We start from the raw sequence: 1,153,433 nt of genomic DNA on the forward strand, positions 1-1,153,433 counted from the left end.
TCTTTTTTGAAAGTATGTATTACATTACTACGATATTTACTAACCACTGCGTTACAAACCAACTTGATACCCTCCAGAAAGTGCTTCAACTAACAACCAACTTGATACCCTCCAGAAAGTGCTTCAACTAACAACCAACTTGATACCCTCCAGAAAGTGGTTCAGCGCCTCGTCGCAGGCAGTAACCACTATATGAATGTGATTACAATTAAGTTTGAGTTTTTTATTAACATGCATATGAATTGCTCCTTTATAGGGAATATATGATTTAGGCATTCACCATAAGTAATCCTCTGTAGCAATGGAGCATTTGTGGGTGAACAGGAAGTATGTGTGGCAGACCATGTGGCTGCTCAGCAGATCTCAATAGTACCCGGATGCCTCCAGTAGGCCCCCGCCCCGACACCCGCCAAACGAAGACCGACAGAGTCTGATTGTTTTTGGCATTAGAATAATTTTATTTACAAATGACAATTACTTAAAATCACAAATCATAAAAAACATTTCCTGTAAATCAAAATTCAATCCTGTCATAAATCACGATAACGACACATCCAAGGATCCTCCTGCGTCCCGAACACCGTTGGACCACACATGTGAACGGTACTTCACCTGTATCCTTGGGGGGGGCGGTTCCCAACACCTCAACGTCCCTTGTCCTCGTGCTCCGGGTTCCGCCCCCACCCCAACACCAAGCTGCCGTGGGGGTGCAACAGGGTGGCCAGGAGCGGGAGCCCCGTGCCCACCCCAGCGATCTGGGCACCCTAACCCCCAAGCTGGTGTGTACATCCACCGGTTGATTCAGGACTGCAGGATCCTACCTTCGGTGTTATCCAGGGTACCCTGCCTTGGGTACCCCTCTGTTGCTTAGGGTGAATGTATTATCTCATTTCCCGCCTACTATTCCCCCTCACACCTTACCCTAAATCTCATGTCTAAAGGGATGGGAGGGTGGGTAACGCCGTTCACTGGCCGTGCCGCCCACGCCGTCTCCACTAAAAAGGCTGAGGCCTGATCTGGGGGGCACTTTAATACCCTCCAATGGAGAGGGCGGCGCAGGCGGCCGGAAGTTACACGTGCGGCCTCCGGAAGTGCCAAGGCCAGAAAACGTAAGACTAGCGTACAGGGCTCGGGCCACGGCGGCCCCGGGCACTAAGCGCCGCACCCCCCCAATTGGGGAGGCGCTCTGTCAGAGTACCCGGATGCCTCCAGTAGGCCCCCACACCCGACAGCGTTAGATCCCCAAAGTGGCTCGCGATCTGTTGGAAGGGGGTGTGCTCACCTGACAGGTGAGGGTCAGGCAGGAGCACACCTCAGGGTGCAGGGAGGGGGTATCTTGAGAACAGGGCACACCTTACCTGCAGCTAGGGCACCACACCCTGCCCCAGTGGGATGGCCATCACCGCTGCCACCTGGGCACAGCGTGGGCATGGTTCAGAGGGGTGATCTTGGTGAACCAGAGGCCAACCTCCCAGCACATTCTTTGTGTTACTGGGAGCTGTCTGGCTTCCAGTCCAATAACACCCCAATGTCACTGTCAACTTTATTGTTCAGATAATTAAAACCATTACAAAAAGACTCAATAATTAATATTTGAATTAAAATGTGGTCACATTAAAATATCATTTTATCAGTAAGTACAGAAAAAAGCTTGTGCAAATAATAATGAACTGCACTTTGTCTATGACTCAGTTTTCATCAAAAGGAGCTTAGACTTACGTTGATCATTCGTGCCCCATGCTGGCCGCCCCCACTGACTGGGACAGCAGCCGCCTGAGTGTTGTAACATATTTTGCGCATCTAACCAAGGCCCAGGCCGCCGAGTGAGAGAAGCAGATGTTAGATGTCTCCATACAAGTACGCGCCCTCAAGGCCAAAGTTACTGGTATTATGAACTGTCCCCTGTGAGCGGTTAAAGATGGGGCCAGCAGCAAACAAGGTCTAGCCAACTTTCGTGCTGATAGGAGCAGTGTCTGCAGGCTCTTTCATCCCTGTGTGCGGGCCACGAGGGGTTAAAGTCCTTGATTGGCAAGGCTATTGCTCACATATGAAGGATCTGCCCTCGAGTTCCCACATTTGTTTTTAAAAGATATGGCTAAGGAGCCCTGATCAAGTAAGAGTCGTTCAACACTGGCACTGCTGATGGTGATTTGACTGACAGTAGGTCTTGCTCCCTTGAGATTTCCTTTATTCTTCTGTTAATTGTTTTTTTCCAAGCAGTGAATGCCACGGTGTCTGCCAACTAGAAGGAGTCGCCCATTACTATGGCCTTCGGTGCTCTGCTTAGCTGCGTGTTCCAGGGATTGCCAGGAGTTTCGAAGATGATTCTCAAGTAGTGTTTTAGTGACAGGGTGTTGGCCTTCTTGAGCCTGGTGTAGTATTTCAGGACGGCTGCTTGGCAGTCTAACTTCTGCGACACGAGGCCCAGTTCCAATCTGAGCCTAGAGTGAAGGGTGTTCTATCGTGGCTTCTAAAGATCCAGGAAATGCCAGGTTACCATACTGCAGGGCGGGAAGTCGAGTCACCTTTGTTATCCTCAGTATTGGGGTTGCAGACGCGCTTCTTAGTTGATTACTCAGTTGGGAGACCCCTATGTGATTGCAGTGGCTTTGTTTATGATAGCGCTTTTCTGTCTCCCTGCCAAGTTATTTTCGGTGAACCACACGCCAGGTCTCACTTCCGAGCTGCCAGGTTGTAATCTTTTTGTTTTTGTACCTTGGGATATGAGGACTTTTCTTTTATCCTAGTTTACTTGAACCTGGTTGGCTATGTTGAAAGTATTCAGCGCGGTAAAGCCCACTGTAGACCGGTTTTTGTGCAGCCCATTATCACGTCATCAGCGTATTGAATGTTTTGGAGTTTTGTGGGGCTGATCTTTGGGGGAACCATACTGCTAGCCTGCAGGTGTGTCCCCAAGTCTGCTGTGTACAAATTAAACAGCAGTGGGGCCAGGACGCAACCCTGCTTTAGGCCTCCGTTGGTTTCTATTTTCCGAGACATTGCCGCTGAACCAGTTGTAATTCAAACCCATGTGTGATTATACAGTGAACTGATAGCTCTTAAGAGTTGTGTGGGAATACCCCTATGCTGACAGCTTCTTCCATAGGGTTTCACAATCCATCTTATCGACAGCCGCACTGTAATCCACGAAGCAGCAGAATAACGGCAGGTGATTGATTTTAGCCGTTTGCTGCTACAAGCATGAGAGCGCCACAGTGTTGTCCACTGTTGAAGCCCCAGGCCTGAAGCCAGATTGAAAAAACTGCAGGATTTGACACTCCTGGACCCATGCTTCCAGTTGGGCCACCAATAAGCGGGCATACATTTTCGCCTCCACATCCAGGAGAGCAATAAGGCGATAGCTTGATGCTACTGTGCGATCTCCCTTTGTGTAGATTGTGCAGAGTATGGACCCTCTCCAGAGGTCCGGGACTGTGGCCAGCTGAAATGCGCTATTAAAGAGCTGGGACAGCCTCTCTGCCCAGTCCAAAGGAGAGCATTTGAACAGGGAAGCTGGTAGACCTTTGGCCCTAGGGCACCATCCTTCCTTATGCTCTTTATAGCGTTTTCTATCATGCTAACGGAGAAGTGATTCGGTTCCACGCCTTTTGCCTCGTCGGGGGCAACTGGCGGATCAGCTTTGATCTTTGGGCTTTCATCTGCTGTCCAGGAGAGCGTGTCACAGTGGGGGGAGGATTTGTGCTGGGTCTTCTCAAGTCCAGGTCCAGTTGGGTGGCCATATACAAGTTTGTAACGTGAGTGACCCATGTGGCCTCTGCAACACCATTCTCCCTAGAAACATAGACACTTGGTTTACGTGCTCCCAGAAACGGGCGTGATTTGAGCCCTTTAGTAGCGGAAATAGGGTTTCCCATTCTTTTTGATCTTTTGCCACCTTGCAATCCCATATTTGTTTAAGAGATCTTCTATTATTTGCTACCTGAGCCGCTGTGTCATTTGTAGGCTTTTGTTTGTGCTTGCGCTGAGCTCTGCGAAGCACCCGTCTGACCTTGAGCACAGCTTTATCTAGTTGTGGTGCCGCACTTCTCAAGGCAGGATGAGATGGATAAGAGGTTGGAGGCTTGCTGTGCAGCAAAGAGGTCAGATTGACCACTGACTTCTCCCATCATTCGAGGTTCAAATGAGGCTCCAGGGGCTAAGTTTCTAACCATGAAGCTACTTTGGTTGAATGCTCTGGTCTCCATTTGATTCTTCTTACCAAGTGTGCCCTCTCTGTGCCCGCTGATGCCCCTACCACGGTGATCATTTCTGGTGCCTGAACTTGTAGGTCTATGATATACTTTAGCGGGTTATGGTCGCTCTCTGCCCTTTTGGTGATTTCAAAGTGGCTAAGCCGCCGAGTAAGCTTTTCTGAGAGAAACACGTAGTCAATAGTTGAGCCTCTCTTGAAAGTGATTGACAACGCCTTTTTTTTTGTTTTGGAGCATTTATGTAGCAGATGACCAGTGTCAGGTCTACTTTCTCCCGGTTGATGTTCACATCACTAATGGAAATTACTTGGGCCATTTTAATGTTGATTGGAAGTTCAGTGGCCGCCAGGCAGTCTGTGTGCCTGGTAAAGGTGGATAAGCCGCCAGAGGGACGTCCAAAGATACTTGGGCGAGTAGCTGGCAGGAAGATCTTGTAGTAGCCTGACAAGAGGGATGGGGCGCATTCCCAGGTTTCTTGCATGCAGATGATGTCGTTAGAGTTTAAACAGGACCATGCTTCGCTTGACCTGGCGATGCTCCTGAGACCTCCCATGTTCCATGACAAGATTGACAGGAATTTAAGTGATCGCGGAGGGTAGTGCTCTATGCACTGTGTTGTGCTAGGACCTATGCCTCGGTCCTTCCAAGTCCCTCCACATGCTTTGTGAGTGAATATATGGCCGGGAGCATCTCTCTTCTGTTCAGCGAGAAAACTATAGTTAGGGCCCGCGGGGCCTCCATTGTGGGGGACCAGCGATTCCTCCCCCTACTGAAGCCTCTTAAGATGGTTTTTGGCATATCCCTGTGGCCAGTGTTTAATAAAACAAATGGGTATTTGACAGGCAGGGAGATATATAGGTCGATGCCCCATTCTGCAAAAGACTCTCTTACGGCCCATACTGCAGCCCTCTGAGCTATGCTTTTTCCAAGTTGTTTTTGTGACCCCTCTGCTGGCGTTTAGGGAGGGTGGCTCGACCCTGGCCCAGTCCATGTCCTCTGAGGTGATGTGTCTGAGAGCTGCCACTTGAGTGAAGAGACGTAGTAGGTTCCCCCTGTTTAAGATGTCTATAGGACCTTTTGAGGTGCAGCAAGGGATAAAAGTAAGTTCCAGAGAGTCCGGTACTGCTGGTTCAGGTGTAGTGTGTCTGACAGGCAGTGGAGCCTGTCTAGGCCCCAGCCAGGTGCTGGAAGCTCTATACTATGGGGAGGCGTCCACACCGGAAGGGACATGGTGAGTTGTATTTGCCACCGAGCAGTGGGCCAACTTGCTGCCGCTCATGTTGCTGGACAAACCTGCAGACTCTGTGAGCTGTAGATATTCCTCGCTTCTTGAGACTGCTTGCGGAGAAAGATGATTTTCCTGTGCGCTGTGTAGGCTGCAGTGCTCCCTTGAGCCCATCTCGCTAAGGGGAGCTGTTATCATCCTTACTGGATTTACTTTTAGACGAGCCCCTATACCTTGGATGCCCTGATCCGTTTTCTGGTCGCCCGGGCTCCCGGGTATCTCTGCTGGTCCTCTGTTGGCGATTTCGGATGATGGGGTAAGGCCAGTGACTTCCTCTGCCTCTAGCCCCCAGGAGGGGGCCATCTGTGTCACTGCTGCATATTCTTGAGATTGAGCCGGCTGAGATGTCCTGACTGTATCTGATAGTGGGATTTGCTCGGTGAGTATGGGTTCCCCAACCCTCCTGGGGAGTGGGGGGGGGGGGCTGGCAGGGACTTTGCCGCTTGTTCTTGTAACCGACCTTTTTGTGTTGTTTGTGGCAGGAAGACTGGGAACAGCTTTGCTGAGCCACTGCCTTCCTGGGCTTGGGTGCAGTATTTGTTTTGTGTCTTATGACCATTCTGCTTTGGCATCTTTGTTTCTGAGCTTGCTTTTTTAACGTTTTCTTGGCTCTCCCGAGAGGGCATTGGTCGATACGTGAGGGAGCTTAGCAGGGAAATTGCTAGTTTGTGTTATGTTTCCTTGGTAAGTGGAAGATACTTCAGTGCTTGATTCCAAGTTTTCATTCTTAAAGGTTTCGGTTTTCCCGCGTTGTATTGTTACAGGGGAAACTCTAACACCTTCCCTATCTCGGGATTGCCCTTGTCCCGGCCGGTTTCGCTGTAGCATGCAGGCCATGACGGGGAGGATTTCTGGGGTAAGCATTTAGCCTCGGAAGGTAGATGAGGAGGGTTACCTGGTGTTACCACTGATTCTGCGGTGTCTGAGTCTTGGTCTACCTGAGATGTTTGGAGGGAAGATGTTGCTACTGCGGTCTCATCTCTCCTTACCGGTGCCTTGGCCGCTCCAACTAGTTCACTCAGTATCTTGGGTAGGGAACTTATCTGTCAATAATTGGGGAGCAAGAGCATTGAGGTCCCTTCTTTGTCGCAATGAAGTTACTCTCCAGAAGTGTTACCTTTGCTCCGATATCGAGTAGGTGCGTTGCCAGGGACTGAATCAGGTCAAGTTGTAACGCCATCTTTCTCGACTGCCAGAGGAGGGCTCTTGCCATGGTGTCCTGCGAGGCTCTGATCGCCGCCAGCTCTTGTGTTTCTGTGGAGCACCTAGATGTTAATCTGTCTCCATCCCCTCCCGGGGGCCTCATCGCTGTTGAAGTGTGACTGAGTGTTTTGTCAATCTTCTCCTCTATGTTGTTGAGGAAGTGTTCAGACAACACCCCCAGTTCCTGGTCTGTGAAATTCGCACTTTCCAGGTTGGTAGGCAACGTTTTTGTTCCTTCCTCATGACTGTATGATGTCTCCAAGTGGTTGGTTACTGATGCTGATTGCCCTTGTGCAGGAGACCACTCAAACTCACGAACAACTTGGGCAATGGTCGTCTGGTGTGTTTGATTTCCGACCCCCAATATAGTGGAGAAGTGTGGCACAATGGTTAGAGAGGCAGACCCTGATGCAGAGATTTATCCCGGGACCAGGGTTCAATTCCCACCTTGGTGGTTCTTCGGCTCAATTTCCCTGGACAGGATATTTCTCACCTCGGTGCCTAATCTAATTCATGGGTCCCACTCTGTAACTCTGGGCAATAGCTTGCTTAATCTCCACAACGGCCCCACAGCGCTGGGATGCCTGGCTTCACCTTGGGGGTTGCCCAGGAGTGGGCTCCTCACAGGGAAAAGCCAGGAGGGGTTCCACAGCGGTATGCGTTCAGCACCTCGATACCTTAGGGTCGGAGTGCGCCTTACAAGTACGAATTTACATTACATTACAATATGTGGGAGCAGGCCAAGTGTGAGTTTGATCGCTGGGTGACTTTATCTTCAGTTATGCTGGTCACACTGCTCTGAAGTAGTGATGTTGCAGACCACGCTTGGAATGAAGATTTGCAGGTAACAGAGGGATCCTGGTGGACAGCTGTAAGTGCGGGCATGAAATGGATCTTGGCACTTTGGGGCCCCCCGAGGGTGCCTCTGCTGGGGCAGTGACTTTTGCTTGGCTTAGCACCAGATTTTTGGATTGGTTGTCTTGAGCCCCAGTTACGCGTGACCCTTTGTGCTCTGATCCCTCTGCTGTTGATTTGCAGGGGTATCGGATTATAGAGTCCTTTCCTTCTGGGCGGATCTGCGTGGCTGCATGGTCTTGGTGGTCTCCTCTTTTGCCTTCAAGCACCCTGGCTGGTGGGGGGGAAGGTTGGAAAGTCTCCCATCCCTTGCCGGCGCGTGTTGTATTTCCTTTTTGGCATTCCTTGCCAAGAAAAAGCTACGAAGGTTCTAGGTTCCTCACTTGTCTCTCAGTGTTTGCGTCTTGATTACGTTGCTTCCCGCTGCTCCCGTGGTATGTGCTCTACGCTCTGAATGCCTAGTCCTGGCGATTGGCTGCGCCATCACGCCTCCAGGAAAACCTCTACGCCCTTCCATTGCCCCAGTTTGGTACTGTGACAATCCAGCTGCTAGAAAGCCCGGGAAATGGAACCCAACAACAAGATCTCCAAAGGTTGGGGGTGGGGAAGAGATGGAGGGGGGGGGAGGAGTTGATGCACACGACTCCAGCCTTAAGTAGTGAGGAGGAGCATGACTGTGCCCCTTACTTCTATTTATGCTCGTAAGTGGGGATACCCCAAGCGCCAGGGCACTGCTAGGAGGTTCATTAGTACAGGGACACCAGTGGCCTAGCAAGGGTCCCATGGGTCCTAGTGCCCGCTATAAATATGACACCCTCAGCTGTGATTGGGTAGTAAAATACAGCAATAATCAGAGCTCAGTGGGTCCAACCGGCCTCTGGGCCCGGGACATTGCACCTGCTGCACAATTGATACCTATGCATGTGTGATACACTTTTGAGACCTAAGTGAGGTGTGCAGTAGGTTTGGTAAGAGCTTTGTGTGTCCTGGGAACAACCAGGGACCTAAGCGTGGACTCTTTGTGGGCACAGCCTGGGGCTCAGTTGCACAACAGCACAAAAGGGTCTGGGCACTAGGGTGAGTGACACTGTGTATGTATCCTGTGACCTGGGATGGTACTACACAGCCACTGGCATAGCCAGGGCAGGCTTTAGCGCTGGTGCCTGTGCCTGTCTGCCTGTCTAGACCAGTGGTGCCCAACCTTTTGACTTCTGTGGACCCCTACTTTATCGTTACTGGGACCCCCACTGAATCATTATTGGAATTCGGGGACCCCCTACTGAGTCATTACTGAAAGCTGCAGACCTAATCTGTTAATATTATTTAATTTTCTAAGCAATCGCGGACCCCCAAACTCCCCGGACCACAAGTTGGGAACCACTATTCTAGACCATAGTTAGTTAGGCCGTGGCTGTTCTGTTCCAAATAAAAATGGCCCACCAGGCAGCACCTACTTCTCAATAAGTAGAAATCAAGGAATCTGCACAATCTCTGCTAATCTGGAAATGGCACAAACTTTTACCTGACTTCAGTTTCCCAACTAAATATCCATGTTTCATCTTGAAGTCATCATTGCGTTGAGTAAAGTCTACACTCTTGCACAGGACTTTTTTTTCAGACCGTGTTAGGATGGCCTGCCCGACGGTACTGTCAAACTGTGGCACACTGCTTTGTTTTCACCAGTGTCATTTTTAAAAAGCCATCCATGAGTGTGTGTCTGTGTAAGACAGAGTGAAAAAGTGAAAGTGCTTGTAAGAAAACAGAGCTGAGAATCTTATCAAGCGAATGCTTGCCGTAAGGGAGTTTCAGATTGTGAGCAGGGGGCGCAGCTTCAAAGGGGGTGCTTGGGGTGTTACACCCCCAATAAATGTATTTTGTAATAAATAGTTGGGTACAGGTGCTTTCCGCCAGATATGGTGAATTTTTACATACACACAGACAGAAAAAAAACACACACTCTTTCTCTCTCTCTGTTTGAAAACACTTCAAAAATGTTGTCTATTTCACAAAATAGTGTGTTTTTTCTCACTTAGTATCATTACCAATCCGCATTCCTCTCCCTTTGAACTGACTGACCTAGCTACGTCCCTGTGTGTGAGAAGGTGTAAGTGGGGTTTATGGAAAGTTTGAAAAAGCTAATAGTGCGCATATCTTTGTAAGAGGAGGATTTAACTGAGGGGGGAGGGTGTGAATGCATCTGAAAGAAAATAGGGCGTAAGAGGGATGTGTGGTTCACAAAACAGGGTCTTTGAGATAAGGGAAAAAGTAGAAGATATGTGAAGGGAACATGTCAGAAAACAGTGAGATAACTGTCAGGAAGAGGAGTGTGCGTGGTGAGCATGAGAACCGATGAGGACGTAAGGTAGATTTGTAGAGCGCTGCTTGTCACTCGTAAGGGTATCCGGGCGCTAGACACTTAAAAGAGAGCAGTCTATCAGATGATGAAGAAAAACTGGAGTGTGAATGAAAAGCCTGACCGTGGATGGTGTGTGAGACTGAGAAAGGGAGATGGAGTGTTGAGAAGAGAAATTGTGGGGCTCATGCTTTTAGGAAAAGGAAGGAGATGGATGTTAAAAAAAGGTTAAGAGAGCTGCTGTGAGATTAGAAAACAGTGTGAGATACATAAGCGAAGGGGCTCTTTTAGGGGACGAGAACAGTAGGCTAATGCCTAGGCTGCCAACATTTCAATTGCAAGCAGCAAATGTGGCTAGAGTGGGTGGCACACAGTGAACCTTGACATAGGGATGGCAACAATTCCTTCTGCTGACCCCAGGTGGGGCAAGCGGAGACAAAAGTAGGAGAGACAAGTAAGAGAGACAGGGTTGCCAGTTTTGGAAAAATGAGATCTGTGTAATAGAGGGACATATAGTGGATTAAATAGGCACAGAAGACACCAAGGTGGGGCAGGTGTGAAAACTGTGTGGACACCAAGGGCAAAAGAACAGAGTGAAAAACTAAATGAAGGTGAAACGAGGAAATGAGAAGAGACTAGGAAGAGACAGAAATGTACGTCAAAAAAGGGTGCGCATGAGAGAGAGGGAAGGAGAGAGAATGAGGAAGATGGGAAAGACACGAAAGGAGAGAAAGGAAAATGAAAGCGGGCAAGGAGGAGGAAACAAAGCTGTGAATGGAGAAGCATTTACAGTGCTTAGACTGTGTGCAGTCATTCCTCTGTTCATCATCATTTGTGTGACTGATGTAACACCCTAAGTGGCTATGTGTATGCCAAGACCTGAGCCCCTTGCTCACTGTGCAACAGGATCCAAGGCACACCTTACCGACGAGGCCCAGCAAGGCCTCAACCGGGCTGGGGTTGCTTTCATTTCCTTCTGGGGGAGTCTTACTTGGCAGTTCGGGGTGGACTCAGTCACGGCTGGCAGCGGGGCAAAGTGGCGGGTGGAGGGTGAACAAAACAAAATAAAGAAAAAAACAAACTTACTTTGAACCCACTGCACCGTCACGCCTTGGGTCTCTGCTTGACTGCAGGCCCCCAGGCACAGACTCCCAGCCTGCCCTGCGGCCAATCCTACCGCTGCTCCCATGCATGCATTAGGATTGGCCTGAGCGCCCTGACCTTGGCTTTGCACTCCCAGGCAGGCTGGGAGCATGGCCCTGCTGCCTCCAACCCCGCAGCACAGTGCTGGATTGGAGAGAGCTCAGTGCGCATGTGTGTTTGGCCGTTGTGAGCCGGCCAAACACACAAGCGTACTGAGGGGAGTGCACACCCCCCTGTCATCCCCCATTGCCCCGCTCCTTTAAAAATAAAACTATAATAAATATTGGTTATTATTGTTTTATTTTAAAAGTTTTGCAGCTGCTGCTGGTGGGGGTAACGCTCCGCCATAGCGGAGGAGCTGCTCCTGGGTGGACACTTCCAATGAGGAACTGGGTCAGTTCCGATTTGCATAAGGTGGGCCTTTGTCTAGAGTGGCAGAGTGGGTGAAAAATGATGGACTAGAATGCTACCCTGAGCATTTGCCAGTGGTTAGACTATTTGCAAGCATTCCTTCCATCACCTTTTGTGTGAGTGAACGGAGAAGAACAGAAGTCCTGAGGGTGGTGGACGAAGAAAGACTAAAGCGAGAGTGACATTGAGAGGCAAGACAAGAGACTTTTCACCAGCCAGTGTTTTATTGCGTGCTCTCAGTAAACACAAGTGAACAACAACTGATCTACAGTCAAAGGTGGTGCAGATCGCTTAAGAAATTTACAAGTACTTGGTTTTGTTATTCAGAAGGTGAAAATACACATTTACTTTTGTTCAAACTGGGAAGCCTCTTGTGGTGGAGATGCAAGATCTGTGACTCGTATGGCCTTGGGTAATGTGTAGTGACTGTCGATCAGAGGTTTCTGTACAAAAATCTGTTTTCCGACAGCATGCAAGCACCAACCACGATGAGACTTCAGTACAAAAAAATTAACCCTAAACGCAACCTTTACGTATAAATCAGATTAAATTCTGAATTTGTTTATTCTTTACCCACCTCCCCCCAAAAAAACCAATATAACCATATAAGAAAATATTACACACAATGCTACAAAGCTTTGTGACAAAGCCCTAGGCTAGAACAGATTCAACATTCGCATCATCATCATAAAAAAAACAAAGAAAAAATCCCCGTTAACAAGGGGAAAAAATATGTTCAAGTTATGTTATCAAATTTATTAAAGAAAATGACAACTTTGTGTCACAAATCGTTTGGAGGGGAAAAAAATAAAACAAAAAAAAACTAAAAAATAACATTAAAAAATCAAAAGAAGGGCTCTGGATGCACTTAGTGAGGGTGCTCGCGCAGGTCCAGCTTGCCTATCATTCGTTTCCTATGTGGCGTATCTCTTGGTCCATTGCCTGGCCAGTCGGTCATGCTCGGCTCTGTTGGTCGTGTACTGGGTGGCGATGCTTCCAACCAGCGGGTCCGCTGCACAGAAGAAAGGGACAAGAATTATGATGAGCACTGAAAATCTGGACTTTACTCCCAAGGTTTTGTAGAGGGTGAAACAACCCCAACCCGAAGCAAGAGTACTGTGCATCGATAGATACCTATACATTATTAATGTTATTGGATGAATATGCGATAATCAAAGTTAATCAATGATACCGTGAGACAGATTAATTGATTATACAGATATATATATATATATATATTATATATATATATTAATTACATGGAAAGTGACATCACAAGAAATTACACAGTGCCCTTATAATAATCATCATCACTGAAATGTTTAAGGACCTATTTTACAACAGAAACAAATGAACAATCACAAAGAACATTTTTGGTTTTACTTTACTTTTAAAACCCATCTATTTTTTCCACATATTAATGTGTAACTAAGCTTGAAAATGTCTAAAAGTGGCTATATTTTTTAAGAGACGTGTAACTTGATAACTATATATTTCTTATATTTTTAAGCTGCTTTTAGTAAGCAAGTGAAATGTGCTGGGTGTTTTTTTTAAAAAATAAGCAGAAGATTTATAAATATTTCACAAATGTGATGGGTGGAAGGGAAAGAGCAGACATGCATTATGCAGTATGAGGTGCTTCTGCTCTCGCCTGTGTGCTGCCTAGCGCTGATGCAGGTACCCTCGAGCCATGCTGCAAGGGTTCAGAGGTTACAGGAAGGATTTTTATTTTGCAGGAAGGAACACCTTCCTGCACAAAGACAATCCTTAGAGGCATATTTCTCTTCCTATGTGTGCTGCAGGATGCAGCCTACATGTAAAGAGGAAGTACACATGTAAAGAGGAAACTACACATGTTAAGAGGAACTAACAAAGAGAAATCAGCATATTTCCCCTTGTTACACCTGTGTCAGGTAGGCGCACCATTTTGGTGCAAACCCAGGTTTACAAGTGTTTGTAAATCTGGGTTTGCTTCGAAATTCATGGGAGGATGTACAGGAAATCCCATACTCCACAAATGTAATGGCTCCCCGACGCAAACTAACGAAAGGCAGAGGTATGTGCTGCCTTGCGTGACTTTGTATCTACTAAAACAGACAGAGCCACACAAATCGACTTTTTATCTACTAAAACACACAAAGCCACACAAATCACCTTTGTATCTACTAAAACACACAATGCCACACAAATCGAATTTGCATGGATTAGTAAATGTCAAAATACACTTTGCGCCAAGCCTACACTAGAAAAGTGATGACACCCTGACACAAAATCTTGAAAAATCTGGGCCTAAAATTTCTGTTAATTTTTGTTTTGTTTCCTGGTGGTGTTTTTTGCCCAGCTTCAAAGCAAAACATGTTCTTCAGATTTGCAGTTTGTTAAGCAACAGAACTGTTCATACTCTGAAGTTGTCTGTTCCTCAGATACCAGGTGAAAACATAACCCCATTCTCCAACTACTCTCACAAATTAAGGAGATTCCACCAGTCGGTGGAGGTTTACAAATATCCTGAGGACTTACACTCATTCAGTGTTAAAAAGTGCAAGCAGCTGGGGAGCTGAGGCACAAGGTCACACCTCTCAGCCCGGTGCTAAGGAAAGGGGTTCCCATTTCTAAACAAGCTTTGGCAAAGTCAATATGCCTTGCCTAAGTGAGATATATTGGCTTTGTCAGTGTTTTTTTTTAGCTACGTTGTGCAGCATGGCTAAAAGCAAAGAGGGAGGCAGGATACTGGATGCAAAGGGAAAGAGGGCTATGGCGCTACAGGCAGAGCTGCCGTCCTCAGAACCAGGTTCGAGTCTCCGCGTTGGCTCCATATCGGTGATTCTGGGAAAATCACGTAATCTCCCTTCCCTGTACTACATGTAGAACTTTGCTTTGTGAAAAGAGCAAATCCCAAAAATGGCAGATGACATTTCCAGTAGTGCACCCAGAAACCTGCAAATGTCCGAGCTTTCTAAGCGCACTGGTTGCCACCCTTGTGAATAAGGCACCACAGTAAATCTGCCCCCGCCCGTAGTGAGTCACCTCTGTTCTTGTGACTCGGGTCCTACAAGTGAATCGAGCAGTACAACTGGGAGGTGTGTCAGAACCACCAGGCAGCCACTCAACAGGAATGGCCCTGTCTGGACAAAAAGTGCATTTTAGGGAGACCCTGTGATTCAAACCACGACATCTGAGGAGCCCTCGGAGTCATGGAGGTAATGTCATTTGACAAAGGTTAGAACAGTGGTTCCCAACCTTTTGACTTCTCTGGACCCCTATTTTATCAATACTGGAGCCCGGGGACCCCCACTGAATTATTATTGGAACCTGGGGACCCCCACTGAGTCATTACTGGTAGCTGGGACCTAATATTATTAAATTCTTTAAGCACTCGCGGACACCCTGAGGAGGCTTTGCGGACCCCCAGGGGTCCCAGGCCCACAGGTTGGGAACCACTGGGTTAGAAGAAGCATATCCTGGCACTCAGAGGGGGCAGCCATTGATCCCTGCACTTCGACCCATGACACCCTGCCTACGTCACTGGCTGCAAGCCATGTAATGCCAACTGTGCCCATGCTATGCACAGATCACGCGCCGTAGGGCCTTTTGAGGCGATCTCTCGTCACTCCCAGCGCGCACGGTTCGATTTGTGTCCCACCTGGGCCTGCTCCGGTTCCCGTTTCTGCTTCATCCACACTCACCCCCATCACTGGGACACATCTGATACCGTGGCGGCTCCTCCTTATGGGCTCGAGGGCTAGGGTGACCAGATCTTGAGGAGCAAAAACCGGGTCAGGTCAGACATAAAAGAAGGACTAAAGACATTACTGTCACTTTTATATCTGGCCTGTCCTGTTTTTTTTGCGTAGCTTTGTGAAAGCTTGCCCATACATGTGTGTTTATATATATATATATATATATATATATATATATATATATATATATATATATATATATATATATATAATAACACACACACACATTTACAAGACTACATATATAAAATTAACTATGGCTTGACCTCCCATCCTGCACCCCCAACCCGCCCCCACCCACCTCTCTCTGCTCCCCACTCCATCTCTCTGCTGGGAGAAGACAGGGGACTGTGTTGCCTGACAGTTAGAGATAAATTAATTATTTCATACTTTACTTATGCTTCCCTAGATGATCTGACCTTTGTCCCAAAAACCGGAACATTTGTTTAAAATTAAGAGAAGCATGGGGACGGGACACTCCTCTAAAAACCGGGACTGTCTGGAGAAATCCGGAACGTCTGGTCACCCTATCAAGGGCTATACTCTCATTTTTAATAATCTATTATTCACTCTTGCTATAGTAAAAAAAAGAATGACGACCTACCTCGGGTCCAGCAACAGCTTGAGGCAGCTCGTGACACTGATGGCCGGCACGGGACCGCCTGCAGCAGCCATCAGAGGGAATATCATGAACTGGTGAAATCCCAGCCGGCCTCAGGCCCGGGCACAATCAGTACCTCCCCCAGCTTTGAGGCGCTAACGCGTCACTGGAGGTAGCTGCAATACCTGCCAATCAGCCCGTCATCCTCCCCTTCCTTACCCATCACACATTTGGGAAAGGGGGTTGAGAGAGCGGAACTCCAACCTGATGCCTGCAAATGCTCTGCTTTTCGGTTTCACATTCATGCGCCAGGAAGGAGCTGCGCAGGCAGCAAGGTAAGAGCTTAAATGTTGTGAGAGGCTCACTCACTCGCTGGAATGTGAGCCAAGGAGTGCGCCCCACAACTTTTAAAGGTCACCAGATGCCGCTGCCTCACCACGAGCCGCACACGGCCGCTCAGGGTGTTAAATGGGTCTGTGCTGAACCCCGAAATGTATCCGCGCCGGCTCTATATCCAGGGTCTTTACTTTGCAGGCAAAATCACTGATCGATTTCTGAACAGCGACTGTAAACACCTTTCGGGTGTCCCATGTCAGCGATGCAGCCCAGTTTACATTTCACACCGTATTCTTCATCTTGCATCCTCCAGGAGTACTTCCTTTTTTGGGCCGGCATGCACATCCAATACTGGGCCTCTCTGCAAAGCAACACTATCCAAACTAGAACTGTTCATCCTTTACCTGATACAGTTTACAACTACTGCCAAATCCAATAGTTCTGGCTGGTTTAGGTATCTGGGTCTGTAGTTGTGTGACTGGATGAAATAACAGAAAACTCACGGAAAGCCATCCGCATACTAGGTCAGCTGGCAGGCTGCATGAAGCACAGGATTTTAGTTCACATGTTTTAAGACACACCCTTAATTACGTGGGCAGCAACTCTTAAAAAAGATTCCTATTTATGCATCTTTGGCCACGCCTCTTTGAGAGACACGCCCACCTTTGTTTAAAGACCACATTCACCTAGGAGTTGGGTACATTTAGGTAGGTTTACTCCCTAGGCACCAAGGATCTAAATTTGTCAGTAACTGAGCAGCTGTACAGAATGTCCAAGGAGGTAGGGGCTTCCTGATTCTATTCAAGTCAGACCACTCGACATGACCACAAGCATACATACAATGGGTTGTTAAGCAAGGAAGCCCGCAACTTGTCTCAATAAGCAACGATTTTACACCTCTTACCCAGAGGCAGCTTCTCTGTTTGGGCAGAGGAGCGTCGCCCCCCGCCAGCAGCAGCAACTGCCAAACTTCTACAATACAACAATAATAAATTGTATTGTGGAAGGGGCGGGGCCACAGTCCGTGACAAGCACAGAGGGAGTGCTCAGCACTCCCTCTCAGTACACATGTATGTTTGGCCGGCCTTCCGAGGCCGGCCAAACATACATGCGCACTAAGCTCTGTCCAACCCGGCAATGCAGTGCCGTATTGGAGAGGGCAGGCAGACTCTCCGAGTCTGCATAGGAGCGCCCTGGCTGGGCGCTCCGACCAATCCGAACGCTGCTGCCTGTGGCAAAGGAAAGGAGTCCAGAGTGGAGTGAGCTTGGGGGTGAGTAGAGCGCCCGCACTCTGCATGTCCGCAGATAAAGGGGGGGGAGGAGAAGGCAGTGTTTGCTGATTGCTGTCTGCATTCTACCATCCTCGCGCCAACCCCCACCTGCCGCTTTGAAGACAAACTCTGCAGGGCAACGAGGAATATCTAAAGAGCGAACAGAGTCCCACTCAGTGTGATGCCTGAAGGCTAAAACAAACATTGGCAAAGTCAAAAGGACTCACCTATGCAACAGTTACTGGCAATGTCTTTGAGCCACGTTGTACACCGGCGTGGCTGCTGTTCAGCATGGCTAAAGTTTAGGCCAGTGGGGAGGGGTAGATTGGAATGGAGTAGATTAGGGTAGATTGCAATGGGGTAGAGTGGGGTAGAGTAGGGTTGAATGGAGTGGGGTGGGTTGGAGAGGGGGAGTTGGGTAGAACAGTGTAGTAGATTGGAATTGGGTAGATTGAATTGAGGTAGATTGGAGTGGGGCAGATAGGACTAAGGTAGATTGGGGTAGAATTGAGTGGGATATATTGGGTAGAGTAGAGTGGGGTAGATTGCGGAAGATTGTGGTGGACTGGGGTAAACTGCAGTGAAGAGAGGTAGACTGGAGTGGGGTAGATTGAGTGCAGTAGATTGGGTGGATTACAGTAAGGTAAAATGGAATGGAGTGGGTTAGATTGGGTTAGTTTGAAGTTGGGTAGTAGATTGAGGTGCTGCGGAATGGGGTAGATTGGATGGGGTGAGGTAGATTGGGGTAGTGTTGGGTAGAATGGAGGAGAGTGGATTGGAGTGCAGTAGAGTTGGGTAGATTGGAGTGGAGGAGTGGGGTAGACTGGGGTAGATTGGTAGATTTGAGTGTGGTAGATTGGGGTAAAGTGGAGTGGGATATTTTGGGGTAGATTGGAGTGGGGTAGACTGGGAAAGAAAGTAGTGTAGTGGATTGGGGTAGAAGATGGAGTGGGATAGGGTAGATTAGATCGGAGTGGGCAAAAGTAGAGTGAAGTGGATTGGAGAGGGGTAATATGCAGTGGCGGCTCGCTGGGGTTACAGGGGGCGGGGCGCGAGGGTGAGTAAAGGAATTTTAATAAAAAATAAACTTACCTCCGTGCCGCTCCTCTCTCCCGCGTCGACACTGCACACAGGCACAGGCTCCCAGCCTGCTCTGCGGCCAATCCTGACGCTGCTCAGGGCAACGTCAGGATTGGCTGGGAGCGCCCACCCAGTGTTTCCCCAGGCAGCCTGTGCAGGCTCTCTCTCCAGCCCGGCAACTGTAGCCTACTGCACATGTATGTTTGGCCGGCCAGAGATGGCCGGCCAAACATACATGCGCAGTAATGGGAGTGCACTGTGCACTCCCCTCACTGCTAGTCACCCCACTGCCCCGCACCTTTCACAAGGAAGCAACAATAAACATAGTTTATTGTCCCTTCCTTGTGAAAGGTTAGCTGCTTCTGCTGCTGGTGGGGGGGCGACGCTCCTCTGCTCTAGCGGAGGAGCTGCCACTGGTATTATGGAGTGTGGTAGATTAAAGTGGAGTGGGGCAGATTGAAGAGGGGTATGTTGGAGTGGAGTTCATTCAGTGGTGTGAGGTAGATTCAGATAGGGTGGATTGGAGTAGACTTGGATAGATTGGAATGGGGTAGACTGGAGAAGGGTAATTTGGGGGGGAGTAGGGTAGATTGGATTGGGATTGGATTGGGGTTGAGTGGGGTGGAGTGGGGTGGATTGGACTGGAGTGGGGATGATTTGAGTGTCGTGGCAGATTGGGCTGAAGTGGAGTGAGGTAGGTTTGGTAGAGTGGAATGGAGTTTGGTGGAGTGGGGTAGATTGGGTACAGTGAATTGGGGCATAATTAGAGTGGAGTTTGGTGGAGTGGAATTGGACAAATTGGAATGGAGTCAAGAGTGGAGTGAGACTGGGGATGAGTAGAGTGGAGTGGGGTAGATTGTAGTGTAGTGGGGTAGATTAGGGTGGAGTGGGGGTGAACTGTATGGATTAGAGTAGGGTAGATTGAAATGGAGAGGTGGTGTTTGGAGTGGGGTAGCTCGGAATGAAGTAGATTGGAGTGGTGTGGGTAGAGTGGGTGGACTGGATTGGGGTGGAGTGGGGTGGTTAGGTTGCAGTGGGGTGGAGTGAAGTGGGGTAGACGACAGTAGCTTAGAGTAAGGTAAAGTGGTGTGGATTGGAGTGGGGAACATTGGGGTGAAGTGGATTGGGAAGGGGTAGAGTGGAGTGGGGTAGATTAGAGTGGGGTATAATGGGGTAGATTTGGGTAGAGTGGAGAGGAGGTGGATAGATTGCGTACTGTGGAGTATGCGTGGTGTGGTGGAGCACTACCATTATGGGGAACACATTCTCAATTGAAATGACCATTACATTTGCACCGAAATACAGTTTTACTGCACACAAAAGACAATGTGTTTAAAATTCATCACCAAGTGTACTGATTTGTTTTGACTGTATTCAAATATGTTTCCACTTCAGAATTACAAAAAAACGTGCTTCGGTTGTACTAATTCTGATATATTCTGAAACATCATCACACTCCCTTTTTAGGGTCGAACTCGCAAGCGCTCTGTCCCTGTTGTAATCTCTCTGTGGGCTTTTAACCAAGCCCATGTCACGCCCCTCACTTTCATTGGTTCGTGGGCTTGCCTTTTAAAATTTGCTTGATTTCATTAGTGAAAGGAATGCATACGTCATGCCTTCTCCGGTGTTTAGCCCTCCTCGAGATCACCGGCCAACTACTGAAAACATACGAGGCTCCATGTTTTCCGTATAGTTTCTGGACTACTTTTTTCTCTTTATTTCATAGGCAGATCTCACTGGGCAGTAATCGGGCACTTTTCATGACTACCAGTTTAATTCTATTGTTTATCCTAGTGCTCCTTCGCAAATTCAAGGTTTTAAACAGCGCAATCGTGCTTGTTTTTTTGTTTTATTACTATGCAAAGGCGAAACTGGACTGGTCTTTTTGTTCTGATTAGTCACTTTCATGCTCATGGCGTGGCGCTTTAAATTGGCTCCCTTATGTGAAATTGTATTACTTTTCATTTTCAGTTTATGTGGCAAGAAAAGTCCGGATAGGAGTTTACAATGCTAATAGCTCTAACTCGAGCAAACACGAGCCCCATTGCATTGCAAATGCTTATTTTTGTTGTGTGTTAGGAAAAAAACATCCCACCCTCTCTTCTTACATGGGTTCTCAGCAGGATTTTCACATACATTCTCTCACTTTGTAGTCAGAGAAAGAAAAATGAACACCAAGCTCCTTGGAAAAGGGAGCCTGACATTTGACCTCTGTCTTTGAATGCACGGCAAATGTGACAATATAAAAACGAGAATACAGTAAACAAGGTTTAGGCAATGGGAGGGATGAACTGAGCTGGAGAGCCTAAAGCAAATAAATCCAGCATATATAAAGCCAGAAAATGTAAGTTTCAAACCATAAAGCCAATGGTAGGCAACGAGCGGAATTAATTCCTAGGTCAGACGTCTGAATGCCTTCAAGATGTCTTTAGCAAACCAGACAGCTGTCTGGTAAGCATCAACCTAAAAAGTAGGCTCAGTGAAATACAGTATTTGCATAGAATCACACGATTTGGTGAAACAGGGAAGCTGAGATTGAGCCAGATGTTTCCGTTTCACACTGCACAATCCAGCTTCTAGAAGGTTATCCGTTTTTTTTATATCTACGCCTAATGCATTTTTTACAATACAACATTAATGAACGGTTAGAATACAACGTGGGAGATAGGGAGAAGTCAAGTTTTATTTTGGGCAGTTGAGCATAGTGTTATTTTTTATGTGGTGGTTTGCATTACATACTTGAGCATATCGAAGTATATTATGATCTTTTCTGCTTTTAATATTTTCAGTTGACTTGTATGGTAATTTGATTAGTTTTTAAGTTTTATAAATAGAGACAGAAAAAAAACCAATCGACAAATAGAAAAAGAATAACAGTTACATGCCAGGGTACACTGATGCTAGTCGAGCATGGTGGCATCATCTATATACTGTTTGTTACAAGGCATCTACATACATTTCACGTTTCAGGGAAATTCAGTGACTGCAATCCATGCCCATAAGAGCGAGTGCTCAGCAGCGTGGAATAAAAAGTTACAAAGTGGGATTCAGATATCCTTGGGTCTCAAAGAAGAGGGTTGTAATTCTGCATATTTTCAGCTTCTTGTGTTACAGAGGACAAGGTCTTTTAATGAATCTTCTGACTTGTATCATAACTGATTCATCATGAACAGGAAATCAATGAATATTCCATTTCACACAGCGCCCTTCCATGTGATGTATCAGAGGCGAACGGCACACAGGCCCGGGAAATGGGATATGGAGGTTCAGTGTGCAGGTTCACCCAGCTTTGCATGAGGTTATAACTTTCAATACACAGTTCTTAATATAGACTGGAATGCTAGAGCTTCGTCAGTGTAAATGCTCCCAATTTTGACTTCTGTGGAGCTGAGCTGCCCAAGATCACACAGAGGAGTAGAACTGTGGTCACAGAGCACAGTTTACCTTTTCTCTCTCTTCTGACATCTCCAGTGTGGTTTCAATTTGCTTGACGAGAGGGGTGTGATCGGCACAGGGGGTCTGATGAGGGAGGGATGATGTGTCCTGGACACAGTGGATCTGAAGAGAGGAGGGTGACCAGTGTTGGGCACAGAGGGTCTAAGAGAAGGGACATGATCTTTTCTGAGCACAGAGGAGTTGGGGGGGGGGGGGTCAGGGATTGTTTATTAAATCAAACACAAGACGTTTTTGTACCGCACACATCCTAAACTCACAAATTTGAAGGAGCTAAGTGATAATGGAGAAAAAAAGAGGCACTGTGAAATAAAATTTGCTTGAGATCAAACAGATTGGTCTAGTGGGGAAGCTGAGATTAAACTCAGGTTTCGTGGCTTTAAACTGTGCAATTCAGCCACTAGATGGTACCTCTCTTCTTTTATACATCAAGGTTAATGCAGTGTCTTGTAATTCGTGGGAGCTGAGACTAGAGCCACAATAAGGATCCGCTCACTTTGGGCTCGAGGTTCCTAGAGGAGCTCGAGCCAAGTTAGAGCCAGACTATAAAGTTTTGCCATATTGCTAAAAGGCTACGGGGTGAAGTTCACTTTTATTTCCAGAAGTTGTCACACAACCCCGCCCCTTCCTAGCACATGCAGAGGAAAGCAAAACACGCGCACACGGTCTGGTCCACATGTGACTGAATTATAGCTCCCAGAAGTTGTCGTAGACTGGCTCAAGAACCGCAAACAATGAGAGACCTCAGATGTCAGTCGCCCTGCTTGGCACTAGGTCGGCAACATCAGGGACCCCTCACAACAGAATCCTCAGTATATAAACAAAGCACAGTCATTGCAGCAGCATGCAGGATAGACGGGCTTTATCTGTGTCCGGCATTTGTATCCAGTCCAAAAGATGGTACATATATTTTTGACCTGTTCTGAGACTTATTGACACGCAGAATTCCAGCTTAAAGTTTTCTGATATAATTGTTTGAGCTTTCTTTTACACAAAGAAAACTGAAAGTGACGAAATAAACATAACCTGGTTCTTATAAGGAATTTTTACCCAAATACCTTAATAATAATATGGTTTATATTGAGCCACCACACTCAGTTGAACTTGAATGGGTGACAGGCCTAAAACGTAGAGGTAAAGCCAGGAAAACTTTCAAAGTGGTATTTTATGCACAGGACATGTTCCTCCCATATGATGTGGCACCGATACAGGCTTGAGAGCACAATGTCGGTGTTAGGCAGAGGAAACCAGTGGGAGACAGCTATCTCCTCTAATCCCCCATCACTCGACAGGGACCATGAGAAGGTCCATGTACCTCCCCTCCCCCCAGCATAGCTTTCTCCACAACCAGAGATGGAGATTTGCTGTCCTTTGCAGGCCCCATTCGTTCATACTCAGCCAATCAGAGGATCCCAAATTGTGCCTTTTCATTCATTTTCTTTGGGCAAAGCTTTTTACGATCCCCTGAGAGTCGATAATTTGTGATGTGACCTATTAATATGTCACACTGCAAATACCACACCCATTTTAAAACCAGTCAGTGTGCAAACTGCACATTCTGCGAATGACTGTCAGTGTGGCTGGTGCTTTATCTGAGCTTGAAAGCAGAGACCAGTGTTCAGGTTGCCAACTAAAGCAAAACACTCTTCCTTGCCCGCAGGCTAGAGGTCAAGATTTGGAAAGAAGCCATCACTTGACTGGAGCTGCATTTGGCTTCAAACATGACCTGCAAGACTTGTTCTGTTCTGAGTACCAAATACTGCATTTATCCCACCCCCCTCTCTGAAATGCATTTTTGTGTTTTATTTGCTCTGCTTCTCATGCGTATAATACTGTAATCCTGCAATACTGTTCTGGCTCTGACTGCTAAATTAGCCAGACGTCTTGATAAAAATTATATAATTTCTTTCCGATTGTTAGCAATTCTGACTGTATGGAAGACAACAGATTAAATATCCACGCTAAACCCACTTTTTATTCACTACTGCCATGTGAAAATACCTCGTTACTCACCAACCTCCCGGCGCTATATAAATAGCACCAATAAAATAACCAAATGCAAATGTAGTTTTACGGAATAGTGCTGCACCTTTATAAGGACGTGGTGCCCATCACCCTCCAACTGTGCCACTCAGCTCCTCATAGCCTTTTCTCACATGTTTTTTTATAGCGCTGCTCATCCTAGTATAGGGTGTCAGAGTGCTTTACATCAGACGCACATTAAAGAGAGTCAATGAATCATGCAAGAGGGTAAATCAATGTACGGGAAAAGCCACAGAAGACAAGTTTCAAGTTTCTTTATTTTTGCACAATTAATCAAAATCATTGTAAATGTTTAAAACAAGCATAAGATCATTACCGATTAAAAACAGTGCAAATACAGTACGATGTAAAAAGTATATTTTTACAGAGGTAAGCAAAATCATTGCAATTTTTTAAAAGAACACACAATAGTGTCAATTAAAAACAGTGGGAGCGCAATAAGCTATAAAAAAAGTATGGGAAATGCCACAGAAGAGAATACTCCTTACAGAGTGTAGGAGTCACATATAATCCAAACTGGTGAGCATTATGCATCAAGAGTAATTATTCTGGAGAAAGGCAAACTCAGGACTTAAAATGTAACACACTGGCTAGGACCATTACTACCCAAAGAAAGCCTTTTTAGCAACTTTAGCGTAACAAAGAATTGAGAAAAAACTGTTCTAAACCTACGCATTGTACTTTGCATGCAGCTCTTTTGTAGCCGGTGCATAGCTCGCTCTGAGAATGATCGTCACTTAAACTGCAAAGAACAAAAGAACATCTGTGCAAAAGCAGTAACCCACTGAGCTATCTACATACAATACAAATCTATGATCTGCATGTCAGACAATGTGCTTCGCAGCAGGCACGTTAACCTTCTACGCTACTTTATCAGTCACAACTGATACTAGGTAAAACTCTGATCTCTCCTGCAAGTACTTTAATCACCAGAGTTACCTTGTCATTCTATTACTGGGTGAAAATTGCTGGCCACATAGAGAACTCCGCTGCAGGTACCTTTAACCTCATACATTTTGAACAGTAGCACACCCCACTCCTGATGCCAGGCGCACCACCCTACAGCTGGCACCAGGCACATACTTTTTGCTCTGGCTGATAGACATTTCACAAAATAGCAGACAGGAAGAGGGTGGCATCTGATCAGCTTGTCCGTGTCTTGTGTCATATGGCAGCACTACCTGCAAGTGTGTACTGTTCACACCTTTGGCTTCTCGTGTTTACATGCATCCTGTGTGTCATGCTTACATTTACGAGCATCACAAATTGTAATGAGCGTTCTATATAACATGCTGTTCGTTATGTGAGATTCCCACTATGACCTTTTTGTGCATCCCACACAATGCTCATATATGACCTTCCACTCGCTATATTCACTTGTGAGCTTCACACACAAACATAACTTTGTAGTATGTAAAGCTATCAGTCAGCCCCTTGTATATGTGCTTGTCATTAACACATCACCTCTGAACTTCGCCCACACACCTCGTTCTGCACGTGTCTATACCTATCTTCAGTGAGTGTTTCACACGTCATGTCTTGCGTTTATTAGCATCCTGCATGCGCACCAGATTTCTCATTTCAGCAAACACTTCTTTCTTATGTCTTGAACAGCGCACTTTGTCTCATTTTAAGCATTTTGTGAATCTCATGTTTGTAAGCATCTCCAACATGAGGCTTATTCTTATGATAATGTGTCTCGTGGGGCTTCTCATGTTTGTGTGCATGATATGCGGTGTGAGTGCACTCTACACGTCATCCATCTACAATACCTCTTCCCATACAATACACAATAAAAGTTTGAGCTTTTTGCATTGAAGGCCCTGCAAATGTGTTGAAAATAAGGCCATTGTGTCCAACGTGCTGAGCGGTCGGTGTAAAAGCTGTACAAAAGTAATGGATAACTACAAACCTATTCTGGAAACCCTAGAACGAATATCAGCTTCCAAGATATGTCTTCTTGTGCTCACGATTCGCTGGCACTAGTTTAGAAGGAACAACCTTTCTAGCCCATCTGATTGCCCTCCACATACTGAAGCTTGCAGAATGTTTGCATACTGTCAGGCTGGGACGCCCGCAACCTATATCAGGCCGACCTGCCGCCTTGAATGTAGCACAAAGTGCAATACTGAAGCTCGCACTGATGGATCTTTTCACAGCCTACACAACTCCGAGAACCAGTCTAATGATTATACTGCTGAGTACCGTCTTAATGCCATTGAACTGCCATGACTGGTGATAGAAAATAGGGGAGCAGACATTTTTCATCCTGAAACTGTCGGGATTACTATCATCCCCCAGTATTTGAAAAAAAATCTTAAACAGCTGCTTTCAATCAATAGGCAATGGCATTGACACTAGTATGTATAAACCGACTGCTACTTTCAGCTCAATAAGCTACACTATCAAGTATATATCAGTCCTGGAACTGGCAGACATACTCCGATAAATGCTTCCAAAAGAAACTACTTTCTTTACTTGGGTTGATAAGGTACTAAAGATTCTTTCAGTTACTCAAGTATTGGCTTGTGAGGCTGAAAGAAACTTCGGTGGTCTCCGCTGACTGGAAACTTGGCTACGATCAACTATCTCCCGGAAAAGACTGAGGGCTTGATTTAGAATTTGGCAGACGGGTTACTCCACCACGAACGTGAGGGATAACCCGTCCGCTGTCCTGCGATTTCCATAGGATATAATGGGGTCGTAATACGGCGCAACCCCATCCACCGAACTCTAAATCACGCCGCCAGGTGCAACGTACATAAAGAGATGGTAAACTCCCTTAAGATACGGCAACAGCAAAATAATTTGTCCTCCGCATCGAACGGCGCAAGAAAATATTTGATTCTTTTAATTAATGTCCATGATTTAATTGTAGATGCCTGCAGCAAGAAAGAATGGTTTCTAACTCCCCCGGTTGCATGTTGAGGTTTGGGAATGTCACTACCAACCTTTGGTTTGCTGTCCTCTGCCCCCTCCACCTCTGTTTACTCGGTGCAGGAAGGGACATTGTTCAACAGTGTTTCTTCACATTTGGTTTAATTACTTTGCAAATGTAAATAATAAAACACATCTTCGAACTGTGAGAAGGTGGAAACCTTCCTTCCTATTTTACTTCTAAACCATATGATTATGCATGTGATTGGAGCCTGCGGTTTGCACAAAAAAAATAGGCAATTTGTATCGGGTCACAGGAAGTTCCCCAAGGCTGTCTCCGCACCCCCACCCCTACACACAAAGAAATGTATTGGCTCCTACGTCCATGGGCATAACCAGAATCAGTGCTTACCAAAACTGACATCTTCTTACGCGCCCCCCCCCCCCCAAAAAAAAGATGTATGGAGGTTTGACCGGGAAATGTATCAGGGGGAAACAGAAGGTGTGACAATTGTATTACACACCTACTGGTAATGTTGATCCCTGCACAAACATCTGGGCGCACAGTGATTCTAATGTAACCCTTCATCTGTAACTAAGGCTGAGCCATTAAGAAGCAGGGGAAACGGCCTCGGGAAGTCCTCGTGAGAGCAAACCCCGTCTCTGCCCTCACAAGGCGCCCGGAAGCAGCCGGAGAGGCGCTATGAATTATAGATGACTCCTGCCCCTGAACGCAGCTGGGGCCCGGGGGGCGTAAAGTGGGCGGCGGAGAGGGTCAGAGGCGGAAGAGGGCCTCCTTCTGCGCCGTGCAAAGCACGAAGGAGCAGTGTTCACCAGGCGCTGTGATGCCAGTGTTGTGGGGCGCTCCACACACCGGCGGTCATACTTTTTTTTCTGTGTTTATTTTATTTATTTATTTTTTAAATAGCGCTTGCTGCCGGTCAGCAGCTTCAAGGCGTTTTCAATGGTAAACCTCAGTTACTGCACAACTCTGGGTGCAAGCTGAACTCTCTCTAGTGGTTGTGAGTTAACCCAGATGGTTAATGCACCACCTTCTGCACTGACCCGTGCGTGCCCTGCATGCCACAGGGTGGTTGCACCTCCACTGAGGTGGCTCGGAGGTAACTCACCTGCTACAGACCTGTGTGCCTCGTACCGCTTCTCCTCCGTGGTGAGGTAACTTATTTTACAATAAATGCATTTATATAGAGCTTAACTACCCGAAAAGCGCTTCGACGCCTCGTCAAGGGTAGTACGCGCTATATAAATACTATTACAATACAATACCCTCGATAGTGCTTGAAGCGCTTTACGCTAAGTACCACGCTACTCGTAAGCCCAGGGTTAGTGGTTAAATCCAGCGGGTAACTGGTTATTAGGTTAAGCCTTGTGCTTCGAGGGAAATCATTCCACGCTTTTGCTTCAGTTTCCCCTGTGGTAAATGTAATTAACATTTCTATGACAACATTAGTGGGGACTTGTTGCCCCCAATGGAACTGGTTAGAGGGGTGAAGAGAGGGCTGGAATAGATTAAGTATTATTGGGTTAAGGAACAAGAGGGTGTGATTTATGAAAACAGGTGGAGGAAATTTGTAAAGCTACATAATGGAAAAAGAAAAGAAAACCGCAGCATCTAAGTTGGAGAAGCGCGTGCAGAGGGGGAGCGGGGTGCGCAGAGGACGGCAAAGGGCAGGGGAGGAAGAGGGGGTACATTTGATGGTTGTAAACCAAGGTCCATTTGCAGGCAAAATCAGCGATTACAATCCCAATTACATTGGCGTACATGCAGGGCCACTGAAACTATGCAATTCTGCGGCGAATTTCGCATAATTATGGTTTTGCTATAATTGCCACTAAATCCATCACCTGCTGCATTATCTGCGCTTTTAACAACAACAAAAAAATGGTTTCTAGCTCAAACGGATCAAAAGTTGCAAAAAATATATCGACTCGGGTTCCTGCGCACCAGAACGCTTCTCACAAAGTTTGAGTGTTCATCTTCCAAATGCTGATTGCTGTATTTGGGTGTTAATTTGGTACTAGTTAAAGTGAACTCTGATCTCAGATACTCTTATCCAGAGCTTATTTTGTAAATATAATCGTGCTTGTGCCCAAAGGTCTCCTCCTTCACACGTGCCTGCTGCAATTAAATGTGCGAGCACGGAATACTGAGGTAGCCTAATCCTGAAGCCATCTCGGGCCTCTTCAATCCTTTTACAGCCACTCCCTGCCCCTTCAGCTCTCTCTTGCAGCTTTCTGCTTTCTCCCATTGTGACGCTTTTTCGCTTTTCTCTTTGTCCATCTTTCCCATATGTGTCTTTTGCTCGCAGGAAATGTTTGAGGCAGAAGAATAAGCCCCGGCCCTCAAAAATAAGTGCCGTGCTCAGCACCGGAAACAACAAGCACAAATTAAGCACTGCTCTTACCGGGTGTAAAAATTACAATAATTGCGGTAATACTATGACAACATGTTCCGCATAATTTGCCGTTTCTTGCTGCATAATTTAATGAACTCTGCCGCATAATTCCAGTGGCCTTGCTTATAGGGTGAGTGCACGCGCTGCTGAAATGTATTGTGGAGATCAGAGCTTCGTATGCAGGATGTATAATTGAAACTTTCTTACTCGGAGAGAGGGCAGAGCTGCTGTAGGATTAACTGTGAGACCCACCGCCCCCCCTTTCAGTACCTTGTAAAAACAAGTTATTGTGGTACGTTTTTCCAAGACAGGTGCCTATTGCCTTTCTCTGGTTCTGTGGCAATGTACACCCCTCATACCCTCCGTTCACCCCAATCTCCACCACAGTACAGCATGCTTCCAGGATGAGAGGAGACAGACATCTGGAAGTGAGAGAAGGGAATAGCCCTGAATTCCAAAATAAAGTACAAAGCGCAGAGTTCATATATAACCTTAAAGTGAGTTAAACAAGCACAACACACACACTAGAAATCTGAAAACCTGATCTGCCTCCACTAGGGAGGGACGTCGGAGAATCCGGACCCCTGAGTTCCCATCAAAAATAAACAAGCCTTGGCAAAGCCACTAGGTCTGACCTAGACAAGCATGCCGGGTTTTAGCAACTTTATTAAATATTTAGTTAAACTTACGATAACGGGGGCTAACAAGGCCACGAAAGACACGAACTAAAATATAAGAAATGAAGTGAGGAGAAAAGAGGGCGAAGGAGGCATCACAGCAGTATTTGAGGATAAGAGGGTGGTTACCGACAGATGGTCAGAGGCGTCGGAAACGGAAAGAAGCAGCCAGGAGTGTCCATACTAGAAAGACAAAGCCAATGGGTCGGGTAAATACAAGGTAATGCCAAGATTGTGTCAGGAGTTTTCAGCAGACAGAGCGATGCCTGGTTGGTACTGACCCGACCCTCTTCCATGCAGGTAACTATTAACAAAACTTTGAAAAAGTTCGTTTTATTTTGTCAACTTGCTGTGATCTAGAGCAGATTTCTCAATTGTGTTTAAGTGGCACATTTTAGGCCACCACAGAGATATCAGATATTGCTGGTGGGAGACAGCGGTGGAGAGTCTCCCTCATCCCCTGAATAACTAAAAAGCAACATTAAGGGGGCAAGCATGAAAGTCAAGCCAGATGTACCTCCTATGAGCTCCAGTAGTCCATTACTAACTGGTAGAGGCGTGAGACCACCACACGTGTGCAAGCGGACCCTTTTCACCACATGCCACTCAGAGACCATGCGCCAGGTACTGTATATGTACTGTGTGCCCATCCATGTGCTGGCTGTGTCCAGATGATGGACCACAGACAACTCCATTTCGCCCTAAATTTATAGGTACAATGCAAGACTATTGAAGAAAATCCTTTGTCGTTTTGGAGAACCAGCTTTTTCAATTCCTTGGTGAAAAAGTTCTTTGATAAAAGTTAAAACTCTTGAAACTCATATTTTAAGCGCTAGGGGTAATGCTCAAAATCATAAGTGGGATAAACCAAAATCATCTCTGGGGGTGAGTGGAAAAGTTTATGCATGACGCCTGATCTCGTCATACGTCTGACATACAAATCTTTTACCACTGATGTTTTCTCTTTTCTTCTGAGGGCTGAACCTCTTGTTTTGTGTGTCTGGAAGGATGTCTGTTGTATAGGGCAGGACTCATGGAGAGATCACTAGCGCGCTTGTTCCAGAGATATCCGGTGCCAATGATCCAAGAGAATTGATGCTGTGTACAATGCGGTCCTCATCTGTTCCTTGTATTTGTCAGGAGACTAAAGGGTTTGTTGAAGGGGGACACTGAAATACTCATGGTCTAGCTTTGGTCATGGTTTGGTCAGAAGCTGAGTAGACCACTCCAGACGTGAGTGGATTTTTACTGCTTGAACATTATTTTCAATATGCGGGAAGTCCAGTACTAAATACCAATATCCCGGTACACTGTTGACCTCCTGACCCTCGGTACCATCCACGCAGAAATGAAGACCTTGAACCACAGCAGGGGCACCGTACAGAAACTGGCCCCAGACAGGCAGAAGTTGAGGTCCTTTGTTGCTCCCCTGCATTCCAGTCGGCAACACAGGCACGAAGTATCTTCCACTCTCCAAAACTTCTCAAGTTTCTGACCTAAGAGTTTTTGTGCGTTTTGTGGAAACCGAATAGGGAGTGACGACGCCCATAGAGAACTGTAGGGAAGAACTCCATTTTCAGACAAGCAATTCTGCCAAACCAGGAATCCTCAAGGAGGCCCCTCACTTAAAGGTATTTCAAAAGCATATCCAACATATTCGGAAATTAGAATTTCAAATGGCTTTGGTTTTCTTGGGGAGATTAATGCTAATGTATTGTATTGCGTCTTCAGGCGAAAGCAAGCCAAGGCGTTGACATAAATGTTAGCAGGCCCATTTATATACATTAGGATAGATCCCTACAGATTTTGTACAGTTAAATGTAATTCCTGACACTTCGGAAAAGGAAATCTAAGCAAAGCCGGGGTTGAGCCATCTAGATTCGATAAGAAAGATGATTAAAAAAAGCACCCTGTGTTGTCACGATCCTGGTACTGTGCCCTTGAAATAATGTGCTTCTGCTTTCGTGGATTATGGGTTCCAGCGGAAGAGAAAATGCTAGAGTTGAGACTGGACAACCCCGTCTAGTGCCACGAGTCAAGAATATTGGTGTTGGATATATATTTTGAGGTTGTTCTTCGACACATTACCTAATATCTTGAACAACGGCTCCATTCCATTCTATCAAATGCCTTTCCGGCACTAAAACAGCGCGTAACAGAGTCTATCATGCTAAGCAGTGCTTATTACATTTACTGCCAATCTGACATTATCAAATGTACTTCTTTTTCTAATGAAACCCAATTAGAATGTGTCGATGAAGCAATGCCAGCCTGTATCTAATATGGCTGTGTACAAATCTTCACATTACAAAAGAGAAAAGCGGTCAGCCTCGTCTAGAGTTTCTATCTTTTCTGGATCCAGTTTGGGGGACATGAACTCTGCTGAAAATGTGTCGTTTTCAATTAATGTGTTCTCTGGTGAACTACAGAGAGGACATTAAAATGCTTAAAAGATTTTAGTTATGCTGTCAGTATTCAGCAGCATCTCTTTCATGCTGGTTGTGATGTTTAGTTTGCCACCTGCAAATCTTGGAAGTCATTAATGTATCTACTTTTTTGCCTCTCATAATGATGTTGTTGGGTGTAAAGAAATGTATATGTTGGCTCTCTCATCAATCATGCCTCTGGTTTGCCTCTCGCTGTGTATAACACGGCTTCACATGAACAGTCATTCGGCTCTAACTCAGAACTCTGCTTCTCAAAATCAATTTTTATCAGTTGTGAGCAAGTGAGCCGAGTGATTCGAGCGAGAAGTTCGCCCTGGAGTACTGCATTTGCAACATCCCAGGCTGGGTCCATCACTGCACGACAGTCGGCATTTCCCACAATGCCCGACAGCATCTCCTATGCACTCCTATATATGTGTATATATATGTGTATATATATATATAATCATGGAATCTGATTTCATTTTTGATACGTATGCTTGTTCGAGGAGGAATCACTGAGGTGTGATACATTTTGATTGTCACTGGAGCATGGTGAAGTAACACCTGCCCACAAATACCAGTCGCTATGACTATGGGAAGGGCCACCGTTGGTTTAATTTAAAAAAAGGTCTATTCTACAGTGAGATCCATTTAGATTTGAAAATAATATGTAAATCCCGTCCACCGTCATACTGAGATCACCATATATCATTGAAGCCTTATCCCTTAACCCCATGTCCAAAGCAGGTTAGGGGGCGATCATGAAGGGGATTCAGCGATGAGTCACCGCCAATGATTAACTCTGAACTCAGAAAACTGGCAACTTTCAAGAACAATTCCGTAAAAAATGTTTCCCTATTATCACTGGGTCCACAGATTGGAAGTAAGCGACAGGAGGTGGCCCTGTAATTTGTCCCCTAGTTCAGCATCCTGCCTTTCTTATCAATACATAGTGTTTCCGGGATGGATGCTAAATCTCGGTGCATACATATGGCCAAGCCGATGGTGGTGTTGGAGCACTGCTGTGGGGCTCTAGGGGAAGCCAGTAAGACTTTAACCAGGGCTGGTCCATATTTAACATGAGTCTCCTATATTAAGACTATGGACCTGATTTAGAGTTTGGGGACAAGTTACTCCATCACAAACATGATGGATGTCCCGTACGCCATATTATGATTCCCATAGGATATAATGGGATCGTAATAACGACGGAGTAACCCCATCTGCCAAACTCTAAATCAGGCCCCATGTGGTGTTGATACATGCGTCACCACTTTAGTAACGCCCTTAGCTTCATTGGTGAATTGAGCACGGACAATTTAAAGACATCATTTTAAGTGATTCCCCCCCATTGACAATCAATAATTCATATACGTTTGGTTGGAGTGGACATCATCATATGAAGCACATTTCATCTTCAACAAGTTCAGCATCCCATAATGAAGGCGTTTAAATTGAGGGTCATTTTTCATCCCTACTCCCTCTAAGACGATAATTAATATGTTAAAACTGTTGGGGTGAAAATATTGTTTCTACTTCTTCAAAAAGGATGGGGGATGTTTCAATAATATTGACCAAGTTTTATTTTAGCTGGGTCACATTAAAAGACAGAAAAAAGAAGAAAAGTAAAGAAAGGGAAATTAAAAACATCTTGAATATTGAGTAACATATCTCTAAATGGGGACGCCTTAAAGCACTACCGGCAGAAAGAGGTGGAAATGAGGGCAGCTATAAGGACATGGGCAAGCCTAGCCCTCCCATATCTCTATTTGTTAGGGGCTACGGATCTCATTATTTAAACTCCGTCCAAAGCCTAAACTTAACTATCACTGCTAATGTTTTTAACTTTTTGCAAATACTAAACAAAATCAAATTTGCAAAAAACGTTTATGCTATACTATAGATACAATTACAGTTCTATACAGGCACTTGTAAAGGCAATAAGTCTGGTGTTGACCTCCAGCATTTTGGCTTTGTCAATGTTTGTTTTGCTTTGCCATGGTTTTCACAAAACGTTATTAAGCTACCTGACATTGTCAATCTAAAAAAACAGTGGTTAAAGCAAATCTATTTTTAGTCCTATAACACCCACTGCCACAGCAGAGCCTGGCACTGGAGGGAACTACTTTGTGCGTGGAAGTGCTCCTTGTGAAAGGGCAGAATGTATTCACTCACAGTGAAGTTAGCCAATGGCTGAAGTGGGTGGATCCACTGCCCTATGCTGCAGTGGATAAAGGAAGGAAGAATAATATGAAAGACACAATAACATGCCAAGTGATGAAGAGGGCTTGCTGGACGCCCATTAAGTTATCAGAGTATAGCTATAATTTAGTAAAATCAAGAGGTCTTGGCTAACACCAGACATAAAAAGGATAAAGCAATGTCATCCCAAAAGCGACCAAGTAGAAAGCACAGCAGTTTTCAGAATGAGGGTGCGGTACTGTCACCCCTCATCAAAGGACTCCTCTAGTAAAGTCTTATCAGGCTTTTTTTGGGGATGCAGAGCCGCAGGGCGACTCCTTGACAACCTCTGCATCCGCCACTCGCAGCGGTTTAAATGCTGCAGGGTTGCTGGTTCTTCTGTTGTCCTAGTGGGGTTTTAGATCCAGGATCTTTGCAGCCTTATCTAACAAACATACTGTTGCTTTCTCTTAAATATGAATAACAATTTAAAGAGGAAGCCCCAGCTATGAGATGGTCTCTGAAAGTAGAACAGTGGAAGCTGGAATTATTCCCCTTAGCTAGACGATGATGACGGAAACATCCTGGAAAAAAGTAATTTTGTCATTTCAGAATAAAATGTCCTTTGACTTCCAGGTTGCCTGGGAGATACGTTCTTGAAATTGAAAGTAGGGTCTTGTGTAAGAATGTCGGGCCACATTTTTATTGATATAGAAGAATGAGCTGAAAAGATTTGTTCTGTCCAATACACCTTCATGGTCCTTTGAGGCCTTCAGCAGATAGCAAAACAAAACTTGTACCTGACTCTCTAAACTGGAACTGGGCATTTCTTTATTAACAAACACACACGTTGTTCCACCTAGAGTGGTATTCCATATCTTCACCCTTGGGTAGCACTGTCTTCTGCTGCTGCCCCAGGACAGCCCCTCTTGTTACTAGATCATCAAGTTCATGGGATTGCTCTACAAGACTTGTTTCTACAGGTTCAAGCCTGTTTTCTGCCCTCTGCAAAGAGTGGTTGTGGTCGGTCAGGGATCTAGTAGAATCTTGTCTTATGAAATTCCAAGCTCATGAGTTGGACATCACCGTTGGTTGCTGGTGACGACAAGCCCATAAGATTCTTCTACTGGCATGATGGATACCTGTGTGGCATTAGCTAGTCCAGCACACTGGCAGCTTGTAACTTGATGTGAGGACTGAAGCATGTCTTCAATAAATAGGGTCTTCACCCATTGGGCTTTTGATGCTGTCAATAGTGCTAGAAGCAGGAAAGTGATTCTTGCATGCAGTATGTTCAAGTCGCTAGAGTATTAATGAAGGCTATCGCAGGGTCGATGAAGGAAACTGGTGTGAAAAAACAGGCCAGCACCCTGGTAGACTGAGCAGTCGCATCCGGCCCACCTCAAATCAAAAGTAGTTCTGCAGATCCAGCATAACTATTCCAAAAAAAGAGAGTGTTATACAGAGGTATCTGCTCCAGCCCATTTCACAGTGTGAGCCACTCAGCACATTTTCACTCGCTATGCAATTAATATTCCTTTCCGCAATAAAGTACTGTTAACACATGGAAACAGCACAGAAGGGAGGAGGGTAGTGCTTCATCAGCATCAAGTCCTGCAAAGCATCAGCGCCTCACTGAGGTATCAGTTAGACATTGCAGCTGGTAAAAGGCCCCCAAGTGCCAGAGGACGAAAGGCGGCTGAAGCTACCTATGCCCAGAGTGTGCCTCACCGGGGCATCTCTCTGGCACAGTACGCTATCAGTCATGTCTTAACAATGGCAGCTTCCCCAGACCTCTTCCCTCTTGCCTGCAATCTGTGGTTTGGCCTGGGCAGAGGCAGCCAGAAGGCCTTTGCAATGAGACTGAAGGCCAGGAGGACTGATGATGGTGAAGGGAGAGATTACTGAAGCTGCTCTCTCCATGGTACAGCTAACAATGGCACTGATAGGAAGTAGAACGTTGAGGTTTTGTTTACCTTTCATGAATAGATTGTTGATTAAAAAAAATGGACAGTTGTCCAAGCCAGTGTAAATATGTAAACCTATGGCTGTGGCGTTTACAGCATAGTTATGAATTTTAACACATTTAATTTGCAGATTTCAACCAAAAACATTTTGAGAGCTTAAAATGAGGAAAACAGTTCTGCCAGAGGATGCGTTCCATAATGTGCCATGACGTGCTGCATGTGACACAATCTTGACCCAAGATTTGGTTCAACATTACTGCAAACTCCAAGCGGCCGAGACAGCAGCAAAGCTCTGTATGTGGTTTGGGGGTGTCTGAGTGATGATGAAACCCATATTTCACAAGGACCCATGAAACAGTTTCCATATTTCACAGGCTCATGTAAAAAATGTGGTTTTATAACGCTGCAGTTCGTGCAATAGAAGCATTTAAACCTAGAGTACATGCATTTATAGATTTATGAAGTGGCTGTGAAAATAAATGTAGACCAACAGTGGTATTGAGAGTAACTGTACTAATAAACGCATATTCACATTTTGCCAGTGGTGTTTGTGTTGAAGGGAAAGAGGGGTCGCATCCTGTCCCACAATTCATAGCCAATGACAATCTCACCAAAATGTGAAGTGTAAACTCATATAATACACTTAAATATAACTCTGTCCAGTGTTTTTACAATGTATTGTTAGTTCTTCATTACAGTTATTCACGAGAGTGTGATGGCTTCTACTTTGTATGTATAAATGATTAAATTTATATATATATATATATATATATATATATGTATTCAAGAAAACTGGTGCATTATAATCGCACACCAAGGGCTGCACATCATCCAAAATGAGCTCGTAAAATAGTAGAGTCAAAAACCACTTATGAATAATTTCATCGGCTGCTATTTATTGAAAAAGGTTTAAATGCAGGTAAATTCGACCCGCATAAAATGATAAAAAAGCACAAAAAGGAAATCAATAATGTGCCCACCATGAACAAACACACGCTGTCCCAACCAGATGTCAACGCGTTTTGGCAGAAGCCTTCAACACATATATATATATATATATATATATACACAAACATATTTCACCTTTTATACATAGAAATCCAATATGTGAGTGTGTGTGTGTGTATATATATATATATATATATATATATATATATATATATAAAAATTACCAAAGGTGCCGGTATTCACTGGGGCTATAAATGCAGTGATTCGAGCAAGGCTCCGACTGCCCTCACAATAAACACAACTTCCAAAGGAAAGAATTCTCGAATCTCCTGGGCGTGCAAAAGTTTAGTTTATTCCAGGCCTCTCCTTATATACACACACAGCTAGAACTTTATTTTCAGCTGAAGAGCCATAAAAGTGTTACATCACAATAAAACTATACATTTAATAGTGAGATAAAACAAGAATAAAATAGACATAGGCCTAAACATCATCACACAAGAGGCAGGGTGTTGACATTTGTTGGTAAAGTGCATTATCACATGGCAATGAATAATCCCACATAATACATAAATCGATATTTCCCAAGCAGCAGCGGTTGATGAGTAGGAGCTGCACACGGTGACAGGGATTGTGTCTTAAAGACCCACAGTGGCTAGCTAGAACTTCATGCGTAGGCTCCTACTAAGCACTGGCAGTAACAAGGAGCTGGACAGACAGTTCCTTCGCCCTTCCATGCCCACATCAGGAATCGAGAGACAGCGAACACCAACCTGTTCATTCGCATCGCTTTCCAAGACCCTGAGTGTTTCCCAATTGTTTCTAACACCGAGCAACTTGCATAATGCAATAATCCACTTTGAGTGGAGCGTTCAACATTTGGGCCAAAAAAACAGAAAAAATAGTGCGCATCCGTCTCACTTTGCGATGGACAATGTGGGCAGTATGTCGGCATGTTTTTTTTTTTTGCCCATTTTGCAGTAACACAATTTAATGGCAGAGTGCCTAGCCTGCATTTTACATATAGATGTTTAGCCCGGGGCAGATAAATTCTGTGCAGCTATTGCTCAAAGTTAGGGAAGCACTTATGGTTAAGAAATAGTCCCGTTTTGGTTTCCTCTCCCTGCTCTTTTCAGATCTGCATTAGCACAAATTCCCAGTATGGTTACATGAACATATGTTGTATCTATATATCTATATACACACACAAGCAGGCGCACATAGTGGTCTTCACAAAATATGTCAATAAGCTAATGTGGGAGTAACAAGTCTAGCATCACAGAGTATGGTAAGAAAGTGAGCACGTACAAGTTTAAAGGGCATACTATATGGACAGAGTCATTCCCACTATGGAAAAGTACACACGTGCACTGGCACAGATCCTAGAACAAAGACTATGCTCTGATGCACCGCACAAGCTATTGCCACTGCAGCCTGAAACTCTAAAGTCCTTGAACCTGGGACACTTGCTCTGATCGCCACTAAACGCCTTTTCCTGGAGAAGCTGAAACCAGCGAAAAGCTTCCTAAAGAAGACTTTGTACCAGGGATAATGGCTCATTGACTGATGGCTTGAAAGTCAGCTACTCACAGGAGGCAGCTACTTGCGTATGTTTGCCTGCAGTGGGATGGCCAAGGACCAGGTGAAAATGGCCCGCAGCAGCGGCGTCTGGCTGCTGAGTTAAGCAGCACATTGGCTTATACATATGCAGACTTCAGGGAAACACGGCACATGCTTTGCGTTTGCAGCTCAGATTCACATTTCAAGTGTACTGCAAAGTCCAGGCACAGCCAAACCGGGCTTTCAACCTTGGGGTCTGAAATCAGTGCCCAACTGGTGATCTATAAGTCTGCACAACATCTAGTGGGTGTGTATCAATCAATCAATCACGGTCTTGTATAGCGCACTACTCACCCACAGGGTCTCAAGGCACTGAGGAGTGACCCCACAGATCAGCCAAAGAGCCATGTCTTGAGGTCCTTCCTGAACTCAGGCAGCGATGGTGACTGTGCGAGGTGCGGTGGAAAGGTGTTCCAGCTCTTTGCTGCCAGGTATGAAAACGATCTCCCTCCAGGCAAGGACTTCTTTATTCGGGTTACACTGGCGAGTGACAGTTGGGACGAGCGGAAGGGTCTTCAAGGGGAGTACCAGTTGATGCGGATGTTGAGGTAGTTGGGTCGTGGAGGGCTCTGTAGGCGTGTATGAGGAGTTTGAAGTTGATTCTCTTCTCCACGGAGAGTCAGTGGAGGTGAAGAACCTTATCAGCCACTCCACTCCCTTACAAGGTTTTTGTTGTATTTGTGTTGTGGGCAATCCAGTCCCCAATCCAAGATGCACTCTAATTAGCGATAAAACGCTAATAACGTTAATCACTACTGGATTAAAAAGTATTCACTATGCTTATTTCACCACTAGGGTCCTGAATTTCACCACCACCCTGTTCACGTCATATGTCCGTTCATGCCCAGTCCGTGTCACAGCATCCACACCTCCACCAGAAGCAGGCGATAGCCCTTCTCTACTGCATAGTTAGTTTTATATGTTGCCTTCGGTACCTGGTCATGCCATGGCAGGAAGAACCAGATGCTGGCCAAGTGCAACCTTTAGTAACACAGCGTGGAGCAGCGCTCACCAGCATTCTTTTAGACTCAGGAGCCAATTTTTAGAACAACAAACACTTGCGCTCCACCTAGCTTTAATGGACATGCGGCGGGCGATTTTTTAAATGTAACTAAAGCATCGTCTGGTAGTCCAGTGCTATTTACAGACAACACATTATCCATTGAAACGGCCACTAAATCTGCAGATGTCCAGTTTTACTGATCAAACTAAATTGCCCACAAATGATAATGGGCGGATGTCTGATTTCAGTGAATATTTATCATTGTGCATCACCATGTAAAGCAACTCGACTTGTTCTTATCCTATTAAAACTTTGTATCTAACACACTTCAATTTTAAAAAAGTGCTTCATTTTTGCTTTCTTTACTGCTAGTTAGGTACAGTTCCTTTATACAGGGGAGGCTCCTTTGCAAGTGCGGAGGAGCGTCGCCCCACCTGGCTAAGAGCCACGAGCTGTAAAATAAAATAATATTTAATTATCGTTTTATTTTACAGCTGCTGGCCCAGCCAGCAGCAAGGGGAGGGAGGGAGGGGGGGCGGTGCTGGGCTCTGGGAGGTGGTAGGGGTGTGTGGAGTCTATGCATTTCAAGTACGCATGTGTGTTTGGCCGGCGGTCTTAGGCTGGCCAAACACACATGCGCACTTAGGTTTCTCCAACCCGGCTGTGTTGAACAGCCAGGCTAGAGAAACTGCACAGACCCCAGGGCAGGTCCTTTCACACTTTTTGTACCGCAGCAATATTGTCACATAATTTACTTTGTATTTCTTTCTCTGACTACAAAGTGAGAGGGACTTTGTAAACACCAATCCCCATGTTAAGAAACATAAGCAACCACAGCCTGACATTTGACCTCCTGACATTTGATGTCTGACTTTGAAGCATAACAAATGTGACAAGGTAAATATAGAATTTAAAGGCATCTTTATTCATTGCTTGGACTTTCATTAGCCCCCAAAAAACAACCCATAACAGACCCGCATTTTGGGAAACAATGGCTAAAGGATTCCTACATCTGCTGCAGAGATCGTGCGTTACTGGGAAGTTAGCTCAGGTTGTTAATGCGCATGCCACAGAGACCTGTGTGTAAACTACTAGCCACCAGACTGATAATCATAAAATAGCTTGGAAGGTCCCTGTGTCTGCTCCAGACCACTGCCTTTGACTTGCAGGTAGCATGCTCAGATCCTGATATAAGGCAGCAGTTTCCAGCTTTTTCTGAGGGCAAATGTCCTACAACTTGCAGTTTGGATGACCCGATGAAATCCCTACTACGTGGATGCAGCCAGGGGGTGCGCAGGCACACTGGAAGGACGGGAACGACGTACCGAGGAGGCTTGTCAATGACACCTGCACTGCACACAGGAATGCCAAGTCTGTCTAGCAGTCCCCTTAAGACCTTAATTGTGTAGCTGCCTATCAAAGTATCAAGTCTGGGGTCATTCAAGCCTCAATGGAAACAGGTGTCGGAGAGTCTAATCCTCACACCCAGACACCAAAAAAACAAAATGAGTGAATATCAGACAATAATGCGCACAATGGGCATATTTATGACCCGGTTGCGCTTGCACCACGCAACGTGGGGCAAGAAGGACCCAAACCTTAAGTGAGATTCATAAAGCTTCACAAGGCCACCTTATGTGAGCGTGAGTGACATCACAAAGCTCCAGTGATGTAACACTGCACGGACTGCAGTGTCATTACTTTGCGCCAGGGAGGCATTCCGGTGGGAGCTGCCTGGGTGTTCCCGCACAACATCCATGGATTTTTGATGCATTGCCAGATTTAAAGAACTTTTAAACCTGGAAATGCTCCCAAATCCTACGTCTCACCCAGGTGGGGCATAATGAGGAGACATTTCTTTACTTCTCCTCGTTTTTTTCTCGTTCTATGTGTGCTGCATCGTGCAGCACACACAAAAAGAGGAAAACACCTCTCAGGATTGTTTTTGTGCAGGAAGGTCCCCGTTCCTGCACAAAAACAATCTTGCTGCAAAGCTGGCACTCTTGCACCAGTGGGAAAGTACAGGAATGCACTGTACTGGATAAATACGGTGCATTCCTGCCTTTTCACAGTGACTCGCTGAGCTGCCCTGTGTCACAAAGCCTATAAATCTGGGCCTAGGTTTCCAGTTGTAACATCTTAATTAAACATGATAACTGAATTTTCTTGCCAGGATTATAGGTATCTCGGGTTGAAGCAAGAAGAAATCATTTATTTTGAGATCTCGCCCACAGACCGCTTTACGACTACAATAAAATCCTACAAAAATGGGCTTTGGCTCAGCTCCTTGCTCGTGATTGGATGACTTTCTTCTCCATCTCATTTCCCTGCTCCTTATTGGCTGGATTTCCTACCTATTATATTATTTGTCCCAACCGAGGAGCATTTCTTCTTTATCAGGCTTCTGGCTCTACGAGTTGTAGCCTGACATCGGAGAACTCATTTCTTCATTTATGTTTCACATTCCATGGGATTGCATTCCTTCCCCTTCTCTGTCCCTAATTCCATCCATCCTCCTCACATCCCAAACTCAAACACTCTCTTGAAGTTCCCCACCCCATTCGCAAGGAACCCGCAGCTGCATGCTGGTACTGAACCATTTGTTTCCTATTCTTTAAGGAGCATTGCATGCATGCATTTTTTTTTACTTACTGGTCAAAATGGCTGTCGACAACCTGGAGCGGTAAATTAAAATATACAAGAAAATGCTAGCGTGGTCACCGGTGCCTCTTAACCCATGTGCATGCTTTGATTTTCATCTTAGATTTTTTTTAAACAGAAAAAGCACTTCCAGATAGCTGCCCACACGTGCACATGCAAAAACAACAAGTTGATAGATTTAATGCTTGAATTAATCTCAGCCACTGCCAATCGCTCAGGGCCGCATCAATATCCATGGTTCTTTTGCTCACCAGGCCACTTCAGTTCGGACCCAGCCATATGGAAATCAGTCTTGACCCTGCTCCTCATGGGAAGAGCGCAGCCTGAACCGCCTGGCCAGGTCTTCTCTGAACCGGAACACAAGCAACCTTTGACCGGTTTTGCCCTAGTTAAGGCTCTTCAGCCATTTATAGCTTGGTTTCAGTGGCACAGTGAGCCCGGGACCCACATCTGGGCATACCCAGCACACTTAGGGCAGGAGATGCACAAACAAGTTGATGGATGGAATGCTTGAATTCATCTCATCCATTGGCAAACGCTTGGGGTCACATCCAATCTGTTGTGCACATGCGTCATGAGGCTCTGGTGTCCACCTCGTAACAAATTTTCTCATAAAGACAAAACATTCCAAGTTGGATGTCCATGTGCCACGACGCACCGGCAGCCATTCTGGGTCTTTTTTTACTTTTTGCTAATGTCAATGGAAACAAGCATTTGCAAAGCCAATAGCTTGGGAATCACCTTCTATAGATGAGATTGATTGGCAGAACGTGTACCCATGTTGATTACCTGTAGCTCTGATCACGAGACAGCATCAGCAAGAAGGGAGCTGCAGGGATGGTCAACTGGTTGATCCTAAATGTCTCCCCCACTTGACCACGTAATGTGATCCTGAGGAAACGAATATGCCCCAGTGCTTTAGTTGCCTTATTTGCCAGATTTCAGAGGCTTTGAGCTCTCTCACAATCTGACCACTGAGTACTTTAGGCCTCAGTTCTTTATTTAAATCACAATGATTTTTGTTGAAAGAACTGAGCAGAATTCAACCTACAGGAAACAATGAAAAGATTAAGATCTTGTGTTTCTTCAAAATACGTCAGTACCGCCTTGAAGTCCATCTACAGGTCTTTGTGCCTACACACGGCAACATTTTGCAACTGGAAAGTGGGAGATTCTGAAAAAAAAATCGGGGGAATGTATTTTCTCTATTTATATGGAACCAAAGGGGATTTCAGGCACTAGAGAGCTAAAATAAATCCATTTTTGGCTTTGTCCCATTGGTGTACAGGATGTGACGTTGTGTAGGCGTGGCATCAGTAATGTCCGCCATCTCACTGGCTGCCAGGCTGTGTCCCATGTCTCGGATGCGGATGTGATGGGGACACAATCTCTCCTCTTACTGCCCAGGTCAACACATCTTCACTGCTCCACACAAGATGCAAGGATGTGTGCAAACTTTTTGTCCCAGCAAACCATTTGTACCCCCACCCCAAAAAAAAAACATTACGTTTATAAGCTTCACGATGGATGCCAATTAAAAAAAATATATATTGCTTACGCTCTGAACCTTCCTTCAAGCAAGGCCTAACTAGGAAACTTTCCAGAAACATATCAAGGCTTGACTGTTTTTCTTAAGTCCTGTTCTGTGTCCAGGTTTATCCCTCAGAGTCAGGACTCCCTCCCGGGGTATCAGTCACACGTTATAAATTTAAATTAAACTTTTAAAAAATCTACTATAGAATGTTTTCAGAAAAAACATGTATTGAAAAAGTAAATTTTTATGGAAAATGCTGACATAAAATAAAAGTTTTCTGCAGAAAATGCTTTAACAAAACCTTCGCACCCAAGAAAACATCCTTGCTTCTAAACTTAATTATGCCTGCTACTACGAATGATCACTATGACATGTGGACTGAGTGCCCGGCGAAGAAATATGTCTATAATTTGCAGGTCATCGGTCCAAATCGAGGTACGGTTGATTCAGGGATTCATGCTGCTGATGCTGATAAAGCGAGAACAGCTGCGTGTGGCGAAACACCAGCTATCGACCCACCAAGAGACCATGCAGTTTTTGGATATGATCCATGATAAATGTCAATACTAAACTTTTAAGAGTACTGGGGTGTACACGGGCCAATAAATACCTGGCAGTCTGCCTTGATTTGAGTTTCTCCACAGCATTTACCTGGAAGCTCCTTTCTCTGTGACTGCTTTTCCTTCAGCACTTTGCACAGGGGGACTTTACATAGTGTGTGGACCCTGCACACCCCAGTATACCAAGTGTTGTTGGCGAAATAGCCAGACGTGCATGGATTTGCTTCTGGTGAGATGTGACTAGTTTCCAGATCCAACCCTGGGTTTCTCTTCAAAGAACTTACCTAAGCTACAATATATTCTGAAACTCAACTTTCAAAGCATTCAACTCATGGTAATTTATTTCTTGCTACAGAAAAACTCGGTTTCAAAGTCAAGGGCAGTGGAAAAATAAGGGAAAAAATCTGAAATGTAATGTACACACTGGAAAAAATACTGGGAGAGTGCAGGCACTGCTGTTCGCCAGCACGATTCACAGTGGCGATGCATCTTCCCAGCCATCGCCAAAATTATATTTTGCCATTTCAGAACCTTCCTCAACTCTCCACATCTTTCCTCCTCCCATAAAAATCATTTTTTCTTTGGGCGTTTACTGCAATGTGCTACCCCCTTGTGGCTATTTGTAGTAGCACCGTAAGTCAGGTGGCTGCATTGGCCTTAAGTGTAATACCAGTCCTAAATCTGTGAAAAAATCACTGGCCAACACAGGTGTAAATGACCTTACGGATATTTATTTTCTGCTGCACTGGAAATAGCTCAGTAGCTTTCTTGTAAACCCCACATTCCTTGCTGAGTCAGCAAAGCTCTGTGACTTGAGTGCATTGAAAAGTCAAAACTATGTATTATTCAGAGTGACAATATTCCTCCGTAAAGCCACAGGAAAACATAGGAGTCTGGCACTCTAATGTGAGACACTTCCTTATTGGTTTATATATTCTTAGGGCAGGCCTCTACTGTACACAGCAGCGTGATGCTGCCGGGGGCAAGGAGATACAGGGTGTGGCGCTCTGGTGGGCTGTGCAGGGAGTGAGCACGACAACAAATGGGCGCAGCCGCAGGAGGCGTGCTGTCTCACTAGAAGCATCTTCGCTCGTACAATACGTCAGTGGCGGCGCCTCCGTTATGGCAGAAGAGTGTCGTCACACTGCAGGGAGCCAGGAGATGAAAAATAAAATGATAATAAAACAATGTTATTATCATTTTCTTTTTCACTGACTGGAGGTGGGCCGACTCTAGGGCGGGGCTATTCTCTATGGAGGAGGAATGGTGGACACTGTAAGTGCGCATGTCGGTTTGGCCAGCCTGTCTGAGCACGGCCAAACTGACATGCGCACTTGCATCTCTCCAACCCGAGCTGTGTTGTACAGCCGGGCTGAGAAGAGGCACAGGCTCCCTTGTACCTACGTGAGTTGCAAAATAGCCCGCTCAGACCAATCCCGGCACTTCTCTCATGGTGGATAATAACATTACCAGCAGGAGAGCAGCGTCTGGATTTGGTGGGGAGTTTATGCAAGGGGGCCCATAGACTGCCAGGAGCAGAGGAGCACCAAGGCGGCGAGCAGCATTAAGGGCCATATGCACGAACACATTTTCCCATAGACACAGAATGGGCAAAACTGTTTGGTACATCTGGCCCCAAGTTCTTTATTATTTTTATAATGTTGCCCCACGCTGCCCCACCACTTTGTACTGGCGGCAGCCGCCACTGCAGAACATCTTTGTTCTCACCTCCACACTGTCTGCCGATGGCTAGCTGTGTCTTCAGCGTTCCTCAGCACATCCCATCCTCGTCGCCATGCCAAGAGGTGGACACAGGTGAGACCTGTGATTTGTAAATTGAGAGGCGCTCGCCCAGGGCGTTTCTATGGCGATGATATGATCGTTCAGAAAGGCTCTCTGCTGGCAGTTACCGCATGTGCCAAGAATCCAATGGGCCCTCGCCACATTTTTAATTATGCCACTGTTTTCACTGTAATTGCTCTGTAAAGCACCATGTAGGCCGACTTCAGGCAAGTTCAAAGAACGGATGCAGCACAATATGGGTGGTCTGCCGCAGAAAAAAAATTAAAATTTCAGCAAGAAAGTTTGTCCACAGGCAAACTTGTTAGAACTTTTCACGATAGCAACTTCACAGATTTCTCATAAATGAATTGGTGGAATTATTTTCCACACACCCTGAAATATAAGGTATATGCTGGCACTAACCATCATTCGGGGACAAGTCGAGGAGTTGGGCGAGCAGCCAAACCAAGCCCTTCTATGAGCTCTCTGATACAGGAAGTGGTGCTCTGGTTCTAGAAATTCATGAGAGGTAAGCAGCACCCACCTACCTGCTTCCCTAAAAACAAAGATTTAGGAAGGTTAGGGTAGCTACCAAACTCTGTGTCATCACTGACACAGCTTCCAGTTCTGGGCTTTCATGTGACACCCTACTGCACTCTGAGTAGTGTAGTTTTGGGTTGCATCCACTCACAGTGAACGACACACCTGATAGCAACTACTCACAGGAGATAAGTCCAGGGCTTGGACCAGCGGCCTTGTCCTGGAAAGCCATGAGCGCAGTGCAAGTCTTTGCACTGTACTTTATTCCATAGGGAGTATGTATAGTGCCCATAGAGTAAACACAGCAGGTCTGTAATTCGATTTGGGTTTAGGATGCACATTGGTCAGAGCTCTATTTAGAGCTCAATACACATGAAATGTTATTTTTTCTCCTTCTATCCCCTTTGCACAAAGTGAAAATAAGTCCAGAAGATTTCAGTCATTCTAAAAGGGGCGGCCCATCCGCTATGGCGGAAGAGCGTCGCCCTCCTGCTGAAAGGAGGAAGCAGAAAAATAAAATGATCATAAAATCAATAACAGCATGAAAGAGGTGTCTGGATTGGGGGGTGGGGGAGAAGCACTGAGGCAGTGGGTGCGGATGAGGCAAGGCGGCGCGGCGGGTAAGGTTCTTTTTCTATCCACCCCTGCCCCTCGCTGCCCCACCAGCTCTTCCTGCCAGCAGCTGCCCCTGTATTTTTAACCTTCATTGCCAGTCTGCTTACCCTAAAAACAAGCTCCATGACCCATTATTTATTTAATGCCTCTATTAATGTGTGGGTGTCTTTAACAAAAAAATAGTTTTGAGTGTTAAAAAGGGACAGACAGTGATATTTATATAATCAGTGTCCAAGAAATTCCTTACAAATAAATGTGTACATGGAGAACAGACAGATTTTTTTTTTTTTAATTAATTGAGTTTTTTCTGGAGTGCATAGTATATGGTATAAAGTATCCCCTGCTATACATTCTAAGGATACTTTAGGTCACCAGGGCACTCCGTGATTATTTAGAGAAACAAGGTCTAAAGCCGACTTCCTTTTTAAGGTAATGGAACTCCAAGCTGACTTGCAATATCCTTATAATGTATTGCAGAGGGTACGTTATTTCTTATAATACACTGTCACACCATCACCCTTCCTACACCACTTAAATTCTTGGTGTGTTGTTCGTTCACATGAAACGGTTTAATGTTAAACATGTTTGTAAAGATGAAGAATAAAATTAGAATTGCTAGTGTAAAATTAAACCCACCAAAAAAGCAATTAGGTATTTGTTGCAAAAAGACATTAGATTCAGTTTTAAAAAATGTTCAGATTGTGTAGAAACATACAGAGGGATTACACCTTTCCTAGAATTACGTAAAGCATGGACACAATGAAGATGTTGCCTTAAATATCTCCTTTTAGCTGTTCACTCTTTAGCTAGAAAAAAAGAGCAGAAGAAAGAAGTGTCATTTTTCATTTTCAGGTCAAGCGTGCAAGCGCTTTGACCTGTTGTAAGAATTGCGGGCTTTTAACCACGCCCACCACACGCCCATCACTATCACTCGTTCATAGGCTTGCCTTCAAAAATCCTTTGTTATCATTGGTAAACGCTTTACATTTGTCCCTCCTTGGGGCGGTTATGTTACTGCCCTCAGACTGCCCCTGTTCCATGGATAATTGCACGATTGCCGATACGTTTGACTGCGAGCGAACTTCTTTTTCATTTTGTGTCTCTCCTTCATGCTCATGCTGATGGTGGCAGCAGCGCTTTCATTTGGCTTGCTTATGTCAACTGTTTTACTTTTTATTTTCAATTTATGTGGCAAAAAAAGTAAAGTTGGGACTTTACAACGCTAATAGCTTTAACTCGAGCAAACATGAGACCCATTGCATTGCAAACGCTTGTTTAAAGTGCAGCTTTATTCTGCGTGTCCTGCTTTTTCCCTTGGCTGCTGCTCCAGCAGCAGGCACTGTGACATCAGGACTCAACTGTAATAAGTGTTTACAGTTGAGGAGCTACATCATTTCTTTATTCAAAGTGACTAGGGGCATCACAAGTTGCTTATAATAAAGAAACTAAATACAGGCTTCTATACAAGAACTGTAGGCTCCAGCTGGGATAAGAAACCCCCAGCCATACATTATAAGTATATTGCATGTCACTGACAAGCACAATGACACAGACTCGGTGACTCTATAAGGCCAGAACTCTGAGGTGACTTGTAATGCCATTTTATTTACAGTTAGGGGTATTTTATTCCTTATAATATATGACCCTCTGGCCTTTCTTACAGCCCTTTTAACACCAATAGCTCTATTACTGCAACAGTTCAAAGTGGACACACATCATACTTGAACTTTGAGCCACATCTGACTTTTAACTAAGACCAATTTGTAGGATGGGATTCTTTTACCATAAATCAATATTCTTAAAAACTAAACTAACAGCTCCAGAATGTAATGCTGCTGCTAAAACAATATTTAATGGTGGACTCTGCACCTGATGAAGAGTGTTGGCAAAAGCAAGTACATAGGATGTTGCCTGCTAACCTTTCGGCTTTGTCAGTGCTTCTTTTGTTTGTGAGTGCTTTCAGTATGGAGTCATGTGGGGCACAAGCAGCTTGTTGGTAGTGTAGGGGGAGCTATTGGGCCCTGTACTAAGTAAAACAAGCATTGTCCAATAGTTTTGTGAATGTAAAAGCACTCATCGCACAAGGAGTCCCTGACGCTGAAGGGAACTATTTACTGTGCGCATGTGCACACTGAGCAAGAGTAGAATGCTGTCACTCCCAGTCAAGGCAGCCAGTGGCTGAAGGGGGCTGACCCCTTGTCAGATTTGGGTGGGGTAGGAGGGCGGTGGCAGAAGAAGATAAAAAATACCATCAAACAATACAAACAAGCATTTGCAATGCAATGGGTCTTGTGTTTGCTCAAGTTAGAGCTTTTAGTGTTCTAAGTTCCTAACTGGACTTTTCTTGCCACATAAGCTGGATATGAAAAGTAAAACAGTTGACATAAGTGAGGTGATTCAAAGCGCCACGGCCTCCATGAGTGCGAAGGAGAGACACAAAAGGAAAAAGAAGTTTGCTGCAGTCAAACATAACAGCAAACGTGCAATTATCCATGTAACGGGGCATCAGTGATAGTGATGGGGGTGCCGTAGGCGTGGTTAATAGCTCACAGATAGATTACAACAGGCCACAGGCCACAGTGCTTGTGCATTCGACCTAAAAAGAGCGTCAGAAAATGTGTTCAAACATAGCTTTCTTTGGACCTAAGTAAGTCACAGAGAGACGGCCACAGGAAGCTCCAACGCCCCTCAGAGGGTCGGCGCCCTGTGCATGAGCCCAGCTCGCACATGCTAACAACCGGCCCTGACTTCTGTCTCTACCTGCTGTGAAGACTGACACCGAGAGCTAAGGCACCACCCCTCCCCCACTAAGAGGGTAGATAGGCATAGGTTTATACTCTACCCCGGAGTCTGTTCAGGTGGCTGGGCCTATCCGAGGAGGGGCATGCCAGGAAGGGCTGTGTGCTGCCTTCAAGGGCGGAGCATTGTTATGTCACTTCTCGCTTGTAATACACTATTACTGAATTCAGTATATACAGAAATTACATCCTTCCAAATATGCGAGTTTAGCAGGAACTCGTTTAACATTTAATTACTTCCACAGTATCTCATATATAATTATTTTTCAGTGTCAGGTACACTTGCATGATTGATATATAATTTTCCAGTCAGTTTTACTGAAAATTTAGAACACAGTTACTCGTCTACACAAAATTGCAGAAAGCATTTCCTTTAGTGCAGAAAAACACAGGAAAGTTCATTTTTCTGCCTAAATTGCAGATTTTATGACTAAAAGACCGGATGCAATAGTTACCCAAACTGTCAGGGGCTAAGCTGCCAATAGTGGGGTGGCACTGAGGCCCTCTTAACTCCATTTAGGACATTTTACCCAGCAAGGGGAAACAGGGGGGGGGGGGGGGGGTCGATTTCCCTACTTTGCACGCGAGACTATGGCTCCCCTGATACACCGCTGCCAAACGTGTGATCTTGGACAAACCTCTTTAACCAGCTACACCTTACAGTCCTTAGCGCTAAGACTCGTAGGGGGCCACACTCGGCGCTAAGACTCGTAGGGGCCCACACTCGGTAGCGAGTCGCTCCTACCTATGAATGTGGCGTCTGTCCCACCTCCGGGGCAGTTCTTCCGCCCTGATCTCTCTGCAGTCCGCTCTTTTTGCGGCTGTCTTGGCGAGGTGACCATGGAACGCGTTTCTTTTCACCGCACAATAGGTTGGAAGTTCTTCTGTCGATATAACACCAGGACTGCACAATACTAGATTCCCTCAAGCTTCCCTTCTCTCAAATAATGCTCAGCTACAGTGGAAGAGCCCCAAACAGGTAAGATAGAGATTGTTAAACATCTCTGAGAGATATGTGTCTCTTTCGTAAACTTCTGCTTAGACTAAGGGCCAGATGTATCAAGAAATTTTCATGCGCAAACGGTGCGAATCACAAAATTCGGCCGTTTGCGAATGGAAAGATGCCTTTCAAGATGTATGAAAGGCATTCGCTGTGCAATTTTAAGGATCACTAAAATAATGATTCTCTAAATAGGAAATCACAAATAGGGAATTCCTATTTGTGATTTCCAAAGCACATGTATCAAGCATTTCCTAAATGCAAATTGGACATTTAGGAAATGCAATTACCACCAAATCCCATTTGGTTGTAAGCATGTGCAATTTTTAAAAATCCATTATAAATGCATTTTTAAAAATGACATGTAGAGTGTCTGCAAATATATTTTTGGGGTGCATCAGAGGGGGCCTAAGGGCCCCAGCACCCTGGGGTTTCACTACCTAATTTGTGAATTCCTAACTGGAATTTGCAAATTGGGAAGTGCAAAACCATTCGCACCTATGGAATGGAGTCGCATTCTCTAACTGCGATTTGGTACTGGCGATTGCAAATTTTAAGAAATCGCTATTACTGCATCACAAATTTCATACATCCCATTTTGCATTTCTTAAATAGCGATTTCTTAAAATTCGCTATTTAAGAAATTCAAAACTGATCTTTGATGCATTTGGCCCCAGATGGTGTTGGACAGCGCAGAGCTCTTTCGTGTAACCTTTGAAGTTACCACACAGTTCCTTGTGGACTTGTGCATCTCCTGGTTGGGCCACTGTTCGGACCTGAGAGGGGGCGCTCACTGGTGAGTAAAGGATCACGTTGGATAGTTTCCTTCACTCTTCTGGTGTAGCAGGAACTATACAAACTGCAGCACACATCTGGAAGGAGATGCACGCGTTACATGTCCTTGCTTTGCCAGAGCAGTGCCTCCATTGCTCTGCAGGGATGCTGACCTGTTCGCTCAATGAATTACTTCAACCTAGTGCTTGGAGGACACCGCTCCCTGAGATGCAGCGCCTCGACCTCTCACCTCTTGTTTGGAGCTCTAGCAGGCCAGTTCTTGGGGCCTCTGTGACTGGAGGGCAGTTGGCACCCCCTGTAAGGAGTACGGCTGCTGTCCCCGGAGACACAGGAAGCATGAAATACTGTGACCTCCCCAATCTCACAACTGTTTCCGGGGAGCGAAGTCGGGGGTTCCAGACTTACTCTCGGAGGGTCGGCAGAACGAAGATGTGTCACATGCAATAAAGTATAATGTCTTGAAGTGGTGCTATTCTTTTATTTAAAAATATACCTTTTTAGTGTTATCAAGGCGCTACTCTGCGACTCTAAGAAGTTAAATCCCAGGAATGCCAAGAAGCTAGAGTTACAGAGACACTCCCCTCAGGGGTAGATGTTCTGCAGGGGAACAAAGGCTTTAGAGCCCCTGCAGAGACAAGTACCCCACTCGTGTGACTCCCATCCAGAGACATGATTCACCCCAGGGAGTCTCAGAGGACAGCACCCCAAGCCCTGCCATTGTCTGCCATCAAAGGCGCCCCATCCCTCGGCTTCAGGGCACAAGGACACATAGAGCTGGCGGCGTGGTGAGGAGTCCCCACCAGTCTCTTCGGAGATTACTTTCATACTAAGAGGGTAGAAGGATACCCCCCTACACTCGCCCGCTCGTGCACGAAGAATAGGCCCTCCTGGCAGCTGAGCTTCACAGCCACAAAGGCCCCAGGGAGTCATTATCTGCCATTCATGCGGCTATTTGCATTTTACCAATGCACATTTACATACGTGTAGGCCTTGCAGAGGAACCGTGACCTGAATTCCAAGCTGGAGGGAGACAGATGCAGGCCTCGCACAGTAACCGAGGCCTGATTTCCAGTCTAGAGAGAGAGGTCGAGAGAGAGACATCGAGATACACACACACACACACGCACACCCCCCCCCCACCTCGCGGAGTAACTGTGACCTGATTTCTAATTTGGAAAGAGAGAGATGCAGGCCTCGTGGAGTAACTGCGGCCTGATTTCCAGTCTGAAGGGAGAGAGATGAGACATGCGGGCCTCGCAGAGTAATCGCAGCCTGATTTCCAGTTTGGAGGGAGAGACATGCAGGCCTCGCAGAGTAATCGCAGCCTGATTTCCAGTCTGGAGGGAGAGACATGCAGGCCTCGCAGAGTAATCGCAGCCTGATTTCCAGTTTGGAGGGAGAGAGATACAGGCCATGCAGAGTAATCAAGGCCTGATTTCCAGTTTGGAGGGATATACGGGCCTCGCAGAGTAACCCAGGCCTGATTTCTAGTGTGGAGGGTGAGAGGACAAGGACTCGCTTCTTGTGTGACTGTGTATGTGGTATTTACATACCTGGGAAACATTTACGTACATAGGCAGCAGGGGAGCCTCAGATTACAGAAATGTTTCTGCACCCCTGCGTCTCTGCACCTCTGTGCAGGGCTAGCAGTCGTGGCAGGGGGCACTGGGAACACAAAACTACTACACACTGACAGTTTCACAATAGTTGCACACTGTTTTTGCAAAAACAATAAAACTGTATGCAAATGTAAAGTCACTGGAAACCGTCACTGCCTCCTAACTATGTTTAATGTGCCTGCAATATTCTATCCTCCACCCCTCCACTGGTGTTGCCAAGCCTGGAACCTCTGAGAAAGGCCACACTGGCACTGCACATGGTGACAAATCAGAGAATCCAGAACTTAGAGGCCAGGCTGGGCCTGAACCGAGGATGCACAACACCCGGGCCCTGAAACAGCTCCACAGGCTCCCAGTGGAACAAAGAAATACAAACTTCTCTGCACAGCTTACAAAGCATCTGGTGGTAAATGCCTGAACATCTGATAGTGAGGTAGCTTGGCGTTAGAATCGTGTAAATTGTGATACCAACATGAAACTTTGCACATGGCTTAATAAATAAGGTAAAAATGAGTGATGATACAGATCCCAAAAATCGTATGGCTACTTTGCTCGTATAACGTCAGAAAATAAAATGGCCGCCGATATTATTTGTATAGCGATTATGAGTCTAATGTTAGGCATCCATAACATCATTTTACACGTTTTTCAGTTCAGGAATGCCAAAAGTGGTACAAATTCTGCATTTTAATTGACCCCTGACGAAGTATGAGAAATTTTTAATGGATTCAGTAAGTAAATACCTTATAATGTAAATAAAAAAGTATGCTGTATTGCCTTGTAAACTAACATTATTTTTTTGTTGCAGGTTTCTAAAATTGTGAAAAGACTATTCACTGTCAATGAGTAAAAATGTGTACCAAAAGAAGATGTGAATTTATAAATATTAATGAAGAGTTTATATCTAATACACAAAAGTTTGGAACTGAGATTGATTGGGATCTGTGTGTATTGTGTCAACAAGATTTACCAGAAATTTTAGTGTGCCCAGCTAATAGTAAACGTTCTGATAAAGGAATTGGGTAAAAAAGTTTGCTTGAAGATCTACTAGCTTTTGACGAAATGAAAGGACTTCCATCAATCTTCAAGACAAAATTGTAAAAAAAAACAAAAAAACATCATTTAGTCGAACAATTGTTAAATGAAAACTGTGGAAAATTCCATAAGCCGTGTAGAAACAAATTTGACAAACACAAACCTGCAAAGTTATTAAAAAAAAAAAAAAAACTAAACTAGTTCAAGACAGTGTTCAAGAAAGTACTTCAAGGTGTACACGTGCTTCATTTATAGTCGGTGAATTGAAAGATAGATGTTTCTTCTGTGACGAAGAGTCAGGGGCAGAGCTTATAAATGTGTGAACACTAGAATTGAGTAACTGAGTATCAGATGCTGCAGTTGCATTAAGTGACTCAAATGTACTCGCCAAGTTAAGTGGTGGTCATATGGTTGCGACCAAAGCGAAGTACCATAAGAAGTGTCTTGTTAGTTTTTATGTAGCCGGCTTCGGCACATACAGAACAAAGAAAAAAGTTAAATCAACAAAAATCTATGGCATGGTATTAGGTGAAATTGTAAACTATCTCAAAGATACACCTCAAAATTCTGAAGTATTGCCAGAATTTACTTTATCTAACATCAAATCACTCGTAGTTCGTCGTATGACAGAATTAGGTGTCGAAAATTCAGACAAATAAGGACATAGCACGTTCATACCAGAACTTATAGCTGAACCAAAAGGTACAGATATTTTTCTAATAGGCAAAAACGATATAGGAGAAAATATATATTCAGTATCTGTAAACAAAATGCTCTTCAGGATGGCGTTTGTCTGGCAAATGCAGCTGCTATTAATCGAAAAGAAATGTTTCAACTTGAAGTAGAGGGATTCAGTGGGCAGTTTGAGCAAAATTCCCAAGAAAAGTCAGTAGGGATTGCTATGCTAAATCTAAAATGAATGATTTTGGACTGTGCTGTCATTTCAAATGACAGGAGAGTAAATGATAAGAGGAGTGCGGCTTTGTCAGTCTCACAGCTTGTTCGCTATCATACCAGTATGTGTAAGAAGACAAATCCTAAAGGAAACATCTGAAGATAATGAAACTCCATTGGATTAATTGTGCATACTAAAACTCGAAAACGGGAACTGGTTGAAAAACTGCACAAATTGGGCATATGTGCGTCATATAAGCGTGTTCGCGAAATGTCAGCAACAATAACTAACAAACAATGTAAGCAATTCTGCAATGACAGGGTTAAGTGTCCAACAGGCCTTCAACTCTCCACTTTCACTTGTGCTGCGATAGACAATATTGATCACAATCCCCGTCAACTTCATCCACTCAGTCTTTCAACGAAACAGCCACATCTCTGATACAAAGAAAATCAGATGCACAGGGTTTATCATCCTTCTTAAAAATTGAAGAAATTAGTGGACCAAGAAATTTACTTCATCCCTGCCAGAGTGGTACTTGCAGTTACTATGTAAAACGACAAAAAAAGGCAAATGTATCTGTAAGAAATATCAATGCATTCCAGCCTCCTCCAATTCATAACGAACCTACGTCAGAAGAACGGTAACCAATGTAAGCCACACCAGTTGGGCAGCTTTCCACTCCAACAAAACTGGTTCTGCCACAAAAAGCCATAGTGTATTGCTCACTAAAATCAGACAGCGGGTCAGTTGGTATTCTTGATAATCCTACTGTATTGATGACATGGATGGTGTCTGGACCTGTAACTGCCAACTTACTGGGACAATTCGATGAAGCAATGGGATTCAGTAAAAACAAAAATAACTCTGTTCACCATGAAGACAACATCTCTTGCAACACTCGATTTTTAAATGATGTTTTGCCCATGAGAATCTTGATTATCCCCATCACTTTCTGAGGGAGGATTGCTAAGAAAAGGGGAAAAGTCTGACATCTCTTATTTGGAAAAGCCTAATGGTGCTGTAGATAACATGAATAACATTCCACACACTGCAAGTTGTGATATTATGGAAGGATCAGCAATAATCCATTTTTTAAAACCCGTCAATGTATGCACATTTCAAGACTACAACAGCCTTATATAATGAACATACTTAACAAATCCAAACGAGTAGACATAGTATATGACCGTTACTTAGAGGGGTGTCTGAAAAGGGAAGAAAGAAATAGGCGAGGTTTTGGTCCGTGCTACTGTGTAAAAGGTTCAACAAAACATACCAAAAAACTGGGCGACTTTTCTACAAAATGAAGATAACAAAAATGATTTGTTCCAATTCTTTGCTTCTAACTTTTTGAGTCTTGAGAAACCTGAGGGTAGAATCGTAGTACTGACAAAGGATGGTGACCTGGTGACAAATCTACAAACTCTGAATGTATCTGAACTCAGACATGTTATCAAGGAGAAGCTGATCCCAGAGTACTATTACATGCCAAACCTTTTGAGTGCAAGTGGGCAGACGTCTATACCTACACGTGCTGTTGATTCCGATTTAGCAGCTATTGCTCTTTATGCATTTAGCAGCTTAAATCTTTCAAATTAGTTGATTGATTTTGGTATTGGGAAACATTAAAGGCTACTGCGTAGCCACGAGTATGCCAATAAACTTGGAAAAAGTGTTTGTGATGGTATTTTATTTTGACATGCATTTACAGGTTGCGACACTGTATCAGCATTTGCAGGTTGTGGCAAGAAAACATGTTGGGAAATGTGGCAAGCTTTTCAGGCTGTCACAGAAACATTTATTGAGCTCTCTCATTGCCCAACAGATATTTCAAATAACAGTTTCAGTCAACTTCAGCAATTTGTAATTAGATTATACGATAAGAACATTAAAACAGATTCTGTTAACGAGTGTCGAAAAATGATGGTAACCGAACTTAATCACTCTCTAGAAGATGTGCCACCAAGTGATGCTGCTCTTTCCCAGCAAAGCAAGAGAGCCATTTCCCAAGCGGGTTATGGTCCCAGTGGTGGAATGGGTATCCTGACATACCTGATCCAGCTCAGTGGGGATGGCAGAGGGAAGATTCTGGATACAAACCTCTGTGGTCTCTCTCACCTGGTGCTTCAAAATACTGCAAGGAACTTGTTAAGTGTGAATGTAAAACATTGTGTACCCGTGCTGGTAAATGTAAACAACTCTCTCTTCCATGTACTAGTCTTTGTATTTGTGCTGGACAATGCAACCAGGAGGACATGTTTTAGATTACTGACCAAACTTACCAAATTGTAACCTGTTGACTAAAATAGCAATAACCATAATAACAATATAATTTGTATCTTCATTCTTTTTCAATAAAAAAAAGCTTTAATGTTTAAATGTTACAAAATCTGTTTTTATATTATAAAACAATATAGCAAAAATATGCAGGATGTCATTTAAATTTTTTTAATAGACTTTTGGTACACCCTGTGTATGTGGGCCAAGTGCCCCTAAAATAGTGAAAACATAAACTAGACATTCTTTGATGAACCATGATTTCTGTTTGAAATGTCTATTTTTAGCTGTTCAAAAGTTAAGGGGGGTGAGCAAGTTATGAGGAACACCCTGAATATCTACCATATATCTGCATACTTCTTGTGTAGTATGAGAAAAATTAAATTTCAACATTTTTGAAATCCTTGGCTAAAAAACATTACAATTATGTGCTGCAAGGCTAATATTACATGTATGATAATTTACTGGCCCTTGTGGCAGCCATTTTGTATTATGACATCACACGCCTAAAATGGGGTGGGGGGCAGATTTTTGGAGGTATATATCAAAAAGCAATGCTCATATGACTACCTAACACTGTGCCAAGTGCTGCATTAGTATAACATATTACACAATTCTGATATTTTTTTACTCTAAGCTACCTCACTATGAGGAAACTGCCCCACTCTACAACTTCACACCAGAATCTGCCATCTAAGGGCGCACAGTCAATCAGCCAGTACCAACTGAAAGAAGCAGCAACTACACAGAGGTAAGGTAATGGGACCTCTTCTTGGGGGCTTGGCCCTGCCCAGCGGCCTTCAAGAGAGTACTGGAAATCACTCTCTTGAATCAGAGAATCTCTACCAGGTCAGCCCACTCTCCCTTACACAATCAACAGAGGGACAGAGCTCCTCCACCCAGCCTCACGGGCCACACTGCACCTGTCCAGGACTGAGGTGGTCTCACCTGTACATGTGAGCATGCAACGCACTTGTCTACATGTGAGACCCAAATGAATCAACATATATAACAGGCTTCTCCAATGAGTAGCTTGCAAGCTACTGGTATCTCTGCATCTACCTGCAAGCAGCTCTCCTGTGAGCATCCCCGTCTAATAAATTACAAGTGTTTTCTTGGTTGAATTAATAAATGTATAATAAAACTCAAAAGTGTGCATTTGAGACGCAAATGTGTGTATTTCATGACTTATTAGCTAATGTTTGGAGAAAAATGGTTGCATTTCCAATTGGATTCTCAGTTGAATTTCCGGTTCAACTATTCCAGCCAATGACTTGTTTAAAATTCTTCAAGACACACTTCCAGGTGAATGCGTGCTTTATAAATATACGTTATGCTATGTTATATCAAAAGCTGATCTTTGAGCGATAAATCCTGCAGTATCGCATAGACATTATTATTTTCGTGCATTGCAGCTGTTTTGTATCCCTCATCTATAGGCATTCCCAATTAATAAAGCCTTTTTTACGTTACTGCTGGCAGCCTTGCCTAATGCACTCGGGTGATCCCTGTTTGGTAATCTTGAATATGGCGGCCACTGATGTAATCTTGTCTGACGTGGTGACTCTTGAAAACTAATAATATTAGACGCTCGGGATCCTTTTCAATGAACATAAGTAGCTCTTCATACAGAAAAGGATGGACTGCCAAGATCTAAAGCTACAAGGTGGAACCCGACAGTGGCGTAGTGTGGGTTGTCAGCACCCGGGGCAAGGCAAGTAATTTGCGCCCCCTAACCCGGGGCAAGGCAAGTAATTTGCGCCCCCTAACCCGTGGATTTAGTCTCTTCCAAGATGTTGCGCCCGGTGCGGCCGGCCCCCACTGCTCCCCCCACGCTACACCACTGGAACCCGATATACTTAGTAGTTTTCTCAATACACCAGGATTTACACATTCTATAAATTCGCCAGAATGCACACATACCTTAAGGTTCTTGGATAAAACTCTTAAGGGCAGAAACAGGAGAGTAAGTTAGATGTTACCACAACACTTTCTCACAACCAGCGCGGTGCCCAAGGCCACGCATCTGGGAGCGTTTGTCTGTGGTTGTGCACAACACCCAGTATATGGCAAAGAGTAATCCACTCTGGCAACAGTCTAGGAGCGGAGACACCAAAGAACGGACCTAAAAGTGGCCCCTCCGTGGGAAGGCACAGTGATACCTGTGGCTCCTCCACCAGATCTCAGTCCTTAAATGTACAGCATTGGCCTGTCTCGGCCTTTAAAAGGATGGTTACACTCCTGTCACCATCTAGACTGCAGTGATTATGCTCCCTCCCTCCCACAGGGATTGCACCCTAAACAAGGCCACTGAAATTATGCAGCAGGGAAGAACCAAATTATGCATCCAGATTGACTAAATTATGCAGCACGAAAAGGCAAATTATGTGGCATAATGTGGCACAATTAGTGTGTTACCTGATTTTTTTGACACTATACATGTGTTAACACTATGCGGGCAAGGGTTTCACCTCATTAGTACAACTTTGACAGCCAAATGCAGAAATAAGCAGCAGAAAGGTGACCACTCAGCCTTTGTGAAATGCCTTCCACTTAGCGACAACCGTGTCTCCACACAAATAGTAACTTTTGATCCGTTTTAGCTAAAATCTGTTTTTTCAAATTGAAATGTGCATATTATGCAGCATATAATGGATTATGTGGCAAATGCGGCACATTCGTGACTATGCAGAATACAGAGTGACCTCAAAATTGCATAATTCCAGTGGCCCTGACTATATGAATACCAAGCAACTGCCACTAAACAATAATGAGTGCTGCAACGGACGTGGCAAGAAAAAACACAGCTTTAGAAATGCATCTAAAGACACTGACGTAGGACGCAAAAACACAGCTCTAGAGATGCACTTAAAGACACTGATGTAAGATGCAAAAAACACAGCTGTGGACATGAATCTAAAGACACTGATGCAAGATGCAAAAACATAGCTGTAGAAATGCATCTAATGACTGACGTAAGACACAAAAACACAGCTCTAGAGATGCACTTAAAGACACTGAGGTAAGATGCAAAAAACACAGCTGTAGACATGAATCTAAAGACACTGATGCAAGATGCTAAAACATAGCTGTAGAAATGCATCTAAAGACACTGACGTAAGACACAAAAAAACAGCTCTAGAGATGCACTTAAAGACACTGAGGTAAGATGCAAGAAACGCAGCTTTGGACATGAATCTAAAGACACTGATGCAAGATGCAAAAACATAGCTGTAGAAATGCATCTAAAGACTGACGTAAGACGCAAAAACACAGCTCTAGAGATGCACTTAAAGACACTGAGGTAAGATGCAAGAAACGCAGCTGTGGACATGAATCTAAAGACACTGATGCAAGATGCAAAAACATAGCTGTAGAAATGCATCTAAAGACTGACGTAAGACACAAAAACACAGCTCTAGAGATGCACTTAAAGACACTGAGGTAAGATGCAAAAAACACAGCTGTAGACATGAATCTAAAGACACTGATGCAAGATGCAAAAACATAGCTGTAGAAATGCATCTAAAGACTGACGTAAGACGCAAAAACACAGCTCTAGAGATGCACTTAAAGACACTGATGTAAGATGGAAGAAACGCAGCTGTGGACATGAATCTAAAGACACTGATGCAAGATGCAAAAACATAGCTGTAGAAATGCATCTAAAGACTGACGTAAGACGCAAAAACACAGCTCTAGAGATGCACTTAAAGACACTGAGGTAAGATGCAAGAAACGCAGCTGTGGACATGAATCTAAAGACACTGATGCAAGACGCTAAAACACAGCTATAGATGCATCTAAAGACACTGACGTGAGATGCAAAAAAGACAGCTGGAGACGCATCTAAATACACTGCTGCAAGATGCAGAAACACAGCTGTAGTGATGCGTCTAAAAACACTGACGAAAGACACAAACAGCTGTAGATGCATCTAAAGACACTGACGCAAGATGCAAAAAAGACAGATGGAAATGTATCTAAATAGACTTCTGCAGGTGCAAGGTGCAAAAAAGAATCTGCAGAGATGCATCTAAAGACATTGATCCAAGATGTAAAAACACAGCTGTAGAGATGTATCAGAAAACACTGATGCAAGACACAAAAACACAGCGGTAATGATGCATCTAAAAACACTGATGCAAGACACAAAAACACAGCAGTAGATAACATGTACAGACACTGATGCAAGACAGAAAAATAGCTGTAGATGCATCCAAAGACACTGATGCAAAAAACAGTTGTAGTTGCATGTACAGACACTGACGCAATAAGCAGAATCACTGCTGTTGATGCATCTAAAGACACTAATGCATGACACAAAAACACTGATGTAAATGCATCTAAAAATACTGATGCAAGACACAAAAACGCTGCTGTAGATTCATCTAAAGATACTAATACAGGACACAAAAGCACTGCTGTATATGCATCTAAAAACACTGATGCAAGACACAAAAACGCTGCTGTAGATTCATCTGAAGAAACTGATAAAAACACAGGTGTAGAGATGCATCTAAAGACATTGATGCAAGATGCAAAAAAAAACAGCTGTAGAGATGCATCTAAAGACTGATGCAAGATGTAAAAAAAAACAGCTGTAGAGATGCATCCCAAGACACTGATGTAAGATGCAAAAACACAGCTGTAGACAAGTATTTAAAATATTGATGCAAGACGCAAAAACAGCTGCAGAGATGTATCTAGAGACACGTACGTAAGATGCTAAAATAGCTGTAAAGATGCATCTAAAGACACTGAGGTAAGATGCAAAAAACACTTGTAGAGGTGCATCTAAAGACACTGACGTCAGATGCAAAAAACATAACTGTAGAAGCATCTAAAGACACTGACATCAGATGCAAAAAACATAACTGTAGAAGCATCTAAAGACACTGACGCCAGACACAAAAACAGCTGTAGAGATGCATCTGAAGACATTGATGCAAGATGCAAAAAGAGCTGTAGAGATGCATTTCAAGACACTGATGTAAGACGCAAAAACACAGCTGTAGACAAGTATTTAAAATACTGATGTAATACGCAAAAACATAGCTGCAGAGATGTATCTAAAGACATGTACGTAAGATGCAAAAAATGGCTGTAGAGATGCATCTCAAGACACTGATGTAAGACGCAAAAACACAGCTGTAGACAAGTATTTAAAATACTGATGTAAGACGCAAAAACATAGCTGCAGACATGTATCTAAAGACACGTACGTAAGATGCACAAAATGGCTGTAGAGATGCATCTCAAGACACTGAGGTAAGATGCAAAAAACACCTGTAGAGGTGCATCTAAAGACACTGACGCAAGAAGCAAAAAGCACAGCTGTAGAGATGCATCTAAAGACACTGACGCAAGAAGCAAAAAGCACAGCTGTAGAGATGCATCTCAAGACAATGTCAGATGCAAAAAACATAATTGTAGAAGCATCTAAAGACACTGACGCAAAAACACAGCTGTAGAAGCATCTAAAGACACTGATGCAAGACGCAAGAACACAGCTGCAGAAGCATCTGAAGACACTGACTCACAACCACCCTAGCGAGGAAGGGCTTACAGATGCCGTGTTGCTATACATGACAGAACACCACATAATACTCAGGCTGCGACTAAGAGTCCACATGGAATGGGATACATCAACCAACCCAAAGCGCTACCCAGTGCACACCAATGGCAGATGCATGCTATGGAAGAACCCGTCAACATAATATGGTGCACGCTCTAAATTAGATATGTAGATAGTAAGACATGTACACGGATGGGAAATAAACTCATGGGTTGCTACAAATGTGCAATTGTGTATGCTGTAAATATGTCAATGACACAATTGTGACTTTTTACAACTATGATCATTCAAAAATATTGCAGATTAAGTAAGAACTTCATTACTTGTAATGCAACCTATTGTACTTACACGGTGATGTGTTTGCTCTATGCAATATACTGGATCCACTATCAGACCGCTCGAACAAAGATGGGAAGAACATTTGAATACCGTACGAAACTGTAATAGTAAGTCCCCCTTAGCGGTGCACTTTATGGAGAAACCCTCCTGGGGGAACAGGGGGGACATCTCATTGGTAGGTTCAGACCATGTAAACAGACACCACAGCGGAGGAGACGAGAACAAAGTCTAGGCCGCAAGGAAACCTGGTGGGTCGATAAGTTACAAACGGTTTAGTATGGGCTCAATATTGATCAGGAATTATGCATGATCTTATAACGCATTAATTCCATATGGTCATTTTAGACTTGATCAGTACTGTCTGGGAATAAGGGGTTATGTCTATACCCATTCTATATAATAACTCACGATACACTGGACAGTTAACTTAAAACTTGTTATGCTGAGGTTTTTATTTGAACATAGTACTAAAAACTGCTGAGCAGGTGTATTGATTGGAAGTGTTTTTTTCACTGGATGTATGCACGAAGCCCAATAATGTAAAGCCACACAACATTATTTGTTTAAAATTAAAACTGTTATATTTTTCATGACTTCTGTTTCATGTAATTTCTCTGAGATTTGACAGGGTTTGGAAGTGGTATCTGTGATGGCCCAATGGATCTGTATGCGAATAAGGGTGTAAGAAATGCCCGGTCCAAAACTATTATGATGCGGTTAAGTGTGATGCACAAAGAATTTGGATGCATGTTCATTTGTGTTTGTCTTGTTTGCTGGACATCAAAGTCCAACCGTTATACTATTATGTTGCTTTTAGGAAAGAGAGATGCTTAGGGGCTTTTGCACATTCAAGGACACCTTTTCCATACTGCATGTTTCAACTTCTTTTTTCTCTGCTTTTTGGGTCTCTAACCCAATAAATGTCAGTGGAGTCTATATTCAGATCCTGTGTCCTATATAATTGTCAACAGGACAGGACTATATGCTATGGTCAGCTCATTTGTGTTGACTTAAGCCGTCTCTCTCTTGTTTTTGCTGAGAAACATCATTTTAATAGACACTGTTTTGGACGAGACAAATTAACTTAGCTGGTAGCCCAATGGACACCTTGTAACTACTTTGCGCTGTAAAATGTAGGGTCCGAAAACAATTCAGCTTTGGCGTAGTATGGTATGCTTTCCTCTGTTCAGGCTGCATGTTTTTTCTTCTTCATTTTTTGTATAATTAGATTCAAGTGATATAACATTCAGTTATTGTGTTTTGTCTGTAATTGCGTCGTTAACTGCATTTTTTGTGACTAATCATGTTTGAATGCAATGATCCCTTCTATGTAAATTTCGTCTGTGTTTATTAATTAAAGCTTTGAAGTTTGACGGGTTGATTCGTTTTTTTAAATATCATTTAGAGTAGCAGGAAGTGATGTCAGACGTTGTGTCTGGGCATGCGTATTTAAAACTTGTGCTTCCGGTAAGTTGAGGGAGATGCTGTAAGAAGCTTATCCTATGGTCTTTTGTAATTGTGCAATGTTTAGACAATATATACATACTTTTAATTTGTACTTAGAGAACGGAAGTTTATGGTGCTCTACAGAAAGTGTTTATTACAGTGACTTACAGACTTTTGGTAAATTACATTGAGTGTGGGATTGTTTTACACAAAATCATCCTGGTGATACCGAGTTTATTTGTATTAGACAGTGGGAATCCCATACCGTTTTGCTGGTTTAACATACGCTATATTTTAAAGTTTGGACAATTTCGATTTCTATCATCTCTCACTAGCGATTGGTTAATACCCCTCTCAGCCACATCGTGCAAAGATTCCATCTAACTGGAGTTTTTTAGAAGCACTGAAGAAGAGTTGTATATTCACATTTCCTGCCAGGAACATGGATATTTAAAGATGCATTATGTTTGGTAAGTCTAAGGACCTGATTTAGAGTTTGCCGGAGGGGTTACTCTATCATAACCATGACGGATATCCTGTCCGCCCTATTAGGATGTCAATAGGATATAATGGGATCGCAATGCCCCATCCGTGAAACTCTAAATCAGGCTCTAAATTATTTATATAATTTCCTTGTGGCTTTGGTCTTTCCTTGACAAGCAATAGCTAGGTATCCTTTGAGCTCAACCTTTTATGGCTGTTTGCTTATAGAACCTGCAGACGATCCTACTCAATATTGTACATTATACTATCTACTTCAGATGTCATGAACTCACACAGGGTGGTTTCTTGAGAATGAACCGCCACATCTTTTTACTTAGATGGATTAGATGTGACTTGGTAAGTTCAGTTGTACATTTTGGGATGAAACAGTGATATAGGGCCAGATGTAGGGAAATCTAGTTTTGCGACTTGCAAATTGCGAATCTGACCGACTCGCAATTTGCAAGTCGCAAAATTGGATGCAGAATGGCGTCTCAGACACCTTCTGCGACTCGCTACGGGGTCGCAAAGACCCACCTCATCAATATTCATGAGGTGGGTCGCATTTTGCGACCCCATAGCGAGTCCCTGCACTCACAGGGATGGTGGCCTGCTGTAGTCATCAGACCTCCATGTCTGTGACTGCTTTGTCAATAAAGCAGTTTTTTTTTTTTCATTTTGCAGCCCGTTTTCCTTAAAGGAAAACGAGTTGCAAAATGATAAGTAAACCGAAACCATTTTTCCTGCTCTGAAAAAAATCTTTTTTTGACATTCACAAAGGGGAAGGGATCCCATGGGGACCCCTTCCCTTTTGTGAATGAGTTACCACCAGTGTGACACTGGAGGTAACTGCGAGTTGGTTTGCGACCACATTTGCGGTCACAAAGCAACTCTGAATTGCGATGTGGTCGCAAATAGGAAGGGAACACCCCTTCCTATTTACGAGTCGTATTCCCAAATTGCGAGTCGGTACCGACTCGCAATTTGGGAATGAGCATCGCGTTCGGCCGTTTGCATGCCGCAAACTGCGATTTTTGCAGTTTGCGTCATGCAACTGGCTTACTACATCTGGCCCATAGAGTGATGATGAGGTCTATTAATCATACACAGCATGAGTGTGTTATCAATATCACCAATAGAGTTTTTGATTTTATTGATACTTTGGTCCCTGGGTATTCCAGTTTCGTCTCATCATTTTTGATCTTCGAGTTACATTTAGTTCATCTTCTCGTTTTCTTTTGGGTGATCTGAGCTGAGTGTTGCTTGTCTCAGATGGTAATACTAATTTATACTAATAATGTTTAACATTTAATTTGTTTTTCGTAGCCTTGTTAGATACGTTATGTATTTGACATATTTATAAATATATGTAGTTGCTACATCACTAAGCAGTTTAAATAAGTGTTTGATAATTCTTGTATGTATATTTGATACAACAGTTTAACATGTATGTTGAGTGTAAATCCATACACTGCAGCCTTGAGGAAGTGGAAAACAACCGTGAAACACATGCAAACACTCTGCAAAAACCCCGACGCGCACGGCACGGGTTTATTCGCTCCACAAATACTTGAGGCTTATCATGGCCATCATTTGCCTATACTATTTGATTTCTCCCAAGGACTCATGACTACCAGCAGCTTGATCTATGTACCTTTCGTGTTTACATATAATGTTTTATATACATCTGAAGCCTTGACAAAGTCTTGAAGACGAAACACGTGTTGGCTGTTTTGCTGTTTGAACTTATTGTTACATTCGAACATCCTATTGTAACTTTGACCATTTATCACCATCTGGCTGCTCTGGACACATGGTCATTTTGTACAACACAGTCTTTTGATTGAGATTTCTACTTTCTACCTGCACTTATAATAAATATCTACACATCATCTTCCAAGAATGAACTTTCTACTTATTCTTGAACATTATCAGGATCAGGATTCATGCTATTGGTGTGCCCTGGCCACTCTTCTTTCAACCGTGAAACACATGTTGGGACACGCAGGATTGATCTGAGCCTGGTGATCTCTGGACTTGATACCAAGAATTGGAACAGATTTAGTTTTCATATTTTAAATTGGTCTTTGTGACTTTATGTGATGACTGATATTGACTCACAATATACGAGGATTGGATTTATAGTAACAGCAAGCAGTAAATTGATTGAATCTTCAAAATGTGATTGGTTTTCTTTTTGTTCCTAATTTGAATAATTTGGGATGTTTTCTCACCTCCCCACGCCCTGTGGGTATGCTAGTGTAATTTGTCTATCATTTGGATAACTGGTCGTGTAGGTTGAGAGCGCAGGGCCCTTCAGCTTTGTTATCCATGGATTTGCTGCTGTGAATAAATTAGAAGGGATGCTTGCACATTGATTATTTAATTTGTGTACATACCATAAGAAATAAAACATTTGCCTACAACACTATCAGCCACTCCACATGCAATCAATCAATCAATCAATCAATCAGGAATTTGTAAAGCGCACTACTCACCCGTGAGGGTCTCAAGGTGCTGGGGGTGAGGTGAGGAGATGGGTAGGGGGGGTGAGGTGCTGCTACTGCTCGAACAGCCAGGTCTTCAGAAGTTTCCTGAAGGTAAGGAGGTTTTTGGTCTGGCGCAGGTGGGTGGGAAGAGTGTCCCACATTTTGGCAGTGAGGTGCAAGAATGATCTACCGCCAGTTGTAGTTCTGCGGACGCGTGGGACGGTTGCGAGGGTGAGGTCACATACAACACAAACACCATGATTGATAACCAGGACGCTTACACTCCATCCACCAGCCATGAGGTGTGAACACCATGGACTGATGAACCAGGCATGCACACTCCAAGTGGCCAGTTTGTGTACCTTCCATGCCCCTGCCAGGAGAGGAGAACACAGTGACTTAGCCGGAACTGTGTATTAACACAAACTGTCTGGGAACTGGATAGCAAGAACTATCCAACCCATCATGCATTCACAGACATACGTGCATGACATGAGCAAGCCAAGAAATGCGAGCACTGCCAAGAATGAACCAGGATTTGTGAGTGCAGTACGACAAGAAGTGCACATAGCATGACTTAGCCAGGATTGGTGAAAAGCATTATTTAGTTAGGATGTAGGCACAGCAGCCATGATGAGTACATAGCATTAACTATGAAGGATATAGTATATGCTGAACACAATGAACAGTCACAGTTAAGCAGGAAAAGTTCATACCTTGAGATGGCAAGGGCTGCTGTACCATGGAGTATGTGGGAAGTTGCATACACTATGAGTTAGGAAGTGCACAAGCGCAGGACAAATGCACGGATGCGAAAAGAAGCAGCCAGAATGTAGTTGTGCATGACCTGGGGACAGCTATGCACCTAATGAATCTCTACACCTTGACCCAGCCAAGATGTGTGCACAGCAAGAGTGAGCCAAAGCCTGTTTATATTTATCTACTTATGTAATGTGCTGGCTTTCCACTTGGTGACACTGTTTGCAGTCATGGCAGCTCTCCGTGGGCGACCTAAAGCATTGCCAGGGTGATACATAGACCGAAGCAATGGATACTAAGTGCGATATGAAATCTGGTCTCTGGCGGAGTCAAACTGCACTCTGTGGGTGCTGTCCCTTGTTAGTAAGGGGGTTTGGAGCATACGAAGTGTAGAAGGCACAAAGGTTCTCCTATGAGCAGAAGGTGAACCACAGCAGAAGGGAACGGGAGCGTCTCAGGGATGGGGGGGGGGGGGGTGTGCATGTGTGTGTGTGAGGTGTATGCGCGTGGTGTGTTTGTGCATGTGGTGCAGGTTGCAATCCCAGCACAGAAATAGATCTGTGGTTGAAGATGCCATAAGCCGGAAAGGTGGGCAATGGGGCACCGTGGACAAGATGCAGGGGAAACACCTAATAGTTTCATTACCAGTGGGGTATTTGGGGCAAATCCTGCTCGCCTTCCGTGCAGCTGGGCTCTGCGCTGTTAGCGGGCTCTGGCCATAGCTGCAGGAATAGGCATGAGCGCGCATGTTGATATACAACCAATGGCACTTACTTTCTGGATCCTGATAACATACTGAAAAACACGCCCTCTGCGGGGAAAAATCAAAACAATAAACGGTTGCTACTTGTGTACATTGCATCTACGAGAAAAATAATTTAGTGTAGTTTTGAAATGTGAAATAGTCCCTAATGCATTGTAATGCAAGCACATCAAAGGAGCTGGAATGATACACCAAACAGCCAATAGGAGCTGGAATGATACACCAAACAGCCAATAGGAGCTCCTAAGATACACCAAACAACCAATAGCGTGACGTGAGAGAGTTTTGCTCCTCCAATAGATATAACAAACGCATGCTGTGTCAAGCCACTGCTAAAATATGCCTCATAAAGCTTGCTGAGTAAACAAAGGCTTCAGCGCCTGAGTGCTGTGATATTTCACGGGAGCTGAGGCCAAAAAGAATTACTCAGCATCCGTGAGATACTAGAACTGTTTGAATTATTACCAGGCTGACAAGCGTGCAACGGTCGAGGACTGGACCTCAGGTCCTTTGTTGCTTCGGCATCATCAGTCCTGCCAGGATCCCGCCCACGCAATCAGGGATGCAGATAGAGGAATTTATGAGGAGGGGACCAAGAGCCCCCTCAGCCCATCCATCACTGGCATTCACTGTTCTCTCCCTGTGGACACAATGGTACAGTCTCCCTGTGGACACAATGGTACAGTCTCCCTGTGGACACAATGGTACAGGATAAAGGCACCCAGGGCTTGTCTGAGGGGATGGAGGGTGAGGGCCAAAGTCAAGCAAGGACTTGGAAGGTGGACAAAAAGTTGGCGAAGAACGGGTCTGAGCTGCAGAGTTTACCCAGAGGAGGGGAGGTTATATTCTCCAACTGGTCCAACACCCCATTATCCAAACTACATTCGAAATACATTTCAGTGAAAAACGAAAGAAGAAAAATTAAGACCCTATGCATCAGAAAAACACTGAGAACCCACACAGCCTAAGCCAACAGCCCAATCCAGAGGGCACAGTTCCCAGGGCACACATAAGAAGTCCTCTCTTCTTACTAACAAGGTCCCCCCAGGCTCCCACTCAGTGGGTTACTGCACTCGTACTGCAAGCCATATGTATCACAGAAAAGGCAGCAGTTTCACTAGGATGAAACACTCTTGAATTATCCTCCTTATTTCGTGAAATGACAATCTTTCTGTGAATTTTCTTTTTTTCCAATGAGAGGACGTTTCGTTCGCATTTGCTCCTCACCAGTGAATTTCTCTCTGACCTGACAATACATTTAGACAATTGAAGAAACAAAACAAGTTAAACCTCGGAAACAGCACCTTCTAAAACTTTACTGCTGAACAGAGTGTGCTTCTGAGAGCAGCAAAATATGCTTTCACTAAAACTCCACCTTCTGAACAACATAATTTCTGTTCTTATTTCTACATGCAGACAAAAAGTATAGTCTGGTGTTTATTCGTATATTCAAAAATATATTTTGCTTTGTGCAAAATTGATTTTCATACAAACTGAACCAATGAAAAACAGGCAAAAAGGTACAGAAAACATCATATGTTAATTATAGCCTAACACTACCATCTTGGAGTTATGGTAATATTAATAATTGACTCCCACCCCTCATTTTCGTGACTTACTATGTCAACACAACTGAATTAAGTCATTACTGCGCAAGAATACATCAGTATTGGTTGTGTGTTCTACATATGTACAGTAATACCCATTATGTATCACACATGCTCACATTCACACACAACCGAAACACACCATCCACCCCCCCAGAAATACCTACACCTGGAAGGTGCTCTCGAGACCTATCTCCTGTCCCCATCAGCTTTTTTTAAAGTATTTTCGACCAAGAAGCCCCCTTTTCAAGGGCAGACAAAGGGGGTAATGATGCAGGGGACCCCGGGTCGCAGGTGAGCATCTACTATAAACACCTGTCACACCCTGTTAGAGGCAGAAGAACCTCCTGGTTGCTGCGGGTCAGATTTTCCTGCACAGGATCCACAATTTCCTATTTGACTTGTGTTGCTCGGTGAGTTGTAGGTGTTTGAATGAGTCAATGACCTCTGCTCCTCCTGTTGTACTCAGGACAACCCCAAAACACTGACAGCCCCCTTGGGGGATCCGACATGCCCTAACAAAAATCTACAATGTAAACCTGAGGTTCCACTGAAGTGCTCCAAGCCACAGGCTCCAGGGAGAAGTACTCACTTTCACCCCCCCACCACTGAAGTATGCGCATTCCTCCCACCATCTTCACCAACAAGCACCGTAGTATCAACATCCATCCTTTCTGACCGACAAACCCTCACCTCCATCTTCCCGCGCAGTCTAAGGCATGCACTTCCATCTTTCTACCCAGACTGACAAAGACAGAGGCATTGACCTCCCTCCCCCCGTACAAGAGAAAGAAGCGAGCTCCTGCCTACCTTGGAGAGCGGAGCAGGCACTTTCACAGCAGCCCAACCTGTCCGGCATACACAGATGTAGCGCTCTCATCCTCGAAATTAAATAAACACAACGTAAGCATGCACCGCCAACCTCCTATCCAGCTGGACAAACACAAACATGCAGCGCCCCAGCAACAGAAAGCAGAATTGCCCACCCCTCCCCACACAAGAGCCATGCAGCTCCATCTTCAAAGGCCGCCAACCTTGTACTTTCGTCTTCTGACCCGGTAGGGTAAAGCAAACACGCACCTCCCTGAAACAGAAGGAAGCATGCACACGAATCCTCCCCGCACAACGATGCGCCACCATTCATCCGTACAACGGAAGTGGTGTGCACCAGCATCCTTACAACAGAAGCAGCGTGCACTACTATCCTTATAACAGAAGCAGTGTGCACCGCCATCCTTATTAGAGAAGCAGCGTGCACCGCCATCCTTATAACAGAAGCAGCGTGCACCGCCATCCTTATAACAGAAGCAGCGTGCACCAGCATCCTTATAACAGAAGCAGCGTGCACTACTATCCTTATAACAGAAGCAGCGTGCACCGCCATCCTTATAACAGAAGCAGCGTGCACTACTATCCTTATAACAGAACCAGCGTGCACCACCATCCTTATTAGAGAAGCAGCGTGCACCGCCATCCTTATAACAGAAGCAGCGTGCACCACCATCCTTACATCAGAAGCAGCGTGCACCAGCATCCTTATAACAGAAGGAAGCATGCACACGAATCCTCCCCGCCCGATTCTTCCATGCAACGGAAGTGGTGTGCACCAGCATCTTTACATCAGAAGCAGCGTGCACCGCCATCCTTATAACAGAAGCAGCGTGCACCGCCATCCTTATAACAGAAGCAGCGTGCACCGCCATCCTTACAACAGAAGCAGCGTGCACCGCCATCCTTACAACAGAAGCAGCGTGCACCGCCATCCTTACATCAGAAGCAGCGTGCACCGCCATCCTTACATCAGAAGCAGCGTGCACCGCCATCCTTATAACAGAAGCAGCGTGCACCGCCATCCTTACAACAGAAGCAGCGTGCACCGCCATCCTTATAACAGAAGCAGCGTGCACCGCCATCCTTACAACAGAAGCAGCGTGCACCGCCATCCTTACAACAGAAGCAGCGTGCACCGCCATCCTTACATCAGAAGCAGCGTGCACCGCCATCCTTACATCAGAAGCAGCGTGCACCGCCATCCTTATAACAGAAGCAGCGTGCCCCGCCACCCTTACAACAGAAGCTGCGTGCACTGCCATCCTTACAACAGAAGCAGCGTGCACCACCATCCTTATAACAGAAGCAGCGTGCACCGCCATCCTCCCTTACTACAGAAGCAGCGTGCACCACCATCCTTATAACAGAAGCAGCGTGCACCGCAGTCCTCCATTACTACAGAAGCAGCGTGCACCACCATCCTTATAACAGAAGCAGTGTGCACCGCCATCCTCCCTTACTACAGAAGCAGCGTGCACCTCCATTCTCCCTTACAAACAGAACCAATGTGCACCTTCATCTCTCCTTTACTACAGAAGCAGTGTGCACCACCATTCTCCCTTACAACAGAAGCAGTGTGCACCACCATCCTCCCTTACAACAGAAGCAGCGTGCACCGCCATCCTTACAACAGAAGCAGCGTGCACCGCCATCCTTATAACAGAAGCAGCGTGCACCGCCATCCTTACAACAGAAGCAGCGTACACCGCCATCCTTACAACAGAAGCAGCGTGCACCGCCATCCTTACATCAGAAGCAGCGTGCACCGCCATCCTTACATCAGAAGCAGCGTGCACCGCCATCCTTATAACAGAAGCAGCGTGCACCGCCACCCTTACAACAGAAGCTGCGTGCACTGCCATCCTTACAACAGAAGCAGCGTGCACCACCATCCTTATAACAGAAGCAGCGTGCACCGCCATCCTCCCTTACTACAGAAGCAGCGTGCACCACCATCCTTATAACAGAAGCAGCGTGCACCGCCTTCCTCCATTACTACAGAAGCAGCGTGCACCACCATCCTTATAACAGAAGCAGTGTGCACCGCCATCCTCCCTTGCTACAGAAGCAGCGTGCACCTCCATCCTCCCTTACAAACAGAACCAATGTGCACCTTCATCTCTCCTTTACTACAGAAGCAGTGTGCACCACCATCCTCCCTTACAACAGAAGCAGTGTGCACCACCATCCTCCCTTACAACAGAAGCAGCGTGCACCTCCATCCTTAGACCAGAAGCAGCGTGCACCACCATCCTTAGAAGAGAAGCAGCGTGCACCACCATCCTTATAACAGAACCAGCGTGCACCACCATCCTTATAACAGAAGCAGCCTGCACCGCCATCCTTATAACAGAAGCAGCGTGCACCGCCATCCTTACTTTAGAAGTAGCGTGCACCTCCATCCTCCCTTACTACAGAAGCAGCGTGCACCACCATCCTTATAACAGAAGCAGTGTGCACCGCCATCCTCCCTTACTACAGAAGCAGCGTGCACCTCCATCCTCTCTTACAACAGAACCAGTGTGCACCTTTATCTCTCCTTTACTACAAAAGCAGTGTGCACCACCATCCTCCCTTACAACAGAAGCAGCGTGCACTGCCGTCCTCCCTTACAACAGAAGCAGTGTGCACCTTCATCTCTCCCTTACTACAGAAGCAGCGTGCACCACCATCCTCCCTTACAACAGATGCAGCGTGCACCGCCATCCTTATAACAGAAGCAGCATGCACCACCATCCTTATAACAGAAGCAGCATGCACCACCATCCTTATAACAGAAGCAGCGTGCACCACCATCCTTATAACAGAAGCAGCCTGCATCACCATCTTTATAAGAGAAGCAGTGTGCACCACCATCCTCCCTTACAACAGAAGCAGCGTGCACCGCCATCCTTATAACAGAAGCAGCATGCACCACCATCCTTATAACAGAAGCAGCATGCACCACCATCCTTATAACAGAAGCAGCGTGCACCACCATCCTTATAACAGAAGCAGCGTGCACCGCCATCCTTATAACAGAAGCAGCATGCACCACCATCCTTATAACAGAAGCAGAGTGCACCACCATCCTTATAACAGAAGCAGCGTGCACCACCATCCTTATAACAGAAGCAGCGTGCACCACCATCCTTATAACAGAACCAGCGTGCACCACCATCCTTATAACAGAACCAGCCTGCCCCGCCATCCTTATAACAGAAGCAGCGTGCACCGCAATCCTTACTTTAGAAGTAGCGTGCACCTCCATCCTCCCTTACTACAGAAGCAGCGTGCACCACCATCCTTATAAGAGAAGCAGTGTGCACCGCCATCCTCCCTTACTACAGAACCAGTGTGCACCTTCATCTCTCCTTTACTACAGAAGCAGTGTGCACCACCATCCTCCCTTACAACAGAAGCAGTGTGCACCACCATCCTCCCTTACAACAGAAGCAGCGTGCACCTCCATCCTCCCTTACAACAGATGCAGCGTGCACCACCATCCTCCCTTACAACAGAAGCAGCATCAACTGCCATCCTCCCTTACAACAGATGCAGCGTGCACCACCATCCTCCCTTACAACAGAAGCAGCGTGCACCTCCATCCTCCCTTACAACAGAAGCAGTGTGCACCTTCATCTCTCCCTTACCACAGAACCAGTGTGCACCTCCATCCTCCCTTACAACAGAAGCAGCGTGCACCGCCATTCTCCCTTACAACAGAAGCAGCGTGCACCGCCGTCCTTCCATAGAACAGAAGCAGCGTGCACCGCCGTCCTCCCTCACAACAGAAGCAGCGTGCACCGCCGTCCTCCCTTACAACAGAAGCAGCGTGGATCGCCGTCCTCCCTTAGAACAGAAGCAGCGTGCACCGCCGTCCTTCCTTAGAACAGAAGCAGCGTGCACCGCCGTCCTCCCTTACAACAGAAGCAGCGTGCACCGCCGTCCTCCCTTACAACAGAAGCAGCGTGGATCGCCGTCCTCCCTTAGAACAGAAGCAGCGTGCACCACCATCCTTATAACAGAAGCAGCGTGCACCGCCATCCTTATAACAGAAGCAGCGTGCACCACCATCCTTATAACAGAAGCAGCGTGCACCACCATCCTTATAACAGAAGCAGCGTGCACCACCATCCTTATAACAGAAGCAGCGTGCACCGCCATCCTCCCTTACTACAGAAGCAGCGTGCACCACCATCCTTATAACAGAAGCAGTGTGCACCACCATCCTCCCTTACTACAGAAGCAGCGTGCACCTCCATCCTCCCTTACAAACAGAACCAATGCGCACCTTCATCTCTCCTTTACTAAAGAAGCAGTGTGCACCACCATCCTCCCTTACAACAGAAGCAGTGTGCACCACCATCCTCCCTTACAACAGAAGCAGCGTGCACCACCATCCTTATAACAGAAGCAGCGTGCACCTCCATCCTTAGAACAGAAGCAGCGTGCACCACCATCCTTATAACAGAAGCAGTGTGCACCGCCATCCTTATAACAGAAGCAGTATGCACCACCATCCTTATAACAGAAGCAGCGTGCAACGCCATCCTTACTTTAGAAGTAGCGTGCACCTCCATCCTCCCTTACTACAGAAGCAGCGTGCACCATCATCCTTATAACAGAAGCAGTGTGCACCGCCATCCTCCCTTACTACAGAAGCAGCGTGCACCTCCATCCTCTCTTACAACAGAACCAGTGTGCACCTTCATCTCTCCTTTACTACAGAAGCAGTGTGCACCACCATCCTCCCTTACAACAGAAACAGCGTGCACTGCCGTCCTCCCTTACAACAGAAGCAGTGTGCACCTTCATTTCTCCCTTACTACAGAAGCAGCGTGCACCACCATCCTCCCTTACAACAGATGCAGCGTGCACCGCCATCCTTATAACAGAAGCAGCATGCACCACCATCCTTATAACAGAAGCAGCATGCACCACCATCCTTATAACAGAAGCAGCATTCACCGCCATCTTTATAAGAGAAGCAGTGTGCACCACCATCCTCCCTTACAACAGAAGCAGCGTGCACCGCCATCCTTATAACAGAAGCAGCATGCACCACCATCCTTATAACAGAAGCAGCGTGCACCGCCATCCTTATAACAGAACCAGCCTGCTCCGCCATCCTTATAACAGAAGCAGCGTGCACCGCCATCCTTACTTTAGAAGTAGCGTGCACCTCCATCCTCCCTTACTACAGAAGCAGCGTGCACCACCATCCTTATAAGAGAAGCAGTGTGCACCTTCATCTCTCCCTTACTACAGAAGCAGTGTGCACCACCATCCTCCCTTACAACAGAAGCAGTGTGCACCACCATCCTCCCTTGCAACAGAAGCAGCATCAACTGCCATCCTCCCTTACAACAGAAGCAGCGTGCACCACCATCCTCCCTTACAACAGAAGCAGCGTGCACCTTCATCCTCCCTTACAACAGAAGCAGCATCAACTGCCATCCTCCCTTACAACAGAAGCAGCGTGCACCACCATCCTCCCTTACAACAGAAGCAGCGTGCACCTCCATCCTCCCTTACAACAGAAGCAGCGTGCACCTTCATCTCTCCCTTACTACAGAAGCAGCGTGCACCTCTATCCTCCCTTACAACAGAAGCAGCGTGCACCTCCATCCTCCCTTACAACAGAAGCAGCGTGCACCTTCATCCTCCCTTAGAACAGAAGCAGCGTGCACCGCCGTCCTTCCTTAGAACAGAAGCAGCGTGCACCGCCGTCCTTCCTTAGAACAGAAGCAGCGTGGATCGCCGTCCTCCCTTAGAACAGAAGCAACGTGCACCACCATCCTCCCTTACAACAGAAGCAGCGTGCACCTTCATCTCTCCCTTACTACAGAAGCAGCGTGCACCTCCATCCTCCCTTACAACAGAAGCAGCGTGCACCTTCATCCTCCCTTACAACAGAAGCAGCATCAACTGCCATCCTCCCTTACAACAGAAGCAGCGTGCACCACCATCCTCCCTTACAACAGAAGCAGCGTGCACCTCCATCCTCCCTTACAACAGAAGCAGCGTGCACCTTCATCTCTCCCTTACTACAGAAGCAGCGTGCACCTCTATCCTCCCTTACAACAGAAGCAGCGTGCACCTCTATCCTCCCTTACAACAGAAGCAGCGTGCACCTTCATCCTCCCTTAGAACAGAAGCAGCGTGCACCGCCGTCCTTCCTTAGAACAGAAGCAGCGTGGATCGCCGTCCTCCCTTAGAACAGAAGCAACGTGCACCACCATCCTTATAACAGAAGCAGTGTGCACCGCCGTCCTCCCTTAGAACAGAAGCAGCGTGCACCGCCATCCTTATAACAGAAGCAGCGTGTATCTTCATCTCTCCCTTACTACAGAAGCAGCGTGCACCGCCGTCCTTCCTTACAACAGAAGCAGCGTGCACCACCATCCTCCCTTACAACAGAAGCAGCGTGCACCACCATCCTTATAACAGAAGCAGCGTGCACCTTCATCTCTCCCACCCTGACTGGCCTAATGAGAGAAATGCACCTCCATCAGCAGACGCATGCACCATCATTCTCATGATGGGAGTCACTTGATGCCACTGGCAGATAGGGGATAGTTCTTGCTACCAACTAAAAGATGCAAATTGTACAGACCTCATAAGGAGGAACTACTGAGTGAACCCACCAAACAGGGCCTGTCACCATGAGGTCTGTACAAAATCTGACTTATCTGCACGGCCTCTCAAGATTTGTTTCCTTTTGGTGGGTCCTGTTTTTGCTGGTTTTACAGCTTTGTGCACCTTAACCCTGCTAACCAGCAGTAAAGTACCTGTGCTCCCCCTTAAAATATGGCTTGATTGGCTTGTTCCTAATTGGGACCTTTAACGGTCCTTTAAGTCCCTATTATATGGCATAGAAAGGGCACCCAGGGCCCGGAAGTTCAAAGGCCAATTGTGGGACTCAGAGCCCCCCGCCGTCGGGGTGTCGGATGGCTGGAGTAAGCCCTGCAGGAGCGAGATGGAGGGTGGGGGGGGGCGTGGGGTTGGGACTTCTATGATAGAGCCTATCCAAGCATTTACGCACTGCTGATGGGGGCAGGAGGGGCAGTGATTGCACCCTAAGGGTACACCGCAATGCTGGATAACTAACTCATATTTGTTTTCATTGTTTCCGGTGATGTCGTCCGTGGAGGAGGTCCGTCAGTCTCTGCAAATCTTACCTGCTCCTTTATCGGTTTTCTTTTCTTCTACCTCCACTGAGTTTCATTTGGGTGACAGATACTTCAGGGGTGAGAGTATGGGGAGGAGGGAGTTGCAGGGCATGGGGGTAAATGGGAATGTTTTATTATATCGGTCTATGTTTTGTCTACGTTCCATCCACTGACATGTCTTTTTACGCCCGCACTGCACCCCACGAGTAGCTCACCTGCATCCCCTTTCCACTGTCCTCCCCCTCCCCCTCGTGCCCCCTGCCGGACCATGACTTGCTGCTGCTTTGCAATCGAGATGACTGAATTTAAACTAATGTCCTGGAACGTGAATAGCCTCCTGGGCCGCGTTAAACACACTGCAGATGCTTCCAGCGCTGTTCCCGTGCTGCAGAGACTCACTTGCTGTGAACCCAAAGCCCTTTCCTCTGGCGCTACGGTTACAATAGGGCCTTTCACTCAGGGATCACTCGGGACTCCAGCAGGGTGGCCATTCTGTCACATAAAGGATTTCCCCTGGTGGCCACTGACACACACAGACCCTCAGGGGAGGTATGTGTGGATAGAGGGCCTCCTCGGGGCCAACCAAATAACGTCCTCTCGGTTTACCTACCTAACCAAGCACCCGCCTCTGCAATCTCCTCACTGGCTTCCTTGCTCGCCAATCTGCAAATGGGCATATCCATCCGTGGTGGAGTTATTACCGCAGTGCTCCACCCAGAACTGGATGCAACTGGACCCTCCACCCAGGGGCGCATCTCCTGCGCATGCCAACTTATGGTGTGGATGGACGCACTGGAGCTCTGTGACGTGTGGCGAGTCTGGCACCCCAAGAGCGCGTTTATACACACACTTCAGCGGTGCACAAAACAGAGTCTCGGATCGACCTGTTCTTGCTACCAGCCATGGATGTGTGCTAGGTGACGCGCATGACCATCCTTCTGAGGGGGGATCTCCAGCTATGCTCCACTCACCATGGTGATTGGCTCTCTCGACTGGACTCGGAGACCCGTTTGGCGTCTCAATGCTTGGACTCTTACTGACCCCCACTTCCGGTTTTACCTGGAACCCGAGAGACACTCATATTTCAACATTAGTCAAGGGTCAGTAAATTCAGCAGGTACTCTTTGGGAGGCCCGCAAGGTGGTAATTAGGGGCCTGGCAAAGGGGTTTATCCGTAAGAGTGAGAAGGAGAAGTTGGTGCAGATTACTACCCTAGAGTACCAGATTCATGCTCTGGAGCATCAGGCCCCTGAATGCGGCGCCCGACCATGAACGCCAGCTCTCGCTAGCTAGAGGCCAACTGCATCAGCTTGCCCTCGAGGAGGCCAGCCAATGCTGATGGCCAAGAATGAGGAATATATAGGAACACGGAGACAAATCAGGGAAGCTTCTTTATTGGCTCGCCACCCAAGATACGGTCTCAAGGATTGTACCCCCAACTGGCGGACACAGACGGCGAGTGCCTGGACACTGCCCGACATCCTACAGGCCTTCGCCGCCCTTTAAGAAGAACTTTACCCATGCAGACCCCACCCCCTCAAGAGATAGAGCATCCGCTCTTGTGTGATATCCCGCTGGCTACAATCTCCGCCTCGCTGCCCTCGGAATTAGATCAACCTGTTGCGGGGGACAAAATTGATTCTGCCTTGCCCGAACTGTCATCAGGCCCAGCCCGGTGGCTTCCCAATTGATTACTACTGTCAGTTCTGCACTGAATTGAGTCTGTTTGTGCTCAAGCTTAACACTGAAGCGGCTGAGCGGGGACCATTCACACCTTGGGTCGATCTGGTCTCCATTGTGGTCGTTCACAGGCCAGATCTCCCTCTGAAAAATGCTCTTTATACAGATCCATCTCATTGATCAATATGGAAAGCAAACTCTTCGGCAAGATCCTGGCCAACCCACTGCAATACGCATTCCCCTATCTAATTTATCCAGATCAATGTGGATTTATGCCTGGGTGTAGTATGAGACACTGTATTAGAAAAGTCCAGGTGGCGCATTCACGGATGAACACCCTCACCCCCAGTGGCACTTCTTCTCATAGACTTTGAGAAAGCATTTGACACAGTGGACTGGTCCTTCCTTCGGTCTGTTCTTAATTGTGCCGGATTGGGGAGGTACTTGAGGTGCCTTATTGGCACCCTTTACCACCAACCATTCGCACAGGTCCGGGTTAACGTTTCACTTTCTGACCGCTTCCCTATTAGCAACGGTATACCCCAGGACTGCCACCTAAGCCCCTTACTGTTTGCCCTCACAATTGAGCCTGTGGAACAGATTATTAACAGCAATGGTCAACTTAGAGGGTGGTCTTGCAATCGAGGCCCAGAGGAAAGGATCGCTCTCCACGTGGATGATGGTCTTCTGTTCTTAGCCAACCCACAGACCATGGGTCCTGATGTCTTGAACTCCTTGTCTTATTCAGAGAAGCCTCCAGTCTCCAGGTGAACAAATCTAAGTTTATATTGGTCCCTGTCCAGGGTGATGTGGGCACACATGCCTGGCAATCTAGCATTCCGGTGAGAAGCCTCGCCTTTGATTCATATTTCCCTACTCCTGGAACTCACGAGACACCTCAACCTGAATCCCCTGGTATCTGATGGGCCATATAGCCCTCTTTAAGATGATGATCCTTCCTCACTTTTTGCACATATTTCAGTATTTCCCACTCCTGATGCCCCACACTGGTTCCAAACAGTTAACTCCACTCTCCGAGCCTTCCTCTTGTCTGGCAGATGATCACGTATTACGTTCCTCAACAGCAGGCAATCTCCGTACAATGGTGGGCTAGGGATGGTGAACCTTCACTGCTACTACAGGGCCTCACAACTGATTGTCTTTAATGACTAGCTGAATGGTGGATGGGACGACCCAACCTATTGGGGGAACTTTCTCTGCAAGGACTTGATCACATCATGGATCTTTTATATGGTGTGTAAATACCTCGTACCTTCCCCAAAGTCATTTGAGTTGCTTTCCTAAGCAGGAGATCATCCCTGCGATTCTTGGGATAGAGCAGATGGCTGACTGGAATGACCCCCTCCTCTGGAGAGTGAGATGGCTTCATCACACAGCTGGTTTGGAGGGGTTCCACAAGTTTGACACCATAGGAATCACAGTCCTTGGAGATGTATGGGAGGGAAATCATATCTTGTCCTTTTGAGACTTGGAAGACCACTACCACCTTAATCAGACACAATCCCATAAATATTTACAATTACACCACACCCTCACTGCCAAAATCTGCTCAGATACTGACATCCCAGAATTTAGCCACCTCAAAGCCAGACTACTATTGGGGTGTATTTGCAAAGGTGCCATATCACAAATATACCGTTCACTCATTTTTAATGCCCCACATGGATTTGATACACTCAGACACTGCTGGGATGGCTGGATTGGCAAGCTTGACGCGGACTGGAGGGAGGCCAGGCTGGCTCCACATGTGCTAGCCATTCCCACGCGCCTCTGTCTGATGCAGTTAAACTATTTCCATATGACATATTTAGCCCCCGATACGTTTACACCATGCCAGAAAAATCCCTCAACCCGTGTGTTTTCAATGCTATGCTATACCAGCTGACTTTTAAAATACGGTCTCGGCCTGCCCGGACCTCTCACATTACTGGAAGCGGATACAGCACAAACTCTCGAATGTCTTGGGGCGAGCCCTTCAGCTGACCCCCAGAGTGGCCCTACTGGGCATGGTTGATGAGCTTGGTGCCCCCAGGCGGACCGTACATTTATAGGTATTGCCTTATTGGTTGCTAAGCGAGACACTGCCTGAAGGTGGAACTCACCGAAACTCCGCCCTCACTGACAGAAAGGAGGGCGGGAATGGAATGGTGTCCCCTATAGGAAAAGCCCATATATTCATATAACAAGGTTACCCACAAAAAACGATAAGATATGGGAGCTTACTATGGACTGGGGATGTGATTTATCTTTCTGATATTTGTAACTTGATGGAGCTGTGCAGATGTAGATGAGCTTTTCATGGTGGATTCCAAAACGTAATAAATGTTGTCATCAGAAAAAAATGCCACTTGCGGACTGCAGCATCTGTTGCGCCAACCACTACAGAGGCAGTGCAAACCTGTTTTCAGGCCTACCTGGCACACCCTGACTGCTGCAGTGTAAGCCTGTGGTACAACCTAATAAAATAACACCTACTGACAGGTAAAAACTTAATAGTAAGTCACCCCATGTAAACTTTGTAGCCCATAGGGAGGATGCGTGGTATTTAAAAGTGAGACATACAGAAAATTAACATCACTTTGCCCGTACAGTGACAAGGCCCGAAATGCTATTTCCACAGAGGCAGGCCAGGCCTAACTGTCCTACGGAGAATACCAGAGGACAGTTAGGCTGTTTAAATACCAATACTGTATCTCAGGAACGGAACCAGCTAGAACAAGAATTAAACTATTTTTCATAGTTATTAAAGACAATTCAATGATGAAGTCAGATTTTTAATAAATATTAAGGAAATTAGCTTTTAGAAACTACATATTCCCTGCCTGAAGTTCATTTGCATTAGCTCTCCAGTTTCTCACAGCCAGTAATTAGCCTTGATTAGGTGTGAAAGAGGTGTAAATGGCAGAATGGGCAGAGATAACGTCTCTGAACTAAAGAGAACTTGCAGGATGGGGTCTGTGGGTCTCTTTTTGCTAGTACAGTGTCAAATCCAGCTTGACAGGTTTGCGGAGCCACATGTAACACTTTTGCCGCGCATAAAAATCTAAAAAACAGGATGCCAAGACAATGCTTGTGGATCCCCTATCCGGTTACTGACGGACAGACATTGCTTTTGCCCTAACAAACTTCTGTCTCCGGGTTTACTGTGGATACAGTGACTGCTTCAAACTAGATTTTAGATGTTGGAGGACACTCAGATCACCATAGTTCACATACCCCCAGCCCTCGGAACCACGTTCAGTGTAGTAGAAGACTTTCACCATCTTGGATTTGCCCTGATGCATTGCACTGTGATCCTAGTTGCACTAAGGCAAACATAAACTACTGCAAATGTTGGTAGGTCAGCCCCTGGGAACTTTTTCCTCAGTGGTGCGGAGCAGTTTGGGGTCACCCCCACCCACTGGCTAGTGCCAGGAATAAATATGGCATCTCCAGGCATCCTCTTCAGAACAACTTATTGATCTGCTGAAGATCAGAAGAGGACTGGTCCTGCTGTCTGTGACCTGACAGGAGCTCCAAAGAACTGGACCTGATCACTCTTGCAACCACGACAAAGATAATGACTGCAGAGGTTGGTTGGATGACTTCCCGTACAGCTACTGGAAGACACGCTTTTCCTGGAAGTACTCAACTGACCAGTGGCACTGGACCTGAAATGGATACTATTGGCCTCTGCCTGACACCCTGTGAATCTCTAGATATCTCCACTGAGGGCCTTAGAAGTGTACTCTCGCGGTTTGTCGGTACTTTAGACTAAGGGTCTGATTTGCAGTTCAGCAGACGGGTTATTCCGTCAAAATGTGAGGGATATCTCATCTGCCGTATTACAAGTGCCACTGGATATTATGCACTTCTAATACAGTGGACGGGATAGACGCCATGTTTGTGAGGGTGTAATTCATCCACTGAACTCTAAATCAGGCCCTAAGTCATAAGGTAAAATCTTTGTGCAGGAAGAACCTGATTGGGGTAGCCGACCCACGCTCCTTCGCGGTCAGTCACAAACCGCACCTAAGCCACAGTCTACGGCGGCCACTGACTAGTGTTAGCGCTTTGTGCTTTTTCTAGCTAGCTCTACTTAAATTTTAAAATGTCATAACTCTGATTACCCTTAGTGGATTTCTGTTGGGTTTGTGTCATTTTGTGTATTAAATGTTGCACTGTTTTTCTACTTTGGTTAGGGATTTTCATATTTTGATCTTTTGACTTTATTTCTGTTTAGGTACCACATGCTTCACACATTGCACTATGTTAAAGCTGTTTGCTCTGTGCCATAGCTGTCAGGCGGTGGAGCACAGGTTTATATAGTTAATTTGAGGGTTCACCCTGACAAGACTTGTGATTATGACATGAGGTGAGCAGTTGCCCACCCCAAGTAATAATACAATATCTTACAAGATTAAACACACATTCCTACAATCGGCATCGGTCTGCTCTGATGCAAGTCCTGGCATAGAAACAACTCTGCAACTTAAAAGAATAAGCTGTATTTGTATTTATAAAGTGCATTAAACCACAAAAGGCATCAAAGCGCTGAAACTGGTGTGCAGAAAAGCAGAAGACAACCACATGAAGGCGCACTGAAGCCGGGGACCGTCAAAAGCCCATTATGCTACCAAGAACAGCAATGTTTTCACCAACCTCCGAAACATCACATATGAGTCCGTCCCTCCAATATCGTCAGGCAACTTGGCCCAAAGCCTGGCCACCACCACTGAGAAGGCTTTTTCGCCCCCATCTAGCCTTTCGAAACCTTGGTCAATCAACCATCTTCTGACCAGCAGCTGGGGACGTACTAGGTGAAAGCAGACCCTGAGGAACTTTGGGACTAGCTTTGGACCTTAAACGCCAAGCACTGGCAAAGCCAATAAGCCTGGCTTGCATTTTGAGTCCTGATTTAAACACTGACAAAGAATGCTGCAGAGATACCAAAAATTACTTTGTGTATAGAGTGCACTTGTAAGATAAAGAATGTGTGATATTCAGAAGTAAGATAGTCCCTCGTGTATTCTGATGCAAGCACCCCATAGGAGACAGAATGATGCACCACACAGCCAATAGTATGAAGTGAGAGAGAAATATTCTTCTGAGAGCAGCCTACGCCCCCTCAATGTATATTGTGAAATACTGGTCACAATAGGTCAGTGCAGACTATTGTATTTAATTTCATTTTGTCATGAGAGCCCTGTCGCCACGTTTGAGAAGAAACTGAGATAGATCAAGAAAGGCACATGAAAGACCTATGCTCCCCTTAGACACTGAAGTGCGTGGGAACTACATGAAATTCTGCACATATATTTCGTTTTTAGGTTGAGCCTACTAGAGAGCACCAGTTGCCAAAGACCTACTGTGGGGTCAAGAACCTACAGGGGCTTACAGCACGTTCTTGCTTAACTAGGGTTTGCTTTATCATCACACTTGTTTGTTTGTTTGTAATGTTTTCGATTTCCTCGTCCCAGCTTTGCCATCTTGTGTTTGTTCTTCCCCTGGAGCACAGCCTGCTTTCCATCTCTGATTGGCTGGCTTCAATCCTTCCACTGCTCACTTTTAGGGAACATGTTTTTTCTTTTTGCTTAGGCACTGTTTTATCCAGCTCTCTCCCTTGTGTGCTTCTTCCACGCCAAACACCTGCTCCCCTCATGCTCCACTTGCTGTCTACGTCAGTTTACAGACTCTCTCCCGTGTGCTGCGCCTCCTGACAAAACCCCTACCCCACCGCCTTGTGTTGCTTTCTCACTTGTGTTTGTCCCCCACCCGTGGTTCTCTCCCTCATGTGCTGATTTTCCCCTGCCCTGGCTCTCTCCCTGTTGCCCCTCTTTGCCCACTCTTCTGCTGACCACCCAAGCCCAATGTCTTTTTTAAACTTTTTTTTTAAAGTTACTTTTAATTTATTTTGTTTTTTGGGGGGGGGAGAACCAGACACCAAATTGGTGCCACCCACTCTGCTTTTAAAAAGGTTTTTTTTGTGTTACTTCTTTTTTATTTTTTTACAGCTCCATCTTGGATTGGACATTTTTTTTAAAGTGGCACTGCCTCATTTTTTAGGCATGCGCATGTGTAGTGACTGTTGCGGATGCATGACTTTGCCTTTTTTTTTTGCTCTTGTTTTGCTTAGGCCATGCTGCACAGCCAAAAGGCACTGTCAAAGCAAATAAGCCCCAAAGGTGAAAGCTACTGGCTTTGTCAAGGAGCGTTTAAAGGAGAAAAGTTCCTCTCATTCCTCACATTTAAAGATGCCTTCCGAGATGGATGTGTGCAGAAGTGGTCTTCAAACTGCGGGCGGCCACCCTGTGGATGAGTGAAAAGCTCTGGATGGGGCAGAGGGTATAAAGCTCTGGTAAAGTGGAGCACCTAGCCGGTCCCTCTGGAGCAGGGATCTTCAAACTAGAGGGCAGCACCCCCCCTAGTGGGGCCTCAAGTGATCCCGGGGGGGGGGGGGGGGGGGGGGCGGCATTGACAAGTTTGAAAACCACTGCTCTAGAGCAGTGGTTCCCAACCTTTTGACTTCTGTGGACCCCCATTTTATCAGTACTGGAGCCCGGGGACCCCCACTGAATCATTATTGGAACCCGAGGACCCCCACTGAGTCATTTCTGATAGCTGGGACCTAATATATTTTTTAAGCAGTCGCGGACCCCCTGAGGAGGCTTCGCGGATCCCCATGGGTCCCCGGCCCACAGGTTGGGAACCACTGCTCTACAGTATAGACAAACATCACACAATACAGTGATGCTGTGAAAAAACCCAGAGAGCCACTCTGCAATAGACAGTCAGCAGTACTTAATCTGTGCTTGTTGTTTCTGGTGCTGAGCACCGGCACTTATTTTTGAGGGCCGGGGCTTATTCTTCTGCCTCAAGCATTTGCTGTGAGCAAAAGACACATACGGGAAAGACGGAGGAAGGGAAAAACAAAAAAGCGTCACAATGGGAGAAAGTAGAAAGCTGCAAGAGTAAGCTGAAGGGGCAGGGAGTGGCTTTATATGGATTAAAGAGGCCTCGGGTAACCACCCATCCGTACATTTCATGGACTGCCCGTAATTTCGCCCTGCCGTCTGCTGTCCGTGATGAAAGGCTTAATGGACGGCATTTGTCTGTAATTTCAGCCTTTCACCTAAAGGACAACGGCCGGCAGGGCAAAATTACGGGCAGATTTGTTTCCCCAGCTGGGTTGAAGGGCAGGGAGTCTCCTGTGCTCTGAGGGAGGAAGGGAGGGCAGACAGATCAAGAAACAAACCTTCTTGCCAGGGGGTCTCCTTCCCTAAAGAAATGCAAATGTGTGCAACTGGTAAATCTGCAAATGCTGAGGGGCTTGGAAACCTGCAATGACTTTAACCAAAGGAGTCACTTGAAGCTTTCTGATGACAAAGATATTTTCTTTTAGAGAGGTACTGTAACGGTGTTCCAAGGTGAGCTGTGGAGTGTGTGGTTTTAATGGACTGTTAGTACTAGGTATAAACTGTATATTATTCAAATCCGTATTTTAGAAGGACTTTTTTTTATTTAACCGAAATGTATTTGCTCATTTTGTAGCAGCCTATATTATGATGTAATTGTTTTTATATAGCGCTTACTACTCCTGATGAGGCGTCAAATTAATGTTTAAAATAAGGACTTACACATTCACAGTTCTTTCAGGGACCTCGGTACCTCATAGTACTAACAAGCATCGGCAAAGCCAATAGGACTCGTCTAACCAAGAGTTATTGGCTTTGCCAATGTGTTTTAGCCATGTTATACACCAGAGTGGCTGCTGTTCAGCATGGCTAAAGTTAGTGGCATAGTGGTGTGGAGTGGAGTAGAGTGGCATAGGAGCAGTGGCGTAGAGCCCAGTGGTGCAGAGTAGAGTGCAGTGGGGTACAGTACAGTTGTTTAGAGTGCGTTGGCGTAGAGTGCAGTGGCATGGAGTGGCATTGGGCTGAGTAGAGTGGCAGAGAGTGCAGTAGTGCAGAGTGGTGGAGTGGCATTGAGTGCACAGTAGGCTCGCATGGCATAGAGTGCAGTGGCATAGAGTGGTGCAGAGTGGAGATATGTAGAGTGGTGCAGTGCAGTGTAGAGTATAGTGCTGTAGAGTGCAGTGGCATGGAGTGGCATGGGCAGAGTAAAGTGGCATAGAGTGCAGTGGAGTAAAGTGGCATACAATAGAGTGCAGTAGTGTAGAGTGGTGCAGTGGCATAGAGTGCAGAGTAGACTCACTTGGCAGACAGTGTAGTGGCGTAGAGTGGAGTAGTGTAGAGTGGTGCAGAGTAGAGCATAGTGCTGTAGAGTGCAGTTGCGGAGAGTGGAGTGATGCACAGTGCAGTGGCATAGAGTGAAGTGGCACAGAATGCAGTGGCACAGAATGCATTGGTGTAGAGTAGATTGTTTCACAGTAGAGTGAAGTGGCTTATAGTGGTGAGATGCAGGGTAGAGTGGAGTTGCGTAGAGTGGCATAGAGTGTGATGGCATAGAGTAAAGTGGTGTAGAGTGCCGAGGCATAGAGTGCAGAGGTGCAGAGTACATTAGAGTGATGTACATATGTTAAAGAAACACTAAGTACATTTTAAAAATTTTACATTTTGTTTGTGCAATTTACATCCCAAATATTTTGAAGATTCTATGTGTACTTGACACTTAGGGATAACCCAAATCACTAGTTTGGCTTTTGCTCAATTTCAAAACCATTTAAAGACATGGACAAAGCGGGCAATTGCCTTGCACAACCTTGCAAGGGGTCTGGCCCCTGCTCACCCTTCAGAAGCACGAACAATGGACCATTGCACCAGAAGAGTTTGCCAAGGTGGATGGGTGTTGCTTGTTCAACCACTTGACAGTGCCTCTTCTGTTTCTCTCCTGTGTGCAGAGACAACTCCCCAGCTACCCAATACCTTCCGATAGCCTTGGTGGACCCATCTTGTCTGATTTTAGGAATTGTCCCACCTTGTTCTTCTCTTCCTTATTTATCCAGTTCTGAGCAACAACTCTTTGAATCACTTGCTGTGGATCTCCCATTTTATCTCGATTTCATCCTCCTCTTTTATTACCTTTAATTGGTAGTCCGGGCTCCCATTTCTGAGATAAATGTAGAGTCCCAGACATACACTCTAGTGCTGTGAGACTGCAGACAAGTTGTGGGTACCTCACATCCTGACATTAGGTGTGAGAGTGTCACCCACACCATCTGCCCTGCCTCTCTACATTTTTTTCAGGTTGAAAGTCCATGGGCGGTTGGGGTGAGCCAGATGTTTTTGTTCAATTTGTTTAAACTAGCATAAGGTTAGTTACCTTAATGTTTCCCAAACTGTTTGCCAGGGGCTTTAAAATGTTCACAAACATAATTAAAATGTTGCTGTTACTTTTTCTTCAAGAAAGATTGGTTAGATTTGGGTAGGGGTGATGGCCTTGACACAGTGCTGAAGGGCATTAATTTACAACTGAACAAGGACGTAATGTGACACCTGAATGCAGCAAGCCAAGAGGCGATCACAAAAAGACCACAGTGAATAAATAGTGCTATGTTAAAAAAGAGTAAATAAATGCACTGACAACATGGCCTCTCTTTGTATGTAAAACTGATGTTTGATCTTGAATTTTTGTCCTGAATTTTGACCCTTTGTTCTGAATTTTTGTCCTGAATTTTGACCCTTTGTCCTGAATTTTTTACAGTCCTGTCCAGAATGTGCCTCAATGCCAGGTGGTCACCCTAAAGAGGCCCGAGATGGCTTCCGGATTGGGCCGCCTCAGTAATCCGTGTTCCCACATTTAATTGCAGCAGCTTCCTGTTTAAAAGGAGAGCTTTGGGCACCGGCACGTTTTTATTTACAAATTAAGCACTGACAGCCAGTAACGTTTTGGCTCCTCATGCCTTGGCTAAGAACAGAGGGCAAAGGATGGCCTCCAAATTATTCCAAATTCCTCCCCTCGTCAATCCTGATAATCAATCACACAGGGGCCATTCCTAGCTCTGCCACTGGTATGTTGGCAGTCGTGTGCTTGAGTGTGCTTTTAAAAGGGCTTAACTGAACATAACCGGAAAGTTCAAAATACTAAACATTTTTAGAGTTGCCAATTGGCTCATGTTCCATACAAGACATTACTGACGGTTCAGGTACTATAGCAAACAGAACGCTGCATTTCACAACTTGTATTTTAGGTACGGCCTGGAACCTTCCACCCTCACGGTGCTTTTGGCTAAAAGCCATGACTGGCTGAAGGTGGCAGAGCCAACGGTGTGCCACTGCCAGCTTGGCATAATGTAGAAATAAAACGCAAAAAGGAACATCAATTCATGACAAAAGTGTACTGCCTGTCCTCTAAATTCCCTCTGGAATGGTAGCTCTCGCGGACGATTTATTTTTAATATGCTATGTGGGATTTATTGCAAGAAAAAGTAACACAAGACTGCTTTTGGAGTATTTTTTTAAATGCCCCCTCGCCCAGCGACCCCACATGAAATGTTGGCCTGCTCGCTTTGTTTTCCAGTGCATACTTTTGTTGTGGGAACCTAAAAGGCAGCATTGCAAACCATTTTTTGGCGGGTGTTCCCTCAAGCCCCACAATTTCTTCAGACTGCTGACAGTGTTCAACATTTTATTCAATACATGTGAGAAAATCTATTTTTCCATGTTGGGTGGCTTTGATGAAACTTTTACATGGGGAGAGGGTTTTGTTAAAGTTTAGACCGGTCTTCAGACGTGTAGGTGCAGTCAGGAGGCTCGAGGGAGCTACAGGTTTTTAGGGTCGAGCCTGCGTTGCATGCGCTCGCGCATGCGTATCGCAGCGAGACGCTTTAGTGTTTAGAAAAGGGCTCGGAGCCCTGTCGACATCACAACAGTGTTTTTCATTGGTTCGTGGGCTGGCTTAATAAAATCTGCTTGCTTTCATTAGTTGAAGGCATGCATACGTCATGCCTTTTCCAGTGGCTAGCCCTCCTCCAGCGCATCGACCAAGTACAGAAAACATGCGAGGCTCGCTGTTTTCTGTCCGGCTCGTGGCCTACTTTTTCTCTCATTTACTAGCGCGATTTCGCTTAGCAGAACTCGAGTGCTTTACATAGTTAATTGCACTTTTTCGGGTTATGTACATAAATGCACTTTTGCCGATAGGTGAAAACTCGGGTTAGGAGTTTACAACGATATCAGCTCTAACATGAGCAAACGCGAGACCCGTTGCATTGCAAATGCTTGTTCTGACCTGCAGCAGAGCCCAGTGCTTTGCATGGCATGGTCCACAACGCCAAAGATGTGGATGGCAGGTGACTGTTACCCACCAACACAGCAGGTCACCCACCGTGGTACAGGACACACTGACTGACGTATCGCATCACAAAGTGATTAAAAGACAGAAACATTCTTTGCCAGACTCACCAAGATCTCAACAAGCCTCCCAAAGTAAAAGTGCTCAGAGTTCTACCAGAAAAGAATCTTTGAATCCTGCTGGTGGCTTTGTTTGTTCTCACAGAGATGAGAAACAACTGAAGGCATACTGAAAAGACATTAAATAAGCAATGAGAAAAATAGCTGCAAGACCTGGCCTTGCAATCAGGCCTGCAGAACTCTGTGCTTCTGTGCTAAGATGGCTTCCTGTGTTAAAGTTATCTCTGGAAAGAGCCTGCAGTAACCTAAGTCACAGGATGGAATTACAGTGGGGCTGACTCGGCACTTCAACTTTCTGAGGTGGCTAAAAGTACTTCTGGGAGCAACATAAAAGCGAGAAGGAGTGGAAAATGGTGGGTGAAACTGAAATACGTCGGAAGGTAGGCCACAATGATAGGTTAACACTCTCACTGCACATTCTATGTTTAAGGGTGGTATTGAAATGTTCTACCGGGACAAATTCTGCCTCTGCTCCATTAGGAGTGGGCATGGTCTGCCGCCAAGCTATTTCCCCTGTTGTAGCACTTCAACTGCAACCGCAGCACCCGGATAGGTCATTGTTCTACAGTGCTTAATTTGTGCTGGTGTTTGCCGGTCTTAGGCACTGGCACTTATTTTTTTAATTCTGGCAAATAATTATAAGTCCACCATATGGTGGACCTGTGTGTCTTTTTTAGGGGTGAGCGCAAAGCGCTCCGTCCCTCTTCCAGTCTCAGATTTTAACCACGCCCATGTTACGTCAGTCACTTTTATTGGCTCATGGCCTTGCCTATTAAAATCCGCTTGTTTTTATTAGTGAAAGGCATGCATACGTGATGCCTTTTCTGGTGTCTAGCCCCCCTCGAGCGCACCGGTAAACTACTGGAACCATACAAGGCTCCATGTTTTCCGTATGGTTCCTGGACTACTTTTTCCCTTTATTTCGCAGAGCGTTCACGCTATGTTTTACACAGCGCGATCGTGCTCATTTTTTTTTCATTTAATGTGGTTAGAAAAGTCCGGTTAGGAGTTTACAGCGCTAACAGCTCTAACTTGACGTAATGCGAGACCCACTGCATTGCAAATGCTTGTTTGTTTTGTTTTTTGGCAGAGTTCCCCAGTAGAATGTTTAACTATTGATTATATACTTTTTAAATTATTATAAAGCTGCCACATAGGTAGTGCTGGCTCTGGTGGCATTCAGCGGCAGGCAGGAGCTGCGGTTCCGGATTTAAAGTTTGGCGGACAGGCGCTCCGTCCCCAGTTTGATGGATACCCTGTCTGCCGTATTCCAAGTGCCACAGCAGATAACACACCGGTAGGGAGGGGGTAGGACACCTATCACATTTGCGACAGAGCAACCCGTCTGACAAACTCCAAATCAGGCTTTTATTTATTGTGAACTAAGCACTGGTTCTAATACTACTTTTACGATCACTAGCAGTACAGAGATTATATGCCTCCTACTCTGAGTACTGGCAGCACAGAGTCTACACCTCATCACTAACCACTGGCAGAATACTAAAGTCTATGCTTCTTACCAGTCTCTGGCGGTACAGAATCTACACCCTTTACCGTGACCACTGGCAGGACAGAGAATCTACACCCCTTACCCTGACCACTGGCAGTACAGAATCTACACCTCTTACCCGGACCATTGGCAGTACAGAGAATCTACACCCCTTACACTGACCACTGGCAGTACAGAGAATCTACACCCCTTACCCTGACAGTACAGAATCTACACCTCTTACCCGGACCATTGGCAGTACAGAGAATCTACACCCCTTACACTGACCACTGGCAGTACAGAATCTACACCTCTTACCCGGACCATTGGCAGTACAGAGAATCTACACCCCTTACCCTGACCACTGGCAGTACACAATCTACACCCCCTACACTGACCACTGGCAGTACAGAGAATCTACACTGCTTACCCTTACCAGTGGCAGTACAGAGAATCTACTCCCCCTACCACAACCACTGGCAGTACAGAGAATCTACATCTTTTACCCTGACCACTGGCAGCACAGAGCATCTACCCCCTTACCCTGACCACTGGCAGTACAGAGAATCTACATCTTTTACCCTGACCACTGGCAGTACAGAGAATCTACCCCCTTACCACTGGCAGTTCAGAATCTACGCCTCTTACCCTTACCACTATAGGTACAGAATCAACACCCCTTACTCAAACCACTGGAAGTACAGAGAATCTATGCCCCTTACCCAGACCACTGGCAGTACTGAGAATCTACATCCCTTATCCAGACCACTGGTAGTACAGAGAATCTACACCTCTTACCCAGGCCACTGGCAGTACAGAGAATCTAGACCCCTTACCCAGACCACTGGCAGAACAGAAGAAATACACCCCATACCAAGACCACTGGCAGTACAGAATCTACACCCCTTACCCTGACCACTGCAGTACAGAATCTAAACCCATTACCCTGACCACTGCAGTACAGTATCTACACCCATTACCCAGACCACTGACAATACAGAGAATCTACCCCCTTACCATTACAACTGGCAGTACAGAATCTACACCCCTTACCCTGACTTTTGGCAGTACAGAGAATCTACACCCCTTACCCTAACCACTGGCAGTACAAAATCTACACCCCTTACCCTGACCACTTGCAGTACAGAGAATTTACCCCCCTTACAACTGGCAGTACAAAATCTACACCCCTCACCCTTACCACTGGCAGTACAGAGAATCTACACCCCTTACCCTTACCACTGGCAGTACAAAATCTACATCCCTTACCAGACCACTGGTAGTACAGAGAATCTACACCCCTTACCCAGACCACTGGCACTACAGAGAATCTATACCCCTTACCTAGACCAGTGACAGTACAGAAAATCCACGCCTCTTGCCCAGACCACTGGCAGTACAGAGGAACTACACCCCATACCCAGATCACTGGCGGTTCAGAGAGTCTACGCTTCTTACTGCAACCAAGGGCAAAACACAAAGTCTATTCGTCTTAAACAGACTACTAGCAGTATACAATTTGCACACTTCGTAAACTGACCACTACCAATTCACAGCATCTATACCTCACTTGTAAAAATAATAGCAGTACTCTACGTATACACTTCACACGTCAACCACCGACGGGACACAGTCTGACCACAACAGACCATGTCCAGACCACAGAGGTACACTCAATCTACGCCTCTTACCCGGACCCCTGGAAGTTTAGTGAGTCCATGTGTCTGAGCACTGGCACGGACATGCCTTACATCACTGGCAGTACAGAGAATCTACACCTCTTACCCCATCCACTGGCAGTACAGAGAATCTACACCTCTTACCCCATCCACTGGCAGTACAGAGAATCTACACCTCTTACCCCGATCACTGGCAGCACAGAGAATCTACACCTCTTACCCCAATCACTGGCAGCACAGAGAATCCACATCTTTTACCCAGACCAGTGGCAGCACAGAGAATCTACACCGCTTACCCTGACCACTGGCAGTACAGAGAACTTACACATCTTACCCTGACCACTAGCAGGACAGAGAATCTACCCCTCTTAGCCCGCCCACTGGCAGTTCAGAGAATCTACGTCTCTTACCCCGACCAGTGGCAGCACAGAGAATCTACAAATCTTACACCGACCAATGGCAGTACAGAGAACCTACACCTCTTATTCTCAACCACTGGAAGTTCAGTGAGTCTGTGCCTCAGGACTGACCACTGGCAGTACAATGCATATACACCTCACGCTTAACCATTGGCAGCCACTAGCAGTACACAGAGTCCACACCTCGAGTCCCAACTACTAGCATTACAGAGAGTTTACGTATCGTATCCAGACTATTGGCAGTACACATAGTCCAAGCCTCACGCCTGACCACTGGCAGCACAGCCTATGCTTTGTGCTTGACCAGCAGACGTATGCAGAGAATATGCTTACTGCCGGACTGGCAGTACACAGATAATATGCCTTGCACCTGATCACTAGCAGTACACAGAGTCTATGCCTCGCACCCTGACCACTAGCAGTAGATATAATATACCACTGGCAGTACCTTATGCCCGATCACTAGCAGTACACAGACTCCACTCCCCGTACCTGACCACTGTCAGTATACACAGAACATTTCTGGGAACCAAACCGCTAGCAGATCACACATACATCTTATGTCCAACCACTAACAGTGCACGGGGTCCGCTCCTCGTGCCTTGACCACTCGCAGTATACAGAGTCTATGCGTCATGCCTGGCTGCTAGCAGTACAGAGAATAAACCTTGTGTACAACCACTAACAGTACACAGACTTCACTCCTCGCGCCCTGACCACTAGCAGTATACAGGTTCTGTGCATCATGCCTGACCGCTAGCAGTAGAGAGAATAAACCTTGTGCCCGACCACTAGCAGTACACAGACTCCACTCCTCGCGCCCTGACCACTAGCAGTATACAGAGTCTATGCATCATGCCTGACTGCTAGCAATTCAGAGAATAAACCTTGTGTCCAACCACTAGCAGTACACAGACTCCACTCCTCGCGCCCTGACCACTCGCAGTATACAGAGTCTATGCATCATGCCTGACTGCTAGCAATTCAGAGAATAAACCTTGTGTCCAACCACTAGCAGTACACAGACTCCACTCCTCGCGCCCTACCACTAGCAGTATACAGAGTCTATGCATCAAGCCTGACTGCTAGCAATTCAGGGAATAAACCTTGTGCCCGACCACTAGCAGTATACAGACTCCACTCCTCACGCCCTACCACTAGCAGTACACAGACTCCACTCCTCGCGCCCTGACCACTAGCAGTATACAGGTTCTATGCCTCATGCTGGACCACTAGCAGCACAGGGAATATACCTCATGCCGGACGACTAGCAGTGCACACAGCGTACCGCTGGTGGCGCCCTTCTCATGCGGCCTCTCACCTGGGTTGCAGTCTGTGAGCAGCGAGCAGATGGAGAGCAGGACCTTGGAGATGGTCAGGGCCGGGCTCCAGTTGTCCTTCAGGATGTCCAGGCAGATCACCCCCTGGCTGTTGATGTTACAGTGGTAGATCCGCGTCCGGAACGTGACCTGTGCGTGGAAAAGAAAGTGTCACTGACTTCAAATCTTTCAAATAAGCAGTACACAGGATGGCGGCTTTTACGGCCAGGCCCAGGCAGGTGACATATGTACCCACCAATGAGGTTCATGAAAGGAGAGACTATTTCAACAGAAAAACGAATACTGACACTTTGTTTTGAAAGATGCTCAAATACAAATACTTGTAAAGCACAGTTAAAAAAAAACGTACCCTTACAACAAAAAGTCTGGTTCGATTACTCCGCGGTGCAAAGCTTTCTTTCATTTGTGCGATGTATATAACAGCGTTGCAAGCAAGATACCAGTAAGGACTGTACTATATTTAGGCCCAGCTTAACCTATTGTTACCAATTCTTAAAATACATATAGAGAGTGGACTTTAGTTCCACCCACAGGAGTATTTCTCTCTAACCCAGTGGTCTCCAAACTTCTCAATGCCGCCCCCCAACCCCCCAGTCGACACATAAAAATCTATGCCCCCCCTCAGAATTGTTCACGAATATTTTATAAAGATGGCAATGTTTAAATATGTCTAGGCCTATTTAAACATTGCAGTTAGGCACTGTCACCTTTAAAAAAAATTAATAACATGCTTTTGCTTAAAACAAAGGCCTGTAATCTCTAAACTGCTTCTTTTGGCCAGAGTCTGGCGCCCCCCCTGGGACTACTTGATGCCCCCCCTAGGGGGGCCCGCCCCCCAGTTTGAAGACCTCTGCTCTAACCTCATGCTACTGGCTTTGGGTGTATCAATTCACCACCTATGGAGTGCCTCCACATGAATGGATGGGTGACTATTTGACATCTCAAAAGTACACAGAATATTGACAAACTAAATTGCTTGCCTCATAGATGCATTATAATCAGAAAGCAATCGTTTTAATGTTTTGGTTTACTGCAGCAGACTTTTTCTTTAATATTTGAGCCTAGACTCAAAATGCGAGACAGACCAATTGGCTTTGGCAGTGTTTCCTTAGCAAATCTTGTAAATTTAACCCGAGTAGCCAGTGCCAAGTCAATAGTAATTATATTTATTAATATAATACATATCAACTAATTAACCACTGACTTCTGAAAATATTCCAACTCTCCTGTACACTGGTAAAGATCAATTCCCTCGCTTTAGCACTCACTGACAGCTGTGACCCCAGTTAAATCAATAGCAGCGTTAGGGAATGGAATACCATAAACAGAGGAATAGATTTACATTTCTTGTGCAAGCCTTGAAGAGCCCAGTAACACACTTTTTGTTAAATAGGGAGTCAATGTATTATGTCAGTCTTTGCAGGAATACATGAGTTTTGTGAATAAAATATGAATATCCTGAATTGTTCCATAATAATAATTTTAAAGACATGCAACATAATACACAAATCATATAACTTAACATTTGTGTCTTATCTTCAGACTAGCTAGGGATAAATAATAACATCTCTTGAACTGACGAAATTCGAATTTGCAACATAGCAGAATGCATTCTGAACTTAAAAAAATAAAAGTGGCAACATGGACCTCTGGCACATCTATGACCCGACCAATGATAACTGTAACATGCCCCCCTGCCCAGCACCCTTGAACTTTCTATAAAAGCTGTAAATATCCGACATAATCGAGACATTATCTCAGTCAGTCTAGATGTGAAGTTAGTGAAATGCGACAATCCCTTTGTTCACATTACATACTGCTTCAACTCTAATGTATTGAAATGTGATACTTGTGGCTTGCCAAATATACCACACCTGACTACAAGATGCCACACATTCTCACCATCAAGGCACAGCTAGCATTATGACAGGGTGAGCACAATCGTGCGATGAATGCTGACAAAATGTGATAAATGACACCACAATTATACCAGCATTACAGCAGGTAAGGGGGGTGAATGCCCACAACATGTCAGGAGCCCCCACCACTGTGCAATGGGTGACCACAATATGATAAGAATGACCATGTACTGAGTCTGAGTGAGGGCAACAAGCTGAAAAGATACTCACACAACCGACCCCATAAACCACTGCAGTGTTTCACTGACTAACACTGCTTAAAGTTAATGACTCCCCCATCACATAATGCTGCTATTTATACCAACTGATGCTTGAAATTGTGGATGTTTCTGGCTATGAATAACTTTGGACATCAACAGCCATCCATAGTATGTATTCTATTTTGTCTAAGAAGCCTCAATAAATAAATTCAATTAAATAATATTACATTGTGATGTTATCTTCATGGAAGAGATAGGATTCAATTTGAAAGAGTTAAATCCATTTATCCTTTGTACTTCATGATGATATATTTAAGATCTCAGCGCTATACTAGACTTGGTAATAATTGCCATTGTGCCCTCAGAACCATCAGTGCGAGACTGATGCTCACAATGTATCAGGAATGACCATCAGTTTGCCAGGATGAACATGATGCCAGAGCTGGGTACCAGTGTGCAATAGAAGCCCACAGTAGGCCACGAAGTACCACTATCCTACAGGAATGCATTATGCCACGAGTGGGCCATGAATGTTCCCAGTGTCTTAAAAATGACCACCACCTGCCAGTACTGTCACGTTACTACCAAGAGATGGACACCATCAAAAGATATGAAAGTCATTATCGTCATTATACCAGAGCCAGCATTTTACTAGAGGGGGGAATCATGCCATGGATGCCCAAAACAGATATGCCGACTCACATGGTGACACTGTGGTTCACATGGCATCAGCTCTCTCCACACAGTCTTGTAGTGAAGAGCGGACATCACAAGGTGGAACAGAAAGTGAGATGGAAACCACTGCGGCGTGGGTTTATAGCTCATAGTTGGAGTCTATGCACAGGTGACGTCCATCATCTACCCAAGACATGGGCGGCGGGGTCCGACTCCATTTTTAGTGTGTTTGGAGGAGGGTCTCCTCGGGCAGTGCTGGGCTCTAAGTCCAACCCTTCATGGCTGGCCAGGGGGGGGGGGAGTCAAAGTCCCGCCTTCATTAATGCCCTCCACCGCTTCTTACATAGTGAAAATATTTTCTAGATTGGCAGGTCTGCTACATCTTGCAAAGAATTACCACCATTGTGCAAGGCCTGTATGTTACCAGAGCAGGCAGTGGATATAATGCTGATGTGCAGACACACTCATGCTCACTCACACACAAGCTTTTCTTAATACTTACATGGGCCGAGTTCCATCGCTGCATCTCGAAACAAGGGTGGGCCCAAGCGGGGTGAGCGTCCTGGAGCGAGCTCTAACGAAGCGGGAGACCGTCGGGTGGGAGTGGGTCACGGGTCTTGCTTGAGCAGCCAGGAGGAGGGAGCTGAGAGGGCCTTCAAGCAGTTATGGACACTTTGGGGTTGGATTTTGGGGAGGGGGTTATGCAGCATACTTCCCGTCAGTAGGGCACCTCCTCTTCTGCCAACAGCTTTTCCTCCAGCAAAGAGATTCCCCCTTTTTTAGGGTTGAGCGCACATGCCCTCTGGCCTGTTGTAATCTCTCTGTGGGCTTTTAATCACGCCCACTTTTGCTAGTCATTCTTTGTTGTGCTTGTCTTAAATGCTTAATTTTTATTTGTGCATTTTGTGAAATGTTCCTCTTTTGTGTGCTGAGTTCCCTCCCAGGCGATTTCACTAAATGAACATTTTGGTTGGCCATCTCACTACGTCACGCTTCCTCCTGTTACAGTGTGTGATGGCCCCTCCTCTGGTTTAGGTTTGCCTTTCATCCCAGCTGCGATCCTTTCTAGATATTCACACGGGGTGCCAATAACTCTTGAGCTCACTCTCTTGGCGGCCGTGGCGCTTTGAATCAGCTCGCTTATGTCAACTGTTTTACTTTTCATTTTCAATTTATGTGGCAAGAAAAGTCCTGTTAGGAATTTACAACGCTAATAGCTCTAAGTCGAGCAAACACGAGACACACTACATTGCATTGCATATGCTTTTGTTCTCTTTCTAGAACAGCTAGCTGACAGACTCGTTTTTCTTTTTACCTTTTGCTATGCAGAGGGAAGGATTATCCCCCCTGCATACCAACAAAGTACTAATGTACTGTGTTTTCCATGCCAACGTGCCATGGTTCTTCTCTAGAAATTACTACATAACGCTTCGCCTCAAGGCACTGCTGCAGGGTGCCACTGAGGTGAAACCTACAAACAAGTTAGCATACTAAATAGGGTTTGACTGCAGATATTAACTGTCCTTGCCTGCTTTCGACACTTGGCTTTACTTTCCAATCAAGGTTTAATTTATTTATTTTATATTTATACATCTCTTACACCAGTTTACAAAACTTTCAGGTGACGCGGGTTCACCAAACTAGCCGCCTTTTTGGTGTCAGTTGTTAAAGCTTTACGCAGCGCTTTATGTGGTATGAAAAAGCGGCAACGGGCCAAATAGAGACACGGCCAAAAAGTTTAACTGCGAGTCAGGACAAGAGGGTTGGCCTATGCTAGCGCTTCTTAAACGGTTTAGAACCACGGCCCACGTTTTATTGTGACAAACTCTTGTGACTCACCTGGCTTTAATGGACATGAGGCGGGCGATATTTTAATGTAACTAAAGCCTCATGTGGTAGCACTCTGCCATTTACAGACCGCACATTTGCCAATGAAATGGCCACTAAATTTGCACAGACACTTTTACTGACTGAACTATACTACACATCAATGAAAATGTGTGAAAATTGTATTTCAGTGAATATTTATCATGTGCACATCACCAAATAAAGGGGGTCATTCTGACCCCGGCGGTCTAAGACCGCCGGGGCCAGGGTCGGCGGGAGCACCGCCGACAGTGCCCCGCAGGGCATTCTGACCGCGGCGGTTCGGCCGCGGTCAGAAGAGGCAAACCGGCGGTCTCCCGCCGGTTTACCGCTGCCCTTAGAATCCCCCATGGCGGCGCAGCTTGCTGCGCCGCCATGGGGGATTCTGACACCCCCTACCGCCATCCTGTTCCTGGCGGTTCGCCCGCCAGGAACAGGATGGCGGTAGGGGGTGCCGCGGGGCCCCTGGGGGCCCCTGCCGTGCCCATGCCACTGGCATGGGCACGGCAGGGGCCCCCGTAAGAGGGCCCCACAAAGTATTTCAGTGTCTGCCTAGCAGACACTGAAATACGCGACGGGTGCAACTGCACCCGTCGCACCTTCCCACTCCGCCGGCTCAATTCTGAGCCGGCATCCTAGTGGGAAGGTTGATTTGCCCTGGGCTGGCGGGCGGCCTTTTGGCGGCCGCCCGCCAGCCCAGGGCAAATCTCAGAATCACCGCCGCGGTCTTTTGACCGCGGTGCGGTGTTCTGACGGCGGAACCTTGGCGGAAGGCCTCCGCCGTCCGCCAAGGTTAGAATCAGCCCCAAAGTATCTTGATTTGTTTTGATCCTATTAAAATCTTTGATTCCATCACAAAAAAAAAAGTTCCTTCATTTTGCTTAACTGCGGCATGTGTAGAGTTCATTTACAAGTCTTTACATTTTGTTGTGTTACAAAAAATGAAATGCTACAGACTTTCATTTCACACACTCTGTACCCCAGCAAGATTGTCACATAATTAACTTTACTTTTTTTTGTCAGACTGTAACGTGGGAATAGTTTGTAAACACCAATCCCCAAATTAAAAAAAAACATAAGCAGCACTTTGTCAGAAGACAGCCTGACATTTGACCTCTGTCTTTGAAGTATAGGAAATGTGACAAGAGAAATACGGAATTTAAAAGCATCTTTATTTAATACTTCGAGTTTCACAACCTACCATAGATTGTCTGGTGACCCCCAGTTTGGGAACAGGTCCATGCAGTAAAGCATGTGTCCTGAAACATGTGACTTAGGATCCCGTGCTAGACACAGCCTGCCACGTGACCAGAATTTGAGCTACTCTAGTTGTGTTCTTCAACCATTTCAACAAAGAAAAAACATACAAATGCTCACCTAAAACAAGCAAGATCTACTGGCTTTAGCAAAGATTGTTAGCACTGATTTTATTCAATAGTAACAATGATGATTTGATTTGAAATTGGAAGTGTTTGTATACTGAAACTACGTGATTCTGAAAAGTGTTGAAAATACCAGACAGTGACTGAAACATTACAAAGATGCGTGAGAGTGCACTGCTCAGCATCTCAGCCACTTCCGTTCTTCTCACATCACTTTCCCTTCAAACTCTCTCTGCATTAGTCACTTCGACTTACTCCGTTTTCTTCCCACCTCTCTCTTTCTCAAGTCCCACCTTCACCAACTTCATCGATATGTGTCACTTCCTCCTTCTGTACATGCTTTCTGTCTTCCCCTCTGCTTCACCATCCAGCCCTGTCAAGTACCACGCATCTGGGGTCATTATACCGCATGTTAATGCTAGTGTCCGCAACACTGCATTAAAATGCAGTCACGCAAACAGTACAAAGCCCCCTTGCTTCGCTGCCCCGGGCAGAGATGTGGGAGTTTAACCCGAGCCCGGGTGGAGGAGGGGTGAGTGGTTGCCAAGGATACCACATCCTGGCCTGGGCCCGGTTGCTTTGCTTCGTCTCGTGCACAGGTGCTATATTCACAGTAACAGAGGAAAGGAGATGCCTCCGGCACCCTCCACACGTGGAATCCTGATCCGGGCCGAGAAGAGACAATGAACCACAAGAAGCGTGTGAGGTGTGGGAGACCATGAGACCAGGCCTCACTACACATGTCCGAATCCATGGGATCACTTGAAAGGTCACAAGGCAGGTTATGAAGCACTTTGCTGGTCACTGAGAGCGGACTGAGAGTGCTTCAGCCATACCAATGCACTTCATCTCCCAGAAGGCACTGCAGCTCCTGTCATGGACAATGCAAGAGGACTAGACCAAGAGGAGTTCCTTAGTTCTGGAAGGGAGACAGCCTTTTCCATGGCGGCCGAACCACGAGCTGCAGTTACGTGACCGTTGCAACGAATGCGTCTTTACCATGCCTGCCGTTGCAACTACATGCCTTAGGGAAAGCGGTGTTGGACTTTACAGTCCAACGGTTTCTCTACTGTTGCGCAGACTGGAGTTGGAATAGTAAATTATACCATTTCAAAGTCCATCGCTTTCCCCAGAGCATGTTATTGTAACGTTACGTGTGCCAAAAGGAATGCGTGATAAAGATCCATTCACTGTAAAGACTGCAGAGTAACGCATGCGTGTTAAAGGCATGGGTTGTTCCGACATGCAACCGTCTTGCAACAAAAGTTTGTCTCTTCCTGGTGCCCTGCCCAGACGGCTATCACCGCGCCACCCTGGCATCATCGTGCAGTCCAGTGCCAGTTGCGTGAGTACACCTGCAGAGCGCAGCCAGGCGGTGGAAAAGGTAAGTTTTACTTCCTGGTAGTCTCGCTTGGGCCACACAGTGTGGTCGGTCGTCACCACCCACCTCCTAGTTCCAGACTCAGGACAGATGTAGTCACAGTCTCTCCCACTACACTTGTACCTTTCAGTGTGCATGCAGCTCTTAGAGGCCAGTTCAATACCCGTAAACCACATCTCAAGTATTAGAACTTGTGACTTGCAGGTATCACATCAATCTCTGCAGCCAGCAAAAGCAGTAACCCCTTGAGCTGTCTGCATAAAATACAAATCTGTGAACTGCTGTGCTCTGCAACAGGCACATTTACCCTCTGTGCTATTTTATGTGTCAAACCAGTGAAGAGACTGCACACAGATTTCTCCAGCAATTACAGGAACCAGCAATTAAGTTACAAACCTTCTATTCCCAGAAGTTTGCATCATCGTCAAGGCTCTCTTACAGATTCTCATTACTCAAAAAGGGCCATTTCTGATAATTAGGTCTTTGCATAGACTTCGTGGCTAGATTTTGCTCGCAAGAAAGCCTCACTCGAAATCTCTCGCATTTGGCACTTGACTATCACTCATATGTAGACTGAAACCATAGAAATGTCACACACTGGCAATCTGAAAACTTGGCCACTGCCATCATCATATATGGTACAGCAGAAGAAACGCTCTGCGGCCCAGCGCTCTGGGGGCTCACGGCACCATGATTATGGGTGTCTCTGACTACCCCCCACTGACAGCCAGGGGTAATTTTCTTGTTTCCAATAAGTGCCATGGAAACCATGCTATGCCACTGCTCGGGCACACACACAGAAAACACCAAACTCACAGCCCCTCCACAGGTGCATTTTCTTTTGCTGTAGTAATGTCTTTATTTGACAGGTGGTTGGGCGATACATGGCAATCGCTCAGTGTGACCTGCAGAGAGGCCAAGGACCGGATGTGCATGTAGGCTGTATACTTCTATGAACCAGTGACAGGTGCAATGCCTTCAGACTGCGCTCCAGAGCTCGCAACCTTGCACCACCAGAGCACTAATGCATAGTGTGACTTATACAGACGAGGGGAAACGTCCAGAACAATGAGTCGGGAACAACGCTGTCGTTTACAACGCAAGCGTCACCACGCTTGCCGGAACAACAACTCCCTTTTTCTCTGCTTTAACCACGCATGTGCTGAACAACTCACATGCATGGTTAAGGCAGAGAAAAAGGGAGAGTGCATCGAGAGAGGACGTAGTCAGGTAAGTGGGGCTGGGGCAGGGTTGGAGGGCAGTTTTTAGGGTTGAGTGAGGGGAGGTAGAGTAATTGTTTTTTAAGGGGCGGGGTGGCGGGTCGGGTTAGTTATGTTTTTAGAGCGGGCGGGGAGGTCGGGGTAGTTATGTTTTTAGGGCGGGCGTGGAGGTTGGGGTAGTAGCGTTTTAAGGGCGTGTGGGGAGGGGTCTGGGATAATAGTGTTTTTAGGGGAGGGGGTGGGAAGTCGGGGTACTTGTGTTTTTAGGGGGGTGGTAGAGGGTCAGTGTACTTGTGTTTTTAGGGCAGGTGGCGGGGTAGAGCAGGCGGGGGGTCGGGGTAGTTATGTTTCTAGGGCGGGTGGTGGGGGTCGTGGTACTTGTGTTTTTTAGGGGGGTGGTAGGGGGTCGGGGGTACTTGTGTTTTTAGGGCAGGTGGCGGGGTAGAGCAGGCGGGGGGTCGGGTTAGTTATGTTTCTAGGGCGGGTGGTGGGGGTCGTGGTACTTGTGTTTTTTAGGGGGGTGGTAGGGGGTCGGGGTACTTGTGTTTTTAGGACAGGTGGGGGGTGGGGTAGGGTGGTGGAGTCTGGATAGTTATGTTTTTAGGGCGGGTGGCGGTGGTAGTGTTTTTAGGGCTGGTGGTGGGGGTTGGGATACTTGTGTTTTTAGGGTAGTGAGGGGTTGGGGTAGTTATGTTTTTACAGCAGGTGGGGGGTCGGGGTACTTGTGTTTTATGGGTGGGTAGGGGGGCGGGGTAGTTTGTTTTTAGGGCGGGTAGTGAGGGTTGGGTAGTAGTGTTTTTAGGGCAGGGTAGATATGTTTTTAGGCCAGGGTATATATGTTTTTGGGGCAGGTGGGGGTGTCGGGGTAGTTATGTTTTTATGGTGGGCGGGGGTTTGGGTAGTTATGTTTTTAGGATGGGGTCGAGGTAGTTGTGTTTTATGGGTGGGGGGGCGGGTAGTATGTTTTTAGGGCGGGTAGTGAGGGTTGGGTAGTAGTGTTTTTAGGGCAGGGTAGATATGTTTTTAGGGCAGGTGGGGGAGGGGTAGATATGTTTTTGGGGCAGGTGGGGGTGTCGGGTAGTTATGTTTTTAGGGTGGTTGGGGGGTTGGGTAGTTATGTTTTTAGGATGGGGGTCGGGTAGTTGGGTTTTGAGGGCGGGGTTGGGTAGTTATGTTTTTAGGGCAGGTGGGGGGTGGCATGCTAGAACCACGCATGCCGTTACCACACGTCTTTACTAGGCATGCTTTTAGAACGAAAATTCGTTGTAAAGGCATGCGTGGTAAAGGCATTTGTGGTAATCACGCAGTCATTATTACGCCTGCGTTGTTGAGGCATGCGTGGTTCGCACGTCCGTTGTTCCATCATACAACCTCCAGACACCAGCAGGTGACTCAGTTCGCAATACCGCCATACAAGACTTATACGCTGCATGAAAACTATAGAAACACAACATCTGGGAAGAGGAAATACTCTAAGGGAGTGAAGACACAGGTCCATGGCATATAAACTAAAACATGTGAAATGTAAATAAACTGCCTGGCTGGGTCACCTTCAGGGTTCTTACACTTGGGAGTCCAGAAAGAGATCGGTCTTGAAAAACTGCACTTCAAAGTTCTTTCCATTTCTACCTATTTCGAACCTGAACCGCCTCAAGTAGCTTGCTGTGACTTTGCGCCAGTTCTTTGGTTACTTGGGGTGGGGAGTTGGTTACTTGCCATGGGATGTAGGTAGAGAAGCCTAAGTGATTTCATAAGCTATTTGCAAATAAACAAGGTTACTAGTTTTCTAGAATATGCTCAGTTCAACGCCCATGGCATTATAAAACATTAATCATAAAAAAATACACCACCAATAAATCCTGCGCATCAAGTGCACAGCAGTGTAATCGCTACTTGTAAAGTTAAAAACATATCTTTTAGGGCTGTTCGGGGGCCGCTTTCAATGTCTACTTTTAGGTCTCACAAAAGACATTTTGCGGACTTACCAAGTCAACCGTGGGCTTACAGCCCGCCCCTTGCTTACAATTAAATCAATCAACCAGGATCTGTAAAGCGCAGGCAATCACCCATGAGGGTCTCAGAGGCGCTAGAATAGCTGGCTGCTCTGCCGCCCTCCGTTCACTTGAATAGCCCAGTCTTGAGACCTTTTCTGAATTTGTGGAGCGATGAGGCAGTCGTAAGATGCGGGGGAAGGCTGTCCCAGGCTTTTTGCACCAGGTGAGAGAAGGAGCGTCCTCCGCTGTTGGCTCGGCGGATCCAGGGGGAGTCTGCGAGGAAGAGGGGAGGCGGGTCGCAGTCGTCTGGTCGGTTTGTGGAAAGTCATTTGTTTGCTGATGTATCCCAGTCCTTAGCTGTGCGGGGCCTTGTATGCGCGGGCCAGCATCTTGAACTGCATCTCTTCTGAATCGGGAGCCAGTGTAGTTCCTTGTGGTGCGCGGTGATGCGAGTCCGTCGAGGGATGTCGAGCTGTGTTTTGCACTGCCTGTAATCTCTTCGGGCAGCGTGCAGTTATTCCTACGGTTGGCGTCAGTGTCAATCTCACTGCTTCTGATCTGATGGCTTGCCTTCCTCTTCTGGTGTTTCTCCCTTTCTGGCTGACTTGAATCCTCCCACTGCTCACTTTTCAGGAACTACACTTTAGTTTTTAGTTAAGCATTCAATCAGAAAGAATGTTTTATTCTAGCTTTCTCTCCTGTGCGCTTCTCCCCGCCACACATCCCTGTGCTATATTTCACGCTCCCTAGTATCCTGCTAACTCTCTCTCTTGTGTTCTTCCACCCTCATACCCCATACAGTTTTATTTTGTATTTCACTTCACTCACACCCAGTTGCATACCCCGAACATAGTGAGGGAGGTTTTTATTCATATATATTTATATTTTTTTTACGAGAGCCAGTCAGCAAATTGCTGCCAGCCCATCCACCTTCAAAAAACGCTTTGACGCTAGAGAAATCTCATAATTTGTCATTTACCAAACCATCTTGGATCAGTAATTATTTCACAGAAATGCGGTTGCTTGATGACACATATTCAGATGTGCGCATGACTACGGAATGATGTGGTCGGCGGCTGCAATGTCCGCATCCAGGCACCTATGAGATGCTGCAGCAGTGCCCAGACCATCGAACTTTTTTTTTACGTTGGCAGATGATGTCAGCATTGCAAAAAAGTTTATTCCTGAAAGTGCACAGCATCAGAAAGCAACATTGGCAAAGCCAACAGGTCCAAAAGGTGAGACCTGATGGCTTTGCCAATGCTTATTTATTCCTGAGGGCTGACAGGGGCGTATCTCCGGGTTGGAGGGGGATACGGGGTGGAACATCCACCTAATAATTCCTCAGAGTCGTCTCGTGTGGACCCACCACGGCCTCTCAATGATCAAGTCCGTTTTTATTAATTCCGCGAAGGAAGTATTGGGGGGCCACCCAGACAAAAACACACACTATTGTTCAGGTGGCATGTTGTGTGGAGCACAGGACTTTCGTTCTTCTTTGCATGTGTTCTTGTCACAAAGCCCCTAACACTTAAAGCATCTGCTCCAAGGTGCGGAGATGGCACAGTGCCCGGGGTTCCTCTGGCCCTCCCAGTGTCACACACTCGCCCCTGCCTGCGCTGTGCGCGCGGTGGTGCGCCGGCCCGGATGATGTTGGCCCATCACAGACCACTGAGCATCCTCGCCCCATCTACACAAAGGTACATTCTTAGCCAGAGGACGCTGGGCCAGGTCTAGTCTCTATAGAAGCCGTTCCTGCTGCAGTGTAATTCTGAATCATTGAGAATAATGTTTGCTCGGAGGACGGGCTGGAATTAGAGGCCACTGTGTGTACAGAGGCTTAAATCCTCACACAATCCCCATTAAATAGATGCTTTAATATGCCTGCTGCAAACCGTGCCTTGTGGCGCGAGCCAATGAGCTGGAGTACGAATGAGTGGGTGAGTGCTTTTGTTGCACACATCCCTGAGGGTGACAGGTTACAGTCCTGATAGGACAACTCGCTGAGTTACACCCACCGCACACGGCTGCATTTCAGGGACATGCAAAGCAGACATGCAAACCCTTGCAGGCTTTCCTCCAATCCTTTATTCTTAATGGTTCAGTGGCTGTAATAAACGCCATTACGGCAGACACTGCGAGTGCCCCTGTAATCACGATGCCACTGGTGATGGGACGGATCCTGGGTGCTCCGGTATCCCCTATATCGGTAACTCCGGGGCGAGTGAGAAGTAGCGGCCGTTTCGCTGGTCACTCATAATCAGGGAATTAGGCGGCAGCACAGGTCCAAATTATGTGGCAAAGTAGAGTAAATTATGTGGGGAAAACATCAAATTGTGCGACACATTTTGTAACACTGTTATTTTATTATTTTGTCATTGTCAGCCTGGTAACACTGTCTGGGCATTGTTTCCACGTCATCAGTACCAGTTTACCACCCAAACAGGGCGACAAGCAACAACAGAAAGGTGGCCAGACCAGTTTTGAAAAGAGCATTCCACTGCGTGCAAAAATGTCGCTCGCTTTTTTTTTATTTATTTTTTTTAAACTTTTGAACCGTTTGAGGTAGAAACAACTTTTTTCTTAAAATCTTCTGATTATGTTGCCGAGGATGTATTATGTGGCAAATGCGGTAAATATATATGCAAAAACTGCCACACCATCGCATAATTCCAGTGGCCCTGCTCAGAATAAACACCCAAGCTGCTAAAGCAGTAACACGGGTACTTCCAGTGGTGCCACCGTCTGTGCTGTGGCTCCTGCCGTGGGGCCTGTGCTGTGGATCCGGCGGTGGGGCCTGCTCTGCTCCCAAGGAGGATGCTGGAGGATGTTTGACCGTGCAGCCATGAAGACCTGAGGGCACGCCTACCCCTTGTTCAGCCAATCCTAGCTCACATGCTCCACCAGCACGGTGGGGATTGGTGGGCTCATAGTTATCAGATATTTTATCCAGCTGGAGTGGGAGTGAAGGAGAGGTACTTCCGCCACGCGCTGCAGATTGAACAGGAAACCCCTGCCTGAGGTTCAGACATCTCCCTGCACCAGCCCCCCCTCCCCTGTCCACCCAAGGATCTCTTATCATCTGCTTCTGCAGAGGGTGGTCAGGGCACGAGTGCTTGGCTTGGACTCAACATTTCCTAGCTTCTTGCCTCAGTCTGATTTCACTAACACTTTAATTATCTTTTTTCAATATAAGGTCATATTGGTATCAAATGGAGACTTTCTGTCACCTGCCTGTTCCACTGCAAGAAGGCGAGGAACTGGCGAATATTAAATCTTGCATGGCTGCTTTGGGTGTGGAGGTGAGAGTGTCTGTGCTCAGGAGAGAATGGGGGGGGGGGGGGGGGGGGGGGGGGGGAGAGAGAGAGAGAGTTAGTTAGTTTCCGTGCGTCCTAAAGGAGGTTGAATCTCTTTTTCAACTTTATAAAACATCCTTGTGCCAAATATGTCTGACCCCCCCCGCTTGCTGCCAGTAGGTATCTGCCAAGTGCCCCCCAATGTTATTGATTACACATTCGACCAACTCTCGCATTTTAGAATTTTATTTTGACTTTCCCCAGAATCTGTTGCGTTCTCTTCCTATGATGTGACCTGGAATTGTTGGGACCCAGAGAGCTAGCGGCTTAAAAGCATTCCACTGCATTTCTATTTTTACTATTTAAAATTATGGGCTTAAAAATGGCAGCAGCATGCATAATGTTTTTGTCTGAAAGGTCAGCACTGCTCTTGGCTGTCAGACATGACCTTGGGCATTTGGCAGCCAGGTCTATTTGCATAAATGCCTGTTTCAGCAATCCCTGGCACCGCAGTGAATCAATCCGCTGAGCTGGCAGGGCATGCAAAGGCACAGTGGAGCTGAGAAATACACCCAAGGACTTAGTATAATGCACTTTTCAAATATACAATCCACAATCTACGCCCAGTACTAACGCCTCTAAACAAATATTAATGCTACCAAGAATGCCCTTACCTTTTAAATAAACCAGGTTCACCAGTAGTGGGACAGGTTTCAAGGTTTCTGCAAAGTTTGATTTTAGTTTCCAGTCGGGGTCCTGGCTTTCATGGGTGGAGTCAGTCCATGGAGGTCAGAAGACTGAGCGGAACCTCAGAAAGGCGGGATCTGGCCTGAGCGCGCGAGCATACGTTCCAGAAGGTGGAGCCTCGTGGGGGCAGGGCTCCCTGACCAAACTATATGCACCGAGCCAGCTGGATGCCTAGCGTCAGATCGTAGACGCCAACTTTATGGCACCACAATGAATATTCATGAGATAAATTTGCATAATATGGATTAAAATAAGTTAATTCACATTCATCAGTTATGCAGAAAATATAACGCACTGCACACTGCTAGCAAGCGACTGCTGATTCATCAGCCACTCATATCACGCATTCCTCATCAAAGCCAATGTAACAATTTTCTTTTAAATGTTTTTACTGGTATTTTATTTTAATAAAACAACACAAACAATGTGCCATGTATTTCAAGACAGTCCTCTGCTGCGCCTCTTTTATTTATAAATTCTTTGTTACACCTTTTTTTAATAAAAAAAAATCAGTCAATTTCGTTCTTCCCATCCAGGATCGAGCACACCAGACCCCTTCTCTGCTGGATGCGCACAAGGCTTTCATGTTTGTAAATTAGTCCACAGTAGCTCCTTCCAGGGGCACCAATAGGCAGAAACCAGGAACCCTGGTTGGCAGAGATGCCAGACGTGGCACAGAGAGCTCCCCTCTGGCCTACAGAGTAGAGATCCTTAACACGAGGGCTCTGGGCAGAGGGAGGCTACACTGATCTCGAGGGGTGTCATGTATTGACCATGTCAAGATGTGTTTTTGGTGATAAGAAGCAGACTGGCAGTGATCCACTTTGCCAGGGGCCATCAGTAATGCTTTTTGGCACACAAGTCATGGCTGGGTATAAGCTTTAAAGATTCCAAATAATCCTCAAAGTCTTTCCTGCCCATCTCCCATATTTGTAGTACAGTTGTGAAAAATCAAGGTTGCCATTCTGGTGGGGCCTTGAATTATTTTTTAAGCAGGGCGGTGGTGGCGGGAGGAGATGCAGGAATGCGCAGCATTAAAACACCTGAAGATGTACTCTGCGGGGCAGTCTACAGGACTGGTAAAACTGTGGATGGAGAGTGCGTATCTTTGATCCTGGACCGGACACAATACATCAGACGTGGCATCAACACATGGTAAATACTTCCACCACTTCCAACTCCACACCATACAATCACCCAAAGGTCTTCTGTTGACTTAGCTCACCATGCCCATGAATCAGCGACAGAGTGTGGCGACCGCAGAGGTCCAACCGAACACTGTATGCATGTGACTTCCCATGAATAAGAACCCTGTGCTTGGTAGTGGTAAGAAGGCCAGTGCAGGGAGTACATCCCACAGCCCGTGGAACCAGAGTCACTTTTCACTCTTCTCCACAAACGCTTGGCACATTGTCTCAGGGACCGCTAAGAATAGTGGTCCCAGCACAGACTGCAGGGTGCTGGAGGAACCCAGAGGCTTTTACCCAACTGCAGCAAACAGTGATGGGAATCTGCAGCCTCACACCAGTTAGTTGAAGACTTCCATCAACTCGACTTGTTGTATTTCCTGGTTAACGAGATGTGTATAGTGGTTATTTATTTTATTTTTTTAAAATGCCTAGACCCAAAGTTTTGTTTAGAAGACTGAGGGCAGTGTAACCAAATGTCAGGTGGGCTGTATACCTGGATGCAAAGCCTTGATTCCACCTCATGCCGCTCTCATCAATCTCTGCTGAGGTCAAATAAGTACATGATGCCAGAAAACGAGGGACGGTGGGACCCACCTGCAATCACCGGCTCAAATTAAGCACTGGCTATACGCCTACACTTAGGTTCAACCAAGCCAGGAGATCTGCAAGTAGCCCTGGTCTCTGCTGGTCTTGGTATTTTTAGCTTATTTGTTATATTTGGAAAAACAAAAGACAAAACAGGCAACAGCTCCCAATAGATATAATAAGTACAATTCACATTTAAATACATAACATTTCTAAAAAATTATCAAACTTAAAGAAAATCTGAAAAATCTCATGCGTTTGATCCACATTGGTAGACATTGAAGCCTAAATATGTGAATTTCTGTTGCATCCCGTCCCCTTCGGAAGTCTAACAACCTCCTTCTTGAAACCCAGATCTCAAGAATTTACAAACAACCCTTCGTTGCTGTAATTCATCATCAAATTCTTTATTGTTTAGTCAATTAAAACCATAACAATGTTACTCATGTACATACAAACATTAACATCCATAGAACATATAATACTGATATGTTTTGCCAAGGGAACAAACAGCACAAATTCTTACCTACAATAGTTAATTCGGCAAATGTGATAAAAGCAATATAAAAATCACAAACAATTGGTAATTACATCACTTCCCACTCTTTGTTAAATGGTGTCTGCCCTAATAGAGATAACACCATTAATAAAATGAAAAGTACAAAATAAAACCAACGTGACAGCCAGCGGGAAGAGGGCAACAAATGGTATACCATCGACCCAACGGAGCCGGGCTCGCTGTAGCCCCCCCTAGCGGTAACTGGTCATTACTTGTTCATATATCAATAAATATTTCATCAGTTTAGTGTTCAGATGGGGATCAGATGGCTTGGGAGTTTTTATTATTGCGGCCCTACATGTGCGGATACCTCAACGGTAAAGTTTTTTTTTTTTTTTTAACTAGCTAACACGCGCCCTATGTGGGTGGGGACAAGCGCATATCAGATGTATAAAGTCCCCTTTCTTATAACCACAGTCTGCACGATGTTACGCTACTAAATTTCCAAGACGGTTGGTCGGCAAGAGTTGGGAGCCAACCAAAACGAACTGCCATCAATTTTCTTTTTATATTCACCAGGAAAGTGAGACTTAAGTAAGGCACTAGCTTCAGACTTTCATAATATTTAAGCCCCATCCATGCATGAAATCGCTGGCTACAACTGTGCTTATGGACCAGAAAAGGGTGATATTTTGCAACTTTGTTTATTAATTGACGGAATAGTGCAAAATGTAAATTCTTATTCCAAAGCTCTTCTGTGCTCGTCTGAATTAGGGCCTTCAAAAGGTATTTATTATATGTCGACTGAGGGTCACTTTCTAGCGCCGTCCATAATGCACTTAGTGGGGAGTGGTGTCTGCTTAATTTGATCTCGTACCAAATTTGTATGGACCTGTAAATCCTCCTCAATGCCTCGTTGATAATCCCAAATTCAGGCACATCAGCGCCGATGAAGCATTTTGAGGGAGTTGAAACACCCGCTGAAAGGCGGTTACCTGCAATTTGTTCGGAAGGTACCAGTCTTTTCCATGCAACGCAACCCTTGCATTTGCCACCCTCAGGAGCATGTTTGCTGCCATTACTGATGACAGGGACTTAAATGAGGGGTCCCCCAGTTTCTTAGCGGGTGCACAAAATTCAAATACCAGGGCATTTCCTTTTTTTTTTATCCTCTATTGCCTCTGCTCCTGGAGATTGAATCCGTTGTCAATGTATGCACCCAAGTACTTGTAACCACTTACCTCCTCCAACTGGACACCGTCCAGCCATATTCTAAGTGGGGTGCCGGAAAGAAGCCTAATTAACACTGTTTTACTTTTAGCTGTATTGATTTCCAATTTATTGGTAAAAACATAATTTCTCAGTTCGATCACAGATCTTTGCAGTCCAACTTTTGTTAAACTCATTAAAAGCACATCATCTGCATAACAGAGGTGAGACGGATGCAGAGAGCCCACGCGCGGTGGATGTGAGTGGACATTATCAAGCTGTGGTGTTACGTCCGCCATGAACAAGTTGAAGAGGTGTGGAGCCAAACAACACCCCTGTTTCAGACATTTGTGGCAATCTTTCTTGAAATCCTGGAGCCATCCCCCTTTTGACACAAATCCAGGTTTGTGTGTCGAGTTGTTCTATTTCTTGCAGTACTCTTTCAGGAGTGTTCCAAACTCATGATTTCCTCCACAATGTGCCTCGATCAACACGATCCAAAGCCGATTTTAGGTCCATGAAATGCAGATGTAGTTTTTTGCTGTTTACGTTGCATTGATCCGCTATTAGGGAGACTGCTAAGATGTTTGTAACTGTGCCAAGCCCTCTTCGGAATCCAGTCTGGTTAAGTGGGATTAGGTTCTTCTTGTCAGACCACTCTCTGAGGTCCTCTAGGACCAGTGATGCATCAGTGACGCATACTGCAATCTCCACCTTTAAAGGCGGGGCTAATAAGGGAGCCACGCCTGCCCGATGGAATACTGCTGGTTGACTCCACCTCTCTATACAAGGTTGACAGCGGACTTGCCCAGTATTCCGGGTCCCATTTAAAGATGGCCGGTGGGATACCATTAGGTCCTGGCGCTCTGTCTCTTCTGCCTTTGATCACTGTTTTTTTTTACTATGTCATGTGAGTAGGGCGGATGAATTTGATTATCCGAGCTTCTGTTTACTTCCTTTGTTGTGTTCCATTCCCCATGTAGGGAACCATTAATGCCCCATCCGTTAATTGGCCAAGTTGAGCCTACCCTTACGGCTGATGATTCAGATGTGGGATCCCCCACACACACAAAAATTCTGGCCAAATACTCGACCCAGACGGCTTCCTGGACATTTGAGGTATTTATTCCCTTTACTGGCCTGTCTAAGGTATTCACAATCTACCAGAATGTCCCAGAGTTTAACTGTTTGGCACTAAAGATTAACTTTGTCCATAAAGTTTTATTCTTTGTGTTCCTATCTTCCTATACCTGTTTTTTTATATTCTATCCTCAGTCGCTGTACTTTTTCCCATGAGCCGAGATAGACGTCTGTAGTTTTCAATTTTCTGACGGCCTATTTTAACTCCCTTTTCAAGAGTTGGCTTTTTCTCGAGAGTCCTGTGCGCCCACTGCTTACTACACACTTGTTTCTGGTCATTGATGGGGCATGTAATGTCAATTTTGAGATGAAGTTTATCCAGGAGTCTATTGGATTGTTTGCTGTGAATCTTTTGGCCTCCGCTAGTTCTTCTGCCTTGTCATGCAGGTCCGTAGGGTGGCATGTGACAATCTCAAGCGCGTTAGGTTTATAGATTTTGAGAACCCAGGATCTGCAGCAGTGGTAATATGTTTGCAGGGCTTATCCCACATTTTATCCTTTGTAGGCAATGGCCACTAACAGTGGTGAATTCGATTGAATACTCCACTAGATACAGGATTAACGATAGAGATACAATTGTGCAGTCGAGTATAGATCTGTTTTTGTACCATAATAAGTGAATTTTGGAGCAATGAAGTGAATCATTGCTCGTTCTACCATTACTAACCCTCATACCTAAGTACTCTAAAGCTATTACCACTTTTTGACCGAGGCGATCGGTTCAATGTGATGGCAGGTTGAACTGTGGCTACTGTTCCAAAAAATATTATCTAATGTGGATTTTTAAAGTAGCTCTGGAGTGTAGATTAAATTGGAATTGAAATCTCCTGTTAGAATTATATCCCAGGTGGGATAAGCAAGTATTAATTCAGTTACAGTTGAAATTATCAGTGCACTGAGTGTTCCTTTTTCTTCCATTTTGGGTGCACACAGATATTAAGCATCAGTACTGGGCTTAGTTTGTTTTTTCGCCATTGGCTAAACTTAATAATTTGTAGTCCGGGATCTGGGAAAGTCAATTGCTCCATTTTGTTATTCAAAGCTAGTGATACGTAGACTGCCAGGCCACCCTTTGGCCTCCCGTAATGCTCAGTTTTTTCCGCCTTTCCATAGTGGTGAGTGTAGCCATCCATCGGAATTGCTTCCCTCGTCCATGTCTCTTGGAGAGCAATGACATCACACATCTCCCAATTCCGTGGTGGTGTACCCTCTTGAAGCTGCGATTTGGCCCCTGCAATATTCTATGAGAGGATGTGCAGTTTGTCCCCCCCCCCCGAGCACTCGCAATGGCCGATGCTAAGGTCAGTCACTTTTAGGAGCGTTTGGGTAGCAGGTAGCCAGCTACACCGCTTCAGGCTAGTGCCACTGGTCAAGATCGGGCTCAGTGGGACCATCCTTTACCTCCTACCACGAGCTCTCTTCAGGACCGAGTAAACCGGATCATTTTTCCAAGTCAGTCTTGATGGTAATTTTGGTAACAAAGGTTGAGGGTATCATGACTTTCCTTTTTTTGATAATTTTATGCCCCATGTATCATGTTGTTGCTTGAAGCTCCAGATAAGGTGGGCAGTTTCTTCTGATTCCCATGTGGTTAAGGTTCTGAGGTCCCTCTTCTGGTTTCCCTCTTTCTGTCCGGGCGGCTGCCTTATCCTCCCGGATCCCATTTCCTCGATGATTCTTGATGAAGTTGGTGCTCTGGGTTCTTGGTCGTGCTTCGTTTTCTAATGACAGCACTAGTAGCAAAACCCAAACCTCAACACCTCAGCGCGCAATCCCTGCGCTCGCAACTTTAAGGGGCGTCTTCAAGAAATAAAGGGTGGTTACTGATCAAGCTATTAGTGCTGTTGGCGAGGAGAGATGGGGGAGCTCGCACCAGCAAAACAAACAGCACCGCAGCCCAGTGGGGCCTTCTCTGTACCGCCGGACTCAACCCAATGTGGCTGCACCACCCACCAGGACTGCAGGACTAATAATTATTCTGCTCCGTTTTGCTTGTTGCTTGATTATTGGTTAATTAGTGAGTCCCAGAAACAGACCGGGTTATTGTTGAGCAGGTTTATGAGATGGGTTTTTAAAACCATAGGAGGAATGGCAGCATCTAGATACTCCAGACTACTCCGTACTACGCCAGTATGAGTCCAATTGGCGCAGCCACACCCCTTGTGCCATCCTCTGGTTGTGTGGCCTAGAGGGGCACGAACTCACCCAACCTGGTGGTCCTTAATGCCTTCGTGACTTGTTGGGGGAGGGGGGGGTGAATTCGTATGAGGGCTCTTAATAGCCGTGAGGTTCTTGGGGAGGGTTGTAGAACTAGTGGATCTTTGAGATCCTACGGCTCAAAACATCCTCGATTGAAGTTTGCCAGAGTTGCCATAGTCACACCAAACCAGTGCACCACAGACGTGTCACAGATGTCACTCAGATATCGGCTGGGGTAGAGGGGGTGTGGTGGGCCTGCTGAGGGGCGCAAGCTGCACCGGCCTACTGTCAACCACTTCCACTCCGGGCAGAGTTCACGGCTCCGATCCTACCTTCCTACCCTCCCAGCCCGCCCTGCTGCTCTCACCGCGCTCCGTGTGGTCCTGAGTCCTCTCACGGACCTCTTGCTGCCAACAGTAGATAAACCGCTGCAGCGTCACGTTCACCACTGCTCCAGGACTTCCATGATTCCTGCTGGCAGGTACTGGTTGTGGGCGTCGAATGGGCCGCCCCGCGGAATGCTGTGCGGCGACAACGGGGGACTCTTCCAAGGCCTTCCGAGCCTATGGGAGCCCTGACCTGCTGCCGGTGCTCGACCGCCTCCGCCGATAGTAGCAGTAATTGTAAAGGCGGTGGCAGCGGGAGGGTTCCCCGCGTCTCTCCGTGTCACTCTGCATCTCACTCGCAGGCCCTCGCGTCTCTCTTGGAGGCGTGTGACGTCATTGCTGTAATTACTACTAGCTACAGCAATATATTACTGGTCCACAAAATTCCAAATAAATACTAAAAAACACACAACAGCCATCCCATACTACTCATACCATAACCGGAGAGCCTCGCCAGACCCCCAGCTATTAACAAAAATGTTTAAAAACTCAAGCACAATTAAAAGACGACTTCCCACTGGTAGCTATTTCGTATCAACTTCAGGGAAGATATATTTGCTTCCAAATCAGGACCAATGATGGAAGTTTCAAGTTAAATCTTGGTGGGTTTCTAAGTATTTTTTTTCTGAGGCCACTTCCCTTTGCGATCACCCGGGAATATACCGGGGCCCTCATGATGTGAGCAAAGGCCTTCGCCAATCTTCGGTCTGGTTTGGATGCTGAAAGAGTGCTCCCAACACTGCAGGCGACACAGAGGACCAGCGACAGGCCATCACATGTGACCTCCAAATAGTTCACCCCTCCCCCCCACTTCCTTGTACTGCTTCTGTTCTCTCATAGGTGTTTCAAGACATTGTTATCTTTCTTGTCAAAATGCTTCTTTAGGCAGCCCCCTCCCAAAAGAAACTGGTTCTAATAACCCAATGCTCCTGAATCGTGACTCCCCCAGTTCTGGAACAAAACCTTGGCCCAGTTAAGGGTAGGAACAAAAATCTTCCAGTGCTCCCCTTGGTATTTAGCAGAAAGTGCTCATAAAGCATGGAGAGAGATAAAAACTTTTTTTGAGTTCCAAGCACATTCTGAAGCCCCAGTGGGTTAAAGAAAGGGTCTAGGCGCAGGTATCCCATAGCCAGGTGTACACATATCCAAACTGGATTACACAGAGTACCTGCATGCAACAAAAAAGTCCACAAGCAAAATGACTGAGACCACAGCAGTTTTGTTTGAAGAAAGTTATGTTGCAGATTTAATTAGAAAGGCAACAAGTGATCCAAGGGCAACCCGTGATATCACATCACCTCAGCCGGCTGCCCACCTGATTAGCCAGTGATGACCAGGAATACGCAACATCTGATGGTGAACCCTTGAGGGTTCACCCCACATCTGGACGCCATAGTCCAAGAAAAGATCACACACACAAAGGCGGAACGTTACCAGGCATGCGTCCAGTTGCTGAGGCTTCCAACTGCCCGAGGGCATAATGGGGCGTTATAGAGGATCGCCCAAAGAGGATGCCCATCAACCCATGGAGTATTTATAGAAATACCCACACCCTGGAAGTTGCATGATTTGATGGGTGTAGCCTTGCCCTCCCACACACATCACGCTATAAGGGGGATGAAGCAAATTGTGAAGGTGTCCAGCCTGGCAGGGGAATGCCGCACTAGGCTGCTGCCTGCCCATGTTGTCGCCCTGCGAGCGACGCAGACAGACACATTTAAAAGGGGAAGCAACATTCCATTAGCGGGTGACCCTACAGCAACTACTAAAAACTTCCCACGCATCCCTATTCCCACTATTACTCCAAGCTGATACAGTTTTTGGGGTGCCCAAATTCTACCACCATGCTTTAGGAGTTTGAGACAAAGACTTTGAGGGGCAACTTCAGTGCTGAGGCATTCTCCAGCGAGCGCCAGCTCCACTCACTCTAAACCAGTCCAGCCCAGTCCAATTCAAAGGAACTCGAGCACATTATGTCAACCCTATCCCAGGAGCACCCACTAGCCACAGGAAGCCTTGGATAACCTGGGGACCTCTTTCTGAAAATAGGTGTGAGCTACTCTACGGGTAACTAATGCCCAAGCGGGCACAACCTCTCCCCCTCTTCCTAGCCAATGTGTGTGATCCCTTTCAGCTTTGGATACAGGTGTCTTACCTCTGCCAGGTATGAACTCAAAATATGTTACATGTTTCAAAATCTGCCCAGATTTAAGGGACTCTATATTATGATATTTTAATTCAATTATTATTCATTTTAATACTAACACACACAACGAATTAATTCAATGTATTATGAAGCCTCCTTGTGAGCACGTTTTTTTCAAGTGTTTAATATTTTATGAGGTTTTTTAGAATACTTTAAAACATCCATATGAGTCTATATTGGATTCTTTTCTTTCTGAAGTATAAATGGACTTTTAAAATATATTTTTACTTGTTTAATACACTTAAATAATGTTATATTGCTAACCTCAGTCTATGTCTAAATCAATTATAAATAGACTTGAAACGGATGTCTTTCAGGAAGGCTGTTAATATGTGTGAGGTAAAAAGGGCTCTCCTATGTAAGTATCTGGTGGCCTCAGATCATCTCCTTCAGCCAATGTAGGCATTCCTGCACACATTTCCCCTCGTCTCAAAAGCCATAAAAATAAAAAAAACAGCTCAAATCCAGTTAAAGATGTGAGTGTTTCAGGATGAATTATTTGTTACCATGTACTTTAGGCGGTGACTGAATTTATCAATTTTGAGATCCAGAATAATAGGGGAGTGACATTTTTGATTAAGGGGAAGGGGTCTGCAGCAAACACAGGCAGGGCCTCTGTGGAGCCTGCGGGCTGACTGGAAGAGGAAACCGGGGGGATGAATCATGCCTGGTATTTGTCATAACTGCCCCCCTGGCAGCAGGGCAGTCTGCCCTACAATAACAGTGATGACTTATCATTTTTCTGGTTCATATTTTCACAGGATTCAACCACACTCTATTACCGTGACAGGAGTCGAGAAACACCTACCGTAGGACCCGTGCCAAAGGGACAAAAGCCTTCTATTTTCATAGAAGATATCTGGATAGAAATGCTTAGCACATTTAAAAAACAGAGTTCAAAATTACAGGAAAAAAAGCAAACATTCAAAGTAGATGGCTTTACTCACACCCCTAGGTTTGTAAAATGAGATAAAAAGGCACTTTTTGGTGAAAAACACGAATTCTTATTTATAGTTGCACTATATTTAGAAAACACCTGATTTTCAAAAAATATTTTTTTTTGTGGTACATTTCTTTGAATATAATTCATTCAAACAAAAATCATTTTGTATCTAAAGCCATTTTTTTCAGAGAAGTTAGGAACAATCGAAGAGCGCCATCTGTGGCGCAGTATTCCTAATGTGTTTGCCCTGAGCTGCAACCTTGGGACAGCACTTTCTGCTATTCAAAATTACTATGCTTCAACCATTTCTGAAAATACTTGGGGAATTTATAACTTGCCGCAAAATATTCCAGGACTGAAGTTGTAATACTAAATAAGCTTCCTAGATTATTTCGGGGAAAATTGCTCTTTTCTCAGATATTCGAGGACTGGAGTTAGAATAATAATTTTGACCGTCCAGTGTCCGCCACGCCCACTGAAGCCCTGAATGCGCAGTTCAGGGCACGAAACACGAGCGAGCGTGCGCCGCTGCTCGTGCCACTGTTCTAAACACATTATGAGAGCGAGTGCGCAAAGGTAGAAGGCCCCCGGTCCCCCAACGCAAAATATGCAGTGCTTTAAATGGGATGAAAACGTTGGATGGGTATGGGGTGCAAAAGGGGCGTGGCCAAAGAAGCATACCTAGGAATCCTTTCAAAGAGGTATGGCCTATGTAATTAAGGGAGGGATGGCTTGTCACATGAGAATTAAAATGATATGCTTGACACAGTGTTCCATCTGACCAGTATATGGGTGGCTCCCTGTGAATTTTCTGTGATTGCATCCACGCAACAATAAACATATGCAAAAAACTAGACCGACCTATTGCATTTGTCAATGCTTGTTAGCAGTATTACATTTTTTTTAAAAAACTAGTATTTTGTTGCAAATAAGAAGATACAATTAGAATATAAAATGTTTCAATTCTGATCATATGAGACTATGTAATAAACATTACTAAGGTCTGTGGTAGGGGTGTTCCGAATGTCTCAATCATTCCCAGTCTCCCCTTCACATCTCTGTCTCGGAGTCCGCAAGATATTTTTTTCCCTTTTTCTGTGAACGCCTATCGGAAATCATCCATCCGCATACTTCACACATCTCCTCACTATATTTTGACTGTGTCCTTCTAGATGCTAGTTGTTCTCTTTCCCTCCGTCTCCTTGCCTGCAAATGCAGCATTTTATTTTCCTTTGGTGCTGTCAATATTTCAACAGCTGTGTATACCGCCTTCACACTTTACGTAAAATGGTAATTACAGCTGCCACATGTGAACACCGCACAGATGCTGAAGATTGTGTGAGCACCTTGTCTACACACTTATATGAATAAGGCTCACAGTTTTACCCTCTTACTGATTTTTACAAATAGATACAGACAGAAAACAATGATTCCTGTCTGTATTTATTTTTCAAAGCAGAAAAATACTAAAAATTGTGCTTCCTGTGAGTGACTCTCCATGCTGTCTTTCGTGAGTTCTAGGACAACAGCTGAGCAGGCAGACAGCATAGGAAGTTAAACACAGGATGAGAATTCCATAAATACAGGCATATGTTAACATACATGTGTAGTATAATGCTGGCATTTACCTAGCGGCTTGCTATATTTGGTTGCTTAATTTGCTAAAACGCGACAGGCATCAACGTATGTGTGCACGTTCATCAGTTAAATAAATGTGGAAATATACAATTTTTGACTCCATTTATTCTCACAAAATAAATACGAATAAATACCAATAAGGAGGCCAAAAAAATAAATATGATAATGCAGACAAATGATAAAAAACATGAAAAAATAAAACCGGGAGCTCTATTTATCACCCACTGACAGGCACAATGAGTAACTTGCACCTGCCTCAACTCCAGAAGTCTCAATCATGCCCCATAATGAACACCCAAACACAACCTGGATTCAATCAGACACCTAGAGGTGCTAAGAAGTTTCAATCGTGCCCCATGGTGAACACCCAAACACAACCTGATTTCACCCGGACACCTAGAGGTGCACAGACATCTCAATTGTGTCGTGTAGCGAACACCCAAACACAACTCGAACTCACCCAGTCACCTAGAGATTTAATCATGGCCCATGGTGAACACCCAACACAACCTGAATTCACCCAGACACCTAGAGATTCAATCATGGCCCATGGTGAACTCCCAAACACAACCTGAACTCACACAGACACCTAGAGATTCAACCGTGCCCCACTGTGAACACCTGAACATGGCCTGAACTCACCCAGACACTTAGAGATTCACCTATGCCTCATGTGAACACCGAAACATAGCATGAATTCACCCAGACACCTGGAGATTTAACCATGGCCCATGGTGAACACCCAAACACAACCTGAACTCACCCAGACACCTAGCGGTTCAACAGTGTCCCATTGTGAACACCCAAACACGACCTGAATTCACCCAAACACCTAGAGATTCAACTGTGCCCCATGGTGAACACCCAAACACAACCTGGATTCACCCAGACACCTAGAGATTCAACCGTGTCCCATGGTGAACACCCAAACACAACCTGAATTCACCCAGCCACCTAGAGATTTAACCGTGGCCCATAGTGAACACCCGAACACAACCTGAACTCACCCAGACACCTAGAGATTCAGCCGTGCCCCATGGTGAACACCCAAACACAACCTGATTTCACCCGGACACCTAGAGGTGCACAGACATCTCAATTGTGTCGTGTAGCGAACACCCAAACACAACTCGAACTCACCCAGTCACCTAGAGATTTAATCAGGGCCCATGGTGAACACCCAACACAACCTGAATTCACCCAGACACCTAGAGATTCAATCATGGCCCATGGTGAACTCCCAAACACAACCTGAACTCACACAGACACCTAGAGATTCAACCGTGCCCCACTGTGAACACCTGAACATGGCCTGAACTCACCCAGACACTTAGAGATTCACCTATGCCTCATGTGAACACCGAAACATAGCATGAATTCACCCAGACACCTGGAGATTTAACCATGGCCCATGGTGAACACCCAAACACAACCTGAACTCACCCAGACACCTAGCGGTTCAACAGTGTCCCATTGTGAACACCCAAACACGACCTGAATTCATCCAAACACCTAGAGATTCAGCCGTGCCCCATGGTGAACACCCAAACACAACCTGGATTCACCCAGACACCTAGAGATTCAACTGTGCCCCATGGTGAACACCCAAACGCAACCTGGATTCACCCAGACACCTAGAGATTCAACCGTGTCCCATGGTGAACACCCAAACACAACCTGAATTCACCCAGCCACCTAGAGATTTAACCGTGGCCCATAGTGAACACCCGAACACAACCTGAACTCCCCCAGACACCTAGAGATTCAGCCGTGCCCCATGGTGAACACCCAAACACAACCTGGATTCACCCAGACACCTGCCTGTTTACTGTATATACCTTTGTTAGACGGTTGATATCTCCTAGCCCAGTGGTTGCCAACCTTTTGACTTCTGTGAACCCCCACTTTATCATTCCTGGAACCCAGGGACCCCCACTAAATCCTTATTGGAATCAAGGGGACCCCCCCCACTGAGTCATTACTGAAAGCTGGGGACCTAGTCTGTTCATATTATTTAATTTTCGAAGCAGTCACAGACCCCCTGAGGAGGCTTTGCGGACCCCCAGGGGTTCCAGGACCACTGTCATAAGACATGAGTTCCAATCGCAGCTTCCCACTTCATGAACTTGTGTGATCCTGGGCAAACACCTTTATCTCTAGTGCTTCTGCTTCCTTGTTTACTAAACGATAAAGTATTTACAAGCACCACAGCTAAATGGTCACATCACTACAAATATAACAAATCAATCAGAATGGGGAGATAACACAGGCAGAGGATTAACTCCTTAACTGCTGAGTCTCTCCCCCAAAACTTTTTTTTCACATAAGGTATCCAGGTCAAGTTTGTGTTCTTTATTTCCAACATCTTTGGGATTCTAAAGGTACCCTGTGTTTGTGGATTCCTCTGGAGGGGACCAAGAAAATAGCCAAAATATAGGTACATTTTGATTTTTATTTTTAGAAAAATAGGAAACGATTGCTCCACAAAAAAGTGTTTTTTTTTCTTCTTAAAAACGGCATCAACAAAATCTTTGCAGTGCTAAAGTCACCATCTTCTGGGAACATGCAGAGCTAAATCAAATAAACCTATGGGTTTTTTTTTAACCACAGTATTGGACTTTTTCACAGAGGCAGTCCTTTTTTGTTATTTTTGTTTGCTTTCAATCTACTTCCAGTTTGTGGTGGAAACCAGTATGAAACCCGTGGCTGATCCAGGACAGCTACAGATTTCTGAAAAGTAGACAACATTCTGAATTTAGCAGGGGGTCATGTATGTAGGTCCCTCAAGGTTCCCCAAATAAATTAATTGTTGAAATAAAGAAATACTGAAAATGAGCAGGAAAATAACATCCACTTGTGACAATGTTTTCATCTGTAAGTTTTTATCACAATGGCAGATTTATAAAAGCAGCAGACCAATTCATATAATAAAATATTAAGAATCAAAAAGGAGTATCAAGAAAAGCTATGTGTTCCTGAAACAGGCACCAGATATTAATTTGTCGGTGCCCATATTATCATGTCTTTCAGAGGACATTTTTTCAAAATGTCTTGTTTCTTACACACTGGCCTTCATTTGGAAGGCACAAATGCATAGAAATCGAATTAGTCATAATAAATGTTCTACAATTCTATGTTCCCACACGTCTTCCGATGAAAATGGTCCCTCACCTGTGTTGGTAGGCCAAGTGCCTCCAACAGGATAGGGCCCAAAACGCAACGCAGAAATATCAAATTTTTAGATTGAAAAGTGACCTTTTTTTTTGCAATGTCGGTAGATGTGGATTTTGGGGCCTATTCAGCCAGCACCTCGGGATACCTAGCACACCTGAACATTTTTGAAAACTAGACACCTAGGAAATACCAGGGAGAAGTGACTGGTGTGGCTCTCACCAGCTTTTCTTACTCATAAGCCTTTGCAAACCTCAAACTTCAACTAAAAACACACATTTTCCGCACATTTCTGTGAGGAAGTCATCTGGAATCTGTGGATTGGGGTGAATACCCCAATTCAATCCCCGGGGGAGGGGGTGGGTGGCGAGAGTCAATTGTACTCAGAGGCAGAGGGGTGGAAGCATGGTCCATAACGAGGAAACCGCTCCCCCAAAACATATACCTAATAAGTGCAGTCTATGGTGTCCAGTGGGTATTCTGGCCCCAGCGGGGTCAGACTGGAGGTGAATACCCCTATCCACTTCGTAGGGGGTGGAGGGGACCTAGACAGCCCCAGGGCTTGGGCACAGCTTATGCCCAGAGGGGCCTCTCCCTCCATTACATACTGCATACACGCAGTCCCTGGTGTCTAGTGTGCCTTGTGCCCCTTGGACACAGACTGAGGTTGAAAACGCTTATTCACTCACTAGTGGGGCAGAAAGTCTATTGGGACTGGGGGGGGGGGAGGGAAGGGGGTTGGAGGAGCTCAGGGGGGCTGCTCCCCTTAAACAAATACTGAATATATGCAGTCCCTGGTGTCTCGTGGACTTTCTGCCCCCTTTGTGGGGCAGATTGGAGGTAAATATCTCTATCCACTCGATGGAGAGAGGGAGTGGGGTGGATGCATACGCCCATGCCCAGGAGGGACACTCTGCCCCAAAGCTGGTATCTAGTGGGCTTTCTTCTCCGGGCGGGCGGGGGAAGATTGGGGATGAATACCCTATTCACTTCGGGGGGATGGGGGCACAAAGTCTAATATGGGGGGTGGGGGGGAGCACAGGCCGGTGCTCATGGGGGCACTTCTCTGTAAACAAATACTACATACATGCAGTCCCTGGTGTCTAGTGGGCGTACTGCTCCCCAAGGGGGGCATACTGGAGGTGAATACCCCTATCCACTTCGTAGGGGGTGGAGGGGACCTAGACAGCCCCAGGGCTTGGGCACAGCTTATGCCCAGAGGGGCCTCTCCCTCCATTACATACTGCATACACGCAGTCCCTGGTGTCTAGTGTGCCTTGTGCCCCTTGGACACAGACTGAGGTTGAAAACGCTTATTCACTCACTAGTGGGGCAGAAAGTCTATTGGGACTTGGGGGGGGGGGGGGGGGGGAAGGGGGTTGGAGGAGCTCAGGGGGGCTGCTCCCCTTAAACAAATACTGAATATATGCAGTCCCTGGTGTCTCGTGGACTTTCTGCCCCCTTTGTGGGGCAGATTGGAGGTAAATATCTCTATCCACTCGATGGAGAGAGTGAGTGGGGTGGATGCATACGCCCATGCCCAGGAGGGCCACTCTGCCCCAAAGCTGGTATCTAGTGGGCTTTCTTCTCCGGGCGGGCGGGGGAAGATTGGGGATGAATACCCTATTCACTTCGGGGGGATGGGGGCACAAAGTCTAATATGGGGGGTGGGGGGGGAGCACAGGCCGGTGCTCATGGGGGCACTTCTCTGTAAACAAATACTGCATACATGCAGTCCCTGGTGTCTAGTGGGCGTACTGCTCCCCAAGGGGGGCATATTGGAGGTGAATACCCCTATCCACCCCATGGAGAGAGGGGCAAAACGTCTATTGGGCCCTTGTTAGGGGGGAGCATGGGCCCATACCAAGGGTTTGCCCCGGCCACCCCCAAAACTATACTGCATGAAGTCCCTGGTGTCTCGTGGCCTTTCTGGGTCCTCCCAGGGGCTGCAGATTGAGGGAGAATACCACCATCCATCTACCTCCCGGGGTGTGGTAGAAAGTCTATTGGGCCAGTGTGGAGAGGAAGCCGTGGGGGCTGCTCCTCCCCAATAAATACTCCATATATATATATATTCCCTCTTGTCTAGTGGACTTCCTGCCCCCAGCGGGGTGTGCAGATTAGGGGTCATTGTTCCCATCAGCAAGTCTTTTTGCACAGCAGGAATACAATACCATTATGTTTTACAAAAAAATATCCCTAGTGTCTAATGGACTTTCTGCCTCCTGAACTTGAGGGTAATTGCCCCCATGCACTGGCTCCTGGGGGCAGAAAGAGTGTTGAGACCTTTTCTGTGGTGGGGGCATGGTCATGGCTGTGGTGGGCAGCCCCTACACCAATGTTTCTGTTTTTTATACCTCTCCCTGGTGTCTAGTGGGCTTTCTATCCCCTCCATGAGGGGCAGATTGGTGATAACTGCTCCCAGGCACCGGGGGGAGAATGTGGGTGGGGAGGGGGGGAAGGAGGGAAGACTGTCAGCGCCTTTTGTGGCATGGCGTGCAGCCCCCACCCCTACATTTGTTTTCTAAAATGTCCCTGGTGTCTAGTGAGCTTTCTGGCAGTAACACACCAACACACCCATCAGCCCCCCTTGGGGATTGGGGGGGTGCAGAAAGACTTACATTTTGGGGGGATGGGGTGGGGAGAATTAGCCCTTGCTTAAGGGGCTGGTCCCTGGTTGCTCGTGGGTGGATCCCTGCTTTGTGGTACATGTTGGTGATCCCTTAGCACTGATAGCGTTGAAAAGGGGAGATAAGATTTAACGCTTAGCAGGGTTGTTTCTCCTTGGTAGCTGCCTTAATCAATATTGTAACCTAACCCCATAGCCCCTCCTGAAGTCATACATTGCCAAGGATCCGCTGCTGGCATCTGCAATACCCTCCTGGAGCATCCAAGTGAAGTTCTATTTTTAATTCTAAGAGTATTGTTTTAAGGAATATGTTTCATATTAATGACACTTGCACAATATTTTGGATCAATTAATTTATTTTTGGTACTGCCTACGTATATGGCAATGAAAGTCCCCCTAAGAGAGTGCATGTGCTGCTGCTTGCAAAATTCTGTGTTTTAACAGCGGACTTAGACGCCGCCATTGATTACCTTTAGTTACTTTCATTATCACTCTCATGTGCTTGCTTCTTATTGGTCAGCTGCCACAGGCTTCCTTCCTCTTCGTGTGTTAGTACCGCCCCTGAAACATGGATGAATTACTTGTGTCTTTCCACTGCTCATTTTGTTAGGGGCTACTTTTTTTGTTTATGTTTAAGCATATCACCAGAGCGCGTCTTTTTCAGCTGTCTCCATCACGTACTTCTACCCCCTCTGATCCTCCCGCCCTCCATCCTTCCCTCGTCTGTGTTGTTGCCTCTTGCACTCACCCGCCGTCCCTCCTGTTGCCATGTTCTTTCTTCTTGTCCCCACCCGCCGTCCATCCTGTTGTGCTTGTTGTTTCTTGCCCCGTTTGCTGTCCTTCTTGCTGTGTGTTGTTGCTTCTTGCCCCGTCCGCCGTCCCTCCTACTGTGTGTTGTTGCTTTTTGCCAACCTCACTGTCCCCGCTCGTTGTGTGTATTGTTGCTTCCTGCACCCACCTGCCATTGTATGCCTAATTCCTTCTTGTCACCACCTGCCCTCCGGGAGTGCATGATGTTGTTTCCTGCCACACCCGCTCTCCTCCCATTGTTTGTGTTTGTTTTATTTGTGCAGGGTGAACAAGCGGTGCAGGCAGTAGGTATCTGGCTAGCCGTAACTTCATGATATGGAATGTTTTAGCAGCATTCATCGAATAACTCAATATTTATATCTAAACAGTCAACGCCCACTGTATTTATGGGTTATGCTAAATGGAGCTTTTTACCTGACGATCAAGGACACATTCATGAAACAGGTTGCAAGTACTGTCCCAGATGGTTAACGAATCATATATGTACCTGATGTTGACTCCCGTGCGTTTATGAAACCTCTGACGACAGAACACCAAGTGCTGGTGCTTTCCCACAACTACATATAAAAGTTGGCATATGATGGGGCAAAGAGGGAGCCTAAAACATGCCTTGCATCTGAAGCATTGCGAGGAAAGTATCATCATCTATCAAATGGTAACTATATTTACAAAGTTAGCTGTTTCCTTATTAAGAGTTTCTACACCTATGTCATATTTAGAAAGTGCATCACCACCTCTGGAGCATTTACAAGTTCAGTTTAAAGCTATTATTCAGCATTATGTTGACTGCTAGTAATCCTGCATGAACCCCGATTCTGCTCTTGCAGAGTAATCTGAATTCTGCAACGAATCTCTGTGGAGTCTCATCTCCCAGAGATCACAAAGGCCACAGATGTAGACATGCAATCACTTTCATATACCGAGAGAGGCTGTGTGGGTAACCACGGATGGCCAACATGGGTCTCCATGGAAGGTTTTGCGTGGATTTGTGCACTCTGGTGACCTCGGATATTCATGACTCTTCTCCAAGATCAAATCTGAATCGAACCACAATTAAATTTTAATATTCACATTGTCCTTGAAAACAAAGGTGGGATCCAAATGTAAGCTTCTGCAACTCTGAACGTCCAAAAGATGATGATGGTGCGACCCAGGAGACATATCACCTCAAAATTCTAATGCGTTGATCTCATAGCAGCAAGAGTCGGGGTACCAGCAGTTACTACTGAAAAACGTATGACCTCAGGCAGCTAGATAAAGGTTAGAAGGTGATATGCAGTAATGTACAGCAACGCTTTAAACCCAACCGTGCAGATGAAAGAGAAATACTTTCAAGCTGTCTCCATCTATGCACCGTGAATAATACAACAGCACCGCGCCTCCACTTCTGCCATACAGACAGTAATTAAAGATCCTCATCAAGGTTGCCTTTTCCATCACTAACAAGGACCACACCTCGACATCAAACTCCTCCATCTTCTATTCCCACATCAGGATTCCTGCTTCGCCTCACACTGTACACAATTTGAAATTACCACTCTCCTCCTTTGGCACAGTTTGTACATTCCTGCTGACCTACGCTGCTTGGATGCTCCCTAGTTTATTTGCAATTTCAGAAAAAAACAATATGTGCATGCATTTCTCTGTAATACTGGTCATTACATGCATTTCTCCATAATATTGCTCATTACCAAACAAATTTTCCACCCTTGTTGGGAGGTTTGATCACAATTGATGGAACCTACTGTAGCACAATCATTACAATTTAATGCAATTACTCTTACAATATATCATATTTGCTTTAACAGAGCAAAGGTGTTTCAGAAATGATTTACAGAACATTTTCGGAGCATCCTTTTCATCAAACCTTGGCGAGAAGATAGCGTTCTGCTGCAGGCCAATGTTAACAGCAGGACTGGGATTGATGTCGGAGTCTCTCATCTCATTACATCCATTAACAAGGCCCATTTGTCTTCATTCAAAAGATCATTCGGAGTCCACAGGGCTTCCATCTCCTGAATAAAGCACACACTACCGCAGAGCCTGGCTTCAAAGTACCATTGAAGCCAAAGCAAATTCAGGGAAAATATTCTTCTGTCTCATTCCATGAGTAAATTTGATTAGATCCATTTTAGAATGATCACTAGCAATGCTTTTATTATGGAAAATGCTGGACCGACTGCACCCCTAAATGCTCACTTCATCGGGATAATGGTACTCCCAGTGGTATCTGACCCCAGAACAGGAAACTCTATTTTTGTTCAACATGCAAAAGATTTTTTGAGCACTTGCTGCTAGAAAACCCTGTCATCCACAGGTTTGAATCCCAACAGGGCAAACTCAGCTAATCATCCTTTCGAGGCTAATGACATGGAAATCACAGATTTAGAAGTCACCCTTCCGCACCTTATAAATTGTACACTTTGCTGTTGGTTGTGAACACTGGTGTGGTCGAGCACAGGGCTCACTGGAAACACAGGGAGTGCTGACCATTAATGATCATATTACTAACAGTTAGAGCCGGTGTATATCTGTGGATAATGCTCAGCGTGCTGTCTGAAACTAGACTCTGCTTCTCAGTTATACCTCTGTTAGATTCATGCTATGTATGTATGTCTGCTATGTAAATATCTGCATAAAACATTAGTGCAGTATACATTTTGTTTACTTCTGACTTGTCAGGAACTGAGTAAAAGGAAAAAGCATGGGATAGTTGCATAAAGAAAGCTACTTACTTTGATACTTTGACCTGAAGAAGGCTTTGCATAGTCATTGTCAGTCGAAACATTATCTAGCACATTTCTTTAAGCCTGTACGCAAAGGACCTTAAACATTGCTAGACTGCCATTTTATTTAATACAATAAATGTTGAGCTCGCAAAATGGACCAATTCCAGTATACTGTGAGACAAAAAGTTTGTATAATCAGGTATGTCATTCATATTAGATGGGCAGCGTGCTATGTCATCTATAGTAAGCATAGATGTGCAATACCTATCTGTAAATGTTGAACCAATACATTTGTCATGAATTTGTGATTTACAGAGAGCCCTGCCCTTACCGACCAACAGAAGGTCATGCCCCCTTTCCAAAGTAAAATTAATAACTCAATTTTACTATCTTTCAACATATTTATCCTGCAGCATGAAACTATTATCTTTGGTAACTTTCACTGATTTTAACTGCAATTCAGTTCTGCATCCAAAGGTTCAAGAAATCGCCCTTGTCACCGAAGAATCAGGGCAGGATTACAGACCAGGAGCGAATAACTCCTCTTGTTACAGAAGAGGAAAGAACACTTCCAGAGGTAAAATCCACCCGGCTACAGGTTACTGCTACTGGTGGAATGATTGCCAGGTTTAAAAGGCTCGCCAGCAGTGGTAATCACATTACCACTGAACTTAATCTATAACTGCAGAAAGGCCACAGAGAAATTATGGTAATTATGATCTAACTAAGATTGCTGAAACTCCCAGCTGAACCACTTGACGTAGCAATTAGCAATGATAATCTACCACGTAGGGCTTGATAGACAAATAGTCCCTACCACAGGGGACGTGTCACTGCCTGTGAAAACCACACAATTTCTGACATTAAATATTTACTATCCACCCACACCCTGGCAGCTGGAACTGGTAAGTGCCATCAAATGATAAGTGCTGCTCGTGTCAATTACAAGTAGTTATTGATAACAGTAATGCCATACCACCAGCAGTACACGCCTATATCCTGACCCACCGCCTGAAGTGTAAAATTACACTCAGTGGTATTTCTTCCACACACTGAAGCCCCTGGGTTCCGACACTGGTTTCCCCCTGTGGTAGATGGTGTGATCTTCTGCAAATCTGTATCCCGAGTGCCTTGGGGTCCTAAACAGACGGAGTTAGCAGCATTTGGAAACAGGCTACTTTTACACTCCCCCCCCCCTTCCCTGACTTAAAACTAATTACAGCACTTCTGTAATATGATTATTTGAGGTTTAAAGGACAAATCTGCCAAGCTCATGAAACGATGAAGGTAAATGTTGCGAATGGACGCAAAAGCTGAGCTTTCGCACAAACATGCTGGTGTTCAGATTTTCACTTTGGATGGTGAATTCCCTCGGTATCTCTCATAAAAGAGCTGGTATTACAACCACGCCTCTATCACACCTGGTCTGGACACCTTTCTGTGCCTCCAAGTGTTTGTTTCTCGCTTACATGTAAAGTGACATTATGCTCTTCGACCATGCCAGAGATATACTGCAATAACTATGTGATAATACACATCCTCACTCAAGCTATTAGAAACAAACGAAGGACTAAAGGTCTGATGTCCGACTGTGCTGGTGCAGCAGTGGAGGACACGCCCACAGGGTGCCCAAAGCAAGACAGAAATCAGTACCTGGACTGCCGTTGTCCGTGGATGGGAGAGGACAGGACTGCTAAATGTCTGGGAAATAAAGTTTTGCATGCTTACAGAAATATTTGAGGCAATTATAGAAATAACTGAGGCAATTTCTAAATTACAATGAAACACCATATAAGGGGTGAGGAAGCACACTACCTCTAATCCGGGCACATTTCACCCTATTGAATTCAGGTAAATGCAGTACACTCAGTGCTTAATTTGAGCCAGTGGTTTCCAGTGTGGAGTACCAGCACTTGTTTTTGAGGGCCGGCACTTAGTTTTCTGCATCAGGCATTAACTGTGAGCAAACAACAAATACGGGAAAGGCAGAGGAAGAGAAAAACAAAAAGGCGTCACAAAGGGAGAAAGCAGAAGGCTGCAAGGGTGAGCTGAAGGGCAGGGGGTGACTGTAAATGGATTAAGGAGGCCCGAGATGGCTTTAGGATTAGGCTGCCTCAGTATCCTGTGCCCGCACAGTTGAATTCAAGAGCCGCATGTTTCAAAGGAGAGCTTTGGGCACCGGCACCTTTTTATTTACAAATTAAGCACTGAGTACAATTACTTCAAAGTTGCTGTAGTTTTTCACCAAAGTTGGTGCAGGTAGCGCTGGTATCTCTAGACACGTGTTTCTCGGTTTAGACTTTCATCAGTAGAGAGCAGAAGAAGTAGAGAGCCAAGAGATGTCATCTGGGTTGCTAAAATGCTGCCCCTTTCTGTTTAAAAGGCTCCCTTGAGCCAGCAATCTGAGGAGCTTTGGAGATGCACTTGTGCGCCTGTGAGTGGTACTGTGACCTATGAAGACTTTGGCAGCATTTCCAGCAACCCCAGATGAAAGTTTGCTGATCTCTACTGATGAAGAACGAAATCCAGAAGCATATGCATGTGTCTAGAGATATTCAGTACTATCCGCACCAACTTTGGTGAAAATCTACAGCCAAATTTGAAATAAGCGTTAATAGTATATTGCATTTAACATAGTGCAAAGGGGTGAACTGTGCTAAGGTGTGAGACATTTTACTCCCAACCCCCTTCTAATGAAATCACATATCACATTTTTCTACAAGTGAGTGCCTCTCCCAGTCCTAATATTTTCTTAGAGTTTTGCAATTTTAAAGAAAACATAGGATTGGAGGCACTCCCATAATCTGCTGTCAACTTTCCCAATCCAGTAAATATTGGTGATTGATCGTGAATATTCTGCAGGCTTTTTTACAAGTGGTCTTAATTTTGCACAACCACAAACATTATCTGTATATGCCCTGATCCGTCCCCCAGGCATCATTCTCGAGCACAAGGCCAGGATAGCAACTGTTTTACCACTTTACAGCCCATTAATTCATTGTTGAACCCATTTCCGGTGCCCACTGACCTTTGGAGGCTTGAAAGGGTAGTCTGGGGAGAAGGCGATGTCGAGGAAGAAGACCCCTCCCTCGTAGACGGATCCTGGGGGTCCCAGGATAGTGGAGCGCCATTCATAGATGTTATCTCCCTTGGGCCCAGCACTGCGGAGACAGAGAAGAAGGACAACGTCAGAGCAAAGAATCTTACAGGCCTGTCTGCACCATGTCGCCCAATCACCACTCTGGGTTTAGAAAAGAAAGATTCTGATTGGTCACCTTTAGCGAAGAGCAAAACAACTCCTTTGCAATTGCATTTATTTATAAAGGACTGAACATAACATATCAATAGTTTTAAGTTATCCTCTGGACGCGTATTCAGGGAAAAAAAAGTATTCAAGAAGTGCTTGGCTTAACAAACGCACACTACCAATAGGAAACTGGGAGCTTCATACCAATAGATTTATGAAAAAATAACTTATTTTTGTATAATTATTCAAGGAGGGTCTGGTTTGACAAAAGCACACTTCCAATAGGAAACTGGCAGCTTCATACCAATAGATTTATGAAAAAAATAACTTATCTTTTAATGTCACATATTTCCGTAAACTTGTACCATTTTGGAGTTACAAATGGTGTTAATGTTACTAAAAGTTTGACACTCATTCCATTAACCTGGGTTGGATGTGAGCTCCCCACCTGCAGGAGCGGCGTTTAGATGTTTATGTTTCCTAAACCAGGACTGCCAGTCTCAAATTACATTGCATCAAGCTGCCCTAATCAATGGTTCATTTGCACAAAAAAAAAAAAAAAAAGTGATAGAAGAATATTAAGAGCAATAATAATATCAACAAGCATTTGCAATGCAACGGGTCTCGCGTTTGCTCTTGTTAGAGCTAATAGCATTGTAAACTCCTAACCGGATTTTTCACTCGTAATGAAACCTATCGGCAAAAGTGCAATTATGTACGTAACTGGAAAAAGTGCAATTAACTGTGTAACAGGGTCGATATTATGCAAAGCGCTCGACTTCTGCCAAGCGCGATCACGCTGCGAAAATAGAGAAAAAGTAGCCCACGAACCGGATGGAAAACAGCGAAGCCTTGTATGTTTTCTGTACTTGGTCGATGCGCTCGAGGAGGGCTAACCACCGGAAAAAGCACGACATATGCATGCCTTCCACTAATGAAATCAAGCAGATTCTAACAGGCAAGCACACGAACCAATGAAAGACACTGACGTGACATGGACGGGGCTCCGAGCCCATTTTAATTCCTAAAGCGTCTCGCTTAGCGAAACGCATGCGCAAGCGCATGCGACGCAGGCTCGACCCTAAAAATCATGATAGGAGTATCAATAACAAAAGGAATCAATATCCCAACAATATAAAGATAAAGACTATAACAACTGGGCTAATAGCAAAATAAAAGCAACAAGACTGGTCCCCAGGTTGCCTTTTTTGGTATTTTAGGGTGCTGAAGCTCCACGGCAGAGCCTGACTTGAAGCAGATGTGCACCACTGTCTGTAACTACAGCCACATCCTGACATCCATGTTCACTATCAGGATCTGTGTTGGAATGAATAATACTTAACAGGTCTCCAGGTGCTTTTATGGTATTTATTTTTTTAACAATTCCGTCTGTATTTATAGATATTTATTTTCGGCCATCTTACTGGAATTAAACCATATTTATTTTGTGTTTTGAGAATAAATTGAATCATAAAATTGTATATTTCCATATTTATTTAACTGATGACATGCAGTCATAGTTTGATGCCCGCCTCGTTTTACACATTAAGGAACCAAATATAACAAAACTTTATACCCACAGGTAAATATTGTCATTATAATTCATATATACGTTAACATATGCTTATATTTAAGGATTTCTCATCCTGTTTTTAACTCCCCATGCGGTTCAACTGTGAAGCTGTTGGCCTGGAATTCACGAAAGACAGCAGGACAGAAGAAGCATATTTTTCAGTATTTTTCTATCTTTAAAAATAAATACAGACTGGAAACACATTGTTTTCTGTCTCTATCTGTAAAAATCAGTAAAAGCAGAAAACTGGGTCCCATATTTATAAAGCATGCTAGCCCGAGGATTCGACTACAAAGGACTGTCAAAATAAAATTTACACTGACATCTGAGGGGTCCCCCTGGTTTTACGTCGCATTGCTTTGTTGAGGATAGCGAAAATACATATTTAATTGTAATTTGTCTCATTACACTGGCCTAAGAATACCATTCATCACAGATAAAACACAGAGAGAGCGCACTATCAGATGCTTGCTTTTCAACTTTTTTTCTCTGAAAAGATGAAAAACAAAGACAACTGCTCCATGTGGAATCAAACACACAAAATCCTACAATCTGGCAGGATGCTGTGATCAGCGACCCAGGCTGCAGCGCTTGGGAAACCGCTGCTGTTCACGCATCCTTGATAAAGAGGCCGGGCCGCAGGGCGTTTCTGAAGAAAGACGCCAACACTCCCACAGCCTACACTGCACCAATAAAAACCAAGGTGCAGGAAATCCAAGAAGCGGGGTTAGGTCGTTTCCTTGCACGTACAGAATATTTTTATGGTCTTGCTGGACAGCGCAGCTCTCGCCAGACAGTTATGTGAATATCACCAAGAAAGGGGCTTTGGCTCCTCCCAGATGTTGGGTGCCACGAGTACATGTTTTGACTAGGCAGACGTTGTGTGCTTCCACAAAGAAGTACATGCACTCTACACAGTTGTGATCATTTTGTTTATTTATCTAGCTGGCTGACATTGAGCTTTCAGGGGCACACACGTGTCTTTCATTAACTAGATAATTTATGGCGTTTTTTTCTGGCAGCAGCACAGATGGAAAGAGGCCAGTAATTAAGGTATATGGATTTTCATGTCTGGCTTAATGGTGCATTCATAAGCCAGGCCTATTGGCATTGCCAGTGCTTGCTATCTTTGGCACAGCTACTATGACCACCTCCGTCCAGGCAGGGGCGGCCTTTGCTCAAATATCCCCCTGGGTAAAACCAAATTTGGCACCCCTTCTAATCCTTCCCCCTCTACTCTCTTTTACACTTCCACCATTTCTAAGCGCTATATAGTATAGCTGTTACTATGGCCCACCTTAATAGAGCTGCTTGTGTGCTGTGCTTTCTGCCAGACTGAGCAAAGTTTGCTCTGCCATATGACACCATTGTATGTTGTGCCCATTACACATTTATAGCGCCAGGACACCCCCCTGTGGGTAACTGTGTGCTTTATAAATATCACTCACTCATTAATTCATCAGAAATATACTCTCTGCTGCTGTTCAAGTTGTAACCACTATCTTTATCAGAACATCTCCAATAATGGCATGTTGTGGAGCATGCATGGTGGGGGGGGGGGGGGCACAGGGGAAGGCTGGGAGGTATGGAAGGTCTGTGCCACCTTCACTGTGATGATTTGGTGTTCCCAGACCAGTCAGGTCTTAGCAGGTTACCTGAGCACTGAGCAGCCAGAGAACATAAATTCCCAGCTGCTGCCCCATCACCCAATCATCTATTGAGATGCTAAACTAGAGGTGAGATGGGGGATGGGCAAAGTGAAAGGGAGTGAGAGACATACAGAAAATGGGGAGATAGTACGGGCCTCTAAACCTAGGTGCCCTGGACCTTGAGTCCATCTCACCAATACCACAGCCTGCCCGTGCCTCCAGGTCATTATGGGCTCTGTTTCCAGTCCTGGAATTCTGTGTGATGAGCAAGGGCACTCTGGGTGTTGTAGTCTTGTTGGGTTCCCAGTGAACTAGTCAATCCTGAAATCAGTGACTTGTAGGTGAAAGGTTCAGGCCTGGGCCCAGTGTCTGTAATGATCTGGAGTGAGGTGGTCACCCTAGGTATGGCGGGTCTGATGGTTACATTTTACTTACGTTTTCGGAGGCTGGTGTTCCACTGAAGGCCCGAGCCCGATGACCACCTCTGGCTCTCCAGATGGAGATGCTTTTGGACTCTAAAGCCAAAAATGAGCTGAGCTTTCATGTGCGAGTGCTGTCCTGGAATGGAGTGAGTGCTGTTGCTGAAGAGAGTGAATGCTGTCCTAGGGAGGAACGAACACGGCCCTAGAGGAGAGCAAGTGACGTACCGCAGGAGGACCAGTGTTGGCGGAAGGAGAGTGAGTGAGGTCAGAGGGCAGTGAGTGCTGTCACGCTGGAGAGTGAGTGCCGCTCTGGAAGAGAGCGAGCGCTGTCCAAGAGAAGAGTGAGCGCTGTTGTGGAGGAGAGCGAGTGCTATCCCAGAGGAGGCCGGGTGCTGCCCTGGAAGAACGAGTGCTATCCTGGATGAGAGTGAGTGCTAGCACAGAGCAGAGTGAATGCAGTTACAGAGGTGGAAGCAAAAGAGTGATGCACAGCATGAGAGCGAGTGCTGCCTTGGTGGAGAGTGAGTTCTCTACCTCAGGAAAGCAGGTGCTGTTGCGCAGGAGTGAGTGCGGTCCGGAAGGAGAGTGAGTGAAATCCTGGAAGAAAGTGAGTGCTGCCCCAGAAGAGAGGGCATGATGTTCCAAAAGAGAGCGAGTGCTGCCCCGGAAGAGAGCGAGTGCTGCTTGCGAAGAGAGGGTGTGATGTTCCGAAGCAGAATGAGTGCTGCTCTGGTGAAGGGTGAGTGCTGTCACGAAGTAGCACCCCGGATTTCTCCGGACAGTCCCGGTTTTTAGAAGACTGTCCCGGTATCACAACACTTTTCTTAGATTTAAATACATGTCCTGGTTTTTGGGACAACAGTCTAGTCATTCTGCAAAGCAGAATTGAAAGGTTTTCTCTAACAGGAGCCTCTGAAGTCTGACATAATTAAAGTAATTTATCAGTGTCTGTCAAGCAGCACACAAGGAGGTCCACTGCAGGCTCCCAGCAGAGGCAGAGAGTGTGGGGAGGGGGGGGCAGGATGGAGGCCTTGCCATAACCAGTGTTACATAAGGTATTATATACACACACACACACAAAGCTATGCAAAAAAATGGGACAGGCCACATACAGAAGCCTAAAGGCTTTAAACCTGCTACTATATCTGGCCGGTCCTGCTTTTTGCTTCTCAAAATGTGCTCACCCGATTACAAAGGAGAGTGAGCGCTGCCACGAGGCAGAGTGAGTGCTGTTGTGTAGGTGAGCAGGAGCTGCCGTGCATGTGGGCAGGTGCACTGGCAGAGATGAGTGCTTGCTCTGGGACAGAGGGGCACGGGGGTGTTGTGAAGCACACTCAGCGCGGGTTAGGCACGAGCGAGAACAGCAGTGGGGGTGATGAGTGCTTTCGTGAAGGAGAGTAGTGCCTTGAGGATGGGAGAGTGATACTCTGGAGGTGAGTGCCTCCTGCCGTTGAGGTGAGTGCGCGCTGCCATGAATGTACATCCACGTTATTGCAGGTGGACCAGAGCTTCCAAAGGGGTGACCTCGTAAAGGTGATGGTGTCTCGTCTGAGAGGTGCGTCTTGTACCTGGAAGCAGCACACGGAACCCAGCTGATCGGGAGAACTGTAAACCCACAACTAACTGGACTCTAACTAAACAACTGAACAAGAAATATCCTGATACACCCCATTCACCAGCCTGTGAGCAGCTGGCACTGTGCCCTTTCACAAGTGAGGTTTCCTAAAACACGAGGCTAGGATAGCAAGCCCAGCAGGCACTGCTTAATTTGAGCTGGTGGCTTCCGGTGCTCAGCACTAAATTGTCAACACTGGCGCTTGTGACAGTCTGCCACATGGTGGCGCTCTGTATCTGATTAGAGCTGAACATAACAGCAGTTGTTTATTAGTTCTAAGTATATTAAAAGTTAGTTATACATGCCACCCAAGCCATTCTTACAGCTCTGGGGCCTGAAATAACCTGAATTGTCACAATTGTGTGGTGGTTAGTAGTTGTGTAGTTAATATCATTGGTAGCGCTGGCAGGGGCAATGTGTGGTGCAAGCTGCAGGGACGAGAGCCCTGGCACTCATGATTTTTTTTTCTTTTTGACAAATTAAGCACTGGCAGCGAGACGCCATGGACAGGACCAGGTGTCCTCTGGGGCACCTTGGGACACGCACTCCAATGCCACAGGGGTGAATGTGCCTGGCGGCTTCACGGGTCGAGGAAGCGGACACGGAGGGCACGGTCGCCATAGCGAGCAGGGATGGCAATGGACGAATTCATTAGACAGGAATAATTTTATCACAACCCCTGTATTAACTCTGCCATCAGGTGCCTCCTTGCCAATGTACTCAGAGCCCACTTGTAATAACAGCAGCCCACCCGGCTCCAATTAAAATAACCCGCCGAGTTAATACCATTTTCTCAGAGATTATCCACTGGAGGGTCACGGAGGCTGGAAATTAAAAAAATAAAAGGATTTTATAAGGCAATTAGGTGCCGCCTGATGGTTCATTCTAAGCAGAGCAAATATTATGAAATACGTCTTTGAACATAAGATGGCTGTCAGGAGAGACCAGAGATCTAGGAAGTCCCGGGCGAAGGTGATTTAATAGGGACTCTCCACTGCAGGAATCTCCAGCCTTTTCTGTTATAAGAGCTACTTATGTTCAATGAAAATTACCCTGTTCTACTAATATCATTAGTGATGTAATAGAGACCACATCAGAAAAAAAATACATTAGTGCTTACCATAAGAGGATTACCAGCTGTGATCACCTTCGTGCATCAGACGGGGTTGCCAGCAGTAAAGTAATAAGGCTTTGTCAGTTTTGAATCCCTTTACATATGTACTGCACAACAACCATCACTGAAATGCTCCTGACACCAAGAAAATGCTAGTAATAAGTCTCCCCAGCACCACATGATTTATCACTCAAATATCATCTGAAAAATATTTTTCAAAATTCACCCATTTTTTTCCATACATCATCTTATGAGTTCAGGAAATCCACATATTTTCATCTCCAAGGCACACTTTTCAATTTTGGTATACAAATATTATTTAATTCAGCTTATCAAAAGCCTTCTAATGCAGTAGGCTGGGCTGCACACAGGCGAGCTACTTACAGGTAGCTGGAGAGCTACCAGTAGCTCACAAGCTACTTGCTGGAGAAGCCTGTTCTACTGCCATCCCATGCCACGAATCTACACTACTGAAAACAAATAGTTACATACACCTATGTAAATTGAGCTATGTAAACAAATCTATATGTATGCGTTCAAGTGGCTAAATTTATAAAGACACACAGATTCACACAAAGATTAGGTAATACATATATATACATTTATGACAAGACCTGTCCTTACATCAGAAACAGTTCACAAAGTCGATTTCAAAGAATATCTGCTCAGTGCAAACGTCTTAAAAATGTCTCTCTGCTACACGGTATGCTCAGCTGGAACCGTAATGGGCACTGGTGCAGCTGGCACAGACCAGGTCTAGGGGGCGCTCAGTGGTACAGGGTACGTCTGCTGAGGATCCACTGGTTCGTTAACAGCGGTACTTCAGCTCGTCACATACAAGTAACTGCTGTACCATAGGTGTCCCTAGTATGTGTATGTGTAGTAGCAGCGGCTTTACACAATGATGACATCAGAAATGACGATGATTACATCACTTGTGATATCGCTTCTTTACTGACACTGACATCACATCCCTTATGAGACAAAAAAATCCTATTTCCATCTCTCTTAGCTGACAATGCACCTACATCTTTGCTTCCAGATATTCACTGTGGCGCCATCTATATGTTGAAAGTGGTAGTTCAGCCCTTCAAATGCCATCAATGCAAAAGGCGATATTTAACTCTAAACAGGGTGACCACCCGTCTGTAATTTTCACAGACTGTCCGTAAATTAACTTTAATGTCCGTTGTCACAATGTTAATTCTGACAGTTGAGATGGCTCAGCTGCAGGGGAAGGGAGGGAGTCTCCTGTGCCATGATCCCGAGGGAGGGGTGCACAGCTAAACAAGAAACAAGCCTTCTTGCCAGGGTGCCTGAATGAAATGTAAATCCGAGCAATTTGTTAATCCGCAAATGTAAAGACAGCTTGGATTCCCCTTAAGCTTCCTGATGACATACATTTATTATTTTTCTAAGGTATAGTAAGGGTGTTCCTACTGAATCTATGGAGTGCATGCTTTTAATAAAACTGTATGCACTTAGTACAATTTGCGCATTATTAAAATCTACACTTTGGAAACACTTTTTTTGCCTTTTCATTTTCGCATTGTGTGGCAGCCCGGCCTATACTGCGTGCAATGCAAATTTAAAAGAATGACTTAAGCATACACAACGCTTTCTGTGACAAGCAGGGAACTCCTCCCACTAACAATACAAAAGCCACTTTCCCTACTGGATCTAACACGGTTCAATTCTGTGCGCCTCTTATTACACACACACATACATCTGTAGTGATCACATTAACCCACAGAGGTTTTGCAACATAAAATAGAGCATTTCCCGCTGATTAAAATGTGTAATAGAAGTAAAACCAATTTACCTCATATGTCTAATTTACTTGATAGTGACATTTGGGAGCACTTTCAAGTAAACCAGTTCACAGTGGATCCTATACAAAAATCTCACTAGTAAATGCTTTAATAGCCTGCAGTGTTCCATCACCCGTAAAAATAATATTGGCAATGATGCACCAAACAACTGGTTCACTTTGTTCTCTCAAGGCTTTGTCCGGAGGGAGGGATTGCAATTGTTTTATAGTTCATGTTTAGAAACTTTCACTTCAAATAAATGTCAATGTCATGTTGTGATCTAATTTACTAAAATTAAACACTTTCTATAAAGTCTTTATCAAGTTCTTATACTGTCTTTCTTGTGCAGCTTGCATCCCAAATAGTTTGAAGGTTCTGCATGTACTTTGGCACTTTAGGGTTGAGCCAGAACATTGGTTCAGCCTTGGCTCGACTGCAGAACCATTTTAGGACATGGACAGCATGGGCAATTGTCCATGGCCCCGCCTTCCAAGGGGTCCGGGCCGCTGACGTCCCTCGACAAGCACTATGATTGGACCACTGCACAGGCAGAGTTTGCAAGGGTGGGTGGGTGCTGCTTATGAACCACTTAACAGTGCCCCTTCTGATCTTGCCTCTCAGCTAGATTACCCTCCAGGTACACAATATTTTCTGATACTCAGGGGGCCCATCTTGCTAATTTTAGGAATTGTTCCACCTTATTCTTCTCTTCCACATTCATAGAATCAGTTGCTACAGATGTTCTATCTGATCTCGTCTTCATCCTTCTCTTTATTCTCTCTCTGCTGGTCCGGGCTACTGGGTTGGGCCTTCTTGGTGCTGTGAGCCCACAGACAAGGAGTGGGTATCCTGGCATCAGGTGTGAGACTGACGCCCACACCTTCTGCTGTGCCTCAATATTTCTTTTTTAGTTTTGACTTCCAGTTGTGGATCAGGTGAGCCAGATGTTTTTGTTCAACTTGTCTAAACTAGTAGAAGGTGAAAAGGTCACCAAACTTAACATTTCCTGCTTACCCTGGATTTAAAACCTTTACAAATATAATCACAAATTACTCAGCGGCTTTCTGTCCAAGAAACATTAGTTTAAATTGGGTATGGGTGATGCCTTTAACAGTGTGCTCAAGAGCCTCTATTTACTACAGAACAAGGACATAGCGCGCTATCTGAATGTAGCATACCTAGAGGCAATCTCACAGAGAGCACAGTGAATAAATAGTGCAATATAAAAAAAAAGTAAATAAATGTACTGATAAAGTAGCCATTAATTACCATAGTTTTATCTCTGCTGGATCACCAGCATTGATATGGCTCTGAGTGTTCTCTGTTATTTATGCTGCTTGAAATGTGATTTTCTGCACATTGATTGTTGTTCTCTATGAATGATTAAGACAGTTCGGAGTATAGATATATTTTAATTAGTTCATTAGCACTGATATGAGACTAACCGTTCTTGATTATTTTCGCTGTTTGTTGTATGAATGATCTTAATGGATGACTTATCTTTTCTTTTGGGTTTATAAATGTATATATATATATATATATATATATATATAAGTTTTGTTTTTAACTATTTTTATTGATTCTATTTTTATTGTACGACGATGACATTTTATATTTCGATATGTCAATAACATTTGAAATTTGTATTGATAAAGTAGAGGGATACAGACACCCCTCGGATGAGTCTGTAAAGCTGACCTTTTGTCCTGAAATTTGACCTTTTGTCCTGAATTATTACAGTCCTGCATTTGCCTCCGAGCCAGGTGGGCACCTTATCTCTAAAGAGGGCAAATACATGAGTTTTTCTTCTTCAAATATTCTTTGGGAGGACAGCTAACTCCACCCTGATAACATTGTTTGAAGTAGTGAAAGTGATTGGTGACGTCACGCCTGAAACAAGAAGCAGCAGACCGCTGTGTTGTGGGGGCAACTGTTCACCAACGTGGACAACATTCATTGCTTTTTAGGTTTTTAATCATAATCATTCGGTCCCTGTAATGCACATTTTTATTAATGTTAGCTTGGTACTGGCAAACAAATACATGTTTTCATTTGAAAATCATTTTGTCAGTTCTTTTTTAGGATTCTGAGATAACATCCTTGGATTTGTGCCAGCAATATATTTGTAACTCTGCCCTCTCTGCTAGCTGGGCAGGGTCAGGCATTGTGCCCAGTAGGCATATACTTTACCGGTGCCTAGGTGCCATGTCCTTTCACTAAGTTACACAAAGCTCCAGCTTGATGCCTTGTTTGGTGTAATTCTGTTTAGCAGCACCACAAGGCTCCCACCTCGCCCGGCTTGCACTGAGAGAAACCAAACTCATAATTCTGAGCTACAGAAACACCTTCTTTGATACATTTTGTGCTAATCCACAAAGACCTCCACCCAGATGGCAGAGAGTGCAGTGTCACGCTTTCTGCGTGCCCAGGGCCTTCAGGACATGCTCTTAGCAGAATCCTGCCCAGCCGTGAGGACAGGGGATATGTCCCTCGCTGTCTATGGGTTCACTTCAAGTCCCAGACACTGGCCCGTGGCTCCCAGCGAGGGGCATCGAATTCAGCCAAGCTTGACTCTCATTTTCTTTCAGGAGAACGAAAGGGGATGCCCAGTTTTTGAAATAGGATTTCCAGGATCCGCCCTTGGCTCTAAATTTAATATTAACACTTCTCTCGGCAGAAATAACATTTGCACTTGGCCAGTAATAATTTATGAAACTTGCCTTGATGAATGTTAATCGTGCTTCACAAATTTTTAGTGGGTTTTTATAATTGTCATTTAACAAAGTGCCAGACGTTTGATGAGATTCTCCTAGTAGTACAAAGCCTGTTTTTAGAACTGTTCCTTGTTTCATCCCACCAGCCAACTAGCTATTACTCTTTACAGTACTTTAACAGGTTGTTCGTACGTTTTTGCTACTTTCCTGTTCTAAAATTACTGAAACACAATTACACTATTGGCTGTATGTAATCATGCAAGGCGATTGCTGATTTGTACTGTGGCTGGCAAGTATTTTTTATTTTTTTGGTTGAAACGGGTTATGGTTTTGAAATATGGTGTGTGTGTGTATATATATATAAATATATATATATATATATATATATATATATATATATACACACATATACACACACCCCATACACATATATTCACTTAAAAAAACACTGGTTACAGGGACACTGTAGTTAGGTTCTGAATTTTCTCGCACAGACCATAGAAATTCAGCAGTTATATTTAGAGTTATTTCTAGTAAGTATAACTCACGCACCCGCCATGCAGTTTTTTCTTCAATAATTTGACTTCTAATGTTTTACTGATAATTTTATTGACGTTATAAAAGTTGTCATGAATGCTGTAATATCTGGGGTAATTAGCAGAGCACGGTGAGGGTGAGAGTTATCGTTACCTTAGGGCACAAGTTATAGTTACTTGAGATAACTCTAAATATAACAGGTGAATTTCTATGGTTTTGTACTTTTAAAATGTGAGCCTCACTATAACGTCCCTGTAACCTTTGTTTTTTTAAGTGAGTTTCTATGTTTTTTAAAATTCTATTTCCTAACTATAACGTCCCTGTAACCTTTGGATTAATTTATAGTAATTAAAATAGTTTTACGTAAAAAAAATTAAAAAAATTCACTGAAAAAAAAATCAACCACTGAAAATGCATGCCCTTCGGCCAACACCTATAACCACTCAACCCTGCGCAGGAGTTGGCCTCTCTGGGAGTGAGAGGGTGTCTCTGGGTGTGATAGTCTCTGTCTGGGTATGGGAGGGTCTATGTGGGTGTGAGAGTGGTTGTTAGAGTGTGTCTGTGTGGGTGTGTAAGTGTCTGTGGGCGTGTGAGAGTGAGTCTGCCTGTAAGTGGGTGCATGAGTCTGTGATAAGTGCGTAAGTCTCTGAATGGGTCTGAGTGTGTGTGAGTGGGTGGGTGCCCGAGTGAGTCTGTGAGTGGATGCTTGAGTGTCCAAGTGGGTCTTTGAGTGGCTGCATGAGTGTCTGAGTAGGTCTGTGAGTGGGTACTAAAAGTTTCTGAGTGGGTCTGTGAGTGAGTGCATGAGACTCTAAGTGGGCCTGTGAGTGGGTGTGTGAGCCTGAGAGGGTCTGTGAGTGGGTGCATAAATGCCTGAGAGGGTCTGTGAGTGGGTGCATGAGCCTCTGAGGGGGCCTGCAAGTGGGTGTGTGAGTCTGAGTGGGTGCGTGAGTGTCTGAGTAGGTCTGTGAGTGAGTGCATGAGTCTCTAAGTGGGTCTGTGAGTGGGTGTGACAGCCTGAGTGGGTGCGTGAGTGTATGAGTGCCACTGTGAGTGGGTGTGTGTGAGTGACTGGGCTACAAAGAAACCTCACCTGCTCTTTTATCCAAAAGAATCCACAGCTTTGCACAGACCATCTACCCAAGTGAAGTTCTTTCTGTCTCCTTGGGTAAATGTATCGTGCATGTCCTACACTACAGCTGTGTAATAAAGCACAAGGAATTGTCACCAGTGACCTTGTATGCATTTTGGCAACATGATTGTTTCTGTTGCGTCTTCCTCTAGAATTCTGTGATAACATGAATCTTCCTATAGAGAGGTCAACAAGACTATAAAGAAGTAAATCTCCACCAAACCAGGGTCTTTCTTCTTATCTATATGATGTAAGTGTAGATGTCCTCGTATTTCTCGGCCTCAGGAACATACCACCAAAAGTTGTGGGAAATGCACTGGAGGCCCTTTGGTAAGCTGCCTATCAACCTGGCAAAAGTACGGGAAGACATATGCATACTACTAAGGTGGCCAAGGGGACGCAGCTTCCAGGTGAGCTGCACATGTGTATACTCACAGCAATTTAAAAGGAGAACCGTGGATTCTAGAGGGAGGGGGCGTGTGGCGCCCCTCCTGGTCCGATTTTGGCCCCAGATACATCATCCTAACGGGCCCAGCCTTCATTCAATAGGGGAGGGAGAACCACACGGCCCCCCTCCCCGGGACGATTTTGGCCCTGGGGACTTTATCCCCCAGGGCCCGGCCATGTCCCCTGGGATCCCCCAAGGTGGAGCCTCAAGGACCCCACAGTCCCAGCCGGTTCCCACCCTTTTGCGGGAGCCAGCATTGTTATTACACACAGGGAGCTGCAATACATGCAGCTCCCTGTGTGCAAGGGTAATCATTCGATCTCTTTCCCTGACCGCATCATTCGATCTCTTTCCCTGACCGCATGTCTGCAGGAAGAGAAAGAGATGAAACCTCTGTTTCCAGGGTACAGAAGCACTTAAGACAGCTCTTGTCCGTCCGCTGGAAGCAAAGTATTTGCTCTGACTTGGTGGGAGCTGTCAAATGGGGTCTCAAAGGCTAATATAAGACCGGGAAGGGGGAGGAGCACATGCACCCCCTCCTTTTTTAAGCCCACCCAAGGGAGAGGGGGAACGGGGGGGAGGGCAAAATTAAAGAAAAGGGCAGGAGACCTCCCTTTTTTTAATCTTGGAAAAGTCTGTGGATCCATCCGAGGATTTTTCAAAGATTAAAAAAAATATGCATTTTAGCAGTGGCGGGGTCCGTGGGGCACCCCAAGACCATGGCTAGGGCCTCAGGTTGAACCTACCATGGCCCCTTTTGTTGTTTTTTTAAATCCTTTTTTGTGGGACAGTTGGATCCGCGTTCCTAGATATCTGTATTTTTACAATGGATCGGGCTGTACTCATGTTCAAATTCCCTACGGGAAATGCATGGGGAAAAACATGTTTTGGGGCCCTCGCTTCACGGATCACCTCAAAACTTTCCAGACAGCAACTAAATCGACTGTCATGTTAGTTTTTTTAAATGTTGTGAAGATACATCAAGTGGAGGCAAAGTTATGGCAAAACAAAAACACTCTTCCTATGGAAACTAACTTTAACTACCTACTGGAAACTGCCCCATTGGGTAAAAAATAAAACTATTTGGGGAGAGGGCGGGGTGGAGGGGAAGAGAGAGAGAGAGAGAGAAAGAGAGAGAGAGAGAGACTCTCTCCTTGTGGCCCAAGAGGCTGACTTCTTCCTACAGACTTACCTCATTTGCATAACTAACTACAGTACAACAGACACTCCCACGCCACCTGTCACTTACTTTCCGCATCCTTTACCGTCTTAGCTGCTCAGGAAGCAACAGAAACAGATAAAGAAAAAATCAACTTTCTGATGACTGTAAGTTTTACAGCAAGCGCTGTTTTCGGTTATCAACCATGGTGATAAATATTGCCACCTACTGGTGGAACTAGAAACTGCTTCTATAGCTCCTGATCTGAGCTTTGTGCATTCAGGCGTTCAAGAGTACATCCTGCTGAGGCACAGCCCTTCGCAGTGTGCACGTGCACACTCACCAACTCTCTTCCCAAACAACCATTGGCAAAGTCAAGAGGTTTGAAATTCGCACTCATGGGCAGACAAAAAGAATTCAAATGCCTGCCGCCGTGCAAAACAATTTAAATAAAAGAACCATTTGCATTTTTATTGCTTTTGCCTGAAATCATTACCCACAAATATAAAAACGCTGGGTTTAATGTGATCACAAATGTAAAAAAAACCTCTCAAATGCTGTTTACAAGTTGCACACTCTGCAGTAACATCTTCCTTATTTGTTTAGCCAATGTAGAGGGACAAGTAGAAAAAAAGAGTTATCTTCTGCATGGAATGCATGTAGGAGATAAAGAATTGACTGGGACAAACAGCGTGATGACTGCATGTACTTCTCTGAGCCTCATTCATTCCAAAGAAAAGGAAACAAGAAATGGCAAAGCCAATAGGTCTCGCCTATACAAGAGCTATTGGCTTGACAATGTGTTTTTGCTATGTTGTACACCAGTTTGGCTGCTGTTCAGCAAGGCTAAACGTTAGTGGTGTGGAGTGTAATAGAGTGGAGTGGGGGAGTAGAGTGTTGTACAGTGAAGTAGGGGGGAGTAGCGTGTTGTAGAGTTGAGGGGAGGGAAGTAGAGTTCAGTGGCAGAGTGTCGTAGAGTGGAGTTGGGTGGAATACTGTGGAGTGGGATGCCGTGGACTGAGGTAGTGGGGTGAATTGGACTGGAGTAGAGTGGGGTCGACTGGACGTGGACAGGGCGGGGTGGATTGTGGTAGAGTGCGATGGATGGGGTATAGTGTAGTGGATGGATTAGAGTGGGGTGGACTGGAGTATGGTGGATCGGAATGTGGTGGATTCGAGTGGGATGGATTGCAATGGTGTGAGGTGGATTGCACTGAGTAGGGGTGAATTGGATTGGCGTGGGGTGAACTGGATTGAGTGCGGCAGATTGGAGTGGCGTGGGTTGGATGGATCGGATTTGGGTGGGGTGGACTGAACTGGGGTGGACTGGATTGGGGTGAGGTGGACTGGAGTTGGGTGAATTGGATTGGTGTGGGGAAGACTGGCATGGGCTGGGGTGGATGGAATGGTTTGGAGTGGGTGGAATGAACTGGGGTGGGGTTAAATAAACTGGGATGGGGTGTACTGAACTGGGGTAAAGTGGAGTAGAGTGGGGTGGATTGAGGTGTGGTGGGCTTGAGTGAGATGCATTGGAATGGGGTGGGGTGGGTTGGATTGGGGTGAGGTGGGGAGGACTGCGCTGGGGTGGATTGGGATGGGTGGATTGTGGGGATTGGACAGGAGTGTGGTGAATTGGATTGGATTAGATTGGAGTGGGGTGAACCGGATTGGTTTGTAGATTGATTTGTGTGGAGTGGACTGATTGGAGTGTGGTGGATTGGATTGGAGGGGGGATTAAGGTGGACTGGAGTGGGGTGGGTTAAGGTGGATTGTATTGAAGTAGGATGGACTGTGGTGGTGTGGGTGTATTGGATTGAGGTGGATTAGGTTGTGGTGGGTTTGACTGGAGTGGGGTAGATTGGATTTGAGTGGGGTGGATTGGATTTGAGCGGGGTGGAATTGATTTGAGCGTGCAGATTATATTGGAGTGAGGTGGGGTGGGTTGGACTGGAGTGGGGTGGGTTGGACTGGAATGGGCTGGACTGAACTGGGCTGGACTGAACTGGAGTGGGCTGGATTGAAGGGGAGCTGGGTGGACTACAGTGGAGCGGGTGGACTAGAAAGGTGTGGGGTGGATTGGGGTGGGATGGATTGGACTGGGTTAGACTGGAACTGGGTGGATTGGATTGGTGTGGGTGGACTGGATTGGAGTGGTGTGAACTAGAGTGTGAATTGGAGTGGGGCGATTTGGAGTGGGTGGTTTGGGATTGGAGTGGGCAGATTGGTTTGGACTGGAGTGAGGCAGAATGGAAATGGATTGGAGCAGATTGTTTTGGATTGAAGTGGACAAACAAGTGGGGCAGATTGTTTTGGACTGGAATGAAGCAGATTGCTTTGGATTGGCACAGGGCTTATTGTTTTGGATTGGAGTGAGGAGGAGTAAAGTGGTGCAGATTGTTTTGGATTGGAGTGGGGGAGGCCAGAGTGGGGTGGATTGGAATGGGGCAGATTAGATTGGGGTGGTTGGAGTGGATTGGATAGGGGTGAGTGGTTTGGATTGGAGTGGCTGGATTGGATTGAACGGGGTGGATTGATGTGTGGTGGGGTAGATTGGTGCGGATTGTTGTAGGATGGAATGATTTCAGAAATTACACATGAGAAAGAAACAATGTTGCTTTGCAATATTTAGAACAAGATAATTACACATGAGAAAGAAACAATGTTGCTTTGCAATATTTAGAACAAGATAATTACACATGAGAAAGAAACAATGTTGCTTTGCAATATTCAGAACAAGATAATCGTCATCTTTTAAGAACAGCGCCCAGGAGCAAAAATAAAAGAAAACACGAGTGAAAGTGTGAAAATACGGCTTGACAAAATAATAGAGAATTACCTGTAGAAAATAAAACTTTGCAATCCTCTTTGTCCTGCTGGGCACGTTTGTGCTAGTCACACGCCTTCTGTTTGCAGGGCACTAGAAGTTAAAAACAACAAAATAGTACCTCAATCACATCAGGAGCAGTGGATGGGCACTGATTAAGTTGAATCAATCAGTGCTTGGTCCCTGCTCCAGAGAGAGGAAAGTAAATAAAGCCAGGCCTGAAGTGACCAATTACGAGGTTGTAAAGAAGAGTGCCATGCAAGCCAACAAATGGTGAGTAAGAGATGGGCTCCAAGCCCTTTACTGTAAACAAGAGAGTCTCACAAGCCACACGCATGTTCTAGTGCATGCCCTTGCAGACTCAACCCTAATAAGGAAAACATTCCACCGGACCATGGCAGCCAAGTGTATACAATAAACTGTTAAGATAAAAGAAAACTGCTCATAGGTTTAATAGAACAGTACAGTGTTTTACAAGCAGGCAGGTGTACCCAGAACAGGTAGAGAAACCCCTTTTAATGCCCATCACTAGAAAATATTATTCTTACTTGATGCAAACATATAGGTGCTACTGCCTTTGAACTATTGTACCCTGAAGGAGTAGTTGAACACACAAGGATGACTGCAGGAATAAAAAGCTGAAGAAAGAAAAAAGCATTGGCAAGGCAAAGGATTGTCCCACCAAGCAGGTACTGAAGTGCACTTCTTTTTTTAAGTGGATGTGCACATAATCAGGGAAATGCATCTCTCACAGTGCAAGAGAGCCGAAGGCTGAATCGAGCTGACCACAGTGACTGGAGAGATGTTTTTTATGTATTCATATTTGGGAATACACAAGACTAATGACACTGATAAAGCTGTCTCTAAGCCAGACCCGACAAGGATTGGATTGTGTATGGAGAGCATGGATGAGTAGAGAATGTGGGCTAATCCAAGATGTCATTGACATTATCCAAGACAATTGTAAAGTTTCCTAAGCCACAGGACCAAAGCCCCTTGAAGTATGCATCAAATACAGACATTTCACCACGAATGGAGCGAGCTCGGTTATACGTGAATCTCAAACAATCAGGGTTTTGTTTTCCGTCAAAGGCAGAGGAGTAAGAACTGTGAAAGAGGTTATGGCTTCAGGGCAGCAGCATCACCAGGTAGCTAAGTATCCCACACCCACAGCCTGGCTCTCTCCCATTGTCCAACTGGGGGTGGATTTCAACACACGAAATGAGAAGGCGGAAGAACACGAAGCAAAGGTACCTTTGGTCCAACCAAAAAAGAAACAAAAAACTTTCACGTCAAACTACTTTGCTTCAGGAAGAGGCCTCGGGACGACAAAACCTGCAAACTTAGCATAAGTTAGTCCACTTCGCTGCCCTACATGTCCCTTGACCGGTGATGGCTGGAGAGTGACACCGGAGCTTGCTGGCTTGGACCTGGTGGGGTGTACCCCGACACCAGCTGGAAGGGATGTCCTATGCAGATTACAACAGAGGGGGCTTCAGGATGTAGCCATCACTTCATGGTGTCACATCAGGAGACCATGGGGTGTCTGAGCAGAGGAAAGAGCACCCTGGTCAGGCCTGAAGGCTTCATAGGTACAGCATATTGCTGGAGAACCCAATGGCTAACAGGTAGGTCTTCGTGTCTGGCTATTTGGGCCTTATTCAGCAGAGTGTCTAACAAAAGGCATGACATCCACCAAAGGCACTGATATTCTTTGGCAATTGCATAACCTTACCACTTGTTCATGTGTCGAGATCAGGTGAACATTTCCTAGCAGCAGCCAGATGTGGAATGTCTCTCAAGGCCAGGATCTTGAGACACAGATGATGCTCAAGTAGAGTGACGGAAGGGTCCGAAGAAGGAATTATTTTCCCAAGTCCCATCCGGGCTCCATGGGCAGGAGGTCCCCCTGCGAAGTAGGGGCGTATGTCCTCTAAGGGTGGTGTAGTAGGGTGGTAAAGCCCTAAGAAAGTTACAAGGACTTTGTACCTCTGATGATCCTTCTATCAGTGCATGGGTTTACTCTTTCCCTGAAGAACTGTCTTGGAATCTGAGACCCAGTCTCCCAGAGGCATGGGAGGACAACAGGCTTTGACCTTAACCGATTGACAGGCCTTTGCTCTCTAGTATGAATACTGAGGTCTGACTGGAATGCTTGAAAGGCACACATTCATCTGGTAGTGAAGATGTCAATTTTCTATTGCTGCAGGACTTTCAGCTGAAGGTTGGAAAGGTTACTCTCTCCAAATGAGCATAAGTTGAACATTTTCTGGCTTTTAAATTAACTCTCACCTTCTTTGTGATACAGTGTTTATTGCAATCACAGTCAATCTGGGTCTCAAATTAGAAAACTTAACTCTCACCTTCTTTGTGATACGGTGTTCATGGCAATCACAGCCAATGTGCTCCCGAGACATCAGCAGTTTTGGATTAGCCAGGTGTCTGTTCAAGGGAAGAGTAAGTCCATGTCTAGCATGGCAGCTTTGCTGTTACACCCAGTGTCAGCAGGAGACTCCGTGACATGTGTTTATCTTCTTGCCTCAGGGCTCCAGGAAGGTTGTCACTCTGTCCATGTGGTCGCACAACATCTTGCCTTCAAGGTATCTTCCGTCAGCACAATCTACTGAGCTAGAGGTTCTCAGAAACCAAGGTGGGGCAATGTGTGTGTGCCTGGCCTCACCTCCAGATATTTGAGCCTGAATTGCTTTCCGTGATGATCATGGTGGCCAACAGTGCCTAGATGTCCTCATTTTCAGATGGGGTCACTTGTTTTTCGATGGACTGAGCTTTCTGGGTCTTGGCTAGCAAAGACTATTTTGCTTGGTTAGGTGTTGATCCTTGTGTGTACTTGCCTAAGTGTCATGGTCGAGGGACAAAAACCATAGCTTCTTGTGGATCGAACGAGGTTGGGGGGTAAGCAAGGAAGGAGACAGGGGGTGAATCAACTGGAGCTGTCACAAATTATTCTGCGGGGACAGCTGGACCGGCTTAAATTGTGCTGAAACATGCAAAACAGAAGTTCTGATTGGTGCCAGGAGGTCCACAGGGGCACATGGGATTGGGAGGAGCCAGTCTGTGAGAAACAGGAAAAGTTTCCCTTACTTTTAGCTTGTCACTGAAGAGATTCAGGAACAATCCTGAACTTAGCAGAGCCCTCAGCACCTTGAGTGGTTCTGAGCTTGCCAGCTTAGAGTAGCAGAGGAGACCGACCCGCATCAATGACGGCAAAAAGGGAATACGGGTGGGTTCGAATCCAGGTGGGAAGGAGTAGTGTCCACATACGACATACAAACCGCATGTGTGGCACCAGCCTAGATTAAACAGGCATAGAAGTACTTTTTGGTCCGACTATGAGGGGTCCTCGTACTGGAGGTGATGTCAGAGTATGACGGCCGAGGGGCAACAATGACTCCTATTTACAGAAGTAAAGTGGATAAAAGGGGGGATGAAGGAGAAGCCACTAAATTGCTTCTAGGCACATGGGCAAGACATGGGATATCTATTTAATGTTTCAATGAGTTGGTTTGGCTACAAGGCAAGTGGCACAGACTACATATTTCAGTGTCAATCGACAAATTTCATATACAAAGTTTAAAGGGTTAAGGTTGGAAAGTACATAGGTTTCAAAGCTGTTCCATGTTTTGGGGATTGACAAGTCATGGCTTGGCAGCTGAGGACACAAACACTGAGTCCTGTAGGTAAAATCGAAGTCTAAAGAAATTACAGCAAAGTGGGCAACATTAGAATAGGTGATCTGTGGCATACAACGGCGTCATCGCATCTATCAGATATTAAAAGCGCACCACATCACCCGTGAGGGCTTCAAGGCACTGAGGTTGCTGCTAGGTTCGTAGTGATCTGCTCATTTGAACAGCCAGATCTTGAGTCATTTCCTGAATTTCTGGATCGATGCTGTCAAACTGAGAGCAAAATTAAGAAGGGGAAATGGAGGGGGGGGGTTGCTATGGTGAGGGTGACCGTAACGTATGGTCTGACCGGTATCAGTGACCGAGAGTGGGGGAATAGTCTGGGAAGGTTTTTCCAGAGGAGGGGGGATGCCATTTAGAAGCACTGGTCTCTTATCTTTTGTTTTTTAGGGGGTGGGGGGGCAAGAAAACCACCTTCTATTAAGCATAGATTGCATGTAGCGAGTTACTGAGCAAGCTATTGCAGCAGTGGAGAGGCTGGGCCTTCATTGCATTTGTAAGTGGGTTCGGACTCTTCAATGTGATTCTCTCAGCTTTTGGGATCCTGTGCAAGCTGCTCAGGTGATCTGCTAGAGATCCACAAGCTTCTGGCCCAAAATCAGTCTCTCAGCTGCGTTTCGCACCGTCTGCACTCCTTTGATTGGACAGCCTGCCCTCACTAAGGTCCTTTCCATACTCCGGCCTTGAGCTGGCCAGTGCCCCACCACCATGGGAGGGCATCACAAACTATTCATGCGAGGTGCATGGATGCACCATACTCCGAAAATAACACCCACAACTGGTGCACAAGACAAACCGCTTTTAACCCAGAAGGCACCACACAGAGAGATAAAAATGTGACAATCATTTAGAAAGAATGCAGTGCTTCCTGTGCCTATTTACTCAATCAATAGATCTTATTTGTTCATCGATTACTGCCACTGGCATTAACTATTGGCCAGCTGCTGACGGATAACATAAAACCAAAGGACAATACTCTGTAGATGATTATGGGGCAAACAGCTTAAGAAAACATCTGAAGGGAAGACAAGTCAATGCCCTGGGGGTCGGGATATTTTTCTAAGTCTTGTATTCCATGCATAAGCGATTTCACCATAAAAGTATTTAAACTATTAAATAAGCAGTATATTCTCCACTCCTTTTTAGGTCCAGCATAGCAGTGTGCAAGCGCTGCTTTTCTGTGTTGGTATGAATCTGGGCTTTTAACCACGCCCACCACACGCCCATCACTACCACTCCTTAGTGGGCTTGCCTTTCAAAAATCCTTTCTCTTCCTTGGTAACTGCTTTACGTTTGTCCCTCTTAAGGGCCGCTTGGTTACCCTCGGGGACCAACCCTGTTGCATGGATAATTGCACATGTTCTGATAACTTAAACTGTGAGCGAACTTCTTTTTCCTTTTGTGTTTCTCCTTCACGCTCATGGCGGCCGTGGCGCTTTGAATCGTCTCGCTTATGTCAACTGTTTTACTTTTCATTTTCAATTTAAGTGGCAAGAACCGTCCAGTTAGGAATTTACGACGCTAATAGCTCTAACTCGAGCAAACCCCGGACCCATTGCAATGCTAATGCTTGTTTTTTCCTGCTCTGGCAGCACAGGTAGGACATTAAGCGTTTAAATGGCAGCCTTCTTGTGAATGAACGCCTCCTCGGCACTTAGCAGCTCCGATTATTTAATTACAGCCAGGGGTCTGCTGCGCTGTGACATATTTCTACAATCCTATAAAAGGATTAGCAGAAAAGGGGAAATGGTAATACGACCTTTGCCAGCAAGTGTTATGGTTTGTGCGAGAGCGGGTTTTACGATTATGTTTCCAGGCTGCCCGGCCAGCAAAAGGCATTAAATTGAAATACACCCTCGGCTGCAGGAAAAAGGAGAAAACTGTTTAATAAAGCGATGGCGGGGACAGGTGACCTGCCCTCCGCGCGCGGCGCTTGCGCTGACAGAGGTTAAAACAAATCTTCCCAGGGTGGTCACCCAGCAACCGAGGCGCACAAATAACCCATTTTTTCTGTTTAGGGAAGTGACGTGTTGTGCAGTCAAAATCGATGAATCACAGCAGCAGATTTCTTTAATCCCGACTTTCTCACTTAAGCAAATTGTGTGATCTTGGCTGAATCGTGTACATCAATTCCTTTATCTGTCACAAGTCTCTCGTTATAATCTAGCTAAATGCCAGGAATAAACTGTGCATACCACATTAGGCAGTCCTGTTTGCATATTAACAGCATCTTTCACAGCTGATTATCAGAAGATGAAATGAACCCGAGGTGTGGGGGGGGGGTTGGGCACTGACACGACTCCTCAAACAGGCCTTTAATGCAGGGAGACGGTGCCTGCCATACAGATTTCATTCACCCCCTTTTCCGTTTGCATTAACCTTTAAATAACAAAACGCAGCTGAGGCTCGTGCGAGGGGCGACCCAGGCGCATGAATAATGCAAACCTCCTCTGCAGCTTTTGGAAAAAGCCAGGCTGGGAACAAAAGGGGTGGTTTAATTGGGCACAGGCCTCGGCAATCGGAGATGCCAAGTGTGACATAAAAAATGAAACCGAGTATTAAAAAAACACAACTGCAACGTGACGAAGCCATGTGATCTCTGTCTCAGTAACCAAGTGGAAAAAATGCAACACGGCAATACACAAAGCATTAGAGCCACTTGCAACCTATGTACATTCTGCACAGCTGTAATGCGAGAGCAGTGCTGAGAAGTCATGTCAGGAACAGCAAGGAATGACATCCTTAAGGAAACACGTTGAAGGCGCTGGTGAGTTCGGCTGGTACACTTAGAGTAGGGCCACTAGAATTATGCGGCAAAAAGGACCAAATTATATGGCAAGAAAAGCCAAATTATGTGACACTATGTGGCACTTTTTCTGTTATTATTACTTCATTATTTTGTCATACTTTTCTTTTTGTGGTTTCTTTTTACTCGTTTATTACCTATTTCAAACTTTTTGCAGCCTAATACCCTCCTGGCTCTGCACGCCTGCTTTCCTTCATCTCCTGGAACCTTTTATGTCTCCCTCGTTGTCTCCGATACTGTTTTCTATTACATTTCCTTTGCTCTTCACCGCCTCCTTTTAAGGTGTCGCCCGAGGTAGAGTATGCGCCGCCGCTGGCAAGATCTATGTGTTAACTTAAAGAAAAGTAAAAAGGGCTTAGAGCCCGGCCATTACTTGACATTGGTTGGCTTTATTGTCACTCTTGTTTCCTTGCTTCGCATTGGGGTGTGCCTCCCAGTTCTACCTTCTGTTTGTGTGTTAGGCCCTTCCGTGGAGCACGGACCAAGTACTGCTTCCTTTCAGCCCCAAGTGTCCTTCCACTGGTTGTATACTTTCTGAGTTTTTTTTATTTTTTTTATTTTCCTTGTAGCACTCCACTAGGGTGCTTGTGTTTGCAGGCTGTCTCCCACCGTCCCCAATCAGCGCTGTTGCTTGTCACATTCTCTGCCCGTCCTCCCACTGTCTCATCTTGCTTGCTCCTCCTGCTCATTCCAGCACCCCTCCCACCCTCACCCACACCTGCCATAACAAAAAAGAAATGCTATAACAAGGTCATAGCTGGCCACTTCCAACTTTTTTTTTTTTTAATTGACTGTGGTAATAGGGCCTTCCTTTCCCAAACCCACAGCGCTGGGCTTTTTATCAGTCTCCATGCTGACTCCCTGCTTATTCCTTCAAGAGGTTTGTTGTTCTTCTTAAGAAACAATGTCGGTCTGGTTTGTAGGATGATGTATTGCATTAAACTCCCAAAACCGTGCTGTGTGAGTCATAGTCCCCCAAAGTGTCCTATGTGTCAGCCCTCAGTGAAGTGATGGTGTAAGGCTGACCACCCTAGGGAGGTAATAAAAGCACAAGAAGGTCCGGTCAAGGTTTCTGTGCAAAGGATTCGGAGAAGATGCAATGAGAGCTGAAGTTAGAAACCAGAGGGTTAGGACTGAGGGGAGAAAAGAGATGGTGAAGGTCTGAGAGAAATGGTAGAAGGAATTCTGAATGGCAGGAAATGAGTAAAATTCTGAGTGGAGAATAAGAAGGCGGAGGCAGGAACTGGGGAAATGAAGGGAGAAGAACAAAGGGGGAAAAACGAGAAACAAAGGCTGGAGGTGAGGAAAGGGGGGGGGGGGGGGGGTAAGAGGTGAGCATGAATGGATGGGCCGAGGCAAGGAAATGTATTTGTGAAGCCACGAGCGGAAGAAAACACAGGCTGGGCGGGAGGAAAAGGTGCAGGAGACGAGATGAGGGGGGGGGGGGGGGGGTTTGGGGTTAGGGGACAAGGAGAAGTGCTCAGAAATTAAAAGAAGGTTTGAAGAGCAAGGGAAGGAGACAGAGGCTGAGTGGAAGATATGAGGGAAGGTAAAGCAATGAAAAGAGCTGAGTGGAGAGGTTGGGGTGAACTCATTTTACCACATATTTTGCCACACTCCAAGTTCTAACCAAGCAATGGTTGGGAAAAGGGTGGGAAGATGCCTAAAGTATATGGGAGTGTGTGGCTAGACATCGCCTGTCTTTACATGGTTCCAGTGGCGTAGCGTGGGGGGTGCAGGGGGGGCCGGCCGCACCGGGCGCAACATCTTGGAAGAGACTAAATCCACGGGTTAGGGGGCGCAAATTACTTGCCTTGCCCCGGGTGCTGACAACCCACGCTACGCCACTGCATGGTTCTCAAGGGAACGCGCAGAGCATGATTCCTGCAGAGGTTTTCATAACTCCAGGCAAAATGCAATTTTATATCATGGAGTGCTAACCCATACACCAAACAAGCACTGTCAAATCCCACAGGTTTGAGTTTAATGGACTAATGCACATACTTTTAGCATATTAGAAGAAAACACAGAGGATGGAGCCAGCTGGAGCAGACAGTGAGGGCTACGGTTGTAAAGTGGCCCCTCAACTGAAGTACTCGAGTGGAGGCAAAAGAGTCCACTCACATAGTCCGTAGCGTCAGGTGAAGGAACAAATAGTGCACTGGGAGTAGCCAGAACGTGATTGACAAAGTCCCAATCCAATGGCTGAAGGCGGCTGATCAAAGAAAGGCAGGGACTGCATGCCCACTCCATGTAAATGTAAGCAACAGATCATTTTCACCAGGGGGCGGCTCCTCCCCAATGTCAGAGGAGCATCCCCCCCCCCCCGGCTAAGAGCCAGCACCAGAAAAATAAAAGAATATCTTAATATCTTTTTTTTCCTGCTGCTGGCTCAGCCAGCAGGGAGGGGCGGGGCCAAGGGAGGTGGGAGGAGAGGAGTGCGCTAGGTGCGCATGTGTATTTGGTCAGACGGGTTGGAGAAACTGCACAGACCCCAGGGCAGCGCCTGACAGTCAGTCCAAGGCGCTCAGACTAATTCTGATGCTGCTCTCATGCTAGGCTTAGCATGAGAGCAAAGCCAGGATTGCATGAGGAGCCAGTGCTGATGTCCCAATTAGAAGTGCTGGGACACAATTAGAAGAGGAGCGAGGCGGCGGGAGGCAGCAGCGGGAACGGTAAGTGTTTTTGGTTTTCTTTTTCCCTTGTTTCCATCGTCGCCCCAACCCACCTGACATCTGCAGCGGCCACAGCTGATTTTGACAGCTGCTCTGTCAAAAGCCAGCCCCACACCACTTATCTGGTATAGGCCCTAATTATGTGGCAGAGGGATGGGTGGGAGGTGGGTGCTGAATATTGCATCACGAAGCTAAATGTTTCTGAAAACCATTTATCTCTTTGTCTCATCAACAAACGTGTTTCAAACCTCTGGCTCCAAGTGACACCAAGGACAACCCCACTTAGATCACGGTCTGCACAATGATGCTTTACCAATACCCACTCATCTATAGTTCTATAGATCATCACGTCTGCTGCATGAATAGGAACACGAGGGCTTTGTGGCTCACATGGTGGTGCAGGAGGTATTTCTGCCGTGTGGCTCGTTAGTGGTCTTGACTCAGGTGCTCAACCTCCCATGATAATGTAGAGAAGCAGAAGGCAGGTGGAGCTGAAACCTTATGAGTCCTCAGTGCAAGACTGAGCATGCATCACTGACTCACCGCTGCGAAGAACCTACATCCGAAGACTGCAGGCGCAGAAGCACTCGAAACCATGCGTCCTCGGGGTTCAACCCTCACAGCGGGGGACCCCCGCCCCCACTCCTCTGTAGGCCCTGCTGTGGAACGCCAGCATCTCTCACTGACAGCCTGTGTGGCTCTTACAGACATGGTTTTCACAGCAGATGGGTTTTTGGTCTCCATGGCTGCAGGGGTCACGGGAGAGCTGAATTGCCGGACACAGAGTATTTCCAAGTGTTGGTGACAGGACGCCTTTGAACACCAGAGCGCTCACACCTCCCACGGCCCATGCCGGATAGCTCGTCCAGTCCGGGATTTTTGCTTTGCCTTCTGGTGCTTGTATAGTCTTATTCACCCCATTATAAGATCATGGCCACGGACTCTGCAAAGAAAAAACTTGGATTGGAAAAGTTCTTCAAGCCTGCACCGTGGAAACTTGAGTGAAGCTGGTGGGGGCTTCACTGCCACTTACTGTGAAGCCCCTCCCGCCACGACTGGAAAATCTGCTTCCGCTGCTGAAATATCTGCACCAGGAGCGCGAGCAATAAGGACATGCTCCGCCGCATCCCCAAAGCCACACGGTGACGTCACAGCGTGAGCATCCGCGACGGGGGGTCCTGATTTACTCACATTAGCACTCACAAGAGGCAGCCGAAGCTGCCTGTAGCCAGACCTGTAGCCTGGACAGGTGGCAAAGAAGTAGAACTTGGAGGAGTAAATAGTGCGTAATCGTCTCCTAACCGCTGGAGGAAGAAACTTGTGATGTCTTTTATTTGTTTTCGAAAAGCTCGTTTACACTTCTTTTCCCAAAACATACTCGCCTTCTGGCCTATCAGAGCAGAAATGGACTGGGCTGGCGCAGATTCCATTCCCAACCCGTGCCAAGTCGGAACCTCGCCGGGCTCGATGCCAGCATGTTCATGTCCAACCTCCCTGCAGGTCACGCGCACTGGCGATGCCCTCGGAGTGGTATCACTTGCCTGGAAAGTTCCTCTACATCTGCCAGTCACCCGCTTCTCTAAATGTAGTCCGAGCGCCCCGAAGGGGTCTTTGAGCCGCTGTACGCGAGTACATCACTAAACAGTGGCTTTGCCATGAGCCCCTGGGGCACGTATTTACTAGGGAGGGCTGATGTGGCATGCAGTGCTGACCCAAGGGGTGCCTGTTGGCCTTTGCTCTGCCCCTCCACCACGAACCCCTCCAATAACAGGCTGTGGCCCTGGGGTTAAGGTGCCCACAAAGAAAGCAGGGTGACGATCCCCGCTCCACCAGTTCAACCAACTGCGTCGTCTTAAACAAGCCCATACTTTATTGGAACAGCATTGCATTTGTGAATGCTAAACATCGGGTGAGAGTTTGTTACCAGCTGGGCCCGGTCCATGTGGCGCTTCCGGGGTGCTCCTGCAAAAACAAGGTCACTGATCTCAAGGCGTCTGAAAGGTTGGGTCAATTTATTCTGGACCTCAGGGTTCTGGGCAGTCCTATTGGACCATCTCATGCCCAAAGCTTCTCTTCTCAGGGGCTCTGGGCAGGTGATCCATTGGCGAGACTTCAATTACTGGCGGCAAAATATTCCACTCTGTCCGCGGAATTCTGGCCACTCTACGTTACTCTTGTAATGTCAAGTTACGGCCAAATGCCACTACTCACCGCGTAGGGGGATTTTTTCTTGCGTGCGGCTCCCAATGTTGCATTGGAGAGAGCGAGCGACATGTGGCCTCCGCTCGCACAATTTCTGGTTGCCAAGAGGTCCTCCAGAGAGATTTTTCCCAGTCGCAACTGGTCACAAGGCTGCGACTGGAGTAGAAAATCTACTTGAGCAGCAGCAAGATCAGCTCGAGCGGCTGTGCCTTGTAGCGCACCGCGTGGTGCAGTTCGTGCTGAGCTTTCAGCGTGCAATGCGCCGCCACTGAATCACAGCGCAAGCAGCCGATGTGCCTATTCCCGCCCTTTGCTTGAACTCCGCGAAATCTCGCAGACTTTTTTTTATCACTCCGCGGAAATCTGCGGAGTTAAATTCCACAAGTTCCACCCACGCCTAGTCTTCATACCACCACAAAACTCTTTATCCACTACACACACTTCCTGTCTCCTCATCTCACTGTTGCAGATGGTTTTCTATCCATGAACTCTCCCTTTTTCACTGTTTTCTTATCTATCTATTTCTCCTCCTTTCTGGAACTTTCCGCTTTTCACCTCCGGAAAGGCTTGGTGATGAATAATATGTTCTTGTCCACCACAAATAAGTTCCAGACACCGGCAAGCACTGGCACAAGTTAAGGAATGAACACCAGAAATGTCACTGAATTCAGTTCTTGCAGCTCTGTGACCTCCACACAGTTTGAGATGTGTGATCATGCCAGACAACACCCGCTCCCACACGTGTCACACCAACTTAGGCTCCGGAACAGCCGTACATCCAAAACCACACACCTAACCGGTCACCAGGGCACCATCACCCTCTGGTGACCTTTAAAGAGACAGGTAGAAGTAATAGCCATAACCCCAGCACCCTTTGAGGGACCAGTTGGCCAATAATGTTTTTTGAAGAGTAAAAACTTAGGGGACACACACTTTATTTGGAGGCCTCTGACACAGCACCGAGCCTGGGCAGAACCTACTCACTGCTGTGAAAGCCCATATGAACAACAGATACACAACACAAAGATGCCCCAATGTTCGCACAACCCGATGTGAAGGACAATTAGGGCAAACAAGGTCTGGCCACATACAAAACAGTTCTAAGCGAAGGCAGTCCCTGAAGGTGGTGGTCACTTGGTACCAACATCCAACCACCAGGGTGAGAAAGTCCCTCCCGGGACAAAATACCAGTTCCGTTGAACCAGTCAAAGAGGTACCCAAGCACTCAAGGAAGTCCTTTTGTTGTTCAGAGGATATACCGGCAGAACTGTGTATTTTACCAGGATAGCTCTGAGTTACTGCTTTTCTCACACAGCTGAGGTCTGTTTTACTTGTGGAACTTGTGTCGCACCCGGAACCTGGCGCTCATGCGAGGGGTGGAGGGCGCTTTGTTAAAATACCATGGGTTTGAAACCAACTGGCAGTGGGGCTGAATTATTTGTGTGTCCAGGAGTTGTCAGGCAACAATAAAAATGTCAAGTCAACTCTGGTGAATAATGCAGTGCTGGAGCAAGACCAGCGCTTTGTCTAGTGACAGTTTTCACAAAAGAACATGAACCACGAATAGTTCGCAAACCTGTATTTTATGAGGGTTCGCTCTGCGTTACTGCTTTTTACTACGTTAGTGCCCTTCTATGTCTGGTGCTTTGCAGTAGTTTTAAGATCTTCTCAGAGTTTCTCATTGCTCGAGGGTGTAATTTCTGATATTTATATTTCCCTCGTCTTCATTGCTTGATTTTGCTCGCAAGAAAGTGTCAGTCGTTGAATGTCACTCATAATTAGACTGAAATTATGAAAATGTCACATAAGCAATCTGAGACCTTGTCAGCTATGCACCGCATGAAGGTGCCTCCCCTTGCAATCTGGAGATTAGGAGAATCCCTCAGCTCACCTGAGACACGGCAGACAGTCTGCCACTCATCCATCCTCCCCATTAATGAAGCACAGACCTCACTCAGTTAATGGGTTAAGCAGTTCAGTCATAACAAACTCCATCCAGATTGTTCAAGAAATTCTTCCATTAATCCAGACACACACATGAAAAGGCGTAGAGTTGAGTCTTCCAAAACCTTTATTGTTCACACAATAGATACATCCAGCCCAGCCGGGAAGAATGTCTTGGCCCATCTAGATGGAGTTTGTTATGACTGAACTGACTTCTTGTTCTTAACATGGATATTATCAGAATGCTCCAGTAATTATTTTTGGTAGCGCTCCCCATTTTCGTCTTTTCTTGTACATTGCATGGCTTGTGAGCAGTGTGGTCTTTGTTAAGGTGCAGCGCTGAATAGGAAATTCTGAGTATTAATACTTGTGCAGGCAAAGACGGCCTAGAACTGCTCTGTTTGTATTGTGTGACATTCCTAGCACTGAATGGCTGTCCTGTGGGATGAGCCCAAATGTAAACATCCCTTCCAACAAATTGATGGCTGAAGAGGGCCGTCCAACAGCCTAGCACTGGCTTAGTTTTTACATCACTGCGTGAGCTCTGGCAAAGCAGATAAAGCTGTATGAAAGCTAGAGCTAACAAGCATTTGCAATGCAACGGGTCTCGCGTTTGCTAGAGCAATTAGCATTGTAAACTCCTAACGGACTTTTCTTGATGCATAAATTGAAAATGAAAATAAAACAGTTACACACAACTAACTGGACTTTTCTTGTCATATAAACTGAAAAGTAAAAGTTTCACATAAGCGAGCTGACGGCTGCCATCAGTGCAAAGCAGACACACAAAGGGAAATAACAGTTCACTCGTAGTGAAACCTATCAGCAAAAGTGCAATTATCCATTTAACCGGGAAAAGTGCAATTATCTATGTAACTAGCAAAAGTGCAATTAACTACGTAACAGGGTCGATGTCATGCAAAGCGTTCGACTTCTGCCCGGCGAGATCGCGCTGCGGAAAAAGAGAAAAAGTAGTCCAGAAACCGAATGGAAAACGTGGAGCCTCGTATGTTTTCATAGTTGGTCAGTTCGCTCGAGGAGGGCTAAACACCGGAAAAGGCATGACTTATGCATGCCTTCCACTGATGAAAGCCAGCAGATTAAAAAAGGCAAGCCCACGAACCACTGAAAGTGACTGACGTGACATGGGCATGGTTAGAAGCCCAAAGGGAGATTACAAAACGGGACGGAGCGCTTACGCTCGCCCCTAAAATAGGAGTGGGGTAGCAGCCCTAAATCCTAATCTCGGTTCAGTGGAAGTGTGCAAAGTGCTGCAGAACCAATTCTGTCTTTATTCTCAATAGGGGGCTCATTTTGTGGCGGGGTGGAGGGGTTGGGAAGGGGGCAAGTTTATTGTGTGATGTGGTCTGCATTCAACTGTAGCAATATTTCCAAATTTGCAAAGCACTTGAAAAGCATGGAAATGCACAAGGGGTAGTAGCTGTACATTTTACAGACATTCTTGCACAGTAATCACGAGGGTGACCTACACTGCAACATAGGAGAGGTTCAATCCTATAACAAGCCTATATTCAGTCTCAATATATCTCTGATAGGTTTTCTATCAATGGGAATTTAACCTGCAAAGAAAAAAGAGGGTTTACTAGAGAGGTGGGACGTTTAAAACGCTTGCCTTGACCAAGGTTTACTTATTAAGGGACTTGTAGACCCCCAAAATAGTGGAAAAATTGCAACCGTGTGCAGGTTTTATTGGAAAAATAGAACTAATGTTAAAGGGTGAGGTTTTTCTTTCACTTAGCTTGACACTGAATCCTAAGTAAATCAGACAGTTTTGCTTCATGTAAACATTTCACACATTTAAAAGTAAAATATATTTTAAACTTCCAAATTAAAGTGTGTACATATGTAAAATAAAAAAGTGTCTGTTTCCTTTCCCAACCAATGCTTGAAATAGTTCCAGTTCTCTGAAAATAGTCCAAGTTATTCCATATTTGCTGGAGGTTTTGATGTGAAATGAGCACCTGAACACCTAATAATTAGTACTCACTAAGAGATGCTCAGTGGCTCTGTAAAATACTGAACATGTCAGATGTGCAGTGGGGTAGATGGTGTATTCAAACAATAAAAAAAGAAATCCTTTGCTTGAGAATTGTGAAATGGAAGCTCAGTACTCAAGTATATTTTGTTTTTTTAGACTTACTAGGTTTTTATTCTTAAGAAAAGGTGATTTGAGGCAACTGAATGCCTAGGAGCCTGTCTTTGCACAATGGAAGATCATTACACCGCATTTTAGTCCCTCGCTATGGTAGGCTGCCTATAACAGGCCCCTGGGAAATGTAAAGGAAAAACAAACACTCATAAAGCAGTGATAATATGTATTCGTTTTGTAAATTATTCCATATCTGCCTCTTCACTGATAGCTTTTGCAGCAAATTTCGTTTTTTAAAGAAATTACATTCAAATAGATTCCCACATCTCTTGTTGATGTGCCTATGTACTTAGGCACTTCTGAACAGATTTAAAATAACACAAATATTTACTTGGTGCTTCGAAATACAAGCAGGGGAGGGGGGCTATCAATGGGTGTGAGTGTGTCGGCCACTGGGAACTCATGCCATTCAAGCGCCAAGAAACAAGTCGGTTTGTGGACTGCGCTATACAAGCCATCAATGTGACATATTATTGAATCTGTGCTCCCAGCTGTACTGTATTTGTTTTGCATTTCCAGCTACATTTATTTCTTCGCATATAGTTTTGCGTAGTTTGTGTTTATTCACATTTGTTGTGTGTTCTGCAAAATCTAAACTTGCATCTCGTATGTTTCACATTCACTTGACCAATAAACAGAGACCAAATCTGGGCTGCATATTGTATTTTACTACACGAAGCCCCATATACAACACAAGTGCACATCTACAGTGTGCAAGCCTCACTGGGAAATCACACCTCTCTCTGTAACTCGTGTAGGAGCGGTCTCTCTCTCCATGGCCATCGTCCTTACAGCGAGGACAGGCAGTATCAACCCACTCAAATGCAGACCTACTGTTAGTTCTTCAATTTGTAAAAGTAAATACAAGCAGGAAAACACATTTGTTGTTTTATTTGTAAAAACAAACATCTAAATTGGGAAACCGGGAGCGTTAAGTATAATCTTTCTACTCGTCAATGCTTTCGAAATCGTCACCCACCCAAAAATCTCCTTAAATCTGAGGTCCCACTGGCAGTCACAAAAGCAATATGTGGAAGTTCTTAGAGCCAGAACCAGGTCCTGGAGGGCGTCAAGGAGCTATGAGAGGGACTGAGGTGAGAAGCAGCATCACAGCAATATTTTCTACCAATAACTAATGAAACAAGCCTCCGGCCCCAACCTGGATTTGGGGGGGGGGGGGGGGGGAGGGGGGACAGAACGTAGTTGAGCACAACAAGGCAGTTTTCTAGGACAAGAGATGCTGTTTATTCTGAAAACATGAAACACAAGGTCCAGCGGAGGCTGGTCCCAAGCACTGGTCGCATCTTCATCCTCAGGAGACCACGTGGTGGCTGTTCACGGTGAGGTAGGAAGGAATCTCTCAACTCAGAAGTCTCCCTCAGTGCCACTGGAATTATGCGGCACGAAAAGCCCACATTATTCGGCAGGGTTGAATAAGTTATGCGTCAAGAAAAGGCAAAATATGCATAATGCAGCACGTTTTGTAACATTATTACTGCATTATTTTGCCATTTTAAAACTTGGTAACACTGTCGGGGCGTTGGATGCACCTCATTAGGACCAGTTTAACACCCATCTATAACAATAAACAACACAAAGGTGACCAGTCCAGCTTTGCAGAGGGGGGCCTTCCACTGTGCTGTAACACCTGTTGCTGCACTTTTAGGAACTTTTGAACCATTTGAGTTAGTAATCATTTTTTTTGTGTTAAAATCTGCAGATTGTGCGGCAGAAGATTGATTATGTGGCAAATGTGTCAAATCTATAATTCTGCAAAAGTCGCCGTAGTCACACAATCACTTAATCCTAGTGGACCTGTACTTTCCTCCTTGCCATAGATTTGAGGTAGATGTTCTGTGTTCAATGTTGTCTCCAGTCTCCCTGGAGTGAGTAGGACAGAGCGGGGAAATGATACTTCTACTTGCAGAGTAGTGACATGGGGTCCATGAGTGCTGAGTAGCTCAGTAAGCATCAGGCAGGTGTATATTCAGTTATTTACGTTAAAGGGTGCAGGCAAACATGTAGCAGACTAAAGTCTTACAAAAGCAAAAGCAAGAGATGTTGATAATGGTTCTAAGTGATTTCGATTTAGTGGAATACCATTACTTAGAAATCATTTCATCTAAATTGTTTAATGGATATTTTCATAATGGATGGCATTACCATTTCATAGAAACCAATTCATAGAACGTCTTTTTGTTTGAAATCAGCTTTTTCATGCCTACTTTTTAAGGTGTAAATACAATGGTTCCTGGTCTTACTTTCAGAAACAGCTGCGTTGGAGGTATTTATTTCTCTGCTTTACTTCGGGGGACTTCAGTTCAGATCTATATTTTTACACTGTAAAACAATTACTTTGCATGCTTTTAATTCGCTGACCCCTCGCCTCCCCTAAGCACCATCCATCCCTGCCCTCTAATCCCCCGTCGAATGCTAAACTACACCCGTCCCTGAAGCCTAAAAGCCTTTTCTACCCGTAAACTCTACCCTGCGGCAAACTCCCACTACATCTAAAGTACATCCATCCCGGACCCCCAACGCTACACCCATCCTTGAACCCTAAAAGCCCTTTGTACACCTACACTCCACCCATCCCTGAACCCTAAGACCCCTCACTACCTCTATACTCCACCCATTTCTAAATCCTAAAAAAACCCTTCCTGCGCCGAATCCCCTCCCATCCCTGACCCTTTAAATCTCTTCACCACACTCAAATGCCGCCCCATCCCTGAACCATGAAAACCCTCACTGCCCTTAAACACCAGCCAACCATGACCCATAAAAATCAATCACCCCTAAACTCTACCCATCTCTGTACCCTAAAAACCCTTTCTACATCCAAGCTCCACCCACCCCTGAATCCTCAAAAAACCCTCAGCACCCTAAACGCCACCCCAATCCTAGACCCTAAAAACCCTCACCACCCTAAACTCCACCCAATCCTTGAACCCTAAAAACCCTCACCACCCTAAACTCCAACCAATCCTAAATCCTAAAAACTCACCACCCTAAACTCCACCCAATCCTAAACCCTAAAAACCCTCACCACCCTAAACTCCAACCAATCCTAAACCCTAAAAACTCTTCACCACCCTAAACTCCACCCAATCCTAAACCCTAAAAACCCTCACCACCCTAAACTCCAACCAATCCTAAACCCTAAAAACTCTTCACCACCCTAAACTCCACCCAATCCTAAACCCTAAAAACTCTTCACCACACTAAACTCCACCCAATCCAAAACCCTAAAAACCCTCACCACCCGTAACTTTACCACAATCCTAGACCCTAAAAACTCTTCACCACCCCTAACCTTTACCACTGAAACTTAAAAACAATCACACGGCCCTAAACTCCCATCCATGAACCCTAAACCCCTCAACACTTCTACAGTCCACCCATTCCTGAACCCTAAAAACACCTCACTCAAATGTGAACCCTAAAAACCCCTCACCACCCCCATACTCCACTCATTCCCGATACCATACCTAAAAAACCCTTACGACCCTAAACTCCACTCATCCCAAAACCCTTTCTATGCATGAACTCCACCCATTACTGGCTCCTAAAAACTCATCGCCCCTAAACATTACCCATCACTGGACCCAAAGACCCCATAACTAGTCCTGAACCCCATCCAAGTTTAATGCAATTTTTTATTTTTTCTTACAAATATTTTCTTTCAAATGTTGCCTTTACTTTTCAATTTATTTGTATTTCGTGACAATTTGTTTCCTGAAAATTGGATTTCCATGCTTTGGCTTCCTCCATTGTGGTTTCTCAATTCTCGTTTTTCCAACAATTCCCAAACATCAGTTGATAATGGGGGCAGGGTCTAGCCTGGAGCAGGTGTGGGTGACGTAGGGCCCCTGCAGAAACAAGTGGAGTGAACTCTGAGGAGCCTCCTTCGCTCATGGCTCATTGATCACGTCACACGTCATCTGTGTGGACGGCTAGGCCTCGAGGATGAGAGCAACCTCACACCTGGGGAAGCACCGAAGAGAGGTGTCCAATGCTTCACAAAGAAGGTATTGGATGGAGCAAGGAGCAGCTCCTCCACGTTTTCATGGTATTAGCCTGAGCTTGAAGCACCTTGAAGAGGCTTTTCCAAGCGCAGCTCCTTCTTGCTTCGCAGCACCTGAGATACTCCTAATGCGCAGTTTCACTGGACACATTGACATGGACAGCTCTGTAGGTAATGCGTGTTGTTTTGAAAATACTTTGGGTTTCTTAGTGGGACGGGAAATGGTGTTCGAAGCATCATAGGCCTTAGATCGGTCTGCTTTACCGCTTGTAGCCGGGGTTGAGTGTTCTTTGAGGACACCACTGGGAGGGAGGGCGCTACCCTACTCCAACCCCTGCTGTGACGGCGCTGTACAGGGACACACTTCCTTGTGTTACTCAGGAGTCTCAAACAAGAAGATGTTCTTTTCACACAGATTTCAATATCTAGACTAAGAAAAGCTTGCTGTCTAGGATGAAAGTCAACCATTTTGTGATTTTGTTAAGAAAGTCTTGATGCCACCTGGCCCTGGGAGTGTGGACAGGAGGGATAACGAGGTTCTGTGGTCAGTGGACTGAGTTTCACATAGTGTGACAACATCTGGTTCTAAATTAATACAGGCAGCTGACTAGGTCAACACCTTTCCCAATGTAACTATGAAACGCAGACTCCGATTACTGGTGTCTGGTAATGTTCAGTAATGGACACGACGCAAATACTGGACACGGTTTGGGAGATTTGTAGAAACATTGGTTGTGCTGGTACCTTCAACAGGAAGCAACCTGAGTCCATCAATGCATTATGGGCCATCACAAGAAATCAGTTATGTGGTTCATGCACATTTCTGCAGCCCTACAGAGCGACTAACCCTGCGGGTGGGAAAAGAGAAAAGTTAAATTATGCGATGTTTACAAGGGTCAAAAGACCAAAACCTTTATATGGAAAATGCAACAAGCACTGGAAAAGCCAAAACGTTTTGTCTATTAGACCTATGAGCTTTGGCACTGCTTTCTGCCAAAGCTATGCAGCCTTGGCAAAAAGAAGTTCTTTTTACCAATGCTGCACAGCAATGATGTGCCTGTGTAAATGCGTGCATGTGTGTCAAGACGCGATGGGGGTCATTTTTTTTATTTTTTTTATTTACCTGTTCCAAGACAGTAGACACAACTTTGAATGTCAAATAAAGCGGAAAGAGATGGGAGAGAAGTAATTGTGGGTGGGGGTAGCCACAGAGAATAAGCCAGAGAAAAACTGATGCAAAGGAAAGAAAAAGAAAAAACAAAAAACAACCTAAAAAGCTGAGTTTATAAAAGTATATGATGAGCTGGGTCAGGGGGCAGAACTTTGTGGAAGAAACAGCACCCAAAGAAGCAAACAAGAAAACACAATCACTCTCTTGGACTGCTGAAAGAAAAACAAAAAGTTCCTTGACTGAGCAGTGAAAGGATAAAAGCCGTCCAAACAAAAGGATGGCAAAGAAGCCCTGGGGAGGGTTAAACATAAGAACAGGAAGCACGGCCACTGAAGAGGAAGCAAGCAAATAAAAGTGACAAGAAAGACATCCAATGATCAGCAGAGGGCGGGATGTACATTTTGGCATGGTCCACAAAAGGTCTTTTGACCACAGAAAGCTGAAAAGCTCTCTGGGGGCAAGACCTTAAAAATAAAAAAATTAAAAAATCAAACAAAACACAATCAATGTTACTTTTTTGATTTTCTAAATATTTCAAATTACTTATTTGGAACGTTCGGGAAAGTAATGGTCGACTGAGCTATTCCAGTAGAAAGAGATTTTGAACATAAAAAAGTGTTATTTATGTACATATCTACTATGGGCCTCATTACAACCCCAGCGGTCTTTGACCGCCAGGGCAAAAGTGGCGTTAGTACCGCTAACAGGCTGGCAGTACTAAAGCCCATATTATGACGGTGGTGGTCTCGCCACGGTCATACCGCCAGGCTACTGCCATGGCGATCCCGGCGGTTGTAATCCGCCAGCCGTTCCATGGCGGTAAATACTGCCATGGAACAGCTGGCGGAATGGGTGACTCAGGGGGCCCCTGGGGGCATGGGCAGTGCAGGGGCCCCCAAGCACATCCCCATCGCGCATTTCACTGCCTGAATTTCAGGCAGTGAAATGCGCGACGGGTGCTGCTGCACCCGCTGCACATCAACATCTATTATGAGCCGGCTGCAATGTTGATGTGACTTTTCCGCTGGGTCAGCAGACGGAAATGCTGTTTACGTCCGCTGACCCAGCGGAAAAGTCATAATAGGGAGCCACATATACCGCCAGCACTGGCGGTATAGTGGCTCCGCGGCTTCGGCCGTCTTTTTAGCCCTATATCACGAACAGCCCTACCCAAAAAGGATTCTGAATTGCATAAATAAGAACTTTGCATCACGTTAGGCCTGCTGCCAGATAGACAGGTCGCCACTGTAATATCTTTTTCAAAACATCTCTGCAAGTGTCCGCCTCATTTAAGGGGGCCTTTCTCTCTCAACTGAAGCCTCTCATGATAACAGCATCTTTAACAACAGGACAAGTGTCCAATAATGGCACCGAGGCCGCTGCACACCTGTACAACAGGCCACCGTTAATTGGATGTTACATTAAACTGTAATCATTTTCCGTTTCATGCATTTCCTTAAAGGGCACTGGTGGTGCGACACTGGCCCCGTGCACGTCAGAAAGTGCACTCCAGGAATAAGAAATGAAATACAGCATTTTGCCTCTCTGAGACCTGAGGAAATGTGGCAGCCTGCCTCCTGCATCCCAGAGATGTGTGTCCTCTTTGGGTTCAGGAGGTCTGGGTTACAATCTCAGCGTCCCACTTCACCACACTGTGATCTGGATACAATCTCAGCGTCCCACTTCACCACACTGTGATCTGGATACAATCTCGGCGTCTCCACTTCACCACACTGTGATCTGGATACAATCTCAGCGTCCCACTTCACCACACTGTGATCTGGATACAATCTCGGCGTCCCACTTCACCACACTGTGATCTGGATACAATCTCGGCGTCTCCACTTCACCACACTGTGATCTGGATACAATCTCAGCGTCCCACTTCACCACACTGTGATCTGGATACAATCTCGGCGTCTCCACTTCACCACACTGTGATCTGGATACAATCTCGGCGTCTCCACTTCACCACACTGTGATCTGGATACAATCTCGGCGTCCCACTTCACCACACTGTGATCTGGATACAATCTCGGCGTCTCCACTTCACCACACTGTGATCTGGATACAATCTCGGCGTCTCCACTTCACCACACTGTGATCTGGATACAATCTCGGCGTCTCCACTTCACCACACTGTGATCTGGATACAATCTCGGCGTCTCCACTTCACCACACTGTGATCTGGATACAATCTCGGCGTCCCCACTTCACCACACTGTGATCTGGATACAATCTCGGCGTCCCCACTTCACCACACTGTGATCTGATACAATCTCAGCGTCCCCACTTCACCACACTGTGATCTGGATACAATCTCAGCGTCTCCACTTCACCACACTGTGATCTGATACAATCTCAGCGTCTCCACTTCACCACACTGTGATCTGGATAAAATCCTATCGTGCCTTAGTTCCCTCATTTGCAAACCCCCAGTGTTGTGCAATGTTTACATTTTATAACTACAGGCACTGAAACACATTTCGCATTTGAATATTGTTATTAAGATACATATGTGTGTTTAATATTTGCTAGGTCGGCAATTGCGTGGAGTTTCTAATTGAGCGTGATAAACGTTTTGCAATCTCTTAAATTAGGAACTTAAAACCAAACCGAGGAAGCGAGGTTAGAAAATTGAGGCTCTTTAAAAAGCCAACAAATGCAGTCTACAAACACCGAGTCACACGGACAGCTTTAAGAGTCTGTGGAATTTGTTTGCTCCTGTAAAAAGGAAGCTTCGATTTCCAAAAGAAATGAAGGCAAAAACAAACAGCCAAACCTGTACTTCATACAAGGAACAGGTCGGAACTTAAAAGCAACACAAAAGTGTTGGTAAAATGAAAGCTCAAACTACAAAACAAAGTAATGAACTGGTTCAACAGTCGCGACATTTGCTTGTTGAAAAACCAAGCAACATAAGTTGAAAGTAAGGCTCCCGGTTTTATTTTTTTAACATTTCCTCTGTATTTATCCATATTTATTTTTTAGCTATTTTATTGGTATTTATTTATATTTATTTTATGTTTTGAGAATACATTTAGACGTAAAATTGAATATTGACACATTTATTTAACTGGTAAACAAACATTCATACTTTGATGCCTGTTGCGTTTTAGAAAATTAAGCAGCCAAGTGTAACAAAAGCTACAATGACAGGTAAATAATAGGATTATTTACAAATATATGTTGACATGCCTGTATGTAAGGGAATCTCATCTTGTTTTTAAATCCCCATCCTGTCTTTCTGCTTAACAGTTTTGCCTGGAATTCATACAAGGAGTGTCACTCAAACTACTTTAAGAGTCTGCAGCATTTCCTTATTGCTGTAAAAATAATTGCTAAATTACAAAAAAAAAAAAAAAAAAATACAAACTGTAGAAAAAAAATGCTAGTCAGAAAAAAATGGGAAAAAGGTACCGGAATCAAAGCACGAGCAGCAAATGGAAGGCGGAAGGATACAAATATGACAGAATCAATGAGTACTTAGTCTATTCTCCAGAGAAATGAAAGGAATTGACATGAGGTGTATGATGGCCAATTAGAAGGCAGCTAAAAAGAATGACAATTAAGCCAGCAAATGATAAGTAATGGGTGGGCTCCCAGCCTTTTACTGTACACAACAGCCCTCGCAGCGCTGTTAGGCAAGACCTAAAGAAGGAAAATAAATCCCCATCCAAATAGGTACCCAAAGTGCAGGCAAAAAAAATTGCCTGTATTTAAAGTTAAAATAAAAATAATAAATAAAATAAAGTATACAATGAAACAAGCTTCGTCACTGGAGAGACTATTTTTGAGGTGGATGTGAGGTCTGTGCACAGTCAGAGCCAATAGTGGGCTGTTCATTGCAGCATGCAGTGGCAATGACTTTAGCCCCCCCTAGGTGTCTTTGACCCCCCAAGAGAAACTCTGGTGGGGACTCTGCCTCCTTTGGAAGAGGAAGGAGACCTGCAGGCCAACTCTGCCCTTTGTTTTCTGCACACCTGCAGAAAGCAACAATAAATGATGTACTATCTGCGTGTGGAGAAAAAACACAACACCAAGACGTGTTTTTTCTCACCCTCCTCCACAGCTCTGCCCAGGAGACATGAGACCCCACAACCACTGAAGATGCAAGTAGAGTTAATAGATTTTCAAAACAGAGTTGGCTATGTAGACAAGAATTGCCCCAGGCGAGCAGTCTGAAGTGATCAAAAGGGCCAAGAAACATGAACTAAACATGTTATGTGCTAAACATTTCTCTTAGCAGTTAAATGTGTATGTCTGTAAGGCTTTTCATAAAAAAACAAGCAGGAAACCACGCCCAGCACTTATGGGCATAACCAGGGCTTTAAGTGGGGATTAAAAAACTAGGGGGGGTGGGGTGTCAGGTCTCCTAAAGGGGCATGGCCAAGGTAATTAGGGCGTGGTTTAAAACGTGTATGCTAAATATCAGTGCTTAGCACAGAGTGCCACCCGACTGTTTTTTGCTGTTTCTGTCACTGAATCCAGATCATTAACACAACAAGTAACACTGAAATTCTCACTCTCTAAAGTGGCCACCTGGCAACAAGCTCTGGTGCTTTAAATGCCCAAAATAAAAGCTCTGCGTCTTTTAAATGTAAGAAATAAATGAATACCATGCCAGAGTGCATCAGGAGGTTACACCCGAAATACAGCTTGGAGCTACGCCAAGAAAAGTTGCTCGTGATGTAATATTATCATTTTCATTCATTTCCTTTTGTGTCAATTCTATTCTTCTGTACTGATGGTCACAAATATTCACATATATTTCTCAGTTATTAGTCGTTATCTTTTTTAATTGTTCCACGCACGCGCAGCCTTGCTCCCCTCCCTTCTCTATCCACGTACAAAGTGAGTTTCAGTACTTCCACGAGCAAAAACTATTTCGCAGCCCATTTTCTTGTCAGCTGAATTAACTATGTTGCGTCTTGTAAAAATGTCATTTAAATTTGTATAACTATGCAAACGCTCTTTTCGTTTACATTTATTACCCAATCATTTCACAATTTACACAAATGAGTTCTCCGCTGTTGCAACTAAAATCAACCTCTCGTCACTACAAACAAGTATTTTGAATCGCTGCCTTTCTCTGCTCTCATGTTGATGTCAGGAGGCAGAGGGCAGACCTTCAGACGGACACTGTCACCTTTTTATATTAAGAACCCTGAGGGTGAGGGCAAGAATGGAGAGCCCGGTAGGGACCCGTCTCAGCTCCTGCTTTTTAGAACTGTCAATGCTGAGCACCGGCAGGACCCGGCCCACTTAAAGCCCTGGGCATAACACCCATCCACCCACCCACAACCTCGCTCCCCAACGTCCAATTCCACAAAGGCAGTATGCCAACCTACCTGATGGATATAAACCAGAGAGCAGGACCTTGTTGTTTCTGGTTCTGAGATCCAGCCATCTTCAGACCACACTTATTAGTTTAAGAAAGACATGACGGTGAACATGTCATATGACATCAGGGTAACATTCAGTACCAAAACGCATGACAGCAATGTGCTGACCGGCGGAACTATAACCCCACCTATTGCGAATACATGTAATCTCTTATCTCATTCTCCGGAGGAGTCCTGGTTGACCTCCCCGCAGGCCCTTGGCATTCCAACTTGCATGGGGATACTGTGAACAAAAATCCCATAACCTGCAGCTTACAGGAAAACTCACCTGCCCCATCAAGATGGAGGGAGCGTAGGCCAGCATGAAATCTGACCCCCCTACTATTGTACCAGAGTCAACCAAACTAGGATGCCCTTGGCACCTAATTGGAGACAGCGCTGGGCAACCGGGCCACACTTTGGTCCCCTAGCACAGCCAACATCCCCCCTGAAGCCCTGGGAAAGTGTACTCGAGTAACATAGAGGGCGATGGACATTTGCAGTAGCGGGCGTCCGTGTCCCCACACTAGATCAAGTAATGCTCCTGCCCCCAAATGGGCTAAACCCCACAAACCAATTCCATCCTTAATTTGCCTGTGCTTGTCTTCCTACTGCCCGAAGCCAGGAGGAGCCTGTGGTTATCAGGGAAGCAGCCAGGTAACCAGATGGAGATAAACAGCACTGCCTTGCTTTTTAACCCATCATGGCTGCCACAGCTGACCCCCTGGGGAACACCACAGGGCTTTTCTCAGCCAACAGGCAGGCCAAGACAGCGAAAGTTCAACATTTTGGAGACTAACCTTTGAGTCGCACCCACCCAAGGGTTGGTCCGATACGGCCCATGCCTGTCTCCTGGCCTCACAATCGAGTTGCTATTGCCCTTGATTCAGGACTGTGGCCAGAAGAAAGATTACACCTTTCAGTCTTTAAGCAACATTTAAATTAGTGATTAATGTCAGCAGATGGTCGACGGAGGGGGCCTTCAGCCCTCATTTTTGAGGAACTGTACTTATTTTTCCTCACAAGAGTTTCACCAAAAGCAAGAGACACACACACACACACACACACAAAGGAAAAAGAAAATGGATGAGACAGACAAAAAAAAGTGATACAGGGAGAAAGCAGGGATGAAAAAGAACCTTTAAGAGTGAGATAATTAGGCAGGGAGATGCTGGTGTTGGATGAAAGAGGCACGAGGTGGAATAAGACTAGGAACCCTTGATATTCAGCACTCTTTAAATTTTTAGCTTTGGGCACCAGCTTCAGAGGAAAACTTTGGGCCTCGGCACTTATTATTATACAAATTAAGCACTGATCTCAATATCTGGATCTCAGTCAGCAACTTTAAATGTAAATGTGAGCACCGGTTTTAAGATGGGAGAGGTTTGAAGAGCTGGGAGAAAGAAATTGCTTTGCCACTTTAATCTTGTTTTTCGTATCTGAAAGTAATGGAGGTTAACCACCCCTTCTCAGGCCACGTGGATTATCACACTGACGCTAGTCCTGTCCCCAAGGCACCATTTACTCATACCTATCCTAAAGTAGCACCAAAAATAATAACCTGTTTAGGTGGAGGGCACAAGCGCTTAGACCTGTTGTAAATATTATAGGGTTTTAACCACGCCCACTGTACTACCCATCAGTTTCACTCGTTCGATGACTTGCCTTTCAAAAATCACTTATCATTGGTAAATGCTTTACGTTTGTCCCTCCTTGCAGACTGCCCCGGTTAAATGGATAATTGCAAGATTGCTAATTCGTTTGACTGCAAACTAACTTCTTTTTCTTTTTGTGTCTCTCCTGTGCACTCATGTTCATGGCGGCCCTGGCGCTTTGAATCAGCTCGCTTATGTCAACTGTTTTACTTTTCATTTTCAATTTAAGTGGAAAGGAAAGTCCAGGTAGGAATTTACAACGTTAATAACCATACCTCAAGCAAACGCGAGACCCACTGCAGTGCAAACGCTTGTTTTGTCTAGTCATTTGTGCTGCACTGCCCACATTTCTATATGATATATCTTCCTGACACCTATGTTAACGGTACTCACTTAACTGATCTTAGAAGGATAGAGGCGGCGTTTCCGAGATGCACCCATGTGACATGCAGATCACAGCAGATGGGAGTGGCGAGTGTGAACTCACTGAGCCATCTTGTTGGCTTATATAAAAGCTTTCCACACTTACAATGGAGCTCATATTCATGAAGAGAGTAGGGGACTGAAGAACAAGGGAACATAGAGACATTAAAAAGATTATAAAAGAGGATGAAAACAAGAAAAGAGCATTGTGATGAAAAAAAGTGAAAGGAAATATAAAAGAGTGGGAGCTGAATGGTCATGGGGGAGATGAGAGCCAAATCAGCAAGGAATAGTGATAAAGCAGATGGGTCATGGAGAGAGTTAAAATGAATCAAATGCGGAAAAAGGGAGAGAGAGATGGAGTAAGGAGATGCTTTGAGAGCCAACAGGCAGTGAAGGTCGTTGGTAAGTATTCAGTTGTGCTTCTTTTCTGCCTTCCGGATCACTTTTTCTGAGTTAAGCACTAGGCTGAGCTCATCTCAGCCAAAAGACTCTGGAATTCACAAAGGGTAATCTACATGCGGTGATTTCCACATACATTCATTTCCACCATTGCCTGGACTTATATCTCTGCCCAGATGTTATTTACTAATTCTAGGCAGAGCTCGCTGCCCCCTAAGGAAGTGAAAATAATTTGGGAGTGCGTAAACTAGTAGTATTGGAGTATCACATTACATATTCAAGAGTGGTCTTGAGAATATGCTCCAGTTGTTAGTATGAATAACTAAGTAGGGTTGCGGGTACTTCTGGTCTATCAGCCAATCTATCAGTCAACTTGTAGAGCGCAACTTGTCACCTGTGAGGGAATCCAGGTGCTGCGTAACGCTTGAGGTCTTCAAACACTCTTTTGCCGTTTGTGCAATGGTTTTCTCAGTGATAGGTACATAAGTCCTTCTGTGGGTGCCACGTTCGCTAATGTAATATATTTTAAGTTTGTGTCTTTCGGCTAGAGAAATTAGGAAGTCAGTTCCTCTGGCCACATGCAATGAGCTGTAAGTAGGCCGAAGTAAAATGTGAATGACAGTTTAACAGACCAATGTGTGTAGTCCATTGAAGGAAACCTGCTTTTTGTGTGAACATTATGCATGCTTTTTTTTGGGGGGAGAAATAGTCTGTTGAAAAAGCGTTTGAGCTGTATCAAAAGCCAGACCTAAACACAGGGAAAGGCAGCTATGGAGGTTCAGCGGGGAAGATATGGGAAGCTCAGAACTACTGGCCTTAGATGGGAATCACAGTGACCCCTTCTTGCAGTAATGAAGCCGCCATGAAGCTTTTATCTATTTGCTAACTAAGCGTACGCTGGATCGGGGCTCTATCAATAAGGCTGTTTGTAGCCACTAGAGATGCCAGGCTCGGCTGCCAGGGCCTCTACTTGCCTCTTCGTCCTTGGCATGAGATTAATTAGCCGTAGTCTCAATCACCGCTCTCAGGCACGGCTTCATGGGTGCGTTCACTGCCAGTGGCGGCTTCTCTGCTCTGGTGGAGGAGCGTCGCCCCCCGCCAGCAGCAGAATCTGCAAACCTTTCACAACGAAGGGATAATAATCTGTGTTTACTATCCTTCATTGTGAAAGGGGCGGGGCCATGGGGGTCACGAGGACTGAGGGGGAGTGTACAGCACTCCCACTCAATGCATATATATGTTTGGACGGCCGTCCCGGGCCGGCCAAACACACATGTGCACTGTGCTCTCTCCAGCCCGGCATTGTGTTGAGGGGCCGGCAGGCACAGGCTCCCAGTCTGCCTGGGAGCACCCAGCCAGACAGCCAGGGACAATCCTAGTGCTGCTCTGAGTAGCGTCAGGATTGGCCGCAGGGCAAGCTGGGAGCCTGTGCCTGGTTCCAGTGAACAGCAAGAAGGAGTTGCTGCGCGGCGAGAACCGGAGCGAAGGTAAATTATTTTTTTTCATTTTTTTATGTTTAATATAATTCCCCCCTTTCCTCCCCATGCCACCCTGCCCCTGTAATTCCAACAAGCTGTGACTGTTCCCTGCTAGAAGCCTGCATATATGGCTTCTAAGCGCTGGTGTTGTACCTCCCTCACCACCCAGGCATGAACTTAAATGAAATATATTTTTACAAACTTGGCCGGAGGCAGGCTCAAATTAAAGATTGGAAACCTTTCACAACTTTGAATTTGAGTGTCAAGATACAGTATTGTGATTCTAATATTTTCTTCAAGGTTTACAAAGTGACTCTGGGCATGATTTAAACCTTGGCAGATGGGATTACTCCATCACGAACATGACAGCTCCCCCGTTGGCCGTATTACGATTCCACTATATTCTATGGGAATTGTAATACAGCAGATGGGATTTCCGCCACTAACCCGTCGGACAAACTCTAAATCAGGCCGTCTGTCCTAAGAGCATGAGAAACGAGGTGCATTTTGGGAGACTATAGCAGGGACCCTACAGTGGGGTCCAAGAACTGGAGGCTGGGCCAAGAAGAAACCCTGAGGAAGCGGTACCCAACAGGAGAAGGGATGCAGGGTCATTGTTAGAAATGTGGTATCTGGCACACGCGACTCGCCATGGCAAAAGTGGGAATGGACACAAAAATTGGCAATACAGCATTTAGCTGTTTCTTAGAAACATGCTGCAATTCATTGCTGACTAGGCCACCTCTGACAACTCTCCCCATCCCTCTTCGCCCCTCTCCATCGCTTCATCCTGACCTCGTTTGTACATCTCCACCATTTGCTCAACAACACTCCAACTCTTTCCTCGCCACCAAGCTGACCTGGGGACCACTTCCTCGAAAGAGGCAGGTCTATCTTTCATCATACATCACAGGTACCCTGACAAAGGTATCACCGCTGAAGGCTCTTTTGTGAATTCTGACTTAAAAAAAAATATATATATATGTATATATTTAAGCGTTTAAATTATTTATCTTGATTAGCCCGCTCACTCCATCGTGGTGTTCTACAAAGTTCAGTTCTTGACACCTTCTTAATCTCCATCTATGTAACTTCTCTTGCTTCTGTCATCTCCTCTTTTACTCTAGAATCCCACTTTAAGAATCCAGATTTACACTTTTTTAGTTCATCTCCTTCCTCTAATTCTTCTGGTGTAACATGTCTATGGTACCTTCCTCTGTAGTCTCCTAGGTAGGTCCTCGCGCTCTATTTTAATTCTACAACAACACAAATCTTGATCTTTTCTTCACATGCTTAAGACCTTTTCCACCATCTGCTATATTCTTCCCTCCTCTGTAGTAGCCATACAGTCAGTCTTTTACAATTCCATACCACCAGAACCTTGTGCGTTTGCATCCTTATCTTCATATGTCGTAATTGTTTCTATGAGTAATTTTAGTGTTACATTTCTAGTTCTGGATTCCGCATAATCTTTAAATGTTGCTGTCGCACTGCCCACCTTGTATCTTCTCAGTTCTTCGAGTTTTGACTAAGACAATGCATATTGTTGTGAGACATATTGTTATCGTACAGTGGGCTTAGAGCCCACCCACTGCTTACCAATGGTTGGCTTCATTGTCGCCCTCATATAATTGCTTCTTATTTGTTAGCTATGTGGGCTTTCCTACTTCTTCATGTGTTTGTACAGACCCTGGAGCATGGACACATTACTATGTCCTTCCACTGCTCACCTCTTACAGGAGCTATTTTCTTTTTGTTTTAGCACCCTAAGAGACTGCTTATGTTTTCCAAAAATCTACCTCATGTGCACCTCTCCCTCTTTTTCTGCAGTCCTCATGCCCATGTGGCTCTCCCTTGATCCCCCTGTTACCTTCTTGCCCATGTGCTTTCTCCCACCAGCCCTACTTTGCTGTCCTTCAGCCGTTTGATGCCCCCGCACATCCCGTGTTTCTTCTATGTGTCCATTTGCTTCCGCTCCCATGTTGCTTCATCCACCACTTGTGCCCAATGATGCTTTCTCCCATGTTGCTTACCCCGCACGCTGTCAAAGGAAAAAAATACACTTTCACACTTATTTCTTTTTTTAATTTTTTAAAAATTTGTATTAATGATTCAACTTGGATTGCAACTAAAAAGACGCAAAGGTGGCCATTTCATTTTCGAGAAGTGTGCATGGTGGGAACACCTACAAAACAACACTGCCAGACACACTGAACTTTTTTAGGGTTGAGCCTGCGAGTGCATCCGTCTCATATGCGAGACTCTGTTGTGTTCAGTAAAGGGCTTGGAGCCCGCCTGTCGCTCACCATTTGTTGGTTTCCGTGGCACTCTTCTTTACAGCCTCGTGATTCGTCAAGGCTCACCTGGCATCACTTCCCTTCCTCTGTGTGGAGCAGGGATCAAGCACTAATCGATGCAACTTAATTAGTGCCCCTCAGCTGCTCCCGACGTGATTTGAAGGTTTGTGATTGGCAAAAATGTACCCAACAGGCACAAAATTGCAAAGTTTTATTTTTTTAAGCTAACTTTATTTTATTTTCCCAAGTCGTCTTTCCTCAGTTTCTTGTCTTGTTTTCTTTTGTTTTTGCTCGTGGGTGCTGTTTTCGAAAGATGACAATTAACTTGTTCGAAAAATACGAGACCAATTACATTACAAATGCTTGTTTTTATTTTTAATTCTTTAGCCACGCAGCAAGACTTTGGCAAACCTATTAGGCCCTAAAAGGCGCTACCTACTGGTTTTTCCAATGTTTGTTTCACACTTCTTCCTGCGGTCACCATCCTAGCGTTCGATTCCTATCCCATGTCCTCACTTAAAATCCTGACCAGAATGTTTTTCACTTAACAATTCTCCTGAATGCTGCAATTCTCCTCACTGGCTGTCCTGTCAGCTCCTTCATTTACACACTTTCACATTCGTGTCATGATCGATTTGTGTTTGAACATTGTGTACAGTGCCTTGGCGAAAGTGCTATAAAATTACTTTCTCGAAGCAAAATTCCCGCCGAAATCTAGTTTGCATTCAACTTGCTAAGGCATTTCACTGTGTGTGACATCTTTATTAAAAAAATAAATTACAAAAATATATACAATTCCTCCTTATTGTACACTGGCAACCTTCACACAAAATTCCCTTTATGGACCAGGGAGATTACGTTCACATACAGGGGAAATTAAGTTACAGAGCTGGGAGATTACCTCAGGGAGGTTACCTCTTAGAACGCAGACAGTACCCTGACAGACTTGGGAGATCACCTTCACAGATATGGCAGATTACCTTCACAAATCTGGAAGATTACCTCACGGAGAATACCTTCACAGACCTGGGAAATTACCACAGGAATATTACCTCATAGAACACATAGAACAGGGAGATTACCTTTGCATACTGGGGAAGGTTACATTACAGAGCTGGGAAGATTACCTCACAGACCTGGGAGATTACATCACAGTATAGGGTGATAACCTTCACAGACTGGGGTGATTACGTTTATGGACTGGGGTGATTACGTTCATGGACCGGGGAGATTACCTTCACAGGCCTGGGATATTACTTCAGGGAAACTGCCTCATAGAACAGGGAGATTACCTTCACAGATTTGGGAGATTACCTTCACAAACCTGGGAGATTACCTCCTACAACAGGGAGTTTCCCTAATAGATCAGGGAGATTAGTTTGGGGAGATTACATCATAGAACAGGGAGATTACCTATTAGACCTGTGAGATTACCTCGGGGAGATCACCTTATAGAACAGGGAGATTACCTAATAGATCAGGGAGATTACCTTCACAAACCTGGGAGATTACCTTCGCAGACCGTGGAGATTAACTCCTACAACAGGGAGTTTCCTTAATAGATCAGGGAGATTACCTTGGGGAGATTACATCATAGAACATGGAGATTACCTATTAGACCTGTGAGATTACCTCGGGGAGATTACCTCATAGAATAGGGAGATTACCTAATAGTTCAGGGAGATTACCTTAGCAGACCGGGGAAATTACCTTCACAGAGCGGAGAGATTAGGATTAGACACACAGGAAGGGCCCCTGAGACACTGAAGAAACAAACGAGAGAGAACAGTAGCAGAAGGAACTCAGGAACCTGGAGTACACACCTAACTCGCTCCGACAGAAAGAACGTGTTTAACAGCACAAGGCATTTGTTTAAAAATATATATCTAAAGCGCCCTAATGTCCCGGCGCTATAGTGAAAGGAATCCCACTGAAAAGGCCAACTCTACGTGGTAATGACCGCTCGGAGCTTGCTGTGGTGCTGCAGTCCTGTTTGTCAACAGGAATCCCGCCCTGTGGTACATGGTTCGAGCGAAAGTATACAAGAGATGGTAGGTCATGATGTCACTGGTGACGAAAGCGGGATATGCACGTCACAGTACCACAGGGAGGGAGATTACACCATCTATAGGTGGGTGGACATCACCAGGTCATGGATTGGGGTGTCACTGTGGAGGGAGGGACATCACGGTGCAATTTTAATGGGAAGGAGATGCTGTGTTTGTAAAGGGAGCCCTGGATGGCAGTACCGAGGGAGACCCATATTAGGGATGAAACTGTGTGTCCAGGATGTGGTTAGTGGGGCACAGGGGGAGTTTAGGGTGACCTCCATAGAGGCCTTCTATAACTGGTTGTGGGGTTGAGGCGTGGTGGGTGGCATAGGTTGGATGGCGAGAAGAGAATTAGGGCAAATTGTTTGAAGGATCCACTTTTACGATAACCTGATCCCTGTCGGCAAATAGGCCTGGTTGGTGTGCATGGTCACTGCTACACCAGGTAGGTTTCCAAGGGCACTTGGATTTAGAGAACCCACCCACATCTGATCCCACATTTTTCTGTGCTTAACTCATCCTCCCAGCGATGAAAGTTAAAAATGCCCTGGTCACGTCAGGAGTGGTAGTTGGGGAGCACACACCTTTTAAGACTACATTTCTGGATCTGAGCAGGCCTGCTAGTGGGCGAGTAGTCCTGAAGAGTACATGAAACCTTCTGAAGGAGACAAGAATTAAGAGTGTCCCAGGTTACCTCCTTAAGACTTGCTGCTCCTACGCAGAAAGAACAGTCTCCATGTTCTGCCGCCGAGCACAGACAACCAATGTTCACATCACAGATCCAGTCCAGTGGTCCACCTAAAATACTACCTTCAGGAATTTGAGTAAGGGATACTTTGCAAATCTCTTGAAATTTGCAACCATAATGAAATAAAAATGTAAATTGTCTATGTTCATCTTCCAATATACCTCGCACACTGTTCAAGATTGTATGAGAGATTATTCCATCAGATGCAACACCTCCCTCCATGACTGAAACTTAGGAACTTTCCCCAAGTGTTCCATCAACTTTCCCTAATAAATGGACAACGTTCACAAAGATAAGGAGTTCAACTCTTCCATCTGCTGGGATAGCTTCAAACAGCCTTGCAGACCACGAGTCGCCTTGTGTGCCCTTCCTCACTCTCAGTCTTCAAATCCCATGTCAAGTAATAAATTAACATGTGCTCCCCATCACTCAGGACCTCAGCTGGTGACTTCCTCGCCCATTGATGCAGAGAGTGGTCATAGTGCCAGTTGTAAGAACATTACTGAACTGTCGCTGTGGGACCCCACAAGCTTCCAGACCATGTCTCTGCTCCCCTCTCCGGAGAACGTTCTAGAACATGCATGTAAGCAGAACAATGTGCTATGATTTACCTGCGTCAGATGGAATTCCAACCTTGAGTGGGTCCTGGAGCTCTTGGCGATGGATGCCCTGTTCATGTAAGAGGACGGTGACGTGTCTGGTACTAGTCTCTTTAAATCTACCGGCGGCCTTTGAGGCCACCCATCACTCCAACAGCCCCCGGGCTCTCGGCAGAGGGACAGGGTGCAATGCTGGATCAATTTTCTTCCTGACCGGTACCAGGCAGAGGTCATTCTGCCACTCACGATCAACACCCACGCCCATCAGATGGAGATTGGTGGAGGGGAAGCCATCGCTCTACCTTCTACCATTTTGTAATTCAGAGTAAAATTCTGGCCTCTTCCTTCAACACAAATTTCAGTTGAAGAGGTGTGCATTTTAGATTTAGACAACCAGACACAGCCTAGCCCAGTGGGCTTCAATTTTTGTAATCTAAGGTTGTTACCCCCCTCCTCAGTGGAAAAACAATTGGGGGGAGGGGCTCCAAATATAATGAACTGGCCATGTTTAAATATGACTACACTTATTTAAACATTGCATTAAAGTTCTGTTACTGTTTAAAAAAATAAAATCGAATACATGATTCCAAACATACAATTGTGGTCAGGCAGGCCTTACTAAGGTGTAAAAGTGTCCACAGTGTGATTATCAGAAGTGGGGTTGGGTTTTGAAGACTAAGTGGAGACCCTTCCCTTTTGACACCTACTCCCAGCTTGAATATAAATGACAAAACATGTTAGTGATGGGCCATTACAGAGCGGTTCACTGCTGCTTACGTTTTCATCTTAAAACAAAACGCTGTTACCAGCCTAATACTATACTTGGCCAGAGCCTGGCATCCCTCCTGGGATCATCTGAGCCCCCCTTAGGGCCTCCCACCCCCACAGTTTGAAGACCCCTGGTCTAGCCTTTGCTTGCCACGTCTCCCCTGGACTCAGCAGCCAATGAGCATGTGGGATCTCATGTGAGATAAGGAAACAGTATCTGAAACACACACACTACCCCCCCTCTGTCTTCTCCATGCCCAAAATACTACGGCACAGCCCCCACGCTTCAACCCCCCATCCCCAAGACACCCCCAAAGAGAGCAGATACTGTGGTTCGTGCGTGTCAGGGAGGCCTCAGTGTTACATATACAAGGGCCCGCTCTGCCATCCCACCTAACACTGGGGCGCCCTCCTGAGCCCCCCCCCCCATCTAAGGATGCGCCCGCCCCCCTCAAATGAGCCACAAACTGCAAGCCTGTCACGCCCCCCACCCTGCAGTGTACCTGCCTCCCTCTGCAGGGGGGACCCCCCCACCCCTCGAGCCCCCTGGTGTGATCACAGCGGCCCCATCATCTGTCAAAGAGAACACGGCTCCTCGCCGGCGCCGCTCGGATAACCATCCCCACTGACAGCGCTAAAAGCGCTCGGTGGGTTGAACCGGCGAAGCCGCAAACTGTTTCACAGCTCCTAACTGCTGGTTAAATAACAGCACGTCACAGAGAGGGGGGTCACAAGCTGCTGCAATACAGCAGAATTATCTAAAAAAGCCCCTCGTCCTGTCGGGTTCCCAGGCAGTGCCAACACGCTTCCTCCGGTGACTGACAGCTCCTCCAACCCTGGAGGCAATATTTATATTTATTATGTCACCGTCATTAGTAAATAGTGTTACTATAATTATTTTAAGTGAAATTAAAAAGTGATAACTTTCAACAGCAGCGATGCAGTATTTCCATAGCTCTTAGCACCACGGGGGTGTTCTTTCGAAGCGCTTTGAATAACAAGTCTTTCCACCTCCTACAAAACCTAAACACACAAACTGCTTTCAAAATGATAAACGAGCATTTGCAATGCAAAGGGTCTCGCGTTTGCTTGAGTTAGAGCTATTAGCGTTGTAAATTCCTAACTGGACTTTTTTTTGCCACAAAAATTGAAAATGGAAAGTAAAACAGTTGACATAAGCGAGCAAGAGCCACGGCCACCATGAGCACGAAGGAGACACACAAAAGGAAAAAGAAGTTCACTCACAGTCAAACGTATCAGCAAAAGTGCAATTATCCAGGTAACAGAGTCAGTGTCCAGGGTGGTAACAAAACTGCCCAAAGGAGGGACAAATGTAAAGCATTTACCAATGAGAACAAAGGAATTTGAAAGGCAAGCACATGAACTAGTGAAAGTGATGGGCGTGCAGTGGGTGTGGTTAAAAACCCAGACACGCCACAGTGCTAGTGCGCTCGACCTAAAATGTAGGTGGAGGAGACAGAAGAGAACAACTCAGAATCTGGTAACGTAGTCTACAGGGTTCAGCTCTGTCTACGAAGACCTGAGTGAATCCTTCATACTTTAAACCACGCAAGGCAGGCTCAGCCTTTTATCATACTTGCATCAATAAACTGAGTACCTCAGATTGGAATAATATTACCCTCCCGTGAGAAGGGTAATAAAGTTGCAAAACTGTGACAAAGCCCCCAGTACAGCTCAAAACTGTATATTTGTTTTGCAAATTTTAATTCCACGCTTCTCGTTTTATACTTTGGTATTTTTTTTGTGCTGCCTCCAATTCTCGAGGATTCAACTCTATTTCTATTCTCCTTCTGGATTCCCAGCACCTCACCCATGCTGGGGTCGTTTTGGGAGCATGGTTCCTTCAATCCCCACACAGCACCTGCAGGTCACTTCAGGGTCACTGTGCCCAGAGCCCAATCAATCAACCAACCAGTAGATTTGTAGAGCGCTTCTTGTCACCCGTGAGGGTATCCAGGCGCTGGCAGGGTACAGTTGATTAGCCAAATAGACAGGTATTCAGGGACTTTCAGAACTCTGGAAGAGATGGGCAGGTCCGGACATGAAAAGGTAGCTTGTTCCATTTCTTTGCTGTGGTGGGAGAAGGAACGACCTCCGCGTCTGCTACGGCGGATGCTGAGGGTGAGGGTTAGAGAAAGGGAAATGGAACAGAGGTGTGTGGTGGGCTGATGGAAGTTCAGATGGTGGTTCAAGTAGGCGGGTCTGCAGTTGTGTAGGGCCTTGTATGTGTGGGGCGGGGCTTGAACTGGCATCTTTTCTGCACAGGGAGCCAGTGAAGTTCCCTGAGGAAGGGGGTGATGAGTTTGTCTAGGGAGATCCACGACGAGTCTGACTGCAGCGTTCTGCATGGTCTGTAGTCATCGGAGGAGAGGAGTTGCAATCCCTGCGTAGAGAGCTTTGCAGTAGTCCAGTCAGCTGGAGAGGAGGACCTGTGTGATGGTGTGTCTTGATCTGTGGGGTATCCATTTGAATATCTTATGAAGCAGGTGGAGGACGAAGAAGCAGGGGGAGGAGACTGAGTTAACCCAAGTCGTCATGGTTAGCTTGTTGTCCAGAATGATGCCTAGGTTCCTGGCAAGGTCAGTGGGGATAGGAGAGGTTCAGAGTTCCGAAGGCCAGTAGGATGCAGCCCATAGGGAGCTTTTGTTTTGAAGATCATTACTTCTTTCTTGTCCATCTTCAGCCAGCTGTCCTTCATCCAGCTGGTGACATCTCTCATGCAGTTGTGGAAGTTGGTCAGGGAGGGAGAGGAGGAGTTGTGTGTTGTTGGCGTAGGATATAATGTTGAGTCCGTGGGTTTTGACACTCCTGGCCACAGGTGTCATAGAATTGCTGAAGAGGGTGCAGCTGAGTGAGGATCTTTGGGGTACTCCATAGGTGATTTGCTTGGGTTCGGAGGTAAAGGGGGGAAGGCAGACTTTTTGCATTCTTCCGGTGTGAAAAGAGGTGATTCATCTGATGGCGGCCCCTTGGATGTCTATGTTGTGCAGCCTTGTGATAAGTGTGTGGTGGGAGACCATATCCAAGGCTGACGAGAGGTCTGAGAGGATCAGAGCCGCAGTCCCTCCTCAGTCGAGTAGTGTTTGGATGTTGTCGATAGATACAATGAAGGCCGTCTTGGTGCTTTGGTTCCTGCCGAATACAGATTGGGAAGAGCAAGTAGAAGGTTCTGTTCTAGATGAGAAGAGATTTATTTGATTCCTTTTTCTAATACTCTGGCCAGGAACGAGAGCAGAGAGCTCGATGGGGAAATGGTGTTTCTGGTAAAATCTGCCTGGAGCGGGGATGCTTCTGGGGCACTCTGCCAGGAGTTGGAGACCGTATGTGGTGTCAGCAGGCCACTGCAGCTAGCATCACCCATTGCCCCTGATAGCACTGCCAGGGACAGTACCAACACAGCTGCTTGCCATCACGTTCCCACAAGTGTGACAGTGCAGACTGTTACAGGCACACAAAGCTATAAGAACGGCTTGGGTACCAGATACTAGCCATTTCTAATGTATATCGAAATAACAAATACCTGTTGTTGTGCTCATCTCTAAATAAGACACACAGCACCACCATGTGGAAGAAGATCATAAGTGCAGGTGTTGACAATTAACCCACCGAAACCACGGGCTCAAATTAAGCACTGCCTGGGCCCAGAGCCATAGGCTGAATCTGGTGTTCGGGGCACAGAGCCAGAGGCTATGTCTGGCACACTAGGCACAGAGCCAGAGGCCACATCTGGCACACTAGGCACAGATCCAGAGGCCACATCTGGCACACTAGGCACAGGGCCAGAGGCCACATCTGGCACACTAGGCACAGAGCCAGAGGCCACGTCTGGTGCACTAGGCACAGATCCAGAGGCCACGTCTGGCACACTAGACACAGGGCCAGAGGCCACATCTGGCACACTAGGCACAGAGCCAGAGGCTACTTCTGGCACACTAGGCACAGAGCCAGAGGCTACGTCTGGCACACTAGGCACAGATCCAGAGGCCACATCTGGCACACTAGGTACAGAGCCAGAGGCTACTTCTGGCACACTAGGCACAGAGCCAGAGGCTACGTCTGGCACACTAGGCACAGAGCCAGAGGCCACGTCTGGTGCACTAGGCACAGATCCAGAGGCCACGTCTGGCACACTAGACACAGGGCCAGAGGCCACATCTGGCACACTAGGCACAGAGCCAGAGGCTACTTCTGGCACACTAGGCACAGAGCCAGAGGCTACTTCTGGCACACTAGGCACAGAGCCAGAGGCCACATCTGGCACACTAGGCACAGAGCCAGAGGCCACGTCTGGTGCACTAGGCACAGATCCAGAGGCCACGTCTGGCACACTAGACACAGGGCCAGAGGCCACATCTGGCACACTAGGCACAGAGCCAGAGGCTACTTCTGGCACACTAGGCACAGAGCCAGAGGCTACGTCTGGCACACTAGGCACAGATCCAGAGGCCACATCTGGCACACTAGGTACAGAGCCAGAGGCTACTTCTGGCACACTAGGCACAGAGCCAGAGGCCACGTCTGGTGCACGGGTCCAGAGCTGCAGGCCGCATCTGTCACAGTAGGCACGTGGCGCCAGGCTGCTTCTGGAGCACTGGGGCCAGAGAAAGAGGCTGCTTCCGATGCACGGCTCCCAAAGCTGGAGGCAGCTGCCGGCGTACTGGGTACATAACTGGAGGGTACATTTTGAGCCCGGAACCAGCTGTATGAAGAAATATTGGTGAGAAAAATACCGCCAAAAAACTGTCAAGGGCACACATTTTGCCTTTACACTTTCCATGTAAAGTCAAAAATACTTACTACAAAAATATAGAAGAATACAATGTAGTCATAAAACTGGTAAGTATGTCTAATTTTAGCTATTTTAGCTAATTTTAGCTATTTAACATTACATTAACTTTAAAATATATATTAACTTTAACACAAAGTAAAAGGACATACATTAAAATAACCACAAAATAAACATTTAAAAAACATTATTTAAATATACATAAGATAAATATTAATAGTAATTATATTGATAAACACTAGATGGTAAACAATTGTTTTTATACAATAACATTAAAATTAAAATAAATCAACAAAAATAATAATATGAACGTGTAATAAAACTAACTTACATTAAACTTGTAAAATGAAATCAAAAACAAAATTAGAACAATCTTAACAATCACAAAAATATTGATTTGAAGGGTTCAAATTCACTACTCTCACTCCAATCTGACCAATAGTACAGTACGTGTTCGACTTTGGATGGGTCTTATATACTATTCTCACTGCAACATAAGCAACAATAGGGAAAGAGTTGGACTTTGGAGGAGTCAGAGTTACTAATCACACTCCAACATAAGCAATTGTACTGAAAGCGTTGGCCCTTGGATGGGTTAAACTAACTATTTCCACTTCAACGTAAGCCACAGTAAAATTATCTGTTAAAAAGTTAAAATATAAGTTACATAATTAATTCATCAAATTTAGAAAGTAAAACGTATAAAATAAACATATAATCAATTATATAAATATTTTTTTAAAAACTCCCAACTCAACAATAAGCCAAAAAAAATGAAATAAAATAAACGTCTTAATATATTACCAAACAAAAACTAAAAAAACTAAATACCGAAACACACTTAAGATTAAAATAATAACAACTTCTGACACAAACGAAAAACAACTCAACAAAATAATTAAAAATATGATATTGTGTACAGCTATATATTTTTTTTAAATCTAAAGTTAAAAAAAAAACAATATTCCTACAATGAATAAGCTGCTTCTGTCACATGGGGACTTACAGTCAGTCTGCTTTCGGTGCACTGGGCCCAAAGCAGGTCACCCCGGTGCACTGCCGGGCCTAGATCCAGCGGTCACTTCTGAAGCACTGAGCCCAGCGCCAGAGGCCACCTTCTGCGGCAATGGACAAGGAGCCGGAGGCTGCTTCTGGCACACAGGACCCAGAACCAGGGACAGCTTCAAGCGCACTGGGCCCAGCCAGGGGCAGTTTCTGAGCGCTACTGGGCTTAGATCCGCAGTCCACTCATGGAGCTTTGAACCAAGTGCCAAAGGCTGTTTCGAGCACACAGGACCGGGAGCTGGGGGCCGCTTCTTGCACACAGGACCCAGAGTTGGGGGGCACATCCTGGCACACAGGACCCAGAACTGGGCGCTACTTTTTTTTTGCAGTTTTATATAGCGCAAACTTGACCCGAAGGTATTGGAGTGCTTTCCATGACACCAGTTACGTTACACGAGGATACATTCATTGTTTTGGTAGGCACAGGGAGATTAAGGGATTTGCCCAGGATCACAAGGTATTGAGCCGATGCCGAGACTCAATCCTAGTTCCCTAGCTCCAAAGTCCGCAACTCTGGCCGTTACGCCACATCCTCTCCCATTACAGCTTATGGCACACATGACCCTAGGGGCGTAGCTTTGGGGGCAGTGTGGGGTGTTTCACCCTCCTAATAAATGTATTTTATGATAAATAGTTGAGTGCAGGTGCTTTCAGTCGGGTATGGTAAGCTGTCTACCAGATTCCAAGAAGAAATGTACACACACAAACAAAAACGCACGCACACACTCTTTCCCCCTCTGTTTGGAAAGACTTTAAACATGTTGGTTATTTCATAAAATAATGTGTTTTCTCTCACTTAGTACCCCTGCTCATTGTATTTCTCTCCTTTTCCACTGCCCCTTAAGCCCCTTAAGCCCCCCTCATGCACCCTCAGAGGTGGCTCCTCCGCAAGGGCAAAGGAGTGTCACTCCACTGGCTAATGTTTCATGTTTTATTTTTCTGCTGCTGGCTCAGCCAGCAGGGAGGGGTGGGGTTGGGCCACGGGAGGTGGGAGGAGGAGAGAGTGCACCTAAGTGCGCATGTGTGTTTGGCCAACCGTCTCAGGCCGGCCAAACACATGCGCACTTAGGTTTCTCCAACACAGCTGGGCCGGAGAAACTGCACAGACCCCAGTGCACTGTCTGAGTGTGAGAACAAGCCTCTGTGCATCCTGCTTATCAAATAATGCATTTTAGCATTACGTGACAGTGTGATTGTTGAGAAATTTGGAGTTCAGCCCCCCCCTTCTCCCCCTCCCCCACATCTTACTGACCACGCAATGCCCCTGCAGGACCCAGAGAGGAGGCCAGCTTGTGGCGCACTGGGCCCAGAGCCGGAGGCAGTTTCTGGTACCTTCTGCACAGTGCACCAGTGTGTTTTTGGCAGAAGTGCAATTTCTACATTCAGTTTTTAAAACAAAATTACAAAATCGAGGTGGGCGGGATCTACTGGGAATGACATCCCCAAGCTTTAAGTAACAGTGGTTGCCTCCGGCTGAAAAGGAGGCGGGGTCTCCGGTGCTGTGAAGGGAGAGGAGGAACCGACAACTAAAGAAAACAGAAATCACCTCTCTGGGTGCTTCATGCAACATCTGAAGGCTTCTGGGGGGCAGTATTGGTTTTGATGAGAGTTATTTGAAACTTTATGCTGACAGAGTTTATCTTTTACTGGAAAGATGCCTCCAGCTCCGTGAGGTATCTTTAATGACAACATATTTAAAACAAGTTTGTACTGTGCACAGTTTGAAGCTAAAGGTATAACTCTTGAAAGTACGGTTTGAAGGTAATCATGTTGCACAGTTTGCAGTAATTTATGGTGTATTATGTGCAGGCTGTCTCACAAAGTGTCTTTTTTTTTTTTTTAGAACGACTAAGATTCACAGTCCTTTCTGTCACAGACTGAGCTCTGAGACAACCAGACTCAGTTACACTGGACCCACCTGAAGTGACTGCACTCACCAAACGAGCTTCCCTAGCAGAACATTGAATTACCCCAGCGTTAGTTTAATTTGCACTGATTTCTTAATTTAAGGTGTAAGTATCCTGTTTTATGTGCAATTACCTGTAGGTGAAAAGTCGGCCAAATACTTCCCTAATATTGTGCTCTTTTTATCAACATGTCTGACCCATTGCACTCTGGATCACAGCTCCAATAACTTTCTATGCCCTTCAAGCGCCGTATAAACATGTAATATCACCGCTTTCTTGTAATAATAAGGGCAATGTTGTCACAATACAGACTAATTGCCTCTTAGCTTTTCAAATAACAGGCATTACTACAAAGCAACTCAAGGGGGAGTCACGCCGATCCGGATTTCAAACCCATAAACCTGACCACCTTTTTTCTCTGCAGCAGGCGCTGAACCCACATTTTACGCCCACTTGCAACATGAAAGCGGCGCCGGGTCCTGTTTGCTCCCACCGGCTACATTTTGGGCCCGAGTATGTAAATAACAGTTTTCACTAAAGGTTTATGTAGCGCCGTAAAGATTACAGCTCGCGAGCTGCTGGGACATTACACGGCGATGAAAGGTACAGCAGAAGCCGGCTGGGAGTCTCCTCTTAATAGGAACCACTTAAATCTTACAGCCGCCCTCAAAAGGCTTCAGTGTGATATAACTCCGCTGCCTGGTTTATTAAAACCGCACAGGCCTTTCCGGGGGGGGGGGAGGGGGGGGAAATGTGGGGTGGTTTAACACCCCTGTGGTCATATGACTATTTCCCCACAAATGCAATGTTGGATATTACACAGACAGGCGGTCTCAGAAATAAACTATAAGGGTGATTTCATGTCAAGACTGGAAGCTAACATTATGCATAAGTCTTTTATTGGCACTCCTATGTGCATAAACTATATGGGCTGATTCTCCCCCCCTCACTTTGAGTCTCTCACCATCTGGGTTTTCCGCTGATACATGTCCCTCCCCCCTGGGATATCATCCGCCGACATCTGCATCCCCCCTAGGCACTGAAATGCAGAGATACCCACGGTCCACCCACCTTTCGGTCTGAGTGTGATCTCTCTCAATGTTAGCCGTTTCCAGGGCCGGGCTGGCCCTACTGGGCATTGGGCATTTCACCGGGAGGCTGGAAGATGTGGGTGCCAGTTTTGTTGCCGGGGTGACTGTTTTTTCAACAGTACTGCAATATCGGCCCCCAGTAACAAAAGCAGCAATGCAGCATAATCCACTCGATCTCGCTTCGAGCCTCAGTGTGGGGGCTGCTCTGACACCAGCAGTGAGAACAGACCCTCTGCCTGCTGAGCCGACCTATGCATCTGAGATGGACGACTCAGGAGACGTCTGAGAACAGCACGCCTGCATCATTTGGACATTCCCTCTGGTGTGGCGTGTTGCTTGCTTTGTACAAGCTGCTGCGTACTGTCTATACCCTGACTTCCCTCCCATCCCTCCCTACCCTTCCCTGAAGTTCTCACCGTGTTGATGTCAAAATGGCAATTAAAAAAAAAAAAAAAACAAGACACGCCAAGACCTGCAAAGATGGATGGAATTAAACCTTTCCCTCTGGGGCAAAGTGCAGATAATCAAAATGAACGTTGCACTCAGGATCAACTATCTTTGTGCTGTGTTTCCCATGCACTAATCAGTCCTCATATCTCTTTCTCACATGATCAAACTTTCTTGCTGGGGGGGGGGTTGAATCCCTGGCTGAAACTGAACAAACTCTACGCTACCACTTCATTTGCAAGGTGCAGAGCCCACAGCTTACTAAAAGTACAAAAAAACTGCACCCAGGGGCATCTGTGTGGGGCAACGGCAAAGTTCAAATAGATTTCTGAGAACTGATGTGGACTGACTTTAGTACAAGGGGGATACACCAACGCCACATTAATCAATTCCTACAAGATGCAAGTCTACTGTCATTCGAGGAAGCCTGCCCTCTTACAACATTTTGGTAGGCCAGTCTTGGAGATATCATCATCTGTCCCACTCCTTACATGCATCGCTAGAAGGCCCATCCATTACCCTAGCGACATCTCTCATACGATCCTACATCTAACTGTGGGGGGCTGCAAGGGAGGGGTATACGGCCTTCCCGTCAACTCACTTTTCTCCACCACAGTCTGGAATCAGCTCAGAGTGTTGGTCTGTAGACTTCCAGGACCTACACAGATGAAGATTGGTCTGACCACCTCATGCAACATGACAAATATTTGCAAGAGGCCACAATAAATTTGGCATATTTTAAGATCTTGCACAGGTACTACTGGTCCCCACACAGGCTGCACAATGTGAGGGCCTTTACGGCTCCCTCCTGTTGGAGACACAAGGCAGGGGACGGCGACAACGAGCACGCAATCTGGGAGTGCCCATCACTGGGTGGCATACTCAAAGGATATTTAGGTTGCGCTTGGCACATACGCAAGGATTATGTGGACTCTAAATCGTGCGTCTGTACTACTTTATGTAAATATTTTTTTTATTTTCACTATCAATAAAAACCACTGCAATCAGCTACAAAAAAAAGAGTTAAAAATTAAGCACAGCCAATTCATGGATACGATGGACACCAGGAGAGTAAAAAGACAATGGTACAAAAGTGCAAGATAAAAGGTTTAAAGAACCCAAAGGTAGACTAAAAGGCTGCGCACTATCCAACCAGATAAGTGCAAATGTTGCAATGTTTGTTGTTGCGGGGGTTCAAGGGATGGAGGGAGAATGGGCACCCACAAAACCTCGCCGCGCCGATAGTTCTGCGTTGTACGGGCAGCTCACTGTTTTATTATATTAGCTCAAGAGCCTGGCGGCAAAAGGAATATAGAGTCGGTGGAGAGTTAAAGTGCAGTGCAGATTGCCACAGGGCATGGGAATAAACCAGAAGGAAGGAGTCAGACATGTTGCAGAAGGTGTTGATCAGTGGCATTCAAACGTCCTTCTTGTTTGTGACCCGCTGAAGCAGAGGGTCCGCTTTCACTATACATTTTGCAAAGCGGGCCATATATTGAGGTGTGCCCCTTTAGACAGAAGAGAGTTGCATGGCGGCAGGTCCTAATGCCGTCGGCGTTTAAGATGTTTCTAAGGTAGATTTTACACCAAGGAACCAGAGCTGGCCATATGCAAAGGATTTGTAGAAAGTCCTCACGGGGGTGTGAACAGAGCCCGCATCCCTCACAGTTTGAGGGTAGAACCCATTTTGGAACAGCGTCGAGTGAAGGGAGCAGACCATGTCCAGGGTGGAGTACTTTTATTTTAAGTGTTTTTTTAATAAGGTTGCCATGTACGGCTGGGCAGCTAGAACCTTGTAAGTACTGATAATCATCCGTGCTTGAGAACACAGTCTAAACGTAACTTTGTCATTGATCCAGGCGAGCTGCTTAATTTGTTTGTTCAACAATTGCTTGAAGACTTTATGTGGTAAGTTTTTTTTGCCAAAGACTGTTCATGCAATTCTCTCTGACCACAAGTTTGGATTCTGGGGCGTGTTAAGTCCAATTTCTTGCCATATCAGAGCCTTCAGAGAGTTTGGCATTGGTCCTGAGTGGGAATTCCAGCCTCATTTGTGCCAGAGAAGTACCCTGTGGCAGTAGAAAGATGAGGCAGAAGGCTTCGCTCTGTGCGGCGTTCAATAAGTTAGCAATCTTGCCAGGGAACATTTCCAAGCCATATGACAACATAGGAAGAAACGTTGCCTTCATCATGGTAAGCAGTGGACGCCAAGTTGTGCTTTGCAATTTGGTTGACAGGACTTGTAAGGCTGCAATCTGAGACCCCATCCTTGCTTTCAGGGTGTTTAAATGCAGACGGTGAGACCAGGGATCCTGTAGCCAAACGCCAAGATATTTATAACTTCCACTTCTGCCCAGAAGAGGTTCCCTGCAAAGCCATAGCTTTTTCTTAATTACTCGCTTTCCAAAGATGACTACCTTGGTGTTCCCCAGGTTCTCCAGTTTTCAGAATATAAGACCTATATTCCTTTTAACAAATTTGACAGAATATTCCAGTCCTATAGAACTTTCTCCATAGCCGGTGCCTGTCAACCGAGTCACATGCTTTGGATAAGTCCACAAAGCAAGTGTGTAGAGATAGTTTCTTTCTTGTGTATTTTTCAGCTAAACTAGCCAAGGCTGCAAGGTTGTCAGGGGCAGTCGATGATGGACGGAAGCCGGTTAGATTTAGGGGTATTAGGTTAAATTGGTGGCCCAGGCGTCCAAGACCTCTAGCAGAAGGCCCGCAAATATTTTTCAGCCGATATCAAGCAACGTGTTCACACGGTAACTGACTAGGTTCCCATAGGGGCCCTTTTTGTAGATAGGGTGTAAAAGGGCCCCTTTCCATGAGTCTGGTACCTTATTTTCCTTAACTTAGGCGTTGTACATTTTGCATAATTGACTGCTCCAGAAAGGAAGGCCATTTGGGTCAGGGGCCTCGCTGCTTCTACAGAGCCGTAGTCTCCCTTTTATTTTTTTCTCCTCAAAGTTTAAGGGGGGATGACTCGCTGTGTTTGCTTGATGATTATTCAGCCACCTTCTAATTTTGGTATAGTTTGATAGATATGCTCTACCCTCTCCACCCGCAATTACTGAATCCTTATTCATATGTATGAAACTCAACGAGTTTCATTTTGCATTTCCTAATGGGTCGCAAAGCGATCTATCTCATTATTATTCAGGAGGTTGGTCGCAATTTGCGAACCATTTGGAAACGCTAAAGTCACAAGTATGGTGGCCTGCTGGGCTCAGCACACCACCATGTCTGTGATTGCTTTTAAATAACGCAATTTTTTTTTTTTTTTAATTGAGCCGGTTTTTTTAAAGGAAAACGGGATGCATTTAAAAAAGAAAAATGAAACGTTTTCTTTTCATTTCTTAAGAGTAAGCAGTGGTCCGTGTAACCACTGCCTGCTCTTAAAAAACATTTTCACATGCATTCACAAAGGGGAAGGGGTCCCTTGGGGGGTCCCTTTGTGAATCAGTTGTGAATGGGTTACCACTCTACTTGAAGTAGGAGGTAAAATGCAAATGTTTTGCGACCACATTTCAGCCACAAAACACTCCTACATACTGCTGCGATTCAGTATTAGGAAGGGACACCCTTGACACGCCCCTTCCTAATACCGAATCGGTATGTAGTCGCAATTCCAATTTGCGACTTGCTAACAAGTTACTGAATCATAAATTGGGATTGATTCAGACCAAAATGCATTTTTGCAGTCGCAAACTGCCCAACTGCGACGTTTCCGACCGCAAAAATGCATGATACATCTGGCCCTTCATCTCTCCGTGAGTGCTAATATAAAATGAATGTGTCCTTGTGTAATGTAACTGGTGCTCCAATAGCATTGGGTCGTGTTCGCGCAATATAAAACTTCAAAACAAAACCTCCCTTCCTACAACTGACGCCTTTCTCAAGGAAATGACCCTCGCTGCATCTTATGAACAAATGATATATAAATTAGAGCCTCCCCCTCTGGGATAGGTATTGGGGGAACTTTCTATGCCCTAGAAGCTGAACACTGACAGTTGTAAGAGTGAGAACAGCCATGCCCCTCCTTCCCTGAGAGGACTGACCATGTACCCGCCCCCCCCTTCCCCAGTGTGGACAGATAGGGTTTCGTTTCATCTTATATATTCATGACATTAGCTTGTTCCTCTCCACTGAACAAGGAGGGAACGGAGGGGGGAGGGGGGGGGGGGGAGGGGTTGGGTGAGGGATGGCAGGGATCCGAGGGATGTAGTTTCATGAGTCTTAGCACACTCTGGGGGTTATTCTAACTTTGGAGGAGTGTTAATCCGTCCCAAAAGTGACGGTAAAGTGACGGAAATACCACCAGCCGTATTACGAGTTCCATAGGATATAATGGACTCGTAATACGGCTGGTGGTAAATCCGTCACTTTTCCGTCACTTTTGGGACGGATTAACACCTCCTCCAAAGTTAGAATAACCCCCTCTATGTTTGAAGGATTGCCTCTTTGGTTATTATTATCGCTATAGTTACACCTCTGAATCTTCAAAGCAGAATCTTTGGCTTGTTTTTAGTTTCACTAGTTAAGATACCTGTCATCGTGGAATGTTTGACTTCCAAGGAAGTGTTGACTTACACATGTCAGCTATTCCATGACCTTACTGTGTTTATAACATCTGCTCTGTATCATCAAACGGATTCATCTCACTTTCTCAAAATGAATTAAAGTGCCTAGACAATAACACAATTACAAACTCTGAGTGGCGTGCGACAAGAGAACTGTAAAATGGAAAAGGTATTAAAAGGATGTGTGAAAATTGCATTGCACGTGTAAGTAAGAGCGACTGACAACGTAAGAACAAGCAGTACACAGAGTTTGTAAACAAGAGATTCACAGGCGAAGTAATTTTATTCATATTACATAAGGCAAAAAATGAGTTTTATATGACTACTCGCCGGCTTTCATTCAACTCAGAGGTGTTTTTTTTTCTTTTTTCGACTTGAGAAGGATGAAAGGCTGGGCCCTCCTGGATTCACCGCGTGGCTTGCAGATCCCTGGGTACTCTCACTCGGCCCTGAGCTACTAAACCTCCTCTCTGAGTAAGTGCATTCCTAGGCGGTAAAGCAGGCTGTTGAAAAGCACTGTTCTAGGCTGAAAATCTGGCTGGTTAAAGTGTTTCCGGTCCCAAACACTGAGGGCTTCATTACGAGTCTGGCGGTCAGTAGACCGCCAGACTCGCGGATGGTGGTCGGGCCGCCGCCAATGCGGCGGTCCGACCGCCAATATACAACCCTGGTAGTCAGGCTGCCAGGGAACCGCCAGCCCTGCCAGGATCGGTGATCCCGGCGGTCTTGCGGTGGTCCTAATATGCCAGGGCAGCGCTGTCGGAGGAAATTCTGGCGGAGAATGGGTGCATGGGGCCCCACTCGGCATGGGTGGTGCAGGCGCCCCCCTGCCCAGCACCCTCGCAATGTTCACTGTCTACTTTGCAGACAGTGAACATTGCGAGGGTGATGGTGCACCCTGCGCTCTACAGCATTGCCGCTGGCTCGATTACGAGCGAAGACAATGCTGTAGGCTGTTTCTCGCTAGGCCAGCGGGAGGAAACTCAGGTTTCCGCCTGCTGACCTAGTGGGAAACTCTTAATAGGGCAGGTGAGGAGGTAGCTACTATGGCAGCAACCTCCCCATCGGAAGTTCGGCAGACGGTCTAAACTGTCTCTCGAACTCATAATCAGCCCTGAGTCCTGTTGTACCACTCTCTGAGCAGGAGCTGCTGCACCTCTCACCTGCAGGCACCAGAGGGCAGACAGCTGCAGAATGCCTGAATTCCAGGATACTCACTCACTTGTCTTGGTCCCTCTTAAGTGGTTAATATAGCAGTTTTGTGTGGCGCTACAATGCTACCGTGGCTATAAGCAGAATCTGGAGTTTAACATTTTCCTACAGGAAAGTGACAAGTCTCTTTCAATCTGCCTTCTCACTCTTTTTTTAACAAAAGTAGGGGCACACAAAGACTTCTACTTCTGATTTTAAATAACAATGTTAGTAGAAGTTATCATTACTGAGCTCAGCATTGTTTATTTTATTCACCCTTAAAGAATTTAAGGCTGAGTTTACCCCATGAAATTTCACACCAGTCATCTTCAGGTTATCACGTGTTAAGCACAGCAGGAACATTGACCACCGAGGAGTCTTACTAGCCAGATCTGCTGGCCAGTTGTTTCTAAAAGGTAGATCTCCTGGACCAGGGGGTCTTCAACCTTTTCTTTAGTGAGAGCTACTTCTGATCAGTGAAAAGCATCATGAGCTACTGAAGGCTAAATAACTTGCACATTATGACCAGGCACCCCCACATCCTGCTTCCCTGACTTTAAGCCTAATGTCCATAGAGCAGATACTATGGTTTGAACAAAATACTTTGACTGGGGGCACTTTGACAGGGCTACCGTGTGCATCAGTGAGAACGTGGTCTTTGGGGGATGTTTGAACATGTGTGTATATGAATATGATATATGTGCAAGTGTAACTGAGAGTCTGTGTTGTATGTACTTGTGGCACAGGACATGCCTTTCACCATAAGTAGCTCAGTTACGTGTATAATACAAACATACAACCATTTTTTTTAAATGGGAGAAATTTAAAGTGCAGAAAAATTTCAGCAAAAATGTTCAAAATATGGAACTTTTTTTCTGCACTTGACTATTTTTCACTTAGACATATGGAACAGTGGCTACTGGCTACTGGGGGCAAGAGGCTTTCTGTCTGTAAAGGTGACACTTTGAAATGGGAAAAAAATTAAAATGTAGAGTTAAGGTAACTTTCATTTGAATTTTCTCCTACATAACAGTATTCGGAAACATAATTTTGTTCTCACACTCTAATATCAAGTTGAGAAGGACTTTTATTTAAGAGTTAAATACCTCAGTGCATCAGTTCTTCACCTCTGTGCCCCAGTCTGGGTTATAAACCTGACAGATAACTGCTCATTATCAGGCCCTGCTATCTGCAGCCGGATGATAATAATCTAAAATAAACACAGCCTTACCTTAACTTTAAAAGGAAAACATGACCCTCTGCTAAGATAAAAACTAAACTCAAGACTGCAGTGACTCTGAAGGTGTCTGGTAGCTACTGGTAGCACCTGCCCCAGGGGGTGTAGGCACTTCCTAAAGTGATCTGTGTGAATCTAGCATCCCCAAAGCACTGGTGAGAGAGCCCAGGCTCTTACATACTTACTACAGAGACCTGTGCTTAATCTACCCCTTCAAATAGTCATAAAATATCTCAGAGGGTTGAGGTGCCTGCTGCAAACAATGAGAGTAATCTATAGATCTCATGTTCAAATCCAATTAATATAGCATAATGGGTTTAAGTAGCGTATGCAACCTGAAGGTATACATTTCTATCACTGCAGGGCTGGCTCAAAGAGTCGCTGTTCTGTGGCTGAAGAAATGAGTACCATTGGGTGTGAGGTATTAACAGTGCATTTCGGACACTTCTAAGCACTCTCACTATTACCTCTTTACTTGCAGCCAATGTAGAGACCTTGGATGGATGAAAGGCTATGTCAGTCTTACCAGGAGTCAAAGAGCATTCAACTCTCTGAGCTATCCTCCCGCCTGCATAAGACGCTACATTGCATTATATTCAAAGTTTGGTCAGTAGGCATGTTTTGATGGTAACCCAGATTTACAAAGACTTGTAAACCTGTATTTGCTCCAAAATGGTGTGCCTACCTTATCAATGCATAACAAGGTTAGTTTCCCGCTAGGATGATGGGCGGAAACAGACGTTTCTGCCTGTCAGCCTAGCTGGAAACTGGTGGCGGCAGTGTGTCTCCGGCTTGAAATAGAGCAGGCAGCAATGCTGTCGCCTGCAGGGTGTACAAGCACCCTTGCAATGTTCACTGTCTGCATAGCAGACAGTGAACACTGCGAGGCTGCTGGTCAGGGAGACCTCTGCATCGTCCATGCCAACTGCATGGGCAGAGCAGGGGCCCCCTGTACATGTTCGCTGCCAGCCTTTTCATGGTGGTAAAACCGCCATGAAAAGGCTGGCAGAGAACAAGGTCGTGATCAGCAGGGCGACGCTGCATGCAGCACCGACCTGGCTGATTGCGACCTCCACCCGCCGTCAACCCGTTGGAATCACCGATCCCCACGGAGACAGTGGAACTCTGGAGGTCTGCCCACCAGGGTCTTAATGTGCCAGTCGGACCGCCAGCGCGAGGGTGGCAGGTCTCAAGACTGCCAGCCTGGTAATGAGGCCCTATGTGTCTGATACAAGATAGCAACACATGAATCTCTGCCTGAACCACAAGCTGGCCAGTTACACTATAGCAGGCAACAACATGAAACAAACTGGAACAGGCAGTGTCAGAGAGAGTGGAGAAACAACATCAGCTAATAAAGGGCACGGGCCATTAATATATTTGGTTTTAGACATTACAGTTTGTGTAGTATGAGTTACAACTGAATTTGACAGCACTGGTCATACCAATCTGTAATCTTGAATTCCTGATTTTCTATACTGTTCCAAAGTGTCCTCTAACTTTGCCCTTTACTAGTCAATACTGAACTGACAGGTGTCTAGCACTCCTCTTTTGGGGATGATGGGGATGTAATGCCAACAAAACCTTACATTGAAGTCAAAATGCCTACCTTTAAATAACAAAAAAACAACAGTGGTTACTGTAATAAATACAAAATATGACCCAGACACCTTCAAATAAATGGACCTCTAAACACCAGTAATGCAAGTGAGCACTGGTCGTGTTGCCACCTACTGGCAAGAAAAACTGCAGCATGGAGTCTGAAAGGAAAACGCAGAGAAACAGGACTACAACAGCTAAAATGAATGTAAGAGGTACGCATATAAAAATAAATGTAAATTAATATTGTTATGTAAATCTCGGCTGGTGACCCGAAACTAACCACGGCTCAGTCCCAGGGCTATCAAACTACAACTAACTTCCTGCCAACATAAAGTCATAATTAAAGTTTACAATTTGTATATTTTTACGTCTCGCATTAGCCAAGACCTTTTGATTTTACTAAAATTATAGATATAATATTCTTAGAGGGGTTTCTAGCCAGCCCTCTTCATTCATTGGTAAGATGTTGTGAAGTTTCCTTTTTCCCCAGCCACTACAGCATACACCAGGGTGCAGTAGGTCCGCCCACTTCAGTCATTGGCTAACATCACTGTGAGTGACAGCAGTCTAGTCTTTTACAAAAAGCATCGCTGCCCACAAAGAAGTTCCCTTATGTGCCATAAACCACACGGCAATGTGTGCTTTTTGAGACCAAAATATATTTTTGTTTTTAACTAAGACTTTTTTTTTTTTTTTTTAATAGGTGATGGCTTGGCTGGCCCCCAACAAAAACAATTTACAAAAAGAATGATAAAACAAACAAGCATCGGTAAAGTCAAGAGGTTGACATCCAGTGTCAGACTAATTGGCTTTGCCCATGCTTGTTGTAAATTTGTGCTTGCACTGCTTCTGAATTATCAATTATGACTCCCTATTCTACACATACATAGAAATGTTCCATCATTTTCAGTATGAAAAAAATGATTTAAACACTAATTTATATGAATGAGGACTTGCTAGTGCAGAGGTGCTGAATTCCTATAGACTGACGCACAGGACATGCTGTTTGGGGTCGAGGAAAACATGTTTTCATGCTTATTCTGTCCTTGGGACAAGTAGACCCAATCCACGGCATCATTAATGCAAAGCCTTTATTATTAGGTTGAGCTCGCAAAATAAATGTTGTAAGGTCACACTACACTACTGACAGTGATTCCAGTAAAAAAACATTTGTACACACGTTTGAAAAGTTTACCAATATGAGGCTACGTATAACGCTCCCAGAATGCTCTCTGATTAGATGCAAATGTTTGCAGAAGCGTGTAAGCAAGATTGATGATTCTTTGCTTTCAAAATAAAATGTTCAGAAAAAAAAGCAAGTAGGAAAAAAAACATTTGGCTTAAATTACTGTGAATTTTTTTGAAGCATTGTTTACTAAACTGTGTTGATTCATGCTAGTATTTCCAAAAATGATTCATAATGGAAAATCAGTGTAACCATTTTCAACAAGATTATATGAAACATGAAAATAAACCAGCACTGGCAAAGCCAAACGATCAGACATTGGTGGTCAATTTTTTGGTTCTGTCAGTGCGTGTCTTGTTTTGACATGGCTTTTGTAACACTTTATTGGTATGAAAGCTGCCAGGCTCTCACCACTGTAAAAAAACATTGGCAAAAAGCAAAAAAAATATTTTTGGTCTCAAAAAGCACACATTGCCACTATAGTTCTTGGCACTGAACAAAACTACTTTGTTTGTCAATATGCTCCTTGTGGAAGAGAAGAATGCTGTTACTCACAGAAAAGCCAGATGATAGATGTATATAGAGAGAAACAGAATTTTAATAAAAACAAAATGTCTTGGTTAACGCCAGCCCTAATTGGGGGCCCAATTCCTAAAGTCACAAATGTGCACCCATGGTATGTCTGTGCATTAGTGGCTATCATGAATTCTCAAGAATTTACAGAAAGAGACCAGGAAATCATACTCCTATAAGGTATTTGTGAACTATATTTTAGCACAAGCAAATATGGATGTGTGGATTTGCTCATGTAAAAATCTATGGAGCGTTTTCAAGTTCACTTTCCCTCCGACCACTTTTTTCACAACCCTGGAAGAACTTCCACTTCTGCCCTTGCCAGGAGTACATTTCCAACCATAGTCAGTATGTGAAAGCTGGTGGAAATCCTTAAAACATTTTAGTAGGTGTAGGAAGTTGGCTTTGTAAATACTATCTCAAAGTAAGAGATAGTGTGCACAGAGTCCAAGGGTTCCCCTTAGAGGTAAGATAGTGGCACAATTAGATAATTCTAATGCTCTATTTTGTGGTAGTGTGGTCGAGCAGTAGACTTATCAGAGGGCAGTGTTAAGCATTTGTTGCACACACACAGGCAATAAATGAGGAACACACACTCAAAGACTTAACTCCAGGCCAATAGTTTTTATATAGAAAAACATATTTTCTTAATTTATTTTAGAACCACAAGATTCAAGATTTGAAGTAAATACATAAAATGCAAGGTACTCCACACAGGTAAGTTAGGAACTTTGAATTTGACTGTCCTTCTTAGAGCAGCCTCCTTGGATATAAAGGAATCTGACGTGGGTGTGCATCCTCTGGGTTATTTTTATCGACACTTAGCCAGTACATCAGAACCTTCTAAAAAACACAGACCCTTGACTATTAGAAGAAACACTAGCTCTTATACCCCAACTGGAAATACCTTCTCGGTACTGAGCACTTTGGACGAAAACGATTGACTCCCACGAGCAGGGGATCCCATCACAGAAACGTTAGTATACACCCAGACGTGGGAACAAAAACAGAGTATAGAAGATCTTGAACCGGAATTTATAGTACCCTCGAGTCCCAGAAATACAAAGACAGTTAAATTGGTAGGCAACGTTAAATCCCCTTATTCTATTTTAAGTAAGACAACTAGTTCGGGTGTACCGGATAAGTGCCTCTCAGTGACCATGGAGGGTAAAGACACTAGTAAAGACACTAGTAAAAACTACAACCAAGATAAAGAGCCAAACCCCTTAGTTGAGCTGGAGGATGTTACAGAAAAAGACAACCTACTTACAGTATTAGATCCTCCCTGTGTAAAAGGAAAATCAAGTATTAGATTGATATCATGGAACATAGCTGGCTTAGCAAGGAACCTTGAGGATGTGGTATGGTGCTCCTATATTGAGAACTACGACATCATACTCCTACAAGAAACTTGGATTGTAGAAACCCCCCATAGGCTGGGGTATAAAACCTTTTGTTCCCATGCCATTCCATCAACTAGAGGGAGAGCCTCAGGAGGACTGGTCATCTGGGTTAAAGTGACCCTAGAAATAGATGTCACCCCGCTACCCATCCCCTCCCCGGACCTACTAGGCCTTAAAATCAAAACAAGAGGGAAAGAAACTATACATCTAATAAATATATATAACAGACCGTTCCCTTCTAACAAGGAATCAGAGGTAGTAGAACTCTTGGACTCCGTTCTAGACTCATTAGGAGATAATGCAAAGGTGTTAGTTGGTGGAGATTTTAACTGTAAATATGAGCCTATCCCGGGGTTGGAAAAATTATTTGACGATCAAGATGCTGCTAATGACATCCTGCCCTTAAAATCCGTAAGTGCAGCTAAAGGCACAAAAGCCGCCTTACAGATTTTACAGTTGACTGTGGCGCATGACCTAAGGGCCTGTAATGGTCGATTTCGCTCAGACAGACCAGCAGCCCCAACCTATTTTAAGAGAAATTTCAGATCCCATATAGATTTTGTAATGGCTACCCGGAATATATGGGACCAAATAACCGATTTCAAGATAGACCTTAGGACGGAGAGTGATCATTTTCCCCTCCTACTATGGCTGGATTCTCAATCATTCATTATTAAATCCAAAGAAGAGACCCTATTAAATACCACGGTCGCGGAACTAGAGGTAACTAATAACAGGCGTGCCCTAAGATGGCCCTATATCTTGGGAACTGAAATAACGCTGATAAATATATACAATGTATTTACTGACACGGTAGGAGGCCTTCAGACAGCATTAGTGGGAACACAAGGTGTGCTTGACATACATCTTAAGCTGGTAGACGCATTAACCCCACTATTGAGCAAAATCTATAAAAAAAATGGTAATAGGAAACGGAATGATCTTGAGGCAGCGAACCCATGGTATAATAAAGACTGTCGTATAGCAAAATCAAGACTAATCCAGGCAGTAAAATCCGGGAACAGCTTGGATATAAAAAACAATAGACTAGCCCACAAAAAAATGCTGGCCCAAGCTAAAAAAACATGGGATGAAAACTTCTGGGAGGATCTCTTGAATGCAGCTAAGCTACGGGATCAGAGTATGTTCTGGAACTTAATCGCTAATGGAAATAAGCAGGGCAGATCAACAAAGGATATTTTCCTAGATGAAAATACTTGGTGCGACCACTTCACTAAGCTCTATGCTAACAAACAGGAGAATTTGCCCTTTGAGTACCATGAGACAAATTCAGAGATAAGTGTTGCTCCATTAACCTTTAGTTTAGAAGAAACTAATAAGGTTTTATTAGCTGTGAAATTGGGCAAAGCCCCAGGCCCTGATAAAATCCCCGGAGATCTTCTAAAATATGATGTGGATGTGTGGGGGCCTTACATAAATTACTTGAGTAATTCCATTGTGGCAGGCACACCAATCCCCGATTCCTGGAAAGGGGCAGAAATTATGACAATTTTTAAAAAAGGTGATCGCTATGATCCAAGTAATTACCGCCCAATAAGTTTGATAGACTCATTTCAAAAGATATATGCCAGACATATTTTAAACAGGCTTTTAGATTGGATTGAAGAGACTAAAATATTAACCAAATATCAGGCTGGCTTTAGAATAAAAGTAAGTACGGTTGACCAGGTGTTTAGGTTCATGTGCATCTGTTGGAAGTATATAAACATAAGGAAGGGTAGCCTCCATGTGGCATTCATGGATCTAAGGGCCGCCTTTGACCTTGTTCCTCGCAATTTGTTGTGGTCTACATTAAGAAACATGGCGGTCCCTGGGGAACTACTTAAAGAACTTATCAAGCTTCACACAGGGAACTATGCAAAAATTAGGTGGGGTAAAGAAGGTGAGACCTCAAGGGCCATACCTGTAGACCGTGGTGTGCGCCAAGGCTGCGTGTTAGCTCCTACACTTTTCTCACTATATGTTAATGATATTCCAATCTATTTAAGGGATTGTGTACATGACTCACCGAAGCTAGGTGGCGAGCTGGTTACGGCACTACTATTTGCCGATGACACCATCCTCATTTCTCAAACTCCGAGAGGTTTACAGAATTTGGTGGATTCTTTCCAGAAGTATTGCGTGGGGAAGGGGCTAGAAATAAATCCTACCAAAACAAAGTATATGTCAATAAACTCCAAGAAATCCCTCAGGAATAATCTGTCCTTGGATAACCAAAAACTGGAACAGGTAGGGAGTTTCAATTATCTGGGGATGATGCTGGATAGTAACCTGTCCTGGAAAGGGCAGATGGATAAAAGCATCCTAGCCCTTAAACAAAACTCAATGCCTATTTTAAAAATACACGGAGCCAGTTACTCTAAAGCAATCTCACCAGCACTGGAAGTATATAAAGCAAAGGCCCAATCGACCGCCCTTTATGGCGCTGAACTCTGGGGATTCCATTGCAATAACAACTTTGGAAAAACGGAAAAACATTTTGTACGAAGGCTACTTAAAATACCGACAAGAACCCCCTTAGTCCCTGTTTTCCTTGATACTAATCTTAAAAGAGCAGACTATCAAGCATTATTAAGACCATTGCTGTATTGGGTCAGGCTATGGGTAACCCCGGAGTTGAGTGATTACAAGAACGGACTGACTGAACTAACTCAGATAGATGGACATATGAATACCCCTTGGTTAAAATATGTATCTAAGTGGTACGAGAGATTAGGTTTATCACACCTATGGGAAGCTCCACAGAACATGACAACATGTACCAGGAAAAATGTAAAGGACACTTTTTGGTCTTATGTCAACGGAGAGCTATTGCATAGTTCATCGATTGGTACTCTGACTTTGAATTTTTTAAACATAAAAGATACACCTAAATTCGAACAATTTTTGGATGAGGTCGGCCCTCCTCTGGCAAAAACACTTTATTTACAGTTTAGGTACGGGGTCTTACAGATTAATGCTTACACATGCAATTGGGGAGGGGTAAAAGGATGTGAACTCTGCACTCTCTGTACCTTAGGGGCTAAAGAAGACGTTGTTCATTTACTCTTCTTTTGCCCAGTATACAAGAAACCAAGGGATCGGTGGATCAAACCCGTTTGTAAATATGTGGGGGTCAGATCCTATAAAGAAGCAGTGCGCATATTTCAGTCCAATACTTCACAACTAGTGGTGTTTGGCACAAGCAGATTCCTATATAATGTGTACCTTATCAGGAATCGACTTGGTCACAAATTGTAACGCTTTGTCAGGTGGCCCGCTCATCCCCCTCCTTGCAAAGGTATATGATGCACTGTTTTATCGACAAGTTGAATTTTTTTTTTTTTTTTTTTTTTTTTTTTCTTTCCTCTTAGTTCTGGTTTTTAATTATTTTATAAATTGTTATTTATATTTTTATACACTTAATGATACTGCTTAATCATGGGGACATCCATATACTTCTTGCCAACTGTATGTATTGTATCTTATATTTTATTGTATAATGTATTTATGTATGTCGTATTTATTTCCTGTCCTGACTTTTATGGCAATATTTGCCGAAATAAAGTAACGAACGAACGAACGAATTAGAGTAGTAAAATACACAGTGTTAGCTAAAATGGCAATAAGCTATTTTAAAAGTGGACACAGTGCAAAAATCAACAGGTCCTGAGGTGGTAAGTAATGGTTAGTTTTTCAGGTAAGTAAGGCACTTACAAGTTCAAGATCCTGACCATGTGGCGACTCTCTGCCTAGCCCAGTTGGTGGCTGGCCCGAGAAGCCCCCCTGTGCCCTGCCTGCACCGCTAGAGTGACCCCCGGGTCCCTCCATTGATTTCTATTACAAACCCGACGCCTGCTTTGCACACTGCACCCGTCCGCCCCTTTGCCGCTGAGGGTGTGTTTTGTGTGCCTACTTGTGTCCCCCCCCCAGTGCTCTACAACACCACCCCCCCCGGTCTGCCCTCCGAAGACGCGGGTACTTACCTGTTGGCAGAATGGAACCGGAACACCCCTGTTCTTCATAGGCGCCTATGGGTTTTGGGCCCTCCTTTGACCTCTGCACCTGACCGGCCCTGTGTTGCTGGTGCAGTGACTTTTGGGTTGCCTGGAACCCCCAACGGTGGGCTGCCTATGCCCAGCCATATTAGAGAAAACGCTGCCTAGGATGCTGTGATCGGCAAACCTCTCTTTCTGTCCTGTTTATGTAGTGATCAGAATTAAAATGCTTAGTGTCTGCCTCACGAAGGGATACACAAAAAGTACTTCTGGAAAGCGTAAATGGATTTACTACTGCAGATTTCTCTGCCCTGCGTGCTGCGCTATCCTGCAGTATAAATTCAGCTTTCATGCATCAGTGGGGTTCCCAAACTTGGATAAGAACTTTTCCTGCCCTGGAAATATTAAGTTACCCCACTCAGGGGTAACCCACATTCCGGAATAGAAAGATTTGCAGGTTTGAGTGGAGGTTGGCAGAGAAAACGCTTTCCCTCCAGAGAAAATAAAAAGAAATACATGTGCTTTTGCACATTCACTTTTCCATGAATTGGGACGAGGTAGGGGTCCTGCGCAGGTTCATTTGTCCAGAAGCTATTTAAGACCACTAAACTCAACTGGTTGTCTCCCAGTGCACAACAATATAGCCACGGGCCTGCACAGCTATTTAACTGGGTTTTACATATAATTCTTTCAAATGTGATACAAAGCACAAGTAATGGTTGATTTTCAATGGCAAGTTTTTTTAATTGATTTTTTATCCACATCAGGTGTCAATTAAAATTCCACTTTATAATTGTACACACTAGAATTTCATTAGGTCACAGTGCCTTCTGGATTAAATTACTCCCTCTGGATTGTGTCTCATCCCCCCTGCAGTTGGGGATGAGGCCAGTTTTCAGTCATCAGCAGCGCTCGGTGCGCGCGCAGAAGAGACCGCTTCAGTCACTGGCTGGTTTTGCACCTTTAAAAGTATAAAATGTGCTGTGGATGGACCCATCCCGGATTTTCAAGAAAATAAAAAAACTAGGAAAACCTTTCAGAATGAATCACTCCAGAGAGCAGCTCTGGGCTGGACATGTGCAGCCATTACCACTGCCAAGGTGAAATAGAACAAAACACTTTAATCCATTAAAGCCCTCTTGGTGATTTGGACCCAATTACAAACCACTTTCATCTTATGGTGTCATTTCGTACTAGACATAACCTCTGTGCCTAGTACAGTCAGATACGAGCTATGATGTACGAGGTAAAGATATGAATTTGCCCACGGTCACACAGGGCGAGCGGTCAGAGAGAAGAAGGGATTCAGGCCCCAGACCCCATCACTTCACCTGCAGCCCACGCTCCGTCTGTGCTCCTTTGCACTCAGTGTGCCGTTTGCTGTAACCCCTAAAAAAACACACCAGTCGCAAGTTTGCACAGCTTGCCGAACGAGCAGCAAATCATTTCTTCCAATAAAAAAAACACACCCTACGAATCAGCGGTATAATATATATCACCGCCAGCGAGACTGCGCATGCGCAGTCTGTATCCATGACAGGCCCCTCTCAATCCACAGGCTATCACTAGTCAGATCCTGAGGCCCAGGGATGCAGGACAAAGTTCAGCCTCCAGAAGCAGTAATGCCAGTGAGTGTGGGCGGCCAAGGAAGTGTCTGCTTAACTCCCTTGCTTGTCTACAAGAGAGGGAATCTTGGAAACTTCTCACTGAGCCCAGAGACTGTAAAGTGCATCCAGACTTAACGTCAAGAGAACTAACAACACGACTACTGAGCCGCAGGTTTATAGAAAACACACACGTGAAACACTTTGCACGGGCCTACCCTACACCTCCTGAAATAGGCGTGCACGCTGAGGAGGCGCTGTCCAACCTGGGCCCAGGAGGGCCAAATCCCTCTCAAATATTCAGGATAGACAGTGAATATGGAAATGAGTTCTGTTTAGATTTATTGTGTAAATCTATGATTTGTAACCTGCAAAACTCTGCAAGATGCAATAACCATCAAATACACAAAAAACGGAAAACAGAAAAGGAAAATGTAATGTAACAGAAAAGAAAACTTAGGGTTGAAGCCTAAAAACACAATCAACCAAGAAAATAAGAGGGCTAAATTCGATGTCAAATACGTACAAGATGAAACTGAAACTTACTATTATACTTATAGTCATATCAACGTAAAAGGGCTGGCGTCGGGTGTACCAAATGTAGATAGGGGGCGGGAGTTGGCTCTTTGGCACAGAATACTTTGGTTCTGAGTGTAGTGCTCACTTCCTAGCCTGAGGTCTTTCAGGAGCTGGGTCCAACGTTTTGCCCCACCCCCTTCAGTGCTCTGCCTCAATATTGGACCAGACACCATTTTGGAACAGGGATGTTTTGATGCTGCCAGGGCGCAGGAACCTGTCCTGTTGATGGGGGTGGAAGAGATCTGTCAGGTACTCTGAAGGTTTTCCCTTGGCTGCTTCCAGACCAAGCCCTGAGCTATAATCTTAACTCTAGACTTAAAGTGCTGACTCACCAAGAGATCTACTGTGGTAAAAACAGAAAACAAAAAATACATTATAGTATGGAAGCGCTATATAAGGGTGCTTTATGCCCCAGGATAAGTTTCACGCTATGTAACACTGCCTAAAATAAAATGTGGATTCTGTCTGTCAGCCGCCTATAATCTCATCCTCCAAGAATTAAAGACAAGACATTAACCTTTGATGTGGAAAGTGGCTATGTTGGCTGAATTGCACTGTATGAAAGGAGAAAACCAGAGATCAATCCCGGCTTCCCTGCTTGATCAAACTGTGTGAATCTTAGCAAATATGATATTTCACTGAGCCCCATCAATAAGAATATATGCAACATATAAGGTGCACGTGACGACTGACTGGCCTTTTAGTTCACTGACAGCACCGTCACTGCAGAGGGAAAGGGAATGTCTCAGTGCAGGTTAAAAAAACTCTTACTTGTAATAATACTGCTCGTTGCAGAGATACAATCTGACGTGAAAAGTTTATACGTGTTAAACAAATACACTGTCCAACAGACCATAGCATAACCTAGCAAAATACTTGTTGCAGGATTTACATGCCACATATTTTCCGGGCTCGGCTCGTGCGCGGGCTCTTAGTGCCAGAGCCGACCCTTGGCTCGGCTCTTGCTGGACTCTCCCTGTTAATATGTTGGCTCGTGCACATCTATACAACGCTACATGCCATGCACTTGACAAACATGCCTTTTCTATGCTACTCTACGTCATAACCTTACAAAGCTCTTCGGAGAGAGGGTCTCTTCTGCATACCACCAATATTTCAATAAATAGTTCAGATAAATTTTATGTTCAGTTTTGGGACGTGAAATACAGCCAGGTTTGCGCATCAGATTAATTGGTTCCTCGACCATTAATTTGCCAAGAACTCTGAGAGCTGGAGGGCGCCGTGGTGAGAACGTGAAGCACGTCAGCACCGAGAAGATCTGCTTCTATGCGCTATTAATGCACAAGGCGGCGGGGCAGGTGGCAGCGGGAGATCACTAGCGCCTCCTGGCTCGGCGCCCACTGTATGTGACAGCTAAAGCCTCCCCCTCTCAGTGAGACGACGACGCCAAACAAATCCTGGTGTCTTCGGCTTGTTTTAGCACAAGGGTAGCTCAGTGAGTTAATGCACCTGCTGCGGAGACACACATTTGAACTACCGGCCTAATCCATCTTCATCACAAATTATTTCAGGGCTGCTTCAACCAGGGACAAAATAGGGACCTAATAGAAAAAAAAGTTATTTTGTTACTAGGAGACGGGTCTGGTCCTCTCATCACCATTCTCCAAACATGTGTCGTCCTAGGCATATCATATGTCTGTAAAGCTCGCTTTGGCCTTTTCAGTCAAAACACCCAGTACTTAGAATTGGTTTAAAGGCAGGGCTGGTGGAATTATGCGATTCTGCAGCTGTGGCGTTCTTCGCATAATTATGGATTTCCAGCATTTGCCACATAATCTATCATCTGCTGTATATTCTGCAGATTTTAACAAAAAATGCCTAGCTCAAACGAATCAATATGTCCTAAAAACGCAGGAACACGTTTGGTCTTGGCACTAGAAGGTTAACAAACGCTGGCTGGTCACATTTCACGTGTTTATTGATGTGTGTTGGTGTCAAATTGGTATTAATAAAGTGAAAACTGTACCCATACAGTGTTAACATGAATAAAAATAAACTGAAAGAAGACAAACTATCACAAAATGTGCTGCATTAATGCCACATAATCTGCCTTCCCTTGCCGCATAATCTAGTTACCACTGCCATATAATTTATCCGTCCTCTGCCGCACAATTCCAGTGGCCCTGGTTATAAATGTGCAAAAAGTGATAAACCAGAACCCGGGGCATTTTTTAACATTAGCGCCTTCTTTCTCACGCTGCCTTTCTCACAGTCAGCTTGGCAGCGCGCAGAGGCAACGCCATGCACAGTAGAATATTCCACGGAGGCGTTGCCGCGTGCCTGGACTAACAGATATCGCCCCAGGGGAACTCGCAAAAACTCCCCTCAACTCCAAAACCGGTCCTTCCCTGTTCCAAAACAGAGCGGCTGGGAGAGTGGCCTGGAGTGATCCGGAGACGTCCCCCTGGGTCACTCGTGGCCCAGATGCGCCCTCTGCTTCCTTGAAGCCTCCATTATTAATGACAAACCTCTCCAGGGCAGCCTAGAAACCTTGCAGCGCTAGACAGAGTGCTTAATCTGAACTGCAACCAAGGACCGCGAGTTTCTGCAAACTCACGCCCCCTCCCCCAACGCGCTCATACATGCAGTCCTGAGACATCATACGTGCAGTCCTGAGACATCATACGTGCAGTCTTGAGATGTGCATGGGTGCATCCGTTCTCATGTATTTTGGAACAGCCCATACCGAGTGGAACAGGGGGCAGGGAACCATAATTTCTGCAATTGTATATCTTCACTCGAGACTCTGCCTGAAGCAATGCTGGGTGCAGTGAACACACAGGACAGGAGGCCCCGTCAGTGCACAGAAGGTGAGCACTGGCCCTGGGATGTGACTTCAGAGCGAGGGTGGGAGGGGAGACTTCTAGGGAGCCAGTGATGGAGAAAAACCCATAAAGTATTTCAGAAAGGCCTGGGCTGGACACAGAGAAGGCCCCACCCAGCTAGCAAACTACAGCCCGACCTCCCTACTACCAGGGGCATAACAAAACTTCAGGGGCCCCCCTGCAAAGTACATGGAGGGAGGCCCCCACCCAGCCAAGAGCTCTCAGGACAAGGGCCTGTCGCCATGCGCAGTTAACTGAGCTCTGGGAACCCCGCTGCAGCTCTGCCCCCCCCCACCGCACAGCAGGGGCTGCGGGGGGCTACCGACACGCCACTGCTTACCACCGTACTCAGCCAAGGCTATGGAATAAGCAATCAGCAAGCGACTTGCAGACCACCTGAACCTGCACCAGCTCCTGGACACCACTCGCTCAGGTTTCAGGCCAAACCACAGCAGCGAGACAGCCCTCATCGCAGCAACCGCTGACATCAAGAACATCCTGGACCGACGGAGAAGACCGAGGGGGAAACGGCGGCCCTCATCCTGCTCGACCTCTCAGCGGCCTTCGACATAGTCTTCCACTCCATGTGATCGATACACTTCGCAAGACAGGCATCCAAGGATACATCCTCGACTAGATCTGCTCCTTCCGCACTGGAAGAACACCGAACGTCAGCATCCCACCCTACAAGTTGTAGACAGGAACCTCATCTGTGAAGTACCGCAAAGATCGCCCCTCAGCAAGACCCTAATCAACTTCTTCATGACTGCACTACATAACATTGTCAGGTCTCCCGGCATGAACATTCACACCAATGCAGACAACACACAACTGATACACTCCCTGACGGACAAGGCACCAGTGACATGAACCAACTTCCCCACTTGCATGACCGAAGTGGTCACCTGGATGAGATTCAACTGCTTCAAGCTCAACTCGGACAAGATCGGAACTGTGATTTTCAGAAAGAAGACCCGCTCCATTGGAACTCCACCTGGTGGACAGAAGACCGACCTACGCCCCACCCACAACTCCCACGTCAGAAACCTATAAATAATTTTAGATGACACCGCAACACGACTGCCCATGTCAACTCAGTGACCTCCACCTGCTTCCACACACTGAGGATGCTGCACACACCTATCAAGTGGCTACCAGAGAACACCAGGAAAGCAGCCACACTGACACTCATAACCAGCACACTCGACTAAGGAAACACACTCTACGCTGGAATCACCCAACAGCTGCTGAACAGACTCCGAGCCACCCAGAACGCAGTAGCAAGACCTGTCCTCAACCTACCCAGACCCTCCCAGATCCCGCCACACCTCAGAGAACTCAACAGGCTCACAGTACATAAGTGCACCCACATCGAAACTCCTCACACACACGTACAACGCACTACACTACATCGGCCCCATATGCCCTAACAGCCCCATACATTTCCACCTACCCTCCAGCCATCTTCGCTCATCCGGAGTCTCACTTGCACACGTACCCCACATATACAGAAGCAGAGCAGAAGGTGGAACCCTTTCTTTATCGTCCCCAAAGCATGGGATGTCCTCCCACAGCACATCAGGGCCTACTCATCGCTTCTTGAGTTCTGCAAGAAGCTGAAGAACTGGCTTTTCGAATAATCTCCAAGGAGGCCTCATTCTACCCTCTTGCTAAGCACCTGGACACCCTTACCGGAGATATAGTCCGCTATGACAGGAGTTATCCTAGCCGGATGCCACACAGATTTTCACCCCATTCTTTTTGTAAAATGAGTGGGGTATACAGCGCACCGCTTCAATAGGGCTGCTCTAGGCTGCTTCAAGTCAGACTCCATCATTCTGGAGATGCAGCTTCACGCCTGGGCACACTGTTCGAAAGCAAGGACAGGGACAGTAGGAACCAGACTGATCCTATTCTAATTGGACGTAAGACAGCAGCCATAAGGTTCCCACCAAGTGATGCTGACAAATTACTGCAAGAAGGCCACAAATTGCCTTTCTCCATGTATGGAGGAATGGTTCAGCCATCAAAACTGTACATTACTAGGAGAACTCACACAAACAGAAAATAAACCAGCACTTTGGACTCTGTGTCCTAACATCTGGTAGCTTTCAGACACTAAGTGAGAGGCAACCGTGAGCAAAACCGTAATATGGACAAATATGGACAGAACTGTCTAGAAAATAAATGGCATAAAAGTGTGAGACCCCTTTTTTGTATTTTTCACACTTTATCTTTCCCCACACCCTTTCACTTTTGTTTTTCATCAGAGATTTACTGGGTCCTACAGTTCAACCTACAGCAGGCGAACGTATATGGAAACACACCGATCTGAAACAAGCATTTGCAATGCAGTGGGTCTCGTGTTTGCTCGAGTTAGAGCTGTTAACATTGTAAATTCCTAACTGGACTTTTCTTGCCACTTAAATTGAAAATGAAAAGTAAAACAGTTCACATAAGCGAGCCGATTTAAAGCGCCATGGCCGCCATGAGCATGAGCGCGAAGGAGAGACACAAAAGGAAAAAGACGTTCGCTCGCAGTCAAACGTATCGGCAAGTGTGCAATTATCTATGTAACATGGTCGGTGTCCAAGGTGGTAACAAAATTGCCCCAAAGAGGGACAAACATAAAGCATTTACCAATAATAACAAAGGATTTTTGAAAGGCAATCCCAAGAACTAGTGATAGTGATGGGCGTGAGGTGGGCGTGGTTAAAAGCCCACAGACAGATTACAACAGGTCACAGCGCTTGCACACTCAACCTAAAAAGCCAAATGATGCCAGATCTGTACACATCAACTTAACCAAAAGAAGAAAGGGACCTCATAGCCTCTAATGCAAGATAAAAACCTTCCTTTCATCAAAAGATATTCTTCTCTCCAGAATACTTGTATTTAGATTTTATAGCCCTTGTATCCCAAGTACTGTGTATATGACATCATGACGTACAGAAGAACACAACTGTACGTCACTGTAACAGGAAGAAGTGAAATGAGGTTGCATTAGTAGTACACATGTTACAGTACATCAGTGGTTCTTAGCCTCTCGTCCAGGGACCCCTGGGATTCTGCGACATACCGGATGGGGGGTGGGGGAGAGGTCTGTGACTCCGTAGAAAATTAAATGATTTTAGCAGATCAATAAGGTATATACGCACAAAAAAGCAAAACATAATACGGAAAACTTTTAAAAGGCTTTGCAAATGTGAAGGAATTAAAAATTGGAAGCTAAAAATTAAGTTGGTATCCCGAGCTTGATTGACAGGAGAATTTCAAGGGAAGCAAAGAGTAGTGTGGATGACTGGCAGTCTCAACTGGAGCACAGGTATGCACCAACAAAAAGTGAAGTTGCATCAGGGACAAAAAAGATAAAACAATATGCTAGAGTCCAGCTTATTTCTTTCTCTTCGACAAATAAAACCACATTTTGAAAAGCTCCAATCTTCCCGTTCAAATTGAAATTTACATTTTTTGTTTGTAAATTAAGGAAATTCTTTTTTTAGAATATATATATTTGTTTTATGAATGCGTGTTTCTGTAGTTATGTGTATTTTGTTTTAGGTTCAAATGGTGGAAATTGCTTAGGATGGAGTCCCCGGCTTCCATTAGTGATTCAGTGGCGGTCCACAGAAGTAAAAAAAAAAAAAAGTTAAGAACCGCTTAAATAGATGAGGTACACTGGTAAATTTATAGGAATGCAAACAGGTAGAGTAAAGTAACACATGAAGGGTGAAAAGATGTTGCTCAGAGACTGCAGGTGAAAGGCGGGAGATGGAGGTAGGTGGTTTTTTGTGCTTGAGAGATTTTCAGAAGAAAGATTTTTCTTTGAACTCTTGTAGAGAAGGCTTTGGGCCTGATTTACAGTTTGGCAGACAAGTTACTCCATCACAAACGTGATGGGTATCCCGTCCACCGTATTACGATTTCCGTAGGATAAAATGGAATCGTAATAGGGCAGATGGACTCTCCGGCACGTTTGTGACAGAGTAAACCCATCCGCCAATCTCTAAATCAGGCTCTTAGTTCTTAAGTGGGGAGGTACTGCATTTGATTGTAAAACTTATATAGTGCTTACTCCTGCTATGTAGTCCCACACGTCCGCAGAACTACAACCAGTAGTAGATCATTCTCGCACCTCACCGCCAAGACGTGGACCACTCTTCCCACCCACCTGCGCCAGACCAAAGACCTCCTTACCTTCACGAAGCTTTTCAAGACCTGGCTGTTCGAGCAGTAGCAGCACCTCCCCCCCCTCCCCACTTCTCCCTCTGCCTCCTCAGCGCCTTGAGACCCTCACGGGTGAGTAGTGCGCTTTACAAATTCCTGACTGATTGATTGATTTGAAGCACTTGCCACATGGAGTGTATGATAAGCAGTGTGTTGTCTTCATCCTGTGTGGAAAGTGTTTGCATGCCTTGTGTGATGACCACCCAGATGTGGGTATTGTGTTATGGGATGCAGCGTAGAACGTTCCAGAGGAGAGAACCAGACACCAAGGCAATCTGTACTTTGAGGGATGAGAAGGGGCTCAGGTTCAGGAGGTGGGTTTTAGCTGAAAGGAGGAAGTGGAATGAAGTGTGACGTGGATGAGGTGGGAATGGCACAGAGGAGACGTCTCATGAACACATTTGCGAACCTGTGCTTGGCAGATAGCCGGCATGGCCTGTGCCAAGTGACAGCAGTGGGCAACCAGCTAGGGGTGAGGGGGGCGTGACCCGTGTCAGTTGACAGCAGTGGGTGACCAGCTAGGGGTCGGGGTGTGCGGCCCATGTCACTTCACAACGGTGGGTGACTAGCTAGGGGTCAGGGGTGTGCGACCCATGTCAGTTCACAGCGGTGGGTGACCAGCTAGGGGTGAGGGGAGTGTGACCCGTGTTGGTTTATAGCAGTGGGTGAACAGATACGGGTGAGGGGAGTGTGACCTGTGTCAGTTTATAGCAGTGGGCAACCAGCTAAGGGTGATGGGGGCATGACCAGTGTCAGTTCACAGCGATGGGTGACCAGCTAGGGGTGAGTGACCCGTGTCGGTTTATAGCAGTGGGCAACCAGCTAGGGGTGATGTGGGCATGACCCGTGTCTGTTCACAGCAGTGGGTGACCAGCCAGGGGTGAGGGGTGTGTGACCCATGTCGGTTTATAGCAGTGGGCGACCAGCTAGGGGTGATGTGGGCATGACCCGTGTCAGTTCAAAGTGGTGGGTGACCAGGTAGGGGTGAGGGGAGTGTGACCTGTGTCGGTTTATAGCGGTGGGTGACCAGATAGGGGTGAGGGGAGTGTGACCTGTGTCAGTGTATAGCAGTGGGTGACCAGCTAGGGGTGATGGGGGCATGACCTGTGTCAGTTCACAGTGGTGGGTGACCAGCTAGGGGTGATTGACCAGTGTCGGTTTATAGCAGTGGCCGACCAGCTAGGGGTGATGTGGGCATGACCCGTGTCAGTTCACAGCAGTGGGTGACCAGCCAGGGGTGAGGGGGGTGTGACCCATGTCGGTTTATAGTGGTGGGCGACCAGCTAGGGGTGATTGGGGCATGACCCGTGTCAGTTCACAGCAGTGGGTGACCAGCTAGGGGTGAGCGGGGTGTGACTAGTGTCAGTTTATAGCGGTGGGCAACCAGTTAGGGTGAGGGATGTGTGACCCGTGTCAGTTCATAGTGGTGGGTGACCAGATAGGGGTGAGGGGAGTGTGACCCGTGTCAGTTTATAGCGGTGGGCGACCACCTAGGGGTGATGGGGGCGTGATCCATGTCAGTTCATAGCGTAGGCGACCGGCTAGGGTTGATGGGGGCATGACCCGTGTTGGTTTATAGCAGTGGGTGACCAGCTAGGGGTGAGGGGAGTGTGACCCGTGTCGGTTTATAGAGGTGGGTGACCAGCTAGGGGTGATGGAGACATGACCCATGTCAGTTCATAGGGGTGGGCAACCAGCTGGGGGCATAGGGCAGTTCTAGCGGCCCCTTGTGTCCAAGAGAAACCATGCAGATTGGAGGAGTGCCGCTGATAACCTTTTGTACAGATAAGTGTCTAACCATCATGCTGATCAAAAGCGACCTGTCAACAAAGGGATGGAAGGTGTGTTTTTGGAGGTGTTTGCAGAAACAGCTGTTCTGCACGGTCATCTCATACCAGAAATTAACAAACATCTGGGCTGCCACAGGGGGAGGAGGGGACAGGTTTTCCCAGGGGTAATGGGGGACCAGGACAAGACTGCCTAGGGATCCTTTGAGGCTGCAAGTAGGAGGAACTATGGGGGCAGCGGCACCCAGTGTCGGGGTCGCACTGAGTCAGTCAGACCTTAGTTTGGAGGAGTCAAAGTGTGTCAAGGGGACCTTGGTTTCATTGGCATCTGATGATACAGGAACCCAAAGCAGTGAAGAACGGGGCAAAGGGAGGGGTTTGTGGAGGGAAGTGGGAGAGGTCCTTGGGCTACACCAGCAACCAAGCTAAGGAGAGGTGGTGATGGATCAAGTTAAGCACAGGTGTTAATGGACCAAGTTAAGCACAGGTGTTAACGGACCAAGCTAAGGACAGGTGTTAATGGACCAAGTTAAGCACAGGTGTTAATAGACCAAGCTAAGGACAGGTTTTAATGGACAAAGTTAAGCACAGGTGTTAATGGACCAGGGCAGGTGTTAATGGACCAAGTTAATGACAGGTGGTAATGGACCATGTTAAGGACAGGAGTTAATGGACCAAGCTAAGGACAGGTGTTAATGGACCAGGGCAGGTGTTAATGGACCAAGCTAAGGACAGGTGTTAATGGACCAAGCTAAGGACAGGTGTTAACGGACCAAGCTAAGGACAGATGTTAACGGACCAAACTAAGGACAGGTGTTAACGGACCAAGCTAAGGGCAGGTGTTAACGGACCAAGCTAAGGACAGGTGTTAACGGACCAAGATAACGGCTGGTGTTAACGGACCAAGTTAAGGACAGGTGTTAACGGGCCAAGCTAAGGACAGGTGTTAACCGACCAAGTAAAGGACAGGTGTTAATGAATCAAACTAAGAACAGGTGTTAACGGGCCAAACTAAGGACAGGTTAATGGACCAAGTTAAGCACAGGTGTTAATGGACCAAGCTAAGGACATGTGTTAATGGACCAAGCTAAGGACAGGTGTTAACGGACTAAGCTAAGGGCAGGTGTTAATGGACCAAGTTAAGGACAGGTTAATGGACCAAGTTAAGCACAGGTGTTAATGGACCAGGGCAGGTGTTAATGGACCAAGCTAAGGACATGTGTTAATGGACCAAGCTAAGGACAGGTGTTAATGGACCAAGCTAAGGGCAGGTGTTAATGGACCAAGTTAAGGGCAGGTGTTAATGGACCAGGGCAGGTGTTAATGGACCAAGCTAAGGACATGTGTTAATGGACCAAGCTAAGGACAGGTGTTAACGGACTAAGCTAAGGGCAGGTGTTAATGGACCAAGTTAAGGACAGGTTAATGGACCAAGTTAAGCACAGGTGTTAATGGACCAGGGCAGGTGTTAACGGACCAAGTTAAGGACAGGTGTTAACGGACCAAGCTAAGGACAGATGTTAACGGACCAAGTTAAGGACAGGTGTTAACGGACCAAGCTAAGGGCAGGTGTTAACGGACTAAGCTAAGGGCAGGTGTTAACGGACCAAGTTAAGGACAGGTGTTAACGGACCAAGCTAAGGACAGGTGTTAACGGACCAAGCTAAGGGTAGGTGTTAACGGACCAAGTTAAGGACAGGTGTTAACGGACCAAGCTAAGGACAGGTTAATGGACCAAGCTAAGGACAGGTGTTAACGGACCAAGCTAAGGACAGGTGTTAACGGACCAAGCTAAGGACAGGTGTTAACGGACCAAGCTAAGGGCAGGTGTTAACGGACCAAGTTAAGGACAGGTGTTAACGGACCAAGCTAAGGACAGGTTAATGGACCAAGCTAAGGACAGGTGTTAACGGACCAAGCTAAGGACAGGTGTTAACGGACCAAGCTAAGGACAGGTGTTAACGGACCAAGCTAACTGCTGGTGTTAACGGACCAAGTTAAGGACAGGTGTTAACGGACCAAGTTAAGGACAGGTGTTAACGGGCCAAGCTAAGGACAGGTTAATGGACCAAGTTAAGCACAGGTGTTAATGGACCAAGCTAAGGACATGTGTTAATGGACCAAGCTAAGGACAGGTGCTAACGGATCAAGCTAACTGCTGGTGTTAATGGACCAAGCTAAGGACAGGTTAATGGACCAAGCTAAGGACAGGTGTTAACGGACCAAGCTAAGGACAGGTGTTAACAGACCAAGCTAACTGCTGGTGTTAACGGACCAAGTTAAGGACAGGTGTTAACGGACCAAGTTAAGGACAGGTGTTAACGGGCCAAGCTAAGGACAGGTTAATGGACCAAGTTAAGCACAGGTGTTAATGGATCAAGCTAAGGACATGTGTTAATGGACCAAGCTAAGGACAGGTGTTAACGGATCAAGCTAACTGCTGGTGTTAATGGACCAAGCTAAGGACAGGTTAATGGACCAAGCTAAGGACAGGTGTTAATGGACCAAGTTAAGCGCAGGTGTTAACGGAGCAAGTTAAGGACCGGTGTTAATGGACGAAGCTAAGGACAGGTATTAATGGACCAAGTTAAGGACAAGTGTTAATGGACCAAGCTAAGGACAGGTGTTAACGGACCAAGCTAACGGCTGGTGCTAACGGACCAAGCTAACGGCTGGTGCTAACGGACCAAGCTAACGGCTGGTGTTAATGGACCAAGTTAAGGACAGGTGTTAACGGACTAAGTTAAGGACAGGTGTTAACGGGCCAAGCTAAGGACAGGTGTTAAAAGACCAAGCTAAGGACAGGTGTTAACGGACCAAGTTAAGGGCAGGTGTTAATGGATCAAACTAAGAACAGGTGTTAACGGACCAAGTTAAGGACAGGTGTTAATGGATCAACCTAAGAACAGGTGTTAACGGGCCAAGCTAAGGACAGGTTAATGGACCAAGTTAAGCACAGGTGTTAATGGACCAAGCTAAGGACATGTGTTAATGGACCAAGCTAAGGACAGGTGTTAAAGGACTAAGCTAAGGGCAGGTGTTAATGGACCAAGTTAAGCACAGGTGTTAATGGACCAGGGCAGGTGTTAATGGACGAAGTTAAGGACAGGTGTTAATGGACGAAGTTAAGGACAGGTGTTAACGGACGAAGTTAAGGACAGGTGTTAACGGACCAAGTTAAGGACAGGTGTTAACGGACCAAGTTAAGGACAGGTGTTAATGGACTAAGCTAAGGACAGGTGTTAACGGACTAAGTTAAGGACAGGTGTTAACGGACCAAGCTAAGGACAGGTGTTAACGGACCAAGCTAAGGACAGGTGTTAACGGACCAAGCTAAGGACAGGTGTTAACAGACCAAGCTAAGGACAGGTGTTAACAGACCAAGCTAAGGACAGGTGTTAACAGACCAAGCTAAGGACAGGTGTTAACAGACCAAGCTAAGGACAGGTGTTAACGGACCAAGTTAAGGACAGGTGTTAACGGACCAAGTTAAGGGCAGGTGTTAACGGACCAAGTTAAGGGCAGGTGTTAACGGACCAAGCTAAGGGCAGGTGTTAACGGACCAAGCTAAGGGCAGGTGTTAACGGACCAAGCTAAGGGCAGGTGTTAACGGACCAAGCTAAGGGCAGGTGTTAACGGACCAAGCTAAGGGCAGGTGTTAACGGACCAAGCTAAGGGCAGGTGTTAACGGACCAAGCTAAGGGCAGGTGTTAACGGACCAAGTTAAGGACAGGTGTTAACGGATCAAACTAAGAACAGGTGTTAATGGACCAAGCTAAGGACAGGTGTTAACGGACCAAGCTAACTGCTGCTGTTAATGGACCAAGTTAAGGACAGGTGTTAACGGACCAAGCTAAGGACAGGTGTTAACGGACCAAGCTAAGGACAGGTGTTAACGGACCAAGCTAAGGACAGGTGTTAATGGACGAAGCTAAGGACAGGTGTTAACGGACGAAGCTAAGGACAAGTGTTAACGGACCAAGCTAAGGACAGGTGTTAATGGACCAAGTTAAGGAGAGGTGTTAATGGACCAAGCTAAGGAGAGGTGTTAACGCACCAAGTTAAGGAGAGGTGTTAATGGACCAAGCTAAGGACAGGTTAATGGACCAAGCTAAGGACAGGTGTTAATGAACCAAGTTAAGGACAGGTGTTAACGGAGCAAGTTAAGGACAGGTGTTAATGGACCAAGCTAAGGACAGGTATTAATGGACCAAGTTAAGGACAAGTATTATTGGACCAACCTAAGGACAGGTGTTAATGGACCAAGTTAAGGACAGGTGTTAATGGACCAAGCTAAGGACAGGTTTTAATATAGCAAGGGCCATTTTGACTTAAGGGTAGAAACTCATTTGAATCAGGGACAATAAATGTTACCGAAAGCATGTTGAGTGAGGGATAGTTTGAACCCAATCAGAATGGGATGGAGGACTTTGGGTTGGACTAACTGATGTATCAAGGACTGAGGCACGAGCCCTTTGCATATAATACGGACAGAATGTGAATAGGATGTTATGGTACGTCTATTTTTGAGGCACACTATCGTCCGTAAAGTTATCCTTGTAATACGAAGGTGTGTGAGGGTATCCTGGAGGGGACAACTCAAAGAGCCTGGTCTTCAGTTTCTTGCAGAAGTCAAGAAAAAAGGAGGGCGGGGTGTTTGACCCAGACCTCAAAAGGAGAGCTGATCTATGCAAACACCTACAATCGTATTGTATTCCTTAAATGTAATTAAACAGAATGAACAAACGTCCTCAGGCTCATCATCCACGATCCCGCTGCAAAGTTCACCGTTGCTCCGACCCTCAGCAGTGAACCCGTGCAGATGGTGCACACATGAAGCAGATGGGTGAGGCGGATCTACGATGGAAACAGGTTCATCTGGAATGTATTTACACGTTGTACAGAGCGCTGCTGATCTCTTTATCTGGAACTGATTTGGAAACTACTAAATGGAGATCTGTATTAAATAAGAGCTAACTGCATGACAACTTCGGTGTGTATCTCTCTTAAAAAACCTTTGGTGCAGTTCAGGTTTTCATAAATTCTAACCTACACTAAGGGCCAGATGTAGCAAAGGTTTTTACCCATTCTGTGTCTATGGGAAAAAGTGTTCGTACATATGGCCCTAAATGTCTTAGCTAGGTGCTAAGATCGACAACTTCTTTATAGTATAAAAATGTGTTACAAGACTTACGATTTGAAGGAGTCTAATTAAAAAAATACATAAATAAACTCTGACATTCCCTAGTTACGTGGGCCCGATGAACAACATCCTCCACGCACTGTGTGACTTCACACGTGACATAAGTGATGCAATCACTGGTTGCATCATATATGATGTGACAATAACAACATACGTAAAATGACCAAGTTTCTATTGTATATGAACTGAAGCTGGAGGGCTGTAGTACCACTGGTCAACACTAGGTGTCCTCACAGCAACTGCAAGAGAGAGCAAACTGCTCTGCCACTGACAGGACGGTCAACACCCATCAGTTATTAGATGCCGGAAAAAGACAGTACAGTTATTAGTTACCTTTATAATTATAAACATAATTATCAAAACAGGGCTGCTTAGTTATTTAAAATTGCATGGCACCATCGTTTTGTGCCAATGTTAAGGAGCAGAACAGCACACCGCAGGGATGGGACACAGCCAGACATAACAACATGGCCTTTGGTTAAGCATTAAAGTCGGTGAAGCCATCTTGGAACAGTTACTGATTCTGGATCATGTTTTCTTTATATAAAACATATGCAGGAATATCTAATTGTGACAAGCCTTACTGCAGACTTTCTTCACTCGAAAAGTTTTGCGAAGACACCTAGGTGGTCATTATGAAGTTGGCGGTGTGGCCCGCCATGCCGCCGCTGGCGGGAAAACCCACCAGCGGGCATGGCAGGCCACACCGCCACATAAAGAACACCATGAGGGCCGCCATCGGCAGCCCTTACTCACTGCCAGGCTGCCTCCGTCAGGCAGCCTGGCGGCGGTCGGAATCATTATCCGACAGGACAGCGGTGCTGCCCCTCGGATAATGATCCCTCAGCCTCCAGCCTTTCCCTGGTGGGTTTCCCTGCCAGGGAAAGGCTGGCCGAAGGGGTGCACCGGGGCACCCCTGGGGGCCCCTGCACTGCCCATGCACTTGGCTTGGGCAGTGATGGGGCCCCTGTGCAGTGCCCCATCGCACAGGTCACTGCCCGATTTTCGGGCAGTCATCTGCACGACGGGTGCAGCTGCACCCGCCGCACAGAGGCATTGGCAGCGGCTCCAATGTCCCAGCCAGGCATTCCTGTGGGCTGGCAGCAGAAACAATGTTACCGCCCGCCGGCCCCCAGGAATGTTCATAATACGCCCGGCGGGGATCCGGGGACACTGGCAGTCAGTGTTTTGACCGCCGGCATGAAAACGGCGGTTTCGACCGCCGTGTTCATTATGACCACCACAATTGTTGTTGCATGACCACTTGCATGTGTGGGGCTAGCTTTTGTCAGGGCAGATACAGACTACTGTTTCCCCCCTAAATTATATCTGTTTTGGGTGATGATTTTAGAACGGAGCATCAGTGCCCCTCAGAGTCTAAATAACATCAAGTACAGAAAAGGCTGGAGAAGTGACGTCATTGACTTGCAATAGATGCTGTGCTGCCCTCTTCATCTGCTCATCAAGCTGACGTAGGGGTTTCTGGTTACATTGAGTTTGTTCAGACAGGAATATTTGTATATAGGTACCCGCGATAGGTTAATCCGAATGGATGCAGCAAAGCTCTGATGAATGTCAGACACCGGAAACATCTCTACCCTCTCCAACCTTCCTCCAGCGGGCTGCACCCCAAGATTCAGCCCCGGGGTAGCTTCTTTTGCTGCTTCGCACCTCCCCACCGGCTGTTATGACCCCCTACTTATGGAGCCACCTTTAGGCTGACAATACACAAATCATCTCAGTCAGGTGGTCACCCTCACAGCGTACCCTCACAGCGTACCCTCACAGCATGTCCTCAGAGCACACCATCACAAAATACTCTCACAGAATACCTTCACAATATACTCTCACAGAATACCTTCACAATATACTCTCGCAGCATACCTGCACAATATACCCTCACAGCACACCGTCACAGCATACCCTCACACCATACCTTCACAATATCCTCTCGCAGCATACCCATACAGCATACCTTCACAATATACCCTCACAGCATACCTTCACAACGTACCCTCACAGCATACCTTCACAATATACACTCACAACATAGCCTTGCAGAATACCCTAACAGCATACCTATACAGAAAACCCTGACAGCATACATTACCAACATTCCCTCACATCATAACTTCAACATACCATCACAACATACCTTCTCAGTGTACCCTCACAGAGTACCCTCACAGCATGTCCTCAGAGCACACCATCACAATATACTCTCACAGAATACCTTCACAATATACTCTCACAGCATACCTGCACAATATACCCTCACAGCACACCGTCACAGCATACCCTCACACCATACCTTCACAATATCCTCTCGCAGCATACCCATACAGCATACCTTCACAATATACCCTCACAGCATACCTTCACAACGTACCCTCACAGCATACCTTCACAATATACACTCACAGCACACCTTCACAATATACCCTCACAGCACACCGTCACAGCATACCCTCACACCATACCTTCACAATATCCTCTCGCAGCATACCCATACAGCATACCTTCACAACGTACCGTCACAGCATACCTTCACAATATACACTCACAACATAGCCTTGCAGCATACCCTAACAGCATACCTACACAGCAAACCCTGACAGCATACATTACCAACATTCCCTCACATCATAACTTCAACATACCATCACAACATACCTTCTCAGTGTACCCTCACAGAGTACCTTTATAGCGCACCCTCAGTGTACCCTCACAGCATGCCTTCTCAACATACCTTCATAGCATACCTTCATAACATACCCTCACAGCATACCCTTACAGCATACCTTCACAATATACCCTCACAGCATACCTCCACAATATACCCTCACAACATACTCTCAAATTATACACTCACAGCATACCTTCACAACATACCATCACAGCATACCTTCTCAGTGTACCCTCACAGAGTACATTTACAGCGCACCCTCAGTGTACCCTCACAGCATACCCTTACAGCATACTGTCACAATATACCCTCACAGCATACTTTCACAATATACCCTCACAGCATACTCTCAAATTATACACTCACAGCATACCTTCACAGCACACCCTCACAACATTCCTCGAAAGCATACACTCACAGCATACTCTCACACTATGCTTTCAAGGCATACCCTCACAGAATACCCTCACAGCATACCCTTATGGCACAACATACCATCACAATATACCATCACAGTATGCCTTCACAGCATAACCTCAGTGTACCTTCACAACATACTCTCACAGTATACCTCGACAGCATACTCTCACAGTATGCCTTCACAACACACCGTCATCGGAATACCCTCACAGCATACCTTTACAGCATACCTTCACAACACACCCTCACAGTATACTTTTACAGCATAACCTCACAGTATACACTCACAACATACTCACAGCCTTGCCTCTCAGTTTACCCTCACAGCATACCCTCACGCAGGCAGCTAACAGCCTGTGGCGTTTTTACAGGGTGAACCTAGAAGAAAGGCTACTGAGCTCTCTACAGGGAGGAGTGAGTGAGGCATGGCCAAGTTCGTGGAGTGGGCGGTTACTGCATCGTGGTCCCTGCTTCCATCTACCGTCTACAGTGGCTGAGCTCAGGAACAAGCAACCAGAAGCCCTTTGCTAACAAGCTCTTCACTGAGTGTCGAGGGTAGCCCCGTCTCCTTCCCCTTCGGCTACAGTGTCTGGCCCTCCAGCTCCAGGGATGCATCAATACATTGGTACTGCATGTGAAGGCTGTATCCATCCACCATCTCTTGCATCCTAAAGTGAGGGCTAGACAAAGTCATCTCGCCGGTGGCAGGACTCACATTGTCACTACACAGAGTCCCACTTCTGCACTCCTGAATACACGTCCAGTACACATACACACACACGGAATGTAGGCCCCATGGGCTGGGATTCACACTAGGTTGGACTTGACATGAGTGGGGTCCGTAGCCCGCACTCTCCGAGAAAGGGGAATAAAATCTGGTCACACCATGGATTCACAAAAACTAAGGGCGTAATTTAGATTTCGCCGGAGGGGTTACTCCCGTCCTCCGAAATCTAAATCCTGTAGGAAACAATGGGATTTGGATTTTGTGACAGAGTAAACCCTCCGCTGAAATCTTAAATCAGGCCCTTAGTATGCGGTCCGCATTGCTTTATGTGACTAACCCGGGGCCAGGGCAGTATGCTCACGCCAGCTATGTGGACATGCGTGGTGCGCCCCTCCAGGACACAGAACAAGTTCTGAACTTTGCATTACCATGGACAGGCCCAGGCCCCTCTGGTCGCGCTGGGTTTGTGTGGCTAAAGGGCGAGGCAAAAAGTCACAATAACAGTTTCACATGCAGTCGGGCACTCAGAACAGGGGAGCACACCTTTGTATTATGAAGGGGATATTCCTCACCCAGCACATGTACACGAAACCAACTTCAAGCTCCTTCCACACTGGATGGTCTGGACGTGGTACCCACTGATGCATCTTCCTTACAGCATGTGGCGAGTTGTCGCCAGGATGGGAATTCCCTAGTCCAACATCATTCTACTGAAAACCTCTGATTACCCTCCCAGCCTTTGCATTGTTTCACTTTTCTTACCTTTCTGCAGGCTTGTGATTTCATTCTCTTGCATCTGATCTTGATATATGTTTTCAGAGAAGCGCAATCAAGATAATAAAATTAGGGCTCCCGGTTTTATGGTAATTATTGTTTTGAGATTTCCGTCTCTATTTATCCATATCTATTTTTTCCTAATTTGTATCTGTATTTATCCATATTTATTTTGGGTTTTGCGAAAAAATGAAGCCGAAACGAATGTATTTCCACATTGCTATAACCGATAAATATATGCTTTTAATTTAATGTCTGAAGGTTTCAATGACATGAACAACCACAAATGATAAAGCAATACTCTTAATGAACACATGAACATTTTAGTGTCAACCTGATGAATATCTGCTATTTAAACCACATGACTAAAATTCCCCTATTTTTTTTTATCCCCTTACCTGTCAATCCCCACAGCCATTGGCCTCGAAGTCATTTAGAATCACTCAAAAATAACAACCTAATTTACGTTTTTATTGACTTTTAAAAATATATACAGACGGGAAAATAAATGGTTTTGTGTTTGTATTTATCTGCAAAAAAAAAAAAAAAATCAGTGAAAACGGGAACCAGGGTGCCTTAAATAAAATACATGAAATACCAGGGGTATATTTTTGCTCACCACAGTAAGTAGAAAATCACTAACAATCTTATGGCCATTAGCAGTGCTTAAAATTACCATTTTTCTTTGTTTCACTTCAAACGCAATTAAACATCCACCATGTTTTGAACTGAAAATCTATGAACTGAAATCATCATCTAAATGCCTAAACACAGGAACCTAAAACATTCTGACAAAGAAGCCCCCTGCTGTTGTGAGAAGAGAAGTGCAGCAGTTATAATTTCTGCAGCGCTCTGTCCCTGATGCTGCAATCTGTGGTCATTAGCAATGTGTGCACCAGTGGGCAGTATCATATCAAAATAATGACTCCAGTTAAATGGGGAACGGCCTCTAGTGAAATCTCCCCCTACACAGTAGTAATTACGGATGTGATATTACACTTGCCACTTATGAGAGTATTTTATGTCTCTCTATTCAGTCTCAGAGCTGCCAACTTAAACAAAAATCACATCGTGTGAGGAGAGGGTGGGGTGTTGGAAGGGGTGGGGCCTTGTGCCAGAAGCACCTAAGAGGCACTTTTTGCCCCGAGCCCTCAAGCCCCCTCCTCTATTAAAAAACAAAAAACCTTGCTGAGGCTTTCGCTAATGTCCTAGAATGTTTTCACGCCCATTAATGGGTGTCGGCAGCTGAAGGCCTCCGAAAATTAGCGGAAAAACACTGCTGATGTGGTTTTCAGCTCGTTTTCCCTGCTACCGTGTGATGTGGGTTCCCCGCCAGGTGACCGTGTGATGGAAGCCGATACTGTGTGTCACACGGCAGCACGGTGTGAGTTGGCAGGTCTGCAGTCTGCTTACCCTGGCTGTCTTCTTGAGTCTGCAACTGCTCTCACGCTGGGTACTTATGTCTGGATCAATCATTTCCTCTCAACATCGGTTTCCATTTCATCGAATTCTCTTTCCGCCGGCCCTCCCGCCACACCCTATTTTTTAACCTCTCTCTCACTCTTGCTTCCTCTTTTTTGCTCCCTCCCTTCACTCTTAGACCTTCTGCTATTGCTCTACTGTTTTCTTTTTAAATCGCACCTTTTCTCGCTTTTGGTTCTTCTCTCATTTTGGGGTCAAATTTTGGAAAGTACTCCCGGGCGTAACAAGCATGTGCCCAATTTTTGTGCACTCAATATTTGCACCCGAGGACACTTTGGTACCACAGAAGGGGCTGCAGACCCTCGCATAGCCAGTTACGTAATACTGGTTGCCCCGACGCACTGGAAGCGCAGGCGTAATCCAAGGGGTGTGGCCCCATGCAAATGAGGGAACACTTTGTGTGCCTACCATATTACAGATGTGGGTCACAGACAAAGGAGATGTCAGGGGTGCACTGATTGGGCAGCACATATGAGGTGGTGCACAGTCACTGCGCCCCTTGAAAGATGGGTGGGGATCCCCAAAGGCCCCTCTGACATCCTCTTCCAACAGGTTCACTCAGGCAGCGCACCCACCTGCAGGGGGATCTCTGCTCCATTTTGAGTTGCAGGCCATGCGGCCGCCTGCCAAGTGGGCGATCGACCAGCTGCTTCAAACCGCTGGCTGGACTTTCACTAATGTGCCCCCCCACGTGAAGCGCTGGTTTGCGGCAGCCCTGGGGGCTGCACTATCATTGTAATAGGGCACAATGAGCAGGTCTTCACCTGGCACACCCAGTTAAAGGTGCGCAGTGGCACATAACAGGGCAAAATACAGGTCCTGGTAATTATTACTTTTCACTCACCTCCGCTCTCCTACCACCCCCTCTGTCCACTAATTTCCCGCCCCCTCCTTCTATCATTACAACTTCTGCTGCTCGTCCCATCTATCCATCTGCTCCGCTTCTCCACCCTTCTCTCTCATCACACGCCATTCACCTGGTTTCGCCCTCTTTCCCTTCCCTCATCTCTCCTGCTCTCCCATCTCCCCTCTCCATCTCCTCCTCCTCTCCTGACAGTACCCCCACTACCCCATCTTCAGCCCTCCTCTGCCCATCGCAAGCCCTTCACCAGCCACATGGCTACTTCAGATACCAGGTGAGGACATGAGGGCACCACTGAGTGCTGACACAGCCAACGGTGCCTTTAGTTGGTACTCAAACCCCATTCATAGCTCTCAAACAACCCCACTTCAAGGAGCTAATGATACATTTGGAGAAAGACACCATGGTATTAGATCAGACACGTAAACTATGAAGTCCTACACACATGAATGTGCATAGCTTGGATTTTTTGGGTATGTACATACACTCCCCAGACAATTACACATTAAGTAAAGGTTCCAACATACATTTATTATCTAACAGGGTTCAACTAGCTTACTGATTTAGGCCTATTTTCAGTAGTGTACTCTTGAGTATGGCTATTTTAATTGGCCAAATGTGAGTAAGGAGGAATAAACCTGAAAGTTGTGAATATAACTAGTAGTTACTTTAACATTTTCAATGAATCAAGGGGACACTTTCTTACTAAATCTTCGGGCAGGCCAACACATTTTAATGTTACTGATGCCGAGCGTCTGTTTCCCCACTTGTCCAATAACACACCCTAGGACCTGATTCTTAAACCTACAGATTTAGAAGGTGGTAACCAAACTGACATTAAAAAAAATTATCATACACTAGGTGCCAGTGTCTAATTAAGGGTTTATAATCCTTTACAATGAGATCTTCTTCTAGCTGACTATTTTGCCAAATAAACTTGTAAATTTAAGTCTGAGGCTAAAAGTCTGGGTAAAATCTCTCATGTCTTCTTTTACAAAAAATTATTTTCTTTCTGAGCACGTCCCATAGATATCATAAACAAGCATTTGCAATGCAATGGGTCTCACGCTTGCTCGAGTTAGAGCTATTAGCATTGTAAGTCCCTACCTGGACTTTTCTTGGCACATAAATTGAAAATAAAAAGTAAAACAGTTGACATAGGCGAGCCGATTCAAAGCGTCACAGCCACCATGAGCATGAGCGTGAAGGAGAGACACAAAAGGAAAAAGAAGTTCGCTCGCAGTCAAACGTATCGGCAAACGTGCAATAATCCTTGTAACAGGGTCGATGGCCAAGGAGGGACAAACAAAGCATCTCCCAATGATAAAGGATTTTTGAAAGGCAACCCATGAACGAGTGATAGTGATGGGCATGCGGTGGGCGTGGTTAAAAGCCCATAGATAGATTACAACAGGCCAGATCACTTGTGTGCTCGTCCTAAAAACCTGAGAGCACATCTAGTTTATCTTTCCTTTTCACAAACACAAAGTGAGAGTGTGACAGAATGTCACAAAAGGGAGGAATGTTATATAATGATTATGTATTCAACATTATGTAAACTTTTTCTTTTAGCCTTGAAAAAGCCCCGGCCATACGGGCTTTGCATGTGTTGAAACTTATGCTGGCTAATGAATCTCTATGTTGATAGTTTGGAAACCACAACTTAATACAAAACTATCTGTGGAAAATTGTGTCACAAGACTAAAGAATATTGAAGATCTACGTTCTGAAAAGTGTAAACTACAAAGAAGATATCTCTGGCAAATCATAGGAAAACACAATAAAGAACCAAATACACAACAATTGTTTTTGAATTTCTTGAACCGGGATAACAGCAGAACAGAAGCTCAGCATCACTAGTGTGATTATATGAGGAGGAGTTGGCCCAAGCCCTAAGGAGTGTCATAGTGCCTCCAAATAAATACAAAAAGAAAAACAACTGCTTCAATAAAATAGGCATATTGGGAAGACCTTGGTGAAGGTCAGGCCTACAACCTGCAGAACACAATACATTTTAATGTAACTTCCAAACTGGGCTTGTATGTCATCTTCAGGAGTCGCACACAAAGGTTGACAGCACAGATTGGCCAAACCTAGATCTGGCTATAAAACATCTATAGGCCCAACACAAGGTATCCCTGCACTCACCCAAACAAGTTTCACTATGTAAAAGGTCAAACCTTTGGCTTTGTCAATACTTGTTTAGAGAGCTCCCAATTCCAGGAGCTAAAGATACATTTGGAGAAAGACACCAGGGTCTTAGATCAGACACGTAAATTATGAAGCCCTACACACATGAATGTGCATAGCTTGGATTTTTGGGGTATGTACACACACTCCCCAGACTATTACACATGAAGTAAAGGTTCCAACATACATTTATAAGCTCACAGGGCTCAAATAGCTTGTGATTTAGGCCTATTTTCTGTAGTGTACTCTTGAGTATGCTTATGTTAACTGGCCAATTGTGAGTAAGGAAGAATAAACCTGAAAGTTGTGTATGCAATTAGTAGTCACTCACCCATAACAAGGGCTAGCAATAATTATCACTGCTACTACTTATCTGTTTGTCAAGTGTTGGAAACATTCTACCAAAGAGGAGGAAAAGCACTAGGACAAAGCATTTATTTAAAAATGTAGGAATAATTGATGGATCATGGATACGAAGAGCATAAGATGGGCAATCCTGGATCCTCACATCTTCCAAACAGGCAAAGATTATCCCCGACTCAGAGATCTGTACAACAGATGGGAGTCTTACCTCAACACTCGAAAATGCCCATCTCGTGGCTCAATCCAGACTACTCAAAACTGTGCCAACAGATGGGGTTCTATTCCTCAATACTCAAACCTGCCAAACCCGGGATGAAACCTGGATACTCAGACCTTCACTAACTGATGGCAGCCAGTCCGTCATACTCATGCTTACGCAACTTGTGCACAGAGACTCAAACCAACAAACGGAGGACATTTCTCAATACTCAAACCTGCGCAGTTCAGCAATTAATTGTGGGTACTCAAACCTATGCAAAGAGGCAGCAGACAATCCTCAATACTCAAACTAAAATCTCTTTCCTGGAGAAATCCTGGAGTATGAGCCCTATACTACAAACTGCAGAAAATTCTCAGGACAGATCCCTGCAAACCTCTTGGATCAATCCTAGACACCCAGGGCTATACCAACAGGTGGCACCCAACCCTCAGTACTAATACCTACAAACCTCCTGGGTCAATCCTGGACACCCAGGGCTATACCAACAGGTGGCACCCAACCCTCAGTACTCAACCCTGCAAACCTCCTGGGTCAATCCTGGACACCCAGAGCTACACTAACAGATGGCACCCAACCCTCAGTACTCAACCCTGCAAACCTCCTGCATCAATCCTGGACACCCAGAGCTATGCCAACAGGTGGCACCCAACCCTTAGTACTCATACCTACAAACCTCCTGGATCAATCCTGGACACCCAGAGCTATGCCAACAGGTGGCAGCCAACCCTTAGTACGCAAACCTGCAAACCTCCTGCATCAATCCTGGACACACAGAGCGATACCAACAGGTGGCACCCAACCCTTAGTACCCATACCTGCAAACCTTATGCATCAATCCTGGACGCCCAGAGCTCCAACGAGAGGTGGCACTCAACCCTGCAAACCTCCAGGATCAATCCTAGACACACAGAGCTACACCAACAGGTGGCGCCCAACCCTCAGTACTCATACCTACAAACCTCCTGGATCAATCCTGGACACACAGAGCGATACCAACAGGTGGCACCCAACCCTCAGTACTCAACCCTGCAAACCTCCTGGATCAATCCTGGACACCCAGAGCGATACCAACAGGTGGCACCCAACCTTCAGTACTCAACCCTGCAAACCTTCTGGATCAATCCTGAACACACAGAGCTACACCAACAGGTTGCATCCAAACCTTAGTACTCAAACCTGCATCCTAGATACCAAGAGCTATACTGACAGGTGGCACCCAATCCTTAGTACTCATACCTGCAAACCTCCTGGATCAATCCTGGACACCCAGAGCTATACTGACAGGTGGCATCCAATCCTTAGTACTCATACCTGCAAACCTCCTGGATCAATCCTGGATACCCGGAGCTACATAAACAGGTGGCACCCAACCCTCAGCACTCAACCCTGCAAACCTCCTGGATCAATCCTGGACACACAGAGCTACACAAACAGGTGCCACCGAACCCTCAGCACTCAACCCTGCAAACCTCCTGCATCAATCCTGGACACCCGGAGCGATACCAACAGGTGGCACCCAAACTTCAGTACACAACCCTGCAAACCTGATGCATCAATCCTGGACACCCAGAGCAATACAAACAGGTGGCACCCAACCTTCAGTACTCATACCTGCAAACCTTATGCATCAATCCTGGATGTCTAGAGCTATGCCAACAGGTGGCATCAACCCTCAGTACTCACACCTGGGCATCTCTTTTAGAAAAATCCTGAACTTTCCGATCCGTACAGCAGACAAGGAACACCTCTGAGGCCCAGATATGGGGTGTAAGTTAACAAGTATGTGCTTTCCCTGCATAAAATGACTAATTCTCGGATGTGCACTGATAACAGAGGGAACAGGCCAGAATCTTACGTTTTGGAAGAAATTTGGACCTAAAAATATCTGGCTAATCAGAGAAACTAGTTGACACGATATACGTGTGCAACAGCCTCATTAAACTGGTCAAACTGAAAATATTAAGCTAGGACGAAAGTTTAGACTTCAAAAGAGCAAGAACTGGCGAGAACACTTGGGCTTTAAAGATGAGCATCACTCAAGGATAGATCTGAAATCCGAGGTGTAGGCAAGAGACCTCAGCCGTGAGTCCAGTTAATTGGGGATAAAGTTGAATCCTGGTCAGCGGTACCAAGTGATACATAACACACTTATGTAAGGAACAAGTTACTTTCCTTGGGTAACGCCTAGGTGGTGCCTTTAAAGGCAACCATGACATCACAGATGGCTCCGACGCCGACGCCAAGCGGATCCGAACGATGCCACCCGACGGCGCGCACAAGGGTATTGCTCTGCAAAGGTTCTGGATTCCAAGCTGACGCCACAAAATTTTAAAGGTAAGGAATATGAAGGTATAAGTCTCTATCAGATAGAAATACTGGAACCTCCGATCCTGGAAACAACTACATTTGAAATCTAGAGGCTTCACCAGTCTCTGCTGCAGCGCCAAGTGTGAAACAGCACAGCAGCAGCCTCGAAGCGCTAAAAATCAACACACGGAAGCAATGCTCTAGCCTTAAATCCAGCGCAAATAAGATAAGAGTCATCTGTCAGAGAGAAAATCTCAACCATGCCTGCCGCCCTGAAGGAGCGCATTTGCAAAGATGATGTTTTCAGGGCTGAGCCCACGGCTTGCGTTCAAAGATGATTCCTGCTGTGATCACATGGCTTCAGATCTTAGCGCCTGGTTGGTAAACAGACAGGACACAGATCTAATCACTTATTCTGCCCCTGGGGCATGCGCACTGCATACCAATGACCAGCAGCCCAGGCCCCTGGGGAAGGGAGGCTGAGATCTGCCTGATAATAGCTGATGGCTGTTATTTCCTCACTGGGGCTCCTGACGGGTTGGGGGTGCGGATCAGAGACGTTTTAAGGCACGGCAAAGTGGGCTCTGGCCCAGGGCTCCAATCTTTCAACGGGCCCTCTGCAGCTCTCTTCTGCAAAGTCTTGTCCTGATGAAGAATTCTTAAACAGATCATTTTAAATCCCGTTTCCTTTAATCTATTTTTATGTGAGTGATGTGTGAGAGTCTATTAGTGACATTTTGCAGAGAAATGTTGTGTTTCTGTTTCCTGCAGCATCCATAAAAAGTTTCTTCTTATCAAAACAGGACCTCACATGTGAGAATGGGCGGGTATCACAGGGATTATTTGCAGTAAAATTAGTCAACTGCTGCTGAGTTACAAAATTGGAAACAGACCTCACTATCCCTGAATCTTAGATGGAAACACATTTAGATCTTGGAGGAGTGTGCCTGTGCAGAGACCTGGCCAAAGAGGCCACGAACCGGCTGAAATTGGATAATAAATCCAAAGCTGCTACGAGCAGGGACACCCAAAATACATTTGGCACAGGGCCGCCAAAATCCTTAAGAAGTCCCTGGGGCAGATTGCTATTAATGTGAAAATAGCGTCGAGGCGCACGTTTGTTGCTGAGGGGAAGAGGTTAGGAGGGGTGGTGCCAGGTGGCACCAGGTGCCCCCCCCCCCCCACTCTCTAATTTTCATGGCTCAACCCGTCCTCGTGACCCACCACTGGCCACAAATGCAGCCAGCAAAAACAAACACTGCCTTCTGGCCCTAGTACCGGCGTTTTGTTCCTGTTTGGTGTTCACGTTACTTCCTCTTGCAGACCTCAAGAGTATTTGGTTTTTTAGGATTGCGTTTCTGTAGTTGTTTCAATGCAACGTTTTATTCGTATATAGCGCGTGCTGTGGAAAGAGTCACCGCGATATGGCTGTGTGAGGTCAGCTTGTGGGTGTTCAGAGAGGGCACATCTGAGAGCTGTGGAGCTCGGCCTGAAGGCAGTAGAATTGTTTTACAGAGTGCATCAGTGGATCTCAAAGGGGCTCAGGATCCACGCCCATCCAGTCCTTGGCCTCTCTGCAGAGCGCGGGTCACGTGAGCCAACTGAACTGTGATTGTACAGGGAGTGCAGAATTATTAGGCAAGTTGTATTTTTGAGGATTAATTTTATTATTGAACAACAACCATGTTCTCAATGAACCCAAAAAACTCATAAATATCAAAGCTGAATATTTTTGGAAGTAGTTTTTAGTTTATTTTTAGTTTTAGCTATGTTAGGGGGATATCTGTGTGTGCAGGTGACTATTACTGTGCATAATTATTAGGCAACTTAACAAAAAACAAATATATACCCATTTCAATTATTTATTATTACCAGTGAAACCAATATAACATCTCAACATTCACAAATATACATTTCTGACATTCAAAAACAAAACAAAAACAAATCAGTGACCAATATAGCCGCCTTTCTTTGCAAGGACACTCAAAAGCCTGCCATCCATGGATTCTGTCAGTGTTTTGATCTGTTCACCATCAACATTGCGTGCAGCAGCAACCACAGCCTCCCAGACACTGTTCAGAGAGGTGTACTGTTTTCCCTCCTTGTAAATCTCACATTTGATGATGGACCACAGGTTCTCAATGGGGTTCAGATCAGGTGAACAAGGAGGCCATGTCATTAGATTTCCTTCTTTTATACCCTTTCTTTCCAGCCACGCTGTGGAGTACTTGGACGCGTGTGATGGAGCATTGTCCTGCATGAAAATCATGTTTTTCTTGAAGGATGCAGACTTCTTCCTGTATCACTGCTTGAAGAAGGTGTCTTCCAGGAACTGGCAGTAGGACTGGGAGTTGAGCTTGACTCCATCCTCAACCCGAAAAGGCCCCACAAGCTCATCTTTGATGATACCAGCCCAAACCAGTACTCCACCTCCACCTTGCTGGCGTCTGAGTCGGACTGGAGCTCTCTGCCCTTTACCAATCCAGCCACGGGCCCATCCATCTTGCCCATCAAGACTCACTCTCATTTCATCTGTCCATAAAACCTTAGAAAAATCAGTCTTGAGATATTTTTTGGCCCAGTCTTGACGTTTCAGCTTGTGTGTCTTGTTCAGTGGTGGTCGTCTTTCAGCCTTTCTTACCTTGGCCATGTCTCTGAGTATTGCACACCTTGTGCTTTTGGGCACTCCAGTGATGTTGCAGCTCTGAAATATGGCCAAACTGGTGGCAAGTGGCATCGTGGCAGCTGCACGCTTGACTTTTCTCAGTTCATGGGCAGTTATTTTGCGCCTTGGTTTTTCCACACGCTTCTTGCGACCCTGTTGACTATTTTGAATGAAACGCTTGATTGTTCGATGATCACGCTTCAGAAGCTTTGCAATTTTAAGAGTGCTGCATCCCTCTGCAAGATATCTCACTATTTTTGACTTTTCTGAGCCTGTCAAGTCCTTCTTTTGACCCATTTTGCCAAAGGAAAGGAAGTTGCCTAATAATTATGCACACCTGATATAGGGTGTTGATGTCATTAGACCACACCCCTTCTCATTACAGAGATGCACATCACCTAATATGCTTAATTGGTAGTAGGCTTTCGAGCCTATACAGCTTGGAGTAAGACAACATGCATGAAGAGGATGATGTGGTCAAAATACTCATTTGCCTAATAATTCTGCACTCCCTGTATAGACAGAGTAGCCTGGGAGTGTGAGAGAGGAAGCCTGGATGGTTACTTCACTGCACCGAGTGCACAAGCGCACTGGCCCCTCTTGTGCAATCCTTCTTTCCTCAGCCCACTCTGTGCCAGCCCAGGGCTCTCCTCACATCCCAGAGACCCTTGCTGCTTCAAGTGTGCACGAGGAGGCAAGCCCCTGGTCTTCCAGCATTTCCTCCCAGAATAACCTCAATATTCATCCCTAGTAGTGAAAGGCCTTCCGAAGAGACAGTGGCATCCCCCCCCCACATAGTTCTCTACACAGTCTTACACAGTCTTACACATAGTCTTACACAGTCTTACACATAGTCTTACACATACTTACACATAGTCTTACACATAGTCTTACACATACTTACACAGTCTTACACATAGTCTTACACATAGTCTTACACATAGTCTTACACATAGTCTTACACATAGTCTTACACATAGTCTTACACAGTCTTACACAGTCTTACACATAGTCTTACATAGTCTTACACAGTCTTACACACAGTCTTACACAGTCTTACACAGTCTTACACATAGTCTTACACATAGTCTTACACAGTCTTACACATAGTCTTACACATAGTCTTACAAAGTCTTACACATAGTCTTACACATAGTCTTACACATAGTCTTACACAGTCTTACACATAGTCTTACACAGAGTCTTACACAGTCTTACACATAGTCTTACACATAGTCTTACACAGTCCCTTCTCTGGCTGGTGAGGATTGCGAAACACGGTATTTATATCCCTCTCCACGAGTTAACATTCAATATGCCCTTCTCTGGCTGGCTGGCCCCTCCCACTCCCAGCCTGGCCTACCCATTAGCAGTGCTCCACCTCTAGCAAGAGAACTCGTATAAAACCACAGGTGATGTTTCCTGCTCCAGACAGCTCCAGTTCAGCCTCGGTGAATGCCTTCTCCAGCCAGTAAAGTTTGCTGACAAGTCCTGTGGATTCTGCACTCCCGGTCTGCCTCGGGGAGCGAGCCCCGTTTTGTTCATTCGAGAACTCTAGTCTTGGGCCTTGCAGGTACACTGGAGAGAAAATGACTTCAACGTTGGTTGCCATGCCTCTGGCGATCCTTCTTGGTCCCATCCTGCTGACCCTTACCACTGCGAAGATGTCACCCAAGCAGTGCTTAATTTGTAAATACAAACGTGCTGGTGCCCAGAGCTCTCCTCCTAAACACGCGGGGGCTGCAATTAAATGCGCGAACACGGAATATTGAGGTAGTGTAATCCTAAAGCCATCTCGGGTCTCTTCAGTCCATTTACAGCCACTCCCTGCCACTTCAGCTCACTCTGCAGCTTTCAGCCTTCCACCGTTTTTACGCTTTTTCGTTTTTCTCTTCCCCCGTCTTTTCCATCTGTGTCTCTAATGCTTGAGGCAGAAGAATAAGCGTTCGCCCGAAAAAATAAGTGCCGGTGCTCAGCACCGGAAACAACAAGCACAAATTAAGCACTGCACTCGCGATCTGTTTTAATGAGCATTAGGAGCATTTTAATGACTGAAATCATCCTGACATGTCCAAGACTGGTGTGCCCTGAAGACCATCTCAAAATGTGCTCAGAAAACACAACTGTTTAGTGAGAATTAAAATGAATATATATAGGTCCCTTCAATACCAGCATTGACAGCTGAGAAACTTGTCGCCCTCGGTGTTTTCCTTTTGTTAGCCAGGATAGCACATTTTACGTCGCCGGTAACAACTCCTTCAGCCAGAGTATATTTTCACACTTTAATATCCCAAATTCAGACCAGAAATAAAAAAAAACAGACTTTTCTGTTGAAGTCTGCAATACTGTTCCCTGCACAAACAGTGCACCACACGATACAGCGCCCATCGAATCTGCTGTGCACAATCTAGGCGCAATACCAACCAGAAATCATGTGCTCACTCGATGCTGTAAAATACCGATTACTGTGCGCATTAAGATGCGTCTTCAGGACATTGCCTACTCAGTGCAGTTCCTGGCAACGTTGCAGTGCCATTCAGATGCTAAGCCAATTACAAATCAGGTACCATTAGGCACTGCCCATGGGAATGAAGGCTGAACGCAGACTGTGCATGCCAGAAGAACACAGCACATTCAATACTGTCCCCCTCAGAAACAGCGTGGCCTTCAGTCCCTGTCCCCATTAGGCCACCCATCAAACACTGCGCCCATTAAACACCACCACCTTTACATTCTCTGATTGTCCAATAGTTGATGCTACTGTCCCTTCCGGGTGTTTTTTTTAACCCTGAGACAAAACACAAAACATACAGAATCCTGAATGTAGATCACTTCAAAAGCATGAACCGGTTCAAAGATCACTTCATGCTGTGGGGCCTCAGTGCCGGCAGGACAGACGCACTGCAGTGTCACGTTAAAGAAGGCGCCAGGCCTGAGGCCAGTGGAGCCCGCGTGCTGTGCATGGGCCACTAGGCGCTGTTTGTCCAACAAGCTGCAGTGCCTGGCAACAGAGGTCGCACGCTGGGCTCTTGTTTGCAGACTGGCATTGTTCCCTCTGATCACTGGCAACACAATCGCCATCTTCAAAAGGAAGAGTCAGCAAACTACATGCAAAGAATCTGCAGCATTCTTGCGCCCCGACTGGCAGAAAACAGAACTTTTCGTTAAATAGTATAAATTAGTGTACTGACACTTACAAAACTGTTTTTTTTTTTCCGTGCACCTGAAGCTTGCACTGCTGCTAGATCTGTTCCTGCTGTGTGGGAGAAGCCCGCACTGCTGCCATGCCTGTACCATACGACTGAAGCTTGCACTGCTGCCATGCCTGTTCCATACGACTGAAGCCCGCACTGCTGTCGCGCCTGTTCCATACGACTGAAGCCTGCACTGCTGCCATGCCTGTACCATACGACTGAAGCTTGCACTGCTGCTGTGCCTGTTCCATACGACTGAAGCCTGCACTGCTGCTACGGCTGTTCCATACGACTGAAGCCTGCACTGCTGCCATGCCTGTACCATACGACTGAAGCCCGCACTGCTGTCGCGCCTGTTCCATATGACTGAAGCCTCACTGCTGCCATGCCTGTTCCATACAACTGAAGCCCGCACTGCTGCCGCGCCTATTCCATATGACTGAAGCCCGCACTGCTGCCGCGCCTGTTCCATACGACTGAAGCCCGCACTGCTGCCGCGCCTGTTCCATACGTCTGAAGCCGCACTGCTGCCATGCCTGTTCCATACGACTGAAGCCCGGACTGCTGCCGTGCCTGTTCCATACGACTGAAGCTTGCACTGCTGCCGTGCCTGTTCCATACGACTGAAGCCTGCACTGCTGCCCTGCCTGTTCCATATGACTGAAGCTTGCACTGCTGCCGCGGCTGTTCCATACGACTGAAGCCCGCACTGCTGCCATGCCTGTTCCATACGACTGAAGCCCGCACTGCTGCCTCGGCTGTTCCATACGACTGAAGCTTGCACTGCTGCCATGCCTGTTCCATACGACTGAAGCTTGCACTGCTGCCATGCCTGTTCCATACGACTGAAGCTCGCACTGCTGCCGTGCCTGTTCCATACGACTGAAGCTCGCACTGCTGCCATGCCTGTTCCATACGACTGAAGCTTGCACTGCTGCCGCGGCTGTTCCATACGACTGAAGCTTGCACTGCTGCCGTGCCTGTTCCATACGACTGAAGCCCGCACTGCTGCCTCGGCTGTTCCATACGACTGAAGCCTGAACTGCTGCCATGCCTGTACCATACGACTGAAGATTGCACTGCTGCCGTGGCTGTTCCATACGACTGAAGCCCGCACTGCTGCCGCGCCTGATCCATATGACTGAAGCCCGCACTGCTGCCGTGCCTGTTCCATATGACTGAAGCCCGCACTGCTGTCGCGCCTGTTCCATACGACTGAAGCCCGCACTGCTGCCATGCCTGTTCCATACGACTGAAGCCTGCACTGCTGCCCTGCCTGTTCTATACGACTGAAGCCGCACTGCTGCCATGCCTGTTCCATACGACTGAAGCCCGCACTGCTGCCGTGCCTGTTCCATACGACTGAAGCTTGCACTGCTGCCGTGCCTGTTCCATACGACTGAAGCCTGCACTGCTGCCCTGCCTGTTCCATACAACTGAAGCTTGCACTGCTGCCGCAGCTGTTCCATACGACTGAAGCCCGCACTGCTGCCGCGCCTGTTCCATACGACTGAAGCCCGCACTGCTGCCGTGCCTGTTCCATACGACTGAAGCCCGCACTGCTGCCGCGCCTGTTCCATATGACTGAAGCCGCACTGCTGCCATGCCTGTTCCATACGACTGAAGCTTGCACTGCTGCCCTGCCTGTTCCATACGACTGAAGCCTGCACTGCTGCCCTGCCTGTTCCATACGACTGAAGCTTGCACTGCTGCCATGCCTGTTCCATATGACTGAAGCCGCACTGCTGCCATGCCTGTTCCATACGACTGAAGCCCGCACTGCTGTCGTGCCTGTTCCATACGACTGAAGCTTGCACTGCTGCCATGCCTGTTCCATACGACTGAAGCCTGCACTGCTGCCCTGCCTGTTCCATACGACTGAAGCTTGCACTGCTGCCGCGGCTGTTCCATACGACTGAAGCCCGCACTGCTGCCGCGGCTGTTCCATACGACTGAAGCCCGCACTGCTGCCGCGCCTGTTCCATATGACTGAAGCCCGCACTGCTGCCGTGCCTGTTCCATACGACTGAAGCTTGCACTGCTGCCCTGCCTGTTCCATACGACTGAAGCCTGCACTGCTGCCCTGCCTGTTCCATACGACTGAAGCCCGCACTGCTGCCCTGCCTGTTCCATACGACTGAAGCCTGCACTACTGCCCTGCCTGTTCCATACGACTGAAGCTTGCACTGCTGCCATGCCTGTTCCGTACGACTGAAGCTCGCACTGCTGTCGCGCCTGTTCCATACGACTGAAGCCTGCACTGCTGCTATGCCTGTTCCATGCGACTGAAGCCCGCACTGCTGCCGCGCCTGTTCCATATGACTGAAGCCCGCACTGCTGCCGCGCCTATTCCATATGACTGAAGCCCGCACTGCTGCCATGCCTGTTCCATATGACTGAAGCCGCATTGCTGCCATGCCTGTTCCATACGACTGAAGCCCGCACTGCTGCCGCGCCTATTCCATATGACTGAAGCCCGCACTGCTGCCATGCCTGTTCCATGCGACTGAAGCCCGCACTGCTGCCGCGCCTGTTCCATATGACTGAAGCCGCACTGCTGCCATGCCTGTTCCATACGACTGAAGCCCGCACTGCTGCCGTGCCTGTTCCATACGACTGAAGCTTGCACTGCTGCCGTGCCTGTTCCATACGACTGAAGCCTGCACTGCTGCCCTGCCTGTTCCATACGACTGAAGCTTGCACTGCTGCCGCGGCTGTTCCATACGACTGAAGCCCGCACTGCTGCCATGCCTGTTCCATACGACTGAAGCCCGCACTGCTGCCTCGGCTGTTCCATACGATTGAAGCTTGCACTGCTGCCATGCCTGTTCCATACGACTGAAGCTCGCACTGCTGCCGTGCCTGTTCCATACGACTGAAGCCGCACTGCTGCCGTGCCTGTTCCATACGACTGAAGCCCGCACTGCTGCCGTGCCTGTTCCATACGACTGAAGCTTGCACTGCTGCTGTGCCTGTTCCATACGACTGAAGCCTGCACTGCTGCCCTGCCTGTTCCATACGACTGAAGCTTGCACTGCTGCTGCGGCTGTTCCATACGACTGAAGCCCGCACTGCTGCCTCGGCTGTTCCATACGACTGAAGCCTGAACTGCTGCCATGCCTGTACCATACGACTGAAGCTTGCACTGCTGCCGCGCCTGTTCCATATGACTGAAGCCTGCACTGCTGCCGTGCCACGCTGTGTAGACTGGAAGTAATGAAACCGGCGCCCCTGAGGATCTCAGCAACAAAGAGGCCGGACGAGTGATCAGCCCCAGAAACGCATCCTTGCCAACTCTCACGGGTTCATCTCACAGCATTTATCAGACAAGCTGAACTGCTCTGCCTGGGCTGAGAAATCTTATAGGGACAGATTAAAACTGGACTAGGAGGTCAGAGGGTACCTTCCAAACAGCATCATTTTAAGAACTTCAGAAGTTGACACCTTTACTTTGACAAACAGTAAGTTTTTGTCATGAAGTACATTTGCAAACGTAATAAGTTCTGAACTTGGACTAGGTCCCACCATCGATCAACAAAGCCTCAGGCGTGGAGGCGGGACATCCTGCAATGATGTCATAGCTCAGAAGATTTTGGTGAACCCAGCAGTCATTTGAATTTAGATAACACACCAGGGGCCAGATGTAGTAAAATTCTGAATTGCGACACGCAATTTGCAATTCAGAATGTAGGATGGTGTCCCTGACACCATCTGCGACTCGCAAGGTGGTCGCAAAGGCCCACCTCATTAACATTAATGAGGTGGGTCACGATTTGCGACCCCCTTGCGACTCGCAGCACTCACAGGAATGGCACCATGTCTGTGACTGCTTTTAAATAAAGCAGTTTTTTTTTTTTTTTGTAATGCAGCCCGTTTTCCTTAAAGGAAAATGAGATGCATTACAAAACTAAAAAATGAAACGTTTCGGTTTCATTTTTTCAGAACAGGCAGTGGTCCATAGGACCACTGCCTGCTCTGAAGAAATGTTGTCCAGACTCGCAATTTGGAAGGGGAACGCCCCTTCCTAACTGCGACTCGCAGTCCCGTTTTGCAAATCAGTAACCAGGTTACAGACTCGCAAAACGGGGATTGGGCATCGCAATGTGCTTTTTGCACTTCGCAAAGAGCGAAATTCGCTGTTTGCGTCGTGCAAAAAGTTTTGTACATCTGGCCCCAGATGTCTTACAAAATATTTTTGAAACCAGTTTATCCTCACCCTGTATTTAAGAAGAAATACTGATGAAAAGTTGTATTCGCTCACACCACATAAAGGTTTTCTGATTCCAGTGACTGGGAGATCAGAGGACAGTGGGGGAGGAGTTTTAAAAGTGCAGCGCTTAATTTGACAATGAAAACTGAGGGCTTAACTTTAACCCAATAGAGTTCCCACTTCTCACAAGAAATGGGAAACATATGCAACTTAGGAACACTAGAAGACATGGAATAGAGTTCCCACTTCTCATAAGAAATGGGAAACATATGTAACTTAGGAACATTGGAGGACATGGAAAAAAGTGTGATGATTATTGGACAGGACAGCTCTTAAAAACAGACTTTGTGTATTGGCAACTCTATGAAGCCTAGGGTTTTCCATAGTGTGTAGAAAGTGCCAGTTTTTTAATTAAAAATATAATTCTTCCAGTCAACAGTGGAGAAAAAGAATCATCAAAATATAATAAAGCAAAAAACAGATTGTCACGAAACCATAATTATCATTAATATTTAATCAGGAGCATAAGGCATTCCATGCAAGGAGGAAGTGAACGGGGGTCAACATATGCGAAAACTATTTTTACACAAATATAGACAAGTCACCACTATGCAGGAGAAACCTCTACAGCCATTCTTTGACTAGAGTTTCACAAAGCAACAGTGGAAATACTTGCCTGACGTTGCAAAAACTGTGCAAACTATAGAGCGAGCCATTGAGGTGATGCAACTGACGTATGTATGAATGAATAAACGACAGGACAGTTTAAATTCAACTTGAAATATGCAGGTTTCGACCAATGCAGCCGGATAGCTTTGTAAATGAGGGCAGGTTGTTCATACAAATCAGAAAGTGCCTGGTTCAGGATGGAGAAGCTTAATTAAAATATTGTGATTTTAGCTGAATGCCCGAGCTCTGGCCATACATGCAAAATCAGACAGCTCACCTTAGGGAGAGAAGAGCTGGGAAGCCAATGGGCATGAGAGCTGCCCCAAAGCCTCTTTCTGTGTGTGTATTTGCTTTGTGTTGTGGCTGACATTAGGTAACTGTTAAAGCTATATGAAGCCAGACCTAAAAATAGGAGATGAGCGTGACGGTTTAGCATAGGCTGCAGCCAATCCTGCATTCATCAAGTAATCCATGCTTATTTTAAAGGGGAGAAAGGGTACTACTAACCCTGTGGATGCAGCAGGCTGGCTTCCCCTCTTGTAAAGGGATCTCAGTCAGTAAGTTTCTTTGTAGTCTGGAGAAATTGCGGCGGGGGGGGGGGGGGGGAGGGCGCTGTCTCCTCTCTCAAACAGGGTGAACCACTCTGGTCTGGAGGATGAAGATACAATGATGAGGGAACAAGTATTGCATCAAGAGACAAGCGTAGGTTAACTCAGAAGCAGCAGTGCTTAATTTGAGCCGGCGGTTGCCGGTGGGGGCACTTATTTTTCCGTTTCAAACATTTACCGATAGCAAAAGAAGGAAAAACACACAAAGCGAAAAAAACAGCGGAGGAAGAGAAAGACAGAAACCCCATTAGAAAGGATCCTGGTTTCGTGCCTTGCTGATTGTGTGCACGGAGGCCAACCACAGAGGGTCCCAAACTCTGCAAAAATGAACTTTGAATAATGTTTCAAAAGTATTTCCTAAATGTCACGCAAACTGTTCAATGCAGGGTGTTCAAATCCACATACACAAGCGACCCAATAGTTTTCAAGGCTCTTAGAAGCTGAGGTACTTTGAGAAAGTGCACACAGGACAGGTATGACATTCAGTGGGTATGTAATGTCACGTGTCTGAACCTAACACGTGACTTCTGCAAGGTCCATGAGGAGGACATGGCTCTGATTTGGGGAGTGCGCAGACTTGAGACTGCATGGGCTATAACGGGCAGCTTTAGGACACAGGGGAACTCAGTGCATTCAGGGCCACCGGAATGATGCAATTGTGCACCCGCGGCGATCTTTGCATAATGGTAGAGTTGCCGCATAATTTGCCTTTTCTTGCACATAATTTTCTCAACCCTGCCGCATAATCTGGCCCTCTCCTGCTACTTAATTCCAGTGGCCCGGACTACATTCTAAGACAGGACATCCCACAAAATACCAGACACTAGGTGGAACACCTGGCTGACTCCCTACAAACACACACCAGCACACAGGCTCCCGGCGCCTCCCAACTTTCATCCCTTTGACCCCAGAGTTTGAGTTCAATATTGATAGAGACTGGACACACCGGACTTAAACCTGTTGACTTTTCTTGGCCTCAGCACTTGGTACAGGAGCTTGGAAACAAACCAGGTGCTTCCGCAGAGCAGGTCACGGAAGAAGGTAGACGGCCCTGGCCTTCCCGCCCTCCCACACAGGTGAACGGTGCAACACTTACAACCAATGGAGACGAATGACGTGTTTGCTGCACAGAGACTGCGGCACGCTCTGTCTGCAAGCTCCTCGACCTTTAGTATTTCCTGAGTAGGCGCTACAATATCCAGAGCATGGGTAGCACGCACCTGGTAACACCGGTTAGTTTGTGTCCTGCGTTTCAGGGAGCGGGGCCCTTCCTAAGAGCAGCTATCACAGCCGTAGGGCCGGATTTAGACCTCGGCGGATGGGCTACTCCATCACAACGGTGCCGCACACCCCGCCCACCGAAATCTAAATACCACAGAAGATAATGGGATTTAGTTATCAGCGGATGGGCCACCGAGTTCTAAATCAGGCCCTTGGTGTACCATAAAAATAGTGAAAGTTTACTTTTGAAATACTTAGTACAGCAAACCAAGGAGGAGATTTTGGATACAGAGTAGGTTGGCACCACCTATTTCCAGGCACAAGGCTTCTAGCTGGCTTTCTGTAGCTCTGAGACCAGAGCGCCTAGATACACTCTTGGTGATTAGAGCGCTATACAAATAAATACAACTTAATGGTGTTCCGTGGAGACCTGCGAATATTTTGTGGAAACCAGTGTAAGGTATGAGTTTGATTCCTGGTTTACAACCACATAATGCCGCAAATGAGCAATATTCTTGTGCCAGTAGCTCATTGTGGGAAACTGTGCCTTGATTGGCACTGTAAGGGGTTACCACTGCCTTCCTCTGTGTGAGAGAGCGCTATAGCGCCTCACTTCTTGAGTTCCGCAAGAAACTGAAGACCTGGCTATTCTAACAACCATGAGGGGACTTTTCCTCTTCACTTTCGCTAAAGCGCCTGGATACACTCACGGGTGATTAGCACGCTCTACAAAACCACATAACATAACTGAAGGTGACACATGAAACTGTTGTAATTATCTTCATAAAATAGCAAAACAAGGTCCCTTGGTGACTGTTTAGTATTGGGAAAAAAGTTAGAAATTCACAATACTCAAGATCTCTGCCTCTGAGGTGTTATAGGCATCGGCGCTTTCCATGCTCACGTGTTTTAAAGTTTGAAGCTTTGCAGAACCCGCTGATGACAGCATCATGATTTTAAAACTGTTATATTCACTCCTCCAGCCAGGCGCTTGGGTAGCCTACAATTCCAGTGTTCATGTAATCCTAAATTCATCGGGTGTGCGTGCTGCCCACAACTAGGGGATGGTAACGTCACTAGATCTCTGCGGTCAGAGTGGGTACATTCAGAATGACGTCAGACGAAAGCCGAGCCTTCTTGTCTATTTAATGTCTCTCAACGAAAAGAAGTGTGGTCAGTGCTCCTGGAAAGGAAAGAAAAAGCTGCCAGCCGACAGCATATTACTGCCGGTTAAGGTGATGGGCATTGATCAGATGCCACCCGGGCGCAGGCCCTTCACCAGGTCACGCCTGGAGCTATAGCTAGCCAGGACAGAGGGATTGTCCATGCTTGATCAATTACCAATCACGAACAATAATCCATCAGTGCGTCTCACGTGCCCTCCCGCCCCGCGCTGAATGAGTGTCAAGTCAGTCTTAAGTGGGGAGCTGACAGCTGGGGGCACAGAAGCAGGGCTCCCAGATGGGACCAGGGAAACCTATCAAACATTACACAAGGGGGCGGCGGCGATGAGACACTGTGAGGGAGCAGGGGGCCAAACTCATTAGTCAGGGGCGACTTCAAAGGCAGAGAAAAAACAGTTCACTCTAGAGGGGAGCTGACATGTATTCAATGTACTATTAAACAAGCATTTTCAATGCAATGGGTCTCGCGTTTGCACGAGTTAGAGCTATTAGCGTTGTAAATTCCTAACTAGACTTTTCTTGCCACTTAAATTGAAAATGAAAATAGTTGACATAAGCGAGCTGATTCAAAGCGCCCCGTCCACCATGAGCACGAAGGAGAGACACAAAAGGAAAAAGAAGTTCGCTTGCAGTCAAACATATTGTCAAACATGCAATTATCCATGTAACAGGGGAAGTCTACATGGTGATAACAGAACCTCCCCCAGGAGGGATAAACGTAAAGCATTTACCAACGATAAAGGATTTTTGAAAGGCAAGCCCATGAACGAGTGATAGTGATGGGTGTGCCATGGGCATGGTTAAAAGCCCACAGACAGATTACAACACGTCAGATCGCTTGCGTGCTTGGCCTAAAAAGCACAATATGGCCAAGGGTTGTAAAATAATATGCAAAGCCAAATAGTGGACAAATGACACACACTACCCCACGAAAGAGGACCTGAGGGTCGGCGGGCTATCCCAGCCGAAGGAGGGTCGCCAAATGTGCATCTCTGAGGTGCTGTAAGATAACTGAAGCACAGAGGGAGGGGAAAAAATTCAGGACAGAGGGCAGGGAAAGCCCTCCAATGAGGAAAAGGCATGCAAAAACCGAACAGCATGCAGAGTGACGGTTAGGCCTAATTGGTTCGCCAATGTGCATCTCTGAGGTGCTGTAAAATGACTGTAGCACAGAGGGAGGGAAAAAAAATTCAGGACAGAGGGCAAGGAAAGCACACCAATGAGGAAAAGGCATGTAAAAACCGAACAGCATGCAGAGTGACAGTTAGGCCTAATTGGTTAGCAACATTTAAAATGGTCAGTCAGGAAACAGGTGTTGAATTGCAGGTTTCTACCCTTATATCTCCACACATACTTCCGGGAAAGTTTGTGAATCACAAAAAAAGCAAATGAAGGTTTAGTGTAAGAAAACTGGGATTTGTGCAGATGTCCCCCCACTTCCTGCCCTCATTTGGACTACTAGATGCTGTTTCGACTGACGGTACCCTGGAACCTGCTAACCAGGTCCCACAGCCTGTGTTCTATCCCTAAATTAGTAAATGTGTTAGAATCCCCAATTGGCATGTACTTTAACTCCTTTATAAGTCCCTATTATTTGGTACCAGGGGTACCCAGGGCATGGATATTAAAGGGCTCACCCGGGCCTGAAGCACTGGTTGCGAAACCCTGAGTGACCCAAACAAACTACTGACAGCAGACCTGCCATTGCAGACTGCAGGAGCGGTGCAAAATGCTCGAACTGGACTGTGTCCATACCATGTGTGGCACCACTCACCTACACTGCTTTTAGTATAAGTTAGTCACCCCTAAAGAAGGCCTCCTGTGCCCAGGAGGCAGGATGCTCTGATAGCCGATCCATAGGATAACATGGGACTTGAACCTAGGCAGACTCTGGTCTGGCATTTTAGAGCAGGGCTCCAAAAATCTACTTGACCACTGGCATGAGCTATTTTTAGATTCCACTGGACCCTTCTGGCAAGTGGACAAAGAACAGGTGTTCTGTTCAGTCAGAAACTGAATTAGCAATTAAGATGCCTTTAAATCATATTCTTGTCACATTTGCTCTGTGTTCAGAGACAGGGGTCAAGCTTCAGTTTGTCTTCTTGCAATGGAAATACTTTTTCTTGTGACTACAGAGTTCCAGGATTTTGTAAGGTGAACTGTCAGACTTATGTGAAGTGAAAGGCTCTTGGTAACAGCGTTTTCCTAACGCATAACATTTATATAACTAAGTTAACTTTACAAACATTTAAAAATATATTTCAGTAGCTGTGAAAGACAATTTTGTGTGCTTCTGTGAGATGAAAAAAATATTTTAATAAGATAAAAAGTCAGAACACTTTACTCGGTGATGTGCAAATGATAAATGTTTTCTGAAACCCAAATTTCACAGATTATTGTTAAAACACTATAATTTTATCAGTAAAACTGCAAGTTAGTGAGAATGTTTCTGGACATTTCTTGGAAATTTGCTGTCTGTAAATGACAGTGCGTTACCACATCATGCTTTTGTAATATATTATTTACAAGTGAGTGTTTAAACATAAACTGAGAAACACTCCTGCCCTGATGGCAAAGCTATTAGTAAACTAAGAAGCAAGTCGGCATGGATCATGTGTACCCTATATGTGTGCTAGATTTAGCATACATGTAGCAAACATTTAGTGTACTTAATCAAACAAAAGAGGATTATTTTTTTACAGCAGAAATGCTGAACTCAACTATTTGAAGGTGCACTCATATGGGAGAATGAAGAAAAAGGCGACTGTAGAATACAATATTTGCCTAGGATCACACAATTTGAGACCCGTTTCCGGGTCAAGGTCATTACGGTTAGGTCGAGTAGATTATTCAAGCTACTCGACCTGCAGGTCTAGTAACATTTTTATGATTTTGCAAGGCCTGTAGAGGATACCCACCTGGTTGCCCAAGCTCTTTATGCCCTGGCTGGTCAGCCTGCTCTTTCCCGCACCTGCTGCCAGGCAGTGTGAACCCACCCAGAAATCAGGAACAAAAGGCTTGAGCGGGGAGGAAGACACACCTTCCACCCCCAGCCAGGCTAGTGAATTAGCACATCAGGGCGGTTGGCTTCAAAGGCTACACTGCCCCTGATATGCATCAGAGCTGTCCCAGAGAAGGACACAGCCCTTCCCCTGCCCCAGACATGCCTGCTCGGCGCAGACGGGAAATTAGGTATGCAAGGTAGTGCAAACCCTCAGCAGGCTGACCACACCTCTAGGGTGAGCAGCCCAGTCTGGTCACTAAATTTAGATTTCTGCCATGTTAGAAGTGGCAGAATAGAGGGTTCTGGGTAGTAAAAGGTGACCCGCTCCACCGGACGTGGTCACTTTAGGAGCGGATTACTTGCAGGAGCTAGCTGCCCATTGGCTAATAGCCTCCACGCCCCTAACTCCCCTAAATCTAGGATTTAAGGGACTCCTCCGGCACCAGAACCTCAGATCTAAACCACCTGCATCAAAGAAGGACACCAGAGGACAATATGCCACCGACAACAGGACTGTGTCCCCCCACAAAGCAAAAGAGGGACATTCTGACCCTACGGGAACAGACTTGGAACTGCATGAACGACCCTCGTCCTTGGCTAAATCTCGGCACTCCTGACAAGAGGGACCCCCTGTGGAAGCCAGAAGCACCCTCAGACTCCCTTGGACTAGTGGGACTAGTCTCCTGCAAACCGCAGATAAAACAACATTCCAGCAACAAAGAATTGCTGGCCACTGGGCCAGCGGAGGGATCGACAGAATCCAGTTGGTCTAGTGCATTGTGGGAGTTGTAGTATGGCCTTCCCCGAAGTTTCAGGCTGCTACTGTGCTCCCCTAGATCTCCAGACATTCCCGAAGCTTTTCACTGTGCTTACCGCTACCAAGGCTCGTTGGTCACCAGTCTAGTAACTGACCCCTTAACTTGACACTACATCAAAAGGGCACTTCACAACACCTGCGACCGATGTCATCAACAACCACGGTTTTGTGTTTTTTGCATCTTGTTTCTTGCAGCACTGTGTGCACAGTAAAATCAGCACCAGTGCGCCCCCCATTCAGCACCAGGGACAGCCAGGACACATCTGCGCCCAGATCCCAATGGCTAGGTAAGATTGAACATGCCATTATGGCCTACACCACCTCAACCCTGCAATGAATCCAAGTAACTCAACCTCAAAATGGCTGATTGGCACTTGTGGTTTTTCTCATTGACCGAACGTTGTCCATGTACTTTTTTGCACTGATTTAATATTGCTTCTGAAATCTAGAACTCTGGTTATACACAAGGTATTCTATTTGCTTTTGGTGTCTAAAATAGGATAAAAATAAGCTCTATTCATATAAACTGGTGTCGGATTTCTTTCAAGACATGCTCACATACTATGAATTTCGTGGAAATTTTTTGTAAACAGTGCATGCTTTTTATAATACTGCCCATCTTGCAATTTGTTTTGCAAATCGCTAAATCGTGAAATCCTGGTGGGGCTGGCTTAGTCTCTTGATTTGATGTTTTAGGTCATCCCACTTCTTCCGTCAGACTGTGCTTCGCAGTGCATGACAGACTATTTTCTCTTCCTATGTATGTTCCTTTTTCCCTTGTTTCTTTCTGTCCCTAATCTCTTGATTAAACCACAAGGCCACCCAGTGCCCTCTTGCCTCCACAGACCCCTCAAACTTCAAGCACCACCTGATGGAAAATTGGTCATCTTGGAATGGTTCTTAGACCATTCCAAAATGGCTGTCCGAGCACGTGCATGATGGGAACGACTTTAGAAAACCTGAATTCGATTATATACTCCAAAACACTTGAGGAACGAGAGCCTTTAAATAATAAATTCCCTTATGTCCTGGAAAGACACCGTAGCTATGTTTTGGCATTCTATAAGAGAAAACAAATTTCCTACCAAAAGTAGCTCCTCGCCCGACCACCCACCCATTACCACTCACCCACGCCAGAGCTAGACCCACGGATGAAAACATTTTCGTTTACAATTTAGACAAAAGGTCTTCAAACTTGGTGGGCCTCAAATGATCCCAGTGGGGCACCTGGCTCTGGCCAAAATAAACATTACGCTGATAACAGGGCTTTGTTTTAAGCTGAAAAAATGGTCAGCAACAAACCACTCTGTAATGGGCCATCACTAGCATGTTTTGTCCTTTATATTCAAGCTGGGAGTATGTGTCAAAAGGGAAGGGACTCCAAATAGTCTTCAAAACCCAAACCCTCACTTCTGACAATCACACTGTGGATACTTTTACTCATGAGTAAGGCCTTCCTGACCAGAATATGATGTTTGGAATGATGTATTTGCATTTTCAACATAACTTAACTGCAATGTTTAAATAAGTCTAGACAGATTTCAACATTGCCAATTTAATAAAATAATTGTGAGCAATGTGGAGAGTGGGCCAATGATCTAGACTCTCAGCAAATTACCAAAGGAAAGAGGAAGAGAGAGAGGGAGCCAACTGCCGAAGATCACACAGTGTGTCAAGCTATTGAGCCAAAAATGGAATTCGAGGCTTCTTGCATTAAAAGGCCCTGGCTCATCCTGGATATTAACAGTGAGCTTAGAAGCTTTCATGGGGAAGGATATGGACAAGAAATCAACAAGAGGACATGACATCTGAAAGTGAAGCTGCTTTAGGGACAAATCTTCGGCGCCCTGATTCATATAATGCAAGTTTCAGCTCTGCACAGAAACGCCTATTCATCACTTCCTTGTAATTTGGCCATAAAACGGGTTCGCAGAAGCGCGCAGATCCATTTGCTGATTACCGTGAAGGCAAATTTGTAAACTGCTTTTCTGAAGCACTATTTAAGAGCTCAAACATGAGGCATGACGCCCACAGAGGAGATTAACTCCAGGTGAGGCACAGAGACAGCCAAGTCCATCAATCACTGCAGCAGCCGAGCCTGGCACAGCGCCCTCTACTGGAATAAGAGAGGGTTTACAGCAGTTACTCGGGGGAGAAAGCAGGGCTTCAAGTCGGATGAAAAAACTGTTTGGAGGGGAGTCTCAAGGGGGCGTGGTCTATGTAATTAAGAGCATGGCTTAAACACACATGAGCTAAAAACATGTGCTTTGCATTCTGTGCAGCCCGACTGGTATTTTGATACTTGTTTCTGTGATTGTATCCAGATATATATTACAAATAACCTTACAACTGCAATAAGCCAGGACTATTGGCTTTGCCAATGCTTGTTGTATGAGATAAATAACAACGGCTTTGTTGTATATCATTTTGAAAATGCTTAATTTCTGAAATGACGAGACTGTAAAACAACTATGCTAAGTCTCTTTGAAGTTACATCAGAGGCAGTAAAGGGTGGTTCTGCAGCAGCATGAAGATTTTTTTACCCTGATGGTGAGGGCTAAAATGGGGAACCCGACAGGTACCCGTCTCAGCAGCTGCTCTTTATAACTGCCAGGGCTGAGCACCGGCAGGACCCGGCCCACTTAAAGCCCCAGGAGAAAGCAGCCTTGCGCTTGACAGTGGAACAGTGGAATTTTATATAACGATTACCCAGGCTTCCCAGAAGCGTTTGTGGAGCCCGGGTCACAAATGTGATGCGAGGCCCTTCTCTGGCTTTACGGAAACACCTAGTAAGGTTACCAGCCTTATCAATAATATATCACAAATGCAGGCTAGGCCTACTTTAGAGGTATATACATGAAAATAGATTCAGCGCTGACTGCGAAGGACCCTGGGTCGGAGAGCCCTGGCTGCGCATTCCCTGCGACAGAGAATTGCAATTACCAGAAAATAAAACACAAACAGGACACCTCAAAGGCCCTGGAACATAACACCTGTTTATCACATGCAAGTTCCAAGGCAGCATCAGCATCCTTTTACGCTCTTAAGCTGGCTAAGGTAGCTCGGTGGGTCAAGGCATGTGCTGCGGCAGTGTGGTCAACAAGCGAGCTAGACGCGAAAATCCCAGTTGTTAGGTCGAAGCTTCCATCCTCAGTAAAACCAGACGCAACGAGATAGGTGTATGACAATGTAGGAAGGTTCCGGATTTCAAGAACTGTTTCATTTGTTGTTTTTTTGTTTACCTAGCGTGGATCACGCTACGGTGTAAAGCATCAAAGTGCTTGACATCAAGAAACAGGCACATCCTTTCAAGATGAGCAGTGGAATTCTACAGGAAACATGGCATGAGCTTTCCAGCTTCAGGTTAGGGGAGGTGCAGCCAACTGGTCTGCAAGAATACACACATGTACAACGAAACTATTTACGCAAGTTATAAAGTACGCACATACACTACACAGAAAACTGACCAGTTTCACGAGTAGAATGGATAGCATTATTTCCCTAGGAAAGTCCTCTGAAGCATTTGTAAACAAGGCCCAACCCAGACATACACTACTGCCCCGGAAGGCTGAGTGCCAGCCGGATGCAGGATCTTACATCTCGTTGTGCCTGTGCTGTGGGTGCTCCAGGTAAGACACAGTCCAGTGTTACCTGTCACGAGAAGCATTACTTTACTCAAACCCACTCTGTTCTCCTTCATCACACCCTCATCATCCGAGGGAGGGGGCACATCTCTGGCATTTGCGTTTAAAGTACAACATTCTTATTTTTTGTTTTCCTCCCTTCTGATTTTATGAGATAATTAAACCATACATATTTTTTTAATACTGGTTACTCACGAGTGATGGTGTGTGTTCACAATGGTGTTCTCACGGTATACAACGATAGTGCAACACATGCAAATAACGTTATTTCTTCCTACAGGTTTGCAAAGGGTCACAAAAGCCGCCACAATATTCCTAAAACCATGCATGAATACTGACTAACTTAAAACTCCCAACTCCAGACTCCTTTTTCTTTCAAATGACTCTCTCCTTCCTTTCCGTCCTCTGCAGGCCTCCGCTCTCCGAGTACAGCCTACTCTAAACCACGCACAGTTGCCTTAACCCTTAATATTATATCTCTGCAATTTGCCCACAAACCTATTACAAAGATCACAACCTGGTCTTTAAAAGTCACACCCGGCAACCCAAAAATACCTGCTCTCCTGTAGCTCATCTGTTAAAACCACCAACCAATGCATGAAGTTCCCACGCCCCCTCTCCCACTGAATATCACACGTTCACCACATGGACAATGAAGCAATACCTATGGCAGAGCACAAGATTAATCCCAATAACCAACAATAAATACCAAAAAAACACTAACCCTGTTGGCTAGTAAATTCTTCCAGAATGCAATTACAATGCATCATATAACACACACTAAAAATAATCCCATAACCACCAGCAACCAGACAGCTGACTGTAGCTCACACAGGCTGTTTAACTACTCCCTTTCACTGCCTAACAGGTGTGCACACACATGAGACAAAACTGCTGATGTTCAGGTCCATCACCCAGTAGTGTACCCACCCATCACCATCTGAACGTGTACAGACTAACCGAAGAGGTCCCCACATGCCACAGGCCAACGGGTCCGACTAGGAACATACTACAGCCACCTCTTGGTATCTCACAATGACAATCTAATATGGATGGCATTAACAAAGTGCATCCCAGCAGAACTCTCCAACACGTCTCCATTTAACCTGTGCCTGTTCAGGACCATAAACTTTAAACAAAATATCTCACAATAGACAACCCAGTGCAGTAATCAGCTAAGAGGACTATGAACATAAGAAGTACCACAAAGGTACATGCAAAGCTGCTCAAACCTGCCAGCTTACCGAAAAGCACAAACCGTGGGCCTGCCTCTCACATGTCTTCCATCACACTGCTAAGCACTGCGTCTGATAACATGATAAGCACACCTCTGTGGTCATCCCACACCAGGAAACGCTTCAAAACAAAGACAACACTCACCCGCACACCCTACACTGCGCTGTGTGCTACCCATGTAAGCAAGCACCTCAACACCCCACATAAAGGTAACAAACACTATATAAATGTTGCAATACTTTCATCTCCTAAATAACTCTGCCAAAGCTCTTCCCTCCGCTTCCACATCTAACTCACCAAACCTCACTCTACTACCGTGACCTCCCACACAACCCTACTGAAATCTCCCGCATTTATCTCACCCTGCTACTATGCTCTCCCTAAGCCTTCCACAGACTCTTCCCTCCTCCATCCCCCTTTACTCATCCCAAGCCTTTGGGATGAGTAAATGAGGGATATACTCCCAATTAACACTTCTGGATCTCTTTCCTCCTCCACCCTCCATTACTCCAGTCAATCTAACTAACAAACTCTCATATCCGCGGCTCAAATTAACTCATAATAATACTAAAACTGTACTCATTATTTCCCAATACTAATCCATCACTAATTCTTGTTGGGTTCCAGGGTAGCGTGCTACCCACCGAAAAGCGCTTCAACGCCTCGTCAGGGGTAGTCAGCGCTATATAAATACAATTACAATACGATACAAATGCGGAAAAAAACAATATCATGAGAGAAGCATTATTTCAAATATTGCACTTGTGCTTTGCTGGTTATTCCTTCCGCCAAAGAGGTGGGAAAAACACTTTGATAATTAAACACCACAACCTTAAACCTTCAACAGACCTGAAATACATAAAATTGCGAGAACAGAAAAACAACATTATACAGCACTAGTTTGGCATTTATTGTAAAGCACAAGAGCACAGTTCAGGTAGTGTGGGTTCTTCTGCAGAAGTGAATGAACTCCCCGGAACACACACACTGAATGCTAAAAAGAGGGAAGGGCACCTAGAGCAAAACCCCTGCCTAATTTATACTTCTCAGAAACACAAACATTGGTGCAGAGTCCTTTCCCCACGTTTTTAAAGGTATGAGGCCCCAAGGACTTGCAATACAGAATAAGACACACTAATGTACATAATGCAATCTAATTAAACCGAAAACAGAGTGATCAATAAATATTACTGCGTTGTAGATATAGACTGTCAGACAAGCAGAATTACAGGCCATAAGTACATTCATTTCATTTACATACACACACACATATATATATATATATAAACCAGCTACATAGAGATGATGCGTGCACTCAGGAGACTTCGAGTGATTTTATTGCACCAACAAACAGCCCCGCGACAGATTTCGGCCACCAGCCCTTGATCACGCAGGGTGCGTGATCAAGGCCTGGTGGCCGAAACGCACCACAGGGGCTGTTTGTTGGTGCAATAAAATCACTTGAAGTCTCCTTTTCAGTGCGCACACGGTCTCCATGTAGCATGTTTGGTTGTCCAGAGTCGGCAGCCACACCCGACATTTCGCGCCACCCCGACCCAGGATTACGGATTGAGGCGGCTCATCTCTACAGATTATATATATACATATATTTCTACTCATCGAAAAGCGCTTCGACGCCTCATCAGGGGTAGTAAGCGCTATATAAATACGATTACAATACAATACAAATATGTGGGTGGGGGAGGGTTTTGCTGTTTTATAGAGCGCAAAGTAGACCCGAAGGTGTTGGAGCGCTTTACAGAAGCACCAGTTACATTACACAGGAACATGTGATGTTCATCTAGCAGAAGCCGTGTTTGTAAACGTAAGCACACCCACACGTCTTCCATATGTATGTATTTTTTTAGTATTGTTTTGCAGCTCAAATCACTGTAAATGCTTATGCTGCATGGCTAACTGGGGGTCCCTGAATTGCACAAAAAGATTCAGTGGGGTCCCTGTAATGATTAAAGGGGGGTCCGCAGAAGTCAATTTGAACGACTGTATAATGGTAGACCTTCTCTCCGTCAGTTAGAGCCGAGCTAAATGTGCATCTTGCGGAAGAGCAGTGATCCCAGACATGTGAGTAAATCTACTGTGGAACAGCGATGGAAGAAGAATCAGGATGCTTGAGATGATTAAGTTACAGATGTCAGGATCTAACCCCACTGAGATGCTGAGGCAGAACCTTAAGAGAGCTGCGTGAAGGAATCCCTCATCCATCACTGATCTCAAGCAGTCCTGTCCTCCCAGGTGACAAGCGAGGCTGCTGCACTCTTGTAGGAAGATTCACTTGACGTTATGGCTGATAAATGGGGTTCCTTATATTACACGGTGCACTTTCACAAAGGCTACTGGTGGGAGATTTTGTTTCGTTTAATAAATAATGACAACTTTTTTGGCAAGTAAGACCAGCCCTGATTTACCTTAAAATGCTGTTAAGCCCTTTACTTTCTTTTAATGTGGCAAGATTTTTTTTAGTGGCCCTTAGGGGCAGAAAAAGACACGTTGAATGTTGTAGCGTATCTCTATATTTTAAATGATGGAACGTTTTTATGGTACCTGATAATTTCACTTGATTGTTTTTGTATGTGATATGCTTTTATGGTTTTGATTAACCGAATAAAGTATTTTGTCTGACTGACAAAGTGGGATTTGTGTGTTATATGTCACAGAAGTTTACATTTATTCACTGTTAGGACTGGTGAGGACTAGATGAAGGCCAGATATGTCTTAATATGTAAAACTATAAATTCTGAAGAGGGTGTGTGTACTTTTCAGGTTGACCGTGCAAGTGCTTTGACCTGTTGTAAGAATTATGGGATTTTAACCACGCCCACTGCACGCACCTCACGTTCACTCGTTCATAGGCTTGCCATTCAAAAATCCTTTGTTATCATTGGTAAATGCTTTACATTTGTCCCTCCTTGGGGCGGTTTTGTTACCGCCTTGGACACCGACACTGTTACATCGATAATTGCACTTTTGCCGACACGTTTGACTGCTAGCGAATTTCTTTTTCCTTTTGTGTTTCTCCTTTGCACTCATGCTCATGGCGGCCGTGGCGCTTTGAATCGGCTCGCTTATGTCAATTGTTTTACTTTTTAATTTCAATTAAGTGGCAAGAAAAGTCCAGTTAGGAATTTACAACGGTAATAGCTCTAACTCGGGCAAACGCGACACCCACTGCATTGCAAATGCTTGTTTTTCTTATGACTATAACTTAAAACCATAACAAAATGTTCCAGTCAGGCCCTAGGTATATACATTTACATTCTGTACAGTTTAGGTAACAAATACACCCCCACATCCCGCAGACGTAGCGCCAAGTGTAGCAGCAGAACAAAAGGTACTGGCTTTCAGTCTGGTGGAACTCTACTGTGACCTTTGAGGCCACAAAACTCACATCTTCACATGTAAGAGGTGAAAATGCTGGCTGTTGAGATGAGAGGTGCACAGGTCACATGTAACAGCCCTGCCAAGACTGACCAAGCCTTTAATGCTTCCAAGGTTGGCAAACTCGTGATCATAAAAAGGGGGACATACATCTTTGATTTGCACCATAGAGAAATGGCAGAAGTGTGGTATAAAACATTATTAACACAACAAGTTATTATTTATTATAAAAGACTATGTACAACCAAACTTTAAGCAAACTTTTTCAGCAGTTAACGATGGCTTCTGTGTAATGGCTCTGTGTGCCTGGGAATGCCAATGCACTGTTTCTTCTCTCTGCCCGCTGTGTTAGGTGAAAAGGCCATTTATTGTAGCTACAGCACCAGAAAAGTAAAAATAGCCAACTTCAATCATCAAATACGCTGAATATTGGTACAGATTAATGAGCCACAAACGTGCAATTTCTCCATAAACATTTTGTGGCCAGATTTATCCAACTATAGCCTTAGTAGGAGATTGGCAAAGTCATCTTAGCGTCATTTGAGCGTCAAGAACTGTCATTACGTAGATAGAGTTGTTAAACGTCTTTATATTCCCATAACAATCTGGAAATGGCACGTTGTGGGCGCCAAATAAACCACTTAGAAACACAAAACAGGATGACGCCCTCAAGGTTCAAAAACACAGTGAACATGAGAGTGCTGACATCTTAGACCAGGCAGTAAACGTCAAAGCCAACTCTTTTCATTTCTTAAACGTCACAACTCTATAGAACTATAAATCTTATTTTATTAAAAAAAAAAAATGTAACTCCACCCGCCGGGATTATTTCAGCCTTTGCGTCAAATTATATTTCACAAGGCGCAGTGCTTAGCTTCGGAACAGAGATCTTCCATGTAAGCCCAGGAGTGACAGAGAAGATGAGGGCTGAAGTTCACCAGGAGAAGGGAGCCAAAGGTTCTTGTCTCTTCCTTGGGAATCCTGGCTGACCACAAGACTTAAAGATGCAGGAGGCTGGGAGTCTGCGTGGGGCACAGACACCTGTCTATCACTGCTATCATATTTGTATCAGCTTCTCTTCCACTGCTCTCTTGGCTTACAACCAGGTAAGTCACAAACATGTACGTGTGCATCAGGGCACACGGTGTCCGCTGTGGGAAGCCGCGACCAGCATTTGAATAAACCACTTGCACACATCTGGAAAGAGCACCATCTGGCCAGGTTTACAAAGGCCCTTAATATCTGGATCTTCCCAAAATCACCTTGAATTGTGGTGGAGCAGTAGTTTTTTTGGGTGGCCTGTTGATCACCTTTGATGTCTGACAGCGTCAGAACACCCATTTTAGGTGACACTTAAGCGCTTTATAAATCCACAAAGCAACACTGAGAATGAGCCTTCAAGGGGATGGCTCAAAAGCAGAGTAAAATATAACTTTGTACTTAATTATATGGCTGTTTGCTAGAGCACTTCCAAGTTGTGTTGCTCTACTTGTGTCAGCCAGACCATCAGGCGGGTGGGTGGTGAATGAGGTGCTATATTTGTCAGAGCAGAGGCCTTCCCTCCATCTTTCTGCAGTTCTGCACGCTTGCAGTTTTTAAAGGATGAGGTACAATCCTTGGCCGCTCGTGAGCTGTAATGTTTGTGCCTCCGTGGGTGATCGGCCATAGCGGACCAAGCGCCTAGAGTGCTGTTTGATGCACACAGAAACAGCCTGCAATCCCTAATGTGCAGTGCTGATGGATTACAATTTCTAGAGCTAAACTTCAATCATTGTCCTTTAGGTGCTACAGTTTTCTTTTTGTTGGAGCACTCTATGACCGTGGTTCTGTTTTTCAGCTGTCTCCCTCATGTACTTCTCATCGCTCTGTGTTCTTCCCCTAGCTACCCATGTCCCTGTACAGCAAACCTATAAAACTGTGGTTTTCTAACTTTTTAATGCTGAGCCACCCCAAGTGGGGAAAAAAAAAATCAGGCCCCCTCAAATTTTTTCACAATTATTCTTTTAAGATAGCAATGTTTAAAGATGTCTAGACTTATATAGACATTGCATTTAAAATCGGTTACCTTTTTAAAAATCTAAAAAACTTGTTTCTGCTTTCTAGCCAAAGACAGTAGTGAGACCCATTGGCTTTGCCATTGCTTGTTTGCTGTTACAATCATAACAGAGGGCGAGGTAGTGAGTGATTGGCGCTCCTGTTCCAAATATTCTATCTTCATATACGTATATCAACACGGTGCACAAAACTCAGGTATCCACCCTCCAAAATTACCTCCACGATATACCCAAAGGATATCTAACAGTGAATTAGAGAGTAATGGCACACATGTGGTATTTAATTCTCAACAGACTGATGATACATTTTGAGCCATAGTGATACAATATAATATAATTTCCTTATGTAACACAAAACAGCTGTCTTTATACAAAAATTGGTTTCCCTGATCCAAAAATTAACTCTCTCTGAAAACTCCACCAAACAATTAAAAACTTTTCACAATCATGAGTCTTGTTCTGTTCATAATCTTATGTTATTGTCCAATTGACACAAAAAAATAAATATCCGTACTCTCCAACTTTCTTGACTGCTCCCTTTCATCAAGAAAGGAGCTCACAGATTCAGGGCAGAGCTATGAATTCCTATCTGGGTTAACCGTTGCTTCAGAACCGAGTGGCTCACCGCGTCAAAGGCTGAGGGTAAGTCCAACAGGACCACCGCAGCATTGCCATCCCTGTCCACAATGCCCCTGATCTCCTCAGTAACTACTTCCAGTGCCATCTCAGCGCTATGTGCTTTCCTAAAGCCAGCCCGGGCAGTATCCAGGATTCCATTTCGAGCAAGCTATTCAGATAGGGCAGTATTGAGGTGTCTCTAGAATTTTTGCTGGCAGCGGGAGCCGGGACAGCGACTGATGGTTCTTTTCCTCATAGGGGTTCAGTGTTGATTTTTTGAGTAGGGGGAGGATGGTTTGTTTTCTCCACTCAGTGGGAAACCAGCCCCTTCACAAGAGGTTATTGAACATCGAGGTCAGCAGAGAAGTGATGGGTCCTGTTACTTCTTGCGGCACATTAACGGGGCACGGATCTGTTGGGGCTCCAGATTTGGTGAGATTCACCAGCTCCACCACATCACAGAAGCTCGGATGGCTGGATCCGGGGGGACATCCCTACCTGAGGAGCATCGATACCCCTACTGACACTAAAATCCCAAAATATCATCTCAACTTTATCCCTAAAGAAGTTGGCTGAGTTGTCACATAGCTGCAGGGCGGGGATAATGTCTGAGCTGCAGGTGGAGTTGAGAGCACCTGTACCATCTGGAACAACTCCCCGGGAGAATTTATAGCGGAATTGATCTTATCTGAAATATAGGTGTTTTTTCCTATGACTATCATGTCTTTATATTCCTGAATAAGCACCTTGCATTTGTGTTTTCTTCAGGAGCATAGTTGCTCCTCCAGGCTCTTTCCTGCCGTCAGCATCTCTATTTCATGTACGTAAGTTTGTGGGTACCAGGGGCCGAGGGACGAGATCTGTGGTTCTTAACCTTTTTAAGCATGGCCAGCTTGCTTGTTGCTTCGTTTATCCAGTTAACCTAACTAGTGACCACGAGGTTTACATCACCAGAGAAAGACTTTTGCTTGAGTGGTAGTATTAGTCAGCGGTTTATTCGCATTTATGCTGAACTGCTCCGACATGTGATCGACAAAGTTACCTGGAGGGCATCTTCCAGCTGTAGTTCTGGTTGATTAGAAAAAAACACCATCAAGTGTATGACCTATGAGATGGGTTGGTGTATTCACCAGTTATTTATGATCAAATCACATTAAATTGTTCATAAGTACTTTTATATTTTTGTTGTCTAGATCTTCTAGGTGGAAGTTAAAGTCCTCTAATACTGTAAAGTTGCTGTACTGCATGCTACCCAGAAGGAAGTCACTGATCAAATTTAAGAAATGAGTTTTTGGACACAGAGGTCTGCAGGCCAGTAGTCCATAAAACATAGAGGGTCATTACGAGTTCGGTGGATGGTTTTTACCATCTGCCGAACTTCAGACGGGGAGGTTGCCGCCACAGAGGCTATTTCCCCGCTGGCCCCGTAAAGAGTTTCCCGCTGGGCTGGCAGGCCTGCCATCCTAGAAGGAAACAGGCTACAGCATTGTCACCGCTCGTAATGGAGCCGGCGGCAATGATGTAGCCCACAGGGTGTTGCATATAGTGAACATTGCAAGGGTGCTGGGCAAGGGGACCTCTGCACTGCTCATACCAAGTGCATGGGCAGTGCAGGGGCCCACCTGTGGCCACCCTGCACTTGTTCTCCGCCAGCCTTTTCACAGCGGTCCAACCGCCATGAAAAGGCTGGCGGAGAACGAGGTTGTAATCCCCAGGGTAGCTCTGCTTGCAGTGCTGCCCTGGCGGATTAGGATCTCCACCACGGCCAGACTGCCGGGATCCAAGATCCTGACGGTGCTGGCGGTTCTCTGGTGGTCTGACCGCCGGGGTTTTAATGTGGCGGTCGGACTGCAGCACTGGCGGTGGTCCAGACCGCCACAGCGAGTGTGGTAGTCTATAGACCGCCACACTCGTAATGAGCCCCATAGTGTTGTGGTCTATTTTACATCTGAAAAAAAGGCTTCACATTCGGCCATAGTTACAGGCTCACAAGTGATACTCAGGCGGTCTGTATATAGCATTGCTAGTCCTCCGCTTCGTGTCCCTTCTCCATCCAGTCTATTTATTACACAGCCGGCGGGTAGGGCTGCGACTAACCCAGGGGCTGAGAACTTACCGGCCCAAGTTTCTATTACAAAGGAGAAGTCAGGGTTGTAAGATTCTAGGTAATCATAGAACTCAGATTTGTGCTTTAATCAGGGATCATGAATTTAATAATGTACGGTTTGATTCTGTGGCTGGGTAATAGGACGCGTCTTTAGGGCCTTTGTGGCTTGTGCCGATTCGAGATGGCACGAAAGCCGACACTTACCACAAGTATAGCTATCCTGAAGGGATAGTTTCATGTTTCCATGGATGAGCTGTGGCCAATGTCCCTTTTGGTGCAGCGTGGTGCTCTGCAGTTTCTGGGGCTGAGCACACATCTCGGTCTCTTTGTGCATAGCTTTGTGAGCAGGGTTTTTCTTTCTAGTCCTTAGAAATGACCCCAGTCAGTGACCGTGTGCTGTTCCATCTCTTTCAAACGTGATGGCTGATTTTCAAATACTATTTATGTGCAGTGCTGCTGATCTGTGCTGTAGTGACAGTGCAGTGCTGCTGATCTGTGCTGTAGTGACAGCTCCTGTGCAGTGCTGCTGATCTGTAGTGACAGCGCCTGTGCAGTGCTGCCGGTCTGTGCTGTAGTGACAGCTCCTTTGCAGTGCTGCTGATCTGTGCTGTAGTGACAGCTCCTGTGCAGTGCTGCTGATCTGTCTTGTAGTGACAGCGCCTGTGCAGTGCTGCTGATCTGTGCTGTAGTGACAGTGCAGTGCTGCTGATCTGTGCTGTAGTGACAGCGCCTGTGCAGTCCTGCTGATCTGTGCTGTAGTGACAGCTCCTGTGCAGTGCTGCTGATCTGTGTTGTAGTGACAGCTCCTGTGCAGTGCTGCTGATCTGTGCTGACAGCGCCTGTGCAGTGCTGCTGATCTGTCCTGTAGTGACAGCGCCTGTGCAGTGCTGCTGATCTGTGCTGTAGTGACAACGCCTGTGCAGTGCTGCTGATCTGTCCTGTAGTGACAGCTCCTGTGCAGTGCTGCTGATCTGTGGTGTAGTGACAACGCCTGTGCAGTGCTGCTGATCTGTGCTGTAGTGACAGTGCAGTGCTGCTGATCTGTGCTGTAGTGACAGCGCCTGTGCAGTCCTGCTGATCTGTGCTGTAGTGACAGTGCAGTGCTGCTGATCTGTGCTGTAGTGACAGCGCCTGTGCAGTCCTGCTGATCTGTGCTGTAGTGACAGCGCCTGTGCAGTGCTGCTGATCTGTGCTGTAGTGACAGTGCAGTGCTGCTGATCTGTGCTGTAGTGACAGCGCCTGTGCAGTCCTGCTGATCTGTGCTGTAGTGACAGTGCCTGTGCAGTCCTGCTGATCTGTGCTGTAGTGACAGCTCCTGTGCAGTGCTGCTGATCTGTCCTGGAGTGACCTGGAGTGACAGCTCCTGTGCAGTGCTGCTGATCTGTGCTGTAGTGACAGCGCCGGTGCAGTGCTGCTGATCTGTGCTGTAGTGACAGCTCCTGTGCAGTGCTGCTGATCTGTGTTGTAGTGACAGCACCGGTGCAGTGCTGCTGATCTGTGCTGTAGTGACAGCGCCGGTGCAGTGCTGCTGATCTGTGCTGTAGTGACAGTGCAGTGCTGCTGATCTGTCCTGGAGTGACAGCGCCTGTGCAGTGCTGCTGATCTGTGCTGTAGTGACAGTGCAGTGCTGCTGATCTGTGCTGTAGTGACAGCGCCTGTGCAGTCCTGCTGATCTGTGCTGTAGTGACAGTTCCTGTGCAGTGCTGCTGATCTGTCCTGGAGTGACAGCGCCTGTGCAGTGCTGCTGATCTGTGCTGTAGTGACAGCACTGGTGCAGTGCTGCTAATCTGTGCTGTAGTGACAGCTCCTGTGCAGTGCTGCTGATCTGTCCTGGAGTGACCTGGAGTGACAGCTCCTGTGCAGTGCTGCTGATCTGTGTTGTAGTGACAGCGCCGGTGCAGTGCTGCTGATCTGTGCTGTAGTGACAGCGCCGGTGCAGTGCTGCTGATCTGTGCTGTAGTGACAGCGCTGGTGCAGTGCTGCTGATCTGTGCTGTAGTGACAGCACCAGTGCAGTGCTGCTGATCTGTGCTGTAATGCCCGCACCTTGTGTGCAGTGCATTGTCTATCTATGAGGATGATTTGACGTGTTCACAGTTTGTAATACTGGCTTGCCATGTGAGTGATGTGGGCAGGCTACAGTGCAGCATGCATGGAAGGAGTGCAGTGCTCTGATTTGCAGTGTTGATGTTACAGACCCGCCAGTAAGGCCTGTAACGCTCTATGGTCGGTGGAGTTGAGCCCGCTGCTTTGTGTCTGCACAGTGTGTGCACAACTTACAGGGATGCACTTCCCCTCTTTCTTCACGGTTTACAGGGAGAATCACTTGTGTTTCTAGGTTACAGGAATGCATACTGGGACATTTCTTTACAGGTTAAAGCCTAGGGTTCCTGTGCTGCTGTGGTATGATTTATATAGAGGAACATGCGCTTCTATGTTTGCGGTTTATAACACCATTGGTTGGGGCATCGGGGGCACAGTTTGAAATAAAAATGTTGGGGTTCTTCTAGGTGGCGATCGAGCCCCCAGATAGTAAAATTAAAGTGTTTTTTTTTTTTTTTTTTAATTTAAAAATAAATAAATGGCGGGTCGGCCCTTGCTACACGGGCCAACCCCGGGGGGCAATATTTCATAATTTTTTTTAAAAAAATTTTTTTCCCTGGGGGGAGGCGATTGCGCCCCCAATGGAATATTTTTTTTTTTTAATGAAAATGCTGGGGTCAGCCTCTAGGTGACCCCCTATGGGGGCATTTTTAGGGTCATGCGCAAAGCACTCTATCCCTGGTGAAATCTCTCTGTGGGGTTTTTAACCACACCCATGTCAAGCCCATCAGTTTGGTTGGTTCATGGGCTTGCGTTTTAAAATTAGCTTGATTTAATTAGTGAAAGGCATGCATAGATAAATGGATATTTGCACTTTAACCGGTTACATGAATAATTACACTTTTTCCACTACGTTTCACTGTGAGCGAACTCCTGTTTCCTTTTGAGTGTTTGCTTTGCGCTCATAGCGACTGTCGGCTCGCTTCTGTGAAACTGTTTTACTTTTCAGTTTATGTGGCAACAAAAGTCCAGTTAGGAGTTTACAACGCTAATAGCTTTAACTCGAGCAAACGAGAGACCCACTGCATTGCAAATACTTGTTTTAAATATGTGTGCTTTGCCATGGGGTCACGATCGGTGCCAGGGAAGCACACATTTATAAAAAACAGAAACGAAGTAGAGGGTCAGTCCCTCTCTGTAACGAGAGACGCATTTCTCTATAGACATGGATGTATATCAATATCGCTTCTTTACAAGTGTTGTTTTCCGGGAGCCACGGTCGGCTCCCAGGGAAACCACACATATATAAAAGTGGTATTATATATATATATATCTATATACATATATATAATATGTACAGAGAGAGAGTAGAGAGTAGAGAGAGATAGATTCTCTCTATATAGAAATAAATCTGTCTTTTGTCTAGTGGCAGTTTTGATGCCATAAAGTAGCGCAGATGGTTTATATGCCTGCTGCAAAGGATATACATGTATTTAGCTGAATGGATTAGTAAAGCCAGGGGTTACCTGCGCTTTAAAACAAATGAAATGTATGTTCGAGGGGGACTATGGAGATATGAGGGGCACTCTTGCTGGGTGGTACAGAGGGAATTAGAAGAGGAGGTCATGGGAGGCGGAGCACCAAAATGACTGTCGCACTGGGTGCCACCAGCGCTGAAGGCTGTGATGATGGGTATGTGGCAAGGTGAAGTAATAGTGTGTCTTTTTTGTTTTGTCAGTGTGTTCAGAGAATCTGCCGAATCGGAGAAGAAGCGAAGGCAAGGTGACGACATTTACTACTGGACACACCACACACACCCACAAGCAATTTTGTGGCTCTATCTGCCTTCTACGTAGGCTAGTACTTTTGAGGGACAGTTTAGCCAGTAGCAGAGATGACGTCTCGATGGATGACTGCTGCTCAAGCCCTAACTCAGGTTATGGAGGATAGCTTTGAGGCAGGGTCAGAGACTGAGAAAGCATCTGAGGGAGAGGACAATGGGGCAGAATCTGGGAGTGATTTTTCAGTCGGCGGAGTCCCATCTGATGACACCTCTTCCAGTGATTCTGAGGGAGACGATGATGACAGTCGTGCTGCCCTTTCACAAGCACAGTCTGTGCAGCTGGACAACAGCGGGTTAGCCCAACCCAGAGAGCAGGTGCGTGCGACCGCAAGCACAGAGCGAGTGCTCTCTTGGCAGCCCCCCGATTTAATTCAGCCCCAAATTCCACCTTTTAATGGTGACGCTTGATATAAAGTCGCCAACTTTTTGCCAGTCGACTACATCCATTTTTGGATGTTGACTTCCTCGGGAAATTGTGCAGCAAACAAATTTGCGTGCAGACCAATTTCTGAGGGGGCTTGGAGGCACTCTAGGGCCCCGTTCTAGGGCATGCCAATGGACTCCCACTTCACTGGCAGAGTTGAAGATATTTTTGTCCCTTACGCTCAAAATGGGGTTAGTGCAGAAACCCACCTTGCAGTCCTACTGGACGACTCGCACGGTTTGGGTAATCCCCAGCTTCGCAATGTACATGAGCACAGATTGTTTTTTGCTACTGCCGCGAATGCTGCATTTCAAAGACAATTCTGCTGCATTGCCCCGGGACCATCCAGACCATGACAGGTTGTTCAAAATTCGGCCTGTCATGGAACATTTGTCTGCCAGGTTTCCAGAGATCTATACTCCTGGAAAGAATATAGCAGTCGATGAGCCCTTGATCCTGTACAAAGGACGGTTGCTTTTCAGACAGTACATTGCGAGCAAAAGAGCTCGCTATGGCATAAAGCTGTACATGCTGTGTGAGAGCTCTTCTGGCTATGTGTACAGCTTGAGAGTGTGTACAGGGAAGGACTCTACTCTAAACCCTGTATGTTGTCCTACCGCGTTAGGGGTCACAGGTAGGATTGTATGGGAACTTGTCCAGCCACTCCTTCACAAAGGTTATAACCTTTATGTGGACAATTTCCATACAGGAGTAGAGCTGTTCAGCGTGCTCTACAAAGCTGGCACTGTGGCCTGTGGTATAGTGTGTTGTAACCACAAAGGATTCCCTCAGGAGCTTGTTTGCAAGAAGCTCCAGAAATCCCACAGTATTGCGTTGTGTTCCAACGAACTCCTTGCAGTCAAGTTCTTGGATAGGCGTGATGTATACGTGCTCACTACAATTCATGATGAGAGCACTTCCCCCATCACGGTTTGGGGTCAGATGGCCGAAGTTCACAAGCCCATCTGTATACGTGATTACAATGAGTACATGGGTGGAGTGGACAAGAACGACCAGGTTCTTCAACCATACAATGCGTGTCGTATAACTTGCACTTGGTACAAGAAACTGTTTACCCACCTGTTCCAGATGGCAACATACAATGCGTATGTTGTTTACCATCAGACAACCACAGGAAGACTCATCACTTTCCCTGACTTCCAGTTGTCTGTAATTGAAAGCCTCACTGCTGCTACAGAAGCAGCTGCCTCCACCTCATATGTTCTGGAGGATGTGGCAAGGCTGCAGGAGCGACACTTTGCCGATCGCTTTCCTAAAACACCCAAAAAGGATCGTCCATGTCGTCGCTGTAAAATGAGCTCAAAGCATGGAAAGCGTCAGGAGAGTCGGTATTACTGTCCCCAGTGCCCATCTCAGCCAGACCTATGTGTCCCTGCTTGCTTTACGTTGTATCATACTAAAGCAAAGTTCTGGGAAATCGACTGAGGTGGAGCTTCCGTTGGGTAATCCTTTCAGTGGCAATGCATGGATACCGCATGTCCATGGGCCACTGCTTCATTAGGCAAGTAGCCACAGAATTTTACTTCATCTACTTCATGAAATCATGGACTTCCTTATGGCTTGCTTGACACCTATATCCACCGTCAGAACGTGGTAGGTGTTCTGTTCAATTAAAGTGCATTATAGCCCCCATACTGCACATACTAGTGGACAGAATATATGCCACATTGTCACAGAGTACCCTGTGTGGCAAAATGTTAAAGGCATGACGGAACTTTGAAGTGCTTGTTAGGGAACTTATGTATGCTACACAAGGACCACCATAATTGCCAAGGAGAACGAGAGTAAGTGTAATAAGTCAAACAAATGTCTGGTCGGACACAGTCGCCAACATTTCTACTTGGCTGAAAGTGTGCAAACTCAATTTGTAGCTTCACTTTCAAAGCAAAAGTAGAAGTGTTGGTGAATGAGTCCCACAGGATATTTGTTTCACTTTTTACTTTAGAGACTTTAGAATTTCTTCACCAACATGTCTGCCTTAGTTTCAACGGTAGATATGCTCACTTGGTTCGAGGAATCGCGTTGTACAGCATACTCGGACACCCCCAACTTGCATCCACAACTGGAAGGAGATGGATTTAGCACATTAAGGCGGTCATTCCAACCCTGGCGGTCCGAGACCGCCAGGGTTGGGGACCGCGGGAGCACCGCCAACAGGATGGCGGTGCTCCCATGGGCATTCTGACCGCAGCGGTACAGCCGCGGTCAGAAACGGAAAACCGGCGGTGTACCGCCGGTTTCCCGCTGCCATGGGGATTCCGACCCCCATACCGCCATCCTGTTCCTGGCGGTTTTGGCCGCCAGGAACAGGATGGCGGTATGGGGTGTCGTGGGGCCCCTGGGGGCCCCTGCAGTGCCCATGCCAATGGCATGGCCAATGGCATGGGCACTGCAGGGGCCCCCGTAACAGGGCCCCACAAAGATTTTCAGTGTCTGCCATGCAGACACTGAAAATCGCGACGGGTGCAACTGCACCCATCGCACCCCTTCCACTCCGCCGGCTCCATTCGGAGCCGGCATCCTCATGGAAGGGTGTTTCCCGCTGGGCTGGCGGGCGGCCTTCTGGCGGTCGCCCGCCAGCCCAGCGGGAAACCCAGAATAACCGCGGCGGTCTTGTGACCGCGCAGCGGTATTCTGGTGGATCCCGCCGGCCCTGCGGTTACCGCGGCCGGCGGGAGTCAGAATGACCCCCTAAGTGCGCTAAAGGCGCATGAAAAACATCTTCTTGAGCCTCAGGTGGCTGCCATGGGAGTCAAACTCTGGGTACCTTTAGAATCCCTAGGATGTTGGAAAAAAGGACGCAAATTTGGCTTGGATAGCTTATGTGGACAAAAAGTTATGAAGGCCTAAGAGCGAACTGCCCCAAATAGCCAAAAAAAGGATCAGCATGGGGGGGGAGGCCCAGCAACTAAGGGGTTAAGGGATGCTATATTCTATTTACAGATCTGTGGTTCCCGAACTGTGGCCCCAGGACCCCTGGGGGTCTGTGAAGCACCCTCAGGGGGTCCGCGACTACTTAGAAAATGAAATATTGTTATATTAATAAGGTGCATATAAGTGAAGTGTATAAATCTACACCCGAACAAATGTAAAACGTACTGTAAATGTCAACGAATCTGAAATTAGCGGCTACAAATTAAATTACTATCCTCAGATTGATTTGTGGGAGCAGTGCGGGTGCATCAAAAAGAATATAGTATGGACGATGTGTGACTTTAATTGAATTTAGAAAAGCTCCAACCTTCCAATTTATATTATCTTTTTAATTATATTTGCAAATTAAATAAAATGTGTCATCATTTGTGCATGAGTTTGATGAATGATTTTTTCTGAATTTTTTGTGTATTGTTTTGCGGTTCAAATAAACAGCAATGTTTAGGCCGAGGCCCCTGGCTTCCATTAATGACTCAGTGGGGGGCCTTCAGATTCTAATAATGATTCACTGAGGGCCCCTGGGTTCCAGTAATGATAAAGTGGGGGTCCACAGAAATCAAAAGGTAAAGAACCACTAACATAGATGGCCTGTAGGGCTGTGTTCATATGTTAGATGAATGCCTACTCTTGAAATTGCTTCACAGGTGTGTCCTGTGCTGCTGTGTTTTTGATTTACATAGATAAACTGCAGTGCAGTGTCCACGGTTTACAGATATGGTCTGTAGTGCTGTCTTCATAGGTTATATACATGACCTGTACTGTTCCTTCCAGTGGGCCAGAGGGGTGATATTTACTGCTGTGTTTACAGGTTACATGCATGACCTGTACTGTTCCTTCCTGTAGACCAGAGGGGTGACATTTAGTGCTGTGTTTACAGGTTACATGCATGACCTGTACTGTTCCTTCCTGTAGACCAGAGGGGTGACATTTAGTGCTGTGATCACAGGTTACATACATGACCTGAACAGTTCCTTCCTGTAGGCCAGAGGGGTGACATTTAGTGCTGTGTTTACAGGTTATATGCATGACCTGTGCTGTTCCTTCCTGTAGGCCAGAGGGGTGATATTTAGTGATGTGTTTACAGGTTACATGCATGACCTGTACCGTCCCTTCCTGTAGGCCAGACGGGTGATATTTAGTGCTGTGTTTACAGGTTGCATACATGACCTGTACATGACCTGTACTGTTCCTTCCTGTAGACCAGAGGGGTGATATTTAGTGCTGTGTTTACAGGTTGCATACATGACCTGTACTGTTCCTTCCTGTAGACCAGAGGGGTGATATTTAGTGATGTGTTTACAGGTTACATACATGACCTGTGTCGTCCCTTCCTGTAGGCCAGAGGGGTGATATTTAGTGCTGTGTTTACAGGTTACATGCATGACCTGTACCGTCCCTTCCTGTAGGCCAGACGGGTGATATTTAGTGCTGTGTTTACAGGTTGCATACATGACCTGTACTGTTCCTTCCTGTAGGCCAGAGGGGTGAAATTTAGTGCTGTGTTTACAGGTTACATGCATGACCTGTACTGTTCCTTCCTATAGACCAGAGGGGTGACATTTAGTGCTGTGATCACAGGTTACATACATGACCTGTACTGTTCCTTCCTGTAGGCCAGAGGGGTGATATTTAGTGCTGTGTTTACAGCTTACATGCATGACCTGTACTGTTCCTTCCTGTAGGCCAGAGGGGTGATATTTAGTGCTGTGTTTACAGGTTACATGCATGACCTGTACCGTCCCTTCCTGTAGGCCAGACGGGTGATATTTAGTGCTGTGTTTACAGGTTGCATACATGACCTGTACCGTCCTGTAGGCCAGAGGGGTGATATTTAGTGCTGTGTTTACATGTTACATACATGACCTGTACCGTCCTGTAAGCCAGAGGGGTGATATTTAGTGCTGTGTTTACAGGTTACATACATGACCTGTGCCGTCCTGTAGGCCAGAGGGTTGATATTTACTGCTGTGTTTACAGGTTACATACATGACCTGTACCGTCCTGTAGACCAGAGGGGTGATATTTACTGCTGTGTTTACAGGTTACATGCATGACCTGTACTGTTCCTTCCTGTAGGCCAGAGGGGTGACATTTAGTGCTGTGATCACAGGTTACATACATGACCTGTACCGTCCTGTAGGCCAGAGGGTTGATATTTAGTGCTGTGTTTACAGGTTACATGCATGACCTGTACTGTCCCTTCCTGTAGGTCAGAGGGGTGATATTTAGTGCTGTGTTTACAGGTTACATGCATGACTTGTGATATTTAGTGCTGTGTTTACAGGTTACATACATGACCTGTGCCGTCCCTTCCTGTAGGCCAGAGGGGTGATATTTAGTGCTGTGTTCACAGGTTACATACATGACCTGTACCGTCCTGTAGGCCAGAGGGTTGATATTTAGTGCTGTGTTTACAGGTTACATGCATGACCTGTACCGTCCCTTCCTGTAGGCCAGAGGGGTGATATTTAGTGCTGTGTTTACAGGTTACATGCATGACCTGTACTGTTCCTTCCTGTAGGCCAGAGGGGTGATAATTAGTGCTGTGTTTACAAGTTACATGCATGACCTGTACAGTTCCTTCCTGTAGTCCAGAGGGGTGATATTTAGTGCTGTGTTTACATGTTACATACATGACCTTTACCGCCCTGTAGGCCAGAGGGGTGATATTTAGTGCTGTGTTTACAGGTTACATGCATGACCTGTACCGTCCTGTAGGCCAGAGGGTTGATATTTAGTGCTGTGTTTACAGGTTACATGCATGACCCGTACTGTTCCTTCCTGTAGGCCCGAGGGTCGATATTTAGTGCTTTGTTTACAGGTTACATACATGACCTGTACCGTCCCTTCCTGTAGGCCAGAGGGGTGATATTTAGTGCTGTGTTTACAGGTTACATACATGACCTGTACCGTCCTGTAGGCCAGAGGGTTGATATTTAGTGCTGTGTTTACAGGTTACATGCATGACCTGTACTGTTCCTTCCTGTAGGCCAGAGGGGTGATATTTAGTGCTTTGTTTACAGGTTACATACATGATCTGTACCGTCCTGTAGGCCAGAGGGGTGATATTTAGTGCTGTGTTTACAGGTTACATACATGACCTGTGCCGTCCCTTCCTGTAGGCCAGAGGGGTGATATTTAGTGCTGTGTTCACAGGTTACATACATGACCTGTACCGTCCTGTAGGCCAGAGGGTTGATATTTAGTGCTGTGTTTACAGGTTACATGCATGACCTGTACCGTCCCTTCCTGTAGGCCAGAGGGGTGATATTTAGTGCTGTGTTTACAGGTTACATGCATGACCTGTACCGTCCCTTCCTGTAGGCCAGACGGGTGATATTTAGTGCTGTGTTTAAAGGTTACATGCATGACTTGTGATATTTAGTGCTGTGTTTACAGGTTACATACATGACCTGTGCCGTCCCTTCCTGTAGGCCAGAGGGGGTATATTTAGTGCTGTGTTTACAGGTTCCAAGGATTCCCTGCATTCACCTAAGCAGTCTGCAGTGGATCACACACCGAGTCTGCTGTCAGCTCTCTGCTGTGCTAACACTTTCTAATGGAATCAGACTGATGCCTTGCAGACCACATTCCTCTCTGCATCAGAGCAACAAGTCTGACCTTTGCCTCACCTCCATCTGGGGAGCAGGAGCTGCTGAGGAGAGAAACCTGATGCCTGCCATCTGAGGCTGAGGATGGGCTGCAGTGCCTGGTGTCTGCCGGGGGCGGCGCTGCACACCAGCAGCAAGAAAATGTGCAGATCTCGTTGCAACACCAAGGACAGACTTCCTCTGGTAAGATGAGCCACTTCAACACAACAAGCATTTGCAATGCAGTAGGTCTCGCATTTGCAAGAGATAGAGCTATTGGCGTTGTAAACTTCAATGTATTTTACCCATGTGTTTTGGTTTGGAGCAGAGTGGATGTGTGTGGAGTGGAAATATTGTGTTGGATTGGAATTATTAGTTGTGGAATTGTGTGGTGTGGGACTGTGTGGTGTGGAGTGGATTTGTGTAGTGGAATTATGTGGCAAGGTGGTTAGATGGGGTGAGAACTACACATAATAGACAGGAAGACAGAGAGGGGTAGGTAGTTTGAACTTTTTGATGTGAGGGCGGGAACATGGAAATGTAAGAGCATGAAAACATCCTGTGGCTTTTGTTTCTATCAGAGAGAGGCATTTGCTCACATTCTCTGCGTTCGCCTGGCGTTTATAACTGAAAGTAAACGTGTTGCGTGTCAGAAGAAAAATAAGCTCAAATCCATGCACTCTTTCATAATTTGCAAAACACTTGTACAGCCTGTCAAGTTCAAAACTTCCCCAATTTGCACAGAGACCACTTCTTAAATGTTATAATGCACTGAGTGACACTTCTGTCCCAGACTGACCTGGAGGGTGCCGGTCACTGGCAAAAAATGACAGCAGCGCTACAAACAAACACAGTCAGATCTGTGTACCACTGCATAGCCAAACCGCCAGTGAGGGACAAATCCCAGTGGCAATGCTGGCGATTGCGCAACCTGGATTACAAACAGCAGCATCTTTATTGAGAGTTGAGATGTATTCGTCCCGGTTGTTTACGATACTGTTACAACCACGCTGAACCATGCGCTGCATATTATCGTGTAACTGGCATGCAAGTGCGAAACTCTTTTGGCCTGTTTATAAATGTAAAGGATTTTATTCCAAAATCTCTGCAGCGGCTCAACATCAAGTGATTCTGGCAAATCACTTAGGGCCTTATTACGACCTGGACGGAGGGGTTTCCTCCATCACAAACTTGATGGATATCCCGCCCCCCCGTCCGCTGTATTATGATCCAATTATATTCAATGGAGATCGTAATACGGCGGACGGCATAGCCGTCACATTTGTGTTTCGGCTCCTTTACGTATTTGACTTCTTTTATGCGTTGATACCTGCACAATGGTTGAAGGGTGGAGTTCCGGAAGGTGCCCCCTCAGATATTACTCATACTGACCCTTCTCTGCCACCCATGGCGATACTGCGCGACCCTCGTGCAGCGGAATCCTGCTCTCACGCAGTTGCGCACAGTCAATTTAGCAAAGTGACAATGAAAAAGATCAGTATTATGTCAACTATTTTCAAAAATAAACACAAATAAATACAGCTAACGGAGTAGGGTCTCGTAAATTATGACTTTCAGTCTCAAAGAGCGTTGCACAAGAAGACTGGCGCTTTGATGAAAGAGGCCATTTTTGCCTAACTCTATAGCAGCCGCCTCCTCCTCTCTGAAAAGTGAATTATTGGAATAGCCATTCCGGGTTTTAGGCAGTGCCAGAAGGCTTTACACGAATTACTACGCAATTGTTTGATTTTTAGTTTGTGACATGGTTTTAGGTATATTGATAATGTATAAAAACGTATATAACGAGAGAGCATGATCTGGCAAAGACAAGTGATCGTTTGATCTGAAACTCGTGTAATGCGGGCTATGCCGTCCGCTGACTTCACGCTGTATGAGAATTCCAGAACACAATAAAAACAGCAGAAAGAGGATGTGGCGTAACATCCAGAGCTGCCGACTTTGGAACTGGGGAGACGGGTTAAAGTCTCGGCGTCGGTTCCCCAGTGCCTACAAAATAAAAAAATTAAATAGATTGCAATTGTTAACAAATATTAACAAAACTAAAACAAAATGGCAAATGCACAGTGCCTGCAAAGGAACTCCCGCAGAGTGAACGCAGAGAGGAAGTAAAGCGACATTTTGAAAGCAGGGGCAGAAAAATGTACATCAGAACACAAGCCAGACAGGAAACAATAAAAAAGAGTTCCCAGAAACAACAGGTAAACAATCAAAGCATGAGGATACTGTACTTGGCCGGTGCTCCCCTGCTAAGAACGGACGTGATGTATTGAATGTGCAAACCAATTAGGAGGCAGCAAAGAAGAGCGACACTCCAGTCAATCTATGGTACGCAGGCGGGATCAAAGTCCTTTTACTGAACACAGCAGGTTTTGCCGACAACGCAGGCTCGCTGCCTAGGTTCAACCTAATAAAAATGTTTCCTAGTGAGTGCTTTGTGTATTGCCCACTTCCATCATGGCACCCACTGCTTTCCAAGTATTGTAGCTGTATTTATATAGCGCTTACTTCCCCCAATGAGGCATTGAAGCGCTTCACAGAGAGTAGCATGCTACTCCAGAAGCCAAGGTCAGTGGTTAATCCAGTGGTTGAATGTTGCTTATTGCGATTAGTCATGAGCTCTCACGAAAAAAGAAACAGTGCGTGCATTTGCTCCAGTTATTTGAGACAGACTATATTAATACTAGTTAGGTCTAATCACTGGTGGGGGGTATGCAGTTTAAGGTGACTGGTTGGTGAGATAGGCTATCAGAGACTAGGTAATGTTAGGTCCCAAGGATAGGGTTTAAAGCAGGATAGGTTGTGATCTATGAAATGCAGTGTCAGTCTTTTGCATTGGTAATAGTCCTCATTTGTGTATTAGTTTAGACCGGGGGTCTCCATCTTTTTCATTAGTAAAACCTACCTATGTAATTCATTTATATCCTATGGGATATAAATTTCGGCAGAAGGCATATCCATCACCGATGTGACGGAGAAACTTTTACGCCAGGATCTAAATCAGGTCTAAGTCTTGGATTACCCCAACACATTACATCTCCATGACCCCCTGCGGCAAGCTTTTACAAGCGAGATTTAAAAATCTAAAAGTGTGAAATTGGCCTAAGGATGAAAGCAGTGAGGCTGCTGCAGGCAGAGAGGATAGCGACAGTCCTGTGTGACCGGCGCTTTCACACACTGCCCGTGCATGAAGAAGCAGCGTAATATTTCTGCTGCTTTGACATCTTCCAGTAGGTTGTTTCCTACTTCTGGTCTGAGATGAATTAAAACATTATAGGCACATCCTGGTCCAATTTGATGCAACAATTTCTAACAAACAGCAATCAACTGATGAAAGAAGTCAAGGGCATAGAAACTGGAGCTAGGACAGACAGACATACGTAAGTCGGAGGCAAAAGAGACAGTTACTGTGGACTTAGTGGATTTTACCAGAGGGGGAGAGAGGTAGGTCTTCTCCTGAACAGGGGTGGATATAAAGAAACCTGTACCCCTGAACTCTTGGTATATCTAAGACCATCCATCAGTCTCCCCACCGCCTGGTTTTGGCCTTCTCTTTGTTACGGATAGAGTACGCTGTCGGTACACCCACACGCCAGCCGGAGGCACCGCTCGGTCATTTCTTCAAGCACCATTACTTCCACATACCATCACATCCTCATCATCAGTTCAACCTATCATTATTAGTTTCTCTTCTAACATTAAATGCCAATTTCTTTACCCACCACTTTGAACTATTGGAATGATCCTCACACCCTGCCCACATGTACTAACCTCCTCACTTCCTGTATAATCACAATGGCGCAGGTCGGACAGTGAGAAGCACACACGTGTAGGGTGCTACAACCACATTCCTGCCACAAATGCACGTCAACCGTAGGCCCAGTCCACCATAGCACAACCTGGAGGAAATATGTTGCACGCCTCACTACCCATCTGAGAAGCGCTCGAACCAGCAAAGCTCTTGTTTCAACACATAAACATACCATGTATAATTCACCCATTAGCAGATGGGCCACAATACCCAACTATAACAAAATACTGCAATCAAATTCACTTTTAGAGTATTCCAACAGGAGAGAGTGCTATCTCGAGATTCGGCACACATACACCAATGTGTACAACTGTATGTTTTACATTTCATGCTCCTTGGTAAAAAAAAAAAAATTAAGAACTGAAACAAACCAACAACGTTTCTTTAAAATATAAATGAAAGTACAAATTAAAAAGCTGAATATTTGCCTTCAATTTTACAAACATTCTTCGACATCATTCCTCTAAAAGTATTAAACTGGTTTTGAAGCTGCATTTACTATATCTTAAAACTAAAATAAGTGCATTCCTAATTGCTGAGAAGTTCAAAAGTAAAAGTGTCAATGCACCATTGACTTAGTGACAATAAGAAAAGCAAATAAATTAACTAACAGATACACGCATGCATCACATCCCTGCACATCAAACTCAACACGAGCTAAAAAGCAAATAGAACACAAAAATACAGTCATACAAACAAAACATTTCAGTTAGAACAACATGTTCGAAGTGTGTACACATCTAAAAAAAATGAAGTCTTGTAGTCCAAAAATATTAAAAACGTGTAATAAAAAGAAAATGATAAACTCTGTAATGGGCAGATGTTCATGAATATGTCTCAATATACTCACAATATAATTTGCAACGATCTTAAACATGAAAAGTATATTCTAAAATGCAGAGCATTTAAAAATTAAAATACCAATGCAAAGTTCAATTGCCAGTGAAATGTTTCATTGACAACTAGCAAAGCATTAACCCTAGATTAGTGACAGAGAAATGAATCACATCCTACAGTCTACAAACTACATGCATCTTAAAAACAAATAAAACGCAAAAATTACAATTAATCATAGCAAATGTTCAGTTCGGTCGCTGAGGGTGTGCACGTATACCATTGATGGGAGCTGCTATTTCAAACAGTAGAAACAATCTAATACAAAAACTGAACTACAAACTCTGTAATGGACAGATGCCGATTAATGTGGATCAACGAAACCACAAAATGCAAGAAAATGAAAAGAGCAACTGCTGCCTCCTCCCTTCTGTGGTTTAATTCCAGTCTCACAGATCAAGCGGGCAGTGTAAGTGTCGGAAAACTAAATGAAGAAATAGTTAAAGGTGTAATTACTGCTGATACGTTTGTCTACAATGTAATAATAAACATATTTTGCTGAGAAAAAAAACTTTCAACAGAAAAGCTCTAAGTGCAACTAATCACCGAAAGAGTTCTTCCGTACCAAAAAAAGCTATTACCTCCAAGTGATGGAAACAATTCTAGAGCTAAAAGATTTTTTAAATGCCCGTCCAATAGTAGTGTTAGTTTGGATTTCAAGAACCTTAAAAACACCCACTTCAGGCGTACCCCAAAAACGTCTAACAGCTGGACTGCTGCCAATATGGTTTCTGTCCACAACATGGAACAGAACTGGGGGTGGTCTCTCTTGTCTGTTTAAAGGGACCTCTCTGTGGCACTCTACATGGGGGGCTCTGGCTGACTGTTCAACTCGCTGAGGACGGAGACCACTGTGTCGAAGGCGGATATTTATGATGCAAATCATTGTTATGGGGGCTATTTTAAATCAGTAGGTGTGAAAGTAGAATGAAGAGTCCCTAATGGTTCCAGCCTGTCACCGTCCTTGTTTAATGCCTTCAATAAACCCAACTTCTGAATCCTTCGGGAAAAGCAGTCAGTTTCACTCCTTGGCAGATGAGACACTGAGATACGAGAGAGCAAGACGGAAAACGAGGCGGGAAATTCCCTACGAGCTACCGCACCCCCGCACAGTGACACATGTCTGCCCTTTGCACGCCCATCACTTGAAATGCCTGCCCAGCATTGTTCCAAGCCAAGAGAATTTCATGCTACCTACCAAACTTGCAGAGGAAGTATCTACACGCAAAGTGCATAACCGCAGAATTAAGTGGCCAGGATAACTAAAGAAGAGGAAAAAGAAATTAGATGCCAATTTAAAAATTCGCAATATAAATCTATGTTTCGGAAATGTAAACATCTTTCCTTGCTGGCATTTTTACATGTCCCTCTATATATGGTGCTGAAGATTTAGTAATGGTTGGAAATGCAACAATATTAACAGTGCTTAATTTGAGCCGGTGTCTTCCGGTACGGGGGGGGGTGATATCGCTGCCTCAGTATTCAGTGCTCGCACATTTAATTGCAGCAGCTGCGATTTTGAGGAGGGATTTCGGCACCGGCACGTTTTTATTTACAAATGAAGCACTTAAAATTACTGCTACATCTTTGGCCATAAAACGCCCCCACAATTTTTTTTTTACTCAAAATATTTAAAAACCGCTCAGCGGACACGGTTTTGTTCTCATATTGTAGTAATTAAAATGCTTTCCGAGCCCGCTGCTCTCTGTGGAGTTTCTCCTCTCAGACTATTTATTTGGTGTCGGTGCCTCTGTTAGTCTCTCGCCGCGGGAGCTCTGCCGAGGATCACACGGGTCTATCAGTGTTTCACGCTCCAGCTGAGCCCAGGCCCGGCTCCTGGCTGCCTTCCAGCTCCTTGGGGGCTTGTGGGGTCGCCCATGTTTTCAGAGTGTGTGAAACACACAAGACAGGCTCGCGGCCCTCCTGGCTTGTGTGCTGGTCCCGCGAGGTGCTTTAACACGTGTGTGCTTTGCACATGTTAGGTAGCGGCTGTCGAAAGTCTGAATATTGAGCGGCTAGAAAAATTGTCTGCAGATCCTGCGATGCATAAATTCGGGGGCTCTCAAGTCTTCAATAACCAGATCCCTGCAGTGCGTTTATTCTGTAGCCTGCAGTGCTCGGGGAGGCCATGGGCGTCATTTAGGGGTCGCAGCTGCGACCCCTGGACCTGCCTTTGCGACCCCTGATCTCAGAGGTGGCAAAATCAGCGCCAGCAACAGAGGCCAGCTGTCAGAGTGCCGTCGGTGGGACCTGCACACTCTTTGTATTCTGTCAATTTTTTATTACACTAATAGTGGATAATATATATATTATATTTTTCACCATTACTAACAAAACATGGAGGCCCGTTAGCTGGAGTATGACCTTCCCTGGCAGTGTGGCAAGTCAAAATTGCTTTTAAATGTATGGTGTGTGCATGCTTGTGGGTGAGTGTCTATGTGACAGAGATTGTGTTGAAGTGTGAATCTGAGTGTTTGTGTAAGGATGTCTGTGAGTGAGCGTGAAGGTCAAAGGGCGTGTGACGTCACTGCTGCTGCCCCTGATGAATTCACGTCCATGGGGGAGGCTGGTGTCCAAATCGGTTCTGGGGCTGCGGTTCCAGAAGTCAAACTGATCTCCCAAAGATCGCTCAGCTGGGCCCAGAGATAAAGTCGAATTAAAACCCACGTTTCCAGGTTCCGTTTAGCAAAGTGGCCAGAGAAATACAGACCCATGAGGTCTACATTTAAATACCGATTTAGAAGCAAAACCTCCCCCAATACTGAACTTTACCGAATATATGAACTAAAAACGGAGTCTGAGGGCCCATCCAAAGTTTAACACCTGAACACATGGATCAATATATCAGATATCGACTCAGATCGATATAACAAGACCAGCACAAAAGAGGGAGTGGGACGGGAAAGGTGGGCAAGGCAAATGGAAGCTTAATTCCTTGCGATGCAAGTTATAAACTTGTTGAATTCCTGATTACTTTCTGGTTCCAGGCTCCTCTCCAGCATGATTACATTATATGAACAAACACAACATTGTTAAGTTGTGTTTAAAACATGGTGTGGCAGTGCTTAAGCGTGAGTTGTTTAACAGCTTGTACTTTCACTTTTGATGCAAGCTGATGATCAGTTTATCTCCAGAACACTGCTCTGGACCAGAGCCTTAGGAAAGTTTTAAAAACAAACAAACACACTGACGCAGATACACAAACACGCCCCCTACATTGGCAACTGTTTTCTTTTTGGGATTTGGCACATCAGACTTAGGCTGACCAATCAGAATTAAACAAAAGCTCAACATACGCTGAACACCCCCTACAGACACCTCAAAGTCAACAATGAGAACTCCATTCTTCTTCAATAAAACTGCCCGACCCCCAAAGTATCCTGAAGTCAACATGTCCTCTCCTGCATCCCACCCATTGAGGGAGCAACCGCTGACCTCCTCGTGGCCGAAGAAGGCAGAGCAGATATGTCTTGTGTGAGGGGAGTAAGTTACCACTGAGTATTACGTGAGCCAGAGATGTTATATATGACTTGACATCACTATGTGGTACCCCCAGTGAAGCACAGGTCAGCCCTTATTAGGTTATCTGCAGAACATATTGTGCTGGCTGGGTTGCTTCTAATCTGGGTTCCATCCCAGGGATGTGGGATGATGTAATTATCTTGGAACCAGCCATGTTTTCAACTATGCTTTGGATGCTCCAAATGCTGGATAGGGAGTTCCAGAGTTTGGCAGCTTGTACTGAGAAAGTAGCGCCTCCTATGGGTTTCTTATGGTAAGGTGGTATGATAAGTGATGCAAGCATGGACCCCAGTGTTCTGCTTTGTATTTCTTGAATTTATCGACATGACAGTGTTCTCACACTGAAGAAACTCTCCAGTATTCAAGCACAGTTATAGCACAACACCTGAAAGTGAGTCCTGTGGGAACAGAATTCCTCTTTACCCCCCGAATATATTGTATGTATACCCCTTTCACACACAGCTTGATGCACTTAACATCAGAGCATGCAAGCCCACAATTATCAGCTTTGTCAAATTACGGGGGAGATTACGCATGAAAAAACCTGACCCTTCAAGCATATCGCTGGTCTGGCAAAAAATACTCCACATCATATCAGATTCTTGAACGGGGTTAAAACTTTTTTTCCCCAGAAGAAACCTTCAAAGCAGTGATCCAATCCCTAATCCCCTATATGACTCAATACGTAAATGCTCTACTAACTACCACTCCCAAACTCCATCTAGCATCTCTCAAGGCAGCCTCCATGCCGCTGCAAGGTACGTTTAAAAAGCGAGCCTAACTATAACGCCCCTGTAACCTTTGTTTTTTTAAGTGAATTATATATATATATAATATTTTTTTTTAAGTGAATTTTATATATATATATATATATATATATATATATATATATATATATATATATATATATATATATATATATAATTCACCCAAAAAAAAACAAAGGTTACAGGGGCATTATAGTTAGGCTCACTTTTTAAACGTACAAAACTATAGAAGTTCACCAGTTATAGTTATGGTTAGCTGAATGTAGCTCACGTAACTGTAGCTCGTGCCCTAAGGTAACTATAACTCGTGCCCCCGCAATGCACAGTTTTCTCCTAAATAATTTTACTGCAAATGTTACACTGATATTATCAATGATGTTATCAAAGATGTCATTAGTGATTTAATATGTAATAATTAGTAGTGCATGGCGAGGGCGCGAGTTATACTTACCTTAGGGCACAAGTTATAGTTACTTGAAAGAACTCTAAGTATAGCTGCTGAATTTCTATGTTTTTTTGCAAGTAAATTAAGATTCTAACTATAACATCCCTGTAACCTTCGCTTTTTTAAGTGAATTTCTATGTTTTTTTAATTCGATTTCCTATCTACAATGTCCCAGTAACCTTTGATTTTTCCAGTGAATTTCTATGTTTTTTTTTTTTAAAGCAAAGTAATTTTAATTACTAAATGTTAGACCGTGCACAATGGGGGGAGGAGGGATGCAGCCCGCTATACCTACCCCACCCTAAGCCATGCACAGCCTTTGGGTGTGAGTGGCAGGGGTCGGCCGCAGGGCCTGGCCTGCGGCCGACCCCCTATGACCACCCAACCATGGGCAACCCATGGCCTTCGCAGTGCATGGTAGGGGTTGGCTGCAAGGCCTGCAACCAACCCTCATTACCACCCAACCTCCCATGAATAATTCTGTGATTGTGTGCATGACTATTTCAGGGGGTTTGTCAGTGGGTGCATGTGTCTTTGTGTGGGTCTGTGAGTGGGTGCACAGAATTTCTATGGTTTTGTATGGGTAAACTGAGATGCTAACTATAATGTCCCTGTAACCTTTGTTTTTTTAGTGAATATATATATATATCTATAAAAATATATGTATGTTCCAGGAGTGGGCACCCTGGGACATAGCCAAAGCCGGCCCTAGGGGGTGGCAGTCCCCAGAGCCATCAGTGGCTCCACAAGGGTCACCGCATGGCCCCCCTCTGAAATGCACACAGCCCCGGGAAAGTGGTTGTCCCCAGGTCTTGAGGGCCCCAAAGGGAGGGGGGGCAACGCATCCCCCTGCAAACCAATTACATTTTGTCCTGGGTTGGTGGCCGCCGGGGCACAGAGGGACCCCCACCTGCATTTTTTATGTCAGCTCTGCGGAGGTGGGGACCACCAGGGCAGCAGGGAGGGCGCAATAAGAACCCCTCCCCCCGCCAACAGGTTTTTTAAACAAATGCACTTGGGACTTGGCCCACCTGGAGGCTTTATAATAACAAAGCATGGGAGCCCGCGCTTCGTTATTTAAAATTTTATTTTTTTACGGTGGATCTGCAGATCCACTGCGACTCCGTCCGTAAAATAAACAAAACATGCTTTTTAGACAAGGGGGGCCCTGTCTGGGACCCCAGCACCAGAGCTAAGGGGTCAGGGTGTTCATACACTGGCCCCTTTTGTATTTTTTATTATGTTTTTCTGGCGCTCAGCTGAACCAGAGTCCCAAGATGGCTGCCAAAACTTCCTAGTTTGAAGTGTTGGCAGCAAATCAGATTTCAGCACCAGATCGGAAGGGGTTGCAAATCCATTACTTCCCTATATAGACAAATTTGGATTTTCTCAAATTTCTCAAAAACCACTGAACAGTTCTACACCAAATAACAAAAAGAGCTTTTTCTGGACCAAGAGCTACCTTTTGGCCAAATCTGGCATAATTTTGTCCAGTGGTTTTTGCACTACTGCTGTTCAATTTTTCCAATGGGAATTAACGTTGGAAATGCTCTAAAATCCACCCTTCCTTTTATCTCGACCCCCGCTAGATGGATCACCCTGAAATTTTCCATACAGCAGCTTACATGACTGTCGAATTGTTTTGGAAAATTTTGTGAAGATTCGTCAACCAGCGTCAAAAATATAGGCAAGCAAAAAACAGCTTTTTCTATAGAAACTAGGTCCTAACTATAAGTACCTAGTGGTGACCGCCAGTAGCTAAAATATATATGTATATATATATATATATATATATCGTACTAGGTCATAAAAAATAAGCTTCCCTTCAGCTGAGATAAGCACTTTAAAAGAATTACAGAATTCCCTTAAACTGCAGTAAATTACTGGTAGATAGAATTTGAAGAAATGTAGGTTCTGAAATGAATGATCTCTGAGTAAAACCAGCAGCCGAGAGGCACAGAAAGAGGTAAGTGAGAGACAGCAAGTCAGACAGAGGAAGAGAGTGACTGTGCGAGAGAGAAAGCTTCGACTGTGTAGCATGGGGAGTGGAGAGGCGAGAGAGGTCCCTGCAAGCTGATCTGCTCCCGTCTCCACGAAGGATGATTACACAATTCGGCCTTATTCCATCACTGCTAAAGACTGTGCTGTTTAGAAAGATGGCAATGAGGCAGAAAATGACATCTCACACTGCTAAATGGTCCTCTGGCTGACAGATTCCATAGGGATGTCCCCCCTCCAGACGAGAGCACAATGACTCAGAGATGCTGAAGGAGGGCTACTCAAGGTCTGCTCAATGGGTGACTGTCGATCCTCAGGAAGGGAGTCTTCCTCTCCATCATCACATCCCACAGCGACTGCCAGAAAGTCTGACCAGGGTGCCAAGTTCTCATGGACGCAGCCTGGATCCACAAAAGTGGGCGATGATGAGGACAAAACCAAGGAGTCATCAGAGATTTTCTTCAACTGCCTGTTGCAGAAGATGTATTTTAAGAAGGGGCTCTGTAAACTTTTGGAGTTCAGGCCTCGTTGGGGCTGCAGCCTCTCACTTTAGGAAGTTTGATTTGGAAAAAAATATGTTCACGAAGTATCACTGCCTCTCCGGAAGGCAGCAGTGAAATATCTTTAGTTTTATAAAGGAGGAAAGTGAACAACACACAACTTGGTTGCCTCAATGACCCGCGACTAACGTGTTTCTGGTTAAACTGTCGCAAAGGTATAGACTTTAAGTCAGCAGTATGCAAACTATGATAAGGTGTGCACCTTAAGCGTCAGTAAGAGGCAGCCGATCTCCTGAGGGTACACGTCTTTTAATAGCAGTTAATGCACTCATGTAGTGCGTAAGGGAATCACTGATCAATGTGTATGCTTACATAGGCAATCAGACACACCTCTCTCCACGGGGTAAATGTTTACATATTGTAAGACACCCCACGCTGTATATTTCATATAGCTAGTGGGATTATGTGATTCCCGAAGGAAATGTTTCAGTAGAAGCAATACCTCGTTACAACATGTCTTTATACTCACCAAGATGTATTGCTTACACTCACAACATATGTATATATATATATATATATATATATATATATATATATATATATATATATATATATATATATATACATATACATACACACACCCAATATTTCCTTATCCAATATAAAGGAGAAGTCAAGACACCAACGGATAGTTGCCAAAATATATCAACTATCTGTTTCTCTTGTTTCTGTTATTGCCAATATATTTTTGCAACTATCCGTTGGTGCCTTGACGTTTCCTTTATATTGGATAAGGAAATATTGGGTGTTAATCCATCTAGAGCCACTCCCTGCCCCTTCAGCTCACCCCTGCAGCTTTCTACTTTCTATCATTGTGACGCTTTTTCATTTTCCTCTTCCTCCGTCTTTCCCAAATGTGTATTTTACTCGCAGCGAATGTTTGAGGCAAAAGACTAAGCCCCGGCCCTCAAAAATAAGTGCCGGTGCTCAGCACCGGAAACAACAAGCAAAAATTAAGCACTGGCCCTAACATTTTAAGCCTTGCGTTCACTACAGAGTCTAAATATGTTGGCGGTGCTTACCTTCCTCAAAACCTTAAGATCTGTGCAGGAGCCAGGCTGCCGAAAGAATTAGGTCAGCTTACCTATTGTAACTCAAGATAATATTGTGTCTCCTGAAACCAAGTGTGTGCAACATGCAGATTACAGACAGCCCTGGACCGGAGAACCAAAACCAGCCCTGGCAAAGATGCTCAAACCTGGCCAGCATCCTTGTCTCCTCGTGCTCTCTCTTTTCATCCACCCATTCTTTTTGTGTTCTCCTTTCCCTCTCTGAGCGCTTTTTCTCTACCTCTCCCCTCCCTCCACTCTTCATCTCTGTTTAAGCCTCCAGGAAGCTAGGGAAAGTAACACAGGCACCAGGAGCAGCCCTGGCTTTCAAACACGGCCCCCAAGGGCTCCAGCCCACCGGGGAAATGCCGGGGGAATCACAGGCCTGTCTCGCAAACTGCTGGCACCCGCTCAGCCTTTTATAATTTTTAGCTTGATAAAAAGAGTAGCTGCTCACGAATGCTTCTCCAGCATGCCCTTTAGGGTAACTTTACTATAAGCATCTTCCGTTTTTTACGTTTTTGGGAAGAAAATAGTTCAGCTCGTTCTGTACACACTTTTCAATGAGTTGAAAAGGTCCTTTCAAATCTGAGCAAAGCCCATCCAGGTAAAACATGTTCCTGGCATGTTTTATGGTGCATATGGTTCAAGGATCCAATTTAAAGGTCCGTCTAGATGTTTCGTGGGTCACAAGGTGAATGGAGCGGCCTGTAGTATTTTTCACATTTCCACAGACACTTGTACAGTTTACATATTTATTTTTTACAGCTGTATAAATGTTTATGTCCTGATTAAAGGCACGCGTCACACCTTTTGCACTTCTTATGTAAGTGACGACTGTCTCGCAGTCTATGCAGCAAGCCCTGGGCTCTCTGCTCATCAGTGTTCAGGTTCATTTATAGTCCGGAAGAGACACCTCTTGTTACAGAGTGCAAGAGCTCTCAGTTAATGAGAGGTTACCCTCTCCCAAGCAGCACGTTCGCCAGAGACATTTCTCATTCTACCAAAGGTTTCCAGAGTAAATAGAAGCGACGCCCCTCTGGGCCCAGGTAAGCAAGAGAGTGAGAGCTCCAACCATTGCAGAGTATTTCTTTCTGTAGCAAGAGCAGTTGTGGATCTAAGCATGGGGAAGGGGAGGGACAGGGAAGAGAGGGGAATAAAAATTAAAATACCAAAAAAAACACTCACCTTGCTCGCTGCCACACCGCTGCATCCGTTCCTCCGTCCTCGAGTGCAGGCACAGACTCCCACCCTGCCCGGCGTCCAATCCGGATGCTGCTCAAAGCAGCATCAGGATTGGGTGGGAGCGCCCAGCCAGAGCGCTCCCAGGCAGACTGGGAGCCTGTGCAGCCTCTCTCCTCTCTGGAGAGCCTACTGCGCATGTGTGTTTGGCCGGTCCGACTGCTGGCCAAACACACATGCGCTCTGTGTGTGAGTGCTATGCACTCCCCCTCACTCCTTGTCACCCCCATGGCCCCACCCCTGTACGAAGAAACAATTTAAAAAAACTCTGTTTATTATCGTTTCCTTGTAAAGGTTTTGCAGCTGCTGGCGGAGCAGCCCTAATTGAGGAGCCACCCTTGAAAGAGCACATCTCATTAGTGTGTACGTGTATATAGCAAGAGGGCCTCTGATTACAGTGCATATGTGTGTATAGTAAGTGCACCTCTCATCACAGTGTGTATATAGTAAGAGCACCACTCGTCACTGTGTATGAGTATAAAGTAAGGCCACCTCTCGTCACAGTGTGTATATAGTAAGAGAGCCTCTCGTCACAGTGTGCATGTGTATATAGTAAGAGAGCCTCTCGTCACAGTGTGTGTATATAGTAAGAGCGCCTCTCGTCACAGTGTGTATGTGTATATAGTAAGAGCGCCTCTCATCACAGTGTGCATGTGTATATAGTAAGAGCACCTCTCGTCACAGTGTGTATGTGTATATAGTAAGAGAGCCTCTCATCACAGTGTGTGTATATAGTAAGAGCGCCTCTCGTCACAGTGTGTATGTGTATATAGTAAGAGCACCTCCCGTCACATTGTGTATGTGTATATAGTAAAAGCACCTCTCGTCACAGTGTGTGTGTGTGTATATAGGAAGAGCACCTCTCGTCACAGTGTGTATATAGTACTAGCACCTCTCGTCACATTCTGTATGTGTATATAGTAAGAGCGCCTCTCGTCACATTGTGTATGTGTATATAGTATGAGCACCTCTCGTCACAGTGTGTGTGTGTATATAGTAAGAGCACCTCTCGTCAGTGTGTATGTGTATATAGTAAGAGCACCTCTTGTCACAGTGTGTATGTGTATATAGTAAGAGCACCTCTCGTCACATTGTATATGTGTATATAGTAAGAGTACCTCTCGTCACAGTGTGTGTGTGTATAGGAAGAGCACCTCTCGTCACAGTGTGTATATAGTACTAGCACCTCTCGTCACATTGTGTATGTGTATATAGTATGAGCACCTCTCGTCACAGTGTGTGTGTATATAGTAAGAGCACCTCTCGTCAGTGTGTATGTGTATATAGTAAGAGCACCTCTTGTCACAGTGTGTATGTGTATATAGTAAGAGCACCTCTTGTCACAGTGTGAGCACCTCTTGTCACAGTGTGTATGTGTATATAGTAAGAGCACCTCTCGTCACAGTGTGTGTGTGTGTATAGGAAGAGCACCTCTCGTCACAGTGTGTATATAGTGCTAGCACCTCTCGTCACATTGTGTATGTGTATATAGTAAGAGCACCTCTCGTCACAGTGTGTGTGTATATAGTAAGAGCACCTCTTGTCAGTGTGTATGTGTATATAGTAAGAGCACCTCTTGTCACAGTGTGTATGTGTATATAGTAAGAGCACCTCTCGTCACAGTGTGTGTGTGTATATAGTAAGAGCACCTCTCGTCAGTGTGTATGTGTATATAGTAAGAGCACCTCTTGTCACAGTGTGTATGTGTATATAGTAAGAGCACCTCTTGTCACAGTGTGTATGTGTATATAGTAAGAGCACCTCTCGTCACAGTGTGTATGTGTATATAGTAAGAGCACCTCTCGTCACAGTGTCTATGTGTATATAGTAAGAGCACCTCTCGTCACAGTGTGTATGTGTATATAGTAAGAGCACCTCTCGTCACAGTGTCTATGTGTATATAGTAAGAGCACCTCTCGTCACAGTGTGCATGTGTATATAGTAAGAGCACCTCTCGTCACAGTGTGTATGTGTATATTGTAAGAGCACCTCTCGTCACAGTGTGTATGTGTATATTGTAAGAGCACCTCTCGTCACAGTGTGTATGTGTATATTGTAAGAGCACCTCTCGTCACAGTGTGCATGTGTATATAGTAAGAGCACCTCTCGTCACAGTGTGTATGTGTATATTGTAAGAGCACCTCTCGTCACAGTGTGTATGTGTATATAGTATGAGCACCTCTCGTCACAGTGTGTATGTGTATATAGTAAGAGTACCTCTCGTCACAGTGTGTGTGTGTATAGGAAGAGCACCTCTCGTCACAGTGTGTATATAGTACTAGCACCTCTCGTCACATTGTGTATGTGTATATAGTAGGAGCACCTCTCGTCACAGTGTGTGTGTATATAGTAAGAGCACCTCTCGTCAGTGTGTATGTGTATATAGTAAGAGCACCTCTTGTCACAGTGTGTATGTGTATATAGTAAGAGCACCTCTTGTCACAGTGTGAGCACCTCTTGTCACAGTGTGTATGTGTATATAGTAAGAGCACCTCTCGTCACAGTGTGTATGTGTATATAGTAAGAGCACCTCTCGTCACAGTGTGTGTGTGTGTATAGGAAGAGCACCTCTCGTCACAGTGTGTATATAGTGCTAGCACCTCTCGTCACATTGTGTATGTTTATATAGTAAGAGCACCTCTCGTCACAGTGTGTGTGTATATAGTAAGAGCACCTCTCGTCAGTGTGTATGTGTATATAGTAAGAGCACCTCTTGTCACAGTGTGTATGTGTATATAGTAAGAGCACCTCTTGTCACAGTGTGTATGTGTATATAGTAAGAGCACCTCTCGTCACAGTGTGTATGTGTATATAGTAAGAGCACCTCTCGTCACAGTGTCTATGTGTATATAGTAAGAGCACCTCTCGTCACAGTGTCTATGTGTATATAGTAAGAGCACCTCTCGTCACAGTGTGCATGTGTATATAGTAAGAGCACCTCTCGTCACAGTGTGTATGTGTATATTGTAAGAGCACCTCTCGTCACAGTGTGTATGTGTATATTGTAAGAGCACCTCTCGTCACAGTGTGTATGTGTATATAGTATGAGCACCTCTCGTCACAGTGTGTGTGTGTATATAGTAAGAGAGCCTCTCGTCACAGTATGTGTCTATAGTAAGAGCACGTCATCACTGTGTGCGCATGTATATAGTAAGAGCACCTCTCTTCACAGTGTGTGTGTGTGTGTGTATATAGTAAGAGCACCTCTCGTCACATTGTATATGTGTATATAGTAAGAGCACCTCTTATCAGTGTTTACTTGTATATAGTAGGAGCTTCTTTAGTCACAGTGTGTATGTGTATATAGTAAGAGCACCTCATCACAGTGTGTGTGTGTATGTAGTAAGAACACCTCTCGTCACAGTGTGTATGTGTATACAGTGTGTCTCTCATCACAGTGTGTGTGTGTATGTAGTAAGAACACCTCTCGTCACAGTGTGTATGTGTATACAGTGTGTCTCTCCTCACAGTGTGTATGTGTGTATAGTAAGAGCGTCTCTTGTCACACTGCGTATGTGCATATAGTAAGAGCAACTCTCGTCACAGTGCGTATGTATACACAGTAATGGCACCTCTCGTCAGTGTGTTTATACATTAAGAGCACCTCTTGATACAGTGTACGTGTATATAGTAAGAGCATCTCTGGTCACAGTGTGTATGTGTATATAGTAAGAGCGCCTCTCGTCACAGTGTGTGTATATAGTAAGAGCGCCTCTCGTCACAGTGTGCATGTGTATATAGTAAGAGCGTCTCTCGTCCCAGTGTGTATGTGTATACAGTATGACCACATTTCGTCAGTGTGTAGGTGTATATAGTAAGAGCGCCTCTCATCACAGTGTGTTTGTTTGTATAGTAACAGCACCTCTAGTTCAAGTGTGTATGTGTATATAGTAAGAGCACCTCTCCTCAGTGTCTATATGCAAACATAAGAGCACCTCTCCTCACAGTGTGTATAGTAAGTAAATGTCGTCAGTATGTACGTTTATATAGTAAAAGTGCCTCTCAACACTGCGTGTATGTGTATATAGTAAGAAAACCTTTCATCAAAGTGCGTACCTCTTCGCAAAGGGTGTGTGTTAATATAGTGGAAGCCAAAGAGTGGACCAATGTTTTAAGTGATTGAATGAATAAACAAGGACATCTGCAGCTTGCAGTATACAGTACTTAATCTCTGGAAGCTGGAACTCATGTTTCAGGGATTAGTGACTTGAAAGTTTTTTAGATGGAATCTAAATGCAGTTGTTTGGGAGGTGATAGTATGTTTACCCAGGGAAGAGTTTCTATAACTTGAATCCTAGGTTAGCTACCCTGTGCCTTCTCAGTCCTGGAGATCTTCCAGCTGGTACCTTTTTCTGAGAAGATCGAAGTGTTGTGGTGGAAGATTCTTATTGACGCAGGAGTTATTTAGGGGAAGACAATGGATGACACTTGTATATGGTGCAAGATCGGAAGCTGGAATGGTGTTTGGATTTTTCATAAATGTGAAATAAACAGCATGGGATTTTCTTTGCTACAATCAAGCAATCAGTGATTTCTAAAGCACAGCTAATCACCCGTAGGGTCTCAAGGCGCTGTTTGTGGGTGTGCTCCTTAGTCGAAGAGCCAGGTCTTGAGGTCCTTCCTGAACTGCTTCAGTGATGCGTCTGCCTGAGCTTGAGAGGTAGCGTGTTCCATGTCCGGGCTGCGAGGTAGGAGAATGATCTTCCTCCTGCTGTGCTTTTCCGGATCTTGGGAACAGCTGTGACTATGCTACATGTCTAATGGAGCTGGCCTGCTGTCAAAATGTTAACATACAGGGTTTGGGCTCTATCTGCTAACAAGCACTGACAAAATCAATAGGCCTCAGCTATGAAATATACTGGTGTTGCCAATGTTTGTTTTTGTTGTTGTAGAAGTACGTATAAATGTACAAATCCACAGCAGACATCTTTGATAACATAGTTTAGTTTTGCAAATCCCATTCAAAGTTGGCCACCACGGTGTACGAACATCAATGGCAGCCATCTTTAAAATTATGGAGGGAGTGAGCAACACTAAACAGACCCACAATGCAATGCAAAGCCAGACATCAGATGGAGAAGGACATACTAACTATTCAAAACAATGAGAATAAAATGTTCCTGGGTGGGACAAATGCAGGAATAGGGAAGAAAGCTATAGATTCAGGAACATGAAACAAAGTTGTCCCAAAGCCCACACAATGCATATGTAATGTACTGGAATCAATAGGTCTCGGCAACGAACACTGTTTTCAGCCTAGACCTAAACAAGAGACAAACTGATTTAGTGAACAAGAAGTAACTCCTGCAAATTAGCTGCTGTAACAGAATAAGATAATCCACCCAACTGAGCTGACTGAAAGTCTAGGGTAGGGAACCTACATGCAGCATTCATTAATATGATTCTGAGAAAGTCTGTCCAAAAACAAGTCTCTCCCCTGCCGAACCCTGACTGTTTTATAGCAGTGGTTCCCAATCTTTTGACTTCTGTGGACCCCCACTTTATCATTACTGTAATCCAGAGACCCCCACTGAATCATTATTGGAATCTGGGGACCCCCCAAATGAGTCATTACTGAAAGATGGGGACCTAATCTGCGAATATTATTTAATTTTCTAAGCAGCCGCGTACCCCCTGAAGAGGCTTCGTGGACCCCCCGGGGTCCCCGGACCACAGGTTGGGAACCACTGCTACATCATCTCTGATGATGCTTTGAAAGATGGTGTGGGAGGGACACAAGTTCCCGATATAAAAGTTAAAACTCCGACTCCCCATTTACCTGCTGGAGAGTCGAGTCTCGAGACACCAGCCCAGGGGTAGACAGACCTCTGCACTGAGGTGCAGCTCCCTTTGCACTGTTAGCACCAATGGCCGAGTATGGTTGCATCCTATTCAGCTGATGAATAAACTCTGCACAAAGGCCCAACAGCGCATGTTCTGCATCCCTATGGCGCCTGCGCATTACCCCTGCAGTCTGAGATGCTACAAAGGATACTGAAGAAAGGTCTGGACATTAAAGGATTATGGGTCATTTCAAATGCAGTCCCTGTGCTGCATGCAGCACGACTGGGAATTTGAAAACATTCTAGCCAATGAAAGGACTTGGACGAGTGAACAAGTCACGTACTTTACAACACCAAGCAAGAATGCATTGTTGGGTAATGAATGCACCCACGGTGGAACATTTTGTTGGAAGAGGCAAAAAGCAGACGAGCATGTTTGGGTTTGTATTGATGCAGCTCGCCCATCACAGAGGCGTCCTACCGTGGAGCAATGTGGATCTGGAAACCTACGACTAAATAATGTGGCTAGAATTCTGCGGTGGAATGGCACCGCCCGGTCGTCCTTGGTGGTCTGCGCTTAAAAATGCTCTTTATTTCTAAGCATTATAGACTGATGTTTTACTTTTTTTACTTACGTAAAGTTTCGAGATATCAACAATGAGTTTGACCTGATGAAATAATGTGTAAAGATTTACAAAGCGTTTTAGAATGCTTTTGGGTTACCCCTAATCTGCCTTTGAATATGGTTCACCAGTGCTTAATTTGTGCCGGTGCCCAAAGCCCTCCTCTTAAACACGCAGCTGCTTCAATTAGATGTGCGAAACGGCATACTGCAGCAGTGTAATCCTGAAGCCACCTCGGGCCTCTTCAATCCATATAAAGCCACTCCCTGTCCCTTCAGCTCACTCCAGCAGCTTTCTACTTTCTCCCTTTGTGACGCTTTTTCGTTTTTCCCTTCATCCGTCTTTCCCATATGTGTCTTTTGCTCGCAGCAAATGCTTGAGGCAGAAGAATAAGCGCCGGCCCTCAAAAATAAGTGCCGGTGCTCAGAACCGGTAACAACAAGCACAAATTAAGCACTGTGGTTCACACAATATGAAATAGTTGTTGAAATGAACCTTTATTTTTTCCGCTTCTTTTATGGTTACGTTTTTGTGGACTAGCTCGGGTTATTGAAAAATTAGTCAACCATGCGCGCTAAAATGATTTTTCACAGCATCTATTTCAAGTGCACAACGAATCATCATGCCTTGTAGGAACAGGGCTTTTGTGGTAAAACAACTTCAAAACCCCGAGATTGAAGCTATGTCGGAGGCAGTAATGTTCATCCCTGCTCAAAGGACGGATGCCGTGACTACCAAACCCCTCAAATGCCTGCTGAGAACTAGCAGCACACCGCCTGAGGTCCTAGCAGCAAACCCCTCGCCATCCAGACTCGCTACAGTTACCGCTTTTAGCCATCTTTACGTCTGACTTCTGGAGGAGGTGGAAACTCACTCATTTAGGGGCGGGGGTCGCATAAGCTCATAATTAGGATTTCAGAAGTGACAAATGGTTTCAGCAGAATTGCGGTGCCCGGGGCCAGGCCCGGCCTCCCCAGGCGGCTGATGCGCACCTCGGCCCCGTCCTCGGGGCAGGGCAGGCATGCACCACGAAAGCGCTTCTGAAAGGACGGGCGGGCTGGGGCAGGATCAGTCACGCATCCCTTGCACAAATAAGGAAGAATCAAAGACACCCCGACCCCCAAAAATACTGAATGCCCTTGTGAGGATGGCCTAAACCTTTCATCTTTCGTGGTTGGGGAACAAAACCACCCACCGGAAAACAGCTGCTTAAAAAACATACAACTACAAACCCAAGTTTGCACAAAGCGCTAAGAGGCCAAGTAATTAGTGGACTTTGTGCTATAAAATACGCAGAATAAAACATACAGTAAAATATGCATGCTTATACTTGTGGACGCATGGATTTGTAATGCGTTTTCATTTTTAAAGGAAATGTATCCAGCGTTTTACATGCAACTGTAATGTGAACGCCAAGCACGCTAAAAGTAAGTAACTTTCAGATGCACGCACTTGGCACCAGAATTATTAATATTTTGCACTGTCCACAGGGAAACTAAAGAACAAGTTATATTTTACCTCCAAATGTGACAAAATGTTCCCTAACTTTGTCAAAGAGCCTTCTGGAGCTTACATGTGCCTTACTTATAAATAAAATGTTCACTTTGGTAAAGTATTTCCATGCTAGTCACAAAGGGCATAACATAGGGCACTGTGAACCAGGTTCGGCATTCCAGTACAAAATGCATTTAAATATATTTTTGTACTTATTTATACCAAGCTTGCCTGCCTTTATGGATAATGAGGCAGCGTACACTGCTGACAACTAGATGACAACAGAAGCACAAGCTGCCTATTTTCTCTTTGGCTGTGGGACATGGTACGGTCGACATCTTGAACCACGTGGATACGTCACCTAGCAAAAACAGAAGACAAGTCCACTGGGCAATGCAACAAGTTTTTATCCCACTTCAAACTTGGTTATTTCACTGTTCAACATATTTCTGAGGTGGGGGCCTGGGGACACACCCTGGTCATCAGTAAGGTGGACGACGGGAACACCCTCTACACCGGGATCACCAAGAAACTCATCAGAAGACTACAAACCATGCAGAACATCCTCAACTTCCCACACAAAACTCACCTCATTCCACACTTCAGGGAGCTTCACGGGCTTCCAGTACACAGATGCACTCATTTCAAACTCTTAGCACAGGCTTTCAATGCACTACACAACTTAGGCCCCACCGACCTGAACAGTCGCATGTCTTTCCATCAACCACCCAGACCTGTCTGCTCTGCAGGACTCCTACCCACACACAACCCAGGCAGACACAGGACCACATCAGGAGGACAAGTGCTGTCTTGCATCGTCTTAAAGCCGGGACGACCTCCCACTCCTGCAAGAAGCTGAAGGCCTGGCTTTTCAATTAACCAACCTACCGTAGGCAGGGCTAGGCACAAACACCTGCTCCTCTGCGGAACACCCTTGTGGTTGATAGTGCACTCCAAAATTACACATAACGTAACAAAACACAAGATAACACAACACACCACTTTTAAAGATGTCCACAAACACAGCAGAAGTGAAATAGTTCACAATGATGTCAAATTTCATCCAGTTTGACATGCACACTTTGTCATGCACAGTGAAGCCAGTGGGACCAAGGAAGGGCTTCAAAAATGGTCCTCAAGTTTAAGAAAAAAATCCTAACAAGGTATGGATTTTTCTACAATAATGTCACGCTAGAACAACCAATGTCACATTTGGACGATGTTCATTCAATAACAAGTATCCCTTACATCACAGCATGAGGTTAAAAAACACTTTGTAATTTTCTCTTAAACCCAAACATGTACAAACCTAAGCGAACATTTTCCCATTATGCGCATACACATCTGTCTTCAATTCTCACACTGGTAAGGAATTAATAGCCGCCCAGCATCCTATGACTCAAAATACCACACGTGCCAGACTGATTCCTCCAGACTGAATAAACCGCCAAGCAACTTGCACACACTGACACTCACTTGGGGACACAAAAAATCACTGAGCCTGAATGCTTATCGATCTACAAGTAGCCTATTGCTCCCAAATGAACATCTGTTTAGCACTTGGTAACTTACCTAAGCGCACTACTGTCGAAATGTCACTGCACCGATCAAAGACGTATCAATGCAACAAGGTAACCCTTGTGCCTGTGCATCCCTCGCTTAATGCAACACACAGCTGTTTGGACAAAATATTGAGGGGAGAAAAATATCGTGAAGGTAAGCTTTTATGACTAAGCAAAGTTTTAGTATTCTTAAATCCACATACGTATACCTTAAAAAAATAATTATATATATATATATATATATATACATACATATAGACAGATAATTATAAACCCATTTACTTTCTCCATATTTTGGTCCTCAATATTTTTTAAATGATATTCTGTTCAGACGATATTTTTTCAACCAATGTTGTCAGACAACCAAAGCTACAGTTTAGAATAAGCATGTCACAGCCTGCAGCCAAGCTGTTTTTTGTATGTGTTCTACTGAAAGTTTGTAACCTTACAGCAAATTATTTGGCAGGCCTCGAAAAATCATAAAAATGTGACAAGACTTGCAGGTCGAGTAACTTGAAAAATCTACCGGACCTAACACCTTGACCCATGGTCTCAAATTGTGTGATCCTAGGCAAATATGTTACTTTACATTGGGCTTTTTCTTCATTCTCACATACAAGTGTACCTTCAAATACTGAACAAAAAACCTCTTTGGTTTGACTAAATAGGTTAAATGTTTGCTCCGCGTATAAAAAAGGATGCAGCCGACAAATAGGGGGCACATGATTCATGACGTACCTCTTAGTTTACTAATTGCATTTCCATTCAACATTTTCCATTCAACATTTTCTCGCTGCCTTCACCGCCACTCACCCAAGGCAGGCTGCAACCAAGTGGTAGCCTTTAACACTGACTGAGGATAGCAAGCTGATGAAGGGGAAGGCTGCCTTTGGTCTCAAATAGGTTCACAAGGGTTACACTGTGCTGAAATCCTGTGCAAGGGCATAGGTGTGGTGCATTAGGTGCAGCGGTCCCGGGTCCTAGAACCCTGAGAAGGTCAATGGACCCTGAGAATTGCTGATAGGAGTGAAGAAGCCATTTTCCTTGTTTGCACCAGGACCCAGGGCATCCTTGCTACGCTACTGATTTTGTTGGTACTTCCTATATGTGTGGCTATCGTATGACCAATTTCTTAGTGTCGAGTTTCCACAGTTTATTTAAATAATCATTAATATTTGAACTGAACTTAGTGCATGTAGAATGCGCTGCAATACAACTTTCAAGCTTGTTACAAAAGAACTGGAGATAAATGCCTTGCGCAAATGACCAAGTTGAGATATTCCTTTCCACTGCAGGGAGAAATGCAGCCTTAACTCATCCCTGACACATCAGGCACCAGCCGGCACTTCGCATGTCATAATCCCACCGCTGTCACCATCTCCTCAAACTTAATTAATGACATATCCTCCTACCATAGACTGGAAATGGATATAGGGTTCAATTTTTCATTTTTCAGAAGTTGCATTGATGGGGTACACTTGTTTCGATCTGATGTATGTATACCACCAGATACTAGATGACGTAAAGACAGTTTCCTCTTTTCTGGCTGCAATTTAATTCATTCAACAAGTAGATAAAGCAGTGCAGTCTTGTCTTCATTTTTCATAACATAAGTTAACTAAGATGCGGTTATTGCATTTTGTTTAAAATCTTTCCATTCCATTTAAATTGTGTGATTGACGCAGGAAGGTGGAAGAACGGGACCGGATAGGGACTAATAAAGGGGAGTGACTAACCTTGAACTCACTTTAGATTCATTCACAACTTCATTCCAGCTGTCTCTCCTAACTTTCTACTTATTCCTTCTTCCCTTTGGTCCTCGTCCTCTCATCTCGCATCACACCCAACACCAAAATGACCACTTTAGGTCACTCATCCAACCCACTTCGCCTACAGAAACTCTAAGGCAATGAGTGAACTAACATTTAGAATCTACGTTATTTTTGTTTAATAGAATGATTACAAATGACCTGAACATTTGAAGCAGATGTTTTTATTTGGCGGCACAGAGGGGATCCGAGGTGTGAAGGTCATTTCATGAGACCAAAGGAGGCCACTACCTAATCCAACACGTTCACTTTGACCGATTGTCGATCTTCAAATGGCGTCAAGGTGAATACAGACAGGAGTTATTGTTCTTTTGTGTTAGTGCTTCCCTAATAAATGCACCTTAACGTGACTCAGGTAAGGTATAGGACACTGGCATGTCCTACGATTAAGACCTTGCTACGTATGAAAACTGCTGTAAATTGATAGTCGATTTTCAAATACAGGCATAAAAAATCTCCAGTCCAATATGAATTGACAGGTATTTAGCCCTCACTCACATTCTGCATGGGTTTCAAAAAAATATTTTTATTTTTACTATGGAAGCAGTACATCAATAGCACAGGAGAACACACGCATCCCCAACATAGAACATTCTGCATGGCTTAAGCAGTCCCCAGTAAATTTCGCTTTACCAGTATATCTGGTTTAAGGTTTGTGTTATTTGATCAGAAATGGACCAAAAGTGCAATAGTTTAATGTAACAAACTTTTGACCCTCAAAAGGTATACTCTCTAAACAAGAGTTCACCATAAGGCTTGTGTATGTAACAATTACAGAGTAGATCAAGGCCTAGAAAGCCCTTCTCATAAGAATATATTGTTTTGGATGCTTACGCAGAACAGGAGGTAAAGACTTTTGTTCAGCCGACACAGATCACACCCTTCAGCCTACTCAAGCAAAGTCGACCCAAGTTCAGTAGCAGAGCTTTGAGGTTAGCACCAATGCTTGAGGGGGCAGTCCAAGGTGTAACGCAGTCTGTATCTGCCGAAGACACTTCCTCTTAACTCAGCGGGTTGTGGGCACCGGCAGGAAGTCTGCAAGAGATGCTGGGCATGGCAGGGCACATTTTAGGTCTCAACTACAGACAGATTTGAGTTGTCTGTTGAAGTATTGTGGCAAATATCAACATTTGCAGTGGGCTCAGGGCCCACCCATTCCTTACCGCTGTTTGGCTTTTTCATCAGTCTTCTTATATTGCTTCCTATTTGGTGGCTTGTCTACTTCTTCGGTTTGTGCTTCCTCTGGATCACAACTTTTTTACCATTTTTGATGGATGTGCAGCTTTCTGCTGATGCACTGACAAGCAACATTTGAAAACCCAATAGATCCAGAAGGTGAGGCGTATTGGCTTTGCCAATGATTGTTATTCCATGAAGTTTGCTGTTGTTTTTTTTTTTTTTTTACATTCGAAGCGTTCAGTCACGTTAGTGATTGTGCCTTGTATGATGCTCTTCTTTTGCACAAAGGATTTCATACAGTCATACTGATCTAACATGGAGTATTGTGCAAGTCAGAGTATTTTACAAGTACTAATTTAGCTCCAGAGGGACAATGAACACAACCTTTAGTCTTTGGCGTTAAACTGGAGAGAGCATGAGGTACCTATCTAGTGACTGAGTTGCAGAATATCTGAATAAGAAACTTGGCTCAATTCCCAGCTTCTCAACTTGTTCAAACTGTGTGATCCTAAGAAAATCACATAACTTCACCCTGGCTCATTTTTCTCAACTATCAAATTATTCGGTAGCTTTAAGGATGCTCACTATACCAAACCTCGCTTGTTTACCCTTAGTGAAGTGTAATATTGCTCCATATATAATGACCACTCGCCATGCACACAGTTTGCATGACAACTTGACATGTCTGTTCGTTCTCCCATGGCAACATGTGAGGGCACTGGGATGGGGGGATTACTGAAGGTTTCCAAGTTCAGGTTTACATATTGATGCTTTAATACATTTCACTCACTGCTGTCATACACATTGACTACATAAATAACAAATGTGAAAAATATACGTTTCTGTTTATATTTTACATGACATTTGTTGCAAGAAGTTGCATGCTTGCTCACTTCTCTCTACTTCTGCCCTTCGAGATGCACATCATACATGGTACATGCACACACCCCTGAATCCAACACACGCCATGCTGACATCGAATACATATGTAGCGTGGATATTCAACTGAAAAAGGGTGAACCATAGAAAATTCAGAAAGATTTTTAAATATTACAGCCTGTCACCATGACAAACGCTTAAAGTGCTATGACAACACGTGGAGTCACAACACACAACAGTAGTGTGCACAAAGCAGGTCGCTCTCATCACTTGTTCACTGTATCCTTGCCTCTGACCAGGTTCGCATATACAAACAACTCACATACGCTGTTGCTTATCCCTGCCCAGCACTAACACAACAGGTGCCATAAGGATGAAGGACTGACCCTGGTGGCCCTGCCCTGCAAACCCTTTAACTTTAATATTTCTCAATGCAAAAGAATGATTCTAGATTTCCCACCAGCTATTAACTGGACCTAAAATCAAGGGAATACAAAGAAATTTCAATTGTATTTTTTTTAAGAGAGCAATATACTGTCTTTAAATTTACAAAAAGAAGTATACACGGATAAAGGCACTGAGTATACAAGTCATGAAACAGTAAATCAGCATACAGAAGAAGTTAAACAAGCTTTGTGCCGTCCATCAACAAAAAAAAGCATTTCTTCCTAAAAACAAAGATTACAACATGCACTCAGAGAGGAGCAGGAATAACATTAGACTTTAATAATCTGCTGCAGTGTAACACACATTATCAAAACGAACAGTACAAATACTTCAACTTGCTCTTAATGTGCAATGAACGGGGTCATCGGGAAAATAAAACAATATGAGCTGAATACTTATTAATTGTACAATAAAAATGCACTGGATAGAAACTGACAGTGAAGACTTTTTGGTTTTTCTGTACTTTATTGATGCATGAATATGACACATATGTCAAATAAGGGTACATTGCTTACATTATATGTGGGAAGTTCCCAAGCTGTATTATCTGCTATGCTCACTAAACTCTGTACTAAACAGCTACTCACCCACACGTACAAGACCATACACAACGCAGGACCAGCCTACCTGAGCCATCGCGTCTCCTTCCACCCCGCCAGATCCCTCCGCTCTGCCCAGATGGCCCTGGCCACCATCCTTCTCATCCGCAAAACCACCGCCAGAGGACGATCGTTCACCTACATTGCAGCAAAGAGCTGGAACAACCTCCCCTGCACCTCAGACAAAGCCCGTCGCTCACCATCTTCAGGAAGAACCTCAAGACGTGGCTCTTCGGATGAGGCCCCTCCCCTCCACCCCAGTGCCTTGAGAACCTCACGGATGAGTAGCCGTGCTCTACAGAAACTGACTGATGGATTCAACAGGGCTCTTCTGTGCTTCCTTGGTTTAAACCATGGTAAGCAGACCTCAGCCGCTCAGTGCTTAATTTGTAAATAAAAACGTGCCGGTGCCCAAAGCCCTCCTCTTAAACACGCGGCTGCTGCAATTAAATGTGCAAGCACGGAATACTGAGGCAGCGCAAACCTGAAGCCATCTCGGGCCTCTTTAATCCATTTACAGCCACTCCCTGCCCCTTCAGCTCACTCTGGCTGCTTTCTACTTTCTCCCTTTGTGACGCTTTTTCTTTTTTCTCTCCCTCCCTCTTTCCCATATGTGTCTTTTGCTCGCAGTAAATGCTTCAGGCAGAAGAATAAGCGCTGGCCCTCAAAAATAAATGCTGGTGCTCTGCATCGGAAACAACAAGCACAAATTAAGCACTGCAGCTGCTGCAGAAACCGAAGGACACGCCCACGAGACCAGACGGAGACCTCGGTCCCCTTCACCTGGGTGAGTGGTACAGTCGATGGGTTAATGAACGACTTGCTGTAGGCCATGAAGGTGGGTGGTGACACAGGAGACCTGTTGTCATGAATGATGCAATTTGTGATGTAATCTCTGAAATCATATACAATGCAAGGGCAGGCAAAAGGCACCAGAGATGCTGATAATGTCTTCTGTGGCACACCTTAGGTAATATGGGGGGGCATGGACACTGGAGACTTCATGAGTGCAGCAAACTCACAACATGGAGGACACCGCATTTAACATGTCTTTGGGGGGGAGGGGAGTGCAAAAACCCAGGCGTTATCAACTCTAATAGCAGACAGGATGCACTGGGGCAGAGACTCAGGGTGTCAAAGTTGAGAAAGTGACAACTATTTCCACCCTCAGGCTCCCATACAATTTACAAGTTTATTAATCTCCAAGTAACCTGGATAAAGCAGGGGGCCTCTAGTTACCCCTTAACTTCATATCACAGAATATGGCCAAAGACTCATTTGTAAATGAGCGTGACTGTTCATGTGGAGTATCCTGAAAAACACTATAAGCAGGGCCACTGGAATTATGCAATTATGCAGCTGCTGCAATTTTCGCATAATTATATATTTGCTGCATTTGCAAATTTCTGATGTTTTTTGCTATATTTGGGTGTTAAATGGGTACTAATGAGGTGCATCAAACACCCAGACAAGTTACCAAGTTTAACATTCTGAAATAATGAAAGTATGCTACTACGAAGTGTGCCACATTATACCACTTGACTTGCCTTTTCTTGCTGCATAATTTACCCAACCCTGCTGCATAATTTCACCCTCTCCTGCTGCATAATTCCAGTGGCCCTGACAATAAAAATTTGAAATCTGATAGAACTGGCTGTTTGATGGGCAGGCATGGCTGCCCGGAGACCAACAATTATGAGGCTTCCTAATTATGAGACTAATGATGGTTGGGCTTATAACCAATGATTTGGTCTTACTTGTACTAAGTGTAATCCTTCTATCATTCATTCACTTGTGGAAGTCTTCAACCAGCTGAGGAAATGCCAGTGAATTTGTCTCAACGCTCTCCATCTGTGGGGGAACACTTTCTGTTTGCCGTTGGCAGAGATATAAAACCCTAGCCCTTAGCAACCGGGCTTCCAACTAGTTGTGCAATGGGCTCACGTGAAGAATAAAAACAGGGGTCTTGAGGACAGTATCAATTAGTGTTGGCATGTAGATGCCTACAGAGGAGGCGGTGAAACACCCTTCATCACCCGGGAGTTTCTGTCAGAGAGAAAGAACGAACACAGTTCCGGTGCATGGACAAGTATCCTATACTACAACTTGGCTCAATAATACCTCGGTTGATAATACCAATGGAGGCCAAGAGGTCCAGCAACATCAGAAATGCCATCAAATTCTTACTGCCTCATTCAAAGCATGGAATAACGCTGTTTCACTACTCCATTAAGGTCAGAAGCCTGACTGCCCTATAAATCGCTGTTCTGCTTTCTACCAACTACTTTTTCTAAAAACCTTGTGTGAAAAGGCCATTGTCAGACATCTTGTCAAATATTCAAACATTAAAACACTTACTACTTTGCAACCTCTCTTTATTTTTAATATGTTTTGCTTTTTCATTTTTGGATTTTAAATCTTCAGCTGAACTTTCAGTCACAGCTTTACTGCTTTACCAAAGACCTGACATTCATTCGGGCTGCTGCTTAGCTTTGAGAATCTTAACAAACACAATAACACGTATTCAGTCCGCAACTGTCAACATTTTAATATTACACATTAAGAATTACCTCTTGAAATCAAAGGTTTTGGAGCTCGAGTGCTACGCAGCAATCTCCTTACCAAAATATTCTGACCAACTGAACATCCATTCACTAAAACGTGAGCTGCAGCAAACACTGAAATATGCACATTTATTGTCCTATTAGAAAGGCCTTTACCAAACAATTCAGACAGACAATTCACTATGTCACTACATCAACTGAAACTGGATATTTGTTTTTTTCCACCCCCCCAGCGTAACCATATTTACCCAACTAATCTATATGCTATCAGCCTTCCTGGAGTCCAGGATTCTTTATTGCGTCTAGAAGCCTCTCATGAAAAACATGGCACCTTCCAGACTTTCTCCAAGTCACAAAAAACATCTGTCCTGTCTTCACCAATTTGTGAACTTCTCCTGATGAACCTGAGATCATGTTCTATCATGTTCTGAAGTACCAAGGAAAAATATAGTAACATCTCCAACATGATAAGATACCAAGCCCCAAGCTTGGGATCTCCACAGGAGTGTAACTACCACTGTTGTCACCACCATCTTCTCACTATCAATGTCGCCCGCCTTATCACTGCTACTGAAGGAAAAGCATTTGGAGTGAGACCCCTCCAATCTTAAGGGAACCACCTGCAAGCTTGTGGATCAAGATTACAACTGAAAAATCCTTTCACTTGAAAATTCAACCTGTCTGCAATGATGTCCAACCCCCAAACTGACTCTACCTCCTGGTTATACTCCAGAGAAGTCATTTATTCAACATCCGGCTGCTGGAATCGTAGAGCTTTTTTGAATTCCACAACAGCCACAACAACAATTTGAAATCTAGAATTTGCTTCATTGCACAAATATCTTCTTCAGCAAACAAAACTCCCAGAATTTCGACATTTTTGACATCCATTTCGACAGTGGACCACCCATCCTTAGTAAGAGCTATCTCTTCTGACTATCTTATTAACCTCTGCAATGATCTATAATGCAAAGGTGTCATTGTAGATGACAGAAGACCTAAAACAGGGGTGTGGAATTCCTATAGCCCGACGCTCAGGATGTTGTTTGGGGTCAAGGACTACAAGTTTTCAGGATTATTTTGTCCTTGGGACAAGTAGGCCCAACCCCCTGCAGCACAAACCCTTTGGCTGCCAATTTACAGTACCACATTACAGAGCAGGGAAAGGAATTGACTGCAGCTGAGGTAATATTTTTGTCTATATGTTAATGCTGTTCGAACTTGTTTTTATGGTTCGTTAATGCAAAGCCTTTATTCTTAGGGTGAGTGTTCTAAATAAATGTTGTAAGCTCGAACTGCACAACTAACGGTGGTTCCAGTAAAAAACGTGTACACACGTTTGCAAAATGTAAAAATATGAGGCTAAGTATCATGCTCCCAGACTGATCTCTGATTAAATGCAAATATTTGCAGAAGCTTGTTGAAAGCAAGATTGATGATTCTTTGCTTCTGAAATAAAATGGCCACAAAAAATGCATCTAGGAAAAAAACATTCTGCTAAACTACTGAGAAATATTAGGTACCATTTTTTGGAAAGTTTATAATTGGAAGTTACCAGAAACATGAACACAACCAAGCACTGGCAAAGTCCGCAGGTCCAGCAATCGTGGTCAGTCTTCAGGTTTTGTCAATGGTTGTCTTGTTTGGACATGGCTTTTGTAAAACTTTATTGCTGTGGGACCTGCAAGGCTCTCACCATTATAACAAATATTAGCAAAAATCAAAAATATATTTTGGTCGCAAAAAGCACACATTGCCATCGTAGTTCCTGGCAGTGAACAAAACTACTTTGTGTGCCAATATGCTCCTTGTGAAAGAGCAGATTGTTATCACAGTGAAGCCAGCCAAAACATGGATAGAGAGAGAAATATAATTTTAATAAAACAAAAGGTCTTGGTTAACACAAGACCTAATTAGAGGCCCAAATCTAAAAGAAAGTCACAAAAGTGCACCCATGGTATATATGTCTTATCATTAGTGCAGATTTGAATATTTCATAAAGTCACAAGAATTCACAGAAGTAGACCAGGAAATCATACTCCTAGAAAATATTTGTGAACTGTATTTTAGTATGACAAAATGTGCAGGTGTACATTTGCTCAAGCGAAAATTTGCTGAGCGTTTAAAAGTTCACTTTCCCTATAACCACTTTTTTCCCCAACACCGAAAGAAGTTTTGCTTCTTACCCTTGTCAGGAGTAATTGTCCCACATTTTTCAGTATGGGAAATGATTAGGGAAGACCTGATGAAACCCTTAAACCATGCAAGTTCGTACGTTTGCACAGACTCAAAAGGGCATTGCAATCCTTGAACTATTGCTTACTGCTACCTCCAGCCCCAGTACCTAAATCTGCAGAAAGGTGTAAAAATCAGTAAATTGCTAGTATTCATGCCCACTATAGTATTAGCCCGGGCATAATCAGAGAGGATATTATCAGAGCTCTTATATAATGAGATTAGTGCTGTAACTTGTCACCGCACTATACGGCACCAAAGGGACAAGTAGATTTTTTTTTTTACAGAACAAGTAGATTTATGAAGCAACCTGTCCCGTGGACAAGTAGATATTTTATTAAATTCCACACCCCTGCCTAAAGTCTTTGCCAACATTCTCAAAGAAATTTGGTCTAGGCTTAAAATCTTTAGGCTTTGTTTTCGAATCTTCCTCAACAGCCCACAGAAAGTGAAGCAACTTTTAGTTAGGCTCTCAAATGAGAGCTGACTAATAAGTGTCCTTCTGATCCGGACACTTTAGTCAATATTTTTTGCAAATTATCCCTTAGAGATGTATACCTTCCATTTTAAATGACAATGAACTACCCAATCATTTCAAACTCTTAAATTAGTTACAAGACACATACCCTTGTGGTTCTCCACTTGGAAGAAATTGCTTACGAATCCTAAAAAAAAAATCACTCACTGCACTCCCACAATGACCCCTTTAATATCACATTCTGACCCTCATAATCCTGCAAGGAAAAATGTAACTCAATTGGAACATTTTCCTGCACCGGCTCTGCCAAAAACTTTATGCTGCATCCTGAACTGTGTCAAAAATAAAAGGATCCAGAGTTACATAAAAAAAATTTGATCATAAAGGGCAAACCGGATGCCCAAGCCTTATTGGATAACAGAAAAGCCTAGATCTGAACAAACCTTATGCACCTCTTGTATGTCGCTCCCCATGCATTTCTCTTCCTCAACCCCTATGTTTTTGCGTAAAGAACCTCCTCCTTAAATTCCACTCTGGAAAAGTATACCATGATGATAAGGTCTGAAACAACGGGCAAAAGAGGCCCTCGGGCTAAAAAACTGACCATCATTCTCCCAGCTCATCCAAAAACATACTTGTTAAAAACTTTTTAAATCTCTCTTTATGACTTCTGTATAGAACTAAATGCCCTACATATTTCGACATCTCTTTAATAAAAGAATCGCCAAACAGCACTCCTTGGGAGGAAGGACCACACTCATTGGAAGTCAAATCCAGCAGCTTTGGATAGATTTTCAAAAGAATCTTCTTCTTTCTGTCCACTGCCAACACTATAATAGCATTTCTACGAAGGCAAACTGCACGCTGAATTCATCGCATCATCTCTCCAAAATCAATTTCATCACCATCGATGTATACTTCCTTTGTCAAATCAAAAATGTTAATTAAAGTACCAATGACAACTATAAGCGTCCCTAGCAGGTCCCTCATCTCCTACCAAAACCCTGTGCAAGGATCACAACCCCTTTCGCTATAAAAGCCATGATCTTGACACCCAGTTTAGGAGTACGTTCTCCTTTATGCGAGAGTGTGGGTCTAGGACACTCTGATCTGAAACAAATCCTGACTTCTTTTGGAATCGGTCAACGAAGCCAAAATTCCAAATCGCTGGCCACATGATCTATAACAGGCTACATACATGATAATGGATGTTTAATGATTACAGGATCAAACACAGCCTTACCCAAAATGAGCTGATAAAACATCACTATCCTTAAACTTAATATCAGATAAATCTGTCTTCTCTGCTCTGTGATCCACACTTTCCTGAAATGCTGAATCAAAATCAGACAAATCGCTCAACACAGCTTCAGCACTCCCTGGAGCATCACTGCAAAGCACCACCAGGTGCTTCTTGTTCAGCTTTCAGCTCTTGATTCTCTCTTTAGCTGGGCCTCTTCAATGACCCATTATGTGCACCCTCAATGCAATCCATCATCATCTCATCAAGATACTTAAATTTTTCCTTCTCTAACCCCGACATAATTGTCCTGAATATGCTTCCTCTTTCCTGTGGCCTCACCTTCATCAATCTTCTTACTCACATAAACCACAGCTTCTGGCCAAAAATGTTGCTTCTCCGAACTATGATCCACACGTTGACAACATATGATTTGCAACACAAAAGGATGATGGACAGAGCGCTGTACAATGCAAACACTCACCCCCAGTCACAGATCTGGGTTTAATCCATTGTTCTTTTGCTCACCACGCCACCCCAGTTTGGACCCAGCCATTTGCAAATGAGTCTTGACCCTGTTCTTCATTGGAACAGTCCAGCCCGAACTGCCAGGTGAGTGTTTGCATTGTTCAGCACTCCGTCCATCATCCGTTTGTGTTGCTAACATATGATCTGCTCAAATTTTTCTCTCCATTTTGCTTCCACGATATGTAGATGTTCCCCCTATCTCCTTGTTTATGCTATCCTCAATCTTCTTTTCAATTACCTTATCTGCCAAATTCCCAATATCTACCAAATTAATATTGGAATTAAAACAATAGCATTTAATGACCTATTAAAAGTTCCCTAAAGAAACAAGTTTCACTACAGCACCTCTCTTTCCCAAAAAAACTATAAATGTCTGCGGCACCTGACAGACATGGCTGTTAAATGGCCTCAACCGCCTGGCCATAACCATGTGCCTCTAATAACTTCAAATGAGCACCATCCCAATCATTCAAAATAGCCACGGTATGCGCATCATAGCGTACGCGCGTACCACAAGCCTGAGCTCCCAGAAATCCTAAAATACCTCTAAAGCATGTCACATCATTCCATGATCTGACACTCCTTCAGCAAGGCTTCCCAACCAGTCAACATGTCAGCCACACATGTGTATGGCGAGCCTGGAAATGTCCTTCAGTATTGCGGGCGGGCGCTGCAGGCATTAGCGCTCACTCTCCGCATCAAACCGCTATCGAAACATGCATTACCAACTTAGCCACCAGAGTCAGCAAGCTTGTTTAATTTATCTAAAAAATTATATCGAAGGTTAAACACAGGCAGCACAAACAAAAACTTAAATCCCTCAATCTGGCCTAACTGTACTTTAACACAGAAAAAAGTAAACTTTTAAACCTAACCAAGTAACCTCCATAGATAGTCTCAATCAGATCCTTGATAAAAACCAAGACGTAATTGCAATGCTACAACAGTCATATCCACAAACATCGAGTTTGTATTACCAAAACCAGCCCATCTTCAACCAAATCACTTATGGGTTTGTGAGCAGCAGCAAAAAAGAAAGAAGGTGGCTGCCTGTTAATAGTTTTTGTTGTATTGTAGAATGTTGAGATATTCTAAATTCCTTAAAAATGCTGCAGAGAGTAGTGGCATTAACAAGGATACGCATAATTTTAGGTTGGTGGCTTCAAATAAAATCTCTGCTCAACCCCTGGTGGCTACGGCACTGGCAAAAGGCAATCCCCAGAGACCTGTGTGCCAAGGTCAAGCATTACCAGTAATTTTAAATTATGAAACATTAAACAATAAAATTCCCAAAACAATTTGGAAAAACATAGACAAATGTAATGAGCTAACGGAAACCAAGCTCTTGGAACTAGGGCAAGGGGGGCAGGAGATAGGACATTTTATGTGTTTAAGACAAACCGTGACTAGAAAAACAAGCATTTGCAATGCAAACGGTCTCGCATTTGCTTGAGCTACACCAATTCCAATTGTAAACGCCTAACCGGGCTTTTGTTGCCACATAAATTGAAAATGAAAATAAAACAGTTTCACATAACAAACTGGACTTTTCTTGCCATATAAACTGAAAAGTAAAAGTTTCACATAAGCGAGTTGACAGCCTCCATCAGTGCAAAGCAGACACACAAACGTAAAGAACAGTTCACTCGTAGTGTAACATATCGGCAAAAGTGCAATTATCTACGTAACCGGCAAAAGTGCAATTAACTATGTAACAGGGTCGACTTCAAGAAAAGCGTTCGATTTCTCCCAAGCGAGATCGCGCTGCGAAGAAAGAGAAAAAGTAGTCCACAAAATGAACAGAAAACAGCGAGACTCGGATGTTTTCAGTACTTGGTCGCTGCGCTCGAGGAGGGCTAAACACTTTATAAAAGGCATGACGTATGCATGCCTTCCACTAATGAAAGCAAGCAGATTTTAAAAGGCAAGCCCACGAACCAATGAAAGACACTGACATGGGTGTGGTTTGAAGCCCAAAGAGAGATAACATGGAACGAAGCGCTTTGCGCTCACCCGTAAAATTCAAGCACTATGGAAAAGCAACCGTTTGCCTGCAACTGAGACGTAGGCACAATTTTAGGAGGTTGGATAGACCAAGTAGACTGTCCAGTCAAAGGTTTTATCTTCAGACTACACTTGACTGTCAGACCGCAGCCACCCCCGCTGCACGGATCCAACCAGCTGACAACCACCCGTATATGCTGGCGCTGATTCGTACAGGGCAAATCCTCTGTCCCGCCTTACTCTCCCCTGATTCCCATCACCCAGGTACCAGGCAATCATGCACTGACTGAGCATCACAACATAGCTCCCTGGACTGCAGCATGCCTGGTAACTGCCACCTCTTTAACAAAGGTTTACTCATGTCATATGTGGACATAATGGACACATACTCCATGGGGCCAGAGCACTTCTTCACATAGCATGCCATACATCAAATGGTGCAGAACTCCAGGGACCATTGTATTCGCCCATCTTACACCCACTGCTCTCGGGGGGGTGGCTCAGAAGTGTGCTATTTCACTGCTACACGAAACCCTGACAGCATGGACCCTGGTCAACGTGGAGAATGCACTCAACCGCTGGAACACTGTCCTTCCACAACCGCTGACATCGCAAGAGTGGACGAGTGCCCTTCAGCAGGTGAAAGAGGTCATGCGTAACCCTAGGTTCTATTTCATCCAATTCAACTATCTGCAGCAGGCACATTTATCCCCCCCGACGCATCAAATGCATGTTTCCACAGCTGCCCCAGTATGCCCACGGCGCGGGCTGGCTGAGGCGGGGTTCTACCATATGGCGTGGGACTGCCCCCACTGCAGCGTACCTGGATAGACATCACTCTCACCACAGCGGGAACTAGCAAACCACCAGTTAACACCCACACATGAATCGTGCCTCCAAGGGGGGCAAGACGATACACAGGTTCATTGACCTGGTGTTTGTCTGGTCCAAAGGACACACAGCGATGCAGTGGAAAACACCTTCGGCACCTGACACTACCAAATGGCTCCAGGCATTACTGCAATGGGCTGAGGCAGAGGCTAAGGTACTGCGCTTCTTGCGAGACAGAGGACTGGCCTACAAGAGTGTTAGGAGCTGGGACTCATTTGCGGTAAATATGAGTCCAAGAATGATACCCGTCCTCCCTGGAGAGACCACACTCCATAATATATGGCTGCCTCACAGCTGACTGAGGCCAAACACCCATGTTAGCGGGAGTACTTCGTACACTGGTAAGGCATGCCCCTGATTCACGCTTGGACCCATCCTCCCCGTAGTGTCCACACCCTCCTCTGATCACCTGCACATACAACCCTCTTCACCCACAAATGGCTATAGAACCTCACCTCCATCGCCACTTGTCATAAGTATATGCAGTCGTGTACTGATCCTGTTTATTCCTATGTTAAGCACTCTATGACCATATCAAAATCTGTAATGTGATGTGATTGTCACACCTCCATGAACAGGAGGCAGCCTCTGCCCCTTTCCCCCTCTTCTCCCATGGCTTTCCAGTTGTTGCATGTTAATGCAAAACTATAAAACAGATTAAAAAGATAATAAAAGAAGGAAAAGGACTGGTTGCTGGTGAGTTTTATTGACTTTGGAATGTTTAAAAGTTCTATTTTTTTTGCTTCATAATGGCTGATCAGTTGTGGCGATAAAGGATTTACTGCAAAAAATAAACAAATGAAGATTTCATCTTCAGACTTATCCCCTCATTACGACTTTGGCGGTCTTCAGAAAAGACCGCCAAAGGTGCTGCACCTAGCATACCGCCAGTGCTGGCGGTATGCTGACCACCCTATTAGGAGTTTTCTGCTGGGCCAACGGAACACTCATCACAACATTGACACCGGCTCGTAATCGAGCCGGCGGCAATGTTGTGGTTTGTCAGGTGTGAAAGCACCCGTCGCGCATTTCAGTGCCCGTAATTCAGACAGTGAAATGCACAACAGGGCTGCCCATGGGGGCCCTGCACTGCCTGTGCCAAGTGCATGGGCAGTGCACGGCCCCCATGGAGCCCTGACACCCCCTTTCTGCCAGCCTTTGCATGGCGGTGGGACCGCCATGCAAAGGCTGGCAGAAAGGGGACTCGTAAAGCAAACAGCGCTGCCCTGTCGGATTGCAACCACTGAGAATGCCAGGCTGTCGACAGGCGGCAACCTGGTGTTGTCGGCGGTCAGACCGTGGCCACCTGCCACGGTCATGATAGGGCTGTCGGACCGACCTGTCTGCAGTGGTCTGACCGCTAACGCGAGTGTGGCAGCCTTGAGACTGCTACACTTGTAATGAAGGCCTAAGTCTCCAACTACTGGAGTCCTACAACCCCTACTGTCCTACAGCTCCTAGCTCTGCAGGGGGATGACTCAGGGCAGCAGGTCTTGCTCTAGCCAGGTCTCCTGCACGGTCTAGTTCTCTTCAGTGAGCTAGGCACTCTTACAGTCAGGAGTACATCTGCTTTTTGTGTCCCTGAAGTAAACAGGAGGTCTACCACTTGACCCTTGGAGAGCAATTCCAGTCCCTCTGTGCCAGCAGTATTCAGGAGACCTTGCGTCCTGGAATGAGGCCTATTCTTTCAGCAGGAGTCAGAAATCAGGGCTCTTCTTGCAGCAAAGCCTTCTTCCGATGGAGTTTTCCATGTCCTTGAGTGTTTGGAGGACTTGATGGTGGAGGTGCTAGAAGAATCGTGTGCACTAGCCAGTCATTGGAGAAATTTTAGTGCCAATCGTTACAATTTTCTCTCAGCCCCCCACCTTCTTTTGTAGCACTTCCTCTTTGCTTTACAGGCAGGCCTGTTTTCAGCGCCTTGGCCACTCCTCGAACAGACAGGGTCAAAGCTGGATTTCCCTCCCATTGTGGCTGGAGCCTCTTTGTCTAGGATGATGCTTGGGAAGAATCGGAGAAGCCTTCCTTAGCATCACCAAGCCCAAAGAGGTGATGCTAAAACTTACCTCTGTTCTGCCATCTGTTTATGTCCACCCCCAGATAGCTATTCCCTGCTAATTGGTTATTGGTTAACATCCATTGGCCTTGCCTCTGCCCAGTCGCAGGTCACTGTCCTCTGAGCCAGAGTCATTAACTCTCCCAACTAAGGATGCGTATTCCAGCTCCAAAGGTGTGATGCATGTCAGAATTAGTTTTAAGCCATTTCTGGGTCAGATGGCCTAAAGAACAATTTTTACAAAGTTGTTTTTCTGAAGTTATGAAAAATCTAATTTCACCATTAATGAAGTGTAAGGAAATGCCTCCTTGGCATGGTTACCCCCTGACTTTTTGCCTTTGCTGATGCTAAGTTATGATTTGAAAGTGTGCTGGGACCCTGCTAACCAGGACCCAGCACCAGTGTTCTTTCCCTGTACCTTTGTCTCCACAATTGGCACAACCCTGGTGCTCAGTTAAGTCCCTTGTAACTGGTACCCCTGGTACCAAGGGCCCTGATGCCAGGGAAGGTGTCTAAGGGCTGCAGCATGTCTTATGCCACCCTACGGACCCCTCACTCAGCACATGCACACTGCTTCACAGCTTGTGTGTGCTGGTGGGGAGAAAATGACTAAGTCGACATGGCACTCCCCTCAGAGTGCCATGCCAACCTCACACTGCCTGTGGCATAGGTAAGTCACCCCTCTAGCAGGCCTTACAGCCCTAAGGCAGGGTGCACTATACCATAGGTGAGGGCATAGGTGCATGAGCACTGTGCCCCTACAGTGTCTAAGCAAAACCTTAGACATTGTAAGTGCAGGGTAACCATAAGAGTATATGGCCTGGGAGTCTGTCAAACACAAATTCCACAGCACCCTAATGGCTACACTGAAAACTGGGAAGTTTGGTATCAAACTTCTCAGCACAATAAATGCACACTGATGCCAGTGTGCAATTTATTGTAAAATACACCCAGAGGGCATCTTAGAGATGCCCCCTGAAAACATACCCGACTTCCAGTGTAGGCTGACTAGTTTCTGCCAGCCTGCCACACACCAGACATGTTGCTGGCCACATAGGGAGAGTGGCTTTGTCACTCTGTGGCCAGGAACAAAGCCTGTACTGGGTGGAGGTGCTTCTCAACCCCCCCGCCAGGAACTGTAACATCTGGCGGTGAGCCTCAAAGGCTCACCCCCTTTGTTACAGCGCCACAGGGCATCCCAGCTAGTGGAGACGCCCGCCCCTCCGGCCCTGGCCCCCACTTTTGGCGGCAAGACTGGAGGAGATAATTAGAAAAACAAGGAGGAGTCACTCACCAGTCAGGACAGCCCCTAAGGTGTCCTGAGCTGAGGTGACTCTTACTTTTAGAAATCCTTCATCTTGTGGATGGAGGATTCCCCCAATAGGATTAGGGAGGTGCCCCCCTCCCCTCAGGGAGGGGGCACAAAGAGGGTGTAGCCACCCTCAAGGACAGTAGCCATTGGCTACTGCCCTCCCAGACCTAAACACACCCCTAAATTCAGTATTTAGGGGCTCCCAGAACCTAGGAAACTAGATTCCTGCAACCTTAACAAGAAGAAGGACTGCTGACCTGAAGCCCTGCAGTGAAGACGGAGACAACAACTGCTTTGGCCCCAGCCATACCGGTCTGTCTCCCAACTTCGAAGAAAACTGCAACAGCGACGCATCCAACAGGGACCAGCGACCTCTGAAGCCTCAGAGGACTGCCCTGCAACCAAGGACCAAGAAACTCCTGTGAACAGCGGCCCTGTTCAACAATCTGCACTTTTCTTGCAACAAAAGAAACAACTAAGGACTTCACATTTCCCGCCGGAAGCGTGAGAGTTTCCACTCTGCACCCGACGCCCCTGGCTCGACCTGCGGAAAACCAACACTACAGGGAGGACTCCCAGGCGACTGCGAGCCCGTGAGTAGCCAGAGACGACCCCCCTGAGCCTCCACAGCGACGCCTGCAGAGGGAATCCAGAGGCTCCCCCTGACCGCGACTGCTTGTAACAAGGGACCCGACGCCTAGAACCAACACTGCACCCGCAGCCCCCAGGACCTGAAGGAACCGAACTCCAGTGCAGGAGCGACCCCCAGGCTACCCTCTGCCTAGCCCAGGTGGTGGCTACCACGAGGAGCCCCCCCCCTGTGCCTGCCTGCATCGTTGAAGAGACCCCCGGGTCTCCCCATTGCTTTCAACACAAAACCCGACGCCTGTTTGCAATCTGCACCTGGGCCGCCCCTGTGCCGCTGAGGGTGTACCTTCTGTGCCTGCTTGTGTCCCCCCCGGTGCCCTACAAAACCCCCCTGGTCTGCCCCCCGAGGACGCGGGTACTTACCTGCTGGCAGACTGGAACCGGGGCACCCCTGTTCTCCATTGAAGCCTATGTGTTTTGGGTAACTTCTTTGACCTCTGCACGTGACCGGCCCTGAGCTGCTGGTGTGGTAACTTTGGGGTTGCCTTGAACCCCCAACGGTGGGCTACCTTGGACCCAACTTTGAACCCTGTAAGTGTTTTACTTACCTGTGAACTTAACAATTACTTACCTCCCCCAGGAAATGTTGATTTTTGCAGTGTCCACTTTTAAAATAGCTTATTGCCATTTTTGCCAAAACTGTACATGCTATTGTGATTATTCAAAGTTCCTAGAATACCTGAGTGAAATACATTTCATTTGAAGTATTACTTGTAAATCTTGAACCTGTGGTTCTTAAAATAAACTAAGAAAATATATGTTTCTATATAAAAACCTATTGGCCTGGAGTAAGTCTTTGAGTGTGTGTTCCTCATTTATTGCCTGTGTGTGTACAACAAATGCTTAACACTACCCTCTGATAAGCCTACTGCCCGACCACACTACCACAAAATAGAGCATTAGAATTATCTATTTTTGCCACTCTCTTACCTCTAAGGGGAACCCTTGGACTCTGTGCACACTATTTCTTATTCTGAAATAGCATATACAGAGCCAACTTCCTACAGGAAGAAAATAGCTTTGAAGCTTCTATCTAGCCCTTTCAAAACAGGGTGGAAAATAAAGATTTTAATCCCACCCAGACTTGTTAGGGAAATGTCTAGCCTAGCATTAATAGTCAGCTAAGATGTTTTCTTTTATTTCATTGTGAAGGAACACTAACGCCAATAAGTAGTGTACCTTGTTTTTATATATTATCACTCTGTCCTATAGGTGATTCTGGCACACTTTAGCCTTTTCTTTCATGAGAAAATATTTTTTCTCTCTGCCTTGTATCACTCAAGTATTTCAACTGTAGCATAGCCAGAACAGTGGTGCTCTTGGCAGAAATATGAGTAGTGCAAATACACACTGCAGCCCATATATGAGATTTAACTTTCCATGCCACATGTGCACTTTAGGGAGAGTTTGCAAATGCCCTTTAGGTAAGATAATTAGAGCAAATAGGGAGTTCAATCAATCAGGAATTTGTAAAGCGCACTACTCACCCGTGAGGGTCTCAAGGCGCGGGGGGGGAGGGGCTGTGGGCCTGGGGGGAGGGAGAAGGGAAGGGGTGCAGCTACTGCTCGAACAGCCAGGTCTTGAAAAGTTTCCTGAAGGTAAGGAGGTCCTTGGTCTGGCGAAGGTGGGTTGGAAGAGTGTTCCACGTCTTATAGGGGAAGCACAGGCACTTTACTATAGTTTAGAAGCGGTAAAGTGCACAGAGTTCTAAAGCTGGCACATCTTGACATGTAAACATTAGGTGACCATGACAAAAATTGGGTCATTGCTTACAGATATGTTAAAAATAAGTTTCCATTTTCAATGGTTTCAGCCACTGTGTACACCTGCAGGGCAAACTGTTTTACTGCTTAACCAAACTACTCCCTTTATACAGATAATACAAACTCTCCAGCAAACCAAACTGTCCCTTTTTTTCTAATTCATTTTAAACACACCATTTGTTGAATGATTTCCAACCTGGAGGCTAGGCTTTCAAAACACTGACATTCAATGGGCAGCACACAAGACACACAGGCAAGCCAAAGTGCCAGCACAGCCGGTTAAACCTCTCTCCCTGTTCCAAGTGCTTTCAGAACCTGAAAGAGCCTCCGGAGGAGACAGAAGGAGCTATTCCTGTCCGGGATCAATACCCGCGCATGCCGCAGGCACACAGGATCTCACCCCAAGAGCTTTTTAACCCGTTTAGTATTTTAAACTTCAAATACAGCCGAGCCTTAAACTCTCCTCTGATCTACCGACTGCGCCCAGTGAATATTCCTTCTTATGTTATCTTACACTACAGATCACGGAGTTTTTTTGCTTTAGTGGGCAGAAATATTCTGCACAAGCAAAAACTTTAAATATTGTACTCGTGAAGAGTTATAGAGATTTAAACTCAGGTGGGTATATGACGTAACAAGGTGGTTTTAAACCACAACTAGTCTTCAATAAGCAGTGTATTATTCTAGAATCAAAAAACAACTGAGGCATCCAAGAGAGTTACATCCTGGAACTCAAACTCAGGCATACATCAAAGGAGGAGGCATCCTGGAGTCCAAAAACCCAACCAAACAAGGGGACACTCTGGAATCAGAAACCCAACTAAATATAGAAAGAGGCATCCTAGAGTCCAAAAACCCAACCAAACAAGGGGACACTCTGGAATCAGAACCCCAAACAAATACAGAAGGGGCATCATGGAGTCCAAAAACCCAACCAAACAAGGGGACACTCTGGAATCAGAAACCCAACCAAATATAGAAAGAGGCATCCTTGAGTCCAAAAATCCAACCAAACAACGGGACACTTTGGAATCATAAAACACAGGGCCACTCAGGAACGAAATACCCAATCAGACAAACAATGGTCATTTTGGAGTCAAAGACCCAGCAGGCATAAAACAAAGGGACATTCTCAAATTAAAAACTCACTTGGACAAGCAAAGGGACAGTCGGTAATCCAGTCCCCAACTAGACATAACGCGAAGGGAGATTCTGCAATCAAAAACCCACCAGGACAAAGGGTCAGTTCTGGGCACAAAACCCAATCAGACATCAACAACGAAAGGAGAACCGTAGAGTCCAAACCCCAACTAGAAAACCCAAAACAAAGGGGTATTCTCTCAATCAAAACCGAAAGAGGCATCAGTGGGAAAGAGGCTTTCTGGAATCTAAAACCAGATCAGACATCCCCAAAACGGGAAGTCTGGAATTCAAAATTTAACCAAGCATGCCGGAAGGAAAGGGGATTCTGGAATCCCCATTTCAGGGGAGAACCTGCAGGATTAAAGGGAATAAGGCGCTCTGCCCCAATCTCCCCTGAAGCACACTTCACTTTAAACAATCTCTTACCTAAAATGCAGCTTTGTGTTTATGTTATTTGCAAGTGTGCAGATTCCTGCTCTGCACTCCCCACCCCCCACTCTCCAGCTGCACAAGGGAAGCGCTTGTTGTTGCTAAGGTGCCCCCAACCCTCTGCCCTTGGGCCGGCGTCTCTGTCAGTTCCCTCAATGTGCACTGATCAAGGCAGAAAGCACACGTGATGCTTGGGGAGCCAGCCGGTGGCTGCTCCTCCGTATGGGCGGAGGAGCGTCGCCCCCCTGACAGCAGCGGCAGCTGCAAAACCTTTAAATCAAAAAGATAATAAATTATGCTTATTATAGTTTTGTTTAAAGGGGGGCAGGGCCACGGGGTGACGTGCACTGGGGGGAGTGCTGAGCACTCCCCTTCAGAGCACATTTGTGTTTGGCCGACCGTCTCGGGCTGGCCAAACACACATGCGCTGTAGGCTATCTCCAGCCTGGCAAGCCTGCACAGGCTCCCAATCTGCCTGGGAGCGCCCTGGCTGGGCGTTCCCAGCCAATCCTGAAGCTGCTCTGAGCAGTGCCAGGATTGGCCGCAGGGCAGGCTGGGAGCCTGTGCCTGCATCCAGCCTGCAAGGAAGAGGAGCGCGGGACCACGTGGAACAGGTAAGTGTGTTTTTTTTTCTTCAATTTAATTACATTACATTTTAGCACCCCTTCGGCGGCCCGTGAGCCGCTAATGGAACCAGCACGTAGCTGGAGGTAATCTTTTAGGTTGGACTAACAGGGTTGTGTTTATAGGCGGGCACACGACAGGGAAGGGATGTGGCTAAAATGTCGGCTCTGGAACCAAAAACCTGGGCATTAATCTTGGCTTCCCATGTAGCGAGGCTGTGTGATCCTGGATAACTCACGTACCTCCTATCACCTCAGTTGCATTACCTACAAAGATGCCATATGTACTTTAAATACATCAACAAAAGTGTCTAAAAGTGCTTTGAAAAAGTTACAAAATACCTTTAACTCTCTTTCTAACCTAGTCCATCTAAAGACGTGCACTAGTGGGTTTGTGTTTGACTCTTACTTATCTGGTTTGGATGGCTAGGTGTTTGTCCTGAAGGGGAGGCAAGGCCTAGTAACTGAATGCATTTAGCTCGTGATATTTCAGCCAGGGGATCTGCTTCTGATAATGGGTCACGCCTCCTTCACCCTGCTCCCACGTGACACCTTTGCCTCATAACAAGGTATTTTTTCTCTCATTTTGAGTGATGGCCGCCTGACCCTTCTCTTAAGTGATGTCATTTCCGTCTGACTGGTCTCATATGATGTCAGGTCTGCCTTATACTGCTTTCATACAAGGTCACTTCAAAATGACCCAATTTATATACGGGGTCATGCTGACCTAGTGTATTGCTCCTTCGGTCTGTCCCTGCTCTCATCTAATGTCACAGCCACCTGAGCCTGCTCTCATGTGCTGTCACTTCCGCCTGATCCTGCTCTCATGTGCATTCACTTCCACCTGACCCTCCTCTCATGCGCTGTCACTTCCGCCTGACCCGCCTCTCATGTGCTGTCACTTCCACCTCAGCCCTTCTCTCATGTGCCGTCACTTCCGCCTGACCCCCCTCTCACGTGCTTTCACTTACGCCTGACCGTTCTCTCATGTGCCATCACTTCCCCTTGATCCTGCTCTCATGTGCTGTCACTTTTGCCTGACCTTCCTCTCATGCGCGTCACTGCCGCCTAACCCTGCTCTCATGTGCTGTCACTGCCGCCTAACCCTGCTCTCATGTGCTGTCCCTTCCGCCTGACCCTGCTCTCATGTGCTGTCCCTTCCGCCTGACCCTGCTCTTATGTACTGTCACCTGTGTCTCTTAAGTACTGTCACTTGTGCCTGACCCACCTCTCATGTGCTGTCACTTCCGCCTGACCCTCCTCTCATGTGCTGTCAATTCCGCCTGACCCTCCTCTCATGTGCTGTCAATTCCGCCTGACCCTTCTCTCATGTGATGTCACTTCCGCCTGACCCTGCTTTCATGTCATAGCACATCTAACCCTACGTTGCTCAGAGAAGCACAAATGCCGCCAGAGTACCTTTGTGGTCAGGGTTATGCGCTTCTCTCTGTCTTGCAAGGTCTAGGAGCTAGTACTGAATGTTTGGCAAGGCCCTCACAATGAGGCAGCTATGCTTGATCATACACAAGCTGGCACTTTATGTCAAGGGAGTGCACTACAACACAAGACTTTCATCACAACTACTCTGAGCTCCCTCTTTCACGACTACATAAACCCTGACCTCTGGGAAAATATTCAAATTAGCCCAGCAGAGATTGTATTTTCCTTTAGAACAATAAAATAAAAATGTAATTCACAATATGACGCAGGGGACTTTAGTTATTAAAAATTTATGAAATATTATACACTCGTACCTTTATACAAAACCCTTTTATAATATGTATAATGTGAAGAGCCAATGAAATGGCGTTGTCGACTGGTAAAATTTAAAGGATTGATTATTGTATCCAGGCAGTAAAAAGCTGAGAATTTTGCCCAATGGTGTTAATAGTTCTGCTGGATAAACAGGGCAGGGACGATTTTGTCTACAGCAGAAAACCGAAAGCTAACATTTTAAAATCTATTTCTGAGATGGTGGAAAGAGTGCTTCACTTTGTCCCCCAGTTTTTTTAATTTCTGTTTACATCCCAAATGTTTTTCTCTTTAAGACTGGTGCTGGGAGTCTTAAAGTGTTTTCTGAAGCCATGTATTGTACAAACAGCATAACCTCCAGCTGGAGGACACATGATTTCAGCCACTGCTGGGTTGTAATAGAAGAGGAGAACATTTTATTAAAAGAAGTTTGCATTAGCCAGGTTTTGTTCTGAGAGCAACACTGAAGTGCTATTGACACACTACCTTAATTTGGCAAGTAGAGAACAAGACTATAAAGTGGGGGGGCGGGCTTCCACGCAAGGTAACAATATGCATTTTTGGGGACATTTTTATCAGAACCTGCTGAATATGCATAGTTTTCTTTATTAGTTAAACTTTATATTTTCGACCACATCGGTAGCTACTTTGTAGCAGTATTTGTTACTGAATTTGTTTTGCATTAGTAAAGTAATGAAAGAATGACGCACAAAATCTTGCATAACTGATGCAAGCATTAAAAATGTTGCTTAAATAGGCTTTAACGTGCAGCACATTCAGTCAACGGTTCACATCATTTGGCCCTCCCCTTCTAAATAATCATAACAGCGCCCTTGTGCGTCAGTGCTGAAAAACCTACATCAAAAGCTTCTGGGTAACAATTTATAGCAAACTGCTTTCTTGCAGACATCCTGATTTCACCCGCTTTCTGGTACGTTGCTGGCTGGTGGCAATGAACTGATGGGTTTTTGGGGTGTGCTGTGAGGCTCACGGATGTACGGTGACGCTTTGTGCCACATTCCTCTATTTTTGTGGGAGCAGAGCGCGCTGGAAGGTCTTGGTCCATTGGGTGCCTCGGTTTGGTTGTTGTGAAGCCAGGACACCCCGGCCCCACATCAAATCTAAGCCCATACAGAATAACACATGAAAGGACAGATGTTTCCAACAGGTGCACAGACTAATTTCGAATACCCACTTAAACAATCTCACAAACCAGACAAGCGGCTCTCTCCTACTGCTTAATTAAAAATAAATAAGTAATGAACTGTATAAGTGCAGATGCCAGCCCCAATGACTGCCATGGGGGCCGCAGTGGTTGCCAAATACCAATCCTGCTAGCCCCGATTCTGCCTCATGCCTCTTTCTTCGAGGGGCAACACCTCCTGTCCTTTCCAAACCCATTTCCAACTTTCTCACTGTGTTCTGGGTTAAGGTGTGATGTTGACAAATAAGTGCCGTCCCCAAAAACAGTCCTAGTCCCAAACAATGGTTGCTGGTGGCCTCCATCAGGAAGCACCGCCACAAATTAAGCACCGTTTTCTCCTCAGAGCTAAGAGACCGGAGCAATATGAAGATGCCTAGACTGCGACTTCCATTCTTCCTAGGGGACCACAGCATCTGAAAGGGAATGCACATCACTCTCGGAGGGACCACAGCATCCGAAAGGGAATGCACATCACTCTCGGAGGGACCACAGCATCCGAAAGGGAATGCACATCGCTCTTGAAGGGAGCACAGCATCTGAAAGGGAATGCACATCGCTGTTGAAGGGACCACGGCATCCGAAAGGGAATGCACATCACTCTTGAAGGGACCACGGCATCCGAAAGGGAATGCACATCACTCTCGGAGGGACCACAGCATCCGAGAGGGAATGCACATCGCTCTTGAAGGGAGCACAGCATCTGAAAGGGAATGCACATCGCTCTTGAAGGGACCACGGCATCCGAAAGGGAATGCACATCACTCTTGAAGGGACCACGGCATCCGAAAGGGAATGCACATCACTCTCGGAGGGACCACAGCATCCGAGAGGGAATGCACATCGCTCTTGAAGGGAGCACAGCATCTGAAAGGGAATGCACATCGCTCTTGAAGGGACCACGGCATCCGAAAGGGAATGCACATCACTCTTGAAGGGACCACGGCATCCGAAAGGGAATGCACATCACTCTCGGAGGGACCACAGCATCCGAAAGGGAATGCACATCACTCTTGAAGGGACCACGGCATCCGAAAGGGAATGCACATCACTCTCGGAGGGACCACAGCATCCGAGAGGGAATGCACATCGCTCTTGAAGGGAGCACAGCATCTGAAAGGGAATGCACATCGCTCTTGAAGGGACCACAGCAACTGAAAGGGAATGCACGTCACTCTTAACCATATGAAATGTTTCTAGACCCTAGGATCTGGTGTGGATGTCATACACTCTGGGGGACCATGGGGTGGTGAGGTCAGGGTTCGAACCCCCGTCTCCTGGCTCCAAGGCCGCCAAGTACATTTCCAGACACTTCTCCGAGCCTCACGACTAATACCTTATTAACGTCATCGGATTGCATTCCCTGCTGCATTACTGCCCCTGGCCCAGCACGGCCGCAGCTGCCCGGGGGCCTGATTAGTTTTATCAATCTGATGAAGTCAGCCATGATTAGGGGAGCTTGCAAGATACCGAGTAGTGTTAACTGTGGTGTCAGCGCCTGGATACCCTCAGGGGCGCTAGAGCGCTTTACAAATGCACACAGGATTACACCAGCGCATGAAGCAGTGCCCTTGAGCTGCATTGTGAAAAGCTGCAGGAAACACAAGAGAACCTCCAGAGTCTACGAACTTCGGTGCAATTAGTAGGTTTGACAAGCGATGACAACGCCTTAAAAGCAAGTGTGGTCTATAAACTATTTGTACATATATTTATTATTCATTTAACCATTAAGACGTTTATATACTTTGAGTACAGATTTTCTTTCTAATGAGTCTTCACTGCCAAAATATCACAGGTAAAGTTTATAGTCAATAAGCACCTTAGTACGTCCTCGCTTTCTACGTTTCTGCATGCCTTGTTTTGTAAATGTCAGCACCTACTCTGTGAATTATAAAGCCCCAAACTTACTTCATCAATATGGTATGATTTAACCAGTTACGGTACCTATGGGTCCCTGACTGCACTCTTTGCAAAGCATTTTATCCCATTTTTAATGCACATTTTCATAGAAACAAAAAGACACTTTGTAGGTGAAAAAAAACTTAACCCACCTTCCTCCCAATTCTTTCATCCAAAACAAATATTTTTAAAAAACAAGTCTAATCTCCAAGAATTAGTGTCTCACTATGGAACAGCAGGCCAGCTCGGCCACCGAGAACTCCCTGGAAATGTTTGCTTTGAAGCGCTCTCTGCAAGGAGAACCCCTGGTGCCCTCAGGGAGCAAACCCTACCTGAAGGGAGCCAGACAGTAGTAGGGGACTTTCTCTACGTCATCACGTCAAGGTTCAGCGGGCACTGGTCCCAGTTATAGAAATGTCCAGGAAGGCGATGTCTAGAATGGCTGGCGTGGCAAACTGATTGCTACCTCCTAATAATTGGCAAAAGACTGCCTTCCTTTAGGTCTGATCGGAGATCAGCATCTTGGTGTGCATGATGGCGCCCGTACTCATGCGAAGTATCAGTGTGCGTGACTATCCTGTGCCACGCTTAGAGTATCACTCTTAACAGGAAGGAACCGAGGCAAGATATGCTTGTATGGGGAAGAACAACTTTGCACTTCCTTTCACCAATGTGTGTTCGCTTTTTATGCCACAAAGAACGATTTTAGGTCTGGCGTTAGCCAAGACCTTTTAATTGTACTAAAATGATACGTACAACATACTCACTCATATGGGCTTTCAGCCACCTCTCTTCATCCATTGGTCTGTTGTTCTGTCATTCACATTTTTCTACCACACACTACAGCATACTGCAAGACCAATGGATGAGCCCTCTTCAGCCATTGGCTAACCACTCTAGTGACTGCACTCAGCTGTTTCCCAAGCAGCACATCTACAAACAACTCCCTTCCATGCCAGAGACTGCTAAGGGAGTATGTGCTCTGACACCCAAATCATGTTCGTTTTTGCTTCCAGTCACTGTGTTTTTTAATTGACAAGAGCCTGCCAAGTTCCCCAACAATAACATTTTGAGGAAAATAAATAAATAAATAAATAAAAACAGGTATTTACAAGGCCAACAGACTGACAGTTAACTGCAGACTTACTGGCATTGCCAAAGCTTGTTTTAAGTCTGGAATTTAGCAAACATCTGTAATCAATATTCATGTCCATGCAATATTTTGCATGTTGCTGTATTAGCCTTCAGTGGTAAAGTAGGCATAGAAATATCAATGTGCGGGAAAGAGTGAATTTCTTTCTTTGTCAAATGTGTGCTTTTAGGAGTGTCGTGCACAATTGCTGTGTGATTTGATTGTAGTCAGCCGTTTAGGGTCTGTTTTTTAATACAGTGTACGGGCAAAACTTAGGAGCCATTTAAATTTAAAAGTTTGTCACAAAATCCTCAGTTGTACTAAAGAAGGTTTAAAAAGAGAGTTTAGCTAGGCAAAAAATATTGTCCTGCCACCCCCATCGTCCGCTGACCTTTCAGCACATTCAGCGACACGCTGTGCTTGCCGACATGTCGCTGATGCCCTGTAACTGTTCCTGGCCCTTTAAGAGTCCCCGACAAAGCAGCAAGGTTACCGGTGCACTCAAGTGAGCGGGCGCAAACAGCTCCCTTTGCCTTGTTCATAGACTGCCTAGTTCACCCTCTCCCTTAATGTCGCTAAAGCAGAGAAACTGGAAAGCTCGCGATGATAAGGCGCCCGGTATGAGTCCCCGAAAGGATCTGATACACAATTCAATTTTCCTCTGTCGTATCTCATCCCATATTTATTTTCTTTTGAAAACTAAAATTTTTCTTTTCAGATTCTCCTTCACTACCTATATTTTTCCCAGAAACACTCTAGTTTACTGGACAATGAGATGAAGCAAAGAGAAGCATGATAGACAACAGTTGTAACTGAATAATCTTACATTTACAGTACTACACTGAGTATACAGGAAATCATCGATGAGGCAACCAAGAGATGCTCAGAAGTTCATGCGACAGGATAAGTACCATGCCCTAACAAAGGAGCTACTGCAAAACCTACTTTATAACCCCTTACTTAGGCCCAGATTTGCAACCACTTAATCAACGGCAGGTCAAAGTTCACCATTGGCGTGTACAGGAATTTCCAGGAGGGCCTGGCTTGGCAGTTCGGGCTGGACCGCTCCCACTGGGAGCAGGGTCAAGACTGATTTGCATATAGGTGGGTCCAAACTGGGGTGACGTGGCGAGCAAAATAACAATGGATTAAACCTAGATTTGTGACTCGGGGTGAGTGTTTGAAAAGTTTCAACACTCCGTCCATCATTTAATTTTGTGATAGGAATTTACAAAGTCAACAAGGCTTAGGTATTTTCTGAACACTCTCAGTGCCACTGCACTTTTCTTAGACTCAGTACAAAGTTAAACCTTTTCAACACAACATTAAAACTTTATCAATCTTCCAAGTTCAGAGAATTTGTAAAAGAGAACTTTTTTCTCGTCTGCAAGCCTAACTTAATTCATCATCTTGCAATTCTGCCTTGAACATTTTTGTCAGTATCTACAATGGGAGTAAACAGCTACCAGGATCAACTGATGGATGGAGCCACAAATAGTCCCTTGATCTAAAAGGTTAACATGGCTCTTTATTACTATTAAAAATAAACTAAAAGGTTGATTTATTTTGTTTTACATATATGAAAGTGGGCATCGTCGGTGGATCCCAAGTGCCTCTGTAGAACTATTCAAGAATAAGGATAGATTGCTTCAGTCCAAGTATTTCCTAAAATGTACATTCTCTTATGCAATAGCATACACTGATCTGTCATGTTCTTAAATTATTCCCTAGACCCCTGCATGCCCACTGATGTACCATTGGCAGTCTCGAGTGAATTAATCTTTTCCCTCTAATTTCTTGAAACTGTAAGATTCTTGAGTAACCATTACCTTTACTGACAAGTAGATCAGTGACGGTGTTGCCTTCTGGTCTAGCAAACAGCATGGTTAGCCATCAGAGAAGTTATTATTGACTAAAGGAAATCTAGGGAGGCCGAATATTGTAAATAACTCCAAGAGTTGAACAAACTTGCAACATCTGATAAAATTATAATTAGAGATGTGGCTGCACTATATGTCACGGCTGGTGCCACATGTCGTGATAATCATGTGCTTGTGTGAGATAATGGGGAAGGCACTTTCCATAGAAACAGCCACATTTTTTTAAAAGGACATCAACATAGAGCGGGGAAGAAATTAAAGCTTCCGCGGTAAGAGTGGTTTGCCTGCTGCTTGGAAAAGAAAAGGCAGAGACCACAAGATCACACGCTTCATCTTTTCTGCTGAAGGAAGATGAGAAAACGGAGTATTTGTGGTGTTTTCAGGGGAAACATATTACTTAGTTATGGAATTGTGTGGTATTTTCAACCTCCTCACTTATGTCACCAAATATGCGGTGACACTGATTTTTTTTATTGTTTGAAGCCACTCTTGTGGGCAAGAGGTCCTGGGGTTGAGCAAACAAAATAACTGGAACATTACAAGAAACCAGAAACACCACAAATTAGTGTGATGTGAAATTAAACAGAAAAATATTAATTTACTAAAATACAAACAAAAAACGAATAGGAAAAATTGAACACCATGGTATTATTCTTTCACGAAACAGATTTGATAATAAAGAGGAAAAAGAGGTCAGCATACAAAGGTAGGGGGAGGCAGGGAGGACAAGGGTTAAGGAAAGAGATGCTAGTATAGAAGAGAACACTTACAAAACAAGCATTTGTAATGCAATGGGTCTTGCATTTGCTCGAATTAGAGTATTTAGGGTTATAAACTCCTAACCAGACATCTGTTGCCACATAAATTGAAAGTGAAAGGTAAAACAGTTGACATAAGCGAGCCGATTCACAGCGCCGCGGCCACCATGAGCATCAGCGAGAAGGAGAGACACAAGAGAAAAAGAAGTTTGTTCGCAGTCAGACGTATCGGCAAACATACAATTATCTATGTAACAGGGGCGATGGCCAAGGTGGAAACAAAACCACCCCTAGGAGGGACAAACATAAAGCATTTACCAACGAAAAACAAAGGATTTTTGAAGGGCTCGCCCACCAATGAGTGATAGTGATGGGCGTGAGGTGGGCGTGGTTAAAAGCCCAGATACATGCCAACACGTCGGAAAAGCGGTGCTTGCACGCTGCTATGCTCGACCTAAAAATGGGGAAACAGAAGGGCCATGGGAAAGACAATATAAAATAAACTTAAAGGAGGGGGGACTGATGGATTCTGCCACCTGGTCCAAGAAAATAAGGGGAAATGAAGAAGGAGGACAATGAGGATGCAGGAAAGAAGGCTGATGTATAGACCCTGGAACATACATATATATTTTTTAAAGTGAAACACCATTTATTGACAGGATGTAAGAAAGACAGGAAGTAAAGGGAAAGAGGGCCTATGGAAAGGTTTAAAGGCAAGCAGATAATTTTCAAGATAAACTATTATAAAACTAACATTGGAATTTTTTTTTTGAATGTCACTCTATGAATTGTTTTCTCCCAAACAGCAAAGGCTATCCCATCTTAAAAATTTCCACTAAAATTCTAGATGAAATACATTCTCAGAATTGTTATTCTAAAAACATGTTTTTACTATAACATTCCATAAAACCTGAGTATTCAGCATGGTTAGTAGGGCTGCATGATAGCCGGGTAAGGGAGCTCATGAACTAATGCATCAGTTGTAGAGATCGGTCAGTGATCAGAATGCTGATGCATATTACCAGCAATCATTTGGACGCGTATGTGAGGATGCTCTCGCTGTCTGTTAGTGAAAACATATAGACATGGAACAGTAGCCGTGAGACGGAGGATCCCTTGGGGACACCAAATGGCACTCTTTGCACTACCAGTTCAGTGCACACTCCAATGCAGACTTGTTGGCTCAAAGTACAAGAAGTGCCCCCATGGTAAGGCTGTGCCAGACACACCCACTCATTGTAGAATTTTGCAGAAGATGCTCATGGACCATGGTTTTGTAAGCTGCTGAAAGACCTACCGGATCTCAAGCCCCTTTTCTTCCTTTCCTAAAGGGAGGAAACAAGGCCTTTCCTAATGTTATCAAATGTCATTTTTCTATGCTTCGGATGTTTCGACTTCTTCTGGCGTAGAACCTCAGGAGGTTCTTGCATTGCTGTTGACACGCACCAAGGACCGCAAAAGGTCAGATGATTAAATCCCAGTGGGTCTGCAATGCCTTTCAGTCTTCCAAGATCAATAAAAGGAGTAACACTGAATTGGGTAATAATTAAAACAGGTTGTCAGCTCCTTTCAACCATATAAGCTTCAAGGTGCCCCCTGTGGATGTACTAATCATTAATGAGGTTTATTAGACAGAACGAAGGGCGTAGGGCAATCAAAAGAATTGATTGTGCTGACATGCTCTTGCAAATAGTACTGGCTATCTGAACCCGTATTTACTCCACGTAATTGCCGGGCTACTACTAATGTCCACCAGTAGTTGTGCTCGGTCATGCATTTTTTACAATACGTTGTCAGATTGTTCTTTAGAAAGTACTGTGTTCCTATTAGCCTGAAGTCCAGCAAAAACTTAAATGTAATAGTCATGCTTTTAATTTTCAGAAGCTATCAAAACAAGCAATGACTAAGCCAATAGGTCTCGCCTACACAAGGTACTTGCTTTGTTAATGATTTTAACCATGTTGTACAGCAGCGCAGCTGGTGTGTGCAGCATTGTTGAAAGTTAGAAACAAAAACAAAAAAAAAATTTTATGGCCGGATGGGGCGGGAGGCAACACAGAGGATGGGAGGGCATGTGGGAGGGGGAACACTAACAGCAGAGGGTGTTGGTAAGAAAGCACAGGTACGTGGCGTAGCACTGGCCACATCACAGCGCTTTTTTTTTTGTTATGGCAAGTGGGGAGCACCGCAGGCCACTGAGGAAGTATGGTCGGTGGGGCAATACAGAACAAGAAGTTGCAATGCAATGGATCTCACATTTGCTCGAGTTAGAGCTATTAGCGTTGTAAATTCCTAACTGGACTTTTTTTGCCACATAACTTGAAAAAGAAAAAGTAAAACAGTTTCACATAACTGAGCCGATTCGCAGCGCCACGGCCGCCATGAGTATGAGCATTAAGGAGAGACACATAAGCAAAAAGAAGTTCACTCGCAGTCAAACTTAGCGGCAAAAGTGTAATAAGCAATGTAACGGGGGCGATAGCCAAGGCAGTAACAAAACCTCCCCAAGGAGGGAAAAACGTAAACCATTTACCAATGTCAAAGGATTTTTGAAGGGCAAGCCCACGGACAAGTGATAGTGATGGGCGTGAGGTGGGCTTAGTTAAAAGCCCAGATACATACCAACATGTCGAAAAGCAGAGCATGCGCGCTGCTATGCTTGACCTAAAAAGGAGGGAAGGAGTGTGGTAGGTGCAACATAGACAACAAAGGGAGTTCCTGTTGCAGGGACAACACAGACAACGGGGAGGGCAGTACTGGGGCAAAGCGGGTGCGAAGGGCAACACTGACATCAGAGGGAGGGCAGGTGGTCGGAGCAACAAAGCTTTTTTTGTTATTGACGGTGGGAGTCAATAAAGAAAAGAGAGGTAGGGCAGGGGCAACAGACAACGGAGAGAGATCGGGCGGGTGGCAGGGACGATCAATGGGGGAAGGAAGCTTGAAGGGGCAATGCTTATGCGAGGGGCAGCCTGGACAATGGAGGGAGGGAGGGATGGAGGGAGGGAGGGTTATGGGGCAAAACGGAGGATTAACATGATGGACAGTGGAAGACTCACAGGTGCGAGAAACATTGAGGGGGGGAACTAAGTACTAAACAGTTTCACATAAGAGAGCCGATTCAAAGCGCCATGACATCAGCATGAAGAGACACAAAAGGAAAAAGAAGTTCGCTCGCAGTCAAACATATCGGCAAAAGTGCAATTAACCATGTAACAGGAGCGATGTCCAAGTTGGTAGCTAAACCCCCCCAAGGAGGGACAAACGTAAAGCATTTACCAACGATAACAAAGGATCTTTGAAAGGCAAACCCAGGAACGAGTGATTGTGATCGGCGTGGGGTGGGTGTGGTTAAAAGCCCAGATACATATCAACACGTCAGAAAAGCAGCGCTTGCGCGCTGCTATGCTCAACCTAAATATGGCCCTACATGCTTCAGCACAAGCTTGTCCATTCTAGCAGAATACCAGGAACTGTCTACATAATGAAAACTTGAGCAATTATGGCTAGAACAGAGTAGTTACATACAGCTGGAAGGAGATTTTGTATGATGTATGGCTAACGAAATCTAACTCTTTATTAAAGAAAGACAATGCAAATCTTTCTAGTCTACAAAAAATGGAAAACAAGAAACCCTGACCAAAGCCACTGAAACAAAGCAATTCTGCATAAATAAACTGGCCATGCGTGCCATGCAATGCACCATCTAATACATAATTTGCACTGTCTAACAAAAAAGGGTGATCAAAAGTCATTAAAATCGGTGTCCAGTGGTTGTAATGCGACACCCGATGCTATAATAATTTTGCCTGCGTGAGTAGCCATTCCTAATAATAAAAGAGCTAGAAAGAAGGTTATGTTAGTAGCAGACAACAAGAAGCATTGGCAAAGTGAACAAGTTTTGCATCCAGCACCTTCTCAAGAATTCCAGTCCAGCCATACATTTGCATTTTGTACTAATTCTTTAGATGACTGTCCTCTGGGGCCTAGCTTTTAAGATATTATACTACCTGCACCAGCCCAGCTCTCTAGACCGTCCTCAACATCAGGATTTGCACTCTGTTTTTTGTTTTTTTTAAGTGTTTGTTGCCTTTGTTTTTTTTGGTCAACAGCACATTTTAACAAAAAGTCATGCATCCTGTTCTACTTTTTCCTCATAAAGTTTGAATATTTTATTAAAGGAAAAAAAACACAAAAACAATCATTACTGGAAGGATGGTAGGTCATTATGGTAAAATGTATTTGAGTGTTAAATGATAAGTCTACATAGGGACCTTGCTCCTTTAATTGTACTATTCAAGTGAGGCATGCATTTGTCCAAACCCAGGAAGCTTGACACATGGGCCCTGGTTCACACGGCCTTTTAAAAACTTAGTTGTGTACTATTCCTATCTCGTAGTGCAGTTAATGGTTTGACCAGTCTGTTCAGGTGTCATTGTAGAACTATTCTATTTTAAGTCAATCTTCTTCCTAGACCAGTGGTTCCCAACCTTTTGACTTCTGTGGACCCTCACTTTATCAATAATGGGGCCCGGGGACCCCCACTGAATCTTTATCACAATCCGTGCACCCCCTACTGAGTCATTACTGAAAGCTGGAGACCTAATCTGTTAATATTATTTAATTTTCTAAGCAGTCGCGGACCCCCTGAGGAGGCTTCACGGACCCCCAGGGGCCCCCGGACCACAGGTTGGGAACCACTGTCCTAGGAGGTTGCTTTTTGTGCCATTGCTACCGGTTGCATGAATATGTTCCCTGCATGTTAATCAGCTGCGTACCTCGCGAGGCCCTCACTGACTCGACTGCTTGTGATTCCGAATTCCGACATTTTGTTTGGCGTCACAGTAATCTAGCATGTGCTCAGAGGCCTAGGCCTCTCCCTGCTTATGCGAGGTCAGCTCCTGTTCTGTGGCATGGAGGGGCACCTATGCCAAGCCTTCATAACGGGCCTTACTGTCCGTGACTTGGGTGAATCACATAAAGAGGTGGTAGAACCATATCAAGTTTTTTTGCAATCTTTAGAATGATCAGACGTTTTCTTGCTGACATTCCGTGTACATGTTACATTTGTGTATGTGTAACAGATGTGTGCCCCGTGTAGAACTCTGTGGTGTGAGTTTGAGTAATGGGACCTGTGGGGTCCATTTTCCACGGCCTGGTGTACCATGGCAAAGGATGAAGGATGGATACAGCTTACCCAGGCAATGGAAGTGTATTGCCTACACACCTGTGACTGGAGGGTGGAGACTCAAGAACTGAAATCAGGGAGGATGGAGGCGAGATGAATTCATTGAGGGCTTTGTTAGCAAGTGGCTGCTGATTAGTTCTGTAATTTGGTAAACGGAAGGGGTGAGAGGTGCGACTGCAGTTTCTCTTGTTCAAGGTGAGGAAGATTGTAGACTGGGACTTCCCATTTGCTTGTCCCTGATCACTGCATCAGGAAGGCTGAGGCCAGCCAGGTGCAGACATCTCACACTCGTGTTTTGCATACTCCTGCTTGCAGCCAGCACCTACCTACTGTCAGAGCCACTGTCCTATAACAAGGCTGTTTCTGAGGGACAGCCAGAAAATGGCACTTAGAAAAAGAACCAACCCAAACAAGTTCGGAAGCCTTGGACAGGGGCTCCACATCCCCTGTCTGGAAAATAAATATCAAAATGGGGACCAAGCTACCTCACTTTGTTCCAGTTCCAAGTTGCTTTTAACAAAGGAAGCGGGGGTGGGTGCTCCTGAGAGTCCTCAAAGGCTGCTATATGGTCACGACTGGTGTTTGCATGGAAGTCAGTCTCCTAAGGGTGAGCGGACATCACCCGAACTCTCAAATTGCTGGTGAAGCTGATGGCCTGCCTAAGCACCTAGAATCTTGTCTTCTTGCTCTTAGAGGGAAGGAGAAAGTTTGGCCCTGGAGGGATAGAAGCCCAGTGTGTTCCTGGCAGGGTCTCCTGATGCAGTTTCTGCCGTGAGCTATGTAAGACCCTATGCACCAAATCATCATTGTGCTGCCCAGCATTTCTGCTGCCGACCATGAAGGCTCGGCACCGCGGCAGCCACTAGAGGTGCCCGTCTGTGAGAAGTCAGCGCATCGGCCCGGAGGCTGTAACTGCCAAAGATAAACACCCGCCTATCTAGCCTCGGAGGCCGTGACTGACAACAAGCCAGCTGAGTACGCTACCCGTCCATCGCCGATGCTGAGGCCCTGGGGTATCAAATAGCTGCCTGCACTGGCCCCGACCTCTTATTCACTATAAAAACAGGTAACGCCGGGCTGCAAGACTGTGCCTTACATGCACACACAGGACGTTTGCTGCTAGGAAGCTAACCTTTGCCAATACAAACTTCTTGGACCTTTGATGTATGATTGAAGAACTTTCTTTTAAGTAAAAGATAAGCTCTGAGCTGCATGCTATATGACAGAGTCTGTTGTTTTACTGCTGATTTCTGAGTTCTTGCCCCCACTCTACCTTCCTAAGAACCATATGACTGCTCGTCCTCGCTACCCGAGAGTCCAGTGAAAAATAAGCTGTACTTGGCTCCGTCTGCAGGTAAATACACAAAAAAATAGAATGTTAAACATACATGTTATATAGATGACTATGAATGTATGTTTATGCATTACATATATATCTATGTCCATGACTCATCTATATGGATTTGCATACGTCTTTGTATGACAATAAACGTCAGATATGTAAGTATGATGATAGGGTAACTATCTGCATGTATGCATATTGGTTTTCATTCTTTCTATAAGACTATAACAATATATTGAGAAATAAAAATAAAAACACTAGATGTAAATTCTAACATTACAAAATATTTGTCTGTTTATGTAGATGAGGTTGTTTGTATATGGCTTTGTGCTTTGTTTATAAGGATATATGTGTGTTATATGTATGTACTGAAAAAGGAAAAACAATTTACAATGTGTAAATATTTATGCACACCATACATGTGTATGCTTGGCCATATGAATATTACTACATGGATGTGCATGTGGATGAGTGTCCATGTGTACAATTGTACATGTTTCTATATATATGTTTACACCTTGTATGATCAGAGTTAGATACAGCTAACAGTAATGTGTATATGTGTGTCTTTCTATATGTTAACATATAAGTATAAATTTAGTGTTATGTCTGTGTATACGTACATATTATTTTTTAGCTGAAAAAAAATACTCTGCCTCTTCCTCTCCCTCCCCCCCCCCTCAATCTGACTCCTCCCAAAGCTCTCTCTCTACTATGGACTCCCAAACATGCTTTTCAAACTCTTCTCTCTTCTAGCCAGTTCATCCCCCTAAAAGGCAGACATGCACATCTCTCCCATCAACAATGCGCATCCGTCCTTTATTAAAAAACTTCAATTAACGTCTACAAACTTAACACAAGTAATCCTACAAGGAAAGGGAAGCACATACAACTGGTCTACTACCTAGTTACCTATAACCTTCAGCTACTTACAGCAAAGCACTTCAACGCCTCATCGGTGGTAATAAGCGCTATCAGGGCCGGCTTTAGCGCTGGTGGCACTCAGTGCGACAATCATTTTTGGAGCTTCCTGCCCCCCCAATGACCTTCTTCCCAGATTCCTTCACTACCACCCTGCAAAAGTGCCCCTCATCTCTCCGTAGCCCCTCTCTCACATACACTTAATTAATTTTAAAGCACTGGTAAAGGCTGGCTTTACTAATTAAAATGTATATCTGCCCAAACAAACCCTTTTAGCAACAACATGAATAGAGAATCAAAGACTGAGGGAAAAAAAAACTTAACGTGGTAACTTATTTCACGCAGTTTGCAAGCAGCTCTTTGATGACAGTTTGTAACTGCCACTGTTCTATATTAGGGTTTTACCTTATGAACTGCGGTAAGGATCTCTGTGTAATAGCAGTAATCCACATAAAATACAGATCTGTAATCTGCACCATACGCCTTCATTGCTGCAGGCACATTAACCCACTGCGCTACTTTACGGTGCGTCAAAACTACCACTAGACAAAACTCCTCCTCTTTCTAGCAGGAAAACTAATCACAAGCGTTATCTTGACATTTTTATTGCTGCCTGAAAGCTGGACCCACAAGGGACTCTGCAGCAAGTGCTTTTAAATCTTAAATTGTTGCTAAACATAGCGCCCCCCTGAGGTCAGCGCCCAGTGCAGCCGCACCGGTTGTACTTCCCTAAAGGCAGCCCTGAGCGATGTCTCAATGCAATTTACAATTACAAGTGTTTCCTTTTTTTTCGGTCCCCGTGTAATAAGTGTGCCTAGATTGCATAACACCAGTTGCATAAAAGTCCTCGTGAGCACGTCTCAGCAGGTCCCTTCGGCCGTCGCTCGTGGGATCGGCAGCACTTGCAGAAAGTGCCACAACATCAGCACTGTGGTGTGAGGGCCGGGCCTGGCCTGCTTCCCGGGACACATCAGGACCGATCCAAGAGTCCCTGTTCTCCAGGGAGCAGAGAAAACCCCGAGGCAGCAGCTGCAAAGCTCCCCCTCAGCCGGGGGCCGCGGAGGATGGGGTCGGAGCCGCAGAGATAATTGGTGCACAAGGGGGGGGAGATGCTGTATCTGAAAATGTGGGGATCTTGGGGGGGCGCACAGATGGCCATGAGAGGGAGTGAGGGGGCACCGTGGAAATAGAAGGAAAGCCGGTGCTGGGGGCAAGCCATGTCTTCTCTGCCAAATTATAGTAGCAATTCGGGCAGAATTTAAAAGGCGCATCTTCCATCAACATTGCTTGGTGGATCCAGAAAAGACCTAGGGATGGCCACCATTTCCTGACTAGGCTTGCCTCGACCTCCCCACCCATGGTCGGAGCACAACTGAAATGAAACAAGCATTTGCAATGCAACGGGTCTCGCATTTGCTCGAGTTAGCGCTATTAGCGTTGTAAACTCCTAGCCCTTTTCTTGCCACATGAATTGAAAATTAAAAGTAATACAGTTTCAGGTAAGTGAGCTGATTCAAAGCGCCACGGCATCAGCGTGAAGGAGACACAAAAGGAAAAAGAAGTTCGCTCGCAGTCAAACGTATCGGCAAAACTGCAATTAGCCAAGTAACAGGGTCGGTGTCGAAGGCGGTAACAAAACCGCCCCAAGATAGGGGCAAACGTAAAGCATTTACCAACTAGAATAAAGGATTTTTAAAAGCAAGCCAACGAGTGATAGTGATGGGCGTGTGATGGGCGTGTTTAAAAGCCCAGATACATACCAACACGTCGGAAAAGCAGCACCTCTGCACTGCTATGCTCGACCTAAAATGGCCTCCTACTGTATTTTCAGCTTGGATCTTTGCTATCCCTTACACTTCTCCACCCTGTTGCTGAATTTCAAGTTCTATCTTTTTCTCTACATCTAGGCACTGCGCTCCTTTAATCACCACTTCTGAATTCAAGAGAAGGTTGAAAAAAAATAACTTAAGATGGTGAGCATGCACTGTAGTTCTGTGGGTTTATGTTCGACATTAGAAGAAGTCGGTATAACTCCACCTCTGCCTTTTTGTACTTAAGCCATAAGTGGCAGAATAATATACAGCATGTGAATCCAGGCTAGAGTCAGGCCCCAAAACAGGTGTGTCATCCAACTAGATCACAATCTACTTATCAACCTCAAAAGGATGAAAGGCTGCGACGGCCGGCATTAAACACTCTGCAGTGAACTATGTACACAATCGTAGAGCTAGAAGGCAGAACTAAGGGGCTTCAAGGAGTGTTGGTCTGGTATGGAGAAGTAGTTGCAGCAGCTACATACACAAAAGAAAGGAGTGCCCTGCATCTGACTTGTGCTGCTGAATCAGCTCTGCTGCACCTTCACTCAGATATTTTAGACTCTTTCCTCTTTTTTGTAAAGGGCAAAATGATACCAAAAGTAGGCCTGGGTGAAATTTTAATTATGTCACCATAATTCGCAGGATTTGGGCAATTTCACACTATGCTTGTTACCCAAATTTTCCAAAATGACACCATTACACCTACTTGTGTAATTGCACACCAGTTGATGTAAAAATTTACCAACAAAAATGTGCCATTCGCGGTTAAGATTTACTGCGACCACACAGGAACAAGAGAACACGAGGGGGGTTGTTTGCGGTGATTTTGCATGTCCTAGCATGAAAACTGACGTGAGGACACATTTTATGCAAAAATATAACCTGAAATGTTGTATTTGCATTTTGGGTAATTCCATGTAATTTCATCAAAGTAAATTACGTAAACTTCGCACATCCCTAACTAAATGAGTATCAGCTTCAAGGCTCAAAACAAAATAAGAAGAATCCCACCCATATATATATTTATTAAAACACCTGGTACATAATTAATGTAAACAGAAGTTGCAGTACAGGAAATCGTGCATTATGGTCCTACATTTCAAGTGAGGATTTGGTGACATCATACACCACTAGACTGAGGGCACAGTGTTTTGTAAATGTCACCAGAACCCAGAGGTAGCAATATAGGACAATGTTAAGGGGTTACCTGCTATGCACTTTTCTTTAACATTATTCTGGTCCACTTAGCATGAAAACGGTGCAGAGAAAATTTACTGAAGCAGCAAGTGAAATACTGGCCTATCCTGCCTGATATGCTGCCACAAAAAGAAAAGTATTTACTTGTGAGGGTCAAGGGAGCTGGGTTTTAAAAACAAACATGCTTAGCTTGGAAGAAAGAGCACATTCTGTCTCTTGACATCAGAGGTTTGTTTAGCTGCTGCCAGAAAGGTGCAGCTGCTAATGCTAAATATTTTCACCCATGAACATTATGCAATTATAAAACTATATCAGAAGTATTTCAGCGTCTATGGAGGACTGTTTACCTTGCTACTGGAACAGAGCTAACACTGTGTGTAATTACAATTGGAATATTCAGTTTCTTTCTTCGTTTAATGAACAGACTCATAATTAACCAATAGGGAAAGGTTATACTCGGATTGTTTACGCTGCTCTCGCAGTTTTGCGCTCACAATGGGCCTTGAACGCAATTAGTCTGTCTAGGTGGGTCATATCCTTCAAGGTGAGATTGCCTAATTAAACAATGGGCAATGGCAGAGCTCTCTAGAGTGCTTAAGTGAACATATTACATGCATGAACTGTGTAGATATTACATGCGTGAACTGGCAAGCCTAGAGAGTAATGCACTGGCGGGAAGGGAGTCAAACTGAATCTAAGCCTTCCACTGAAATACATAATTCACAAGATTGATGTCTATTTGTGAAATAACATCCTCTGCTATTTAATACGATGACATGAAATATCAAAACAAGCCAACCCAGACTAAAACAATAAGAAGACAAGTGACAAACTAGCAAGCATAAAAGTGCGTTTTAAAAGAAAGTAATGGCACTCCTCCTCCGACAGGAAAGGATGAAAAAACAGCAAGATGAAATCACCAGCATCGCACAATATAAGCAGATAACAAAACACACTGGCAATACGTCCAAAAGCCTCAGTCCTTCAGAAGGGTCTCTAGCAGTGGAGTCTGACTGATCAAATGCAAACAGCAATGCATTTAGGGCCATATGTACAAACACATTTTCCTATAGACACAGAATGGGTAAAAACCTTTGATACATCTGGCCCCTAGTGAAGAACACCAGCACCTTAAACTCCTGGGTGGTGTAATAAGGCACTTTATAGGTTTGGCCTACTAGAGAGCATAGGCACTCTCTGTTGACTGAGACTTAGAATTACTACTTAAAAGACCCAGTAACCATGTGGACCCAAACAGATACAATCTAATTATGACTCTGGTATAGCATTTTATGTGATTGTGGAACTTATTGTGGGTCTCCTAATGTAAATATTCGACATGGTAAAGGGTATGAATTTGAAATTACTTTAGTATGTGCACAATCTGCAGTTTCTCGTTATTTGCACTGGTATTGGAAATTGAGACTGAACTAGTGCTCAAAAGACCCAGTAATTATGCAGGCCCAAATAGACACAACCTATGTACAACTTTGGTATAGTATCCCAAGTGATTGTTGAATTTATTGTGGGTTGACTTTTGCAAATATTCGACAGGGCAAATTGTACAAATTTTAATTGATCTTCGTATGAACGAGCTTTTCATGTATTTTATTTATTTATTATGATATGCACTTGTATGGCTTCATAGCCGAAATAAAGTCTTTACTACTACACTCTCTGTTGCGAGATATATTGGTAGCTTACTGTGGGCTCTGAGTCCACCTATTGCTCACCATGGGTTGCCTTCATTTTTAGGTCGAGCCTAGGCAGCGCGCATACGCTGTCTGCAAGACATGCTGTATTCAGTCTACTGGCTTTAACCACACATACTATTGCCATTCGTTCTTTGTTGCACTTGTCTTAAATGCTTTCTTTTTATTGGTGCGTTTTTCTAAATGTCCCTCCTTTGTGTGCTTAGTTCCCTCCGAGGCTGTTTCACGAAGAGAACATTTCTGCTGGCCATCACACTACGCTCACGCTTTCTCCTGTTACAGCGTGTGATGGCCCCCTCCTCCCTTCTGGTCATTGCAGTCTTAGTGTACTTTTGGTTGTCACTAGCAAAGTGTTCACACCACAGCAATGAAAACACCGTGTTTGGAAAGGCACCAAACATTTCAGGTTTTGTTTCTTCTTGTGCCTCTGCTCGGTTATACTTTATTGATGTTTTCCAAACCACTTTTCCCTCCACTGCTGTATTAGAAATAATTGGCTCTTAATCCTATAGGCAGTGCTGCTAGCTGCTTCTCTGGTCCTGTCAGTAATTCCTCATTGTAAGTCCTCTTGCTGCTTCTCTGGTCCCAGGAGTAATTCTACATTCTAAGTCCTCTAGACAGTGCTGCAGCTGCTTCTCTGGTTCCATTAGTAGTTCCTCATTCTTAGTCCTCTAAATAGTGTTGCGGCTGCTTCTCTGGTCCCAGCAGTAGTTCCTCATTCTAAGTTCTCTAGACAGTGCTGCTAGCTGCTTCTCTGGTCCCAGGGGTAATTTCTCATTCCTAGTCCTGTCGACAATGCTGCAGCTGCTTCACTGGTCCCAGTGGTAATTCCTCACTCTAAGTCCTCTAAATAGTGCTGCAACTGCTTCTCTGATCCCAGTGGTAATTCCTCATTCTTGGTCCTCTAGAGAGTGCTGCTGGCTGCTTCTCTGGTCCCATTAGTAGTTCCTCATTCTAAGTCCTCTAGACTGTGCTGCAGCTGCTTCTCTGGTCCCGCTGGTAATTCCTCATTCCTAGTCCTGTCGACAATGCTGCATCTGCTTCTCTAGTTCCGCTGGTAATTCCTCATTCCTAGTCCTGTCGACAATGCTGCATCTGCTTCTCTGCTTCCGCTGGTAATTCCTAATTCTAAGTCCTCTAGACAGTACTATTAGCTGTTTCTCTGGTCCCAGTCGTAATACCCCATTCTAACTCATCTAGACACTGCTGCAGCTGCTTCTCTGGTCCAGTGGTAATTCCTCATTCTTAGTACTCTAGACGCTGCTGCAGCTGCCTCTCTGTTCCTGTCGGTGAGTTCTCCATTCTAGGTCCTCTAGGCAGTGCTGCAGCCGTGTCTCTGTTCCCAGTGGTAATTCCACATTCTTAATCCCCTAGAGAGTGCTGCAGCTGTGTCTCTGGTCATACATCCACTCCACTCCAAACCAAAACACATAAGTAAAAGACATTGTCATTTACAACGCCAATAGCTCTAACTCTCACAGATGCGCGACCTATTGCACTGCAAATGCTTGTTACTCTCATTTGCTTGATTTTTTGTTAGCCTGTGTGAGCTTTCCTGTCTCTTCTTCCTTCCTCTTCCCCTGGAGCATGGATGCATTACTTATGTTCTTCCACTGCTATTTTTTCAGGAGCTACTTTTTTCTGTTTGTTTAAGCACTCCATGAGAGTGCAAGTGTTTTCCAGCTGTCTCCCTAGTGTGCTTCTCTTTCTCTCCTCTTCCACGCTCTGTGTTGCACTTTATCAATTTCCCATGTGTTTATTGTGAACCACAGTGCTTTAAGAAGATGAAAAATGTGTGGCGGGTTTCTAATAGGGGTGTGGCCTAAGTAATTAGGAGTGTGACAAAAAAACATGACTTGCAATACTTTGCTTTATACAGCCTTTGCCCGGCAAGCATTTAGCGGCCTATTTGTGAGTTTTCTGCTATTGCATCCAGCCACATCACGCAACAACAAACATAGGCCTAAAATAAGCCAGACTTGTTGGCTTTGTAAGTGCTTTCTATCAGCTTGATATAAATAAGTAACAACAATAATTTTGTTGTAAATAATTAGAAAAGGGAATTACAAAGGTACGTATGTGACCACCACTATGCTGAAGAGAGGCCAAGGATTGGATGAGCAGGTAACCTGAACACTGTCACATTTTCTTCAGCCTCAGCTTCAGAGCTCTCAGCCATGCTTCAGTATGAATACCCTCCCGCAACTAGGACTCAATCAGACACTTAACATGCGGACTCAGCTCACATGCATCATACAAACACTGGAAGGCCCCAGTAGCTCAGCCTTTTACAGCTGAGGCCTCTTGGCTTTGACAATACTTAGTAAAGTCAATTCCAATTCAGAATTGCATTAAAGCAAAGAAAGTTTACAAATGTTAAGGTAGTCAAAGTCTTTACTTAGGTAAAATATATATATATATATATATAAAGTAAGATACTGCTAAAACTATTGCCAAAACCAATAGACCGCAAAGAGAAGACTTACTGGATTTGCCAGTGCTTGTTAACTACTATATTCAAATGCACATTTTTATTTGCAATGTAACTGTCTGGTTTTATTGGAACATGCACATTTTTTCATACAACAATGTTTTTAAAGGTTATTAATTGCTCCATAAACCAAGTTAAAAGGTTTAACAAACATCTGTACAATGCACGTAGGGAGCTGGACCTTATGGCATAACTGGGCGCTATGTTACACAAGTTACCCAAACACAGTGGGCCCAAAATAACTTCTGCCAAAACAGCAATGGCTGGAAAGTCAAAAGAAAGAATGGAGATCCAAAATTCAAATTTTAAGGAGAATTCATCTTGTTTAGGAAGAGTGGTAGAAGCCAGATTACTGCACAAATAAAGCATAGCCACATACTCGTCACAAAAACACACTATCACTCTTGTTGCATTCATTTGCGGAGTAATGCACTCTTATTTGAGGGTTCCTCTCTCCAGTTAATCAACTCTCACAGTTCCTCACTCTCACAATAATGGACTTCTATCTCCTCTGTCCTCTCACAATCAGCTCTCACACCCCCTCACTCTCACAATGGATTCTTAGCTCCTCCTTCCTCTCACAGTCATCTCTCATTGGTACTGGAACTGAAAGCAATTACTCCGGGAACCCTTACATTGGGTGCCAAGATAAGGCAGGGGAAAGGGGTTTGAGTCATGAAAAGCAGAGTCTGACAGTCAGCCTATACATAATTTTTTCTTTTAATCTGCCACATAAAAAATTGGAAACAAGGACAAATCTGACAGTAAATCTGTTCTGCTTAATTAGCTGGTCACGGAGGATCCATTTTTAAATCCTATATGGCTAAAGGCCCTATAGGATTTTAAAATCTACGTTTCAGAGGATAATAACATTGGTAAGAAAACTCTGGTGGTTAACGCACTTCCTGGACAGATCTCGGTTTATCTAGTCTCGGTTTTGACTCAAAGTAGCATGGAGGGTTAATGTGCCCACTGCAAAGTACATTGTGTAACATGCAGATCACAGATTTGTATTTTATGTAGGTAAGTGAGATATCGCTTTTCACAGTGCAATCACTTTGTTACGTCCAGATCATAAGTTGTAATCCTTCTAATATATCACAGTGAGATATGAGCCGCCATCAAGGAGCTGCACTGAAACAATAATTCATGAGTTTAAAGCCTTCTTGGCAATCTGTTATTATTACACATTTGCAAAGAAGAGTTCCTTTGGACAGTAACACAATATTGTGAGTATAGACAACCCAATCCATTGCATTACATTTTAAATCATGGCTCTGTCCTTCTCCCCCTATGCACTCAACATATGTCTACAAGCATATACGGTACATGACTCCTGCAACTTATAACTCTTGTTGTCTTATGTAACATTTCCTGAACATTGATTTACACATTTATATGATGTATTGTCTCTCTGTGTGTAATGTAAAGTGCTTTGATGCCCTACCCTGGGATGAGTAGAGCTACAAAAGAATTACATAAAAAATAAATTAGTAAATGCCATTTAAATCGTTATTTGTGTAATAACTGATACACACACATGCATCTTGCATTCTTACAATGCACGCATATCTCTTACATAAAGTGGCTGAATAAAGTTAACAACCTGCCTCCCAATCATAGTTTCTCTCCAGTGATGCGATAAGCTGTGTTCCTTTGTTTCCCACACTGCATTGGCATGCAGGTTTTAGGCTGCAGGAGATGTCTCCCAGCCAGGATGACACGTGAACAAAAGAAGGGCTGATGGCCCTTTAAATCAGGCCTTTGTCTTGGGAACAGATGGAGGGAAAGTAAGAAAGTCGCTTTGCCGCCTGCAGGTTGCCTCACCTAACAGACAGAGGACACTGTGCAGGAGCTGCTGAATTAATCCTGGTGTCAGCAAACTGCACAGTAACAAATTCAGCACATTTCCCTGGGTCAGCCAGGTCCGGCTCAGTAACAGCTGCTGGAACTGGGATGCCCTTGTCTCCTACACGGGCTCCCAGCATCCTCCATCAGTCCCATCCACCCCCAACACGATCTGTGCACCGAGCAACCCTCGTGCACCAGACATCCACTGAACTTCTTGCATTGCACACATCCCACCTCTACTCCTTCCGCCCCAACCCTCACATCCCCCACCCTCACTGTGACCTGCCATGAGTTCAGGATTCTGGGGTTGGCATTAACCATTCCAAAGGAGAGGAGCTTTGAAAGCTATAGCGCTTAGGCATAAACTAGAAAACTTACCAACCAAAAATAATAGACCTCCGAAAATTATGTTTTAATGTGCACCTGGCGTTATGGTTGTGCCTTTGTTGCCTTTTTTAACATAAAATCTAAAGGTACCTGATAGCAATTAGGCTGTGCTCACTCGCACGGAGGCGATAGAAAGAGTGTCCAGAGATCTTAATTTGTCCAGTCCTGTTTTAATCTTGTTTGCATTTTGCTCGTCGTTTTTTTGTTTTTCTTCATTATAAATGTAGTACTCCAGGTGCCAGAATACATAGAAAAATAACTTAATGAGCTACTTAAAGCTGCAAGATGCATCATGAGAGCTCGTAGTGCCCAACTCACCCTGGCTGCAGAGATATCTGTCCTAAAACCTCCCAGAGGCTACCACAGCTCTGACTCCCTATCTCACCCTGGCTGTAGAGATATCTGTCCTAAATCCTCCCACAGGTTACCACAGCTCTGGGTACCTAACTCACCCGAGCTGCAGAGATATCTGTCCTAAACACTCCCAGAGGCTACCACAGCTCTGGGTACCTAACTCACCCGGGCTGCAGAGATATCTGTCCTAAACCCTCCCAGAGGCTACCACAGCTCTGGGTACCTAACTCACCCGAGCTGCAGAGATATCTGTCCTAAACCCTTCCGGTGTCTACCACGGCTCAGAGACCCCAACTCACCCGAGCTGCAGAGATATCTGTCCTAAACTCTCCCAGAGGCTACCACAGCTCTGAGTCCCTAACTCACCCTGGCTGCAGAGATATCTGTCCTAAACCCTTCCGGTGGCTACCACAGCTCTGAGCCCCTAACTCACACTGGCTGCAGAGATATCTGTCCTAAACCCTCCCAGAAGCTACCACAGCTCTGAGTCCCTGACTCACCCTGGCTGCAGAGATATCTGTCCTAATCCCTCCCAGAAGCTACCACAGCTCTGAGTCCCTAACTCACCCTGGCTGCAGAGATATCTGTCCTAAACCCTTCCAGTGGGTTCCACAACTCGGACAATCTAACTCACCCTGGCAGCAGAGGTATCGGTCCTAACCCCTCCTACAGGGTACCAAAGCTCGGAGACGGTCACATCTGTGGACGAGTCCTCCAATATGGAGGTGCTTGGGTTGCTGGGGTCTCCACTGAGCAGCACTTGGGTGAAAGGAGGGTGCGCACCTGAATTCATACCATGTGATGCGTCATCTCACGGTGGGACGTCATCAAAACCTGCACTATAACCCTGCTGTGGGTGGTGGCAGCTGGATCATTCTACGGAAGATGTAGGTGCCATCAGAGAAACTTACACCAGTGATGAGGTAAATGATTAACAAAACTTTCCCTCTTCTAAAAAAAAATCCTCAATTTTAATGCCAGCGTGATGGCTTAGCAAACTAAGCATTCCTCATGTACATCTGTATGATCCGTTTAAAAACCTGGTGAGGCCAACTATGCATTTTATCTTTTCGGGGTCGAGAAGTTGAGTTCCATTTAATTTTGAGACAAGTTATTTACAGTCTTTGTAACAAGGAAAAAAAAAAGACAGTTCATGCTGTTAGGGATGCAAGTCATTGTTAATGTCTACGAACTTCTGCCATGCGCTGCTTAATTTTAATAAGAGCGGGTTTATTTTAGGCCTCCTCAAGTATCTAAGGGCCATATGTACGAACACATTTTCCCATTGACACAGAATAGGAAAAACCCTTTGCTACATCTGGCCCTAAGACCTCAGTTTTAGCGAGAAGCTGGTTCTAGCCAGCTGTCTCCGTGTGTGGGGACCTCAGTGGCCTGTTACAGAATCCATGGGCCGAAGTTCTAATAAGTGTGCGTTTTTTTATTTTCTTTTACTGTTATCATTGTTTTGGGCAGTTTTACATAGCGCAGACTTAACTCGAAGGTACTGGAGCGCTTTGCATGGGAACTAATTACATAGCACAAGGTCACATTCTTTTTAGGGTTGAGCGAGCAAGCGCTCTAGCCTGCTGTAACCTCTCGTGGGCTTTTAACCACGCCCACCGCACGCCCATCAGTTACATTAGTTTGTGTGCTTGCCTTTTAAAAAAATCGCTTGATTTTATTTGTGAAAGGCATGCATTCATCATGCCTTTTCCTATGTTTAGCCCTCCTTGAGCGCACCGGCCAACTACTGAAAACATACGAGGCTCCATGTTTTCAGCTTGGTTTCTGGACTACTTTCATTTTCCTACGGAGCGCACATCTGCCAATACGTTTTAATGCAAGCAAACTTGTTTAATTTTGTGTGCTCCTTCACAGTCATGGCGTGGCGCTTTAAATCGTCTCGCTTACGTAGAACTTTATTACTTTTCATTTTCATTTTACGTGGCAATAAAAGGTCCGGTTAGGTCTAAGTTGAGCAAATGCGAGACCCATTGCATTGCAAAAGCTTGTTTTTTTATTAATATTACATTTTAGGCACGGGGAGATTAAGGGCCATATGTACGAAAGCTTTTTTCCATAGACACAGAATGGGTAAAATCCTTTGGTACATCTGACCCTAAGTGATTTTCCCAGAATCACAGGATGTTGAGTGGACTCTAACCTGGTTCCCCAGTTCCAAAACCGGCAGCTCTGACCCTAACGCCACATTCTCCCCTGGGCTGGTTCTGCTATGTGGGACTGGAGCCACAGAGGTACTGCTGAGTTGTGGCTAGGGCGATCATCTTACTCCAGGTCACTATGAACATTGCCTCCAGACCAAAACTTTTCAACTACACCTCATTGATTTCAGGTGTGTTGGTCCAATTAGTTCAATGAGTGGAAAACCAGACTACAACACCCAGGATGCATTAGGTTCTAAAGAGCTGGAGGAAGGTGGTAACCAGAGTTGTGGACGCTGAGGAAGAGCAACTCTTTTACTCTAAGTTGTGGCAGAGAAGCTTGAGCCCTCCTGCACCTGGTGTAAAAAGCAGTGAGATAAGCACAGTGGGGAGTGCATGGTAGGGATCATTTATTTTTGTTCTCACTGTCAAGAAGAGATGGGTACTGTCTCAAAGCATGTGCAATGCCCTCTGTTGCTTGCAGGCTGTCGTTTAGCAAAGGTGAGGAGAGAATTTGTTGCTGGGAAGTGGGAGGTGGAACAGTGTGAGACGGGTCATCATAAGGTGACGAACCTGTACCTGGCTGGGTCCAGCCTACTTTTTAATGGTATCGCACCGGGTGCCCCCGAAGTGGGCCTTAAGGGCCGACACCCTAACAGCTGCCAGGGACCCATAAGAACCGGTTTGACTTGTTTTTGGGCCACCTTGGCGGGCACATCAAAGGGGGTATGCCTCCCGCTACCCCCTCCACACAAAGCTGGAGAGCGTGCCGAGGTTGGCGTGAAAACAGTGGGCCAATAGGTGTCCAGATAATGTTTTGAACCCCACTGCCCCCCAATGGGGGGAACTGCTATCCCACCTGTCAAGGGCAGCGGGGGGCTATAAGGACGCACTGCTCCTTGGCCAGGGTACATCCAGAGAAGATGGGGCAGTGCACAGGACTTCAAGACCCACCCACTCCCAAACAGCAGCATTTGCCACAGTGCTGGCAGTACAAAGGGGGACATTTGTTGGTTAAAGAGGTGAGGAGGGTCAGCTGCAAGGCTGTGTGCCAAAGAAAGGCCACTTACCTGGGGATGCTTTACAGCAGGGGATGGGGTATGGGGGGGGGCCACTGAGGTGGGGTTGTAAGATGAGCATGTCACTTGCAGCCCAGACCCACCGACGGACAGCAGGGCACAACAAGCATTTGCAATGCAACGGGTCTTACATTTCTCCGAGTTAGAGCTATTAGCAGTTGTAAACTCCCAACCTGACTTTTGTTGCATCACATGGAAAAAAAAGAGCGCGATCGCGCTGCTACAGTTCACTCGTAGTAAAACCTATCGGCAAAAGTGCAATTATCTATGTAACCAGCAAAAGTGCAATTAACTTTGTAACAGGGTCGATGTCATGCAAAGCGCTCGACTTCTGCCCAGCGAGATCGCGCTGCGAAAAAAGATAAAAAGTAGTCCACAAACCGGATGTAAAACAGCGAGCCTCGCATGTTTTCAGTACTTGGTGGCTGCGCTCGAGGAGGGCTAAACACCGGAAAAGGCATGACGTATGCGCGCCTTCCACTAATGAAAGCAAGCAGATTTTAAAAGGCAAGCCCACGAACCAATGAAAGACACTGACATGGCATGGACGGGGCTCCGAGCCCTTTTCTAACTACTACAGCATCTCGCAAGCGATATGCCTGCGCAACTTCAACACTAAAAACGCACAGACAAGGTAGAGAGTGAAGTCTAAACAGACTCTACGCCTCCTCACAAGCAGAGATAAACCAACAAAAAAAGTGTATGACCCCCAAGGCGGCGTATATGATTGCCTTAACAACACAGAGGTGTCATAAAGGATGATCAGGAGATGGCAGACTAGATTGATATGGGACAACCATGATTTATAACCTATCACCAATGTATTTTTATGACCATTCACTTGCGTGTGATTTATGACCCTGTCACAATGATTCATGGCGCCTCAGTGATATATGACGTGGTAAACTGGACTATGGCCCCGCCAAACTGGTTTATGACTGGGCTCTGCGATCATGCATGCTCGTGTTTTTTCTACAACTAAACAAAGAACACACCTCTCTTTTGAACAATTTCTTTATTGACATGTAAATGTGATGTAATGCGCTCGTGCGGACTGGGGTGGGCCAACTGCGGGGGGGTATCCATAGAAACTCGAGGGATGGACTCGCTGCTCCAAATGCCACAATGTGCCACGAAGACATCTAGGCTGAACTTCACAACAGAGGAAACGCTTGACTAAAACGTGCCCACTGGTCAAATGTCGCAAAAGGAAGGCAGCGTGAAACACACCCACTGCATGCAGCCCGGCCACACCAGCAGAGAGCCCCAACTCCTGGCAGCAGCACACCTCTGCTGTGAGACAGGCCCAGCCAGAACCCGGGGACCAGATCTTCTGCTTGGTGAGGTGGGGGCAGGAATCAGACTGACCCCAGTGCACTAGCACGTCGCGGCTTCGAGGCACCTGGCAACCCACCGCAGCAGTGAGCCAGGACACCGAGGACTAGCTGGGCCTTTCATCCTTATGGCACCCAAATACTATAATTCCAGGGCATAGCTGCCAATTTACCCGGGTCCATGAGTGATGTGCTGCTCCAGCCCGGGTATTTGGGCAGAATTCTGGGACTTGTAGTCCTGTTTTATAATGGAATAAACAACACGACAAGTCCGAGAATTCAATGAAGAAACCTGGACTGGAGCAACACATTAGCATGGACCTGGGAAACTTAGTAGGGCTACGATGGCCACATGGCACCACCTGCAAACAAGGGGTTAAAGGTCAGATGATTTTATGGTTTCGGGGTCTCTGTCCCACATTCCTTTGCTTTACCCGGGATTCCTAGAGGAGGGCTGGTACTCACAAACCTGGATTTTCAGACCGAGAAGGTAGCCATTGTAGACACGAAGAAAGGCAATACATTTTTTTTTATGTAGCGCTTACTACCTCTGACGGTGAAGTTCATAGGCAATGTTGCAAAAAGGTTAACACCACGATATCGTGCTTGCAATATTGACAATCTGAATTTTTGGTGGCAAAAGTTTAGAGATAAAAGTATTCGAAATGTCACTGTAAACGTTTTTGTTTAATACACTGTCAAATGAGCATAAAATACCTGCAAACGATCACAATTTTCACCAAAGACTGTTTTAATGGGAAACACAGCGCCTGGTTTGATTTGGGAATTGTGTGTGTAAACCCTGCGCCTCTTTGCACTGTGTTGGTACACCCGCCTCATGTCCGCCCCGCCCCCACCCCACATGATTTAAATCTCCTGTAAACACAATGAGCCACCGTCGTGCGATTAGCCGCAGGGCTGATGTTTTTAACGACCCCATAAATCCCGCTTTTCCAGCGGCCTTGACGGGCAGTGTTTTCTGTGCCATTATGGCTCGCCGCCTCTTGCACTGAATGGAGACCCAGGGACTGAGGCGAGCCACGATCTGAAGGATGTCCCTCAGGAAACCTCAGTGGTTCTGACTTCCAACAAGTAACCAACCGTGTGATCTTAGGCAGATCTCCATCTACTCTCCCTGAGCCTCAAGAAACACCCATCTTTCAAGAAGCCTTTGGAAATGGAGCTAAAAGATAAATACATGAATAAAACCCCTTATCATTACATATATTCAGCATTTAAGAGTAAACACTCCCAAGAAAAGCTGCTCTGCAAAACAGCATCGCCGAGACCTGTGAGTAGGACGGGACACGGGGCTGAATTCTGGCGTGGCTGAGCCTGCCTTTCATCCTGCTGATGTTGAGGGAAAAAAAGTACAATTTAGGTGGGTTATAAGGATATCTCTTATTTTATAAGGAGTTCAAACAACAAAGGCACAGCTGAATTATGTATATAAATCGAGCCAGCGAGGGTACCGGTTCTTTTTACCATAGCGCCTCGATGCTAGCGTTACCTAGCATTCTGGAGCGGATTGGGCATGTAGTGTTCACAAAGGGCAGCAGGCGCCTAGATTACCAGACTGCATACCTTACTGTACTGGGCACACGATGGTGCCTTCCAACAGCGACCAACCCACCTGACTGGCGACCAAAGCGAAAAGGACTAGTTGGCACTTGCGCAGGTCAGAGTAAGGGCCTGACTGGCTGGAGTGGGCAACGGGCGTTTCCTCGGGAGGCTGGAACGGTGGGGGCCGGTTTTGCAGCAGTGGGGGCCAGTTTTGTTACTGGGGTCCGGTTTTGCAGCAGTGGGGGCCAGTTTTGTTACTGGGGTCCAGTTTTGCAGCAGTGGGGGCAGTTTTGTTAATGGGGGAGTGGCTCTGCAGCAGTAAGGGCCAGTTTTGTTACTGGGGGCTACTAACAAAAGCAGCAGTGCATCACATGTGCACCCCCACGACCCGGGGTCTAGGCCGACAAAATTGCCAGGGCTGCTTCGGGTTCCCAATCCGGCCCTGGTCATAGATCTCTTAACTTTTAGCAATCTACAGACCAGCCACGTCTCCGGCTGGACACATAATCCCACCAGAGCAGTTGTAGGCCGTCCTGGACCAAACAAGTGTTAATACTCAAGATTTTCCTCTTCAGCGCTGCACCTCAAAAAAGGCCTCTCTGCTCGCAAGCCGTGCACTACACAAAAACAAAAAAAATGGAAATGAGAGCACTGCCAAAATAATCACACAAAAAAAACTGGGGTGGCACGGTGAGCAAAAGAATTGATGGATTTAACCCAGATCTGTGACTGGGGGTGAATGTCTGATTGGTTCTGCATTCCGTCCATCATTTGTGTTTGTTTGCTTTTGTCGCCATAAGTGGCTAGTGTATGCCCAGACGTGGGTCCCTTGCTCGCTGTGCCACTGGATTCCAGCTAGCCTGGCTAATGAAGGGTGATACCCTGAAACCGGTCCCAGGATGCTTGTTTCCGGTCCAGGGAGGACCTGGCCTGGCAGTTTGGGCGGCACTGTTCCCATGGAGAACCGGGTCAAGACTCATTTGCATATGGCTGGGTCCAAACTGGGGTGGCATGGTGAGCAAAAGAACGATGGATTAAACCCTGATCTGTGACTGGGGGGTGAATGTCTGATTGGTTCCGCATTCCGTCCTTCATTTGTGTTTGTTTGCTTTTGCCAAAATAATCACTGGGGCGTTGTGATAATGTCCATATTAAGAAGAAAAAGGCAGTTTAATTATAGCAAAGTCCATCCAGATGGGTCAAGAAATTCTTCCTTTAGTCCATACAAACACGAAAAGATGTAGAGATGAGTCTTCAAAAACCTTTATTCTTCACAAAATAGATACATCTAAAGCACGTTTTCCTTTCATTGTTTTTCAGTGGGGGGTGTTGGAGAGGTGAAGGGTTTTGGGTGGGTTGAAGGTCCATGCGGGTGGGAAGGAGAATGGAATTCTGAAGTCAATAATATTTATTCAAGCTTTGAGACCTGTGTGTTTGAAGAAAAGTCTTTGACAAAAGCATCTAAGAAGCTGAACACATGCCACAGAAAGAGAACTGGAGGTTGCAGGAATCAATCTGCTGCTGTGAGAGGTGTAACTTCTATGTAACTGGTTCTAATGCCAGCTTAGCTGGATAATGCACCTGCTGCTTTAATGTCTTTGACCAATACTAAAATTATTATATTGTTGTCAAATATATGTATGCTATAGACCAAATTTAAGTACAGCAACCAAATTGTGATGTCTGTTCCACTTCAAGTCCCTAAATAGCATTAAAAAAATAAGTGAAAATGTCTTCACTTGTGCAGAGAAATGGTGAATGTGAAAAGTTTCAATGTGAAAAGCTTAGAATGTGTAAAGCTTATGTGCAAGAGATCCATCAGGTCTTAATGAATCTTAATTGGTATCCTTGTCAAGGGGTAGATTTGGTACAGAGTATGATGTTACCAAGGACAATATTTATGGCACTGAATCCCCTGGTTACAGGTCACCTGGTTGCATGGGACAAATGTCGGATCTGGTGCATTACCCCCGTGGCCAGTCTTTTGCATAGTAAAAACAATGGTTTAAAAATAATAAGTTGGAACATTGCTGGACTTCGGACGAAGATTGTATTACCAGATTGGCAAACGTTTATCAGATTATTTGATGGTATTATGCTCCAGGAAACATGGGAAGTAAATGTAATTGGGTTTGATGGGTACAGATGTTTAGTGTTCCAGGTCGCTAGGGGCCGCTGGTGGCCTGGCCATCTGGACGGACCTCTTGTTCGAGGGCAGGGCGGAGGAAGTAAAAGTAGGAAACTCTGATTTTCAGGTTCTTATACTTAAAGGGACATTGGAGTTAACAATTGTTAACTTCTATAATAATGATTTTGTAAATTCACTGGATCAGAGATTCCCCGGGCCCTTCTCATATATCAGCTCTTTAGTGAAGGATAGAACTTAGGTTGGCCGCCAATTGAACCAATGCCCTGGGGGGGGGGGGGGCAAGGGGGATTTAATGCTAGAATGAAACACCTGGGACAAGAGGGGGATATGTTGAGGGTGTCAGATGTGCGGGCCGGGGTGCGGAGTTGGTGGCTTTTGTTGCCTCTGCAGATTTGTACAATGTGATTGATGAGAAAGGAACAGGCAAGCAGGATCCATCAACTTATAAGGTAGAAACAAATCCAGTATTATTGATCACATTTTTATTTCACACAACCTGAGGGATTTGTTGCAGCAGGGGAAATTGTTACAACTGAGTGTGGTGACCAAAACCCAAAGACTATAATTTTGGGAGTCCCATATAAGGGGTTAGTAGTTTGGTGAATCTATGTCCCTCAAATGAAACGTTAAGGCTATGTTAGAAACTCCAGGATCCTGTAAAGTTTTTTAAATGAGATAGTGGCTAAAAGTTTTCACCTGGTTATGCAGTGTTTACAGTCGGTGTAACCAAGAATTGCACTGTTAATGCATTTGTTAGCTTCTGTGGGCAGCAGTGGCGTAGCGTGGGTTGTCAGCACCCGGGGCAAGGCAAGTAATTTGCGCCCCCTAACCCGGGGCAAGGCAAGTAATTTGCGCCCCCTAACCCGTGGATTTTAGCACTCGAGTCTCTTCCAAGATGTTGCGCCCGGTGTGGCCGGCCCCCCCTGCACCCCCCACGCTACGCCACTGGTGGGCAGATTGGATATTCTCTTTCTAAGCCGATTAAAGATGACTCGGGGTGCCCACGATGGTCTGATCAGGAATGCTCGAGGGCTAACCAAGCCTTGCGTAGGGCTTTAGTTGCCAGACCCCAGGACCATAGTTTAACTGATGTTCAGCGGAAAATGTATAAGGCCACAACACGAAGAAGGAAAGAGGTAATCTCAGAACGGTGGGAAATTATAACTGAGGCGTCCCGCATAGAGGATAGTGCATCACTTTGGAGGGCTACCTCTTGTTTGCGACAACTGGAGTCTAAAGTGATATCGACAAGTTGCCGTATAAAGGGATAAAAATGTGTGTCGCATTTGACACAGATATATTCAGCGGGTAATGGGAGTGGTACAGCTTTGGCTGGGGGGTGGGGGGTCCCTTCGTTCCCGCAGGTTACTTTGCTCAAAGTGATGTGGGCTATTCAGGAGAGTGCAGGCGAGAAATCGCCTGGGCCTGCGGGGTCCCGATCGACGTTAATAAAAGTAATATAGACTTCTGGGCCCTGATGCGGACTAATGTGTATAATTTTCAGGAGGAGCCAATGGTACCAGGCTTGTGGCTTAGCTTGATTATTGAGCCGATTTTCAAAAGGGGCAGTAGGCCGGACCTAAAAACTATCACCCTATTTCACTGATACACATACCGGCCAAAATCCTGGGTCGAGTGTGTATAACAGGATTGTTGAGTGGGTTAATGGTAATAATGTGTTAGAAACATGTCAGTATGGTTTCCATAGTGGTCTTCGGACAACTGAGCAAAGTCAAAATTTAAACTTGATCATTGGAAACTATACAGAGGCAAACAAGTCTAATTTATATTTAGATTTTATGGACCTATCCATGGCCTTTGATTTTGTGGCTAGGGAAAGATATGGCAGACACTTGAGGTACAAATGGATCCTACCATTGTGCATATGCTGGTTTCTGTATATTCGGGTACTAAGGCCAGAGTGAGGGTTGGAAGAAGCGGGAGGTGATGCAGGAGTTTGAGATTTAACACGGGGTGCGCCAAGGATGTGTTCTTTCTCCATTCCTTTTTATTTGATATATTAACGAGGTCAGCTCAGAGTTGAGTAAATGCACTCCTGATGTGCCCAGGATTAGGGGTGTCTCCCTCCCTGTATTACTTTATGCTAATGATGAGGCTTTAATTGCTTCTACCACTAGGGCCCTGCATCTTTTAGTTAGCTCATTTGTTGATTTAATGGGGGAATTTAAATTTGGATAAACATTTTACAAAATCATTTTTAATGAATTGTTGGCTAAAGCGGTTGAAACCTTTAACTATTAGGGTGGGGGGGAATGTTGTGGTGAGCACTAACACTTTCTCCTATTTGGGGTAACGTTTAGCACCCCTGGCTCTCGGGCATATCATATATTATGCAATGAAGAATACGTTTTCGAGATGTATTGGCTCGCTAATGAGTCAGCCATCACCTGCTGGGGAAGGACTTTTTAAATCTGGGAAACAAATATAGACTACTCGGTGTGTTCCCATTGCAACTTATGGGGCAGGAACTTGGGGTGCGGGGAACCCATTAAATCTTCAAAGAGAGGGAAATGGTTTCTGAGGGAGAGTGCTATCGGCATATATGTCACAGCGAGCTGGGCTTGGGACATCTGGGTGACCGGGAGAATCTTGGCTGTCTGGGGAGACGGTGTTAACAAAAGGAATCATCTTAGACTGCTTGGCGCGCGGCCAGGGCATGGCCAACCTTGGCTAGCTCATGTAACCCTGGACGCTCGGTTCATCTAACATCTCTGCAGCTGGTACTCAGGGGCTGCCAATCACCGGGCGGCGGGTACGTGATCTATTGCTGAAGCGCGCCAGTGAAGAGAGGGTGGAAGGGATTATTGCCGTTTAAATTCAGTGAGCCCGACCACGTTTTATTTGTGTGCTTCATTGTTTAGGTTCGGGCAGGCGCTGTAAAATACTCTCTTTCTTTTCCAAAAGGTTTTCAGCCGAATTTAAATTCTATAATGTGTCTCTGCTGTAATTTGCACAAGCAAATTTCTTCTGTAATTTTTATCTAATGGATACCAAGATATTTTTAGCGCCTCTTCCGAAGCGCAGAAATGTCGGGGCTGTTTCCCTGCCTCTTACTGTTTATTGGGATCAGGGGATGATGAAATCTGTAGAGTCCGGTTGTTATTCTTACAAGCTTGTTATTCTTACAAGCTGCAGCCCGGGCAAGGGGTTCAATGTCTCCTGATTAAGCTATGGGTTATGAACTGCTTGCCTTGTGAGTTATGCATCTTAGTACAGTACAGAATTGTTAATTATGTACTATTAGTGCAATTATGATTTTATCGCATTTTTATGTAATTTAATCCATTACATTTTGCAAGCTTTTTTTTCTTTAAGGGCTATTTATGGCTCTCCCAGCCAATCCTGACCCTGCTCTGAGCAGGATTGGCGCAGGGCAGGCTGGGAGCCTGTGCCCAGAGAGAAGAGGAAAGGAGCTGCACGGCGGCACAGGTAAGTGGTTTTTTAAAATTTGATTTTTAATTCACCCCTTCAGGGTTGCGCAAGCCGCGACTGCTTGCACTGCTCCCAGAAATCAAGCTAAGGACATCAACTAACATTTTAGCTGCTAATTTCAAATTACTTCTTAGTTAACAGAGCTTTGGAAAACTTTCAAGTTTCAACTTTTTTTCTGTATTTGTACTTTATTAATCGGCTAACACTATTTAATTTTCTAAACAGTTGTGGGCCCCTCCAGCAGGGGTCACAGACCCAGTGGTTCATTTGTAAATAAAAACATGCCGGTGCCCAAAGCTCTCCTCTGAAACAAGCGGCAGCTGCAATTAAATGTGGGAGCACAGACGACTGAGGCAGCACAATCCTAAAGCCATTTCAGGACTCTTTAATCCATTTACAGCCACCCCCTACCCCTTCAGCTCACTCTTGCAGCTTTCTAATTTCTCCCTTTGTGACCTTTTTCCGTCTTTCTGCTCCTCTGCTTTTCCCATATGAATCTTTTGCTCGCAATAAATACCGGATACAAAAAAAACAAGTGCCAGCCCTCAAAAATAAGTGTCAGTGCCTCGACCGGCAACCACCGGCTCAAATTAAGCACTGCACAGACCCCTTGTTAAGAAACTCTGCTCTAGCACTTTTGAAACACTGAGCCACAGACACTGGCCCATTTAAGGTCTGCACCTTACTCTCAAGTCTTCTACTGAGAAGTTTCTCTGGCATTAGTTACACATCACAGGTGCACAAATGACAGGTGAGGTGGCATGTCCCATGTGCTGCAGCCAGTCAGTGCACACCTGTGCATCATTACAGCTGCCATCGAACGGAGACCCAGAGGGACTGCAGGACTGTCAGAGAATCACAGACAAGTTATAGGTTTCACGTTCTCTCTCACGCGCAGGTAAGTAACCAACACTGTGTTGTGGCCTCTTGCTATCTAATGCATTCTTCCCACTACCTTGACGTTCCCTGCTGCTCAGCCAGGGAGTGAGGTCATTGTATGGCTGGAGTGTTGACAGTGTTTGTGCTTGGATGAGTGGACATGGAGTGAGAAGGGCTGAGCATCAGGATGCTGCTCCTGGTGGGGCTTTCCTACAACTAAGGTAATACACCTACATCTTATAACTTACGAGTATCCATCATTGATTGCAACACACTGGCCACACTGTGGTCAGGTCACCACTTATGGTACTGGCCAACTCTGCTCGCAATGGTGAGTGGTCCAGGCTTCTTTGTAGGTCCTGCCCATGCTTTCATTCTGGCTCTGCTCCGTTATCAAGCAACGAAAGATGGGGGCAGCTGCAGGTAACATGGTCGGCAGGGTGTATAGCACAGTACATGCTGTAACAATAGGGGAACATATACATCAAAGGGGTACCGGTACTCTCAGGCAGGGTCCCCCAGAACAAAGGTTAAGCCAAGCCCAACTCAAAGTACCCAGGAGTCAGACCAGCCTTAAAGCAATAGGAGGTACCTTGATTTTTACTACTTCGCAGGGCTCAGCGTAGTTTCATCTTCTAATGATGATAAAGGCCGATTGTGGATCATATCTTCGCAACAGGAGTGGTAAGCAGGATATGCCCAAGAATCAGCAAGGCTAGCCCAAATTATTGCAACCAGCCTTAAAGTAGTAAGTTGCAGATTGAAGCTTCTCTACTACGTGCGACTATGGCCCAAGGCCTTAGTTCTCCAATGACAAGGCAGACAAGCATTTGCAATGCAACAGGTCTCGCATGTTTTGAAAAAAGTTAATTGTCATCTTTTGACAACATCGCCCACGAACAAAAACAGAAGAAAACATGAGAAGAAACTGAGAAAAGACATCTTGGCAAAATAAAATAAAGTTAGCTTTAAAAAATAAAACTTTGAAATTCTGTGGCTGCTGGGTATCTTTTTGCCAGTCGCAAGCCTTCTGTTTGCGGGGCAATAGAAGCTCTAAAGAACAAATAGTACCTCAATCACGTCGGGAGCAGCGGACGGGCACTGATTAAGTTGAATCAATTAGTGCTTGATCCCTGCTCCACACAGAGGAACAGAAGTTATGCCAGGCATGCCTTGACGAATTACAAGGCTGTAAAGAAGAGTGCTACGCACACCAACAAATGGTGAGCGACAGGCGGGCTCCAAGCCCTTTATTGAACACAACAGAGGCTCGCAAGCGAGACGTAACCGCATGCACTCGCAGGCTCGACCCTAAAAAGGCTCTGCTCTCCCAGGGTAGACCTTAGCAGCAGTATCCAGCAGAATCAATCAACACATTCTGCTGGCTGTAGCGGGCATTCAGGAAGGTTGAATTTGGAGTTCTCTAGGAATGGCAATGACACCTATGGCCTACTGTTGTTTCAGATCAGAGGTGTCTTGCTAGAGAGCAGGTTTAATGGGGGGGATGGGAAAAACTGCGCTAGGGTTCAACAAAATGCGAACTACAAAATCATTGTCAAGCTGCTCTCCTAGCCAAATCAATGGAAGCAAAACCACACTCTCTCTTAATAGCCTGAAATGTATTTCGCTACTGATAATGAAAATGGAAGTTGTCTGGGACGATAGTCTAGAACAGCGATTCTTAACCTGGGATCTGCAAAGCTTATTCAGGGGGTCCACAAATGTAGAAAATTACAAAATATTAACAGATGAATGAAGTTTATACATATACAAAAGCAGATATAAAAAAATGAGTGAGTAATGAAAACTTTGCACACTCCTGGCATTGGACAAGTTTCAGATCTGAGCTCATCCTACACACCCACACATTATACAGGGAGTGCAGAATTATTAGGCAAGTTGTATTTTTGAGGATTAATTTTATTATTGAACAACAACCATGTTCTCAATGAACACAAAAAACTCAATAATATCAAAGCTGAATATTTTTGGAAGTAGTTTTTAGTTTGTTTTTAGTTTTAGCTATGTTAGGGGGATATCTGTGTGTGCAGGTGACTATTACTGTGCATAATTATTAGGCAACTTAACAAAAAACAAATATATACCCATTTCAATTATTTATTATTACCAGTGAAACCAATATAACATCTCAACATTCACAAATATACATTTCTGACATTCAAAAACAAAACAAAAACAAATCAGTGACCAATATAGCCACCTTTCTTTGCAAGGACACTCAAAAGCCTGCCATCCATGGATTCTGTCAGTGTTTTGATCTGTTCACCATCAACATTGCGTGCAGCAGCAACCACAGCCTCCCAGACACTGTTCAGAGAGGTGTACTGTTTTCCCTCCTTGTAAATCTCACATTTGATGATGGACCACAGGTTCTCAATGGGGTTCAGATCAGGTGAACAAGGAGGCCATGTCATTAGATTTCCTTCTTTTATACCCTTTCTTGCCAGCCACGCTGTGGAGTACTTGGACGCGTGTGATGGAGCATTGTCCTGCATGAAAATCATGTTTTTCTTGAAGGATGCAGACTTCTTCCTGTACCACTGCTTGAAGAAGGTGTCTTCCAGGAACTGGCAGTAGGACTGGGAGTTGAGCTTGACTCCATCCTCAACCCGAAAAGGCCCCACAAGCTCATCTTTGATGATACCAGCCCAAACCAGTACTCCACCTCCACCTTGCTGGCGTCTGAGTCGGACTGGAGCTCTCTGCCCTTTACCAATCCAGCCACGGGCCCATCCATCTGGCCCATCAAGACTCACTCTCATTTCATCAGTCCATAAAACCTTAGAAAAATCAGTCTTGAGATATTTCTTGGCCCAGTCTTGACGTTTCAGCTTGTGTGTCTTGTTCAGTGGTGGTCGTCTTTCAGCCTTTCTTACCTTGGCCATGTCTCTGAGTATTGCACACCTTGTGCTTTTGGGCACTCCAGTGATGTTGCAGCTCTGAAATATGGCCAAACTGGTGGCAAGTGGCATCGTGGCAGCTGCACGCTTGACTTTTCTCAGTTCATGGGCAGTTATTTTGCGCCTTGGTTTTTCCACACGCTTCTTGCGACCCTGTTGACTATTTTGAATGAAACGCTTGATTGTTCGATGATCACGCTTCAGAAGCTTTGCAATTTTAAGAGTGCTGCATCCCTCTGCAAGATATCTCACTATTTTTGACTTTTCTGAGCCTGTCAAGTCCTTCTTTTGACCCATTTTGCCAAAGGAAAGGAAGTTGCCTAATAATTATGCACACCTGATATAGGGTGTTGATGTCATTAGACCACACCCCTTCTCATTACAGAGATGCACATCACCTAATATGCTTAATTGGTAGTAGGCTTTCGAGCCTATACAGCTTGGAGTAAGACAACATGCATAAAGAGGATGATGTGGTCAAAATACTCATTTGCCTAATAATTCTGCACTCCCTGTATATAAATTATCACCCTTCCTGCAAAGAAGCATTTGTAGGAACCCTTCTGTGGTTGTTACAGAATGTGAAGAATCCGGCCCTGCCCCTGCGCTATACATCGGGCCTCGGACTGGATCCATACCACAGAGTATCTATGGCCGCTCCAGTCCCTTTCATGAGATTCAGTCTCATTAATGGACATTAGAACATTGGAATGTTGGGTGCTCCATTTAAAATAATGGAGTGCTCTGGCCTTCTAATAGGTCACTGAGCCCGAGGAGATTTCAACCCCCTCGGGCTCCTTGAGACCTTTGTTTTATTTATTAGAACACTCTGCTCGCTACTGGCTGAATGTTCTTATAGCCTTATAGCCCTCCGTAGCTGGGCTATACCAGCATTAAAGTCCCACTCCCTTGTTAAAGGCCCTCGCCTTCGGTTTAGACCTTCAATGCTGGAGCAGGCCTTTAATGGCCGGTATAGCCCACTACGGCGGGCTCTAAGACTATATTCCATCAGCTTGCCCTACAGCCTCTCAGGCCAACACATGACGGACGGTTCTGTGCATCCAATCATCTTGCGCCAATCTCCTTACATGGTGGGGTGATAAGGCCGAGGACCAACTCAGAACATGTTTTCAGGGTGTAAAGGAGAGATTCAAAGCAGAAAGCCACAGAATCGTAAAGTAGCTCTCACGTGTGTAAATTGAGGGCTCACAGCGCTAGCAGATCACACTAGTGACAAACGGGCACCTCACAAAAGTAACACAACACATTATGCTGTGAGTAACGCCTAATGTACATGCTTGTGAGATGTTTACCGACAGGTTGCACAAGGTGTGCATACCTTATCCGACTGTTGAAAAGTAGGCACGCCCGGGAAACTATATTAAAATGTATTTTAAACCCACAAAATGGAACTATTGTGTATAATAAGCATATAGGCTGGCATGTCACACATTTTTCAGAACACCCAAGTTAAACTGGAGTGAATCTCACACAAGCCCTGTTAGATGAGAGGGAAAGTGTATTTTTCTGTAGGAAGCGGAGAGATATATGTACAGTGCTTCCGTAACAAAACAAAAACAGCACAGGCAGCAACGTGTCTTAACTCTGCACGTGCCCATTAGAATTTGCATACATGATATATATACCCAAGTCTACAAAATTAGGCACGAGTCACCATTTCAATATGTACACCCCTGTAATGCATGAATTCCACACTTCTCTACTCACTCTACATATGTACATTAAGCATCATCCGTAAGATAATGTCACTTAACATAAACTACACGTGAATGAGTAACGTGCAGCCTCAAATCTGATATCCTTTTTAATACACTACACAGACTTTTTATGCTTAGTAGTATCCTCGTTGGTTTTGTAGGAAACATTTTGGGGTCTCCTATGGTACAGGAAACCCCGATAACAGACATGCCAGGGATTCCACGTGCCCTTGTGAAGGGCACAGCAGGGCCCTGCTACCCCACAACAATCAGAAACATAGAACACTAGTGAGCATTTTCACAAAGCCTCGAATAGTGAGTTTGTCACTTCTGTTCACAAGAGTGATACTAAGTGGCAATCTATCCACTTTTGGAATTGTGTAAACTGCTACAAAAATGAATACGTGTCACCAGCAGTAGCAGCCAGGGTGTCATGGGTCCTAGTGCAAGAAAGGAGATGGGCTCCCTGGCAGCTGTTTGCATTATTAGTTATGACAATCGTCGGGGTTCAGTGGGCCTCTTGGGCCCCGAGCGCCGGTGCCACAGCACCTGCTGCATCAATGTAAGCTCCGCCGCTGGCCCCACGAACCAAAATATTGTACAATATACAAAGATCTCCCCACCGCATTCTCTCTTTTGAGACTAAGCTAAAAATGTGGTCTTTTGATAAGAGATAAACTCCAACAGAGCGAAGATTCACAAGAAATTGCTGCTCAAACATTTTTTTCCACTCTAAGGATCTTTGTAATTCACTTTAGGACAAGCAATTAAATAAATCACGTTAAATGGGACACCTCCCTTAGAATATAAGAGCGCCTCGAAGCACTACCCTGCATCGCAGGTCTTCTCAATGAGATTACTGTGAGGTTTTACCTGAATCACCGATGGCAAGTAGTGCGTGATGACGTGCAGACGTATCGCGCAGAGGAGCCCTGAGTCTGGATTGAAGTCTCTTGGCAGTAGGCCTGCACAGGGGGCTTCACGGAGGGGGCCTGGATCCATGCCAGGTTTGCATGATATCCGCCTCACGAATTGACACACAATAAAACTAAACAGAACGGATTTGAATGGTCAGTGAGTGAGTGAAAAATGTATTGCGCAATGACTTTAACCCATTGTAGTATTACACAGCAAGTATTATTAAACACTACTGGTAGAACAATAAACGGCCCTGTTGGCACTACAAGCCGACGTCATTCGTTTTAGGCTGTTCGTTCGATTAGGTCCTGATTAAAATGTTTTCAAAAGTTTTTAAAGAGCCGTAAGTCAACTGAGGGTCTGCACCACTCAAGCGAGCTATCCCTCTGCAGGTCCTAAGACCAAGCCCCAACTACGGATGCCACAAGAGTTTTCACCTTTGGGCCTAAAGATTTGATGCGATGCAGTGATTGGCTACTTGTGTGACATGGGCGGCACGTGGCCTCTGCCCCCACCTGCATGATCACAGTGATGGGCTCTTGAGGGGCTGGGGCGGGATGTTATTCTGGCCTACACTCTTCTTTCTCAAGACTTAAGAGGAAAGTCCCAGAACTTTTGAATAGCGTTATTTTTGGGTAAACGTTTATTATCAATGCAGCAGTTTTCCATAAGTGAACTAATCCTGTGTGGTTGAGATTAGCTTAGATTCTTTGGTCACCAGTTTCTTTGAATGGGTGGCAACACCAAGTTCCAGACATCACTTAAGTGCAGGCGTGAGAGTGAATCTTTCAAGTAAGTGCTCCGTGGGTTCGTATGTTCGAAGGTGATCTCCCTGCCACAATGAATATTTTAGTGGCCTCTCGGGGCTGCTCTGAGTTTCACAGACTAGGATGTATGGGAAGGTCTCACGAGACACTCCTGCCTAAAAAGTTTGAATTCTAAGAGCACTTGTGCTTGAGATGAGCTGGCTGGTAGTCTGAAAAGCCATCTATATGCCCGAGACAGGGCGGATATTAGCCATTTTGCACACTTCCCGCGGAAAATTATTTAGCCAAACGTCACACTACTCCTGACAACTTGTAAAAAGCGAAAAGATGTGTTCAATGCTCTTTCACGTGTGTCCATCAATGTGGGTTGATTTTCATGGCCTCCTCGATCATTCAGACATAAGCCTAAATATTTGCATTTGGAGATGCAATCAAGCTTGATATTGTTTAAATTATTATATTTTAATTATTTGGAAAATCTGACATGGAATCGCCCATCCCCGGCCTACACTGGACCCCAGCGACAGCATGGAGTCCTGCCCTCCATGATGTACCCCCCACCCCACCCTGGCACACACCCTGGTGCTTACCATGCGTGGTGCATTCTGGGTAAAAGTCGGTGCTGACATGTTGTAGGCATGAGTTATTCTGATCGCTCTCTAATATTTTTTCATATGACAAAATTAAATAAACGGTCAGGGTGCCCTTTTCATCAAAGCGTGGTTATGCGCATTACCCGAGACACGGTTTGCAGTAAAAACCCATCAGCGGGCTCTGAAATGTGGCAGCTCCGGGAGGGCCGCTCAGTTCTCTCTCCTTCCCTCTCAGTTACTTCCAGTGCTTTACATGGAAATACAGAAGTGCAGGTACTCACTCTTTAGAGTACCTGTTTGCACCTGAGAAGTGCCGGTACTCTCCCATTAAATGTATTGCAGCAGTGCTGAGAAGTGCAGGTACTCTCCCATTAAATGTACTGCAGCAGTGCTGAGAAGTGCAGGTACTCTACCATTAAATGTACTGCAGCAGTGCTGGGAAGTGAAGGTACTCTCCCATTAAATTAATTGTATTAGTGCTGAGAAGTGCCTATACTCTCCCATTAAATGTACTGCAGCAGTGTTGAGAAGTGGAGGTACTCTCCCATTAAATGTACTGCAGCAGTGCTGAGAAGTGCTGGTACTCTCCCTTTAAATGTATTGCAGCAGTGCTGAGAAGTGCCGGTACTCTCCCATTAAATGTATTGCAGCAGTGTTGATAAGTGCCTGTACTCTCCCATTAAATGTACTACAGCAGTGCTGAGAAGTGCCAGTACTCTCCCAATAAATATACTGTATCATTGCTGAGAAGTGCCAGTACTCTCCCATTAAATATACTGTATCATTGCTGAGAAGTGCCGGTATTCTCCCATTAAATGTACTGCAGCAGTGCTGAGAACTGCAGGGACTCTCCCACTAAATGTACTGCAGCAGTGCTGAGAAGTGCAAGTACTTTCCCTTCCAAACTAAGGAAGAGCTGGTACCCAGTACCGGACAGTACCTGCTTATTTAAAGCACTGGTTATTACAGCCTCGGCCACGGAGGGTCTGTGCCCCCTGGGCGCTCTGCTGACAAGCCGGACACGAGCAGGACAGGGCTCTGAGCATCTAGCAACCACAGGCTGCAAACCTTTCCAGGCGCTGCCTTCGGCTATCAAGCGAGCTAAGCGGGTTAATGTGCGTGCTGCATAGAGCCCGCAGGCAGTGGAGGGAGAAACATTCAAGCGAAACACACAAACATGTGAAATACGCCGGGGAGAAATTCGGGCAGGATGGATTCACCACGTGTTTAGTGAAACTCTACAATATTTGTTACCTTGGCTTAGTTTTGGACAGGTTGCAGTGCAGTCCTTCGAACCGGCAAACTACAGCTAACCTGCCCTAAATTTGTATTTTTCACTAGGAATGTTGATGGACATTTCGTGTACAGACTAGAAGCTAGGAAATGAAAACACTCCAGCGCCCAGATACCTCCAGGGGTGACAGCGCTGCGCTTTACAAATGCTGATTGGTTGGTTTTGTTCCAAGGCTCTGAAGGCAAGGAAGTAAGCGAGCCCACCCATCCCTAGCAGAACAATCTTGTCTGTTCCACCCAAGAATCTATCCTTTCATGCTTTCACCCTTCCAGCCACCCAATATCATCCACCCTTTCATCTTTACATTCTGTCATCCATTCATTCTTTCATCAATCATTCAGCCTTTCACCATTCCATACATCCATTCACACATCATCTATGCATGCATCCATTCATACACCCATCCTTAATCTAACCCATCCATTAATAAAGCCTTTCATCCATCAATTGATCTATCCATCTTCCTAGTTTTCTTTTACTCTGCCGTTTCACCCGTTATTCACCTATCCGTTCACCCACTTATCAATCTATTTTTCCTATCACCCTGCTTTCATCTTTCCTTCCTTCTAATTTTCCATCCTTCTTTCTCTTTTCTATGAACCCATATTTCTTTCTTCCTTATAGTATTAATTACGAGCTTTCGTCTACCCTTCCATCATCAATGCAGCACCGTAAGTACGTTTAAAAAAAAGAAAAGTTTGGGTGTGTGAGTGCATGTATGAAAGTGTGTGTATTTTCAAGTGTGTGCCGTGAATGGGCGTGCACCTGTGACTGGAAAGGCGTTAGTGAGTGTGAATGTGGATGGGTGAGGGTGAATGTGTGTCTGAGTGTGTGGCATATTCTACTGCTCAGCCACATTACAGGCCGCCACTGACATGTAAACATGCAGTGCTGACATGATAAAATGCAAGACCAGGGGGCCACATGGAATAAAAGAAATGAGACAGGGAGAGAAGCAGACAGCACACAGACCCATCTGTCTGACCACAACACCATCACAGTACACCTGGACAGATGTGCAGCACAAGAGTTGCTAAAACATTAGAGGTCCAGTCCTCCTTAACTTAGAACATGGATCCTGGGACCCTCACTGAGAGGCCACCGTCCATCAGTGGATAAAGGTCCCCTGTCACTGCTTCAGGGACCTTAACTCATGGGTCCAGCCCTCCCTTTGCTGCTCTTCTCACCTGACTCTGTAGGCGAAACCCTAGGACAAGGACCAACAAGCATTTGCAGTGCAATAGGTCTCGCATTTTCTTGAGTCAGAGCTATTGGCATTGTAAATTCCTAACTGGACTTTTCTTGCCACATAAACTGGTCAACTGTGCCTCATAATTTTGTTTTTTCTTGCCATATAATTCCAGTGGCCCTGCATATATAATAAAGCACTTCCATTTAGCTTCTTCCTCTACCTGCAGCAAAAAATTAAAATGTTGCCATTTAGCGTCCTAATTTAAATATTTAAATCAATGTTTAAGCAATAGATGCACACAAAAATCAAATAATGTGAAAAAAAGTAAATTACGATCAAGAAGCTACAAAACCGGCTTAGACACTGCAGTACTATATAAAGAAGTAGGTGGTTTTCTATAAATAAGCATACTCAAATGCGCGTGTATAAAATATGTACACTCAAAACCTTATTAATTCATTTACCCACACAGGTGAATATGCAGTCACAGAAAGTCTACCGACAATGATGGTTCAAACAGATGTACAGCCACACTTTCCCTCAATGCATTAGTTGCTCATATAAAAATGTACTTAATTTATGCAGAGGATACAATAAGTGTTACAATGCATAGCGGAATTACCCCCTGAAAATGGGACAAAGGGCTTCCACAGGAATAAGACAGAAAGCATTAGCTGACATGCAAACAGTGAAGACAGTGGGGTAACACACTGCGATCTGAGCAGAATTATGGAAAATAAACAAACACAACTTAACATGCAGGCAAGCCTCTGCCCTTACTATTGGGCTACAAAGATTCTTTTGGAGTCTCAAAAAAAAACAAGCCCTCAAGGAGAGATGAGAAGATGACTGCACTACCTCTAGTTCTATAAAAGTCTGAACAGAAATTGGAAAATAAGGCTGGAAAACTATTTTCTTTTTATATTAACAGAATGAAAAGTTTTGCAAGCATTCTTTCCTTGCATTTCAACAAAGCTCTAATGAAGCTAACTATAGCAGAGCAGCCTGAGAAGATTTATGGCCCCAATAAAGGAGCTAAGCAGTGCCCTCTGCTCGGGAGGGGCCCTGGAGAGACTCCAGATGCCAGCTCTGCAAGTCTCACAACATTGCTTCTAGGTTTAGCTAACTCTGTGAGAAGTAAAATAACACTAAAATAACACTAAAAATAACACTAAAAAATGAAGCCTAAACTACCTTTTATTAAAGATTTATTAGTGGAGTAAATGTTCCAGGAGCCAAAAGAGGACAGCACTGAAATAAAGCCAAAAAAAATGTCAGTGACATGGGAGGAAGTGGGAGGAACGGAATGCTGCAATAAAACGCAGGCAGCTACCAGCCTAAAACACCCACAGTGAAAAGGCAGCAACAAAGAAATGCCAAAGTAGTCCGTCACAGCAACTGATAAAGAAACCAAAGTGGAATAATACAGTAGTTGGTCACTGCTCTGAAACAGGAAAAGGAGGTAGAAAAAGGCAGACCTGACCACTAGCAAGCAAGAATTTTTAAAGGACACTGCAACCAACAAATAAAATCGCTTTAAGCCATAAGAAGTATTCTAAAAGTATACACGATGTCAAAAGCTTAGGCTCAACCTAAAAACCCATGAGTATTGCTTGACAGTGACACAGCTTCTTTCCTGCCCCAGTCAATGCAATCACTAAAAATACACTAATTTGTCCACTTAAGACAATTACATGGAATCCTCCCCTTGAAGACACTTCACAATAAACCCCTAGGGCGCACTGTGGTGTCCGCGCACCCAGACTACTGCAATGCCATCTTCAAAGCACCACCAAAAGAGGACCTGGACAAACTCCAAAAGGTTCAAAATCAAGCATCTTCTTCTGACTGAATGAAGAACATGTGATCACATCTCACCAGCCATAAGATCTTAGTAAAGGCTCAATTCAAAGAATTGCAACAGACAAACAAAGCGCTGTGTGAAGAAACAGGCTCTTTGCAGGTCTCGCCCCATACTTTTTGGGCCCATTTGAACTAGTAGCTGCTGTTTTTTCAAATGAGAGTGCATCGTGGCCTGCTAACCACTGTTCTAACCCATTACAAAATGTATGTTGAACTGGCTACCCACGAGAGGCATAAGTTAACTTACTTATAAGTCCATGGTATATGGCACCAGGGATACCCAGGGCCTGAAAGTTAAAGTGTCCACCCAGAGCTGCAGCACTGATTGTGCCACCCTGAGTGTTACAAACTACATAATGGCTCCCAGCCTGTCATTGCAGCCTGGAAGAGCAGTTCTATAAATTTGTGTCAGCTTTCTTTCTTGTTGCATGACTTTCTTGTTACATTGTTTTATGCTTCTAAATGCTTTAAACGAGTTCCTTTGTTAAGCCTTGCTACTAAAAGCCACAGCTACCCAGAGTTGAACTAAAGGTTTTACAAACTAGCCCAACTGGAACTAGGACAGTTTTGAGAGTGTATTACACGGTAGCATCATAGAACCACACTACAGGGGGTCTCTCACCAATCTCTTCCAGCAAACAGGACTTTGACTCCATAGACTCAGTACCACTTCACCTACAGACCTTAAAAATGCAAATGATTTGGAGACCGGCCTCTCAAAATGCAAGAGTAATACTGACCTTCGACTTTCCTCAGACCTGGAAAGCACTTTCAGACGTTCAGAACAGGAGTAAGGCCCATTTCTTCCAATGAGCCTTTGATGAGACCTTTAACTCAGTCCTGAACCCCTTGTGGCTTTCTTGGCACCCTTCTGAGGTCAGAAGCCTTAGCAGAGACCCTACATAATCATTTCAAGACAGCGCACGCACTCTTCACCCTCACAAGACTTTACCATCAGACCTCAGCAGCACAGTGAGTGTGATGGCATTCCGTATAATACTTTGCACCATTTTTGTGATCAAAATCCCTGTGTCCTTCCACTCAAGATGCTCTAAAGTGGGCGCCAGCCGCCGGAAGCGCTTTACAAATGAATTGAGTAAATAAAAACACAAACAAACAAATAAATAAATATGGAAAAAAAGACCAAGGGACGATGAGAACCAGGAGTTAATATAGAACAGAAGGGAGCTTTTCCAACTATAAAAATATAAAAATGCCCAGGGAATACAACGCCCCTCTTGATGTCACGGTATCCTTAAAACTGGCACTGAGACAATAAATCAGGGAACACCTGGGCTGGCAAGCAGACCCTAAGGGATGAATACCAGGCAACCACAAGATACATTAAAACCTGATGAGAAAGAAAGAGAACTCCCGGAATGTGAAGTCAAATAAGACCCCGGACCAGAGACAACAATTAACAAATGCAGGATACCCTGAACCCAAACTATATTCAGCCATCAGAAAGCTTGCCGGCCTACTCGTTTCAGAACAATTCCCTATGACTGGAAGAGGGGTTCCACCTGCATCATAATAACTACACAGTCTAAGCAGCCAGCTGCTCCTTTCTCATCCATCCACCATGTCCTTTCACATCCTACTGCCTGGATGCCAAACATACATTATAGACTAACAGGCCCTGCACAGGAGCAGAACTGGTATCTTCTAGTCGCGGCTCGTCCTGCAGTAAAGCATGGCAAGCAGAGGTGGCGGGCGGGGAAGGGGGGGGGAGGGGAGGCTTGGGGACACCAAACACAACATTAAATAAAAAACTCACCTTACTGTGATGTACCGCCCCGCGCCGCCCCTCTGGCTCCACTTGCAGGCACAGACACCCAGCCTGCCCTGCGGCCAATCCTAATGCTGCTTTTATGCTGTAGGCAGCATGAAAGCAGCATCAGGACTGGCCAAAGCGCCCTGGCTCGGCACTCCGAGGCAGACTGGGAGAGTCTGTCTGCTGTCTCCAACCCAGCAACACAGTGCCGGGTTGGAGAGAGCTCAGTGCGCATGTGTGTTTGGCCGGCCCGAGACAGCTGACCAACCAAACATGCGCACTGAGAGGAGCGCTGTGCACTCCCCCTCCGTCCCTGTCACGCCCCATGGCCCGCCTCTTTTACAATAACACACACAATACACAGTTTACTATGGTTTTAATGTAAAAGGTTTGCAGCTGCTGGCGGTGGGCAATGCTCCTCCGCCATAGCGGAGCAGCCGCCACTGGTGTCTTCACCAATCAAAGACACCTTCACGCACTACTGAACACACGGTCCGGAGAGAACAGAAGGCAAGACTCCTGCAAAAAGGAAGTGGAATGAGAGGGAAAGTTTGTAATGTGACCAAAGGAATGTACTCACAAACAACAAGAAGGTAAAAGAAACATGTCAAACAGGAAAAAAGGCGAGGCAGAGAAGATGCTCCAGCCCAAAGGTGAGTAAATAATCTAAACACTTATCAACAATCACGTAACAGCAATCACTTAAGGAGGGTCACTGAGCCTTGGAAGTATTACAAAAAGACACCAAAACAACTAACAGCAGCCACTTAAGAAGAGTCACTGACTCATGGAACTACTACAGGAAAACAAAAGCACCTAACAGCAATCATTTAAGAACAATCACTAACCCTTGGAACTACTGCAGGAAGACTCCAAATTGGTAACAGCAATCACATAAAAAGGATAACTGGCACTTGGAACTGCTACAGGAAGAAATCAAAATGCCTAAAAGCAATCACTTAAGAAGAATCACTGACTCATGGAACTACAACAGAAGGACACCAAAACACCTAACAGCAATCATTTAAGAAGGGTCACTGACCCTTGAAACATGTATAGGAAGACACGTAGATTAGCTACCTAATCTATGCAGAGCATCAGGTCCCCCTGTCCCCTAAAAATAAACACTACAACAATGTCTGAGCATACCAAAAACATTGCAACTAAAATCAAATCAAAAGTCTTCATCTGGTGGAAAAAGATGTAAGTGAGACCAAACCAATATCAGCATACGATGATATGAGGAAAAATCATATATAAACCCCCGTCGGGTATTTGGCTAACATTCAGGGTCTTTGGAACTTCATCCAAGAACTGAAAATCCTTCATGAGAAGGCCAAGCAAGCATCCATGCTAGAAAGGCCAACCTCCAGGACGGGAAGTCTCAGTTAAACTTTAGAAAACAATACTTCATGGTGTCACCAACCAATGACCCTATAGTGCAGTGAAAACTTAGGCATTGCAAGGCCAACGATAAGATAAAGTGGGGATCTAGCAAAACGAAAAACTTGGCCTTGCCTTTCTACAAACATGTACTGAAAAGTACACAGAAATCCTCCCAACAAATGCCTACTGCCTGATATATACAAGCAGACTGCAATATTCTGCGCACACCCCAGAAATGAGAGAAGGTTGTAGGACAGAGGTTTATAATCTCTGCTAAACCTAAGAACCAGGAAAAAAATAAATACTCAGAACCTAAATCTGTCATCAAAGGAAAGCTAATAAACATATGTAATCCACTGGAAAAGCCAACACACAGCACAGAACAAAGTAAACTGCTACAAACTACTAATTAAATACCACACAGCAGAAGCCAAACACAGAGAGCTCAACAGAAGTGATAGCTCGTGTGAGATTAGAAAATATGCGCCACACAGGGCTTGAGAGCACAACAAGACCCTAGAGGACTGGTTCCTAATCTTTTGAGTTCTGTGGACCCCCACTTAATCATTACTGGAATCTGGGGACCCCTACTGACCCTCAAAACATAACACAAATACAGAAACAAGCATTCATCAGAAACGCAAATGCAGAAATAAATTGTTTAATTAACAAATATATAAATCGCAATGCTCTTTTCATTGGGAAGTTGGGGCTTTTCTATATTCAACTGAGGCCACTCGTCATCCATACTGTGTTGTGTTCGATGCATTTGCAGGGCTCCCACAAATCAATCTGAGCGCTCTTCTTGGCCCCCAATATCAAAGTCCTTTACACCGAGGGAACGTTTGAAATCGTCCAACATTACACTTTGCTTCTTTATTTACACACCCTTTATTAATCGAGTTATTAAATTTTCTAGGCAGTCGCGGACCCCCGAGTTTTATAAAAAAATAAAAAACTTGGCAAAACAAGGAAACAATTATTGACCGAGCCAGAAGTCTGACAGCAAATGCCAGGCTTACTGTCTTTGCCAATGGTTGTTGATGTAGGATTTGCGAGGCGACCATCACTCACTCTTGGCTCTAAGGGGCTCTACGGGGCTCCAAGGTGTGATAAATGTTACATCACGAACACAGCTCAGCCACATTTATGAGCAGTTCTTGCGTCCTGCCCGCTGTACCACAATCATACAGGGAGGGGGAGGTGTGAAACTGATTGCATCATCTGCCTGTCAAGGTCAGAGGTCGCCGACCCCATGCAGTTCCGCAGTGCCATCCATCTACAAGCAGGACAAGTCTAGCAGGTACTGACAGTAAGAGGAGGAGGCCATAGCAAGGATGGGGTAATTGTAGTCTTTAAGTTACTCTAGTTGCAGGGGTCATGTCTGCGGGGAGGCCTGGACTCCTGCTAATGTACAGAGACCCCGGGGGAGGCGGGGAGGGCGGCCCTCTTCCGACTGCCGGATGTTCTCTTAAGAGCTGTGCTGACAGCAGCAATGCTGGTTATCTCACAGGTACTTTGCATGGTGCTTGTGGCTCCCTGAGCGGCGTCACAGCGCTGAAAATCACTTTATATACAAGTGACTATGTCTTGGCAATAATCAGGTACTTCTCCCCCTCTACCGAGATCAAATTTGTTGCTGCATTATGTACCATTTCCTATCAAACGAAAGTAAAAAGCACTTAAAGTAAGCAGCAGGCTAGCGTCCGATCTATTTATGTTCTCTGGGCGCTATTTGTTGGCAGTGAGCAGAAGGGCAAGTAGATGAAAGGCCGTGACAGAGGCACACCTGACCGTGATAAGAAAATACTTAGCTGTGATAGGAAGGTAACTAGCTATGATAGGAAGACACTAGGCCAGCAATATGAAAATACCTGGCCGCAATAGGAAGATACCAGGCCGCATCAGGATGATACCTGACCACGATAGGATGGTACCTGGCCGCGATAGGAAGATAGCTGGCCACGATAGGAAGATATCAGGCCGCAACAGGACGATACCTGGCCGCGATAGGAAGATATCACGCTGCGACAGGATGATACTTGGCCACAATAGGACGATACCTGGCCGTAATAGGAAGATATCAGGCCGCGACAGGACGATACCTGGCCGCGACAGGACGATACCTGGCCGCGACAGGACGATACCTGGCCGCGACAGGACGATACCTGGCCGCGACAGGACGATACCTGGCCGCGACAGGACGATACCTGGCCGCGACAGGACGATACCTGGCCGCGACAGGACGATACCTGGCTGCGACAGGACGATGCCCAGACGTGGGTCCCTTGTTCACTGTGACATTGGATTCAAGCTAGCCTGGCTGATCAGGGGAAATACCCCGAAACCGGTCCCAGGATGCTTGTTTCCGGTCCAGGAAGGACCTGGCCTGGCAGTTTGGGCTGGGCTGTTCCCATGAGGAACAGGGTCAAGACTGATTTGCATATGGCTGGGTCCAAACTGGGGTGGCGTGGTGAACAAAATAATTGATGGATTAAACCCAGATCTGAGCCTGGGGATGAGTGTTTGCATTGTTCAGCACTCCGTCCATCATCCTTTTGTGTTGCTACAGTTAGCCCATGTCTGGATGTGAATAAGGAGATTATTGGTGCTTGGCTCCAGTTATGAATGCTTGGTATGGCTAGGCAGATGCTTGGCAACAGTTACACACGGATAGGCAGAACTTTTATTTTATAATCCCAAATGCGGGGTTCCTGGAGGATAATTGTGGGCCATAATTTGGCGAGTGGTACCCAAATGTTGGAGGTGCAATAGAATATTAATGCATCTTTAGTAACCCAAAGATGGAGCCACTGGTAAGGCAATGCCATGATGTCAAGAAGCCAATGTCAGAGCAGCAGTAAGACAATCCTGTTCTCACAGCATCAAGGGCCCTACTGTTGAGTAACCTACTGCAACACTTTTCACACTGAGTGCATGGGGCCCTGGGCCAGTCTTTTACCACCAATATGTCCTCCCTTCCACTCCAGACAGCTGCAACTCCCAACTGCCCATCTCTGCCTAGCCCCTCCTGAAGTCACAGGTCATCCTGGTCACTGAAATGCTCACTACACAAACTTCAGCCCATGCTGTTCTACTCCCACCAAATCATTACACAGGAAAAATCTACTCACCCATCTCCTCCATCGTTTACTAGTACATGTGAGACTAACCCTCACCTACAAGGACAGCTCTGAACATTCCCTAATGTGGTTTACCAATGGAAGGAACAATAGTTTTCAGTAAGACTTCCAGTGACCACTTTGATTTCATTCACCAACCACTGCTATCACCAGGGCCACTGGAATTATGTGATGGTGCGGCCGCTGCAATGTTTGCATAACTGTAGATTTGCCGCATTTGCCACATAATCCATCATCTGCTATATAATGTGCAGATTTTAGCAAAAGAAAAATTAGTTGTTAGCTCAAACGGTTCAAAAGTTCTTAAAAATGCAGCGACGTATTGCTCTGCAGTAAAAGGCCCTTTGCAAAGCCGGACTTGTCTCCTTTTTGTTACTTAATGCTATATCTGGGTATTAAAATGGTATTAATGAGGAGCAACCAATGCCCAGACAGTGTTACTAAGTTTAAAAATAATGAAGTAAGACTAATTAAAAAATGTGCCGCATTGAGCTGAAAAATTAGCCTTTTCCCGACGCATAATTTACTCAGCTCTGTGGCATAATTTGGCCTGCTCATGCTGCATAATTCCAGTGGCACTGGTTATAACCAATCTTTTACACACAGTGGTTCTCATTGGTATCATTTAAGCCTCATTCCAATAATCAGCCAACATTATACAAAAAGGAATATGTGTTGAACAGCACTGAACATTCAACACTGTATTAGCATCACAATAACATTAGCATGGTGTGTCCCAGTGAGGAAAAAGACCACATCCAAAAGTACCAGAAGGAAAGTGGCTCTGATGTAATAAAAATGCATGATTATGACAAAAACCAAACACAATTTAAACTAATGGGCCAATATCACAATGTAGTTTGTTGTTACTATGCATGTCGACAACGTTTCGACCACTGATGTGATATAGAGGCTTCTCATCAGGACAAGAGGGATGATCAGACATCTGTAATAAATAGTGGACATTTATTATAGGATGGTCTGGACCTTTCTGCCCCTCAATTTCTGCTGACCTGTGAGCAAACTCTTTCTAATAGAAAGCAATTTCTACAACATCTTGTTAACTTCCATACAGCAAAAGGACTACTGTAAACATGTTGGCTCCTATGCATGTTTGTGCCTGTCAACACTGTCCCTCACCAACTACCAACCAATCAAACAGCACCCTTGCTATATGCATATCCACCCAATTTGACTTGAACTTGGTTACATCATCTTGCTTTTTAAACAAACTTTCCAGTGGAAATGCTCATATTCAATTAATGCAAGTAAAAATTCTGGAGCATGCAAACCCAAGGCTGAGTTTCACAGGACAGCAGCAGGGGAAGGCCAGCCATGACAGGCAGGTGACACTGGGGCTGCTGCAGGAATGTAGTTCTGGGGTAACAGATAGCAAGGGTCACTGAGGTCCTGGATGGTTGGCAAAGCTGGTGCCACTGAGTGCTATGGCCATGGCTAGTAGCAACTCTGGGGCCACAGATGTTAGGCAACGCTGGGGGCATGGCAGGCAGCCGATGCTGGTGCACTGGCAAGCATGGGGCGCTCAGACTGCAGATGGCAAGAGATGCTAGTGCTGCAGATGTCAGGCGACACTAGGGCTGCTGATAGCAAGCAACAATGGGGGTTGCAGATGAGAGGAGACACTATGACTGCAGTTTGGAGGCCTCATGCAGGGCCGCAGATGGGATTGGAAGCATTGCACAGGGCTGTGGATGGGAAGCAATGCACAAGGCTGCAGATGGGAGGCGACACTAGGACCGCAGATCAGACACCATGCTAGGGCAGCAGATAGGATTTCATGTCATGGCCGTGAATGGAAGGTGACGGGTAGGGTCATGGTTTGGACGTAATGCGCAAGGTCGCGGGTGGGAGGCAAAGCGCATGGTCGGGATGGGGCACTGTGCTAGGCCTGTGAATGGGAAGTGGTAGGTAGGGCCATGGATGGGAGGCAACGCGAAGGGCCATGGATGGGAGGCATCATGCAGGGCCATGGATCGGAGGCATGGCGCAGGGCCATGGATGAGAGGCATCGTGCAGGGCCATGGATGGGAGGCAATGCAAAGATGCATGGAATGGGAGGCATCGCGCAGGGTCACAGATGGAACACCATGCTGGGCTGTGAATGGGAGGGTGACAGGTAGGGCCGCGGACGGGAGGCAACAAGAAAAACCATGGATGAGAGGTGACAAAGGGGCATTGAGGCACTAAAACCAGCCTATGTCAGGGTCGTACAGATACAGAAAAACATCCTGGGCACCAAAATAAAAGTGGTCCCCATTACAAAATCACATAGCTAAACAAGTATTTGCAATGCAATGGGTCTCGCATTTGCTTGATTTAGAGCTATTAGCGTTGTAAAGTCCTAACCGGACTTTTCTTGCGACATAAACTGAAAATAAAAAGTAAAACAGTTTCACATAAGCAAGCCGATTTAAAGCACCATGGCATGAGCGTGAAGCGCGAAGGAGAGACAGAAAAGGAAACAGAAGTTTTCTTGCAGTTAAACCGATCTGCAGTTATGCAATTATCCATGTAACAGGGTCGATGTCATGCAAAGCGCACCACTACTGCTCAGCGAGATCGCGTGCATAGGAAATAAAAATAAAAAGTAGTCCAGAAGACATGCGGAAAACGTCGAGCCTCGTATGTTTTCATAGTTGGTCAGTTCGCTCGAGGAAGGCTAAACACCAGAAAAGGCATGACGTATGCATGCCTTTCACTAATGAAATCAAGTGAATTTTAAAAGGCAAGCCCACGAACTGATGGGCGTGCAGTGGGCGTGGTTAAAAGCCCACAGAGAGATTACAGCAGGCAAGAGCGCTTGCGAGCTCGACCGTAAAAAGTGGCCCATATTTGCACATTGGGGCAGTTTTTAACTTGTAAAGACCTGCTACATAAGTGTTTTGCTTTTAACTGGCCTTTCTACTAGTAATGTTTGTTTTAATATCAGGGAAATCAACACTAAAAATCAGCCCAGAAGACCATAAAACAGGCCTACAAACAGCTAAATAAATGTGGCCCACATACTGACCTTGTCAGGCCAGCCGTCTGGCACTGCCTGGCTTCTCTCCAGGCCAGTCTGACCCTGGCCTATGGAAACCTATTAATTTGTTTGGCTATGGCCGCCCGGTGTTTGATTTATTCACACCTGCGTCTCCTGCAGTCTTTGATAAAGCGTACTGAATGTAAATCGCAAATCTCTTAGGACATGATTTAGGGTTTGGCAGATGGGTCAAATGTGACGGACATCCCATGTCCCACGCTACGATTCTCATGGGATGTAACGGCATCATAATATGGCCCACTGGATATCCGTCACGTTGTGTAACCCCAACCATCAAACTCTAAATCAGGCCCCAAGTTTTAATCAAGTTGGACATGACCCGACCATTCCAACGGGGAAAATAAATAAACTCCCCAGAGCAGAGCACTGCATCAGCCACAATGGTTGTAACAGCTCCGGCATGAGGTGACCGCTTCTCACTTCAGTGCTTTTAAGAGTCCAGCTGGAGCTCATCCCTTGTAGTACTAAGCACACAATCTGTCAAAATAACTTCTGCAAACTGCAGAAAGCAAGGGGGGACAAACCGTGAGCTTTGGCATGACACCATAAACAGGTTAAAATGCAAACATATATGTATGTATATGTATGTATATGTATGTATATATATATATATATATATATATATATATATATATATATATATATATATATATATCTGTCTACTCTTAGCTCATAAAATTATCATTCTGAGGGATGGAGTGGGGGACACTGCTGCACAGCGGAGAATTTTCTTTAAAGCACCATTGTCTGGAAATACACAAAGACACACAGACAGACGGGAGACAGACACGGGAATGTTCACTCACATGCACCAAAGTCAAGAAATACAACGCAAACCATGCTTCACTGCTGACGTCATTACATATTCCAAACAACCCATATGTGGGCATGACTGAGTCGATTGCTGCCACCCATAAGAAAAACAGCCTTTGGCAGGCACAGGGCGTGCTGTTACTGAGGAGCAGAAGTGCAAAAAAAAGTACATATATATATATATACATGTTGGTAAGATAGCTCATCAGGTTGAGCTCCCTGTGCAGAGATTTAATAAGCACAGGCCAGATGTTTCATCCAGACAAGGCCACCTCAGCCTGCAATCCTTCCAAAATCGATAAGAGGGGTACCGCCAAGCTTGGTAACAAATCCAGGCCTTCCCATTCGTTATGGCGAGTCGGTCTGTATTAGAGAGAGGTTTTTTTAAAACCCATGGGTCCTTTCTGCCAAGAGAACTGGCAATGAAAAGGTGTTCTGTTCATTCAGAAAGTGAATTAGCATTCAGAAGGTGAATGAGGCTGTACAAGATCTGTGTCAAAAGAAGCCTATAAATCTTTTTATCTTGTCACATTTGCTCTGCCTTCAAAGACAGAGGTCAAACGCCAGCTTATTTCTCTTTACAAATTGATGCTTATTTGATTCCTGAGATTAGAGTTCACTTTTCTTTCTCTGACTGCAAACAAAGGATTTTGTAAAGTGAACTGTCTGACAAAGGAGTATGCAAGTAAATGTTATAGGAGGTCAGTTTTTTTCTAATGGGTAGTATTTAAATAGATCATAAATCAACTGCACAAATATTTTAAAAAATTGTTAGGAAAGCACATTTTTGGTGTTTCTGAAATGTGGAAATAAAAAATGTAACAGGATCAAAACAAATCGGAACACTTTATTCGGTAATGTGTAAAAGATCAATATTTTTGCGGAAACTGAATTTCCACTGATTGTTGTTTATGAGCTACATAGTTTTATCAGTAAAACTGCATGACGGTGGGAAAGTCTGTGGCCACTTCAATGGAAAATGTGCTGTCCGTAAATGACACTGCGCCATCCTATCATGCTTAAGAGATATATTTATTAAAAGTGAACGTTTTTAAACATGAACTGAGAAACACTCCAGCCCCCGCCTTCATGGCAATACTGTTAGGGAACTAAGGGCCAGATGTACCAAAGGATTTTACCCATTCTGTGTCTATGTGAAAAAGTGTTCGTACATATGGCCCTAAGAGGCAAGTCAGGGGTTGGTGTACCCTATATGACAGCGAGATTCACAAATGTTTAGTCTATTAAATATAATTAAATAGTATTTCATACAGTACAAATGCTCAACTAGCATATTTGAAGGTGATCTCATCTGTGATAATAAAGGAAAAGGTGGCTCTGTGAAATACAATATTTGCAGAGGATCACACAAATTGAGACTTGTTTATGGGTCAAGCTCATTACCGCTGGGTGGAGTAGATTATTCAAGTTATTAGACCTGCAGGTCTGGTAAAAATTTTAGGTTAAGCATAGCACCACGCAAGCGCTGCTTTTCTGACATGTTGTTATCTATTTGGGTTTTTAGCCACACCCACCACATGCCCATCACACCCACCGCATGCCCATCACTGTCACTAGTTCATGGGCTTGCCCTTCAAAAATCCTTTGTCATCATTGGTAAATGGTGGTTTGGTTACCGCCTTGGACATCGAGCATGTTACATGGATAATTTCACATTTGCTGATACCTTTGACTGCGAGCGAACTTCTTTTTCGTTTTGTCTCTCTCTTTCGCAGTCATGGCGGCCGTGGCGCTTTGAATCGGCTCGCTTATGTGAAACGTTTTTACTTTTCATTTTCAATTTATGTGGCAAGAAAAGTATGGTCAGGAGCAGTGCTTAATTTGTAAATAAAAAGGTGCCGGTGCCCCAAGCCCTCCTCTTAAACCTGCATCTGCTGCAATTAAATCTGTGAGCACTGAATATTGAGGCAGCGTTATCCTGCAGCCATCTCGGGCCTCTTTAACCAATTTACAGCCACTCCCTGCCCCTTCAGCTCATTCTTGCAGCTTTCTGCTTTCTCCCATTGTGATGCTTTTTCGTTTTTCTCTTCCTTCGTCTTTCCCATATGTGTCCTTTGCTCGCAGTAAATGGGATCGACCCTACAGCAAGGGGCGTTTAGTGAACGTGCGAGTGGGAGTGCAGCGCCTCAAAGCCCCGATGCTGTCAGCAGCGCATAGCTTGCTGCTAAAATTAAACCCGGCTCCAAGGGAGGGTGATTGAGGCTGTACGAGTTCTGTGTCGAATCCTAAAGACCTCTCGGCTGTCTGCTGACATAACAGGAGCTCTGAGGGGCTGAAAACAGAGCAGCCATTTGTAGCGCAGGCCTCGTAAAACAAGTGATTACTGTTCCATCGTAAATGCGGCCAGATGGCGCTAATCTAGGCGCTACGGAACAAGCTAACCCTCATACACGGTGTCATCTGTCCATAACGTCTGATTAACTGAAAATGATTGATTATACACCATGCATTCTGAGCCGAGGCCTACTTTGCAGGAAGCAGGAAGTCTGGTATTTTAACCCCAAATAATTAACACCCACCGAGCTAATCTTTTTTAAAACATCCTCTGCAGAACACCTTAATAAATGGTCTGCTGGCTTTTCTGTAAGTTCAGTGCAGTAGAGAGCGGGTTTCTTTTTCTGTACAAGCCTCTTTGCCTATTAGAGGGTTCCACCGTCGGTCTGTGTCTGAACTGTGGGCAGACGGACCAGTGTCCCCCACCAGTAATCCCGGCCCCTCTGCTTCACCAAACTGTGTGGCCTTGGCCAAATCTCTACCGGGATGTTCCTTAGTTTCTGTAAATGCAAAATCATGGCACTGAAAAAATAAACAGCGTTATGCGTAAGAATAAGCATTCAACCCGATAGTGATCGCAGATCCATGTACCACTCCCCAGGTTAGCAAAGGTCCACTCGTGGCTGAAACGTGGCACAAGGACTGTCTGAGACAGGACACTTTCCGGTTGACGACAAAGCTGGGCAGCACAGAGAGTTGGTCCAGGAACTGTGGACAACACCCCTGTGTGCACAACGGAGAAAAATACTACAACGGAGGTATACTGCAAAAACCCTGCAGCATCTGGAGGTCATGCACAGGTGCACAAAAGACGCAGCGACACGCCTGCAGCCTGCAGGACCGGCTACAACTTCCCGACTCTCCAGCCACCTTTTTCAAAGCATCCTTCAGGCTCTTCCTTTCGACCAAGGCACCAGGCACCCCAGACAATGGAAGAGCCGGGAGTGGACGCCAAAGCCACTGAGATGACCCAGAGCGGAGCGCGCCAGGACACGTGGGATCACTCGGCCGGGATTTAAACCAACGCAGATGAGTGGAAATGAATCAAAACATGACAAGTACTGCAGAAGCGCTGTACACAACTTGGAGAAGTCTGTGCAGTAGTATAAAGCAGGTGCGAGAACACAAAGCAGGATTATTTTCGAGTGGGTAACCCAGTTATTTCTTTGCGCCTCCAAAGCCTGTAAATATAACCGGTATCAAGAGGGCATTTAAATGTGGTTACTGACTCAGCAGAACTGCAATGCACGTGCGTCCTAGAGGCCCCCACAGCCTGACACCTGCTGCATAGACAGCTCGCCCAGGATCCAAGAGGGGAAACAAGGGCTTGTTGTTTTCATTCAGTCCTCAAATCTGTGCCTGGCGTTTGGGAAATCATTCTGTTAGCAAAGAGAACGAAAAGACAGACAACTACATGTGTAAAAGCTGGATTACAGCATATTATCAAACACGGAATGTGAGGCTTCAGGTATTCCTGACTAAGGCTGGTTGGTTTACATGGGCAGGTACTCACAGGTACTCGGTACCTGCACTTTTTTCATTTTAAAGGGAGAGTGCGAACACTTCTCAGCAGGGGCGCAATACTCTTAAAGGGACAGCACCAGCACTCCTTGGCAACAAACAGGAACTCTGGGATTGTGAGTACCTGCACTTTCATATATGTGCGTTTCACGCCCTGCTAAAGGTATTGTGTCCATAGGGGAAAAACACAAAGGTGCAGATTACCCATGGAAGGCCAGGCCCAGCAGGGGTTGGCAGTCCGCAGTGGGTTGGACAGGAGGCCTGGTTTCAGACCAGGTCTTGCGGCCACTCCCTGCTGCACATGTCCGAAGGCCACGCACAGTGGGGGGTTGCCCATAGTGGGCTGGGTGCAGGCCTTGACCACAGGACACCTAGCTATGTGCTGCAGGGGTTGGCAGTCCACGGTGGGTGGAAACAAGTCCTGGCTGCAGACCAGTTCTTGCGGCCACTCCCTGCTGCACATGTCGAAGGCCACGCACAGTGGGGGGTTGCCCATAGTGGGCTGGGTGCATGGCTTGACCATAGGACATCTAGCTATGTGCTGCAGGGGTTGGCAGTCCGCAGTGGGTGGAAATTAGGCCTGGCTGCAGACCAGGTCTTGCGGCCACTCCCTGCTGCACATGTCCAAAGGCCACGCACAGTGGGGGTTGGTTGCCCATAGCGGGCTGGGTGCAGGGCTTGAGCACAGGACATCCAGCTATGCGCTGCAGGGGTTGGCAGTCCACGGTGGGTTGGAAACGAGGCCTGGCTGCAGACCAGGTCTTGCGGCCACTCCCTGCTGCACATGTCCAAAGGCCACGCACAGTGGGGGTTGGTTGCCCATGGCAGGCTGGGTGCAGGGCTTGGTCCACAGGACATCCAGCTATGTGCTGCAGGTGTTGGCAGTCCACGGTCGGTTGGAAACAAGGCCTGGCTGCAGACCAGGTCTTGCGGCCACTCCCTGCTCCACATGTCCAAAGGCCACGCACAGTGGGTGGTTGGTTGCATAGTGGGGGTTGGTTGCCTATAGCGGGCAGGGTACAGGGCTTGACCGCAGGACATCTGGCTGTGCGCTGCAGTGATTGGCTGCCGGCGGAGTTTCAAGTTCAGGGTCCAGCTGCAGGAGAGGCCTGCGCTCATCACACCCAATGACCAAACGCCATGGGCAACAGTGTTGGAAATTAAGTGCATCATAAAAACAAACATGACATTTAATGGAAAAAAATAGGAGCAGAAACTGAGTTATAGTTCTGGCTCAAAAGTAAAAAACCACTGAAATTCACTGGTTATGTTATGCAATGTGCATAACACGGGCCGACTGAGTACTTGCCCAAGAGTAGGGAAAGGGTTTCTTTCTGGGGGAAAATATTTTCCTTTTGGAATATTTTTTACAAATATTGTGTATACACCAATGGAAGACTAAGAAGTACACAAGTTAATCTATAATTTTCAAGGCTACTTGCTAAAGATTTATTAAATCAGCAAAATGTTTGTACAGGGACCAGGTGTCCCGGATCTGCCGGACAGTCCCAGTTTTTCACCAGCTAATGATCCAGTTATTAGAGAGGGTCGACTAAAAACGGTGGCAAGCGTGTCACCCCAGGGGGTCTCAGGCGCTGCGGGGGTGCTGCAGGCCTCGTCTGGCTGGTGGTCGAAGAGCCAAGTCTTGAGCTGTTTTCTGAAGTCTTTCAGAGAAGGGGGGTGCGCAGGTGAATGGGGAGGTCGTTCCATGATCTGGCAGCAACGTGGGAGAAGGAGCGACCTCTGTAGCGTTCGCAGCAGATGTGGGGAACGTAGGCTTGGGAGGCTGAGTGGAGGTCTCTGGTTGGGTGGTGGAAGGTGAGGCGGTTGTTGATGTTGGCTGGTCCAGCGTTGTGAAGGGCCTTGTACGCATGTGTGAGGGGCTTGAAGAGGCATCTTTGCTGGAGGGGGAGCCAGTGGAGGTTAGGGGTGATGCTGGTTCTTCTGAGGAGGTCAAGGACGAGTCTTGCAGCCGCGTTCTGGATGGTCTGGAGGTGGTTCGTGAGCGGTTTTGTGGTTCCGGCATAGAGCGCATTGACGTAGTTGAGTCGGCTGGAAATGAGGGCCAGGGTGACTGTTTTCCTAGTCGAGATAGGGATCCATTGGAAGATCTTGCGGAGCAGCCAGAGGATATGGAAGCAAGGAGAGGTGACAATGTTGATCTGTTGCTTCATGGTCCATTGGGTGTCTAGGATGACCCCGAGGCTGCATGCGTGGTCGATGGGTGTGGGACCGAGGGCAGCAGGCCACCACGTGTCGTCCCAGGGGGAGGGCTTGTTCCCGGAGATGAGGATCTCCGTTTTGTCTGAATTTAGCTTGAGGCAGCTGGTCCTCATCCAGGCGGCGATGTAAGTCATAGTGTTTTGGAAGTTAGTTTGTGGTGGTGATGCCGTCTGTGAGGGATAGGATAAGTTGGGTGTCGTTGGCATAGGAGTCGATGTTGAGTCCGTGGATGCATGCGATGTCTGCCAGTGGAGTCATGTAGATATTAAAGAGGTTGGGGATGAGGGAGGAGCCCTGGAAGACACCACAGATGTGGTCTTTGGGTGCAGAGATGTAGGTAGGGAGAAGGATCCTCTGTGTTTGGCCAGAGAGGAAAGAGGAGATGCAGTTGATTGCGTTGTATTGGATGCCAATGCTTTGGAGTCTGGTGATGAGAGTGTGGGGTGAGATGGTGTTGAAGGCTGCCTTTAAGTCAAGGAAGATGAGGGCCGCCGTTGCCTCTTGGTCGAGGAGGCACCTGATGTCGTAAGTAGCTGCGATCAAGGCAGTTTTGGTGCTGTGATTGGGCCGTAAGCCGGACTGGGATGGTGTCGAGCATGTTGTTGTGTTCAAGGTAGTCCGTGAGCTGGCAGTTGAGGCCTTTTCCAAGACTTTGGCAGGAAATGGGGGAGCAAGCTGGGCGGTCATTTTTGAGCTCGCTGGGGTCGGCTGAGGGTTTCTTCAGAAGGGGTCTTGACTTCGACGTGCTTCTAGGCATAAGGAACGGTGGCTGTGAACATGGAGGTGTTGAAGAGTTCTGTGAGGGGGGATCTGATTGGTTCTCCTCCTAGGTTGCAGAAGCAGTGTGGGCAGGGGCCCTTGGGGGATCCTGAGTGGATGGTGACCATGATAGAGATGGTGTCTTCAGTAGATAGTGGCTTCCATTTGGTAATCCTGTGAGGGCGGGGGAATGGTAAGATGGGGTGTAGGGGTGGTCGTGGTCAGTGGGTTGGGGGGCAAAGTTGCTGTAGATGTTGGCGATCTTCTGGAGAAAGTAGTCCAATAGCATGTCGCAGATGGCTTGGGAGGGGTGAATTGTGTTCTCTGTGGCGGTCGGGCAAGAAAAGTCTGAAAATGCTTAATAGTTCTCTGGAGCGGTTGGTATTTGCCTCGATGCGGGAGGTGAGTGCTTCTTTCTTGGCCTCTCTGAGTTGGTAGGGGTATTTTTTTAGTGCAGCCCTGAAGGAGTCGAAGTTGGCGGTGGTCTTGTTGGAGAGTCAGTGTCTTTCTAGTTTCCTGCAATGCCGTTTGAGGGTCAGAAGTTATGGGGTGAACCGTTTGGTTTGCTTGTTGGGCTTGCTACTGGTGGTTCTTTTCGGCGGGGCGATGGTGTCGGCTGCTTAGGAGATCCAGTTGGATAAGTTTTGCACGCAGCAGTAGAAGGTTTCTGCGAAGAATGGTCTAGTTTTTGAGGGTGGCGATCCAGGGTGTTTCAGTGACTTTGCTCCAGTTGCTGTGGGGGATGATGGAGGGGGTCTCGTAGGGGCGCCAGGCAGTCCCTTGATGGTGAAGTGGATGATGGAGTCAGTCCATGTTACATCAGAGGTGTGGGAGTACTTGGCTCTGTCTCTGGAGGAGAAAATGGGGTATAGTGTGTGTCCTGCGCTGTGAGTGGGGGAGGTGACCAGCTGAGAGAGGCCAATGATGATCAAGTTTTCGAGGAATGAGGCGGAGTTAGTGTCGTCCGGGTTTTCCATGCGGAAGTTCAAATCGCTAAGGAAGATGTAGTGGTTGGAGTCGATTGCCAGGGGGGCAATTAAGTCTGGTATGGAGTTGCAGAGGCTGTGGTAGGGGCAAGGGGGTCTGTAGGTGAGGGTTCCTCTGATGGTGGTTTTGGCGTCGGGTTTGATCAGGAAGTTGAGGTGGTCCATGATTGCCATTGTGTTGTTATCCGAGGCAGTGCAGTGTAGGAAGTCCTTGTTGATGATGGTGATGCCTCCACTGTGGCTGTTGGGGCGGTCACGGTGGATCATCTTGTATCCGGGGGGTGTGGTGGTGGCGATGTCTGATGCAGAAGCGGGGGTGAGCCAGGTTTCAGTGATGAACATAGTGGCGGGTGCAGGGGTGGTGATGGTGTCCCAGATTTCTATGGTGTGCTTGCAGAGAGATCAGACTTGAGTAGTACGCAGTGGCGTTGAGGTTTCCGGCTGGGGGTGTGCTGGGTAAAGATTGTGGCTGTTGCAATGTTGCAGGAGAAATGGCAGTTGTGGCCCTTGGCGGGTCGAGGCGAGACTGTGCTACAGCTGGAGTTCTGGGCATAGGTTCTTGATCTCGTCGGAGGAATACTGGTGCCCGGTTGCAGATCCAGTGGTCCTGGAGTTGGGAGCAGTCCAGGCGCAGATGGGTGCAGAAGGGCTTCCCTTTGGCATGCCTGTGGCACGCGGTCATGCAGTGACCGCCATTAAGTAGGTCCTGGGGGTGCAGGGAGCAGGGATGGGGGGGGCAAGGCAGGAAAAACGACGGTCAGACTGGGTGGGGCCTCAGCGGGGACAACAGGAAAAATAGAAAAAAAAGCGGAAAGAGTGCAGGGAGGGTGGGGGGCCTGAAGTAGGGAGCAGCAGAAGAACAGCAAGACAGAGGCAGCAGAGGTCCTTGGCTGCAGGCGCTATGTAGCGCTTAGCAGCAGTGCCAGTAGGAGCTGGAGTGGCCTGCTCAATAAGGGTCGCACAGCGACCGCCATTAAGTAGGTCCTGGGGTGCCGGGGAGGTCGAGGGGAGCAAAGCAGGAAAAACAATGGTGGTACGCCGGGGTGGGGGGCCTGAGCAGGGACAGACATGGAAAAAAGAGGGAAGAGTGCAGGAAGGGTGGGGCCTGAGGTAGGCAGCAGCAGCAGAACAGAAAGATGGGGACAGAGGCAGCAGAGGTCCAGAGGGTGGGGGGCCTGAAGTAGGGAGCAGCAGAAGAACAGCAAGACAGAGGCAGCAGAGGTCCTTGGCTGCAGGCGCTATGTAGCGCTTAGCAGCAGTGCCGGTAGGAACTGGAGGGGCATGCTCAATGGGGTCGCGCAGCCATTAAGTAGGTCCTAGGGGGTGGGGTAGAGGGAGGAGCAAGGCAAGAAAAACGGCAGCAGGACTGGGGGGTCCCGAGCAGGGACAAACAAGAAAAAAAGTTTTATAAAGGAGGAATAGTGCAGGGAGGGCGGGGGCATGAAGTAGGCAGCAGCAGAACAGCAAGACAGGGGCAGCAGAGGCACTTGGCTGCAGGCGCTATGTAGCGCTTAGTAGCAGTGCCGGTAGGAGCTGACCTACAAGTCACAAACAGAACCGAGTAGTCACAATAAATCACTGTGTTGCATTAAAATATGTGTGCAGGTTTTATATATAAAGTCTACCAAATAAGGGAATTAACAAAACTCAACAGAGAAGATCTATAAACAGGTTCCATTTGTGGTGACCAAATTCAACACACTCTGGATTATTACACCCAGAACATTACACCAGAGCAGACTAACAAATATAACCAAAACCATTGGAACCAGGAGAAGGAGAAGGTGTGAGACCACTTCCTGGAACAACAACTCCTGAGGTCAGTGTATTTTCTAGGTAGCCCCATCTCCTTTCAGCACCTGGCTACAGGTGCGCTAAGCAGGTTCAGAATACAGACCTATGGCACATCGCGGGTGTGTACACTGGGTAATTGGCCCCAGGTCAGAGATAAAGTGGCGACATTTTCTGCGCACAGTTTGGCATGGATCAACAGTGCCTGCTGCAAGTTTTACAGACAAGCTGGACTCAATGGAATTACCAAGGCTTGTTTTGTGTAGGATGTCCACTCTGCATAGATAAGTAGCCACTCGGGGCTGTTTAGCTGCATTTAACATAGTCAGCCCACCGAAAGGCTTTAACTTCTGGTGACATCAATGCATTCTGAGAAGCCCACATCACACACATACTGTTTCAAAAGCTGTAAGAAGTCATTTGATTCTGTATCCATATCCAGGGGCTCAAATGTCGCCAAACAAGGGCTGGGTGACTCCAAATATCCTACACTTGGAAGAAGTAGTAAAATGAACGATAAGAAGGGAAGCATGCCACCAACATACGCCGCGGTAACATGTTCTTAGCATGTGAGGTACGAACGATCAGTGGGTTGGGAGGGTGATGCAGACTTGAGTTGGTCAGCTCAGGCTCGCATCCTTCACAGGTCGGTAAAATGAGTACTGTTAAGGTAAATCATACTGTTAATAAATTATCATAAGGGAGTCTGCTTTGGGGCGGTGAAATAGCAGTAGTGACCATGCCTTCTTTTGCCTCAGACACTGAGCTCAGTATGTAGGTCTCTTTCCCTTCTATTTACATCAGTGTATAGAGACATAAGTACCAAAAAGTTGTAACACTATAAAGCTCTTCAAAGTCACTTAAATACCCCTTACTCTACCTAACCGAGTCTTGTAGGGCGAGATTATCATGTTATTTTAGATATAAACATCAAAACTTTATTCTAGGAGTGATTTGTCTTTGATGACTATGTGACTGCCATGGCTTTGCTGCTTGTGTCCATGAGTCCACATTCTGTTATCTTATCACTTGTATGGAGAGCTCTCTCCTTCTTGTATTTACTAAAAACTCAATACACCTTTTAGAAGAAAAAAAAGAAAAGCTAATCCCCGCGAGAAGAGTTCGGGCAATGACACAAGAAAGCAGCTGGGAGAAATGCGCACGAGAAGGTACCTCCATCCAGAAACATGTCAAAATCATTGCAGAATCTCTGTGGAAGAGGCCCTCCAAGAAAACGGACTAACGTGTATATAAAGCAAAGTACCTGCATTTAGCCTGCTTCGAAGTGCTCATAATGTTTGACACACAAATGAACCGATGCACAGGGCAATGGAGGAATGTGCCCAGGATCACACTGTGCGGTCATGTAGGAACGCTGGCACTAGAGCCCAGCTGAATTGGAATTAAAATAGCCGACTTCATAAATTGGGTCCCAGATGGCACCTCACGGGCACGAGCATCCCTGCATTTGTTAAAACCCCCTGCAAGGTACAAAACCAGCTCTTCAAAGGAAGGATGTGCTCAGAATAGCAGCTCAGGCTCGGGGGAAAGGGTTGGGGGGGGAATGAGCTGTAAAGATGTGCAAAGGCCCCTTGTAAATCTGCTCAATTTAATGCCACTGACCCTATGACAACTCCAGCTGGCATCACAAAGGCGAGAAACATTACAGCGCTGCGGGGTTTTCTCTCGGCAGAATGCCAGCCTGTGCTACATAGCAACCAACTGAAGCAGGAGGGAACCCGAAGCCGCGCAAACGGTATAATAAGATGCTTTTTAATAGTTCTCTTCCGGTTTACCACTAAAGCCCCACTTAAAAGGAAAAAGCTGCCCTCTTTACCCAGTTCCGCGTCACTAACAATCAGCATCTTCGAATGTTGTTTTGGTTGATGACGTCAGCTGGGGGCTTTGACACCTACTGTGACGTCATTCACTGGATGGCCCCCTTTAGTGTTAAAAAGATGGCTTCCCAGCGTACACAGCAATGCATCAGCCCTTCCTCCTCCCATCCTAAGATGGCTGCGGTACAACCAGGTCAATTAACTCGCTGGGTCAGCGGCCTGGTGTGTCTGTCTGCAACCTATCAACTCATGTTTGAAACCAAATCAGGGCTGAAGCTGCCTTTCCATTTTTTTATTTTTTTATTATTAAACGAGTACAATTGAGGTTAGTAAAGCGAAACATACTATCAAGAGAAACTGAGTCTAATATTTTACGTTGTACAAAAAACCTAACACGGAATTTTCCTGCTTCACACGAGTAGACATGTAAGCACACATGTTGGACGTACTCCTGCCCACAATCTGGACACACCATAAGTTATCCACAGCCATGACCAGAGGAGGTGTGGGAATGTGGGCATTATCAGGAACTGCAGGGGGCATGCAAAGTACAGTAAACTTCCAAAAACTCAGAACTTTTAAAACTCTTCGTAAACATTTTGCAGCTTTTTCCCCTGCATTGGAACTGCACAATCATTTTCTGCTGAGAAAGCTGGAATAAGATTCAAAGGGTGGGGCATGGTGACTACTTGCCCGAGAGTAGACAAAGGGTTTCTTCCCTGGGGAATAATATTTGCCTCATTGACTATTTTTACAATTATTGTGTTTTTTTCACACATATGCCATGAGTGTACTCCAATGGAGGACCAAGAAGTACACAAGTTAATCTATACTTGTCAAGGTTACTTGCTAAGGATTTTTTTTAATCAGCAAAAATGTGTCAACTGCAAATTGTAGATTTGCACGTGTTTATGAATACGGTATACAATTTCTTAAGGACCTAGGTATTGCTATTGCCTTATCATTTTTAACCATAATATTCTCAAGCGCCTCGCGAGCGACGAGAAAGCGCTACACAAATACAAATCAATGCAGTAAGGTGCTCCCTCAAGGTCAGAGGCAGCCTGTGACGTTACTGCGGGTGAGTTCTGTCATTACTGCCTAGTAACAATGAGCACAGCAAGGGTTGCAGGGACTATCTAGTGGGTCACGTGGCGGTACAGACCTGGGGTACCACGAGAAACGCGCCCTCCGGTGAAAGATGTCACAAAAGGTCTCAAACCCCACATTCGGGAAGCATCGTCGCTGGTGAGTGATGGTGGCACAGGATTGGGCAGACGGGGTCACATGACTGGCCTTACTAGAGATGGCTGTCATTGGAGAATATCACATAACCACCTTCACGCTCGTGTTTTTTAAATATCAGCATACATAAAATTAAAAACATAATATGGGCTCCCTCAACCCAGACAACTCCCAGGTGACTTAGCATTTTTAGTTTGAATAATTCTTCCCTCTTTTCTGGTCATATCTGGGCGTTACTCATTTATTTATTATAAGTTTTTTGTAGCAATGTTTAGTACCTTTTCCTCCATCACTTGTTAACACGTTTTTATTTTTTTCTCCAGAGGAGAAACATTTTCCCCCAATTAGAAACTCACCTAGAACCCACTTTTTTTTTTTTAAGAAAAGGATGTGTCTCCTCCCACCCTGGAAAAAGTTTTACTCTGGCCTCAGCTGGGAGTAAATTAACTGCATTTTCCAGGGCAGGAAAAGTTAGTGAATTTTCTGAGTGTGCACAAACTCCTGGAGCATCCCAGCCCTGCAACTACAAGTTCCTACAAGCTTCAGTCCCTTGCGAGTAGATTTGCTGACACGACAATTTTCATGGCTTGTAAATACTTTATTGAGTAAAAAAACTATTCTTGAACGCTCAGGCCAAAGTTACACACCCATATGGCTTCGGGAATCAGGTCCCTGATAGTTTCACTCTCACCTTCATCTGTTCATCTAGTTGTAAAATGTAAGTGTCCAGACTAACACAGTACTAATTACATGATATGCCTTGCCTTATTTCTGACTTTGATTTCCCTCTCTCAACATATTTGCTTGATAAGCTCATGCTTGCCTAAGACTTCACATATAGATGAACATATATAATTGCATTTATGTGTATTTGCTCTTACAGTATAGCACTTTTTGTTGTTCTTTGACAGTATACTTCTAGCTCACATGATATATATTCATTTACTGAGACATTTACAGAAAAACAAAGTCAAACTGATTGAATGTGCTCTCACCACACATCACAGACTGCAGGTTAGAGCCATGAAATAATTTTGGTGAATATTACATAAAGCGCCTGCAAGAGTCTCTCAGGGAGCGAGGCGCTTCAGACATTCCAGAAGGAGCATCTAGATCAAACATTCTGTGCCAAGGCAGCACTCCCCTGCTTGCCACCTGGCTCTTGTGAGACTATCAACAAAACAGGGGCGAGGATTGGCCTTGCCCATGGGGAGACGAGGGACTGGAAACGTGCTAAGGACGAGGAGGTATCACTGGGCACCATTTAGGAAGCCCCATTTTTGCCAAGATTCTGGTACTAACGCAGTCATTGGCTAGGACCAGGGAAGAAGGCCGTCAACAAAGGTTCCATTAAAGACTGTCAACTATTATGTTGCCAATTTAGTATATTATTTACATACCTTGTCTTTATTTTGCTTCGTATAGATTCTGCCCCAAAACAGGATTAGATATTTTCTTATCTTAATAAAGCCATTTTAAAGAACAGTGTAGATTTCTTGCTGCGGATCCTTTGGGGGGGACACGTGTTCCAGTAAGCAACTAAAATATTAAGTATTCCTGAGAGTCTCTGAGATGATTTGATCAAAGCCAGATAGGTTTCATATTCTGGTAGTGTGCCCCCCCCCCCCCCAATGGGTGGCGCGGCTTTTAGACCCCAGGGCCGCCGCGGTCTGAGCCCTACGCACTAGTCGTGCGTTGGGCTGGCCTTGAGTATTTCTGCCCTCTCGCCTCGCAAGGCGAGTGGGCGGAAGTGCCTTCCACCAGGGTCGCGTGGGCCACGTCACTTCCGGATCCGGCCGCCGGCGCTGCATCCATTGGGGGGGTACATAAGTGCCCCCCCAGAAGAGGGTCAACCCTTTTCCTGTGTGCAGCGTCGGCTGGATCTTGGATCCAGAGTCAGCGTAATCCCTCCCTCCCATCCCCTAGTTTTAGGTTTAGAGAGGAGATACTAAAGTCACCCTAAGCAATAGAGGGGTCCCCAAGGCAGGGTCTCCTGGATAACAACAGAGGTAGGATCCTGCAGTCCTGAACCAACCTGCGGATGTACACACCAGCTTGGGGGTTGGGGAGCCCAGATCGCTGGGGTGGGCATGGGGCTCCTGGCCGCCCGTTATACCCCCACAGCCAATTGGTGTTTGGGGACGGTCGGAACCTGGAGCACGAGGGCAAGGGACGGTGAAGTGTGGGGAACCGCCCCCCCCAGGGATACAGGTGAGGTACGGTTTACCTGTGTGGTCCAACAGAAGTTCGGGACGCGGAGGAATCCTTTCATATTGGGGTGTCAGAATGATTTAGGACTTAATTGATTAAATGTTTATTGAAATATTATGAAGTTATTGATGTAATGTTTAATTTTAATCTCATTGTTGTAAATACATTTCTTCCAATGAAACAAACATGCTGTGTCGGTCTGCGGGTGTTGGGGCAAGGGCCGTCTGCTGGTCTCCAGGTTCTAAGGTAAGTAGCGGGGTTTATGTGGGCCACCGTGCCTGTTTCTCCCTCTCAAGCGGGTAAGTTGCTACACACTGTGCTTACTCCAGGGCCGAGTAGAATCTACCGGGCCATGATTATTAGGGGACTTGAAAAAACACATCACCCTCATATTTTTTTTACCTCTTTATATTATTCTACATTTCACTGACACCAAATATGCAGTTCTATCTCTTCTTAAAAAAAAAAAACGATATAGGGTAAAACGCCCTCCCCAAAGTGGGGGGGCGTGGCCCGTGCCTCCGAGGCCCAGCACTCCCCTTGGTCGCACCGGAGGTGTGCAGGGCCGGCCGGACTTCCGCCCCCGCGCCTCGCGAGGTGTCAGGGCGGAAGTACTTCAGGGGGACAGACGTTGGGTCCGCGTTGGCCTCTGGCCGCATCCGTCCGCCGCAATCAGGTGGGCGTCTATTTAAGAGCCCCCCCAAGAAGGCTCGTCCTTCTTTACCTGTTGCAGCGCCCGGATGCGTGCGGGAGCCCGTAATTGGACCAAGAACACAGGGTTTTTTGGAGTTATTCCCTATTGCGGTAGCCGTAAATATCTGGGCGGAAGAATTGAAGAACAGGGTTGTAATCTTTTGGTCCGACAACATGGCGGTAGTAGAAGTTATTAACCGTCAGGGGGCTTCATGCCCTCTGGTCCTGCGCCTGTTAATACACCTGATTTTGGCTTGTCTGCAACACAACATTACTTTCAGGGTTAAACACCTGCCTGGGGTTCATAACAACGCAGCTGACGCTCTGTCTCGCTCATTAATGCAGAATTTTCTGCGGTATCACCCCCGGGCGATGGAGAAGATGACGGAGTTCCCAGAATCTCTGTGGAGAATTGGTGCCCCGCCCTCCCTGATTTAGTAGCAACATCTCTAGCACCACGCACTAAGAAAGCTTCTGAGAATGTTTTCTACCATTACAGACGGTTCTTACAGACGCAGCATATTTCCGAAATATTCACTGAGTCCGCGGTTTGCGCGTTCCTGCAGCATCTTAAAATCTTGGGGCGCCCTGTGTCTTGTGCAAAAGCTTATTTGGCGGCGATACGTTTTTTCGCAAAGATCAGAAAACTTGAGGCACCTTTGAACACCTTTATTATAAAGCGGGCCCTAGCGGGTTGGGCCAGGGTGGCCCATGTTAGTGCAGATGGTAGGCGCCCCGTTACCGCAGCCCTGCTGGAGAACATTTTGCGTGCACTCCCAGCCGTCTGCTCGTCTCAAGCTGAGTCAGCTTTATTTTCCGCAGCGTTCACGGTGGCCTTCTATGGGGCCTTCCGCATCAGTGAATTGGTGGGCTCCTCCAAGGGCGACCACGTGGGTGGGTTACAGTGAGGTGACGTGACAGTCGGCACATGGTTCCTTTCTATAGTCTTGCGCAAATCAAAAACGGATCAGCTTAAGAAGGGAGTGCGCATCACACTCAGTTCCGCACCCAGATCCCCTCTATGCCCAGTGTTTTTAACGAATAGATACCTCACGGTCCGCCCTCCAGCAGGCTCGTCCGCATTGTTCATACACCATAACGGGGACTGCCTATCGCGCTACCAATTCTTGGAGGTCTTCAAGTTGGCCCTGAAGACAATAGGGGTGGATCAAAAAGGATACTCCTCCCATTCATTTAGAATAGGGGCAGCCACACTGGCGGCGGCTGCTGGCCTGTCGGCTACCGCAGTAAAAGGCATCGGGCGGTGGTCATCGGAGTGTTACAGACGTTACATCAGGCCCGAATTGGTATAATGGCAGCGCTGGTGCTAGTATGTGATCTCCTCACGCTCTTTTCTTTTCATTTCAGTGCAATGTCTCAACGTGTAGTTTGGGTTCTGGGGCATTCATTTGTTCGTCGGGCGGCGTACCGGGTGCAACAGCTCCGTGGGTCGAATCCGGCGATGGTGCAAGGTGTGGCGTTCTGCTGGTGTGGAATTGGTGGAGTAGGCATCACTCAACTACAGCATTTGGTCAATGTGGCGAAAGGATGTGCGGGGCTCCAGTCCCCGGATCTTATCATTATTCATTTAGGAGGCAACGACTTGGTGCGATTGGGCCGCAGGACTCTAAGAGAAACAGTATTCTTAGAGATCACTAGGTTGGCAAAACAATTTCCAAATGCAGCAATTGCATGGTCCCCCATGGTGCCACGACGCAAATGGGGCACAGTGATCAGATCAAGGACTATCAATGTTTCAGTACGCCAGCTTAACGCTGAGATGGCCAAACTCTGCCCGGGCCCTGGGCGATTATGGAACATCCCCCACAAACTCTTAAAGGGCTCCCACATGTCTCACAAGGACCAGGTGCATTTATCTGATGCGGGGACTAATCAATTCATTCGTGACATGTGGTGTTTCGCTCGTAGTCTGTTTTTAGGTGGGGCGGGCGAAGGACCTTTTGGGCCCTGGTCGCCCTCGTGGCGGAAATTGAGATATAAATGTGACTAGAAGCAACGGGGGGTCCCCAAGTTTCGGCCCCCGGGAGGACACCTGGGATAGGATCCTGAAGTTCTGAGCCAACCAGCGGATGTGCACACCAGATCAAGGGGTAAGGGAGCTCAGATCGCTGGGGGGAACATGGGGCTCTAGCTCTTGGCCGCCCCGTTACACCCCGAGTCTGACTGGTGTTTGGAAGGGGGGCGGAACCCGAAGCATGGGGACAAGGTACGGTGTAGTCAGGGTAACCGCCCCTCCTATGGATACATGTGAGATATGGGTCACCTGTGTGGTCCAATGGGGGTTCAGGACAGGAAGGGATCCTGTCAGAATTGATGTATGGTCACTAACTCTCATGACATGTAAATATGATAAATGTAAATATGATAAATGTTTGTGGGACGAATACCCATTACACTGGGTATAACTAGTTTGCTTTAAAGTTATAAGATGTTTGTTAATGTTTAAATAAAAACCACTTCCAACGATTTAAGTTTGTCGGTCTGTGTATTTCTGGTGGGGGGAGTGTGAGTTGTCTGGAGGCCTCCAGATCCTATCAATTGACTCCATTGACTTTTCCAATCTCCACTCTATTTCTCTTCCCTTTTCTCCTGGACAATCAAGTTTTTGTCCTGTTCATTCTCGAGAAAGAGTTCTAGTATTTTTTTCTACCATCACAGATGTGACAAAAAGATTAACTTTGTTCTCATCTCAGTAGACTTGGTTTCATTCTTTTCTACCTGATCTCACATTCTCAGTTTTGTGAAAACGTTCAGTGCTAGGACCCCGGTTTCTCCTTTTTACGTGGCTGTTTTGTGTTTTTTATTTGTTTCCTCATCTCCACTATTCTGTTATATCTTACTTTGGTTCGAGTCCAACTTTTGTACAGACATCTCTTAAAATCGTTTTACTTTTCCTCACACACTTCAGGCACAAGTCTCTGCTTGAATCGGTTAGGGACGCCTGGACGACCCCACCCCAGTCAAACTCAACCTAAAAAAAAACAGAACTTGTTTTTTCTCTGTGTCTTCACATATTCCTCTATCTCATGCCTTATATTTCAGCTCGTGATCATCAACGTTTCTTGCTTCTGTATAGTAACTTCCTCAGATCTCATCTGCCTCTGTGATCCTTCACCCCTACAACAGCTATAAATGTTTAATCTCTCATTCCTTTCTGTTAATTGAAACATCTGCTCCCTTCTCGCCCTCTCTCACTTTTATTACGGCTGTTCTCCTTAGGATGACCACAGGACACATATTACTGGACAACTCCACATCATTCGGAATGTTTGTGTTCTTTTATTTTCGCCTCCTTACACACACATCTCTCCAACAAACTGATGATTTGCAGTGATGCACAAAAAATCCAAATTCGCCCGATTTCTAAGCAGCTAGAGAAATTCTATGAAGAAGCACAATATTGTCTGACAGGGCTGCTAGAGAGGTGAATGCCCCCCCCCCCCCCTCTCCCAACAAGCACTGGAAACGCCACAGCAGCCTGAGACTAGAAAATATCCCAGTAACAAAACCAGCCGCTCTTGAGAATTGACCAAGTGTTCACTGTCAACTTGAGTAACACAATCAGTGCTGAGCAGCTCTACTCTGCCTTCAAACTTACTGCGCGGTAACCTATGAACAGGGACTCTGAAATTATGCAATGTTGCAGCGCTTTCCGCATAAGTATGGGCTTCCCGCATTTGCCACGTATTCCATCATATGCCGCATAATTTGCAGATTTTAACAAAAACAAATTTTGTTTTTAGATCGAACGGGTCAAAAGTTACGAAAAAGTTGGCAACACATCTTGCCGCACAGTGGAGGGCCCTTCTCCAAAGTCGACTGGTCACCTTTCAATTGCCTATGATTGTATTTGAGCATTAAGCTGTTACTAATGAGGTGGAACCTTTGCACAGACAGAGTTCACAAGTGGCCCTGCCTGCACAACGTTGCCTGGGCAGGAGGGCGAGGAGGAACCCCAATACAGAAGAGAGCGGAAGGGGAGGGTGAACAAAAGGGACACTCATGGGAGACACGGGAGAAGCAGCCGGAGAGAGCCCTTGAGTCATCGAAAATGTGTCATCAGAGCAAGTACTCTTGACACGAATCTGAAGCCATACATCGAGTTAATGAATCAGTATTCAAGTGTGAATAACACTGTCCTGACAAAAATACTTAGCAGCCTCTTGGATTCCTGACAGAGTGGAGCACTACAACAAGGCCTCGTGTTTGCACTTGAGTTTGTAAGAAAGGCAGTGAGTGGAAACTAAAGGCGAAGACAAGCCCGTTCGACAAACAATGCAGAAGTGAATAGAAATGACTCAGAGGTATTTGAAGTAGCACTGTGAAAATGATGTATTTGTTGGCAATGTAATTGTGTTCTGCTACTTTACTGCCATCTGAAGCTGGTGTTTTATAAACCATTTCCATAAATAATGAGTGCTCATGAGACACGTCACTGAACCCGCAATTCCTCAGGCATAAGAAGTATAAAAAATACTCAGGCTTACAACCACTAACCTGCCCCCTGGAGCTGCTTCTAAGAGACGTTCCGGATAAACATCCCCTGACCTGAGCTCTTCTGGGTACCAAGGCATAAAGGCGTTTCATCTCCCTGAACATCCTTGGGTGATAAGGGAAACTAATTCATTTTCAAGAAATTATCGCTCTGTGCCAAGAAATGCCTATGTACCAGAGTTTAATTTCTGGAACAGTAAGTGCCAGGGCCGTTCGCGGATGGACACTGCAGCCTGCATCACACGTTGCCCCTGCCAACGCTGCCCATGGCACACACAGCTACTCACCATCACACCCCACAAGTGTGACAATGCGGACTGTTCCAGGCCATGGCTTGGAAGGCAGGTATTAGTATTGTAAGGTATACTGAATGAACAAACTGTTATTGTGCTTGCCTCTAAAATAGACAAACAGCTCCACTACGTGGCAGACTATCATAAGGGCCTGTGTTGACCAATAAGTGTCAGTGCCAAGCACCGGAAACCACCGTTGCAAATTAAGCCCTGTTATGTGCGTTTTAAAGGAACCAAGCATTCAATAGTCCTGCGCTCTTCTGCTCAGTTACTGGGGCTGGAGTGACGCCAGCATCCCACACTCCCTGCTCTGGGGGTCTCATCAGGTTCTAAAGGACAAGTTTACTAGGGCCAGAGGAAGGCAAGCATCCCACAGTCCAGCACCACTGTCTATTGTGCTCCAAGGGATAGGTTTATGGGGACTTGGGGGACATAAGCGTCCCACAGTCTAGCTCTATCCATCGGGATCTAAGGGATGATTTTATGGGGGCTGGGGAGAGGCAAGCACCCCTGGGGCCACGTCAGATTCTAAAGGACACGGTTACCGAGCCTGGAGGAAGTCAGGCATCTGACAGTCCAAAGCTCTCCCAGGGTTCTAAGGGATTGGTTTATAGAGGATGGAAAAAGGCAAGTATCCCCCAGTCCTGTGTTCCCCATCAGGTTCTAAGGAACGCATTTATTTGGGCCGGAGGAAGGCAAGCGTCCCAGAGAGATGAGGTCCGCGTCAGGTTCTAAGGGGCAAGTTTACTGGGGCCAGGATGTGCCAAGCATCTCAGAGTGCTGTGGTCCTCACTGGGTTCTAACAGTTGGTTTATTAGGATCAGAGTGAAGCAAGCATCTCACAGTCCTATGACCCCCATCTGGTTCTAATGGGCATTAGTGGCACCACATTAAAATCCACACCTGTTTGGGAAGCACCCGCCTGGTTAGCACAGGCTTCACCTACCCTGTCCCACCTCTTCCCAAGGTTCCAAGTGACACAGTCTCATCGCCTAGAGACCCTTACGGGTGATTTCCCATGCTTTATAAATCATGACTGATTGATTCCTGGACCAAAGTGAGGCAACTAGCATCCATTGTCCTCTGCCCTCCGGTTCTTTGAAGCAAACTATTCATGCCGCGGAAGTGAGGCAAATGTTGCAGTAATGTGATCCTCCTCCATGGCTGTAAGGAACTGGGCACCATGCCCAAGCAACAAATACAGGCATGCCCTGCTGGGCATCAGTGAGCTGGCACCAGAAGGTAAACACCAAGAGCAGGATTTCAGGAGTGACTCGGCAGAGCTCGCATCTTCCACTTTCATCCTCCAAGGGCCATCACACTTTGGGAGTGACTGTTCTCAAGCAACTGTTCTTATTTGCATAAGGCAGGACCTGTGTCCAGAGTGGCACAGTTGTTGAAAAATGATGGATTGGAATGCTATCCTGAGTGATTGCCACCGGTTTAGACTATTTGCAAGCATTCATCCCATCACCTCTGGTGCTCTGGCACCAGCACATGCAGACAACCCTATCAGTAGATGAATCCCCGGCACATGGTACACCCAGATTTAGCAGGGCACATCTTGAAGATTAAAGAAAAAGCAAAAAAGAGCCCTCTTTGATTCAATGCTTGCATAACCAGATTTTCTAACTGCTGGGAAAACATATAGCTCTTAGAATACCTTTGGGGGACGTTATGCTGTAAATTAAAAAAGGGCTACAATTTTACTTTAACTGAGTGCACAGAATGACAGCAATTATCAGCTCAGACTCACAAGAAAGGCACTAAGAACATAAATAAAATGCAATTTTTAAAACTAGTATTATGCCTGGTAGATAAATTGCTTTCATATAACAGCTTATCACTATCCCTTGTTGTGAAAAACATAAAAAGTTGACCCTCTCTAAAAACCTAGACATGAGCAAAATGTCCCGAAATCTGTAGGGACAGATGGCAAAAAAACGGGACTGTCCCGGCAAAACCGGGACGCCTTGCCACTTCATGAAATATGCACTGTTTGCCACCATTTTTCAAAGATCTCTTTCGGGGGTCAATCCCAGGACCCCTGTGAAAGACGGGGCTTCTCTGGCGCGTAGAAAAGGGACTGGAATACTTCATAAGCGGCACTTCAGGACCTCTGCAAAAGCCTGATTTAAAGGGTCATCAGCCCTCCTTTTATTAAAGCCAAAAGTATGGCAGCTATTTAGAGCCTAACTCTTAGATGCCAAAGCAAGAGTTGGACACAAAGGCACATAACTTGTAATCAGTTCTCAAGTTCTTGAGAGAAACTATGACTTGGAGGCAGGTTTGTTACTTTGTTCAACCTCCTTTGTAAGAGATGTGCATGAACTGTAAGAATGTCAGATGCATCTCTAAGGCTAATTATACTAAGAGTGAGTTATCTAGCACTTACAGGGTGTTTTTATTTACTTTATTTCATATTGTTGCTTATCCCAATGTGGGGATTCAGAGCACATCACACACATACACCACTCCCTCCTCCCTGCAGAGGCAAAGAATTGTGTAACTCAATGTACAGGAAATGTCACATTAGGCAGTCAGGGTACAAGCAGTAGAAGTCACATATGCTCCAGTTTGATTGGTGTTATATTTTAATAGTGCGTGGCTTGGAGAAACACAAGGTTGAGATTTAAAATGCTACACTGATTGGGGTTGTCTGTACTAATAGGTCTTTACTGCTACCCGGAGGAACCCCTTTCAGCAACCTTAGAATGATGAATGATGGAGGATAAAAAAACAACAATGTTCTAAACCCATGTCTTGCAGTTTGCGTGCAGCTCCTCGATGCTGTTTTATAGCTCACTGTCCTATAGTAGAAACATTAAAATGAAATGCAAGGCACAAAATGATTTCTGTGCAGGGCAGTAACCCACTGAGCCCTCTACATAAAATGCACGTTACCCGGTGTGCTTTGCAGTTGGCACATTTACCCTCTATGCTACTTTCTGAGTCAAAACTGTGATTGGACAGTACACAGCTGTCCAAAGCAAGTGCATTGAACACCAGAGTTATTAATTATTAGCCCCTGAAAAATGCTGGGCACGCAGATGTCTGCAACAGGTGCCTTAACCCCGTAAGATATTTTACATGCGGTCCCTTTGTGGCCAATTAAGCAATCTAGATCCCCTTTGAGGTCACATATGGCCTTGTTGCAATTTCTTTACAGGGGATTTTTTTTTAAATAAATGTACATGTTGGCTGTGAGGCTCTGCTTCGTTGCCTTTGGCCTCAGTTTACATTATAGAAATACTGTATACATACATACATCTGCTTTTCATGACTCCGCCCCATCTTTCCACTGCACCCTGAGCCCTGATTTATGGGTTTCTGGACTATTGCTTTCCATTTCCAGCACTGAAAGTAACACGAATCTATGTTTAATGTCTGGTGAGAATACAATCTGGCCACAGGGCCTGCTTCGCATTCTCACCATCATTTCACCAAATAACTCGGTGTCCTCCAAGCAACAGAAACATACCAGATGCGGGCACCCATGGACCATAACTCTTGCTCGTTCATCACTTTCTGCTGCTTTGCCTTTCTGCTCAAGCACTCTACAGTGACCTAGATGACTATAAACGTTTTATAAAAACGTATCAATAATTTAACAAAATAACTATCTCAGATGCGTTTTTCTTTATGTAACTGGTGGGACCCTGGGCTTCGGTCCAAATGGTTTCAGTAAGATGAAGCTGGACTACAGCTCCCAGAATTCACTGCACTGCTGGGAATGTCCAGAACTGGGACACAGAGTGGCTGATGACCGAGTCATCTGCAGCAAACATTATCTATCTATAAACTATTCCTTTCTGCCCAGACTCACTCCGAGCAGCCGCAGTCTGACCGAGTACAAATCGTGAGATGGACGCGAACTCCGTCTCTCTGTAGGATGATGGTCACTTGCAGAACCTTGAATAAAAATAGCCGATCTAGTGCTCTGACGCGCTTCCGTTGCACACGGCCGGCAGTGGAGGGGCAGGGAGAGGGGGTCCCTGGAAGCCAGGCCCCCTGAGCATTTCCCGGTATCAGGTGCAGCGTCAGCAGCCCAGCGTGCGCTGCAGCCAGGACCCGGCGCCCTCCGGGCCTTACAAAGGAGTCTGGAAGGGGCCTTCAGGGAAGGGGGTGGGAGGGCAGATCACGGCCCGACGACCCCCTGGGGGCACTTCAACAAACTTTACCGCAGCTGCCAGAGCTCATTTCGTTCCGAGTAATCGCTGGAAATACCAGCTCACCCACCCCTCTCGCTTGCCCATCAGAGGATAAGCACTCTTTAAAATTCTTCAATGATCAAAAAAGTATTAATTCAGAATGTATTTAGTGCTTTGGACTCAGTGACTGCGTCGAGTGATGCTTACTGGAAGTGATCATTTTTAAACACAACTGCATTAAGGGGGAGTCGGCAGTGCCTGGGGCGTTGGGCCAAGCTCTATTTCGGCTTGCCACCCCCCAGTACACTAGAGCCGAGCCAGGCCTGTGCGGTGCTAGGCGTGCCCACCTCTAGCGGAGAGGCCCAGGGGTGCAAGCATCACACTCAACCAGAAGACGAGGGCTGGTCCTGCCATGTACTCGGCCTAAGACCCTCTCTGGAGCTGGGGAAACAGGTCCGAGTCTCGGCGTCGGCTCAACATCCTGTGTTTCTGGGCCCATCACTTAATCTCCCCCGACTAACAAAAACCAATGTGTCCTTGCGTAAAGTAACCGAGGCTCATGTAAAGCGCTCCAATGCCTGCGGGTCGAGTTTGCGCTAAACAAAAGCTGCAAAAAACTGCCCCCGAGTGTGACTACGCTGGAGGACAGCTCAGCTTCTCGCTCTCATTCCCACTAGTGGTCTTTACCGACAACCACCAAAAAGTCTCCAACTTCAAACCAGCCTCAAGTCCGACTGTGCCTTTCCTTCTGCCCCAGGCCCTGAGCCCAGACACACAGTCCTGCCAGCCTCAGGAACCAAGACTGCTCCTGGTACAGCCTGTGCAGCATCCACAGAGACTGCTTTCCACATGAGACATCTCAGGTGCAGCCTGTCTCACTGTCTGGACCAGAGGCAGGTCTGCGCATGCGCACAGCTCCTCCTGGACCTACTGACAAGTTCAGGACCACTGAAGCCTCTTCTCAGCAGTGGCTCCCAGCTCCGGAGACATCGAGGGTGCCGCCTGTGCCACTGCTCCCCTGGACCAGAGGCGGGTCTGCGCACAGGGGGGCACAAAATAGACAGGTTATCTGGATAACGCTGGCAGTGAAAATGTAGGGGCAGACACCGGTAACATCTACTATCCTCACACCCGGGACCATGGATGAGGAATGACATATGGAGCCTTAAGGGCCTGGAAACATAGGTACCACACCGCTGCAAATTCATTGGTGTACGCGTGCAAGGCTCTGCTGGGGACTGGAGGAAAGGATGCTTGTAAGCACTCTGGCCACGTTTATATATAGTAGTTGCATTAGCGCAGGGCACTGACTCGCAGGGGCCACAGGTGGAACGGAGGTAACAAGCAATCAGCAACGACCACAGCTGAGCACGGCCCATGCATTTTCATTAATGCATGTATGTCGTTTGCATTTTTTGTTTACATGTATATTTACAAAATCTAATAAAAACAGATATTAAAAAAAGAACATAGTACTGAAACCATTTATTTATTGCCTTTACCTTCTGCACCTGAATAATAGAGAACTTGAAAAGCATGGGTTAAAAAACATCCAGTGGGGCGGTGTGTACTAGAACACATTTAGACCCTCATTATGAGTCGGGCGGTCGCTAGACTGCCAGACTCGTGGATGGCGGTCAGGCCACCGCCAATCTGGCAGTCTGAGCGCCATTTTACAACCATGGCGGTTGGGCCGCAGTGGGACCGCCAGCTCCTCCAGGATCAGGGATCCTAGCGGTCTGGCGGTACGTGGCGTTCCTAATCCGCCAACGCAGCACTACACTCGGCGCTCCCTGGGGATTACAACCTAGCTCACCACCAGCCATTTCATGGCAGTAGCACCACCACGAAAAGGCTGGCGGAGACGGTTGGCAGGGGGTCCCATGGGGGCCCCTGCACTGCCCATGAACTTGGCAGTGTGAGGGCCCCGCTGCTCAGCACCATCGCAATGTTCACTGTCTGCTGGTGCACCCTGCGCTCACCAGCCCCTTAGGTACAGGGCTCTAACATCAACAGGGGATGACAAACTAATGTCACTGACTAATATCAAAGCTCAAAGAAGAAGGGAACGAGGAATCAGGGAAGCTCACGGTGTCAGTTCTTAGACAAAAGAGTATCGTAAAAGATACAAAGAGCAATGTCAAGGAAAGAAACACAATGCCAAGATCAACAATAAACAAAGAGAAATAAATAGAACCGGTCAACATAAAAACACAAAGACAACAACTCCCACAAGAGAAATATCACAGGAGGATCCAATTACCTGTTATATATACTTTGTATTGTTAAATCAGGGGGACATTAAAAGATTTAAAGAAGGGGATCAGGCCTTGATAAAAGCCGTCTGATAAAATATATAAAAATTACAGGAGACTTGCAAGCAAAACAATTCTCATGGTTGGCACACAGGCCAAAAGCACCAAAAATAAACCTCGCCAATAAAGGACAACGGGGGAAGGGAATTCAACACTTTTTTTTAAACCGAGCAAGAGACACGGGGTTATTGTTCACTCCACAGCAAGGCCAGAAAGACTGTGGTCTCACGGGTGACTCAGCATTTCATCCTTCCCATAAAGACTTTAAAAGGTACCCACTGGGGAGGTTCTTGGCACTTGGAGCGAATGAAACCTCTAAATAGCGTCATGTCAACCTTAGGCAGCAGAAATATTCATGCCCACATGTCACAAGCAAGACGACAGGTAACATAATTATTAAATATAATAATATCCATTGCAATAACAGTTATTAAAACAGTACAACCGGAAAGGACAGAGCTAAAAGAATACAGAAGGTATCACGGATGGGTATAGCAATTACTAATATCATTATTACACCGCCAATCACCAATTTGTTTTCTTTCAGAACACTAAGTAGAGAGAACTTGGATAAACATTAAAAAAAAAGGGGTACAGAGCAACCGGACTGTTGACTTACCTGCAGTTTGGTGGGGGGTCCAGGGTAATTTCAGCGAGTTCTTTCTGAATTCTAAAAAAAAAAAGAACAGTCCATAAATGACACATTTTAGAATAGTTTGCCCAGTTCAAAACATCGCGCTACAATCCCGCATGAACACGAACAAAGTGTTGTGTCTGGTCACAGACACCCACTACACAATTACACAAATGACGCAAGCAAACTGTGGGCAAAACGGGATTGGCAGGCACGGGGATTAAAAAACCTTGTAACAACCAGTCCGATTACTCAGTGGGTCAATGCACCCGCTGCAGAGATGTGAGCTAGCTGCAAGGACCACTCAGCCTTTCATCCTTCACAAGAGAACACCGTGAGGTGAGTACTGCGGCGCGAGGAAACAGCAGCAACCACAGATGTATACAAAACAAGTTGCATCCACTGCTCCTGCACGTACGACGGCGATGCAGGCTGCCTTGGCACACATTCATTTTGTGAAGAACTCGGACTAATGTAAAGCGCCTCGGCGCCTTCTTGAGCTAGTAGCGCTATATGACACTGCATATAAATATATACAAGGTGCCCATGTCCAGCAAGTGAAATGCATCTGAGTGCACACAAGCACTGGCTAAAAACGGAAACACTATAAATGTGCAAACAGAAGTGCATGAAACGGGGCTGTGAAGCTTTATAGAAGAGCGAGCTGCTAGCATAGCGCCTGGAGGCTGTTCAGTTCACAGAGTGCAGTCTTATGAGCTCATGCAGCATGGCCCTTGTGGCTTGAACATCTGCCCAGTGGCCTCTCTGAAGGACCGGCCAAGGAGATGGAATGAGCCCTTAAAAGCCTATAAAAGGCCTGGAAGTGCGAGCTTAAAACAGAGCCCAGCAGCGCTTTGAAACGCATCCCAGCCTGACCACCGCACCTAACCGTGACCCCGGCCGCCGGGGGCTTGATTTCAGCCGGAGCGTGGTTATAGCAGCGCGCGCCTGAGCCAGCGGGGTCTTCATGTTACAGAACTCGGGGGCGGGAGGGGGCTCGACAGAGCCAGGAGTAGGGCCCTGGGCGCGGCAGTGAAAACAGTACAACTGACCCCTCCCCAGCCCTGCCTGCCCATTACCAGCGCTGTCTCCGCAGCTTCCTACAACCCGCAGATGCCTGCCCACCCGTCTTTAGCAAACAGCAGCGCACAGACACAGGCTTAAAAAACAAAAAAAGAACTTCTTCGAAATGTAGCTGCATAAGACATGTCGTAGACATAATGTGCATGCTCCAGAAATCTACTTGAATTTTACGGCACACATATGATAAAGGCTTTAAAATAACAAAAACAAAATATTTCAACATTCACATTGTCTCTGTTAAATGCATCCGGTTACATCACTAAACTGTGCGTTATTTATTAAATTAGCATTTTGCTTTAACATGAAACATTCAAGAACACCCCCATATGCCCTGACGGGTTATCTATGACATATGTTTGTCAGGTTCTCTATTCCTTTAATCTGTATTGCTATTAAACGCGAATCAAACTTATTTTGTATATATGTGAGGTTTTCCCAGAGTGCAGATCCTGAACTGAATCATTTCACTGTGCTCTAAAAATGGATGGCCTAGGGAATGGTACCATATTGAGGTAAGGCGATGTGCCAAGGATCACACCATTTGGTCAAGAGGGAGAAGCCGGGATTTGAGTGCATCGAACGTGCATTTAAAAAGAGGGCCTTTATTTAGTTCAACCTCATATTTCGCTTGGGTTCATTTAAATCAAGTTATTCATAGCATCTGCAAAATGTATCTATAGTTAGCGAAGTATATTTAGCAAGGCCTCCTAGCAAGATGAATGAATAGTTAACTTGGAGACAATGCCACAGTGTGACTAGCAGGAACCAGAAGTCATGTACATGTTATTTCCAGGTGTAGTGGTCTGCTGTGCCAGGAGCGCACTTTTAAAAAATCGGGTAAGATATTATTAGAGGTTCACCCCATCAGCTAACTGAAAATATTTGCCATTGAAAGAAAGCTGAAAAATATCACCTACAGCAGTGTCTTTTAACCTGTGGTCGAGGGACCCCTTGGGGTCCGTGATGCCTAATCAGGAGGCACACCAATGCTTAGAAAATACAATATTATTAACAGATTATTAAGGTGTATATAAATAAAGAAGCAACATGTAAAACTGAAAAAAATAAACTTTTTGTAAAAGTGAAGGAATTTGAAATTGGAGGGTAAAATTTAGGTTAGTATTTTCGAATTGTTTTGTGGGAGGCGGGTGCTTTTTTAATGTAACTAAAGCATTGCGTGATAGCGCACTGTCATTTACATACAGCACATTTTCTATTAAAATGGCCACTAAATTTGCACAAACATACAATTTTACCGATAGAACTAGATCGCACACAAAGGATAATTTGTGGAGATCAGATTTCAGCAAATATCATTGTGCATTAATTAATTTGCCTAGTCTATTAAAATCTTTGTTTCCATCACACTTCAGAAATACAAAAAAATGTGCTTAATTTTTGTTTCCCTAATTACTGAATGTATACCGTTCATTTACAGGTATTTACATTTTGCTGTGTGTTCCATAAAAAGACAACAAACAGCCTTCCCTTTCACAGGCTCTGTACCTCAGCAAGATTGTCACATTATTAACTTTTCTTTCTCTGACGCCAAGTAAGAGGGATTTGTAGTCACCGATCCACATGTTAAAATAACACAAGCAGCAATTTGTCAGCAGAGCCTGACATTTGACCTCTCTGTTCTTGAAGTCAGCAAATGTGTCAAGATAAATACAGGATTGAGAGGCATTTTTATTTATTGGACTTTCAGGACCCACCCAAAATCAGCTCCCCACAAACAGTTTGGGAAACACTGCTGTAGAGGGACAATGTGTTACCTTCACAGGACACCACAAACTGCTTGAAGTCAACAGCAAGTCATGAACCAGTTGATGTAGGTGCAGTTTTTTAAGCTCAACTTCAGAGGTGAGCTTCCACTGTGCAGGGCAGAGCCTCACAGAGCAAGAGTCCTCTATACCACTCACCGCTTAATTTAAAAAAAAGTCTAAATCTGATATTTAAGCACGGGCTGGACAACTCAGCTGAGGTCTATTAGTATGTGGAGTAATATTTACATACATTAAATAGGATTAGCGAATAAGAAAGGAGCTAAAGTACAATGAACAGGACAATTTCAGGGATTTATTCACCAGTCACGCAAGTTCCTTCACTCTCCGCCGGTCCCTTCACCTTAGATCCTGGAGGCAACAGAAAGGCCTACCCCTCGCTGGATTCTTTCAGTATTACAGGGGTCATGGACCATCCTCGTATCGCAAGAGTTCCAATGGCGCAAAGACAAAACTATTTGCGACATAGCTGAATCTGGTAAAACATCGCAGAGAACCGCACCTAATGTGCAAACATCTCGCTTGGGTTAGACATTTCAATTCACTTAGGAGTCTTTATGGAGACAGTCCATACATCTGAGCTGTGCAGTCTACTCCTGCCCCCAGCACATTGTAGATTCACTTTGGGGATTAACCTGACATACAATCTGCGAGGGATTCACTATGATTCACTCACCAAGGCTAAAATAGGTACAGAAAAGAACACACGCTTTCCTTCTGCACACATAAAAGCTTTGAACCAGCAGAAGTTTTTAGGTCGAGCGCGGTTTTGCTTTTCACTAATGACCGAGCTGACAAAAATCTCTAAAATGCAAAGTGGTGCAACACAAAGTCAGTGATCAAAACACATATTTCACTACAAGCGCCAAAGCGTTTTGACCAGTTGCAAGAATTGTGCGTTTTTAACCACGTCCATCACTTTCACTCGTTCGTGGGCTTGCCTTTCAAAAATCCTTTGTTATCACTGGTAAATGCTTTATGTTTGTCCTTCCTTTGAGCGGTTTTGTTACTGCCTTGCAGACTGCCCCTGTTACATAGATAATTGTAGATTGCCGATCCGTTTGACTGTGAGTGAACTTCTTTTTCCTTTTGTGTCTCTCCTTCGCGCTCATGCTCATGGCGGCCATGGCGCTTTGAATCAGCTCGCTTACGCCAACTGTTTTACTTTTCAATTTAAGTGGCAAGAAAAGTCCAGTTATGAATTTACAACGCTGATAGCTCTAACCCCAGCAAATGCGAGACCCACTGCATTGCAAATGCTTGTTTTGTTTTAAGGTTTGTCCTGTCCCTGAAACAAGCAGCTTCTTGTAATCTGCTGTCCATTTTCATTCCCTTCAAATACACATCACTGCTCTAAGAGCACCATCTTTGCTACATCTCATCTTCTACATAAGCTTCATTCGGTTTTGCACACAGTACTGGCATTGTAAATTAGCTGTGCCCTGTGTCGGATAAATAAGAACACTTTTTGCATCTTCACTTAGATTAGATTAATGAATTTTTAGTAGACCGCCAAACTAGGAGATGCCTATGCTGTGAATAGAAACGTCTTCAGTTTCCTACGAAAAGAAGATTCTAGCTTCTCTTGACGTAGTTCCAAAAGGAGTGAGTGCCAGAGGTTGGCAGCTTTAGCCTCAAATGAACTGCCTCCACATATTGCTTTCTTAAACCGAGGGGTGTTCACCAGCAGGCGGAGGAAGATCTGAGTGCCCTCTGAGGGGTGTAAGGTGTTATACATTTCCTGAGAAACAACAGCCCCTTGTTACGGAGGGCTTTATGTGCCATACAAATAGCCTTGAAATTAATACATTGTTCTATGGGAAGCCAGTGGAGCAAGGCCAGTACTGGTTTGGCAGAGAGGTGTCTGGGAGTGTTCATAAATAGACGTGCAGCAGTATTTTGAACGGCCTGCAATCTCTTTCTTACGTAGCCAGGAGAACCAAGGAGTGGCCCGCACTTTGCAAATAATATTATCTAGACCATATTTCATTCTGTTTTTTCATACAGAGTCGTCTTAACAGGTGTACTTGTCAACAAGGGTGTACGTCGTGTGAATGATTCGCTCCCGGGGAAGTAAGTATACCCATTAGGGCCTGTCATTATTTTATTTGTTAAAACCCTTCACTTGATCACAAAGGATCTCAATAGGGGAGGGGGATCCTCGTTTATGCCAGTTCTCAAACATAATTGTGCATCCTAAAATATCTTTTAGTTTTTGCTATAGTCCATTCAGTTTCACTTCTTAAAAAAGTTGTACACTTTTTGTCAAGCAATCAAGCAGGATTTGTAAAGCGCAACTAATAACCCTGGAGGGTATCCAGGCGCTTTGAAGTACTTAAACTCGGTTTCCATGGTACTTGAATCACTGTTCAGAAACATTTTAGTGGGCACCTCTTGTATGCATTTTTCGTTTTGCTGTAACCAATATTATTGCTCCTTGACAGGCTGGCAATACGATGTTGAATCAAATGGGACTAAATCATGAAGAAAGTTTTGCAGTAGTAAATTCTCTGCTGGTCTCCGATGCCACATGTACTTCAAGGATGCTGAGGTCTGGGTCCTGGAGCCTGAGGTACACACAGGAGGTCAGAAAGAGAAGACCTAACCGGGAAGGGACACCTTCAAGGATGAGTCTTTCTCTGAGTCAATGGCTTATGCTGATGAACAGTGATGAAGATCTGCCAAGAAAGGTTAAAGTATTTTTTATCTAAAGTGATCTCAAATCTTAGGAAGGAATTCTCAGAGCTGCATATAAGTATTTCATACAAATCACCTTCACTGTGCAGGTGAGCGGCCAAACCTACAGGAGACGGCAGTCTTCAAGAAAGCGTCTGAAAACATCAGTCTACAAAGAAAATGGACCTGTAGAAGGAAAAAAAAACAGATCCCAGCCCAATTTATCAATTAAACAAAAGTACGCTCCAAAGGCAAGAGAGCTGAGGGTCCTAGCATATTAGCAAGACGTTCCAACAAGCATTTGCAATGCAATGGGTCTCGCATTTGCTCGACTTAGAGCTATTAGCGTTGTAAAGTCCTAACCAGACTTTTATTGCCACATTAAATATAAATGAAAAGTAATACAGTTTTACATAAGCAAGCAAATTTAAAGCGCCCCACCATGAGTGTGAAGGAGTACACAAAATGAAAAAGAAGTTTGCTTGCAGTCAAACGTATCGGCAAACGTGCAGCAAGGTCGGGCTGCATAGGAAATAAAAAGAGAAAGTAGTCCAGAAACCATGGTGAAAACATGGAGCCTCGTATGTTTTCAGTTGTTGGCCGGTACGCTCGAGGACGGCTAAGCACTGGAAAAGGCATGATGTATGGATGCCTTTCACAAATAAAATCAAGCAATTGTTAAAAGGCAAGCCTACAAACCAACAGAACTGATGGGCGTGCGGTGGGTGTGGTTAAAAGCCCACAGAGAAACTCCAGCAGGACCCTAAAAAGTAATATTACCACAAACACTTGGCTGAACCTTTCTGCCTCAGATTAGAATTGCGCTGTGTTGGGGTGGAAGGCCCCTATCCATAAACAAGCACTGTTTCTACCATACTTGCACACGACCATCTGTGAGGTCCCCCCTGCACCCAAGGATGCTGAAGAGTAAACTAAGCTTGCATAATCCTGTCAAAGTTTTATAAAAGGCTCTACACTTTTCACAACAAACTGGCTCCCTCTCGGTGCGGGCTCCTGATGTCTGGAGATCTCTACCTCTGCAGTTTCGACAAACTGACCATCACCTAGTGAAGTTTAGGAGCTTACGCGGAACCTCTCTTCATTATGAGACGGTTCCTTTCACCTCTGCAGTATATGGTCCAGGAGGGCCTACATCCATATGAGTACTAGTGAGCTCCCTCAATGAAATGTGCTTCAGTAAGTACTCGACCTGTTCATAGATCTTATTTCAAAGCCACCGGGGTACTGCCCCGACCTCCAATGATGATTTCATAGCTCTGGTGCTTGGCAGGCAATCCTTGCAGAATTAAAAGAATAGGCGCACATGGTTAGATCGAGGACAGCTGCACTAAGCTGATAGTTTGGGGACCATAGAACAGAGCCTGGGTTCATACCTGAAGTCCTTAAGGAGATTGTGACGAAGGTACGTGCCAGAAGGCAAAGTCATGACACTTTTTCCGAATGTCCATGCGAAATAAAACTACACAGAATTAACTTACTTGGAACTTATGTACTCTGTCAGTGGCGATCCTGAAAATGTGGCCTGGATCAGGCCCTCCCAGGTCAACACTGGAGACCTCGGTTTGAAAGTTTACCAAGACTAGTTTAGGTGACATGTTCATGTTATTCGGGCTGAAGTGCTTTATCTGTGATTCAAATATTAAGAATTTACCACATTAACATCTAATGGACTCTACCACTTAGTGCCTCACCAACAATTCTACCCATCTTCATGGCAACACCCAAAGAGCAGTCAGGTGCGGTGGGGCAGGTGATGGGGAGAGTAAGACAAGGATCTGAGGCTCAGATGTCATCAACACAGACCCAGAGGAGTGAGTTCTAAACCTCCCAGGGCAGACCCAGTGCACCAACTCTGGGTGAATGCAGGACCTCTGTGGGGCTGTGTGCTTGGGATACTGTGATGCTGAGAAGAAAAGGCTCTGCTGTTGCTTGAAGGCTATTGGCCATGGGTCCCGCGCCACCATTCATCACCACCAATCATGATATTAATAATAATAGCAAATAACGAGCTGCTTATATAGAAATTCGCCACAAACCCCTCAAAGCTGTTTTATAACGAGTGTTACTAGCACCCAACTCATGGTATTTATTTTAGCAAGGTTGGGAGGATAAAACCCCGAGAAGAACCACCTTCCAGTTCAGCGTAGATTTGTGTGGTGTGGATCTTGCTGGCAATGATGTGACTGTTTGCAAGAGGCCAAATGTCTTCATAACATGCACTGCTGTGGACTATCTGGGATAGAGATGTGGAAACCACGGGCATGTGCAAATAGAAGCTGCATTTCCAACGCTTTGTGTGAGTGGGTTAACGCTACATATCTATTCTGAACCTCAGATGAGGCATATATAGGGCCCTTGTTCTTATGAAATGGCTTCAGAGCGCCAATAGGTCTACTTCTAACAGAATTCAAACATGTATCAGCTTTGAGATGCCACACGTCTCCCATGATGCTGTTCTGAACCTTAGATGAGGCATACATAGGGCCCTTGTTCTTGTGAAATGGCTTCAGAGCGCCAAGAGGTCTACCTCTAACAGCATTCAAACATGGATCAGCTTTAAGGCGCAACACGTCTTCAGGGATGCTGCTCTGAACCTTAAATGAGGCATTTAAGGGACCCTTGTTCTCAGTCGCGGCTCGCGGGAGGGAAAAGGGGCAGGACAGCGCGTGGCAGCTGAGTGGGTGGCAGGGTGGGGGCCCAAAAAACCCCAAAATAATACAAATTAAACTTACCTTTTTTCCACAGCTGTTCCATTCGCTCTGCTCCTCCGTCACAGGCTGCAGGCAGGCACACGCTCCCAGCCTGCCCTGCAACCAATCCTGACCCTACTCAAAGCAGCATCAGGATTGGCTGGGAGTGCCCAGCCAGGGTGCTCCCAGGCAGACTGGGAGCCTGTGCAGGCTCTCTACAGCCCAGCAACTATATTTCCGGGCTGGAGAGAGCCTACAGCGCGCATGTGTGTATGGCCAGACCGAGCCAGCCGGCAAAACATACTTGTGCACTCCCCCTCCATCCACGTCATGCCCGTGGCACGGCCCACTTTTATAGAAACAGCATAATAAGCTGAGTCTATTATGTTGTTTCTATAAAGTTTTGCAGTTGTTTCTATACAAGTTTTGCAGCTCCTGCTGCTGGTGGGGGAGAGTGATGCTCCTCTGCCCTAGTGGAGGAGCCGCCCCTGCTTATTCTTATGAAATGGCTTCGGAGTGCCAAGAAGTCTACCTCCACCAGTATTCAAACATGCATCAGCTTTTCAGCGCTAGGAGTCCGTGTGTTATGAAAGAGAGCTCAACAAACACACTCAATGCAGTTTTGTTTACGCTTATTGCCTCTTTCTGCTAATATAAGTCAGAGCCTGGGAAAAGCCCTTTTAGGGCGTAAATATGTGTTACAGGCAGATCATTAAAATCACATTCAGTTTATGCTCTTCTGTTTTATAAGGTGATAAAATGACAAATCACGTCGGAAAGCGAGTCAATGTGTTACAACAAACACGGGGCAAGGAATGTCTGCAGGGACTCCACTGACCACGAACAGAGGCCAGCTGTTTCTCATGGTTCTGGACACAAAGATTCAGGCACTAACGTGTGCATCCGTCAGGTCAGTGCCAGGCCCTAACTCAGGTTGCTGTGCCGAGTACCCATGTGCCCCTGATCAAGGGATGTACACCCACCGGGCCCCGAACAAGCCACAGCACTAATTCACAAAGCTTTTCCACACATGCCTAAAGGGCAGGTGATGAAGAAAGGAAAGTAGTCATTTACACAGGCCTGTGTACACTATGCCCCCATTGCAACTTCGCAGACGGAAAAGGCCGTCCGCCGAAGTCCCGCAGCCAGGAGACTGCCAGTGCGGTCTCCTTCCCACGCCCCCTATTAAGAGTTTCCCGCCCACTGGCTCAGCAGGAAACAGCCCACCACACTGAAGCCGGCTCATAATTGAGCCGGTGGCAATGTTGCGGTGTGCCAGGTGCACCAGCACCCGTCGCGCGTTTCACTGTCTGCAATGCAAAGCAGACAGTGAAAAGCACAACGGGGCTGGCTATGGGGGACACTGCACTGCCCATGCTAAGTGCAGATGAGGCATATTAGGGCCTTTGTTCTTATGGGCAGTGCAGCGGCCCCCATGGGGCCACCTGCACCCCGTCCTCGTCAGCCTTTACATGGCAGGGCAACAGCCATGTAAACGCAGTGAAGAGGGGGGTCATAATCCCCAAGGCAGAGCTGTCTGCAGCGCTGCCCTGGCAGATTGGGACCGCCAGCACCGCCAGCACTGCCAGGCCGTCAGGCAGCCAGGCGGCCGAAAAGGGGCGGTCATGGCGGAAACACCACGGTCATAATGTGGCTGCCGGACCGCCACATAGGCGGTGGTCCGACTGCCACTTCGGCCCTGGCGGTCTATACAGCACAAGGGTCGTAATGATGGCCCATGTCGGTCTAATCAGGGGCGGTTTCTACATTAGACTTCTGAAACATATCTCTAAATAAATCAATGTATTGAAGTCTGGGCTGCCTGTCTCAAGCTCCCTGTCCCGCCTCGCTCTGAACAAGGAGCCGGAATTCAGGTACTAAATCGACTTTCTGCAATGTGACGCATGACGCAGGGCCTAAAGCCCTTCAGTGCCATGGGAATTTTTGGTTTTGGTGGTATCCAATGTAGACCTCTAATGTAACTGGCCTCAATTTCGGCAGCTGCAGGCTTCATTTCACAAAAAGGTGCTGGAGTCTATGTCTTATCAGTATTTGAAGCGTATTATTAAAGGAAGGTGCGCTTGAGTCAATCTTTTCCCTCTGTCTCTCCATCTGTGTTGAGCGATTGCAAGCTGCATCCCTGCACGAGGCGGGATGTCTTTTACTGGCACAGAGCCCACCCTGTCCCATTCCTCACAAGGTAGGATCGGATGCGAGCGTGATAAGCGTGAACTGCCTCCTTGTCCTAAGTAATGTGTCAGTGCTAAACTTGTATTAGGTACATGGAGCTGAGACGCCGGGTCCGCTGACCTCCCCGCTGTGACACCCCAGGCCCGGGTTGTAGGTCGCTAGTCCCTTCGGAAGTGAAGCTGCTGGGTTTGTTCCCCTGCAAAGTTGCTACAGAAGTCATGCAGGGCTTTTGCTCCCTGGCAAACTTGATTCACACATCCTCAGGTTTTGAGGGAGTCAAGAGCAAAGGGAGAAATATGTGCATGCGGTGTCCTGACTTGTGGAATACCAGAAAATATTTTTAAAAAACAGTACATGCTATGAGTATGCATGCCTAGAATATGGCGTGTTTACTTGGTGCCCATTAATGTCCTGATTTATTTTGATTGATTGGTGCAATGGTTCCAAGCTAGAATGTTTTATCCCCACTCTTGACATGTTTTGATTTGAAAGACACACGCTGAAGCATGCTAGATCAGGCCACGAAAAATCATTAAAATGTTACTAGTCCTGCAGGTCTACTAACTTGCATAATCTACTTGACCTAACTGTAATGTACTTGACCCGTAAACTGGTGTCAAATTGTGTGATCCTAGACAAATATCTTATTTGTAACAAAGAGGGATAAGTAAAACGAGAGATTGGCCCTGCACTCACCCACCGAGGCACTTTACACTACTGACACAAATTACAACAATTACTTTGGGGATCGTGGGAAGAAATCAAAGAGAGAAAGCAAACTCAATCACAGGAAGATTGGGGCCTACACTCTTTTTATGTAAAGTATGTGACAACAATCTAGAAATTCAAAACCTCCATTACATAAACATATACATGCATCCTAGTAACAGCCTAGCTTATCTGGAGAATACATATACATTAATTAATAACAATTCTGGATTGCTATATGAATATAGTCTAATGGAACTTCCAATAGAATGATTTCTCAATATTGTGGCTGCACAATCCTAGCACTGAAGTAGCCAACATGTGTTTCGTGGAATCTCTGCTTCTTCAGGGCTTAGAAGGTCGACTCTCCAACACAAATCAAGCTCATTAACATCCACTCCTGAGAAAAGGCAATACTGGATAATCCAGTTTCCATAGGACTCGGAAGCCGCCAGCAGGCCCTCACCCCACTCCGGTCATACACCAACCGACAAGACAATAATTTTGTTGGAAGAAGTATTTATTTTATATACTTTCATTAAAATCAAATACATTAATCATTTTATGCCAATCATCTTATGCAAAACACTGCAAACCCAAATGTAATATCTACTGATATATGTACTTTTTACATTTGTAACCATAAATCATTTTTGACAGGATCCCTTCCTGTCCTGAACCTCCTTTGGACCGCACAGGGACTGATCGTCACCTGTATCCCTAGGGGGGGCGGTACCCCTGCTTCCTCCGTTCCTTGCCCACATGCTCAGGGTTCCGCCCCCTCTTCAAACACCAATCAGCCAAGGGGTGTACCGGGGCGGCTCAGGGCATGAGCCCCGTGACCACCCTAGTGATCTGGGCTCCCTACCCCCAATCTGGTGTGTACATCCGCAGGTTGGTCCAGGACTTCAGGATCCTATCTCTGTTGTTATACCGGGGCCCCACCCATGGGGACCCCTCTGTTGCTTCAGGTTACTTTAGTACCTCTTCTCCCGCCACGAGGGCGACCAGGGCCCCAAAGGTCCTTCGCCCTCCCCACCAGAATACAAACTCCTAGCGAAGAACCACATATGGGCCATAAATTGGTCAGTACCGGTGTCAGACCAGTGAACCAAGTCCCTGCGAAACATTTCCGGTCCTTCGCCGCCAACCCCGCGGCACTTGAAGGCCACGTCTAAGCTTGCCACCGGATTCGGTTTACGGAGCTGCTGCAACCGGTATGCCGCCCGACGAACGAATGAATGCCCCAAGACCCAAACCACACGAGGAGCCATCTACTGTAATAAAGGAAAAATGTGTGAGAAATGATAATGTATTTGAAGACATAACAGATACCCACTGATTAGACCCACTCTGGGCTAATGTACCGTTTGTAACAGTTGGATGCCCCTCCTCCAATGGATTTGAACTCTGAGATGGGTCAGCCTACCCTTGAGGCCAAGGAGGCCGCACCAATCCAATTGAGTGGGGGTAGTAACCCCGAGGTTCATCCCCCGCTGCCAGTCGTGTAATCTTCAACACCTTGGCAAATTGTAGCGTGATAGGCAGTCCCCATTTGCATGTACGAATAGCGTTGTGGACTTCTCTAGAGGGCGTACAGCCAAGTAAGCAGCTAGAAAGGCCACAGGACAGATGATTGACCCATGTGCTGCCTGAAGCCGGATCCACGCACCCATACCTAACTATTCTGTTTTGGACTTACGCAGCTGTATAGTTTATATTGATTATCACATCGGCCCACTGGAGACCCCGTGCGTGGTTGTTCTTGGAAGCACCTATCAGTTCCCCAATTTGGAAAGCCCCGTAACAGGACAGAGAAAAAAGGCTGCTGTAAATAAGGTAGCCTCAAAAGGTGCTGATGTACTTATGGTGACTGCACCCAGCAATTTTACTAATAAATGTGTGGTTATGGGCCACCTGTCATCTGACCTGGGACCGACCGTTCTAGACCAGCCCACTAGCGCCTGCTTAATGCCAAAGGAATTTAGATGAGAGTCTTGCTCCCCGAGCTTGGCGAAAAACAGATGGCTGACCGGCTCGCTTTGGCGCAAGACACTGGTTTACCATTTCTCTTTAACTGTTGCAAAAAAGGCAAAGATTGCTTCAGCAGAAAACCAATCTAATGTGTTCAAGGATTACAGGAACAGTCTATAATGCAAGAATGCCCCTTCGTATGCCACCCTTGTGCGAGTAGCCAATGATGTCACTGCTACAGCTGATAATGTGGGACACCAATCTCCCAGAATGATGTCGGAAACTCTACCATCCTCTCCGACACCTGTGGGTGGAACCTCTGAAAAATCCTGCATCAATGATCGAGATAAGGCAACAGCCGCAATGTTATTCATCCCTGGAACATATTTGCCCGAAATGTGATGTTGAGTTTGAAACACCGTAACACCAAATGCTCGAGTAGTCTAAGTACCCATCTACAGCTCGCTTTTTGTCTATTGAGAGACTCTACGACAGCCATTTTTCCTGACCCAAATACCACAGATATGTCCATTAATATATCATCCCCGACAGAAACCGCAACAATAATGGGAAACAGTTCTAAAAAGGCAATATTTTGGTGAGTCCTAAGTTAACCCATTCCGTTGGCCGGTCTGCCCTGCACCAAGTGGAACCCAGAATAGCTCTAAACCCCATGCTGCCTGCTGAGTCTCAGCGAGGAACTCCCTAAGACAAGTTTCAGGAATCTTGAGATGATGTAAACGATAAGCCAAGTTTGGTGGCATTGCTGGCTATTCACTATCATGCGCAGATACTGCCAACATTGTGACCAAAGTAATGACGACTACTCACATTCAAAACTGAACGGGCCTGCACCTCCTGTGTGAGGATCCCAGACCTTGACATTGAATATTCAAATGTACTTTCCAAGTTTCCGCAATGCGAGCAAGGCAATAAGCCACCTTGGCAGACATCACACCAAACCCGGTAGCCGTGGTTGTATGCTGCAGTTGCCATAATAAAATAAAAAGACCGTGCAAACAGCTCCCCAGTGCGTTACCACAAGAGTGCGCCCGTTTTACACAAGTGACCTCACTGTCATTGCGAAGACAGCGCAAGCGGCAAAGGCCAGATTTTGAGTGCGCAGTTCATAAAATATTCTTGCATTTCAGCTGCCAATAGATCCAATCCAGACTACCGACCTGAATATTGAAGCCCCAATTGGCTTAGTTTGGATGTCTCAGCTGTCATGGACTGCCCTTCAGTCGAAGGCAATGGGGGAATTACAATATATCTATTATATACCCATACACATATATATAAATGCGCACACATTCAAATTAAGGCACTTTCTGTTTCTTAAATTTAGGCATGCATAGCTTCTGATGAAGATGACATTTGTAATGTATAGTGCAACTAAATTCGGCCGTTCCAGTGCTTCAGATTTGGCCGGCACTTGCTCATCTTCACAGTGCCAAACACAGAAAGTTTAAAAACATCGAAATAAAATCTTTAGCAACTCAACCTTCCCTAAATTACGTATAGCACTTAGTTGAAAGCACTTTAGGTTAAAAAGGGGGGCTCTGCAGACGTCAATTGATCCGAGGCTTGTATGCACATTCCTCGTGCTATGCGTGATGTATAATAGGACTTCTATGGCATAACAACAAAAGGTGAAGAATGTCTTTCATTTGCAAAGTTAGCTCATTTATGCCTGATGTAAAAAAAAAAAAAGCAAATCCTAAATCAGTTTTTGCGAGCCAACATCAAGGGGGTCATTCTGACCCCGGCGGTCTAAGACCGCCGGGGCCAGGGTCGGCGGGAGCACCGCCGACAGGCCGGCGGTGCCCCGCAGGGCATTCTGACCGCGGCGGTTCGGCCGCGGTCAGAAGAGGCAAACCGGCGGTCTCCCGCCGGTTTACCGCTGCCCTTAGAATCCCCCATGGCGGCGCAGCTTGCTGCGCCGCCATGGGGGATTCTGACACCCCCTACCGCCATCCTGTTCCTGGCGGTTCGCCCGCCAGGAACAGGATGGCGGTAGGGGGTGCCGCGGGGCCCCCGTAAGAGGGCCCCGAAAAGTATTTCAGTGTCTGCTAAGCAGACACTGAAATACGCGACGGGTGCAACTGCACCCGTCGCACCCCTGCAACTACTCGTTGCAGGGGCATTTCCTCTGGGCCGGCGGGCGCTCTTTTGGAGAGCACCCGCCGGCCCAGAGGAAATGTCTGAATGGCCGCCGCGGTCTTTTGACCGCGGTGCGGTCATTCAGCGGCGGTACCCTGGCGGACGGCCTCCGCCGTCCGCCAGGGTCAGAATGAGGCCCCAAGTCCTTCTACAAAATTTCATCCGAGACAAAGGTATAAGGTCACCACGAAAAGAAAGACCCGCAAATCAGTGAAGGGAAATCTCTTAATTACAGCTGTCACAGAACTATACAAGTCTATTCTCCATTAAAGAAGAAAGCGCCACGACCGGAACCCAAGTAACTGAAATGAAAGGGGCCCGTAGATTGCGTTCGATGTTCATAAAACGCGGAGCACATATATGCACAGAAGTGACTGTGTGTGTGTGTGTGACTCGCATACCTGTATGTACCCCCCTTGTGTGAAAAAAATATCTTTCATTCTTTGCATTTGAATGTATCTACGCAAAAAGCCAATTTCCCAGGAGGAGTAGGTACTGCCCAATCACGTTGTGTGAACGCGGAAACATATTCGCCAGCACTACTGGTGTCTAAACATGGTAAAAAGTATACTGGGATATATCTGCAAACATATTTCTTCATTCCTATATGTTAAATGCAGAGATTTGGGTGTCTGGCTGCATCCTAGGTTTTAGATGAGGTGGTAGATTAGATTGGTCCTTTTAAGAACCAATCTATTTTAAGCATTTATCCTGAAAACGTGGCATAGATCAAGTCCCATTTAGTACTTTTTAGTTATAAAATTATACTTTTCCCGCTGTGCCACTACAAAACATTTCCCTAGTCGAATGAGGTAAAATGTACAGTGCGCGCTGCAGCAACAAGGTGATGTCAAGAGGCATTCACCACAAGGTCCCAAAACTTAAAATCACGTACACGGTGTCGCTACACCACAAATGATGGCACAACCATGCTCCCCATGCATTCTGGTTATATTTCTCCACCTGGTATAAAAAGTTGAGCCTAACAAATCATTCGGACACTTCCTAATGCGGCCACGCATATGTATTGCATGTGTTACATCGGATATTTTATAAATGAACTTTCATTATCTAGGATACATCTGTGGAGCCAAGCCATTTTTATGGCTCTTATTGGCCATTTTTTCCTTTAACTGTGCCAGAGTCTTTTTTGAGAGAGTTAGATCCAACTTGCGCCGTTTACCAACAGTGAAAAAAAGACTGCTGGCCGCAGCACTTAAAAACAGCTTGGGTCAATACATCTTATTAAATGGCACAACCCAACCTAGACTGAAAGTCGAAATTGCCTACAAGTCTCCCATGCACTAAACTCTGTTGTCTCAGGCTAGGTGGTCACTGGCAGTGAGTTACACCTGTGTATCCAGGTTCAAGCCCAACCTGGACTGTAATTCCCCTCCGTATAAAATTAGTAAAGTGTCCTCCAAGGTTTAGCTCCCAGGGACATCTGGATATTAAGTCCCATCATTTTCTGTTTTTTGTGAATTGAGAGGAAAGGTGGTAGGAAAGAGGTAGCCTATTATTATTACTACTGTAACTTGTACAACCTTTATATAGTTCCAAGACCTCATTAATAGTCAAGTGCATGTACAAGAATGAAAAATTTAGATTGTCTAAACAGAATTAAGTTGCACCCTCAATTGGAGTTTGCCTTCCGTCAGCCCTTAAAGAGCATTGCATTTAAGAAGCTTTAATAATTCAGTTAGTAGATTGACAAGCGCCCCACTGACCGGCCCGCACAAGATCACAAGGGAAGGCTGCCGCCCCATTACCTGAGCCTCCATAAAGATCACCCCCGGTCTTCATTTCCCAGGCATGGGACGCTCGAGTGGGGTCTGCGCACAGCCCCTGTGCCGCCGATAATGAAATTTTGGCCCAACAAGGTGTACACATACAAGACAGCTCCGCTTGGGCTGTGTCCCCAAAACCATGATGTGCGCTTAAGGTGCACAACATGCGCTTGTTTCTGCGCCTACTGGAATTCGTGCACCCCCCCCCCCCCGAACAGTTGCCCAAGCATCGCTAAAACATGGCGCTTAAATTAGGAACAGGGGTTGGTAACTACTGCTACATTCTTTTTTACTAACCTCCCCACCGAGCAAGGCCGAGGTCAAAATTCCTTAAGAGGCCGCGAGCCCCGCTTGGCAGCACACGCACCGAGGAGGACCAAACCCCTGAGTTTACCGGAACGGGCCACTTTACCGGAACGGGGCCACTGAGGAAACATGCCCCAGGAAGTGCCCGGTCCCAGCCGACCCCACGCTGGAGGAGGAATAAAGACTGGACCCAACCGGGATTCAAACGGGTCATGCAAGTTGAATCCAATCGCAAAAAGCCTTAAAACCTCTGTGCTACCTTCCAGCCGCTAACCGCTCCTGGTGGGAAGTCCTGCGCGCCCTTCATCTCCTTTCTCATCCCCGATGGAGGGGGGGGTCCTGGAGGCACTAACGTTGGATATCCCACGACGCATCAACGCGAAGCCTGCCCATTCAGGCCACCGCGTCCAGAGAAAGAAGGCCAAGCCTTCGGGGGGGGGGGGGCGCTTATAAGCCCCCCCAATGGCTCGCGGCGGCCCAAACCGGTCCGGCTCCCACGTCGGACCAACGTTCACCGAGGCGCTACTTCCGCCCCCACGCCTCGCGAGGCGTGTAGGCGGAAGCAGCTGGCCAGCCTGCGCACAACTAGTGCGAGGGTCCGGCCCACGGCGTCCCCGACCCCTAAGGTGCCGCGCTCCCCCCATGTTGGGGGGGGGCGCTTTTCCAAAGTCACAAACATGGGAGTAAAAGGAAAGCGTGTGAAGTTGTCTTCTAAAATTCACATGTTTTACCACACAGAATGTTGTCACCCTCCACCTTCTTACTGGACCAAACATCAAAGGGTCATTACCACAAGTTTCCAGTTGAAATTATCATCACAATTCTAATCCAAGGTAGATATTAACGTGGCGTTCCCGCATTAACCTCCTGATAAAGACATCAAATATTTTATTTTACGGAGCCATCTTTTTCTTCATTGTTACATATGAGCACACCCTCAAATATGCAAGTTCAGCATTTCTGTGGTAGAAAAAAACCGTTTTGATTTAATAGACTAAACATTTGCTCCACAAATCAAGTCCACAAATAGCGCCCACATGACCCCTGACTTGCCTCTTAGTTCACTAACAGCATTGTCATTAGGGCGGGGGCAGGAATATGAATCAGTTCATGTTTAAAAACTCACTTTTAATAAATATATTACTAAAGCATCATGTGGTAGTGCACTGTCATTTACAGATAGCACATTTTGTTTCCACTGAAACTGCCACAGACTTTCCCACTAACGTGCAGTTTTATGGATATAACTATACAGTGCATAAGCAATGTATGGAAATTTGGTTTCAGCAAACATATTTATCATTTTCACATCACCAAGTGAAGTGTTCTGATTTGCTTTCATCCTATAAAAATATTTTTTTCACCAAACACAATTACATAAATGTGCCTGCATAACGAACAAAATATATTTAGAAATGTGCATACACTTCACTCATTAGCTACTTCAATGCTGTGTCACAAAAAAACAGCCTGACATTTTACTGACTTTCATTTCACAAGTGTTGTGCAGCACGATTTTTACGCAGTCCACTTAAATGTTTTTTTTAACTTCCTGGCTCTGTCATGTGACTTTAAAAAAAAAAACACTGAAAAGGGTCTCTGTCGAAGCATTCAGTCATGCCCTTAACATTAATGCCAAAAACACTGACTGATTTCCGAATGAATGTTAAAAACTATAAGGAAATGCGTGTCAGCAATCTATCTCCTGTTTCTATTTTACTTGTTGCATTCTCTTGCATTCTCTAAGAGTGTTAGCTCGCTTCATCATGTTGTTTTTCTGTGTAATTTTTCGTGCTTCTTCTCGCTCTTGTACAGTGCACACTATGATGAGCCCTGTCAGCTGTTTATGGGCCTAGACTGAGATCTCTGGCTCTGAGGCTAAATGCAGTGCACGTTTCTCCCAGTGGGTTGGCCTCACTGCACAGTACACACAGAAATGGTCCCTTAATCTAGTTGCAACTGAAATTCAGTGTATAGGTGTGTGAAGGGGGTACACAGTTGTCTAAATATAGACAAAGTGAAAGTAACGCAAAATAAAGTGCTTACACGCAAGTGCAGTGTTTGTTTGGGGCAGTGACGTGAAAGCGATGAGGGGAAGTGCATTCTGGAGAGAGTAAAAAGAGGGCACTGAAGATGGAAGCAATGAGGTTTACAATGCGCAGATGGACCAGATGTGAAGAGAAAAAGGGAATACATGCCTTGCAGTGAATCCTATTTAAGGTTTATAGAGACCCAGGAGGTTAGCTTAGCCCTTTGGCTTGCAGGCCTGTGCCCCAGTCACCTAGTGGCTTTTAACCCACTTAGCTTGCTCTGTTTTAGCCCATTTATTTGATTATTTATTTTAAGATGGCTGCCATTGTTTATAGTTATAAAATGTTTTGATTTGCATTATCAGTGCCTCTCTTTGAAGGCGTCACCATCAGCGCCATAATCAAGTGATGTATGTGGGTATTCACATCATGTCCCTTTCTCACTTACGTGTAACAGGAACATAATGTACACTTGTTAGGTACTGTTTACATAATTGCCGCCACAAGTCTGCCTCCTTATCAATTGTTTGGGAACATACCTGCGTCAGGGGTCATGATCTGTATAAATACATCTCACACAGACATGGTTATCAGAGAGATTCCTTGCAGATGCCATCAACGCTATCTGTGCTACAAGTTACCTTGATGCAGACCCAGCCTTCGTGTCCCCATGGAGTCTGACCTAGATACCTCATTCCAAGGTAACGAGGGTAGCGCGGACGCTTCTCATGGACATGGCAGATTAGGTTTATCATACCTCTCATTAAGTTAGAGAGTAGGTTCTCTATGATAGGGATTTTCCATCTCATGTTTTTTGCAAGATGGTGGGGGTCTTTGTATTCACAACTCTCATCTTCACAATTATGCTACTTTTATTGTTTGTTGTCCTAATCATTGCAGCTGATACATTTTACAGGAGATTGCAGTCTTCTCAATAAATATATATGGAAAACTTTCCTGCATCTCCTCCATTGCCTGTGTGTGTCTGAGACTTATTGCTAACGAGAGAAAAGGGTAACTCCCGTTCCACCAGGGAGGGTTGGGCCGACAGTCGAGACTTGTTGTAGGAGTGACTTAGTCACATACAAACAAAGGTGCTGTCATCCCTAAACCAGCAGTCTCGCCTAGGAGCGAGAGTCCGACTACGATAGTCTAACATCAAATGCACATAACTGAAGACCAATACTCCTTCCACAGGCCTCAATAATATGTACTTATATTCTGACAATTTCAGAATGTAAACATTTTCAGTATTCATTATCGACAAAATCTTTGTAACGACAAAACATTTTGATGGCAAAATCATTGTTGTTACTCATATAACTTAAACAGATAACCATTGGCAAAGCCAATAGTTGTGGCAGGTTTTAGGCATATGTCAGCTGTTGTGTTATATATCTGGATGCAATACCAGGAAGCGCAGAAAGAAACCAAAATACCTGCCGGGCGACACAAAATAGGAATCACAGAAATGTATTTTACATGTTTAAGCCAGGTCCCTTTTAGAGAATCCCACCTAAAGCCCTGTATGTACCTATTTCTCTAAGACTGGTGGGAGCCAGAAGCCAGGATCTCCCTTCCCGGGAATCCCAAATTTTTCCATTGAGTTCACTCACTACATAAACGTCATACTCAACTTTTACACCCCACCACTTTCAAATGTCACCAGCTGTCACTGAGTCTAATGTAGGCAGAAGTACGAGAACGTCCTAGTTAGGCACATTGTGTACTTGACGTTTTATTGTACTTCACAGATCTAAGTTACATTTTCACCCACAAACAACTAAGGACCAATTGCAGAGTATTTACCTTACTCTGCAACTAGCCGCGCAAAGGTCCCTCCATGAACACACGTGAACCTGCAGTGCAAAAGGTTTCACAAAATACTCTGCACTCGCTCTCTGCATTTAAATTTAGCCCATTTAACGAAGCATCATATACACGCTGATTTCCCATTTTAAACTTAATTAAAGTGTTGCCTGTGCCAGTGAACAAGCACACGCAAGACACTAGGTCTGACGTTAGTGGCCAGCCATTTCGCTTTGCCAATGCTTGTTTTGTTTTGTCCAGGTTTTTTTTAAACTTCACTGTTGGGAGAGCTGTATAAAATACATTGGCTAAAAGAAAACACTTGTGGTCTCAAGAAGCACTCCTTGCCTCTGTAGCCCCTGCCACTGAAGGGAACTACTTTGTGTGCACTTGCTTCTTTGCAGGAGAGTAGTACGCCGTCAGTCAAACTAGAGTTAACCAATGACTGAAGATGGCTCACCCACTACCCCATTCTATGACCTGTAGGGGTTGGAAGGATAACATGAATGACACTGCAACAGACCAATGGATGAAGAGAAGTATATGATACAGGGAGTGCAGAATTATTAGGCAAATGAGTATTTTGACCACATCATCCTCTTTATGCATGTTGTCTTACTCCAAGCTGTATAGACTCGAAAGCCTACTACCAATTAAGCATATTAGGTGATGTGCATCTCTGTAATGAGAAGGGGTGTGGTCTAATGACATCAACACCCTATATCAGGTGTGCATAATTATTAGGCAACTTCCTTTCCTTTGGCAAAATGGGTCAAAAGAAGGACTTGACAGGCTCAGAAAAGTCAAAAATAGTGAGATATCTTGCAGAGGGATGCAGCACTCTTAAAATTGCAAAGCTTCTGAAGCGTGATCATCGAACAATCAAGCGTTTCATTCAAAATAGTCAACAGGGTCGCAAGAAGCGTGTGGAAAAACCAAGGCGCAAAATAACTGCCCATGAACTGAGAAAAGTCAAGCGTGCAGCTGCCACGATGCCACTTGCCACCAGTTTGGCCATATTTCAGAGCTGCAACATCACTGGAGTGCCCAAAAGCACAAGGTGTGCAATACTCAGAGACATGGCCAAGGTAAGAAAGGCTGAAAGACGACCACCACTGAACAAGACACACAAGCTGAAACGTCAAGACTGGGCCAAGAAATATCTCAAGACTGATTTTTCTAAGGTTTTATGGACTGATGAAATGAGAGTGAGTCTTGATGGGCCAGATGGATGGGCCCGTGGCTGGATTGGTAAAGGGCAGAGAGCTCCAGTCCGACTCAGACGCCAGCAAGGTGGAGGTGGAGTACTGGTTTGGGCTGGTATCATCAAAGATGAGCTTGTGGGGCCTTTTCGGGTTGAGGATGGAGTCAAGCTCAACTCCCAGTCCTACTGCCAGTTCCTGGAAGACACCTTCTTCAAGCAGTGGTACAGGAAGAAGTCTGCATCCTTCAAGAAAAACATGATTTTCATGCAGGACAATGCTCCATCACACGCGTCCAAGTACTCCACAGCGTGGCTGGCAAGAAAGGGTATAAAAGAAGGAAATCTAATGACATGGCCTCCTTGTTCACCTGATCTGAACCCCATTGAGAACCTGTGGTCCATCATCAAATGTGAGATTTACAAGGAGGGAAAACAGTACACCTCTCTGAACAGTGTCTGGGAGGCTGTGGTTGCTGCTGCACGCAATGTTGATGGTGAACAGATCAAAACACTGACAGAATCCATGGATGGCAGGCTTTTGAGTGTCCTTGCAAAGAAAGGTGGCTATATTGGTCACTGATTTGTTTTTGTTTTGTTTTTGAATGTCAGAAATGTATATTTGTGAATGTTGAGATGTTATATTGGTTTCACTGGTAATAATAAATAATTGAAATGGGTATATATATATTTTTTTTAAGTTGCCTAATAATTATGCACAGTAATAGTCACCTGCACACACAGATATCCCCCTAACATAGCTAAAACTAAAAACAAACTAAAAACTACTTCCAAAAATATTCAGCTTTGATATTAATGAGTTTTTTGGGTTCATTGAGAACATGGTTGTTGTTCAATAATAAAATTAATCCTCAAAAATACAACTTGCCTAATAATTCTGCACTCCCTGTATACACATAGTAAAATCAAAAGGTCTTGGCTATGAATTTACACGAGGAGCTAGATGTTCCCCTTTTAAGATGTTATCGACTGCACCACATTCATCGAGAAGGTCTAAGTACCATGCTGAAAGCACCTGTGACATACTGCAGAGCCATTAAATCCCTAACTTTGTAAACTCCACTTAAGAACATGCATTTTCTGATCAAATAGTTTTCAGCTGCCTGGTCCTCTCATGCCTAGTCTTACCATATAAATCCACTTTATTGATTTGGACAAATGTATATTATAGGTTCAACCGACTCTCTTGGACCTGCTTTTATAGATGGACCATCAGAACAAGTGAGGGATGATGTGGTTTCCAGGACCCTGAAACAGCCACTAGTTTTGAATCACTGTCAGGTTAGAGTTTATCAATTCACAGCAAAGAATTCACAGCGCTTCACATGGCACTTCATGATTGGATTCTGGGTGGCAGGTGCATCAATTAACTAAAAGCAAGAACACCAAGGCATGGGGGAGCTTTTATATCAAAGGGTTTCACTCATTCTGTTACTCTGTGGAAAGGAGGGGGACACATAAGGGCCCAGGACTCTTCAGCCAATCAGTGTTGGGCAGATGCACATTGAACACAAAGTTGAAGGTCTCACATTAAAAAAATGCAGCTAATGCTGTCATCATTTCTGCCACGTTTTAATTTTATTCACTAGTTTAAAATGCGTTGAAGGCTACTCTTATGGTTTCCTTTATTGTCACAAATGATCCCTACATCACCTCAACTCTCGCATCCTGTGGGACCACCATAAAATAAGTCCATGTCTCAGTATGTTTTTAGGTTTGAAGACACTGTTCTTCGCCACTGACTTGTAGGTTTTTTCCTCCCTGAACACCTGAAAGACTGCCTCACTGGCTGATACAGGGATGTGTAAAGTGGCCTCATACCGAGCTGGCTTTGATAACACCTGCATGGAGCATGTACAAGACATCCCTGCTCCTACCTGCAGACGCGGCTGCAACGCCCCAGGCCGCCCACTCTCAAGATGTGTCTGTCAAGGTGTTGCTGTGTGCACGAGCTGTTCACAGTCTAGTGCTCAGGCACCCCCCCCCAGGGGGCCTTGAAGATGGAAGGACCAGCATATATCTGGGACAGACCCCCGAGGTAATCAGAAGATCAGGAAGCCCCGCCCCACCTTCCATCAGTCAAATGTAAACAGCACTTAACCTGCTTTCAGAGACTTTACAACTAGGTGCAAACCTGAGCTAGGAAGGCAAGGAGCAGAAGGAGGGGAAAGAGTTAACATTTCAAAGAGTCCCATCATTTCCCAAAGGGCAGGCCACGGGGGATGGATGAAAACTCCACCCTTGGAAGAAAGACAATAGCTGCAGAGAGAACTGAGTCATTTTTAGCTTGTGGAAACAGTCAGCCCCGCCAACACCCCGAGCTCTGCCTCTCTGTGACTACAAACCCCTCAGAACCCTGATCCCTGCCTCGGGGGGCTACATAAATAGAGCATATTGTGTTTTTTGGGTTTCCTTTTCGTGCAACAGGCAAATCGATTTGCTATTCATCTGGCGCTTCCTGTCCACACGGTGCAAACTTCCTAATGAGATTACAACAACTGTTCTTGTTTAATACACCCGAAATAAACCTATGTTGACTTGGAGTAGAACATCTGAAGAACACATCGATCAAACGAATTGCCTTTAGGCGCTAAAGGGCTTATTACTGCCTCCTGCTCGGGGCATTAACAGTGGATATCAATCATTCCAAAACGGAGGTAAACCACGATTAATTGTCTGTTACTTATTGGCGCGCACTGACAACGAGGTTGCAGGATGCAGGAAGGGCAGTTAACAGCCGATAGTACACGAAGACAATCATCACATACTTAAGCACCCTGGGCAGATACAATGTTACAGTACCCGAAATACTTAATATCAAACTTTAAACAAGCACTTACAATGCAACGGGTCTCGCGTTTGCTCATGTTAGAGCTGATAGCGTTGTAAACTCCTAACCTGACTTTTCACCTATCGGAAAAAGTGCATTTATGTACATAACCCGAAAAAGTGCAATTAACTATGTAAAGCGCTCGACTTCTGCCAAGCGAGATCGCGCTAGTAAATTAGAGAAAAAGTAGTCCTCGAGCCCGACGGAAAACAGCGAGCCTCGCATGTTTTCTGTACTTGGTCGATGCGCTCGAGGAGGGCTAGCCACCGGAAAAGGCATGACGTATGCATGCCTTAGACGAATGAAAGCAAGCGGATTTTATTAGGCAAGCCCACGAACCAATGAAAAACACTGACGTGATGTCGACAGGGCTCAGAGCCCTTTTCTAAACCCTAAAGAATCTCGCTGCGATACGCATGCGCATGCAACGCAGGCTCGACCCTAAAAAGGAGATAAAAAATAAATCACCATCTAGCTGGGTCCCCAGCATACAGGCAGAATAAATAGCTGGTATTTACTACATATATAGAAAAATACATTAAACAAAGCTAACTGTGAACTAGATTTATTACTGAAAAGAAAGGAACTACTTTAGGTTGAACAAGACACACAGGCTTTGTGCAGCCAATCACAGCACAGATGTAGAAATGGCTGAAGTGGACGCACTGTATGATGCTGTGGTGGGCAGAAACAAAACGAGAATGACAATTTAACTCTGACACTGTTTCACCAATCTTAACAAAACTTTCCAAAAAAAAGTCTCATCCAACTCAGCTTCTACCTGGAAAGTTTCAGGGTGATCCATTGCTTGGGGACCAAGAAAAACAAGGGTCCTAAAACGTATTTCCCCTTGCAATTCTCCATCGGAAAATTAAACAGCCATACTGCAAAAACAGAAGAAAGGAATTGCATCAAATTTGGCAGAAAGCTCGATCTTGATCCAGAAAGTATGCTTTTTGTGAATTGGTTTAAATCTGTTCAGCAAATTTTTGAGATATTGAGGTTCTCTGTCTATTTCATGTCACAGAGGTTCCGCAGATCCAACAGATCAAAAGATAACATCTCATTGCCAGCCACTGTAGGACATGTGGACTCAGTCAATGCCCTAAAAATGAGCATAAAAAAATATATGGGGAAAGGGTAGGGGATTAGGGCAGGGACACCCTGACCGTTTTTTGGATGGGACTGCAGATCCGTGGATCCCTGGTGAAATTTGAATGAAAAAAGGCAGCCCTTTTTAAGTTTAATACCGCCTCTCTCAACTGTGGGCCTGGCCACGGGGTTTGTCACTTTTTTTCATATTAGAAGAAGAGGATGTGGTGCCCCCTCCCTGAGCCATTACATGACCCTGGAGACACTATCCCTGGGACCTAAAGAAATAAAAAATAGCTGTGGGTGACCGAGTCCCACATGAGGCACCCACAGTAATGAGGGGTCTTAGTGCAGTGGCGGGAGCCTGAGAGCCCCCGTCGGTTCCCCGGCCTGCAACCATCCCTGGCACAGCTGGAGCCGGCTGGATTGATTTGCTCCCAACCGGGGGGCAGCAGCTATTCTTTCTGACCCCATCAGTGGTGGTAAATTCATTATCTGTTCCTGGGACAATGCAGGCAGGGAGATGGATTTCTTTTTCTCAGCCCGCGCTGTCCTGGGCAGCGAACAATTCAATGCCCAGAGGATGGGGTCCCGGGACACTGCTACCATCGGGCCCCAGTAGGTGGGGTCCCAGAGACCAAAATATGTACTCAGGGGGGTAGGAGCCCACGCTCCCCTCTTCAAAACAAAAGTACATTGGCCCCCAGGGAAGAAGTCCCTTAGGTTTTCTAAAGGCTCATCGAGGGTGGTCGCAAAGTCTCCTCACCACATAATAAAAAAGTTAATTAATTTTTTTTAAATGGGCATGGGATGGGGTTCCCGGGCTTTCAAAAGGCTCAGGGAGGGGGCCATGTCCCAATCCCCACAATTTTTTTTTTATTATTATTTTTTTTTTTTTTTAGACATAGTAGCCTCGGAAGATAGGGTCCCTGGGGCCTTGAAGAAGGCCTGAAGAGGGTGGTCCCAGGCCCTCTTCCCCAGGTAAAAAATTCACCAAGCCCCAGGCGATGGGATCTCTGGGGCCATTAGGTGGTCCGGGGTGTGAGGGGCTATAGGCCTCCTCTCAAGGGAAAATATATATATATATATATATATATATAAATAAAGCAAAAATGTAAATTGGGCGGAGTAGGCACTCATTACGCATTGTTTGCACCAGCTGGGGAACTGGAAATCAGCAGTTATAGTTATCTCAAATAACTATAACTCGTGCCCTAAAGTAGCTATAATTTGTGCCTTCGCAATGCACTGTTTACACCCTTGCATATTAGATCACTCGTATCCCTCATGACAGGTTCAATGATTTAATTGACAACGTCCCTAATGAGATCTGAAATTACACCAATACCAAAACCGTACATGGCTCCAGCAATAGTCACCTGAGGTAACTACAAACGGTGAATTGCAGTGGATTTTTGTTCATTCAGCCACATTGTTTGCATACACTTTATTAATCTGTTAATATTATTTCCTAAGTAGTCAGGACCCCCTGAGGAGGGTTTGCAGACACCCGGGGGTCCCAGACCAGAGGGTGGGAACCAATGCTCTAAACCAGGGGTTCCCAACCTTTTGATCCTGTGGACCCCCACTTTGTCATCACTAGAACCCGGGGATCCCCACAAAATCATTATTGGAATCCGGGGACCCCTCCACTGAGTCATTACTGAAAGCTGGGGACCTAATCTGCTGATATTATTTAATTTCCTAAACAGTCGAGGACCCCCTGATGCGGCTTCGCGGACCCCCAGGGGTCCCCGGCCCACAGGGTAGGAGCCACTGCTCTAAACGGTTTGCTTCCTGGCCGCTCTGTCCCGCCTTGAAACGTGAAACTTGACCAGCGCATAGAAACACTCGGAACCTCCGTTGGCACTACAGAAATGTTCCCTCCTCCATCTTGATATTGCGAGTAATAACAATGCAGCGGTTACCATTTTATTACGGCCTGTGAAGTTTAAGAGATGCTTTAAAGCGCTATACATTCGTCATGGTCCCCGTGATGTGCTTCCGGGGGTCCTTTGAATGGGAAACCAGCTGGATGTTTTGGGGAATCTGCCCCGGGCACGTGTCCCCGATGCTTTTGTTGATGATAGTTTACCGGGAGCGAGCGCCGGAGAAGCCAGTTGTCTCTCTGGAGATTAAAAAAACTCAACTCGCTGAATATATTTGTTGTTAAATAGCTGTTTATACAGATATTTCTTTGAAGCATGATTACCATCGCAGATGCAGTTCTGTGCGCACAATATGTTTTATTTTATTTTTCACGCAGCGTAGGAACGCAGAGCCGATGTGTGCTAAGGGCACCAGGCTGATGGCTGCGGTAGGCAGTGCTTGATTTGAGCCGGTGCGGGGCACCGTACTTAATTTTGAGGGCCGGCACTTATTTTTCTGCCACAAGCATTTACTGCGAGCAAAGGACACATATGTGAAAAGAAGGAGGAAAAGAAAAGCAAAAAAACATTGCAAAGGGGGAAAGCTGCCAGAGTGAGTTGAAGGGGCAGGGAGTGGCTGTAAATGTATTAAAGAGGCCTGAGATGGCTTTAGGATTAGCTGCCTCAGTATTTGGTGCTTGCACATTTAATTGCATCAGCCGCCTGTTTCACAGGAGAGCTTTGGGCACCAGCACGTTTTAATTGACAAATTAAGCACTGGCGGTGGGTCACCTGTGGCAGGCACTGCCCAGGATGTCAATTCACCAAAATGCCAGCGGAAGTGACATCACACTCCCTTTTACCTTCATGTTCACGCTCACGCACACATGTATTATTATTCACTATTAACGTAATACCCAGTGCTTTAAATGGGCCGGTACTCTCCGGTACGGAGTACCGGCACTTTTTTATTTTGAGAGGGAGAGTACCGGCACATCTCAAGAAAAACGTAATATTTTCAATTGAAGAGTACCGGCACTTCTCAGAAACAAGCAGGTACTCTGGCGCAGAGTACCTGCACTTTAATTTTTCCACTTCAAGCACTGGTAATACCAATTTACAGAAAACAAGGAGGGGAGCCCCAACTGACGCCCGTAAGGACGAGCGGCAACTGATTTCCAAGCCAATGACGTTGCCAGTTCTGAGGCCAAGGGTCACAAAGGCAGTTGCAGGGGGTCACAAGTGGCAAGCCAGAGGTCACAGCTGAGACCCCTGGTGACCCCTAATTGATGCCCATGAGCACTGTCCAGACGCACCTGTCCTCTGGGTACCGGCAGCTGGCACCGAGGGGGCAGGGCGGTGTCGGGTGCCCGCCTAGGGGAGCAGCCCCCAGCACAGAAGTGAACTGGCTCCCTGCCTCGTTCTGAGATTCAATAGCGCCTTGATGTTCAACGTGCCACCGTGGAAGGACAGATATTGCCCTTTAGGAGAAAACCAAAGGTGCTATGGGCCCTTGAGCAGGCGCTACTTTTTCAGAACAAGGACCCGAGGGAGAGTCGTAATTCGACGATACTCACTGCAGGGACTGAAGCACTTGCTTCGAGGATCATTGAAATGTGAATGAGGACAAAGATGGGGAATTCCGCCTCTAAAGGAGAGTAAGCTCAGTCACGTGACGCATTAACGTGTCAGCTACGGTCAATGTCTCCATCCCACATCCTTGGTGGCTGCAATGGGGGATCCGAGCCCTGTACCTCCATGTGACCAACCTTCAACGGCGGCTATTCGGAACCCGGAATACGTCACGTACATCTGGACATATACCACTGGAAAAGAATGCGCGACATGTGCACCGAAGCGCGACCAGAAAGCGACCATGATGCATTGGTGCTTTCACTCATCCTCTAAATGCAATCACCCCCACCCCCGCAGCACCATCGATTGCAGTGTCCTCCAGCCTGCAGACCTTCGTCGGAGGTTGAAGAGGCAGGAATTTCTGTGTCCACACAGAAGGAGAGTCACCCCTTGTTGCCAAAAAGACACAGCGTAGTTTCCAGCTAAACAACAGCAAATGTGGCTGTACTACGGAACCCACAATTATCACACGCAAACAATAACACCAGGTACACGTTTATTACCCAATAAGTAATTAACATATGCAAGAATGTAATGCACATAAACTAACCTACATGTATAAAACCATCATTATCAAATTAACATATATTATATTTTATATATATATATATATATATATATATATATATATATATATATATATATATATGCTGATCTTTTGAGAATGTAACTTGAAATGTATGAAGGGATACACAATCAACTAGGGCTATTAACATGTATTAATCATTGGAGTAATACGGTATTTTCAGTAGTTCGTATTTCTCGCTCGCCTAGAAGTGTTGTTGTATGTGCGCGTCCTGCAGAAGGTGCTCTGCACCATCTCAATTTGCACCGAAATGCCGCATCAACATATTTTTTTCATATATGAATTGTTTTTCATGTAATGTAATCTTGGAAAATGATTTATGCATTTGATGATCAGATGATCTGATGAAGTCTTTTTAAACTTATGCATGTGTTTTTAATATGTTTATGAAATATATTTTTGCTACAACAATGAACATTTTTGAGTAAACATATTGAGACAGAGACTACTTACATCAAGTTTTTAATTCTTCATTCTTTGATAATATTGCTAATGATTACCTAAATGTGTACCTAATATTATTGTTTGGATGTAATTGTGGGGTCCCAATGAAGATCAATCCATCAGTGCCTTCCCACTGATATCCGCCGCGCCCGAGAAGGAATCTCCCCTTCTTGCCCACAGCAAATCATGAATCTGTACAACATCCCTGTACCCTTCATAGTGCCGCTGCTCTCTAGGCCAGCTTTGGGCAAGAAGAAACCCCCAGAAACCTGAGCATTGGTTTGAGAAACTTTGCAAGCTGGCAAAGACATTTCTATCACAATCCATCAAGAAAGGGTCACGTGCAGAGATCATGGGCACAAGATATTACAAACCTTTCATTAGAGGCAAGGCATCTAAATGGGGAAAAAGTCAATTGGAATAAACTATTAACTGCTGTGAAGAACAAGGCTCGGCAAACATTCTGGAGAATCATAGCCTCAGGGCCAACAACAAAACTACTTTCCTAAAGTTATCTATAACTCAAGACCAATGGTACTCACATTCTTCCGAGCTATGCTCTCCAGAATGCCAGTTAATCGGAGCCTGTTTCAAGATGCAATCATGATGTATCGTGACCCAAGTCCTTTTATACTGAAAGAGATTGCGTTTATCAAAACTAACAAAGAGCCTGAAGGCCCCGGGCCTAGACAGGATCCCAGCCGACCTCTATAAATTGGATCCTATTCCATGGGGCCGTTTCATTACCTTTTCTAGTAATGCCTTTCTGAAAATGGGCCCCACAGATCAAGCATCCAGGTTCTGTGTCCTATTGCCCAGGTTTATGGTACAGACAAATCAACCACTATACGTGGTATCTGTGGATCTACGCTGTGCCTTTGACACTGTTCCCTATCATTCACTGTGGACTTCTCTGTGGCCTTGGCATTCCATCTAGAATTCTGTCTTTATTGATTAGTCGGCATGAAGGGAATTTTGCAAAGATCTGCTGGGGCACAGCAGTTGGGACCACTAGACCAGTCCTGATGCTAAGGGGTCGGGGTTTCCAACATGTTTACTCTCTCGCTTCCACGCTATTGTCACTTTGCATCAGTGGGTTGATGAGTGCGTTAAATCCTGTATTTGTGATGCTCCAGTTCTTGCTTGGACCAAGGTGGAAATGCTCTTGTTGGCCAAAGATGCTCTCCTGGTCCTCAAAAATCCCTGTTGCTCTCCAAAATGTACAATTTTGGAGAATTCTGTTCTTCTAAGGGTCTTATCACCACTGCAAAGGCTAATTTCATGATGTTTCACCCGCGTAACAATATTAAGAATAACTTTACCACAAACTCTTCTCCTCTTGATCCGGTGTCCTGCTTCCCCTACTTGAGCATAAACATTTCACATGATGTGAGGTGGGGCAGCCCCTGAATCATTCGCGGCCCAGTGAACCGGGTGTACTCTCTAGTTCTCTCACTGCAGAGGTGGCCATATGGTCCAAGAGGGCATTAGAAGTGTGCAGAGCACATGGGCAGAGCGCTGCCCAGTCAAGCGCAGCGCTGTAGGGTTCAGCCACATCTGTGACTGCTCGCGGTGTGAGCTGCGGTTTCTCAATCTACTATCGAAAGTGCTTCTACGTAGGCCAACGCCATCAATGCTTTTTGACCTTGGCCTACTGGCTGTTGGGTCATTTGCCAAACTGAGACCCTTACTGTGTTGGACGAGACTGTGGTACCCTCCAGACCTAAGACATTTACGGAGGCCCTACAGGAATTTTGTCGCTGGTCGGTTCTGGGTCCTTGGTTTGGTTCAGATACATCAAACTGGAGGGGTCGTGCTCATTCTATCACTGCTGAGGATGCAGACGGGATTGAACACAGTTATAAGAAACTTTACTGAGCATTGCCCTCTTCTGCACCACCGTAATTGGGGCAGAGATGCACCTACTCGTCTTCTGCTCTTACTTTTCCAGCCCTCGGTCACATTGGCGTAAACCTCTACGAAAGCCCATGGGTGAGCAGGCAGCACGGTCAGCTTTACCACTACTAAAATTTGCTACCTCACTTTCTGTAGTGCTTTTGTTAAAACGGGTTTTAGCTTGGCGCTAGGAGCTGTCAGTCTTATTCAGTTTCTGAAAATAATGGGCTGAAACCATGAGTGCCCTTGCCTGGAATGTTTTTACATTTCCGGCTTTTATAAGCTAACATGTTAACGTTATTATTTACCTTTTCAAATACTTTTAAATTTTGTTTGATTTTTAAGCTTAAATACGTACTAATGTGTAGCATATGGCACAAGGTTTTACCTGTACAGTTTTATGAGTTTTGTTACGAAACTATTTCTGTTTGTTTTGTATGTTTAAGGATTGTCCTTAGGAGGCTTCCATACCTCTGTAACTGGTGCAGTCTTATCTTTGCCCAGGAGAATTAAAGATTCTAGACCTACTTTGCCATTGCAACATGGCACTGGCCTAGGGTCGCTTTCTGAGTGAGGTTATCACTCTAGTTCTCTACTAGAACAGAACTTTGGCTCCAGTAGTACAAGCTGCAGGAAGGGGCCTGCTGAGCTTCTCACATGCAGATGGATTCAGTGGACTAGTGCTTGCTAGGGTTCCTGGCTCAGTCACATTCAAGGGATTCTGGATTTGAGAGTGCAATGCATGGCACAGAACCGCTGGGTCAGAGCCTCAAGAGTGAGCGTTCAGTTCCCCCTGGACTGGTTAGGATGCCATATAAGCGCCAGCCAATGACTGCACTGTTCACTTGAGCTCTGAGCCTGCTATTGGTGTGAAGCCGTCTTGGGGCGGGCTCAGTGGCCTAAATTAACATTACAACTATCACTACTGCAGCCCACCCTCTCCCTCTCTCACCAGCACCCCGCCGAGTCCTGTTCTACATCTCACCTCTGAATGGAGGTAGAAGTGAAATCCTGTCTGACAATTGTTCTCACAATTCCTCTACCCTTTATCACTACTGGCGGTAAAGTGTCTAAGGGGGTTATTTGAAACGGTTGCAAGATCTTTCTTTTAAGGCATTGAAAAGCTTCTCTTCTGGTTTTATTCTTTCTATTCTGGTACTTGTTGTGCTGCATTTGCCATAAAAAATGCAGGACTGCAAATCCCAGGATGCAAAAGAAATTGGCTCACCCCCAGATGGTAGTAGTAATATATATTCTGTCTCATGAACTTGGAGCTTGCCGAGAGACGGTGATGTACATCGTTTCTGAGAGAGACTTCTAACCGCAGATTCCTCACTTTTAGAATATCCCCAGGCACCAGATTGGACCCAGAAACCTTTACACATCAGTGCTCTCGTGCTCCAAGGAAAATCTAACCCCTCAGACACTGCTCAACATATAGGCCTTTGCTTATTTATTTATAATATTCTGATTTCCAAGAAGGAAACAGACATGGGGCTGAGAATGTCATATTTCGGAAAAAAGATGAGAGAAGGCGTGAGTAAAAATGTAAACACCATAACAAAAATATTGTTCCATTATTTGATCTCATACATGTGATGTGAGTGCAGATGCTAAGGGTCTGCAGAACATTGCCTTAGCAGATCCGCAAGTTTATCTGGGTGAACAAAAACAACAAATATTCCAGAACACTGTAGTAAGCAGTTGAGTTATTAGTTATGCAGGATGTAAGGACTCGCCACGCAAGAGGTTCACAATTGTCTTCTTACCGGGAACCAGGTACTCCATAGTAACACTTGCCTCTCTCAGGCCAGAGAAGCAGATCATCCCAGTGTCTCCTCGGGGAGGTGGTGTGGGCTATCGCTATTCGCTGGTACTCAATAACAGCACTCAATAAGTGATTGGCCAGTCAGTGCTTTTTTGTTTGAAAAAGTACATTTACTACACACACTGTACAAAACCATGTGTTAAATTACATATATATACATCAGGCAGATAAAGCATGTTTGGAGACAGTAAGAAATCACATTTGACTACCTACTGGGTCATGGCTCCCAAAATGATAGCACCCCCACCTATATCAAGGAAAACATTGCAATATAGGGTGGTGTCATTGGAAATAAAAACAGGCCTATTGGCTTTGTCAGGGGGTCACTACACAAATATATAAAGCAAGCCTACTGGCTTTGACAAAGTGTTACCATACGAGGCCAGCCTATTCACTTTGTCCAGGGGTCACCATATTATAAGACCAATAATCAAATGTTAAACATCACTATGGTGTCACTGGAATCAATCACCACAATAATTATTAATGATAAAATAAATATTTTAGCAATATGCTTTAAATAAAGCATTTAAACTCAAAATAACCTGTGTCTGAGTCTTTCTTTAACACACACAGGCCACATAAAATGCAGTCATCAACAGTCTTCCCAGGTCATATTTCCTGGAGCCTGGCAGACACAGGGTGAATGTATCAACGTTACTCAAGAGGGGGCTGCTGCAATGATGCAGCCCCCAAGCATTTCCGCACAAACGTGGTGTCCCTGTCCCTCATTGGGGCACCACAAGGTAGAATAAATATACAAACTAAGCCTTGCACGGCATTATGGGGTGCGCCGAACCAGGAGCCATGAATATTGTATCAGTGTCTCCAACTACTTTACTGACACATGCTGCGCAGTGCTGCACTTTTTTTGTTTGTCTTTTTGTTTTTTTGTTTGAGGGGTGCCCGGTGCCACCCAGGGCATCCGCAGCAGTACACATGTCATTGGGGAAGCGCAGGGAGTGCACTTCTGTGCTGCCTCTCCGGCTCCCCACCTGGCCGACACTCTCCCATGAACGCGCAGGAGCCTCCATTTCGGTTCCCCTTTTCCATGCCCTCGCAGGCGGGCTGCTTTATGTGCTGCCCTCCTTGCTCCCCCAGTCACGAGCGCAGGGAGGATGAGGCAGCTTCACACCACGGGGGAGCCTGGTGGCACTCCCTTCTTCTCCTCACGCCCGAGATGGGGTCCTGGACCCCTTATTGTCTTGTTTCGTGTTAGGCCCTGGGGGACAGGGCCCCTAGGGCCAAATAAGCATCTGGGGAGGGGGACCCCACGCACACCCCACCCCCAAAATATTTAAAGGTGTGCCTTGCACTAGGCACTGGCCCGCCCCAGGGGTAATTCAAGGAATGCAGCAGAGATCCACACTCTCCATTTCTCAGACAAAAAGGTCACAATCTTTAAAACTGCCTAACTCTGCCCCCTATGGTCTGTTTTTGACGATCCTGGGTTCATGTCGCTCCTCTGGCATACCCTAGCCACTTGGAGCACTTTCCGCTGGCCTCCTGCACTCCCAGGGGGACACACTCTGTGGAGAGCTAGTTTTACTGTCTCCCTGCACCAGCATTCTCCTTTGCCTGGCTCCTGGCGCTCCTTTCTCCCTGCTTGGGCACTGAAGTCCAGGTCTTCCCCCAACTGGTTCTCAGTGGGCTTAAGGAGGCCGGCGACACTGGCCCTAGAGAAATCCTTCTAGTACTGGAGGTCAGCTGGATTCCAAAGTCCTTAGTCCATCATGAAGGGTATCAGGAGGCGGCTTCTTCCATTTGTCCATGGCGCTGCTGCCCTCTGACCATCCAGGTCCAACATCTTTCTCTCCTCTCAGGTTCTGGAGATACCACTTTTATGCCCGGTGCCAGACTGTGGATGGGGAGGGCACCTCTTTGTTTAACCGTAAAAGTTATTCTGGTCCGTTCCTCCCATTCCCCTGGGTTTGGCTCCCGTCTGGCTAGTGAAACAAAAGAAGGAGCAGGCCTGGTGTCAGGTTCCTTTGTTGGGGCAGATACCTTTGCGAAGCCAGGGGCAGCTTCTCCCCAGCCATCCTGCCAAGGAAGACCCACTCCCCACTACAGCCAAACCCCTTAGTCCACAGTCTGGGCCCAATGCACAATTCCCAGCGGGAGCCATTACCAGTCCAGGGAGCTGGCACTCACAGAAAGGCCTCAGAAACCTTTGGCAGGGAAATACCACCTTTCTAAAAGTGGCATTCGTAAAGTTATAATTTAAAATCTGACTTTACCATTAAATAGGGCTTCAAATTGCAATTTAAATGAGTGGAAGAATGGAACAAAATATCCCAAAGATTCCCTTTGGAATCAGCCAGCCTTGCTGCACTGAAAATAATTTTAGGGATATTTCACTGTAAGGACATTCTCAACATTAATTTCTACATGCCCTATTTTAAAATATCATGCACCTTGCCTTTATGGGTAATAAGACGTGCACATGGGTGATTCTATTTAATATTAATATTTAAAAGTAAACTTTAGGCCTGCCATAAGGGGTATTTTGACACATCTAATTTTTAGTTAAAGCTGCCACACACAAGTTTTTTGTGTTCAACTACCAGGCCGCACACTAATGTAGCCTTTACTTGCAACTTGCACCCGTGTGCACACACGTGTGCACACATGCAACCAGCACAGTGCCCCTTACCTGAGCTGCATCACAGCAGTCTGCTCTTATAAGGTGGCTACTGGTGAACACCTGCAGTCCAATTAACATGAGTGAGACTTGAGTAGCGAGACTCGCCCACAGTAAAGGTCCAAAAACCAGGTGCTCAAAAAGCAAAAAAGTTCTGGCGTACTAAATGAGCAAAACTCATCTGCAACGACTGTCATCTGAGCAAAATAACAGCTGGAGGGGATGCAAGGAGTCAGCAAGATTCTGCTGTCCCTTCGACATGGTGTTAGCGAGCCTGGGGAGTCTGCAGTGCTGTTAGTGGTCTATTACTCTGTTGGGTGTCCTGGTGGCTCTACTCGTTGAGGCCAGGTCTTGGGGAGGTCCAGGCATATCCCACATCACTGTCAGAATCTTCTAGTTCTAGGTCATGCAATTGATAACTTGTCTCAGGTAAAATTTTGTTTACGCCAGCGTAATCTCATTAAATTTTGGAATTTTGTGTTACAATTGTAACACGCCATGCGCAAGATTGCACCCTTGCGGCTTGTTGAGTGATTGAGAATTCACTCTGGTAAATATCAGACTATGAGAGGATGGGAACACTGCAAATAAACAAACACGAGCTGCCGCAGGGCATCACGTATTGGTGTGCCAGAGCTCTGCTGTGTAATGGGTTCCTGATCCAGTCTGGCGCGTGGGGATTTCCTAAAGGTGCCGAATCTGCAGTCAGATAGAGAGAAACCAGAAAGAGCGTTACCGAAGGTAAGTAACTTGTTCATATTCTATCTGGTACGTCACTTGAAAATGGAGTTAATTGCCTTGGCTTATGGTTGATGATTGTCTGTTAATTTCCCACTAAAATGGGCAAGGCAGGCTGCCAGGTACTATTTGTACACACATTTGTCTGCTGTGCATCCAATTTATATTTCATCTGCACTCAAACTTTCCGCAGCCCAAAGCATGATTTGCCACCGCAGTTGCTGTTTTGTGTAATGCGAACCCTCAAAGTCTAGATATGAGACTGTAAATTCAGGAAACGCTGCAAGTGTGATCTGTGAACGCACAGGTGCGCTGCAACCGGGTGTAATCAGATACATTACAAGGGGCACAGTCCTTGGCTCAGCATAAGCCAAAGCTGGGACTTCAGCCAGCCTGTTCCAGCAGCTCTCGCCTGCACTGTTGCATTACATGTTGCTCGACATTACAACTCTTTACCACCGAAAATAAACATGCTGTATGTACTGGTTCCCAAAATGGCCAGATGTGCTTTTCGCAAGGGGCCTTCTCCAGTGAAATGGTTACCCTTCTACTAGGAGATGCTCATTTCAAAGTAATAAAAATCTTACTGTCAATAACACATACTGCTGTATTACAAGGCCGACTGCCCTTCCAGCCCCCCCTTCTCTCCCCAGTGCGGCCCAGGTCACATTCAAAACAACTCATTGCGGACCACTGATTAAAACAATATCTTTTAAACTGATGGGCATATTTATGAGCCCACGGAGCGTCACGTTTTGTGATGCGTTGGCGTGCAGACTACAAAATCTGACGCCACCCTGCGTGGCTTTGATTGGCCTCATAGATATGTAGTAAGGTAATGCTGTGCGCTCGGGAGGCGTTCAATAAACATTGCGGTGGGTGTTCCCACGCAACACCCATGGATTTTGACGCTGCCCCAGATTTACTTGATCACCTATAACTGGGGATGTGCCAATACCTGGCTCCCCCAAAGGTGAGGCGTAAAGAGGAGAAATATTTTTATTTATCCTAGTTTTTTCCTCTTTCCGTGTGTGCTGCGTTCTGCAGCACACATAGAAAGAGGAAACCGCCTCATGATAGTTTTTATGCAGGAAGGTGCCCCTTCCTGCACAAAAACAATCCTGCCGACAACACAGGCACCACTGCACCATGGTGTAAGGGTGTCTGAGTCGGCGTTAGGCTGTCAAAACAGCACCAGCGCAGAGGCAAAGGATAGAAATGCACCGTATTGCAAACATACGGTGCATTCCTGTCCTTTCACTTTGGTGTAGGGCAGCGCAGCACGAGGACTTCCTGCAGTGCTCCAAGAAATACCATTTGCATAAGGTCACACATTAGTTTCTCATGGATGACTGCCCAGTGCCTTGATGTTTGTGGAAGCTGTGCTTGACAGAGCAGAAGTTTGTACGTTCATCACACCGTTTTCTGTCCGTACAGACAGGTGTACAAATAAACCCCAGTAGGAGGTGAGGGCTGTGTGTGATGCGGCTGTTCAGCGACTGCCTGTAATTCATCCTTGTAGATACTGACTGGCTGGGACCCAACCCAGAGGCAACATTTCTGGCTCTTTGATTTCCAATAGTTATTCTTAGCTGACTTGGTCTTAATCAATTTATTGACCACCAGAGGATGATAAATCTGAGTCAGCTATGCGGTCATTCAAGCCTGTGATTTGCAGATTAAACATAAATTTATGCAACAGGTGCATTATCCTGGACAGCTACATTACTGTCTTGCTCTGAGGACAGGCAGACTCATTTTAGATGCCCATGTCTACACGCACTGCAGTTCCATTTTGGTTACTGGTACTTGTCTTTTCTTGCCTGGCCACCTACCCTCCAAAGCTTCTGACTAAAGATTTGGAGGTCGGCCTTTGGGATGGCTTTAGCTGTCACCAGACAATGTTTTTTTTTGTTTTGTTTTAAATATTCACTGAAAAAACAAAGGCTAAAGTGAAAGCATAGTTAGATGAAATGTCAGTGAAAAATAACTCTATGTCAAGGAATGTGAAATTGGAGGCAAAAAATTAAATTAGTAGCCTCAAATGTATCGTGGGAGCAGTGCGGGTGCATCAAACAGAATATGGTGTCGACAATGTGTGTCTTCAATTGAATTTAGAAAAGCTCCAACCTTCCTATTAAAATTAAAAATAAATATTTGTTTTACTTATATTTGTTTGCAAAGTAAACAAAATGTGCTATCATTTGTGTATGTTTGATAAATGCCTGTTTCTGTATTGTTTTGTGATTCAAATCGTCCACACTCCTTAGGCCAGGGTCCCTGGCTTCCAGTAATGACTCAGTGGGGTCCCCGAATTCCAATAATGATTCAGTGGGGGTCCCTGGGTTCCAGTAATGATAAAGTGGGGGTCCAGAGTAGTCAAAAGGTTGAGAACCACTGATTTAGGGGGAATAAACACCTTTTACATTTTCTGCAAAAGAGAGAAAGGGTTTATTCACAAATGAAACAGGTGATTCTGAGCGAGAAACAATTTCACAGGAATCTTCTTTTGATAATTGTGGGTGGGGGGGGTCAACTTGGGTACTTCTGCTGGATGAGGGTCCATATAAAGAACACCCAACTCCTGTAACTTTTTTTGAATTTCTCTGGGTCTGATTCACCATGGGCCAATTATTCTGGTTGCTTTTGCACTTAAACAGGACACCCCCCAGCCCCCCCCCCCATCCTGGCACTAATCAGCTGCAGCCAAGCTATGGCACCCACTACTCAATACCGCCCAGGCAGCAACCAGCGTCATAGCGGTCCTGGGTCCATTAACCTTAAATATAATGTCTGTGTCACTGGCATACAACCAGCACTCAATTTACACCTCAATATGACACAGACTAAGATGTCCAAAGATTACCAAACAATCTAAGGGGAAGGGGACACCCAAGATATTGTGTACCCTCACCTTCACACACCCAAAGTCCCGCTTTCAGACCTAGCAAGTAAAAAATATTTGGCGCAGTGTAGGCCAGGTGCAGAAGACACCAAGATCTCTGTCGAGCTATCCAGGCGTTGAAAGGGTGTAAGGGGGTAGCCACTAGGATGCTCAACAGACACTGTCTTTATTGTTACTCACACAGAACTTAACATCATGCACTACTCCTTGGAGTAAACAGAGAGCAGCGACAACCCCTCAGTGCTACAGGTCCCCGGTGCCCCTGGTGGTACCAATGGTGACTCAACTCTCTGTGGTCCAGCTAAAGACCAGCTTTGTAGCTGCGCTTCACAGAGGTGCTACACAGAGGACCAAAAACAAAGAAGTATCTACAAACTTAGCTTGCATCAAGAACACCTTCAAGCCCACATGAGACATTAAGGATGATATCCTGTCCCCACCCACCCTACACACAAAATTGTATGTTTTGGTCCGATGCAAGAGAGGGTTAACAACTGGATCCACTTCTGAGTAACAGATATGTCTTGGAGAAAACTCTCCCTAATCCAGATAAAAGCCTGAAACTGGGAATCCATGGTTTGCCAAAGGGGTCCTGAACTCTGGGGAAGGGGAGAAGAGTTTGTGTCAACCTGGTGCCTGGTACCTGCCTTAGGAGTCCTGACAATCTACAAACCCCAAAGCGCATCAAAACGCAAACCTTTGCTATATTGTTGGCGGCAGATCACACAGAGCCCTCTCAATGTCCTAATCTCAGGGACCAGTCTCCTACTCAATGACAACTTTCTGACCTTCTCGTCCAGAGACAATGGCCCATCATTGCTTCTTTCAGGCCTTCTTTTCGGAGGCAGAAGCCCATCATCCTAGCTTCTTTCACACCTTCTCCATTGTTGACAACAGCTGATCATGAATTATTTCAGACGTTCGCCTCTGGAGACAGCTGCCCATCCTAGCTTCCTACAGACCTTCTCCTCCAGAGATAAGAGCCCATCATAACTTCTTTTACACCTTCTCCTCAGGAGACAATGGACCACATTCTTTTACGGACAAGGTCTGGCACAATTCAATGGGGTTAACTTCAAATATGCACAAAGCATCCCTGTTAGAAATTGGGTATTTAGTTGGCATCGGCATGAGCCCTGGCTAAATAGGTCCACAATCCTAGCCAGGGTAAGTAAAATACACGACCTAAATGAACCTGTGCTCACCCTCTGTTAGCTTGGCACAGAGCAGACAGGCTTAACTTAGCAATGTATAAAGTATTTGTGCAACATCCCCACAGTAATCACAATGAGAACACCACAAAAAGACTCCACACAGTATTGGAAAAATAGACAATCTTTATCTATTAAAAATATGAACAAAGCGACAAAAATCCAATCAAGATATTCCACTTTTCAAAGTTAATAAAGCAGTGATTTTAGCAAGTTACGTGATTTAAAATGATGCAGGGAATTCTGCGACGAATGGGCATGGTTTAAGTAATTTATGGTAACAGTCTGGTTGCGCCCTTTCCCATAGAGTGGCCAGGTGTGGTGTCCCTGATTAAGTCTCTCCCCAGCGCAGTAGAAAGAAAAGCTGTCAAGGCAGCAGGGACGCTGTGAGTGAGCCAGCCGCACCAGGATAATCACTGCCACGGGTTGAGAAATAAGGAGATACTGCAGCGGCCGGAGCAGCAGCAGAAGGCAAATGGTGCACTAACAAGTGGTGTGCCTCTGTTACCTGGGCAACCGGGTGAGGACTGCGGCGGTTGGAGTGAAGTTCGTGCAGAAGCGGTTGGTTGGTTGCAGGGAAGCCGCGCTGCAGTCTATATAACACGGACGGACGGTCGCGCTGAAGCCATTCCTGGATCCTTGGCAATGCGGGCAGCAGGCTGTGGGCAAGCCGCTCTGCAATCCTCTGTAAAAGCGAGCGGCAGGCTGCAGGGAAGTCTCTCTGCAATCCGTGGAAAAAGCGGAAGTGAGCTTGCAGGGAAGCCACTCAGAGGTCTTTAAATGTCCCTGAGACCCCCTAGTAAAACTAGAGAAAAATCAGAAAGCCCTTGGAGTCACTCTGGGGGGTGGTGGTTGGTTCTTGGTTTGCAGAGCAGAGATCAGCAGTCAGCAGGGTAGCACAACAAGGCAGAGCAGCAGTTCCTGCAAACAGTCAATCTCTGCAAAGTGGGGATCCTGGCACACACCAGTCTTTACTCCAGCAGCGTTTCTTGGAGTCTAGAAGTGTACAGATTTTAGGGGGTCAGAGACCCAATACTTATACCAAAATGTGCCTTTGATGTGGGGGATGACTTCATAGCATTTCTTTCAGCCCAGCCCCATCTCCAGACTATCAGTGAGAGGTAATCAGCCACTTTGTGTGGGCGCTGGTCACTACCTTTTGAAGTGTAAGTGTGAGCCCTTCCCAACCTCCTCCCCAGGAAGACCCATCAGTATGCAGATAAACGCAGATGCAGTTGAGTATCCTGTGTTGTGGGTGTCTGAAGGGAATACAAAAGTGCAGCTGTCTCCTACCCCAGGTCAGACGTGTATTTGAGACAGGCTGTAGGTTTACAGGGCAGTGACAGCAGAGAAATGCCCATTTTCAAAAAGCTGCATTTCTAAAATAATAATAATAAATTCAACTATACCCGTAAAGAGGATTTATCATTACCATTTCAATGACACTAAACATGATGCAGCGACTCATCTCTGATAAGGAATTACAGCTTAGAAGTATTTTGAGGAATTCCCAATGCTGGCCTTTGAGAGAGGCAGGCCTCACAGTAATGATAAACAACTTTGGGAGTTTTTCCATTACCAGGAAATGTAAAACTCAAAAGTACAAGTCCTTCTTTTTACTTACATGGCACCTTGCCCTTTGGGCTACCTAGGGCCTACTTTCAGGGGTGACTTATATGTAAGAAAAGGGATGTTCAAGGCTTGGCAAGAGGTTTTAGGTGCCAAATCTAGTTGGCAGCAAAGCTGCACACTCAGGCTCTGCAGTGGCAGGTCTGAGATATGTTAACAGGGCTACTTGAGTGGGTGGCACAATCAGTGCTGCAGGCCCACTAGCAGCAATATTTCCAGGCGCTGGGTATATGGTATTCCAGCGGTGGCCGCCGCATATGTCAGGGGGGATGCCGGGGGGAAAAAACATTCAAGAAAAACAGAAAAAAAGAAAACACTTACCTTGTGCCACCCGTCTCCTGCCACCTCGCACCTCTTGTGGTGTCCCAGCATTCGTTGGGACACCAGCACAGGCTCCCCAGCAATCCTGGCGCTGCTTACATGCTAAACATAGCATGTAAGCAGAGTCAGGATGGGCATGAGCGGCAGTCACTGCCATTCAGACACAAGCCTGGGTCTGTGCAGTTTCTTCCGCCCATTTTGTATACAGCCAGACGCCGGCCAGACACTCATGCACACTTAGTGCACTCTCCCTTCCTCCCACTTCCCATGCCCCAGTCCCGCCCCTCCATGTATACTCCGCTGGCTGAGCCAGCAGATGGAAAATTATGAAAAATTAAACGAAAGCAAGCTATCATTTTATTTTTCATCTGCTGGCTTAGCCAAGGAGGCGACGCCCTTCCGCCACTGCAGAGGAGCCACCCCTGCGGTACACCAGTTTTAAAGGGACTTACAGGTAAATTAAAAATGCCAATTTTGGATAGATCAATGTTACCATCTTTAGGGGAGAAGCACATGCACTTTAGCACTGGTTAGCATTGGTAAAGTACTCAGAGTCCTAAGGGCAACACCAGAAAAAATATACAGCAGCAAAACAGGAGGTAAAAAGGCAAAAATCCTGGGGTAAGACCACCCTACGGATGGCAGGTCTAACAATCCCTTTCACCCCTCTCCATCTGCGAGTGTGCCCCAACCCGAGGGTGTCTCACACAAAACTCCCGGTCACTCAAACCAGAACATATATTTTTATCTCCCACAACCTACATAGTTCTGTGTGACTTATAATCAGGGCCACTGGGATTATGTGATTGTGCAGCATTTTTTCATAATTATGAAATTCATAAAATCCAACATCTGCTGCATAATCTTCAGATTTTACCCCCAAAAAATGTTTCTGGCTCAAATGGTTCAAAAGTTCTGTAAATAAATGCAACGAGACATGTCCCCACGCAGTGGAAGGCCCTTTGCAAAGCTGGACTGCACACCTCTCTGTTGATTATTGTTATAATTGGATGTATAACCGGTTCTAATGAGGTGCAACCAATGCCCAGAGAGTTTTAGCAAGTTTAAAAACGATGACATAATAAATTCATACTATTAGATAATATGCTTCGTTATGCCACATAATTTGACTTTTTGCCACATAATTTACTAAGCCCTGTCGCATAATTTGGCCCTCTCCTGCCGCATAATTACAGTGGTCCTTTTCATAATTTAGAATGCAGGCTATCACAAACTTGGTCTGGTTATTATTAAATAACAGAGCGGATCAAGCGCCCCTTTTACAAATTCAATTAAATTGAGCAACCATGAATAGCTGACATGCACCAGGCATACACCTTATTGGCAGGTGTAACGCCAACAACAAATGCAGACGATCTTAAAGTGACAGGGGACTTCGTAAAGCCCTTTCTAACAACACAAAGGGCTACATATTTGCTGGAATGCAAAGTCATTTTGATTTTTATTAACTTTTTAATTGGAAACATTAGGAATGGCAGTGACACGTTATTATTTCATCACTTTAAGACTGAGAATGAAACGCGCAGAACTCTTTACTCAGGCAGAATATCTGGGGATTTAAACGCTCGCTGCTATAGCGTGTGGTTATCCGAGATCAGAGCTCCAGCATTTAACATACATCTTTTCGAGATGGGTAATTTAGAACAATTACATTACTTTACGTAGGTACAGCACCTAGAAAGGCCGACAGTGCTATAATAAGCGCTATACAAATACGTTTTTGTTACCCCCTGCCCCCAGTACGTACAATTAGCATTCCAGTATTTCTTTTTTATTGGTTCATGTCAAAATAAGTTCCAAACACAAACAGGTGTCACTCACTACAAGAAATCTTTAAAATTGCAGTGTAACAACTTTAAGAATGCCAATGACACTTTGACAGTGTAATTTACTTAAGCAAAATGGTTGTTAAGTTACCGGATCACCCAGGGCAGAAGTATTTGAACTTTCCCTGGCTGAGGAACCCCTGACAGATGCTCCCCTTCCCCCTGCTTCTGAAGGTTGCTGGGGTCGTGCGAGCAGGAACAAACATTTTCTTGGCCTCCTTTGGAGGGGCAGTTATAGGGGACGCCTTGTCCAGTGACCCGACATCAGAAGAGGGACTGAAACCTCTGGGAAGATGGCAGCTGGTGCTCAGCACACATCACCGGCTCAACTGAACCACCACTGCCTTGTTACATGAAGGCCCAGGGCTGGAGAAGCTGTGCCCAGTGACGTGGAGTCATGTGTACCCCAGACCTGCCGACACAAGACAAACTTTATCAGTGTGGGCGGGGGCGGGCCTTGGAGGGCAGGGAGCCGTGTCCAGAAGTACTTAAGAGGCACTTCTGCCCCCCTCCAACTCCTCCCCCTTACAAAAAACAAGCATTAGCAAAGCCAGTAGCTCTGGGCTTTGATCTTATTGGCTCCACCACAGCCTTTTGTTCCCGCTGTATAGTAAAGCATTGATGAATATGGCAATGATTTGTAACTATGCAGTACAGCAGTGTGGCTAAAAATAATAGTGAAAAAAGCACTATGATGCAACCAGCACTAATGGACTTTTAAATTGTTCTTTACCACACTGCAAAGCATCCGCACGGCTGTGCAGTAGGGCTACCAAACACTGGCAAAGCGCATTAGGCAAGACCTATTGCCTTTGCCAATGCTTGTTTTAAAAAAAGTGGTTGTCATTCTTGACAGGAAACATGAAAGGAGCATTATCTATGTTTAATAAGTTTGCAGTTAGTGGTAGGCAAATGTTTCATTATGTCATGAATAAACAGAATTTGGGGAATTTCCCAACTCTGAGAAAAAGCACAACGTTCCCCTAATTTGCCTGAGGCGGGTGTGGTTCATTTCCCACCCCATGAGGTTGGGACAGGGTGCCATTGTGTCAGTGGCATGACTGTTTCCGCGTGAATGAATCAGTGGCCCTGGGGGCGGGCTCGCACCCCTGCCTCTGCCACCCACGGTGTAGTCACGGCGTCAGGTGCGCATGCGTGACCTGAGGCCCTCTCTGTTCACACCTCGGGGATGGTGGCGTGAAGTGGTTTAAAAGGTACTGAAAGGCCAGCTCTGGCTGTTACATTCTGGACAAGATGCTCTTTATTGGGGGAGGGGGGTGATTTGGCAATATCTCACAGTGCCAGTTTGATTTTAGGGCCCAGGGTGCCATGGTGTGTGCAGACTTGGCAGCAAGGACTGTATGGCAATGAAAACCAGTTAATTCTGCAAAAGGCAACGTCCTGAAACCCCTCAACCAGCGAATACAAATTAGCATTACAGGTTTGGAGCAATGCACCTATTTAGGGTTGGGTGGCCATGCACTGGTAGGCTGGGAAATGCAGAAGGTATGTGAGCTGTGCAGGATAGCTCAGTGACCTGAGCGCCAGCTGCAGACTCACGTGCACAGCCAGGTGCAGTCTGAAACTGCTAAACATCTAAGTATCTCAGCCTCACACTGCCCTCAAGAGGTGGTTGGTGTGCTGCACAAAACTCAGTCACTTGAAACAAATACTTTGTGTGTGCAGAGAAGAGGCGTGGCCTACAAGCACATGCAGTCACACGGGCTGCTTTAATAGTGTGTGCCATTTGTTTGATGCTGTAAAAGGAAGTGACAATTTCAAAAACAAATTAAGGCAACAACAAACAATACTTTGTTTTATGTGCGTGGCTGTAGTTAACTCTTAAAATAAATGCTTTCGTACAAGGAACGGGACCGGAAGTTAGGAACAACCCAATGTGTAGCATATCGGTGGAAATACTGGAAAGAAAAATTCTAAAAAAGTAAACTGAATCACAGTGCAAGTAGCGGAAGGACACTAATCAAACTAAATCAATTAGTACTTGGTCCATGCTCTGGAGATATAAAAGGAGTGACAGGTGGCATATGCTGGCCAATTAGGAAGCAGCCAAGAAGAGTGACAAGGAAGCCAACAAATGGCAAGTAATAGGTGGGCTCCAAGACCTTTACTGTATACAATACCCCTCGCAGCAATACAGCATGCAGGCTGTCAGGCGAGACCTAGAACAACAACAAAAAAAACGCCCTTTGAGGCTGGTGCTGATATCCCTGGGTGTTTTCATACCTCTTAAAATTCGCTGTTAAAATCCTCGAAAGATGAGCTGGAAATCCACTCTTTGTAGTGGTTTCCGGCTCATTTTCCCTGCCGCTTAGTGAAACCAGCTCCTCACCAGGAGACTGTGTGAAAGGAGCCAAAATTGGTGGCACTGAGTGAGCTCGCAAGGTTGGTAACCCTACACAAAACATTGTCAAACTTCAACTACCAACACCACATCAACAATAGAAAAATAAAATGTATAAAAAAAATTAAAAAACATGGGAAACAAAGCACAAAATATATATAGTAGGAATTGAAGGTGATACTGGCTAACCCGACGTCTACGCATTCGGACAGACACTAGGGGCAACACAACTGTAGCTTGCTTAGCTCCAGTGTGACACAAGAATGTGACCACAATATTTTATTTTAAAACACTTTTTGGGTCTACCTATGCTTAGGTATTTGATCAGCGCAAACCCATCTGAAAGCAATGTGCCACTGCCCAAGACCAGCAGCAGTTTCGAAGTGTGTACAAAGGATTACAGCCTGGATGGGCAGGTGAGCTCAACAGGTACCCCTACAATTCTTGCTGTGAGGTGGGGGTACTGACGTGCAAGCGATGGGATGTGTTTTTATTTTTCGAGTGAAGGAGCAAGGGTGATGTTCAGTGCGAGAGACCCCTACACCCTGGGGGTGCTGCTTCAGAATGCTTGTGGTTTCCTTTCATGTACTTTGCAACAAAATATAACAAAATAAACCTCTGAACATACTAAGAGTCTGAGTTTGTCACAAACATGACAAATACCCAGTCCACCTCATTGTGAGTGAATCATGACCTGCTAAGCTTGTAATACGGCAGATGGGACATCCATCAGGTTTGTGATGTGGTACCTGTTTGCCAAACTCTAAATCAGGCTCAAAGTTTTTCCATCACTAAGGTGGTACACCGCCCTCTAAAGCTTTCTATACATCCTGCAGATTCTGTTATAAGTCACTTATTGAGCACTCACTGTTCAAAGGTTTATTGGCGCTAGAGGTGTAAAGATGAAAACACACCTGCTCAACAAGAACCAATTAGGCATATTTAGAGAAAGGGGAGGTTTAAGAGAACAAGGAAATTCTAGGTGATGAGAAATGGGTCTGATTAGCGAGAGCAGACTTCCGCAATGTAGGAACCACCAAGGACCAACAATGTGCCCCTTTAAGGATTTTTTTTTAAGTGAACAGTGGGCACGTAGACTTTGGAGGCTGTGCTCAGAGAACGTGAAGGCACATAGTGTTGGGGACACAGTAAGACGGAAGTACAAAAATAAAGAAGCGTTTACAATGCAATAGATCTCACATATTTCGAACAAGTTACTTGTCATCTTCTGACAACAGCGCCCACGAGCAAAAACAAAAAAAAACAGGAGTGGAAACTGAGAAAAGACGACTTAACAAAATAAAATAAAGTTAGCTTTCAAAATTAAAACTTTGCAATACTGTTTGTCCTGCTGGGCACGTTTTTGCCAGTCACAAGCCTTCTGTTTGCATGGCACTGGAAGTCAGAACAAAATAGTGCCTCCATCACGTCGGGAGGAGCGGACGGGCACTGATTAATTTGCATCAATTAGTGCTTGATCCCTGCTCCACACAGAGAAACGGAAGTGATGCCAGACATGCCTTGATGAATTATGAGGCTGTAAAGAAGAGTACAACGCAAACCAACAAATAGTGAGTGACAGGCGGGCTCCAAGCCCTTTACTGAACACAGCAGAGTCTCGCATACGAGATGCACGCACTTGGGCATTCACTCGGCAGCTCGACCCTAAAAACTGATGAGTGGAAAACCCAACTTACTCTCAATCACGGGTAATTCCAATGAGTCCATTAGTTATTTATTTTTTTGGTCACTGTGGCACTCTGGACTGAAAACAACCAAATACAAGTCAGAGTTGCAGCTCTACCAACAGAAAGAGTCCAGCCTGAAGCGCCAAGCCAAGTCCCCTGAAAAGGTGGACACAAAGTTTCAGCCTTTTGGGGCTCATCAGTGAGAAGCACAATGAACAGAGAACTATGTGCACGCTACCATCAGCGGAGTTGTGTACAATGGACACGATCCTAATATCGATACATAATTCCATAGACAGCCGGTGAAGAGCGGTTACCAGAGCTTTGGCATGATTGATTCAAGGAAGCCCAAAGCATTTAGCGTAGCTCCTCTTTACGGGTGGGAGTGATACCGTCAAGGTTGTTTAGTCCTTTGATGAAAAAGGCATAGCGTGGCACGGAAGGCGACAGCGGGGCATACGTTGAGCTGAGGGTGGCAAGCAAGGCTTGTACCGATTTCATGTAGGGATCAGTTTTATTTTACAGAGGAGTGATGGTGTGTACCCAAGTGTCGAAGGATGCAAGTCTGGAAGAAGAATTTCCCTTCAATGAGGAAGTCCAGGGACTTCTCCCTGTCCGCGATGGGGTTTATAGCACTCGAGGTTCTACACCTGAGACTAATCCTGGATTTGGGTTTATCTTCTGCTACCGAAGGCCTCCTGGATTGTACTTGAGGTGGCACCTCACATCCCTATTTAGACAAAGACTGGGCCTTCTTCAGGACAGCAGATATCATTGTAGATTGAGGTGGTCTTCAGACAAATCTACTGTCATCCATCTGTTGATGTGGCTTGCCTCAGTGTAAGATGAGGGCGCTTCTGAGGGCCTTACCTTCATGTAGAAGGTAAGGACCATGGGGAGATGGCTGACCCTGGAGGAACTGCTTGGGGAAAGGAAATACCCGCTAGTCTTTAAATCTCACCACGGACCTCTCTTGTGCGTTACTGACCCTGGAGGTACCCCGGGGGTCACTGGGGGGTTTCTGAGGTGTGAATGAGGGAAACTGATCATGCACAGTTCAGAAGACGGACAAAGGGAAACAGGATCAGTGCAACTCAACGTGAGAGGTCCATGCACCTTCCCTGGTGCGATGCAAGGTCTGCTTCACGTCTCCTCTGATGCCCTCAGCTTCGGAGGACTGAGGATGTAGGGGCTCTTACAAGGCTGAATGATGCGTAACCCCACGCCCCTTCCCCCCCACCTCTCAACCGAGCAACCAAACAAACAGCTGGCACACGGAAGGATACTTCAAGTTACTAAAGTGTGCTGCAGTAAAAACCGATAATAGGAGATCAGTGAGAAAGTGATGGCGAGCAGGCGAAGAGAACCTTCGAGAACATAACAAGTGCAGAAATGGAGCAAAAGTCACCACGACGAGGTGCTTGCGCGCACACTGGGAGGAAAAAACTATTACTCTTCTGTGCAACTAATGCTGCAGTGGGTGACGGAAGACAACATGATAAGACGGTGGACAGTTAATGGTGCGTGCAAAAGGGGAGAACTCCATGAGAATTCTTAATTATATGAGATATTGGTAAGGCGCCAAGAAGTCCGGTCAGGTTGCTGCAAGTTAGAAGACAGGGGAAGGGTGTGGAGCCGACTCGAGTTAGGCTAGTGATCGAGTTCACTGTGGCAGCCTGTGTGTGTCCCGCCGGTTACATGTTGGAACCCGGCCGGGCATGCTCAGCCAGCCATCTTTCCGACGTCGATAAACTGAATATATTGCACGTCTCAAACTGTGCGTGTCAGGCAGAAATACAGCAGAGCACATTCAATACAAAATAAACTATTACAGAAAAAAACCCACGAAAGCCTGCCCAGGCAGCGAGAGAAGAGCCGAGGGTCACTGCTGACAATCTGGCTGATATCAGCAGGTTTGCCGCATCCCGCAGTTACAGAAAGGATGGAGATTAGGCGGTCACCTTGGACGAGTCCTGGCCTCCTCGTGGCTGGAATTCCTAAAGTAAGCTCAGTGTGGGGGGAAGAGAGCTCACCGACTGCGCCTGGGGCGGCAGGCACTGGTCTGGGGTCTGCAGGCAGGATTTTACACGAGGCGCCCCCTTCGAGGCGCTAGCCCACAGTGCGGATGGGCTAGAATCTCAGGGGTTAGTGAAAACATCAATTTTTGTTGTCAGAGCGGCAGATCTCAGTATGTACCTTCCTTATTCACGCTACCGTTAGGATGCAATTTACAAAAGGAACCTTCCTCACACCGAACCTCTTCTGTTTTCTGTGTTTTTTTTCTTCATTTATGGGACTATTGAACAATAATTGCTTTGTCCTCCAGATGCTCCAGCCAATTAATTCAGCCTGGGATTGTTTTCACTCCACACTGCAGAAACCCACTCGTAGATTCATCCCGCACCCTCTGCCCTCAGCGCCACTCTGCCTTCGACAGTGCACACCTCGGTCACCCTGTGACTGCTTCGGACTCTTCCGATATACACTTCTGTGCATCCTTCGTGACACACGGATTGTTTGAGAGAACGTGTACCTTTCAGGTCTGAGCTCGCCGCGGGTGGAGTATTACACACAAGGCTCCCAGGTCCCGTTTTTACTGAATTTCACAGACAAATGCAGACAGAAAACAATGTGGTTCCTGTCTGTATTTATTTTTAAAAGCCGAAAAATACTGAAAATTGTGCTTCTTGTCAGTGACTCTCTATGCTGTGTTTCCTGAATTACATGCAAACAGCTGAACAGATAGGCAGCATTGTGTGCGTGAGTGTGTGTATGTGTGCGTGTGGTGAGGGGGGGACTGGATGAGATTTGTTAAACACAAGCATTTGTTAACATGTATATGAAGTATGTTGGTAATATTTACCTGTGGGTGTGTCATATTGTTATACTTGGCTAATTAATTTGCTAAAACCAGACAGGCATCAAAGAATGAATGCACGTTTATCAGTTAAATAAATGTGGAAATGTACCATTTTACGACGTCACATTCTCAAAACACAAAATAGCCAAGGGTAAATACTAACAAGATGCCCCCCCCCCCACCCCTCCCCCACAAAAAAAAAGAAAAATACAAACGGAAATGTTTAAAAATAAATACCATAAAACCGTGAGCCCCAATTACAAAGACTGGAGACTGTGCGAGTCCTCGGCAGATGGGCAGGCCCTTGGGCACCACAGACCGGGCTTGTGTTTCTGTGGATACAGCGGTCCCTCAGTTTTTGGGTATAGGCCGGACTCCAGAGGGACAAGCAGAATTAGTTCAATACTGGACACTGATGCTCACTGACACAATCCCTCCATCTGTCGGGCTTCCAGGGGTGTGACCCTCGTGTGGAGCCGAGTGTGACCCCCCCTCTTCACAGGCTGCAGGCACGGTTTAAAGCATAGCCACTCCAAAACATACTCCCAAGGGGGCAAAAAGTATGGTGTGTGGTAGGACCGAGGGCGGCACCGATACCAGCAGGGTGGGGGTCCGCGGTGCAAGGTGGGCATAGGGTAAGCAAACCATGTACTTGGTGTGGAACGTGAGCTGTGGAGTTATTTTCAGGAATTCATTTCATACTGTCCTTTAAATCAGGCCCCTTGTCTCCAGAAGAGCCAGAGATTTGACAATACTGTGCTAGGCTGCATCTGAGACACTGTCCTCCTATAGCACCCAGGAGTGAGCCTTCTCTTCCTGCTATGTCTACCTCCAGCAACTCAAGTGTGCAAAGGAAGTAACAAGACTATAAAGTTGGAATAAACAGAATCTCAGGCGTCACAATCTCCTTATGCCTTAAGGGCCAGATGTATGATCGCTAGTAATAGCGATTCACAACCTGTGATTGTTTGTGATTCGCTCCTCTGTGATCGCTATTACTAATGTACAAATGGGTTCTATTTACCCCATTTCCAAAATAACAATTTGTAGTGAGTTGCAAATAGACCTACCTCATAAATAATAATTAGGTTATGCTGCAATTTGTGACCCCCTACGACTCGCTGTCATCACAGGGATGGTGGCCTGCTGGGGTCAGCAGACCACCAAGTCTGTAATAGCTTTTAAATAGAGCAATCTCTTTTTTTTTTCTTTTTTTTAATGCAGCCCGTTCCCCTTAAAAGAAAACGTGTTGGATTTAAACCAAAAAAATTTAAACATTGAGCTGGTAGTAAAGTGTGAATGTTTTGCGACTGCATTTCAGTCGCAAAAGCATTCATACATATCAATGCAAATCGGTATTTGGGTCGCCCTAAACATGCACCTTCTAAATACTGATGTGCAATCCCACACAGTCATTCGGTAACAGGTTACCAAATTGCAATGTGGGATTTGTACATTTGGAAATGCCTTTTTGCGTTCGCAAATGACCCAATTCTGTGACATCAAATGGGCATCGTACAGCTAGCCTGTAGTCTCTTATCTGTAAACATTGGGAATGCCTAGAAAAAGGCTCAGTTAAGGTGCCAAGTGCTATAGAAATCCTTGACAAACACCCTCAACAAGGTGTGCAATTCACGGATGTGTGCAGGTACAAACACCTGACTTCTTGGACCAGCACGGGACAGAGGGGAGGTTTCAGCAATGGCACTAGGAGACTTGATGTTTGACCCTCACATTACCACTTTGGCAAAATATGCTTGTTGTGAACGCTGTATTTAAAGTCTGTGAAGGTTCCCCAGCACAGAGGCATTTCTTTGGTGAAAGTAGTCCCAGAGTCTCACCACCAGAACCACTTGCACCACAGTTGCTGTGTAATGAGCAGGATGGAAGCTATGGAATTTAAAGGCAAGTTTAAGACACTTTTTTTCATTAATCTTGGCCTCCACTTCTGACAAATTGTGTGCTGTTGGGTAATCAATTTCTGAACAGATTTCTCTGCTTCTGTTTTTTTTTAATAGCGAATGAAACACAAATTAAATACTGGTAGGAAGTACGCAAGAAGAAAACCAGTGGCAACTGCTAGCCGGGAAAAGTGGGGATGCACAATAAAAAAAAAAAATAATAATAATAACTTACCTAGCATGAGAGAAGTGCTAGGATTGGACGGAGCGGGCTGGTTTTACGCTCTAGCAGGGGGTGGGAGCCAGTGCCTGCAATGCTCCATTCAACAAACCTGGAGATTTCTAAGTGCGCATGTCGGTTTGGCCGTACTTAGACAGCCAGCCAAACCAACATGCGCACTTGCACTCCTCCCGCTGCTGTTGAGGAATGGCCAAGACCTCAAGACTCGGCTCCAGCTCCGTCATGTAAAATAAAATGACAATAAAGCACTTTTATTAATTGCTTTATTACCATTTTATTTTACATGCACTCATCTCCTGGCTCCAGGGGTGGGGCGACGCTCCTCTGCCTTAACGGAGGAGCTGCCGCTAAAGAAAACAGGACTGTAACCCCAACAATGATTTGATTTTACACATGGGGAGCAGACCCCTCACAGTCTCGATGTCCACTCCCAAAACATGGTTTAGTGAGAAAGTCATGAACCTTGAAACAAGGAGTCCTGCACTGTGGTGTTGGAACTTCTGCTTCACCAAATGGATGATGCTCAAATCATACGCTTCCTGTGCCAGTGTCCCCTTAGTGCCATGATGTGACAGAGATGGGTGAGCCACTGAAGGCCCGAGCGCCAGATGTCTGGCTCTAGCTCCTCTCAAGGTTCTCTTAGACACTCGAGGCTTCATGTGGCTTCTGTCTGCCCCACACACTCTAACCCCCTGCAGCAAGAATTAAAGACAGAGCCTTAACCTTGAATGTAACATTAGAGGGGGGTGGGGAGGATACCCATCTAGAGGCTGAACTGCAGAACGTGGAGCCAGGAAACCTGGGATTTACACCGGCTTCCCCACTTGACCAAACTGTGTGATCCTAGACAATTGTTTTATTTACCTTTGCCTCCTTTTTCTTCATCATCACACGCAAGTGCAAGGTGAAATACATAAGTTCGGAATCTGCGCTATACAAAACCTTCTCTTGTATCTGATTCAATACACTGTAATATTGTTCCATGTATGCTAACATGCTGGGCCACCCGGGGAGCACGCATGATACACGACTTGCCTCTTTCTTCACTAATGGCAGTGCTGCCACACCGGGAAGGGGGTGGGGCATGAGTGTTTCTAAGTTCATGTTTGAAAAATATCATTTTAATGAATACCCCTCAATGCAATGATATAATCTGATGTACTAAGGTGAAACGCTTCTGCATGTTAATGAAATACACTTTTTTGAATTTTGAAGAGGTCTTAAACTATTTTTACACGTTTGTTGCAAGTTGTCTTTAAAGATGAACGTGCTCTTAAAGGTAAGTGTGTCACGGTGCAGCTAAATGCTTGCTGTTTGAATCATGTCTTTCTAAACTTTAGTGCAGTCAAGTAAACAGCAGCCTATTTCTGCTGTGTACAAGGGGGCCCCAAGGTTTTGTTATTTCTATTTTCATGTCTATTTGTATAGCGCACTAATCACCCATGAGGGTATCCAAGCACTTGAGCAGGTGTGCAGGTGAGGCTCCAAATGGCATAAGCACGTACTTTGAGAATTCCTGGTTTAAAGCTTTCTTATAACATACAAAGGTTTCTGAAACCAACCCTCCCAAGTCGCTAAAGCCCAGCAGGCACCCCCAGGGCCTTCTGCACCCCCTTTTGTGGAGAATGGCTCTGGGATTGGTAGGTGGGAAATGTCGGGTACTCACAAGAAGCTGCCATTTTCACCAGGGAACTTTGGTCTCCAGGCACAAACAATACCTAAGCAATTGATACATACTTTTTGGTTTAGCCTATCAGCGTCAGGCCACTGCAGTATTGTACTGTATTACAGCATTCGTATAGCACTTACTACCCCTGAGTGGGGCACTGAGGCACTTATCCATGCAGGAGCACAGTACACACTGTGGGTTGTGTGGTTAGAAGTGTGTCGTGTTTGAGTTAGGCTTAGGTGGAAAGTGTCTGCGTGTCATGTGTGAGGACCACCGTGGAGCAGTCACCGTATTACAAAGCAGCACTTGTCAGGTGATGGATGAAAAAGTGTGAGAGATAGACCCATATGTTTTATCACTTGTGTTATGCTGGCACTTCCCCAGAGGTGGCTCCTTGCTAAGGGGGGGGGAGCGTCGACCCACTTGATTTATGCAAAAATAAAATTATAATATTGCTGTGTTATTATCATTTTATTTTTCCTGGGAGTAAGGAGGCGGAGGAGGGTGTGTGTACCATAAAGTGTGCATTTCTGTTGGGTCGGCTAAACAGACATGCGCACTTTGCAATGTTCTCTACTTTGCACAGCCGAGTGGAGAACATGCACGGGCTCCCATTCCCAATCTCTGCGCCAAAGCAGGTGCTCAGACCAATCACAACGCTGCTGTCATGCTGGTGAGAGCAGCGTTGTGATTGGCTGGGAGCCTGTATGCTGCTGGGAAAAGGAGAGAGGAGTGGTCTCCCAAAGGAGAAGGCAATTGGGTTTAAAAAAGAAAAAAAATGAACTCCCCCCTCACCACGTCCCGCCCTGCCACCCCCGTTCAGTGTCAGCCACCACTACACTGCACATCAATGTGAAATGTCGAGGCATGAGGTGAGGACAAGCCCATGGAGAGGAGGCATCCATATGTGTGTGTGGCGCTGTGTCGTGGCATGAAGCCGACTCTGTCCCTGGTCCCAAGGTAATTCCATCTCTGAGGCATAAACAGGGCACTTCGGATGCTTCCGGGGTGGCCAGATAATGATTCTTCTCATAAGCTGCCATGTGACTCTGCTCTGCCTCAACTGATGAGAAAGAGGCTCAGATGCCAGCGCTGTGATCTTTCCTCTGTATTCTTGTATGTTACGTGTGCGTCTTCATCCTTTCTCGTCAGACAACGCCCAATACAAGGTGGGCGACGTGCCCGGCGTGTGCCCAGCCCTTCTGCCATTACCAGTGCCACTCCTGTGATGGAAGAACAAGTGCGAGGTTGGCTTTCATTTGACTCAGGATACCCCCTTCAAGCAGCTTCTTGCTCCAGTCACCGACATGGGCTCAGTCGACGACACAGCTGCCTTTTATGTGCCACACAGAAATAGAGATCACCGCTGCTAAGGATTTCGGGTAGGAGATATTACTTGGTAAAACTTTCCAACCAACCGCTCAATGGTACTTATCTAGATCTGAGATGGAAGGATGAAAGTCTGAGCCCGCACGCCAGGCCTTGAACCCGCGACCTGCAGGCTGTACTCCTGCACCCAGCAGGAGCATTACCCAACTGAGATAATTCTCTGCCTTCACCGTGCCAGGCTGATGGGACTCTGAGCCTGTGTGGTAAAGTTTCTGCGACTGGAAACACGCTTTAGTATCTGACACGGGCGGAAACACAATCACTGCTAAATATAGGGGCCTCGTGTGGGCTTTGGCAACAGGTTTCCGATCCGAGCCAAAAGGCAGAGTGCCGACACACTCAAACTTTGTTCTTGACTGCGTAAACACAGCAAGTAGATAACATTAAAATGAACTTTTGTCATTTACAGAAGTAATAACGAAAGCGGATTTCGTTCCCACTTGACTCATCTTTAATAAAAAGTGTCAGGAGTGAAAATCAATTTACTTTAATGGTGAGTAAAGGTCTCTCTGCTTAAGAGTCAAAGCCGCGCGGAGACATTTTCAGCCTAAATAAATACCGAGCCTGGGATTAGAGTCCGCGAAATAACAAGTCGTCGCCGGTTTGAGACAATCATACGTATAGTGGGGCTTGGGAAACAAATGCAGTCACCAAAGAGACAGCCGCTGCTTCACGGGCAAACAGAGACGGCCCTGGTCACCCCTGGGGCAGGGGAAGCTGCACGTGTGTGGGCGAGACGGAGGGCACCGACTGCCAGTGCATGGGAGAGACGGAGGGCACCGACTGCCAGTGCATGGGAGAGACGGAGGGCACAGACTGCCAGTGCATGGGAGAGACGGAGGGCACAGACTGCCAGGGCGTGGGAGAGACGGAGAGCACAGACTGCCAGGGCATGGGAGAGACGGAGGGCACAGACTGCCAGTGCATGGGAGAGACGGAGGGCACAGACTGCCAGGGCATGGGAGAGACGGAGAGCACAGACTGCCAGTGCATGGGAGAGACGGAGAGCACAGACTGCCAGTGTATGGGAGAGACGGAGAGCACAGACTGCCAGTGCATGGGCGAGACGGAGGGCACCGACTGCCAGTGCATGGGAGAGACGGAGGGCACAGACTGCCAGGGCGTGGGAGAGACGGAGGGCACAGACTGCCAGGGCGTGGGAGAGACGGAGGGCACCGACTGCCAGTGCGTGGGAGAGACGGAGGGCACCGACTGCCAGTGCATGGGAGAGACGGAGGGCACAGACTGCCAGGGCGTGGGAGAGACGGAGGGCACCGACTGCCAGTGCATGGGAGAGACGGAGGGCACCGACTGCCAGTGCATGGGAGAGACGGAGGGCACAGACTGCCAGGGCATGGGAGAGACGGAGAGCACAGACTGCCAGTGTATGGGAGAGACGGAGAGCACAGACTGCCAGTGTATGGGAGAGGCGGAGAGCACAGACTGCCAGTGTATGGGAGAGGCGGAGAGCACAGACTGCCAGTGTATGGGAGAGGCGGAGAGCACAGACTGCCAGTGTATGGGAGAGACGGAGAGCACAGACTGCCAGTGTATGGGAGAGACGGAGAGCACAGACTGCCAGTGTATGGGAGAGACAGAGAGCACAGACCGGTGTATGGGAGAGACAGAGGGCACAGACTGCCAGTGTATGGGAGAGACGGAGGGCACAGACTGACGGTGTATGGAAGAGACGGAGGGCACAGACTGCCAGTGCATGGGAGAGACGGAGAGCACAGACTGCCAGTGTATGGGAGAGACGGAGAGCACAGACTGCCAGTGCACTGGAGAGAGACGGAGATCACAGACTGCCAGTGCATGGGAGAGACAAAGAGCACAGACTGACGGTGTATAGGAGTGAGAGAGCACAGACTGCCAGTGCACGGGAGAGACGGAGAGCACAGACTGCCAGTGCACGGGAGAGACGGAGAGCACAGACTGCCAGTGCACGGGAGAGACGGAGAGCACAGACTGCCAGTGCATGAGAGAGACGGAGAGCACAGACTGCCAGTGCATGAGAGAGATGGAGAGCACAGACTGCCAGTGTATGGGAGAGGCGGAGAGCACAGACTGCCAGTGTATGGGAGAGGCGGAGAGCACAGACTGCCAGTGCATGGGAGAGACGGAGAGCACAGACTGCCAGTGCATGGGAGAGACGGAGAGCACAGACTGCCAGTGTATGGGAGAGACAGAGGGCACACACTGGCAGTGCATGGGAGAGACGGAGAGCACAGACTGCCAGTGCATGGGAGAGGCAGAGATCGCAGACTGCCAGTGTATGGAAGAGACGGAGAGCACAGACTGCCAGTGTATGGGAGAGACGGAGGGCACAGACTGCCAGTGCATGGGAGAGACGGAGGGCACAGACTGACGGTGTATGGAAGAGACAGAGGGCACAGACTGACGGTGTATGGGAGAGACGGAGGGCACAGACTGCCAGTGTATGGGAGAGACGGAGAGCACAGACTGCCAGTGCATGGGAGAGACGGAGGGCACAGACTGCCAGTGCATGGGAGAGACGGAGAGCACAGATTGCCAGTGTATGGGAGAGACGGAGAGCACAGACTGCCAGTGCATGGGAGAGACAGAGAGCACAGACTGCCAGTGCACTGGAGAGAGACGGAGATCACAGACTGCCAGTGCATGGGAGAGACAGAGAGCACAGACTGACGGTGTATAGGAGTGAGAGAGCACAGACTGCCAGTGCACGGGAGAGACGGAGAGCACAGACTGCCAGTGCACGGGAGAGACGGAGAGCACAGACTGCCAGTGCATGGGAGAGACAGAGAGCACAGACTGCCAGTGCACGAGAGAGACGGAGAGCACAGACTGCCAGTGCATGAGAGAGACGGAGAGCACAGACTGCCAGTGTATGGGAGAGGCGGAGAGCACAGACTGCCAGTGTATGGGAGAGGCGGAGAGCACAGACTGCCAGTGTATGGGAGAGGCGGAGAGCACAGACTGCCAGTGTATGGGAGAGGCGGAGAGCACAGACTGCCAGTGCATGGGAGAGACGGAGAGCACAGATTGCCAGTGTATGGGAGAGACGGAGAGCACAGACTGCCAGTGTATGGGAGAGGCGGAGAGCACAGACTGCCAGTGCATGGGAGAGAGGGAGATCACAGACTGCCAGTGCATGGGAGAGACAGAGAGCACAGACTGACGGTGTATAGGAGTGAGAGAGCACAGACTGCCAGTGCACGGGAGAGACGGAGAGCACAGACTGCCAGTGCACGGGAGAGACGGAGAGCACAGACTGCCAGTGTATGGGAGAGGCAGAGAGCACAGACTGCCAGTGTATGTGAGACATGAGAAGGACAAACCACCAGCAAAGTGGACAGATAGAGAGCACACACTTTCTGGAAGGTAAGCAAGTGAGTGATACATGTGGAGGACAGACTGCCAATGCATGATGAGAGATACTGGAGGTGCGTGGTAAGATATGTGAAGGACAGACTGCCAGCGAGTGGAATAGAAGTATATGACAAACTGCCGGTGCATGAGAGTCACTTGTAGTGCATGGGAGAGACGGAGAGCACAGACTGCCAGTGCACTGGAGAGAGACGGAGATCACAGACTGCCAGTGCATGGGAGAGACAAAGAGCACAGACTGACGGTGTATAGGAGTGAGAGCGCACAGACTGCCAGTGCACGGGAGAGACGGAGAGCACAGACTGCCAGTGCACGGGAGAGACGGAGAGCACAGACTGCCAGTGCACGGGAGAGACGGAGAGCACAGACTGCCAGTGCATGAGAGAGACGGAGAGCACAGACTGCCAGTGCATGAGAGAGATGGAGAGCACAGACTGCCAGTGTATGGGAGAGGCGGAGAGCACAGACTGACGGTGCATGGGAGAGACGGAGGGCACAGACTGACGGTGCATGGGAGAGACGGAGAGCACAGACTGCCAGTGCATGGGAGAGACGGAGGGCACAGACTGACGGTGTATGGAAGAGACGGAGGGCACAGACTGCCGGTGTATGGGAGAGACGGAGGGTACAGACTGCCGGTGTATGGGAGAGACGGAGGGCACAGACTGCCAGTGTATGGGAGAGACGGAGAGCACAGACTGCCAGTGCATGGGAGAGACGGAGGGCACAGACTGCCAGTGTATGGGAGAGACGGAGGGCACAGACTGCCAGTGCATGGGAGAGACGGAGGGCACAGACTGACGGTGTATGGAAGAGACAGAGGGCACAGACTGACGGTGTATGGGAGAGACGGAGGGCACAGACTGCCAGTGTATGGGAGAGACGGAGAGCACAGACTGCCAGTGCATGGGAGAGACGGAGGGCACAGACTGCCAGTGTATGGGAGAGACGGAGGGCACAGACTGCCAGTGCATGGGAGAGACGGAGGGCACAGACTGCCAGTGCATGGGAGAGACGGAGGGCACAGACTGCCAGTGCATGGGAGAGACGGAGGGCACAGACTGACGGAGTATGGAAGAGACAGAGGGCACAGACTGCCAGTGCATGGGAGAGACGGAGAGCACAGATTGCCAGTGTATGGGAGAGACGGAGAGCACAGACTGCCAGTGCATGGGAGAGACAGAGAGCACAGACTGCCAGTGCACTGGAGAGAGACGGAGATCACAGACTGCCAGTGCATGGGAGAGACAGAGAGCACAGACTGACGGTGTATAGGAGTGAGAGAGCACAGACTGCCAGTGCACGGGAGAGACGGAGAGCACAGACTGCCAGTGCACGGGAGAGACGGAGAGCACAGACTGCCAGTGCACGGGAGAGACGGAGAGCACAGACTGCCAGTGCATGGGAGAGACAGAGAGCACAGACTGCCAGTGCACGAGAGAGACGGAGAGCACAGACTGCCAGTGCATGAGAGAGACGGAGAGCACAGACTGCCAGTGTATGGGAGAGGCGGAGAGCACAGACTGCCAGTGTATGGGAGAGGCGGAGAGCACAGACTGCCAGTGTATGGGAGAGGCGGAGAGCACAGACTGCCAGTGTATGGGAGAGGCGGAGAGCACAGACTGCCAGTGCATGGGAGAGACGGAGAGCACAAACTGCCAGTGCATGGGATAGACGGAGAGCACAGACTGCCAGTGTATGGGAGAGGCGGAGAGCACAGACTGCCAGTGCATGGGAGAGAGGGAGAGCACAGACTGCCAGTGTATAGGAGTGAGAGAGCACAGACTGCCAGTGTATGGGAGAGGCAGAGAACAGACTGCCAGTGCATGGGAGAGAAGGAGAGCACAGACTGCCAGTGCATGGGAGAGACGGAGAGCACAGACTGCCAGTGTATGGGAGAGGCAGAGAGCACAGACTGCCAGTGTATGTGAGACATGAGAAGGACAAACCACCAGCAAAGTGGACAGATAGAGAGCACACACTGTCTGGAAGGTAAGCAAGTGAGTGATACATGTGGAGGACAGACTGCCAATGCATGATGAGAGATACTGGAGGTGCGTGGTAAGATATGTGAAGGACAGACTGCCAGCGAGTGGAATAGAAGTATATGACAAACTGCCGGTGCATGAGAGTCACTTGTAGTGCATGGTAAGAGATCTGGAAGATAGTCTGTCAGTGAGTGCAAATGAAGTGGACGACAGACTGCCAGTCAATGGAACAGAAGTGGAAGACAGACTGCCTGTGAATGTTAAGAGACACTGGTAATGCATGAGAAGACATGTAAACGGTAGACTGCCAGTGAGTGGTATAGAAGTGGAAGACAGACTGCCAGTGCATTACAGGAGATAATGGTAGTGCGTGGTAAGAGGTGCGAAGGGCAGACTGCCAGTGAGCAGTAGAGATGTGGAAGACCGCGCAAAAAAATGTCAGCAAGTGCACTTCAAACCCGCCATCTCCGTTTCACTTTGTCATTAAGTGCTGTGTGAAAAGGAAACCACATCTGATAAAGAATTCTAGGTGCAGATTCCTCACCTTAGCGTCCCCGTTGGTTGACTCTGCATCCGTCGTTGGCATTGTGGTTGCCGGATATGACATCACAGGTCGTATATAGGTGCAACCCCGGTGCGCTGTCAGTTCTTTTCTTTCTGCACCAGCCCAAGCACAGATCCAGAGAGAGCTACCCTTACAGTCAGTTTTTGAGGGGCCTTTCGACTTTTTGTTGACTTTATTTTTTTTACTTCTGGTGCATCGAGATGTTGTCTCGTAAGACCAGCTTCAAGCCCTGCGACTCCTGTCACCGCATGATGTCGGGGACTGATCCACGCCTGGTGTGTTTGTGGCGCTTAGAGCGTGACCATGACCCAAAGTTATGCTCCGACTGCCGAGCCATGAACCTGAAGGCTTTGAGAAGCAGTCCATAAAGCTGCTCGCGGCCCGGTGTCTGACTCCGCATCGCTCCCGCTCGAGAGGAAGGTCCCGAGACCGCTTGAGAAGCCATTACCACTCCTCCTTGTCCCACTCAAGATCGTCTGCTTATTCAGGTATGCAGAAGAAGAAGTCGAAGAAGTACAATCATTCAACTTCACCCAGTCAGTCAGACGAAGCGACACGGGAGAAGCAGCGTCCTCGCTCTAGGCCTCTGTCTTCGGAGCCTGTTTCTGGGTCGGCTTCACAACACCTCAAATTTTTGGGTGCCGGAGCGACCCCAGCCCAATTAAAGAATTTTACAAGGCCATGCGCCTCATCTTTGGACAGTTCAGCCCTATCGGGGAGCCTTTGGGCCCCACAGGGTTGGAAGGGGCCTCTTCAGGGGTCTTTGGCCTCAGCTCCAAAGGGCTCCCAGGGACTTGCTTCCGGACCAGCGTGGGTCGTACCTTTGTGACCTCCCCCGATGACGGTTCTGGCATTAACTCTCTTGATGTCGCCTGGGCCTGCGGGCGGCGACAATTCTATACTCATCGGCGACACAGAGCCGGAGCTCAACACCGATTCCGACTTTGGCAGGGAACTTGGTCCCTAGATCAGATCCTGACCCTTATTCTTACGGGAACAAATTCGGTGAGAGTATGAAGGGGTCGATGGACCCTCTAGATTTCCAGCTTGTAGACCCTGTGGACTGGGCTCAGGAATTGGGTGAAGCCAGGGGTCTGGATACCTCCCCTGATGCTGGTATGCTTTCTCCCCCTACCATGGCTATGAAGGAGGGGCGCCCAACTCCATGGTGGCGCAGAAAGCGGCGAGGTCTTCGGTCTTGAGCTGCCTTTGGTGGCGGTCAGTACCAATCTCCCGACAGAGGTGCTTCAGCCCCTCAATGAAGCCCTCACGGATGTCCTGCTGGGGACCTGGTCCAAACTCAACACAGGGACTCCTGTTAATAGCTCAATGGCCCGCTACCATAGGCCTGCGCCTAACAAACTTGCTTTTTCTGACCTAATACCCTAACCCCAAGAGCCTGGCCATTCAAGCCTCAACATCTCATGGAGCGTTCTATTCTGCTCCCCCGGAAAGGGAATCCAAAAGGCTGGATCATGTTGGAAAGAAGTTGTTTTCTTCCTCCAGCCTGGCATTGCAGTACATGAACACTGCATGCTTCTTGGGTCATTACACCCATACTTTATGGGACATGGTCTCACAAAAACTGCCACAAGTCCCGGAGGAGGCCTGGGCCATTCTCTACCAAGCTAAAGATGATGAGAGAGGTGCAGCTAAGTTCACGATCAGATGTGGGTTGGATACAGTCGACTCCCTAGGCAGATCAGTTGCTTCGACGGTGACCTTGAGGCGCCACACCTGGTTAAGGACATCTGGCTTTTCAGGGGATGTCTAATCCACTTTGATAGACATGCTCTTTGAAAGCACCCGTCTCTTCGGAGACAAGAGGACTCTGCGCTCGAGCGCTTTAAGGAGTTCCGGGCTAAGGCCCAGTCCCTTGGCCTTGCTGCTGCCATTCGCCCCCTTCAGACCACTTTTCGTCCCTTTCGTGGCTACGGAAGAGTCACCAAGCCACGTCTGTTGCCCACCAGCCACCGTGCCATGCATGCTTCTCAGTCTCCGCGTGACTAGGGATGTGGGATTCAGCATCCACATAGATCTGGGAGCCAGCGGTCTAGCCAGTCCACCGGCCCCCTCAGCTGCAGCCGCCGAAGTTTCCTAGTCTGAAGCTTCCCCATCAGGGACCAGTTGGCAGCAGGATTCACCATTACCTGCCCCCACTGGAACACCATCACGTCAGACAGGTGGGTTTTGCAAATAGTCCGAAGGGGCTACTCCCTCCCCTTTGAAACTACCCCTCCATCCATGCCACCATTCTACGACTGACTGACGGAGGATCACCTGGCACTTCTCCGCAAGCAGGTTACGGCTCTCTTGGCCAAGAGAGCCACAGAGAGGGTCCCTGTGTCGGACGTAGGTCATGGCTGTTATTCCTGCTACTTTCTGGTGCCAAAAAAGGACAAGTGTCACCGCCCTATCCTCAATCTCCGGTCCCTCAGTTTCTTCCTCAGGAAGAAGCTCACTCTGGCTCAAATCCTATCTGCTCAGGACCTAGAAGACTGGATGGTAGCTTTGGACTTGCATGACGCTTATTTCCATATTCCCGTTCTGCCTGCCCACAGATGTTACTTGCGGTTCATGGTTGGTCACGAGCTGGCCTTACCAGAGCCCCTCGGGTGTTCACCAAGGTGATGGGGTGATCGCAGCTCATCTGTGCAGGTTAGAGGTTTCAGTCTTCTCCTACCTTGACTGGCTGTTGAAGGTGGGCTCACCCCAGGCTGTCATCTTCCGCCTCCAGACTGCAGCGGACCTTCTGCATTCGCTAGTGTTCACTATAAACGTGCTGAAGTCACAACTGACTCCCTCTCAGATGCTCCCCTTTATCTGAGCTGTTCTGGACACTGTGCAGTTTTGGGCCTAGCCTCCCGAAAAGCGAGTCCAGGATATTCAGGCGATAATACCGATGTTTCAGCCTCTTTCTTGGATTTCATTGAGATGACTCTGAGGCTGCTGGGCCTAATGGCCTCCTGCATCCTGCTGGCGACTCATGCCAGATGGCATATGCGGCCTCTGCAGTGAGACCTGAAGTTCCAGTGGGGGCAGCATCAGGGGAATCTCTCTGACATGGTCCAGATCTCGGAGGGGACTGCCTAAGACCTGCAGTGGGGGCTTTTGAACCGCGGTTGAGTCAGAGGAAGACCCCCCTCCCTTCCCCAACCAGATGTGACTATAGTGACAGATGCGTCACTCCTGGGATGGGGCGGCCACATTGCAGAGGCGGAGATCAGAGGAGTACGATCTGCGGCGGAGACTGAGCTCCATATCAACCTTTTGGCACTCAAGATTAGCATTGTAATCATTCTTTCACTCTCTCAAAGGGAAAGTTGTGCAGGGGTTCACGGACAGCAACACCGCCATGTGGTACTGCAACAAGCAGGGCGGGTGGGACGCTCTTCACCTCTGTACATGGCTGAAACAACAGGGCTTATCCCTGGTGGTTCACATGTGGCGGGGTCTCTGAAACTCAGCAGTCAATGCCTGGTCGATCACGAATGGCGCCTCCACCCAGAGATGGCGCAATGTCTCTGGGGAGAGCCTTAGTTTGATGTGTTCACCTCTGCAGAGAACGTGCAATGCGAGCTGTTTTGTGCGTCGGAGTTTCCAAGGCTGCACTCGTTTGGAAACTGCCTTTCTGCAATACCACTTCTGCTGTTCTCACGAAAATCAAGAACAACCGGATCCAAGTCATTCTTGTGGCACTGGACTCGGCAGGTAGAGTATGGTATCGTAAGCTCTTAGCGTGGCCATCGGTGCTCCGATCAGGAGGATCGTCTGTCACAGCAGCAGGGGACCCGAACCTGTCCAGTCTCTGCATTCTTGCATGGCGATTGAGCGCCAGAGGTTGACAGCTTTGTAATTTCCGCCCGAAGTCTGTAATGTTATCTTGGCAGCAAGGCGTACCTCCACCTAAATGGTATTCCCCTGTCATTGGAGAAAATTTGTGGCATGGTGTACAGACAAGTCTGTTGACCCTCTCTTTGCCCCTCCTTCAGAGGTTCTTTTGCTTAGTATTTCTTTGGCCCAGCAGGGCTCTGCTCTGGGAACCCTAAAAGGTTATTTGTCTGCCATCTCAGCTTCCCTCTGATTGCCTGACCAACCCTCCTTGTTTAAATATCCCATTATTGGAAGATTTCTTAAGGGCCTTACCCATCTCTTTCCTCCTTCCCCATTCATAATGCCCCAATGGGATTTAAACATAGTTCTTGCCTATTTAATGTGTGCTCCCTTTGAGTCGCTTCACAACTGCCCACTTCGCCTCCTTACCCTCAAAACAGTCTTCCTAATAGTTATTAACTCTGCCTGCAATGATTGAGCTGAAGGCTCTTTCTTTGAAGACACCTTTCATCTCCAACCACCCTGACAAGGTGGTGCTTTGTAGGCCAATCAATCATCTTGCCAACTTTTTACGTGCCCCCACATCCTTCTAAGGAAGAGGAGAGACTCTACCGTCTGGGCCCAAAAACAGCATTGGCATTCTATCTTGATCATACAAAAGAGCTCCAAGTGGATGATCAACTCTTTGTGGGTTATGTGGGGTTAAGAAAGGTCAGGCAGTGCAGAAGAGAACCATCTATGGGTGGGTGGTCCTCTGTAATAAAATGAGCTATGCATTGGCCAAAAAGCAACCCCCGGCTGGCCTGCATGCTCATTCTACCAGAGCAACAGCTGCAACCACTGCGTTAGCACGCGGAGTTCCAGTCCTGGATCTGCCAGGCAGCAAAGTGGGCATCCTTGCACACGTTTTCTAAACACTATTGCCTGGACAGTCCGGTCCAAAGGGACAGGTACTTTGCCCATTCGGTCCTGCAGGACTTCCTAGTATGATCTTTGTTTGCAGACCCATCTCTGGGGATGTTATTGCTTGGGTATCTATTCTAAGGTGAGGAATCTACAACTAGAAGTCTCTAGCAGATGAACAAGTTACTTACCTTTGGTAACAAATTATCTGGTTGAGACATATTCTAGTTGTAGATTCCTTACCAAACCCCCCATGCTCCCCGCTCTGCTAACTGATTTCTAGTGACAGGGACTTCCTTTCAGGGCCCTAGTTCTGGCGCAACAGAGTTAGTGTTCTTCATGGATCCATATTCCTGGCATGGAAAGTCATGAAAAGAGACCGATGTCAGCATGCCGGGGTGGCGCATATATATAACCTGCAACGTCATATCCGGCGACCACAGTGCCAACGATTTACACAGAGTCAACCGACGCCACCTTATGGTTCGCAAGGGTACTGCTTGAAGAAAAACTTCCAGATCGAAACTGAAGCCTGGGGGAAATTGTAAGGTGAGGAATCTGCATCTAGAATACGTCTCTACCAGATAATTTGTTACCGAAGATAAGTAACTTGTTCACTAAGTCTAGTAATGGAACCAGCAGCAGCCATCTTTCCTAAGACTCACTGATACATTACGTGGGAGCCCTGAACCTGCAGCAAGATGAAGATGGCACCTGAGACATGGACTGTTACCACATGCAGCTTGTGTAGAATAAAGAAGACCTGAGCTCCATACCTGAACATATCTGAAGGGTACTCGCTATGTGCGTCAATGCGTCTCATCCTACCACTGTCCTCTTGAGACTAATAACCACGTGACCTTATTCTATAAGTTTTCAACATGGGCTACAAATGTCTGCATTTTTTTGCCCCAAGGCACTATTTTATTTTTGAAGAGAAGAATCTCATTCTACTTTTTTCCTAAACATAGGATTTTAAAATTATTTACCCAGATTCACTCCAAATGCAATGTGCTGAAGATAAGTGGCGTGACGAAACATGAGGGGGACCCCCTGCATAGCACATGGAGGCAACCCAAGCCCAGCACCTACCACTTTGCTCCACCGCCAAAAAATCATGCATATTTTGAAGCCTGTACTGTGCAGACTGCTCTACCTACTTTTCTGTTGGGGTTTTGCAGTGAGCGTGGGACATGCACACAAACTGTCTGGAGGCAAGTAACACTTTGGTTCTATATCTTTGAAAAGGCGTTTTTGGCGACAAAACGTTAGCTTGCAGCAAGCAAAAAAATTGACGGTCTTGGGAAAATAGTTACATTTGAAATGAGACGAATGTGCAGCGATAGCGTGATATGGTTGTGGTGGACGTAGGAAAGCAATGTCCCATGCATGGTAAAATAAATATGACGATCTTGCACATGAAACAACGTTAAAAACTTATGGGTGTGAAATAAGCTGGACGGACTGTATGAAAGCTGCCTCTGTGTTTTTGTTTGTATGGGGCACTGCATACACAGGCCTAGACCATGTTTCCTTGCTCACAGGGCACTGAACAGCTCAAAGCAAGCCCCGTTGATCAGTGCGGCGTTGACTCTCATCGCCGGGCATATTAAGGATTCTGGGGGCACTGGGCCAAACATAGTTTGGGGGCCCCTGTTCAGAAAAGCTTTAAATTTATGATCCAATGTCAGCTCTTTTTTCATGCCCTCTTTGGCCAGGTCACTCGTCAAAATTATTAATGTCTTTACATCTAATATTCAGGGATAGCGATGTGTGTTTTCAATATTGTAACACAGCAGGTTTACTGATATCACTACAAATAATCTCTGTGACACTCTCCCATTTCTCATATGTGAGGTCCTGTTTTGATCTAAAAGAAAGCAATTCTATGTCGGGACCGAAGGCTAGGACTATGCCTTGCTTTCTTCCTTTATTTAATTCCAGCAACTTCAACTTAACAAAGACAAAACTACCTTTCCCATGAGTCTTAGGGAAAGAACTACAATTTTAACAGCCAATGAAATGAGCCCAATCCGTCATCATCCGCGTCACTCGCCTCATAACGTTCTTTCTTTCCTGCTCCAAGCAGCTAATTAGTCAATTTGTTTCTCCTCTGTAATGTGCGATTTACTATTATATTTTCCCCCCTATTAGCAGGCTAAATACAATCGGCGTTCAGAGAGACTCGGGCCGCAAGAGCGCTGTGCGGTGTTCCTGCCGCTAGGGGTGTATGGTCACTCGAGAGCGAGCTTTCAGATTCTAGAAACTGAGGGGAGCGTCTCAGGCTGGGCCCTTAACCCTTGAGCCACCTGGAAGCCTGACGCCCACGTTCTGTACGTCGGTACTGATACAGCCCGAGTAACGTTTATTACTAATCTTTACAAGGCGCCTGACGCCCACTGAGCGTTTCAGTAATGAAAGCGCTCCCGCGCTGCCTAGGGGCCCGTCCCAGGTGATAAAACCTGTACACCCCTGTACACACATAGGGCGTGGGGGTCCCAGGGCAAAGACCCGCGTAGCGCTTCACGCTTCACGCTTTCAAAAGTCTGCTAATTAATTTAGCTCCAAAAACCTGCCTTGGGCAACTCAGGGGGAGTTCTCTCCTGTGCCTCTGGTCTACATGTCCTCTGTAACCAGCCTGGTCAGAGACAATACCTTGCTTCCAGTAATCGAAATGGCTGAGTGGTACACAGAGGAGGAGTCCCTACAGGTGCTCTCCGTTGATGATAAATTCTGCCAGGCAGTAGACGCCTCCATACACCAGGTAGTAGCAGTGGCAATAGAGCCTTTGGAACACCGTCTGCTTGAGCGTGCCTGTTCTTGTCCTATGCCCCTAAGTGGTTCTATGGATTCCTCTTCACACCTGGGGGGCCTCTCTTGAGACATCTGCCACAAAAACATAAAGAGGATAAGCCGCTGGACCTGGGGGTCTTTCAAGTCCCTCAAAAAAGCCTTTATTAGACCAGAACCTTCAGTGGAAGGCAGTCCCCAAAGTCATTTAGAGGTACCGCTGCTGTCGGACCAGGATGAGGGAGATTCGCCAGACAATGCAGTTCTATCCCACCCTTGGCGCCCTTCCCCAATTCCGGAACACTCCAAATCACAGGAACCGGCAACTGAAATACTGGAGCCGGAGGATGTGATCCACCCGCGCTCCTCCGAATGGTCCCCATGGGACAAGGTGGCTGGCTCAGCATGTGGCTAGCTGTCTCCGTAAACCCCTAGACAAGGAGGTGAGGGCGTGCCTCAAAGCTGAATGCCCTCGTCCATCCTTCCCTGGAAAGGTGGCCCTCACTCCTGAACTTGACCCAAGCATTGCCACCTTCCTACAGAAGTATATTAAAGATCCCAAGAAAGGAATTGATAGGTCTTGCATGCTTGCCAGAATAAACTCCTTGACGTTAGTGGTCCGCTGACACAAATCCTAGACTTGGCGGAAGAGGCTAAGGCCACAGGCATGCCCGTGATTCTGAAGATTCTCTCAGGCTGTGCCCAACAGGCAGTCATGTTTCTGGGCAATGCCAACTGTGCCCTCTCAACCGAACAACGGCACTCCTTCCTCCTTAAGGTCGATCCGAAGCTCGGTGAACTGGCATCTACGGAAGCAGGCCTAGCGGCACAGGAAGCTCTTTTTGGAGGGCCTTTCGTCAAGGAGCTAGGCAGGTTTGTGGCTAAATTCACTTCGTTGGACAAGCTGCAATCATCCATCAAGAAGATTTTTCAGCCCAAACTTTTCCATCGGGCCGGCTAGGGCAGACGGCACACGACCAGCCACTTGTTTGTCCAAAGCCCACCCAAATGCTTCAGACATCCACAGGACCAGCCCCGCCAGGGTGAATTTTTCAACACAAGGAGGTATCTCCAGAGGCTCTTCCAGAGCTCAGTTCCAAAACCAAACAGGTAAGGTTTTGCGATTCTTCCCAACAAAGTGGGTGGCAGGCTAGCATTGTTCACACACACAGTTGGGAAAGGATCACATCTGATGTGTGGGTTTTGCAAACTGTCCAGGGTTTTTGCATAGACTTCTATGGTACTCTGGTACAGCTTGTTCCCCCACGCTTGCTGCACTTTGCAGCAGATCAGGCCGCGTTAATAGACCAGGAAGTTGCGGATCTTCTGCAAAAGAATGCCAGGACACAACTTCACCCCGAGGTTTTTTGAGCAATCTCTTTCTAGTAAAGAAACGGGACGGGGCCAGCATCCAGTAATCAATCTCTGAGAATTCATCGGATGGCTTGTTTACCGCCATTTCAAGATGGAGGATATCCATCTCTTACGCAACCTTTTGAGGCCCAACGATTGGATGGTCTGGCTGGACCTGCAGGGTGTCTACCTATTGGTCCAGATTCTTCCTCCTCACCACAGATTTCTGCAATTCAGGTGGAGGAGCCAGGTGTACGAGTTCAAGGCGTTGCCGTTCGGACTGTTGTCCACTCCCTGGTGCTTCACCAAACTCCTCAGACCAGTCAGGGAACATCTCCGAGCTCAGGGCTTTCGGCTCATAGTGTATTTAGACAATATCCTCATAATGGACCAATGTCTGTGTCGTCTATCAGACCAACTTCAGGTGACAGGTAGTCTTCTGGAGAGCTTGGGCTTCATTGTCAACAAGCGCAAATCTCAGCTTTTTCCTGCTCAGACCACCTTCTTAGGTTTCGTGACAGACTCAGTCGAGAAGTCACTGAGGCTTCCTACGTGCAAGATTGAGAAGATTCGCAGGGAACTCAGGAGGACTCTGTCAAAGAGTTTAACCTCTCTGCGCCAGATAGCCAGGGTGGTAGGATGACAATCCTCCTCCAGCCAGGCGATCTTTCCAGGCCATCTTCACTACAGTGCCCTGCAACGTCTAAAAGCATCGCATTTGCACAAGGGCTTGCAATACTCGGAGCACGTTCCCCTCACGGACGAGGCAGTAAGTGAGATGAGGTGGCAGCTGACTCACATGGAGGCATGGAATGACACAGCCATTTTCGGTTCCGATCCCCAACCTGGTGATCAAGTCACATGCCAGCAAGTCCGGTTAGGGGGCATGCTGCAAAGACTCCTGTACAGACGGAAAGTGGTCCGCAAAGGAGCAGAAACTGCACCTCAAATGCCTAGAGCTCATGTCCGGGTCCTTCGCAATAAAGTGTTGGACAAAGGACCGGGTCTGTTGTACGGTCCCCTGAAAATGGACAATCGCTCGGCGGTCAGATATATCAACCAATTAGGGGGTGCCAGGTAAGAGATGTTGGCAGACTTGGCCAAAGATCTCTGCAAATTGTGCCTCACCAAGAACATTTCGGTTTCAGCTGATTATCTGCCCAGTGCCTCCAACTCAGTGGCAAATTGGTATTCCAGACAATGGTCAGACACGAGTCTTTGGCATCTGGAACCGACAGTATTCAGATGATTAGATGCTCTAAGGGGTCCTTTCTTGATAGGCCTCTTTGGGTCCAGACTGGATCATCAATGTATCTGTTATTTCAGCTGGAGGCCAGATCCTCTGGCGATAGCGACGGATGCATTTCTGCAGGATTGGTCGAAGGAACATGGATATGCATTTCTCCCCTTCGCAATGATCACAAGACTATCGGCGGAGGTCTGTCGACAGAAGGCCTGGTAGTCCTGATCACTTCTTCTTGGAAGTCGCAAGTTTGGTTTCCAGTTCTTCTGGAACTTTCTTCGGATTCTTCAATCCTTTTACTGCATCTTCCGGATATCCTGCAAGATCTCATGGCCAACCGTCACCCATTAGTGCTATTCGATCAGATGCCACTCATGGCATGCTGGATTTCAGGCAACACTGGAGAGTCCCAGGATTATAGGTGGAGGCTGAGGGAATATTGGCAGCTACTTGGGCAGACGGAACCAATAAGCATTACAAATCAGCATGGCTCCGGTGGGTACGTTGGTGTATTCAAAACAACCACGATTCTATAGGGTGCGAAGTGGTCCCCATCCTGAATTTTTTGACAACCCTAGCTTCCCAGGGTCTGGCCTACAAGACCATAAACTCCTACAGGTCAGCCATTTCAGCTGGCCATCTTCCCCTTGGGGGTTCTCCGGTCAGAGATCATCCCCTGGTGTGGAAGCTACTGAGAGGGATACACTTGACTCTCCCTCCGGAACCTCGGTATTATGCTCTTTGGGATGTCAATTTGGTCTTGAATCTCTTTCTGACCTGGCAACAAAACTAATTCTTGTCACGTAAAGAGCTGTCGGCAAAATTGGCCATGCTTTTATGCTTACTGTCATGTCATCGAGTGTCGAATGTGAGAGCCTTGGACCTTTCAGGGCAGTCGTTCAGCCCTGATAGAGTGACAGTCTGTATTTCTAGGAGCAGAAAAGCAAATTCCAGAGAGGTTTCATACTCGGCTTTCCACAGATCTCCAAAACTGTGTGTAGTTTGTTGCCTTAAAACTTATGAGGAGACGATGGAGGAGTTCTGGCCTCCGGGAGAGAGACAACTGCTGATCTCCTTGAGAAAGCCCTAGAAGACTGCCGCACCGCCCACCACTGCCAGATCGATCCGCAGGATAACGCTAGAAGCGGGAGTTGATGTATCCCTGTTTGGCGCTCACTCAGTGAGAGGAGCGATGGCGTCTAAGGGTTTTCACCTGGGGCTCGACTAGAGGACATATTCAACATAGCAAACTGATCCTCAGATTCCATGTTTTAGCATTTTTATTTCAAACCAGTGCTAGACATGGCCTCTTTGGTGTGGATAAGCTTTTGAACAGGCATAATCCTCACCTCTGGTCCTGAAGTAGAATGTAAAATTTCCTAGTAAACCTGAAGGAAAGTTTCAATTCCATTAAGGACACGGATGCGAGGATTATTCCCACCCAAGGCATGAAACAAACAAAAAAAAGGACTCTTCTCCAACCCGATTGCGACCGGAATGTGAAATTGATGAAGTTTTGACTACAGTATCATTCTTCAGTAAGGTTTGCTGTTGGAGTATCAATAATGATGGATAGTTACAAGTTTCTTTTCTCCTTATTTAATAGGTCTGGGGGTATCCAAACAGGAACAAGAGAGGAGAAAGTCACTATCTCTTGTCGCATTCAAGAAAGAGGTTGTTATGAGAGGAGCGACCCGGATGATGACGGAATGGGCTCATTTGATTGGATGCTAGAGTTGTAGTCCTTTCCCTAAGACTCATGGGAAAGGTAGTTTTGTCTTTATCAAGTTAAATCTGCAAGAATTAAATAAAGGACGAACGCAAGGCATAGTCCTCGCCTCCCTGTCCTTAATGGAATTGAAACTTCACTTCATGGTTACTAGGAAATTTTACATGTTTATGGATGATGCATGAAACATACACATTTTCCTGCAAAACGTCTAATTTATCCACACACATCAGCCCACATTAAAAATAAAGGAAACCCAAAACGATATTTAATGCAATCTGTTTAGGAATTCTTCAAGGTCACCAGGGCAGGCCTAAAAGGCTGGGGCCCTGAGCCAGAGAGCACTTTGCCCAGGCCTTAAAACGTTTCTGGCTCACTGCTGCAACGCTCAAAACCTTCAAGTTTTGTACTGATATTCTGTTGTTGTTACACAACTGAGGGGGCCTCTGGAGCTCCCCCCCTCCACCCATAACCGCAGAAGGTGATGGGGGAGAGGGCTAATGTGGCACCACTGCTGAAAATGTCTTTGACAGTGGTTTAGTAGCCAACAAAACACTACTCTTCCTGGCAACATTAGAAGGATTACAGCCCATGGAAACATCAGTCCAGTTTACAAGCATCATTACCAAACCATGACACAACATAACTCACTCCGGTGCCCTTTAGGTTACGCCCAGCAGGTGTTAAACCCACGAAGCTATCATTCCAGCAGGTTTTGGGACGGAAAAGTAATGAATTGTTGCACAACTACACACAGGTGCAGCGCTTCTTAGTGTAAAGAAGCATGTCTAGGCACCCCCCAGCTCTCGCCACAATCAGCTCTTTTACAGAAGGTCTGCTGGCACTTTTCACTCAGCAGTGAGCGAAGGGAGATTGCGTGCTCTGACCCTACGACATGCTGGTGTGAACACACAGCCTCGATGGATAATCCTACAAGGAAAAAGTGTTGTAATAAATCTTAGCACCATCTACTTAAACCAGCGCAGCTCGAGATAACTCCTCCCACCAGCGCTGGAGGCTCAGTCCAACTGAATGAGGACCTGGAGGCTCATTCCACTGGATGAGGGCCTCGGTTACTGTCTCACCAGTGTCTTTACAACTGCTTAACCCCTTCACTGTCAGGCCTTTTCTCCCTCAGGTGCCAAGCCTTTGTTTGGCTGTTTGGGGCAGTTCACGCTTAGGCCCTCATAACTTTTTGTCCACATAAGCTACCCACGCCAAATTTGCGTCCTTTTTTTCCCAACATCCTAAGGATTCTAGAGGTACCCAGACTTTGTGGGTTCCCCTGAAGGAGACCAAGAAATTAGCCAAAATACAGCAAAAATTTCATTTGTTTCAAAGGAATGGGAAAAAGGGCTGCAGAAGAAGGCTTGTGTTTTTTTCCCTGAAAATGGCATCAACAAAGGGTTTGGGGTGGTAAAATCACCATCTTCCCAGCTTTCAATAACTTGAAGACCACATTTTTCAACACAATTTTGGCATTTTACTGGGACAAACCCCATTTGTACTATTTTTTGTGCTTTAAGCCTCCTCCAGTTAGTGACAGAAATGGGTGTGAAACCAATACTGGATCCCAGAAAGCTAAACATTTCTGAAAAGTAGACAAAATTCTGAACTCAGCAAAGGGTAATTTGTGTGGATCCTACAAGGGTTTCCTACAGAAAATAACAGCTGAAATAAAAAACATATTGAAATTGAGGTGAAAAAAACAGCCATTTTCCTCCACGTTTTACTCTGTAACTTTTTCCTGCAATGTCAGATTTTTGAAAGCAATATACTGTTACGTCTGCTGGACTCTTCTGGTTGTGGGGATATATAGGGCTTGTAGGTTCATCAAGAACCCAAGGTACCCGGAGCCAATAAATGAGCAGCACCTTGCAATGGGTTTTCATTCTATACCATGTATACAGCAATTCATTTGCTGAAATATAAAGAGTGAAAAATAGGTATCAAGGAAACCGTTGTATTTCCAAAATGGGCACAAGATAAGGTGTTGAGAAGCAGTGGTTATTTGCACATCTCTGAATTCCAGGGTGCCCATACTAGCATGTGAATTACAGGGCATTTCTCAAATAGACGTCTTTTTTACACACTGTCTTACATTTGGAAGGGAAAAATGTAGAGAAAGACAAGGGGCAATAACACTTGTTTTTCTATTCTGGGTTTCCCCAAGTCTCCCGAAACAAATGGTACCTCACTTGCGTGGGTAGACCTAATGCTCACTACAAGAAACGTAACATGGACACATCGCATTTTTACATTGAAATCTGATGTGTTTTTTGCAAAGTGCCTTGCTGTAGATTGTGGCCTCTAGCTCAGCCAGCACCTAGGGAAACCTACCAAACCTGCGCATTTTTGAAAACTAGACACCTAGGGGGATCCAAGATGGGGTGAGTTGTGGGGCTCTTACCAGGTTCTGTTTCCCAGAATCCTTTGCAAACCTCAAAATGTGGCCAATAAAAAACACTTTTTCCTCACATTTCGGTGACAGAAAGTTCTGAAATCTGAGAGGAGCCAGAAATTTCCTTCCAACCAGCGTTCCCCCAACTCTCCCGATAAAAATGGTACCTCACTTGTGTGGGTAGGCCTAGTGCCCACGAAAGGAAATGCCCCAAAACACTATCTGGACACATCAAAATGATCAAATACAAAACTACCTGTTTTTGCGGGGGCACCTGTGTTTTTGGTCCTGGGCTCAGCAGCCATCTAGGGAAACACGAGGGAGTCCAGGGAGGTGTGACTTGCCTGGATCCCCCAAAGTTTTCTTACCCAGAATCCTCAGCAAACCTCAAATTTAACTAAAAAAAAAAAAAAAATCACATTTTTCCCACATTTTTGTGTGCGATAACCGCATCAGGACAAATTTCCTACCACCCAACATTCCCTTCAGTCTCCCGGTAAAAATGATACCTCACTTGTGTAGGTGGGCCAAATGCCTGTGACAGGGAAGAGCCAAAAACATGTCGAAATTGAGGGGGAACCAAAGCGGGTCCAAAAGGGCAGTTTGAAAAAAAAACATTTTTAGGCTGACAAGTGCAGCAGAATTTTTATCGGTATAGATGAGACAATGCTGGGTGGTAGGAATTTTGTGGATTCCTGCAGATTCCGGAAGGTTCCGTCACAAAAAAGTGGGAAAAATGTGTGATTTCCAGCAAAGTTGAAGGTTTGCAGGGCATTGTGGGTAAGAAAATGGTGCGGGTGCATGTGAAGCACACCACCCTGGAATCACCCAGATGTTTAATTTTTAGATGGGTCTAGGTCTTGTGGATTTTTCTACATGGCAGCGTCCCAAAGTCCAAAAAGTGCAACCCTCACCATTCCAAGTGGGACGGTTTTGAGAGTTAGCCAAGCTCTCAAGGCCCAAATGTAAAACCAAAACCCCAAATAATCAAATGTCCTCTTGCTTGCTGTGGGATAAGATGTTTTAGTGTGCGGGGGAGTGCTGAAAGACTGTTACCCCCTGCAGTTTGGGTGGGGGCATAACCAGGTCCATACTGGTTGGTAGCCACCACCCCACTATTTTTTTTTTTTTTTATTCCCGGGCATCTAGTAGACTTTCACCACTTTATAAAGTTTCCACGGTTTGATCTTCAACCTCCATTAAACTATAACAAAAAAGAAACATGTGCTAGGAGGCACTGTAGTGTCAAATGTATTTTAGGTGACCAACTACACCTCCAGGTCATTATAGAGTTTTCAGTTTAGACTTTTGTTTACCAATCTAATGCATTCTTGGTGTTGTAGTTTGGTTTTGCTTTAATTGAACTAAATGGACTAATAAGGCCTGAAACCAATGACTTGTAGATGAAAAGTTCAGGGCGTGTATCTGTAATGACCTGACCAGCCTTTTAGGGGGGGCCTGACGGAGCCACCTGGATCAAGTGGTCACCCTGCATATATTGTATGGTTTAATTCCCTTTAATGTTGTTCTGAACACAAACGCCCACCTACAACTGTCGGCCGGGGGAAGTGAAATAATCCAATTTAAGTACAGGTGGTGACTCCCCCTGCACCTGGGGACACTGCGTATTGTTTCGCTGTAAGGCATACCCCTCGCCGTGGAGTGGTCCTGGTTCAGTTCTACAGGCCTCTTTCCTCGAGGCACAATGTGCTCGGCTGACGGGAGAGGTTTTTTGTTGTTCTGGGTTCTTACTGTCCCTGATCCGTGGTACCCGCAAATATCTGGGGCATGTAAGTTCCTTAAATTCCTGGACCAGGCTGGTGATGCAGGGACCCAGTACCTTCTCAAACCGAGATACTTTGTGATCTGGGGCTCCTGAGATGTTTTCCACAGCCAGTCTGCTAGAATTAAGACCTTACCTCTCTGTCATCTTAGGGGATCTGCTTGTTTGGGAGGAAGATGGCTGCTGGGGATTTTGGAGTGTGTGTGTGTTGAATATTACATGTGATGTCCGCGAGCGCTTTTCAATCTGTGTCAGCGCCACAGGGGATGGGCCACTGTGTCTGCCAGGCCACACCACGGCCTGTCAGTCGCTCAGCTGATCATGTAGGATCCCACATATTGTAGCGTGCAGGGGTGTGGTACCAGTATAATGTGGCTTTGAACATGCCTGCTTTGCCTGAGGTGCTAGTCACATGTGTGCGTGTTCTGTAAAATACGCTGGGCCCCTTTAACTTAAGAGGAGGTTCTGCTTCTTTGACGCTGGTGTTTTCCCAGGGGATGCTTTGCACTTAAAAAAAAAAAACTGTAAATGTCAGACAGCATTTTCCCGCCTCATAAAACCCATTTTTCGAAGGGTCTAAGCGGTCTGCTGGTATGTGGTGTAATATTGGCAGGAATTAGCCAGGTCTCATATACAAATAATTCATTCGACCTCAGGACACCCGTAGTCATTCTGCATGTGTTCGTGAGACTGTCTCTCTTGGGAGGTGCAGAAGTCTCCTATCCTTTTACAGTTTGCTTTTTGCCCGTCACCTTGGGGGTCTCCCGACGCTGGGGGCCACAAATGAGAGCTGCCAATAACACGAGCCAGCAGGGAAGGCGTGGAAGTCGGACCCTCGGAGGTAGCCTCCCTGTCCCAGGGTTTAGTTCGAAAGCTGATGCTCGGCCTCGCACACGGAGGCTGGCCACTGGCGCGGGACTAGTGCACAGTCCACAGAAAAGGCTAGTTTATGAACGGATAGTGTAAGGATTCTGGGGATCCTGGGCCAAACGTGTTATGGGGGTCCCTGACAGCTTTGAATTAATGGTCCAATTTCAGCTGTTTCACGGCCTCTTTGGCCGGGTCACTGACGGTGCACAGGCGCATTGGTCCTAATTCTAAGTGTTTGCATCTAATATTCAGGGACAGTGATGTGTGTTTCCAATATTGTAACACAGCAGCTGCTCACTAACATTACTGCAAATAATCTCTGTGACACCCCCCATTTCTCATATGGGAGGTCCTGTTTTGATTGAAAAGAGTGTTTTTTACGAATGCTGCATTAAAAGAGCACATTTCTCTGCAAAATGTCTGCAATAGACTCTACTATATCAGCCACGTTAAAAATAAAGGAACATTTATTTAATACAATCTGTTTAAGAATGTCTCAAGGTCATATTGGCAAGACTTTCTGCAGAACAAGACTGGCTCTAGCAGGGGGCTCTCTGGAAGGCTGGGGCCCTCGGCCAGAGCCCCCCTCAACAATACCTTACAACGTGTTTGCTTCTAGGTAGTTTTTTGCATGTAATTTTTTCAGCCCAGTTTTCCATATAAAGGCTGAAGTCAACCTGGCTGTGGGGTGGGCGTATCCGCTCGGAAGCCACAGACCGATTTTTGGGACAGTCCCTGTTTATCTATTATTCTCCCCAGGAAAGGCCGCTGGGCCCCTCGGAGACCTTTGTTAAACGGTCCACGTGAGGTGTTAGACAACCACCGGCGAACGGAGGGGGCATCTGACAATCGACAAGGCCGGTGAACTAGATAAGAAATGTACGTCTCCGATGTCCGCGCTGCGGGCGCCACGAGCAGAGATTGGTTTTCAAGGCGCTCTCTGGAGCCTGGCTGCCGAGTATTGGAGCATCTCTGACAACTTGAGGGACCAGCTGCGCCTTTAATTCCCTTTAACATGTATCCATGCCTGCATAACTCCGAAACATTAGAAGCAGGCGGATAAACAGTTCCACAGCCACAGAATCTGGATGTTGGTGTTCTGTCTGTGTACTGGGTAACATTATTCCAGCAGATTCACGAGAAATACGAGCTGCCCTCACTCTAAACAATTTTCAATCAAGTTAATGTGCTGAACAAAATACAGAGCAATATCAAGCAAGACGGACAATGCCTGCTTTAGGTAGACAGGTTGCTTTCAAACAAACACTACTGGTTTTGTCAGAGGTACAGTGTTACACAACCTACGTCACATAGGGCATAGGTCACGCGTGTACTATTTAACCGCACAGAACCTACACACATCTCGAGAAACAATATCACCATTCAAAATCTAGGCTAGTGAAGTCTTGAACCGATTCAAGCCACCAGATCAAGAAAGCGCTGCGATACCACGTACACAGCAGAAGGAGCTATACAAGTGCAGAGAACGGAACAATTCTGATCCTAACTCGTGCAGCAAAGCACAGTGGAGGGACGCAAAGCTTTCCCTTCTAACAAGATGCATGAACTCTCAGGGTGTGGGAGCAGTGCCTCGCCTTTAAAATTATAATAAACATGCTATGTGCCCAATGTAGCGCCTCGGTGCCAAACGCTGGCGCTGCCAAGTGCCAGGGTTGCCAAATACCAAGTCTGACAGCTGGTCCCCGGCACACAATAACCATTTTGCATATGCTGTCCACGAAGGGGCGTCCACCAGTCACTGCCTACACGGTGGTGCCAGGTTGGGGCGCAGGGCATAGACTCTGGTACCCAAGAGGTGTTCCGTTCGCAGTCTCACGCAAAGAGTTTATTGAGGAGGCAGAATCTGAGAAGCAAAGGTTTACTTGGAAGTAAAGGGCAGAGTGAATGAACAAACAACAGTATGCACTGATTGTTCAGCACTCAGTCCATCATCCTTTTGTGTTGCTAAAGTTGCCCTAAGTGTGCCGGGTATGCCCAGACGTGGGTCCCTTGCTCACTGTGACACTGGATTCAAGCTAGCCTGGCTGATGAAGGGTGAAACCCTGAAACCAGTCCCAGGATGCTAGTTTCCGGTCCAGGGAGGACCTGGCCTGGCAGTTCGGGCTGGACTGTTCCCATGGGGAGCAGGGTCAAGACTGATTTACATATGGCTGGGTCCAAACTGGGATCCGTGGTGAGCAAAAGAACGATGGACTAAACCCAGGTCTGAGACTGGCTGTGAATGTTTGCGTTGTTCACCACTCCGTCCATCATCCTTTTGTGTTGCTAATTGTAATGCGAGCCATGGATGGAACCGTGTGGGTACATGTCTGAGGCTGAGGTCACACGGTTTTTCATCACAAGTTTCACACATGGTGATTACAACCCACTCCAGGGTTCCCCACTTAGGTATCTGTGTCTGCGAGGCTCTTTCCACGAATACATCACAGCTAATCGTGCCCAGGGACTCTCATGGAAGGTGAAATTACACTCCTGTTATTATTCAAGTAATGTGAACGTTTTGTGTATTAAAAATGTGAGTATTTAAAGTATATTCTTCAATCTCACAGACACTCTGCGGCCCTGCAGGAGGCAATTTGGGCAAAAAGTTGAAACATACAAAACTCTGTGGTCCAATTATACATCAACTCCATGTCTGGGAAGCGGTGCACCTCTGAGTGTGTAATGTGCTATGAGGGTGTGGAGGGAGAGGGGTTTCTACACATGGAAAGAGGCACTCAATGTGGAGAGAAAACGAGGGTGGCGGACACTGTGCAAAAGCGCCCCCCAAACTCTATGCCTGGGAGCACTGGCCTTGCAAACACGCTGCACGTGCAGACTGAGGGGCACTGGCGGGCATCTGCAAACCCAGACATTTCAGCTTTCCTGGAGCACCTCTGCTGGCTTTCAGAATTGAAAAAAGCAAATCCTTGGTGTAGGCCCAGATCATCCATCCATGATATTACACATTTTTAGCAAATCGCATTCGATGTGTTCGCAAATGCCCGGTCTTTGCACTTGGCACACAAGAAACAGTTTAACCAAAAATCAAAGAGGAGAAAATATTAGCAAAGCCAAGAGGTCTAGCGTTGGCTGCCAGCATTGTGACTCTGTCAGTTATTGTTTTGGCACAGTTTCTGTAAAATGTGAATGTTACAGGGGATGCAGGGCCATCGCCAATCTAAAAATAAAATGTCTGAAAGCAAAAATATGTTATAAAGCTCACAATCTTACATCAGTCCCTTGTGAACTACTTTGTGTGTGGCTGTGTTCCTTGCGAAGAAGCAGAGTGACGCCACTCACAGTGAAGTTAGTCAGTGGCCGGACTCATTTTCCCATGCTGAATACTATAGTGGGCGGGACAAAGATTTGTATGATGAAAGATAAAGAGATGAAAAGGGCTGGCTGAAAGCTGAGTTTGTGTATATATATATATATATATATATATATGTGTGTGTGTGTGTGTGTGTGTATATATATATGTGTGTGTGTGTGTGTGTGTATATATATATATGTGTGTGTGTGTGTGTGTGTGTGTGTATATATATATGTGTGTGTGTGTGTGTGTGTGTGTGTGTGTGTGTGTGTGTGTGTGTGTATATATATATATATATGTGTGTGTGTGTGTGTGTGTGTATATGTTCGTGGCATGTTCCGCTGCAGATTCACATGCTATGCATAGTCCTGCCATCTAGTGTTGGGCTCGGAGTGTTACAAGTTGTTTTTCTTCAAAGAAGCGTTTTCGAGTCACGGGATCGAGTGACTCCTCCTCTTCGGCTCCATTGCGCATGGGCATCGACTCCATGTTAGATTGTTTTCCCGCAGAGGATAAGGTAGGAGTGATAGAGTATAAAGAAAAGAGATGTCCATGCAAACGGCAGAAAGATATATATACATATGTACAAATTAATGTTTTAACTTAAACGGCTACAGGCTCCTGGGGAGGCAGGAGGGTGCATGTGAATCTGCAGCGGAACATGCCACGAACAGATGTACACTGGGTAAGTCACATTTTCCGTTCGATGGCATGTGTAGCTGCAGATACACATGCTATGCATAGATTACAAAGCAGTTTTGCATCCCATAAGCAGTGGTCAGCCTGTAGGAGTTGAAGTTGTTTTAAATAATGTTCTTAGTACAGCCTGTCCTACTGTGGCCTGTTGTGTTGCTAACACATCTACACAGTAAGGCTTGGTAAATGTATGGGGTGTTGACCAAATGGCTGCTTTACAGATTTCTGTCATTGGTATATTTCCTAAAAAGCCATTGTTGCCCCTTTTTTCCTGGTGGAATGTGCTTTTGGTGTTACTAATAGCTGCCTTTTAGCTCTTAGGTAACATGTTTGGATGCATTTTACTATCCATCTAGCTAGTCCTTGCTTTGAGACAGGGTTACCAGTATGTGGTTTCTGGAACGCCACAAATAACTGTTTGGTTTTCCTAAATGATTTAGTTGTATCAATGTAATACATTAAGGCTCTTTTAATGTCCAATGTATGCAGCGCTCTCTCTGCTACAGAGTCTGGCTGTGGGAAGAAGACTGGGAGTTCCACTGTTCGATTGATATGAAACATTGATATCACCTTTGGTAGAAATTTTGGGTTTGTTCGAAGTACTACTTTATGTTTGTGTACTTGTATGAAGGGCTCTTCAATAGTGAAAGCTTGGATTTCACTAACTCTTCTTAATGAAGTAATTGCAACTAGGAATGCAACTTTCCATGTTAGGTATTGAATGTGACAAGAGTGCATAAGTTCAAATGGTGGACCCGTGAGTCATGTGAGTACAATATTTAGATTCCACAAAGGCACTGGGGGTGTTCTTGGTGGTATGATACGTTTTAGTCCTTCCACGAAGGCTTTGATAACAGGGACTCTAAATAGAGACGTGTGTTGTATATTTTGCAAATACGCTGAAATAGCAGTGAGATGTATTTTGATGGACGAGAAGGCTAAATTTGCTTTTTGCAGATGAAGCATGTAACCTACAATGTCTTGTATTGATGCTGGCAGAGGAGCAATCTACTTAGATTGAAAGTAAAACACAAACCTTTTCCATTTGTTCGCATAACACTGCCTGGTAGTGGGTTTTCTTGCTTGTTTAATTACTTCCATACATTCTGTTGGCAGATGTAGATATCCAAACTCTAAGACTTCAGGAGCCAAATCGCCAGATTGAGTATTTTGGGATCTGGATGCCCGATTAGTTGCTGGTTTTGCGTTAACAGATCTGGTCTGTTGGGGAGTTTGATGTGTGGTACTAATGACAGATCTAACAGTGTCGTGTACCAGGGTTGATGTGCCCACGTTGGTGCTATAAGTATGAGTTTGAGTTTGTTTTGACGCAGTTTGTGGACTAGTAATGGAATAAGTGGGAGAGGGGGAAAAGCGTAAGCAAATATCCCTGACCAGTTGATCCATAGAGCATTGCCCTTGGATAGAGGGTGTGGGAACCTGGATGTGAAGTTTCGGCATTTTGCGTTTTCGCTGGTGGCGAACAGGTCTATGTCTGGCGTTCCCCAGTGGTGAAAGTATGTTTGAAGCACTTGGGGATGAGTGTCCCACTTGTGTGTTTGGTGATGATCACGGCTGAGAACATCTGCCAATTGGTTGTGTATCCCTGGAATGTATTGTGCTACCAGGTGAATGTTGTTGTGTATTGCCCAATGCCAAATAATTTGTGCTAGAAGGGACAGTTGCGATAAGTGGGTCCCTCCTTGTTTGTTTAGGTAATACATTGTAGTGATGTTGTCTGTTTTGACAAGAATGTGTTTGTGAATGAGAAGAGGCTGAAAGGCTCTCAGTGCTAGGAATACGGCTAGCAATTCTGGGTGATTTATGTGAAGTTGTTTGTGTTTGGTATTCCATTGTCCTTGAATGTTGTGATTGTTGAGGTGAGCTCCCCACCCAATCATTGATGCATCTGTTGTAAGTATGGTCTGAGGCACAGGGTCTTGAAATGGCCGCCATTTGTTTAGATTTGTGGAATTCCACCACTGAATTGATATGCGCGTTTGGCGGTCTATCAACACTAGATCTTGAAGTTGACCGTGTGCCTGCGACCAGCCGCATGTTTAATCTTGCATTTGGGACACTAGCGATGCATGATGCCATCATGCCCAGCAGTTTCATTACAAATTTGACAGTGTGCCGTTGGCCTGGCTGAATTTGTGCTAATACATTGTGGAATGCTTGCACTCTTTGTGGACTTGGGCTTGCAAGTGCTGTTTGCGTATTTAGTGTGGCTCCTAAATACTGTTGAATTTGCGCAGGTTGTAGGTGGGAATTTTGGTAGTTTATGGAGAACTCTAGGGTGTGTAGGGTTTGTATCACATAATGTGTATGGTTTTGACACTGTGTATGACTGTCAGATTTTATTAGCCAATCGTCCAGATATGAAAAGACATGAATGTGTTGCCTTCTTAGGTAGGCCACAACAACTGCCAGGCATTTTGTAAATACTCTGGGAACTGTTGTTATCCCGAAGGGTAACACTTTGAACTGGTAATGTTTTCCCTGTATTACAAACCTGAGATATTTTCTGTGCGCTGGATGGATGGGTATGTGAAAATATGCATCCTTGAGGTCTAATGCTGCCATGAAATCTTGCTGTTGTAGCAGTGGGACCACAGCCTGTAGTGTTGCCATGTGGACGTGTTCTGATAGGATGTAAAGATTGAGAGTTCTGAAATCTAATATTGGTCTCAAGGTTCCATCTTTTTTGGGAATAAAGAAGTACAGGGAGTAAACCCCTGTTCCTATCTGATTTTGTGGTACAAGCTCTATGGCTTGTTTGAGTAATAGTGATTGTACTTCTTCTTGCAACATGGAGATGTGTTGGAAGGAGAGTTTGTGTGGTTTTGGAGGTATATCTGGGGGAATTTGTGCCAATTCTATGCAATAACCATTGCGGATAATAGACAATACCCAGTTGTCTGTTGTAATGGGTATTCAATTGTTGTGGAACGTTTGCAGTCTTCCTCCCACAGGTGAGGTGTGATTTGGGAAGAGACGGAGAGTCACTGTTTTGGCTGTGAGGCTTGTTTTGTTGGCTGATATTCTCCCCTACCTCTGGGGAATTGGCCTTTATAATTTCCTCTAAACCCACCTCATTGGTATTGAGGCTGGTAAGATGATTTGCATTGTGAGGTAGATGTCTCAGGTGTTTGTGCTCTAAAACCACCCCTGTATTGAGGTTTCCGAAATAAACCTTTGTATTGCGTGGTATACAGAGCACCCATGGCTTTAGCGGTGTCTGAGTCTTTTTTCATCTTTTCAACGGCCGTATCAACTTCAGGGCCAAAAAGCTGTTTTTCGTTGAATGGCATATTGAGGACAGCCTGCTGAATTTCAGGCTTAAACCCTGACAACCAAAGCCATGCGTGTCTCCGAATAGTAACAGTATTGATTGTCCTAGCTGCTGTGTCTGCTGAATCTAGGGCTGATCTAATTTGGTTGTTATTAATAGCCTGCCCTTCCTCAACTATTTGCTGTGCCCTTTTTTGTTGGTCTTTGGGGAGATGCTGGATGATATCTTTCATTTCGTCCCTGTGGGCCCTATCATACCTAGCCAATAGCGCTTGGGAGTTGGCTACCCTCCATTGGTTGGCTGCTCGTGATCCTACTCTTTTGCCAGCAGCATCGAATTTCCTGCTGTCCTTGTCCGGTGGTGGTGCATCACCAGATGACTGAGAGTCGGTCCTTTTTCTAGCTGCACTTATAACTACAGAATCTGGATGCAGTTGTTGAGTAATGAATGCCGGGTCACAGGGAGGAGGTTTATATTTTTTCTCCACTCTGGGAGCGATGATCCTGGCTTTGACTGGCTCTTGAAATATTTGATGTGCGTGCTTTTACATGCCTGGAAGCATGGGAAGGGACTGATAGGTAGTGTGTGTGGAGGATAATGTATTAAAAAGAAAATCATCCTCAAAGGGCTCGGTGTGCATGGCGACATTGTGGTATGATGCCGCCCTAGTCAGAACTGGAGTGTATCCAGTGCTATCTTCCGGTGGTGATGGTTTGGAAGGATAGCAGTCTGGGCTGTTATCAGGAATGGGATCTGGATCACAGAGATCCCATGGGTCGACGTTGTCGTGTTGTGAATCTGCAGAGTGTACAGGAGACTGTGCAGGTGAAGGAGTAGTAGGTGGAGAAACAAGCAGGTGAGGAGGATGAGGAGGAGACTGAGGAGGTGAAAATTGTGGAGGTGGAGATCCTTGCTTAGGCCTTGGCACTTTAGCCGATGGCTGATCAGTGTCCAATTTGTCTTGAAAGGCCAGCTTCCTCTTAGGCTTCAGAGGAGGTGCAGTTATGATCTTGCCAGTGTCTTTATGAATATGCATTCTGGCCTGCCTTTCACCAATGTCCTCTATCTGTGTGAGTTCCTCCGAAAATTGATGGCTTTCTTTAAATTGTTTCGAAAGTCCAGGCTCCTCTGTGTAACTGGGTCTTTTCGGATCCGAAGCCGGTTTTCTTGGGATCGAAAGGCTGGGAGTGGATGTTGGCCTCAGCTCCGAAAGCGATTTTCAAGGCTTGGACTCGAAGGGTCGGTGTCTACCTCTTTCGGAGCCAGTGCTTCGGCTCGAGTCCGAAGGCTTCGGTGGCGTGGCCTTTCTCGGTGCTGAAGTTGTTGCTTGGTCACCGGAGATTTTTTTGCGGGTTGAGCCTTCTGGCAGTGGCGTTCCCGAGGTCTTATGTTTGGGCTTGGATTGGACAGGGGCAGGCGTACTCACATGCTGTCCTGCCGTGACCGGCCTGTCCTCCTCGGAATCGGACCCTCGGACCTAGACTGCGGTGTGCATGATGTCCTCTTCTTCTACGTAGAGACGTTCGGTGCTTTTCGACGTCATTTCCAACCTTTGTGCTCTTCTGTGTCATAGAGCCTTCTTCAAAACGGAAGGATCTGCAGGCCTCACAAGGATCCTCTTGATGGTCTGGAGAGAGACAGAGATTACAGACGAGATGTTGGTCTGTATATGGAAACTTGGCGTGGCACCGAGGACAGAAGTGAAATGGGGTCCGGTGCATGAGGCTTCCACGCGGTCGGCCCGACCAGGCCTGAGTTGGGCGCGGGTGCCCCAAGGGGCGAGTAAAGAAGTTGGATCCGACGGTACCGAAGTGTCGATGAGAGATGATATGCGATCGAAACAATACCGAAGAATTAGAGAGTTTTTAGAACTTTTCCGACTCGAACTACCGGAGCGAAAAGAAACACGTCCGAACCCGATGGCGGAAAGAAAACAATCTAAAATGGAGTCGATGCCCATGCACAATGGAGCCGAAGAGGAGGAGTCACTCGATACTGTGACTCGAAAACACTTTGAAGAAAACCAACTTGTAACACTCCGAGCCCAACACTAGATGGCAGGACTATGCATAGCATGTGTATCTGCAGCTACACATGCCATCGAACACATATATATATATATATATATATATATATATATATATATAAAAAAAAAAATTCAAAATATCGTCCAGATCTAAAACAACTGCTGATCTCAGAACAACAGCTTTAAGTACTGAACCAACCCTCATCTATAGAAAACAACTAAAGCTCTGAAGCCCACTGCGGTTTCCACACCTTTAGTCAAAAGATACTTTATTTCTGCCTTAAAAACACCTTTTCCGCAATAGTTAAGTACAGTAGCATTCCACCCTGGCAACATATATGGGGTTCAGGTCGTAAAATCAGCCATTTTCTTGTAATTATTATGTAGGAAACAAAGGAAAGAATTAACATTGGGGTAATTTGTAGCTCTGTTCATCCGTGCCATAAAGTAATTTTCAGTTTTAACTGCACCTGCGTGGCGTTAGAAATAGATTTAAATAATGTTTGCATTAGAGGCTCAAAATTTGAGTGCAGCAGACACATGCGAGGGATCTGTAGACGTAAAACCGCAGCACTATTGCACCTTGTTTAAATGTAAAAATGTGTTAATCCATGTTATAGATCAATAAATACTGAAAAAATAATGTATACCAGCCAATTGTGAAAAAACTGTTCACCATCTGAGACGGGCAGGTCCTGGTTATAAGGAGGAGGGGCTTTATGGCCATCACAGCCTCAGCACCATGGAGAGCCAATAGGGGTCGGGCTTGGAGGGGGGAGCGTTGGACCCGAACAGCCACTTCTACGGTGCGCACACAAGCACAATAGTCCTACAAGGAGGCTGCACAATGCGTAATAGATTTGCACTGAGCCATCTTGTGAAACCTTCTTACTGTGTTTGGGGGGAGGGTCCTAAGCCGAACACAGCCTGAGACATTTTTAAATTCACCCCCTCACACCACAAACAAAGCTTTTGAGGCTGCTACCTATGGCCTTAGGATAATTCACACCTCATAATGGACACTGGCTGAGCAGAACCTACAAACAATTATGTAGAAACCTGCTCACTGCAGGGGTTTCCAGGTAATTGTGTACACACCGTGTGATATCGGCTCCTCACTGGGTGTCCGTGTGATAGGAGCCAATATCAGGTGACACACAGTTGCACCGTGTGAGCTGCAGACCCTCCACACATGCGAGATGTAAACAAACACTGTGCAGTGGTTTCCAGCCCCCTCTCCCTTTGAGATCAGCTTTTCACCATGAGAAAAAAGGCAATATCGTGTGACACACGGTGGCATTGTGTGTGTTGGCAGGACTGCTGTTGGTACACCAAGACAGAGCATTCAGGAGCGGGGGAATTGAAGCATCCAGGTACCCACACACCTGCATTACAAAGACGCACTGCAAGCTTTGTGTACCACACCTATGTGGCCAGAGCTGCCTACCTTCAGCCATATCCACTATACGGAACAAAAAGGCAGTGGAATGGAATAAATCAGGGGTCTACTGATCTCGGTGCCTGTGGCCTTCTGGATGCACATTTATTACACAAGCGTTTCCAAGCCAACACTCCCTTTGACCAACACAATTCTTGTGGTACCAGAATTAATGTATTCAGATTCTTCATCCAGGGGTCAATACCATCTAGGGGAGTAGTCATAATACTTACAGAAGAAAACGAAAACAAGAAAGCATATACAAATACTACCAGCTGAATACAAAAATAACAATGTAACAGCAATACCTGAAACTAAAAAATTTGATAATCTTAATAACATAGAGTAGAACCAGACACCGGCCTACTTTGCTCCATTATTCACTACTCTAAGGAATCCAACTTGACTGGCCAGTTTTTAATTTATCAAGCAGCAAACTTTTTTTGTTAAATTTAATGGAAAGTTTTGCTTTTAATTTCATAAATAATGCCACATGCAGCAGGAGCCAAAGTCTACTTCTGGGTGCACAGCTTATAGCGAGGAATGTAACACAGCTGCCTGACAAAGCACCACAAAACCCTTGTGCATCAACACTAAGCAGGCCCCGTTTAGAACTGGGCGGATGGGTAACTCTGTCACACCTGTGACGCATATCCCGTCCGCCAAAATTGAACTCCCATTACGTCCTATAAGGTTTACATTTTGGTGGACGGGATATCCGTCACCGCTGTGACAGAGTAATCCGTCCGCCGAGTTCTAAATCAGGCCTATATCTAAAGCTCAGAAATATGGAACCACAGACAGAGGAAAACAAATTTTCCTGAATGGATCGCAACAGCACACCATCAAGCCCACTTAAAATGTTTAAATATTTTTTTTTTAGGATTTCATTTGAAGCCCTTAAGAATATTTTATTTCAGGAACTTCCAGGGCCGTGACAAATGAGCCTTTTCTTGGCCATCGATTGCATCACTAAGTCAGCAACAATAGACGTTCTAGAATTTTGCTTTGTTTGATATCAACTTGGGTTTTGAGAACTTTTTTGACATCACTCAGCAGGTGCCCCGTTAAATCCTCCTAAAATGTGCTAATGAATGTTTATCCCCTCTTTTGAAATCCTTTGTTTTATTAGAATCAGTTTAACTTTTTTTGTTGTGAAATATTTGAACCTTCAAAGAGGTTCACATATTCATATATCACTAATTAAACACTAGATTTATACAAACATTCGGTCATCAGTACACATTTTAAAAACTTTTAAAAAATTACCAAAAAAACCCAGCTAAAACAGTGGTTCTCAACCTTTTGACTCCGGTGGACCCCCACTTTATCATTACTGGAATCCGAAGAACCCCCACTGAATCATTATAGGAATCCGGGGACCCCCCTCTACATCATTATTGGACGCCGGGGACCCGGGCCTAAACACTGTTGATGATTAGAACCGCCAAACAATACACAAAAAATACTGAAACAATCATTCTTTCAAGCACATACACAAATAGTAACACATTTTATTTAATTTGTAAATAAATATAAATAAAACAATAAAAAGATTAATTTTAATAGACAAGTTGGAGCTTTTCTAAATTCAATTGAAACCGCACATCAGCCATACTCTACATTCTGTCTGATGCACCCGCACTGATCCCAGGAATCAATCTGAGGGTACTAATTTAATTTTTAGTCTCCAATTTGAAATTCCTTGAAATTTACAGTACGTTTTAACATTTTTGAATTGTACATTTAGCCAAGTTATCTATTTATTAATCTGTTAATATTATTTAATTTTCTAAGCAGTCACTAACCCCCTGAGGAGGCTTTGTGGACCCTCAGGAGTCCCCAGACAACAGGTTGGGAACCATTGATCTAAAACATGTCATTTCATTTTCAAGCAAATAAGAAAATCTAATTTACAGAGACAATACTATAACTAATAAAAAGCGGTTTCGGGTTTAAACATTATACAAGGTGCAATGCCGGACAAATAAAGGCAACGGATCAAAGTTTTGGACCCCCCACTACAAAGCTCATATAATCTATCTTCGATTTTAATTTTTTCCACGCACCAGTAACAATATTTCAAAGGTAACATGTTTGTTCTAATAGCAGAATCAATCGCTGAATCCCATGATCTATATTCATATGGTCGAGGACTTTTTACCCTGCAGGAAAATGTAATGATATCACATATTTGCCCAGTATGAAGCTTCATACTGAATTTTGAAGACGTTTGTGAAAAGATTTTTAGGTGTAAATCTGAAATAGAAGCACATCCCTTCTGCTGTAACTTGAACAATACTAACTTAACTAAGGAGTTCTTGTGGAAAGTACTGCCAGTTCCCTTCTGGATGAAGATAACGGATCAGTATTTTCCTCAGGGAGGTCTTTTCAGAGTTGATCATCCGCAACCACCAAGGATGGACTACTGCCAAACCCCACACAGAAGCACTAGTTAGACCAAGTTCCAAGCGAGTCACATATGTTGTCCGCTAACGCGTTCAAGCAACATAATTTAAGTATATTTTTTATATATAATATTCACGAAGGACCATTAAAATCATCTCCGATGCGTAGAAAAATACTAGGAGGAATTTTTAACCAATATAACAATAACAAAATAGAAAAGTGTCTAAGACCATGAGCATTAAAAAGTAATATCAAACCACTGCATGACACAACTTTTTTGTACCAAATGGGATATTTGGATCTTTTCATTTAGACTTGTGCCAAAACATTTTTGCGGGTACACATACATTTTAATAGCTTCGAGTATTTCCTTCCATAAATGCCATAAGTATTTATTTTTTCTGGTGATGTTTTCTTTTAAATACACAAATTTTGCTTTTGAGGATGTTTAATTTCAAGAAATTGCCTTTCAGCACAGTGTTGGAGAAAATCCAGTCTCTTTTAAATGCCTTTTGGAGTTAGGTTATGTTAGAAATGGGGTTTCTAGTTGGCAGGGGTATGCACCTAAGCCAGGCAGAGCCCACACACTCTAGTCAGGGCGAGGGAGTTACACACCCAAGATAACCCCTGCTCATCCCCTTGGTAGTGTGGTACAAGTAGTCAGGCCTATCCTAGAGACAATGTGTAAAGCGATTGCACAATACATGTGACACAATAAATACACCACAAAGTAAACAAAACACCAAGGTATATAAAAATAAACCGCATTGCATAAAACATCATTAAACCAAACACAATATGTCGGTAATACCCTGCTACACAAGCAGTTGTCAGACATCACACAGGTTACTAGTACTCTGCAACCATAAGCAGTAGTCAGGTAAGCATATAGGTTACTGGTTATTCTGCAACACAAGCAGTAGTCAGGTAAACACATAGGTTACTGGTATCCTGAAACACTAGCAGTAGGCAGATTGCCCTTATCTCTAGAAATGCACATGTCAGAATAAACATATCCTCAGAGGAGCCAAGACACAATCATGAATGCACATAAAATGAAACATTCCCCCAGTGACAAGCCATCATTATTACCACAGAAAGATGCAAGGCATGGTTGACTCTCTAACGAGGGCAAGACATTAACGGACATTTGGAGTATACGGTGATCCTCTCTGAACTCCGTCTGCCCAAAGGTCAGAGCGCCTCTTACTGCGCATCTCTTAGGGATTATAAGGTAGGTAGCAGAGCGCACTACCTTCAGCTCAGGAGCTCCTGCGCTCCTAGCAGAGATAGTACAGTAATTATCCACTAGAGAACTGGCGGGAACGGGCCTCTGGTGAGGATTCCTCCTCATCCTGTCCAAAGGTCTCCACAACACAATACCCCTCTCAACAGGCATGTGGTGATAAAGTGGGGGGAAAGTCCACCCCCACCTCGTTAGCACTGGCGGGGAGACTTCTCTCAATCTCCCCGAGTGCAGCGTTGTTAGTGTGGCTGCCCGTGAGCGCGCGGCTCAGTCACTGCTGGTACAGCGTGACCCTTCCCTCAGCTCCGCAGGTTTCCCCCCTGTGCTCCGAGGCGTGAGGGGAAGCATACCACGATGGGCCATGCGGGGTTTTCTAACCGATCCTCCCGCTGCCGATTTCCCATTGCGACGTCGTTGCCCCATGTAACACGTCCCTTCCTCATGAATGGTTGACTGCTGGTCACTAGGTGGAGCGAACTTCGTCCGCGCTCAGTTGGAACTGTCAGCAGCCGCCACTGTGGGTTATCTTCCTTCTTGGTGTCTCCTCACCATGGGTTAGTGGGGGGTTAAGGGGCAGCGGGAGGATGGTTGCAGGTGGGGTGGAGGGGACAGCAGCGCTCACCAGGCACTTTGGGGAAAAAACATAGCGCACACCAGGAGCTTTGTAGAAAAAGCAGAATGCAGGGCCTTTTCATGCTTCTGGTCAGACATGATGAAAGAAGGGAGCGCTCTCCACGCTTCGACTCCAGAATGCAGCGCCTCCATCGCACCAGACAAACAGTAAAGCGCCCTTCCTGCGCTTTGGAAATCAGTTAAATGCAGCTCTCTCCAACACTGTGGGGCAGGAAGGACTGCCGGGGAACAGCGGGCACACCACCCAGCCCCTGGAGACAACAAATGGGGCACAGAGCGGCAGGGCCCAAGCAAGCAGGCCAGCTCAAAGGTTTGCAGGCAGTGGCAGTTTCTCTTAGTGGCCCAACAGGTCACAGATCAGCACATCAGCAGCAGTCCAAAGGCGGTTCCTAGCGAGTCCAGATCAGTAGTCCATTAGTGTCCCAAAATGTGGAGGAAGGCCCCCTGTACTTATACTCATTTTGCAGTCTCCACAAAAGGGGGAGAAGGGGTTCCAACCAGTACTGACCGGTTCTAGGAGTGTCCCCTCTGTCCTCCAGCACAGGCTCCAGACACCAGTGTGGGGTAAATGAGCCCTTTGTGTGAGGCCAGGCACAGTCTTTACAAATGCAGGTAGCCCTCCCTCTACTTCTCCCCTCCCAGGAAGACTATTCAGTATGCAGATGCACCTCTGTGACACCTCCACCCTCCCTGTGTACAGGCTTTCTGAAAAGTATGCACAAAGTCCAGCTGTCACTCTGCCCAGAGATTGGAGTTACGCTGCAAAACAGAAGAGTCATAAGCACAGAAAAATGCCCACTTTCTAAAAGTGCCATTTATAAAATGGTAATAAAAAATCCACCTACACCAGTAAGCAGCATTTCTCAATGCCATTAAAACCACACCAAACATGCCTACACTACAACTCACAGATCAGACAATACCACCTAGATATAAGGTAGGGCATTTCCAATGCAATCCTATGAGCAAGGCAGCACTCACAGCAGTGAGAAACCAAGTAGGCTGGTGGTCACTACCAGGACAGGCTACACAACCAGGTACACGTCCTGCCTTTTACATACATAGCACCCTCCCCAGAGGGATAGCTAGGGCCTACCTTGGGGATGACTTGCATGTGGTAAAAGGGGAGTTCCAGGCCTAGCAAGTAAATTTAGATGCCAGGTCCCCGTGGCAGTAAACTGCACATGCAGGCACTACGCTAGCGGCCTGAGACAGGTTTGAAAGGCTACTTCTGTGGGTCTGCAGGCCCACAAGCAGCATTTAATTTACAGGCCGTAGGTATTGGGGTACCACTGTACAAGGGACTTACAGGTAAATTAAATGTGGGAATTAGGTGTAAGCCAATCATACCAACTTTAGAAAGGAGAGCACATGCACATTAACACTGATGAGCAGTGATAAAGTGCTCAGAGTCCTAGAGCCAACAAGAGGTCAGAAAAAGTAGGAGGAGGAAGGCAAACATTTTGGGGATGACCTTGTAAAAAGGGCCGGGTCCAACAGTTTGAATATCACTATATGGCCTGTAAATAACAAGCAGGACAATTGTGGGCCTCATATCACTAGAGCATGTCTTAACAGTCAACAGGACAGCATTTTTAGTTACTTTTCTGGGAATTTATTCAATTTCTTGATCCCGTGTCCTTTTCTACACGCACTGCCCATCACTTACTCACACAGGCCATAGATTAGATCCCGATTGCATCTCTCTAGTTGCACTGCAGAGTAATGCGAGGTGCACTAACCACGCATGGCACAGCCCCTTCGGTTGCACCGCATGACTTCTTTAGCACATAGACATCTATCTGACCCTGAGTAGCTGCTACCTGTCCCCTTTCTGAGTACTGCCCAGACTTTTTATTTTCATGCTGAGAATTTAAAATGCTCCAAGCACTTCAGGTACTCGTCTTGATTTGACAACATGATGACATATTAATTCACACATCTACAATGGTCTAAACAGCATACATTGATCTATAAAGCAACTGACTACTGTGAATTCCTTGACCTCTAGTCCTTGCTATGAGGCTTCAGGCATAATAACATAGCCTTATCCACGAAAATTAATAGCAGGCGAGGTATTCTCATCTCTAACAGCTGGGACAATCAAGCATTAGCAAAGCCAAAACGGTCCGCTTTGATGCGATTAGGCAAGCAAACACAGGCATTCACAAATGCGGATTCCAGGCATCGCATGCACACATGCTGTTCGGTTTGTCAAAGCCAGAGCTAATATCTCTGCAGATGTTACGGGGAAAGGGTAGCAAAGAATATTCTTTATGGTGTAAAATGGATAAACATAATACATAATTGAATGAGACAAACAGTGCAATGACTGAAACGTTCCAGATGAGAAATAATCCCTTATGCATTCCAATGGAAGCACTTCGGACTGATACATCAAATAGCCAATAGCACGAGGTGACATATTTCCCTATGGTTGGAGCTAAACTCTACACTTTTCCCAAAAAATGGTCTTGCAGACGGCCACCCTCTCAAGCCCAATATACTAAGCAAGATTAGATATAGGCTGAATACTGGAGGAGTAAAGTCTGATTTACTTATGAGAGATTTGAAAGTGGAATGTTCCAGCATGAAGTGTACAGTTCTTTCTTCAGGCAAATTATTTTAAATTTGTTTTAACTTTCCCCACTTGACACCCTGTGTGAGTCTGGTAAAAAAGAATTCTCTGCCTAATTCAAGCTCATTTCACTTAACTCTAACCAAAAAAAAATAAAAAAAAATACTTTTAAAAGCTCAAAAGCAGGCACTTCTTGCGGTCACAAAATTAAATTTCATTTGCACTGAGGGAAGATTGCTCAGTTTTTAATTACTAGACGTGCACGGGCATGAATACGGATGCCTGCGAGCGGGCTCACCTCTTGGCGCTCGTCGACAGTTTGGCCGCCGTCTTGCTGGAGATTTTTGCCTCCTTCTTCTTGGGTTGCACCTGTTCCCGTTCCAGCTCCCGTTCCTGCTCGCGTTCCTGCTCCGGCTGGACGCCGTCACGCTGGTCACCGTCAGAGCTACCGCCGCTGGTGCCGGGGCTGTCGTCCACTCGCTGCCCTTCGGTGGACATCCTGGGCTGAGTGGCTGCACTGTGGAGGGAAGAAGCGGGCCAGGTGTGACTAGGATGCAACAAAAGGGCTTTCTTGTAATGTGCAGCAGAACAGATAGCTCTACAGCACAATAAAGAGGGATTTCACACCAGAATCAAGGTTCATGCTTCAAATGACCACTTCTACCTTCAAGCAGTCCAGGCTAAAACTTTTACTAATTCAATATTAACTCAGAGTCACTTTAAACAACAAAACCAAAACAGTTGTCAAAATGATGTCAAATAATCACAGACGTTTCTTCCTGTTTTTGGCCAGCCAGTGTAAATGAATCTTTTCAGTACAACTGAACACTGAGAAAGCGAATACCACACATACAGCTGAAAAATGGGAGTAACAATCACACTATTGTTTGGACTAGAAAAGGGGCAATATGTGGGATTAGTGACATAAAACGCATACCCCTACAGTACTTTAGTGATACATTCTGACCCACATGTTGGTTTTGCCAGTGTTTTTTAGCCACTCTGCACAGCATTACCAATGCAGCATGGCTAAACTTAACAAAAAAAGTATTTGACTATAAAGAAATAGGACTAAATGTTGCACTGGTCACTGCAGAGTCAACATTTAGTCCTATTTCTATGTCAATGGCTGTCCCATTTTTTCATTCTGGAAATCTATTCATCATAGGAAAAGGTAAACACAGAAACAACGCAGGGAATGTGGGAGGAATGGGAAATCAACGTAAAACCAACATGGAGGGTGCGGCTGGAGGGAAGCCACACTGGGAAGAGAGAAGGAACTCAGATTGAGCAGAGAAGCAACTGGGAGGAGCACACGGATGAGCACCGCACGGAGGGGGTGCGTAGAGGCACTTGGGTTACACAGCAACACGAGTGCAGGATGAGAGAAGTAGACAAGAGAAAAGCTAAAAAAAAATGCACGCACTCTCACGGAGTGCTTAAATGAAAGAAACAGTAGTGATTGAAAAGCAAGCAGCGATGTCAATCAAAGAGATTGTAAAGAGGCAACGCTCCATGGGAGGGACAAACACAAGATTGGCAACCTGGGACAAGTAAAAAGCCGGCAAAAGAGAGCGACAACAAAGCCAACCAATGGTAAACAATGGGCAGGCTCCATTTCCCTCTTTTATTGGTAAGTCACAATATGCCTCCCAACAGATAGCGCATGGTCTCTCTGCATCAATAGGCTCAACCTAATGACGCGTGGGTAGCACCGAAAGACCGCATGGAATGGCATGGCTTAACCTTGCCAAACCTAACCCAAAGCAGGAAATTAGAGATATGCAACCCCAAAATCACAGCAGTTTACATCACTGTCACAACAAATGAGAAGCTGCCTGTAAAACTAATAGACAAAGTCTACTAAAAAAATATATATTCCCATAAACACTAAGGGGGGAAATATAATTATCGCCCACTCAACTCATTGGTGCTGGGCACTTTTCTCGGATATTTCCAGAGCACGTGCCCTATTGTGCCAGAAGAATACAAGCTGCAGTGTGTGGTCGCGTGAGCAACCCCATTGGTTGGTAACAACATGATAATTAACCACGCCCCGCCCACAAAGGTAACTGGGAGGAAGTGGACACAGTTGGCACGTCATCTAGGCGCAGTGTGTAATTATGAGATAAAGTTAGCAAGGAGGAGGGGGGACTTTGCGACCGAGTTAATGGAAAGCTAGAAACGTGTTGTGAGATGTAATGCTTCGAAACCAGGCCAGCAGGGACCTTTGGAGCTCTGGGAGCTCGCCGGAGAACCTATTAAAGAAATGAAGAAAATCGTTTTTTTACAGGTATTAGGCCCCGAGGGCATAAGAACGTTTTACAAGCCAGGGAAATAAATATACAAACAAAGTGCGAAAATAAACAGAAATGCACAAACACTGGGAATGCATGAAGTTTAAAAAAAAAACACTGCTAGTTATAAAAAAAAAAAAAAAGAAACTGACGAAAATGATGGCCTATGAGTACAGGTGTACATCAGCACGGCAGCATCAGAGAGCTGTCTATCTAACAGAAAAAACAGCACAGAAGGAAACAAATAAACACACGAAGGCAGTAAGGAAATGAAATCAGAAGCAATGAGGAAATGAAAACAGAGCACAGATGTCAGTGTTCAGCCTATGCACACAAAAGGGCTCTAACAATTACAACTTTCACAACAATGGGCGGGAAAGGGGAGATGGGGTGATTACAGGTCAGTGTGTGTTTTTTTATTACAGGTCTGTGTTTTTCAAAGATCTCAATGACAGCTTCTAATGTGCTTCTTTTAGATCCTAGGCTTACATTATTAGCCCATCACTGAATGTACCATCTCCTTTGTGGGTCTGGCAAGAGTCAGCTTTAGTCTCTGTCAATGCTAATGTTATTTTTTTAAAACACAGAATACCGAAAGGGCATTTCAGTGTTGATTTGGGCAAACGTACACTTGTGTTGAGTTTTTGCTTTGGGGAGGGGACTAAAAATGTTGATATGATTATGCCTGACACCAATGCTGCCCCCTGGTGTTGGTGTGCAAGCACTACAGCAGTAACCACATGTTCTAGATCAGAGACCACAGCAGCCACATATGTCACAAGTGCAGCAACCACAGTTGTTTAAAAGTATGCAACCACACCTACCAGCATGGTAGGGACAAGAACAACAACAGCTGTCAGTGGGAGCAAAGATAGCAGCTGCAACCACTGCTGTAACATCAGGGCAGCCACTGCAGTGCCCCCGCCACCCGTGGACACCATGGTGGAGAGAGTACAAGAGCTGCCATCAAAGCAGGGACAGCAGCTACCACAGCTGCAACCGTAGCTGGGACAATAGCCAGAAAAGCAGGAACCACAGCACAGACAAAAGCAGGGACCACGGCACCATGACAGCGGGTATAACAGACACAATCACTGCAGCGGCAGCAACTGCACAGACCACAACAGCAACCACAGCTGTAATGAAAGCAGGGAGTACAGCTGTCACCACGGCAGGGAGCAGGACAGGGTTCAACACCGCCAGGAGCTGCAACCACAGCAGCTGCAATAGTAGCAACCACAGCAGCTGCAATAGTAGCAACCACAGCTTTTCCCACAGGAAGTACAAGACCAGGAGTAACACCTCTGAACACAGCACGCATCACAGAAATATCATCAACTAGTGACTACAGCGGAAATCACAGGGAAAAACAAAAAGCCAACAGATGGAAAAGCTTTCATCATGCTCAACCCCTGGACCTTACTCTGGGTGGCATTGTGTTTTTTGCTTACTGTGCAGGCAGGCATCAACCACTGGAACCAAGCACGGCCTCCCAGATGGGAACATGTGCAACCTCATGCCCGAGGTCACTGGGGTACAGTTTTAGGGCCTGATTTAGAGTTTGGCGGACAAGTTATTCCGTCACCACGGTGACGGTTATCCCTTCTGCCAAAATATAAATTCCATTATATCCTATGGAAACAGTATTACAACTGACGGGATATCCATCACATTAGTGACAGAGTGACGCCATCTGCAAAGATCTAAATTAGGCCCTTAGTCTTACAACACAGCAAGCACAAAACCAAAGTCTGAAAATACTCTGTGACCTTATAGCATCTTTCTCAACTAAGTCTCAATCTACTCAAACAAGCACTGGCAAAAACATTGGGTCTGACTTTACTGTGCTTGCTTATGTGAAAAGAGACCTGCACAAATAGGCAAAGGCTATTTTAAGCCTCATTTTTAAGCATCTTATGTCTGGATCCTTTTTTATTCACAAAACTTGAGGAGCCACGTAAAAAGTTCCAATGCGACATGCAAAAACGGTTGGTGAGCAAATCAGCATCCCTGTGTTAGAAGCCAGACCTACGGGCTTTGCTTGTGCACGTTACATACTTGATGCGACCATACCTATTACGTAACCAAATGTAGGCATTCAGTCTATCTTGAACGATTTATAAGTCTCATTTGCAAAGAATCTGCATGCTGGCAGTGCACTCAAAAGCATTCGACAGATGCTGGAAAATTATGAGATTATGTAGGATTTAGCGCCGCATTAATATGGAGAAGCATGAAGTACTAACTCAGCCATACATGGAAGTGCCAGAATGTTTAAATCCGTCACCAACCTCACTGGAATGCCCAGGTCTGTTTGGTAAGTGCAAAAAGTTTACTCCATGATCCCATAATTCGGGTGGAGGGGGAGAAAGAGGGCATGGGAGTCATGAGGTGTGGAGGCGATAACAGCCAGCCCACGCATTATTTTTGGCAAACTCTGCAAATCAAAGAAAGTGCAAGCATGAAACTACCCTGACAAGTTTCCCAGGCCCATTTGTGATGGGCTGCTCCAGTCCAGGCTTTTTCCTTTAAATTCTGAGACTTGTAGTCTTGTTTATTCCATTATAAAACAAAACCACAAGTCCCAGAATTCAAAGGGAAAACCTGGACTGGAGCAGCCCATGAGACATGGACCCGGGAAACTTGGCAGCTATGACGTAAAAAATGTGATGGTAAAGCTGTTCTGGTTTATTTAATTTGACACACACAGGCTTCATTTAAGTATCGCAAAGAGGGTTTAGCAGCATGTAAGAGGCCTGAAAAATGCAGGGAGAGGTACCCTCCGAAGGGACGGTGGCACGGGAGAAGCTAAGGATCATTTATAAGAGGTGTGGCCCCTGTAACTAAGGACACATCTTTACACATGGGGTTTAGAATCCCAAAGGCCTCCTCCTCCTGGCCCAGGACATGCCCTTCATCCTCAGTCTTCCTACTTCCTGTCCTGGTCCTAGTTTTGGTGATGAGCTGGTCCTCCTGCCCCTGGTCCTGTGGTACTAGCCTTCGGGTCTTCTCAGTCCTGATTCTTTTAGACATCTCAGCTCTAGTCCTTTAGATGTTTTCATCCTCCAGGTCCTTCTCCTGTTGCTGGTCTTCCAGTTCCCGCTGCTCCTAGCCCTGGTCCCTCAGTCCTTTGATCCTGGTATTCCTGGCTTTTCCCGATTCTCAGGTATCTGCTAACGTTCTGGTCCTGGTACGGCAGGTCCCCTTCCTCTGTTTTTTTCCTGGGCCCTTATCCAGCTTGCCTTCCATGTCCTGGTCTCTCTGGACCTAGTCTGCCAGATCTTGGTCCTGTCTGCCCTAGTGCCCTGGTCCCTGGTCCTCTTCCTTCTGGCACTGGTCCACCTGGCCCTGGGTCCCCCTGGCCGTACTTGTCCTGGTTCCCTGTTCTTGCTCCTCTGTCTGGCTCTTGGTGGTCCAGGACCTGGTACTCTGGTTCTCATCCTCCTGCCATTATGTTCTTCTTGGTTTAGATCCTCCTGGTCCTAGTCAGCCTGTTGGCCCTGGTTCTAATGCTGCCGTCACCCAGGTACCAGCGCCCAGCCTGTGTTCTGGGTTTTTATTTTTTCCCGCCATTTCTGGTGGACAGAACCTGCCCAATGTAAACACCTGGGTTAAGGCGCCTGCTGCGCGGAGCTCTGTGATTAAGCAGTTTTCAAGGCACAATGGCGATAAGTTAACTCTGGTGGTTAATGCATCTGCTGCAGGGATCTGTGTGCCATCTCTGATCACGGGCTTGAAGAACAACAAGCTAGTAAAGAGAGTTAATATGCCTGCTTCAGAGCATGTGGGTCACAGATTTGTATTTTTCGTAAGATAACTCGGTTAATGGCCATGTTGCAAAGAACCTTGTGTTACGAGCAGGTCACGCATTACAACCACGGTAATACAGCTGAATGTGTAATGCAGCCACTGGAAACAGCTCCCTGATAACCTGCAAGTCGAAGCCTGAAACGTTACAACTTTTAACGCAAGCTTTTATTATTCTGAGGTTGTTGAATGGTTTCCCTTGGGTAGTAGGAAACACCCGTTATTAAGAGTTGACTTGGAGGTTGTGTAAATGGCTATTACAAGTGAACTGACGCGTAGGTAGATACAGGACATTCTCACAGATCATTACAGAGAACTACATCTGTAACTCAGGAAAGTCTAAAAAAAATCCTTTCAGATCCCACTTGAATCTTGACAACCGACATGTGAGTATTCCTAGTTCCATGATGGGCCCATCAATAGTGCCGTGAACCTGGCGCCCATGTATGGCTTTTCATAGACTAACTGAAGCATAAATCAAACTGTGTCCCTTTCTCAATCTATTTACAATAAAACGGAAATTATATTTTTATTTGAGTGACACTCCATCGTGTATGCCAAGCCACCGCATTGACAGCTCAGGGATTAAAAAAATCCGGAGTTTCAAGTTAAACAGCTGCTTATGTGCCAGTAGGTCAGTGCTACGGATTTTAAATGAATATATTTTACCGCAGCTCAGTGTTTAGCCCTGAAATCATATAGACATCAAATGCGCGAGTGTCCAGGTATCAGTTAGTTCCCTGTGAGAATACACTGCTCTCAACCTTTTGCATCCATCAAAATTAAATGGCAACAGCAGGAGACAAAAATAAGAAAGCATAAAGATTTGACCCTCAAAATTACAAGACTTAACTTTCTATTTACTTAACAGGATAAAATGGGTTACACTGGGTACCTCACTCCTCTGTTCAGACACAGAAATCCTTAAATAGTGACCAGTGGATGGAGCTACCTATGTGCCTATTACATTACCTCCCACTTCTGACTTAGGGCCTCACTACGAGTCTGGAGGTCAATAGACCGCTAGACTCGCGGATGGCGGTCGGACCGAGCCACAATACAACCCTGGCGGTCGGGCCATCTCCGTCGGGCTCTCTGAGGGCCAGCAAGCAGCACTGCCCTGGGGATTACGACCTTGTTCTTTGCCATGAAACGGCTGGTGCAGAACGGGTGCAGCCCTCGCCCCCCCCAAGGCCAGCATCATCGCAATGTTCACTGTCTGTTTTGCAGACAGTAAACATTGCGATGGTGCTGGTGCAGCCTGCAGGCGACGTCATTGCCGCCGCTTCAATTAGGAGCCAGAGACAATGCTGTAGCCTGTTTCCCGCTTGGCCAGTGGGGTGAAAACTGAGGTTTCAGCCCACCGTCCTAGCAGGAAACCCTTAATAACTCCGGCCTGGAGGTCACCACGTAGGCCACCCTATCGGGAGTTTGGCTGATGGAGTTTTCCGGCTGCCAAACTCAAAATCGGGGCCTTAAGGTTTTCTGCTGTTAAAAAGCAAAGATCACTTCTGTTTAGAACTATCAGTGAAAAGCTGCAGCTCTCCCAGTGCATGGTAACAAGATGAAAGTACACTTCTGAGTATTTTGCTGAATAATTTGCCAGGCCCATTGCGTGGCTCTGGAATGTTTTGAGAGAAGATCTGTGCGCGACTACACACTCACGGGTGTGAATCCCAGAAGGTCTAGTCGGTATTTCATTCTTCTGAGGTCGATAAAAAAGTGTGCCATTTAATTGATTAAAATAGACCAAGTGATGTTGCTTCATTTGGTGTCACTTCGTCAGAGATCATCTGATGTCATCTCCAGTGATGTCACTGTGTGAAAGACCATGTGATGTCACTTACTGTGATGTAACTGGGGGTCAAAGGTCTGGGGACCTGCCTTTCACCCTTCAAGCTTCTCCGAAAGGCTGAGAGGTGCTGATGGAGGTCCGCTGAGGTAGGTGCAGGACTGAAACAGGTAGAACTGCCCTGACCCCCTGGTTTTAAACAGCATGATGGAGCTCATCGCCTGCAGTTGCACCACCATAGCAGCAGAGGGTGTTGTGTGCATTGGAAGACAAATTAACTATTCCAATTCCAGTCCTAGAATATTTTGGCAAAGTACAACTTAGTTCAGGAGGCTTATTGACTACTCTACTTCCATCCTTGATTATTTTGCAGAAGACTAAAAATGTCAAAATGTTTTAAAAACATTTTTAAAAAGGGAAGAAAAATTGTAATTCTGCATTGCCAGTATGTGCTTCCACGAGGGTGCTGAAGCGGACAAAAATTAGGAATACCTTACAAATGCCTCCAGCAACCCCCCGCAATGTACCATCATTTCAGGATCCACAAGAAGTGATGGTTCCAGTGGGCCTGCGCACCACTGACCAGATGTGAAAGGTTTGTGCAGGGACGTAGCTTCGTCACTAAAGGGGGGGTGCTTCAGAATTCCAAACAATCACGCTGGCATATTTACTAACATATATTGTTTTCCAATCATTATCGATAGGGCTCCCTGTTTTATGGTATTCATTTTCACATTTCCATATGTATGTGTAGCCATATTTGTTTTTGGGTCATCTAATTTGTATTAAGCCACATTTATTGTCTGTTATGAGAGTAAATTATTTTGTAAAATGGTATATATTTCCACATTTATTCAACTGCTAAACACACACACAGAATTTGACGCATGTCACGTTTTAGCAAACTAAGCAGCCAGATATGACAAAACACTACACCTACAGGTAAATATCAACATAATATACAAATATATCTTAACATATGGCTGCATTTAAGGAATACTCATCCTGTTTTTCAACTGCTCACGATCTATCGGCTCATCTCTTGGCCTGGAATTCATGAAGGACAGCATGGAAAGTCACTTGCATGAAGCACAATTTTCTGTATGTTTCTGCTTTTAAAAATAAATGCAACCAGGAAGCACGCTGATTTCTGTCTGTATTTAACGGTAAAAATCAGTAAAAACGGAAAACTGGGAACCTCAATTATAAATAACAATTTCAGTGGAAACTGAAAACGAATTTCAGATTCTAGATATGCTCCTATTGTATTACAGCGACTTGCCATTATTTAACAGAACCTAGGTTTTGCCCTTCACATTGTGCGTGGAGGAGGGCAGCATCCTGGCTCAATGTGGCTAGCTATTCATTGGAACTAGAATCCAAAAGTTCGGGCCTGGTCTTCGCTCCCCCCAAATACATTTGCCCAATATCACAAAGTGTCTGATCAAGTTGGATCAATTAAAAGTCCTGTTCCTTACATTGTAAACATATATAATGTTAAAAAAAATGTGTATATATGTGCACTGTAAATGGCATATGTCATTTATTGTCACATTCAGCCATGTAAAGGTTCTGCCACCTGTGATCTTTTCCAAAGGTTATTAACTTTATGACTTCGGTGAATCCCAATGAATCCCAACTGGACAGCAGACACCAGCCTAAGCAATTGCTATGATTGGGACATCAAACCAGTGCACAAAATACAGGAACAAAAACACAGTAAATAAACACACAAATGACAACACATTTAATTCACAAGCAAAAAAAATAAAAATAAAAATTTAAAGAGAGGGTTGGGGCTTTTCGATATCTGTTCTTATTTCTAACAGATGAAGTGATTTGCTAGACTCTACAATATTGTTTTGTCTTTTTGGCTGCTAATGCATGGTCTCTTTTTGTGGGCACACATCAGTACTTTGTGGCCACCAAATTGTCCATTTTATATTCTGTTTGATGTGCTTTTGCTGCACTCACTAATCAAGCTAAGGATACCAACTTAATTTTTAGCCTCCAATTTCAACTTTAACAGAGTGTTTTAATTTTCTCAGATTCCTATTTTGCTTTTTCACAAATATATACTTCATTTGCTGAAATTAATTCATTTTCTAAACATTCACGGAGTCCCTGAGTGGGTGTTGTCGACCCTGAGGTGTCCATGGACCCCTGCCGATCTTATACCTTTTTTCTCCTCGTCAACTGTCTCGCTTTCCATCGCAGTATTTGAGATTAATTCACATTCAGTAGATGAGATCTCACATTGTGTATTAGTACAGCAGGTAACATACTAACATGTATTTGAATACATGTATAATCTTCAAATCTCTTTAGTTTAACTCAGTGCTTAATTTGTGAACGAAAAGGTTCCGGTACTCAGAAGTCGGGGCCTGTGCAATGAAACGTCGGCGTGCCACAAACCAAGGATGGTCGTCTTCAGTCTACTACCAGACGGTCACCACCCCTTTCTCTCAGATCCATGCGTTCTCCCTTCATGACGGTTTTGCCAACTTTCTCTTCCTTCGTCTTCTGATCTGTGTGTTTTATCTCTATCGGGAATTATCTGATGGGGACATATAAGTGCCGGTGCCCAAAAATAAGTGACAGTGCCCCCCCACACCCCACCCACCAGCTCAAATTAAGCACTGGTTCAACTACACTCCTTCCAACTCTTCCTCTGTTCTCTCCATTGATGCATCTAGAAGGTCTCCTCTGACCTCCATTTGAAATAGTTTTTTCAATCCCTCTATTTTTCTGAGCCCCAAATGTACTTTGTCTTCCAACCAGTCACAGGTGTCCATGTTGGACAATGACTCACTTTCTTTCGTGACTCTTTACTTAGGTAAACAACGAGCCAATCTTACCATCACCCAACAAGACGGCACTACATGAAATGTACTCTCAACACTTACTTATTAAAACTCCTTCTTTGACCTTGTCTCACACATTGAGATCACACTTCTTTTGCTGCTGGAAATTCATCACATCACTTTTTATACACTGCTTAGGCGAGTGTAATTGCTCTTCAACATTCCTTCTGGTAATCGCTCAACCATTCTGGCCTTAGACATCCATCCTAAATTGTCTTTACTAAGAGGTGTCCTGCTTCTCACTAAGGTTAGTGGGCTATGTTCTGCACTTTCATCCGGTGTGATCCTATAGGCTCACATCATTTTTAGGTCTCATCTGCTTGAGCATGCACTAGCACTCTCGCCTGTGAGTATCCTGTGTTCTTTAATGGGCTTGGATCCCACCCACTGCTCACTATTTGTCTGCAGCGTGTCACTCTTCTTTGCTGCCTTGTAATTGGGAAATGCTTGCCGCGCGTCACTTCCTTTTCTTTCAGTGGCGCACGGACCAAGCACAGATTAATTAACTTTAAAAAGTGTCCCTCCACTGCCCATCCGCTGCGTGTGCTGTGATGCAGGTGCTATTTCTTTTTTTTTTTTTTTTTTAAACATGATGTCGGTCAACGTTGGACACATCAAAGTGCTTTTTTTTACCTTCCTCACCAGCCCCCCATCTTGTTTCTTCTCCCTTACACGCTCTTGTCCCTCTTTCTTCACACCCTCCTACTGAGAGAAATAAGAAAAAAAAGAAACGCTATAAAAAAAGAAACGCTATGAAGCAGCAGAGCTCACTGCTTCACAGACCAATTATATTTTTAACTGTCCCATTATGAGACCTATTGGCTTTGCCAGTGCTGGTTTTACTTATTTCTCCCAATTCAGATTCCTTTTTGACACTCAATGACCCCTTTAACTTCGCTGTTAATCCGCTCCACAGTACCATTTCCTTCAGGGTGGTACACCCCACTCCTACTCATGTACTGCTGGAAGGTTTCAGCTATAAATTGTCCTCCGCTGTCACTTACTAGGAGTTCCTTTCGGAATAGAGCATCCGGAAATTTTACTGCAGCAAATATTTCCCATTTGCTTCGATTTCGTCATCTACACATTTAAGTAGTACTTTTAAAACTGAGCAACTCACACTTCCAAACGGTTTAAAATAAAGTTCAGAATGTGCAGCTTTGCAAAGATGTAGGAACTGTTTATGTATCAAACGTCAAGGTCTGAGTACTCATTAGGCCATTGCATAACTGATGTCAGGATGGGCTAACTAAAACGTGCTCATTCTATCGACCTCCTAAGGTCAGCCAGCCTGACCTTATATCGAACTGGTGGCCCACAGTAAACTTGGCCACCAGTCCAGTATGAGTCTTTCCCAGAACATTTACAATCTGACAGATGTGGTGTCACGGCCAGAGCTGCCCACTTCGAAACTGGGGAACCAGATGCGAACCTCGGCGTCAGCTCAGCATCCTGTGATTCTGTGCGAATCACTTAATCTCTTCATGCCTAAAAAAATAATGTGACTTTGTGTAATGCAGCTGCTGCTCGTGAAAAGCGCCTCAATACCGTCGGGTTGAGTTTGTGCTATATAAAACTGCAAAAAATTATAATAATAGAAAACGCTTCCTTCTTCCAAGGATACCCATTTTATTTTCAGGTCACGGTTACCGGGCATCAGAAGGACCCCAGCCTGGCTCCTGCACCGCTGATGTCTGGACACAGCTTCTAAGCACTGTAAAGGACAGCTGTGACAAAGATGTGAGACAATCCTATCTCTGACCACAGAAAGAGAAAAATCCCATCTCCTTTCTCTGCGCTTCTAATCCGAGGTTTAATTAAGGCGTGAAGGGGATGGATAGAGATATCCTTTCACGCGTTGTATTATTCCCCCAGTCGGGCCCTCGAGCCCAGGGGAGATGTGTAATGCGATCTCTAGCGAGCTTTCGTATTACACCTCGGACATTACCTGCCGGAGCGCGCGGTGTTATCCGAGAATGTCCCCCCGCGGATCGTAGCCGCCCTTTGAGCAGGAGGGGCTGTGAACCAGAACTGAGCGCTTTAATACATTCTGTGGGAGGCTTCAGTATTACTCACTCAGGGAGGAAACCTGGTGTTGCTGAACCCGCCCATAGCACAAGGAAGAACCTGTTCGCTTGTCGGTGATACAACACCAGTCACAGATTACCACTCGAACATTACAGTTAAATTTATATTTGTTCTAGCTCTGCGCATTTCAATTTAGAGCCAAATTCAGCATGATTCCCTCGGGGGATCAGGTCTGCTCAGGTCCACATTGTAATGCTATTTATATGACACTTTCCATGCCTCTGGTGAGGCCTAAGCAGCTTTTCTGTGTCGTTTAGTTGCATTACTGACATACAGGGCAACTGGAATTACGCGACTATGCAGCCGCGGAGATTTTTGCATAATTATAGATTTACCGCATTGGCCACATAATCCATCATCTGCCACATAATCTACAGATTTTAACAACAAGAAATTTGTTTCTAGCTCAAACGGTTCAAAAGTTGCTTACAAATGCAGTGGCACATGTTGACGCGCTGTGGAATGCCCTTTTCAAAGCTGGACTGGTCACCTTTCTGTTGCTTATTGCTATATTTTGGTGTTAAACCGGGACGTATGCGGTGCAACCAGTGCCCTGACACTGCTACTGTTACTGAGTTAAAAAATCATTTGCAACGGGTCTCGCGTTTTCCACGAGTTAGAGCTATTAGAGTTGTAAATTCGTAACTGGACTTTTCTTGCCACATAAATTGAAAATGAAAAGTAAAATAGTTGACGTAAGCGAGCTGATTCAAGCTCCACAGCCACCATGAGCGTGAGCGTGAAGGAGAGACACAAAAGGAAAAAGAAGTTCGCTCGCAGTCAAACGTATCAGCAAATGTGCAATTATCCATGTAACAGGGGCAGACTGCAAGGTGGTAAGAAAACCGCCCCAAGGAGGGACAAACGTAAAGCAGTTACCAATGAAAGGCAAGCCCAGGAACGAGTGAACGTGAGGGGCGTGTGGTGGGCGTGGTTAAAAGCCCACAATACTTATAACAGGTCAAAGCGCTTGTGCGCTCAACCTAAAAACCTGACATGGAGGGGTGGGAAAAGCAATGGAGAGCTTGGTCATGGTGTAGCATTGCACGGGGAACAAAGAGAAGGAGTCTGCGATGGGGAGAAGCCTGGGCATCTTCAAGACACTCAGCAACAGCGCATACATTCCACCTCAGTCAGCTGAAATATATTCATACGGCTTATCTTATGAGAAGCAAGACTGTGGAATATGGGTGGACTTTCCTTCTGCCTCCAGCGCTCGATGCAGGATGGGGAACTTTTGCACATAATATGAAGCTGTGGCCAGTTAGATCCCCACTGGAGACGGGTGCCCTCCTGGGGTGCACCATATAGTCGGACTCCAAGTGGGTCCTCATGCAGGTTATCATGGGCCTTGGTGATGAGCGTGATAAACACTAATCACACAGGTGGAGAGGGGGAGGTCACCCACCGAACATCCTCTCTGGACAATAAACTAACGCAAGCGGATACGGTAGCTATGATGAGACGGGGGCTGCTTCTCCTTCGAGAAGTGAATCATCCTTGTCCTATTTAGGCATCACAGACGTTTTGTTCAGGACAAATGGGAAGAGCAATCATTTTAAAGAGGAAGCCTCACCCACAATTAGTGGCATATTCATGATGGGCAACCTCTCCGCACCCCAGTAGGACAGTGCCACCAGGGTGGACTCAATCTCCAAGGACTAGGAAGACAGAGGGAGTTCTTAAATACAGTACAACTGGACAACTGCAGGATCCAGAGCAGTCAAAAATACCTTGGGGCACCCAGGTGTTTCACCTTTAATGCTGGGGACCTCTGGTGTATCTAAACCACAACTGGGATGGAAACTGAGGACAATGGCTCAAACCATCCACCTCCGCCAACCTGTTTCTTCTCCTATCCTTTGCCTATACAGGTCATAGGCTTTCTTCAGGGCCAAGGATCCCTAACGGACTGGCCTACTTGCAGTAAGACAATGCTCGGTGAAACCAAGAAACCCAGGTGAGTCCTACCTGGGTTGTGAGTAATCACACCCTAACTTTAGGGGATACCAGCTCCCTGGTTTCGGAGGGGACAATGTCTTCTGTAGTCACACATTCATCAAGAGGCCCACCGTACCTTACACCTAAAGTCCACACCTCTCCCAGCGACAACGACATTTCTTTAGTTGTGTCTGCCTGAGGCTAAATGGGATGTTGCTCGCCGATGGAGAGGTGTGAATTCTACCTTCATTGAGACCTCTGTATGAGTTTGAAAAAGCCATTATATGATGGTGCTGGAGTTTAGGGATCACTGCAGGGAGTTGGGGATGGAGTGCCTGGGTGGGCTTGTGAGCAATGACCATGTCTTTTGAGGTTGGTATATTGCTCTCCACTTATGATGATGAAACCTTTCATTTAAAGTCAATAAAATGTGTCATTAAAAAGAAAACCTAAGCACCCCCAAGGAGAGCTGAAACAAAAATAGAAAAGTGGTCCCTGATGTGGAGCTATGAAAAGGTAAAAGTCATCCAATCAAAAGGATGGTAAAGATGCAATGCTTCATGGAAGGACACACACACACAAAGTGGAAGGGAAGTCTTTAAAAAAATGGTAAGCAATGGGTTTTGTAAACAACATTTATTCAGCAACTGTAAGCTCTAAGCAGTGGGCAGGAGAGACCTAAAACAAGTCTGCTTGCCATCATGTCCTCTCCTCACCTCTCCTCTCCCTCCCCTGCTGCCTAATGCCCCCATTTGGGACGACTGTGGTTGAAAGGAGACACGTCAAAACACCCAAAATAAATCAACAGAGAAACACTGCAATCAGCTCAAAGCGGAGGTCTACTATGATTAATTATAATTGTTATAAAGCGCACTGTGACCCAACAAAGCATCCTCACGCTATCGTACAAAGAGACGAGCAACTAGAACAAATCAGACTATTTAGATGTTCTGGGAGAGAAGCCAAGTTCTCAGCTGTTTGTGAAAGAAGGATAAACTAGGTGCGGGACTTGCAAAACTTGGGCACCAAGGATGGGCAGACTTGGCCAGCGATCCTAAAGTGCTTTCGTAATTACTACAGGGGCCTCAGAAAAATCTCTAATATCACATTTCGTACCTCCTAAGGCCAGGTGGACACAAAGGGACCTTCGTCACATAGCCAATTGGTTTTAATTGTGACCATTTTCTGGGTGGGAACCCACAGAAGATTCCTGCAGTGTGAAGGAAGGATTATGTTACTTACCTTGTAAGCATCTGTTCGTGGCATGTAGTGCTGTAGATTCACATGCTACTGCCATCTAGTGTTAGGTCCAGAGTTGTGCAAGTTGTTTTTCTTCAAAGAAGTCTTTCGAATCGCAAGGTTGAGTGACGCCTCCTCTTGGTATTATTGTGCATGGGCATTTACTCCATTGTTAGATTGCTTTCCCGCAGGTGGGTGAAAAAGGAGTGTTAGTTATATGTAAGAAAAGAGATGCCCATGCAAATGTAAAAAAAATATATATATGCATATATTGTTAGAAATGGGGTCTCTAGTTGGCAGTCGGTTTACACCAGGTCCAAGTAGGGACCCTCATTCTAGTCAGGATAAGGGCGATACCCGCTCAGATAACCCCTGCTCACCCCCTTGGTGGTAGCTTGGCACAAACAGCCCGGCTTATCTCAGAAGCAATGTGTAAAGCATTTGCACATAACACACAGGAATAAGTGAAAACACTACAAACGGACACCACACCAGTTTTAGAAAAATAGCCAATATTTATCTATAAAAACAAGACCAAATACGATAAAAATCCAACATACAGTAATAAAAACTTGAATTCTGCAAGATTTACTCAAAAATGCAGTTCCTTGAAGTCGATAGCTCCACCTGGGGCTTTCACGGCGTCGTGATCAGCAAAACCAACAGTTCAGGCCGGCCGCGGCGTTGCGGCCAGCTACAGTGTCGGGAAGACTTGCAAACAGTACCTTGGATTTGCAGGGCGTCGTGATCCTCGCGCTGAGCTCCGGAGAGCGGCGGCGTTGATGTCGCGGTGTCAGTTCCGGAGTCGGCGCAGGAGTCGTCGGGCCCTTGAGGTCACACACGTTGCGAATCGAACTCCAGGATGATGAAGTCAGGTGCGCCGGCGTGGATGGCGTCGGGGCTGCGGTGCGAAGCGGGACGATGCGACGTGCAGTGTTCACAGGTCACGGTGCAGGCAGCAGCTCGGTGACGGCGTCCATCGGTGTCGGTGAGAACAGGGCTTCGGTGTGAAGCGGGGCGGTGCTACATGCAGTGTTCACAGGTCATGGTGCAGGCAGCAGCGTCATTGTTGCTGAAGCGCTGTCGTCGGTAGGCCCAGGCCAGCAGTGCGGGACGGGATGGTGCTTCGTGACCCCCACGAGCGGTGTCCACAGGCCACGGTGCAGGCAGGATGCCTGGTGACGACACAGGAGTCGATGATGCTGGCGTCAGTGGACCGGTGCTGCGGTGAGGGATGGGACGGTGCTTCGTGTACCTCACGAGCGGTGTCCACAGGCCACGGTGCAGGCAGCAGCGCCAGTGTCAGGAGCATCGTTGTCGGGGATGCCCAGGCTGCGGTGTGGGCAGGCGATGCCGGAGTGCGGGGCCCATAGGTCGCGGTGCGAGCAGCGGCGCGGTGAAGTCGTCCGATGACGGCGTCAGGGAGACCAGGGTTGCGGTGTGAAGCAGGGCAATGCGACTCTGTGTGGCGTCGGCAGGTCACGGTGCAGGCCAGCGGCGTCGTTTGCGGCGTCACAGTGGTTTCTCCTCTTGAACAGCACAAAACACAATTCCCAGTGCTGTAGGATGAGGAAACTGAAGTCTTTGGTGTCCCCGAGACTTCCAACAGGAGGCAAGCTCTACTCCAAGCCCTTGGAGAATTTTCTCATGCAGGACACACAGCAAAGTTCACCCTTTGCACTCTTTTCAGGCAGAAGCAGCAACTGCAGACCAGTCCAGCAAAGCAGCACAGCAAAGGGACAGTACTCCTCCGTCAACTCTTCTCCTTGCAGAGGTTCCTCTTGATTCCAGAAAGATTCTAAAATTCTGGGGTTTTGGGTCTTCTTCTTATACCCAGTTCTGCCTTTGAAGTTGGCAAACTTCAAAGCAAAGTCTCAAGTGTTTGCAAGATCCTTCCTTGTCCAGGCCAGGCCCAGACACTCACCAGGGGGGTCGGAGGCGGCATTGTGTGAGGGCAGGCACAGTCCTTTCAGGTGTGATTGACCACTCCTACCCTCCAGCACAGATGACTAATCAAGATATGCAGGCTACACCCCAGCCCCCTTTGTGTCACTGTCTAGAGGAGAGGTGTGAACAGCCCAACTGTCAAACTGACCCAGACGGGGAATCCACAAACAGACAGAGTCACAGAATGGATTAAGCAAGAAAATGCCTACTTTCTAAAAGTGGCATTTTCAAACTAACAATCTAAAAAACAACTTTACTAAAAGATGTATTTTTAAATTGTGAGCTCAGAGACCCTAAACTCCACATTTTTATCTGCTCTGAAAGAGAATCTGCGCTTTAAGGATATTTAAAGGCATCCCCCATGTTAATCTATGAGAGAGAGAGGCCTTGCACAGTGAAAACCAAATTTAGCAGTATTTCACTGTTAGGACATATAAAACACACTAGTATATGTCCTACCTTAAACATACACTGCACCCTGCCCTTGGGGCTACCTAGGGCCTACCTTAGGGGTGTCTGACATGTAAGAAAAGGGAAGGTTTAGGCCTGGAAAGTGGGTACACTTGCCAAGTCGAACTGGCAGTTTAAAACTGCACACACATACACTGCAGTGGCAGGTCTGAGCCATGTTTACAGGGCTACTAATGTGGGTGGCACGACCAGTGCTGCAGGCCCACTAGTAGCATTTGATTTACAGGCCCTGGGCACCTCTAGTGCACTTTACTAGGGACTTACCAGTAAATCAAATGTGCCAATCATGGATAAACCAATCAACAGTACACTTTACACAGAGAGCATATGCACTTTAGCACTGGTTAGCAGTGGTAAAGTGCCCAGAGTCCTAAAGCCAACAAAAACAGGTCAGAAAAAAATAGGAGGAAGGAGGCAAAAAGACTGGGGATGAAGTCGCAAAAAGGGCCATTTCCAACATATATATATATATATATATATATATATATATATATATATATATATATATATATATATATATATATATATACACACACCCATATCTATATATATCTAATATCTATATATATATATATATATATATATATATATATATATACACACATACATACACACACACTCTCTCTCTCTATCTCTCTCTCTCCGACGGTCCTCATTAGGTAGTTGGAGTTAGGACCATGTTTCTGTTAAAAAAGTATTTTTTGAATTGCCTATATCTTTGGCGCTGTTTGACGAATCTTCACAAAATTCTCTAAATAAAGTGTTCCAGTAAACCTTGTTGAACACAGAAGTTTTGGGGTGATCAGTCAAGCGGGCCGAGAAAAAGAGGAGGGAAAAAAATGTGCATTTCCTATTATAATTTCCATGTGGATTTTCAACACGACTTTAGCCGGAACAGCCGGATGGAATTACAACAAATTTGGCAGGAAGGTAGCTCTTGGTCCAGAAGGACTGCTTTTTGTTATTTGGTGTAAATCTGTTAAGTACTTTTTGAAATATAAAAAGAAAACTAAATAAAGATATCTAGAGGTGCAAAGAGGTAAACAACAATCATGAACTCATGCAGGGAAAAGCAGAGTTCTGATTGGCTGCCAACACTTTAACCAGGAAGTGTTGGCAGCCATCTTGGGACTCGGCTTCAGCCAAGTCGCACAAAAAAAGATAAAAAGCAAAGGGGCAGGGTAGGGTCACCATGACCGCTTCGTTCTGGTGCTGGGGTCCGACGGGTCTGGGTGCCTGATTTGTCCTTGATTCTGAGTGCAAAGGTTCTGGCCTGTTGGGAGGTTTTTAGTGTGGAACTACTGCGTGATCTAGGAGTGTTCTGAACCAAGGCTAACATGCCCAAGTGGGAGCTACAATGATCATAATAAGAGACATGTGCCTGAGCTTCCGAACTAGAAATGGAATGAGAGGGAGAGGTAGAAAAGCGTAGGCAAATATCCCTGACCCACCCATCCATAGTGTGTTGCCCTTGAATAGTGGGTGTGGGTACCTGGAGGAATAATTTGGGCATTTTGCATTGCCTGCTGTGACGAAAAGGTAAATCTGAGTGAACCCCTACTTTGGTAAGTATGGAAGAGGGGCTTAGTGATGGAGTTCCCATTCGTGGACTTGTTGCATCCTGCTGAGCAGATCTGCAAAGTTGTTGTCTGTTTCCAGAAGATACTCCGCCAATAGGTGAATGTCGTGATTTAGTGTCCACTTCCACATGGTCTGAGAGAGGTGTGATAGTTGTGAGGACCCTGCCCCCCCTGTTTTTGTAGATAATATATTGCTGTCATATTGTTCGCCTGGACAAGAAAACCGTGTGAGACCGGTGAGGAAGGACAGCACTCAGTGCTAGGTAGACCGCCTGAAGCTCCAGGTAGCTGATGTGTAGAGACTGATGTCTGGCATCCCAAAGACCTTGTACTGTTAAGTCCTGTAGGTGGGCACCCCAATGCGTCTGTAATTTGTCCGTGGTGAGAGTGATGTGAGATACAGGGTCCAGAAAAGGCCGCCCCTTTAACAGGTGCTTGATGTTCCACAAATGCAGAGAACGGTGAATGCGGTGGTCTATCAACACTAGTTCTTCCAGGTGAACCTGTGACTGAGACCACTGGCGGGCTAGACATTGCTGCAGAGGACACATGTGTAACCTTGCGTGGGGAACTATGGCAATACAGGAAGCCATCATTCCTAGCAGACGCATGACTGTTCTTACTGTGTATGTTTGGTTTGGCTGGAACTTGGGCGTAAGTTCTGAATTTGAGTGAGATTGGGGTATTATAACCTCAAATATGTGCTCAGAATCGCTCCTAAGTAAGGTTAAACTTGTAGAGGTTGAACATGTGACTTCGGGACATTGACAGGAAACCCTAGTCTGTGAAGCAGATCTACTGTCAACCAAGTGCGTTGTTGGCACTGCTGGTGAGCGTTGGCTTTGATGAGCCGATCGTCCAGGTAGAGACACACATGAACATTGTGTCTACGCAGATGTGCTGCAAATACTGCCAGGCATTTTGTGAATACACCAGGTGCGGTAGTCACCCCAAACAGAAGCACTTTGAATTGATCATGTTTGCCTGCTAGGGCACATTTTAGCTAATTGCGGTGAGCCTTGGTACGTGGAAACAGACGTCCTTTAGGTCTAGTGTTGCCATGAAGTCGTCCTGTTGAAGAAGTGGAATGGCATCCTGTAGGGTGACCATATGGAAGTGTTCTGATAGGATGTACTTGTTTAGAAGTCTGAGATTGGCCTTAGAGACCCGTCCTTTTTGGGGATCAAGAAGTATAGAGTGTATTCACTTGAGTCTCAGTTTTGAAGAGGAACGGGTTCTGTGGTCCCTTAAAGAAGGGCTTGGACATCCTACTTGAGAAATGTTTAATGTTCCTGTGATAACATGTGAGTACAAATTGGAAAGTTGGGCGGTGTGGTAATGAGCACCAGCCAATAGCCATGTTGGATAATGGCTAATACCCTTTTGTCTGTGATGATGGTATTTTAGAGTGGGTGAAAAAACTGTAGTCTGCCCCCCACAGGTGTCTGTATGGTCGAGGGGGAGGACAGGGTAGTCACTGCTTTGCTGCAGGTGTTGCTCCGCGAGCAGAGGCACCTTTGCCTCTACCTTTGTTGTTCTTCCCCTCAAGGAGTCTCTATAATACTCCCTTGGTGTAGGCAGACAGGGGTTTATTTTTTCTGGGAAGTGGAGGTGTCTGTGGAAGTGGATTTATATGTACCTCTGTAGCCTGGGCGACAAAAGGAGCCCCTGGGAGTGGAAGTCTGCAACACCAGTGGTTGGGGGCCTGTGCAGCAACCCTCTTCCCACCAGCATCTATACGTTTGCTTTCCTTTTCGGGGGGTATCCCCAGTAGCCTGTTTGCCCTATTACATGCAGTCTTACATGCAGTGGTTGCAAAAATGGCATCAGGTTCCACCTGGCTCCGGATGAACAAGGGGTCGGAAGGAGCCGCTTTATATTTTTTGCCCACCTGAGGGGTGATGACCCTAGCTCAGACTGGCTCCTTGAAAATATCCTCAACATACCTCATCATGCCGGGTAGCGTGGACAAAAATGAGTATCCCTGTGTGTGAAAGCCAGGGTGTCATAAAGAAAGTCCTGCTGGAAGTGGCATCCCCAGGAGACGAGGGATGAGCTGGGTATAGGCCTCGATTCTTTGGGGTGTAGTACATGTTCGAAGGGTCAGGATCACATAATGGCCCCTTAGCCCCCTGCCCGGTGCCCAACTGTGGTGCCCCCTGTGGTGAGGCACCATGTGGGTCGTGTGTAGGAGACAATGGTGGAGAAGAATGAGGAGGGGATGGGATGGTGGTGAAGGAGAAGGAAGGTGGGCAGGGCTGGTGGCCTTGTCTTTAGTCTTCTTCCTGCCAGGAGGGGGCGGTCCAGTGCCTCCTCAAAAATCAGCTTCCTCTTTAAAGGAGGAGGAGAGGAAGGAGTAGCGAAGATGCGGCCTGTCCCCACTAGAATCTGTATCTTTCTCTGGCGAATGTCCAATTTTTTTAGGATAGGCTCAACAGGAGCAATTGAAGCCGAAGACAGTCTGGAGTCACTCAGCTCAGAGGCTTTCGGTATCGAAAGTTCGCATTTGGCTGGCTGAGGCATCGTCGGCGCCGAGGTTGATGGAGTTAGCTGCCAGGTCAGCACCGAGGGTCGATGCTGAAACATGCTCTTGGTCCGATCATGTTGAGGTGATGCTGAAGGCTTGACCTTTGAGGAGATCTTCTGCACCAGGTCCGAATGAGGGGCAGCCGAGACAGTCTTTCAGATCCGACCATGGCCGGAAGGCAGTGGTGGTCCGGCATCCTCCGATAGTGGAGGTGGGGGGAGCCCTAGATTTTTTGGAGGGATTGGGAACTAGGACCACAATACTCATGTTTTGGGCAGATGGTATCTCCTGCATTTCAAAATTCACCTTGACGTTGGAGCTATCTTCGATTGAGAAGGCTTCCTCTTCTCCTCTTCTTCGGTGGTTGGTTCTTCCTGCACATGTTCTTCACCGAAGAGGTTGGGAGTGTCGTCGAAGGTATTTTACGACATTTCGAGCTGACAAGCCCTTTAGTCTCAAAGGGTCTTCTGGGAACAAAATGATTTGCAGGTGTCACAGTTGATCTCTATATGGTCAGGTGAAAGGCACAGATTGCACACAAGGTGTTGATCAATGTTTGGATATTTTGCGTGGCAACGTCTGCAAAATCTGAAGGGTGTACGTTCCATCAGAAACACATCCTCGATGGAGCCGTTGACACACTGGAAGGTAGGCCCAAAACAGGCGCTCCCCCAAGGGACAGTCAGTTGAAGGAGTCAAAACAGACAAAGGTTGAGAGAAGCACAGAAGTAGAAAAGCACAATCGAAAACAATACCGTTGGATACAGTAAAGAACTGAAGAATCGCACCGAACGGAGGCAAAACACCGAGCGGAGGCACACACATCTGAACCTAATGGCAAAGAGAAAACAATCTAACAATGGAGTTGATGCCCATGCGCAGATCTCCTGGCTCTGTGACGAAAACGTGGGATCACTTTATTGCTGGCCTTTAATTCATCATATACCTCATATCAGCTGTTTATTACATTTGTTGTTGAGATTCTAATAAAAAAAATATTGTTTCCAAAAATGAAAAAAAAGGTACGTGTGCCCTGGGTGGCAAAGTGAAAACAGTGGTTAATTTTTATTTTAGGTACTTGATCTATCAACAAACTATCTCTACAGAGCACTAGAAGGTGACTCAGAGAGAACTCCTTTAAGGAGAGACATTTCAGACCCAAGATGTATAAAAAAAAAAGAGAGATGGAGATGGGGAGGGAGTGAGGAAGAGACAGAGACAGAGACAGAGACAGAGAGAGAGAGAGAGAGAGAGAGAGAGAGAGAGACTCAGCGGTATACAGGGATCGGGAAGAGAGAGATTCAAGGGAATGGGGGGGTAGGCAGAGAGAGGAGGAGGAGAGAGAAACAAAGAGAGGGAAGAGGAGAATTTTTCAGAAGAATCCAGAAGCAAAAATGTGATGGGAAACAGGATGAAAATATGTAATTGGAACAGTACAACAAGGAAGAGTGATTTGTGTTTGTATCATACATATTCACAAATATTTGTATTGCATATTTGCATTTTGGGTCACATTGATATCAAATGAACTTAGCAAGGAATGAACACAATTAAGCCACTAGACTAAATGTCCTCCTGTCTTCGAAGTGCCTTGTTCTCCAAAGTCTCCTAAACAGCAGATGTCTCATCAGCAAATGCTGCTGTTTACTCTAGTTATTAGATTGGGTCCTCGGGCAAGACAATTTTTTGAATGTCGGTAAAGGAACCAGAAAGAGCATAACACACACTAGCAAACATTTATTTAAAGCTGAAGGGCTTTCACTTCCAGTGCCAGAGGTCAGGCAGCATAAACACACACAGACTAACAGGGTGGTCCTTTCAACATCTTTCATCAGTCAGTTTGTCAGGAGGCTGCTTCCTCTGCACACCCTTGTGCTTCCATCACGGAGGCAGCTCTTAAGGAGTGGGTATTTGTATTTGCTGGGGTTTTCACAGCATGTACACAAGGTGTAGCAGTTTGGTTTCAGTAATTTGTTTTATTTGTATTATTGCTGCACACTTTCCATTTCATTTGGTTTCTAAGGACAGCGAAAGCTGCCTCTGAAGGGTCAGCTGTTTATAGTTTTTTTTTACTATCAAAGCGTTTTTAAGCACTTGACATGTCAACAGACAAGGGACCTGAGAGCAGGAAGGTCCTGTGACTGTACCCACATCATACACAGGGGCAGAGAAGCCAGTAAAAGAACCCGGGGACATCAGTCATCAACCTGGTCCCTTGACCACCTACCAAGCTGACGTTTTGTGGTCAACAGGAAATCTAGATTTTCCCACATAGACAATTGTATCATCTGACATATGGAATGAAGGCAAACCATTCCAAAATGAAAAAATGAATGCCACTTATTGCAGTGTCAACTTGAGGCCTGCTGGGCTAGAGATCCCAAATTGAGAGCGAGTGTGTCTTAACTACTACTGCCTTAGCCTGGGCCTATACTTCGTGCGATGTAAGCTTGCACTGCTGCCTGAGCTGAGCCTATACGGTGTGCAGTGGAAGCTTGCACCATCACTGCCTGGGCTTCGGCAAAGCTGTGTGCGAGGGAAGCTTGCACTGCTGCCTTAAGCGAGCCTATGCTGCCTGAGAGGGACACTTGCACTGTCACTGCTCAGGCTGTGGCAAAGATATGTGTGCAAGGGAAGCTTGCACTGCTGCCTTAGGGGAGCCTATGCTGTGTGAGAGGGAGGTTTGCACTGTCACTGCCTGGGCTGTGGCACAGCTATGTGTGCAAGGGAAGCTTGCACTGCTGCCTGAGCTGAGCCTATAGTGTGCAATGGAAGCTTGCACCGTCATTGCCTGGGATGCGGCAAAGCATTGGGCAAGGGAAGCTTGCACTGCTGCCTTAGGTGAGCCTATGCTGTGTGAGAGGGAAGCTTGCACTGTCACTTCCTGGGCTGTGGTAAAGCTGTGTGCAAGGAAAGCTTGCACTGCTGCCTTAGGTGAGCCTATGCTGTGTGAGAGGGAAGCTTGCACTGCCACTGCTCGGGCTGTGGCGAAGCTGTGTGCAAGGGAAGCTTGCACTACTGCCTTAGGTGAGCCTATGCTGTGTGAGAGGGAAGCTTGCACTGTCACTTCCTGGGCTGTGGTAAAGCTGTGTGCAAGTAAAGCTTGCACTGCTGCTGCTTGAACTGAGAATGTGCTGTGTGCAAGTGAAGCTTGCACTACTGCACCCTGAGCTGAGCCTTTGCTGTGTGCAAGCAAAGCCTGCATTGCTGCTATATGCGCTGTACTTCATCTTTACATTTACGTAGCTCAGGACTGCTGCTGTCTGATCTATACAGATTTAGCAAGTGTGAGGGACGCTTGCAGGTCAGCTGCAAATGTTCTGTGTGCACAAGAATGCATGCACTGCTGCGTCTAGCTTTGATGTACATGTTATTTGTGATAACTAAGTATGCCCTACAGCTGCATATGAGGCACCTTTCACTGGATGCTTGAGAAAATATTGTCATTAATGCAAAAGCAAAACCTATTGGTTTTGCCAATGCTTCATGAACTGACAGCCCTCTTAACAAGAATGCAAACCAGCATCAAAAGCAACAACAGACATCTTGGGCAAGTCATAGGTAAGTGGCACTAGCGCCGGTAGACGTTCTCTGCTGGGATCAGCGAGCGGTACTATCAAACCCTGTGAAGTCCACTGGCAGAATTACCGCCTCAAGTAAATATGAGATGAAGGAAACCGAGGTAACACACCTGGACCTACTGGTACATGACAACCAGGTGAAAGCAATCGAGTCGCAGTTCTTCATGGAGCATGTGATTATAGTACATTCTACATTTCTGCAAACGTTTTACGCAGCCTTGGTATCTAAATCAGGACAGCCTCACACGCAAAGTGCACCTCATTCCATTTTGCACAGAGAGCAATCCAGGGCAGGTAGGGGCAGTTCAGGAGTGCATTCAGAGAGCTTTGGTATGGGATAGAAAGGCAGCACTGGAGGTCTGCAGCAGACTCAGAGACCACGCTTCTCCAAAGAGTAGTTCATGAGCTACTGGTAGCTCTCCAACTACCTAGAAGTAGCCCTCTTGTGTCCAGTCCTGCTTTCCAAATTAGAAGCTTTTGCTTGACTGAATTAATACATGTATACCACAATTGAAAACTGTGTATTCGCATTGAGAACTTGTGTATTTGCAGAACTAAACTGATGGTTGAATTTGCAAAATATATTTAAAGCTGATATTTGAGTGATAAACCACCCAAGGCCCCATGATTTATTACCTTGGTGCCAGGGACTTTAAGCTATGGCTATAATGTATAACCCACATAAAGGCATTCCAAATTGACAATGCCTGTTTTTTTACTGCTGGCTACCCTGCCTTATGCAGAGGTGATCACCACGAGTAATTTCACATAAGGTGGCAACTATCATCTTTTATTGAAGTAATCACTATTACAACACCATTGATATTAGTAGCTCAAGATGATTGTTATTGATCATAAGTAGCTCTCAGACCAGAAAAGGTTGGAGACTCCTGCTCCAGAGTGAGTGAAGTGCCCTGCTTGATGCACAGATATTCTAGAGAAGGGAGCAGCTCTTTCCAGGGGCACTTTAGAGGCTCAAGAAAAACAAGCATTTGCAATGCAATGCGTCTTGCGTTTGCTTGAGCTCGAGCAATTAGCATTGTAAACTCCTCACCTGACTTTTCTTGCCACATAAATTGAAAATGAAAATAGAACAGTTTCACATAACTAACTGGACTTTTCTTGCCATATAAACTGAAAAGTAAAAGTTTCTCATAAGCGAGCTAAAGCCACTGTCAGTGCAAAGCAGACACATAAAGGGAAATAAAAGTTCACTCGTAGTGAAACCTATCGGCAAACGTGCAATTATCCATGTAACCGGCAAACGTGCAATTATCTACGTAACAGGCAAAAAAGTGCAATTAACTATGTAACAGGGTCTATGTCATGCAAAGCGCTCTACTTCTGCCCAGCGAGATCGTGCTGCGAAAAAAGAGAAAAAGTAGTCCAGAAACAGGACGGAAAACGTGGAGCCTTGTATGTTTTCAGTAGTTGGTCGCTGCGCTCGAGGAGGTCTAACCACCGGAAAAGACATGACTTATGCATGCCTTTCACTAATGAAAGCAAGTAGATTTTAAAAGGCAAGCCCACGAACCAATGAAAGAAACTGATGTGACATGGGCGTGGTTTGAAGCCTAAAGAGAGATAACAACACGGGACGGAGTGCTTTGCGCTCACCCCTAAGAACTACATATAGTCCTCTCGCCACAGAAAACACTTGCTATGGGAAAAATAGTTGTAGACCTAAGGAATAAATTACTATTAATATTTCGTGTTTTATTTGTATGTGCAAAAATTGCATTAGCAGAGAAAGCAGTTGCATAAGTGTTAGTATCAAACGGATAGTTGTAAAAGTTACAAAACGGACCTGACTAGCACAAGAATTACTCAAAGTACCAGAGGGGGGACTTGGTCACCTGAGCTCTTCAACATATACGGTCACCTTCTCAGGATCAGCCAGTCCTCCGCCCTATATTATTACATTTGCTAATGGGTAGTTAGAAGGATGATTGGTGGACGGACTTGACCTTCAGGAAGGTAGCCCAAGCCCACATCCACAAATCAGGAGGAGAGCTTCCAAAGCCCAGGTGTCCAGTTTTATGTTAAGCTGAGATGACAAAACAGAGGATGTGGAGGAGAGAGAAGGGGGTAGGGGAGATGAAGAGGGATGGATGGAGATATATATATATATATATATATATAGATAGATATAGATACGATGCAAGTCGGACAGTCACAGCTTCCTGGAGGGGTGTAGTGGGAGCCACGTATTCCTGCAGACCAGGCCCTGTCACCAATAGAACTTGCAGATGGTACAGAGGGTCCTCCACTCTACCAGGAGCCAGTAGGATGCGTCTAATGCTGCTATGGCATAGTCATGTTTATGCAAATGAAGGATTAATTTGGCATCCTGCTTTTAAAGTGTTTAAACCCCAGGTTTATTCTGGGGAGACCCATGTTGATTATGTTGCAGTAGTACAAACGGCTCACTACTAGGGACCTAGCGTCAGATGTATAAAGCATTTTGTCCGGTCGCAAAAGGCTAGATTTTTCAAATGTACACAATGCAATTCAGTAACTTGTTATCGGATTTTGCATTTGCGATTCGGTATGTGTAACAGTTTTGCAACCAAATTCTTGTTACAAAACAGTAATACTTTGCCACCAGTTTAAAACTGTTGGTAACCCATTTGCAAAGCTGAAAGGATCTCCAGGGGGACCTCTTTTCCTTTAAGAATGTAAAACAAGCTGCATTAAAATAAAAAAATAAATAAAAAATTGCTTTATTAAAAAGCAATCAAAGATATGGTCGTCTACTGACCCCAGCAGGCCGCCATCCCTGTGATGGCTTAGATTCCTAATGGGTTGCAAACTGCAACCTACCTCATTAATATTCATGAAGTAGGTCGATTTGCGATCCACGAAAAACCCCTAAATGAAACTCAATTAGTTTCATACATTCGGAATACCGCTTTGATAATTGCGATTTGGAGAGAATCTCAATTAGGAAATCAGTATTCCTAATGTTTGTACATCTAGCCCCTACTCTGCTCCACCCACCGGTTGGTGTGTGGAAGTATTTCCCTGAGCATCGACGGCTGTAGATTTTCTACTCTGTTAATTTGTGATAAGAAGAGATCTGTTTCGACTGTGATCCTGGGGATTCCTGTTTATGTGTAATTTACATTTCTCAAAGAACTTGAAGTTTTTTCATGCGTTGATCTGACATAAGCAGGCCCTAAATCTTCTTCTCCCATCCTCTCTTTCCACCTTCCCTCTTGCTCTGTGCTTCTACTCCTGTTCTCTCGCTTTTTCCCTCCTCCTCTTTACTCCTACCACACACGCTTAGTCGCTAAACCTCCTTCACTTATTTTAATTCCTAACACCAACTTCTATTTCCTCCACCACACTCTTGTTCCTTCACTCTCCAGGCCCCCTTATGCGTTGACATTATACAAGGGTGGCATAACCACAATATTAAGATGCCACCCTTGTATTAAACCACAATATTCGGATGCGTCACTGCGTGCTCTTCTGCATAGCACCACCCAGACTGAAACAGCGACTTTCTCGTCCGGCTTCGCTACTTCTTCGTTGCAGTGACAAGTTGACACAATGATGGCGTTTTACAAAGTCAGGTCCTACAGTCAATCCATTCAAACACTCCCTGCCAACACAAGCAGAGATGCCTGCACATGGGTGGTTTGCACATGGGCACTCTAGGGCACAATTGTGGTATCACCATGGGTCACAATCTTCCATGCACGCTCCATGGCATCACAACAGGTCTTGCCCACCTCTCAGGACTGTCATACTGCCAAACTAATCAAGATGACTATGTTTGTGGTGTGTGATGCCTGGATAGCCACACTGGTACACAGGATCTCTAGGTGTTTAAGGCAAGCTGAAGTTAGGAAGAGTGTGGTCTGAGCACGCGCCAACAAGGGCCATAGAGTGAATGACGTCACAATACATTTCAAAACCTAAGGCGACCTCGTCAAATGCCTACTGTTGGCGATTGTTACAGATGCAGGATTGAGTAAAGAGAGAGAAGTTTTTTCTTTTCACTGGGAGTCAGGTTAGAATATAGCCGAAGCCACCTTTCCCGATCGTTAAAGGCCACCTCCAAAATTAAAGGCCCAATCCGAAGGCCTTTAACAAGGGAGCAATCCCTTAATGGGCGGTATAGCCCATAAGGCAAGCTATAAGGTTATTATAACAGTCCGCCCCTAGACGGCAGAATGTTCTAATTAGTAAAACAAAGGCGTCATGGAGCCTGAGGGGGTTGAAATCCCCCCAGGCTCCTTGAGGACTTTGTTCACGGCAACAGCTGTGAAAGAGAAACACTTGAATGTTGGAGCTCCGGGCTTTTATCAGCCATTAGAAGTGACAAAGAGATCGGGCCAGAACCCCGCCATTTTGTGTTTTTATGTGTCATGCTGAGATTTGAACCTTGGTCTCCAGGTTCCATGACCAGCAATGTCCTTAATCCCTGCTCTGCACCTTCAGAGGGTGGCAGACCTCGGAGGAAGGGCGAGAGATCTTTAGAAAGCCGTGGCTCTAAAAATCTATCCCCTTTCCTGCGAGACGGCGCTGCAGTAGAGCGCAGGTGCTTCTTATAGACAGGACGGGCTAGGTGATGAGGCTGGTGTAGGGAGATATAGGCATGAAGCAGGAGTGTTCACTGTCCTGCATTTCCTGCCCACTGTAATCAGCAAATCAATGCACAGACTACAAATATGGGCTGTGTGATGAGGCCGGAGCGTGGTGGTACTGGCAGGAAGCAGAGCGGTCACTCACATCCATAACATAGAAAGTAGTACAGCTGCACGCACACACTGATTTACACTTGAGTGAGGGGTGCAGGTGTTCCATCATTTGGGATTCACAAAATCCAAGTAATAAGATAAGGAAAGATGCCGGACGTGCAGAGTTCCATGTGTATTCTTGGGAACGTCATGTGACATTCCCGCCAGGATCCTATTTCATAGCTGATAACGCCACAAACGTGGGAGAACTTACCGTACAAACGCACCTTGTTTTCCTTATTTTTTCTCAAATATATATATATTTTTTTCCTTTGGTGAAACCCCTCCGCTACACCTGTTAGATGAATTCCCAGAGGCCAAGCTGTCTTAAAAAAACTGATTTATTCGTGGGAATGAATACACCCACAACCAGGAGCGCCCAGCGTCTGCAAGCAGCACAAAGCAACTGGCGAACGTTGCAGCCAGACTCACAGGCACCGTTCCACTCCCGCGTATCGAACACAATACAAATAACAAGTGGTTCACGCTACGTTGCCGCATGAATATACATACGTAAACATCGATATTGCGACGTTTCCCTCCTTTAAAGAAAATAATTGAAGCCCTGCGTAGCGTGCAAGACTTCGAAGCAGTGACGTGGAAAGCTGAAGCGCAAGCTCAATATTAAGGCAAACAAACCATATACTAGAACGCAATACATTGAAAAGATGTCCCGTCCGCCGTATTACAATTCCAGCATAGCCTATGGGGATCGTATAATGGCGGACAGGATATCCACCACGTTTGCGATGGAGTATTCCCTCCGCCAGGATCTAAATCACGCCCATAGTCGTAAAGTCTGCCTGGTGTCCTCTGGAAGCACCCCACTTGTTGCCTAACGGGTACCAACATCATTCCAATTCAATACACCTGCAGAGTGTGTCACCCCGGAGGCTGAGGAGGGGCCATCCTGATGCGACTGTACCAACCCAACCAATCACACCGATGGGCGCCAATATCAGTGTTTCTTCATGAGACCGAGTGTGCCGCTTATGTAAACATCCATATTACTACAACACCCACAAATATATGGAGGTGACCCATACCCCACCCCTCCTTGGCTGGAGTAAAGCCCTGACTCTTTCCAGGAGGTCGCTGCACATTCAAATGGACTTACGCCTGCACGGAATCTTCCAGTGATTTCTGGCAATAATAGGGAACAGTTATGAGGCTGGAGTAGGGGTGACTGCCCCGTGTCCAGTTGTCATCCCTCCCCTTCCAAACACCAAACAATTGCACTTTGAAAAAGCACTGGTGCGTTATTCTATAGTCTAGATATAAACGTAATGAAAAAGGAATGTACGTTTGAAAATAAATGTGTGAAAGAAATATTTGATTGCCAGTGTCCCAAAAAAAGCAAGCTCAGTAGACGGACTGTTACATTTTTAAAGGCGTGAATAAAGAAATCAGTGCTCAAAAATAAAGAAATCGGGGCTCAAAAATAATAACAACAGCCCTTTCACAGAAACCCTTCTGCTTTTCCTGGAGAGGGCTGTCACCGGTGAGGCCCATCTTTGGGAAGATATTGAGCCTCTGGGGCAGCCACGGACTCTGTGCACCGCCTGGGATCCGCCGGAAGAGGCCTGTTGCCATTTCCGCTAAAGCTAAACAAAGGAAAGTAAGTTAGCGAACTGAGTGAGGCCCACAGCTGCCAGAGGGGCGTGCACTGCACATCTGGGAGATTCAGGGAACTCAGGAGCGGGGTGCCGATCCACCCTCCCCCGAGACTGGACCACAAAAGATTTATTTGTATTTAATTTTGCAGCAATAAGACAGACAAGCCCCAGGGTAAGAGCGGAGGCTCGAGGTTATAAATGACCCATGACCTCCGAATACTTTTGAGAGAGAACGACATCACAAGAGAGGAGAGTTTATCTGGAGACAAGAGAGGCATCTGGAGCTGTGTGCAAAGTGTAATGAACTTAAAACACAGAGGCGGCAGTGAGTGAGCACATGAAGACCCTAGAGCAGAGGAACAAGCGCTACACCCCGTCCAAGCGCTAAACACCAGCTAGCAGGCACATGTAAGGAGTACCAATCCAGACCGTGCACAAGACACCATTACCCCTATGCACCTCACCCCACCCCGGCGGTTTTTTCGTTTTTTCTTTCTTTATCTCTCTCTCTCTCTATGTATCTCCCTCTCTCTCGCTATTCTGCACCACCCACGCAGTATTTAACTTTCTCTCTGAGCTTCCTGTTATTCCATCCAAATATATAGCACATACACTGACATACACCTAAAAGCAGCCAGGACTATTGGCTTTGTCAATGGTTGTTAGTTGGTTAAGTCAAATGAGTAACAACAATTTTGTGTTTTGTTAGTAATATTGAAAATGGTTAAATTCTGAAATTGTCAGACTGGGAATTAAACATTCTTGAGGTCTGTGGAAAGGTTAGCGGTCCTCAGAGCGTGTCAATCACTCCTGGTATGTTCACTTTGTGTGAGACATGTATGTCCTATTTCTCTCCATTTCGTACACGAGGTCTCTTCCCTTTTCAGCACCCTCTCTCCACTCTTTCCTGAATGTACTTCCTTGCATCTCCCTCACTTCCCCACCCCCCCCAAACACACAACGCCCCCACTCACCCGTAAGACTGTGTTTTCTTTTAATTTCGCCTTCTCAATATTTTGACAACTGTGTACCTCCTTCACACCCATTTGCACCTAATCACAATTGCAACTGTAATACGTGACCATTGTTCTGTGCGCTCAGCAGAGAGGCCAAGGATTGGATGAACATTTATTCTGAACCCTTTTATCACCCACTGGCAGACACTGTAAGAACCGCACAAAGCCTTCAGCCTCAGTTCCACAGTGTGCAATCGCGGTCCGGTATAAACACCTGGAGGTGACTCCGTTCAAAGTATGCACTACACAAGAGTAAAATGGTACACACAATAAATGCAAAAAATACAACAACCTGGAAATAGTACACTTAATCTTGCATTCCCAAGAATGTTAAAATGTGAAGTATAAACAGAAACTAGATCACTGACATGAAGTTTCAGTCCAACCCAGCAACACACACCTTTCAAAAAATGGTCACAAAGACACTACTAGCCTGACCGCAGAACCAATTTTACAAGGGTTGGCCTGAGTTGAACACCACCCCTTGACGTATCCTGACTGGCGTGTAGGTTTAGCGGCCTCGTTGCCAAAAGGGGCGCTGATTCGAAGCCCATAAACATTTTGTTTCTCTGTGGGGGTTTCGGTTTGTCATGTGACAAGCAACAGACTGTCTTAATTGATCACATGCATCCTAATGGATTTGCGGTTTCCTTCAGTACGTACAGTGCTCTAATGCATTTGGGTCAAGTTTGTGGTTACAAAACTATGAATAAATAAAATAAAAAAAATCTCTAGGGCAGTGGTCTTCAAACTTTTTAAAGCCACGCCACTCCCCCCACCCCCCTGCCCCCACCACCCCAGTGGGGAAAAAAATCATCAAGCCCCACCTCCACATTTTTAACAACTATTCTGTTACATTGGCAACATTTAAATATGTCTAGACTTATTTAAACGTTGCAGTTACATTCTGTTACTGTTTTAAAAATGCAATACATGATGCCAAACATACTCTTCTGGTCCAGCAGGCCTTACTAACATGTAAAAGTATCCAGTGTGATTACTGGGGGTGGTGATGGTGGGTTTGAAGGGTATTTGGACCCCCTTCCCTTTTGACACATACTCCCACCTTGGATATAAATGACAACACATGTCAGTCATGGCTCATTACAGAGGAGTTCACTGCTGCTCATTTTTTTCTGCTTATAACAAAGCCCTGTTATCAGCAAAATGCTTCTCTAGGCCAGAGCCTGGCACCTCCCCCCCCCGAGATCATTTGAAGCCCCCCCTGGGGGGGGCCTGCCCCATAGTTTGAATACCCCTGCTCTAGGGATTACCTCAACGTTTTTTTACATTGTTTGGAACTTGAGCAAGGTTTTTGGCAATAAGGTTAAGGACATGAACACACGGCACAGTAATGACCCGCTTTAAGATCCATTTTGAATTACTACGAGGTCTGAGACCTAGATGGACTCAGTCACTAGAAGCCCTAGTCATTAAGTTTTCCTTAATTATATATTGGTATCAGAATCAAAGGAGCTATTTAGCTCAGAGTACATCACACTGAGTACAGGTTTTTGAACCAGCTGTGGGACCCAGCCTGGAACATCCTCAATTGCCGGTCTTGTTGACAAACCAACATTTGAATCTATGTTGATGGAGGTGGTTATTTTTGTGGACAAAACGTTATTAAACTACACCCTCTTCTCGACCCCTCCAACACACACCAAACCTCTTGCCACATAGGCAGCAAACTAAACCCACACTGTCCCAACCTAGTCTGGGGGGGGGGGGGGAGTCTCTTCCTCATCCACCAAGAAGCGCCTTGTGGCCTTGTCAGAGATCTGAAGCACATACAAATTCTACCACAATACAGTACCAGGTAGCCCTGAGCTGCTTGACCAGTGAGCATGAAGGGGCTATGGTTATCAGCAGCCATTGCTCCTGGCTCCCTAAAGATGTCTGGCTGTAGTATTAATAAAGCAGGTCCGACTCATCTCTGCAGCCTAGCGCCTCCTTGAAGGAAGGTTAATTGGTTTAGAAGACATAGAGGAATGCATTAGCAAAAGGGACTATACAGAAGCAAGGTCAGAGGGAAGTAATCATAGAGTAAAACAAAGACAGAGCTGGGGACCAGGGTCAAAGGAATCAAAGACAGAGCTCGGACCGGGTCAAAGGAATCAGAGCAGGCAGGGAAAGAACAGCCAGAAGAGCTAGGCAGGCCTTGCCAGCTGTTTATTGAGTGGTTTATCTGTTATTCCTATTTGTAGGGCGTGTATATCAACCGGGAGTGTATCCTGGCCTCTAGGAAAGAGAGTACCTGGCCTGTCTAGGGACCTATGGGAAGAGCCAGGTTTTAAGATTCTTCCGGAATTCAAGTATGGAACCGACAGCTCCGATGTGATACAGGAGACTTTGGGGGCCAGGTAGGAGGCAGCTCGACCACTGACTCTAGCCCACCGGATGCACAATATATGGGTGAAGAGAAAGCTAGCAGAGCGAGGGTCTCTTGCCAGGCTGGAAGAGGGTTCGCCTGTTGAGGTACGCTGGTCACTGGTTGTGCAGTGCTTTGTAGGTTGCGTGGGGAGTTTGAAAAGGGTGCGTTTGTGGACGGGGAGCCATTGGAGTTGCTCGCACTGCTTCGATATCTGTGTGCGGGTGGAAAATTGAGTGTGAGTCTTGCAGCTGCGTCTTGAACAACCTGGAGCGCATCTACGAGCAGTGGGAAGGCAGAGCTGGAGACCTAGTGGAGTCCACTTTGTTGCAGTAGACAGGAAATAGACTAGAAAGTCCTATAAAGTGGTTATATTGCATCAATATCAACTTATCACTACATGGAAGGGCTGGCTAGAAGTTTGCGTTGTTTCTACGTACCATAATCATTAACTAGTTTTGCTGCAATACATTTCCTTCAGCATTCACAAATGCACACCAGGCCCTTCTCCTATAAGTTTCCATGTTCAACGAAAAAACTGTAGGCATAATCTCTGAGCAGCTGCAGAATCTGAATGAAAACATTATGATCAATATAGCGCCAAATGGTACACCTAGGCAAGTCAAGTGTCTTTAATCCAGACATCGCGATCCTAGCTCAAAATACATACAAAAGTGTTAGTTCTATTTGGAGGACAAAAAATAGTCTGCTAGACTTTTTTCCGAGTGCCACTAGAAATTTAGGGTATCCCAAAATATTAACTGAAAAACCTCAGTTAAATGTAAGTTATGGTTCAATGAACACAAAACCAAAATACCCTGAAGTTCGCCGTTGTGTGGTGCAGCACACAAGCCACATCACAAGTGATGCCTCATCAGGCTTTGCACTTTCGTGACAGCCTTTTCTTTTTTAGGTGTCGTCAGCTTGGGGGTTTACCAATCAGGGCGTGGCCTGGTAATGGTGCATTCTGCCCTGCAAAAGTGGCAAATTTCAGGGCTTTCGCTGAACAATAAGGGACCTGTAACTGAGTTTGTATCAGTGAATTTCATGGGTTTTACAACTTGACTTACAAACAGAAACAGCAGTCACAATGAAAATGTCCACACCAGATAATTCATTATGCTGGCACACAATTGAGTTTGAAAACTTTCTGGACACACCAGTGAAACATTATTGACACAATTGCTGCAAATAGACCGACAAGTACCCACCTTATGAGCTTGTTTCACAAGTACCGCACTGATCACATAGTTTCACAAGTACCTCACTGATCACAAAGTTTCACAAGTACCCCACTGATGACATGGTTTCACAAGTAACCCACTGATGACAGAGAATCACAAGTAACCCACTGATGGCATGGTTTCCCAAGTACCTCATTGATCACACAGTTTCGCAAGTACCCCACTGATGATAAGCTGTCTCAAGTATCCCACTGATGAACTGGTTTTAGAAGTACCCCACTGATAACACGGTTTCACAAGTACCTCACTGATGACAGAGATTCACAAGTAACCCACTGATGACATGGTATGACAAGTACCTCATAGATGACGTGGTTTCACAAGTACACTACTGATGACATGGTTTCACAAGTACCCAACTGATGACCTGGTTTCACAAGTACCCCACTGATGACATGGTTTCACAAGTACCTCACTGATGACAGAGATTCACAAGTAACCCACTGATGACATGGTATGACAAGTACCTCATAGATGACGTGGTTTCACAAGTACACTACTGATGACATGGTTTCACAAGTACCTCACTGATGACAGAGATTCACAAGTAACCCACTGATGACATGGTATGACAAGTACCTCATAGATGACGTGGTTTCACAAGTACACTACTGATGACATGGTTTCACAAGTACCCAACTGATGACCTGGTTTCACAAGTACCCCACTGATGACATGGTTTCACAAGTACCTCACGGATGACATTGGTATCAAAATTACCCAACTGATTACCTGGTTTCACAAGTACCCCACTGATGACATGGTTTCACAAGTACCCAACTGATGACCTGGTTTCACAAGTACCCCACTGATGACCTGGTTTCACAAGTGCTAAACTGATGACCTGGTTTCACAAGTGCTAAACTGATGACCTGGTTTCACAAGTACCCCACTGATGACATGGTTTCACAAGTACCTCACTGATGACAGAGATTCACAAGTAACCCACTGATGACATGGTATGACAAGTACCTCATAGATGACGTGGTTTCACAAGTACACTACTGATGACATGGTTTCACAAGTACCTCACTGATGACAGAGATTCACAAGTAACCCACTGATGACATGGTATGACAAGTACCTCATAGATGACGTGGTTTCACAAGTACACTACTGATGACATGGTTTCACAAGTACCCAACTGATGACCTGGTTTCACAAGTACCCCACTGATGACATGGTTTCACAAGTACCCCACTGATGACATGGTTTCACAAGTACCTCACGGATGACATTGGTATCAAAATTACCCAACTGATTACCTGGTTTCACAAGTACCCCACTGATGACATGGTTTCACAAGTACCCAACTGATGACCTGGTTTCACAAGTACCCCACTGATGACCTGGTTTCACAAGTGCTAAACTGATGACCTGGTTTCACAAGTGCTAAACTGATGACCTGGTTTCACAAGTACCCCACTGATGACCTGGTTTCACAAGTACCCCACTGATGACATGGTTTCACAAGTACTCCACTGATGACATGGTTTCACAAGTACCCAACTGATGACCTGGTTTCACAAGTACCTCACTGATGACCTGGTTTCACAAGTACCTCACTGATGACATTGTTCCACAAGTATCCACTGATGACATGGTTTCACAAGTACCCCATTGATGACATGGTTTCACAAGTACTCCACTGATGACATGGTTTCACGAGTACCTCACTGATGACGTTGTTCCACAAGTATCCACTGATGACATGGTTTCACAACTACCCCACTGATGACATGTTTCACAAGTACCCCACTGATGACATGGTTTCACAAGTACCTCACTGATGACGTTGTTCCACAAGTATCCACTGATGACTTGGTTTCACAAGCCAAAGCAAACTGCAGTCTGAAGAGGATTTTTCAAGCGCAAACTTGGAAGACAACAGGACTCAAGAAGTGCTGCGAGGCCATATTCATGGCAGAATTAGCACTATACACATGACTGACACAACATCTGATCTCCCTTTGACAGTACCACAGGTCATCCAGAGCTCAAGAGTGTAAAAAGCCATGTTCAAGGAAGCATTCCCTCAACGAACAATACCCGGCCAGCTCCTTACCACCAAATCCATGAATGACCAGACCACAAGTGAAAGACCACCATAAGAGATGAGGCACAAAACAGCCAGATGTCCAAAGCATCCTTCCAGTCGCAAACGGCCCGATTCGCAGAATCAGGCCATTTGCAACCGGAAAAATGCTTTTTCAAATGTAAAAAATGAAAACTGCGAATTGTTACTGATATGTGGAAGGAGCGTTGTTTAGGAAGTATTCTGACGAATTCCGGTCGCAAAACAGTTAAACTTTGCAACCAGTTTTTAAAGGTGGTGGTAAACCATTCTCCTTTGAGAATGTAAACAATAATATTTTTCTAAGATCAGGTAGTGATCCCACGGACCACTGCCTACTCTTAAAAAATGAAACTTCAGGGTTTCCTTTTTTTTTTCCTTTTTAAACACATCCCATTTTCCATTAAGGGAAATGGGCTGCTTTTATTTTAATTTTTTTTTTTTTAAAGACTGATTTATTAAAAAGCAAATCGAAGACCCCAGCAGGTCACCATCCCTGTAATGGCTGCGATTCCCAATGGGTCGCAAACTGCGACCTACCTCATTAATATTTCAAGAGGTAGGTCGATTTAGGAATCCCTGAATGACACTCAATGAGTTTCACACATTAGAAATACCAGTTTCCTAGCTGTGATTCGAAGAGAATCACAAATAGAAAATCGGTATTCCTAATGTTAAGAAAATCAGGCCTATAATACCTACAAACACAAAAACACCTCCCCATGCCTGCTGCCCGACCGTGGCTGTGTCCTCCAGGTGCCTATGGATGGTAAGCAGCCGGTACTACTCAAGCAGTCACAAAGCTACCACCTCTGGAGAACATCAGGGAAAAGCAGCAAGGTGTAGTGCCTGGAAGTGAGCACGCTGTTTCTAGACTCTACACCGAAATACAAACCTTCATTCAAATGTTTTCATCTACACACAGTTTAGACTGCAAATGCTCAATTCATTTCCATATTTTGAAATGCTAAAACTACAGAATCTAAGAAATATTGGAATATGAAAGTGTGCAGCACATTACTGTTAAGATTTAAACAAAATCAGGGTGTGAAAGGGAATACCTTTTAAAGGCATTCATGAAACTGTTAATATGCAATTTTCTTTGACGTCTGCATATAACTGTGTACCTCTCTTCATAAATTACTATCAATGAATTTGTTTGTGTACAAGGGTAAAGTAAATCCCCATTGTCAGACGCACTGTTAGGGTGAAGGGAATTTACGAATAAGTGGCCAGGTAACAGAGGACGTAACAAACATGTACACAAGGTAGCTCAGAAAAATGGCTGCTTCTAGGCACCTAAAGAACAGGTGAAATGATCCATCCAAAGTTTACTCATTTTATTGAGCTTGGAAGGATAAAATGAGGAGTCTAGTCTCTCCCTTCCAGTTGTAGGTAGAGCAGCAAAGATACCTTAATGCCCACTTACAGATAATGATTTAAGTACAATGGGAATAAACCTATTTGCTGTATCAGATACACATCTCTGTACCTCCATATGGCTTTTATAAATAATAAGCAACATAGAAGGAGGGGGGTGGGGGCTGGAAAACGGCAGCTAGAAAGGCAACAGGGAAAATGGCTTTAAGATCGGTAAAGCAGCTCAGAATTTTAGAATCTGGGTACTTTATGAGTGCCCCAGCAGACACAGAAACCGAGTGAGATGGCAAAACGTTTCCGGAATAGATGCAATTTTAGCAGAATTCAGGCCAAACTGTATCTCCCATTTAATCAATGAATCCCTTAATTCTTCGACGAGCTGTGCGCCACAGAACATTAGCAAGTTTCAAATTTGGAGAGAAATTGCGGCACCCCAAAAAGTTGTTTTTCTCGATCCGACTAGGGGGCCCTAGTGGCCGCAACAAGCCATTTGGGCTAGTTTTCTCTGTCTTTGGGCTAGGTTTATTTGATTGAGCTACTTTTGGGCTAATTTTTACCATTTTTTTCTTTTCTGTGCACGTTTTTTAAGCTTTATTTAATTCATTCTGTGTTCAATTTTGCAGGTCGCTTTTGCAGCATTTCAGGGAAAAAGAGGACGATGCTAGTGGCCCAGCAAGCCTGGCAGGGGGCTGTACGGGTTTGAGTTTAGCTCACCTGACCCGAGTTACTCTTGGTGGCGGCTCCTGTGGGGATCCTGGGCTACTAGGTGAGCGGCCACCTGGCCAATTTTGTGGGGGGAACGTTAGTGGTCCTGTTTTTTCTTGGTAGATACGGTGGGGGCCCCCTAAATTGAGGTAGAGTGTAGGGGAGGTGCCTTTTGTCATACCTGTTGGGGTCTATGGTAAAGGGGCCCTTACATTAAGTGCTTTCTCGGTAAGGGGAGTCCCATTGGGGTCGGAGAGCAAATTCCTGTTTGGAGTTTGGAAGGGTTTCCTTGTGGGGGCCCATTTATAGATTTGCCTGTTCTAGTGTCCGTGCGTGGGTCATGGCGGAGAAACGGTCGCAAACAGAAGAGCTCCTTGAGGCCCTGATTCTTAGGATGGACGCTATGGACCAGGCCATAGCAATCTTGAAGGCGCAGACTTCTTCTTCAGGGGTGGTTGCGTCCTCTAACGAGGATGTGCCCCAGCGGGCGGGAATACCATCTAGCGAGGTGATCCCCCTGGCTCCGAAGAGGATGAGGGGGCAGAGGAAGGGTAAGGGCACTGAGGGGAGGCGGACGGAGGTCACCCCTGCGCAGGTTGGGAACAGTGTCAATATAGCTTCAATGCGCCCTGAGGTTAGTACAGCACTGGTAGTGGATGCGGGGCACGCTGAAAGGGGTGGGGGGGGCAGAGTCAGACGGCAGAGCAAACTGTGGGCGTTGTGGTACCTCCACAAAACACAGCTGCGGGGAAAGACACTGAGGAGGCCACTCAGCGGGATCTTGTAGGCCACTTGACGTCTGTATTGCCGTGGCTGTCTGAGATGGGGTTGCTGTCCACCAATTTAGTGGGGGGCCCATGGTCAGGGGCTAATGAGGGAGACATTAGGGAACAGACGCGACAATTGGTTTCCAGGTTGGGCACTGCAAAGAGTGCCCAGGGGTCTCAAGAAAAAGGGCCAGAGTCTAACACTAGCGGGTGTTCAGGGGGCCAGCTCCTTCTACCCAACCCCTACAGGGGGGGACCAGTTGACTACTGGTGCGGCGTCCGCGACACAACCGGTTACTTCAGCGCCAGGCGCGCCGGCATCCCAGACAGTTAATCCCCCAGCGGTGGTGACCTCTACAGCAACGACTTAGGTGCCCCGGAGAAGCGCAAGTGCAGGTACTGGTTGCCCTTCACCCCTTACGGACTTGGGGGATATTTGCTCGGAGCATGAACAGTTATGGCTGCATGTACCGGTTGAGGTGAGGGAGAAGATTTGGAAGGGGGCGTACATCGATATCTTCGATTTACTGGTTGACAAAGCTGAGAAGGAGGAGGGGCGGCGTTGCAAAGAGTATGCGCATTCGAGAGGCTGTGGGCATGGGCCTTAAAGAAGAAGAGTAGAGGAGTCTTTGTCCAACTGGGTTAGAGCATTCTCCATTTATCAGGCCATTTTAGCTGTACGTTTCAGTGACTTAGGTGCGCAGTTAGCTTGCTATCAGAACAGGAAATGGGGGCGCACAATGAACATGGTGGCACGGCATGGAAGGAATATGATAAGGAGTTCAGAAGAATGAAGGCATATTAATTAAGCCTTCATTGGCATGGGATCAGATACACATATCCACTTGGTTGCGTTATACCAATCGCACTCAGGGGCCAGGTCAGCAGCCCTTTTGTGGGCCTACAGGGAGGGGCTCAGGAGCCTCAGGGGGTGCTGGGGCCAAGAGGGGGGCCTGCTGGGATTTCAATCGGGGCATTTGCTCGCGTTCCCCTGGGACATGCAGTTTTAAGCACTGCTGTTCCTTTTGTGGCTAGGCCTCCCACCCAGAATTCAAGTGTTTTAAAAAATCACGAGATAAAGGTGCCAAGAAACAAGATTGACGATTTGGGGTGCGTGGGTCACACGGGAATTTTTGATAAGGCTTCGTCTCCCGTTAATCTTTTGGCAATGGTCCCTTGGCTTAACGTTTACCCCAACCAAGCAGCTGCACAGGTGTTGTATCTGGGCTTTAAGGATGGTTTCAGAATACCAGCTCATGACTATGTTGGCTCGCCCTGTTGTAAGAATCAGCTGTCTATGTGTTCCAACAACCGGGGTGGCAAGTAAGAAAATCAAGAATGAACTGGATTTGGGGCAGGTGGCGGGCCCTTTAACAAAATTCCCATGCAGGGCTTTGTTTGTTCTCCTAAAGGGGTAGTACTCAAGAAAGAGCCAGGGGAGTTCAGACTGATTCACAATCTGTCCGCTCCAAAGGGGCAGTCAGTGAATTAGGCCATTGATGGGGCATTGTGTTTGGTTAGGTATGCTTCTTTGGATCAGGCGATTCAAATCCTGCAGGAGCTGGGGCCTGGGGCTTTGATGGCGAAATCGGACATTGAGTCTGCATTTCCGTTGTTGCCAGTGCATCCTGAGGACTTCCGTTTGTTGGGTTTTCAGTGGGAAGGAAAGTATTGCTTTGATTGGTGTATGCCTATGGGCTGCTCTGTGTCATGTTCCTATTTTGAGAAATGTAGTACCCTTTTGGATTGGGTATTTAGGGACAGGGCGCGGCATAGGTGGGTTTTACACTACTTGGATGATTTCCATTTTCTGGGGCCCTCTGGATCTAATCAATGTGCTGGTGCGTTGGACGTATTTAAAAAACTAATGTGGGAATTTGGGGTTCCACTTGCAGAAGGAAAGACGGTGGGCCCCTGTTCCACGATTGAATTCCTAGGGATAGAGTTGGGCTCAGTGGCAGGTGTGTCCAGATTGCCCTGGGAGAAGGTGGTATCTTTTTCACACGTGTTGCGGCCTTGTCTAAGGGCGCGGAAGGTGACACTTCATCAGTTGCAGTGCTTGGTCGGGCAGCTCAACTTTGCGCTGCGAATCATACCCATGGGGCGCCCCTTTTCTTGGTCAATTGCCCAAGCCATGTCAGGTTTAAAAGTCAAACATCATCACACCAGGCTTTCCAACGAGGTCAAACAAGATATGAGGATTTGGGAAACCTTTCTGCGTGACTTTAATGGGTCGGTTGTGTGGCCCAGTCTGCAGAGGTCCAACGAGGAATTGGGACCATTTACTGATGCAGCTGAGAGCGAAGGCTTTGGGGCAATATTTGGTACAGAATGGTGCGCTCAGCGATGGCCCTTATACTGGATCCAAGAGGGCCTAGTGGCTAATATTGGTTTCTTGGAGCTGTTCCCAATTTTAGTGGCTTTGTCTATTTGGCCGGAGGGATTTCGGAATCAGTCGGTGATTTTCTGGTCAGATAATGTGTCAGTGGTTGAGTGCATTAACCAGCAAGCAGCTAAGTGCAAGGTGATCCTAAGGCTGCTGAAAGAGATGGTATTGTTGTGTTTAAGGTTGAATGTGACCTTCAGAGCTAAGCACGTACCTGGAGCATTGAATAATGCTGCTGACGCTGACGCACTCTCCCGTTTTAAGATGCAGGTTTTCAGGTCTCACCTCCCCGGAGCGGAGGAGTTCCCAACTCCCTTTCCAGAGCAGCTGTGGCAGATTGGTGACAAGGAATACCGGACCTCGTGGCAGCCAGCTTAGCACCTAGAACGCTGAAGGCTTACCAGGGAGCATTTGCAGCATATGCTAATTTCAGGGGTGGGGCGGTATCATCTACTTGTTTTGATCCGGCCTCAATCTTGGTATTTTTAGAAGTTTTGAGGGCTGAGGGGAAGTCAATTGCATGCGCCAGGCGTTACACCGCTGCTATTTCTTTCTTTGCACAAATATGGGAGCGGCCCAATGGTACAAAATCATTTTTGGTAAGAAGGGCCCTTAGGGGATGGCAGCGCATTCAGGGCTCTAAGACGGACGCTCAGCGGCCCATTGATGTGGCAAAGTTATGGGCCTTGCTAGTCGCATTGGATCATGTTTGTACTTCTCCCTGGGAGGTTACCTTATTTAAGTCAGCCTTTACCCTTGCTTTTTATGGTGCTTTTAGATTGGGTGCACTGGTCGCGCGCAATAAAAGGGACACCTCAGGGGGTCTGCAGTTGGCGAGTATTCATTGGCCGGAGGGGACCGGGTGTCTGGTGATTACTATTCCCCGCACTATGGCGGATCAGGATGGAAAGGGGGACCATATTCTGTTGCATAGAGCCCTGGGTAATGCATGTTGTCCTATACGGAACTTAGCGGTCTTCCTAGCGCAGCATGCTCCTGGGGAGACAGGTGCAGTTTTGGTGCATGCGGACGGCACACCACTCACTAGGTACCAATTCTCACAGGTACTCAAGCGCTCCCTTCTGGCAGCGGGTTTGGATGCCTCAGATTTTGGCACTCACTCCTTTAGAATAGGGGCGGCCACATCGGCGGTGGCAATGGGACTCCCAGGAGCAGCGGTTAAGAGAATTGGAAGGTGGTCATCGGATTGCTACAAGCGATAAGTGAGACTGCATATGCTATGAGTTAATGTCCTTGACACCTTGCTTTCTTTGTACCCCTTTAGACACCCGCCGCAGGTATTTGACGGTTCCGAAGACTCCGGTGCACGCAGGAGTTGCTGGTATCCTCGATTCACATGTCCGACGTGCAGGTGAACTATTCGCAAGAAGTGCCTTTGCGTCACGTGCATCGGAGGCTGATGTCCGCATCTCTTTCTTTGGCCGAGGCGGGCTGCAGCTCACTCAATTAAGGACATTCCTGGATTCAATGCCCACATTAGGATATCCGTTACCGGACATCAATGTGCTGCACCTTGGGGGTAATGATCTGGTTGCTCTAGGACACTGGCAGCTCTTCGAACTGGTAATATCCGAAAATGGTTGGTTGGCCCAAAAATTCCCTCAGGCTGTCCTTGCTTGGTCGAACATGATTCCTCGTTCTCTCTGAAAGGGTGGGATATCAGTGAAAGCCCTCAATGACTCAGTGAGAAGAATCAATAGCAAATTGGCCAAGTTGTTTCAGACTCCAAGGTTGGCTGTGATCTCACATGGCTGCATTAAAGGAGACAGTTATTTCCTGCAGGACGGAGTTCATCTTTCACGAGTGGGCTATGAAATGTTTTAGAGAATATACTTGCCTGGCTCTCTCAGCATGCATGACCTCTTCCTTGGGGGGGTAGGGAGGCTCATCATCGAGCAACAATGTGGGCCTGTGGCGAGGTGAGATCATGACTGGGAAAATAAATGGGTACCTTTTTTATTGCAAAATTGGGTGGACCCTCCAAGGGGTGCTGGCTGGGATGTGTGGACGACACGCAGGTGTGCGGGGGTTGCGAGCGGTCGCTGGCATCTGGCACCTAGGGCCAACCACCCGCGCAGAAGGTCGGAAGCAAGCACTGGCCCTTGGGGGGGGTGGAGTCTCAGGGTGGCGGGGGCGCCCAAGGTAGGTATCCTAGCGGGCAGCCGGGCCCCCTCCACAACAATACAGTCTGGAAGGTATGAGAACACCCTTATGGAGATCCTACCCCTGGGATTTGTATCGTAAGGAGGGGGTAGGGTTTGGGGTATGGGAAAACAGTCATGATCTCATTCACAGCCACCAACATTGGGTACGCAGGAACTAACGTTTTTTTAGTCAGTGACAGGAATGTGGATGTATTAGTGTACTCTGTTAAGGCTAGGCATCCTTTGAACTCTGTAAATACTTTGTGAACATGATTGTGGTTACTGCGTATAATTTTGATTAACAATATTTAGTCAATAAAATACGGCCGGGTGCTTACGACCCCTAATCCCAAAGTGAAGTACATCTAAGGTTTTAATTCAAGCTTACGCGGGGGTGAGTGGTGTTTGGTGGTAGGAGGCCTCGGCCATACTCGCCCATATGCACGGGGCCACCCCAATCAGGGGGGCCCGCTTATGGCGGCGGCGCCAGGTCAGAACGTGGGGGGTGGGGTCGGGGAGCAACAGGCTCCCCGACCCCACTCCACAATGAGAAGACTGCCAATTGGCTGGAGAGGGGCCCGCGACCCCAGAGAAACTCTCTGACCTTCCGGGGTAGCGCACTGAAATGACGTCACCCGGCTGGTCTTATAAGGTGGCCATGGGTGGCGAGCACGTCTTTCTCGCAAATCCGACCAGGGAGACCCAAGTGGCTGCAACAAGAATTACCCACCCGCCTCCCCCTGTTGTTGGGCATCTGTCTCTACTGAATTAGTTATTTTTCTTACAGTTAGATTTGAATGTTCTAAATATCCAATTGTCTACATGCTAACAATTTGTTTTTCAGGTGACTCGATTTGTGGTGAATGGACAATTAGTCTGTTAGTTTGTCGTATTTTGGGTACGATGGTGGGCGGGGTGAGATCATGACTGGGAAGATAAATGGGTACCTTTTTCATTGCAAAATTGGGTGACAAGCTAATTGGACCCTCCAAGGGGTGCTAGCTTGGAAGTGTGGATGACACACAGGGGTGCGGGGGTTGCGAGCGGTCGCTGGCATCTGGCCCCTAGGGCCAACCTCCTGCGCACGCGCAGAAGGTCGGAAGCAAGCACTGGCCCTTGGGGGGGATTGGAGTCTCAGGGTGGCGGGGCGCCCGAGGTGGGTATCCTAGCGGGCAGCCGGGCCCCCTCCACAGAAATACAGTCTGGAAGGTATGAGAACACCCTGATGGAGATCCTACCCCTGGGATTTGTAGCGTAAGGAGGGGTAGGGTTTAGGAAAACAGTCATGATCTCATTCACAGCCACCAACATTGGGTACGCAGGAACAAACGTTTTTTTAGTCAGTGACAGGAATGTGGATGTATTAGCGTACTCTGTTAAGGCTAGGCATCCCTTGAACTCTGTAAACACTTTGTGAACATGATTGTGGTTACTGCGTATAATTTTGATTAACAATATTTTGTCAATAAAATACGGCCGGGGGTTTATGACCCCTAATCCAAAAGTGAAGTACATCTAAGGTTTTAATTCAAGCTTAAGCAGGGGGGGAGATACCCGGCCATATAATTCTTCGACCAGCTGTGCGCCACAGAATGGCAGCAAGTTTCAAATTCGGAGAGAAATTGCCGCTCTCCAAAAATGTGTTTTTTAAAAGCACAGATTCTGCTGCAAAAAATGCATTATTAGCCTTTCAACGCAACTACATCACTGCACTAAGTAATTCCTCCAGAGCAGGGTGCAGAGTTTGTTAAGAAAAGTGAAGCCGTATACCAGATGATCGAGCAAGAGGAAAGTCCTCCTGTCCAGTATTGAAGATATGTGCTCAAAAAACGCAAGAAACAATTCTGTCGGGGATATATGCAGGATGAACAAGCACCTCAAATCCAACAGGTCTGGAATTTGCTGCCAGCTTTTTGGCTTTGCCAATGTTTTTGTTGTCTTTGTTGTAATACTTTATTATTGGGGAAACTGCCGAGCCCTTGGTCAACCTAAAAAAGAAAAAAAAAAAAAAACACACTGGCTAAACGGAAAAATATTTTTTGCTACCAAAAGGCAAAAAGTACAAATCGCGATAGCAGTCCGTGGCACGTGAGGTAACTACCTTCTGTGTAGATGCGCTCCTTGTGAGTGGACAGAATGCTGTCACTCACAGTGAACCCAACCAATGGCTGTCGTGGGTGGGCCCACAGCCCCATGCTGCATGCTGTAGTGAGCAGACGAAAATGGAGATAGTAAAACAAAAGACCGGTGGATGAAGATGGCTGGCTAAAAACCTCTATTAAGTAAGCATATTATGGACTTAATTTTAGTAAAATGAGAAGTTCTTGGCTAGCGCCCTGACCTGATACTCGAATTTACATGAGAAGTTGGCTAGGCTGGGGCACATTTCTGGGTGCAACATCTCATTTACTCTAACAGGTCTGGCTGCTAGGAGAGCTGTGATGTGGTGTCGGAAACTTCACAGAGCTAGTTGGAAGAGTACTCTGTAAACACATCTCAAACAGCCAGCTCCCTCAGCTGTGAAGCAACAACTAATAACTCAACAGCAACATTCGCAACCCTTCAGAGTACACACACGGAAAAGCCCAAAACACACATTTATGGCATTTTACACTCAATCGGCAACCGATTGAGTACTCACAATCCTTTGTTCGCCATTCACCAACAACCTTTAGATTTTTAATTTATGATAGCTCATATGGTGTTAGCCTCCTTGTGGCAGAAACACAGGTGTAACCTGCACATCACAGGTTCGAGAAGGTCAATGTTTCTCACTGACCCAAAACACAACCAATTCAAAGAGTTTCAGGATTACCTAGGTGGGAAATGGAAGCCCACCCTACAGGAGGCCCCTTGAGCAGGACACACACCAGCGAACACCAGGGGCCCGATTCACAAAGGCAAACTTGGACCAAAAGTCCAAGTTTAGACCTAAAGTCTCTCTTTACTCGTAGTAAAGTTAGACTTTTGGTCTAAGCTTAGACCAAAAGTCTAACTTTACTACGAGTAAAGTTAGACTTGAGGTCTAAACTTAGGGGGTTATTACCACTTTAGAGGAGGTGTTGATCCGTCCCAAAAGTGACGGTAAAGTGACGGATATACCACCAGCCGTATTATGAGTTCCATAGGATATAATGGACTCGTAATACGGCTGGTGGTATATCCATCACTTTACCGTCACTTTTGGGACAGATTAACACCTCCTCCAAAGTTGTAATAACCCCCTTAGACTTTTGGTCTAAGTTTACCTTTGTGTGTACCCACCTGGCTTAGAAGTACCCTGGGGTCTCTGTATAGTATTAATGGCTGTGCTTATCGCCAGGCTGTTGCAGATTTAAGAAGGACTTCATAAGACCATGCCATCTTTGAAAAAAGACGTCAGCATCGGTTGTAGGGCACAATCAACAAATATTACGGTACCATGTTTCCCACTATCCGGCTTACTCACTGCCAAAGATTAAAATATTAGAGACTCGGGAATACTTCCTGAAAATAAGATCTAGCAACAGTTCGTGGTAATAGTGAAAATATCTGCACGACAGAAGGGTCTTTCTGATCGTTTCCACAAATTCAAATCCTCAAGAGAGATGTCTCCAAGTCATACGATGTCTCTGGGAGTTCAGGCCTGTCTTCTGGTGATGCTCAGAACACACGCCAGCTCCTTCACTGGAAGCTCGTGGTAAGTGGTTCTTGTTAGAGAGGAATCTTGTAAATGTGTTTTCAACAGATCAAAAGCTGGCCTTTTTTCACCCACATAAAGATGTCTTAAAGCCGAACAAAACGTGGAGAGCCTCGTAAAAGTAGAACAACTACGAAGAAAAGATGAAGAACAAGTCAAGGAGGTGGATAAACTTTTGGTGTTTCTTTCCAGTCTCTCACTTTGAGATGAAAACACACAACCCGCACTGGCTACAGAGTAAGTATCTTGAGCACTAAAATCCAGCGTTGCTTTCAATCTGTGATTTAAATGCGCATGTACTGCCAGCTGCACCTGTTCAATTTCAGAAGGAGAGTACCAGCACTTGTCAGGAATACTTCAATACCTTGAGTACCAGTACTTCTCACGAGCAAGCAGGCACTACACTTTTATTTTTAAAGAAGGGTTTTGTATCACTTTCCTATGCACAATAACCAGTTACCCAGAAGGGATTCAAAGTAAAAAGATCTATAGATTCTTTCCTACACATATTACAAGGAAAAATGTACAAGCCAGTTCCACTTTTGGGTCCTGGCGAGGTGCACGACCACCAACTAATATGTTGTACTACGACGACATCTTCGGCTTTCAGGGGCACTTGGTTCATTCAGCCCCTGAATCTGGGAGGTACGGATGGGCCAGGAGTTCACAAACTCCTCGCCCGTCCTAAACCAACGGTGGAATAGGCCTGTTTGTAAACTCTGACTTCTAAGCAGGATCCATGGCTGTAGAGCGCATTGAACCCAACACCAAGGGCATCGCAGCACTAGACAGTTCAGTAAGCGCATGAGAATCAAACTACTTTCGTCCGACGCCAACGCACCGAAGAGGTCACGAATGAAGAAGGTGGGTCCCTGGGTCCATCCCACACCCGGGTGACCTCTCACGTCCCGGCTCCTGTTTCACACAGACGTCTTACTTCACACGGCAGTGCTTCGAAGTACCCGCAAAGCAACACGCAGCACTTTTTCAACCCTCCAAATAGATGGCTGCACAGTTACTCTATCCTGCCTTCTCCCAAGGGCTACAAAAACCCATGTGTCATTGTGGAATTGTCGAGTGGTGGGTCCAGTTCGCTCTACATAAAAATGTCAAAATAACTTCGTGTAACACTTGCACACAGTCTCCTCAGACTATAAACAGGAACACAACACTTCCCTCAATCTATCCACTGCCTCCGAGGCAATTAATTTAAAGGAAGTTAGTTGTACAAGTGGGACACAGGTGAAAAAGGAAGATACACACGAGTTCAAAATTTCTAAAATTCGATAACTTTTTACGATACAAAGCAAAAACGAAAGTTACACATTTATCAATGCAGGCCAAGTATGACACAAAATTGTTTGATTTACTCTCCTGTTACATATTTAACTCATAACGCAAAGACCCGGGATTTAGTAAATAGTCAAGTTGTCCATACAGCACTGAAATTTTTGTGGAAATACAGAAAGAGAATGGTTTGTCCAAGGCATGATGCAATTTTAGATGAAATCTAGTGCCTTTAATCCACTGCACATTCATCCAATATTATACAAAAAATATCTTTCAGCTCACAAGCACATTTCCATGGGACAGACACACTTTCAAGTAGGGGCCATCATCAGGTCAGGGATACCCTAAAAATTGGAATTTTAGGAATTTTAAAGAGAATGGTCCAATACTGCCAGGGGGAGTTTTGGTGACATAATCCACACAGCAGACGGTCAAGTGCTTTGTAAAATACACAACCGCAGAGTTTAGAACCGTATCACATTATGGTTTCTTATATTATGTACTTATTTTGGGGTGGTCATCTTGATAGCGTAGTTTTGTTTGAAGTGCAGCTCATGATGGGCACAGACCAGAATTAGATAGTTTTGGTCCTGTTTTTCTTGAGTAAGGTGTTGATAAAACAATGGGCACTGGGATGGGCCAGAGGATTTGTGCAAATCTGTGACTTCTTTGTTTAGCACAAAAAATATTGTTTGTTGATCCACTAGATTAAGAAAATACGGTCAGAAAGAGTCCCAGAATAAATTGCATTTTTCTAGCATAATTTAGATAATCTTGTTGTATAACCTGGCCCACCGTGCTGTATAATCACTGTAGCTCTGACAAAGGGTAGGTTCTGTAGTATGGTCTGGGAGCTGTCATTATGATGATAAAATCCTTATTTCACAGGGAACCATTAAATATTTTTCTTATTTTATACCACTGTATTTTGTGGAGTAAAACACAAAAACATACGTATATATGTACACACACACGTACATATGCTACATGGTGGCAATAGCCATTGTGTAGTTATGGTACAGCTAGACTTTCCTTTCAGAAGACATATTCTGAATTGGCTGTAACTTTTGATCTCTGGAAATACTTGTGCTATATTTGGCAATGGCTTCCTGTAGTTAGTTTACCTCAGACATGCCAATATCAATGCAGAGCAAAAAGCTTAGAAAGGTGGGAGTCAGAGGTTTGGGGTGAAAAAAAATCTTTTCCCATTTTAGCCCTCATAGGAATTTTTGCTTGCACCTACATCCCAAACAAATGAACAGATTTTCACGACTGCTTAATTTGAGCCGAGAGGAGGCAGCAGCACTTACTTTTGAGGCCGGAACTTATTTTCCTGCATCAAGCAATTACTGCAGGCAAAAGAAACTAATGGGAAAGACTGAAAAGCATCAAAAAAGGGAGAAAGCAGAAAGCTAAAAGAGTGAGCTGAAAGGGCAGGGAGTGGCTGTAAATGGATTAAAGAGGCCCAAGATGGCTTCAGGATTACACTGTCTCAGTGTTCTGTGCTCGCACATTTAAATACTGCAGCCGCGTGTTTCAGAAGACAGCTGTGGGCATCGCCACGTTTTTATTTACAAATTAAGCACCGATTTACACCAAACTGGGCGCGAAAGCAGAACTTTACTCAGAAAACATGCTTTTCTTGGCTTGGTTAATTAAGTTCTCTAGTTTTTTGTGATTCAAGTATTTAAAAAAAAGTTGGAAAGTGAGCTGAAAGGATTACAACTTTTGTAGATCTGTGCTGTTTGAGATTTGGAAATTCTTCACGAGTCAGAAAAAAAAAAGAAAAAACAGGAATGTGATTGAAGCAGGAAGCCTTTTCTCTTGTCGTCCCTTTCAGACATGCGGTATCAAAGCTGGAACCGTATACTAGAGTGATCTGACTGGTTGCCACATGGGAAAAATGTATCTTGCTGCAGCCATTTCAGGACACGGTGTATGGTCACTGCATCCCGAAAATAAATGTAAAAGGCCACTTACGTAGGAAAATGAGCATACTCTGTGCACCAGGCCAAAGTGGGGGTACCCTCAAAAGGCACCTCTTGATTTAAATGAAAAAAAAATTAGAAGAATGGTTGCATGGTTTTCTAACTTCACTCCAGGGTTTGCGAATCCCAGGCACATAAAATGTCAGTTATGGTCAGCTCTTTCTATATCTGTAACACGGACAGACATTTTGTATTCTGGGGATTTCCAGAATGCTGGAATAGGGTGTTAAATCCAAAAGAAACCTCATGTCCAGGTACCAAGAACATAGGGCAAGTTCCTCAACCTTTGTATGCACTTCTTCTGGCGGATTCTGAATTCAGAATGCCAAACCATGTGCAGGCTGGTAGCCTGGGACAAGAAAGGTTGCTCTTAGGTAGGGGTGCCCCGGTCGAAACCATAATGAGAGCATATGTCGCACTGCTCCAGGTACTGTCAGGGGGTCTGTCGATGGGTGTTGCGGGTGGCGCCCTCCTTCTCCCCTCCTCCCCCCGCATTCAATGACCTAGATCTCGACCTTATCTCCTCTCTCTCTCTATTCTTAGTCCCTTTTCTATTATTCTTTATGTTATGCTCCATTATTGTACTCCCCGTGAACACAATGTTTCCAAAAAGTCTTCATCTAAATGTACAAATGGTAATTACATCGCTAAGGACGCAAGGACAAAGGAGGAATTAGCATTGGAACATGAAAATAATTGTATAATCATGCAATCCTGGAATACAATTTTTTTTTTTCCTTTTTCACTGTTGAAATAATAATAAAAACATATTTTTTAAAAAAATAGGTAGGGGTGCCCCGGTATGAAGCATGCTGTGGAGTTGAGATTCCATATCAGGATGTATGAATGCAGAAAACAAAAACCGTGCCTGGCCAAAGGAGTAGCTCTGTCAGACAACCCTTCTGCGCAGCTCGGGTTGGCGGGCCACAGTGAGGCAGTGACTGGGGAGAAGAACACAGGCGCAGGCCAAAGGTTATGCACAGCAGGGGTCTGACATTTAGTTCATCATTAAAAACAATGACATTCACTCAAAAAACACAGTTAAAAGCTTAATTTAGGTTCTGTTTCAAATGTGGATAATCACACTGCCAGTTAAGGTACACAACACACGCCACTTTGTGTGAATCTGTTCAGTGGTTTCGGCTGTAGGCATGGGGAAAATTCCTATGAGAGATAAAAGGGGAAAACATTTCTGGTTTTTTAACCCCCTCAATTTTTTTTAACCCTGCATGGATCTTTATGAAACTTAGTACATCATACCTTAGCTGACTGCTAACTTTAGTGGAAATCCTTCCAAGAGGTCAAAAGTGAAGGCAAGTCGAAAAAATGCCTTTTCAATTTAAAGTGGATCTAAACCATAATTACACAGTGGCGACCACCAAGGTGTGATTGATAGCAGCATTACATTTAGCAGAACATACTGTGAGAACAATATAAACATTGCATTATGATAATTAAGGCTCCCTGCTTTGCCCAGGAAGTCTTAGACAGGAGCTGGGCTCCTTTTGGTGCAGTCCGACTCAGTAAGGCAGAGGACTCACATTTCCTCACCAGTCTCTGGCACCCTCAGGCCAGCAGGGCCTGGCAGGAAAATCCACCTTTTAAAGGATGGAACAATTAGCTGCACTCGAGTTGACTCAACATGTCACAACCCGACCAAGGACAAGTCAGAGTGCCTTGAGCAAGAAGTGGGAGACCTGGGTTTTTTCAATGTTAGGATCCCGTCATCGCTAGAATGTTAGCAACCTTACACCACCAGCCAATCACACACTCCATAGTCAGGGTCATTAAAGGTGCACAACCCTGGCTCCTCCTACAAAACTAACAAGTGTACAACTACATCAAGACATCAACCAAAGAATGAGCTGGTCTATTTTCCTGCTCTATTGCTGCAAAATAGTAGACTGTGTAATTTTGATTACGTGCTTTGTAGAGAGAAACACAAACTAAAAAAAACGGCACTATTCAGAATATGTGTGTAATGAAGGAAAATACCACATTTGAAATGTTGCGTTGCAGGGATTTCGATAACGTCCTGCAGTGCCTTCCTTTCACATCATGTCTTAGTACATAGCATTAATAAGCTTTCTACATCCCTAATGCTCTTTATAGCCAGACCAAAAAATGAAATTGCTTCTAATGAGCTAGGATATTCTGGTTAAAGCAAAGATAGTCAAAAGGCATGAATTTATATGTTTTCATTGACGTAAAAATATACATTGTTGTAGATTCTGAAAACAAAACAAAGAAGACCCTATACTTTCTTTAACTCTTCTTTAAAAACACCTCCAGCCTCTCAGTGTCTTTTGTTAGCCTTCTCTTTAGCAACTTCTGTTAGGCTCCTCCTCAGTGTATGTTGTTCGACTCCTCCTCAGCGTCTTACTTTAGGCTCCTCTTCCATGTGTTCTCTTAGGCTCCTCCTCCGTGTGTTCCCTTAGGCTCCTCCTCTGGGTGCTCTCCTAGACTCCTCCTCCGTGTTATCTTAGGCTCCTCCTCCGCGTGTTCTCTTAGGCTCCTCCTCAGCGTGTTCTCTTAGGCTCCTCCTCAGCGTGTTCTCTTAGGCTCCTCCTCAGCGTGTTCTCTTAGGCTCCTCCTCAGCGTGTTCTCTTAGGCTCCTCCTCAGCGTGTTCTCTTAGGCTCCTCCTCAGCGTGTTCTCTTAGGCTCCTCCTCCGAATGTTCTCTTAGGCTCCTCCTCCGAGTGTTGTATTAGGCTTCCGCTCAGCGTGCTCTATTAGGCTCCTCCTCAGCATCTTTGGTTAGACTCCGCCTCAGCGTCTTCTGTTAGTCTCCTACTCACTGTTTTCTATTAGATTCCTCGTCAGCGTCTTCTATTAGATTCAGCCTCAGCATTGGCTCTTGCAGGAACCTCTGGGCAGTGTTACCAATCCCATCTAACAAAATCTAAGATCCATCATTTACCCTCGCCAGTAAAGTGGAATTTTGAATTACTATTAACATAGCTAATTCAGACGGAAAACAGAAATGTTGAGCACTGTAGAAAATACAAATAAATTGACAAATTATAGCTCCCCCACATGTGCCTATCTAGTAAAAAGCTGCCTTAGTGTACAAAATCTTTACGTGATTTCATTGTCTTGCCCTCATTGGTATGCGGTATATGAAGACTCCACACAAAAAGAACAAAATAACTAAATCTTACTGGTACAAGAGAGGAGAAATGGTGTGTAAAGATGAGATGTGGGGCTTCCAGAGTAATTACAGAACCTCTCTAGGCACCCAGGGGGTGTTAAGGGTTATTACCCTGAATTCTCTGGAGGCATACGTGCTGCAGAGTAAATTAATCTTCCTGAGCTGAACATGCACCTGCACAATTTCTGGTTTTGCAGAAACAATAAGAAAAATCATAATATAGCTCAAGAGAACCCTAACAAATGAGTGATAGAGAAAAAAAACAGTAGTGCTCACCAGAGCACGAGCCAGCGGCACTGGAGTGAAGGACTCCTACAGGTGGAAGCTAAAATCTCTGAGCAGACCCAGAACTGAGCGGAAATCATTTGCATGTAGCGCATTGTCTCTTGTTGCACCCAGAGCCAACTTGGAAACCAATTAGAGAACTTGAATCCCAGTTGGTAAACTTGAATCCCAATTAGTGAACCTGAATTCCAATCAGTGAACATGAATCCCAATTAGTGAACATGAATCCCAATTAGAGAACCTGAATCCCTGCAACCTCGTCCACACCAAGGATACAACACGTGTGCTAGGTAGTACCTACAAGCGGTAGGAACACAACTTGTGTGTCCAGCTTCCCAAATGTCAGGTGGTGTTGTGTGATGTCCGCCACATGGTCACTAGCCAGGTTTCTGCACCTCACCCCTGTGGGAGGGCATCAAGGCAACGTATCTCTGCCATCAAGGACCACTGGTGTTTTATCAAGGGCTCGTGGTAACATAGACATGGTCATTTTACATAGCACAAGGCACGGCATGCTGCTTCAGGGGCACGTTCACTCCCCAGCCCCAGATATATGGCTTACAGCACTCCAACTGTTTTTAAAAGGCATGTCAAGGAACAGGCCCTGTAGCATAGGTGTCAGAAACTCCAGTTATTATAAATCCCCTTCTATGTCTGCTAACTTCTCGATTCCGGAGAGACAGAGGTCCGGCAACTGATGCCAATGCATGAACCCACAAAAAAACAACGGAATGGAGGGTCAATATGCCTGCTGCAAAGAATGTGTACTGCGCAGATCACAGAACAGTATTTCATGTGCAATCCTCAGCAGGATATGGGTTTTGTCCCAGAGATCCTTCTGTTACTGTGCAGTTCATAAGTTACAATCATCATCTAGCACAGTGAGCTATGAACTGCCATCAAAGAGCTGCATGCAAACTGCATGGTACAGGTTGGAAAGAGATGCGTTTCCCAGCCTTTCATTATCCTAATTTTCCTAAAAATGTTTTATTTGGGCAGAATAAATTGTTATTAGTAAAGTCAACCCTACCCACTGTATTACGTTCTGAATCCTGAGTCTGTGCTTCCCCAAACCAAGCACTCTTAAGAAATGCTTACCTACACCTTGTAGTCCCCTTTGTCTTAGGTAACACTTGCTATACAACGATTTATACTGATTTACGCAGGTACGATTCACTGTCTCAGTAGGTGTGTGTAATGTAAAGGGGACCATGGAGATATGAAAGGCACTGTTGCAGGGCGATGGTGAAGGAAGCATTGAAGAGCCCCAATAAAGACTGCGGAATCCTGGTGCACTGTAGGTCACCATTTACTGTTCTTTAAAAACTAATGCAATGTAATATATATATTGATTAAATACACAATTTTTTTACCAAATTTACTTGGGGAGGGGGAACACCCAGCCCCATTGTAGTTGTGGCTCGTCTGACAAAATTTGCCAGGCTGCTATGGGTTCCTGGTCTGACCTTGACTTTTCAAAAGCCGTTGCCCCACTTCTGTTAAAAATAAGGGTGCTGGCCTAGACGCATCTGAGAAGGAAAGTCAAGGACAGGGTCTCCCTTAACGTGAATCCAGGAGGGAGAGAGAGAGAGGGGCTCACAGCAGAAGAAATGCACCTTCTCGCCAGGGTGCCTGCTGCCTGGAAGAGATGGAAATATGTGCAACTGGTTGATCAGCCAATCTAAGGGCTGCCTGAGAGCCAGCCCATGCCTTTAACTCAGGGAGTCCTTCGAGGTTTCATAGATACAAGTTTTTTTTTTTTTTTTTTTTTTTTTTTTTTTAGAGGTACTTAGAGGGTGTTACCAACTGAGTGCAGTGTGTGTCCTAATGGAAACCTACACACATCTTTGCACTAGGAACAGTCTATTACATAATATAAAAATACATATTTTGAAGCACTTGTTTTAAATTAAACACTAAGGGGGTCATTACGACCCCGGCGGTCCGTGCAATAGTGGCGGTAGTACCGCCAACAGACTGGCGGTACATACCGCCATATTATGACATTAGCAGTTTGGCAAAAGCCAAACCGCCAATGTACCACACCGACCGCCACGGCAGTAACAATCGCCGGGCTGGAGACCCAGCGGCCGTCACTAGGCCGCCCACAGTATAATGACCCTGCCCACCGCCATGGTTCCGATGGCTTTCTTACTGCCACGAAAACCATGGCGGTGGGCACTATCAGTGCCAGGGAATTCCTTCCCTGGCACTGATAGGGGTCTCTCCCGCACCCCTCCCCAGAGTCCTCCCCTGCCCTCTCCCACCCCTGACATACACACAACTACACGCATATACAGACACACTCATACACACACGCATATCCACATTCACCCACGCATGCATAAATTAACACACACACAGCAACACTCACTAACATACATTCCAGCACACACGCAATCACACGACACGACATACACGTACACTCACACCCATTCATGCACACACGCATTACACAAGCCTCACACCCGCATGCAAACACAGTCACACACACCCCCATACAACAGTCCCCTCCCCTGTTGGAGAACCTGACTTACCTGCTTGCAGGGGGTCCTCCGGCAGGAGACAAGACGTGGTGCTGCTGCCAGTAGCAGCATCCGCCAGCAGAACACCGCCAGACCTTATCATGGGACATGATACGGTTGGCGGCATTCTACTGGCGTGGCCGTCCGCCGCCATGACCGTAGCTGGAATTCCGCCAGCCTTCTGGTGGAATTCCAGCTACGGTCATAATATGGCGGACGGTAGGTAGCCACGGCGACTGTCTTTTGGAGGCCATCACCGTGGCGGTAGGCGGCATTTACCGTTAGGTCATAATGAGGACCTAAATCTCTTTACACATTTTGCAGCAGCCTATCTTGTACTGTGTGTAATACAATTTTAAAATAAAGACTTGCATATTTATTTACAGTGCTTTCAGTCGCAGGCTGGGCCCTTTGTAGCACAAAAAAATACACATTTCACTACTTCTCGCCTCACCCACTAGCATTCAATTCTGTGACAGCCTGGTACCCTCCGACATCTAATGTGATCGCTTGAACCAAATTAGTTGTTATAAGGAAAAATGGTTCATTTTCCATCTATTAATTAAACTTGCATTTATTTTTAATTTAAGGCGTGTGTTACATTTATTTACATGAAGGTGAAAGATTAACAAAATAATTGCAGAACATTTTTTTTAAACCACGTCTCTGGCCCCACCCACACGGACCCCGCACCAGTTACACTCGGATCGTGGTTCCCATATTATTTTGATGCACTTTACTCACTTTTAGAATTTAATCTGAGCACTTTGCCAGCTTAATCACCTGCAACTCCAAGCAATCTATCAAAAGTGGCAAGCAAGATAAACCCCTCATTTGGGAAATAGAATACTCAGAGCAGCCACGTGACCAGGCTTGAGATAACCAAGTGCAGAAAGGACAAACCAATAAGATTCCAGAGCTCCAAATACGTGGAATTCCGCCTGAGCTCCAAGAGGTTCTATCAACCCTTCACTCCAGAAAGGAACTGAGGATCCTCTGCCTTAAACAATACTGCCTCACCTGCAAACCTGTGATTTTGGATCACAGCAAAAAGAGCACCTCTTCGCTACCCACTTGTGCATCTCACAGTCTCTCCTGTAACCCTACCTGGGCACAGTGTAGTGCTGCCTTGATGCCAGGATAAAACTATACAAACCCACATGCATGCATTTTAAATCCACTTGCATACATTCACTGCCCTCTAGAATAGTTAAGTAGCCACCAGGGCACCGCTCTCTAGCAGAATGCCACCAATTTTCAAGTTTACCTAAACGTTCCATCAGATAGCAAAATCTAAGCTGTGGTCATCGCTGCACACTATTTTTAATGCTCGGTCTTAACTCTATACAACCAGTTGCCCGTAGCACATCGAGTGCAAGCCTGGCTCAACGGCATGAATCAGAAGGGCTTCTCACTCAGCACCTGCCCCTGCAAAAACTCCTTGGGATTGCACATCTGTCCAACCTCTTCCTGAATGATCAAGGGATGGAAAAAGCTCACACAAGTTGGTTCCAAATAGGTCTACTGTGCAAAAATCAAGCCCACACCGTGACAATGCAAGTTTCGCTCCACAGTGCATGCCCTAGTTCTGTCTTTGATCATCAGGGCAATATGTGAAAAAAAATTAGCTCTCAACACCACTCAGCAGTCACTAAAAACTGTCCTATAAGCAGCTGACTTACTTACCAACTAGGGAGGTCTGACCAAATCACCCTCACCCTAAAGCAGACTTCTCCAACAAGCAGCTTGTAAGCTACTGGTAGCTCTCCAGCTACCTGTGAGTAGCTCTCTGTGTGCAATCTAGCCTACTAAACTAGAAGCTTTTGGTTGCCAGAGTTAATATAGTTACACCAAAATTGAAAACTGTGTATCCCAGACTTAAATGTGTCTTTTCAGAACTCATAAGATGATGTTTGGAGAAAAATGGTTCAACTTACAAAATATGTTCAAGGTTTATATTTGACTGATAAATCACGTGGGATAGAGGAAACTTATTACAAATGTTTTTACTACCTTGATGGCTCAAGCATTGCATGTATGGCGGTTATGTATTACTGATGTAAAGGCATTACAAATTGACAAAGCCCCTTTTTTCCATTACCGCTGCGACCCTGTCTGATGCAGTGAGGCGATGGCTGCTGATAACCTTGCACAGGATGGCTACTAACTTAATCTTCTGTGATATGGTCATTATTAGTACCTCTGGGTCATTTTCACTCAATATAAGTAGCTCCCGTTGCAGAAAAGGTTGGAGACCCCTGCCCTAAGGCATGGGTTGCAGCTCTTGCTTTCAGCTCGAATCCAGGTTAAAGCTTACAGTGGTGTTAAGGATGTCCGCTGAAAAGAAACAGGACTAGTGAAGCACAGAAATCCAGAAAGTATCAGTGAGACTCCTGGCTACATGGTAGGTGGGCTTCTATTAAAAAAACCTTCAGATATTTTAACAGTAAACAGGCCCTCTCATCACCTGCTTTCAGAAAAGTAATACCCTACCTCCGACTGCATCCTTACAATGTAATACTTACCTCACCAGGCACCCTTACAAAGCTCCTGGGGAAAGGAAATATCTACTCACTTGCATCCCTGCAATTATCAGGGGAAAATACCCTATCCATCAGTATCAATACAAAGATCCCAGGAAAAAAATTATTTTAGTACTCTGTCCTTACAATGATCCTGGGAAAGGAAGTTACCCACCCCCCTGCATTGCCTGGACACATCTGAGTATCTGTTATTTTCACACTGCCTGCACTGAGCAGCACAACTAGAGAGGGTAAAGCCATCCTCTTTAGACAGGACAGAAGAGACAGCACCCCCAGCTGGGCATGAGGTGACACTACAGAATGTGGTCGACTGTCTCCACAGAGGAGGCGCTTAAGAAACCCACATTACAGTTTATCAATGTGCCTCTTATTAACCCCTCCGAGACAACCGAATAATCAACTAATGGTTTATTTTTCAAAGAGCCATCAGGGAACCAATTAAATTCACCATGAGCAGGATGGAGTCATTTCATGGCTGATGGAGGAGGCGTGGGATAAAAGCTTTCGAAGGTTATTCTGAGCTCATTTTACCTGAATGGTAACCATCTCTATTCTGTACTATGTTCTTAATATAATAAGAAACTCAATAAAAATGAAATTGCAATAAAAGTAAATAACTGCAATATAATATTGGCCACTCATATGGCGTACTTCACAAACCGCAGCGCCTCTTGGCACTTAAGAGATCCCACATTTTTTCTACAGTTCTTATTTTATGACCCATGAGTCTCTCAGCCGGCCTACCAGTGCATCAAACTCAGAAGGATGTAAGTCTGCGTTACGCCACCTCACCTACAGGTATACACAAAACTCTTCAGCAGGAGCTCAACCCACAGAGCTATAATCTATACAGCATAATTGCCTGTTGTGGTTGCTGGAACGGGTGGGGTTTGGCCTCAGCGGGGTTGGTTTATTTCTCCATTTTGATGGAAAGGTTGATGGTGATCTGGATGTTTGGAAAGCTTTACATGAGCACCAGCTACATTACACAATGTTGTATTCATTTTCTTAGGCACGAGGAGATTAAGTGATTTGCCCAGAATCACAGGATGCTGAGTCGACGGCAAGACTCGGACCTGGTTCCCCAGTTCCAAAGTCACAAGCTCTGGCCATAACCACATCCTCTTGAGCTCCTCACGATCGCAGCACGGTGCATCAACTGTGCTTGGTCGGGGCAGAGTATGGACCAGAGTGGCATAGAGTGGAGTGGTGTAGAATATAGTGGCATGGAGTGGAGTAGACCAGCGTAGAGTGGAGTAGTGTAGAGTGGCATCAAGTAGAGCGGTGTGGAGTGGAGTGGAGCGGCGCAGAGTACAGTAGTGTAGAGTAGAGTGGCATATAGTGGCGGAGAGTGGAGTGGTGTAGAATATAGTGGCATGGAGTGGAGTAGACCGGTGTAGAGTGGAGTAGTGTGGAGTGGCATCAAGTAGAGCGGTGTAGGGTGGAGTGGAGCAGAGTACAGTAGTGTAGAGTAGAGTGGCATATAGTGGCGTAGAGTGGAGTGGTGTAGAACATAGTGGCATGGAGTGGAGTAGACCGGCGTAGAGTGGAGTAGTGTAGAGTGGCGTCAAGTAGAGTGGTGTAGGATGGAGTGGAGTGACGCAGAGTACAGTGGTGTAGAGTAGAGTGGCATATAGTGGCGTGGAGTGGAGTAGACCAGTGTAGAGTGGAGTACTGTAGAGTGGCGTCAAGTAGAGCGGTGTAGGGTGGAGTGGAGTGGCGCAGAGTACAGTGGTGTAGAGTAGAGTGGCATACAGTGGCTTGGAGTGGGTGGAGTGGGTGGAGTAGAGTGGAGTAGTGTAGAGTGGCGTCAAGTAGAGTGGTGTAGGATGGAGTGGAGTGGCGCAGAGTACGGTAGAGTAGAGTGGCATATACTGGCGTAGAGTGGGTGGAGTAGAGTGGAGTGGTGTAGAATATAGTGGCGTGGATTGAAGTAGACCGGCGTAGAGTGGCATCAAGTAGAGTGGTGTAGAACGGAGTGGAGTGACGCAGAGTACAGTGGTGTAGAGTAGAGTGGCATACAGTGGCTTGGAGTGGGTGGAGTAGAGTGTAGTAGTGTAGAGTTGCGTAAAGTAGAGCGGTGTAGAGTGGAGTAGAGAGGTGTAGAGTGGAGGGGCAATGAGTGACAGAAAGTGGAGCAGAGTGCCGTGGCATGGAGTATGCAGAGTGTGGTTGCCCACTGCCACTACCGACAACACATTTTGAATTGAAATGACCATTACATTTGCACAGACAAACAGTTTTGCTCGTAAAACTATACAGTGCACAAACGATAATGTGCGGAAATGGCATTAACTAGTGTACTGACTATTTGTGATAGTTTTAAAATATCTGTATCCACCACACTAAAGATATACAAAATAGTGCTTCATTTATGCTTTCCTAATTCTGATATATTCTGAAATATTTGCACAGTTCGTTTACAGACATTTAAATTTTGCTGTGAACGACAAAAAAGCCTTTCCTTTCACACCCCCAGATTTTCACATAAACCCTCTCACTATGAAGTCAGAGAAAGAAAAGTAAACACCGAGCTACCTCGAACGTAGAGCCTGACATCAGACCTCTGTCTTCGAACGTACAGCAATTGTGTCAAGATAAGAACAAAATTTAAAGGCCTGTTTACAGAAAGTAAGCACTTGTGGAAGAACACAGTAAACAGGCTATGCTCCATAGGAGGGACAAAGAAATGCTCATTAGCCTAAAACAAATAAATCCAGCAAACAGAAAGCAAGCAAATGTGAGTTACAAACCACAAGGCCAAAATAACAGTGGGCAGAACGCATTCCCATAGGATTAGGGCTTTTGCTGAGCATTTGGAGGCCCACCAAATGATCCAGTCAGGCCCTTCATGGATCAGGTCGGAGCTAGGGTACCGCCTTTGTTTACAGTATCCTGGAGAACTACAGGTGTCTACTAAATAGGACACAAATCCCACCTTTAACCAACTCAGGTGCTCCAGTTCATAGGAGGTCCATTCCCAACAGAGCTGGGAGCAGTGTATCTTCCTCCCTTATGACAGTAGAAGCTGATGTCACATACTCACTCCCTTCCTCAGCTTCTGTCAGCATCAGCGACACTATGCTTGGCTGTTCAGTGGAAGATGGCAACTGCTCTCCACTTGATCCCTTGGGCATGCCTGCATTTGCATCTCTTGTTCAACCATCTCCTGTCCTGTTAGGACCCATCCTCAGAGTATTGCCAGGATCCGATTTCTGTGAATCTAGTCATAACCCAAAAGCTGCAATAGTGGCTAAACTTGTCTAAGGAAATGTTCTTATGTCCGCCTGCTCCCTGTGCTTTGACCAAGGATGGTAGCAGTCTGGGTTGGGGGGGAGGGGGGGTGGCTACGTTGAACAATCTCTCCATTCAGGGAGTATAGCTGGGTCATGAGGTGCTGGGTTCCACCAAATAGAAGAATTCTTTAGCATTCCATAAACCGTTGTTGCCTTAGCTCCTGTTTTTACAGAACCAAACAGTCCAGGCCCACATGGTCAACTAGGTTGCGAGGACGTATATCATCCACCTGGGAGGCTCCAGAGTCCCATCTTTAGCTCATCTGGGGGAGCAGCTGGGAATGTGGCCAGAGGGTAAACTCTGCGCAATGTCAGCAGTCTTTAGGGGACGAAGAATGAGCTTGTGGACAGTTCAAGTTGAGTGTTACTATGGAGATGTGTCTATATCACTGGAGTTTCCAAGCCCATCAAGGGCAGGCTTGGGATATCATGCCTAGGCCTTTTTCCCTCTCCATAAGATGTGCTCCTTCCAAAATTCTGCACACTTCTTCCAGCTCTAAGAGTATGGCGGTGGATGCAATGAACATAGTCTGGCTCGGAGGGACTTTGTCTGCTTTCCCTCAGTGTGTGATGCTCAGCAGAGTACATTAAAAAGATCATATCAGACCAAGTGGAGGTGATTGCAATAGCCCAAGCGTGTTCCTGTGACCAGTCCTGCTTCTCCAATTGGCAATCCTCCCTCCTCTCATCTTTCCAGTCTCTCCCTCTCCTCTGAAATCTCCCATTCTGCCTCGAGGGGCCTGGACACTGAAAGGCAGATAGTGATGCTCCCAGATACTGCTGTATCTATCCAAAACTCTAGAAGGAAGAGTATGATAAGGGATTATGAGAGGCCCTGGAAGAAGTTTCATTCCTGGTGTATTCCGAGAAACCTGTCTACTTCTAATGGAAGGTCTGTGTTGGAGTTTCTTAGGGATGGCTTTCTAATTGGTCTCGCCGTAGCCAACGGCCTGCTATGAGTAGTCATTAGAGTTTCTGACTTAGGTCTCTTTGACAAGCTGGTAAAAAACACATCCTGAAAAGGTTTTCCTTGAGAAGACCTGCTGTTCATGCCCAGCTCCCTTCCTGGGATCACCCTCTTGTACTTCTGTTATTTAAGGGAAAGTCCTGCTGAACCTCTAGCGTGGGACCCTCTGGATATCCTCACCCACGTGTTCTTCTTTGTGGCTATGACCTCTGGACGGACGTTGGAAGAAACTGGTTAAGTTTTTATCCCATGAGGTTTTCTTTGGATTTTTTAAAGGATAAATTCATTCTTAGGCTTTAGCCCTAATTCTTCTAAAAATTGCACCCTCTTTTCAGGTTTCAAGATTTAGGCCCTCATTATAACCCTGGCGGTCGGTGACCGCCAGGGCTATTGTGGCGGTAGTACCGCCAACAGACTAGCGGTACTGCCAGCCTTATCACGGCCGTGGCCTCGGGACCGGCAGTATACCGCCATGGTGGTCCCAGCGGTCGTAATCCACCAGGGCAGCGCTGCCCTAGGGATTTCGACTCCCCTTACTGCCAGCCTGTCCGTGGCGGTAGACACTGCCGTGGAAAGGCTGGCAGTAAGGGGACTCGGGTGCCCCTGGGGGCCCCTGCTCTGCCCATGTACTTGGCATGGGCAGTGCAGGGGCCCCCAGGCACAGCCCCATCGCGCATTTCACTGCCCGAATTTCGGGCAGTGAAATGCACGACGGGTGCTACTGCACCCGCTGCACATCAGCATTGCCGCCGGCTCTATTACGAGCCGGCTGCAATGTTGATGTGACTTTTCCACTGGGCCAGTGGAAAAGTCGAAAGAGGGAGCCAGATATACCGCCAGCACTGGCGGTATGCTGTCGCCCGCAGCCTCGGCGGTCTTTACAAAAGACCGCCAAGGTTGCAATGAGGCCCTTAGTCCTTCCGGTAATTTTTGCCTCTCAATCTTCAGAGTAAGAAGATTTCTGGCGTTCTCATAATCTTAATATGACTCTTTTGGATAGAACCTCATCCTTAGGCAGTAAGATTCCTTGGGACATTTCATCTTTCCGGTGAGGAACACAAACCTTGTACTTCTTACTTCAGCAGCTGAGTTAAACCTATAATTTCTCTTCCCTGTTGTAAAGCAGGTATTTATATGCCTTTCTCTATACACGGCAGATCCACCATGGGGATTCCACCTACCGGTGTAGCCTTTAAAATTCACCAGATGTTGCAGTGAAATGTGTTTACTTTTCTTTTTTTTCTGTTTCCTAAGCAATGGTATTTATGCTTGAGTATACGCTCGCTGCGTAAGACTGGGACAAGAGCAACTGATGAGGAAGTAATGCTCGGATTACGCACATACAAGCTTCATTACTCCAAGTCATTGTCTTCCCTGTCACAGGCCTGCTCACGGGGTTGGGTAGGCATAACATTGCTTACCTTAGTCAACTGAGAAGTGATTAGGCCTTGGTATTTTCAAGAAACACAATAGTTCACTCCACCCTTTATGTGCCTGACACAGGAAGCAATCATGTCAGCCATATTGATTGGGGTGATGAATTTTTTTTACATATCTGAGGAATGACTGTGGAGAAGGAGACTATCGCCAGGGCCACTGAAATTATGCGATTGTGCGGCCGGTGCGATTTTCGTATAATTGTAAATTTGCCACATAATCTGAAGATGTTAACAAAAAAAATGTTTCTAGCTCAAACGGTTCAAAAGTTAGTAAAAGCACAGTGAGGCGAGTGGCTGCGCAGTGGAAAGCCCTTTGCAAAGGTTGACTGGTCACCATTATGTAACTTATCGCTAGATTTTGCTTTTAAACTGGTACTAATTAGCTACAGGTAATACCCAATGTTAACAAGCTTAAAAACAAGCATTTACAATGCAATGGGTCCCGCATTTGCTCGAGTTAGACATATTAGCGCTGTAAATTTGTAACTGGACTTTTCTTGCTGCTTAAATTGAAAATGAAAAGTAAAACAGTTGACTTAAGCGAGCCGATTCAAAGCACCACGGCTGCCATGAGCGAGAGCGCGAAGGAAACACACAAAAGGAAAAAGAAGTTCCCTCGCAGTCAGACGTATCAGCAAACGTGCAATTATCCATGTAACAAGGTCAATGGCCAAGGCGGTAACAAAACTGCCCCCAGGAGGGACAAACCACAAAGCATTTACCAATGATGATAAAGGATTTTTTAAAGGCAAGCCCGGGAATGAGTGACAGTGATGGGCGTGCGGTGGGCGTGGTTAAAACCCACAATACCTACAACAGGTCAAAGCGCTTGCGTGCTCAACCCAATGACAAAATAATGAAGTAATGCAATAGCAAAATGTGCCGCATAACTTCCCCTTTATTGCCACATAATTTACTCAACCCTGCCACATAATTTGACCCTCCCCTGCAGTATAAGGAAGCTATCCGGTAAGTAATGCAAGCATTTATTTTCATGCCTAGCTTTCCGGCCCCAGGCGGGATAGTCACTAAAGTTAACCAAATCTGCTTTATCTGAGGAAACAATATTTGTTTGTTAAAGTTTCATATAATAGCAATAGCGGGCGGTTGATTTTCTCAGGATACTATGGTGGAATTTAGCACATGGTGCGGAGATCTGTGTGTAAAGTACAGTTCTCAGGATCAAGATACTTGCAGGGCCGGCGCTGCCTTTCATTCTTCTACGACGAGGAAAACGGGTGCGCCCATCTTCGTCCTAATAAAAACACTTGGGATGTACGAGGCTAAGAAGCCTAGCGCCTACAGCCGGCAGCGCGCTATACCAACACTACATTTACATCATTACCATGGATTTCCATTTATCTGGAAGGCCAGCAGTGATGATTTAAGGCCTTCATCGGAAACAAATCAATTAACTGCTCACAACAGATCCCTGCCTCAGGAGCGGGAAAGCTGCCAACAAATCATCTATTCAAAGCAACGAAAGCCTGACAGGCATCAAGAGCCCGCGAAAGGCGACTTTCAATCAGTCAGCATCAGCATCTCTCGGCCTCACTAAACACTGCGCAGAAAAAAGAACACGCGTGTTCCTGCATCTCAAGCGCTTAGAAAAAAAGCATTGCTTGCATAAGTCCACTACATGAATAAAGTAACTAAAATTAACACCCTGAAGCTAACGTGTTTACAAAATCATACATGCTGAGGTAATCGCCGAAAGAAACCAGATTTATAGACCAAAGATTGCCAACAAATAAAGCCTTTTGTAGCAAAATAGGAGTTGTGTGGAATAACGAGTACTTTCTAGCAAGAAAAAAGAAAAGCTTTAATACCAGTTAAATTATATTTTTATGGTTTCTTTTTTAGGTCTGTAAACTCTAAAAGAGAAATAATTGGGGTGGCATTTTATGGAAGAGTTAGCACGTGTTAACGATAAATAGGCTCAGAAAAATAACACATGCCTTCGGGAAAAAAGTGTTAACTAAAAAAAAAAAAACACAGGCAAAAGTTACATGAGCTAAACATTGTAAAACCACGCTCTGTCACAAGAATGTAAACGTTTACTTTCCTTCCAAAACACAAACAAAACAACAGAGAATCCCGACCTAAAGCCCTTGGAAAATACTGTCAAAAGCCGGGCTTGGGATACAGTGAATTTACTTCTAGTAAGACAGGTCGGCGTGGGTAGGAAGCACCCTATACAGATCTGTCTGTAAACAGCAAATCTGAAATTCTGGCATAGCCTTTCATCCGACCGAGGTCGATTAGACACGTGCCACTGATTTGGGTAATTCCAACACCCCTTCCTACAGCCAAAGACAAGCCACCGGGGTACCAACAGGCCAGGACAGCGGTGCTAGGGTGCACAGGGCAGGCTCATTCATTTCCTGCTTACTGGGGTGAGACGAAGGGGCATTTTTTGAGCCAGGGCCTTCGTGTGCCAACAGCACTGCTCGTTTTACTGCAATTCTTTCTATCAGTTGTTAAACGTGTTTTTGTACAACGCAGACACCGGCTTATGCAGCCACTCAGCACTTCACTGTAATTAAATTAGTGTCATAAAATGCATTACTGAATTTCAAATACAAAGCGAAAACATGGCTAATTAAACACGTCAAAACGTCATATTTTTAAGTAGTCCTAAGAAGAACGTGTGAAAATCAGGCCTGATGCGACACTTAGATGTGTTCAATGGTACAAGGATCTCTTCAGCATAAAATGAGTTTATTCGCCTGTTTTTTCAAAGGCGTGTGGCGAAAACCCCATGTACCAAACCACAGAAAAGCAAATCTGGGACTGCCCATCCCTAGTTAGGCCCTAGTCTGGAATGCTCCAGAAAGCCTAAATAACAGGCCTACCATTCACACAGTCAATGAAATCAGCTCGTGCTAGGATGAGGCTGAAACTTTTCAGCCATGGAGGGGTCAAGTTGGTCTAGATGTCTGGACCCTGCTCCCTGACCGTCCTGGGACAGGGAATCTCCTAGACAGCTCTACACCAACACCAGGGGCATTAATCGGCCGAAAGTGGCAGCAGGGCGTGTAGCATCTTATCTGTCAGGAGGAAGTGTCGCCGATCCCTTTTGTGGCCTACTGTTACTGGACCAAAACAAAATACTAAATTACATTTTCAAAAAGAAAACCAAAAATAAACAATAACTATAGGAAAAGGGCTGGCTTACCTTAAATTCTAGACATGTGGCTGCTGCAGACAAGTGATCCTTCAAAACCAATTTATTTTTAGTTTAATAATAGGAGCATTCACACACTGCACTCAAAAAGCAAATTCTGACTTAAAAGCAGGACCATGACTGATTGCATATGATCAGTCTCAAGGTAGAGCGCTATAGTGGGTAAAAACGGTGGAAAGGGATGAGGCCCCCGGCGATTGCAAGAAGCAGATATTAATTCACACATTCCATCCATCACTTTGGTCATGTTGCAATAAACGCCTTATGTGTGACGGGATTGCCCAGGTTTGGGTTCTACACTCACTGTGACACATTAATCAAGCAGTGATGAAATCTAAGTAGTTCGAAACTGGTCTGGAGCTGTTGGGCTGCCGCCTAGAGGGCACCTGGTCTGGGGGTTCAGTCTGGACTGCTCTTATTGTTTGGAGCAGGACCAGGACAGATTTGTATATGTCTGGTCTCTGTTTAGAGTGGCACAGATGTTGAAAAATGATGTACTGGGATGAGGCCCGAGCAATCACCAGAGGCTGAAATGTATGCAAGCATTCTATCCATCACTGTGACCGTGAGCGAGTCCCCTTAAGCTTCCTCCACGGAAGGTGTGGCCCCTGGCCTTTTGAAAAGGAACAAACTTATTTTAAGCTCCGTCCTCATCAACTGCTCTCAAAATGTTGGCATGCAAATGCTCTGAGGCCTAAAACATGAAACATTTCATTTTTAGGTCTCCTTTACAGCACAGATGTCTGCAAGAACTAGAGTTACAAATCAAATAAAACATATCCATAGTTGACTTTGGTCCCATCCAGAGTGGACTTTGGTCCCGTCCACATGCTATGGCTGATTGGTATATCAGTTCACATTCCAAGAAGTGCTTCCATTGGGACACTTGAGGAACTATTTTACATCTGAAAAGAACATGTATTAGAATGTTGTTCACATTCAGTTATGTATCTACTATATGTATTTTATACAGTAGGCAATCCATTTCTTGCTGCTTTTTTTCCTGCACTGACAAAGCCAATAGGGTTGAAAAACTGCATATGAACATGCAGGGATGTACACGGCGTTTGAAAATGTTTATATTTAGTTGTGTTCGTATATTAAATCCAGACTTACTGGCTGTGCCAATCGTGTATTTTTGTATACTATGCAGCCTGTCATATTTGTTACATATTTGTGAAACTTCATACAATATAAGTAAGGCACTTGATGTGATATTCTGGTGCAAGGAAATGGTATGGGGTAATTCACCCAAATTCGCCAATTCATCCTGACTGGACAACCCTTTGTAGCAGAGGTCAAACAGGGACTACAATCAATCAATCAATCAATAAAGGAATTTGTAAAGCGCACTACTCAACCGTGAGGGTCTCAAGGCGCTGAGGGTGTGGGGGGCGCTGCTACTGCTCGAACAGCCAAGTCTTGAGAAGTCTCCTGAAGATAAGGAGGTCCTTGGCCTGACGCAGATAGGTGCGTCAAAACCCAGGAGTGTCACCACCAATGCAAATAATGGGTACGCTGTGAGCTAATGTATTCAGCATGTGGTTCTTTACATGCACAAGTTGTAAGTGAATAAACAGCCTTTAGAATGATGCAGCACAAGCAGGAGTCAATGGAGTGTGCTTTACCGCCCAGCCCCTCCATCACCGTCATTGTGAGGCCCAGAGCAAAGCTAGATGCCCCCTGTGGTTGGCCACCAATCCCAACAACACTCACAGAAGCCTTGGTGAAGGACACAGACATGACAAATAACCTCTCTTATACAAACAAGGTTGCATGATTCAGGGACTATAGGGAGGGAGGGACTGAAGTATAATAAATACCTGTCAAAACCAGAAAACCTTCATCATCAAACTTTCCGTTCTCTACTAACTGTAAGTCATGGAGATGTTTAGTAACAATTTCTTCATTACCGCCCCTACCAGAGTTTCGTAACCTGACTGCTGTGGACCCGCACTCTATCAATATAGGAATTCGGGAACACCCACTGAATCATTTTCGGAATCCGGGATCCCCACCGCGTCACTGGAACCCTGGGATCCTGGCCTAAGCAATTTCAACAATTTGAACCACAAAACAAAACACAAGAATACAGAAACAAGCATTCAAATACAAAAATTATGAAATATTGTAATTAATGCAGAGAGAAAATATAAATTTTAATTTGAATGGGAAGGTTGGAGATTTTTTTAATTCAACTGAGGTTACCCACAGTCCCTACTTTATTCTGTTTTATGCAACTGCGCCGCTCCCACAAATCAACGAGATGATACCAACTTAATTTTTAGCCTCAAATTTAAATTCCTCCAAATTTACATGTTTGAAAAATTCGGATTTTACAGTTTTCTTTATTTATATACACCTTATTAATCGACTAAAATTATTTAATTTTCTAAGAAGTCGCAGACCCCCTGAGTAGGCATCGTGAACCTCCGGCGGTCCACAGACCACAGGTAAAGAACCACTGATCCATACCACCTCTCATACATTCTCTTGGTTGTCCACACAGCCCCTATGGGGAAAACCCTATCCATCTCAAAGTGTGTGACTTTACTGAGCTCTTGCAGAAAGATCTGTCTAATTCTTTATGTCACTAAAAGCATATTTTCTTAAAATGACATGCCCTGCACCTCAATGCGTCTCAAAGAAAAAAAAACAAATCGATCCTACAGGAAATGCCTGTGGCACATACTTTTGAGGCAGTAGACGGGTTGTCACGACTCCCCATGAGCGGTCAGAGCGGGTGTGGTGTGTACAGTGCGCATTGACCGGTTGATCTCTTCTTGACAGGGGACAGCCTTTATCTCGGTCTAGATCCCAAGCCGACAGCTCCTTGATCAGCTTGAGTTACTCAGGGACGGAACTGATGAATGGAACCGGGTCTTAGTATAGGGTTGATCACGCCTACAGACAAACTGCAATGGCATTTAATCCCAAGGTCAGTTTTAAGTCACAGGCTGCACGACCTGAAGCTACTTGAGATACAATTCTATCCGGGATGTCACTCAGAGCTCAGTTTAGAACTTGATCTTTTGTCATGCGGTCCCATGTCCTTTATGTCTCAAAAATGTCAAAACTGTGGCACCACCATTGCACATTTTTTATTGTCTAGTCCTTTGTGGAAGTAGTTCCTTCTCCTCTCAAGAAGGCATGGTTAGGTTGGCACTAGAGAAATAAAGAATAAACAAGTGCAATATGGCAAAGTCTCAAAATACATCTTGGAGCGAGACGTCACAATCCAGCTAATGGCCCATGTTGAGGTTCCAATCTTCCTCGATACCCCCGGTCCGGCTACATATGGATCTGCGGCTCAGGGATGGACCAAGAAAGGGTGCTGAAGACCTTGAAGTTCAGACTTGGATCCAAGGCAGATTCCAGAGCACACTGGATCCTTCTACGCTCCCTATCAACAAAGACACTCCTTAGTGCACCTTCAGGAGAGAAGAAGGTGTCCAGTGACTGATCTGTAGCAACTGTCCTCGCCTTGCCAAGGGGATGTGGTGGAGTGTGTTTTCCCACGTTTATTGAGATGCAGGAGGCTCTTTTTATGTTTTCAATGCACTTGCTGCAGGTGCATGTCTGCGGCATCACCGCCACGTTTTGTGGCGCTGCACTACTGCGGCTGCAGATCTAGAACACTGCGGGTGATGACTGCTTCTGCTAGACAGCAGTGCATGTTATGATAAAGAGACCTGCAATGCTTAAACACAACTGGAGGAAGCGCAAAACTACACCTTCTACAGCCAGAGGTTTCACCAGGGGATGTCTCTGACGTCATCGTTTTGCGCTCAGCCACAGTAATGAACAATGAGGGATTCCATTGAAGGTATTGTTGCAGTATTGAGACAGAAGCTCGACAGAGGAAAGTTCACCTGAAGAGAAGTCATCACTCCGCCCTGGGATGCTGTGAGAAGATGTCGAGTCAACCAAAAGGTTTGGAAGTTTTGGTTGTCGAAGGATGGGAAGAGAGTAAATCACACAAGAGAGGCACCCAACTTTCTGTGTGTTCAACAGATGACGGCCTATATCCACTAATAATCTGCATCTCATCGTGTCTGCCTCCTTTGCATCCAAGGACCTGAGCAGGAGGGTCGAGGCTAAGGCAGCCTTCGGCTCTCGGCGCTTTACAACCCACAATGCTTCTTCTTGATCACTGTTGGTCATTCAAAAGACACTGGGCATCCTCAAAGACCTCCCAAGGGTCATCAGTGACGGGGCTCTTGTTATTCGGTCAGAACTTTCAGAAACGTGGAAAACGAAATTGGGTCAACAGAGCCTGGAGACAGAGAACAATCCAACACGCAACACTGAGCAGGAAAGACACATTACTGGAGGACGAGGCGGCCGGTAAGAGCGCTCCCCCTGGGGATGCTCTGGTAGGCCACATCCTGCGGCCATCTTTGGGCAACAGGCTTCACTGGAGAGGACGGAAGGCCAAACAGCCAATCGGGATGCTCGTTTGGAGGTTCAGTGAGTGAAGATGGGGAACTGCGGAGTAAACCAGAGAAGAACGAGAAGTGAAAGCCTCTGATGCAGCACAGCTCTGAGGGCATATCCGCATAAATGTATATAACAAATGTATATAGTAGATTGCATTGTACTCGAATTGCATGTATAAAGCGCCTCCTTCCCCTGATGAGGCGCTGAAGCACTTTGCGCCGGGCAGCAGGTTGCCCCAGAACCCAAGCGTAGTCCAGTGTTATTGGTTACTGTAACTGTTGGGGTCCCTCCTGTGCTCTCAAGCAAACCATTTCACTCAGTAATTCCAGTTTCTTTATGGAGGACTAAATTAATTATTGTCATGAGATATACATTGCAGCAGCATAGCGCCTACGAAGCGTGGGAGGACATCTAGACCACTGGGTGAGCGGGAGGATCAGGCGAGAACTTCCGGGGTAGGAAGGTGCCGGCGAGGGGAACTGAAGGAGGCGTGGAGAGGGCGGTGTGAAGAAGGAAAACGGGGTGATGGCGAGGGAGGAAGGAGACGTCAAAAACCCAAGGGCCAGAGACTGACAAAAGCAAAGATGAAGGGCAGAACCAGAGGAATGAATGATGGAGGTTGATGTGAATTGGCATCTATCTGTAGCGCATTCCTATCGGCTGTGAGGCCTCGTAGCGCTCCACTACAGACACTTATCTTAAGTGTTTTGTACAGAACCGATACGTTGTCTAATTCAGAGAACCTAAAGCGCTCTTCGCATCACGGACGTGCACAAGGCGCTGTGACACGAGTGCTTGACACTGCAAAAAAACACACAGTCCACTCACTGACATTTCTGGCGACAGCCAAGTAGCAGGCGCCTGGAGGCAGGCGTGCTTTACCTGTGGAAACGCAGGAGTCACCAAGGGCACAATCGCAGATCAGCATTGAAATACAAAAAAAGTGTCAGAGCACAGATGGGAACGCCGTCCACCCTCTCACCCCCGCGCCACAGCAACCTCTCTCGTTTCAAAACACGGCTCTGTGGCGCGGACACAAGAGCATCTCGCTGGGTATCAAGTGATGCGAGCGAGCGCCGGGGACCACTTCTGCCGTAATCCTGCGAGCGGCACCAACGCCCCCAAAGTGCCATCTCACATTTACACTGATGCCCCATCACAGATGCGCCCATCCAACTCAAGCCCTCGCATCCCTCTCTGCCGTTTCACTGAATTACCAGATCTCACCCCAGCCTCCCAGTACAATATCACAAGTATTCATTGTTTATTTACCCTGCTCTGTGCCCCCCGCTACCCACCCCAAAGTGCCATCTCACATTTACACTGAATGCCCGGCCCCGTCACAGATGCGCCCATCCAACTCAAGCCCTCGCATCCCTCTCTGCCGTTTCACTGAATTACCAGATCTCACCTCAGCCCCCGTACAACACCCAAGCATTCAGTGGGTGTGTTATTCATCCTGCGGTGTCGCTGACTCTCTGGAGGGCCTGCGTAGACGCGCAGTAATCGACACACTCTTATGGATAAAATAAACAGGACTCGGCTCAAAAAGCACATAATCCGCAGACAAGGGGGTAAATAAACCAGATGCGTTTCATTTTCCTTGCCGGTGATAAATGCGTGCCTTGTTTTCAGCGCAGATGTCAAATTGTTAGACAAGACAAGCCGAGCAACAAAGGGCCCCCGCATCATGCCAGCATCCCTCCCGCCCGCCCCGGCGCGAGGTAATGAGAGCAGCTGAAGGCGATGGAGCCCCATTTCCGCCTAATGCTCAGTCAGGCCTTGATTCATCCCCCGCAGCCCCCAAGGCGGCATCAAATGTTGAGTAAAAAGTTACTCACCGCTGAATGGATGACACACGTAGTCGTGAAAATGACTACGGCGTCCAGCAAATGCCTTTTTTTATTACAATTTTGGTCCAAAGATATCACACCGTGCCCGCCGACTACACGTATAATACTGTACTATTTAACCTGACATATGACATTGATTTTGCACAATCTTCTTCAGGCCCCGACTCAACTGGCGGAGGTGCCCCGGGGGCGGATGTGTCACATTTTAAACCGAATGGAGACCGTCTCTCGGGTCCCATAGGAACTTTTTCGGGGAACTTTCCCTTCTGGCTCTGATGTATCACACAGGAAGAAAACCACAAAAAAGTGGTGACCAATCAGTGATGGGCTTTCAGAGATAGAGCTCTGCATCCCTGACCACTGAGTGAGGACGTGGTATCTCCATCCTCTCCTCACTCGGGTTCACTGGAATCGACTGCATTGCAATGTCCTCCAAGCTAGCAATAAAGTAAATGCAATGACCCAGGCCTAAGCATTTTATGAAACCACGCAGGAAGTCATTAAGGAGAACTTGTCCAGCATCAGATGCACGGGTGTCCACTAACTGCAGGCGGTTGGAGAAGCCCCAAACCACAGGAAGCAGGTTGTGATGCTGCATAGGTACACTAGTGAGGTAGGGCACGTTTAATCTTCAGCAAATGACTGGGAGATACAGCACAACTTGAGGAAAACATGGAAATGACCAGCTTAGATCATCAGCAGTTACTCAGGGAACAAGAATGTCACCCTACGGTGAAGTCTTATTCCAAGCCATCTCACAAGTGTTTCCAAGTACATACCCCTATCATATCTCGGCTGGATGAAGCCCATTTATGTATGACGTGGGATCATGTCAAAGGTTCCTCCTACAAACCATTGGTCCTAAGAACCATCTTCAGTTACTGATGACGCAGGAGGTGCACAGCGCAAGAACCCACTCCTGCTAGGACTATCCTTCCATAGCGCAGGACTTAAATGCGCTATCGATTCAAATGTCTCTAGTGATAATCACCTTTTTAAAAACATACCTTGTGAATTTCTGAATGTGATCAATATACCCTGTCAGAATATTTAACTAAAATACGAAAAGTGAAAGATATAACTAGGCCAGAGAGCTGAAAATGGCTATATCTTGTGAAAAGGGAGCATTGACTCACACGTGACAGACTGCCTCTCCACCACTGGTGTACAACTGATTAATCACACTTCAGGGTCTGTTAGTGATCAGGTGTGCACTCAAAGTAACACAAACAAGTCTTTACAAATATGCCAGGTGTAAGAGGGTGGTTTGTTGTGAAAGATTTTCACAAAAGACACCCTGTCGTACAAGGAAAGTAAAGTTGACCAACTTCACAACGTTTAGTAGTAGAATGAGAGTGAATGCCCAAGGTAAACTTAATGTAGGTCTCACAACCAATGGTGCAACTATCATTAATGCAGCAGTTGCACCAGTGTGATGGATCCAGGGCACCAGAGTTATGTCTGTGTTTTACAACCCAGAGAGGGTTTAGGAGGGCTCATTTTTCTGGTTCAGATTCGAGCCTACGGTACCCTTCCTACACCACTACTAATGACCATTGACAGGAGCGACAGCATGGACACACGGGGCCAGAATATAAAATGGATGCTCCTTGGTTGGTGTGAACAACTATGTATGGAGTGTTTAATGAATTAAAGGCTATGCATTGAGTGTTTTATCGAAAGAATGGCTACGTAATCTTGCATTAAACTCAAAATGACTATTTATATAGTGTTGCATGGATGGAATGGCTAGGTCTTCAACGTTACAAGGATGGAATGGACACGTTCTGAGTATTGCATGGAAGGGATGGTCATGTCTTGAGTGCTACATGGAAGGAATGGCCAAGTCTTGAGTGTTGCATGGAAGGAATGGTACAACAACGAAAGTACACTGTTCCACGTAAGAAGAACTAAGGAGACCTGAACATTCAAGAGCGAGTACCCTCAAGCATCACAGTGGATGACTAGCATCATCACCGGGTAATGCTCCACGCCAGGCTGGCAGTGCAGTGCCTGACGGGCTCCCCAAAAAGGGGGCAACAAGCCGTTTTGTTCTTTATAGTAACTGATGAGTTCCAGCTATCTTAAGCGAGCATGTCTGCATTCAGGCATGAACGCACAGAGGAGAGAACAATAGAATGAAATAAAATTGGTTATTCATCACTACATATTTCATAATTTTAATCAATAGTCAGGGATGAAACCAAGATTAAAAACAAGGGAAAGTAAAATATTGAGTATCAATGCTCAATTACTTTCAAAAGCAGTAAACTCAAAAGGATATCACTCTGGAAATCCCCTAAACTAGGTCAACATGTTTCGCGTCGTGCGGTCCTTACGGATCCAATGACGCTTCATCAGGACCAAAAACACAAGAAAGGTGAGTCAGCTCTTCTCCTAAACAACAAAAATATTTGACAATGTAAAAGTTCAAAATGTGTCAGCCGGTCACTTACATTGAAGTATACAAGCTTAGTCGTTGTCAGGTCGCCCTAGAATGGAAGGAATGGCCAAGTCTTGAGTGTTGCATGGAAGGAATGGCCAAGTCTTGAGTGTTGCATGGAAGGAGTAGCCATAGGTTGAGTGTCACATGAAAGGAATGCCCATGTCTACAGTGTCATATGGAAACAATGGCCATGTCTTCAGTGTTGCATGAAAAGAATGGCCATATTTTCAGTGTCACTTGAAAAGAATGCCCATGTCTTGAATGTTGCATGGAAGGGATGGCCATTTCTTGAGTGCTGCATGGAAAGAATAGCCATGTCTTGCGTATCACCTAGAAGAAGTTGCCATGTCTTGAGTGTCACATGAAAGGAATAGCCATGTCTTCAGTGTCACATGGAAAGAATGGCCATGTCTTCAGTGTTGCATAAAAAGAATGGCAGTGTCTTCAGTGTCACATGAAAAGAATGACCATGTCTTAAATGCTGCATGGAAGGAATGGCCAAATCTTAAGTGTTGCGTGGAAGGACTGGCCACGGCTTCAGTGTCACATAAAAAGAATGGCCATGTCTTGAGTGCTGCATGGAAGGAATGTCCATGTCTTGAGTGCTGCATGGAAGGAATGTCCATGACTTGAGTGTTGCATAGAAGGAATGTTAATTTCTTGAGTGCTGCATGGAAGGAATGGCCATGTCTTTAGTGTCATATGAAAAGAACAGCCATGTCTTGAGTGCTGCATGGAAGTAATGGCCATGTCTTGTGAACTGCATGGAAGAAATTGCCATGTCTTGAGTGTTGCTTGGAAGAAATGGCCACATCTCGAGTGGTCCTTGGAAGGAATGTACGTCTCGAGATTTGCATGGAAAGGATAACTATATATTGGCTTCCACATAGATGGAATGTTTCTATTTTGAGCGTTGCGTGGATGGAATGACCCATCATTGCTTAAGGCTGAAAATGGGATGGTGGACTATTGCTGGCAGGGCCAGTAGGAACTCAGAATATTGTGTGAAATACAATGATCTCATATTGCTTGCCAGGAGAACGGAATGGAAGAGTGCTGATTGTCAACAGCAGCTTGTGTATTGTAAACTGGAGGTTTCAAACTTAGTGCCAGAGTTAGAGTGGGGCAACCCCCTGGAGGGACTGTGGCAGGGGAGATAATGCCAGAGGGAAGCAGAGGCGGCAACGACAGGACGCAGTGAGGGGAGGCAGAATGTATATAAATGGAAGGACAGATTTGAGGAAAGGGGAATTCGGAAAGAGAGAATGAGGTGCTCGGATTAAGGAAGAGGGAGTTAAAATGAGTAGAAAGAAGATAAGGTATGGTGGGCAGGGGGCATGGGAAGGAGTGAGCTATCGGAGAAAGAAAAGGGGATGAAAGAAGAAACAAACTTGAGGTCCTGAGACGACAGGCATGGGGCAGATGGCATGAAGGGGAGCCTGGACGGACCTGGCCTCACTGCAAACAAACCCACCGGGGGTCACAGGCACTCCAAATGCACACCGTGGAGGCTGCCAGCACTGCACCCCCAGAGAAGCCCCCAACGTGTCTCACCTGGCGGCGCTGTTCTCTCCTCTGGGTGCTGCAGCTCAGAGCTCCTTCACTGGCTGTGCATGGGGTTGGGACCCTGCTGTGGGCAGCGGCTCCTGCAGCGCCCCCTGCTGAGGTTCCTTCCTCCTGCGGGTCGGGGTGCGAAGAAGGGCGCCTGCTTGCTTTAGTGCCTCTGCGCGCGCGCACCGCCCCCGCCGCGAGACACTGGGAGAGCGAGGGAGAGGGAGTAGCGGCGCGCGCGCACCCGGAGGCAAACCCCGGCGCGTGGACAGCAGCAGCGGCACAGAAAAGAACCCGGCGCGAGGAGGGAGCAGAGCGCGCGCACACAGGCGCGCGGCGCCCAGCGCCGAGGTAAAGGAACACGAGCGCGAGCCCAAGCCGACAGTGAATCTCAGACACGAAAGAAGGACAATCTCAGGTGATGGGCTTCGAAGGCCGCTTACTGGAACTGCGACCAGGACGCCCATCTTTGAGAAGCGCAGCGCTTCATACATACCGCAGGAAATAAAGGCCTAACGTCAGAATACAATCTAGTTTTATTACTAAATGCCGTTCTTGAATGAGCTACTGAACAACTCAAAAGCTAACGAATATAACTGACTTCATCAGAGAATTTTTAAACTTTGCTATTATTTCTTTTTCTTCACTTAAATATGATTTCGAATATTATTTTTAATGTGATAACATGGTTAGCCGGTTCTCTTGCCTAATCCCATATGATCCGTCTAAAAGTCCTGCTGCCTTCATTTCTGTGCTGGACTCGGCGCCTCGAAGGTTTAGGAATAGGGAGGGGCGTGGCCTAAAAGAGAGCGATGCCGTTGGCTGGGTAGCACGTGCGCAGTGAGGAGTCTAAGAAACGTGATTGGGCCTACGACCTCCTGTTTTATTTACACCTCTTTGTTTTTGCAGTTTTAGATAGTTAGGAAATGGTCAAGTGCATTGAAGTGCTGTGCATGAGAGACAGATATCTTACTCAGATTCAGTTGTTACAACCCTATTTTTTAGGAACCGAGAGCTTAAATGATTTGCCCAGAATCACAGGATGCTGATCTTAAGTCAGCAGCTGTAGCCCCTAGACCACATCACAAGCTCCAGATGGGTAATATTATGAGTTTCATTATTCTAATACAACAACTCAAGTGATGTTATTGCTTAAGGTTAGGGTTGCCCCCTGACCAGTGTTCTACTGGGACAACTGATATTTTACTGTCCCACCAATACAAAAATAAGCAAAATCACCTAAAGCCAATATTTATTTAGCCATGTAGGTACTTCAAGCAGCAGATATATATAGAAATCTCTTTTAAATGTGTTCTAGTGCAGAATTAATCTGTGACTAATAAAGTAAACACAGACAGAAAAGTAATGTCACACAATAATACATACAATTGTGTTTAAAGTCCAACTTTGTTTCATGTTCGGTCCTTTGTAGACTCTTAAATCAGCAACAAATGGCTGGTATCTTTCTCATGAAAAGGTGGCAACCCTACTTGAGGTTTAGTATACTAAGATCCTCATTTGTTAGAGCGACCAGATTGTTAAAAACCAAAAAATCAGGACATTCCTCAGCCACAGCAGTAGGTCAGTATGTTGTCACTCATGGACACAAAGGGACTTTAGTCACAATATTTAGTGGCACAGAACCACACATAGGTTTTGTATTTTGTTCCATTTCAAAACGTGTTGTCTAGCTCAGGGAAGGAAGAAAAGATACTGGAAGTTGTTCTACTTCACAGGAGTAGGGAGCACATTGGTTTGTTTTGAATGCTGGAACTTGTAGCCTTTCATTTATATTGATTAACAACAAAGTCACAAGTGCTAGAAAGAAATTATAAAACTGGGCTAGATAAACAAACATGCATTCCTGTGGGGCGTCAGTGGTGACTAAAAAAATGATTAAATAACACTTCTCACTTTTGTTTCCCTTTTACTCATGCTGTGATAGAATGCAGAGAAAGGCTTCTGAGCATGTGGTTTTGCAAAAGGTCTTCATCTACGTTCCTCACTCCTCTTCAATACTGCACAAAGAGGCGGCTCAGTGCACCCTCAACTTTAATTTCTGTCTATAGTTTGATTGTGCAAGATAAGATCGGTGGAACTGAGAGCATGCTCATTGGTTAAAATATACACACTCATATTTCCACCAACCCTTGCTTGCTGAATCACAATAGTCAGAAGTTAACTCTGCTGATGTGCTGAGTCCTTTCATTATAAGGCACAACAGTAACTAAGAGGAGTGAAGTGCCCAGCTGTCTGTAAAAAACGGGAAATGTTTTCATTTATTGAAGTGTGTTGGGAAGCCGGGACCGTCTTTGAAAAACCGGGTCTGTCCTGAGAAATGTGGGATGTTTGGTCACATTATCATTGTTAGAAATGGGGTTTTTGGTTGGCAGTCAGGTTACCCCCTGTCCAAGCAAAAGCCCTCACTCTAGTCAGGGTAAGTCACACACAATCCAAGATTATCCTGTGCCCACCCTCTGGTAGCTTGGCACGAGCAGTCAGGCTTAACTTAGAAGGCAATGTGTAAAGTATTTGTGCAATAAATCATACAATACCACCATATAGCACCACAAAAATACACCACACAGTGTTTCGAAAAATATATAATATTTATCAGGATAATTGTAGGTCAAAAAGAATAAAGTTGCAATGGAAAATTGTAGAAATATCACGGAAAAGTGATATAAAGTGTCTTAAAGTCTTTAGAATATAAACAAAGTCTCTTTCAAGCACAAGTACCTGGTTGGGAGTGGAAAAATCTCCTCAGAGGGCCACAAGAGAAGAGGTGCGTGGAAAAAGGGTGTGTGCGTCGATTTCTCCCCAGCACACACGGACTTGCGTCGTTATTTTCCACGCGGGGAAGTCGGGCGTCGTTTTCCGGCGCGCGGACAGTCTCTTTCTGTGGATCGCGGGGATTACCAGATGTCCCGGGTCTGTGCGTGGATTTTCCTGCTTGTTCTCCGGCTGCGCGTCGGTCTGCGGGGCTGCGCGTCGAAATTACGATCTCACGGCAGGCGTCGCGTCGATTTCTCCTCTAGACTTCGATCTGCGGGGCTGCGCGTTGAAATTACGATCTCACGGCAGGCGTCGCGTCGATTTCTCCTCTAGAGGTCGGGCGGCGTTGTCCTTGCGAGGCCGTGCGTCGGATCTTCGATCGTCCCAAGAGCGTCGCGTCGATCAGCGTCGGAGTGCGGCGTTTTTCTCGCCGCGAAACAAGCTGTGCGTCGAAATTTTCGGCGCACGGAGCGTCCAAGTAAAAGAGAGAAGTCTTTTTGGTCCTGAGACTTCAAGGAACAGGAGGCAAGCTCTATCCAAGCCCTTGGAGAGCACTTTCACAGCCAGACAAGAGTTCAGCAAGGCAGCAGGGCAACAGCAAGGCAGCAGTCCTTTGTAGAAAGCAGACAGGTGAGTCCTTTGATCAGCCAGGCAGTTCTTCTTGGCAGGATGTAGTTTCTGGTTCAGGTTTCTTCTCCAGCAAGTGTCTGATGAGGTAGGGCAGAGGCCCTGTTTTATACCCAAATGTGCCTTTGAAGTGGGGGAGACTTCAAAGAGTGGCTAAGAAGTGCACCAGGTCCCCTTTCAGTTCAATCCTGTCTGCCAGGGTCCCAGTAGGGGGTGTGGCAGTCCTTTGTGTGAGGGCAGGCCCTCCACCCTCCCAGCCCAGGAAGACCCATTCAAAATGCAGATGTATGCAAGTGAGGCTGAGTACCCTGTGTTTGGGGTGTGTCTGAGTGAATGCACAAGGGGCTGTCAACCAAGCCCAGCCAGACGTGGATTGTAAGGCACAGAAGGATTTAAGTGCAAAGAAATGCTCACTTTCTAAAAGTGGCATTTCTAGAATAGTAATATTAAATCCGACTTCACCAGTCAGTAGGATTTTGTATTACCATTCTGCCCATACTAAATATGACCTTCCTGCTCCTTTCAGATCAGCAGCTGCCACTTCACCAGTGTATGAGGGCAGCCCCCATGTTAGCCTATGAAGGGAGGAGGCCTCACAGTAGTGTGAAAACGAATTTAGGAGTTTTACACTACCAGGACATATAACTACACAGGTACATGTCCTGCCTTTTACCTACACAGCACCCTGCCTTAGGGGTTACCTAGGGCACACCTTAAGGGTGACTTATATGTAGAAAAAGGGGAGTTCTAGGCTTGGCAAAAACTTTTAAATGCCAAGTCGATGTGGCAGTGAAACTGCACACACAGGCCTTGCAATGGCAGGCCTGAGACAAGGAAAAGGGGCTACTTAAGTGGGTGGCACAACCAGTGCTGCTGGCCCACTAGTAGCATTTAATTTACCAGCCCTATGCACATAAAGTGCACCTTACTAGGGACTTATAAGTAAATTAGTAGTCCAATCAGGTATGATTCCAGGTTACCATGTTTTAGGGGAGAGAGCATATGCACTTTAGCCCTGGTTAGCAGGGTTAAAGTGCGCAGAGTCTATAAACCAGCAAAAACAGTGTCCAAAAAGTGGAGGGTGGCAGGCAAAAAGTTAGGGGTGACTACCCTAAGGCTGTCAGGTCTAACATGTGTCCCCCCCAGCTGAAAGTGGGGAGAGCTACCCGACCTCCTGGGAGCTCTCATCGCTAAGGCGGAAGTACCTGGAGAGACCATCAGCATTGGCGTGGTCAACCCCTGGGCGATGTTCCACCGTGAAGTCCATCCCCTGTAGGGAAATGGACCATCTCAAGAGTTTTGGATTCTCACCCCTCATCTGCATGAGCCATCTGAGGGGCCTGTGGTCTGTCTGAACCCGGAAGTGAGTCCCAAACAGGTAGGGTCTTAGCTTCTTCAGTGCCCAGACCACAGCAAAAGCTTCTCTCTCAATAGCACTCCACCTCTGTTCCCGTGGTAATAGCCTTCTGCTAATAAAGACTACCGGTTGAGCTCTGCCCTCCTCATTCAGCTGTGCTAGGACTGCCCCTATGCCATGCTCTGAAGCGTCTGTCTGCACGATAAATTCCTGGGAGTAATCAGGGGCCATGAGCACGGGGCCGTGCACATGGCTTCCTTCAGGGCGTCAAAGGCTTTCTGACAAGCCTCTGTCCAATTCACCAACCTAGGTTGTTTCTTGGAAGTGAGTTCTGTCAAGGGTGTTACAATGGTACCATAGCCCTTGACAAATCTGCGGTAGTATCCTGTGAGGCCTAGAAAGGCTCTCACCTCAGTCTGCGTTCGCGGTGGTTGCCAGGCCTTGATAGTTTCAATCTTGGCCTGGAGTGGCTGCACCTTGCCACCACCCACTAGGTGTCCCAAGTACACCACGGAACCCTGCCCAATCTGGCACTTACTAGCCTTGATGGTCAGGCCTGCCTGTTGCAGGGCCTGAAGCACCTCCTTGAGGTGAAGCAGGTGTTCCTCCCAGCTGGAACTGTAGACAGCTATGTCATCCAGGTAGGCTGCACAGAAGGCATCCTTGCCAGCTAGGACCCCGTTAACCAACCGTCGGAAGGTAGCAGGGGCATTTTTCAACCCAAACGGCATCATCCGGAACTGGTAATGGCCATCAGGGGTTGAAAATGCGGATCTTTCCTTAGCCCCCTCAGTCAGGGCGATCTGCCAGTACCCTGAAGTAAGATCAAACATACTCAGGAACTTGGCAGCGCCTAGCCTGTCCACGAGCTCATCAGCTCGGGGGATGGGGTGAGCATCAGTCCGTGTGACTGAGTTGAGACCCCGGTAGTCCACACAGAACCGGAGTTCTGGCTTCGCACCTTCGGCAGTAGCCTTAGGGACCAACACCACTGGGCTGGCCCAGGAACTACTGGATTTCTCGATAACCCCTAGAGTCAACATCTTGGAGACCTCCTCCTTGATGCTGGCCTTCACCTTATCCGACAACCTGTAAATTTTGTTCTTCACAGGGAGACTGTCACCAGTGTCAATATCATGAACACAGAGGTGGGTCAGTCCAGGAGTAAGGGAGAACAGGGGGGAGAACTGCTCCAACAGCTCATAGCAGTCTCCTTTCTGGTTTAGAGTCAGGGAGTCAGACAAAATGACCCTGCTTACTGACCCATCACCTTCTTGGGCAGAGAGGAGGTCGGGGAGAGGTTCACTCTCCTCTTCCATTCCTTCATCTGTGACCAGAAGCATGTTGATCTCCGATCTCTCAAAATGAGCTTTTAGTCGGTTCACATGGAGCACCCTTAGGGGATTCCTAGGGGTTTGGAGGTCCACTAGGTAAGTGGCCTCCCCTTTCCGCTCCTTTATTTCAAATGGGCCAGACCAGCGGTCCTGGAGAGCTCTGGGCTCTACTGGCTCCATTACCCACACTTTGTCTCCAGGTTGAAACTCTACTAGGGTGGCCTTCTGGTCATACCAGTGTTTCATTACCTCTTGACTGGCCTCAAGGTTACTTTGGGCCTCTTTCCAGAAGCGGGTCATCTGGTTGCGGAGGGCCAACATGTAGCTGACCACATCCTGAGGGGGTGTCTTTGGAGCTTTCTCCAATCCCTCCTTGACAATGCTTAAGGGTCCCCTGACAGGGTACCCGTAGAGAAGCTCAAAGGGACTGAACCCTACCCCCCTCTGGGGGACCTCTCTGTAGGCAAAGAGAAGGCATGGTAAGAGGACGTCCCACCTACGCCTCATGGCCTCAGGGAGACCACCAATCATGCCTTTCAGGGTCTTGTTGAATCTCTCCACAAGACCATTAGACTGGGGGTGATAGGGTGTGGTGAACTTGTAGGTTACACCACACTCATCCCATAGAGACTTCATGGATGCAGACATGAAGTTAGTGCCTCTGTCAGACACTATCTCCTTGGGGAACCCCACACGGGTAAATATCCCCATCAGAGTTCTGGTCACCACCGGTGCGGTTACGGTCCTCAGAGGGATTGCCTCTGGGTAACGGGTGGCATGGTCCACCAAAACCAGGATGAACCTGTTGCCTAAGGCAGTTTTGGGGTCCAAGGGACCAACAATGTCGAAGCCCACCCTTTCAAATGGGGTGCCAACGACAGGAAGTGGAATCAGGGGGGTTTTAACCCTTTTTCCTGCTTTACCACTGGCCTGGCAGGTAGGACAAGATCTGCAGAACTTATCTGAGTGTGTCCTCATTTTAGGCCAATAAAAGTGGGTGACAAGCCTGTTAAAGGTCTTGCCCTGCCCCAAATGTCCTGCCAGGGGAATGTCGTGAGCCAGACCCAGTAGGAAGGTTCGGTAACATTGGGGGACCACCAGCATACGTGCTGCCCCAAAGGCCGGAACCTTAGGCTCACTGTAGAGGAGATCATTCTCCCAATATAGGTGGTGATTGCCAGAGGCGTCACCTGCTGCCTGATTTGAGGCTTGTTTCCTCAAACCTTCCAGAGTGGGACATTCTTTCTGCGCCTTGCAGAATTCCTCCCTGGTGGGTCCACCCTCAACTTGCCAGCCAGCAAGCTCAGGTAAGTCACCTAGGGTGGCAATGTCTTCCCCAGTAGGCTCGGGAGCCTCCTCCTCAGGAGCCCCGTCAGCCACTGCGGGAACTTCTGGGGCCAGTTTCCCGCGCCCCCTGTCCCTCCTCCTGGCAGCTCTCTGGGCCATCGTTCCAGGCTCCAGATGCCCTTGACTTCCCTCTCGGTCAGCCATGGACAGTGTGGTCATGCAGACCCACTCAGGTAACCCTAACATCTCCAGGTGAGACCTGAGCTCCACTTCTTTCCAAGCAGTGTGCTCAAGATCATTGCCTAACAGACAATCTACAGGCATGGCAGGACTCACAGCTACTTTCAGAGTACCAGAGACCCCCCCCACTCAAAGGGAACCAGAGCCACCGGTAGGTGACTCTCGCGATTGTCAGCGACTATGACCTGGTGGAATGTATTAGGGACTATCTGCTCTGTTGACACCAGCTGACTCTTGATAGTAGTCATACTGGCTCCTGTGTCACGCAGAGCCTCCACCTTCTGCCCATCAATGGTGACCCACTGCCGGTACTTGGAAGTATTTTTGGGCATGTGGGCCTTGGGCACCATTTCTCCTTATCCCAGGGACACTAGGGAAATCTCTACCTGCTCCCCAAAGCTACTTGGGTCCATCTCCCCCCGAGCGCTACACTAGTCAACCCAGGTGCCTGTCCGGTAGTGGACGGTGCCCTCTTGAGGTACTGTGGATCGCCTTTGTAGTGACCATACTGGTAACACTCCATGCATTTGGGGCTAGATCTCCCTAACTTGTCATATGTCCCTGGCTTTTTCCCAAATTTGGAAAAGGAAGGGTTGCCACCCCCTCCCTGGGAATTCTTTTGGGGGCCTTTGGAGAGTTCCTTATCTGCAAGTTTATCTCCCCCCTCTTTCTACTGTTGGGAACCCTGACCACCTTTGTGGGAGTCCCCCCCAGGTACCTTCTTGGACACTCTGGTGCTAACCCAGAGGTCTGCCTCCTCAGCAAGCTTCCTGGGATCAGTCAGCTTACTATCCACTAGGTGCTGGCGCAACTCTGTATAAGTAGTATTAAGCATATGCTCTCTCAGAATCAAGTCATATAAACCTTTATAATCTGCTACTTTGTTGCCCGCACCCATCCATTCAGTGCCTTACTGGAGAAGTCAAAGAAATCTACCCATGTTTGTGTTGTTTGTTTGGTGCTGTCCCTGAACCTCTGACGGTATCTCTCAGGGGTCAGCCCAAACTTGGCAAGTAAAGTGGCTTTCTGAAGTGGGTATGTGTTTTGATCAGGTTGATCCAATGTGAGAAGTGTGTCCCTCCCCAATGGCGGCACATAACCCCACATAGCTACCCCCCATTGCCCTTCAGGAACCTCATGAGCCCTTAGTGCAACTTCATAAGCAGCTAACCATTTATCTATGTCATCTCCCACCACAAAACTGGGCACCACATTTTTGGGTATACGAACCTTCTTTTCTCCAGCAGGTCCTGTCTGTATGCTGCCACCATTATTGCTGGATTCAGACTGTCTTGCCTTGATCTCCAGCTCCTTGAGACTCAGTTCATGAGGCAACAATAGTTTCTTTTCAGCCAAAGCTCTTTCAGCTTCCACCTGTTTGGCTGCTCTTTCAGCTTCCGCTTGTTTGGCTGCCCTTTCAGCTTCTGCTTGAATCTGTTTGGCTGTTCTTTCAGCTTCAATCTGTTTGGCTGCTCTTTCAGCCTCAGCTTGTTTGGCTTCTCTCTCTGCCCTCCTCTACTCCGGTTGAGCCTCAATTTTCAGTTTTGCCATTTGCAATTGGAACTCCCTTTCCTCTCTCCTTTCCTCTGCGGTCAGGCTTTGCATAGAGACACTGCTCCCTGGTCTGGAAGGGGGCACAATTGCAGTGGTAACACCATCCACCGATAGTGAAAATTCCTCTGAGAGGCCATGTTCTGGCTCCTCTTCCTCATCATCCTCTAAATGGGCTTCTGCCCAGGCCCTCAGCGCCACTTGAAAGTCCTCCTTTCTGGAGGCCCCTTGGGTGGGTACCCTCAATGCCCTGCAGAATCCTCTTAGTTGTTTGACCGTATATGCATCCAACTGGACTAGGTCAAAGTCCCCTGTCTGAGACCCAGTCAGAGACATGTTGAGTGAGGATTTAGTTTTTGAAAATTGTCAGGAAAAAAAATCGGGTTTTCAAAAAGAGATAAAAACCAAGTTGACCTTCAACTGTGGGTAGGTAGTGAAATACTTAGCTACTGTATGTCACTGCACAAATACAAGTCCTATCCTCACCGCTGATCACCAATGTTAGAAATGGGTTTTTTGGTTGGCAGTCAGGTTACCCCCTGTCCAAGCAAAAGCCCTCACTCTAGTCAGGGTAAGTCACACACAATCCAAGATTATCCTGTGCCCACCCTCTGGTAGCTTGGCACGAGCAGTCAGGCTTAACTTAGAAGGCAATGTGTAAAGTATTTGTGCAATAAATCATACAATACCACCATATAGCACCATAAAAATACACCACACAGTGTTTAGAAAAATATATAATATTTATCAGGATAATTGTAGGTCAAAAAGAATAAAGTTGCAATGGAAAATTGTAGAAATATCACGGAAAAGTGATATAAAGTGTCTTAAAGTCTTTAGAATATAAACAAAGTCTCTTTCAAGCACAAGTACCTGGTTGGGAGTGGAAAAATCTCCTCAGAGGGCCACAAGAGAAGAGGTGCGTGGAAAAAGGGTGTGTGCGTCGATTTCTCCCCAGCACACACGGACTTGCGTCGTTATTTTCCACGCGGGGAAGTCGGGCATCGTTTTCCGGCGCGCGGACAGTCTTTTTCTGTGGATCGCGGGGATTACCAGATGTCCCGGGTCTGTGCGTGGATTTTCCTGCTTGTTCTCCGGCTGCGCGTCGGTCTGCGGGGCTGCGCGTCGAAATTACGATCTCACGGCAGGCGTCGCGTCAATTTCTCCTCTAGACTTCGATCTGCGGGGCTGCGCGTTGAAATTACGATCTCACGGCAGGCGTCGCGTCGATTTCTCCTCTAGAGGTCGGGCGGCGTTGTCCTTGCGAGGCCGTGCGTCGGATCTTTGATCGTCCCAAGAGCGTCGCGTCGATCAGCGTCGGAGTGCGGCGTTTTTCTCGCCGCGAAACAAGCTGTGCGTCGAAATTTTCGGCGCACGGAGCATCCAAGTAAAAGAGAGAAGTCTTTTTGGTCCTGAGACTTCAAGGAACAGGAGGCAAGCTCTATCCAAGCCCTTGGAGAGCACTTTCACAGCCAGACAAGAGTTCAGCAAGGCAGCAGGGCAACAGCAAGGCAGCAGTCCTTTGTAGAAAGCAGACAGGTGAGTCCTTTGAGCAGCCAGGCAGTTCTTCTTGGCAGGATGTAGTTTCTGGTTCAGGTTTCTTCTCCAGCAAGTGTCTGATGAGGTAGGGCAGAGGCCCTGTTTTATACCCAAATGTGCCTTTGAAGTGGGGGAGACTTCAAAGAGTGGCTAAGAAGTGCACCAGGTCCCCTTTCAGTTCAATCATGTCTGCCAGGGTCCCAGCAGGGGGTGTGGCAGTCCTTTGTGTGAGGGCAGGCCCTCCACCCTCCCAGCCCAGGAAGACCCATTCAAAATGCAGATGTATGCAAGTGAGGCTGAGTACCCTGTGTTTGGGGTGTGTCTGAGTGAATGCACAAGGGGCTGTCAACCAAGCCCAGCCAGACGTGGATTGTAAGGCACAGAAGGATTTAAGTGCAAAGAAATGCTCACTTTCTAAAAGTGGCATTTCTAGAATAGTAATATTAAATCCGACTTCACCAGTCAGTAGGATTTTGTATTACCATTCTGGCCATACTAAATATGACCTTCCTGCTCCTTTCAGATCAGCAGCTGCCACTTCACCAGTGTATGAGGGCAGCCCCCATGTTAGCCTATGAAGGGAGCAGGCCTCACAGTAGTGTGAAAACGAATTTAGGAGTTTTACACTACCAGGACATATAACTACACAGGTACATGTCCTGCCTTTTACCTACACAGCACCCTGCCTTAGGGGTTACCTAGGGCACACCTTAAGGGTGACTTATATGTAGAAAAAGGGGAGTTCTAGGCTTGGCAAGAACTTTTAAATGCCAAGTCGATGTGGCAGTGAAACTGCACACACAGGCCTTGCAATGGCAGGCCTGAGACAAGGAAAAGGGGCTACTTAAGTGGGTGGCACAACCAGTGCTGCTGGCCCACTAGTAGCATTTAATTTACCAGCCCTATGCACATAAAGTGCACCTTACTAGGGACTTATAAGTAAATTAATAGTCGAATCAGGTATGATTCCAGGTTACCATGTTTTAGGGGACAGAGCATATGCACTTTAGCCCTGGTTAGCAGGGGTAAAGTGCGCAAAGTCTATAAACCAGCAAAAACAGTGTCCAAAAAGTGGAGGGAGGCAGGCAAAAAGTTAGGGGTGACTACCCTAAGGCTGTCAGGTCTAACAATCATTCACAAAACATTGCTACAAGTGGGTGTGCTTACTGTTGTAGTACTCCTACCTTACTAACGAATTCCAGAAGACAATGTAAAGTACTCTGGCTAACTTTTGACTTTCAGTATAGGAAAAAACTTAAGACCAGGTTCCAACAACTATATATCCCAATTTCCAAACCCATTTGTTAGATGTAACCAAATATTCAATAACTCTTGATTGCTATCACCAGTATGCATTTCTTTGATTTGATTATCAGTATTAGCAACTTGCTGGTGCATAACTTGAAAACTGTTAGTGACATACAAAGGGCATCCTATTTGGATAATAGTACAAAGAACTCCTTCAGCCTCAAACACGTAGGTGGTCATTATGACACTGGTGGTCATTACCGCCAAATTATGACCATGGCGGTGATACCCCCCATAGATAGCCAATGTACCATCCAACCGCCAGGGCGTAAACACCACTGACCACGACAGTAGCCGTCAACAGCCAGGCAGAAGTCAAGGTACCGCCCACCATATATGACATAACAGACCACCAGAATTTCCGGGGCGGTACCAACGCCATCAAAAGCCTGGCGGAAGCACTTCACAGAAGACGAAAGACTCACCATCAGGGACACAGAGGATTCTGCTGCCGCCATGGAACCTGGAACTCCAAGCCTTCCCAATGCTGTACCACGCCATGGCCGTCCTGGAACACCAAGACCGACGAAGACGACTGCAGTGAGTTTGGCCGCCTAGCACACAAGGGTGGGAGGGAGGGAAGGGAGGAAAAGGAGAATGACACACACACGCACAACACACACCATTCACACACACACCATACCCAGAACCAGATGCAGAGTAAAACGAATGTCACAGGACCCATGTTAAATTAATGCAAGGACAACAGTTAGAATGTACGAACACTGTAATTTGCTGCCAACAGCCACCATAATGTAAAATTAAATAAATGTAAATGCAGGCGTCAATGTCCAGATTGGGCCCATGGCCAGTCCAAAGTACAAAAGGGCCACATGGCCACAGGGCACAGTCAAAGGGCCAACTTGACTCCTGACACAATCCGGACTCCACTGATCAGGGGCATCATGTTGGAAATGGGCAGGCACCTCAGGGCGAAAGGGGGGTGGGAGTGCACCTCAGCTGAAGTGGGTAACATGCCCACTGGTTCTGAAGGGGGCTCCTTGCCAAGTTGTCTCTGGAGGGGAGTGAAAGGCCACAGTCTCTGAAGTGGGTAACATCCCCACTGGTTCTGGAGGGGGCTCCTTGCCCAAATGTCTCTGGAGGCGAGTGAAAGGCCACAGTCTCTGGACTGGGTAACATGCCCACTGGTTCTGGAGTGGGCTCCTTGCCCAATTGTCTCTGGAGGGGAGTGAAAGGCCACAGTCTCTGAAGTGGGTAATATGCCTACTGGTTCTGGAGGGGGCTTCTTGCCCAAATGTCTCTGGAGGGGAGTGAAAGGCCACTGTCTCTGAAGTGGGTAACAGGCCCCCTGGTTCTGGAGGAGGCTCCTTGCCCAATAGTCCCTGGAGGGTGGCCTACATGCCTTCTGCTGGTGGAGGGGGCTCCTTGGCTGCCACTGCTGGAGGAGAGGGCTCCCTGCCCTCTGCTGGTGGAGGGGGTTCCTTGGCTGCCTCTGCTGGAGGAGAGGGCTCCCTGCCCTCTACTTGTGGAGGGGGCTTCTTGGCTGCCTCTGCTGGAGGAGAGGGCTCCTTGCCCTCTGATGGTGGAGGGGGATCTATGTGTCCCCTCTTGTGACGGACCCCCCTGGTCTTTGACAGGTGACTTTTGTCCTTGGCTCCAGGACTAGGAGGTGCCTCCACTGTCCCCGTCCTCTGGCCTTTGGGTTTCGCCACCCTAGTGTACCCTTTCTGAGGCAGAGGTGTGCTCTTACTAGGAGTGGCAGCTGTCACACTCAGGGGCCCCTTTGTGCCAGCAGCTGATTTTTTCGTGGAAGCAGTGGCAGATTGTTTGGCTGAGGTGCTGGGCTGGGTCGTTTGGACCCTACACTTACGGGCAGGACGGGGATGGAGGGGAAGGGAAGAGGTCAAGTTGGGCAAGGAAAAGCTTCTTAGGGACGTTGGGGCGGGATGTGGGAGGAGGTTTGGAAGTGGAGGTAGAGGGAGTGGCTGTAGGAGGTGTACGGCTGCTGGATTTGGGTGCCAGTGCATGGTCAGTGTGCGTGTGTGAGGTGTATGGCTGTTGGGTGTCTGAGTGGGAGCGTTTGTGTCTCTTAGGAGGGGGCAAACAGAGTGGGAGGGGATAAAGAGGACGCGTGGATGGATGTTGTGGAGGTGTCTGCAAGTGAGGTGTATGTGCTGCATGATGTGGTGATGGTGGTGGTGGCTGTTGATGCAGTGCATGCAGGTGTGAGTGTGGACATGACTGTGATGGAGGAGGAGGAGGAGAGGGAGACAGTGGAGTCAGTGGATGTTGTTATGTGTGCAACTGTCTGTTATTTGTGTGAGTGCTTGTGGCCTGAAGTGTGCTGCCTGTGTTTGTCTGTGCCACTCTTGTGTGATGTTTTGTGTGCTTGCTTGCCTTTATGTATGCATGGGATGGGTTGGGGTTGAGGAGACTAGGACTGGGAAGTAATAGTTGGAGGGGGGACAGTAGGAACAAGGACACTGGCTGTCATCATAGAGGAGGCCAGAGCCTAAAACAATCTCTGTAGGGCCGCCAACCCACCGTGGATTCCCTCCAGGTAGGCTTTGCTTTGCTGCATCTGGGATGCCAGCCCCTGGATGGCATTCACAGTGGTTGACTGCCCTACAGAGATGGATCTCAGTAGGTCAATAGCCTCATCACTGAGGGCAGCAGGACTGACTGGGGCAGGGCCTAAGGTGTCTGGGGCAAAGGAGATGCCCACCCTCCTGGTTGAGCAGGCACGAGCAACTCAGCGAGGGGCTAGTGGGAGGGCGGTGCTGGTACAGGGGTGGTGGCTGTACCTGTAGCTGGGGTGGTTCCAGAGGTGTCCGCCACCACCAGGGAGCTTCCATCGGAAGAGGAATCAGAGTCAGTGCAGTCACCTCCCGCCATGGTACTCCTCTCGCCCTCTGTCCCACTGGTCCCCTCGGCATTGGTGGACTCTGCCTCCTGGGTCCCGTGGGATGCAGCTCCCTCAGTCTCTGGAGCCCCTTCTCCTGCTCCTCTGAGCACACATGGACAGGATGACAGAAGAAAATAAGGGGGGGGAGAGAAAGGGAGCACTGGGTCAATTACAGCACCAACACCTCAGATGGCATACACATTACCATCAGACACAGGGATCAAGATTGAGCACTATGCACCCCCTGGCATTCCATTGGCTAGGTACCACAGCAAGATGAGAACCAACCATCGCCACCTGCACCCCTCCTGGGACCTACTAAGCTCTGTCTGACATGGAATGCCACCTAGCTAGTTAACTTTGCCATACATCCATTTACCCTGAGCTGTACCACGCAGCAATGTCTGAGCTGGCATTAAGGGGCACCCACTAACTGAAACCCACCACCAGGATCCCATGCCAGGCAACAAAGATGGTTGTTACACACACTGTACTCACCCCCTTGTGGCTGCTGTGATGCCCTTAAGTGCCTATCTAGGTCTGGGTAAGGCACCGCCACTATGCGGGCCATCAAGGGGGGGTCAGGTTCCGATGGGCACTCCTCCCTCATTGGGAGGCCATCCCCAGCTGGGCCTCCGCAGTCTTCCGGGCCCAGCGTCTCAGGTCCTCCCACCTTTTCCTGCAGTGGGTGCTCCGCCTGCTATAGAGCCCCAGGGTCCGCACGTCCTTGGCGACGGCACGCCACAATCCCTTCTTCTGATGGGCACTGACCTGCAGAGGAAATACAGACAGGAGGACACCATTAACCATACAATCCAGCCTGTCACACATATGGCCCACAAATAACCATTTCCCCTCAAATGGCACACACATCACCCAGAGCCCTGCATGTACACTACCACCAGACATACCCTCCACCCAAAATACACACTGCCAGCACACACATCTCCATGCAACCTTGTTGCATGCATCGTCCCCGTGGTGTACTCACCTGTTGGTCTTGAGGCCCATACAGCTGTTCATACAGGGGTAGGACCCCATCCACCAGGCGCTCCAACTCCTCTGAAGTGAAGGCTGGGGCCCTTTCCCCGGTCCCACGGGCCATGGTAGGTTCCAGACTCAGGTCACAGCAGCACACGCAGTGGAGGTGTTGTGCTGTGAAAAGTCAGGAATCAAGTAAGGTTATAGACAGAAAATGGTAGTCACGTCCGTGGCGGTGTACACCATCACCACCGCCAGTGATACTCATTGGACATTGTACTCCATAGAGCCCATGTAAGCCAATGAGGAATAGCACGGCGGAGCAAGACATCCTTCCGCCATGACGCCCAACGCCGGCGGATTTACATCACTTTCACCTGAACCCACATACAAGACAGGCGGTCGCCATTTTATGGTGGTGGTCAACATTCTTAAATTGAAAACTGCGTCATTGCTGTCAATTGTACATACATTGCAATTTACATTGTCCAATTACATACAGGCTCAGTTACACTGAGGTGGTGGTTCTATTGTTCAGTTTGTCACTCCCTTCTTACTCTTGTATCCCTTAGGTACCTACCACTGCGGAGGAATAGGAGGAGGAGTACAGACCCCTTGTGGACTTGGCTACACTGGAGGACAGGCACATAATACTCACCTATAGACTGGACAGGGACACAATCACAGAGCGGTGTGCTCAATTGGGGCCTGATCTGATATCAGCTATCCGTCATCCCACTGGGATCCCCCCTCTTGTGCAAGTTCTGTCAGTGCTCCATTTTCTGGCAACTCACTCTTCCCAAGTGACAGTGGGCTTGGCAGCAGGAATGTCACAGCCAATGTACTCAATAGTGCTGGCAAGGGTTTTGTCTGCCTTGCTCAAACACATGTGCAGCTACATCGCTTTCCCCCAAGTGGAAGATTTGGCGACTGTGAAGGTGGGATTCTATGCAATGGGCCATATTCCAAATATTATTGGGGCCATTGACGGAACACATATAGCATTTGTGTCCCACCTGGCACAATGAACAGGTGTTCAGGAATCGGAAGAGTTTCCACTCATTCAATGTGCAAATGGTGTGCCTGCCTGACCAGTACATCTCCCAAGTCACAGCCGAGTATCCTGGGTCAGTGCATGACGCCTTCATTTTGAGGAATAGCAGCATCCCAAATGTGATGGCACAACTACAGAGGCACAGAGTGTGGCTAATAGGTGAGCCTGAGTCTCCACCCAATGCATGTTAGTATACACCTTCAGGAGTCATCCCACATACCATTGTGCAAGGCTAATGTTTGTACCTCAATTCTTGCAGGTGACTCTGGCTACCCAAACCTGTCCTGGTTCTTTATCCCTGTAAGGAATCCGAGGACAGGGGCTGAGATTTGGTACAATGATGCTCATGGGCGTACCAGGAGGATGATTGAAAGGACCTTCGGCCTCCTGGAGGCCAGGTTCAGATGCCTCCATCTGACAGGTGGATCCATCTGCTACTCCCCTGAGAAGGTCTGCCAGATAGTAGTGGCATGCTGCATGTTGCACAACCTGGCCCTCACACAACATGTGCCCTATCTGCAGGAGGAGGAGGGTGAAAATGCTCCTGTGGCAGCAGTGGACCTTCAGGACAGCGAGGATGAGGAGGCAGAGGATGAGGATGTGGACAACAGGACATCAGTCATATGGCAGTACTTCCAATAAAACACAGGTAAGGCAGTGGAACTGACCATTCCTCTGATTATTTATCTTTTCAGTGTGGCTGTAGCATGATGGCAGTCACTGCCTCACCATCTCAACTGACTGTCACCCATGCCTTCTCATTTTGCAGATGTTGGTGTGGTTACAACTGTGCACTGATGTGATTACTACAGACAGCTACAGGACATTTTTGTATGGAATCACAAACTTCAGGACAATTGCACAAGATGAAACAGTTACAATTATTGCAAATTTTTGTCACATAAAGCACTATCACTCAAGTTGTGTTCAAGGGTGTTTATTGAAGTGAAAAATATAGAAGGGATAGTGCAAGCAAATGGGATGGTGGTAGAGGAAAGTCCAGGGTATTGGTCCAGTCTGTAGCACAGGTCCAGTGCCAAGGGGCCATAGGAAGGGGAAGCAATGGCAGCTGAAAGTGGACAAGGTGACACAGTGGGGCACAAGATGGACATTCAGGAGGGTCTCATTTCCTGGCCTTGGTCTTGGCAAGTGTCTCTGGCATCTGTCTAGGTCGCAGGGAACGTTTGAGGGTGGTTCACCTTCTGCAGGGGGAGGGGTGCTGGTGGCCTGTGGGTCCTGTGGCAGGGCCACTATCCACTATCTGCAGCAGATGTGGAGGGCTGTTCAGCTAAATGGCTAGTGGAAGGGGCCCACAGGTGTGATGTGTACTCCCTCATGATGTTGGCCATGTCGCCCAGCACCCCTGCGATGGTGACCATTGTGGTGTTGAGGGCCTGCAATTCTTTCCTGATCTCCTGGTGGTGTTCCTCCTGTAGCAGCTGGTTCTCCTGCATGATGTGTATCACCTGACCCATCTTGTCCTGGGATTGTTGGTAAGCCCCCAGGCCATGAGTGAGTGCCTCCTGGCCAGTCGGTTCCCTGGACCTGTCCTACACCTGGCGCACAGCTGTCCTCCAAATGTCCCTGTCCTCTTGTGCCTGTGTCCCCTGAACGGTGTGCCACTGCCAGTGACCCCAGGACCTAGATTGTCTTGGCTGTGAGGTGTGGACTTGGGTCCCTGTACAGGAGGGCACACTGCTGATTGACGTGTCCTGGGGACAGAGGAGTGGGGACGTTGGGTGGCTGCTGTGGTGTTGAATACTGAGGGGGGAGGCTCTATGGTGGACAAGGTGTGGGCTGGGGTATCCGACTGACCAGAGGTCCCTGATGGGACAGGGAGTTAATCCAGATCCAGAAGTCCAGAGTTACTGTCATCACTGGGGGCATCTTCTGTTGGGGGACTGGATAGTCGTGGCACCTCCTCGCCGCTATGGCACCCGTGGGATGTAAGTGGTGCATTATGCTACATGTCTGTGACATTTTCTACATCCCTAGCTTCCCCTATATCGTTGCTGTTGCCCTGCCACCTTTGTTTGTGTATGGTGATGTATTGTGGGATTGTTAGTTCTCCATGCTGTGCATGCATTGGTGGGCGGTGTACATGCAGGGCTGGGAGGGATGTTCATGCAGTGGGTATGGCATGCAAGGCTTGGCTTTCATGTTAGTGGATTGTGGAGGTGTACTGTGGGGGGAATGGAGTAGAGTGATGGGTGTCAGGGTGGTGGTGGCATGCAGGTATGTGGGTGGATAGGTGGTAAATATTGACTCACCAGTGTCCGGTCCTCCGGCTACTCCAGTGAGTCCCTTAGGATGCAGTATTGCCAAGACTTTCTCCTCCCATGCCGTCAGCTGTGGGGGAGGAGGTGGGGGTCCTCCGCCAGTCTTCTGGATAGCGAGCTGGTGCCTTGCTGCTATGGAATGTATCTTCCCCCATAGGTCGTTCCACCTGTTCCTGATGGCGTCCCTTGTTCTTGGATTCTGTTCCCAGGGCATTCACCCTGTCCACGATCCTCCGCCATAGCTCAATCATCCTGGCAATGGAGATTTGCTGTACCTTTGTTCCAAACAGATGTGGCTCTACCCTGACTATTTCCTCCACCATGACCCGTAACTCCTCATCTGTGAAACACGGGTGCCTTTGTGGGGACATGGGTGTTGTGTGGTGTGTGTTGTGTAGTGGGTGTTGAATAATGTGGTAGGGTGTGGGGTGCGTGACGGATGAATGGGTGTTTGTGGTGTATGTAGTTGTTGCTGTGATTTCCATGGCTATCTCTTGGCTATTTTTCATGTTCGTAAAGGGTTGTGGGTAATGCAGGTGTGTGTTTTATGGTACTGTGGGTGGGTGTGATGTGTGTATCAGTGTCAGGTGTGTGATTTTAGTTTTAGCCAATGTTGTGTTGTTTTGTATTTGGGTGGCCATTCTGACGCGCCGGTGTGTACTGCCAATGGTTTACTTCCGTTGAATGTCCACCGCAGTGATTCCTGGGTCATTATGTGGTGGGCGTTGTTTTGTTGACGTAATGGTATGGGTGTTCGTACCAACACTTTACCACTAACCTTTGGTCTGGCGGATATGTATTTGTGGCAGTGTTCTGTCTGTTTAGTGTGCGTGTGTCATAATATGGCGAACGAATGTTCGCCTCTGCGACTGTATGTTGGCGACCGTCACCGCGGCGGTAAGCGGGATTTACCGCCAATGTCATAATGAGGGCCATAGTCTTTCAAGTCCATATGATTCTGCTGGGTGAGTGTTCTGTGAGCTATCACTTCAATACTGATAGTTTCAAGAGCATCACCAGTGGAGTTACCAAACTCCTCCAAAACGTTAGCCACCGCTCTCATCTCTTTTACCGAGAGACCAAACTCATAACATGGGAGTAGGACTGTGAAAAATCTTGCAGTGTCTTGAAATTTTAATTTGTTTTTTTCTGTAGGTGAGTGAGAGGGGACACAGAGTGCCTAGAGGTAGGCACTAGGTAGCCAGGATACTAGCAGCCATACAAATCATAAGGCAGTCAAATAAACACTTTTTTCCTACATGTAGAGTAGCACTCAACTTGAACACTTGCACTTCTTCAGGTGAAAAGGACTCCTGAATTGAAGATGGTGTTTGTAAAGTCTATTTGAGAGAAGATGGGGAGGACGATAGGGTTCCTTCACTGACCCACAGTCAAAATAAATTCACTAGTGCCCATATAAATAGTGCCAGTTTCTTCTTCAAAAACAGTTGCTTGACCGTAGCAGCTAGAGGATGGTAAGTGGAGCATGTTTTGACAATGGATTGGCAATTTCAGGTCATCCAAGGAGACTTGAGTCAAAGTTTCTCCACATTCCGGAATACAGTTGCCATGGAGGTGGAGGTTGATGCTTCTAGTTGAATGGGATTAAAATTATCGACACTCCCCCTTAAGAGTCTATGTGCACAGGACAGCAGAGCCAACAAGATTACACATTCAGGTCCTTTTGGTGTTGATCAAGGACCTGCAGGAAACATCTTGATGATAAGGCAACTTCCTACTTCTTGCGAAGGTGGCGGGCAAGCTCTCATGTGCTCATCTGGTCCACCACAAGCCCTCGCTTGAGAGCACAGCCACACAATGAGACCACAAATCAATTGCGCTGTGAAGAGAGCTGGCCAGAATCATTGAGGAACAAAGTAACCAGGGCACTGGCTGCTACTTTGGTCACAGATTGTGTTTAATTGTGATCATCGGCAAAAAAGAGGGCTGACGCTTTCTGGCTTCCTTGCAGTACATCTCCAGGGATTCTTCTTCAGGTTTTGTGGTTGTTTTGCAGTGTGATGCATGCATCCAGGAAGGCAGTTCTCCATGCTTTACATCTGTGCTGGTGCTAAGAAGCACCTAAAACAAACCACACCACCGTGGATGAAGCGATTACATGCCCCGAAGATCTTTAATGTGTACCCATCTCCAGGTTGTAGATTGTTGCATGCTTTGGTCAGGTTTGTTGGTAAAGCATCTTGGACCTAAGAATGAAAACTGTTGAAACATGAAGAAGTTGCCTACAATAGTGCACCACATTATCAGACAGGTGTGCATTTAGCAAAGCAGGAGACACTAGAGGCACAGAAGGACGAATCCTGAGCATTGTTATCAGTATTTCATGAACACTCAAATTTGTTCCTTGGTTGGGGATGGCTCTCATTGACATTAGGGCTAAGTGGACTACATTAGGCCATTTCAATAGAGTCACAGGAGACAATTGTTTGATGTTTTGTTTTTTGAGTTCTGTTGAGACATTCAACACTACCACAGGATTCTGTGTGGTAAGAGAAAGAGTTGCTGTACCCGGATGGCTTTGCCTAGTTCCTGTACAACTGATAACACAATGTTGTTTCCCTTGTTACTTCCAGATTTGTAGGGATTCTAAATCTCAGAAGGTCCTGGGTCAGTCTCTTAACAGCATCTGCAGTCACACAAGGAAAAGTCCCAGTCCAGCCAGAAAACACACCAATACCAACCAAATAGGTTGGTAAGAACAGCATTGGGTCTCCTGAATGAAGCCAATTTGAACATGAAGAAAGGGGCCGCAGGGAGCCAGATGGCCGCTTTGCAACTATTACCAACATTGTCCACCTGAGAGCTTGCACATGAGTGACAGTGCTATTGTTTTATAGTAGGAAAATGAGGAGCAAACCAATGAACATTAGCACCAGGAGTCATCCCACTTTTTTACATATGTGATGCCATGATGTAAACTACCAGCACTAGGCAAAGGCATTCAGGGACCACCATGTTACAGTCCTTTAATCTCAACAGTTTGTCCTCATGCAGAAGGAACGCATGCCCCCACCTAGCCCCCTTCTCACTCTCTGGTGCTTGCCTCTGGAGAATGACAAGACCAGGCCGGATGGGAAGAAGGGATGAGTGGGCAAAGAGATGTACATTGCACCACTAGAAACAGGTGCCAAGGCTTCATTTATAGCTGCTGAACCAGCAAGTGTTTCCAGGAAACAATTAAATTTGCATTGGCTGATGGGCGGCACGCATTACTGCAGCGACCTCTTTCGAAATCTGAAAGCATCTAGCAGACTCTGTATGTGTGTGTGTGTTTGTGTGCATTCCTAAAAGTTACATTGTGCCAGTAAATGTGAGGGAACCTGGGATAAAACTCTAGTGAGGGCAGTTAGGTAAGCCACCAGAGCAGAGTACATCTGTGGACATAGCTACTCTGCACACAACATAACCGACCACAAGCTTTCCATCATTGTGTTTTTGAGGCTGGAACCATCAATATAGGATGCGGCATGACTATTCGTTAGGGGGGGTATCTCTTGGGTTGATTCAAACTTGGTGAGGTAGATGGCAATTGGCATTGATGTGGTAAATGTTCTTGGAAGCTGGGGAAGAATGAATCTAGATTCAACACAGCATGACTTACGAGAATGAGACGCGAAACAGACAGAAGCAACATTTCTTAACAATGACAAGTGTTGCTGGTCATTCATGGATGAATTCTTGAAAATTCTGAACAGTCACAACTGACTAAAAAGTTGGGGTTCCATATGAAACCAATGCGTCTGCACCATGGCAAGCGAGCCAAGATGCAGAAAAAATCCACCTTCGTATCTCTCTGCCCCCAAACAGAAAACACATTACCACAATCAAAGTCACCTAAAACAAGTCCACTATTGCACTCCTTCATGGAAGGCATCAAGCATTGCATCAGTTTGACTCCAAGATCCATGATCCCACCCTCAAATGGGAAACTGAATGCCACCCAACAAGTATTTACCCAGCAAAAAATCGAATCGACAGGACAAACCAAACTACCGCTATTGGCCCATCTCTCCACTCAACACACTGACGTCTGCCTCTATCAGAATCTTCTTTTATACAGACCCTTCCAACAGCCCTGCCGCCCTCCACTCCAGCACTGCCAGGGCTCTGGAATATAATAGGCACAAGGCACGGTTGGCCCTCCACCTTCAAAGTGATTCTTTCTAGAAGCAGGCTCAATAACAAGAGCTGCTCCTTAGAAGAACTCAGAATAGCTCTGCATACAATAGAATTATAAAAATACATCCATCTTCATGTCACCCAGGTAACACAAGGACATCCATCAGGCTCAGGCAAGGACAGACACAAAGGCTTGGGAACTGTTTTCATTATGTCTACCACACATAATTTCCTTAAAGTAGTTAGCAGCACTGCCTTATAGTTGGTGATTTTTTAGTAGAAAACTCTGAAACGGGGTGTGGAGTTATGTACTTGTGTGTGTGTGGGTGTGTGTGTTTGAATGTCCATCCTTCCTGGTCTGCTGCAGAAAAAGCTTTACACCAAACTACTGTGACAAAGACTTCAGCACATAAAAGACATGACCGGGAACACGCATGCACATTACCAAAGACAGAGATACATACACAGGCACACCAGTTTGGACTGGGTCCTAAGGCTAGGGTCCACACCTAGTGTCAATTGATTATGGTCCTCATGGCCGCCAAGATCGGACCGCCGGGTGGCCGCCACGGCCATTTGGAGATCCCCGCTGGGCTGGCGGGCGGAAACCTAGTTTCCGCCCGCCGGCCCAGCGGGGATCTCGGCCGCAACATGGAAGCCGGCTCCAAATGGAGCCGGCGGTGTTGTGGCCGTGCGACGGGTGCAGTTGCACCCATCGCGCTTTTCACTGTCTGCATAGCAGACAGTGAAAAGCTGCACTGGCCCTGTCAGGGGACCCCTGCACTGCTCATGCCAATGGCATGGGCAGTGCAGGGGCCCCCAGGGGCCCCGTGACTCCCCGTACCGCCATCCTTTTCCTGGTGGTTCAAACCGCCAGGAAAAGGCTGGCGGTCGGGGACTGCAGCGCTGCCCTGGAGGATTACTCCCGCCGGGACCACCATGGCGGTAAACCGTCGGTCCCGGCAGTGCGACCGCGGCGCTTTCGCCGTGGTCGTAATACCCCTGGAAGCACAGCCAGCCTGTTGGCGGTGCTTCCGACAAAACAGCCCTGGCGGTCTTGGACCGCCAGGGTTGTAATGAGGGCCTATATGTTTGGAACCGTGTGGGCTAGATGAACCGTTCATATGACTCTGGCTTCAGAGTGGCTGATCACACCAAGGGGACATTCAACTATGACCTAGGTTGAAGAGAAACACCTATTTGTCTCTTAGGCTATGAGCGGGTAGGAAAGGCTCTTACTATGTGACCTATGGCACGTGGTGGTTTGGATGTGATGCAGGCTTACTGTACTTGCAGTAAAACATGTGAGTCGGTCAGTCCTGCACAGCTGGGGTTATAGTTCCAGGGAGACTGACTTCCTGGCGAGGACCACCAACTCACGCTTTAGTCAGCTAGACTTCTCTCCTTTCCTTATGGTCAGGGGTCAGATCCGTCTCACACACCATGAAGCAGAGCTTCCTCTTTCTCCAGACAATGTGCCATAAAAGGACTTCTCCTTTGCAGAGAATACACCAGGGGCGGCTCCTTCATGTGGGCGGAGGAGCATCGCCCCCGCCAGCAGCGGCAGCTGCAAGCCTTTCCCCAAAACACCATCATAAATTTTGTTTATGATGGTGTTTTGGGAAAAGGGGCGGGCCACAGGGATGATGAGCAATGGCAGGGGGAATGCTCAGATGGCCAAACATACATGCGCAGAAGGCTATCTTCAGCCCAGCAACTTAGTTGCTGGGCTGGAGAGAGCCTGCACAGGCTCCCAGTCTGCCTGGGAGTGTCCTGGCTGGGCGCTCCCAGCCAATCCTGATGCTGCTTTGAGCAGCGTCAGGATTAGCGCAGGGCAGCCTGGGAGCCTGTGCCTGCAGTCGGAGTGATGGGAGAGGAGCGGTGGCAACGGAGGAGGTAAGTGTTTTTTAAATGTTTTATTTAATTTAATTCTCCCCCTCCCCGCACGCGTGCTGCCCCACCCCTTCTATTAGGTGCGAGCCGCGACTGGAATACACGAAGGTGACAACAGCACCAAAGTTTTGCTTTCGACACTTCTAGCATCTATATCTCCCACTCCACTGTATCTGGAAATCTCCCTCCGCGCTGTTCATCAGGAAAGATGTGAGTACCCTCCTCTTCAAGCAACACCTCATTCATGTGTAACCTTCTGGGTGAAGAACCCCATTTGGTAATCCCGCTGATCCTGCCTATCATCCACCCTCTCTGTACTCCTTCTGTCTGTCCCACCTTTGCAGAGGTCTGCTGTGTTGTAGCTTGAATAACACTAAATAAACCCCATACATATATATAAACCTCCTACATACATTATCTGATCCTGGCCTTCTGGGGGAAGCAGCAGCCAACAAAATCCTGCCCCTGGTACGTGTCTCTCTGGTGGAGATGCACAGAGATGGTCGGACTATCCTTTTCACTCACACGCAATCCTATGTTCACGAGCATTATCCTGTTCACAACCATACAGTACCCGCAAACAATACTTTTCATCAGAACCCATAACAAATCAAAGGAGTCCCTGTCACGAGAAGCCACTGACTGTAGATGAGTAGCAGGTACATCAGTCTATATAGTGCTGGGAAGGAGGTTTGGTAAGTAAGTCAGTCGCTATAGTTCTGGGGAGCATCATTGACAGGTTTATCAGCCTGTAGGGGTTGGGGAGAAGGACTGACAGGTATGTAGTCCTGTACTGTGGTGGGAGCATTAGTGGTAGAGCGAAGGTGAGCAGGATTCACAGCTCTTGGGGGTGACAGAGCCTTGAGGAGCAGGAATGGCAGGTCTGTCAGTCTATATCGTACTGGAGATCAGGATTGGCAGGTCTATCAGTCAATATAGTATTGGAGAGCAGGATTGGCAGGTCTATCAGTCTGTATCCTGTTTGGGAGCATGATTGGCAGGTATATCGGTCTATATAGTATTGGAGATCAGGATTGGCAGGTCTATAAGTATATATAGTGTTGGGGAGCATTGATTGGCAGGTCTATCAGTCTATATAGCATTGGAGATCAGGATTGGCAGGTATATCAGTCTGGATCGTGTTGGGGGCAGGACTGGTAGGTATATCAGTCTGTATCGTGTTTGGGAGCATGATTGGCAGGTATATCAGTCTGTACAGGGTTGGGGAGGGATTGACAAGTATATAGTTCTGTAGTGGGGTGGGGAGCAGCAGTGGCAGCCATATAAAAGGATGGTGAGTGGGATGTGCAGCTCTATAAGGTGGCAGAGGCATAGGGTGCAGGACTGACAGGTACAGAAGTCTACAAAGGGGTGGAAAGCAGGGGTGTCAGACGGGAGTAGCCAGAAAATTAAAATTGCCCCAATTTGAACTAAAACACTGATGACACCAAGCAAGTGAGCCAAACTCTTCCTGGAACAGCTTCCTTGTGTCTTCTATCCATGCACCTAGCCATTCGTTCTTTCACGTTCCATCCACCTGCTGATATCCACTATTTCACCTTTGCATTCTGTCATCCATTCATTCTTCCATCCATCATTCAGTCTTCCCATTCCATCTATTCATCCATCCATCCACACACCCATCCATCCATACAATCTGCCATCCATCTACTGTGCCACCCATCCATCCACTCTGCCACCGATTCATCCACTGTGCCACCCTTCAATTCATCTTCTCTGACACTCTTCCATCCATCCATCCATCCATGCATCCATCCATCCACCCATCCATTCAGTTTGCCATCCATCCATCCACTTTGTCATCCATCCATCTATCCACTCTGCCATTCATCCATTCACCCACTCTGCCATCCATCCATCTAGGCACTCTGTCAAACATCTATCCATTCTGCCATCCATCCATCCATCCATCTATCCATCTACTCTGTCATCCATCCCTTCACTCTGCCGTCCATCCATCTATTCATCAACTCTGCCATCCATCATCCATCCATCCACAATGTCATCCGCCATCTATCCATTTATAAAATCTGCCATCCATCCACTCTGCCACCCATCCATCCACAACAGCGGTGAGAAGCAGGATTAGCTGACCTATGATCTATATATAGAGGAGTGGGGGAGGCAGGGTTGTCAGGCACATGTCAGAATAGGGAGGAGCATCTCTAGGTTTATATGTCTATAGAGGAATGGGGAAGAAGGATCACTTGCTTCACGTGCCTCTGGAGGAGTGGGGAAACAGGATCCCTTGCTTCAGGTGCCTCTGCAGGGGTGGGGAAGCAGGATCCCTTGCTTCATGTGCCTCCGGAGGGGTGGGGAAGCAGGATCCCTTGCTTCATGTGCCTCTGGAGGGGTGGGGAGGCAGGATCCCTTGCTTCATGTGCCTCTTGAGGGGTGGGGAGGCAGGATCCCTTGCTTCATGTACCTCTGAAGGGGTGGGTGAGCAGGATCCCTTGCTTCATGTGCCCCTGGAGAGTTAGGGAAGCAGGATCCCTTGCTTCATGTGCCTCTGGAGGGGTGGGGAGGCAGGATCCCTTGCTTCATGTGCCTCTTAGAGGGGTGGGGAGAGCAGGATCACTTGCTTCTTTTGCCTCTAGAGGGGTGGGGAAGCAGGATCCCTTGCTTCATGTGTCTCTGGAGGGGTGGAGATGCAGGATCCCTTGCCTCATGTGCCTCTGGAGGGTTAGGGAAGCAGGATCCCTTGCTTCATGTGCCTCCGGAGAGGTGGGAAAACAGGCTCACTTGCTTCATGTGCCTCTGGAGGGGTGGGGAAACAGGCTCACTTGCTTCATGTGCCTCCGGAGGGGTGGGGAACAAGGATCCCTTGCTTCATGTGCCTCTGGAGGGGTGGGGAAGCAGGCTCACTTGCTTCATGTGCCTCTGGAGGGGTGGGGAAGAAGGATCCCTTGCTTCATGTGCCTCCGGAGGGGTTGGGAAACAGGCACACTTGCTTCATGTGCCTCTGGAGGGGTGGGGAAGCAGGATCCCTTGCTTCATGTGCCTCTGGAGGGGTGGGGAGGCAGGCTCCCTTGCTTCATGTGCCTCCGGAGGGGTGGGGATGCAGCATCCCTTGCTTCATGTGCCTCTGGAGGGGTGGGGAAACAGGATCACTTGCTTCAGGTGCCTCTGGAGGGGTGAAGAGAGCAGGATCCCTTGCTTCGTGTGTCTCTGGAAGGGTGGGGAAGCAGGTTCCCTTGCTTCATGTGCCTCTGGAGGGGTGGGGAGGCAGGATCCCTTGCTTCATGTGCCTCTGGAGGGGTGGGGAAACAGGATCCCTTGCTTCATGTGCCTCTGGAGGGGTGGGGAGGCAGGATCCCTTGCTCCATGTGCCTCTGGAGGGGTGGGGAAACAGGATCCCTTGCTTCATGTGCCTCTGGAGGGGTGGGGATGCAGGCTCCCTTGCTTCATGTGCCTCTGGAGGGGTGAAGAGAGCAGGATCCCTTGCTTCGTGTGCCTCTGGAGGGGTGAAGAGAGCAGGATCCCTTGCTTCATGTGCTTCTGGAGGGTTGGGGAAGCAGGCTCACTTGCTTCATGTGCCTCTGGAGGGGTGGGGAAACAGGCTCACGTGCTTCATGTGCGTCTGGAGGGGTGGGGAAGAAGGATCCCTTGCTTCATGTGCCTCTGGAGGGGTGGGGAGGCAGGATCCCTTGCTTCATGTGCCTCTGGAGGGGTGGGGAAGCAGGATCACTTGCTTCATGTGCCCCTGGAGGGGTGGGGAGGCAGGATCCCTTGCTTCATGTGCCTTTGGAACGATAGGGAAGAAGGATCCCTTGCTTCAGGTGCCTCTGGAGGGGTGAAGAGAGCAGGATCCCTTGCTTCGTGTGTCTCTGGAGGGGTGGGGAAGCAGGTTCCCTTGCTTCATGTGCCTCTGGAGGGGTGGGGAGGCAGGATCCCTTGCTTCATGTGCCTCTGGAGTTGTGGGGAAACAGGCTCACTTGCTTCATGTGCCTCTGGAGGGGTGGGGAAACAGGCTCACGTGCTTCATGTGCCTCTAGAGGGGTGGGGAAGAAGGATCACTTGCTTCATGTGCCTCTGGAGGGGTGGGGAAGTAGGATATATCTCTGCAGTCCTCGGTTAGCGCCCAGTTGGACATTTGCAAAGCCATTTTGGCAGTGGTAAACCAACCCATGCTTACCTCAGCCAGGGTCATATTACACGCCACATCCATACTCCTTATCTTCAGCAAACAAAAAACCAGTCATCTTGCCCCAATCCTTTTCGGGCTACACCAGTTGCAAATTGAAACAAGAGGCAGAACTGAACTTGGATGTCTAGTCTGCAGAGCCCTACACCTGCAAATGCCTCCATATGTGTCCAACTCCCTCACCGTCTTGGGCAGAGATGAGGGCTTCAAGACTGAACCTCTTGATACCAAGATGGAACGAAGATCCAGAACAACTCAAACTCACCCCCATCTGGAACTGCTGCTAGGTTTTGGTTTTCGGAGCTCTCTCCCTGCTGATCAAGTCTACTCTTCTGTTGTTCAGATGACATCTGGAAGATCACCCTTCACAGATATATTTCAAATAAGATGTCTTTCTGTTGTTCTTATCTAGCACTTACTTTTCAAATCCAACTACCTGTTAGTGAGCATTACGTACTTATTGTTTCAAAGTAAATTCTCTTAATAGTTTCATTCTGCAAGAGAACTATAATTATTTATTTTTTGGGAGATTTAAAAGCATTGTATGCCATCTCTTGGTCATTTCAGAGTGCTTGATAGAAGGTAAATACTGCTTGTGGATCAGTAGGGGAAACACAAACGCAACTGGGGAGGATGAGAGCCTGTGTGCAATGATCTTCTGCTGAGACACCTTCTTTGTGATCAGTGAAAGACAGGTCTTATGAGAAAATGTATGTTCGTCTATGTTTTCTAGCCATGGCTTCAGACATTGGATGTATTTTATGTATGCGAATCACTTGTCCTACCACATGGATTTTCATTTTTACTGTATGTTCTATAAAACTCAATAAGATTTATAGAAAGAAAAATACAAGTCTAAATAGTTCTGTTTTCAAAAGCTTCTGAATGTCTTCAGTGAGGCTCAGATCTGATCAGAGCTTAGGTCCCTGTGTCCCCAGATACCTGGCTTTCATCCTTTGGTTCAGTCAATGGTTGGTGAGATGAATGGAGCACTTTGTTTGAGGTTTAGCGAGGAGTCAGTTTCTTCAGATATGAATGAGGAGTTTGTTGTGGTACCTCATATGGAGGATGAGGTACATCCTGGCTGCCTGGTTCTGAAGTCTTTTGTCCCTGGCACTTAGTTTATGGGGAAGACCAGAGATAGTTCTGTTACAGAAGTCGTGCATGCCGGGACGGCGAGTTGCTTGTTTGTTGAATGATCATCAAAACTGCTCTTTGTAGAACATTTTCCATCAGACAGACCTCGTCTAATAGCCCAATGGACTATTGTGTGTGTTCTGTAGGGATTAGGTTTGAACTAATGGGCCCGCTTAGCCTTTCATCCTCCCAGTGTCAATAAAATGGATACAAATGAGTTATTTCACAATAAGCATCTGTCATTCAGACCTAAGGTACCCACAGGTGTGAATATGAGCTTCACAAATACACATGGCGTTATGTGTGTGCCTCTTCATACGCAGCTTAATGATACGTTTCAATTGGTTGTCATTTAAAAATCGACTTTTGATTCTATAGTGTGCATCTGCCTTAAGTAGCTGTTGTGCTTTATAAACCGATCACCCATTCATACATATTCTTACTTGTCAATTAAATATTTTCTGCTTATCTCATTTTATTACTTAATAATTAGATATTTTTAAGTACTAACAGAAAAAAGAGATATCTTCTGCAAACGGGAGTCTTTTCCCAATCTTGCAAATATGTAATTTGTACAATTTTAAAACCGTTTTCCATTGTTTGAATAAAGTATTTTCCCTTTCGTGATTGTTTGCTGGCTACATCTTTTACTAGCTCGTGGGCTAAAAAAAAACTAGCCAAGGAGGACCTCGGTGTATAGGCAGTAATTCCCTACCCCACCTCCCCCCCTCCCAGACCTGCCAGAGTGCCTAGGCAGAATGCACAAGCCTTTCTCTTTCAAGTACTTGCCTCTCAGGGTAACCGAGTGTCCTTTTCAAGGAAACAAAGCCTTCGTTTTCTATTGAATCAGAAGCTTTGTATGTTCTTTATTCAGTAATTCATTTATGTGAAACCCACTCACTGTTCGTAAACAACCCTATTTATCTTCCATTGTATCATTCTAGCCTTCTTATTACACCAGATGTGAATGGCACATGAACACAATAACGTTGTCAGCGAGTGCAATCTGAGCCAGTGTCTTCAGTTGAACTGCACTGAAGGTTGATGGTGATCTTGCTGTAATCAGTGAAGGTTTGCAGGGGTACCCCCTCTCTCCTTACCATAGTAATCACACCTATATCCATTACAAAATGTCACTTCCCTTTCAAAACATCGCAGTCCTTTACTATAGGCAAGTATTTACACTAAGCAGAACTATTTCAGTCTGTCTTTGAATCCACAATTCTTTCTAAACTATAAATCATAATCGAATCAATAATACTGTAATTTTTGATGCATACATCTACTAATCTCGTGTCAAAACCAGCGAAGATTTAGGTTCCTCAGGCACCTTCTCGAAAAATGATTAGTTTGTTCCTTTGTCTTCACGTACGTTTTTTTTCATAACTTAGTTGTATTGGTAATTGACCATATTATGATTATAAATAATGAAGTATTGAAAAGCTGTTAATAATTTTATAACACAAGAGATACTGAATTCCCTGTGTAAAATATTCTGTCTCCAATTTCTTTATAATAGGCAACTTGTGACCTCGTCACATCTCAACTGTAATAAATTATTACAGTTGAGATTGAAGGTCACAGTGCCTGCTGCCAGAGCCAACAGCAGAGGGTAAAGGCAGGTCAGGTTGCAGAGCTTAATTAAAGCAGTTGTTTCAAAAAGTTGCTTTTGATTCTTCTGCTCTGTTTTTCCAGCTGTACAGTGACAAGCAGAAAGTAGATATTTATAGCAACATGTTTATTTTTTACACTCCTTAGGTAATTATAGCAAAGTTAGAGTATTTCTGCATGTTTCTAATGTGCCTTTTGTAAAAAAAAAAAAAACGGACTTGTATTAAACTGGTTCTAATATCTTTTTGCAAGAAATATCTGACAGCTTTTTGATGTATTTAATTTTGCACTAGAAATTCTATATGTGTTCCTCATGTTTGCAAACATGTTCTTCTCGGGGAATGTGGGGGTGTGACATGTATTATAAGTGATAAACATTGCCAGTTGTGTCTATTATTTATTATTGTCTCGAATCAATGATGTCACTGCTCTGGTTTTATAATATCTTCTGTTGGCTTTGCCACCTTAGACCCTGTGATCCTTAGTGCCAGGCTCTAGGCAATCGGTTTCACTGGTTCTGTCTCTGCGTCAGTAGATGCTTGGTCAGCGATGGGATTGGAGGCCGTTTCCTGAAGCTAGGCAATGGCAATACTGAGATGCTGGCAGAAGGGGGACATTAGAATCTGTGATCCGCGGATCTCTGCCCTGTACCAGTGCAGTTGATACATGCTTCAGAAGGGCCCCTCCTGTAGGGGATCTCTTTGTGCCTAGATTTTATGATGGGGCGCAGTGTCACATGAGTTGAGTTTTCTCAGAAGTAGGCTGGTACTTGGAAGTTTGCTTCACGGTGCACTCCCTAGATTGACGCATGAATCATGGTGAGGAATTATCAAGATATCATCCATGAGCATGCTCTCATCAGCCTAGTCATTTCATTAAAACCTGAAGTTACTTCTTTGTTTTTCGACTTTCCAGTTCCATTTACCACAATTGGCTGCTTTACTTGAACAAATGACTTTCATAAAATTCACAATCTCTTAGCAGGCTTAGACATACTAGAGAAAGAATTCCCTGAGGATGTTGCCATTAGGGAGCCAGGAAAAGATTACATTTTTGGATCACTGCACAAATGACTAATATTATTATTGAATTTGAAGCCAATTTAAGTTCTATTGATCTCTGTATGGATTAGTTTTTTTCTATAGCGCTCACTCATAGTTGCCGATTGCACCCACACCTTGCACTTAAGCAGAGGAAGGCACAATAAGGGTATAAACGGGTGATTCACAACATTTGTATTTCACAGAAGGGTTTTTACCTGCAGGACACTGTTTTGTCCAATCATCCACTAAAGATTGCTTGTGTCGACGGGTACTTTCTCTTTTTTAAAATGTACTTTTCTGCCTTTGCTTGGATTTGTGCTCTACTATTCTGGACCTTCTTGTCTAAATATAGTTAATATTGTTTTTTTGTTGTTTTTTTTTTTTACGGGACTGTATAGGGGCAGGAATAGAAGATCCCTGATGGTACCTAGCAATAGAGCCTTGGACATCTTGCCTCTGATCAACACTTGCATTTGCTATCTGGGGTTGAGACCCAGTACTGGAAGAGGAAAGAGTAGCAGCAGGTGAGGCGAATCTTTCGCATGTGGAAAATTGTCAATTCCTGTTACAGGGCTTATCATAGCAAACCTCCTGCCACCCCCTGCCTTCTGGCACAATTGCTGACACTTGCAGCTGGAACACTGTAATAGATTATCTTTCATAAAATTCACTAAAAGTAGCAGTGTAGATTTTATCTCATCGATTTTCTGGAGGACAGGAGTCAGATCGATAAAATTATTGGGTGGATGCGGGCCCTCGATTGCAATAACAGTAGCAGAGGGGGCAGTAGTTGTAATATTGTCATCCACTATAACTCCCGGATCAAGGATTGCTGTGCTTGTAATCAAGTCCTCGTCCACCGCCAAAGGCTCAAAGCGAGTTGCACATAGGATATTAGGGACCACCTTAACAGCAGGGCTCAGTGGAATGGGGAATGGTTCTGCCCCCAAAGCTGAGGCATCTTTTGTGCTTACAGGAGAACCCAAAGCTCCCCCTGAAAATATCAGAGGGGAGTAAGAAGGAGGCCCCCCCATATCCTGGGGGGCCTTGTCTTTATCAGTATTGACGAGGGTGCAATTAGCTTGCATCCTCCCACTCTTTCCCTTGGTGAACACAGATGGAATTTTCTTCCCCTTGGACGCTCCATTACCAATGCGTGGCAATTGGGAGTTACCATGGAGGATAGCCTCGATCTCTTCAAATAATTGGTCAATGGCGTGGAGAGCGTTCATGTTTACAATAGGCCTTGAACTCATTTGGGGCCAGATGTAGCAAGAATCGAATTTGCGAATCGGAAATTCTCGCAATTTCCGATTCGCAAATTCGTATGCAGAATGGTGTCTCAGACACCTTCTGCGAATCGCAAGGGGGTCGCAAAGACCCACCTCATTAATATTAATGAGGTGGGTCGCAATTTGCGACCCCCTTGTGATTCCCTGCACTCACAGGGATGGTGGCCTGCTGGAGACAGCAGACCTCCATGTCTGTGGCTGCTTTTTAAATAAAGCAGTTTTTTGTCTTGTATTCCTTAAAGGAAAACGAGTTGCAATACAAAATAAAAAATGAAACCATTTGGTTTCTTTTTTTCAGAGCAGGAAGTGGTCCATTGGACCACTTCCTGCTCTGAAAAAAGAATTTGTGCGACATTCCCTTTTGCGAATGAGTTAGCACCCATTTTAAGTGGGTGCTAACTGCTAACTGCGAATTGCTTTGCGATCGCTTTCGCGGTCACAAAGCAATTCTGCATCGCGGTGCGAGTCGCAAATAGGAAGGGAACACCCCTTCCTATTTGCGAGTCGCATTCCCATTTTGCGAGTCGGTACCTACTCGCAAAATGGGAATGTGCATCGCGATGGCTGTTTTGCATGGCGCAAACTGCGATTTTCGCAGTTTGCGCCAAGCAAAACGGTTCGTATATCTGGCCCAAGGTCACTTAACTTCGTTTTTGCCTTTTTTGCCTTTTTTACCTCACTCCGAGGAGCAGCAGTGTCAACAGCTTTCCTTTTCCCCATTTCCCCCACAAATAAAATGTTTTTTTACAGCTTCTTACTTTACAGATATCCACAAAGGCAGGACCCACGAGAGATGGTAATCAACCATTTCTTCACAGGATGGTAAAGCCTTCAATTTCTTCGGTCCCTCCCATACAACCCCAAATAGTAACTGATCCACAACAGCATCAAAGGTTGGGCCGTGGTCATAATGGTCATACAATTTATATGATTGATGTCCCAAAGTTATTGCCAGGTGACTTTGAAGATGCAGAGTCCTTGACCAACAAAACTATTCATTGGCTTCGGACCCAACGCAATTGTCTTTCTGTTATACGCTCCAACATATACTTGGTGGAAAGGCATAGTATTGCGGGCTCAAGTTATGATTTTATTTCTGTTTGTTTTTTCAGCAGGGTTCTGGTGGAGGAACTGATAGACTTCGAAGTACGTACACGCCATTTAAATTGCCCGAGTGGGATTGGCATTAGTCTTGCTACTCAGCCCCCTGATTCTGGCACTGGGAAGACTTTTATTTCCACTCCTGTCTGTATTCCACAAGTAGAACCTGAACCCCAGCCTCTGTCCTCAGTAACCGGATGACTAAATCTCACTTACAAAGAGCTCCCGGGGTTACCCAACGGGGTCCTTTTTCCTGAGGGAGACGCTGTCCCGTCGGATGACCCCGAGTCAATTGAAACTAAATTGTCATTGAAGTCATGGAATCTAGCAGGTTTGGCTAAGAATCTGGGAGATATAGACTGGTCCATTTACATTAGCAGCTAGGATGTTTGTTTGTTCCAAGAAACTTGGGTCGAGTATGAGACCTATATCCAAGGGTTCACTTCGTTTAGCATTCCAGCTCAACCACCTGCTAAGGGTTTGGGTCGTGCCAAAGGAGGACTAATGCTATTATTAAATAAGAGACTATGGCCCTCATTCTAAGTCTGGAGGGCGGCGGAGGCCGCCCGCCAGACTTCCCCCCTCCAAAATACCGCTCAGCGGTCCAGAGACCGCGGAGGGTATTCCAAGTTTTCCCCTGGGCTGGCGGGCGTCCGCCCGCCAGCCCAGGGGAAAACAACCTTCCCACGATGAAGCCGGCTCGTAATCGAGCCGGCGGAGTGGGAAGGTGCGACGGGTGCTACTGCACCCGTCGCGTATTTCACTGTCTGCTATGCAGACAGTGAAATACTAGCGGGGCCCTCTTACGGGGGCCCCTGCAGTGCCCATGCCATTGGCATGGGCACTGCAGGGGCCCCCAGGGGCCCCGCGACACCCCCTACCGCCATCCTGTTCCTGGCGGGTGAACCGCCAGGAACAGGATGGCGGTAGGGGGTGTCAGAATCCCCAAGGCGGCGCAGCATGCTGCGCCGCCTTGGAGGATTCATTTGGGCAGCGGGAAACTGGCGGGAGACCGCCAGTTGTCCCGGTCCGACCGCGGCATTACCGCCGCGGTCGGAATGCCCAAGGGAGCACCGCCGGCCTGTCGGCGGTGCTCCCGCCCCCGTTGACCCTGGCGGTTCTGTACCGCCAGGGTCATAATGAGGCCCTATGTTGCCAACATTCACTACTAAATATAGACTCAGTGGATCTAATGGGAGTCCAAAGTACTTTTCGTGCAAACCTGAAGATTATCCTAATCAATGTTTATGCCCACACAGTATCGCGGGGCCTAGAATCCCAGACGTTAAGTCAATTGTCCGAATTTTTGGATTCTCTTCATCCATCGGCCCTGGTGGTAATCGGAGGTGACTTTAATTGCACCTTTGTACCATCCATATTGAGCAGCGGGTTAATGGAAGAAGACGATCTGTGGGGTATCCCGGAATTAACGAAAACTAGTTTATGTACACGATGCCGAGTGGCCACTCAGTTGGCCGCACTATGTCTAAAGCATGTTCTCAGGGCATGTAATGGACGCATGCCATCTGATTTGGACATGATGCCGACATTTAAATGAGGTATCTCCTCTAGTACCATCGACTACTTTCTAGTGGACATTAGATTGTGGCCTATGCTAAATGATATGAAGGTGGATGTTCGATCAGAGAGCGACCATAATCCCCTACTCCTTACCCTAAGTGGAGATGAATTTAGGAGGTCCGCCCACGCTCAGTTATCGGAGGTCCCTACCCCTTTACAGACTATTAATTGCACTAGAGTATGTTGGCCCAAGGTAATGTCTAACCCTTATCTACTTTCGGGGATTTACAAAGCTTTTATTGATGAGATATCGGATTTTGCTGATCACAAAGCAAGTAGTATTCCTATTCTTACTATACACGAGTCATTGCTAAATAGGCTGCAGAGCATTTTTTACAAAAATGTCCAGCCTAGATCTAAATCCCCTAAGTTGACAGCAGCCAATGCATGGTACAATACGGACTGTGCTAAGGCCAAGCTGGTACTCAAGACGGCAATCAGGGACGGTTCCCTGTGTGAAGTTTGTTCTTCTAGATGTACATACAAAAAAGCAATAGTGCAGGCAAAAAAGTCATGGGAGGATGTTGTTTGGCGGGACATGCTTGTTGCAGTCGAAGTAAAAAACAATAGGCTATTTTGGGAACCGGTATCTAAAAGATATAGGGGGAACAGGAGTAACCTTAGGAACCATATTCAACCAGAGGTCTGGGTGACCCACTTTTCCCAACTTTATGCCGCCCCCCTCGACTCGTTAACCAGCAACGTGTGTGACTCTGCCCCTTCACCTCGAGCTACCTCTAGTGATAGCTTTAAGAGAGTTAGTCAGGACCCAAGCATAAGTGGATATTATCAACTTTTCCCTGGAGGAGACCACAAAAGCAATTCAATCTTTAAAACCTGGCAAGGCTCCAGGACCTGATAAGATCCCAGGGGATTTATATAAATCAGAGTTGACGATGTGGTCCTGGTATATAAATTTGCTTTCCAATACAATTGCTGCAGGGGGTGCAATCCCGGGCACCTGGAAAGGTGCGGAAATTATTCCAATATATAAAAAGGGGAATGCCAATCTAACTTCCAATTATAGACCAATTAGTTTGATTGACAATATACAAAAAGTATTCGCCAAACAACTATTGGATAGACTGATGGAATGGGTATATGACAATCAGGCCCTCTCGCCCTTGCAGACGGGCTTTTGCCCAAAAATTAGCACAATAGACCAGGTATTTAGATTGGTGCTCCTGCTTTGGAAGTATGTAGTCCTTGATAAACAACCGTTAAATGTTGTGTTTGTGGACCTGCGAACAGCTTTTGATTTGGTCCCAAGGAAGAAGTTATGGGAAGTACTATTGAGGCAGAGAATACCCTACAAAATAGTTGAACTCCTGAGGCGACTTCATGCAAACACCTACGCACAGGTGAGGTGGGATGACCAAGGTGAACTGACAGATAAAATTCCCATCCACAGGGGAGCACGCCAAGGATGTGTTCTGGCCCCACTGCTGTTCTCTCTTTTTATCAACGAGGTACTTTCTAAATTGCTTGTTTGCAGAACGATGCCCCAACACTGAATTCCCAAAGATACCCATCTTACGTTTTGCTGATGATTCTCTTCTTATTTCTAAGACCCTAAATGCTAGTTGACCACTTTAAATCCTTTTGTCTGGATTATGGATTAGAGCTGAATGTTGACCAAACGAGGCTTATGGTCTTTGGTCTAGAATCCAGGGTAGATGTACAATTGGTTTAGATGGGTCTGTATTGACCAGGGTTAATTCTGTTGACTACCTAGGAGTAAGGATCTCTAGTAACATGCTTTGGGAGGAACAGATTGGGAAGAGTGTGGGGCTCCTTCAAAACCGAGCACCTGCTATCCTGCGCTTTTATAAAAGCTCTGTGTCCAAAGCTGTTGCTCCTGCTATCAAAATCTACTTGGCCAAAGCACAGGGAGCAGCTGCTTCCGGTGCAGAAATATGGGGATTTTCAGATTGCAGCAAAATATCGGTTGGCGAAAATAATTTTGCCAGAGCCCTAGTTGCTTGCCCAAAGAGTACCCCGCTAAAACCTTCGTTTCTAGATCTGGGTTTCAAACGTATAATGGATCTGATTATCCTAAAACCGCTATAATATTGGGTGAGAATTAGGACGGTACCAGAACTTGCCATATATAGAGATTCCTTCCGTGACCTTTTGAAGAGACCAAATGTGACTTCCATTCCATGGGTAAAACACGTGTCCAAATGGTTACACATTTTGGGATTGACAAGTTTTGGGGAAAATCCCCAGGGTCTGGAGAAGTCACACAGTTCTATTGTGAAAACTTCTTATTGGTCTTACAAAAGGAATGAACTAACCCGTAGCAATTTAGATGGCCGTTTGACTGTCTCATTCTTGGACTTTAAATCGATCCCTCACTTTGAACCTTATTTGGACCTTATTCCTGACTTGCAGGGGAAAGGGCTGTATGCTTATTTCTGATTTGGTAGCCTTCCACTGTTATCCCTGACCTGTAAATGGGTGTCTGTTCCTTTGTCTGATCTGTGCCCCGCTTGTTCTGGTAGCCCAGAAACCGAGGAGCACTTTTTGTTTTTTTGTTCAGTCTATTCTGCACCTCGATCCAAATGGATTTGGACCATTTGTCGTGCTCCAGGGGTGACCCAATATTGGGTAGCGATGAGAATTTTAAGGAGTAATACATCTAGGGCCAGATGTAGCAAAGGTTTTTCCCCATTCTGTGTCTATGGGAAAAAGTGTTCGTACATATGGCCCCTAAATCCTTGCTTGTCGCAGTTAGCAAGTTCCTTGTGGCTGCATGGCATATAAGAAAGAGTTTTCTTAAACAGTAGCTTTTATGAATTCCCACCATATGCATAGTATCATAACTTTTTATTAACATATTTATATTTTATACTTGTATTAATAAGTTCTTGTGACAGAATGGCACATAAGAAGAGTTTTCTAAATGGTAGTTTTTCATGAATTAGTATTATGTGTATAGTATCTTAAACGTTTACTTATATGCTTATATTCTTGTATTTCTTTTACCATGCTCTTATAATATTTTGACTGTATTTATGCTTTGATGGTCTAGTAACCGAATAAAGCTGTGCTGTTGTATTGATTTGTTTTTATTGTTGTGAAGAGATTGTTGGGGGACCCACTAATAGGCTCTCCCGTCTTCTTGTACTATTTGTCTTTTAGAGAAAACGTACTCCGTTTGGCAGGTGTGTGATCTTATAAGTTTTGCTCGCCCCGCACCCAACCGAGAGTTTCTGGACTCTGGACTGACATTTACTGTATTATTAGTAACTCTTTCCCCCCACGCTGTTTCTTCTGTTCTTGCAGACTCGGTGCTCTTTTAGAAGCGTATATAGAGGCATTAACATTATTTGAAGATTCGGCTTCTACTTTGCCGTTCGCACACTTACCTGAATGTGTTGACATTCGGTTAGCATCAATACTTGGCTCGGAGGTAACCAGCTATATATCATTCCTTTTGGTGATGTTCCACTGTAGGACCTCACGCCGGGTGCCTTTCTTCTTGATATATGTGTCTTTCCCCCGGCTGGTCAAAAGAGGTTTTCTCTTTGCACACCTCCTCTCCACTTTTTCTTGGAGTTTCTCCACTTTGCTTCAGCAGAGGTCAATGCACACTTTCAGTTTGGACATTTCTTTTTACGCGTGTTTTAGGTTTTATGGGTTTACATACACAAATGACACCGATGGGTGATATGGTATGTTAAATAGATTGTATTACTGCAGATTAATGTGTTATACACTGTGTATTTATGCAGCCTTGAAAAAGTGGTCATAGACGAAACACGTATGGGCTGCCTGCTTTTTGTGGAATAAACACATCAACTGTGCTAATGGACTACTACCTTTTTGCGCATTAACTGGACTTACTTTATGTCTTCTAATTTGCTGTGACACGATATATTCTGCTATAGGTGTCTTTCTTGCTCGTGTCGTTGTGGGAGTTCTTTCACACCTGTTTGACCCTAGTTGGGTAGCATAGTGTCTTCACCTGTTGAGCAGAAATCTCACATTTTTGTATACATCTTGCACTTACGGGAAGTGCAGTACTTGTTATACCACTGCTACCTTTCTTCTTTATAAGTGCTACAAACGGGTTTGTACAGGATCACACAATTTGATTAGTGTAGAAGCCAGGATTTAAGCCCAAGTTTACCGTTCATACTGTTTACAATATAACCACAGGTGTTATCCCCTCCTGCCGTTAGTTTTATAGAAAAGGCCAGTGTTTTTGCATAGCTGCCTTTCAAGACTTACATCTATACAATTAAGAGATCCATTTAGAACAAGCATTGGTAAAGCTAATAGGTCTGGTGTTGTCTTCCATCCTTTTGGCTTTGCTAGCATATATTTTGTTTTACCACTGTTTTTATGAAACTGTGATATTGGGGGAGCTGCCAGGCCCTTGCCGATATAAAAAAGAAAATTGCCTAAAAGCAAAACACGTTTTTTATCTCAACAAGAAATCCTTGCCATAGAAGCTTCTGTTTGGCATTAAGTCAATAATTTGTTTTTCGGGGGGCGCTCTAGTGAAAGAGCAGAATGCCTTCACTAACAGTGAAGTTAGCAAGTGACTGACGTGGGCTGATCACCCGTCCCCACCAATGCTTAATGCTGTAATTGGTGGCAGAAAATATAAATGACACAACAGCAGACCAATGAATGAAGAGGGCTGGCTGAAGTAATTATAAATATTAATTTTAGTAAAACCAAAAAGTGTTGCCTAGTGGCAGACCCAATAAAACTCAGTGTTGTTTTACATAGTACTGAATTGAAAATAAGGATTGCAGAGCACTCTATCTATATGTTAATATTTTTGACCTCCCTTATCTTACAAAAACTATTTCAGGAGACGTTTGTGGCTCAGAAAAAGGCTAAGAAGTCAGTTAACTCACAGAAAAGGGCACGGACCTGCTCTGTCTTGCAGTCTTTTAATGGGACCTGCAGCCTGCCAGACACATTTTCACATTCCTGTTCCTTGTTTATTTCAGACTGCTGTTTTAGAGGAAGGAGAGACCCGCATGTCAGAGTTTATTTGCGCCTGGCCTGTGTTACTACAGGTGTCTACATTTAGAAAGACACCAGCTTCTTTCCATCCTTCGGTAAAACTGAATTATATGGACCTGGGTGCAGAGGCTGGCCTGTCACATTGCCAGGTTTGTAATATCTCTCTGCAGAAAGATGGAATTCAGAATATTAGCCACCACAATATTGTGCTATCCCTTAAAGGTTTGGTAAAGGGAAAGAAAAAAATAACTGCTGAGATTTGGGATTAAATTGCAAAGGAGTTTATTTAATTAATTATAAAATTCAAGAGATAATACTAGGAGGTAATGTGAAGAGATAAAGTTCTAACCCTTTTCTGAGGAGTTGCAGGGAATGGAGAGTCTCATATGTGCAGGAACAGCTCATGTAATAATCTCGGGCCTTAGACAGAGAAGCCTATTTTGGGTTCTTTGTACTAGCGCCTTCTAAGTCTCTTGCCATGCAAGGGATGCTCAGGACGAGGGGACTCCACTGGAAATAAGGACTTTCTCGGCTAAGTAGTCACTTTTGTTCCTGTGATGTAGATAATGCAGTGGGATACAAACCTGATGCAGGATGTCAACCAAAGTCACTAGAGCGGTGGTTCCCTACTTGTGGTCCTAGGGTCTGCAAAGCCTCCTCAGGGGGTCCGCAACTGCTTAGAAAATCAATATTAACAGATTTTTAAAATGTATCTAAATAAAGTGGCTATATGTACAATTCAACATTTTACAACATACTGTAAATGTCAAGGAATTTGAAACTGGAGACTAAAAATTAAATTAGTACCCTCAGATTGATAGATGGGAGCATTGCTAGTGCATCAAACAGAATTCAGTATGGACGATGTGTGGCTTCAATTGAATTTAGAAAAGCTCCAACCTTCCTATTAAAATTAAAATGTTTATTTTTTTATTCATATTTGTTTGCAACTGAAATAAAATGTATTATCATTTGTGCGCGTGTTTGATGGAATACTTGTTTCTGTACTTTTTGCATATTGTTTTGCAGGCCATCTCATCAACAGTGTTTAGGCTGGGGCCCCCGGCTTCCAGTAATGACTCAGTGGAGCGGTGGGGTCCCTGGATTCTAATAATGAGTCAGTGGAGGTCCCCGGGTTCCAGTCATGATAAAGTAGGGGTCCACAGAAGTCAAAAGGTTGAGAACCACCGCACTAGAGTAATTCCAGGGTGGGGATTTGTGCCCACTTCTCATCTTTAGCGAGTGCCATGTTACCCCAGCATGTCTTTGCTAGCCCCTACTAAGTTTTTCCCCACAAGCAGACTTCCTGTCACCTCCAAGAGCCCTGTCCTTGTCACCCAGAGGCCTAAGGCTCACAGGTAGGCCAGCTATTCCCATCCCCAGGAGACCGCTTCTCTCTCTAGCAACATTAGCTTCTTGCAGGTAAAAGTCTTGATGTCACTGCTGCTAGAAACACTAGTGCTGCTAAAAAGAGGCACAATGGTGGTTGGCATCAAAGTCCTTGAAGACTGCACCAAACTCTAAGGTGCCACAAATATCCCCGGTGGAGAATGTCTGGTATCTCACTGGATGAGATCATTACCAGTTGATGCATGGTCCCTTGTCTGAAATAGAGGGAGAGCCCCATACAGCCTCCAGACAGTGATAGGACACTTATGTGTGCTACTAGGATACTACTGGGCCTGCTTGAAAGTGCCACCTGTATGCATCTCTTGTATGAACACGAGGGATGGTGTGCACTTCCGAAGGGATCTAGCTCTATCAAGAGTATCTGTACCCAAAGAAATTCCCCACGGTGAATTCAGCTGTGATGTAACGGTCTCTACCATTGACACTCAGCCGCCTTCGCAAACTGATCTTTAGAAGAGGCCCTACATTGTTGAACCCCTGGTGCTCTTAGCACATTGAATATAAGAGTTCAAGGGCCAAATGTACGAAGCATTTTTCAAGTCGCAAACAGTGAATCAGGCTGTTTGCAACTTGAAAAATGCTATTTGGGATGTACAGAGTCCAAACTGCGATTCAGTAACAAGTTTGGGTTTTGCGATTCGGTGTTAGGAAGGAGCGTGTCAAGGGCGTCCCTTCCTAATAACGAATCCAGATGGTATGTATGATTGTTTTGTGACCGCGGATGCGGTTGCAAAACAATTGCAGTTAGCACCAGTTTCAAACTGGTGCTAACCCATTCGCAAACGGGAAGGGGTCCCGGTGGGACCCCTTCCCCTTTGTTAATGGCAGCGAAAATATTTTTTCAGAGCAGGCAGTGGTCTCACGGACCACTGACTGCTCTGAAAAAATGAAAAGAAAACCTTTAATTTTTGATTTTGAAATGCATCTCGTTTTCCTTTAAAGAAAACGGGCTGCATTTCAAAAACTAAACACAGCTTTATTTAAAAGCAGTCACAGACATGGTGGTCTGCTGTCTCCAGCAGGCCACCATCCCTGTGAGGGCAGCCATTCCCAATGGGGTCACAAATTGCGACCTACCCCATGAATATTCATGAGGTAGGTCATTTGCGACTCCATTGGGAATCGCAAACAGTGTCATTGACACTGTTGTAGACCAGGTTTTGCGACTCGCAAATTGCGAGTCGCTATGACTCACAATTTGCGAGTCGCAAAACCTGATTTTTGTACATGTGGCCACAAGCGAGTTGTAGTTTTACATGCTTCCTATAAAGCAAAGCAGAAGTACACACCAAATGGATTGTGCACCCCCCAGCATAAAGTTGGAGGGTGAGGAATCTAGAATCTACAATCACCATAAATCAGCCCACAGTTACTAGGCACAAAGGCTATTAAAAAGTATCCTCACAAAGCCAAAAAGACAAGTGCACCCCCTTGACATCTGCTGTACAAGGAAGGGAACTACACCAAGTGCCCATGTTATGATAAGTAATGCAGGGACTAAGAGTAAACAAGCATTGGACAAGCCAATAAGTCTGGCATTAGCTGCCAGCCTTTTAGGTTTCTCAGTGACTGTTTTGTTTTATCATGGCTTTTGTAAAACGTTGCAGGATCAGCCAAACCCACTCCAATATAAAAGAAAAACTTTGGCTAAAACCACAACAATTTTTGGGCCTCAGAAGCACACACTGCAATAGTAATCTCTACCACTACACTGAAGGGAACTCATTGTGTGCGGATATGCTCCTTGTGAAACAGCAGAACGCTGTCACTCTCAGTGACGTTAGCCAATGGCTAAAGCGAGTAATCCGTTGTCCTATGATGCGCGCTGTGATGGCTGGAAGAAAATCTGAAGGACAGCAACAGACCAAAGGATGGATAGGGCAGGCTGAAAGCCCTAAAAAGCAAGTGTGTTTTGTATATCATTTTAATAAAATCAAAAGAATGAATGAAAACAGAAAAGTGCATCATAGTCACTCATGTTTATAATACAGATTAGAAATTGAATTTGCAGAGGCATGGGGATTTTTCACTTTATATCAAGACCAGAGCATCATTCTCTTCAAGCGACAGATAATGACCATGTTTCATAGACTTCAAATAAAACATCTTGATCACAAAATCTGAAGTTCACTCTCCAAGCTTCAAAATATATCTGAAACCAATCCCTTCTGTTGAAGTGGCTGAGGCTACAGCCTCTCTGGCAAAAGTTGTACAAAAGGTGTCATATCAATACCACTTTGTTGTTTATCCCAACACATCCCTGCCCAAAGTTCATGCTGCCGCTGGAAACATGTTTCCTTTTATTTTTAAAAGAACAATAGCTGCTCTTTATGGTTGCCTGAGATCTGCACTGTTGTATCATCAGATACAAGAACATCACCGCCAATATATTCAGCGTAAAGACAAGATAGATACTTAAAGAAGTGGGTGATTTAGTTATTGCAGAGCAACAGAGGCAGACACAATCTAGTGAAAAATATCTGCAGTCTTCAGCTGTGGCCAAAATGCCAGGAACCTTCTATAAGAAATAAGGCACGGAAGGGTAATTCATTTATCTGAAATAGTTTCCCAAAGCAAAGCACCATCATCTAGATTTATAAAGATTGAAAAATCATGAATAACATCCCGAAAGAAAATATACTTTGGAGGCACAATCATCTCTTATCGCAACATATTCAGAAATTAAAGAATGAATCGTGACCGACACACAGACACACCATGTGTGACGTGATAAAGTATTGTGACCATTACCTTGCTTGAGAGGCGGCCTGGGCATTCCTGCGGGTTGAAGCAGAGAACACACATGTAAAGGTTGTTGCAGGAAGGGGTATGGACAGTAGGCAGAGTCACCTCTCAGCCCTCCTGCACCTGCAGCTGTTGGTTTCTTGGGCAGTACTCCTCCGGACTTTGGTACAGGACAGAGAGACGGAGTCAAGGCAGGGCGTCCAGGTCTCTTCGCTCCTTGGACAGGATGGGTGCGTCCAGGATGCGACGGTCAGCAGAGCAGGATTATCCCCGTCCAAGAGGATCTAAATACTGCTCACGACCCAATCACAGAAAGGAATTGAAAGATACTTCATAACATCTGAGAACAAGAGGCCCAAATAGCCATTACTGCTGAGATTCACTTTACACCTTTCAGAAGTGAGATTTCATCCTCAACCTAAGTGTGTATATGATGTCATACCCTTGTGTCAAGAGTGGACCCAACGGTGTCCACACAAGTATTAGAGGAGACACCTCACTGAAGCAACATCAGGACCACAGATGCTATGGGTACTCTGCCCTGGACTTCTCATCATTGCTGCTCGCTCCAAGGACACTGGGAGGCCTACGAGGCGTGGGTGGGGGTTTCATCTTCAAGCCACTTGCGGATCAGGCTGGAAAGTAAGCAAAGTAGATCTACTGATAAAGGACCCTAATGACAGGTCTGGGTACGTAATGGGAAGAAGTCAGTGTATAATTTGTGCCAGGGTGTGTCGATTCTTGGATCTTTTTTTCAAAAGATCTGCACTTATTTATCAGAGTCTACTCTTGGTGGCGCTCTCAGCCCTTTTTTGAGCAGAGCGCATCAGTAGAGGGTCACATCAAAGTCAATATCCTTTAAGAATATGATAGAACTGGCACTTTCAGCCCATCCATGCAGGTTGAGGCGACCTGCAATAGTCACACTTGTATATGTGTGACGGGTAGAAAGGTAATGCCAGCATTGGCATTTGGCGACCGTGACATGGGTTGTGTATGCTACCAACTCTAGTGGAATCCTAGCAAATACCTTGGGTCCCGGTACTTATATTTTTACAAGTTAATTACTAAGGAATATGGGACATTATCTCGTAGACTCGCAATGTATGTCCTCAATATAGTAGAATGCTGCTACTAGCGTACAACTTAAAAAGTACCAGGGCGATGTTGGAAAGTTCATGCCAGTATCATCCCTTGTACAGATGAAAATCTAATGGCCATGAAAAGATCTTGGTAAGGAGAAGGTTGACATGGTCCATTGTCTAAGGGTTTGTGGGAATTTCTTCAGGACTGGATGACAAAGGCACACATAGGTTGTCTCACAAATGCACCTAACACCAATAGTAAGGGTACACTCATGCGTCAGAACAGTAGAACACATAGGCCCTCATTACAACCCTGGCGGTCGACGGAGAAGCGGCGGTCTTACCGCCAACAGGCTGGCGGTAACATTTTGGGAATTATGACCATGGCGGTTACCGCCATGGTCATCCGCCACTTCTCCGATCCGACCGTCGGGGGGGAGACGACCGCTGGGCTGGAGACCTGGGTCTCCAGCCCGGCGGACGTCACAATACCGCCGGCGGTATCATGACCCGGCTGACCGACATGAATTTCATGGGGTTTGGAACCACCATGAAATCCATGGCAGTAAGCACTATCAGTGCCAGGGAATTCCTTCCCTGGCACTGATAGGCGTCTACCCCACCCCCCACCGAGTCCTTCCCCTACACCCCCCACCACCCCTGCCAACCCCAAAGGTGGCAGGACCCCCCTCACCACCCCTACCCCCAACATTACTTTACACATATACACCCGACATGCACGCAGGCACCACCAACACACATACCCGCACACACACCAACATACATGCCAACTGCCACACACAGTCATATGCACACACCCGAATTCAGACATACACGCACACATCCATGCAGACATACATACAGACAGACACGCACTCATTTCCAAAAACACAACACCCCTGCATGCATACACGCACTCACACACCCCCTCTACATACACACATGCACACCCCCATGCACGCACACAACACACAACACCTCCCCACCCCCCCCACCCCTATCGGACGATCAACTTACCTTGTCCGTTGATCTTCCAGGAGGGGACGGGATCCATGGGGGCTGCTCCGCCGCCACCACACCGCCAACAGAACACCGCTGCGCCGAATCACAGGACGTGATTCGGTGGGCGGTGTTCTGTTGACGTCGCGGTGGAGGTGGAGCAACTTTCCCCGCCGACCGACAGTATGGCTGCTGGTGGCTCTCCGTCCGGAAAAGGACAGAGGGCTGCCAGCAGTCATAATACGCCGAGCGGAAAACCGCCACCACTGGCGGTCTTCAGCACGGCTGTCCCCCATAGTCTGTTGAATAAAATCACCCCCTGGTAGAGGAGAGGGGTGGTACCACCTGGACCCAAAGATCCCCCATCATGCCAGAGAACACGTATGTAGAAGTTTAACACTACAGACTGGAATATTACCCAAGCTAGGAAATGGTGTGGATTAGTAGGCAAATACCTTTGTAGGAGGTATATCCTGATACACCAGGCAATGTTGCACTATAGAGATCAAAGGCGTCCTGTTCATGATATAATGAAACGACTGTACATAAAGAGGCCACGACCTCAGACAATGAAGAAACTTACTAATTATGTGGAAAGTGTAGTAGTGAGGGCAGGTTATCAGTGTATGATCATCTGAGTTGCACACCCCAATTTGTGATTATACGTAATGAACGTTCACAGGTGAGACATTGGCTGCAAAGAATGCTATTGCCAGAAACAGCCTTTACAGAGCAGTAATTAGCATGCAGTACCTTTACGACACATATTTCACTACACCAATTTTTACCACGCATATGCCCTTACCTCGCATTCTATTAGCATGCATGGAAAGTCGTGTGTGTGCATATGTATATATATTAACTGAAAAAACAAAGGTTACAGGAACGTTATACTTAGTAAATAGAATTAAAGACAGAGAAATTCACTTAAAAACAAAGGTTACAGGGAGATTATCGTTAGGCTCACACACTAAACGCACACAGCCATACAAATTCACATGCTATAGCTAGAGTAATTTCAAGTAACTATAACTTGTGCCCTAAGGTAACTATAACTCACGCCCTCAGCATGTACTGCTAATTACTACAGATATTACAGCACTCATGACATCTTTTATAACATCATTGATAATATCACTGCAACATTTTCAATGCAATTATTGATGGGAAAAATGTGCACAGCAAGGGCGAGTACCTGTTTATGTCCTCATGGTAAAGAGCAACGCTGTTGTTTCTTGCTAAATTGAAAGGTTGTGGCCCTCATTACGAGTTTGATGGTCTATGGACTGTAGCGGTAGAGGTGATGGTTGCACCGATGTGGTGGTGAAGACCACCATATTACGAGTACTGGGAAGGCACCTGCAGAACAATGCCAAGTTCCTGTCTGAACCACCACTGTGGACGGTCCGCCACGGCCGGCGGTACGCATCTCCAGGCCGGCGATCAGGCTGTATCCCACGACCGTATTATGAGGCTGCACACCGCCAGAATTACCGGGCTGTCGCACCGCCACAAAAAGCCTGGCAGAAAAGAACAAGATAAAAGGGTACACTCACCTTCAGGAACACAGGCACGTAGGCGCCATGGCACATGAATTGCAAGTATTCCCAATGCTCCTGCCGGCCATTGACCTCCAGGACCAGCGACGCCGACCAAGACCCCAATCAAACATACACAAGCCTAGTTCACACTGGAGGGAAGGACATTAGTGCACACACACAACACACACATGCAAAATCGTACATTCACCACACATACATGTTGAAGAAAAACCAGGACAAGATTGCTACCATCGACACCAACGGTGCAGTGGTGCATATATATTAAAACAGCAAATAAAATAGGCAGAACTATGTACAAAGAGGCCCAAGGGCCAGTCCAAAAGTCTTACTGTGCCCCGAGCACACTGTGCACAGAATGAAGCCCCAACTTGACTCCTGACTGCAAAGTGCTGTCCTCCACAGGGCAGGGGCATCAATGGGGCATGCAGACACCTCAGGGTGAGGGGGGAGTTAGGAGGGGGATTTGGGCTTGGAGGAGGGGGGGTCCTTTGGTCTGGGCTTGGAGGGGGGATCATTGGGGGTGGATTTGGAGGGGGGTCCTTAGTCTTGCCTTTGGAAGGGGGGTGGTTTAGCCGATAGGGGGGGTGGGCTTGGCCTTGGAAGTGGAGGGAGTGGGCTTGGCCTTGGAAGTGGAGGGAGTGGGCTTGGCCTTTGGTTTGGGAGGGGTAACTGTGAACTTGGTGGGGGTGGAAGTCTTAGGTGGGGAGGAACATAGCGAGGACCAGGGGAGGACTGGGAGGTGGAAGACAGGGGTCTGGGAAGGGTAGCAGGGCGTTTGGGGGGAACAGGGACTGGGCCATTGGTGGGGAACAGGAAAAACTCTTGCAGGAAACATTTCTTAGGGAGACAAGGTAGGTCATGGGAAGGACGTTTGGGAGTGAGGGGGAGAGGGAATGGTTGAGAGGTGTGTATGTGGAGATGCCTTGGGTGCAAGTGCGTCTCACCCTAGCACCCTCTGCAGGGTGCCAGTGACGGAATGGGATGGAAAGAGGGAGAGTTTGTATGTGTAGTTGTCACTTTCATGGTGTGGTGCATGCAGTGGCTCGACTTGCTTTCCAGTGATGGCAATGACAGCTGCAGCACTGCAGCACTGCAGACATTGATTTGGGTATGGGGTTTGTGCCATGGTTTCCATGTGCCATGGTGGGTTGTTGATGGTGGTTGGCATTGCTGTCATTGCCATGTGTTGGGATGCTGTCGTAGCAACCAGTAGGTGTGGGCTGTGGTATGGTTGTCCACGCAGGTGTTCCATTGTGAAGTGGGACTGTGATTTTTTTGCTGTGTGGGGAGTGATGCATTGTGGGAGTTGTGGTTCTTCACATTGTGATTGTTAACCGTGCACTGGGGGGGAGTGTGTGGGGATGGTGGGAGAGGGGTGGTGTGGCATGCAGGGAAGGGGTGTGGGGTGATTATGGGGGTGCAGTAGTGTGGGATGGGGTGGACTGGGGAGTGGTGGGTGGTGGGGAGGCATGCTGGACATGAGTGGTTGGTGCCTGGGGAGGGTATTGTTGACTTACCAGAGTCGAGACCTTCGATAATACCGGTAAGACCCTCTGGTTGCATGGTGTCCAAAACCTTCTCCTCCCAGGATGTTAACTCAAGGGCAGGAGGTGGGGGCTGACCGCCTGTCTTGTTCAGGGTGATCTGGTGCCTAGACACCATGGAACGGACCTTCCCCCTGAAGTTGTTCCACCTCTTCCTGATATCCTTCCGTGAGCGTGGATAGGTGCTGACTGAGTTGACCCTGTCGACGATCCTCTGCCATAACTCAATTTTCCTGGCCAACGATATTTGCTGGACCTGGGCTCCCATCATTTGTGGCTCTACTCTGACGATCTCGTCCACCATGACCCGCAACTCATTGTCTGTGAACCGTGGGTGCTTCTGGCATGACATGTTGTGGGGGGGTGCTGTGCGGGTAGAGTGCAGTGCGGGGTGATTGGTGGTGTTTGGATGTGGGGGCTGGTGGGTTGTGGTGGTGGTATGTGCAAAGTGTGCAATGTGAAGGTGTTTGTAGTGTATGGGATGTGCTTCATAGCTCGTGTCTCTGTGGCTGGTCGTGGGAGTCGCAAGGGATTGTGGGGGTGTGTGTGGGGGTGTAATATAGTTCTATGAGCAGGTGTGTGTTGTGTGTGTATGTGTTTCAGGTGTGGGGTATTCGAACTGTCCAATGTGGTGTTAGTTACTATTGGTGGTGCCTTTTTGTACCGCTGTGGTGTGAATTGCCAATAGTTTACCACCGTGCATGTGCCGCTGTGCTGAAAACTGACTCCTAATAGGGCGGTCAGACTGGTGTCAGTGTAGCAGAGCCAGCGGTAGGACAGTCACTCTTTTGACGTCAGTCGGCCTGGCGGTGTTGGTTTTGTGGCTGGATTTGGGAGGTTTGTTCTTTGTGACTCGTAATACGGTGGTCACTGTACCGCCACCACTGGTGGTACGGTGGCGGCATTTCGCATGGCGGTCTTGCCCGAAGACAGCCAAAGTCGTAATGAGGGCTTTAGTCTGGTTCCCTGACCAGACACACCTCTTATAATGACTATGACAAGGAAGGGGACGACTTGATCCCTCATCATGTGTGTGAGAACATAATTATATATAAGTGTGACACGCCTCAGAGTTACTCCAACAAAGTTACCTCTTTGTATTTGGCAAGCCACCTAGAATGTCTCAAACTTTCTAAAATACTCACAGTATCAACCTTAGAAACATGAAAACTTTAGTAGGCCCTTTCAGGTTGTGGACCTGTGACCTGCAAGTTACAAACAAATATGTTGTGGCATCACATAATGTCAGCAGAATAGTATTTTTACAACGCTGGATTTTTCATTTAACAAATAAGAGCATTTTTCTTTCCACAGGTAATCAGCTGCACTAAGGTGTACCCCCGGGCTCCTCCCTGAATCCTACTTTATTCAATATTTATATGTCCCCTAATTTTTTTGCAGTTTTATATAGTGCAAACTCGACCCAAAGGTATTGGAGCTTTTTACATCAGCACCAGTTAGGTTACCCAAGGTCACATAATTTTTTTTCCCACACAGGGAGATTAAGGGATTTGCCCAGAATCACAGGATGTTGAGCTCACGCGGACTCCTGAACCTTGTTCCATAGTGCCAAAGTCGGCAGCCTTGTCCGCAGCACCACGACCTCTCCCTCGTTAATTGAATCTCTCTGCTTCAAGGTGGTCCCTTATGCTGATGACACTCAATCGACCCTCAGCATCAATCCTGCATCAGCATCTTCCCTTGCACAATTGAAAACCTGTCTTTTTAAGGTTCTTGAATGGACGCGGAGAGTCATCTGCAATGCAAGTCCGAAAAAAATGTAATTCTATCGTTTGGCTCAAGCAAGGAAAACTGGTTTCAAAACTGCTGTCCGGAAGGCTTGCGTCCCCTTTCCTCTCCAGCAGCATTGGCAAAGATCTTGAGCGTTGAATATTCTAACAGGCTTTGTTTTCGCCCCACATCCTTGTGGTAGTGGTAAGATGCTTTGCATTACTTTCATCCTTGACAATATTCCAGGATTTTTTCCCTGTAGCATCCTGCAAAACCATACTCCAGCCCTGGTAACATCTAAGCTGGACTGTCCAACATTCTGTACTTGGGTCTCTGTAGGCGGGTGGCTGACACCTCGCCTACCGCAGCACTTGAATGGCGCTGACCGCGAACCTTCTCCGGGCCCGCTCAGCGTCACCTAGGAGACGCGTGGGGGCGGAGCGGCTGGCCGGCGCAGGATTTCCGGGTCGCCGCAGGGGAGACGGGGGAGGAGGCGAAAGGAGAGAGACAAGGTGCGCGCGGGACCGAGGAGGAGGAGAGAGGAAAGGAAGACGAACCCGAAGAAGAGGAGCGAGACGGAGAGAAAACGAGTGGAGAACACGACGAGGAGAGAGAACCCAACAGCGACAGTGGAACAGCAGAGAAACCCCGAGGAGGAGACGAACCCTGCCACGACCCAGGAGGGTCGTGGCTGAGCAAGGTACGGGCTTTATTCCTGGGAACCCGCCATAAGGGAAACAAGGGAGCGGCAGGGGGAAGTGAGGGCACCAGGGAGATCGGGGCAGGTTGTTCTGGGTGCCGGGAACCGGGGAAGCACTAAACCCAAGCCTAGCTTGCCACCAATCTAAACCAGGCACTCTAGAAAAAAAACGTTCCCCCCCCCCCTTTTTGGTTGTCAACCTACGCTAACTCACTGTCTCTCTAGTTTCTTCCCCCCTCCCACACCTATACTAACCCCACCTAGAGATACCCAAATTCATCCCACTTACCTAGAAATATCTCCTTATTTTTCCGAGAGTCAATGAGCGTCAGGAGGAAGACGTCCGGAAAACGCCGCCTACAAAGAAAAAGAGAAAATAAGGATTAAAAGACTGATAAGTGACAGCTCAAGGTGTCAACCCAGAGATTAAGAAGACTTACAGCCATTATAATTGTATAAACCGTACTATAATAAAAATATTGGGTTATGCCCTTATAGGGCCCCCTAAAATCCGAGTCCGAGTCCTCTGTACCATTGAGCCCGCCACAGTGGTGTCAGAAGTGGGATAGAGTCCCCGGGCGGTACAGAGGTGTTGTGAGCATGGAGGAGAAACCTACTCTCGAAGACATGATAAAACAACTAGCGGAGGGTCAACGACACCTCCAATTGGTGTGGGAGGCACAAGAAAGGGAGGCAAGAGAAGATCGAGAGGCTCTCCAGGCCGCCCTGAAAAGTCAGGCCACTATAATGGCCAATAATCAACTGGTCCACGAAACCGCCCTTCAGAAATTGACCGATACGATTGCTGCCAGCAAGGTACATCCGAATGTACCTAGCTCGGTACTACAGAAATATCAAGAGGGTGAGGATCCGGACTCCTTTTTTACGAACTTTGAAAGAGTAGCCTCGTCAGCCCAATGGCCTGAAAATCGTTGGGGCCAATACATTGCCCCTCTCCTAACAGGCACCCTCCAGTCTGCCTATCAGACTGCAAATCCCGGTGGCACCACCCCTTATTCCGACATCAAGAAGACCATTCTGGAGAGAGTGGGGCATGATACAGAGTATTACCGGATGAAGTTCCGCAAGGTAAAATGGAGCCAGAATGAAGACCCACGTACATTTTATTACCGGGTGAAGGACTTAGGACTAAAGTGGTTGGGGCCCTTGGGGACCAACCGCGAAGACGTTATTAAAGCTATTATCTTGGAGCAATATCTGGATTCCCTTCCTGGGAGCACCCGGAGTTGGATTAGGCAGCACCCAAAAATCGACACCGAACTAGCTGTCGATTTGGCTTGTGCATATCACAGGTCGGCGGACTTTAGAAATCCAGCTCCCAGACCCCTGCACAAAATGCCCTTGACTCCTTCTCAAAATACCACCAGACGAACCCCTGAGGAGCTCGGTCCCTCCCGGAGCACTGAACGAAGCCCCCTGCAACAACCCCAGTGCTTCAGCTGTGGTGAGTGGGGCCACATAGCACAAGGATGTCCAAAGAAACAAGAGGGAGTGGAACCAATGGAAATAGGGATTACTCGAGGAAGAGTACTGTGTATAGGGAAGGGTGATAAGTCTTTTAAATATCCACTGCGAATAAATGGACAATTGGTCACGGCCCTGATTGACTCTGGATGTAGTCAATCAGTAATACGCCGAGAGATAGTTGAACCCATAAAACCAGAGACAACCCAGTGGGTGACGATATGTTGTATCCATGGGGACCGAGCCAAGTATCCCCTTGAGTTGATGAAAGTGGAGTGGGGCACCAATCATGACTTCCTCCCCATGGGACTCATGGATAATTTGATTGAAGGCTGCGTCATTGGAACTGATTATCCTAGATTCCATGACCTCCTAGAGCAAATACGGAGGCCCGATCCTATAGATGGTTGGTGGTTAGACGCTCCGTTTGGTAATACCCCCATTTACGGTCCTCCAGAACAGAGGAAACTATCCCGAAAAGAAAAGAGAGCAGAAAAAGAAAAATACGCTTTAAAACAAGGACAAGAGAACCCCGAGAAAACAGTGGCCAATATAACCGACGCCCCAGTTTAGTTTAGAATAAGTCAACGCGAGGATCCCACCCTTGAACATGCCTGGAGAAGTGTCAAAAGTGACTCTACCGGAGAGGTAGGTCCACACTTTATAGTCCAGAATGACCTCCTATATAGAATTTCCAAAACAGTAAACGGAGAAAAGAAACAACTAGTAGTCCCTGAGACATACCGAACTCAGGTATTATTCTTAGCCCATAATCAACCTGGAGGAGGACACTATGGCCGAGAAAAAACAGAGGAATATTTATTGAGACGTTTTTACTGGCCAGGGGTCTATGCCCATATTCGAAAATATTGTACCCAATGCCCAAAATGTCAATTGGTTGAACCCGGAGCAGTTAGGAGAGCCCCGTTATATCCCCTACCAATCATTGATACTCCCTTCAGAAGAGTAGGCATGGACTTGGTCGGACCTCTTTTACCATCTGCTAAGGGCCATACCCATATCCTCGTTCTGGTAGATTACGCCAGTAGATATCCTGAGGCGATCCCTCTTACTAGTGCCACTACCAAAGCCGTTGCACAAGCCATGATAACGTTTTTTTCACGGGTTGGCTTCCCAGAAGAAATTCTTACTGATCAAGGGACGCCATTCATATCCGGGCTCATGAAACAGATATGTAAAACCCTAGGAATTACCCAAATAAAAACAGCGGTATATCATCCACAAACGGATGGTTTGGTGGAGCGTTACAACCGCACCATTAAAACACTCTTGCGGAAGATAGTAAGTGACTCGGGTAAAGATTGGGATCAGAAACTACCCCTAGTACTTTATGCAATACGGACCCATGAACAGTCCTCTACTGGACATAGTCCGTTTGAAATAGTATTTGGGAGACAGCCCCGTAATTTACTGGATATGGCGGCAGAAATGTGGGAGGAAGAGAACAATGAAGAGAGACCCATCCTAGAGTACATCCACAAGTTGAAAGCACAACTCCAGACGGTCTGGGAAGATGTAAGACTCCATTTAGAGAAAGCCCAAGAGTCCCAAAAAAACTATTATGATCAGGGTACCCAACTACGAGTTTTTCGACCCAACGATCAGGTACTGATCATGCGACCTACCTCTGAACATAAGTTGCTGGCAAAATGGCAAGGCCCATATCGAGTAATAAAAGCAGTCACCTCTGTTACATACCTCATTGAATTAAACGATCACCCCAAACGGGCCCAAATTTACCATATTAATTTGTTAAAAAAATGGGAAAATCCTGAGACCAATAGTAGTATTCCTGCTACGGGCTACCTCTTGACACCGACCAACTCGTTAGAGATAGACCTATGTCCCACCCTCCAACAAAAAACCCAAGTAAGGCCTTGTGTCAATGATTCCCTATCCAACACTGAGAAACGTCAATTACTCGAGTTAATACAAAAACATTCCGAGTTCTTTTCCGAACTTCCCGGCTGAAAGTCCCTAGTACAACACCATATTCGGACCCCCGAGGGTCGTGCAGTATGCTTACGACCCTATCAAATTCCTGAAGCGAGGAAGATTCTTATAGAAGGGGAGATCAAAAAAATGTTATCTTTAAACGTAATCGAACCCTCCACGAGTCCGTGGTGTTCCCCAGTTGTCTTGGTGCCGAAACCGGATGGCTCTGTCCGGTTTTGTATCGACTTCAGGAAGCTCAATGAGATATCGCTCTTCGATACCTATCCTATTCCTCGGGTTGATGAGGTTCTAGAAAAAATAGGAAATGCGCGGTTTATGTCCACTATTGATCTGACGAAAGGTTATTGGCAGATTCCCCTAGCCCCAAAAGACAAAGAAAAAACAGCATTCGCTACCCCTTCTGGCCTATACCATTTCACCGTCCTTCCCTTTGGGCTTCACAGTGCACCCGCTACATTCCAACGTTTGATGGACCAACTCCTACGGCCCTTCCAAGAGTTCACTGCAGCCTATCTAGATGATATTGTCATTTTTAGTGCAACTTGGACAGACCACCTCCAACACCTAAAAAAAGTGATCTCCACACTATCAGGAGCAGGCCTTACCGCCAATCCTACAAAGTGCGTCATAGGGCAAACCCAAATAGCATATCTCGGGTATGTAATTGGTATGGGAGTTTTACGTCCCCAGAAAGATAAAGTAGACGCCATTAGACGAATACCACTCCCCAGAACAAAAAAAGAGCTTTGTTCTTTTCTAGGGTTGGTAGGGTATTATCGTAGATTCATTCCGCAATATTCCACCATTACTGCTCCCTCACAGATTTGTTAAAGAAACAATTTCCTACCACCCTTCCTCCCTTTTCTCCCTCTCAACTTCAAGGCTTTTAATGTCTCAAGGAGGCACTCTCAACCGAACCAGTATTGAGATGTCCTGATTTTTCCAGACCCTTCCACCTATTCACCGATGCTTCCAACGTCGGCCTGGGTGCAGTTCTAGCCCAACCCGACGATCAGGGGCATGACCATCCCATTGTATATATTAGTCGTAAGCTGTTACCAAGAGAAATCAACTATCCCACTATCGAGAAGGAATGCCTTGCCATAAAATGGACGATTGAGTGTCTCCAATATTATCTCCTAGGTCGACCTTTTATCCTTTATACTGATCATGCCCCATTGACTTGGTTGGCCTCCCATAAAGACACTAACGCCAGGGTATTGCGCTGGTTCCTTGAACTACAGCCCTTTACTTTTCAGGTTCGTCACATCCCTGGGTCCAGACAGTGCCCCGCTGATTTTCTTTCCCGCTGCCCGGATTCTACGGTCCTATACCAGTCCCGTTCCTGGGATGGGGTGTGTAGGCGGGTGGCTGACACCTCGCCTACTGCGGCACTTGAATGGCGCCGACCGCGAACCTTCTCCGGGCCCGCTCAGCGTCACCTAGGAGACGCGTGGGGGCGGAGCGGCTGGCCGGCGCAGGATTTCCGGGTCGCCGCAGGGGAGACGGGGGAGGAGGTGAAAGGAGAGAGACAAGGTGCGCGCGGGACCGAGGAGGAGGAGAGAGAAAAGGAAGACGAACCCGAAGAAGAGGAGCGAGACGGAGAGAAAACAAGTAGAGAACACGACGAAGAGAGAGAACCCAACATCGACAGTGGAACAGCAGAGAAACCCCGAGGAGGAGACGAACCCTGCAACGACCCAGGAGGGTCGTGGCTGAGCAAGGTACGGGCTTTACTCCTGGGAACCCGCCATAAGGGAAACAAGGGAGCGGCAGGGGGAAGTGAGGGCACCAGGGAGATCTTAAGGGGAACGGGGCAGGTTGTTCTGGGTGCCGGGAACCGGGGAAGCACTAAACCCAAGCCTAGCTTGCCACCAATCTAAACCAGGCACTCTAGAAAAAAAAAATGTTTCCCCCCCCCCCCCTTTTGGTTGTCAACCTACGCTAACTCACTGTCTCTCTAGTTTCTCCCCCCCCTCCCACACCTATACTAACCCCACCTAGAGATACCCAAATTCAACCCACTTACCTAGAAATATCTCCTTATTTTTCCGAGAGTCAACAAGCGTCAGGAGGAAGACGTCCGGAAAACACCGCCTACAAATGAAAAGAGAAAATAAGGATTAAAAGACTGATAAGTGACAGCTCAGGGTTTCAACCCAGAGATTAAGAAGACTTACAGCCATTATAATTGTATAAACCGTACTATAATAAAAATATTGGGTTATGCCCTTATAGGGCCCCCTAAAATCCGAGTCCGAGTCCTCTGTACCATTGAGCCCGCCACAGTCTCCCCGACTTTTTGACTAACAAGTTAGAAGTAGTTTAGAACTCTGTAGATCACCTCATTTGAGATATTCCTAGACACAATTTGGTGAAGTTCCATCTGAAAGATCTCCACTGGCTTCTGGTCAAAATGAGGATCTTTTTCAAAGCACTCGTGTTGTCTCACAAGACTTTCTATAAACGTGGTCCTGCCTACTTCGTCAACATGGTGGTCCATTACTGTCCAAGTAGGAGCCAAGGTCGGCATCCTATCTTTTAAGCGTGACACCTACGTGAGATGGGGAAGGGGTTCTTTCTCTGTCTTAGCACCTTATTCAGAGATGGAGGGGCGTTCCTTGGGCGGTAGAACCGGGGGGTCTGAGATTTTCTGACAATCATGCTGGCATATCATGTTAGTCATTCTACAAGAAGCAGCTCATGGGTTGTGGGCTTAAAGGCCAATGGAAAGGGGAAGGAGTGTGGATTGTGGGGGTTGCTCAGGACACAGTATTTTGTACAATACCCATGTTCTAAAACCTTCAGAACAGAAAAGTGAATGTGTGTTTTTCTCTGAGTATCTAAAGATCATAGGTGAAATCCAACATACAGCTCACCATACCAGACTGAAAGCACCTGTACCCAACTATTTCCTAAATAATACATTTATTAGGGGTGTTAACACCCCAAACACCGGTGAAGCCAGGCCCCTGCAGAGATGAGTACCCATTCATAAGACCTTTTCTAACACATCTGTTTGTTTCTCTCAGGCTTTCCCGATCTTGGTGCCTTGGTTTTGGCCTTACTTAGCGAGGGACACTTCATGGAGTAGCCGAGCGCTTTAAAACAAACAAAAAAACAAACAAATAAATAAATAATTAAATAAAGGGAGCAAACAACTCTGCATGCCGATCGCTACAGAAGGCGCATTAATCCACCGGGTTACCTCGCCAGACGCCGACCTACAGGCTTAATTCTGCGAGTGCAGCTTTGTCTGACAGCAGTGACGTGACATCCTTCACTCTTCGGTCACATAAGGACCTCAGTCACCACCAAGAGGCCAGCCTGCCCGGGTAATGAGTGTTTATGTTCATTAAAGTGCTTTAAATGTCCATCAGCCGTCCGTCTTCCGTCGGCGGGGCTGGTGCAGGGGAGAGGTTCCCTTAGGCACCAAAATACAACACATTCGCCAATTTCATTCATTTTCCTCAATTGTTTTTTTTCTTGCAGGTAACAATTGTTGGCCCCTGAGAGGTACACTATGGAGTTACTTTTTGCTGTGTGAAGGGATGTCTGGTGATAAGGGCTGCGGTTTGCTCGTGTCGGATTTCCTACTCACTAAGGAGAGGAGACGCCTTCTGGCCATAGGACACTGGTGCAGACAAGAGGCCTCATCCCCCAACTTATGCTAAGGCCTTGATGTAGAGTTTCAGCTCACAAGTCTCTGGCCTGAGAGTACTTACTCACTCCTATTTACACTCTCTTTTTACTTCAGGAGAAAATTTAGGAAAGCATGACCCTCTCCCCAGCGTGGAGTGAATTAGAGAGACGTGTTTCATGTATGAATGAATGCATTGTGATTAACTTTACTACAGGTCTTGTTGTATCTCAATAGTGTAGCCCAGTGGTTCCCAACCATTTGACTTCTGAGGACCCCCACTTTATCATTACTGGAACCCGGGGACGCCCACTGAATCCTTATTGGAACCCAGGGACCCCTCAATGAGTCATTATTGAAAGCTGGGGACCTAATCTGTTAATATTATATAATTTTCTAAGCAGTCGCAGACCTCCAGGGGTTCCCGGACCAGAGGTTGGGGACCACTGGCAAGTGCACCTCTTCGTGGCCGCCCAATATTTAATGAAGGAATGAACAGGACGAGCTGATATCTGTAAGCCGAATTGTGGCGGTTGGGTTCATCCCAATTTCCGGTCACGGTGCGGAAGTAGTCAGGAGACGAGACTAGAAGGAGGCATCAGGAGCCAAGAGGCCTGGCAGACATACCTTGTTGGCAAGACAAAAAAAGATGGCTGCATCTTGAAATCTCTCATTAGGTGCTTTACCACAGCTCAGCACAGCAGTGTTTCCTGCTGAATGCTCATTACTACCCCAGCTGGAATACCCCATTCCCTCTATTGCTGCCCTAAATTGTCCTCTGAGCTCTGATGTTACAGTCTGAGTATTACATAAACCCATCACAATGATGGAATCACAATCCTATCAGGATTCTCACAATGCAAATGCTTCCTACAGGAGTCCAGTCTCATTGGCTAACCCCTTGAACAACAAAATGTATTGTTATGAGTGGATCGTTCCAGCCTCTTCAATCAGATCCACATGTTTTGGCACCTGTAGGGCATGGGTGGGTCCAGTATTTCCATCAGGATCTCAGCTTAACCCCGATACACACTGCCTTAGTCTAGCTTAGCGGTTCTTAACCTTTCCTCTTGGGTGGATCACACTGAATCACTTCAATTTGAACCTCAAAATAATATAGAAAAATATAGAAACAAGTATACATCAATGAAATACACATTTTATTAAATGTTTTATTCAATTCACAAAGTGAATATATATAGATTGATATTTTAATTTTAATGAAAAAGTTAGAGTGTTTTAAAATTCGGTTTTGTTTCAAAAAGCTAAAGTGATTTGCCAGATTACGATATGTCTCTATCTCTTTTTTCCCCTAATTCAAGATATAGTTTTGTCACAACACACCAATAGGCATATTTACAAGGAACTGGTGCATCGGCTGTGATGCACCAGTTTCCTTGCATCGCCCTGTGCCCCGCTAACTACACCATAGTAGAAATGTATTTACAATACAGCGCACCATGGCACGCTATTGGACAATAGCATCAGAAATTTGGGCGCTATTGTGGCGATTTGCTGGACTGGCGCCAAAAATGTTGGTGCTAGTCAAGCAAAGCACAGGGAGGCCAATATGCTAATGCACTAGCATCACTTTAACGCCTGCCCTTAGCAAAGTAAAAATGCTTTTAAATGTACGTTGTGTGCGTGCTTGCGGGTGAGAGCGTTTATGTGAGAGAGTGTGTGTAAGCGTGAATTTGTGTGTATGTGTAAGCATGTGTCTGTGAGTGAAAGTGGAGGTCAAAGGGCGTGTGATCTCACTTCCGCTACCCCTGGCATTTTGGTGAATGGACACCCATGCTTGGGGCTATGTTTTAAATATTGAGTTTGTGCTTCCCCAGACCAAGCACTCTTAAACTATACTGCCTACCAGTATGGATGCCATGTGACTCCTTTGTCTTATGTAACATTTCCTATACACTGATTTACACATGTATGACGATTGTGTCTCTGTGTAATGTGTGTGTGTGATGTAAAGTGCTCTGACGTCATTCACTGGTTTGAGTGGCGCTATAAAAATAATTACATGGACCAGAGAGAGAGTGGTTATGTAGACTTGGGGGGGCACTGTTAAAGGGTGGTAGTGAGGGAATCCGTGGCAGAGGTGATCGTTGCGGGCGCCAACAAACATTGTCGCACCTGTTGCCACCAGCGCTAAAGCCAGCCCTGTTCCCAGTAGACAAAGTTTGTGAATTCCAAAAAGAGGTACGTTTACATCCTTTCAAGGAGTACTTCTAGGGGTGCAGATTGACAAATTATTTGGTAAACCGGTCTTCATACACATTTAAGTTTCTGTTCAATGAACAAGTTAAATGCTCTTAGTAAAATGAGAATGAGAAAAAGAATGGTACAGACATAGCTAACTCGACTCAGGGCCCCCAACCCCAGGCTCCCAAGATAAGAATGCATGCGTACATGTACATGTATGCCCCCATTGCGCCCCAGGGCCTGCCCAGTACAAGCAAAGGTTGAGCTCCTTTAATCATTTCCGTGATGATGTCAGTGGTGAGGTCATCTGTAATGTCATGTGTGAGGGCATAATCAGTGTATTGGGGATGAGTTGTGGTCGGCTCACCAACAATGGCAATTTCAGTGGTCTCTAGGTATTTTTTTAACCACAACCACAAAGTAATTGCAACTATTTTTGCCTAATATACAGGCCGGAAAATATAAATTTTTATAAATAATAATTATTCACAAACATCAATGTTTATGTTTTGAAAACCTGACATTTCCTGTGGTAATACTCACTCCCAAGCCATGGGTGTTTTGACTCAGTTCACAGCATATTTTGGGCCCTCTGTGCAGGTCCACAAGCAGCAGCATTTCGCTGTTTTCGTATTTACCTCAGTCCCTCTTTAAAACCTTGTCTGGTGATCATTCTTAGACATCAGTGTCTGCCCAAACAAAAGAAATGATGAAAATATGTCCTTAATATGTCCTTAGTAGTGACACCAAAACAGCATATTTCTTCATGTTTTGTTTTTTCCAGAATTAAAGACCTTCCTGATCAGCCTCATTAAAAATAAAATCAGCCCTGGAAAATAAACCACTATGTAGGCCTCGCAGCGCTAGCCCGCCTACTGCGTTCCCTGTGGGTAGGCGCAGCTCCTTCAAGGAGAAATAATCGCACAGATGTGTCACTCGGGCCTCCGCAGCGGGAGCATGGGACTCACGAATCTTCCCAACATCTGGACAGGTCAGGCCCTAAGTGTGCTACTTAACCTCGTGCATAACGCGGCAGCCATTGCGGTGCCGGCCTTCACGTGGAGCACGTCTCACCTCGAGGTCACCGGGGCCCTGCGCCGAGCAATAAAGGGAGTATTACACTGCTGCCCCGCCACACACGAAGCCATCAGCACCACAGCTGGGCGTGCACAGCTGCACTGGAAAAGGCGCTTTTATGTCACAAGAGCTGCGTATAGAAGGAGGCACTAATAACCGCGCTGTGGTGTGCGCGCACGGGCCCCTCGCTGTACGCGCCTCAACCACCATTAAGTGGCATCTGTCTCCTCTGCTCAGGGCGTAGCTCAGTCAGAGATTCGAGGGGTGTGTGAATCTGTGTGATTCTCAAACTTCCCAACTGAAAATGCTGTGGGCTGCAGGGTGGAGGGGTGAGGTGACCACGGTTCGGGAGGGACTGTTTCCATGAGGAACAGGGTCAGTGCTGATTTGCATTAGGTGGGCCGCTGTCTAGAGTGGCACAGTGGGTGAAAAACGATGGACTGGAATGTTACCCGGGTGACTGCACTGGTTAGATGATTTGCCAGCATTCATCCCGCCATCTTTTGGGTGTTTGCCAGTAGAATGCCTGGAAACATGAGACTGGCACAGCTGTCCAAGCAGGGCCGGCTCTAGGGCAATGCGACTGGTGCTTCGCTGAAATTGAAACCGAAAAAACGGAGCGCGATTGCGCTATGTAAACCCCAGCACGATCGCGCTGCGGGGAAAATTATCAGATAAAGTAGTCCATAAACCAGGCTCAAAACATTGAGCCTCGTATGTTTCTAGTAGTTTACCGGTGCTGTGTAGGCGGGCTAAACCTCAGAAAAGGCATGACGTATGCATGCCTTTCACTAATGAAAGCGAGCAGATTTTAAATAGCAAGCCCAGGAACCAATGAAAGAGACTGATGTGACCTGGGTGCGGTTTGAAGCCCAAAGAGACATTACTTTATGGACGGAGCGCTTTGCGCTCGCCCATAAAAAAGGCCTTCGTGCCACAGTGTCTCCTTCCCTAAAGAAATGCAAATGTGCGCAACTGGTAAATCTGCAAATGCAAAGGGGCTTGAAAACCTGCATTAACTTTAATCAAAGGAGTCACTTGAAGCTTTCTGATGGCAGATATTTTCTTTTAGAGAGGTACTGTAAGGGTGTTACAAGGTGAGCTGTGGAGTGTGTGGTTTTAATGGACTGTTGTAAATTTTTTTAGTACTAGGTATAAACTGTATATTATTCAAATCTATATTTGAGAAGCACTTTTTTATTTAACTGAAATGTATTTGTGCATTTTGTATGTAATGACGTAATTGTATTTATATAACGCTTACTATCCCTGACGAGACGTCAAATGCATGTTTAAAATAAGGACTTACACATTCACAGTTCTTTCAGGGACCACAGTACCTCATAGTACTAACAAACATTGGCAAAGCCAATAGGTCTCGTCTACACAAGAGTTATTGGCTTTGCCAATGTTTTTTAATCATTCTATACACCAGAGTGGCTGCTGTTCATGGCTAAAAGTTAGTGGCATAGTGGTATCGAGTGGCATAGGAGCAGTGGCCTAGTGGTGCAGAGTACAGTGCAGTGGGGTACGTGCAGTTGTTTAGAGTGCATTGGCGTAGAATGCAGTGGTTTAGAGTGCAGTGGCATGGAGTGGCGTGGGGCAGAGTAGAGTGGCACAGAGTGCAGTGGAATAGAGTGGCATACAATAGAGTGGCAGAGAGTGCAGTAGTGTAGAGTGGTGCAGTGGCATAGAGTGCAGAGTAGACTTGTGTGGCAGAGAGTGCAGTGGCATAGAGTGGAGTAGTGTAGAGTGGTGTACTGCAGAGTAGAGTATAGTGCTGTAGAGTGCAGTTACGTAGAGTGGAGTGATGCAGAGTAGGGTGGCATTGAGTGCAGTGGCATAGAGTGCAGTAGTACAATGTTGTAGAGTAGAGTATCAATGCAGTGATGTAGAGTGGAGTAGAGTGGCACGTAGCAGTGACGCAGAGCACAGTGGTGCAGCGTAGAGGGCAGTGGCGTACAGTGCAATTGTTTAGACTGCATTGACGCAGAGTGCAGTGGTATAGAGTGGCATGGGGTAGAGTAGCATAGAGTGCAGTGGTGTAGAGTTGCATACAATAGAGTGGCAGAGAGTGCAGTAATGCAGAGTGGTGCAGTGTCATAGAATGAGATAGATTGAAATGACCATTTCATTTGCACAGACATACAGTTTTTCAAATCAAACTATACTGTGCACATACGATGATGTGTGGAAATTGCATCACCTAATGCAATGATTTGTTTTAATCATATAAAGGTATTTGTTTCCAGCACAGTTCAGAATTAACAAAAATGTGCTTCATTTGTACTCCTAATTCTGATATATTCTGGTTTATTTAAATGTTGTCATGTGATAGAAAAAACTCTTTCCTAGCCCCAGTATCCAGCAAGATTGTCGCATAAATCTTCTCACTTTGAAATCATAGAAAGAAAAGTAAACACTAAGTTCCCACCGAAGACAGAGCCTGACATTTGACTTTGTTCTTTGAATGCACAGCAAATGTGATTAGATAAGAACAAGATTTACAGGCCTGTTTACAGAAAGGGAGCACTTGGAAGGATACTTTAAATAAGGTTTGGGCAAGGGAAGGGACAAACTCAAGCTGCATAGCCTAAAACAAATAAAGCCAGCAAATTGAAAGCAACAAAATGTGAGTTACAAACCACAAGGTCAACGGGCGGAGTTCATTCCTAAGTAAGCTCTATGAATGTACTTAAAGTGACAGCCGTGGGATACTTTGTGGGGAAAGTCCAGTATTTTAGTCTAGTCTTTATCTTGTAGAGGTTTGTACACATCAATCACCAAGGTAGTATGACGAGAAGACCTGGAGTGGTTTCCATGTTGCAGGAAAGGTCTGTACATCCATTCTATTAGTTTGCCACCAGTTCCTATGGTGTAGAGCTTCTGGCACTCCTCATGTAGGGTTAGTGTTAGGTGACAGACGACATAGGGCAATTAATGATTGTTTAAGGTGGTTGTAAGTAAGGAGTTTACCGGGGTGAAGGTGGTAGTCTGCCACAAGGGTTTGGAAATTTAGTAGCTCGCTGTCCAGAAACAAATCCCCCAATTTTAAGACACCTGCAGCATGCCACTGATGGAGTTGCTCTGTGCACAGCCGTCCTGTGCGAGTGGGAAGGCTTAGCAAAGGTAGTGCAGGAGCATAGGGTTTCTTCGTGTCAGTGAGTTTACAGGTTCTAGCAAGGCAAGAGAAAGCTGTGCATGATATCCCCGGGTGGTGATCCGTAGAATGGTCAGTAGGAAACAATGAGCAGTGCTGTAAGCCCTCCTTAAAAGTCTTTACGGATAAACCCCATCTCATGCAGGGGGGTGTCAGAAAGCCAGCAAGCCTCCCATTGGACCGGTGCAGCTGAATAATAGCATTCTAAGTCCAGAAGGCCTAATCCACCCGCAGTCACGGGTAGCTTTATAGTGGAAAGAGCTACCTGACGGTGCCGCAGTGACCAAATCAGATGTGTGCCCTGTTTGAAGAAGGAATGAAGGACGAGCAGGAGAAGGTTTGCAAAATAATACTACCATTGGGGTAGCACACCATCTTCACTAGTGCCATGTGGCCCACTACAGAAAGCAGAAGAGAAGACCAAAAAGCAAACTGCGTTTGGCGGGACAGTGACACTCTGCCAAGATTTCCATTCTGCAAATCAGTGTGAGAATGGTAGATATTAATCACTAGGTATCCAAAGGTAACTGGTTCCCAGTTGAATCTGAGGTCTAATTGTATAGAAAGGGGAAAACAGTGCCATATATTAAAGAAACACGAATTACATTTTAACATATTTACTTTTTGTTTGTGCAATTTAAATACCAAATATTTGGAAGTTTCTATATGTACTTGACACCTAGGGATAACCCAGATCACTAGTTCGGCTTTTGCTCAGTTTCAAAACCATTTAAAGATATGGACAAAGCGGGCAATTGCCTTGCACAACCTTGCAAGGGGTCTGGCCCCTGCTCACCCTTCACAAGCACGAGCAGCGGACCATTGAACCAGAAGAGTTTGCCAAGGTGGATGGGTGCTGCTTGTTCAACCACTTGAGAGTACCTCTTTTGTTTCTCTCCTGTGTGCAGAGACAACTCCCCAGGTACCCAATACCTTCCGATAGTCTTGGTGGACCCAACTTGTCTGATTTTAGGAATTGTCCCACCTTGTTCTTCTCTTCCTTATTTACCCAATTCTTAGCAACAACGCTTTGAATCACCTGCCGTGGATCTCCCATTTGATCTCGATTTCATCCTCCTCTTTTATTACCTTTGATTGGTAGTCTGGGCTCCCAGTTCTGAGAAATATGTAGAATCCCAGACATACACTCTAGTGCTGTGAGACTGCAGACAAGTTGTGGGTACCTCACATCCTAACATTAGGTGTGAGAATGTCGCCCACACCATCTGCCCTTCCTCATTAAATTTTGTTTAGGTTGAAAGTCCATGGGCAGTTGGTGAGAGCCAGATGTTTGTTTTTATTTGTTTAAACTAGCATAAGGTTAATTACCCTAATGTTTCCCAAACTGTTTGCCAGGGGTTTTAAAATGTTCAGAAACATAATCAAAATGTTGCTGTTTCTTTCTCTTCAAGAAAGATTGGGTAGATTTGGGTAGGGGTGATGGCCTTGACACAGTGCTGAAGGGCATTAATTTACTACTGAACAAGAACCTAATGTGACACCTGAATGTAGCATACCAGGAGGCAATCACAAAAAGACCACAGTGACTAAATAGTGCTATGTTAAAAAAGAGTAAATAAATGCACTGACAAAATAGTGAGGCATGGCCTCACTTGGGTGTGTCTGTAAAACTGACCTTTGTTCTTGATTTTTTATCCTGAATTTTAACCCTTTGTCCTGAATTTGTGTCCTGAATTTTGACCCTTTGTCCTTAATTTTTTACAGTCCTATCCAGAATTTGCCTCAGTGCCAGGTGGTCACCCTTGTCATCAAAGAGCTGCTTGCAAACTGCAAGGTATAGATTAGAGCGTTATCATTTTTACCCGTCTTTCATTAACCTAATGCTGCAAAGTGGGTTCATTTGAGTATGAATCAATTCTTCTTATTAAAGAGAACCCCCACCCTCCAAACATGGGGCCATGGTCATTTAGGGATCGCCAGGGGTTGCAACTGCAACCCCTGACTTGCCCTTTGCGACCCCTGGCACTGCCTTTGCCATCCCTAACTTCAGAGACTGCAAATTCAGTGCCAGGAACACAGTGACAGCTTGTCTTTATGGACGTCAGGTGGGGCTCCGCTCTCTTTGTTTTCTGTCAATGTTTTTATTACACTAATAGTGAATAATAAAATATTATTCACTATTAGTATAATAAAAATGTGAATATGCCCTTCCATGGCAGCTGAGGTAAGTAAAAATGCTTTTAAATGTATGTTGTTTGCATGCTGGTGGGTGAGAGCCTTTATGTGAGAGAGTGTGTGTAAGTGTGAATTTGTGTGTATGTGTAAGCATGTGTCTGTGAGTGAAAGTGGAGGTCAAAGGGCGTGTGATCTCACTTCCGCTACCCCTGGCATTTTGGTGAATGGACACCCATGCTTGGGGCTATGTTTTAAATATTGAGTTTGTGCTTCCCCAGACCAAGCACTCTTAAACTATACTGCCTACCAGTATGGATGCCATGTGACTCCTTTGTCTTATGTAACATTTCCTATACACTGATTTACACATGTATGACGATTGTGTCTCTGTGTAATGTGTGTGTGTGATGTAAAGTGCTCTGACGTCATTCACTGGTTTGAGTGGCGCTATAAAAATAATTACATGGACCAGAGAGAGAGTGGTTATGTAGACTTGGGGGGGGGGCACTGTTAAAGGGTGGTAGTGAGGGAATCCGTGGCAGAGGTGATCGTTGCGGGCGCCAACAAACATTGTCGCACCTGTTGCCACCAGCGCTAAAGCCAGCCCTGTTCCCAGTAGACAAAGTTTGTGAATTCCAAAAAGAGGTACGTTTACATCCTTTCAAGGAGTACTTCTAGGGGTGCAGATTGACAAATTATTTGGTAAACCGGTCTTCATACACATTTAAGTTTCTGTTCAATGAACAAGTTAAATGCTCTTAGTAAAATGAGAATGAGAAAAAAAATGGTACAGACATAGCTAACTCGACTCAGGGCCCCCAATCCCAGGCTACCAAGATAAGAATGCATTTGAGTGGTGTCACACCCCAAGCACCCCTCTTAAGCTATGCCCAGGGCCACCGGAATTATGCACTAGGAGAGAGCCAAATTATGCGGCAGGGTTAAGTAAATAATATGGCAAGAAAAGGCTAATTATGCGGCATAATGCTGCACATTTTGTAATAATATTGCTTCATTTTTTTGTCATTTTTAAACTTGGTAATGCTCTCTGGGCATTGGTTGGAACTCAGTAGAACCAATTTAACATCCAATTATAGCAATAAGCAGGGGCAGCTCCTCCATATGGGCTGAGGAGCGTCGCCCCCCCCACCCCTCCCCCCCACCACCAGCAGAAGCCGCAACGCTTTCACCACGAAGAAATAATAAACTAGGTTTATTATTCTTTCGTGGTGAAAGGGGCGGGGCATAGGGGATGGCTGCCTCGGAGGAGAGTGCACAGAGCACTCCCCTCATGGCGCATGTCTGTTTGGCTGGCCGTCTCGGGCCGGCCAAATACACATGCGCAATAGGCTCTCTCGAGCCCGGCAACACAGTTGCGGGCTGGAGAGAGCCTGCACAGGCTCCCAGTCTACCTGGGAGCCCCCTGCCTGGGCACTCCCAGCCAATCCTGGTGCTGCTTTGAGCAGCGTCAGGATTGGCGCAGGGCAGGCTGGGAGCCTATGCCTGTAGCACCACCGACGAGGACAGAGGAGTGGCGGCAACGGAGGACGTACTTTTTTTTATTTTTTATTTTTTTTATTTTGGATTATTAATTGTCCCGCTCCCCCAACCACTCCAGCTCCCATGCGCACCTCACCCACCCCGCCCTGCCCTGCCCTTTCAAATAGGAGTGAGCTGCGACTGGCAATAAGTAACAGAAAGGTAAGCAGTCCAACTTTGAAAGGGCGTTCCATTGCGCAGCAACACATGTCGCTGCACTTTCAGTAACTTTTGAACCGTTTGAGCTAGAAACAAAGTTATTATTTTTTTAAATCTGCAGATAATGCGACAGATGTGGCAAATATGGCAGATCTAAAATTATGCAAAAATCGCTGCAGCCACACAATCACATAATTTCAGTGGCCCTGGCTATTCCCCTACTCACCCACTTGGTAGTTGTACCTGGGAACTCATATCTACGGTCACATACAACACAAGGGCCTGGAGTCCCTGTCCTTGGGTTACTTATTTTAAATGTATTTTCACTGCATGCACTTTCCTTTGTTTCTTCTACAAGAAGCCTAGAGTTGGTGCATGTGGGCTCTATGTTTCCAGTCCTCGGCTTTTACAAATCATTCTTATCAAGTACCCATGTACGAAGACCAAGTTGCAAATAGAGATGGGGCGCAGCAAATATATTAGGCTAGCCGAGCCAGAGCTGAGCCTTGGGTCTGGCTTGGCTCTACGAGTCCGAGCACGAGCCCAGCCATGAAAACATTTGCTGTGTATCATGCAACAAACATTGTATAAAAATATGATACAGTTTCTTAAAAATTCAGACAGACATTTATTAAAAGGGATAGTTTTTTAAACATGAACTCTCCCCCAACGACAATACCATTAGTAAACTAGAAGGCACGTCAGTAGTCATGTAAACCATAAATGTGGCCAAGATTATTATTATAGATAGTGCATTATTATAGACTATTAAATCAAACCTAAGAGTTGCATCTACTGCACACACCCTGAACTCAAGCATTTAAAAGTGCTCTTACATGTCATATAAAGAAAAAGGGGGCTCTGTGAAATTAAATCTTTGCCCATGATCACACAGTTTGGACAATCAGGGAAGCCAGTAATGATTCCAAGTTATCTGGTTTCAGATTCCCCCACTAGATGTATATCTCTGTCTCCCTCTCCTGTTCTACATCAAAGTTCACTGTTTTGAGAAAAACCGGCTCAGAAATAGCAAATCCGACTCAGGGCTTCCAGACCCAATTGCCAAGAAAGGAATGCATTTATTTGGGGGGGTATCACACCCCAAAAACACCTCTAAAGCTATGCCTCTGTTTCTGCTGAACGTTAGAGTGCTGACTGTATCTCAGAAGTGCAAGACTCCCTCACACTTGCAACAGGGGCAAGTGTGGTCACCCCCAGCTGTAACGTGGGGGCAGAGCATCACCCTGAAGACACATATGTTGGCAGCCGTTATGATAGCATGCCACCCAGTGCTGGAATAGGAAAAAAAATATTCAGGGACCCCATATGTTGGGGGTCAAGTTTTGGCAATGGAAAGGGCATAGAGTTATGAGGGGCAAAGTAATTAAAAGCAGAGTCTGACAGCAGTCGTAGACATTTATTTTTTAAAAAGCATGCCGCAAAGAAATTGGCCACAAGGACAAACGTGACAGCAATGCTTACTTTGAGCCGGTGGTTTCTCATGCTCAGCACCGGCACTTAATTGTCAATGCCAGCACTTATGACAGCCCGCCACAAGGTGGCGCTGTTTGTCTAATTTTATGATGAACACAGCAGTTAAAAAAAAAAAAATTCAATGTGCAATAAAAATTAGTAATACCTGCCACCCAAAGCTATAAGAATACCTTGGGCGGCAGGTATTAGGTGTGTTTAATGTATATTACAACTCTAAATAATCACAAATTGTAGGTGTGTGATGGTTAGTAGTTGTGTTGGTACTGTCATTGACAGCACTGGTGGGGCCCTGGGTGGTGCAAGCTGCAATGGCCTGCTGACAAGGGCCCTGGCACTTATTTTTTGTTTACAAACTAAGCACTGGGTGACAGTAAATCTGTTTTATCTTAATTGGACAAAAGGCTGCATTTTAAAATATCTTATGGGGCTAAAGCACCTGCTGCAGAGATCTTCGTTGACTTAACGGTAAGTTAACTCCGGAGGTTAATGCCATCGCCGGATAGATCTGTGCTTCGTCTAGTCACAGTTTTGACCCATAATACAGCATAGAGATTATTTCACATTGTGTAACATACACATCAGAGATTTCTGGTTTATGTAGGTAGGTCTGGGTTACTGCTTTTGACACAGAAATCCTTTTGCTAGTACACATAACCCCAAGCAGTGCATTACATATTAAATCCCGACTTTGTGTGCTTTTAGTATAGAACAAAGGCCACTGGAATTATGTGCGGTGTTTTCCGCATAATTATGGATTTTCTACATTTTCAATATAATCCATCATCTCATGCATAATCTGCAGATTTTACCAAAAAAAGTTCCTATCTTAAATGGATCAAAGGTTATTAAAAGTGAAGTGGAAGGCCTTTCACAAAGGTTGACTGCTCACCTTTCTGTTGCTTTTTGCTATTTATTGCTTTAAGGGCGTTAAACTAATGAGGTTCAATCTATGCCCGATGGGCTGATGTTGGTGCAGGTCGTCACTGCAGGCTGGCGGAGAACAGGTGCAGGGGGGCCACAGAGGGGCCCCTGCACTGCCCATGCACACGGCATGGGCAGGTCAGTGGTCCCCTTGCCCAGCACCCTCGTAATGCGCACTGTCTGCTTAGATTTTGACATTATGTACTTATGTTAGTTCATGCTGTTGGGAACCATAGAGTTTTGGAGTGGGTAGTGTTTTAACCTAATGGGTATTAATTTAATGTACATTTTTTGTAATTTTAAGAGTAATTGTTATTCTATTACTAATATATGTTTACAATTTCATAATATTCAATGATTTATAAATGATTATAATCTATTTAAATTTATTACATTATGGCCCTCATTGTGACTTTGGCGGTCTATTTCAAAGACCGCCAAAGCCGTTGGGGCCAGAAGACCGGCAGTGCTGGCGGTCTTCTGCCCACCATATTACAAATACTGCAGGATTTCCACCAAATTTTAGGTGGAAATCCTGCAATAGTCGTGCTGGTGGGCGGAAGCGCATGGGCGGTTCCACCACCGGCCGCAACCCGCCAAAAGGACTTCACCAGCCGTATTAGGATCTGTAGTATAGCCTGGCGGTGTCCTGATGGTGGGGCGCTGCTGGCGGCGGTAGCGCCCATTCCCTGTCGAACGACCTCCTCACCGGACAAGGTAAGTCGGGCGTCCGACAGGGGAAGGTGGATGGGAGGGTGGGGGGTGTTGTGTGTGTGTGGGTGAGTGGGTGTTGTCTGCATGTGTGAATGTAAGTGGGTATGCATGTGTGTTTGGTCTCTGCACTTGTTCTCTGCCAGCCTTTTCATGGTGGGGAAAACGGTTGTAATCAGCACGGCGGCGCTGACTTCAGCGCTGCTGTGGTTGATTACAACTATGACTGCCGTCAACCTGTCGGGATCAAAGATCCTGGAGGAGGCGGCGGTCTTTTTGCAGTCTGACCGCCAGGGTTGCAATGTGGCGGTTGAACCGTCCAACCGCCACTGCATGTCTGGTGGTCTTGTGACCCTCAGACTCGTAATAGGGCCCAAAGTCCCTAGCATATGTCTAAAATACTTCCCTATTTTATTCAATTTAAAATAAATGAATAATTATGATAATTGTTTGATTAATTTGATCATACAATTTAGAAAAGTTTTACATCTCACACAATATTAATAAAATAGATATTTCTAATTTTTAAGTAATTTATATTATCATGAATTTATTTATTAAAATCTACATTTTGGTATTGCAAATATGAATTTCATTGAGAATAGTTCATATTCTTTACTATTTTATATTGTTTTTAATGTTTACGTAACATTAAGGTATATTTATTGTTTACAGATTTAAAAAAAACATATGCATAAGCACAAAGGACGGCCAGGAGGGACTGGGAGGATACCCAATGGAGAGAATTACTGCAAGTGGCTATTAATAAGGGGGGGATTGTTTTGGCATCTTGTGGCAAAAGGTACTAGGAGGCAGGGCTTGAAAAAGACTACCACATACAACCGCAAATATGGGAAAGGCACTTCCATTCTTTATGTGCTGATCAAGGTTATATGAGCAAGGTTGTATGAGCAAGGAACAATTGAGACTTTCAGCAAAGGTGCTTTCTGGACCATGGGAGAATCAGCATCTGTTGCCTTTAGCTCTGAGGCTACTAACCGGTCCCTCCTAACTCTAAATGGTGGCAAGGCACCAGGCCTAGACAAAATTCCAGGAGATTTGTACCTTATGGAAAGAGGAGTCGGGCGCATTATTCTGAATGTTTTAACACCATTTTGAAAGGCACACAAATCCAAGACACCTGGCTCGGTGGTCCCAGTATACAACAAGCATTTGCAATGCAATGGGTCTCGCATTCGCTCGAGTTAGAGCTCTTAGCGTTGTAAATTCCTAACTGGATTTTTCTTGCCACATAAATTGAAATTGAAAAGTAAAACAGTTGACATAGGCAAGCCTATTCAAAGTGCCACGGCCGCCATGAGCATGAGTGCAAAGGAGAGACAGAAAAAGAAAAAGAAGTTTGCTTGCAGTCAAACGTATCGGCAAACGTGCAATTATCCATGTAACAGGCTCGATGGCCAAGGTGGTAACAAAACTGCCCCAAGGATAAAGCACTTCTGAAAAGAAAGCCCATGAATAAAGGATAGTGATGGGTGTGCGGAGGGCGTGGTTAAAAGCCCACAGATAGATAACAACACAGCAGAGCACTAGCACGCTGCACCTAAAAAGGGAGATAAATCTGATCCCGCCGATTATAGGCCCATGAGCCTTATAGATGTTACCCAAAAACTGTTCTGTAGACATGTGTCAAATAGGTTATTGGTCTGGATTGAGGAACACAACATTATTTCACCCCTTCAGCAGGATCTAGAGAAAATACTGGCACTATAGACCAATAATTCAGGTTCCTGCTCATACTTCGGAAATGTATATTGATAAAAAAAACATGCATGTGGTTTTTGTGGATCTGTGTGCAGCCTTTGATTTAATACCTAGGTGGAAACTGTGGAAGACATTGGATCAGTTAGGTGTCCCAAATTACCTTCTACAAGTTATCGTAAGGCTTCACCACATGTATTACGCGCAAATCAGATGGGGCCAAAATGGGGGACTTGCCACAGTGCATATTAAAGTGGATAGAGGAGTTAGACAAGGGCGTGTACTGCCCCTAACTCTTTTCACCTTGTACATGAATTGGCTAATAGAGCCCTTGGTCGGGTGTAATGGAGATCCACCGAAGTTACCTGGCAACCCAGTAGCATCACTCTTGTTGGCTGATGATACCTTATTGGTATCAAGAACACCGTTGAGACCGCAGAACCTTTTGAATAGATTTTCTGAGGCATGTAATGATTTGGAATTAGAGATAAATATTAATAAAACAAAGTTTATGTAATTTAATGCCCATAAATCCCTTAATGGCAAGGTAAAGCTGGATGGAATTTACCTAGAGCAAGTCAAAGAATTTGACTACCTTAGGGTAAGGCTTGCCAACTCTTTGGCATGGTCTCCAGAGGTTACTAAAAGTCAGCTTTCTCTTCAACAGACCAGCTTTGCCTTATTAAGGAGAGTGAAAACATGCAGATTTAGACCAGTTAGTTCCATCACTGAAATATACTGGGCAAAAGGGGTTAGTGCTGCGCTCTGTGATGCAGAACTTTGGGGAACTCACAATTTGGTAATGTTGGGAAGAGCTGAGAATAGCTTTATGAGATCAATTGGGGATTCACCCCTAAATACACCCCTTACGGTTGGATCTTTGTTTAATGAACATTGCTCATGTTGCAGCATTTAGACCCCTGATGTACTGGATGCAAGTATGGGCTACTAAAATGCCATTCCCACTGCAAGAGTCAGTGATTTAAATTTTGGAGTTTAATCATGATAGCATTCCTCGGTTGAAATATCTGAAATCTTGGCTAAATATCTTGGGTATGGGTGACTTGTGGGTTAACCCATTAAGCATTAGTAAAAATTCCAAGCTGCTTCTTAGAGAGGGTATTGGGCCTATGTATGTAATTCATGGCTGCATAAGGCCAGGACAGGGAATTTGAATAACATATTTTTGGCTTTCAAAGATTCAATGTATTATGAGGATTTTATGAGCACGATTGAACCCCTCCAAGCAAGATCTTTGTATCTTAAATCTAGGTGCATTATTCTGCTGCTCAATAGCTTTAGTAGTGGCTTGTATGTGTCAAATATTTCTCTGTTGTGCCCAATCTGTCAAGATACTGAAGAAACCGGAGTGAATGTTTTAATTTTTCTGTCCCCACTGTATAGAGATTAGACAGACCTGGCCGTTACCAATCTGTCTAGTCCTTGAATCAAGACAGCTGAGGTTTACTATGCGGATCCTCAAAAGTGACACTAGAGGTTGGCTGGTTTTTGCCTAGTCTAGAAACTTGATGAATGCTTGGAGAGTCAGGTGCAGCCGATGTCGGCACGTCTAAATTACATTTGAGTAAGCTACTGCACCAGGTGTATCTGTTGATTGGCATGTATCACCTGTAGATGAACTGTTTAAGACAATTTTATTATTTGACTGCTTTGCCTTGTATTTATTGATGATGTGTGTGATTTTATGCTTAGTGAAATACTGTTTATATTTAAATTTATGTTCACGTGCGTTGATGTGTGATTTATATTATAAATATTGTTTTATAATGGTTTGTTTACCCATTTGTGAGAATTTACCTGTATTTTAATCCTGTTTGTGCTTTTATGTTTTTTATGAAACTGAATGAAGGATTTCCTACTACTAAAAACATATGAATTTCTTTACTGTTCAAACGTGTTTACATTATTTTTTTTATTGATTTGTTTTGGAACAGCTGAGCTCTTTCAGTATAATTGTTTTTTTAATGCTTTCTAAATTGTCTGTTTATTCTGTAAAATATTTGTGAAATATTGGTATATTCTGGATGGGAAGAGTAAATGTACCACTTTTGAAATTTATTTTCACAATTCTTTTATATTGTAGTTGGAAATTGTAATTCTGTTCCTCTGAAAGACCAATACTTTTGCCGATATACATTAGGATGGAGTTGGATTTGTTAATCAGTACCCATCAAACTCTAACACTTTCTCCAATGTGGATTAGACTGGAGTAGGGATTATACATTTCTACCCCTCAAAGTCCAACACTTTCTCCAGTGTAACTGAGATTGGAGTGGGAATAATAAATGTGCACCCCTCAAATTCCAACAGGATCCCTAATATGCGTAAGGTTGGAGTGGTGATAGTACATTTCTACCCCTCAAAGTCCACCCCTTTCTCCAATCTGGCTTAGACTGGAGTGGGAATAGTAAATGTGCCCTTCTCAAAGTCCAACACTTTTCCCAGTATGTGTCAGGTTGGCGAATGAATAGCAAGTCTGTACCCTCCAAAGTCCAACACTTTCCCCAACGTGGCTTAGGTCGGAGAGGGAATAGTGTATCGCGACCATAATCTTTTGTCTATTTTGTGTGTATTTGGTATGTAATAATAATGATTCTTTTACAGTTTCTAAAATATTACATTATACACTATTAGCACAGTAGTTATGTGTATTTTAATACATCTGTATATCTTTTTACACTTGAAATAAAATATGATGTACACATCATAAAGGGGGTCATTACAACGTCGGCGGTCTTTTAAAAAGACCGCCGAGGCTGCAGGAGTCAGAATACCGCCATTGACGGCGGTATTCCTGGCTCCCTATTATGACTTTTCCGCTGTGCCAGCGGACGGTAACAGTGTTACCGTCCGCTGGCACAGCGGCGGAAAAGTCACATCAACATTGCTGCCGGCTCGTAATAGAGCCGGCGGCAATGCTGATGTGCAGCGGGTGCAGTAGCACCCGTCGTGCATTTCCCTGCCCGAAATTTGGGCAGTGAAATGCGCGACGCGGCTATGCCTGGGGGGCCCTGCACTGCCCATGCCAAGTGCATGGGCAGTGCAGGGGCCCCCAGGGGCACCCCAAGTACCCTTTCCGCCAGCCTTTCAATGGCGGTGTTTACCGCCACGGACAGGCTGGCGGTTGGGACTCATAATCCCCAGGGCAGCGGTGCTTGCACCGCTGCCCTGGGGATTATGACCGCCAGGCAGTGGAGAGGGGCCGGCGGTATGGCCGTGGCTATTGCGCCACGGTCATAATAGCTGGCGGAACACCGCCAGCCTGTTGGCGGTGTTACCGCCAACTTACCGCCGGCCGCCAGGGTCGTAATGACCGCCAAAGTCTTATTTATATTTGGAATTATTTTTACTACAAATAATTTGCAGTCATTCATCAAATGTTTTTATCTTTAGAACCTTTATTAAATTTGATTTTTTATTGTATTTGCATTTATTAAATTTTAATGTTTAACATAATATATAGGTACGCATTTGTAAAGCTTGTTTTATTTTATTTTCATATAAACTTTTGAATCACTTTTAAAATAATTCATGCATTTTTAATTTGAGTAAAAATATATGTTCTCATGTATAATAATTTGGTGCATATTAGTATGCTTTTTGCACACTGTAAACATTTTTTAAATTATATATTTGTTCATAACATTTTCTTTTCATTTTATAATATTGCATTTATTATTTCACAAAAAATAAACACATAGGGGGTTATTCTAACTTTGGAGGAGTGTTAATCCGTCCCAAAAGTGACGGTAAAGTGACGGATATACCACCAGCCGTATTACGAGTTCCATAGGATATAATGGACTCGTAATACGGCTGGTGGTAAATCCGTCACTTTTCCGTCACTTTTGGGACGGATTAACACCTCCTCCAAAGTTAGAATAACCCCCATAATTTTAGTTACATGTTCCACATATAGGGCCTGATTACAAGTTTGGCGGTCGGAAAACCCGACTGCTAGACCCGTGGTGAGGAGGCCACCGCAGACCTGATGGTCACCCCACCTACCCTATCACAACCTTTCCACAGGACTGACCGGCAGAAACCAAGGTTTCCACTGGTCAGCCCAGTGGAAAATGTGCGGATTCATTGGACCCGGCTCCAATGCCTTCGCACTGGGGGGGCTGACTAGCACTCTTGGAATGTGCCCTGTTTGCTGAACAGACAGTGCGCATTCTGATGTTGCTGGAGAGGGGGGCCCCTGGACTGCCCACAACAATATTGTGGGCAGTGCAGGGGCCCTCATGTGACCCCCAGCACTTGTCCTCCGCCAGCCTTTTCATGGCAGTTGAACCAGAACATGGTTGTAATCAGCAGGGCGGCGCTGATCTCAGTGCCGCCCTGGTTTATCACAACCAAGACCACCTTTAGCCAGTTGGGATCAGAGATCCTGGCAGAGAAGGTGGTGGTACTTGTCAGAGACCAAACGGTAGAAGTAAAGGGGTCCACTGGCGGTCACCTGCAAAGGATTATATATGAGTCTTTAGACCAAAGCATAACAGGTAGAACAATCTTAACAGGCTCTAGTGAACAGAGGTCACCAAGCTAAGACACGTGACTGAATGTCACATCCACAGCAATGGCACCCATGCCCCACCCATTCCTCCACAGCAAAGTGCATTAGAAACAGGAGAATGCTCGGTGTGCCACCACAACCCAAGAGATTATGGCAAGAAACTTAAAGTGCAGTTTACCTGCAAACACGGGGCGTTGCGCCTCAACTCAGGCCCAGCGAGGAGCTCACGGTACATTCTGCCCTACATATATTTATATACATATATAAAGCACATGGTATTGTCTAAGCTCGATATTTCACATTTGCAACATGCACAGAGCCTCGTGTGGGGTTCTACAAAAATTTCAAATCATTAAGCAGAAGTACCTAGTTCCAAATGAGTCCAGAGACAGCATAACTGTATGTGTACTAAAGGAGGGCTAGGAATTCAAAAGACAGTACTGCAAATCCTTAATGAAGGCTCCAACAGGAATCGACTGGAAGAAGTAACGCTTTGTGTCACGTAAGGGTAATAATGCTGGAATGTGTAATTCAAACAACCCCAAATGACTGACTGAGGCACACAACGCCCCCATACTAATGCCAGTGGTGGCTGGCAACTCTTCAAGAGGCGGGCGGGCAAATGGGTGGAAATAAAATAGAAAATAACTTACTTTCCTTGCTGCAACCTGCACGACGACGCGTCCTCCTGCTCCGGTCCTCTTCTGCTCTCCTCGGGGCTCCAGTCAACTCCCTTAATCAATCCTGGTGCTGCTCTCATGCTGGTAACCAGCATGAGAGCAGCACCAGGATTGGAGTGAGCGGCCTCTCTCAGCGCTCACAAGAGCACTGGAGGCCTGTGCTTTCTCTAACCGAGCTGTCTTGGACAGCTAGGTTAGAAAGGTTGCTCTCTGCTTCTGCCAGTCAGCAGTGGCCTCACCGCGCTCACCTTCAAATACCATTTCGTGCAGCTGCTCACATCACCAGGACTGGGGTCAGCAAACATGGCTGTGAGAGCCCTCAATAAAGGTGCTCCGGCGAGGCGCAGTTGCTCTAACAGGAATCAGTTGGGAAGGCGAGCACCCTGGGTTGCCTCATTGTCATGACTCCCAAATGACTAATTAAGGTGCATAAACCCCCTGTACTAGTATGTGTTTAGAATAGCACCAAACAAGGGGAAGATACAGGTCAAACTGTCCCATGCCAACCACAACATGCTACATGCCTGGTTATCAATTATTGGGGTGGAGGGGTAGGGTTTATGTGCACAACTTAGTATATCATAGAAGGGAGAAAACAGAAGCAAAACCACACAGAAGGCACCACCCAGAACCAGCACCATATTTTCTTCTAACCACGATAGAAGCCCTCATCAGGATCTCAGGCTACTGCGTACTGCCAAATTTAGAAATGTATCCGAAACTCTGTGTGTAATGATACAGAGAAGGAGAAAAGAACACACACAAATGCACCAAAATGCAAACAATCGAGGTTGGCACAGAACTCCTCAGGGAGAAATACATTTTTGGATGCACAGTGTACAGTGTCTAAATATTGTTTGGTAGTTGCATTGCCCTACTATTAAGGGATGGATGACCAGGGAATCTCATCATTCAAACCATCCCTGTCACTGTGCAATTGGTGCACCCACTTCTGTTGCCTGATAAAAAGGAATTGTGAGATGTTTGTGACTGATGATGCTATGTTAGGCTTGTCTACGTGTCCAACTTAGCTCATCTAGTTAGTGTCCTTTCTCCAAGAAATGGTTAGTCAATTTAGTGGCCTGCCTCTTACATCTAACTGTGCTCTTGTGCTCAGTGTTCTTGCGCGAACATGGCTGTTCGAGCAGTAGCAGCTCCCCCTCCCATCAGCGCCTTGAGACCCTCCTGGGTGAGTAGTGCGCTTTACAAATGCTCTGATTAGTTGATTGATTGAATTTCTCTGAAGGCACAAGAACTGTCTGAAAGGGAGGACCTCTTGTAGGGCAAGAGTGCATTGCGTGTCATTGGTTTCTTGTATAGTTCAGTTTCAAGGGAGCCTACTGAGGGATAGATTAATAGATCCAAAAAGGGAAGGCGTTCTTTGGTGCACTCATAAGTAACCCTCAAAAAAGGATTGACTGTATCTAGCCACTGATGAGAAGAAATAATGGAAGCTGTGTCACCACCCCAGATGACGAATATATCATCAATGTAGCGCTTCCACATACTTATGTGGGAGCAGTACGGTTGTCAGGCGTAAGGATATGTTTCATCTCAAAAGAATGCATAGATAGGTTTGCCAGACTAGGGGTGAAAGTATTGCCCATATGTGTACCAGATTTTTATAAATACAGACAATCCTCAAATTGGAAGAAATTCTCCTTCATGGCCATATGGGCACATTTCATGATGAAGGACGCCCAGATTTTTTCTTCGCAGTAGAGACTGTACAGTAGTGAGAGTCTGGTCCTGCAGAATACATGTGTAAACAGACAAGATAGTCAGTCCCTGGCTTATATGTCCTATATATGAGCCACATGGGTAATTGTGTTAATGTTTGGATATTTTGTGTTGTAGCCAAAATTAAAATGTGTTTATCTTTGTTTTAGTTGTCATAAGGCAGGTAATTTTCTTTTGTGTGGGTAATTATTTATGTTTCCATATTGTGTTATATAAATATGTCCATGGTGTCTATGGATGTTGATATTGTATATTTCTATTTTTGTAGCCTAAATACTTTCAACTTTCTATGTTTATGTATTCAATATTGTTATCTCTAGTGTTATTGAATTTTATATATGGTCAGTGTATTTTTGATATTTTGGTCTTTAATATTGTGGTGTCAATATTTGCGTTTGTCAATGTCTGTATAGTCAATATTCCATAGTACAATTGCCGCCATGAGAATTACTGGTTTTAGGCATACCATGCTAGCTGCAAAACAAAAGCATGTGACATATACATGTGTAACCAGATAGGCCAGCTGTAAGGCAAATCCATATGACATATACATTTAAGTGTAAATAGGCATGGGAGATTACTGGTGTAATTTATACTTAGGACTTCCAGCTTCTGTCTTGCTGAAACTTCAAAAACTCCAGAAGGCTGTGGTATGTCTTATCTGCCATCTAAAAAATATGATCACTATTCCAAGGTCCACATGAAGCTACGCTAGTTGACGGTGGACCAAAGAGTTAATTTCAAGTGATGTTGCTTAATGTCACAGTACTACCACCCAGAGGAGTCCACTTGAACCTGCCTCCTGTGTCCTTCCTTTGCCCTAAGTAGCGAGAAAGCAAACTTATATAGGTGGATGATCTTTTCGGCTTCTTGTCTCAAAACATTGGAATCAGTTATAATTTCACATGCAAGGGATGGATCAATACAACACCTTCAAAAGGGCTCTTAAAACCTATCTGTTTAAAAGTTTGGTCTCTGGAGAGTTGACCTGCAATGTTAAATGTTCTCTAGAGCCAAGAAATCATTTGTTATATTGTGCACTACAGTAATAATCTAATCAAATCATTCTGGCATGACATCATTGCATGTTGGCCATGTGCACGATATGCAAGTCAGAAACGTAATTTCTTTTTTTTTCTACTGATCTATTCTGGCTTCCTGGTGTCTCCTTTGCTGAATTTGTGTTTTTTTCCTCTTGAAGTGTGCACTAGGGGCCAGATGTCTGAAGAAATGGCCTTGCGAATCGCAAATAGCGATTTTAAAGAAATTGCTATTTCCGAGGCGCAATAGGCCATGTATCATAATTGCGATTCGGAATTAGCAATTTCTTTAAATCGCTATTTGTGGTTTGTGAGGCCAATTTACCGAATCGCAATTAGCATTTTCGGAAATTGCGATTCGGTAATCGAAAATCGCAAATTGCGAGAAATTTCGAGAAAGCACACCTGGAGGAGCCTGATGACATCACAAGCAGGAAGTGAGTCATCGCAGGCAGTTTCAGGTGCCACACCCAAACCAGCATCCAGAGGGAGAGCAGCCCAGCCACACTGAGCAACACCCTGAAGGAGGCAGCACACCTGAACAACGATGGACACCTCAGCCCAAGGAAAGGAAAAGGGAGAGAGAAAGAGGAAGATCAAGTGAGCAAGAGCTGGAGGTGCTGACGGAGGAGGTGGTCAGGAGCCATGACCGCCTTTTTGGTAAAAGCTCACTCCAGGTGCCGGAGAGTGAGAAAAGGCGACTCTGGGCAGATATACAAACCAAGATCTGCGCTATTGGAGTGGCACAGCGCTCGGTCGACGAGATGAAGAAGAGGTGGTGTGACCTGCAGTCCCGTGCGAAGGAGAGGTTGGCAAGGAGACTGCAGGAGGCCAGGGGCAAAGGAGGCGGTCCACCCACAGAGGCACCATCCACCCCATTAAAGGACCTAGTGGAGTCGACACTCCTCCCTGAAGCAGTGACTGGGGTCACAGAGATAGACACCTCCGGCACACCAAGTACTAGCAAAGGTAAGTGCAATATTGAATTGTAACCCCATATGTGTATGCACAAATGCCCCTTAGGAATTAGCAAGTAATGTAAAACATTGTGAGAAGTAGTCCATGCCACATCTTAGAAGCAGCACAACAATGCATTATGGGAGTGGCAGTCCACAACCCAGAGCTGAAAGTAGCACATACAATCTAATTAAGTAGAGCAACACCCAGAGGAACACAACACCCACAACACAGTGAAGAGAAGTACCTGTACCTTTATTACCATTGTGTGCCCTTGCTTGCAACAAACATAACTGACATGCTGCATATTGTCGTTGCAGGTGGGCCAGGCCTAGCAGCCACAGCATGTGCCAGCGTAGGGGAGACTGACACCCATCCAGCCTCAGACTCAAACACAAGTGGGTCTCTCACCATTGCGCCACTCCGACGCAGGCCCAGGGCACTGCCACTGCCAGAGCTCAGTCAGGACTCGGAGGAGCAGCAGGAAGGGCCACATACACCATCACCAACTGGCAGGCGCACCCAGATGCAGGAGGCCAGTTTTCAGCAGACCACAGCACCCCCCAGGATGGCGACAAATGCCGGTGCACAGGCAAATGAGGCAGGTGAGGGTCCCTCCTTCTTTGGTGGGCTGGAAGCAGCTATGTTGCAGCAGCAGCGCCTACAGAACAAAAGGATCACTGGTTTACAAAAACAAATGCAGCAACATAACGCCAACCTGGGGGGCCTGCATCGCCAGCTTGAGTGCCTGAATGCGAATATAGAACTGCTGCATGAGGGACAGGTGCAGGCATCGCAGGACACAAGGGAGCTCACTTCTGCTGTGCGGGAACTATGCCAGGAGCTGCGCCACGACAGGGTGAGCCACCACAGACAGGAGCGCAGATTCATGAACATGTTCGGGGGCTTCTGTCGCTCTGTCAACAGGGTAGCTACTTCAACCTCACTGATTGCACGTCGTGCAGTGGCTGCACAGGTGGAGGCAGCACACAGCAGCAGGGATGTGGCCAACGGACTTGTCCAAATCACAAATGTGATTGACAACATCATTGGACAGCGGTCAGCCACACCAAGTGAGATTGCACTGGGGGAGACAGAGGACACTTCCAGCCTCAGCAGTCTAGCTGTACCCGCAATGGACACCAGATGGCGCAGTGCCAGGCACAGCACTGCCACTGAGGCGGACAATCGAGGTGCCAGTGAGGCAACTGGGCACCCGAGTGGTGTGCGTGGCCGCAAGAAGTAACTGTAGCGGCCAGAGGGGTAATGAGTTCACTATGAAGTAATAGTGTATTACTCTGAACTTCTATTGTTTCTAGTTTTTTTAACTCAATTCTTTTGCTATTCGTTGGACTAACATTACCTGACATTAAGGTAATAAAATTACTTCACTACAGGTACATTTGTCAGTGCATTTGTGTTATTCATACTTACATCTGAAATGGTTGTGTGTGATGTTAGCACGCCTTTGCCTTCCCTCTGCTGCACTGGTCCTGTCTGCTGGCTATAGGGGTGGTATGGGATCATCATCCTCATCAGATTCAGATTCACATATTTCTACAGGTATGCCCCTGATGGTAGCTATATTGTGCAAGATTGCACAAGTAGCCACTATTCTACATGTGGTCTCTGGGCTGTACTGTAGTGCCCCTCTACTTTTGTAGAGGCACCTGAAGCGACTCTTCAGCAGTCCAAAGGTGCGGGTCGCCCTGTGTGCTGCATTGTATCTCCGTTCAGCAGGTGTTGCAGGATTGAAGTAGGGCGTCATCATGTAGGTGCGCACTGCGTAGGCACTGTCTCCTGGAAGGGACAGCGGGTATGATGAGTAACTGAGCCATCTGACATCAGCACGCCATCAATGCGCCATTGTATAGAGGGACAATACCTAGTAGATATCCTTCTCCAAACTCCCCAGCTAGCAGTCTTGTGTGAATGCCGCTATGGCGAAAGATGTACAAATCATGTGTGCTCCCTGGGTACCTGGCCACGAGATCAGTAATGATGTAGGGGGCATTGCAAATAACCTGTATATTCATTGAATGTTGGTATTTACGGTTGCGGTACACATACTCTGTGGCTGATGGTGGACAGATTGCAACATGTGTCCCATCTATGGCACCCAGGACATGGGGGAACTGTGCTATCTGGTAAAAATCAATTTTTGTCTGCTGTATATCCTGTGGGGTGTGGGGGAATCTGATGTACTGGTGTATCCTGCTCAGCACGGCGTTGATAAATGCATTGAAAAATCTAGAGAGGGTACTCTGTGATACCCCTCCAGCTGCTGCTATGACCCCTTGATAGCTCCCTGAGGCGAGTAGGTGGAGGGAGCATAATACCTGCCCACGGGTGGGTATGCTGTGAGTCCTTAGTGTTCTGTGCTGCAGTATGGGTTGTAGCTCAGCTATCAGATCAAGTATCATGGCTGAGTTCAACCTATACCTCTCAAATATTTCCTCCTCTGTCTGGTTAAAAAGTGTACTGCGCACTCTGAAAATGCACTCCTGTCTCCTCCTCCCTCTCCTCAAACCTGCCAAGATCCTCATTCTCCTCACCATGACTGTCCACACCAGGGCAGTGTGCGCTCTATTGGCGACTAGAATGCAAAAACCCAGCACTCTCAAAACAAAGTAATTCATGCATTGTGCTGATATGTTGTTGTTTAACCTTTTGCATTGCAGAGTTCAATCCTGAAGACTTATTTTTAATGTGCTTACAAATGCTGTTCATTTGCAATGTATTGCTGCAGGCTTTCAGAGTGTGTCAGGGTGTGGTCCCTTCCCAGGGCCTTCTAGAGACTTTCCCTGCAACATGCCTGGTTGTGGTTGTGGGCTGGGCCAAGACTCTATAAAAAGGAGCCAGCCCAGCTCCAAGTGCTCACTATTCAGAGGTCCCAGTGCAGAGCAGCAGCTACTTCCTTAGCTCCTGTCCCGGTGGCCTATTTGATCTTCCAGACATCTGACTTTCATTCTTCATTTGGAGATCCTTGTTCTGGGCGGTAAGACGGTGGTTGGGCTGGCCTCCCGACGCCGTTATCGAGAACTCTCATGTTCTTGGGCCTAATTCTTTTATGATTTGACAGAGTACTTTGCGCGTGTGAAATATGCGCTTGAGTGTTTGTGACATTTACAGGGTGACTTGCCAATCGGCAAGACGCGCGATTCGTTTCATGATAATTTAATCTTGATAATTGTTGCGCGCTACCATTTCTTGACATTTACATGGTGGCTTAAGAATCAGCAAGACGCGCGATTCGTTTTATGGTGTTTTAACTTTGTTGTTCATTGCACGCTACCATTTCTTGACATTTATATGGTGGCTTAAGAATCGGCAAGACATGCAATTCGCTTTATGGTGTTTTAACTTTGTTGTTCATTGCGCGCTACCATTTCTTGACATTTACATGGTGGCTTAAGAATCGGCAAAAGATGCACAATTCGTTTCATTGTACTTTGATCTTGTTATTCATTGTGAGCTGTTATTTCTTGGCATTTACATCGTGGATTACGAATCGGCAAGACGCACGATTCTCTCCTCGAGTTTAATTCATGTTGTTTATTGTATGCCACTATTCTAAGATATTTATCATGTAATATTCAAGTTGACAAGTTATGTGATTTGTTTTTTCCTGAATCCATATTGTGTTATTCATGGTGCACAATCCTTTTATGGTGTTTACTATATATATATATATATATATATATATATATATATAAATCTACAATATGCGCAAATTTGTCTTGAAACATTTTAAGAGTACACAGAAGATCAGAGTGTCTAGATGCAATATTGTATGGTCCTAGTATGCATTCTCAAAAAAAGATTTATATGACTGGTTTAAAATTTAGGCAGAACGTTTTTCTGATTCTCATGTAAAGGAAAGTACTTGAATAAGAAAGTTTTCATTTAATCCATCTTGATTCCCTTACAGGTATCCGGCCATCTTGAAACTTAGTCATTTTAAACTTAATTCTTAGATTGTTCATGTTTTCAGAATGACTATGCCTAGAATCATAGTCTAATATTGATTTCAGGAGATATAATTTTCATATTGTTTGTTCTAACCTTTTTCTTACTACAGGTCTCCTTCCCAGCTGTTTCCCTTCCTAATCCCCTCTTCCCCTCTTGAACTCTCTTAGCCTCTGTGATTTATCTATCAGAGTCTTGGAGCTGTTCAGTGGTGGACGTGTTGGGAACGTGGGCAGACCCTGAGGATCTGGTGACTCTGACAATGACGTAGAGTGCAGACATTGTGGAAAAGAGTCTGAGGCATTCTGGGCCTCTTTATATAGGTTGCACCTGGTTACCACCAGGTTTCACTTAGTGGTATTTTGCATGTGCAAAATGCCATTCTGCGAAAAATCGCAATTTGCGATTTTTTGATGCATCGATTTGCGACTTGAATTTTGTGAATCGTAATTTGCGCCTCGCAATTTCCTACTGGAAATACCAAATCGCAAAATGCGACTCGCAAAACCAGGTCGCAACGCAAAAAATCGCAATTTTTGCAATTTCTTATTTTTGGTCTGCGAATGCCTTTCATGCATCTCATACCACGTTTTTGCATTCGCAAACAGACGAATTTTCCGATTTGCACCGTTTGAGAGTGCAAAAAAGTTTCATACATCTGGCCCTAGGTCTTTTTCTTTGTGCAGCACCCATCCTTCCCAGCATTTTTTCCCTCTGGCTACCTTCTCTGACTCTACAAAGATATTGGCTCTATTAGAGAAGGTTACCTCCATTAACCCAGACATGACTACAATCCCTAAATATTTTCTCACATCAATGGAAATTTGGTATTGAAATCAGCTTATTTGCTGTACCCTCTGCAAAGTCACAGAAGGAGTAACCACAAGAAACCAAGGTTGATGAATTGGGAAGAAACGACTCAGGAGCGGTTGGTACAAATGTTTCAAGTATTACACCAAAAACAACATAGAAATAAGATTTAAGGATGCAGAAGGCATTTCAAGTAGGAACAATATGTGGATAGTAGTATTCCCTGATAATCTGGGAGGACCATCTCTGGAACTGTTCCTGTTAATCTGAATGGAAAACAAAGAGGCCTACCAAGTGCCTCTCCCTCCGCGTCTCCACTGAAAGGACCTACAGGTCGTTAGCAGCCAAAACACCTGGTATCCCGTGGTGACTGCCAGACTCCTAAACTTCAGTGGTCGCAGCGGCATTCTGTAAGCAGTCAGACACATGCCTTTTCCTCTAATATAAAAATGCTGATTTATTGATATTGACAGATTACACATAAGGTTTTTTTTTTTAAACAAAAACAATAAAAACCTTTGAGGATCTTAACCACAAGGTGAGAGTCCTGAACAATAAATGCTTGCTGGCGTTTCACTAAGTGGCCTGGGATAGTGAGAAGAAGTGGGGCCCATTGAAGGTGATCAAAAAAGATGCCCCAATACTTGGTGTGTTAGTAGGACCCAACACCACAAAAGGAGAGGCCAATCAACCGTTGACACTGACAAAAGAGGACCAGGCAGGTATGGTGGAAGGCAAAGAGGATGGCCTTGAAATGATAGGAAATAGCAGAGAACGAAGAGAACCGTAGACCTGGGGGGGTCTGGACCGAAACTTTAGAGGAAAAAAAAGAGAGGCCTAAAGTCGTGGAAAGATGGTTGCATGAAAAGTACTCATGAAGTTTGAAGGGTTTCATTAGCCAAGCTCTCCTAGCCATTGGTGGCCCTGATCAAAGTGGGATTGCTGACGCACTCTCTTTTATTAGCATCTCCACTAGTTTATTATTGATCCTAAAAATTGACACCCAACAAACATGAGTTGGATTGATGGAATGAGCCATAAATTCCCAATAGGGCAATGGCTCTGTGATACTGTTCACCTATTTTTTGTTACAATTCAATTCAATTTGAATTCAATTTATTTCAGTTACAAATGTAGCCATAAAAACACATAGAAATATATCATCATATTAAAAATAATTAAAAGAGAAGAACTGATACACACATCTGCTAAAAAACAGCAGCAGTCAGTGCAACAAAGTACACAAACTGCCATAATCGAAGGTTGCGAGGCTCATTCAATAATGTGCATATTTCTTTCCATGTAAGACAGAGAATAGGTACAAATAGAATGCAGATATCAGTGCCTGGGTCAAACCTTGGAAGGCTTTTGTTACAAGTTTAGTTTAGCTCATCTGTGACACATTACTGCCTTGGTTGAGAAAGGGCAAGGGACGATGTAGCTGATCTAATGATCTGGTTGAGCTGAAGGAACACCTAAAAATGTTTTGACAACTCTTGATACTGCATTGCAGAAAGGCAAAAAAGGAGCCACTCGGTGGGTGCACATGCAAAGTGTGAGCAGCAGGAACCACTAGAAACACAAAGGTCCTCATTATGAGTTTGGTAGATGGGAAAGCCTGTCTGCCAAACTCCTGACAGGGTGGCCGCCGCCTTCGTGGTGACCACTCCGCCAGAGTTATTAAGACTTTCCTGCTAGGTTGGCGGGTGGAAAACTCAGTTTCTGCCCACCGGCCTAGAAGGAGATAGGCTAAAGGATTGTCTTCGGCTCGTAATTGAGCCGGCAGCAATGTTGTAGCCCGCAGGGTGCATCAGCACCTTCTCAATGTTCACTGTCTGCAACGCAGACAGTGAACAATGCGATGGTGCTGGGAAGGGGGGGCCCTGCACTGCCCATGCCAAGTGCATGGGCAGTGCAGGGGCCCCCCTGTGGCTCCCTGCACCTGTTCTCTTCCAGCCTTTTCATGGCGGTAAAACCGCCATGAAAAGGCTGGCAGAGAACAAGGTCGTAATCCGCAGGGCAGCACTGCAGGCAGCGCTGCCCTGGTGGATTATGATCTCCACCACCGCCAGGCCTACGAGATCATGGATCCTGCTGGTGCTGGTGGTTCCCTGGTGTCCGACCTCCAGGGTTTTAATGTGGCAGTCGGACCGCCGCAACACCAGCGGTCCTGACTTCCACACTGAGTTTGGCAGTCTGAAGACCGCCACATTTGTAATGAGGCTCAAAATGTAGATCGGGCTGTTTAAATTAGTGGCATGGAACACACGTGGCAAGAATCCCAACGCTAAACACAGAGGAGCTCCTTGTTTATCAGATCATCCAGGGCAGGGAGAGACATGATACATAAAATGCACTGGAGTTAAGAGGTGCAAGACAAACACATCAATCACTGGAGGGGCAGATCTATGACTCTTACTGGTTGATTTATGGGAAGGATTTGATGTGCATTCAATGCCATATATCTTTCTCACAGGGAAAAATCTTTCTGATAAGTGACAAATATATATCACTTGGTACGACTGACTAGATGACAGAGCAATATGTCTAGTTAATTTTTGCATTCCATATATGGACAACAGCTCATTCTTGTCTGAACTAAAGAGGAAAATACTTGCCTGACCTAATGACATGCTGGGGAGACTCTAATTGTGTACTAGACTTGACAGTGAACAGACTGAGCCCCCTTGGGGCTCCATCACCATATTTCCTGCAAAAGTCTTAACCATGTTGTGAAGGATTTTGGCCCGGAGCACATTTAGGGCCAGATGTATCAAAGGTTTTTACCCATTCTATGTCTATAGGAAAATGTGTTCATACATGTGGCCCTTATTGAACTCCATTGGACCCATCATACCACTACTTGTCAGCACAGACATCCGCACCCATGATAGAGATAAGTGAGGGGTACAAAATAGACCATTTAATGTGGCCCTGAAGAAGGGCTCATGTAGGCCTAAATGGACTGGACACAGATTAATGCTGCACATTAGTTATGTGCATAATGCAAGAACGTATGTGTTTAACTTGTTCATGGGAAATGCTTGGACAAGAAGGGAAAAGAGAAAAGACCCCAGGATCAGATGGGGTGACATCAGTATTTTATTGGTGTTACCTGAATATGCTGGCCTCTCAACTCCTCAAAATGTACCAATACTCTACAGAAAAAAGTAATGAGCAGCACTCGCAATTCGAGAACACGATGGTCCAATCAGTCAGTAGATTTGTAGAGTGCTTCCTGTCACCTGTGAGGGCATCCATCCAGGTGCTGCTGGTGGTTTGGTATGTTGTTGTAACTTAATAAATAAATATATAGACATTGGGGGGTGAGAAGTGGGTTAATGGCCCGAGCGGCCAACTTTGGAACTGGGGAACCAGGTTAGAGTCTCAGCATTAGCTCAACATTCTGTTATTCTGGGCAAATCATTTGGTCTTGATTTAGATCTCAGTGGAAGGGTTACTCCATCACAACAGTGACAGATATTCTGTCCTTCAAAATATAAATTCCATAGGATATAATGGGATTTATATTTTGGAGGACAAGCTATCCGTCACCGTTGTGACGGAGTACCCCGTCAGCTGAGATCTAAATCAGGTCCGTAATCTCGCTGTGCCCTAAAGAAAATCGGACCTTGCACAATGTAATCTGGTGCTCATGTAAAGTGCTCTAATCCCCTTGTGAAAGTTCTTGCTATATAAAACTGCAAACAAATAGTCAAAGCTAAATCAAAACGTCAAGGTTCTGAGTTAAATACTATCAACCATAATTTAATGTCATGTAATGCTCCTGGTGCAAGTAGATCTAATGTCTCTATGCTTAACATACTTGAGGAACTTCAAAACTCTATACTGACTGTTCCATATCATAGACAAAGTGCAGAATGCAGACTCAGAGTGTGGATGGCCACGAGGATGCTGAAAAAGCATTTGACACTTTGGCCCTTATTATGACATTGGCGGTAAATCCCACTTACTGCCATGATGACTTCCGCCAACATACGGCCGCCGCGGTGGATATCTGTTCACCATATTATGACACACATACACCAATCCGTCACTATTCAGTTACATACACAAGTCCGTCACACCAAAGGTCAGTGATAAATTGGCGGTATAAAAATCCACACTGTTACGCCAACAGAACTGCACCCATCACATTATGACCCACGAATCACCATGGCGGACATTCAATGGCGGTAAACCATTGGCGGTACATACCGCCGCGCTCAAAATACACACTCAAACAAAACAACACCACATTGGACAAATGAAATAACACACAGCTGACAACCATACACACACCACGCCCACACACCCACACCACTCTAAAACACACACCCACATTACCCACAACCCCTTACGAATACAAATCATTGGCACAAGACTGACACCACGACCACAGACAAAACCAGAGCCACACACTACCTACACCTATACACCACCCACGCACCCCACATCACACACCGCAACACATCACCCTACACACCCTCACCTACACAACTCACACAACACCCATAACACCACAAAGACACCCCAGATTCTCAGAGGAGGAGCTAAGGGTCATGGTGGAGGAAATATCAGGGTAGAGCCACAGCTATTTGGATCACAGGTGCAGCAGATATCTATAGCTAGGAAGATGGAGCTATGGCGGAGAATCGTGGATAGGGTCAACGCCGTGGGACAGCACCCAAGAACCAGGGATGACATCAGGAAGATGTGAAACGACCTACGGGGGAAGGTACGTTCCATTGCAGCAAGACACCAACTCGCTGGACAGAGGACTGGCGGTGGACCCCCACCTCCTCCCCCACAACTAACAGCATGGGATGAGCAAGTCTTGGCAATCATGCATCCTGAGGGCCTGGCAGGAGTAGGAGGAGGACTGGACTCTGGTAAGTCAACTGTTTACTACTTTCACCCCCCCCCTACCTGCATGGCATCACATACCCCCATCCCACCCTCACTCCCATCACTCAACCACCTCCCATACACCCCACCATCACATCCCACTCATCCCAATGCCAAGCCCTGCATGCCATACCAACGCATGGGCACCAATCACAGCCCTGCATGGACACCTATCACTAAAGCATGCACACTAGGGAGAATCAGCTATCCCACCATATACCGACATACACAAGTGAAAACTGCCAGGGCAAATACAAACAAAGAGTGCAAGCCACTGATGCACAATATGTCAGACACAGAATCCATAGCACATAATTTACATCCCCACAGGTACCCCAGCCAATGTCACCGGAGAGGAGGTGCCAGCAATATCCAGTCCCCCACAGAAGAGGCCCACAGTGATGACAGCAACTCTGGTCTTCAGGATCTGGATGGCCTACCTGGCCCATCAGGGACCATTGGACAGCCGGTTACCCAGGCCCAGTCACCACCACAGAGCCTCCCCCATCAGGAAACAACACCACAGCACCCACCCAGCGTACCCATACCTCTGTCCCCAGGACACGTCAATCAGCAGTGTGTCCACCTCTAAAGGGACCACAGGCCACACCTCACACCCAAGACAATCAGGGACCTGGGGTCAGTGGCAGTGGGCACATGGTTCAGGGGACAGAGGCACAGGCCAACAGGGACACAGGGAGGACTGCTGTGCACCAGGGGGAGGACACGACCTGGGAACCGACTCTCCAGGAGGCGCTCTCTGAGATTCTGGGAGCCTACCAACATTCCCAGGACATGATGGGCCAGATCCTGGACAATGTGCAGGAGAACAGGCGACTGCAGGAGGGACAGTACCAGGGGATCAGGGAGGATTTGCAGGCCATCAACACCACCCTGGTCTCTATTGCAGGGGTGCTGGCAGACATGGCAAACAGTATGAGGGAGGCAGTGGCACACCAGCGGGCCTCTGCCACTAGCCAGACATCTGAACAGTCTTCCACCTCCCCTGCCGCTAGTGGACAGGAGGCCCCGCCACAGGACCAACAGGCCACCAGCACCCCTCCCCCTGCAGAAGGTGAACCACCCCGCAAACATTCCCTGCGATCCAGGCAGAAGCCAGAGACTATTGCCAAGACCCCCGCTAGGAAATTAAACTCTCCTGATTGTACCCCTTGGGTCCCACTCAGTCACCCTGTCCACCTTGAACTGCCATTGCTCCCCTTCTTATGTCCCCTTGGACAATGCACCTGTGCTGCAAATAGACTGGAACAATACCCTGGACTTTCCTCCATCATCACCCCATCCCATTGCAATTACCCCTCTTTTACCTAGCACTTCAATAAACACCCTTGGAAAAATAGACGTATGGAGTATGTCACATTTTTTCAAATGTGTATTCATTTAAACAAGTTCAAACAATGCATTTCAGCTGTACAGTAAATGAGCATATGTTAATGACCTGTAGCTGGCTGCAGTGATCACACCAGGAACTATTGTGAGGCACCAAAATCTGTTAAATGAATTGCCAAAGGGTACAGTAAGTGGGCATAGAAGTGGGAAATAACAGCATGCCAGTGGCATAGAAATTAAATATAATTATAATGAAATGTGAAGTAACACTGTCTTACCTGTGTGTCCTTGGAAGTATTGTCGGATCACATTTGTTCTGTTGTCCTCATCCTCTGCCTCCTCATCCTCACTGTCCACAGGGTCCACTGCTGCCACCCGGGCATCTCCAGCCTACTCCTCCTTCAGGAAAGGCAGATGGCGTCTCAGGGCAAGGTTGTGCAACATGCAGCATGCCACTGTTATTGTGCACACCTTCTTGGGTGAGTAGCACAGGGATCCATCTGTCAGATGCAGGCATCTGAAAATGGCCTTCAGGAGGCCAAGGGTCCGTTCTATAATGTAGGAGGCTGGCCTGGCTTGTAGTGGGTACCAAGGGGTACTTACACTCTGTACCAGCTCCAGTTATCCCTTATTAGTGTAGAAGAGGTGTTTCTAGCAGCCTAGGCTGATAGAAGGTATCTATAGCAGAGCAGCTTAGGCTGAACTAGGAGACATGCAAAGCTCCTACTATACCACTGGTGTCATATGAACAATATCATAAGAAAACACAATACACAGATATACTAAAAATAAAGGTACTTTATTTTTATGACAATATGCCAAAAGTATCTCAGTGAGTACCCTCAGTATGAGGATGCCAAATATACACAAGATATATGTACACAATACCAAAAATATGCAGTAATAGCAAAAGGAAGTAATGCAAGCAATGTAAAGTTACAGTAGATTGCAATATGAGCACATAGGTATAGGGGCAACACAAACCATATACTCCAAAAGTGGAATGCGAACCACGAATGGACCCCAAACCTATGTGAGCGTGTAGAGGGTCGCTGGGGCTGTAAGAAAACAGTGAGGGTTAGAAAAATAGCCCACCCCAGGACCCTGAAAAGTAGGTGTAAAGGGCACCTATATTCCCCAGAGAGCACAGGTCCTGATAGGGGAATTCTGCAAGGAAGACCAACACCAGCAATGCAACCAAAGTGGATTTCCGGACGAGAGTACCTGTGGAACAAGGGGACTAAGTCCAAGAGTCGCAACAAAGTTGAGATTGGGCAGATGCCCAGGAAATGCCAGCTGAGGGTGCAAAGAAGCTGCCACCGGATGGCAGAAGCTGTGGATTCTGCAAGACCGAAGAGGGCTAGAAACTTCCCCTTTGGAGGATGGATGTCCCACGTCGTGAAGAAGCTTGCAGAGGTGTTCCCACGCAGAAAGACCGCAAACAAGCCTTGCTAGCTGCAAGGGTCGCGGTTAGGGTTTTTGGATGCTGCTGTGGCCCAGGAGGGACCAGGATGTCGCCACTTGGATGAGGAGACAGAGGGAGCGCCCAGCAAGTCAGGGAGCCCTCACAGAAGCAGGCAGCACCCGCAGAAGTACCAGAACAGGCACTTAGAAGAGGAGTGAACCGGAGCTCACACGAAGACACAAAAGGAAGTCCCATGACGCCAGAGGACAACTCAGGAGGTTGTGCACTGCAGGTTAGAGTGAAATCCTGGAAGAGTGCACAGGAGCCGGAGCAGCTGCAAATCACGCGGTACCCAGCAATGCAGTCTAGCGTGGGGAGGCAAGGACTTACCTCCACCAAACTTGGACTGAAGAGTCACTGGACTGTGGGAGTCACTTGGACAGAGTTGCTGAGTTCCAGGGACCACGCTCGTCGTGCTGAGAGGGGACACAGAGGACCGGTGATGCAGTCTTTTGTTGCCTGCGGTTGCAGGGGGAAGATTCCGTCGACCCACAGGAGATTTCTTCAGAGCTCCTAGCGCAGAGAGGAGGCAGGCTACCCCCAGAGCATGCACCACCAGGAAAACAGTCGAGAAGGCGGCTGGATCAGCGATACAAGGTTGCAGTAGTTGTCTTTGCTACTTTGCTGCGGTTTTGCAGGCGTCCTGAGCAGTCAGCGGTCGATCCTTTGGCAGAAGGTGAAGAGAGAGATGCAGAGGAACTCTGATGAGCTCTTGCATTCGTTATCTAAAGAATTCCCCAAAGCAGAGACCCTAAATAGCCAGAAAAGGAGGTTTGGCTACCTAGGAAGGAGGATAGGCTAGCAACACAGGTAAGAGCCTATCAGAAGGAGTCTCTGACGTCACCTGCTGGCACTGGCCACTCAGAGCAGTCCAGTGTGCCAGCAGCACCTCTGTTTCCAAGATGGCAGAGGTCTGGAGCACACTGGAGGAGCTCTGGGCACCTCCCCTGGGAGGTGCAGGTCAGGGGAGTGGTCACTCTCCTTTCCTTTGTCCAGTTTCACGCCAGAGCAGGGCTGGGGGATCCCTGAACCGTTGTAGACTGGCTTATGCAGAGATGGGCACCATCTGTGCCCATCAAAGCATTTCAGGAGGTTGTGGGAGGCTACTCCTCCCCAGCCCTGACACCTTTTTCCAAAGGGAGAGGGTGTAACACCCTTTCTCTGAGGAAGTCCTTTGTTCTGCCTTCCTGGGCCAAGCCTGGCTGGACCCCAGGAGGGCAGAAACCTGTCTGAGGGGTTGGCAGCAGCAGCAGCTGCAGTGAAACCCCGGGAAAGGTAGTTTGGCAGTACCGGGTCAGTGCTAGAGACTCGGGGGGTCATGGAATTGTCTCCCCAATGCCAGAATGGCATTGGGGTGACAATTCCATGATCTTAGACATGTTACATGGCCATGTTCGGAGTTACCATTGTGACGCTATACATAGGTAGTGACCTATGTATAGTGCCCGCATGAAATGGTGTCCCCGCACTCACAAAGTCCGGGGAATTTGCCCTGAACGATTTGGGGGCACCTTGGCTAGTGCCAGGGTGCCCACACACTAAGTAACTTAGCACCCAACCTTTACCAGGTAAAGGTTAGACATATAGGTGACTTATAAGTTACTTAAGTGCAGTGGTAAATGGCTGTGAAATAACGTGGACGTTATTTCACTCAGGCTGCAGTGGCAGGCCTGTGTAAGAATTGTCAGAGCTCCCTATGGGTGGCAAAAGAAATGCTGCAGCCCATAGGGATCTCCTGGAACCCCAATACCCTGGGTACCTCAGTACCATATACTAGGGAATTATAAGGGTGTTCCAGTATGCCAATGTGAATTGGTGAAATTGGTCACTAGCCAGTTAGTGACAATTTAGAAAGCAGAGAGAGCATAACCACTGAGGTTCTGATGAGCAGAGCCTCAGTGAGACAGTTAGTCATCACACAGGGAACACATACAGGGCACACTTATGAGCACTGGGGCCCTGGCTGGCAGGGTCCCAGTGACACATACACTGAAACAACATATATACAGTGAAATATGGGGGTAACATGCCAGGCAAGATGGTACTTTCCTACATATAATCCTTCTGGTTCTCCCATGTGCCTCATTGTAACGTTCTTCTGCCCTTGTCTTGGCATTCCTCACAGGGGTCAGCAGCCAAGATAGGTTGGGGTAACCAGAGTCACCTGCAAATATTGAGGGACAACATTTAGCCACACACTATCCTATATGGTCCACACCATACCCATACACCAACATATATTGGTTGGGACCAGGGCTCACCTATTAGCCACACCCTGTGCCTCTGTAGTTGGGCCATCACATTTGTGATGCTGCTATTCCTCAGGACTAAGGCATCATGCATCAACCCAGGATACTTAGCATTGATGTGGGAGATGTACTGGTCCGCCAAACACACCATCTGTACATTCATAGAGTGGAAACTTACAATTTCTGTACACCTGTTCATTCTGACGGGGGCCAATGCAATATATGTTCCATCAGTCGCCCCAATTATGTTTGGGATATGTCCCATTGCATAGTACTCTGCCATCACTGTGGCCAAATCTTCCAGCTGGGGAAATACAATGTATCTGTACCTGTGTTTAATCAGGGCAGACAACACTCTTGTTAGCACTATTGAGAACATTGGCTGAGACATTCCTGCTGCCAAGCCCACTGTCACTTGGAAAGACCAGTTGCCAGGAAATGGAGCACTGGTAGCATTTGCACAAGAGGGGGGATCCCAGTGGGGTGACGGATAGCAGATATCAGGTCAGGCTCCAATTGGGCACACAGCTCTGTGATTGTGGCCCTGTCCAGTCTATAGGTGAGGATGATGTGCCTGTCCTTCAGTGATGCCAAGTCCACCAGGGGTCTGTACACGGGGGTTGTCTCCTCCTCCTATTCATCCACAGCGGTAGCAATCTATGGGGCAAAAGAGTGAGGAGCCGGTCACAACCTGAAAAATCAGGCTACAACATAACATTGCATGCTGTTAATTTGTAATGGGTCAGTGTGAATTGTCCAGTATGTCCAAATTTAAACAGTGACGCAACAATTATCCAGGGTTTTCCCCCCAACCCTGTGTGGAGGGACAGGTGGAAGTGAGGTAATTCCGCTGACGTTGTGCGCCGTTACGGGAGGCGGTCGGGAAACGCCATGCAACTCCTCATTGGTTAACATTGGGCCCTATGGGTTACAGTGGCCAATGGTGATCTACGTCGGTGGTGACGGTATGCCCCGCCGCGGACGTGACTGCCATTTTATATCATATTCATCACTTGCTACCTGATCTTCAACAGGAGAGGACCTACACTGCGTGTGCTGCTGTGACCTGTGTCAAGAACCTACAATGGCTTGTGTGACTGGGGAAAGGGCCCCTGCCTTCACCTTGGCAGAGTTGGAGCCACTGGTGGATGGGGACCTACCCCAGTACAGACGGCTGTATAGGCTTCCAGACCAACAGGTGAGTACACTGTGAGCATGATGCATGTGACATGAATGCATGGAGTGGTGTGTGTGAAGGCCTCGTGTAAGGGGGGGTGAGTGGATGTCCTCTGGGCGGCGTATTGGTTGTGTGCTGGGCCATGTGTGTGCAAATGGTGATGTGAAGGGGTATGGTGGACCATAAGTGTAATAGGCAGGGCTGTCTGACTGATACTATTTTCCTGTGTGTATTCCCTCTGCAGGCCAGCGCCCATCAAAAGAAGGGTATATGGCGTGCCATCGCCAAGGACGTGCGGACCCTGGGGGTCTACGGCAGGCGGAGCACCCACTGTCGGAAACGGTGGGAGGACCTGAGATGCTGGGCACGGAAGACTGCGGAGGCCCAGCTGGGGATGGCCTTCCAACGAGGAAGGGGTGCCCGTCGGACCCTGACCCCTCTGATGGCCCGCATACTGGCAGTGGCCTATTCTGAGCTGGATGGTCGCTTGAGGGCATCACAGCAGCCACAAGGGGGTGCGTAGGGTGCCCATCATTACTACTAATGCTTGGTGGGGTGTTATCTGGGTAGGGGATGTGTGTCAGTGGGTGCCCCTAGGCCTGGCCTGACATTGCAGCTTAGGTCCCCTGGTGGCTAGGGTTTTGCAGGGATAGCCCTGCTACCTAGCTCATAGGCATCCACTACTGGTCAGGGCTGCGTGGGTCCCAGGTGTGCTGGATTTGGGGGTGTGTGTCCCTCCCCATGCCTTGATGGCTAGCAATATCACTGGTAGTGCAATGCATAGTGCGTAGGCCTGTTCCCTGTGTGTGAGGGTGCTGTGTACGCCAATGGTGGTGTTGGGGCAGCCACTGACCAAGTGTATCCTTTGTCTCTTCCCCCACCTTTTTGTTTTGTCATCCTGTCCTTATGTGCGTTAGCATCATTTGGCGGAGAAGCAGAGGCACCGGTGATGGAGGGAGCTGCATCCCACGGGACCCAGGAGGTAGAGTCCACCGACGCTGAGGGCACCAGTGGGACGGAGGGCAAGAGGATCACCACAACGGAGACTGAAGGGGACAGTTCTGACACAGATACCTCCTCTGATGGAAGCTCCCTGGTAGTGGCGGACACCTCTGTGACCACCCCAGCTACAGGTAGAGCCGCCACCCCGTACCAGCACCGCCCTCCCGGCAGCCCCTCATCGAGTTGCCCGTGCCCACTTACCCAGGAGGGTGGGCACCTCCTTCGCCCCAGGCACCTCAGGCCCTACCCCAGTCAGCCCTGCTGCCCTGAGTGAGGAGGCTATTGACCTCCTGAGATCCATCTGTGTAGGGCAGTCAACCATTGTGAATGCCATCCAGGGGCTGGCAGCCCAGATGCAACAGACTAATGCCTTCCTGGAGGGCATTCACACTGGCTTGGCGGTGGCCCAACAGAGATCAATCCAGGCTCTGGCCTCCTCTCTGATGGCAGCCATTGTTCCTATTTCCACCCTCCCACTTCTTCTTCCCAATCTCCTAAACCCCAACCTATCCCAAGCACACAGGCAGACGAGCATGCACACAAGACAACACACAAGAGTGGTTCTGGCAAACACAAGCACCACACTTCATCCCACAGGCACAAACACCATCCAGATGTAGACACACCAACATCCACTATTTCCACTGTCTCCCCCTCCTCCTTCTCCACCTCCCTCCCAGTTCTGTCTACACTCACACCTGCACGCACTACACCATCATCCACTGCCAGCATAACAACCACAACTAGCAGAACACCCACCTCACTGGCAGACACCTCCACAACAGCCATGCACACGTCCCCTGTGTCCTGTCCCACTGTGTCTGTGCCCCCCCCAAGGTACACAAACGCAAGCACTCAGACACCCAACAGCCATCCACCCCACAACAGCATCCAGCCCATACACCTGCACCCAAATTGAGCAGACTGACACCTCCTACAACCACTCCCTCTTCCTCCACTCCCATTACTTCTCCCTCTTCCCGCCCCAATGTCCTTTAAAAGCTTTTCCTTGCCCAACTTGACCTCTTCCCTACCCCTCCCCCCCGTCCTGCACGTCTGACCAGGGTGGGAAGAGCCCAGCCAAGCACTTCAGCCACCCAGTCCACGGGTCCAGTCGTCAACATACCCACTCGTGGTGGGAAAGGAGCCAGGGCAGGTGTCCTGAGGGTGAAGGAGCCTGCACCAGGCAGCCTCAAGGGAAAGGATCCTGCCCCAGCTGCTGCCAGGAAGACAAATGTTCCAGCCCCAGCTGCTGCGAGGAAGAGCAAGGAGCCTGCCCCAGCTGCTGCGAGGAAGAGCAAGGAGCCTGCCCCAGCTGCTGCCAGGAAGAGCAAGGAGCCTGCCCCACTCAGAGTGGTGTGCCTTCCACCCTCCTCTTGGTTCCAACCCTTTATTCAGAGGCCAGGGCAATGTGGTTTTCTCAATGTCTGAGTCATATCTACTGCTGAACCTTTAATGGTCACTTGGATCGCGCTCTGGCCCCATGAAGGAGTTTGAATCAGCACTGGACTGGGAACCCAAAGCAGCCCTGGAAAGTTTGTCAGACCAGCCCCCGAGTCGGAGTTGGGAGGCAGTGCTAGTGCAAAGCACTGGTGCTTTTGTTACTGGGGCCGAGTTCTCAATACTGCTGCAAAACCAGCCCCTAGCAACAAAACTGTCCCCCACTGCTGCAAAACCGGCCCTCACCATTCCAGCCTCCCGGGAAAACGCCCAATGCCAGCTACGGCCAGTCTGGCCCTGGTTTGAATTCTGAATAAAACTCCCACTATCCATGGTGGGTAGACTTGCACTTGATACCTCGATGATGTTGTCTCGCTTTCTCTGAGACATTAGCTAACTTTACTGTGAGTGAAGGCATTCTTTTTCTCACAAGGCAAACATAAACACACAAAATAGTTCCCTTAAGTGTCATGATTACTGTGCATGCTTTTTCAGCCAAAAATATATTTTTGCTTGTAGCCAATGTTATTTTTTTTAGATTGATGAGGGCCCGGCAGCTTTCCCAATAATAACACTTTGCAAAAACCATGAAAAACAAAACAAGCACTGACAAAGCCAAAAGCCTGGTGGCCAATACCAAATCTCTTGGCTTTTCCAATGCTTGTCTTACCTATAAAACACAACACTGGGTGATTGTAGCAGTGGTATTGCGAGGCTACCTTGGGTCCTAATGCCAGCAATGAAAATATTGCCACTCGGTTCCTGCTTTAGTAGTAAAAAAACATAATTGTGATACACATGCGCATACTACTGGGACTTCAAACTGGGACATTATTTTTATGTGCACTTGGACAGCTAAAACCCCCAATGTGGGCATTCACACACTGTGGGTCTGGCTCACACAGGGCCTCCACACTCGTGGTTGAGGCCCCGCACTCTGGGGAAGTCTCCGCACTGTGGGTGGAATCTCCGCAGACATTCCGCACTGAGTGCGGAGACTCCCACACGAGCGCAGGGCCTCCGCCACAAGCGTGGAGGCCCTTTGTGAATAAGGCCCTTATGCCCAGATTTAAAAGAAAATGATGAGCGACGCTGCGCCACAATTGGCAGCGCCGTCATTTTCAAAACGCCGGGATGTGGCGTATTTAATCGAATACGGTGCACCCCTGTGTTGCCCCCTGCGTCGGCAATAATTTTGCTGCTGAGTGCCAATGCAGCCACCCTTGCGCCATGGTGCAAGGATTGCTGTGCTGCGGGGGAGATTGTTTTTGTGCAGGAAGGGATACCTTCCTGCACAAAAACAATCTTCAATGGCGATTTGCATTTTTCTCTGTGTGCTGAATAAAGAGCAAAAAATAAGAAGAGTGGTGTGGTGTTAGATTTTGTAAATCTGGGGCAGCGTCAAAATGCAATGGGTGTTGCTGTAGCACACAAACAGCAACACCCATTGCACGCCCCTTCTACACAAAGTGCTGTGTCTGAGGGGGCCATATTTACAAGGTGAAGCTAAGCCTCAAAAAGTGGCTTGACACCACCTTGTAAACACGGTGCAGTGCATAGCGCCACAAGAGCATCACTAAAAATGATGCTCCTGTGGTGATAGGGCCCTTTAAATCTGGCCCTTAGTTTGTGCTCATTGTTTTCCAGCAGATGGTGGGGTTGGAAGAGACCACTGTCTCCATTAAGACAGGTAGTTTGGAATATTTACATCCAAAGGTTGTTGTCATGCTGTGAGACAGAATGTGTTCCTTTAAGACAAGGTTCGTGGTTTTGGAAGGGCGGTCCATGGTTTATCGAATCTCCTGGGTAGCTTGGTCAAGCAGTGAAGGCCTAGCTCAAGGAAGTGGTAGGAATTTAGAGCCCAATACAGTATAATGTAATCATCAAACAAACATTAAGGGCTTAATTTAGAGTTTGGATGGGTTACTCCGTCGCAAACAGGGCGGCTATCCCATCCGCGTATTCCGATTCCCATAGGATATAATGGGATCGTAATACAGCGGACGGGATATCTGTCACGTTTGTGATGGAGTAACTCCATCCATCAAACTCTAAATCAGGCCCTAAAAGTGACTGTCCAGCCAGTGTTATTACTTGATGGGGAATATCACTTACTAAAAACTTTAAAGGTGTAGTATAATAAAATGTGAATAGAATGGTAGCTAGACGAGGCATGTACGCTGTAGCTCTTGGAATAGTTTGGGCGCTGTTCTGCAGCTTGGTTTGTTGGCACACCTCTCAAGCGCTGCATGCCTCCAAATAGCCCTTAGGAGATAAACTACACATAAATTAAATTAAGTGGAGAGCAATGGGCACCGCTGGCACATTACCATGTGAGGACGAGGCATTGCGGGAAGTTGTTGGCTATCTCTAAAGAGATGAGTGTTGTTGGATCAAGCAACTCAGTTCTATCAACCAAGGCCTTGACAAACATAACAAATGGAAAGATGTGTCAGGACTTGAGTTCAGCAGCCTTTCAGATTGCTGTGACATGATTTGTGTTTTCCATTATGAAAAGCAGCAATCTGTAACACTGACATTCTTGTTTTAAAAAAGTCAGCCTGGCTTATGTACCAGTTACACATTGTAACTGTCCTAGTACCTCAATTCAAAGTGATATGTTTTATTAAATGTTATTCACAATTACTAATTGTTACCCAAGATGGGCAGCCCAATGAGATATAAAAACAAGAATTGGCAAAGCCAAAAGGTCTTGCCTGGTGTAGCATGGCAATGATTTGTGGCCATACTACACCCCAACACGTGCCTTCTCTCCCACCCTCCCTCCGTCTGTGTTACCTCATCCCCAACCCACCACCCAAACAACTGAGGGAGTAGATTGGGGGGAGGGAGAGGGAGGAAACACAGATGGATGGAGGGTGGGAGAGAAGGATGTAGATGAAGGGAGAAGTCAGGTGAGAATGGATGGCGGACAACAGTGAGTGGCGACAGGGGCTAGAGCGAACACAAGAGCAACAGAGAGTGTGCAGGAGGAGCTAGGCAAGCACACGGAAATGGACGGTGGGCATGAGGGGCTGGGGTAGAACACAGATAACAGAGGGCAGGCGGTGTCAAGTCTGAAGGGCACAACAGGTGGGAGGTGTGGGGGAAGCAGAGAGGCTGAAGGAAGCTTATGGACAGTACAACAGAGGTTGGGCAGCAGGGCTTGTGGCAGCACCTGGACAAAAGAGGGTGGTTGGGAGAGAAATGGGTGAGGAACACAGAGTGGTGGAGAAGTACATGAGGGGGACAGCTGGAAAACACATGTACTGCCTCTGAATGCTTAAACAAAAAAAAAGTAATGTCTGAAGAAGAGAGCAAAGTAAGGACATAGTAATGTGTCCATGCTCCAGGGGAGGGACAAACACAAGAAGAGGAAGGTAAGCCTATGGGAACCAAGCAAATGAGAGAGACAATAAAGGCAACCAGTGGTAAGCAATGGGCGGCCTCTAAGCCCACAGTATGCTAACAAAAGTTCTCACAAGAAACAGCATATGTGCTGCATTAGACACAACCTAAAAATTATATTTTCATTGTGCCCCTGCCTCTGGTCCATCTTTTTGACGATATCCATGAATCTTGCTCCTTTTTACTATCTCCTGGCCATTACTTTGAGTTCCCACGAGTCAGGACTATACGGCTCTGTATCTGAATACAACCATGCTGACCTCCTTCCCGCCACACCCTCCACTCATCTGAAAGGACATCTATATGAAAACAGATTTTGTAGTGGGCGGGATCTATGGAAACAGATGTGCTGTACTTTTTTAATTTTACAAAAAGCTGCAGTCTTACTTTTTGTTTAAAAAACTCCCTTCCCTGAACAGTAAATCTGGACCTTGAGGTACCTTTTGCTGAAAGTTAAGAGCACATGAGGTCTTCTGTTCTGTGAAGCTGAGAGAGGGACAGAGAGCTAAGCAGCAGGCCTTCTCAGGGTGCCTGCTACTTGAGCTCTGCAATGCATCGTTTTAATGGCCTATTCTAAAAATGTTTGCACTATGTAAAATCTGATTATATATTAATAAAATGTACATTATTGAATGTGCTTGTTTTAGCTCACACACCAAATCATTTTGCAGCATCCATCTTATACTGTGTGTAGTAATATAATTTTAAAATGTTGATCTACATATTGACAGTGCATTCTGTCACAGGCTGAGACCTCTTAGCGCTATAAATACACAAGTCACTTTTCCCCACTGCACCAAACATGGTTCAAATTAAGTGATTCTCTGGTCAGTCACACACAGATCTCTGCAGTGATCACATTAACCAATGAGGTTACATAATCTAAAGCTAACCGGTTAGTTGAACTTGGTTTTATTTTTTCATTTATGGTGTATGTGTTAATTTACATGCAGTGACCTAAAGAAACTACTAAATATACGCACAGTATTTTGGGCCAGATGTATGAAAATGCAATTTTGTATTTCTTAAATCGTGACTTCATAGAAATCGCTATTTAAGAAATACAAAATGCAATGTACAAAGGTACTGATTTCTTAATAGCAATTCCTACAAAGTAGGAATCACTGTTGGGAAATCAGTATTAAGAAATCCCATTGCATTTGAGTCAAGTTTTGCATTAAGAAATCACTATTTAGGAAGTGCAAAACCAGGGATGACAATGGGAAAAAGGTCCCCCTTGGTGCACCCCAAAAATAGGGGTGCACCTGTAGAGCACACATATGCCTAAGGGGAATGTGCATGCTCTATTGCAATTAAAAAAAACACCTTGGTGTGCTTTTTAGGTTGAGCATAGCAGCGCGCAAGCTCTGCTTTTCCGACGTGTTGGTATGTATCTGGGCTTTTAACCACACCCACCACATGCCCATGACTATCACTCGTTCATGGGCTTGCCTTTTAAAAATCCTTTCTTTTCGTTGGTAACTGCTCAACGTTTGTCGCTCCTTAGGGCAGTTTTGTTAGCGCCTTGGCCCCTGTCACATGGATAATTGCACTTTTGCCATAACTTTGACTGCGCCTTTTGTCTCTCTCTTTGCGCTCAAGGCTTCACTTTGAATCGGCTCGCTTATGTCAACTGTTTTACTTTTTACTTTCAGTTTGTGTGGCAAGAAAAGTTCAGTTAGGAATTTACAATGCTAATAGCTCTACCTCAAGCAAATGTGAGACCCATTGCATTACAAATGCTTGTTTTAAATTGCACCTGGTTACCATCGACTTTAAGTCGATGGTAATTGCATCTCCTAAATGCCCAAATCGCATTTCGGAAATGCTTTGTACATCAGAATAAGAAATGCAATAGGAAATCCCTATTTGCATTTCCTGTTCTGAGATTCGCAGTTTGTGATTGCTTAAAAGGCTTTGTACATTAAAAAAGCCCAGTTTACATTTCTTAACAGCCCGAAATACTGATTCTTTTGGACCCTTAAGAAATGCAAACAGGCTTCCTACATCTGGCCCTTTGATCTTTTCAGCTCCGTCTTGGATCCTGCCACCTCACTCACTGACCCGCATCCTCCAGGCCATCTTCATTTACAAGTGTTTGTGGAGGCATTTGGCCCACCTGTGAATACAGCCATGGACCCCTGCGGGGAGGGTTGGGGGTCAGTCTAAAGACCTTTGCCCTATGTACACATTCACTGACTGACTCAAATATACATAAACCTACATAGTCACTTGACTCATCAATGTAATTACTGACAGGCTCACTCAGTTCTCCATTTTTAGGGTCAAGCCTGCGCTTGCGCATAAGTATCGCTTGCGAGACGCTGTAGTAGTTAGAAAAGGGCTCGGAGCCGCGTCCATGTCATGTCAGTGTCTTTCATTGGTTCGTGGGCTTGCCTTTTAAAATCTGCTTGCTTTCATTAGTGGAAGGCATGCATACGTCATGCCTTTTCCTGTGGTTAGCCCTCCTCGAGCGCAGCCACCAAGTACTGAAAACATACAAGGCCCGCTGTTTTCAGTCTGGTTTGTGGTCTACTTTTTCTCTTTTCTCTCTTGGCAGAAGTCAAGCGCTTTGCATGACATCAACCCTGTTACATAGTTAATTGCACTTTTGACGGTTACGTAGATAATTGCACTTTTGCCAATAGGTTTCACTACGAGTGAACTGTAGCAGCGCGATCACGCTCTTTTTTCCATTTAAAGAGGCAAGAAAAGTCCGGTTGGGAGTTTACAACTGCTAATAGGTCTAACTCGGAGAAATGCAAGACCCGTTGCATTGCAAATGCTTGTTTTATCTACTCTCTCTTTTGCTAGCTCACTCATTCACTCTCTCGTACACTACCTCACACACTCACGCACCCACTTGCTCTTTCCTTTGCTTACACAATCACTCGTTCATTCACCCACACCAATACTCGTCCAGTCACTTCACTCATTCACCTACACATTCTTCCATCAAATCACTTGTTCACACATTCATTCACTCAACCAGCCATTCATTTACTCACTTTCTCAGCTTGTTCGCTTACTCACTCATGCACCCATTCACCCATTCCTCCATTTGTTAACTCACTCTGACCCAGTCTCTCCTGCAACCGTTCACCCATTAACCAATAAACTAACTCACTCAGTCACTCACCCACTAATGCATTCTCTCATCCATGCACACTCTCTCATTCACTCACTCATGCACTCATACTCATTTGTTCACCAAGTCACTAACACACTCGCTTGTTTACTCACTCACTCACAGTCACTTTGCTCGCTTGTTCTCATTCACATACTCACTCACTTCCTCCCCCACGTATGTACAGAAGATCGGAAATGGATGCCATTGTAGAAGGGGATCCAGACAGAGGGCCTCATTCTGACTTTGGCGGGCGGCGGAGGCCGCCTGCCAAAGTACCGCCGTCAGAAGACCGCTGCGCGGTCAAAAGACCGCCGCAGTAATTCTGAGTTTCCCGCTGGGCTGGTGGGCGACCGCCAGAAGGCCGCCCGCCAGCCCAGCGGGAAACCCCCTTCCATGAGGATGCCGGCTCCGAATGGAGCCGGTGGAGTGGAAGTGGTGCGACGGGTGCAGTTGCACCCGTCGCGATTTTCAGTGTCTGCTTGGCAGACACTGAAAATCTTGTTGGGGCCCTGTTAGGGGGCCCCTGCAGTGCCCATGCCAGTGGCATGGGCACTGCAGGGGCCCCCAGGGGCCCCACGACACCCGTTCCCGCCAGCCTGGTTCTGGCGGTGAAAACCGCCAGAACCAGGCTGGCGGGAAGGGGGTCGGAATCCCCATGGCGGCGCTGCATGCAGCGCCGCCATGGAGGATTCCCTGGGGCAGGGGAAAACCGGCGGGAAACCGCCGGTTCCCCTTTTCTGACCACGGCTTTACCGCCGCGGTCAGAATGCCCCGGAAGCACCGCCAGCCTGTTGGCGGTGCTTCCTCTGCCCTGGCGGTGAGACACCGCCAGGGTCAGAATGAGGGCCAGAGTTCTTTAATTGGCGCTCTTTAAGCTTAGTGGTGAAAGCCATATTCGCGCATGCGCACGAGCTTGAGTTGCCATTGATTACTTGGCCGGAAGTAGACAAACATGCGTTGTTTATTTGTATAAGAACCACAAAGAAATCCCCTAAATGCACGAAGGCGATTAGAAGGTTGAAAATAAACAGCTCGTTTTCACGGATGGAAAAGCTGGTATTATCCAAAAGTAAACCAGTGTAAACAAAGGGAGGAAACTGTTGATGGCATTTGCACCGTATTTATTGAACTCGTTGGTGTTTTCTTAGGCGCGCGCCACGTGTCTCGCGCCGACCTCTCAAGCAGGGGCCTCGTGAACCCCAGCTACGGGGGCAGGGGCAGTGGTCGGTTTTTATGGGCTTCTTCTGTCTGCAGCATACAGGGGGAGAGGGTATGTGTAAAAGGATGTGTAGAGAGTGAAAGGCCAAGTGAAAGGGTGGGTGAGTAAAAGGATGTGTGGGTGGGTGAAAGGATGAATGGAATGGTGGGTGGATGAAACGATGCATGAGTAGGTGAAATAATGGGTGAAAAGGTGATTGGGAGAAAGGATGGGTGAAAGAATGCATGTGTGGGTGAAAGGGTGGATATGTGAAAGGGTGGATGGGTTGAAGGATGTATGGGTGAGTGAAAGGAAGGGTGAAAGGGAAGATGATGAGAGGATGTGTGAAGGGGTAGTTGGGTGAAAGGATGCATGGGTACAAGGAATGGTGAAGGGATAGATGAATGAAAGGATCAGTGGATGGGTGAAAGGATGAGTGCAAGGGTGGTTAGGTTAAGGGATGAGTGGGTGAGTGAAAGGGTGAATGGATGAAAGCATGCATGGGAGAAAGGGTGGGTGAAAGGATGAACGGTGGATGAAATGATACATGGGAGGATGAACGGGTGAAAAGATGTGTGGCTAGGTGAAAGGATGCACGATTGAAAGGTTGTGTGGGTGGGTGAATGAAAGGATGCATGGGTAAATGGGTGAAAGGATGGGTGGGCGACAGGATAGGTGAAAGGGTGGATGGCTGAAAGGCTGAGAGAAAGGGTAGATGAAAGAATTGATGAATGACAGTATGAAATGGTGGACATCAGTGGGAGGGTGGAAGGGTGAAAAGATGAATGGATAGATGTTTGGATTGAAGAGATAAGGGAGCTCTAATAGGGAGGGCCATGCTCACTTGCTTCGTTTTCTTGGTGCCATCAGAGCTTTGGTTCAAAGTGGGAGTATTTTATTTTTCTGGCTACTCCCTTGCTCTCAAGCATGACGAGAGGAGCAAATTGAGATATGCTATCTCCTATTGAAGGAGATTATTGGCAATTTATGTTTGCCAATTAGTTCGCAGGTGTTCTTTCATCAACTAACGTGCAAATGAAGTTGTCAAAACTGCCTGGGCTTTTCAAAGACACCCTTTCACTGAGAAGTCGAGTCATTCCTAGTAAGTTTTGTGGTGGCAGCCACATTTTAGAGAACATATTTACAAAGGAGGCTTAAAAATCCTTCGGGAATATTGAAGCCCTCTTGGTGAATTAAGGGATTCGCACGTTTCCCAATGTCTGCACATGGCCATCTTTGCACATCCAGCTCCTTCCCAACACAGGCAAACCCACTTCATGCTGCCTTCCATTGCCTGGCAGAAGGTTAGTAAGCAAAGAACATTTTAGCTGTCTACGTTAACTCTTTTGTTGCCTTTCATTGCCTGGAGAGCAGTGAGTGGGTGTGAATCTTGCAGGCATTCTACATACGTGTGTGCGTATGTTTTGTCCATGGTGTGTCAGGCTCTTGCCAACACTCAAAATGGAATTTTAAATATCACTCTACCAAAGTATCGCAGCCATAGTATCAACTACCAAAATATTGTGAAGGTAAGTCTATATAGGTATGTATAGTTTTACCATACTTCATGCCACGTGTATTCCTCGATGATATACATATCAAGTGATACAAGGTATCTAAATGTGGCCACCATCAACCACACAACACACACATGAGCATAATGGAACTAGCAGTTCAGTGAAATCACAAAAACAGTGCTACAAAAAGATTATATTATGCAGTGGCATGCGCACTACAGTCCACCGACTCCTCGACTCACCATAGTTGCACGGTTTGGTGGAAGTGAACCATTTTAGCCTGCATAGTGTATAACTAGGGACACTGGAGTTATGCAATTTTGCAGCTGCAGCATTTCCCACATAATTATGGATTTACTGCGTTTGCCACATAATCCATCCCTGCTAGATAATCTGCAGATTTTAACAATAAAAATTGTTTCCTGCTCAAACGGATCAAAAGTTACTGCAAACCCGGCACTATTTATTGCTGCGCCAAGAAAGGCCCTTCACAAAGGATGACTGGTCACCTTTCTGTTGGTTATCGCTGTGTTTGGGTGTCAAACTGGTACAAATGAGGTGAAACCTTTGCCCTAGTAGTGTAAACACGTGTAAAAATGACAAAAGTATGAACTAATCCTATCACAACTTGTGCTGCGTTCTGCCTCATAATTTGCCTTTTCTTGCCACATAATTTAGCTAGCCTCGTTTGCACTGTTGTGCAACATGTCCAAACAAGCATTTGCAATGCAATAGGTCTCGTATTTGCAAGAGTTAGAGCTATTGGCATTGTAAATGACAATGTCTTTTATTTAGTTGGTTTTGTCTGGGGTATAGGAGATGTTTGTGGTGTGGAGTGGAGATTTGTGGTTTGTATTTTAATTGTTACTTGTGGAATTGTGCAGGGTGGAATTGTGTGGTACAGAGAGTATTTGTGTATTGGAAATATGTGGCATGGTAAATATATATTGGTGAGAGCTGCATAGAATAGATAGAAAAGAAGATAGAGAGGGATAGTTAGTTTATTTAGGAACTGGTGGAAGCTTCCCTCACACAGAAGGTACAATGCAAGCTTCTCCAACAGAGATGGTACAATGCAAACTTCCCTCACCTGGAAGGTACAATGCAAGCTTCACTCACAGAGAAGGTACAATGCAAACGTCCCTCACAGGGAAGGTAAAATGCAAGCTTCTCTCACAGAGAAAGTACAATGCAAGCTTCCCTCACACGGAAGGTACAATGCAAGCTTCCCTCACAGGGAAAGTACAATGCAAGTTTCCCTCACAGGGAGGGTACAATGCAAGCTTCCCTCACACGGAAGGTACAATGCAAGCTTCCCTCACAGGGAAAGAACAATGCAAGCTTCCCTCACGGGAAGGTACAATGCAAGCTTCCCTCACAGGGAAAGAACAATGCAAGCTTCCCTCACGGGAAGGTACAATGCAAGCTTCCCGCACACAGATGGTACAATGCAAGCTTCCCTCCCAGAGAAGGTACAATGCAAGCTTCCCTTACATGGAAGGTACAACACAAGCTTCCCTCACAGAGAAGGTACATTGCAAGCTTACCTCCCATGGAAGCTACAATGCAAGCTTCCCTCCCACGGAAGGTACAATGCAAGCTTCCGTCACAGAGAACATACACTGTAAGCTTTTCTCACAGAGAAGGTACAATGCAAGCTTCTCTCACACAGAAGGTGCAATGCACACTTTCCTCACACAGAAGGTGCAATGCACACTTTCCTCACAGAGAATGTACCATGCAAGCTTCCCTCAGATGGCAGATACGGTACAGGCAGCAGCAGTGCCTGCTTCCCTCACACACAACAAATACAACACAGTGCATGCTCCCTCACAGAGAAGGTACAATGCAAGTTTTCCTCAAACACAGCAGATACAGTACAGGCAGCAGAGCTAGCTTCACACACACAGAGCAGATACAGCACAGGCAGCAGCAGTGCAAGCTTCCCTCACACACAGCAGATACAGCACAGCAGCACTGCAAGCTACCTCACACACAGAGCAGATACAGCAGAGACAGTAGCAGTGCAAGCTTTCCTCACACACAAAGCCGATATAACACATAATCAGTGCAAGCTTCCCACACACACAGCAGATACAGCACAGCAGTAATGTAAGCTTCCTTCACACACAACAGATACAGCACAGCAGTAATGCAAGCTTCCTTCACACACAGGGCAGATACAGCAAAGGCAGCAGCAGTGCAAGCTTCCCTCACACACAGCAATTACAGCACAGCAGCAGTGCAAGCTTCCCTCACACACCGGAGATACAGCACAGCAGCAGTGCAAGCGTCACTCTCACAAGTGTCCCTCACGCAGAAGCTACAATGCAAGCATCTTTCACAAAGAAGGTAGAATGCAAGTTTCCCTCACAGAGAAGGTACCATGCAAGCTTCCCTCACGGAAAAGATACAATGCAAGCTTCCCTCAAACAGAAGGTACAATACAAGCTTCCCTCATAGGGAAGGTACAGTGCAAGATTTTTGGGGAACCCCACTTAATCATTACTAGAAGCTGGTGACCCCCACTGAATCATCATTGGAATCTGGGGACCCTCCCATGAGTCATTACTGGAAGCCGGGGGACCTGTCCTAAGCATTATCAATCATTTGAGCTGCAAAACAATTGACAAACAATACAGAAAAAAGCATTCATCAAACAAATTTATAAATTATGACACATTTTATTTAAATTGCAAACACATATAAATATATATTTTTCAATTTTAATAGACAATTTGGAGCTCAGTAAGGTTTCTTCACAGTAGGTTTTGGCATTGTATAAAAGCATCCAAAATCCACTGAGACACACCTGAGAGTATATAACCCTGTTACCCAGGACTATATGATTATGTGACAGAGAATATGGATGGTAGGGAAACATTGGGTACATAAAACATATCGACCGCTATAAGTACACAAAGGCTAGAGTAGAATTCGGAAAATATTGAGGCAGCACAGGGATGGTCTTGTGCATCAAAGTTTTAGGGACCACCATAGACTGACAGTGTGCGTCACAGTAATCTCAGGTGCTCCTCCATCGAACAGTGATCCCTTCTAATATGATACCACCCCCTTGTACAGAACTGAACGCTCGTACATAGTCTCCAGCTTTTTACTAGCTGTCCCAACTCTCACTCCCCTTCGAGTGTCCCAGGTGTCTTAAAGTTGTTTCTCTCTGGACCTGTACTGGCCTTTATTAAAATAGTGTTTTTCAAACTTCACACCTGTATGTGGCTTGCTGTACATGACCACGGCTGGGGAAAATATTTAACGTGAAGGATAAACTATTTTTAGGGCCAGATAGAGCAGGAAAGGCAGCCATGCACATCTGAGACCGCCCAGGGCAGTGTAATGCAGGAAGAGCACGAGCTGGCATGGCGGTCAGGGGTGACCTGGGAGCAGCAGTTGTCCCTGGCATTGGGAGCAGTTGGCATCGCTGGCGTTCAGCCCTGGACCCTCAAAACAAACAAGCAGATAACTGTTTCCAAAGGCTTTCAGCAACATGCCCAGCTTTTCACTAAAGATGCTGCCCAGCCCCTAGACATCCGCAGTGGTCTAGGAACTCTTTACACTGTTTGCCTGAACACGGATGACTTTGGGATACTATTTTCAAGGAAGCCTTAAATATTTGCAAAGGCTTTCGCACAATGTCTACTCCATCGCAAGCTCTGAAATGAAGTAAAAAGCATTACTTTAAGCTTTGTTGGCATCTAATTATGGACACAATTCAATGAGTTGCATCTGGAATAATGTTGAAACGCCTCTCTAGTGCTCCACTAGGAATATTCTTGTAAAACAGAGAAAATGACCACTAAGGTGTAGAGTTGGGGGTTCTTTAATAGCGGAACTGTCCCTGTGCTTCTATCAAATGCGTGTTTGTGCCAATTGCAGCAGCTTTAAGCATTGGCATGAGAGCCATCACAAAAATGTTGCTACAAGTTGCACTGCAGATCATGATGCACCAAATGTGCTCATTTAAAGTTTGCTGTGTGATGTGAGACAGTAACAAAATATTTTTTTTTAAAGCTGGACTGTGTCTTGAACAGAAACCACAACTCAACATTCAACCGTACATCGATGTGATATACATGTACACAAACAACTACCTGGAACAAGCCTAGTAAACACAAATGTCTGATGAAACAGTAAAGAGATGTGGAAACCCAGTGAAGCTACCCTGTGCATCCTCTGTAATGGGGGGAAAGGCGAGTGAGGCATGGCTCATGCCATATCCGAGAAGTAGGCATCAGAGATGCATGTTTTCTGCAGCTGATGGTAAAGAAAAATATGGCCCAATAAAAAACCAAGAAGAAAAGCTTTACAGCATCCAAAGAAAACACGTGGGAATGCAAGAAACAAAGTCATTTTTGATCTCGCAACAAGATACGTTTTTACCGGTACACTCACTTAATAAGGACACGTCCTTCATGGGTGACAGCCACTACATTGGGATGGCACCTGGGGCAAAACTTTGGCAAAGTTGTGAACTCACAGACCATGCGGGAAAAAAAAGAGTTGTTGCACAGGAATGTATGGCGACATTTCGTTTCAACCCACCTCGATCAGAGATTACCCTCCGCTGAGAAAACTGAAATTTGTGCAGACACAGATAATTTCTGCTGAAAAGGGGGAGAGGGGCCTGGGAAGAGGATGAGTGCCAGCACGATCTCAAAAATGTAAACACTGTGTGAGGGGGGAACAATCCCTCAGCTGAGAGCATGCACCGAGACATGCAGAACAATGCGAAAATGTAAATGCTGCATGTGGGGTGAAAATGACAATGGCGTCAGCTACGTGCATTTAGAACAACCACAACATTTAGAACAAGGCCAAAGAAAAAAATAGTGCGCCACACTAAGCTATATGCCCGATCGTGCAATCATTCATGTAACAGGGTCAGTCTGGAGAGTGGTAACAAAGCAGCCTCAAGGAGGGAAAAACGTGAAGTATTTTCCTATGAAATCAAGGGAATTTTGAAAGGCAGGCCAAGGAACGAATGAAAGTGATGGGCGTGAGATGGGCTTGGTTAAAGCCCACAGATTTAGATGACATGTCGAAGACAGCGCTTGCACGCTGCCTAGCTCAACCTAAAAATGAAAAAAACAATAGATTTTGCATAGGTGAAACCTACTGACATTGCCAGTGCTTGTCAAAATAAATGTTTCACTGTGTGTGTGAACCCCCGTGAAACTGGCATCGCAGGAAACAACCATGGCAAACTTCAGGGGCAGTTCGAGATGTGTAATGTGGAAACTAGCATTGTAGTATGTGCTTCACTGGGGCAATGTGAAACTGTGCATGTGAACATTAAGGGGCATATTTAAGAGCCACCATTGCCTCCTTGCGCCACATTAGTGCCACTTTTTCTGACGCTAATTTGGCCCAAAGAGGCCAAAATCCCTGCACCATATTTACAAAGTAGCGCAATGCTTGCATTGGGCCACTTTGTAACCCCTTATGCTACATTATGCCTGTGCCAGGCATAATGTATGCAAAGGGGGCATTCCCACGTTAGGGGGGGGGGGGCAAAAAATGGCGCAAGGAAAATCTATCAGATTTCCTTGCATCATTTTTTTCAGCACTTTTAACGCCTGCTCAGAGCAGAGCGTCAATAGTGTCATAAAAAGTGATGCTATTGCCCATTACCCTGCGCCATGGTGCACCGTATTTTAAATACGGCACACACATGGTGGCAGTAGGGGGGGCGGGAAAGGGCGCGAGAAAAGTTACGAAGCACTGTGTGCTGTGCCACTTTTCATAAATATGCTCCTAAGTGGTTAGCACATTTACCGGAAGTCTGGCACTGTTAGGGTCTCTATAAATCAGGCAGTAAAACGCTCTGAGGTTACCGTCAGAAGTGAAGAACCGGACTGGACACATTCTGACACACAGCTCATTTCTCCATCAGCTGTGAAAAAATCTGGCAGGGGTGTTACCAACAGGTCCAACGCACCTCCTTGCTCACACCAGGAGTCATCTACAAGGGGTGCCAATATATCTTGGATCAGCCACTGTGACGCATGCACAGGGCAGCCGCAGCTCATGTTTTTATGTTGCACGATGCTCTGGCGCACACCTGCAGAAAGAAAGGCCCATTGGAAGCCATACAAAGTGGTTGCAGGTCACCGAACATCAAGGGGCAGATTTATCAAGCTGTCATGCAGCGCAATGCAGCAGGCCGCCCTGCTGCGCTAAGGGAAAGGGCATGAATGTGCCGCATTTTATGTTACATGGCGCATTCCTGTACTTTCCTAGAGCTGCCACACTTTTTGCAGCTTAGCGCCGACACCCTTGTGTCATGTTGCAAGGCTGCCTCTGATATAGGCAGGATTGTTTTCCTCCATCCTGAGGCATTTTTCTCTCTCTATGCGAATGCAGCACTTATAGAAAGAGGAAACAAGCATTTGCAATGTAATGGGGCTCGCTTTTACTTGAGCTGGAGCTATTGGCATTTTAAATGCGTAACAGGACTTTTTTGCCACATTAATTGGTCAACCCTGCTGCATATTTTGGTCCTTTCTGCCACATAATTCTAGTGGCTCTACATATAACTGAAGGGCTATTAGACCTACTGGAATATTTTCTTAACACAATTTTTGTTCGGCATTGGACTTGTGGATAGGTTTCACACGAGTTTTGCAACAGGGAAAAATCGGCAAATCGGCTGCAGAGTCTTGATATTACTTAAAACAAATATTAAAGGCTGGACCCCTCTACTTTTAAAACCCCATACAAATAACCTAGCGTGTGACTTTGAAGACACATAGGCCCTCATTCTGACCCTGGCGGTCTTTGACCGCCAGGGCGGAGGACCGCGGGAGCACCACCGACAGGCCGGCGGTGCTCCAATGGGGATTCCGACCGTGGCGGTAAAGCCGCGGTCGGACCGGCACCACTGGCGGGCTCCCGCCAGTGTACCGCCACCCCATTGAATCCTCCACGGCGGCGCAGCTTGCTGCACCGCCGCGGGGATTCCGACCCCCCCTACCGCCATCCAGATCCCGGCGGTCCGACCGCTGGGATCCGGATGGCGGTAGGGGGGGTCGCGGGGCCCCTGGGGGCCCCTGCAGTGCCCATGCCACTGGCATGGGCATTGCAGGGGCCCCCGTAAGAGGGCCCCTACATGTATTTCACTGTCTGCTGCGCAGACAGTGAAATACGCGACGGGTGCAACTGCACCCGTCGCACAGCTTCCACTCCGCCGGCTCGATTCCGAGCCGGCTTCATCGTGGAAGCCTCTTTCCCGCTGGGCTGGCGGGCGGTCTGAAGGCGACCGCCCGCCAGCCCAGCGGGAAAGTCAGAATTACCGCCGCGGTCTTTCGACCGCGGAACGGTAATCTGACGGCGGGACTTTGGCGGGCGGCCTCCGCCGCCCGCCAAGGTCAGAATGAGGGCCATAGTGCTGTCCACCACTCTGTACCAGTACTGTGTGGAACTGATGCTGAAGATGTGAAACGGTTAAGGCCACCAATGCCTCTTCTCCATGCTCCTCACAACCGGAGTTACCGTTTTCCAAGACCGGACTCGAAGGTCTGTTTAACCTTAATTCCAATTTTTATTTTTTTATTTCATTTGTTCATTTATTCATTTATTTTAACTGCGGCAACCAAAGCGGAGGGTAAAGGAAGCTAGGGAAATGACACACAGGGAACATAAAGGGAAAGAAAGACAATAGGAACGCAAGAATGGGCACGAAGAGAGAGCATGGAAGGGGGATGTGGTCGAAGGGTGAAAGTGGGCGGGGCATGAGGAAAAGGAACTAGCAGCCGGAAAGATGGAAAGCAAAGCATGAACAACTGTCTGCTACTAATGGTAAATCTGGGAATGTGCCAAAATCCATGGGTGGATGAGTGGGAACAACCACTATCCACCCGTGGAACACCACCCTGGAGCAGAGTAACGAAAGGCACCGAATTGCGCTGCCTTGCGTTACTCTAGATTTATCAAGCCACGCAGAGCCACGCAAGGTGGCCTTGCGTGGCTCAATCTCACTTAGGTTTCGCGTCACCCTTGTGCCCCTTTGCGTGCTGCAAGGGAGGCGCAAAACCTTGATAAATATGAGCCCCAGGGTGTGAGCACTACACAGAAATTCATCATGTGATGCTGAGAGGGTATGTCTAGGTGGGAGGGGAAGCACCAGCAAAGGACCTCTGGAACCACCAACAATTATTCACCGGCCAAGAGCCCCTGTCTTTTTTGGGAGACGCAGATTATCAGGTGGTCATTTCTGTTTAATGAGAACAAAAGGGAGAGCTTTAAAGATGGGTACAGACTGTGCCCTGACTGTGATTTTATTTTTTAGAGCACTGGAACACTGTGTCCCCTCCTCCCACCCTTCCCAGAGGTTTGCATGACCTTTGCCCTGCGACTGTACCCATCTTCTTGAAGGGTTTGTTCAGGAGCCTGGTGTGCTCTGGAGCAGTGGGTTGTGCAGCTTCACAGTCTCTGCAGGAAGTCCACCACGTGCCAAGACCATAAGGTGTCTCTGAGCATCAGCCCTGGAAAGCGAAAGCAGCCTCATTGGCCATCACACTATGGCAGCATTCAGTGACCACGATCCTGAAGTACCTTGGCACACAGTGGCAGCCCTTGGCATGTATCTGCATTAGGACTGTGTTTCATTTTCAGGCAATGACGCTTGGTGAGCTGTGACTGACACAGGAACTATGACATATAATGCATTGCCACACACACTATTTACAAGAGGTGTATTTTTATTTTGGCAGTTTTATTTTCCGTAAACCCCCCCCACAAGGGCATTAGAGCACTTTCTTAGAGAGACAGACTTTAGATTTGTTTTTATTTTTAGGGGCATTAAGCGATTTGCCCAGAATCACAGGATGCTGAGCCGACGCTGGGACTCGAGGCTTCGTTCCCTAATTGTACAATCCATCTAGCCACTAGGCCACACCTCCTGCTGACGTCACCAAGATATGATTGGTTTGTACCAGCCAAGGAGACTTTGTTGCTTCTGGTTTTGCTTGAAGAGCCTTTAGCAGTTAGTGACGGATGCTTTGTTGCTGCTGGTTTTTGCTCAAAGGTCCTTTAACTGATAAGGAGGAGGCTTTGTTGCTGCTGGGTTTGCTTGAAGGGCCTTTAGCGGATAATGGCGGATGCTTTGCTGCTGCTGGTTTTGCTTGAAGGGCCTTTAGCGGTTAATGACAGATGCTTTGCTGATGCTGTGTTTGCTTGAAGAGCCTGTAGCGGTTAGCGGTGGATGACTTGTTGCTGCTGGTTTTGCTTGAAGGGCCTTTAGTGGATAGAGAAGGCTGCTTTGTTCCTGCTGGGTTTACTTGCAGGGCCTTTAGTGGATAGAGGAAGATGCTTTGTTGCTGCTGGTTTTGCTAGAAGGGCCTTTAGCAGATAGTAGAGGATGCTTTGTTGCTGCTGGTTTTGCTTGAAGGGCCTTTAGCGGATAGTGGCAGATGCTTTGTTGCAGATGTTTTGTTGCTGCTTGTTTGCTTGAAGGGCCCTTAGGTGAAGTGGCAGATGCCTTGTTCCTGCTGGGTTTGCTTGAAGGGCCTTCAGCGGATAGTGAAGGATGCTTTGTTCTTGCTGCTGGCTTTCCTGGAAGGGACTTTATTGGTTAATGGCTGATGCTTTGTTGCTGCTGGTTTTCCTTGAATGGCCTTTAGCGGACAGCAATGGGTGCTTTGTTGCTGCTGAGTTTTCTTGAAGGACCTTTAGTGAATAGTGGTGGATGCTTTGTTCTTGCTCCTTTGCTTGAAGGGCCTTTAGCAGATAGTAGTGGATGCTTTGTTGCTGCTGAGTTTACTTCCAGGGCCTTTAGCGAATAGTGGAGAATGCTTTGTTCTTGATTGTTTGCTTGAAAGACCTTTAGCGGGTAGTGGTGGATTCTTGATTACTGCTGAGTTTAGTTGAAGGGCCTTTAGCGGAGAGTGGCGGATGCTTCTTAGCTGCTGAGTCTACTTGAAGGGCCTTTAGCAGATAGTGGCGGATGTTTCCTAGCTGCTGAGTTTACTTGAAGGGCCTTTAGAGAATAGTGGAGGATGCTTAATTACTACTGAGTTTACGTGAAAGGCCTTTCACGGATTAGGGCGGATGCTTCTTTGCTGCTGAGTTTACTTGAAGGACCTTTAGCGGATACGGGTTGAATGCTTTTTTGCTGCTAAGTTTACTTGAAGGGCCTTTAGTGGATAGTGGCGGATTCTTCATTGCTGCTAGGTTTACTTGAAGGGCATTTAGCGGATAGTAGTGGATATTTCTTTGCTGCTGAGTTTACTTGAAGAGCCTTTAGCGGATAGGGGTGGATGCTTTGTTGCTGCTGAGTTTATTTGAAGGGCCTTTAGCAGATAGGGGTGGATGCTTTGTTGCTGCTCAGTTTGCTTGAAGGACAATTAGCGGATAGTTGGAATGCTTCCGTGGCTGTTGGTTTTGCATAACAGGTTGTGAGCTGCTGAATTATAATTTCTTGATGCAGGCATTAGCTCAGCATTACAGGGAGCGTCTGTCTGCCTGGATGCTCTTGGCACTGTAAACATTTGCATGCTGTCACCATGTAAAAGTGTTCATTACACAGTGACAGAGCACACACTTCATGCATTCATTACATGGGAGGGGCTGGGCCATATGAGGTATTCTGAACAGCTGGCTACATCTATGTATTTAATCATGCCATAAACATTTTAATGGTGTACATTAGGAAGGTTTTGCTCTGAAATTAGTAGTTTTGGCGGCGCTGTACAGTGGGGGGTGGGGAGGGTGTAAGGGCTGTCTTTAGCAGCAGACTTACACAGGCAGATGTGCTGAGTCACCACTTCCGCGGGGGCTAAGTCCGTCAGCAGTCGCACCATATCCATTCATCTACACATTCCTGCGCATACATTCAATGTTATTACAGAATTATTGATGCAGCCGTTTCTTGGCACATTAACTTGCTCATGTTTCCATCCATTCATGCACGTGCTCAGCCTCCCAGCTACTGGTCCATGCCCCCTTCATAGATTCATTCATGATCTACCGACGCCGTTTGCCGAGGATCACACAGTGTGGTCAAAGGGATTAGAACTAAACCTTCTCGGGCCTAGACATAGCCCACAGTTTGTCCACGTGTCCTCCCACGTTCACGTGTTTCCCTCTTTCCTGCTTCTTTTCTCTTTTGATTTAGGCAGGTTCACGGGCATCAGAACTGTGTTTTTAGGAGTAAATATGGTCCTAATGTGGTTTAACGCGAGGGGTGAGCTCGTGGTAAATATGGTTTTGTGGTGATGCTGTCGGTGCGGAAGAGCACGGCTGAGTTCTAATGGTTGCTCTCCTCTTTTCCACACTCCGCCATCTTTGCCACATGACGTTGCCTTAACTTTGTAAGCACGCTGGTCTTGAGTGGTGAGTAACTTCACAACTTTAAAACTGATTGGAAGGAACACATCACTGTCAGTCCCAGCTACTTAAATAAGAAACAGTTCTCGAGCTGGGTCCCCAACGCTCCCGTAAGACCTTACCTCATGATGTGACGTCACCTCTAGACAACCCTAAAGGAACCGGCTGCCATCTTTGCGTTTTAGTCGGGACCAATCAGTGCCAGGCATTGTTCGTCGAAGACAGCTGGAGCAGATGCAGCTTAAAAGTATTGCCTTAAGGTGCAGCGACCTTGGATTTGAAGTGGGGTGACCAGACGTCCCGGATTTCCCCGGACAGTCCTGGTTTTTAGAGTACTGTCCCGGTGTCCCGGCGCTTCTCTTAATTTTAAACAAATGTCCCGGTTTTTGGGACAAAGGTCTGATTATCTAGGAAAGCATTAATTCAATGTATGCTCTCCTTTAACAGAAGCCTACAGAGTATACAATAATTAAAGTAATTTATCTGTCACTGTCAGGCAACACAGTCCCCTGTCTGCTCCCAGCAGAGAGACAGAGTGGGGGGCAGAGAGAGGTGGGGGAGGGTTGGGGGTGCAGGGTGGGAGGTCAAGCCTTAGCTAACTTTATATGTATAATCTTTCAAATGTGTGTGTGTGTGTGTGTGTGTGTGTATATATATATATATATATATATATATATATATATATATATCCACACTTGATCCCATTGATACAGAGAAGGACAGCACTCCGCGGGAATCGTAATTCATCAGGGTTTATTGGCACAAAAGAAAAGAACGCGTTTCGGCGTTGCCGCCTTCATAAGCTTCTAATTCGCCATTTTGTTTTTCTTCATATATATCACATGAGCTTTACGCTCAATCCCAAACTACGTTACAACCAATTTGCCTTCTAATTGAACTTTCCATCATAACAAAAAAAATAAAAATTTGATTTTTGGAGGAACCAAAGAATAAGTAAGTCACAAAAGCAAATCACAAATGACGAAAAAAGAAAATCAAATATAGATATCAGTGAAAGTTCAGATACAGATGCTGAGGAATCAACACGTTCACATATACAAACAACCCTACAAGATGAATTCGATTACCGCAGATCCAATCACAGACCATGGCGAGGTATCAGACAAAGAGGAAGAAGCAGAGACAGAAGAGACGAGGGGGGAAAAGAAACCTACACAGAAGGGCATGAGAAATTAACCCGAAGCAACAAACGATATTAATAGATGACAAAACAGTTGTGAACCTGTCAAAGCTTGTCTTGGAAGAAGATGACATTAAGAACCTGTCATTGGGATTATCATACTGTCAACCCAATCATTTTGAGTATGTGCAAAGCCGGATAGACCTTTTCCTGTTTATACGAAAATTGAAGTTGTTAAAAATCCATACCCTTAAAAACAATAAAATCGGAGAGGACGAAAAGGTGTTGACAATCAGAATGGCCATTAATCCGCAAATAGTGGTGAGAGGTTCAGACAAAGGTGGAAATATTGTGATCTGGCTAATTGAAGAATACATGGAAGAAGCATATAAACAATTGAATGAACCCATATGCTATGAAAAGATAGACAAGAAATATGTGGAGAATGTCAAACATCAGTTTGACATAGAATTACAGAGTTGGAAAACCAAATGTCTAATTACGGAGGATGAATATAGATTTTTGAAAGTGGACTACCCAAAACTACCTGTGTTTTATTTAATACCTAAGATACACAAAGACGCAGTGAAACCCCCTGGGAGACCTATAATTTCAAGTAGAGGCAGTCTCTTTGAACCCCTATCATAGTATATAGATACATTTTTATCCCCTTTAGTTGCGAGCTTGCCATCGTATTTGAAAGACAGCACTGACTTTTTAAAAAGGATCTTTGATGTTGGGTGGGAGGATGATTTCCTCCTCATGACGTTAGACGTAACAGCATTATATACGAGCATACCCCATGATTTGGGGATGAAAGCTATTGAAATTTTTTTGAGAGTGAGACCTATCGGGTTTTTTCAACATAGCAAAATGTTAATTAGCATGATTGGTTGGTGTTTACAACATAACATGTTCTTCTATAACAATGACATATTTGAGCAAAAATGCGGGACTGCTATGGGAACCTGTTTCGCACCGAGCTACGCGAACCTGTATATGGGTTGGTGGGAAGAACAAGTACTTAATCTTCCCCCCCTCGACCAGTGGAATCAGCATATTGTACTTTGGTTGAGATATATAGACAATATTTTTATCATCTGGAAAGGGGACATGACCAGTGCTTTACAATTCTCACAAGAAGTAAACAAGAACAATTGTAATTTAAGATTTACAAGTAAGATACATACTAGTGAGATAGAGTTTCTTGATGTAAAAGTGATGATAGAACATAACAGGGTAGAAACCACAGTATTTAGAAAACCAACCGCAGGTAACAGCATTTTACACGCTTCCAGTCATCATCCACAACCGCTAAAAGAAAGTATTCCATTTGGTGAGATGATGAGAGCCAAAAGGATATGTAGTACTGAGACCAAGTTTAAAGAAGTTTAGGTAGACATGGAGAGGAGATTATACAACTGTATCAATGGGATCAAGTGTGGATTTATAGCGAGGTAGCGCTCGCAAGGTGACGAGCACCGCTGACGGTTTGGAGCAGGACTGGTACGCTAGTTGGAAGTGTTTAATATATATATATATATATATATATATATATATATATATATATATATATATATAAATAAATATAAACACACACATGTATATGCACACATTCACAAAGCTACGCAAAAAATGGGACGGCCCAAATATAAAAGGGAATGAAAAGTCATTAGTCCTTCTTTAATGTCTGACCTGTCCCGGTTTTTGCTCCTCAAAATCTGGTCACCCTAATTTGAAGGTCAGTTGCATGTTTGTTGTGACACCCACCTCTCCCCCTTTTCCCATTCACTGGATTGTGCAAACGTGGGCTGGATTACTGCAAATTTGATATCATTCCAGGGGCTGCCTCTTCTGGATCGCCAGCAGGGCTGGGCAGAGTCAGCCAAATGCTAGGCTTATTTGCAAATGACATTCACCACAGGCAGACACTTGAGAGAATGCACAGGTTCATATTGCAGATCAGAGAGCGTGGCCTTTCCGTGTGCTGGATCAGAGATGTTCAAATAAGAATGCAGGGGTCCCTTCTGAGTCTCTGTTCCATTGTTTGAGAGTAAGCCGAGGTGGAGGGCAGAGATTTACAGAAACCTCCGACCCCCTAACCCTCAACTATGCTGAGTGCAGGACCTGTGAGGCTGTGCTCCTTGCCCCTGCTTGGCTGCACGCAGTGCGCGCGTGACACATTCTTCACAGGCTCGAACGGTGCTTACAGGCATGACATGAGAGAGGCTGCACAGGTCCCATGTGTGCATGTTAACTCAGCTCCACACAGTCAGTCGTCCACCAGAGCTCAGCGATGCTCTATGCGGTCCACACGACCACTCTTTCCCTATAAGTGAAACTAACAATGTGCGTTACAAGGGGACGGGGCGTAGCGCTTATCGTTCATTCATTCATCCATGTGAGTGGCTGCCTGTGCAAGATTATGTACGCAAGGAGGATTACATGGAGAGCAGGAATTATCGGGCCCACCAAATGTGGTAACTGCCTGTGCCAAATGCATATACGATGATACATTACAGGGAAACAGGAATTGCATATAAGTAGCTCCCTGCGCCAAATATATGTACGTAACCTGCCCCAGATGTACGCAAGAGGGCGCACTAGATGGAGACCGACCTTCTTACCTACAGTGAGAACACTGGCACGCGGTTTGTGGCAATAGTTGTTTTCCCACATAAATATGGAATTACCGCACTTTTCCATCTGTTGCGTAATGTGCAGATTTTAAGATAAAAATTTTTTGTTTCCAGCTTAAATAGATCAAACGTTACTATAAACGCCGTGAAACACGTTGCATCGCAGAGGAAGGCCCTTGGCAAACGTTCACTGGCAGTGCTTAATTTGTGCTTGTTGGTTCCGGTGCTGGAGCACCAACACTTATTTTTTAGGGGCAGGGCTTATTTTTCTGCCTCACGTACTTGCTGCGAGCAAAAGACACATATGGGAAAGACAGAGGAAGTGAAAAACGAAAAAGCGTCACAAAGGGAGAAAGCAGAACGCTGCTAGAGTGAGCTGAAGGGGCAGGGAGTGGCTTTATATGGTTTGAAGAGGCCCGAGATGGCTTCAAGATTACGCCGCTTCAGTATTCCCTGTTCACACATTTAATTGCAGCAGCCACGTGTTGAAGAGGAGGGCTTTGAGCACCGGCACCTTTTTATTTACAAATTAAGCACTGTTCACTGGTCATCTTTCTGCCGCTTGTTTTTAAACTGTAAAATGGGGCGTAACGGAGTGAGCTGTGGACTGCGGAGCTAGGGGTTCGGGTCTCGGCGTCTGCTCAACAGCTCGTGATTCTAGGCAAATAACTTAATCTCCGCCGTGCCCATAATTCAGCACCTTGAAACCCTGTGTGATTTGTCGCGCTATACAAATCCTGGATTTATTATACTTGGCAGTTAAACTGGTACTAATGAGGCTCATTGTGTAGAAATGAAAAATAGCGAAGCAATCCTGTAATAAATTGTGACTCATTAAGTCGCATGATTTATCTTCTCATGTCGCATAATTTAATCAACCCTGCCGCATAATCTGATAATCTCCTGCCACATTATTCAGTGGCCCTGCCTATAGTTCATGTATCCATCAAGTGTAAGTGACTGCTTGTGTCAGGTATGTGTTAAAATGCGGATTACAAGAAGAATGCATTTTTGGCCGGTAGCTCATGCATCATCACATGTAAGTGGCTGCCTGTGCCAAACATGAGACGGTGCATTAAAGAGACACAGGATTTATCTCCTGTATTTCATGCATCATTTGCATGTAGGTGGCGGTTTGAGGCAGACAAGGCTTGCTGGACAGCTGTGAATTACGAATATTCCGCTCTGCAATAAGATATTTTTGGCAGAAGCTCTTGCTGTGTTTGTTCAAGGCGTTGCTTTAGGCTAGAACAAACTATTTAGTCCTTACTTCAACACTGAGACTGACATTGTTCGCTGTAGTTCCCCGTGTCTCCGCAAGAGGGCGTGCGTTGACACTTACACAGAAATATTCACGGGGTCATTCCTGAATTTCTTCAGCCACTTACACCTTCATCACTCCATTCATGCTCCCAGTTACCTGCATCTTCTTCACTCCATTCATGCTCCTAGTTACCCTCGTCTTCATCACTCCATTCATGCTCCCTGTTAACCATGCCCTCATCACTCTATTCATGCTCTCAGTTACCCGCGCCTTCATCACTCCATTCATACTCTCGGTTACCCATGCCTTCATCACTACATGCATCATGCTCCCATGCCTTCATCACTCCATTCATGCTCCCGGTTACCCGCGCCCTCATCACTACATGCATCATGCTCCCATGTCTCATCACTCCATTCATGCTCCCAGTTATCCGCGCCTTCATCACTCCATTCATGCCCCGGTTACCCACGCCCTCATCACTCCATTCATGCTCCCAATTAGATTGTACGACGAAACAACAACTTCAAAAACAACTACTGCCTTAACAACGAGGTCGGAACACCGACCTCGTTGCTACTACTAATGATTTTACCACGAATGCCTTAACAACGATATTTCGTTGTAAAGGCATTCCGGATAAAAGCATTAGTAATAGGCACCATTCACCCTACATCCCTCACCCCACCCCCCCAACCCCACCCCAAAACCTAAAACCCCCTGACCCCCCACACCTCCCCAAAACCAAAAACGCCCCACCCCCCCAACTCCACCCCAAAACCTAAAACCCCCTGACCCCCCACCCCCTCCCCAAAACCAAAACCAAAAACGCCCCACCCCAAAACCTAAAACCCCCTAACCCCCACCCCCTCCCCAAAACCAAAAACGCCCCACCCCCCCAACCCCACCCCACCCCAAAACCTAAAACCCCCTAACCCCCACCCCCTCCCCAAAACCAAAAACGCCCCACCCCCCCAACCCCACCCCAAAACCTAAAACCCCCTAACCCCCCACCCCCCACCCCCTCCCCAAAACCAAAAACGCCCCACCCCCCCAACCTCACCCAAAACCTAAAACCCCCAGAACCCCCACCCCTTCCCCAAAACCAAAAACGCCCCACCCCCCCAACCCCACCCCAAAACCTAAAACCCCCTAACCCCCACCCACTCCCCAAAACCAAAAACACCCCACCCCCCAACCCCACCCCAAATCCTAAAACCCCCCACCCCCTCCCCAAAACCTAAACCCACCACTTACCTTCGCCAACTCCCTTCTTTGTACCTTAACCACGCATGTTCGTTGTTCAGAACATACCTAGTTAAGGCACAAAAAACCGGAGTCGTGGTTAAAAAAAGCGTTGTTGCGCTTTCGTTAACCACGACTTTCCGAAAAAAAAGTTGTAAAAAAGGATGTTTCCCTCCCAATTATCCGCACCTTCATCACTCCATTCATGCTCCCGGTTACCCGCGCCCTCATCACTCCATTCATGCTCCCAGTAACCGGGCCTTCATCACTCCATTCATGCTCCCGGTTACCCATGACTTCATCACTACCTGCATCATGCTCCCATGCCTTCATCACTCCATTCATGCTCCCGGTTACCCGTGCCTTCATCACTCCATTCATGCTCCCGGTTACCCATGCCCTCATCACTACATGCATCATGCTCCCATGCCTCATCACTCCATTCATGCTCCCAGTTACCCGCGCCTTCATCACTCCATTCATGCTCCCGGTTATCCATGGCCTCATCACTACATGCATCATGCTCCCATGCCTCATCACTCCGTTCATGCTCCCAGTTATTCGTGCCTTCATCACTCCATTCATGCTCCCGGTTACCCATGCCCTAATCACTCTATTCATGCCTTCATCACTCCATTCATGCTCCTGATTACCGAAGCCTTCATCTCTCCTTTCATGCTCCCAGTTACCCATGCCTTCATCACTCCATTCATGCTTCCAGTTACCCATGCCTTCATCACTCCATTCATGCTACCGGTTACCCGCGCCCTCATCACTTTATTCATGCTCCCTGTTACTCATACTCTCATAACTCCATTCATGCTCCCAGTTACCCACGCCCTCATCACTCCATTCATGCTCCCATGCCTTCATCACTATATGCATGCTTCCAGTTACCCAAACCCTCATCACTTCATTCATGCTCCCATGCCTTCATCACTCCATTCATGCTCCCGGTTACCTGTGCCTTCATCACTCCATTCATGCTCCCAGTTACCCTCGCCTTCATCACTCCATTCATGCTCCCAGTTACCTGCGCCTTTATCACTCGATTCATGCTCTCATTACTTGCGCCCTCTTCACTCCATTCATGCTCCCGATAACCAATGCCTTCATCACTCGATTCATGCTCCCGGTTACCCATGCCTTCATCACTTTATTCATGCTCCCTGTACTCATACCTTCATAACTCCATTCATGCTGCCGTTACCCACGCTCTCATCACTCCATTCATGCTCACATGCCTTTATCACTCCATTCATGCTCCCGGTTACCCGTCCCTTTATCACTCCATTCATGTTCCTGGTTACCCATGCCTTCATCACTCCATTCATGCTCCCGGTTATTCATGCCTTCATAACTCCATTCATGCTCCCGGTTACCCGCTCCTTCATCACTCTATTCATGCTCCCGGTTACTCATGCCTTCATCACTCCATTCATGCTCCTGGTTATTCGTGCCTTCATAACTCCATTCATACTACCAGTTACCTGCGCCTTCATCACTCCATTTATGATCTCGGTTACCTAAGCCTTCATCACTACATTCATGCTCCCAGTTACCCGCACCCTCAGCACTCCATTCATGCTCTCGTTTACCCATGCTTTCATCACTCCATTCATGCTCCCGGTTACCCATGCCCTAATCACTCCATTCATGCCTTCATCACTCCATTCTTGTTCCGGTTACCCACGCCCTCAGCACTCCATTCATGCGCCCAGTTACAGATGCCTTCGTCACTCCATTCATGCTCCGGTTACCCATGCCTTCATCACTCCATGCATGCTACTGGTTACCCGTACCCTCATCACTTTATTCATGCTCCCTGTTACTCATACCTTCATAACTCCATTCACGCTCCCGGTTACCCGCGCCCTCATCACTCCATTCATGCTCCCATGCCTTCATCACTACATGCATGCTCCCGGTTATTCATGCCTTCATAACTCCATTCATACTCCCAGTTACCCGCGCCTTCATCACCCCATTTGTGATCCCGGTTACCCAAGCCTTCATCACTCCATTCATGCTCCCAGTTACCCTCAGCACTCCATTTATGCTCTCGTTTACCCATGCCTTTATCACTCCATTCATGCTCCCGGTTACCCATGCCCTAATCACTCCATTTATGCCTTCATCACTCCATTCTTGCTCCGGTTACCCACGCCCTAAGCACTCCATTCATGCTCCCAGTTACCAATGCCTTCGTCACTCCATTCATGCTCCAGTTACCCCTGCCTTCATCACTTCATTCGTCCTCCATGTTACCCACACCCTCAGCACTCCATTCATGCTCCCAGTTACCCGTGCCTTCATCACTCCATTCTGTGGGAGACTGGCCTGGTTTGTAGTGGGTACCTAAGGTACTTACACCTTAAAGCAGGGCCAGTTATCCTTTATTAGTAGAGTGTAGTAGTGTTCTAGCAGCTTAGGCTGATAGAGGTAGCTATAGCAGAACAACTTAGGCTGAACTAGGAGACATGCAAAGCTCCTGCAACACCACTTGTAGTTACCCATGCCTTCATCACTCCATTCATGCTACCGGTTAACCGTGCCCTCATCACTTTATTCATGCTCCCTGTTACTCATATCTTCATAACTCCATTCATGCTCCCGGTTACCCGCGCCCTAATCACTCCATTCATGCCTTCATCACTCCATTCTTGTTCTAGGAGACATGCAAAGCTCCTGCAATAACACTTGTAGTTACACAGTACTTATACACAAGTAAAGACAATACTCAGTGTTACCAAAAATAAAGGTAGTTTATTTGGGTGACACAGTACCAAAAATATCTTAGAGGCAATACTCATTCTGGAGGTAAGTATTATACACAATATAATCAGGTAGGTAAACAGTCATAGAAAACAGTAGAAAATACAATAGAATGCAATATGCCTAGGAGCACAGAAACCATATACTAAGGAAGTGGAATACGAATCACAAATTCCCCCCTAGGAAAGTGTAGTGTGTAGAGGGGTTCTGGGAGTGTAAGAAAACACAAAAGGTAAGTAATGTACCCCACTCCAGAGCCCAGGAAAGTAGGAGTATAGTACTGCAAGTTTCCTCAGGACGCATTACAAGTCGTGATAAGAGATTTTGCAATAACCACGCAAGATTGCAATAAAAACTGGTGGCTTCCTGGACCTGAAGACCTGTGAAGAGAGGAGACCAATCCAGAAGTCGCAGAAGATTCCAGGAAGGACAGGAGCCCCTGGCAACCTAGAAGATGGTGCAAAAGTGGATTCTCCGGTAAGAAGAAGAGTACAGAAGAGCACCAAAGAAGATGGCTGTGGGTTCCTGCGTGGTGCAGGAGATGTCCCACATCGAGTTGTTGGATGCAGGCTGTTTGCATCGCTGGATTCAGCCAACAAGCCTTGGTTCACGCAAGTTTGCGGTTTGCATCAAAGTGGAGCTACCTGGACCCAGGAGGAACCTGGGAGTCTCAACTTGGACTGAGGAGACAGAGGGGACTCTCAGCACCGTAGAGAGCTCACAGAAGACCAGGCAGCACCCACGGGAGTCCCAGGACACGGGAACAAAGAAGATGCAAAGTGCTGTCGTCACAGCACAACAAAGGAAGGTCCCGTGCTGCCGGAGAACAACTCAGTGAGTTGTGCGTCGCAGGATGGAGTGCTGGGGAACTGGGCTACACTGTGCACAAAGGATTCTTGGAAGAAGTGCACAGAAGCCCAAGGAGCTGGAGATGACGAGGTGCACAGGGGTACTGTCGCAACACGGGGAGGCAAGCTCTTACCTCTACCAAATTTGGATAGCTGGACCTTAGGACAGTCTGGGTCACGTCAGTCCACCACCTTTGTTCCAGGGAGCAAGCTCGTCGTCAGGGGAGAAGTCCCAGAGTACTAGTCGTTATCGCAGAAGGGTGCCTGCAGGAGCGTGAAAGTGACTCCGTCACTCCACAGGAGATTCCTTTGGTTCTTCTGGTGCAGGATGAAGACATGCAGTCCTCAGAGCGTGCACACCTTGGAAACTGTTGCAAATGCTGGCTGGAGCTGAAGTTGCAGGTCACAGGAGTTGTCCTGAATACTTTGTTGCAGTTACAGCGGTTCCTGGAGCAGTCTGCGGTTGACCCGATCCGATGGTCAGAAGCTGAAGCAGAGGATGCAGAGGATTCCTGGAGGAGTCTTGCATGCTGAATCTGGGGAACCACCCACAGGAGAGACCCTAAATAGCCCTGAGTGGGGGATTGGCTACCTACCCAGGTATGCACCTATCAGGAGGGGTCTCTGACGTCACCTGCTGGCACTGGCCACTCAGAGGTCTCCAGAGTGTCCCCACACCTTGGAATCCAAGATGGCTAACACCAGGGACACACTGGAGGAGCTCTGGGCACCACCTCTGGGGTGGTGATGAACAAGGGAGTGGTCACTCCCCTTTCCTTTGTCCATTTTCGCGCCAGAGCAGGGACTGGCGGTCCCTGAACTGGTGTAGACTGGCTTATGCAAGGAGGGCACCATCTGTGCCCTTCAAAGCATTTCCAGAGGCTCTGGGAGGCTACCCCTCCCAAGCCTGTAACACCTATTTCCAAATGGAGTGGGTGTAACACCCTCCTCCCAAAGGAAATACAATGTTTGGCCCTCCTGGGACTGAGCTGCTCAGGCCGAAGGAGGGCAGAAACCTGTCTGTGAGGTGGCAGCAGCTGGGGCTACAGTTGAAACCTCAGAGAGCTGGTTTGACAGTACTGGGGGGTCCATGGTGGAGCCCCCAGGATACATGGGATTGACCCCCCCAATACCAGATTTGGAATGGGGAGAGAATTCCATGGTCTTAGACACCTTCCATGGCAATATTCGGAGTTACCATTGTGAAGCTACATATATGTATTGACATATATGTAGTGCACGTGTGTAATGGCATCCCTGCACTCACGAAGTCCGGGGATTTGGCCCTGAACAATGTGGAGGCACTTTTGCTAGTGCAAGGGTGCCCTCACACTTAGTAACTTTGCACCTAGCCTTCAGTTAATGAAGTTTAGACATCTAGGTGACTTATAAGTTACTTAAGTGCAGTGAAAGTGGCTGTGAAATAGTGTGTGCACTATTTCACACAGGCTGCAGTGGCAGTCCTGTGAAAGGGTTTGTCTGAGCTCCTCATGGGAGGCAAAAGAAATGCTGCAGTCCCTAAGGATCTTCTGGAACCCCAATGCCATGGGTACCTAGGTACCATATACTAGAGACTTATAAGGAGGGTTCAGTGTGCCAAATAGAATTGGAATATGGAGTCACTAAACTATAGTGACTAATTTGTTAAGTAGGGAGAGCATAGCACTGGAGTTCTGGTTAGCAGAACTTCAGTGATACAGTTAAGCATACTGACAACACACACATTAGGCCACAAACTATGAGCACTGGGGTCCGGCTAGCAGGATCCCAGTGAGACAGGCAAAACACACTGACAAACAGGCAGATATTGGGGGTAACAAGCTAAGAAAGATGGTATTTTCCTACACATTCATGCTCCAAGTTACCTGCCCCTTCATCACTCTGTTCATGCTCCCAATTACTCGTGTCCTCATCACTCCATTCATGCTCCCAGTTACCCATGCCTTTATCACTCTGCTCCCAGTTACCCATGCCCTCATCACTCCATTCATGCTCCCAGTTACCCGTGCCTTCACCACTCCATTCATGCTTCCAGTTACCCGTGCCTTCACCACTCCATTCATCCTGCCAGTTACCCATGCCTTCATCACTCCATTCATGCTCCCAGTTACCCATGCCGTCATCACTCCATTCATGCTCCCAGTTACCTGTGCCTTCATCACTCCATTCATGCTCACGGTTACCTGTGACTTCATCACTCCATTCATGCTCCCAGTTACTCGCACCCTCATTACTCCATTCATGCTCCCAGTTACCAAAGCCTCCATCACTCCATTCATGCTCCCAGTTACCTGTGCCTTCATTACTCCATTCATGCTCCCAGTTACCCATGCCCTCATCACTCTATTCATGCTCCCATTTACCCATGCCCTCTTCACTCCATTCATGCTTCCAGTTACCCGTGCCTTCACCACTCCATTCATGCTCCCAGTTACTCACCTATGACGTGATGGATGGCATGGATGGTGCCGTGCAATAGGTTTGCAATTCAAGCAATGCTGCAGGTTTCCACGCAGCGTTGACTGTCCCAATCCTGGTAAATATGGACCAGTGAATTAAAAACCTGAATCACGGCTGAGTCCCAGGGACTTAGAACCTCTAATTCTCCTATTGCAAATGTCACCATCAATGTTTGTAGGAAGGGCCATTCCACAGTGGTAATTTACTCCCTTGATGCGTCACTTGCATGGCATTTGTTTTGTTGGAGGAATAACCTCAATAGCTCCCTAAACCTAGGCCCATATTTAAGAGGGTCTACATCCTCCTTTCATCATATTAACATAATTTTCTTCATACTAATGTGGCCCAATGAGGCCAAAATCGCCGTGTCAGATTTACAAAGTATAACCCCTTGCACTACATTATGCGTACACCAGGCATAATGTATGCAAGGGGGGGCATTTCTCTGTTAGGGGTAGCAAAAAAATGGCACAAAGAAATCAAAAAGATTTTTTGCGCCATTTTTAACGCCTGCTCAGAGCAGGTGTTAAAAGGGGGCACACCATTGGTTACAATGGGCCTCTATGTACTGTTTTGGGTTAGCGCCAACATTTTTGTCGCTAACCCTGAACAGTATATCAATAGCGTCAAAAATGTTGACGCTATTGCCCCCTGCCCTGTGCCATGGTGTGCCGTATTTTAAATATGGCACACACATGGTGGCGGTAGAGGGGTGCTACGGGGGGCAAGAAGAGTAGCTCTGCACTGGGTGCAGCCCCCCTTTTGTTTAATCTGCCCCCTAGTATCTTCACTCTTGAAATAAATATATTAAAGTTGTGAAATAAGTGTGTCCTCATCTCCTAGGATTCCTTTATGGCAGCATGCTGTGGGAGGGGCTCCATCTATGGAAACAAGACAGCGATAGGTAGGACTGACCGGATGAGAGGAAAAGGGCTAAGTTTAACCAGAGAATATCTAAATATAACTGTAACATAGAGGCGTTTACACCTTCAAAGGTTAGATGTGACTGTATCGCAATTAGATGGAAAACAATATAAACAACCGTCTTACCACCCACCCACTCATCTGTCATTATTATTAGCATCATAGCCCTTGTTACATATTGAATAAAGTACTCCTGTTGTACGTTACAAGGATATTGTAAGTCACTGAGGGCTGAGGAACAAGGCCAACGGCCGTGTCCCTCAGTAAGCTTGCTGCACAAGGTCCTGGGACTCTGAAGTCACTTGCAACATCTTTATAATTAGGGCTCCCAGTTTTATGGTATTTATTTTTTTAACATTTCCATCTGTATTCATCCATATTTATTTTTTGTCCATCTTATCAGTAGCTATCCATATTTAGTTTGTGTTTTGGGAACACATGAAGTTGTAACCCGTACATTTCTATGTTTATTTCACTGATAAATGTGCACACATACTCCACCGCCTTTCTAGTTTTAGCACACTACAAAGCCAATAATATTAAAACAGAACACCCAAATGAAAATATAAGCATTATAAGGCAAACAAATGTTGAGCTATGGAGTTATTTACTAAACTCATCCTATTTTTAGACTTCTTATGCTGTTAATCTGCACACCTATTGGCTTGGAGTTCATGAACTATAATTTAGAGAATCACTCAAAAGAAACCAAATTACCTACATTTTTCCACTTTAATTAAAAAAATATAGCCAGGAAACACATTGTTTTCTGTCTTTAATTGTCTGTAAAAATCAGTAAAAATGGAAAACTGGGAGGCTTACGTATAATGTATGGCAGTGTTCTTTTTATTCTTTATGATATATGGTCAAGAAGTATAAAAGCAGACTCTGTACTGAGAAATGAACCAGAACAAAAAGCAGTCAGTACATTTTGCAAAAAGATATTAGAATCAGTTTATTGTTAGTCAAGTAAAAAAATGATATGACTCATATTGTAGAATTATGCAGAGATTCTATATTTCCTGCAATGACCTACAAACAGTGTTGCTATAAGTATCTCCTTTCTGGTGATCACTTTTTATTTTTACAGAAATATATCAGTCGGAGGTAAAACCAGTACACATTTTGCTTGTTGAAACTGTGGCTGTACGTGGCTCCGTGGCCTACCTGTCACCCTCACTGGTGGCTCTGGCCGTAGGCATTGTGACATCAGAACTCAACCAAGATAACGTCAATGAGATTGTAGACTCTCGTGTACCATATAACGCTAATAACCCAAGTATTTGTACTAACAATAGCACTACTACTACTAACAATAATAATAATTAATACTACTACTACTACTATTAATAAGAAAAATGACAGTAGCAATAATATTAATAATTAATACTACTACTAATATTAACAGTAACAATAACAGCAATATTGATAATACTAATACTACAACTACTACTAACAATAATAATAATTAATACTACTACTACTACTACTAATAAGAAAAATGACAGTAGCAATAATATTAATAATTAATAATACTACTAATTTTAACAGTAACAATAACAGCAATATTGATAATACTAATACTACAACTACTACTAACAATAATAATAATTAATACTACTACTACTACTATTAATAAGAAAAAAGACAGTAGCAATAATAATAATAATTAATACTACTACTAATATTAATAGTAACAATAACAGCAATAATAACAATACTAATACTACAACTACTCATAATATTAACAATAATAATAATTAATACTACTACTACTATTAATAATAGGAAAAATGATAGTAGCAATAATAATAATAATTAATACTACTACTAATATTAATAGTAACAATAACAGCAATAATAATAATACTAATACTACAACTACTCATAATATTAACAATAATAATAATTAATACTACTACTACTACTATTAACCGGTTCTGTGCCCAGGACGTAAACGTTACGTCCTGAGGCACAGTGCTGCTGTGCCCAGGACGTAACCATTACGTCCTGGTCACAGAGCCCAGAGAGAGCGCTAGCGCTCCCTCCTTGTGGTTCCCCCCCCAAGTCAGGGATGGAAGGGGAAGCCCTTCCCCTTCCACCCCTGATCCCCCCAACCCCCCTGTGACGTCAGCACGCAAGCGCGCGCTGAATGTCAGAGAGCCTTCCCCATCGCGCTGGAAGCTCAGCTTCCAGCGCGATCGAAAGAGAAATGCTTCGCATTTCTCTTTCGATCACATGGGGGAGGCCCGGAGAGGCTTCAAAGGGAAGGAAATGTATTTCCTTCCCTTTGAAGTCTCTCCAAGCGTTTCAAAAGCCGGATTGCTTGCAATCAGGCTTTTGAAACGCCCACTAGACACCAGGGATTTTTTTTTTTTTTTTATTGTCATAAAGGGAGCGACCCCCTGGGCAAGGGTCGCTCCCAGGGGGGTCATTTTTTGGGAAGGCCTTTTCTGCCCCCCCTGGGGGCAGATCGGCCTATTGTTATTAGGCCGATCTTACCCCAGGGGGGACAGAAACCTTTAGGCGCCAGGGCAATTTTTTTTTTGTGTTTTATTTTTGTTTGTTTGTTTTTTTAGCGATGGGGAGCGACCCATTAGGCAAGGGTTGCTCCCCTGGGGGGCAAATTGTATTTAGACCATTTCTGCCCCCTTGGGGGCAGATTGGCCGATTTTAGGTAAATCTGCCCCCAAGGGGGCAGAAACCACTAGGCACCGGGATTTTTTTTTTGGCGCCAATGTCACGCAGGGGGAGCGACCCCGTAGGCAAGGGTCGCTCCTGGGGAGGGGTTGGGGGGGTAAATTTATTTTAGGCCATTTCTGCCTCCCTGGGGGCAGATCGGCCTATTGTTATTAGGGGTTGGGGGTGGGGTGGGGGGGCAAATTTATTTTAGGCCATTTCTGACCCCCCTGGCCTAAGCTGAGCTAGAGGCCAAAATCCACAGGTAGGCACTGTTTTCTATGAAAAAATGTGATGTGTCCACGTTGTGTTTTGGGCCATTTCCTGTCGCGGGCGCTAGGCCTACCCACACAAGTGAGGTATCATTTTTATCGGGAGACTTGGGGGAACGCTGCGTGGAAGGAAATTTGTGGCTCCTCTCAGATTCCAGAACTTTCTGTCACCGAAATGTGAGGAAAACGTGTTTTTTTAGCCAAAGTTTGAGGTTTGCAAAGGATTCTGGGTAACAGAACCTGGTCAGAGCCCCACAAGTAACCCCATCTTGGATTCCCCTGGGTTTCTAGTTTTCAAAAATGCGCGGTTTGCTAGGTTTCCCCAGGTGCCGGCTGAGCTAGAGGCCAAAATCCACAGGTAGGCACTGTTTTCTATGAAAAAATGTGGATTTCCTGTCGCGGGCGCTAGGCCTACCCACACAAGTGAGGTATCATTTTTATCGGGAGACTTGGGGGAACGCTGGGTGGAAGGAAATTTGTGGCTCCTCTCAGATTCCAGAACTTTCTGTCACCGAAATGTGAGGAAAATGTGTTTTTTTAGCCAAATTTTGAGGTTTGCAAAGGATTCTGGGTAACAGAACCTGGTCTGAGCCCCACAAGTCACCCCATCTTGGATTCCCCTAGGTCTCTAGTTTTCAAAAGTGCACAGGTTTGGTAGGTTTCCCTAGGTGCCGGCTGAGCTAGAGGCCAAAACCTACAGGTAGGCACTTTGCAAAAAACACCTCTGTTTTCTTTAAAAAAATGTGATGTGTCCACGTTGTGTTTTGGGGCATTTCCTGTCGCGGGCGCTAGGCCTACCCACACAAGTGAGGTATCATTTTTATCGGGAGACTTGGGGGAACGCTGGGTGGAAGGAAATTTGTGGCTCCTCTCAGATTCCAGAACTTTCTGTCACCGAAATGTGAGGAAAACGTGTTTTTGTAGCCAAATGTTGATGTTTGCAAAGCATTCTGGGTAACAGAACCTGGTCAGAGCCCCACAAGTCAGCCCATCTTGGATTCACCTAGGTCTCTAGTTTTCAAAAATGTACACAGGTTTGGTAGGTGTCCCTAGGTGCTGGCTGAGCTAGAGGCCAAAATCTACAGGTAGGCACTTTGCAAAAAACACCTCTGTTTTCTTTAAAAAAATGTGATGTGTCCACGTTGTGTTTTGGGGCATTTCCTGTTGCGGGCGCTAGGCCTACCCACACAAGTGAGGTATCATTTTTATCGGGAGACTTGGGGAAACGCTGGGTGGAAGGAAATTTGTGGCTCCTCTCCGATTCCAGAACTTTCTGTCACCAAAATGTGAGGAAAATGTGTTTTTTTAGCCAAATTTTGAGGTTTGCAAAGGATTCTGGGTAACAGAACCTGGTCAGAGCCCCACAAGTACCCCCATCTTGGATTCCCCTAGGTCTCTAGTTTTCAAAAATGCACAGGTTTGGTAGGTTTCCCTAGGTGCCGGCTGAGCTAGAGGCCAAAATCTACAGGTAGGCACTTTGCAAAAAACACCTCTGTTTTCTTTAAAAAAATGTGATGTGTCCACGTTGCGTTTTGGGGCGTTTCCTGTCGCGGGCGCTAGGCCTACCCACACAAGTGAGGTATCATTTTTATCGGGAGACTTGGGGGAACATAGATTAGCAAAACAAGTGTTATTGCCCCTTGTCTTTCTCTACATTTTTTCCTTCCAAATATAAGAGAGTGTGTAAAAAAGACATCCATTTGAGAAATGCCCTGTAATTCACATGCTAGTATGGTCACCCCGGAATTCAGAGATGTGCAAATAACCACTGCTCCTCAACACCTTATCTTGTGCCCTTTTTGGAAATACAAAGGTTTTATTGATAGCTATTTTTCACTCTTTATATTTCAGCAAATGAATTGCTGTATACCCGGTATAGAATGAAAACGCACTGCAGGGTGCAGCTCATTTATTGGCTCTGGGTACCTAGGGTTCTTGATGAACCTACAAGCCCTATATATCCCCGCAACCAGAGGAGTCCAGCAGACGTAACGGTATATTGCTTTCGAAAATCTGACATTGCAGGAAAAAGTTACAGAGTAAAACGTAGAGAAAAAGTTATGTTTTTTTCACCTCAATTTCAATATTTTTCTTTTTCTGTTGTTATTTTTTGTAGTAAACCCTTGTAGGATCTACACAAATAACCCCTTGCTGAATTCAGAATTTTGTCTACTTTTTAGAAATGTTTAGGTTTCTGGGATCCAGCATTGGTTTCACACCCATTCCTGTCACTGATTGGAAGGAGGCTGAAAGCACAACAAATTGTAAAAATGGGGTATGTCCCAGTAACATGCCAAATTTGTGTTGAAAAATTGGGTTTTCTGATTCAAGTCTGCCTGTTCCTGAAAGCAGGGAAGTTGGTGATTTTAGCACCGCAAACCCTTTGTTGATGACATTTTCAGGGGAAAAAACACAAGCCTTCTTCTGCAGCCACTTTTTCCCATTTTTTTGGAAAAAACGAAATTTTCACTGTATTTTGGCTAATTTCTTGGCCTCCTTCAGGGGAACCCACAAAGTCTGGGTACCTCTAGAATCCCTACGAAGTTGGAAAAAAAGGACGCAAATTTGGCTTGGCTAGCTTATGTGGACAAAAAGTTATGAGGGCCTAAGCGCGAACTGCCCCAAATAGCCAAAAAAAGGCTCGGCACAGGAGGGGAAAAGGCCTGGCAGCCAAGGGGTTAATAAGAAAAATGACAGCAGCAATAATATTAGTAATTAATACTACTACTACTGCTATTAATAATAGGAAAAATGACAGTACCAATAATAATTAATTGTACTACTAATATTAATAGTAACAATAACAGCAACACTAATAATACTAATACTACAACTACTACTAATAATAACAGTAATAATAATTAATACTACTACCACTACTATTAATAATAACAAAAATGACAGCAGCAATAATATTAATAATTAATACTACGACTACTAATATTAATAGTAACAACAACAGCAGTAATAATAATACTAATACTACAACTACTACTAATAATAACAATAATAATAATGAATAGTACTTCTACAGGTACTACTAGTAATAATAACCATAATAATAATAATAATGGTATTTGTAGTAATTTTACTGCGGTATCCAGGGGTAGTTTTCAGTTTTCTTTTACTGTTTTTGCTGTGATTTTGACCTTCGACACCAAGGCTGTCCTCCAGCCTCACTCAGTATGCACTTTGTCCCTAAGAGATGAAAACTGGTTTCTCTCTATTGGCTTATTTCACTTTTTAGTGAGCTCATATTAAAGTGGTGCAGAAGTGCATGTGTGGTATAAAGGTTAAATGCCCTTTGTAGACTACTGTGCACATTTGCACTACCCTCATGTATGAGTGGAAAACATGGTTCCACCATTTTGGTCCGGCTAGTTGCCCATTAAAGTCCTGCAGCAACACATAACTCAGGAAAGTGCTTTGGGGCGTAGAATAAGGCACTTTTGCATTTAAATAACTCATAGTAAGGCCTTCATTACAAATGATATGTTAAGTGACGCATTAAATTCCGGTTCGTGTGGTAAGTCATTTTATCATGCATACCTGAATTTCAAGTTTTGCTGCAAACACGGCCCTCCTGCAGCTTTCCCCAGGTAAATTTCACCAGGTCAAATCTGCTGAACTCTACTGGGATAACAGTTCGGTATGTAGATTCTGCTCTAGTATCAAAAATCCACTTGCTGTGCCCAAATTGTGAAGCAAAACTCAGAACAGGTGATAATGATCACATCAGATACGTTTGGGACAACACAGGGTCAAACTTTGAGGGATGCGCTCATGACCACATCCAACACTGGTCCACTTGTAATGATGCCCTAAGAGCGCCTTGTAGCCAACCGGGCTACTAGCTTAATGTATTAACATAGAAGATGATAGATATTAAGAAATGTATGTTCGTATAATGAACAGATACAAAACGCTGTTTTCACTGTAGAGGTAAAGTGCCATTTTCGCATCGAGTGGTTTATAGTGCTTTCACAATTCCTACCAGGAACATGCTAAAAACATCATTCAAAGTTCCTTTAATATACAAAATATAGTTCAATAGCGAAGGTAGATGTTTGGTAACTATATTGGGAAGGAAACGTAATAAAGTCATATTTTGTGCAACCTGGAAGCTTCAGCAATTATTAATTCAGCTCTGTATTACTTCCACCTGAAAGCGATTAAGCCTTCAAGACTCATCAGAAGCGTCTTTGCCTGTAGAACAATATTAATACTTTAGGGAGCAGGAAAAATGTTAGTTGTAATCACTGGACACTTATCTTTGAATAAGGACAGGAAGTGATAATCTGATGAAGGACCTCGCAGAGGCCTCCTTTTGGCATCCATATTTTAAGAAGGGGCTTAGGGAGCCTTTGAACCAGCGGTACCTCTCAGACATTCTTCTCTTCTGCTAGAGAGGAAACCTGTTCAGGCACAGCTCAAGGAAGTGGATCCTGATTTCCAAAAGGGAGGACAGCGGATGAGATTGGAAGCTCTGCGCACCGCAGCCAGGGTGCTGCCATTTTTAACAAAGGCTTCTGGGATCGTTTGTAGGCAAGTAAACAGGAACTGCTATGTCATGGGTAGATGTTGAGAATTTACCCAGGTTGCATCGGGTAATGTCTGCAATCTCTATATAGAGTATGTTACAAATATTGCACCACACCAACAGCTCTTTAAAATGCTCTTGGACCCGTTGAAGATTCAGAAGAAGATTCTGCCTCAACCTGCTTGTGAAGAGGACTGACATGTATAAGGCTCCCTACTTGAACTCAGAGACAGGAAATACTCTTCAATGATCAATTGGCTGGCATCCTGAACTGGCCCGGGGACACAAAGAGCTGAAGAAGGGCCCCATCCTGTGTGGGAGAACCAGTTGCCAAGCTAGTAGCAGACTGCAAAGGGTCCTGTTGGAGCCGTAACTGGAAATAGACTTGGACCCAATGAGCTTACAATGGAAACCTTTGCGATGTGGGGAGAACAGGAGTAATTATAGTAGCATTTTTAAGAAATTGGGACCTTTGGCTGCAGCAGCAAGCAGAGGTAGAAAAGTCTGTCTAACCCTGGGAGGTGTGGCTGGAGCCCTCTTGAACAGCATGGAAGATAAGTGCCTTTCTCCCTGCTTTCCTGTCCTCTGTGAGGCAGAACAATGTATTGGGAGCTTTTCAATCTTTTTATCTTGTTGCAAAATTGGCCTCCAGTGGCTGCCTGGACTAAATTTCACTTTTATAACACAGTTTTACCATGGGAGTGCTCTGACAAAAAAACTTTAAAAAAAAAAATCAATCTTCACTTCCCTCGGCTTCCTTCGCTTTGATTTTTACCATTTTTTTGTAATTTTCCTCCTTAAATCTTTTTTATTTTTTTATCTAGTTTTTGAATTTTACTGAATTCTTTCTTGACTCGATTGGGGCAGAAGCAGTCACTGTATGTAGAAAAGTTAGCTTCTCTCTGCAACCTGCTTTGCTGTTGTGAAAGTGGAACCCCCTACTACGAAGGTCCCCCAATAGTCATGACACCCCCACATTTTCAAAATACCACCGTTTACCTTAGGAGGTCCCACTCCGGGTTGATCTTCATTAAGAGAACATCCCACCCAACATCATTTTAGCAGAGTAACATAACAAGTCATTAAGATCACTTAATCAATGAGTTCTAGAACAGGGGAAAACTAAAGACTTTTTGGACCAAAATCTTAAAATCAAGTGGTGGAGAATAAATGCTGTGAAGGCTCAGAATTGCAGAGTAATACATAATAGTCAGTCAATAAATTCACGTAACATTTCTACTTACAAATCAGAGTACATTAAGTCAATGGCATTATACTGAGTAAGCAGGATGGTCAGTAGAGATACAGCCTTCCAGAAAAGTTTTAAACATTACTTGTGGCATTTAACAAAAAGCTTTTCATGAGGGAGCAAAATTAACTTTGAAAGGAAAACAAAGTGGAAGAAACCTTATATTTCACAACCTTCCTCGTACATGAGAAGCTTCATTTTTATAGAGCATTGTACTGTTATTGTACAGAAACAAGACATTACAACAGTTGTCTTTGCTTTTGCGGAGTCTGTGGGGAGAGCAAATGCACAGGGGGACCTGAGAGGGGTGAATGCAGGAGTAAAGACACAGCAACAAAAACAGCATCCATTTGAACTAACATGGCAGCTTCACTAAACTGTGGCATAATCAAAACATGATAATAAACACACTTCTACACCTTATAGTAAACTCATCTCAACTGCAAATATACTATTTCATCATTCACATGTAGGATTCATCATACAAATAATTAATACTCAATGCTATTTGTAACTTGAAAAATATATACCTAAACAACACTTCCACACTGTCATACGCAGACATGTACAGTAGATACAACACTTTGTGCAATAGTACATTTTGGGGGTAAATAATATACTGACAGTAAAGTGGGGAATACAGTGACGTATGGACAGGGTATACACAGGCTCTGGGGTGAGGCGAAATGTTACATTGGGTCAGGGAAACTCCTGGCACCCTTTTAGAAAGCACAGTACCTCTGCATAGGAGTACGACACACTGACACCAGGTCAAGGGAAATTGACAGTCTTGGCTGGAAACGTACACTCTGTGGCACATCGAGGCAGGGTGCGCATTGCCACTGCGAAAGGGAATACATGGACACTGGGACTGAAGATGGTCATTGTGAGCCTGGGGAAACTGCAACAAAGAGAAGAGCTGATGGATAATGGGGTACAGGGACTCCTACAAAGAAACAGCAAGTATGCTGACACGCCCTAAGGGAATGTAATGACACAGAGCAGAGAATACACTGACACACGATCAGGGAGCATAATGACACTGAGACAAGGAATACAGTGACACACGGTGAGAGAACATAACAGCAGTGGTATAAGAAATGTACTGGCATACGAACAGGAAATGTAATGATAGCCGAACAAGGAATGTACTTGCACAAGAACAGGAAATGTAATGATAAATAAATAAGGAACATACTGACATGGGGTCTGAAAATGTAATGATAGCCGAACAAGGAACATACTGACGTGGGGTCAGGAAATGTAATGATAGATGAACAAGGAACATACTGACATGGGATCAGGAAATGTAATGATAGCCGAACAAGGAACATACTGAAATGGGGTCAGGAAATATAAAGATAGCCGAACAAGGAACATACTGACATAGGGTCAGGAAATGTAATGATAGCCGAACAAGGAATATACTGACATGGGGTCAGGAAATGTAATGATAGCCGAACAAGGAACATACTGACATGGGGTCAGGAAATGTAATGATAGCCGAACAAGCAATATACTGAAATAGGGTCAGGAAATATAATGATAGCCGAACAAGGAATAATCTGCAATGGGGTCAGGAAATGTAATGATAGCCGAACAAGGAACATACTAACATGGGGTCAGGAAATATAATGATAGCCGAACAAGGAACATACTGACATGGGGTAAGGAAATGTAATGATAGCCGAACAAGTAACATACTGATATGGGGTCAGGAAATGTAATGATAGCTAAGCAAGGAATACACTGACATGGGGTCAGGAAATGTAATGAATCCAGGACAGGGAGTACATGGACACGGTTAAGGAACATAATGACACTGAGCAATGAGTATAGTGACACATGCTCAGGAAACATAATGGTATCAACACAAGAAATATGCTGACAACGGGACAGAGAATTTCACAATATCAGGACAAGAAATATACTGACACGTGATCAGGAAACTTATTGACATCTGGACAAGGAAACAAGATGTGGGAATGTAATGACACCGGGACAAGGAATGTACTTACACAAGGTGTGGGAATATAATGACTCCGTAATAGGAAATGTATTGACACAGTTTGTGTGGGTATGTAATGACATTGGACAAAGAGTGTACTGACAGAAGGTGTAGGGATGTAATGACACCGAGACAAGTCATGTACTGACACAAGGAGTAAGAATGTAATGACACCAGAGCAAGGAATGTATTGACACAAGTATGGGAATGTATGACACAGAGACAAGGAATGTACTGACACGAGGTGTAGGATTGTAATGACACTGAGACAAGGAATGTACTGACACGAGGTGTAGGATTGTAATGACACCGAGACAAGGAATGTACTGACAGAAGGTGTAGCAATGTAAGGAGACCTGGACAAGGAATGTAGTGACACAAGGTGTAGGAATGTAGTGACACCGGGAAACATAATGCACTGACATAATGTGGAGGAATGTAGTGACACTAAGGCATGGATTGCACCAATACAATGTGTGTGAATCGAATGACACCGCTACAAGGAATGTACTGAAACAAGATGTGGGAATGTATTGACAGTGGGACAGGGAATGTACTGACACAAGGTGTAGGAATGTAGCGACACCAGGACAGGGAATGTACCAGCACAATGTATGTGTGAATGTAGTGATACCAGGACAGGGAATGTACTGACACAAGATGTGGGAATGAAGTGATACCGGCACAAGAATTGTACTGACATAAGATGTGGGAATGTATTGACAGTGGCACAGGTAATGTACTGACACAAGATGTGGGAATGTGTAGGCACTGGAACAGGAAATGTACTGATTCAAGGATTGGGAATGTGTTGACATTGGTACGAGGAATGTACTGACACACGTTGAAGGACTTTAGTGACACCAGGACAGGGAATGTACTGATTCAAGGATTGGGAATGTAGTGATTCTGAGAGGAATATGATTACACAAAGAGTGGAATGTAGTGACTCCGGGACAGGGAATGTGCTTATATAAGGTGTGGAATGTAGTGATTCTGGGACAAGTAATGTGCTTTCACAAGGTATGGCATGTAGTGACATTGTGTAGGAATGTAGTAGCACCAGGGCAGGGAATGTACTGATAGAAGGTGCGGGAATGTAATGACACCAGGACAGGGAATGTAGTGACACCAGGGCAGGGAATGTATTGACACCAGGGCAGGGAAAGTACTAACAGAAGGTGCGGGAATGTAGTGACACCAGGACAGGGAATGTAGTGACACCAGGGCAGGGAATGTACTGACAGAAGGTGCAGGAATGTAGTGACATCAGGGCAGGGAATGTACTGATAGAAGGTGCGGGAATGTAATGACACCAGGGCAGGGAATGTAGTGACACCAGGGCAGGGAATGTAGTGACACCAGGGCAGGGAATGTACTGACAGAAGGTGCGGGAATGTAGTGACACCAGGACAGGGAATGTAGTGACACCAGGGCAGGGAATGTACTGACAGAAGGTGCAGGAATGTAGTGACACCAGGGCAGGGAATGTAGTGACTCCAGGGCGGGGAATGTACTGAGAAGGTGCAGGAATGTGGTGACACTGGGACATGGGCACAAAGATGTACATGCATTGGGGGTAGTGATTCACACACACATGGAAAGAAAAGACACGATCTAAGAGATGTTTGCATCAGACACATAAGACCTGGACACCGATACATCACTTTATCAAGTTAAATGAGGTTATTACGCATCAATGCCAACATTTCACTACTATAAAGTAGGAGAATTCGGCAAAAAATGGGGGAATGCATTTTCCCCATTGACATACAGTGAAACAAAGCCATCTTTAGGCTGTAGACAGGTAAAATAAAGCCATTTTGGCTTAAAAAATCAGGAGTCTCCCACCTGAATCAGGTCTGTTGGCATGTATGTGTTACGGTATGCAGAAGGGGGAGACATAGGCCTTGGAATAGTGAGTTTGATACTGGAAATGGGGGTCACCTGTCCTCAGACAAGTGTACAAGAACAGAAGAAGAGTGAGACATGTGCACTAGAACAGGGAGACATGCACACCGTGTCAAGGGATATACATCAACACTGAGACCATTTATCCCTTGTCTTGGGGGCACGTCTCCCTTTCCCAGTGCACATCTCCCTGTCTGCTGATTGACACTAGGGCGGAGAATGGATAATGCTCGGATTGGGAGTTACATCCAGGGACACTTGGGCAGGGAGACACTTACTGCTACATGGGGCAGAGCATCACAGGCACCAGGGCAGGGAGAGTCAAACATTAACACTAAGGCAGGGAAGACAAGCCCACAGGGAGAGTATGTACTAAGGGCCCGATTACTATATTGGCGGTAAGCATACTCCGTAGAATTATAAAGTGGGAGAACCATAGTTTGACCATTGCAGAGTCTACTCTGTCTCCGGTTTGGCCAAATTTCCCTGACGGCCAGAGTAAGAGCTGTTGGAGAATTAGCTGTATGTCTACCTGCCCAATTTGGATGGATGGACATATAGCCGTTGTTTAATTGTCCGTCACTGACAGAAAAACCCTGGTGGTAAAGAGCAGTAAAAACAAAAAATGTCTCCTTCCACACAGGAGATAACTCCCATAGCAAAGTGGGCATTGTTTTTTTTAAATCTTAAACAATTGAAAACCAACCTTGGAGTTTTGTTTTTAAAATAAAAAAACTTTGGAAACTCTGCACTATGGCTCTGTCATGTCTGACGGAGCCATACAGGCAAAGTTCAAATGTATTTACAGGAACCACCCTGATGAGGGTTCATGTGAGTGCTTGAAATGTCCGTCTGGCTGACAGACATATAATTTGGGGGTCAGGATCTCCATCAGGGCGAGGGAGTAAATTACTCCATGGCCCTATCAGAGGACGGGCTGATCATTAAATTATAAATCAGGCCCTAGTACAGGGAGAAACAGACATACTGCTGGAACCAAGGCTTTAAGTGGGCCGGGTCCTGCCGGTGCTCACCACCAGTAGTTCTAAAAAGCAGCCGCTGAGACAGGTCCCTGTCGGCTCTAGATTATTGCCCTCACCCTCAGAGTGGAAAAAAAATCGTAACTCGTCAGCAGTATCACCCTTCGCTGCCTTTAATGTAACTTCAAAGAGATTCGTTATACTTATTTAACACTCTCATCATTTCAGAACTGAAGCACTTTCAATATTATATACAATGAACCCACTGTTGTACTTTTTTATCTTATGCCTGTAACCACCATTGCCAAAGCCAATAGCCCTGTCTTGTTGTAGGTGTAATGTTACCTGCTGTAATATGTATCTGGTTACAATGACTGAAAGAAGTAGCAAAATACAAGTTGGACGGCACGTTATGCTAAGCAGAGATCTTTAGCTTATGCGACAGATTTATGAAAAGTGGTGATACATTACATGTAGCGCCACTTTTCCTGCGGCCCCTTGTGCCCCCTTACTGCCACCACATGTGAGCCATATTTAAAATATGGCACACCGTGGCGCAGGGTAAGGGGCAATAGAGTCAGAATTTCAGATGCTACTGATGTACTGTTCAGGGTTAGCCCCAAATGTTTGGCATTAACTCTGAACAGCACATAGGGGCCCATTGTGACCAATGGAAGCCCCCTTTTAACACCAGCGCTAAGCAGGTGTGAAAAGTGCCTATAAAAAGGACGCAAAGGAACCTGTTAGATTTCTTTGTGACATTTTTTTGCCCCCCCAACGAGGGAACACTCCCTTTGCATACATTATGCCTGGCACAGGCATAATGTAGCGCAAAGGGTTACAAAGTAGCGTAATGCATGCATTGCGCTACTTTGTAAACATGGCGCAGAGAAAAGGCCACCTTGGCATAAAGGAAATGACACTAAAACGGTGCTAAAGTGGCACTATGCCCTCTTAAATCAGGGCCTAAGGCCCTCATTACTAGTGTGGCGGTCTTAAGACTGCCACACTCCTGGTGGCCGTCTTACCACTGTGGTCCCGGCAGTAAAGACTGCTGCATTATGAGTTCGGTGGTTTGGCCGAAGCCAATCCACCACAAGCCACAATGCCGCCTGTCCCGCTGGGGCGGTCAGACCGGTGCGGCTCGTGGTGAGCTCCTCTGGGCCGGCAGAATTGCCTAAGACCGCCAGCCATATTACGAGACAGCAAACCGCCAGGCTTTTCCCAGCAGCTGGCCCGCCACGAAAACCCTGGCGGTAAGGCACCCAACGACAGGAATCCCCATTCCTGTTGCCGGCACATGCATCACCACATGTCCACACACTTGCAGACACACATGTCCACACACTTTCTGACACACACCCCCACCCGACCGCATCCATACATCCAAACACCCCCCCAGCCATGCGCATACATCCAAAAAAAAACACCCAACCGCAGGCATACATACAGACACCCCCACCCAACTGAACACAAACAGACACGCACCTCCACTCGCTCAACACGCATATGCACCCCTGCATACATTCACACACACACTCTACGCATACATACCCACACACACCCTCTGCATACATTCACACAAACACACTCATCCTCCGCATACATTCACACACCACCACGCACGCATACAGTCACACACAATCAAACCAATCAATCACTGCATTTGTAAAGCGCGCCACATACCCGCGAGGGTCTCAAGGCGCTGGGGAGGGTGGGGTGCTACTGGTCGAAGAGCCAGGTCTTGAGGAGTCTTCTGAAGGCCATCAGGTCCTGGGTCTGTCGTAGGATGGTGGGGAGAGTGTTCCAGGTCTTGGCGGCGAGGTAGGAGAAGGATCTGCCACCGGCGGTAGTTTTTCGGATGCGGGGGACTGTGGCGAGGGCGAGGGCGAGGTTGGCTGAGCAGAGGCTTCGGGTGGGGTTGTGGAAGCTGAGTCGGTTGTTGAGGTAGGTGGGTCCGGTGTTGTGCAGTGCTTTGTGTGCGTGGATCAGGAGCTTGAAGGTAATCCTTTTGTTGACGGGGAGCCAGTGCAGGCCTCTCAGGTGGAGTGTGATGTGGCTGCGGCGGGGGACATCGAGGATGAGTCGGGCCGAGGCGTTCTGGATGCGTTGGAGTCGTCTCAGGAGCTTGTTTGTAATTCCTGAGTAGAGGGCGTTCCCGTAGTCGAGTCTGTTTGTGATGAGGGCCTGGGTAACGTTTTTTCTCGTGTCGAGGGGGATCCATTTGAAGATCCTGCGGAGCATACGGAGGGTGTTGAAGCAGGATGCAGAGACGGAGTTGACTTGCCTGGTCATGGAGAGAGTGGAGTCGAGGATGACCCCCAGGTTGCATGCATGGTCCGTGCGTTCCGGGGCTGTGCCTAGTGACGTGGGCCACCAAGAGTCGTGGGTCCGAGAATGAGGACCTCCGTCTTGTCTGAGTTCAGCTTCAGTCTGCTGTCCTTCATCCAGTCGGCTACGGCCTTCATTCCTCGGTGGAGGTTGGCTTTGGCGGTGTGGGGATCTTCGGTGAGGGATATGATCAGCTGGGTGTCGTCGGCGTAGGAGATGATGTTGAGGTTGTGTTGTTGTGCGACGTGGGCGAGGGGGGCCATGTAGATATTGAACAGTGTCGGGCTGAGGGAGGATCCCTGTGGGACGCCGCAGATGATCTCGGTGGTTTTGGAGCGGAAGGGTGGGAGGCGGACGCTCTGGGTTCTGCCGGAGGGGAAGGATGTGGTCCAGGCCAGGGCCTTCTCTTGGATACCGGCGTCATGGAGGCGTGCTGATAGGGTGCGGTGGCAGACCGTGTCAAAGGCTGCTGATAGGTCCAGGAGGATGAGGGCGGCTGTTTCTCCTTTGTCCATCAGGGTCCGGATGTCGTCAGTGGCGGCGATGAGGGCGGTCTCGGTGCTGTGGTTGCTGCGAAAACCGGATTGGGAAGGGTCCAGGATGTTGTTGACTTCGAGGTAGCGGGTCAGCTGTTTGTTGACAAGCTTCTCGGTCACTTTTGCCGGGAAAGGGAGCAGGGAGATGGGACGGAAGTTCTTGAGGTCCTTGGGGTCCGCCTTGGGCTTCTTCAGAAGGGCGTTGATCTCGGCCTGCTTCCAGTTTTCTGGGAAGGTTGCTGTCTCGAAGGAACAGTTGATTGTTTTCCGGAGGTGGGGCGCGATGGCTGCGCTGGCTTTGTTGAAGACGTGGTGAGGGCAGGGGTCCGATGGGGATCCGGAGTGGATGGAGTTCATGGTTTTGATGGTGTCTTCGTCGCTGACGCTGGACCAGACGGTCAGGCGACTGGTGCAAGTGGTAGTCGCAGGGGTGGTGGACTCGGTGGTGGGTGTGGGGGGTTCGGGGTTGAAGCTGTCGTGGATGTCGGTGATCTTGTGGTGGAAGAAGGTGGCCAGGGAGTCGCACAGGTCTTGAGATGGCGGGATGTCGTTGGTGATGGAGCTGGGGTTGGAGAGTTCTTTCACGATGCTGAAGAGCTCTTTGGTGTTGTGTGCGTTGTTGTCTAGGCGGTCCTTGAAGGCGGTTTTCTTGGCGGTCCTGATGAGTTGGTGATGTCTGCGGGTGGCGCTCTTGAGGGCTGTGTGGTTGTCTGGTGTTTGGTCGTGGAGCCATTTCTTCTCCAGCTTCCGACAGGTGTGTTTGGAGATCCGGAGGTCCTCGGTGAACCAGGAGGCTTTCTTGTTGGTGTGGTTGGTTGTAAAGGTCTTGAGAGGGGCGAGGGTGTTGGCGCAGTCGTTGATCCACTGTGTGAGGTTGGTCGCGGCGGTGTCTGGGTCGGTGGGGTCGGTGGGTGGCCTCAGGACGAGGGCGGTAGTCAGTTGGTCCTCTGTGACCTTGCCCCAGCAGCGGCGTGGTAGCTGTTGGGTGCGGTGGTGTGTGGTGGGTTTTCTGAAGGTGAAGTGGACGCATCTGTGGTCGGTCCAGTGTGGTTCGGTGATGTGGTTGAAGGAGACGTGGGGGCTTGCGGAGAAGATGGGGTCGAGCGTGTGTCCAGCGGTGTGAGTGGGTGTCGTTACGAGCTGTTTGAGTCCGAGGTTGGCGAGGTTGTCAATCAGGGTGGTGGAGTTGGCGTCGTTGTTGTTCTCGAGGTGGAAGTTCAGGTCCCCGAGGAGGATGTAGTCCATGGAAGCGAAGGCGTGGGTGCTGATGAGGTCGGCGATGTTTTGTCACTGAACTGTGGGCGGGGTCCGGGAGGTCTGTAGATGAGAGTTCCTCTGAGGGTGGTGTTGGGGTCGGTGTGGATCTGGAAGTGCTGTGCTCGGCGGTGGTGAGGGTGTCATCGGTGTTCGTTGAGATTTTGATGGAGTCTTTGTGGATGATGGCGATTCCTCCTCCCACTCCGTTGGTGCGGTCTCTGCGGGAGATCTTGTAGCCCTGTGGGATGGCTGTGGCGATGTCTGGTGCTGAGGTGGCGTTCAGCCAGGTCTCCATCAGGAAGGCGACATCGGGGGCGGTGGAGTCTAGGAGGTCCCAAAGTTCGATGGCGTGCTTGCGAGCGGAGCGGGTGTTGAGGAGGATGCAGCGGAGGTGGTTGGGTTCTCTGGCTGGTGGTGTGGAGGGATGGATGCTGGTGAATCTGCAGTTCCAGCAGGTGAAAGGCCCCTGGGTGCGTTTCGGGGTGGCCCGGTAGCAGGGGTGGTCTCGTCTGGTGTTGAGTGCGTGGAGGGTGCTTGTGTCGTAATGCAGTCTGGCGTTGCGGGGGGTGCGGGTTCCAGGGGTTCTGGTGCTGGGTGCGGTCCAGGCGCGGACGGGCGCAGACGGGCTTGCCTTAGGCGCGCCTTTGGTGCGCCAGCGGCGCACCCGCTGCGCGCGTCCGCTTCGCGGCCTCCATGTGAGGGCAGAGGGAGGGAGGAGCAGCTGAGAGGTGGGAGCGGGGCGGCCAATGGGAGTGAAGGGGGCGGGGCAGCAGGGGCTCAGCAGCATGGGAAAAACACGGGGAAAATCCCGGGGGAAAACCCGGGGAAAAAACGGCTGGAAAAGATGGCGGGAGAGGGACAACAGAGCACAGGGGTACAGAAAGCAAAACACAGGGGCACAGAATGAAAAAACGAAGTGGCACAGAAGCCAAGCGCAGGGGTACAGAAAAAAGGGGGGGAGTAGTCAGGCGGCAAAAGCGGCAACGGAGGTTCAACCCACAGGGGGCTGCGTGGCAGATGGGCGGAGCGACCTGCCTGGTGACAGGGTCAAAGGTCGCCCACAAAGGTCCCACACACACCCCAATGTACGGATACAGTCTCACACACACACTACCATGCACACATACAGTCACACACACACACGCACATCCATTCCGACACACACATGCTCGCACACATACACCCACACACCACACACATGCACCTACCACACACACACCCCACCCTTCTGTTCGATCCACCTACCTGTCTGGGCCGCACAGCAGCCCAAGTTGAGGTGGTCGTCCTGGAGGGAGTAGATGTTGGCAGTACCACCTTCAATGCTGCACCGGCGTGCAAGGACCGCCGTGCCATATTACTGCTCATAATATGGTGGGCGGCGTCCTTCCGACATGGCGATGCTGACGGTGGAACCGCCTGTCACCCGCCGTCTGTCAGGCCAACAGTGTCGGATTTCCACCTGTTTATGGGTGGAAATCCGTAGGTGACATGTAATATGGCAGTCTTCGGCCCGCCAACACTGGCGGTCTTTTGGCGCCCGCTTAGATGGCAGTCTTCGCAAAAGACCGCTAAAGTCGAAATGAGGGCCTAAGTGTTTTAAGCCACACTGTTAATTACATAAGCCACGCCCCTTTGAGAGTCCCCCCAGTTTTTTCATCCTACTTCAAGCCCTGGCTAGGACAGTAGGGCACTGACATGCACACTCGGGCAGGGAGACTCAAAACCGATGCTAGGGCAAGTAGAAACAGACATGACCACTCGGGCAGTATGAGAGTGATGTGCACACTGGGTCAGGCAAGCTCGAACACTGACGCACTGGGACAGTACGACACTGACACACATACTGGGGAAGGACAGAGGCAGACTGACACTTCCACTCGAAGACACTCACGAGCAGCATACCACAGAGCATCACAAGAATAAAATGTCCCATACACCTTACCAGGTATTGGAAATTCCAAAATACACAGACACGCTACAGCGCCAAGAAGCAATGCAAATGGTGCTATAAAAAAACATTACATGAACTTCCTGCTGCTCCTTCCGAGCCATGATAATGTCATTCCTGGTATTGTGTACTGCTCCATCTTGTGGCAATTTGCTGCTTTTGTATGTTCTGTCATATAAATGATGAATAAAGTTTGAAAAAACACATAACACAACATAATGTGAGAGTGAGAGCGTCCGTGACTGAGAAATGAGGCTGTGCACTTCCTGGATGCATCAGTTCTCAGCTCTAGAGGGATGACTTGCAGCCGTGCCCCCGTGGCTGGGTAAACATTTGCACTGCTGTCCCTATCAATGTGTGCACGACGGTTCATTACACCGACAGGATGTATTGCATTCAGCTCGAGCATCAATTACAGGGGTGCAGCCTTTCACAGGAAGTGCTCTGAACAGCTGGGAGCACCTAATGTGTTTAATCCGACAATAAAGCTTTTAATGTTGTAAATGAGGAATGTTCTGTCCTTGAGTGGCTCGGGAGGGGCAGGCGGTGTCTGACTGACAGAGGCACAGTCAGCAGTGTGCTCTCTCGCCTCAGTCAGCATTCTCGGGCCTCTCCCTCTGCATCAAAGAAGACATCTGGGGAACCACGTCACCGCGGGCTCAAAATAGAACCAATCACTGTAAAGCAAAGGGGTGATTACTGGTGATGGGAGAGAACAGATCATCATCAGAGGGACAAACTCGAATACTGATTCTAGGCGATGGTTAGTGATACAAGACTAGACCGAGATCTAACCACCATCAAAGGGACAGTCTCGAACACTGATTCCAGGTGATGGTTAGTGATGGGGGACTAGACAGAGAGAGCTAATCCCCATCAGAGGGACAGTCATGAATACTGGTTTCAGATGATGGTTAATGAAGCAGGACTAGACAGAGAGAAATAACCCCCATCAAAGGGACAGTCATGAATGCTGGTTCCAGGTGATGGTTAGAGATAGAGGACTAGGCATAGAGAACCGATATCAGAGGGACAGTTGAAACACTGACTCCAGGTGATGATTAGTGATGGAGGACTAGGCAGAGAGAAATAACCACCATCAGAAAGAAAGTCTTGAATACTGATACCAGGTGATGGTTAGTGGTGCAGGACTAGACACAGACAGAACTAACCTCAATCAGAGGGACAGTCTCGAAATACTGATTCCAGGTGATAGTTAGTGATAGTTAGTGATACAGGAGTAGACAGAGAGAACTGACCCACATCAGACCGACAGTCTGGACCACTGATTGCAGGTGATGGTTAGTGTTGCAGGATTAGGCAGAGAGAACTAACCCCTATGAGAAGGACAGTCTTGAATACTGATTTCAGGTGATGGTTAGTAATGCAGGATTAGGCAGAGAGAACTAACCCCCATCAGAGGGACAGTCATGAATACTGATTTTAGGTGATGGTTAGTGATGCAGGACTAGACTGAGAGAACTGACCCATATCAGAGGGGAAGTTTCAAATACTGATACGAGGTGATGGTTAGTGATGCAGGACTAGGCAAAGAGAACTGTACCCCATCAGAGGGATGGTCTCTAATATTGGCTCCAGGTGATGGTTAGTGATGCAGGACTAGCCAGAGAGAACTGACGCCATCAATGGGACAGTATTGAATACTGGCTCCAGGTGATGGTTAGTGATGGTAGTGATGAAGGGACTAGACAGAGTGAAATACTGCTTCCAGGTGATGGTTAGTGATTTAGGACTAGGCAGAGAGAACTATCCCGTTTCAGAGGGACAGTCCTGAATACTAGTTCCAGGTGCTAGTTAGTGATGCAGGACTAGGCAGAGTAAACCACCATTAGAGTGACAGTCTCAAATACTGTTTCCAGGTGCTAGTTAGTGATGCAGGACTAGACAAAGATAACTAACCCCCAACAGAGGGACAGTATTAAATATGGATTCCAGGTGGTGGTTAATGACGCAGGACTAGGAGAGAGAACCACTATCAGAGGGACAGTCTCAAACACTGGTTCCAGGTGATGGTTAATGATAGAAAACTAGGAAGAGAGAACCACCGTCAGAGGGACTGTCTCGAATACGGATTCCAGGTGATGGGTAATGACGCGGGACTAGGCAGAGAGAACTGACCACCATCAGAGGGATAGTGTCAAAACTGATTCCAGATGATAGTAAGTGATGGGGGACTAGGCAGAGAGAACTGATATCAGAGGGACAGTCGCAAACACTGACTCCATGTGATGGTTAGTGATGCAGGACTGGGAGAAGATAACTAATCACCATCAGAGGGACAGTCTTGAACATTGATTCCAGGTGATGGTTAGTGATGGAGAACTAGGCAGAGAGAACTAACCACCATCAGGACAGTCTCGACTACTGATTCTAGGTGATGGTTAGTGATGCGGAACGAGGCAGAGAGGTTGTATGTCAGAGCAATACATCCCTTTACTACGCAAGCTGTAGCTCAGCATTGTTTACAACGCATGCGTCTTTACCACACATTCCTTTACCACGCATATCGTTACAACGACATGCCTTAGGGAACGCGTTGGACTTTGGAGTGGTATAATTTACTATTCCAACGCCAGTCTGCGCAACAGTAAGGAAAGACGCTTACCTTAAGGCCTGTCATTGTAACGACATCCGTGGTAAAGTCGCATTTGTTGTAACAGCTGCGTTCTAACTGCTGCGCGTGGTTCAGCCCTTGTGGTAAAGACTGTTTCCTGGCAGAGAGAACTAATAACAAAAGGGACATTCTGAACACTAATTAGCCACCATCAAAGAAATCCAGAATTATTGATAGCCAACCTTCAATAGCAGTGATATTTTTCACAGAAGGGTTCTGAGTGACATGAACAAGATAAGAGCAAACCTCGAGTTGTCTGTACTGTTGCCGAGACCATAGAGGTGAAAAACGTAGCCTTTAGTCACAGATACATGCCTACAATTTTATATTGTATATGACGGGTTCCAAAATCTACCCTTGATGGGAAGATTTATTTCAAACTGTGGCATTTGAAACAAGGAAACAAACATGGGCTGGAGGAGCCTTGCCCTAGTCCTGGTTCTCACCGCCGTGATGTCATTCCATTGAAAACAGCGTTTTTAAAAGCCTGTTCACAAACTTAGACGGCTGTGAGCCCAATACATAATAACTGGGGCATTCTTGAGCCCTGATTGGTTGTTGGGGTCCAGCCAGTTGTTGTGGCCCTAAAGAGCCCATGGGCAACTACACAAACCTTGTAACAAGTATTGCCTGTTCTCCCTGCACACTCAGAAATCAAAGCCTACTGCAAGCTCACTGAATGCCAAGAACCTCCTCCTTAGGCTGACTATGAGGGGGCGGCGAGGGTGAACAGTCAAAGCTTTCTCCTGGAGGGGATGTGGGTTTAGTGACTCAAATGCACATAACTCGTGACTGCTTCAAGTAAATATAATGTCCAGTGTATTAACATTAACGTGTATTACTTCCCTGACTTAGCATATCCATGCAGTGCATTAGTGTATCCACTCAGTCCAGAGGGGGCCACCTGACACCTCAGGGGTTGCCACTGGACAGGGCCACGCACTGGTGGAGGAACAGCCAGAGGTTAAGGCTGCGGATTAGAAGCAGTGTTTTGTCTGGTCAAGCACGTGCAGGACGTTCTCACAGACTTTAAGTCCCTTTAGGCTTACTGTGGCTCGGGTGTGATGACGCTCTTCCGGCCGCTTGTGGTTGGAGCCGGCAGGATGGCGGATGAAGGCAGAGCGATCAGGGACACAGCTCACTTCATTGAGTCTCAGCGCGTCAGAAACAGTTGTGGCTACGTAGACTTGGGGGTGGGGACTCTGAGGATGTCGGGGCTCAGGTGGAGGGGAGTGCGAAATGAAAGGTGCTTTGCAAATTCTGCTGATGTGAGGAAGCTGGATAATACTACAGGAGGGTGTGCAAAGTTTAAAACCCCTGACCTGCAGTAGGAAATTGGGTTACTAGTTTTGGGGGGGGGGGGAACTTTACTCTAGCAGCAACCACAAGCCTTGTCAGACTGAAACACAAGCAAACCACAAATCAAACTGTGCTTAACCCTCTGGTAACTTAGTGCTAAAGCAGTCAGGCTTAACTTAGAGGCAATGCATAAAGTATTAATACAGCACAAAACTGTAATAAAGTGAAAACACAATACAAGAAAAATCTCACACTAATTTAGAAAAAATAGAGTAAAATGTAATAAATGTAAGTAAAAATAATGCCTAGAAGAAGAAAATGCCAACTGCGGTTATCTGGTTGCACCGGACCAGGGCAAAGTCAGAAATTCAGGCCGACTGCAATGGAGTGCAGGTCGGACACAGGGACCCAGTTAGGCCCTCTGAACCAAGTACCTTAAATTCCTGTTGTGGAGCATAGCGAGACCCCGCATTGAAGATGTGCTGTGCAACAGCATTTGCAAAGAACCTGCGGTGCAAGGTCCTGCATCATCATCGAGGATGCCGTGACGAAGTCTTGCTTATTGAAGTCCTGCATCAGAGATGCGTCACTCAACACTGGTTCCAATAAAGCTGTCGACGGAGCTTGCGATGTGATGTCCTGTGTTTGAGATGCAAACTCTGATGTCGGAGATGTGTTGCGCAGCGATGGTTCCGATGAGCTGCAGGCTGCGACGTGGGGTCCTGTGTCAGAGACGTGTTGCACAGTGGTGCCTCTGATGCGGAGCTGCAAGGCGATGCATTGCGCTGTGTCGGCTCTGCGTAAAAGAACACAGCTAGGCTGGCAGAGCCTCTCCAGGCCCACTTCCAAGGGACCAACACTGGGGTGGCAGCCAAAACAGAAATTGGTGGTCGATGCTCAATGTTCGCACATCTGCGTTCAGGTATCTGACAAATAGATTCAAGTTCAATATAATTGTTGTGGGTGCCAACCTGGTAAGACACCCAACCACCACGGGTGTTAGTGCACTGATCAAAGAATCAATCTGTGCTCGAGCAAGATCAAAGAATACCAGGGCACACCATAAGCAGTCCAAGAATTAATTCCGAAGTGGAAAGAAGAGTCCAAAGTCCAAACAATGTGTAGAGGTTGATGAGGATTTTATTCCTTGTAGATAAAGTATAGTCTGCGAACAGCCGACATGTGTTTCGTCACGTGGACTTTTTCAAGGCAGAATTTTTTATGTGGGTAGTTCTTGTGAAGAGATCTGGAATGTTTCCGGGAATCAAATTAGTTCATGTGGTCAATCTGGGAAAGTATGTACCATGAACTGAAGGTAGTCATGGTAGTTGGATTCCGAACATAGCAGTCTCTGATAACATTAAATCAGATATCAAACAGAGAGAGGGCCATGATAAGCCTGAGATGAACTTCAAAAGTCGGTCCACGAAGCAGGGAAGATAGGATGGAGGTTGTGGCAGCAATTGGGATGCATGACTCAGAGCAGACAGAGTTCAGGGACTGGCTTCAAGCTGGTTCTAGCCTTTTCTGTCCCTGAGGCTCCCATCAGTAGGCCAGCCAACAGGCCCTTGGAGTCAATCTAGGGGTCCTGAGTTCAAGATGCAAGCCCAGTCCTTCTCATTCAGGCAGGAGGGCAGCAGGTCAGCAGAAGCACAGTCATTCTTGCAGCAGAGCCATGCACCAGTCTGAGTCTTCAACAGGTCCAGAGGTGAACTGAAGAGTTGGGCCTGAGCGTCCAATATTTTTTTTTAGTGCCAGATTTGAAGTAGGACAAGCTTCTAGAATGTTCCACTCCAAAAAGTGTTTGGAATTTTCTTCCTCCCTGGCCCCAACTTGCCTGGGGGCACAAAAGACTAGTGTGAAAACCTTTTAGTGTGCAAATGTAAAGGCTTTGTGATGTGCAAGTGTGAAAGGTGACAGCTCCCCTGCTCATCAAGTCAGAGATGTCCCATCCTACCAAAACCTAGTCTCCATTTGTCTCACTGTCTGGGAGCAATACACAAAAAAACAACTACCAGCTACACCTAGTCGTGCGGCCCAGGATACTAGCTAAAGGTACCTCATGGTTGAAAATACCAACTTTCTAGAAGTGGTATTTTCAGGATTGTGACTTAAATCTAAACTTACCATTAAAGAGGGTTTTAAAAGACAATTCTTTAGTGATTAAAGTCGACATCCCTACCTGCTACCAACTGAAAGTTATCACTTAATAAATGTTAAGGTAACCCAATGTTATCCTATGAGAAACAGCAGGCCATGCAGTAGTGATCAACTAATTTAAGAGCTTTTAACTACAAGCACATGAAAAGTTAAAAGTGCATGTCCAACCTTTAAATATACGGTGCCTTGCTCTGTGGAGTGCTATAGATCTACCCTAGGCATGACTTATATGTATTAACCTTTTGCCAGCTTTGGGCCTGACAAAAGATTTATTTTGCCTGTTCGAAATGGCAGCTTAAAACTGCACACACAGGCTGCACTGGCACCTGAGACATGTTTAAAGGGCTACTGAAGTGGGTGGCACAATTAGTGCTGCAGAACCACTACCAGCATTCACTTTACAGACCCTGGGTATATGTAGCACCACTTTACTAGAGACTTACAAGTAAATTAAATATGCTAATTGGGCGTCAGCCAATGTCACTATATTCAAAGGAGAGAGCACACCCACTCTAGCAATGGTTAGTAGTGGTAAAGTGCAAGTGGAAGTCAAGACCAGCACATGAGAGCAACTGTAAGTGTCTGCGATAGCAAAGCCTATGGTGGCCCATGCTTGCAGCCATGATTGTGTAGCACAAGGCAACCCCACTGCACAGAAAGGACAACCTTCCCTTCACTTCTGCCGCAGTCTAAGGGGGTGGAGTCGAGTCCCTCACTCTTTTTTTAAGGATGGTGTCCATTTGTGCCCTCCCGTCACTTATTAACCTCCACAACAATTTACAAATTTCAGAATACGAAGCCTACAGTGCATGCATGAATTTAACTAACAATCATCTAAATTCAAATTGTAAGTTTAGTTAACATTTGTCCATCGCTCAGAAAGGTTGTTGGTACAAACATCTATGGGAGACATCAGTAGGCCATGTCCCATTCCCATTCCAGGATAGTGAGAAGCAGAAATCTCCATCAGCGAAGCAGATTTTTATTAGGACAATCAACATATAACCAAGATAAGGTTGCAACTCTGAGGGAAAGAGCTAGGACAACATGAAGGAACTGGGAGGGAGAAAAATAATGAAGGCAATATGTTGCATGATCGATTATGTGAACTGAGTGAACACAGAAGGCAACTATAAGCACAAAACGCTGCTAGGCAAGGAAGCATGTGTGCACAATGGTTACTGATTTTACTGCAGTTAGCCCACACGTGAAGATCTGGCCCACAATGTCCTCACCTCTGCCTTGGTTAGCAGTCTAGTGTTCCTGAGATGCCATTTCCCTGTCTGAATCATGTGACATGTTATAGGGAAGGGTGAGGCCATCAGCAAGCCGTAAGAGGGAAGAAAGATTCCCTCTGTAGTAAGTTAAAGTCTTTCTTTTGAACTATGTTACACTGGGTAAATCTCTTGTGGCAAGTGTGCCCCCTGATGCATACAATGAATGAGGTAGGTGGGCGAAGTTGTAATGACACCAAAATAATCCTTGGCCAAAATGCTCAAAACAGTCCTGATTTGCTGTAGGCCGTGACTAGAAGGGTGGCTTCGGCGCATGGTTGGTTATGGGAGCCCATCCAACTGTGGAAGAACTTCCCCCTTCACCTGTGGACTGCCACCTTTCTTCTGGAATTCAGGGAAGGACTCAAGACCTGGCTGTTCGACTGACCTGAGCAGCTACGCTCTCATCGCATGCATCCCCTCGCAGGTGATTAGCAGCGCTCTATAAATCTGATTTGATTGATTAACTGAAAGTAATACGCTACCTCCAGATTGGTGGGGAAATACCGGAGTGCCATAAAGGCCAGTCCAAATCTGCCAAGTACAGTAACTTTTCACTGGCTGCAGCAGCAAACTCCCTGCATTTCATATGTGGCTTTAACTCACATTAAAGTGGTTTTCGTTTACATTCTATAGGGTCAATGTTTCTAATAGGCCCAGTATGTTTTCTTGCATAGGAGACTCGTCCCTTAGATAGTGAGCAGCAGAGCAGTGAACTGAAGGTTCGCCTGCTTTCATCTTGTGTGACTATCAGTCTTGTGTTCAGGTCATGATGTACTTACAGAGTACGAAGCGCTGTGTTATGTAATGTTATGTTACGTCGATTTGTATGGCGCAACTTATCACACATGAAGATGTCCAGGTGCTGAAGCAGGAACGTACGCCGGGTGATGCTCCCAGTTCAGGCAGAAGACAAGTTAATGGACTCAGTTGCTCTCAACAGCAAGGTGGGAGAAGAAGGAAAGCCTAGCAGGGGAGTGGTTGCAAGCAGGGACAACTTTAGAGCAGTGCAACCGGTGCGGCCGCACTGGGCGCTGACCTCAAGAAGGGGCACTGACTTCATGGGGGGCACTGTGTTGAGCAATAACTTACAATTTAAAAGCACCTGCTGCAGAGTTCCTTGTGCGTCCAGCTTTCAGACAGCAATAAAAAAGTCCAGATAACTTGTAATTAATGTTCCTGCTAGAGAGAGATCAGAGTTTTGTTTAGTGTCAGATGTGACCCGCCATAAAGTAGCACAAAGTGGTAATATGCCTGCTGCAAAGAACAGATCTATATTTTATGTGGATAGCTGGGTTGATTAGTAAGGCCAGCCTTTACCAGTGCTTTAAAAAAATGAAATGTATGTGAGAGAGGGGCTGTGGAGAGATGAGTGGCACTTTTGCTGGGTGGTAGTGAGGGAATCAGAGGAGGAAATCATTTGTGGGGGGAGGGTGGCTCCAAAAACAATTGTTGTTCCACCAGCGCGAAAGCCGACCGTGGGTGCAAGGCTCTCCGGGGTGGGTAGCACCCTCCAAAGCTGGTGACGTGAGAGGTATTCTTTGAGGTATTAACCCCCCTGCCATCCTTCATGTCCTTTGGCTTGAAATAGGCAATGACGGGGTTGGGAGCGGCAAGCAATCGAGCCGGCTATTTGCAAGGCAGCCTGGGAGCACCACTGTAGGTTCACTAATTATGCACTGCCAGCATCTCAGAGAAACATCCTGGGGGCGTGTTCAGCCTTTAAGGGGGAGGTGCAAGCATCCTTCCAGTCGCAGATCCACTAATTCATCAGATTCCAGCACCAAGATGGCAGCCATCCAAAAATGACAGATCTAAGATCAGCCTAGGCACGTGGCTGGACTCCAACGCCTCTGTTCTCAGAAGCACGTCACTTTCTCTTCCGGTTCAAGCGCTCTGAAGCGGCCTCAGTGTTGTGCGGTGCTGAGTAAAACTATACAAACAAATATATATTTCCACTCCTCCACCTCAATAGGTATGTCACTGTACTCAGGTGCGTCCGGGCCTTTAAGTGGGATGAAAACACTAGGGGGATCTCTCAAAGGGGCGTGGCTGATGTAAATAAGGGCGTGGCTTCAAACACTTACGCTAAAACTCTGTACTTATCATAGTGTGCCACCCGACTGCTATTCTGCTTCTTCTTTCTGTCATTGCATCCAGATAAATAACACAATAAGTAACATTACACCTACAAGAAGCCAGGACTATTGGTTTTGTCAATGGATGTTAGTTGTATAAGATAAATAAGCAACAACAATGGCTTTGTTGTATAAAATATTGAAAATGCTTCAGTTGGGAAATGATGTGATTGTGAAATAAGTATAACCAGTCTCTTTGAAGTTACATCAAAGGCAGTGAAGTGTGGTTCTGCTGGCGAGTTAAGATTTGTTTCCATCCTGAGGGTGAGGGCAAAAATGGAGAGACCGATAGGGACCTGTCTCAGCACCTGCTTTTTTAGGGTCGAGCCTGCGTTGCATGCGCTCGCGCATGCGTATCGCAGCGAGACACTTTAGTATTTAGAAAAGGGCTCGGAGCCCTGTCAACTTCACGTCAGTGTTTTTTATTGGTTCGTGGGCTTGCCTAATAAAATCTGCTTGCTTTCATTAGTCGAAGGCACGCATACGTCATGCCTTTTCCGGTAGCTAGCCCTCCTCGATCGCAGCGACCAAGTACAGAAAACATGCGAGGCTCGCTGTTTTCCATCGGGCTCGTGGACTTCTTTTTCTCTAATTTACGAGCGCGATCTCGCTTGGCAGGAGTCGAGCGCTTTACATAGTTAATGTCACTTTTTCGGGTTATGTACATAAATGCACTTTTGCCCGATAGGTGAAAAGTCGGGTTAGGAGTTTACAACGCGATCAGCTCTAACATGAGCAAACGCGAGACCCTTTGCATTGTAAATGCTTGTTAGAATTGCCGGCGCTGAGCTCCAGCAGGAACCGGACGACTTAAAGCCCTGGGTGTTTCTCTGTTTTGGCTCAATAAAGCATCCAACAGAGCAGGGAAAGTAAAGTCTCTTACTGAATTGGACCAGTTTTGAGGGGAGGCAGACCCCAAATGACCTCTATCAGGTGGCACTCGCATCAGCAAACTAAACATGGACCCTCTTGCACACCTTAGTATCACCATCAAGGAGACCTAGACGTATCTGAGAGAGCGGGAGATTGCAGCCAATAGGACGCGTTTGGCATCAAGGACGTTGTTAGCCAAGGATGGAGACCCCCTCGTGCTCAGGGAGGCTCTAGCTGCCCGCGCACGCAGCTGTGATCTTCTGCACATCTTGACAGGCACGTCACGGAAGGGCTCCCTGGGAAGGCGGCCCGCTGCTTCCGCGTCCCCCAGAGGTCTCAATGTCCCGGAACAATGAGCCGCAGTGTGCTCAGACAGACAGGGGCAGGAAACGGGAGCCCTCGCTGCCTGGCACGATTAACGAGGCGGCCGGGCTTCTGGAGAGCATTAGCGGCCTGCACTGTGTACATTTCTGAAGCAGATGGATTAGAGAGGAAATGCTCGGCGTCGGAGCTGAAACAGAGTGCTCGCAAGGAGGAGTGTGCGGATACCTCCGCCCAAAAAACAGACTGACGTGGAGTATTCGTTTAGCGCAGGGACTCAGGCCTGACAGAATGCAAGGGTGAATTCATGTTATTTTTATGTTGGGGTTGTAACAGATCACAGCACAGACACAGTGCTTAATTTGTGAAGTAATACATGCCAGAGTGCAAGCTTTTCTCAGGTCATTGTAGTTTGCACCACATATTTTGCCCCTACCGGTGCTGCCAAATGCTAGCCCAGGTCTACCTAGTAAGCATCGCAGTCCTGGAAATGTGACAGTTTTCATTATACCAGGCCCAAGAGTTCTAGGAGTGGCTGGACCTATTGGTTTTATTATTGTTTAAAAAAAAAAAAATCAAAATGTTAAAGTGATATGCATGGGTTAAAGTTAGACAGACAGCACCACCATGTGGTCGACTGTCACAAATAAGTGCCTGTGCTAAGAATTAAGGGCCTCATTACGCGTCTGACGGTTGGAAACCCGGACTGCCAGACCCGTGGGGAGGAGACCGCTGAGAGACTGGCGGGCTCAAATCCGGTCCCATTACAAGGTTATCACTGGGCCGACCGTCGGAAACCTCTGAAATCGGAGGAAACTGTGCGGCATCATTGGCCTTGACTCCTGATGGAGCTGAGGCCAATGTCGTCGCCCAGAGGGTGCCCCCAGCAGCCTTCGAAGACACATTGTCTGCTGTAGCAGACAGTGTGCATTCCGAGGGTGCTGTGCAGGGGGCCCCTGCACTGCCCACGACATGGTGATGAGCAATGCAGGGACCGCCCGATGGCCCCCAGCACTGCCCTTCAACCAGCCTTCCCATGGTGGGGTCCCAGCCATGGAAAGGCCAGTGGAAAGAGGACTTGTGGTCAGCTGAACTCAGCGGTGCCGTGGCAGAGCACAACTCCGACCGCCTTGATCCTCGCGGTGGCGGCGGTCTCATCTCATGGTGGTTGGACCACCGTGGTCGTAATTTGGTGGTCGGGACTGCCTGGCATGCGGCGGTCCCACCATCACTGTGGGTTTGGCGGTCCTCAAACCACCACACTCATAATGAGGCCCTAAGTGCCTGAGCAAAGTAAACACTGTGTGGAAGAAAATGCAGTGGGGACATAGAGGGGAGCAATCCAGGCCAAATATTAACAGAGTGGCCTGATTTTCAAAACCAAATTATTGCATTTTCCGTCTCAATAACTGTTTGCAGGGCTATTGTGCGACTTGTTGATTCTGATCCTAACTATAACAGCACTTTAACTGTGATTTTTGTAGGTGAATTTCTTTTTTTTTTCCTAAAATATATTACGATATTACGACGAAGCCAAACCTAACTTCACTTTAACTTTTAGTTTTTTCCTGTGGAAAAAATGTATATATTTTGCCAATTATGAAGAAAATGAACCAACTGATTGTAAATGAAAGCTGTACAGCACTGTCAAATCAGCAACTCTGCAAGGTAATGAATTCCGAAGAGTGGAGTTATGTCTGGCATCCAGTTGTCCAAACAGAAATGACATTTAGATCACAGCACAGAGCATAAAACAACACATTTAAATTCATTTGAAATTAAAAAGTGAAAGCCAAGTTACTTATCCACCACTTTCATGACAAATGCCTCCATCACTCTGTTTAGCAAGGAGCCACCATTGGACAGGGTGATTACTGCCCTAGAAAGGAACGCCATGTTCTTGAGTTTGAAGAATAAGAGGTTATTGCTGCACCAGAAGAAAGAAAGTTGAGTTTTGTTTGTAGATCTAAACGATCGTGTGGGTTTGTATTTTCACAAATTCTGGGGGGTGGAAGTGGTGAGGCGCAGTCTGTGACTAAAGCCTGGTACTTTGAATTGGGGGTGCTTTGAGACTGGGATCCAATGTATTTGCTGTCGGAAATCTGATAGATGATCTGCGTTCTTTAAATTGAAAAACGTTCTGGTGATGGCTGAGTGCTGCCCAGGGTGCAGGCAGGTGTAACAGGGGTCCGACGTTTACCCATGGGCAATGGCCATAAAGGGCTGCTCCAGTTAGAGGTTTTCTTGAAGACTGGGAAGATCTCTGTCTAAGAAGGACCTTTTTCTTGAGAGATTTTTGTCACCCATCTCATGTAGTAGTAAGAACTGAACTGAGATCATTTTCTAGGTCTGCTGAGATGGCCGATGTTTAATTTGATTGATGCAGCTCACACAGGGAGCGCCCAGAGAAACCGGAGAGACTTCTTCATCACACAGGTCTCAGTTGGCTTTCTTTGGATGCTCCTCATCCCAACAACACACTTGGCTTCTCCGCGTGGACAGTCTTTCATCCTGCAGAGCAAAACATGTTCCTTCCCACTCACATCAAGAACGCAAGCTTCAAGGCACTACAAGAACCTCGGCTGCTCCAATCTCCAAACATCAGATGATTTTCTGTCGCGTCTGGGACACTGCCTGTTGAGCAGACACCAGCCCTGGTTGCACAGCAGCTCTTTGAGTACTAGCAGCAATCACTTCCTTTGTCAAGAAGAACCTGGGGCATGAACAAAGTAGTGTGGCTTGGATCCCACTTTCTTACGCATTTTTCAGATCGATGGTGTGGAGCCACGGTCTCTGATTTCAGCACTGGTTTGTTCTAGTTCTCTTTCAAATGTCATTTCCAGGCTGCTCATCAGACTCAGCCTTTGTGCAAGGTGGTCTTCACAGCAGGGAGAAATGCACTGGGTTGAAGCAGACGTTTTCAAAACATGGGTACAATGAAATCTGCGATCTCTCTGCCTGATTGTTAGAACCCCGCTGAAGTAGTAATCAGATAGACAAAAGGGCAGGCCATCTCTAGAAACAATTGCACCTTGAACAACAGAAAGAGCAGTCACACTCCCCACCCGTACCATCCACCAACCTGCAGTGCTCAGGGAGAAGTGATCCGCAGCCCTTTGCTAACAAGACCTCACTGAATTTCTAAAGGAAGCCTCATTTCTGTCCTCCTTCCCTTCAGTGTTTGGGTCTCTATCCTCAAGCAATCAATACCCTTGCACTGTCTGGGGCAGCTGTTCTCATTCTTTATCTAGGGCCATGCTACACCAGGGGCATTTAAACTGAATCCCACTGGCCCCAGTTCTCAAACTCACAAAACACACAGCGTCCTACCACGGCACATGTGCTTCACATTCACTGCACACAGAAGCACGAATTCAACAATTACACATGATGTCAGCAATGTTCTGGGTTTCACATAACAGCTGAACTTTACACAAGAGGGGTCTGTAGACCACTTTCGCTGACACAGAGATAAATGTCTAGTCACACTACGGGTTCACAAAACACGATCTGTGATGCACCTAGAGCCGAGGAGCCCAGTGCCCACTATGAGGGCATGCTGTTGTCTATCCTTGTACGGAATTTATTTTGTTATCGACTGGCATATGTTTGCTGATACAAAATTGTTGCTCTGAGGAAGACCCCACCATCCCAAATCAAGCGGGCCAAAACAATGGTAGACCAGGGTTTTTTCTAATAGCCTCTATAAACCCCTGATCTGTGCAAAGCATTTAGATTGTAGCTATAATGCTGCATCTTTTAAATAATTGTCCTGTAAGTACATAGTGATAAGGCTTAGGGGACTGTTATTATTCTCTATTTTATATCTCAGGGCTGGTCATGAAATTCTCCAGCTGGATTGACCATTGCATGTGACCCCTCATGTAGCTATTAGCACAGAGATGCCCTGCCAAAGTGACTGCATCCGCTGTGTATTATGCAGATGTAGGCCATTCTTCCATCTCCCAAAAAGGCAGGCACTGTAGAAGAAAATAAGAAAATAAGTCACATTTGTACGCACGCATTTGTGTATATAACATGGGGACATATGCCTACGTGTATTTGCAAAGCACACTATCAGCCTTGAGGGTATCCTGGCGCTGAGCCGGTGTGTGTCTCTAGTCCACCTATGGTAGGTTGGATAACTGAAAAGCCAGGTCTTCAGCATCTTGTGGAATTCGGAATGGGAGGTCGTTCCAGGCTTTAAGAGTGATGTCAACATATTATTATTATTTTATTGGTGTTAAAGTGAGGCTATGCTTTGTGATGTATGTGATTCACCCCATTTTCTGGAATTTGTGGGTTAGTTGCCCATGGCTTGCAGGACACCCAGGTGTGCTATAGTACAACATTCTGCAGACTGGGAGTACGCATTGCTGATGGAACGCGGTTCTCTGCCACAGCAGGACGTATATCGCCTTTTACAAATGAAACTCATGATTGTACTGCTTTCTTGGGGGTGCAACTCTTTTTCAGGGGTTTCAGTGGCAATGTGGAGCCATTTTCTGCCTGTTATGAATAATTGCATTCCTGGGCTTCTACCCTATCAACTGTTACTGTTAGTGGAATTAGATTAATGGAATCAAACCTAGACTACAACACCCAGAATGCATTAGGTTGCAACATGAAGCATTGGATTGGAAGTAGTGTTATGACTCAGAGGGAGGTGGTTAAAGGCCTTATGGATCTGATTTTAGGGAAAGAACACTGGTCCTGGGGCCTGGTTAGCAGGCCTCAGCACACTTTCAAATCATAACTTGGCATCAGCAAAGGCAAAAAGTCAGGGGGTAACCATGCCAAGGAGGCATTTCCTTACAGTAGTGTTATGACTCAGAGAGAGGTGGTTACCGGCCTTATGGATCTGATATGGACCCTGGTAAGAATTGTTCTGGACACTGGAGCATTTGGTCTTTTTCAAGCAGAGTGTCTGATTGATTCTCTGCCCTACGGATAAGACACCGTCACATGTGTTTATGTGGCCTGGATGTAAGATGTAGTACTTATGCAACATTAGGTCTGCAAGAAGACCAGAAACAGCATAAACCTTACTATGAGGAATGATAATATCCAAGTGTTTTTTTTTACGGAACCCTGGTTCTCCTCTGATTGTAACTCCATATTGCAAAGACAGCTTCGATCAGCTTCTCTCTCACTCGCATCTCCGTACCAACAGAAGCAGAACTGGAGGATGCTCATTCTCCTACATCGCAGCCAAATACTGGAACTGACCTTCCTCAACACATCAGCGCCTCCTCATCACCTTTCGAGTTCCAGAAGAAGCTGAAGCCCTGGCTCTTCTACTCCAGCCACGTGGGAACTGTGAAACCATCCCTGTACTGCGGCTCTGGCTCACCCCTCGCATGTGCTCAGTGCCTGGATACCCTCATGGGTGATTAGTTGAACTCTACAAATCCACATAACATAACAAAATCTAACACCGGCCAGACCCAAAACCCTTAGAGTTGACCGCCAGGATAGAACAAGCCTTTCCAATGCAATGGGTCTCATGTTTTTCTCAAGTTAGAGCTATTAGCGTTGTAAATTCCTAACTGGACTTTTCTTGCCATATAAATTGAAAAGGAAAAGGAAAACAGTTGATATAAGTGAGCTGATTCAAAGCGCCACGGCCGCCGTGAGCATGAGCACGAAAGTGGGACACTAAAGGGAAAAGAAGTTTGCTCGCAGTCAGACGTATTGGCAAACATGCAATTATCCATGTAACAGGGTCAATGGCCAAGACGGTAACACAATTGCCACAAGGAGGGACAAACTTAAAGCATTTACCAATGATAACAAAGGATTGTTGAAAGGCAAGCCCAAAAACGAATGATAGTGATGGGCGTGCGGTGGGCGTGGTTTAAAGCCCACAGATAGATTACAACAGGCTAGAGCGCTTGCTCGCTCGACCTAAAAAAGGGAGGCGGAACCGCTCTACTATCTAAAGACAGTCTAGGTGTTGCACTCTTATCCAGCCCCCAATTCAACACTTTGGAAATCCATTTCATTACTCTAAATAAAGCTCTAAGAGTAGAAGAGCAACTTATATTCAGCCAGTTATGCTTCGACCTGAATTCTAATGAATTTAGCTGGTCAGACAAATTCCCACTGAGGTTAACATTCTCAAAATGAAATAGCTAACTGGAAGGACAACAAATACAAATAAAGTATTTGACTTCTGTGGAATATAATTTCCCCAAAACTATGGCCCTCATTCTGACCTTGGCGGGCGGCGGAGGCCGCCCGCCAAAGTCCCGCCGTCAGGTTACCGTTCCGCGGTCGAAAGACCGCGGCAGTAATTCTGACATTCCCGCTGGGCTGGCGGGCGGCCGCCTTCAGGCCGCCCGCCAGCCCAGCGGGAAAGAGGCTTCCACGATGAAGCCGGCTCGGAATCGAGCCGGCGGAGTGGAAGCTGTGCGACGGGTGCAGTTGCACCCGTCGCGTATTTCACTGTCTGCGCAGCAGACAGTGAAATACATTTAGGGGCCCTCTTACGGGGGCCCCTGCAGTGCCCATGCCAGTGGCATGGGCACTGCAGGGGCCCCCAGGGGCCCCGCGACCCCCCCTACCGCCATCCGGTTCCCTGCGGGCGGACCGCCGGGAACTGGATGGCGGTAGGGGGGGTCGGAATCCCCTCGGCGGCGCAGCTAGCTGCGCCGCCTTGGAGGATTCCAATGGGCGGCGGTACACTGGCGGGAGACCGCCAGTGTTGCCGGTCCGACCGCGGCTTTACCGCCGCGGTCGGAATGCCCATTGGAGCACCGCCGGCCTGTCGGCGGTGCTCCCGCGGTCCTCCAACCCGGCGGTCATGGACCGCCAGGGTTGGAATGACCACCTATATTTCTAACCAAATTCTTGAACAAGGACTCCTTTCCCATAACCCAACTTCCGACCCGACCCAAATAAACTGGTGAACTCATTCTGTGAGACGCTTAATCATGTTTTAGATAAGTTTGGCCCCACATGAGAAAACACTACTAAGCAAAAACACACCAGTAGCGGTGCCAAATGGCGCTCACCAGCTCTGAGAGCAGAAAAAAAACTATAGTGAGGCAACTGGAAAGAACCTGGTGTACGTCACACTCTCTAAAAGATCAGTGTTTAAATTAAGCAACTCCGCAAATGCAATTTCCTGATGAACAAAGCCAAAAAGAATATTAAACCCAAAAAAATCCTCAATTGGTCTTGAATTAAATTAACCCCTTACAAACTTTACTGGACAACTTAGCTAATTTTTCGCAGGAAAAAACAAGATCATTCAAGTTGAGTCATGCATTAAACCAGTGGTTCTTAAACCTTTCACTTCGGTGGAACCCTACTTAATTATTACTGGAACCTGGGGACCCCGCTGAATCATTACTGGAATCCAGTGACTTCCACTGAGTCATTACTGGAAGTCTGGGACTGAGGCCTTGGCATTTTCAATCATCTCAACCACAAAACACTACACAAATAATTACAGGAACAATCATTCATCAAACAAAATCACAAATTATGACATATTTTATTTAGTTCACAAACAAATATAACAAAATCAAAACTTTAATTTTAATAGGAAAGTTGGAGATTTTCTAAATGCAATGGGGCCGCTCATTGTCAATACTATGGGCCTGATTACGACCCTGGCGGAGGGGATTACTCTGTCCGAAACATGACAGCTATCCCGCCCGCTGTATTCCAAGTTCCATTACATTCTACAGAGCTTGTGAAACGGCGGGCGGGATGTTCGTCGCGTTTGGGACGGAGGAATCCCGTCGGCCAAGGTCGGAATCAGGCCCTATATTCTGTGTGACGCACCTGCACTGCTCCCACAAACCAATCTGAGGAGACGCACTCACTTTTTTTCCTCCAATTTCAATTCCTTCATATTTACTGAACGTTTTAACATTTTCAAATGTACATTTTGCTTCTTTCTTATCTTCTAAGAAGTTGAGGACCCCTGAGAAGCCTTCGTGGACTACCAGGGGTCTCCAGACCACAGGTTAAGAAACACTGCACTAAACAAACCCCCCCACTATAGTGCCGCAATCACATTTCCCCCTTTATAAGTTCACTGAATTCAGGCTCCTCACTACAATGTGACGGATATTCTGTCCCCCGTATTACAAATTCCATTGGATATAACGAAATTGTAATTTGATGTACAAGATATCGGTCATATTTGTGATGGAGTAACCCGTCCGCCAAGATAGTATTGGTGATTCGTTCATCCAGATATAAATGAGACCATAGGTAACCAGACCACATGACCTCCCCTACAGAGTAAAACTGAGCTGGTACCACAGACTCTGGTGTTTCCAAAGAGCTTCATAATCAACTTGGTGTGCTCATGATATACATAACCTTCAAATAAGGGTTTGTAAAGGCAATCCCCAGCCCTGCTGAAAAGGCCATGGAGGGCTTGAGCTTTCTAAAGAGAGTTATGAGGCTTCCAGAAAGAACAGCAATCCCACTGAGGTGAAAAATAATTTATAATCCTCAACCAAACTGTGGCAATGATGGGCCTGAGGCAATTCCTTGACTATCAAACAAACCCCTGAGGGTAAGCCTGATGCTCATCCCAAAAATAATTTGTTTTTCTGGAGGGGAGGGTTAATAATTCCTTTAGATGTACCCACAATCATCGAATAGTGTCTAGTATACTGTTAATTGGGAACATGTCAATAGGATGAAAAGGATTTGGCGGGGGACTCTACAAACAGCTCTCATACCAGGTCTGCAAGAATGATAAAATGAGGAACAGATTCTTAAACGGACACGATTTCGCGACTTCTGTCAACGAATGGGGTATCGCTTCACCCATCTGACAGCTGCAATGGGAATTGCTGCTATACACAACTTCTAAGATGGAACTGGGTGCTGATTGAGCTGGGGCTGGCTGCCCATAATAGGCACAGATGAAGCGCTCAAATTTACTTAGTCAACAGAGCCTCACTGTTTCAACCCATGGACTGGCCAGAAGTCCTGGGCATGCCTGAGGGAGCAGCTGAGAATGCGGCAAGCCCAGTAAAGCAGTCTCTTTGTGAGAAGTTGAGCCGAATGACGGGTTTTGTGATTTGTCACAGATGCATCTACTCTGTTGGCACAAAGTGGGGCCGAGCTCATGGTGTGATGAGAGACAGTAAATATGTGAAGGAAGGCCTCGCTACTTCACAGAGCAGGAATTGTTGGGGTGGGGTTGCCATCTGCATGGTAAATGGGTGTGACGCCCGCTCTGAGTGACCCAACTGCATCTCAATCTGGTATTTTGCTTTTACTGACACAGTGTGTGGGTAAATGCCTGTCCGTTGTGATGCCAAGGCACAGAGATGGTTGAGTGGATGTGGTATTACATCCAGAGCTGCCAACCTCAGAACTGGGGAACACTTGGCACAGGTTCAACATCCTGTGATTCTGGGCAAATCACTTAATCTGTCCATGCCTAAAAAATGAATGTGACCTTTTGTAATGTAACAGGTGCTCATGTAAAGCGCTACAATACCTTTGGGTCGAGTTTGCACTATATAAGACTGCAAAAAACAAAATGGTTCTGTGAGCTGGGGGAGGGGGCACTCCAAGTGTGCATTCTTTTTAATGCCTTTGCGCTACTGTCCATCCCTGTGCTGGGCTCTTGACATGAAGTGGTTGTGGCAACATACAGATTTTTGTGAATTAATAGTCCTGCCAGGGCTTTTGAGTGCATGTGTGTGGTGCGCATGTCTGGTCACGCATAACATTGAGACTGAGTGCAATGTCCATATATTTGCTGGGATCAGTGGGATCTATTGTGGGTTGCTACTGGTTTAGTATGGTACATGATGGAGGGCGCATATAACTTCCCTCAGACAGCGGTAGAGTATTGCCTAAGGCCAAAGAGTGGAGCCCCAGACACTGAAGTGAAGGATGATTATGACACGACTACCCATAGAAATTCTAGGAAAATGTCTTAGCAAGAGAGCCCAGTAAGATTTGTCTGAGCACTGCCATTTGGTAGATGGTGGTAAAGAGCAGGTGGGTCAGCAGATCCTGTTGTTGAAGTTGAGGTAGTTACGAGGCAAGGCCTTCCCTTCTGTCAGTCCCTGATTGCTATTTCAGGAAGGATGATGACAGCCAGGAGCAGAGTCTTCACACTTCATTGTGCTTTCTCCTGCTTGGAGCCGGAACGATCGCTACCTCCTGTGAGAACCATCATTTTGCACAAAGTCTCTGTCTGCGAAACAGCCAGAATATGACATTTTAAAGTTCCAGGGCCTTAGACACAGGATCCACACCTCCTGCCTGAAAAATGTGTGTAAAGGTAGCATTAAAACCATCCCTCCGGGCTGGTGCCTGCATGAGAGTCAGAAAGAATTTAGAAATGTTCCTGTTCAGTCAATAATTCTTCTATTTAACAAGCCTGATTTTAGCACCAAGAAACTAGTTTGGGTGATAGTTGCCCTTTATACATATACTTGATTTAATATTGATAGAATGCTTTTTCTTAAGCTTTCCGGAAAGCATTTTAAGATGGCCGATGTGTTTACACATGCATGCATGCAAGGCGGCCTTCTTGGAATTTTTTTTATAGGTTGAAAAAACATTCTGTGATTTCTGCCCACGTGTATCTGCTCGCATATAGTAGCACAGGTAGCCATCTTAAAATGCATTTTTAAAGTATCACAAAAATCATTTCAAGATAGCTACCTAAACATGTGCAGGCATGCTCATGCATGGTGGCCATTTTGTACTGTTTTTTGTTTTACTTTTTTAATAGCTTATCTTTCCAAGATGGTGGAAGGTACATTTACGAAGCGAGTGCCATGAGTGGCACTGTAGCATTGTGCAGCTGCCAGGTGCTCACAAAAACAATTAGAAAAAATAAGAATGCCCGATGAATCAGGGTAGTCAGGGTTGGGTGAAGGAGCAATGGATGAACAGGGAGGAAAGCAGCCCGGAAGCAATAAGCAGCTGATCTGTCTTCCAAAAAATATTGAATTAAAAAAAACCAATGAAGAATGGTGGAATAGGGAGGGAAGGGAGCAACGTATGAAGGGGGGGAGTAGCAGGAAGAGAGCGACGGGAAGAGAGCAAAAAAGCCATACCTTCCCATCGAGTGCAAAAACACACATGAGAAAATAGTTGTCTGAGGTCAGCAGTGGAAGGATACAGCTCGTCCAATCAATACAATGGTAAAGAAGTATTTTCCAGGAGACGACAAAGCCAAGAAAAGAGAAGAAAGCTTTCCATTCAGGACCATCGAACAGAGATAGACAAGAAAGCCATCCAATCATGAACAAGGGGTTGACGCAAAAAACACTCTATGTATTGCATTATAAGCAATAGGTCAGAGGCAAAAAACAGCCAAAGCTGTCTATAGGTGAGACCTAAAGAAGAGCACGCAAGGAACCTTTCAAAACACGGTTAATATTCAGTGAAGAACTCTGTGTGGAAGTATTTATGTAGGAACAGATGTGCAGGGCACTTACCTATACAGTCTTTCACCTTGAAGTGAAGAATAGAAAGAATCACGTTGACCTACTTGTCAGATGCTGAATGACTGCACATAAATCCTATGGGCTTCTTTTTTATTAGTTTCGCGATTGCTGATGCGCCGCACGGTTGTCATTACAGTGTACAGCTGTCACACCGGGTCCTGTGCCCAGCAACTAATTAATCCCAGGTTTCAGGGGAGGTAACTTATAAAGATTATTTAAATTCTGTTTCAGAAAGGAAACCACTGGGATGTCCTAGGGACATACAATAAACGTTTGCCACTAACTCTTGCCTTGCAATACCTCTGAGTACCTGAAGTGTCACTCCTTGGCGGTGGCATGCACTGCCAACTACACACATGGGGGTGTTTCAGAAGGAGCTAAAGAGGTTTTTAACCTTCAGGCCATCTGTTTCAAGCTGCACCAGGCTTCTCATCAGTGGAAGCCATAAAAGGAACTATGTCAGATATAATTGTGACATTTTGGCCCTGCACTGTAATCAATGAGGAGTATGAATATTTTTGAAGGACCTGCAGTTTTAATTATATGAACTAAAACACATTAGATCCTCATTCTCAGCTCAGTGTTAAAGATGATATTGGGTACAAACACAGGGACGCAAGTACCTTACCGAAGCCGTTTTTTATGAGCACTCTTAAAAGAGCAGGTTCTCAGGATCTTGTCATGGTTAAATGCCTCTACCAGCTGTTGCTGCATGTAGTGTCTTTTGAGTCAGCGATGACGGGACCCTTTTGGTTCTTGATGGACTCAGTAGAACTGTGACATAAGTGTTCGGTGTGGTGAATACAGTTTATATTTAGAATGTTGAGTTTGCAGTTACACGCAGAGCAATAAAGAGATGTAAGACCAAGCTCAGTGTGTGGCGTATTAATTTACGAGTACCCAGGCTAGGGAGGACGCTACATCTGGGGACAAGATAGAAGATACGTAACCTGAAAATTGACAGTGTTCTCCCAGAGAGTTTGCTGTTGTCCAGCAAACTGCTTGTGCATGCCACACGTGCCTCAGTCGAAGTGGAGATCAACGTTTGGCGTATATGGACTCAAAGCGCCACTCCAGGCAGTGCGAAGCTTTAAAAAATAATGAAAGCCTCATTAATCATACAATACAACAGTGCTAAAGGCAGCGACATCCAGGTATAGAGAAAAGCAAAAGGCAAAAGAAAGCAAATACAATGCAGAGAGGCAAGAAGGGTGAAAAACCTGTGCAAGAAACAAAACCGATACTCACCACTAAAGAAGAAGCTAGCCCCTCATAGACAGAGAGCAGGTGCGATGGCCCAGGTGGTAGCACGCAGCTAGTGCTTAATGAAGGTGCCAGTACAAGCGGGCAGCAGACCCTGCCGGAGCGAGCTCCACTCTCAACAGTTCCACAGGTTATGATGCTGCCTCATTCCTAAAACCATCACCTCCCTTTGATACTGCCAAAGAGGAAAATATTGGTGACAGATGGTCTGCCAGCATAGAAATGTTTGATGATTTCATTGATGCCATTGAAGAAACAGATAACAAAAAGATTGTCAAATACCTCAAGAATCTTGCCGGTGAAGGAATAAAAGAGATAATAAAGAAACTGCAGTGAACTGATGAAGTCACATTCTGTCAGATCAAAGAAGCATTAAATCTCAAATTCAATCCAACGCCAAATGTCGATTACGAAAGATGTATTTTCAGTCAGGAACGACAGAGAGCTTGTGAAACAATTGACAGATTTGTTCAGAGACTTGATACGCTTGTCAATCGCTGGAAATTCAATTAATTCAATGATGAAGCCACACATCTTCGCATTATTGACAGATGTCTGTCAGGTTCATTCAGATGACAAATGCTGAGAGAAACCCCCAGTCTAGAGCAAGTTGTCATGGCTGCAAGAGCTGAGGAACGTGCTGATCGGCATGCTGCTGACATGGAGGCCGGAAGAGCCTAGAATGAGTCAGTCATGAACATGAAAAGTTAGCAGAAACACGAAGCTGAAGAACACAATATGATGTCTAAAAAAAAAGAAACTGTGCTTTAGATGTGGATTTTAGTTTCCAAGAGGTAAACGTTCTGCCATTGGACAAGTATGCAAAGGAGGTGGTGAGGACAACCATTTTGCAATGGTTTGCAAGGCTAAGGAAAAGCTAAGCGCATCACAACAAGAATACAAAATGGACACCTGAACATTCCAGAAGCGATGTTCTGAGCATGCCCACAAGGCCAAGCAGCAACATCAGCTAAGGCAAATCAACACTAAACAAAGTTAATCATCATCTAAATCTTTGTCCAAGAGCTCTTCAGTTTTCTTGTCAAGTGGCAGTGAGGAAGATGGATGTGCGATGTCAATATTTACCTCAGAAAAATGTGCGCATGTCAGACTGGCCACATGCAATGAAGAATTTGAGTCAAAGAAAAATCGGCAAGTAAAATCATAAAAGACATTCAAACATTGTCCGAGGAATACACTAAAAGTAAATGGTTGTCCTACCTTTTATTATTGACAGTGGTGCATCGATAAACATTATGCCTGAGGTGCAATACAATGAACTGTCTCCAGTCCCTGATCTCACACTGTGGAAGACTGAAGTGTATACATGGGCTGCATCAATGCCATAAAGAGTCAAGGTTCATTTGTAGCAACGATGAGACACAAAAAGACAAAGGTACAAGCATCCATTCACGTACTTCAAGGTACTGCATCAAGTGCCTGTTTCAAAACTGCTGCTGATATGGGACTGATATCTGTGAAATACAACAAGAACACTTATCACAAAATAGTGAGTCAATTCCTATTGTTCTGACATGGATCAGGACTTAAAACCATGAAAATTAAACTGCATATCAATGAGGACGTTTGTCCTGTTGCTCAAGGACATAGACGAATTGCATTTCATCTACACTAACCTGTTGAGAAAGAGCTTGAGACATTACTAAAGCATGATAACATTGAGCGATCTACTGGTCCAACTCCCTGGGTTTCGCCCATAGTGGTAGTGCCCAAAAAGGACAGTGAAAGAGTTGTATGCATCTGTGTTGATATGCATAAAGCTAACAAGGCAATTGAAAGAGAACAACATCCCGGTCTGCACATTGCTGATATGATCACACAGCTAAATTGTGCCAAAGTCTTCTCATGCCTTGATCTGAACAAAGGATATCATCAATTGGAACTCGAAGAAAATTGCAGGTACATTCCAAATTTTTCGATATAAATTGGTTTGTTCAGGTATAAATGCTTAAGTTTTGGTGCACCATCAGATGCAGAACTTTTTGAAGATGTCATTTGATATATCACATAACCTGCCATGAATGCTTTCAATTATGGTAATGACATATTGGTTTTCGGAGCTACCCAAAAGGAACATGATAAAGCTCTTACACAAGTGTGTTGTTTTTTTGCTGATGCAGATTTAATTTTGAATGCTGAGAAATGTAAGTTTCACAAAACAAAACTCAAATTATTTGGCCATATATTTTCTGATGAGGGTATGGCACCAGATCCAGCTAAAGTACAAGCTTTGTCAGTCACCAATCCCACACAAGATGTTACCATGTTACGTTCATTCCTTGGCATGGCCAGCTACTGTTCCAGATACATACATGACTTTGCCACAGTAAGTGCTCCCTTTAGAGACTTAACAAAAACAAATGCTTTATTTTACTGGTCACACAAATGTGAACAAAGTTTTAAGAAACTCAAGCATGCAATTGAGAACAGCACTGAAATGGCCCACTTTGATCTGCAGCTTCATACAGATGTTGTTGTTGACGCAAGTCCAGTCCTTCGGCTCTGGCATTTAACGCGGGGAGCGGGCCTTTAATAGCCGGTAGAGCCCGCTACGGCGGGTTCTAAGGCTATATTGTGGCATATGCAGGCAGAAATTTGTCACAAACTGAACGTGCCTATTCACAACCAGAGAAAGAAAGTTTATCAGCGGTATGAGCTCATGAACATTTCCACGTATTCTTATATGGACAACCTTTCACTCTTGTAACTGCTCATCAAGCACTGCTTACCATCTTTGGCAATCCAAAAGCCAAGATGCCTCATAGAACTGAACGGTGGGGTTTGCGACTATAGGAACATAGCTACACTATTGTGCACCGAATAGGGAAAGTTTAAAACCCTGCTGAATGCCTTTTATGAGTGCAAGAACAGTGTTATGGTACCCCTTTCAAAGCGACTAAAGCCTACACTAACTTCATTGTAAAGTCCAGTATCCCTGCCTCTATTTCTTTGAAACAAATTATTACTGCAACGAGTAAAGATAGTGACATGTTGATACCAAAAGACACATATTGCACATCAATTCTGGAAACAGCACATTCAACCTCCCACATTTCTCAGCGCATTTAAGAAGTTCAAAAATGTGAACGATGAACTGTCCATTACTCAAGAAGGTATTGTCTTATGAGGTGTGAGAATTGTCATACCTGAGAGTCTGCAACAGCAAGTAATTGAAGTGGCCCATGAAGGACATTGTGGAATTGTTGCTACTAACCAAGCTCTCCAAGTCAGGGTTTGGTTTTCTTACCTTCGCAAAAGAGTTGAAAGAGAATTGAAGGGCTGTCATTTGTTTAATTTCTTATCTCCCAAAATCACTCAACATACTTTGAACGTGTCGGATTTACCAAACCATATATGGGAGAGAATTGCTGTTGATTTCTTTGGTCCTCTTAACAATGGACATCATCAGATGGTGATTATCGATGAATACTCTTGTTTTCCACTAGTAGAAGATCTCTCATCCATTAGTCAAGAAAGAGTCATTGAGAGGTTTAGATGACATTTTTGCAAAATTGGTGGTTCCTTCAATTCTTAAGTCTGACAATGTCTCGACTTTCCACAGTCGAGAAATCAGAGACTTTTTTAAAGACCTCAATGTGGAGCATCTCTTAGCTAAAAGTAAATGGTGTTGTTGAACGGTTTATGAGCAAACTTAAAAAGACTGTCCAGCATGCTAAATTACAGAAGTTTGATCTGAAGTCAGCTCTCCATGCTATCTTTGAGATTACCTGTCTACTCCTCGTTTAACAACAGGTGAAAGTCCTGCCACCCTGATGTTTGGGCCATAATGACCAAGTTACCACAATGTACCAACAGAAGATCTGCAACAGATGGTGAACTTCGTCGAACAGACTTGTGCAGTAAACAAAAGATGAAAGTATATGCTGACAAGCGTCAATGTTCCAAGAACATTATTTTCAATGAAGGAGATCGAGTATTGGTGCAACAACAGAGAAAACTCAAATCTGATGGTACCTTTGATGCTGAACCCTTCAAAGTTGTGACTAGCAAAGGATGCATGGTGACTGCTCACCGTCTTGGAAAGTACATTATGCAAGATTCTTCAAACTTCAGGCGCCTGCCTCACCATTCTCCAGATCCTGATGTCAGAGATGGGACTTGTTCAATTGAGACTGTAAATAGACCCTTGACTGTATCTGTCCCTACATCACCAGTGCGAGTCATGGACACTTCTTTTCTCTCCTCCTGCCCTCAAAGGATTCGATCTGGGCATTTGGTCAGAGCTCCACGACGACTTATAGAGGAGTTGTAATGTATATATCTGTAAACAAAAATGTATTTTTTATTTAACTACAGTGAGATACAATATCTTGTGAGTTAGCGATGTAGGGACCCTTCTGGTTCCTGATAGACTCTGTAGAACTGTAATATCAGTGTTTGGTGTGGTGAATAGAGTTCATATTTATAATGTTGAGTTCGCAGTTACACACGGAGCAATAAAGATGTGTAAGACCAACCTCTGTGTACGGTGTATTCATTTACGAGTACCCAAGCTGGGGAGGACGCTACACTGTAGACCTTCTTCTGAAAACTAAATATAAGAAACTGGCTCTGACGGTGATGTTCTGATCCGGGTCAGGGGTGACTGGTGGGAGGATGAGGTCAACGAGAAAGTATGTCTCCTTGTAGTACCACAAATTCAGCCACCAGGTGCATGGCATTTTGCAGAAGGGAAGGAAACGCAAGGAGAATCAATAAAAGGAACAGGATATACGCATGACAACAAAACATCTAAGGATATCTCAGGCATTTCCAAACAGGAAATGGAAAGTACCAAGTACTCAGCAAAATCTACTGTATCTTTAGAAGCCGAGGTCTAGGCATCCTGTGAACAGAGCTGCCCATGCAGCCAACCAGTTGAGATCAGCCTGTTATGACAGGGTTGACCTGGAAGGGGACAACTGGGGAGTCCTGGAGACTCAGTACAGGGCTTTCAGCCGGAAGCCTGGAGTCCTGACGACAACCGGAAGTGAATCCTCCATGCTATGATGCTATATATCTCTGTGTCTGCACAGAGGGCCTATTCACACAGCGCAGGTACAGGCGAACGTTTTACAAACATATAAGCAGACCACACGACCACAAAATATATTCAAAGACGAGTGAAGGACATCAGTTTATTTATTTATTTAAGGTGTTCTATAAAGCGCTTTGAACAACCAATCGGGGTTTCAGAGCGCCATGAATCTCGGAACAGTGGCATGTGGCCAGCCGGCTGTGTTTACACAACCCTGGCAGTGAACACTCAGTGCCACTCGGTGAGAGGAACACCAGGGATACGTGCCAAAGTAAGATTCCGAAGACGGCAGAGCCGATCACGGGACACATTCTGTGCGGATGGTGGCGTGAGTCCGTCGTGGGCTTCTGAGCGCTGCGGCCCTGCATTTGGGAGGGGCTGAGCAGATGGGGGAATGCAACTGAGCAGGCCAGGAAAAAAAGTAAAAATGGGAGGCAGGGAACAACATTCCAGTAGTTTGAGGAATTTGTCTGTGTGTCATGCCCCTTTCAGATGAATCTTCGAGGAATGACTCACAGAGAAAGAAAAATTTAGGAATATATGTCAAAATACTCTTTTTTTCTTTAAAGCTGTGTCCCCCACCCCCGTTCACTAACCCACTGTAACCGAACTGTTTGCTTATATATATATATAATTAATTCTACAGGTAATTACATTGATGCTGTGTCCTTGTCTAGAATGGATTGTTTCACAGTTTCTCTATATTGTTACCTAGATACTCAAATTATTTGATTAAGTGCATAGTTTGCTCATAGAGACTGTGTTAATGAAAGAAATCTCTCCTAACCAGCTAGCTCGTCTTGGTTACGTCTTTAGAATGTGGATCCTCCGTTTTCTAACTAAAGAACCTCAGACTAAACTGGTAATGGGACCTCAGGGGTGGCGCATGCCATCTTTACCTTGGCCCATTTGGCCAGCACCATCTGTCAGCAGCCCCTGGTCAGGTCAAAGTACTTAGGAACTTGGCATTGTACACTACTAACCTGCCTGTACACAGGGCGGCTTGGTAAACCACTTGGCCATTGTGTTGATTCATTGATATTCAAAGCACGGGCCCGGGTCTACCAACCCTGGTTTAGGACGCGCATGACCTGGCTAGCCCATGATTTCTGGGGGGGGGGGCTCCATAAATGCCAGGACTAACCTCTTGGCCACCTGAGCCACAATGCTGTTTATGTTCTTAATTAACCACTCTGAAATTGTTCTTTTGTAATCTGCTTGCACGCAGTCACAAAAATGCAGATTTTACGTAAAGTGCTCTGACACCATTGGTTGCTATATAGAACTGCAAATAAATAAATAGATGCAGTCTTGAAGTTTCTCTGACATCTATACCTGGCTCTGAAAAGCAAGGCTGTCCCTTGTATTGATATGGTAGTTGTGATCTGGGATCAGTTTGTAGCTCAGTGAGAAGATACTCAGGCTTTTGGTTCTGCAGGAGTCAGTTTGGAGGTGGGGTTCACTCCTGCTGCATGCAGACAGTCTGGTGGGCTTACTGTCTTTGACCTGGTTTGTGGCTACAAAGATCATCACCACATGTTTAATCAGGGAATATTGTTTAGCCTTTTCACATGGAGCATCAGTGGGGTTCCTTGCCAGCTCTAATGTCTACTAAGTAGTTGATGTAAGACAGTGTAAAGCTGCACCAAATGCCCTCCAAAGCTGGAAGACCCACTGGATCAAGACCAGATGGCCCATCTGGGACTCCTTAGGGGTTGTCTTTGTGTTACATAATTCCTTCAGCAGAGTATAGTTTATTTAAAGATTGTCCTTTGCCATGTGCATAGATTGGACCATCTTCCTCTTTAAGCCTAGTTGTTGGTCCACCACAAATATGGTGCATATTTATCAAAGGTTTTGTGTCGTCCTTGCGCAATGCAAGGGGACGCAGGGTGACACAAAGACTAAAATCAGATTTACCAAGCCATACTAGGCCACCTTGCGTGGCCCTGCGTGGCTTGGCAAATCTGGAGTAACGCAAGACAGTGCAAATCGCTACCTTGCCTTACTCTGCCCCAGGAATGTATTACATAGGTGGAGCCTGGGTGTTCCAACGCATCCACTTGTGGATTTTGGTGCATTCCTAGATTTACCATGAGTGGTAGACCCGGCAATGCGTCAAAGTGCTACGCCTTCCCGGGGAAGACGTAACAAGCAGAAATATGTTTATTTCTCCTTGCTGTTTTCTGTTTCTACGTGTGCTGCATTCTGCAGCACACATAGAAAGAGGAAAAAGCCTCAGGCTATTGTTTTTGTGCAGGAAGGTGTTCCTGCCTCTACAAAAACAAACCTGCCTGCAATGCAGGCACTGCTACACCATGGTGCAAGGGTGCCTGCGTTGGTGCTAGGCACCATATAGTAAAGCCACGAATGCGCTGTATATTATTAAATATGGCACACTTCTGCCCTGTCATGTAACGCAGGGTGGCCAGATGCTCTTCAATGCATGACATCTTGATAGACCAACCCCTACCTGTGGGGATTCAGGAGTTCCATCCCACCTCACCTCCACCAAAGGAGGAGGGTCGAATATCAGACACCTCTTCCTGTGACATCCTACGACGCAAAGGGAAGGTTTTGTAGGAAGATCTCCCACTTCTTTCCCGAGGGTTCCTCAAAGTCATCCATTGCAGTTACTGAACCACAACACCAGCCTGCTGGTGTGGGCCAGTATGAGGTGGAGACATGTAATTCACCCCATACTTATCCCTCATTGCTTTCACATAGGCGGTCATGAGGTTACATCTTCATAGGGAGATCATTATACTTAGGAAACTAACTTGACCTCATTGTTGTAGCAGGGGTGCCATTGGCCCCAGTGCAAAGAAGGACATTTACTCCTCACTCTTGGTTGGGTAGTAAAGTTTCTTAATAATCTGGGTTCAGTGGATCCCTAAGGCCTCTGGGCCCTGGTGCGACTGTACCTGCTGTACTAGTGATAGCTACGCCCCTGCTTGATATAAGAGCTCATGAAAAGAGAAGTGCTACTGCCTATCACGAAGGCAGTAGTGATCCTCAAAGGTACCGCCTCTGGGTCCCTCATGCCATGATCCATGACAAGAAGAATGTACATGTGGCCTGAGGTCATATGAGGGTCCAGAGGATAAATAATGGCAAATCTCACCTGCACCAAGAGAAGTCCAGACACTGGTAGTTGTATAGGGAGGTAAGTTACTCCTTGTATGCCATTTGGGTATTTCTCTTAGTACATACACAAAAAGGTAATAGAATAAGGTACAGTTTTTCCCTTGTTTTCATAATCTTGAGATGCTGTGTCAGGGGTAAGATAGGAGCCAACTGCGTCCAGGCTCTGTGGCACAAACAGTCTCTGGCTGAGCTCCAGCTTGGTCTGCCTACAGTAAATCTGCCAATCTTCCCATGTAACTTTGATGTGAGAAATGGCTTCCGCATTAGATGGTCACTCTTCCTTCCGGCGGAGTTGAACGTGCAGGGTGGGCCTTGTAGACCTTGATGGTCTTGAAATGCTCAGCTGCCAAAAACGCCTGTAGACCAGGCAAACTCCAGCTCCAGTAGATGCTAAATTCTCACCCTTCTCCTTGAAGGGGCAGAAGCCTCTGAGGGCTGTCCTGATGGACCAGTGTAGTTTGCACTGAACTGATCTATTGTAAGTGTGCTCTGTGGGATCTTGGACTTAAGTGCTTCCTTCAGCTCAGGCTCTCCCAGGAAGGAGACCGACTCAGCACTGACCGTGCCCTACTCAGTTACATCATTTTGTAATAGGCAATCTATGTTGTGGTTAGTCCTCAAACACACCATGGCCATCTGAGCCATGTCTCTGGCTTTCAATTACACTTTGAAATGGGATTGTGAAAAACACTCCACACTTCTGGCAAGGGTTCCTGTAGCCCCTGAGGCGAGGGTGGGCACAACCCTTCCAGGGGCCCCAAACTCTGTAAGGTGTCCGCATTCAGCCAAAGGCCAATTTATATATATGTGAAATGTGGGAGGCGACTCTGAATGCTGGCATTGTAAGTCAGTGGAACTCCTTGGTGTACCTCTTGGAGAAACAAACCAACTAGCTGTGGACACTGTCCCTTCTTACCTGCCCTGCCCACCGTCTACCTACTTCTAGGTCATTGATGACTCTATATATCTCTTTTAAAGCCTACTCTATAGTGTCAATTTACTACAAAATAGTCACATATTTTAGAATAGAAGTTTTTTATTTTTCGCACTCAACATTTGATTTATAAATTGGATTTATAATAATGCACACTGGTGCATAAAACATATTTCAAATAGTAGCATATAATAACCAATAAAATCACACATTTCTCACAGCTTTAACAGATGCTTCTTTACATGTGACCAGCACAGTGCCTCTTCCTCCAGTTGAACAGCAATGGCCCTTATTTTAAAAGGCAGGTACTGGCCGGTTGTACTCAGGACCATTTTTACAGCATATCACAGCGAGTGACACCCAATTATTGCAGAGTTCCAACTTCCACAGGTAAACAAAAAAGCAGGTTGGAACCCCCCTCTCGCAACCACTAATAACAATTCTATACTAATAGCAATATCAATACCAGCACCAGTGCTACCAGAAGTACCACCACCAAATCCAATACCACAGCATCAGTCACCACCACCAGAAATACCACCAGTCATTCCACCACCACCAGTAGCACAATCAGCAATATCACCACTGTTGCCACACCCACCATTACCACCACAACTATCACATCCCCATCAATCCCAATACCGCCAATACCACCGCCACACTACCCATATTACCACAACCAACACCATGTACCACCACCAAGACCCCTACCACCACCAAAGCAGTTCTACTAACCCTACCACTAGCCTGGACTGTCAAAGCCAATAAGTCTTACTTTATTGTGCTATCTGATTGAAACATCGGCCGTGGTTTACTAAGTGCAAGCACTGGCCTTGTATTACACAGGGTGACGGAAGGTAACGCAAGCCATTAAGTCAGATTTACTGAGCCATACAAAGCCATCTTGCATGGCTCTGTGTGGTTTAGTAATTCTAGAGTAGCGCATGACCGCTCAAGTCTCTGCCTTGCGTTACTCTGCTTCGCGAACGCAGTCTATGGGTGGAGTGTGCGCATTCCCATGTATCCACTCATGGATTTTGGCACATTCCCAGATTTACTAAGAACAGAAGAGCTGGGAATGCATCAAAATTGTACACAATCACAACAGATGCATAATAAGGAGAAGTACGTTTATTTCTTCTCTGTATTTCCTCTTTCTATGTCTATTCCATTCTGCAGCACATGTAGAAAGAGGTAAACGCCTCTGAGGAGTGATTTTGTTCAGGAAGCTAACGTTTGTACAAAAAACAATGCCACGTGCAACGCAGGAAACCTTGCACCATGGTGCAGGGGTGCCTCTGTTGGTGCCAGGAGTGCTCAGTGCTCCAGCACAGAGAGAGAGACAGCAGGGACACGCCATCTCTTAGTAAAGATTGCACACTTGACGCCACGCAGCAAGTTGTCTTGTTGATTTGCTCCAAATGTTAGTAAATCTGGGCCATAATTTGCACATTTTTGTTTTCATACATTACACTTTAGCCCAGACCTATTGCCTTTGCCAACACTTCTGCTTTTTTGCGTCCATATGTTGTCGCCTTGTTGTTGTGAGCACTTTTTTCCATTGGTTTGTCAATTATGTACCACATGGCGTAAAAGCCATGAGATCATCTACACAACACCTATCATTTTTATATTTTTCTAAGTGCGTCTATTCGCCCCAGAATGAAGGTATGAACCAAAGCTGTAGGTGTTGTCTTTCTCACACATGTAAAATCACTTTTTTTTACCTACAGTAAATCTACACATACACGATAATCTCATATTCTAAATCTTTGCATGTTAGTGGTATCTTGTTGATATTTCTGAAATCAACCAATGTTTAATTCCCAAGTTACTACCACTGTAAACTACAGGCTCAAACAATGATAGTGGAGGGCTTTGCAACACGTATTCATGCAACTCTACTGCCACCTAGTGGTTTGATGGCGAACTGACCTTCACCGACGCCGAATTTAATACCTAGGTGGAATGTTCTAATAGCCTCATAGCCATTCTGCCTTGGAACCGTTATAGCCTCGGAAATGGGCTATAAGGCTCTAGTAGGTACGGTCTTGTAAAAAGCAAAACTGCTAGTGCCAGAATACAATGTGTTCTCCAGGACTGCATGAGGCATCCCCATCTAACATGCCATAATGATTGTAGTCAGAAATTCCTACATACGCTCCCTGCATGCTAAATTCTATATTCCAGGCACCATGAGTGATTCAACAAAACCTTGCTTTTGTTTACTTTCTGCTGCCTACTATCTATGTGTCTCATGGAAAAAACGAAACTTCAGAGACCACAGTGCACTGGCAAGTCCAGGACTTGATGATACTCTTAACCTCCCTACCAAATGCACCAGTACTGCCTAATCTCCTGCGAGAGCTGCAATCCTGATTTCTGTCACTTCCAAGTCTTCAAGGACCAATCATTCAAAAATCCGACATAAACTGTGCCCTGAAGAAGCAGATTATGAAAGAGACAGAGATTATGAGAAACTGGGTTGGTTATCATGGCTGACTATAATCTACTGGATTAATTCACCTGCAAATCAGTGATGTGAAGGACATCTCGTATCAATCAATCAATCAATCAATCAGGGGATTTGTAAAGCGCACTACTCACCCGTGAGGGTCATTTTATGGGATTGCATTATTTCAGCCCACTGGGGAACGAGCGCACGAGAAGTGTGGATACTGACGAAACACATACGTGCCATGATATATTTAGCACGTTTGTTAAAGTATTTTGATTGTGAATACAAAAAAAATAAAAGAAAATGACGGAAAAATGCAAAACAAAGGCTTATTGGGAGATTAAGTGATTTGCCCAGAATCACAGGATGTTGAGTCAACGCTAGACTTAAATTTGGTTCCTCCAGCCCGAAGTCGGCAGCTCAGGCTGTTACGCCACATCCTGTCCCTGGTGGGAGAGTACCTTCTTCTGTAGACCCGTTGTCGGTGGTGGTCAGGGATGATCCAGCATCCCCAGTGCTCAGACCACAGTTCAGCTAGGATGGAAACCTAAGCCCCAGGCCTCCATCATACAGATGGGAATTCTTCCAAGCAGGCAGCCTCCTCTCTTTACAGTCTCACCAACAGTGGCGGCTGGTGGGATTTTAAAATGGAGGGGCGACTCTCGGAGGCTTTTAACATGCAGTTGTTTTTCACTATAGTACACCCGTTGTTATTACTGTACTGAGAGGCATTTATTAAGAGTTTTAATAAATGCCCTTCAATATACTAAAACAAACTGTTGCACTACAGTGAAACACTTCAGCGGGTTAAAAGCTTACAAAAGGCTTTTAAATATGTGAGCGCAGGATACACACACCCAGAAGTGGCATATTTAGAAGTGCTCCCTTTGTGTGCGTTTAACATGCAGGAGTGTTTTGCTTTAGTGCATAACTTAATATGCTGAGAGGCATTTATTAAAACTCCGAATAAATACCTCTAAGTATAGTGTTAGGAACATCTGAACTACAGTGAAACACTCCTGCAAGTTAAAAGCACACAAAGGTAGCTCTTCCAATACCATATTACGTGCTCTAAACAGATATTAGGTGCTCTAAACAGATGCTCTGTGTGTATCTGTTTACAGCATCATGTGGCTCGAGGTCACAGTCTCGTGACTCTGTGACCTCGAGTCAAATGCCCTCAGTCCCTCACAGACTGCAAGCAACACCCTTTTCCCCACACGTCACTTTTGGAAGGGTGTTACCTGCAGCCTGTGAAATGATTGACGGGCAGTCCCGGGAACGCAGGGCTTGTGTCCTAGATGCCCGGAAGTGCTTGTAAATATGACGCTGCTGGCATCATAAATGGGAGGTCAGGGCTGGCACTAGGTCAGCCCTTAGCCTACTCAGGGATTGTAATAAACAAAGGCTGGGCTTCACATACTCACTAGAGCATGTGTCCCTCACAGTAGTGCCTGGCTGCCTGACTCGTCTCAGCAAGAACGAGAGGCAGCGCCAACCAGACACAGAAGACAGCACATGGCATCAAATCAAATCAAATCAAATCATTAACATTTATAAAGCGCGCTACTCACCCGTGCGGGTCTCAAGGCGCTAAAGCCCTGTTTTTTAAATTTCAAAACAACTTCTGTGGATGGTAATTATTCGTGACAATTACCATTCACATAACTAGGAAATCGATGTGGGCGGCCCCCTGGCGCCCTCTGGTGTCAGCCACTGCTGCTCACTGAGCTCTTGAGAGTGGTTGTAGCAACTATTAAAAGCTGATCTTAGCTGTGATTAATTCCCCAGGCAAATCCAGCTATATTTACTGCTCATGCCCCACCTAACATTTACTGCCTTGTGACCCAAGTTCCTTTTACCCAAATATCCCTGATTGTAAAGAGAAGTCCTCAGCCCGGCGATTGGACATAATATTGACAAAAATATATTGTGTGGCCAAAATATCATGCTAAGAAGTTAAAGCACAAACATTTTGTGAAGGTAACTTTTGATGGGTAAGCAAAGTTTTACAATGCTTAATGTGCCTTGACAATATACATATCTTCAAAGTGTGCAGATGTGGAGTAAAGAATAGTACATTTATAATAGTATATTATAATAGTAAATGTATACTCCTATTTGCATTTATACTCCTATTTGCATTTACCTTGTCAATATTCTTGTCCTCAACATTTTTGCCCCAACATTTATGGCCACACAATATTTTTGTCCTTGATATTCTGTCAGACAACCTGATGGCATGTGTAGGTATTTTCAAGCATAATGGAGTGAAAAGTGCTTTTGAAACACAGATGTCTCTTTAAAACCGCTACTTGCATGCATGCATCTCAGCCAGTGTTTCCCAAAAGTGAGTCAATTTGTGGTGGGTCAAAAAAGTCCAAGCAATAAATAAAGATGCATTTAAATTCTGTATTTATCTTATCACATTTGCGCCTTCAAAGACAGAGGTCAAACGCCAGGCTACGTTTTCTGACAAATTGCTGCTTATTTTTTTTAACATGGGGACTAGTGTTTACAAACGTCTCTCACTTTTCAGTCAAAGAAAGAAAAGTAAAGTGAATAAGTTAACAATCTTGCTAGGGCACAGGGCATGTGGAACACTGTTGGGTGTCATTTTTTGGAACACACAACAAAATGTAAATGTCTGTAATGTGACTGTACACATACAGCAGTTAGGAAAGCAAAACTGAAGCACTGTTTTTGTAATTCTGAAATGTGATTTAGACGAAGATTTTAATAGGATCAAAATAAATCAAGACTCTTTACTTCGTCATGCACAAATGATAACTATTCACTGAAACCCGTTTTCCATGCAACATAACTTGTGTGCAATATATAGTTTCATCAGGAAAAACTCTGTATCTGTGCAAATGTAGTGGCCATTTCAAAGGAAAATGTGCAGTCTGTAAATTACAGTGCACTACCACATTACGGTTTAGTTACATTAACAAATTGCACACTTTGGGGGTTATTACAACTTTGGAGGAGGTGTTAATCCGTCCCAAAAGTGACGGTAAAGTGACGGATATACCACCAGCCATATTACGAGTTCCATAGGATATAATGGACTCGTAATACGGCTGGTGGTATATCCGTCACTTTACCGTCACTTTTGGGACGGATTAACACCTCCTCCAAAGTTGTAATAACCCCCTTTATGTCCACTAAAAATAGGTGGTTTGAGAAAGTTTGTTATTCTAAAAATTGGATATTGGTTCTTAAAGTTTGAGAAGAACTGAAAGCACATGTAGCAATATTGCAGCTTGGTTCTTCCCAATCTCATGCCACAGGCTTTGCTTCAGTTATAAGTAGAGAAAGCTTCTGTGTGGGGTCACAGTGGGAAGTAGTTTGTGCTATTTGGGTGCCCAATAGATACTTTACAAAATGGTCGTCCATGCCAATTTAATTGTGAAAATGACTTTTTTTATTTAGGAAAGGACAATTGGAAATTGCTTAGCAGGCCCCATCAGTCCAGAGGTCAAAACAACAGTTATCAAGAGTCCAAAAATAAAAAAAAACTTTCAGTGTACATAGTAAAAATATGATTTTCCACCAGTTCGGAAACAGCTGTCTCAACCTATCAGGCCTATAACCACTGACAGAAAAGCATAGCTTGTGAATATCAATAGAGCTTTCATCAATGGTGTATGACAATAGACTGCAATCTGACAAATCATTGGCGTTTCCAGCTCCTGTCTCTCAAGGCTACATAATTTGCATTACATGCATGCATCTCATTAAAATATTAACCTTTCATTGTTGTGGGATTAGAGCTGTGAATTAGGAAATGCTATTTTGAGTAACACAGAAGTCATGCTTTGGTACGTAAAAAACAAAGCTACTAAATTGAGGCAAGACTAGTCCAGAGAAGGGGATATACTCAAAGAGCCACGTCTTTAGCTTCTTGCATAAGTCGAAGATAGACAAGGAGGCTCTGATGTGGAGTGGGAGATCGTCCCCTGCTTCAGGAGCAATATATGAGAAGGCTTGACTATCAGATCTTTTTTTGTGGTTGCAGGGTGAGCATGCCAGTAAGAGTCCAGCAGAGTGGAGGTACTTGGAGGATTGGTGGAAATGTATGTGGCTGTTCAGGTACGCTTGGCCTGAGCTCTGCAGTGCTTTGTATGTGTTGGTGAGGAGCTTGAATTGTGCAACCTTGTGTATCGGGTGCAATGGACCTCCCTTAGTTGTGGTGTAATGTGTGACTTGCGTGGAAGATTGAAGACTAGTCTAACGGCATTGTGGGTTGTCTGTGGCCTCTTCAAGAGTTGATTGGTGATTCCTGCATAGAAGAGTTCCCCCATTGTCCAGCCTGCTGTTTGTAAGGGCTGGGACGTAGCTTTTCGGGTGCTGTTATGTTGCCACTTGTATATCTTTCTCAGCATCCGCAGGGTGTGGAAACCGGGCACAGTGATTGCGTTGTCTTTGGTGGACATGTGCTGTTTGTTGTCAATGATGACCCTGAAGTTTCTTGCTTGGTGCTAAGGGTGGGAGTTGGTTCAAGGTCTGTAAACCTCTCGGTGAAGTCTCACGGTGAACCATCCTGTCCAAAGGTCACCACTTCTGTCTTGTCGATGTTTAGCTTAACACAGCTGGAATTCCGCCAGGTGGCCACATTGGGCACACAGGTGATGAAGTTGCTGCTTGTGCTGGGGATTTAGTCTGAGAGGAACAGCATCAGTTACATGTCATTGGTGTAAGATAGGATGTTGATGTTGTGAGTGTGGATGACGCCGGCCAGTGGGGTCATGAAGATGTTGAAGAGCGTGGGGCTGAGAGATAAGCAATGAGGTACTCTGAGATGAGTTCCCAGGCTTCTGAGGATTAATGTGCCAGGGTGACAGTTTGGACTTTCCAGGTTAGGAAGGTGCAGTTCTAATGGAGGGTGGATCCTTGAACACCACACGCATGCAGCCGTCTGATCAGGATAGGATGGAAGACTGCATCAAAGACCACTGAAAGGTCTAATAAGATGAGGGCTGCAGTTTCTTCCCTGTCTAGGTTCCTCCATATGTTATCTGTTGCTACAAAGAGGGCTGCATCCATGCTGTGGTTGGGTCTAAATCCTGACTGCGAGGTGTTGGGAAGCTGATGATTTTTGAGCTGGTCGGCAAGGTGCCTTTTGATGCCATTTTCTAGAACCTTGGCCAGGTAGGGTAGTAGGGAGATCGATCAGTAGTTTGCGAGTTTGGTATACTGAGGACTTTTTTAGGGGATAGTTGACAGCTGCATGCTGCCAGGGTTAAAGGAACATTGCAGTGGAGATTTTGAGGTTGAGGGCTGGGTGGATGGGAGGGGAACCTGAAGGCGGGTGGGGCCTTAGGTTTGATGGGGTCTCTGGGAGGATGGCTTTGAAGATATCGATGGTTTTGTCTGTGGTGGTGGCGTTCCATGTGGTCAAGGCGTGTTCTGCGTTGGAGATGTGTAGGCTAGTGACGAGATTGCTAGGGTCAGATTGATGGTCTAGGTTTTCAGATATGGTTGTGATTTTGCTGCTGAAGATGTCTGGGATTCTGTTGCACAGTTCTTGAGAAGGGGTGAAGGTGCTGGCAGTGGTTGCAGATTTGGTGAATTTTTTGACAATCTAGAAGATCTTTTTGCTGCAGTTGGAACTGATGTCAGTGAGTTCTACTAGTGTCTCCTGCTTGACTTCTCAGATTTGCTGGTAGTAGCATCTATAGGTGGATTTGAAAGTTCCTTTTTCTGCTTTTTATAGCTTCTTCTCCACATACATTCTAGCTGTTTGCAGTGATGTTTGGTCACTCTGTTGTCTTTCAGCTGTACTGGTTAACCTGGGTACCTGTCCTTGCTGGTTGTTTACGGGCCCATCGTATCGGCGCAGTAATTCCATATTTATAATTCTCATACACTGGCAATTAAATCATACAATACCTCACTAAGGACCTGATTTAGAACTCAACAGAGGGGAATACTCTGCCACAATCGTGATGGATATCCCGTTCACTGTATTATGATCCCATTATATCCTGCGGAGATTGTAATACGGCAGACGAGATATCTGTCACGTATGTGGCGCAGTAATCATCTACTAAGATCTCAATCAGGTCCTAAATTTCCAGTATATCTAAACCTAAGAGAAATTTTAATGTTTTTATTGTCAAATATGTGAAAAGCCACCTTTAGTTTACATTGCATTTGTGTAGAAGCCACAGTCACCATGACAAAATGAATACTATAGAAAACGCCATTGTTTATTTGCACCATCCATCGCAGGAAACCATATATGTCTTTTTAAATTAGACTTCAAAAAAAGCAAATAAATGGCTTTACTCGCTACAAACAATTTAAATTACACCGTATTTGTTTTAGAGGCACAGGTTTTCCTTATTGGTACTCTTATATTGCATATCCCTAGCTAGAACTGAGAGTTGTACCACTCATGGACGCAAAACTTGCATTTGATTTTAATGTCTAGTGCTATTTATAATAGAAATTGAACTTTCAATAACTTTGTCCAAGTTCTTAGTTGACATGCTGCTGTGTTGGGTTTTTGTGGTGTACATGTAGCATTAAAGGCAACAAGTGTATGGAGTTGATTCATCCATTACTGTATCATATGAAAACTATTGATGGCCTTTGATTTCTACTATTTATTTCAATTTGTTAAATGTATTAAATTGGTACTTGCCTGCCACTACATCAGTAATGGTCCATAAATTAAATACAATGTGAAGGCTTTGTTTGGATGGGAGATTGAGAGAAGATTGAGACAATGGGCCTCATTTTGAGTTTGGCAGACGGGAAAGCCCCTCCGCCAAAACTCCGAACAAGGTGTCCATGCCAAGTGCATTGGTAGTGTGGGGGTCCCTCTGTGGCCCCCTGCACCTGTTCTGTGCCAGACAACAAGGTCGTAATCCGCAGGGCAGTGCTGCATGCAGAGCTGCCCTGGCGGATTACGATCTCCGCCACCGCCAGGCCACCAGGATCATGGATCCTGGCAGAGCTAGCTGTCTGACTGCCAGGGTCTGAAACACATCTGATTCGTATTTGATTTACCTTGCTAATTAAGAATTACCAGTTAAGCTGACAGAGCCCCATTTGTTGTAGTGCCCGTGCCTCCATCGTTTGATACAGCTGTATTCACAATAGCCTTGACGATTTTCTCCAGGACCCTGTGGGCTTCCTTGGCAATCTCCAGCACCCCAAAAAAATGAAGGTTACAGTGTAGCAGTGGGCAGAACTCACCAAGTTACGTTTGCGGAATTCCATGGAATAGGTGGACATCGGCATGTTGTGCTGCTCGTGCTGACTTTTAACGTCAGGAGCTCGTTCAACACTGAAAAGTCAACGTGAACAGCACCACACGGTGCACCAGAGGGCGCTGCTGCTCAAGTTGATTTTGCTGCTGCTCGAGTAGATTTTCTACCCGAACAGCAGCTTTCTCACCGTCAATGGTTGCAACTGCCCACGTTGGAAAAATCTCACTGGGTGCCTTCATAGCACCTGAAAATCATGCTAGGGGCCGCCATTTTCACTTGCCAACTTACCATTGGTGAGTCGCACGTGAGAAAAACAGGCATAATGCGGAGTGGCCAAAGTTCTGTTAACTTCGCAGTCGGAGCAGAATTTATCGTCCACCCCATTACATTGCCCCTGCGTGGGGTATATGTCAGTAACTCCTTATATCAGAATACAGCTGCACTCATATCAATGCACACTTCTCAAAGATTGACAATTGATCAGTTAACCTCAATTCCAATGTCTCTCTTCTTAACACCATATAGGTTTTATTGATTTGACTATAGTATTTATAAAGCTCAACAAATACCCAGAGGCATCTAGGCGCTACCTGAGAAGGTTAGGGAAGGCTACAGACTGACATTTAAGAATCCAAAGGATTAAGGGCCAGATGTAGCAAAGGTTTTTACCCATTCTGTGTCTATGGGAAAAAGTGTTCGTACATATGGCCCCAAGTTTCCACAAAATTGCATTTGACTAATTTCTAAAAAGCCAAGTTTTCAGCCTCTTTTGAAACAAAAACAGAGAGGAAGCTGTTTTTAATTCTAAGGGGAACAGATATCAATTCCACGCTGTACAGATGCCAAAGCGCTTACCTCCCCAAGAGGAAAGCTTATACGAAGGGACAACTTGAATATTAGCTGAACTGGAGCGAAGGGTCCTATGTGGCGTATACCGTTTGAAGCCATTCCTCAGGTACGCTGGACCTGCGCCATGCAGTGCCTTATAAGCAATGCAGAGAACCTTAAAAATAATGCATTTCTTCACCGGTAGCCAATGAAGCCTATTAACGGGCTGAGAGGCAGAAAGAAATCTGGCTACCTTCTAAATCATCTGGGCTGCTGAATTCTGCAGAATCTGTAGTTTGTACAGCGAGTCTTTTGGGAGAGTTTGATAGAGTCCATTACAACAGTCCATCCTGGATAGTTTAAGGGCCAACATGACCACTTTCAGTAGTTCAAAAGAGTAAACTGCTGGATTTTCCTGATCACCCTCCAGGTATAGAAGGAGGAGGAAATCAGCTTACTAACTTGATCCCTGTAGGTAAGTCGATCATTGATCAAAACACCCAGATTTTTTCCTTTTTTAATCGACGTTGGAAGGGTGACAAGTTTGTATGGCCACCGGGGGGGACGAGGGGGAACCAGAATGAGGTATTATTGCCAAACAGAATAACCTCAGTTTTTGATGAATTTAGTTTCAGACAATTAATATCCATACACTGACGTACTGCGCTCATGCATTTCTGAAAAATGTTGCTCGTGTCCGGGCCTTTACTGGGCAGAGAAACCACAACTTGGGTATGATCCGCATACAACACCAATGATAAGCCAGTCGATTTCACTAGGGATTCCAAAGGTGTCACATATGGGTGTAAAAGGGTTGGGCTTAGAGAAGAGCCCTGTGGGACTCCACATGCTAGTGAGAAAGGCTCGGATAAAAGATTGATCCGGGCAACAGTTTGCCCACGGTCAGTGAGGAAGGAATGCAGAAGAGCGAGTGCAGCACCCATCACTCCAAGCAGTTTCAACCGGTCAGTCAAGAGATCATGGTTGAGCGTATTGAATGCTGCAGAGAGATCAAGAAGGATGAGGGCGGCGTTTCCACCCTTGTCCACTTCTGGATTGATTACCTCTGTGACCACAATTAGTGCTGATTCTGTACTGTGGCCTTTACAAGACCCAAATTGCGTATCATCCAACAGATGATTAATGTCCTAGAAGGCCACCTACTGGGCGTTCATGCATTTTCCACCTCCTACGCCAGAAACAGCAGCAGTTGGCTGGTAGTTGGTTGGCTCTATTGGGTTTAAGTTGGCTTTCTTCAGCAGCGGAAGGATAGATGCTGATTTCCATTGTTTAGGGGAGCATCCTTCTCAGAACGTGGTATTAAAGATCTTTGTAAGCTGGCAGGCCACTGTATCAGGCACAAGATGAATAATCGATGGCGGACATGGATCAGAGGGAGAGCCCGACTTAGTAAATAGACTAATGTGTTTAACTTCTTCCTCCGAAAGTGCCTCAAACTTGGTAAAGAAGGCTTCGGTTAAGGTCATGGGCAGGTATCCTTCGTAATTAGGATATTCACTGAAGTCTGAGAGAATTTATTAAAAATAACGTTGACTTTAGTCTGGAACATGTGTGCTAAAGTATCACAGAAAGCCTGAACAAAACCTCTAAAATGTTTAATGACGGAGAGGAAAGTTTGGTCACAGTTTGAAACAGGACTTCATTGGAAGAGCAAGCCAATTCAATTGCTTTGACATAATAATACATTTTTTTCTTATTGCGTTATTGCTTATTATGATACTTGTGCACATGAGACACACACAGGGTGCTCTTAGTTTTTCTTGTATGAATGGTTGCAATTCCATGGCTTCCTTGGGTACTGTTTTGCACTCCATCAAGATGAATGCGCCTCCTGTATTCCATGAATTTACCCTGTTTGTTTTTGGTGTTTCAGTGGCACCAACCGTTTTCACCAGCCCATGCGTAATTCTTTACTTGAGCTCTCCAACTCAATGCCAGAGGCTGAACTTAGTAAACAAGTCTCCCTCCACCTACCTCTCTCCCTACTGAGGGTCGTCCAGAGATTCCTGGTGACCAGTCATCATCAAAGCACAGTGAGGTTGCATAAGAGGATTTGATTCTCAAGTCCGGTTGCCCACTTTTATTTGAGAGAATAAAGGATTTATCAACAAGAGAGTGTATTTTACGCAATGACAACAATAATCAAGTACTAACCTAGGGAAACGGAAACATGTATTTTCAGTAAGCCATATAGGCCCTCATTATAAGATTGGCGTTAAATGGCGCCTACCGCCGCGGCCACGGGCAGCAAAAGACCGTCGCCGCGGCTAACATCCATCTGTCAGATTATGACCACAGCCGGATTTCTGCCACAAGAAGGGTGGAAATCCGGCTGTGGCCATACTGGCGGACGGTGTTAAGGTGGCGCTGCTACCACCAGCAGCGCCACGCCAGTAGACCGCCGCCAACCTTATCATGACAAATAATACGGCCTGGCGGTGTTCTGCTGCTGGGCGCTGCTGGCGGTAGCAGCGCCCCGTCCCGTCCCCTGCACGAAGACCCCCTGGATGCAGGTAAGTCGGGTCTCCGACACGACAGGGGTGGAGGATGGGGGTGTTGTGTGTGTGTGTGGGGGTGTGAGCATGAATGTGTGAGTGTGTGCATGAATGCGGATGTGTGTGTAGTGTTGTTTGCGTGTGTGTGTGCATGTGTGAGAATGCGTGTATGAATGGAAATGCGAATGTGTGTCTGCATGTCAGTGTGAATGTGTGTACGGATGTGTGCGAGAATGAATGGCTGCATGTATGTGTGAATGCGTGTATGCCTGTGTGAGTGAGTGTGTGTATGCGCAGTGCGTGTCTGCGAGTATGGAAGGTGGGGGAATGGAAGGGGGAAGGGTGGATGGAGTAGTGGGGGTGGGGGCATCTGTGGAGTGTTTGGGGGGGGTGGGTGGTCCTCCTACCAGTGACAGGGAAGGAATTTCCTGTCACTGGTAGGGCCTACCGCCATGGTTTTCGTGGCGTTACAAACGCCACAAAAACCATGACGGTAGGCAGGATCATGATGCAGCTGGCGGTACAATAGCGGCCGCCGGGCAGGAGATTGACAACTCCGGCCCGGCAGCTGCTACCGCCACAGCGGTTGGAGTGGTATATTGGCGGATTGGCTGCAGTCAACCCGCCAATGTCATAATGTGGCGGTATGTACCGCCAGCCTGTTGGCGGTACTACCACCACATTATCACCTACCACTGGGATCATAATGACCCCCATAGTTTTCAAACTGTAATCTTTATTGATTTTCATTGATTTCTTTAAGGGTTTGAGATGTTCTTCAAATGTATGGTAACTTATGCTTGGTTTGGTTGAGAAGATTAAATATTCAGAGGAAAAGTAATTTACAAACAGACAGATCTGTCTTACAACAATCTTAGGTCTTGCCTGCTTTAGTAAGATGGACCCCACATTTTCAGCAGTTTTTTCACAAAAGCTTAAAAAGTTAGTAATGAGCTTAGGTAAACGTTTATGTCTGAATCCCAAACCAACTCATTTTTCATACACTTTGGGTTTCAGTGAACTCATCATTTTTGAGAAGTCCAGGAAATGGAACTCGTGCTGGTGGATTTGCCAGTTTATCAACCAAGGGGAGGGAAAGGGGCAACTTCTTGTTGTTCTTTGGATTTATGCGCATCACAGAAACTATAGGGTTTATTGATTCAGGGAAATGAATTGATGAAATGTGACTTGTTAGTGCGCAGAGTGGCCTCAACTAGGTATCCCAGCACTGGAACAGAGAGCACTGTGGGCACTTTACACATGGCTTTACTGCCTTGATTTTATTTCTTTATCTCATTTCTACTGGACAGTAGTATTTTTTCTGCCATCTAGGTTTCCCAAACGGCAGGTAACTATGGATGGAGGTGTTAATTTTTGGTACAAAGTTTGCCACTTTTTAGAACTTGTACTCGTAAAGTTTGTTGCCCAGATAATAATTTTGGTGAGACTTATGCAGGCAGAGTATTGTGCACAGCAAAATATTTTAGCAACATCCACACAATATGTTAGGGTTATTTAAAACAAAGTTTGGTCTCTTTGTCACACACACACGTGAATACACGCACACACACACACACACGCGCACACACACACTCATGCCTAGTACTGAATACAACAATATTTGTTGACACACACACAGGTGGGTATTGCACACAAAAACATTGGGCCTATTCACCTACTGCACTTTGCGGTATGTTTAGTATTCATGCACTACAAAATGGTGTTCACACACTTCTGTGAAGGGACCGCTGCCTGTTTCTCCCATGTTTTCTGTGTGTAGATGTTTGCCTTGGTTGCAGAGGTCTCTGCATACAAAGGTATATGTGTTAGTAGTAAATTCAGAAGAACCTGCATTCCAAAGGTTTTTTTAAAGTAAGTTAAAATCTCACTTGCATATAACCCTACTTTAACCTTTAAAATATTTATTTATATATATATATATATATATTTTGCAAAACAATTGGTCTGAAAAGTGATGCGCTCTGACTTCCAGTGCCAGCATAGAGTTGGGACCAGGACCCTCAAAAAATAAGCCAACAAGAATTGCTGCACTCCCAGAGGTAAAGATTAGCAGATTCTATTTATTCACAGAGCAGCACTTCAAACACCACTACGCATTTCAACATTTCGTCTTCCTCAGGTGGTTTTAGTTTGTAGGCACACATGGTTCTCATTTACCTGCCTTATATAGACACTGGGCATTCTGAGAATTATAGTTCAAAGTGCCACTTTCAGAGTCCTTCTTTAAATGTATCTAATCAATATTTGTGTTCTGCATATATCACAAGTAAACAAACCATGAGAAGTGATAACAGTCTCTGTGTAGTTTATGCTCAGTGCTTTTATACTCGTACTTCCATTAATAAAGACGACATTCACATAGAGTTAATTCATTAGCAGAGCCTGTGTTACACGTTTCAGTAAAGCGTTCTCTGCAGCCATACTGTTCAAAATAGGAGCCTCAATCTAAGATTGAGCCTCTGTGCATCTCCCCTGTGTCCTGATACAGCCCAGTGTTCAAGGATTGCAAAAAGACCTAGGTAAGGAGCCCTGAGATTTTTCTGGGTAAATAGTATTATTTGTCCAAAAGTGTTTATTTCAGCTACCAATGTCTGTTTTACTGTGGACTCTCTGTGTTTCAGGCAGCCTGGCCTCTTTTAAAGTGGTGTTTTTTTTTAATTAAGTTTTGCCGTGACTGTGTGAATTGCCTTGCTAGTTTGTGGCACCCCCCCCCCCCTTTTTTCTTCTAAGAAAAAAGGCTACATACATCTTGCAGAGTGTTTTTTTAGGAGACTGTTTTAATCTGTTTCTGTGATTTAAATTGTGCTTTAAAACTGCCTGCCCCCCTGTATTTTTGCCTTTAAAAAAGCCCGATTTCAGAGTGCGCACCCAGCAGTATTCCAGTGTTTGTTTCTTAAACAATCTCTCACTTACCTGGAAAGTAGACTCTGCTAGTTTGGAAGTCTGGATTCAGCCTGTCTGTACCCAAGGAGATTCTGAATAGAGCAGCAGTTGCCTTTCCCCCCGACCACAGGGACTGGACTTAGCTGATTGGCTCCCTGAGTCCCTGCTGCACCTGAGACCCACCCCCCCACACCTGCTCTGGCCCCTTAAGTTTGTGGAGGGAAGCCCAGACAGCCACCTCCATTTTGTGAGCCTCTGTGCATCTCCCCTGTGTCCTGATACAGCCCAGTGTTCAAGGATTGCAAAGAGACCTAGGTAAGAAGCCCTGAGATTTTTCTCGGTAAATAGTATTATTTGTCCAAAAGTGTTTATTTCAGCTACCTGTGTCTGTTTTACTGTGGACTCTCTGTGTTTCAGGCAGCCTGGCCTCTTTTAAAGTGGTGTTTTTTTAAAATTTGTTTTTGCCGTGACTGTGTGAATTGCCTTGCTAGTTTGTGGTACACTCCCCCCTTTTTTTCTTCTAAGTAAAAAGGCTACATACATCTTGCAGAGTGTGTTTTTAGGAGACTGTTTTAATCTGTTTCTGTGATTTAAATTGTGCTTAAAAACTGTCTGCCCTCCTGTATTTTTGCCTTTAAAAAAGCCCGATTTCAGAGTGCACACCCAGCAGTATTCCAGTGTTTGTTTCTTAAACAATCTCTCCCTTACCTGGAAAGTAGACTCTGCTAATTTGGAAGTGTGGATTCAGCCTGTCTGTACCCAAGGAGATTCTGAATAGAGCAGCAGTTACCTTTCCCCCTGAACACAGGGACTAGACTTAGCTGATTGGCTCCCTGAGTCCCTGCTGCACCTGAGACCCCCCCCACACCTGCTCTGGCCCCTTAAGTTTGTGGAGGGAAGCCCAAGACAGCCACCTCCATTTTGTGATCCTCTGTGCATCTCCCCTGTGTCCTGATACAGCCCAGTGTTTCAAGGATTGCAAAAAGACCTAGGTAAGGAGCCCTGAGATTTTTCCGGGTAAATAATATTATTTGTTCAAAAGTGTTTATTTCAGCTACCTGTGTCTGTTTTACTGTGGACTCTCTGTGTTTCAGGCAGCCTGGCCTCTTTTAAAGTGTTTTTATTTTTTTATTTGTTTTTACCGTGACTGTGTGAATTGCCTTGCTAGTTTGTGGCACCCCCCTCCCATTTTTTTCTTCTAAGTAAAAAGGCTACATACATCTTGCAGAGTGTGTTTTTAGGAGACTGTTTTAATCTGTTTCTGTGATTTAAATTGTGCTTAAAAACTGTCTGCCCCCTGTATTTTTGCCTTTAAAAAAGCCCGATTTCAGAGTGCGCGCCCAGCAGTATTCCAGTGTTTGTTTCTTAAACAATCTCTCCCTTACCTGGAAAGTAGACTCTGCTAGTTTGGAAGTGTGGAATCAGCCTGTCTGTATCCAAGGAGATTCTGAATAGAGCAGCAGTTGCCTTTCCCCCTGACCACAGGCACTGGACTTCAGTTAACTTGCTCCTTATATAAGTTCCTATTGGTTGTTGCATATGTTGTTGTGATAGGTTGTTGGGAGATGTTCTTTCCATTTGTTGCTGGCTCCAGGGCTGGGGTTATGATTGGTGGATAGGGCTGAGAATATGATTGGCTGTTGGTTCTAGGGCTGTGATTGGTGGATAGGGCTGAGATTCTGATTGCCTGTTGGTTCTAGGGCTGTGATTGGTGGATAGGGCTGAGATTCTGATTGGTTGTTGGTTCTAGGGCTGTGATTGGTGGATACGGCTGACAATCTGATTGTCTGTTGGTTCTAGGGCTGTGATTGGTGGATAGGGCTGAGATTCTGATTGGCTGTTGGTTATAGGGCTATGATTGGTGGATAGGGCTGATAATCTGATTGGCTGTTGGTTCTAGGGCTGTGATTGGTGGATAGGGCTGAGATTCTGATTGGCTGTTGGTTCTAGGGCTGTGATTGGTGGATAGGGCTGGGATTCTGATAGGTTGCTGGTTCTAGGGCTGTGATTGGTGGATTGGGCTGTGATTCTGATTGGTTGCTGGTTTTAGGGCCGGGGCTGTGATTGGTGGTCAGGAATAGGGCTATGATTGGTGATTAGGGCTGGGTCTCCCATTAGTTGTTTGAATCAGGGCTTGAAATTGGATTGGCTAGGGTTAGGACCACCTTCTTATTGGCCAGTAGGGCTATTAAAGGCTAGGACTCAGGGCGTCTCAGCCCGGGCGTCGAGGCAAAGGGCGGAGAGGACAAGGGAAGCTGCCTGTTTGGGCCTGTTCCGGACAGGTAGGGACTAGGGCCTTGGGCCAGAAATGCTGCCCAATTCTCAATGGACCAAGAATGGTTTCAGCCCCTACACATCCCTCAACATGCAAACACATATTCTGCAAAGGCATCCAACACGTGCATCACAAACTGACCACAGACAGATTGCATTGTCCCATCACCCAACACAATACCCTTTATACAACACATATACACATATCCCCCACAACTACTACAGTCAAACACCTGCCTTCTCACAGCAAACACTACTCTGTCCACTCCCACTAACACAACCTGCTATCACCCACACAACACAAAACTACAGTATACATTTCTCTCAGTCTCAGCCTTCCAGATACACACTCTCTGCTCATACTAACCAACAACACTATCCGCTGTTTGCTCCACACAGACCACCTGTCATCATAACAATGCTGAAACCCTGCCTTCAAACACACCATCTACAAACACTCCATCTACAAACACTCTTCCCCTCTCTTCACCAATTACACACAACCATACAATCCCCACATTTCACTCCACCACACATATTACCTCTTCCAGTCATCGCAACTAACACTAACTCCCCTGACACACTTCCATCACCTCTTACACACCTCGTACATTTATCTCCAAAACACATCAACACCCCATCTAACACTCAAATTCCACTCACCAGCACCAACTCGCATACAAATCCCTCACCAATAACAACTGCACCAATATCCCCTCTCACTATCCAACAAAAACAATACAGACCACAAACATCAGCACATCAAATCAACACAAACTTACATTACAATTATCGTCATATCCACTCACACCCTCAGGACTACACAAAGAATACAAATTCCATCCTATCTCCACCCCTACTTTCTCACTCTTCACAAACACCTACCACAAGCACCCCAACCCAGCAACTTTCATTCACTTGCCTCTCCTCCATTGCACACTTTAGAGCCTTACATCATGATCCACATGCTCCTCCACCACCCCTAACCCATACTCCATCCACACTAAACAAACGCAAACAAAATAAAAAACATGCCACTCATAGCAACCTCGCATCCCCTTGTCTATTACATAATAAAACTACCCTACAAAAAACAGTACACTCCTCATGGCTCTCTCAGCCACCAAGTCCACCACCCACACACACACAGACCCAACAAAATGCCTCCTTAACCTGCTGGAAGACTATATTGAAAAGCAAGACTATTGTGAGCCTCAAACAGTTATCACAACTAGCAACAATCCTGCTTCAAGCTCACATTATACTACTTACCCTTCTCCTAAACAAAACAACACTACCACCAACGCACCTTTTCTAAACTGCCAACTCATAAATGCTCGATCACTCTCAAAAAACAAGCACCAGATCTACGACCTGCTCACAGACACACAACCTAACTTACTATTCATAACTGAATCCTGGTTGGGAGATGACATGGCCCCAGTGTTACACGAAGCCGTTCCTCCGGGCAATCAAACCATCACACCAAACCGTATAGGCAAGAGAGGAGGTGGACTAGCTATTATATTCAAACAGGCATTGAACCTCAGTAAAACAGACAACATCTCCATACAAGGTTGTGAAGCCCTCCTTACCAGATGCCACCCTACTCCAACTTCCTCCTGTAACTTTCTCCTCCTTTACAGACCTCCACCTAACAACTCCACATTCCCAGATGCTTTTCTAGACACAGTCTCAAACCTTATTACACTATATTCCAACCTATGCATTCTTGGGGATCTAAACATTTGGTTTGACAAACCCAATATGCCCATCCAAAAGCTATCACCACTGGCCTAGTCGCATTGAACCTACATCAGATTGTACACAATCCCACACACATCGCGGGTCACATCCTAGATTCACCATCCACCATTTGATAACTTACTGACATACAACTCCACAAATCAACACACCACACAACTACTTATATACATACACCTATCGACCATGGAGCAAACTCAATTTGGATGACTTAGAAACCCAACTAACAGCCAACACAGATCTAGATACAATTAATTCTGTGCCAAAACTTTATGAGTGGCTACAGGAAGCTTTTGATATCCTAATACCACTCAGAAAAACTAAACACAACAAAAGAAAACCAACACCTTGGAGAAACACAGAACTTAAAAAGATAAAGCAACAAATCAGAAAGTTGCAGCGGACCTGGCTCAAAACAAACAACAGTCAAGACAAACTGCAGCTACACAAACTTAAGAGGATATACAAATCATCAATCAAAAAAGCCAAAAAAAGGTACTACTCAGACAGAATTCAAAATGCTCAATCTACAAGCAAGGAATTTTATAAAATTCTCAATGAATTTCGAAAACCTACATGCATGGAAGGAAGTCATCCCACTACTCAAGATTTCACAAACAAATTGGCAACTCCCTACACAACCAAGGCAGACACATTGGACTACTATTTAAAACAGAAGAAAAACATCAGCACCAACCCCTTTCCTAAAATACCCTCTTAGAATAAACCAACCCAACCTCTACAGTCCTTCAAACAAATATCCCAGGATGAATTTATGGATTTGGTCAAAGCAAATAGACCTTCCTGTTGCCCTTCTGACCCTTGCCCACCACAAATCTTCAAGAACATTCTTCTATCTACTTCTCCTGCCAAACCTGTAAAAAGAATCATCAACAACTTTTTAACTTCAGGAACTTTTCCTGTAGACCTGAAAAAGGCATACATACGACCTTTATTAAAGAAAACAAACCTAGACCCGCAAGACCCCAACAACTACAGACCAATCACAAATGCACCTTTCCTGGGCAAATTGGTAGAAAGAGCAGCATTCGCCCAGATGTCACAATTCATTGAAGACAATTCTATACTTTCAGACTTCCAAACTGGATTCCGCCCAGGAGGAAGCACTGAATCGGCACTCATAGCAATCTGGGATGATCTTAAAAACACAGTCGACCAAAATGGAGTTGCTGCACTACTTCTCTTGGACCTCTCAGCTGCCTTTGATACGGTTGACCATGACACCCTAATTCAAAGGCTCCATGAAGCCGGCATACAAGGGATTGCTCTCGACTGGATTAATTCCTATCTTCAAAAAAGATCTAATATCATCCACTCGCCCCCCCTTCTCGTCCGAACCCTACCTCAGAAAAGCAGGGGTCCCCCAAGGATCAATCATCTCACCTTTGCTTTTCAACATCTACATGATATCTTTACCAGAACTGATCAATGATTTCCATCTCACATGCTACAACTATGCAGATGACACACAAATACTACTTAAATTAGAATGCCCCAAAAACATTGAAAACTCACAAATCTTCAGTTGCCTCAGAGCCGTTGATCAGTGGATGACCTGGAGCCATCTCAAACTAAATACCTCCAAAACAGAAATACTCATATGTGGTGACTGGAAAAATTATGTCCCTCTGTGCATCTGGCCTGACAATCTCGGACCACCTCCTCAATTATCCAAGGAAGTTAAAAACCTAGGAATCATCATGGATTCCAAGTTAACAATGAATACCCAAGTGGACAAATTAGCACGAACAAGCTTCATCACCTTGAAGACTTTATGACGCATATTCCCCCACCTCGGATTTCCACACAAGGTGCAAGCTACTATCTCGCTTGTACTATCCAAACTGGATTATGCCTATGGCCTCTACCATGGATCATCTCGATCTATTATGAAAAAACTACAACGTATCCAGAATTCCGCAGCCAGGCTACTATTACATGTAAAGCCGCAAGCCCACATCTCCCCTGCCTTGAGAGCACTACACTGGTTACCTGTTGCCAGAAGATGCACTTTCAAGCTGCTTTGTATCACCCACAAAGCTATACATGGAACAGGACCACTTTTTATCAGAAACAAAATAACCAAATACATCCAACAAAGAAACCTCCGCTCAAGATTGGCACCCCGCCTTAGAACACCATCATACAAGAAAAAGACTATAGGTGGTACATCCTTCTCCGTTCAAGCAGCCAAACTATGGAATTCATTACCCCCAACTATAAGAGCCACAGATAACTTTCTTGTCTTCAGAAAACTACTCAAGAGTTGGCTCTTCCTTCATAACCACCATATTCAAACAACTATGGACTGCATATGCCTATGTTGATAAATATGTTTTTCAGATTATGTGTATATTTCTAGTTATGTATAGTTTCTTTAGAAAATATGTATCGCTACTATGTCATAACAATACAATACACACACACTCTTTAAACCTGTTTGACTAAGTATATTTTACCCATGGTTCTAATTATGTATTGTATGTGCATATGTGTGTGTATTCATGTGTGTGTGTATGTGTGTATGTATATATATATATATATATATATATATATATATATATATATATATGTATGTGTATATGTTGTTTCTGTGCTTGGCATGTTCGTGGGTCATTGCATGGCTCCTGGGTGGGTTGTTATACTAGATATCTATGAATTCCTGCTCTCATCTTATCACACTTATCTACCCATCATCATATGTCATGTCTCTATCAAACTATCCTCCATTCTCACTCTGACTCATCCCAAATCCTTTCTACTACTTTCATCTCCTAAATAACTCTGCCTAAGCTCTTCCCTCCGCTTCCACATCTAACTCACCAAACCTCACTCTACTACCTTGACCTCCCACACAACCCTACTAAATTCTCCTGCATTTATCTCACCCTGCTACTATGCTCTCCCTAACCCTTCCACATACTCTTCCCTCCTCCATCCCCCTTTACTCATCCCAAGCATTTTGGTTGAGTAAATTAAGGATATACTCCCAATTAACACTTCTTGATTTCTTTCCTCGTCCACCCCTCCATTACTTCAGTCAATCTAACTAACAAACTCTCATATCCGCGGCTCAAATTAACTCATAATAATACTAAAACTGTACTCATTATTTCCCGATACTAATCCATCACTAATTCTTGTTGGGTTCCAGAGTAGCGTGCTACTCACCGAAAAGCGCTTCGGCGCCTCGTCAGGGGTAGTAAGCGCTATGTAAATACGATTACAATACAATACAATACAATACAATACCGCCACGGCGATGGCCACCAACATACCGTTGCTGTGGCTACCGACCGTCCACCAAATTATGACTGTAGCCGGAATTCCGCCAGAAGGCTGGCGGAATTACCGCTACAGTCATGGTGGTGGACGGCGGTAAGGTGGCGCGGCTGCCAGCAGCGGCGCCACGCCTGCAGAGCATGAGCCATGATACGGCCTGGCAGTGTTCTGCTGGCGGACGCTGCTGCTGACAGTAGAGCCGCGTCCAGTATCCTGCTGGAGGACCCCCTTCAAGCAGGTAAGTCGGGTTTCCCGACAGGAGAGGGGGCGGGGAGTGTTGTGTGTGTGTGGGTGTGTGTGTGACTGTGTTTGAATGCGTGCATGCGTGTGTATTGTGTGTGCATGAATGAGTGTGTGTGTACATGCATGTTGTGTCGTGTGATTGCGTGTGTGCCTGGATGTATGTTAGTGCATGTTGCTGTTAGTGTGTATGAATGTATGCATGCGTGGGTGAATGTGGGTATGCGTGTGTGCATGGGTGTGTATTTATGTGCATGTATATGTGGGGGGTGTTGGGAAGGGGAGGGGGAGGGTGGGTGAGGACTCTGGGGAGGGGAAGGAGGGCAGTACAGACACCACGGAAACCATGGTGGTGGGCGGGGTCAAAATGCCATGGGCGGCCTAGTGACGGCCGTCGGGCATGAGACTGTAGTCTCCAGCCCAGCAGTCGTTACGGCGGTGGTGGTTGGTGTGTTAACTTGGCGGTTTGGCTTTGGCCAAACCTCCAATTTCATAATAGTGGCGGTATGTCCTGCCAGCCTGTTGGCGGTACTACCGCCACTATTACACCGACCGCTGGGGTCGTAATGACCCCCTAAGTGTTTCCAGAATAATTCTTTGGCAGCCCCTTTGACCTCTGTCTCACAGCTGTTGAATCATGTCGAATTGATTGGCACGCATTGAAAAAGGCAGTAGCTGAAATGCATCTGCTTGAAATCACTGAATAAATGTAATTTTGTAAAATATTTTTTTATTGATTTTAAACAGGTGATAAAGACTGACATCGAGTAGGGAGCACCTGCATAATACACAATTATCAAACATATCCCATTGCCCCCAAAAGCAGACTTTTCACCAACAATCATTTTTCAATTACACAAAAAGTGTTGGGGTTATTACCATCTTTCCGAGGTAGGTACGCCACCATTATCTGGATTTTCCACATCATAATACATGCACCAGGGGCCCAAAATCTTACAATATTTCATTGGGCACCCTCTGGTTTTAAATGTGACCTTTTCTGCCGCCATGTATAGATCCATTCCCTTCTTCCATTCGGCTATCATTGGCAGACCAGGAGCCCCTCTCCTATGCGCTATATCTCTCTTAGTTACCACTAACGCCAAGTTGCAGAAGAGCAGCTGTGCTCGCAGGATATCTAATTCTGTGGGAATGCCTAGAAGTACATACTTTGGATGTGCTGGGAGGGATACATAAAGAATCCTTCCCAATTCATTTGTCATCTTCTCCTAATAGTGTTGAATCATTGGGCAGTCCCAGAGGATGTGCAGGAATGTTCCTACTCTCGTTTTACATCGCAGGCATTCCGGTGACTCAGCTCTCCCGAATTTATGAACTCTGACTTGGTCATTGTTGGAAATGGCCCTTCTGCAGGGTTATCCCCAGACTTTTTGCCTTCCTCCTTCTCTTTTTCTGACCTCATTTTTGCTGGCTTTTAGACTCTGCGCACTTTACCACTGCTAACCAGTGCTAAAGTGCATATGCTCTCTCCCTTTAAACATGGTAACCTTGGATCATACCTGATTGGACTATTTGATTTACCTATAAGTCCCTAGTAATGTGCACTATAGGTGCCTAGGGCCTGTAGATTAAATGCTACTAGTGGGCCTGCAGCACTGGTTGTGCCACCCACTTAAGTAGCCCCTTTACCTTATCTCAGGCCTGCCATTGCAAGGCCTGTGTGTGCAGTTTCACTGTCACCTCGACTTGGCATTTAAAAGTACTTGCCAAGCCCAAACCTCCCCTTTCTCCACATAAAAGTCACCTCTAATGTGTACCCTAGGTAACCCCTAGAGCAGGGTGCTGTGTGGGGGAAAGGTAGGACATGTACCTGTGTAGTTTACATGTCCTGGTAGTGTAAAACTCCTAAATTCATTTTGCACTACTGTGAGGCCTGCTGCCTTCATAGGCTACCATTGGGGATGCCCTCATACATTGTTTGAGTGGTAGCTGCTGATCTGAAAGGAGTAGGAAGGTCATATTTAGTATGGCCAGAATGGTAATACAAAATCCTGCTGACTGGTGAAGTCGGATTTAATATTACTATTCTAGAAATGCCACTTTTAGAAAGTGAGCATTTCTTTGCACTTAAATCTTTCTGTGCCTTACAATCCACGTCTGGCTGGGCTTGGTTGACAGCTCCTTGTGCATTCACTCAGACACACCCCAAACACAGGGTACTCAGCCTCACTTGCATACATCTGCATTTTGAATGGGTCTTCCTGGGCTGGGAGGGTGGAGGGCCTGCTCTCACACAAAGGACTGCCACACCCCCTACTGGGACCCTGGCAGACAGGATTGAACTGAAAGGGGACCTGGTGCACTTCTTAGCCACTCTTTGAATTCTCCCCCACTTCAAAGGCACATTTGGGTATAAAACAGGGCCTCTGCCCTACCTCATCAGACACTTGCTGGAGAAGAAACCTGAACCAGAAACTACATCCTGCCAAGAAGAACTGCCTGGCTGCTCAAAGGACTCACCTGTCTGCTTTTCTACAAAGGACTGCTGCCTTGCTGTTGGCCTGCTGCCTTGCTGAACTCTTGTCTGGCTGTAAAAGTGCTCTCCAAGGGCTTGGATAGAGCTTGCCTCCTGTTCCCTGAAGTCTCAGGACCAAAAAGACTTCTCTTTTTCACTTGGACGCTTCGTGCGCTGAAATTTGCGATGCACAGCTTGTTCCGCGGCGAGAAAAATGCCACACACGACGCTGATCGACGCGACGCCTTCGGGACGACCGGAACTTCGACGCACGGCCTTGCAAGGACAACGCCGCCCGACCTCCAGAGGAGAAATCGACGCGACGCCTGCCGTGAGTGCGAAAATTCGACGTGCAGCCCCGCGGAACGACGCGCAGCCGGAAAACAAGCAGGAGAATCCACGCACAGACCCGGGACATCTGGTAATCCCTGTGACCCATAGAAAGAGACTGTCTGCGCGCCGGAAAATGACGCACGACTTCCCCGCGTGAAAAATAACGATGCAAGTCTGTGTGTGCTGGGGAGAAATCGACGCACACACCATTTTTCCACGTATCTCTTCTTCTGTGGCCCTCTGAGGAGATTTTCCACTCCAAACCATGTACTTTGTGCTTGAAAGAGACTTTGTTTACTTTTTAAAGACTTAAGACACTTTGGGGCATATTTATACTCTGTTTGCGCCGGATTTGCATCGTTTTTTTTTACGCAAATCCGACGCAAAGCTAACTCCATATTTATACTTTGACGCTAGACCCGTCTAGCGTCACAATTCTTGGAGTTTGCGTCATTTTTTAGCGTGGACACCTACCTTGCGTTAATGAGATGCAGGGTAGGCGTTTCCACGCTAAAAATGACTCTAAGGCCTTTGCGCCTTATTTAAACTCCCGTGCAGAAATGACGCACAGGAGGGGGCTGGCCTTACAAAATGACGCGCAGCCGCATTTGCGTCATTTTTTAACGTCTGGTCAGGGCAGGCGTTAAGGGATCTGTGGGCTCGGAAGGAGCCCAGAGGTGCCCTCCCATGCCCCCAGGGACACCCCCTGCCACCCTCGCCCACCCCTGGAGGACACCCATGGATGGGGGGACCCATCTCAGGTAAGTACAGGTAAGTAGAGGTAAGTATTTTTATTTTTATTTTTAAGTGGCATAGGGGGGCCTGACTTGGGCCCCCCTACATGCCACTGTGCCCAATGGCCATGCCCAGGGGACAGAAGTCCCCTGGGCATGGCCATTGGGCAGTGGGGCATGACTCCTGTCTTTGCTAAGACAGGAGTCATTTCCATGGTGGTTGTGCGTCATAAAATGACGCGAGTCAGGTTAGCGTCAACATTTTTTACTCTAACCTGACTTGCACCATTTTTTGACGCACAACCCCCATTATTCCCTATGCCTTCGCTTCCCGGTTCGCGTAATTTTTTTTTTACGCTCCCCAGGCAGCAGCGCCGGCTACCGTCATTCCATAAATATGACGCCCGGCTGGCGCGTTGGAATGGGGTTAACCCGCGTTAAATTTTTTGACGCAAAACTGCGTTAGCGCAGTTTTGCGTCAAAAAGTATAAATATGGCCCTTTATATCACTTTTCAGTGATATCTTTACAAATTCATATTGCATCTTTGATCGTTTTGACCTACAAGTATCCTGAAAAATATTATATATTTTTCTAAACACTGTGTGGTGTATTTTTGTGGTGCTATATGGTGGTATTGTATGATTTATTGCACAAATACTTTACACATTGCTTTCTAAGTTAATCCTGACTGCTCGTGCCAAGCTACCAGAGGGTGGGCAGAGGCTGATTTTGGATTGTGTGTGTGACTTACCCTGACTAGAGTGAGGGTTCTTGCTTGGACACAGGGTAACCTGACTGCCAACCAAAAACCCCATTTCTAAGAGTCATAATAAATGAGATGCAGTATTTTGAATTGTATAAACCCCAGTCTTTTTTTAATGGTCACTTCTCTAATAAATGTAATTTTGGATCCTGTGAGTGCCCGTTGTTTCTCTTGTGCATATTTCATGAGTCCACCCTCATGTATGGAGGAACCCATCCGGCAAATGTTCTGCACTTTCTGGTGGAAGTGTTGAAAGTAACACTCATTCAACTTGTATAGGCCTATTCATGAAAGGAGTCGTTTATGTGAGTAAATCTACATGTGTACGTTTACTCTTATACTTTTGAGTGACTTTACTATTCTTGGCTATTCATCATTTACAGTGTAAAGTTACTTAAAAGTGTAAAAGTACATGTCCCACCCAGGGGGTGGAGCCAAATGTATGAGTGTAAAGTTACTGCAGGTAAAAGGGAGAGAGTAGTAAGTCCAGCACCACGCATGGTCAACCACAGACACTGCAATCCTTTTCATGGCAGGGACCCTGGGCATGAAGTGCAGACAGTGTGCATTCCTGGTTGGTCCCCTCTGTGCCGTCAGGGAGCCGAGACCTATACCGTAGCACTGTTCCCACTGGGCTGACTGGGGGGAACACTCTATTACAATGTTTCTGCCGGTCAGCCCAGCGGGAACATTGTTATAGGGCGGGGGTGATTTCCCCATGTCATTGGCGGTTGACTTAAAGAGCAGACAAAAGGTAGTACAGTAAGAATTATTACAAGTACAGTAAGTACAGTAAGTATTAATTATTATTCTTCCACAAGGTGACCACATTAAAAAAATCTCCCAAGTACATGAGTCTGAGCTCTGGTAGGGTACTGAAACCTTTATCAAGTCTCTGGATGACGCACTGGACGGTGCCAATAGAGAGTTGCGCGCTAGAGGGCGCTCTTGCATAAGAGATTTAGGCCCTGATCCTGCGTGCTCAGGATTTTCTGGTTTGTCTGGTAATGGGCGTTACCACCCGAATTAAGATTTTTGAGCGGTTTTGTAATTCTGCAGGTGGTATTACGGTGTCAATGTTTTTTTTCGAGGTTATATTCAGTCCTGACAAATGTTGTCCCTAGAAAACAGTTTGCTAAAATTAAATCAGTGCACTAGTACCAAATGTCCCAAAGATCCATAATTCCACAGGGGATAACTCACAATGCTGCAGTAATTTTGGCTCCCAGAATTACCGATCCCCTCAAGACTGGTTTTGGTGCAAACTTCCAGATGTAAAATACTGACTAACCAACAATATGACAAAAAGCAAACTGTTTATCCCTACTGATGAAGATATAACTAACCTTAATGCATGGGGACTCTACTCCAATACCGCCCTCCAGCTGGGTGTGGTGCCCGGCATTTGGTTCCCCCTCAGTGTGTAAGCACAGCATCTTCTACCCCTGGCCAACCTTTACCATGGGTGAGCTTGGCCTGCGCCCAGGGTGCCAATATTCTGAGGGGCGCAAGGAGCTGTGTGCATTAAGGTGATGCCATCAACTGCATCCTTCTCATCTTGATCTAGCCTTGTCTTTGTCCCTGCCTGTTCGTTTCTGTCTGGTTTGCCAGTTTAAAGTGGTTTTAGTCCTACATTATCAATGTTTTTAACACCCCTTTAGCCCCCTTCCTCGCCCTCCCATCACATTCTGACCCCTTCTGACACACATCAACAAAACCATCAGCTAAGCTATGGGTGATTTAGGTGATCTGGGGGAGGTCTGTGGATGTTTGTGTTCAGAGGCCATCGTGGCTCATCCAGGTACTGACCAGTGAACACAAAAAGGACTCCCTGCTGCCTCATTTAATTCACTACCATTGGCAAGGTCACAAAATTTCTCTCTGCCAACGCTCAGGGCGCTATCTTAGCAAAGGCCAGCTCTGCTTCTACCCTACACCACAGTCATGGCCAGCAGTACGGTGATGGACTATATCACAAGGACAATGCCGCTGTGAGGTCTCTTGTGATGCTTAAGAATGGCTTCTTCTTCACTGATTTACTCCTGTGACTCACTGACTTGGGTTTGGCCAAAAACTAACTGTGGGACTGTAAAGGGCATGGGACCTATGGAGACTACCACCAGCACTGCCACGCCAGTAGAACGCCACCAGCCGTATTATGACAATTGATACGGCCTGGCGGTGTTCTGTTGGCGGTAGCAGCGCCCCCTCCCCTGCCGGAAGACCTCCTCGCTTAAGGTAAGTCGGGCTTCCGACAGGGAAGGGGGGTGGGAGGACGGTCGGTGTTGTGTGTGTGTGTCTGGTTGTGTGCATGAATGTGTGAGTGAGTGTGTGAATGCGTCTGTGTGTTGTGTTGTTTGCGTGGTTGTATGCGTGTGAGTGAATGCGTGTAAGAATGGTGCAGTGAGTGTGTGTCTGCATATCAGTGTGATCATTGTAAGAATGTGTGTGAGCATGTCTGGAAGTATGCGTGTATGAATGCGTGTATGCCAGTGTGAGTGATTGGGTGTATGCATGGTGCGTGTCTGCAGGTGTGTACGTGTATAGGGGGGTGGAGGGTGTGTGTGTGAGGATCGGAGGGGGTGGGTGTGTGTGTGTGAGGATCAGAGGGGGTGGGGGTGTGGGTGTGAGGATCGGAAGGGGTGGGGGGAGTTTGGATGGAGGGTGTCAGGTGTGTGTTGGGGGAGCCGCCTGCCGGTGAGAGGGAAGGAATTCCCTGTCACCGGTAGGGCCTACCGCCATGGTTTTTGTGGCGTTGCTAACGCCAAGAAAACCATGGTGGTAGGCAGGCTCATAATACCGCCGGTGGTACTATGCCGGCCGCCGGGCTGGAGATACACATCTCCGGCCCGGTGGCTCATACTGCCATGGCGGTATGAGTGGAGAAGTGGCGGGTTGGCTGCAGCCAAGCCGCCAATCTCATAATGTGGCGGTATGTACTTTCAGCCTGTTGGCGGTCATACCGCCACATTAACACTCACCGCCGGGGTCAAAATGACCCCCCATAATATTGTTCTGCTGTAGCATTCCTCTTGCAGTCAGTGCATAAAATGTATGGGAACAGAGATCCTTACTGCAATGGGGCGTGGCCATTCTTCCTTGGTACAGCTCAGTTGGTTAATGCCACCACTGCAGATGTCTGCTTGTGCACCCTGACAGTCGCAGAACTGAATCATGGTTTACACAGTGCGCAATGGTGACGTGTGTTTTTGTAGCGCTACAAGGGCGCCAGCTGCGACATTAAGCACTGTGAATATGTAAGTCATTGTTCTAAAATTGTATTACGTACAATGTACCATGGGATGTTGAAAAATGTTGAAAGAGATTTGGTTTTTAGGATAACACAAGTGCCTTCACATATATATATTTTAATAATATGCAACCAGACTGTAGCTAGTGAAAATTTATTTTGTAAGTTTCCACATGAAATGCACACTTCAGAACTCCTATGCTATCACCATTATATTATCACTCAAAAATCATTGTTGATACAATGAAGCTTTTTGCAACCCCCACCAATTAGAGCAAAGTATTGGCTCCCAAGCAGCTTTTATATTTGCTGATTAACCAAATGCACATATTTACATGTCTTTGAGTTTAAGGGCACACTGGTGAGAGGGCTAGTTTCATCCTAGGCTGTCTCCCCCCCTCTGCTTCACAGTCCAGCACGCCCCCTCCCTTCCAGTCATCCGAAGGACGGCATTAACCCTAGGGGAACTGTTTTTGTTAAATTAAAAACAATTGGTAACATCGTTCCCATTAGATCCTGTCCACTTCAACCACTGCTTGGACTCAATTGTTTCTATGTAACATGCTTTACTTTGACTTAAGCCCTCACTTGGAGCTTGTTTTTCCTGTTCTTTTGAGTGTGTAGTCACACCTCAGGTTATGAATCCAACCTGCTCATCCATCCATCCATGCGGCTCCTTCATCATGGTACTCATCTACCGGCCTTTGCCACAAATAACTGAGCAGCATGAGGTGCTCTTTCAAATGTATCCTAAAGCAGTGGTGTAACAAAGGCCCTCGCAGTGTGGGGAGGGCCAAGCTTCAGCGGGCCCCCTCAGCTCAGTACACAGTGCTCGCTCAGCAGGCTACCGACTGGGTCCACGGGGAAGGGACTTTGCAGGGGGCTCCCTCAAGTTTCCTTATCCCACTGTCCTGAAGGCACCCAGAATCACACCTGAAAACACAGAGACAATGGCTAACATTGTCAGGTGCCAGAGTGTTGTGAAGCAAACAAGGTGGTGGAGGGAATAGATGAATTAATCTCACCACTGGTGATTGCTTGAGCCCTATCCTAGTTCTTTGTTTTTTTACCTACTATGCTACGCTAGACAGAGACCTGCTGTTTGGAAATCAGTCTTGGTCCTGCTCCAGTAGGAACAGCCCATCCCAAACTGCCAGGCCAGGTACTCTCCAGACAGGAACACAAGCAACGCCCGACTGCTTTCGCCCAGCTTAGTTCTCGTCAGTGAGGTAGAGCTTGAGCCCAGTGGCACATGTAGATCAGTGGCTGTAAAGGGATTCCATTTTCAAATATCACTCCAACAGGAAATCTTGCAGCTCCTCAGATGTATCTCCAATAGGCCTGACACAAACTCTGGGCATCGCACATCTGGACTTTTGCAGTATCCAGACCAGTCTTCTTAAAAATAGCATCACTGGGCTACAAAGAGTAAAGAATCTGGCCGCCAGAATGTACTCGCTTTTAAACACTTGTGATCATAATAATTCGGCTGACATCTGGTGGAATACAGAATTTAATTTAAAGCTCTTTCTATTATCTCCCAAAGCCTACTATGGACAAGGCTTCGAATAACCACAAAGCCAGGCACCTTGTATCCAGCCAGATTAGTGTGGTCCTCTTCTCATCTGATCCAACCACCCTCCTTCCAAAGGTTGACGCACTGAGGCCAATCTTTGGAAGTCCACAGAGACTGTTGCACACGCTTCACCCACAACTCTGATTTGGATTGAATTATCTTCAGTTCTCATTGAAATCCTTACTCTGATCTGCTCTCGACCCGGCATCTGCCCATCACAGTGCGTGGTCAAAGAACGTAGGATCTGTGAGCAGGTCTTACCCCAGCTTGGACTCTTCCCCTTTCAGTGTCCCACTTTTTAATTCTGTGTGTTTTCTCCTAATACTCTGATATGCCCAAGGTGGTGTCTGGCTCTATAGAAAGATATTCAATTTTATTATGGATTGAGTTAGGAATGGTATAGATGACTCTACCTTATCTGAGAGTTGTCTGCTATTGACTGATAACTATATATTCATGGCACCAGGTAGAATGTATCCCACTACCACCCTTGGACAGGCACAAACAGACTGCTTTTTAAATGAAAAATGTGGCTTCACACATTCAATGCAAAATACAATCAACCACTTTTTTTCTCTTTTCAGGGCGCGAAAGGACAGAATGGTTTTGAAACTTTGCTGGAAGGGGCACACAGGGAGAATGAGGAACTGGTATTTGCAGATATGTTGGAATATGTACCAAGTGAGAATAAATAACCAGATGAGCTCCATGTTGGTGCCACAAAATGATAGAGGCATATAGGGGGTCTACCGAACACTGTGATCAGCAGGCGAACACATTTTGTCACAATTTGTTCCTGAATCGATTGACACTGGTTTAACGGCCCTTTATGTAACTGCAATAAGCAAAACTTCAAATATTCACTGTGCAGTTAATAAGTGTGAAGGGCCCTGAAAACAAGTTGGTTAGAACGCCATGTAGAGACTCCCAGCACCGGAATTACTATGACTGGCTGGACTCTCTCTTTGTGACGCAAATCCCTGGGAATGGGGAATAGCTGTGTAGACATGGAGTTACTGTGCAGAATTTTACATTCCCAGTTGTGAAGCCCTTAATGCTCTTATGTGTCACCTAGGGCCAGATTTAGGAAGGCCTAGCACCTCCTTCCACCACATTAGCGTAATTGTTTACACTCATGTGGCTCCAGGAGGCAAGTTTGGGCGTGCCATATTTACAAAGTGGCGCAATGCATGCATTGCGCCTCTTCAGGACCCCTTGCGCCACATTATGTCTGCGTCAGTGGTGGCGTTCCGGCATTAGGAGGCCTGCAAAAATGGCACAGTGAAATTTACAAGATCTCACTGCGCCATTTTTGGCGTCATTTTTAACACCTGCTCAAGGGCAGGCGTTAACATGACGCACACAGTGTAATCAATGGGCCTCCTTGCTCTTTGCTACACTAGCATCAACATTTTTGACGTTAGTGTAGCAAAGTGCCACAATAGCGTCAAAAATGTTGATTCTATTGTCCTAACTACCACCATGGTGCACTGTATGTTAAATACGGCGCAACCAAGGTGTTGTTAGGTGCCGGTAGGTGGTTGCTGAAAAAGTGGCGCATCAGAGCTGAGGCACCACTTTTTCATAGATCTGGGCCCTAGTCTCAGCAGGTAGTAAATGGAAGTGTGGCCGCCTGTGCTGAGCAGGGGTGGAGCCAGGTTTAGGAGCGCAGGGTAGGGGATTAATTGTTTGGTGGGCCGGCCATTGCGTGCTCTCCTCTTGCCGTAGAAAAAAGTCAGGCAGCACCCCAGGCCTGACTGCTCTTGCAAGGGATTTTACTGCCAGGAAATTCTGGTGTTCCACACCTGGAAAAACTGGATGTGAAGTCATTGCCATGTGGAGTGGAAATCCACAGAGGAATTATGGATCCACACAGCTGGCTATCAAGACCTAATTGGTGGCACAATGCTCGTTTCCGAACGTTTACAAAATATGTCATCATTGAAGAATCCATGACTGTTCAGAGCAGTAGATTTGGCCTAGTGCTTTGAAATGACACAAGAAGTGTGTAGAAATGTGAGATTGGGACATCTTAAAATAGTATGTATTGGGTGGTAAAGATATGTATAGAAACAGTGTTGGTAAGGAAGATACTTTGTTAAGGACAGTGAGGGATAAGACTAATGAGACTGTAAAGTACTCTGATGCTCATGGTATAACTGAGATTCAAGGGAAAGAGGGGAGATTCTGGATTTGTGAACAAGGATTAGCGGGATTCAAGAGAGGCAGCGTCCTCACACAAGACATTTATCTCTAACCTCTCAATTATGTTATTCAAACATATACCCCATGGTCCTTGCTGGGCTCTCACTGTTTCAGTAAGGCAAATTAAACCCAAATATCAGACACCTTCCCACTCAGGGGAGTAGCTTAGTTGGTGAGATTCAGGGGGTGTCAAGCTTAAAATTTCCAAGTAAAAAAGCAGTGGGCTGCAGGGTGGAGGGGTGAGATGACCAGGGTTTGGAACGGACTGTTTCCAGTAGTGATTTGGTCAGTACTGATTTGCATTGAAGGGGCTCCATGGGTGAATATGATGGCCTGGAATGCTGCCCCGAGCAACCGCCACTGGTTAGATGATTTCAAGCATTCATCCCATCGCCCTTTGGGTGTTTGATTGGCAGTACTATGTATGGAAACCTGAGGCTGGCACAGCTTTCCAAGCATACTACTGCCGATGTTTGTCTATTCCAAAAGTAATAAATTTGCACACATTTACTAGTTTTGCCATTTACTATTTTGTTTGTGAACCAGTCACTATATACATTTAAGTTTCTGCTCCAAAAGCAAGGTAAAAGTTGTTAGAAAAATGAGAACGACAATGAAAACTAACAAAGACATAATAAACCTGATGCGGGGCCCCTAGACCCAACTATTGAGCAAAGAATGCATTTTAGGGGTGTCACGCCCCATCACCCTCCACTCTCCCTCCGAAGCTATGGCACTGCCCATCGTACCTAGGGATGGTAGGTCTCCCTGGGAACTCATGACTATGGTCATGTACAACACAGCGGATCGGAGTCCCTGCCCTGGGAACACTTATTGTAAATGTATTCTCACTGCACACACTCTACTTTGCTTCTGCTATGAGAAGCCTTGATGGCAGGTTGCCAAACTGGTGCATGTAGGTCGGGTTCCATATTTCCAATCCTCGCCATTTACAAATTATTTAATGAAGCGATTGACAGCCCCATGTACTAAGCCCAAGTTTCAATTAGAGATGGGCGTGCCAGCAAATTAATTGCTCAAGGCAAGTATCTGGCTTGGCACTCAGAGTCCTTCCATGAGGCAAATCATGAACATTTTTGGCATGTTTATTGTGCAACAAGCATAATGTAAAAATATGATACAATCACTTCAAAATTCAAAGAATCAAAAAGATGTGTTTCTTTAACATGCGGGGGTGTTTCACATTAGGACATATCATTGCATAGACAGACATTTATAAAAGGTAATTGTTTTTAAACATGAACTTAGAAACATTAATGACTTTCCCTTTAATGACAATGCCATTAGTGAACTAAGAGGCGAGTCAGTGGTCAAGTAAACCCTAATCCTGGCCTAGATTCCTATTATAGATAAAGCAACTTTATAGTCCATTAAATCAAACATAAGACTTGCTTGCACAGCGCACACCCTGAACTCAAGTATCTAAAAGTGCTCTCATATGTGATAATAAAGAAAAGGTAGGCTCTGTTATGTTATGTTACAGGGATTTGTAAAGCAGAGTAATCACCTGAGGGGTATCCACGAGCTGGAGCAGGTTTGAAAGTCATCTGCAGGGTCTTAGCTGTGGAGCCAGGCCTTCAGCTTCTTACGGAATTCGGGAAGCTTGGAGGAGGCCCTTTGATTATGGGTGCGGGGTATATGACGACTAGCCCTTCTCGTATGCTTCTGTGTGCAGGTGCAAGAGAGAGAGGAAGAGCGAGGTGTCTGGTGGGCTGGTGGAAGTGGAGGTGGGAGCTGAGGTATGTTGGTCAAATTTTGTGCAGTTTCTAGTATGCATGTATGAGGAGTCTGAATTGGCACCGTTTGTGTATCGGCAGCCGCTCCAGATCTCTGAGGTGAGATGTGACGTGGGTGCGCTGTGGGAGGTCCAGGACGAGCCTGGTGGCGGCGTTCTAGATGTTCTGAAGGTGTGGAGGAGGTGGTTTGGAATTCTGGCATAGAGTGCATTGCTGTAGTCACGTATGCTGGTGATTGGGGCTTGAGTGACGATACAACTGGTGCTCATGGAAATCCATCGGAAGATTTTCTTAAGGATGCATAGCATGTGGAAGAAGGAGGAGCTAACCACACTCACCACTGTGAAATAAAATGTTTGCCTGGGACATAAATTTGTCAAGTAGGGAAGCTGATATTGACTTCAAGTTATCTGGTTTCACATTTTGAAATTCAGCCACTGGGGCTAGATTTGACAATATTCAACACAGCACAATGCAGCAAGACAACTTTCTGAGCTGTGAAACATGGAGAGGGAAGAAATGCACCTTATTTATGAAAATATGGTGCATTCCTGCTCTTTTACTGCACTGGCGCACTATGTGCTGCCTAGCACCAATGTATGCACCCCGCGCCCTCGTGCAAAGGATTGTTTTCTGTAGGAAGGGACATCATCCTGCACAAAGCAATCCTTAGAAGCATTTTCCTTTTTCTATGTGTGCTGCAGAGTGTAACAGTCTTAGAAAGAGGAAAAAACAAGGAGAAAAAACAATATTTCTCCTTGTTGCACTTCTGTCGGGAAGGTGCAGCATTCTGATGCATTCCCAGGATCACTTTGCTAGGTAATTCTAGGAATGCGCCAAAATACATGGGTGGATGCGTGGGAACTCCCAGTCTCCACCCATGTAACACCTTCCAGGCACAGAGTAACGTAAGGGAGTGAATTTCCAAAACCAAGGCACACCCAAATAGTATACGAAATGGATCTCATCTGTCGTAGCATGCCCTGCTCCATAGCAGAATGGGAAGGAACCCAATGATGAAGCCTGCCACCAAGGGGTAACCCTGGTGGGTCAGAATTTTTCTAACAGGAAAATCTTCTTTTCCCTGTCCATCCTGTGGCATTTCTTTGGGCTGGGTCTTTTTTATAAAGTTATATAGGTTATAAGGAGGACAGACTCAGCCCTAGAACCTCCTTCTCCCCCCTTGCTTTCGGACATTTTAATGAATACACTTGCTGACGGGGTCCTCACTACGTCTCTATTTGTCTTCACCCTTCACATGTGCAATTTACTACACTGGACACTTCGGTCCCGGTGGGTACAATTCTCTGCTAGAAAGTTTTCCTCTTGTGCATCAGAGCACTACAGTCTAATACTTTCCGTATATGTGCTCTACTACCATTCTGCGCATAATACATGGCTTATAGTTCATTGTATTTAAACTTATATTTTACGATTCTCATATCACACCAGTGGTTGAAGTTTCTGACTTCTACCCTTTTATTTATTTCCAGGCGTATCATAGCCTTTCATTTTTTAACTCTGTGTTTCTGACTGTGTACAGCCTAATGTAGGTACGCTTTGCATGCTAATACTTAGGTACCCCCCACCTGCGGTGTCTTTATTTCAATAATGAAGTGACAGTTTACTTTTAATATGGAGGATTGGACTATTAATACGGGCGAATTTCCTATAAAATTGTTCGGGTGTTCCTCAGCACTATAATCTTACATTACATAATTGATTGGTACTTACTGGGTCATTCTAACTCAAGAAATAGTTGCTATGCGACATAAACTTGGATTGCCAATTTTGCTTAATGGATGATTTTGTGTGCTTTTCCTTTAAGATTACCTTTTCAGTACAGGACTGATCGGCATATCACATTGAAGGATATTGCTATGGTTATGAATTCCTTAAGACTTACTATGGTTTGTTCCATGGTTTAGTTTCTTCTGCATGGTCTGAAGTCGGTTATATCGTCCTCCTTTTTTTTGGGTTCATGTTTTTCCAGCTTTTTGATGCTACTTTCTCACTAATACACTTTCTATTCGGGGCACTATAGTGTATTGGACAATATTTTATGACCAGTGCACATACTCTCTCCTTTAAATACACTTATTTGCACCTTTACTGAGCACCATGGATACAAGAGGCCTATAGTATTTTAATATCCCCCCTTCTTTTACTTGTCTTTTTACTACCCTCCAATTTTTTGGGATCACTCATTCTTATTGTGTTAGCATACCTCACTTTTCAGTTAAATTTGTATACTGATTTGCCTGTAAACTTGCTAATATCAACCTATTTCTGTTATCGTCTTTCAGTATAAGTGAATTGTTCTTTCACATATTGACTTACAGAGCCTTGAAAAAATCTTGAAGATGAAACACGTGTCGGCTGTCTTCATCCAACTTATCAGTTTGTGAAAAGAATATATCACACTCAAGAATAAGACGTGTCCAGGTTACTTCTTTCATTGGCCTCACGTCCTACATATATTGTGGACTATTTGGGTGTGCCTTGGTTTTGGAAATTAGTTTGATCAGTCCTAAATGATTTTCCAGCTGGGACAGTCACACCGTTGGTGGGTGGGTGGTGATACCAGTATGGCACCCATTGGACTTAATGCATTTTGATAAACCACATTTTTTCCCCACTACTTATGTGCACATTAGGGATGTATGAACCTTTAAGCACACCCATCTGTTTTTCTTGGTTTATAACGTAAGGCAGTGACTTGGGCTGCTTGTGTTACTCCATATTTACCAAGCCACTCAGAGCCATGCAAGGTGGCTTTGATTGGCTCTGTAAATCGGACTTAAGGATTGCATTGCCCTTACATCACCCTGCGTGATCAAGGACAACGCAATCCATTGATAAAGCTGAGTCTAGATTTATATTGCTGTTTCTTTCGCTCTCATCTGTTTTACATCAAAGGTCACTGTTTTGTCTTTTATTCTTGGTACATGACAAGAAAAACCAAGACAGACATGAAATAAAGGGCCCTGAGACCAGTGATAAATATGTAAACAAAAACGTGCTGGTGCCCAAAATTCTCCTCTGAAACACACGGCTGCTGTAACTAAATGTTCAAGCACAGACGACTGAAGCAGTGTAATGTCAAAGCCATCTCAGGACTCTTTAATACATTTACATCCACTCCCTGCCCCTTCAGTTCACTCTTGCAGCTTTCTGCTTACTCCCTTTGTTCACTTTTCCGTCCTTCTCTTCCTCCGTCTTTCCCATATGTGTTTTTTGCTCGCAGAAAAATAAGTGCCGGCCCCCAAAAATAAGTGCTGGTGCCACCCACCAGAAACCACTGGCTCAAATTAAGCACTGCCAGAGACCCAACTGCCAAGCCTAGAAGCAGTTAATTAGTCTAAAAACATCTTAGCTTCATATGTCAATCCTATAAGTAACTTTGCTGTAAACACCTGCAACATCGAGGCTGCTGTAGATCTACTGACATCCAGAATACATTTTCTTATTCAGATACTTTATGTTATTTTAAGTCCTTCAAGTAGCCTTTGATCCGGCACATTTATCTTGCTGGTACCGTGGACAAAATGTTGAAAAATAAATTAAGCCTAGATTTTCTATACCTAACTCCAAATATATTTACGGATGTGTTACACAAATCTTCAAGGTACATAGACGTGGAGCAAGGAACAGTAAATCTATGCTTCCCTATATGCACGTACCTTTTGATATTTTGTCCCTCAAGGTTCTCTCCTCGATACTGTCGTACCACGATATTCTGGGGTCAGTACTGAGTAGTACAGTCATTTCGCCAATCTTCTGGATAATTACACGTATTAGCCTGCTCAATGTTTGTGCTTCCTAATGACTATTTGAAGTGAGTTTGTGAGTTTTAATATATAATGATCATAGTTTTGTAAACACTAAGTACTAACTTGTTATTGTGATAATATTTAAATATGGAGGGCAAACACTAATGTTGCACTAGATGGATGGTGTCCAAGGTCACAGAATCGTCAGTGTACTGAAGTAGGGTACAACACTAGACCCCTAATTTAAGTTGAATGTTTCTTGCTTTCCCACTGCTTTTGTCCAAACTGGCAAAGTACAATAGAATTTAATAATGGAGGGCCGAACACACAACCCAACTAGATGCCTTTTTGGGTGCAGGTCTTTTGTTACTCCTGACATCTCTTGACCTAGGAATAACAGTGTAACACGTGTTTTGCTCTGAGACACATCTGTCTGGCCTCGCTGTGGGCCCCTCTTTAGAGCACTTCTGAACCCCTGGGTAACGTCATAACTGATGCTGGCTGCCCTGTCAGTAACACCTGCACGTATTACTCACTTAGAATCTATATCGGGGTCGCCGGCCTTTTCTGTAGTGAGAGCAACTTCGGTCCAGTGAAAATTATCATGAGCTACTGAAGGCTAAGCAACTTGTGCATTGTTACCAGACACCACCACACCCAGCTTCACTGACTTTAAGTCTAATGCCCATGGAGCCAGGCGCTATGGCTGGAACAAAATACTTTTACTAGGGGCACTGTTACTGGGCTGCCATGTGTGTCACTGAGGGCGGGATCTTTTCAGGATTCATGAACATGTGTGCGCATGAATAGGATATAGGTAAGGGTGACTGAGGACCTGTGTCATATGTACTTGTGGCACAGGACATACCTTTCACCATCTGTGGCACAGTTACATGTATAACATAAACACACAACCTTTTGTTTTTAAATGGAAGAACTTTAAAGTGCAGAAAAATATTCTGCAAAAATGTTCATAATATGAAACATTGTTTTGCATGTTAAAATTCTCCCACTTAATATAATGGCTGTATTTTTCACTTACAGTTTCAACACAGTGTGTACCAGCCTCTAGGAGCAAAATGAGTAATGTGTCTAAAGGTGACACTTTGAAATGGGAGAATATTAAACTGAAGAGTTAACTTTATGTTTATATGGGTTCAAGTAAACTCATCATTTAAATTTTCTCCCATTTCCAAGTATCTTATTTACAAATAGCAGGCATTTTTCTCCTGGTGCCTGTAGACATGGTTTCATATTTATAGCAGAAAAATACAGCTATTTGTTTATATAGGAGGAATTTGACGTGATGAACCATGCTTTAGAAAACAGTAAGATGTAATTGGCTTAATTAAAAGTGGAGAAAAACATTGTCAATTTTTCGTAGACATACTTCTGTTCACTGGACATTACTTCCATTTAAAAAATAGACTTTCTTTCACTTATAAATATGGCTCAGTGTCTACAGGTCACTGGGAGCAAGCGGCCTGCTGTTTGTAACCATGATATGGGAGAACATTTAAATGAAGAGTTAACATAATCATTAAAGTACCTTTTCATTTTCATTTTGTTTCCATTTAAAAGCAGCCAGAAGCATCAGTTTGTTTTCACCTCCAATACTGAGTTGATAAAGATTTTTATTTAAGAGTTAAATACCTCAGTGCTTCAGTTCTTCGCCTGTGTGCATCAGCCTGGGTGGTAAATCTGACTGAGCACTGCCCCTTATCAGGCCCTGCTATCTGCTGCCTGATGGTAACAATGTAAAATAAATATACACACAGCATTCTCCTAACTTTAAAAGGGAAATGTGACCCTGTGCATATTTAAAAATGAACTCAAGGCTGTGAGCTACTCTGTAGGTGTCTATGAGCTACTGGTAGCTCATGATCAACTGGTTGGAGACACCTGATCTATGCAGCAATGAGTGAGCCTAGGCACCAACGACTGTTCTCCATCTTCTGCGCCATGGGTCTGGAGAGGATGTACCTGATACAGATGGTCCTGTGAGCTGGCATAGTCTCATACTGTTCAGCTATCAGGTCCTTGATATTCTGGTCCACTCTCTGAAACGGGTCCTATAACCTGACTGACGTCCTCCTGTAGGGCCATATTCATTTAGTCCTACCCACTATGTTGTACTGGGTAAGTTTATGGCCCGTCATGGTGCCTAGAGAGCAGTGTCCCTGCAAGCGCCTCACTGTCAGCTTGGGAATGTCATTGATTCATTCACTCAACAGCACTATCCTGCCTGAACAGAAGAATGACATCCCTGCATACACCATCACTCCCTCTGGAGTGTGCAGAAGGTACACCCCTTAGTCTCATCCTTTCTTCCTGACAAGAGGGAGAAGTATTCCACAGGGTCTCCCTGGTGCTGTACAGTGAGGGTCGGGAATACCGAAGACATCATATTGAACGGTCACAATACTGTGACCAGAATGTTGAGGGAGAAATTATTGACAGGTAAGATTGTAAGTACCTTGGGGATATATATATATATATATAAACAAACACTCGAACTCGGCGTTTCCTTTCTGCACCAGACCGTCAACGGTGCTAGTCTCAATGCGCGCGCCACCGCGTATTTTATAAACACATTTCTTCTGCGTTTCCGAAGAAAGACAGCACTCCACGAACACAGCAAGTGTAATTGTTTAATCGCCAACAGGGACGCGTTTCGGCGTTGCCGCCTTCTTCAACCTGTCGATCGCCATATTGGCTCAGTTTAAATACTTTCATGTTGATGTTTACAACCAACCATCGTGCGTGTTAAACAAACCTTATTATACAATGAGTTTTCCCAACAATAAATACATGGAAACTAAATTTTGAACAGTGTTAACACTTAACATATTGTGCCTTACAAAGTAAATATACAAACTAATAATTTAACCCAATGAACCATATTTTAGAAAAACTTGTTGCTGTTGGCAAAATTATTGTTAAATACATTGAAATGGATTTCATTTTAAGTTTTAAATTTTAATTTTGAATGTGAAACTTTTGTGATTGTTGATATTACAAAATTAATATGCAGACTGTGCCTATCCTTAATTTTATATAATTTGAGTCGATTTCTCCTAGACTGCTATGGCAATGTCTTATTGAAAACCTTAAGTATGATACACTTGCTGTCCAAATATGTCAATGTAAGTGAATGTGCATCTCCTCACTACTGTTTAACCCTTTTGGTTCTTTGGAATCGAATGTTAATATGTATTTGGATTCTAATTTTCTCAACTTCTTTTCTCTGTCACCTCCTCGAATGTCTTTCTTGATACCATCTATGACACTATGGGGGTCATTCTGACCCTGGCGGCCGGTGACCGCCAGGGTCACCGACCACGGGAGCACCGCCAACAGGCTGGCGGTGCTCCCAAGGGCATTCTGACCGCGGCGGTTCAGCCGCGGTCAGAAAGGGTAAACCAGCGGTCTCCCGCCGGTTTACCGCTGCCCCATTGAATCCTCCATGGCGGCGGAGCGCGCTCCGCCACCATGGGGATTCAGACACCCCCTACCGCCATCCTGTTCATGGCGGGAAACCCGCCATGAACAGGATGGCGGTAGGGGGTGCTGCGGGGCCCCTGGGGGCCCCTGCAGTGCCCATGCCAATGGCATGGGCACTGCAGGGGCCCCCGTAAGAGGGCCCCACAAAGTATTTCAGTGTCTGCTTTGCAGACACTGAAATACGCGACGGGTGCAACTGCACCCGTCGCACCCCTGCAACTACGCCGGCTCAATTCTGAGCCGGCGTCCACGTTGCAGGGGCATTTCCGCTGGGCCGGCGGGCGCTCTTTTGGAGAGCGCCCGCCGGCCCAGCGGAAATGTTTGAATGGCCGCCGCGGTCTTTTGACCGCGGTGCGGTCATTTGTCGGCGGTACCTTGGCGGACGGCCTCCGCCGTCCGCCAAGGTCTGAATGACCCCCTATATGTGATGTCCTCTATTTTACCTCCATGTCTTTCATGTATGCGTCTAGCTACTGGGTATGAATCATCTTTATTCAGAATTGCCCTGAAATGTTGCAGAATCCTTCTGTGTACTTGTAATTTGGTGCTGCCCACATACATTTTGGGACAGCTACACTTTAAAATGTAAACTACAAAATCACTTTTACAGTTGTATCTGCCTTTAATACGATGAACATTCTTCTCATCTATCTCAACAAATTTTATGTTTTCACCATTCCTGCAAGCTTTACATTTGGAACATCTATAGAAGCCATCTTGTGATTGAATCCAATTCTTATTTGACTTATCCTGTCTTACATCACTTTTTACTAGGATATCCTTCATCGAGATTCCCTTCCTATATGTGATTAAGGGTTTGATAGGTATTCGTTCCCCTATTACTGGATCACTTCTCAATACATGCCAGTGTTTCTTCAACAATTTTCTCACATCACAATGTGCAGTGTTGTAAGTTGTTATGAACCTTGCTATCCCTTGTGTTCTGGTTGATCCAGTAATAGGGGAACGAATACCTATCAAACCCTTAATCACATATAGGAAGATTGTTCATCGTATTAAAGGCAGATACAACTGTAAAAGTGATTTTGTAGTTTACATTTTAAAGTGTAGCTGTCCCAAAATGTATGTGGGCAGCACCAAATTACAAGTAAACAGAAGGATTCTGCAACATTTGAGGGCAATTCTGAATAAAGATGATTCATACCCAGTAGCTAGACACATACATGAAAGACATGGAGGTAAAATAGAGGACATCACATATAGTGTCATAGATGGTATCAAGAAAGACATTCGAGGAGGTGACAGAGAAAAGAAGTTGAGAAAATTAGAATCCAAATACATATTAACATTCGATTCCAAAGAACCAAAAGGGTTAAACAATAGTGAGGAGATGCACATTCACTTACATTGACATATTTGGACCGCAAGTTTATCATACTTAAGGTTTTCAATAAGACATTGCCATAGCAGTCTAGGAGAAATCGACTCAAATGATATAAAATTAAGGATAGGCACAGTCTGCATATTAATTTTGTAATATCAACAATCACAAAAGTTTCACATTCAAAATTAAAATTTAAAACTTAAAATGAAATCCATTTCAATGTATTTAACAATAATTTTGCCAATGGCAACAAGTTTTTCTAAAATACGGTTCATTGGGTTAAATTATTAGTTTGTATATTTACTTTGTAAGGCACAATATGTTAAGTGTTAACACTGTTCAAAATTTAGTTTCCATGTATTTATTGTTGGGAAAACTCATTGTATAATAAGGTTTGTTTAACACGCACGATGGTTGGTTGTAAACATCAACATGAAAGTATTTAAACTGAGCCAATATGGCGATCGACAGGTTGAAGAAGGCGGCAACGCCGAAACGCGTCCCTGTTGGCGATTAAACAATTACACTTGCTGTGTTCGTGGAGTGCTGTCTTTCTTCGGAAACGCAGAAGAAATGTGTATATATATATATATATATATATATATATATATATATATATATATATATATATTCAAAGCACTTAGATATGGAGTTAAGAATAGTAAATCCATGCCTCCTTCTGAGCACGCCCCAGTGCTTTAATTGAAAATACAGACGTTCAGGTACTCAATCTTTAGAGGACCTCCTTGCTTCTGAGAAGTGCCGGTGCTCTCTATTTCTGGGCTTGATGTATGAAAAATAGTAATAGCGATTTTGTGCAAATCGCTATTTGGTAATTGCTATTACTAATGTACAAAAGGGTTATTTATCCTCTACATCATTAATATTATTGAGGAAGGTCGCAATTTGTGACCCACTAGGATTATCTGCTGTCGCAGGTATGGTGGCCTGCTGGGGTCAGCAGACCACCATGTCTGTGATTGCTTTTAAATAAAGAAATCATTTTTTTAAAATGCAGCCCATTTTCCTTAAAGGAAAACCGGAAGCATTTAACAATAAAAAATGAAAGTTTCATTTTTTAAGAGTAGGCAGTAGTCCATGGGGTCATTGCTTACTCTTAAAAACATATTTATTCAACCATTCTCAAAGGGGAAGGGCTCAAAAGGGGCCCCTTTCCCATTTGCGAATGGGTTGCCACCAACTTTGGGTTGGGGTAAAGTGAGAAGGTTTTGCAACCATATTTTGGTCACAAAGCATTTGAACATATCAATAGGAATCACTAATTGGAAGAGACACCCCAAACACGCCCCTTCCAAATTCCGATTCACAATCCCAAATTGCGATTCGGTAACAGGCAACCGAATCGCAATTTGGGTTCTATACATCAGAAGAAGCATTTTCGCATTCACAAATGGCCCTATTCCGCATATCGAGCTGTTTGCGAACGCAAAAATATTTTGTATTTCCAGGACTCGATGTACTGCAGCCGTTCTGAGAAGAGCAGGTACTCTCCCATTAAATGTGTTACAGCTGTGCGGGGAGTGCAGATACTCTCCCTTTCAATTTAAATAAGTGCAGGTATTCAGTACCAGACAGTATCTGTGCATTTAAAGCACTGGCGCTTACCTATGATATATTTATTTTGTCCCTCAATATTCACGTCACGATATAGTGACCCTTCATTATTCTACATTCTATATACCCAATCACAGTTGTGCTGTGCCCTGTCTAGGCTTCTCAATGTTACTGCTCCAAACTCATGAGGCTGAGGTAAGGCATCAGTGGGACCCAGCTCCACTTTGTGGAATATCTGCACAAATGAAAAGATTTAGGGCCAGATGTATCAAAGTTCCATTTTGCATTACCTAAATAGTGAATTTTAAGAAATCGCTATTTAGCTAATGCAAAATGGAATGCACGAAAATAGCGAATCCCTAAAAGCGATTTCTAAAGATTTGCAAACGCTATTACGGGATCGCTATTAGGGACTGAGACTCCATTCGTTCCTATGGGCCTAAATGGCCCATATGTGAGAATGTTTTTGCATTTCCTAATTTGTGAATTCCTACTAGGATTTAGCAAATTAGGTAATGCAAAAAGAAGGGTGCAGAGGGCCTAAGGCCCCCTTTGAGGCACCCCCCTCCAAAAATATTGAGCACATGTAAAGCGCACACATGCCCTTGGGGCATGTGTGCACTACATGGTACTTTAAAAAATTCATTTTTAATGCATTTTTTAAAAGTGCACATGCTTACCACCAACTTGGAGTTGGTGGTCATTGCATTTCCTAAATTCCCAGTTTGCATTTAGAAAATGCTTGATACATGTGCATAGGAAATTGCAAATAGGAATTCCTTATATGCGATTTCCTATTTATGGAATCGCAAATTGTGATTCTGTATTCGGAGTTGCAATTTTAGGGAATCTCTAAAAATCTCTAAAAATTGTGATTCCCTAAAATTGGACTGTGATGCCTTTCATACATCATGAAAGGCTATTTTGCATTTGCAAACAGTGGAGTCTTGCAATGCACACCGTTTGCAAATCCAAAATGTTTTGATACAACTGGCACTTACCCCCTCCGGAAGGAACATTTTTGGTGCACTTTGCCCACGCTTACCACACCTTTTCTGTAGTGATGCACCCACATAAGGTTAGCAGTGCAAGCCCAACTGTAAAAGTACAAAATAGCTCCCTCATATTCCACATGGGTGCGGTGGAAAAGAATCCTTCAAGTTGGACAATGTTCTCCAAGAGAAGGGTTGACATTTTAACACAGAGTAGTGTAACCCTACAAATGCTGTGTGAACAATACTTAAAGCCGTTTGAGGGTGGTGCTAAATCAGTCAATTTTAGGGATCGACCTGCATGGATATAACTGCAAGCCATTTAAACCACACATGGCACCATTTTAGAAGAGGAAAGTGGGAGATTTAAAAAACATAGGCCCAGATTTAAGAGGGCCTAGCGCCTCCTTGAGCCACATTAACATATTTTTTTTTACACTTATGTGGCCCAATGCGCCCAAAATTGCCTCCCCAGATTTACAAAATGGCACAATGCATGCATTATCCCACTTTGTCATCTCTTGCATCTGCCTGCATCAGGCATAATATATGCAAGGGAGGGTTCCCCCGCTAGGTGGCAGAAAAATGGTGCAAAGAAATCTCTTTGTGCCATTTTTTATGCCTGCACAGAGCAGGCGTTAAAAGGAGGCACACCATTATTTATAATGGGCCTCAATGTGCTTTGCAGGATTAGCGTCAACATTTTTGACGCTAATCCTTCAAAGAACCAAACTACCATCGAAAATGTTGACGCTAGTTCCCTAACTACCGCCATGGTGCACCATATCTTAAATACAGCGCAAGGTGTATTAGGGGGGCGCAAGAAAATTAGTGCTGCATTGGATGCAGGACCAGTTTTCTTAAATCTGCCCCATAATCTGGAGAATGTATTTCTCCAGTTGACTTCTATAGAAGGAGAGGCAATTTTATTTAGGGCATAGCCAAAATAATGCCACTCTGGCTTATAAAATTGGGAGTCTCCTGCCCGAATTGTGTCTATTGGCATGTATGCTGGACGATTTTGATACGAAAACACATTTGAAGTTAGAATAGTAAATTGACACTCTATGTAGCCGAACCATGATGATATTGTACGATTCAACATCTTGAAGCCAATATTCTTGCAGGACACGCATTCGCCAGGAAAGCTCTGTAAATGATAACTTCAACAAGAGTGCACCTGGCAGACTTGTCCCTCAAGTTGGGTATTGTAAATGTCAGCGTGAGCTGGTGCAAACTCTTCATGCATGAATCATTCTCCCAGTTTCTCAATATTGTATTTTCAACAGGCTATTTTGGAGTGAAGTGTATTTTTCAGGAGGTATGTTTCAGGAACTTATTTTGAAAGACATATTATTGAGGCAATCCTATACGTCACCTTCTTGTACTTCCAGTTGCAAGCAGCTGACCTGCCTCCATCTTGGAATCTGCCACTCCAGACCTGTGACGCACCCAAAGTAAGGGTTGAAACCCATTCATGGCATGTGGCACGTGTCACGCTCGCGTGTGGCATATGTTACAACTCATGTGACAAGTACCACAGCATGTCACAGATTTCTGACATGCTGCTTTATGTCTAACTGCAAACAGTGCTTGTGGGTGATGCAAATATTGCTTGGGGGTGATTTCCAAAGGACCCTCTTACGTTTGGGTAAAATAAAAATAAAAAACCATAGTTAAACATTACAAGTCAAAAACTCTGAAGGTGGTGATTGAACCCTTGATACAGGAAAACATGCACACAATGGCATTACCCACTAGACTAATCATTATATAGCTAACAAACACTATGCTAAAAGTATTTTTAGCATGGACATATTGTGGACATCCCTCTTCTATTTCCATTGTCATTTATCTGTTACATGCCACAAATTCACACCTGCTTTCCACACTTAATAAACAAATAACCCTTCCTCTCTTTCACCCTGGCACTGACCCATGCATTTATTTTTATTATACAAGCTTCCTCTATCTCTCATTCCACAGACTGAGGGATTTCTTTCACTGCAAGCCTTGCAGCATGTCACAAATTTAAAAAATCCACCGCCATGACTAAATAGGCCACAAATTGCCTAGGCAGTGCCCAATGGTTGATTTACAATGGGACCTCTTTCATTTGGCTAACATTTAAAAAAATGAAAAACAACTTCAAAAACGATTTTTCTCCAGGTGAAGTTTGAACCCTGGTCAAAAAGCAATATTAAACCACTATACCAAGCACTGTGATAATGGCTTAAGCTGGCAAAAGGCCTTGTAATCAGAGAGACAGTGATGAAGTCCTTCTTTTATTTCCATGGCTATTTTTAGGTTACATGCCACAAATTCACAGTTGCTTTTCACATTTAATAAACAAATAACCCTTACTCTCACCCTGGCACTGGCCCCATGCATTTATTTTTAGCATACAATCTACCTCTAGCTCTCATTCCACAAATTAAGGGATTTTTCTCATTGTAAACCTTGCTTCCCCTTCCACATGCCACAGCATGTCACAAATTTCTAGCATGCACTGCCATGACTAAATTGGCCACAAATCTTCCAGGCAGTGCCAGGGGGTGATTTACAACGGGACCTCTTTCATTAGGCTAACATTTAAAAAAAAATGAAAAACAATTTCAAAAACGGTTTTTCGTGCACAGCACCAGGGAGACCCTGTGGGATCATTCTACCTCTTGTCAGGAAGAAAGGATGAGACTAAGGGGTGCACCTTCTCCACACTCCAGAGGGAGTGATGGCGTCTGCAGGGATGTCATTCTTTTGTTCAGGCAGGATAGTGCTGTTGAGTGAATGAATCAGCGCAGGAACTCAGTGGTACCCAATGGAACAAAGGTGGATGCTGGTGCATGAAATGCTGCACTAAGTCAAAGTGAAGGAGCGGGTCTCGTCTATAGAGTATTGGAAACAAGAAGGTGCAAGAGATCCCTCAAAACTCATTCCAAAATGAAAGACTATATTATGTGTCACTTGAATACACATCCTTTCATCACTTATTCAACTTATGGAAGTATGTGTTATGTTTAACACATTATTAATCTGTTATTTCTTCACATCCTTTTTACTTTTATTTTAGTTTTTTAAATGTGTTTTTGTGTAGGGGAAATGTGTGTAGCAATTGTACTTTTGTTGCAGGTGGATCCTCTGCCTTTTCTAAACAGTGTCGTGTTAACTTCAGAATACTCTGGGGGTCATTCTGACCCCGGCGGTCTAAGACTGCCGGGGCCAGGGTCGGCGGGAGCACCGCCGACAGGCCGGCGGTGCTCCCAAGGGCATTCCGACCGTGGCGGTAAAGCCGCGGTCGGACCGGCAACACTGGCGGTCTCCCGCCAGTGTACCGCCGCCCTTTGGAATCCTCCAAGGCGGCGCAGCTAGCTGCGCCGCCGAGGGGATTCCGACCCCCCCCTACCGCCATCCAGTTCCCGGCGGTCCGCCCGCCGGGAACCGGATGGCGGTAGGGGGGGTCGCGGGGCCCCTGGGGGCCCCTGCAGTGCCCATGCCACTGGCATGGGCACTGCAGGGGCCCCCGTAAGAGGGCCCCTACAAGTATTTCACTGTCTGCTTGGCAGACAGTGAAATACGCGACGGGTGCAACAGCACCCGTCGCACCTTCCCACTCCGCCGGCTCGATTACGAGCCGGCATCCTCGTGGGAAGGGAGTTTTTCTTTTGGCGACCGCCCGCCAGCCCAGGGAAAAACTTAGAATACCCTCCGCGGTCTACTGACCGCGGTGCGGTATTTCAGAGGGGGGAACTCTGGCGGGCGGCCTCCGCCGCCCGCCAGAGTTAGAATGACCCCCTCTGTGTGTTCAGTTTATGCCCTGCTGCTGATCATGACAGACAACTCTATGTATCACTGAATTGCACTAATAAAGATCCATTTGGGGCCCGAAGTGAGTGGGTCTTTTATTTAATTGCAATAATTAGCATGGGTATAAGTATAAATGATGCAATAATTACTGTTAAGACTACTAACAGGCTTGTCGCAATCAGACCAGGTGGCTCGGCCAGGTGATGTTAACGATATGGACTATTTCAATGTAGGGACTTTTCCAATTGCAATGAATGGGGAATTACTACGACATATATACAAAGAGGTCAAAAGACTACTTCCAGGTAGGTACCACCTACTGACCATGCTCATTTCCTCAGTGCTCTACACAACCCAGCCTCTGTGTCTGAAGTCCTATCTTTTAGCTGAATTGGATTTAATGGGCGCACACCCGCAAGGCGCGGTTCAATAGGGTTAGCTGGGTTAGCTAGGAATAGCCTTGCTCCCAAGACAACAACTCTGTGCTGTTCATTTCTGAACACCGCTTAGCTTTTTATACTATTCTTTTGTTTTAAAATTTTAATTGAAATTTTGCAAAATAATAAAGCTACTATGGTGACACTAGTAGACATATTCCAGTCTCAAGTAATTAGACAATATTTTGGATGTAAGGGGACATTTGGAAAACATATTTGCATGTGAGGACAGCTCCTCGACGCACTAATAGAAAATGAACGGCTCTGTTTTGTACTCCCACAAACTAGTCCCCGCTTCTAAACTTACATCTGTACAGCTCTGCACAAGCGGTGTAGTAAGCGGGGTCTGATTTTTCCATAAAAAGGGGACACTGGAGCAGGGTCCCCACTAATGGCTGATGTCCCCCTTCTACGTTGGTTGTCCTGACAGTACTGACCCCCTTTGCCTTCCTGCCACGATGCAGGTGGATGTGGTCAGGGCTGGGTGACATTTCCGTTACACCATGGTAATCTGCTATAATTTTCATAATTTCACGTTATGTTTGTTACTAGAAAATTCCCCAAATTAAGCTAATTTGCCACAGCACGTAATTACATGCCATTTTCAGCAAAATATTTCAACGAGTGCCACGGAAAACGCGAACAAACAGAAAAAAAGTGGGTGATGTTTATAGCGCTCGTGTTTTGTTTTGTGTTTACACTTTTTTAGTGTGAAATGTGTCCAACACGTCACACTGTTATAGAGTGTAAAGTGCCATGATGCTATTGTCCTAACATGCACACGGTGCGCTGTATTGTAAATACGGTGCTCACATGGTGTCGTTAGCAGGGTGCAGGGGGGTGCAAGAAAAGTGGTGCAGTAAAGCTGGTGCACCACTCTCTTGTAAATCTGGTGCAATGTTTTTAAAGACATATTCTTTCCACTGCCCAGCATTCTGATCCCCATGTAAATAAATAAGATTTCTTATTTACTGTACGACTGTACTCAAGTAGTCATACAAAGCATGTGACCTGGGTCAAAGACTCACTTCACTCCAGTAAGAAAGAGGCCCTTGAGCTTGAATTTCTCTGGTGGGACGTTTGACTCCCTTTTCCATCAAGGGAGACTGCATTTCTTTGGGAACCCCAGGTGCCCTCAATTAAATTGGGGCTGAAATCATATGTTAATAAGGAACAGACAGTCCCAGGCCCAGCTCTCCCCGTGCTGCTGTATCGCTCTTGCTCCTGTCATCCTGTTTTTTTGTAGCTTCTCCTTGCTTTTCCCATGTTTTCACTGCTTTCAACCTTTCTTTTCGACTTGTTTTTTGCAGTCTCCCCAGGCAACTCTGGACCATCACCTTATTTCCCAAATTCCAAAAGGCTGTTCGAGTGAGCCTCCAGGACCTGCAAGCACCTGGATACCCTGTCGGGTGCTTAGCCGCCCATCACAAATCCTGAATGATTGATTGATTGATTGATAGTGCCTCTCGATGGAATGACACCTTGGGCATTAGTCCACAGAGTCTGGTGGCCTAGTGCACTACCGCATTTACTACAGGCATCTATGTTTGATACAAGTGATGGGTATGAAGCCCAACAGCAAACCTCAGCCTTTCATTCCCCTGAGATTCATCAATCAGTACCACTGACCTAGAAAACAGCAGGCATTTGGTACATAGTGCCAAGAACCCACCAGGGGTAACGTGAGCTCTACAGATACATGGTATGTAAAAATATTGTGTGCAAATTAGTGGTAAATGATATCCTAAATATTGCCCAACTTTTATTGGGGGTACTTGTACAGTATCAATCAATGGTTTATTCGGTCCAAGTTTAGACCATTTGAGAAGTTAAAAATAGTCATGCATACAAAAAGATAAAAAACCATAAACCATCACATAGAAAAGAGACATTAGCAGTTAGTACACTGCTTATAAAAAAAGTTCATAGAGCTACATAAAAAGTTTCATAAATAATTAAGACAAGACTTTTAAAATAGTGTCTGAATCTTACCCTATGCAAGACGCTAAGTGCTAAGATAATGCGAATCAGTTGTTAAAAACATATAAACTATTCTAAAACAGATTTATACATAAAATAAATCATAAAAACTACATACAATAGATTCTATTTGCAAAAGTTAGGAGTCAACCAGTGGAAAAGGGTGCCCTAAATTGGTCAGTTCTCTTAAGTAAATTGATCGAATAAGTTGCATCTTGCCATTTATAAAGTAATATATGCTAGGGGACTATAAATCACTTCAATTGGGGTAACCCACTAGACAACATGCTCAGAGATACAGTCTTATATCCTCAATAGATCACACTAATAATTATATTTAAAATCCCAGACTATTGTACAGTACCGAAAAAGCCCCGGGTGCAGCAGGTGCTTTACAGAGTACAGGAAGTGACATGCAGATATTTGAAGAATCAGGGTGAATGTACGTGTTCACCTCAATGTTATTTATACTCTCACATAAGTACATGGCCACATCTACGCGCTGCAAGGGTCAGGAGGAAAAGAGGCAAATGCTGATGAGAATCTGTCTCCCCTCCAGTGTTTGGGAAGCCAAGAAGGAGGCACATCATACCATCTCTTGTCAGGAAGGAAGATTGAGGCTGTTGGGTATATCCAAGGTGAGTCTGGTGGGAGTGACATTGTCAGCAGGAATGCCATTCTTCAGTCCAGGCAGGAAAATGGCTAAAAAATGAGTGGCCCAAAGGTCTCCAGCCAGAGAGCAGAGAGCTTGGCAGCCCTGGGGATGGAGGGGGGGAGGTCTTGAACCCACCCAGTCCAGCATGGTGGGTAGGAGTAAATAGCGCCCTTCAGAAGGACCCATGTCTGGATAGAGGCCCCTCCTGGAGAGTGAACCAGAATATCAAGGCCCACAGGACTGAACTGTATGGGACGTGGCCAGTTCTAAGGCATTGGAGGATAGATTCACAGGGCCATCCATGTCAGGCTCATATTCAACAGACGTGAGGTGCAGAGGATGGGGAAAGGCAATGGAATGGGGCTTCACTGATCACCCTATAGGCAGGAAGTGGGCAGTGCTCTTCAGGTGACCACTGATAGGTCAAACAGCCTCAGTGCATGTTTTTTAGATAAGATCCTGCATCACTTCCCAAGGCCTCAGACTTTCTCCATCCATTGACCCACAGCTAGGCCAGATGACTCTTGTTTCCCAGAATAGAAATGTAAGGTGTGAGAAATTGGATTGTTGGTTGAAGAGGGGAGTCCCATATTCACACAGCTACACATCCCTGCCACGCTGAACCACAAAATTCACTAAATTAATCTGTGCTTGACCCAGTGATAGTTTCGTACAACAAAAAGTCAGGCTTAACTTAGAGGCAATGTGTAAAGTATTTATGAGTCACACAAACAGTAATAAAGTAAAAACAAAATAAAAATCCCAAACCAATTTAAGAAAATAGAGTAAATTTTTATTAATTATGTGCCCCTAAAACTAAAACCACAAAAATCCAATCAGTAGAACCAAGATATGCAATTAGATTAGTTGAAGTAAAGCACCTAAAAGCACAGTGCCACTCCTGGTCATGTAGTCGTGCGAGAACAGGTGAAAGTCAAAAGTTCAGGCTGCCACGATGGAGAGCTGGCCGGAGAAAGGGACCATTGGCTGTTTATGCTATAGCGCAAAGTACAGATCTCGTGCTGCCGGTAGTCGTTGGTGGTCTCTGTGAGGCAAAGAGACCTGCTTTGGTGGATGGCAAGACCTTGGCGCAAATGAGTCATTTCATTTTCACATATCTGAAGAGCCCAAAACTTCAGGATTTCTCCTTTTCTGTGGGGAGCAGTTCACCTGATGTCACAAAAAAGGTCCAGGAGCTGAGGGGCACCTCCTGTGGGTCGGAAACCCACTCTGGCAGAGGCCAGCTGGGCTCTGACATTTCTAGTTGCACATCCAGGTAAGAGGGCAGCTAGGCAGTGGCAGCTAGCCTCAGGAGATTATTTTGTCCCTGTATCTCAAAACAGGAGGTCAGTCTGCTGACACTTTAGGCTGGAATGAAGGTTGCAGATCGAGCCTTCCTTCTCAGCAAGCAGGACAACAAGCCATAGAATAGCAGGGCAGCAAAGTGGCAGTTCTGGCAGCAAAGTGGCACAGCAGTCCTTCTTCTGCAGCATCCACAGATCCAGGAGTGTACTGAAGAGTGGGTCTGAGGGTCTAATATTTAGACCTCTTGCGAGCTTTGAAATATGAGAAGTTTCTAGAAATTTTCCTTTGAAATTCTTTAACTTTCCTGACTACCCTACCTTGACTCCAAGTTGGCTGTTTAAACAGTGCAGGGGTGAAAATCCTTTGTGCGAAGGCAGGGCACAGCCTATCAGTTGCAAGTTTTGCTGTGTTCAGTTGCGCACTCCCATCCTGGCAGCTGAAGGCCCATCAAGGCACACACAATCCCTCTACTGGGTGGCTGGCTATGGGGAATAAACTAAGTCCAACTGTCAAGTACATCCAATCATGTGACCCAGGTACAGGCTGCAGGCACCAAATAGTTTAGGGCAGGAATATGCCAACTTTCAAAACGTGGAATTTTCAAAACTGTAACTTAAAATACAACTTTATCATTAAAGAGAATTTTTAATTACAATTACTCAGGCACCAAACCCAAAATTTTCACCTGTTCTCAATCAAACGTTAGCACTTATTAAATGTCATAACGCAACCCAATGTTATCCTGTGGGAGACGTAGGTCTCACAAGTAGTGAAAGCTAATTTAGGCGTTCTCACTACCAGGACATGTAAAACTTAAAAGTACATAACCAACCTTTTAATTACAATGCACCCTGCCCTGTGGGGTGCCTAGGGTCTACTTTAGGAGTTAATTATGTGCAATAAAAGGTGAGTTTATTACTTAGCAAGGAGTTATGTTGCCAACTGAATTGGCAGTTTAAAACTTCATTGCGGCTACAATGGCAGACCTGCCACATGTTTTAAGGGGCAACTTAAGTGGGTGGCACAATAAGTGCTTCAGACCCACTAGCAACTTTGTTTAGAGGCCCTGGGTATATGGTATACCACTATAAAATAGACGTATAAGTAAATTAAATATGCCAATCAGGTGTAAGACAATTTTGCCATGTTTAAAGGAGAGAGCACAAGACCTTCAGCACTGGTTAGCGGCAGTAAGGTGCATAGAGTCCTAACACCAACAAAACAAATTCAGCAAAAGTAGGGGAGGGAGGACGGCAAAAGGTTTGGGGGAGACCACCCTAAGGTTGACAGGTCTAACACGGGGAAGCAAGTTAGTTACATAACCCATTAGAGAGCTCCACGGGAAGGGATCTCACATCTCCCCATGAGTCCTATGTTATGGAGAGTATGTGGCATAGCCTTAGGAAGATGCTATGTTCACTTGGCTATTCAGGATGCCAAAGTCTGTACAGGAGTATAGAATGCAGTGAAAGGGGATGTGTAAATCAACACAAAGGTACTGCGCCCAACCTCATGCGCACATGTTCTTTTGGGGCACAATCACAGAGTGTACATGGTGTTTCCTGGATCCCAATAACCAAACACATTAAGTAGATCTGGTGGTCTATTTTTCCACACTAGGTTTGGCACACTGGATGAGTAATTTGTGCCCACTCCTATACTGGTTAGCAACAAATAGATGTATGCTGCCTGAGGTGGGGGAGATATTGTAAAAAAATTCAGGGCAACACTGAAAATATGGGTCATCAGTTGTTTCCTGGTGGATAGAAAAATAGGGTTCTATGCAAGGTGGAGAAATGGAGTTGAGTTTACTTGAAAGATCGTTGACTCTTAATAGAAAGAGCTCTGTTTTCAGGAGAAGGTCTGAGACACATAGTGGTGAAGAAAGATAATCTGGGATTAACAGGTTCTGCAGGTAAATGTATACAAACAGGTGCATGTAATAAATTCTGAGAAGTATAGGTAATGAGTCACACATAACAAGATGACTCTGCAGTATTTTGCCCAGGAGGCATATCTTTCTAATAAGAGAAGGATCTGTTTTGCAATGGAGTAAGAAGGAAAAGTACTGGAAATTTCCACTGCACGTTGCTTTCGGCACGTCACCATGTTGAGACTGCACGTTCCAGTCAAGGAGAAATAGAACAACAGGCTACAACTAGAGGAGGGAAAAAGGTTAGAAACAGGGTTTACCTCAATAATGGCTCACTAACAATAACTCATTGAAAAAGTCCCTTGAAATAAGGTTAATTTCAAAATAGTCTACTAAAAATAGAATATTGAGGGACAGCATCCTGAGTGGTCGGTTCATAAAGGTGTTGTGTGGTTCATATTAAGTCTGTAGCCTACTAATGGTGAGACATGAGGAGATTTACATATCCTCATGATAAGGCATGAAGAGACATTACTCATGGTAAGGCATGATGGCACTTACTCATACTTACAGGAAGGCATAAGGGGTCATACATATTCATATGAAGGCATGATACGCCCTTCAATTACTCAATGGAAAGCATGAGGAAACTTCCGTATACTCATGATAAGGCTTTAAGAAACTTTACTCATGGTAAGGCATGAGAAGACGTACATGTATTCACATGTTGTGTGGTTCACATGTAAAGGCTGCTGCCTACTAATCATGAGACATGAGGAGATTTAAATATCCTCATGATAAGGCATGAGGCGACATTACTCATGGTAAGGCATGATGGGACTTACTCATACTTAAATGAAGGCATGAGGAGTCTTATACATGTTCATATGAAGGCATGATACGACCTCAAATACCTAAAAAGCAAGAGGAGGTTTACATATAGTCATGATAAGGCATGAAGAAACTTTGCTCATGGTAAGGCATGAGAAAACGTACATGTATTCGCACGTAGAAACAAGAGGCTAGATGTATGGTGCCTTTTTGAGGTTGCAAGCAGCCCAATTCGCAGAATCAGTCCATATGCAAAAGCAAGAAGGCGTTTTGGTATGGACTAATCCCAAATTGTGATTCTGTAACATGTTATCGAATCTCAATTTGAAATTGTGATTACATACCAATTTAGTATTTGGAAGGGGCATGTTTCGGGCGTCCCTTCCAAATACTGAATCAGAATGGGATGCTAAATGTTTTGTGACCGAAATGGGTTTGCAAAACATTTCCCCTTTACCACCAACTTAAAGTTCCTTTAAGGAAAATGGGATGCATTTAAAAAACAAGCATTTGCAGTGCAATGGGTCTCACATTTTATCGAGTTAGAGCTATTGGCATTGTAAATTCATAACTGGACTTTTCATGCCACATAAATTGGTCAACCCTGCCTCATAATTTCATCTTTTCCTGTCATATAATTCCAGTTTTCCAGCATTTAACTAGAGCACTTCCATTCACCTTCTTCCTCTACCTTAAAACATATACAATAATCATATAAACCTTTATCCAAAATAAAGTTTTGGCATTAGAGTTTAATGCTCAAAACACCATAACAAAAATATCATTTAGGACGGATTCGAGGGTGAAAGGAAAGGGGGAGTCAGAAGTAAAGATGGAGAGGACAAGGGGCCTAGAAACGGTATCATGGGCCCTGAGCAAGAAAGGAAAATAGTTGACTGCCAGGGTCACGGTTGCAGTCGGACCACCGCCAAAGTGGCGGTCTGGCCGCGACATTATGACCGTGGTGGAGCCGCCACGATCAAACCGCCGACAGCCTGGCGGTCCCGGCGGTCCCAGGGGACTACGAGTCCCCATCCACCAGCCTGTCCATGGCAGTAAACACTGCCAAGAAAATGTTGGTGGTATGGGGGAGTTAGGGGGGGGCCTGTGGGCCCCTGCAGTGCCAATGCACTTGGCATGGGCAGTGCAGGGGCCACCATGCACAGCCCCATCCTGCATTCCAGTGCCCGAATTACGGGTAGTGGAATGCGCGACGAGTGCTGTTGCACCTGCTGCACCGCCACATTGCCGCCGGCTCCATTAGGAGCTGGCTGCAATGTTAAAGCCTTGTTCCCCACTGGGCAGGTAGGCGGAAACTCTGTTTCCGCCTGCTGACCCAGCAGGGAAGCCATAATAGGGCTGGCGAAATTCAGGCCGCACAGGCGGCCTGATGGCGGGATGACCTCTTCTTCTGCGAGGTCCATTCCCATCCCTTATCTAATTCTACGTGAATTCTATCACAAGTTGGTTTACTCCTTCTCATAGGTGAACAGTACTGGCGGCCCTTAACTGCCACCCCCAGTAGCCCTCCTACTTTTCAACATCCTCGAGCCATAGTAGCCTGGTCCTGGCTTCCAGTGCAGCATTCCACAGTCTCTCTGGCACATCCCATGTCCTCTTGATGATCCCAGTACTGATTGTGGGATCAAAACGTCATCAACAGAAGTTCCCTGACACAAAGGCCCTCATTACAACCCTGGCGGTAAATCCTGCTTACCGCCGTGTAGAAGACCGCCAACATACCGCTGCAGCCGCGGAATTCCGCTACAGGTATTACGACCCACAACTCGGAATCTGCCACAATACAGACACCCACACAAGTCCGCCACACCAAAGGTCAGTGATAAAATGGCGATAACAAAACCCACACAGTCAAGCCAACAAGAATACGCCCACAGTATCACGACCCATGAATCAAGGTGCTCAAAATACACACACATCTACAAAACACCACCACATTGGACAATTCAAAATACACACACCTGATACACATACACACACCGTACCCACACACCCACAACACTATAAAACACACACCCACACTACCCACAAACCCTTACTACCAGAAATTTAAAGCAGGTCAGAGAGATACACTACCTTAAACAACAGCAGCATCCACAGACAAGCAACACCATCATTTACACAACATCCACGCACCTCAAACAACACACACACACACACACACACATCCCTCACACATCACAACAGACACCACCTCACAAATCACCCACACCACATCATGGCACCTCAATGACACCTCAGGTTCTCTGAGGAGGAGCTCAGGGTCATGGTGGAGGAAATCGTCCGGGTAGAGCCACAGCTATTCGGAGCACAGGTGCAGCAGACATCCATTTCAAGGAAGATGGAGCTATGGCGGAGAATTGTTGACAGGGTCAACGCAGTGGGACAGCATCCAAGATGACATCAGGAAGAGGTGGAACGACCTACGTGGGAAGGTGTGTTCCGTGGTCTCCAGACACCAGATTGCAGTACAGAGAACTGGTGGTGGACCCCCACCTCCTCCCCCACAACTAACAACATGGGAGGAGCAAGTCTTGGCAATACTGCATCCTGAGGGCCTCGCAGGAGTAGCAGGAGGACTGGACTCTGGTAAGGCAAATCTTTACCTCTTTATCCCCCCACCCCACCTGCATGCCAAAACATACCCCACCCTTACCCTCACACCCATCACCCCAACAACCCACAGATACCCCACCAACTCAACCCACACATCCCAAAAACAAGCCCTGCATGTAACACCAATGCATGGATACCCATCACCAAAGCATATCCAGTACAGATACTCACACAGACCCCAAACCAACTATCACACAAGCACCATGCTAGGAATGCAAGCACTGGAGTAGAGGGTCACTCACTGATTGCACACAATGGCACACACAGATAAAATAATTATGCATTTACACCCCAACAGGACCTCTACCCAACGTCACCGGACAGGAGGTGCCAGACATATCCAGTCCCCCCACAGAAGAGACCCACAGTGATGACAGCAGCTCTGCATGCCTAGATCAAGATGACCAGTCCGGCCCATCAGGGACCTCGGGACAGTCGGTTCCCCTGACAAAGTCACAAGCCACCACAGAGCCTCCCCCCTCAGGAAACACCAGCACAGCACCCACCCAGTGGGCCCATCCCTCTGTCCCGAGGACACGTCAATCAGCAGTGTGTCCACCACTACAGGGAACCCAGGCAACCCCACTAGCACAGGGCGATCAGGGACCTGGGGGCAGTGGGCACACGGTTCAGGGGACAGAGGCACAGGACAACAGGGAAGCTGGGAGGACTGCTGTGCGATAGGGGGAGGACAGGCCCAGGGAACCCACTCTCCACGAGGCCCTCTCCAACATCATGGGAGCTTACCATCATTCCCAGGAGACAATGGCAACGGTACTGGCCAAGTTTCAGGAGACCCAGCGGCTACAGGAGGAACACTACCTTGGGATCAGGGAGGACTTGAAGTCCATTAACAACACCCTGGTCACCATTGCAGGGGTGCAGCAAGACCTTGTCAACACCAGGAGGGACAAAGTGGCACAACAAGGGGCCCCTGACACTAGCCTGGATGATGAACAGACCTCCACCTCCGCCAGCGCTAGTGGACAGGAGGCACCTCCACAGGAACACGACACCAGCACCCCACCCCCTGCAGATGGAGAACCACCCCGCAAACGGTCCATGAGATCCAGGAACAAGACAGAGAACATTGCCAAGACCCCGCCAGGAAATGAGACCCCCCTGAATGTCACCCTTCTGTCCCACTTTGTCACCCTGTCCACCCTTAAAATGCCATTGCTCCTCTTACTATGCCCCTTTGGACAATGGACCTGTGAAACAAATAGACTGGACTCTGCTATGGACATTCCTCCACCATCCCCCCAGCCCATTTTACAACCCCCTCCACTTATTTGCACAGAAATAAACACACTTCAATCACAATACAATCTGGAGTCAGTCTGTGCTTTCACAAATGTGTAATTGCAATAATGATGCAATATATCATTGTCAATTTACTTGTACACATACCAATATAACACAGATGTAGGCTAGGAGGAAACAGAGCAGAGGGCACAAAGTGGGACCCAGATCTGTGAAATGGAAAGTCAAAGTGACAAGTCAGGGTCCATACACTGAGTGAAAATGACAGACTTATGCTAGCTCCAACAATAGTATGAGATGTGTGAAGCAGTGCCATCCCCTTACCTGTGTCTCACTGGAAGAATTGCATGATTATGTTGTTTCTGTTGTCGATATCCTCTTCTTCTGCCTCCTCTTCTTCACTGTCCACAGGCTCCACAGCTGCCACAAGACCACCATCTGGCCCATCCTCCTGCAGAAAAGGCACCTGCCGTCGCAAAGCCAGGTTGGGCAGCATACAGCAGGCCACGATGATCTGGCACACCTTCTTTGGTGAGTAGTATAGGGAACCACCTGTCAGATGGAGGCACCGGAATCAGGCCTTCAGGAGGCCGAAGGTGCGTTCGATCATCCTCCTAGTTCGCCCATGTGCCTCATTGTAGCGTTCCTCTGCCCGTGTCCTGGGATTCCTCACTGGGGTCAGTAGCCATGACAGGTTGGGGTAACCAGAGTCACCTGCAAATATAGAGGGACAACTGTTAGACACACACTAACCCTTAAGGACAACCCCATACCCAGACACCTATTCACACTGTATTGGGTCCTTGGCCTCACCTATTAGCCACACACAGTGCCTCTGGAGTTGCCCCATCACATAAGTGATGCTGCTATTCCTCAAAATGTAAGCATCATGCACTGAGCCAGGAACCTTGACATTCACGTGGGAGATGTACTGGTCTGCCAAACACACCATCTGCACATTCAATGAATGGTAGCACTTCCAGTTTCTGTACACCTGTTCAGTCCTGCGGGGCGGTACTAATGCCACATGTGTCCCATCAATTGCACCAATGATGTTGGAGATATGTCCCAGGGCATAGAAGTCACCTTTCACTGTGGGCAAATCCTCTACCTGAGGGAACACGATGTAGCTGCACATGTGTTTCAGCAGGGCAGACAACACTCTGGACAACACGTTAGAGAACATTGGCTAGGACATCCCTGATGCCATGGCCACTGTTGTTTGAAAAGACCCACTGGCCAGGAAATGGAGTACAGACAGGACCTGCACTAGAGGGGGTATCCATGTGGGATGGCGGATACCTGACATCAGGTCTGGCTCCAACTGGACACACAGTTCATGGATTATTGCATGATCAAGTCTGTATGTGACTATGATGTGTCTCTTTTCCATTGTCGACAGGTCCACCAGGGGTCTGTACACCAGAGGATGCCGCCATCTCATCCCCTGCTCCAGCAGACGTGCCCTATGGAGGAGAACAGCGAGCAGAGAGTCAGCCAACACTGAAGTATCACAAATTGTTATTTGCTGAAAATGTATTAATCCGCAATGTGCCTGTAATTGTGTGTATTCCAGGCCTAGATAGGTGTGACGCAGTTATTATTAATGCCATGTGGCCCCCTGAAATGGCGGCTGCCTGACTTGTAAGGTGGGCCAAGGGGATATGAGGTAACTGCGCTGGCGTTGTACACCGTCGCGGTGGGTGGTCGAAGCCTGCAGCGCAATTCAGCATTGGTTAACATTGGGCCCTATGGGTCCCAGGAGCCAATGACAATGTACGCCGGTGGTGACGATACGCACCGCCGCAGCCGTGACCGCCATTTTCTGTCTATTCCCTCACTTGATACCTGACCTTCAACAGGAGAGGACCTACACTGCAAGTGCTGCTGTGACCTGTGTCTGGAAGCGACGATGGCTCAAGTGTCTGGGGAAAGGGCCCCTGCCTTCACTTCGGAGGAGTTAGAGAAACAAATGGATCGGGTTCCTCCCCCAGTACACGCAACTGTATGGTCCTCCAGACAAACAGGTGAGTACACTGTGAGCATGGTGGATGGGCAATGCCTGCTTTGAGTGGTGTGGCTGGAAGAAACATGGGGGGGCTGAGGCCTCCATGTGCGGATGCTGAGTGTATGTGCATCATGGCATGTGGGAACTGGTGGGCAATGAGTTTGACGGTCCGGCTGGGTGAGTAATGTCCTTTGCCCCTGTACCATTTCTCTAGGTTAGCGCCCACCAGAAGAAGGGTATTTGGCATGCCATCGCCAAGGACATCCGGACCCTGGGGGTCTACCACAGACGGAGCATTCACTGCCGCAAAAGATGGGAGGACCTGCGCCGCTGGACCAAGAAGACGGCGGAGGCCCAGCTGGGGCTGGCCTTCCAACGTGGGAGGGGTGCCCGTTGCACCATGACCCCCCTGATGTTCTGGATCCTGGTGGTGGCCTATCTGGAGTTGGATGGGCGATTGAGGGCATTACAGCAGCCACAAGGGGGTGAGTACACTCTCATTCAGCTGACTTTGCGCGCATTACGGGGTGTCTGGGCGGGGGAGGTGGGCAGTGGGTTCCCCTTTGCCAGGGCGAACTTGGTAGGCAAGGTCCCTTGTGAGGCAGGCTATGTGGCACCCCAACCCCACTAGTGGTAAGAGCCATCTACACCTAGCCAGGCTCCTGTCAGTTCCAGGTGTGCAGCAATTGGGCTTAGGCCGCGTACCTCATGGTCATGTGACCGCCAACGGTAGTGGTGTTGCATGCACTGAACATGTCTTTCTTCTGTCCCCCCCCCTTTTTGTGGTCTGCCTGTTCTTGTGTGCAATAGCATCATCAGGTGGAGGAGCATTGGCACCGGAGCAGGATGGAGCTGCATCCCACTTGGCCCTGGTGGGTGAAGCAACGGGGTCTGAGCCACCAGTGGGACAGAGGGCGAGGGGACAGGAGCGGAGACCAGCGACAGCGATTCCTCCCCTGATGAAAGCTCCCTTGCGGTGTCGCGCTCCTCTGTGCCCACCGCATCAACAGGTACAGCCGCCACCCCCCCTACCAGCACCGCCCTCCCAGCACCCCCTCAGTGTGTGTCCCGTGCCCGCTCACCCAGGAGGGTGGGCATCTCTTTCGCCCCAGGCACCTCAGGCCCTGCCCCAGTCAGCCCTGCTGCCCTCAGTGACAAGGCTCTTGACCTCCTGAGATCCCTCACTGTTGGGCAGTCTACCATTGTGAATGCCATCCAGGGTGTTGAGAGGCATTTGCAATAAACAAATGCATACCTGAAGGGCATTCATTCTGGCCAGGCAGCCCAACAGAGAGCATTTCAGGCTCTGGCCTCAGCACTGAGGGCAGCCATTGTCCCTGTGCCCAGCCTCCCCCTCCAACCTCCTCCACCCAGACCCAATCCCCTGTACCTCAGCCTATCCCAAGCACACCATCAGACCAGCATGCACACACATCAACACACAAGAGTGGCTCAGGCAAACATACGCACCACACATCCCACAGGCACTCACACAAGCACCATACCCATGCAGACATACCAACATCCACTTCCTCCACTGTGTTCCCTTCCTCCACGCCTCCCTCCTCCCTCCCAGTCTTGTCTCCACTCACACCTGCATGCAGTACATCCTCAGCCACTACCTCCATCACCAGCACGCCAATCACCACACACCGCTCACGTGCATTCACCACCCCCACTACCATTCACACATCCCCCAGTGTCCTCTCCCAGTGTGTCAGCGAGCCCTCCCCCCAAAGTACACAAACGCAGGCACACACACACACCCAACAGCCATCCACCTCACAACAGCCTCCAGCCCATGCACCTTCACCCAAATTCAGCAGACGTACACCTCCTACAACCACTACCTCTTCCTCTGCTCACAAACCCCCTCCATCTACCCGTCTCAGTGTGTCTAAAAAACTTTTCCTGTCCAACATTGACCTCTTCCCTATACCTCCCCCCCCGTCCTCCCCCTAGGGCCAGGCTTTCCAGGTCCCAGCCCAGCACCTCAGCCACCACATCCCCAGGCACAGTGGTGCCAGCAACTGCGAGGTCATCGAGTGCGCCACCCATCAGGGCTGCCAGTGTGCCACGTAGCGAGGGCAAGGACATTCCGCCACCTGCCAAGGTGAAAAAGGTGCCCACATCCCAGAGGGAGAAGCCGAAACTACCAGCCACCAAGGGCTCAGCAAAAACTAAAGGGGATAGTGGCAAGACAACTGCGCCACCATCAAAGGTGGGGAAGGGCCAAAAACAGAAGGGAAGGTCAGGAGAGGGCATGGTGGCACCGACTGAGGGACCAGTGTCACACCTTCTGTCCACGCCAACCTGTACGGCGGCGAACACCGCTAGCTGCAGCGCCATCTGCACCTCCACCTGCACCGCCACCTGCACCGCCACCTGCACCGCCTCCGGCACGTCTACAGCTGCTGCGACAGTCCCCAGCCTCTTCCCCGGTGGGCAGCCGTCCGAGGCTGCAGGAGACATCCTGCTTTCTCCCTCAGCAGGTGCTGACCCATGCGCCGCTGACAGCCCCGCCGCCACAGACCACACCGCCAGCACCGCCTCCACAGAGACCGCTGCAAGCACCGCCAGCGGCCCTGCGACGTCCGCGGACAGTGGCACCACCGCTGACATGCCTACCATCCCCAGTTGTCAGTCGTCTGAGGCTGGAGGAGAGTTCCAGGACCCTGGGCAGCTTCCATGAAGCATTACTGTCATCACTGTTTGCACCTGCAGGTGGAAGGCGAAGCCGCAGCAGTGTGGGGTATGTTGCTGCCTCCATGGCGTATCATGCTACCTGTACCTCGCCAATGTCGTGCCACGCACACCCAATTGAGTGAATTGTACCGGCCACACTGCACATGGAGCACTCCGGGCACACGGCCCCCTCCAGAACCAGTGGAGAAATGCATCCACTACCTCAGTCCTTGGCAGGATGAAGCACTCTAGGCACAAGGCCCCCTCCAGAACCAGTGGAGATATACATCCACTACCTCAGTCCTTGGCAGGATGAAGCACTCTGGGCACAAGGCCTCCTCCAGAACCAGTGGAGACTGACATCCACTTGAGAGACTGTGATTTGCACTCCCCAGGGTAAAGCAGTGGCAAACCATCCACTGGAGAGACTTGAGAGACTGTGGCTTTGCACTCCCCAGGGTAAAGCAGTGGGCAACCCACCCACTGGAGAGACTTGAGAGACTGTGGCTTTGCACTCCCCAGGATAAAGCAGTGGGCAACCCACCCACTGGAGAGACTTGAGAGACTGTGGCTTTGCACTCCCCAGGATACAGCAGTGGGCAAACCACCCACTGGAGAGACTTGAAAGACTGTGGCTTTGCACTACCCAGGATAATGTAGTGGGTAACCCACCCAATGGTGAGACTTGAGAGACTGTGGCTTTGCACTCCCCAGGATAAAGCAGTGGGAAAACTACCCACTGGAGAGACTTGAGAGACTGTGGCTTTGCACTCCCCAGGATAAAGCAGTGGGAAAACCACCCAAAGAAGAGACTTGAGAGACTGTGGCTTTGCACTCCCCAGGATACAGCAATGGGCATGAAGCCCCCTCATGCAACAATGGCGTCGTGCGTTCATCCGGCTGAGGTGCCCCCCCTCCCCCTCCCTCTGAGGCGCCTGTGTATTTTCGATCTGATGCCCCTGCAGTGTTCTCTCCGTTTCCAGTCCGGTATCATGCTTCGCCCATGCATTTTGGGCCCAGTGGTCCACGGACAATGATTGGTGCACTATCCGGACTTGTGTAGTTGGTGTACATAATTGTATATACTGGATTTTGGATTTTGATAATGAGATTTCACATGATTACATTTGTTCTAAGTTTTCCTTTTGTCCTTGCGTTCTTCCAGGGGGTGGGGGGAGTGTATATGTAATGTTGCTGCATGTATTTGTGTGTATGGTGTTGTGGGTTAGGGTGGGGTGTTGCGTGTTGCGTGTGTGGGTCACTCTCTTTTCCCTCCCCCCTCCCCTGTGTTGTAGGTGCAGTACTCACCGTGGTCATCGCTGCCTTCTTTGGTGCTCCTGATAGAAGAGTAGGAAGACCAGCATCTGCAGTATCTGCAATTCGGGCTCCATGGCGTTCTGGTTCCTCGTGGGGTGTGGAGAGGTGAGTGGTTTCCCTTCTGTGTACTGTTTCCGCTGTTTTTTTGTTCGCATTGGTTCCGTCCCGAAAAAGGTGGCGGATAGGCGTCTTGAAATATAGTGGGCGGTACTTTGTCTACCGCCTGTCTGTTGGCGGTTACTGCTGCGGTGTTTGTTTGTACCACTGTGGCGGTCGGAGTGTTAAAGTGGCTGTCTATGTTGGCGGTTTCCGCCATGGTAGTGATCCCATTTTTTTCCGCCGGCCTGTTTGCGGTATTACTGCCTCTTTAACACCGACCGCCAGGGTTGTAATGAGGGCATAAGTGTTTTAACTAAATTATTGTGCATGAGCACGGAACATATGTATGTGACGTGTTCTGTATTTCTGTTATGTCACAATGAACGTGTCTGAGGACGGTTGCTTTTAATGCTTTTGGTTTCCAGCATATTTGTCTATTTAATAAATGCAAATACCATTTTGAAACAATTTATTCACCTGTTTTCATAGATTTCATTTCAACTCTATGATTTTCTTATTTAATTCAGGGACCGTTGTTCCTATAGAGATGCACCTGTAACAGGATGCACCCTTCAGAGATGCGTATAAGCAGGGATGCCCCCTTTAGCTTCTCTTCCGGTCCACAGCGCAGCCTCTGTGGGTCAGGAGTATTTGTGAAAGATGAAGGAGTCAGGGGTAGGGAGGTGAGACTCACACACTCTTCCAGCCATCATGAAAAGCCTTCCTAGGCCTTGTGTGAGGTGGACTGCCTATGCCCAGTGACTTTACTTGATGTAGCAACATTCCAGATCAAAGTGTTACTCTCTTTAATTAAACCTAGTAATGAGGAAATGTCATGTGCTGCTGAGAACTTGCACAATAGAGAGTTTAGAGTAAAATGTTGCTTAGAAATATGGTCATTGTGAGAAATTGGGTTGTTGGTTGAATGGGGAAGGTGGAGTGACCCCTGTTCAAGCAATAGTGACAATCACTGTCAGGGTGAACCTCAAAAGTCACTAAACTAACCTGTGCTTAACCCTCTGGTAGCTGGCCCAAAAGCAGTGAAGCTTAGGCAATGTGTAATATTATTTATGCAGCATACAAACAGTAATAATATAAAAATTCATAGCAAGAAATATCCCACACCAATTTTTACAAAAATAGAGTACATTTTCATAGATTATTTGAAATCAAAATTACAAAAATGTCCTGTGCCTGCGCCATCGTGAAGGATGCCGTTGGTGAGGGGCTTGTGATGTGAAGACCAATGTCAAGGATGTGTCACACAGTGACTGTACCAAAGAGACTGCGAGGAGATGCCTTCTACTTCACAGCCCACAGGTGGGCTGGCAGAACACCTTCAGGCCCACTTCTAAGAGTCCAGGACTGGGATGGCACCACTGGGGGCTAGGACTCACAGCAGGCAGGTGCTGTGGTCAAGGTGCTGTGCTCAAGGCCACTTTGGTGGTCATGGGTTCAAGATGAAGATCCAGTTCTTTCTCTTGAGTATCAGGGCAGCAGGCAGCAGGACAACAGAGTAGCAGTCGTTTTTCTAGAGGGGCACAGCAGTCTTTCTGAGTCTTCCACAGGTCCAGAGATGTACTGAAGAGTTAGGTCTGAGGGTCCAATATTTATGCCTGGTGCCCCCTTTGAATCAGAGGAAGATTCTAGAGGTTTCCACGCATGGAGGTGCTTGGAATTTCCTTCCTCCCTGCCCTGGCTTCAGCTTGTCAGGGGTCACAAAAGACTAGTGTCAACCCCTTGTGAGTGTGCTCAGGCATAGCCTTTGTGACGAGCAAGTATGGTAGGTGACAGCTCTTTCCCTTCATCAAGTAACAGATGGCCTATCCGGCCAACACATATTCCTTCTTTGTCTCACTGTCTGGAAGCCATAATCAGTGATCAACTGCCAGCTACACCTAGTCATGTGGCCCAGGATTCAGGCTGCAGGCACCAAATGACGGGGACAAGAAAATGGCAACTTTCTAAAAGTGGCATTTTCAGAATTGTGACTTAAAATCTGACTTTACCATTAAAGAGGGTTTTAAGTTTCAATTCCTTAGACACCAAATTCAACATTCCCAATTGCTTCCAATTAAAAGTTAGCACTTAGTAAATGTAATAAGTTAACCCAGTATTATGCCATGGGAGAGGTACATTTTGCAGTAGTGAAAAACAAATTTAAGAGTTTTTCACTACTAGGATATGTAAAAGATAAAAGTACATGTTCAACTTTTTAAATACACTGCACCTTGCCCTATGGGCTTTTTAGTGCCTACACCAATGGTGATTTATACATATTAAGACTTAAGACTTGGGAAAAAGTTTTTTTTCTCCAGATCGAAATGGCAATTTAAAACTGCACACACAGGCTACAATGGCAGACCTGAGACGTCTCAAAATGCTAGTTAAGTGGGTGGCACAATCAGTGCTTCAGGTCCAATAACAGTTAATTTACAGGTGCTGGATACAGGTAGTACCACTTATCTAGGTACTTGCAATTAATTAAATAAGGCGATTGGGTGTAAGCCAAATCTATCATGGTTAAGGGATTGAGCACAAGCACTTTAGCACTGGTTACTAGTGGTATAGTGCACAGTCTCCTACAAGCCAATAAAAATGGGTTCAGAAAACTGGAGGATGAAGGCAAACAGTATGGGGATGACCCTATAGAGAGGACCAAATCCAACAGTCATACACATGAAAATAACGTAGGGAAAAATAATAGGATTTACCTATTCTGTATGTATGCACCTATTCTGTATGTAGGCACCTTGCTGATGTAAATCTTCAAGGTATGCAGATGTGGAGCTAAAAATAGTAAATCTATAGTGAACCTTCATATACTCACCTTTACAATATTTTATTAGTCAGTATTTTAGCTGTGATATTTTCGTAGCACAATATTTTTGTAATCAATTTTCTGGCATTCAATCCTTCCCTGGAGATGTTTCTAATTCATTTCTTGAGTTCTTTTTTCTCTACCCTACAGAAGTGGAATATAAAATACTGAATGGCATACCATCACCTTTTTTGATAATAGTATAATTGTACAACCTTCTGGTATTTCCTGTATGATGGGCATGGCAATTATTCCATGAGATAATGGCTAATTTGCTGATGCTATTTGAGATGTCTTCTTGTAGTGGCTGTGACTCACTTCTGGCCTCAGGCATGGGTACTTTCCTAGCATGTTCACATTTTCCACCTGAGTGATTACTGCACCATCTTCAGTCTTTCTCAGGTGCTAGTTAGAGTTCCTTCTGCTCTGGTATCTGGAACTACTGATCAATCATTATTAATTTCTTTCACCACTAGTTCAGGGTTTCTCTCCCCCTCTGGTTGCGTCGCAAGTTGTTGTGGCTAGGGTGAGGACCACGTGTGAGAGACCCTACCATAGGGTGAGGACCACATGTGAGAGCACCTCCCATAGGTTGAGGACCACGTGTGAGAGCACCTCCCATAGGGTAAGGGCCACGTGTGAGAGCACTTCCCAATGGGTGAGGACCACGTGTGAGAGCACCTACCATAGGGTGAGGCCCACATGTGAGAGCACCTCCCATAGGGTGAGGGCCGTGTGTGAGAGCACCTCCCATCGTTATACCAAATCCCTTTTCCACTGAGTCCTCTCTTTCTTCTGGTCATTGTAGAAAAGAGGAGTAGGAACACCATTCTCAGTTTTCCTCTCTTAACTTTGCTAATTTTCTGTGAGACCTTTATTGGCAATCTGGTGAGTACAAAGGTTTCATGCGGTAGGCGCAAATTCACATGGTGACTCAGAGAAAATCTTTAGACCTACGAAGGGATTCATGCTGCAGAGTATGCAGAGAGTTGAATTTAGTCTGAGAAAGGTTAGCATGCGCCGTAGTGCTTAGCTCATGCCTCGAGGAGCTAGGCAATTGTTACAAATGGAAAGTGAGGGCCCAATTCACAAAGGGATCTATGAATCGTAAAGTTACGAGTGCGGTGTCTCCGCACACGGGGCAGAATCACCGCACTCATGACAGGATCTCCACACTCGGTGTGTAGTCTCCGCACTGCAGGGCACAGTGTGGAGATTCCGCCCGAAGTGAAGAAGTGAAGAGACTCCACACTCGTAACTTTACGAGTCGCAAGTCCCTCTGTGAATCGGGGCCATAGTAAACTTCATGCAAGACGCATCTGTAATCCAGAATACTTGTTTTCAGACCCACTGGGGCAATATAATTCTGTATTTACAACTTTACCAGTTTACTTGAAAGATAAATGCTTGCGGCTTCCCTTGTAGACATGATCCCCTGACCTTATATGTGTAGAAATTAAATGTTTTTGTTGGTACAGCAGATGGTGGCAGCAGGCAGCGCTACCAGTGGTAGTGAATGGAGCCAGTGGTAGTCTACATTAAAGTAGTGCCACTTGTTATTATTTTTTTCTAATTAAGCACTACCAAAGAATGAATATATGTTCAGTAATCTGTTCATTTATACATTTTCATCGAACCTCTCTGTCAATCAAGCAATCAGTTCTTATTTGTGTAGCGCTGCTTGTCACCCAAGTGGGTATCCAGGCGCTTGCTGCAGGTGTTTATTTGAAAAGCTAGGTTTTCAGTCCGTTTCTGAAGTGGTTCAGTGAGGGTGCGGTGCGGAGGGCGTTCCAAACTTTGGTGGCGAGGTGGTAGAGGGAGCGTCCTCTGGTGCGCCAGTGGCATAGGCGTGGTAACTTTGTGAGGGAAATGTGAGCGGAGGTTCCTGGTTCGTTGGTGGACGTGAAGGCGGTGGTTCAGGTAGGCGGTAACTTAGTTACTGTTCCCTCACTAAAGCAAACCATTAAAAAGTATGTTCTCTGTTTCAATTATTGTGGTTCACCATCATTTCCTGGTGTCATGTATTGTTACTGGACTATTCCCAACCTCGATTGAGGGAATGTCCTGCATGCAGAACCTCTCACTTGTAGTTGGAAGAAACAACAGTGATATTTGTGCCCCTCGACCACTGTGGCCACGCCCACCAACACCACAGCTGAAAAGTCACCTCCCTGGTGTTCAGGTGTCAAACAAATGCTGTTGAATGAGGTAAGAGAGTCCTCACTAGAAGGTAAGCTCTACCAGCGGAGACTGGCCAACATGCCCGAAAAGACATCACATAGCAAATCTTGAATGTTTTTCAATATATTGCATGGTGATTTTTTTAACGAGAGCACCATTGTCAAATCACTTGGTTAAAATAATCAATGCAATATAACTCCTATATAAACAGAGTATTTGTTTTATGACGTCTATGCCGTACTTTAAATTATATGGATAAGGTGTGCACCAGAACATATTCCAAATTTATATACTAAGGGCCAGATGTAGCAAAATCCGTTTTTGCGACTTGCAAATTGCGAGTCTGAGCGAATCGCAATTTGCAAGTCGCAAAAACGGATGCAGAATGGTGTCTCAGACACCTTCTGCGACTCGCTATGGGGTCGCAAAGACCCACCTCATCAATATTCATGAGGTGGGTCGCATTTTGCGACCCCATAGCGAGTCCCTGCACTCACAGGGATGGGGCCTGCTGTAGTCAGCAGACCTCCATGTCTGTGACTGCTTTTTAAATAAAGCAGTTTTATTTTTCATTTTGCAGCCCGTTTTCCTTAAAGGAAAACGAGTTGCAAAATGAAAAAAATCCAAAACCATTTGGTTTCGTTTTTTTCAGAGTAGGCAGTGGTCCATAGGACCACTGGCTGCTCTGAAAAAATATTTATGTCGACATTCACAAAGGGGATGGGGTCCCATGGGGACCCCTTCCCTTTTGCGAATGTGTTACCACCAGTGTGACACTGGTGGTAACTGCGAGTTGGTTTGTGACCGCATTCGCGGTCACAAAGCAACTCTGAATTGCGATGCGAGTCGCAAATAGGAAGGGAACACCCCTTCCTATTTGCGAGTCGCATTCCCAAATTGCGAGTCGGTACCGACTCGCAATTTGGGAATGAGCATCGCGTGAGGCCGTTTGCATGGCGCAAACTGCGTTTTTCTCAGTTTGCGCCATGCAAATGGCTTGCTACATCTGGCCCTAAATCTCATACAATTGACAAGGACAAACACAGGAGGAGCAGCTAAATTACTCCTCACAGCCTGGATCTGTAAACTCTGTGGTCTGTTTTATGTGTTTATTATATGAACTCAGGTTAACAGTTGTATGGTGAATAGTCTTTGGTATTTATACACTCATGGTAAATAAACTGATTTGATTGAACATTGGAGAACAAACCCCTTTCTGTAAAGCTATGTGATAAAACCTAAATGTAACGAAGAGGTTTGTATTTCAATCCTACCGACGCTGAAAGGATGGTGTTCACTGGGAGAGGGTGTCCCCAGAAATTCCTAAAGATATCGGGACCCTGGATAAATCACTGTTAGTAGGAGTAGCTAAAGGGAGGATAGTCTGAGAGGTTTAGGGGCTAGGATGGGGTGGCCTGAGTGGGGATAGAGTCCTTGGGGTGGGAAAATAGAAGGCTGGACACAGGCAGAGCTTGGTAAGCCGGGTGTCTGGTCACCACACTAACATGGAAGAGACCAAAGTTGAAAATTACTGGGACTGTCACACGTCTGCGGGGGTAACACCAAAGGAGTATTAAAGATGTTAGCATCACCAGTTTACTTAAAGAAAGTAAAAAATATTAACAAAAATAGTTCATATTTTAATCAAAATATATTTCCCAGTCACATATTTCTCAGAGTGAACCGGATAGCAGAGGTTGTGAAGTGAATCGCACACAACAAATTGGATTTAGTTCCTTGGTTTATTTGAACGTGACGCTCAGAATAACACGTCCATACGAGAAAAGGGGCACAGAGCTTTTAACTGTCATCGTGGAACATGGAATACCATGACATCATTGTAATGATGTCACGATATTCCATGCCCCCAGCAGACATACCTTAAAAACACGATCACCACATTATTTCCCTCCTTTTAAAAAAAAACTAAATTACACAAAACAACAGAAATTAAAATAAGCAAACAAAAAATTATACTCAATCATGACATGACAAAATCTTGAAACGTCTTTGGCTTTTGACAAATTCTCGTACTTGTTCTACATCTGTGTTTACCATTAACATCAGGTTTACAACATAACTAGATTGAGTGACATCAGATTGACTTTGTGCAGCCGGATCCAACGCTATGGGTGAAGTATTCTACCAGCTCCCATCTGACAACTTCACAGCATTCGTATGCACTTCACGTATCTGTTGAGACTCTTTGAATTTGGATAAGCCTTTTCTGACTAATACAGGGTTTTTTACTCTCACCCAATCACCTACTTGCAACTCCCCATTTTTGTTATTCTCATCAGTTGACCTTATCAATCCTCTCAAATTAGCATTGTGTTCTGCAACTTGCCAAATTTCATTCAAGTCACTACCCTCATGAAACAACTTTACCATCCAAAAAGGGCACATTTCCGTTGATGTTAATCTCCCTCTCATAAGCTCAAAAGGGGTTTTCCCTGTAGCAATGTGAGGAGTAGTGCAATAAGACCATACTAGTTCTTTTACAGCTTGATCTACAGACAAATGATTTCTCTATGAAGCTTGAATGCAGTCTACTAATACACGATTAAATCGCTCGACCATGCCATTGCTTTGTGGATGGTAAAGTGGTGTTCTTGAATGTTTGACACCACACTTGCTCAAAAATTGAAGCATCTCTAATGATACGAATTAAACCCCGTTGTCATTTAAAATCTGCTCTGGGAAGCCTTCACGACTAAAGATTTATTTTAAGCAATCAATCACAAGTCGAGTAGTGGGAAACCTCACTGGCACAACCTCTACCCATCTGGATAGATGGTCAATTATGACCACAAAATATCTCATGTCAGGAGGCAAAAAGTGATAAGGACCAATGAAGTCAAGACCAAGTCTTTGCCAAGCTCTCGCTGGAGAAGGAACAAGTGTTTGTCACACCTTCAGTGATCAACACCTTATCACTGGTATAACATCTTGTATAATTTCTCACATAGTCATCGATTTCTTAATCCTTCCCAGGCCACCAAAAATCAGATCTCAACCTTCTTTTAGTAATTGTGGCTCCTAGATGACCAGCATGGGACACAGCAATTAGACTCCTTCTCAAACATACTGGTGGAACAAGTTTCTTGCCTCTGACTAATTTATCAACCTCAATGGACAGTTCGTCAGATATTTTCCAAAACGATTGTAATTCTGATGGTAAACATTTCTCCTTGGGCCAACGTGACCTGACCATGCGCATCACTTCACACAGTGTCTTATCATTCAGTACGGCATTTACCCATTCTTTTCCATCCAAGGGCATGTCACTTTCAGTCACGCACGCAACAAAGCATTCTTCGATTTCTGTTTCCCATTCCTGTTCATCACTATCTTCAATGAGTAACCTTGATAAACAATCTGCCCTCCTACTTTTTCCACCAGAAATGTACTCAACCGTAAAAGTAAACTCCAGTAGCTTAGCAGACAATCTAGCAATCCACGCGATTGAACGTTTCATTTTCTTGCCAGACAGAATTTCCACAAGAGGTCTATGATCGGTTTTCAAAGTAAAAGGTCTACCCCACAGATATTGTTTAATTTTTTCAATACTCCACACACAGGCTAGTAGTTCCTTTTCGATCACAGAATATTTACGTTCAACCTGCCTTAAGGTTCTTGATGCGAATCCCACAAGTCTTTCATTTCCATCATCTGACAATTGTGAAATGACAGCACCAAGACCATATTCACACGCATCAACAGTTACTATGGTGCTTTTTGCTTCTGAAAAAGGCTGTAAGGCTGGAACATTAACAATTTCCTGTTTGATTTGTTCAAACATTCTATTACATTCATCTGATCACAAGAATATGGGATTCTTCAATGCAGCTCTAAAGCATTCAGTGTTTTTTGCAAAATTTCTTAAGAATTTGGCATAGACTTCGCACAACCCAAGAAATGACAATAGCTGGTCCCTGGACTTAGGGGGAGGAGCCTCTAATATGCTTTTGACTAAACTTGGTTTAGGTTTAATGCCATCCTCTGAAAAAACATGGCCAAGATATTCAATCTCTCTGGCCTTGAAAATACATTTGTCTTTTCTCAATGTCACACCTCTATTTTCCAATGTGTACAACACTTCTTCTAAGACTCTTTCGTGCGTTGATTCATCATTGGAAAAAAACAAGATATTGTCCTGAAAAATCACAACATTGGAATTATCTGGAAACATGTCTGACATTAATCTGTGGAAAGCTACGGCCGCTGAGGCTAGCCAAAAGATAACCTGCAGAATTGAAAGGTTCCATCAGGAGTAACAAACACAGTTAAATGTCTTGAATCTACATCTAACCCCACTTGGTGATAAGCAGATTTTAAATCTGGCTTGATGAACCACCTGGATGAACCAATCTTCGCAATTAAATCATCAATTCTCGGAAGTGGAAAACTGTCTACCCAAATTGCTTCATTTAAACTTCTCAAATCCACGCACATTCTCAGGTCACCTGTTTTTTTCTTGGCTAAAACTATGGGTGATAACCACAATGTTGCTTCAACCTTTTCAATTGCACCCTCTTCACACATTTCTTTTATCAGTTTAGACAATTCAGATCTCACACTCAAGGGTACATTCCTCAGCTTATGCTTGACAGGGACAGCATCATGTTTAAGTTTTATTGTGTGAGTGTAATTAGTAATTTTTCCTAATTGTTCCTGAAACAATTTTTTAAATTTCTGTTGGCAATCACATACAAGATTGGAAACAATGTTGACTGGGCTTAAATTTTATTTTTCTATAACTACTGGTTTGTCTCAACCAGGCTTGATAGCCAGATTAAATTCTGCCTGATGAAGTAGCCCTAGAACATTGACACCTTTCTTGGCAACGTAGACTTTTCCACGTAGCGTCTTATCTAAGATAGTCATTGAGGCCCAAAAATAACCCAACAACTCAATCTTGCTACCTTCAAATGCGACAGTAGAAACGTCTGGAGGATAAAGAATTTTGGAGACCCAATTTTCTTTATATTTTTCTTGAGCTTCTATGGTTATACGAGCCCCTGTGTCTACTAATAATCTGATTTTTATCCCATCAATTGTCACATCGATATCCGGATCAACAACATCTTTTTTAGAACTGGCAATATCTTTGACCACTAATAAATTTTCATTCATTTGTTCATCCACAAAATTCTCAGTATCATCACTCAACACACAACGGACATTATTCTTTCTGGTACTTCTACACACTCTTGCAAAGTGTCTCATTTTGTTACAATGTCTACATTGTTAGTGAATCGCTGGACAGTTCTTAAAAGATGATATATGCGCAGAAGAACCACATCTATAACATAATGGTTTCTGATTGAACTTGCTTCTGAAAGAAGTATTGTCCTGTTTTTTAAAAAAATGATTTTGTTTTTTGTTGTTGCTACTTTGCGTATTTAGAACTGCTCCAGAAATGGTCGTATTAGTCATAGATACTTCTAGTTGTTTGGTGTCCTCCATAGAACATTCAATGCTCTTGGCAATGTCAATGGCCTTGTCTAGCGAAGAATCCTTACACGTCAGTAATTTCTCTTGGATTCTTTTCGAATAACACTTGTGTGACGGGCTGGAACCAGTTCGCCCGCACCCGGACCTCGCTTGTGCTGACGCTGCCACTGGTGGCCACAGGCAGCCTGGTTTCCCATCCCGTGATTGGCTGGGAGATCGGGAGTGGCGGGATGACAGGAGGTCAAAACCGCCGCTGTCCGAACATACCGCGTTTGGAGGTTGTGAGGAAGGAGTTGGAGGCGAGAGAGCAGCCGTGAACCATCCCTCGAAGGAGGAATCCGGAGGAAGAGAGGAGGAAGACGAAAACGAAGAGCGGAGCCCAAGGGGGGGTGGAAAAAAGAGAGAGAGAGTGACAGAAAAGGGTAAAAAAGGGAAGACAAAATAAAAGGGGCACGTGCACAATGGGGGGGGGGGGAGAAAACGAACCGGGAGAGAGCTAGAACTTACCACTGACCACTGTAGAGCACAATATCCAGAATAGATCACCTAAGGCACTGCGCACAGGATAATGAGCACTGAAGAGGAATAACAAGACAGAAAGCACATAAGTTAGATCAAGACAAGAACCAGACTGAGAAACGTACTGAGAAGAACAGTGAGACAGGAAAGAAACATAAGAAAGACTTAAGGTAATGAACAAAGAGATACGATTACCTGGTCCACTTACCGATATTCTTCTCTTCTCTCCACATGCGCCTCCCGGGGAGCACCCAAAGAAAGAAGGGAACAAAAAGAGAAGAGTGAAGAACAAACCACAAAGAACACCCCACCACCCTATACCCAGCACTCGAAGACTAATGATAACGTACCTGCTCATTTCCACATAAATTACTCCAAATAAAACTTCATTGTTGTCACAACTAGAACTCTGTCAGAGTGTTTCATCCACTACCATACGGCCACAAGTGGTGTCAGAAGTGGGATTTAAGGAGAAACCGCCACCATGGAAGAGAAGGCGACAATGGCAGATGTAATCGCCCAGTTGGCTGAGGGGCAACAGCATCTCCAGTTGATATGGGAACAACAAATGAAAGAAGCCAAAGAAGAACGGGAGGCGTTGCAGACTGCACTCAAAAGCCAGCAACAATTATGGCCAATAACCAGCTGGTACATGAAACAGCACTAGGCAAGCTTACCGATACCATTGCCCATACTAGAGTACATCCCACTGTACCAAGTAGTGTGTTGCAACGGTATCAGGAACAGGAAGATCCAGACTCTTTCTTCACAAACTTTGAACGAGTGGCCAGCACAGCTAATTGGCCTGAGGACAAATGGGGTCAGTATATCGCCCCCCTTCTCACCGGTCACCTACAAACGACATACCAAGCCATTAATCCAAGTGGTACCCTTCCGTATAAGGACATGAAGAAGACCATTTTAGAATGAGTGGGCTTAGATAGTGAAAGTTACCGCACCAGGTTCAGACAAATGAAATGGCAGCATCAGGAGAACCCCGGTACCTTATATTACAGAGTCCAACATGCTGCCGGGAGGTGGTTACATCCCACAGAAAACACAAGAGAAGACATGTTTGATGTCATAGTCTTAGAACAGGATTTGGATGCTTTACCACCTACCACCCGGAATTGGGTACGACAACATCCCGGACTCACTAATGAAACGGCTGTAGATCTTGCCTGTGCCTATCATAGAGGTTCGGACTTCCGTGCTACTGTTAGTCGGGCTCCTCCACCTCCTATCAGACCGGCCATACCTAGAAATAGTCCCCATCGACCGGTATTGAATCACGGTCCTGATCGATCTCAACCAGTGGGCCCAGCACCTTCCGGATACTCGGGTCCTGGTCCCCAGTGCTACAACTGCTCAGAGTGGGGGCATATTGCCCGGTATTGCCCTCATAAGAAAGATGCAGAGGAACCCATGGAGATAGGTCTGACCAAGGGAAGAGTGTTCTGGACTGGAGGAGAGAAACCTAAATATATCCTCCCCATTGTCGTCAATGATGTGGAAAGAATAGCCCTCATTGATTCCGGTTGTAGCCAGAGCGTGATCAGGGGAGATTTAGTATTGCTAGGACAAGAGGATACAGAAACACAGGTCCTAATCACCTGTGTACATGGTGATCAACGGTACTATCCCATTGCTACTATAAGGTTGAAGTGGAGAGACAGGAACGAGAGCCTCTGGGTTGGGGTACTCTCCACACTCGAGGAGGAAATAATCCTCGGTACGGATTATGAGGATTTTCCCTCCTTATTAGAGAGAGCCGGACAAGAACACGTTTTGAGGAATTAGTGGACGGAAGCACCTAATGGAATTGTTACGGAGGAAACAGAACGGGTACGAGTTACCCTCAGTAAGAAACAAAAAAGAGAGCAATGACGTTCTTATACGCAGAACTACCCACCCTGAGATGGTCCTCTTGTAACTGGGAAGGTTTGCACGGTTACTGGGTATTTCCGGCAGAATCAGAATGAGGACCCCTCCTTAAAACACGCATAGCAGCAGGCAGAGTCAGGGCAACACAAAGGGTAGTTCGCAGGTTCCTAATTCGTAACAATCTATTGTACCGAAATCCCACACCCACCAGGGGAAATGACCTTCAGTTAGTGGTGCCCAGAAGTCACCGCCAACAAGTATGGCAACTAGCACATGGGGATAACGGGGAAGGACACTTGGGAAGGGAAAAAACTGAGGAAGCAGTACTTAGATGGTTTTATTGGCGGAGGGTTTATGGAGAAATACGCAAACATTGTTCCGAATGTCCCAAATGCCAATTGTACAATCCTTCTCCACAAAAACCTGTTCCCCTTCAACCTCTTCCGATTATTGATATTCCCTTTACCAGGGTTGGGATGGATCTCATTGGTCCCCTCACACCTTCCACTTGGGGTAGACAATATGTCTTAGTCTTGGTGGACTATGCTACACGGTATCCGGAGGCCATACCCCTTCCTAGTATACACACTAAAGCTATTTCGCAGGCAATGATAGAGTTTTTTTCAAGGGTGGGCTTCCCGAAAGAAATATTGACTGACCAAGGGACCCCTTTCATGTCTAGATTGATGGCTGAAGTATGTCGATTACTAGGAGTAAAACAAATTCGTACCTCAGTGTATCATCCACAAACAGATGGGCTGGTGGAAAGATACAACAAAACCATTAAATCCCTACTAAGAAAGAGCATATCCGACGCTGGCAAGGTTTGGGAGAAGAAGCTACCGTTAGTTTTATATGCCATCCGTACCCACGTACAGGCTTCCTTAGGACACAGCTCCTTTGAGATGCTGTTCGGCCGACAACCTCGTACACTGTTGGATATGTTAGCCAAACAGTGGGAGGACACGGAGGAAGAAGTAAAAGATCTGTTAACATATACCCGAGATTTGAGAGAAAATCTTCATACAGTATGGGAAGAAGCCCATACTGCTTTACGTGAGGCCCAGAATAAGCAGAAGCGTCTATATGATACCCGAAGCACAGTTCGTACCTTAACAGTAGGAGATAAAGCACTGGTTTTACTCCCTAGTACAGATAACAAGTTGTTGGCCCGATGGCAAGGGCCATTTGAAGTGACAGCACAGATTAACCCCACCACCTATAGGCTGGCCATACCCCAAGGAAGTGGCAGAGAACAGATTTATCACATCAACCTGCTTAAAAAATGGTTAGATCCCACAGGGGGCCATACTATTCAGTACATTAATTCCGATGTTACTGAAGACATCCCCTATCCCATGCTACCTAACCTTGAACTGACCAACCGGTCATCACCATGGATCAATCCCGATCTTACTGGGTCATATCACAACCAACTAACCCATCTAGTACATCACAATCACAATATCTTCTCAAAATATCCAGGAAGAACCCCCCCTTGTCCAACATCCCATTCGCCTTAAAATGAATACTGTCTACCGACAGAGGCCTTTCCGCATCCCAGAAGCCAAACAGAAGATTATTGAGGAAGAAGTCCAAGCCATGTTAGCAGCCGGTATTATAGAACCTTCAGCCAGTCCTTGGTGCTCGCCAGTCGTGTTGGTACCCAAGCCAGACAGCAGTACCAGATTTTGTGTAGACTACAGGGGGGTCAACAACTTAACCTATTTTGATGCCTGTCCCATGCCTAGAATTGACGAGCTTATTGAGAGATTGGGCCAAGCCAAGTATTTATCCACCCTAGATCTCACGAAGGGTTATTGGCAAATACCCTTAAGAAGGGAAGACAAAGAAAAAACAGCGTTTGCTACCCCTTCGGGATTATATCATTTTACTGTCCTCCCTTTTGGGCTTCACGGGGCTCCCGCCACCTTCCAAAGACTCATGGACAAAATCTTACGACCCTTTAGGCAGTATGCTGCTGCCTATCTGGATGACATTGTTATCTATGGCAATACCTGGGAGGATCACATGTCACACCTAGATACAATATTACAAGCTCTAAGAAAAGCCCAGTTAACTGCAAATCCTGAGAAATGTCGGCTAGGACAGACTAGCATCAAATACCTGGGTTACATTGTGGGGGGTGGTCAGATTAGCCCCCAAATCGAAAAAGTTGAAGCCATCTCCAACATGCCGTTCCCTAAAAAGAAGAAAGATATTAGGGCTTTCCTGGGATTAATTGGCTATTATAGATGCTTTATTCCTCATTTTTCCACGGTGGCAGAACCCCTTACTAATATGCTAAAAAAAACTATCCCAACACCCTTGGTTCCCCTTCGGTGACTGCGTTACGCAGCTTTGACTGTCTCAAAACAGCTCTCACTTCTGAACCTGTGTTATGTTGCCCTGATTTCCATAAGCCTTTTGTGTTACTAACTGATGCCTCCGACGTGGGTCTTGGGGCTGTGTTATCCCAACCACAGGATGATGGTTCCCTCCATCCAATCTTATATATCAGCAGGAAACTTCTGCCACGTGAATCGCATTATCCGGTTATAGAGAAGGAGTGCCTGGCGATTAAGTGGGCTATTGAATCTCTCAGATACTACCTGTCCGGCAGGACCTTTACCCTCATTACTGATCACGCTCCTCTTACCTGGCTCGCCCATAATAAGGACACTAACTCCCGCATTCTCTGATGGTTTCTTTCCTTACAGCCTTTCTCCTTTCGGATTCAACATCTCCCGGGAAAACAAATGGTGACTCCAGATTTTCTTTCCTGTTATCCGGTCTCTGAGCGTCTCGACAGGCCGCTCTCTAGGGGGAGTGCATATGACGGGCTGGAACCAGTTTGCCCGCACCCAGACCTCGCTTGTGCTGACGCTGCCACTGGTGGCCACAGGCAGCCTGGTTTCCCATCCCGTGATTGGCTGGGAGATCGGGAGTGGCGGGATGACAGTAGGTCAAAATCGCCGCTGTCCGAACATACCGCGTTCGGAGGTTGTGAGGAAGGAGTTGGAGGCGAGAGAGCAGCCGTGAACCATCCCTCGAAGGAGGAATCCGGAGGAAGAAAGGAGGACGACGAAAACGGAGAGCGGAGCCCAAGTAGGAGCCGGAGACAGCGGGAACATTCGTACACTGGAGGAGACGGTGGAGACGCTTGACGGAAGACCCTATACCCAGCAACCGGGAGGACGAGCCGCTGCATCCCGCCACACTTTTGGAGAAGCGTGGCAGTTCAGGTGCGTGGGACCACGTCCCTGAACCAGAGTGAGAGAGTGAGTGAGGGGGGGGGAAGAGAGAGAGAGTGACAGTAAATGGTAAAAAAAGGGAAGACAAAATAAAAGGGGCACATGCACAATAAGGGGTGTGTGGGGAAGAAAACAAACCGGGAGAGACCTAGAACTTACCACTGACCACTGTAGAGCACAATATCCAGAATAGATCACCTAAGCACCGCGCACAGGATAATGAGCACTGAAGAGGAATAACAAGACAGAAAGCACATAAGTTAGATCAAGACAAGAACCAGACTGAGAAACGTATTGAGAAGAACAGTGAGACAGGAAAGAAACATAAGAAAGACTTAAGGTAAAGAACAAATAGATAAATACGATTACCTCGTCCACTTACCGATATTCTTCTCTTCTCTCCACATGCGCCTCCCGGGGAGCACCCTACGAAAGAAGGGAACAAAAAGAGAAGAGTGAAGAACAAACCACAAAGAACACCCCACCACCCTATACCCAGCATCCGAAGACTAACGATAACGTACCTGCTCATTTCCACATAAATTACTCCAAATAAAACTTCACTGTTGTCACAACTAGAACTCTGTCACAGTGTTTCATCCCTTACTATACGGCCACAAACTGGCAACTAGTTGATCTCTGATGAGTTGAGATGTGAAGTTCTCAAATTCACACTTAACTGCTAAAACCTTCAATGCAGTTATAAAGGTGTCAATGCTCTCGCTAGAACTTTGTGACCTTGTAAAAAATTTGTAGCGATGCACCACAATGTTCTTTGTTTTGATAAAATATTTATCCAATTGAGCAATGGCCATTTCAAACTCATCTAGTTCTTCCTCTTCAGCCAATTCATAAGCTGGGAGATGATCAAAAATGTTCTGGCCGTCAATCCCCAAATGATAATACAATAAACTTTTTTTTCTTTCCGGTCTGAATTTGTGACCATCAATGGCACCAAGATATGCTTTGAACGACCGTAACCACAGTTTCCATTCGAGAGGTGGATCACCAGGATCTTGTAAGAAAGGTGCTGGAGGTATTACGTTTTGCATTTTTAATATGTTTAAATTATAATTTTATTTTTATTATTATTTTTACTAAATCTCCAATCCTAATACACCAATTAAAAGATGGCCGAATTGGAAAAAAAAATAATTGTTACATTTGTGAGTCCATCTTCTACTTTTACTGTAGATCCTGAAAACTAGAGCCCGTCTTCTACTTTTATTCCTCAAGTTTTTTGTTTTTTTTTGTCTGAAGCGTCCTCTAGGGAGAGAACTGATATGAAGCCACAACAATTCCCAGGGAGATATGGTAAGAACGGCACGCGGTAATGCGCTTATTTACTTCCTTGCGTTGACTGTATCAAGTATCCATTGCGCCTGTGTTTATGAGAGCTACACAAGCGCTAAGACCGGTTGAAATGAGCCCATGCAGCTGCGCGTGTGTCCGTGGAAGCTGCACACGCTCGTGCAGCCGCGCGTGTGTTGAAGACTGCACGCGCGCTACAGCAGCCAATTTAATTCCCGCTGCTATGGTAGCAGCATATGCGGCGGTTGACGGATTGAGAGCAGAGGCCGTGGAGAGGTAAAGTTCCCCCCAAAAAAACAAGCACGAAATCGCTCCCAACAATAGGGAGGACAGATCCTTTACTGTTAGGCAAACACTCCTTGAAGGAATAGGAGGACAGTTTATTTACCGTTAGCCAAGCGCTAAAGAAAATAACAGCAAACGTCCATACAGCTCTCGAATAGCAGTGCGAATAACTCTGTGCCCCTCGTTCAGAAGTGCGAATTAAAGAACAATAAGAAAACAAGGCTCACATATGGGGAAGAGAGAAGCTCCGTAGCGGAGATTGGGCCGACTTCTTCAACTAAAGATGCTGCCTCCTGTGCGTACAGGAGTGCCTCGGCTGATCCACCGTAGATCAATTTTCACCCTCGTCACCACTGAAGTGAATCGCACACAACAAATTGGATTTAGTTCCTTGGTTTATTTGAACGCGACGCTCAGAATAACACGTCCATACAAAAAAAGGGGCACAGAGCTTTTAACTGTCATCGTGGAACATGGAATACCATGACATCATTGTAATGATGTCACGATATTCCATGCCCCGAGCAGACATACCTTAACAACACGATCACCACAGTTGTTCTTTAAAATGAGCAATATTTTGTTATTTCAAATGTTTTAGCATGTCACATTGGATGCTGGCTGGCTATATGGGGAGGTTCAAGGTGATAACCTGGTCCACTGTCTACTCAATAAACCTTTTGTTTGAATTCACAAAGAGAACTGTGTCCCGATGGGGCCCTCTTACAGTCTCAAAAGCGTTGTCTCTTCAGCCTGGAGTTGGTAATTTTTCAAACATTTGGAACTCAATTTGGTCACAGAACTTTGACACATAACATACTGATTCAGTATTTAAAAGGGACGCCAAAAACACGCCCATTCCAAACACTGAATAGGTATCTATTTGCAAACTCAAATCAGCACTCAGTACTAGTTTAAGAACCCAAAATGTTTATTTGTAAACTAAAATAAAATAATTCTTTCAAATGCAAATACTGATTTGGAGAGTGCTATGGAAAAGTGGTTAACCTGGCCCAAAGAGATCTACAGTACTGAGAAGACTTACTGAAACATTTTAGAAGTATACCAAGGTAATGACATTTAGAGAACATAGGCCCTCATTATGACATTGTCGGTAAATCCCACTTACTGCCACGCTGACGTCCGCCAACTTATCGCTGCGCCGGCGGAAATCCGTTCACATATTATGACACACAGACACACTAATCCGACAGAATTCAGTCACATACACAAATCCGCCAGCCCAAAGGTCAGTGATAAACTGGCGGTATGAAAACCTACACCGTTATGCCAACAGAACAACGCCCACCACATTATGACCCACGAATCACCACAGCGGACAATCAATGGTGGTAAACCATTGGTGGTACATACCGCTGCGCTCACAATGGACACCCACAAACAAAACAACACAAAATTGGACAATTCAAACAACACATACCTAACACCCATACACACACCACACCTACACACCCACATTACCCACAACCCTTTACAAACAACAATTACTGGCAGGAGATTGACACCAAGACCACTGACACAACTCAAGCCACACACTATTCACACCTATGCATCACACACGCACTACACATCACAAACCCCAACACATTATCCAACACACTCTCACCAACACACCTCTCAGAACACCCATGGCACCACAAAGACATCCCCGTTTCACAGAGGAGGAGCTAAGGGTCATGGTGGAGGAAATTGTCAGGGTAGAGCCACTGCTATTTGGAGCACAGGTGCAGCAGATACCGATAGCCAGGAAGATGGAGCTAGGACAAGAATCGTGGACGGGGTCAACGCCGTGGGACAGCACCCCAGAACAAGGGATGACATCAGGAAGAGGTGGAACGACCTACAGGGGAAGGTACGTTCCATTGCAGCAAGACACCAACTCGCTGTACAGAGGACTGGCGGTACACCCCCACCTCCTCCTCCAAAACTAACAACATGGGAGGAGCAAGTCTTGGCATTCATGCATCCTGAGGGCCAAGCTGGAGTTGGAGGAGGACTGGACTCTGGTAAGTCAAGTCTCTACTACTACTACCCCCTACCTGCATGCCATCACATACCCTCACCCTCACTCCCATCACTCCACTACTTCACACACACCCCACCATCACATCTCACTCATCCCAATGCCAAGCACTGCGTGCTGTACCAATGCATGGACACCCCTCACAGCCCTGCATGGACACTCATCACTAAAGCATGCACACCATAGAGAACTAATAATCCCACCATACACTAACATACACAAGTGAAATGTGCCAGGGCAAATCCAACCAAAGAGGGGAAGCCACGGATGTACAATATGTCGGACACAGAAACCATAACACATCATTTATATCCCTACAGGTACCCCAGCCAATGTCACCAGAGAGGAGGTGCCAGCAATATCTAGCCTCCCAACTGAAGAGGCCCACAGTGATGACAGCAACTCTAGTCTTCAGGATCTGGATGACCTACCTGGCCCATCAGGGACCACTGGACAGCCGATTACCCAGGCCTAGTCACACACCACCACAGAGCCTCGCCATTAGGAAACACCACAACATCACCCACCCAGTGTACCCATACCTCTGTCCCTAGGACACGTCAATCAGCAGCGTGTCCACCTTTACAGGGACCCCAGGGCACACCTCGCCCACAAGAAAATCAGGGACCTGGGGTCAGTGGCAGTGGGTACACGGTTCAGGAGACAGAGGCACAGGCCAACAGGGACACTGGGAGGACTTCTGTGCGCCAGGGGGAGGACAGGCCAAGGGAACCGACTCTCCAGGAGGCTCTCGCAGAGATCCTGGGAGCTTATTAACATTCCCAGGACACGGTGGGCCAGATCCTGTACAATGTGCAGGAGAGCCGGCAGCTGCAGGAGGGACAGAATGAGGGGATCAGAGAGGACTTGCAGGCCATTAACAACTCCCTGATCTCCATTGCAGGGGTGCTGGCAGACATGGCCAACATTATGAGGGAGGCAGTCTCCCACCAGCAGGCCCCTCCCACTAGCCAGACATCTGAACAGCCTTCCACTTCCGCTGCCACTAGTGGCCAGGAGGCCCTCCACAGGACTCACAGGCCACCAGCACCCCTCCCCTTGCAGAAGGTGAGCCACCACGCAAACATTCCCTGTGATCCAGACAGAAGCCAGGGACACTTGCCAAGACCCCCGCCAGGAAATGAGACTCTCCTGATTGTCACCCTTTTGTCCCACTCAGTCACCCTGTCCACCTTGAACTGCCATTGCTCCCCTTCCTATATCCCCTTGGACAATGCACCTGTGCTACAAACAGACTGGGACAATATCCTGGACTTTCCTCCATCATCACCCCATCCCATTGCACTTGCCCCTCCATATATTAGCACTTCAATAAACACCCTTTGATAAAAAAACATTTGGATTATGTCATGGTTATCAAATATGTATTTATTGAAACAGGTACAAACATTACAAATCAATTGTACAGAGTATGAGCATAGATTAATGACCTGTAGCTGGCTGTAATGATCACACCAGGGGTATATATCAGGTCACCAACATCTGCAAAATGAATTGCCAGAGGGAACAGTAAGTGGGCATAGAAGTTGCAAATATCAGCATACCATTGCCACACAATTTTAAACAAATGTCATTGAAATGTGAAGTAACACTGTCCTACCTGTGTGTCATTGGAAGTATTGTCGGATCACATTTGTTCTGTTGTCCTCATCCTCTGCCTCCTCATCCTCACTGTCCACAGGGTCTACTGCTGCCACACAGGCATCTCTAACCTCCTCTTCCTGCAGGAATAGTACATGGCATCTGAGGGCCAGGTTATGCAACATGCAGCATGCCACCACTATTTGGCAGACCTTCTTTGGTGAGTAGCACAGGGATCCACCTGTTAGATGGAGGCACCAGAACCTGGCCTTCAGGAGGCCAAAGGTCCTTTCAAATATCCATCTAGTTCGCCCATGGGCCTCATTATAAAGTTATTCTGCCCTTGTCCTGGCATTCATCACAGGGGTCAGCAGCCATGATAGGTTTGGGTAACCAGAGTCACCTGCAAATATTGAGGGACAACATTTAGCCACACACTATCCAATATGATCCACACCATACCCACAAACCAACATATACTGGGTGTGAAACAGGGCTCACCTATTAGACACACCCTGTGCCTCTGTAGTTGGGCCATAAAATTTGGGATGCTGCTATTCCTCAGGATAAAGACATCATGCACCGACCCAGGATACTTAGCATTGACGTGGGAGATGTACTGGTCCGCCAGGCACAACATCAGAACATTCATCGAGTGGAAACTCTTACGATTCCTGAACACCTGTTCATTCTGCCGGGGGGGACAAATGCAATATGTGTTCCATCAATCGCCCCAATTATGTTGGGAATATATCCCATTACATAAAACTCAGCCTTCACTGTGGCCAAATATTCAACCTGGGGGAAAACAATGTAGCTGCACATGTGTTTTATCAGGGCAGAGAACACTCTTGTCAGCACGTTTGAGAACATTGGCTGTGACATTCCTGCTGCCAAGCCCACTGTCACTTGGAAAGAACCAGTTGCCAGGAAATGGAGTACAGATAGCAGTTGCACAACAGGGGGGAATCCAGTGGGGTGACGGATAGCAGATATGAGGTCAGGCTCCAATTGGGCACACAGCTCTGTGATTGTGGCCCTGTCAAGTCTATACGTGAGGATAATGTGCCTGTCCTCCAGTGTTGGCAAGTCCACCAGGGGTCTGTACAAGGGGGTATGTCTCCACCTCCTATACATCCACAGTGGTAGCAATCTAAGGAACACAAGAGTGAGGAGCCGGTCACAAACTGAACAATGGAACTATAACTGAACGTTGCATCCTGTAAACATGAAATGGGTAATTGTGATTTGTCCAGTATGTTCTAATATCTCCTGTGATGCAGAATTATTCCAGGTCCTGCCCCCACCTCCAACCCTGAAATGGCGTCCGCCTGTCCTGTGTGGAGGGACAGGTGGAAGTGAGGTAATTCCGCTCACGTTGTGAGCCGTTGCGGGAGGTGGTCAGGAACTGCAGTACAACTCCCCATTGGCTAACATTGGGCCCTATGGGTTACAGTGGCCAATGGTGATCTACGTCGGTGGTGACGGTATGCAGCGCCGCGGTCGTGACCCCCATTTTCTATCTGATTCCTCACTTCTTACCTGACCTTCCATAGGAGAGGACCTACACTGCATGTGCTGCTGTGACCTGTGTCTGGAACCTATCAAGGCCCATGTGACCAGGGAAAGGGCCCTCGCCTTCACTTCGGAGGAGTTGGAGAGACTGATGGATGGGGTCCTACTCCAGTACGGACTGCTGTTTGGGCCTCCAGACCAACAGGTGAGTACACTGTGAGCACGATGCATGTGGCATGAATGCAAGGAGTTGTGTGTGTGAAAGCCTCATGTAAGGGGGGTTGGGTGGATGTCCTCTTGGCGGCGTACAGGTTGTGTGCTGGTCCATGTGTGTGTAAATGGTGATGTGAAGGGGTATGGTGGGCCATATGTATAACATGCAGGACTGTTTGTCTAATGTTATTTTCCTGTGTGTATTGCCTCTGCAGGTCCGCGCCCATCAAAATAAGGGTATATGGTGTGCCATCGCCAAGGAGGTGCGGACCCTGGGGGTTTCTGGCAGGCGGAACACCCACTGTTGCAAACGGTAGGAGGACCTGAGATGCTGGGCACGGAAGACTGCGGAGGCCCAGCTGGGGATGGCCTCCCAATGAGAAAGGGGTGCCCGTGGAACCCTGACCCTGCGATGGCCCGCATACTGGCGGTGGCCTATCCAGAGCTAGATGGGTGCTTGAGGGCATCACAGCAGCCACAAGGTGGTGAGTACAGTGCCCATCATTACAACTTACTCATGGTAGGGTGGTATCCAGGTGGTGGATGTGTGTCAGTGGGTGCCCCTAGGCCATTCCTGACATTGCAGCGTAGGGCCCCTGGTGGCTAGGGCTCAGAATGGAAAATTTTGCTACCTAGCTCGTAGGCATCCACTACTGGTCAGGGCTGCATGGGTCCAAGGTGTGCTGCATTTGGCGGTGTGTGCCCCTCCCCATGCCTTGGTGGCTAACTATTTCTCTGGTAGTGCAATGCATATTGCATAGGCCTGTTCCCTGTGTGTGAGTGTGCTGTGTACGCCAATGGTGGTGTTAGTGTAGCCACTGACCCTGTGTATCCTTTGTCTCTTCCCCCCTTTTCTTGTTTTGTCATCCTGTCCTTCTGTGTATTAGCATCATCTGGTGAAGGAGCAAAGGCACCAGCGACGGAGGGAGCTGCATCCCACAGGATCCAGGAGGCAGAGTCCACCGACGGTGAGGGCACCAGTGGGACAGAGGGCGAGGGGAGCACCACGGCGGAGACTGGAGGGGACAATTCTGACACTGATACCTCCTCCAATGGAAGCTCACTGGTGGTGGCGGACACTTCTGTGACCACCCGAGCTACAGGTACAGTCGCCACCCCCGTACCAGCACCGCCCTCCCAGCAGCCCCTCATCGAGTTGCCCGTGTCCGCTCACTCACAAGGGTGGGCATCTCCTTCGCCCCAGGCACCTCAGGCCCTGCCCCAGTTAGCCCTGCTGCCCTGAGTGAGGAGGCTATTGACCTCCCGAAATCCATCTCTGTAGGGCAGTCAACCATTGTGAATGCAATCCAGGGGCTCGCAGCCCAGATGCAACAATCTAATGCATTCCTGGAGGGCATTCACACTGGATTGGCAGCCCAACAGAGATCGATTCAGGCTCTGGCCTCCTCTCTGATGGCAGCCATTGTCCCTGTTTCTACCGTCCCCCCTCCTACTTCCACTGCCCAGCCCCACTCCCCTCAAACCAAACATATCCCAAGCACACATACAGACGAGCATGCACACAAGACAACACCCAAGAGTGTCACAGGCAAACCCAAGCACCACACTTCATCCCACAGGCACTCACACAAACAACATCCAATTGCAGACACACCAACATCCACTATTTCCACTGTCTCCCCCTCCTCCCTCACTTCCCCCTCCACTAACTCCCTCCCAGCCACATCTACACTCACACCTGCATGCACTACATCATCTTCCACTACCAGCATCATCACCACACCAAGCAGAACACACACCTCACTGGCAGACACCTCCACAACAGCCATACACATGTCCCCTGTGTCCTCTCCCACTGTGTCTGTCCCCCCCCTTCCTAAGGTACACAAACGCAAGGACTCAGACACCCAACGGCCATCCACCTCACAACAGCATACAGCCCATGCACCTGCACCCAAAAGCAGCAGACAGACACCTCCAACAACCACTCCCTCGTCCTTCACTCCCATTCCTTCTCCCTCTTACCGCCTCAATGACCTTAAAATTTTTTTCCTATCCATCATTGACCTCTTCCCTCCCCCTCTGTCCTGCACGTATGGGCAGGGTATCACAAACCCAGCCTAGCACCTCAGCCACACAGTCCACGGGCCCAGTACTAACCACACCCCCTCATGGTGGAAAGGGATCCAGGCCACATGTACTGAAGGGGAAGGAGCCGGCACCAGACAGCCTAAAGGGGAGGGAGACTGCCCCAGTGGGCAAGAAGGGCAAGGAGCCTGCACCTGCCACACGAAAGGCCAAGGAGTCTGCCCCAGCAGGCAGGAAGATCAAGGAGCCTGCTCCAGCAGGCAGGAAGGGCAAGGGGCCTGCACGAACAGGCAGGAAGGGCTAGGAGCCCGGACCAGCAGGCTGGAAGATCAAGGAGCCTGCACCAGCAGGCAGGAAGGGTAAGGAGCGTGGACCAGGAACTGTGACGGAGCCCCCACCACCAACCATGGTTGTGCAGCCGTCCAGGTTTGCAGGGGATGGGCAGGAGCCTCACCCCAACAGCCACACCACCACTGTGCAGCCATCCGAAGTTGCAGGGGATGGGTGGGAGCCTCTCCCAACCAGCAGCACCACCACTATGCAGCCCTCCGAGGTTTCAGGGGATGGGCAGGAGCCTCCGCCCACCAGTGGCACCACCACTGTGCAGCTGTCCGAGGTTGCAGGGGATGGGCAGGAGCCTCCCCCCACCACCAGTACCACCACTGTGCAACCATCACTGCCGGCAGATGGTATGTAATCCTGCCTCCATGGGCTGCTGTGCGGCCTGTCTACTACAAAACCAGTGGGTATGACACCCCCTGTGACTGTGGCCCATCACTCCCCAGGATCAAGCACAGGGCATGTTGCCCCCTCCAGAACCAGTGGGTATGACACCCACCTGTGAGACTGTGGCCCATCACTCCCCAGGTTCAAGCCCAGGGCATGTTGCCTGCTCCAGAACCAGTGGGTATGACACCCACCTGAGAGACTGTGGCCCATCACTCCCCAGGATCAAGCATAGGGCACGTTGTCCCCTCCAGAACCAGTGGGTATGACACCCACCTGAGAGACTGTTGCCCAGCACTCCCCAGGATCAAGCACAGGGCACGTTGCCCCCTGCACAGGGCACGTTGCCCCCTCCAGAACCAGTGGGTATAACACCCACCTGTGAGACTGCGGCCCATCACTCCCCAGGATCAAGCACAAGGCACTTTGCCCCTTCCAGAACCAGTGGTCTTGTTACATCTCTTGGCTGAGGTGCCCCCCGTCCCCAGTTCCCCTGAGGTGCCTGTCTATTTACCAACTGATACCCCTGCAGTGTTCTGTCCGTGTTGAAGCAGGTGACACGTGTGGCCTTGGACTTTGGCCTGTGGCCATGTGGCCCACGAAAATTGAGGACTGGGCTGTGTCCCTTTTTCTGTACATATGTATATATCTATTATCTTGCCTAGCTTATTATTTCTACTGTGTTGATCTTATTACAAACACTTTGGCAAAATCGTTTTGTCCTTGCATTATTCAGCTGAGTTACGGGGTCAAATTGTTTATTTAATGCATCTGGTTGCGTGTATGGTGTGTGTGTGTGGGGTGTGTGTTGTGTGTGTGTGCGTCACTCGCTTTTTCCTCCCCCCTCCCTTGTGTGCTAGGCGGCTGTATTCACCGTCGTCGTCTTCGCCGGCGTTGGGGTTTGTGGTGGAGCAGAACGTAGAATATCATAGGAAAAACATCCAGTTTGGGTTCCATGGTGGCATGGTTCTTCCCTGTGTTTCCAATGGTGAGTCCTTTCACTTCTGAGCTCAGTTTCCACCAGGCTTTTGATGTCGTTGGTACTGCCCCGGAAAAGGTGGTGGATTGTGTTGTTGTAATATGGTGGGCGAACTTTGACTTCCGCCTGGCTGTAGGCGGGTACCGCTGTGGTGGGTGTGGTACATTGGCTGTGTTTCGGAGATCTTTCCACCATGGTCATAATTTGGCAGTAGTTACCACCAGCCTGTTGGCGGTATTACTGCCACTTTATCACCGACTGCCAGGGTCGTAATGAGAGTCTAAGTGATTTACACACGATCACAAGATGTTGAACCAACACTGAGACTCAAACCTGATTCCCCAGCTCCAAAGTCAACCGCTGTAACCTCAACACCACATATTGGGTGGAGGAAGACAGGCAGAAGTCACATGAAAGCTCGGCTTGGTATGGGCTCAAACTTCCAACAGGGTCTTGCGACGAGGCCGGAGCCAGGCTTGAGGTTTCCATCAGTCAGCCCAGCGGGAAAGTGGCAGCAGGGGGCATCAGCACCCTCGTAATGCCCACTGTCACTATGACGGTGCTGGGCAGTGAGTCCCCTGCCCATGCCATGGGAAACCTGGGTTTCCACATGTCAGCCCAGTGGGAAAGTCATAATAGGGCTGGCAGGGAGGTTGCCAGTAAGGTGGCAACCTCCCCGCCGGAAGTTCGGCGGATAAGTCTTCCTGTCTGCCGAACTCGTAATGAGTCCCTAAATGTGGATGGGGTACTTTTTCAGATCAGATCGGGTGTATCCCACATCACTCTTGACAGGCAGTGGGAGTAGGGGAAGAGGCTGGAGACTTCAAAGAAACTTGGGTTCAGTTCATTTGAAGTTACCTGCTGCACTTAAAGTCATGTATAATAATAAAATGTATAATTTCACGGAGTGCAGGGAGGTTGATGACCTAATGAAGGTAATTAGCGGCTCTAATAGAAAGTAATGAAAGAACTCTGTTTAGTCCAGTCCTACTTTCATCCGACCTTTTCGGTTGCTCCTGTGTGTCTACGATAGTTCTCCCATTTTTCAGTGTGACTTATTAGAGCATTTGTTGTTTGTAGTGTTTATTTATGGGCATTGCTTGGGCTTCCAGGCTACTTTTGGAGTTCTGGTTTATTTTTTGCTGATAGATGTGCACACTTTGGGGTAGGGGTGCTTTCAAAGGCGTTATTCCATGGGTATGGTTAGTGCAGGCCCCCTTGTGGCCCCCTGAACCTGCTCTCCATCAGCCTTTTCACGGCAGTGAAACTGCCATGAAAAGGCTGGCGGAGAACCAGGTGGTAATCAGCAGGGGTCCGCTGGCTTTAGCGCCTCCCTGGTGGATTGTGACCTGCACCACTGTCAGCCCATCAGGAACATTGTTCCCGGTGAAGACGTTGGTCGTTCGGCGCTCCGACTGGCAAACTCTTTATTTGGCAGTTGGACCGCCAAACTAGCAGCGGATATGACTGCCACTGCGAGTCTGGTGGTCTATTGACCACCAGACTCGTAATGAGGCCCTTCGTGTTTTTTTGCTTCAATTCACTCAGCAGGATATTCTCCATAATAGTATAGGTGTGGAAGTTTACTAAAATCTTCCTAGGTTAAGTTTTATTATTTCTATTATAGGGGTCATGATGAACTCTCTGAATATCCTTTAAGTTACGCTGCTCCTATTTCTCTATCTGAGTCCCCTCTTTAATCAACCTCACAACAAAAGCCTCAGACCATCTCCCTCTAACCCCTCAGGGACATTCAAGAACCTCAAATTGTTTCTCCTCTGATTAGTTTCCAGTGCCTCAAGCTCCGCCTTGCACCCCTCCTCATTGGCCTTCAGAAGGTGAATATCTTCCCTAATAGCTTCCACTACAGTTTTTAAGTTGCTAACAACTCCCTGAAGAGTGGCCGTCCTGTCCGCCAGTTCATCCAATTCCTGGAATGTTCTTTGGGTTGTATTCAGACACTTCAAATCTATTCCCTATCTCCATAAACAAGGATCTAATCATGTCCTCTATCGAATGATTTGCTTGGTCTTGTGCGTCTCCTTCCATTATTGAGGCAGCCTCTGCCACCTCTATCACCACCCCTTAGAGGTTAAAACATCCATCAATGTGGGGGGGCAGACGAAGGGGGGGAGACTTACTCATAGAAACCAGCTCCTCTGCCGTGGCCAAGTTTTGTTGTGAGGGCAAATTGACCTCCTCTAGGTCCTTACCTCCAAAAACCTGGACTCTGTTGGAACTGGGTACTATCATAAGCTCCCCAGAATCCATTGTATCTAAATCTGGACATTCCTTCTCCTTGGACCCTTGTTTAAGACTCATGTCTTAGGGGCAACTTTGAAAAATGTCCGCAGAGAGGGGGTCATTTTAAAGTTTTTTGGAGATACTTTAGGCAGCCTCTCCCTTTCAGCATTGCCTCCTACCACAGGTTTATCAACTAAACCAGTCACTCTGTGATCGTCTGTCTCAACCCCTTTACCATCTAATTCTCTGCCACCTCAAGATTCCGTCGTAATGATAATCGCGTTGAAGACTGGGTATTAACCTTTCTTGGATCTTTATCTGCGCTTCAGTGCATAACTGGGCTTCTTACTGTACTCTTTCATGTCTACCCTATCAGTTGCTCCCTCCCCCGAGACCTGGGCAGTTTCCCTTTTGTTAACAGTGTAAACTGCTCTTTATCCTCTTGTCTGCCTACCCCAATACCAGCGTCTCTCTTCTCAGCAATGGCTTCAGTCACCTCCTGCTCCATGACCCAAGCCTTGCCTGCCGAAGTCCTCTCCTCGCTGCCGCCTCTGTGGCCGCAGCTGGGGGACTGTCTCCACCTCCCAGGAGATCCTTGCCGCTTCTCTCCACCCTCTGTGGAGCCTGAGCCCGGCTCTAGACCAGCGCTCCTTCCTCCGTTCTCTTACCGCAAAGTCAGCTGCGTTTACCACGCTATAACGGCACATCAATGCACCGCTGGTGCTCAAAAACAAAGGAGGTGACCGCAGAGGAGAATAGCCCAAAGCCCCTTCTCACCACTCACTACGGGCTATCCGGTCTATTCTACGGTGTGCACGACTCCGGGTAGAGCACTCCTGTGGCCCGCTCCTAGCCGGCCGCCACGTTCTCCCCCCACGCATTAATTGTTGTCTACCTGACTTCCTCCTTTCTTTCTCCTGTAATTTGACACTTTTCTTCCCTTTTTCATTTGAAAATCTACCTTTGGCTTGATTTCTTTCTCTACTCAAGCACCCAAGTGTTTGACCTAAGTACTGCCCACTCATATTCAAGAGGTTTATTATAACACTACTTTGTTCACAAGTCAGCCATATTTTAATGTTATTTCATTTTATGTGACATCACTTTCTGTCATTGGACCACACACATCTCTCTTTTTCCTGTATCTACTCTCCTTGACCTATTGAAACTCTTCCTCTGATGCACTACCTCAGTAAAGATGGAGGCAGAGGACGTGCTCATGAACACTTGCTTTCGGTTCAGGTGTCACCTTTGTAGGACAAGCTAGAGGTTTTGAATGGGACCACAGGGTTTAAAAGAAAACTGTGTTCATGAACCATTATTTCCTACGTAACCCTCCCAAACATTTACACTTTTAAATTCGTGAGAGAATGGATTTGAATTGGGGTTTCTTTTCCTTGTCTATTTTTGTTATTTCATTTGTACTTAAATTACTATAACCATCCTAGATAGTGTTAACTGAGTTTCACTCACAGCAGAATTGCCCTATTAGTACGAGTTAATACCTGCAACATTGGTTCCTTTAGAAGGGATACCCAAACCAGACTTAAATTATTGGAATTCCTTTCTTAGTTTACTGCTGTCCTGATTTGTGGATCATCTCAGGGCCTGTAAACTGTACAGTGTCATTACAGTCTCAAACACATTCCAAACAACTAAGACCATATGTAAAAGACTGTTGATAATAACCAAAGTTTAAGAGAGTTTGCTAATCAATTTTTCATGTACTTTAATATAAATTCCATGACTATTATCCAACTGTATTTGCTAAGTAAAAATATTCAGATAAGAAGTTTTAATACTGTCTACATCCTCTGTTACCTTGTCTAGTGGTCTATTGTCCCCCACACCCTTATATCATCCCTTTATGGGTGCAGAGTTTGAATTTCCTCCTCTAGTATACGTCAGTGCATAGGTTTCCTATATCTGGTTCCCTGATATGCTTGCGGTCATTAAAAAGTCAAATAAATCTCTTTCAGGGTACTATATTTTACCCACTTTCCTACAACAGGTGGTGTCCCAAATTTGCCATTTCAGCTATAACCTTAGTGTGCCATTGTTCCCGTAAGGGGCTTTTCTGATCTTGTGAATTATTAGGGACAGGTATATGATCTGGTGGGGTATCTCCCCTGTCAACCAGTTACCAATTGTAACCTAGTTAAAAACAATTAATCAGATCAGTTGCTGCCAATGGAGATAACCAAATCTTTTTGATGGTGCCTATGCAGGTGCATTACCCATGGCATTAATTAATTACCACAGATTGCATCAACGCGTGTGTGCTGGGGCACCGTAATTAACCCCTCATTAATGTGTCTGATTCACAAACTGTATTTTGTAGTACGTGAAGTACTACCACAGTGGTACTACTCCGGTACTACAAATCAGTCCACAAACTTGCAACCAGAGACCTCCGCCTCTGGTTTCCTTTCTTTTTACTGTACAGACAGTTGCCACGGTGATGGATGGATGCTTGAATTAATCTCAGCCACTGGCAATCACCTGGGCTGCATCCCACTGCATCATTGTCTCCCACAATAACACACTAGACAAAACCTACCTTGTGCAACTTAGTACCAGCTCTGCCCCTCATGGGAACAGTCCGTCCTGAACTGCCAGGCGAGACCCCCCCAGACAGGGCCGCAAGCAACCTCAGAATGGTTTTGCCCAACTTGGGGCTCATCAGTAGGGGACAGCTTGACTCTTGGGGCACAGTGAGCACGGAACCCTCGTCTGGGCATACCCACCGCACTTAGGGCGTTAATTGCAACAACAGCAAGGTGATGATTGTATTCTTGAATTAATCTCACCCACTAGACATAGCTCTATTGCCCTTCTGTGGGTTACTTTAGTACCCAACACACTGTACGAATGCTGTTCCATGTGCCCCATAGTTCCGAAGCTGGCCTTCACCTGACTCACTTTTCCATGGCTTCTCCAAAAACTATTTCCTGATAAGTGGTCAGAGTGGTGGAAAGTTACACTTCTGCTGGAGCAGAAAAATAATTTTAAGATGAGAAAAGCAGACAGGGTCCACATGCCCATGTGACAAGGTGTGTAAACCAAATTTCTTCAACCCAGTGTGTGGTAGAACTTCAGTTGGGTAAATACTTTCTGGTCTGTGGGTATTTGACCTCTTATGTTTGGCAAAGTGAAGATCACAAATATTGCATATGACATGATGCACTGAAGCGCATGTCGTGTCTGTGTTTTTTTTTCTCATTCCCGAGTCACAGTTATGGTTTGCATGCTTGTTATTTATGCAAAGAATGAAAAGTTCAAAGTTAAAAGATAATTTATTTAGTTTATAAAAACAATCTTGTCATGGTACAAACGGATGACACAAATCAAATGTATTACAGTCCTGATTCGCTTCTGCTCTGCAGCTGAAGCTGAGTGGCCCGCTTGGCAGTCAAAGTCATGTGACTTGCTGTGTTTCCTCTTCAGGTTCAGATCAGATGAACACCTGACTTCACAGAGGCCAGCTGGTAAACACAGGCCCTCACAACCCTCATCACCAGGGTTCATCAAAAAACCTGTGTTCAAATAGGAATTACACAATATTGTGACTAGGTGATGTCCAGTGCAGGGTGTGATTGCTGTGTGTCCCATGGTGAGGCTGAAGAGTTTGACAGATGACCCCTGATGAGGCAGCAGTCACATCACCCGGCCCATCCTCGGGGGTTCAAATGCTTTCAAGCAGCGATGAGCACCACCATTTGCGAATCCTTCATTAGTTCATCACTCAGCCAAACTTGACCAAGTGTCTTCACATGTACATGGGTTGTGATTCACTGTATAAATAGGAGGCATGAATTACAAAAATACAAGCCTTGGACCAGCCAATGCCCTGTGTTGCACTACACAAAACAGACACACAATAATAACATTGAAATTTACACTACAGTAATGAATCCACTACGATTACTGAAAAATAAATATACTTAAAAAAATACATAATTATTTTTACAAGCAGCAGTGCTCCGAATTATAAATGCTTTAGCTCAAATCTAATTACTTGGAAGGAGTCAAATCAGAAATAGCATCAGACTCTCCACCAATGGGAAGCTACAAGGAGCCAGGGCTCTTTTGTTTTGGGCACTCTAATTTAGCAAATATAATTCAATGATTGGCCTGGTATAATCTACACAAGAAATTTTAACAACATATTTTGCATATTTCCCAGGATTCTAGAATTAACGCACCTCGCCACATGCATTGAAAGTGATACAGTTCAGAGCAAAGGCAGCTGTTGCATATATATTCTGATCGACAGCTGCCTATTGCAGGGAGGAGGCCAGACTTGAGCTGTCTTCCAGGCGCTCGATATCTTCCACCATCTCAATGATGGCCTCAGCCTGGTCTTTGTGCAGCACATGGACAGCATTGGAGCGGAACTTCTCATGGAGCGAGTCTTGGCTGAGTGGCTTCCTCCAGTGTCCGTAGAAGGTATCGCACCGTCCCGACAGGATAGTCCCATCCTCCAGCAGAAGGGCCACCTCTCCGTACATCTTGTCAAAATTGGCCACATTGTCTTTGGGATGTTCCAGCATCACCTTCTCCAGCAGGTTGATCAGGCCAGGTCTCATGAGGTTGTCCTCAGAGAAAGAAGAGATGCCCACTTCTCCGTCCAGGAGGGCGGTGCAAGCGTTAAATTGGAACGAGTGTCGGGCCTGGTGTTCGGACTCAGGGAAGGGCCTGTTGATATACTTAGACACTGGGACCCTGAGAAGAATTGTCTGTATGGCGGAAGGATTGAAGGAACACATGAGATTGATGAGTCGGTTCCTAACTGAGATGGCAGCGTCTGCGACCCAGTGCATGCCCAAGTGCGCAGGGAATCGCTTGAAGGCGATGTCTTGCTTCTCCAGGAGGAAACTGTAGTCCTCACCTGGCGTTGCCAGGGTTGAGGGCTGGTAGTTACCATAGAAAGCACTGAACCCTGAGCAGCCGGGCACATCATCCAGGATGAGAGGGTTGGCCTCCATCCCACGGGCAGCCAGAAGTGCTGCTTCCATCCCAAGGCGGGTGGCATTGCCAATGTGTAGAGGCTTGGCAAGGGTAGCTGCATTGGCCATGGGTGCCCCTGCCAGGGAAGCGGCGATTGCCAGAGCATGGGTGCATTGGTCCTTATTCAAGGAAAGAAGCTTGGCTGTCGCAGCAGCACTGCCCATGGTGCCAACCACAGAGGGAGGGTGAAACCTGGAAGGGGCAGAGAAAAATCAGACTTTTATGCCTAATGAAGTAATGTGATTAGTGTCAATAGTGAAAACGCAACCAGATCATGTGAGGCCTGTTATGACGTACAGCAGTAATATTAAAGGTGGAATATTAAAGTTACCATCTAGTGGACAGCATTAGAAAACTTATCCTCAACCCAATCTTACATTTTAAAACAGTTGCTAACATTAAGCGTTAGGAGGTCCCTTTATATGATATTGTGGTTTGGTTGTTAAACATATTGTGACATCACTCACTAAAAAGCCCCTTTAGTGTTAGAAATATGTAAAATCAGATGGCAAGTGCCATGATAGAATGAGGTCTTTGCACCGTAGACTGAATGCTAAAACTGACCATTGAGTGCTAAAGATGCTGACATTGGCTATTGTAGTTTATCTACATCCTGAGTGAGAGGAGAAGCAGAAACATGACCCGGAAGGGGGAAGGGGGTGTTTATCTTCCTGCTAGGTGGCATTAGAGGGGGCTGTTACTAATAGCTTTACTGTCCAAGTGCTACCAAGTATTAACAGCTCTTAGTTGCCCTTCCCCTTCATATGTGCCTTCCATGTGAAGTGGGCCGTTAACAGACATTAATGCACTGTGAACAGAGGTCAGTGCAGGTAAATGTCAGACATTTATTTCTAACGAATTATAGTCATGCCATCTATATAATGCTAATTATGTCATGCAGTAAGACCAGACATGTGAACTAATGATATAGTGCAGTATTGGCAGGTTAAGAAAAAAAAAAGTTTACAACCTACTAAGATCCATTTGCATGTGTTATTTGGTTGGCATCATACATGCCTCAGAGTGTATTTTGAGCGTCTGCTGAATATCAAATCTACCTCATGGCACTATTGTTGTCCTTTGTGCTCATAACACATTCTTTCGGGGGTATAAATGCCCACTGTGGTCATCCCACCGAGCTAGTAATGCCCTTTGTGGGCATTACATGTACTCCTTGATGATACTGTTGCCCTCTAAGGGATCATGGGTGCGAGTTAAGTAGATTGATGTCCCCTGTGGTTATTATAGAGTTGTCTTTGTTATTTAAGCACACTCTGGGTATCATGCATTGAGCCCCTGTATCTAAATGTCATCTGTAAACATCATGGATAACTTCTCGATATCTAAATGCCATCTGCGGGCATCACACATAGCTCCTCGATAAAAATAAAAACCCCTCTGTGGGCATCACACACAGCTCCTCGATTAAAAAACCCACAGTTGCCATTGCACATAGCTCCTCGAGACATAGATCCTCTTAGTGCGCATCATCTTACCTCTTTGGGATGTTGCTGGCCTCACTGGAGAAACTCATGAGTCTTCCTTGCACCTCGATGCCTACGTTAAATGCCAGCAGGAGGTCTGCACCACTGGGCCTTGAACCCACAGGCAGCATCTGAGAAGTAGCCAAGAGGGCGGGCAACAGAGCGCCAGAGGGGTGGGTGGCAGGGTGCCAGGTGTCATCAAAGTCCATGGCATGAGTCTGTAAGGAGAGAAGAGGAAAGTTAGGGGACCTTTAAAGAATATTCAGAGACAGCACTGCTGCCCAGTCCTGAAGAGGGAGGATCCAAGGTCTGTCAATCAGCAGATCGACTATTCCATTGACCTGAAGGAGCTCTGTACAGCAGGGGAGGATCCAGGATCTGACATTCACACTGTAGAGAAGGGGGAGGAGACATGATGTCTCATTCAGCAGACTGACTGTTCCTCTGCCTTATAGAAGCATTTTACAGAATGGAGATAATCCCAAAATTCACAATTTGAAATGTAGCTATGCCATTGTCTTATAGTACCACCCACCAAAGAGGGCAGAGAGGGCAGAAAGAAGGATCTAGTACTAAGCAGAGAATCAGTCATCACCTTTTAGAATACTTTAGAGAACATATAGTCCATTCACAGAACAACAAACAGGGGACCAGATCCATGTCCGATCACTACGTACATGGAGCGTGCATGTTCACCACAGTAATCTCACAGATCACACCTGGGGGGCTATTTTGGTGTGAACTCGTATTTATGTGAACCGGGAGGGGGGAAGTCAGCCTAAAGTGTAGAGCTGCATGATGTCCACTCTCACCCCTCAACCCAACAGTTGCATTGATCTTACACACAGATACATATGATAATCAGTTGATTGAATGATAGAGCCTTACCGCCACTCCATTGGAGTATGCAGCCAGGGTGGGGCAGAGCCGCAGTCCACGTCGTCCGTAAACGGAGCTGGTTTCAGAAGAGCGATACAGGTCCTGTTAGAGAGAAAGAGAGAATTCCCATATGAGGGACAATGCACCGACAGACACACACCGTGGGGGTTATCAGGAGCCGCTTGGGAGTATGGATACCCCTACAAGAGTCATGGACAGAACAGTACAAGGCCACCGGGTACTCAGGGCGATACCCATCCCATCGCAAGGTGTCCTCCCCAAGCGCAAAGACAATATCCTGAGAGATGCTCCAACTCTTCCCAGCCATGTGGTGAGCACATTCCACATAACCCATCCTTGTCAACCCTACACGTGTCTTCACCTCTCCCTGTAAGAAGCAGGAAACCTTGTTCAACACGGCCAAAGAGAGATTCAATGTATCTTTATCTTACAAAACCAAATACCATTGGCATATTGACCAACCTGGGTTTTTGGGGCCTTTCTTTTCTGAGGGTGTAAGGTTGTCTGAGACTGAAGTCTAATCTGAAAAACCTCAAACATGGAAGTATTTGTGCATAAGGTTCTACGTGGTATTGCTTAGGATGTAGTTGACTGATGGTTCAGCATTGGCAGTAAGGTTTTGTCTATGGATCACGTGAAGACAGAAGCTGGTGGTGGTGAAACTGATGACCTATAGCCGGTTTGTTGAATTGAGATCTGACTCTCTTTACTCTGTAATATGTCAGGTGAATATTTCACTGAAACATCTCACCTGCCTTTAGTTGAGTACTACTGGTATAATTAGGGGCTAATTTCACCTCCATAATAGAATCTGAATACACTTACATGGCAAAATCCTAGCCTGATGGTAAGCTGATATGACAAAGTATTGAGCAGCGTCATGATTGGCCAGAGGGCAGGCTGGGCGCCTGTGCCTGCAGCAGAGGAGTGGCGAGGTGGTGGCGTCAGCGTCAGTGTATTTTTTTTTTTTAATAATTCCTCCCTTCTCTGTCCTCGCACGCCGCCCCACCCCTACAAAGTACCGCGAGACGCTCCTGCATCATACAATGCCTTCGGACAGTAAATCACTAGTTTCCTCAAACAGAAATTGTTACATTAATTATTGTGTACACTTTTGTCCTGCTTTCTAACATTTTATTCTGTTGTGTGACTGAAGTAAAGTACTTTTTTGTTTTGACTACAAACACTGGCTGGACACGAATGCAATGATTGCTAATAGACGTTTCATTGAGTTCTGAGTGTCCATCCCACACCACCTCCTTGAGTAAGACTTGAAACTGCACAACTTTTCTACCAGTGGGGTGAACTGCTGAAGGGTGTACTTAGTGTTTAGTGTTTTGGGTTGAGTTTTGGGTTTGGAAGTAAGGTTAGGCCCCAGGAATCAAGTGGTAAAAGGCTTTGATTGTTAAAATTTTAACTCCTGACTGCCCGGAGACTCTTGAAAAAGTTCACACAATGCTCCAGAGAGTGTTTCCTGGAATGGTCCAGGCCTGATCACACCTTGTACGATCTTGGGCGATGGTGGCCACCAGTCGCCTAGGGGTTCCTTTTAAAGGGGTGATTGTTCCATGGAGTTTTGCCTGGTGTGATCCAGACCTCATCTTACCTGACAGTACCGCAGGGCGATGTCGAACACATGCGTGGTGCTTCCCACCAGTCCAACTCCGATGCTGTCCAGGATCATGCGCTTGCTGCGGTGTCGCACAGCTTGGGACAGGTGATCCAACTGCACTCCATGGATGAAAGAAGCAAAGCTGCTAGTGACCACCTTCTCCAGGGGGGACCCTTCCAGGGCTGCAGGAAGAAGAGAGAGGATCAGGACTACTGCAAGCCTGGGCTGGAGTCAGAGAAGAAATCCAGGGGATCTGGACCAGAAACACAACAAGCCCAGGTGGATCCCAGTCAGCATCACGCGGACATGGAGACGAGGCTGGACAGAGACCTAAGGCAGGTTGGTAGGCACTGGAACATGTACCAAACCTTACAGATCATGTAACAAACCCTATGACATGGAACATTTAACAAACCCTAGGACACGGAACATTTAACAAACCCTAGGACATAGAACATATGACAGACCGTCCAGATCATGTAACAAACCCTAGGACACGGAACATTTACCAATCCCTATGACACGGAACATTTAACAAACCCTAGGACATAGAACATATGACAGACATTACAGATCATGTAACAAACCCTAAGACATAGGACATTTAACAAACCCTAGGACATAGAACATATACCAGACCTTTCAGATCATGTAACAAACCCTAGGACATGGAACATTTAACAAACCCTTGAACACGGTACATTTAACAAACACTAGGACACAGACATATAACAGATCGCAGAACACAGAACATATAACAGATCCCAGCACACAGAACATATAACAGCTCTTAGCACACACAACATATAACCGATCCTATCACACAGAACACATAACAGATCCCAGCACACAGAACACATAACAGATCTCAGCACACAGAACATAAAACAGATCCCAGCACAGAGAACATATAACAGATCCCAGCACACGTAACATATAACAGATCCCAGCACACAGGAAACATAACAGCTCTTAACACACAGAACACATAACAGCTCTTAGCACACAGAACACATCCTAGCACACAGAACATACAACAGATCCCAGCACACACAACATATAACAGATCCCAGCACACAGAACATAAAACAGATCCCAGCACAGATAACATATCCCAGCACACGTAACATATAACAGATCCTATCACACAGAAAACATAACAGCTCTTAGCACACATAACACATAACACATCCTAGCACACAGAACATACAACAGATCCCAGCACACACAACATATAACAGATCCCAGCACAGAGAACATATAATAGCTCTTAGCACACAGAACATATAACCGATCCTATCACACAGAACACATAACAGATCCCAGCACACAGAACACATAACAGATCCCAGCACACAGTACATATAACAGATCCCAGCACACAGTACATAGAACAGATACCAGTACATATTACAGATCCCAGCACACAGTACATATAACAGATCCCAGTACACAGTACATATAAAAGATCCCAGCACACAGTACATATTACATATCCCAGCACACAGTACATGTAACAGATCCCAGCACACAGAACATATAACAGATCCCAGTACATATAACAGATCCCAGCACACAGTACATGTAACAGATCCCAGCACATGTAACAGATCCCAGCACACAGACCCCAGGAGTCCCGGGTGCGCATGCGCAGTCACCTACCTTCCAGGGCCGCAGTGTGAGTCCGTCTGGACAGCGAGAGGACGGGCTTTGTTCTCTGAAACAAGAAAGTGGTTCATATTAACAAGTTGTTTATTTGTGTCTGCGGAGCTCTGGAGGTCAGGCAAGGGCGCCTCTTCCAAGAAATGGTGAAATCTCAGCTCTCTGACTGCGCATGGACAGACTGGCAGTGCCCATGCATCAGTGCCCGCAGCTCAGATGCAACACCCCCTGTGTGTTATTTACAGCCTCGTGGGCAGCACTGACAGAGTCACAATAATTAAACGTTTCCGTGTCCACGCCCACGCGGAAGACCCCGCCCACCAGAGGGTCGGTGTACAGACTCTCCCCACCCATTAAACCATAGAGCCATGCTGATAGGCTGCTTGTCTGGTGGGATTCCGCCTCTCATTGGTTGTGGGACACATGGTACAGGTGTGTGTTATGGTGCAGTAACATTGTGGGATACATGGTGCAGGTGTGTGTTATGCTGTAGTAACAGCACAGCTCGGTGGATTCCCCCTCTCACTGGTTGTGGGACACATGGGACAGGTGTGTGTTATGCTGTAGGAACAGCACAGCTCGGTGGATTCCCCCTCTCATTGGTTGTGGGACACATGGTACAGGTGTGTGTTATGCTGCAGTAACATTGTGGGACACATGGCTAGAGGTGTGTGTTATGCTGCAGTAACAGCACAGCTCGGTGGATTGCGCCTCTCATTGGTTGTGGGACACATGGTACAGGTGTGTGTTATGCTGTAGTAACAGCACAGCTCGGTGGATTCCGCCTCTCATTGGTTGTGGGACATATGGTACAGGTGTGTGTTATGCTGCAGTAACATTGTGGGACACATGGCTAGAGGTGTGTGTTATGCTGTAGTAACAGCACAGCTCGGTGGATTCCCCCTCTCATTGGTTGTGGGACACATGGGACAGGTGTGTGTTATGCTGCAGTAACATTGTGGAACACATGGCTAGAGGTGTGTGTTATGCTGCAGTAACAGCACAGCTCGGCGGATTCCGCCTCTCATTGTTTGTGGGACACATGGTACAGGTGTGTGTTATGCTGTAGTAACAGCACAGCTCGGTGGATTCCGCCTCTCATTGGTTGTGGGACACATGGTACAGGTGTGTGTTATGCTGCAGTAACATTGTGGGACACATGGCTAGAGGTGTGTGTTATGCTGCAGTAACAGCACAGCTCGGTGGATTCCGCCTCTCATTGGATGTGGGACACATGGTACAGGTGTGTGTTATGCTGTAGTAACAGCACAGCTCGGTGGATTCCACCTCTCATTGGTTGTGGGACACATGGGACAGGTGTGTGTTATGCTGCAGTAACATTGTGGGACACATGGTTAGAGGTGTGTGTTATGGTGCAGTAACAGCACAGCTCGGTGGATTGCGCCTCTCATTGGTTGGGGGACACATGGTACAGGTGTGTGTTATGCTGCAGTAACAGCACAGCTCGGTGGATTCCGCCTCTCATTGGTTGTGGGACACATGGTACAGGTGTGTGTTATGCTGCAGTAACATTGTGGGACACATGGCTAGAGGTGTGTGTTATGCTGTAGGAACAGCACAGCTCGGTGGATTGCGCCTCTCATTGGTTGTGGGACACATGGTACAGGTGTGTGTTATGCTGTAGTAACAGCACAGCTCGGTGGATTCCGCCTCTCATTGGTTGTGGGACACATGGTACAGGTGTGTGTTATGCTGTAGGAACAGCACAGCTCGGTGGATTCCGCCTCTCATTGGTTGTGGGACATATGGTACAGGTGTGTGTTATGCTGCCGTAACATTGTGGGACACATGGCTAGAGGTGTGTGTTATGCTGTAGTAACAGCACAGCTCGGTGGATTCCGCCTCTCATTGTTTGTGGGACACATGGTACAGGTGTGTGTTATGCTGTAGTAACAGCACAGCTCGGTGGATTCCGCCTCTCATTGGTTGGGGGACACATGGTACAGGTGTGTGTTATGCTGTAGGAACAGCACAGCTCGGTGGATTCCGCCTCTCATTGGTTGGGGGACACATGGTACAGGTGTGCGTTATGCTGTAGGAACAGCACAGCTCGGTGGATTCCGCCTCTCATTGGTTGGGGGACACATGGTACAGGTGTGTGTTATGCTGTGGTAAAAGCACAGCGCGGTGCCTTCGCTGCGCATCAGTTCCAAGGGATGCGTGTCCAGTCTGGAAAGTGACCCTTGCACGGGCCCACCCCCAGCCCCCAACAATTCTAAGAAGTGTAAACAAAGCGCTTTAAATGGCCTTGAGACACAAACTGGTGACATAAAGTAGACAAAGTCAAGAATGAACCATTGTTAAATATCTGTGCTTCACACAGCGGCGCTAGAACACGGAGCGCAGGAGGCGCTACACCAGCCTCATAAAACCTGAAATATTTTAGATAAAGAAAGAACAATTAAGAGGCCATTTAAATGTGTTTCCTCTGGCTTGGGGATTTCCCCTAAGCCTTTCTTTAGTGAAGCGCACCCCCACTCCAAAAATGGCTTCATCACTAGCGACTTCACTGCACGCGAGGTAAAACCTCGTTAACATGCATGGAAGTCTGAAAGGAGGAGCCCGGCTCCCTGTCCCAGAGGCAGGTAGCGCCTTGAAAACAACAGGTACAACAGGTAAACACAGCGACTGAACGATGGAATAACATGCAGCTTGTAACAGAGCCTGACCTGGAAGGTAGACAGCAGCATTGTGCGCCTTGAAGTCTTCTTATCCTGAAATAGCGTCGGTCACTGGTCCTGGCAGCCGGCTGCTGTCTCTGGTGCTGGCAGGACGCGGGTGTCTCTCGTGCTTAGAGGGGGCAGCTAGCTTGGTTGTAGAGGGGTTTGTTATCTTTGGGGTCTCTGGGTCTGTAGAGGACTGCTGTCTCTGGTGCTGCGGGGGGCTGGCGCCACTTCTATTGTCGGGGTGCAGGTGTCTTGAGGTTGCAGCAGACAGGTGTCCCTGGTGTTTGGTGTTCGTGTCATCTCGTCCGTGGTTTATATTCACTTCAGGTGAATGTCTCCGGAGGAAGAGACATCCCCGGTGACGTCACTTGCAGGGGGCGGGGCTAGGTGTGCCGGAGACGAGCATCCGCCGGGAAAGTACAGGGAAATTCCTGGAGGAAACACCGGGCCAAAATTTCGTTTTTTATATGTTTTTATGTATTTACTTGTGTTAAAATCTGCTTTATGAAGACAAAGAAATGGTCGGACCATTTTACAAACACAAAAAAGAAATAGCTCAGAGTTCAATCATTAAACATTAATCAATCTCTTAAGAAAATCACATTTCTAAAAAAATATTAACATTGATGCAAAACTCAAGAAAATATGTGTTTGGAGGAAACCGGTGGGATAACTTCTAAAGCCCAGGGGATTGCAGGAGTAATGGCCCGTGTATTTGGAAATATGTGCTTTAAAAATTCCCATCCATTGTGGTAACATATTCTGGAAACTTCTTTGATCGGTAACAAAGGCACCCACACACCGCCCACCAACAATATCCCCCCACAGCAGCAAACATGTATGTGACAAGAGCTTAGGTGAGCGTGTGTACGTGTGTCTCTGTAAGTGTGTATGCGTGTGTGTTTGTTGTATGTATTTATGTGTGTATGAGTGTGTGTATGTGTCTGTGTGTGTGTGTGTGTGTGCGCGTATGTGAATTGTGTGTGTATGTGTCTGTTTTGTGTGTGTTGTGTGTGTACTTGTGTGTGTGCGTGTGTGGTTGTGTGTATGTGTGTATGAGTGTGTGTATGTGTGTGTGTGTGTGTGTGTGTGTGCGTATGTGAATTGTGTGTATGTGTCTGTTTTGTGTGTGTACTTGTGTGTGTGTCTGTAAATAACAGAACTGTTATCTGCAAGAAATGTGATATTACCTTGAGAGATCACTGCCACCATGGTGCCTCAGATATTTCCTCCCTCAGTTCCACCTGCAGTTTTTAACCCAGTGCCCCATTGTATGTCCAGCAGGACTCACAATCTCGCGCCAGTGTCATGATTTCAGCAGGTGCAGTAGAACCGCACAGGTCTAAGCACAAAGTTTGTAAGGTTCAAGATGGCAGAATATCTCTAGGGGAGACACCTCATCTTCAATCGGAATAAAACACCTGACTTTACCACGCTACCCCCATTCCGTGGTGCAGAGCTCAGAATGGTGCGGTAATACCACACCTGGTGAGTACTGCGTATGGTGGTATCAGGATTTACCAGAAGCGGTATTACCATCCCAAATAATAGAAATCTTGTGAAGAGGCTCTTGGTGTTCTATTAAAAACCACAGCAATAGATGTGTGCATCCACATGTTCTGACGTCATGGCATTAATGAGCCATCCAAGGTGCCGTCTCTGCTTGTAAAAGACCCACACCTATGTTTTATCACGGTGCTTAATTTGTAAAGTAATATCTGCCAGTGCCCAAGGTTTTCTCAGAGAGCTGCAGCCAGTGCTGGTGAATGTCAGGACTGCAGACTCCCAAGGCTGTGTGGTCTTGAGTCTACCTCACGCCTCTGTCTTCCACCGCCCACACTCTCTGCCCCTTCATTCCACTCTCGGGGGCTCTTTTTCGTCCCGCTTTCCCCCTTAGAACTCGGGGACCACCAGCAGGCCCTCACCCCAACACTGGCTATAATTTATTTTGTTGGAAGAAGTTTTATTTCAACTTTTCACTTGTTAATTCCATAACACACATTTTAGCCATAAATCACTTCAAAGAAAATTCAAAACATATTTACAATAACATAACTGTAATCATAAATGTCAATCTGTAACCATAAATCATTGTGACAGGATCCCTTCCTGTCCTGAACCTCCCTTGGACCACACAGGTGAACTGCACCTCACCTGTATCCCTAGGGGGGGCGGCTCCCCTGACTTCACCGTTCCTTGCCCACACGCTCAGGGTTCTGCCCCCTCTCCAAACACCAATCTGCCAAGGGGTGTTACGGGGCGGCCAGGCGCGGGAGCCCCATGGCCACCCCAGCGATCTGGGCTCCCTACCCCCTAATCTGGTGTGTACATCCGCAGGTTGGTTCAGGACTTCAGGGTCCTACCTCTGGTGTTATCCCGGGGCCCCAGCCTTGGGGACCCCTCTGGTGCTTCTGGTTACTTTAGTACTTCCTCTCCAACCTAAAAGCAACAGAGAGGGTGGGTGGGACAACGCCAAACCGTCCGATCATCCGCCGCCACGCCACCAACAAGGCCGAGCCTTTCTGGGGGGGGGTGCTTAAGTAGCCCCCACTGGCACGTGGCGGCAGAGACCGGATCGGCGGTCATAGCCGCAACGTTCTCCTTGTAAAGTTACTTCCGCCCCCACACCTCGCGAGGTGTGAGGGCGTAAGTACCTGGCCAGCCCGATGCACAACTAGTGCAGAGGGTCCGGCCCACGGAGGCCCCGATTCCTAAGGGGCCGCGCTCCCCCCATATGGGGGGTGGGGTGGATTTTCCCTTGTCCCTGTGTTTATTTCTCTCCCTCCCCTCCTCCTCCTGTGTTTTTCTCTCTCTTGCATTGGGTCAAAGTCTGATGAGGAAAAGGAAGTGTTGGTTCCGGGGAAAGAGCGCCGGTGGGCCCCACCTGCCACCACCGGCTAAAATTAGGCGCTGCTTTGACGTCATTTATAGCCAATCAGTAAAGATAAATTCCCCTTGGCTGGACATCATCTATCCCTTTCAATCCCTTAGGTAAATGTCCTAACTGTAAACATAGAAGTAGGACTGGCTGTAACGCAAGTAGTGTGCTATTGCGCAATTACTAGAAATTACAACTAAATTAAGCAAGATTATGGTGACTGCCGCAAAGAGCGTAACCCAGCTATTAGTGCTATTTTCTTAGCGTAAAATGCACCTTTGCATCCAAAGTAGACCAGAGGATGCATTTTGCGCAAAGACAACAGCACTAAATGCAACACAAACAGCAGCAGCCGCTCCTGCTTGCTAAGGATTTTTTCTGCCGAATTACCTATAATTTTGCACACGGTTATAATTACATCATGTTCGGTAATTTCACATTACAAAAGTAACGCAGCATTACTCTGAATACTTCGGCATAATTGCAATATCGCCCCGGCCTACCTACAAGAGGGGGGAGAAGTGCCCCTGGATGGAAGTGTTACTTATAAATATCTTTAGGTGCATTGACTTCGAGCAGCACGTGAGGTGTTTGACGTCTGGAGAACTCTTAGGGATACAATAAGCTCAGTGGGTGTCGCAGGATCCTCCCCGGACCCCCCAAAGACTCTGTCCCACCCACCTTTGGGAATACTGTGTAAAAGTCCACAGAGCAGCAGCACAATGAGCCCTTTCTGTGTCCCTGGATCTTTGCAGGTTCCTTCAGGATTATGTTGTGTTCCTTACCTCCCTCATCAGAAGGCCGCAGGGTAAGGGCACGTACACCATTGCTCCAGTGTCCACAGAAGATCTATATATTCATAGGAGGAAGAGTTAAGGATCTCCCTCCTTCTATGCATTGGAAGCACAATCAATCAATCAATCAGGAATTTGTAAAAGCGCACTACTCACCCGTGAGGGTCTCAAGGCGCTGAGGAGGGGAGAGGAGAGGGGGGGGGGGGTGCTGCTACTGCTCGAACAGCCCACAGGAACAGACAGGAGCCAGCCAAGCTTAAATCTATAACCCCAGATGTCTCTTTATCTGACGAAAGAGCGGATGATATACTTTCACATAACACTCTGCATTTCTGTTTCTAATAATATTCAGGATCCATTTACTAAGGATACCCGACTGGGTTTAAGGTTTTCGATATTTGTATTAAATATGCAAGCGTGATCAGTCTGTAATTCAGAGTCAGCAATATTGTGTTTCTGGTCTGAAACAAGTCCTAGAGCCTTCAAGATCCCCTCCCACCCCCCACCACTACCAACACACACACACACACACAAAACTCACTCTTTTACGAACATTTACAACCAGGTGGTTGTATCTTGTAAACCTAAGGCCTTAGAGAAGCTCAGACATGTACTGAGTAGTTCCTTTGTTTCACATAGTTCGTTTCATCCCTTGCCTTCTATTTACCAAGGATGTCACAAGATCTGTTCTTTTGGGGGCCCTGCCCTGCCCCCAGTAACAACTTGTTTTTGCAATAATAACAGAAGGCTCGGCTTGTTCCTTCTTAATGCAGCTAACGCCGACCTACCGCTAGGTGGCACCAAGCACCAGGATTTCGTGTGCGCACAGCGCACATCTTCATAAATATGAGCTGCTCCTTAGATCTGGAGCACGAGTGGGGCTTCGTAAACGTTTAGGACCCCGGGCCCCACAAACCTTAGGACATACCTCCCTGTTCTTCTTTCTTATCAGTTAGTTGTATATTTTTCTTGGCTTCATGTTTTTGTCAAATGCCAATTATGTATGAACCCTCAGAGAAGACCTGAGCAGGGGAAGTAATAGGCGTCTGCACCTCCTCATAGTCTTGAAGAGAATCTAGTGATGTGATTGGTGCAAGAAACGGTCGTCATAAAGTGTAAATTTGCATCTTCTCTTTGCTCTGGGACCTGGTCTCAGTTCACCATCCAGGAAGATGCCCTCTTGTGTGCTTTGTGACTCACAGACTATTCATGTTTTCAATAAACTCTTTACCAACTCATCCTAAATGTGAGGCAAAGTTTACTCCGATGTCACTGTGTTCTCTACGGTTACTTCACTACTCAATGAACTCAGTGGTTACACTAGTGTTATCTAAGCCAATCACGGTACATTCCTGCGACAAACACCTGGGAGGTATTCTAATACCTCAATGTCTTTATGTTTATTCTGCTGACACAATACTCCCTATGAGTACTCATCGGCGACTACACGTTCTATGGTTACTCAACTCCCGTTGTATCTGTAGGTTTACTCTCCTGCTACAAGACCCCACTAGTTTCGCTCCTGCCACTGTGCCCCCTGTACACACGCGTGATACTCATGAGTACTCTCATGGTACTCTGCCACTCTACCCACTTAGTCTACTGCCAATATAAGGGCAAAGGTAATTGTGCTGAAACATATGTCCCTGAAGGTCACTCTTTGTCCCAAACACCCCGTAGCTCCTCTAATGTAAAACTCAAAATGTTGTAAGTTAATGTCCCAATGAGTGTTATTTAAGCCTCCGCCTCCAGTATTTTCTGTGGGAGTGAGTTACACTCGCTGTGAGTGGCCACGTGTGGTGATAGACTTACTCTAAGGTTGGGCCAGAGAGCATTAATGCCTGTCTCCTGACGTCTGGGGCTGTAGTAACTTTAGAAGTGTAGTTTGTGAATAGCCGTGGTCTTACCATTTTGTAGATACGTTTGTGTATGTCCTTTCCTAAGCCCCTCCTTACATTTCACTAAACTCTTCCAATTGCGGAGTCATTATTGTTCATTTTCCCACCACTCCCCAGATCCCTTCCACACTTACACCTAAGTTGTGCACTTAGATGTGGAAATCTGCCACTTTTATGAGATCTCCACATGGAAAAAACAGGTGAGGAGACGGAGGCAAAGGTCTCCGCATGTAGGTTTGTGGATAGCATTCTGGAGTACTTGTGGATAGTAATCTGCTTTACATACTACAAGATGCAGTTTGTGAATAAGTCTCAATGTATCTTCTCGCGTCCTTCGTACATATACTACAGTATGTGTACTCCGGCAGCGACATGGTTGTTTTGCTGCACGTATATCACAAAGGTCGCTCATCGCCACATTGTCATTCATGGCTACTGTTACTCTTCTGCTTATGGTCATTCAGCAGCTACATTTACTCATCGTTCTCTGAACTGCCTCCGTACACACTGAGGTGGTTTTACTTCTATTCTACTCCTATGGTACCTGTACCAACCCTGTCCCCCTGTGGTTATTGTGTCCCCACTAAAGTCCCTCATTTGTTACTTAACGTTACTTGAAGTATTTCTGTAATCTGACGTATCCCGTTGGGCAACAGTGTGTTTTCCAGTCCGTGCAGGTGTGGGAAGTTGCACAAGTTTAGACATGAGGGTATTACATGAAGGATCATGGAACCTACCACAGATGCAGGTATCACACATCCTTCCTGGAAGCAGGAACTAACCAGGAGGGTTTTAGGAGTTCCTGACGGTGAGATGAAGAGACAGGTGACTCCATAGGAGTTTCACACCCTCAGGTGCGCTGCAGGAAAAATCTTAACTTAATGCCTTGGATTTTATCACTTTGGTGATCTTCATGTTAAAAAATGATTTTCCTCACTATATTTTTATGTTACCACTACGTTTACCATGTATTACTGCTGTGTATAATTGTCCAGCATTCCCATTAAAGCTGAGATGTTTTACAATAAATTAGCAGCTGGCCTAGTGAATATGGAAAAAACACCTTTGTAATAGTGAATGCTCATTTCAGATCTGCCAGTTGCGTCAGAACCATCGTCGGTTCATAAGTAATAAACGGTTCTCACACGTGCATGTGTTTTCCAAAGCAGTCAGTCTTTGAATCAGCGTGGATCATTCAAGGTCATGTATGTGCTCCGGACATTGGTGGTTCACACCTGCACAACTCACTTTGGTTCTCAAAAGTACAAGCACAATCGAGGACCGCAGGAAAAAAAACATTTCCACAAGAGACCTCCTCTTAGAGTTCTTCTGAGAGGTGCCCAGCTCTACATTTGGGAGTTTTAGCTTCTGCAGCATTGGAGCATCTTGTGCCAGACCGGAGGAGCTTGTCCATCCCGAGGAAGTGGTTCCCCAGCATCTGGATCCATCACCTGGCCCTGGTGCACCTCGCCAAAACCACTGGACCAAGTCAATACAGAAGGTGATGATGTGACTGAGGTGGCGATGGCCGCATCTTTTAACTGATGGACATCTTTGGTACTAAAGTGTTTCTAGCCTGTGATAGGGAGTCAGCAATCACATGGTACAAAAGAGAGGTGCCTTATGGGAAATACGGTGCGTCAGTAATTTTAACGCAACCTCCTCACCCTGGCACATGTGAGTCTGGCATCCATGTGCATAGACAGTAAAAGCTCAAAGCACCACAACTTCACCGTCAGTGCACACAGAGCACGGTGCACATGTCAATTTCTAAGGCAGTGAAAAATATGAATGCACATTGTGAACATTGATGTTTGTATGACTGTAAAGTAGTTTTGAAATAGTTTACAGCTGAAAGAATATTACAAAGAGTGCGAAGTATTTGAAACTATAAACATGTGTCCATCACCTACAATGCAGCACATCTGAATGCAGGGCGTGGCCTTCAGCCATGTTCTGTGTCCAGTATACCTGCCCCAGAGTTTACTGGTGTAAGCTTCATTGCCAAGCTTTCCAGGTCCATGCATGACTAGGTGCCAAAGTCCAGGATTTAACTTTGCTTTTTGTGACTTTGGCTTCTTGTTTATAACATCATAAAACCTGCAAACTACAAGTCCTAGAATGCAAAGACCAAACTGGACTGGAGCCGCTCATCACACCTGGATCTGGGATACGTGGCAGCGATGGGAAGGGAATAGCTCCAGGAGTCTGGAATAATTCTCCAGTGCCAAGAAGGAGAGGGAGAGACTATGGGAGGATGGAGTGCGCAGGAGTAAGTAGGGAAGAGGGACTCCAGAAAATCAGGAGGGAGGGAGAGACTGAAAATCCTGGAGAAAAGAACAGAGGACTCAGAGAGAGAGAGACAAGAGGGGGGAGGAGACAAGAATGTCCCATTCCTTTACCCCTCGCGCCCCAGTAAATATCCCAATATGTAATGAGCTGGATTAAACTCCGCCCCCCACCTATACATGAGTCCACCCCCCCTGAATGTAATCCATTCATATACACTAGATAGAGGAGGGACCAAGCCAAATACTTTTGTTATTAATTAACAAAGAAAATACATCATATTGCTACTTGGTTCTGCAATCATTAATTATGCATAATTAATTAATTAAAGTAAAAGATGAAGGAATGCAGAAATGAATGAAGTTTCCATGGACGTTTACAGGGGAGCAATGGAGTGTTTGATTAAAACGGACCACAAATGCCCCAACTTACACCTGTGATTTGGTTCTGTTGTAACATTTTAGGGGATTAACAAATGCGATAGGCTTTTTCATGGCACTACAGACACAGGGACACATTGGATATGAAAATCATTTGAAATCTGTTGATGTCCACAAAGTGACAGATGTGAGATCTTTTAAGGCAGTGGTTCCCAACCTTTTGATTTCTGTGGACCCCCACTTTAACATTAGTGGAAACCAGGGACCCCCACTGAATCATCATTGGAATCCGGGGATCCCCACCTGAGTCATTACTGGAAGCTGGGGACCTAATTTGTCAATATTAGTTAATATTTTGTAATTTTCTAAGCAGTCGCACTCCCCCTGAGAAGGGTTCGCAGACCCCTAGGGGTCCCCGGACCACAGGTTGGGAACCACTGTTTTAAGGCATTTATCAGTCTACTGACCAGAGAAGTGAGGACCCTTTGCCCCAGATTTACAACAAAGTGGCGCAGCGAAAAATAGCAGCACCGCGATGCACCACTTTTGAGATGCAGGGATGCGCCCTATTTACAGGAATACGGTGCACCCCTGTGTTTCCCCCTGCACCGGCGCTGAATTAAGCTGCCTGCGCCCAGGCAGGCATCCTTGCACCATAGTGCAAGGGTGTCTGTGTTGAGGGGGATAAATTGTTCATGTGCAGGAAGGTGTCCTTTCCTGCCCTAAAAAATCTACAATGGCGATTTGGCACTTCTATGTGAGCTGCCTCCTTGTATATATGGAGCAGTGAAAAGCGCCACTGGAGCATCCCTGAAAGTGATGCCCCATTGGCGCGAGGGCCTTGCAACTTTAGCACTTCGTGTCCGCTCTCCTGCGCCTTTATCTGTTGCACACACAAGTGCCACACTTCCAGATATTCTGCAGTGGTGCATTCAGTCTGTGGGAGTAAGTACCCGCAGATCCAGATGTGGTGAATCAGGACCTGTCGTTTGTTCACCTCGGTGGCAGGGGCGTAACAAAGGCCCCCGCAGCCCCTGCGAAGCGGGGACAGGGTGGCGGGCGAGCTCCAGGGGGCCCCCTCAGCACAGCACCTGGTCTGTCTGAGTCCAGAGGAGGGCCCCCCTCCATGTTCTGTGCAGGGGGGCCTTCCAGTTTCATTAAGCCACTGATGGATGGCCCTTTACAGCACCTGTGTCTTGTTGTCCTGCGCAAGAGTTTTTAGATTGTTTTTGTAATGTTAGTGAATGTGCATCTGAGGCCAATCCTGCTGCCGCCACACTTGGTACCAGGTGAACTGCACAGATGCCTTGCTTAGGGGGCTAGGAACAGTGGTTCCCGGAAGTGATGTCACCCTGTGACCCCTGGGAGCTGCCTGGCGCGCACTGCTCCTCTCTCCTTTGGTGGAGCCTCTGATGAGCAGCGCTTTGTGTTCTTGGCAATGGAAGTGCCCGTGATTACAACATGCATGAAATTAATAACATCCAGTGATCTCTCCCATAAGTGACACTCTCCAACGATGGTCACGCACCGGTTTGCACAGATTACGCTCTCGGTGGCCGCTTCTTTCTCCATCGAAGGTGACGCATCGCTCGGAGGAGGGAACCTGCCCGGGGAGGGGGCGCGAGCGCCGCAGGATGGGGCACGAGGGCGGATGGTTTGGTGCTGAAGTCAGACACGTACACAGTTCCAGTCCGGGGGAGTTTGAGGACTGTAATCTAGGCACAGGGTCTCTCCCCAGGTGGGCAATGGGAGCAGATTGTGGGAGGACATCACTTGGGGCACATCAGACCCGCGATGGAGAATGACTGTGAAATGACATCAGGCCGGGGAGCAGAAGATGGTGAAATGACATCAGGCCAGGGAGCAGAAGATGGTGAAATGACATCAGGCCAGGGAGCAGAAGATGGTGAAATGACATCAGGCCAGGGAGCAGAAGATGGTGAAATGACATCAGGCCGGGGAGCAGAAGATGGTGAAATGACATCAGGCCAGGGAGCAGAAGATGGTGAAATGACATGCAAGGTGCAGGAATGCACGCATTACCTTATAGAAATGCCATTAGCAGGCCTGGAACATGGAGGCGTGCACGCGGAAGTGCACGTGCACAGATGGGCTTTTCTGCTGCATCCACGCGTGGAACAGAACTTGCTTCCCCACAAGGCCCCAGCCTGTCCGCCCCCGGGATCCACTGCAATTCGAGGGTGATTCTACCCCGGCACACCACACTGTTTTTGTAATCAATATTCTGGCATACAACCCTTTCCTGGAGATGTTTCTAATGCATTTCTTAATTTCTTTTTTTCTCTGCCCTACAGAAGTGGAAGATAAAATACTGAATGGCATACCATCAGCTTCTTTGATATTAGTATCATTGTACAAGCTTCTGGTATTTCCTGTATGATGGGCATGGCAATTATTCCATGAGATAATGGCTAATTTGCTGATGCTCTTTGAGATGTCTTCTTGTAGTGACTGTGACTCTCTTCTGGCCTCAGGCATGGGTGCTTTCCCAGCATGTTCACATTTTCCACCTGAGTGATTACTGCACCATCTTCAGTCTTTCTCAGGTGCTAGTTAGGGTTCCTTCTGCTCTGGTACCTGGAACTACTGATCCACCATTATTCATTTCTTTCACCACTAGTTCAGGGTTTGTCTCCCCCTCTGGTTGCGTCACGAGTTGCTGTGCCTAGGGTGACGACCATGTCTGAGATCACTTCTCATAGGGTGAGGGCCACGTGTGAGAGCACCTCCCATAGGGTGAGGACCATGTGTGAGAGCACCTCCCATAGGGTGAGGACCACGTGTGAGAGCACCTCCGATAGGGTGAGGCCCACATGTGAGAGCACTTCCCATAGGGTGAGGGCCACTTGTGAGAGCACCTCCATCGCTACACCAAATCCCTTTTCCACCGAGCCCCCTCTTTTTTCTGTCATTGTACAAAAGAGGAGGAGTAACACCATTCTCAGTTTTCCTCTCTTAACTTTGCTATTTTCTGTGAGACCTTTATTGGCAATCTGGTGAGTACAAAAGTTTCATGCGGTAGGTGCTTCTGTGCAAATTCACGTGGTGACTCAGAGAAAATCTTTAGACCTATGAAGGGCTTCATGAGGCAGAGTATGCAGAGAGTTGAATTTAGTCTGAGAAAGGTTAGCATGTGCCGTACTGCTTAGATCATGCCTCGAGGAGCTAGGCAATTGTTACCAATAGAAAATGAGGGCCTGATTCGCCATAGAGCATTGTCAAGTGGAGTAGTGTCATAGAGTGCCATAGAGTGGAGCAGAGTGTCGTGGAGTGGCATAGAGTGGGGTAGGGTTTAATTTAGTGGGCATTGTAGAGTGGAGTTGAGCTTAATGGAGTAGGGCATTGTAGAGTGGAGTTGAGTTTAATGGAGTAGGGCATTGTAGAGTGGAGTTGAGTTAAATGGAGTAGGGCATTGTAGAGTGGAGTTGAGTTTAATGGAGTAGGGCATTGTAAAGTGGAGTAGAGTGGTCTAGAGTGAAGTGGTGTAGAGTTCAGGGGTGCAGAATAGATTGGCATAGAGTGCACTGGTTATGAGAAAAGTGGTGTAGAGTACATGGTGTAGAGTGCAGTGACTTAGTACATGGTGCAGAGTGCAGTGATTTAGAGTAGAGTGACTTGGAGAGTAGTGGTGCAGAGTAGAGTTGTGCAGAGAACAGTGGCATAGAGTGCAGTAGCATAGAGTAGATTGGAGTGCTGCAAGGTAAAGTGGAGTGCTGCAAGGTAGAGTGAAGTGGCATCGAGCGCTGTAGCATGGAGTAGATTGGAGTGCTGCAAGGTAAAGTGGAGTGCTGCAAGGTAGAGAGAAGTGGCATTGAGCGCTGTAGCATGGAGTAGATTCTTTAAGAGTAGAGTGGAGTGCTGCAAGGTAGAGTGAAGTGGCATCGAGCGCTGTAGCATGGAGTAGATTCTTTAAGAGTAGAGTGGAGTGCTGCAAGGTAGAGTGAAGTGGCATCGAGCGCTGTAGCATGGAGTAGATTCTTTAAGAGTAGAGTGGAGTGCTGCAAGGTAGAGAGAAGTGGCATAGAGCGCTGTAGCATGGAGTAGATTCTTTAAGAGTAGAGTGGAGTGCTGCAAGGTAGAGTGAAGTGGCATCGAGCGCTGTAGCATGGAGTAGATTCTTTAAGAGTAGAGTGGAGTGCTGCAAGGTAGAGAGAAGTGGCATCGAGCGCTGTAGCATGGAGTAGATTCTTTAAGAGTAGAGTGGAGTGCTGCAAGGTAGAGTGAAGTGGCATCGAGCGCTGTAGCATGGAGTAGATTCTTTAAGAGTAGAGTGGAGTGCTGCAAGGTAGAGTGAAGTGGCATAGAGTAGTGATGTAGAGTGCACTCGCGTAGAGTGGGGTGGTGCAGAGTAGAGTGGAGTAGCCTAGACTGGAGTGGTGCAGAGTAAAGTTAGGTAGAGAGTAGTGGAGTACAGTGCAGTGTAGAATAGAGTAGCATAGAGTGCAGTAGCATAGATTAGATTCTTTAAGAGTAGAGTGGAGTACTGCAAGGTATGACAGTGGTTTCCTGGGTGGGACTGCTGCATGGTGAGAATCCAGGACTGTGTGAGGGTCCTGTCTGCTCATCAGTGTCTAGGGATCCTTCGCCAAGGTCTTGTGATGTGCCTCTGTCTCCCTGGAGTGCTGTGGCCATTAGGGTTGCATGGGTGGTGGTGCCTGTTGGTGGACATAGACATGTGTGTTACATATGCCTGAAGGTTTGAGGTGTACAGAACTGGGCTATTTTGGGCTGGTGTTACTTTCAGTGGCCTTCCAGGGTGCCTTTGTGAGTTGGACATTGCATTTAGTGGCAGTGGTGGGGTTGCATTGTGGTGGGGGGTATTATTCCATTGTGGGTACATGCAGGGGTGGGTGGCAGTGCAGAGCGGGATTGATGTGGGCCTGTTAGTGGGTTGTAGGTGATGCCGGGTGGTGGATGTGGTGGGTAATGGCTGGGTGGGGTGTGGGTCGATGGTGGGTGTGGGTGGGGTGGGGTGGTGCATGCATTGCAGATGTGTTGTATATGGGGTAATTGTAGATGACTTACCCGAGTCCATTCCTCCAGTGAGTCCAGTGAGTTCCTCTGGGTGCAAGATGGCGAGTACCTTCTCCTCCCAGTCGGTGTGGTCAGGTGGTGTTGGTGGCGGTCCTCCCCCAGTCTTCTGCACTGCGATGTGGTGCCTAGATGCCATGGCCCTAACCTTCCCCCGCAGGTCATTCCATCTTTTCCGGATGTCGTCCCTGGTGCATGGATGGTGTCCCACTGCATTCACCCTGTTCACAATGGTCTGCCTCAGCTCCAATTTCCGGGCACCTCGGACCCGAATATTTGTGGCTTCACCTTCAGGATCTCGTCCACCATGGTCCTTAGCTCCCTTTCGGTGAAACGTGGATTTTTTTTGGGGGGGACATGGTGAGTGTGGTGGATGGCGTCGGAACTGGGGACGGGGTATGGGTGCTCCTGTGTGGGTCGATATGTGTGTCCTGTATGCTGGTGTTTGCTGTCTGGCTCTGGTGCTGTCCGTCTTCGGTCCTGGTTTCGTTGAAAGGGATTGTGGGGTGTGTCTGGGGGTATTTTATGGGGTTCTGGTTGTGTGTCAGGTGTGTGGGTGATAGGCCTATCCAATGTGTGCACTTGTTGCTGTTGAGTCCACTTGCCGCCTGTGGCGGTCGCATTCTGCATTCTGCATTCTGCAGCAGACATAGAAGTAACAAATAACCATTATTTAATGATTGTTTATGTGCTGAAGGTGTCCCTTTCGTCACATAAACAATAATTTCCTGCAATGCCGGCACCCTTGCACTATGGTGCAAGGTTGCTTGCATTGGAACTAGGCAGATAAATTTAGCGCCAGCACTAGGGAGAACGCAGGGGTGCACCATATTGCTGTAAATAAGGTGCATCCCTGAGTTTCTGAAGTGATGCAACGCTGCCAAATTTGGCGCAGTGCTGCACTACTTTGTAGTAAATGTGGTCCCATTTTCACTGAAATATTTTAAATTGCATGTCTCTGGTTCTACTGATTGGATTTTTGTCATTTGGGGTCAAATCATTTATTTATTTATTTTACTCTATTTTTCTATATTTGTGTGGGATTTTTCTTGTATTGTGTTTTTACCTTAATACTGTTTGAAGTGCTGCATAAATACTTTACACACTGACTCTAAGTTAAGCCTGACTTTGTGCAAAGGTATCAGGTTTGAGCACAGGTTATTTTGGGGTTTGCCTGTTTTTCACCCTTGCAGAGATTGTGGCTGCTGCTTGAGGAGGGTTTCACCCCCTCAACCAGTAACCCAATTTCCAACAGAAACCTTTTCAATGCATGCATTTTTTCAATCTCTCACTCAGATGCTTCCCCTCTCTATAGAGCACCAAATGCAACTATAAGAAGTACATTTCCTGCTTCAATTGTTTTGTTTCAACCCCTTTTTCTCAGGCCATGTCTGCATTCTATAATATTTCCAACCTGGCAAGCACTCTCAACCCACCACTTCCTGCTAGCATCCACTGCAGGGTTCAGCCCGAGAGCAAAGACTCACCCAGGCGCAAGCAGAGTTGGGTGCATCCATGGTTCAGAAAGAACACACCCACCAACTCCTGAGTTGTGACCTCATACACCTGGGTTCAGGAGTCAAACAAAAGGTGATGCACAACACAGAAAAGTGTCCTTTTGTCTGAGGTCAACATGCCTGAGCAGAGGTTTCATTATATTATATTTTATATCAAGGTTTTTAGGGGTGTGTTACATTACAAAATAACGTCAACGGAGATCGTCAACATTGTATACGACCTTTTCAAACCTCAACAGTGTCTTTTACCTGATCCACCCAAGCCGTTTGTGAACTCAACAGCATATTTTCAATATTTGTATAAAGGGTGTACTGGAACACGAATTAAATTCATATGTTACTTGTCGTACAATTGTGTAGGACAAACACATGAGCATCCACCATTTCACCCCTCATAGTCATGTTTGTAAACTCTGTGGTCTGTTTTCTGTGTTTATTGAATTGTTCGGAATGCTGGCTGCACAGGAGGGTGAATGGGACACAGGTACCTTATCCAGGGAGGATCCAGGCCAGATCTTCATAATAACGGTGATCTGTGAACGTGTTTCAATTAGAAATGTCAATTCTCAAAATCAAAAATATCTGACCAGCGGTCACACACTGATGTCGTTTTTTGATGTGTTACATTGCACGAGGAGTCTCTTTTATGTTACATTAGAAAATCTCTTTAAAGCAAATAAACATTTGCCCTTATCCATTTTAAAACTCACCATTATTTTTCCCACAGTTGTGCTTATCTTTTGTGAACTCCATAACACTACTTCCATTATTTGAGCTGTAGGGGAACAGACACTAAATCAAATTCTAACTTTCATATAATTCTCCAGGACAAACAGCGAAGCAGGAGCCACAGTTTATGGACTATGCAATCTGTTTTATGCATTAATTACATTACCTCGGGTGAACTTTAACTTAGGAAATAGCGTTTTGCCATTTATTTATGGCAGCTTACTTGTTCAGAACGAATACAGAAAACGTTTCTAGAAATCTACATGATATCATTAAGTGCAATTAACTATATTTTAAAGTATTTATTTACAGCTTTTTAAGAACTACAATCTCCATAATGCATTTCATTCAAACAGGAAATTACATCACAACATAACAGAGTTTGAAGAGATACGAGATCCATTAAGTGTCGTCTCTGCCTCTTTTCTTGCTGCTTGAAAGATAAGTGCTGCCCATATCTCAGCTCAAATCTGTTATTTCACTTTCTGGTATTTGCTCCCTAGTCGCGCGCTTTGCTGTATATTTGAACATGTTCGGGTTTTAGCCTCTCACATTGCTTGTTTCATTACTGGTTTTGTTTTAATCTGCGTCTCTTTCGAGAGCGTCTTCATTTCTTTTGCTTGTTTGAAGCCTCCCGGTGTGTTTTTTTTTCTTCTTTTAATCAGCTTGCGGTAGGCAGGTAAGCCTTTAATAGGGGGTTCCCTTCAGCTAGGGAGAAAATAAATTGTTTACTCAAGTTAATCCTTCGCACTCGAATGTAAACAAATGATTCCCTGGAGCCTCTATTATTTACTTTTGACTTGTGAAGACGAGTCACTCTGGGAAGTTTATTGTGCGCTGCACTCAGCATTACTCAATGCACACTTTGTGGGGTTGAAATTGTCGCATTTCGTTTTTCTCTTGCGGGGAAAGTTCCTATAGTACTGCGTTATATGTATATATTTTCACTGAAAAGACCAAAGGTTACAGGGACGTTGGACGTTATAGTTAGGTTCTAAAATTACTGGTACAAAACCATGGAAATTCAGCAGTTAGAGTTCTTTCATGTAACTATAACTCACGCCCTAAGGTAACTATAACTCGCGCCCTAAGGTAACTATAACTCGCGCCCTAAGGTAACTATAACTCGCGCCCTCGCCATGCACAGTTTTCTCATCAATAATGTTATTGGGAAGTTGCAGTGATATCAAAGATGCCATACAAGATATCATCAATGACATAATATGTGGAGTAATTAGCTGTGCATGGCAAAGGAGTGAGTTATAGTTACTTGAAAGAACTCTAACTGCTGAATTTCTATGGTTTTGTACCAGTAAATTCAGAACCTAACTATAATGTCCCTGTAACCTTTGTTTTTTTTTCCAATTGAATTTTCATGTTTTTTTAACGTAAAATAACTATACTTTATTCCAAACCCTGCCGCGCATGGCGTTGGGGATTGGCTGCAGCCGGGCCTCACAACCAAGCCCTCATAACCATCCAACCCCGCGCATGGCCTTTGGCAGCACAGGCTGGCCACAGCGCCTGTCTCCGTCACTGGATCTGTGAGTGGGTGCGTGAGTGTCTGGGTGTGTGTGTGAGTGGGCGCATGATCCTCTGAGTGTATGTCTGAGTGAATGAATTAGTATATGAATGAGTCTCTGGTTTTTCTCTCAGATGGATCCATAATTGTGAATATTTTGCAAATAAATTGCGGAAATTTGTGAATATTTGTGAAAATTCTTGAATATAGCACTCTGTGACACAAAATTATATTAAACCTATAATTTGCTCCTAACACACACTTATATCACACCCCTGCGGTCAGGGTTCCTTCACCCTGACCCCTTATGCCACTTTCAGTTTTCACCTCCTGGGAGCGTGTCCCATGAAATACAATGGCAGTCGCAACTTTCTAGTCAGCCAATTGCAACGCTATTTTTCTCATGCGTATTCGTGGAAATTTGCAAACTTTGCAATTAATCAAGGCCAGAGAGATACAAAATTATTTGCCTTTAAATATCTCCTAAACTACTGATCGGATTTACACCAAATAACAAAAAGCACAATCTGAGTACCGGCAGCCAGCTTTCTGCAATTCCATCCAGTGGTTCGGGCTGTAGACGTGTGGACGTCTTGGCCCCCGCTTGATGGATCACCCTGAAACCTCCAGTGCACAACAAGAAACACCAGGCCACTTTTCTTTGGAAAATTTAGTGAAGATTTGTCAAACAATGCCAAAGATATAGGCAAGTCAAAAACACATTTTCTATGGAAACATTGTCCTAACTATAACTACCTACTGGTTACCGCCTGTAGGTTTTGTATATATATATATATATATATATATATATATTCAACATAAAAATAATATATTATAAAAGTATGACTTGTATCAAATAATTATGTGAGGGTTTTGTTCCCTAACAAAATAAAAGAAGAAAATATAAAAAAAGAGAGGAGAAAAAAAACTATGAACTTGTAAGAAGTGGACAGTGAAAGTTTAATAATGCATTCCCTTTCCATGTAATGTATTTCCTTTTCCAATAGGGCTCGAGGTAAAGTGACATTGCTAATAGAATGGTGTATATGTCATCTGTGACGATGGCGGGTTAGCATGAGAGAGGTGAGGTCATCAGGTTCTGGGCAGTTGGAGTGGGTGTCATAGAGGTTTATCTCTGCCAATAAACTCAGGAAGATTATACTTCAATGTCCTGGCATTCTTCCCTTTCCTTTCTATTTCTATGTTTTGTTTTTTATTGGGTTCAGTGAAATAATATTTTTAGGTATTGGTTTGTTATCTGTATCAAGTTTGTTTCTCTTCTATGTTTTGTATTATTCTCTGAATGAATTATCATAAACTGCTCAGTAAAAAAAAAGATTATACATCAGAATGTGTTGTCTCCTTTACAACAAATTATTTAGCAACTAAAGATGGGACGTGCCAGACACCCAAGAAGACAACAAAGGCAGGCAGATTGAAAACTGTGATGAAACCCAGTGAACTTTTCCAGAGTGAAGCACTATTTGTTCCACTCTAGAAAGTGCGACACACTTAATTCTGGGAGAATCCTTATTTAACCCCATATTACCGTGCTGGGGGGAGAAAAAAAAAGAAAGGGAAAAACGTTGCTTTAGCTTGTGCCATGATGTGCGCACAGTGAAAGTGAAGTGAGTGAGCAGGATTCTTTTTGATTGCAGACAAGGGAAAGTGCGTGAGGAAGAGTGGTGCTGCCACGTGCACCAGGAGGATACAGAGTGTGATCTGAGGCACACGTGTGAGAAGAGAAGCACCGCATGCACAGTTGAAGGAGTGTACAGCCTTATCTCATTATTATGGCACATGTGAGGGAAGAAAAGCACTGCGCGCACAATTGAAGAAGCGCAGAGAGAAAGAAGCACGCTAGGAGGGAGAGTCCTTACCAGCCCGTTCAGGTCATACTGACTCTTAAAGCATATTAGAACCAAAGCACACTGTTCAAGCATAACAAGCCTATGCGGGGAAGGCTGCACCCCGTGGCAGCAAATACATAACTGTACCCTGGTTATTTTAACATTATTAGGAGCAGTTAGTCACTGCAATAAAACTTAGCTCTGGATAAATTAGTACAGTTTTGCCACCAGTGAGAACTCAATATATTAATACCAACACAAAGTCTATACAGTTACAGTTATTTTTACGTGGTGTGGCCAATAGTGCCTTATATTGTCAAATTACATTACTTACTCGGGTATTATTACAATCAATAAACAAAATGAATATGCTATCCATAACAGTACCACCCCCTTTCTTGATGAAACAAGATGATCCAGCCATTGAATGGGAAGATTGGGTTGAAATTATATTTAGCATTAGGAGGCACAAATGTTTCACCCATTCTGAATAAAGCGATTATTAATGGGATGCTTAGGCACAGAAGGGCAGCATGTTTTCAAGTATTTACCCAAGGTGCAGGAAGAAAATGGAGATGTAATTGAAGATGTATTTAAGGAAGCAAAACTCAGGCTACAAATCTGTTTTGCTAAAATGATTAATGTTGTGATGAGACGTCCTAAGTTTTAAACACAACCACAAAAATATGGGGAACAATTGATGAATTTGTGGCATGTCTACGGGAATTGGCAGCCAAATGTAGATTTGGTTCAATGACAGAAGAAATGATCAGAAACCAGTTAATTGTCCAATGTTGTAGCAGAAAAGTACAAGAGAGACTGTGGGCTGCAAGCGACCCCACCCTTAAAGAAGCTATAAAAATTGCAAAAATGGTGGAAGAATCTGAAAATTGTATGAAAGAAGTGCAGAAACTAAATCTGATCAAAGCGTAGCAAAGGTGGATTGCGAATCAGAGTTAATTAATACTGTGAAAAAGAAACTCCAATTACCTAACAACAATCAACTTAAAAGGAATTATAAAAGTGGGAGTCATTCAACATCATAGCCACAGAAAGCTACAAGTACTCGTTCGTGCTACAAATGTGACACTGCACACATGAGTGACTCAAAGAATTGTTTTGCTGTTGGAAAAGAGTGTTGAGGATCACAGAGTGTTGATTGTGGGAGAACAACAAGAGAGTGAAGTATTAAAACTATGATCCAAAGCACAATTCAAAATTGTTAATAGGTTAGTTACATTAATGGTAGATTCCGGCTTCTTGTACACAATAATACCTAAATTGCTCTTTGACGGTGAATGGTCAGACAAAACACCAAAAAAAACTTGTGTCCTCTTGAAAGTTTACCAAGGCACTGATATTGGAGTGATGGGGTATTTTACAGCTGAAATTGAATTCAAGAAAAGAAGCACTGAAGGAAGAATGTATATAGCAATTGAAGGGCTTCCAATATTAGGCTGGAGCCATCAGTATGATCTACATATAATTGTAAATCCATGAGCAACAGAACAAGTTTTGGCAATTAGAGATGAAAAAGTAGAACCTTTACTCAAGGAATTCAAGCAAGCTTTTGAGGACAGAATAGGTGAAGCAAAAGGATACCAACATAAAATAATTTTAAGAAAGAACACCGTCCCTCTGAAACACTCTTAAGGAAAGTACCTTTGGCGGCTAGAGTTGAAGTTAAATCCATCCTTGATCAAATGATCACAAATGGAATCATTGTACCAGTGGAAACAATGCAGTGGCTCTCACCAGTAGTTATGACAAAGAAAGCTGATGGTTCACTTTGTTTTTGTGTTGATTTACACAGCCTAAATAAAGCGGTGGTAATGTATTGCTTCCCACTGCCAAACATTAACGAGATATTATTTCAGTTGTCCAGTTGTACATTTTTTTCCACCATTAGACCACAGAAGTGCATATCATTAGGTGAAATTGCATTAAGACTCAAAACATTTAACTGCATTCATTACCCCTAAAGGAACTTTCCAGTTTAACAGATTGCCATTTGGCCTGTCGTCAGTGGCTAGCATTTTCCAGAGACTCATGACAAATGTGCTGGCTGGTGTAAGAAATGTGGTCTGTTTCCAAGACGACATACTGGTATTTGGAAAAGAAATTGAGGACCATATCAATACACTTTGTGAAGTTTTAAACATAATTGATGCTTCTGGGATGACATTACGCAAAGGCAAATGCAGATTTCAGTTGAATGAAGTAGACTACTTGGGCCACATGATCACTAGCAAAGGAATAAAGTCCAAAATGAATCTTGTCAGTGCTATTACCAATGCACAAATTCCAAATAACAAAGAGAAGCTGACAATGTTTATGGGCCTTGTATAATATTACATGAAATTTGTGAGAGACTTCGTGCATACGTCTGTCCCACTCAGAGAACTACTGAAGAAAGGGAGAAAATTTGAGTAGGGAGAGACTTAGCAAATAGCTTTTGATGAACTAAAAATTGAGATTTCTCAGGCTGAAATTTTGGCCCCTATTCAATTTGGATTTAAGAGATTCCTTACTGTGGATGTGAGTGCTGTAGGTATCGGAGCTGTGCTATCGCAAACGAATGGGAAAGAGGAAATGAAGGTGGCATTTGCCTCTCATTCTTTGTCAAACACAGAGAAAAACAATCCTGTCATTGAACGGGAGGCATTAGCTGCAGCTTGGGACACAAAACATGTTTGTGTATACTTGTGGGGTTGGAAGTTTATTATAAGAACTGATCACAAACCACTCCTGCAAGTATTAGGACCTACCTGCACCACAAATTTTACTGGTCGGTTGGCTAAATTGGCTGTAAAATGACAAGTTTACGACTATGAGCTAGAACATATACCAGGGTGAACAAATAAGGTAGCGGATTGTCTGTCGAGACTTCCTGACAAACTTGCTGAAGAATGTACATTAGAAACAGAAGAAGTGGTGGCTGGTATTAAAGCTGCTACTGAAAGTTTGAAAGAATGTGTGACTATGGATGAGTGGAGTAAAGCAATGGATGAAGACCAAATTTAAGAGCAGTCATATACATGCTCAAAGGAGAACCTAGAAAAGAGAACACATTAACTGTAGCAGTTAGAGGATTTCAGAAGGCTTTAAGTGAGTTATCCTTAGTTGCAAATAGATTGCGCATGACAATGGATAAGTGTGTACCACCAACGGGAGTCAGAGAAAGACTTATAAGTTTAGTTCATGAAGGACAACTAGGACAGACACTCACTATCAAAAGACTTAAAGAACAATTCTGGTGGCCAAAATTAGACTTGCATGTGAAAGAATGGATTGAGAAATGTGTTGCATGTAAAACTCAGAGAAAAGATTTAGGGTTGGTTTAGGAGTCAGTGCACATGACCAAAGCATTGTGGAAGCTGTCTGGGACAAGATTTGCTTGGACTTTATAGGTCCATTTTGGTGCCGTCTAGAACATGAAAGATTTGCAGCAGTAGTAGTTGGTGTCAAGTCCAGATGGTTGGAGGTTGTGTTCATGAAATACATCACAAGGGTTACTATGGCAGTTTTGAGTGAAATATTTAGAAGATAGGGAATGCCTTCAAAATTATTCACTGATAACAGCAGTCATCTCACATCTAGTGAGATGGAAACATTTTTGTCTGATCTTGGCATAAAACGTGTTTACCTCTTTCTATAACCCTCAAAGCAATGGCCTGGTAGAAAGACTGAATGGCTTAGTAAACACACCATGGAATAAGCCATCAAAGCTGATTTAGATGTACAGATTGCTGTAAAAGATATGTTGTGGGCATACTGCACCGCTACGAATGCAGTACAGGAAAGTCTTGTTTGAGATGATGCATGGCAGAACATCAGGAACAAAATTGATTCCCTCTTGGTTGAGAGAAAAGAAGAGGGAGAAGCTAGAAGAGGTGGAAAAGAACCGTAATGATAAAAAAATAATTGAACCAGGAGATTGGGTGAAAGTGAAACCCAGTGGTGTTACCTGTAGTATGTCCAAATTCCGTGGGCCCTATGAAGTTAGGAAAGTGGGTGGAAATTGGGTAAAGTTAGAAAATGGTCAGACATGGAACCTTAGGAGAGTAGCCTTGTTCCAGAAGAAAGGCAAATGGGAGGTTAATGTTACAGAAGATGTGGAAAGTTGTGATGGTTGGTTGCTGATCGATGATGATGATTTCGACTAGATTGCAGTGAGGAAGGGAAGTGATTAAGGTAATTCTGGCCAGAATATTGAGAACATTGGTCTATGCACAGCTCGAATAAGCAGACCCCCTGTGTGGTTGGGAGTTTATGTGTGTAGTTGACTTACAGGAATACAGTGATAATCTTTACTTTGTTTGTATGTAATTATGTCCTGCATGCACTGTTGGTTTAGAAAGATATGCAGTGATACCTGTTACATAGTCTTTTAGAATTTCTCATTGTATGTTTTCTTTAAAAGTGGGGGGGGTCATGAATTTCATTGGGTTTGTAATTTTGAAATTTTGAAAGGGAGACAATGTATTGTAATGTATTCCCTTTCCATGTAGTGTAGTTCCTTTTCTAATGGGGCTAGAGAGTGAAGAGACATCGCTAATAGAATGGTGTATATGTCATCAGTGATGATGGTGGGTTAGCATGAGGGAAGGGAGGTCATCAGAATCGGGGCAGTTGAGTGGGCATCATAGAGGTGTCTGGTCTGATGGACACTGTTTTATCTCTGCCAATAAACTCAGGAAGATTATACATCAGAATGTGTTGTCTCCTTTACAACAGAAAGTATATCAGAAGAGAAGACCTTTGAGTTCAGTTTACATAATTTCTTGACTCCTTAGTCTCTAAATCAATATCTAAAGCAGTTGCTATCACTTTTGAGGCAGTAGCTTCTGAAATGAGCAGCCGGTTGCTACAGCCACTTCAAGTTCTCTCTCCGAATCGGGAGGGAAGAAATTGGCCAAAATCAAGCAATGCAATATTAATGATTCCATACCTAATCATCAAGATGATTGCGATTTGGCTCTGCAGGGACATTCAGGATATATGACTAACATGGCTAGATTCACAGATTAATCCTTTTGTTAATCAAAGCAAGAGCATATTTGATATTTGAAGAAACTACAGCACATCCAAAACACCTCCGACAGAGTCATCCTGGACATTCCCTGCTGCGAACACATCTCCAGTCACCTAAGAGACCTCCACTGGCTTCCAAACGAGAAAATAATTAACTGAAAACTCCTTGTTCACGCATACAAGGCCCTCCATGACCTAGGACCCCCTACCTCAACCACCACATCACCTTATACTCTCCCACCAGACCTCTCCGCTCTGCTCTACAAGCACTAGCCACTGTACCCCGTACACGGAATACCTCGGCTGGTGGAAGATCCTTCGCCTACCTCATGGCAAAGAGCTGGAACACCCTACCCATGTACCTCAGGCAGGCACCATCGCTACCTCAATTCAGGAAGGACCTTAAAACCTAGCTCTTCAACTGAAGCTCAGAGGACAAACCCCCTCTGCGCCTTGAGGCCCTTACAGGTGAGTAGTTGTGCTCTATAAATCCTCATTTGATTTGATTGGATAGGAACCATGAATTTTGTAAAGATTATGCTTTCTATGATATCTTTTATGGTAATGGTCCTCCCTAAAACAGCTAAATCTGATTCTCAAAGTGTAATTTTGGACATCAAGAGGAATGCAATGTTAGATCCATACCTGATTCAACATCCAAATTTGCCTGAGTGGTTCCTTGCCCAATTTCTGGATGAGTATGTGAGAACTCGCATCACGCCACTAATTGAACGAGCCACAACTGAGAGCTCAAGGTCTGAGTTCCACTGTCTAAGGAAAGGCCTTGGTTACGCCAATTCTGGATAATAAGATTGCAACCTATCTGTGCAGGAAAGAGAAAGATCCTAGGAAAGGGATTAACAAGGCCTTGTCCTCGTGCCAGGGGAAGTTGCTTGAAGTTTTGGGGCCTATAGCACAGATTTCATGTACCAGAGGATGAGAAGGCATCTGCGAGAGTTTAAACCAGCTATCATTTCCAATTCAGTGCCAAGGGCAGTTTGTTTTCTTGGAAACACTAACGTGGGGCTCTCCTTCGATAGGAGAAAAAGCCCCACCTCAGGCATGTGATCAGAGACCGGGTGCAGGCACCAAAGGACTAAAACAACTTTCAAAAAGTACATTTGCAGAATAGCAATTTGAAATCCGACTTCACCATACATTTAGATTTTAAATTGTGATTACAGACACACCAGACTTGAAGGGTGTATCTCTTCACAATTGGGAATTACACTTCTAAAATGTAATATGGTAATCCCAATATCATCCTATGGGAGAGATGTGCCTTGCAGTAGTGAAAAACGAATTTAAGAGTTTTTCACTACCAGGACATGTGAAACTTAATAGTACATGTCCTACGTTTTAAATGCATTGCACCCTGCCCTCTGGGTTATCCAGGGCCTCCCCCATGGGTGACTTGTATGTATAAAAATGGAAGGTTTAGGCCTGACAAAAGCTTTATTTTGCCAGGTCGCCATGGCAGTGTAAACCTGCACACACAGGTTCTGCAGTGGAAAGGCCTGAGACCTGGTTAGAGGGCTACTTAAGTGGGTGGCGTAGTCAGTGCTGCAGGCCCACTATTAGCATTTAATTTACAGGCCCTGGGCATATGTAGTGCACTTTACTACAGATGTATAAGTAAAGTAAATATGCCACTTGGCTATAAGCCAATATTACCATGTTTTAAGGAGAGAGCACAAGCACTTTAGCACTGGTTAGCAGTGCTAAAGTTTACAAAGTCCTAAAGCCAACAAAACAAATTCAGCAAAAATAAAAGGAGGAAGGCAAAAAGTCTGGGAGTGACCCTGCAGAAACGGCCATTTTTATAATATGTACAAGTTTTTATGTCGGTGATAGTCGTGCTGGTGACACCTCTATGGCAAACCCAGCCTTGGTATCCAATTCTTTTGAAAATGTCAATGAATTATCCAATCCTTCTTCACCCGTTTCCCCAAAGTTTGATGAATCCAGTGGCCAGTGCCGTGTTCTGGCAGTTAAGGGCACTTTACAGTTGATGATACAGATCCTTTCAGGGTGTCTTTCAGGGCAGATATAGGCATATCAGAACTGTCTGAGTCAGCTTCAGAATATATCAGGGCATCTTGGTCCCAGGGCACTCTTAGGTGCTTATAAGTCATTATGGGAGCCTGGTGTAGCTAGTGTTTGGAAAGACGCAAGGATATTGTTTTAGTGGATGTAGTTGCTATCTTTAAACTCTTAGTGGCTTTAGCAGCCAATTATAAATCCTATAAAAGGGCCTCCTATAGAACCATTAATAGATTAGCTATATCAGCATGTTGTTACAAAACTGGAGATATATGGGTTGGTGAACATCCTTCAGCCTGTAGGCTGATAAAAGGGATAAGGTACACAAATCCCCTAAGCCCAATTAATCAATCAATCAATCAGAAAACTTATTAAGCGCACTATGTACCCGTCAGGGTTTCGAGGCGCTGAGGGGGAGGGGGGGAGGGAGCTGCTAGCGTTCGAAGAGCCAAGTCTTGAGGAGTCTCCTGAAGGTGAGGAGGTCCTGGGTCTGGCGTAGCGAGGTGGGGAGAGAGTTCCAGGTCTTGGCAGCGAGGAAGGAGAAGGATCTGCCGCCAGAGGTCTTGCGCTGGATTCGGGGGACGATGGCGAGGGCGAGGTTGGCAGAGCGGAGTTGACGTGTGGGGACGTAAAAGTTGAGTCTGGTGTTGAGGTAAGTGGGTCCGGTGTCGTGTAGAGCCTTGTGAGCGTGGATGAGGAGTTTGAAGGTGATCCTTTTTTCCACGGGGAGCCAGTGGAGGGATGTTAAAGTGTTGGAACTGTTTGAATCTTGGGGGGATAATGACTATCTATCGCTTAAACATTTGTCGTTAAAGCTGGTGATGCTTTTATGATTGGTATCTTCAGTATCAGGAATGAGTATCACCCCTGATGTTGGTCTACCTAAATATTGCTAGACATACAAAGTGTTCTTCAACGAACATTCTCTTAACAAGCATTTGCTTATATCCTAAATTGTGTGTCTTAAGATGCCTGAAGAGATACCTAAAGGTGACTGTGAACTCTCAATTGAACCATCCTCAGTTTTAACTGCTTTGTGTATAGGTGATAAGCTTTAAACATGCATAATATGAGACTCTGGGGCTCATTCCGACCCTGGTGGTCCTAGGACCTCCAGGGCCATGGTGGCAGTCGGACCGCTGCATTACGACTGTGGTGGACTGCCCTGAGGATTATGAGTCCCCTTTCCGCCAGCCTACGCATGGCGGTAGCCCAGCCATGCAAAGGCTGGCGGAAAGGGGATGCCAGGGGTCCATGCACTGCCCATGCACTTGGCATGGCCAGTGCAGGGGCCTCCATGGACAGCCCCTTCGCACTTTCCACTGTCCGAATTACGGGCAGTGGAAAGTGTGACGGGTGCTGCTTCACCCGCCACACAGTCGCCGGCTTGTTTACATGCCGGCGTCAATGTTAAGGCCCTGTGGTGAACTCCGAATAGGGCCTGCGGTGTTCTGACCGCAATGGCGGTCCACCGGCGGCATGAGTTTGGCGGGCGGCCTCCACCACCCGCCAAACTTAGAATGAGGGTGTCTGTCTTTTAATAAGTTTGAAGATTCTTCTAACAAGATGGGAAGGACAGTTCTGATTTTAATAATGATAAGGAGGAGTTTCCCATCTTGATGAATTCCATTTCATCTGTCTTAGTGCCACCAACAAATCAAACCTCGAGCTGTCAGACCAACATTGGATTGTGGACGTTTGTATGTGGGATCTCAGTCAGAACAGACTTGAGATAGTGTCTTTTGATTTGATTCAGACTTTTGCTTTTGTTCCGACTCTTGAGACTTGTGCATGATTTCTAACAGGGGAGCTGACATTTGATGGCTCTTACATGCCTTCTACCTCTGTTATGTTGTGATGTAATTTCCTGTTTGAAAGTAAAACATGATGGGTATTGTAGTTCTTTAAAAACTGTAAATTAACAGTGTCAAAAGAGACTTATGGCATAATATTTGCGTCATTGTCTTTAATAAAACCAGGACTCTCCTTCACAGTTTCTTAAGATAACCTACAATTTTTACAGATATTCACATTGGACGCTGTATATGCAGGAGATTTAAAAAGCAAAACAAATGGAGCTTGTCCATGCCAGATCAAAAATACATTTTCAGGATAACCCCTGGCTATCAAAATGAGTTTCATTTAAGCCCCTTTGTGCTTCACTTATGTTTTTTCAGGAAGTTTTGCAAATGTCCATGAAAATAGGATGAAAATGTGCATAATTTTGTGAAATGCTGAATTTCACAGGTGGTACCTTATCCAAAAAGAAGGGACACGATGCTGCAATTTGTGCATTAAAAACCAGAGCACGAGTGACATCCGTGGTCCTTGCTGCCTGCTAAGTTCTCTCCCACCCTTGCTACTCCAGTTTTATATTTTTTCCTGAAGTCTGTCCTTTTGTATTTTTCTTGTGTTTACTTTTTGCCCTGGTTTATCTGATTCCTGCTTTATTAGATTTCATTAGGTTTTTGGTTTGATTTACTCCGATCACCTGTCAGGCATCATTGCAGTAGGTAAAGTAGAGGGTCCTGGTTTTGCCAGTGTCAAGTGGGTGTCACGTCACACAATACCTTTTGAAAAAGAAGATGTGGCAGCAATTTTTTTATATGCTACAACACCTCCCCCTCATGTTGGCGGTAGGCAGCTGTCCCAGCAAGGGGTACAGCTTGATGGAGCAGTAACTCCATTGGTGGCAGCTGTGCCACGGTGTGCACCACTGAGCCGGTGGTGGCTGCAGCACTGCTTGGAACACATCCTTGGACAGCAACAGGATCTGCTGGACTCCCTCGGAAGTGAGTTTGAGATGGGCTGGTGATGTTTCAATATTATATTTTAGTTTTATCACTAATTAACGTAATTTTAAAGACTTTTAAACTAGAGGTATTTATTCGATTCTATTCTGCCTCAACACTGGAAAACAAAGTGTTGTGATGCTCGCGCTCATTGACACGGGCATTTTGCCTCTAACGTGTCACTGTGCCGAGCATGGCAACGGGGCAGAAGGGATTCTAAGCTCTAGGCAGAGATGTTGGTTCTGGTCACTTGTCGGAGGTGCAAGGAGCGTTGGGCGCCTTCTTGTGTCGGGGTGGCTTCTTTGAGAAAATAAACTCGCCTTTGAACTTACCTGAATCTGGCATTCTAAACACAAAGGTTGTTCTTCAGTTGTGACTTCACCAAGTGAAGTACTTCCTTTCTAGTCTTCCAGGGCTTCACCAAGGTCTGCAAAGGCTGAAACAGCTGATGATGGTGGCTGGCCTCTCTGCCCCAATGCAGACCTAAGAGAGGTGGTGGGATGAGAGTTGTGCCCACTGGTGAAAGAAGAATGTCACTTCTTGCAAGCAAGGATGCGTTTTTTATCCTTCTCTGGTTGGAGCAGAGAATACGACAGTCGGATGGAGGGCTGCTCCAGACCACAAGGTAGTGGGGGAAGATGTTATAAGTGGAAACCACTTTGTGTGGGGTAGTGAGATTCAAAATAATATTTTGACCTGTAGGTGACATTGCCGCTGAAGTGGCAAAGGGCAGCCTGGGTGACATTTATGGTATGGTAAGGTTTAAGTTTATGGGCAGGAAGTGCGATGGAAAGAAGTTCGAGTCCCAGGGGGTGGATTTGTGGCTCTCTCGTTACTCCTCTGCCCCTGCACATATTCTTCACCTTTGTGAGGAGCACATTTTGTGACCTTACTGTGATGACAGTGAAAATGTATGAAGGTAATGGAGGAGTAACAATAAAATTGAAGCTATTTGCTAGATAAAGTACTTTTTTAGGATTAGGATAAGGCTAGGACCTGGTAACAGGGGAGCTTACTGAAGCAGCAGGTTTATGTGACCATTAATTTGAATTTGTTTACTGTGGTCGATGCTACTACTTGGTGTCCTAATTGTCTCTCCTCCTTGCAGAATGACGTAGGTCAGAGCCTGGACCAGTGCAACTGCCGCAGGCAAGACTTCTGGCCCTGCAGGACTGTCTGTTTTTGGTCTTTATTTTACACTGTTATTTCATCTGTTTCTTACACAGCATGGCCATGCCACTTGAGATGCAAAGTAACATGTCTAGCAACTTCAGAAATTGTTTTTCAGATTATCTCAACATGCACATCCTTTGTGCCACACAGTTATCCAAAATTACTTCCTCAACCATCCTTTAAAATGGTCTTTTCCTCCTATTATTAGCCCAACTGGTCCCTAACCACATCTGAACCTAGCCAAGGCCCTAAAGTCATCTTTACTTAAGCCACACTGATTCTCATTGCCGCACAATTAGGAGGAAGATGATTTAGGTGGGTGTGGGCAGTGGAGTAGGGACTCACCTGCGTCAGCAGCTTAAGTGGGGTGGCCACTGCACCCGATGGCACAGTGATCAGTGTCCCAGTGTTATATTTGTCCTCTTCCTCTGCAGGCCTGCTGAAAAAGTGCCTTAAAACATTCCAGGGTAAGAGCAGGGAAGGCCAAGAGGTGGGAGCCAAGTGCTGTTATGTCCCCAGGAAAGGAAAAAGAATTGAAGAGCACATTTAAAAAGAACCGAGAAAGCAGCAAATAGAGTAACTGGGAGATGAAAGATACTGTGAGGAAACAATAGCAGGAAATTACAAAATGATTGTAGATGGAATTTGGAGACAAAAGGGAAAGGAAGGAAGATTGAAAACAACAAAGGACAGGTGCAAGGATGAAGGACTGGAAGGATGGAATGATGTAAGGATAACTGTGAAGCTGCGAAAGGATGGATCGATGTGTGACGGAAATGGACATTGGACTGATGGGATGATGAAAGGATGTATGGTTAGATGAATGGAAAGGAGAAAGAGCTGTTTGTGAGTGAAAGTATTGGTGAATGAACCAATGAAATTATGGATGGAATATCAGTGGATTGCTAGAGTAACAAAAGGATGGCGTGAAGGATCAAAGAATGGATAAGTGGAAGGGTGGGAAAATTAAAGGCTAGATACGAGGGTGTAGAGAACAACTTTAGGAAGTGTTGGGATTACTTGCTTCGTGCACTCTGTGTCATTAAAGGTTTGTTTCGAAGCGCTTTGGAGGTATTTTAACTTTCTGGCTACTCCCTTGTGGTTGTGGGTCAGGAGTCTTGAGTCAGATCGGGTAGTGGCAGAGCCACTGAAGCTATTATGTGGCAATAGATGACCAAATATATGTGCTGGGTTTATTAAAGTATGTGGTCAGAACATAAATTGTTCAGCATACGTTAACGTGCCTCATAGTTCCGTGTCAGTATAACTTTGCAGTTTGGTCACTTTGGCACAATTTAATGCTGCATATAAAAAAGTTCCACCTTATCATTTGGTCCCAGTTCACCAGCACCTTAATACAGCAGCCATAGGGTTATCAATGATTTAATCCTTCCAAGAGTCCTGCCCCTGCATGCCACGAATATGTGATACAAGTTGTGTAACTTGTGATTACTTTATTCTTTTATGCTGTAAACCTTTAAAAAAAATATGCAGGTAGTGGATTTATACAGAAAAATACTTGAATGCAGAATCGCATAATTCCAGTGGCCCCAGGGTAGAATAACCCACAATGTTGCCTGACTTTAGCAGACACATGTGTTTGCTGTGGATAATAACACTTAGGCCCTCATTATGAGTGTGCCGGTCTCAAGACCGCCACACTTGCGATGCCGGTCGGAGCGCCGCAGACAGGGCGGTCTGACCGCTCTATTAGGACAATCGACACTGCCAGGTTGCAACCAGGCTGCCGCCAGCCTGCAGCCTGGCGGTCCCGGCGGTTATAATCCACCAGGTCAGCGTTGCAAGCAGCACTGCCCTGGGGGATTCCGAGTACCCATACCGCCAGCCTTTCCATGGCGGTTACACTGCCATGGAAAGCTGGCTGAATGGGGGTGGCTCGGGGGCCCCCATGCAAGCCCCTTCACGCATTCCACTGCTTGAATTATGAATTATGGGCAGTGGAATGCGTGACAGGTGCTGATGCACCCGCTGCACCACCACATTGCAGCCGGCTCAATTACTGCCCTGTTTCCCTCTGGGCCGGTGGGCGGAAACACTGTTTTCTCCCGCCGGACCTGAAAGAAACTCAAAATAGGGCTGGGAGGGTTTAGCCCGCCATGGCAGTTTGGTGCCTGGGCATCGGGGCGCTGCCTGTGCGATCGGCGGGCCCTGCAAGTGAGCGGGAGATCGAACGTCGGCGGGACCGGAGGCCGGACTGCCGAGGCCACAGGAGGAGACAGCAGAGGAGCCGGGTGAGCGACACAGTGCGGCACAGAGGCCTGGGCAGAGGCACCGTGCAGGTGCGCAAGCTGCTGCGCCTGAGGAGACGGTCAAGCCAGGGGGGCAGAGGATTGGAACTGCCCTGATAAGCAACATGATCTACTTGGGGAACGGTGATCGGGCCGGAGGAAGCAGCAGAAGGAGCGGCCCGGGCGTGCCGGCTAGGGCAGCCCAAGAAAACCTGCCCCGCAGGGGGTTGCCCTGGAGGCCAGGCTGGTCCTGACATGATCTAGCCCTGAATGGGCAGAAGAAAGGCGACCAATACGGCTGTGACAGGATGGATCATTGAGGCAGGACCCCTTGGCCCGTGGATGGACTGCCCATCGGGGCGATACACCTTAACAGTGTGTCCCGTCCGTGGGCCCATTGGACGGGGGCCACGGCCTGAGGACATGGAGTGTTCGAGGGGAGGAGTGCACCAACTGGCGTGTTCTGGCCAGTTCTGATCTGGGCCCCTGGTGGGCGCAGACTGCGCAGGGGGACTTGGGGTTCCCGTCCTGCTCGGGCCTGGAGTACAGAGTTTGACGGGAGCCAGGCTGCCCAAAGGAGTGAGCAGAGGAGTAGCAGACCCAAGGAACAGAAGCAGCACATAACAGGGAGCAGAAGATAACGATCGGCTGCGGCACAACAGCGGCCTGTGATCTGCGGGGCCTGGTCCGCAGCGGAGAGTGTGCATCATCGCGGATACAGGGCCTAACGATACAGCGATTGCCGTGTGGACGGCGACTGGTGCACATGCAGGTGAGCACGCTGGCGGACGCCACCCCTGGCAGCCGCATGTAGGAAGACGGTTCTCCCTGTTCGAACATCTCCGGAGCAATGGTCTCCTGGACCACCTTTTGGCCTGCCCACCACAAAATTAAAGCACCTCACACATGTTGAGTCCTGGGCCTGCGGCCGCGGACAGACTGGCCGCTCCCCTCCAGGTGCCCACGCTAAACCAAGAAACAAACTGCCCACTGGTGTCTGCCCGCCCACGCCTCACCATAAACTGCCTTGGAAGTTCATAAGAACCAGACCTCTTACAGCATTCAAGAACCCGCATCCAACATGGTCAAGCCTAAGCCCTCCAGGCCACACTCCATGGCGGACATAGAGGAACCAAGCCCCGCAGGCCTTGGGGGGAAACAAGCCATGACACTGCAACAAATGAACCTGACACTGCAAACTCACTCAGCGCAGTTCGATAAATTATTGCAAGCAGTACTAGAAACAAAAACCACTCCGGAAGGGAAGATAGATGCGGTGGCGATTGAAGTAAATCTCCTAAGGGCAGACCACCAGAAACTAGCAGACAGAGTAGGCGACAACAAACGGATGCTCTCAGCAGTTCAACTGGGAATACAAGACCTACGCGACCAGGTGTAACAAATGGAGACCGAGATTAGTCTACTCCAGAAAAGAACAGAGGACGCGGAAGGTCGCTCCAGAAGAAATAACATCAGATTCATGGGCTTCCCGGAGTGCATAGAAACTCTCAAAGCTGAACAATTCTTGGAAAAATAGCTTCTAGACAAAGTCATGTCAAACACGGCCTCACCGATGTTCGCAGTGGAGCGCGCACATCGGAAACCGGGAGGCCCACCGCGTCCGGGAGCCCCCCCGACCACTGATAGCACCACTGCTGAACTTTAGAGACAGAGACACGATCCTACAAAGGTTCAAGAACCAAGGTCCAATGAAGATGGACAATGAATCGATCACGGCGTACCCGGACTACACAGCGGAAGTACAACACAAAAGAACTTCCTTCACGAGAGTAAAGCAACTTCTACGGGACAATAGCATATCCTATTCCCTACTATTCCCCGCACGTATCCATGTAGTCGATGGGGACAAGACCCACATCTTTCCGTCCCCTGAGGATGCCTGGACATGGCTACATGCCAAGGGCATGGCCCAGCTCAAGCAAGATGACATTAACCAGGATGCCTGGATCACACCCCTACCCCGCAGACATAGAAAACTCAAGTCCAAAATACGCCCCTCACAAGCACAAGTAACAGAAAGCCAAGCACAAGCACTGCAGGAAGCCAACCTGCTTAAATCACCATCGCGCCAGACATATCGCGATCCGGAGACGGTGGGCACCAGCTCCTCGGCAGACCCATCCTGTGGCTCTTCTTCTCCCTCAGCGCTGGGCCCGGAGCTCACGCCGCACACGGCGGATGATCTTTAGATCATTATACTGCGGAGTGAAGTGACAGATATAACAAGGAGATCTAAATGGTGCAGCAGGGGAGCTGCCGATCCCCTATGGTCCAGGGGGCATCTCTCCTGTGCGCACAATGGCCTTGAGGAAGCATGAGGGGCGCGTCACAGGGGCACGTCAAAGAGAGAGAAACATCCGATCGGGCCCATCCAGTTAAGCCACGCCGCATGGTCCACGCTTCCCCCCACACCCCCGGGGTCTCCAAAAGGACCTTGTTGAATCAGTTACCGTACGGAGCACCGGTTGTGCCCCACGGACACCAGATGTATTGCATCTACGTTATTTCTCTTGAATTTCTTCTTTCCTCTTTCTTTCTCTATACTTCCTATCACACTATGCGAAGACACTCCGTTTTGGGTTACTAGGGGAGGACAAAAGCCAGAGATCGGGAAACATTAGGCACTCGATAACCACTCGGGCCGGGCACGGGGATCCACACCTCAACCGAAATATACTAACATGCCTTACTATAACATAATGACCTGGAATGTGAAAGGCATGGCCAGTACTGCTAAACGCAACAATATACACACATATCTAAAAAGGCACAAAGTCCACATCGCCATACTTCAAGAAACACACCTAAACACAAAAGAGCTGCGCAGTCTAACGAATAAATGGTGTGGCCTCGTCCACGGCACCACTTCCTCCACATACGCTAGGGGGGTGCTAACATGGATGGCCTCAGAGGTACCCTGCATGATAGACCAGTACAAAATAGACCCGGAGGGCCGATATGTGCAACTAGTGGGCTCACTGGACGGCAAATCATTGGTTATAACCGGCATATACGCTCCTAACCTAAGGCAGGGGGAATTCCTCTTATCTCTTACTACGCGACTGTTCCAAGAGCCTTCCCAGTCATCTATATGGGAGGAGACTGGAACTGCGTACCCGACATATTGGCTGACAGATCGCACCCCCCACTAAATGAGGCCCCGTGCAGGAAGTCTTCCCAGGTGTTTCGGGCTGGGATATCGGAGCTGGGACTATCTGACATATGGCACACGTTAAATCCCCTGAACAGGGAATACTCCATTTACTCCCCGGTACACCACCTCCACAAACGCATTGACTTGATTCTTTGCTCAGAGGCACTGGTCAGCAACTTCAAGGGAACATCATATCTCGCTAAGATGCTATCGGATCACTGTCCTCTGATGGGCACCATTAGCTGGGGTAAAACTAGAACACGCATTCCCACCTGGCGTCTATTGCTTGACCCCCCAATCCGTAGCGAATTATCAGAGCACCTCTCGACCTACTTCAAGCTCAATCAAGGGACAGCATCCTCTTGCGTGGTAGAGTGGGATGTCCACAAGGTTGTTGTTAGAGGATTGTGTATGGCAGCTGCGGGTGGGACGAGGCGCACCCTACTGGATGACTTGAAGAGGGCAGAGTCTGAGCTCCGACGGGCAGAGACGAACGCAGCGTCAGGCGGGGTGACTCCAGGTGACCTCCGCACACTTCAGAAACAAGTGGACATGACCAGTAGACGCCTAGGCAACTATGACTACCGCCACTACATAACCAGAGCACACGCAGAATGAGATCGCTCCGGCAGACTGTTGGCCTGACTGGCGCGTGGAGAGCAACAACACAGGCCAATAGGAGTTATAGCATCTGATACGGGAGCAATGATTAACACCCAATCAGGGATAAACTCAGCTTTCAAACATTACTACAGCAACCTATATACAGCGCAACCCCCTCCGCCCACACAACATCTATCTGAATTCTTTAGAGCACTTCCCCTGGCTTGACTTACGGAGCCACAACGGGAGACGTTAGACATGCGCATCAATGCAGCAGAAGTTCAACTTCCTCTGCAACAATTAGCGGGGGTAAGGCTCCGGGCAGTGACGGCCTTCCATCTGAATACTACCCGGCGTGCTCAGGACAACTAATCCAGCCCTATGTCGAAATGGTACATGAAGTGCTAGAGAGAGGCAGGCTCTCAAAGACACAGCGCAAGGCTATAATTGTAGTTCTCCCAAAGGCAGGACGGGACCCCCTAGATGTAATATCATATAGGCCACTCTCTCTCCTAAATTTAGATTGTAAATTGATATGCAAGATCCTAGCTAATCGTCTGCTTCCACTAATGCCGTATCTGGTCCATGAAGACCAATCAGGCTTTTTCCCAGGGCGCAACACATTCATGAACATCAGGCGTCTACTGCAAATCATATATGAAACACCCCCATCTAGCCCGACCGGGTAGCGGTCTCATTGGACATCGAGAAGGCGTTCGATACGCTGGGCTGGCCCTAACTGCTGGAGACTTTATCCCGTTTGGGATTCAGGAAGGCTTATCTGAAATGGATAGAAATATTATACACAGACCCTGTCGCCAGAGTTAAAACAGGCTGGGTTATCTCAGAGGAGTTTCCAATAGGCAGAGGTACGAGACAAGGATGCCCATTGTCTCCGTTGTTGTTTGCATTGGCAATGGAACCCCTCGCCGCGCGATTCAGAGTGAGGGCACAGGAATGGGGTATCCCAAGTGGGGAGGGGTTCCAGATTATCTCATTGTATGCTGACGACGCGCTGATATACCTACGTAACCACAGCACATCGCTTCCAGATGTGCTACAACTGCTAGATCAATTCGGGGATATCTCAGGCCTATGGGTCAACCGGTCTAAATCTTGCCTATTCCCACTGGCGCTCAGCACCTCCACATCCCACTGGCGCTCAGCACCCCCACAGGCACACTACCATGGGCATAGACAACATTTAAGTATTTAGGCAAACAAATACATCATGAAGCCTCTGACTTGAGGGAGGGCAACCTGGGACTCCGCACTCCGCTCTATCAGAGGATCCCCACCCTTCTGGGGCTCGCTCCCACTTTCACCAATAGGAACAGTGGCAATAGCCAAAATGATAGTACTGCCACGTATGCTCTACCACTTCACGGCTTTGCCACTACAAATTCCTTGCGATTTCTTTGCGTCACTGAATAGTCTCATGATGGAGTTAATTTGGGGCGGAGGTCGTTGGCGAGCAGCTCTAGCTGCCACGCAACTCCCTTTAGAACTAGGAGGGCTGGGAACACCACACTACGAGCTGTATTATGCAGCAGGCAGGTACAGTGGACATGGCAATGGTTACAAGACCCATTGAACCCGAAGCTCAATCAGTAGAGGCCGCTCTCAGACACACAAACATTCTGCCATGGCTGCTTGACGGCAGCAGTCAGACCATCCAGAACAACATTCTAATGCGAACAGCACATTGGAGCTGGGGCCGTTACATACTAGGCAAGAACCCAACTCCCCCATACTCACCCAAGATAGCTCTCTTATCAGTCCCTGGGATCCTGAGAGTGTTCAAGCAGCACAACATACAACAATGGCCCGAGAAAGGCGTCCAGGTAATTGGGGATATATATTCGGACAGCACAATGTTGCCCTTCACTGAACTAATCGCGAGGTACGATGTGGATAAAAGATGGTTCTTGACATACTGTGCCCTACAGCAGCTCATGCGCCGCACCTGGAGATGCGGAGACAGAGAACCCCCAGCCTCACCAATACTACATGAGTTGCTCTCCGGTTTAGGAGAGCAATGCAGCATTTCACAGCTATACAAACTACTCCTAAATAAACCAGAGGCCGAACAACCCGGAGCAAAGGCAAGGTGGGACAGCACCCTACCGACCCCAATAGATCAACGAGACTGGAACATGGCACTGGACCTTGTCCGGTCCGTGTCTCGTAACCCCAGGTTCGGCTTCACCCAGTTCTATTACCTACACCAAACCTATCTCTTCCCTCACCGTCTGCAGCGCGTTTTCCCACCGTCTCCTCCGGAATGCCCGCGATGCAGAGAACCAGGAGCAACCTTCTTTCATATGACCTGGGAATGCCCCCCCCCCCCCTCGTGACTGGCAGGAGGTAACCACCTTGACGGCTGAATTGGTTGGACGCCCACTTCTCCACACACTTGCGTCATGTGTCCTGGGCATCTGTCCCCGCCCAAAAAAGTACAAACAAATACAGAAATGTATAGAGCTGGCTTTCATCCTATTTAAGTGGCTAATAGCAATGCAATGGAAGGCCCCAGCTGCGCCGCACACTCGACAATGGTTGAAAGTCCTGCTGCAGTGGGCCCGGGCAGAGACAAACACATTACACTCAATTCAAGACAGGGGATCACAGGTCAAAGGGATAGACACATGGGACGCCCTGGTCGCATCCTTAGAAGTCAAAGACGATCACCTCCCGCCTTGATAGAGAGACCATGCCTGACCCCCATAACATCACCACACATAAGCTCATGACTTAATCAGACCCTGAGGCCCGTGGAAACACGCCAAACCCATCCCCCCACCCCCCAACCCCCACACCCACATATTAATTTTATTACCCAAGTAATATAGACAAAACGAGTAGGCCCCCCACTAAGCACCATATTGTAAATGGAGAGGACTACACGGAGGGAGACCAGGCCCGGAGGGGTGGTCACTGGGGACTGGGAAGGAAATGGGTGCACGCCCGCTACACGTTATCAAAAGAAGCCACTACCCCCACGCCCCCTGCACAGCCAGGAGAGTGCTGTACTGACACATCGGCTCCCAAAGTACCACACTATTACAGGCGAATCCTCATGCCCCTCACCAATAATAGAGATATCGCAAACGAGTATTCCTCTTCCCTCTCCTCACCCTCCCACCCCTCTCCCTCGCCGGATCATGTACATCAGCACACCTCCATAGGATTATACCCGACCAACGAAGATCACTTTTCACCAATCCCCCTGTCCAGGTGACCCTCACAGTATATCGCATAGCTCTATCACCCCCCTCTCTCTTCTCTTCCTTCCACATTCCTAATATATTTTTTTCACTTTGGATTTGTATATTGTGTAAATCGACGTAACTAATGCTGATCGTGTAAAAGTATACATCTCAATGTTCTACCACACTAATAAAAAGATTTCTTTTTTTAAGTTTTGTTACGACACTGACTCTGCCTCACTACAGTCCACCACCTACAACAGTAAAGATTACTGGGTAGCCCCATCAGTGCCTCCAGTCACCTATGCTTCATGTACTATTCCCAGCTTTTGGTCAATGTCTGACATGCATGCACAACCCCACTCTTCCCATCAGCATAAAAGGCAGTGTTCAGCCGACGTGGAGACTGAGGGCCTCATTACAAGTTTGGCGGTCTCAGGACCGCCATGTTGACAATGGCGGTCATACCGCCAACAGGCTGGCTGGGAGGACCACCAAAAATCCTTTCTTGCTTGTGGTCAATCCTTGCTTTTTGTCCCACCTTTTCCACAGTTGTACACTCCCCTGGAGCATGACCCCAGTACTTGTACCCTTCCACTTGTTCTTAGGGACTACTTTTTTCAAAGGCTAATATCATTTGACCAGATGTTTTCAGTGGCTGCAGTCTGTTTCTGTTAAAAGGGCTCTCAACCATGTTCTTCTCTGGTTACATGTGCTGTGCATTTAAAGGCCAAGTACAAATGTAAGAGGCTGTTTTATAAGGGCGCCTGTTTCCACCCTTGCTGCTGCGGTGCAAACCATTCATGACCACAACTATGTTTATATCGATTTTCTTACGCACTGCTGAGGCGTAGAGAAAATCACTACCGTTACAATATTTCATTAATATTCCACTAATTTAAAATGGCCACTGCACGTTATGCAGGATGACGCCATTGACACCATGACGAGCCGTCTCTTTTCCTTCTCCGTTGCTTGTTTTAGTTCGGAAATTGCACTTCAGATGAGTGTTTGTGTTTTTGAAGGTCTTGTGTCTGTTTCTCCCTTCTCCCCAAGACCTCCGCTTCAGGCTGCCCTGTGTTTAAGCATATGAAAGCACTTTAGTATCATAAATATTTGCGGCAATAGCCCTAATTGGCATCTCACAGTGCCCTTCAGACTGGGGGCGTGCTTGAGGTGTCCTACGAAGCCGAGCCTGCACCCCATCTTTAGAACCTCCTGCCTACATTGAAAGAGCTGCATGTAAGCAAGAACTGTAAAGCATTGTAAAAAACAAAGTGGATTGACTGCTTTTTTTAGGGTCAAGCTTGCGTCGCATGCGCTTGCGCATGCGTATTGCTAGCGAGACGCTTTAGGTATTGGAAAAGGGCTCGGAGCCCCGTCCACGTCAGGTCAGTGTCTTTCATTGGCAAGTTGGCTTGCCTCTTAGAATCCGCTTCTTTTGATTAGTGGAAGGCACGCATATGTCATGCCTTTTCCGGAGGTTAGCCCTCCTCGAGCGCAGCGACCAAGTACAGAAAACATGCGAGGCTCGCTGGGTTTGTGGACTACTTTTTCTCTGGTTTCGCAGCGCTATCTCGCTGGGCAGAAGTCGAGCGCTTCGTATACTATCGACCTTGTTACACAGTTAATTGCACTTTTGCCGGTTACGTTCATAATTGCACTTTTGCCGATAGGTATTATTACGTGTGAACTGTAGCAGCGCGATCGCGCTGTTTTTTTCTTTTAATGCAAGAAAAATCCGGTTGGGAGTTTACAACTGTGAACAGCTGTAACTCCGGCTAATGCGAGACCCTAGTGCATTGCAAATGCTTGTTTGTCTTGGAGCACTAGTGTTTTCACACGCTACGTCTCCTCCTCCCACTGCACCAAGTCTGTTACTCATTTTCGTCATTTCAGCTGAAGCAAACGGAAAGAGGCTCAGGCACTTTTGTTTTCATCACAGAAATCACTGCTTTAGTCAGAGCCAAATCAAGTCCATTTCATCAGACTTCAGTCAGCTAAAATCCCTCCTAAGTAGCGAGGATAAATGACAGTTTTCTCCCTCATGCATAAAACACTTTTTGCAAGGTTTCTGTGCGATGATCTTTATTTTTGGTTTGTTCTTGTAGAAGCAGCTTGACTGATTATGCTGGAGCGTGTCCTTGTGTTTGCGGATCTGCTGGCGCAAGGAGTAGATCTCGGTTGTGTTGATCTACAGGTTCTTAATTGAAATACTCTGTATTTTTAAAACATTTTAAAAACAGCCATGTAGTTTGACATTACAATATTTGGGTAAGATGCAGACACACAGTATCACCGTTGACAATTATTAGAAAATCCGAGTATGCGTGACCTGCGGCAGAGGCCACATCTGCTTGTATATTGTATGTAACATTTATATAGCGCTTAGAACCCCTACGAGGGGCGCTGAAGCACTAGCCCACATTGAAGCATGCTACACCATCAGGGGTGTGTGACCGGGAGAGCGTAGTCTTAGCCTTGGAACTGTCTAGGAAGTGCCTCCCTGTTGTGTGTGACAATCCTGTTGTGTGTGACAATCCTGTTGTGTGTGACAATCCTGTTGTGTGTGACAATCCTGTTGTGTGTGACGATCACCGAGGGGCAGTCACCGTAGTATGGGATAAATGGTTTAGGAGTGTGGTGAGTGAAAGGATATAAGTGTGCCCGGGCACCGAGCCCAGCCGCAAATTGGTTTGATAATGAGTGAAGTATGCACGTAAATACGACATATTTTTCTGTGCATCATTTTTATTTCATCGTGACCTTTTTTTTAATAAACACGAGTAGAAATGTGCACACAGCGTGCTTTGCCAGCGAGTTGTCAGTAGGGCGCACCGTCCTGTTTAACCACCAACTCTTCACCAGGAACTCAAAAAGTAATTTGTGGCTTTTAAGTTCTTTCAGTGTTTTTAATTAGCATGTGCATCCCAACCTCGCAAAAGCGCCTTGGTGCAGAATGAGCATTTCATGCAGTTAGGTGATGGAAAGTAACCTGGCAGACTTTATGGTTAGTTTGAAATTTGATGTGCTTTTCGTTCTTTACATTCTAGTTCAACAAAGAGAAGGTATAAAATGTTATCTTCATTCCTCAAAGGTCTTCTCTTTGCTTTAAGCACTTAGATGCACGTGGTTTAAATTTGTGATTAACATTTCTAATTTAATATATAATCAGAGAGTGAGAACGCTTTAAACTGAAAAATAAATTTTCATAGATTAAAAACCAAAATCGTTATTAATGTCCGATGGTTCTGTCCAATAAATTGTTAAACTTGGTTCTCAGACTTGAGTAGCTAAAAGGCCCACCTTAGTAGAGCTGTTTATCGAAATATATTTCTGTCAGTTTAGCCACTATCTTCCACGGCAGTTGTTTGTGTGTGTGTGTTTTTTGCTCCAGAGAAGCTGTGCTGATGAAATGGTTATAGCCAATGGAATTATGTGGCAGAGAGCACCAAATTATGCTGCAGGGTTGATCAATTTATGTGGAAAGAAAAGTCCAGTTATGCATTTACAACGCCAATAGCTCTAACAAGCAAATGCGAAACCTTTTGCATTGCAAATGCTTGTTTTTAATTGCGTTTGAAGGATTCTTGTGAGAGTCTATTGAATCCAGTCCTCCAGATATAAAATTCATTTCTCAAAATCTACTGAACTTATTTACCCCAAATCACAAAAACCGTGTTTTCTGGGCCAGGGTGTAGTGTCCTGCCAAATTTAGAATAATTCCATTCAGCAGTTTGTGCAGTATCTCTTCCTAAAAAGTTTATGGAAAACGCATGGCGATTTTGCATTTTGGGACCCCCGCCCCTTTTGTCCTAGGTCCCCGCTTGACAGTTCATCCCAAACCTTTCCATGACAAGACTAGTAAAAAAAAGAACCTTTGTAGAAGTGTCAAAGTTATAAGCAAACAAAAAAGACATTTCCGATGGAAAACTCAGAACTACTTAAAATGACCCAGTGGCAACCACCGCCGGGTTTAGAATGTATATATTCCATGTACACTGTGGGTTAACATAAGCCTCTGCAGCCCCCACAGTGTGGGGTGTCTGAACTTCAAAGGTAGTATGTGGTAGGCCGGGGAGGGGGGCCCTCAGTGTACTTTGCAAGGGGGTCCCTCTCAAGTTTCGTTACGCCTACAAGTTTCGTTACTGCACCTACACCCTAGAAATACTGCCGCTAAGGCCCAAGGCGCTTGGTTGGGCAAAACCCTAACAATGATCTCCATTGGTTTAGTCGTGACGTATTTAAATGTGTAGAACTCTGGGAAGGAAAATTAATTACAGAAACCACGAGGAACCAATCGAAGCTCCTCCTGGGATACAGGATATTCCACGATGTGCAGGCAGTGGCCTCTGGGAGTTACCAGTGCTCGTTTTATTAAAAGGTGAGCTCACCGCGGGGGAAGTCCACACCTGCCCTCAGGTCCTCTGTGGCTGCACTCACCTTTGTTACTGCTCTTCCGGGCCCTTCTACCCTCGGAGTCCCTTGTAGCTCCTCCCACTCCCAGGGAGGCTGCAGGAGCGAGGAGGAAGCCCTGAGCAGGCTTCACTGGCGCACCCTCTGCTGTGAGCGTGCACATAAAGCGCTTCCTGGCCCGGGCGGCGCTACTGGTTCATCCTCGCTTCAGAGAGCCACACTCATCCCCGCTGAGCACCGGCGCCGTATCCAGACGAGCCGCAGGATGAAGGAGCCAGGGAGGGCCCCCGAGCCCCTTCACTACTCGGTCGGGATGCTGTCCGTCTCCGCAGGTAGGACGGATGCCAACGTTAAACTATGTTATTAGCTGGGAAGATAGCTCAGTGGCTTAATGCACGTGCCATGGAGATCCGTGTACAAGCTAATCTGACACCGTGAGTGCAAACTTCAGTTCATTCTCGCCACTTTATCACACTCGTGTATGTAGTGCATTGTAAGAAGTGTATTTTACAGAGCTTAGATGCCCAATGATGTCAAGTGCCGTATTATTATTGAATTGAACAATATAGGTGAACGCACAGGTCGCGCAAGCCCTGAGTTCATCTTTGAGAATCAGCTGTCAGAAAATGTAAAAATAAAGAATTGCAAGGATTTCCATGGGAAGAAATACCCGAATCTGTGAACCAGAAACAACGTAGTTATGCCCAAGTCTGATGTCATGAGCTTGAAGTGATGTCACAGTCTGGCAACGGGCCCCTGGAGGAACGTCAGAGACTGTGACATGTCTGCATAGTGATGTCACAGTCTAGATTGATCAGGCGCCCTGGTTTTGCCGGGACAGTCCCGGTTTTTTACCTGGTGTCCCGGCAGAGTTCGGGAAATTCAGCTCATGTCCGGGTTTTTAGAGATGGTTGACTGAAAGCGGTGGGAGGTGCCTTTTTATGTTTTCCAAAGTAGGGATAGTTAGCAGCTGTTATAAGAAACTAATTTAATTAAGAGGCACGATAGTGGGTTTTAAAATTGGATTTTATTTAAGTTCTTAGTGCCTCTGCTTTAGTTTTCTGCTATTGAGCGCTGTCACTCTGCAGGCTCGGTGGAAGTAAAATGGTAGCCCTTTTCTATTTGTATGAAATGTCCCGGTTTTTTACTTTAAAATTCTGGGCACCCTCTCACAGTCTGGTGTTAGAGTCCAGACGCCACGGCCTAAAGTCGTGTTCCATCACTGACGTGACTGTATGATGTCGTCTCGTGTATTAATGCTCTACCCAGAATATCCAAACTATGACTTCACTCAGAGGAAAGCCAATTCTCCGCACTAACGGGCATATTTACAAGCCTCTAGTGCCACCTTGCACCACCCTTGCGTATTTATTTATTTTTTACGCTAAGGCGGCGTTAAGGAGGTCTTTGTTCCGCGCCGTATTTACAAAGTTGCACAATGCATGTACTGCGCCACTTTGTAACCCCTTGCGCCACATTTTACCTGCGCCAGGCATAATGTATGTAATAGGGGCGTTCTGACGCAAGGAGACCCTAAAAAATGGCACAGTGAAATTTACAACATTTCTCTGCGCCAGTTTTTCCGTCATTTTTAAATGCCTGCTCAGCACAGGTGTTAAAATGACGCACTGATTTTAATCAATGGACGTCCCTTGGCTTTGCTGCACTAGCGTCAATTTTTTTTACGCAAGTGCAACAAAGCGCCACAGTAGCATTACAGTTTTTTATGCTATTGTCCTAACAACCGCCAGGGTGTGCAGTACTGTGAAAATGGCGCAACCATGGTGTTGTCCGGTGGGGACGGGTCCACACAAGAAAAGTGAGGCATCAGGACCGATGCACCACTTTCTGGTAAATATGCCCCCAAGTCTTTGTCGAGTCGACAACTTAATATTGAAAACAGCAGCCTGGACCTCACACGCATTGACAAAGCCAGTAGGTTTGGCTTTGTATAGTTCTTACAGACAGAGCAGACAGGAAACATGCCCACATAAATGTGCATTTGTAGGTAGAGCACGTTAGTTATTGGAGTTCATGTCCCAGCAGACCAGCACACATCCATGTTTCCGGGCACACATACAAGCACACACACCAGGAACCCGTGTACACATCTAACATGCAGCGGCGTAGCTGCGGGGGGCAATGGTGTGTACAGTGGAAAACTGAAAAAGAGCATGTATTGTAAGAATAGGTACCAGGATGGCCAGTTTCCACACAAAAATGGTTCAAGCTGCATGGATTTTAAACAAAGAGGACCGAGCGATGAAATGACTAGTTAGATTTCCTAAATGACTCGTTGTATTTCTTGGAACGCCATTGGCTGAGCTGCTGCTTAGGATGAAAGCCGCAGGGTGAGGGGTGTTGATCTTTCAGTGCTGTTTTTGTTGTATTTCCAGGCTCTCTCCTGCTGGCTGTGCGGTCCTACAGCTCCAACCGGTCCCCGCCCCTCATCCCCAGCACAGCCCTGGGGGTCCTGCTGGTCACTGTGGCGGCGCTTCTGGGGTACACAGGTGAGACGACAACCGGCAGGGAGGGGGAAAGGGGTGCAGACGATTGTGAGGGGTGGTGAGTACCAGGGTACGGTTAGGATAAGCTAAAGCCAAGTTACTCTGCTAACCTAGTGGGTGACTATAGTGTTTGTCAATGATGAATGAATGAATTATATTATTTACTAAGCACAACTAATACCCGGCGGGCGTCTTTGTGCTAAGCCTATCATGGACAGAGTTAATCTGAAAGCCAAGACTCTCCGCTTTCAACTGAACCTAAAAAACACGTTTTTAAACGTTTGCAACATTTCAGAAAATTCTTCTCGCCCTTGGAGATTCTGCCACCAGACTCCATAACCAGGGGCCCAGCAGAGAGAAAGCTCTTCCTCCCGGTTTATAATATCGAGTACCAATGTTTGCATCCGAGGACCACCATGGCGAGGCTGGTGCTGGTGGGAGAGGACTGAACATGAGACCCCCAGGCTGGAGGGCCGGGTCCAGGGTGTGGAGAGTGTCCAGTTAGCGCCACGACACAAGGACCCTGCGACAGAGTGAATGTCCGATATGGACAAGCTCGAAACACCAACTCTTAGGAGAAATCACGCACCTGAGCTAAAAACATTCAGTAGAGGCAAAAACCGAGTGGCTCCCGTTAAGCCTAAATTAAGTTTATTACAAGCATAATACTGACAGGAGAGCTCAAGAGATTCATGTCAACTTAAATACAATAGTTACCACTGCCATTTTAAAGAGTGGACTAATTACATTGATGCGCTGAAGCCCACACTGCTAATTATCACCAAATAAACTTCATCCAATCTGTCAGACATATTTTGCTGATATTTCACGGGCTGCACAGGTTTGTGAAATGTTAGGCCTTTTTTTCTAGTCTCGGGCGATATCTAAATTCCGATGGCGCAATTCGTGTAATTTCATGTTATGTATGTTACGCAAAACTCCTGAAATCATTCCATTACACCGCGTCATGAATGACATCACAGTTCGCAGCAAAATTCTACCACGGGAGTGTGGGAACAGCAAAGCAACCAGAACGCGAGCGACTGTTCACAGCAATTGTGTTTTGTGGACTATTTTTTCACTAAGAGCTAAATGACCGATTTGAATGCAGCGTAATTACTTGTAATTGCGCCTAATTTCTCCAAAATGTGTGTAATTATGCAAAAGCAAATGATGTGAGCTTTGCACATCGGGTCTTCACCAAGAAGACGAGTAACCGTTGTCTACCAGTAGCGTCAGGGGCTGTAGACACTGATGCACCCTCATGTGATGCCAAGTACTCCTACTTGGGTGTTGACTCACCCAAAGGTAGTGGGACCCTGCACTCAAGGCTTAATGAGGTGCAATGGTCACAACAGCATTGAAGGCGCAGCTCACAAGTCCACTGTAGTGCCTGGAAGCTGTTACCACTTCTCAGTGCCCTGCATTAGTCTGTCAATGCTTCTGGGTGCCAGGCATCTTGTTAAATCAAGGACACTGTGACATACTCGGTCTTTGTCTTAATGCTTCAGTGGGTGATGATGCAGCTCAGTGGGTTTGACCACAAGGACCCCGAAAAGTACCAACAGATCCCATTAAAAAAAAAACTCCCAAAATGACCTAGAAAAAGCAGCCTTAAGGGTAGGTCCTTTCCGAGTGGTAAAGAGAGGTGGGTGGAAGAGACATGTCTTAAAGTCAAGTGGCAATGGACTCAGATCAGAGAGACCATTTATACTCCAACTCCTCCCAAGATGAGTGTTTCAAGATGCTGAGAATCAAGTTCCCATTCAAACTAGCGTCCCTGGGGGTGGCAGACTATGGACCCCAAGTCTTGTACTTCACTAGCGTTGGTCATAACTTTTCAGTGGCAGATTCACCCACAAGACCTTTGGTACCAGTTAGACCCATTCATTCCCACTGGCAAAAGGAGGACAACAGATGAGGATTAGGGTCCTATCACACGATTAACCTGTATTCAGGAAGCGTAGGTCATCAAAGCTGGTTCACATATTTCCAGAATTAAGATGACCAGCCCTAGCCAAAAAGAGGCATAAAAAGGAGCATGGGGAAAAACAAAAACACTTATGCTCTTCTGGCTGGAAAAGGGCTTTTACAGGCTATAGTAAAGCTGCAAGGGTGAAGGAGGTAGTGCAGATTCACCAATAGCAGCACAAGAGGAGGATGGACAGGGTGCTGAAACTTTTCAAACACTCATCCCCCCCCAGTCACAGGTCTGGGTTTAATGCATCGTTCTTTTGCTCACCACGCCACCCAGCTTGGCCCAGCCAAATGCAGATCAGTCTTGACCCTGGTCCCCATGGGAACAGTTCAGCCTAAACTGCCAGGCCAGGCCCCCCTGGACCGGAAAACAAGCATCCTAGGACTGGTTTCAGGGTATCACCCTTCATCAGCCAGGCTAGCTTGAATGCAGTGGCACAGTGAGCACGGGACCCACACCTGGGTATACCCTTCCTACGTAGGGTGACTTTAGCAACACAAAAGGATGATGGACGGAGTGCTGAAACTTTTCAAACACTCATCCCCAGTTCCATCGTTCTTTTGCTCACCATGCCACCCCAGTTTGAAAGCAGTCCTTGAAAGGTCAAGAATGCACTCAGTCATCACATTACGAAGATGTTAGTGTGGCTGTGGCCAGAAGCGCTGCTCCTCTTGCATGTTTTATATGAGGGGGGACGGCTGCCCAAGCCATGTTTTTCTCTCCTAGAGAGTAAGCACATTACTGTTTCTACTCTCATTGGATCCCACTTGGATTATTGTAGGAACGTATGCAATGGGATGAAAGCCACCTGTTTGAGATGCCTGCACATGAATCAAAACCAGGAGGCCTCCCTGATAGTAAGAGATTCCCAGCTCAGTCTACCATCCCATCCTAAACTCCTTAAAATGTCTGCCTAGTCATGCTATTAATATTTTTAAGGTGCTGTGCATTGTACCCAGATCTTTATACAGCACACCGCCAATGTTCTTAACTAAATATTGATCAGATATGGTCCTTTCAAAATTCTTCACTCCACCAGGCAACCACTTCTTTCTACAGCCAGATTTTGCAGAGTGCACCTGGGAGACTGTGATGTCTCGGTACTGGCACTTTCACTGTGGAACCTAATAGCTCCTACCCCAAAAGCAATTGCTGGCTATTGTGTTCAGGAAAGTCCTTTACACTAGGGCATCACTGCACTTAAATCTGAATTGATCATCATATCCTCTTGGCTTCTAAGCAGGGTCACTTCTCTGACTTGCACCTGTCCACAAGACAGGTCACAGTTTTGTCTTGTAGTTAACCTCCAAATCATGGCATACCTCAGTGGAGCACCCAGAAGCATGTTTTCCAGGCCTAGCTCAGGAACAAGGTCTTCTTGTAGTCTTGGTTCAATCATATCCTTGGTGGAAACAATCAACGTCTGAGCTCTTGTCCTCTGAGATGAGGTTTACAGCTCTTTCTAAGTCTAACATGACTGATGTGTATTGGACATGAAATGCTGGAATTTTAGACAAGTTGGGGCACTAGGGGACACAAGGGCCAATCACTCATTGAAGTACTTTAAAAAAGCATAACTGTAGCTACTCCCTCACTGAGCACATCTTCCGTAGAGCACGCCTTCTCCATTAGACTGGAGGGGGTTGCATCAGTGGTCAAAGAGGACGCAGACTGGGCCACATGTAGCTAATTTATCCTTGGTGTGCATTATCTCTGGGGATACCGGAGTACTGGGATGTCAGGGCAAGCCAGTCAGGAAACCAGACGAAGATGAAACTCCTGCACTGTCTCCATGATGCAGTGCGGATCTGAGAGTGGTGAAGCCTGAAAGGCCTGCACCCTCAGTTGGTGAGGATCCATTGTGGGCTGTATGCAACATGCCCATGCAGTCTCCTCATACAGCACACACCTGCACACTGTACTTGAAGGATCCCAGTTATGGGGCACCATAACAAGTATTACTAAGGAAAAGACCAGCGCCCCTCCCCACTAGTCACTGCTATCAACCATCATTCCTCCCATGCACAGTAGTCACCCACCACTGTGTTCACTGAAACCTCAAGTTCATTAGGACTCATTCTTAGGATTCTCTAAACTGTGAGAGCACCTGCTAGGGGATCTGCAGGGCACAGTGCTAGGGTCTGTGTGCTTTTTGCCCGGGACTCCAAACTACTGGGGTAGTGGTTCCCAACCTTTTGACTTGTGTGGACCCCCATTATATCTTTACTGGAACCAGGGACCCCCACTGAATCATTATTGGAATCCGGGGACCCCCCCACTGAGCCATTATTGAAAGCTGGGGACCTAATCTGTTAATATTTTTTTAATTTTTAAGCAGTTGAGGACTCCCAGGGGTCCCCGGACCACAGGTTGGGAACCACTGCACTAGGGTACCACTCATTGCAAAGGGTTCTGAGTTTGCCATTGCACACTTAGGCTGGGAGCAAAAGAAAGATTGAGTGATTTGACAAAATGTACAATGTTTTCTTTTCATATTAATTTTTCCTGTTTTCTTTACGGTCTCTCTATTTTCTTTCCTTTGTTTCTTTTGTTCATTCTCTTTTTCCTATCTTTTTGTATTCCTTCTGTTTTTCTACCCGTCTTCAATTTTTTCTCGCTTCATCCTTACTCTTGCTGATTCCTTTTGTTCATTCTGTGTCTCCCACATACACACACACTCTCTCTCTCGTAGGCATAGTTTCTCTTTGTATCTCTGACAATATCTGTCTCTATTTTTTCCCTTCTATCCCATTCAACCCTTTTTGTTCATCTCTCCCTTTCAATCTTTCTTCACCCTATTATGCTCTCTTTCTCTTTGTTCTTTTAACTGACATTCATTCTTTTGATAGCTCATTCCTTCACGTGACTAATTTTCTCCCTCTCTCTTGCAGGAGTCCGAAAGAGCCGAGGACATGTCCCTTTGTTCGTGTCCTTCTCTTTGACGGTCTCAGCATTGTGGTGCAGCATGGGAGTTATCTACATCCTGGAAGGACAGAAAGTCCTGACTGGAATCCCGGATCTCCAGAATGCCATGGTCCCTGGGCTGGCTGCCTTCGCCCTGGGTCTATTTATCATCAGTGCTGTTGGGGCTCTTCAAAAGGAAGTCTTTCTCTCAATAATGGCTCTGGCCCTCTCTCTCTCAGCTACCCACGAAATAGCCACGTATTATGACAGTAGCTTCGGCTTGTCTGCCGTGGCCTGTAGTCACCTTATTGTTTGTATAATTGGAGTTTACTTTGGTGTAGGACGAGCTATTCATATCCTTACTACGAAGCGCATCTCCATCCCTGGCACTGATATGGCAAAGGCTAAAGCCGATGATAAGTCCCCGCCTAGCGTCTCTAACAGAAATGATTTGGTGGTCATTGGTCTTCTTCTGAACATGGCTTCTGCCAGTGTTTTTGGCTGTAGGGTCCTTGGAGTGACCACTAGCCTCTTTGTGGGGCAGGTGCCCTGGCTCTGGACAGCAGCACTCTTCCAGATTGGCATTTGCATCCTATTGTATCGTTGTTTCGATCCCCTGCCAGCCACATTCTTTGGTTTCACCTCTGTCCTAAGGTTTGCTGAGGGTTATTCCTTGCTGTACCGGGTCTGGCAGCCCAATGAGCCTGTTTTCCCAGTCCCATTACTAGTCGTCTTTGCTATCTTGTTTTCTGTCCTAGCCCTTTTCATTGTTGGGAAGAGTTTGTGGGATAGCCTCTATCTGCTGTTTTTTGTGGCATACTGCATAGCTGCGGCATGTCATCCTAACGGTTTCTTCCACGGTGGATCCCAAGGGGTGAATGTGGCAATTTATGTGGCATCAGCTATAATGGCTTTGGCTAAACTTTACAATCTGAAAGCTCCTAACAAGATCCCGTTAGGGGAGGGTTTTTTTAAGAAACTGTCTTCTGCCATGAGTTATTTCAAGTTGCGGCAAGAAAAAGAATTGCATTTCCCCTACCTTGGCTACTCTAAGTATGCAGATGGTGAGGTGTTGGGTCATGCGTGCAGCGTCCTGGCAGCCTTTGCGATCACTATGGCTGTAGATCCAATGGACCCACGTGCCACTGTGGTCCTCCCATGGGTGGTTGTCTCTGGTGGGATTCTGAAGCTCCTCTGTGGGTCGGTTGCCTTCTCTCGTGGCAAGACCCTAGAGAGCTGTGCATTTATTCTCTATGGATTCATGTGGATCATCTGGGGTCTTACTAGATATGGTGGCCTCTATGGCTCCACCAGGGGCTTCCACGTGGCAGTAGGCATCATCTGTTTCATGCTCTTTAATGGCTTCATTATCTTCTGCACGCTCTTCCTGAATATAGCTTGGTTCCTCTACTCCCTCACCTTTGAGCTCATCCTCATCAGTTTCTTGTTGGATGCAGTCAGTGCACTTCCGGTTGGGTATGACATTGCTGTCACTATCATTTTCGGCTTGGTCAGCTTCTACTGTTTCCTATCAGGGCTGATCAGTACCACCTTTGAAGAGCCTCAACTGCCTATGGGTCAACCCCTAGTAAAGCTCCAGGGCTTTGGAGGTGGATCCTCAAAGTGCCCTCATCTTCCTGCCAGGAGGACTACATCTGTCAAGCAGATTGCAGGTAAGGATACTTCATGGTAGTAACATGTCAGTGAATTGAATGAATCTAGGAATGGTTGACGTGGCTATAAAGATCAAGGACATTCTGATCATCTTTCATCTTGAATTGCATTGCAACTTTTCAACATCTGAATACTTTTCTAGATTTGGGAACAGTCATATACAAATGAGTCATGAAAATAGTTCAGCATATTGTGGGTTCTAGTCATCTCTTACCCTCCATTAAAAACAGACACGAGCTGTCCTGACAAATAGCAAACAACACTCTCCGTCCTTTCCATGCTGAGGCTTCAGCATGCTAAAAATCCTGAATTACTGACTTAAGCAATGAACTGGTGCACACTCCGTGTGGCTCTCAATACCTTTCCAAAACTTAATCAAATATTTTTATAGGGTGCATAATGATCATCTCCCGCCTCTAACAGGGCCTAAATACAACAGTGCAGAAGTACACTAGATTCTGAGGTCAGAAAAGACTAACAAATCATTACATTTGCAATACAACCAAATGATTCTTCTTAAAATGGTCTTATTTATCTAGGAGTATATGTATAAGAAGGGTGGCCGTGTGCTCCTAAAACAAGGGCCCTTTTTCTGTTGCAGAAATCATGAAGGATGGAGGAATCTGCGGGATCCCCACGGACACTGTGTATGTGGTGGTGGGAGCCTGTAATCGCCCGTCTGCGGTTGAGAAGGTGTACAGGTTGGTGTTTAGTTGCAGTGTCTATCTTTCAATCTGAGGATATTGGTACTGAAACACTTGATTTAAGATAAAACTCCACAATGAAAATACTGTACCAACTAATGACCCTTGAAAACAGATTTCTGATTAGGGATGTGTTGTGGGTAGATTGGAAGCTCCCTTCAGCGGGTCTCAGTCAGGTCGCCTGAAGAGGAGGGGGTGCCTTGATTGTTCTTTGACGGTCAGCTGTAGATACAACTCTACGGATCTGTCTCTTTTGCAAGAGTCGGGAGTTCCACATAAGTGATATCTACTGCAATGTCTGATGGGCTGGGCACAGTGTACAATATTGCATCTGAAAGTGGCATTTAAAGAGAAGGACCTACAGTGATAGTGTCCCAAGCCTCCTTCCACACATCTGACATGGTTCTTATTTTCCATCCAGGACCAAACTCAAGCCCAAGGATGCCCCCATGTCCATCTGGATCTCAAGTCTGAAACAGCTGGAGCCTGCTCGGCATCTGTTCAGTCCTCTGCTGTGGGACTTCATGCAGGCAGTCTGGCCATCCCAGATTAGTTTGGTCATCACAAGAGGTAGGCAACTGGTTCTGGACCCACCAGTTTATGTTTATGATCACCATTGAAGGTGGTGGTTTATATCTCCTTTGTATGTCCACCCAACACAGGCACATTGAGTGGAAAGACTCAAAGATCTCCACGTTTACTCATTTTTCCTTTTTCAATACTCACACTTGGTACACAAATTTGACACAGTCTGAAGCTTTACCCTCTGCAGTAAATATTATTTTTTATCTATATCTGTCCGTACCTGCTGGCCACCGTCTCTTCAGGAGAGAGTTCCCTGCATCCACAATATTTTCTATAAAACAGTGTTTTCTTGTTACCTCTGAGAAACCTACAGCCTTAGGTGTAGAATTTGAGTATCTATAACCTGCTGCTGCTAAAAATATTGTTGCATATTGCATCATGTTTAACTCCACTCATATGCCCTGTTTTCCTTTTTTTGTGAGGTATACCTATTCAAAACCTGGAGCCAGTAGCTTATTTTAAGGTTCTAAGTCTTTCACATATCACTTTTTATAGATTAACCACCAAGTGGAACTCATTTAATCTGTTATTAGGAAAGGACCAGATTATCGCAATGTAGTGTATACCACCTTTTCCTAAAAGCTTAATGCTAAATTATAAGAAGACCAAAACATTAGCCACAAAATACCGCAACACAAAGAAACAGCATCAGCAAAAATCTATCATCTCTGAGAGATGGAAAAGTAACATTTTAAGTTTTGTCCCTGCTTGTGAAACTTTCTGAGTAAAAGTTTAGAATACCTCCATACCTTGACCAGTTTAGCTTCTATACCAGAAACAAAACCATCTAGCTGCACTTTAACTACCCACTAGCATAAATTAACACAAAAAAACCCTAAGACGTGCTCTGTGTGGTGAGAAGATCCTGACTTCATGTCACAATGGATTCTTAGTTGAAAAACCCAGAGTTGCAATACTTACTCGGATGGCGCACCATAGGCCAGCACTACTTGGTTGATCGGTTAAGTTAATTATTATCCTTGCATGTCACATGGACCAAATTTCTTGTTTGAACTTTGTTGATGATGTTATTTGTGATAATACTCATGATAACAACAGTTCAGTAAATATATACTGCAAAAAAGAAATACCCCAAACATACTTTATTCGAACAAGGTTACTGCACTCAATAGACAGTAGAGTCATTGGGGCAGCTGACCTGCTCAAGTGACCACAACTACCTTGCGGACTAACCTCCCACAATGCAAGCAGAACCTGGTCACATACTTCTTCAATGATTACTACCCGCACATGCCGGCCTCCGGCTTCTCTGTAAATGGCAGTGAATTCTACCCTTTCCCCTCTCCCATTGATGTTGCTCCCTAGCTAACACTGCACTACACAAATATATCTAACATACATACAGAACAAAGCAATACACGTGCTTCAATTTTATTTGTCAAAAAACTTTTTGACTATCCCAAATAGTGCCATGCACATCACCATAAAACAAATAAATATATTGATGCAATTCATAATAGTTGTCTCCCATGGATGAGCTAAATTTCAGCAGATCACATAGGTTATTTATCACTCATAGCAATAAACTCTTGATGTATGTTGAGGACCACCATGTTCTTTTGAATGGTCAACAAATGAGCCCAAGTAATTGGTGCTCAGAGGTTAGATGATTGTTGAGTGTTCAGAGGGTATTACCAGAATTTACTGATCTCTCATCTGTTTTATCTTTGAGCAGGGGACTGGCTGGACTGCTTTGGTATGAAAGATTCCGCAAAGTATATCGGCACAGATGAGAGCATTGCTATCCGAATCCCAGACTGCTCCGTAACCACACATCTGATAGATCAGGTGAGTGACTGCCTGGCACTGCAGTGGTACTACTCAAAAGTGGGGATGATAGTGACACCTGTGTATCTCGCAAGTGACCATGACTCAGGCTAATTGCATTGACTTTCAAATAGTGCAGTAAAGACAAATTTCATACTTTGGACTGGTTGGGAGAGCGGATGGATCACAATGCCTTTTGAGAGAGTGTGATGAAGACACAAATTGGGATCCATCAAGATCAGCTGTAACACACTGCTTTCAGTAGGAGGAGTAGCAGACATCACAATTCCATTCGAGAAGGGTGATAGATAAGCACATTACATGACCTCTACCAAGGTGAATGGAACATTCACTGCCTTACCATTCAAAAAGATGGCTTATTAGATACTTCTCCATGTATTTGAAGACGTTGAAGACCCTTCCCCTTACCATCAATTCCATTTGTAAATATTATATTTTTGAAACCTCTTGATGCCTTTAAACTGGATAGAATAGTGTATGTCTTTAAAAAGTGTCAGAATGTTGTCCACCTTTCCTTCGGGAAGGCTAATACAACTCTGTGCTTTTCATATAAATTGGGCTTACACTTAGCGGGAGGAATGAAACGTAATCTATCCACCCTTTGAGAAGGTGTATGTGAAGATACATTACTATGCATCACTGAATCCTGTGATGTATTCAGAGGCCAAGCACCCCTTCAAGCCCTGTATGAAGGAGGTGCCCCTTCTATGCATGTGGAGTAATGGCCTTAACCATATGTCCTTTGAGAGAATGAGATTGTAGGCCTCTTTCCATGTCCTTCATAAATATGATGCATAGGAATTCATCTCATGATCTCATGTGACTAATATGTTTCTTATTTTGTTTTTAGAATTTTCAACAACTACTTGCCCTTTTAAAATAGGTTCAGGTGCCCACTAATTTGAGTGGAACAGAATACCCAGGGGACATGCAAATATAAAATGGTGACCATGTATCACTCCTCAGTGACACTCCTTCTATAGGAGATATATCCTTGAGCTGAACCAGTCAAGGAGATTTTGGTTCCTAATAAAGTAAACTACTGAAATCTGGACAAGGCACAGACCCCTTTCCTTTGAACTGGCCTTTACTCCCACCAGTAATGGAAACACTTTGCCAATCCTTTGTCACTCTTTGCCTCTATAAGCTTTAAATGTGTTATTGTTAAAGAATCCACCAAACAGTACTCTTGGTGGGCACATCAGGATATATCCTAGGTCACCAAGAGAAGTATATTCTTCTAAATTTGATGTACATGACTGGCTAGTGATCAGCATCTGATGATCTTCAGCTTATGAAAAATAGTTACCAGGATTATTTTGAATCCTTCTTCAATGACTAGTCACTGTCTAAGCACCAGAGCTTAGAAGTTCCAGAACGTCTAAGGACCAGTTGACTTTAAACACTGGAAGTTGAGTGAACCCACAAGTAAGCTTCTGTCCCCCTCCTTGTGATTGAAAAGCAACTTCTATTTAGTTATAGTGAGCACAGTTGTATGGAAAGGGCAAGCTTCTGGCACCATTGATATAGGTACAGTTTACTGCTATATTTTTTAACTGACACAACAAGGTCTTCATTCACGTGCTCTCATCAGAACACAGGATGCATATGTGGACATGTGTATCTTCCTATCCTGTTTCAAGGTGTGAAATGGTCAGTGTCACTATGAGCAAAGGCTATGAGCTGTAAAGTTATTTAAATCCATTGTCTTTGTTTCTCATCAGGTTGGGCCCATTGTGGTTTCTTCAGCCAATCCAAGTGGCGAAGCTGACACCACACACCACAACCAAGTGTTTGCCAAGCTTGGAGATAAGGTATCTGTCGTAAGACTCAGGATTACAGCTTTTTGTGGTTAGATGGGAATGCAAAGTATTGATTGAGCAAATAGAACCCCCGTGTGGCATGGCTGCAGAGTAGCAGATAGCAGCAAACTTCAATAAACACTCCTGAATATACACCAGCAGTTGTCTAGAGTAAGACTTACAGGTTTGCTGTAGACTCTTAAATCTCTACCCTTGAACTTGGCCGTATTCTGCTCTTCCTAAACCAATTGAAGTGCATCAATAATCAAAGTAGGCTTGGCTAGGACAAAAACATTAGTGTGCAGAAGAGAATGTTTCATCTGGCTGTTCCTGGGGGAAGGAGAAGAGTGCAAACATAGTATGAAAAGGGCAATGGGCAAAAATACATAACAAAGGGAATATGTGGCTAGATCTGTATTAAATATTATCAAGCTCAGATAATGCAGTAGATTAAATTCAGTAATAAGATAAATGAGTGGTTACTGTGTCGTTCATACAGATCTTAGTGTAACTTGAATTTGTAGGTATGGATGCAGCCATTGTATCATTGTGAATGGTATAGGATGCATACCATTATTTGGACAGTACCAAAACCTACTATTAAAATCTCTAAAAGACATCTCAGTTTATGGTGTGGACTGTATAAGACTGCAAGTGCCTCGTGTTGTCTTCATTTTACTATTAGATTTGTATTTTTTTAATTCAGGTCTGTGGGCTAGTGTGTTTTTTCACAAGTACTAATATTGGCACAGATTACTTAGCTTACACTCTTCGAGTTCTGACTGTAAACATTAAAAGATCACACACTTCTCATCTAATTAAAAATACCAACACATTCTCGCCACCTTTACTATCAGACTGTGTAGTTGTCCAGGAACTCATGTGTATTTGTTTCTCAGGTTGATGGAGTCCTCTGTGATGGGTCTTCTCCAGAGAACATCCCTTCCACCATTGTCAATTGTACCAAGATCGACAGTGGGACCATTGGTTTCTTTCGGATAGGAACAGTGCCCAAATCCCAGGTAAGCCCAGACTATTACCTTGCAGTGACACAGTTCAGACATATAAGGAGTGTAAAGGATGCCAAAGGCTCCTCTTGAATTCATATTCCAAGGTAAAAAATTGTGTGAGGGTCACACAGCCAGATAAAGTATGGAATACTACGACATTGTGATATATAGTAAGAATCTATTTCCTGTTGATTCAGGCAGTCATTGATTATGAAGGTTAATTCTGGTTGAATGAAGCAATCTGAAGGCCCCCAGTGCTTCTATGCAACTTACAAAGATATGGAGTCTATAAACTACTAGCACTGTTTTGAAAGTGATGGGGGAGGTATAAGGTACAATCCTATATTTTGTACCGAGCAGTACAAACAAGCTTTGCCATGGGAAGACAACCCAGAGAACACTCTTGTTTATTGAAAGATGTAAATTCTGAATGTTCTTACATATGAATGTTCTTACATATGGCAGAATGTCAGACCATTGCTCATGATATCCCGGGACATAATGTTGAAAGAGTGAAATAGGAATTCTACTTGGTGTTAAACCAAAGGCTTTGAAATCCATTCATCTGGAGGCCAAGTACCATTAGTGAGGGGTGGGCTGGAAGTGGAGAAAGTACATTCTATTTTAAATAACAGTATTGATGGTTTCCCTTTCAGGTTCTGCAAATCTTTGAGGAGGTCCAGAAGAAACATAGCTCTGTGCAGGTCACATCACAATCCTTGAAGCTGCTAAGCATGCCCAGCACCATGTCCGACCAAGTACAAAGTGATGGCTCTGAAGACACTCTGCAACAATCCTACATCAATGAAGGATTCTCCACGGAAGATGAGCATCTGTGAGCATCACATTTCTAGAGACTAATGTCAACCTAAATGAGGGATAACTGCAGGAGTCTTGAAGAAGCAGATCTACTGAGTAAACTACATTGTGAATTTGTTGTCTCTTCCTTTTTCAAATGGTTTCCTTTGAACACCAAGTAATAACATCAAGGACTCTACTTATCTGATCATTGTAGCTCTGAAACAGTTCCTTGTTGACTTAGGGCTAATTGTCAAAGGTGTATAGTGTGATTGTGTGTGTTGACTTGGGGCTAATTGTCAAAGGTGTACAGTGTGTGTGTGTGTGTGCGTGTGTGTGTGTGTTTCTTCAGACACCAGGTTTCAGCTTGCTCACCAGTAGATGCTGCTTATCACTGTAGCAGAAGGAACACAATCCTGTTTTTTTACCCTAAACTGTCACCTACTGGTTTGTGTCTACAGAATTTCCAATGCAAAGATATTATAATTGAATGCAAGCTGTTTTCATTTGAAATTTTAATGGAAATGGAAAAACACATCGAACCTACAGCATCTACAATACCATGTTCAGTTGGACTTCTATCTCCTAAAGATGAAAGATTAGTTTGACTAGACAACAGGCCTGATTCGGAGTTTGGTGGTATTTACCCTCTCCACCAGGGTGCGGAGGACATTACTTATGCCACACTGATGGACAGAGGTCTACCATATTTAGAGATCTCTGCTGACCCAGTGATGATCTCTGTACCTTCAGAGGAACTGCTTCGTGGGAGGTTACTTCGAAAGTATCCAACAGTTTGATAGATGGCGGCCATCAGATTTAACGACCATCCACCAAACTTTTTGTTTTTCAAAAACAAACTTCCAGCTAGTAACCCCAACATCAAGGGAGTTGTTTCACTAGATGTGTGGGTCATTATGTGTGGGTCATTATTTAAAATTTTCTGTCCGTCACCACCAGGTTTAATGATTTGTCTGTTGGGTTGCATTACGTGACTCTTCTGACCAGACCACATCGTGGCCTCCTTGATAGGTGAAAGAAATACTTGGTTTAGCCACTGCAAAGCTTTCTTGGGATTAAAGTCATGTATGTTGTGATGCCCTGTGAGGGAACAAGACCTTACTAGAACTTGGGCAAGCTAAACACAACCAAAGGCATCCCACTGCAACAAAGCTTTTATACCGAGTTGTGAAGTCATTTGTGTTATGGGACACCTGGTGTATGTGTGTCTTCCTTATCTTTGCCATGTAGCCTCTTTCCAACCTTGGAATTTCCCAAACATTTTGTGTTTTTGTTATGATATACCATGAAGGACAACTCATAATTTTATATTTATTTATTGATTCTTTTAACTTATTTTATTTAAACTCTGGCAAGGATGTCACAATCTGAAGATTGTTTTATTAAAAATCAGTGTTCAACTGCACGTTTGCGGTAGACCAGGTTATTTGTGTTGAAACATTTGTATCCCACCTTGCTCCAACTTTTTAAAATGCTTTAGCCACAACAGCAAAATACTTGTTTTTTCTAAATGTTTTAGAACTTTATTTGCAGGGATTAGCCTGTGAAACTATAACGTATTAAATGATGTATGGCAGTTTACACAACCGGTGTACATAGTTGGTGGCTTTTCATTGGACACCACTAGTTGTTGCTGCTTCAGCAGAACCCTCGGTTTGTGTTTACATCATAAACTCTTTGCAGCTTGAAAGCTTTTGACAAATGAAAGGCCTATGTAAATGACCAATCACTTAATTAAAGGTACACTTGAATGCTGCATTAAAAAGTAGGAAAGCAGTCCACGTCTGTTTGTATCACAAATGCTCTTTGTACGTTTCTTTTTATTGGCTTTGTAAGCTGAAATACAATGTACATTTTATCACGAATGTTGATCAAGGTTTGACGTCCTAAAATTAAATTATTTTTTAGCATAAAAACAATGGATGAACCATGGCTTGTCTTCAATATTGCTACATTAATTCCCACTCAAAGTTAGCAAGACTGCCTCTATGCAACCTGTAAAGATTTCATTCAGCTCCACTCTTATCTATATTATTAATGAATAATGTCTATACTAAATTGCTCTGTCTATAAAAGGTTGGTTCCATTCACCAACTTTTTTTCAAACTGCTTCTGAATATATGAGCTTCCTCCCTCTGAAGTTCCTGCGGTTGATACAGCCTTAAAGTCAATTCACCAAAGTCCCAGGTGTAGACGAACTGACGTCTCACATCCTGTGACCTCGAGTGACATCAAATGCTTGATACAATGACTCACACTTGGGGCCTCATTACGATCACCCGTAGACAGCCCTCAGAGATCACCAGTCCTGTCAATTATCACCTACATTAGAGGATATCATGCCAAAAGCAACTCAACACCACAAATAACTGGAACTCGACAAATGCGTCAAGCAGGCAAGGGGGCGACAGGAACTGGCTCTCTGAGGCCTGCTGTTGCCTCTGGTGGTATAACGGCCCCGTAACCTTTGGTTCTTTTAGTGATTTTCAGAGTTTTTTAAAATAAAATAATTTGTAATTACCATACGTTAATCCAACTGGGTACCCGATCCAAATCGATTTCTCCGAACCCCAACACCAATAGCTGGAACACGTCAAAAGTCTCAGACAGGCAAGGAGGAGGCAGAAATCGTCTCTCAGCCCTGCTGTTGCCTCTGGGGGGAGCCTGCAAGAATGGGAAACAAGCAAGCCAGAGGGGTGGGCACAGGCACTTAGAGCCCCTCTGCCACTTGTAGTCGAAAGGCAGGAATGGGATTGTGGCACCCACTGCGGCCTCTAGTGGCAACCAAGCAAGAGGTAAGGAGAGGTAAGGTGGCAGGATGGGACAGGCTCCTGGAGGCCCACTTCCAGTTTCAGCCTCTGGTGTCCCATCATGAACAACCAATAGACATCGTGGAATGTGCAGCTCAGACCCCACCTTGGCAAGTCTCTGAGAACTTTGACCCAGGAGGCAACAGGCGTAAAGGGATGGAGTTAATTGTGTTCTTGGAACCCCACCACATTCTCCTGCCTTTGCAGCTGACATTTTCTCCCAACTAAGGTTGGATTTGAGGCATCGCTTTGAGGGAGACAAGAGGAGGGGAGAGAGCAGCAGGCCGTGCACACACCTTTGAATGCTGTCTTCTAAGATATCCAGGGGATTCATCTGCGATATCAATGGTGGGTTATTTCAGTCAGTAAATCACTATCTTGTGGTTGGCAAGTTGCCCGTATGGTAAGATGGCAAGCACAAAAGGGCATAATCTGCATGAGTTCTCTTTAAAAGCATTCATAACATGAGGCCTCCCTGACTCTAAAGCTATTGGTTGCGAGACCTACAAAAAGCCATAGTTGAGGTATAGATTGTGCCTATTGTACGGATGTCGCTGGCGAAGACAGCCACTCATCTAAAATATTTACATCTCTCATTGATCATAGGACTGTGAGTGCATCATCAGAGATGTGACTTTACCTGCAGCCTGGAGTCAACAAGGAAACAGCTAACAAGGGCCGACCTGATGTGACTTTCCATACTCTCAAAGAGAATTCACAAATATATAATCAAGATAAATTTTTAAAAAGCAACTGATTCTTCCATGAATATCTAACTTGGTCTCAGCACAAAACAGTTCCTATGAAGCACGGTCTGCTCTCAGGGGAGAGTTTGTGGTCTGGATTGCTTTGGTTGGCTGTCTGCCAGGCAGGGGACTGAACTGTGCACACTGACCGAGCAAGACTTTCTAAAAGCAATTTAAATAATCCAAGTCGATTTCTCAGCACCCCAACACCAATAGCTGGAACACGTCAAAAGTCTCAGACAGGCGGGATGGAGGCAGAAATCGTCTCTCAGCCCTGCTGTTGCCTCTGGTGGGAGCCTGCAAGAATGGGCAACACGCAAGCCAGAGGGGTGGGCACAGGCACTTAGAGCCCCTCTGGCACTTATAGTCAAAAGGCAGGAATAGGATGGTGGCGCCCACTGCATCCTCTAGTGCCAACCAAGCGAGACCTACAAAAAGCTGCAGTTAAGGCATGGATTGTGCCCATTGTATGGATGTCGCTGGCGGAGCACAGGCCTCTGTAAGAGCGGCTTGGTGTCGAGTCCCAAACACCAGTCACTCTATCAGGGGCTGAAGGAGAATCAAGACAGCTTCTTAGACAGGGCCCTCTCTGTGGATAGACCAGGGTACAGTTATCAGAAAGCCTTCTGGATCGGTGAAATCTCTTTATGGGCCTGATACATCATCAGGGTCCTCCAAAGATTAACCTATCTAGATGATGTCCTAGGTTACTCTAACTTTAAGGACACATGGGTTTTTTGTACTCTGGGGCATATATCTTCCTTATTTGACCCTATAAAAATAATATGTCTAATTTCTGGCGCTTAGATTTCTCGAGGGCGTGCTGTCTTCCTGGATGGAAGCTTGAGGTTTTGTGATTGCGCAATGAAAAAGAGGTAAACACTCAGTCACTATAGGACAGTGATTCCCAAACTGTGGTGAGTGGCAAACCAGTTTTTCGTGGGTCGCAAAAGTTCTGGTCTACCTGTAAATAATACTTAAAATGATTAGCCCTGTTTGTGCACCATTGCAAAATGATGAACACTGTCCCCAAGCCCACTCTTAAGACAAATACTTGTAAGTATTCCCAAGCAAGACTCCGGGTGAAAATTACAGTATTCTTTGCTCCTTTCTTCTTTACTCCACAAAGCCATTTCAAAAGAGAATTCGCTCATTATATGTGTTTATACAAAACCATACTACTCGTTTGATTTTCACACTTACATTGGGAAATATGGATGTGGCCTAAATGGCAGAGGTGCTGACTTTGAATCCGGGGGAACCAGGTTTGAGTTCAAGCATTGTCTCAAAATGCTTTGATTCTGGGTGTAGGAGACTGGGCTTTTGTTGCAGTAGTCTCCCCCACTTTGTGCCAAGTATTTGACGTAACTTTGACTAAATTGCAATGTGTTCCTGCTAACCAGGTCCCCAGTGCCAGTGTACTTTCACCAAAAATGCACAATTGTTCCCCCAATTGGCAACACCTTTGGCACCCCTCTAAGACTCTAGTAAATGGTACCCCAGGTACCCAGGGCATGGATACCACAGACCACCCCCAAGGGCTGCAGCATCTATTGTGCCACCCTCAGGGACTCCTCACCTAGCTCATGCAGCCTGCCATTGCAGGCTACATGTCTTGGTGCAGCTAAAAGTGAAAACATGACATAGCACACATCCTGGGTTCCATGCCCACTAACACTGCATGCAATATCTGTAAGTAACCCCTACAGCAGGCATTTCAGCACGAACACAGGGTGCATTATATTACATGTGTGGACATATCTGCAAGAGCAAATATGTCCCTGCTATGTCTTTGTCGAATCCAAGACATAGTAAGTGATAAGGGAAGACATTTTAACTGCATGTGCTGAACACTGCCAATACAAGTTTGCTATCAAACATCTAATATTAATAAAGCCTCACTGCTTCCAGTGATGTATTTATTAATACTTTTCCACAGAGGGAACGTTAGAGAAGCCTCTTGAAGAGCCAACCAATAACTACTGTGCTGGCTGACCGATCTTTACTAGGATGCCACCAACAGACACGTTTCTCACCCCCATGGGGCAGAGCCACTTCTCTTGGGTGGTCAGGAACAAAGCCTGCTCTGGCAGGGGTGTTACACACCCCTCCCAACAGGATGACCTTTGAGTCAGCATTCCAAGGTAGGGGGCTTAAAAAGAGCCCACCGCCTTTTGCATGCACATCTGGCTTCCCTCAGTGGTGAGAAGATGCCGACCCCCTGACCCAGGGCCCATTTTGCTCCTGGAAAGGTGGGAAAATTATTAGTCAGAGAGGTGTGTTCAACTTCAGGCCAGTTCCACCCCTAAGGTGAGCTACCTGATGTGGACAATACATTTGAAAGTCTGCCATCTTGTTAATGGCAGAACTAGGAACTCTGAAACAGGGTTATGCCAATTTCCCACAGAAAGTGATCATAAAGGGGGCGTAGTGACCCCAGGGGTAAGTAGCCCATTGGCTACTACCCTACTTCCCTAACACCACTAAATATAATAATAATTAAGGGAGCCATTGGCACCAGAAAATCAGACCTTGCTGACCTGAAATAAAAATACAGACCCTGAATAGTTGAAAAAGAAGGCCAGCAGATGACCTGGCCTCAGCACTGCTGCCGTGTCTGCTGTCCTCAACAATTGTGCCAAAGACAACATTTCCTGCAACTGCCTGTGACTCCAAGAGCCTGGGAGGACTGTCAGCCTTCAACCAAGACCCAGGAACTCCCATGGAGTAGCAGAGCTGCTTCCCTGTATCCTGCAGGCACCCCAGAAGAACTGAAAGGACTCTGGACTGCCAAAGCCCGACCGCAGAATGCACCACTGCACCCATGCCCCCTAGTCCAAGTTGAAATAAGACAATGTTGCCAGTGATGACCCCAGACCTTCCAGAGACAAAGCCCACCTTGGGTCTTCCCAATATGAACTTCAAGACATCAGCTGCAGGATTTTTGTTAAGGGCCCCCTCTGTCACCAGGAACCCAGTGACAAAAACCTGATGCCTCAGGACACCTTTGCACCCGGCCGCCCGGGCCAGAGGAGAAGAGAACTAAAGTTGCCCCTATGTCACCAAGCATTGTGAGACCTGAGCCCCTTTGTTGGTTAAGTCGGACTGGTCTCCCAGTCCCAGCTTGCAGCATATTACTAACTGGACCATTCCCCATAGGATAACATTAGGGCACCTGACGCTGAAAAGCACCTCTGCACCAGGACGCCCCAGTGCCTCCGAAAATGACCTGTTGGTGCTGCCTTGGACCTTGCCCTATACTTCCATTATTTCCAGAAGGACAGACCTGTAAGTCATTGCTAATTGATGAATGCTGTATAAGTTCCTTTTCCCATCGGATAACATTAGAGCACCCGATGCCGAAACGTATCACGGCACCTGAATCTCCTTATTGAGTCGTGTGTATCATATATTGCAGCAGATGTATTACACTCCTCTCTGATAAGCCTAAGGCTGCTCGACCACATTACCCTCTCAGAGAGCACTTTGGGATTGTTGGAGAAAGCCCCTGTCCACTTATAATGGAACTACTGGACCGTTTACCCGGTATACCTAATTTTGGTGCACCATGTAAAGAGCCACCTTCCTACACTGGGCAAATCACTTTCTCTCCACTCCTTATAATTACATTAACCTGACCTTGTGCAATGTAATCTAGTGCTCACTGAAAGGACTTCAATGCCCTTGGGCTGTGTTTATACCGTATAAAACTTAAAAGGATTCTCTAAAAAAACAAAGGTTACAGGGACGTTATAGTTAGGTTCGAAATTTACGTGCCCAAAACCATACAAATTTGGCTGTTAGAGTAATTTCGAATAACTATAACTCGTGCCCTCGCCATGCACTGCTAATTCCCATAGATCTCATCACTTATGACATCTTCTATGACATCATTGATTATATCAGTGCAACATTTGCTGTAAAAGTATTGAAGAGAAAACTGTGCATGGTGAGGGCATGAGTTATAGCTACTTGAAACAACTGTAACAGCCACATTTCTATGGTTTTGTGCTTGTAAATTTTGAACCAAACTATAGCGTCCCTGTAACCTTTGTTTCTTTCAGTGATTTTCAATGGTTTTTTAAACTAAAGTAATTTTTAATTAACATACGTTAATCCAACTGGGTACCCTATCCAAATCAGATGCTCGGAACCCCAACACCAATAGCTAGAACACGTCAAAAGTCTCAGACAGGCAAGGGGGAGGCAGAAATCGTCTCTCAGCCCTGCTGGTGCCTCTGGGGGAACCTGCAATAATGGCCAACTAGCAAGCCAGAGGGGTGGGCACAGACACTTAGAGCCCCTCTGCCACTTGTAGTCCAAAGGCAGGAATGGGATTGTGGCACCCACTGCAACCTCTAGTGGCAACCAAGCAAGACGCAAGGAGAGGTAAGGTGGCAGGATGGGACGAGGCTCCTGGAGGCCCACTTCAAGTTTCAGCCTCTGGTGTCCCATCATGAACAACCAATAGACAGCAGTGGAATGTGCAGCTCAGACCCCACCTTGGCAAGTCTCTGAGAACTTTGTCCCAGGATGCAACAGGCGTAAAGGGATGGGTTTGATTCTGTTCTTGGAACCCCACCACATTCTCCTGCCTTTGTAGCTGACATTTTCTCTTAACTAAGGTTGAGTTTGAGGCATCGCTTTGATGGAGACAAGAGGAGGGGAGAGAGCAGCAGGCCGTGCACACACCTTTGAATGCTGTCTTCTAAGATATCCAGGGGATTCATCTGCGATATCAATGGTGGGTTATTTCAGAGTCAGTAAATCACTATCTTGTGGTTGGCAAGTTGCCCGTATGGTAAGATGGCAAGCACAAAAGGGCATAATCTGCATGAGTTCTCTTTAAAAGCATTCATAACATGAGGCCTCCCTGACTCTAAAGCTATTGGTTGCGAGACCTACAAAAAGCCATAGTTGAGGTATAGATTGTGCCTATTGTACGGATGTCGCTGGCGAAGACAGCCACTCATCTAAAATATTTACATCTCTCATTGATCATAGGACTGTGAGTGCATCATCAGAGATGTGACTTTCCCTGCAGTCTGTTGCCAACAAGGAACAAGGAAACAACTAACAAAGGCTGCCCTGATGTGACTTTCCATAATCTCAAAGAGAATTCACAAATATATAATCAAGATAAATTATTAACATGCAACTGATTCTACCATGAATATCTAACTTGGTCTCAGCACAAAACAGTTCCTATGAAGCACAGTCTGCTCTCAGGGGAGAGTTTGTGGTCTGGATTGCTTTGGATAGCTGTCTGCCAGGCAGGGGACTGAACTGTGCACACTGACTGAGCAAGGCTTTCTAAAAGCAATTTAAATAATCCAAGTCAATTTCTCAGTACCCCAACACCAATAGCTGGAACACGTCAAAAGTCTCAGACAGGCGGGATGGAGGCAGAAATCGCCTCTCAGCCCTGCTGTTGCCTCTGGTGGGAGCCTGCAAGAATGGGCAACAAGCAAGCCAGAGGGGTGGGCACAGGCACTTAGAGCCCCTCTGGCACTTATAGTCAAAAGGCAGGAATAGGATGGTGGAGCCCACTGCATCCTCTAGTGCCAACCAAGCAAGAGGCAAGGAGAGGTAAGGTGGCAGGGTGTGACCAGGCTCCTGGAGGCCCACTTCCAGTTGGTGTCCCATCGTGAACTACCAATAGGCAGCAGTGGAATGTGCAGCTCAGACCCCCACCTTGGCAAGTCTCTGAGAACTTTGTCCCAGGAGGCAACAGGTGTAAAGGGATGGGGTTGAGTGTGTTCTTGGAACCCCATCACTTTATTCTGCCTTTGTAGCTGACATTTTCCATCTAAGGTTGGGTTTGAGGCATCGCTTTGATGGAGACAAGATGAGGGGAGAGAGAAGCAGGCCGTGCACAGACCCTTGAATGCTTTCTTCTAAACTATCCAGGGCATTCATCTGCGATATCAATGGAGGGTTATTTCACTGTTAGCAAATCACTATCTTGTGATTGGCATGGTGCCCGTATGGTAAGATGGCAACCAATAAAGGATAATACTCTGTATGAGTTATTTTTAAAAGCATTCATAACTTGAGGCCTCCCAGAAGCTAAAGCTATTTGTTGCAAGACCTACAAAAAGCCACAGTTAAGGTACACATTCTGGTTTTGGATTGCTTTGGTTAGCTGTCTGCCAGCCAGGGGACTGGACTGGGCACACTGACTGAGCAAGGCTTTTTAAAAGAAATTTAAATAATAATATTCAGAAACATCTACACATAACAAGATAACAAAAATCTAAAAGTGAAAATAAGGCAGTTATAGAATGCCTCATTAGTGACCCCAGTTGCTCCTGTCTCCTTTACTTCACAAAGCCATTTCAAAGGAGAATTTGCTCATTGTATGGGTTAATGCACAACCATACTTCTGATGTTTGATTTTCACACTTACATTGGGAAATATGAATGTGGCCTAACTGGCAGAGGTGCTGACTTTGAATCTGGGAAACCAGATTTGACTTCAAGCACCCCCACGACTCCCACCACCAGCCCGTCAACCAAAGCGTCACCACACCCTCCACCCTCGTCCGCTGGAACAACATCACCGACACAGAGACCCGCAACATCATGGCAACCATCCACTCAGGAGCTCCCACCGACCCCTGCCCTCACCACATCTTCAACAAAGCCAGCAACATCATTGCACCCAAACTCCGGCATACCATCAACCGTTCCTTCAAGACTCCCACCTTCCCAGAGAGATGGAAACACACCGGGATCAAACCTCTACTGAAAAAACCCACTGCCAACCCGACAGACCTCAAGAACTACCGGCCCATCTCCCTGTTCCCCTTTCCAGCCAAAGTCATTGAGAAGGCAGTCAACAAACAACTCATCGCCTTCCATGAAACCAACAACATCCTAGACCCCTCTCAGTCAGGATTCAGAAGCAACCATAGCACCGAGACCGCCCTCCCCGCCACCACAGATGTCATCCGCACCCTCCTCGACCAAGGCAAGACCGTTGCCCTCATTCTCTTGGACCTTTCTGCCGCCTTCAACACAGTCTCACATGACACACTATGCACCCGCCTCCTTGACGCCGGCATCCGAGACTCAGTATTGCAATGGCTCTCCTCGTTCCTCGCCAGCAAAACACCGATGGTCCGACTACCCCCCCTTTCTCTCAGAAGCCACCAAGATCAGATGCGGTATCCCCCAAGGGTCCTCGCTTAGTCCCACCCTCTTCAACCTCTCGATGACCCCACTAGTCGCCATCGTCAGAAGCCATGCACTCAACATAGTCTCCTACGCCGATGACACCCAACTGATAGTCTCCCTCACCAGCAACCCGGCCACCACCAAAAACAATGTCCACAAAGGAATGAAAGCAGTCACCACCTGTATGAAAGATAGTTGCCTTAAACTGAACTCGAACAAAACAGAAGTACTCAGCCTCGGCTCCACACCCTCTGCCTTGAATGAGTCCTAGTGGCCCTCTGCCCTCGGAAACGCCGCCACCTACCACGCCCGCAACCTAGGCGTCATCTTAGACTCATTGCTCTCAATGGACCGTCAGGTGAGCGCGGTCTCATCGGGTTGCTTTCACACCCTGCGTATGCTTCGAAAAGATCTACAAGTGGATCCCCACCGAAGCCAGAAGGACAGTCACCCAGGCCCTTGTCCTCAGCCGAATCAACTACAACAACGCTCTCTACGCCGGAACCACCTCCAACACCTGGAAAAGACTACAAAGCATCCAGAAAGCCTCCGCCCATCTCATCAAGAACGCCCCACGACACAGCCACACCTTCGCCCTCCTTAGAGACATACACTGGCTGCCTATCAACAAGAGAATCTCCTTCAAGCTCCTGACCCACGCGTACAATGCCATACAAGACGCCAGACCAGCCTACCTCAACCACAGACTCACCTTATATACTCCTACCAGATAACTCCTCTCCGCCGACCAGGCCCTCGCCAAGGTCTCCCGCATCCACAAAACCACAGCTGGAGAAAGATCCTTCTCCCACATCGCTGCAAAGACCTGGAACACCCTCCCCATCCACTCCAGGCAATCTCCCACCCTGTCTCAGTACAGGAAGGACATCAGGACCTGGCTCTTCGACTGATCCTCATCACCCCCCCTTCCTCCTCCAGCACCTTGAGACCCTCACGGGTGAATAGCCGCGCTCTACATATCTCTGAATGATTGATTGATTGATTGAAGCATTGTCTCAACATGCTTTGATTCTGGGTTTAGGAGACGGGGCTTTTGTTGCAGTAGTCTCCCCCACTTTTTGCCTAGTATTTGATGTAACATTTACTAAATTGTAATGTCTTCCTGATAACCAGGTCCCCAGTGCCAGCGTTCTTTCCCCAAAAATGCACAATTGTTCCCCCAATTGGCAACACCTCTGGCACCCCTGTAAAACTCTAGTAAATGGTACCCCATGGTACCTAGGGCATGGTACCAAAGAGGATCACCAAGGGCTGCAGCATGTATTGTGCCACCCTCAGGGACTCCTCACCTAGCTCATGCAGACTGCCTTTGCAGGCTACATGTCTTGGTGCAGCAAAAAGTGAAAACACAACATGGCACACAGCCTGTGTGCATGCCCACTACCACTGTATGCAATGTATGTAAGTCACCCCTACAGCAGGCATTTCAGCAATAATGCACGGTGCATTATATTCCATGTGTGGACATATCTGCAAGAACAGATATGTCCCTACTACGTCTTTGTTGATTCTTAGACATAGTAAGTGATCAAGGAAGCCATTTTAACAATTTGTGCTGAACACTGGCAATACGAGTTTGGTATCAAACATCTAGTATTAATAAACCCTCACTGATTTCAGTGATGGAGTTATTAATACATGCACCCAGAAGGCACCTTAGAGGAGCCCCCTGAAGAACCAACTAATAACTACTGTGCTGGCTGACTGGTCTTTACTAGCCTGCCATCAACAGACAAGTGTCTAACCCCTGGGGGAGAGCCACTGCTCTTGGGTGGCTAGGAACCAAGCCTGCTCTGACAGGGGTGTTACACACCCCTCCCAACTGGATGACAGCGTGAGTCAGCGTTCCAAGGCAGGGGGCTTAAAAGAGCCCACCACCTTTTGTATGCAAATCTGGCTTCACTCAGTGGTGAGAAGATGCCGACCCACTGGCCCAGGGTCCATTTCGCTCCTGGACAGGTGGGAAAATGAGTAGTCAGAGAGGTGTGTTCACCTTCAGGCCAGTTCCACCCCTAAGGTGGGCTACCTGATGTGGACAATAAATGTGAAAGTCTGCCATCTTGTTTATGGCAGAACTAGGAACTATGAAACAGGGTTATGCCAACTTCCCATAGGAAGTGGCAATAAAGGGGGTGTAGTGACACCAAGGGTAAGTAGCCCATTGACTACTACCCTACGCTTCTCTAACACCACAAAATGTAGTATTTAGGGGAGCCCCTGGCACCAGAAAATCAGACCCCGCTGACCTGAAAGAAGAAGACGGACCCTGAAGAGTCGAAAAAGAGGATCAGCAGATGACCTGGCCTCAGCACTGGTGGCCTGCCAGCTGTCCTAAAAAATTGTGCCAAAGACAACATTTACTGCAACTGCCTGTGTCTCCAAAAGCCTGGGAGGATTGTCAGCCTTCAACCAAGACCCACTAACTCCCATGGAGTAGCGAAGTGGCATCCCTGTATCCTGCAGGCACCCCAGAAGAATTGAAAGGACTCTGGACTGCCAAAGCCCATCCACAGAAAGCACCACTGCACCCATGCCCCTTAGTACACGTTGAAATGAGCCAATGTTGCCAGTGTGGTCTTCAGACCTTCCAGAGACAAAGCCCACTTTGGGTCTTCTCACTGTGAACTTCAAAACGTCAGCTGCAGGATTTTTGTGCAGGCCCCCTCTGCCGCCAGGAACCCAGTAACAAAAACATGATGCCTCAGAACACCTCTGCACCCGGCCGCCCCAGCTAGAGGAGAAGAGGACTAAAGGTGCCTCTACGTCCCCAAGCATTGTGAGACTTGAACCCCTTTGTTGGTTCAGTCGGACTGGTCTCCCAGTCCCAGCTTGCAGCATCTTTCTAACTGTACCATTCCCCATAGGATAACATTAGGGCACCCAACGCTGAAAAGCACCTCTGCACTAGGACGCCCTAGTGCCTCCCAAAGTGACCTGTTGGTGCTTCCCCTTGCACCTTGCCCCATACTTTCATTACCTCCAGAAGAACAGACCTGTAAGTCGTTGCTAAGTGCTGAATGCAGTATAAGTTCCTTTTCCCATAGGATAACATTAGGGCACCCGACGCTGAAACGTATCCCTGCACCTGGACACCCCAGTGCCTCCTGAGGTGAACTGTTGGTGCTGCCTTAGACCCTGCATCGTACTCACCTTAAGTCTGGAAGTTTGGTCCTATAAGGTGCTAAAAGTACCTGTGTGCAGTATATGCCTTTCCTCCATAGGATAACATTACTGCTTCAGAAATTGTACTGTGTTGATTTTTCAAGCATGTAAAAATTCATAACACAAAACATACTTATCTAATCATGATGATCTTGGTGCCTAAAATTATATAAACGTGTTATTTTTATAAATTGACTTGAATCTCCTTATTGAGTCATGTGTATCATTTATTGCGTCAGATGTCTAACACTCCTCTCTGAAAAGCCTAAAGCTGCTCCACCACATTACCCTCTAAGAGAGCACTTTTGGATTGCTGGAGAAAGCCCCTGTCCACTTACAATGGAACTACTGGACTCCTTGTCCGGTATACCTCATTTTGGTGCACCATATAAAGGGCCCCCTTCCTACAATGAGAAAATCACTCACTCTTCCCTGCTTATAACAAAAGTAACCTTTACCTTGTGTAATGTAATCTGGTGCTCACTGAAAGCACTTTAATGCCCTTGGGCTATGTTTGTGCCATATGAAACATATAAGTATTCTCTAAAAAAACAAAGGTTGCAGGGATGTTATAGTTAGGTTCAAAATTTACGTGTCCAAAACCATACAAATTTGGGTGTTAGAGTAATTTCAAATACCTATAGCTCGTGCCTTCGCCATGCACTGCTAATTCCCATAAATCACATCACTCATGACATCTTCTATGACATCATTGATAATATAAGTGCAACATTTGCTGTAAAATTATTGAAGAGAAAACTGTGCATGGAGAGGGCACAAGTTATAGTTATCTTAGGGCACGAGTTATAGTTACTTGAAATAACTCTATTAGCTGAACTTCTATGGTTTTGTCTGTGTAAATTTTAAGCCGACTTATAACGTTATAACTTATAACATTTTTGTAACCTTTGCTTTTCAGTGAATTTCTCAGATTTTTTAGATTTTATTTCCTAACTATAACGCCCATGTAACTTTTGTTTGAACAGTGATTTTCTATGTTTTTGTTTTTACTGTAAAGACATTTTTAATTACTGTAAGTTAATCCAACCGGGGACCTCATCCAAATTGGGGTTCCAGGAACCCCAACACCACCAATATCAGAAACACATCAAAAGTCTCAAACAGGCAAGGGAAAGGCAGGAATTGTCTCTCAGCCCTGCTGTTGCCTCTGGTGGGAGCCTTCAAGAATGGTCAACAAGGAAGTCAGAGGGGTGGGCACAGGCAGTTAGAGCCCCTCTGCCACTTATAGTTGAAAGGCAGAAATGGCGATTGTGGAGCCCACTGCAACCTCTAGTGGTAACCAAGCAAGAGGCAAGGAGAGGTAAGGTGGCAGTGTGGGAATGTGGAGGCCTACTTCCAGTTTCAACCTGTGGTGGCCCATCATGAACAACCAATAGTGGTTGAATGTGCAGATCAGAGCCCCACCTTGGCAAGTCTCTGAGAACTTTGTCCCAGCTGGCAACAGGCGTAATGGGATGGGGTTTATTGAGTTCTTGGAACCCCACCACTTTCTTCTTCCTTTATAGCTGACATTTTCTCCCAACTAAGGTTGGGGTCGAGGCATCATTTTGATGGAGACAAGAAGAGGGGAGTGAGAAGCAGGCCGTGCACACACCGTGGAATGCCATCTTCTAAGCTATTTAGGAGACTAATCTGTGGTATCAATGGTGGGTTCTTTCGCAGTTAGTATATCACCATGCTGTGATTGGCAAGGCACCCGTATGGCAAGATGCCAACCACAAAAGGGCATACTCTGCATGATTTCTTTTTAAAAGCATTTACAATATGAGGCCTCCAAGACTCTAAAGCTATTTGCTGCAAGACATACAAAAAGCCACAGTTAAGGTTTAGATTGTGCCCTTAGTATGGATGTTGCTGGTGAAAACAGACACTCATCTAAAATATTGACATATCTCATTGATCCCAGACGTGTGAGTGCGTCATAAGAACTGTGAATTTCCCTGCAGCCCGGAGCCAAGAAGGAACAAGGAACCTAATGTGACTTTCCATGCTCACAAAGAGAATCCACAAAGATGTGATAAAGATACATTTAAAAAAGCAAATTATTCAATCATGACTATCTAACTTGGACTCAGCACAAAACGGTTCCTATGAAGCACGGTCTACTCTCAGGGAGGAGTTTGTGGTCTGGATTGCTTTGGTTGGCTGTCTGCCAGCCAGGGGACTGGACTGGGCACACTGACTAAGCAAGACTTTTTAAAAGCAATTTAAATGGTGATATTCAGAAACATCTACACATAACCAGAGAACAAAAATCTAAAAGTGAAAATAAGAAAGTGATAGAATGCCACAACATTAGTGACCATTTAGAGCTAAGAGCTGCCAGTGAAAAAATTCAAATTGCTGACGTTCACTGGGGGGCAGAGTATAGGGGGGCTGGCAGATACTAAGGGTATGTGACCTTACAAAATCAAATGTTTGGCACTTTGCATCTTTGTTAATTTTTAATTCACTATCTTTACAAAGTGGGAAGGTGGCAAGGGATTGAAGAAAAGGAGTGAATGGGAATAGGAAATCTGATTGTAGGGCATTGGTTGACGTTTTTTTACATCTTGTGCAAAGCTTAGCGCAGACTCAAAAATGTGTCTGCCTTCGGCAGCTGCACATGGCCCAGACTGTGAATGTAAAGTTTTACTTCTACCTTCCCTAATAAAGAGACGCGGCCAAGGCTCTAGTTGGTACAGTGTGCTCATGGGGTACTCCCAGTTACTGGCGATGTAAAGAGCTTCAGATGAAGTCATCATGAAGACAGACCAGTCACTAATTTCTCAAGACCAGATCTAGTATTGAGTGATGACTAAGGACTGGCTTGGTGTAGAGTCCCAAACACCAGTCTCTCTACCAGAGGCTGATGGAGAATCATCAGGAGGCACTGTTTCTGTAATGCCAAACAGCAGTTGAGTAGTCACTTGCCCAAATACATGTGTAAGTGAACTCACAAATGAAGTTTATTCGGTTGGGGGAAGAACATTTGTCAAGTGCTGGGAGTAGAGAGAGTGATCTGACTGCAAGTCCCAGCAGGCCCTTTTTCTGTAATTCCAACTACCAGCCCAGTGTCCTCGTGTCCAAAACCCCTTGTTTCTTAACTCTCAATTAAAGTGTACTTGCGTGAGAGGATACTGTGTGTCAAGTTTGTGTAGTAGAGAGAGTGACCTGACTGCAACTCCCAGCAGGCCTTGTACCTGTAACTCCAAACACGAACACAGTGGTCATTTGCCCAAATACACCTGTTTCTGAGCTCTCAATTCAAGCGTACTCACCTGGGAGTGATCCAGCGCAGATCATGCACAGATCAAGCCTTCCACACAAATCAGAGCCATATCTGTCTACATAGCTCCATCTTGCCCCGGTATCCCAAGATGAAACTATTGAGGACAGGAATTCCTCCTTACACAGTGTGTACAAGAAGTATTCCTGAGGCCTCAAGATGCATCACGAGATTGGTAGCAGCAGCCGCCACATTGATACAGCACTGTGCACATGATGACTCCAGTCACATATACAACAAAGTCCTGGGCCTGCCTGCACCACACTCAACTTGGCATCAAAATGGTCAAAGCCATATCTTGCCTAACCACTGTGTTGGCTGCACTGGTGGCAAGTTGCCATTGCCATGCCATCCTCCAAATGCAACTGATCTGCACATCCCAGCAGCAGCTTGAGTTAGAATGATTTGACATGCGTCACACATGGCATGTCAATACTCTCAATATCATGGTTACTTGCTACAATTGTATTTACTACAACTTTACTTTGTACAAGGACTCTGCTCACGGTAACTCTGATCTGTAGAGGTAGATGTCACAATACAACCAGTAACATTGTGCGTTCTACTTCAACAGGTGGGTCTGCTGTTGGGCACACAGAGGCCACGGAACAGTCTGCCACTATCCCCCCTGGATGAAGCCCTCAGTGACGACGACACTCCTGGATGTCTGGACATAGAGGACGGTTCCGGCCCATATGGGCAACCTGGTCAGACGTCAACAATGAGTCTCGCTGTGTCCCAGCTCTGTTGCCTCAACATCCCAGGCAACCATTCGCCCCCCAAACTGTGTCCTTAGCACATATCAGAAACACCAAGCAAAAAATGGGCAATTGACAACACACCACAAGTGTAAAGCACACAAGCAAATAAGTAAAGGGACCCGACTACAGACTTTTGTATCCATCTGAAGACTAACCCACCACCCTGCTCATGGCCTACAATGATTGAGCAAGCCTATTGACATCCGGTAGCCTGTGCTCCAGCAACATGTAGTGTGATGTGAACCACAGTAAAACACTACACACATATGTGGCTTCTGATGGGTAAACTCTGTAGGCCTGGCTTGACCAACACATTCACATTCTGCTAGATGGTAGACACTCTGTCCTTAGTACAGTGTCTACCATTTGGTCCCTCCAGGCTGGGATACTGAGGTGCAGTGCCACACTTCAGACACTGAGAATCAAGGAAGAAGTTGAAGAGGGTACCCACTGGCAAGGGCACAGGCCCATGGGGGGAGGGTGCATAGGAGAGATGCTGTGGGCCAGGGGGTGAGGCCACTGGGGCTGCTTTGGCCAGAACACCATCAGCCTCATCTTAGGGGTCTATCAGGAGTCCCAAGGTGTGATGGGATCAAACAGCTATAGAGGCACAGACGTCACTTACCAACTAACCAGGCCCTCTCTGGGTGCAGTTGTGACATCAGCTGGGGTCTGGTGCTGTTCCGCATATGAAGGAATCATAGTCTGATCCAGGATAATGGGCACACACATGTGAGATGTAGAGATGTGCCAAACAGACAACTTGCACATTGATGGAATGGAAGTTCTTTCTGTTGCGACAGACTTGTTCAGTGGCCTGCGGTGGGACCAAGCCAACATGTGTGCCATCAATGGCACCAACCACATGTGAGAGGCAGGCAAATCCTTAGCAGTCAGCCTTCACATTGGCTAAATCCCTACGCAGAGCGCACACTGTTGCAAGAGGTGGGAGGACCTGAGACGCTGGGCCTAGAAGATTGCGGAGGTCCAGGTGAGGCTGTCCTCCCAATGTGGTCAGGGAGCACATTGGACCATGACCCCCTTAATAGCCTGCATTCTGGTGGTGGCATACCCAGACCTTTAATGGCGTTTGAGTGCCTGCCTGTCACATTTCCAAGTTAATATGTTAGGTTCAGACATCTCAAACTGATGATTAGGGATGAACCATGTGTGACACAGTAGATGAGTAACTGTTTGTGTAGACATGTAATGTGGCACATACTGATGGGCCTTGCCTATTGGCCAAGGGACCTAAGATACAACTGTGTACAACCCACTGACAAATTTCACCCCAGAGACAACACATGGCTGTATACATCAGTCAAGTAATGTTTGTTTTTGTAGTGGGTGTAAATTCTACACTACAGACTACTCCTCAGTGTTACAGGTGAAAGAAAAAGAAGTGATGGATCACTGTCCTCAGCCAGGTGTCTGGTCAAGTGAGTAAATTGGCATCTGCCCACAGGAGCCACTTGTCATCAGTGTGTGATGAGTGCTGGTGCAACACTTCTATCTGTAATGTGAAGATGGCCATCATATATATGACGGAGCAGACATTGTTCTTTGGGTCAGCTACTGATTAGAACTTTCCCTTTGTAAGTGGAGACTGTCCATTAACATGATTTATGTGACATCACTGTTGCCAACATATCTTGTGCCCACATGTCAGCACATGTCCTGTTTGTAGGAAAGTACCCCTTTTGGCATGGTTACTCCCCCCCAACGTTGTACCTGATATCTGATGCTAACTTGACTGAGTGTGTACTGGGATCCTGCTAACCAGGCCCCAGCACCAGTGTTCTTTCCCTAAACTGTACCATTGCTTCCACAATTGGCCCACTCTTGGCCCACAGCTAAGTCTCTGGTAAAAAGGTACTAGTGGTACGAAGGGTCCTGTGGCCAGGGAGGGTCCCTAAGGGCCGCAGCATGTATTATGCCACCCTAAGAGACCTCTCACCAAACACATGCACACTGCCCTTGCAGCTTGTGTGTGCTAGTGGGAAGAAAAAGGTAAAGTCGACATGGCATCATTCTCTGGGTGCCCTATCCACAAACCACTGCCTTTGGCATAGGTGAGTCACCACCCTAGCAGGCCTTACAGCCCTAAGGCAGGGTACAGTACGCCACAGGTGAGGGCATAGCTGCATGAGTAATATGCCCCTACAGTGTCTAAGTCCATTCTTAGACATTGCAAGTGCAAGATGGCCATATTGAGTACATGGACTGCAAGTTTGTCATTAAGACCTGCATAGCTCCATGATGGCTTCATGGAAGACTGGAAAGTTTGGTATAAAACTTCTCAGCTCAATAAACCCATACTGATGCCAGTGTTGGATTTATTGAAAAATGCACACAGATGGCATCTTAGCTATGCCCCCTGTATTTCACCCAACCCTTTAGTGTAAGACTGACTGGTCTGTGCCAGCCTGCCACTAGCAGACACGTTTCTGACCCCATGGGGTGAGAGTCTTTGTGCTCTCTGGGATAAGGAACAAAGCTGACTCTGAGTGGAGGTGCTTCACGCCTCCCTCTTGCAGGAACTATAACATTTGGCGGTGACCCTTAAAGGCTCCTGCCTCCTGTTACACTGCCCAGGGCACTCCATCTAGTGGAGATGCCCACCCCCCGGGACCAGGTCCCACTTTTGGTGCAGGTCTGACAGGAATAATTGTAAACACCAGATGCAGTGTCAACCCCAGCGGGGACCACCCCTGAGGTGCCCAGAGCTGAGGTGAACCCCTCCTGGCAGAATCCTCCATCTTGGTTTGGAGGGTGTTAGCCAATAGGGCTAGGGATGTAACCCCCTCTCCAAAGGGAGTGGGCACAGGAAGAGTGAAACCACCCTCAGGGTCAGTAACCATTGGCTACTGCCCTCTGTCCCCTGTAACGCCCCTAAATCTAGTATTTAGGGGCACCCCTTAACCTTGTTCTTCAGATTCCTGGCAACCTAACAATAAGAAGAAGAAGAAGAAGGACTGAAGATCCGCACCAGCAGAGAAGACTCCAGACAACAACTGACTTGGCCCCAGTCCTACCGGCTTGTCTGCAGCTTCAAGAATCCTTCTACAGGAAGATGATTTGTCCTGCAGGACCAGCGATCTCCACAAACCCTCAGAGTTGGTTAACTTTAGTCGACTCCCTGAATGCCTGCAGCTTCTTTGTGACCTCTGGGGTTCCCTCATTGAAAAGTAGTGGGCGCCTGATGCTGTGTTTGCACCTTGCACTCAGTCGCCCCAGTGCCACTGAAGGTTTGTGTTTGGTGCTGAACTGCGGCCCCACCAGTGCTGATCTAAACCCCCAAAGTCTGTGCCCTGAAGTTGCAGGGGCTTTCTGAGCACCCCCTGTCTCCATAGGAGTTTTTTGGGCGCCCAGCACCAACTTTATCCTCTGCACCCAGCCGGCCCGTGTTGCTGGTGGTCCACTCTTGGTGTCTACCGAAACGCTGTCCTGTGGACACAAAGACTGGGATTGTAAGTCAAGTACTTAGATGTGAATTGTATTGCCACTTTTCCTCCCCTAGGATTGCATTGCTTTTTAAGAGAAATTGCACAAGTGTCCAATTTTGAAACTGAAAAGTATTACTTACCTGTAAACTGTTTTATCTGTGAATTCTAACCAAAGTGCATTTGATACTTGAAAGTGGTACATTCTTGAAACTGTACTTACCTGCAACAAAGATCCTTTTGGTTCTAGAAATAAAGTAACAAAGTATATTTTGATACATAAAACATTTGACCTGGAGTTAGTTATTGGAGGCGTGCCTCATTTCTTGACTGTGTGTGTACAACAAATGCTTAGAACTGCCCTCTGATAAGCATAACTGCTCGACCACTCTTCCACAAAAGAGAGCATTAGTATTATCTATCTTAGCTTCTCAAAGCCCCTGGGGATCCACTGGACTCTGCCCACACAATTACCTTACGTGCGTATAATATATACTGAGCTAGCTTCCTACACCTTCCTCTTCTGACAAAATGTGTACACCGCTGTTTCATGCATGGTCTACCTGTGTTCATGGGTTAATTTCTGTATTTCCCTCACCTATATGTTTATGCCAACGTGTGTTTGTAATAGGACATTTCCAATGGGACAACATTTCATGTGGTTCCACAGACAGGTGTGTGTCACCATTGATTGGTGGCTGCCACATACCCTCAGCCATAATAGCATGTAATTTGGCATGTACAACTGCAGTATCATTGAGGGATATGACGGGTAGGACTAGTGTTTTTTTACCCAATGTGCCTTTTCATGCCTTTGATGTGGCATCATGTAGAAAAGTGCGCTGCACATGTGTAATGGGTAATGTTTGTTACCTGACTGTTGGCATGCATCATGTAGTTGTAGTTATGTTTGAATCATATGTGGGTGGGTACAATCATGCAGCCACAGACATCTGGGTTTGCAAGACCAAAATGGAGACAGTGGTGTAGCTTCCCTTTGGCAAAACATGTTGGGGTCCTTCTCCAAGTACTTGCAAATCTCTGGGCCTCTCCAACATACAAAGGACGGATGGTGTCCAGTGATGCAATCAGAGTATGTCATTGATATCAGTGGTTATTTCCCTGGGGCTTGGTGAGTCGTGTTGTGGATCATAGAGCCATATCTCCCTGCCAATTTACACATTTTGTCAACAGTGTACATTTCAATGCCAAATGAGTGGCATATCTGAGCAACAATGTTTTTACCTCCTTGACTCCATTGGGACAAATTTCACATAGTGAAGTGTGCATTGATGATATGTTTCAGTGTAACATGAGTATTTACATGTCACCTTCTCCAGGCTACTGTACTCTTGTCAGCAGCATGGCAGGTTTTTGGAGCATCATTTCTTATTTGTTGGAAAATGGGTTATTGGTAAGGGCAGGTAGGTACCTACACCTAGCAACAAGCCACTAACCTCCACTTAGGTCCAGTGAGGTGTCAGTAAATTAACCCCAGCTCAACCCTTGGTAGCTTGGCAACGAGCGTCAAGGCTTATCTTAGGAGACAGAGTGTAAAGCATTCAAATATCACAAAACAGTAATTAAATAAAACACAGGAAACAGTTTAAAAATCCAAAACCAATTTATAAAACTAGCTTATATTTTTATCTTTAAAATGACACCAAAACGAATAAAATTGGACAAAGGGAACCGGAGATATGAATTTTTAAAGAATGATTATTTTTCTAGCGCTTAGAAACAAAAAGCGCCAATCGGGTCATCTGGTTGCACCTCGACCGGGGCAAAGTCAAAGTTTCAGGCCGACCGCGATGGAGCCCTGCTCGGCTACAGGTCGCGGGAGGCCTCGGTTAAAAAGTTACCTTCTGACTTAGGGGGTCATTCAGACCCCGGCGGGCGGCGGGAGCCGGCCGCCTGGCGGGAACCGCCGAATGACCGCACCGGCCATTCTGTGTTTCCCGCTGGGCTGGCGGGCGACCGCCAGAAGGCCGCCCGCCAGCCAGCCCAGCAGGAAACCCCTTCCCACGAGGACGCCGGCTCCGAATGGAGCCGGCGTAGTGGGAAGGGTGCGACGGGTGCAGTTGCACCCGTCGCGAATTTCAGTGTCTGCAATGCAGACACTGAAATTCTATGTAGGGCCCGCTTACGGGGGCCCCTGCAGTGCCCATGCCATTGGCACTGCAGGGGACCCCAGGGGCCCCACGACACCCCTCACCGCCATCCTGTTCCTGGCGGTCGGAACCGCCAGGAACAGGATGGCGGTGAGGGGGTCGGAATCCCCCATGGCGGCGCAGCAAGCTGCGCCGCCATGGGGGATTCCTCAGGGCATCGGAAAACCGGCGAGACACCGCCGGTTTTCCTGTTCTGACCGCGGCCAAACCGCCGCGATCAGAATGCCCTGCGGGGCACCGCCAGCCTGTTGGCGGTGCTCCCGCCAACCCCGGCCCCGGCGGTCCTTGACCGCCGGGGTCGGAATGACCCCCTTAGTCTTTATTTTGAAGATTTTCTTCAGCGGGACGAACCTGCCAGTCCTATCCGACCTCCTGGAGCCCTTCTCCGGATACGCAATGCTGGATTCCTCGGTGGAGATTTTTACCTTCGGACTTAGTCGTTTTTTCAAGGTGAAAATCCTTCGACCGGGGTCAACCTGGATCTTGATCCGACGTCCATGGAGCCCTTCTCGGATACGATGGCTGGGAGGTCCCGGTCAACTTTTTACCTTCGGACTTAGTCTCTTTTTCTGAGATTTTTCTTTACCGGGACAAACCACCAAATCAGGCCGGGTCCCGGTTGAGGCAAGCCGGCTAGAATTTCCGCGGCGGGTCAGTCCCTCTATGGAGCTTTTTTACAAAAACTCTCAAATCTTCTCCAAACTTCTGGGGCTTCACCCAGATGTCCTTTTAAGGTTCTTTTGGGGTCCACAGCTCACCCCAAGGGTCCAGAAGTTCTGAGATGGTCCTTGGGGGGTGCGGACTACAACTCCCAGAATGCACCTGGCGCAAACTCCTTTTTGGCCACTGGGCAGTGGTCAGCTGGTCGCTTTCTTCAGGAGTTGGTGCAGGGGACTCTGGTTAGCAATTTTTCACCTGTAGCAAACAGGGAGTCCCTCCTTGAACCAGTTGAAGCCAGGCAAAGTCCTTCTTGTGGTGAAGCCCAAGTGTGCAGCAGGTGCAGTCCTTCTGAGTGCAGGTTCCAGGTGCAGGCCAGGGGTCCAGCAGGGCAGTCCTTCTTCTCCTTTAGTTCTTTTCTTCTTGAAATCTGGCGGGGATCTGAGGTGTGGGTGCAGGTCTGCCAGTTTTATCCTTGCTCCTGGGTGAAAAGCAGGGGGGTCCTGGTTCTCCAATCAGGTACGAGGTCGTCCCCCTGTGATGACTACTTCCTGGGAAGTGTGGCAAAAATCCATCCCAAAAGGCAACATTCTCTAAAAATCCAACATGGCTGAATCTGATTTTTGGAGGTTACATCTGGCTGAGCCCACCCACTGGTGTGGCTAAAAATCATAAACACACCCCTCTCCTGCCCTCTCCTAATCTAATCAAGGGGCACCTAGTTGTCTGGGGTTGCAGGATGTGGGGGTGTTGCTGGTTGCTCCAAATGTCCTTCTCTGCCTTTGAAGACCAGTTTGGCAGCCCTCCCCCTTCCTCCCTCACCATCTGCTGAGGGGAGATTCTCTCCCACAAGCAGATTCCTTTGTGTGAAGCCAGGCCACTTCACACCTCATCAAGGCAGCTTGACTAAGCTGCTGCAGGCTGGCCAATCAGAGCACAGCAGCAAAAACAATGCAGGGCTGAAATTGGCAACTTTTTAGGTAAAGTCTAAAACTTTTTACCTGAACAAGTTATATTAAATCCCACAACTGGAAGTTGTGGGATTTATTACAACAATTAATTTGATACCAAATTCTTTGTATGCAACATTTAAGGAGGCTTTAAAATTTAAAATAAAGTCTCCCCATTCTAGCCTATGAAGGCCATTTACTTCAATGAGGGAAAAACAAATTTGGCTGTTTTTACCTCACCAGGGTTTATAAATCTATTTGTATAAAGTCCCTGCTTATAGCTACATGGCACCCAGCCCTAGGGGCACATAGGGCACACCTTAGGGGTGACTTATATGTAAAAAAATAAGGTAGTTTAAGACTTTGGAACTACTTTTAATTCCAAAGTCGAATTTGCATATAACTTTAATTTAAAAGCAGCCAGCAAGGCAGGCCTGCCTTTAAAATGACACTGGGCACCTCAGCAGTGCACCTATGGGTGCACTACCTATGCTGTGGTCCCTAAACCTACATGCCCTACCATATACTAGGGACTTATAGGTAGGTTAACTTAGCCAATTATAATTAGCCTAATTTGCATATCCATTTTACACAGAGCACAGGTCCTGGGACTAGTTAGCAGTACCCAGGGCACCATCAGAGTCAGGAAAACACCAGCGTAAAGTGGAAAATGGGGGCAAAAGGTTAGGGGGCCTCTGCAATCAGCCCTGTTTTCTCACATTATTGTTGTGTTATTGTGCATGTTACAAATAGATGTCTGCATGACCTTGTGTGAGATCTGTGGGAATTAAGTTGGCATTGGCCCACTATTGTATGACTATAGGGAACTGAGCGATGCTCCACAAGGCAAAGCATTGAAGGTGATGTGGTCTCCTACTTGTTCAGTGTTTACTGTGAGTACACAACCTCAGCCTTGCAATTGTACTATTGTGAGTTCCTGATTTTCCTGTGGACAAATGTTGACATTTCAGATGTTATGCATGCATATGGCGTGGTACCTGTATTAGCTACTTTGATGTAGTTTGTTGCTGAGGCCCACTTGAAGTCATGCTAATGTTTGCTAATCACAGCTGTTGTTCAAGTGTGTTCAGGTGCATGTGGTGACCCTTTTCCTCTTTGTATTTGCAGCATCAGCCCAAGCAAGTGAAGGAGACAGGGCACACCCACGTGGGGAAGTACATGGCAACAGTACCTCCAGTTATGGCACCACCGACACGGAAGGACGCAGTGGGCTGACGGGGAGGGGAGTGCAACAGAGGAGACGGGATCAATGTCTTCATCATTAGGTTCTACCTCCAGTGGCCACACCCTAGTGGTGGCGGACCCACCAGGACCTACTCCTGTACCATCTTTGTCTGTCACCCTCCCTGATGCTCTCCTCCTAGTTGGCCATTCCCGCTTACCCAAGAGGGTTGGTGTCTACTTTGCCGCAGGCACCTCTGCCCGAGCCCCTGTTACACCTGCTGCCCTGAGTGAGGAGGCTATCGACCTCTTGAGGAGTATCTTTGTGGGCCACACAGCCATTATGAATGCCATCCAGGGCTTGGCCAGCCAACTTTAGCAGACCAATGCTTTCCTGGAAGGAATTCATAGTACCATGTCTGGCCTAAAGAGATCTTTTCAGGCTCTGGCCTCCTCACTGATGGCAGCCAGTCACCCCACACATTCCTCCCTCCTCCACCTCCTTCTTCCCAATCCAAATCCCCATATTCCTTACCTGTCCCACGCACACAGACACATCCGCACACATCCAACTCAACACACACAAACAGCACACATTGACACAAACACCACAAGACACACAGGCATACAACATATACTCACAAACACAACATCAGCTACCACTTCACCTGACACCCCTACCACACCCACTGACCCAAACACCACATCAAGCATACCCACAGACACCACCACAACAGCCAGTGACACATCCACCACATCCAGCACATCCACCATACCCGCAGACACCAGCGCAACACACATAGACACACCCACCACATCCAGAATACCTGCAGACACCACCCCAGCAGACACACAAATGTCCACCACATCCAGTATACCCTCAGACACCATCCCAGTAGGTACACATATATCCACTACATCCCTCACACCCACAGACACCACCCTAACATGCACACACACATCCACCACTCCATCACCCATCACCTTCACTTCCCTACCCCCAAGACATGCAAGCCTCCACATTCACTTACACACAATAGACACCACCCAAACAGAAGCATATCTCTCACACACACACACCAAAGACATCTACACCTACACACCAATCACTCCCTCAATCTCCAAATCCTCAACCCCTTCTGCACCCCCCCATATTTCCAAGGAGAGTTTCCTATTTGAACTTGCCCTTTCCCCTGTTCCCTCCACCCTCCCTCCCAAACTCAAGAGGCCTCCACCTACATTCCAACCCATCCCTTCCACATCCAAGTCCTCCCCTGTCACACCTGCCCACTCTGCAAGCACCCCTCCCCCCCAAGAAGCCCACCCCTCCAAAGAAACAGACCCCCCCACCCAGAAGCCACACCCACCTATCCCAAATCCATCCCTCCCTCCTACCCCCTCAAGGTCGATCCCTGAGGTGCCTGCCTGCCCACTTGATGTGCCTTCCTGTGAAGGTTCCCTGTCAGTGATTGGAGTCAAGTGTGGACACAGTACTGTGCAGAGACTTTTAAATGTACTGGCCAATGGCCTTTGATTCTTATTATTCTGCCTTTAATAATACCCAAGATATTGTTTCTTTAGGGTACACATTTGTCCTGCAATTCCTTTTCTACATTTCCGTTGTTCCTGAGTAAGTTGTGTTTCATGCCTACAGTTCTGTGTGTTTCAGCCTGATTGCTGATCCATTTGCTGTTCGCAATATCTGACTTTGTGGGCAAGGCTGGTCTCACCAACGAAAGGAGTAGATGTTGATTGTAGGGATATGTGGGTGTTTTATACAATCGGGGTGTCATTGTATTGTGTTATTGTACAAATCGGGGTTTGTATGTACTATATCAAAATGAGATTATAGTATGCACAGAGTCCAGGGGTTCCCCAGAGGCTTAACGGAGGCTAAAGTAGATAATACTAATGATCTCTTTTGTGGTAGTGTGGTTTAGCAGTTAGGCTTGTTAGAGGGTTGTGCAAAGCATTTGTTGTACACACACAAGCAATAAAAGAATCACACACTCAATGACTTAACTCCAGACCAATGTTTTTTTATGTAGCAAAAATATATTTTCTTAATTTATTTCTAGGACCACAAGATTTAGGTTGCAGGAAAATACTTCAATAGATTTGTATTTCACACATGTATCAATAGTATTTTGTTTGAAATCGATGTTATACAGTTTTTGAAAAATAGGCAATTATCTGTTTTAAAAGTTGACAGTGCAATTTTCAGAAACAGTTCCTGGGGGAGAAGAAAAGTTAGTATAATTTACAGGTAAGTACTTGACTTATAGTTCCGGTCTCCGGGGGTTAGGAAGTCCACAGGTTGGGGTTCAAGATAACCCCAAACACCCACCACCAGCAACACGGGGCTGGCTGGGTGCAGAGATCAAACGTGAGACAAATTAAACACGGGCTCCTACAGAGACTGGGGGCACTCAGAATTAGGCCTGCCTGCAGGTAAGTACCCACAACTTCAGAGGGCAGACCTGGGGAGTTTAGAGGAGCACTGAGGGGGCCACAAGTAGGCACCAAACGCTCATCTTCAGCGGCACTGAGGTATCTAGTTTCCAATGCTGGTCTATGAGGGGGCCCTGGGGGTCACTCAGATGCTGCAGGCGAGGTCCAGGGGATCGACTTGGGCAATTCACAGGCTGGACAGCGAGAAGGTCCGCCTGTTAAACGTAGCTGCACTGGAGGTTAGGTTCTCCAAGGCCTCTGGGCTCCGGGTGCAGTGGACCGTTAGGCGTTGGATATCTTCGTCTGGAGCTTTCGTGGTCAGGGGGGTCCTCAGGATTCCCTATGCAGGTGTCGTCGTGGAGGGGTGGAGATGTCAACCCAGGGTGAGCACTTGCTCACAATCGCCTGCGGACTCTCTCTAGCTAGTTGAGCTTCCTGGTCACCGGCCAACGGCGTCGGGTGCAGGGTGGTCCGGACTCACAGATCCGGGGTGGCTCTGGAGTCCATTGGTAGTAGTTTCTTCTTGGACAGGGCCTCTGCACAGGAAGTTCTTGGTTCTTTGGGGAGTAGGGCAGTCCCCTGGAGCTTGGCAGAGGTTGCTGGTCCTGCAGGATGCATTGCCTTCTTGTAGCAGGTTCTTTGAAGAAGGAGACAGGCGGGTAGGGCCTGTGCCAAGTCAGTTTGTGTCTTCCTCCTTCTCTGCTGGAGGTTCAGCTTAGCAGTCCTTCTTCTTTCTTGTCAGATCATTTGGAATCTGGTGAGCTGGGTTCAGGGAGGACCTTAAATCCTAGATTTAGGGGCATTACAGGGGTCAGAGGGCAGTAGCCAACAGATACTGTTCCTGAGGGTGGCTACACCCTTCTTGTGTCCACTCCCTTTGGGGAGAGGGACACAAACCTAACCCTATCGGTCCCTGCCTTCCAAACCAAGATGGAGGATTCTGCAGGGAGGGGGGTTACTTGAGCTCTGGATACCTTAGGGGTGGTCCCAACTGAACTGGTCACTTCTCCTTGTTTTTCCTAAGTTTCCCGCCTAACATGCTGCCAAAAAGGGGCATTGTCTGGGGGGCGGGCACCTCCACTAGATGGAGTGCCCTGGGGCACTGTAACAGGAGGCCTGATCCTTTGAGGCTCACCGCTAGGTGTTACAGTTCCTGCAGGGGGAGATGTGAAGCACTTGCACCCAGAGCAGGCTTTGTTTCTGGCCTCAGAGAGCCCAAAGGCCCTCACTGTATGGGGTCAGAAACGTGTCTGCTAGTGGCAGGCTGGCACAGACCAGTCAGTCCTACACTAGAGGATTGAGTAAAATACAGGGGGCATCTCTAAGATGCCCTCTGTGTTCTTTGTTGAATAAATCAAACACTGACATCAGTGTGTGTTTATTGTGCTGGGAAGTTTGATACCAAACTTCCCAGTTTTCAGTGAAGCCACTATAGAGCTGTGGAGTTCGAAATGACAAAATCCAAGACCATATACTTAACATGGACACACTCCACTTACAATATCCAAGAATGGACTTAGATACTGTAGGGGCATATTGCTCATGCAGCTATGCCATCACCTGTGGTATAGTGCACCCTGCCTTAGGGCTGTAAGGCCTGCTAGAGGGGTGACTTACCTATGACGCAGGCAGTGTTTTGTGGGCATGGCACCCTGAGAAGGACAGCGAGGAGGTCCGCCTGTTGAATGTAGCTGCACTGGAGGTTAGGTTCTTCGGGACCTGGGGGCTCTGGGTGCAGTGGTCTTTTAGGCATCAGATATCTTCGTCCAGAGCTTTCGTGGTCAGGGGGTCCTCGGGATTCCCTCTGCAGGCGTCGTCGTGGAGGTGTGGAGATGTCAACCCAGGGTAAGCACTTGCTCACAATCGCCTGGGGACTCTCTCTAGCTGGTTGGGATTCCTGGTCACCATCCAACGGCGTGAGGTGGAGGGTGGTCAGGACTCACGGATCCGGGGTTGCTCTGGAATCCATTCGTAGTAGTTTCTTCTTGGACAGGGCTGCTGCACAGGGAGTTCTTGGTCCTTTGAGGAGCAAGGAAGTCCTCTGGAGCTTGGCAGAGGTTGCTGGTCCTGCAGGATGTGTCACCTTCTTGTAGCAGGTTCTTTGAAGAAGGAGACAGGCTGGTGGGGCTTGGGCCAAGTCAGTTTGCGTCTTCCTTCTTCTCTGCTGGGGGTTCAGCTTAGCAGTCCTCCTTTTTTCTTGTCAGGTTGCCAAGAGTGTGGTGAGCTGGGTTCATGGATTTAATTTCATGTGTGGAAGGTTGAGTTTTGTTTGTCCAGAAATGGAGGCTGTTCAATTGTGCTGTCTTCCTTTGCATTTGAATGTGCATGTGCCACTTTTGCTTTGTGGACCTTGCAGCTACTTCATCTAGATGTATGGCCCACGCTGTTGCTGTTATATGTGCTTTCTTGACTCGCACTTACACATTTGGCAGTTAGGCATGTCACTTGCCTCTACTATTGTTTGTCCCTGAGATACCTGTAGGGCCAGTTACTGTACAAATATTGTTTTAGGGGCATGTGTAAAGTGAAATGTGTCCCAGGGCAGCATCCTTCCATGACTGCTTCTGATGCCCCAATGCCTATTGTGCAGGTAATGTTTGCATAATGAGCTTTGTATATTTGTCTCTCAAGCTATAGTGCGTCCCTTTTCCTTCCATTGTGTTGAAATGTTGGTGATGTGCGGGTTCATTGCAGGGCTGTTTCATGGGAGGGGTGTTTGTGTTCATTGACACATACATACATATGTGTTTTCAATCTGACAACAGTCCATGGCATGTGTGCAATGTGAGTGTGTCAGTTGTATTGGTAGATGTGATGTTGCTGTATTGTTGCTGTTGTGTTACACAATGTTGTGTCCACTTCTCTGTCCCTGTTCCTGAGATGAGCAGTTGTGTGTTTTGGTGTGGTGTTGTGGGGCATTGTCGGTGACCTGCCCAAAGGGGCGTTTAATAGCTGTGAATGTGTCATTCGTTGTGAATGACTCCAACTGTGGACACAATGACACGTGTACTTGGTGCCCGTAGCGTGACCCTTATATCATGTGGACGATGGTGCGACAATCTGTTGTTGAGCTGCATGACACAGATAGGTGTGTGTACTTACCATTGGTTGTGTCCGCAGCAGCTTGAATTTTAGGCACCTTCGATGAGCAGCAGCAGCAGCAGCAGCAGCAGCAGAACGTGTGTGATGGGCCCCATGACGGCACAGGCAGGAGATGTAACGCTGCCTCAAGGTGAGTTGCTCTCGTACAGGGTCTGGCGGTAACACTGGCTCCGCCGACCTGTTTGTCCTGCCTCGTCACTGCAGAGGTCTGTGCTGCTTGGCAGTGCCAGCGGGGTCGCAGTGTGTTTTGCTCTCTTAGACCTCCAAATTCGTAATACAGTGGCCATACCGCCAAGCCAATGGTAGTCGGACCTCTGCCGCCTCCATGGCGGTACAGGGACCATCAAACTCGTAATCAGGTCCTTACCAATGTATTATTCTACATTTAATGTTAATGATTTACTAAGTATATTTTATGATTTACCTTTTATTTATTTTTTATTACATGGTATGTAGACAACTTATTAAGTTCAGAGTTTCGGGATACTGAAACATCAGAAAAAAATAGAAAGCTAAAAATATTGTGATGCAAAAATATCGCTGTAAAAACATTGTGTTTTTGGGGTAAGTTAAATAATTTTTAACAATAATGGGCCCGATTACGAGTTTGGCGGTCGGACTGCCAGTCTGCGGCAGGCAGCGGCGATCCCAACTACACCGTTGAGTTGATGGTCTTTCACACACCCTATCATGATGAATGCAGCCAGAACTGTCGCCCGCAACGACTGAGTGGGTGCCGCCAATTAAGTGCCAAACTGCAGTGTTGGCAATACGCTCTCCGTTGCTAACCGGGCAGTGTGCTCCCACCAAGCCGATAAAACACAGTCGGGCTGGCGGCGGTCGCTGGCAGCGGTCAACCGCCAAAGTACACACTTAGCTCAGCACCATAATAGTGGTCATTGAATGGAGACAAGCACAACAGATGAGATGTCTGTCTGCAAAGCGGATACACCTAACAATCACACTATAAAGCACACCACATTCCAGACCATGATCCTTTGTCACTCCACTGCAGCACAACCATTGCATTTTGGTGAGAGAGGGCAGGCCAATTCTTATTGCCCATCCCTTCTATTACTCACCACACACCTTGCCAGAACTCTTTTTTCCTGCCCCTTTGAGTAGTTTTTTGTTGCACTGTCACTGACTTTAATTTGGGGATATGTCAGGGCCCAAAAACCCACTCTTTTCAGAGCCTGAGTTGACAGTCATGGTGGATGAAATCATAAGAGTAGAGCCACATTTGTTTGGAGCCTAAGTCAAAAATGCCACTTTTAGTCAGAAAAGGGAGGTGTGGACCAGAATAGTAGACAGGGTGAATGCAGCAAGCACCACCTTGCACACACAGGAGGAAATTAGGAAGAGGTGGAAAGACCTGAGGGGGAAGGTGTGTTTCCTGAACTCCAAGCAACACATGGAGTTCAATACGACTAGAGGTGGTCCTCCCAGGAAACCAATCAGCTGGTTCCATTGAGAGGAGAAGGTCTTGGCCATCCTGCATCCTGAAGGCTTGGCAGGAATACCTGTGGGAGTAGACTCTGGTAAGTTACATCTCACTAACTGTCACCAAAGCTCAATGTCCTGTCTGCCCCTAATCCTGCCTTTTCCATTGTGTTGTCTGCCTAGTTTCCTAACATGCAATCCACAAAGTAGTAGAGATGTTGTGTCAATGTGTGTTGCTGCAGATAAGATCAAATGTATCAATTACTATCACATGCCACTTGTTGCAATGGAGTCTGTAAGTGCAGTCCAACCAACAATCTAATTTCAGGACCCATTATATGATGTCAGTTGGTAACTAGATGGTCCATCCCAAATGCAGTTTGTGAACAGGTGTGTTACACCAACCATTTTGTATGTGTTGGCAAGTAGATATTGAAATGACTACAACTATCATGAGGCCTTGTTTTAGCAAATCAAAACATAACAAAAATTGTATTTTGACCATTCTCACTTGTCTGACATATCACAACTGACGTCTTTTTCACATGGAGTGAGTAATCCACATACAATGCTCTACTCAGAGACATTTCTGCATACTTTGCATTAGGTTGTCCTAGCCTCCGCAACTGAAACAATTGATGGAATGAGTGATCTCATATCAAGGGTGTGTGTGTGTGTGCGCCATAGCTTTGCAAGGAATAAAGTCAACTCAGCTGGTTAGAAAGTGCAGGTGAACCATTTTCTTTGCACCCCTTACATGATGACTGTGAAATATTCAACTAAGTTGTGTGATTGCCTGTATTGTACACAGCTAGACCTTTGGAATGGTCATATATTCTTGTTAACTCTCCACTGCGTTGGCTAGAATGTTGGGAGATGCCACGCTTATCACTCAATCCAAAATGTAAACACCTCAGGACACCTAATGAGCTGCCTAATTTAAGGATATGTATATTACGTCTACAAATGTCTTGTGGACAACTTTAGGACCACTGAAAAATATATCACAATAGTGACCTCCATCTATTTTTTTCTTCTACTAGGTGTGTACGTACTGTGTCACAAAATATTAGGATGTAGATAACACACTTCCACCAGTACCATTGTTCTCTATTTCACAACAGGTCTATCTGGCAAAACACCTGGCCAGAGCTTGTAAACAGAGGAGACACCCAAATCACCCCAGGACCAAGCCTTCAAAGATGACAACACACATGAGGATTTGGAAGAGGAGGACGTTGCTGGCCCATATGGTCAGCCTGGGCAGATGTCAACTGTGAGTGTTACTGGGCCCACAACAACACCTCCTACCCCAGCCACAACATATAAGCAGACATCATCCACCACAATAACCACAATTGTGTGACCCCTAGTCCTGGATCCTGATGTGACAATCACCACCCCAGTTCCAGAGGAGCCAGGAACCAGTGGGAGTGGGTACCCTGGGCCAAGGGCACAAGTTCGTGGCGGGAGGAGTTGTGGGATGGTAACTGTGGGTAGGCAGAAGGAGGCCACTGTGGACACTCACATCCACAACACCATCGTCCACATTTCTGGAGTCTACCCGGAGTCCCAAAGCATGATGGATCAGGTACTCACCGAACTGATGGAGCTGAAGTTGCTGCATGGGACATACCTAATCAGATGGAGGCATAACTCCAACATGGACTCACAAATAGGGGTGCTGAGGGACATCCTTTCCCTGTATGGCCAGCTCTATGGCTCACCAAAGGAACAGGTAACTTTCTCACATGCATACGTTTCCATGTTTTGCTCCATAATGTCCCTTCCCACAGGTAACATTGTGCCTGTCGCGCCGCGGCCACAAGCACGGGCTGCCGCGGCGCGGCACTCGCTTAACACCGCGGCCCGCAGGCAAGTCGCGGGGGAAGCCGCGGCTTGCAGGCAGGCCGCAGGAGAAGCTGCGACTCAGGTCAGGGGTCGCGGCACTCGCCGCGCCCCCTCCTTTTGTTGTTTACTGCAAGGGCAGACGCGGCGGGGGAGGAGACTCCGAGTTGGGTCTCGAACCTGCCGCGCATAGCGCATTTAGTGCGCTTAACATTCTCGTGCATTTCACATAATATAGAAACCCTCTTTTCCCTCACTTACCGGTCACAAAGGCAAAAGCCGATTGCATGCACATGATTTCTTTTTATGCATGCTTCCTCCTTTCCCAGCATGCTGTTCACATCCTCTCTACCCTGCATGCATTGCTCCCCTTTTCTAAGTACATGTTCCCTATCATTAAACATGACTTTTTCCCCAATCCAAGATGGCGGTATTTCTACTTCCTGTTTTTCACTTCCTGTCTATGGGTATATAAGGGGACTTCAGCTTCTTTCTGATTGCGTTGCAACACTCCTTTGGTGGTAGTCACGCTCTGGCTGGTTTCCTCTCATGGAGCCAGTTATTCTTGACCTGTCTTTCATCTCCAGTATTCCTGTACTCTCAGATCTTCAGTTCTAACGTCCTTGTGTCCTCCTTCTGTTTCAGGGAGTTCCTGTTGGAGGTTTTTTACCCTTTTGGGGTTTTTCCTCTGGGACTCCTTCTGGAGGGCACGGACTGTAGTGGCTTGCTATTGTCAAACAGCACCGTGGCTACCGGAAGGGGTCGCCCCTACCTCGGCCAGAGCAGAACCTGCCGGAACTGGGGTCGTTCCCCAACTCTCATCAACTTCGACGGTAAGCCCAGTGTAAACCGTGACAGTGCCTCTGAGTCCAATTGTACAGTCTGATTGCTTGTGTAAAGTATTATGTTCCCAGCATAAGGTAATAATGTCAGGGATTGGCCAGCACTATACATTGTGTACTGAACATCCTCAATGGGATGTGTGAAGTGTGTTAAGCCCTAAATTCTATTTGTGGTGCACCTGGACATATATTCATGAATAGCTTTCATAGTACCTGTGACTAATTTAGCATTCAGAGCATGCTAACTAGGCCTGGGTGGGGTGAACAGAGTCCGGCTTGGCAGAATTCCGCAAACTTTAAAAAAAAACTCTGTGGAATTACACGAAGCCGGAGGTCCATGCACCGCTGAGTCCTCCTGAATACTCCCATCTCGGAAGCGCTAAGCAGGGTTGGGACGGGTCAGCCAGGCCCGACCATGCTTAGCGCTTCCGAGGTGGGCAAATTCAGGAGTGCCGTAGGCAGTTAAAGCTGCCGTTTCAGGCCTCTTGTGCACCGGCCTGCCCCTGGGCAGGACGGTGCACTGGAGGCCTGAAACGGCAGCTCTCTTTTGCTGCCTATGGCTCTGGCCTGAATTCAGGCCAGGGCCGTAGGCAGTGAAAGCTGCCAGGCCTGATGTGCACAGGCCTGCCCCATGTGCAGTGCACAAGGGACAGGCCGATGCACAAGAGGCCAGAAACTGAAGCTTTTACTGCATACGGCCCTGGCCTAAATTCAGGACAGGGCCATAGGCAGCAAAGGCAGCCATTTGAGTTCTTGTTTGGTCACCAGTGTGCACAAATAATGACAAAAAAAGAGACAAGAATTTACCTGGGTCTACCCGGGGGTGCTCCTCCCCAATATGTCCTCCTCGCCAGCGGCTGCCTCCCTCCTCTGCTCCGGTGCGTGTTGCAGCCCAGTTATCTGTCTGTGCTTGAGCTGTGCAGCCCATACTGGGCTGCAGCGCGCACTGGATGAGTTTCACTCTGCTGGCAGGGCTAGCAGGTTTTTTGAACAACAACTTGGTTAGCTCAGCCAGTGGAGCAGAGCTCCCGCACACTGTATGAGCTGGGAATGTATCTCAAACTAAACTGTTAAAAATAATGTTAGGTGTAAGTTCCTATCACTCTGTGTAGATCATGTCTCAAAAATGTGTTGTCTGTGAACTACCAATAGCTCACAGACACCTTCAGCGTGCCACACAGCCTTGGGCACACATATGTGATTACCTCAAATTGCAAAATGATATTTTGCACTGCTTGAAATATGATGTTCTGGTGGGATTGGTATGCTCTGCCTGCAGTTAGCAAGGCCTGGGATTGAGTTCTGTCCAGTCATTACCATGGGCCAGGCTCGAGCAAGGGTTTTGTGGCACTATAACGGATACCAGGAGTATTTTCCCAGAAGATCACTGACTCCTTTGATGAGCACAGAAAGATTTTGAACACATATTACTATCTGTGATTGGTTTTACAGGCAATACATTTTGAATGGTGACTGAGTAAACCCCTTTGACATTATACCTCATTCTATTGACTCACCGTGCCAATGTCTCACATTTCATGATGGCAGGCCCCTCACACCTACAGGTCTGGTTTCTATTTTCCATAAGTAATGATTGCACTTGACAGGCCTATTGCACATGTTACACATTTACAGTGCAGATATTGTTGGGGTTAGAAGTGGTTTGGTGTATGTATCAACAATTTATTAACATCCATCCATACGAAGACAACAATGGAATATTGATACATACTACACACACAAATAGATATCAAGTCATTGATATTATGTTGTCTAAATGTGCACACATCAGCATAGAGGGACCTATCACTGGTCACAATGGTAGGGCTGTCATGCGTGTCCAGGATGTAGTCTGTACTATGCTTCCAAACAGTATGGACTGTATGTATCAAGTCAATGGGCCTGGATGTAAAGGTGCCTGTACAATGAAGCAGATATAGGGGGTTATTACAACTTTGGAGGAGGTGTTAATCCGTCCCAAAAGTGACGGTAAAGTGACGGATAGACCACCAGCCGTATTACGAGTCCATTATATCCTATGGAACTCGTAATACGGCTAGTGGTATATCCGTCACATTTGGGATGGATTAACACCTCCTCCAAAGTTGTAATAACCCCCATAGTGTGCTAGTCATAAGCTCATAATGGTTTGTCATTTTTCATAGTGGCCAGCAACACAGTATATGTATGATGGCCCAGGGCTACGTGATGTTGGTGTGTTGGGATGAGGTTGATCAACAGATGACTACTCAAGTGTATATACATGACTTTGTAGTGATCAACATGTGGAGACCAAACTTTGTATGTGTTCACTTTTGATTTTGGCTTGTGCTAATTGTATAACAAATTGTGTGACAACAAAAAACAATAGCCAAATAATTGCAGTGACATACGGTTCTTTTGTCTCTTGTCAATCAATCAATCAATCAATCAATTAGGTGTTTTTTGTATAGTGCGGCTTGCCACCGAAGTGGGCATCGAGGCGCTTGCTGCAGGTGTTTATTTGAAAAGTGAGGGTTTCAGTCCCTTTCTGAAGTGAATCAGAGAGGGTGCAGTGTGAAGGCGGAGTGGTAGGGCGTTCGAGGCTTCGGCAGAGTGGTGGATGAAGGAGCGTTCTCCGTAATGGCAGCGGTGTATGCGTGGTATCTTTGCGAGGGCGATGTGTGCCGAGCGGTGGTTCCTGTCAGTAGATGGGGGTGAAGGCGGTGGTTCAGGTAGGCAGGTCCTTGGTTATGGAGGGCTTTGTAGGCATGGGTCAGGAGCTTGCAGTGGCATTTTTTCTGGATTGGGAGCCAATGGAGGTCCTTCAGATGCTGGGTGTTGTGTCCATATAGGTCAACACCCATCAGAAAGGTACCATCTGGAAAGCCATCACCCGTAAGGTGCGACCCTGGGGGTCTATCATCAGCGCAGCATCCATTGCAAGAAGCAGTGGGAGGACCTGAGGCACTGGACCAGAAAGATCACTGAGGTCCAGCTAGGCAAGTCCTCCCAATGGCGACGGGGTGCGCACCAGCAGCTGACCCCCCGAATGGCCGCCCTACTGGTGGTGGCCTATCCTGAGCTTGATGGGCAGTTGAGGGCCCAACAGCAGCTTCAAGTGTGTATGTCCTGTGATGAGTTGTCCATGTTACCTTACAAACTATATTGTTTTTCAGGTAGACTTTTGCCCAATAACATTGTGGGTGTGCCATATCCAACGCACAGAAAAAGTTCTGGATTGTGTAGGTCTGGTAATAGGTGCATGATAATGTTCCTTGCCTAATGTTTATATGTGCAAGAGGCTAGCAGAGTCCAGCCCAGTAGCAATTGTCTGTTTAGACCAGACACAGTAAGGCCATGATCACCTCATGATGTTTGATGATCTGGGAGAAGGGTGTACCAGACAGACCACTTGTCTTCCTTGTGTCAGGAGTGATGCTCCCTCACTACTGTGTCTCATGTGATGGAAGCCATATTACATTTCCATAGCATACAGCACGCATTGCTGCAGTGACTGAACTGTGCTTCCCATTGGTAAGTTTTGATTTTGCAGTGACATGAGTATGCAAACCTCACTGATGGCATCAGCATTAGTGCCTACATGTTACTCAGTGAACCTTTCCCTGTTGTTGTTTCATCTGAAATACTGTTTCAAGGTACGTTTACTGACTGGTGACATGCATCAGGGAGTGATATGTGACAATGTTGGGAACATATGTGAGTGCATGAACTAAGTTTTACGGGCCATTGGTGTTTCATATACCACATGGTTCAGTGTTTTGCCACCCCATCAAGAGTGAAGTGTGTACACCTCTTCATGTCATTGATATTCAACAACATACAACAGACAGCAAAGTTGTATGTGCTTCTAGGAATGCAATCTGAGAATGATGTTGTCACCAGTACCACACCTGAATGGGGATGTTCATAATGCTATATGTACCATTATATGTGCATTTGTAGTAGATATATCCCAATGTCTAGACCATGATTCTCTCCAGCCTACTTTTATATGCTACATGTGGTAGGCAGCCGAGCAACCTTAGTGCATCTTTCATTTTACATATCTTGAAACTGGACATATGATGAAGTATCACCAGAAAAATGAAATCAGTGTGAACTGAGCCTTTGCATGTGACATGATTCCTGCCACAGCATTTATTGCATCTACCTTGCTGAACAACTTGCCCATCATCACATCATGATGTTTTTTTAAGGGGAATGAGCATTATGGGGAATCTGGGGCTTGTGTGGACACTGTGGAGCTGTCCTATTGTTAGCCATCACATCTTGTGCCATCAGTTCTGAATGCTATGCTACAAGGGCCAAATAATACAAGATGGTCAACTGTTCAACTATATACATGAGGAGGGAGTGTTCATAACTGAATTCATGGTGTAGGATTTTTTGAAGGGGGGTTATGACATCACTGTGTTCAACTATTTTCAGCTAATCCAGCATGCATGCACGTGCTCCTGCTAATGTTGAAAGCCATGTAGTGAGCCATGCAGTACAGTAGTCTGTCCTGTAATATTTTGTGATTGAATCTGTTGGTCAGGTGTGACTAGGCAGATGGGACCAACCATTTTTAATGTGTCATTTCAGGTTCATGCAGGGCAAGCGAATGAGACAGTGCCAATGTCATTGGGGACCACAGTAGTTCCGGCTACAAGTCTCAGGACACCGAGGGATCCAGTGGTCATGAGTGTGTGGGGAGTGCCACGGAGGACGCTAGCTTGAACTCTTCATCTTCTGAGTCCTCCTCCGGTGGACACTACCGAGTGGTAGCAGACCCCCCAGGATCTCTACCATCTTCATCCATGTCGGCCACCACCAGTTTCATCAGCACCCTCCCTATTGCTCCCCACCCAGTTGGCCGAGCCCGCTCTTCTAAGAGGGGGCCCATCTCCTTTGCTCCAGTACCTTAGTCCCCGCTACTGTCCCATCCGCTTCACAGAAGGAGGAGGCTATTTACCTCTGTGTGCCAGACTGCCATTCTGAATGCCATCTAAGGGCAAGGCAGTCATCTACAGCAGATGGTGGCCTTCACAGTGCAATGTCCGGCCTACAGAAATCTTTTTGGGCTCTTGCCTCTCTACCTCTGTGCAGTTTCCCACCCCCAAACTATTGTCCCTCCCCCACCCTTTCCCCTTACCAATACCCTATTCCCTCACCTGTCCAGACTCAAGCTGCACAAACACAAGAAAAAAACAGGCATGCACACACACCACAGACTCCACAGACTCCATCACTTGCATTACCACCACACCCACCACTGACAACACCATATTAACTTACTCAAATCACTCCTCTATCACATCCACACACAGCACACACCCACCACCACATCCAAGGCCAATACTGACAACACCAAACCCACATGCACCTCCCCTCAGTCACATCCATTCACCCACCATATATAGCCACATGCACCTGCTACCACAACAGTCCCAGGCTCATCAGACCATGTCAATCCCTCTCCCTCCAATACCACATACTTTGGTATCATCGATCAAATAGCATATGTTACAAATGGGATCACTCTAGTAATATAGAATGAATAGCAATTTAACTTGTGCATTAGATTAGCATATAGCTTTAAGTCTCAAAAACAGTTACAAAACACATTTACTAGATGGTGTCATCAGTGATATCATCAGTGATGTAATTTGAGATGGTATGAAAGATGTCACTAACCATGTCATGAGTGATGTAATATGTGAGGTCATAAGCAGTGTTTTGCGGGGGCGTGAGTTATACTTAGCTGAGGTAACTATACTGCTGAATTTCTATGGTTTTGTATGGATAAATGTTAACCTAACTATAACGTCCCTGTAACCTTTGTTTTTTTTCAGTGAATTTCAAAGGTTTTTTTAATTCCATTTCCTAACCATAACGTCCCTGTAACCTTTGTTTTTTTCAATGAATGTCTATTTTTTTACATATTCTACTACAATTTCATTTACATTTTTAATTTAGTAATACTATTTTTTTACAACCCTAGAAATTCATTTATTTAATAAATATACTTTATATAAATTTAAAATTTTAAGAATCACAAATGTAGTTAATGTAAAATGTCTACTGTTTTTGTGAATTTAATAAAGCGAGTTTTATTTTTTAAACTTTTTTATGATTCCATGGATCCTTTGCATTCCGAAAAACAACAACGGGACTACAAGTATTCTGTGATTTCTAATTCCGGTCACGTGATCGGAATGAATCCACAAATTAGAATTTGCGGATTCATCAAAAATTGAAAAAAATATTTAAAATATTTACATTCCTCTAATTTTAGTAATGACATTAGTGTGAATATATTTATATGTATATATATATATATATATATGTGTGTGTGTTTTTCAAGATAGTTACTTATTTTATGAGTTTTGGGAATCCGCAAATGTACAGACTAGATCCATTAATTCTGTCTATGACACACCCATGTCTCAGCTTCTTATTGAGTACACTAGGACCACACCCATATTCAAAGAAAAACACACCCTAAATCAGTCCTTTCTCTTTTACCTCTCAACAGAGATGATAGGGAACCACTAAAAACAAAGGTAGAATGGCTGCAGCAATGTCTTCTACAGAACAACAAGATCCTGCACTTGATGTGGAAGAGGAGGAAGAGATGCCAGCAGCGGAGAAGGAAAGTGATGTGTGGAAACACTTCACTATACCTTCTGGTGAAAAGAAGGTTACTGAGAGGTATGTCCAGTGAAACATCTGTGAGAAACAAATGTCCAGAGGAACTATGAAAAAATGTTTGCATGTGACGAGTTCCATGTGGAAACACCTGAAGACTATTCAACAGTGAGTCTGAAAAAGAATGATGCTGGAGAAGGCAGCTGGAGCAGGACTATCAACATCATCTGCAGCCATGTCCCAACCTTCTGCAGCTGACGTTATCACCATACCAGCTGTGTGTGAGAACTTGAACAGCATGGTCACACACTGTGTGTAATGCCACATGCCTGTCAGTTTGAAGGTGGCGTCAGTAACTGCTTACCTTGATGCTTTTAGGAATCACCATTGTTAATTTTTTGTTTGGTCGCAGTTACAAGTTTATTTTTTCCAGAATCTGAAGACGGTTGCTTCTTCCTAATTCCCTTTTCTGATCCCCTTTACTACCTTGTTTATTTTTTGCTATTAAAAGGGCAAAGGTGAAGACAGCCACATTATGAGTGTGGCAGGTTGGCCTCTGCCAACAATCCACATCTCCACTCATGCCGCCAGGATGGTCGGAGCCACTGGGCCAGAGATGAGCATCTCTGACCTGGTGGTCCACAGAAGACCGCCGGCAGTATTAGGAGCCACCTTTCCACCAGGGTTTAAGCAGCGGTAGCACTGCCACGAAAACCCTACCGGGAAGGCTACCAGTGACAGGGAACTTCTTCCCTGTCACCGGTAGATGACTCCCCCCCAGCAAGCACTAAACTCCCCTACCACCCTCCAGGCACAGCATCCCCCTCTCCAGGTACAGCGCCCCCCCATCCAGGTACAGCGCCTTCCTCCCCGCATACATGCACACGCACACAGACACCCACACGCACCATGCATACACTCATTCACATACACACATTCACTCACACGCATCCATACTCAAATTCACCTCAGCACTCATACACGCATTCAACCACACAGTCACACCCATCTAAACACGCATACACATGCGCAGACAAACACGCATACTCACACCCATCCAAACATGCATACACACACGCAGACAAACACGTATTTACCATAAAAATCATACTCGCATACACACACGCATACACACTTACATGCATATACACACTCACTTCTAATTTCAGACATCCATTCAAACACGCACTCACACATTCATGCACACACGCAGAAAACACACACTCACACATGCACACACAACACCCCCACCCTCTGACCCCCCTCCCATGTCAGACGATCAAATTACCCGGTCCGGGGAGGAGGTCTTCCAGTAGGGAACGGGCACTTCCATCTCCAGCAGCGCCCGCCATCAGGACACTGCCCGCTGTTTTATTGCAAATAATACTGCGGGCAGTGTCCTTCTGGCGGGGCCTGGTGGTGGAAACGCCCAAGTGCCTCCACCCGCAGCATGACTACTGCTGGATTTCCACCCAAAGTGTGGCGGAAATCCCACAGTACCTATAATATGGTGGGCGGAAGACCGCCACCACTGGCGGTCTTCTGGCACCCGCGGCTTTGGCTGTCTTCAAGGAAGATGCCAATGTCATAATGACCACCTATGTGTTTTACATTTTTGTACATTTGTCTGTTGAAGTGTTTGTGAGTTTTTTATGTATATTTTCGTTACACCTCCCTTAACTGAAATTAAAATAGTACATGTAACTATTTTAAAATTCACAAATGTTAATCAACCTATAAAGTATTAAAGAAGAAATTAGCTAATATTTTGCAATGTAATCTCTAATACTGAAATGGATATGCAAGTGACCGTATGTCTGTGTTAGTAAGTATGTCAGTGGCTACATGGTTGTATGAAGGCTTCTATAAGTCTAAGGGCCTGATTTAGATCTCTGCAGAGGGAATGCTCTGTCACAAATGTGATGGTGTATTCCCCTCCACCGAGATCTAAATCAAGCCCTAAGTGTCTCTCTCGGTGTGTGACTAACTCTGTCAGTGGGTGTATCAGTGTGCACCTGGGTGTGCCACTGGCTGTATCATTGTGTGCATGGGTATTTGAGTGGCTGTACTGGTGTGCGGTTGGTTGTGTCAATAACGGTATTGGTGTGTGACTGGGTGTGTAAGTTTCTGTATCAGTGTGTAAGTGAGTGTGTAAGTGTCTGTACAGGTGTGTGGCTGGGTGTGTGAATGTCTGTATTAGTGTGTGGCTGGGTATGTGAGTGGCTGTATCATTATGTGTCTAGGTGTGTGAGTGGCTATATCAGTGTGTGCCTGGGTGTCTGTATCAGTGTATGACTGGGTGTGTGAGTGGCTATTTCAGTTTTTGGCTGTGTGTATCAGTGGCTGTATTGGTGTGTGCTTGGGTGTGACAGTGACTGTATCGGTGTGAAGCTTGGTGTGTTGATGGCTGTATCAGTTTGTGGCTGGGTGTGTCCGTGGCTGTATCAGTATTTGGGTGTTTGAGAGGCTGTATCAGTCTTTGGCTGGGTGTGTAAGTGACTGTACTGCTGTTTGCCTGGGTGTGTAATTGGCTGTATAGGTGTGTGAGTAGGTATGTGATTGTCTGTATCGGAGTGTGCCTGGGTATGTCAGTGCCTATGTAAGTGTGTGGTTGGGTGTGTCAGTGGCTGTATTAGTGTGTAGTAGTCTGTGTGAGTCGCTGTATCAATGTGTGGCTGGTTGTGTGAATGGCTGTATCAGTGTATGGCTGGGTGTGTGAGTGGCTATATAACTGTTTGGCTGTGTGTATCGGTGGCTGTATCAGTGTGTGGCTGGGTGTGTCAGTGACTGTATCAGTGTTTGTCTGGGGTTTGAGAGGCTTTTTCGGTCTTTGGCTGGTTGTGTAAGTTACTGTATTGGTGTTTGGCTGGGTGTGTAAGTGGCTGTATAGGTGTGTGAGTGGGTATGTGATTGGCTGTATCAGTGTGTGGTTGGGTGTGTAAGTGACTTTATTGATGTATGGCTGAGTGTGTAAGTGGCTGTATTGGTGTGTGAGTAGGTGTGTGATTGACTGTATCGGTGTGTGCCTGGGAGTGTCAATGTCTGTATCAGTATATGGCTGAGTGTGTTAGTGGGTGTATCGTTGTGTGATGGGTGTGTAAGTGGCTGTATCGGTATCTAGCTGGGTGTCAGTGGCCGCATGTGTTGGCATATGAGTGGCTGACACTGTGTGTATGGGTGTGTACCCTGAAAATGTGATGCTATTGACCAGCACTGAGAGAACTAATTAGTAAATTACATCACTCTAATGGATGGTGCCATTGAGCTGTATAAAAAGAAAAAAAACATAAATATGAATTGGTATTACAATTTATAAAATTACAAAATAAATTTACAATTCCCACAATGCATAACTTCATAATACGAACAAATTACTACACATTTCTTATGATATAATGCTATGTTGCAATAATAATAAGCAATTCTAATTCTCGTTTTTACTGTTCTCAGGTTCTAAACTTATACACCATAAACGATGTACTGTACAAGGACTCATCCTTGCAGAGCACAGGAAAAACAATCATATGGATTGTAGAAACAAAAACTGCACACTATGTCACTGCAATTAAGCAACATTGTTCATTGCACTCACTACAAATTTGTTACACAATTGTTTTACCTATACTTACTTTGCTAATTAAAATAAAACTTTTGCTGAAAATGAAAGCTTCATCTTTAGAACTGCTAATAGATATATAAGGCACACCAGCATATGCAAAGCCTTATAAAGACATGACCTTTGGTAGGCTGTTTGATGTCATAAACACAGATAATCCATATACTGCAACCACAGTATTCCACTTTTACAAGTGCAATCCTCCTTAGAACTTTGGTTCCAGTGGAGAAAGAGAAGAATTTGGTAGCTTAAAAGGCAGACTTTGCTTGAATTTGAGGTTGCTGTCACTATATTCTTTCATCCACTTTTACTTTTTAAATAGACAATGTGGTGACCAGATGTAACATTAACTCCTAAATGAAACATGATAGCAAAAGTAGTATGTTTTTCCAGGAATAGATATTTGTCCTACATTAACATTTGTAATCTCTGTTTCCAATTTACTGCCATCTGATCTTCATCATTGTAGCATTAAAATAAGATACTTCCCACTTCTTTGTACACCTAATGTTGACATAAGATCTGATCGACAATTTGGGCAGGTATCAGTTTGTGTAGCTTGTTTGAAAAAGTTATCAAAAGTCACAGTTTTGCAATCTGGTAGTGTTAAATAAATGGCTCCAAGTCTGTTTCTGTGCTTGATGTGAATGAGCAGTTTTCACACAGTAACTCATCAATAGGTACTTCCTTTTCTTCTAAAATAACAAACATCACCATTAAACACTCCTGTGCATATTCAAGAGTGTTTCATGTAAACTCTACAGATCCACTGCATACATCTACAATGTTTCAAATGTGTGACGCATGTGTTTTAGTTCTGTCACTACGCAGATGTTGCAGCAAAACACACTGTTAAGAGCACAATGTCTTTTGTGTTTCTGATCAATTGCATGAACAACATGAGGTTATGTAAAGAGTACTTTTAGAATAACATTACCATAGCAGTTGACACCAAAGGGGTTTGACAACTGGTAACTAAGAATTTCTCCTTAATTTTTTTTTTTTTTCAACTTCCTTGCTGTCTTTCTTTTTCTTCTTTTCAACAACATCACTACACTCCTTTGAAAGTTTTTGCTTTGGACATATGGTGCGTTTTTCATAAACTAGATATTGTCATTAATGAGGATCATAAAGACTTCTTAGTCTGTTGTATTCTTTTATACAACTTGGATATGCATTTACTTTGCTGTCATCAAATGCTACTAGATACAAACCGGACAATGTCCTAACTCGGGATAAGGATACACATGACATACATTCCTTAAACACTGTACTACCAATAATAATAAATGCTCCATCTACACTTAAACCTTGAGATTTATGAATAGTAATAGCATAAGCTACAGAAAATGGAAACTGTTTCCATTGAACATATAAGTCTTTCCCAGAAAAAAAATGTACAATAGGCCTTCCATTCTGCTTTGCACTATCAATCTGATCAAATTTAATGACTACGTATTCCACCATTATTGCTATTAGGACAACTAATGAAAATCAATAGCACCATTAACTAATTCTTCCTCAACGTTTACATTTCTATGCAAAATCATACAACAGTTCCTGTAAACACTTTAACATTTCTCCAATCCTACAGTTTGTAAACCGATTTTTCCAATTAATCCAATTTTGTATGTAACTTTTTATTCAGAAATACTGTCCCACCTTTGTGCTCCATTTTGTCTATTGGTGTCAGTTGGAAAATTTCTTCTTTCTCCAATTCCAACATTTCTTTGTTGAAACAAGCGCGCGCCTCCAGTGTAGACATTAGGCACACAATTGTTTTTCTTTCTTGTGTGAAAGTGAACATTAGCTCTGCTGCTGTCTTGTTTGCTGGAAACAGTTTTTTAAGAAGCCGAATTTCTAGCGGACGCCTTCCCTTTTTTTAAAGAACCGCTACTCTAAAATCCTTCAGAATATTCACATATTCAGTGTCAGGTGCTCATCGCACATTTCTATGTAATTCTTTGTAGTGGAAGTTTAACCAATGTTCACATGCCCAATACTTCCCAAAGAATTCCAAGTTTCATCATGGAGCAATGTTTTGAACACAGGCTGTCCTTTCACTGGTGTAAGTTGCAGTAGATCTCCGAAGACAATCAAGTGTTTTCATCCAAATAGTACATCATAGTCTTTTGGTATTCCAGTTTGTTGTCATGTTCCACAGGCAGCATCAGACGTCGATGTTAAGTAATTCCTTTAATATTGTGTGCAACTAACCCAGTAGATGCTGTTACTACACATGACATGAAAAATTACACTCTGTAGTCTTCTGTAGGAAAGCAGTGAGAACTTATATTAAAAAGCTTTTACCGGTACCAGCTTGACTGTTGACATACAACAGTATAGGCTTAAATGATGTGTATGCACACTCTTTCTTCTTATGGTGCAATCCATTCTCAAATCTGTTTTTCACCTCCAAATATATTTCCTTTTGTTCAACATTCAGTTGTCCTACTAACTCTTCCAAATCAATTGTTTCCTGTCTTGCTTGTTCCATTGAAGTTTCCACCTCATTCATTGCAATAACAGCTTCATTTTCGAGTATTGGCTGTCGAAGTGGAGCTTGTCTTAGAGGACTTGAACTTTGGCTGCCATGTGAACTCTCCTTATCTATCTCAGCAGCAGTTGTTTCTTCCTTTTCAATTTCATCATTTAACATTTTCAAATAAGTACGACATACTGAACACTCAATACTATTCTTAGCAGGATTAATAAGTCTTCTTAGCAGTCAAACTCTCCTAGTAACTCTGATTCAGAGCACCAAGGCTTAAATAGCTGCAGTAGAACCAAATAGAAAAAACTATTTTTTTCAGAAGTCTGGCAACTCAGTTTTCTATGGTTAATTAGACTTCCTTTGCTTTGTTGTACCAGACAACCATCACAACTAACTGCTGCAAAGTAACCTTCATATATATTTTCTGTTACATTGCTTCAGTTTCAGAACTGTTGACTCTTCCTTTTGAAATAATATGTCTTGAAAATCCAAAATGAGTTTTTGTGTAAAATTTTCCTTTTGCTCTGTATTTCCACTGACAGTATTTTCCACATCTATGTTATTGAAAACTGAGAGCTTGCTGTTTTAGGCCTTTTTTCCTCACTGTCGTTTGGGATGCTACATGTAACATACTGTTCTAAGAAAGAAAATACATACTCATCTGTGTCTGTTCCAAATTATGGTGAATCTTTTATCCACAACAACATATGAATATTAGGAGCACCTCTTGCTTGGTAATCTTTACACCCCAAAAAATCAGTAAATTCTCTCAGAGGTGGATTTTGTTTGTTGCAGATGAAGGAGAGATGAAGGAGAGCATGAAGGAGAGTTTGAAATCTGTGGTTAAAATACCTACAAACATTTGCAGGACCCAAAGAGAAAAGTTCTCCTGATGTCTTCAAATTGATGTCCTTAATGTTAGAGTTTATGTCTCTCAAAAAGTCATGTAAGCCACCCCAGGCATACTATGCACAACTGATGGTCACAAATCAAGTTGGTACTCCTAAATTTCCCATCATACATTTCAGTTCCACATGATGACAATATCAATACTCATTGGTCCTGCAATGACATTCCATCAAATATATCAAATTGTACTCCAACTTCTCATCTTTTCCATGACTTTTGTCAACAAAGTCATTGAGGACATATTTTGGAGATTAAATCCTGTCTTAAGAATGTGGTAGACAGTGTATGATAGCCCAGACAAACTGGAATACTTTGATGAAATCTAGGATCCACTGAATATAATCTGGTTGACCTATACTCAGCTGCTGGTACTTGCATTGGGCAATCATCACACCGTCACCTACTTCAGTTGGGAATAGTTGTGGAAAACAGTGAGCCTCTAAACTTTTCTCCCACACACTCATTGGAGCTCCTTTAGCTTATTTCATCTGATGCAGTTCAATGGCATTCCACATAACGTCTTTTGAATGCAGTGTATGGATATTGTAGTGCTGAAATATTTCTTCTGATTTACTTCTATCTGCTTTTTCAATCTGTCCACTTGAAGTAACATATGTTCCTCCATACAACTTCCATCTGTACAACATTAACATCTTTGTAATACACATAATTCTGCTTGAGGCAGAATGTACCTTTTTTATCTTATTCACATCCACTAGTTCTTGACAGATTTTTTGTTTTTGCTGGCACACCATTTACTAGAATAATAAGTGGATTACCTATATCTCTCTATACATCCTCAGTTTCAATATTGCATTTAAAATCTAAAGGTAAGTACCCAACTCTACCTTTAAGGCCTTTCTGTAGCTCAACTGGTAATAGTTTCCCACTTTTGGGTTCCATGCAAACTATTGCTTGAAAAGGGTCTATAGACTCTATCAGTATTGTTTCATAAATATTTAAATGTTAAAGTTCAGCTGGAATTTCAACCAACTCTAACTTGTTATGTATTGCTCTGGCATACATTTTGTTGTCCTCTAATTCGCCGTAACAATACTTACATATCATTTGCAGTGTTGATAAGTTGAGGTGTTCCTCCACAAATAAATATGCAGCAAATTCTACTCACTTATCTCTGTTTTCTTGTTCAGTTTTTGAGAACAAATCAACATTTCAAGTTTTGCTTTTGTAGTGAGTGTGTCGAAAACAAATGCAAACATAGGGCCTGATTACGACCTTAGCGGATGGGATACTCCTTCACAAATGTGACGGATATCTGTCTGCCATATTACAAGTTCCATTATATCCTATGGAACTTGTAAAACGGCAGGTGGGTATCCATCACGTTTGTGATGGATCAGCCCATCCACCAAGGTCATAATCAGGCCCTTAGTTTGGTTTCACTGTAGAAACTGCATTCAAGTTTGCAATTTCTTTTGCAAAGTTTTCAGCACTGATATCTGTGCTCTGTTCCTCTACACCTGAGCATACCAACTCCTCATTTTCTCTAGATTCCTCTTCAGGACCAAAAAAACATGAATAGCTTCACAAACTTTTTGTAGCATCCAAAAGTGCTTTATTCATTTCTCCTAAAACCTGATGCTGGACTTTTTACAAAGTAAAGTCCCCTTATTAAATTTTGCATTTTAGAATAGTGAACAGCCAACATTCGGAAATGATGAAAGGTGCTTGTGCACACTTTCTTGGCTAGACACACCAGTCAATGTCCTTGTAAATTAGCATATTTCCTCATTTTGCATGGATAAAATCCTTGCAACATTGCAATCTTCCACTTCAAAGTTCTATCTGGAAATTGGCATAGAAAATGCCTTAATATATCAATTGATTCTCGGCGAACACTACAAATACTGGTACAGTCCCATTTATATGCAGGGGAATGTCTGCGCCTTCTTTGCATTTCTTCAACTATCTCTTCCTCTACATTTATAGGAACTATCTCCACTTTTGCAGTGTGAGTACCATCTTTAATCTCATAGTATAGACCAGTTGTTTCAACTGCATGCACTAATACCTTCTCTTATAAATAGCTTTCTTCATTAAACAAAGGTTCTGTACTAGACGTGTGCTTCCATTCACCTTATAAAAAATTGTTAAAATCACTTTTATTCATAAGCCTTATTTGGCTTTTTCTCTTCATAGACAATACTATTTTATCCAGTGTTTTCATTCTGGTCAGTATCAAGATAAATAATTTCTGCTTCACAGCAAACTACACTATCATTATGTTGTTTTCGCTTCAATGCTGCAATTCTCCTCTTACACTTCTTCATGTTTCGTAGCAAACTCTGTATTACTCTATTTCGAAACATTCTCATTTATATTTCTTTAAATTGTTGCTGTCTCTCTTTCAAACTACCTGTTATCTCATAACGTGTTTTGCTTTCAATGTGACTTGCCTCTTGTCCTTTGTGAGTTGATTTCAAACCTTGCTTTTCATTTTCAAGAATTCCCTCATTTTTCATGTTTTCACATATTATTTTAAGAAACTCTTATCAGCAACTCTTTTTTCCAGCACATTCTCCACATCATGCCTCTTTTCACTCCAAGTTTTAAGCAGATAGTATTGTTTCTTCTGTTTTTTTATTCTTTGTCTCTTTTCTGGCATTGTAAATCCTCCTCTTTATACACAAGTAGGTGTCTGGAATGCAAATAAAGAATACATTTATCTTTACAGTACATATTAGTACATTACATACTATAAGTAAGTAAGTAGCTACATAAGTGGATATCTCGGTGTATAAAAGGTTGCTTAAGTCTCAGACTGGATGTATAAATACATATATGAGTTACTGTACGGATGGGTGACTAGCTGAGTGATTACTTGAATACATATGTGAATGAATGTATCAGTGCCTCCCTGGGTGTGTGACAGGATGTGTAAGGAACTATGTTGTTGTGTGACTGGCTGTCTTATTAACTCTATTGGTCTCTAAATGGGTATGTAAGTGGCTATATGGATGGCTTACTTGCTGTGTTAGTGAGTGTTGGGGTATGTAACTGTGTTTGCAAGTGGCTCTGTTACTGCTGGATACTTAAGTGCTGTGTAGGTGTGTCAGTGGGTGTGTAAGTGCATTTGTCGCAGTCTGACTGGGTATGTGAGTAACTCTATGGATTTGTAAATAGGTATGTCAGTGACTATAAGGGTAGGGAACTGGATGTATAACGGGGTGTATGGCTGTGTATGTCTGTTTTTAACTGAGTGAGTGCTGGGTACATGAATGGCTGTGTGTGTCTCTGAGTGGATCTGACAGTGCCTCCATGGGGGTGTAAATGACTACGTCAGTGGATGTCTAGGTGAGTAAATGGGTGTGTGAATGGTTTTATTGGTGTCCTTATCAGTGTGTCAGTTACTGTATGGCTATGTCAGTGGTGGGTATATAAGCAGTTTTGCAGGACTGTAACTGGGTGTATGAGTGCAGTAGTTATGCAGTTTGTAACAGGCAGTGTAAGTCTCTCAGTATGAATGTATAAATGCATATATGAATTACTGTATGGATGGGTGACTAGGTGTGTCAGTACTTGAGTACCTATGTGAATGACTGGATCAGTTCCCGTCTGGGTGTGTGACTGGATGTGCAAGGAACTATGTCGGTGTGTGGCTGGCTGTCTTACTAACTGTAGGACTCTCCTAATGGGCATGTAAGTGACTGTAAGGATTGGTTCCTGGCTGTGTTACTGGATGATGTGGCATTTAACTGTGTGCCTGTAGCTCTGTTAGTGCTGCACATTTAACTGCTGTGTAGCTGTGTGAGTTGAAGTGTAAGTCCCTCTACCGATCTCTGACTGGCTCAGTGAGTGGCTGTATGGTTTTCTAAATAGGTATGTGAGTGGCTGTATTGGTGGGTGGTAGAAATGGAGCTTCAGGTTGGCTAGGGTATTGTAGGAAAATAGCCTCTTTTTAGCATGGTTACCCCCTCTCTTTGCCTGTTTGTCAGTGTGTTTGACTGTGTTCACTGGGATCATGCTAGCCAGGACCCCAGTGATTGTGCTCTCTCCCTTCTAACTTGTTTACTAACACCCCACATTTTGCATACTGCTGTCCCCATGTAAGTCCCTAGTATATGGTACCCAGGTACCCATGGCATTGGGGTACCAGGGGATCCCCATGGGCTGCAGCATGTGTTATCCCACTTATGCAAAGTGTAATTGCAGGTCTGCCATTGCAGCCTGCATGAAAGGGTGCATGCACCCTTTTCACTACAGGTCACTGCACCAGGTCACTGTAAGTCACCCATATGGAAGGCCCTCCTAGCCCAGAGGGCAGGGTGCAAGTACCTGTGTGTGAGGGCACCCCTGCACTAGCAGAGGTGCCCCCATGAACTCCAGTTCCATTTTCCTGGACTTCGTTAGTACGGGTACGCCATTTTATGCGTGTACTGGACATAGCTACATGAGGGTAACTCCAAACCTAGGCATGTTTGGTATCAAATATGTCGAAATCATACCCCAATACTGTTGCCAGTATTGGAAGTATGATTCCATACACTCTGGGGCTCCTTGGAGGACCCCCAGCACTGCTCCTACCAGCCTTCTGGGTGTTTTCCGGGCAGCCCAAGCTGCTGCCACCCCTCAGACTGGTTTCTGCACTCCTGCTACTTGAACAGCTCAAGCCCAGGATGGCAGAACAAAGAACTTCCTTTGGGAGAGGGGGTAACACCCTCTCCCCTTGTAAATAGGTGTTACATGGCTTGGGAGGGGTGGCCTCCCCAAGCCACTGCTATGCTTTGAAGGGCACATTTGTTGCCCTCTGTGCATAAACCAGTCTACACCGGTTCAGGGGCCTAAAGTCCCTGCTGTGGCGTGAAACTGGACAATGGAAAGAGGAGTGACCACTCCCCTGTCCATCACAACCCCAGGGGTGGTGCCCAGAGCTCCTCCTGAACGTCCCTGGGTTCTGCCATCCTGAATCCAAGGTTGGCAGGGACCTCTGGGAGCATCTGAGTGGCCAGGTCAGGCAGGTGACGTCAGAGCCCCCTCCTGATAGGTGGTCACCTGGGCTATTCAGGGCTATTTAGGTCTCTCTCTTGGGTGGGTCCTCAGATTCGGCTTGCAAGATTGTGGCAGGGCTCCTCTGCAACCTATACTTTGATGTCTAGAGACTTGAACCGCGACTGAACCCTCCAGGAACTGACAATCTGCATCCACGATAAAGACTCTACTTGCAACATTGTTTCCACGGCTCTTTCCAGCTTCTGCAACATTACCCCGGCTGTGCATCCTCTGAGGGTGGCAAGTCTTCAGTCTGCATGGGAAGGAAGAAGGAATCTCCCTTGAAGTGAAGGAGTCACTCCCCTGCATCCACAGGCACTAACTGCAAAGACGACCTGCTGCGTGGATCTCCTCTCATCCTGAGCTGCATGGATCCTGCATCACGGGTGGTAGTCCAGAGTAGCCCTCTTGGTCCTCTCTGCCAGCTGTCCAACTTTAGTACTGTCCTGCGTAGGAAGGCACTTGACTTACCACGCTGGACAGTACCCCCATGCACCGCATCTCCTGCAGCTACCAAAGCTTGTTGGCACCTCCTCCAAAGGCTCTTCAGGCTCCATGTAGCCTCCAGCACTCCTTCCTGTGATGCACAGCCCTCTGCGGTGTGGGACCCTTCTCCAGTTGTGCTACATGGGCCCCTCTTCGAATCCTGGTTCCTCATCCAGTGGGTCTCCTCTGGAGGCTGCCTCTTGTTCTTTGGACTCTGCCTTGCTGAGGGTCCCCCTAGGACTTCCCTGTGTGTTGAGTCCTCGAGGACCTTGCTGGTCCCCGGCAGCTCCACTTTTGCTCCACTGCGACTTCTGCCTTTGCCAAGGCTTGTTGGTGGCTTTTCCACATCACTGAACAACTGCAATCATCTATCCAGCATGGGACGTCATCTGCATCCTCCAGGAACTCTTCACCTGCCCCAGGGCTGCATTCCTGACCGTTCTTGTCCTACCGTCGACCAACCCCTGCAACCACAGCTGGGTGGGTAGTAGCTCCTGATCCCCCTGGACTCTTCTGTGACTTCTGGACTTGGTCCCCTTCTTCCACAGGTCTTCCTCTTCAGGAATCCACCACTGGTTTCTTGCATTCTTGCTGGGTGTTGCATTTTCTTCATTTCCTTTCTTTTGGGTGGTTTGGGGAGAAACCAGTAACTTACTCATTTCTTCCTGGTCGCTGGGGGTCATTGTGGTACTTATCTTTGGGGTTTCCTAGTTCCCCCAGCTCCCCTCTACACATTCCAGCTACCTAGGTGGGGGTCCTGCATTCGCATTCCATTTTTTTAGTATATGGTTTGGGCTTTCTCTAGGGTCACTATTGTCTATTGCTATTTGCACTGTTTTCTAACCCTTTTTATGCCTATTACTGATTGCTAGTGTACATATCTTGTGAGTTATTTACCTCCTATTGGAGGGTTGCCTCTCTATTACGTTTTGGTAATTGTGTCACTAAAATAAAGTACCTTTTGTTTTTGCAGCACTGAGTGTTTTCTTTCATGTGTGTAAGTGCTGTGTGACTACAGAGGTACTGCATGAGCTTTGCATGTCTCCTAGATAAGCCTTGGCTGCTCATCCACAGCTACTTCTAGAAAGCCTGGCTTCTAGACACTGCCCCCATTTCAGTAATAGGGGAACCCTGGGCCTAGCATAAGGTGTAAGTACCATAGGTACCCACCACAAACTAGGCCAACTTCCTTCAGGTATGCACCTCAGTCAGACAGAAACCACCAATCTAGTCAGGGCGAGTAAGTTACACACCAAAGATAACCTGTGCCACCCCCGGTAGCTTTGCATAGAGCAGTCAGGCTTACCCCAGAGGTCTTGTGCAAAGCGTTTGTGCACCACACTCACACCAGTCACACAATAAATACAGCACAAAAGAGACTCTGGACAGGGTTATATAAAAATGTATGCCATATATTGTAAATATATCCTCCTGTCACAAAACCTCACAGGTCATAAATGTGACACAGTTTGTGCAGTTACTGAACAGTTCCTAATATCCTTCTAAATGCCTGCCAAAATGACATTATGTCATGAAATGCGGTCAGAAACAGCTACAGAAGACACATAGGGGGTTATTCTAACTTTGGAGGAGTGTTAATCCGTCCCAAAAGTGACGGTAAAGTGACGGATATACCACCAGCCGTATTACGAGTTCCATAGGATATAATGGACTCGTAATACGGCTGGTGGTAAATCCGTCACTTTTCCGTCACTTTTGGGACGGATTAACACCTCCTCCAAAGTTAGAATAACCCCCATAGTACTGCCACAGGCAATACCATATGAAGACATGAATCCTCAAGTACGAGGCATTAGAATGCCATGTTTCGTAAATTTTGTTCTGTGCAGTTATCAGAGCGTTCGCCCTAACCATGATAGGGCATGAAGTTCACTAATAAAACCTGTAATTTACCAGATGTCACCATAAAACCACGAAACATGATAATTGTGCACTTTCTGCAGGTGGGGGAACCTTACTCATTATCCTCAGGCAAAGCAAGGTAAAACGACATACTGTGGCAACAATTTATGCCCATCCTTGTAATATAATAACACAAATTCCCAGTAGGTAAATAGGTTCCTGGGATGCTGGCCCCCCTATTAGCAGGGTTGTGGCGACGTACAACACTCACGGCTTCTGAGTGGCCTCCCCCTGGCTCAGTAATGTCACCAGATCCTGTGTTTCTTCAACGGCACCAGGGAATGTTGGGGAAGGAGAGTTTTTTCAACACTGCCATGTCTCTGTGCGTAGTCGCTGTCCTGGATACCTACCCCAGGGGCAATCCTCACGATATGGTCGTCGGCGGCGCTATCTCGGGCCACACTTGGAGTACGCAGCCACGTCGCTCCGTGGACGTCATGAATGCAAGCGGGACTGGGACACAAGGTTTCAGGGGTTGATGGGACCTGCCTTGGTGAATGGCTGTCGCATCACTCTCCTCCTGGGTCGGCAGGCCTCATGCGGTTGTGCTGCCCTCCGAGGGAGGGTAAGGCCCCGTAATGCACCCCCGTCACCCCGGCTGTCAGCTGGGGGTGTATCGGGACATCTGTTGCATCCAGTAGTCTGTTGCAACCCCCACAGTCCCGCTGGTAGCCCGCACCTGGTTTGGGAGCAGCACGGGGTGCGAGGCGGGGTAGAGTTTCACAGTGGTCAACCACGCACTGACTTTGCCCCAGGGACAGCAGGTGGAAACAAACAGCACTCATTATGCAGTCATGAAGGAGAAAACAATGTAGGGAAAGGAAGAAGTGCTCGTCATGCGCTAAAGGGTATTAAGCGCTCTCCATGCGCTACAAAATATTTCTCCCCAGGTTGATGGAAATCCCATCACTCCCCAAGTGCTATATTTGTACATCACACAGAGTACTAATCCAAGGGACGTACCACATGCTGTGTGCACTGAACAGTGGCACATGGGGGACCAGGAGGTCACAAGCAACATTACCCTGCACTGGCCCCATTGGTGGACACACAAGGCAGTCAGCAGTAGGCAGGTGGACCAGCACAACCTCCAGGAGTCCTGATGGCGATCTTCCTTGGCAGCACTGCAGTGCCCTTAGTGAAACAAAGTCAGGGAGCAGCTGTCAGCAGGGCTACAGCAGAAAAACTATCCAGGAAGTTCTTTATGCTACCCCATAGACAGCTGGGCAACCACAGACGAGCAGTCCAGATGAGTCCCTTTGTGCAGTCCAGCAGGTCTTCCGACAGAGGTTCAGTCCCAGTTCCAAAAGTGCTCTCAAAATCATGTGGCGAGAGGCCCTGTACTTATTCTCCAGGTGCCCAGCTTCTAGAAAGTGGAAGAAGGTTCCAGCCAGATCTGACCAGTTCCAAGAATTTCCCTTCTCACCTACTCTGGTTCTAGACATCAGTAGGGGGTAAACGAGCCCCTTTGTGTGAGGGCAGAACACAGCCCATTCAATTGTAAAGTGTGAACGCCCTCTGCCTCTCCCAGCCCAGGAAGACCATCAGTATGTAGATGAATGCAGATGTAAGCCTGTCACACCTAACCCTCTCCTAATGGATGGCTGTCTGGAGAGTATACTGAAAGTGCAGCTGTCACACTGCCCCATACATGGATTCGAGTCAGGCTGTAAAGCACTGGAATACTAAGCACAGAGAAATACCTACTTTCTAAAAGTTGCATCTCTAAAATAGTAATGTAAAATCCACTCACACCAGTAAGCAGGGTTTCTCACTACTATCCCAAACATACCAAACATGCCCATGCTACTCCGTACAGATAGGAAATTACCACTTAGACATAAATAAGGGAATTCCCAATGCAAACCTATGAGAGGAGCAGCACTCACACCAGTGGGAAAAGAAATAGGCTGTTTGTCACTACTAGGACATGTAGCACATAAAAATATATGTCCGACGTTTTACATACACACCACCTTGCCCATAGGGCTATCTAGGTCCTACCTTAGAGATGACTTAGGTGTCGTAAAACGGGAGTTTAGGCCTTGGCAAGTTGTTTGATTTGCCAAATCAATATGGCAGTAAACTGGGCATGCAGGTGCAGCAGTGGCAGGCCTGCAACAAGATCAAAAGGCTACCTCTGTAGGTGGCGCAATCTTCATTGCAGGTCCACTAGCAACATTTAATTTAAAGGGACTGGGTATATGGTATACCACTTAACAAGGGACTTGCAGGTAAATTAATTAAGCCAAACAGGTGTAAGTCAATTATACCTAGTTTTAGGGGAGAGAGCACATACACTTTAGCACTGATTAGCAGTGATAAAGAGTCCAGAGTCCTAAAGCCAACAAAAAGAGTGTCAGAAAAATAGGTGGAAAAAGGTAAAACGTTTGGGGACAACCCTGTAGAAAGGGCCATTTCCAACAGTTGGTGATTGGATGTATAACTGATTCTTAGGTGGGTAACTTACTGAGTGCTGAATACATCAATACCTTTAGAGGTGTCTGAGTGGAACTGGCAGTGCCTGCTTAAGCATGTAAATTACTATATAAATCGATGTATAGTGAGTAATTGGTATGTGAATGGTTTCATTGGTGCCTTTCTCAATGTGTCAGTTACTGTCTGGCTACATTTGTCTTGGGTTCATAAGCGCTTTTCTGAGACTGTAACTGGGTGTATGGGTGCCTGAATGCTCCTGTGAGTGGGTACAAATCATATACTATTAAAGTATTTACTGTAATCAATCACCCCATCTACTTCCAAACACATTAATTAATAGTAGTTTATTAAAATAGCTACATTTTCTCTTCAGACATTTTTCTTCCTCCTTTGCTGCTGATTATCATTTTCCTTAATATCATCACCTACCCTCCCTTTTATTTTCCCTTTTTCTATTGTGTACACCTATACAATTTCTTTCACCTTATATACACTCATAACTTAGTATATACATATACTTTTTAAAAGTATTCCCTTATTGACATACCTGTGAAATCTCTTTGCTGTTCTCCAATTTTTAGTTCAGTATCACTTAGAATCTCTTGTCAGTGAAAATCTCAAGTCACAAGTACAGGAATGGCATACCACTCCCAGTACAAAGGAACCATTAACGGCAACCCTTCCCATTCTGCTTTCAGTGATACTGATGTAGTAAGCAAATCACAAACTTCCTTTCATATTTTATTTATCTTATACCACTTCTTAATGGTCAGGGTTTTTAAGCATTTGTGAGACTCCTGTTAAAAAGCTCAATTGAGTAGTGTTTTTGGGAGGTTCCATGGATCCTCCACGGTGCTCAGAGTGGCCCCTCTGGTAAATGTGTGGCAGATCCATGGATCCACACGGGAGCCCTTAAAAGCATTTAATACTATACTGCTATTACTTTGCATCTCCATTTTACTTTCTAATAAACTACTGAATTAGAAGGCAAATACTCTATAACAAGCAATGTGTCTACACCACTCTTCTTTTAACTTCCACAGTACAGCCTTTTTAGTCCCCCCCCACTCTTTTAGCTCAGTTTCCATAGTAACGATGCTAACAGTAGGCCAAAAGTTCTGAAGATGTTCTGTAACCAGCATACTAGCTTCAAATTAAAGTGTAGCAGGTGAAGTTGACTGTTTCCAATCGCAAGCATATCCCAATTACCATACCATTATTTTATTTATCAAAAGCCAATCAAAGAGTTAGTCACTTTTGTTCTTAAAGTCACAACCTAATTTACTTCCTTGCACATCTCCACCATCCAATCAAGTATGTTCTTTTCATTTTTACATGATGTCCTCCATTGTAACTGCATTTCATCTTCAAAACTGCCTTGTTCAGCAGCAGCCTTCTCTTGTGTGCTACTACTGCTTGCCCCCAAAATGTTCAGAGTGTGGATTGTGGGTCACAGGTTTGTGTTTTGGGCCAGAGAGAGTGCTAGAAAGTGTGACATCAACAGAGACTTGGGTTTAAATAATGTAGACATTACTTGGGTTGCCTAGAGTGGCAACAATTGCTGACTTTGGTTGAAAGCATTGCGAATTGTCAAACATCCAAACCTCATCATTGTGCACTGTGGTGGCAATGACTTAGGCACAATTACTGGGGTAGGATTAGAAATCGAAATGAAAGATACCTTTATTAAGTTAATGGCACTTTTCCCACACACTGCCTCGGTGTTCTCTAACATTTGCCAAAGGCAGATGTGGAAGTGGTAAACAAAATTTTGTCCCATCCTAGAAACATGCCAATAACACTGTTACTGCATTCCTCAGAGAACACAACATGGGCTCTATATACCACAACAACTTATGCTTTGATATGGACAGAATATATAGAAATTATAGATTTAATTTCACAGAGAAAGGCAACAGGGTGTTCTTGAAAGACTACAACCTTTCTATGTGTAATCTGCACATCATAAACACAACAAAAGCATTCATGTAAAAGGACAACACATTTATTACAATATCTGTATGCCTGGCTACATTGGTATGTGAGACAGTGTGAAAGTAGCTGTGTGGCTGTGTGAGTGGGTTTCTGAGTGGCAGTGTGGCTCTGTGAGTGGATATTTGAATGAGTATGTGAATGGCTGTGTGGGGATTGAGAGAGTGTGTGAGTGGGTGTGTGAGTGGCTGTATGAGTGTGTGAGTGGGTGTGTGAGAGGCTGTATTACTGAGTGAGCAGGTGTGTGAGTGGCCGTATGGGTCTGTCAATGGGTGTCTAAGTCCTTATGAGGATGTGTGAGTGGCTGTGTGAGTGGCTGTATGAGTATGTGAGTGGGTGTGTGAGAGGCTGTATTACTGAGGGAGTGGGTGGGTGAGTGTCTGCATGGGTATAGGAGTGGGTGTGTGAGTGTCTGCAGAGGTATATAAGTTGGTGTGTGAGTGTCTGCATAGGTATGTGAGTAGGTGTGTAAGTGTCTGCATGGGTCTGTGAGTGGGTGTGTGAGTGTCTTTGTGGGTCTATGAGTTGGTGTGTGAGTGTCTGTGTGGGTCTGTGAATGAGTGTCTGAGCAGGTCTGTGATGGGGTGTGTGAGTGTCTGAGTGGGTGTGTGAGTGTCTTAGTGGGTCTATGAATGGGTGTGTGACTGTCTGCATGGGTCTGTGAGTGGCTGTGTGACTGAGTGTGTCTGTGAGTAGATGTATGAGTGTCTGCTTGGGTCTGTGAGGGAGTGTGTGAGTGTGTCTGTAAGTGAGTGTGTGAGTGTCTGTGTATGTCTGTGAGTGTGTGTATGAGTGAGTGGGTCTGTGAGTGGTTGTGTGAGTGTCTGCGTGGATCTGTGAGTGGGTGGGGGAGTGTCTGCATGGGCTTGTGAGTGGTTATGTGAGTGTCTGAGTGGGTGTGTGTGAGTGTTTGAGTGGGTCTGTGAGTGGATGTGTGAGTGTCTGAATGGGGCTCTGAGTGGGTGTGTGAAAGTCTGTGTGGGTCTGTGAGTGGATGAGTGAGTGTCTGCTTGGATCTGTAAGTGAGTGTCACAATGGGTCTGTGAGTGGCTGTGTGAGTGTCAGAGTGGGTATGTGAGTAAGTGTGTGACCCCATTACCACCCAACACCATGCTGTGCATGGTCCTTTGGGAATGCACGGCAGGAGTTGGCCGCAGCCTCTCTTGGTGTGAGAAAGGTTGTAAGAGGGTTATCTGGGGTGAGAGTGGCTGTGAGAGTGTCTGTCTTGGTGTGAAAGTGTTTTAGTGGGTGCATCAGTGTGTCAGTGAGTGGGTGCGTGAGGCTGTCAATGGGTCTGTGAGTGGGTGTGTGAAAAGCTTGACTGGGTCTGTGAGTGGGTGCGTAACTATCTGATTGGGTCAGTGAGTGGGTGCATGAGGGTCTGACTGGGGCTGTGAGTGGCTGCACAAGGGTCTGAGTGGGTCTGTGAGTGGGTACGTGAGTGTCTGAATGGGTCACACTCATATGACTACTTCCTTCCTTTTGAGGCCAGTCCAAGGTTGCTTCTATTTTGATTACATTCTTAGGCTCCTAATATCTTGTGTACTCACAGTCTAGACAAGTGTTGGAAGAAGTGATTTCTAAAAAAGCTATCAAGTGAAATGAACATATTTGCAAATGAAAGTTATATTTATTCAGTGAAAAAATATAACTGTTGTGGAAGTATGGTAAAAAAACTTGAGGACTTAATAAGCACTATCACACATAACAAGGGAGACAGGTAATACATGCCAAACCCTTCCCCTCCCATCACAGCTAAACACACATCGGAAAGCCGATGATGAAGCATGCCACATCTCGATGTGGGTGAGGGCCCTGCTTTTCCCAAAGAGATCTCTGTTGCAGTTTTGTGTCAACTCTAATAAGAGGGGAGCCCCTTTTGATGTGTATGGACTTACTAGCCACCCCAAACCCCTTCTGCATGGTCAGCAATGTTCAAGTAGAAAATGCACTAAAAACACTGTTGATCATAGAATGGAAAAAGACAAGCATGTGGACATCATGTGGAACTTTGCTGTGTGTAGCACAGAATGAGGCAGTGAGAGGAAACCCTATGATGTTAATGCACCAGACTTTGCTGAAGCTTATCCTTATTATTTTCAAATTAATTTTCACTCCTAGATAGCCCTTACTGATCAACAGAAAATATTGTGGTCTTAGGATTCTCTCAGATCTCACCTACAGTAGAAGATACCATGCCAAAAGCAGTAGGAATCGGGTTGTCAGAACCCCAACACCATCAATAGCTGAAACACAGAAAAATCCTCTTACATGTAAGGAGCCGGCAGGAATTGGCTCTCTGAGACCTGCTGTTGCCTCTCATGGAAGCTTGCACGAATGGCCAACAAGCAAGCCATAGGGGTTCGTACTGGCCCCTAGAGCCCCTCTGCTGCTTATAGGAAAAAGTAGGGATGGGCTTGTGGAGTCCACTGTGGCCTCTAGTGGCAACCAAGCATGAGTCAAGAAGAGGTAAGGTGGCAGGATGGGAACAGACTTGTGGAGGTCCACTTACAGCAAATGTGCGTTTCGTCTACAATGCCACAAGAAATGACCACATCACACCTATGTTGCTAACTCTTCGCTGGCTTCCTATTGAAGCTAGGGCTATATTCAGAACTGCTTGTATCACCCATAAACCCATTCACACTTCCACCCCTCGCTACCTAGCTACAAACTCAAGATGTCAGGTGGCCGTAGACCATCACAAAACGATGAAAATGTGCTGCTCGAACCTCCATCCTTCAAAAGGGAAAGACTCATGTGCAATCCTTCTCAGGTAATACAACTAGAATTTGGAATTCACTACCTCCAAACCTTCGCACCACAACCTCATTTTGGATCTTCAAAACTGACCTTAAAACCCTTCTCCTCCAAAGACATGTTTCTCAATAGCCTCCTCGCCAGTGCTCCACACCCGGCATATGCACCACATTTTATAGCGTGAGAATGACTGTTACATGACACACTCGAGAGCTATAATGATCATTCGCACCAACTCTGTAATTATGTAAAATATATTTATGTAACCCTAATCACTTTAACTCTTTCAACATAAATTTTTTCATGATTATGCAGTTTGTAAATATGTAACTCTCACCATGTGTAACCGCAGTAGTTATACTCATTGTCACCTACTACCATATTACTCTAAATTTCTCATGTAACGTTCTTTCTTTATTTTGTTCTATTGTAAACCGCTCTGACACCACTGGGTAATGTCTGCGCTATATAAAAATGCATAAATAAGTAAATAAATCATGAACTACCAATAGACAGTGGTGGAATGTGCAACTCAGAGTCCCACCCTAGGATCCAGCTGACAACAGGCAAGAAGGGATGGGGTTAATTGGGTTCTTGTAACCACAACACTTTATCCTGCCTTTGAAGATAACATTTTCTCCCAACTAGGGAGGGGGCTGAGGCATCTTTTGGATGGAGACCAGAGATTGGGAGAGAGAAGCAGGCTGCTCACACACCATGGAATGCCGTCTTGTGAGCTATTCAGGGGATTCACCTGCGGTATCAATGGTGGGTTCATTCACAGTCAGTAAATCACCATGCTGTGATTGGCAAGGTGTCTCTATGGCATGATGCCAACCACAAAAGGGCAAACTCTGTATGAGGTATTTTTTAAAGTATTCATAACATGAGGTATCCCTGACACTGAAGCTGTTTGTTGCCAGACCTACAAAGCGCCACAGTTAAAGTATGGATTCTCCCCATTGTATGGATGTGGCTGGCAATGATGGACAATCATCTAAAACATTGACATCTCTCATTGATCATAGGACTGTGAGTGCATCACCAGAGCTGTGACTTTCCCTGCAGCCTGGAGCCAACAAGGAACAAGGAAACAGCTAACAAGGGCTGACCTGACGTGATTTTATATGCTCACAAGGAGAATCCACAAAGATATGATAAAAAAAGCAATTTATTCAACCAAGACTATCTAACTTGGACTCGGCACAAAGCAGTTCCTATGAGGCCCGGTCTCCTCTCAGGGAGGAGTCTGTGGCTGGATTGCTTTGGTTGGCTGCCTGCCAGCCAGGGGACTGGGCTGGGCACACTGACTGGGCAAGGCTTTCTAAAAGCAATTTACATCCTGATATTTCAAAACCTCTACAAATAACCAGAGAACTAAAAAGTCTAAAAATGAAAATAAGACGGTGATACAAAGCCAGAACATTACTATCCTTGGCAGCTTATGTTAGTGCAGCCAAGGAATGATGGTTGTAAAGAAGTCCAAATGACTGACCCTGATGTGCTCCCGGGGAGCTGACAGGTAGTAGGGTATGTCCATGTCATGCTCTGAGCAGTAGTGTGGAAAAGCCCTTCCGCACAGCTGTTGGTCCTGCAGCCTGAAGTCTCACGCACCCTGATTAGGAAATGTGGTTGTAGGGGATTGGGTGACGTTTGTCTAAATCTCGTGCAAAGCTGAGCAAAAGCATAAAACGGAGCCTTCGGCAGCGGCAAATTTGAGAATGCAAAAATGGAAGAAAAGTAAGGGCCTGGTTTAAAGTTTGGTGGTTAGGGGTACTCTGCCACAAGCGTGACGGATATCCCATCTGTCGTATTACGATCCCATTATAGCCTATGGGAATTGTAATACCGCGGAGGGGATATCCGTCACATTTGTGATGATGTAACCCGTCGCCAAACTCAAAATCAGGCCCAAAAACAATATTATGCATTAATGACTGAGCTGAATATTGATTAAAAATTTTCGAAAGCGAGTTATAAGGAATTACGTCTGTGGCCCAAGGTTAAAAGGAGGTCTTTTAACTACCAAGTTTCATGTCCTTAAACCTGACATACATATCACCAACTATCCTAATCTTTATCCTTGACTGCAATACTTAGCACTGCAAACCTTCACCCAGAAGAACCTCTTGGTTGCCTTCTTGTTATGACAATGCTTGTATTCACCTCCTTTTTTAGGTCTCGCCTGTGACAGCGCATGTGCTGTCACTTGTGAGACATCTTGTTAGCTTACAGTGGCTCAAAGCCCACCCATTGCTTACCATTTCTTGGCTTCATTGTCACTCTCATGTCCTTGCTTCTCTTTGGTCAGCATATGCTGGCTTCACTTTCTCTTCTCAAGTTTCTCCCTCTTCTGGAGCATGGCCCGAGTGTGTGTGTCCTTCGGCTGCTCACTCTTTTGCAGCTGCTTTTTTTCTGTGATTTCAAACACTCCATAAGAGTGCACATTTTTGTAAGCTGTCTCCCTCATGTGCTTGTTTGTCCCTCCTAGCCCTCTGTGTTTTTGCTTACCCCTTTCCACCCTCCAGTCCCCTCCGTGTTGTTCTTTGTCCCGTTCCATCCTGTGACAGGTTGGTCTTGCCCCCTCTAGTCCCTCTCTTTGTTGGTGCCTTTCCCCTCTGACCCTCCCATCCCTCTTTGTTTTGTTGCTTGCCCCTCCCACTTTTTCTGCATTGTTGCTTGCCCCAGTTCACTCTTCCACCCCTCTCTGTGCTGTTGCTCGCCCCGTCCACCCTTCTCCGTCCAATTGCTTGTCTCCACCCATCCCACGCCATCAAGTTGCTTACCCCGTTCCATCACATCACGCTTTGCTGCTTGCCTCTCCCGCTACATAGTGCATTGTTGCTTGTTCCCAATCCTGCATTGCTGCTTGTGCCCTCCAGTCCCTTTATGTGTTTTCACTTGCCCCTTAACACCCTTCTGGACCATCCTGCTCAGTTGATTGCTCCCTTCCACCCCATCCAGTGTTGCTTGACCCCTACTGCCCTCTGCCGAGCTGTTTTTTGCCTCCTCTCGCCCCATTTGGCATTGTTGCATGCCCTCTTCCACCCCATTCTCCATTGTTGCTTGCCCTATCCTAACCTATCCCATATTGTTGCTTGCCTCTTCCCACCCTCTGATCCCACCAGAAACAACAAGCATTGGCAAAGACAGTAGGTCTCCCCTATGTGATCTACTGGATTTGTTAATATTTTCAGGCATGTTGAACAGTAGTATGGCTGCTGTACAGCATGGCAAAAAGTTTTTTTAAACGCAACCAGCCAGCATCATAGTGATTTTTAGGTTGAGCACAGCAGGGCGCAAGCGCTGCTTTTCCAACTTGTTGTTATCTATTTGGGCTTCTAACCATGCCCACCTCCCACCCATCACCATCACTCATTCATGGACTTGCCCTTCAAAAATTCTTTGTTATCATTATTATTGGTAAATGCTTTACGTTTGTCCCTCCTTGGGGCAGTTTTGTTACCGCCTTGGCCATCCACCTTGTGAAATGGCTAATTACACTTTTGCCGATACGTTTGACTGCGAGCGAACTTCTTTTTCCTTTTGTGTGTCTCCTTCGTGCTCATGGCGTGGCGCTTTGAATCGGCTCACTTATGTGAAACTGTTTTACTTTTCATTTTCAATTTATGTGGCAAGAAAAGTGTGGTTAGGAGTTTACAAAGCTAATAGCTCTAATTCGAGCAAATGCAAGACTCATTGCATTGCAAATGCTTGTTTATTGGTGTTGGGATGCACCTCTCTGGTGAATCGTTCTGAGATTCTTCCTGCCTCTGTATCCTGCCAGCGGTGAGTGGGAAAAAAGCACCATGACACAGCCAAAGATGGCTGAATTATAGCTCTTTTGTTGTTTTTAGAAGGACTTGCGGAAATATGGTTGGAAGGTGGAGGCAACACGAGGGAGCGGGGCAGGCGCAAACACAAAAGGGAGGCAGGGTGAGTCAGGGGCAACACGGGCAATGTATGGTGCGAGGGAGGGGCTCGGGGCATGCACACAGAAAACAAATGGCGGAAGAGAGGGGGCAGAAGCAACAATAAAGATAACAACAGAAATAGGGAGGGTGAGTCTGTGCACGCAACAACACAGACAACAACAAAAGAAGGGTGTTTGGGTGGGTTGAGGCAAGCAACAACATGGACAACAAAGAAAGGATGAAGGGTGGTTGGGGGCCAGCAACAACAAGGACAACAACAGAAGGGTGGTGGTGAGTGAGTGGCTGAGGCCAGGAAACAACATGGACAACACAAAAAATGGAGGGCGGGTGGGGGGCAGGAAACTCAGACGAGGGAGAGAGGAACACAGAGGGGAAGTGAGAAGAACATGAAACAGTGATTCTTGGATGAAGATAACTCGGCACCATGTTTTTTGGAGGTGAATTCATCTTGTATAAAAGGGCATGCATTTATGGATAAATCTATTAATGAATGACTTGGATGAGCATCCCGGGTAACCCAACATTTCCTAGTTCAACCTCTGCACGTACCTTGCGGGGACAGCCATTCAGGCAGACATACTCGGCACTGTGGGTACATTTAAGTTCTTATTTGCTCCCACTCTGTGATCTTGACTAAACCGCTTTTTATGGTGACTTGATAGTTCATCTCTAAATATTAAGCAAATCCAAAGGAGGTGGTGCTGACATTAATTTATCCCAATAAAGCAATTGGTATTCATTTTGTATAATTTATAAATGTTCATTGTCAGCATAGTGCAGCCCAAGCAGTGTTCCTTGAAATGTATTAAGTGAGAAAATGTAAAAGAAGTATTCTGCAGATAAAACAAGAGGTGGCTGTTACTCCAGCATTTGAAGAACTGTGAAAAGGTGGTCTACTATGAGCTACATGTGAGATTGCTGTATCACCTCCGAGCAAGACAAACCAGGGATGCTTGGTCCTAGCAGAGTCCTAGCAGAGCAGCTGTTCAATGCAGCAGAGGATGTCTCACCACAAGGTGAGGAAGATGCTGTGCATTTGAACTAAAATGTGTATTATTATTAGATGATATGCTAAAAGGGTATTTGTATAGCTTGGATTTAGTTAGGTCTCAGCAAGGGTGGAAGCCATCTTGTTCAAAATGGATGCTGAATCACAATGTTCATTCTGTGTTTCTATTTCTCGTTTGACATTACATTTAGCAAGATGTGAATTATTTATTTATGTATGACATAATGTTATTGAAGAACTTACTAGAGGAAGTCTTTTGCTACATCTCATGGTTCTTCCTGCTAATAAACTGTATTGCATTCATGCACAATGGTTCCCTGTTGATTTTGTAAAGTTTGTTCTAACACTTGCCGACAGCATTAGGTCAGAGGGGCGAATCAACATTCATGTAGTGGGTTAATGCTAAGGTGATAGGGTTGTATGACATTTTAGAGTGTGACAATATCATTTGTTGGAGCAATGATCATACCATTCTGACTTTGCAGTTACTGAAATATTCTATGCAAGAAAAATGCCATAAACCATCAGACTTTGGGGTGAGCCGGATCTTTTGGGTCTCAGGTAGGAGTGCTGCCTGATTTTCTTTTGATTTGCTGCATGTTTGAGACTTAAACATTTTTTTGATTTTGCCGTTATTTGTGTAACATGATGTATTTAAAAGCCTTCATCGCTAATGACTTTGTTGTATTTCAATGTGATTATCACTGTATCTGCATTTTACTATTTATGTATTGTACTATGAATTTTATAATAAACCTCCATTATTTTTCTAAACTTTCTTATCTCAAACTCCATTTTTCAGGCAGCCCATTTTTATTGCCATTCTTTTTAAATGCTGTTTTGAATCTTGTCTCTATGCAGTGGCAGCTGGCATGTAGGCAGAGTGGGGGAGAGGGCAAATGTGGTGCTGAGTGCATACAAGTTGAGTGGTGTGTGTAAATAAAAAGAAAGATACACATACCTTGATTGCTGCACGACGTCCGACGTCCTCCTCGCTCTGGTCCCCTCAAGCTCCAGCAAATTCCCTTGACCATTCCTGGTGCTGATCTCATGCTGGTAACCAACATGAGAGAAGCTCCAAGATTAGAGGGAGCAGCCTCTCTCAATGCTCTCAAGAGCACTCGCGGCCTGTGCTTTCTATAACCCAGCTGCCTTAAGACAGCTAGGTTAGAGAAGTTTAAAATGCGCATGTCTGGCTGGCCGTTGCAAGACAGGTGGCCAAGAAGACACGCACACTTTATACTATGCACAGCTCCCAGCTGCCACTCTGCAGCAGTGGCCCGCCCCATCCTGACACTCGGTTTAGGACGGGAGGATGGAAAATAAAATGGCAATAAATTAACTTTATTACCATTTCATTTTTCATCCCTGGGGGACATTTTAGGCAGAGGGTTGACACTCCTTGCTCCTAATCGAGGAGCTGCAGAAGCCGCTGTGAAACTTTGCCTCATAGGCTTTGAGGTTAACACCATCCCTGATCCACCCATGATGCACGATCCACGTGTCACTGTCATGCTGCTTTCCGAGGGGCACAGCGCACCCACAAAGGCCATCATGAGAGAAGCTCAGGGACGATCAAGACTACTGGCTTCGGACTCTAGACTAGACTGAGAGACCCGTTTGTATGTTCTCACACGTGCATGCATGTATGTATGATGTGTATGCGTGCCAGTTTCCTGTTTGTATGTTGGTGCTATCTCTATCCTCCAATGAACCTGGTTAGTTGAGCACTGATGCTCCTGAAGGATTATGTTCTAGCCAGTAAAGCTGAGATGTGAAGTAAACTGCAGATAGGAGAAAATATCCACAGGACAAAGAAGATCTCTGCTTAATAACTAGCAAGTGAAATATCTCAGCGTCGGGTCTAAAAGCAGCATCATTTGTTCTGTTGAAAAACTTCCATGGGAGATAAAACAAATGCTGATTCCCTCCTTGAGTCTTCAAACCAGAGGTCCGAGTGCGCGGGATCGGAGGGGCACAACATGCCCATACATTTTTGTTTTATAAAAAAACTGCTCCCCTATTTTTTGAAAAAAAGACCACCATCCCGGGACGGTTAATTTCAATAGTTTAAATGCTTCAGCTGAAGTGTCATGCAGTGTGTCTCCTGTGCTGTGAAACTGAAGCCGGGCAGACTGCTAAACGAGCCTTCCTGCCAGGGTGCCTGCTTGCCTGAAAGAAATGCAAATGCGTGCTACGAGTTAATCTGCAAATGTAAAGGATGCATGGAGCAAATACTGGCTTTAATTTATTGTAGATTTGTGATGACAAAGATTAATTCTTTTTGAGTGGTAGTGCAAAGAGTTAACAACTGAGCTGTGAAGTGTGTGCTTTAAATTGTAATAGTACTTATATAGTACTTACTACCCCAGGAGGTTTTGAAGGGACAGTAATGTAAAAAAAATTGCATTGTGTACAGTCTCGGTATTACTAAAATGTATATTTGGAAGCACCATTTTATCTTAAAACTTCTTGCGCATTTTGTAGCTGTCTATCTTATAGCTATACTGTGTGTAATGCAAGCTTAAAATAATGACACGTGTTCACAGTGCTTTCTGTCACAGGCTGTGACCTTGTGGCACTAAAAATACACACGTCCCTACTCTCCACTGTCCCAGCCAGGACTTAATTCTGTGGCTTTCTGGTTACACACAGAGCTCTGCAGTGCATTAACTAACAGAGGTTCATAGCGTACTATTGTGCCTTTCCCACTGAGTAACAATATTTTTATTTATTTTTCATTTAAGGGTGAAAGACAAAAAAAAACTTGCAGAATGTTTTGGTTTTTTGCCACATTGTTGACCCCGCCCACTCGCTCACTGCCCCTGCCCCCGTAGCATGCACCGTCATAGTTCCCGTACTGTTTTTAAAGCACTTTGACCACTTCTTCAAGCGTGGATATAGGGCCTCATTATGAGTTTGGCTGTCAGGCCACCAAACCCCTGGGGAGGAGACCGACGCTCAGCTGTTGTTCTGCCCCCGGCTCTCTTACAAAGTTTCCATTGGGCTGACCGGCGAAAACCTCCGAATCAGGAGGTTTCCACTATTCAGCCCAGTGGAAACCGTGTGATAGGGTTGGGGGGAGAGACCTGCAGCTCCGTGGCGGTCTCCTCCCCACAGGCCTGGCGGTCCGACGGTCAGACCACCAAATTAGTAATGAGGCCCTAAATATTGAAGGCTGGAGTTGGTAACTGCTTGAGAGTGTATTTGGTAACAAACAATACTTAACAGATACGTTTAAGACTTCAGTACCCAGAACATGAGAGTAAACTGAGGAAACTTGCTTAAGCAAAATGTTCGGTGTAGGTGTTGAGTAAAGTATTTACAATGTCTGTTCCCTTATCTGTCAAATATTTCGAAAATCCTAGAGATAGTTCACGTGCAGTTACGCATTGTCTGGGTCTTAGAGTTTGCACTATAGCTTACATTTAAAGGGAAGTAATAGAGGTCAAAGGGGCCAGGCATTTAAAACTATAAATTAGCTCTTTTTATTTCACTATGGAACGAACCCGCTAGAATTCATCATTTGAATCTCCAGCTATGAAATATTCACTGTCACAATTGCAACTCCTTATCGGACTCACAAGCCTAATTTCACCCCGCAGCATTTAAAAATGAATTAATGGCCGCTTCTAACCACACTCTGGCAGGCATTGGCTCGGACCCGCCGCCTTCCCGAGCATGACTGGGGCCTGACAAGCGCTGAGTAAACACTAGGCCGCCTCCCGTGCGGAGATCACCTGAGTCAGGAGAGGATCAGAGCGGATTATAAACTCACCCGCTGGCGCGGAAAGTGGCTCTTGGCAGAAAGCGCGGGATCCGTGCATCCATGTCCTGCAAGAAAGCACTGAATGGTACAGTAACTTCTGTAATCACAAGTACCCCTACACGACCGCAGCACATTAAAGCGTTGGCAAAGCCAGTAGGTCTCGCATACGAGAGAGTTATTGGCTTTGTCAATGTCTTTTAGTCATGTTGCCCAGCAGGATGGCTGCTATGCAGCATGGCTGAAAGTTAGTAAAAAAGCGCTATGATGCTGGGAGTGCGCTGGTGGATGTATATGTTTACGATGCACGCAGACACCACGCATGCCTTTTCCACACAGCCTTTACCATGATGATGCCTTTATGACACATGTCTTTACTACACATTTCTTTACCACGCAAGCATATGTAAGAGATAAAGGTATATATACACACATATATAGAGAGAGAGAGATATCCTAGTGCCTGTAGCCCCTAGGTAGTTACAGCTAAGACCACGTTTCCATAGCAAAAAAGCATTTTTTGACGTGCCCATATCTTTGGCACCGTTTGATGAATCTTCACGAAATTCCCAAAAAAGTAGCCTGGTGATTCTTGGTGCACATGAGAAGTTTTGGGGTGATCCGCCAAGCGGGGGCCGAGAAAAAGGGGACTAAAAAAACATTGCTTTTCCCATTTTAATTCCCATAGGGTCTGTCAACACATCTACAGTCCGAACCACTGGATGGAATTATGCCAGATTTGGCAGAAAGCTGGCTGTCGGTACACAGATTGTGTTTTTTGTTAATTGGTGTAAATCAGTCCAGTAGTTTTTGACAAATTTAGGGAAATTCAAATTTGTATATCTCTGGCCGCAAAGTATTCATGAACAAAGACAAGCTCATACAGGGAAATGCACGGCTTGAGCCAAGTCGCAGAAAAAAAAAAAAAAAGAAAAGAAAAAAAAAAAAGAAAACTAAAAGGGGCCAGGGTAGCACTGGTGGAGGGTCTCAAAGGGACCCTCAAAGCAAAAAAAAAAACATTTTTACATTATTTGTTTGCCGTGAAATTGCGATATTTGCAATTTTGTGGCAAAAAAATACAAAAAAGCAAGCGCAGGCTCCAGTACTTGTTTCATTATAAGCCCCCAGGTGGGCCAGGTCCTGGGGGCATTAAAAAGTTAGTCGGGGAGGCCTCCTGGCCCCCCCACAGCTCCGGGGACCCCCACCACCCAGGAGCTTCCATTTTTTTATTTACGAGGGGTCCCCTGGCCCCTCGCTGCCCTGGGGACTGTCACCTTCCCAGGGCTTTCATTTTAAAATATGCAGGGGGCCCACAGCCCCCGCTGCCCTGGTGACTGCCACCTCCCATGGGCTTTTCTTTGAAAATATGTGGTTAAGGCCATGGCCCCCCCGCCCTTCCACCACTGCCCTGGGGACTGCCACCTCCCCAGGGCTTTCATTTTAAAATATATGGGCCCTGTGGACCACAACCGCCCAAGGCAAATATTTAAAGAAAGAAAGGGGGTCCCTTTGGGAACCCCAAGCCCTGGGGACCACCATCCCACGGGCTATGTCCTAGTTGGAGGGGAGGGCTGCGCAGACCCCTTATGGAGCCACTGAAGACCCTGGGGACCACCACCCCCAGGGCTGGCTCCTGCTATTTCCTGGGATTCCCACCCTCAGGACATTGCTGTTTGCTGTGGCTTGGCTGAAGCTCTGCAGCCAAGCCAAAGCAAACACTTTGGGGTTTGTCAGCGGTACAGTTAAAGCAGGTCCCCCTGTCAAAATCTGAAGTTTCATCTCTGAACCTTGAATGTGTGCAGAGAACAGAGATTAAATGCATCAACAAGCAGCTCTCTGCTTGCTGATGCAACGGCACTGCGAGGGAAGCCTTAAGGCTCCTAGGTAGCCTGTAAAGGGTGTTTTATTATTATTATTTTTTAAATAATAATAATTAATTTAAAAATGTATGGGGACCACTGGGGAGCCCTTGAGGGCACCTTGGCAGTTCCAGATAGCCCATAAAGAGCTAGCAATTTTTTTTAAAAAATAAATGAAAACGCTGTAGCTCAGTGTGAATGTCACCGACCTTCACACTGAACTTTGGAGGTTCGAGTGCAACTGGACTCATTTCAATTTTGTTTTAATTATTAAATTGAAAAAAATATATATATTTTAAATTTGGAAACAAAAACTAATTCTAAGTATATCAGACCTCAAAGACTAAAAAACTCTGTCTCACTCCTCACTTTATTTTGCTCTCTCTGTCTCTCTTTCAATCAATTCTCCCACTCACAAACCCACTCAAACACTTACGCACCCACTCTCAGACCCACTCAGACACTCATGTACCCACTCACAGACCCACTCAGACACTCACTAGGAGCCCCAGTCAGACCCTCAGGCACCCACTCAGACCCACTCAAACAGTTACGCCTCTATTCACACACCCACTCAGACCGTCACACACCAACTAACTAACCCACTGACACCCTGATGCACCCACTCACAAACCTGTGCACATTCTGACGAGCCCACTAAAACACTGATGCATGCACTCTCACACCCAAGTAGGTACTCTGACAGCCACTCTTACCCCAATACAGCCTCTCACACCTATTCTCACACCCAGAGAGGCCGCAGACAACTTCCGCTGATCATGCACAAAGGGCCGTGCACATCATCGGGTTGGGTGATTAGGGAGCTTGGCCACAGGGACTGGCTACAGGTAAGCCCTTGCGGGCAACCTCTACTGCACACAGGAGAAGGCCGTGAATGGTGCAAGTTTGGGTGCTTAGAAGGGGTTGGCCTATGGCCAACCGTCGCCGTGCACTGTCAAAGTCTGTGCACAGCAGTGGTTGGAGTGATGTATAGCAATGAAAATGACATACGTTAAAGTTAAAAAAAAAACATAGAAATTCACTGAAAAAAACAAAGGTCACAGGGACGTTATAGTTAAGTTCTGAATTTACTCATACAAAACTATAGAAATTCAGTAGTTATAGTTAGAGTTCTTTCTAGTAACTAAAACTTGCGCTTTAAGGTAACTATAACTCACGCCTTTGCCATGCACAGTTAATTACTCCACATGTCATATCATTGATGACATATTCAATGCTATCTTTCATATTCTTACTGCAACATTTGCAATACAATTATTGATGAGACAAGTGTGCATGGCGAGGGTGTAAATTACAGTTACTTTAGTGCGCAAGTTTTAGTTACTTTCGAACTCTGTGGGGTTTAATGCAGATATTGATTAACGCAGATATGTACCAACTACTCCAATCAGGAGGTAAATGCCTGCGAGGTCCACTGTGTGGGGTGGGTTAGGAGAATGGTGGGGATGAGGATGTTTCCATATGGGAAGGGAAAAATGTTGGCTAGCAATAGAGAACATTATGTGCTCTCCCCCATGCTTTGTTTGGGGGTCTGGATGTGGCTGGGTAATGTGTCCATGCTGCAATGCATGAAATCTGGGTGTAGGAACACCAGTCAACATATACTTGTAGGTGGGACCACTGTTGTTTGATTAAAACCAAACATAGGATATTGTTTAGTTTCTCACAAGCACTTGCATTTCTGGTACAAGCACTTACCTCTACTTGGTTAGTGGAGGTTTTGGGTGCCAATGGGAGAAAGAACAATCTGAAAAGTAAGTCTCATTCGTCATGGTAATCTTCATTCCTCCTTGCCAACAGCATAAGAAAATGCAAGGCTAGGTTAAATTGTCTTTCGTACATATTCAAAGTGTAGTACAACCAGCGGAGAACACTTTGAACTCAATTCTTCAAAAAGTGACTACGGGCCTGAATTATATTTCTGTGGACATAATACTCAATCACAAATAAAACCAATGTCCGCCCAGCGCATCACAAGTACATTATATCCTATAGTACTGGTAATATGGCAGATGGGATATTTGTCATGTTTGTGACAGATTATCCTATCCCCCCTAAATCAGATCCTAAATCTAACCCATCAGCTGGGTTTAGAGTTACTCATTTTGGAAATTTAGAAAGGATTTCAAAGTTATGCCTCCAAACCAGCAATGGTCCAAGTTGTCCATGTGTACTCCCATAAACGTTTGTGAATCTGCAGTTGTGACTAATGGGAGGCGTTTCTCAATGTCTGCTTATATATAGTGCAGAATTGTCCATGAGGAAATGTCATGGCATCAGTAGTGTTTCTTACTTTTCTCTGCAGACAAAATATTATTTTGAAAGGGGAAACCCTCACTCCGCTTTAACAGGAGTACATTGTATGGCTTTTACCAAATTGGGAATCTGGGAACGTTTCCAGTTTTGGAATGAATCAGAGGGAAGTTTTCATATTCACAGTATTGAATGGGTTTGTGAGCGTTCACAAACGTACATGTAAAACAAGCCCCAGAACAGCCACTTGCCGTCCTCTTCCTACCATTGATAGTACATTTACTCCAAAGACAAAGTTCATATCAGTAAATCCTTCACGGATCTATAAACTCCCTTTGTAAATATCAAAATTGCTTTTATACCCATAATTTAAATATCAAAAGTGCTTTTACACTCATAAAAATATTGTTTAGTGTGCAATGATAACATTGCAGGTGCAGATAGATTTGCAAACTGGGTCGTTAAATTTAACTGCACAATTTAAACAAAACGTTATTGCAATTTAACATGCAAGGTTCCCAGAGGTGGAGCGTGACAACAATTATTGTTTTAAACTTGCATCAGTTCGATCCCTTTCACCTCCTCTCTTTGTGCTTGTCATGGAGCCTTCAGCACGTTGTAATAGGGAACATGAGACAAACAGGGACATTTTTTCTAACCATGAGGCTGTTAATATTGCTATAATCTGAGGGTATATTTTTTAAAAACCCAACATTGAAGTTGCCTCTAGTTACCAGTGAGATTATAAAATTCAGCAGCCTCCTTGGAACAGAAATCTGCTGCATAAATTCTGGAATGTACCCCCTCAGTCTTGCCACAAAACAAGCAGAGTTGGAATGCCCACTCCACTAGGGTTCTGAAATACCTTGCCATTTACATTCCTAGAGATAGGAAGACAATTATAGCCTGGCAATCACAGTTTAACCTTGCAAGTGAAACAAGCATGGGCAAAGACAAAGGGAACACCATTGGCTACCAGCCTTTTGGTAGTTATTGTTTGGTTTTGTCATGATTTTTACAAAACTTGATTGTGGCGGAAGCTGCCAGGCCGTATTCAATCGCAACAAAACACATTGACTAAAGGCAAAAATGTTTTTTGTTCTCAAAAACCACACATTACCATAGTAGTCCCTGGCACTGAAGGGAAATACTTTGTGTGATGATGCGCTCCTTGTGAAAGCGAAGCATACTGTAACTCGTAGTGAAGCCAGCTGATGGCTGAACTGGCCTGACACATTAAAGAAGTCCATGGAGATCTTCAATAAGTCAAGCAAGTCAATAAGAGTTCCGGAAACGTCTTCTTGTTGATTATAATTTATTCATTCCATGCTATGATGATTCCAATAGCAACAGCCGACACGTGTTTCATCATCTGGGCTTTTTCAAAGCTGAATAAGTTGATTTATGAAAGACAATTCACTGTCGTGAAAGGCCGATAGCAAGAAATAATAACAATTACCACGGTTTTGGACAACACAGTATTAGTTTAGGAGGTTGTCTTAAATCCCAGTATTCGGGTAAGTAACTCCCGAACCAAGCGGTTATATGGAATGAGCAAAATAATTTATATTAATATTGTCCTCTTATATCCATAATGCTCCATCATGGTGGAGTTAAATGTGGCAAAGGATCAAACACATGTGCAAGGTGTGATTATAGTGTCCTAATTTAAGTTGAGGAGCCGGTATCCATAAGTGAGAAGGTGATGTAGATAGAGATAGAGATAGTCTACCACAGTCCCCAGTGGTGAATGTGGATCAAACCTAACACCAAGCAAGTGAAGCCAGCCCAGAGGAGCTACAAGACAAGAACAAACCAAATTCAATGGAAATGCATCCATATGTGGATTAAAGGTCGAGCTGAGTAGAGTATTCTTGAAAGAAAAAAGCAAAAAAAACATAAGCCAAACAACCACAAACGGTATATGTCTATGTTACACAGTGTCTCATACCACAAGCTGGATTCACCCTTTGGTGACCAGAGAATTACGTTACTGATGATAGACAAAACAGACGGTAGCAAATTTTCAAAGTAATAAACTCCCGCAGATAAAGTTGCACCCATTGTGATAATTTGATTCTATTTACAATAGACAGCAAATTGAAATTATGTTAAGATAAAGATTCCACCAATGTGAGTAGGAATAACATCAGTACACAAATATACATGTATTTCGCTGTTCTCTGTGTAGAGCGATAATTCAACAAGACTCGAGAGACAAGGCCATGATAAGCCTAAGACACATGAAAAGAAGTAGTTGTTGAAAACATATGTAGAATGCAAAAATGCAGAGGTAAAGTGTTCAGGCTTCTTATTGTTAAAATGCAACAAAATACAAAACGCGTATCATGAAAGATTCCCATGCGTATGAGGTGGAAAGTACACAGACAGAAGTAATGATCGTGGAGCTACGCGCTCATAAGGAGAAAACAAAACAAAAAATGGTTTGGTTTGTGACATGGAGAGCTGTACTTATGCCCAGATACCTCCTGTGACACCCGTTAAAGGGAAACCTGGGAGAGCCATGTCAGCGGTGAAGGCAAACCCATGTCAAAATCTGCACGTTCCCCCTGGGGCAATAAAACCCAGTCATCAGTGAAAATAAGAGCTCATGCGGTGGGAAAAATAGTAAATAATGTTGCCTAGTCCAAGGAATACCATATTATGCACCACACACCACCTCCGGGGCAGTAGCACCCGGTAGGGTAAGAGACTTGAACAACAACTTAACATTGCACCCAGTGCAACAAATACGCTAATGACAGCGAAAGCCGTATTCATTCAAAAGCATACCTCCGGAGCCGGGGCTCCCGGTAGCGTGTGGAGCGGCGAGCTCCAAACACCATTATTCTTAAAGCGCCAAGTTGATATCAAGTAAAGAAATCCAAAGGTAACAACCCAAAGACTTACTAAGAAGTTACATGTAGTGTAGAATAAGATGCGGTAATTGTGCGGAAGACGCCAGTGACCGTATATGGATATAGGAGGTTCATAAAAATAAAAGAGGACTATATTTCCTCAAAACCACCTTTGAAGGTAAAATAATGTTTCATGAATCCAAGATGGCGGCCGGATTTCCCGGCTGATCGCCACTACCGCTCTAGCCCACCTTCAGATCACACGCGGCTCCCATTCACCCGCGAAAGCCGCGGATGCCGCGGACGCTGTGCGCCTGCAGCACGGACCGCTACAGGCGTTTTACGGCTTTCTGGCAGCCCCTGCTAGGATCGGGGCCGCGTCGGCAAGCACCGGAGGGCCCCGCAAGAAGATGCGAGCGCGGCGCTCGCCCTAGACCCGCGCTCCTGTTCCTCTCGACCGAGCGCGACCCCAACGTTTCTTGGCAACATTGGCTGGCTTGTGGGGTGTGTGGGAGGCCCTGATGGCGCCGAAGTTAAGCAGGACCCCTCGCTCCTTACGGGCACGGCAGAACCAAGATCCAGGAGGAACCAGAAAGGACAAAAAGCTACCGGTCCCCGGATTGAAGGAGCACAGCAATCCTCAAGTGAAAGGGGGCCTGCATAAAACAACCGACATGGAAAAAGACGCCAGGTACTCTGTTCCAACAATGTTTACTAGTGTGATGCGGCTTAAGCAAATGTCCACGGAAAAGGCTGTATGTGATTCGCAATCTAACGTGCCAGGAGTTGATGATGAGCAGGTACCTGTTGCATCTACATCTCTTGAAGTACTCACTCGTATATGCAATGCAGGGGGGAGGGAGCCACCCAGTCGAGAGACTGATAGTACAAGTCCAGGAAAGAGCGGGGAGGTGGTGCCCCCCCCAATGGGGTGTGAGAAATTATCTGAGCAGGAACTCAAAGATTCAAATCAGGGGCCTCAGGAATCTAATTCAGAGAAATGTGGAAAACAACCTTGTACGTTAAGCTGCAAGTTAAACTCGCAACAAGCTGAGGGTATGGCCAAGCCCTCAACGACATATGAGACTACCCCCCCAGCTCCAGTTCAGAGGGGGAAAGAGGCGAAACTAGCAAACATTGATCAGGGGCCATTAGATACAGCAGAAAACGTTTTCTCTCTCTCCGATCAGTCTAGAGACTCAGACTTAGGCGAAGAAATCCCTTTAACAGACTCAGATATTGAGAGTTGCTCTGCAGCAAGTATCTGGGTATCCAATTACTCAACATGTAGAAGAAAATCAGTCGGGCAAACTGATGTTAGGAGTAGTTCAAGGGCCAAGCTTAGGAGAGACCCGCTTAAGCCTCAAGAGGAGGATGGTGAAATGCAGTGGGACTATACGGCCACACGACAGGCTTTTTCGAAAAGTGATTCGGCCTGCAGTACTCTAGTGCCCCCTTCCATGGGTGGCCCTGCAGAGCCTCCCTCGTTGGATCTTATCTACAGGACAATGGTCCAGAATCATGAACAGGCACAGAGGGAGAGCAGGAAAATGAAAGCAGCAAACAGACAGTTACAATTATCCATTAAAAAAGTGGGCAAATCTTGCCAGGACATTGGTGCACGCATCGCCACCATGGAGACTCGAACTGAGGAGCTGGAAATTGAAGTGAAAGCAGCAACAGCACAGACGACGACACAAGGACAGCAGATCTCGGATATTCAATGGAAACTGGAAGATGCGGAAAACCGCCAGCGGTGGAATAACTTGAGGATTTTGGGTATAGCAGAGGACCTTGAGGGGCAGGATACTAGGGCCTACATAGCTTTACTTTTTAAGAAAGCATTCCCATACTTGATCGGGTGGGATTGGGAAAAGGAGATTCAGAGAGCACACCGTTTTCCGCTAATGAGGAAAAAACAAGCCTTGACCTCTGCCGGTAGAGACCAGAGCTATCCACGGGCTATTATAGTGTATTTTGGTAATTTTTTACTGAGACAGGCTGTGTTTGAAAAAGCTTGCCCCAATTCAAAGGTGATGGTGGAGGGTGTATCATTCTTTAGTAGGCCAGACTTTGCACATGCCACTGTAGAGAGACGGTGGCGACTCAGGCAGATGATTGCTCAATTCCAAGAGTTGGGGGTGGAAGCCTACTTGTTAAGCCCTGCACGTCTAAAAGTTGTCTATAAAACAACAATAAGATTTTTTCTCTCAGAAGTTAAAGCAGGAGAATATGTACAGCAACTGAAAACTGGTCAAGGGCAGGGGGTACGGGAGAAGGGGGGAGGGTTTGCCGTAAATAGCCGTTTATATATAAATGTATGTAAATGTATGTGATACTGATTGGGGGTAGGTAAACTCCCCCCGCAATCCGCTCTCTACTCTCTCATATATATATTTTTTTAATCTCTTTTTGGCCTTTTCTTTTCTTTTTCTCTTTGAATTGTTTATTGGTCAAGGGTTTCGATCGGGAGGGTGAAGAAGAGGGGCCACGGGTAAAGATTGGTAATAGATGTGTGAAGGTTATTTTTTACGTATGGGTGGGCTAACGGGAGCGGGACTGGCAAATACCATCTTACAGGCTCAGGAGCCTGGCGATTCCATTTGTGGGGGTTAGGGTTGGGGTGGTTTGTTAAAGGAGGGTAGGGGGGTCACAGGGACAAAAAGGATAATGGGGCACACAGCAGGGGGAGTGGGGATAGCTCTCATCAGTGGAAAAAGGGACAGGGTGTGAAAGCAGCAAATTTAAATGGGGCATACAGGGGAGCCAGAAGGACCAACATCCATGAAAATAGGACAGTTAAGTGACATACGTATTGCCACAGTGAATGTTTGTGGGCTCAATAATAACAAAAAACAGCAGCTTGTAGGAGAGGTTTTCAAGTCATGGAATGTCGATATTATTTGTATGCAGGAAACACATATCCCAGTTACACAAAAGCAACTAATAGAGTTTTATGGCTGGAAGCTAGCGGTTTTTACACGACAACACACAACCACTAGAGGGGTCGCGATATTATCCCGGATCAGTACTTTGGTTATACATAGACAATTCGCTGATAAACTCGGCAGGCTGGTTCTGTTGGAATGTTCGGCTAAGGGGCTAAGGTTCACTCTATGTTCTATTTATGGATCCAACACAGACGATCCAGAGATACTGGATTGGCTTAATTTAGAATTTGCGACCTGGGCAACACCTATCATAATGTGTGGAGATTTCAATATACATTTAGATAATAAAGAACCCATTCAGGAACAAACACTCTACCTGGGTAGAAAGAATAAAGTTTTTAGGGCACTTCAATCATTGGCCATTAATCATGGCTTGATCGACGTCTGGCAGCTGTGTTGCCCGCAGGACTCAGGGTTCACCTTTTTCTCTGCCCCGCATAAGAAATTAGTCAGGTTAGACTACTTTTTTGTGACAGCCTTTCTACAAAACCAAATAAGGATCAACAGACTTCCTAGAATCATATCAGACCACAACCCATTGGTTTTGGCTTTAGAGATTGGGAGAAAGGGCCCGCAGCCTAGATCTTGGACATTTGATAGGGCACTATTAGCCGATCCAGGGTATATCCAAAAAATGAAGGAATGGATCCCGGAATTCTTTAAGACAGTTTGGGATACATTCAAAGCTGCTGTCAGAGGAGAAACCCTGAGCTATGGGTTAAGAAAGGAGAAAATACGCATGGATCAGTTAAAATTAGTTCAGACAAAGCTGGTTAAAGCAGAGCAGCGACTAGGGGAAGCGATCCGCAGCGGAGTAGAGATCACAGACATTCTGTGTGAGGGGAATATCATTAAGGCAGAAGCCACTAAGATTTTTATGGATAAGGCTGCTGCAACATTTTTAGTATATCGACAAAAATGCTATGAGTATAGCGGGAAAGTGGGCCAACAGCTGGCCTTAAGAATAAGACAAAAGCAGGTATTTGGGAACATTAAAAGTTTAGTGAATGAAGAGGGGCGGATGGTACACAACGGTCCAGAGATTATGGAAGTTTTTAGACGATTCTATCAAAAATTATATACCCAGGAAGAACAGCCCCAAGAAGAGGAAGGGATCAATGCTATGGGCAATGAGATATCAGATCAGTTAAGAGAGGAAGATAAGGCAGCTTTAGAAGTACCTATGACATTGGAAGAATTGGAGATAGCAACTCGCGCCTTGGCAAGCGGGAAGGCGGCAGGGGGGGATTTAATTCCATTGGAATTCTACAAAGTTTTTTTTGTGGAGATATGTAAACAGTTGCTTAATTTATTTATTGAAGTACAAGCAGGGGCTCCTCAACCGGCCTCCTGGGGGAAGGCTAAGATAGTAGTCCTTTTGAAAAAGGATAAGGAACCCACGCAGCCTGGTTCATATCGCCCAATTTCTCTAATTAACAGTGATGCCAAAATTTATGCTAAAATACTTGCCAGTCGCCTGAGTTTGGTAATCTCAGGTTTAGTATCTCCATGGCAGCATGGCTTCATCCCGGGGAAGAGCACGGCAGACCATATAAGACGAGTCATCACGCTACTTGATGTTAGTGCAACAGCCAAGCTTCCCATGGCAGTAATCTTGCTAGATGCGGAAAAAGCTTTCGATCGGGTTCACTGGCCCTTTTTATGGTCTGTCTTGCGTAAAAACAACATCGGTCCCGGGTTTGTTAAAGCAATTCAACAACTTTACCACAAACCAACGGCTACGATACAAGTTGCCGGGCTAAAGTCGACCTCAATCAGTATCCAGAGAGGTACGCGACAAGTGTGCCCGTGTTCACCACTGCTTTTTGCGCTATATATTGACCCCTTGATCAGGAGAATGATCAGGAATGATCGGATCATTCCAGTCTCATTGAAAGGAGGGTGTACTAAGATTTTAGCATATGCAGATGATATTGCGCTGGTGACCACGGACCCCAGGACTGCTATATTGGAAATAGAGCAGGAAGCCCTGCAGTTTGGGAAATGATCTGGCTACTTGCTGAACAAAAGTAAATGCCAAATGTTGGTGAACGACTCAATAGATTTTAAGGATGAGCGGGTGCTGACACAGGTACAATATTTAGGTGTTAAACTCACAGTAAACCTTGACGAAGTTGTGAAAATAAACATGGACCCGATTTTAACAAAGACTAGGAAAGATCTTGCTCGCATTAATAATCTACATTTGTCACTTATGGGACGTTGCAACGTGATAAAAATGGTCTTTCTACCCAAAATACTCTATCTCTTTAGAACAGTTCCCCTAGAGATTTGGCAAGACTGGTTCAAACTAATAGAGGGATTGGTTAATAGCTTTATTTGGTCCTATACAAAGCCGCGCCGGGCTTTTCACTATATGACTCTTCCTAGAGAGAAAGGGGGGTGGGCACTTCCCAACTTTAAACTTTATTATCTGGCAGCAGTGCTTCAGTATGCACAGACACTTTGGGGGTCATTCTGACCCTGGCGGTCGGTGACCGCCAGGGTCACCGACCACGGGATCACCGCCAACAGGCTGGCGGTGCTCCCTCGAGCATTCTGACCGCGGCGGTTCAGCCGCGGTCAGAGACGGAAAGTCGGCGGTCTCCCGCCGACTTTCCGCTGCTCGGGAGAATCCTCCATGGCGGCGGAGCGCGCTCTGCCGCCATGGGGATTCTGACACCCCCTACCGCCATCCTGTTCCTGGCGGGTCTCCCGCCAGGAACAGGATGGCGGTAGGGGGTGCCGCGGGGCCACTGGGGGCCCCTGCAGTGCCCATGCCTATGGCATGGGCACTGCAGGGGCCCCCGTAAGAGGGCCCCACAAAGTATTTCAGTGTCTGCCATGCAGACACTGAAATACGCGACGGGTGCCACTGCACCCGTCGCACCCCTGCAACTCCGCCGGCTCCATTCGGAGCCGGCATCCTCGTTGCAGGGGCATTTCCGCTGGGCCGGCGGGCGCTCTTTTGGAGAGCGCCCGCCGGGCCAGCGGAAATGTAAGAATGGCCGCCGCGGTCTTTTGACCGCGGTGCGGTCATTTGTCGGCGGGACTTTGGCGGGCGGCCTCCGCCGCCCGCCATAGTCAGAATCAGGGCCTTTATGTCACAGATAGATCCGGGCAAGATGCTCTCCCTTCGATATATACCCTGATTTTGGGCAAAGAAGCAGATGCAGTCTTTCTGCGGATTCTGGAACCCAGCTACTACAAAAAGGTTAAATTTAAGGTAATCTATGCTGCATTCAAGGCATGTTCTTCTGTTCTTCTGTCTTCTGCTCTTCCGGTCTTCTGTTCTTCTGTCTTCTGTTCTCCTGTCTTCGGCTCTTCTACCTCCTCCGTCTTCTTCCCCCGAGCCTGCCCTCCTGCTCCTTCCTCATCCCCCTCCCTCACTCGCCTCCCCCTCTCTCACCCCTAGCTAACCCGTTCGCTATCTACCTCCCTCACTCCTCCTATCTTCCTATCTCTCTAGCTCCCTATCTCACTATCTAACTCCCCCACTCTCCACCTCCTCCTACCTACCTATCTGTCTATCTATCTATTTCCCTATCTATCGACTTCTCTATCTATTTTCTCTATCTATTTCTCTATCTCTCCCCCCCTCCCGCCACCCCCTCTACTACCTATCTCCCTATCCTCTCACTCTACCTCTCTCCCTCACCCACCTCTACAACCCCCCTCCCCTATCTTCACAACCCTACTCCTATCTCTCTCCCTAATCTCCAAACCTCCTAACACTCACCCTCCTCCACCCTAAACCCCCTCCCCCAGCTCCTCTCACTCTACCTGTCCCCCCCCCTCCCTCGCGCTTTCCCGCCGCGACCTCCTGCACGCCCCCGCCCCCCAGCTCCCATTCGCCCCCAGCTGACCCCTCCCCCCCCCCTCCTACCTCTTATGGCGGCCGCTGCGCGACAGTGGTAGCGACCCTTGACCCAAGGGTAGGTCGCTCCCCCTGCCGCTGCAGCTGCAGCTCCTCCAAGTTCCCGAGTTCCTGTGTTCCTGAGACCCACCTAACTGTAAGTACCCCCCTCCTCCCAGCCCCTCGCCCTGCCCCGCGCCACTCACCTTCTCTCCTGCTCCTGCTTCTTTTTCCTCCTCTCTGTCTCTTCCTCCTCGCTCCCCCTCTGCAATCTTCTTCTGTGTTCTTCTGTTCTTCCCTTCTGTTCTTCTGTTCTTCCCTTCTGTTCTTCTGTGTTCTTCCGGTCTTCTGTGTTCTTCTTCTCTGTTCTTCTCTGGGCTTCTGTGTTCTTCTTCTCGGTTCTTCTGTGTTCTTCTGTGTTCTTCTGTGTTCTTCTCTGTTCTTCTCTGTTCTTCTGTGTTCTTCTCTGTTCTTCTCTGTTCTTCTGCTCTTCCGATCTTCTGTTCTTCTGTCTTCTGCTCTTCCGGTCTTCTGTTCTTCTGTCTTCTGTTCTTCTGTCTTCTGTTCTCCTGTCTTCGGCTCTTCTACCTCCTCCGTCTTCTTCCCCCGAGCCTGCCCTCCTGCTCCTTCCTCATCCCCCTCCCTCACTCGCCTCCCCCTCTCTCACCCCTAGCTAACCCGTTCGCTATCTACCTCCCTCACTCCTCCTATCTTCCTATCTCTCTAGCTCCCTATCTCACTATCTAACTCCCCCACTCTCCACCTCCTCCTACCTACCTATCTGTCTATCTATCTATTTCCCTATCTATCGACTTCTCTATCTATTTTCTCTATCTATTTCTCTATCTCTCCCCCCCTCCCGCCACCCCCTCTACAACCTATCTCCCTATCCTCTCACTCTACCTCTCTCCCTCACCCACCTCTACAACCCCCCCTCCCCTATCTTCACAACCCTACTCCTATCTCTCTCCCTAATCTCCAAACCTCCTAACACTCACCCTCCTCCACCCTAAACCCCCTCCCCCAGCTCCTCTCACTCTACCTGTCCCCCCCCCTCCCTCGCGCTTTCCCGCCGCGACCTCCTGCACGCCCCCGCCCCCCAGCTCCCATTCGCCCCCAGCTGACCCCTCCCCCCCCCCTCCTACCTCTTATGGCGGCCGCTGCGCGACTGCGCAGCGGGCGCGCCGGAGGCGCGCCAGAGGCAAGCCCGTCTGCGCCCGTCCGTGCCTGGCCCGCGCCCAGCGCCACGACCCCTGGTCCCCAGCTCCCCCAAGCCCCGCTGATCCGCTACGACCCCACCACCCTCCACGCCCTCAACCCAGGGCGCTCCAAAACCTGCTTCCTAGCTCACCCCAAACGCACCCATGGACCCTTCGCCTGCAACTCCTGCAAACGCATCTTCCACCACGCAACTACCACGACCACAAGCCCACGCGCCATCAACCACCTCAAGTGCATCCTGGTCAACGCTCGTTCCGTCCACAAGCACGCCGTTGAACTTTGGGACCTCCTGGACTCCACAGCCCCGGACGTCGCCTTCATCACGGAGACATGGATGAACGCCTCCTCTGCTCCAGACATCGCTACCCGCCATCCCCGAAGGCTACAAGATCTCCAGAAAAGACCGCACCAACCAAGTAGGAAGAGGTGTCGCCATCATCTTCAAAGACTCCATCAGCGTCACCACCTCCACCGAAGACCCCCCCCTCGCCGCTGAACACCTGCATTTTCAGATTCGCACCGACCCAAGGACCACCCTCAGAGGATCCCTCGTCTACCGTCCTCCCGGACCTCGCGCCTCTTTCAGCGACGCCATCGCCGACTTCATCTCCCCGCACGCCCTCGCCTCACCGGACTACATCCTCCTAGGCGACCTCAACTTCCATCTGGAACAAAACAACGACCCCAACACCACCACCCTGCTCGACAACCTCGCCAACCTCGGCCTCAAACAACTGGTGAACACCGCCACCCACATCGCCGGACACACGCTCGACCCTATCTTCTCCGCCAGCAAACACGTCTTCTTCAGCCACACCTCTGCCCTACACTGGACCGACCACAGCTGCGTCCACTTCACATTCCGACGCGAGACCTCCCACCTCCGCACTCAACCCATCCCTCGTCGACAGTGGAACAAGATCCCTGAAGAGCAACTCTTCTCCGCTCTCGCCGCCAACCAACCCACCCTCACCACCGACCCCAACGACGCAGCTCTCAACCTCACAAACTGGATCTCCAACTGCGCTGACAACCTTGCTCCCCTCAAACGCACGCATCGACAGACCAACACCAAAAAACCTCTCTGGTTCTCTGACACCCTCAAAGAATCAAAGAAAACTTGTCGTGCCCTTGAGAAGGCCTGGCGCAAGGACCACACCGCTGACAACATGACCGCCCTCAAGAACGCTACACGCGAACACCACCACCTGATCCGCACTGCCAAAAGGAACTTTTTCACCGACAGACTAGACAAAAACAGCCACAACAGCAGAGAACTCTTCAGCATCGTCAAAGAGTTCTCCAACCCCAGCGCCAGCGCCAACGCCGTCACGCCCTCACAGGATTTGTGCGAATCCCTCGCCACTTTCTTCCATCGCAAGATCAGCGACCTCCACGACAGCTTCGGACACCAGACCCAACCATACACCACTGAACCCGCTTCCCCGGACATCACCCTCAACAACTGGACCCACATCAACACGGAAGAAACCAAATCCATCATGAACTCTATCCACTCCGGCGCCCCTTCGGACCCCTGCCCGCACTTCATCTTTAACAAAGCCGACGACATCATCGCCCCGCACCTCCAGACCGTCATCAACTCTTCTTTTTCTTCTGCTACCTTCCCCGAATGCTGGAAGCACGCTGAAGTCAACGCCCTACTAAAGAAACCTACGGCTGACCCAAGCGACCTGAAAAACTTCCGCCCCATCTCTCTTCTACCTTTCCCAGCCAAGGTAATAGAAAAGACCGTCAACAAACAGCTGACCACCTTCCTGGAAGACAACAACCTGCTCGACCCTTCACAAACCGGATTCCGAACCAACCACAGCACGGAAACCGCCCTCATCTCAGTCACAGACGACATCAGAACCCTGATGGACAACGGTGAAACAGTCGCCCTCATTCTCCTCGACCTCTCGGCTGCCTTTGACACCGTCTGTCACCGCACCCTAATCACCCGCCTACGCTCCACCGGGATCCAAGGCCAGGCCCTGGACTGGATCGCCTCCTTCCTCGCTAACCGCTCCCAAAGAGTTTACCTCCCTCCGTTTCGCTCAGAACCCACCAAGATCATCTGCGGCGTACCTCAAGGCTCATCGCTCAGCCCGACACTCTTCAATGTCTACATGAGCCCCCTCGCCGACATCGTACGCAAGCACGACATCATCATCACCTCCTACGCCGACGACACCCAACTTGTACTCTCCCTCACCAAGGACCCCGCCAGCGCCAAGACCAACCTACAAGAGGGTATGAAGGACGTCGCAGATTGGATGAGGCTCAGCCGCCTAAAGCTGAACTCTGAAAAAATGGAAGTCCTCATCCTCGGCAACACCCCGTCCGCCTGGGACGACTCCTGGTGGCCCATGGCCCTCGGCACCGCACCGACCCCCGCAGACCACGCCCGCAACCTCGGCTTCATCTTGGACCCTCTTCTCACCATGACCAAGCAAGTCAACGCCGTGTCCTCCGCCTGCTTCCTCACTCTCCGCATGCTCCGCAAGATCTTCCGCTGGATCCCCGCCGACACCAGAAAAACCGTGACCCACGCCCTTGTCACGAGTCGCCTGGACTACGGCAACACCCTCTACGCCGGGACCACCGCCAAACTCCAAAACCGCCTGCAACGCATCCAAAACGCCTCGGCCCGCCTCATCCTCGACGTACCCCGCAACAGCCACATCTCCGCACACCTGAGACACCTGCATTGGCTCCCAGTCAGCAAAAGGATCACCTTCCGTCTTCTCACCCACGCACACAAAGCCCTCCACAACAAGGGACCGGAATACCTCAACAGACGCCTCAGCTTCTACGTCCCCACCCGCCCCCTCCGCTCCGCTGGCCTCGCACTTGCTGCCGTCCCTCGCACCCGCCGCTCCACGGCGGGTGGGAGATCTTTCTCCTTCCTGGCGGCCAAGACCTGGAACTCCCTCCCCACCAGCCTCAGGACCACCCAGGACCACTCCGCTTTCCGGAGACTCCTAAAGACTTGGCTGTTCGAGCAGCGATAACCCCCCCTTTCCCCCCTAGCGCCTTGAGACCCGCACGGGTGAGTAGCGCGCTTTATAAATGTTAATGATTTGATTTGATTTGATTTGGACCCAGGTTAAGCGCAAGATAGGTATAGGACGAATCTGCTACTACACTCCCTTGTGGAATACACCCACGTTTCCGGCGATATTTAAAGACCACTACTGTTTGAGGTGGAGCAACCGGGGTATTCATAAAGTTGGGGACCTTTTTCATTCTGGCAGCCACTTCAAATCATTTGAGGAACTGAGTGTGGAATTTGCGCTGGAAAAAACTGACTTTTTTAAATTTTTACAGATTAGAGCTTTTCTACTAACTAGTATGACCCAAGGTTGGCACATAGACAAGATTAAACTAATGGAAGTTTCACGACACCCCACTAGCTGCGGCATTAAAAACCTGTATCCGCTGCTTTTAAATGCTATCTATATTGGACGACCGGGCTTTAGTTGTTAAAAAATGGGAAGGACGGGTTGGAGCTAAAGAGATAGAGGTTTGTGAATCTATAGAAATGGCACGGACTGTTTTATTGTCTGCGAGCCCGCAAGCTCAACATTTTATGGTATTGTATAATTTATATTATACACCTGCTAAGATTGCGAGCTGGGGTAAAACGATGGGAATCATGTGTCCACGATGTGGTTGCCCGAATGCAGATCTCTGTCATATGTTTTTTCAATGTGTAAAACTGGAAAGTCTGATTACCGGGATATCCGAGATATTGAAGAAAATTTTGAAACAGACTATCTATCTGACACCTCAAATGGTTTTGCTGGGAGTTGATCATGCAGTCTGTAATAGTCGAGATAGATATTTTCTGTTCATAGCAATGTCGGTATTTCGCAGCTGCATAGCATCTCTGTGGCGTGATGTAGACCCCCCACGATTTAATCAATGGTTTTCACGACTTTTATCTATGTATCACTTGGAGAACAGCCTGTATGAACTAAAAGGAGCAGCGGCCGGTAAAAGACTCACTAGAGTTTGGGCACCCCTTTCTGCACGGCTCTCGGGGCCTCGAGAATATGTTAATTAAATAAGTAATCTTATATGAGATCTTTAAAAGCAGAAACTATGGCTATTGATTTAGAATAGAATGCATGTTTCCCCTGTATGACAACATTGATGTACTTACGACTTTTTTTATTTTTTTTTCTCTTCTTTTATGTTGTAAACATGTAACCCGCTGTGTGTTCTAAATAAATAAAAAAAAAAAAAAAAAACACCTTTTGAAGGCACCATCTTGGAGTGCGCACACATACATAGTACTAGCATTGCATAAATGTACATTCCATGCTGCAAACTACATTTCTTATAAGCGAGCTATCTGAAACATATTAACGTATAGTGATCGACCACATTATGTGAAAGTTACAAATAGGTTGAAGCATCGCCATAAAATGAAAATAGGAATAACAAGGTTTGTGTAAAAGAACAACATTGTAGAAAAAGGAATGGTGTCACTCAAAAAAAATGCACAAAGAGATGAAGGGAAAACGGTGGCGTCATCCTCAGTGTATATGACCAACCAATAATACCTTCGTAGTCGCAAGGGAGTGCATATATATAAGTTACATTTGTCAGACACATTTTCTATACACAGAACTATATGTGATACATTAATCATATATTGATCAACCAGTTGATAAGAAATGAACACTTACAATTGGGGATCTAAAAAGAAAAGAATGAGAAACAAAGACCAAATACTTATGTAAATTAGAAGTAGACATCATCATCAACATGGCATTGGACTAGTTTTTGTGGTTTGTTTCAAAGAAGAGGAAAAAATGATTCACCAAAGGTGGTCCCATAAATTCATCCAGTAATAGTGAAACATTCCCCCCAGACAGCCAAGGAGAGGGGTGAGTATCCAGACAACAGGAAATGTTGGCTGATACACATTAGTTTTATGTTGTATAACAACTAGTCTGGAACCTTCATAATGATCATGTTGCAAAATCCAAAAAAGGAAAAACATAATACATAGGTCACAAATGAGAGCAACATGATACCACGAGGCAATGTTCCTCCTGATACCATTATTGGCTTACTCTCCTAGGAAAACATGTAGGTCCTTCTCGGTACCTAGACCTTCTTCCACTGCTCTCAGTCTGACAATCCATTTGCTTTCCAAACGTCTCAACATCAGAGTTCTGTTACTAACCCGTGGTGGAGTACCTATTGTGTCAATACCATGGAAAGTAATGCCATGTACAGTGTTATAGTGCGTAGCAAAGGGATAGTCTCTATTGTTGTGTCTGATTGCTCTTATATGTTCTTGGATGCGCTCTTTGAGTGGCCTGATAGTACTACCAATATAGGTGCGGCCGCAAACACATAGTAGACAATAAACCACATGTCTGGTATACAGTTGATGAATTTAATGATCCTGTGTGGTGTTGTACTGAAACATGACCGTCTTGTCCCTGGCATAACAACTGATATTGCAATGGCCACACTTGTAAAGCCCACATGGTGGTTCGGGTAACCACGTTTTCTTGGTGTCTGGTGGTAAGAAGCTGTGACACAGAATGCCCCTCAGTGTACGACCCCTGCTGTGTGCCATTCTAGGTGTAGGTGTAATTCCTTCCTTTAAGGTGTTGTCCGCTAGTAGAAAGGACCAATGTTTTTTAAATAAACTTGTTCAGTCCTAATTGGTTCTCGGGTTGGGTGTGAATACCACTACGGAACCTAATGGACATTGCGTGAGATTATGAGATACATCTCCCCCCATTACTTAGTTTGTGTATTTAGGATGTGTCTCTTGCACTTCATCTTCTGGCCTGACGCACTGCTCCTTGATGCGTGCTGGAGTCAGTAGAAGAAACATGTCAGACACAACCACAGGCTAATGGAGGGAGTCCGGCTGAAAACCCCAATGTTTAACAGTGTTACACACATAATGTTAGTAAAATTAAAAGGTCTTGCCTAACAAAGACCTAAAAAAAGCCAAACTTCAGAAAGAAAGAAAGAAAGAAAGAAAGAAAGAAAGAAAGAAAGGAAGAAAGAAGCTGAGTTTGGGTTACAAAGGCAAATGGAGCACACTCATGATTATATTTAGAGTTTGTGTGAGTTGCTGTTTGTATTACTGTGTCCTTCAAAAGACTGTGTTCTCCACACGTGTTTCAGACTAGTCCCAGAGCTGGTATACTTCTGTCACTGCAGTGAGTGGGATTTCATATAGACTGTTTATTTCACAGATTCATTATGACACAAAGAATGCTTTCCATTCACGAATCACGCAGCACCTGAAGGATGAAGGTTGCATTACATATGGGGATAGCTCACTCAGAAGCAACTCACTGAGCTATCTCAGCAGCAAGCGAGGTATCACAGATTCCACTCTAGTGAGCTGTCTACCTCTCACGAATGTATACACAACTACACTCTTAATAATTTTACTCATTTCAAAAGTATTCGTGATTATATTGTAAATGAACCATCTTACTGACACATAGATATAACTGTAATTCCATTTTCAGATACTGAAGCACCCTTAGGCCCGTATTTATACTTTTTTAGCGCCGCAGTTGCGTCATTTTTTGACGCAAAAGCAGCGCAAACTTACAAAATACAATTGTATTTTGTAAGTTTGCGCTGCTTTTGCGTTAAAAAGTGGCACAAATGCGGCGCTAAAAAAGTATAAATATGGGCCTTAGTTTCTTGGTTTTTTTCTAAGAGTCACAGATTTAAATTTTGGATACTAAAACCCAAATTTACCACAGCTATGTTTAAATAAAAGTGTGCTGCAAATTAAACACAATAAAGGTTGTTTTTCTTCCTGGACAAAATTAAGACTTTTGTCTTGTAGATGGCTATGGCTCACTTAATGACAAGGTAAATCAAACATTAGTAAATATATGGGCGGCTCTGGTCCAATAGTGCCCTGTGCCTGCATCCCTGGCTGCCATCTATAGGTCATCTATGAGAGACAGAAGCTGGCCCAGTACCACCTCCTGGGCTAAGGTACCGTCAGATGACCCCAGGAGATGGCAGGCTGGACACATTCCTGCATCTGTAGGAGCAAAGGAAGACACGTTCCTAAGGCTCCTCACCTAGGTGGGCTCTTCCAGTTCTGGCGAATGAAGTGCTGGGGGCACCTATTGCTGCAGGACCTACATATGACGTGCACACTGTGTCCAAGGCCATGTGTCACCAGGAGCTGCCAACTCAGAATGAATAGTAAACCCAATGACCTCACCCGGAGAACAGGAAATGGAAGAAAACGAGGTTAATAAGATTGAGGTGATGTATTCGGAGAGTGTGTTATGCTGTTGTTAAGACATCCTACACAAAGCCCAGGTATCGTGAGGGATACAATGTGTGTCACTAGGTAAGGTGTCAGTGGCACGAGCTGGAGTGAAGATTACTCTTTGACTAAGAAGAGATTATCTGCTTACCGCCTGCCTGATAAACAGCATTCTGCACGTTCGTATGCTAATTCAATTTGCAACTTAAATGGTGACATTTAAAGTATTAGAACTTAACCTTCGATCTTTCTTATCACATTTGCACCGAAAAGGAGTTCAGTGAAAAGCCTTAAACATTGCTGTCCTGCTCACCCTATGTCTGGAATGTTCCATCCAGATTTAGAACGTCATTGGATCAATAACTTCCCCAAATCCCTGAGTCAACAAGGAACAAGGAAGAAATGTTATAATGCATATCCAGAAATGAAATGTGGACAAAAGAGATACACGCAAGGAATGTTTAACTTTTTCAACTCTGACGTCCTATCTGCCCTTCAGGCTATAAGATGCTGTGAATCCATTATCGAACAAGGTATGTTTGGAATATAAATCAATATGTGACTGAATGTGGACAGAGAAAAAACATCTGGTTGAAGCAAACCCTGAAGAAAATGTTTGTAAATCTGGCCCTTGGTGTCCTGGCAACAACTTGCCCATGCATCTGGAAAATTGCTTGTTAGCATCTGCAAATATCAGGTACCAAATGTATACCAACAAATGCGGAAAAACATATATTAAGACATTTTAGCTACATCCACACAAGTTATTTTGTTGTACTATTGCATAAGTCACGCTTCAATAAATGAGAAATCAGTGCCTTCCTCTTTACACGGTAAACATTTTGACCCCTTGTTCTAATAAAGTACATTTTGATGCAAACAGCTATAAAACCTGTGGACCTGATGTCATCCTGTCCTCTTCTCTGATCCCTCTGGGCAGTGAATTTCACTACAACCTGAGACAATAAGGAAAGAGAAAAACCAACAACCACAGACAAGATTGGCCCTCATGCTTTGCAGTGATTTCTGAGGAGGTGTGTGTCACACATTTGTATGTGACCGAAACTGGATTGAGAAATAACAAACACCCTCATTTTAGGCAAAAGCAGGGCTGAGCACACGGACTCAACCGGGTAATTCAGAAGGCAACTGCAGTAAGGTTTGCACCCCATAGTAAGGCGGGGATTGGGGAGCTGGGTACCAAATCTGCAGCTCTGAAATGGGGAATAACGACAAAGACAACGATCCCACTTGATGGTATAAGTTGTGTCCTTGTAGAATTGTGTAGATCGTGAATGAGTGCCAAGACACCTCTGGGTATAGAGCGCCAAGACACCTCCCGGTATAGAGCGCCATGACACCTCTGGGTATAGAGTGCCAAGACACCTCCCGGTATAGAGCGCCAAGACACCTCCGGGTATAGAGCGCCAAGACACCTCTGGGTGTAAAGGGCCAAGACACCTCCTAGTATACGTGCGCTCTAGAAAAATCTATAACATAACAATGTACAGAAATTGAACCAATAGTGGGTGCGAGGGTGATTGTTATGTGGACAAAATTAAAACTTAGATACACAAAAAATACGGTAGAATTAAAGCATTCTAGCTGTTTTTTAAGGATGCTAAGAAAGATATGGTGGCTCTGCATAAGTACAGCGGGAAAACTTTGGACAGGGAGCAGAAAAAGCTCAGACGTTATCCATGGTCGTTTTGATTGATTTGTAATAATCTGTTAAGGCAAGTAGGAGGCAAGGGATGCTGGGATCTGTAGTTTAGAAGAGGGTGTGAGTGAATGTTAGGAAAAGCACTTACTCATGAGGTAGGATCTAGTGAGATCATCTAGTAAAGATGTTTTTACAGGTATGATTGCCACTCTACACACTCTTGGGTCTGAGCTAGATTTGGAGAGAATGTTTGGTGGGTGGGGCTTCAGTTGCTTTCTAGTGATTGGTCACTTCTGTAAGTGTAACCACATACCTGGAAAGTGTGTGAGTTGGAACAAAGACATTGAAATGGCAGTGAGGTGCAGTGCTTAATTTGAGGTGGTGTTTACCAGAGCTGACCACAGGCACTTTTTTAAGGACCTGGCCTATTTCTGCTTGTGGCTTGCAACACGGATTCAATAATTAATCGAGCATTCAAGGGGGAAAAACCCTAACAGCACTGTTTGGCCCATCAACACCTGCATGGCCTGCACAGTCAGTTGTTACTGGTGCCCCCGGAGACCACAGCAGCACATACTGAATCTATGCCAGGCTGGTAAAAGTGCTTTGAGGTGTGTCCAGTGCACCCTAGCAGCTCTGGTCCAACCCCCCGTCAGGGACACAGGCTAATCTCCTGTGAGAGGGACCCGGAGAAGTCTGCTGTTGGACTGGTGATTCTGAGCATCCCAGGGTCAGTAACAAACCATGCAGGGTCATTTTCATTAGATTGTAAATTTCAACTCCATAAGGGCTCTACCAATGCTTCGATTCCAAAGAGATGGCACAGTGAGTTGAACAGCTGCTTCTGCAACATGCACAGGTCTAAAACATTGAGGCCCTCATTATGAGTCTGGAGGTCCTAGGAGCAGCGCTGCCCTGGGGATTACGAGTACTCTCTCCGCCAGCTTTTACATGGCAGTGCAACTGCCATGTAAAAGCTGGCAGAGATGGTGTGCCTGGGCCCCATGAGGGCGCCGGCACTGCCCATGCACTTGGCATGGGCAGTGCAGGGGCCCACATGGGCAGCCCCATCGCGCTTTTCACTGTCTGCTTAGCAGCTAGTGAAAAGCGCAACGGGACGCACCGCAACATTGCAGCAGGTTGGATTACGATCCAGCATCAATGTTGTGGGCTGTTTCACGCTGGGCCAGCAGGAAACTTGTAATAGGGGCTGCGGATGCGCTGCCGCACAGGGGGTAACCCGACTGCGGGAGTTTGGCGGGCGGCCTTCTCCACCTGCCAAACTCAGAATCAGGGCCTGAGTGTGAAATCTGCTAGGACTGACTCTGCCCTCCAGCCTTCCGAGTCCAGTGAAATTTCCACTTTTTTTTTTTTAAACATTTTATTATTTTTGCTTATGTAGATCTTCATTTGAACTGCCTGAAAGTGGAACATTCACTCCTGCCCCTATGTATATGAAGACTTTCATTTGAATTGCACTACATTCGTGGCATATTTCAGTTTGCCAAGGGTGACAGCTGCGCCCCACGTGCCTTCATTCGTATAGACTCTACTTTGAACACCCCAATACTGGCCTGTGCTTCTTTCACCCCTTAAAGGAGGCAGCAGCAGGCCTTCTCCATCTTTGCACCCAGGATCCAGAACATCCCTGTATCCATCAGGACCACCCCAACGCTGCCCCAATTAGGGAAGAGTTGAGGACGCATCTCTTTAAAGAACACTTCATCACAATGCAGTACCAAACCACAGGCCAGCTGCTTCTCTCATTATTCGTATATTTTCATTTACGTTTTAGTTTATTAAGCACAGGAAACAGCATTTCAGCAGTTGACCTAAGAAGGAACAATAAAATACAACTAAATTAATAAGTATGGAATGCCGTACAAAGTAGGCAATTAAACAACTTAACATGAGAAAAATATATATTTTATGCTGTCAAAAAACTGTGGAAGTGCATACAATATATGAGGGGGTAAGGTTCAGGGGAGATGGGAAAAAGGTAGCTGCAAAATATAGACAAAAAAGAATAAAAGTAACTAGACATTATGAAAAAGAGAAAAAACTTTGGATGGATGTATTTATAAAACTATATGAGTGTTTGTAAAAATAAAAAGCCAGAGAAATGAGTTCACGGTGGATTCCGTACTTCATCAGACATAATCATTCGTATGTTTTAACTTGCCGTGTACAGTGCTCCACTTGTGTTTGTCTAGGTTCACACTATACAAACACCACATACATACATATGTTTCGAAGTCTCTTGCTAGTGCGCCCTATTTTGAACTCTCCAGTGGAGGAAGTGGAAGGTACAGGCAAAGAAAGACACGAGTGACTGACACATACTTGCTTTTTTTTACAAATTATGCCCTAGAAGTGAATGGGATGCAGCTCGGAAGGGATCAGCACTAGCGGTATTTGTTTTCCAGTATCGACTCTAGATTCACAGATCTACCACCCAAGCTGCAGCGGTAGATAGATCCAGACTAATGCTGAGGCTCTTTCCCCATCTTAAGACCTTGGCTGTGGGCCTGTGTTTCCTCACCGGTCTCTGCTTATCCCACCTGTATCTTACTCGGGCAGAAAGATGGACAAATACGTATTGCAACCTCCTGAAGAAAGTGGAGGTCTAATGCTGCTGGCTAAATGCAGCTGGCACTGAAGAACCGTGCCAAGGATGCATGGACTTAGAACTTGATGGAAGAGTCCTAACTGGGGCAAAACCGGTCCTATGTTGCTTGTGGTCGGGTTCAAGGAGGACCTGGCTGACAGTTTGGGCTGGACTATTTCCATGAGGAGCAGGGTCATGAATGATTTGCATATGACTGGGTTCAAACTGAGGTGGTGAAGTTGACAAAAAAATAACGGATTGGGATGTGGGCCTGAGCGATTGCCAGTAGCTGAGATTAATTCAAGCATTCCATTCTTCACCTTGTTGCTGTTTTTACTTTTAGAAAGTGCTATTTTTTGTTCTAACCATTGGGTGCCTGCAGCCTGTGTCATAGGTCACATGATTAGATGTAGTTAGCAGTTGGCCTTTGTGTATTCCTCCCAGACAGCCACACAACCGAGGGCTTGTGTGTTGGCAGGATGGGGGTGGGGAGGTGGGGGTGTCACCTGTCACAATTGCCCTTCAAAGATACTGCCTCAGTTCACACACTACGGATTTCAGGCTAGCCTTTTGTGACATCAGACAGACTGGGACCAGGACAGGGATGCAGGAAATTCCAAACACCTTTGTGGGGGGAAAACTCCAGAAGTTTCTCCCATTTCAAAGAGGACACCTGCTATAAAAAGATAGGGCTTTCAGACACACTTTTCAGTACACTCCTGGACCTGTGGATACTATGGAAGAAGGACTACCCTGCTGCCTGAGGCCTGCCCTACTGTCTGAGAAGGAAGACTGGACCTGCTCTCCTCATATTAGGCTACCTGGGTGACACCGAGGGATAGTTAGCTCGCCTCCTGGTCTGAGCTTCAGAGACACAACTTTCTCATACATTGTGCCTAAAACATGGATCAACCTCCCACACCACAATAGAACCTCCTCCTCTTGAATTCTACATGAAGATAAAACCTTGGTTCTTCTAGTAAGTCCCCTGGAAGGTAGCCTCACACACCTGCTCAGCACCAGAACATCCTTGCAGGTGATAGGATTCTACAAGAATATACAAGGCATAACGTAAATTCAGCAGTAGACAAGTTGAAGACTGCATTCAATGTCCATTAAAAAAGGAATAGAGCCCAGCATCCAAGAAGAATATGGAATGGCCCAAATTCAAGATCGCTTTCAAGAGTCTTGCAAAATGAAGAGCTGTCTAAAGACTATATAAAATAATCTCCCCTTTTCTAACCTTAAGTCAAAGAAGTCACCCGAATCTTCATGTGCCATGGTAAGTAAACTTTTACTACTTCTACAGTACAGTTCAAACCGTTGAAAACAGATGTTTACAAAGATGATATCTTGTAGATATTTTCAGCCGACATATGTTTCATCCCAAACATGGGGCTTTCTCAAGACTGATGAAATAAACGCATAAACAAAAAGAATATAAAACATCACCAATTTATATGGATGTAAATGGGTTTTCATTCACCTGTTGTACCAAGTGAGAAAAAGGAAGCAAAAATATGTGCTAAATTGAATGCCATGTTGCACCAACCAAACACCACAGAAGAGATACACCCTATGTGTATGAACATGTACAAAGTAAAGCACCCATTATCACCACATAACACAATACCAATCCCTATGAAGCATAATAAGAAAAAATGTGAAGTACATAGGAGGCCATACTTAGCATACAGTATAGTACCGAAGGACCCAATGACCATACATGTATGAAATGCAGAGACCTTAAAAATGGTTACCTATATTAGTAAGTTTCCAACACTGAAATGATACCATGTGGATTCAAACTAATCAATCCACTGAGAGTTTGCCCCAAACAAAATGTCCTAAATGAAAAAACAGAAAATTATCAACCAACCCGCTATTTATGATTCCAACCACGAACAAGTCTAACCGCATAGATCCAATTAACCAATTTGAGGGTTGCGCGCACCAACCATATCTCTTTATATTTTCAAAAGGAATGGAAGTGATGAAGCCAGCAGTGGAAAATACATCCTGGTGGTGAATTTTTAAACAAGGTGACATAGATTTCAAATGGCTGCCAGGCCAAGAATCAACATAATGAAATGATTAGAAGAAGTCACCCCCAACTAGTTCTGCATAAAAACCTCTATGCACATAAAAACAAAGTTCAAGAACACTACAAAAACGTACAAAAGTTACCTTCATGATTTCATCATCCTAGAGAAAGTCCCATGTTTGGGACGAAACACGTGTCGGCTAAAAACATCTACGAGATATCATCTTTGTAAACATCCGTTTCAATGGGTTGAAGTGTACTGGAGAAGAAGTAAGAGTTTACTTACCATGCCACATGAAGATATGGATAATTGTTTTGACTCAGAATTGGAAAAGATGATGAAAGAAGACGGTGGTTTCAGACACCAAGATGAAAGAAGTAGGTCCAAGAAATGAGAACCGTATGTCCACATAAGAAAGGGAACATAAGTTGATGTGTTTTTTGCATTTTTTATTAGTTGTAATGTGCAAGCAATCTGGCATTTACGGAACAGCTTCATGGAATACACCAGATGGGAAGGACGAGCGTCAGCTCCAGCAGTTCGGACGTGAACTAGTGCATCAAAGGAAATGACAAAAGACTGGTCTGTTACCTTTGAGCTTTTATTGAGAAGTCAGTAAAACGAATACAATTCAGTTTGCAAGTAATTGAGCGTGAAAAGAAATCACGTTTATATTGAGCATTGCATAAATATTAATTCTTGGTATAAGTAAACAAAAACACTTTATACATAAAGTAAATAGCAGCACATGACATATTTGTAATCAAGCACCACATGCCAAGTGCTTGGCTAAAAAAATGTGAATTTCTTATCAAACAATGCAGACATAAATGGGTAAAAAAAACACTAATACCGGGTGCTTAAAAGAATGCATGTTTCTTAAGAAAACAGACAAAATTAAAATGACCCCATAAATGACCCCATATCCTCTAATTACCTCCATCATCAGAATCAGCCTCTGGGTCGCTCACCCAGAGAGCCCCAAAACCTGAGTTCACTGTGCAGGGTCCGGACCACCACAGTGTCCTCTCATTTAAAGGTGCAGTGATACTTCAGTGCAAATGCAGACAATTGGAATTTGTAATGCAACTCACTGCTGTGCAGTATTATTAAACTGTAGTTGTTAAATCCAGACAAACGCAGCCACTGTTTTTCCCCATAAATGACGAATAACTCTGGAGGAAACAGTTTACAATATTGTTTCAAAATTGAAGGTACATTTGTGGTAATTCTCTGCATATAAAGTGTATTAAAGTAAGTATCTGTTGCTGATTTTTCTACATCTCGACCTGGGTGCAAACAACACCAAGCCAGCTGCAGGAGTGTTGAAGGCATCTCCTTTAGACCCAGGTCACGGGTACAAGTGCCGGCATCCCCTCTGAGCAAACAGTGTGACCCTGGGCAAGTCACGTCATCAGTCAAGAACTGACCTCAGTTTCCTTATCTGCAACAAACATTCCAATATTGTATCATGTTCTATGCCATAAAACATTTGGCCTTGACTTTTCATTGTTTCCCTTGAGCAGCCAATGTCCCCTCTGCCCTGAGACAACAAGGAACCAGGAACAAGAGAAAGAAAAGGAGAGGCCTGGGTGAGATGGACACTGGGAGGTGATTTCAGACCCTTGGGAGGTGAGTGTCGTAAACACTAATGATGTCATAAGAAATGAGAAATACCAAACACCCAACCAGTGGAATGTGGCCCAAAGCAATTGCCAGTGGCTGAGATTGTTTCACGCCTTCTTTCATTCAGTTTGATCTTTATTGTGCTGTGTTCATTCATTCTCAACAACTCTCCACCTGCATTGAACCTCTTTCTACTCTGAATGCACAAACTTCTCAATTTCCTGCCATGTGCCTGAGTGAAGGGGCAGTGTAGGGGGGAAGGGAAGGTGATTCACACTCTGACTTGGAGACCATCTTAAAGGTTCTAACATGCATGAGGCATCTATGTGTGACTGAGACGTGGATGCCAACGCCACCCCAAAGTACTAATGATCCCCACAACTCCTTCAAATAAAAAGAAGAGCATCATGGTGTCCGTCCACTCTCTCATGAGTGGAAAAAGATGAACACTTCATTTAACTAGAACATTTAAGAAGGTTGCCTGGTGACTCCCAGACTTAAAAGTTTTGTGCTTGTGTCACCAGAGTGCAGGTCCAATTGCTGTGTCAATTCTGAGCATAACATTCATATTTGGTGATTAATGCAGCGCAGGTCCCATTGGTGAGCCAGTGGGTCTGAAGTTGATGGGGTTATTCCAGACATTCTAACTATGATGGCACTAACATCACTGTGATGGCTTTCTCTGTCCTTTCAGACCCATTCATCTGGCTTCTGTTTTGAGACTGGAGTCTATAGAAACTCAAAATGCACAGCAATGATAACAGCCAGTAAGAGGCCAAGGGCTACCTGACCAAGCTATAACTGTCTGCCCTCGGGTCACCACTCCATGTTACACTCATTGGGTGTAATGTGTGATCTAAGTTAAATCCACACATTTCATCTGAGACTCCATCTTCATGTCCTCAACCCCCCTTGCCTCAGTTCTACATACAATTAACCGCGCAACATCCTTAACCATGCATCCTTAACGACGCAGACGTTTCCCATGCAAGCGTAACCACGCTTATCGATACAACGTATGGCTTTTTCTGTGCCTCAACCACGCATGTGCTGAACTATGCACATGCGTAGTTAAGGCACTGAAAAAGCCATGCGTTGTTCGGGAGAGGACATGGAGGACGCAGTGATGTAAGTGGGGCTGCGGCAGAGGCGGGGGGTGGATGAAGGGATTGGAGTGGCTGGGGGGTTGGGGTGGGCACGTTTTTGTTTAAAGTGCGGGGTGGGGGTTTGGGTATTTTTTTTAGGGCTTAGGGTTGGGAGGCAGGCTATTGTTTTTTGTTTAGGGGCGGGAGTGAGGGGGTTAGGGTAATTTTTTCATTTAGGGTGAGGGGTGGGGATTTTATTTTTAAAGGCGTTGGGAACGGTTTAAAGAGAGGCAAGAGGAGGGGGGAAGCAGACCAGGAAGGATCAGGAGAGGATGCAGTGAGGTAAGTGGGGTTGGGGCAGGGTTGGTGGGTAGTTTTTAGCAGTGGGGGTAGATTTAGGAGTTAGGGTGGGTGGGGGTTGTCTGGGTGCTTTCGTTTTTAGAGTCAGGGATGAGGGATCAGGGTCGTTTTTTTAGGGCTCACTCAGGGTGTGTGGGCTCACTTCGGGGTAATTTTGTTTTTAGGGTGGCGGGGTCGGTATAGTTTTTTAAGGTTTAGGGTGGGTGGGGGATTGGGGTAGTTTACTTATTAGGTGGGGGAAGGTTTTAGGGCTCAGGGTGGGTAGGGGGTGTTGGGGTAGTTTAGTTTTTAGGGGCAGGGGTGGGGATAGTTTAATTCATGGGGCAGGGTGGGTGGCGGTGTTGTTTTTTTTAGGGTTCAGGGTGGGTGGGGGTTGGGTTACTTTCGTTTTTAGGGGAAGGATAGAGGTTGGGATAGTTTTTTTTTATGGCTGAGGGTGGGTGCAGGAGTTGCATTAAAGAACCACGGATGCCGTTTTGCATGGCGCTTCCACACATGGCTTTACTATGCATGCTTTTACAACGTAATTCATTGTAAAGGCATGCATGGTAAAGGCATGCGTGGAAACAACCCGGTCATGGTTCCGACCGCATTCTTAAGGCATGCGTTGCTCCGGCATGCATGGTTCCATCATACAACCCAATTAACCATGTATCGACTACATAACCAACATAGCTATTCAACACCATCTAGGAATACTATACATCCACATAACATTTTATATTTACACAACCGTTGATTGTGCGTCTTCTGTGTCACTTCCACCCCGTCGCCCCCCCCCTTGCTGGAAAATCAATACAACTCATTGGTACGGTTGTTGAGGCAATCACTATGTATTTCATCCTTTAGCAATCTGTGCAATATTAGCATAAACTTGTTTAGAATGAACCAAGGTCTAATCCTTAGTCAGCTGACTACCCTGTGCTCCTTAGCAGCACACTGGTGGTTTCCCAAAAGGTATGCCTAGTCTTAAAGGGGACAATCCAAGCCTCACCATTCTTTGCTCCCCCGAAATGGAATGTGAAACACTCCCTTCATCAGTTCTTGTTTTGTCACCCGAGTCTAAGGACACTACCACAGTGCAGTCTGGTTTAGTTGGACGTGCCTGGTTTTAGAAAAGGTGTTTCTTGAAGTAACTGTTTGTTTTCTTACAGTATTATTGCTGTCGCTTGTGTACATTAATTTGGAGATATCATGTTTGTTTCCTGAGCAGACTCTATACATTTATGAACCCTGATACAAAAACATACCTATACAGGGCCAGTGCTTCAATGTTGACAGGGTTGCCACTGAAGTACTTGCTGCTGAAGGTCACTTTGCCAAAACTGAGTCCGGGTATCGAGTTATAAAGGACCTGTCACAATCAATGAGCTCTTAAGATGATCCTGCTATAGAGTCATCAAGGAGGCCCAGTCAATGAGATCTCAAGATGATCCTTCTATAGAGTCATCAAGGAGGCTTCCCGGTCACTGAGCTCTCAAGATGAATCTTCTATAGAGTCATCAAGGAGGCTTCCCAGTCACTGAGCTCACAAGAATGACTTTCTATAGAGTCATCAAGGAGGCTTCCCGGTCATTGACCTCTCAAAATAATCCTGATCTAGAGTCATCAAGGAGGCCTCACGGTCACTGAGCTCGAAAGATTATCCTGCTGTAGAGTCATCAAGGAGGCCTCCTCGCCTTCTAGTCACTGAGATCTCTAGACAGTTCTCATCTGCTGTCATTTTCAAAGATTGCCAGTCACTGAGCTCTCAAGATGATACTGCTTTAGAGGCATCATGGAGGATTTTCAGTCACTTATCTCTGAAGATGAACCTTCTATAGCGTCATCAAAGAGGCCTCCTGGTCACTAAGCTCTCAAGATGAACCATCTCTAGAGTCATCAAGGAAGATTCCCGGTCACTGAGCTCTGAAGATGAACTTTCTATAGAGGCATCAAGGAGTCTTCCCGCTCACTGAGCTCTGGATATGATCCTGCTCCAGAGTCATCAACGAGGCCTCTGTAATATGTTACTTGGTTTATGTCTCATGTACTTTGTTCTGTGTTCCATATTCTATGTTCTCTATTCCACATTGCATCAGAGTGCTGGTGAGATTCCAGAATCAAGAGTCAGTTTGACTCTGGCTCTGGACTTGTCAGGACTCCTCTTGCTGTCGTGGATCTTTATCAAAGAATAAAGAAGAATCTACAATTTGGATGTACGGTGTCCTTTCCGTTTTTTCCTGTACTCTGCACTTCACCCACGCTACAATTTGGTACCAGGAGTGGGGTAAACTGTTCATGATCCACCGACCGCCATTTGATGTGAAACTGCGCGGCCTGACCACAAGCGGAGATTTAATGGTGCTGTTTTGCCAGAGACTTAAAGAAAAAGAAGTACGCCTTCTTACCGCAATTTTTCTACGGCCAGGTAAGCTCTGGTGAAGCTTGCCTCAAGGCTTTGGAGCTCCTGAGCCATTTTGCCGTTAAGCGCTCAAGCGCACAGTGCTGCGTGTGGACTCGCGCGCACAGCTGTCCTGCGCTCATGCGTGGGTGTGCTCACGCACGTCCTGCACGCTGATTGTTGCTGGGCAATGCGCGTCTCCTGTTTTTGCGCGTTAGTTGCCGGGGCAACGTATTTACGCCAACGAAAGACGCATCTTAATAGAAATGGTGCTCTACAACAGCGCTCTACTTCCTGTTTCATGCGTTAGTTGCTAGGACGACGCGCTAACGCCACCGCTCTTTGCTACATTTTTGTATATTAAAAAAAAAAAAAAAAATGGGAAACACAGTAACACTCTTCGTATTAGACATTATTGAAGTGTGATTTCTGTCATCTTCATGGAAATATTCTAATTTTGGATCTATAAACTAAAAAAAATATATATATATATATATATATATATATATATATATATATATATATATATATATATATATATATATTTTCTTTTTGGGGACTTACCTTTGCTAGTTTTCCAACTTAGGACAATCTCTTTTTGTGTATTTCTTGGACTCAAAAATCACTGAGTTGACATGGCATCAAATCAACTGGTCATGCAGCCTCCTCCTTTTTTGCAAAAAGGAGGTAAGCCGGAGATAAGATGGAATGAATGGCTGAGAATTTTTGAAAATTATTTATCGGCAATAGATGCTATTAGTTATTCACCATCCAGGAAATTGGCCCTTCTTTTCAACCACCTAGGAATAGCTGGTCAGCGTGTTTTTGACAATTTACCCGTAATTCAACCGCCGCATGGAGACAACGCAACTTGGGATGTTTACATCTAAGGAAAGGAGAGGATTAAAAAACAGTATTCAGATGACTCAAATGTTTTATTAGAAAGATTCAACTTCGCTATGTGCAAGCAGTCTTCAGATGAATCCGTGGATTAATATTTGGCTAATTTGCGTGGGCTTGCATCTAAATGTGACTTTGGCAACATGGTTGATACGTTTATTAGAGACCAATTTGTTTTTCATTGCTACTCCAAGAAGGTTCAAGAACGTCTCCTAGCTTGTCGAAATCCCTCTTTGGATGAGGTTATTGATTCAGCCAAGGCAATTGAGAGGTCGATTGTCACATCTAGAGTTGTATGTGGACAAAGTGTTGCACATGCGTTATGTGATCATAGCGAGCGTAGAGTCAATCATTTAGTTGAGGGAACCGAAGTGAATTTTGTAAGGGAGAAATCTATTAAACTGAGGAAGGCGCAGAACCAAACGGGCAAGGCCTGTTATCGTTGTGGTTCCAACAGTCACTTAGGTAACAATTCTAATTGTCCTGCTGCAGGGAAAAGGTGCTTGAAGTGTCGTAAGTTTGGCCATTTCCAGGTAGTTTGCAGACAAACAAACTCTGGATCCAAAATGAGAATCAGCAATGTGAATGCTGAAGAGGTAGAGGAGCTGGATCAGTGTTCTAGAAGAGTATCTAATCTAGTTCTCACTGTCGATATGGTTAATCAAAGTAAGGGGGGGTGTCCTAAAGTTCAGTTTAAGGGTCCTGTATGTGAGGCGACTATAGACTCTAGAGGAGTAGTCATTATGGCAGACTCTGGTGCTCCCATCACTATATTGGCAGACAATACTTATTATCAATTATGGCCTGACTCTAAAAAACTAATTGAAGCTGATGTTGCTCCAAAAGCTTTTGGAGATCAGGACATTGATCTTTTGGGTTTCTTCTATGCTACTTTGGAGATACTAGGCAGATCTATTTTTACTAAAATTTATGTGGCTTTCAAAGGCAGGAACATAGTTGGTTGGAACGATTTAGCACGCTTGGGTATTGTACTATACCCAGGGCAGGAGAATCCCATTAGATTAGGTGAGAGACCACACATTGTTGACAGGGAATCTGTTTTGCATGTTGTACCTAATAATATAGTTCCTGAGCAATATATACTAAAGTTTCCTGATATTTTTGTGGATAAAGTTGGGCATGTGAAGGGGTTCGAGCACACTATTAGACTCAAAAAAGGAGCTGTCCCTGTTGCTCATAAAGTCAGACCAGTTCCACTCTCCATTAGAGATCAACTTAAAGTGTTGCTTGACAAATTAGTGTTGGACAAAATTATCACTGCAACAAATGCATCAGAATGGGTTTCTCCGATAGTTATTACAAAAAAAAAAAGATGGGGACCTCAGATTGTGTGTTGATTTAAGATCCCTTAATAAACATATTTTAGTAGATTGTCACCCTCTACCACACATACAAGAATTGATCACCACAGTGGGAAATTCAAAATTTTTCTCTACTATAGATTTACATTCAGCTTATCACCAGATTCCTCTTAGTGAAGACTGTTAGGATCTAACAACTTTTGTTACACCCTTTGGTGCTTTCAAATTTCTCAGTTTACCTTTTGGGCTTACATCAGCGGCGAGTGTTTTTCAGAAAATGATGGATACTTTGTTTGGGCATCTTAAGGAAGTTTGCGCTTTCCAAGACAAAATTTTAATCCATACAGCAACTTTGGAGGAACATGAGCAAGCGTTAGATAAAGTTTTTACCATTCTTCAAAAGTGTGGGTTAACCATTAAGACTGAAAAATTTAATTTCTTAGTTGGGAGTGTGGAATATCTAGGTCACTCCATATCTGCTGAGGGCATTGAACCCAAAATGTGCAATCTGGAAGCTGTGAGAAAAGCTCCGGTTCTGTCTAACAAAGATGAGTTGCGTTCTTTTTTAGGGCTGTGCGAGTATTATTCTAGGTTTGTTAATGGCTTTGCAATGATTGTACAACCCCTCCGCTCTCTACTTAAAAAAGGTAGTAAATTTATTTGGGATAGGCAAACTAATGATGCTTTTGAGCATGTCAAACATGTTGTTTTATCTACTCCTACTTTGAAATCTTTCATTCCTTCTGCCAAGTCTTTCATAACAATGGATGCCAGTCTTAAGGGGTTGGGAGCAGTTTTTGGACAGTGGCAAGAAGGGCAGGAACATACTGTCGCGTTTGCATCTAGAGCTCTTTCTAGTGCTGAATGTAAATACAGCACTATTGAAAGGGAGGCCTTAGCGTGTGTTTGGGCTGTTCAAAAGTTTTAAACGTATATTTGGGGAACTCATTTTGAAATTTTCACGGACCACAAACCTTTGGTATTTTTATTGAATGGCAATGGTCTAGGTAAAGCGTCTGCCCGGCTGGTGCGACTTTTATCTAAACTGCAAGAGTACAATGTTGAGGTCAAATATATTAATGGAGGTAAAAATGCGAGAGCGGACTGTTTATCCAGACTACCACTGCCTTACACCACAGAGGTTGGAGATGATCAAGACACAGAATGTGTGATAGGAGTTTTAGATTTAATTTCTTCATCTGATGGCATTTTTTCACAAAAAGAATGGGAGTCTGCTATGGTCAATGACACGTTACTGTCTCAAGTACTATATTATATCAAGCATGGTTGGCCCAACAAAAAGTCATATTCTGGAGAGTTAAGTACTTTTAAACAACTTGAGATGGAGCTGTCTTGCGAGAATGTTTTTTGCATGAGGGGATCTGTGTGCGTGCCTCCTAAAGGATTAAGACCAAGATTAATTGAAGTAGCACATCAGGGCCATATGGGTATCTCTGCCACATGTAAAATTTTGAAGGGAAAATATTGGTGGCCCAATATGGATAAACAAATTGCAGAATTCATCAATCAATGCCCATCGTGTGTTGTGTCTGATAAACATTGGAGAAACAGTTTGAAGCCCTTGCATACTGTTGCTCTACCAAACAAACCATGGGAGAAGATTGCTTTGGATTTCTCTGGTCCTTTTGATCTATTACCTAAAGATATGAAGTATATGATTGTTGCTATTGATTATTATTCTAAGTGGATATATTATTCTTTCGTAGATAGTACAGATACAGATTCTGCAATTCGATTTTTGACAGATTTATTTGTTTTGGAAGGGTCTCCATCAGTGATTGTTTCTGATAATGGAGTACATTTTACCTCAAGGAAAATGGCTGTTTTCCTTGAAAGGTTCAATATTCAACATTTACAAGTTGCTTTTTATAGTCCTGCCTCTAATGGATTGGTAGAGAGGGCCAATAGAATATTGAAAGAAAGAATTCAGACAGCTTTGGCTAGTAATTGTAATGTTAGAGACTTTCTAAGAGAGAAAATATGGGCTTATTTAAACACGCCACATTCTACTATGGGCATTTCCCCTTTTACACTACTAAGAGGTAGGGAATCAAGGTCCAAGCTTGTGCCGGCATGGTTAGCCAACGTTATTAGCGAAAAGGCAGATAGGTCTGATCTTGCCATGAGTGTGATGAGAGATCGTGTCATAGGGAAACAATTGATTCAAAAAAATAATTATGATAAGAGGAACAATGTCAAGGTCACAGAGTTGAATGTACACGATTGGGTCCTTATCAAGAAACCTCAAAGAGTTGCTAAAGGAGAATCCAGATACTCCCTTCCAGTTAAAGTATTAAAGGTGACCAAAGCCTCTGTTTTGTTAGAGGGTAAGGGATGGTGGAATAGAAATAGTGTTGTCCCCATCACTGACAGACAGGCTCAGATCTTTAAGACCGTTTACTCAGAAAGAAATAGTGATGGTGCAGGAGTTCTGTTTCATCATGTTGGTTCTGCTTGCCCAATTACATCATCTTGTTCAAGAGGTGAGGAAATTACAGTGCAAACTAATGAAGCAGTTGATCCTGCTGAATCTGACTCTTTACCTATCTCTGTGGAGATGAAGGTTTCTACTAATAATACATGCAATGCTATTGTACGTGACTGTTCTAATGAGAAGTGTACCCGTAGTAACAGAGTTGTCAAAATACCATCCAAGTTTAATGATTTTGTGTTACATTGTTTTGATTAGGAAAGAATTATAGTTTTATTTTTGTTATCAGTTTTTTTTTAGTTTAAAGGGGGGAAATGATGTAATATTTTACTTGGTTTATGTCTCATGTACTTTGTTCTGTGTTCCATAGTCTATGTTCTCTATTCCACATTGCATCAGAGTGCTGGTGAGATTCCAGAATCAAGAGTCATTTTGACTCTGGCTCTGGACTTGTCAGGACTCCTCTTGCTGTCGTGGATCTTTATCAAAGAATAAAGAAGAATCTACAATTTGGATGTACGGTGTCTTTTCCGTTTTTTCCTGTACTCTGCACTTCACCCACGCTACAGCCTCCCAGTCACCGAGCTCTGAAGATGATCCTGCTCTAGAGTCATCAAGGAGGCCTCCCAGTCAGTGAGCTCTGAAGATGATCCTGCTCTAGAGTCATCAAGGAGGCCTCCCAGTCACTGAGCTCTCTATAGGGTTCATGTCTGTTGTCATCTTAAAGGATTCGCCGTTGCTGATCTCTAGCTCGAAGATTTTGGTACAGATAATCATTGATGAGTCACAATAAATACACTCTCTCCGGGGTGTACGCTGGTAAGTTATAAGAGAAGCCACAGCCATTTAATTCACTTCAATAACATAATTCACATATCAAACAGTAAAGAAATAAGTGGGGAAAAACACTACTACAGGGTGATTAAAACAGTGCATGTTTCATAAGAAAACAGACATAATTAAAATACCTCGAAAACCTCTAATTACTTTCATCTTCAGAATCAGCCGCTGGGTCGCTCATTTAGAGTGCCCAGATTCTGAGTTCATTGTGCAGAAAATGGATGACCACAGTTTTCTCTCATTTAAAGGTGCAGTAATACTTCTGTGCACATGCAGACAATTTGAATTTGTGACGCAATGCACTGCTGTGCAGCATTATAAAACTGTGGTTGTTAACTCCTCCCAAACACAGCTACTGGATCTGCCCCATAATTGCAGAATAACTCTGGAAGACACAGTTTACAATATTATGTCAAAGTTGAAGCTACATTTGTGGTAATACTCTGCATATAAAGAGTATTATGGTATGTAAGTAGTTGTTAATTTTCCTACATGCGGATCTGGGTGTAAGTAACACCAAGTACACTGTAGGAGTGGTGAAGGCATCATCTTTAGAACCAGGAAACATGAGTTCTAGTACCGGCATACCTTTAGAGCAATCAGTGTGACGCTGGGCAAATCACATCATGTGTCAACAACAGACCTGTTTCCTTGTCTGCAATCAATATTCAAATATTGTATTCTGTTCTATGTCATACAACTGTTGGCCTGTGCTCTTTATTGTTTCCCTTGGACAGTCAATGTCCCCACTGCCCTGAGACAACAAGGAACCAGGAACAAGAGAATCAAAAAGACAGGCCTGAGTGAGATGGATACTGGGAGGTGATTTCATAGCCCTAGGAGGTGAGTGGTGTTCCCACTAATGTTGTCATGGAAACAAGAAATAACAAACATCCAACCAGTGGAAAGTGTCTCCAGGCAATTGCCAGTGGCTGAGATTGTTTCACGTCTTCTTTCATTCAGTTTGTTCTTTATTGTTCTGTGTTCATTCATTCTCAGCAACTCTCAAACTGCATTGAACTTATCTCTAATCTGGATGCACAGACTTCTCAATTACCTGCCCTGTGCCTGAATGAAGGGGCAGTGTAGGGCAAGAAGGGGAGGTGATTCACACTCTGACTTGGAGGCCATCTTAAAGGGTTCTAACGTGCATCAGACATGAGACGTGACGGTCATAGCAAGCCCACAGTACTAATGATCCCCACAACTTCTTCAGAGGAAAAGGAGAGCATCATGGGGTCCCCCAGTTCCCTCATGAGTGGAAAAAGGTGAACACGTAATTCAACTAGAACACGTAAGAAGGTTGCCTGGTGACACCCGGACTTCAACGTTCTGTGCTTTTGTCACCAGAGTGCAGGTCTAGTTGCTCTGACAACTCTAAGCATAAAATTCACATTTGGTGATTAATGCAGTGCAGGTCATATTGCTGATCCAGTGAGTCTGAAGCTGATGGGAGTTATTCCAGACATTCTAACCATGGTGGGACTATCATCACTGTGATGGATTTCTTTGTTTTTGCAAACACATTGATCTGGCTTCCACTTTGAGATTAGAGTCTTCAGAAACTCAAAATGCACAAAAATGATAACAGCCAGTAAGAGGCAGAGGGCTACCTGACCAACCTCAGTGCGAGCTATGACTGTCTGCTCCCAGTTCAACATACAGGTAACCATGTATCCACTACGTAACCAACAGAGCTATTCAACACCATCTATGAATACTATATATCCATGTAACATGTTATATTTACAGAACCCATGATTGTGCATATTCTGTATCGACTCACCCCCCCCTCGCCTTCTCTTGCTGGAAAATAAATACAACTCATTTTTACAGATGTTGAGGCAGTCATTATGTATTCCATCCTTTAGCAGTCTCTGCAATATTAGCATAAACTTGTTTAGAATAAATAAAGGTCTAATCCTTACTCAGCTGACAAAGACCATAATATTTACCTCTACCCTTTGCTCCTTGGCAGCACACTGGAAGTGTGCTGAAGTATTTAAAAAGGGAGGGGTGGTTTCCCTAAAGGTATGCCTATTCTTAAAGGGAACAATCCAAGTCTCACTATACTTTATTCCTCAGAAATGGAAGGTGAAACATCCCCTTTATCAGTTCTTGTCTTGTCACCGAGTCTAAGGACGCTACTGCAGTGCAGTCTGGTATAGCTGGACGTGCCTGGTTTTAGAAAAGGTGTTTCCTGGGTGAACTGCTTGTTTTCTTACAGTATTATTGCTGTCACTTGTGTAAATTAATTTGGAGATATCAAGTTTGTTTCCTGATCAGACTCTATACATATCTGATCCCTAGCACAAACAAAATTACCTGCACAGGACCAGTGCTTCAGTGTTGACAGGGTTGTTGCTGAAGTGCTTGGTGCCTAATCTCACTTTGTCAAAACTGAGTCCGGATATAGAGCTTTAAAGGACCTGTCACCCTCAGTGAGCTCGCAAGATGATCCTGCTATAGAGTCATCAAGGAGGCCTCCCGGTCAATGAGCTCTGGAGATGACCCTGTTCTAGACTCATCAAGGATGCCTCCCTCTCACTGAGCTCTGGAGATGATCCTGCTCTAGAGTCATCAAGGAGGCTTCCCTCTCACTGAACTCTGGATATCATCCTGCTCTAGGGTCATCAACAAGGTCCCCCAGTCACTGACCTCTAGAGAAGAACCTTCTATAGAGGCATCAAGGAGGCCTTCCAGTCACAGAGCTCTCAAGATGATCCCGCTCTAGAATCATCGAGGAGGCTTCCCGGTCACTGAGCTCTTAAGATGATCTTGTTATAGACTCATCAAGGAGGCCTCCTAGTCACTGAGCTCTTAAAATAATCCGGCTATAGAGTCAACAAGGAGGCTTCCTGGTCACTGAGCTCTCAAGATGATCTTGCTTTAGAGTCATCAAGGAGGCTTCCCGGTCACTGAGCTCTTAAGATGATCCTGCTATAGAGTCATCAAGGACGCTTCCCTCTCACTGAGCTCTGGATATGATCCTGCTATAGAGTCATCAAGGAGGCTTCTCACTCACTGAGCTCTGGAGATGACCCTGCTCTAGAATCATCAAGGATGCCTCCCTCTCACTGAGGTCTTGAGATGATCCTGCTCTAGAGTCATCAAGGAGGCTTCCCGGTCACAGAGCTCTTAAGATCTTCTTGCTATAGACTCATCAAGGAGGCCCCCCAGTCACTGAGCTCTAGAGATGATCCTGCTTTAGAGCCATCAAGGAGGCCTCCTAGTCACTGAGCTCTGAAGATGATCCTGTTTTAGAGTCATCAAGAAGGCCCCCCAGTCACTGAGTTCTACAGATGATCCTGTTTTAGAGTCATCAAGGAGGCTTCCCAGTCACTGAGCTCTCTATAGGGTTCACGTCTGTTGTCGTCTTGAAGGATTCGCTGTTGCTGAGCCCCTACGCAAAGATTTTGGTACAAGGAAATCATGGATAAGTCAACAAGAAATACACTCTCTCCAGGGTGTCTGTTGGTAATTTATTAGAGAAGCCTCAGCCAATTAAGTCTCTTCAATGACATAATTCACATATCAAACAGTGAAGAAATAAATGGGAAAAACACTACTACTGGCTCATTAAAAGAGTGCATATTTCATAAGAAAACAGACATAATGAAAGTACCTGCAAAACCCCTAATTACTTTCATCATCATAATCAGCCCCTTAGGTCGCTCATTTAGAGAGCCCAGATTCTGAGTTCATTGTGCAGAAAATGGGTGACCACAGTTTGTTCTCATTTAAAGGTGCAATAATACTTAATTGCAAATGAAGACAATTTGAGTTTGTCATGCAATGTACTGCTGTGCAGCATTATACAACTGTGGTTGTTAACTTCAGACAGACGCAGCTGCTGTTGTTGCCCCATAAAAGCAGAATAACTCTGAAAGACACAGTTTACAATATCATGTCAAAGTTGAAGCAACATTTGTGGACATACTCTGCATACAAAGTGTATTATGGTAAGTTTATAGTAGTTGATTTCCCTACTTGCGGATCTGGGTATACATAACACCAAGTATACAGCAAGAGTAGTGCAGGCATCACCTTTAGAACCAGGGGACAGGTACTAGTACCGGCATCCCTTCAGAGCAAGCAGTGTGATACTGGGCCAATCACGTCATTTGTCAACAACACTCCTGTTTCCTTGTCTGCAATAAATATTCAAATATTGTATTCAAGTAGGCCTCCTGGTCACTGAGCTCTAGAGATGATCTTGATTTAGATATTCAAATATTGTATTCAAGGAGGCCCCCAGTCACTGAGCTCTACAGATAATCCTGCTCTAGAATCATCAAGGATGCCCCCCAGTCACTGAACTCTCTAGACTGTCCTCATCTGTTGTCATCTTAAAGGATTCCCAGTGACTGAGCTCCCAAGATGGTCCTGCTTTAGAGGCATCACATAGGCCTCCTGGTCACTGAGCTCTAGAGATGATCCTGATTTAGAGGCATCAAGGAGGCCCCCCAGTCACTGAGCTCTAAAGGCAATCCTTCTCTAGTGTCATCAAGGATGCTCCCAGTCACCGAGCTCTAGAGATAATCCTGCTCTGATATCATCAAGGATGATTCCCAGTCTCTGAGCTGTAGAGATAATCCTGCTTTAGAGGCATCAAGGAGGCCCCCCACTTACTGAGCTCTAGAGATGCTCCAGTAGCACAGAGAAGATGTCCAACTGCAATGTTTTTCTGACATTTTATTGCATGGGTAGGGAATTAGAACCCATATATGTAGACTAGGTTTCAACCACTTTGATCGTTCCTTTCTGCACCTGTGTGCACCACAACAGGTTGTGCCAGGCACACACCAAACCGTGTGCTCATTTAACAAAAAGCAAGCATTCTATCTCATAGTGTGCTGGTAATATAAGAGCACAGAAATAAGGTCCTTTTGAATGCAATAACTGGGAGAATGTCTTCTGCTGCACTCAGTGTCTGCTGATAGAATCTCTTTGCCTGACTATGAAGGTGGGCCAGAAACACTCCACTGCTCACAAGAGACAAGAGACAAGCTTCATGGAATACACAAGATGAGAAGGACGATCAACAGGTCCAATAGCTCAGATGTGAACTAGTCCATCAAGGGAAGGAGATGCTAACAGACCAATGTTAAAATCCTGTGCTCGCCATTGTATCGCTTGAGCAGCCCGTTCCTCCACTGCCCTGAGACAAGGAACCACAGAGACAAAAAGAGAGGCTTGAGTGAGATGCAGGCTTGGAGGTGATTTCCTAGCCCCAGGAGGTGGGGGTCCTACACACTAATGATGCCAAAGAAACTGAGAAATACCAAGCATCCAGCCAGTGGAATGTGGCCCCAAGCAGTTGCAGTGGCTGAGATTGTTTTATGCCTTCTTTCATCCACTTTTATGTTTAATGTGCTGTGTTCATCCATTCTCGGCAACTCTCAACCTATATTGAACTTATCTCTAATCTGGATGCACATATTTCTCAATTTCTTGCCATGTCTCGGAGTCAAGGGGCAGCATAGAGCAGAAATGGAAGACGATTGTCAGTCTGAAGTGGAGGCCATCTTTAAGTGTTACAAGGTACACGAGGCATCAGTATGTGAGTGAGACGTGAAGATCAAAACCACCCCAAAGTACTAATGACACTGAAGGCCCTTCAAAGAGAAAGGAGAGCATCATGGTGTCCCTCAGTATGCCAAAGGGCATCAGTAGGTGTGTTTGTATGTCTCCTCAGTTGGGAAGTGCAAGCAACAGTTTCATGGTATACACACGACCTGAAGGACGACCATAGGTGCAAGAGGTGGGAACTAGCGCTTCAAACAAATGAAATGACAACAGACCGGTCTGTGAGCTTCGGCGTTTATTGAGAAACCAATCAAATGAGCACAATTTACTTGGAAATTAATTAAGGTCTTTTATTAAGTTTGAAAGTGAATCATGTTTTTATCACGCAGTGCATAAATGGTCACTATTGGTATAACTAAGTACAAATAGTTTCTTACATAATGTACCGTAGTGGATCCTATTTAGTTTTAATAGACCCGTGCCCCAGTCACCTAGTTACTCTTTACCTACTTAGCTTGCTCTGTCTTGGCCTATTTATTTGATTATTTCTTTCAAAATGGCTGCTATGTTTATAGTTAGTAAAATGTTTTGATTTTATGTTATCAGTGCCACTCTGTGAAGGCGTCACTGTCAGTGTCAAAGACAAATCACATACATAGGTATTCACATCGTGTCCCTTTCCCACTTACGTGTGACAAGAACATAATGTACTTTTGGAGGGAATTGTTTATATAATTGCCACCCCAAGTCCACCTCCTTATCTGTTGTTTGGGTACATACCTGCATCAGGGGTCCTACAAGATCTGTATAAATACATCTCACGCAGACATGGTTAGCAGACGGATTCCTACCAGATGCCTTCAACGCTATCTGTGCTACACGTTGCCTTGATGCAGACCCAGCCTTCGTGTCCCCATGTAGTCTGACCTAGAGGCCTCATTTCAAGGTAGCGAGGGTTGGGGGTGCTTGTCATGGACATGGTCCTGGTAGATTAGTTTTATCACACCTAGCTGTCATTATATTAGAGATTAGGTTCTCCATGCTAGGGTCTAGTTTTTTTTTACATCTCATGTTTATTGCAAGATGGTGGGGGTCTTTGTATTCACGACTCATTTTCACAGTTATGCTTCTTGTACTGTGCATTATCTGAATCATTGCAGCTCATGCATTTTACCGCAGAATGCACGCTTTCTAATAAATCTATTAAACTCTCCTGCATCTCCGTCATTGCCTGTGTGTGACTTACACTTGTTGCTCATTTGAGAAAAGGGTATTCTCTGTTCTACCATGACTCCCCTGGATGTTGTATTCTAGAGTCCATGCGTGAAGGCTGCCAGAAATCACCTTTTACTTTTTGGGTTTTTGGGGAGGTACTGCTTGTGAGCCGGGAGGGTTGGGCCGACAGTTGCGACTTGTTGTGGGATTGGTTTAGTCGCCTACAAACAAAAGTGCTGTCATCCCTAAACCAGCAGTCTCGCCTAGGAGCGAGAGCCCAACTACAACAGTACATTTCTCTACATGTAACACTTGTAATCAAACATGACACACCATGACTTAAGATAAAAACTATGATTTGCATATCGAAAAAATGCAATCATAAAGGAATGATTCATCAAAGATAGATTATAAAAAGATTGCATTCTTCTTAAGAAAATAAATGATAATAAATAGTTAAGAAGCCTCTAGTCACTTTCGTATACACAATCAGCCCCCGGGTCGCTCATTTAGAGTGACCTAAACCTCAGTTCAATGTGCAGAAAATGTGTTACCACAGTTTTCTCTCTTTTAAAGGTGCAGTGATACTTCATTGCAAATGCAGATAATTTGAACTTGTAATGTAATGCATAGCTTTGCAGCATTATTAAACTGTAGTTGGTAACACCGGCCCAAAGCACCTACTAATTTTGCACCAATAAATGGGGAACAGCTCTGGGAGACACAGGTTCCACATATTATTTAAAAATTGAAGCTAAATTTGTAGCAATACCCTGCATGCATGCTACAGGTAAAGAAGTGAATGTCCATTTGCTTATCATTCAGAATGTGGGCCTAGGTGTAAAATAACACCTTCAGTAATACTGCAGCAGTCGTGCAGGCAACGCCTTTACAACTAGGCACATGAGCTCGGAGACGCGCTTTTTTGGGACTGCCATTTGGCCGCATTACCTGGGGTGGGACTACATCCCCCAGGCTCCTTTGTACCTGACTCACGCTTATAAGCGCCCTTGGCCCCCTCAGTGTGGGAGGCACTTTTTTGGGACTGTCATCTGGCCGCATTACCTGGGGTGGGACTACGTCCTCCAGGCTCCTTTGTACCTGACTCGCGCTTATAAGTGCCCTTAGCTCCCGCAGCGCGGGACGCGCTTTTTTGGGACTGTCATCTGGCTGCATTAGCTGGGTGGACTACGTACCCCAGGCTCCTTTGTACCTGACTCGTGCTTATAAGCGCCCTTGGCCCCATCAGCGCGGGACGTGCCCAGGCATGTCCCCGGTTGAAGATCGGGCCAAGACGGGCCCGTCTTCACCCGTCATACCCCGACAGAGGCTGGGTTGGGTGCATCTCTTTTGATTTTTTGCGAAGTAAGTTTATGTCCCTGGTTCTAGATTTAAGGTCTGATTTATCTGCTGTTCATACCCCTTGTTGACTAGAGATGGGATGACGAAAAGCTGTGGATGCCCCCGTCCACACTAGTGGCTTAAAAAAGCCAAAAAAATGGATTATTAACAAAACGAGCTCCTTGTCCCACAAAGAAAGTAACTCCTTAGAAGACATTGATTCCTTAATCGAAGAAGTGGAGGCCATTCGTAGAAGTAATCCTAATTTACCACCCACAAAATGCGGTACCCCTGTTAAAAAAAATCCTGATATATTCAAGAAAAGGCCGCAACCGCCTAATCCTTCCATGGAAATTGAACAAAATGCTGCATCTCAAGCCGTTAGACCTAATCCCTCTCCTGTGTCGACCATTACTTTGTGTAGAGATTTGGACACTGCACCATGTGTCATAGGTGACCCTTCTGTGGGAAAAGATGCTCCAGGTCTCCGTTAAGTCCTGAGGTTTTGGCGATTCCTAATGGTTTGTGTTCTAATCGGTATGGGCCCCTGGTGGAGAATGGGGGGTCCTGTGACAGTATTACACACCTACACTCTAGAGCATGTGTTGATGATAATTTTGATGCCAATTCATCCTTGGGCATGGGTAGTCTGGCATTGCCTTATGGTAAATCTGATTTGGCCTCTATTTTTCAGAAGTTGGACGAAGTAAAGAGCCTGGTGTTGTTGTTGATGAATAATCTAACGAGGGAACATGTGCAGAAGTGTGCATGTAGCTGTTTGAGGTCAAATATGGATGAGATCTTGCCTGTCACAGGGGTTACGTCAATTGTTACTGCTGCGCCCGAATTTAGGCCCCAATCAGGCAACCTACATCCACGGCCTGCCAATATTTTCCCCCGGTGCCCTACATTGAAGGATCCCATGATATTCCTGTGACCGTAAGGATGAAGTATAGTACTGATACTAAGAACAGGAATATCACTGGGTCGGATAGGCCCGTTAAAGTCCAGTCTGCCGACAATACAAAGGGCTCTTGGGGGGTGGCTGGCATCAAGGCGCCTGCTGGAGCAGCCACTCCCACCACACACCAGGCTGGAACGAGCTGGCCAGCTTTTAAGAAACAGGCCCAAGGTCTGGGGAACAAAGGAGACACCATTTATATGGTTGAGGTACCTAAGTTGCCTTCTGGTTCCTTGGAAACCCAGGATTGCTTGATAAATAAGGTCATTTACTGGCTGCGAGTCCAGCGAAACTGCTTTTCTGTTATTCGCGCAGATATTTTAGAGATGGGCAGACATAGTTAATCTGGTTCAAATTTTGATTTGATTTTCATTCGCTTTGTGGGTAGGTTGCTAGTGGATAATTTTATTGATTTTGAAATACGTACCTGTTATCTCAGGAATCCTAGGGGGTCTGGTATCAAACTCAAACTCTCTCTGCCTGCTAGTAGCCCACTCACATTATATGGTGGTCCAGGAGGCGGGAAGTTTGATCCTAGTCAAAAGCATGCTTCGGCCCCGGCAGTGAACTATTTCCACACACTACCCGATATTGACTGACTATATATTGATTCCTATCCAATAACTTTAACTTTGCTGGGCTTGAAAATTATAGGGAAGCTCAGTGTTCTAGGCCTAGAGCCCTGGTAACTAGTACTGAACTTTCTATTATGTCCTGGAATTTGGCCAGTCTGGGCAGGAAGTTTGTTGTATTCAACTCTGGAGACACCGAGGTAAGCTTAATACGTTTTCTTTATTTTAAAATCGATCACGATGAAGAGCGCAGTAGTCGTGTCTCTTCGGCAGCTTCACCCCTGTTCAACTGCTGCTCCGCCTCGCTCGAGCCCCTCGACGCGACCGAGGCAGTTGGGGTTCGGCACGCAGCAGCGCGCGCCGAACTTGAGCATAACATATTATCTCCTTTTTTTTTTTTTGAACAAAAGACAACTTACATAAATAAGAACAAAAAACATAAGAGCATTGTATAACCTATGCATAATATAACAATTAACAATCACATCAGTGTGTCCATGAGATAAAAAAAACTTTAAACATTCTTGCTAAACACTATGATATTCCCTGAGTTTGATCGGAACCCGTTTCTCACGGACAGACCTCCTCAAGGTGTCGGGTTCTAACAAATGATTATCTAACACCTTGCGTTCCTGATGAATGCCCTCTGACCCAGAGGAGTCACTTCCTTCCACTCCACGGTGCCCAACCTCCTTAACCTTAACAACCTTCCCCATATTCCACCATTGACCACCCTCAACCATAATGGCATTACCATATACTTTCTTTACCCTCACAGGAAAACCATAGCAGGCTTCCCCTTTCCTCACAAATGTCTGTAACTTGACGCGCACAAGATCTCCAGGTTGGAATGAGAGTTTTTTTGTAGAATTCATCAGGTCATACCTAGCTTTTACCTTTTCTTGATTTTTTTTTACTTCACCCAACACCCCGTGCTTGTTCACAGAATCAGGAATTTTACCAGAGACAGCTCTGGCTAACCACGCTGGAAACAGTCTTGAAGTGGTACGTCTTCTTTTGAGCAGTTCAAAAGGAGAAATTTTTGTCACAGAATGTGGAGTGGTGCAATAGAACCACAACATCGAATTCACTTCTTCTTCCACATCCAGTTTACTTGCTTTAGCCCATTTGATACACTCCACAACCACCCTATTCATTCTCTCTACTAAACCATTCGTTTGAGGATGGTATAGGGAACTTTTCAAATGTTTCACACCAGATTCTCTCAGAAACATTTCGATGTCATAACCCACAAACTGTACACCATTGTCCGAAATCAAGGTTTCCGGAAAACCTTCCCTCCAAAAAGTCTCTTTGAGAAACTGAATCGCACTACCAGCAGTAGGCTTTGCAAAAAAACGCACTTCTGGCCACTTACTGTAATAATACATTAAAACAAAAGCATAACGCATCTGGCTGGGGAGAAAATTGAAAGGTCCAACCATATCGACCCCCAACTTTGACCCAAGCCTTGTCCGGTAACGATATGGGTTGTAATGGAGGTTTTGCAATCTTCAACCCTTTTTCTGCACCATTACACACCACACACCCACCAACCAATCTTTCTACATCCTTGTCCATAGAAGGCCACCAATAGTGTGCTCTAATACGTCTCTTAGTCATAGTGGCACCAAGATGACCCTCATGAGCATGGTCCACCAACCTTGTACGAATCTCAAACGGGGGAACACATTTATCATTCCTCAAAATGATCCCATTTTCAATTGACAATTCATCACCCACCTTGACATATGGCTGAACTTCAGGATTCACATTTCTATCTTTAGGCCAACCATTGATTATATGCTGCTTAACAATGGACAACACCTCATCGCTGCTTTCAGCCTCCCTCCACACAGTCTCAGTGCACACCTTGGACTCATCAGCATCAATTGCGGCTATGAAACAATCTTCCACATCATCTTCCAAATCAAGATTACTTTCTTCACTTATAGGTAGACGAGATAGAAAATCTGCTGTGAAATTGTCTTTCCCCGGAATATACTTGACCTAAAAGTCATACTGCAACAATTTTGTGGTGAGGCGTGCGATGCGAGGAGTCGTATAGTTCATTTTATCACCATTTAAAATGAAAACCAACGGTTTATGATCTGTTTGAATTACGTATTTTCTGCCCCATACATAACTCCTAAATTTTTCGCTAGCCCAATAGGATGCTAGCAACTCTTTTTCAATCACTGAATAATTCAGTTCAGGATCATGTAAGACTCTAGAAGCGTAACTAATAACTTTCTCCTCTTTTCCTAGACCTTGCGACAACACAGCCCCTAACCCATACCTACTAGCATCCGCCGTAATAGTACACAGTTGGCTGGGGTCGTAAGGACTCAGTGGTCTGGCCTGTACCAACTCTTGCTTCACCCTTTCGAAAATGGTTTGACATTCACTGTCCCATTTAAACTGAACTTTGCTTTTGAGCATATTGGACTAAACCTTCATTTTGCTAGCATAGTTGGAAATGAACTTTGAGTAGTATTCACACATGCCAACAAAAGATCGTAACTCATCTTTATCTTTAGGGTTAGGGGAATCTACAATCGCCTTTACTAACCCAGGACGAGGTGTAATACCTTCCCCAGACACACAATGGCCCAAAAATTCTATTTTTTTTTTATAAAACTCACATTTTTCCTTCTTTACACAAACGCCAAAGGACTGAAACATTTTAAACACTGATCTAATTTTCTCATTGTGGTCTTCTAAATCCCTTGTGTGAAGCAACACATCATCCTGAAAGATTAAAATCCCTTGGATTTCCCCCAAACTTTTGTGCATGATGCGTTGGAAAGCTGATGCCGCAGAAGCCAACCCGAATGGCATCCTGCAAAACTGGAAATTGCCAAAGGGTGAATTGAAAGTGGTGTAATGGCGCGAATCCTCATCCAGTTCAACCTGGTGATATGCAGACGCCAGATCAATCTTAGAAAACCATACTGAGCTCCTGAGCCCTTCAAGTAGGTCACTGATCATGGGTAAAGGATACGAGTCTATCCATATTTCCTTATTGAGACTCCTGAGATCCACACATAAACGCAGGTCCCCATTACGTTTACGGGTAACAACCAAAGGAGAAAGCCACAAACTGGACTCAATTTGCTCAATTACACCATTCTGTTGAAGCTTGTCCAATTCAGATTTAAGATCTTCTCTTAAACTAAACGGTACTGACCTAACTTTATGTCTTACAGGAATGGCCCTATCCTTAACCTTTATTCTATGCTTGAATCCTGTAATCTTCCCCAAACCCTGGACAAAAATACCAGGAAACTCATCCTCAAACAGTGTCTTGGAATCTGCACTCTCCACCACCAAAACTTGCTCTTTAGTTCCAGGTTTCAGCACCATACCAAACAAACCCTGATGATACCACCCCAAAATGTTCAAACCCTTGTATGCAACATATATTTTACCAAAAATCTTCCAACCCTTGAACACTAAACTGTCTTCTATGTAACCTTCTAACTCAATTTTCCTGCCTTCATACGAGACCTATCAGTAGGGAGTAACTTTCTGTCACCCCAAGTATTATGGAACAGATCCGATGAAATCTTAGTAATGCGTGCATCAGAATCCACCAATAAACGAAGCATTTTATCCCCAACCCAAATATCCACCATGGGATCTATGCATTGGGTATGTTCCTTGACCCCTAATACTTTATCTGTGACCACAACAATCATATCTTGGAAGGCTTTTACAAAAGATTCTTCTCTATTTTCTTCCTCGTCCTCCACTATGCATGTGACATTAGCTTGCTTATTACTGGTGGATTGACAGACTCTAGCAAAGTCACCAATTTTACCACATTTTCTACACATAACGTTCTTTGCAGGACAAGACTTGCCATCTTTGAAATGAGGCATGTTTCCACATCTAAAACAAATGTTCGAAGATCTAAAAAAAGGATTGTCACCCTTCTTCATATCAGTATTCTTTGCCGCACCCCTTTTAGTAACAACACTGACATGAAGAGGATCCGAACCCTTCACAGTAGAGCTAGAAGAAAGTTCCATCAAAGAGATCTGGGCAAGCTCCACACTCTTGGCTACTTTGATAGCTTCATCCAACGTTGGATTTCCCATGGTGAGTAATTTCTGCTGAATATGTTTATTTGAACAATGACCAATGAGCTGGTCCCTTATGAGTTGGTCTTGAAAATCCCGAAATTCACACTTGGAAGCCAGTTGTCTTAGTGAACTGACATATGCATCAACATCCTCATTTTGAAATTGCTGACGCTTGAAGAATTTGTGCCGCAAAACTACTAGACCAGGTAAAACGTCAAATCTTGTGGACAACTTTTTGGTAGTCATCAAATATTCATCTAGTTCTTCTTCATCAAATTGCGGTAGCTCAGGTAAGTGTTTGAAAATCTCTCTTCCTTCATACCCCAATGAATGTAAAAGCAAGCATTTCTTTCTTTCAGGGCGAAAACGAGAGGCTCCTATGGCACCCAGGTAGGTTTCAAAGCCATCAAACCACTGTCTCCATGGAATAGGAGGAGCCCCAGGAGTTTCCAAAAACGGTGGTGGGGATTGACTGACTGCATTACTTAAAACTAGGCGTGACGTTCACAGACAATGTGCTTTGAACAACGTAACAATAAAATTCTACTGGTGATATATCTCAGTACAGATTCATGCAAAAAGTACTTCCAAGATGGCGCCTGAAATGGCCATTTCCAGTACAAATAAGTACACGTTCTATATCCCCAACACAACTTGCTGATTCACAAACCTCCGGAAGGAAATGCCCAGTATACGCCTGTATTCTTCAGAAAAATGATGTGTAGGTCGCTCCACATGAAGAAAGTGCCAAGGAATATAGGGGGTCATTCCTACCCTGGCGGTCTATGACCGCCAGGGTAGGTGACGGAGGAAGCACCGCCAACAGGCTGGCGGTGCTTCCGGGGGCATTCTGACCGCGGCGGTAAAGCCGCGGTCAGAAATGGGAAACCGGCGGTGTCCCGCCGGTTTCCCGCTGCCCCAGGGAATCCTCCACGGCGGCGCTGCTTGCAGTGTCGCCATGGGGATTCCGACCCCCATACCGCCATCCTGTTCCTGGCGGTTTTCCCCGCCAGGAACAGGATGGCGGGAACGGGTGTCGTGGGGCCCCTGGGGGCCCCTGCACTGCCCATGCCACTGGTATGGGCAGTGCAGGGGCCCCCTAACAGGGCCCCATTAAGATTTTCAGTGTCTGCTATGCAGACACTGAAAATCGCGAAGGGTGCCACTGCACCCGTCGCACCCCTTCCACTCCGCCGGCTCCATTCGGAGCCGGCATCCTCGTGAAAGGGGGTTTCCCGCTGGGCGGGTGGCCTTCTGGCGGTCGCCCGCCAGCCCAGCGGGAAACTCAGAATGACCGCCGCGGTCTTTTGACCGCGGTACGGTCTTCTGGTGGTTCCCGCTTGGCGGGCGGAATCTAGGAATGACCCCCATAGTCCCAATCTCCTCACGTTATACCCGGAGTAAGAAACCAGCTCGTCACCACAAAAGAGTTGTTGTATTCAACTCTGGAGACACCGAGGTAAGCTTAATACGTTTTCTTTATTTTAAAATCGATCACAATGAAGAGCGCAGTAGTCGCGTCTCTTCAGCAGCTTCACCCCTGTTCAACTGCCGCTCCGCCTCACTCGAGCCCCTCGACCGAGGCAGTTCGGGTTCGGCACGCAGCAGCACGCGCCGAACCTGAGCATAACAAAGTTGTTGGATCCAGAGTGGACCAACTATATAAATAAGCTGGACATGTGTTTATTCCAGGAGACGTGGGACGAGGACCCAGTTTCTCTGGATGGGTTTTTATCTTATTATGCGGTGGCTCAACCTGCAGATGGGGGTACTGGCCATGCTGAGAGGGGTCTATTGATACTGTTAAATAAGAAATTGCAGAGCGATCATTTTGCATTAAAAATAGATTCCCCCGACATATTAGGTGTTCAGCTTGCATTTAACCGAGGTTTTGAGGTAACCATAATTAATGTATATGCTAGGTCTGTTCCACGGGGATCAGAGACTCAGACCCTGGCTCAGCTGTTTGCATATATGGACACCCTGCATTCTTCCACTAAATTAGTGGTTGCAGGGGATATGAATTGTACATTTGAACACTCCTGCGTATGTGGTGATCTAACGGCCGAAGAGGATGAACTTTGAGGCATTCCACAATTGATGAATGAGCAACAGTGTACTCGTTCCCATGTTGCTTTACAGCTGACATCTCTGTGCTTTAAGTATGGGCTTAGGGCTTGTAATGGTCGTACGCGTTCCGACCCAAGTATCACCCCTACTTTAAAGCGAGGTCAGTCTCTTAGGCCCATATTTATACTTTTTTAGCGCCACATTTGCATCATTTTTTTACGCAAATGTGGCGCAAACTTACAAATTACAATTGTATTTTGTAAGTTTGCGCCGCTTTTGCGTCAAAAAGCGATGCAAATGCGGCGCTAAAAAAGTATAAATATGGGTCTTAGTGTTATTGACTACTTCTTAGTGGATGCCAAGTTGTGGCCATTATTAGAAGACATGAAGGTGGATTTTCGCCACAAAAGTGATCATAACCCTCTGCTTCTTGCTTGCATAATGGCATATTCAGGAGATCACAGAATATCCATCTTATTGTGGTCCCAGTGCCAATCTTGGATAACTGTTATTTTCGTGTTAGCTGGCAAAAAAGTGAAGTCTAATCCTTATTTGATCAAGGAGATTTACAAACTGTTTGTTGATGCCATGGCTAATTATGAGGAGCTTGAGGTTAGTAATATTCCAATGCTCAGCATTCATGAGAAAATGATACACAAACTACAGAATATCTTCTATGGGAAGACCACTACCAAGCAATTTGCTGAAACCCATAAAGCTAGGGAGTGGTTCAATAAGGACTGTTCTAAGGCCAAATTAGCATTAAAATCAGCTATTGTGCAGTGGCAGCCGGCAACTTTAGGGAGTATAAGCACACACACACTCATTCTTTCTCACACACACACGCACGCACATCCATTAACAACACTCATAACATTCAAACATGCACGCACGCACCAAACATTCATTTTAAAAGATCACACACACACTCATCCTTTCACACACAAGCACGCACGCACATCCACTGACAACACTTATTACATTCAAACATGCACGCACGCACCAAACATTCATTTTAAAAGATCACACTCACACACACTCATTCTTTCACACGCACACGCACGCACATCCATTAACAACACTCATAACATTCAAACATGCACCCACCCACCAAACGTTCATTTTAAAAGATCACACACGCACACACACACTCATTCTTTCACACACACACACGCACAAACATCCATTAACAACACTAATAACATTCAAACATGCACGCATGCTCAAAACATTCATTTTAAAAGATCACACACAATTACCTTCAACCTCGGAGGTCCCAGGAGGGTTGGGACTGCTGCCTTCCCTCATTGGCTGACCTTAGTCAGCCAATGAGGGAAGGCAGCAGTCCCAGACTCGTCACAGAGTGGGATGGGGTCAGTGAGACTGCTGACCTCACCCCACCCCACTCTGTGACGAAGTGTCACTGATTGACCCTCGCCCAGGGCGCTTCAGGGCTTAAACCTGAAGCACCCAGGTCGAAGTCAATGGATGACGCTTTCCTCGTCACCCAGGGGAGGGCCTCGAGGCACGTTTGCTGAGCCAAGGAGGTCATGCCAATAGGAGCTGTGACCTCTTCAGCCCAGCAAAGGCAGCCAGGAATCTGCGCAAATCGTGCATGTCTGCTCCTGGCTGCCTGACCTGAACATGAAGAGTGTCTGTCAGGCTGACCTTTGTTCAGCCTGACAGACACTCTTCATGAGGGGCAAAAGGTGGGTGGGGTGTGGCCCCTCTGCCCTAAAGGATGGGCCGTGCCTGCTATTGTGTCTTGTTCACAGCGGGCGATTAGAACTGCTAGACTCGCTCATAATAAGACCATAGCACAGGCAAAGAAATGTTGGGAAGATACAATCTGGCAGAATCTGCTCGATGCAACCCAACTTAATGACAATGTGACTTTCTGGAAGTTATTGTCCAACAGACACAGAGGGGACAAAAGTACTATTTGTACTCACATTCAACCAGAAAGTTGGGTGGACCACTTTTCTAATCTTTGTGCTCTAACTTGCAATTTTTTAACTTATGAATCTTCCCCCTCGCAATTGGTTAAAACGTGTTATTTGCCTGACGATCTAGGAATGGATGTTTCTAACTATGATGATCACATTGTTTTTACCTTGGGAGAAACTACTGCTGCAATTAACTCTTTAAAATCTGCTAAAGCCCTAGGCCCTGATAAGATACCGGGAGATCTATATAAATCTGAGCCAGCAATTTGGTCCTGTTACATAAACATGATTTCCAATACTTGGCAGCTGGGGGTCCAATACCTAGTACTTGGAAAGGGGCCTAAATAATTCCCATTTATAAAAGGGTGTTGTGAGCTGCCCTGTCAATTGCAGACCCATCAGCCTTATTGATAATCTCCAAAATATCTTTTCTAAACAGCTTTTGGATAGGCTGTTGGATTGGGTTGAAGCCCAGCATGTGTTATCTCCACTCCAGGCGGGCTTTCGCCCTAAAACCAGTACGGTGGACCACGTTTTCAGGATGATGCTCCTACACTGGAAATATGTAGTCCTTGCTAAACATAACCTATATGTTGCCTTTGTGGATCTTCGGTCTGCCTTTGACATGGTCCCCAGAGAAAAATTATGCGGTGTACTACATAAAATAGGTACTCCTGACAATATAATCCATCTACTACAGAGATTACACGGGGATACATATGCCCAGGTGAGATGGGGTAATCAGGGAGAACTAACTGATCACATTGCCATTCAGCGGGGGTTCGTCAAGGATGTGTCCTGGCACCAATACTATGTACTTAATTCATAAATGAGGTGGTACAGCTGTGTCCCACTGCCAAAATGATGCCCCCTCCTTAAATGCGCAGAAAATTCCCATACTACTCTTTGCTGATGACTCCCTTCTCATCTCTATGACTCCAATGGGTCTCCAGATCTTTGGTAACAGGTTTACAACATTCTGTGTAGACCATGGTTTGGAATTAAATGTTAGTAAAACCAAATTTATGGTGTTTAGCCCAGGACCAGTAAGGAGATGCACCATTACTTTAGATGGGGTGCCCTTTAACAAAGTCAGCTCCATAGACTATTTAAGTGTGAGGATTTCAAACAATCTACATTGGGAGGACCAGATTAATAAAAGTGTGTCTCTTCTTCAGCTCAGATCAGGCACCATTTTGCGCTTTTATAAAAGTACTGCCTTGAAAGCCATTTCACCGGCTATTAAGATCTATTTGGCAAAAACACAAAGTGCTGCTACCTATGGTGCTGAGGTGTGGGGCTTTTGTAAAACTACCAAACTGTCCATGGGTGAAAACAGTTTCGCCAGAGCACTACTTGCGTGCCCACGCAGTACACCCTTGATTCAGGTTTTTTTGGATCTTGGTTTCAATCGTATTTCTGACATGATAGCCCTGAGACCTTTACTCTTCTGGGTAAGGATTTGGACTACACCAGAGCTTATTATTTACAGGGACTCTCTTCTTGATCTTTTAAAAAGACCCAATGCAGCCTCCATTCCATGGTTCAGGCATGTGTCAAATTAGTTTCGTACTTTAGGACTTGAGAATTACTGGGAGAGTCCACAGAATTTAGAGAAGGCCCAGAAACAATCTTTGAAATAAGTTTACTGGCCCCATGTTAAAAGAAATGATCTTCTCTGTTCATCCTATGGCGATTGACTAACCAATTTCTTGATTTTAAGTGGTATCCCCAGTATGAATCCTATTTAGATCTTATTCCCGACTCCTTAGGAAAGAGTCTGTATGCCCGCTTTAGTTTCGGGTGTTTACCGTTACTGTCTTTTACTGTTAGTTGGAGGTTACCGATAGTACCTAACTTATGCCCTGGTTGTAATGTTGCTCCTGAATTTGATGAACATTTTATGTTCTTTTGCCCGGTGTATGCCTTACCTCGATGAAAATGGATCCGTCCAGTTTGGTTGAACTTGGGCATAAGACAATTTGCTATCGTTTTAAGGATTTTAAAGAGCGACACTTCGATTGTTTTGATTCATGCAGTTAGCAAGTTCCTTGTGGCTGCATGGCATATACATACATGTCTTTTAAAAACACTGTCATTGTTAATATGCATGTTATAGGGTAGAAATGAGAGATCTATATTTATATTTTTATTGTTAATGATGAATGGCGTTTTTAAATTGTTCTTATTATTTTTTTTCAATCTAATTTGTAATCTATGGGGTATTGTGGTTTTATTACTTTGATGGTTTTATGACCGAATGAAGCTTGTGCTAACTGAGAACTGAGCTCTGGTGTCAGCATCCCTTCTGAGCAAGCAGTGTGACCCTGGGCAAATCAGGTCATCTGTGAATCACAGACCTCCATTTCCTTGTTTTCAATAAATATTTACATATTGTATCTTGTTCTATACCAATAAATATCTTTCCTTGTCATCCTGTGCTGTTAATTGTCCCATTTAGTTTCCACACTGCCCTGAGACAACAAGGAACCAGGAATAAGACAGATAGAAATAGGCTTGAGTGCATGCTGGGGGGGGTGATTTCAGAGCCCCGGGAGGGGAGGGTGGGGAACAACACTACTGATGGCAAAGGAACTGGACTGAGAAATAACAAACATCCAACCAGCAGCCAAAGTACAGGGCAGGACACAATGTTTTATCCATGGGTTTCAGAGTCACTAATCATACTTTGATCTATAAACACTGATAGTATCTGGCAGACAGAAATATCTGATGTAGGACAAGACATGCCTAGTGACCCCTTGGAGCCCCCAGTAGCAGGCCTTTGCAATATGACCCTGGTATGAAGTCATTATATGGCTAAGGTTACCATATGAGTCCAGACAACCAGGAATGCCACATTCCGGTCCTGGGTCTTCATTTATAAAATAAATAAATGCATTTTGGGATTTGTATTCCCAAACAACTAAGACAGAATTGTTCAGAAACTCAGCACTATAAATCTCATGCTAAAAAACTCTCTAACAAATTATCTGAGAAAAATTATCCACCACATTTGCGTGAGAAAGCAAATAAGGTGTTCTTAAAAACAACAGAGATCAATTGTTTACTACTTAAGAAAGAGCTTCCCAGGACAGACTTGTCTGTGTTACTATCTTTAGTCCTCTGTCAAATAAACTACAAATAAACATTAAAAAGAATTGAGGGATCTACAATCAGAAGGCCTCAACCTTATTAAAACCATGTACTCATTCATAAGAGCTAGACATATAAAATACATCTTGCTTCACACCTCCCCTGAACAACCAGAGAAAAAGACCATTCATTCCCCCCTCTGGAACCTACCACCCACAATAGATCATTTTCCTTGCGGAAATTGCAGCATATGTCCTTTCACTAAGAGGGTAACAGAGATCAACCTGGGACCCAAAACACAGTGGAAAATCAGAAACCTGGCAAACTGTAATTCCAGAAACGTGAATTATGTCATCATATGTCCTTGCAACCTTGTATATGTAGACAAGAAGAGTACGAATAAGGATAACAGAACACTGCAGCAGCATTAGATACAAACGTGATGCAACTAGTTTGACTAGAAGCTATATTGAAAAAGAACACACTGAGAGAGACATGGATTCTATGTCATTGAACAACTGAGCAGTCCAGAAACAACACATCAAAACCTCTCCTGATTTTTTAATAGAGATGGATATGCAGACTCCATACTGAAGTATCATGGATTGAATGAGGAGATTCCCTGGGACCTTTTAAATTCCCAATTACATCACTAAAAAATGCTGCCCCCTTTTAGTACAGGGATGGCACACCTTTTTCTGGGAAGGACTAATGACCAGATATGTAACAGGTTGGCGCGCTAGCCCCACAAATGGATCTTCCTAGATAGGAAACGTCTAAGACCTTGAGCATGGGAACATGAGAATCTCTTCTAAGTACAGACTGGTCCATAGAAAGTGAACCGTATTTCCATGGTGCACACTTTTAACCAGTATTGAAGCTTCATATATTCCCAGATGTATGTGCTAAATGAGTTTGGATTTTCTTAAGTGTGAGAAAGGGCCTCTTTTGACGTGACAGTCCCCCCCCCACATATTTTGCCTGAAAAATGATATGGTTTCAAACTGTAAGTGCCCTGGGCCCCTCCTAAACAGGTTCCCAAGGCCAGATCTCTTTCCCCAAAACTGTATTATGTTTGGCACTTCAGCCACCATTGAAAGTCTCTAGTAAATGGTACCCCTGGTATCTAGGGCATGGGTACTACAGAGGGCCCACCGGAGCTGCAGCACCAGTTGTGCCACTCTGATAGGCACCACACCAGCCTCATGCAGACTGCCATTGCAAATGTATGACAAGGTGTATTTAAAAGTTGCCAACTCGACATGACACTCATCAAGAGTGCCATGTCCACTAACAGTGCATGCACCTCACGTAAGACACCCTTTTGGAAGGCCTTACAGCCCTAAGGCAGGGTGCACTAAAATGCATGTGAGGACATATGCGTGCATGAGCAAATATTCCCATACTGTGTCTTTACAAAACCTTAAGACATGATAAGTGTACAGGGAAGGCCTAGCAAATACATGTGATGGACTCTGATCATTACGAGTTGCCAAGCTACATCTTGGACTCTCTGAGTACTGGGTTGTTTGGTATCAAACAACTCAGAATAATAAACACACACTGAAGCCAGTGTTGGATTTATTATACAATGTACCCAGGGGGCATGTTACGGGTGCCCCCTGCAAAACCTAACAGCCCTGGCTTGGTCGCTGACTGTTTTTTACAAGCCTGCCATCACCAGACAGAAGTCTGGACTCCTGGGGTGAGAGCCTCTGTTCTCAGGAGTCAGAGAACAAAGCCTTTCCTGGGTGGAGGTGTTACACCTCCGCCCCCAAGCAGCCACCCTGCACCAGCAGTCAGCTTCAAAGGCTTTACTGACTTTGAAATCTGACTTCTGACTCTGCTGCTAGTATCAGATGGCCGCCCAATGTTTTTTTCCCCCCACTTTGAGCAGGAAAGCCACTTAGCCAGAGTAGGAGGAATGGCCACTTCCAGCCTGCACCACCCCTCAGGTGTGGCAGGCGACGTGATCACTCCATTTAATTTTCCTCCTTCTTGAACGGTAGGAAAATAGCCAATCAGGGTTAGGGATGTGACCCTTTCCCACAGGAAGTGGTCACTTAGCGGGTACAGCCACCCTAAGGTAGGTAGCCCATTAGTCAATAGCAGGTACTCCACCTAACACCCACTAAATACAGTATTTAGTGGGCATTCCTAGACCCACAGATCAGATTCAATGGACATGAGGAGACCAGAAAAAATGAAGACCCAAGACTCGAGAACAGAATTTCTGCTGCAAGAAAAAAAAGATACCAAACTCTGCCTGCTGCTCCTATGACTCGAGAATCGCCTCTGAGGTACCACCTGGAAACCTGAAGGACTCTAAAAACACCTCCAGTCTGTTGCAAATAGCCAAGAATCTCCCCCAGAGTGAAGGTATCACTCTCGTACACCCTGAAGGCAAAGTACCAGTGAAGTCCAGTTCACTGATCCGCCGCTGACCAATGAACCGTACCAAGCAGCCTGACCAAAATCCACATGACAGACCCCAAGGACAAAACCTACCACTGTGCCAAATTTGGTGGCACTGCAACTTCAGGGCTTGAGACGTCTCATTGCCCAGGTACTGGACCCCCAACATCGGACACTCAGAAGCAAAGTCCACTCCGGATGACCAAAAGCCCAGGAGCAAGCATCAGTGGAGGAGTTCAGGGTCCCCAAGAAGCAATCCCCAGAGTGGCCCTGATGACCTGCACTCTACCCTCCAAGTGATCTGCACCTGTCTCCAAAGACTCCCTGACGCACAACTCTTGGCTGACCCTGCACTCGGCCTCCCTGGCCCCTGCATCAGAAAATCAGCTGTGCTCTAGCAATCGCAAACCCTTTGTGACTTCTGCACTCCAAGGGGACCCACCGGTCTTACCTTTAAGTCCGTCTGTGCAGCGTGTTTCCAAGTGACCCCCTTTTCCATTTTGCACCAACTGCAGGACATTTAGCCGCTGCTCCCGCTTGAACCTGTTACCGCCCAAACGTCTCCGGCTGGCCCACAGGACATCTCAACGGCCTCAACCTAAAAATAGAAGGCAACACTTGTGAGCGCATTGACAGATTTTATATGCAATTTTAAAGATTTTTCCAATCATTCTTAAGGTGCGTAATTACTCAAAAAAACATATATAATTTCTAAACTTTGAAAAATCATAACAAAAGAAGTACTTACCATATCATTTTTAAAAATTGGAAGTATTTTTGTGAATTGGTCTCGAGTTATTCTTCCGAGTGTGTGTCCAAATTTATTGATACTGTGAGTACAACAAATGCTTAGCACATCTCCAAAATAAACCTAACTGCTCACCCACACTACCTCTCAATACCAAAGTGGGGTTTCTTGAACTCTCCATAGTGTACGTCATTTTTGTACACTATATAGAGAGCAAGCCTCCTACATTTGGTGGATAAGCGGTGGGATACAAGACTTTGCATTTGCTGACACCACTTTATCACTAAGTGATCACACAAATAACTCTAAAAATTGTCTTTAGTTGTATTTTTACAATTGGTCTATTTTTCTAAATTCTAAAATTAATTGCTAAGGCCTTGGTAAGGTCTCTAAAACAGTATTTAGAAACTAAAAGTATTTACTATAGTTAGGCCTTGGAAAACGTTTGCAAAAGTTAAAAAGATCCCAACTCATTTCTTGACTGTGTGTGTACCACAAATGCTTTGCACTACCCTCTGATAAGCCTAACTGCTCGACCACACCACCAGAAGAGAGCATTAGTATTATCTACTTTAGCCTCTGTTAAGCCTCCGGGGATCCACTGGACTCTGTGCACACTGTACCTCATTTTGGTATAGTATATACAGAGACAGCTTCCTACACACGACATAACATAACTGAGAATGTATTCAATATCCATGAGAAAAGAACAGAGCACAGACCCCAAGCAGACTATGGAACTGCCCACTTTCTAGATCATTTTTAAGACTCTTGCAAAACGAACAGCTGTGTAAAAGCTAACTTGCCATCTAGTCGGTGGGCAGGGTATAAACTCATGATAGGAATGCCCAGGCTGGAGGGTGGGCTATCAGGTAGTTGATCCAGTAGGCCCCAACGGTGGGATAATTGACACAGAAAAGAGGGATCCATAGATGGATGGTGAAAGAAGACCAGAAGTTCCAGACAGCAAGTTCAATGAGGGCTGTAGGTCCATGAAAGGAGACCAGTATGTCCACAGAGTCCGGAGAGCATCACTAGATGTGTTGTTAGATGTACAGTGCAAGCAATTTGACATTTTGGCAAAAGGTTCATAGAATACACCAGATGAGAAGGACGAGCATCAGGTCCAGCAGATCGGATGTGAACTGGAGCATCAATGAAAGCAAATGATCACAGACCGGTCAGGGAGCTCTGACCTTTTATTTAGAAGTCAGCAAAGTGAAGACAATTCAGTTTGCAAGGAATTATTAGGTCTTTTATTCAGCCTGCAAAGGAATCACGTTTTTAATGAGCATTGCATACATGGTGATTATTGCTATAAGTAAATACAAACACTTACATCCATAGAGTAAATTTCAGAACATGATATACCTGCAATTAAGTATCACAGACACCAAGTCTTTGGCTACAAAATGTGTTTTTCATCTAAAAAATGCAGACATAAATGGGTAAAAACCACCAGTACCGGATGATTAAAAGATTGCATATTTCTTAAGAAAACAGACATAATTCAAATAGCCCCAAATCTCTTATTATTCATCATCAGAATCAGCCCAGTGGGTCACTCATCACTGGGCAGAAAACCAGTTATCACAGTTTTCTCTCATTTAAAGGTGCAGTAATACTTCGTTACAAATGTACACAATTGATAATTGTAATGCAGTGCAATCCTTTGTATCATTATAAAACTGTGGTTGCTAACTCCAGCCAAACGCAGCTACTGATTGTGTCAGGTGCACGTGGATTACCTCTGGAAGACACTTTACAGTATTATTTCGACATTGAAGGTAAGTTTCTGGAAATATTCTGTATGTGAAGTGTGTTTAGTTAAGTATATAGTTGCTCAGTTTCCTACATGTGGTCCTGCATATAAATAAGACAAAGCCCACCGCAGGAGCAGTGAAAGCATCACCTTTAGAACCAGGGAACATGAGTATCTGGCACCGGCATCCCTTCAGAGCAATCAGTGTGACCCTGGACAAATCAGGGCATCGGGAGCCACAGACCGCCGTTTCCTTCTCTGCATTTAACATTTAAATGTTGTATTTTGTTTTCTGCCATAAAACCTTTGGCCTTGCCATCCTGTACTAGTCATTGTTTCCCTTGAACAGCCAATGTCCCCACTGCCCTGAGGCAACAAGGAACCAGGAACAAGAGAAACAAAAAGAGAGGCCTGGGTGAGATGGATACTTGGAGGTGATTTCATAGCCCCAGGTGGTTAGTATTGTACATCCAATGATGTCATAGAAACATCATTCCGTTTGATCTTTATTGTGCTGTGTTCATTCATTCTCGCAACTCTCCACCTGCATTGAACCTCTTTCTAATCTGGATGCACAAACTTCTCAATTACCTGCCCTGTGCCTGAGTGAAGGGGCAGTGTAGGGGGGGAAGGGAAGGCGTTTCACACTCTGACTTGGAGGCCATCTTAAAGGGTTCTAACGTGCATGAGACATCTATGTGTGACTGATACGTGAATGCCAACGCAACCCCAAAGTACTAATGATCCCCACAACTCCTTCAAATAAAAAGAAGAGCATCATGGTGTCCGTCCGATCCCTCATGAGTGGAAAAAGATGAACACTTCATTCAACTAGAACATCTAAGAAGGTTGCCTGGTGACTCCCAGACTTAAAAGTTTTGTGCTTGTGTCACCAGAGTGCAGGTCCAATTGCTGTGTCAATTTTGAGCATAAAATTCATATTTGGTGATTAATGCAGCGCAGGTCCCATTGGTGATCCAGTGGGCCTGAAGCTGATGGGGTTATTCCAGCCATTGTAACCATGGTGGGACTATCACCACTGTGATGGATTTCTCTGTCTTTTCAGACCCATTCAACTGGCTTCCATTTTGAAATCAGAGTCTATAGAAACTCAAAATGCACAGCAATGATAACAGCCAGTAAGAGGCCAAGGGCTACCTGACCAAGCTATGACTCTCTGCCCTCGGGTCACCACTCTATGTTACACTCATTGGGTATAATGTGTGATCTAAGTTAAATCCACTCATTCACCTGTGACTCCATCTTCCTGTCTCAACCCCCCTTGCCTCAGTTCTACATACAATTAACCGGGCAACATCCTTAACCATGCGTCCTTAACGACGCAGACGTTTCCCATGCAAGCGTAACCACACTTATCAGTACAACGTATGGCTTTTTCTGTGCCTTAACCACGTATGTGCTAAACTACACATAGGCGTAGTTAAGGCACCGAAAAAGCCATGCGTTGTTCGGGAGAGGACATGGAGGACGCAGTGAGGTAAGTGGGGCTGCGGCAGAGATGGGGGGTGGATGAAGAGATTGGGGTGGCTGGGGGGTTGGGGTGGGCACTTTTTTGTTTAAAGTGCGGGGTGGGGGTTTGGGTATTTTTTTTAGGGCTTAGGGTTGGGAGGCGGGCTATTGTTTTTTGTTTAGGGGCGGGAGTGAGGGGGTTTGGGTAATTTTTTCATTTAAGGCTTAGGGTGAGGGGCAGGGTTTTTATTTTTAAAGGGGTTGGGGAAGGTTTAAACAGAGGTAAGAGGAGGGGGGAAGCAGACCAGGAAGGATCAGGAGAGGATGCGGTGAGGTAAGTGGGGTTGGGGCAGGGTTGGTTGGTAGTTTTTAGCAGTGGGGGTAGATTTAGGACTTAGGGTGGGTGGGGGTTGTCAGGGTACTTTCGTTTTTAGGGGCAGGGATGAGGGATCAGGGTAGTTTTTTTAGGGCTCACTCAGGGCATGTGGGGTCACTTCGGGGTAATTTTGTTTTTTATGTTTGGGGGGTCGGGATAGTTTTTTTAAGGCTTAGGGTGGGTGGGGGTTGGGGTAGTTTACTTAGTAGGTGGGGGGAAGGTCTTAGGGCTCAGGGTGGGTAGGGGGTGTTGGGGTAGTTTAGTTTTTAGGGTCAGGGGTGGGGTCGGTATTTTTTTTTTAGGGCTCAGCGTGAGTGGGGGGTCGGGGTAGTTTACTTATTAGGGGGGAAGGTTTTAGGGCTCAGGGAAGGTGGGGGGTGTGGGTAGTTTAGTTTTTAGGGGCAGGGGTGGGGATAGTTTTATTCATGGGGCAGGGGTGGGGGTCGGTGTTGTTTTTTTTAGGGCTCAGGGTGGGTGGGGTTGGGTTAATTTCGTTTTTAGGGGAAGGATAGAGGTTGGGATCGTTTTTTTTTAGGGCTCAGGGTGGGTGCGGGAGTTGCATTAAAGAACCACAGATGCCGTTTTGCATGGCGCTTCCACACATGGCTTTGCTATGCATGCTTTTACAACGTAATTCATTGTAAAGGCATGCATGGTAAAGGCATGCGTGGAAACAACGCGTCATTGTTCCGACCGCATTCTTAAGGCATGCGTTGCTCCAGCAAGCATGGTTCCATCACACAACCCAATTAACCATGTATCCACTACATAACCAACATAGCTATTCAACACCATCTACGAATACTATACATCCACATAACATTTTATATTTACACAACAAGTCTTCTGTGTCACTTCCACCCCTCGCCCCCCCCTGCTGGAAAATCAATACAACTCATTGGTACGGTTGTTGAGGCACTCACTATGTATCCAATCCTTTAGCAATCTGTGCAATATTAGCATAAACTTGTTTAGAATGAACCAAGGTCTAATCCTTAGTCAGCTGACTACCCTGTGCTCCGTAGCAGCACACTGGTGGTTTCCCAAAAGGTATGCCTAGTGTTAAAGGGGACAATCCAAGCCTCACCATTCTTTGCTTCCCAGAAATGGAAGGTGAAACACACCCTTCATCAGTTCTTGTTTTGTCACCCGAGTCTAAGGACACTACCACAGTGCAGTCTGGTTTAGTTGGACGTGCCTGGTTTTAGAAAAGGTGTTTCTTGAACTAACTGTTTGTTTTCTTACAGTATTATTGATGTTGCTTGTGTACATTAATTTGGAGATATCATGTTTGTTTCCTGAGCAGACTCTATACATTTATGAACCCTGATACAAAAACATACCTATTCAGGGCCAGTGCTTCAATGTTGACAGGGTTGCCACTGAAGTACTTGCTGCTGAAGGTCACTTTGCCAAAACTGAGTCTGGGTATCGAGTTATAAAGGACCTGCCACACTCAATGAGCTCTTAAGATGAACCTGCTATAGAGTAATCAAGGAGGCCCAGTCAATGAGATCTGAAGATGAACCTTCTATAGAGACATCAAGGAGGCTTCCCAGTCACTGAGCTCTGAAGATGAACCTTCTATAGAGTCATCAAGGAGGCTTCCCAGTCAATGAGATCTCAAGATGAACCTTCTATAGAGTCATCAAGGAGGCTTCCCAGTCACTGAGCTCTCAAGATGAACCTGCCATAGAGTCTTCAAGAGGGCTTCCCGGTCACTGAGCTCTAGAGATGATCCTGCTCTAGAGTCATCAAGGAGGCTTCCCGGTCACTGAGCTCACAAGACTAACTTTCTATAGAGTCATCAAGGAGGCTTCCCGGTCATTGTGCTCTCAAAATGATCCTGATCTAGAGTCATCAAGGAGGCCTCACAGTCACTGAGCTCGAAAGATTATCCTGCTGTAGAGTCATCAAGGAGGCCTCATAGCCTTCTAGTCACTGAGCTCTCAAGATGATCCTGCTTTAGAGGCATCAATGATGCTTGCCAGTCACTGATCTCTGAAGATGATCCTTCTATAGCGTCATCAAAGAGGCCTCCCGGTCACCGAACTCTCAAGATGAACCATCTCTAGAGTCATCAAGGAAGCTTCCCGGTCACTGAGCTCTGAAGATGAACTTTCTATAGAGTCATCAAGGAGTCTTCCCTCTCACTGAGCTCTGGATATGATCCTGCTCTAGAGTCATCAACGAGGCTTCCCAGTCACTGAGCTCTGAAGATGATCCTGCTCTAGAGTCATCAAGGAGGCCTCCCAGTCACTGAGCTCTCAAGATGAACCATCTCTAGAGTCATCAAGGAAGCTTCCTGGTCACTGATCTCTGAAGATGAACTTTCTATAGAGTCATCAAAGAGTCTTCCCTCTCACTGAGCTCTGGATATGATCCTGCTCCAGAGTCATCAAGGAGGCCTCCCAGTCAGTGAGCTCTCTCTAGGGTTCATGTCTGTTGTCATCTTAAAGGATTCGTCGTTGCTGAGCTCTATCTCGAAGATTTTGGTACAGATAATCATTGATGAGTCACAATAAATACACTCTCTCCATGGTGTCTGCTGGTACGTTATTAGAGAAGCCTCAGCCATTTAATTCTCTTCAATGACATAATTCACGTATCAAACAAGAAAGAAATAAGTGGGAAAAAATACTACTACCGGGTGATTAAAACAGTGCATGTTTCATAAGAAAACAGACATAATTAAAATACCTCGAAAACCTCTAATTACTTTCATCATCAGAATCAGCCCCTGGGTTTCTCATTTAGAGAGCCCAGATTCTGAGTTCATTGCGCAGAAAATGGATGACCACAGTTTTCTCTCATTTAAAGGTGCAGTAATACTTCCGTGCACAAGCAGACAATTTGAATTTGTAACGCAGTGCACTGCTGTGCAGCATTATAAAACTGTGGTTGTTAACTCCTCCCATCCACAGCTACTGGATCAGCCCCATAATTGCAGAATAACTGGAAGACACAGTTTACAATATTATGCCAATGTTGAAGCTTCATTTGTGGTAATAGTCTGCATATAAAGAGTATTATGGTAAGTAAGTAGTTGTTAATTTTCCTACATGCGGATCTGGGTGTAAGTAACACCAAAGTATACTGCAGGAGTGGTGAAGGCATCATCTTTAGAACCAGGACACATGAGTTCTAGTACCGGCATACCTTTAGAGCAATCAGTGTGACCCTGGGCAAATCACGTCATCTGTCAACAACAGACCTGTTTCCTTGTCTGCAATCAATATTCAAATATTGTTTTCTATTCTATGTCATACAACTGTTGGCCTGTGCTCTTTATTGTTTCCCTTGGACATTCAATGTCCCCACTGCCCTGAGACAACAAGGAACCAGGAACAAGAGAATCAAAAAGACAGGCCTGAGTGAGATGGATACTGGGAGGTGATTTCATAGCCCTAGGAGGTGAGTGGTATTCCCACTAATGTTGTCATAGAAACAAGAAATAACAAACATCCAACCAGTGGAAAGTGTCTCCAGGCAATTGCCAGTGGCTGAGATTGTTTCACTCCTTCTTTCATTCAGTTTGTTCTTTATTGTGCTGTGTTCATTCATTCTCAGCAACTCTCAAACTGCATTGAACTTATCTCTAATCTGGATGCACAGACTTCTCAATTACCTGTCCTGTGCCTGAATGAAGGGGCAGTGTAGGGCAAGAAGGGGAGGTGATTCACACTCTGACTTGGAGGCCATCTTAAAGGGTTCTAACGTGCATCAGACATGAGACGTGACGGTCATAGCAAGCCCACAGTACTAATGATCCCCACAACTTCTTCAGAGGAAAAGGAGAGCATCATGGGGTCCCCCAGTTCCCTCATGAGTGGAAAAAGGTGAACACTTCATTCAACTGGAACACGTAAGAAGGTTGCCTGGTGACACCTGGACTTCAACGTTCTGTGCTTGTGTCACCAGAGTGCAGGTCTAGTTGCTCTGACAACTCTAAGCATAAAATTCACATTTGGTGATTAATGCAGTGCAGGTCATATTGCTGATCCAGTGTGTCTGAAGCTGATGGGGGATATCCAGACATTCTAACCATGGTGGGACTATCATCACTGTGATGGATTTCTCTGTTTTTGCAAACACATTGATCTGGCTTCCACTTTGAGATTAGAGTCTTCAGAAACTCAAAATGCACAAAAATGATAACAGCCAGTAATAGGCCGAGGGCTACCTGACCAACCTCAGTGCAAGGTATGACTGTCTGCTCTCAGTTCAACATACAGGTAACCATGTATCCACTACGTAACCAACAGAGCTATTCCACACCATCTATGAATACTATATATCCATGTAACATGTTATATTTACAGAACCCATGTTTGTGCATCTTCTGTATCGACTCCCCCCCTCCCCTTCTCTTGCTGGAAAATAAATACAACTCATTTTTACGGTTGTTGAAGCACTCACTATGTATTCCATCCTTTAGCAGTCTGTGCAATATTAGCATAAACTTGTTTAGAATTAATAAAGGTCTAATCCTTACTCAGCTGACGGAGACCATACTATTTACTTCTACCTTTGCTGCTTTGCACCACACTGGAGGTGTGCTGAAGGATTTAAAAAGGGAAGGGTGGTTTCCCAAAAGGTATCCCTATTCTTAAAGGGGACAATCTAAGTCTCACTGTTCTTTGTTCCTCAGAAAAGTAAGGAGAAACACCCCCTTTATCAGTTCTCCTCATCACCTGGTTTTAAAGACACTACTACAGTGCAGTCTACTTTAGTTGGACTTGGCTGCTTTAAAAAAAGGTGTTTCCTGGGTGAACTGTTTGTTTTCTTCCATTGTTATTGTTATTGCTTGTATAAATTAATTAGGAGATATCATGTTTGTTTCCTGATCAGTCTCGATACATTTCTGAACCCAAATACAAAACAATTACCTGCACAGGGCCCGTGCTTCAGTGTTGACAGGGTTGTTGCTGAAGTGCTTGCTGCTGAAGGTCACTTTGCCAAAACTGAGTCTGGGTATAGAGTTATAAAGGGCATGTCACACTCAAAGAGCTCTCAAGATGATCCTTCTACAGAGTCATCAAGGAGGCCTCCTAGTCACTGAACTCTCTAGACTGTCCTCACCTGTTGTCATCTTGAAGGATTACCAGTGACTGAGCTCCCAAGATGATCCTGCTTTAGAGACATCAAGTAGACCTCCTGGTCACTGAGCTCTAGAGATGATCCTGATTTAGAGGCATCCAGGAGGCCCCCAGTCACCGAGCTCTACAGATAATCCTGCTCTAGAATCATCAAGGAGGCCCCCCAGTCACTGAACTCTCTAGACTGTCCTCATCTGTTGTCATCTTAAAGGATTCCCAGTGACTGAGCTACCCAGATGATCATGCTTTAGAGGCATCACATAGGCCTCCTGGTCACTGAGCTCTAGAGATGCTCCTAATTTAGAGGCATCAAGGAGGCCCCCCAGTCACTGAGCTTTAGAGGCAATCCTTCTCTAGTGTCATCAAGGATGCTCCCAGTCACTGAGCTCTAGAGATAATCCTGCTCTGGTGTCATCAAGGATGCCTCCCAGTCTCTGAGCTCTAGAGATTATCCTGCTTTAGAGGCATCAAGGAGGCCCCCCAGTCACTGAGCTCTAGAGATGCTCCTGCTTTAGAGGCATCAAGTAGGCCTTCCCGGTCACTGTGTGCGATGATCCTGGTCTGGAATCATCAAGGAGGCTCCTGGTCATTGAGCTTTAGAGATGATCCTGCTCTAGAGTCATCAAAGAGGCTTCTCAGTCCCTGAAATCTCTAGACAGTTCTCGTCTGGTGTCATTTTGAAGGATTCCCAGTCACTGAGCCCTTTAGGGAGGATTTTCGTACAGAGTAATAATGGATGAGGCACAGTAAATATACTCTCTCCAGGTTGTCTGCTTTTCATGAAGCCCCAGCCATTTAATTCTCTTCAGTGACATCATTCACATGGGTTTCTGTGCATAGCCTCATCTCTCTCCTGCTGAATATGCCCAGTAGCACAGAGAAGATGTCCAACTGCAATGTTTTTCTGACATTTTATTGCATGGGTAGGGACTTAGAACCCATATATGTAGACTAGGTTTCAATCACTTTGATTGTTCCTTTCTGCACCTGTGTTCCCCACAACAGGTTGTGCCAAGCACACACCAAACCGTATGCTCATTTAACAAAAAGCACACATTCTAGCTCAGAGTGTGCTGGTAATATAAGAGCACAGAAATAAGGTCCTTTTGAATGCAATAACTGGGGGAATGTCTTCTGCTGCACTCAGTGTCTGCTGATAGAATCTCTTTGCCTGACTATGAAGGTGGGCCAGAAACACTCCACTGTTCACAAGAGACAAGCTTCATGAATAAACAAAACGAGAAGTACGATCAACCGGTCCAATAGCTCAGATGTGAACTAGTCCATCAAGGGAAGGAGATGCTAACAGACCAATGTTAAAATCCTGTGCTCGCCATTGTATCGCTTGAGCAGCCCGTTCCTCCACTGCCCTGAGACAAGGAACCACAGAGACAAAAAGAGAGGCTTGAGTGAAATGCAGGCTTGGAGGTGATTTCCTAGCCCCAGGAGGTGGGTGTCCTACACACTAATGATGCCAAAGAAACTGAGAAATACCAAGCATCCAGCCAGTGGAATGTGGCCCCAAGCAGTTGCAGTGGCTGAGATTGTTTTATGCCTTCTTTCATCCACTTTTATGTTTAATGTGCTGTGTTCATCCATTCTCAGCAACTCTCAACCTATATTGAACTTATCTCTAATCTGGATGCACAAATTTCTCAATTTCTTGCCATGTCTCGGAGTCAAGGGGCAGCATAGAGCAGAAATGGAAGACGATTGTCAGTCTGAAGTGGAGGCCATCTTTAAGTGTTACAAGGTACACGAGGCATCAGTATGTGAGTGAGACGTGAAGATCAAAACCACCCCAAAGTACTAATGACACTGAAGGCCCTTCAAAGAGAAAGGAGAGCATCATGGTGTCCCTCAGTATGCCAAAGGGCATCAGTAGGTGTGTTTGTATGTCTCCTCAGTTGGGAAGTGCAAGCAACAGCTTCATGGTATACACACGACCTGAAGGACGACCACAGGTGCAAGAGATGGGAACTAGCGCTTCAAACAAATGAAATGACAACAGACCGGTCTGTGAGGTTCGACGTTTATTGAGAAACCAATCAAATAAGCACAATTCACTTGGAAATTAATTAAGGTCTTTTATTATGTTTGAAAGTGAATCATGTTTTTATCACGCAGTGCATAAATGGTCACTATTGGTATAACTAAATACAAATATTTTCTTACATAATGTACTGTAGTGGATCCTATTTAGTTTTAATAGACCTGTGCCCCAGTCACCTTGTTACTCTTTACCTACTTAGCTTGCTCTGTCTTGGCCGATTTATTTGATTATTTGTTTCAAAATGGCTGCTATGTTTATAGTTAGTAAAATGTTTTGATTTTATGTTATCAGTGCCACTCTGTGAAGGCGTCACTGTCGGTGTCAAAGACAAATCACATACATAGGTATTCACATCGTGTCCCTTTCCCACTTACGTGTGACAAGAACATAATGTACTTTTGGAGGGAATTGTTTATATAATTGCCACCCCAAGTCCACCTCCTTATCTGTTGTTTGGGTACATACCTGCATCAGGGGTCCTACAAGATCTGTATGAATACATCTCACGCAGACATGGTTAGCAGACGGATTCCTACCAGATGCCTTCAACGCTATCTGTGCTACACGTTGCCTTGATGCAGACCCAGCCTTCGTGTCCCGATGTAGTCTGACCTAGAGGCCTCATTTCAAGGTAACGAGGGTTGGGGGGTGCTTGTCATGGACATGGTCCTGGTAGATTAGTTTTATCACACCTAGCTGTCATTATATTAGAGATTAGGTTCTCCATGCTAGGGTCTAGTTTTTTTTTACATCTCATGTTTATTGCAAGATGGTGGGGGTCTTTGTATTCACGACTCATTTTCACAGTTATGCTTCTTGTACTGTGCATTATCTGAATCATTGCAGCTCATGCATTTTATCGCAGAATGCACGCTTTCTAATAAATCTATTAAACTCTCCTGCATCTCCGTCATTGCCTGTGTGTGACTTACACTTGTTGCTCATTTGAGAAAAGGGTATTCTCTGTTCTACCACAACTCCCCTGGATGTTGCATTCTACAGCCCATGCGTAAAGGCTGCCAGAAATCACCTTTTACTGTTTGGGTTTTTGGGAAGGTGCTGCTTGTGAGCCTGGAGAGTTGGGCTGACAGTTGTGACTTGTTGTGGGATTGGTTTAGTCGCCTACAAACAAAAGTGCTGTTATCCCTAAACCAGCAGTCTCGCCTAGGAGCGAGAGCCCAACTACAACAGTACATTTCTCTACATGTAACACTTGTAATCACACATGACACACCATGTCTTAGGATAAAAAGTATGATGTGCATATCGAAAAAATGCAATCATGAAGGAATGAGTCATCAAAGATAGATTATTAAAAGATTGCATTCTTCTTAAGAAAATAAACGATAATAAATAGTTAAGAAGCCTCTAATCACTTCCGTATCGACAATCAGACCCTGGGTCGCTCATTTAAAGTGACCTAAACCTCAGTTTAATGTGCAGAAAACGTGTGACTACAGTTTTCTCTCTTTTACAGCTGCAGTGATACTTCATTGCAAATGCAGACAATTTGAACTTGTAATGTAATGCATAGCTTTGCAGCATTATAAAACTGTGGTTGGTAACACCGGCCCAAAGCAGCTACTAATTTTGCACCAATAAATAGGGAACAGCTCGGGGAGACACAGTTTCCAGATATTATTTAAAAATTGAATCTAAATTTGTGGCAATACCCTGCATGCATGCTACAGGTAAAGAAGTGAATGTCTATTTGCTTATCATTCAGAATGTGGGCCTAGGTGTAAAATAACACCTGCAGTAATACTGCAGCAGTCGTGCAGGCAACGCCTTTACAACCAGGCATATGAGCTCGGGACACGCTTTTTTGGGACTGTCATCTGGCCGCATTACCTGGGGTGGGACTACGTCCCCCAGGCCTCTTTCTACCTGACTCGCGCTTATAAGCACCCTTGGCCCCCGCAGCGCGGGACACGCCCGGGCCCGTCTTCGCCCGTCATCGCCCGACAGAGGCTGGGTTGGGTGCATCTCTTTTGATTTTTTGCGAAGTAAGTTTATGTCTCTAGTTCTAGATTTAAGGTCTGATTAATCTGCTGTTCAAACCCCTTGTTGACTAGAGATGGGGAAATGAAAAGCTGTGGATGCCCCTGACCACACTAGCGGCTTAAAAAAGTCTAAAAAACGGACAAGGAAACATGTGCAGAAGTGTGCATGTAGCTGTTTGAGGTCAAATATGGATGGGATCTTGCCTGTCATAGGGGGTACGTCAATTGTTACTGCTGTGCCCGAATTTAGGCCCCAATCAGGCAACCTACATCCACAGCCTGCCAATATTTTCCCTCCTATGCCCTACATTGAAGGATCCCAGGATATTCCTGTGACCGTAAGGAGGAAGTATAGTACTGATACAAAGAGCAGGAATATCACTGGGTCGGATAGGCCCATTAAAGTCCAGTCTGCGGACAATACAAAGGGCTCTTGGGGGGTGGCTGGCATCCAGGCGCCTGCTGGAGCAGCCACTCCCACCACACACCAGGCTGGAACGAGCTGGACAGCCTTTAAGAAACAGGCCCAAGGTCTGGGGAACAAAGGAGATGCCATTTATATGGTTGAGGTACCTAAGTTGCCTTCTGGTTCCTTGGAAACCCAGGATTGCTTGATAAACCCAGGATTGCTTGATAAATAAGGTCATTTACTGGCTGCGAGTCCAGCGAAACTGCCTTTCTGTTATTCAAGCAGATATTTTAGAGGTGGGCAGACATAGTCAATCTGGTTAAAAGTTTGATTTTATTTTCATTCGCTTTGTGGATAGGTTGCGAGTGGATAATTTTATTGATTTTGAATTATGTACCTGTTATCTCAGGAATCCTAGTGGGGTTGGTATCAGACTCAAACTCTCTCCGCCTGCTAGTAGCCCACTCACATTATATGGCGGTCCAGCAGGCAGGAAGTTCGATCCTAGTCAAAAGCTTGCTTTGGCCACGGCAGTGAACTATTTCCACACACTACCCGATATTGACTGACTATATATTGATTCCTACCCAATAACTTCAACTTCCACTTCTCTGGGTAGGCCTGGAGAGTTTGTTGGGCTTGAAAATTAAAGGGAAGCTCAGTGTTCCAGGCCTAGAGCCCTGGTAACTAGTACTGAACTTTCTATTATGTCCTGGAATTTGGACGGTCTGCGCAGGAAGTTGTTGGATCCAGAGTGGACCAACTATATAAATAAGCTGGACATATGTTTATTCCAGGAGACGTGGGACGAGGACCAAGTTCCTCTGGATGGGTTTTTATCTTATTATGCGGTGGCTCAACCTGTACATGGGGATACTGCCCATGCTAAGGAGGGTCTATTGATACCGTTACATAAGAAATTGCAGTGCAATCATTTTGCAATAAAAATAGATTCCCCCGACATATTAGATGTTCAGCTTGTATTTAACCGAGGTTTTGAGGTAACCATAATTAATGTATTTCCTAGGTCTGTTCTACGGGGTCAGAGTCTCAGACCCTGGCTCAGCTGTTTGCATATATGGACACCCTGCATTCTTCCACTAAATTAGTGGTTGCAGGGGATATGAATTGTACATTTGAACCCTCCTGCGTATGTGGTGATCTAACGGCCGAAGAGGATGAACTTTGGGGCATTCCACAATTGATGAATGAACACCAGTGTACTCGTTCCCATGTTGCTTTACAGCTGACATCTCTGTGCTTTAAGTATGGGCTTAGGGCTTGTAATGGTTGTACGCGTTCCAACCCAAGTATCGCCCCTACTTTCAAGCGAGGTCAGTCTCTTAGTGTTATTGACTACTTCTTAGTGGATGTCAGGTTGTGGCCATTATTAGAAGACATGAAAGTGGATTTTCGCCACAATAGTGATCATAACCCTCTGCTTCTTACCTTGCATGGTGGGGCATTCAGGAGATCATAGAATAGCCATCTTATTAGCTGGCCAAAAGTGATGTCTAATCCTTATTTGATCAAGGAGATTTACAAACTGTTTGTTGATGCCATGGCTAATTATGAGGAACATGAGGTTAGTAATATTCAAATTCTCAGCATTCATGAGAGAATGATACACAAACTGCAGAATATCTTCTATGGGAAGACCACTATCAAGCAATTTGTTGAAACCCATAAAGCTAGGGAGTGGTTCACTAAGGACTGTTCTAAGGCCAAATTAGCATTAAAATCAGCTATTGTGCAGTGGCGGCCAGCAGCTTTAGGATGGAAGGGGGCGGGCTGGAAGCACACACAGACTCATTCTTTCACACACACACGCACGCACGCACATCCATTAACAACACTGATAACATTCAAACATGCACGCACGCATGCACCAAACATTCAATTTAAAAGATCACACACACACTCATTCTTTCACACACACACACTGGGTAAATAATATTATTTGTTCAAAAGTGTTTATTTCAGCTACCTGTGTCTGTTTTACTGTGGACTCTCTGTGTTTCAGGCAGCCTGGCCTCTTTTAAAGTGGTGTTTTTTTTTAATTTGTTTTTGCCGTGACTGTGTGAATTGCCTTGCTAGTTTGTGGCACAGAAACCCCCCCCCCTTTAATTTCATCTAAGTAAAAAGGCTACATACATCTTGCAGAGTGTGTTTTTAAGAGGCTGTTTTAATCTGTTTCTGTGATTTAAATTGTGCTTAAAAACTGTCTGCCCCCCCGTTTTTTTGCCATTAAAAAAGCCCGATTTCAGAGTGCGCGCCTAGCAGTATTCCAGGGTTTATTTCTTAAACAATCTCTCCCTTACCTGGAAAATAGACTCTGCTAGCTTGGAAGTGTGGATTCAGCCTGTCTGTATCCAAGGAGATTCTGAATAGAGCAGCAGTTGCCTTTCCCCCTGACCACAGGGACTGGACTTCCAACACGTGCATCACAAACTGACCACAGACAGATTGCATTGTCCCATCACCCAACACAATGCCCTTTATACAACACATATACACATTTCCTCCACAACTACAACAGTCAAACACCTGCATTCTCACAGCAAACACTACTCTGTCCACTCCCACTAACACAACCTGCCATCACCCACACAATACAAAACTACAGTATACATTTCCCTCAGTCTCAGCCTTCCTGATACACACTCTCTGCTCATACTAACCAACAACACTATCTGCTGTTTGCGCCACACAGACCACCTGTCGTCATAACAATGCACAAACCCTGCTTTCAAACACACCATCTACAAACACTCTTCCCCTCTCTTCACCAATTACACACAACCATACAATCCCCACACTTCACTCCACCACACATATTACCTCTTCCAGTCGCAACTAACACTAACTCCCCTGACACACATCCATCACCTCTTACACACCTCGTACATTCATCTCCAAAACACATCAACACCCCATCTAACACTCAAATTCCACTCACCAGCATTAACTCACATACAAATCCCTCACCAAAAACAACTTCACCAATATCCCCTCTCACTAGTCCACAAAAACAATACAGACCACAAACATCAGCACATCAAATCAACACAAACTTACATCACACTAATCGTCATACCCACTCCCACCCTCAGGACTACACAAAGAATACAAATTCCATCCTATCTACACCCCTACTTTCTCACTCTTCACAAACACCTACCACAAGCACCCCAACTCAGCAACTTTCATTCACTCGCCTCTCCTCCATTGCACAATTTAGAGCCTTACATCATGATCCACACGCTCCTCCACCACCCCTAACCCATACTCCATCCACACTAAACAAAGGAAAACAAAATAAAAAAACATGCCACTCATAGCAGCCTCGCATCCCTTTGTCTATTACATAATAAGACTACCCGACAAAAAACCGTACACTCCTCATGGCTCGCTCAGCCACCAAGTCCACCACCAACACACACAGACCCAACAAAATGCCTCCTTAACCTGCTGGAAGAGGAACACTACATTGAAAAGCAAGACTATTGTGAGCCTCAAACAGTTATCACAACTAGCAACACTCCTGCTTTAAGCTCACATTATAATACTTACCCTTCTCCTAAACAAAACAACACTACCACCAACACACCTTTTCTCAACTGCCAGCTCATAAATGCTCGATCACTCTCAAAAAACAAGCACCACATCTACGACCTGCTCACAGACACACAACCTGACTTACTATTCATAACTGAATCCTGGTTGGGAGATGACATGGCCCCAGTGTTGCACGAAGCTGTTCCTCCAGGCTATCAAACCCCATCACACAAAACCGTATAGGCAAGAGAGGAGGTGGACTAGCTATTATATTCAAACAGGCATTGAACCTCAGTAAAACAGACAACATCTCCATGCAAGGTTGTGAAGTCCTCCTTACCAGATGCCACCCTACTCCAACTTCCTCCTGTAACTTTCTCCTCCTTTACAGACCTCCACCTAACAACTCCACATTCCCAGATGCTTTTCTATACACTGTCTCAAACCTTATTACACTATACTCCAACCTATGCATTCTTGGGGATCTAAACATTTGGTTTGACAAACCCAATATGCCCCATCCAAAAGCTATCACCACTGGCCTAGTCGCATTGAACCTACATCAGATTGTACACAATCCCACACACATCGCTGGTCACATCCTAGATGTCAATTTTGCTAAGCCTGAACTAGTTACTATTCATAGCACCACGCCAATCACTTGGTCAGACCACCATTTGATAACTTTCCGACATACAACTCCACAAATCAACACACCCCACAACTACTTATATACATACACCTATCGACCATGGAGCAAACTCAATTTGGATGACTTAGAAACACAACTAACAGCCAACACAGGTCTAGATACAAATAATTCTGTGCCAAAACTTTATGAGTGGCTACAGGAAGCTTTTGTTTATCCTAATACCACTCAGAAAAACTAAACACGACAAAAGAAAACCAACACCTTGGAGAAACACAGAACTTAAAAAGATAAAGCAACAAATCAGAAAGTTGCATTGGACCTGGCTCAAAACAAACAACAGTCAAGATAAACTGCAGCTACACAAACTTAACAGGATATACAAATCATCAATCAAAAAAGCTAAAAAAAAGGTACTACTCAGACAGAATTCAAAATGCTCAATCTACAACCAAGGAATTTGATAAAATTCTCAATGAATTTCAAAAACCCACATGCATGGAAGGAAGTCATCCCACTACTCAAGATTTTACAAACAAATTGGCAACTCACTACACAACCAAGGCAGACACATTGGACTCCTATTTAAAACAGAAGAAAAACATCAGTACCAACCCCTTTCCTAAAATACCCTCTAAAAATAAACCAATCCAATCTCTACAGTCCTTCAAACAAATATCCCATGGTGAAATTATGGATTTGGTCAAAGCAAGCAGACCTTCCGGTTGCCCTTCTGACCCTTGCCCACCACAAATCTTCAAGAACATTCTTCTATTTACTTCTGCTTCCACACCTGTAAGAAGAATCATCAACAACTCTTTAACTTCAGGAACTTTTCCTGTAGACCTGAAAAAGGCATACATACAACCTTTATTAAAGAAAACAAACCTAGACCCGCAAGACCCCAACAACTACAGACCAATCACAAATGGACCTTTCCTGGGCAAATTGATAGAAAGAGCAGCATTCGCCCAGATGTCACAACTCATTGAAGACAATTCTATACTTTCAGACTTCCAAACTGGATTCCGCCCAGGAAGAAACACTGAATCGGCACTCATAGCAATCTGGGATGATCTTAAAAACACAGTCGACCGAAATGGAGTTGCTGCACTACTTCTCTTGGACCTCTCGACTGCCTTTGATACGGTTGACCATGACACCCTAATTCAAAGACTCCACGAAGCCGGCATACAAGGGATTGCTCTAAACTGGATTACTTCCTATCTTCAAACAAGATCTAATATCATCCACTCGCCCCCCTTCTCGTCCGAACCCTACCTCAAAAGCAGGGGTCCCCCAAGGATCAATCATCTCACCTTTGCTTTTCAACATCTACATGATATCTTTACCAGAACTGATCAATGATTTCCATCTCACATGCTACAACTATGCAGATGACACACAAATACTACTTAAATTAGAATGCCCCAAAAACATTGAAATGTTGACCTGGAGCGATCTCAAACTAATTACCTCCAAAACAGAAGTACTCATAGGTGGTGACTGGAAAAATTATGACCTTCTGTGCGTCGGGCCTGACGATCTCGGACCACCTCCTCAATTATCCAAGGAAGTTAAAAACCTAAGAATCACCATGGATTCCAAGTTAACTAGGAATGCCCAAGTGGACAAATTAGCACGAACAAGCTTCATCACCTTGAAGACTTTACGACGCATCTTCCCCCACCTCGGATTGCCACACAAGGTGCAAGCTACTGTCTCGCTTGTACTATCCAAACTGGATTATGCCAATGGCCTCTACCATGGATCATCTCGATCTATTATGAAAAAACTACAACGTATCCAGAATTCCGCAGCCAGTCTACTATTACATGTAAAGCCGCAAGCCCACATCTCCCCTGCCTTGAGAGCACTACACTGGTTACCCGTTGCCAGAAGATGCACTTTCAAGCTGCTTTGTATCACCCACAAAGCTATACATGGAACAGGACTGCTTTTTATCAGAAACAAAATAACCAAATACATCCAACAAAGAACCCTCTGCTCAAGATTGGCACCCCGCCTTAGAACACCATCATACAAGAAAAAGACCATAGGTGGTACATCCTTCTCTGTTGAAGCAGCCAAACTATGGAATTCATTACCCCCAACTATAAGAGCCACAGATAACTTTCTTGTCTTCAGAAAACTACTCAAGAGTTGGCTCTTTCCTTTATAACCACCATATTCAAACAACTATGGACTGAATATGCCTATGTTGATAAATATTTTTTTCAGATTATGTGTATATTTCTAGTTATGTTATAGTTCTTTAGAAAATATGTATCGCTACTATGTCATAACAATAAAATACACACACACTCTTTAAACCTGTTTGACTAAGTAAATTTTACCCATGGTTCTAATTATGTATTGTATATGCATATGTGTGTGTATTCATGTGTGTTTGTATGTGTGTGTGTATGTGTGTATGTATATATATATATATATATATGTATGTATGTGTATATGTTGTTTCTTTGCTTGCCATGTTCGTGGGTCATTGCATGGCTCCTGGGTGGGTTGTTATACTAGATATCTATGAATTCCTGCTCTCATCTTATCACACTTATCTACCCATCATCATATGTCATGTCTCTATCAAACTATCCTCCATTCTCACTCTGACTCATCCCAAATCCTTTCTACTACTTTCATCTCCTAAATAACTCTGCCTAAGCTCTTCCCTCCGCTTCCACATCTAACTCACTAAACCTCACTGTACTACCGTGACCTCCCACACAACCCTACTAAATTCTCCCGCATTTATCTCACCCTGCTTCTATGCTCTCCCTATTCCTTCCACATACTCTTCCCTCCTCCATCCTCCTTTACTCATCCCAAGCCATTGGGTTGAGTAAATTAAGAATATACTCCCAATTAACACTTCTGGATTTCTTTCCTCCTCCACCCCTCCATTACTCTAGTCAATCTAACTAACAAACTCTCATATCCGCGGCTCAAATTAACTCATAATAATACTAAAACTGTACTCATTATTTCCCAATACTAATCCATCACTAATTCTTGTTGGGTTCCAGAGTAGCATGCTACTCACCAAAAAGCGCCTCGACGCCGCGTCAGCGGTAGTAAGCGCTATATACATACGATTACAATACAATACAATACAATACAATACATCCATTAATAACACTCATAACATTCAAACATGCAAGCAGGTACCAAACATTCATTTTAAAAGATCAGACACGCACACACACACACTCCTTCTTTCACACACACACGCACACACGCACATCCATTAACAACATTCATAACATTCAAACATGCACGCACGCACCAAACATTCATTTTAAAAGATCACACGCACACACACTTACCTTCAGCCTCAGAGGTCCCAGGAAGGCTGGGACTGCTGCCTTCCCTCACTGGCTGACTTTAGTCAGCCAGTGAGGGAAGGCAGCAGTCCCAGCCTCGTCACAGAGTGGGATGGGGTCAGTGAGACTGCTGACCCCACCCCACTCTGTGACGAAGTGTCACTGATTGACACTCACCCAGGGCGGTTCAGGGCCCATGTCGAAGACAATGGGTGACGCTTTCCTCGTCACCCAGTGGAGGGCCTCGAGTCACCTTTGCTGAGCCGAGGAGATCATGCCCATAGGAGCTGTGACCTCTTCAGCCCAGCAAAGTTCAGCTCAGGCAGCCAGGAGTCTGCGCAAATCGCACATGTCTGCTCCTGGCTGCCTGACCTGAACATGAAGAGTGTCTGTCAGGCTGACCTTTGTTCAGCCTGACAGACACTCTTCATGAGGGGCAAAAGGTGGGGGGGGCGTGGCCCCTCCGCCCTAAAGGACGGGCCGCACCTGCTATTGTGTCTCGTTCACAGCGGGCGATTAGAAGTGCTAGACTTGCTCATAATAAGACCATAGCACAGGCAAAGAAATGTTGTGAAGATACAATCTGGCAGAATCTGCTCAATACAACCCAACTTAATGACAATGTGACTTTCTGGAAGTTATTGTCCAACAGACACAGAGGGGACAAAAGTACTATTCATACTCACATTCAACCAGAAAGTTGGGTGGACCACTTTTCTAATCTTTATGCTCTACCTTGCACTATTTTAACTTATGAATCTTGCCCCTCGCAATTGGCTAAAGCTTGTTCCTTGCCTGAAGATCTAGGAATGGATGTTTCTAACCATGATGATCACATTGTTTTTACCTTGGGGGAAACTACTGCTGCAATTAACTCTTTAAAATCTTCTAAAGCCCTAGGCCTTGATAAGATACCGGGAGATCTATATAAATCTGAGCCAGCAATTTGGTCCTGTTACATAAACAAGATTTCCAGTGCTTGGCGGCTGGGGGCCCAATACCTGGTACTTGGAAAGGGGCCGAAATAATTCCCATTTATAAAAAGGGTGTTGTGAGCTCCCCTGTCAATTATAGACCCATCAGCCTTATTGATAATCTCCAAAATATCTTTGCTAAACAGCTTTTGGATAGGCTGTTGGATTGGGTTGAAGCCCAGCATGTGTTATCTCCACTCCAGGCGGGCTTTCGCCCTAAAACCAGTACAGTGGACCAAGTTGTCAGGCTGATGCTCCTACGCTGGAAATATGTAGTCCTTGCTAAACAAAACCTATATGTTGCCTTTGTGTATTTTTGGTCTGCCTTTAACATGGTCCCCAGAGAATGGGGTGTTCTACACAAAATAGGTGCTCCTGCCAATATAATCCATCTACTACAGCGATTACACAAGGATACATGTGCCCAGGTGAGATGGGGTAATCAGGGAGAACTAACTGATCACATTGCCATTCAGCGGGGGGTTCGTCAAGGATGTGTCCTGGCACCAATACTATTTACTTTATTCATAAATGAGGTGGTACAAGCTGTGTCCCTCTGCCAAAATGACACCCCCTCCTTAAATACGCAGAAAATTCCCATACTACTCTTTGCAGATGACTCCCTTCTCATCTCTAAGACTCCAATGGGTCTCCAAATCCTTGTTAACAGGTTTACAACATTCTGTGTAGACCATGGTTTGGAATTAAGGGCCAGATGTAGCAAAGGGTTTGCGCCTCGCAAACGGCGAAAAACGCCGTTTGCGAGGCGCAAAAGCCTCTCTGCTATGCAGAAATGCATTTTGCGAGTCGGATCCGACTCGCAAAATGCATTTCCGACTCGCAAATAGGAAGGGGTGTTCCCTTCCTATTTGCGACTCGCAATGCTATGCAATTTCATTAGCGATCGCGAAAGCGGTCGCAAATGAAATCGCTGTTACCATCCACTTGAAGTGGATGGTAACCCATTCGCAAACGGGAAGGGGTCCCCATGGGACCCCTTCCCCTTTGTGAATGATCACAAAAACAATTTTTCAGAGGAGGTAGTCGTCCTATGGACCACTGCCTGCTCTGAAAAATACCGAAACAAAAGGTTTCGTTTTTTTTTCTAAGTGCAGCTCGTTTTCCTTTAAGGAAAACGGGCTGCAGATAGAAAAAAAAAAACTGCTTTATTAAAAAGCAGTCATGGACATGGTGGTCTGCTGTCTCCAGCAGGCCACCATCCCCATGAGTGCCCATACTCGCAATGGGGTCGCAAACCGCGACCCACCTCATAAATATTTATGAGGTGGGTCTTTGCGACCCCATTGCGAGTTGCAGAAGGTGTCTGAGACACCTTTCTGCATAGCAAATTGCGACTTGCAATTTGCGAGTCGCACGGACTCGCAAATTGCAAGTCGCAATTTGCTTTTTTCCTACATCTGGCCCTAAATGTTAGTAAAAACCAAATTAATGGTGTTTAGCCCAGGACCAGTGAGGAGATGCATCATTACTTTAGATGGGGTGCACTTAAACAAAGTCAGCTCCATAGACATTTCGGGTGTGAGGATTTCAAACAATCTACATTGGAAGGACCTAATTAATTTTAATGTGTCTCTTCTTCAGCTCAGATCAGGCGCCATTTTGCGCTTTTATAAAAGTACTGCCTTGAAAGCCATTTCACCGGCTATTAAGATCTATTTGGCAAAAGCTTTCGTAAAACTACCAAATTGTCCGTGGGCGAAAACAGTTTCACCAGAGCACTACTTGCGTGCCCATGCAGTACACCCTTGATTCCGTTTTTTTGGGATCTTGGTTTAAATCGCATTTCTGACATAATAGCCCTGAGACCTTTACTCTTCTGGGTAAGGATTTGGACTACACCAGAGCTTATTATTTACAGGGACTCTCTTTGTGATCTTTTAAAAAGACCCAATGCAGCCTCCATTCCATGGCTCAGGCATGTGTCAAATTGGTTTCGTTCTTTGGGACTTGAGAATTACTGGGAGAGTCCACAGAATTTAGAGAAGGCCCAGAAACAATCTTTGAAATCAGTTTACAGGTCCCATGTTAGAAAAAATTATCTTCTCTGTTCATCCTATGGACGATTGACTAACCAATTTCTTGATTTTAAGTGGTATCCCCAGTATGAATCCTATTTAGATCTTATTCCTGACTCCTTATGTATGCCCGCTTTAGTTTTGGGTGTTTACCGTTACTGTCTTTTACTGGTAGTTGGAGGTTACCGTTAGTACCTAACTTATGCCCTAGTTGTAATGTTGCTCCCGAATCTGTCGAACATTTTATGTTCTTTTGCCCAGTGTATGCCTTTCCTCAACACAAATGGATCTGTCCAGTTTGTTTGAACTTGGGCATAAGACAATTTGCTATTGCTTTAAGGATTTTAAAGAGCGACACTTCGATTGTTTTGATTCATGCAGTTGGAAGTTCCTTGTGTCTGCATTGTATATACGTACATGTCTTTTAAAAACACTGTAATTGTTAATATGCATGTTATAGGGTAGAAATGAGAGATCTATATTTATATTTTTATTGTTAATATTGAATGGCATTTTTAAATTGTTCTTATTTTTTTTTTCAATCTAATTTGTAATCTATGGAGCATTGTGGTCTTATTGCTTTGATGGTTTTATGACCGAATGAAGCTTGTGCTAACTGAGAACTGAGCTCTGGTGTCAGCAAACCTTCTGAGCAAGCAGTGTGACCATGGGCAAATCAGGCCATCTGTGAATCACAGACCTCCATTTCCTTGTTTTCAATAAATATTGACATATTGTATCTTGTTCTATACCAATAAATATCTTTCCTTGTCATCCTGTGCTCTTAATTGTCCCCATTTAGTTTCGAATTTCCACACTGCCCTGAGACAACAAGGAACCAGGAATAAGACAGGTAGAGATAGGCTTGAGTGCGCGCTGGGGGGTGATTTCAGAGCCCCGGGAGGGAAGGGTTGGGAACAACACTACTGATGGCAAAGGAACTGGACTGAGAAATAATAAACATCCAACCAGCAGCCAAAATACAGGGCAGGACACAATGTTTTATCCATGGGTTTCAGAGTCACTAATCATACTTTGATCTATAAACACTGATACGTATCTGGCAGACAGAAATATCTGATGGAGGACAACACATGCCTAGTGACCCCTTGAAGCCCCCAGTAGCAGGCCTTTACAATATGGCCCTGGTATGAAGTCATTATATGGCTACGGTTACCATATGAGTCCAGACCACCAGGAATGCCACATTCCGGTCCTGGGTCTTCATTTATAAAACAAATAAATGTGCTTTGGGATTTGTATTCCCAAACAACTAAGACAGAATTGTTCAGAAACTCAGGACTATAAGTCTCATGCTAACAAACTCCCTAACAAATTGTCTGAGAAAAATTATCCACCACATTTGTGTTAGAAAGCAAATAAGAGTGTTCTTAACAACAACAGAGATCAATTGTTTACTACTTAAGAAAGACCTTCCCAGGACAGACTTGTCTGTGTTACTGCCTTTAGTCCTCTGTCAAATAAACTACAAATAATCAGTAAAAAGAACTGGGGGATCTACAATCAGGAGGCCTCAACTTTATTAGCACCATGTACTCATTCAAAGGAGCTAGACATATAAAATACATCTTGTAACACACCTGCCCTAAACAACCAGAGAAAAAGAACATTCAATCCACTGTCTGGAACCTACCATCCACAATAGATCATTCTCCTGGTGGAAATTGCAGCATACGTCCTTTCACAAAGAGGACAACAGAGATCAAACTGGGACCCAAAACACAGTGGAAACTCAGAAACCTGGCAAACTGTAATTCCGTAAACATGAATTATGTCATCATATGTCCTTACAACCTTGTATATGTAGACATGACGACAAGAAGAGTACGAATAAGGATAAGAGAACACTGCAGCACCATTAGATACAAACGTGATGAATCTAGATTGACTCGAAACCATATTGAAAAAGAACATACTGAGAGAGACATGGATTCTATGTCATTGAACAATTGAGCACTCCAGAAACGACACGTCAAAACCTCTCCTGATTTTTGAATAGAGATGGATATTCAGACTCCATAATGAAGTATTATGGATTAAATGAGGATATTCCCTGGGGCCTTTTAAACTCCCAATTACATCACAAAAAATGCTTCCCCCTTTTAGTACAGGGATGGCACACCTTTTTCTGGGAAGGATCAATGACCAGATATGTAACAGGTTGGAGCGCTAGCCCCACAAATGGATCTTCCTAGATAGGAAACTTCTAAGCCCTTGAGCTTGGGAACTGTACTTTCTCTTGTAAAAGAATCTCTTCTAAGTACAGACTGGTCCATAGAAAGTGAACCGTATTTCCATGGTGCACACTTTTAACCAGTATTGAAGCTTCATATATTCCCAGATATATGTGCTAAATGATTTTGGATTTTCTTAAGTGTGAGAAAGGGCCTATTTTGACGTGACACCCCCCCACCACATATTTTTCCTGAAAAATTATATGATTTCAAACTGTACGTGCCCTGTGCCCCTCCTAAACAGGTTCCCAGGGCCAGATCTCTTTCCCCAAAACTGTACTATGTTTGGCACTTCAGCCACCATTGTAAGTCTCTAGTAAATGGTACCCCTGGTATCTAGGGAATGGGCACTACAGAGGGCCCATCGGAGCTGCAGCACCAGTTGTACCACTCTGAAAGGTATCACACCAGCCTCATGCAGACTGCCATTGCAAATGCATGACAAGGTGTATTTAAAAGTTGCCAACTCAACATGACACTCACCAAGAGTGCCATGTCCACTTACACTGCATGCACCTGAGGTAAGACTCCCATCTGGCAGGCCTTACAGCCCTGAGGCAGGGTGCACTAAAGTGCATGTGAGGACATATGTGTGCATGAGTGAATATTCCCCTGCTGTGTCTTTGCAAAACCTTAAGACATGGTAAGTGTACAGGGAAGGCCTAGCAAACACATGTGCTGGACACTGGTCATTATGAGTTCCCCAGCTATATGATGGACTATCTGAGTAATGGGTTGTTTGGCATCAAACAACTCAGAATAATAAACACACACTGATGCCAGTGTTGGATTTATAATACAATGTGCCCAGAGGGCATGTTAGAGGTGCCCCCTTCAAAACCTAACAACCCTGGCTTGGCCTCTGACTGTTTTTTACAAGCCTGCCATCACCAGACAGAAGTCTGAACTCCTGGGGTGCGAGCCTCTGTTCTCAGGAGCCAGAACACCAAGCCTTTCCTGGGTGGAGGTGTTACACCTCCTCCCCAAGCAGGCACCCTGCACCAGCAGTCAGCTTCAAAGGCTTTACTGCCTTTGAAATCTGACTTCTGACTCTGCTGCTAGTATCAGATGGCTGCCCAATGTTTTTCCCCCCCACTTTGAGCAGGAAAGCCAGCGGGAAAACTTAGCCAGAGTAGGAGGAGTGGCCACTCCCAGCCTGCACCACCCCTCAGGTATGGCAGGCGACGTGACCACTCCATTTAATTTTCCCCCTTCTTGGACAGTAGGAAAATAACCAATCAGGGTTAGGGATGTGACCCCTTCCCACAGGAAGTAGTCACTTAGCGGGTATAGCCATCTTAAGGTAGGTGGCCCATTGGCCACTACCAGGTACTCCACCTAACACCCACTAAATACAGTATTTAGTGGGCATCCCTAGATCCACAGATCAGATTCAATGGACATGAGGAGACCAGGAACAATGAAGACCCAAGGCTTGAGAACAGAAGTCCTGCTGCAAGAAGAAAAAGGTGCCAAACTCTGCCTGCTGCTGCTAGGACTCGACAATCACCTCTGAGGCGCCACCTGGAAACCTGAAGGACTCTAAAAACACCTAGAGTACCTCTAGTCTTCTGCAAATAGCCAGGAATGTCCCCCAGAGTGAGGGTATCACTCTCTTGCACCCTGCAGGAAAGTACCAGTGAAGTGCAGTTCACTGACCGGCCGCTGACCCATGAACCGGACCCATGAACCGGACCAAGCAGCCTGACCAAAATCTACATGACAGACCCCAAGGACAAAACCTACCACTGTGCCAAATTTGGTGGCACTGCAACTTTCAGGGCTTGAGACGTCTCATTGCCAGGGTACTGGACCTCCAACATCAGACACTCAGAAGCAAAGTCCACTCCGGACGCCCAAAAGCCCAGGAGCAAGCATCAGTGGAGGAGCTCAGGGTACCCAAGAAGCACCCCCAGAGTGGCCCTGCTGACCTGCAATCTACCCTCCAAGTGATCTGCACCTGTCTACAAGGACTCCCTTGACGCACAACTCCTGGCTGACCTATCTGCACTGCACTCGGCCTCCCTGGCCCCTGCATCAGAAAAACATCTGTGCACTAGCAATCCCTAACCCTTTGTGACTTATACACTCCAAGGGGTCCTACCAGACTTACCTTTAAGTCCGTCTGTGCAGCGTGTTTCCAAGTGACCCCCTTCTCCATTTTGCACCATCTCCAGGACATTTAGCCACTGGTCCAGCCTGAACCGGGAACCACCCAAACTTCTCCAGCTGGCCCACGGGACGTCTCAACGACCTTGACTTAAAAATAGGTGACACTTGTGAGAACATTGCCAGATTTTATATGCAGTTTTAAAGATTTTTCTAATCATTCTTATGGTGCGTAATTACGCAAAAAAGCATATCATTTCTAAACTTTGAAAAATCATAACAAAAGAAGTACTTACCATATCATTTTTAAAAATTGGAAGTTTTTTTGTAAACTAGTCTCGAGTAATTCGAGTGTGTGTACACATTTATTGTTACTGCGCGTACAACAAATGCTTAGCACATCTCCAAAATAAGCCTAACTGCTCACCCACACTACCTCCCAATACCAAAGTAGGGATTCTTGTACTCGGCACAGTGCACGTCATTTTTGTACACTATATAGACAGCATGCCTTCTACATTTGGTGGATAAGCGGTGGAATCAAGACTTTGCATTTGCTGACACCACTTCATCACTAAGTGATCACACAAATAACTCTAAAAATTGTCTTCAGTTGTATTTTTACAATTGGCCTATTTTTCTAAATTCTAAAATTAATTGATAGGGCCCTGGTTAGGTCCCTCAAAAAGTAATTAGAAACTAAAAGTCTTTACTATAGTTAGGCCTTAGAAAATGCTTGCAAACGTTTTTGAAAGTTTTTCCAAAAGTTGAAAAGGTCCCACCTTTGGTAAGCAAAATGTCTGGGGCAGAGATCCAGTCTAAGGTGCTCAACCTGACCCCTTGGCTGGAGTTGAAATAACCCAGGCTAAGGGCTCTCTGCAAAGCATACCTAAATCACACTGGTTCTCATGCTACCACAGAAATGTTTAGGCAGCTTGCCGCAGAATATGAGACTGCAAACCCAGTGGAGGAGGGCAAACCCCCAACAACGGAGAACCACGAAAACTCTGATGAAACTGTGGATAATGAGGTAGGATCCTCCATCTCAGAAGTAGGAGCTCCCACAGAGGAGGATTTGGCTCTAGCTAGGTTAACCAAACAACTGGCTTTAGAAACTCAGCTTTTGGAGATAGATGTTAAAAGAAGGGAGTTGGGCCTGGGATCCATCCCCGGTGGAAGCATACAAGTAACTAGGGAGAAAGAGAAATCTTTTAATCTAAAACTCCCCAAAGGAGTTTTCCCACCTTATACAAAGGGTAGTGATATTGCCAAGTGGTTTTCTGCCCAGCATCACCAGGGATACAGATCGACGACGCTGGGGCTCTCTCTTATGGGAACCATTTTCAGAAAAATACACGGATAGACTCATAACATTGAATGAGGCAGATACCAGGTCCAGTGACCTCATGAAGGCTAACCTGATTGAGGGCTTTAGGTTAACAACTGAAGGGCACAGAATTAAATTCAGGGAGACTCAAAAAACCCAGAGTCAGTCCTAGGTAGAATTTGTGGACTATACAGTAAAACTGCTGAGCGGAGGAGTAGAAGGTAACAAGGTACAAGATTTTGCTGGGCTTTATGTTTGATTATGAAAGTGCATCTTTTGAGTAATGGTTACAATGAGAAACTACATCAGTTCCTGGTAGAACTAAGTCCACTTTCTCTTCTAGAGTTAGGGAAGAAGGTAGACCACACAGTCAAGACAAGGGTGACCAAAACAACCACTGGTGGGGGAGACTAAAAGGAAGAGGCCTATAAATCTTGACCACTTGATATATTCTTTTATCTCTCTCTCTCTCTCTCTCTCTCTCTATATATATATATATATATATATATATATATATATATATATATATATATATATACATGTTGTCCTGCATTTGAGTTATATACTTATTCTCATATATTTGTGTGACTTTTATTTGATATTTGGGAAGTGCTTTAATAAATCCATTGTTTAGACTGAGTGCTGCATTCGTTTGGCTTTGTATCCTCTTAGTTCAAGTGAGAGCAATCCATTTTGGTATCACTTTGCAGTATTCGAAGTAAAAGATTCAAGTGAATAATGTTTAGCAAAAAATAAAAGCAGTTCCCCAGATACTAAATGAAATCCCAGGGTAGGTCTCGTGCTGGCTTGAGTGAAAATTGGAACATGGGTATAACAGAGGCAGAGCCAGCATACGTATTGGCTTCTTTGCAGAAAGTTCCAGTAGAAAAAGGCAGAGAGAATACTACTTTAGGTCGCATTGGTTGGATCCTTTTATGTGCTTATCGTAAAATGCTTGAGAAATGAGTTCAGTTAGAACAGGAATGTGAACAGATGGAAAAACAGTTAGTGGAAGCCAAGAATACTTCCACAATATTATCGTGCCAGAATAAATTGCTACAGGATAAGCGGGAAACTCTTCAAACTGTGGTTGAAAGAGAAGCAGTGCGCGTGGGGAGTATAAATATAGGAAAAGGAGGGGAAGAATTAATAAGAAAAAGGTTAATTTAACCATTGCCAAAGCAGAGTCATACTGTAACCTGGAGGAATGGGATGATAATATTTGCGATTCTGCAGCGTTTTCAGACTCTGGGGAAGAGTGTTGTCAAAATAGTGGTGGTCAGGATAAGTCAGAAGAGCAGAAAGTGGTCCGTGCACAGCCCATATTTAGGTGGAAAATACAAGGCACCCCACAAAATCCGGGAGGGGAGTTGAGAAGCACTTCCTAGAAGATTATTCTCAGCAGGGAATTAATGATATTATGGACAGGTTCCGTCAAAAACCTGGGGAAGCATTGCTTACATAGATGGTGCGACTGTTTGATACAGAGTGAGTGGTGGTGGATGTGGAAAACGCAAGGAAGTTCTGTACACTTCTCTGCAGGAGCACTTTAGTGGTTATGAGGACAGAGCGACTTAATTTGTTGCAATTAGCAGTTATAGGGTGTAATCACAAATATCATGCAGAGTCAGACTGGCCACCAAATGGTAAGCCCTGGTACACGCTGAGAGATGCTATGCAGAGAATCATGGAAGAAAGCATGAAAACCGATGTCCTTCTGAATGACGCTCACAAATTGTTAGATGCACCACTGATGGTGTTAGTGCCAAATAAAATAATTTGGTTATCTCCCCCAGCTTACAAGCACTTGATAATTACTTTGCTAATTAACCAGACAGGACCCTTATTGAAAGATGTACTTGAGGCTGTCCGTGAGTTGGGAGAGTTGGGAGAATGGATAAAGCCTCAAAAAGCCTCTCCATCTGAGGGCCATACGACAATAACAAGGTATCTGGAAGAGATACGTTTATGGCATTGTTGAAGGATGGTGTCAAGAAAGAACAGATAGATGGAATAGATACCAAGAGTCTGTGGGAAATGTATTGAAAGCTAGGTATGGACAAAAAGGAGGGGAGAAGGAAGGTAAATAAGCAGGATAATAAGTGGATCAGTCAGGGCAAGTCAGACGTTAAGGAGGAAGACAAATAGGGAGAGAAAAGCAGACCCTCAAAGTGAAGGAAGAGGAAGACCGAAACACTGATTGGTTTATTAAGCTCAATGGTGGGGAAGAGGAGTTTCCTTGAAGATATAAGAACATATATCTAGATTTGACCTGTATGTAAGTCACCAAGATAGAATCAGATTAGGAAATAGGCCAAGCGCCAATACAGGGATGGTTCCTCAAGAATAATAGTCCCCATGTTGTCTTAGAAATTTATTGGAAAAACAGGAATGTCCAGAAGGTACGGACCCTCCTGGGCACCGGAGTGGAGGCCTCTTTGATATTTGAAAATCCTAAAATGTTTAAAGGACAGCGTTGCACCATTACAGGGCTAGGTGGAAAACAAACCCCTGCTGTGTAAACCAATGTCCACATGAAAATAGGGAGATGCCAAAATGATAAAACACTGTCTTGATAGTGCCCCTCTTTGAATATATTCTCAGGACTGATATTCTGAAGGGGATGACTTTATATTTGGAAGATGGGTGCTAACAATTTGGGTCAAAGAGATACAGCTCAGCAGCAGCAGTGAGGGTGGGTCATTTGAAAATACCTCGGATGAAGGTGCCCCCAGCTACCAAAGTGATTAATTTGAAGTAGTACCAAATCCCAGGAGGGTATGAGGAGATAAGACCATACAGGTTTTGGTGGAGGCAGGTGTGTTGGCCCTGGTCACCACTGTGTGGAATAATCCTGTGTGGCCCGTGCACAAACCTGACCTGATGGGAGCTGGAGAATGACAGATGATTACTGCAAATTGAATACACATACACCCCTTTTGACTGCCGCCGTACCAGATACCATCACTTTGATTGAAAAGATACAGCAACATAAAGGGACCGGCTATGCGACAATTGATATTGCCATTGCTTTTCTTCACTATGCCATTGGCCCATGGGAATCAAGAGCAATTTTCATTTTTGGAGCATGGAAGACAATTTAAAGATTTAAACTTCCAATGTGATATGTACATCGCCCCACCAGCTGTCAGCGGCTGGTCATAGAACACCTGGATGAAGTACCTGTCATTCCAGGGGTGCAGCTGTCTCATTATATCAATGATGTGATGATACAGGGAGAAACACAAGAACACGTGCAGACTCATTTGGACAGAATTGTGGAACTTTTACAAAGCAAAGGGTGGGTAATAAATCCAGAAAAGATGCAAGAATCCTCCAAAAATGTGACATTTTTAGGAATTCAGTGGAATCAGGGACATAGGGAGGTGTTGCAGTAGGTAAGACAAAAGATATTAGAATTTTCTACACCCCATAATAAGCAGGAAGCTTAGCGGTTCCTACAATTGTTTGGCTTTTGGAGGAAGCAGATCCCTCACTTCACTCAGAATTTGGCCCCTTTGAACAAAGTGACTCAAAAGAAACATGAGTTTGAATTGGGAGAGCAGCAGCAGTGTGCATTTGAATTGGCAAAGGAGGCAATTAACATGCTTTAGCCTTGTGGCCAGTACAGGAGGGAAACATTGAGTTACATGTGACAGTTCAGGTGCAAAAACAGGGAAGAAAGAAGGTGCCCCTACGTTTCTAGACTAAAAAGTTACCAGATGCTGGAGAGCGGTACACTCACTTTGAAAAACAGTTACTGGCGTGGTACTGGGCTCTAGTGGATACTGAGCCGATGACAATTGTAGGAGGCTGGCCTGGCTTGTAGTGGGTACCAGAGGTACTTACACCTTGTGCCAGGCCCAGTTATCCCTTATTAGTGTAGAAGAGGTGTTTCTAGCAGCTTAGGCTGATAGAAGGTAGCTATGGCAAAGCAGCTTAGGCTGAACTAGGAGACATGTAAAGCTCCTACTATACCACTGGTGTCATATGCACAATATCATAAGAAAACACAATACACAGATATACTAAAAATAAAGGTACTTTATTTTTATGACAATATGCCAAAAGTATCTCAGTGAGTACCCTCAGTATGAGGATGAGAAATATACACAAGATATATGTACACAAAACCAAAATTATGCAGTAATAGCAAAAGGAAGTAATGCAAGCAATGTAAAGTTACAGTAGATTGCAATAGAAGCACATAGGTATAGGGGCAGCACAAACCATATACTCCAAAAGTGGAATGCGAACCACAAATGGACCCCAAACCTATGTGAGCTTGTAGAGGGTCGCTGGGACTGTAAGAAAACAGTGAGGTTAGAAAAATAGCCCTCCCCAAGACCCTGTAAGGTAGGTGTAAAGTGCACCTACAACCCCCAGAGAGCACAGAAGTCGTGATAGGGGGATTCTGCAAGGAAAACCAACACCAGCAAAGCAACAACAGTGGATTTCCGGACCTGAGTACCTGTAAGACAAGGGGACAAAGTCCAAGAGTCGCGACAGTGTCGAGAGTGGGCAGGAGCCCAGGAAATGCCAGCTGAGGGTGCAAGGAAGCTGCCACCGGATGGAAGAAGCTTGGGAGTTTTGCAAGAATGAAGAGGACTAGGAACTTCCCCTTTGGAGGATAGATGTCCCACATCGTGAAGAAGCTTGCAGAGGTGTTCCCACGCAGAAAGACCGCAAACAAGCCTTGCTAGCTGCAAGGGTCGCGGTTAGGGTTTTTGGATGCTGCTGTGGTCCAGGAGGGACCAGGATGTCCCCACTTGGCTGAGGAGACAGAGGGGGCGCCCAGCAAGTCAGGGGGCCCTCAAAGAAGCAGGCAGCACCCACAGAGGTACCGGAACAGGCACTTAGAAGAGGAGTGAACCGGAGTCCACTCGAAGTCACAAAAGGGAGTCCCACGACGCCGGAGGACAACTCAGAAGAATGTGCACTGCAGGTTAGAGCGTCGGGGACCCAGGCTTGGCTGTGCATGAAGGAAATCTTGGAAGAGTGCACAGGAGCTGGAGCAGCTGCAAATCACCCGGTACCCAGCAATGCAGTCTAGCGTGGGGAGGCAAGGACTTACATCCACCAAACTTGGACTGAAGAGTCACTGGACTGTGGGAGTCACTTGGACAGAGTTGCTGAGTTCCAGGGACCACGCTCGTTGTGCTGAGAGGGGACCCAGAGGACCGGTGATGCAGTCTTTTGTTGCCTGCGGTTGCAGGGGGAAGATTCCGTCGACCCACGGGAGATTTCTTCAGAGCTCCTGGTGCAGAGAAGAGGCAGGCTACCCCCATGCACCACCTGGAAACAGTTGAGAAAGCCGGCAGGATGAAGCGATACAAGGTTGCTAGTAGTCGTCTTACTACTTTGTTGCGGCTTTGCAGGCGTCCTGAGCAGTCAGCGGTCGATCCTTTGGCAGAAGGTGAAGAGGGAGATGCAGAAGAACTCTGGTGAGCTCTTGCATTCATTATCTCAAGAATTCCCCAAAGCAGAGACCCTAAATAGCCAGAAAAGGAGGTTTGGCTACCTAATGAAGGAGGATTGGCTACTAAGAGAGGTAAGAGCCTATCAGAAGGAGTCTCTGATGTCACCTGCTGGCACTGGCCACTCAGAGCAGTCCAGTGTGCCAGCAACACCTCTGTTTCCAAGATGGCAGAGGTCTGGGGCACACTGGAGGAGCTCTGGGCACCTCCCTTGGGAGGTGCAGGTCAGGGGAGTGGTCCCTCCCCTTTCCTTTGTCCAGTTTCACGCCAGAGCAGGGCCGGGGGAACCCTGAACCGGTGTAGACTGGCTTATGCAGAGATGGGCAGCATCTGTGCCCATCAAAGCATTTCCAGAGGCTGGGGAGGCTACTCCTCCCCAGCCATCACACCTATTTCCAAAGGGAGAGGGTGTTACACCCTCTCTCAGAGGAAATCATTTGTTCTGCCTTCCTGGGCCAGGGCTGCTTGGACCCCAGGAGGGCAGAAACCTGTCTGTGGGGTTGGCAGCAGCAGCAGCTGCAGTGGAGACCCCGGAAAGGCAGTTTGGCAGTACCCGGGTTCTGTGCTAGAGACCTGGGGGATCATGGAATTGTCACCCCAATGCTATGTATAGCGTCACATACCATTGTGACGCTATACATAGGTAGTGACCTATGTATAGTGCACGCGTGTAATGGTGTCCCCGCACTCACAAAGTCTGGGGAATTTGCCCTGAACAATGTGGGGGCACCTTGGCTAGTGCCAGGGTGCCCACACTAAATAACTTTGCACCCAACCTTCACCAGGTGAAGGTTAGACATATAGGTGACTTATAAGTTACTTAAGTGCAGTGGTAAATGGCTGTGAAATAACGTGGACGTTATTTCACTCAGGCTGCACTGGCAGGCCTGTGTAAGAATTGTCAGATCTCCCTATGGGTGGCAAAAGAAATGCTGCAGCCCATGTGGATCTCCTGGAACCCCAATACCCTGGGTACCTCAGTACCATATACTAGGGAATTATATGGGTGTTCCAGTATGCCAATGTGAATTGGTGAAATTGGTCACTAGCCTGTTAGTGACAATTTGGAAAGCAGAGAGAGCAAAACCACTGAGGTTCTGGTTAGTGGAGCCTCAGTGAGACAGTTAGTCATCACACAGGGAACACATACAGGGCACATAGTTATGAGCACTGGGGCCCTGTCTGGCAGGGTCCCAGTGACACACAGACTAAAACAACATATATACAGTAAAATATGGGGGATAACATGCCAGGCAAGATGGTACTTTCCTACAACAATAGTGCACAATGTGATTCTGAGGCCCGAGATCCCGATGATGCAGTGGGCGATGAGTTCACGCAAAACTCACTGAATATGGCAGGCACAAGGAGCAAGTGTCATTAAGTGGAAATGGTACATTGGTACACACAGGACAGGACTTGAGTGGGACCAGCGGGAACCGTGCCCCTGCATGAACAGGTGGCCCAGCCCCCCACAGAAGAGGACGAGGTGTTGCAGGAGGTGCTACAGGTAAAGGAGTCACCAGTGAAGTGGGGTGAACCATTTGAGTAATTGTCCCCTGAGGAGAGGAAGCATGTATTGTTCACCGATGGTTCAGAAAAATATGTGGGGTCCAAGAGACATTGGAAGGCAGTGTCATACAACCCAATAACCAAAAAGTTGCGTCCTACTACTTTAGAAGGGAAGAATAGCCAATTTGCAAAATTGTAGACTGTGTATCAAGCCTTAAAACAAGAATTACCTAAGAAATGTCACATTTTTACTGATTCTTGGTCTATTTCCAATGGGCTAGCTACCTGCTTCCCACGTGGCATGCACATAACTGGCAAATACATTCGAATGAGGTGTGGGGCAAAGAATTGTATCAGGAAATCTGGGAAATGTTACAGCAAAGTGCTGTCACTGTATGTCACGTAGACGCCCACTGACCCGCTGACTCACTAGAACGGTGGTTTGATTCCCTTAGAGACAAAAATGTCAAAATCTGGGAAGCAGAAATGGTGACACAGGATTCTGACTTGGTGGGGATGGCTAAGTGGGCTCACCAAAAATGTGGACACCTGGGAGAGAAGACCACTAACTGGTGGGCATAGATTAGAGGGATGCACATTCTCCTAAATGTGATTAAAACTGTAATTTTTCAGTGTTCTATTTGCCAACACACACAACAGAGATTTGTCCTGCAAACCGTCAGAGGTCAGTTGGGGAGAGGAAAGTTGCCGGGGCAGATTAATTACAAAGGACCAATGCCCATTAGTCGGGGCTGACAGTATGCCTGCACTGTGGTAGATACTTACTCTGGCTATTTGATAGCGCTTCCATATGAATGTGCTACTCAGTTCTATACGTTTAAGACACTAAGGGGGTCATTCTGACCCCGGCGGTCTTTTCGCAAGACCGCCGAGTTACCGCCGCGGTAAAGACCGCCGACCGCGGCGGTATGCCGCTGCGCGTATTCCGACCGCTGGGAGCGTTCCGCCGGAATACCGCCAGCAGCCACACTGGCGGTCGGCGGGAAAGTGGAGGCTGGTCAACCTCCACCGCCACGCCAGCAGAACACCGCCCCCAGAATTACGACCCACATTTCTGTGTGGCGGTCTTCTGTTGGCGGTCTTCTGTTGGCGGTCACGTCCCTATGGCTCCCGTCGCCTCCCGGAGGACCAACGCACAAGGTAAGTTGATCGTCCGTGAGGGGAGGGGGTGGGGGGGTGTTGTGTGATGTGTGCGTGCATGGGGGTGTGTAGAGGGGGTGTGTGAGTGCGTGCATGCGGGCGGGGGGTGCTGCTGTGCCTTTGGGCAATGTGTGTAGTTCGGCGGGTGCGCATGTCGGCATGTATGTGTGCGGGTATGTGCCCCCGTTGTGTATGTGTGTGTGTAGGGGGTGTGCATATGTGCATGTTGGGGGTGCGTGCATGTCGGGGTGCGTGTATGTGCATGTCGGGGTGGGGGGGGCAGGGGGTTCGTACCACCTGTGGGGGGTGGCAGGGGGGTGGAGGGTGTGGGGGGAGGACTCGTGGCAGGGCAGTGGGGGGTGGGGGAGACCCCTATCAGTGCCAGGGAAGGAATTCCCTGGCCCCGATAGTGCCTACCGCCATGGTTCGCATGGCGGTTCCCGACCGCCAAAAACCGCGGCGGTAAGCAGGGTCATGATACGGTTGGCGGTCTTGGGTCGACCGCCGGGCCGGAGTGTGCGAACTCCAGCCCGTCGGTCATGACCGCCGTGGCGGTCGGAGTGGGGAAGTGGCGGTCGATCGCGGCGGTGACCGCCGCGGTCAGAATGCCATTTTTTGGACCGCCGGTCTGTTCGCGGTCCGACCGCCGCCTCTCCGCCGACCGCCAAGGTAAGAATCAGGCCCTAAACTTGTTGATGTTGTACAATGGAGTTCCACTCCAGATCCAAAGTGATAACGGATCACATTCTGAAGGTATGGTGGTGCAAAACTACTGTTCGCAGCAGAACATAGAGTAGATTTATCGTGTTCCATATTACCCACATGCTGCGGCATTGATTAAGACAATGAATGGATTGTTGAAGTCTCAGTTAAGAAAGTTGTTAGACGGATCGCTGAAAAACTGGAGAGGTCTATTAAATGAGGCATTACAAATACTGAACAAAAGACCTTTGACAAATGTAGAAACTCCTTTTTATGTGAATGCTGACCCCAACCTTACAGATACAACCTCTTGTAGCAATTAGTACTATAATGTATTGAGTACGACAGGAGCCTTAGCTCCAAACTGAGCAACACCAGAGTCTGCAGGTCTTGATTTCCATGCTTTGAACATTTACAGACTGCAACCAAGGGATATGGTACTCATTGAAACAGGAGTTGGGATACAAATTCCCCCAAAGCATTTCAGATTGATTGCTCCTCGATCTGGACTGGCACTCAAGATCTTGGGGGAGTGATTGATGCAGACTACCAAGTCGAAATTAAAGTAATTTTGGTGAACAGTAAAGACGCTGATTTGATAATACAACCTGGAGACATAATTGCTCCAATCCTGATCATTCCAGTGTATGGAGGAATAGTCAAAAAGGGGACTTCCCCAGCCCTTCTTACAGTGCGAGAGGAAGGAGGCTTTGGCTCCACTGATAAGAATCCCAGTGCTAACGTGAGGGTGGAATCCCCAAATCATCTCGCTGAACCAGCAGACATCACAGGGAAAGGAAAACACAACATTCTGTTAATTATGAAACCAGGAAAAGAAAAGTGGGAACATGTACCAGCTGATAAATGTTATTTGCAAGAGTAATCATATCGACACCTATGCTTCATCAAGCTCACAACATATGGAAACATCTAGCACAGACTGTGCTCAACAGGTCAAACTTATGCATGACAAATATGAAAAGCACTGCTGATGTCATTTCCACATACCTAGTTGCCATACCGACTCCTGCTAGTGTTCTGCTGCAAATATGTAATGGTACTATCGCTGATGGGGCGGTGGAATAAAAGTGACGTACACGCTCATTTTTCACCTTATAAATTTTGTCAGTTTTGCCAATATTCTACCGATGACAGATGGAACAACAACATGACGCAAGTGATCACTCACAATATCACTGCAAGTAAAGTTTGTTACAACTTAACATGTGACACTCAAAAAATTGGGAAGTGCGCTCAAATGCGCCTTAAGGCGACAACAGTTTCCCATCAAGAGATTTCATGGGAACAACAAGTACTATGCCAGAGTGGGACTGACAAAGGCCCTCATTACAACCCTGGAGGTTGGTGATAAAGCGGCTGTATTACCGCCAACAGGTTGGCGCTAAAAAAAATGGGAGCACGACCACGGCGGAAACCGCCAAAACATACAGCCACTTTAACACACCGACCGCCATGGCGGTAGCAACAAACACTGTGGCGGTAACCGCCAACAGACAGGCGGAAGACAATGTACCGCCCACTCTATTACAAGGCACCAATCCGCCAGCTTTTCTAATGACATCAAAAGCACGGCGGAAACAGTACTCTGAAGGGGAACCTTTCGACACTCAACAAAGAACCAGGATGCCATGGAGCCCGAAATACAGGTCCTGCCGATGCTAGTGTAGCTGCTAATACACCAGGAATATCAAAGAAGGCGGCGGCGACGACCACGGTGAGTACTGCACCTAGCACACAGAGAAGGGGGCGAGGAAAAAGGGAGTGACACACACACGCAACGCCCCCACCCCCACCCACAACACCATACACACAAAAACATGCAGCAACATGACATTCACACCCAGTAACCCCCTGGAAGAACGCAAGGACAAAAGGAATTGAGTGAAATAAGTGATATTTTGAAATACGCAGATAAAGTGAACAATTGGAAACAACAGTATATACAAATATTTACAATATGTATAGAAGACCGAAAACTGTCCTTTGCAAATGTCCGTGGCCCAGTGGGCCAAAAAACACATGGGCAAAGCCCACATTTGACTCCTGCCTCAAAACGGAGAGAACACTGCAGGGGCATTAGGTCGAAAACACACAGGCACCTCAGGGGGAAGGGGAGGGGGGCACCTCAGCCGGAAGATGGTACTACGCCACTGCTCTTGGAGGGGGCAACATGCCCACAGCGATGTCCTGTGGAGTGCAAAGCCACAGTCTCTCAAGTGGGTGGTTTGCCCACTGCTTGGTCATGGGGAGTGCAAGGCCACAGTCTCTCAAGTGGGTGGTTTGGCCACTGCTTGGTCCTGGGCAGTGCAACGCCACAGTCTCTCAAGTCTCTCAAGTGGGCGGTTTGCCCACTGCTTGGTCCTGGGGAGTGCAAAGCCACAGTCTCTCAAGTCTCTCAAGTGGGTGGTTTGCCCACTGCTTGGTCCTGGGGAGTGCAAAGCCACCGTCTCTCAAGTGGTTGACATGTTCCACTGGTTCTGGAGGGGGCCTTGCGCCCAGTCTGCTTCATCCTGTCAAGGATAGTGATCGTGGATGCATAACTCCACTGGTTCTGGAGGGGGCCTTATGCCCAGTGATGCTGCACCTGGGGTGTGGCAGTTCCTATTTCCTCACCTTGGTGTCTGAGGCACAAGATGTGCAGGGAATAGGTAGCATGATGCTCCATGGAGGCAGAGCCAGACTCCATCCTGCGGTGACTTAGGCTGCAAACTGCTTGTAGTGCCGGTGCTGGTGGTGGTGATTCAAGTGGTGGGTGGAGGGTCCAGGCTGTCTCCTGCAGCCTCGGACGGCTGCCCACTGGGGATGCTGCTGATGACAGATGTAGTGGCACCGGCTGGGAATGTGGTGGTGCATATGGCTGTGCAGGTGGCGGTGCCTGCGGCAGTGTCTGCGGCGGAGATGCTGCCGGTGCTGGCTGTGGTGCAGGTGCTGGTAGTAGTGGAGGTAGACACGAGGCTGCCTCCTGCAGCCTCGGTCGGCTGCCCACTGGGGATGATGCTGCTAACTGTTGTTGTGGCAGTGGCGGTGCAGGTGGCGGTGCAGGTGGCGGTGCAGGTGGCGGTGCAGATGACGGTGCAGGTGGCGGTGCCTGCGGCAGTGCTTTCTGCGGTACAGGTTTCTGGGCTGTCAGGACTAATGGTGGGCACCAGTCCCCCATCTGGAGCCTCTGAGGTCTGAAGTGCCTTGCCTTTGGTTTTCTTGGCCTTCCCCACCTTGGCAGACGCTGCTGGCACCTTGGCATTGGCAGATGCAGTTTTGGAGGAGGCCTTGCTGGGTGTGTCCTGCTTCTTGGCCGTGCTGCATGCTGGCCCCTTCTTCACCTTGGCAGGTGGCGGAATCGGTTGGTCCCTTGCATTGGTCGGTGGCACACTGCCAGCCCTGACGAGTGCCCCCTTTAATCCCCTGGGACTTGCAGAACAAAACCTGGAGCAGGCTGCTTTATCATGTTTACTGGCCTGGAATGTCCCAGAAGGTGAAGGACTTTTGTCAGTTCCGTGTCACCTGCCAAGCTAGTGGCAAAGCAGGGGGCCACCTGAAGTCCCTCTTAATCCCACTACCTGTGATTGGGGTACCCTTCGAAAGGGTAGGGGTTGATATTGTTGGCCCCTTGACTCTCAAACAGCTTCAGGAAACAGGTGCATTTTAGTGGTAGTGAATCATGCCACACGGCACCCTGAAGCCATTCCACTTAGGACCATCTCTGCCTCTGCCGTAGCCAAGGCCCTCTTGGGTAATTCTACCAGGGTGGGTTTTCCTAAGGAGGTAGAATCAGACAAGGGTTCAAACTTCATGGCTGCATACTTAAAACATGTGGCAGGACTGTGGAGTGACTTATAAGTTCACTACCCCATACAATCAACAGACCAATGGACTGGCTGAAAGATTTAGCAAGACATTGAAAGTCATTTTGGAGGACTTCCTGAAAAACTCAGAAGGAAATGGGATGGCTTACTTCAATGTCTGCTTTTTGCCTACAGGAAAGTGTCACAAAAGGGAGTAGGGTTCCCCCTTTGAACTTTTGTTTCAGCATCCTGTTAGTGGACCATTAAGTCCTGTGAGGGAAGGTTGGTAGAGGCCTCTCAAAGAGCCTAAGCAAGACATTGTGGATTGTGTACCTGGCCGTCATTCCAGGATGGCTGAGTACATGGAGAGTACTTGGTGAAAGCAAGCAAAAACCTTCTGGTAAGCCAGGAGCTCCAGAAGCACTGGCATGAACAAAAAGATGCACTAGTGGTGTTCCAACCAGGGCAGAAGGTTTGGGTAATGGAGCCTGTGGCTCATAGGGCTCTCCACGACAAGTGGTCTGGGCCCTACCCCATGTCAACTGCCTGAAGTCCTATTTTGACAGAGTTGATGTGACCATGCTCATGGTTACAGATGAGGGTCAGGAGGAAGAGAGTGAACCTCTCCCTGATCTCCTCTCCAGCAACCCACAAGATGGTTCTGTGGATGGAGGGGTCTTGTCAGATACCCTTAAAGGACAACAGCAGGCTGATTGCAGGCAAGTCCTCAACCAGTATGCTGAATTATTCTCTCTGACCCCTGGTCCGCTTAACTGTATAATCATGATGTGGACACTGGTGACAGCTTGCCTGTCAAAAACAAAATTTATAGACAGTCTGACCATGTCAGAAAAGCATCCAAGTTGAAGTCAAACAAATGATGGATTTGGGTGTCATTGAACTCTCTGAGAGCCCCTGGGCTAGCCCAGTAGTGTCAGTCCCCTAACCTCATTCCAAGAGTGAGAAAAAGGAAATGAGGTTCTGTGTGGACTACATGGGCCTCAACTCAGTAACAAAAGTGGATGTACACCCAATTCCAAAAGCAAATGAACTCATTGACAGATTAGGGGCAGCCAAATACCTGAGTACCTTTGATCTTACATCTGGGTACAGACAGATTGGCTTGACCCCTGGAGCAAAAGAGAGATCAGCATTCTCCACCCCAAATGGGCACTATCAGTTCACTGTCATGCCTTTTTGATTAAGGAATGCCCTTGCCACCTTCCAGAGGTTGGCGAACCTCCTGGCCCGGTCGGAATCCTTTAGTGCAGTTAATCTGAATGATATTGCTGTGTACAGCTCCACCTGGCAGGATCACTTGATCTACCTTGGGAAGGTCCTTGAGGCCCTGCAGAAGGCAGGCCTCACTATCAAGACCAATAAGTGTAAGATAGTGCAGGGAAAGGTTGTATAATTAGGCCATCTGGTAGGTGGAGGCCAAGTTCACCCACTACAGCCTAAGAACCAGACAATTATGGCTTGGGAAGCTCCAACCACCCAGACTCAAGTCAGGGCATTCCTTGGCTTGACTGGGTATTATATGAGGTTTGTGAAGGATTATGGCACCATATTGCACCCCACTCCCACAACTTACCTCTAGGAAAATTGCCCAAAAAGATCAACAGGACAGTGAGTTGTCAAAAGGTTTTTGACACTCTGAAGGATGCAGTGTGCTCTGCCCCAGTCTTGAAAGATCCACATTACTCCAGGCAGTTTACTGTCTCAGAATTTGGGATAAGAGCAGTCCTAGCCCATACCAATGATGAGGGACATGACCAGCCTTTTGCTTTTATAAGCAGAAGACCCCAAATGTTGGACACCCAGAAGCAAAGTCCACTCTGGATGCCCAAAAGCCCAAGAGTAAGCAACAGTTGAGGGATTTCAGGACATCCAAGGACCTCCCCCCAGAGTGGCTCTGCTGACCTGCAGTCTACCCTCCAAATGTCCTGCACCTGGTTTCAAGGACTCCCTGATGCACAACTCTTGGCTGACCTATCTGCACTGCACCCGGCCTTCCTGGCCCCTGCATCAGAAAACAAGCTGTGTTTAAGGGGTCCCTAACCTCTTGTGACCTCTACACTCCGAGGGGACTCATCAGACTTACCTTAAAGTCTATCTGTGCAGTGTGTTTCCAAGGGTTCCATTCTCTATTTTGCACCAGCTCCAAGAATTTCAGCCACTGCACCTGCTTGAACCGGGAACTGCCCGAACTTCTCTGGCTGGTTAACAGAACAACCTAGAAATAGATGGTGACACTTGTGACAGCATTGCCTGATTTTATATGCAATTTTAAATGTTTTCCCATTCATTCCTGTGGTGCATAACTACGCACAAAAAGCTTTTTATTTTCTAAACTTTGAAAACTCATAACAAAAGAAGTACTTACTATATATTGTAGATCTTGGTCTTAAATATCTTATAAAAATGTGAAGTATTTTTGTAAATTGGTCTCAAGTTATTCTTCTGAGTGTGTGTCCACATTTAATGATACTGTGAGTACAACACATGCTTAGCACATTTCCAAGATAAGCCTTACTGCTCACCCACACTACCACAAAAACAGAACATTGGGTGGTCTGATTTTTACAGCTGGATACCAAAGTGGGATTGCTTGGACTCTCTGCACAGTGCACATCATTTCCGTACACTTGTAGCGAGCCAGCCTCCTGTATTGGGTACTCCTTTTCACTGTGTCAAAAAAGGCAATCACCAGATCCCCTTACTTAAGGTTAAAAAGGTTGGTGTGACCCCTTCCTTTCACCTATGTTTTATTTTCCCTTTTCCACAAGATTAAAAAGATGTAGAAACGCAGTTACATTGTGACCTCCTTGATGAAGTGTATTTACTGTTTTTCCTAAGTTTAGTGGAACTCTCACTGTCTTCCTCTATGTTCTTTTTTACATGAAGACCAAATTGAAAATGCATGTCTGTACGGAGCCATTAAACAATGTTATGGGAGGGACTCCAAGCCCCAAGATTCTTATATTGCATCCGCCCAAGCCATTGACACGATGAGCGTCCTGGCATCATCCACCGTGACTCTGGGGAGCAAGTCGGCAATAAGAGTGCTCCAGTCTCCTCTTCAGCCATACCAGCAGTTGGATGAAGAGCACAGATAGGAGTCAGGCATGATGTGATTCTTGATAAAGTAAATGGGGCCCATGGATGGTGGTATGTCTGTACGCATTCTGAAGAGAGTACCATACTTTTTCTTGTTTCCTGACTAAGGGTCCCACTCCCACCATTGATGCTGGGACCAAGAGAGTTCTCTGTATTTTTCCACTGCGACCAATGATTATTATCCTTATAAGAAGCATTCAATATTCTAGTAAACCCACTAGATTACACAGTAATGGTGTTTATGCTACACCTTTAGATAACAGACATTTCCTGATTACTTGGACCATGTGGTCTATCAGTATTGGATGAAACTCCTTTTTGTCTGACAAGTAGATCAGAGTAAGATTATATCGTGCACAGTTACAGGCCTGTAAGTCTTGAAACATTGGGCATTGCTTGGAACTGTATTCATACCCATATTTAGATAAAATGGGTTAGAAGTGGATAGAAATGATCCCTTCCAATAAGCGTTTAACCTGCATCATAATCAAAAGAACATTCCTTTTTATTAGTGTGTGACTACAGAGGACATAGGGCCTGATTACAACTTTGGCGAAGGGGGTTAATCCATCCCAAATGTGACGGATATCCTGCCCACCGTATTATGAGATCCATAGGATATAATGGACTCCTAATGCGGCGGGCGGGATATCCGTCACATTTGGGACGGATTAACCCCGTCCGCCAAAGTTGTAATCAGGCCCATTGTCTCCTCCTAGACTGGGAAGTTGGTATCCTCTAAATTAGGGTAAGCGTATATTCCTTGCAAGTGTATATTCCTTGACATGTGTGTTTTTGTGTGGTCTGCTTTGCTATGCAATATGAGACGTTAGGTCTCTGCATGTGAGAATTGTGAGCAGTGCCAATCTCTTTCTATAAATATTGCTATTATTTGTCCCATATTCATTCAGGAACAACTAATCATAGACAGGGTAGGTCTCACCTTGTTATTATTGGTTATACACTGTAACTTTTAACAGTGAATAGGCAAGTCTGTTAGGGATCCTTGGCCCTGATGAATGCTGGTGACCGGAATAGGCAAATTTACAAGGACAGAAACATGTTGGCATAATATGGATAGATTAAGCCATTGAGCCTAGATTCCATCTCAGTATTAGTTTTATATGTAATAGAGGCTCCCAACAATAAAGGTGATAACTTGGGTTACCACTGGGTATTTTTAGTTGGCTGATCCCTCACTGTCCAGTAGAACTTTATCTATGAACTCCCTCCCCTCTTTTTTTGAGGTTGAGTCCATGCTGGTGGTATTATCCTACCAGGATGGAGGAGGTGGCACATGATGAAGCATGCCACATGATATGGGTGAGGCTTCCTCATCCAAAGAGAATGGTCTCTTGCTAGGGGTTTCCAAGCCCAAGAAGGCTATTGCCTGAGAATTAAAATATTTTGGTTGAATTCCTTTCGCAGCTATAGCACCCTTTGTGTGTTTTTCGAATGAATAGGGCCAAGACTCATTTGCATATGTCTTTATATTATTTCATGCATTCTTTCCATCAATTTGTTGTTCATTGTGCTGTGCATAATGGCACTGTATTTGTCCATTCCCAGCAATTCTCAACCTTAGTTGAACCTACGTGTAATCTGGATGCACAAATTTCTCAATTTCTTGCCATGTGCCTGAGTGAAGGATCAGTGTAACTCAAGAATGGAGGCCAATTGACACTCTCGAGTGGAAGCCATCTTAAATTGTTCTAAAGGCCATGAGGCATCAATGTGTAACTGAGATGTGAACACCATAGCCATCCCACAGTACTGATATCCACTGCCCCTTCAAAGAGAAAGGAGAACATCTTGGAGTCCCTTGGCTCTCTAATGAGCGGTAAACGATGAGCACTTCTTTCCAAAAGAACATGTAAGGAGGTTTCCTGGTTTCTCCCAGACTTAAAGGTTCTGTGCCTGTGTGACCACTTTCTGTTCAGCCTTATGCCTGGCCAGTGTTCTCTGGGGCAGCCTCATCAATTTAAGCAACCAACAGCATCCTTTGCCGTAATCTCTAGTCAATTTCCAGTTTCTTTGCAAAATCAAGAAGGTTTTTATAATTTCCTGTATTGTTTTTACATAGGCTGTTATTTGTTTTGTTGGTGGATAATTGAGTCAGAAGAGGAGGATGAGAGAGCGGGAGGAGAGAGTGAGAGAATGAGAGAGACCGCTTTCATCCAAACACGTTGTTGGTACTAAAAGACAAGAGACTGACTTTGACACATGAGACAATAAGGAATCAATAACCAATAGAACAATTAATAGGCTAGATAAGTTTTAGTGCTTTTCTGTAAGATAGACAAGACCTGGTAGATCTGATTCCCAATGGTAGTTTATTCCACAAAAAGACAGCGTTCTACCTCCTAACCTACACTACATTATGGTTGGTTCCTAGACCAATAACTGGAAATTAAAACTAAGAGGTCCAGATGATTTATAGTGCTGGAAGCGGGCAGAAAAAGGACATTTTCCATACCATTAAAGATCTTATATATCATGTACACAGCTTTAAAGACCACCTTCTCCTTAACCTGCAGCCATTGTAGGTTGGGCTAGCTTCTGAGGCATGATCATACTTTCTCAATCTACTTACTGTTCTTACTGCCAAATTCTGAATCCTTGAAAAATAATTGATATAGGATGGTAGCAAGCCTAAATAGAAAAGTTTGCAATAGTCTAATCTAGACAAACAATTTAATTAGGCTTCCTATACATGCAAAGTCTGGTGAATATACAACAGAATCTTCTGATAATTTTAAGTTGAAGAAAACATGCTGAAGAAAGTGCTGCAAGTTGGTGTTCTATAGAACTCTGTTCCTCCAGATAGAATCCCAGAGACTGACTTTTTACGAAGACAAGGGACCCGGACATAGAGAGGTGCCTAAGTGGAAGTGTGCCATCTGACCACATAGTTACTCACCAGCACTAACTGTTTTATCAGCATTGGACTGAAGGAAATAAAGGGGGCAGGGGAGAGGGTTAGGTACAGCGAGAAAATGAGCATTGGTACACCTCTACTAAATAAGGACATATGGAAGAAAGGGGGGGTGGTGAGCACTCACGCGCTTCTTAACTCACCCACGTTATGTCAGTGTCACTTGTCATATCAATCTTCTCACCCTCTCATCTCAAAGCTTGTGTTTTTCACCCACTGAAGACAACAGGAACATTTCAACATCATTTCAGCAATCATTTCTTTCCTTTATGTTCCTCATGAGCTGGTGCTTTGAGAAGATTTGAATCTGGGCCTCTGGGTGATTCCACATTTCTTCTACAAATACAGTTTCTCGTTAGCACTGTTCCCATTCCACCATCTCCTGTCAAAGGAGGAGCTTTGTAGTCTAACCATCTGCTGGGGCTATTCCCCATTTCTCTCATTCTTGCTGCCCAGATCAGATCTCATTTACGCCATTCCCACTCCTGCCAGAAAAGGAAACAAGTCTTCCTGAGAAGAGCAGCATATGTATGAGATTGTAGGCTCTTCTGCTCAGAGTTTGTTTCTCATTAAGGAGGCTGGTTGTTGGGGTCAAACAGGACATAACATTTGCAGAGCTCTTACGCTTTCAAAGAAGTGATGTATCATGACCTTGAACCATCCACCCCAGGCCTCTACAAGAGATCTCCAAGGCAAGATGTCTCCACTTGAGTTGGTCATTGCATGCCCAGGTAGGTTGGATGAAGCATAGTTGCACTCCTGGCAGCCCAGCTACAGTGCTGAGGCTATTCTGAGCTGCATTCACATGCCCAGGGTGGCAGGCCGCATCATCTTGCTACTCTGTAGTGCTAGGATGGACTGCCGCAGGCAACAGAGTCCCTACAAACCCTAATGCCACAGGTTGCCAAAAGCCTGGTGGTGTTGGTGAAGGCCCCAGGCTCCACTCGGAGGCCATCACTATGTGGCCAGGGCAAGCATGGCTAGGTACTGCTGGTAGACACAGTCACACCACCACACGCAAAACACCACCCAAGTGGGACCTCTGTGGTGTTTAGCATCACCAGTCCTGCCTCCTCCGCTCCAGGACCTAATAAGATCAGGCCTTATGTACCATGACGTGGCAGCAACTCATCTGCCTCTCAACTAGTCCGCCAACAGAGGCACGAGCCACAGTAGCACATGAATGCCTCCTCCTCTGAGTGTCTCCACCAGCCCACCCAAGCCAGTGATTTAACCTAGCCAAGCTCTTGGCTGGCTTTCAGGTCGGCTCAGGCTCTTGAGCTGGGAATTGCTTACCCAACAGAGGCCTGTAATTCCAGGCTGCCTACAGGCACTGCCCCCATGACTGAAAACAGGATAAAAGTGTGTTTTGATACACTCTCAGGATTCCGTGTCACTTACAAATCAGGACACCTTTGTAACAATGCTGTTGTTGCATGAGAATCATCTGTATTAGTGGAACAGTTGATTTTCTCACTAATTTGCATAATTTCACCCACTTTCCAGGAAACTTGAGGCCTCTGTGTTTGTGGTCCTATACTATCAAAAGGCTTAATACCCCTCGGAATGTTTAAAGATGTCAGTGATATTTAGGCCAAAGATGGAGCTAAACAAATTGTGACATTGTTGTAATATTGTAGAATTGTGCAAGGCTTGGCACATCAGGTAATAGTATGGCAGAAATGCATGCCATTTCCTATGATGTTGTTGGGGTCCTATGATGTCACTTTCTTTGATGTCACTGGAGGTCAAGGCGCATGGCTGTCAATTTCCAAGCTGCCTTCACATGTTGATATGTATGAATTCCTTATATGCTGCCTTTGTCGTGTTTTCCATACACAGCTTTTAGATTATCTGGAGGTAAGAGAGTGGCCTTAGGTGGCTGGTATGAAGAGGTCATACCCAATACCTTGTCTTCAATGTTGTGTTATGATTGTGGTATTGTTAAGATGGGTCTGGTGGGGTTGGGAGGAGTAGCAGGTTGGGAGCCGCCAAATATACGTTTTGTGTATTTTTGGTGGTAATTTTCTATATTGCGTGGCATGAGACAAGGGAGCTTTAGAGCTCACAGCGGAGGAGTTGTAGGCGCAAAGCATTTTTTAATTGCAGGTAACTATTTCTACTGTTGAGGACAGGAAGATGTCTTGATTTGTGAAAGTTATGCACCTGTGCTGGGGGCCATTCTGTGCACCCTGTAATTCTTAGTACTTGGCCTAGCCTTATGTGGTTCACGTTTTGCAGTAATGTTTTATATATTGCATGGTGACTGAATTTATAGAGCGCTCACTATCCCTGATGAGTTGTAGAAGCGCTTTACAGTGCACAGCATGCTACTCTGGAGCCCAGAATTAGTGGAACCCCTGGTGTTTACTGCCTATTTGGGTCATTGGGATTAGTTGTGTGCTCTCAAGGAAATCATTGTATGCAGTTACTCTAGTTTGTGGTAGAATAAACTGATAGGAGTTAGGCGTGATAATTGGTGGGGGTGATGTGAGCTCATGGAGGTGGTTGGTGGGATGAACAAGTAGGCTAGAGGCTGATTTAGAGCTGGGTGGACGGGTTACTCCATCACAACGGTGATGGATATACCGTACGCTGAAATATAAATCCCATTGGATATCATGGGATTTAGATTTCGGCGGACGGGACATCCGTCACTGTTGTGATGGAGTAACCCATCCGGCAAGCTCTAAATCAAGCCCTAGGTATTGTTAGGTTGCAGGGATATGGTTCCGAAGATGGGGTGACTCTGATCTATGACATGAGGTGTAGGCAATTTACAGAAGTGCAACAGTAGAGATTAAGGGCCAGATGTACCAAAGGATTTTACCCATTCTGTGTCTATGGGAAAATGCTTTAGTACATATGGCCCTAAGTCACACAGGCATGCAACTTAGGATAGGGTATACTCAGAGAGAGGAGGGATGCAGAGGATGGAAGGTAAGGAAAGGAGAAAGAAGAAATAATCGAAGGTTTTATGTGAAGATCATTTTTTATACATGGTTTGAGGACTATAGTGTGAGGAGACTTTTTGAGCGTGCATGCAATCTGAGGTAACATCGTCAAAACCAATGAAACTTCTGAAAACTTCTGAAAGCAGCATACCAGAGATACATGAAAAAAGCTACTAGCACTTGATTTGACTCAGTCGCTTCCTCAGGCTGTCCTTTAATGTCACTAGAGGTGGGGAAGGTTCTGTCACATTATCAGCCAAAGCCACTGCCTATGTGGCACAGCTTACTCGACCCATGGCCCTGCCACATTTGGCACTCTTTCCTCAGGGGCTCAGGCCAAAGGTCCATCCATACTTGCTATGACTCCCTTACCTGCGTTTCCTCTTTATAAAGTAGCAGCACAGGGCAGCGTAGCAGCCGCAGTCCAAGTACGCCTCGCCTTGCGAGTGTCGCGCTCCTTCATCTGAGCCCAGTTTTGCAGTTAAAGATGCGGTGAGAGCTAACCTTAGAAAGCAGTTACCCATGTTGCAGATGGAAGCCAGAACAGTGGTCATCCTGCTAACTGGGTATTCATCCACCTTCCTAGTTTGGGAACTGCATTTAACTCTTGCTGGAGGGCTTTTTGAGCTTGGTGGCAGATTCTAAGCCAAGTGGGCTCAAATCCACTAAACTGTCTGGTTAAAAGCCTGGAATTCCTGATAACCTACTAGGGCAAAGGGCAGAACTGTCTGGCTTAAAGACTGGGGCTCCTGATAAACCAAGGCAAAGGGCAGAACTGTCTGGATTAAAGCCTGGGGCTCCTGATAAACTAGGGCAAAGGGCAGAACTGTCTGGCTTAAAGCCTGGGGCTCCTGATAAACTAGGGCAAAGGGCAGATGTGGCTACTCAGTAGCAACCTTTCTGTCACTCATTTAGAAACATTGGCTGCACTATGAGACTCTGCGATTACAAGAGACGGTCAAGAACTTCTGACCTCTAACCCACAGATTTACATTGGCAATAAACAGATGTTATTTTGAATGAGAACATCTGCATTAGCTCAATAAAACTGGGGGTGCCTCTTGGACCCAGCAGCTGTAAGGTCCTGATAGGGCTGAATCAAACCCGGTGAACAAATGCAGCGCACATCAGTGCACATCAACAGTGATCAGAATCTGTGGGGGCTAAGCAGGACTGACATATTCTGCCCCTGGATAAGGCTAGAACTACCACTGACCACAAACATCTGAACACAGCATGTACTGTAGGTCCTGTTATTTTATGGTGTTTCTCATTTTCACTTTCCTACTTTTCACATAGGGCCCGATACATACAGATAAAGATAGACTTTTGGTCTATGTTTAGAAGACTCAGGACCCGATTCACAAAGGTAAACTTAGACCAAAAGTTTAGAGTAGTTAAGTTAGACTTGTGGTCTAAGTTTAGACTTTTGGTCTAAACTTACACCAAAAGTCTCAACTTAGATAAAAACTCTAATTTTACTATGAGTAAAGTTAGACTTTAGGTCTAAACTTAGACTTTTGGTCTAAATTTAGGCTTTTGGTCTAACTTTTCGTATGTGAACCGGGCCCCAACAGTCTAACTTTACGACTTTTTGGTATTCACATAGGTAAGATATGAATTGTGTCTTTAACTCTACCCTCGGAGCGGAATCTCTGCTCTCGGGGTGGATTCTCTGCCCTCGGGGCAGACATAAAAATACGACTCGTATCTTACCTTTCTGAATACCGAAAAGTCGTAAAGTTAGACTTCTGGGTACTGATTCACAAAGGTACAATTAGACCAAAAGTCTAAGTTTAGACCAAAAGTCTAAGTTTAGACCTAAAGTCGAACTTTACTTGTGTTGAAGTTAGACTTTTGGTTCAAGTTTAGATCAAAAGTCTAAACGTAGACCAAAAGTCTGACTTTACTCATAGTAAAGTTAGACTTTTTGGTCTAAGTTTGGACTTTTGATCTAAACTTAGACCAAAAGTCTAAACGTAGACCAAAGGTCTAACTTTACTCATATTAAACTTAGACTTTTTGGTCTAAGTTTGGACTTTTGATCTACACTTAGACCAAACGTCTAAACTTAGACCAAAAGTCTAACTTTACTCATACTAAAGTTAGACTTTAGGTCTAAACTTGGACTTTTGGCCTAAGTTTACCTTTGTGAATCAGGCACACAGTCTTCTAAACGTAGACCAAAATGTATCTTTACGTTTGTGAATCGAGCCCAAAAAGATCTGTTTTGAAATTCTTTAGTTTCAAGTGGACATTGAGTTTATTGTGAGTTAATACTACTTGTGTGATGCAGTATCTGAGTTACAGTCCTTTTGTCACCCCCTGGAGTATAGCTTCATTGCTCATACAAAGGGGACGTGAGAAATATTGGGGGTGGGGGGTTTGTTCGAGCATCAGTCTTCCAGACTGTGACAGAGAGCGGCTACAGTTTTCCTGTTTTGGGATAGTTTTCTGCTATTCGTACAAAGGCCAGGTACCTTGATTGAACTGGAGTGGGTTGGTGTATTTTTTTCTACATTACTTTTCTTATTTTTTCCTGTTGGTACCATGAGGTTTGAGAGCAGGATTTATACTTTGATTTTGGACAGAGTTTTCTGCATTGGGCTGTAGGCGAGATCCGCAGCTCAATGCACGCAGAAGGAAAGTCCCCTTCAGCGGTCTGGAGGCACTTTATAACACTCAGAAATTTCATATCTGTGTGTTTGTTGTTTTCTGGCTATTAACAAAAAGGGATGGACTTATTGCCTCTTTCTGACGGGTGCACCCAATATTTTATTGTGCATTTTGTGTAGTACTCCAGCTGCTGTAAGGGCTTTCTGGGGCCAGAGTACACCTGTGCACAAGAGGTCACGCACAGCAGAGGTCCTGTTGGCAGGGGTGGTTCCTCCATGAGGGCGGAAGAGCATCACCCACCCCTCCTACGCCACCCCCCCTAACAGCAGCAGCAGCTGCAAAACCTTTAAAAGGAAACAATAATAAACAGTGTTTATTATCGTTTTCTTGTACAGGCGCGGGGCACGGTGTGACAAGTGTGGGTGCTCAGCACTCCCCCTCAGAGGTGCATGTGTGTTTGGCCGCCCGTCTCGTGTAGGCAACACAGTTGCTGAGCTGGAGAAAGCCTGCACAGGCTCCCAGTCTGCCTGGGAGCTGATGATGCAGGGCAGGCTTGGAGCCTGTGCTGGAGCGAGACGGAAGAGCAGAGGAGCGGGATGCGGTGTGGTGCAATGCGGCGCGTCTTTCAGGTAAGTTCATTTATTTATTTACGAGCAGTATCTTTACGAGAACTGAGTTTGCACACATAAAAAGATAGGACGTGCCTTCTCTGTTTCCGGCGGATGTGGTTCGTGTTTATTATAGGCTGTGAGGCAGATCTTTGTAAGAGAGAAATGCATTGCCATTAAACCTTTCTGCATCAAGCTGTTCTTCTCCTTGCTTATATATATATGTATATATATATGTGTGTGTGTGTATATGTACATGTATTTTATAACTTATATTAGTATTGATATAATTATAATTAGTCAATTTTTATTTAATTCAATTATATATCTACTAGAGTTTAATATATATTTATTTTTTGTTTACATTTTATGTAAAGTTGCATACATCATTTATTATTTAATATTACATTTCTATTGACCTATTAGTATCATATATGTTAGTTTTAAAACATTTTTTAAAGTACACGTCTTATTTCAATGTTACTTGAATGGTAAATACTTTTAAATATACTTCCCTGCGTGTTTCCCTTATTTGTAACCATTATATTCTTGTAGTAGATATTATTTGGTCTTTTCAAAGTAATTATTCAATGTCAATATTTTGTCCTTTAGGTTTTTGCCACAACATTTTTGTATTGGGATTTCTTTTAGCCTTAGTATTGTGTAATTGAAGTGTTGACATGGAAGGACTTCTACTGATCCATTTAACCGTTCCTTCTTTCCTTGGTCTCTCAGCCCTTTAACAGCAGGTAGACCACAGGGCTGATCTCTAAGGACATGGAATGGCCATGAAGAGATTTGATAGTGTAAGTGGTAGTTTGCCCCCCACTGACTGACCACACATCAGCACCCCCTGTGGCCATGGGAGGGATGGGGCATTTAGTTCATCCAGAAGGGTCTCAGACATCACCTCCCACCAGCCCAGAGGCCCTGGGCACAGTATTGTTTCTCTGACTCTCCATCGAGGAGCAGCAGTAGGATATGGGTGAGGGACCTGGGTCTTGCATCTGTGCCAGGAGACACATGTCACAGTATTTCTCAGCAGCTGGGCTGCATCCCAAACACAATGCATATGAATTTGTGAAGCTTAGTGAATTTCAAGGCGTAGAACACATAAAAAGGCTCATAATACTTAGTAATTGTATATATTTAATATACTCCTTAATGAGGCAAAACTATACAACTTAAATAAATTAAATATTGACAAACAACTGAGAATCCACGACACAAGTACAGTGCAGAGCACCCATTGGCCATATCTCAGTTGTCTTATAAAACTGTAATATAGAGAATAAGTAACATTATTAAGTTCTGAAACATATTGCTATTTAAATTAACAGTACCTTCCACAGTGTTGTGAGAGTCAGGCATTCCTGGACTTTATATCCTTCATTTAGCATTTGCATTACAAAATGTAAAGCCTGAGGTATGAAATTCAAACCATCGCGTCTCTAGCCAAGGTGCAAGTTAGCCGCAGTGCACCATCATTTATTACTCTTGAATATCGATGCCAATAATCAATCCCCCCTGTACAGCAGGCAGGGCAGTGTTTTCGGTCACTGCTCTGCTTGCATAAGTGTTGCTGGGGTTCAGGAAGTCTTGCAGAACAAGCTCGGTGCGTGATCTTCAAAATGCTTGTATCCATCTGTCCCGGCGACCAAGACTGTGGCAGGAAAGGAGCGAGGGCGCGCGGGGTCCTGGAACCAAAGAGTAGAGAACAACATCAGGATGAGGGGGTTTACCATTGGCAGACACGTAAGGCGTTTCCACAGGATCACCGATCGTTGCTTAATGGTTCTCTCAAGGTCCCGCCCATTCTTCGATTTAAATCCAAGGCTCAATGGCTCATGTGAAGGTGGCGCAGTGAAGCATCCTTTAAAGGTCGGCAGATGCCCGGTCCACCCATTTCCAGGTTTCCCCAACACATTCAGAGGCTATAGGCCTGATTTAGATTTTGGCGGACTCGTTACTCCCGTCCGTCAAAATCTAAATCCTATAGGATATAACGGGATTTACATTTCGGCGGACAGGCTGTCCTCATTGTGACGGAGTAACCTGTTCACTCAAATCTAAATCAGGCCCTAAATTTGCAATTACAGAACCTCTCCGAACTCCTCTATGCTTCACTATTAAAACACCTTCCCCGGAGTCCACTACGCGCCACAAGCTCCACCATCAAAAGCACCTTCCCCGGAGTCCACTACGCGCCACAAGCTCCACCATCACAATCACCTTCCCAGGAGTCCACTAAACTCCACCATCACAAACACCTTCCCAGGAGTCCACTAAACTCCACTAAGCTCCACCATCACAAACACCTTCCCAGGAGTCCACTAAACTCCACTAAGCTCCACCATCACAAACACCTTCCCAGGAGTCCACTAAGCTCCACCATCACAAACACCTTCCCAGGAGTCCACTAAACTCCACTAAGCTCCACCATCACAAACACCTTCCCAGGAGTCCACTAAGCTCCACTATCACAAACACCTTCCCAGGAGTCCACTAAACTCCACTAAGCTCCACCATCACAAACACCTTCCCCGGAGTCCACTAAACTCCACTAAGCTCCACCATAAAAAGCACCTTCCCAGGAGTCCACTAAACTCCACTAAGCTCCACCATCACAAACACCTTCCCAGGAGTCCACTAAACTCCACTAAGCTCCATCATCAAAAGCACCTTCCCAGGAGTCCACTAAACTCCACTAAGCTCCACCATCACAAACATCTTCCCAGGACTCCACTAAACTCCACTAAGCTCCACCATCACAAACACCTCCCAGGAGTCCACTAAGCTCCACCATCAAAACACCTTCCCAGGAGTCCACTAAACTCCACTAAGCTCCACCATCACAAACACCTTCCCAGGAGTCCACTTGGTGCAGGTCTGTTAACTGAACATCACCACAAACTCACCCTATTTAGGATGGGCCTCCTAATGAGCTCCCAGCCCAGAATCATTCTGCAAGATATATTGGCCTCCGGTAAGGAAAAAATACATTTCTCTGACATGCTGGGAGGAAACTCCAACCTGTCAGGGGCATTGAGTTTCTACTATTTTCGAAAATAAACCTCACTCTCGGGGTTTGTCTGAAAGAAATGCTGACCAGTCTGGCATGAAACCATGGTAGGCTGGTTGGCATTGTGTATCTTGGCTGGAACTTTGACTTTGTTGGTTAAACCGCAATTGGGGCAGCCAAGGCATGGCCCCAACCACCACAGGGGCTTGACGACCCACCAGCCTAACTTTAAATAAGGCTCTATGGCCTATATTTATACTTTTTTAGTGCCGCATTTGTGTCATTTTTGTATGCAAAAGTGGCGCAAACTTACAATATATAATTGTATTTTGTA

At 45.9% G+C, this 1,153,433-nt stretch overlaps 4 protein-coding genes across 4 annotated transcripts in view; 1 reads left to right on the forward strand and 3 right to left on the reverse strand.

Annotated features, from left to right (window-relative positions):
• Positions 1-11,666: 11,666 nt before the first annotated feature.
• LOC138262205 (ubiquitin-conjugating enzyme E2 E2) lies at positions 11,667-599,376 on the reverse strand. The gene is made up of 6 exons (XM_069212049.1): positions 599,022-599,376; positions 518,071-518,289; positions 419,269-419,319; positions 136,689-136,821; positions 97,628-97,775; positions 11,667-12,473 (listed from the first exon to the last, which is right to left on the reverse strand). Exons 2-6 carry the CDS (start codon positions 518,268-518,270, stop codon positions 12,376-12,378), a joined length of 630 nt encoding a protein of 209 aa, XP_069068150.1. The 5' UTR covers positions 518,271-518,289; positions 599,022-599,376; the 3' UTR covers positions 11,667-12,375.
• Positions 599,377-889,694: 290,318 nt separating this feature from the next.
• Positions 889,695-900,073, reverse strand: LOC138262206 (cis-aconitate decarboxylase-like). Its single transcript, XM_069212050.1, has 6 exons — positions 899,776-900,073; positions 897,086-897,140; positions 895,418-895,605; positions 893,800-893,892; positions 892,924-893,129; positions 889,695-891,619 (listed from the first exon to the last, which is right to left on the reverse strand). The coding sequence occupies exons 1-6, from the start codon at positions 899,794-899,796 to the stop codon at positions 890,698-890,700; spliced, it is 1,485 nt and encodes a 494-aa protein (XP_069068151.1). The 5' UTR covers positions 899,797-900,073; the 3' UTR covers positions 889,695-890,697.
• A 43,159-nt stretch (positions 900,074-943,232) lies between these two features.
• Positions 943,233-961,050, forward strand: LOC138262207 (uncharacterized). The gene is made up of 9 exons (XM_069212051.1): positions 943,233-943,707; positions 945,772-945,885; positions 950,752-952,437; positions 953,040-953,139; positions 953,564-953,712; positions 955,424-955,536; positions 957,261-957,350; positions 958,238-958,360; positions 959,005-961,050. Exons 1-9 carry the CDS (start codon positions 943,641-943,643, stop codon positions 959,185-959,187), a joined length of 2,625 nt encoding a protein of 874 aa, XP_069068152.1. The 5' UTR covers positions 943,233-943,640; the 3' UTR covers positions 959,188-961,050.
• Positions 961,051-1,151,579: 190,529 nt separating this feature from the next.
• The window catches only part of LOC138260852 (probable alpha-ketoglutarate-dependent hypophosphite dioxygenase), a 10,568-nt gene continuing 8,714 nt past the window's right edge, over positions 1,151,580-1,153,433 (reverse strand). Inside the window, exon 6 of the mRNA XM_069209274.1 lies at positions 1,151,580-1,151,774. Within this exon, the coding sequence (XP_069065375.1) occupies positions 1,151,667-1,151,774 (108 nt within the window). The 3' untranslated portion in view covers positions 1,151,580-1,151,666. The remainder of the gene's footprint in view (positions 1,151,775-1,153,433) is intronic.

The sequence above is a fragment of the Pleurodeles waltl genome, chromosome 10 (assembly GCF_031143425.1).
Source record: "Pleurodeles waltl isolate 20211129_DDA chromosome 10, aPleWal1.hap1.20221129, whole genome shotgun sequence".
NCBI lineage: Eukaryota > Metazoa > Chordata > Amphibia > Caudata > Salamandridae > Pleurodeles > Pleurodeles waltl.

What these genes read in the sequence shown, in the direction of transcription:
- LOC138262205 (XM_069212049.1), bottom strand. Translation starts at nt 518,270, where the DNA reads ATGTCCACCGAAGGGCAGCGAGTGGACGACAGCCCCGGCACCAGCGGC. An exon ending in CTGTCGACGAGCGCCAAGAG is followed by an intron (nt 419,320 to 518,070) that starts GTGAGCCCGCTC and finishes TTTTTTTTTTAG; the next exon opens with AATTCAGAAAGAACTCGCTG. An exon ending in ACCCTTTCAAGCCTCCAAAG is followed by an intron (nt 97,776 to 136,688) that starts GTCAGTGGGCAC and finishes TTCCACGCACAG; the next exon opens with GTCACGTTCCGGACGCGGAT.
- LOC138262207 (XM_069212051.1), top strand. Translation starts at nt 943,641, where the DNA reads ATGAAGGAGCCAGGGAGGGCCCCCGAGCCCCTTCACTACTCGGTCGGG. An exon ending in CCACACATCTGATAGATCAG is followed by an intron (nt 955,537 to 957,260) that starts GTGAGTGACTGC and finishes GTTTCTCATCAG; the next exon opens with GTTGGGCCCATTGTGGTTTC. An exon ending in GAACAGTGCCCAAATCCCAG is followed by an intron (nt 958,361 to 959,004) that starts GTAAGCCCAGAC and finishes TTTCCCTTTCAG; the next exon opens with GTTCTGCAAATCTTTGAGGA.
- LOC138262206 (XM_069212050.1), bottom strand. Translation starts at nt 899,796, where the DNA reads ATGCTGCTGTCTACCTTCCAG. An exon ending in TGCTGCTGTCTACCTTCCAG is followed by an intron (nt 897,141 to 899,775) that starts GTCAGGCTCTGT and finishes TTCTTGTTTCAG; the next exon opens with AGAACAAAGCCCGTCCTCTC. An exon ending in TCACACTGCGGCCCTGGAAG is followed by an intron (nt 895,606 to 897,085) that starts GTAGGTGACTGC and finishes TTCTTCCTGCAG; the next exon opens with CCCTGGAAGGGTCCCCCCTG.